This window comes from Mustela lutreola, chromosome 10 (genome assembly GCF_030435805.1).
Source record: "Mustela lutreola isolate mMusLut2 chromosome 10, mMusLut2.pri, whole genome shotgun sequence".
NCBI lineage: Eukaryota > Metazoa > Chordata > Mammalia > Carnivora > Mustelidae > Mustela > Mustela lutreola.
This window is the reverse complement of record NC_081299.1, coordinates 57,171,512-58,324,944: the sequence shown is the minus strand read 5'-3', so window position 1 is coordinate 58,324,944 and position 1,153,433 is coordinate 57,171,512. Positions and strand designations below refer to the sequence as shown.

Here is a 1,153,433-nt window from a genome sequence, read left to right as displayed (position 1 = left end):
GCTTCCAATCACTTCAGCCCCTCCAACAGATAAACTGGTAAGTTCTCATTCCTGCCTAAGCTAGGCTGAGTTTGATTTCTGTTACTTACAATTATGAGACACAATTCATCAAGGGGAAGCACAGTGACTCCTTTTCTTTGTCCGTTCAACAACAGATCTTACAAACAAGGGGAAGATGTCCATGATAACACCATAAAAGGGAATAAATCAGCACTATTTTCTGAACAAAGTTATCACAAGACCACTGTCACATTCAGTGTGCTTTGGGTGTCATGTACCCAACTTATAATTTATATATCTTCTACTAGGGATTATGGAGTTGTTTCTAATCTTTTCCACAGCATAAGCACCTGAAAAATTCAATCTATCTTGATATGTTCTATAATGCATATTATATACATGTTATTATAATATGTATATGTTATATACATATTATATATGTATTATATATTACACACATTATATATTATATATATATTATAAATATATATTAATATATTATATATTATATAGACATTATATATTATACATATTATATGTATAATATGTATAATATTATAATATGTATATTATATACATATTATACACACATATAACATGTATACATATTATATATATATATAAAAAAGCAAAATCTTCCTAAAATGCAAATCTGATCATGTCAGTCCAGTCAAAACCTTCAGTACCACCTCTTTGTTCTCAAGAGAAGGTTCATACTTCTTAAAATGGTCTCAAAAGATTGGTGCAATCTCCAATCACATTCTTCCTACTCCACCTCCATATTCCCATCACGGTGAAGACTTTTACTTCCTTGACTAACAGTCTCCTTCATACCTCAGCTTCTCACTTCACTCAGATTACTTCTCTTTAGGTTTCAGGACTTAACCAAAATGTTACTTCTTCCAGGAAGCCCTCTTTGATGTCCCACTTTCCACATCTTTTATGTGCTCCCATTGTTCCCTTTACTCTCCTGTAATTTCACATATCACTCTCTAATGTGATTAAATTTGTTTGTTTGAAATAAGAATATATGAGCCCTGAGGTAAAACAGTGTATGTTTGTTCAATGCTATATTGCTATAGTCTAGAACAGAACCTGACTCATAATACATTCGTATTTCTGAGTAAGTGAATGAAAAAGAAAAGAGAGAGAAAGAGATGTTGAAAGAGGAGAAATGATGTCTTTTTGAACACCAGTATAACTGGGACACTGATTCCAATCAGGAAATGTCTCCTTAAAAGAAATACCTTGACGGAAAAAAGATGTGTGTATATTTTCAAGCCAGCATAATTCTCCCGTGTGTCAGCTCTTTATGATGGCGAAGGTTAATAACCATAAAACACATACTCAGCAACAAGACAACTCCTGCGATTAAACAACAGGATCCAGAATCACTTAGCCATGATATCTCGCTTCCCTCCCAGTACAAGGTACCCAAGTTCTCTTAGAAGAAAGAAAGCTGAGATTTGTCTACCCACCGTTGAGAGACTTAAGTGGATCACTTAACCTCTTTACTGTTATATTAGTTAATGGATTAATGATCAGGGGCAACTAGCTCTAAAGACTGCTATCTAAAACAACTTGATTTCCAAACCTGTCTCATGTAGTAACCAGATAGATTAAGGAATAAGAAGATACTGACTTACAGAACGAAGTGCAAGACTGAAAGTCAGAAGTTCATGCACTATGAAAGCGGAAATACAAAGCACTCATCTATGTACGCTGTCTTATCTGGTGCAGTGAGAAACTTATCCATCTTTCAGAAGAGTTTATTAGTTTTAAATTGTTAAGTTTACCTTGACTAAAATCATTATGCTGGGTGTTATATCATCAAACAATAGAGTAACCATTTTCAGAAATGGAGGATTTGACCATGGTACTGTCACTCCCCTATGCAATTCCTTGATGGTCTCACTAACACATAACGACATCCTTTTCCATGAGACAGACTTATCTTCAAAGTGCTCCCCAATGCATTCTTCCAGCAGTCACTGTTGACCGATTAAACTTGCCAGAGAAGATAAAACTATTGTGTCACTCTGACTTTTCTGTTGAACCAAGGACAATTACCTTTTGGGATCTCAAATAGTCATTTCTTTGCCATTACTGATATCCCTGTCAATATTCACAGAAGTGAATTCACATGAATACTCACCATAAGACAAGCTCTTAGAGCAGCGATCATGACACCTTGTGGAGCCAATGAAAATAGCTGCCTACCCAAACTGATTTTAAGCAGCATTTGCTTCTTGGGGTTTACTCTTTGTTACCTTTGCTGTAACATTATGGATGCTTTCAATGCTCACAGGTAGCCATAATGTCTGAAGTATCATCTCATGGTCAACTCAATTCAGTCTATATCCAGAGACATGGGTAAGTCCTCTACACATGCAAGAGTATCAGAAAGGCTTCTTTCTTTACACAAAAGAGTATCAAACCTACCACATACTCCTTTCATTTTTAAATATCTTGATCCAAAACAATTGGCAAAGAATACTTGAAAATATAATCTTTGTTCTTAAACTATTTGCTTTCCATCTCATCATCAATCTTATAAGGAAAATCTATTTTATCTTCCAAATTCCTCTGTCCTCCCTATTTCTTATCTTATGTCATAATCCAGCTTAGGGTTATCTAAAATTCAACCATTAAAATTCTGGCAACTTCACAACCTTTGCCAACTGTATTCTTACAAGTGATAGATAGATAGATGATAGATAGATAGATAGAGATAGAGATATTGATAGATATACAGATAAATCTATTTTGAACTAACTCACTTTTTATAATCTTTTGTGTCCTAAATAACAATATCCATGGACTACTTACATATTTTTCTGATATACATCCCAAAGCAATAATGACTACAACTTAAAATGATTTAACACCATCTAAAATGATCTTATTAATGAGTATAATCTCTTTGAGAAACAATGATTTATGCCAGTGGTTCGCAATACTGGCATCTCAGAATCACTTGAAAAGACTCTTTAAAAAAAATTCTAAAGTCTAGATCTCACCCAGAACAATTAAATCTGAATGAGAGTATCTGAGAACAATGATATATCTAAAAAAGAAAAAAATGATCATGCAGAAGATCCTCACTCTAACCTGTAAGCTGTGTGAAAACCTCAAGTTAGACACTTTCAATTAAAAAATGTCTCGAGAGCTGCATTACTGAGTAACTTTGGGATTTCTTCCCAACAGGAATTTAGAAATTAACATTCAATGTCTATACTAATCAAAGGTTCTAATTTTAAAAAGTTAAGTTGTTATAGGCTACAAAATTTTAATTTTTCAAAGTTCACTTAAACTGAACAAAAAAAAATTCTTTATAAGCTGAACAAAACATAGAGTTCTTTATGTTCTTCTACCTGTATGCACTGAACTTGGCTATGAATTCTTTAATAACAAGGCCTTCATGTTTTTCACATATATGCATTTATATATCTAAGATCTCAAGGAGTGTCTGACACAAAGTAGACCTTCAATAAATGGCCATCAAAAAATGAATAAGTAAATACATATAGTTCTAATATTTATAAGATCTAACTTATGTCAAAAATATTTAAGGGTATCTGAGTGGCTCAGTCTGTTAAGCATCTGCCTTTGGCTTAGGTCATGGTCCTGGGGTCCTGGGGTCAAGCTCTGCATTGAGCTCCTTACTCAACAGTGAGAGTCTGCTTGTCCCTCTCCCTCTGCCCTTCCACCCCATTTGTGCTATTTCTCTCTCAAATAAAGAAACGAATTATTTTTAAAATATTTTATAATTAATTCCCATCTCATTTGGACCTCATTATCTCTTTTGCAAGGTTTTCTTAAATGATTCGAAAAATAAGGACTGAAGTTTTCTATTATCTCATCCCCTTTAGATATAAGATACCATCTTAACTATCTGTTTTCACGGCACATGTTTTAGTGTTTGAGATCTGAGGAACTCCCATCAGTTTCAGAAGAAATGATTGTTTCTAACCATTACAACTGGCAGCATTTCATTCATATCCAACCACTGTTCAGTGTTCAGCACGTATTATGATCTCTGTATATCTGAAATGGGGATTTGAACAAACATGACCTGTGGAATATAATCAAAACACTTTTCAGTGGGGAAGTACCTCCCCTACCACTGAATGGAACCCTTGGCAAGCTCCACGCTTCTTTTTTTTTTTTAAAGATTTTATTTATTTATTTGACAGACAGAGATCACAAGTAGGCAGAGAGGCAGGCAGAGAGAGAGAGAGGAGGAAGCAGGCTCCCTGCCGAGCAGAAAGCCCGACGCGGGGCTCGATTCCAGGACCCTGGGATCATGACCTGAGCTGAAGGCAGAGGCTTTAACCCACTGAGCCACCCAGGTGCCCCAAGCTCCACACTTCTTACCAAGAACATTTAACCTTCAAAAAGCTCATTCCCCTCATGTATAAAATAAAGGACTGATACTACATACCAACCCTTCCATTCTAGTTTTAACAACTTTTTAAAAAGTGTACAGTTCAATCGTATTAAGTACACTCATATTGTTGATCTATTTCTTTTTTTTAATTATTTCTTTTCAGTGTAACAGTATTCATTATTTTTTCACCACACCCAGTGCTCCATGCAATACGTGCCCTCCCTAATACCCACCACCTGGTTCCCCCAACCTCCCACCGCCCACCCCTTCAAGACTCTCAGGTTGTTTTTCAGAGTCCATTGTCTCTCATTGCTCACCTCCCCTTCCAATTTCCCTCAACTCCCTTCTCCTCTCCATCTCCCCATGTCCTCCCTGTTATTTGTTATGCTCCACAAATAAGTGAAACCATATGATACTTGACTCTCTCTGCTTGACTTATTTCACTCAGCATCTCTTCCAGTCCCGTCCATGTTGCTACAAAAATTGAGTATTCATCCTTTCTGATGGAGGCATAACACTCCATAGTGTATATGGACCACATCTTCCTTATCCATTCATCTGTTGAAGGGCATCTTGGTTCTTTCCACAGTTTGGTGGACTGTGGCCATTGCTGCTATAAACATTGGGGTACAGATGGCCCTTCTTTTCACTACATCTGTATCTTTGGGGTAAATACCCAGTAGTGCAATCAGGGTCATAGGTCTATTTTTAATTTGCAATCAGGGTCATAGGTCTATTTTTAATTTGTTGAGGAATCTCCACACTGTTCTCCAAAGTGGCTGCACCAACTTGCATTCCCACAAACAGTGTAAGAGGGTTCCCCTTTCTCCACATCCTCTCCAACACATGTTGTTTCCTGTCTTGCTGATTTTGGCCATTCTAACTGGTGTAAGGTGGTATCTCAATGTGGTTTTGATTTGAATCTCCCTGATGGCTAGAGATGATGAACATTTTTTCATGTGTCTGATAGCCATTTGTATGTCTTGATTGGAGAAGTGTCTGTTCATGTCTTCTGCCCATTTTTTTGATACGATTATCTGGTTTTTGAGTGTTGAGTTTGAGGAGTTCTTTATAGATCTTGGATATCAACCTTTTCTCTGTACTGTCATTTGCAAATATCTCCTCCCATTCCGTGGGCTACCTCTTTGTTTTGTTGACTGTTTCCTTTGCTATGCAGAAGCTTTTGATCTTGATGAAGTCCCAAAAGTTCATTTTCACTTTTGTTTCCTTTGCCTTTGGAGACATATCTTGAAAGAAGTTGCTGTGGCTGATATTGAAGAGATTACTGCCTATGTTCTCCTCTAGGATTCTGATGGATTCCTGTCTCACGTTGAGGTCTTTTATCCATTTTGAGTTTATCTTTGTGTATGATGTAAGAGAATGGTCAAGTTTCATTCTTCTACATATAGCTGTCCAGTTTTCCCAGCACCATTCATTGAAGAAACTGTCTTTTTCCCGCTGTATATTTTTTCCTGTTTTGTCGAAGATTATTTGACCATGGAGTTGAGGGTCCATATCTGGGTTCTCTACTCTCTTCCACTGATCTATGTGTCTGTTTTTATGCCAGTACCATGCTGTCTTGGTGATCACAGCTTTGTAGTAAAGCTTGAAATCAAGTAACGTGATGCCCCCCATTTTATTTTTGTTTTTCAACATTTCCTTAGCAATTCGGGGTCTCTTCTGATTTCATACAAATTTTAGGATTATTTTCTCCAGTCTTTGAAAAATACCAGTGGAATTTTGATTGGAATGGCATTAAAAGTATAGATTGCTCTAGGCAGTATAGACATTTTAACAATGTTTACTCTTCTGATCCAAGAGCATGGAATGGTCTTCCATCTTTTTGTGTCTTTTTCAATTTCTTTCATGAGTGTTCTGTAGTTCCTCAAGTACAGATCCTATTTCTAATATTCTAATAGTATGATTTAAAATTTCCTCTATCAGATCTGGATATGTCTTAATTTTGCTTTCCCTTCCATAATTTCACGAGATGGGAAGACACTCTGCATCTCCATAGAGATCCCACTATGATTATAAATATTGATTTCACCCACCCTTTCCAGCAAAGGCAGGATCTGTGCATACAGCAGATCCTGACAGAGCTAAAATCGTTGACTTACAGAGAATGATGTACAGTCTGCCTGGTGATTTTAACATCCTCTTGTCAGGCACTTGCCTCTTTTCCTTTGATTTAAGAAGGTTTTAGTTTCCATTTAGTTGACACATGTACTCAACATGATTTCTTCCTTCCCATCAAGCTTTTGGATAGATGCCACCAAATCTGCATATATGGGCATCTTTCATACAACTCATGGAGATATATATATATATATATATATATATATATATATATATATATGAAACTTCCCTCACCACCACTATAAATTTTGCATACAAAGAGCTGGTGCTCACATTTTCTTGAGCTCAGAGTGACCGCAGAGTGACCACAGAGTACTGGCAACTCATATTATGGTGATATCTCTAACTGAGGCATAAAAAGCTTCTGCAGTTGCATTGTCTCTGACTAATGTTCTTATTTTCTTCAGAATTAAACCAGAGCCAATTCCTGCCATATGTTGCAGACAAAGACAAAACAATTTTGTTCTGTACACTTCTACTTTGTATCAGAAGCCCAAGCTTTTGATTTTCTTATCTTGAAGAGAAATGTCAGAAAGAAATCTCTTTTTTTGTTGTTGTTCCATATTGTTGAGCCAATAATGAAAAATACAAACTAAGCCTTGCATTCTACTTTCTAGTACCAAATGAAAGGAACACAAAGCTCTAGTGACTAACAGCCAAGAAACTGAACTGTATCCTGAGAGGAGAGGAAGAACAAACATTATATTTTCAGAGCACCACTATTGAGAAGTGTAGGTATCACTGGTGCCCCTTCCTCTCAGAGAGTACATACTATACTAGAAATAGGCATGTGTGGGTGGTGAGAAACCCTCATGTACAATCAGGATAAGACCCATTGCCCTCTGTTTCTATTTTGGGAGAAACACCCAAGAGGATGAGAAACCAAAGAAGTTGGGTCAGATTCTTCTTTTTACCCATATTCATTTGTTTATTCCTTCTCCTTTCGTATCATTGATGGTTATTAAGCAACTGTATACCAGCACTGTGCTAGCCTCTGAGAACACAGATATAAGTTGTTAGCCATCAATAAGCTAAAATCAAGTTGGGAAATAGTCACCTATACAGATTCTTATAATACAAAGCTTTCTAGAGATCATGATCCAGAATTAAATTTTGGTTTAGTTAAACACTAAGTATAAATTTAACAAGTTAAGTAATACCACTTCACACTTGTACAATTTGTTATTTACCACATTCACACATATACAATTATCCATGTTAATTATTAAATGCTGACTGTAAATTAAACTTTGAAGGAAGGAGGTAAAAATGGTGTGGGAGTGGGAATGGTGTCATGCCAAACAGAGGAACTTGCTTTAAAAAAGCTCAGAGAAACAGTTCAGGGGGTACTGGGCAGATTACCAAGCTGTTTTGAATGGCTGGAATGCAGAACAAATTAGATGAAGTGACCGTATAGTTTACTGTCCAAAGTGGGACACTTCTGAAAGCAAAAAGGAATGTTAAAATGATTAAAATTATATAATTTAAAACATTTATATATTGACCTAAAACTATCATTATAATAATAATTATTATGTTGTTGTTATTATTGTTGTTGTTAGGGTTGCAACATAAGTCTTCCATAACTATCTTCAAAAATAAAGTTCTTTCAAAAATTAAAATATAGGGGTGCCTGGGTGGCTCAGTTGGTTAAAGCCTCTGCCTTCGGCTCAGGTCATGATCCCAGGGTCCTGGGATCGAGCCCCACATAGGGCTCTCTGCTCAGCAGGGAGCCTGCTTCCCCCACCCCTCTCTCTGCCTGCCTCTCTGCCTGCTTGTGATCTCTGTCTGTCAAATAAATAAAATCTTTTAAAAAATTAAAATATATCTATGCATATTAAAACAAATCAAAACCCACTGATTATCTGAACATTACAAATACGACATAAGCAGAATAATTATTCTTGATACAGATATTTGAGTTTAACCAGTTTCTGAGACACTACAACATTAAAAACTTCTCCCATTATCCCCAAGACCCAAAAAGTTGAGCTATCACTAGCCATCTTTTTTTGTTGTTGTTTATTACCAAATACTCTGCATTGTGTCTTTAAAAGGCAGGTGATCGTTACGTCATGTCTGGAAAGGTCTGGGCTGCAAAAGATGGTTATCATTGATCATCTTTCACATATAGCTATGTGTTATAGAAAAAACAGTCTTTAATATACAAGCAACTCACCAAAGCTAGTTAAGACATGACAAAAACTGGAAGTATAAAATATAATAAATCCATGCCAGCTTCTTTGATTGCAACTATTAGTAATACCACCTTATTTAATCAAATGAAAAATCCTGGGCAAATACTAAACCAGGAGGGGCTCTCAGACAATAATTCATAAATCTGAATGGTTTTACACAGAAAGGATATGTCAGCTAACAAGATGATGGTAGGATAAAAAGCTAGGGAAGGAAGCAAAGGCCAGATCCTTTGTAAGGGAGCTTACAATTAAACAAGGGAAGCCAGTGAGTGAAGAACTGCAGATGGAACTGTGGTTCAGTCTGAACACTTGGGCTGTTTTTTGAATATGAATTTTGAGGAGGCAGAGCTATTATATTAATTATACCAGAGACTACAAATCAGGAGCATGTGAGCTGCATCTAACCCATGTGCATATGTGTGTATTTTTAATTTATTCTCTGCTTGTTTATTACCAATTGCAATTTGATGAGCTGAATTTTCAGTTTAAGCAATAAAAAGCAGGAAATTTCACATAAAAATTTGGACTGCTGTCTTGAATTGAAAAACTTGGGAAGTGCCTGGGTGGCTTAGTTGATTAAGCATCTGACTCGATCTCAGTTCAGGTCTTCATCTCAGGGTCATGAGTTCAAGCCTAATGTGGAGCCTCCTTAGGAAAAGGGAAAGGGAAGGGAAGGGAAGGGGCGAGAAACTGGAGGCTCTGCGGTTTGAAGACCTGCTTTCCTGGGTGACAACAATTGGCAGAAGTTGAATAGCAGTTGTCTTTTAGTATGCAGGATGCACCTTCCAACTTGACTGCCTGACCTGCTTTCACTAACATACCCTAAATGCCTGGGCCTGCGGCACTAGAGTTAGGAACTTCCAGTATACACTACCTATTAAATATTCTTGATAAAAACAGAAGAAAACCTATACCTAAAATAGCAACTGAGTTCTAATCAGATGCTCCAACCTAATGGCACAAAAGTGTGGACCAGCCAAATATGAAGACAAGCTTCAGATGAGGGCAGGGCTAATGCGTATTCATATGCTCACTTTGAACACTATTTCCATCATGACTGACAGCACTTTACACTTTAGCTGTGATGGTAAACTGAGCCAAATGTAGAGTAACTGGATGGTCACCTATTCTCTGGGGTTACAAGCAGTAACTTACCAGAAGGAAGTATCTTTTTACTTATAGTTCATTAGCAACTCCAAGATAACTAGAGCAGAGTAAGCCTACCATCATCTTCTTCTTCCTTGGACCAAGTGCTTCACTGAAATATGGAACATGTAGGGTTTCATAAGGAGTTTCCCAGATGAAGCCACCAGAAACTACCCTTCCCAGTTCTGTTAAAATAACAATGTTATTTTATCAGATAATAACCGATACTGGTTATTAACCTCCTCCCCATTTTCAAGGCCCATGTAATTGGTGGCTTCTACATTTCTGAGCTCTTATACAATGGTTATACATTTCATTAAGACTTTCAGCTAAAAAGAAATTATATTACAGAAAGTAGTAGAATAAAATAAAAAGAACATACACCTTCTTCCAATTATACCATATCTTTGAGTTTCCTCTTTTATAAAGTTTCCAGGCCACAGGAAGAATTCCTAACTCCTTTCCATGTTTTCTAAGACCTTTCAGGAGCTGCTTGCTTCACTACCCCTCTCCAGTCCCTTCTGCCCCAAATTGAGTCTCTGATAGTATTATGTGATTTTATTTCCTTAAACATGTCATGTTCTTCCTTCCTGATCTGAGCACATGCTCTTCCCTCACCTAAAACACTTTCACAAAATCCCTCCCATCTGTTGTACATTATTTATCTATTATTATGTAACAAGTTAACCAAACTTAGCAGCTTTAAGTAACAAATATTTATTATCTCATCATTTCTGTAGACCAGGAACCTAGAGACAGCTTGGATAAGAGATTCTGGCTCAGGGTCTCTCATGAGACTGTGGTCAAGCTGTTGTCCAGGGATGCTGTCCATCTGAAGGCTTCCTTGGGATGGAGAATTCACTTCCAAGATGACTCACTCATATGGCTATTGGCAGCAGGTTTCTGTTCCTTGCCTCTTGTGGTGAAGGTGTCAGTTTCTTGTCATGTGGGCCTCCCCACAAGGTTTCCTGAGTATCCCAACATGTCAGCTGATTTCTCCCAAAACAAATGGTCCAAGAGGGAGTGAGGCAGAATCCACTTGTCTTTTATGAAATAGTCTTGGAAGTGAAATATCATCACTTTGACCATATTTTTTAATTATTTTTTTATTTTTTATAAACATATATTTTTATCCCCAGGGGTACAGGTCTGAAAAATAAGTCAGTAAGTCAAGCCTACACTCAAAGGAGGAACATTAAACTCCATTTCTTGAAGGGAATGTCAAAGAATTTGTGGACACATTTTAAACCACCACATCCTTGTTAGAGCCAAATTTCAAGCTGGATGGTTATTTTCCCAATTAGCCAATATGCTTTTAATGAGGATCGATATAAATAAAAGTTAAATATAAGCCAAAAGCATCATACAAATATACAAATAGTACTATTTCTCAAATTTCTATGGAGTATGGATGATATTGGAAAATATGGAGAAGATGCTTCCAACTTTGGAAACTCAATCAAGTGCGAAAATTTTATCTCAGTGATAACTAATATTTTAATTCCTTCATTCATTCATGCAGTATTGATTGAACTCCTACTATATGCATATTGAAAGCAGTCCAGGTGTTCAGATATCTTCAGGTCTTCAATGTAGTCCAAAAGCAGCTGTCAGTTCCCAAAATCTTTTTATACAGATTTATTAGGTTCCATTAGTAATAACTAGATGTTTTAAGTGACAGAGGAAGGTCGCCAAAGCAACAGAGCAAACAGTGGGCTAACGGCCTTGGTCACGTCTGGAGTCAAACTCTGGCATGGTCGGCTGCCGCTCTCTTCTCAGGCAGGAGGGGTTGGTTAAGCATTCAGCAAATGCTTAATCTTGGTTGAACAGAATTAAATAAATGGTTGTGTCTTGTACAAGAATCATCGGATGTGATGACTTGATGGAATGGCTGAAGTTTGCAATCTAGCTGCCTCGTTTTGTGGAGGACGTAGTAGAAGTTCACTAAGGTGAAGGCCCAAGATCATATGGGCAGTCACTAGCAGAGTCTGACTCCAAATAAATCTTCTGACTCCCAGCACTGTGCTGTTCCACTATCAAATCAATCTTTGATTGATCAATTACCAAATCAAATTTTGGTTGATCAGTTATCAAATACTGGACTCTATTTTGTTTGATATGAGAAATAGCCTTGCAAAAGATGGAAAATAACACTGACTTACCTAACAGGCTTGCCCAAAGTACTATAAAATAATGAAGTCAGTAAAGTACTTCCCATACTTCATGAATTATTACAATACTAGCAAATGTGATCAAAATTTATGGACAAGCAGCAGAGGGACATTAAATCTTCTGGCCACTGGGGTAGCATTTAACACAAGGCAAAATTATGCATGGAAGCTATCCTGAAAAAGCTCCCTTCTTTGCATAATAATAATATATTATAAAGCATCAATAGCACCCCAGAAGTAAATTATATTTACTTTTTATATTTACTTTTACATATTGTGCCTTCATTTTCTCTCTTCCTGATTATTAAAGGACAATAGTATTTCCCCCAAAGAAAACAAATGCTTTGTATCAGACAATCATGAAGCTGTGTGTCAGTTTTCCAATCTAGACAATTCTGATGGTGAAAGTTTCCTTGAGGAAGAGGGATGAATCTGTAGGCTAATCTTGGTAGCTGTTGAAACCTAGAACTATTTCAATCCCTTCCCAGTATCTTCTTCCAGCGATATTCTCATTACTTACCCCTAACTCCTGGTTTTGGATTCGAAGGCTGCTCTTCTTCGTGAAATGTGATTATGATCAGATCATCTATGACAGCTCTGGCAGGTCCTGAGCCAAGCTGAGCCTGCATTAGCTCTTCTCCTTCTCCTTCTTCTTCTTTTCCCCCCAATAGATTTTATTTATTTGAGAGAGAGCAAGAGACAGCCCACAAGTGGCGGCTTGTGTCTGGAGTGGGGGAGGAGAAGAAGCAGACTCCCCACTGGGCAGGGAGCCAGAGGCAGCTTACACCCAGGACCCTGGGATCATGACCTGAGCAAAGTCAGACCTTAACCTACTGAGACATGCAGGCACCCCTGCATTAGCTCTTCTTACAGAATTTTACCCTAAGTTAGAAAATGCCAAATGAAGGGTGCCTGGGTGGTTCAGCTGGTTAAATGTCCAAATCTTGGTTTTGTTTCACGTCATGGTATCAGGGTCATGAGATCGAGCCCCTCATTAGGCTCTGGGCTTAACAGTGGAGTCTGCTTGTCACTCTCCCTCTGCTTCTACCCCACTTTCTTCTACCCCCCTCCTTTTCTTTTTATTTGAGAGAGAGGGAGAGAGAGAAGAGAAAGAAAATGCCAAATGGCAGAAACTTGAGAGTTACATTGTTGAACCCAGCAGCTGACATGAAATGTGATTCATTTTCAGCAGAATATATTCATTTAGTTCCATTTTCCCTATCACCTTGGAGGAATGCATCTGGCCTGTTTGCCTGAGTTCCAAATGAGCAGATCTTCAATATGCCTGGCATTTGGGAAAAGGAATTGTAACTTTGATGAAGGTAAAGGGGCTTAATAGGGAGAGCCTTGCTAGCAGCCATCTCATGCTCTAAAGCAAAAGCAACACACAAAGTGTATTGGTTAAAATGTTACATTTTCACACAAGTACTTTGATGGTTAAAATGTATGTTTTCTCATAAGACCTTAGTTTAAAACCAAGCTCTGCACTTAGCAATTGTATGAACCCAGGTTAAAATTAAAACTTTTGTAGAATGGACATAAAATACTTAACTGAGAGCAATGTTGTGAGGATAAGAGAAATAATGACTCAAGATCATTTATCTGGTGCTTATATTAAGTGCTGAATAAAGTGGGGCTTTTATTATTACAAATGTTAAAACCAAGCAAAGGCTACTTATTCCCTAAATAGTGCTCCTTGCTCTTTAAGAATTCAAGGGGCTTTGCAATGTACACTAACTTGCACCATACATATACAATAGATCACCAAATTGACCTGAACTCCCTGAGCTGACTGATGAAATGGGAACTTTTATTCCTGTAAAAATGTAAAGCTCTGAACTTCCAGGATATAAGGAGAGGTAAATCTAACCTATGCCTCCTCCTTCCACTGGGCATATCCATGCATGAGAGAGTTACCACCCATGGCTGGTAAGTGAGGCTTTGCCGAATCCAGGGAATTTCTTCGACAATGGCTCCATTTACAAAATCCTGGCCTAAACCACCCTAAAGTACCTCACAACAAATCCTCTTCTCTAACTCATACAGATTTCAGCATTAGCAAAGGAAAATGCTGATAGAGTAAAAATCTAGAGTAATCTCATTCAATGATATTCTGCTATCCAATTTAATTTGCTCTTCTCTCTTATAAATAAGACTAATGACATAAGTATAATGCAGAATGAAAAATTACCATAGTACATTTAGTGTCATGGCTAGCAGCCAGTTTCTCCAAATTAGGGTTGCCGGATAAAATACAGGATGCTCATTAAATCTGAATTTATGATGAACAACAAATAATTTTTTTTAACAGAAGCATGTTCTAGGTTAGTCCTGGCTTTTGGAGGCAGACTCAGAAAAATCATCAGCATCCCCCATCATCTGACATTTGGTATATGAACACTTAACTTTATGTCCAATATTTTTATTTGTTAAGTCTGGCAATCCTCTTGCAAATGAACTGAATCAAACCAAACTCTACAATTACTTGTCATGCAATTATTTGATCACCATTCAAAAAACCATTTTCTGAGATCCCTTCAGCATTTTCTAGTATTTGTTTATTTTAAAGGGATAACAAAAAATTATAGTTTAGAAATTTATTGAAGGTCATCATTTTTTATAATTTAATTTTACATAATTACCATTTATATTAATGATAACTTCATAAGAAGAAAATAAACATGCATAAAAATAGTATTTCACTCTCCATAGATAATCATGAAATAGGCCAGTGTAGGCTTCTGGGAACTGGAGACAGTTTTACCCTTTTGATTGGAAACAGCTGGTCAATTCTTTTATATTAAGACCCATGACCATTTGGACACAAAAAAACGTCCAACTTCAAATTCTGGACAGTTTTCAAATCTTTTCATACATCTGATTATTTAAAACCCAAACTTCAGACTAAGAAATGTGTAAATGAGACATCCAAGTCAGTAGATATGCTAATGGATGTCCCACATGTTTGCCAAAAAACCTCCAACACCTATTAATATGAAAACTGTATGGGATACCTTACTGCTTACAAAGCACTTCCTTCAGTTTCTCAAACTACACTACTTGTTCTTCATAGCAGAAACGAAAAGATAAGCATGGTTAGTGTCAAATTGTGTAAAATATTTTTGTATGAAATTAAACAGATCTATGATAGATGAAAAAGGAAAAAATGTGTATTTGTTTTTAGAACATGACATAGGAGACCTCAATAAAGTTGTTGTTTAATTTAATTAGAAAAAAAAACCCAGAAACCCCCCCAAAAAACTACCAAATTCTGGACAGTTTTCACTAAGGATGTCAGAGTTGAGAACTGGATATTTTGGACTTGATGTGAAATCATTATCACATAGTCATAGGTTGAAAGTTCAAATTTCACCCATGCTCATTTTGGACATTGCCAGATTCATACCATTAAGATTTTAATGCTGTTGGACTCCCTTCTGAAGGCTGACAGGAGATGAACTCTTGAGAAAGTCATACCAAATCCCAGTGAAGAGTCCTTGTGCAATTTCTCAACACAACCATCCCAAAACAGTTTTGTGGAATTTTCCTCTCATAAGGAGACCCTGTTCACCGAATTGTTCAGTGTGTGAGAGAAGCTTCCCAAGAATGTAGCAATGACAGCCTCAGTGTGTGACCTTTGTTTGCTGGGGTCCCTCAAGCCTCAGTGTGGGCAGTAGTAATCTTGATGACCTCCGGCCTCTGATCTCCGTCACAGGAGGATTCCAAGACCATTTTGCGTTTCCTGTTCAGTCCCTGGTGGATTTTGATCCAAAGTAAGTAAGACCCAAACCTAGACCTCAAAAGTACTGGGGGGTCAACAGAGCTGCTATCTCAGCCATTACCACTTCTCCATCCTCGGCTGCTGTGCTCTTCTCCCTATGCCTTGTCGCCCTTCAACTGGAAAATGACCCCCCAGGTTGCCCTGCATGGGTTTTTGTTTTTGTTTTTGTTTTTTTAGAGTTTTCTGAATTTTATTTATTTATTTATTTTCAGCATAACAGTATTCATTGTTTTTGCACCACACCCAGTGCTCCATGCAATCTGTGCCCTCCCTAATACCCCAAATCTGGTACTCCGACCTCCCACCCCCTGCCCCTTCAAAACCCTCAGATTGTTTTTCAAAGTCCATAGTCTCTCATGGTTTTATCGCAGGGCAAGTGAATCTTCTCATATGGATCCCCTGGCAAGCGGCCCTTTCTGTTTTCCACACCCTCTATTCTCAAGGAACTTAGGACAAGTTCCCAGTGCTGGGTGAGAAGATATTTCAGTGACTCTGCTTCACTCTCTCCTCTGCCCCTACCACCAGCGTCCCAGTCAGACTTTAGTGCATCTTGATTCCTTTTCTTCACCAGAGTGAGCTCCCTGCTCACCCAGGGCACTTTGCCACCCTTTTATTTTTGGACATTAACTTTAGAACCTTAGATCTCATTGTAAATTTAAATGTATTCCTATTTTTTCCACAATACTAATGTACTTTTGTTCATTCACTTATTCCTCTGTTTTCTTATATTATATTTTGTCTCAGCAATGTTGAGTCAAACCATTTGGTTCCTGCCTTCATGAATCTTGTACCTTTGAGGAGACGGAGGTACAGCAGAAATAACTTTATTTTTTAATACTATCTGATGTCTTCTCAACTCTCTCTAAATCTTATTTTATAATTTACCAAACTTCAAAAGAATAGCATTTATTTCCTAAAAGGAAAATGCAGTTCTTGCCTAGAACCAAAGGATCATTACTCAGTTTTGGGTTCCAAAGTAGACTTCTTTCTAAGTATATTTAGAGCAGGAGTTCTGAATACTTGGTTTTCTTGAGAGAGGAAGAGGTTTTCTGATTCCTAAAAAATTCCCTTAAATTTCAGATACTAAAGTTTGAAAGATTGACATTATTCATAGAATAGGGAAGAGTGTATGCAGACAAGAAAATAGTCTATGGCTTCTGGGAAGTCCCCAGCTCCCACAAAAGGGGGGGGAGCCTTTCCAGGGCTGTGGGAGGAATAAAGGGGGAATCTAGATTTTGCCTGGGCCTTCTCGAGACCCAGTGTGCATCTAGGTCTCAGTCCAGAGTCAAAATGGAAAGCAAGATCACAAGGGATCTATATGAGCCCATTGGGTCAAATTGAATAAAAAGAATGAAATTGGTTATGTTCCTGCTTGTGAAAAATCTTCTAGTTATCACCAAGATTTCCCATTCATTCTCGCTTCTAGGCATATGGCTCCCTGGACTCAGGCATGGCCATGTGACCTACTTTGAACAATAAAATGTGAAGGGAAGTGAAAAGTTTCACTTGTAGGTAGAAGCAATAAAGATAAGATTCTCCGTCTTCCTCTCTTGCTGGGCAACTCAGAAGGACACAGGTGGCACAGTTACAGGATACCAGAGATTCTGTCAGCCTGGATTCCCGAGTTTGTGCTGTAGTGATATTTGGTTTCTATCTTCCACTTCCTTATCTTATTTCTCAATTTATCCTGAGCTCAAAAGAAGACAAAAATTGGTCTGAGATGGAAATCATGGAGTCTGTTTTGGATATGCGGGTTTTTATGTGATACCAGAAACATCCAAGAAAAGATGTTAAGAAGATAAATGGACATGTGGCTACAGAACTCAGAGGATAGAGCTACAGAGATATAACTTGATATACAGAAAGGATATGTAAATACAATCTCCCAGCCAAACTACATGTCCCTTATTAGAAAACATATTTTGAATTCAGGAAGGATTTAATTTATGATGATCTTAGTTAACTGGTGCTAAGTACATCGAAGAAAATTGTAAACATAAGCCACATTATTTTGAAAACAAAATATTTTCATTTACACATGCATAGAGGGAAACAAAATGGTGCTACCATTTACCGTTCTTAGAACTCCACTATAGTTCTGTCTCAGCCCCAGAGGAATCTATTTATTCCCCTGCACGGATACTGAAAACAAATTGAACCTAATGAACTCTGTTCCTTGATTCATTTCTGGATATTTTTAAAGGTGATTTCGAAGCCAGGGTTTGAGAATAAAGAAAATTAGGAACATTTAAAATTACATGACTTAAGTAAATACTTTCCTAAGGACACCGAAATTTTTGATTCCATTGTTTATCTTTCATAAAAAAGCTAACTCCAAATTATGAAGTAGGGGAGGCTGAACCAGTCAGAAACACACAGGCACCTGTGTACAGAGCAGGTAAGACAAAAGTGAGTGCACAATACCACAAAGCGATGTGTTCCTCTTCGCAGTGAAAAGAATGAAGGTATTACGTGTTTTCAGCTTGCTAGTAAGATTAGATAACCATTGACAAGTGACTTCTGCCTCACCCTAGAAAGAAAAGAGGGTAATGAAAGCAGCCAGATTAGGGAAGAGACTTGAATTGAGCCATCCATGGAATGGCGGTGGCAATATGGTGGGGAGGGGAATGTCAGAGGAGAAGAGTAGCTATTTGATACATTATAATGAATTTTACATGTAATTGGTGAGTGTTTGATTTGGCACAGTTTCAGAAGATAGAAAATACAGGTAAATTTTGCTCCAAATAAGTGAAGACTTAAAACTATTATGATAAGCACTGGGTGTTATACACAACTAATGAATCATTGAACATTACATCAAAAACTAACAATGCACTACATGTTAGCTAACTGAACATAATTTTAAAAAGAGAAAGAAAACATTTTTCTTCTATTTCTGACTCTTACAGTAATATATGCACTATAAACATTTTTGAAAAGTACAAAAAAACAAATGTTAGAAAAAAATCATTCCTAAGCCCATCACCCAGAGATAATCATTGTTAATATTTCTATATTTATATATTCACTTCAGCAACCACTTACTGAATTTCCGTTAAGTGTGAGATACTGTGAGAACACAGTAGTGACCAAAAAATGTCCCAGCTCTTCTGTTATATGTGAGATACTGTGAGAACACAGTAGTGACCAAAAAATGTCCCAGCTCTTAGGAAACCTACAATCAAAGGGCAGGAGAGAAAGACAATATGTCAGTTAGTTAGAAGTGCAAGAAGGAAAAAATAGAATTGAGTAAAGAGATAAAGCATGATATCATGAAGGAGGGGAATTTATGTTCTGTGATTATGATGCTATTTGAGCAAAAACCCAAGGAAGGAATGAAGTTATATAGATATGTGGGAGAAGAGCTTTCTAAATACACACAAAATAAGATTTACACAACTTTGTAACCTACATTTTTATTTAAAGATAAATAAGGAACATCTCTCATGCAATTATATATGTTTCACAAATGGTATTTTTAATGTATACATAGTCTATTGCATGAACATATGTACTATAAGCAATTCTTTATTGTTGGACATTTGGGTTGAGTAAACTATCTTCCTACTATACTGAATACCTTCATTTAAAATTTTTATATGCAGCTCTGATTAATTCATTTGGATAATTTTCTTAAAATAGACTTTCTGAATTAAAAAAGGCTTTTCCTAAATGGCTTCTCCCTCGCCCCTTCCAAACCTGACTGATTTACTTTTCCATTAGCAATATTGAAAAAAAGATTTTTTTCAACCACCCTTACAAACATAATGTTTTTAAAAAATCTTTGCTAATAGAAGTTAAAATGTGTACCATATTTAATTGGCATTTCTTTTCTTATAAGATGAAGATTTTTATTCATGCTTTTAATGAGTCAGTATGTTGTTTACATTCAATGTTATATGCATTAAAAGAAGACCTATAATCTTTACAAAAATAAAGGTAAAATGGACCCAGCTTAAGGATACGACTAATCTCATTCCCTTACAAAACCTTGTGTACTTTAGCACAGCCTTCCCCTCGTGAAGTAAGCACTCTTTTCAGCTTCGGGCTTGTCATTTTCCTTAGCATTTTACCACATATATTTATATTCCAATTAATAGGCCATTTATTTTTGCAAGGTTTTTTTTTATATAATTTTTTATTTTTTATAAACATATATTTTTATCCCCAGGGGTACAGGTCTGTGAATCATCAGGTTTACACACTTCACAGCACTCACCAAAGCACATACCCTCCCCAATGAAAGGGGAACCCTCCTACACTGTTGGTGGGAATGCAAGCTGGTGCAACCTCTCTGGAAAACAGCATGGAGGTTCCTCAAAATGTTGAAAATAGAACTGCCCTATGACCCAGCAATTGCACTATTGGGTATTTACCCTAAAGATACAAACGTAGTGATCCAAAGGGGCACGTGTACCCGAATGTTTATAGCAGCAATGTCCACAATAGCCAAACTATGGAAAGAACCTAGATGTCCATCAACAGATGAATGGATCAAGAAGATGCAAGGTTTTTTTTAATGTCTATTGGATTCATATTGTATACAAATTTGGGGCCAAAAATCTGTTTTTTATTCAACATAAGGAGATTCAATATTGATTTTCCATTTAGTTGTATTTCATTCATTTTTGCTTTTTTTTTTTTTTTTTAGGATTATTTACATACTTGACAGAGACGGTGAGAGAGGAACACAAGCAGGGGGAGTAGGAGAGGGAGAAAAGCAGGCTTCCCTCAGACAAGAGAGCCCAATGCGGGGCTCAATCCCCGGACCCCGGGATCATGACCTGAGTCAAAGGCAGATGCTTAACAACTGAGCCACCCAGGCACCCCTATTTCATTCATTTTCACTGCTGAAGTACAATGTATGACTATACAATTTATCTTTCTTATTGTTAATTAACACTTGAGTTGTTTTAGTATTTTGCTTTTACAAAATATGTTGCTTGGAACATTTTGAACACCCTTCTTATAGACATGTGGCAGAGTTCCTTTATGAAATAGTTACAGGAGCTGAATTTTGGCATCATACACCAAGTGCATTTGCAATTTAGAAAATAAGTTCTTGGTGCTATTACTTTATACTGGTACAAAGTTCTTGTAACTAATTTATACTTCCACCAAAAAGGCACAGATGTCTAGTTTTTCTATATCCATGCCAACACTGAGTATCATCCAATGTTTACATATTTCCTAATCCGGTGGATATAAATTGTTTTTTTTTTAATATAATTTTTTATTTTTTATAAACATATATTTTTATCCCCAGGGGTACAGGTCTGTGAATCACCAGGTTTACACACTTCACAGCACTCACCAAAGCACATACCCTCCCCAATGTCCATAATACCACTCCCTTCTCCCAAACCCCCTCCCCCCAGCAACCCTCAATTGTGAGTTTGCATTGTATTTTTCAAATTACCAATAAGAATGAACATGTTTTATAGTTTTCTTGATTGGTTTGTGGATCATTTCTATTACCTCTAGCTTCTCTGCTGTCTCCCCTTTCTGCTTCATTTATCTGTTAGTCGGATCATAATGCATTATCAGAGAACATATAGGTTCTATTACTGGGATCATTGCCTCATCTGTTGTAACAACAGGGAATCAAATTCATCTTTTAAAGTTGAGTGATCGGGGATGCCTGAGGACTGGGTGGCTCAGTCATTAAGTGTCTGTCTTCGGCTCAGGTCATGATCCCAGGATCCTGGAATCAAGCCCCACATCAGCTCCCTGCTCAGTGGGAAGCCTGCTTCTCCCTCTCCCACTCCCCCTGCTTCTGTTCTCTCTCTCGCCGTGTCTGTCTCTTTCAAAAATAAATAAATAAATAAAATGTTTTTTAAGAATTTTAAAAAAATAAAGTTTAGTGATCATACAATAGAAATTAAGCATGCTTAATAACATGAACCCCAGTAACAATAATATTAGTGACTAAATTTGAGAAGTTGAGGAAGAAGAGAATACAAGCTAATTTTATTCTTGTTCACATACAAAAACCCATAGCCACTGCTTATGGAAACTGGGGACTAAGGACTACATAAAAGTTTAAGATTACAGATAACTACTAGAGCAAATTACAAACCTTTCTAAATATAAGATGTATAATAAAACAAACAGCAAGAAAAAAATAACACATAGAAAAGATTTAGGATTAAGAAATAAGGGAAAATGAAAGTACACAATATTATTTGCTTTTTTTTTTAATTTATTTTTTTTATTTGACAGAGATCACAAGTAGGCAGAGAGGCAGGCAGAGACAGAGAGAGGGGGGGAAGCAGACTCCCCGCTGAGCTGAGAGCCCGATGCGGGGCTCGATCCCAGGACCCTGGGATCATGACCTGAGCCGAAGGCAGAGGCTTTAACCCACTGAGCCACCCAGGCACCCCTATTATTTGCTTTTTAAAAAATTTACAAAACTCTATGGAAAAGAAAAAATATGGATAATAATTATAGAGTTAATAAGGCATCAGATTTAGGCCCTTCCTTCACATGGACTCCTTCCAAGACCTTGGAAAGATTCAAATAGTCATAGGTGTTAGAAAATTTTGCATATATTAGATATTTTAATTGCAAGAAGGTAGTACCAAGTTTAAGTTTATAATTTTGTTTTCTTTTCCTTAAAAACAGCTATGAACTGCACAAAACAAAAAATCCAAAAACTTGCATCCAATCCTACCAAGAAACTAGTAAAAATGAGTACCAATTTGGGGTGGAAATGGGGGCTATGGTGGGAGCAAGAAATCAAATATACAAAATTTACGCCGTTTGGTTTTTAAACCATGTAAATACAGTCTCCATTAAGAATATATAAATTTTCAATTAACTTAAAAATATTGGAATCCGAGGGGTGCCTGAGTGGCTCAGCTGGTTGGGCATCTACCTCTTGGTTTCAGCTCAGGTCATGACCTCCTGGGTCATGAGATAGAAACCTGCTACGGGCTCTGAGCTCTGTGGGGAGTCAGCTTGAGGATTCCCTCCCTCTGCCCCCTCCTGCCACTCACATCGGCCACATCTGCTCTGTAAACAAACAAACAAATAAATCTTTAAAAAAAAAACTGGTGTTGAGTGGTGCTGTGAATAAATCTTTTAAATCTTTTAAATATTATCTAAAAAGCAATATATTAAATTACATCATTATTTGTAATTATAAAACGTATAGTTAAAAGGCAAAAAGAAATGGGGCCCCTGGGTGGCTCAGTGGGTTAAGCCTCTGCTTTTGGCTCGTCATGATCTCAAGGTCCTGGGATCGAGCCCCATGTTGGGCTCTCTGCTCAGCGGGGAGCCTGTTTCTCCCTCTCTCTCTGCCTGCCTCTCTGCCTCTTTTTTTCTGTTATGCTTTGTTTTATTGTTAGATTTAGATATCAAGGTTCTGCTAATTCTCTAAGATCATTTGAATAGGCCTCATGAATAGGCCTTTGTGTGCTCTGGGAAAATTTTTATGAAATGCAAGTCAGCTTTTCCTGGATGTTTAAAAACTGCCTCACACGACCTGCAGTGCTGAGGATGGTGGAGGCCTTGCTAAGGCCTGGCCTCGGACAGAGAATGAGCCAGCCAGTGGGGTTAGGAGGTGCTCCAGATCTCCAACAGGAAGTCGCAGAGACCCGATGGGAGGAGAGCAGTTGAGACTTAGTGAATGTGGCAGGTACACACAGTAGGTCTGCTACATGTTTCTACAACAGGGCAAATACTTCTCCACCTCCACATTCGCTTGCCTGGAACATTTTCCCACTCTTCTCTTGGCTGCTTCCTGGTCATCCTTCAAGTCTTGCTTTAAATGTTACTTCCTTAGAGAAATCATTCATGTCCACATTAATTGAAATTAGATCATGGGGTAAAGTTTCTCACACAGTTTTGAACTTTTAATACTAGCACATATTACAATTTATAGTTATAGATTTATTTATTAATGTGGTAATTTTTTTAAGTCCCTTGGTGCCATGAGACAATAACCTCTATGAGGGATGTGGACTGTTTTCCCCTATAACTATATGCTCAATTTACTAATAAATTCATGGCACATAGTAAATACTCAGTAAGAGTTTGTTGAATTAGTGCAAAAAATGTGTTTTGTATAGTTACATATACTTTTTTATATGTGAATGAGCTGCATTTTTTTTATTTTAGTCCCTCCTAGAAACTATGTCACTCTTTGAATCTCTGGAACTCACAGAACCTGTGTAACAAACCTGTTAATCAAGTCCAATTTCCACATTTAATGGACAAGGAAATTAAATGACAGAAGGGCTATGTGATATCTCCAAAGTCATAATAGCTTATACCAGAGTCTGGACTAGAAGCCATATCTTCTTGATTTCTGTTCTCATGTAGTTTCCACAAGCTAGCCTCTCTCTTTTCCCACAAAGCTCTGTTCTCCCCACTCATTCATTTCCTTTCCTTCCATCAGAAATCCCCCATCTGTTCTTTCCTATTTCTTTTTTTTTTTTTTTAAGATTTTGTTTATTTGAGAGATAGAGAAAGAGAGAGAGAGAGGACACACAAACAGAGGGAGGGGCAGAAGGAGATGGAGAGGCAGACTCCCTGCTGAGCAGGGAGCCTATGCCCCGGACCCTAGGACCATGACCTGAGAGGAAGGCAGACGTTTAATCCACTGAGCCATCCAGGCACCCTGTCCCTCCCTATTTCTGAGGCTCCACAAAGTGGTAAAAGAAAAGAAGTGTCTGAGCAAAAGGGACTTTGAAAGCATACACACCTGGATTCAAATCCTAACTCAGTCACCTAACACCTGTGTGAATTTGGACAGTTCCTTAATTCCATTGAACCTGTTTCTACACCCATAAATATAGGTGTAGGACTGTAAATATTAACTGAAGAAATCACATGCCAAACAAGTATCCAACATAGGCTCTGGCACAATCTAATACTTAGGAACTGTCAATCCGTGTCACTAATTGTTTTATTATGCTCTCCATGAGCATGTATTGGTTTGCCCTGACACTGTTTGCAAAGTGTAGACACATCCATAGAGAAAGGTCTGAGTTCAAACCCAATATAATTATACTGAACACTGAGATTGCCTTTAATACCCTAACACAGAAAAGTCAAAACAATCTCGAAAAAAAAAAGCCTTCCTATGGGCTTCTTGAAGCTGCAAGGGTTACTGCAAAGACAAGAAAATCAATCCTGAACTCAATCATCTTTTAATTTCTTCTCGTGATTACTGTGCTCCTGTGGGGAATACAATTAAAACTAATGCTATATTAGTGCACTTTCCTCAAAATAAACATTGATCAGATTCTATGTTAAGGGTCTGTAACATCTCTTGTATAATTATTTTAAAATATATTAACAGGGATCTGTGTATTGCAGGACAGAAGACACTGTTTATGCAAGACGAGAGTTCTGAGTTCTGGCACCGGCTCCACCATTCACCACTGTGTGTCCTACGGGAAGTCATTTCCTCTGGTTCACTCTGTCTCCACTGTAAAATGGATACATTCCTACCCTACAAAGTTGCTTCAGGATCACACAGGTCATGCATGTTACAGGCAAAAAAACTGCAATACTCTTATAATAAACCATTATGATTTCTACCCACATTCCCAAAAAATATGACTAACACCAGCCACACAGAAATCAGAATTACTGGAACTCAGCACAAATAAGTTACAACGCTTATGAGGTCAGTGTGGTACAGAGCTCACAGAGGGCTAACTAGCTTATGTTAGGAGAAGCTCTATTTATTTCATTTTTAGAGGACAAAGGTATGAAAATAACTGAGACTTGTGACTGAACACTAAATTTATTTATTAAATAATTATATCTCCAAATGATCCAAGGCAATCAGAAACTGAGATATGATATACATAATTTTGCATTCTTTCCAAAACAGCCTATTCTGTTACTGTAGAATAACAACCAAGGCTTAGTGTTTGTTACAAATACTCTTTAGACTTTGCTTTTTTTCCTCAACAATTTCTCTGGCGTCTCAACATACTATTACCTAGGAAATGCTTCATTGCTGCAAACATTAATTTAGCTCTTGGCAAAACCTGTTAGTCATGAACTCTGACACTTTTTTTTGGAACTTCTAGTTTATAGTGTAAATGGAAATTTTAAAAACTCTAATTTTAATTTTAGATTTAAATTTAGGTAAATTTAGATTAAATTTTAAAATAAACCTTTAATAGCCCAGGTGTTGGATTAATCATGGCTCTGCGATAAAGCACATGTTGTGCAGAGGGAGAAAATAACACTTAAACAGATATATAACTATGTCCACGCTACATTGTTATCAGCCATCAGAGTGTCATGAATTTCACAACACTATAAAACTTGGTCCTTCCAGCTCTGATCATACTAAACAAAATGCTTACCCTTTATTTCATATCATGAAACTGACAACATTTATATCCAGACTGATGCTAGATGCTAGAGGAGATAAAATATTCGTCAAGGAGGGACATAAACCATCTGCTACCCTGATAAAAGGGCTGGGCCAACTTCATGCTCTTAATTGTCATCTGGAATTGCCGGATGAAAGGGAAATGAGAAATTACCTTCTCAACAGTCAAGAAACATGCACAGAACCCTTCTGTTGACTTGGAGAGCTGCTACTCCAGAGGCTCACATTTCTCAAGGTTACCTAGAACAAAAGGGAAAATGCAAATTAAGAGGCAAAACACATCCTTATGCAAATAAGCCCACGCTCCTTTTGACAAAAATTTCTCTATCCTATTTCTTTCTCTAAATAGCTAAGCTAGATATTTTTCATTCAATATTCAACAAATATTTACTGATCAATTAGTAAGATTCTTTCATCATTTAAGGCACAGATATGGGTGGTTAGGGCACAATCCCTGTGATTTAGGGCTCACAATGTCATTAAGAAAGAGAAGTGTGTAACCAAGCAATCAGAAAACAATAGGATACTGCAAAAAAAAGCTTTCTAAAGGCTATGGACGTGCAGAAGCATGAGCGTCTATGTTTCGGGTTAGTGTTTCAGCAAAGAGGAAGCAACATTTAGCTGGAGTCTTGAAGGTTAAATAAAAGACAAGGTGATGATATTCTAGGAAAAAGGAATGAATAGTGCAGAAGCACAGACTAGGAGAAAGCATAATATCTTTAGGAAATAACAAGTAATTAATTATGTTTGCCTGGATAATCATTTTCATAGAAGAGATTATTGACTTCCAACTCTCTGAAGAGAACAGTAAAACAACCTGTTCAATCAAGCAGAGATATTTATTGCTTATTACAGTAAAGGGAGCCACTTACGATTCTGACAGAATCTTAGTAGCATCTTGGAAGTGGGGGGAGCAAAACAGCATTTGTAGGGTTGTGGGGTCTAATTTAAAGCATATCTTTCAGTGAGGGAGTCTGATTGGTATTGACTAATGTTCATAATGGAAGAGCATAAGATTAACGGTAAAGTAAGGAGGGAACTTTAAAGAGAATCTTTGAAAATTAAACAATCATTTGATAAGCCCAGTTGAGTGATCTATTCTTCTGATAAAAGGTTATTTATCTAAGAAGAACAAATTGATTATTTAGATAAATAAATTCAAGAGGCTCTGAAATAGACAATAGTTCATTTCAACTTCATCTTCCTGGGCAAACTTTTCCTAGAATTCAAAGTTAGGTTAATACAGAAGTCGAAAAGTGAAATTATGTTAATGTGAAGCACAAGCTATATGGGTATAAATGGTTTCACTTGTCATGAAGCAGACGAAGTTTGAAATAGAACTGGGGGCGGAATTATGACCGTCCTCATCCTGAAGAATTTGAAATGGGCAAAGAAAGGAGAGAGAGCAATCTAGACCCCTTGCTGAAGTGCTTCCCAATATAACTTACCAAAACTCATTTACTTTTTACAGCAATCCTGTAAGACAAGTATCATCATCCTCTTATTCCAGATGACACCGAGGTTTATAGATAGAAGTCATACTTACAGATAATCCTTGCCCAATGTCTTTTACAGAATTAGCAGAGCCAGATTTCAAATCCAGTTCTAGCGGATTCCAAAATCATCTTGCTCTTTCTCTCACATAATGCTGTTTTAAGGCAGGGGTACAAACTGAAAAGATTTCTCTGTAGAGACTGACTGAAGTGTGGACCCATGGACCACCTGGTTGCTTATTAGAAATACAGACTCTGGAGCCCCATCCCCAAACTCCTGAATCAATCGACTAACAATATATCAGGTGATTCCTATGTAGCAGGTGGGTCATCATGGTTCTGATAGGAGACAAAGGAGTGAACTGTACCACATAAGCATTTTGTAGTATTTCTCAATTTCTTACAACGGCATTCTCGTTCGAGGCTCTTCACAGAAGGCATAGGCAGTCTTGCTCCTAATTCCCCTGCCTGAGGATCCCATTGTCCAAATCCCTCAGGTAAATTCTCTTTCTTGGTATGAACAACACGAGAACGCGGGCTGTCAGTAGCTGCTCAATCATTACCTAAGAAAGCCTCCCAAACAGATATAACTTGCTCTCTATGGGGCATTTCCTATGTGATACATTCCTCCCTCTTAGATGAATGACTTCCCTCCGGAGTGCCCTGGTTGTTTATCTGCGTTTGGGTGACATGGCTCAGTGATGTGGCAGGGGTCCTTCTCTTAAGGGAGAGTATGTACCATTCTCTGTGAGTCTGAATAATGTTAACTGTCATTTGTATAGTTACAAAGTCTTTTCTCATACTGCCTTACATTTTTATATCTTACAGCTAGGAAAATTGACATTCAAAAATAGTAAACATCTTCAGCAAACATCTTTGTGCCCAAGAATTAAGTGCCATGCTTTCTAATTCCAAACCCTCTCTTCTTTCTATTCTAATGTTCATATTCCCTCCGTGAGTGGTCTCTGCTACTCCCTCCTTCTTCCTCTTCCTCTCTCTCCTCTTTATGCTTTAGATTTTTTAAGGCTGAAGGAATATAAAAATGGAGTATCCATTTTTAACTAACCTCTAACACAGCTTACTTCTTATTTTCTCTCTCTTCTTTTTAAGATTTTATTTTTAAGTAATCTCTGGACCCAAAGAGGGGCTCGAACTTATAATCCTGAGATCAAGAGGTACATGCTCCACAGACTGAGCCAGCCAGGCGCCCCTTGTCTTCTTTATGGGAATAAAATGCTTAGCATTCTTCCATCACCATCTTTTATGAAGATAACAGTATTAGTTATTACCCTTATCATGAACTATAAACTCCATTATTAGTCCTACTGACAATAAAAAGAACTGGTTGACTGGTAACTGCAGATCTCAAAATAAGCTAGGTCTTGTTTTTTTTTTTTTTACTTTTTATTATTACCATGTTCTAGCATTATTTGTTAAGGCCATACATAACAAGGAGATAAATTTGGCATTGATGGATAAAACACTCACACATATTTCTCTGACTACTTTGAAATATATTACCAACAACAACAAAAAAGTCATTCAAAAAGAAAAAAAAAAAGTTTTCCTCCTTAGGAAAATTTTCTTTCTTGTATGGGGCAGCGATAATTTAACCAATTTCTGAAACTTGAAGCAAACTTCCCACTAAAATATGTACATGAAGCAATCCATAAAAACTAATTATGGTAAAAATGAAAAATGTACATACAATAACATATGCAGAGATTTTAAAGAAAACTCTTATAGGGCTATCATCACCCCTCCTCCTTTTGGTACCAATGACTTACTGAAGAGAAAATATTTGACTTCCTCTATGGTTGTTTCGGTTTAATTTGGAAACACATTTACTATGGACGTTAAAATTAGACTCAGTAATGCCTCGGTATTGAAGTTTTACGCTGACGTCCAAGACTTCATACTTTATCTGCCTCTTTAAAGTGTGTACAAAAAAATTAAAGCAATAGTAATGATTCCTAAACAAGAATCATGTGGATTCACTTATTTCTGTCTTTTTTTTAACCAATTTACCAAAATGGGATGAAAAGGCATTTAGCAAATTTCCAGAATAAATGTCTACATTCTAGAAAGCTTCCAACAAACATCCTTAAATCCTAGAGAAACTACTTAGAGAACAGATTGCCCTCAAAAATTGTGTTTTGGACATTGGGGAGGGTATGTGATTTGGTGAGTGCTGTGAAGTGTGTAAACCTGGTGATTCACAGACCTGTACCCCTGGGGATAAAAATATATGTTTATAAAAAATAAAAAATTAAAAAAAAATTGTGTTTTATTCATACAGTTATAATAAATAGTACGACAGAGTGAAATTATCCACGAGTGGGGGAAAGAAACTAGACCGTTCATTTTTGAATTTATAGACCTAAAGTAGTACCTGGTTTAGGTATTTAATATACATTGTACTGAATTGAATATGTACTGATATACTGAGCTCTGTTCTTTCTGACATACCCAGGAAAGCAGAAACAGCTAAATATAAAGAGAAGTTTCCCCCTTTCCCACCTTATGTGTCTGTGTGCATGCATGCAACCTTGTTTTGATTTTCTAGTCCTACACTTACTTTCCATGGTTAGATGAAAGGTTCCCAAGTCACTGTGAAGCCTGACTCTAGGCAAAGTGAAGTGGAGAGAGGGGTATTGTCCCCTTCATTCTGAAAGCAGCCTTTTTTCTCCTGTTTCCAACCCTTTCTTCAGGCCCTATAGAATTACCCCAGGATTAAACTCACAAGCTCTCTTTCTGTTCTGATCATTTTTAAGATATTTCTTAGTATCTTTGATGTTCTGCTATCTCTCTATGATATTCCTTGGTGAATTATTTTTTAATCCTGCTCTACACTAAGTTTTTTTTTTAATTTGATATCTCAAATATTACCCCTAGAAAATGTTAAACAACATTTGCTCAAACAACAGAAATTTACTGTCTCATGGCTCTGAAGCCTATAAGCCCGAGACCAAGGTGTCTTGGGGTTGGTTACTTCTGAGGGCAGTGAGGGAAAATGCTTCTCATGCCTCTCTCTTAGCTTCTGGTAGTTTTCCTGATGATCTTTGATGTTCCTTGGTTTCTCCTGCATCACCTTCATCTTAACACAATATCCCCCTTGTGTGTGTCTATCTGCAAGTTTCCCCTTCCTGTAAGCACACCAGTCATACTAGACTAGGGGCCCACCCTAGTATGAATTCAACTAATTACATCTACATCTATTTCCAAATAATGTAACACTCTGAGGTAATAGGGGTTAAGACTTCAATACATGAGGTTGACGGCAGGATGGAGTCCACAATTCAACCCAAATTCAATTCATAACAGAAACCAACAGTGTCTTCTATACTATCTTTAGTCTGGTGTCCCCGTGTCCAGTCTCTGACCTCTCCCATCCCCATAATACAAAACCTAGATCACATGCCTGCCTGCACCCTGTCTGTAATGAAGGTTAGCAGATAAGTTTCTGGAGTTTAACTCGGGAAGAGAGACTCATACTGTGTGACCCTACTAGAATGTAGGGACAGCATTCCACAAATAAATAAGAAGACCCATAGTTAGAGTGAAGGTTTATTTCTGGCCCTGCCCTTTCTTGACAAGAGTTATAATCTCTCTGATCTTCAATTTCCTCATTTTTAAAATGGGGTTTTGTGTGGGCTAACAGTTAAGATCTTAGCATGGTGTCTTCTTGTATATAAAAAAAATGAGTTCTCACTCCTCCAAACCCCAAAACTCTTCATTTCTTGCATGGTCTCCATCATATTCTGTCTTGTGTCTTTATTGTTTGCTTGCCATGTTTCTTCAATTTTAATGTGCATTTTAGGAGCCAGGGACATTGTTCTAGACCAGTGTTTCTCAAATCATTTATGAAAAAGGACCATTTATAAATATCCACTCTGTCACAGAACAATATTTTTGTAAAATCTAATAAAAATAAGTTCTAGAAAGATGAAATTTTAAAAAGACATAAACTATAAACCCTAATTTTATTATATTCAACAAAACTAAAATTACTGTCAAAATGCTATAAATATTTCTAAATGCTTAATTTGAATTTGTATATTTAATCCATTATAGACCAGTCACCCACATTTCACTGGTCTATGGACCACACTTTGATTGACATGTCCTAGACCCTCACTCCCCAGAACGTGGCCTCAGTGCCAGCAGTTGTGATCTTCCCTATGAGAGTGGTGGAAATGCAGAGTATCAGGAATACTTTCACACCTGTTGGATCAAAACTGGCATACTGAGGTTTGAGAAACACTGTCCTGGGTCATGTTGAATCCCTTCTGCTACTGAGCAACAAGTGCTCAATCAAAAATCTATTTAAACTGTTCAAAAATAGAGACACCCAAGAGAGATCAAATATGTGCATTTTAGTGCATCTGTCAGGGTCTTTTCATTTTATTGGGATACTGTAATTATTTGTTGATTAATAATTGAACAGTTTTTATAGGTCTTCTCCTACTACCCAAAACATCAATTTTTATATGAATAGATGATTTTATGTTTTTAAATCACAGTGTTATCAGTTTATATTCTTAATGCATGCACATGGTGTGTGTGTGTGTGTGTGTTGTGTGTGTGCGTGTGTGTGTGTGTGCATAATTCTGTCTTCTGTCCAGCTACAAGTCTGTAAAGTATTTAAAGGAGGAACATAATTCATTATCATTGAATAATTTGCTGTTTTTATTTCATTAAGTCAAGATTAAGATCAATAAAGAAAGATTTCAAAATTTCAGTATGTTGTAGTTAATAGAGACCAGCTTTGAAGTCAGAAATGCTTCCATTCGAAGGCTGGGTTTTTACCCATTGTTCACTTGTTTTCTTTGTTCAAAATTTCCTCATTTGTAAAGTGAAGTTAGTATTCTGATTCTGGATGATTGATGAAGTTAAAATAATTTATATTAGGCACCAGTAAGATGCCGGTTATATTGTTAGTACCCAGTAAACTTGGTCATTCTGAATAAATAAAGGAGCTTAGATTACCATTTTTACTCATTTTTTAATGAGGCTATTGAAAGAACTGAAATGCATACAATGAAATGAACTGTAAAGTATATAGAACAAAAATAACTAAATTTCACTTGGCAGGGAAATATGTAGTAGTCATTTCTTGAATACTTGTAAATTTAAAGTTGTCACTATCTGTCACAAGTCAGATACTCAACAGGGTTTTCTCTGTGGTAAAACTGATATTCTGCCCAATATGAATCTGTCCCATGCCCATAGTATCTGTTACAGTTCCTTGCTCATGGAAGGTGCTCCATGGATGTTTCCAAAAGAAACTATGACTTCTTTGCTGTGAGGGACCATGTCTTCTATCTCCTTATTCTGTGACCTCTCATCAGTTTCCTATGGTGAAACTTCTCACCCACATGTTGCTATGCCCTGGTGAGACATGAAGGATTTTCAGTTGTGCACATATCTTGACCTCTACACCTGCTCAACAGCCATGTAGGGCCTGGGAAACTAAAGCATCTTCCTTTTATTTATCCCCATAGTATAGGGCTCTGACATGAGAAAAGTCAAAAGAAATGGGCCCATCTTATCTTCTTTCCCAACTGGGATCCTTGATGTATGTGGTTCTCTCTTATAGAGGAAATCCTTTGAAATGGGGCCTAAATTTTATTTACCTCCACTTCCTTCTTCCTGGACAAGTGTAATTCATCTTTAGATGAGTTGGGGTGACATTCTCACCAATTACTTTTTTTGTAAACTTGGCCTTGTCTCTAACTAAATTTCTTTTCTTCAGTTACTTTTTCAGATATACCATCCTGCAACTTGGTACCTCCCAGCACAGGCACTAAAATGATTTTACATAGTGTATTGTTAAAGGTGGTCCTTGTTCAGTTTGTTTTCAGTGCTCTGAGAGAATGTCCCTGTTCAATGTTTGTGAGACTTGCGTATCTTCTCAATCTCCTGCGATTTTCCCTTTTTACCAGCAAGAATATAAGACCTCAAGTGTTTTAGTAGGCAACAGTCTCTTAACCAGAATTTAATAACTTTGCTTTATGTTTATCTTTATTTTTATTGTCTATTTTAAAGCAAAATAAAGAGGCACCTGGGGGCCTCAGTCAGTTACACATCTGCCTTCAGCTCGGGTCATGATCCAGGCGTCCTGGGATCGAGTCCCACATCAGGCTCCCTGCTCAGTGGGGGGCCTGCTTCTCCATTTGCCCTCCTCCCAGCTCACTCTCTTGTGCTCTCTGTTTCTCTGTTTCTCTCTCTCTCTCTCTCTCTCTCAAATAAGTGAAATCTTTAAAGGAAAATCGAAATAAAACTATTTTATTATATTATTTAAATTATAGTAATAAAGAGCTACTTTCAATATACTTAAGTAAGAAATTGAGTTAGCATATTTAAGTTCATGGATACAGCACACTCAAGTACATGGATATACTAAATGCATGAAAATTATATGCAAATAAACGTGCAAAACACCAGTAGAAAGGGTGCTGGGTTTTGAATCCAAATACTTGGATTTGGGGTGCACTTTGCCAGTTACTCAAGCAAAGTGCTTAACTTTCCTGAGACAATTTTCCCCACTCATCTGTAGAAGAGAGATTACAGCAACTGCCCGAAAGAGCATTTTTTGTGAATTAAATGAAACAATGTTCGCAGAAGAATTTTGTAAACTAAAAATAGTAACATAAATGTTAGTTTGTTATTTTTATGAATACATGACCATTGCCATTTCACCTTATATCACAGTGTTCTAACAGAGTCATACGGATTGCAAGATGCATGATATGAGTGTGTTATTTTTTTATTTGTTAATTTCAGTATAGTTGACACTGTCACATTAGTTTCAGGCATAGAATTTAGTGACTCAAGTTATCCATATTCTTACGTTATGCTCACCACAAGTGTAGCTACCATCTGCTACTATAGCCTTTTATCCCTATGACTTATTTTTTTTAAGGATATTATTTATTTATTTGACATAGGGAGAGAGAGAGAGAGAGATCACAAGTAGGCAGAGAGGCAGACAGAGAGAGAAGGGGAAGCCGACTCCCTGCAGAGCAGAGAGCCCAACACGGGGCTCCATCCCAGGACCCTGGGATCATGACCCGAGCCGAAGGCAGAGGCTTAACCAACTGAGCCACCCAGGTGCCCCTATCCCTATGACTTATTCATTGTATTACTGAGAGCCTCTATCTCCCACTTCCCTTCAGTCATCTTGTGCATCTCCCAACCACTTCTCTCTGGCAACCACCAATTTGTTCTCTATATTTATGGGTTAGTCTGCTTTTTGTTTGCTCAATTATTTTGTTTTTTAGATTCCACATATAAATGAAATCATACTGTATTAGTCTTTCTCAGTATGACTTATTTCACTTAGTGTAATACCCTTTGGTCCATCCCTGTTGTCACAAAGGCAAGGTCTCATCCTTTATTGCTGTGCAGTATTTCATTGTATGTATGTATACCACGTCTTCCTTATCCATCAGTCTAGCATGGATACCACTTCTTCCTTACCTATGGGTCTATCAACGGGAGTGCATTAAATTTTTAAAATTGGAGCATAACATCAAAAATAATGAGTTTTACAGATTTTATAAAATCCTGTAAATACTGGTAACACTGGTATCACATTTATTTTCAAGGTTTATTATGTGCCAAACTAGCTTTGGGGGTAGCCTAATACTACTAACAGAGACTATTGTGAATGAGCTGCACCAGGCAATTATGGAACTCCTTGGGCAGAAGATGAGAGAAAACCAAGTGAGGTGGAAGAAAGCAGGTGATACTCTGAGGAGAGGTGATTAGCGGACTGTGTTCTGGCAGGGGCAGGGTGGAGGGGTCTGGCCTACTTTGAACCTCAATAATGTTACTATGGGAACCTAATGAATCTGTTGGGAAGCAGGAAAGGAAGAGTGCCCAGAGAAAATGTGGGACTTTCACACTGGTGGAAAGCCAGGCTTTGTGCTCTCAAACAGCCTGCCAAAATACACAGTCTACAATAAACTAAGGCTTCGAGAAACTTGGGAGTACACCAGTCTCGTAATCGTCACAGTCCACATACTTCAAATAGCAAGCAGGAAAAATGGGGAGATTTGGACTTTCTGGAAACCTCTAGAAGAGAAAGCCAGCTGGGCTCCAAGAGACTTGTTTATGCACTGGACGCCTGATGGGTTTGTTGAGGCTGGATACCGGAAAGGAATATGTATTTGAATCTCACAGCAATGACACTATCAAATGGCTTACGGAAACAGTCAGATAAGGCTCCAAGTGCAAAAAAAAAAAATCATGAGAAAGGAATATTATTATTTCTCATCTTTGCAAATCAGTGGTGACAAAGATCTCTGACCTTCCTAAAGCTTGTGTGAAAGTTTTAGAACTTATAAATCCAAATCAGTATTTGTGTGTTCCAATACCTTATATTTCTAAATAATCTAGTTTTTTAAGCTTGGATGATCTGAGCCATGAATATTATTGTGCTATTAATGAGACAAATAGCATCAGTAAGACCAACAAGTGGTTCTCAAAATGTAGTCCAAGGACCCCCGGGAGTCCCCAAGACCCACTCAGGGGATCTGTAATGTCAAAACTGTTTCAATAATAATTCTAAAATGTTATCTTCCTTTCTTTTTCATTCCTTCATGAGTGAACAGTGCTGTTTTGCAAAGTCAGTAGACATACAATGATGTAATAGAATGGGTGCAGAAGCAGATATAAGAATCAGCTGTCGTCTAGTAAGCCATCAAGAGATTTACACAAATATTAAACAATGCTACTTTTCCTCCTAATTTTTTTTGTTTTGGAAAATATAGTTATTTTCATAAAAATATGTTGTTTGTTGTTTATGTTGGCACTGATTTCCATCAACATGTAATGGATTCATTATCATTATTTTCAAATGAAAAATTTCTCAGTTTTAGTTTTTAACATGGAGCCCAGCAACAGATATGTAACAGAGACAAATGACAACATGCATAACACACACTTTGGGTCCTCATAAAGGCATCCTCAGGCCAAAAATTTCAGACCCAACTGGCTATTAAGCTGCCAGTTCCTACAGGGCTTATTTTCCATGGTTTGGATTTTCTGGTGCTGGCTTGAAGAAACGTAGCCCATTATAACTTTATTAGCAATTTCAATTAGGTAGCAGCTGGATTTGTGAATAGAGGTATAAACCACAGAACATCCAGAGAGGAATCTTTTTCTACCAGCTACTAATTTGCTCTGCCCATCTGAGCTACAAACCCTTGATTGTGACTATCCTTTGGGATTTATCTGACAGCTATCAAACTATGGGAACACTTGAGAAGATGTTTAGATCTGTGAGTTTAAAATAATAACCAAAGTTTTGATAAGAAATGGCTGAACCTCTAGTATGGTAGAAAAACTAGAGACAGGTTTTTTTATACAATCAAGTTAGGCCATATTACATTTATTACAAATACAAAAACTGTGTAGCAGAGTTCTGACAATGACTGAAACCCTTTCTCACTAAAAGTGAGTGAATACTTAGGAAGGTATATTGTGCAGGGAAGGGTACAGGACTTCGTGTGAAGCAGAAGTGGGTTAGAACCATGTCCCACACTTGTTAACAGCATGACCTTGGGAATTTTAATTTTAATTATTTCTGTAAGGCTCAGCTTTCTCTTCTGTAGGATGAGAAACAGTAATAATAGCTTCACTCTGCAGAATGATTTTCAAATTAAATGAGACAATATGCAACATGTTTTGAGTACATCATTTCATTTAACCCTCACAGTGATCTTAAGACACAGATGCTATTACATTTTCATTTTACAGGCAGAGAAACTGACATTTATAAAAGTCAAATAATTTTCCAAAGATCATGCTATTAGAAGTGGTAAAGCAGGAATTTGCTTTTGACCCCTCTAAATACAAACAACTACATCACTGTATTTTCTTAACAGCAAAGGTTAGAAAAGGGCATGCTGGGGCACCTGGGTGGCTCAATTGGCCAAGCATCTGCCTTTGGCTCAGGTCAAGATCCCAGGATCCCTGCATCAGTCTCCTTGCTCACTGGGAAGCCTACCTCTCCCTCTCCTTCTGCCACTCCTCCTCCTTGTTCTCTCTCTCTGTGTCAAATAAATAATCAATAAAATCTTTAAAAAAAAAAAAAAGAAAAAAAAGTGCATGCTTCTCTTTCTCTTGCCCAACACCTAGCTCTGTGTGACGTGTGCACAAGCTAGGTCTTCTTGTAACAGAGGGCAGGAAAATGGCAGGAGGCTCAAGGATAGGGAAGAAGCATTTTACAGTGCCCCAGATGCAGGAACTGACAATTCCTCTTTCAAAGAGGTTTTATAGACAACTTCTTTTTGTATCCACACAGCACATGCATATTTCACCAGTTCCCTTCAATATACTCTGGAATAGGGTTGAGCAATTGTGACAGACACCTGTAAATATCGTGTTACATACTAAGTGATAAATGATAAATGATCTTAAGAAAGGGAAAAATAAATAAATGATCTTAAGAAAGGGAAACGATGACTCTCTCATAAAAAAAAGCTCTCCCTGAAACATTCTAGATGAAAGGGCTTGAAGCATTGCAGGCTCACTTGCTGCACTGCCGGGTCCACACACTGTAGGACCGGATGGCCCTACAGCTGGAATTTTCTGTGCCTTAATATTGTAATGGAGATGCAGAGTAGCTGGAAATATCTCCCAGATCTTGCTATTTAAGAAGCAATTCTATTTGGAACAATACTGTTCCACTTTTTTACCAGACAAATTAAAACAAAAACAAAGACAAAAAACCTGGATGCTTTTTAAAAAAAAAATGTTTATTGTAAATTCAGAAGAATAGACTGGTGATTTCACAGTTAATAACCTAGACATCTATTTATATTAGGTGAGCATCTATGGCCAACAGCCTTCTCGGTTTCCAGACTAGACATCTAAAATTGTAAAAAATTTTTACATTATCTCTCTATGGTTACAGTTTTTCTCTTAGCTGGATGACAGAAATTGCTTACAATTAAAATCATCTGACATCACTAGCAGGCACCCTCCCTTTTCCAAGGATTCAGTTTTAAATGGGACTATTGCATGAATTAGTTGTAAACCTGACTAGACTCATGTTCTAGCCTTGATGGTAGAGCTCAGGAATGGATCATGGCCATACCTCTTGAGACAGACGTTTTTGTTCAGTAAACTGCTATTTTGATTTCACTTTTTCACTGGGATAGGGATAAAAAAATGCATCTGTTCATGTGAAAGTTGGTAGTTTCAGGTTCACCTTTTATTATTATGTAGATTGATATTTGGAGTTATAATATGCTTTTTCTTCAGAGTATTTCTTCTATTTGGATTACTTTGATGTTATTCATGGATTAAAGGAGGCCAGTTCCAATAAGCTTCAACATCAGTTTTCCAGCTGGTATTCTGAGAACAGCATGGTAAGGGCTAGGGGATGATGGGCCTGTGCTCTGCTTTTCTATAACATCTTTCACCTGTTCTCTTTTTCACTTCACTTTTAAGAAGTAAGAGAAATTAGATATCATGGTTTTTCTAAGATTATTTCCCAAAGTATGACTTCACACTTTCTAGTTCATTCACACATCCTTCCTCCGGAGAAAAAATAATTATCAAGATATTTGACATATCTCTAGATCAAATATTCTTTGAGGTCAAAAAAACAACAGCAAAAGGTCTAATATGTCACAGAATTCATGCATGAGGAGCCTTTCGATACCCAAGCCATTTGACACAACAAAAAAATAAATGTCTCATCCTGTAGGATACCTTTGAAAAATCACCTCCATTTCATACCAAATGCCACGGAAAAATTAGAACTTCAGCATTCTCTCATTCCTGATCTTCAACTTGTCCTAACTATTCCTCTGGCACTGTCTTATTGTGATACCCTACCTTCCGACCTTCCAACTTTCACCCACATTTCACTTTGTAGAATTGACCTTCAACACCGTCTACCCCTACCCTTGCTGTCCCCCTGAACTTTTTTGATTCTTCCTCTAGCAACTTTCTCCATGCCATCTTAAATAAATCCTAGTAATTAATACTTCATAATATAAGTTTTACTTTTAACATTCACTTACCTCAAAATCAATTTTATTGCAGCCCAAACTGCAGAGTTAGCAGGGTTAACTGAAAAGAATAAACTATTTTGTGTATATATAGATACAAATTAAAGTTTCAAGGACTATAATTTACTTTGGCAGATAGTGTTAAACAAGAATAAATAAATTGAAAAAAAAAAGATTAAATAAATTGCTGACTACTTCCTTTTTTTAAATTTTGTTTAATTTAAATTCAATTAGCCAGCATATAGTACATCATTATACTACTTTCCATAAAAGTTTCCCACTTCAATAGGCCCCAGCAGTCCCTGTCTTAGGACCATCCCTCTTAACAGTGGTCTTATCCACTTGGTTTTATCTTTGAAACCAGCAAAAGTTTTTACAAAAAGGAAAGGAGGAGAGAGAGAAAGGAAAGGAAGAAAAAGTAAAACATAAACTTGTCAAATAAGTTCCTTCTGAGTTAAAATTTTGGGGATCCCTTAAGAAGCCAAAACCAAACCAAAACAAAACCAAAGTCTTCACTAACAAAGTCAGAAGTATGAGGGTCATCTCCATCTGGTTTGTTAATGGGATTCTAACTGTACTATAACCATTGGTATTTTGGTATTTAACTCTAACCCACATTTATCAGGTATCACTTCCTGATATGGCTGGAAATGTGGGATCAGCCAGGAAAATTTCCCAACTCTCTTCGTTTCCCATAGGATGTAGGAAGCTCACAGAAATAACTTTGGCCTTTATTCTGAATCTCAATATTCTGCTGAAAGACATGGTTCTTTTTACCTCAAGTAAAGGTAAGTCTTTCTTAAGCAGTAGTTTGTAGAAACCCTGCTCTCAAACATCATGCTTTATCATTTCTTGTTAAAAAAACAGATTTTACAAAAGTACAAGTATGGATTCAAATCCCAAGCCCAATCCTTACTATGTGATATGGGAAAATTTCTTCACTGGTAAAAATAGTAATGATAATACTTGCAGATAGGTTATGAGATTAAAATAAGAAAAGTTAGGTGTGAATGCACCTATCAAAATGCCTGGCATTTGGTATGCACCAAAATATATAATATACTTTGTCTCTAAGTAACTAAAGGAGGGACCAAGGGTACTGTCAATATGCTATGGGCATCTTCTGTATCAGGCTTTCTTTTTACTTTTTTTTTTTTTTTTTAAGTAGGCTCCATACACCAACATGAGGCTTGAACTCACAACCCTGAGATTAAGACCTGAACTGAAATCAAGAGTTGGACACTTAACCAACTGAGCCACTCATGTGCCCCAAGCTCTTATTAAACAAGGGCATCATCTTTTTTTTTTTTTTCCAGAGCATCATATTTCTATGGGAACAGAATAATCACCTCATTTTAGAGACAAATAAGCACTCTCAACTGTGATAGAGTCCAGAATGGGGGATATAACAGTTTCCATCCAAACATTCTAGAGGAGCCGACTTAAATCTTAAATGGAAATGCTTGTGCCTTTCTTCAGCAGATATTTCACCTCTCTTACACTTTTATTAAATTAGAGAAGCACCGTATTTATCCTCTCTACAGCCATGATGGAAAGTTTAGCAATCCCATCAAAAATTACTCTTGGATGTGTCTCCTGCTCTTCCAACTCATCCTGTGTGGATCAAAAACTCAATACAAAATATCATTTTTTCAATGTTAAGTAATCCACAGAAGGCTTTTTTCCTAAACACAAGATAAATCTGACCATAATGCTGCCTCTCTGGAATCAATCTGAGAGTAACCAACAACAGACTGTGAGGGAACAAGGTTGCACAGAGGGAAGAAACATTAGCAGACCTCATACTTCTGTTCCTATCTCTTCTTTTGAAAATCTGCCAATAAATGAGTCAGAGTCTTAGCAATAAGCTCACATTTCCATCTGTAATGCCTTGACTCTATCTGACAATCTCTGATTCAGAGGGATTTGTTAGAAGAAAGAGGCCATTTCTGTAAGATGTCTTATTTTATTCTTCAAGTCATTAAATATAAATAGAACAATGACAGCAAATGTTTCTGGAATCAGGTTTTCATGCATGTTTGGGTTAAATAAACATTTCGCTTCAAAGGAAAGTCATCTGCCTTCTTTTATCATCTTTAATATTTCATACCTAAATTCCACAGTCCATCCTGTGGGCATTTGTTAATTCTGCTGGGAACATCCCTTTGGTCTTGATATTTTTTCTCATCACCATGACTCTTGTGTAGAACTTTACATAGAATGGAATATTGCAATTGTATATAACTTATCTCTACTCTCTTTATCCTGCTATTAATCCTGTGTAGCCCTGGTCCCTGGTTCTGGAGAGAGTAGAGCAGATCTTACCATGTAGATTTTTGTGTGTAGATTGCAAATTACCATGTAGATTTTTCTAAACTGTCTGAGGGTTGTCTGAAGGACTATCACAAAACACTCTATTTTATTTTGCCTAACTCAGAACTGAGGCCTTAAAAGCAGCAGGAATTGCTTGAAAATGCTTCAGGGCAAACTATCAATGTACAGACAATACTACAAAAATTATAGTACACAAATATGTAGACTATGTTACAGGAGAAAAAGCTGAGAAAAATTCTTCATGAAATTAGAATATTCAAAAGAACTGTTTATAATGGAAGATTTAGAAAGCTAGCCATTTTCCCTGTATAAGTTACATCCTTAGAAGAGATGCAAAGCTTTCATTTCAGGCTGACCCCAAGACTCCTCAAAAGCCCCAACACAGAGCCAATCTGAAAAAACTGGGAGAGTTGTTTTCTTTTTTTGTTTGTTTTGTTTTGTTAGCTTCTAGTACTCAAGGAAAGCTCTGTCAAAATGTTAGAATACTAATTAAAGGTATGGAGACTTCAGTTACTAACAAGAAAAGAAATAAAATCTTTAAAAAATAGCTAAAAAAATAAGAAGCAAACCATGGGAATGGGAAGAATTTGACATCCAGAGTGACTATATCATAATAATCAAATGTCCAGTTTTCAACAAGAACAATAAAACACAAAGACATAAAAGAAACAAGAAAGTATGATCTACTCAAAAGCACAAAACTGAAAGAAATCACCCCTTGGGAAACCCAGACATCAGAATTGCTAGGAAAACACTTTAAAATAACTATCTTAAACATGCTCAAAGATCTAGAAGAAGATATGGACAAAGTGCTGAAGGAAATCAGAAAAGTGATGCATAATAAAGATGAAAATTTTATAAAAGGAAATATAAAAAGTAACCAAACAGAAATTCTATAGCTAAAAAGTACAATAACTGAAATGAAAATTTTAGGAGAGGTTGAAAAGCAGATATGAGCAGGCAGAGGAAAGACTCAGAGAACGTGAAGATAGATGACTGAACCTATCAGGTCTTAAAGGCAGAAAGAAAAAAGAATAAAGAAGGGTGAACAGAACCTGAGGGACCTATTGGACATCATCAAGCAGACCAACATACCCCTTACAGGAGTTCCAGAATAAATAGAGAGAAAAAGTGGCACACAAAATACTGGAAGAAAAAAAAATGGTTGCTGTAATAAATGTAAAGATGTGTATAAACATTCCCATAAAATAGGAAAAAAAAGACAACTGAAAACCTCACAAATTTTAAGAAAGACATGAATTAACAATGAAGTGAACTGGATCTTTAGATCAGAGTTTTCAGTTCTCATTGTCACATGAATGGTAAAGTATACCATTCTACCTGGCATTGATAACATTCCAGTTCATCCTGTTATTCATATTTGTTTATGCATATATTTTTTATTCAACCTATTATAAATCTCTAAAGAGTAATAATTGCTTTGGCTCAGAAAGTGACTAAGCATGATTACAGAAACCATGATATGGAATGAGCACAGTCGCTGAGCTAGGGGATAGATCCAGCTGCAGAACCTCAGGAGAACAGAAAATTCAAGAGTAAACTAGCAGAGAATAACAGTGATTAGCATGGAGGGGTTTGGAGGTTGTGGGTGTTCAGAAATTCAGAAGGAACGTCCTTGGTACATGGTCAAAGTAAAGTGAAAGAAAAAATGTGAAACAAAAACTCAGAATCCTTTTATTCTTCTTCATATCAGGGAGATCATATGATAGTTGTCTTTCTCTGCTTGACTTATTTCACTAATCATGCTGGGGGGAGGGGGTTTGGGAGAAGGGGATGGGATTATGGACATTGGGGAGGGTATGTGCTTTGGTGAGTGCTGTGAAGTGTGTAAACCTGGTGATTCACAGACCTGTACCCCTGGGGATAAAAATATATGTTTATAAAAAATTAAAAATTTAAAAAAAAAAACTCAGAATTCTTACAACTCCGGAAAGCAGTTGATATCAAGAAAATCTAGTAGCAGGAGAGAGCCACCAGGATGGCTTGTTTTAGGTGGTAAATTCTGCTTTTCATAGCTTAGGGAAATAAGGAATAACAGGGAAAAACAGGTAAGACCAAGACCTAGACACATCACTGGAGCTTCAGGTCAAAATCTCAGCAATAGAACTGGAGCAGAATAATCTTAATTAGCAGCAAGAATACTATAATGTTGAGTCCCAAAACAATAAAATGAAGCTCCTTAAAGCTTTCCAGTCTAATTTTCAGGGTGTGGCTAGAGTTTAATATGGGAATAAGCCTCTACCTTTAGTGTTATTATGCATGGACAAGAGGTACATAGTATTAAGCAACCAGTTGGGTCCTGATGGGATTTTTTGATCCTTGAAGTTCTCCCCTTTCCAGCATCTAACACAGATCCCTAAATTAAGTAGCTGTCCAATAAAAGTAAATGGGATAATAAAAGTGATCTGGACTTCACAGGCATAACTTCACTTTGAGAATTTCTAATTAGAAAACTCAGCAATTTCTTAAAATACTGTAACATCCCTCATGAGAAAATAGAAGGGCCATTTTTGAATTAACAAGAGCACTTAACCTTACTCCAAAATAATATTAAAAAGAAGGAATTTAGATTTTATATTGTGTTCAGGTATAAAAGCCCATTTAAAATAGATACTTCTGATTTGCATAAACAGATTACTTTTTTGGGGGGGAAAAGAGCTCCAAATAAATGCAAAATAAAGAATAATCTCTATGTAGCACAATGTCTCTACAAAAGTTATGGGACTTTAAAACTAGGTTGTGAGTCTTGTTAAATACGTGAAAGAGTTTAATAAAATAATATAACTCAAGGAAACAGACTAGATATTAGAGGATTTGTAAAAACATGTGAGACATAACCTTTCCCATCAAGGTAATTAAAGTCTTTTTTTTTAAGATTTCATTTATTTATTTGACAGAGAGAAATCACAAGTACACTGAGAGGCAGGCAGAGAGAGAGAGAGAGGGAACAGGCTCCCTGCTGAGCAGAGAGCCCGATGCGGGACTCGATCCCAAGACCCTGAGATCATGACCTGAGCCAAAGGCAGCGGCTTAACCCACTGAGCCACCCAGGCACCCAAGGTGATTAAAGTCTTAATAAAGAAATAAGACATGACAAACATATGTATCCCAGAGATGAAATGTAAACTACATATCCTAGAAAATTTTATCTATTTCTGACCATGCCAATAGGGCTATTTGGGCTCTCCCCAAAGTTTGTTTATACATATAATAGAGGAACTGGATAAGAAGTGAAAAGGATAAATCACTTTAAGATTACAAGCCCCAAGACATTGGTATAAACACATCTACTTCCTTTGCTCCTTCCAAAAATCCCACTAAAATAATAGTAATATGATTCAGTTTAAAGGTACAAAGGTATAAAATCAGGGAAAATGGAAGATATGCCTAGACTGGAAAAATTGTTTAAGTTGAAAATAAATTTTTAAAAAATGTTGAATGCTAAGGTAACAGTGAAAAATGCTATAAAATAACCTGATTTATAATTCAAAATGTCCCCCAAATCTTGGAACTGTTGGCCCACCAAAGAAGAGAGGAAACAGCTAAAATAAAAGACTTTTTGAAGATTTTCTCAGAAAGCTATATTCAATTTCTTTCTCTGCTCTGATCAGCTATATAACCGTATCTCCACTCTCACAGAAGCCTGGAGGGATTTTTGTTTCATTTTGTTTCTCTTAAGAAATTTAAAAAGAGAGGGTCTCTAAATTACAGCAGGATACCAAAACGTAACAGAGAAAATGAGCAAATGAACATCATAAACTGGATGCTTAATTTCCCTGACCTCTTACCCCTACTGGGTTGCAGAATGTTGGAAACAACACCTTTACCTTTCAAGCATGAAATGGAAATGCCTTAGACAGAGGTTTAACAAGAACAACAGAGAACTCCCCCATACTCCATCATCATGCTAACAAGCAGCAAAAACTATCAATTGCAGCCTACCATTGCAGATGGGATAAGAGCATGGAGAGCAATCAGGGAAAGCTTAAAACATAAAGTAAAACAGGGAACTGAGAAAAAGGTCTAAACAACCAACACCATGATGAGAACAAGACAATAAAAAAGAAATGTAAAAATGCTGGTGCACTAAAGTTTGCCATAGCAATAATAAAACCCAAACCCAATTAAAATCCTTACTACATGGATATAATATCCCACACCAATGGCCTAGCAGAAAGAAGGGTGTTAGTCATGAATACTAGTTACCTTAGGCTCTAGTCCTCTACACACTATGTCCGATAATCAGTAAGACATTCTAAGACACCCAAAATGCAAAAACAAACAAAAAACACAAAGACCCATTGTCAAAGACAAATCAACTAACAGAATAAGATTCAGAGACAACATAGATAATGTATTTATTAGAGAGGAAATTTAAAATAATTGTGATGAATATGTTATCTAATGGAAGACATAGACAGGATGCATGAACTAGTGGGGATTTTCAGGATGAACATATGGGGAAGGTAAAGGATAGTAAATAACCAAAGAGAAATGCTAGCAACTAAAAATCGCAGGTGCAGAGATAAAGAATGCCTTCAAAGGCTTGTCAGTACATTTGACACAATAAGGATGGTCCCTAGATTTCACCCAAACTAAAACCCGCACAGTAAGAGCTAGAAAAGAAAAGCAGAAGAGAGCATCCAAGAGTTTTAGGACTCCATCAAGGAGGCTAACACACATGTAATTGTAATCCCAAAAGAAGACAGAGAAAAAGAGTTGAAGAAATATTTGAAGACATGACAATGGCTGAAAATTCTCCAAAAAGATTAAAAATATGAAACCACAGGTCTTGGAAGCTCAGAAAAGCAGAGAAGCTTTTTAAAATTAATTAATTTGTTAATTTAAAAATTAATAGATAAATTAACACATCCAGACACATTACTCTGAAAATGCTGAGCACAAAAGGTAAAAAGAAAATCTTGAAATCATCCAGTGAAAAGGCCACATAATATAGAAAAAACAAAGACACAAAAGTACACCAAGACATCTTAACAGAAACTTTGCATGTCAAAAGAAAATAGAGTTACATTTTTGAAGGACTGAAAGAAAACTCAACCTTCTATCTCATGAAAATGCTAAAAAATGATGGAGAAAAAAAGATTCGCCCACAAACAGAAACGAGGAATTCATTAAAAGTGTATCTGAACTGTAAGAAATGTTAAAGAAAATTCTTTAGGAAAAAGGACTATGACAACAGACAGAAGTTTGGATCTACACAAAGAAATGAAGATTAATGACAGCTAATCAGACTGACTGAGAAAAGTATAAAACATAAATCTGACTTGCATTTGATGCCCCTCCATTTTTGTTTAATTTTCCTTGAATGATTTTCTGTTGTCTGCAATCAAATATCCTTAACCAGATTAGGAATAGACACATAATATAACCAACCCTGGAAAAATACAATCCCATGGGAATATTAGATCACACGTTCAGTTGAAACAATTAGTAAGAATACATATTCAGTTAACTTTGTTAAATTTAAAACAAAATTTAGGGACATCTGGGTGGCTCAGTCGGTTAAACATCTGCCTTCAGCTCAGGTCATGATCCCGGGTCCTAGGATAGAGTTCTGCATGGGGTTCCTTGCTCAGTGGGAGCCTGCTTCTCCCTCTGCCTGCTGCTCCCTCTGCTTGCGCTTTCTCTCTCTGACAAATACATAAAATCCTTAAAAATATATATTTAAAAAAAACAATATTTAGTCTTCACAGGGTAAATGTGCTTTACGAATATACCTCTTAATGAGCTAGTAATACATTTTTAATTAATCCTGCTTAAGGTAATACTATTAGAAGATTTTATTCCATTGATGTCACTTAAGATTCATCTTCATTTTCCCTGAGAAGGTTTTACTCCTCTTATCCATACCTCCTGGTTATCGTTGAAAAGGAAGTCATTATCTTTATTTCATAAACCCTGCAGATTAAATTATTTTATATAAAAACATGTATTTCTACAATTTAAAATATTTTACTTCTCTAGAGGGAGAAATACCTAGTAAAGTAAAAAGAAAATGAGTCTGGTATTTGCAAATGATACGAGAAACTAAAATAATTCTAATATACTAATCAGGCACCAAGAAACAGTCTTTGAACATCTTTTGGCAAGGAAAATAAGCAAGATTTAAAAACAGGTTCTTGGTGGTGCTGAAGTGGTTCAGTTAGTTAAGCTTGAAAGCAAGTCTCCAGGGGGCACCTGGGTGGCTCAGTAGGTTAACCATCCAACTCTTGATTTCAGCTCAGGTGGTGATTTCAGGGTCCTGGGATCGAGCCCCATCTTGGGCTCCCTGCTCAGCGTGGAGCCTGCTTTAGATTCTTTCCCTCTCCCGGACCCTCTCTTTGCCCATCCCCCATCTCCCTCTGTAAAAACAAACAAAACAAACCAGTTTCTTTGATCTAGAGATAGCAATCTAGTTTAAAAGGCATGAATGCTTCATGTAGATAAAATCAATGTGAAAGGTGGAAAAGAATTTGTTCACAGAACAGACAACTTCAGTGGGGTTTTTCCAAGCCAAAAAAAAAAAAAAATGGTTTTTCACAGAAAAAAGGTTGCATAAAGAGATTAAATTAGAAAAGTAGGTTATGATTATTAAATGCTAATTTAAAGTTTTGAAATATTCTGTAACAAGGACAGCTTGTTTAGACTGAAAATTCTAGCTACTTACCTGTGGACCTCTGTGATGGTTAATTTTATGTGTCAGTTTGACTGTACCACAGGGTATGCAGATTAAACATTATTTCTGGGTGTGTCTGTAAGGTGTTTCTGGATGAGATTAGCATTTGAATTGCTGGACTAAGTAAAGTAGATTGCCCTTGCTAAAGTCTGTTGGCATCATCCAACCCTTTAAGGGCCTGAATACTATATAAGGTGTGGAGGAAAGAGGAATTCATCCTTTTTTCTTCCTGCCAGCCTGCTGGAGCTCAGACATCATTCTTCTCCTACTCTTGGACTAAGATTTACACCATCAGCTTCCATGGTTCTCAGGAACCTATATATCTATCTATATATCTATACTAATCTATGTATCAATGTCTATATATCTGTATCTAACTATATATCTATGTCTACATTATATATCTCTCAATATATCTATATCTATGTATAGGTTCTGTTTCTCTGGACATAGAATCCAGGCAAATACAACATTTTTATCCACCTGCCTCTATCTTACTGGCAGCTCCTTTGAATATCCTTGAAACAATAGCCTCACAAAGAAAGGCACTATCCCAATCCAGTTTTCCCCTGAGACTCACTCCTGTATTAAATACGATTTTTGAGAAAGACCTAGAACCTCACTATTCTCTCCTTTAAGGCTGCCGCCTAAATTTGCTTGCTTCAGCTTGGGGATATACTAATATTAAACTAAGGTTTCCATTTCTTCAAGTCTCCAAGTTATGAGATTCAGTCAATCTAAATTTCAGGTCACTGGCACAGAGCACTTCTCCTACCAAAATCTATATATAGTACATGAAGTGAAAAAAAAGAAGAAATCTCAGAAGTCGGTGAATATCTTTATTATAAAACTAATGAAATGACTGGTTTGCACCTGCAGAGCTAGCTAGCTGGAAGTTGTATGGGTCCAGCTACCTGGTACGGGTCTGTTCCAGTCCTGGATATGGTTTGGTACCATGTGGTGGTCAGCTGTGACTTCTAGGACGGCATCAGTGACCTGGTAACATTACGCTTGGAGAATCCTGGGATAAGAGATCTACTTTCTACTTCCCTGTTTCCCAAAAAGTGCTGCTTGCTAATGTTCCACTTTCCTCACCTTCCCTTCCTTACCACCCATTTTTCCAAGAAGATAAGTACTTTGTTCCACACTTGTTAGAGAACTTTTATGAAAGAGAAGAGCCAGTTGTCAAACACGTTATTTCTGAATTCATGTTACGTGACTATAAATAATAATATATATCATCAACAAGATGGATTTAACCCAGTAATGCAAGAATGATTAATATTGGGCAAAACCTCTTAATATACTCACCACATTAATAGATTAAAATAAAACATGTGACACAAAATGATAAAATGATGAAGAAAGATCTTCAGTGAAATTCAATACTTACTCATGATAAAAACTCTTAGGAAACTAGGAATAGAAGTATCTTTTTTTTTTAACCTGATAAAAATATCTTCCAAAAAATACAGAACAAGCTTCATGTTTTATGGTAAAAGATTGGAACTACACTCCTTAGTAACAGTAGCAAGATAGGAATGCTATTTACACCACCACTACAAACACTGAATTGGAAGCCCTAGCCAGAATAATGAGCTAAGAAAAAGGAATATAAGCTTTGGAAAGCAAAGAAGGCAATTAATCTTTGCAGATGACTACCTACAAAGAGTATTCAAGAGACTCTACAAAGAATCTAGGAAAACTAGCAAGAGAGTTCAGAAAATTATTAGATTCCAGCTTAATGTACATAAAATCTGTAAATAAATGGTGATATACTATATGTATAGATGAGAAAAATTAATATGCTTTCAAAAAGTCAGGTCTTTCTAAAATTCCAACAATATTTTTAGCAAGATTACCAAGCTGATCATAAAATTCATATGATCACAGGAAAAGAACAGAGAAGTACATTTTGAACAACAACAAGAGCAGGGAAAAGGTGTAGGGATGAAATGCAACAGCAAAGACCAAGAAAGAGAATTCCTATGGTAATGAGAACACAGCAATTTTGGTGTAAGGATAGAAATATAGAAAACAGGTCTTAGAAGAGAGCCAAGGGTATATGAAAACCTGAGAGAAATATTATCATAATTCAGAGGAAGAAAAGGTGCATATATGTGGGGGAAAATTATAGAAGTGGAAAAAATAAACTAAATGCTTACTTCATATCCTGCATGAAAATAAAACATGGAGTCAATATATACAGAAAGGCAAACTGTTAAAAGTATTATAAGGAAACTGAGGGGTGAAGTTAAAAGGAAGATTGTAGGAGTACAGCATAATTCTGGACTTCCCAAATTCCCTTACAAAACAAAAAAACTAAAAAACAAAGCTGCCAAATCTACAACAAAACTAAACAAGTTATCTCCATTAGCCCCAAAATGGAGAAACTGAGGCCAAGCTGACCCTAACAAGCCTTACATTGTACTGGCAACTAAAAGGAAGGAAGCAGATTAGGTGGGGGATTTCTGGCAGCTGGGAAAGCTGGAGGACTCAGAAACTGAATTTCCCAAGGACCGCACATTGAGGGGTCTGTTCCAGAAAACTCAGTAGGCCATTCTTAGAAAAACACCAAAACTGGGAACTGGTTTCATAGATTCCAATTTGTGGGTGAGTGCAAAGGGACAGCAAAAGGTCAGATGGTATGGGTCAGTTTCTACCCTATAAAAATTGATGTGAAAGAACTAAAGTTTCCTTGTAGGACAAAGACCCGTCTCCCGGAGAATCTTCTGGGAATAGAATGTAAACTGAGCAAGATAAAGACTCTGGGACCAAATGAAGGAAAAGATCCAGATAGAAGTAGGGGAGGAGAACACAGAAGATGGGTCACAGAAGTGTAAATCATATATTTAACCACTTTGCAATAGTAAGAGGGAGTTTTACAACTCTGAAGCTAGGAAAACTACTGGCCAACACTCCTCTTTTGAGAGTATTTTTTAAAAAAATTTTCACTTAAGCATGGACAAGAGAAAACTTTTAATCAAATGGATAAAAGAAAATAATACAAAACCATAAAAAACACATTATGAAGAATATATCATTAAACAGCATGGTATTCACATAGGGGTAGATAGGGCCAGAACAATTTAAAAATACAAAATAGATCCAATTTCATATGAAAATTTAGTATATTCTAAAGGCAGCATTTCAAATCAGTGGGGAAGGTAAACTTATTAATAAATGGTATTAGAACACCTGCTATGTGAGGAAAAGGGTTTGGTCCATTTTTCATACTTTCCAAAGGATAAATTACAGTTAAAATGGAGATTTAATTTTTTTTAAATAAAACCACACAAATACTAGAAGAAATTCTTAGAGGAGAATGTACACTTACAAAATGAAAACCTCCAATAACTGAGTCCTATTAAGCTATTTATATTATATGCAAGTTCTTATAAAAACTATCTAAAATTTGTTTTGCAGTCTGAAATTACAGAATGTTGTTATGTTCTTGTTTGTTGCATTGATCTTTTGAGGTAAGTAGAGACATGATATCACCCCTTGAAAAATACAGATGGTGAGATTCAAGAAATCTGTCCTTCATCATATAGCCAGGAATTAATGGAGCTGAAAAAAAGTGCATTGCGAATCCAGGTACAGTGTTTCTCCCAGTTCATCACCTGTTCTTCCTTTTCTTTCTGCTTTATATGACTTTTATTTTGTTTTATTTTTATTGTGTTATGCTAGTCACCATACAGGACTTCATTAGTTTTTGATGTAGTGTTCCAAGATTCATTTATGCACCACACCCAGTGGTCCATGCAATATGTGCCCTCTGTAATACCAACCAGGCTCACCCACCGCCCTCCCAAACCCTCAGTTTGTTTCTCAGAGTCCATAGTCTTTCATGGTTCATCCCCCCCTCCAATTCCCACCTCCTTTGACTTTTCCTTTCCTTCTCCTAATGTCCTCCATGTTATTCCTTCTGTTCCACAAGTGAAACCATATGATAATTGACTCTCTCTGTTTAACTAATTTCACTCAGCATAACCTCCTCTAGTCCCATCCGTGTTGATGCAAAAGTTGGGCATTCATTCTTTCTGATGGCTTTTAATAAAAACATATTTTTTTCTTCCCTTTACTTTCCTCCTCCTGCCTTCCTATTTTATTTTTTTTCTTCTAGCCAGAAAGATACTGTGAAAGATGGGTAGATGGATACAAGGGTGGGTCAATGAATAGATGTATTAATTACTAAATATATACATAAAGGAATAGAAAGATAAAGGGCTCGGTAGACAAGTATGTAGTATGTAAGTGATGTTTCATGGAGAAAAAACAATGAGCCTATCTGTTCTCAACCTGGGCTCTAAGGTGACAAGGAGATCCATGTTCTACCACTAATATGGGAAAATAATGATTAGAGTAAGATTTTGTGCATTCCCATGTAACACTTATGCTCCTATAATCTGTCCAGAAAAACTTGTCGGAGAAGTAAAGGATATTTTCTAAACAAAATTATGTGATGGCTACTGGTTTGAAGGAAAACAGAAAATTATTATTATTATTCTATTTCTGCTGTACTATTTTATGATTCACTGTCACTGTTAGTGAACAATGGTCATGGCCCCACTTGTCAAAATGCTGGGGATGATTTGCTAACTTGTATGAACTATGGATAACTGTTTCTGGCAAAGACACATTATTGATCACTTGCTGCCAAGAGTGAATTGCTATTTATTGGAGCTACTAGAAGTATTTTGTTTATACTAATAAGTTTTGTAAGGCATTATAATTCCTTGGTCTTGCTTTCTTCAGTTAAATCATGTCATCTATTGCTATTCCCAGGATGCCTTTGAAAACTCATTGAGGGCCCCATAAACAATTTCAATAACCATTATGGCTGGCAGAATGATTGTACCTGCCAGCTTCCTAATCAGGCACTGATTTTCTGTGGCCTGCTGAGGAAGAAAATGTCTTTCTTCCATTCATTCGAACCAGCAAATGTTGTCTCTGCCAATCGCATTTTGAGCCATTAAGAGACACTGATTGTTATTATAGATCAGTTATGTAGCTGCACAATTGCTAGATTACTGTTTCTGCAGTATTGAGTACAGAACATGACTTCCAGCTAGAACTGTGGTAGTTGGCTATGCCATAGAGATGAGGCAGTTCCTTCATGAAGTGATTCCCTGAGTCTGTGGATAGCCTCAGGAACTCAGCAAACAAACCTATAACTGGATAAGCTTGAAGTTTACACAATAGAGTGTACATTGGGGTCCAAATCATTGGCCTCTCCTTTTTACTGTCCTACTGTTCAGATGTATCTAAACAACAAAGTCAAGCTAAATGTCCAGATAATTTATTTGTGAAATTAGTGAAGAACCACTATAAAGAAAAGAAATGGCAGGCCTGAAAGTAAATAGGGTCATTTTCTCAAAACGGCATTTCTTAAATCTCTTAAATCCATAGTGACTAGAACTTGAACATAAATATAGAGGTAAATTTATAGTAGGAATCCCTAGAGTTTTGTATCTTTTTTGTTAGATAATGTAAAACCAAGACATCCATAAGGAAAAGATAACCTTTATGTATCTCTATATCAATCATTGAGTGCTCACAGTATGCATGTAACATTTCTTATATACATAAATGTAAAGACTGGTTATGAGTCAATTATGAGTCCATGCATCTATGAGTCAGCCGGTCACTGGATCTGTTAGTTGTTCAGCATGTCTGTTACTCCCAGGACCAAAGGATGGCTGGATAAAGCTTAAAAGCAACAAAACATCTAATATTCACATTTTTGGAGTCTGGAAAAAGAGCGGACACAAAGGACAGGGCTGAATAGTGCTTGAAGAGATAATACTGTTAACATGCCACATTTGGAAAGGAATATAAACCTATACAGTCAAGAAGCTGATTGTACCCCAAATATTGTGAATCAAAAGAAATTCAAGCCAAGAAGCACCATAATTAAACTTCTGAACAATAAGTAAAAAAAAGTCTTGAAAGCAACTAGAAAAAAAGACACCTCTGTAGGACATATGTAATAGAAATGACAAGAAATTTCTCATTAGGAATCAGGATAAAGAATGAAAAGAACTGTCAACCCAGTATCCTATACCTACAGAAAATACCCTTCAGGAATGGAGGACAAATTAAAACATTCTCTGATGAAGGAAAACAAAGAATTTGTCACTAGCAGATATACCCTAAAAGAATGCCTAAAAAGAATTGTTAAAAAAAAAAAAAAAAGAGGAAATGATAAAAGAACTTTGGGACATTGGGAAGAAAGAGCACAGTAAACAAAAATATGGGTAAATATAGTTTTTTTTTCTCCTCTTGAGTTTTCTAAATTATATCTGACAATTGGAGCAAAAGTTATAACACTATCTGATGTGGTTTTAAATATATATAAAAAGAGGAAATATGTTAGTAACTATAAATGGAGAGAGTAAAGGGACATAAAGGGAGTTAAGGTTTCTGTACTTCACTCAAATTGGTAAAATGATGACATCAGTAGACTATGCTGAGTTATATATATATTATGTAATACATAGTGAAACTATTAAAAAAAGTTTACAAGAAAATGTGCTCAAAGACATATAGATTTATCTATAGAATCTATAAATTATAGAATCTATAGAATTCTGATCAATGTTCAAGTAACCCATCATAGATAGGGTTTTTTAGACAGAACAGAGAGAACAAACAAAACAAAAATTAAAATGGCAGACTTGAGCCCTGGCACAATTACATTACATGTAAATGATCCAAATACATTAAAAGAGACCGACAGGGGAGGTGAACCATGAAAGATTATGGACTCTGAAAAACAATCTGAGGGTTTGAAGGGGCGAGGGGTGGGAGGTTAGGGATCCAGGTGGTGGGTATTGGAGAGGGCACAGGTTGCATGGAGCACTGGGTGTGGTGCAAAAATAATGAATACTGTTACACTGAAAAAATAAAAAAAAATTTTTAAAAAGAGAGAGACTGACAGGATGGTGTTAAAAATACTCAACATATGCTGTTTCCAAAATCCTCTCTTCAAATGTAACAATAAAGCCAAGTTGAAAATAAAAGGATGGAAAATATATATCACATGAGCATTAATCAAAGGAGAGAAAAGCAGCTATATAAACGGCAGATAAAGTAGATTTTGGAGCAAAGGAAATTACCAGAGATGAAGAACATTTTATAATAAAAGGCTCGATCTATCAAGAGCTAAGAATCTGAAATGTGTATTCTATGCATCAAACATCAAAGCTGCAAAATATATGAAGCACAAACTGAAGGATTTAAAGGAGATATGGATAAATCCACAACTACACTTGTATACTTCAATACCTCAACAATTGATAGAATAGCTAGACAGAAAATCAGCAAGGATCTTCACTAACTCAACAACACTATAAGTCAAAGGATCTGTTCAGCATTTACAGAAAACTTCACCCAACAAGAGAAAAAATATGCATTCTTTTCAAATACCCACAAAACATATACCAAAACAGACCATAATCTGGGCCATAAAACAAACCTTAACCAAATTTTAAAGACTGCAGTCGTACAGAGTGTGTTCTCTGATAACGAGAGAATCATGTCAGAAATCAGTGACAGAAAATAACAGGAGAATAACCAAACATTGTAAACCAAACAATGCCCTTTTAGATAATCCACAGGTTAAATAGGAAGCCTCAAAGAAAATCAAAGAATACATCTAACTGAAAGAAAACAAAAATACAGCATATCAGAGTTTGTAAGACACAGCCAAAGCAATGCTGAGAGAGGTATTTATACCATTTAAATAAATATATTAGAAAAATCAAGTCTCAAAAAAATTATCCTCGTTCTCAAGAACACAAAAAACAAAGATGAAATAAACTCAAAGTGAGCAGAAGGAAATCTCCAGGCACAGAGGGCTGCACTGGAGAATTCTGCTTAAAGTTTAAAGAATTAACACTAAATTTATACAGTCTCTTCCAGAAAATAAAACAGGAGGAAACATTTCCAAATTCATTGGATGAATCTAGTATTACCCTTACATCAAACCAGACTAAAACAGTTGAAAAACAGAAAACTACACCCAAGTTCTGGTACAACTGTTCTCGCAACATTGGTCTGTATTGTCCTACTACAGGATACTACTATAGTGGGAAACTGGGTAATATGCAGAGATTGTCTTTATTTCTTACAATGTTTGAATCTAAAGTATCTCAAAATAAGAAACTCATCTACAAAAAAAAATTATTTACCTCTGGGTCTCATATTCTAAAATATTTTTACTGAATAAAATTTTAAGTAGTCATTCTTTTTCCAGTTTTAATTAATCAAACAAATATCTAAGTAGGAACCAACAATTTATCCTAATATCAGTATCAGTGAAATTAAGAAAGAGATCTAGAGAAGTTGCACGGCTTGATCAAGTTTAACAACACCGTCAATACTGAATTATGACAGAAGTCAGTGATGCCCAATTCATACTTGCGACTAAAATACTAGATTGTATGATATAAAATTACCAATCTTGAGTCATTATTACTTATAAAAAAATCAGTTCAACCCTGTGTATAATCTCTCATTGTGGAAAGGACTTCAAATGTTTCTATATTTTCTAGTAAGCATTTATTTAGTATCTACTGAACATTTAATTAAAATTAAGTTGTTTCACGCTATTGGAATTGTCACTTAATTTTCCTCTGATATATGATTATTAGTACTGTTACCAGGACTTAAAATCCCTCAGGAACGATCTAAAATCTCATTTCCCCCATCCTAGCCTGAAGTCATCCATATCTCTAGTGTTTTACCATGCTGACAGATTTGATATCGCTAGATGGGATACTCAAAGCACCAAAAACGTTGGAGTGCTACCACTTGACCTATGCTCATTCAGAGGCTTGGCCCCTGGTCTTATCCCAAGGCTTCTAAGAAGCTCTAGGTCTAAATAAGTATAAGACTATCCTCAGGGCTTCTGAGAGACTTCCAGACTGAAAATTATTCCTAGTCCTCCTTCATTTTGTTTCAAGCTAGGATTGAGTCTAAGTGGCAGGGGGGTAGATGGATGAGAGGATGAGATCCCAGTACCAACCTGAGCTAGGAGTTGTTCACACTGAGGGTCATTTAGAGCATTTAAAAAGTGGAGAGCCTTTCCATCTAGCCAGGTTCCAATATCACCACAGTGCTTTGCTCCCTGGTCACCATGAGGCCATATGTCTACATACCCGCTTAGGTCCCTGCTTTTGAGTACTTTATTTACCAGTTGCGTTTCCTGGGCCATAATAAACACAGGCTAGAACCCAGGTACTCAACTCAGCCATGCCTTTAAGCACTTGCAACCTTAAGCACCCACTTCATTTTTCCTAGTCTTTCTTCCCTGGCCAATAAAGTAGGGAAAATACTGATATAATAACCTATTAAGATAATGCAAGGTTTTCCAAACCGCAGTATGCTTATTATTCATGATATAGGAGATGGCTTAGGTGGTCTGTGAGCAATAGCTTTATCTCAAATACCTAAATACTTTTACTCTTACCTTCCATTTATGAGAAGACAAATGGCTTCCTACTTATATAAAATTCCCTTTAGAAATGAGTGTGTGTACATTTTTAAAAATATAAAGTCAATTAAAGAAAAATATTAAGGGCATAATATTACAGGAAATATACAGATGTGACAAAATAACTTGTGGAAGAAACTCATGTATTGGAAACATTAAGCTAATTCAGGTTGTACTTGTCAGTGTATGAGAGCTTGTCTGGTCATTCCAACACTGTAACAGAAAGTGGTGGTATGCCTGAATATCCCTATGTCCACTCATATTGACCAAAGTACCAATTAATTGCTTCACTTTCCTTTTCTCTTTGCCAACACATTGCCAGAATATGCAATCGCTACTTCCAGAAACTTCCCTAGACTTCACATCACATCACATCATTGTCTTCTTGTGGCTTTCAGTTTCCAATTTAAATTCCCTACTTTTGTCATCACCTGAGCTATTTTGTCGCATGGCCTTTAACCACTCAGGTTACCCCAGTTAGCACTCTGCTCACACAACCTTTTCTACCACACTGCTCCTACTTGATGCTTGCCCAATTCATCCTAAAAGATCCATTTCAAAACCCACTTATGTCTGGAAATCTAGCTAACCACATTACTTTCAGATGATTTATTTATTTCGTAAGTTGCCCCATCCCTGACAGTAAAGAAAATAAACTATATTTAATCACAGGGTTAAGGGAGGACCACACTGATCACAACCACCTCCCACATTCTATTTCTGTCAAGTGAATCATGAAGTTGAAGGTCATAGTAGAAAGACAGAGATAAAGATAAACAGCTTTTCTTTTTCTCATTTTCTTCCAGTTGTAATGCATCTCTCTGAATACCCTGCCAGACAGAGATGAAGCAACAGTAGGCCCTTGGATGCCAGAGGAGACAAACCTACACTCACCCTGGACATGATCCAAAGAATATTTATTGACTGACTAAAAGTACTCAAAATATCCAACTTACAAATGGATTTCACATACCTTATCTCCTTCAGTTTTCATGAAAACTCTGGGAAATAGCTAACATTATGTCCATTTTATAAAGAAAGGGAAAGAAGCTAAACGAAGTGAATGATGTAGCTAATTATGGCGGGACTTGGGTTTGGGTACACCGCTTCCAGGTCCAGTGGGTTGCCTATCTCTAGATGGATAGATATGGATGATATTAGCCATGGCCGGAAAGGGGAGACTAGTTAGATTCACTAATATAGGAACCTCTTAAAATAAAAGGCAGTGAGGGGCACTTGGGTGGCTCAGTGGGTTAAGCCTCTGCCTTTGGCTCAGGTCATGATCTTGGGGTCCTTGGATCAAGCCCCACATGGGGTTCTCTGCTCAGCGGGGAGCCTGCTTCCTCCTCTCTCTCTGCCTGCTTGTGATCTCTCTCTCTCTCTGTCAAGTAATTAAAAATTAAAATTAAAAAAAAAAGAGGCAGTGAGGTTGTTATAAAGGTGCTGACTGGTAGATCAGAGAAGTCATCTGATCAGATGATGGCTGTCATCCGACTTCTCTTGATCCCCCACCCTGTGGTTTCACTCCCCGGTCCACCACTCTCAGCGCACTGGCCTCCTCGCTATCCTCAAACAGGTAAAGGCCAACCATGCTCCCCATTTGCAGGCACTCCATCTGGAATTCTCCTCAAGGCCCCTTTTCTAAGAAGGACCTTGTTGAAATAGTATCACCCCTTTTTCTTATCACTATCACCTTTCTCTGCCGTATTTTTTTCTATAGCTTTTATTGCCATCTGGCATAGTATAAATTTTATTGATTTATTTGTTTATTAATACATCTCTTCCCATTAATGTAAACTCCGTGATGGCAAGAATTTTTTATCATGTTTACTCTGCTATATTCCAACTCCCCAGTAACAAGCACATAACAGACATAGAATAAATGTTGGCAGAGAAAGATAGAGAAGAGAAGGGGAGAGGGGGAAGGAGAAAGGAGAGAGAAGAGGAAGGGAGGAAGAGCTTGAATTCTGACCTGTATGACACCTACTGCGTAGCTGGTTGAACAGAAGTCACTTTACTCCTGGGACAGTTTCTTCCTCCAGACAATGAAGCAGTTAGATTCGGTCACCTCTAAGATGACTTCTGACACTAACGTTTCATCATTCCGTACATTATGACTCTGTGTTTCCCTTGTTTATTGATAGGAAGAGGAAGATGAATAGTTATCACAAGGTGAAAGGCTGCACACATCAGTGAGCTCCTCTTCTGGCTGGTACCATCACACTTACTACTGTGCCAAGCATAGCTAGCCTGACCCTAATGCAGGAGAGGCCTTTCCATGTGGCAATATTTGAGAAACATCAGGAAAGCTACCACTTGATCAAAAATATCCCTCTCTACAAGTTTCTATTGATATTTAAAATTCCAAGGTGAACAGCATTTCGGCAAACACCATCTCTTATCAAATTATAAAGGTCCCTCTAAACCCATCATCACTCTCTGATGCATGTGAGGCACCTCTGCGAAAAGACTAGGACTTTGGAATCAAGAAGACCTGAATAGGAAGTCCAGCTCTGCCACTTGAAAACCAGGAGCACTTGAACAATTGACTTATTTCTTTAAAACTTAGCGTTGTAACCTGTAAAGTGGGGATAATGAGGGTTGCTTGGGAGGCCCATCATTAAGTGTCTGCCTTCGGCTCAGGTCATGATCCCAGGGTCCTAGGATTGAGCTCCACTTCGGGATTCCGGCTCAGCAAGAGGCCTGCTTCCCCCTCCTCACTCCCCCTGCATGTGTTCCCTCTCTTGCTCTCCCTGTCTGTAAAATAAATAAATAAAATCTTTTTTTTTTTTTAAATGGGGATGATGATAGTACTTACTTTACAGGGATTTTGTGAGGATTAAGTAACATGAAGGTATTTATTTATTTATTATAAAGATTTATTTATTTATTTGAGAGAGAGAGAGAGAGCACATGAGCGGTAGGGAGGGTCAGGAGGAGAGGAAGAGAGAGTCTTAAACAGACTCTGAGCTGACCTTGGGGAGGGATGCAGGACTGGATCTCATGACACTGAGATCATGACTGAGCCAAAGCCAAGAGTCAGATGCTTAGCTGATTGAGCCACCCAGGCACCCCTAAAATGAAGGTTTTAAAACACTTAAGAAATTATCCATAAATTATAATTCGTGTATCTTTTTAATACTGCAGGAATAATTTTATCTGATTCCAGTAGCTTCTGGTGCTGGGTTTGTGAATAGGCACACTCTGGATAAAGGGTGGAAATATAGACTTAAAACATGAGAGTGAGTGTTTCTTTATGGAGTCAAGAGTGTTGGTTTTGGGCAGAGGGGAGGCCAGGGCATATGAAGTCACAGAGCTTCCCTAAGGAGGAAAGGGATGAACGGCAAACTGTCTGCAGTAATTGAAGTCAGAAAAGTCTCACTTCTTGGATATATGCCCTTTGTCTATAGTGACATTTGTGAATATCTTCTCCCATTCTGTAGGTTGCCTCTTTGTTTTGTTGACTGTTCCTTGGGAAGTTTTTTATCTTGATTAAGTCCCATAAGTCCTGTTTTGCTTTTGTTTCCTTTGTCTTTGGAGAACTCCTCAAACTCAACACTCAAAAAACAGATAATCACACCAAAAAATGAAGAGAAGACATGAACAGACACTTCTTCAAAGAAGACATACAAATAGTTAACAGACACGTGAAAAAATGTTCATCATCGCTAGCCCTCAGGGAGATTCAAATCAAAACCACATTGAGATACCACCTTACACCAGTTAGAATGGCCAAAATTAACAAGACAGTAAACAAGAGTTGGAGAGGATGTAGAGAAAGGGGAACCCTCTTACACTGTTGGTGGGAATGCAAGTTGGTGCAGCCACTTTGGAAAACAGTGTGGAGATTCCTTAAGAAATTAAAAATAGAGCTACCCTATGACCCTGCAATTGTACTACTGGGTATTTACCGAAAGATACAGATGTAGTGAAAATAAGGCCCATCTGTACCCCAATGTTTATAGCAGCAATGGCCACGGTTGCCCAACTGTATAAAGAACCAAGATGCCCTTCAACGGATGAATGGATAAAGAAGATGTAGTCCATAATACAATGGAATATTACACCTCCATCAGAAGGGATGAATACCCAACTTTTGTATCAACATGGACTGAACTGGAGGAGATTATGCTGAGTGAAGTAAGTCAAGCAGAGAGAGTCAATTATCATATGGTTTCACTTAGTTGTGGAGCCTAAGTAATAACATGGAGGACATTAGGAGAAGGAAAGGAAAAGTGAATTGGGGGAAATCGGAGGGGGAGATGGTCCATGAAAGACTGTGAACTCTGAGAAATAAACTGAGGGTTTTGGTGGGGGGAGAGTTAGGTGAGCCTGGTGGTGGGTATTAAGGAGGGCACATATTGCATGGAGCACTGGGTGTGATGCATAAACAGTGAATCCTGGAACACTGAAAAAATAAAATAAAATTTTAAAAAATAAATAAATAAAAATAAAAAAGAAACATCTCAGTTTTCCAATAATGTTTTAAATTTTTTGAAAAACGTACTGTCTTTTTGGCTAACCTTGGCCACAGATCAGTGTAATTCAGTTCATGCTACATATCATCTTATGTTAACCCGATGCAGCACTAACAAACAGAAGAGAATCCATGTCTGCCTAAGACATGATCATCAATCAATAGCCCTGAGTTCTTGGATCTGCCAGGAAACTTATCAACAGAGGTCAAAGTTTTTGGGGAAAGGCAAAAAAAAAAAAAAAAAGGCCCTGAAATTGGAGGGGGTGCCCGCTCATTAATCAGGCCTAAATGAAAACATTGTTTCTATGTTTGGAGCACTGACATCTTCTGTATAAACTACAACACTCATTTTTTGATTACGTTATGTATCAAAACTAGTAGAGTAACCAAGGAAAAGGAGGGGGAGGAGTCCAGAAAAATAGCTTTGCACCAAAAATAAAAAAAGGCCCAGTATAACTGGAAACTAAGAATCACTGTGACTGTGAATTTCTGCCTCCTTATTAAGTCAGTTCCTGTTTTATTAAATATCATGAAACTTTTTTCCCATATTTTCTCAATCTTCTGCATCAGTTATCGGAAATGTGTAATATTCTATGTTAGACAACTCTAAGTATACTTGGTAAGAATAATAAAAACCTTTAGAGCAACAGAAACGGAAAATGACAGCCTCAAATATATTACCACCTGATAAACTGCATATTTATGGTGTGACCGCCTTCCAAATAACTCATTGTCTGGTTTAGTACAAGTCCTGATTCAACGTTTGACTTATGAAGGGTTTTAACAATCTGAGGACTATTTTTCTCTGCTGTAAAATAATACCTCCAAAGATATAATACACAAATAACAGTTGGTTGGCAGTTTATTTCTTGCCTACAATGCTCAAGAGAGACTCTCTCTATGCTAAAGAGGTCCTCTCACCTCTCAGGTTCCTGCCGCAGCGTGTATGAACGGTGATACATTTCACGTTGCAGCTACGCCCTTGCCAACTGAAAGCTGTTCATTTCATCACTATCGGTGCCTAGAACCTATTAAATACTCCATTGAACAACTTTTAAGTTAATAAAGGAATAATGGATAAATTAGTCACCACAGGAAATGTGAAATTGTTTAAGACTCAACTGGTCTCACAAGTTTTCCAGGGAAGAGTACTTGGACAGTAACTCTTGAGGAATGAGGAGAGATCAGTATGCAGATGTTGATTAAGTGACAGGTTTAAAACCAGTTCTTGGGGGCACCTGGGTGGCTCAGTGGGTTAAAGCCTCTGCCTTCGGCTCAGGTCATGATCTCAGGGTCCTGGGATTGAGCCCCTCATCAGACTCTCTGCTCAGCAGGGAGCCTGCTTCCTCCTCTCTCTCTCTCTCTGCCTGCCTCTCTGCTTATTTGTGATCTCTGTCTGTCAAAAAAATAAATAAAATCTTTAAAAAAAATTTAAAAATAAATAAAATCAGTTCTGGGGACTACTTGTTGCCTTGGCTTCAGAACGATTAATCTTACCTTTGTGAAAACTTGGTCTTTCCAAATTTGCATTTCTATAAACCTCATAGGGGTTTCAAAAGAATTTTAAAAGAAAATGCTCATAAAGACCATACACTCTCTACTAGCCATATAGTGAGTAGTCAGTAAAAGTTATGTTTATATTTTTAAAATAGACTCAAGTCAGCTTGTAAGAACGAATAGAATTCCTATGAAATATGGTCTAAATGCTTTTGCCAGAACACCATAAAATACTGTCACCCATTCTTCCCTTTCTCCACTCTTGATTTAAAAGAAAAACTAACATGTATTTTATCCACAAAACCAAAGATTAAGTTTAAATTGGCTTGTATTAGCTAGGATTCTGCTTTTTTTCTGTGCTTAGCTTACCTTAGATTCTGAAGGCATGAGATAAATAAGATGGACTTAAGGGCAGTGCTGTAGGAGAAGATCGGGTGATGTGGTAGAATAGATGATTATTTCCAATTCTTCCCTTCCACCTTGCTGTAAAACTGTACATGACTTTACAGTATCTCTCACCAGTAAATGGGGTATGTTCCCCACCCACGTTGACACTTGTGTTGGTGATGTGAATTACTGTGGTCAACATACTGCAATAGATATGATACAAGCAGAGGTTTTAGGTTGCTTTCAGGATTTCACTCAGAAGCTTGCATCTCTGCCACCCACCATGAAAGCAACATACCCCCTCTAAGAAGCAAGGAGATACCTGGAGCAGATTTGGACCCAACATATAGGCTGAGGCCAAACCCAGCTCATCAACAGATCCATGAGTGAAAATAAAAATTTTTGTTGGTGCAAAGTCACTGAAATTTTGAAGTTGTTTGTTACACAGAAAAAAAATGACTAATACATAAGGTAAATAATGAGGTAGAACCTAGATTATTACAGAATGGAAAAGAGAAATGGAGCAGAAATAGGGAATGAGGAATTAGAGGAATAGATTAGCTTTCAATAATCTTGCCATTATCTTGCTTTGCTTCAGCTGTAAAGGGAACATTAATACATTAGTACTTTCTCTCTTCCTGGGTACAAAATAAAGCTAAGATAAAGTAATCATGAAGACTACAGTATGAGGCTTTTCAGGGCAGATACTCAGTGGAAGAGAAACATGAGTACTGCATCCCTGGCTTTTAACAAGCCAGAGCACTAAAGACTGAAAAGGATATGAGCTGGAAAACCAATCCCAAGGTTGGGGAGGTTCTGAAAGAAAAAAAAAAATACCAAGAATCTAGGTTCCAGGACACTCCTCTTAAAGGCTTCTTAGCAAGCAATGGGTTTGATTCAGTGCAAGATTAAACTTGACTCTTTATATACATGTACGGGAACAAAGGAGCAGTGATAAAGTAAAGAAGATCTCTGGTGCACAGAATATATCAACAAACAGTAATTACGTATGATGTATTTGATAAGTATGAATGGCAAATCATATCTGTAAAGCAAGCTAACTCTGGCATAAACAATGAATACAACTTCATGCTGCATTATATTATAACAATGTCCTAGAAACAAATTCAAAGACTATGGTAGTGAGTGATGTCACACTTTCAAAGTTTCTAAGTTAAGTTTCTTTTTTGAAAATAATATAAGCTGACATTGGTTAGACTATATATATATATATATATATATATATATATATAGTCTTTTTTTCTCTCTCTCTCTCCACACACACACACACACACAGAATGTTAACTACATTATTATATATATATATATATATATATATATATATACACACACATTATATATCTATCAGATAATAGAGCATAAGTTAGAGCAGCTCTGAGCATATCTTTACATGAACTATGGACAGTGTTATCCTGGCTAAACAAGCTACAATTGTTTGTATCCTCATATTCTTCTCCATAAGTTTCTAAAACCCAGACTACTGAGACTGATTTCCTTAGGTTATGCCATATCCTTTGCACCACCAAGGTTGCTAATGATGGAAGGATCAAGTATCCAGGAAGAAATTTTAAATTGAAAAGGAAGAGGAGTTGGGGTGACAAAAATAACTGATGGACAATTCTTATTTTGATTCTATCAATCATTTATATCTGGAAGTGCCTTGTTCAGTGTTTGGCCCATAGAGGACACTCAATGAATATTTTGTGGCTGAATGTTGAATGAATGAACATAGAACGAACAATCTCGGGTTTACTGACAATTCCCTTTTTCATGTTCTATAAAATGGTTTTATCAATTAATCTTCTCATTTGTCTCAAAATAAATTGAGGTGATATGACAGAAATAATTTAGAAAGCTTAAGGCTCTACATAAAAAGAAGGGAGTTGAGTATTTTTTGTCTATAATAAATTATGGGGACACTTCTAATGGGCCAATCACCATGCTTAGGTACCTTATATACATTATTTCATTTGTTCTTCAAACCTGATGAGGTAGATATAATTTGTACCACCCTCCACTGCTTCCACTTTATATTTGCAGAAACTAAGGAGGGGTGGGGAGAGGATATAATATGATTTGTCTAAGGTAGTAAAGTAAATAAGAGTGGTACTTGGATTCAGAATTATATGACTTCAAAAACTAAACTCTCTCTTTTTTTAAGATTTTATTTATTTATTTGACAGACAGAGAGCACAAGTCAGCAGAGAGGCAGGCAGAGAACAGGCAGAGAGAAAGGAGGAAGCAGGCTCTCTGCTGAGCAGAGAGCCCGATGCGGGGCTCGATCCCAGGACCCTGGGATCATGACCTGAGCTGAAGGCAGAGGCTTTAACCCACTGAGCCACCCAGGCACCCCCAAGAACTAAACTCTTAACCATTATACCTAATAGGCTCATACTTTTCTGATCCAGAAGAACTTGCAGATTTCAGAATCATCATACATTATCTTTTAAATACTGATATACAATATTGGGAAATGGCAAATCATGTAATTTGAGGCTTCCAGTTTAAATTATGAAAATTAAATTACTATATTATGAAATAAAATACCATGCTGTATAGAAAGTGTTACTTCTGATTAAACCAATATGAAAACTCTGATCAGAATTCCAGCAGGACAGCTTTGGTTATTTAGGTCAGATCCATTTCCATGAGAGTCCTGTTATTTTATAAGTGTCTCATTAATTCATTTCATGAAAAAGATTTTAATTTCATATCCCAAGTGTTTGGCAGAGATAGTCAAAATGAGGATGCCTCTTCAAAAACAGAATATAAACTTAACATAAATTATACATGACAGATGACATCTCATAAGTTTAGAACACTTTTCTCAAAAGTTTAGAATGCAGTGAAATGAAATTATTTCTATTTGAAAGTTCTGAACTTTTAGAAGAAAGGCTTTTGCTTTAAAACCTGTTATATGAGCATAGAAAAGTTTCTGGAAGGATATACAGCAAACTGTTAACAGTCGAATTTGTAGGATAATGGTATTAAGGAATAAAATAGCTTGATTTTAACTTTATATACTTCTATGTAGTTGTCTAAGTATTGTGTTTATAATTTTAAGCAATCTTAAAAAAAAGGAAAATTTCAGAATTTTGTAACTCATAATGCCATTGGTTTTTCATTAGAGTTATTTGATTAAAGGTGTTGTAGGGAATAGTACAGTGTAGTGATAAACAAACTGTTGATATTTGAATACCAGCCCTGCTGTTTTCTAACTGGGTGTGCTTGGGCAAGTTACTTAATTCCTCTGTGCTTTGATTTCTTCACCTATAAAGTGGGGATAACCACAGTACCAATAGAGATTGTTGTAAGAATAAAAGGAGATAGCACACAAAACATTCTACCTTAAAACAGTTACCGGGGACATAGTAAGGGTTCAATAAACATTAGCAACTAATAGAGAAGAGGTATAGAAAGGACAGACCTCTTAATGCAAATGGTCTATATTTTTGGTTCCAGATTTGAGATTAGAACCCTGGCTGCCTGGTTCCTGGTTAATTTGTCTTTCGACAACAGATTTTGTTCTTTCTCTTTTAAGTCTTTAGGATCAATCCAATTTCCTTCATTCTTTACTCTAGAGGACACTGTCTCCAGCATTCAAATGGCAGATACAGAAAATTATAAAAAGAGAAGAAAAGATCAAGAAAATGTTCAAAATACAAGGACAATAATTCATTCAGTAAGTCTGATAATTTCCTGAAAACTTGTTTTCTTAAATTTAATATCCTGCAATTGTCAGCAAGATGTATGTGTATGATTAACTCTGAGGAAATAGGGGGTCTGCTAGAAAATTTAATCTGAAAAATAAATGTGTTATAAAAAAAAATCCCTCAAAATATGACCAACATGTCATTTCAATTTTATAGAACAACCTAATAGCTCAAGCAATTGTTCATCATGGGCTAAACATCAAACACATTTACGCTCTCAAAAGATGCCACAGTACACCATCAAATGCAATTAGTTCATTTAAACATCAAGGCCCTTCTGTGAATGGCCTGAGTTTGGGGGAAACATATAACTGTCACATACCAGGTATTCAAGAAATAACTGTTGAATGGATTAATGAACATACACTTCCAAATCTGATTACATAATTGCATAACAGCTAGCTGTCTTTTTCTGATACACTTGAAAACCTTCTTTCTTTTTTAATATCCTACAAAGTAGAACAAACAGGATTTTTAATTTAATACCATCTGAATCTGCCAAAATGCTTTAATTTTTCTATGAACAGAAACACTAAACATTAAGAAATATTGTTTCTTTACATAAGCATATTCTCCATTTTCTCATTAAATTTCATGAATATCTCAAAAAAAGAAAGGGAAATGGATATAGAAAGAGAGACAGAGACAAGGAGAGACAGAGACAGGAAGAGACAGAGACAGAGAGAGACAAGGTCGAGGGAGAGAATGCGAAAAGGAGGAGAAGGATTGAGATACGTCTGCAAGGTGGTTGCCCTGGTTTGGGCTCTCAGATCTCAAAACAGCTTCATTTGTCCTTATTTTTTCTAAGATGGACAAGTAGTTTAGCTTCCGGGGTGCACTGCGGACTTCCACAGTCTTCGAACATCCCCTTTTCCGTCCATTCAAATTACCTCTACTGGCATGCTTTTTCTCCACCCAACACAAGTCTGGGAGACTGTACCTTTTTTGACCCACACTGAAAGCAGGAAGCAGAGCATTGGGTTTGCTTTGAATGACCTTTCCTTTCATCTTCTTCTCTTAGCCTGAAGCATGACGCAGAGTGTACCTTTTTCCCCCCAACATCTTTCGACTAAACTCAGCCATTGTTGCTACATCTACTAGAGAAAAATCTATGGAAGTTCTACACAATCACAAGGGAATTGGGAAAGCTCACAAAAGACATCAGTTATTTGTAGCTCCATTCTTGACAAAGTGTTGAGATTTGAAATGAAGAGGGAAAAAGGGAGAAAACCATAAATACAAGACTGGAAGCTGCAATTTCTAGAATCGGTTGGTTTTCAAATGCATTAAAAATATTTGATTACCTAGCTTTGATGCGCTTCTAATTTGCACTCTTTTCTTTGGTTCTGCCATCAGAAAATCATTTCAGACACACCCACCATTGCCATAGCATTATTTTGGTATATTTTCTAGAATGAAATCTCCCTTTCGGTATTTTTTACTTGTTATTTATGCTATCAAATTCTGCTTTTTTTAATCTCTTTCAAACTTTGTCATTTATTTTAAAACCTGTACTATATTCTAGTTGTTTCCTGGATGATTCACAACCATCTCTGAGTAAAAGCACAAGGATTTGATTAGTGTGTTATGAACCGAGTGTCCTATCCCTCTCGACAAGAACAAGAGGCTCTTCACAATCTCAGTGGCTGCATTCACCGCTCCTAGGAGCCCTGCCACCAGCTCAGGGACACAACCCCCATGGTTTTCTGTTGTTTTCATAGTGTACCCAGAACACTGTGATTTTGTTACTTGGCTTCTTATTTTATTTGAAAGATAAATACTGTTGTTTACTACAAACACCCTAGACCAAAACTTAGTAAGAAACACAATCCAGAGCAGGAAATATTTATTGTAGGATAATAGTGAAACAATAGGCTCTGGAACCAGAGATGGTAAAGGAAGCTCCCTCCCCAATGCTTTTACACCTAATTGGGAGAACTCTGATGTCCTGAATTTAAAAAAAAAAAAAAAAAAAAAAAAAAAAAGTGGATAGATAACCTTAAATTTTTTCTTCAGCCTAGGATTCAGATTCCATTAACTACAGGAACAAAAGAGATTAAATTCATTCCAATATGAACAAAGGATTTGTGTCATTTATTCTCAGTACTAGAGAATAGGAAAGAAGGAAATAAGGTCTCTGTCGCTCTCTGCTTCAAGGGGAATAGGAGTCTTCTAAATTTTGGTGGACCCCCCAGGCCCTACATGATTTACTTCATTATTTTATTATATTTTTATTATTTTTGCTTCCCCACATTTCTGGCATCCCTCAGCACCCAGGTAATCCTCCTGGTGCCTATGTTATGTGATGTGATCTACAACCTTGAGCATAGATCCCTGCCACAGCTGTTACCTTGTTAACCCTACTTTGCTATAAATTCCTGAAGGGCAGGGATGTTGGAATTCACCATCACATCAATGAAGAGCTCTTACTTATTACATAGAAAAGAGTGGGTATGAGAAGAATAAGTAATTCAGAGCTCTGAATGACTATGTTGCATTTCTACAGGGCTCCCTTACCCTTCTCTCCTCGTCCTCCTCTAGGGTACATTACAAGATTCATTGGGACTTTTTCCCAAGAATCCTGGCAGGAGAGAAGAAGGATATGGAGCCAAGAACACTCAAGCACAAAAAGCCATTTATATTGCTTTCTCAACCAAAAATCTACTTTAAATGGACACTGTCATTAAACAAATGAATATTATGGTGAGGCATGGACCAGTGCAGACCCATCTTCTTTCCACAGACCACTATTCAATTTTAAAGTCGGATACAGTTTACCAGTGAAGACCGTGAGCTCTGGCATCAGGCAGACCTGAATCCAAGTTTGTCTCTCGTTTCTGGCTCTGTGAACTTGGGCGAGGAACTTAATCTTTTGATGCTCAGTTTTTCAATCTATAAAATGGTGATAACATATAGCCATAACAAATAGCCTCATGGAGTCATTGGGACAGGTAAATAAACCAATCTGTGAAACATAGCTAACACATGCCTAACACCCAGTACATGCTTAACAACAGTTGAGTATGATGTGAAATCAAAGAAGGAGGCAAAGCATAAGAGACTTTTGGGACACCCGGGTTAGTCATTAAGCATCAGCCTCCGGCTTGTGTCATGATCCCAGGGTCCTGGAATCGAGCCCCACCTTGAGCCCTGCATCGAGCCCCACATCAGGCTCCCTGCTCAGAGGGAGGCCTTCTTGCCCCTCTCCCACTCCCCCTACTTGTGTTCCCTCTCTCACTGTTTCTATCTTGGTCAAATAAATAAATAAAATCTTTTCTTAAAAAAAAGGCATAATAGACTCTTAACTTTAGGAAACAAAACGAGAGTTGCTGGAAGGAAAGAGGATGGAGGGATGGGGTAACTGGGTGATGGGCATTAAGGAGGGCACATGATGGAATGAGCACTGGCTGTTATAGGCAACTGATGAATAACCGAACTGTACCTCTGAAACTAATGATACTCTGTATGTTAATTAATTAAATTAAAATAAAGTAAAATTTAAAAACAAAAAATTAAGCATGATTGAGTGAAAGAATAAATAATAAATAAATGTGAATGCCATGACTTCCTGGTGGTCACAAGATAGATTCAGCTACTATATTCAAGTACAGATGAAAGTAGTTTATCCATATAGTGTTTTAAAATTATTTTATTATAAAAATATAATTTTGAAGAAAGCAAAAAAGGTCTAACTCTGAAAGTCACACAGGAGAAGTTATACCCACAGTAACCAAATCCTCTGAGGAAAAATCATGGTATCTTACCAATCTTTTAAAAATCCATTACTTTTCCTATATATAGCTTGTAATTCCTTGCTATCCGTTCATCATTAACTAGTGCATTCTGGCTTATCTACTCTCTCTGAACATCACAGCATGGATTCTTTTACTAGGGTTACTGTCACAAAACACCACAGATTCGTGGCTTCAACAACAGAAACTCATTTTCTCACAATTCTAGAGGCTAGACTTCCAAGATCAATGTGTCAGCAAGGGGTGATTTCTTCTGAGGTTTCTTTGGCTTGCAGATAGCTATTTCATCACTGTGTCCTCACATGGTCTATAGTCTATTCTGTGTGGTATCTCTTTTTGTGAGTCTCAATCTCCTCTTCTGATAAGCATACCACTCATGTTGGATTAGTGCCCATCCTAATGGACTCATTCTAACTTAATCATTTCTCTCAAGGCCTTATCTCCAAATACAGTCACGTTCTGAGGTACTGAGAATTAGGCCTTCAACATATGAAGTTTGAGAAGGTGCAGCTCAGCCCATAACACTGTGGCTTCCAGATCAATAAATTCAAAGGTCTTTCTCTGTCTTCATGGGCCTCAAACTCTCGGTGGCATTTAATCCTGCGGCTCCCTTCTTACTCAAAAATTTCCTCCCTTTCCTGGAGGAAAACACTGAATGTAGTAGCAATTTTTTCTAATGATAGTAATTTCCATGCCCTTTTTAATTCTGTCCCCAGTTGAACACCATTCCTTTGGATGCCTTCCATGATCACCATCTACAGCTTGTATGCACCTTCTACTTTCTGACCATAACAATGATGATAATAATAATGACAAAATAATAAAAGGAGAATTTATTGAGTAGTTTCTGTGTGGCTGGCACTGTTCAAAGTGCCCCATGTTGGGTCCGTTATCAAAGGAACTAGACCGAGACAAAGTTACACAAAGCCTTATTCTATGTCAAGCATTAGAAGTTAGACTGACCGGCCAGGGGAACGAGGCTGAGACAAAGTGAAAGTTATGTAAAGCTTTATTCTATGCCAAGCATTAGAAGTCAGACTGACTGGCCAGGGCCGCCTCCGAAGAGAACGACACCCCTTGGTCTTACAGGCTAGTTTTTATAGGGCACAATCACGGACATCTACGTATGCGGCTTTGGCTGATTGGATGTCTTCTACCTGTGTGTTTTAGTAACGGTTACCTGAAACTGATACTAGTAACTGTTGAGGCGTTTATTAAACAACAAAATGGCCTTGTTTTAGGTATGTGTTTTAGTAATTGTTACCTGGAACTGATATAAACAAAATGGCCTTGTTTTAGGTGTGTGTTTTAGCAACAGTTACCTGGAACTGATATCAGTAACAGTTGAGGCATTTATTAAACAACAATATGTCTACCTAGGCAACATGGAGTCACTATGGCTAAGTAGGCCCAGGCAGGCCCTAGGGGTTTAACATGTTTTAACGTGGAATTGACCCCAACACCCCACATGTACTAATTTTTTGCAACAACCCAGGAAACACTTATTACTATTTCCATGGTATAGAGAATAATACTGAAGCATAGAAAGGTAGGCTGTAGTACACAATATTTCTGATAATGTTTTAGAAATCATCCATATACATAACAAAGTTTCTCTTGTGAGTGTTATTTAAATAATGGTGACAAAGAGATTTATTGTCTGAGTTCATTTGATGGACTTCAAGCCATTCTGCTCCTTCCTTGCACTAATTTGTACATCAACAGTGATAACAGAAAGAGAGTAGATACTTCATCTGATCACTTGAACTTGCCCCAAAGGCTCAAATCCAATATAGAGATATACAGGGTAGGCCTAGTTATTAAGTAATCAATAGTGCTGGTTCCGTAGTTAAGTGGGTAAAATTTTTCTCTGTTTCAGTCCATTGGATAATGTGTAATAATAATAATAATATATAGCTGACGATAAGTTTGGTTAGCTTTTCTTTTTTTGTGTTTTTCTGTCCTTCCATAGAGGCCTTACACACAAGGTAATTGCCTTATTAATGCAAATCACCTATGATTTAAATTATCTTAGTTATTCTCAATCTACGTACTTAATTCTCCTACATATAAATCCTACATGAAAACACTAGAGCAAGAAAGGGTCACAAACATTTGAATTAGAAATGCCTACAATCTTTTTTCATGGCTATCTGTGATACCTTTGTCAAATTATTTCATCTGTGGAGAGGAGATAACATTGCCCATCATGGGACTATTATGAAGAATCTCTCTGTCTCGTCTCTCTTTCTCTCACGCCACACACACACACACACACACACACACACACACACACACACGGCCCAGGCTAGTGACTGATACAAAGTAGGCAAGCAATAGATATTAAATTCTTTCCTATTTTAAGGACCTTCTGAAAGCTGGTTACTTAATAATTGCAGGAGAGGGGAGCCTGGGTGGCTCAGTGGCTAGGTGTCAGCTCTTGGTTTTGATTCAGGGTCCTGGGGTGGAGCCCTGTGTCCAGCTCCCAGTCAGTGGGGAGTCTGCTTGTCTCCCTTTTTCTGCTCACCCCCCATTCACACGCACTCTCTCTCTCTCTAAAATAAAATAAATAAATCTTTAAAAAATATACTTGCAAGAGCAGCAGCTCTCTAGCCTATCATCACCTGATAGTGTACATCTTGAAAAATGTGACTGCATTAAGATTATCATTGCAGGTATTTTTCCTTGCTCAACATTTTCTTAGTTTATTCATATAAGGAAATCTCCTGGGGCCAAGTTTTTGTTTTCTTCTGAACTTCCCGGAAATAGTTCCTGTTTTCTTCTGAAGTGTTGAGGATTTTCTGACAATTTTTGATAACTATTTGCTAGATCATAAAGTAACATTTCATACAGAAAATACTGAGGGTAATAAAAAGAAGAAATATTCTCTCTTCTCGTGTTAGAGTAACTCTACATATATAAAGAAATATACGAGGACTCCTGCGGGTATATTGGATTACTGAGCAGTGGCTAATTTATTGTCAGTATGTAGCCTTACAGTCTATTTCAACTGTAACTCAAAAAATATCACCTGAATTTCTTCATTTCTACTTCTTTCCTTTCTACAATGTGTTGGTTTCCAATTTTACAAAAGGGATTTTACTTTGCCTGATATACAGTCACATAGTATTTGCAGAGCCTTAATGTTAATTTAAAGCCCTAAAGCAGATAAGGCTTTGGGGGCAGAATTGGTGTAAAGGTGAAAAGTGCATAACTAACCTTGCATATATTTCCATATGCATGACTCTGCTAGGCACAAAGTACTATGCAAATAACCAGATTTGAGCCAGCATGAGAAGATAGAATAAATTTAAGTGGATATTGGGGAAATCTAATTCTTTTGAAGAAATGTTTCCATCAAGAACATAAAACACAGGTAGAAGCTCATGGACCAATCAACAGATGTTTCCACACAAAAAGCAGTATCTTAGGCAAGAGAATTTTATTCTCTTTAGGGAATGCAGTTCAATGTTTGTATTTGCAACAATGTCCCGAATATTCCCATCCTTTTTTCTGATTCAAATGATACAGTCTCTCTAGTTCCATTACCTGTACATATGGCAAATTTCCTTTTGTAAATAAAATTCCATGAAAAGAGGATGCCTTGGTGGCGCAGTCAGTTAAGAGCCAGACTCTTGATTTCAGCTGGGTCATGCTCTCAGGATCATCATCTCAGGGTCTTGAGATCAAGCCCAGTGTTGGGCTCTATGTTCAGCAGGAAGCTGCTTGAGGATTCTCTCTCTCCATCTTCTTCTGCCCCTCCTGTGTGTGCACTCTCTCTCTCTCTCTCTCTCATAAATCAATAAATCTTTTTTTCAGTTCCATGAAAATATTCATAAAGTACAATTTAAAATCACTGCCATTTGCCTCATCTTTCTTTTACAAGTAAAATAATTTAATACTGATTATGCTGGTCAGATTTTTATACTACATGGTTGGTAGGTATTTGAAGCTATACAAACATTATTACTAACAATTGTGACCAAGTAACAAGTGTAGCATTCTAATGTTCTCCTATTTGAATCCTTTAGAGTGGACTGATAAAGCATTTTGCTCATTGGAACCTCTTGGAAATCCTTAAGAAAACTTGTATACTCCCATGATTCATGTTTAAAAAATATATATATATTATAGGATCACCAAAGTGATTTTTCTAATTCTTGCTCTCGGTCTTAAAATGGGAATTGCAAACTTACAAGAGCTGCTTGAGCAAGTATTCGTGTCATTCTGGGTGATTTCTTTTACTCTTTCTAATGCTAGCAATGATCCTGCAAAGAAAATATGAATTAAGCCTATTTAACAAGTGGAGAAACTGAGGCTTAGAAAAAGGAAATAACTTGATGAAGGTGACACAACTAAGAAACGGCAAAGCAGGAATATTGAGCCCAGTTCTCTGGGTACACATTCCATTTACCCCATCTCATATCTTTTGCAAAATATATCTCAATTAATAAGTATAATCATTTGATATCCCAGGAGCATCCTGTTTCCTCCATTCATCTCTAAATGTCATCTGGCATAATTTTCAGTTTAAATAAATTTACATTTTATACATTTCCAAAAGTTTTATAAAAATCTCATTAGGAAATCAAAAACACTTTGCTATGTTGCAAATATGACTGAAATTTCTGACTTAAATAAATCAAGTTTTAAGAATTTAGTAATTTTCATCTCAGAAACCATCCCTTGGATTGTGTGTATTTTCTGATTTATTAATAAAACAATTGATCCTCCTTTCAATACAGCTCTCCCTATCTCAGATAACAATATCTTTAACTTCAGATAACCAATATAAGTAGTAATTTTTTATTCAATCTATGCTTTGCACATAGAATATATTCATAAATAATAAGTAATATATTAATAAGTAATTATTGGGAAATTAAACAAATTATATACATTATTTTAATTTTTCAGATTATAACTGATAGTTCTACTCGAATTATGCTCTATATTTCTCTTTCTAGAGTCTTTGATGGGGAAAATATTGTAATTTTTTTATGGTTTGTGAAGTGCCTAAAATGAGCTTTAGAAAGTTCAACCTGGTCCTGACCTTTGAGAGTTCCAATAGAAAACAACATGATTTACTTTTTATTCACTGGACATGCATCACTGAAATGTGTATTCAGGAGATCATTTATCTTGGCACCTCAATTATCTGAAACAGAGCTAAAAACTAAAAGTTAAAAGACAGGAAGGAGGGAAGGAAGGAAGGAAGGAACCGAGGGAAAGAGAGGAAGCAAGGAAGAAAGAAAGAAAGAGAGAAAGAGAGAAAGAAAGAAAGAAAGAAAGAAAGAAAGAAAGAAAGAAAGAAAAGGAAGGAAGAAAGAAAAGAAAGGGGCTGGGAGGGAGGGAAGGGAAAGGGGAGGGGGAGAGAAAGAAAGGAAAAGAAGAAAAGGAAACAAAACAAAAAGCCCTTAGACTGTATCATCTCTCTGGAGGATAAAATTGGTGCTACAGCCCTATGGCTATGCTCCTGGTCACCTCAGACCTTAGAGTCAATTCCGTTTTATAGTAGACTGAATTCTAATTAGCTTGTCTCAACCCCCTCACTGTTCCATTTCCCTCTTTCCCCCACATATTCTTGGGATCTTTGGGTTCTACCTCCCTGGATATGGCGGCACCCGCAGTGCTTCTGCATAAGCTCAGGTCTTCATTCTGTTTCTCCTGACCATGCTAACCACCTCCTCAGTAGCTCTAGTCTCAGTTCTCCTCTCAGGTATCCTTCACCTCGGTGGTCCTGCTGTGAAGTTAAGGAAATCATAGCCAAACCTTCTGGCTTAAATCTTGGAAGGATTTCCCAGTTACTACAGAACTGAGTGAGAGCTCCTTAGAGTGGCCTACAAGGCTCTTCATTCAGTGGCCCCTCCCACCTAGAGACCAAGTGAAAGAGAGCAAGTAAGAGCCAAGAGCACCCTTCAGACATTTTCACAAGGTATGTCCAGCGTGGGGATGGCCTCTGGCTTGCAATATGGCAAGTGACCTTCAGAAACCCCTCCATGTCTAGTCTTCACACACCTTTGAGAAGGTGAAGAATCAACAAAATTAGGTAAAGCTACTCTTTCTTGGCCTATTATAATTCTTCAATGGGTTAAAATGAATTGATTAAATATTTTTATTATTTTCAGAGCATAAACTTTTGTCTATTAAGTGCATATTGATGAGAGTTTTTTCAGTCTCCAGAAATTTCCATTGGTTTAGTAGAAAAGATAATGCATATGAGTATTTTGAAAATTATATTCTATTCCTGAAACTGATGTTGTTGAGTTTTGTTAAGCTTTTATTGAAAATTTATTAGAAGGATTTTAAAATATTTTATTACATAAGTTTAATATAGATTATTTTCAAAATGTTCAAAAGAACATTTAAAGTCTCAGAAACAGGGGCACCTGGGTAGCTCAATCAGTCAAGCATTTGTCTTTGGCTCAGGTCATGATCCCAGGGTTCTGGGATCAAGCCTCACATCAGGCTCCCTGCTCAGCGGGAAGCCTGCTTCTCCTTTCCTCTGCCCCTCCCCCTGCTCATGCTTGGTCTCTCTCTGTCGAATAAATAAATAAAATCTTTTAAAAATAAATAAATAAAATAAATTAAGGCTCAGAAACAATTTAAGTCAAGGCTTAAGCAAATAAAGTCATTTGGTAATATCATGGTAGTAATCTTGGTAATAACCAATTTGTTCTATTTTTCTATGAAAGAAAAATGCAGCACCATTCTATTTTGTGTTGTTTATTTTTACTAAATATATATGTGCAAAGAAGATAGGAATCTGAAAGTATATTCTCCATTATTCTAGAACATTATCCTTATTTGAATTTTGGTTTATTTTGTCATATTCCTAAGGCAGATAACTTATGATAACTATGCATTTTTCATGGACAGCAAAATAGGTGAAAAGTAAGAAACATGGAAGCCCCATCTTCTTACAAGTCACATATAAGGCAGCTTGAGGTACTCAGTGGCTGAGGGTAAATTTATACTTTGGGGATTAACAGAGGAATTAGCAATGACTTAAATTTTGTGAAAACTCTTAAGAGTCAAATAAGTCAAGCGGAGAGAGTCAATTATCATATGGTTTCACTTATTTGTGGAGCATAAGGAATAACACAGAGGACGTGGGGAGATGGAAAGGAGAAGTGATTTGGGGGAAATGGAGGGGAAGAGGAATCATAAGAGACTGTGGACTCTGAGAAACAAACTGAGGGTTTTGGAGGGAAGGGGGATGGGAGGTTAGGTGATCCTGGTGGTGGGTATTACGGAGAGCACATATTGCATGGAGCACTGGGTGTGGTGCATAAACAACGAATTCTGGTACACTGAAAAGAAATTAAAAATAAATAAATAAAATTTTTTAAAAAGAGTCAAATAGAAGTCAGATTTTCTTTTTGAGGTGGGCAGCAGGCTAAAGGACTCAACAGCTTTCCATTAAAGTTTTCTCTCTGATTTTTCTACTCCTTCATTTTGGCCCAAGATGAACCCTTACAGTATAATACAATGCAAGACAATCACCACATTAGTCAGAGAAAAGACATTCTGTAAGGTATTTATAAAAAGACATACATATTAAGGAGGGCACTTGTGTTGAGCACTGGGTGTTTCATGTAAATGATGAATCACTAAATTCTACTCCTGAAATGAATATGACACTATTTGTTAACTAACTGGAATTTAAATAAAAACTTGAAACAAGGCTGCCTGGGTGGCTCAGTGGGGTAAAGCCTCTGCCTTTGGCTCAGGTCATGATCTCAGGGACCTGGGATCAAGCCCCACATCGGGCTCTCTGCTCAGCAGGGAGCCTGCTTCCTCCTCTCTCTCTCTGCCTGCCTCTCTGCCTACTTGTGATCTCTGTCTGTCAAATAAATAAATAAAATCTTAAAAAAAAAAAAAAAAAAAACTTGAAACAAGCAAGCAAACAAAAAGACATACATAAAATCATGGGAAACATGTCCCTGGCAGAAAGTAGCATCTAGCCTTCCCTGTCAGGATACTTCAACCACAAGGGTCAGAATAACAGACTAGAGATGTTCAACAGTAGAAGTTTATCACCATATGAAAGAATTTTGGTAATAGAAGATTTCAGGGAAAGTTGAGCAATTTCAAAGAATCTGTCAGGGACCGAGCCTTGCTCTCTTTTTTCTTCCCCAGTCCCTGGAATATTTACAATGTTTCTTTTCACAGTTGCACAATTGATGTTATGCTTCTAATTACAACCATCAAGTTTACATTTGACAATACCCAAAGGGAAGAAAGAATGGGTCTCTCTCTTCTCTCTCTCCACGGCCCATTCCCACCTCTCTCAAGTCAGTAGGGTGCATGGCCCCAAATTAAGGCCAATTATTATGTGCTGTCTTAACATCTGGAGAAACTAGGAGGGCCTCCTATGGCCTAAAAGTTCCCTCTCCACACTATTCCCATGGATAAGGTCCTATAGCTAAACAATCCTCTTTATCAAGGTGACCAGCGCAATTCCTGGTTATCCTTAATTAACAAGTTTTAGTTGCCTGACAGCCAACCAAACTATTCAAACAATCCAATCACATCTTCCCCCAGGAACCAGGGAGCACCCACTTCTCTTAAAACTATAAAGCTTGTTGGGGCGCCTGGGTGGCTCAGTGGTTTAAGGCCTCTGCTTTCAGCTCAGGTCATGATCCTGGGGTCCTGGGATCGAGTCCCGCATCGGGCTCTCTGCTTCGGCAGGGAGCCTGCTTCCTCCTCTCTCTCTCTCTCTGCCTGCATCTCTCCTACTTGTGATCTCTGTCTGTCAAATAAATAAATAAAGTCTTAAAAAAAAAAAAAAAACTATAAAGCTTGTCATCCATGGCCCTTGGTTGCCCACTCTGTTTTGCCAACTGCAATCCCCATGTGGCCCTGCATGGCACGGTGTCTCCTCCTGGGCTGTGAGTATATGTAATGAATAACCTGCTGTCGATCCCATCTGTCCAGGGTCAGGTGTCATGGGTTCAACCTCCCCCATAACCCTAGGATGGGACTTCTTCACCAAAGAAATGAATGGGAGGTTAACTGAAGGAAATCTTTCCCTGAATTTCCTCAGAGAAGTTCCCTCAGTTCCCTGATGTCTCATCCAGCAGAAACAAATCACACAGCCACTCGTGACCTAATCACTGACAAAAAAAAAAAAAAAAAAAAAAAAAAAAAAGGCTAATAACCATGATTGGCCTAGACTCATCAGGCACCATCGTCTGCAGGCTGCCAGGGCTGCCCAATGTCAGGACAAAACGGGGATTCTATTAGCTGAGAAGAGGCAATGGTTGTTGAGGAGGAAATCATTATATCATCACAACCATTTTGACAAAGCCCTCTCACTCGCCTTTAGCCCTGCCAGCATTTTTTCTGCAAAGAAGAGCAGCACTAACAGGTCTGCTTCTAAATATGGAACATCTGGTGCTTTTTATTCTGCCTGTCACTCTAGCAGGTGCAGAAATAGATCAAAGGCCGCGAGGGGATACAAGGAGGATAGGTGGTAACGATAGCTTTGCTTGTATTCAATCCTCCCAAACTCTCTGTGCAAAAGATAGTATCATCCACGTGGCACTGATGGAGAGTTAGAGCTCAGCATATTAAGGCCACGGACACCACATACTAAGTGGTGGATTGGGTGAGTCTTTCTAACCACAGAGCTCAAGCTCTCTTGTCTCTGCACGGTTCTGTCTGGCTGAGACACGACCCTCAGGGTCCCAGGAGGCTCCTGAAGCCAAGAGAATAAGCGCTGACACCAGAGAATTTGCTGGACAGGTATGAGATCCGAGTAACCGAGGCCCTGGGGGTTTCTTCAGGATGCAGGAAATAAGAACCCACAGGAGCAAAGCAAGCTTTCCTCCACAGATGCATCAGATTTCCAGTCAGCGCTCAGCCATCCAGGAGCTGATTAAAAGCCCGAGGATTGAAGTACTTCTGCTTCCTTTCCCACCCGACTCCTACATTTTGGTCATTGTCCTAAATAGGAGGGAAGCAAATAAAAATGTGCTACTCATCAGTCAGTCACCTTTGCAGCTAGTGAGTAGGTTTGATAAACTTCCCTGGAGGAGGAGAAGGCTTAGCGTAAGGGCTCTGAGGATGTCTATGGATTCTAAACCCGTAACTCTGTGAGGACAGATGTAATGTGTTTATTCTAATTCAACAATCTTCTAGATCTTCTGTTCCAGTATTTCTAACCACTCCTGCTCGGAGCTCTTATCTGAATCTATTTCATAACAGAATTAGAAGGTAAATGAGAAAGTAAGGAAAAGTAAACACATTTGTATAATCAAACTAAAACTAGCTGATATATTACAGAGAGAGAAGGGAGGAGAGGGAAAGAAATCTGAGTGTTGGAGGCGGAATAATGGCCCCAAAGATACCAAACTCCTAATCCCCAGAACATATAAAGAACATTACTTTATACAGCTCAAGAGCCTTTGCAGATAAGATTAAAGATTTTGAGATGGGGGAGATTATCCTGGATTATCCAGGTAAACCAGATATAATCACAGCTGTTCTAAAATGGAGGCAAAAGGAGACTTGACCACAGACAAGGGAAAGGCGAGGTGATAAGGGAAGCAGAGGCTGGAGTAACATGCTTTGAAGACGGAGAAAGAGATCACAAACCGAGGAATACAGGCAGCGGCTAGAAGCTGAAAAGGACAAGGAAATAAATTCTCTTCCTGGAGGCTTCATCAAGCCCTACCCACACGTTGACTTCAGTTCAGTGAAACTGATCTCAGAGTTGAGGCCTCTAGAACGGCAAGAGAATGAAGTGGAGTTTTTTAAGCCACGAAGTGTGTTGTGATTTGTTAGAGTGGTCATAGAAATTAATAAACTGTGTTTCACTGTTTATTAATTTTTAAATAATAATTTCAGAAAAATAGAAAAAGAAATAGGCTTGAGACAAATGAACTGACTTTGAGTATCAGGTCCTCCAGTTATTACTTGTGTGATCTTGGAGAGTTCACCAGTTTAAGAGGCAAACTATTAAACCTCTCTGAAGCTCTTTATACATCCTCCAAAGGGGTAATAATGACTACTGTACTAGAGTTCTTAAGAGAAACAGAACCAACAGGATGTATACATATAGAAAGAGAGAAAGATTTACTTTAAGGAATTGGCTGACACAATTGGAAAGACTTGACAAGTCTCCAATCAGCAAGGTAGGCTGGCAGACTAGAGACTTAGAGAAGAGTTGTAGTTCAAGTCAAGACAGACAGTCTGTTAGCAGAAATGCCCCTTCCCCTGGAGAGGTCATTATTCTCCTATTAAAAAGCCTTTAACTGATTGGATGAGGCCCATCCACATTATCTGTTTTACTCAATGTCTACTGATTTAAATGTCAATCTTGTCTAAAAAATACCTCTATGGAAACATCTAGAATAATATTTAACCAAACACCTGGCAACTGTGGCCTAGCCAAATTGACATAAAATTAACCATTGCAACACTGTGTTATGAAATTATTATGAAAGTAAATGAGAGAATATATGTAAAATATAAAGCAAGATAAAAACACATGATATTATTATTATTGCCTTTGAAGAGGTAACATGATACACTACAAGGGGAACGAATTTTGGAATCAGACAACTCTGAATTCAAACATTAACTTGATCATTCTCTGCAGTTATGCTTTTGTTGATCTTAAACTCTCTGACCATCAGCTTCTCCATTTCTAAAATATGATTAATAAAACCTAGCCATTAGGGCATGGGAAAGTTAAATCAAATATTAATTCAAATTACATAATGAAAAAATGTATTGTGCTGGGTGGACATACATTTGAATGTCCCTACCATCTCTCTTTGCCTTCCATCCCCCTCCTTTCTGCCCCTCACAGCCTCCACTGTACCTGGCATGACTGTGGTTGCCGCTGACCATCCGATAGGACCTGAGGAGAAGGTGAGGAGAGAGGTAGGCAAGTTCTAACCACTTACCACTGAGTGTTTTCACTTAAAACACAATCTTCTGGGAAAATTCTACTTTAATAAACACTATTTTTCATGAAGTGATTCCCATATCCTGACCAATGACCCCCACTAGCAAGGATGTGCTGATCTGGTTTCAACAAATTCTATTAAGAAAAAAATGTAGACAGATGGATTCCCAAGACCGTGTTTGCTGAAGTCAGCCAATTTGGCAATTACATTGTAATTTTCAATCCATATTTATACTTTCTACTGTAACTGTGTCCGGCAAGATCTCAGTGGAGTTTAAGAGCAGGCGAAGTGGAAAGAATACTGGCTCTAGGGTCATTCTGAGCCTGATTTGGATCCATGTTTAGCTACTTCTGAATTCTGTGACCTGGAGCAAGGTTCCAGGGTTTGATTTCTTCCTTTGTAACTGGAGATAGTAAATGTGCTACTGTTCCAAATGGCCACAAGCATTAGAAATAATCACTGTAAGGTATGTATAGCATATAGGATCAAATGCTGAGCTCAGCAGACAGAATGAAAATGAGAAGCAATATCTCTCTTGCTGAGAGATATTCATCTCACTTAAAACCAAAATTAATAAAGAATTTGTGAACATTGCTGCTATAAACATTCGGGTCCATCAACAGATGAATGGATCAAGAAGATGTGGTATATATACACAATGGAATACTATGCAGCCATCAAAAGAAATGAAATCTTGCCATTTGCAACAACATGGATGGAACTAGAGCGTATCATGCTTAGCGAAATAAGTCAAGCAGAGAAAGACAACTATCATATGATCTCCCTGATATGAGGAAGTGGTGATGCAACATGGAGGCTTAAGTGGGTAGAAGAATAAATGAAACAAGATGGGATTGGGAGGGAGACAAACCATAAGTGACTCTTAATCTCACAAAACAAACTGAGGGTTGCCGGGGGGAGGGGGTTGGGGAGAAGGGGGTGGGATTATGGACATTGGGGAGGGTATGTGATTTGGTGAGTGCTGTGAAGTGTGTAAACCTGGTGATTCACAGACCTGGGGATAAAAATATATGTATATAAAAAATATATGTTTATAAAAAATAAAAAATAATAATAAAAAAAAAAAAAAAAAATAAAGAATTTGTGAGATTTTCTCGTTTGTTATGATACAAAACCCCTCATATCTAAAGAACAGAAAGAAAACTTCAGTAGTTTTTGGCTTTTCCAAGATATAACTAGAAAAGGACTTCGCTCTGTCTCCATGGAATCTGTGTGACAGGGGAGAAACAGACCTAGCCTGGGATCAAAGACTTTCCATTTAAGCTCCACCAGTGAGTTCCTGTGGGGTAGGACAATTTCCCATGACAGAGAATAAAGAATAGACAAGATAAATCACTTGCAGTATACCCAAGCATACAGGTATCAGAATTAGTCTGACTATAAATAACCCAAACTGATACTGGTTTAAGCAAGACAGAAGAGGTAGTCAGTCTGAGGCTTTTTTGGTGACTCCATAATCCTCATCCTTTCCAATTTGTGCTTTATATATTTCACTTGCAAGATTGCTTAGGGTCCAGAGGGTCTTCTGGAGAGCCCATCATCATGTTCACATTCCAAAGAACAGGAAGGCGGAAAGAACAGAGTTATGAAAAGAGTTCATCTCATGTTGAGTCAGCAGCTTCCCAGAACCTTATCACATGGCCAAATTAAACCTCAAAGAGACAGAAAATATGGTATTGTAGATAGGCATATTGGAATATGATTACTAAGGGAAAGGAGATGAAGAAATATGTGATGGCAGTCCAAGAAGGAGATGGGCAATAAGCCGACAGCATTTTTCACTGCATGCTTTAGTGGTGTTACTTTTAAAATGTGTCCATGGGGTGCCTGGGTCACTCAGTCAATTAAATGTCTGCCTTTGGTTTGGGTCATGATCTCGAGCCCCATGTCAGGCTCCCTGCTCAGCAGGAAGTCTGCTCCTCCCTCTGCAACCCCCTCATGCTCTCACTCTTTCTCTCAAATAAATAAATAAAATCTAAAATATGTCCAAAAATTATTTGATACTTCTCTCTTCAAAAGACTACTTGCCCTCCTCTTGAGTGTGAGCAGTGCTGAGTGATTCAAATGAATAGAATGTGACGGAAGTGTTGTGTTACACTTCTGAGACTAGGTCATAAAATATATTGTATTTCTCTCTCTTATTACCTGCTCCTGAGAAGAAGCCAGCAGCCATGTGATGAGGACATTGAAGCAATTTAAAGACAGGCTCACACGGCAAGGAACTAAGGCTTCCTGCCAGGAGCCAAATGAGTGAGCTATCTTGGAAGCAAATCCTTGAGCCCCGGTCAAGCCGTCGGATAACTGCAGCCCTTGCAAACCTCTGGACAGCAACCTAATGACAAACCCTGAGCTAAAACCACTCACCTAAGCCATTCCAAGATTCTTAACCCATAGTAACTGTTTAAGATAATGAATATTTGTAAGCTTAAGTCATGAAAATTTGGGGAAATTATGTAATAAACAGTAACTAACACCAATACTAGAAATATCTAGAGATCAAAAGGGGATCTGTCATGTTTAGCCCATTTTTCTAGTCTTCATATATTTACCAAATACGTACTATGAACCAGGCACTTTTCTAGATACCGGGATACATTCTAGTAGACAAGAAGCACCGCAATCAAGTAAATATTAGTTGAGATGTCATGAGGAAAAATAAATGCATGTTTATAAGTCAGAGTCTTAAATGCAGACAATAGAAGCTACTAGATGTCTCAGCAGGAAGGAATTTATTAAAGACTAATAGAAAGTTCACACAAGAACCATCCTCAGAGCTATATTACAAAACTGACCACACAGGGAAGTTGCTTGCTGCTACTGTTACTGTCATTAACTTCTGCACCCTCAGCAAGGCTGTCTTCTCTCCTGCCAACCCAGGAGCTCATGGCTTCTGCTGACACTTGCATTAGCACAATGAATGCCTGTGTTCAGCCTGTTTGTCACACAGCTGCCTTCCAAATTGAAACCTTCCATCTGATTAGTGGTATCTGTACTCCACTGTCAAAAAAGCCTTAAATTTTTTTTTTTTTACATTGGAAAAATTAGAATCTGTATTCGATTCACAATTTGAGCCACTATCAAAATGAGGAGAGGAAGTGCTCAATATTGGGGGAAATCATGGGTGACATATGCACTATGCAGAGTAAGAAGGCTGGAGGGTAAGGGGTATGGTTCAAGAGAGAGTTCCCTGAGAAGGTGGTATTTGAATGAGGACCAGAAGAAAGTAAAGGAGCAAGTGCAAAGGCCTTGAATATGAAATAACACATTTGGCATTTGAGAAACAGAAAATAGGTCAGTGTGCCTAACACAGAGTGAGTGAAGGATACAGAAGGAGGAATCTAAAACAACGAATGAAACAGTGGAGAATTCATTAGAGTTTTGTTGACTATAAAAAGGGTCCTTCAAAGCCAGTTTCTCCAAACTTCCATTTGTTGAAATACAGGTTCTTTACTTGTAAGTTGGGAGCAGGAAAAATACTTCTTGAATTAAGCTTAACATTAATAGTTAAGCTTTCAAAGCTTTAATAAGTAAGCTTTAATAAGTAAACTTTAATAAGTAAGCTTTAATACATTCCTAACCTTGCTCATCACTGTGTAAGTTGCCTGGACCGGGGTGCTGCCATTTTGTACCAGCCCAGATCTTTGAGAATTTCACTTTTTCTTATTGTAATTGTTTGCTCTACAGCAGGCAAGTCTTCAGTGATTCAATCTAAGATGAATCTGTGTGCTCGACATGGTGGTATCTAAGTCATTCCCTTCCTGCCCTACTTTCTCTGAATCTAACTAGTATGCACTGATTGTCTCTCCTTAGAATAAATTCCTCTTCTGGATATTTTTGGCATCTTCTGTTAATAAGTCTCTGGCATTAACTAGTTTCTTAACTGAGGCATAAACCTGTGATAGAGCAAAGAAAATAAAAGGGAAAAAAGAACCTTGAAAGAGAGAAAACTGGGAATCAAATTAAGGTCGATAGTATGTAAATATATTTACTTTGGGGTGGAGGAGAAAGCTGGTAAGAGACACAGGTTTTGAAAACCACCTCAGTGCTCGTAAGGATCACCTACTTCACAGCTATGGGTAAGGTACTTACTAGGAGCTTCCCAGAAATTATGGAATATTATAATGGCTTCCCAATAAACTCTAAAAACCTATATACTCCGGTCACCCTGGCTAAGAATATTGGTAGCTATTTTTACAAATTATGATTCCCCATTTTTTCCAAAGATAATAAAGCCTCTAATTCTTTCACTTAATGTCTCAAAACTGGAATACACAGAGTAACTTTTATTTTTCTGACTTAACCTTGACTGACAGGAAAAATGTGACCATTTCCATGTTTATCTCCACACTATAACATGTAGGGATAGTGATCATAAAATCTGTAACACTGTATTGTATTTATTTATTAATGTGTCTATACCCCTCCCCCAACCTCTATGCAGCACAATTAAGAGAGATGGTACTCTTTTAATTTTTGTATCCCCAGCATCCAGCATGATCCTTGGAACAACAGGAGTAAAAATAGACTGTTTATTTTTAATGTTGTGAACCATAATTTTCATGATCTGAATTATAATTGTTAATCAGGTCAAGGAATTTTTCTTCAGGATACTGGGGAAATAGAAGACAGGACATAGCCCACTTCCCACAAGTGACACCAGAGTTCATTTTAAAAATTTCCTCATGCCTGGTAGCTCCTCTTTCCAAGGTTCACCCTACCCTCTAAGCAACAGCAAAGGGGAAAAGTATACCTAAATCCCCTGCAGTGTCTGGGGAATCTATGTCCTTCTCAGAAGAACAAACACACACACACTCACACACACACACACACACACACACACACACACACACTTTTGTTATCCATGTCCAACAATCGTATCTCACCCATCATTCAGGCTGCAGGCTCAGTTCACTACTTCACCTATCACCCCAAAATTTGATTCATTACCTTTTTGATTCATTACCTTTTTTTTAAAAGATATTTTTTATTTATTTGACAGAGAGAGAGAGAGATCACAAGTAGGCAGAGAGAGAGAGGGGCAAACAGGCTCCCTGCTGAGCAGAGAGCCCGATGCGGGGTTCAATCCCAGGACCCTGAGATCATGACCTAAGCCAAAGGCAGAGGCTTTAACCCACTGAGCCACCCAGGTGCTCCACAGTGTTTTACCTAACTTTTTAAATGTTGAAAAATCAAACTTAGAAGACCACTTTAATGTATTCCCTTAGTAATCAACAAGCATTTTTGTTCAAGCAGTCGTCCCACAATAAAAATGTCAGCTCTTCCAACTTTCCCAGTGTTTGGTGGACAACAACACTTGGCTCCTATTTGGCTGTACTGGATGGCATTGATTTCCCCCAACTTCTGAGGAACTGATGAGCCCTCATGGGAGTCACACTGTTTGAGCAGAGTGGGTCTCTTTGCAATGTGGTCATTCAAATATCCCTCTTTTCTACCTAATTGGGATCACTCAAAAATTGTTTGTTTGGTGAATGAACCAAATGAATGAATGAATGAATGAATCAAGCACACCCATACCTACACTCAAGTGTCGCCCTTGTAGTCCAAGAACAGAAAGAAAATGAACTATTGATCTCTATTGAGCGGTAGTAGTTTCACCTACCTTACATGAACTAGATACTATCCTTGCACAAACTAGATACTATCCCTGTCATTTTACCAATGAAGAAAGTGAAGTAACAAGAGGCCATTTACATAGCTAATAAATAAAAGAATTGGGATTTGGATGTAGATCTATCTGGCTCCAAATCTCCAACTTTTTCCATGACAACTGCTTCATACTGCTTCTCTAATTTTTATGATTTTTTTTAAGACTTTCAAATGAAGACGGGCACCTGAGTGGTTCAGTCAGTTAAGCATCGGCTCTTGATTTTGGCTCCAATCATGGTTTCAGGGTCATGTCAAGCTCTGTGCTGAGCATGAAGCCTGCTTAGGATTCTTTCCCTCCCCTTCTGCCCCTCCCTCCCCCTCTCAGGTTCTCATGCTCCCTATCTCTGACTTAAAAAAAAAAAAAAAAGAAAAAGAAAAAGGCAAAAAAAGACTTTCTAATAAAGAATTACCTGACAAATAAAACATGTTACTTGAGGCTTCCATGTTGTAAAGTTATCAGATGTACCCTATTTGTCAGATAAAGCTCAGAATTTTCAGTGACAGCCTGACCCACAGTAAACATTCTAAATATTTATCAAATACACAAAATAAATTTAAAAATCAGTGTTTTGCTGCTACATTTTAATGGGAAGTAAAGATCACAAAATGGAAAAAGAAAACATATAGGATGTCCTAGCCATCTTATTATTTTTTTTTTAAAGATCATCTTAGTCATTGATGCAAGCTTCACCTTCATATATATTATGGCTCCTTGTCCAAAGTCTACCAAGTAATCAGAGTGACAGAGTAGCAGTGACTTCATGCAGTTATAAGGCACACTGCTGAGGGGTAAATAAGCTGCCCAGGAAACAGCTATGCTTTTTATAAAGTTATCAAATAACAAAAGTAAACTTCACTGGAGTTTGTTTGGTCAATGCGTAACCGTAAAGTCAAAACAGTTATCTTGAACTTATCTGCAACAAAAGTCTCTTACGAATCAGCAACCAGTAAGTAGTCAAAGTCAAGGAACCAGAATTTTCATGTTATTATTTCACAATGTTATTATGAAAATAACATTTTCATGTTATTATTATGTTATGCTAAGACACCCTACTCTCTTTGTTCTTGAGCATAAATATAAACTAATATTTAATGATAATGGTAATAGCATCTAAGATTTTTTTGAGCACTAACCAAGATGTGTTTTAATCATTACCTTTCAAAGTTCTCTCACGTCCGTTTTATAGATGGAGAAAAGTGAACTTCAGACTTTACCTAATCAAGGTCCCAGAGAGACTGAAACTGAGGCAGTCTTACTCTTATGAAACTAACCTTTCCTATATAGGTTCATTAGCAAGTTGAGCAATTTCTGAAACGCTGTGAACAATTTGTCCAGAGAATATTAGAATTGTAAGACCTAAGTCCTGCACTGACCAACTACTCTTCTGCAAGTAACTTGATGTAATGATAATAATATATTAAATATGATTTGCTTGTTTATTGTCTACCTCGTTCACTGAGGTATCAGTTCCATAAGGACAGAGATCTAGTCTTTCCTGTTCACAGCTTAATTAAACACCTACAATCATGCCAGCCACAGAATATGTGTTCAATAGCTGTTGAGTGAGAGAGTAAATGAATAGAATGATTAGAACTATATTACAACTGTTTTGAATTTTTATTTTAAATTATTAATGATATCCCTTGCAAATGTATGGTTTTATTAATGTCTGAGGATATTGAATATATCTCAAATATATCTTTATTTTTTTAAAGATTTATTTATTTGAGAGAGAGATAGGGATTGGGGGAGGCAGAGAATAGAGTGAGAGGGAGAGAGAACTCAAGCAGACTCCATGCTGAGCACAGAGTCCAATCCAGGGCTTGAGCCCCCAAGCCAGAGATCACGACCTGGGCCAAAACCAAGAGTGGAACACTCAACTGATTCTGCCATTCAGGAGCCCCTTGAATGTATCTTTAAAATGAGAATTCATTTTTACTTATGTAGAACCCCATTTATCATATGGAAGATGTTCTTACTCAATGGTTACCATAATTTTTCAATTTAGTAAAATTTCAAAAAATGTTAAATTTTCAAAATATTTATATGACAGGCATTTAACTGCTAACTTTGTATTTTATAAAGTATAGATATTATTTTAAAACCAATCAATCAATCAACCATCTCCTTAATCAATCTTTCATAAAAGAAAGTATATTTTACAGCCAAAGAACTTGGCAAGGCTTAATCTCAGAATAAAAGACAAGGCTTCCCAAAAAAGAATAATAAGTAATCTTACATTAACACAATGACATGACTTTATTCTTACTTTTCTCTATTTCCCAAAGATGGTTGTAATGTTTGATATGTGTTGGCCCTGATCCACCAATAACCAAAGTCTTTAAAAATTATTAGTCATCACCAATGAAAAATCAATTAGTGTATTTATTAAAAGTGTCATTGAGAGTCAGGAAATTATAGTGAACTCAGTGTGTCAGACATTTTCATTCAACACTGTCCAAAATGCTTGGAGGCAAGTATTAGCTCCCCTGTGTGGATTAGAAAAGTGGCACTGGAAGAAAAAAGCAATTATACAAATTCACACATGGATATCGATCATGAAAAAAGCAATTATACAAATTCACACATGGACATTGATCATGAAAAAAGCAGTTATACGAATTCACACATAGACATAGACTGATTATATAAAATCACACATGGACTTTGACCATGAAAAAAAAACAATCATACAAATTGACACATAGACACTGTGTCTACTTTTTCTACAATGTCATATCTATATCAGCTTTCAAGATGGATATTTCTGTTAGATATTTTCTAACTATCCTTATCCTCACTTCAATCTCCACTAAAAGGGGCACATTTATCTCTTCATCTTTTCTGCCTTTATGCAACCTGATATTTATTTTTATTTTAACAATTCTTACTGGCCTTGCATTTGTCATGTATTTCTCCCAGGACCAGGCCATGAGTTCCTTGAAGGGCACAATCTTATTATAATCATTTAGTATCTCCAAAGAAAAAGTAGTCACACCTGGAAATTATTTCAATAATTTTGGTTGAATGAATAAACAAATACCTCATTTTGCAGGAAAAATGAACTTTAAAACATAGATATCCACAATAATATTTAAGTTTATACTTGTCCCAGTCCTGCCCACATAGTTTTCAAACCATACAAAATACATAATGTTACTTTAGCAGATGTTTTATCATCTAAGAAATGTGTATTTCCAATATACAGCAAAGGAGATTTTAGCTTTAAAGATTTTGAGAAATTAAAGAGTCAAACACAGATGAAGAATTAAATTAAATTACAGATGAAGAAATGGAGCCCAGCATGGTCATTTAATACAACCACTCACATAACTTAGTTGACAATCAGAGGCCACAAGCTGTATCTCCGAACTGCCAATCTAGTCTTCTCTCTTCTACATCATGTCATTTAACTAATACTCACAGTGCTAGCTGATTATCCCCATCTGTAAATAATTCATCCCTGATGTTTATAATTAATTAAATATACTTTGCCTGTTTTAAAATCCTTCAGCATTATGTTCCTGAATTTTAGCTATACAGTGTCTGACATAATTAGTGTTGGGACAGTATTTCCTAACTAAGTCTGGGATATCAGAAAAAGAGAGGAATGAAAGAGGATTCCAAGATTTTTGAGCAACCCAGTGAATGAGGAGCTATTTGCTATAGTGAGGACACTATAGGAGTAGGAGCAGGACTGGCAGAAAGTAAGAAATCAGGTGTTTACTTTTTAGACACCTTAAATTGGAGATGCTAGGGAGACATCCAGTCAGATATTAGGGGTAGCCTATGGTTCAGAGGCAATTCCAGGCTGAAGAATTAATTTGGGATAATCAGTCTGTATTTATTCAGGTGCTGGGACAAGATCACCGAGGGTGTGAATATAGGTAGAGAAAAGAAGAGAACGGAAGACAGAGTTCTGGATTCTCCAACATTTGAAAGAAAAGAAAGGGAAGATACTATAGGAAAGGATAGTGGTCCATGAGGGAATTCATGTGGAATATCTCCAGAGCCCAGTAAAGAATGTGTTTCCAGAGGTGACTCCAGAGCCAAGTAAAGAACGTGTTTCCAGAGGTGACTCCAGAGCCAAGTAAAGAATGTGTTTCCAGAGGTAAGAGTAAAAAGCTCTATCAGAGGCTCTTGAGATGAGGACTGAACACTGACACTGTCTTCAGCAGTATGGAGGTCTTCGGTAAACTTGGTAAGAGTTGAATGGAATGATAAGGTTGGAAACTTGACTGTTATGATTCCACTAGAGACTGAGAGGCAAGGAACACAAGATAGCATCTAAAAACAATTTCTTCAGGAAGTTTTCTATAAAAGGAAAAAACATGGGATGGTGGCTGGAAGGAGACACAGCATCTTGGGATGGTTTTTTAACATTAGCGATGTTGTACCATGTTTTTACGCTGATGGTAGAAACTGATAAGTTAGGAATGATCGTGGGTAATTATAGAAGCAAACTCCATGAATAGGCAGACAGGATTAGATGTAGTGTTTGAGGGGATAGATTGACCTAAAATAGGCACACTGAGTTCTCCAGAACACACAGAAGGGAGACAGTGGATATGAGCTCAGATGCACACGTGTTAGTGAATTTAGTGGTAGAATAAGGAAATGTTCTTTGTATTACTCCTGTATCTCTCATAAAATCCAAAGCAGTTCACCTATTGAGAACATCAAAGGGAAAGCAAAGAACAAACCAAAAAAAAATCATCTCTGGAAGTGGGGCGGCATTTGAAATGTAGGAAAATGTAGGAAATTGCATTCTTAAAAAATGGAATAGGAGTCACATTTCCATGTTTCCCTGGCTTTTTTTCCAAATCATTAATTTTATAGAAAACCTATGTATTTAACAAAAGGGTAAAAAACCTGAGGAGGGACTGAACTATCTATTCTAATTTGGAATAAACTAGAATAGGAGTTTCAAGAGAGAAGGAACTGTTGTCTGCTTTGCTTGCACCTAAATCACTGTGTAAAGTGTACAGCATTAGATGTACAGAGTAGATAGAGGGCAGAGTTCAAAATTCTAAGCTCTCAAGGAAAAAGGATACACAAAACTTGGAGCTTTAATTTCTCATATTTAATTTATAATTAAATTTATTTTAATTTTTATTTAATGATTTTATAATTTAATAACTAACAAATTTCATTTCTCATATTTGCTATTATTCTGTTTTAACTAATCATATTCTAAAACTTGAATAAAGGTCCAGGTTAAATGAAAGAAACAAAAATTTTAGGATAAACTTCCAAGTTTGTTTTATACTGAAAGACTCTCAAACCAAAATCCCCATAAAGAGTCTGACTTGCAACCATAGTATTTTTTATTAAAATGTTTTGTTTATCTACAGCAGCAACAGTAGAAATTTTAACTATTTTTAATTATTTCACAGAAATGGATGACTTTGTATGGTTACTGAGTAGGGAAGAACAGAAATTCTGCTATTTTTTTAATCACTAGAGGAGATTAATCTCATTCTCTCCCACAAAGCTGGTCAATAAGCATGTGAAAAATATAAAATTTTTCCAGCAAACATAGCAATGAAAAAACAGTTACAAGGCAGCATTTTCATCTATTAAAAAGACAACTAACATCCCTAAGCATATATGTTTCCCATATTTTTTAATTTTTTTAGGATAAAATTTTTAGTATGGGATTACTGGATGAAAAGCTATGAGCGATATTAATGATGTTGGAAATATACAGTTAAATTACTTCTGAAAAGTGTAACAAATTACTATAGTGAAAGTATAAATTTTATAACATCCTGCCAGTGTTAGCTTCTTGGGATTATTTTTTTTTAATTTAATATACAGTAAAATGTAGTTTCCTGGGTATATGTTCTATGAGTATAAACAAATGTAATTAGTCATGTCACCATGCCACAATCAAGTATAGGACAGGTCCATTACTTCCAAAACTGCCCCTTTATAGTCAATCCTCTCCCTATGCCAGCTCCTGGAAACACTGATCTGTTCTCTATTCTTTTAATTTGCCTTTTCCAGAAAGTCCTATCTTTGAGCACAACTCCATGAAATCTTTGATGCTGCTTATTTTAACATAAGGCATGTGAGATTCTTTCATATTGTTGCATGAATCAATAGTCTGTTCCTTTTATAGTGGAGTAGTGAACTGTTGTGTGGACATACCACAGTTTGCTTATTCACTGACAGGTTGGGTTGTTTGCAATTTTTAGTGATTATGACTAAATCTGCTATAAACTTTTCTGTACAAGTTTTTATGTGACTCAGGGATCATTTCTATTGATAGTTAGTTTTGTTTTTTGTGTAGATTTTTTTTAAAACAAGTACTTAACTCCTATTTATTCTGAGGTTTTTAAGTTCTCTCAGCACAAATTCAAGTTCTCTCAGGGAATTCTGGTACCCCAATTTGAGTAACATAGACTTAGGTAAAGCCATATCTAAGATAATGTAAATACAGCTCCCAGCACAAAACTGAAGTTTCGAAAGTACTAGAGATACAAAGATACTCACACAAATAAAATTTTAAAAGCTTAAAATGTTCACACTGGGTCATTCATGTGTGTTCTTTTTTAAATAGTTTTTTCAACTTTCAAAACTTACTTTGAATGCTTCTGCTGGCTATTAGGAAACATGTAAAAAGACACAAAAACTCAAATTTAAAAATTTCCCTAAATAACTTAAAATCTAAATAAAACACATCAATTTCCAACAATCTTCATAATTATAAAAATAAAATAATAATTGTCCCTGCCCACAAGGAGTTTACAGATTCTCTAGAGAAAGTTTCCTTGTGTCTGGAGAGATACACAACAATCTAGGACAGAAGGCTATGAATATAAAAGGAATGGAACAGTTAGTAAGTACTGAAGGAGTTCCAAGTTGGGACTTGGGAAAAGACTTGTGGGAGATAAAGGTAAGGGTGAAATTTGCCATTTCTTAAAGGAGAGACAGGACATTTCATTTGAAGTTGTAGCCTTCAACTATCACCGGTCCACATTGGAGTGTAAAGGCAATTTAGACAGGCTTTTGGGGACTGATTCATTTCCTGTCCTTGTACAGAGCTGTAATGAATCATAATGCCACCTAAGATAATTAGAAAATCCTTTTGGCACCCAAATGGCAAAATATAGTTGTCTTCATAACCAGAAAACATCGTTAAGCATCCTCTGTTAAATCTGTCTGATATTACCCACACAATAGATTACACAACGCTGCTATTAAATTTGGAGAATATTAACAAAGAAGAAGGAAGGACTAATGAGTCATCCCAAGTAAAGCCGTCTGATTCCATTTGTACAACAAAGTCAGATGTAACTAAGTCTCAATTCACATGTGATTTTGCAGGCAGAAAATAATAGTGTTTTCTGTAATACCAAGGAGAATACATTTTTAACAATTTTCCCCAAATATACCCACCTGGCATATTGTACTTAAAAAATCACAAATTCATAAAAAGTATTTTGGCACCAGAAAAAGTACACGAACAAACACATATCCCTTTCTGCTTTTCATCTAGCGTTCTTTTCACATTTTTATTCCTTCCTGCTTCTCCATCTCCACCTCTCTCACTCCACAGTAGACCTCAAGGAGCCCTCCCCCATGAGGTCCTCTGCAGCAGAGCCTGCTTCTTCTTTGTTCTCCCTAATTCCCACTAGCCACAACCAACTTAAACTTACCACTTTTTACCTTCAAATCCGCTGTATTGGATTTTTTTGTTACAGAAGGTAAACATGCTTCCTGAAACACATAAAACAATTCGACAATCTATGAAGATATGATGATAATAATCTTTCTTTGATCCTCCTAGTTCCGATTCCTGGGATTAGCTATGTTAGTAGTGTAGTATACATCCTTCCAACCTCCCCCATACTCAAAACAACCAAATCCAAACGATTTTTTCACTTTTTATGAAACATGGTCCATATTTTTTATGATAAAGTAAAGTTGGCATACAACATTATCTTAGTTTCAGGTGTACAATGCAGCAATTCAACAACCCTATACATTACTCAAGACTCACCACAATAGGTGTAGCGGCTATGTGTCACTATACTGTTATTACAACACTATTGACAATATAACCTATGGTGTACTTTTCATCTCTGTGACTTATTTTATGACTAGAAATGTGTATCTCCTAATCCTCTTCATCTACTTTACCCATCCGCCTCTCCCCTCTGGCTACCACCAGTTTGTTTTTTTGTATTTATAAGTCTGTTTCTGTTTTTTTGTTTGTTTGTTTGTTTTTTAGATTCCACATATAAGTCAAATTATATGGTATTTGTTTTGCTCTGTCTTACTGATTTCACTTAATATCTTCTAGATCCAGCCACATTGTTGCAGATGGCAAGATCTCACTCTTTTTGATAGCTGAATTATACACACACACACACACACACACACACACACAATCTTCTTTACCCATTCATCTGTTGATGGACACTTAGGTCACTTTTATATATTGGCTCTTATAAATAATGTCGTAATAAACATAAGGGTACATGTATCTTTTCCAATTAATATTTTTGTTTTCTTTGGGTAGATACTTAGCAATAGGATTACTGGATCGTATGTTATTTCTAATTTTAATTTTTTGAGAAATCTCTACACTCTTTACCACAGTGGTTGCACCAAATTACATTCCTACCAACAATGCATGAGGGTTCCCTTTTTTCCACATCCTTGTCAAAACTTATTATTTCATCCTTTTGACACTAACCATTCTGACTGGTATGAAGTGATAACCTCATTGTGGTTTCAATTTGCATTTCGCTAATTATTAGTGACACTGAGCATCCTTGCGTGTGTCTGTTCTCCATCTGTATATCTGCTTTGGAAAAATATATCCTCGGGTCCTATGCCCACTTTTAAATTGTATTGTTTGTGTTTTTTTTTTCATGTTGAATTTTATGAGTTCTTTATATATTTTTAATTTTAACCTCTTATGACATATCATTTGCAGATATCATCTCCCATTCAGTAGAATTGTCTTGCTTTGTCTTTAGTTTTTTATTTTTGGATTTGGGAGTTTTTCAATGGCTTCCTTTGCTGTGTAAAACCTTTTTATTTTGGCATAGTCCCAATAGTTTATTTTTGCTTTTGTTTCCTTTGCCTGAGGAAGTATGTCCATAAATATGTTGCTAAGGCTCATGTCCAAGAGATCACTGCTGGAATTTTTATGGTTTCAAGCCTCACATTTAGGTCTTTAGACCTTTTGAATTTCTTGTTATGTATGGTGTTAGAAAGTAGTCCAGTTTCAATTTTTACATTTAGCTGTCCAGTTTTCCCAGTACCTTTTATTGACGAGACTCTCTTCCCCATTGTATATTCATGCTCTGTTGTATATTTCCCCATTGTATACATAGGTTAATTAACCATATAAGCATAGGTTTATTTCTGGGCTCTGTATCCTCTTTCATTGATCTATGTGTCTATTTTTGTGCCAGTACCATATGATTTTGATTACTACAGCTTTGTAGTATATCTTGAAATCTGAGATTAGGACAGCCCCACCTTTGTTCTTTCTCAAGATAAATGTGGTCCATATTTTATGTATAACTTGTTTTGCTACTTAAATATAGATCATGGGTATCCCTCAAGGACAGCAATAATTCACTCTTTTAAATAGTGATCTCAGGGGCGCCTGAGTGGCTCAGTGGGTTGAAGCCTCTGCCTTCAGCTCAGGTCATGATCTCAGGGTCCTGGGATCGAGCCCCGCATCGGGCTCTCTGCTCAGTGGAGAGCCTGCTTCTGCCTCTCTCTCTCTCTCTACCTGCCTCTCAGCCTACTTGTGATCTCTGTCAAACAAATAAATAAAATCTTAAAAAAAATAAATAAATAAATAAATAAATAAATAAATAGTGATCTCATATTTCATGGTAGGAATAAAACAAATGTTTCAATCATCCCCTATTGATAGATATTGATTTTCTTTAATAGTTTCCTGGGTTTGTCTTTGGGGTGGTGGATGGGGTGGCGTAGCAGCATGTGGAGGGGAAAAAGGTCACCATTGCAAACTGTAGTCCCATAAACATACTTATATATAAGAGTTATACTAAAAATATTTAATGACCAGTATTGCAAAGATACTCACTAATCAGAACTGATATCCCATCAATATGCTAGTAGACCATGTCATGCATAATTTGATTTTCAGCTCCACTTCTGCATTCTTTCTTTTATATTGCTGCTTGTATTTTTATAGTATAGCATCCCCAAAATTGTTGTCTAAGTTCCAGGTGTCTATTGCTGAATCACCCCACCTGCAAAATATGCTCCCTTTCTCCAAAATCCTTCAAAAGTTTCATATACTATGGCATCGGGCTCAAGATCTAGGATCTTAACATCTAAATTCAATCCAGGAAAATGAGGTTACTTATGCATGGTTCTTCAGATGTAGGCTGCTTAGTATTCTTCCTCTCTATCTGAAGACCTGTGACCTAAGTAAGGATGGCACAACTATCATCAGGCAAAGTGACAGTAATAAGATATTATAGATGGAGTCAGACACAGAATGCAGAGGAGAATGCAGAAGTACTACAGAGAAAAATAAGAATTCAAACAATGTATTCATTTGAGCTATTTAATTCTGCCATAATTAATGCTATACTTCTCAAAAGTACTGAGATGATGAAAGCCTCAAGGGATCAGAGAGGGATTTGTTGACATTCATTTTGACATTGTGGTTTAGAGCACAGCTCTGGAGCGAGGCTCTGGGTTTTAACCCAGCTCTAATCTTCCCCGACTGTACAAACGTAGTTATTAATAACAAAGTTATTTTATGACTGTGTCTCAATTTTTTCATATTTGAAATGGGGATAATAATAGGACCTATCTTAAGGAGTTATTGTCATATGACGTGGTATAATATATATAAAACGTTTAGAAAGTTATCTGAGGAACAGTAAAAATACAATAAGTATTTGCTATTGTTATCATTATTATTACTTAGTGTAGTTGGCTTTTGAAGATAAAATATTTAAAAAGCATTTTATCACAAGTGACTAAAACAGGTATCATTGGGGCTAAAAGAAGTGTACTTCAGTGATCTGAAAAAAATCTGCTTATATGGATTTTCTCATTCTAGTGAAGTTGAACTGATGATACATTAGTGCCCCATATCATAGATAAGGAAATGGACAAAACTGAAATGAGAAAGATAGCTCCTCAAGAGGTCTATCCTAAATTCCAGAGCTCCTGCTCACTAATAAAATCCAAGGAAGGATTTTATTGTTCTGTTTGTCCTTCTGCACCATTTTCTTGAATGGTGTCTTCAAGAACTTTTTGCCAATCTGGTCGTCCTGTTGCTGTCTTCATATATCCTTAATTTCCCTAAGTTTGTGGTTTAAAATATTCTGACATTTCTTCCACTCACTATTTGTGGGACATTAAAATCAAAGGACATCCCTTACAATCTAAAGATTTGAACAAATTTTGCAAGTCATCATTTGGGAGTGCTAAATCTCTTTAGGAATCTATTGAGACTACTGATCTTTTCTCCATTAAAAAAAAATGCATGTGCATTTATGTATAATTTCAGGGAATCCGTGTGGATTTCTCCTAAGCTACTGATAGATCAGCGAGAGCATGACAAACGACAGTTTAAGAACCTTTGATCTAAACACATTAGTAAGGTATGACTTCCTAAAGAAACAGATTATACTTTTTCATTCGTCTTCTTTCTAAAACTCATGAGCAGAAATGATTGCTAATACCACACATTCAGTGTATGTCCCCTAGAACTGAGCCATAATCATCATGTGTCTACTTTCTCTAATCTGTATGTTTCTATAGCTATTCTTGATTTGTCAAGGCATTCTTAGATTTGACCCTCATGTAACTGTAGAATCTGTCTTCCAGGGTTATTTTCCAAAAAGTTAATTTCTGTTTGGGATTCCATTTTTAGCCAACAACTCAAATATTCAAGATACAGCACTCTCACAAAATTTTCTCAGATGCTTACTGTTCTGCTTCTAGCTTGACTTTCTTCGTGGTGTTCCTGGGGAATGAAATGCCTTTTGTTTGAACTCAGTTATCTTTTGTCTGCCTAGAAGAATCTATGGTTGAATACCACACATCAGAAGAAGAAAGACATCTTAAAATTTGCTAGAATTTGGTTTATTCATTAAAAAATGTCAGTTATACATCTCCCCATAAATTCAATTTACATACCCATCCTTTAGTTTTCTAAATTTGCCATAAATGGTATTTATTCATTGTTTTTTATTTATAAAACAACATTTTATATATAGATCTATTTCATTTTCCCTAAAAAATTGACAAAATGCCCTAAGAGATAGAAATGGAGAAACATATGATCTATGAGAGGAACATAAAAGGGCTTAAAGACATATTAAATGTTGTTAGTTGAACACCTTCATTTATATACAAGAAAACTGGGGCCTAAGGAACAGCTTGTCAAGGTAAAGACCTAGTAGAGGAATTGTGATGGACAGAAATGGTACAAAGAAAGATGCAATGAAATGCTTGGTTTGCCACTTTTTCTTTAAGGATGTACACAAAAGTTTTCACATCTAAACTTCTAGCATGGAAAATAGCTTCTTCCTAAATTCATTGTCTCAAAGTCCATTTATTCTACACTTTGGAGACAATGGGGGATATATGATCAAAATTACCCCATCTATACAAGTCTTAGAAGTCTTAGTTCTTAGAAATGTTCTTAGAAGAACATTTCTGTCCAAGTTTCTTAACATACTGTTGCCAGAGGAGAGGACAGTAGGGGAAAGAACAGAACAGGTGAAGGGGATTAAGAGGTATAAACTTCCAATTATAAAATAAATAAATCACAGGGAGGTAAAGTACAGCATAGTGAATAATGCCAATAATATTTTAATAACTTTGTATAGTGATATATGTAATTATACTTATGGTGGTGATCACTTCATGATGTATGTAAATATAGAATCACTATGTTGTACACCTGAAACTAGTATAATATTGAATGTCAACTATACTTCAATTTAAAAAAAAAAAAAAAAAACACCTCAGAGAACCTGTATGTTACAGCTGGTTAAAGTATACAACTCCTGATTTCAGCACAGGTCATGATGTCAGGGTCAGGAGATCAAGCCCCACATCAGGCTCCACACTCAGCACAGAGTCTGCTTAAGACTGTCTCTCTCTCTCCCTCTGCCCCACCCCACTATGTGCATCACTCACACTCTGTCTCAAATTAAAAAATCTTTTAAAAAGTCTCTTAACATGCTAATAACAGCAACCTTAAAATTTGAATAAATATAGTCACTCATTAGCGAGAGTCCAAAAGCTGATTTTTCTTTTTTTTTTTTTTTAATTTTATTTATTTGACAGAGAGAGAGAGAGATCACAAGCAGGCAGAGAGAGAGAGGAGGAAGCAGGCTCCCTGCCGAGCAGAGAGCCCGATGTGGGGCTCGATCCCAGGACCCTGGGATCATGACCCGAGCTGAAGACAGAGGCTTAACCCACTGAGCCACCCAGGCGCCTCTGATTTTTCTTTATACAGATTACAAAAATTCAATTTTCCTGAGTAAATTAAAAGCAGGGATAGAGATGAGAGTTTTACACTCCACTATGGCTTAAAATTCCTACTGATTAAATCTCAACTTCTTAATTCTTACTTACTCTATCTTCTTTTAAATCATCATCTGAATTCTTGAAGAATTCAATGAAATTTTTCCTTCTTCTCTAAGCCTCTACCAACTGCTATTTTGATGGTGATGTGGCATGCTAGGGAATGGAGAAGATTTAGCAAAAGTAAAAGAGTTAGTAGAGAGATAGATGATATGCATTATGATATGCATTAAGAACGTTGTCTTACTAGAACACAAAATTGTTTTGCCAGAAAGTTGTTTTTATCCAGCACAATGAACTACACCAGTGTCTTGAACTGCCAAGCTGCTAATCTTAAATTACCACAAACATTAGATCCAGCATCCCGTGCCTTTGAGCTAGGGCCATATATAAATATATTTGCTCATTTTCTTGATGGTCAGTGCAAAGCAATAAATTTTTATCAGAACCTCTTTTAAGATAAAAATGGGCATATTGCAGGTTAAACAACTTAGACATTCATAGGACTAGCATTAGACTTCACACTGCAGTATTTTATGTTTATTGAGAAGTTTCTTTCCCAGGAAGATAAGAATGGGGCTGCTCCTGTTCCAAGGTTGACAAAGTCTGAGTGTCATTATGACTTTTTCCTAGAGTAGCTATGATTTTACCTTCCATATACCACCAAGGGCAGTGAATTACCTTCTTTAATGGTAGCAGCTTGTAAACACTGAGTTGCTGGGAACTTAAAAATCCACTCTCCATAGCTGCACTCCTATTATGTCCTACTATCAGCCAAAAAGAGAGAGAGAGAGAGAAAGAAAACAAACTACAAAGACCCATAGCTTTGATAATAACTTTAATGCATATCATCTATCTCCCTATAATAATTTTCAAAAAGCCCTTCTAAGAGAATTCTTAATTAGCACCATTATTACCTTTTCTTATGACACACAAAATCTAGGCAATGTTTGCCTCCATCCACCCATAATAATCTTAAATAAGGCCATTTAACACCTGGCTGCTAGGGGAAGTTGAAATATCCTGCCTGGCATCTGGCTGTAACATAAAACCATTACAACTTATCAAGCATGTGATTAACTGGTGAAGTGCTCTCAGACTTTCAGTAGATGACAGGAAGCCATCAACTGCACAGCAACAAATTAAGGTTAGCAAGGCAGGGATCAGAACTGAGGAATATTCAGGTGTAATGGCCGCCTCCACTGACCTGGAGTTAGGCCAGATGGGAAACCAGTCTTCCAATGACCATTTGCCACCTGTAAGGAGCACAAATGACCGTATCCAACCAACAGAAGAAAAGGACATTTTCAAAGGTCAGCTGTCATGGCAATTCTGAAAATCTTTTTTATGTTTTTTAAGATCTTATATACTTATTTGACAGAGAGAGAAATCACAAGTAGACAGAGAGGCAGATGGGGGTGGGGTGAGGGGGGGGAAGCAGGCTCTTCCCTGAGCAGAGAGCTCGATGCAGAGTTCGAGCCCAGGACCCTGAGATCATGACCTAAGCCAAAGGCAGAGGCCCACCCACTGAGCCACCCAGGCAGCCCTGCAGTTCTGAAAATCTTAAATAGCACAAGTTTGGCTTTCCCAGAGTCCACAGAGTATTTTCACCTTTTGCCTTTTTTTTTTTAATTCTTCTAAAGACATTCAAATGTCTTCAGAAAGATAAGTAGTCTACTTCAGTACCAAATAATTGAAGATATTTATTTATTTTACACCTGGAAAGGTGGTTTTTTTTAAGGAAGAAACTTGACAAATAAGAATGCAAAAAAAAAAAAAAAAGAATAAAAGTTTGGTTCAAGAAAGTCTTCCCATGTCATACTTTGTAAATAAATACAATGAATGGAATAAGGCAATGGTTTGTTGAATCTTGAAATCTCAACCATCATTCATAAAGTGTCCAAAAGACAGCTGTGAAAACCTCAAGTAATAAGAAATGTGGGGCTGCAACCAATCCTTCCTCTATGTAATAGGCACAATATTTTGCCTTTCCTTTCTGAATAGTTAGCTTTTTTAATCGGAGCACCTGTTACTGCCCCCTGGTGGTCCAGGGTTTCTGGCAACAGAGTCCCTTTCTTCCCCTCAATAAACACTCACCTGCCCCCTACCTCCAGGGTCTTACTTTCTTCTTTCCAAAATTAGAGAAGATGATTTTTAAAATTTTTTTAAATAGTTTATATATGAAACTAATTTTCAAGCCAAAATGACAATAACAACTACAACAAATGTTTACAAAATGTGGTCATTTTAAGTAAAACAATCTTATATTATTGATTCTATTCACACGTTTCATTTTATTTTGATTGTGTATGTATATACACATATATATGTATATATAATGTCATATATATAATATATATATAATCACAATAGAAGCTGCCATTTGTTGAATACTTAATAGATTCTGGGTGTTCCGACCGCATCATCTAATCACAAGGCTTCCATTGGTTATTTTACAGATGAAGATACAGACTAAAACACATGCTCTTGGATCTGGATCCTGTAAAACAAGGATATATGAGGTACAGAAAGGTGAAAGAAGGAAGAGAATGGAAAAAGATAAGAGGAGTTCAGGATAAATGGTATTTTTCTCTAGAGGGTCCGGACAACTTTTTTAAATAAGGATTTTCTTTATCAACTTAATGTTTAGAGAGGTCAAGTCCAAGGTCACACAATAAATGCAAACCCAAAGTTGGACCCCTGAATACAAAGCTTCTCAATTGTTATGATGGTGACTATAATGAGATTTGACCAGAGGACCCAAGAAACTCTAAATCTTGTCCTCAACAAGCTACCTCTACTCCCATGAGGCTCCTTAGGTAATTTTACACATGGACAAAAATGGCTGGCAAAGAACTGTTGATGCAAGCTGAAGTTTTTAGCTTACTGAGCTAAGCTGGATGACACGGAGACTTTTTGTGCTTGGGCTGGAAGTAGCCTAGAGTGAGACACAAGCTACGGAACATCCTTCTGGGTCCTAAGAAAAAGGAAATGTGAGGTGCAGGAAGAGCAAAAAAGGAAGAGATGGTAAAGAGTTAAGAATTGCTGCAAGAGAAAGAGCTTTTCTCTACTTCATAGGTACAGGATCTAGACAACTTTTTTATTTTTATTTTTTAAAGATTTTATTTATGTACATTTATTATGTATTTGTCAGAGGGAGAGAGATACAGAGAGAGCGCACAAGCAGGGGGAGTGGCAGGTAGAGGGAGAAGCGGGCTCCCTGCTGAGCAAGGAGTCTCATGCAGGATCCCACAATCCCAGGATCATGACTTGAGCCACCCACACACCCCTAGACAATTTTTTAAATAAGAAGTTTCTTTATCTACTTTCTTTCCACTTTTTTTCTCCCTTCATTTGGCACCCCTTTTCTTGGGACCTTGCCATCTGCAGCTTCTAAGACCTTGACTAAATACCTGATCCAAACTTTAATTCCCACACAGCCTCCCATTGGAGAGTCTATGATCCAAAACTACCTAAATCCTCCCTCCTCTCTATTAGAACCTAAGGCTTTAGTTTAGCCTGTTGGTTGTCGGAGGGAAACACCTGACTGAGAGGCTATGTAGTATGGCGGTTAAGAATGTGTCTTGCCGGGGGGAGGGGGCTTGGGAGAAGGGGGTGGGATTATGGACATTGGGGAGGGTATGTGATTTGGTGAGTGCTGTGAAGTGTGTAAACCTGGTGATTCACAGACCTGGGGATAAAAATATATGTATATAAAAAATATATGTTTATAAAAAATAAAAAATTAAAAAAAAAATAAAAATAAAAATAAATAAATAAATAAATAAATAAAAGAATGTGTCTTCTGAACTTAAATCAAAACTCTACAACTTATTACCCATATAAACTTGCACAAGGTCCCAAACATCTCTGGGCCTCAGTTTCAGTATCTGTAAAAGAGGGGTGAAAATTCCATCGAAGTCATTTACTTGGCACAAGGATTAAACAAGTTCATATATAAAATAGACATTATTGTAGTTGGCACAAAGCAAACCTTTATGAGCATATGATATCATATAATTCATAGGAGGGTAAAACAACTCATACCTTCTCTTAGTACTCCTAGAGTTATCCAAATTTTAAAAGAGGATATATATTAACTCCAATTAAACATTAAGTAGAAAAATTTCAGTTTCTTCAATATATGAAGTAGAAAAAGTCAGGTACTGTGCAGGGTAATTATTCTTTGTGCAAGTTATGGTGAGGGGGAGGAGGGTGGATATAGAAGCAGCTATTTTCAGGGTGAGAGGTAATGTATGATTGCATTGTATATAAGGTACATGCAAAAATATTTGTAAATACTTTTTGTTTTTCAGATACTATTCTTTTTTCTACTTCTAACCTTATTTTCTACTTCTAACCTTATTTTCTCAGAAAATTCTTTATTATGTTTTTCCCCAACAGCTTCCAGGAAAACTGAGAGACTATGTTGCCAGCTGCAGTGGGATGGAGAATCTACGGAGACTTAAACTTTATCATAGCTAACTTGACCCTTAGGGAAGAGAGGTCAGGGGATTTAAGCTTTACTTGGTCACTCCAGTCTTTGCACTCAACAGTAAGTAAAACAACTCTAATGTAAATAAATCAAAACGAAATTGTGATTTCTATAAACACTGACCACATGTGAGGGGAGGGGGAAAAGAGCCATGCCCAGAGGGGTGGGTGGCGAGGACCTGAATGTCTAAAATAGAGGCCATACAGTCAGCCTGAAATGACATTTTATACAGTGCACTGAAGAGCATTCAGCAAGTTAATCATAATATGAAAAAATAACAAGCTTCAGCAATGACCATAACTTGGCACATTTCACTAAATTATGTTTAGCATTTGTCTTCATTCTAAAAATTTTCTCTAGAATGCCCTGTGACATTTCCTGAGAGGGAATGAAATAAAAAGCATCTTACATACTCTCAACCTAGATTATAATCACCATTTCCTTTATATACAAGATACACAAATGATATTTTCTCTCCACAATCACACCCACTGATGGGTCTCTCCTCTGCAAATGACACTGTGTGTTCCTCTACTTCTACATCATTTTTATTTAATTTGACTCGATAATGAACCAAATCAATTTGAGCCATTTTTCCTACACTAAAGATTCCAGACCTCTCACTCAAATACTTTCTTCATTTTGTAGGAAATGTGCACCATCTATAACACTAGTCTGAATTACTTTGGAAGTAATGTGTAATTTTCCATTAAAATCTAGGGGGAAACTTACTTAATGGGATCAAGAGGACAGATCTTAGCTTACAAATTAATATTATATCCATCCCAATATAAATTTAATCAAAGCATCTACCCTCACCGTATTTCCATCTTAGTTTCTATCCTTGGATTTTATATATCAATCAGTAGATGATAAGTTATGGTTGTGGTGGTGATGTGGTATTTATAATAGCATTATAATCCCATAAGGAAGAGGAACACAATTAAATTATAGTATAACAGAAGTTCATTTCACCACTCTACTATCAAATCTAGTAAAAATCTTCAATCTGTGGCTAGTCAGTACAAAGCAAAATGGAAATCTAGTACTAGAGAGTTGAACAAATTAAAAAGCCAAATCCACATCAAACTGCCAAAGTCTATTTCGATTTTGGCTTAAATTATCTTGTTGTCTGTCTATAATATTGATCAAATTAACAGGACCTATGCCAGCTTTTCACTTAGAGTTATGTACACATAGCTTATGAGTCCAGAAACATAGCTTTGTTGTACCTAAAGTCATTTTTTAGTAAAAGTTGCCCTGGTCAGCAGCAATGGGGACATGAACAGGAAATCAAAAGGCCCCCATTGTGAATACAGACAGTTTACTCTCATCACTGTTGATTCAAATTCTAGAAGCTTGAACTGTGATGGGATCAGAACTCAGAAGAATCCCGATGTTCCAGGAAACATTTCAAGAACAGTCAGAAGACCCTTGGAAAATTCCTCTTCTGGAGCTTTTATAAGTCTGGATACAGAATGTTTCAACGGCATGATTGAATAAGGCTTTGGGTAAAATAAAGAGAGACCAATGAAATGAGAACAGCAACAGCTATTTAAGTACAGTTTGCTATATAAGTAAGGAAGTCAGCCACCACTGCTTACATTCTGGTAGAGACTCAAAAGCAGGCAAAGGAGTTGGAAAGTTTTATAGTGGAAAAAGAGGGGAGGCACCCAGTAGCTCAGTCAGGTAAGCACCCGACTCCTGATTTCCATGCAGGTCACAATCTCAGGGTTGTGGGTTAGAGCCCCAAGGTCCGTGCCAGCCTCCACACTCAGTGTAGAATCTACTTGTCCCTCTCTCTGCTTACCCCCACCCCCATCATGTTCTTTCTCTCTCTCTCAAATAAAAAAATTTTTTTTTTTTTAATGGGAAAGCATCAGTTATGTCCTGATTGTAGTTCTGTTGGCATAGGGAAGCTGCAGAGGGCTAACTGCAACTGGAGTGTCCTATGTAATTGATGAGAGAGCATGTTTAGTTTCCTCTGGTTGGTCCTAACTTGGAAAAAGAAATAAGAATTAGAGAAGCTGTCAGTCATTAATCAAGTCCTGGCCAACGGGAGATGATTGTTACGAATTCATTATTTGGCTTTCTGAATTATAACTAGAGATATCAAGTCTGACTTCCCACAAGTCTGACACAACAGGCTGGCTTTCTGGGCTGTTTATTGCAGATAAGGGTGAATAACCCAGGTGGTTTACTACAGGTTGTGGGTCAGAGTTCTACTTTTATATATGGTCTGGCCATACCTGTTTGTACATTCAGTTTCTCACTCCAAATATATTCTCCCAAAAGGAATATATCTATGCATATTGCAGCAAAATAAAGGCAGGTAAGGAAACATAAAATGCTAAAAAATTCCATGTCCAAAATTTTCCTTTCTTGTCATTTTAATGTTTCTATTAGAGAATAAGAAAGGTGCATAGAAAGAAGCTGTTCTCTGGAATCTCCAGTGAGGTACAGAAATTTCAGTGGTGTTTCTCCTTGCTTATCTAACAATAAAGAGAATGAAAAATGCAATGGCTAAAACAAGAATCTCTATCTCATAGCAATCCAGATATCTGTAGCTGATCCAAGATCAGCATCATTATCATCATCATCTATCTTCCTATTTACCTAAGATAGGACCTCTGCTTATACCATACATGTCTCATATTCATTTATTCTTATTGTTCATTCTACATACTGTTCTTATAGGTTCTTGTAAGCTTCTCTCATCTGCGTGGTCATGGATAGCTTACCACCATGCCTAGCCCATGGAAACAGGGAAAGAGAAGTAAAGAGAAAGAAGCTTTCTTTAAGAATACAGTGTGGGGGCTTCCTGGGTGACTCAGTGGGTTAAGCCTGTGCCTTCAGCTCAGGTCATGATCTCAGGGTCCTGGCATCGAGTCCTGCATCGGGCTCTCTAGATGGGGAGCCTGCTTCCTCCTCTCTCTCTCTCTCTCTCCTTGCCTCTCTGCCTACTTGTGATCTCTCTCTGTCAAATAAATAAAATCTTTAAAAAAAGAGAGAGAGAGAATACAGTGTGGAAGTTCTACGCACACATGTCACTGGATATAACATGGCCACATGACCACACAGAGGCAAAGGAGACCTTAAGAAATGTAATGTCCAGTACACTGCCAATTTGATGAAGAATTAATCACCAAAAGGAAAAAGGGTAAAATAAATACAAGGATAAAATACAAAAAATAAAAACATTCTTTGCCACAGATACTATAATGGCTATGCATTTCAAATGCTGAGGAATTATGAAAGAGCACAGAATACTTCTCCCTCTTTGAAGCACTGTTCTGTCAAGCCCCCAAGGCTTGGTAATGAATGCAGACAAATCCACATCTGCTTTTTATCTTGGGGATTCCAAGATTTCTCAGGCATTTGATATAGAAAGCCTATCACCAGAGGGCTCAGAAGTAGTGCAGATGTTATGTAAATGTTATTTAATGCTTTTGGGGTTGTGGAAAGAAAACAGAAGAAAAATCTTTACTTGTTCTCTCTCTCTGAAAATTACTTCAGACCCAGCAAGGAGAAGAGAGCCATGCCAGATTTTTACAAGGTCCTAAGTTACACCTTTCTTAGATATTTCAACTTCTTCTTTTCTCCTTTATACCTAAAAACCAAATAATAATGTGTCTAATGAATTTTAGAGTACTTAGAAAAATGAAAGTGTAAAAGACACAAAACACTATTCATAGTTATGTCAAAGAATTTAGACGGTTCCAGTCTGGCTCATAAATTATTGGGTTCCCACTTAAGCACCAGACATCTGGAATTACAGCTGTCTGAGCATTAAGAATGTTGTTCCTGTATAGTTTACACTTGCCTACCCATCAAGTATAACCACCTCCACATCTATTGTTTCAGAATGTTTTTCACCTATCGGGTGACGTATAGAATATAGTTCATGTTAGTGTGCATGTAGACATGGGTGAGAGACCCATGTGTCAAAGTGGAGAATAAAACCTTGATCCTCAGTGCTTTAGGGAAGAATCTATTATAGGGGAAGAGCTATAAGAGGGTGAGTACTTTGAACTTCACAAGTATAAGAAGCCTCAAATTTAGACTTTTGAAATTATCTCCAAATGAAATCATGCAGATGGTATCTGTATTTGTGTAAGTACTTTCAAACACCATTTTTATAGCTTTGACTTTTTTAAAAAAAATTTCAACTCCCTGGGAGCCACAAATGTTTATTGGGTAAAATACTATAAGCTGCTAGAAGCCTAAGGAAACTCCTTAGGATGGAGTGAAGTTTGTAGAGACAATATGGTTTACCCTCTCCTCTAAAATATTTTCTAAACTACTGTCAGACAATATAGGTAACAACTGTATTATGGTTGAAGAAAGTTGAAAATGGGAAAACACCTTATAATGCTGTAATAGAAGGTAGGGGGTTATTTTAAATTTGAAAAATTATTTTCTCTAAAGATTTATTTCTTTTAAAGAAAGAGAGAAAGAACAGGCAAGGAGAGGGGCAGAGGGAGAGGAAGAGAGAGAATCCTTAAGCAGACTCTCCAGTGCACACAGAGCTTGACACAGGGCTTGATCCTAGAACCCTGAGATCATGACCTGAGCCCAAATCAAGAGTTGGTCATTTAACTGACACGTCACTTGGGCATCCTGAAAAAATATTTTTAAAAATAAGGTTAAAACATCACATTGCCTTTATCCTATGTGGCTCTTGCAAAATATATTGATTCTTGTCTTTTTTCAAATTACTCTGGCAAACTAAAGGACCATAAATGGAGGCATCGTTGAGAGTATTCAGAGCTGAGGAAAAAAGCTTTGGAAAAAATATTTGTTGACCTGGAGAATATCAGAAGGGAGAATTTACCATCTACCACATAGGATGAGCAAATTCCAAAGGCAGTGTGTTTCAAAACATATCATTTTCTTGATATAAGTGATTGTCATCTAGGTTTTCTCACAGGTATCTGTTAAGCTTGCCTTGGGAATCAAATTCTTACTCTTGCATCCTCTTTCTCAAAAATGACTCCTTTCCTATTCCAACTCAAGACTATGGATTCCTAAGGTAGTAATTCGTGCAAGAAAAGTGAAGTAATGACAGTAATGATTAATGAATTTGAAGATTAAATTAAGACATGCAAGTAAACAATATAATCAAGGCAATCTGAAACCGGGAGTGAAGTAAGGCCATACTATTTCAAGTTCTTGTGTAAGTAACAAGAGAAGCATCCACAAGATGCTTGTGAAGCATCCACAAGAATAATCTCTGGACAAGTACACAGCAGAAGGAAAGGAGGATTGTACATTCAAGATTAAAAGTTCTGGAAACCAAACGGGAAGCATGACCAAAAGGGTGGGATATGCAAGCAATACAAATATGACTTTTTAAGGTTAAATAAAAAAAAAAAGAAAGAAAAAAATAAAAGGAAGGGAATAAAGGGAAGAGGGAGGGAGAGAAGAAGCGAAGAAGACAAGCAAGGAAGGAGGAAGGCAGGTGCATAATGGGATGGAAAGTGCATAAACACTTCCAAATAATACTATAAGCCTATGCTTGGGATCAACAGCTCTTGTATTCACATCTATATTATAGATAAATAACAACTCTGTCCTTGTTTTCTAGGCATCACCTTTATTTGTTCCAAAAATGGCAGACAGAACTCATACATCCTACCTGGGATATTACGTTGAATAAGACAATGGCATTGCATTCTAGTTTGTACAGAACTGTGACAGTGGGGGTGGCAGAGATGACATGCACACTACCTGTATCCTGTCACCTTGGCTTCTTGTGATGGGACACATATGCAAGATGACTGTCCAAGATGAGAAATTCAATCTACAGTCATGATTGGGTGATTTTATGGGAAGATAAAAGGTCTCTATAGACATATGTCCCTTTGACCTCATACACATAATGGAAGTAATGACTGATGAGCAGATTTAGAGAAACATTAAGTCGGCCACCATGTCAGAAATAAATTCTCCTTCCTTCTGTGCATTAGAACATGAATTACCAACTTGGGATGACACCTTGGAGAAGGATCTAGGAGAATTACTTGGAGAATTATTTAAAATTGCACATTATCACCATTACCTATGATTGAGAACTGCTTCTAACCTCCTCAACTCCTAGAGATCAAATCTCTTTCACGTGCACAACTGCACTAAGGCAGAGTACACTCAAGAAAACTGTAATCTGTAAGACATGCAGCAAGCATTCTTCTTATGTTTAAAAAAAAATACAGGAGAATGTGCATTAGGTATATTAGCTTTATAGAAAAAAAAAAGTCCCATAATTTAGTTAAGTGGCTATCTACCTAGCCACACATTAAAAATCTCCTAGAGAGCTTTTAAAATAAATGCATCCTCGGCCTCATCCCAAATCAACTTAATCAAGTCCCTGCAGGGTGAGTTCAGCCCTCTATAATTTTTTAAACTCCCAAATTATCCTAATACCCTGGATATCATAGGCAATATTGAGAACCACGAAATACGGCCCAATAGCATAAGGAAATCAGTACTTGATCAGAAATCTGACCTAAATTCTAGTCCCAACTCTGCTATGAATTTAATTTGTGGTCTTTAGTAAGTGACCTAACCTCTGGAGTCTTACTTTTCTCAAAGTTAAAATAAGAGAACTGGAGACTAGATCATTCAACAAACAATAACTTTCTAAAGATACATCAGACATACATCTTAACATGCCTTAAAGATTCCTTATCCCCTTTCACTGTTTTGGCTCAAGTGTACTACTTCCAACTTCCAATTCTTCACTTCAGCCCTAGTTTACCTATTTTAGCTCCTTAATCACCTACAAGCTCTTCTTTGCTTCCCAATATTCACATATTGTAGCCTTTCACTGGGACACTTTCATTGGACACTCTGGGTCCTCACCCTCCTCACTTAACCCAGTCAGTAGTACCCCATCTAACCACATATACTTCTGACATAAGACTGTTCTTGGGACCATAAGCCTTATTAAAAGGGCAGAAGATAGACACTGATGGACCCCTGTTCAGTAAGGCAGTGCAACCATGTAATAAAGAATACTCAGAGCTAGATCCCTCAATATTTGGGTTCAACCACCAGATCCTGCTCTATTTAGAAAGCTGACCACATACAACTCAGTAAGTTCTCAGTAACGTCTCAGTTACTCCTTTAACTGACTCATAAAGTCATTTCCAAAATAAAAGGCAATCACAAATCAGAAAACACTTCAAAAGATTTTTAAATCATGCACCTAAAATATCATTAACACATACCGGAGGAGCCGAGATAGAATGCAGATCTTTGTAAGCATGCTTTGCAAATAATTGTGGCAGCCAAGAATTTCCTGAGCTGGATGAACCTGTCATAAGAAGAGCCTTTTAAGGGACGACCATGAAGTCAATTTTGAACCAGAACATGATGTAAAGTTAGAGTTGTCCATATTATTTCCCATTCTCAACAACCAGTGCTTCTGAAAGGTCATTTTTGGAAAGGTCAGGGAATGGAAATACATGCATCAGAAGAGATTGAAAACAGAGGATCTCCTTTCCCATAAACTCAGCAAATGAGTACTTCAGGGTCCCAGTGAGAAAGACCTTTAAACTCTCCCCGCCTTCTATATCAGGATAATAACTGTGGGAAGTAGTAGAAGTATGGAGCATATTTTAAAGAGACAATGGGGCATCTGGAGCAAGGAGAAGAACTTGTTGCACTTTCCCACAAATGCTAGACAATTTTACTAGAAAGCATGTTATATGATCATAATATAGATACAGGGATTATAAGAAGTAATGTGTCTTAATTTGTAGAGGAGGAAATAAACGGAGTTGATCTTGATTCACAATGGTGCTAGTAGCCACCATTTCTAAGACTTGTCCTTTGAGTTGTTAATAGTGGTGAGATTTTTCTCTGAAGCACCAACATATGCTAAGCAGCTGCCTAGGTTTAAGGAGCAATTACAAGGTCATGGGACAGTATCTTTGAGTAACCACCTGGCCCTGAGCCAGCAGGAACTCACATCCATGACCTCACTTGCATCATCATGCTGTAGTTAAATCTAGCCAAATGATGGATAGTTCTTTCTTCGCCCTCATTCGTACTAATCAATCAACCCCTGTTAAGAGTCACTAGGCACTCAACATGGGAATAGAGAGTTATAATCCTGCCCTACCTCAAGTGCTTATAAATGAATGGGGAGAAGAGAAAGCCAAACACCAAGTTTCACACCAAGCATAGTGAGAAGCGTGGATAAAGGTAGTAGAGGCCGCTAAGGGAGTACAGAGGAGCACGTACACATTTGTAACTCTAGCGGCAAACGCAGAGTTTCACAATCTTTAAACCCATGTTCCCTTTTGATAAACATTCACATTTCAAGTCTCTCCCACCAAAACAAAACAAAACCCAAAAAAACCTCAGAAACAAACAAACAAAAACCAGTTTTAGAAAATTCTCAAAGGAGCATGCCTCTATTGAGAATTACATTATTTTGTTTTCTTACCAACATTTACATTTCATACTTTGAATTACACAAAAAATAAAATTTTCTTCTTTTTCCAAATTAAAGAAAAGATCATATTGAATATACTTCTTAAACTACCTAACTCATGACCATCCCATATCTTTCACACAAAATTGCATGAAGCCTCCTTGGCAGGATGATCTCATGCATCCTCCTACTGCATCCTCCTTCTTCTCCAGAAGAATCCCTGGGTTTAGAAGGGTGTCAAGGAAATAGCAACCTTGAGCATTTAGACCAAGGATTCTCAGCTTTCCCTGTTAGAGCTTTCAGGAGCACATTTAACATATTCTAATATCCTTCCCCACAACAGACCAAATTAAATCAGAGTAGTAAGGTAAGGCTAGCACCCAGGAAGAAGGGATTGGATTTTTAAAAATATCCTTGCTTTTTCCTATGCAGCCCGGCTTAAACATCACTAATAGAAATATAAGGCTATATTTCTCTTCAATAGGTTCCTGAAATGTTCCCAATGGCGCTTGACTCTCCTGATTTGGGGGAAGCAGGTCATTTCTATTCACCAGTGCTCATTACTCCATTGATAAACGATGGTAACTGCCTTCTGATCTCCTTATGCCTACCTGCACTTGGTTATACATTCATTTACTCATTCAATACCATAGTCAATAATTCAACATCATTGAGCACCCAATCTATGCTCGAGGTAGTGCTAAGGATATACAGTGATGAAAGTTCACAGCCACTGCCCTTACGAACTCCCCGTCTAATAGCAGGACTGCACTCTGATAGAATAGAGGAAATAGATGGGGAGCATTAACTGTGCCTGGGCATGGAAATAAAGGGGACATCTCATGTCTACCAAGGGAAATAAGGCTTTAGCTGAGTATTATAAAAAGTAGACATGAATTGTCAACAGTCAACTCCCTAGAAGTCCATCAGAAAAATCTGAAGATCAGAGCTAAACTTACCAGACGTACCGCAATAAAGGATAATGCCACTTTGTCAAAGGCTTAGTAGTATCTCAGAAGGGTGAAGGCATGGGATGATAGAGGATCTTGAGATCCAGGCTCAGCGCCTTTAATGTGGGTCTAGGAAGTCACAGAGCTAGATGGGAATGAGCAGAGTTTATGATATAACTGTGGACTGGTTCTGAGGCCAGTCTAGATGATGAATCTGTCTCAGCAGGTAAATTATTTTAACTAGTTTGTAGGCTGATCTTCTGTATTTCCTAGAGCAAGCCGCTAAGTTGTTTTTGCTTGTTCTCAGTATTACTTAATATATAGGCAAGAAAATATGTCCAGACCAGTATTGTGTAACCAGGAATATGAAATGTTAATTTCAATACTCACTAAAGAAGATGAAGAAGTGGAGAGAAGGGGACAAGGAGATGAGTATGTGCAAAGACAAAACAATAAAAACAACATATTCTCTAAAAATCTCCTTCTTCTGCTTTCTGAATCGAGTTCGAACTTTTCAACTTGATGTTTTAGAACTTCTAGAATGTGAATCAACTCCTGTCTAAAGCATTATTTCCTATTCATTACCTACAGTGCAACCAAAAAGAAATGGCCGTCACTCCTAATCTTTTGTGCTCAGGACTATTCATGTACCTTCATATATCAGGAATCAAATCCCAGCTCTAACATTCCACCAGCCATGTGACTTCAAGCAAAAAACTTGAACACTTTGTGCCTATTTCTTCAACTGTAAAAGGGGACCATAAAATAGCTACCTCATAGATAATAATAAGATAATCTGTCAATAAATGTATCTACTGAGTACCTTCTAGTGTCAAGCACTTGTTCTAAGGAAAAAGACTGTCTGAAGTCAAGGAACTTAAATATTTTCAGGTATGTTGGGAGGGAAAATATTGAGTCATGTGATAGAGGATGACTGTGTGGAAGAGGCAGTCTACTTCAGCTGGGAGATTTCAAATGATGTTCATGTTCTTTGAGAAAGGGACCATGAGTATGCCTTTTTTGTGACACATGCAACATTCTTTCACATTGTGGACACTAAAAACCAGTGAGTGAATGAGTGAACAATAAGATACATTGCTACTCTACAAAATATAACAAGTAGTTTTTATACAAAAGTTTTTCCATGACTTTATTTTTTTAAAGAATTATTTATTCATTTTAGAGAGGAAGAGAGCACAAGCAGGATGGGAGAGAGAGAGAATCTCAAGCAGACTCCCCCACTGAGCACGGAGCCCAATGTGGCGCTCAAACCCACAATCCCTGAAATCACCTAAGCCAAAAACCAAAAGTCAGAAACATGATCAACTGTGCTACCCAGTTGCACCTCCATGACTTTGAAAATCATCTTGATGGAAGTTTTAAGAATAAAGCTGGGTTCATAATAAGTTGTAAACATAAATATAATTGTTAGTATGATCATATAATTAATATAGTTAATATAATTATATATTATATAATTGAATATAATCATTAATAATAAAATGCAGTTATAATTTTGTTGTCAAAAATTAGACACAGAAATGAGGTTTTTGTGTGTGAGAAGTAGAGCCTGTAAAAGGAGTAAAGCTTTATCCTGCTAATAGAGCTTTTTTGTTCCTGAAATCAAATAAAAAATTACACAATATTTAAGGTATTGCCCCCAAATTGATAAAATGTAAAACCTCTCCTTCAGGCTTACACTAAGAATTAATAGTCTCTTCTTCACAGAACAATAAGTTCATTGCCTCAGCTGCTTTTTCTAGCCATGGGGAAGAATGGCAGAATAATTACATTTTCCCAAAAATAATATGTGATGAAGAATGTGTCCTTGGAGAAATTTCCATGGAGAAATTATCTGGACAAATGACCTCAAAATATAAAACCTAACTTCAATTATCTGAATGCCAACAATTTTCCATGCCTTAGAAAAAAAGAAAAAAAGCAGTTTAACTCTACCAGTTCTTTATTCAACTCTGTCCTTACAATATGCTTTTAAAGGAAAAAAAAAAAACACATTTATAATGACCAAATAATAACTATGTGGCAGACACTATACTAAACACTTTATGTTAATTATCTTATTTCACTCACACAAATAGTCCTAAGGGGTAGGTACTATTTTATCACCTATTACATGTAAGAAAACTGAGGTTCAATAAAATTAACTGCCACATATGCCTGAACTTAAGACAATCCAGAATATAAGATGATCTTTTGATAACCAAATCAGAATAAAAACATAATAGCAATGAGGGTAAAAGACTGATTGAGTATGTATATACTAATAAGAATGTAAATTTTATAAACATATATAAAATTTACATTCTTATTAGTATATACATACTCAATCAGTCTTTTACCCTCATAAAGGCAAATATGTACATATTTGATTTAATTAGTTACATACTTATTTTATTTTTTTGATGCAGTCATTTACTTTTTTTTATATAATGTTAGTCACCATACAGTACATCATTATACATACTTACTTTAAATCACACTTTCTGTAAATTAATGCATTACACTAAAAATATTACTTTCTTCTATCTTCAAATTTCATGAAACAACTATAAACTCTTCACATGTCTCTTAATATCAAAATCCTACTGTTAACTGGAACTGCTTTCCTGAGACAAGTAATAGTTTTATAAAAATAACATCTGTATTAATCAAGTTCTCCAAATAACTAATATAATATATATTGTATATACACACACTCACATGCTGACAGAGAGAAAGGAAACTTATTATAAGGAATTGGTTCACATAATTCAAAAGGCCAGGAAGTCCAAAATCTGTGGGGCATTCCAATGGTATGTGAGACCCACAGAGAGAAGTTTCAGTTGAAAGGCCATCAGGCAGGGTGCCTGGGTGGCTCAGTGGGTTAAGCCTCTGCCTTTGGCTCAGTCATGATCTCAGGGTCCTGGGATTGAGCCCTGCATCAGGCTCTCTGCTCAGCCGTAAGCCTGCTTCCCCCTCTCTCTGCCTGCCTCTCTGCCTACTTGTGATCTCGATCTCTCTCTCTGTCAAATAAATAAATAAGATCTTTAAAATATATATAGAGAGAGTGCTCTTGTCCCAGCCCTAGAGAATCAGACTTAACTGATATGGAGTTGGACCTGGGCCTGGGAATTTTAAAAAGCTTCCTAGATGATTCCAACCAGTTTTTAAAGTAATCCTTTAAAAAGTATTTTTAAAAACATCTACCACCTGCTATTATGAAGTCATCTAAAAAGAATCCAAATCTGAGCTATTTCTGTAGCTCCTTTTTGCCATTCCCACAGGGTAAACTCCAGAAGCTTCCTAAACTTGCATTAACTGAGATCATTTAGGGTTAACGCTCCTCAATCCAACAGCAGCAGAAACACTAATACATTTGATGCTTTGACATCTTTGGGTCCTACCAAATTCATAGTGCAATAGGGTTGCTTTTTGTTCATTTATTTATTTGTTTATTTTTATCTTTGTTGACTCATTGTCTCCCTTGGGAAAGTCTTCTCACCCAAGGGACTGTAAGTCCAACGCATGTATCATATTCTATTTATCCACTAATCTCCTGAAGCACATCTTAGTTTCTTCCAAGTTTGGGCAATTGTATAACACTGCTATGAACACCCATGTGTAAGTTTTTGTGTGGATGCAAGTTTCACTCTTTTGGATAAATATCAAGGAATATGATTCCTGGGTGGTAAGTGAAAGTATACTGTTTTACAAGAAAGTGACAAACTGTCTTCCAAAGTGGTTTTACCACTTTGCATTCCCATCAGCAATTAATGAGGGTTCCTATTGCTCCATATCCTCAGCAGCATTTGGTGATGTCAGTGTTTTACATTTTGGTCATTCCAATAGGCATAATGGTATCCCACTATTGTTTTAAATTTATAATTCCCTAATGACATATGACCTTGAACATCTTTTCATCTGTATGTCTTCTTTGGTGAGGTTTCTATTAAGGTCTTTGTCCCATTTCTTAATGGTTTATTTTCTTATTTTGAGTTTTAAGAGTTCTTTGTGTTATGTGGATAATAGTCCTTTTTCAGATATGTATTTTGTGAATATTTTCTCCCAATCCATGGCTTGTCTTCTCATTTTATTCACATTATCTTCAAGAGACAGTTTTTAATTATAATGAAGTCTACTTTATCAAATATTTCTTTCATAGTTTCTACTTTTGGCATTATATCTAAAAAAATCATTGCCATACCCAAAGCCATTTAGCTCTTCTCCTATGTTATCTCCTAGGAGTTTTACAGTTCTGCAATTCATTTTGAGTAAATTTTGTGGTAGAGAGGTCTTTGTCTAGACACCTCCCCCCACTTTTTTCTGCATGTGGATTGCCCAATTGCTCTGGTGTCACTTGTTGAAAAGACTATCTTTGCTCCCTTGTATCTCCTTCGCCCATTTATGAAAGGTCAGTTGATATTTATGTGAGTCTGTTACTGGCTCTCTAATCTATTCCATTGATGTAAATGTTTATTCCTTCACCAATACCACACTGTCTTGATTGTTATGGCTTTATAGTAGGTCTTGAAGTCAGGTAGTGTCATTCCTCTGACTTTGTTCCTCAATGTTGTATTGGCTGTTCTGGATCCTTTGCCTCAGTTTTTCTATACCCACAAGACTATGGAATTTTTTATTGAGATACTACTGACATATAACATGGGCTATGGAATTTGTATTACATTTGTAAGCAATGGAACACCACTAAACTAGGTGAAGGAAGAGTGACATGTACAGAGTGAGCCTTAAAAAAGTAATTTTGGAGTTGAATAGATTAGGAAAATAATACAATAGGAGTGGAAATATAGTCTTATTTCTCTCCCTCCCTTGCCCCTTGCTCTGCACTCTCCCCTCCCCAATTTGCTTTTCCTTAATCTAGGCATAATCTGTGTTCCTTTTCAACCCCTACATGGGAACTCTCTGTCAATACTGGCACATGAAAAGTTGCTTATTATCTCTAATCATCGAAGAAATGCAAATCAAAGCCACAATAGTATATTACCTCCCACTGTTAGAATGGCAATCATCAAAAAGACAGATAACAAGTGTTGACTCGAATATGGAGAAAACTTTATGCACTATTCGTGGGAATTGAACTTGGTAGAGCCACTATGGAAAACAAAATTTAAATGCCTCAAACAAATAAAAAATAAGACTACATATGATCCAGCAATCCCACTTCTGGGTGTATTTCCAAAGGAAATGAAAACAGGATCTCAAAGAGGTATCTATGCACCCTTGTTTATTGCAGCATTATTCACAATAGCCAATACAGAGAAACAATCTTAGTGTTCATCAATGGGTGAATGGATAAAGATGCGAAATACACACCAAACGGAATATTGTTCAGACATAAGAAGGAAATTCTGACATTTGTAACAACATGCTAAGTGAAATAAGTCAAACAGAAATACAAATACTGTGTATTACTTATATGTAGAATCTAAAAGATGAACTTGTTAAAATGAGAGTAGAACATTGGTTACCAGGGACTCCAAGGTGGGAAGAATGGGAAAACATGGGTCAAAGTGTACAAAACATTGGTGACTAGAGTTAATAACAATGTATATATACCTCAAAGTTGCTAAGAGAATAGATCACAAATGTTCTCAACACATTCACACACACACACACACACACTATATTTATGTGATGTAATAGCAGTGTTACACACAAGAAGGATAATTATATGACATGATAGAGGTGTTAGCTAATGCTATGGTGATAATCATTTTGCAATATGTAAGTGTATCAAATCAACACATGTACACCTTAAACTCACACAATGTTGTATATCAATTATATAACAATAAAGCTGGAAAAAATAAAATATGCTGTGGCTTCTTTTAAGTTCTTCTCTTTGTCACTGATGTTAAGTAATTTGACTATGAATATCTTGTTGTGGCTTTTTTCATGTTTTTTTGTGATTTCGTTTCATGGAGCTTCTTGGACCAACAGGAATTTTATAATAATTACGACCATTATTTCTTCAAACATCTTTTCACCCCTCACCCCCACTGCCCACCAGTTCCAGGATTTCAACTACATGAATGGTATACCATCTAGTATTATCTAGGCAGATATTGAAATAGTACCGTCTAGTATTATCTAGGCAAAATTGAAATGAGGGAGGCCTTATCCAAAATTTGCTAAGAATTTCAAAAGGCACCAGTGGAACATTAAACCAAGTGAGGGCTCCTTCTGAGTACAGGGACTATGTGACAAGAAATGTGGCTCATAGGTTATCAAACTTTTTTCACAGTATTTCAGACTTTTTCTCATCCTTCATCTTGGAGAGCTTGTGTTGATAAGTTTTTAAGATCATTTATCTCTTCTGTAGTGTCTGAACTGCTGTTAAGCTCATTCAATGAGTCTTTAATTTGGGGTTTGGTATTCTCAGTTCTACAAGTACCATTTGGTTCTTTTGCATTTCTTCCATTTCTCATTATGTTCATGTATTTCCATACATCCTTAATCATAATTAAGAATAATTAATGGTTGTGATATTCTGTCTAATCAGAAAACCAATGTTTCTCAGCACCATGTGCTATCCAAAATATCTTTTTTTTAAAAAAAATATTTAATTTGTTTATTTTGACAGAGAGAGATTACAAGTAGGCAGAGAGAGAGAGGAGGAAGCAGGCTCCCTGCTGAGCAGAGAGCCCGATGCGGGACTCGATCCCAGGACTCTGAGATCATGACCTGAGCCGAAGGTAGCGGCTTAACCCACTGAGCCACCCAGGCACCCTATCCAAAATATCTTATCCAGCTTAAGAAATAGAGAAGATAAAACTGTTACCTGTTCTTTATAAGACCTCAGTCATCCTGCACATGCACAGCTTAGTATTCAGACAAAACTGAATAACCGCTTAGAAGACTCCTCGCTCCTCAAGCTCACTTTGCTTGTTCTCTCTGAACACCTTTAGCATTTATTACTTTGTTTGACATTTATTATGTGTTTCAGGGACAGAATCCAGGGAGCAAGTACAATGGTTTCAAGTACTACAGTTTCTTGGGCATCTGGGTGGCTCAGTGGGTTAAGCTGCTGCCTTTGGCTCAGGTCATGATCCCAGGGCCCTGGAATCGAGCCCCACATAGGGCTCTCCGCTCAGTGGGGAGCCTGCTTCCCGCCCACCTCTCTCTGCCTTCCTCTCTGCCAACTTGTGCTCTCTGCCTGTCAAATAAATAAATACAATCTTTAAAATAAATAAATAAATAAATAAATAAAGTCCTATAGTTTCTTTAAAATAGGTTCCATGCCCAGCATAGAGCCCAACACAGGGCTTGAACTCAAACCACAAGATTGAGACCAGAGTTGAGATCAAGCATCGGATGCTTAACCAACTGAGCCAGCCAGGAGCCCCTATAATTTTTTTTCCTTTGGAATACCTTCTCTAGTTTTTCCCCCAAATTGCACAAAATTATCAACTTCTTATTTATAATAAATATCATTCCCTGGCAAAGCAAAAAGGCACTATACACCCATGAAAATGACAGTTTAAATCAAGCCCCATGTATATAATTTTTGTCTTTGGTATATAAATATTTGCTTAGATGTAATTATATACATAGCATAATCATGCATTTTTAAGCTATGTTACAGATTGGAATCAATGCCAACATGCTTATTCACATATGTTCATATATGTTCTGCCAAGTTTCTAACACATTAGACAATAAAAAACAAATAAATAAGTAAAAAGGTTAAAGAGAGAGAGAGAAATATCAACTTAACAAGGGCTGCTGAGAAAACTGGCCTTTGTTTAGTGGTCAGAATTCAGGACCTCCTGCCAGCTCTGTGCACATATTTAATCTTCTTTTCAGTGTGACTGATTGGTCTTTGTTCTATTCTTTTTATGACTTTTATATGTTTGCTTCTATTGAGCTCTATAAGAGTGTAGTATCACTCGTTAAAAGCTTCTTCATACCCAACAGCCAAAATAAACTAAAGAAGTAAACAGAAGATGTAACTGTCATCCATAAAACCTAATTTCAGGTTGTTGAGTTCATCAAAATTGTCTCATTGTTCTCATTAACTAGCTTATTTTAAGTGCTAAAAATTTGTATTTCTCAAATATATTCTTTATATTTATATTTTTATATTAGATATATTATTATATATATATTATATTTTTATATTTTTTCAGTGTTCCAGGATTCATTGTTTATGCACCCACACCCAGCGCCCCATGCAATACGTGCCCTCCTTAATACCCACCACCAGGATAACCCATCCGCCCAACCCCTACCTTCCAAAACCTTCAGTTTGTTTCTGAGTCCACAGTCTTTCATGGTTCATCTCCCCCTTCCAATTTACTCCAATTCACTTTTCTTTTCCTTCTCCTAATGTCCTCCATGTTATTCCTTAAGCTCCACAAGTAAGTAAAACCATACAATAATTGACTTTCTCTGCCTGACTTATTTCACTCAGCATAATCTCCTCCAGTCCCATCCATGTTGATATGAAAGTTGGGTATTCATCCTTCCTGATAGCTGCATAATATTCCATTACAGATATGGACCGTGTCTTCTTTATCCATTCATCTGTTGAAGGGCAACTTGGTTCTTTCCACTGTTTGGCGACCATGGCCATTGCTGCTATGAACACTGGGGTACAGATGGGCCTTCTTTTCACTACATCTGTGTCTTTGGGGTAAATACCCAGTAATGCAATTGCAGGGTCATAGGGTAGCTTTATTTTTAATTTCTTGAGTAATCACCACACTTTCCTCCAAAGTGGCTGCACCAACTTGCATTCTCACCAACAGTGTAAGAGGATTCCCCTTTCTCTGTAACCTTTCTAATACTTGTTGTTTCTTAAGGAATCCCCACACTGTTTTCCAAAGTGGCTGCACCAACTTGCATTCCCACCAACAGTGTAAGAGGGTTCCCTTTTCTCCATATCCTCTCCAACACACGTTATTTACTGTCTTGTTAATTATGGCCATTCTAACTGGTGTAAGGTGGTAGCTCAATGTGGTTTTGACTTGAATTTCCCTGATGGCTAATGAAGATGAACATTTTTTCATGTGTCTGTTAGCCATTTGTATGTCTTCTTTGGAGAAGTGTCTGTTCATGCCTTCTGCCTCAAATAAATTATTAATAAAATACACTGTCAACATATTTTACAAGTCTTGGGTATTGGAAATCCACAGTAGATATAATTTTTCATCAAAAATATTTCCACTTCCAAAAATCAGTTTTGAAAAGCACTATTTAAGATGAACAAACATCTTTGATGTTCAGAAAAACCCTAGACTAATTCTGGACTAAATACTTTTATTTTTTTCCTGGGCCTTCCTGTTTTTTTCTTATTGGCTTTCTGTAATCTCTTTCCCTCATTTCTACCTTATATGACATGCAAGAAAAGCTACTTTTTCATGAAGGTTTCATAACCATATTTCTAATAATAACAAGGATGTAACAAAATTTAATGAATATTATTTTATTTATAAACATTTACTTTGTTTCCCATATTTCTTCATTATAATGAACACTATCGTAAAGATATTCAAGACTATAGAACAGTCCATATTTTATATTGTTTTCTCATGACAGACTCAAAGTAATGGAGTATTGGATTAAAACTATTAGTATTTATTTCTTGAAAGACTTTGTAGCAAATCATTTTCAGTAGATAGTGAAAGCCACTTTAAACTGGAAAGCAAATAGTCTTATGCCATCTATTCAAATTTAATTTCACAGAAGACCTTCTGCCTATTAAGTAATAGATATGAACCTGTTATATATTTGTTTTGCATTCCTTGCTCCAAGAAGACTTCCCTCACTCACCCTACTGCCACCCCAAAACTGGGGATATATTCCTTCCCTTGTGATCTCGGGGACTCCTTTGTTTTTACATTTCATAGCATTAACATTGTTTCATAATCGCTCTTGCATAGGTGTGCCTTCCTTGGCCCTAGATTTTATGTACCTGCCAACAGGGCTTTATCTTGTTCACAGATCTACTTCCCAGAACCTGGAACAGTGTCTGGCACACAGCAGAGATTGAGAATTTATGCCAAATTGATTATCTTTATTAAGGAAGTAGCTATATATCTGTAGAGAACTAATTCTACTTAGAATCCCACATCCAGACTCTTTCACTCCAAAGTAAGTGACAAAGGGGGCCTGGGTGGTTCAGTCAGTTAAGTGTCTAACTGATTTTGGCTCAATACATGATTTTAGGGTCATGAGAACAAGCCCCATGTCATGCTCTACATTGGGCAAGGAGTTTGGTTGAGATTCTTTCTCTCCCTTTCCCTCTGTCCCAACCCCTGCCCCCAAATCACACATATACCCTCTCTTAAAGAGAAAAAAAAAAAGTAAGATGACAAACAAAACTACTAGACCACAAATTCATATAAAAGAAACCTTGAGAATATACATTAGGTCACTTAAGATGCTGACTTTCCCATTCTAAGTTTGCCTCTGACAGGCAAATCATTTATGAATAAATTTTCTCCCTTAATTTCTGCAATGAGAAAATAAACATGATGTCTCTAGAGTGCTAGCATGAACATCATGCTCTGAAATTTCGCCCCAGAGGGAGAGGCCGGCAAGGGAAAACTGTCTTCTGAGATTTATAAGCTAGTCACTTTCTTTTTATTTTATGGTTGCTATTATTTTCCCAAAGTAGGTTATGTAACAAAAAAAATATCTTTTTAAGAATTAATATCAAACAACTTTGATATGCTTCTTTGCATCATTAAAGGTTAAGATCTAAATAGTCACCTTTTGGCTTGGAAGCTCCTTCACTTTCTTCTAATAAGAAAGTCACAGAAAGAGATGCCTGCATCAGTTTCCAGAGAGAAAACCACTAAGGTCCATGGAAGACCACAGTGAAAAGATGCCTACTTTAGCCATGATTAGAAAAATTCTTCCTGTAAGTTTACTTTCACTCATGGACTATGTTCAGGCACACGGAAGGGTGGTCAAGGGCAACAAGCAAAATGAGAATCTGGGAACTGGTACTGGACAAAACATGCTTTCCTTGGAATTAGCCTGTAACACTCATTAATCTTTTGCAAAGATTATTTTGATGCCCTCAATCAATTCCAAGAGACAATGTCCTCCCATAGACAGCTTTTTCTGTGTAACATTTAGTAATGTTGCAATAATGTTGCTGTAATGGAGTTTTAGAAAGGAAGTGCTACTTCTTTCATTGTATATTAATAAAGGTTGATGCATGTCTCAACTGTTTCCTGATAAAATATGACTAAAAGTGAGCATAAGTAGACAGTAAATTTAAATCATCCACTGCCTTCAGGGACATAAACACCAGTTTTCTGCATCTCATACTTACCAGTGAAATCATATTAAGTGGTGAAATAATAGTTCTCTTGGCTTTTGTTTGCTTCCTACCACATAGTGAGGAAGCACTATATCAATCAGTCTGCTTCTTCCTTCTGCCAAATCTATTTCTCAAAGGACAGAAAGAAGGAACCAAAGATGATTGCTAATGTGTTAGATTATTAAAAATTAAGTCACCCAGAGTTCTCTTTTAAATTCATCTTCCAGGAAGGTTTCCAGGACACCTGAATGAAAGACAACTCCTTGACCACTATAACTTTCAATTACTTCATCTAGAAGGTTGAAGGACAATCTCACAATCTGGGCATTCTTTTTTTTTTTTAAGATTTTATTTATTTATTTGAGAGAATGAGTAGAGAATAAGAGTGGTTAGGTAGGAGCAGAGGGAGAGGGAGAAGCAGACTCCCCATCAACCCAGGAGCCCGATGTAGGGCTCGATCCCAAAGATCATGAGGTGAGCAAAATGCAGAGGCTTAACTAACTGAGCCCACTCAGGGGCCCCACTACCTGGGCATTCTAACAGCAGTGTAAATTATTGACTCTAAAAAATAATCCACTTCATAAGGGACAGTCAACTAAATACCTGGAGTAAATTAAGCCCAATGCTAACGATATTAGATAGCAGACAACCAGTAGGACTCAATTCACGCTGCATCATGTATATCATCAACAAAGCTATCTTTTATCATGGGATGTATGAACAGATTTTAGGACAGAAGGGGAAAAACTATAACACAAATAACAACAAATTGCAACATTTCCCTAAATTTAAACATCTGAAGTGTAACCTCTTTGTTATGCCCTAGGAAAGGCAGAAGATCCCAAGATCTATATATAAAGATCTTTAGTATTCTACATTCATAGCAAGAACTGGTGGTAAGATGCTATAGTAGAAATCATCAAATAACTTCTAGTTAGTATTCTGACATTTATTGAGTGACCCTGTGCAGGATGCTACTTATCTCTCTGACATAACCCTATTCGTTCATAAAATCAGTGGATTTTGCTATATGCTTTACATCCTCTTATAGCTATAAGACCTCCCAAATTCTGCAATAATCTATCATAAAGCATGTAATACAGAAGTGTTGTTTTATTTAATGCTGAACTTCAGCATTTAGAATCATGCCCAGCACATAGTAAGTTTTCCATAACTATTTCTTGAATGAATAGAGGCATAAATGCTTGTTGAATGAATGCATATTTCAATTTCTTACTAACTACATTATTATTTACATTCAGGGAATATGTGGTGAAAAAATTTTTGAAAACTCTGAAGTACCATGAGCTAAAATCCATGATATAAAAAAAAAAACTTACAGAATAAAGATGATATTTTCTAACATTTTTTACTCCATAAAATACCTAGAAATTTATATATGAGCAACTACATGCTGTTCAATAGACCAAGATCAGTGAGAACTGGTTAGTGTTTGGGGAAAAGAAAAAAGTACACAAAGTCCCTTTTTTTAATCTATTGAATCTTTTGAACAAATGTCTCTCAGCCTTCTGAGTTTCGGTATATGAAATTAACAAATTCTGAGACCACATGTTCAGACATCTAAACTGCAAAGGAAACTTATCGTGGCCTAGGCATGCTTGTTGGACTCCTATTATCCATGTGCCTCTTATGCATATTTCAGTTTGAGATTAGGAATATATATATAGTGACTGCAGGAGACACACATCTTGTGCAAGCTGACATAATGAGTTAATTGCTGGCTAATGAGTTGTGTTTTTTTTTTTAGTGAAATCATTTGTATTTGTCTATTTAAACATTCAAACATGCATCTTAAATGTTGGTTTGACTAGAATTAGTGCTAAGCTTTTGCTGTTGACAATAAATAATTATACATTCAACTTCTACTTAGAGACATTTCTTTTCTATGATTACAAAGTCATTTCATCTGTATGAAAGAGAATTTGAGAGGTCAGTAGAAGCAATGCAAGTAATAAAGGGGAAAACTTACAGAATTCAGTGTGCAGAGACCTCATTGAGTTTAGAAAGGCAAATGAGTAGACAGAAAATAATTTTAATAAATTATTATTTGTTGAGTGTCTACTATGTGCAATAAATTACATAATACTCATAACAATCATAAAAAATAAATATTGTCACCATCTTATAGATGAGGCAGTTGAGGCTCAGCAAGATAAAGTAACTTGCCTAATGGCAAACAGTTAAAAAATCAGATTTAAATTTAAATTCTATTCAATTCCACATTCTACACTTTTGACCACATCAAACTTCCAAAAGTCCTTTTGGAATTTTTCATATATCGGTAATATAGTTACAGTGCCTTCTGCTGAGAAATCATGACTTTGATTCGAATTTACACTTTGGTTGTCAAAACTGATCACTTGGCTATTTTATTACATACACTGCATTTATGAGGTCTTAAATTAAAATGTGCTTAAATTTCCAAATATTTTAGTATTTCAGAGCAGGTAAAGCTTCTAAAAATGAATTTCAGTTTTTAGAGCTAAGGTAAAAACATGCTTTTAACTTCCTTCCTCTACCTTTCTAATCACATCAATCACAGTATCAAATCCATACTTCTCAGAGATATTAAGCTCTTTCAGAATATAGTACCACTCTCTATATCTGTGTATGGGTGTGTATACACTTTAAATGTGAGACTGGTTGACTGATCAATCTATATCTATATTTCTATTTTTATCTACATTATATTTTATAGCTATAGATAGATTAACCAATCTCACATTTCAGAAATAAAAATTGACTGCATTCTTTTGGAAGAATCTATAGTTTTTATTTCCAAGTTGTCTTCTGTAATCTATGTCCTTCCTTCTAATAGAACTGAGGTCCCTGAACTTTTCAAATGGTTTCCTTTGTGTTTCTTGCATCTCCATCTCTTAATTATGGCCTCTCTTTCTCTCTTCATTCTCTGCACCCCTACATGTGCCTCACTCAACTGCAGCACCCCAGCATCCACGCTGTTCCTGAAACATGCTGGGGTGCTCCTGTCTGAGAGTTTTGCATTTGACTTTTGCTTTTTTCCTGGGATAGTCTCTTTCTCACCAGATATCCACAGAACTCACTCTTTTACCTCTTTTAAACCTTTCATCAAATGGAAACAGCTCAACTAGCTTTCACTAAAAACTATTACTTTAGCAAACTGCTCCCCATAAGCTACACTTACCCTGCTCTACTTCTCCTTTAGTATTAGTCATCTTCAAACAGACTAAATAATTTGCTTTTTATTTTGTCCATTGCTTTCTTCTGTCTGCCCCCTAGCCAATGAATGCTCCATGAGGACCAGGAGCTTAGTTTTCTTTATTGATATACTCCACAGTGCTCAACACATAAAAAGCCCTTGATAAATATTAGCTAAATGAATGAGCATTTCATATATATAAATTCTTAGAGTCAAATTTCTTAGTCAAAGAATGGGTAGATTTTAAAATGCTTCCTAGTAAACTAAAGAGTTTATGCTTATTATAAAAATTACCTAAGGCAACAAAAATTGTGACCTTAAAATAGAAGTGCCTACACGAAAAAAATGTTCATCATCATTAGCCTTCAGGGAAATTTAAATCAAAACCACATTGAGATACCACCTCACATCAGTTAGAATGGCCAAAATCGACAAGGCAAAAAACAACAAATTTTGGAGAAGCTGTAGAGAAACAGGAACACTCTTGCATTGTTGGTGGGAATGCAAATTAGTGCAGCCACTTTAGAAAACAGTGTGGAGGTTCCTCAACCTCCCTATGACCCAGCAATTGCACTACTGGGTATTTACCCCCAAAGATATAGATGTAGTGAAAAGAAGTGCCATATGCATCCCAGTGTTCACAGCAGCAAGTTCACAATCTCCAAACTGTGGAAAGAGCCAAGATGCCCTTCAACAGATGAATGGATAAAGAAGATGTGATCTATATATACAATGGAATATTACTCAGCCCTCAGAAAGGATGAATACCCAACTTTTGCATCAGCATGGATAGGACTGGAGGAGATTATGCTGAGTGAGATAAGTCAAGCAGAGAAATTCAATTATCATATGGTTCCACTTATTTGTGGAACATAAGGAAGAACATGGAGGACATTAGAAGAAGGGAAAAATGAAGGGGGGAATCACAGGGGGAGATGAACCATGAAAGACTATGGACTCTGAGAACAAACTGAGGGTTTTAAGGGGCTGGGGCAGATGGGTTAGCCCAATGATGGGTATTAAGGAGGGCATGGATCGCATGGTGCACTGGGTGTTATATGCAAGCAATGAATCATGGAACACTACATTAAAAACTAATGATGTACTGTATGGTGACTAACATAACATAATAAAAAACAAAAATAAAAAACAAAACAGTAGATAGGAGTGCTTAAAACTCTGCAGGCTTCACGGAGGACTCACTGCCTTAGTTCTTCTGCCTCTTGTGACCACCAACCACAATCATCTACAAAACCCCATCACTGAGGAGCAGTAAACATTTCTAAATCTGATCTAGTCACCCAACAAAGGTATTTAAAACTAAGGTGCAGACAACCACTATTCTAGACACAACAGTCATAATCTAGGTGTTTTGTTTTATGGACCTTCTTTTATATGCAAACCCCAGAAGTATTTTTCTCACCTTCCTTTTCTAGATTTTGTTCTTTGCTGGTTTTGACATACATGGTTCCAATCCAGGATCCTAATTCTTATCCTGGGACCACACCTCTGCTAACCCTTCTGCCTCATGGGACTTGGACTCTCTTCAATTTCCATATTCCAAGTTCTCACTTTCTATAGAATACATGCTATATGATTTATCATACTAGCTGTACCTGTCCTCAGTTGACCTCCATATTCAAGCAAATATAAATCAAATATAAATGGAAAAAATTATATTTGTAAAATTATAAGTAAATATATATAATGTGTATATGTTCATACTTCCTTCCCTGTCTGGGTCCTTAACATGCAATAATAATAATATACTACTAATGCATGTATCTGTATCTCCTTCTCCTTGTTTTTTCTAAGCCTGGTCCCCATTTAAGTTTCACCGTGCATTTCAGATAGCACTTTTTCTCCTTTCACATCTCTCTTATTACTGAGAAGAGTTAAGCTTGCTCTTAATTGTGCTCAATTGTTTTGACACTTTAAGTAAATGGAACAATGAAAGTAACACTTGGCTTTCTTTGTTACATGCCCTGTGGTTTTCTCCTCTGCCCTACCATGTGGAAGTCCAGCCTTCTGTCCCCATTGTGTTCTGTCACACAGTGAGGAGCTCAAAGTGACACTCACATTCTTCTGTCACACTCTGTAATGACACAATCCATAAAAGTGCCATGTTAACCCAGTTAGATGCAAATATATTCGGATATATCTTTAACTCCCTTGTGTGCTATGATCCAGCATGTGTACATTTTTCTCAAAGCATATTTCCTACACATTAAGTATTCACCATTATAGTCTTGTACGAACTCCATCTCTGCAAGTTCCATTCCAGCTTCCCCCTTCTCCAACAGGAAGCACAGATTGATACTGATTTAGTGTGCTCTCTTAGATTTCCTTGCTATTTTCACTTCTAAGTCTTCCTAAACTTAAATCCACTTGTTTTTGTCTTATACCCATGGTGTTTTCATTCCCTATTAATTCCTGATGATCTTTCCAGAAAGGTCCCAAAGCCAAGCATAGAGGGTGACAGAGCTGGTGTTCCTTGTTCCCTATCTCCTCTGGCTTCCAGACTGGACTTAAGTCCTTCACGTGGGCCATCATTCCAGGCCCCACTCACCTGTCTTCACACATTCATTATAGGTGGCATTATTTTCCACCTTTAAATATAGTGCAACCACAATAAAAGTCTTCAGTCAAACATCTCTGTCTACACCATCAGTAGCATCAATCCATCAACCATCCAACCTGTGGATTCTATCTCATTTGCTTAACCAAAGATTAGAAACCTCAGACCAGGAAAAAGGTAAAGATCATGCATTATAAAACTAGCAGAGACCTTTTTAGAACAGGTGAATAAGGCTGTGTTCTGTAAACCATATTAGAAACAGAACATCTGACTTGATATGTTCAAATCTGGCCCTTTTTTTCCCTTTTCAGATATATTTCAAGTATCCCCACTCTCATCATTATCTAAAATGTGAGATTCTGCCTGCCAATAAATTACCTTTTCAATCTTTTCTCCTGGTTGACAATATGTGCTGCTACAGTCATCAGGACTTGATACCATGTAGTTAGCATCAAACTGCTGTCACCTGGTTACAAAACTTCGTTCCCAATTACTTATTTTCACAGATCACTATTTTTGAGAACTTGTACAAATTACTTAGGCTTTCCTATTCACAGTTTCCTAATCTGTTAAATGAAAATAATAATTGAGGCCTTGGAGATCTGGCAAGGTTTAATGAAAGAAGTATTTACAAATGGGTGGGCAGACTTTAGAGAAGGTGACCAAGAAGTGCTCAGTGTTCTCAACAGCATGAGGGGCAAACCTCATGGCAGTTGCCAGAACCAGACAGCTCAGAGGAAGGCAGTCAATGCAGCGTAATTCAGTAGGCAGAGAGCTGGGCAGTAAACACACTGACATCACTCTCCTCCATTTTCCCTAGATCTCACCAGTATCTCCTATGGGCTGAATCCAAGTAGAAGGCAGAGAGGGCAAAGGAACCCAGTAAATGCTGTCTATAAAAGTCAACTTTCTGGAGCACCTGAGCAGGAAGGGAGTGGAGTGGAGTGGAGTGGAGTGGATTTGGAGGAGCAGCAAAAGGTAGTCATCACAAACTAACCATCTTGCTCTTCAACATCCACTCTTGTCATTTATCTGGTGAAAAATAAAAATCTGTGTCCCCAATATAGATGACAAATTATTAGCTATTACTTCATTGCAGAGTGAGACCATACTCCTGCTTAATTTATAAAACATTATGTATGACCAGCTGTCTACATACAGGGCAGCAAGAGGAAGCAGCAACAATTAATTAACATGAAATTTAAGTGTTACGGTCACTACCTTTGTAAATACTTACAAAGCCTCCATGGGTAATCACAGCTTCCTTTTTCCACAACCAAGTTATTTACCTTACCTTCTTCATTTCTATAGGATCCAAGTCCTTATTGGTTCAGTCACTGAGCTGCCACAGTTTCCCATTGACCAGGACTATTGGACATGAGAGTACTAAAGGATGTCCTAACAAATTCCCTAGGTTCCAGGCATAGTCCTCCTTACCCTGATCATGGAGCATTTTTTCTTTGTAATTTGGGCTCAGTCACTCTGGCAAATACAATGACCCTTTCTCTGCCTGTTGCTTCAGTGGTATGAGAAGCCCAGAGTAGCCAGAGTGTAGTGTGAACTGTCAGTTCTTCAGAACTATAACTAAACTTGCCGATGGAAGCATTGCCCTTTTGAGCATTCGGACTTCAAAGCCCAAGCCCAGGCACACATGTGTAAGAGGCAAAAACAACTTTAATATGGTGTTTGGCATAAAAGTAAGAAGTATTCCCCTCCAAATGCAAGTTGGTGCAGCCACTTTGGAAAACAGTGTGCAGGGTCCTTAAGAAATTAAAAATAGAGCTACCCTAAGATCCAGCAATTGCACTACTGAGTATTTACCCCCAAAGATACAGATGTAGTGAAAAGAAGTGCCATATGCACCCCAGCGTTCACAGCAGCAATGGACCCAATCACCAAACTGTGGAAAGAGCCAAGATGCCCTTCAACAAATGAATGGATAAAGAAAATGTGGTCCATATATACAAAGGAATATTATGCCTCCATCAGAAAGGATGAATACCCAACTTTTGCATCAGCATGGATAGGACTGGAAGAGATTATGCTGAGTGAAATAAGTCAAGCAGAGAGTCAATTATCATAGGGTTTCACTTACTTGTGGAGCCTAAGGAATAACATGGAGGACATTAGGAGAAGGAAAGGAAAAGTGATTTAGGGGAAATTGGAGGGAGAGATGAACCATGAAAGACTGTGGACTCTGAGAAACAAACTGAGGGTTTTGGAGGGGAGGCGGGTAGCGGGTTTGGTAAGCCTGGTGGTAGATATTAAGGAGGGCACATATTGCATGGAGCATTGGGTGTGGTGCATAAACAATGAATCTTGGAACACTGAAAATAAAATTAAAGTTAAAAAAAATAAAAAGCGTTCCCCTCCACCATGTGAGGACACGGGAAGAAGATGGTCATTTGTAAACCAAAAAGAGGGAACTCATCAGAACCTAACTAGGCTGGCACATTGGTGACCTTGGACTTCCAGCCTCCAGAACAGTTGAAATTGTGGGAAATTAATAAAAGCAAATCTCATTTAGAATAGAGTTGGGAGGCCAGCAGGTGACACACTCATGCCCTTCCACTAATCAACTATAGACCCCACAGGAAGAGAAGCACCTTGAACACAGATACGTCTTTATTATCCCAGCAGGAAGAAGAAAGGCATTCCTTCTCACGCAGCAACAGCCCAGCCAGTGAGAGAAAGTCACAACTCAGCTAGTGAGAAACCACTATACTTCCAACTCCTAGTTGACTCCAATAGACTTTTTATTTATAACATCCTTCCCAGTGCCCCTATAAAAGACCATTCCTCTCCTTTGTTTGGGGGACTTGCCTATGGTTTTGCCATAGCTTGCTTGTCCTTGATTACAATATTCTGCTATTTCCAAAAAATAGCTGGTAATAATAATAATAGTAATAGTAGTAACAAAATAAATAAATAAATAAAAATAAAAAAGAAAAGAAGGGCATATCTCTCTTTGCATCCCAGAGCCTCATATTCTGCCTAAAGGGGAGGCTAACATATGTGGGCTGATGACTTAAGGAGTGCACCACAATCTTTATGGCAGCACCCAAGCTTCCAGAGTGCCACCTCAGAGCTGGTACTGTGATTGCTTCTGGCTCACTGGAGTGAGGTAAAATCAATGAACCCTGTGGCCATGACCTCACTGCCACTCTTTCCTTAACATAAAATATGCCCCAATGGTAATAAAATGTTTTGTGGGAACAGCGTGGTGCTAGGTACAGCACTCTCAGTAAGTCTAACTGCTGGTGCAGATGGAAGCACTGTGGGCAGGGAGACAATTTGGTACCTAGAGTATGTGTCTACTCTGATGGAAGCGCAGCACTGCCTCTTCAGGGCTGAAGGAAGGTTGATGTGATCTATCACTTCATCACCAAATGACTGTCAGGTCCCCCTGGAGAATGATACACACCTGGGATCAGCGTTGGTAAGGGAAAGCCCACATTTGTGAGCTCCTGCAGAGCTACTCACAATTGTGTGTAAGTGTAATACACACACTGTGAGAAAATGGCAGATGGAGAGCCATCTTGCCAACCTGATTACTGGAGCCTGTGCCACAGGGGACGCCTTCTGGTGGCGTGAGGCACAAATGTGCTCACTGTGAAAAAAGTGTCACAGACCTCTCAGCCACAACTTCTAGCTCTCAGACTCTCCTGAGTCATAGCTGTCCTGTGACTACAGAAGATGAGGAACTCTGTAAAGCTGCTACTGAGACCTGATTCTACACTCATTTCAGAATTAGACATTCGGGCACTTTAATTTTTTTTCTTTCACACTTCCCCTAACAAGAAGTTTATTTGGTGACTGCACAACCTCAGAATCTCACTCTGGGGCTGTAAAATTCTGACGCCACTCTTGAAATCAATTTTACCTTGTGAGTCAGGGCACACCCAATCTGGGTAACTACAGAGAATTACGGAGTTAAAATTGCAAGTAGAGTTTAAGGAAAGCAACAAGAAATGAATAGATATTAATGTAATCAGAGGAGGTGGGAGCCAGGAGGCAGAGTTTTCAGTGAAAGATGAGAACACTCGTTGAAACCTACTTTATCCACTCTTTTTATTTAGATTGGCTTACAGAATCCTCACTACAACCTTACAGAGTAGCATTAGTATTGTTTCACAGGTAGGAGCTTCCAAAAGTCAAGGAGCTTGCCCCAAGTCTCACAGATATTGAACAGAAGAGCCAGAACCTGAGTACAGGAATTTCCCACATCCCAGCCCCTGCCCTTCCTGCTGCCTTGTGCCACACCAGAAGTGCTAGAAATCTCTTCTCTCCTGGCACACACCCACTCCCAACCCTTTCTCTTCCTCTGTTTGATTCCTTTTCTGACCTTGGTCCTATTACTGAGTTGGTCCAATTTAAACCACTCAGCTAAACACTGACTCACCTCAATTCTGTTCCTTTCCCCCCGTCCTCTGCTCTGCACTAGGCTTTGAAGAAGACACAGATTATAAAAGACTCAGATAGAAGCTTTGCTTATGAACATCTAAAAATATTATCAAAGACCACACACATATATTGATGTTGTCATTCCTTGATCCAGTATTTCTTGAGGTCCTACTCTGTGCCATGTGTATGTTCTGGGCAAAGAAGACAACCTTAGTGAATAAATATTAAAATCCTCGCTTTCATAGAGTTTATATGCTATTACGTTGGAGAGATAGATATTAGGGAAGAGGAAGACAATAAACAAAATAAATACAAGTAAATATATAGTGTGCTAGATGATAGTAAGAGGGATAAGAAGTAGGTAGGGGTTGGGGAGAGAGGAAGGCTACAACTTTATTATTATTTTTTATTTTTTAAAGACATTATTTGACAGGGTGAGAGAGCACATGCAGGGGGAACAAAAGTGGGAGTGATCCTATTAAAACAGGAGTCAGGGCGGCTGGGTGGCTCAGTTAAGTGTTTGCCTTTGGTTCAGGTCATGTCCTGAGATCAAATCCCACATGAGCTCCCAGCTCAGCGGATGGTCTGCTTCTCCCTTCTGCCTACAACCCCCAAGCTGTAACTTTAAGATGACCAGGAGGGACACCTGGGTGGCTCAGTCAGTTAGCATCTGCCTTGGCTTAGGTCATGATCCCAGGGTCCTGAGATAGAGCCGCGCCTCAGGCTCCCTGCTCAGCAAGGAGCCTGCTTCTCCCTCTCCCTCTGCTGTTCCCCCTAACTGTGCTGCTCTGTGTGTCAATTAAATAAATGAAATCATTAAAAAAATAAATAAGATGGACAGAAAAGTTCTCATGAAGAAGATGACATTTCAGCAAAGATTAGAAAGAAAGAGGGAGTCTTATCTATTTCAGTGGAAAGAGCATTTCAAGCAGATGGAATAGTAAGTGAAAGACCCTGAGGGAGAAGCCTGCCAGGCATCTACGAGAAACAAGGAGGAAGCCAGTGTTGCTGGAAAAGACTGACTCAAGCCAAGGTTGATTAGATGAAGTTAGAGAGTAACAGGAGCCAGATTGTGCAATGCTTAGGGCTTTGCGAGTTTTAGTTCTACTCTGAGTGATAAAGGGTTTAAATCAAGGAGGGACACGATCAGACTTCTGCATTTCAGGTTGTTGTTTTTTGTTTTTTGTTTTTTTGCAAGATTTTAGTTAATTATTTGAGAGAGAGCACAAGCACATGAGCAGGGGATGGGGGCTGGTGAAGAGGGGAAAAGCAAAGGCAGAGGGAGAAGCAGACTCCCCACTGAGCAGGGAGCCCAATGTGGGACTCAATTCCAGGACCCCAGGACCACGGTCTGAACCGAAGGCAGAGGCTTAACTGACTGAGCCACCCAGGTACCCCTAACTTCTGTTTTAATAGGATTACTCTGGCTACCTATAGAATGGACTATGGGAGACAAAGGCAAAAGCAAAAAGATGGGTTAAGAAGCTACTGAAAATACATACACACACACACACATACACACACACAGAATTCTGCTATAGAAACCCAAAAGGATGAAAATAGAGCCTCTCTGCAAGCATTACACTAGCATCTTGTCTTCCAGGAAGACCTGACAAAGCCTCAAAAGAATTTTTGTATCTTTAGTGCTCATCAAAGTAAAGACACATGACAAAAGAGACCAACTTTCTGGACTGCCACATAATCAGCTTCCTACCTTTGACATCGTTCCCAGAACTGCTGCATGTTTCCCTTAAGGAAAACTGTAGTGTTCCTAGAAATATGACTGCAGATAATATCTGCAATTACTTTTAAGGAAAGACATTTCCATGTAATTCAAGAAAGAACTGCAGTCATTTTTTGCTACTAGAAAATATACATAAACACTATGCAATGTTTTTACATCTTAAGATTCCAGAAAAAGGAACTTGGTTTTTTAAATACCACTGAGATGATCTGAGCACCCAGAGCTCTGCAGTAATCCTGATGCTGTGCAGGATTGAGATTATATAATAAGACTCTCTAATCAGAAATCAAGCAATCAGAGAAGCATGAGGTGAAGTCACTGAACTTCTTAACTTTAGTAGGTTTCTTGTACTTCACACTAGAAAAGCATTGACCTTAGAAATTGTATATATGCTTAGTGCTCCTGGGATCGTAGGAAAATGAAACAGATCATCATTTCTATTATAGTGTCTTCCAGCTTGAAGCAAGAGGTTTTGAGAAGGAATAAATACGCAAGGTTTGGGGAGAAAATAAGATGTTGGAGGTTGGAGGCACCTGGGTGGCTCAGTGGGTTAAAGCCTCTGCCTTCAGCTCAGGTCATGATCTCAGGGTCCTGGGATGGAGCCCTGGGATCCAGCCCCGTATCGGGCTCTCTGCTCAGTGGGGAGTCTGCCTTCCCCTCTCTCTCTGCCTGCCTCTCTGCCTACTTGTGATCTCTGTCTGTTAAATAAATAAATAAAATCTTTAAAAAAAAAAAAAAAAGATGTTGGAGGTTGAGTACCATCTGTCTTACACCTTCATGCTTTGTTAATTCAGTTTTCTTCCCCATCTCTCCTCGATTGGCTCATTCTTACTCATCCCTCAATTTCCTCTGGGGCACATCTCCTGCAGAACCTTCACTCAACACTGAACTCTCTAGTACTTGTGTGTGCATCTTATCACTTACCATGTATAGTGATTATCTTGTCCATCAGACCCTAAGCCTCTTGATGAAAGGAATCTTACTCATATTTGTCCCCACAGAACCCAGCATGTAATTTAAAAATAATGTGCTCAATAAATGTTTATTACTTGAAATGGATTAAAGACTTAAACATAAGACTTGACATCACAAAACTCCCAGAAGAACTCCCTTCGATTCAGGTCATCTTCCTCGGGTCCTGGGATGAAGCCCCGCATCAGGCTCTCTGCTCTGCAGGGAGCCTGTTTCCTCCCCTCTCTCTCTGCCTGCCTCTCTGCCTACTTGTGATCTCTCTGTAAAATGAATAAATAAAATATTAAAAAAAAAAAAGAAGAAGCCCCTTGGCATTTTTTTAGACATAACACCAAAAGCACAAGCAACAAAAGCAAAAATCTAGAGAATATAATGCTAAGCAAAACAAGTCAGTCAGAGGAAGACAAATATATGATTTCACTCTTATATGGAATTTAAAAACAAAACAAGAGGGCCCTGAGTGGCTCAGTCAGTTAATCGTCTGCCTTTGGCTCAGGTCATGAGCTCAGGGTCCTGGGAACAAACCCTGTGTCAGGATCCCTGTTCCTTGGGAAGTCTGCTTCTCCCTCCCCCTCTCCCTAACTCTCCTCCTGCTTGTGCTCTCTCTCTCTCTCTCTCTGTCAGATAAATCAATAAAATCTTAAAACAAATAAAATAAAACAAATGAGCAAAGGGGGGAAAAAAAGAGCAGAAAAACCAAGAAACAGACTCTTGGGGCACCAGGGTAGGTCAGTCAATTGGCTCTTGATTTTGGCTCAGATCATGATCTTGGGGTCCTGGAATCGAGACCTGGGTTGGGCTCCACACTCAGGGGAAATCTGCTTGAGATTTTCTTTCCCTCTGTCCCTCCCTCCTGCTCATATATTCTCTCTCTCTAAAATAAATAAATTTAAAAAATAAAAATAAAAGAAACACACTCTAACTACAGAGAACAAAGGATGGTTACCAGAGAGGATGCAGGTGGGGAGGTAGGGGAAATAGGTGATGGAAATTAAGAAGTGAGATTTTTGTAATGAGGGCTGGATGGCATGTGGAATTGTCCAGTCACTAAATTGTACAACCAAAACTAATATAACACTGTATGTTAACTATACTGGAATTAAAATTTTAAAAAAAAGTAAAAATCCACAAATAAGACCACATTGAAGTGAAAGCTTCTGCACACAAAATACATAATCAACAATATGAAAAGGCAGCCTAATAAAATGGGAGAAATATTTGCAAAGTATGTATCAGGAAAGCAGTTAAAGTATATAAGGAAGTCAAACAACTCAATAACAAAAAAAAATTTTTTTAATTTAAAAATGGGCAGAATTAAATGGACATTTTTCCAAGAAAGATATCCAAATGGCCAATAAATACATGAAAAGATTTTCCGCCTTACTTATCATCGGGATAATGTAAATCCAAACCACAGTAAGATAGGATTTCACACTGGTTACAATGGCTATCATTAAAAAGCCAAGAGATATCAGGGAGATCATATGATAGTTGTCTTTCTCTGCTTGACTTATTTCGCTAAGCATGATACGCTCTAGTTCCATCCATGTTGTCGCAAATGGCAAGATTTCATTTCTTTTGATGGCTGCATAGTATTCCATTGTGTATATATACCACATCTTCTTGATCCATTCATCTGTTGATGGACATCTAGGTTCTTTCCATAGTTTGGCTATTGTGGACATTGCTGCTATAAACATTCGGGTGCACTGGGGGCTTAAGTGGGTAGAAGAAGAATCAATGAAACAAGATGGAATTGGGAGGGAGACAAACCATAAGTGACTCTTAATCTCACAAAACAAACTGAGGGTTGCTGGGGGGAGGGGGGTTGGGAGAAGGGGGTGGGATTATGGACATTGGGGAGGGTATGTGCTTTGGTGAGTGCTGTGAAGTGTGTAAACCTGGTGATTCACAAACCTGTACCCCTGGGGATAAAAATATATGTTTATAAAAAATAAAAAATTAAAAAAAAAAAAAAGCCAAGAGATAACAGGTGCTAGAGAACATATGGAGAAAAGGAAACACTGTATCCTGTTGGTGGGAATGCAAATTGTTGTAGCCACTATAGCAAACACCATGGAAGTTCTTCAAAAATTAAAAATAAAGCTACCATATAATCCAGCAATTCTCTTTTTATGTATATATCAAAGGAACAGAAAACAGGATATTAAATATATATATAGATATATGCACTCATAAATTTATTGAAACTTTATTCACAACAGCCAAAATTTGGAAACAACCTAAGTGTCCACCAACAGATGAACGGATAAATAAGATGTGGTACAAATATACAAGGGATGTTACTCAGCCATAAGAAGGAATGAAATCTTGCCATTTGCAACAACATAGATGGACATAGAAAGTATAATGCTAAGCAAAATAAGTCAGTTAGAGAAAGACAAATACCATTTGATTTTACTCATATGTGGAATTTAGGAAGCAAAGAAAAAAGAACAAAGAAAAAAAGAGACCAAAAAAAAGACTCTTAACCATAGAGAACAAACTAATGATTCCCAGAGGGTAGGGGGGGGTGAAACGTGAAGGGGGTTAAGAGCACACTAATTTTGATAAGCACTGAGTAATGTACACAGTTGTTCATCATATTGTACACACAAAACTAATATAACACTGTATGTTAGTATTATACTAGAATTTTTTAAAGAGACAAGTTAATAATGATTTTAAAAAATAATAAATAATGTAAAACTTTTAAAGAAAAAGAGAAAGCCACCATTATAATCGGCATCAATATTTTACTATGACTTTTTATTGCCCTATTTCTTTTTTTAAGACAAAATTAAATCTTGTTTTTTTATTTTTTATTTAATTTTATCTTTTCAGTGTTCCAAGATTCATTGTTTATGCGCCACACCCAGTGCTCCATGCAATACATGCCACATTTCTTAAAATTATCATTCTCTTCTTCCCTTGATCCCTCCTACCTCAAGATTTCCAGTTTGAAAGATTTTTTTAATCCTTTAAATCCAAAATTTGGAAACGGCAACTGACTTCTCCCTTCTCCTTTCCTCTGTCCCAGGAATATTCTGTCCATTCCCAAATCCCGCCTTTCTCCTTTAACAGACGCCCTCCTATCTTTTTTCCTTCCCACTCTGCTATTGTTTCTTAGGAACCTTAGCCCCACCATTACAATGCCCTCCTAAGAGGTCTCCCTGATTCTGGCCTCTTCCCCTTCTGTGTATAAGATTACCCTCCTATATCACCGTGCCTCATCCTTGTATAAAATATCTTTTTTTAAGATTTAAGATTTTAAGACGAAAAAGATTCGTTTATCTGATATCCAAGACCATACCTGATCAGAGTCGGTTTGCAAACCGGGGACTTCCTGGATGGAGTCTGAGACCGACCCCTGCATGTGTGGAGGGCAAGGAGAGACCACGGAAGACGCAGACTCCAGAACGGTAGCAGGCGGGTTTCACGGGAATGGGAATTTAAGAGGATCGTCTTCAGTTCCACAGAACCGGGTGTCCGCACTCCTGCAACAGAATCTTAAAAATTTATGGACAATCCTTAACTGGGTTCAGTCACCTATACAGTCCTGATCTCAAAAACACCTTACTGGCTCCAGGTTGCGTCCTTGAAAATAGCTCCCACTGTGGGATGGGTAGCAGAAGGTACATTCCAAGGACAAGGAAGACGGGGAGGAGCCTCCTATTGGCCACATCCAGCTCGAGGGTCAACTAGTGGTCAAGTCCTCTCCGAGACCTCCTCCAACAACGTGGCACTGCCTACTTGTCCGTCTTCTCAGTCTCCTCCTTCTCTGCCTCAGTCGCTGTGCTGCTCTAGCCAATCAGGCCTTTTTAAATTCCGCACACTCGCCAATGTCTTTCCCATAGCAGGACCTGGGTGCCCACTGTTCCTTTTGCTTTTACGATCTCCCCTGGGGCGTTTAGGGATGCTGGTTCTTTTTTATTCTCCAGTTTTGAGCCAGATATCACCTAGTAAGACTTTCCTGAACACCCCTAATGAAGTGACTCTCATTCACTCGTTAGTCTCCACCCCATTACCTTGGATTATAATCCAAGGTAATGATATATATATATATGAATACACACACACACACACACACACACACACACACACGTGTGTGTGTGTGTGTGTGTGTGTGTGTATGAATGATTTATTTATCTGAGAGCAAGGGAGCCAGAGAGAGCACGAACTGGGGCCGGGAGCGGGGGGCGGGGGAGGGATAAGCAGACTCCCTCCCGGATGGGCACAGAGCCCCCACACTGGGCTCAGTTCCAGAGCCTCAAGGTCATTACCTGAGCCAAAGTCAGACATGAAACCAAAACCCACCCAGGTGCCCCTGGATTTCATGTTCATAGCGATTGTAGCAATCTCTGATTATCTTACTCATTTATTTCTTTACTTGTTTATTGTCTAGTTCCCTCCACCAGAGGATGATCTCCACAAAAATAAGAATTTATCTGTTATTTATTGCTATACATTTGGTTCATTGCATAGTACCTGCTTCACAGAATGTGTTCAAAAAATATTATTGAATAAACTGATGAATTAATTCATACATGAATACCTGAACTCTAGGGTCAAGGTCAATCACACTCAAGTCAAATTCCAGATATATCTTTATTGATTGTATGATCTAATGAAGTTACTCAAATATCTGAGCTTTCATTTCCTAACATACAAAATAAGTATAAGAAAACTTCGCATGTCGATTACAAATATCCCATCAGATGGTATTTGTAATATTCCTGCATAGACACTGACTTATACTAGATGCTCAGTAAATGCTGCTTCACTTTTCCGTTTGATTTCTGAGTTCCTCTTCTGGTAAATTGCTTAAGAGTCTCATGCTCTACCGACTGAGCTAGCCAGGCGCTGACTGGTGAGCTGCTTAATACCCCAGGAGCCTCTTTCCTCTTTGCCTCTACGGATTATAGTGGGGGTATCCCCTATTGAATGGGATAAAATAATACTTTACAGGGCTGTTCTGAAAAAGTAATAATAGTGGTTAAAACATTTATTACTCTTACTACAACATCAGACACTAGATTATTGAAATATCCTGAAGAAAGATGCAAGGTATGATAGACATTACTACTGTTTCCAGTATCTGGTATTTTTCTCTTTGCTGACTGTTATAAGAACAAAGCTCTTCATCTCCTTATAATCGGCCATAGGGTTGATAAGTGGGCTATCAAGTGATATGTGTTGCTTCTAGACTGTAGTGGTGAAAATCCCATGCAGGATTTTCTAGTCTGTTTTCCTCTTCAGTGTGACAAGCCTTCTGTTGAGAAGTTTGAAACCAGTTATACCACTGTGTTACCATTTGGAAAAGAGTTATCTACCAGATATCCCAACAGATTTTGTATAGATGAAACAAAACTCTTTGATACACTGAGATTGGGATTTAGAGGGTTCCTTGCCGCCATAGCCCAGTTTATCCTGTGCTGACTAATAGATAGAGTCAGGAGATAGTTCATTTCCTGGGGTAGCCATAAGCAGGAATTCTCAGAAGGTGACAAGGATTTCACAGGCTTCACTTCCCAGGTTTTATAAGGGAACCAGATGCATTTTAGGATGTGAAGATAGTCATAGTGTTGTGACATCAAGAAAATAACTAGATGGGGCACCTGGGTTGCTCAGTTGGTTAAGTGTCTGCCTTCGGCTCAGGTCATGATCCTGCATTCTCAGGACTGAGCCCTAAATCCGGCTCCCTGCTCAATGGGGAGTCTGCTTCTCCCACTCCCTCTGCTTTTCCCCCAACCACTCATGCTCTCGTTCTCTCTCTCTCTTAATAAGTGAATAAAATATTTAAAAAAACAAAGAACTAGATGTAAATGCCTTGAATATATGCAGTAGAAGTCTGACCCAGGTTATTTCTATGGCTAAGGTTATCTAAGGTTATCAGGAAAAAAATGAAATTTCACATTCTTTATAAAAACATTTCCCAAAAAGAAGTATATGCAGACAGCAATCATTGGAAAGGTGACTACTGACAACTCATTTCTCTTAAATCATTTGTGTAAGGTCAAGAAATTGGTTCTACAAGCAAAGTCTTATATCTATAAATTGGAAAATATCTTTTATTCATATAAAAGTAAATTAAGAAGCTAAAAACTTTGAAATATAAAAAGGAATATGTGTGCCCTTTGCATAAAATGTGTGGACGAAATTCTGGTCTGGGGGTTAAAAAAAATTAATATCAGCACAATCCATAAAATAACCTCTTTTAAAAACCAGTGAGTCCCCTAGAATTGTGTTTCTAATGAAAAACCTTAGGGAAGTTACTATGTCTAGATGAGCCTGTAGGTATCCCAGCTTTCCCTCACATGTGCGGCCAGGGAGATATATTCCTCTTAATGGATACTGACTCTAAAAATATTTCCCAGAAGCCACTTCTGCAGCTTTTTTTTCTTTTGCAGTTTTAATCTCCCCATAACAATAGGGCTTTTAGCTGCATCTGACAAATTTACTCATAAGTTTTTGTCATTTTATAAAAATGCTGCACATAGGGCGCCTGGGTGGCTCAGTGGGTTAAGCCTCTGCCTTCGGCTCAGGTCATGATCTCAGGGTCCTGGGATCGAGTCCCGCATCGGGCTCTCTGCTCAGCAGGGAGCCTGCTTCCCCCTCTCACTCTGCCTGCCTCTCTGCCTACTTGTGATCTCTCTCTGTCAAATAAATAAATAAAATCTTTAAAAAAAAAAATGCTGCACATATATTTCAAGTTGGCTAAACTACAACTGATTTTTCCAAACTAACAACCAACTAATTTAAACCAATTATTAGAAAGTCAACACAATGATTCACTCCCTTAACTAATTCAGTTCTTTCCTCAAATGTCACCTTTTCACTGAGTCCCTCCCTGGGCACATTACCTAAAAATTGAATCCCACTCCCTCACGCACTCACAGTTTCCCTCTCCTGCTTGATTTTTCTCCATAGCATTTATTGTGTTCTAAGAACATACTGTGTATTTTATTTATTTATTTTAAGTTTATTATTTATTTATTTTTTATTAATCCTTCTAGAATGTAAGTTCCCTGAGGACAGGAATCGTGGTCTGTTCACTAGTGTATCTGAAGAACCCAGAAGAATATCTGGCATGTAATAGGTATTCCACAAATATGAATGAATGAGTGAACAAATGAATTCTCTTCCAGGAGACCTTTAAACACAGACCTGACAAACCACTGTGCGATAGGATATGTGCCTGCGAAATGAAACAAGCCCAGAAAATGAGTTGGCATCCCTGTCAGCACATTCTAGCCCCTCCATACAAACTCTAGCAGGAAGCAGCGCAGAGACACACAAATATAGGCTGATATGATCGGGGAATTGCTTCTGTTTTATCTATAAACACATCTTCCTGGAATAGGAAAAGAGAGGTGGCAGGTTAGCCAAAGCCTTGTCCAACACTGTATATTCAACAACAGCAACAAAACATTACCCAAAACTCAGCAAGAGCCCAGTGATTTATAAGTTTGTCTCCTCTCGAGAAAGAAATTATGTCTAACACTTCCCAAATTCTACTTGGTGTAAATTGTTTGGATAACCTAACCACGAGGTTAATACAATAGAACTGCCAATATTCTATCACCCTGGATGAAATAATAAAGAAAACAGTGACGTGATTGTGGTTAAGCCTTAAACAACCTGCCTTGCTTTAGCAACCTCTAAAGGCCTGTTTTTAAGAGTTTAAAAATCATTTCTAACAAACTGGGCTCTGTGACTTTGTCTGGTCTTACCTATTACCATTACCAGCAGATTGTAAGAGATTGGTGATATCCTATGGTTTGTGTTACCGCTTTTAGAGGACTGACATAACAGAAGTGGTTTAGGTCAAATATATTATTTGGAACTGCAATGGCAAGTGGGAATCGAGTTCAGATGACAAAATGCCTAAAATCAAATGCCAAGACTTAAGATTCAGGGTTCAGCAGACAAAATTAGAATTTACGAAGCCTATTTACAATTTTCATTCATTTATTCAATCAAGTACTTATTTAGTGCCTCTTATGTACTGTGTAGTGGCAGTGCAATCATGAACACAGCATTCTTGCTCACCTATTTCTTAAAGAATAATTCCATCAGAAGGCTCTCAATTACAGGTAAAATTCAAATCAGATATATAAATTTCAGACAATCCAAAAGCATAATCAAAGAAATGGGAAAGGGATTATACAGATTAAGACAAAATGAGGACCTTTAATTGTGTCCCTAGGTCAAATGAATATGATTCATAGAAAAAAAATTTAAATCAATGTCAGGGTCCCCTGGGTAGCTTAGTCGGTTGAGCATCCATCTCTTGGTTTCCTCAGGTCATGACCTTGGGGTCATGGGATCATACCCCGCATAGGGCTCCACACTCAGTGGGGAGTCTGCTTAAGGATTTCTCTCCCCAACATGGATGGAACTAGAGCGTATCATGCTTAGCGAAATAAGTCAAGCAGAGAAAGACAACTATCATATGATCTCCCTGATATGAGGAAGTGGTGATGCAACATGGGGGCTTAAGTGGGTAGAAGAAGAATCAATGAAACAAGATGGAATTGGGAGGGAGACAAACCATAAGTGACTCTTAATCTCACAAAACAAACTGAGGGTTGCTGGGGGGAGGGGGGTTGGGAGAAGGGGGTGGGATTATGGACATTGGGGAGGGTATGTGCTTTGGTGAGTGCTGTGAAGTGTGTAAACCTGGTGATTCACAGACCTGTACCCCTGGGGATAAAAATATATGTTTATAAAAAATTAAAAGTTAAAAAAAAAAAAAAGGATTTCTCTCCCTCCCTCTTCCTGCCCCTCCCCCCTCTCTAAAATAAACAAAGAAATATTTTTAAAAATCAAATGAAGGGACACCTGGATGGCTCAGTTGGTTAAGCAGCTGCCTTCGGCTCAGGTCATGATCCCAGCATCCTGGGATCGAGTCCCGCATCGGGCTCCTTGCTCGGAGGGGAGCCTGCTTCTCCCTCTGCCTCTGCCTGCCATTCTGTCTGCCTGTGCTCGCTCTCTCCCTCTCTCTCTCTGACAAATAAATAAAATCTTTAAAAATAAATAAATAAATAAAATAAAAAAATAAAAATAAAATGAATATCAGAAGTACTAAAGAAGAGGGGTGCCTAGGTGGCTTAGTTGGTTAAGCATCTGACTCTTGATCTCAGCTCAGGTCTTGATCTCAGGGTTGTAAGTAGAATAAGAAGTCTCAACAAGCAAAAAACTACAGTTAGTACCAGCCTCTTTTAACAAGTATAGTATGTAGCATAGTATTCTCCCCGGAGGACTCTTGGCATTATGTATCTCAGCCTTCTTTTTTTTATCATTTCAAAACAAATGGTTTTCTCCATACATGAAACAAACAAAAATGCAGTGATCCTCAGACTTTTCTCATCCTACAAGTTTCTTTTCTCATCACGTCGGATACCACCCCACCCTGTATTCTACTGGATGGTATAATGGCAAAGAGCTTTGGACCAGGAATCATCATGTCTGGATTTTAGTTCTGGATCTACCACTAATTATCTGTGTGAACTTTGTGTGAACTGTGACAAGTTACTTAGATCTCATTTTTCTCATCTGTAAAATTGAACAATATCTGCCCTAACTACCTCACAGGTTGATTATAAAGGACAAATGGCATAATTTGTTTGATAATTACCCATTAAACTATTATAGGGGAAATATAAGTTCAATACCAATGTTTTCCTTAAGAGCTATATTGATGCTCAACAGTGAAAGCAAGTAAAACATATGATTGATAAGATATTACTCTATGTAATTAGGATCTCCGTCATATGTCTTTTTAGATCATTATGGTGGATTTGAACAAAAGGATTTTTTAGTTGGCATTCTATCAAGACCTCCAGAAGTTAAAGATTTTTGGGTGTATTATCTATCTAGTGATTTAAAAACAAAAGGCAAAACCCAAACATTTTCTTATCCTACCTTGCAGTGTTAAATTTATTGAACAAGGAAGACCTTAGCCTGAGAAGGTTCTTTTTTTTTTTTAAGACAGATGGTTTTACTCCCTTGGCATCCCACATAAGCAAACCCAGACCTTAGCCTGTAAATGTTTCAAGGTGAAGAAATCAGAACTTAAGGACAATTGATTTCAAATAGCTAATGGGGCTTTCCAAATAAAGCAACAATTTAAGCTATAACCAACCAGATAATTTCCTCGTTTTCCTTCTGTGTCTTCTCTATAAAAGTCTTAGCCCTAAATGGTGATTCACAGACCTGTACCCCTGGGGATAAAAATATATGTTTATAAAAAATAAAAAATTATATAAAAAAATAAATAAAATAAAATACTATTTGTCAAAAAAAAAATTATAAGTAAAAAAAAAAAAAGTCTTAGCCCTAGCTCTGGTCTGTGGAACACATTTAACCACTTAAATTGGGTGCTGCCTGATTCGTATAGACATTTGTTCAGATAAACTTTTTCACATGATTACCATGCCTCAGTTTATCTTTCAATAGCAGTATGCCTCACATTTTAATACAGAAATCCAGCAGTCATCCTAGACATTTACCTCTCCCTGTGCTAGGCTTCCTTTTATTTTGTCACCAAGTCAATTGTTCTTGATCTATGTGCCAAATATGTTCACTTCCCTTTCTCTCCATGGTCATCATTCTATCCAGGGCAAGATCAAGATATTTATGCATCCCAGAATAATTAATAATTTGGTACCACTCAAAAAATATTCTATGGCACGCCTGGGTGGCTCAGTTGTTGAGCATCTGACTTTGGCTCAGGTCATGACTCCAGAGTCCTGGGATCAAGCCCCACTTCGGGTTCCCGTCTTGGCAGGAAACCTGCTTCTCCCTCTCCCAGCCCCCTTGCTTGTGTTCCCTCTCTAGCTCTCTCTCTTTCTCTCTCTCTCTCTCTCTTTCTGTATCAAATAAATATATAAATTTTTTTTAATTCTATAAATATTTGTGAAATATTTGTTCAGAAGAAGGCAAAGTCTTGTAGGGGAAGTGGAAGACAATAGCACTCTTTTTCTTAGGCAATTCATGTCTATCCCTACCCAGCAAAAACAAAAGAGCTTGCCTATTTGATATGGCTACTATAAATTTATATTGGGACATTTTTCTTGTCAGAAGGTGCATGGGGGTAGTTCATTACTATCCCAAGTAGCTAAAGGAATATTTCTTTAAACCAATGAATACTCTTCTTTAGGGGGGTTTGTCAAACAAAATTTTCTTCATGTTGAAGCATGCATATTCATAGTTTAGTATGCTTAGTGAATGGCACTCTAGGATACTACTTGGGTGGTACATGCCTTCACCAAAGTCTAACTGTCATCCTAGTGATCTTTAACTTTCAACTGAACAATTAACTTGTCTTCTTAAATCAGTTCTTGAGCTCCTCTCCAATTCAATTTTTTTAAAGTTTTTATTTATTTATTTGACAGAGAGACAGAGCACAAGCATGAGGAGCAGCAGGTAGAGGGAAAAGCAGACTCCCCACCAAGTGGGCCACTGGATCCCAGGACCCTGAGATCATGACCTGAGCGGAAGGTAGACACTTAACGGACTGAACCACCCAGGCACTCACTCTCTGACACCCATTGCAAAATGTTTTTTTCCACACTACCGACCAATTCTCTGACAGCAGCTGCATGTCCTACAATTCAACTCAATTCTGGCACCCTCTACCTGGAGATAGCACCAGATCACACAGGTGAAGGACTCAGTCCCTCAGGACTGCTCTCCTCACCCACTCCTGAGGCCAATTCCAAGACCAGGTTGTTACCTGTGCTTCTGACCAACTGGCAATAAATGGGAGGTTCCACCCACTCCCACCCTAGGTTTCATTAATTTTCTAGAGTGGCTCACAGAACTCAGAAACATTTTACTTACTATATTATCAGCTTATTATGAAAGGATATAACCTAGAAACAACCAGAAGGAAGAGACGCATACCGCAAACTATGGGAAAGGGGGCACTGAGCTTCCATGCTCCTCCTGGGTACTCTTCCTGAATCTCCACATGTTCACCAACTAGAAGCTCTCTGGCCCTCGTCCTTTTGTGTTTGTACGGAGGGTTCATTAACTTAGGCATGATTGATCAAGCTGTCGATCACTGGTGTGGGAGGCCACGGTAAGGCTTGAGACAAGGACCAATCCAGGCCCTGACTTGTGCCTCCTTTAAAGGCTGAATAGCCGAACAAAAGGCTTAGGTCAATAAAGTTGAGTAGCACTGAGAAAGGGTCTGTGCTATATGTTGTGTGCTCACCTACGTGACTTCCCACACATTTGCTAGTCAGATAGAGACGATTTGGTCAGGGTCAGAAATTCTTGGCTGGTCCTTGCTCTCCTTGCACGGGCTATAGACTACACCACTGTAAGACTGTGCTGTGCTTACACAAACTGTGTCTTGAGTGGCCTTGAAGTCAGTACATCTGGTGCTAGAGGGTCTGCTATTGGTGCTTGGGAAATAGATAATGGGAAAGCTTGAAGGATTTTCTGTGCATGTTGCAAACTCTTTAGTAATCAGCTAAAAATAGATACTTTCTTATGATTGTTTCTGTTAGTTATATAATGCCTCACAGCCTTGAGTAAAATCGACACTATTGGACATCCTCCTTGGTGCTCCTCCTGCCCCCATCTCTTTGTCTCTTAATTTCTTTTCACCATCCTCTTACCCTCATGTTCCTGGTTGATTTGTCGTGCTGTCCGCGACACACTGGCAATTGATTCAACCTCCAGCCTCTGTTCATTCTCCAGGGGTGGGTTGGGAGGCAGAGGGACTGATAATTCCAACCCTGTAATCACCTGGTTGGTTCTCCTGGCAACAGACCCATCCTTAGAGTTATATAAAAGTCACCTTAATAACACAATAAAAGACACTTTTATTGTTCTCTTCACTAGGAAAATTCCAAGGGTTTTAGGAGCTCTATGCCAGAAATGGGACAGATACCAAATATATATTTCTTATTATAAATCGCAGTATCACACCCTTAATTCTTTTTTTATACTGTAGACAGAGAGAGCTTTACAAAATGCTTATGTTACTCTCTTACACAAAACATGCTGGTGGCTTCCCATTTCTTAGGACAAAACAGAGTATTAAACTATGTCTACAGGGTCCTCATTATCTACCTTTGCTGTTCTCCAGTTTCATCAGGTGCCCCTCTTTGAGTGCCAGACCCACTTCTTTCAGCTCCACCAGTGCGCATTATTCCTTCCAAACTTGACGTCTGCTCATGCTGCCTCCATCTGGAATATTTCCCCAGGCCCACCCCAAACCTCCACATGCTTTGCTTACAAACTTTACTCCATGACCTTTCTGCCTAGATGACATTCCCATAATTCAGTCCTTCAATACAATACTTCTTTTCAAAGTACTCATCCAACTTATTACTAAATTGTTAATTCTCTACATACATATTTGAATATATGCTGAAATATATGCTTCTGAAATATATGCTCAACAAGATAAAGGGCAGGCATTAGATCTCTTGTATTCATCTCTATGCCTCAACACCTACTGTATCTCATACAATACGCCATAGCCAAGCTCCTGAGACTTGAATATGATTTTTCATGACATCTTCTCTTCTCTCCTCAGGACAACTTTCCCCTACTCTCTATCCCATGCAATTTTTCTACCTGGAATGCTCCTGTATCTTCCTGAAGGCGAAACTCAAATATCACCTTGTCATTATCACAGTTTTACCCTACCACCCACAGGAAGCAATAACAAATTCCGCTTCACTGATCAACAACTTGATACATAGCTTATGAGAATGTGTGACAAATTCTATGGCAGGTATTTCTATGGGCCCTACTTCCCATATAAAACTGTGAAATCCTTAAGCATATAAATCATCGCTGAAATCATTTATTCTATTCCTTAAATATCTGGCTTTCCTCTTTCTGAGTATTTGGTTAATTTGTGCTTCCCATGCCCTCAAAGGCAGTCGTGATCATGTCACTTGCTTCTGGCAATGAAATATAAGTGAAACTGGAGTCATGGGGGTGGGGCGCTGAGGAGCTTGGTGGTATGACTCCCATTTGGCAGAGTCTGAGGGGGGCGACCCGTGCTAAGAAGAGGGAGAAGGAAGAAACAAAACAAGAAAAGAAAAAGAAAACGTATTCATATCAGCCTAGAACTATTCTCTCACTGCATTCATTCTCTTGACTGATTCAAAATCAGACATTTAAGAGTCACCATTTATAAGTTCACTCCTGTGACACACCTGGCTAGCTCAGTCAGAAGAGCATGGGATTCTTGATCTTGGTGTTGTGAGTTTGATCCCCACATTGAGTATGGAGATTACTTAAATATGGAGATTACTTAAATAAATAAAACTTCAAAAATTCTAAAGTTCACTCCAGCATCACTTGTAAGATTTCCCTTTGTTACATATGATCTTTGCAAAGATATTTGCATGGCATACAGACAGTGTCTCTCTTTAGAACAAAGGATAGGTTTGGAAGAAGGAGATAGTACCTCTTTCTGAAGCAAAGGACAGGTATGCTTACTGCCTTTTATGAAATACTCAGATTCTCAAAGCTAAAGATTCTTCTCCTATAACATAATACACTATGCATATAGGTGTCATCTGTCACTCTTGGCATGTGCTCCAGGAATAGCACAAAATTGTTAATTGATGCTCTGGTTTCTGCTATTTCTGTGAGTAATAAATTGACCTTGGTCTTTGACTCGAGAGTCTCCTGTCTTCCACCATTGATCACAAGACTGTGACAGGCTAACTTGTTGGTTGTAAGTAGGGGAAAACCTCAGACTCTTCGCAATTCTTAAAAATTAGATAGATTTTCAAGAATAAATATTTCCTTAAGTATTGCTAATAACACAAGTGTGACTCTGTATGTTTGATATATTACCTCTATTACCCTGTGATTCTTCCTTGTGAAGACAAAACAAGTATAATGATATTGTCTCAGGAAGCATGATGAATCAGCAGAAAGGCAGAGACAGGGCTTTTGAATTCAAAACCCAAAATATTTAATTTTCAATACCCCAAACATTTAATTTTCAAGGATTTGAGCTTCTGGGGTCCCAATATCTGAACCTTTAAAAATGTAAAATGGAGGCACCTGGATGGTGAAGTCGGTTAAGCCTCCAACTCTTGGTTTTAGCTCCAACAGTGATCTCAAGGTGGTGAGACAGAGTCCTGCCTCCAGCTCTGCCCTCAGCACAGAGTCTGCTTGAGATTCTTTCTCCTCCCTCTGTCCCTCTGGCTTGTGCTCTCTCTCGCTCTCTCTCTCTCTAAAATAAATAAATTTTAAAAATAAAAAAAAATTAAATGTACACTGGTGGTATGTGTATACAATGGAATATTATTCAGCCATAAAGAACAATGAAATCTTGCCATTTTCTGCAACATGGATGCAGCTAGGGGGTTTAATACAAAGTTCAGTAAGTCAGAGAAAGACAAATACTGTAGGATTTCATGCATATGTGGAATTTAAGAAACAGAACAGATGAACAAATAAAAAAAGAGGCAAACAAACAAAAAACAGACTCTTAAATGCAGATGTTTGCCAGAGAGGTGGTGGCTTGGGGAGATGAATGAAATTGATAAAGGGGATTAAAAGTACACTTATCGAAAGAAGCACGGGGGCACCTGGGTGGCTCAATGGTTTAAGGCCTCTGCCTTTGGCTCGAGTCATGATCCCAGGTTCCTGGGATCAAGCCCCACGTCGGGCTCTCTGCTTAATGGGGGCCTGCTTCCTCCTCTTTGCCTGCCTTTCTGCTTCCTTGTGATCTCTGTCTGTCAAAGAAATGAATAAAATCTTTAAAAAAAAAAAAAGTACACTTATCTTGATGAGCATTGAGTAGTGTACAGAATTACTAAATCATTGTGTCGTCCACCTGAAACTAATATAACACTGTACATTAATCATACTTCAGTAAAAAATGTTAATTAAAAAATCTTTTAATAAAATAAATGTGTGCTTTAAATGATAAATTAGAAAGAATAAAGGGAAAGACTACATAAAGACTCCCTTTAAAAAAAAAAAGATTTATGTTTTTGAGAGCTAGAGAAAGCATGAGTTGGAGGGGCAGAGGGAGAGGGAGAGACTCTTAAGCAGACTCTGTGCTATGGTGGTTGGCGGCGGGGGGGGCTTGATTTCCTCACCCTGAGATCATGAACTGAGCTGAAACCAAGAAGCTTGACAGACTGTACCACCAAGGTGCCCTAAGACTTCCTTTAACAGTGAGGCATGTGGGGAAGGGGGAGGAAGAAGTGACAGATGACACTTCTTCTTCTTCACTTCACTTCTTCTTGTTCTGAAAGCAAGAAGGCTATATGCTGTTGGTCCCCTAAGAAAGAGTCCTTAAAGCCTGGGGAGTGGGAGGCAAAGAAACCCTGGAATCTGAGAGGACAAGCAGTCTGTGCTCTCTGTTTTCACATAAAACAGAGAAGACTTGACAGCTGTGTCCTTCTTCTGCAGCATAGTAGGAGAGTAGTAGACAGAATACCTGTGAGATTTGTCTAGTTGGAGACATTGCCCCCTCAACAATGGGGTCCAGGAGCAGAGCTAAAGCTTCTTTATATGCCAAGTGGGGCTCAGAGACCATGAGATTCAGACTCACATGTCTCAATGAAAACACATGTGTTCTAGTGGCACACATGGACTGATTACTGAAAGTGAGAAAAAATTCTGTACATCCCAGCTAATGTCCTGTGCATAAATGGCAATAACCAGGGATGAAAAAATCCTCTTGACCCCCTGTAAGCCCCCTATAAAGCTTAGATTCAATATAGGAAAAATGCATGGGAGAGTGGGTACCCCTGAAATGATTAAACTATGATTTAATCTTAACCAACAGACAGCATAGGGGTTCAAAATAAAAATATAAAAAATGAGAAGTGATTTTTTATTTCTTCTTGTACATCATGGCCTGAAATCTTGCACTTGAAAGGCCTGCGTTCCTAAAACAATCAATTTTAAGGATGTATTTTCTGTGAATCATTATCTAGGGAGGAAAAAAAGGGGAAACCATGTTTTCTTTTATGTTCCTTGCCAGAGTCTCCTGAATTTTCCATCTCTCATTATTGATGGATTCCCAGAACTGCAGTGAGGTTGAAATCATGATGCTGTCCACCTGCCATTATTTCTACAGCAAGGGAATTTTTAGAGACTACCTCTAGCTAAACAACTGGGAGTCATATAAATAATGGAAACTATTCCACCTTACTCTGCCCTCCTCTGACTATAACTGCTGTGCAGACACAGGGAATTGGCAATTTCAACTTAATAAATATTTCCTATGTATGAGTAGATAAAAGAAATTTTATTTACAAAATCCTCAATTCCACACATAAAATTAATATCTACACTGTATTATTCAGAGCCCAGAGAACTTTAAGATCCTGTATTTTCTGAATCTCTCTGCATTCTTTCAAAAAATACCTTAAGGGATCCACCTTCATCCCAATATATTTTGCAAACAGAAATATTAAATGAAATTGGTAAACTAGATAAATTAGCTGGCTTCCATAAAGCTTTTTCTTCTAGAAAGAAATTAATCAGTTTTTGTAATAATCAAGCAGCAATTTCAAAGATTAAATTATTTGGGGGGGGGGTGTTTGTTTTTTGTAGTAAATGTTTGTTTAGGTAAGCCAAAGGTAAAATTATTTTTAAAGACATGCTAAAGAGGTTACATATTTATCTATGTCCAAAAGGGAACTCAAGGTAACCAAAACAAGAGAGAAAAATTATATGATTTAGAAGAGAATTTGTTATAAAGCAGTCACCAATTCTCAGGTAAAGATTATATTTGAGACACATAAATAGAGACAGAGTAAGATTTTACTTCCCCAATACAAATCTTACACAAACCTGCCTTGTATATAAACCTCTTCCCCAATATCTATGGCATTCTTCTATCATACTGATGTTGTGATGGCCTACGAAATGCTCTCTACACTTGTTGCCCCCCAACTCTGGCCTTATTTTCATTCATATATAAATTTTTAAATTATCTGCTAGCCCCCTACACACACACCTCTTGTAGCCCTAACTGATGTCTTCCCACTGATAAACCCCAAAAATGTCTATAGCTCTCATTGCCAGACCAATAACACCTTTTGCATCCTCCAGTCTGTCACTTAAGTCTGAGTGATCCAATGGATCATGATGCTATTTGAGGGTCAGGAATGGAACTAATATAATTATCTTATTCCCAAAATAGCCCAGCCCCATGTTAGGACTCAATAATTGAAGTAACTCTGGAAAATCTTCCAGAGTTTAATAAAAATTAAATTCCTTGATTCTACTGAGAAAATATTGCACTCTTCCAAAAAGAAGAATTTACTAGAAGAATGGCCTCAGTTTTATACTAATTTTGTGTAGTAGCTAACTTGAAGAGATACCTGTAGACACCAATTACAACCTTGTGTTTAGGGCTCTTGGACTCTGATTTGCAATGTTTTTCATTATGAGAGGTAAAACAAAGAGACTATGGACTCTGAAAAACAATCTGAGGGATCTGAAGGGGCGGAGGGTGGGAGGTTGGGGGAACCGGGCAGTGGGTATTGGAGAGGGCACGTATTGCATGGAGCACTGGGTGTGGTGCAAACACAATGAATACTGTCACATTGAAAATAAATTTTTTAAAAAAACTGAATTTAGCTGTTCCTGAAGCCCCATATTTCAAAGATTATGTTGCAAATAAAAATAGTTAAGTTGATGAGCAAAGTGGAGATAAAACAAAAACAGTTGGGTGATATTTCCCTCAAATCAGACATGACTTTAAAAGTTTAAGACGAAAGTGATTGGCAAAAAGAAAAGAAAAAAAAAAAACACAAAATAATTCTGAGTTTAATATCTTCCAAAAACTTGTACAAGATATCTTGATAGTACAAAATAATTTGGCTTCATCCATCCCTGACAAAGTGTACATAAATACAGCCTGCAATATCTTTCTTCTTTATTAGCCTTCAAGATATGTTTCTCCTTGAGTAAATGCACATCCCTCCCTTCTAATCTAATCTCTCCAATTCTTTCCCAGTTGTACATTTCTTGTGCTTAGCATCATATCTTGGTAACCAGTTTTACAGAGAAAAGAAATAATAAAAGTTTTTGCCAGAGATTTCTTTTTCTCGGGGTGGGGGTAGAAATACCTCACACACACAAAAATGATGAATGAAGGCCAAATCAATACACCTAACCTTATTCTGACTTCAGCTTTCAGATAAAAGGGCTTATTTGTTCATATTTTAAAAATATAAAATATAAATATATAATATATAAATATATATTATATATCTATACATTATATGTGAATACATTTTATATAATATAAATATATAGATAGATATATGTAAATATATAAATATATAAAATATAAATTATAAATATGAACAAGTATCTGTGAGTGAAAATTATGTAATTATGTAAATTATATTAAAAAATTTTCTCATCTTGGTTAAAACATTCCTAGTACAAACATGTTAATGATACAAACAAATGATGCTAACACTATAATGATGGAGATGGCAAGGATGATGATATGATGGGACATTAAAGATCAGGTTTCATATCTAAGCATGTCTATATACCGGCTGTGCAGCCTAGTGTAACCTGTGTAACCCTAATCTAGTTACCTACATCCTGCGTCTCAGTTTCTTTATCTCTGAAATGCTGTTATAAGGATTAAATACAATAAATGATGCTCCTTAAAGAGAATCATCTATGAATGATAATTTCCTTCAGTATCAGTTAGATTATTTGCAGTCATAGGTTACAATTATCATGCTTTGCCCAAGTAGGCTTTATTTTTATCACCTACCGGAAGAGGCACAAAGTCCGGGGCTGGTACAATGCTTAAGGAGGCCATGCAAGACCCATAGTCCTTGCTGAACGCTGGTCTACCCACTTTAGCAAACGGTTTCACCTCTATGTCCTCAAGATTGCTGCTCTCCTCCCAGACAACACTTTTTTTCCCCCAGACAACAATGTTGATTCATATTAGCATAGCATGTTTTTACCTTTAATCTTTACTTTTAATATTTTTAGTTTGCTTTTGACCCTTTTGCCTTTAGTCTTTAATCTTTCTGCATCTTATATTTAAAGTGAGTTTTCTATATAGACAACATAGGTGGGTCAATTCTTCTGAACACCCAGAAGATGGACGGTTGAATTATATGGTCATTTTATTTTTAGAGGAACAACCACCCAGTTTTCCATGGTGGCTTCACCTGTTTGCACTCGTACCAACCGTGTACAAGTGTTCCAGTGTCTTCAAATCCTTGTTAATAATTATCTTTTCTTTAATATCATAGCCCTTGTAACTGGTGTGAAGAGATATTTCATTGTGGTTTTGTTTTGTATTTCCATAATGATTAGTGATGCTGAGCATCTTTTCATGTACCATGTTGGCCATCTGGATGTCTTCTTTTGAAAAATGTTTATTCAATTCCTTTGCCCACTTTTAAATCAGGTTATTTGGAGGATTTTGTTTGTTTGTTTGGTTTGGTTTCCGGCTATTGAGTTGCAGGAGTTCCTTGTATATATTTGATAATAACCCCTTATCATAAGATATATGGTTTGCAAACATTTTCTCCCAATCCATAGGTCTTGTTGTCATTTTGTTGATTCTTTTGCTGTGCAGAAGTACTGTAATTTGATGCAGTTCCACTTTTTGTTTTTGTTACTTGTGCTTTTGATGTCATGTCCAAGAAATTCTTGCCAAGACAATGTCAAGAAGCTTGTCTCATAAGTGTTCTTCTGAGTGCTTAGTAGGTTCTGGTCTTACATTTCAATCTTTAATTCATTCTGAGTTGACTTTTATGTATGATGTAACATAAAAATCCAATGTCATTATTTTATATGTGGGTATCCAATTTTCTCAACACCATTTGTTGAAGATACTATTCTTTTCCCATTGTGTATCCTTGATTTCCTTGTCAACGGTTGGTTGACCATATATGCACGGATTTTTTTTCTGAGCTCTCTAAAATGTTCCAGTGGTAAATGTCTATCTTTTGCCAGTACCATACTGTTTTAGGAACTGTAGTTTGGTAATATATTTTGAAATGAGAAAGAGTGATGTTTCCAGCTTCTTCTTAAAATTACTTGGGCTCTTTGAGGTCATTTGTGATTTCATATGAATTTTAGGATTTCTTTTTCTATTTCTGTTAAAAACGCCATTGGTATTTTGATAGGGATCACATTGAATCTGTGGATCACTTTGGGTAGTATGGACATTTCAAAAATATTATTCTTGCAGTTTGTGAACACAAGGTGCCTTTCCACTTATTTATGTCTTTAATTTCACTTAGCAATGTTTTATAGTTTTCAGTGTACAAGTCTTCCACTTCTATGGTTAAGTTTATTTCTAAGTATTTTGTTCTTTTGTTCTTTTTGAAGTTATATAAAGGATTATTTTCTTAATTTCCTTTTTTGATAGTTTATTGCTGATGTATAGAAATGAAAAATTTTATGTGTTGATTTTGTAGCCTACAACTGTACTGAATTTGTTAACAACTTTAATTGTGTAGTCTTTAGTGTTTTCTACATATAAGATTATGTTATCTGCAAACAAAGAAAATTTTACTTTTTTCTTTCTGATTAGGATGACTTTTGTATCTTTTTCTTGCATAGTTACTCTGGTTAGGACTTCCAGTACTATATTGAATAGAACTGGTGAAAGAGGGCATTCTTGTCTTCTTTCTGATTTTGGACAAAAAGCATTCAGTTCTTTCCTGTTGAGCATGATGTTAGCTGTGGGCTTTCCACACTTGATTTTTATAACATTGAGGTAAACTCCTTCTATAACTAGACAGTGGAGAGTTTTTATCATAGAAGGTATTGAATTTTGTCAAGTGATTTTTCTGTATGTATTGAGATGACCATGAGGTTTTTATCTTTCATTCTGTTAATAAGGTATATGAAATTAATTTACTTTCCTATTTTGAAATATCCTTTCATCACAGGGATAAATACCACTTGATCATCATATCTGATCATCTTAATGTGCTATTGAATTTGTTTCTCTAGTGTTTTGTTGAGAATTTTTGCATCTATATTCACTGGGGATATTGACCTAAAATTTTCTTCTCCTGTGGTGTCTTTATCTAGGTTTGGTATTCAGGTAATACTGGGCTCATGAAACCAGTTTGAAACTGTACTTTCTTCTTCAACATTTTAGAAGAGCTTAAGAAGAACTGATGCTATTTCTTAAGTATTTGGTGTAAATCTTGTTCTGGGGTTTTCTTTTTAGAATGTTTTTGATTACTGATTCAATCTCCTTATTTGTTATTAGTCTGCTCAGGGTTTCTATTTCCTCACAATTCAATCTTGATAGGTTGTATCTTTCTAGAAATTTATTCATTTCTTCTAGGTTATCCAATTTGTTGGTATGTAATTGTGCATAATCGACTCTTATGATCCTTTTTAAAATCAATTGTAATGTCTCCTCTTTCATTTCTGACTCCAAGCCTTCTCTCTTTTTTTCTTCATTACTATAGCTAAGGGTTAATCAATTTTTACCTTTTCCAAAAACCCACTCCTTAATTTCATCAGTTTTGTTCTAGATTTCTATTCTCTATTTCATTTATTTCTACTCTAATATTCATTATTTTCTTCCTGCTGATAACCCTGGGCTTAATTTTTTCTTCTTTTTCTAGTTCCTTGAGGTATAAATTTATATTGCTATTTGAAATCTTTCTTGTTATTAATTTAGGCATTTACCACTCTAAATAGTACTGTTTTTGCTACATCCCAAAAGTTTTGGTATGTTCTATTTTCATTTGCAGTTTCCTTTTTTTTTTTTTAAGATTTTATTTATTTATTTGACAGAAAGAGACGCAGCAAGAGAGGGAATACAAGCAGGGGGAGTGGGAGAGGGAGAAGCAGGCTTCCCGCCAAGCAGGGCTCCCAATATGGGGCTCGATCTGATGCTGGGATCATGACCTGAGCTGAAGGCAGAGGCTTAACCCATTCAGCCACCCAGGTGCCCCCATTTTCAGTTATCTTGAGATACTTTGTAATACCTAGCTTTCCTTTCATTTTCTTCTCTGTTCAAATGGATTGTCAAGATTGTGTTATTTAATTCCCACATATTTGTAAATTTTCCAGTTTCCCTTCTTTATTAATTTCTAGTTTTATTCCACTGTAATCAGAAAGAATGCTTGGTATTATTTCAATCTTTCTAAATTTGTTTTGTGACCTAACTTTTGATTTATTCTGAAGTATACTCTGGGTGTGCTTGAAAAGAATGTGTATTCTGCTATTGTTGCAATGTTTTGTAAATGTCTGTTAGGTTCATTTGGACTAGAGTGTTGTGAAAGTCCACTGTCCACTTATTGACTTTCTGTTTCAGTGTTCTACACACAATTGAAAATAGGATAGTGAAGTCTCCTACTATTACTGAATTGTTATTTTTCTCCCTCAGATCTGTCATTGTTTGTTTTATAAATTTAGATAATCTGGTTTTGAGTCCATATGTTTATAATTTGGTATTTTCCTGATGAATTGACCATTTTATCATTATATAGTGACTTTTTTGTGACAGTTTTTAACTAAAAGACTATTTTTTCTAATGTAAAGTATAACAACTGCTTTCCTTTGGTTACATTTGCATGGCATATCCTTTTCCAACTTTTCACTTTTAGCCTATATGTGTCCTTAAATCTAAAGTGAGTCCCTTATAGATAGCATATAATTAGATTTTGTGTTGTTGTTGTTGTTTAATCCATCAGTCACTCTCTGTTCTTTGAGGAGTGTTTGTGTCCCACCCCTCTCCCAAATTCTTTTGTATGATGAAATCCTGACTCCTAAAGGTAACTGGTATTAGCGGTAGGGCCTTTGAGAAGTGATTAGATCTTGAGGAGTGTAGCTTTCATGAACGGGATTAGCATTCCTATAGAGCTCCCTAACCCCACAGAGCTCCCTAACCCCTTCCCCATGTGAGGATACAAGGAGAAATGTGCAACCTAGAGGAGAACCTTCCCCCAAACATGATGACATCCTGATCCTGGACCTCCAGTCTCCAAAACTGTAAGAAACAAATTTCAGTGATAAGCTACCCAGTCTGTGGTATTTTCTTATAACAGCCCAAAGGAACTAAAACAGCTTCTTTAAGATGATTATTTTGAATTCTTTATCGGACAACTCATATATCTCCATTTCGTTAGGGTCAGTTACTAGAGATTTATTTTATTCCTTTGGGTGGGTCGTGTTTCCTAAGTCTTTATGTTCCAGTAGCTGTAGGTTGATGTCTGCACTTTTGAAGAAACCATCACTTCTCTCAGACTTTATGGGCTGGCTTTGACTGGGAAAGACCTTCATCAAACTAGCTCGGGCATTTAGCATTCAGTCTTTTTTCTTTTCTTTCCTTCTTTTTTTTTTTTTCTTTTTTTTTCCCCCTTGTTTTCTGAAACCCATAACCTCTTGCTCTCTCTGGTGTCTGACTGTGCTGGTTCCTTGGGCATTTACTGTGAACCACAAAGGGAAATTGGCCTTCAGGAAGTGCACTAAAACACTGGAGATGTTAAAGACGACTTACTCTGCTTCCTTTCCTCTCTACTGGGGAGAAGGGTTCAATTTGAGCCTTTTCCCAATCTTGCAGATCTATGTCGGCTTCAGGGAGCTTTCTCCCTTTTTCCTTTTTCCTACTTGTTCAAGGCATTCAGACAATGACAATCCTTTCAGCACTCAGTGAGAGGCAAGACAGAAACCGGTCCTTTGGAGAGCACAGCAAAAGAGAGGGAGACCAGGTGCATGTTCCACTCTCTTCCCCCTCAACACACAACTTTAGAAGTCACAGGCTGAGCGGACCTCTTTTGGCACCGAGCTGCCAGTTTGCGGGCATTGGGACTGACATGGATAAAATGAAATCGCTCTTCTTACCCATTTCAGTGCAGCTGTTTCCAGTTTTATGCTTGTCTGAGGTGCTGAAACTCCTTAGTTAGGTTCTGGACTTCTCCTAAAAATACTCTGGGACTACCGATTCACCATCTTTCTGACATCACTCAGAAAAGCAGGGAAAATTAGTTTCATTTAACCCAATATACCCAAAATCTTACTTCAACTTATAATCAACATGAAAAAGTATTAGAGATTTTATATTCTTTTTTACATACTAAGTCTTTGTATACTAGTGTGTGCTTTACATTTATAACAATCTCAGGGTAGCTAATGACTAGTTCCTTCATAGACAGTACAGTTCTAGATTTTCCCCCATCCATTTCTGTCTGCATATTTTAGTTCTTTTCCTGGGTGCCAATTCTCTTCATCTATCACTCTCCAGTTCTATAAATAAGGTAGACATTATAGAGAATGTCCTTTCTGAAGCTACATGGTTTCACAGCCCCCTAATATTTTACATACGTTTGAAGCGTTATGTAACTTTAGGGGCTGAGTAAATATAGTGTGTTGTTAAGTTTGTGTATCTTTGGCAACAGAATTCCCTCAAAAAATAAGCATCATTTATCTTCAATTCCTTATAAAACAATCCTATTCAAGACCTTGCATAGGGGCGCCTGGGTGGCTCAGTGGGTTAAAGCCTCTGCCTTCAGCTCAGGTCATGATCCCAGTCTCCTGGGATCGAGTCCCGCATCGGGCTCTCTGCTCAGCGGGGAGCCTGCTTCCTCCTCTCTCTCTACCTGCCTCTCTGTCTACTTGTGATCTGTCTGTCAAATAAATAAATAAAATCTTAAAAAAAAAAAAAAGACCTTGCGTAGACAGTTCCATAGGATGTCTAAGGAGAGAGCTGAACTTAGAAGAGAACTGTGGCCTCCGTAGATGCTTGCATTGGCTTTGGTGACAGACACAAAAGTGGTTGGCATTTTTATCCTATCAGTCATATAGAGTGCAGGCTGAGATAAGTGTCTCCCCTATTAAAGATATACTTTCTGAGGTGACTGAATAGCTTAGTTGGTTAAGCATACGACTCTAGGTTTCAGCTCAGCTAGGGATTGTGGGATCAAGCCCCATGTCAGGCTCCTTGCTCAGTGGGGAATCACGAAAGATTCTCCACCTCTGCTCCTCACCCCCCTCAAAATAAATAAATAAATCTTTTAAAAAAAATAAAACAAAAATAAAGATATACTTCCTTCTCCCTTTGCTTTCAGTAAAGTGGTCAACCATCTGGCTTGCCTTGGATTAAGAGGGTTCCTAGGATGTAGAACTTTCTATTTTTAAGACTGAAATAGTCCCAGGCAGAGATGAGTTTGCCACACTAGTTTGCAGATAAGCCAGATCTAGACTTAGGTTGTCTCTTTCAGAAATTTTTTTCCCCCAAAGTTCCATCCCCACTGTATTTTAGGATCTGTTAATTATAGCAGTCTGCCTCCAGGTTTTAGATGTTGTCTTAGTTATAAGTTGTATTTGAATGCATACATCAGAAATGTAATTACAGAAAGTTAGCCAAATAAAAGAATATTTTTCTCAGTAACTGGATATATGAAACTAAATAGTGCAAGTCTGCCATGGTAATTCCATAAACGCACAAAGGAGTCAAGTTCAATCTAACTTTTTTCTACTCAATGTGAGCATTTGGCTTTTGCCCTTGGCGTCACAAAAAGGCTGTTCCAACTTCAGGAGCTGCATATGTATTTTAGGCAGGAAGGAGAAGGAAATTTAGGGTAAAGTAGCAAAAAAGGGAGTGTGTCATCTGAGGTTGTACTAATATTAACCAAAATAAAAGTCTTTCTCAGAAGCCCTGTCCAGTTGAATTTCACATATCTCTCATGCCTGGATTATATAGTTACTCTGAGCTGCAAAGAAGTCCTGAAGATGAGTATTTTCCAGGTCCAATGATGCTTCAAAAGACTACAACTTCTGTTAGTTAAGAAGAAGGGAGGAAGAGATATTTATTAGGTAACTGATTAATAATGGAATACTAATATAATACAGGTAGAATTCATTTTATTAAATTTGAAAGAAAATTTATATAAACTTTTTGAAGATAAAGTAACAATAGAAGGGTCAAATCTTACACAAAATTCTTCACAAATGAATTTGTTCCGTGATTTGATTAAATTCATGACTTTTATGTTCAAAATTTCAAAGAAATGCGGGTGACTCCAAAGGAATTAGATTGAACCAAAGAGCATTTTGTTAACTCCAGTCCTTGTTTCTTTTTGGTATTCTTCAGTGTCTGTGACTACTCTAAAGCCACAGCCATAAACTCTGTCACCAGAGTGGTAACACAGATCAGTGAAAAATATTGGTATAAGACATGTATTTTGATTACATGTTAAAAATTCTTCAAATTCTTCACATCTAGAGAAAACTGTGCTTGCTTCCATTTTTCTTGAAGTACATTGACCTTTAGGTCTATTTTTCATTTTCCCAATTCTAAGACATAGTACAAAGAAATAGTTCTCTACTGTGAGAAAACTAACAGTTCAGGCACAATGATAAATGGCAACTGGCATTTGGCCTAGATTTGGAAAGCCGATTGTGAGTGCTTGTGTCCCGCAAATATGAGAACCCACTCTATGTAAATGAGGGCCTATTACCAAGAACTAAGCATTTATTATCATACAGGAGTTCAGATCCAGTGTTGCCAGATTATGTGTAGGACCCAGACACTTTATATCAAATTTCCTGAGTCTTAATTGTTGTTTGGGGAAAAAAAAAAAACATAAAAACAATGTGCAGAACCAATAGACATACCGGTACTGTAAATCAGATTTGGATTATGAACCATCAGTTGGATACTTTTGCTCTAGGGAAAACCCCAGAAAGTTTCCAAAAAGCCTTGTATTTGGAAAGAAGTACAGGAGGATTAGATGTTTAGATATGGGGCAGAGAGGAAGTAAAAGTTGTAGTCCAGATTTAAAGGAGAAAAGAAACAGAAATCACACATGATATGTCCTGATGTCATCAAGGTGTAATAGATGCTTTATTAGGGGTGCCTGGGTGGCTCAGTGGGTTAAACCTCAGGATCCTGGGATCAAGCCCCGCATCGGACTCTCTGCTCAGCAGGGAGACTGGTTCCTCCTCTCTCTCTCTGCCTGCCTCTCTGCCTACTTGTGATCGCTGTCTGTCAAATAAACAAATAAAATCTTTAAAAAAAAAAGATGCTTTATTAAAATTTTGCAAGGTCTTTTTGTATACACTTCAGACTGATTTTAATCACTTTTCAAGTAATGGTAGTAATCAATGCACTTTGATAAAAACAGGGCCAGCTAAAGTGGTCAGCACGAATACATGCTAATCAATAAGTGTTTTGCAGATTAAGTACTAAGTCTTAAATTTTGATCTACAAAAGTCTGCAAGGCTGTATATGAAGTAGGAGCAAAAATATTTGGAAGAAAGAAAAGAGAACTACAAATTGGATAAATAAAAACTTAAATAATATAATAGGATGGTTAAAAAAATAGACTTTGGAATCATGCAATTCTGGTTTAAAAGCTAGGACTTGGCACTTCATAGTTTTATGAAATGTAATAGATTATTTTACTTCTTCAAGAATCAATTTTCTTATATGAGAACAGCAATTGCACTAATAGGTATTTACTCCAAAGATACAACTGTGATGATCTGATGGGGCACCTATACCCCAATGTTTACAACAATGTCCACAATACCCAAACAATGGAAAGTGCCCAGATGTCCATTTGCAAACACACGCAAATATAATGGAATATTACTCAGCCATCAAAAGGTGAAATCTTGCCATTTGCAATGATATGAATGGAACTAGAAGATATTACGCTAAGGGAAATAAATTAATCAGAGAAAGACAATTTTCGTATCATTTCACTCGTATGTGAAATTTAAGAAACAAAGCAGGAGTATAAGGGACGGGAGGGAAAAATAAAACAAGACAAAATCAGAGAGGGAAACAAACCGTAAGAGACTGTCAATCATAGGAAACAAACTAAGGGTTGCTGGAGAGGAGGGGTGGGGGATGGAGTAACTGGGTAATGGACATTAAGGTAGGCACATGATGTGATGAGCACTGGATATTATATAAGACTGATGAATCACTGCAGTCTAACTCTGAAACTAATGATATTAATTTAATTTAAATTTTAAAAAGTGTCAATTTTCTTATCTTCAAAATCTCACTAATGATAATCCCTAACTTGAGGGTTGCTGTAATGCTTAAATTAATGTTTAGGCAATATATGTAAAGTATTTAGCAAATTACCTAGCACAGAATGAGAACTGTACTACCTGATATATAGAAAGATTCTTTAAGAACGCATTTATTTTTAATGTATATTTTTATATATAATATTCAAGAAAGCTATCACATGCAAGCAGATTTCACCAGTTTTACCAGTTTGAATCATTTTCCTTGAAGATTCTAAATATTACAGCATTAGTCTAACTATTGATTTAATATGTTTTCCCCAGTTATGCCAGCATTTCTTTTAAACTTAAGAAGAATAAATGTGTACCCTGAAGAACAGCATAAGTTTTACTACGCTTTAACAACAATCTCGTTTATACACGGAGTTAACAAACCAAGTCTGCTTTGCTTTCAAGCGAAGGATGAGACTCTGAATGGCAGCATTGGATAAATGTGGAGTCAAATGTCTACTGAGGCCTAGAAATCAATCAACCGTATTTCTGTTACTGAGTAATACAGACAAGACGGAACATTCCTGTGTTCACAGGCCTCCCTTTAGCGTTCTTTTGAGCCTAAAGGAAAAGACTACCATATTAGTCAGCATTTTTTTGAAATCTCAGAAATTGCCTTTTAGTAGAAGACTCTGTTCCCTCTAAAACCCTTTGCTAAGGGGGCCTGGGTGGCTCAGTTGGTTAAGCCACTGTCTTTGGCTCAAGTCATGATCTTGGAGTCCGGGAATCAAGTCCCGCATTGGGCTCCCTGCTCTGCGGGGAGTCTGCTTCTCCTTCTGACCTTCTCCCCTCTTGTGCTCTCTCTCACTCTTTCTCAAATAAATAAATAAAATCTTAAAAAAAGAAAGAAAGAAAGAAAGAAAGAAAGAAAGAAAGAAAGAAAGAAAGAAAGAAAGAAAGAAAAGCGCTTTGCTAAATTTCTCCCAGCACTTGCAGGCAGAGGCAATCCCTGTGTTGTTTGCAGTTCTATTCCATCATATATGGAAAGTGCTCACCAGCCTCTTGGGTGAATGAACCAAACTCTAATCTTTTTATGGTGACAAGAGAAAAGCTGAAATATCCAAAATAGCAATTAAAGCTTGCACCATTAATTTAACAATTGATGACCTGTGTCAGTTTGAGTGAAGTAAGCGGTTATTTTTTATCTTGTTTCCCCTCTCAACAACAAGCATATAGATGCTTAACAAATGCCCACTAAACTAATATTTTCCATTTCCTTTTAACAATGACCAGCAATGTAAATTTCCTACTAATGTAATCGAAAGACATAGCTTGTTCTTGAAAATAAAATGACAGTATAATGAATTCATGAGATTGAAAATCTATAAAAACCACGAAATCAGAGTTAATTCTAATAAAAGAGGGAGAGTACAAGTGTTGAGTTGAGAAAGAATAAAATATTCTAATTCTAGATTAATACTAATTTTTCCTTAACTATGAGGCACGTTAAAGAGAGAAAATAATGAGCCCATCTGGTTTAAAGTTCAAAATGATTGTGTTAAATAAGAGTACCAGGATATTCTATGACTGCAAAACTCATTTGGTTACCTGTTACAGCACTCAGTGACAACCTATTTTGAGCAATTTGAACAAGGGAATTAAGGGTTTCATAGAGGAGAAAATGACAGCAATTGCAGCTATGTAAATGTAAGTAATTCAATAAAATACTATTCCTTCCCCAGAATTTATTAGCATATCAAATAGATGAAATCAGTCTATACAGAGACAATTCCCATTAGTAATTTCTCTGATAATAAAACAGATGGCATCATTGCAGATAATTTAAAGGCATGGCTCTTTAAAAAGACAAATATAGGGTACCTGGGTGGCTCAGTCAGTTAAGTGTCTGCCTTCGGCTCAGGTCATGATCCAAGGATCCAGGGATCAAGCCCCACATCTGGCTTCCTGTTCAGCAGGAAGCATCCTTCTCCCTTTCCCACTCCCTCTGCTTGTGTTCCCTCTCACTGTGTCTCTGTCAAATAAATAAATAAAATCTTAAAAAAAAAAAAAAAAAACAGCTGAGAACTTCTGAACAGAATAGATAGTTGTAAGGTGACCTTCTACAAAGCCCACAGCCGAACTCTTGCTCCCTTAACCAAGCTCCCTTGTCACTTCCACATACTGCACCCCTGACTAAGTTTTGGCCTGTTGGATATAAGTAATTTACTTGTAACTTGACAGCAACCTGACATCTTCTTTGGAGCAATATCATGACTGCCATTCCTTTTATTGTTCAACTGTTTGTTTAAAGTTTGTTTGCTGGATAGTAATCTCTATAAGAACAGAGAATGTTTTTAAAGAACAGCAAGGTAGAATTTATTAAAAAGAACTATCTTGATAGTGCTAGGAACCACAGAAATGGGATTTTGTAGTGGGGAAGAATGATTGGACTCAACTCTAAGTACAACAAGAAAAACAGGGATTTATAGCAAAAGAGTGGGATGGGGGGTAGAAGGGAGTTAGTAAAATGGAAAATCAGACATAAGGGTGATTTTGGTTAAACTGACTTAATGGGATTCTTGCTGAATGTAGATCATGGTGATCAGACATTACCTGAGGGATGATGGGGGATGAGAGACCCAATCAGGTATTGATGGTAATCTGATATCAAGAATAGGGGGTTCTGGTTAAACGGATTGAGAGTGTTCTTGCTAATACTGGACAATGCAGAGATCAATGCAAATTAAAAAGTCAAGGCCTGCTTGAAAAAGATCTCAAAACAACCCAGCAAGAATTTGATCAAGGGAAGAATCTTTGAAGAAAAAAGGTGGAGGGGCAAGAAACTTCGTCCCTGTGACTCCAGATCCTAGCAGAGTGCTTTCATATGGTAAATCTTCAACAAATATTTGTTAAATTAATTAGGATAATAGTGAAAAATGTTGGTCAAACACATTGATTTCTGTTTTAGTGAGATCAATGGTTAGATAGTCTTTCTAACAATAATTTGTCAACAAGTTCTATTATTACTTAAGATCACTCCTCTTTGGTAATAATAGAACAGCATAAAAGATCAAATCGGAGAAGAGATCAGTGCAATGAAAAGATCAAAAGTCTTTGAATCTTGGGGCAACTGGGTGGCTCAGTCAGTTAAGTATCTGCCTCTTGGTTTCAGCTCAGGTCATGACCTTAGGGACCTAAGATCAATCCCCATGTCAGGATCCAAGCTCAGTATGGAGTCTGCTTCTCTCCCGCTCTCTATCCCTCTGCCCATCCCCCAACACACACATGGTCTCTCTCTCTTTCTTGCTGTTTCTCTCTAAAATAAATAAATAAATAAAATCTTTTAAAAAATAAGTTTTTGAATTTTATAAGAACTTTTTAAAACCCAAGATAATACACTTAATCTCTGTGTAACCTGAGGCAATTTATTAAACCATTCTGAGATTTCAGTTATCTGGAAATTTGTGGTTAAATTAACTAGGTCACTTATCTGTAAGTTAGAAGAGGTAACAAGCTATTATCTATGGCCCAAATATAGCTTTATAATCTGTTCTTATAAAGCCTGGGAACAAAGAATGATTTTCACATATTTTAAATAGTTGCATAGAAAAAGGAAGAGGAGTGCAGACCACATGTGGCCCACAAAGCTTCAAATATTTACTATCTGGCCCTTTGAAGAAATAATCTTCTAATCCCTGAGTGATAGTTAAATTTATATGTCAGCTTGGCTGGGCCAAGGAATGCCCAGATTAAGCCTGATTTGGGGGTGTGTCTGTGAACATGATCCTGGATAGGTCAGCATTTGATCTGGTGGAATCAGCAAAGTCGATTGCCTTCCCCAGTGTGTGTGGGCTTCATGCAATCCACTGACAGCCTTCAAAAAGAACAAAACAGAATATAAGAGCAAAGAAAGGAGATTGTTCCTTCTTGTTTCCTGCCTGCCAGGCTGTGAGCCGAGACATCCGTCTTCTTCTGGCCTTGGAATGGAATTTACACCAGGTGCTCTCCTGGTTCTCAGGTCTTCAGACTTGGACTGGATTTATACCACCAGCCCTCCCAGGTCTCCAGCTGGCAAGTGGCAGATCTTGGGACTTCTCAGCCTCCATAATCATATGAGCTAATTCCTCAAAATAAACCTCTTGTATTGTATAAACCCTATTGGTTCTGTTTCTGTGAAGAACCTTGACAGAACCTTGACCTGTGAGGAGACCTAATAATGGTAAAATGCTTGAGAATGGATACAGATAGTTGAGGTAGGATAATGAAGGGACTGAGTCAAAAAAATTGCTTTCTATTAACCATTTTATTCGTTAGTGTAGAGGGGGAAAAAGCACCCAATAAGTCAATCATTACCAAGTGCCAGAAGATGTGTTGATTTTCCCCAGCAACAGAATCTCGTCTAGAAAAGCAGCTGCTGGATTCACTGCCAGATTAAGTTTACAATAATCCGCTTTCATCCTCCAAGATCTGCCTCTCTTCCAAACAGACGGAAACGGTGAATTGAATGGAGCTGTGGTAGAAATCATCATTCCTGCATCTTCCATGTCCTTACGGGCACTAGGCTCTGCAATGAAGTGAATACTGTCATAGAACACTTTCGCGAATATAAATGCTTCCGGGTTTGCCTGAGACTTTCTTGGTTTGGGAATCCTAGGACTCCTCTCCATCCTGGACAAACCAGGGTGGTTGCTCCTCCTAATATAAGGACTATAACAAAGGGACTTGTTTCCTTGTAAGTGACCTGAAGAACTAGGGGAAAGAAAATTCGAAACTCAGAGTTTTAGGTTAACCACCCCAAGCCTTGGTCAGGATCTGAAACTGTATGACTGACTGCACTGCAAGGAACGTTTGCCTTACCTAGGGATTAGATTAAGTGTCTCCTGATGGCAATTTAAGTAACTATTTTGCCACTTCATGCCATGAAAAGCAAGTGCTCTTTTTATTTATTTATTTATTTTCAGCGTAACAGTATTCATTGTTTTTGCACCACACCCAGTGCTCCATGCAATATGTGCTCTCCCTAATACCCACCACCTTGTTCCCCCAACCTCCCACCCCCACCCCGCCCCTTCAAGACCCTCAGGTTGTTTTTCAGAGTCCATAGTCTCTCATGGTTCACCTCCCCTTCCAATTTCCCTCAACTCTCTTCTCCTCTCTATTTCCCCATATCCTCCATGTTATTTGTTATGCTCCACAAATAAGTGAAACCATGTGATAATTGACTCTCTCTGCCTGACTTATTTCACTCAGCATAATCTCTTCCAGTCCCGTCCATGTTGCTACAAAAGTTGGGTATTCATCCTTTCTAAAGGAGGCATAATACTCCATAGTGTATATGGACCACATCTTCCTTATCCATTCATCAGTTGAAGGGCATCTTGGTTCCTTCCAGTTTGGCAACTGTGGCCATTGCTGCTATAAACATTGGGGTACAGATGGCCCTTCTTTTCACTCCATCTGTATCTTTGGGGTAAATACCCAATAGTGCAATTGCAGGGTCATAGGGAAGCTCTATTTTTAATTTCTTGAGGAATCTCCACACTGTTCTCCAAAGTGGCTGCACCAACTTGCATTCCCACCTCTTTTTACCAACGGAAACAGCATTATTACTGCCTTTAAATCTAGTCATATCCAAGAATGAATTCCAGGAAATCCGTAGCTAATTCAGGATACCAATCCTTAAGGTTCTGTTCTTCTGGAACCACATCCAACCTCAGCTTCTATAATAGGCCTCAGCCAGAGGAAAAGGACTGCCATATGTGATACAGAAAAAGGAATTTATCAAGAGATTAGGCCTTACAGTACTCTGGGCGTCTGTGGTACTGTGTATCCTATTTGAAAGCACAAAACAAAATTCTACTACTTTTAAGAGTAAATTTAATCATTCCAGGTTAAACTCAGCCAATTTAGCATTTGTCATTTTCTGATTTTCTCAAAAAAAAATGGCACATGAGTTCCCAAAGAAGGGTCATCATAAGAAGCAGAGGTGGGAGTGCTCTCTTCGGCCGCCATACATACTAAAATTGGAACCATACAGAGATTAGCATGGCTCCTGAGCAGGGATGACATGCAAACTCATGAAGCATTCTATATTTTTGCCCTGTGATGTGCCCTGGGTTTGTTTTCTAATAAAAGAAGAAAGTGAAAAGAAGGAGGAGGCGAAGGGGAAGAAGGAGGAGGAAAGGAGACGGGGAAGAAGAAGGGGGACGAGGAGAAGGGGGAGAAGGAGAAGAATGGGAAGAAGAGGAATGAGAAGTAGGAAAAGAAGAAGGAGCAGCCGCAGAAGCAGAAGCGGCAGCCGAGGTGCGCAACGGGAGTTTGGAGATAGACTCTTCTCGCCTACGTATCCTGGGCCCTACACTCTGCTGCCATCTAGTGAGATTCCAATCCCACTCAAGGCTCAGATGTGTCCTCCATCCACATTGGCATTCACGGAGGCAGCCAACTTCCCACCTGGTCTTTGGTCTTATGGTCCACACCTCTTTCCTCTGTAGTGTCCTCCATCAGGAATTTGAAGACTTGCTCAGGTCTACCTAGCCTCAATCAATATCTCTCTCTTTCTCTCTCTCTCTCTCTTTCATTCTCTCTCACTTAACAGCTGCATTTGCCTTAAAAATACGGGGAAAAATTAGCACCACCCCAGTGCCACCAGGGTTCCATCAAACCCTCTGCCGTCAACACTTTTTTTTATGATCCTCCTGACATGGTGGTATAGGGCCTCTAGAATACTGTGAAGTGGCATTCTTGTGTGGTTCCAGACAGAAATGAGAGAGAAAACAGATGCTGATACTATGTGGGGAGTGGGGGGTCCATCCCCCCTTCTTTATTGAGGACACAAGGCTCCTTCTCAGAGACCTTCACACCCATCCTACTCCATCCTTAACTTCCCCAACTCTTCTTCCTCTTCTAGCCCACAGAAGGTTCATCGTTCCTATTTTGCCTGAATTTATTTTTGTTTGTTTGTGCTGCATTTGTGTTTAAAACTTTAATAGAATAGTCTAAATAGTCCACACACGTTGAAAACCAGCATTATGTTACAAATGTTTATAATAAGGCAAAGCTGGAGCATTCTCTATCTGCCTGGTGATGACGTTGATGTTTTGCTAGTACCCTGCCTGAAGACTGTTATCAGACATTTCAACATCCTGCACATCAGTTGAGAAACAGACTGTACAAAATCCAGGGCTTTTAAAACAAAATAAAATAGTGGAGTTGAGAAATGGAAGTATTAATGATAAAAAAAGAACTTAAATTTATGGTACAAAATTGGAAATTTATACTTTCTACTCTAGACTTCTCAACATGAGAAATCAGAAAAGCTAATAAAACATGTCCCTTTTGGTTTGATCCCATTTAATTTTTAACTGCAAAATGAAAACAATTCTTCTCCTTTAGTAGCTATTGACAAGAAGATTCAGATTTTCTGCACAGGCCACTAGCAATGATTAATAGATATTATTTCCTTTTGGATTAAGTTACCAGACCTTGAGTCACAAATGTAGCTTCAGAAATCTTGGAGATAAGCATTAGCCTAAGTGAAAGTACGTACGAACAAGATTTAAATAACACACAAAAGCCAGTGTGCCCACTTTCCCCCACCCACCCATTCTTTGAAAAATTAAAAATGTGCAATGTAAAAATGTAAGGAAAACATGAATTTATTCAACGTGGCTTTTCTGAGATGGTTAGTGTAAATACACATTTGAAGCTGCTTTTACATCAAGCAGATTTTAGTTCCTGGAAGCAAAATGTGTGAAATTTTTCTAAATTTTTTTCTAAAAAAACTTTCTAATTTTTTCTAAATTTTTCTAAAGAAACTAAGTTCTTTTGCTGGACTATGACAAAAGATTCTAAGAGCTTCTGAAGCCCACTACTGTATTATCTTCCCGATCTGTCTAGTGACCATTCCAAAACTACCACCTCCGAAACCATCACTCCTCCCCACCATACCCAACCTCAATATAGTTTCTATTAAGTCCTCCCTCAGTGCAGATGGCCAAGATGCTGGATACCCATGCTGTAAGAGCTTTGTTCTTATTTCTGATAACATGTGAGGGACAAATAAAATTTTAAAAGAAAGAAGTTAAAATGAAAAGCATTCACTTGAAAAAAAGTTATTTGTAAGTACCATCAATAAGAGTTTGCTGCAGGAATGACTGAGTCCCCTGCCTACTAAGCCTGGTGTCCTGGCATACCCATTGCATGGTCAAGCCTCACAGCAGAGTTCTTGCTTCTTACTGCTACATTCATTCAATGGGTTGGGTAGCTTTTTTCTAGAAATGTATGAAAGATACACAGATAAAAAATTCTATTGGGGTCAACTTCAGCATTACCTAACTTTTTTCTCCCTTCGCTTTCTATTACCTATGCTTCTCCTTTCTTACCTTCCTCAAAATTATCAGCATGTCTATGGCTTCTTCAGTAAAGTGATACACTGTATATAGAACCATATTTCCCAGAAGTGAAATCCTTATTCCAATGATGATGTGAATTCTGAATCTTCCTCCAGTGACTCTTCATCTCCAGATGCCATCAGCAGGCTGAAGAAGTTAATTTAAAAAAATAATAATAAATCACCCCAAACTTGTTCTAACAGTGCCTAGATACCATGTTTCTGTTTTTTCTTGATTGTTTTAGGTGTAATAATTTTTGTTTTTTACAATTAATGTTACACCCATCACAGGCAACTATTTCAAAGCCTTCAAACCAAAAACTTCTGCTTATCTGGGTCTGATTTTATCTCGTAAGGTTTTGTCAGAACTTTATTGGTAAAGTAGTCATTGGGTTCAATATGGAAATTTAAGACAAAAGATATGGATCATCAGGATCCAAAAATTTCACTTGAATATCCTGCAGGTTTGTTCAACATTGGTTCTTCGTATTTCTGTACTAAATCACTTACCTATCTAGAGATTGGAGAAAATTTCTAGAGCAGGAAAACCAGCACTTTGAAATTCAGTTGGGATCTGGGTTTCCGACTGTTGCTGCCTTTTCTTCTGGTCTAACTCATTTATTTTTCCTGACTGTTTTAGTCTCTTTGGGTTGCTATAACAAGATACCATAGACTGGGCAGATGATATGCAACAAATATTTATTTCTTAGAGTTCTGGAAGCTTCGAAGTCCAAGATCAGGGTGCCAACAGATGTGGGTTCTGCTGAGAGCCTTCTTCCGGATTGCATTCTTGAAAAGATACCAAAACAAAGATTCTGGATGCCCAGGTACATTAGGTTTCCTTTATTATCACCCACTTATAGCAGCTTCTGAGGAACTTAAAGAAGCATCACCTGTTGTCAGGATTCCTGACTTGAGCCCTCACAACTCCTTTGACTGGGTGGCACAGCCGCTGTGCTCACTCTTTGGCCATGGTCCCCAGTAACACTGCTCTGGTACCTCTTTGCCACATTAATCCAGCTGAGTAGTCTCCCAAATTATATTTTATACCCATGAGAGGTGCTTTTTCTCACTGAAAAGTAATAATCATCATATTCATGTGTTCATGTCTACCCATGTCCCATTTTCAGGGGGAAAAGGAATTCTCAAAGGCCCCAGATCTAGGAGCACAGAGGGAGGGATCATGGCATAAAAAGGAGTGGTTTGCATAAGAAACTCTTAATCTCACAAAACAAACTGAGGGTTTGGGGAGGGGTGGGGTGGGGGGATGGGGGGGTTATGGACATTAGGGAGGGTGTGTGCTATGGTGAATCCTGTGAAGTGTAAACCTGGCGATTCACAGACCTGTACCCCTGGCGCTAATAATACATTATATGTTAATTAAAAAAAAAAAAAACAAAAGGAGTGGTTTGGGTGCAGAGGGGGACATATGTGGTCACACATTACAATATCATTCCACCACAGGACCTACAGTCCAGTTTCCTTTGTCTGCCCACAAGGCAGGCCATGTTCTGACGACTCCTGCCAAGAATTCCAGCCTCATTTCCTGTTACTCCTAGTCCTTCCCTTCACACATGTACAAACCTGTACCTCTAGAGTACCTCATCTCTACCTCCTCACGCTTTACAACCAGGATGTAGCCTTGTTTTTTTCTTCTCCACGAGAACTTTCAGAGGAGGGTTGATACAGTAATACCCCCTCTGTCTAATAAGTACTCAGTTTTATAAATGAATGAATAAAGCAACTGATGGACATTGCTCATCTCACACTGGATTTATTTTAATTGTTGAGTACTTACCTTACCTTGTCTTTTAATGAACAGACATCTGCTCACTTCCCCCACAACCCCAACCCAGGCCCCACTTCCATTATCGCCAGTTCACTGTGAGGTCTTTGAAGACAAGAAAAATTAGCTTGTGTACCCTGAAGCACAGATGACACTGCCTGGAACAAAATTAGTATTTTAACTGAATTCACCATATTTTCTCAAGTTGGCTTTTGCACCTTGTGTATCACTAAATGGACACACTTCTATCCTGCATAACAGGCTTTAAAATACATTTTACAGTTGCCTCACTTTATCTCGCAAGATTTACTGCAAATGGAAGCCACTGTGAGTGATCCAACACTTATCATCAAGCTATTATGAAGATTTCAAAATGCTTTAAAATTGATTCAGCAGTAAAATATTTCTCCATTGCTCCTTGGAGAACCTCTAGAAATCTTCCAGTTTTTCTTCTCCCTCTAACTTTATTTTATTTTGGTTTCTAAATATGTTCCAGGACATTAAAACAAACCACTGAGACAAATCTATGAGGCAGTTTAAATGAATTGGAATTTGTAAGAACTTTCCTTTTTAATCTGGGACCTCTAGGGAGTAGTAAAGGCAACGTTTTGCTCTTGTAATTAAATTCATTCTGTCTTTTTCTTTAGAAGCAATAGAGCTTCCAGTATTAGGGCTCATTATTTGAACGTCCATAAGAATTTAAACACATTTGAAATAGTGACTAGTTTTCTGAGGAAGGAGATATGAGGAACTAGAAAATCCATGACATAAAATTGGAATTGAAGATAGAAATCTGATAGCCAGATAACACCCTTGTTGGAAAACTACTGGAATTTAGTCAGTGATGGGGTCCAGTGTTAAATATATTAAAGACTAATTCTCATGCAAAAGCCAAAAACTGTTGTGCTTTGTTTTTTGTTCTGTCTTCCAATCTTGTCAATTTCCTCACATGTTATTTGGGTTCATTGCCAAATTATACCATATTGTGGGTAGGCTTCCAGAACCTTCTCACCGCCAAGAAAGTCAATGAGATATCTCACATGCAAGTTCCCCCAAGAAATCAAATTACTCTAATTTGATACTTAAAACTTTAGATTCTTAGTATATAACAGCATTTCAATACCCTAAGCAGAGAACTATATCATAAATTTAGTGTAGGTACTTTTTTCTGGAGTAAAAAAAAAAAGCTAAAAAAGAAGTTGTGGGGGGGGAAATAATGAATTTTAACTTACCATGTCCTAGGGTGAGGGGGGATGGGTGAAATAAGTGGTGCAGATGAAGGAGAGCACTTGCTGTGATGAGCACTGGGTGCTGTATGAAGTGTTAAATCACTATATTGTACACCTGAAACTAATATTACACTGTATGTTAACTACCCAGAATTAAAATTTTTAAAAAGTTTACAAACACTTAAAAAAATATTTACCATGGGGCGCCTGGGTGGCTCAGTGGGTTAAGCCGCTGCTTTCGGCTCAGGTCATGATCTCAGGGTCCTGGGATCGAGTCCCGCATCGGGCTCTCTGCTCAGCGGGGAGCCTGCTTCCTCCTCTCTCTCTCTGCCTGCCTCTCTGCCTACTTGTGATTTCTCTCTGTCAAATAAATAAATAAAATCTTTAAAAAAAAAAAATATTTACCATGTCCTAAAGAAGAAAATTGTCACTGTATAATAAAAATAAAAGCATCCTCTTCTTCTACAGCTAAGTCAGATCTCATAGGAATTTGATATTCAAACAATGTGAAAAATCAGATTGTCAAATGTTGTTGAAGAAGTAACAAAACTACCGCTTTGTTTTATTTATCAAAAAATCATATTAAACCTTACTTGGGAATTATTTCTTCAAGTTAAGCAAACACAAAACTTACAACACAAACACAGAGGAACATTCACGAAAGGATTCCAGCAGAAACAAGCAGACATGTGTACTGTTACTGAACTAAAAGGAAAAAGGAAGTTGCAAGGTTTTGAGCCAAATGTTTGTGGCACCCAGTGTTTGAGGCTGGACTAAACTATTTCTTTGTCCACCAGAGTTAACCATTTACATCACTCCCAAAGACTCAGCTGAATCACCACAACACCGACATCTCCGCAACATCCCTCTGGGAGATAAAAGAAATAAAAGAAAACAAATACTAAACTTCTATCATTATTTTCAAAGGAAAAATGTTTAAAGACGCTTCTCCAACTGGTTTTCTGTTTTGTTGCTGTTTCATTTGGGTTTTGGGAGTGGAAGATTCAACTTCATCTTCGGGATCTAGTTTTCTTCAAGTGCACAGCACTGTATGTTGTCCAAATTTGCAGAGTGCTGGTGGAAACATTAAGAATCTTAGGGAATATTAACTGCTTTGTATCCCCTTCAATTTTTTGTCATTGCCATTTTATGTAATCAGAAAAAAAAAAACTAACTTATGAAAGTAGAGATAATTACTTACAGTAGATGATAAAATTAACTTTCCCTAAAGTGGATCATTAATTTTTATATTAATCAGTTAAAAAGTGGCACTGAAATATGTCTGACATTCAGAAGGACTCAGATCAAGTCTAAAACAGTGATTTGGACCCAAGAGTTCAGAAAGTTTGCAAACTCAAAATGGCACATTTATGCTTTTCTTGAATCTCTGTCTTATGCTAGTCATCTATATTCCCCACACTTGTCACAAAGTTCCTGGACATAAGAACTGGAAAGATATAATTGTGTGCTTTTATAAATGTTCAATTAATGTGCATTTCATAATTTTGAAATTTTTGTGACCACCCTTATCTCACAACAATTATTTAGTCTACCCTTTTCTTGAAGAGCACAATACCAGTCTGCCAAAAAGAAAGAAAGAAAGAAAGGCAACATCACAGAATGAAAACACCAAAAAAGAAATACTTTTGGGGGCACCTATGTGGCTCAATGGGTTAAAGCCTCTGCCTTCGGCTCAAGTCATGATCTCAGGGTCCTGGGATGGAGCCCCAGAATGGGCTCTCTGCTCAGCGGGGAGCCTGCTTCCCCCTCTCTCTGCCTGCCTCTCTGCCTACTTGTGATCTCTGTCTGTCAAATAAACAAACAAAATCTTTAAAAAAAAAAAAAAAAAGAAAGAAAGAAAGAAAAAAGAAATACTTTTGGAGGGTGGCATAACAGAATAGAAATTCTCTAAAGAATTAGCCTCAATTTATTGTTTTTTTCCCCTTCTTATCCACTGGAAAATATCCTCAGTCTCCCAAGAATCAGTTTTTGTTTATCAAGTAGATAAACAAAAGAATTCACAATTTATAATGTAAGAATGATAATAAATTAGAATGCCATTATGTATATTCCCTGTGGCATCTTTTTATCTAGCAGCTGTCTCCTCTGTCTCTGTTAATTCTCAAAAACAAAACTAAATCTAGATAGTCCTCTTATAAATTGTGATATATTTCTGGGAACACTGGAAAATCTTCAGCTACAGTGTAATTGTGTCACACTATATATAGTAAGAAAATTATTATATTTTTGTCAACTTCCTGGTAACTGTTGGAATTAAGTCAGGCTTTTATGAAAAATAACCCCCCAAAAAACTGTTCTAATTATAGAATTACCATTTGAGTAAGTGAACATAAATTCCAATTTGTTCTAGTATTCTATTAATTTTTTAAATTATTAATATCATGTTGTTGGACATCAACAGAGGCATATTATCGTACTTAGGAAAATATCTGATACGAAGTAGACATTCAATACATTTTTTTTTAAATGAACAATGAAAAAAGGGCTCCTAGATGGTGTAGTTGGTTGAGCATCCAGCTCTTGGTTTCTGCTCAGGTCATGTTCTCAGGGTCATGGGATCAAGCCCTGTGTCAGGCTCCATGCCTGGTGGGCACTCTTCTTAAGACTCTCTCCCTTCTTCTCTGCCCCTCCCCCATCACATGCACACTCTCTCTCCAAAATAAATAAATAAATATTTAAAAATAAATAAGTGATGAAAAAGATACTCCACTTTATTATCTACTTTCATGTCAAGCAAAGTTTTGTTTTCTTGTTACTGTAATACCTAAATTTAAAACATTCCATCTGATTTGAATCATTAGCCCTACCTTAAAATAATCTGAGTTTTTAAATTTAGGCAGCGCAATTTAGCCAGACCCACAACATTCTTAATAGGACACGAACTGTACAGAAAAAACTGCAAGGGTATAACAGTCAGCCTCCTTCCCCTGAAGAACTTACAAAATAAGAAGGACAAGTACATTAATAATTATAAGACAAGCAAAAATACAAACCTCATGGTAGAAAAGGGTATATACAATGGTTAACCTGAGATCTCAGCAAAGCTATTAGGGAAAAGGTAACATTTGAAATAAATTATGAAAAGAGGTAACGAGACCTTGGCATATGACATTAGAGAAATAGGATATCCCAAGGAAAGAAAATACAATGTACTTTTTCAGGTCTATTCAAGGAACTATGACGAACCCACTTTTACTGAAACAAATGGTCAATGTAGAAATAAGTTAAATAAATTACAAGAGTAGTCTGAAAGTTGATGTTCAGCTTGATTGGGTCTGGGAGTCTGTACTTATTGCAGTAGGTAAAGCTTTAAGGTTTGTATCCATCAGGATCTCAAGCAAACAGCACATTCCCATGGTATCAGTAAGTGGGGGTAGATGAAGAGAATACTTAGAAAGGGTGTGTGGGCTGAGTAACAGACACTACCAAAGGATAACATTCTGCCATCGCAGCAGGGTATGCACCACTAGTCCCAAAGGGGGAAGTGGAAGAAAATATTCCTGGAACCTGCAGAAAGAAGCTATAACTATAAGAAAATGCCTCCTGACATGAAGCAAGACCATCTGTGGAGGTGGGTAGGCAACCTGTGGGTGAGCTAGGAGAAAGCCAGAGAAATAAATATCCTAATTTCTGGTTTTCTCTCTCCAATCTGCTGCTAGTGCCCCCTACTGGCTAAATCCAAATGGAAGCTGGACGCAAGGATGCCCGTTGATGCTGTCCAAACAGGTCTTCCTCCCAAGACATAGAGCAGGGCAGAGAAGGGAATGGATCTGGAGGGGCAGAAGGCAAATATCTGGCTCAAAGTTTGGGGACACAGCTCTTCTTAGGTAAATTAACCTAACAGTCTGGTATTAATCCAATAGAATCAAGAGATGTGTAGCCTAAAAAACTAAGAATATGATACAGAAGACTAGCAAACAAAGTGAGAAATCGGGCCATGGCAGTGGAAAAAGAGGTGAAAATTTATCTATCAGAAATATTACAGTGATAAATTTTGGGGCTTCTAAAAGATTAAATATATGGGGAAAGGAAAATTAGAAGTCCAAAATTTTTCATCTCAGTTCCTGGGAGAATAGGCCATTTTAGAAACATAAAATTAAGTGCTGGATTTTAGAGTAAAATAAAGTTGCCAATTCCTTCTCAAGGGAATGGGGTACACTGAAGAATGTGTGTTAAAAGTAGTATCTTAGAAGTCGGGCACAAACCAGAGTCACATCAAAAATGAATCTGGACCAATTTGGGGCCCAATATCATCCATATACCCCTCCTTTAAAACAAAACAAAACAAAAAAGCTACTCTAAAAAATCATACCACCAATCCCTCTCCCAGGAATATTCCAAAAACAAAACAAAATATGTAAATGTGTAAGTCATAGGGAAGGACAAATGGGAAATATCTAACATAGAATGAAAAGCGAACAACTGTAGTAATTGTAGTTATAAAACAAGCTGTACAGTCATAACTCTTGAAAGGCTGCATAAAATAAAATCTGTGATTTGGCAATAAAACAAATGAAAATTCAAGAACATACCAAAACAAAGAGTAGGAGAGGGAGGAGAGAATAACCTTCACTGTCAACAGTTAAAACAGTGTGGTAGTGTCATAGGACTAAACACATAGATGAAGAGGAAAGAATGATCTGTCTGAAAGAAAGATGTATGCATGTAGGAACTGGAACATGATAAAAATGTACTTAAAATTAGGGAAGGGAAGGGGCACCTGGGTGTCTCAGTTCAGTGTCTGTTTGCCTTTGGCTCAGATCATGATCCCAGAGTCCTGGGATCTAAGCCCACCCTAACCCCACCCCAGTGTGAAGCTCGCTGCTCAGTGGGGAGTGTGCTTTTCCCTCTCTTTCTGTCCCTCCTCCTGCTCTTGCACTCTCTCTCTCTCAAATAAATAAATAAAATCAATTTTAAAAAGAAAAATAAATAAGTTTAAGTAAATAAAATAAAATTAGAGAAAGGGAAATATGGATCACTCAATAAATTGTTTGGAAACAACTAATCTTTTGGAAAAAATTAACGTAAGATTTGTTATCATTTAGGAATGATTTCATGTGCAAGTAGCAGAAATCCCAACTAACAGTTGCTTAAATAAAGTTGGGGGTGGGGGTTACATAGTTATCCAAGAACTCTGGGAATAGGCATTTCAGGACTGACAATGGCTCAACAATGTCACCAAGAACCAGGTTGTTTGTTTCACCATCATTACTCTGTTGGCTTTTGTTTTCATCCTTATGACCTCAGGATATAGACAGATGTTAGCTATACCTCATGATCTCAGGCCTGTGTTCCAGGCAAACAGAAAGGGGAAAGGCAGAGAGCAAAATGGTCCAACCAGTCCACACATGTACCCAAATCTTACCAGTGGTGGCAACTGTAACTGAATTATTTTTATCATTGGTTTTTGTTGTTGTTGTTTGTTTGTTTGTTTGTTTTGTTTTGTTTTTGCTTAATCTGAATCTTCCCAATAATCATGCATTGGGTTTTGCCAGAAATATACTATGAATCTATTTCCATTTTGCAGAGATATTGATTAATCAAGGAAATCATAAATCTCTTCTTAAATCAGTAAGCCTCCATTGCTCTGTGACTCTAAGTATTTTGAATTATCTTAAATTTTATTTTTAGCACACACCACTCACTAGATTCCTTCTTGTGGAAAATGAGCTGCAGTGAAAACTTACTTTTATGTACCAAACCCCTGGGAGCACAAAAAATTATGGGTTGTCTTAGCAATAATGCTGCCTCTAAAAACTCTATTTAATGCATTTAGATAAGTTGTGCATTTCCAAGTATCTAATTGCAACTGTTAAAAATTATTCCCAGCATGATCCTTCCACAAGGGGAAGATGTGGGAATGAGAAGAGAATAATCAACCTACAATGAATTTTTCAATACTTACCTCTATTTTCAGATTTTGCTTAAATATTCTATTCTACCCTAGGATATGTCCATTTTTACCATGCAGATGAGTGTAGTTTTCTGAGAATCCAGTAATATCATAGAGTACCAAAAAGATTGCTAAATTTTGGAAAGAACAGAAATGTCTGTGCTTGGGTTAGAAATAAATCCTCACAAGAACCCAAATGGTTCTTGTGATTAACTTACATGATACACTGAAGATTTTAATCAGGTTAATTATCTCATAATGTGTCGGTCAATCATACTAACATTGGTGGCAGAAAGGCAGTTAAAGTCCAAAAGAAGAAAATGGTATTCAATTTCAGGTGACGGATTTTTTTTCTTCCTTCTTGGTCTTCAAATAGCTTAAAGAAGTTATTTTCCACAAGCCATTTCCTAGTGAGTTAAGATGCAGCTGTTTAATAACCACTCTGGACCTCCTCTTAGGAATTTTTAGGGTGCTATAGCAGACGGGCATCCGACCAGGCTGCATTTCAGTCCTTAGCATAGTGCCCAGTCATTCCATATAACTAGAAAGAGGTTAGAAACTGATGTTTTATGTTCCCTTCATTCTCTTTTCTGTTGGTGGGATTGTGTCTGATTCCTGAAAAAGAGAAATTGCTACATTAAACAAAGCCTGTTACAGTATCGCTCTCATTTTAGTGTGAATCTCCACTGAGGAGGTTCCTGATCTTTAACAAGTCCATTGACATGTTTGGTTCTTACTTTCCTCACGGTAAGACAGGTGCCATTGTGAAGATGAGGAAAGGTCATGATTCAACAATGTCTTGCACATAATAGCCATTTAATATGTTTTAGCTGTAATGTCTGTTATTTTATATCATATTGTTAAAATCTGATCCATTTTTCGAGACTCCTTCATTCATGTCCGGCTTTCTCAATGAAACCATCACCACTGTAGGGGAATCTAAACAATCTGCACTTACTGATTTTTGTAAGACATATTATCGCCCTATTTGAGAATTTACATCCTATCTTACGAGTCATTCCCCAGCTTTCTCATGTTCTCCCAGGTGACCTTGGATCCTAAAGGGTCTCAGGTCCTAATTCTGACCAAAGTAGGAAAAATACATGCTTCAGTCCAAAAGCCCCTGTGTTCTGGAATAATTCTGTGCTATATACTTCATGCAAATAGATGAGCTCCAACCAATTCGCACGTCCACTAAGCAGATTTTCCTTCCAACTCAGGTTTCCTGACATATAAGCCCTGGTGTTAGAGCCTAGCATCTTTCCTTGAGCCCACTCTCTTTTGTGTCTCTCACTAGCTGCTGCCAATCTTCTCCCTCAAAAGGGATGACGTTATTCATTCCTGCTTCCACCTCCCAATCACAGGTAAGGATTATTTTTAAAACATCCTGATCACATAAGATCAGAATATATATGCTAGCAATGACTATTCAAGTTTTCTTTGGTTTCTAAACTGTCTTTGTCAAATCTCTCCTCCCTGTGATTTCAGCAACATGACCTCGAGTGCAGCCTATCTAACTTGCCCACAAGCCCACGTGAGGCCACGCCTGCAGACTGACAGATACTGTGATAGAACAATTGAGGTTGTCCAGACCCTTAAGGAGAAGTAACCAGGTTTATACTTTGTCACAATGAGAAGTCCTGAGGTTTGTTTTTTTTTTTAAATTTTATTTACTTATTTGTCAGAAAGAGAGAGAGAGAAAACCCACAAGCAGGCAGAGAGGCAGGCAGAGGCAGAGAGAGAGGCAGGCTCCCTGCCGAGCAAGGATCCAGATGCGGGACTCGATTCCAGGACCCTGGGATCATGACCCGAGCCAAAGGCAGCAGCTTAACACACGGAGCCACCCAGGCGTCCCGAGAAGTCCCTGAGGTTTTTAAAAAGGGAAGTGACATAATAGAATTTGCCTTTTAGGAAAATCGGCCTGAGTGCAGTGTGAAGACATCTGGATAATATCTTTTTATTATAAACACCAAACCAGTTATGAAAGGAAGCAAAACCCTGAAGGACGAGAGGCCCAAAGAGGCTGAGATAAAAAGGTCTGATTTTAGAAAGTCATGTGCAGGTGGAGAGAAATGGAAGCAAAATGTGACAGAGGTTAAATCAACAGAATTTTATGGTTATTTGAATACATCATGGGGTAAGAGAAATAAGAAAAGTAAGTTGCTTATGGTCAAATATTGCATGTTTCCTGTCTCATATACAACTTATGGTGGGAAAGATCTCAAATGTTTTTATACACACTTCAGTGCCCAGTAAATATGTTCAGTTAACCAAAAAGAACCAATAAGTTTGCCTATGTTATCAGCAACAAGCCTGTCTAAAAAGAATTCTCTTATTAAAACCTGGAACCTAAGCTGCAAGACAATTTTTATCAGTTTTTCCAGGTTTGCATGGAAAACAGTGCTGACAAAAATTGCAGAAATGCCTGGAAACTAGAATATAAATTCACTCATTGTTTCGGAGGTTATATGCTGACCTGATCCTTCTTGGTGTTATTAATAATCATTAGAATTATTTTGGATAGTGTTAATAAAGCTTATCTACTTTAAATCAAACTTAGATCATCTAATTGAAGATATACCAGTGATTCTCAAACTTCAGTGGGTATTATCTCCACCTGGAAGGTTTTGTTTTACTTTAAACTTAAAAAGTCAGAGTTCCTGGGGTGCCTGGGTGGCTCAGTTGGTTGAGCAAATGCCTTCGGCTCAGGTCATGATCCTGGAGTCCCGGGATTGAGTCCCTCATCGGGCTTCCAGCTCCTTGGGGAGTCTGCTTCTCCCTCTGACCTTCTCCTCTCTCATGCTCTCTCTCACTCATTCTTTCTCAAATAAATAAATAAAATCTTTAAAAAAAAAAAAAGTCAGAGTTCCCATAGATGGAACTAGAGGGTATTACACTAAGCAAAATAAGCCAATCAAAGAAAGACAATTATCATATGATCTCACTGATATGTGGAACTTAAGAAATAAAACAGAGAATCAAAGAGGAAGAGAGGAAAAAAATAAAACAAGACAAAACTGGAGAGGGAGACAAACCATAAGAGACTCTTAATCATAGGAACAAATGAGGGTTGCTGGAAGTGGAGGTGGGGTGGGGGAGTTCGTAACTGGGCGATGGACGTTGGGGAGACTATGTGTTGGGTATTATATGGGTACTGGTATTATATGAGACTGATGAGTCACTGAACTCTACCTCTCTCTGAATAGGTCTCTGAACAATAATACATTATATGTTAATTAATTGAATTTAAATTTTTAAAAGTGTTTTTTAAAAAGTCAGACTTTCTGATTCAGTTGGTTTAGAATAGAGTCCAAGAAATCACTTTGAGAACCACTGCCTTAGAATAGTGCTTCTAAAACCTCAGTTATAAAAAACACCTACAGTACTCATTAAAAATAAAGAGTCCATGTTTCACCTCTGCTCACCTCTAAATCAAAGAGTTCAGGGAGGCATTCAGGTATCTGTTTTTTTAAAAGGACTTCATGTGATTCTTTTAATCAGCCAAGTTTGTGCAGCACTGCCTTAATCCACCCCATGAGGTAGGTCCTATTATTAGTCTTATTTTACCAAAGGAAAAAACAGAGGTTTAGCAAGCGTTAGCACCAAAAAATGGCAAAGCTCCTAACCCTTCTACTAAAGGTCTTAAACCATCGTTCATGCTCAAATACAAAAAGTTTCTTAGATGGAAGTACTATGAGCCATTTGATAAAAGAGTCATTATCGTATTTATTTTAGTATCTCTAAAACCTTGCAATATGCATATAGAATGGTTGGTTAGAATCAAGCCCTGTAAAATAATGCTATGCTTATATAAAATTTAAAACAGAGCAGCTAACAACGAGCAGATGAAGAACCCAGTCGGTTCAAAGAACCAGTGAAATGCAGGGAGCCAGAATCAAGTCATCATTTAAATGAACCGACTAAAAAATTTAATCAAAATTCTCAACTCAGTAACTCCTAGTAGGAAAAAAATAGATATTGATTTTGATGCCAGAAAATGTATTTTACTAAGTATTTTATAACTGGCTTGACATTTAGAATAAAAAGATATTAGCCAGATGTTAAAAGCTTTAAAAGTGCTTTACAGAGTGTTTTACTAGATACTTCAGGATTTTCAGAAGATGAAATATCACTGTTTGCAGCAAAAGTATTACATACATGAACTGTCCTTACAATTTTTTCTTCTAAAATGCTCCACAATTAGACCGAATGACTTTTAAAATATATAGTATTCTGTGCTCTTCTGACTGTAAGCTTACGTAAATAATAATGGTAACGTTTATTAAATATTCTATGTCTTTTAACACATTGAGTCCTCATAGTAAATATTTAAGGTAAATATTATTACTTTCATCATTTACACATAAGGAAACAGGCCCAGAGAGATATGAAGCTGCCCCGATGGCTTTGCCAGCAAGTGGTGGAGTTGGCCAGTGAAACCAGGCTATCTGGGTCTAGAGTTCACGTGCTCAACCAGAATGCTATGCTGTCCCCTATATTTTGAAAAAAGAACGGATATCCTCGTTTCACTTACTTTCTGAATTTGTATCTCCAGGGGTCGTTATTTGCAATAATAGAAGGATATTAGAGATGAAACGGGAACAATAAAGAGGAAATAATAAAGAATGATCTCTCGGGGCACCTGGGTGGCTCAGCCACTTAAGTGCCTGCCTTCGGCTCAGGTCATGATCTGGGTGTCCTGGAATGGAGTCCCGCATTGGGATCCCTGCTCAGCGGGGAGCCTGCTTCTCCCGCTGCTGCACCTCTTGCTTGTGCTCTCTCATGCTCTCTCTGTCAAATAAATAAATAAAATAAAATAAAAAGATTTCTCAAGAACAAAAAAAGGTGCTTAATTTAGGCCATGCCTAAGCAAACAGAGAAGGAATAGGTGGCCATTACACTTACAGGGGTTAGAAAACTGGTTGCCAACGATTTTTCAAAGAGCAATTCTGAGGCCCCAACGGGGGATGAGGAAGAGTCCGGGTTGAGCCCCAGCTGAGTCGTGGGCTCGTGCTCTAGTTTCCCAGGCCTACCCCACCTAAAGAAATGAATGGTGGATTGGCCCCAAGTAAAAGCACAGTGTATATATCCAACTTGCCCTTTTCCCTGACCAACAATGACTTATACCGGATATTTTCCAAGTATGGCAAAGTTGTAAAAATCTCTGAATGAGTTTCCATACAAACATTAATTATAAATCATGAGAATGCTACGAAGTCAAAGACAGAGCTATAAGAACCTATAAACAGGGTTACTATAATGAAAGATAAAGATACCAGGAAAAGTAAAGGGGTTGCATTTATTTTGTTTTTGGACAAAGACTCTGCACAAAACTGTACCAGAGCAATAAACAACAAACAGTTATTTGGTAGAGTAATAAAAGCAAGCATTGCTATCGACAATGGAAGAGCAGCTGAGTTCATCGAAAGACGAAGCTACTTTGACAAATCTGTGTTATGAATATGGGGAAAGTGGACACTTAAGTTACGCCTGCCTTAAAAATATGCTTGGAGAACGGGAACCTCCAAAGAAGAAAGAGAAAAAGAAAAAAAAAAAAAAAAAGAAAGAAAATTCCTGAACCAGAAGAAGAAATTGAAGAAGTAGAAGAAAGTGAAGATGAAGGGGAAGATCCTGCTCTTGACAGTCTTAGGCCATAGCTTTCCAGCAAGCCAAAATTGAAGAACAGAAAAAATGGAAACCCAGTTCAGGAGGTCCCTCAACATCAGATGATTCAAGACGCCCAAGAATAAAGAAAGCACATATTTCAGTGATGAGGAAGAACTGAGTGATTAAAATTGTATTTATTATGTAAATATCATTTAAAAAAATTTTTTTAAGTCTTGGGGTACCAAGTTCAGTTGAAATTAAAGATTACTTTTAGAATTTAAGCATAAAAACCACATAGTACCAAATAATTTTTTTACTATAAAATAGGTTCATAGGAAATTGAAAATAATTTTAAAGTATCATGTTTCTATCTTGCCTTAGCAGAGGAATAAAAATCAAGATTTGCTAGTAACCATTAATCTTGAAAACAGTTCATTTGAGTTAAAAAGAAATCTTAATACTGTCCTAGTATTGCTATTGTCATCCCAAGAAAAAAGACCAATATTAAAAAGATGTGTTTGGGAATCTCATTATAAAAGTTTATTCATGTCTGATTGGTTTACATGAAGACATTTGAAGAAATTTCATCTTTAAGACAAAAACTTCATGAAGACTAGAAAATGCTGACTGATTTATTGTTATTAAATGTTAATAAAATTTTCAAGAGAATTTTGTTTTTAAATTTTAAAAAAAGAGCAATTCTACATGGACAAGCAAATTCTGCCAAATCACTGTGAAAATCTTCTTAATGCAGTCTTGCTACAATACTTTCCTAGAGGACCCAGTCAAAGAATCAGGCTCCAGGTAGTCTGATGGCTGCTGAATTTTGGTTTTCATTCCACATTCACATTTTGGGGTTATAGGATTACAGTGTAAGCTGACATCACTGCTTCTCAGAGGGCAGTGGAAAATTTGAATGGATTCAGAAGATCTGAGAAAGCTAAATCCCCAAACCCACTGTGCTCCTCTTACCAGTAAAAGCAGACCTCCCTCTCATTACCCTTCTCCTCCTCAAGGGTCCTGAAATGACCCTACTGAGAGCATGCCAGTTTTCCTCCCATTCTGATTTCCTTACTGAAAGCATACTGGTGTAGGGAAACATTTTTTTTTTTTTAAAGATTTTATTTATTTATTTGACAGACAGGGATCACAAGTAGGCAGAGAAGCAGGCAGAGAGAGAGGAAGGGAAGCAGGCTCCCTGCTGAGCAGAGAGCTGGATGTGGGGCTCGATCCCAGGACCCTGGGATCATGACCCGAGCCGAAGGCAGAGGCTTCAACCCACTGAGCCACCCAGGCACCCCTGTAGGGAAACATTTTAAACATAATAATAATAAATCTCATTAGTTTTACAGTGTAGGATACACAACCCATTCATAATACATATTTGTTGAATGGGGAGTTAGACAAAGTCTTAAGCCCGTCTATTGTATCAAATTACAGACTCCAGTGAGTCATATTATAGCAAGAATCTGGTATGTTCCAGTATTTTCTTCCTTAGTTTATTTGTCTGAATCCAATCTCATTAAAGGGAAGATAATTACACTAAACTTATAAATGTTGGATCTCCTCTCTGCAGAGAAGAGCCCTCCACTTTCAATTAATTAAGATAAAAATGAAGGCAGATTTTCCCAATACAAGAAAAGCTTAAAGTAAATTTATTAATTCTATCTGCAGTGGCTTTTTATTTTCTATTTTCTTTTATTTTATCTAAGTAATATATTAATACGGTTCAAAAAATCAAATGGAATTTAAAAAACTCATAAAGAAAAGCAATTATTTTCTATAATATCCCTCTCCACCTGTCTATTTTACTTTCTAAGGGAAAACACTTCTTTTTTTTTTTCTTATTTTATTTTAAGTAGGCTCTACACCTAATGTGGGGCTTGAATTCACAACCATGAGATTAAGTGTTGCATGTTCTACTAACTAAGCCAGCCAGGCACACCAGGGGAAACACTTCTGAAGTCCTTTCACTATTGTTTTGGCAGTTCCTATCAAATCTGAAAATAATATTTTTAGGTTGCTAATTATTATTTAACTATTCTAAATTTTATTTTTTCCCTATTATAATGTATGCATATTTAAATCTGTTCTCCCACTCTCTATCTATTCTCCGTCTTTCTTCCAACACAGTTATATAAAGTTTTGGTTAACATTGCTAAGCTCTGTTTATAGTTTTAGGACTTTGCGAAGCCAAGAACTTTACAGTGATTATATTTCCTTTCCTGTACAAATTTCCTGGAGTTTCTCAATGTTTTTCTTTTCTTCATAAAATTTATTTTTTGTAATAGTTCTCCTTTTTTTAAAAGGCTCAATAGAGCACATCCTCTATGAAAACCCTATTTTTCCAGAGACTTCCCTCTTGGAGTCTTCTGTTTTCCTGCTGCAAGCCAGGCTCTTTCTCAGATTTATTTCATGACTATCACCGCCAGACTGAGCTTCTGGATCCCATTCTGCTTCCTGCTGGTTTCCTTCTGTATTTTACTGGAGTATACTCTCTATCAAACTCCACTGGGAAATAAAAGTCACTCAGGAGAGATACACATCCACACCTAAAAATGCATTTGAGATACCCTCCACTTGAATTACAATTTGAGCATAGAATACTTAGTTAAAAGTCACTTTTCCTCTGAAATCTATATCAGTGGTATATTCTTAGAACCTCCTAGAACAATTTCTAGCACATATTTGGCACTCAAAAATATACATTAAGTGTATGAATGAATGAATATGATGCTTTTTTAATCTCTCTTAAATTATCATCTGTTTCCTGTCATTTTTCTTTCTTTCATTGTTCCAACTCCTCTCCTAAAAATACAGTGATCCTCTCTGTCTATTCATATTTAGGAAAAAGGCTCTGAAAAATGGATTAAGGCTATTATCCAGATGAGTGGTTCTCAAAATATGGTCGTAAGCTTTACCTGGAAACTTGTTAAAAGGCAAATTCTCTGGCTTATTCCCAGTCTTAGTGAATCAGAAACTCTGAAGTTGAGGGGAAAAAATCTGTGTTTTAATAAACGCTCCAATTTATCCCAATGCACACAAAAGTTTGAGAATCACATAGGTAGGGCCAAGACTGGCAGCCATTGCTTTTGGGTTACCTGGAGAGAAGTGAGCATTGATACAGGGAGATCCATACTATATGATTGCTAATTTCTTCACGGAAGAAATCTTGGGTCTCATGCCCACAAGATAAATATCTAACTTCTAGTGTTCTGCTGGATGGTTGAGAGTGGAACACAATGACTCATGCCTCTGTTATGAGCACAAGATGGACAAAGTGATTCTTGGATCTCTAGAAGTGCTGTAATTTTTGAACAAAGAGCCATTGTTCCAATTTTCTAAGGTATCTGTCTGTTTGGACCACTAATTCAGTTTCCTGTTCCTCCTTTCTAAGACAGCATCCTTTCCATAAACTGTAATCACCTGCGGTAACTGAGTATGTCTCTGTTCTTGCCACCTGAAAGAACCTGAAAATTTAGTCTAAAATTATAAACTTGTCATTACATGTACTATTTGAATTTCTTGCATCTCAAAAAATGTGTGTCGGAAATAAAATAATTCCACCTCTTCACTTAATACTAAGTACATTGCATGTATTTCCATCGAGGACCATTAGGTGGCACTTTCTGCTCTGCTTATAATCACTATTTTCTCTTTTCCTTTGGGGCAAACCATTCATGGAGTTCCTTTGGCCTCTGGAGGCAGCTTCTCAAGATCGCCTGAGAGAATGCTTGCACTTTGGTGACTCATTTAGTCTGTGGTGACTTATTCAATTAGTTCTGCAGCAAAGAATCAAAGAATGTCTTACAACTGTTGACCATGCAAGTTGCATGAATTTTTGCCTTGCACGGTAGGAAATCTGAATATGGAATTCCAGATTCAACAAACTACCACACAATTGCCTTAATCTAAAATGTAAAATGTTAGTAAGCTTGTCGCTCCAAGGATACTTTTCCCCCTTGAAATAGGGTTCAACCAAATGAAGTTCAAAAGTGAAAACATGGCTCCTGCAAATAAACACTGGTTCCCTGCACAGAGTGGTAACAATGGTCCTTTGGCTTTTACAGACATTTTATTCTTACACATCTAAGTAATGTGCAAATCAATATTTCATTGATTGTCAGAGGATTTTTTTTTCTTATTTGAGAGGATTTCCTAAAGATTTTTCTTCAAACTTTTCCTATATATTTAAATTCTACTCATCCTTTAAGAATCTGCTCACCCTGATCACCTCTGACAAATCTTTACCAAAATCTCACTATCTTCTTGCTGAATTAGGGGCCCCTCCTCAGTGATCTGCATACCTCTCACATGACACTTACAACACTGTCTTAAAATTGTCTTTTTTGTGAGTTATACCCCCCTTAAAGATCAGGGCTGTGTCATAATCATTTCTATTTCCAGGTTCTGTTGTGAAATTGCCACAGCGCAGAGAGGAGTGTCTAGTTAGATTTACATTTGAAAAACAATAGAGGTCCTTAATTAATGTTAATTTTTCTTTGTTGTTTGTCTTTGTTGTTCATTTTTTTTCCTTAGAAGTCAGCAATCCAGTTAATTAATAAAGTGTATAACAGAGTAATACCAGTTAATATAGTTGAAACTTGGAAAGAAAAGAAAAGATTACTGAACTGGTAGCGATGTCCAGAAACAAACTTGTATCTTACATGAGTGACACACTATTTGGTTGTTTCGTGTCCTTTAAAATGTCATAGATCTTAAAATATGTGAGTTTGGTCATTTGGAGTTTTTCCTTAAAGCTGTCACCTTACGATATTAATGTCTTAGTAAATGACATATATTTTCACAACATGAAGCAGTACAAAACATACAGTTGCTACAAGTTTTCCAAAAGTTCAGCAGCACTGAAAGATCAAGCACAGAAATATAGTCACTGGCATACAAATTATCACCCACGGGCCACTTTGCAAGGTAAAATATAAGCATGCTTCTTTTGAGTTTCAGCAGGCTCTTACGGAATTTGGAGGATTTGGGGAAATGTATAGAGACATTCTAAACAGAGGTAGTAAAATGTGGTTTCAGTAGAAAAGAGGAATTTTACAATGAAAGATTCTTTAATATCTCTGAGGATGAACTGTGAAAAAAAAACTCACCAAATGACTAAATATTAGAGAAAATATTATTAATGACTCCACCTACATCTTGGCTGAAAAATGTGGAGTCTGTCTAAAGAGATAATAAAGGAAAACAAGACAGTAACCAGCCTCCTTCCTTGGCTAGAAACATCCCTGCTTTCAGTGTATAAAAATGTGTGAAAGTGACCCAGAAAAGCCCTGCTCCCTGGAATGTAGCCCAGCTCCCTGCCTCTCGTGCCGCCTTCCAGGCAGCCCAACAGCAGGCCTAGACAAGAAGCAGAGCTGAGTCGGGGAGAAAAGAGAATGAAGAATGTGAGTGACCAGGACTTTACTTCTGTTTATAAGAAACTTCCCTTCATCAAGTTCTTCTCAACAATTTGTCTATATGAACCTGCAAAGAGTAAAACTGTATAAAATAAATCCCTTATTTGGTTGTAATCATGTCTTACTAAGAGCTTTAACTAGGCAGATTTAAATATAATTTCATTTCATTTTGTTGTTTGGAGAGGAGCCAATGGGCTGTGTAATTCCCATTCTGGGATGGATCTTGGTCTCCTGAGTGTCAGGGAAAGCTGTGTCTTACAGTTTTAAGAGGCAGAAAGCACAGAGGCCATGGATTCAAGGCCTGGTGCTGACATGACTTTGAGACTTGGGCAAGTCATTCTATGAGCAATGTTGGGAATAATTACTTCACATGACTGCTGCATGAGTCAGAATAGGTAACATTAATAACTACCAAAATTTATAATCTTGGAATAAATTTCTAAAGAGTAATTGCTCATTGAGGGGTGAAATTATAGACTATTGTAGGCAAAGGTCTCTTTGACAACAGGCTTTCTTTTTGGAGAACAGAAAAAAAAAAAAGAGGAAAAATTTAATCGGAGTCAGCCATAAATCTAATTAATATACCCAAGATAAGGTAGGCTCGGCTGGCCACAAAAGTCACAAAGAGCCAGTGTTTTGCTGGGGAGTGATCTGCAGATCTGGGCTTTCTATTCAAAATGTTTGCCACTCGGTGTGTGTTCCTGAAACCCACAGGTTGTTGTTTCCAAATCTTATAGGCTGTCTCCAAAAAGTCTTGAGCCTTGCACTGTAGACACATCCACTATTCAGAGTGGGAAAAATTAGTACTATTCAGTTTACTTAACTACTTGCAATGAGCAGAACTGGCTTAACTATTCCTACTGTCACCTGCCAGAGGATTAGATTCAGAGTTGGACTAAGTACCCTTAGGGCTTGAGTCGTTTCTCTCCTCAGTATGACCTAATGATATCTCTTCCCCACTGTAAGAAATTGCAATGCTATACAGATGAAATAAATTGATAACTCCCACCAGTTCCAAATGTTCCAGTTTCATACAAACATCCAAAGAACAATTTTAAAATAGCGGTTATCCCTTTGTAGAAGGCTTTCCACAAATACTATTTCAATTTGCTACTGATGGACTTAAAGTAGAAATGTCACAAGAAACCTCAATCAGCCACGCGTATGTAATGAAATCTCCATAAAATCCCTGAACAATGGGGTTTGGAGAGTTTCCAGGTTGGTGAACATAAGGAGATGCTGGGAGAGTGTTATGTCAGAGAGGGCACCCAATCACACTCTTCACATCTTGTCCTTTGCATCTCTTTCATTTGACTCTTCCTGTGTTGTAGCCTTTTATAATACACTGGTCATTGTGGGTAAAGTGCCTTCCTGAGTTCTTTGAGACATTCTGGGAAATTATCAATTCTGAGGAGAACCTACAATTGATAGCTAATCATTCAAAAGTACAGGTGGCCTGGGACTTGTCAATGGCCTCTAAATCAGGAACAGTCTTGCGGGACTGAGACCTTAACTATGGGATCTGAAACTAATTCCACAGAGATAGTGTCAGAATTGAATTGTTGGGCACCCCAGTTGGCACCCAGAGAGTTGGAGAATTGGTTGATATGAGAAAAAAAATTCCACATAATTGGTGTCAGAAATGCTATGAGTAAAAATAGCTTAAGTATTAAGAAAATTTTGAAGAAAATAAAAATAAACTTAATACATTAGAGCTTAAAAATAAAGTTAGAAATGAAAATTTATGTTCATATAAAAGCCTACACATGAATATTCATAGTACCTTTATTTGTAACAGCAAAGCACTAAAGACCCAAATGTTCTTCAATGGGCAAACTGTTGAATAAACTTTGGTACATCTCCACAAAGGAGTACCATTTAACAATTAAAAAAAAAATGAACTATATATAGAAATCCATCACAACCTAGAAGGTCCTCAAGGGCATTAGACTGAGTGAGAAAAAAAAAGTCAATTTCAAAAAGTTATATTCTGTATGATTCCATTTCTAATACATTCTCAAAGTGTCAAAACTGTAGCAGTCAATGGAGAACAGGTTAACAGTTTCCTAAGGGCAGGGTTATGAAAGGAGGACAGCAAATACAAAGAAGTAACATGATGAAATTCTTTTGTGGTGATGGAATAGCTCTGCACCTTAACTGTGGTGATGGTTATGTAAATCTATACATGGGATTCAATTGCACAGAACTACACACACAAATGAACGCAGGTTAAACTTAGTTATGGGTAAATAAATTCTGGTTTATTTAATCAGGCTAGTGAATAGTCTGGTTATTAGTCTAGCTAATTTTAGTGGTCTAGTTAATAGTAATTTTAATAGCTTAGTTAGCATTTAATAGACTAGTTAACAGTAATGTACCCCTGTCAATGTTGTACTGTAAGAGTATAAGATGAAACCACTGGGGAAGCTGGGTGAGGGGTACATGTGTGAGACTGTACTATTTTATAACTTTCCATAAATCCATAATTATTTCAAAAATGCAAAGGTAAAAAATAAAAAATAATAGTTAAAATAATATTTATGACAACTAGATTTAAATTTTTATATTTAGATTTTGTTAACATCTGCTTTGAATTTCACTAATTTTTAAGAAAAATAAAAATGTCTTCCCCATGTGTTATACAAAAGTCATTGTCTTTCCATGCTCTATTTCTGACTTTATTTCATTCTGACCTGAAAGTAGGATTCAACATTTCATTGACTCCATTTAAAAAAAAAATCCATCTCAGAAGGCACTGGTGAACAATACAGACTTTATTAAAATTTGCTTATAGGAAACATTGCATAATATACAACATTAAGTTCTTAATTAGAAAATACAGAAGGATCCTGTTCACAACTGCAACAAAACCCATGAAATGAATAGGGAAAATCTAACAAAAAATGTATAAAGCTATACCACAGGAATTATAAAATCTTCTAAAAGATATAATTGAAAATTTAATAAACTGACAGAAAAATGTAAAAAATATAAAAGTTCCAGATGGGAGAAGATAATGTTACAAAGAAACAATTCTCCCATTATAATCTTCAAAGTCAAAGCAATCACAATCAAAAATCACAGGAAGATTTTTTTTCAGAAGATTTGAAAAGCTTGTTCTTCAGTTGATATGGTAAAGAAAATGCATAATAATAAAAACAATGGCTAAAATTTCAGATTACTTAATATTTTCCATCCACTTTCACAAATTATGCTATAATCCTCATTATAACAATATTATCATCATTATGGATTTGGAAATTGAGATTTAAAGAAGCTAAGGGGTGCCTGGGTGGCTCAGTCGGTTAAACATCTGGCTCTTGGTTATGGCGCAGGTCATGATCTCAACATCCCGGAATGGAGTCCCGCATTGGGCTTTGTGCTCAGCAGGGAGTCTCCTTAGAAGTCTCTCTCTCTCTCTTAGTCCCTCCTCCCACTCACATTCTCTCTCTCTGTTTTTCAAATAAATAAATTCTTAAAAAATAATAAAGAAGCTAAATGACTTGTCCAATATCACCAAATGAGCAGAGAAAAAGCATTACTTTTGATCCCAACTGATCTGACCCAGAGTCTCTGCTTTTAGCTGCTAGATTCTTTTGCCTCTGAAGATATGAGTCAACATACTCTTCATAATGACAATGAGGAAAAAAATGAGGAATTTGGAATAGTAATTTAATAATGGTAATAACTGGGATGTTGGGTATGTAAAATAAACAATAGAAAATAAAGCCCAAGAAAGGATCTATACGCCAGGTCATAGGGTAGCTCTAATTTAATTTTTTTGAGGAACCTCCACACTGTTCTCCAAAGTGGCTGCACCAACTTACACTTCCACAACAGTGTAAGAAGCTTCCCCTTTCTCCACATCCTCTCCAACATTTGTTGTTTCTTGTCTTGTCAGTTTTCGCCATTCTAACTGGTGTAAGGTGGTATCTCAATGTGGTTTTGATTTGAATTTCCCTGATGGCTAATGAAGATGAACATTTTTTCATATGTCTGTTAGCCATTTGTATGTCTTCTTTGGAGAAGTGTCTGTTCATGTCTTCGGCCCATTTATTGACCTATCTGTTTTTTGGGTGTTGAGTTTGAGAGGTTCTTTATAGATCTTGGATATCAGCCCTTTGTCTGTAGTGTCATTTGCAAATATCTTCTCCCATTCCACCGGTTGCCTCTTTGTTTTGTTAACTGCTTCCTTTGCTGTGCAGAAGCTTTTTATCTTGAAAAAGTCCCAAAAGTTCATTTTTGCTTTTGTTTCCCTTACCTTTGGATATGTGTCTTGAAGGAAGTTACTGTGGCCGATTTTGAAGAGGCAACCCAATGTTCATAGCAGCAATGTCCACAATAGTAAAAGTGTGGAAAGAGCCGAGCTGTCCTTCAACAGACAAATGGATAAAGAAGATGTGATCCATATATACAATGGAATATTACTCAGCCTTCAGAAAGGATGAATACCCAACTTTTGCATCAACATGGATGGGACTGGAGGAGATTATGCTGAGTGAAATAAGTCAAGCAGAGAAAGTCAATTATCATATGGTTTCACTTACTTGTGGAGTCTAAGGAATAGCATGGAGGACATTAGGAGAAAGAAGGGAAAAATGAAAAGGGGTATAAGGGGGGGAGATGGACCATGAGAGACTGTGGACTCTGGGAAACAAACTGAGAGTTTTGCGGGGCGGGGGGAGATGGGTTAGCCCAGTGATGGGTATTAAGGAGGGCATGTATTGCATGGAGAACTGGGTGCTACATGAAACCAATGACTCTAGGAACACTAAATCAAAAACTAATGATGTGCTGCACAGTGACTAATATAATAAAAAATAATAATAATAAAAGAAAAGATCTATAGATCTATAGATGGGAACTTAGCTTCTAATAAAGTTAGCATTTCATATTAGTAGAGAGAAGATGGTCTATTCAATAAAAGCTGTTAGTATAATTGGAAATATATAAAGTTTCAGAGAATGGTTATAGGAGCCAGCTACCAAAAGTGAGCATTCTTAAGCAGTATAATTCCAGAATAAATTGTAGCTGTCTTTCAAGAATGTGTTTTTGGCACTATCCTTCCAATTTTTTCATGCTTCTATTCTCTGACCAAGCAACCCTACCGTTAGAAAGGTTACCTAAAAAGAACTACTTTCACCTACGCCCTAAGATCTACACACAGGTATGTTCAATGCAGCATTATGAAGAATTTAAAAACAGGTGTGTAAATATAAGGTATTTACAGAAGGTATTTGCAAAAGCATCTCTCAGAAGAGTCAATTTATAATTGACCACCCCACAAGACACACACACACTCACATTTCTCTGTGCCTTTTCAAACACTTTCTTTTGAACAGCCAAATAGTGTTCAAAAATGTACTAGATAAAAAAAACAAGCTTTAATTGGTTAGAGAGACTGAAAGAAAGATAGAAAAATTTAACACAGATGTCATAATCATTCTGAGTACAGTTCACAATTAAAAGTGTTGGATATGCAATTAATAAGCCTTTTATAGAAGACTTTTAAAAGCCACCAAGTCAGTTGTGCAAAGGAATAATGAAAAAAATCCTAACATTATGCAAACATTATGTGCTTTCAGTTTGGCTTGGTACACAATTTCAGGCAATGGCAGTATCAACGGGCTTAAAAATTAAGTGAAATCTTAGCATAGTAATGAAAATCATGTGCTGTAGAAAACTCAAATGATTCAAAACATGGTTCAATGACAGACAATGATAACAAGGCTGCATTAGAAGAATTTGGATTAAATTGTTTAATAATAATGTATGGATGACAAAAAACAGCTACTAAGTTAATATATTATTCTATAAATATACAGTGTATTAAATATTTATGAGTAACTAAATTAATATTATAAGTGAAGATTTCATCTTTACCCTAAATGTTTATGTATTTAGTATGATCAAAAGACTTTTACATATTTGGAGGCTCTCATTAAAAGAATGAGAGGAGCTGCTTTATTTGGAAAGTTACCCTGCTTTAGGGTAATAATTGCCCATCAGTAAGAGAGTCATTAAATAGACAATATCTAAACCATTTGTAGGATAAAATCAAAAGTTGGAAAGAATGTTTAGATCTACATGATGTGACATGAAAATTTCTCCAAGAGAGTTAAAAATAAAACAACACAGCTGACCCTTGAACAAAGAGGTTTGAATGGTGTAGGTCCACTTATATGCAGATTTTTAAAAAAATAAACACAGCAGGGCGCCTGGGTGGCTCAGTTGGTTGAGCGGCTGCCTTTGGCTCAGGTCATGATCCTGGACTTCCAGGATCGAGTCCCGCATCGGGCTCCCAGCTCCTTGGGGAATCTGCTTCTCCCTCTGACCTTCTCCTCTCTCATGTTCTCTCTCACTCATTCTCTCTCAAATAAATGAATAAATCTTTAAAAAAATAAAATAAAATAAAATAAACACAGCAAAGAGGCACCTGGGTGGCTCAGTGAGTTAAGCAGCATCTGTCTTCAACCAAGGTCATGATCCTAGAGGCGTCCTGGGATCCAGCCCACTGTCAGGATCCCTGCTCAGCAGGGATCTCAGGGATTTCAGCCCCTCTGTCCCTCCCTCCTGCTTATGTTCTCTCTTTCACTTGCTCTCTCTCTCACGGATACATAAGTGAAATCTTTTTTAAAAAGTAACAAAATAAACAGCACAGTGTTGTGAATTCATTTTCTTTTGAAGATGTATTTTTACTTATTTGAGAGGGGTGGGTTGGAGGAAGGGCGGTGGAAGAGAATCTCAAGCAGAGTCCCCCGCTGAGTGTGGAGCCCAGCAATGTGGGGCTTGATCTCATGATGCATGAGATCATGACCTGAGCCAAAATCAAGAGTTGGATGCTTAGCCAACTGAGCCACCCAGGCACCACCTTATTATTTTCTTAAATAACATATTCTCTTGAGCTTTCTTTATTGTAAAAATACAGTACATAATACAAATAGCATACAAAATATGTGTTAATCAATTGTTTGTTTTCAGTAAGTCTTTCAGTCAACAGTAGGTTAGTAATAGTGAAGTTTTTGGAGGGTTAAATTTGCACTGAGATTTTAGAATCCTTGGGGGTCAGTGCATCTAACCCCTATGTTGCTCAAGTGTCAGCTGCACTTGTTTTGTATTTTTTTTTTAAATATTTGAGAGGGGTAGAAGGAAAGAATCTCAAACAGACCTCTCACTGAGTGTAGAGCCTGCTGTGGGGCTTGATCTCAAGACTCATGAAATCATGACCCAAGCTGAAACCAAGAATCTGATGCTTAACCAACTTAGCCACCCAAGTGCCCCTATTTTGTGCTAATTTCAAATATTGAGAGACTGTGAACTTTGAGAAACAGACTGAGAGTTTTAGAGAGGAAGAGGGTAGGGGAATGGATTAGCCTGGTGGTGGGTATTAAGGAGTGCACGTTTTACGTGGAGCACTGGGTGTGATTCTTAAATAATGAATCTTAGAACACGGAAAAAGAAAAGGAAAACAAATAAAATAAAATAAAAGGCACTAGAAAGACACACAACAAGACATTGTGAGCCGTTACACCTGGAAAAATGAGAGGAAGTTAAGAGGGACATTAATAGTTTGTTCCTATATTTTTTATTCTGTGAATCTTACAAAGAATATATTTGTATGTTGCTTATGTAAATTTTAACAGAAGTAAATGAAACTGATATGGATATAATGACATGGAAATATGGCAAAGATAAATTGTTAAGTTTTTAATGTGATTGAATAATTTTTATAGAATCATAAGTACATGTATATGCTTATATTTTAACAAAATATATTTATTCATATATTTAACAATATATTTAAGATAAATATAAACAAGATATATTTATATTTTATATATTTATTTAATATATATTATATGTTAATATATAATATATTATATATTAAATATAAATATTTATATATTTATATTTTAACAAAATATATTTATTCATATATTTTATTTATAAGTTATTTATTTATATATATATATCTTATATAATATATAAAATATAATAAAATATACTTTATATTTTACATGTTTTAATATATAGATATATATTTATACTTAGTATATAAATTTTTAACATTTTATATCTTGTATAATTTCTAATAATTTGTGTTTTATATAAACATTTTTATATATATTTATATATGTATGCATGAATTTATATTTATATATTTATACATATTTATATATAGATATAGTAATTAATACATTAATCACTGTATTATATAAAAATATATTTATATAGATTTATAAATATATACTATATAAATAATTTATGTATTTATATAAAGATATTAATGTATAAATATATTAGTGTATAAATATATAAAAATATATTTTTATATTTTATTATATTTGACATATTATTTTTCTATGTCTATACATAATATATATTATAAATATATGCATATATCAAAATACATAAATATATTTATAAAAATATATAAATATATTTACATTTAATTTATATTAAATTTTCATATAATTATATACGTATATATTATATATGCATATATGTATATATATTATATATGTATATAATTATATATGTATATATATAATTTGTAATTTTAAAAAGTTTAAGGTAAAACTTCTCTGCCTATAATTCACAGTCCTCTCCAGCTGGCCTTAAACCACATTCTCAAGCTTTCCTTTCCAACACTTGTATAATCTTTTCACTCAGCTCAAAGCTGCTATTTACATAAAGCCATATATAATCACCCCAAGCCAAGACCCCAGGATAGAGTTGTGTAAGACATGCCCTGCACAAGGACATCTGGCCAGTAGAATAAGTGGGGATTCTCCAAGGGGGTGAAGAGCTTACTAACACTGGCATAGGTCTAGCAACCTCTCTGACCTCAGCCAATAGTAAGTTTTAGTAAGTTTGCTCTCCTATGAATTCTTCCGACTCAGTCACCATCCTTTATAGAAGATGCATTTGTTGGGGCACCTGGGTGGCTCAGTGGGTTAAGCCTCTGCCTTCGGCTCAGGGTACTAGGGTACTGGGATCGAGCCCCACATCAGGCTTTCTGCTCAGCAGGGAGCCTGCTTCCCCCCTCTCTCTCTGCCTGCCTCTCTGCCTACTTATGATCCCCTGTCTGTCAAATAAATAAAAAAATAAAAAAGAAGAAGATTCATTTGTTAACTTCCTTTTTTCCCCTATAATATATTGGAAGCTCTTGAGGATGAGAAACTGCACTTTACTATCCTTCCGAGTGCCTAGAACACATGTAATTTGGCAAGAAATAGCTGCTAAATGAAGAATGTATTTACAAGTGTGCTATATACACCAAAGTAGCATGAACCTTTCCGTTATTACATTTTAATATATAAACCTAACTTCCACTACAATTGAGGATCTATATATCATAGCAATATCTTGCTGCCAAACTTTGAGCTAAATAGCCCATGAAAAATTGGGTAACGCAATATCCAACTTACAAAGGAGCAAAAATCTCACCATTTAACTTCAAGCTGAGACCAAAATATAATTTTTTTATTAAAACATAAAATACTTTGCCCTTGAATATATGGATGAGCCAGATAGGGGATATAAGTATTCTAATCAAATAACAATGCAGGATTGGAGAAAATCAAAGAGAAGAATGATAATTTGCATAGGAAGGCAAATTAATTCTGTAAATATGCGACAAATATTGTGGCATCCAAAAATGTTCTGTGGACTAAATAAAGAGAGAAAGCCCAGCTCCCTATGTGGGCTCTGTTAAGAGGTTATTCTCCTGGAGCTCTTATGCTATGATTCAGATCAACAAGGATCATAAAACAGGAGCAGGCTCCAATCTGTGGTCTACATTCAAACCAGGATGTGATGATTTAGCTCCAAAGATTGGACTATAAGGAGCTAAATAGTCAATAACCTCTGGGGATCATATTTGAGTATCTCAGCCAATTTAATCAATTTTTTCAGCCAAATTAATTAATTTCAGTGCCAGTTTCCTTATACAACGTGTTTGTGTACTCAATAGATCCGTATGCTTGATCTTAATTTTATGGTTCCAGGATTTAATACCGGGATATCAATGGATTATGTAATGGGCAAAATGAAAATTATCTAGATAGGAGCTGAATCCTTCTGCTACTCCTTAGTCAAAATGCCCATGTTATTTGTTACCTACTGATAATGGTTAGAATCTTACTTGATTACCAATGCACTTTATTCTTTATTGGCAAGATTGTCTAGGAAATGTGCTAGAATTTCCAAATAATTTTATTTGACCCCCATAGTTTCAGCCCAAGAACTAGCTTGAACTCAGGGGCATAGAGCTAAATACCTGCATCATAAAAGTAGTTCTTTGAGAATCAAAGTCTCTCAAGGTGTTTCATATTTGATTTCATTAAATTTAAAAGTAAATAAGCAAAAAAGGAGTTTTCTAGAAGAAATGGCAAGTTACCTGCGGAGGACACGACTGGGTCTGTGGACCCAATTCCCTGCCGTATGCCAGTGTGATATAAGGGGTGATCGATGGTTCATGGAGTCCTGTCCTACCTCTGAGAGAAGTGGGGGAAGTTTCTCTATGATACTTTGCTTGTTTCTACAATTTCTCCAAAGATCCTTCTTTTCCTAGATAGCTTAATTTTGTTGCTTGATATTTCCCAGGACATGGAGTAAATCAATAAGGTAAATCCATGGAAGAACTGATTCACATTAAGATATCTCTCTCCCTCATACCTCTGATCCAAATTTTAACACTGGTGATACTTCAGCCTTTCCCTCATGCCACATCTTTCCCAGTATATCTGTGTTTCTGAAGACACGTTTTCATGATCATTTTATTCTCCAATTCCTGGTATTAGGAGAATCTCAACATCACCTCATGCAATTCTTCCTTTCTTTCATTTCTACACTTTCTCAGATATGATAGTTAGCCATTTTTCCTTGATTCCTTAAAATGCATTTCATGTTCAGTGGACATTATGGAAAGTTCAGGGAAATGCATATGGTTTACATCAATGCAACATAAAGGACCTAAAATTTAATGTTAGGCTTACCTGTACTTAAAAATACTTAAAAATGGCATGCTGCTCTGTATAAACCTGGCGATTCACATACCTGTACCCCTGGGGATAAAAATATATGTTTATAAAAAATAAAAAATTTAAAAAAAAAAAGATAAAATTGGAGAGGGAGGCAAACCATAAGAGACTCTTAACTCTAGGGAACAAACTGAGAGTTCCTGGAGGGGAGATGGTTGGATGGGGTAATAGGTGATGGGCTTAAGGAGGGCATTTGATGGAATGAGCACTGGGTTTATATGCAACTGATGAACCGCTAAATTCTACCCTTGAAACTAATAATATACTATATGTTAACTGAGTTGAATTTAAATAAAATTGAATTGAATTTAAAAAAAAAAAAAAAGGCATGCTGCTCTATTGGTTTGCCTCCCTGCTGCAACATCCACCCCCTCCCCGCCCTGCCCATTACTCCTGCTTGATTGGTGTAGGCAAATTCCTCTGTCTTCAAAGCCAGCAATGTCATCTCTTCCTGGTCATACTTCTGTTTTCTGTTGTCACATCACTCTGACCACAGCCTCTTCCTAGCCCAAGGTCCTTGCCCTTAATCACAATGTCAAAGTCCTTTTGACCAATTAAGGTAACCTATTCACAAGTTCTGGGCATTGGAACATGGACGACTTCATAGTGTGTGTGGTACAACCGATAAACATCTTTCAGGTGAGGGGTATGATGCAGAGAATGGCACTATTGTGCTTACCAAACTGCCCATTCATTGAAACCTTGGCATTCTCATATACAGTTAGTGGAACTGACTTGTCAAATTTGTTCTGGAGGTGAATTTCAAATATATCAAATTAAATGTGTACATTCTCTTTGATTCCATAGAATTTCACATCTATGAAATCTATGGCACAGACATACTTACACATTTATTCATTCAACAACCACTTACTGAAAGTATGGTATACACTTGGTGTTCTTCTGGTTTCTAGGAATAAAGAGAAAGTCCTTGATCTCAAGCCACTATTAGAAGAAGGCAAAGCATAAACAAATATATCATGCTGATGGTGGTAGATGCTTTTTCTAGCTGATCAAACCAAAAGCTTTAGAGACTTTCTTAATTCCTCTCTTTCCATAGAAACCACACATCTTACTGGTTCTATCTTCAAAATATGTAAGAATCTGACCACTCTATATACACTCTACATACACTCTATATACACACCCTCTCTATATATACCACAGTGTATATATATATACACTCTATATATACTCTATATACACAAATATGCATTTACAAAAACGTTTCCCAAAGGAAACCAGGACATTACTATCAGATGAAAAGAGAGCAAATAATGGATAGGACACAAACAACCAAGCATCTATCTTTATATCTATCTTATACTCTAGCCAAGTAATTAATGGTTATGACACACTGGCATATCATGAAGTGTTCATAGTTATTTATCAAATTTTTTTTTCGTAAATATTTTTATACCCTATCTGCAAATACATTCTACTTCAATGATATGTGTTGGAAAGATCATTGAGCTAAATGAGTGATATAAAGCAGTACAGTGCCATATACAAATTGTTGTGAGTAAAATCTAGAGTGACAGTGTGGTATTAAGATGGCACCAAAGTAAAATCTCACATTTTCTAGAACATATGAGAACCTTGTTTCTTAAACATGTAGGCAAATCCAGTCAAGAGTGCAATCCGTTTGTGGGAAAACTTTTTCTGTGAAGTGTGAGATACTAAATATTTGAGGCTTTGCAAGGACCAGCCATTTGGAATTTGCTACAACTACTCAACTCTGCCATTAAAGTACAAAAGTAGTCACAGACGATACATACTGAGCATGGCTGTTTTCTGATAATAATCCCAAGTATCATATAATTTTATCTATTTAAGGGTAGGATGAATATCTAAAAGATACTCTCTTTTAAAAACATAACCATGTCAGTAGTTGACAGGTCAGGGGCTAGAGTGTGAAGATCCTTGCCAGAACCAGTTCTGTTCAAACAACATAATACTGAAAGACATGAAAGTGCCTAGTCCAATAAACATTAATTAAATTAAGCGTCTGCCTTTGGCTCAGGTTATGATCCCAGGGTCCTGGGATAGAGCCCCACATAGGGCTTCCTGCTCAGCCTGCTTCTCCCTCTCCCACTTCCCCTGCTTGTGCTCCCCCTCTCTCTGTCTCTCTGTCAAATACATAAATGAAACCTTAAGAACAAAAAAACAGTGTGCTATGAATCTGGTTCAGAGCCACCCAAGTCCTCATTTGGCCTCTGCTAGATGTGACTTTCTTCCAAGTGCCTGCTGCTAGGATGTGGAGCAGTGAATGTCATAAGGTAAGAGCAGGCTCTAATCCTTGGTCTATATTCGAAACAAAAATATCTTGACTCTCTTCAAAAGAGCATCCTACCTGAAGCTTAGTAGTCAGGGAACTTCAGGGTACTCTATTTTAGTAGATGTGCCCAGTTAATTAATACTTTTAGCTGAAACTTCAAATGGATTTGAGAACAGGTGCTCTAATCCTTGAGACTCTGTACTCTTGATATTCCTTTCAGAGCAGCAGGATTTAAGACCTGGATATAATAGGTATTAACTAGTGGCTGTAGGGCACACCAGAACATAGAGCATAGAAAAATTACTTGGACAGAACCTGGATTTTCACTTGGCTCAATAGCTGACACTTACTCATTATCATCTATTAATTTTATTCCAACCATTTTGGCTGTCATTTTTCTTGGCTGTAAAATTATTTTTCTTTAATGACAAGATTGGCAAATGACTGAATTCAGAAATTTTATTGACCACCACAATTTTGGCTTGAGAGCTAGTTCAAACAATTGCAAAAGCTGAATTACACAATTTAAATCATTAAAGCAGTTGGGTGAAGATCAAAATTTCTGAAGAAATTCCATGTTGATTTTATCTTACTTAAAGCACATTTGAGGGGTGCCTGGGTAGCTCAGTGGGTTAAGCCGCTGCCTTCAGCTCAGGTCATGATCTAAGGGTCCTGGGATCGAGTCCTGCATCAGGCTCTCTGCTCAGCCGGGAGCCTGCTTCCTCCTCTCTCTTTCTCTCTCTCTCTCTCTCTGCCTGCCTCTCTGCCTACTTGTGATCTCTCTGTCAAATAAATAAATAAAATCTTTATTAAAAAAAAAAGCACAATTGAAAGCAAACAAGCATTGAAGTAAATATCTTACTGATGATAATTACAATTTTCTCCAGGGATCATTGCTAGGTCCTCAGAGTCAATTGCCTGTCTCTTTCTGGTATCAAATTAAAATGGAGGCCAAGGATCCAGGGAGCATCACATTTGGAAGTAAGTCTTTTATCACTCTCCTTAAAGTATTTTCTATCCCTTTCTCAGAAATATCCATTCCCCTTCCTAAGGCTCTTCTTCCTCATGGGCACATGGGGCATTAATGTTGCCCAGGACCCTTACTCCTTGCTTAACAGAATGAAGCCTCTGATAAACTATCCAAAGAAACATTAGTGATTTAAATACATTAGCTTCATCCTACTTTTTGGTACAGCCAAATCAAATCATGTGAAACTCAGCTTTGTTTCCTTGTTTTCTGCAAAAGGAAAAACAGAAAAATGAAAAACACACAAATCATTTGTATGGTAACCTTTTGTGACATTCTAGGGACATGAATGAGGTTAGGTAGCAGCAACACACACAGAGGGTTTAATAGTATCCCCACCAACTTTGAGAGAGGCATCTTCTAATGTTGCTCACCTCTTCACAAACACCAGCATTTATTTATTTATTTATATTTTAATTCCATTAATTAACATATAGTGTATTAGTTTCAGAATTCAAGTTCAGTGATTCCATCAGTCTTATATAATACCCGGAGCTTGTTATATCACGTGCCCTCCTTAATGCCCATCACCCAGTTACCCCTACCCCTCCTCTCCAGCAATCCTCAGTTTGTTTCCTATGAGTAAGAGTCTCCTATGGTTTGTCTCCCTCTCTGATTTCATCTTGTTTTATTTTCCCTCCCTTCCCTTATGATCCTCTGTTTTTGTTTCTTAAATTCCACATATGAGTGAGATCATATAATTGTCTTTCTCTGATTGGCTTATCTTGCTTAAGATTATACCCTCTAGTTCCATCCACACCATGGCAAATGGCAAGATTTCATTCTTTGATGGCTGAGTAGTATTCCATTGTATAAATATATATACCACATCTTCTTTATCCATTCTTCTGTCGATGGACATCTGGGCTCTTTCCATAGTTTGGTTATCGTGGACATTGCTGCTGTAAACACTGGGGTGCACATGCCCCTTTGGATCACTACTTTTGTATCTTTGGGGTAAATCCATAGTAATGCAATTGCTGGGTGGTAGGGTATCTCTATTTCCAACTTTTTGAGGAACCTCCATACTGTTCTCCAGTGTGACTGCACCAGTTTGCACTGTCACCAAACACCAGCATTTCAAAAATACAACCTCTGGCTTCCCTTTATATATCTAGAGACTCATCCATATACTCTGATAATCATAGATCATTTTATCTGAATCTAACTTTTCTCTCTTCCTTCCCAGTCCCTAAAGGCAAGGGAGCTGAATGGAGATTTATTTGCTCACTGAAGTGAATTACCAATGAACCCTCATACTGTAAAACCAGTTGGAGTTAGTTTTTATTTATAAATAACTTTTATTTCATTTTATTTCATGTATAACATTATACATCCTTTCTATGGGGTTAAGTGTTTCTCCTCATAGTGTTTTAAACTTGTGTTTAGATTTCTCTTCCTGATAGACTATGAGCTTTTCAAAGTCAGAAACCAAATCTTACTGTTTTGTTCTTAACAGTTTATTATGAAAAATAGTCTCATGAACCTCTGGTATTCATTACCCAGCCTCACCAATTATCAATTTATGGCTAATCTGGCCTTGTTTTATTCTCGGTACCTTGCTGTCCCCAAAATAACATCTTGAAGAAAATCCAGATATCATTTAATTGTACCTGTAAAAATTTTAGAACGGATCTCTTAGAGATAAAGATTCATTTAAAAACACATGACCATAATGGCACTATCATAAAAATATTAAAAGCAACTGCTTTATTTAATCATGATTTATTTTCTAAGTCTCCACTCCTACACAGCATCTGCCACATGGAAGAGCCCAATCACTGTCTCCTGAACTACGGAACTCTCACGAAATATCATTTTGAGAAGGCAATGCTCAATCTCTCCTTTTCCCCCATCTTTTCAAAACTCAGTCCCATATTACCTTTTCTATGAAGATTTCCTTTATTCTCCTAAATACAGTGAATTACTTCCTCTCAAGGGCTTTTATAATTCATCATTCATATTTTTATATGGATCTAAATATTATGTATTATAATTAACCATTTACTTGTCTGTGTTTCTGAATTTTGGCATTCTTTTAAGGCAATTATTGTACTTTGCTTCTCACAATCACCTCAACTCCCAGAAAGCCTGGTTGTAAGAGGAATTATCTAAGTATGTGAAGAAAAGAACAAGAAAAGTAGGGAGGGCATAACCAGCTGGGGCTCAGTTATGCTTCCTGTCATAAGAAGTTCATGGGAGCATTCCCATGACCCCCACATACCCTGACTCCCCTCCTAAGTAACTGATAAGACAGAGCTATGTGTCTATTTTACTTATTGTTTTATCTCTAAAACCTTCAATAGTACCTAGTAAGAGTTCAATCAATATTGAATGAATGAAGAATAGCCCTTAACCCTACACAAAATACTGGTAAGTTAAATGTGAATTTGTAAATTGTTTATTATATTAACATTTTTTAATGATTACCTGCTTTCACAAACTTTTTAAATAAACCAAAGATTTATCCAAGCGTCAAAAGTTTGTGTTCAAACCAGGTTGTATTCCTTTCAGAAGAAATATACATTATTTATTGTCTAAAAAAATGCCTAATTCATAATCAGTGACATGCCATGAACCTGATTTCAACTTTAAAGCCACCAATATAATCAATGTCCTTGATTTCTAGATCCAAAGGCAGAGGGTATTTCTGGGTGTACTGATCTTAAAGCAAATGGCAACTCAACAAACAGAATTCTTGCTTCTTCCTTCAGGGTAAAATTACTCAAATCTGGCAGGGAAAGCAGGGTGGACGGGTTTAGATAATTCGATTTACTGAGATAGAAATTGCAATCTCCTTCTTATCCTTGGCTCACAAGCTCAGTTTGATGTACTTTGATCTGAAGATATTATCTGTACACTTGTTTGGTTGTCCGTGAACTATGGGCAATGGAGTCAGAAACCTCTAGTGCATCCTATTGGTCTTCCTCCTTCCGGCCTAATAGTCAATAACCTCAAGTACTCACAGGAAAATCCCCTCATTTACTGCTCAGAAAGACAAATATCCTTAACTTCCAATATGACATCTCCAAATTTCCATCATATCTGGGTACTTAACTCCCAGCTGTCAATTAATTGTCACCTGCCATTCTGAAACATAAGGAAAACAGAATAGTGAGGGTACAGAATGTCAAACAGAAGCAAATGAGATTTCTGTCAGCCCTCAGTCTCTTTTTTACAATCTTCCCACGTGGCCCATCCAGTAGCCCTTTTCAAATTTTCATGTTTTTTTAGACTCTTTTCCTGTCCTGGACTAAAATAATCTGATAAATTCATGTCGAGATTTTCATGACATACTACTTTATTCTACACACATACACACACACACACACACACACATACACACACACACACACACACACACACACACACACATTTTTTAACCAGGGGACTTCTAATTCATCCTTCAATTTTCAGTGTGTAAAAATCTCTCTGAGCTACCCATCACTGAGTAAATGCCCCTTCTCACTAGAGCTAAAATTATCTCAATAGCAAATTGGAAAGGCAAGCCACAGTGGGAAAAAATTTGTAAATTACCTATCTTACAATGAACTTACATGAGACTATATAAGAAATTCTCAAAATACAATAATAAGAAAGTAGCTCAATAAAAAAATAGACAAAAGATTTGAACTAATGCTTGACCAAAGAAGACCTGATAAGATGCTCATTATTATTAATTAAGAAAGGAAATTCCGATCATAAGGTGCCACTGCAAACCCCGTAGATTGCCTAAAATTAAAAAGACTGACCATATCAAATGTTACCAAAGATATAGCGTGAGGGGAATTCTCATATAATGGTGAAAGGAAAGTCAAATGGTACAATGGCTTTGGAAATCAGTTTGGTAGTTTCTTTCTTTTTTTTTTCTTTTAAAGATTTTATTTATTTGATAGAGAGAAATCACAAGTAGACGGAGAGGCAGACAGAGAGAGAGAGGGGAAGCAGGCTCCCTGCTGAGCAGAGAGCCCGATGCGGGACTCGACCCCAGGACCCTGAGATCATGACCTGAGCCGAAGGCAGCGGCCCAACCCACTGAGCCACCCAGGTGCCCCCCAGTTTGGTAGTTTCTTAAGAAGTATAATATTCACCTCCCGTATAACCCAGCCATTCCACATCTAGGCATTTACCTAAGAAAAATGAAAGCATCTGTTTACATAAAAACTTGTATTCGAATAGTGATAACAGCTTTATTTATAATAGCCCCAAGATGAAAACAGCCCAAATGTTCAACAACAAATAAACAGATAAATAAATTAGGGTTTAGCTTTATAATTGAATACTTCTCAGCAATAAAAAGGAATAACTATTGATACACACAGAAACATGAGTAAATCTCAAAGTAGTTGTGCCAAGCAAGAGAAGCCAAACAAAAAGAATACATGCAATATGTCCATTCATATAAAATTTTTTAAAATACAATGTAAATTGCAATGACAGAAAACAAACCAGAGGTTGTTTGAGGAAGGGGGAAAAAGAAGGGGCATTACAAAAAAACACTAGGAAATTTGGGAGAGTGATGGATATATTCATCATCCTGATTGCAGTGATGGTTTTGTGGGTCTCAAAACTTCAGATTGTACATTTTAGATATATGTGGTTTATGTAAAGTTCAATTACACCTCCATGGGGTACCTGGCCTGGGTACCTCAGTTGGTTAAGCCTCCAAATCATGATCTCATGGTCGTGAAATCAAGCCCCATATAGAGCTCTACACCCTGCACAAGTCGGCTTGAGACTCTCTCTTCCTCGCCCCTCTCCCCACCACTCGTGGGCTGGCTCTCTCTCTCTCTCAAAAAAAAAAAAAAAGGGTTCAGTTATACCTCCATAGGTCTGTTAAAACAATGTATTTCTTTAGGGATAAGGGCCAAATATTAATTATATTTGTATCCTTGAGTTCTGGATGCTGCCTGCCCCTGCTACATAGTAAGCAGACAGTGGCACAACAATTAGTAGCACTGGCAAATGAAATAAGACAGTGAAACCAGATCCTAAAGCAAAACTTCACAGTGCTGTGATGACGCAGATTGATTCTGAGCAAATAAACTCATCTTATCTCAGTTTCTGCAAAAGTTACAACATACTTGTGGTAACCCTATTTCATGAGAATACTTTTGGTTTTTAATAAATATTTAGAAAAGACTTACTATCATAAGTATCCCTAAAATTATTTGGGTGGAACCTTAGTACTATATGCAGTTCTCAATTTCAGGTTTTCATTGCCTTTTGGCTGATTCTTCCTTCAGAGCAACAGAAAAAAAAAGTAGTCTGTCAGTTACAAAGTTTGAAAAGAAGGAAGAAAAAGCAAAGCTATTTTATCTATATTATCTTTGATTAGAACATGATAAAGAGTAAAATCATAAAATGTCTAAACTCCATTAAAAATATTTGGCAATAGATACAATAGTGAATAATTGTGTCACTTTATACAGCACAAGAAGAAATAACTGTGAAGTAGCATACATCCACTTAACCTGGGTTGAAAATTTATAATAAGGATTTTATTTATTTATTTGTTTGTTTATTTATTTATTTATTTGTCAGAAAGAGCTAGAGAGAGCGAGCACAAGCAGGCAGAGTGGCAGGCAGAGGCAAAGAGAGAAGCAGGCTCTCTGCTGAGCAAGGAGCCAGATGTTGGACTCCATTCTAGGACTCCGGGATCGTGACCTGAGCCGAATGCAGTGACTTAACCGACTGAGCCACCCAGGCATCCCTAAAAATTTATAATAAAACTATAAATCATCCATAGGGTAAAATTCACTCTTTGGCACTTCCATCTTAAAAAATCACCGGGCTCTATACATGTATATTTATTGTTAATGTTGTGTCTGAATATAGGATAATAATAATGCCATTAGTTGAACCGAAAATCTTTGCCAAGACGTTTCTTCTCCAGAAGGAAAATGGGAAAGACAGAGAGTTGATTGAAAGAAAGAAAGAAAGAACAAATGACTCTTAAATATATGAAAAGATGTTCACTAAAATTATAATGAGATAGCATTTTTCAGGCACCAGATTAAAAAGATTAAAAAATCTGATAACTTCCTCTGTGTCGGCAAGTGTTAGGGAAAGAGGCATTTTTGTTCCTTGCTATGGATGAGCAAATTAATGCCTAACACCTATGGATGACAATTGGGCAATATCTCTCACAATTAAAAAGCACCTAGCCTTTGGCCGAGCTAATACGTATAGCCTGCTCAGTATAGTATATCAAATTTATGTTCACTGGGAATAAATGCCAATCACACATGTCCTTTTACTTAATAGATTATTTGCTATTAATATAATTGTATGAATATAAGAGATCCCATCTAATATAAAATTTAAGTGATATAAATTTTGTCAAGATTGAAGTTTCCACATCATAGTTTTTCCCATCTGGGCTATAAATTCACACCAAATGTGTCTTTTTTTTCCTAAATGACCTAGCAACCCCATCTGAAAAACAGAGACAGTACATACCCATGGAGACACAATATTGGACCCAAAATATCTTTTTTGTCTTTATTACTTCTGTGCCTAGCACAAGCATAGCACATCTGAGGGTTTCATACAAATCTGGTAAATTAATCTAGAGACTGAAGGGATTTAAGAAACACTGAGGAACTACTGCAGACATGGAATTTTTAATCTTATGACATCAGTGATCTTGCAAAGGGACAGCAGGAGCCTATTTTTGATTTGGAGTCCAAGAGGAATTTGCCAAAGCAAATTTAAAATATCCCCCATCCACAAACACAGCATGTGAAACAGAGAACCAAAACATCAAGAAGTCATTTTTATATATTAATGCAAATAAAAAGGCAGTCGGTGGTTTGCCAAACATATTAGAAGAAAGCGTATCCTTTTGTAAAAGACTATTAATAAGGGCTTGATCCTTAAAGACTGCACTTCAAGTAGGTGCATAATCAAAGGCTGGCTTCCTTAGTAAGAGCCCTAAAGGAAGAAACTGCCAGATCGTATTCTGTAGGACAAGACCCATATGGGGATACTCAGCAGAATACAGATAGAACCAGAATGGAAACTATTTCTTTGCTACAATAGATAATGGATGTCACTAGATTCTTAGCCAAGGGAATTGAGGATTATTTCTGAAACAAATAGAATGCTTTAAAGTCCGTTATATGTAAGTACATGAGGTAAACATTTCTTCTTTCAGAGTCTGTTCATTTATCCCTGACAAATCATTTTATTATCTTTATTAACTCCCCAGTTAGAGATATCAAAGTAGTACAAGACTGCTGACTATGTTGCAAATCAGGCAGTAGCCTGCATTGAAGAACTGTGATGAAACCTAGTCTGGAAAGGTAAAAGGTAATATTAGATTTTTCCAAACAGTATTTTTTTTTAATATACATGGCTGATATTCCCTGGTTTGGGGGTAAAAGAGGGATGGTCAAAGAAGAAGATAGGGTATTAGTTCCTTAGTTCAAAAAATGCTTACTATAGCCCTTTCTTGGAAATTGATAAAGTACACTAGCTTATTAATGATGGAGTTGCTGCAGTAAACAAACATCTTTTTTTTTAAGATTTTATTTATTTATTTATTTGACAAAGAGATATAGTGAGAGAGTGAACACAAGCAGAGGGAGTGGGAGAGAGAGAGAAGCAGGCTTCCTGCTGAACAGGGGCCTAATGCAGGGCTCAGTCCCAGGACCCTGGGATCATGACCTGAGCCAAAGGCAGAAGCCCAATGACTGAGCCACCCAGGGTGGCTCAGTCATTGCGCATAGCATAGCATTTCTCAAATTTGCTTGATTAGGGAAAGGCTTCCCCCCCCCCCACATAATGTTCGATGATACACAGAAAGATCTACTATTTCACAAGATAAGTTTTGGAAGAGTATGATACTTTGTGATAATCAGAGATATGCAGTGAGGAGCCTAGAATATAATCAGGCCCCCATAAACAGGAACTGTTTTCTCCCACCCAGAATTATAAATCTGTTCAAGACAGAGACTGATGGTTTAATAACCAATATCCACGAAAAGGGTATAATTTGAAATATCTTGGATAGAATGACTTCCTGGGGATTCTATCTTCAAGAGTTTTGTTGGGAAGAAATATTGCTGGATTGTTTTGTTTAACAAATTGGAGGAGTGGGGAAGAATGTAATAGCTCATAAAAGGGAACAAGTCATGAGACATCTAATATGATCTCGGGAAGCACAATCTCCATAAAAAGGCTTTAAAGGGAATGAAGTTGTTCAAGTCCCAGCAAGAAGTTTCCTGAGATAAGAAGGTGGAGAAGGGGCATGCCTGGGTTACTCAGTGGGTTAAGCATCTGCCTTTTGCTTAGGTCATGATGCCAGGGTCCTGGGATCAAGCCCCACGTCAGGGTCCCTATTCAGTGTGGATCCTGCTTTGCCATCTGCCCCTCCTCCTGCTCGCTCTCTCTCTCTCTCTCAAATAAATTTTAAAAATCTACAGAAAAGAAAGGAAGGAAGGAAGGAAGGAACGAAGGTATAAATGTTAAGAATTATGGGTAGGAGATCACTGGAGAAATTAATTTCATTTTACAAATATATGTTGACAAACTGACCTTATGTCACAATTTGCACCTGCTGTCTCAGCACAGAACTGGAAAGCATCCACTTTTACTCTCAAAAGTGTTTCAGTTTGGATATAAATTACATGAGAACCCTGAACACCTGCCATGTTGCCAGTTGAACTAAGCAGTAATAAAATTTAAAAAATAATAATAAGGCAGGTTCCTTGCAACAAAAAAATGAACAATCTCATTATAGAGGCAAGAATAGCATGTCTAAGACAAGCTAAAAACATTAACACGTTTTCAAGTTCAAAGTCAGTGTGTAGTAGAGCAGCAAATAATTGCTAAAAGAAAGCAGCAAGGAAGGAAGGTATAATGCTTTTGAAGTGTTGGGGAAGGTAGATGGAAAGCCTGGCACCTCGAACCCAGACCTGAGTCACTGTGCCCCTGAGTGGAAAAAGGGTGCATACAGACCTAACTCATTGACTCTACAGTGACTTCAGGCTGCCTTTCCTGCAGGAAGGGAACTAAACCTTCATTCCACAATGGACTCTCAGTTCTTTAAACCAGTTTCTTCAGATTAGAAGAGCAGGTTGTGCTTCTACAGCAACTGCACCCCAAGTAAGAACCACAACTTTCCTCATCTCTTTCAGACCACAAACATACCAAAGTTGGGATTTTATTTTCCCCAAGAACCTTTTACCTTCCAGAAAAGGGCAGGTTCTTGACTTCTAGAAACCAAACTGTAGGACTATTTTTTTTTTTAAGATTTTATTTATTTATTTGACAGAGAGAGATCACAAGTAGGCAGAGAGGCAGGCAGAGAGAGAGGAAAAAGCAGGCTCCCTGCTGAGCAGAGAGCCCGATGCGGGACTTGATCCCAGGACCCTGAGATCATGACCTGAGCCTAAGGCAGCGGCTTAACCCACTGAGCCACCCAGGCGCCCTCTGTAGGACTATTATTGCTTTTAGAACCCTTTCCGTGTCTAGGGAAGCTACTGGCTCTTGGTCTCTTCATTTTTCACTACTTCAGCAGTCCCTTGAGAAATGTCAGCTCCTAAATTCAATTTGCTCCCCATGGTTTCGGGGGTGAAACTATGCCATTTTTCTAAAAAACACTAATTCATTTTAACAGGTCTTACTTCTAAATTGAGCCACAGAAGAACACAGCCCTGTGCTCATAAAAGCACAATTAACATTCTGTGAGATTTGGTGGCCTAGGAAGAAGACACATGCTGAGCGTGGCACCGAACTCCGTAGTTGGTTTTCGCAGGGAAAGGAGATGAATAATGAAATGTAATCATCCCCTCGGAGGGCAGCAGACCTGATGAAGAAAAGAGCCCTTTCATGTGGGTGCTTCCTAATGCTTTTCACTGACTTCACATTGCAACTTCAAAGCCCTCCTCTGCCAAGAGCAATTCTCCAATTTGAAGAGCAATACACAGTCTTTTCATAGATCCACAGTCCCCTTCAGACCTCAGGCCATCTGGACGTGGTCACTGGATGGCACTTCATTTCTAGTACCAGAAACAAGATCCTGATTCAGCCAACGAAGGAGGAAGGGGAGTATTTTCAGTTAAAGGCTTCCTGAAGAGCTAAGTCTTTAGTGTTGGTAAGCTACTCACAGTGATCCAAGAGCCCAAGTTAGAACAACTCGAGATTAAAAGACGGCCTTCATTCTTGGATCACTAAAACAGAATCCCAGCGAGGGGGGCAGCTCTTATATGAGCAAATCAATCCTAATGCTATGTAAGAAAGAATAAACTAATAAAATGAACAAAATACTGACTTGTGCAACCTTGATTTTTAGCCCCTCAGTGGTACTGTTGTGTAACAAACCACTTGATCCCTCAAACAATCAATTACAGTCTGTGAAACAAAATATAATTTACAAAATTATAATTTACAAAAGCAGTAGACATTTTTTCAACATAAGATATTTTTAAAGAACAAATGATAAAATACGAAAGGATTTTAAGATCCCTCTAGAAGGCAATCTTCTACATAGAGATTTTGATCATTTTAGTACATTTTGCTAAAAGACATGAAAAGTGTGTGGAGGCTCTTACCTATTATGAATTGACTTTTCTAGGATTTTTTGTGTTTTGTTTTTAATTATCCAATGCACCTTTACATCAATATTCTAGGAGTAATTGCTAAATTTCTACCACCAATTTTTTTTTTTGAGTGGAACTGATTTGAAATCAGCAAGAGGCAACTATGCACAGAACCTTTCCCCCAACAGATTGTTTTAACCAATTCTAATTTTTGATCAAAATATTACTTTTGAAGCATTTTCTCTTCTGGTATTGAAATGCCATCATGAGTAGCATCGATAAAAGTTCATCATTATTTCTTGTGCTAGAAATTAAGTGAGATTTTCCAATCTGGAGTCACAGGTATTTCAACTCTGGGAAATTTTCCAATATAATCTAATTGAAAATTTCCTCATTTCTGTTTATTCTCTTCTTTTGGGATTACGTTAGTAGGATGTTAAACATTCAGAAATAAGGTTATCTTTACTTTCTCATTTTCTTATCCTTTCCCTCCTATTATCTGTCTTTTTATTTTTCTAGGGATTCTCTTAACTTTATCTCCTGACTTTTTAATTTTTTTTTAAATTCAGGTATCTTAGTTTTAATTTCTTGGAATTCTTCCATATTCTGCTTGTATCTTTTTTATTATATCCTGTTCTTGATTAATGGATGTCATGCTTTTATTACCTCTCTGAGGATAATTACTTTAGTTCCTTTGATGTTTTCTTCTGCTCTGTGTATCATCTCAGCTTCCTCCAGTGATTTCCTTTTTTCTCTTGATTTGTCTTGATGCCTAGTGCTCCTTAACTATCAGGGTGGCCCCTAGAGTTAAATGCATCCCACAGCCTATTTTTGTAAACACCTTGGTTTCACCTTCTCTAAAGACTAAATTTCTAGTCTCCTGTAGGAATGAAGAGGATTAGAAACTTAATTAGCCAGTATGGGGGAGAAGACAAGGTCAATCTAACTGGTTCTTGTTTACAGACTTTTAAATAATCCCTTATCATGGGGCCCCTTCAATACCACTTATGCCTACATTATGAATTTTCTGATATTCCAACAGAGCTTTTCCAGGCTTATGCAAGGCGAATGAATTTGCTTGTCCAAAGGGAAACTGCTATCCCTTCTAGCGGATAACACATTCACCCAACACACAAGATCACCTTCTTGGGTCTTTAAAGATCCTGAGGAAATGTCACCTATACAACAAAGAACTGGCTTATGTGCTAAAATTACTATCTTGAGAAACTCAACTTAGGATCAATATATTGTGTGATACAAAGATTTCCTAGAGGCATAATTGTTTACTGAAGACAGAACCCCATACAGATGAGTAGGGGTAAAGAAATAAAAATGGAAACATAATCGTAATGAAACCATCTGGCAGTGATATTGCCAAATTCAATCTAGAGCATAATTGAACATCTGCTTAATGATCTTTGAGAGCTCCAGGGAATGGTTTTTAGCCACTGAACCAAGGATGTCACTAACCACGTTTCAAGTAGCCCAGAGTATATCCAGAAGAATGATTTTCTAGTTAAGCAGAGACCTCTTGAGCTTTCCCACAAAATTAGACTAATATTAGAGAGGGTGTAGTAATGGAAATCTTTGAAAATAGATAGAATACATAATCCAATTTTGCAAAGGCTGATTTGCTCTTAACAAATCCTATGTTCTACTTTGAAAACTACTCTGAGCTCAGAAATGCTGGCTTCACAGCATGTAAAGCATTTTGCCCTAATTTAGTTCCAACTAGTCATGAGACAGAGAAAAGAAAGTGAGAGAAGAAGAAAATAGAAAAATAAAAAGTAATAAAAGATGATTCATATTAATAAAACAACCACTGACCTCTATTCAAAAACAATCAATTTTTTTATTTTCTAAGTACATAATAGAAGAATAAGATGAAGCCTTGCTCACATGAAGCCTACTAGAAAGATAGAAGATGTGTATGTCAGAAGTATGAGATCACAGAGGAGAGAGATTATTTCCAGTTAAAAAGACCAGAGATTGCTTTATGGAAGTATGATTTGAACAGGCTTTTAAAGGACAGATTAAATTTTGAAATAGATAGTAATAAAAATAAGAACCAGAAACTGAGATCAAAGAAAAGCAATATTTCTCATAGGTCAAGAGATATTCCAAATTTGAGGCACCTTGGCTGGCTCACAGTACAGCATACAACTCTTTATCTCAGGGTCATAAGTTCAAGCCCCATTTTGGGGGTAGAGTTTACTTTTTAAAAAAAGAGAGAGAGAGAGAGAAAGAGACAGAGGCCCACCTGGCTGGCTCAGTTGTTAAGTGTCTGCTTTTCAGGTCATGATCCCAGGGTCCTGGGATCAAGCCCCACTTCAGGCTCTTGGCTCACCTGGGATCAAGCCCCACTTCAGGCTCTTGGCTCAACAGGAAGCCTGCTTCTCCCTTTCCCATTCCCCCTACTTGTGATCCCTCTCTTGCTGTCTCTCTTCTCTGGCAAATAAATAAAATCTTTTTTAAAGAGAGAGAGAGAGACAGACAGAAAGAGAGAGAGAGAGATTCCAATTTTGAGGCTCTCAGTATAATAAAAAGTAAAGAAATGAAAAAAATATAAGGTTATCAAATATACAGCTAGATATCTACATATACATAACTAGATATAGTTACAAAAATACAGCATAGTTTAAATATTCAGTCTTATATATGTGTCTCTGGTTTATTTTGAGACATCTCTGTTTTATTTTGAGACAATTATTAAAAAGTATAAATTTAAGACTTTTTAAATGAACCCCCCAGACCAAGTGGTCTTTTGGTTTCTCACTATCATTCACCCTGAATAGACTCTGGGATATAAAAAGAAAGGAGAAAAAATTACAAAGTTTGTTCAGAAGAACTATATATGGGAGCACCTGGGTGGCTCAGTGGATTAAGCCACTGCCTTCAGCTCAGGTTGTGATCTCGGGGTCCTGGGATCGAGCCCCGCATCTGCCTCAGCATCCCTGCTGAGCAGAGAGCCTGCTTCCCCTCTCTCTCTCTCTCTGCCTGACTCTCTGCCTACTTGTGATCTCTCTCTCTCTGTCAAATAAATAAATAAAATGTTTAAAAAAAAAAAAAGAACTATATATGATCTTGAGAACTACAATATACAAGTCAGGTTAGGTGATTTTTCCCTTTTTCTTCTCTATCTTTAAGAAAGTTTTAAGGAAGTTCCTTCAGAATAAAGGAGGCACACAAAATATAATTTTTAAATGGCTTAAAATCATTTATCTATGACCTTCTTATATCAGTCCTCTTGTCAGCTGCAGTAATAATTTGTCTTCCCCATAAACCATCTCACAGATTTTCTTTCACATTGATTTTGATTCTCCAGCAAAAGGAGGGATTATTAAAGCTCAATGTGACTTTCCCTGAAATGGCAGCAGACATTCACATCATAAACACCAGATGATCTCTTTACCAAGAGTCATTTCAACAAGAAAGAAATTGTGCTCTGAGGGAAGGAAGCTCATCTTCAACAACAAAAACATTCAATAAAAATCATCGTAGATGCCAAAACTCACTAGCTCATAAAGTCACTATTTTATGTTTTGTGAACCCCTTTGGTTTTGTCAACTGCATTTCACAAAATTCACTCATTCCCCTGGCTTTTTTCCTATGCATATGTTCTCAGGAATCATAACATTTTAGATGATGTTGGTGAACAAATCAGAGTTTATCAGACAGAGAAATTAGCAAATCTATATTTATTTCTCTAGACCTTAGAGGATAATGGGTTGGAAAATACAAGGTGAGATACTGGAAATAGGAGATGGCCAGCAATCACAACAAAAAAGCTCTGGGGGCGCCTGGGTGGCTCAGTGGGTTAAGCCACTGCCTTCGGCTCAGGTCATGATCTCAGGGTCCTGGGATCGAGTCCCGCATCGGGCTCTCTGCTCTCTCTCTGCCTGCCTCTCCGACTACTTGTGATTTCTCTCTGTCAAATAAATAAATAAAATCTTTAAAAAAAAAAAAAATTAAAAAAAAAAAAAAAAAGCTCTGAAATATGTTGGATAAAGTTTTTCCAGGATTAAAAACAAATAAAAATGAGAGCTATGAGTTCTACCTGAAAGTAACCAGAGCATCATTTGAAAGTAGAGATGTCGAAGTTATACTTTTGTTAGTTTAATTATTTAAGTAATATCTTTTTATGTCAAATGGAGTCGCTGTTTATTAGCTTATAGAAGATGCATACTTAGTGGTCTTTTTTTCACAATATGATTTTTCTCCATTGATGAGTCAAGACTGGTACTAGCATCATTTCTGATGATTCCTAATAAAGGTAAGTATTTTTAATAAAAAGAATTAAAATTATAGATATGCTATACATTAATCTCCTTTGGGGAATTCCCTGTCAGGCCTAGCTCTTTTAGGAATATTTGTTCAGGGACACGTGGGTCATTCATCCACTAAGTGGCTGCCTTAAGATCAGATCATAATCCCAGGGTCCTGGGATCAAGTCCCAGTTTGGGCTCCCCACTCAGCAGGGAGCCTGCTTCTGCCTCTACCCTTACCCCTCCCACTCTCTCTTTCATTCTCTCTCTCTCTCACACATAAATAAAATCTTTTTTAAAAAAAGAAAGATTAGTTCACCATCCCTTATCAATGTGTCCTAAGAAGTCGATCATGGCCAGAAGTGGCACCTGGTAGGTTATAGAGGAATATATAGATGGCTCAGGGGATACAGTAGACAACTCTCTTCATGATTGTGATATATTAACTGCAAAAAGTCCCCAATCATTTACCTCCTCCCTGTACCCATATCCCTTGCAATGAGACTCTCAGCTCTCCCCATAAAGAGGCAAAGTCTCTTCCCCATTCCTTGAATCTATGTTAGCCTTGTGACTTGGTTTGGCTGATAGGACGAGGTGGAAGCAACACTGTGCCAATTTGAGGCCATGGTCTCAAGAGGCACTGCACATTTCCACTGGCATTTAGAATCCTGCTGCTGCCATGGTAACAAGCCGGAGCTAACTCGAGGGCTAAGAGACATTTAGGGCAAGTGGAACTACTGCTGGATAGAAAAGAAAACAAAAATACCCACAGGATTGATAAAACCTGGGCTTGAGGAAACAAAAGCAAGAATTAAGGTAATATGAAGAGAATGTAACATTTGTATCTTTTCCAGTTACAAATCATCATCTCAGATATTTTTATTTTGAGAATTTATATAAAGGGGGTCACTATTTGCAACAATTGTTTTATGTAAATCAACTTGGTAGACCTCCTGAATACTGTAGTTTTATAGTTTATTAGTTTCTCCATATATATATACACATATATATATTTATATATATATAAAATATCTGCTGAAATCAATTATCTGAGAGAATGATTAAAAGAAGGGAGAAGGAAAAATAAATAAAAGGAGGCTCATAAAATAATCTCTCTTGACAAGTGAGGATATGTTTCTGTAGAAACAAATTTACTGACAATATAATCTTGTGGAACATATTTGCTGCAAACTTCAGTGAAATGAATCTCATCAGTGGGTTGCTCTATCTGAAGTTGGGTACTTTTGGTTAGGGAGTGCCCTTAACCCCTCATGAGCCAATTGTAGTTTGCTGTTTCTGGTGCTATTAATAAAACTCTGGCACCAGACCAGATGTTCTTAAAGATTCACCAAGGTTTATTGATTCAGTAAGTCTTTTTAAAAACAAAGAACCAAGAAAACACACTATCACAATTTCTAGCAACTTTTAAAACAGTTTGAAAAAGTGAAAAGCTAGAAGAGAGTGGGATATTGCAGGTTTGGTTTTTGGTTTTTTGTTTTTTTGGTAATAGCAAAGCAAAAATGTAGTCAAATTTGGTTATAACTGATTTGGGACTTGGAGACACAAGATAAATACTTCTCTCTTCTAGATTTTCCCTAAGACAGGAAGGAAAAAAAAAAAATCACCCGACATCCAAAAGTACACAGGCTATGTGGAGATTCTAAATGAGCTCTAATCTTGGATCCGCACGGTCCTACTTGTCCATATGACCACTTCCAAGTTCCTTTTCAATACCCTGGAGGTAATAATAGTGCTCCTTCAACAACGACCTCTCCTTGTACGTCAGACACTGTGCCAAGCACTTGACAAGTATGCTATCAGCTGTGATTCAGAATATTCCAGAAAAGTAGGTGTCATTGTCATCCCTATTTTAGAGCTGAAGAAACCAAGAGGAAGATAAATAATTTGCTGAAAGCCTCATGAAAAGCAAAACCAGGATTCAAATTCAGGCTGTATGGCTTCAGAGTCCATATTTATAGCCCAATTTTGTATTTGAAAAAAAGTATGATATATCCTAGAGATAGTACATGAGGTATAATATTGAAGTGTATTTCACAGTATTGTAAAATATGTGATCTTACAAGTTAAAATATAAGTTTTATACATTAAAATTGTATTTCCTAATGATTATATTAAAACTGTGCTTAGCACAATTTTCCCCTTCTCTACTTCTGATAATACATTTTCCAACAGATTGGTGAGTAGGGTAGGGCAGTCGAGGGACCTCTAGATCTGAGGGTCCTAATTTCCCCTCTCCACGTGTACCTGCTTCTTCCATGAATTTAGGAAATCTGGCTTCTGGCATCCAAGTGAAAGAATCAAGCTTATCATTTCAGATTGGTTATCCTTCACAAAATGGGGGCGTTTGTCTAAATGACACTGCTCCTATCCTATCTATCTATCTATCTATCTATGCTCCTATCTATCACATTAGATTCAGCTCAATACAGAGGGTAGGTCCTGGTTATTGTAGGTCTGAGGAGCAAGGAGGAATACACTAAGAACTGAGGAAGCTCTTAAAGTCTCAGTCTACCTTATATTATGACCTGAGAGTAGGAAGGAAGCAGTGTTGTACATCATCAGCCAGCTTCGGTGAGGAATAAGCAACAGAAAACATAATCCCCTTCATTCCGCAATTCCCCTTCATTCAGAAACCAGACTAGAGAGCACATAAGCAGATTGTAAACCTCTCCAGAATAAACTGAAGTGATATCACCTCAATCCAATCATATCCGCTTTTAAAAGTAGAAAATCTTCCCCAGCTGGGTCACAGAAATGAGACAGGAAAAGGAGGAGAGATTCAAAGCAAGAGGGGCACTCAAACCACTGTTGCTGGATTTGAAGATGGAAGAAAGGGACAGTGAGCCAAGGAATGTGGAAGGTGGGAGCAACCGTAGATCCACCAAAAAACAGGATCTTAGTTCTACTACTAAAAGGAACTGAACAAGGAAATGGATTCTCCCCTGGAGCCTCCAGAGAGGAGCACAGCCTGGCTAATAATACCTTGATTTTAGGGGCACCTGGGTGACTCAGTCAGTTAAGCATCTACCTTCGGCTCACATCGTGATCCAAGGGTCCTGGGATTGAGTCCCTGCTCAGCAGGGAGCCTGCTTCTGCTCTTCTCTCCTGCTCATGCTTTCTCTCTCATTCTATCTCATTCTATCTCTAAAACAAAACAAAACAAAAAAACCTTGATTTCAGGGGCATCTGGGTGACTCAGTGGGTTAAGCTTCTGCCTTCGGCTCAGGTTATGATCTCCGGGTCCTGGAATCAAGTCCCACATCAGGCTCCCTCCCCACAGACAAGGAGCCTGCTTCCTCCTCTCTGTCTGCCTGCCCTCTGCCTACTTTTGATCTCTGTCTGTCAAACAAATGAATAAAATCTTAAAAAAAAAAAAAAAAAAAACTTGATTTCAGTGCACTGAGACCTGTGTGAGACATCTAAACCTCCAAGCTATAAGGTAACAAATTTGCATTGTTCAAGCTGCTAATTTTGTGGTGATGAAATGTGATGGTAGCAATAGAAAACTAATATGAAAGGGATCTTGGAGATGTTTTGGCTTATCCCTAGTTTTAATCAGTGAGAAACTGTTTTCTAGCTATGCTCTAGAATGTTCTTCCAAACCTGTTCATCTGGCTAATACCTACTCTGCTTTCAAGATTCACCTTGGACCCCTTTTCTTCCAGATGCTTTCCTTGGCCCTCCAAGACTTATTAGATATCCATACTCTATGGTGTCATTGCTTACCATGCACAATTTAGCATAGTGTCTACTTCCCAGAACTCCCACTAAATTTTGAAGAACTTTGACTTTATCTTTTTGAACACAATATCTCCTAAATGTAACATATTGCCAGCAGCTATAACTCAAAAACACTGAATGAAAAAAATAAAAAGAAGTTATGACTCCTGATTACCAATCCCAGACTCTTTCCCTCATGCTGCCAGAGCATTCTATTAAAAATTCCAAAACTATGGCAGACAAATTGGTAACCTTGAAGTGGTAATATGGCTTTAGAATCATACAAACCAGATTCATGTCCTGGCTCTACCATGCACTAGATGGCCTAGACACATTTCTTTAAAGGTTCATTTCCCTTAGTGTTAGTTCCTCATTTATAAAAAGAAGGTAGTTAATAGCATCTGCTCAAATAATTGTATGAGAATTCATTAAAATGATGCTTGTAAAAAGTTTAGCCAAGTATCCGGCACATAGAAAGAACAAAATAAAAATTGGCCATTATTACTAGGTATCTGTGATGGCTAATTTTATGGGTTAATTTGGCTGTGCCACAATGCCTGCATATTTGATCAAACATTATTCTGGATGTTTCTGTGAGGGTATTTTAGACAAGATTAACATTGAAACTGGTGTACTTCAAGCAAAGTGGATTGGTCTCCATGACACAGGTGGGCCTCATCCAATCAGCTGAAGGCCTGAAGAGAACAAAAGACTGACCTTTTCCAAAAAGAAAGAATTCCTTAGCACATGGCCTTGAGACTCGAACAGCAACATTGGCTTTCCCTGTGTTTCCAGTCTGGCAATACACACACACACACACACACACATACACAGACATCTTATTGGTTCTGTTTCTCTGGGAACCCTGAATAATAGAATATCAAACCTGTAAACATATTATTATGTACAATTTGTAAAAATAAAAATATGAGGGACGCCTGGGTGGCTCAGTTGGTTAAGCAGCTGCCTTCGGCTCAGGTCATGATCCTAGGGTCCTGGGATCGAGTCCCACATCAGGCTCCTTGCTCGGCGGAGAGCCTGCTTCTCCCTCTGTCTCTGCCTGCCTCTCTGTCTGCCTGTGCTCGCTCGCTCTCTCTCCCTCTGTCTCTGACAAATAAATAAAATCTTTAAAAATAATAATAATAAAAAAAATAAAAATATGAGCATAAGTAAGATTCCCATTATCTATTGTAAGCAAATGTTTCTTTCATTTCAATATCAGATGGGATTCTTTCTGTTCAGAGCATCAGTAACAAGGAAATAAAAGAGGAAGTGGCTTAATGAAAAACAAACAAACAAATGAAAACAGAAGGAAAGAAAAAGAAGGGTGAATGGATGCCAGGCAATCAAAAATAAGAGCTGGCCTCTCTAACAGCTTCATAAAATCAGCCTTATAAAATTTTGGTTATCTTCCTTTTACAAAAGCTATTGGATTTTTAAGAACCAAAACCACAAGAGGATATCTGGTACTAAATTTTTTTTTTAAGATTTTATTTATTTATTTGACAGAGAGAGAGATCACAAGTAGGCAGAGAGGCAGGCAGAGAGAGAGGGGGATGTAGGCTCCCCACTGAGCAGAGCCCGATGGGGGGCTCAATCCCAGGACCCTGAGATCACAACCTGAGCCGAAGGCAGAGGCTTAACCCACTGAGTTACCCAGGTGTCCCAAGGAATTTTGTATTTCTTTTTTTTTTTTTTAATAAACATATAATGTATTTTTAGTCCCAGGGGTATAGGTCTGTGAATTGCCAGGTTTACATACTTCACAGCACTCCCCATAGCACATACCCTCCCCAATGTCCATAACCCCACCACCCTCTCCCAACCCCCACCCCCCCCATCAACCCTCAGTTTGTTTTGTGAGATTGTCTGTTATGGTTTGTCTCCCTCCCGATCCCATCTTGTTTTATTTATTCTTTTCCTACCCCCCAAACCCCCCACATTGCATCTCCACTTCCTCATATCAGGGAGATCATATGATAGTTGTCTTTCTCTGATTGACTTATTTCACTACACATAATACCCTCTAGTTCCATCCACATCGTTGCAAATGGAAAGATTTCATTTCTTTTGATGGCTGCATAGTATTCCATTGCAGATATATACCACATCTTCTTTATCCATTCATCTGTTGATGGGCATCTAGGTTCTTTCCATAGTTTGACTATTGTGGACATTGCTGCTACAAACATTCGGGTGCATGTGCCCCTTCGGATCACTACGTTTGTATCTTTAGGGTAAATAGCCAGTTGTGCAATTGCTGGGTCATAGGGTAGCTCTATTTTCAACTTTTTGAGGAACTTCCATGCTGTTTCCCAGAGCGATTGCACCAACATGCATTCCGACCAACAGTGTAGGAGGGTTCCCCTTTCTCCACATCCTTGCCAGCATCTGTCATTTCCTGACTTGTTAATTTTAGCCATTCTGACTGGCATGAGGTGGTATCTCATTGTGGTTTTGGTTTGGATTTCCCTGATGCTGAGTGATGTGTAGCATTTTTTCATGTGTCTATTGGCCATTTGGATGTCTTCTTTGCAGAAATGTCTGTTCATGTCTTCTGCCCATTTCTTGATTGGATTATTTGTTCTTTGGGTGTTGAGTTTGCTAAGCTCTTTATAGATTTTGGACACTTTATAGCCCTTTATCTGATATGTCGTTTGCAAATATCTTCTCCCATTCTGTCAGTTGTCTTTTGGTTTTGTTGACTGTTTCCTTTGCTATGCAAAAGCTTTTGATCTTGATGAAATCCCAATAGTTCATTTTTGCCCTTGCTTCCCTTGCCTTTGGCGATGTTCCTAGGAAGAAGTTGCTGCGGCTGAGGTTGAAGAGGTTGCTGCCTGTGTTCTCCTCCAGGATTTTGATGGATTCCTGTCTCACATTGAGGTCCTCCATCCATGTGGATTCTATTTTTGTGTGTGGTGTAAGGAGATGGTCCAGTTTCATTTTTCTGCATGCAGCTGTCCAATTTCTCCAACACCATTTGTTGAAGAGACTGTCTTTTTTCCATTGGACATTCTCTCCTGCTTTGTCGAAGATTAGTTGACCATAGAGTTGAGGTCTATTTATAAAGGGCTCTCTATTCTGTTCCATTGATCTATGTGTCTGTTTTTGTGCCGGTACCATACTGTCTTGATGATGACAGCTTTGTAATAGAGCTTGAAGTCTGGAATTGTGATGCCACCAACTTTGACTTTCTTTTTCAATATTCCTTTGGCTATTCAAGGTCTTTTCTGGTTCCATATAAGTTTTAGGATTATTCCATTTCTTTGAAAAAAAATGGATGGGATTTTGATAGGGATTGCATTAAATGTGTAGATTGCTTTAGGTAGCATAGACATTTTCACAATATTTGTTCTTCCAATCCGGAGCATGGAACATGGTACTAAATATTTTTTAAATCTTCCATGCTGTAAACCCATTCAACATGGAAAATTTTTACCAGTAGACTTTTTCTTAACTCCTTTAAAACAAGAACAACTTCAAACCTTTTTGCCCTGTTACAATTAACATTATGGTTGTTTGGTGATGATTAAACTTACACTCTTACTTTATGTTTTCAAAAGACTCTGTTATCATTTGTATTATTTACCACATATAGCCCAGCCAGATCTTCTGACCTTTCTTTCTGCAATATTCAATTAAAAAAAAAAAAAAACAACCAAACAAAAGAATTCCCCCACACCAGTTGGTGGAAGCAGCTTGTGGCTAAAATGAAAACCTCTTCCCTTCCACCCACTTACCAGAATAACCAGTCTGCTAGTTAATAACGATAGTGGTCTAACTCTGAACTGCGACAGGAGTTGAACCCACAGGTTTTATATGCCATGACTCCAATATTCAAAACACTGTCTATATAATTAGAGAGAGAACTTGAAGGCATACACACAGACATTTTACAAGGGTTATCCCTAAGCCAGAGCCACAGCTAATGATGACTGAGCACCTACTGCATGTCCTTTACATTTATTATGGCATTTACTTCTCTTAACAACTCCATGAAGCAAACATTGTTATTATCCTCATTTTGCTTACACGGACAGACACTGATGCTTAGAGCATTTAAATAAGTCGCTCAAAACAAGGTCAAGTAGCTGGTAAACACACGTGAGTTGGGTTTTGAACAGTCTGATTTCCACCTTTCTATAATGGAAGACTCTTTTTTAAAAACTGCTTTTCTGGGGCACCTGGGTGGCTCAGTTGGCTACATGTCTGCCTTCGGTTCAGGTCATGATCTTGGGATCCTGGGATGGAGCCCCACATTGGGCTCCCTACTCGGCAGGGAGTCTGCTTCTCCCTCTCCCTCTGCTTGCCCCCTGCTCATGTTCTCTTACTCTTGCTTGCTCTCGTTCTTTCAAATAAATAAGTAAAAATCTTTATAAACAAACAAATAAATAAATAACTGCTTTTCTGGAGTCAGGGAGCAAGAGTTTCCTGTCCTGTTGAAGGTCCTTCTAGCTGGACTAAGATTGAATTGACATAAGACAGATTAACAGGAGAAAATCAATTTTAATTTTATACTTACTGGGTATTTACACAGACATAGGAATTCCAAAAAGTTTTGTAAGATGCCATATATATGTCTTTCAAACTAAGGAAAAGGGGTAGGGTCTGTGACTTTATTTATTTATTTGACACAGAGAGAGAATGAGCAAAAGCAGAGGGGAGCCGCTGAGAGAGAGGGTAAGCCGGTTTCCTGCTGAGCAGGGAGCCTGGGCTTCTGACCTGGGACTTGACATCAGGACCCTGGGATCCTGGCTGGAACAGAAGGCAGACATTAAACCAACTGAGCCTCCCAGGTGCCCGAGCATGGAATTTTAAAGGGAAAAAATTCAATTAACAGGAAGATGAAAAAGAGTAAATGTTTGGTACATAAATGTTTGCTGGACCACAAAGGAAACAATGGGATATAGAGGACTTTGATCAAACAGGCCTTGCTAGATTCTTCCCTATCTATTACTCCTAGTTTATAGTATACTGTAGTTATCTATGGTGAGAAGTCTCCTACTGGAGCAGGTCCTCTATCTAAATTCTTTTCAGGTAGATAAGGGGCAGGGGGTTGGTAAAAAGCTTTTCCTGAAGCCCTTAGGTTTCGACTGCTTTTTAACTAAAAAAAAATAATCTTCACGCCAAGGTGGCCCAGGTTGAGGCAGCCCGCCCTTGACCCTATCACTGTAACTCCCTAAACTCTAGAGAACAAAATCATTTTTCCAAAAAAGAAAAAATATATATTATGGAAGGAAGGGAGGAAGGGAAAAATTTCATCATATTCCAATAATCACATTATAGCCCAGTAACTTTTTTAGACTGGCTGGGAGGTTATCAGATATACATGGACAAGGCATAATTTAAGCTTGCAGTGGATACTCTAGTACCCACTGGATATCCTTCACCATACAGAGCACCCACCCACACTTCTCCAGAGAATTGACCTGTGCTAGCTGGAGCCACTTAACCAGCGAGGTTACCCAAACTCTCTTCCACAGCTACCGCCTTCCCTGCCCCTCTCCATCCCCAGTTCTATAACCTAATGACTGAATAATACAGGACTATAAAAGGTAAGTCCCCTGGTCCCCATTTCTGTAGGGCATTTATTTCAGAGACCATCCTTGAGAAGTAAGGCAAAGCTAGACTCCACTGGACACTCTTATTCAAAATAAAATAAGCTGTACGAATAAAATACATGTCCATCTTAGAGAGTTGCTACCCTATTCCCTTTCCTCCCTGGAACGGAGGGTTTCCTTAGGAGAATTTGATCACATAATAACAACTCCTGTAATTGCAATTGCTAATTGGCTTAAGAATTCTCTATATTGGACTAAAATCATACAATGTAACAATGAAATGAGTTTAGAAAACCTGAGCCACAGCCTGACACTGCTGTGTAATAAGGATCAATCACAAAAACCACTCTGAATCTTCCTTTCTCTGTCTGTAAAAAATGGACTCTACTCGCACCTTCTGACTTAACAGGTAGGTAGGAGAACAAGTGAGCCAAGTGAGCTGATAAATGAAAACAAAAATGTAAAGCTTTTTCTGGCGAGATAAACACAACACCAGGCAAAGTGGGTGCAAGGCAAGATTTATTAAAAACGCTCTCCGGCGAAGTTTCAGGGCTCAGGAGAAGGGGAGCCAGGAAAGTTGCGCCGGGAGGAGGTGGGCACCCTCGGGCGAGGGTCTCGGAGGTCTCGGAGGAAGCTCAGGGGTCTTTTGGAAGTTTCCCTTATTTGGATATCCCGCCTGCTCATCGGGATCCCATTGGTCCACGGGAGCCCGGGGCGGGGGTCTCAGATTCCTGCTTGGGCCTTTGTTCTCCTGTCCGAGCTCAGGTCTTGTGGTGGGAACTTTCGCCATCTTTAGTAGCCCTTCCTGCCAGCCCAACATTCCGACCTTTTGCTTAATATAATGGTGTCAGGGGCATCCACTCGGTTCTGGCTACTTCCTGCTGACAGGGGGCGTCGTCATAGGGGTAGTCGGAAGTGGGCAGGCGAGAGGAGTTGATTGACAGATACTCAGGCAAGTTCTTGTAGGCGACCCTGCAAGTACCAGAAAAGACAGGGAGCAACTGAGATTAGGAGGAGGATTATGCGTACAGGTCCCGCCAAAGGGAGCAGCCAAGTTACCCAGTTGTAGGGGTCCAGGCCCCAGGAGGACGTGTCTCGCCACCCTGCTTGGATCCAATCCCTGAGTTCTTTGATCCTGGAGGTAACTATATGATTGGTTAACAAAGTAACAACATTCTTCATTTAATAATAGGCAGGTCCCTTCTTTTTCGGCGGTCAGAAGGTCTAAGGCCCGTCGGTTCTGTAGAGCTAAGGCTGCCAGGCTGGTGACTTGCGTCTGTAGGGCTGTGAGGGAGTCAGCAACCCGTTCTGTGTCATCATTCAGGGCTTGGGAGAGTTTGTAAGAAAAAAGTCTATGGAGGTTCCTATCCCCGCTGTTCCAGTTGCCACCCCTGTGGCTATTCCTGCCCCTGTTATGAATGGGAGGAAGGCAGCCCTTCCTCCATGGTGTTGGGGAAATAGGATGGACAGCAGCTGGGATTCAGAGTAGATGGTGGTAGAAGGAGATAGTAGAATGAATATACAGCCCAGGGAGTCGTTAGTGGTCAGGCAGCGATAGATTCCCTGAGGGCACAAGAGAAATATTCCCGAGGGAGTACAGTACAGGAGGGAGGAGTTAGTGATATGGCAGCTGTGGTGGTAAGGGAGGACACATTAATAATAGGTATGTTTCCCCCGATGGGGCCCATATGGACCGTATTATTTGTGGCCCTGAAGTTGGGGAGTGGCCAGTCAATAGGGAGGGGTATCCCCAGGACGTAGAGTGAGGTAAAGTAGATAGGATAAAAGAGGCGGGGAAATGGCTGGAGGGCTATGATTTCTAAGAAAGGGCCGGCCGTATAGTAATTCAAATGGGCTTAAGCCTGAAGACCCGTGGGACATAGCCAGGAGTCTGGTGAGAGCCATAGGCAGAAGTGTAGGCCAGGAAAGATGGGTTTCTAGGGTAGGTTTGGTGAGTTGGGCTTTGAGCAGCCCGTTGGCCTTTTCTACCTTACCGATGACTGTGGGTGGTATGGGATCTGAAGTTTCCAGGTTATGTTGAGGCTCCCAGCTACCTGTTGGGTTACACTGGAGATGAAGGCAGGTCCGTTGTCCGACTGGAGGGTCCGGGGCCATCCGAACCTTGGGATGATGCGCTCGATGAGTATTGTAGCCACTACGTCCACTGTTTCCCGGGTCATGAGGTATGCTTCTGATGAGGGAGCAGGAGTCTGGCTGAGGACAAAGCAAAAGCTGGCGCCTTGCACCCCCTCTTCACCCTTTCCCCTCCATAAGTGTAGCATCCCTCAGGCAGCCCTGACTGCCATGAACAATAAGCAAATAGTTAACTTGCAGAGCTCACAATCCTGCTAGACAGGAGTCTCCCTTGGTTTACAAATGTCCTAAATCTCACTAACAAAAGACGATTGATAGCAGGATTGTGACACCCCACCAAAAAGTCTCCCAACTATCTTAATGTTAATGGCTGGTCTAAAGACAACATTGATCCAGCAGCAAGGGCAAGGCCTCCGGCAGGCCTGGAACATCCTGGCACCTTGTAGGCCCTCTTTAGCATATGAAAACTCCACTGACACCTCCCTTCCCCTCACCTTCCCCCAACAGCAGGGTATATAACATGCCTACCCTCACAACCCGGGGCAGCCGCATCTCTGCCTGCCCATGGGTCCTGTCCCCGTGCTTTAATAAACCACCATTTTGCACCAAAGATGTCTCAAGAATTCTTTCTTGGTCATCAGCTCCGGACCTCAGCCCACCAAACCTCACCTAGGTTCTAGAACTTCATCACTTCGATCCAGCCTGTGAATGTAGTTTATGGCCTCAGCCCACCAAACCTCACCTAGGTTCTAGAACTTCATCACTTCGATCCAGCCTGTGAATGTATTTTATGGCGAGGCATGGGAGTGAAGTCCAGGTGTCAGTCTTCCCCCAGCTGATGACCTCGGAGCTGTTGGTTAGGCCCTGGTCTGCAGATTCCTCCTTGTGAATTCATGGGGGAACAGGTTTTGCAAGCCCTGTGGACAACTTCGATTACCTTAGATAGAACAATGGCTGAAGAAATTAGTGGAGAGTCTATGGGCCACTATGGAGGGATTGGTGGATGTCAGTAATCAAGGTGTGCACCAGATTGCCTGGCAGGGTAATCCTGTCCTGAATGTAGATCCACCCCTTATCTGGCAAGGGTATAGGCAGTAAAGTTGCAGGGTTTAAGCGGGGGGAGGTAGAGAGAGAGAGATGCGGGTTCTCTAGGAATAGCAGATGGAATAGCTAGAGACGAGGACTCAGATGGGCCAGAGATCGGTGGCTAAGGAGGTCTGTGAGTTGGTGAGGAGAGTAGACCATGATGGGCTGCCCTAAGGTCATGTTGAGGGCCTTAGAGGGGGGTACTTGATATCCCTTGGCCCCCAGAAAGTTAAGGAGGGTGGAGGTGTCGTCTTGGGAGACCGAGAGGGAGGGGCTACAGAGGAGGAGGTCATCCACATATGTAGTAGAGTACTGGCCTTAAGGACGCACTGCTGTTAAGTCTGTAGGCCTGGCCAAAAATGTGAGGGCTGTCCCTGAACCCCTGGGGTAGAACAGTCCAAGTTAGTTGTCCAGAAGCATGCATGTCAGGATCCTCCCTGGTGAAGGCAAAAAGAAAATAGGAATCAGGGTGCAAAGGGATGGTGAAAAAGGCATCCTTTAGCTCTAGTAAAGTAAAGTGAGAGGTGTTTGGGGGAACGCGAGACAGTAGGGTTAGGAATGACTGGGTGGAGGGGGACCACGACCTCGTTGATAAGCCTAAGGTCTTGTACCAGTCGATAAGCCCCTGAGGGCCTGCGTACTGGGAGGATGGGGTGTTACAGGGGGAAATGATGGGGATCAGGAGTCCCTGACGTTAAAGCCGTTCTATGATAGTTTCAGGCCCTGGCGGTGGGCTAAGGAAATAGGGAACTGAGCTTGAGGGAAACTTAGAGTTATCCTTAAGCTGTACTTTAACCGGGGTAAGGTGGGAAGCAATGATGGGTTCCGAGGTGTCCCACCTGAGGGTCTACAGTAGGTAGGTCATCTGGAGTGAGGGTCGAGGGAGTGGAGAGGTGTAGGATGAGACGGGTTGAGGTGGATAGAGGGGAGGAAGGGGAGAGGCAGATAGTTGCCCTTAGTTTCTGGAGAATGTCCCTACCCAGTAGAGGGACCAGGCAGGAAGGAATCATAGGAACGAGTGGGGGAAGGGAAACCCATCCAGGCTACAGGTAAGGGGAAGGGTCACCCTAGGGTTGGAGGAGGTCCCATCGATCCCCATAACAGTAATTGGTGAGGTTCGAGTAAGTCCCGAGTAGGAAGGCAGAACAGAGTTGGTAGCCCCCATGTCCAGCAAAAAAGAGATGGACTTACCCACTACCTGGAGCGTAACCCTGGGCTTGGCGTGGGTGAGAGGGGTGGCCGAGTCTGGGCTTCGTCAGTTGTCCTCCAATCCAAGCAGTTGAAAGGCCAGACTTACTGTCTCGGGGGGTCCCCCACGTTGAGGCACCGAAGATACCCCGAGGTTAGGGCAGTCGGATTTCCAGTGGCCCATCAAATGGCATTGAGGGCAAGGCCGAGTTGGTGGCTTTGGATTGGGGCACTGGCGAGCCCAATGTCCCTCGGCCCCGCATTTGAAACAGGCCCCCCAGGGGGGGTGCGATTGGTTGCCCCTCTCTACTGGCTCCCGGAGCCGGCCAGCCGCAGGGCTGCTACCAAGGCTTGGGTCTGCAACTGAACCTTTTGCTGGAATATGGCTTGTCGTTTAAGCTCAGCCGCCTCCTCACGGGAATTAAAGACCTTAAATGCCATTTTCACCAAGTCAGAAATGGGGATCTGAGGGTCCTCCTCAGCCTTCTTTAACTTTCTCTGTATATCTGGTGCCGATAGAGAGATAAAATGAGTAGCCAGTACCGTGGCTCCCACAGGAGAGGCAGGGTCCAAGCGAGTGTACTGGGTTAAAGGTTCGGTCAACTGGTTAAGAAACATGGCGGGGTTGTTGTAGGGGCCTGGACAATCTCCCTAATCTTGTCGTAATTAATGGCCTTATTAGAGGCTGCCCGCATGCCAGCTAGGAGACACTGGACCATGCAGTCACGGCGCCAGTGGCCATCTTGGCCATCCTGATAATCCCAACCTGGTTCTACAGCTGGGACCGCCCGGGCTCCAGCATCAGTGAGCTGGACCTGATCCGCGTGCTCCCGGGCAGCAGCCTGGATGCGTTCCCTCTCCTCTATGGTGAGGGTGGTGGTCTGGACCACATGTAAATCATGCCAGGTGAGGTCATAGGCTTGGGCCAGATATTGGAATTCTTTAATATAGTTATCAGGACTGGCCGAAAAGGAACCCAAACGTTTCTCAATTTGGGAAAGGTCCTGTAGAGAGAAGGGCGCATGAACTCAAACTTCCTCAACTCCAGCAACCTCCCTTGGGGGGCAGACTAACTCAGCGGGGGGCTTTCGAGCCCTAGTGCGGCTGGAGCCACACAGACACATTCACGCAGTCAGGCACTCTTCAGGTTCAAACAGATTGGACACCCTCCCCTTTGGGAATCCCTGGCTAATGGGAGGTGATCAGTCTCCCCTTCCATTCTTTACGAAAGGATCTAGCTCAAACAGTAGCCCTGAGGCTATTACAACAGAATTCAATTAAACACAAAAGGTGTTTACCAAGAGATTTCAAAAGCATAAACCTAGTTCCGGAGACCAGCGCTCGGGGTATTTTATCCCATTCTGTTAACGGTTACCAAAGACTTTGAGTGCTACCTTAAGAATGACCCATTAAAACTCTGAGACACACAATTAACCGGCAGTTCTAGTCATCTCTTTGCTAGCAGATTTTAACAAATAACAAGAGCCTATTTGACCTTCAGTAAACTTTGATTGGAGTTTCCCGTTTACTGTGGATAAATTTGTCAGGAGTTCGGATAGGAGTGGGGATGGGGAGGAGGAGGGGTAGACGAGAGCGCTGGTTCAGAAATCCTGAATTTAAGGGACCTTGGGGTGAAGGATCGTGGTAAAGAGGAGGAGGAGGAGGAACCAGAGGCCCTCTTGTCAGTGGGTGGGTGAAGCTCTCCGGGGGTTCAGAGAGAGGAGACGGGGAGGAGAGGTCGGAGTCTTTGGAAGCAGTGTGTGGCAGGGGAGGGGGAGGGGAGCGGGCCAAGAGGACCTGAGAGGTGGAGCAGTGAGAGCAGAGGAAGGGGCGAGAGTGCAGAGTCCAGAAAGCTGGACATAAGGGACCTTGGCCCATCTGCCTTGGTGTCTGCCGAGGTTATTTAGGTCCATGAAAGTCTGATAGTTAAACGTGCCTTCCGGAGGCCATTGGGACTGATTGTCTAATCGGTATTGTGGCCAAGCGACAGTACAGTAACGTCGTTTTCGCAAGTCCTGGTCCAGTTCCAGGGTTTTAAGATTGGCCAGCAGGCCTAAAACACCCCCGGGATGTTTTAGGGTCGAATTTGGATTGGGAGGTCCCCACGATTCGTTGCCGGGCAACCCGAGGGCTGGAGGAAGGCGTCCCCTCGTCCACCACTGGGTTGCGGAAAAACTGTGTCGACTGCCCTAGAGGTTAGGACGTCTCCCAGCCTCTCAGAGTCACGGAGGTCACCTGGTGACCGGCGGGGTCCACCCTGACGCGGCCGCCATTAGGGCAGGGCTTTCCGGAAGGAGACACGGAATCGGGGAAACTCATCACAGCTTCGAAAGTGGCGTTCGGAAAGGCAGGTCCAGTTTGGCCAGGGAAAGGAGAGAGCCTCCCCACTGTGTGGGGGCTCAATCTCCTTCCCGGGTTTCGGCACCAAATGTAAAGCTTTTTCCGGCGAGATAAACACAACACCAGGCAAAGTGGGTGCAAGGCAAGATTTATTAAAAACGCTCTTCGGCGAAGTTTCAGGGCTCAGGAGAAGGGGAGCCAGGAAAGTTGCGCCGGGAGGAGGTGGGCACCCTCGGGCGAGGTTCCGCCACTCTGGAAAGCAGAGGGGCGGAAGTCGCGCCCAAGGCAGGGAGGAGGGGGCTTTTAAGGGGTCTCGGAGGAAGCTCAGGGGTCTTTTGGAAGTTTCCCTTATTTGGATATCCCGCCTGCTCATCGGGATCCCATTGGTCCACAGGAGCCCGGGGCGGGGGTCTCAGATTCCTGCTTGGGCCTTTGTTCTCCTGTCCGAGCTCAGGTCTTGTGGCGGGAACTTTCGCCATCTTTAGTAGCCCTTCCTGCCAGCCCAACAAAAAACATACAGAAAAGTCAGGCCTGAACTTTTTTCTAACTGAAGACATTGAGATATAAAGTATAATAAAAATAGTAGTGAAGTGAGAAGTCTCTAATCCTTAGCACAAGGCTCTATGTGTTCGGTCAGAGACATTTTACTCAAAAGATTGGGAATGTCTGCAGTTTCTGACAATTCTCACTGGAGCAAGTTTAAAAATTGGTTTTATGAGCAATAAGTCAACATTGAGTCAAAGGTGGATATTAATTTAAAAAAAAGATATATAGCAATCCTATCTTCAAGTAATCTTTAATTTCTACCCCAAAGCAATTATATTTTTCATTACACTCATTTTTTTCTAAGTTTGCATTTGCATTATGAAGCAAATTGTATCAGTATTTCTATTACTGTGGAGATGGAAATTCTTTTTTTTTTTTTTTAATCTTTGGATGATTTCTAAGAGAGGTTTCCTTATTTTGAATAACACTACTTAGTTTTTGGTTTAATCACGTTCTCTCTTTTTTTTTTTTTTTTTTTTTTTTGGCCATTGCCCTTATGGTTTTCTTATGAAGGATCTGTTCTTTTCATGCTTCTCTGAAATGCATTACAAGCTTTCTTTCCTTTGCCCTGAGATTTTTTTTAAGTCTACCTGAGTAATTAGGTGATTGTACTATTTTCACTTTACAAAATTACAGAGTATTAGATTTCCATCTTTGTGAAAATAAATTTGTAGTTCCCAGGTGTTTCTTAGCTTCTCCATGAAATTCAGGTCAGTTAAGGCTATTCTGTGGTTAAAAAGGATTTTAATTTTTTAAAAAAATATTCCAGATTTCCTTGTTACTTTCTATTTACCCCTCACATCTCAGAACTAGTATAGTAGTCTTTGGCACAAAATTCCAAAATAATGGACCACCTCACCAACCTTACCAATGACAGAATTCACTAAGAAAACATACAAGAGCACCGAGCAGATGAACAATTGCCATTTCTTTTATTGTGTGATAGAAAGCAACCAGAAGTCAGCTATGAATAAGCTTTCAGATATAAATACATGACTAAATTGAACCACGAGCAAAAGAAATGAATGAGCTTGCTATACTTTCCCATGTCTGTAATGTTTTCTCTGAAATGTTATACAAGCTGAATATAATAAATGCAATGCTATGTGGCTACTTAAGGTAGTACCCACTGGCTTTGGTATCAGATACTAATTTCACTCCGAATTTCAACAGGGAATGTAGCAAACATGAGGGTAAAATGGAATGTGGAATAAAATGACCTATAATGCATTTCAGTGAACATTAGTGTTCTGGAAGCCTGACTTCACTTAACCCAGCCAGAATGTGGTTCATTATTTCCTTTCTACAAAGCCAGATGTAGTATGAAGGGGGTGGAAGGTGAGCGTGCATTGTTTAAACACTAAATCATTGTCTCAGTGTAAACTATGTTAATGGAGAGAGATGTGCTTGCAGATAACCAAAAGTTGTGGATAAACTGCATAAACCCTAATAAACAGGATGGTGCTGCCTCAGGCAGTAAGGAACAGTGCCCAGAACATGGTTATGATGGCTAATTTTATGTGCCAGCTTGGCTTGGTTTATGGTACCCAGCTGTTTGGTCAAATACCAGTTCAGATGTTACGGGGAAGATGATTTTTAGACGTGATTAGCATTAAGTCAGTAGACTTTGAGTAAAGGAGACCAGGCTCCATAATGTGGGTGGCTTTCATCCACTCGGCTAAAGGCAAAGCAGCTCTGCTTCAGGCCCATGACACAGAAACACCGTCTGAGATTCCAGGTTGCGGTCCCATCCTGCAGATTTTGAACTCAAGACAGCAACAACCCTGGGGGTCTCTAGCCTGCCCCATCTATTTCGGATACGTCAGCCCCACAGTTTCTTCAGCCATTAATTAATCTCTTTCTCTCTCTCTCTCTCTGCACACACACATATACATACATAGTGTCTCTGTCTTTCTGTTCTGTTCCTCTAGAGAACCCTCTCTATCTAATACAAGGATAGTTACTGTTCACTGGAAGCTCTGAGAGACTGAAGGATAAATGGACAGTGGATAGAACCTACCTAAAAGTAGAATTTTGACCTACCATCTGCAGCCAACCTCCCCTGAAAATCAAACTCTTATCTACAAACAACAAACAGCAGAGCAAGCCAGCCAGCCTGCTGTCCTACCTGCAGGAAACCCGATGGCTATCTCCAGTCACAATTCAAGAAACTAAACATTAACTTCTGAAACAATCCGCCCCAAATGGCCAGCACTTGATTAATAATTGACAGCTCCCCTAATTTTTATTTATTTTCGGCAGAGGACCAAACTTACAAAGCCAAATATGCCTTCCTAACCAACTGCAGTGAGCGTCCTACCTCAAATGAGGCTGCCTACAGCTTCCCCATGCTAGCAGCCTCCAATCACGGCATGCCTGAAACCTTCCCTTATTTATTTGTTTTTAACATGTTATTCATTTATAAACCTTCCCTTATTTGTTTTTAACATGTTATTCACTTATTTTTGAGAGAGAGCAGAGGGAAGGGGCAGTGGAAAAAGCAGACTCCCTGATGAGCAGAGAGCTTGAAGTGGGTCTCAATCCCAAGACTCTGGGATCATAATGGGATCATACCGGAGCCAAAGGCAGACGCTAAACCTGAGCTGCCCAGGTGCCCCAAACCTTCCCTCTCTTACAGTACAAAGCTTGTCCACTCCTCTGTCAGCCTTAATTCTTCAGGTGTTTTCTTTGTTTTGTTTTGTTTTGTTTTTTTTAACATTTGTCTCTCTCTCTCTTTTTTTTTTTTTTTTAAGAATTTATTTATTTATCTGACAGACAGAGATCACAAGTAGGCAGAGAGGCAGGCAGAGAGAGAGGAAGGGAAGCAGACTCCCTTCTGAGCAGAAAGCCCAATGTGGGGCTCGATCCCAGGACCCTGGGATCATGACCTGAGCCAAAGACAGAGGCTTTAACCCACTGAGCCACCCAGGCACCCCTTTTTTACATTTCTGACAGTGATTTAATGTTATCCATTTAAAGGTCCTCGGACAGTTTTAAATATGGAAATTTTAGTTTCTCATCTACAAAAACAGATATGAAAATTTCTACAATTCTTCATGCTCTGCTTCCCTTTGAATCTCTGTCAACACACAAGTGACAGTGGCTGACTCCCTTGTAAGCTTAGAATAAACAGTCCTTGCTTTTCTGATTTGTTCTGTTATTGCCAAGTACTAAGATATAGCCTCAAAACACAGAGCCAGAATTTCCAGACTGTCATGTAATTCAAAATGTGAACAGTATACAATACATAGCCTATGTGTTCGCCTCCTATCCTGCATTTTAATCAAGTTCAATAATACCCTTTTTTAAGGTAAAACAAATGGCAATAGCAAACAAATGACTAAAATCCTTTAATACAAAAACAACTTCAGACATCCATTTGACTTATGGCTTATTAACAATTTGCTGACTGTGAGCTTCTGTTTTAAGCATTTCTCTTTAGGATCACTAAGCTTACGATTACAGGTAAAAATATAAAAAGTGCTTTGTCTCTCTATAAAAGTGGCTTTTGACATCCAGTGATAGAATCTCTCAACTGCAAACACTAAGATTTGGACATGATATTTATACAACTTAATTTATAAAAATTACTTCAAATAGCTGAGACCTCCCAGAGTTGAGGGTTAAAAGGGCCCAGGGATATGAGTTAACACCACATAATATAGGAATACCACAATGGGATATATTTGGTAATTAGATTTATTTATTTATTTTTTAATAGTAAGTACAACCTTATATCAGCAGAATTTCACAGTGGACTTTCCAAGTATTTGATTTTTGGCTTATGATAATTACGTGTAAACCATTGCTTTGAGGGCTGTTTTCAACAATATGCAAAAATCACACTTGATTTAAGAACATTCATTTAATAATTTAAGTTCTTCAGAAAAACATAAAAAATGAATTATCATTATATTGTAAACATGATCAGTATAAATCTTAACCTATGAAAAAAGATCACAATCCCAAAAAGCAGCACAAATCCCACCTCCTTCAGAGGCAAATGGAAACGAAAATCAACAAAAACATATTAACAGAATTGACCTGTCAATTACAATAAGGGAAAGAGGAAACCTTTTAATAAGGATTATCCCTGGAAGGTTACAGCTCTGACAGGTAATGAGGTCCCTTTGCATTTTCACTTGAGAATTCTGCAAAGGCTCACTTATGGTCCATTCAATTATACAGAGTTGGTCTTCTCAGGAAGCAACTTCCACTAGCAGTTCAAGAATGCTAGTTTCGACCTGCATTCGGAGGGTGCTGTATTAAAATCACAAGAAAGATACGTCATTAAAACTACAGGCAGAGACTTCACTTCTTCCAACGACTCCTTCTGAATACTACCATTTTTTAAATCTGCCCTTCAGCTGAGTTCCCTACACATTTATATACCCTGTCTATCATAGGAAAGAAGACGAAACCTTCAGAATTCACAGTGAGGTCACTCTATAAAACAGTGACCACCAGACGCTGGGGTGGCTCAGTCAGTTGTGTCTGACTTTTTTTTTTTTTTTTTTAAAGATTTTATTTATTTGTTAGAGAGAGAGCACAAGCGGGGGGAGTGGCAGGCAGAAGAAGAAGCAGGCTCCTCACCAAGCAGAAAGCCCAACGTAGGACTCAATACCAGGACCTTGGGATTATGACCCGAGCCAAAGGCAGACGCTTAACCAACTGAGCCACCCAGGCATCCTGAGTGTCTGACTTTTGATTTAGGCTCAGGTCATGATCTCAGGGTCATGGGATCCAGCCCCACATCAGGCTCTGTGCTCCACAGGGAGTCTGCTTGAGATTCTCTCTCTCCATCTCCCCATGCCCCTTCCCTCCTCACTTTCTTTCTTTCTCAAATAAATAAATACATCGTAAAAATACACCACCACCCAGATTAAGCCTCAAAACACACCAAAATAATTAAACTTACTGCTGCTTTCAAAGCTTGATCTAGATCATCGAGTAGGTCTTTTTTATCCTCTAAGCCCACAGAGAGTCGAATCAGTGTGTCACTAATTCCAAGGGCATCTCGGTCACTTTTAGGCACTGATGCATGGGTCATGATTGCCCTGAAAGAAAGAATGAGCAAATCAGTATTATGGTAATGTATTAGTCTCAAATTACAATTATGTTCAGATTTTTCTATTCTAAATATTAAATTCTTCATATGCCTATAATTTTTCACAGGCAAAAAAACAAGGAATTGTGAAAATTATCTTTTCTGGTCATTATTATAAGTAAAAACTAAGATCTTTTCTCCTTTCTATACCATCAATATATTCAGTCCAAATACCAAAGGTGCCAATCAAGCACTCCCAGGCAGGAGGGAAAAAGATAGCCTCCAGCTGTGGATTTTAACATCTGCCTGAATGAAGCCTTGGCCAGCAGTCGTAGGCTCCATGACCAACCAGCTGGACTTACATAAAAGGCCTGTTGGACCAAGAGCCAGACAGAAACTAATTCCCTCCTGATCAATGGATTGATCCAGAATGGCATCCTGTGAGGCGGATCAGAGAAAGACAACTCAGGAGTACCACCAGTGGCAACCAGTGAGCATTAGGAATTCCAGCACATAACCCATGAATGTAGAGGCCTGGAAGGATTTTCAGAACTAACTAGCGACTCATCATCATCATTAACATGTATAAAGGTAAAACACCTACTGGGGGTGGGGGGATCAGGCACCATAGTAAGAACTGGGAAACCAAGAAAAACGAGATATTTTTCTCGATCCTACATTAACGAAGCAGAAGGCAAAGACTATGACCATTCACAGAACAGAATAGTCTACCGCACATGCCAAACAAGAAATGGATAGCAAGGACTGCCAGAGCTGAGAGGAAGCAGAAGACTCTGTGGGCAGAGACTGAGGCACCATAGAGAAGAGGCTTATAGTCTTATTGAGCCCTACACACTTACACTGCCACCAACACTCATCCTTTTCGGGCACACCACCCACAGAATCAATGCCTGAGCTGTTTTGCCCTATCTCACTTCAGATCCATGGAGAGAAAATCTCAAATGCGGTCAACATGAATGAGTATCTTCTTTGATCACTCCACTAAAGTTGTACATGCCAACGTCCTCCTTAAAATGTTCTGCCTTGGGCCCCTGGGTGGCTCAGTCAGTTAGGCATCTGCCTTTGGCTCAGGTCACGGTCCCGGAGGGCTGGGGATGCAGCTCCGCATCAGGCTCCCTGCTCAGTGGAGAGTCTGCTTCTACCTCCCACTCTGCCCCTCACCCCGCTCAAGTTTGCTTCTCCCTCTGTTCCTTATCTTACTTATGCTCCCTCTCCTTTAAAAATATATAAAATAAAGTAAAAAATGTTTGTCTTTTCAGACTTTTAATTCCTCAAAAGAGAGTGTACTCATAGAAATAAGAACTTGGGCTCTGAGAGCAATAGACCTGTACATGAATTTAGGCTCTGAGAGCAATAGACCTGCACATGAATCCTCTCCTTCACACACCGGCTATGTGGGCTTGTAAGTTACCTGTCCTCATCATGAATTTCTTGACCTAAAATCATAATAATAGCTATCACTTATTATAAGCTCACCATGAGGCAGATACTGTACTCGTGTATAGGGAATATATACAGTAAGTGAATTACGCATTTGTGTGCATCAATTCATTTTTTTTTTAATGAAGAGAAGTTGGATATAACTCCCATCCCAAAAGTTTATCACAGTCATTAATGGAAGGAATATATATAAAGCCTTAGCAAGTACCTGGAATGTAATAGATGCCTAATAAAACATAATAATTCCTACTAGTAATTAACATTTATTGGGCCCTTAGTACGAATCAAGGCCTTGGCTTAGGGATATTTTTTTCCCCATGTTCCCATAACAAGCCTAAGAGCTGAGCAGTGTTATCCACATTTTACAACCATGGAACAGATGGAGAGAACATGTAACTTTTCTGAGGTTGCAGAGTTAATGTGCATTGTCGGGCTGGAAGACCAGCCCAGCGCATACTGGCTCTGCTTCCTCCCTCTCCTATTGCAATTCTGCTCTTGTTGCAGCAGTTGGAAGTCACAGAATGAGGGTAACAGAAGAGACAAGCCCTGACCTAAATTCACTCGTCCACTGGCAGGCATTGGGGTGATGGCCTCGCTGGCTGGTACATCTGAGGGCCAAACAACTTTAAACCAAATCCCCGAAGAAATCAGGAGGTGTCAATTTTTAAGAGCACCTTAAAGTAATACACACTTCACGAATAAGAAAAACAATCCAATTTCATATGCTGAGTGTGCCCTCTTGTGCAGCTAGACTTACTAGCAGGCATCTTCTGAAAGACACACAAAAACTTATGTGTGTTATCTTAATCATCTGAGTAAGTCTTTGGGTATCATACATTCTTTTTTTTAACTTTATGTGAAATTGTCTGACTCTCCCAAGAAGCTGCAAACTACTACGAGAGGACAGCAAATGTGCCTACATTTTGGTAATCCCTGACAGCCCTCAACATAGTGCTTCCAGAACATAGTTATTCCAGAAATGTTTATGAAAAGTAAAACACAGAAACATGCCACGTGCATTTAGTACTCTTGACAATTATTAGGTAATGATGTTAATTACTAGTGCGATATTTACAATACATGGGCAGAGTAATATCCTATAAAATCAGGATACAGCTCTGGAATGTTTGGTGGGACAGGTAATCCATAAATGGTAATTGTTATTTTAATTATTAATCCCATTCTGTGGATGAAAAAACTGTAGCTCAGCTAAGTAACTGACCTAGCAGGTCTCAAATCCAGATCCAGGCTGCTCTTTTACCTCCTCTCATTGTTTCTATGAGAAACCTCAGGAGTGAAGTTGCTGACACATTTCTATGTGACATCTGAGTAATCAGCAAAACTTTCTGAATTTTTATCAAGCTGTTGGACCGCTTGATCTCGGGCTGCACGTTCTAATATCCTCTGGTGCTTTGATACAATTAGATGAATTGATTGGATCAGGAATACCAAGTTAGCCTTCCGGACCATCTTGCGGATAACATGAAGTTATTTAAGGTGTATGCAGAGAACAGAAAATAAATGGATCTGGAGGCATCTAGTAGGGTCCTCCTCTGACCATCAAGGGCATGGAGGTATTTCATCAGAGACACAGTCCCCATTTCCAACAAGTCTTGAAATCCGCCCTTCTAATAAAAGTTTCCAATCTCCTTTCCAGGGTGGAGTGGGATAGAACAAGTAGTCCCAGGTCAGAGGTCAGAGACCCTAAAATACGACTCTGCTGGAATTGCCTTCAGGCAGAACAGAAGAAAGCAAAATTGAGGAGGACACATACAACTCATCAAGATTTTATGAGGGTCTCCATTCTACTGGGTTAAGAGTCCATTCTGATTCAATAGCAGGATGCTATTCTTACTGTCAAATGTCTTGAATTACTCCTGATTTTACCATATTCCCCTCCAAACAATTGTTAAGGCAGACATCAAAGTTACAACACCGAGAAAAACAGAAATATACTCACGGAAGCTCAGCAAGACTTTCGTATCCTCCCAAGCTCTCTGCCAGAGTAAATAACTATGGTAAAGAAAACATTCATTTAGATCTTTCACTAAAGTAAAAACACAAAAATATAGAACTAAATGTTTTTAACAAAATGGCACTGGACACAGGGTTAGAAATGGTGGTGATAATGAAAAAAAGTACAATTTGGGCAAGAAACCCAGAGAAAAAATGAAAATAAAATCTGTAATACCGAAGTCGCCAATCAGACATATAGTGTGCAAACTTTTAAAAAATGACAAGTTGAGGAAGCTGAATCTCTCATACCTTCCTAATTTGGCCCTCTACTTAAGTAATAATTAACATGAACCCTAAAACTTCAGAATTATTACATTTGAGACCTAGTTTTGTGGTTACCCTTTAAATAAAAATCTCTACAAGTCTACGAAGCTATACGTGCTTAATTGTTAAAATCTATCACTTACTAAATTAATACATCCATTTAACTTCCTCCTGGAGTAGGATAAATAACCCCATTTTTGTATTTAGTGTTATAGTATCATAATTTTACAAATACTTTAAAATTACTCTCACACCTGTATTTAATTAAATATACACTATCTTTCTGCTGTCAGTACAACTTTGAGATACCAGTAGATGCTGAGTAATTTGTCAGCAGCCTATGCGTTAGACCTCAGTAATTTAAACTTTCTGTCGGGTGCCTGGGTGGCTTAGTCAGTTAAGTGGTTGCCTTCAGCTTAGATCACAATCCCTGGGTCCTGGGATCCAGCGTGGCATTGGGCACCCTCCTCAGCGGGAAGTCTGCTTCTCCCTCTCCCACTCCCCCTGCTTACATTCCCTCTCTTGCTGTCTCTCTCTGTCAAATAAATAAATAAAATCTTAAAAAACAAACAAACAAACAAACAAAAAACCCTCAGTCTGTTGCATGAGCTCTGCAAGCCCACTGTATGGAGTTAATAAAGGCCTCTCTCCCGGGAACCCTGAACGCCTCCTGCAGGTATGAAAATCAAACAAAGGCCTCCCTTCCTTCAGGGCAGGCAGATGCAGCCTGGAGGGCACAGGATTTGAAAAGCCATTCCTAGGCTGGATTTCAGAGCAGCCTTTGTGCAGTGCACTAGCCACACATTACTTTGAGGTTTCACATAATACTGCATTTGGAAAAGGGGTTCCATTATCGATAAATCTGAAAACCAGTGCATCAGGACAGTTGATCCCTCTCAGACTGATGGTCGAAGGAGAGTTCAGTAAACAAACATACTCAGATGTCTGCTACTGCACCAAAGTCATTTTCCAGCCTAAAGCATTTCATGATAAAGAGGTCTGAGGGTATGACCTGCAGATACAAAGACATGAACCAGAGGCTGGGTGGAAAGGAGAGCTCATGAACTACTGTAATCTACCTGGCCAATTTAAAAACCTCTTTTGAAAGCTTACCTTGAGGTTCTTGAGAAACGTCTGAGCATGCTGAAGAGTGCCCTTAATATAAAAGGTGATCATCCCTGGGCAGCCTGTGCACTGACGCTTTGCCAGCTCATGCTGAGGATGAGAGGGCAGCCCTGTGATCAGGAGGCATAATAAAAGTCTTATTTTAGAGTCAAACATGTAATTTCATAACAAAAAAATGCCATGTGCCTAAAGCAAACTGCAAATAAGCCTAATAATGATGAGCTTTACACCTTGTCCACATCTCATGACTCATGACGTGTTCTGGCCCCTGTTTCTGGGTCTTTAGCTTCCTTCTGACCCATCTTTTCTATCTGCTCCATGCTCGAGCTACATTAACTAGCAGTACTGCACTTCTTCATCTCAGGACCTTTGTGCAAGCTGTCCCTTTAACCTGGGACATTCTATCTGCTGACTGCCCCTCTATTAATTATATTACTCTGTAATTTCTTGTTTAACATCTGTCTAATCCACAAGACTAACTCCATGGGGAGAAATTCATTTCTTTTGTTAATAATCGGATCCCAGGTCCTAGTTCAAAGCTTGGTTCATTGTGGGCAAGTCATAAATGTTTACTGAATGAATCAGAATGCTTGTCCTTGTCCTTCTAAATAAAGGGTTCCCATTCTTCAAGGCATAGCCCAAAACTTTTCTCCCTCACTCAATTCAAAATAAGTACAGTCAACAGACACATTGGGCATTTAATCTCATATGTAGTTCTGTCTTGGCTTATCTAAGCTCCTTAAGGACAGGAATCAAACTTAATTCTCTTGTCCACCCTAGATCACATGACTAAAACCTCAAAGGGTTCAAAGTAACCATTTATTTAAGACTACACCACAATTTAAGAGACTGGCCAAATAAATTCAAAGAGTAATACAAAAGTCTGCTAACAGCACATGAGTTGGCAGAGGTGAAAAAATTTGAAAAGGAATTAAGAGACCTTCAGGGGAGTTTGGGTGTGTAAGTACCAAGTCTCAATTTGATTAGTATCTGATTAGTATCAAGTCCCAACCTAAAACAGATTAAAGAGCTAACATAGAATGGCAGCCTGAAAAGACTTTAAGCAAATCAACTAGAAAGTACAATGTTGCAATCGTGGAACAGGTAAACACAAGCCTTCAAGCTAAGACCATGGCAGGAAGGTCTAAGGCATAAAATCAATTTTCTACCATCCAAGCAGCCACTAGATTATAGGCAACACAAGGACACAGACCACATGTATCTTCTGCACCACCAGACCCACCAGAGAGTCTGACATACAGCAGTGACCAATAATACATGAACAACAAAGAAATAGATGGAAGCAGCTACCTTACAACAGGTGTAATACATAGGATACTTAGGATAACCCATAAAATCCTAGTGTAAGCGTATGTACTTAGAAATCATATCAACATTGGGGTACCCAGGTGGCTCAGTTGGCTGAGCATGTGACTCCTGATTTCAGCTCAGGTCATGATCTCAGGTCGTGAGACTGAGCTCTGTGTTGGCTCTGGGCTCAGCGAGAAGTCTGCTGGAGATTCTCTTTCCTCCCTTCCTTTGCAACGTGTGCATGCTCTCTCTCAAATTAAAAAAAAGAAAGAAAGAAAGAAAAAGAAATTATATCAACGTACCAGGATAAATAACCTTTTCTACCCGAGGATTAGATTCCAGAAACTGAGCAACTGCCATTCCATTTTCGAAATGCTTCTCCATTCGGACCTGGAGAGTCTTCAGTCCTCGATTGCAGAGGTAACAGTCAACAGGGGAAGGAACTGCTCCAAGAGCTGAAAAATGAACATATGCTGGGTTAGTCTGAAAGGTGGGGAGAGACCCAGGAGATTCTCTCACTGCCTTTTTCATTATAGTGATTCTGAGCAACAAGCTACAAAGGCCAGTGTTTGAGTTTCAGGGGGGAAATTATATAGCAAATCAAAAGCATGAGAATGAAGTGCTCAAAGAAACGGTCTTTTTATAAAATTATTTTTTTATTTTTATATATTTTTAGAAATGGTCTTTAAAATGAGGGGATAAGAAGATCCTGTAAACTAAACATGAAGACAGTATGAACGTCTCCAACATGAACATATAGTCCTTTCTATGATTTCCATTCAGTGACATACTACACACAGTTGAACCTTGCATTTCTTTGAACATGTAGAAAAAAAAAAGCATTCAGCTCCTACTGTTACTAAAAGTTCTACCAACATTCTACGACATTCTATTTAGCTTCTGTCTAAAGCAGCCTAGGAATTACTTTGCCTCCACAATGTATACCTCACCTTAATGTTTTATAAATGAAACGAATTTATCAAGTGGTAAGTTTTGGTTTTCCTCCTCAGTGCCATCTTCTTTTTTTTTTTTTAATTTTAATGGTTATTTCCTTTATTTATTTAATACTTATTTACTTTATTCCTAATTACGTTTGTATCTCATTTGTCAAATCACAATGGTTAAACTAAGTATCTTCAAATAAATCCTTGCCCATACTTGAGATAACTAAACCATCTAAACAGGAAATGGTGTTTAGACATCTGTTGAAAAATGTTAATATTAATAATTAATTGATAATTAATTATTATTAGATAACTAATGATATTAGATAATAATATTAGATAACTAAATATCTGATGGTATTAATATTATTAATATTAAGTATTAATATTAATTAATATTGATATTAATATTAAGTGCTATTTAAAGTTAAAGTTAAAAAGTAGAGCATAAGAAAGCCATCATTCCAAATGTTTTATCTAAAGAAAAAAAATCTAGTAAGTCCAAAAACTAAAAAAATCACATGGGCTTTACCGAGTTACGGTCAAAATTAACAGGGATTTGAAAATTTAACAACACTCATCCCTTGAGTTATGTTGCAAAGCCCTGTTATGTTCTAACTATATTTTTATATTCTAATTTTTCTACTTTCCTTTAAAAACCAGAAGCTTAGGCTGCCTGGGTGGCACAGTTGGTTAAGCAACTGACTCAGCTCAGGTCATGATCCTGGAGTCCTAGAATCGAGTCCCACATCAGGCTCCCAGCTCCATGGGGCATCTGCTTCTCCCTCTGACCTTCTCTCCTCTCATTCTCTCTCTCACTCTCTCTCTCTCTCTCAAATAAATAAAATCTTAAAAAAAAATCTTGGGCGCCTGTGTGGCTCAATTGGTTGGGCGACTGCCTTCGGCACTGGTCATGATCTCGGAGTCCCGGAATCGAGTCCCGCATCGGGCTCCCAGCTCCATGGGGCATCTGCTTCTCCCTCCGACCTTCTCAGCTCTCATTCTCTCTCTCATACTCTCTCAAATGAATAGATAAAATCTTAAAAAAATAAATAAATAAAATTAAAAAATAAAATAAAAACCAGAAACTTTCTCCTCCATTTCTCATTTCTTCCTAATTTAGTAGAATGTTATCACTTCACGACATCTAGTAGAACTACAAATATCAAATGTAGTCCCTCCGAGAGGGTAAGGGGAATTCTGGACTTTTTAATACTTACAATTTTGTAAGAAACGGAGCCTATTATGGAGGGTCTCAGAATTAAGAGACACTAAGCCCATGACAACATCACTGTGGCCTAAAACAAAACAAAAACGTTTAAGTTAAAAACAATGTATGTTTATTCTTTACTCTAAAAATTTCTAAAGTGTAACTTTCACTTGAAAAAAACTCTCTGGGAAAAAGTCATATAAAATAAGTTTAAATAAACAGTATTTAATTTTATAGTACCAAAAGCTATACCTAACAATGAAATAAAAATCATATAAAAATTAAATGTTTCTTTTTAAGCTGTCTGTAGAATAAAACTCTAACTTTTTTTAGTAAATTTTAATCCTCTGATCATAAGTCATGAGCATAGTTTTGTCTGATATAAATGAAATCCCATATTTAACCAAGGTATAAATTTTTTGCTTTCTACATGAGTCACAGAGAAAACGTGAATAATAGAAGAAAAAGGATCAAAATATCAAGCTCTGTGGTATTTTCATCTATCCATGGAAAGGAATACTCAAAGTATAGATTATGTATGTCTTACCATTCATATATTTTGTTGCTGAATACATACAAATATCAGCTCCCAGAGCCAAAGGCCGCTGAAAGGAACAAAGGATTTTCATTTTAAATGGTAAATCACTTGAAAATATGCTTTATTACATGTCTATTTGCTATTGTAAATTTCATTCTTATTCTAACTTTTCAAAAATACATGCATCTTAAAATTTTCCAGGATCTCAATTGGTATCTTTCCCCTTCCCTGACCCAACAAATAAAAACAGAAAGTACTGGACCCAGTATTCAGTCCAATAGCACAGATTTTCTGGAAATAGCAGGTAAACTCAGGTCAACAGGTCTCCTGAACTTTTTTCATTAGAGCAGTTGCTGGCTGGTCCTAAGGATATTACTAAATTTTATAATGCAGTTGCTGGCATTTTATGACTCAGTAAACACATCAAGTAGCAGACATAAACACTAAGCAATTATTATGTCAAGTAAGTATATGACACGCTTAGACTTTTGATCATTAAAACCTGATAATGTATGTTGTGATTATTCATTAGATGTGCCATGATCTAGACTCTTAATTACTCTATTATACTAGTTTTACCAAGTGTAAGTGTAAAGTCACTTAGAAGTTTTTTTGGACTATTTTCTCTCACCCAATTTTCCTGCAAATCAATCTTTTAGTCTTAAAATGTTTTTGTTTATAGTGAGAATTAGAGCTATAATCAACTTATTCACCAGAAAAATATATTATCAACATCTTTCTATTTATAGTTTCTTTCTTTTTTTTTTTTTTTTAGTAAGCTCTATGCCCATCACAGGGCTTAAAATCATATCAAGAGTCACATACTCTACTGACAGCCAGCCAGGAGACTATTTATAATTTCTTTAAAAGAAAGTGTGTGTGTGTGTGTGTGTGTGTGTGTGTGTGCTTTAACCTCACCAGTCATTTAGTCTTTGGAAGGTGTTAGGATAGGGACTATAGGACTTTCCATTTGGGGTGTTTCAAAAATAGGATGTTTTAAGTCAGGTATTACTCATAGCACTCTCTACACAAGTGTTTGCGCATCTCCAAAGTGATGGAGTCAAACTAGAGGATGGTCTCTTCCAATGCTAACATTCTGTAAACTCTGTGGTCAGAAGAAAACAAAAAATGAAAATGAACAACTAACATCTGTTGATATAATTATGTGCTGAGAGCCATGTTAAATACTTTGTATATATCCCAATGAAGCACTATACAAAATATTTTATCTAACTCAAGAAAATCAGTACTTTCAGATTCTCATTGTACAGATGAAGTAAAGGGAGGAAGAAAAACAAAACAGTAGTTGGTTAAGAATCTGACTCTTGATTCGGCTCAGGTCATGATCTAAGGATGGTGAGATCAAGCCCCATGTTGGGCCCTGCACTAGGCATGGAACCTGCTTAAGATTCTCTCTCTCCCTCTGTGCCTCCTCCCCCAGCTTGCCCTCTCTTAACAAAAAAAAAAAAAAAAAGGAAAGAAAAAAGAAAGGAAGGAAGGAAGGAAAGACGGAAAGAAAAACAAAAACGTCATTCAGATTAAAAAGCTGGTAGAACTAGCACTCACATCTAAATTATGGAAATACAGAGGTTCCGCTCTCAAACTCTGAAATTTCATGATAGTATGTCCATTCTGCCTTTTGTGACATTTATAGAAGACCCAGAAGATAAAAGGCAGGGAAGAAAGAGAATGTATCCAGTTTTTATGACAGAAAAATAATAAGAGGACCTTTTCAGAAGATCTACTGTATGGAACTAATACATGTGGCCACTTAGGGACAACATGATTCTGATTAACTCAGCTGGAATGAATCCAGATTGAAAGGAAGCAAACTGCAGTCCCTGGCACGTGGAAATGTGATGTGGGCTTCAGAAAGGTAGAAAAATTGGACCTATTATAGTGACCGTAACAGGGTGGGAGGGGGAGGAGGCAGGGCCGGGCCTGATGAGTAATCTGGGCAGGCCCGGGCTAAAACAATTCATGCAATCTCTTTGGGAATATACAGGACTCACTGTGAGTCAGCTAGACCAGCCCTATGCTGTGTTAACTGGTCTTTAATGTAAGTGGTAGATGGGATAAGGAGTTTGGATAACTAATCTAAGAGAGAAAATCAGCTGGGAAAAATAGATGATGCCAGGAGATTTTCACTTGGAAACAGACTGCTCCAGCAGATACAAGAAGCACCCAAAGATATAATGTGAGCCAAAGGTAGGTGGCCCATGAAGCTGTCTGAATGCAACATAGTCAGGAAATGTATTTGAGGAAAACATAATAAAGGCGGTAGTGCCTTCTCAACAAAATGGAAGAAGGTGAAGAACAGACTTATACCAACTAAGATAGCAGCCTGTGCCAACTGCAGGGACCCAAAACAAAAGGAGGGGGGAATATAAACAACTGAGCTATAAACGCCTGCCTAACTTAAGAGTAGCATTAGATGAGCTGGGCTTTCAGGAATTCTGCAGAATAAAGGTTAAGTACAGGAAGTGTGATAAGAACGATCAAAAGGTCGAAGCAGGAAGGATGCCGCGAGGAGAAGTAAGCTCCTAACAAGGAGAGGAAACAGGGCTACTTGGAGGAAAGACAGAGAGAACATGTGGGGAAAGGGCAGACAACTAATCAATTATAGACAGATCCTCAGATGGTCTACCAAAAAGAACAAAATGGAAAGAAGCATCTGGAAAAAAGTAAGAGAAAAAAGAAAATGAATGGAGGATGAATGGGAGGGTTTGAGGTGGGAAGAGATGTATGTAGAGGGGTAGGTAGGAAAAGAGATAGTTTAAAAGGAGCAGTATAAAGGACTTGGTACTTAATAGCTACAACGTGAAACAGGAAGTAGAAATTCCTCACACCAACAAGGTAAAGATAGAGAGAGCTGGGCACTGAGGGAAGAGAAACTAGAGAGGAGGAAAGTGAAGAAATAATATGTATGACATACACTGAGATGTCACGCAGGATAGCTTTTATTTTCCTTCTATCTGGAAGGTTAGCAAGGTTTAATTATATAACATGTATATTACACACATCATGTAATACATTCAAATATATATTAAATTATATAGCCCAAGATTCCATTATATATTTTAATAATTTAATATTATATATCAATATATTTTAAAATAAACATAATATATGCATTAAGTATGTAACGTATGTTTTTCAGTCAGATCATATATATAAAAAATAACATAACTGATTAATAACAGCACATAAACATTAAAGTCCCAACTATTTATAAAGCACTGACAGATAAAAATCACATAATAAGGCCAGCTCTTTAGAGAGTTTCCATATCCTGAGAGAACTTAAAAGCTTTAATTAAGACAACATTTAAAACACACAAAGTCCCATACCAGATATGAACCTAGGGTTGGTTGAAGCAATATTAGTTAATGGTAGAAAAGGTCCAATTTTAATTCTTCGTCTAATCAATAACTATGGTTTGATTCCATGAGTTTCAAAATGATTTTATGTAAACAAGTCTTTCCTCTCCTAGTTACAGGTATCTGTATTCTATTATTCATGCCAAAAAAAAAAGTATTTTCATTTACCTGGAAATAGGCTGACATAAAAGTGTTATCCACGACCAAAATGATGTCACCATGTTTATGGACAGTATGTGCACAGGCTTCAATGTCAATCATCTTCAAGCTAGGGTTTGTGGGGGTTTCAATCCAAACAAGCTAAAAAATTCAATAGATAACAATAGTTTATAAAAATATATTGCACCAATATACGCTTCATATATTGTAACCATCTGGCAGACTATACTGGAAGAGTGTGGGGGATGAAGTTGTAAGGGTTGAACCTGAATCCTAGCCCCCATTAATTTCGGGGAGATCATAGTTAAGTAACGTACCCTCCATATTCCTCAAATTTTACATCCGTACAATAGGGTTGATAATATTTCATAGAGTTGTTATAAAGATCAAATAAGATAATGTTATGTGTAAGAAGAAAAGTGCTCAAGTTAATTATTGTAATTACATTCCATTAAAACGAGGATGGATTTCAAAGACATAATTCAGTGTCTAGGAATTTTCTCAAAGGTAAATAACACAGAACATTAAGATCACAGCCTAGAATTTTCATTAAAAAGAACTATCCCTTCAATGCCAAACATATCCTAAATATTAACTTAAAAATGCCAGATGCATTAGAAACTATAAAATAAGTACCCAGAACTTGAAGAGCATGGGTCTTAAAGTGGGCAGGGAGAGAAGTTACACAACAAAAAACCTGGTCACAGCTCATTTAAGAAAGAGACAGTATCATATCCCAAAACCTAGCACAACTCAGGCACATAGTAGACGCTTGACAGTGACTGAAAAGATCAAAGAAAAGAAGAGAATTCTGTTTGTTAAACAGGATGCCGCTGTATTGAATGACATTACCTACAGCTTTCTTTTTTACAGGGTTAATGCTTCTTTATTACTATAAAAATGAGCAAGATATTTAGTTGAATATTCTTCCTACTCTAGAGTCTCACTGTAGAAAAGATAAGGTAATTAATGCATATTCTACAAGAAATGAATTATTTTAAAAATCTATAAAAAATTATTTCTGGGTAAGAATCTATTATTCATATTCAAAATAGAAATAATAAATACAAAGTTGATTTTACAGGGACTTAAAAAATCTACTTCATATGATGAGGCAGATATTTCAGGGGGAAAATAATGTATTAATTCAAGTCAGTAAAGAGCCACTACATAAAGTTCTGTTGACAAGAATTAACATACTCACAATTTGCTTTCCTCCCTTAGACTCAGATCAGCTATTTTAATAAGTATCTTTTCTCCTAAGCAAGATAAAAAACAAGTTCCTTTGAAAACAAACCTTAATCACTCAAAGCTCACCCTGTGTTAATCTTCAAAGTAATTATTTGTGTGAGCAAAGGTTTTCATTTCTTAGCATTCACTACAACATCATCTTGAGTACAATTCAAACCTTTTAATCATTAGCAAAAAGTTGGAAAAGGCTGACTTATAAAAGACACCGGTCCTTCTTTCACCCATGCAGAATTTAAATGAGGCCTCAAGAAAGAATATCACATATGCCATTCACTCCGACACAAAACACCTTCCGGTGGCATGCAAGCTTTCCAGGACGGAGGCTAAAGATTGTTTGTGACCCATTCTCTACTTGTAACTATTATTTTGTTGAAGTATGGCTTAGAATTCTTAAAAAACCAGTATGCTTAGAGTCTGGGGTCTTGGCAAGCTTCCTTTTCTGCAACCCCATCTCTGGGATGATTTCTGTAACCAACAACAGCGTGGTAATGCAGTACAGAATCATATGCTTTTGAAAATGATTTTTTTCCCAGTTATTATGAGTTGGGTATTGTACTGAGCATTTCATATGCCTTATCTCATGTAACTTACACAACCACCTTTCTATAAAGCAAGTGCAATTATCCCCATCTTGCAGAAGAAAGTGAGACTTTGGTTAAATAATTTGCCCATGAACATACATCAACTGACACAGAATTAGAACTTGGATCCTGCTGTGGAATTCATGGACCCAACAATTCTGCAGGAATATTCTGGAGAAGCCAGACCTATCTTAATCCTGTTGATGGTTTCCAATGGCTTCTAATAAAATGTATTATTCACATTTAAATTATGTCCTCCAGTGAACAGAATGATTAAAAAACAATAACAACAACAACAAAAAAAAACAAGCAACAACAACAGAAAAAAAACCCAGCACACACAAAACTGAAAACTGAGTTACCTTGGTTTCTGGTGTAATGGCTGCCTCTAGCAATTTGGTTTTGGAGCAATCAACAAAAGAAATCTTTAATCCAAATTCAGTTGCCACCTGCCTGAAGTACCTGTTCGTACCTGAGGAAGAAAAAAAAAGACAAAATAGGAAGGACGTGGTACTGAGAAATGTTCATTCCTTACTGGTATAAATACTTTAAAAACATAAGGAATAAAAGTAAAACTAACAAAAATTCTACCTTGGTTAAATCATTTGGCTATCTTGTATAGTAAAGAATATAAGGCTCGGATTTTAAACTGAAAGTTAAAAGAGTCCAATAAAATATACCTGATATCCACACTAAATGACATGAAGCAGAAATATTTCTGAAAACCTACAATTTCTGCCCTTCACACATTAAGTGGCATGTTCCCCAATGGTAATTTATATTAACAACTTCTTCCTAGCACTCAAATTTAAAATAAATGAACTGATGTCAATAAAATGTTAAAAATAAATTTTTAGTCTGATTATATTTTGGCAATAGAAAAACTGGTTATTATTCTTTGTAATCTCTCAATCTTTTCGTTATGTGGTTCTAAAGCTTTAATAGTTAAATGAGGCAATGTAAATTAAACAACTACAGTTTTATGGTGAAAAGATAAATCATTCAACTTAGAATAATTTCTCTTATAAACACTGTTCTGGATTTGATTTTCACACAGGCAAATTTAAAGGAAAAATTGTTCTTATTGATAGCTAACCAAAAAAGAAAAGGAAAAGGAAAAATATTCCATGATCAAAGATATACACTGAACTTTTGATGCTGTAGACTGACTCTAGTAATCTGATTGAAAAAGAATGTAAAGAATTATAAAAAATCAACAGCAATTTTCAAGATTTTGTATCTATGTGTGTCATGAGGTTTTCATAATGCACTATCAACGTAACTAAAGGTGTGTTACTTCTATTCAACAAACTATCATAGGAAACAACGATAAATACAAAGCACTCTGCAAATGTCTAAAAGGTTAAAATGACTACTAGGAGTCTCTTATTTCAAGGAACTTACAGATTCAACTCTTTGTTAATAGAAGATAGATAAAATGGTAATATTCTAGAAATCACATTTTTATTATTTGAAAGCATTTGGAATATATATATATGTATGTATATTAACAAAATCTTTTGTTATTGATCATAAAAGTCAGTCTTGCTCTTAAAGGTAAGGGCAACCCATCTTCTATACCTTCCCCCTCACCACTTTAAATAACTTGCATTTAAACTGTTTAGAATGGAAGTTCTTAAATTTGGATCCATGATGGACTTCACGGGGTGAGACCCCTTACCCCTTGACCCTATAATTAAAATGATGAACACTGGGTGTAGTCTTAAGCACACTTTTCTACTTTGGGGGGAAAGGGGTCTATACTTCCAACAGATTTTTCAAAGGTTCGCTAAAATCTAAAGCGTATAAATGTGTTGGGAAGATAGAGGGGTGGGTAGAGGCAATCTCTTTGAGAGTGACCTGGGTTATTGTTCCTTTTCACTGCAGGCAAAAATTTTAAGTGACACTAGAATACTCTCTCTTTAGATACTGTCTTCTCTGGAGTAGGATATTTAAAAAGTTGATCAGGTGCAACATCCTCATTCCAGCAGTTTAAATAAAATTATTAGTAAACAATCTCTCTTACAGGCAATTCTAGAATATAAACGCTAAATGTTTATGCTCTTCCTTTATCAAATGTGGACCAACACGGAGGTGTCCATCATACATTTAAAAGATAATAAATAATCAATAATCCTGGTAACATTGTTAATATAATTCAGGACGCTCTTCACTGTCTTTAAAATATCAGCTGACACAAACATGCATGAGAGAGGTCACCTACCTCCATACACATCATCCATAACAATAATTTGGTCTCCTGCTTTTAAGAGATGGGTAATGGTCACAGTGGCAGCTAACCCTGAAGCAAAGGCCAAGCCTAAAATAAAAGCCAAGTTAGAGTAAGCCAAAAAAGTCAAACCTCTGGGTTGAAAAACACCAACAGAACTTCCTTGTGTTACTTTATGTTGTTTTCTCTGGACATAAAGACAGCCATCACTACTGAATCACGAGAAGTCCCCTGATGAAAATACAATGGACAACTCCCCCTTTCTATTCCAAAACTAAAATATCTTTAAGAGAAAAACATGTAATTCTGCTTTGGTGGTGACATTTCTCTGAAACGCTTCAAAGAAACAATTTTTTTTTTTAAGATTTTATTTATTCACTGGAGGGATGCAGCACAAGTAGGCAGAGCAGCAGGCGGAGGCAGAGGAAGAAACAGGCTCTCCACTGAGCAGGGAGCCCTTTGTGGGGCTCGATCCCAGGACCCCGGGATCATGACCTGAACTGAAGGCAGCTGCTTAACCGACTGAGCCACCCAGGTGCTCCAAAGAAATAATTCTTTACAAAATTCTGAGATTAAAGGTCAACTGCCAATTCAATTACAGTTTAAAAACAACAAACTTTAAACAAAATTTCAAACCTGAGGAGAGCTATGGTATGATTCACTCATTAACTGTATGGATAGACAACTGAGCAAATATTTTAACAAAACTCAAAATCTGACCTGGGATGCATCTGGCAAATTTGAAAAATTTTGTTTTTAAAAATTTTTAAGTGTGGAATCTCCTTTAAACAAGTGTGAACTCAAAATCTCTTACAGAATAAAAATAATGAAAACAATTTAAAAAGAACCATCTGGCATTGTGTACATTAAACACTATAAAAGAAAATATCCTGACAAAATATCAATGCATCACCTTAATGATAAAAATCACCTGTGACTGGTAGAAGGGATAATTCAATTAACTTGAAAAGTATAATTCTTATAAAATCTTCTCAGAAAAGTTTAGGTCAGAATTACAGTTCTCTACTCAGCACATCTCTAGTCTACTGGTAAATTTATATAGAAGGCTAAACTTTAATTTTTTAAAAGATTTTATCTTTTTATTTGAGAAAGAATGAATGTGAAGGGGGTAGGGTCAGAGGGAGAAGCAGACTCCCCACTGAGCAGGGAGCCCAATGGGGGCTCAGTCTTGGGACTCCAGGATCATGACCTGAGCCAAAGGTAGTCGCTTAACCAACTGAGCCACCCAGGTGCCTCTAGAAGGTTAAACTTTAAACCCAGTTAAAAACAATTGTGTTTTCTGGAGCCCACTTGAAAAAAAATGTCTGCCATATGAATACTCAGCCTTTACACCTTCTGCAGGAAATGATGATCTCTCTACAGTACTGAATTACAGAAATTTAGTGTTCAAAAAGAACTCTCCTCATCTAAAACAAAAGACCAAACTCCCCAAATCCCCCAAAATCCATATGAACATTTCTAACCCCGGCATTCTTGCTATGAGAAAATTCATAAGACACATTTTCTCTTCACTATTCTATCCTCATTCAGGATCATTCATATAAAAAAATATGAGGATAATTTAACAGTAATCCACTCCCTTCATGAAAAGATTCAAGGGGTTAATCCCTAATCTCTAAGAACACGTTTTCAAGGACACTGGGTAAATGTTCTTTGAGAACCCGGGTGGTGTTCTCAAGCATTATCAGGTAAATGAACCAGAGTATCAGAAAGCTTATATTCTCAGTAGTGTTGTAAAACTGTTAATATTTATCTATTTATACTGACACCTTCAAATAAGAGTGGATTTACATGAATACTAAATGGCATATTTGGTCATTTTCCCCTCTATTCATATTTATTTTTACCTAATAATTACACATTTGCATATTATATCATCTATGGGACCTTGGACAAAAAATCCAGTGTCTTGGTAAAATAAAAGTTTTGAATTAGCTAATTCTTATTCCTTTCCAATTCTAAATTCTGTGCCTCTATGATTTTATCTGCACATACAGGAATGGGTTCTCGACTTCCCAGACTGGAATGGAAATCACTTACTGTACTTGGCCCCATCCAGTGCTGCCACTGCTTTTTCCAAGCAGTTCCTGGTGGGGTTTCCAGAACGGCTATATTCAAAACCCTGAAGAAAAGAAGTTAGAGTTTATCCTAAGAGATTTAAGCTTATTTTTCGGAGTCCTAACATAGACACCTCGACAACTGGAGGTTCATCCTATGATAATGATTTTCTATTATTTACTGATGACATTTCTTGCCATTAAATAGGAGCTTAACGTGTCTGCCTTCAGCTCAGATCCCAGGGTCCTGAGATTAAGTCCGCATCGGGCTCTTTGCTCAGTTCAGTGCCTACTTCTTCTGCCCCTTCCCCCTGCTAGTGCATTCTCTCTTTACACTGAAGTCCACCGCCTGTTTTAGAATTCTATAGCTGCCCCTTATGAGCTGTATGCAAAATAGGTAAGTTACTTAACCTTTCCTAAAGTAATCTCAGTACCTATAAAATGGAATAAAATACAAAAAACCAATTTGTAAAATTGTTATGATGACAAAATTATACAATGTATAATGAATTCTCTACTCATTGGTGCCTGGCCATACTAACTACTAGAAAAATAGTTGTTTTTATTATTAGTATTATTCTTATGTTAGACTAACCTTTACTCATTTAGCCAGGGGGACATCATGAAAAGGGAATCACTAGCACCTACAAAGTGAACTTACTTCAAACCTGTATTTCATTTCCTAAGAAATAAATGATACAAGTCCTGTTTAACACCCTACAGGAAACTATGAACAGATCCTACAAATGCTCAAAGTTCAGATCTCGGCTCTACAAAAGCAACAAAACATAGACAGTAATTCTTGGCAAAGTGGCTATACACAATTTTTTAAACTTTGCTCTCTACATTTACCATACTAGGAGTATTCAGTCATTTTATTTAATACTCATAGCTTTCAGGAAAGTGAAGCAAAAGATTATAGGGAACATCAGAACCAGTAGTCAAACCTAGGATTTAAACATTGACTGAAAATGCTATAGATTTCTCCCCATGCCTCATATAGCACATAACAAAACACAACAACCACTTTTTACACATTGGTTCTAATTTGGGAGCTCCTAGTATTATACACACACACACACATGCCCCCATAGATATGAGTGTGTGTGTGTGTATAAACCAATGATATATATTATATATTATTTATTATTATGTTATATTATTCATACATTATGTATATATATATATATATATATATATATAGGACTCAAATATGTATATTTAAAGTTGGGTTGCTTTGTTTCCTTGTTTTTGTCAAACTTAGTAGACATATTTTATAGGGTTCCAGGATATCCTCATCCCTCCCTCACCATCACCTCCTTGATATGACCTATACTCCCCAGACAGAGAAAATCTGTTTGGATTCATGTGGCTATGGCCACTGAACGGCACCCATGTTTCCGTAATTATTGACTGCAGAGATTTAACTTTGGGGTCGGGGAGAGGCGTATTTCAGTGGCAAATTCCCACCTCTTGCCCATTCAATGGCTTCCCAAATGGAATAGGAGAAACAGATGCTTCTCTTCAGCTCCTCAGATTCTCTTTAGTGCTCTTCACTGAGTTTTTAAAGGTACTAAGGGGTGTCTCGTACTTGCAGATTTTACCATCCCTGTTGGCTCTCTGAAAATGTTTTTTTTTTTTTTCTTTGAAAATATTTAATTACTAATGTCTGGTTAAATGGTTAACTTTTGTACCAAGAGCTAAAGCTTGGACAGTCACACGTTCACAAAACCCTACACCAGCAACAGACCGCAAGCTTGGAAAACAGGCTGTGTATTCATTTTTATTCCAAAATGCAGTAACTTAGAAGCCCTTAGAATTCCTAAACCAGCCCTTTAGAGCTGTACCTCACAAAACAAAGGGCTACATTTGAAAGAATCTTCCTTGACTTATGTAACAACAAACTAAAGAGGTTTTTGAAGTATAATCAAAGCTTTAGACCTACAAAGTTTCTTGAACTGATTTCCTTGAAAGCTAGCAACTTTTAAGTACTCCAAGATCCCATTAGTGTGTTGCCAAAAGGGATTAACAAAAACTGCTCTATCAAAACCTTAGAAGTCATTTATCTACAACTCAAGGTCAGTTCCTTTTGTATAAAAAGTGTCTAATACCAGTCCTGCCCTCTGACCTGGTTGTTGTGAGGATCAAATGGGAAAAAATGTAAATGGGAACACTGTGAAATACCGAACTACTGAGCAATGACAATGTACCATAAAGCTTAACATATACATCAACAATTTATGTAGTAGGTACTGATTAACCCCATTTACTCAGGATCAACCTGAGGCTTGGATAGGTTAAGCAACTTGCTCAAGGTCACCCAGATCAGAGAAGGTGGTGTCAGAATTCAAACCTAGCCCCACTGACGAGGTGAGGTGATTTGTGCTCTTAATCACCAAGCCACACTGCTTAAATGATGCAATGGGTTAGACTATTACTGGTATTATTGGAGTATAGCAGAGTGTAGTCTAATGCCTAAGAGGAGGGTTCTAGAGCAGGCTGGAATCCCAGCGTGTACACATTTATCTGACATACCTCATGTAAGTCTGCATGTAGCCCATAGCAAGTAAATCACTATTAATAACAAGATCTCGAATCAGAACCCTGGCAGCTTAAGAGCCGTTCAAATTTGAGCTTTTTCGAGCATCATTATCTTTGGAAGTACCCGGAGAAGCTTTCTGTGAGCCACTGGGCGTGATCTTGATTCTAGGTAAGTTATCTTGATTATCCTTGATTCTAGGTAAGTTATAAGACCCTGAGGATTTTTTTTTTTATTTGACATGTCTTTATAATTTTTGCTGCTAAAGAAAATTCAACAAAGTTATGACCCTCAGTTTTGAACCGCAACTTTGCCAAAATTACATGAATTGCAGTTCCAAATCTATATGGCAAGTTGGACAAACTGTTCCTTCCAGTTCTGCTTATCAAAAGAAATGTGATCACTGGACCAGAGAATACGAAGATTAAGTACAAGGAACATTACGGGTGTAGTAAATAACCGTTTGGGGTGCCTTCCTGATGTATAAACCACCTTACAAAGGACTCGCATGCCTTTTTTTGTATAAGCCATCTCTCTCTACCCGCCCAAACCGGCCCCAGCCCCCACCTTCCCGGCCTGCCCCAGCTCACCGAGTGCTGGCCGGGAGCCTCTTGCTTGAACGTGGTGGACAGTGAGATGGGGGGCACTACAGCCTGGGAGGTCCATTGCTCGGGTTCCTGGCCCACGTGGATGGCCTGCGTGGCGAAATGTGGGAAGCGAGGCTGGAAACCATACGGGGAGGCGTCTTGTTCCTGCATGCTGAGCTGCAAAGGAGGGAAAGAGAAAAGAGCGAGGAAGAGAAAACTAGAAACTGATGCGACAGGGCCTGAAAAAGCACACAAGAACCCAGAGCACGGGCGCTAAAGACACGCCACCCTGCCGGCAGCGCGGACAAAAGCCGGACCCCGGGACTCAGTGGCTCCCACTTTAGTAGCCGGCCGGCTGGTTGGCGTTCGCCGCGGGCGGAACCAGCGAGACCCAATGAGCGACGGCCCCGACGCGGCCCCCGTTCCTCATTGGCCGGAAGCGGAGGCGTTGCCTGGAGCGTCGCTGGGACCGCCCTTCCCGGTGCGGGCCGTGGAGTGAAGCGGGAGTCCGTGGGTCCACGTGGCGTGGGTCTCCGCAGGCGAAATTCCTGAGTCCCGGCCGGCGGGGGAGGGGGAAGGCTGCCGCGCTCGCTCCGGGGGGCCACCCCGGCGTCTGGGTGACCTCAGGCCGGAGGTTCGCCTGAGACACGGAGAACGGTGGGCTCGGTGTTGAAACCGAGTAACCTTGTAAACAGGCCACACAAATAGCCTGCTCTTACTGGAGCCAGTGTCCCTGACCCCTGCCCCCAACCCCCTTTGTCCTGAGGGCGGTGCTGACCGACGCAAGCAACCAAGAGGCGATTTGTAGGAAACCCGTGGCCCAACCTGCCAAACCTGCAGCTTGGATTCTCAGGAACTGCCGCCGCCTGCCTTTTAAGGTAAACTGAAATCTGGAATGACCCAGCGCTTGCGGTCATGGAAACCGGAGTGAGGGTCGTATTTTTCTTAATGGCGAAGCGACTGTGGTGAAGATCTCGAATCAGAACCCTGGCAGCTAAGAGCCGTTCAAATTTGAGCTTTTTCACGCATCATTATCTTTCGAAGTACCCGGAGAAGCTTTCCGTGATGAAAAAGATTGTTATGGCCAAAAAAAAAAAAAAAGAAAAGAAAAGAAAAAAACAAACAAACAAAAAACCACCACACACACACACACACACACACACACACACACAAAACCTTATTGGAGCCTCAAATCCTTCAACAAAATGCCTTCATTGTTGCACAATTGGCAGCAACATTTTTGTAGGAAAAGGGAAACAATCCGTGTGTCGATTTCCCTCTCACCTGCACCCAGAGACCTACTTTCAAGGATGACTTCTTTAAAACAAACAACAAAAATCTCCTTGTTCCCTAAACAATACAGATTGGACCTACTTACTATTGTGACTATTTTCTAGGACTAGCGAATTTAGGAACATTTCTGTTCTTGCAAACTATAAGCTAAAGATCTGAAACTATTGAACCAGTTAAGAAAGAGGAGAATACAGAATGATCAGTTCTTAAAATTTAAGGACTGTGGCTTTTGCTTTTCAAATTGGCTTCAGGGACTCTTAGCCATTAAGCACTAGAGAAGCCATGCCTAACAAAGGGCTTGTGAGCTTTTAGACGCCTACCAAAATTTCTATGGCTGGGGGAAGAAATGGATAGACTCCCAAACACTGATAGATATTAATACATATTTAAATTTTTTCTGTTTAAAATATAACATGTCAACTGCAACTCATCTCGAGGTATATGTAACTGTACATATGTATGTTTTTATGTGACATGTTTAGGAACTGGGAGGGTCTAAAACAGTACCTCCTAATATTTGTGACTAAAACCTGAGTTATATAAATATGGATATTTTATTTAGTGTTACTGTAATAAAGGATTCTTTAAAAGATAGCACCAATATGAATCCTCTAAATTATACCCTTTTCTACTCTTATAAATTGAGACTTTATTAGATGGCAGCTTAGTATTACATGTTGAGGATTCCTATGACTCAGCAATTTTGCTCATAGGAGTTTATCTTTCCCATGTATTCCTACATTTGGGCGAGGATGAGCCAGTAGGTTCTTTTTTGTTGGTGTTTGTTGGTTTTGTTTTGTTTTGTTTTTTAAGACTTTATTTTCTTATTTGACAGAGAGAGCACAAGCAGGGCAAGGGACAAGCAGAGAGAGATGGAAAATGGAAAGAATGGAAAAGAATTTCCAAAAGAATGGAAAACGGCTTAACTGTCCATCCATAGGAAACTGGTCAGTCAGTTATGGTATAGTTCTGTGATGGCTACAGTATGGCAGAGAAGCAAGAAGAAAATAATATGAGCTGGTATGTCGTGATCTCTAATTTCTGAGACAGTGAACAAAGGTGCAAAGCAAAGTATATGTTAATGCTTTACCTTTTTTCAAAGGAGCATACCATATTGCATTATTTTTAGATAGATACATGATTTAATAGGCATAGAAATCATTCTGGGGGCGCCTGGGTGGCTCAGTGGATTAAGCCGCTGCCTTCGGCTCAGGTCATGATCTCAGGGTCCTGGGATCGGGCTCTCTGCTCAGCGGGGAGCCTGCTTCCCTCTATCTCCCTCTCTGCCTGCCTCTCCGTCAGCTTGTGATCTCTCTCTGTCAAATAAATAAATAAAATCTTTTTTTTATTTATTTATTTTTTTTTTTTTAAAGATTTTATTTATTTATTTGACAGAGAGAAATCACAAGTAGATGTGGGGCAGGCAGAGAGAGAGAGGAGGCAGCAGGCTCGCCGGTGAGCAGAGAGCCCGATGCGGGACCCGATCCCAGGACCCTGGGATCATGACCTGAGCCGAAGGCAGCGGCTTAAACCACTGAGCCACCCAGGCGCCCTAAATAAATAAAATCTTAAAAAAAAAAAAAAAGAATCATTCTGGCAGTAGAGACCTTGGATCTGTAGTGGAAAGGTAATTTTTTGTATATTTATTTACTTTTGTGTTCAAGTTTTATACCATGGGGATATTTTACCTTTTCAACAATAATAATAACAAAACTCCTAATTTAGAAATTGTAGTTAAGCAAGTTACTTAGCAAAAATCTTTCTAAAAAAAAAAGAAAAAAAAAAAAGATAGCCGCTTTGTAGTAAATGCTATACAGTTTGGGATGTGTGCTTGTTTTTCATGTAAATTAGCTTGTAAACAATAATATAGCATCATAATACCTATAGAAAAACTATTAATTCCCCTCGAGCTTGGGATTCAGCAAGGCATGTGTTTTAGAGGAAATGGAAGACTTCTTATTTTTTATATTTTTTTACTCATTAATCCTCTTATACAACAAGAAGTTTATTATTAATTTTATTATATAAACTCTTTAAAAACTATGAAAATGTCACTGTACTTCTTGCATGTGTATACAAAGACTTAAACTACTCTCATTAAAGGCAGGCTGTGGATAATGATGTTGTGACGGCATAGCAAAAACAACACAGTAAGGACCTGTGAGGGATGTCCACATACTATGTTATTATTGTCAGTATACATGTAGGAAATTATTAGATCCATTTTGTTTTACCTCAAAGGAAAAAAGTTTTGCTCTTCCTTAGGTTTTTGCCAATGAAATTATTAGAAGGGAATTTGGGGCCCAGGGAAGAGTTCTAAGGAGTGGTGTGTAAGTCCTTAGTTTATGGGTTTGTAGATCACTGCAGTGGGCCAATGCCCTCCACATATCACTTGTTTAAAAAAAAATAATAATTTAAAGGTTTTATTTATTTTCAGAGAAAGAGCACAAGCAAGGGGAACAGCAGGCAGAGCAGGCAGAGGGAGAAGCAGGCTCTTGGCCAAGCAAGGAGCCTGATGCAGGACTTGATCCCAGGACCCTAGGATAATGACCTGAGCCAAAGGCAGCAGCTTAACCCACTGAACCACCCAGGCATCCTGCCCCACACTTATGCCACACACTTTCACCTGCCTGTGGAAACAAGTTTTAAAAATAACAACAAAAAGAAACAATCTGGTTTTGATATGACATAATTGAAAGTGACATATCTTGAGAATAAAAGTCTTAGCACTGTTAATGGCATTACTAAATTTAATATCAAAAGAGATGTTGGAGAATGAGTTTCTAGCACAATTACTTTGTTTTAATGATGGGATGCAGAAAATAGAAGTGACTTGCTCATGCTAACATATATAGTAAGTATCTTAGTCTGAGAATAGAAGAGTTTCAGGCACTTGGGACAAGGGGAAAAAAAGAAAAAAACAGAAATCATTAGAATGCATTTCACAACGATATAAAAGGAGCCAAATATGACTGGAAAATGTAATGAGGTACTGACTTGGGAACTTTTGAATAACAGTAAAGCAGCTGAGTTTTGGAGTCAGAATGCTTGGGTTTGAAACTCAACCCTAGCACCTGCTAACTCTGTGACCTTGAGCAGTCAACTAACTTACCTCTGTAAGTCTCAGTGTCCTTCTCTGCAAAATGAGGAAAATAGTAATACTTGACAGTTCTCAAAAAAATAAGTCTTTAGAAGCTCATGGGGCAAGTAGATTGAATGAATAGCACTTAGGCCAGAAAGCTACTTTGTTTTATATGTTTGCTATTTAAGTATCTTTGCAGAGGTATATTGTACTTAGTCCATGTGGTCCAATGGAGAAAGGGGGTGAGGGTTTTTTTGCACAGTTCATAAACTACCACAGAGATAAGATATGAGATATAAGATAAGGTGACTTTTACTATCCAGACATGTAGAAGCCTTTTTCAACTGGTAATATAAAAATTGAAAAGCTCTTGACATAGAGAAAACATTTTAAAGGAAGTAATTCTCCATGTTGTAGGACTATTTGGCTTACTGCAGAGCTGTTAACCTTCCTGGTGGCCAGTGGCATACCCCCATATATTTCCACTAACTCCAGTTGGGAACCATGGATAGAGGAACTGAAGGACCATACTGAATTTAGTCTTTCCAACAAGGAGAATAGGGACATATGGAGAACTTTGGGAGAAAATGACTTATTATCTTGAAGATTATGGTATCTAGGAAAATGAAAGACATATATATAACACATACTAGACCAAACTTTCCCAAACTGTGGCCCAAGGAATATTTATACAAAAGAAATGGTTCTGTGGCCAAAAATGTTTGGAAAATACCATATATTCAGCCATCTTTAGATTCCTAATACCCACTATTAGCATGATAAATGGACAGAGAAATCTTACAGTAAGAAACCAAGTATGAAATATTTCTAAAGGAAAACTCTTTCCTGCATATACCTCTTAATATGTTCTCTTCCTGTGGTCCTTTCCTCATTTTTGCTTTAACGGTGTTCTGTTAACAATTTGAAATCAGCTTCTCTGCACTGGTTTAAAATATTTAAGAAAAGATATAAAATAATAAGAGAAGATAAGTCAAGAAGTTAGTAGAGAAATTCCATCTCTTCCACTATTTTTATTTTATGTAAAAGGAATGTTCGTACTTTAAAATTCTCTCTTCTAATCCTTTAAACCAATCACAAATTTCCGTGGATGTCCACAACTGGTCAATTTCTTTTCTGAATGGCCTCTAAAGCTATTGTGAGAGTTCTCCATTCTTTCAAACCCCAACCCCAGGACTCTCTTCCTCTTTCTCTTCTTGGCAACTTCACAGAAAAATAGGTGTGAACTCACTTAATTTTCCCCTCAGCTCCCTAACTTTTACTGCTCCTTTATTGTCTATTGTCTTATCTGAAACGCACATTCTTAACAATAGCAATAGATATAACACTTACCTTTTGTTGAATGGCTACTTATTCAAGTGTCCTACATAATTAGAGCTGACCTTTGAATAATGCAGGAGTTAGAAGGGCTGATAGCTGCACCCCATGCTATCAAAAATGTGCTGTTAAAAATCTGCATATAACTTTTGACTCCCCCCAAACTGAAATACTAATGGCCTACTGTTGACCCAAAGCCTTACTGAGAACATAAACAGTTGATGAATATGTATTTTGTATGTTATATATACTGTATATTATATTCCTACAATCAAGTAAGCTAGAGAAAAGAAGCTATTATCAAGAAAATCACAAGGAAGAGAAAATGCATTTATATTACTGTAGGATGCAAAAGCTGCATATATGTAAACCCATGTAGTTCAAACCTGTGCCATTTAAGGATCAACTGTAGTTTCTAATGCTTAGAACAATCCCAGAAGATAGGGATTATCTTGATTTTATAAGTGAATAAAATGAAGTTCAAAGAGTTGATGTAACTTGCTCCAGTCACAGAATTGGTGAATGAAGACTCTAAAATTCCAGATCCTACCTTGTTCTACATTTTTAATATATCCTCCCATCCAATTCCTTTCCTTAGGACGCAACCATGCTCAAGATTCTCCTACTTAAAAAAAAAAAAAAAAAAAAAAAAAAAAAAAATCCTGAACTTCTTCATCCTTCTCTAGCAACAACCCAAATTCTCTTAATCTTTTCATAATCAACGTATCTTTTAAATATATTTTCAGTTCTTTGTGCCCATTGTAGCTTCCTTGATCAGGTGCTGCTGTGTACTTCAGTCTGTTCCCTTTTCAGCTGACCTTACACATTACAAGCAGAATCATTCATCTAAAGTGTAGTTTTGATCATGTCAGCACTCAAGTCCCTCCTCTCAAGAAAGGACTTTGAGAGGGTATGTGCTATGGTGAGTGCTGTGAAATGTGTAAGCCTGATAATTCACAGAACTGTACCCCTGGGGCAAACAATACATTATGTGTTAATTAAAAAAAAAAAAAAAGAAAAGAAAAAAAGAAAGGACTTTGTCTGTAGAGCTGTATATATGTGTGTGTGGCCAATTACCAACATTAAGCTATATTCATTCTTCATTAATTTATTCATTCAATAAACAGCTATTCATTGCCAGTCATATGTAATCATAGTGCTTTGTCTTGTCTCAAGTTGCCTTGTTACCTCAAGTTACCTGTCATCTGGACTATCCATAAGGCCTGCATTCTACCAGAAAGAATGTTCAAAGTTAAGGTGCAAAACTGACCATGATATGCCCTGTCTACAAAAATTTTAAAGTCCTTTCTCCGACATCCCAAATCCTTGGTTATCTTGCCCATCAAGATATGTCATTGAATGTAATTAAAAAGATATGACTGCTGTTTGGACTGTGAGTTGGTCCCCAGCACTTGGAGGTTCCTTACCCCCTGCCCTGCCCTTGGAATATGGGTTCCACTTGGCTTTCCCACTCCCAGAGGTTGCTGCAAGGATATAGCCTTGAGGTAGTGATGTGGTATTGAGAACACCTACATAGTATATGTGACTAAGCCCAGTTAAGGCTTCTATGAACTTTTAAGATTTGGTGGGTGTGTGCAGGGATCTAATCATCTTGCTGCCACCCAAGTCAAGCCTCATATGTAGGTTCCCTTTGCTTATTAAAACTGCTACTACCCACCTATAGTGCTCTGCCTCTTTCTTCTGGTCTCTCCCTGTCCTCTGAGTATAGGGGCTAGTTTCAGATTACACCAGGGAAACTTTCAACAGGGTTGCAAACCAACACATCCCTACCCCTCTCCAGCCATACCAACTACATCTAGTTCCTTGAATGTGTCAGTGTTCCTTTCATGATTATGGGTCTTTATACATATTGTTATCCTGGGGCTTTTCCCCCACTTCCTCACCAGATGAGTGAATTCATATATATGTCTCAGGTCTAGCTTGTCCTCTTTTGGCAAAATCTATCTGATGTTACTATCCTGAGTTAATTTCCTTCTCACATAAATGGGTTCTATAATAGTTCTTATTGTTTTTAATTGAAATTGCTTATATATAATTTTTAAGATTTTATTTATTTGTTTATTTATTTATTTGACAGAGAGAGAGAGAGCACAAGTGGGCAGAGCGACAGGCAGAGGGAAACGAGTAGCAGGCTCCCTGCTGAGAAGAAAGCCCAGTGCAGGGCTCTATTCCAGGATCCTGGGATCATGACCTGAGCCAAAGGCAGATGCTTAACTGACTGGGCCACCCAGGTACCTTGAAATTGCTTGTTTAAATGTCTTTTGCTAAATTATATGTTCCTGGAAGGAAGGGAGCAATATCTTACCCTAGTATCACCAGTACTCACCTCTGTTTCTGGCATACAGAAAATGCTTAATAAATATTTGTTAAATAACTAAATAAGTACTAAGCAATCAAGGGAATAGCAACACTCAATATTTGTCCACAAAAAGTCTAAAAAAGTAAATAGTGGAAGCACACCAGTATTGCCACACTACTTACTGTGTTGTTTACTTGTATTAAATGAAACTAACTTCGTTATAAAGCAAATTTTTTCCCAAATGAACTATAAACAGCCAATTATAAGAAATCTTTAGATATATCTATAGACCCTTTGTTGTCTGTTGGAGTGATTTTTCTAAAGTACAAATATGGTCATATAAAGAAATGAATATGGGTGAGGGAAACAAGATGGTGAAAGAGTAGGGGACCTTGTTTGAGCTGGTCTGTTGAATTTAGCTAGGTAACTATCAAATCATTCTGACACCCATGAATTCAACCTGAGATGTAAGAAGAGACTATCTGAAACTCTACAAGTAGAAAAGCGATCACTTTCTGCAAGGGAGAAGGTGCAGAGAAGTGAATCTGTGGGAAGATATTGGAAGATAAATGGTACTGGGGAGGGGGCTCCTTAAGCCAGCTACTGGATAGTGAAATAGTCCTGGGGGTGCAAAATCAGAACCCTTAGAAATCTGCTCCAGGAAGACATCCCTGCCTGAAAGGTGCTCACGTGGTGAAAAGGGGCAACATTCTAAATGGGGCAGTGTGGTGCCTGGATCCCTAGAGTCACGGACACATCGGGGGTGCCTGAACTGGTAGAATTCCCAAGCATTGGAACATTGAAAGTGGTTGCAGCCCATGAGCCTGGGAGGGGGCTCTCAGCTCTGTCTGCCATAACTGCAAACCACAGCTCCATCAAGTGACAGCTCTCCATGTGGGGACCACACAAAAGACAGGAACACAAGCCCCTCTGCCTTCCTCTGGGCGGGGCGAGCAGGTGCATGCATGACTGTAGCAACAACTCTCAGGGCAGGAGCTCTGTAAAGGGCAATAACAGGGTGACCAAAAATCAATAAAAATAGATCAACACCCCAACATATAATAGTGAAGCTTGGAAATTTCAGAGACAAAAAGAAATCCTGAAAGCAGCTTGAAACAAGAGGTTCCTAACCTACAGAGGTAGGAACATTAGACTTATATCAGACTTATCCACAGAGACTGTGCAGGCCAGAAAGGACTGGCATGATATAGTCAGGGTACTAAATGAAAAAAACATGCAGCGAAGAATACTTTATCCAGCAGGGCTGTCATTCAGAATGGAAGGAGAGATAAAGAACTTCCAGGACAGACAGAAACTGAAAGAATGTGTGAGCACCAATCAAGCCCTGCAAGAAATACTGAGGAGGATCTTGTAAGCAAAGTGAGCCCAAGAGTAACATAAACCAGAAAGAAACAGAGACAATCTACAGAAACATGGACTTTACAGATAATACAATGTCACTTATTCATATCTTTCAGGAGTTGCTCTGAATGTAAACGGGCTAAATGCTCCAATCAAAAGACACAGGGTACCGGATTGGATAAAAAAGCAAGACCCATCAATATGCTATCTACCAGAGTCTCACTTTAGACCTAAAGACACCTCCAGACTGAAAGTGAGCAGGGGAAGGATGATTTATCATGTTAATGGACTTCAAAAGAAAGTTGGGATAGCAATCCTCATATCATACAAATTAGATTTTAAGCCAAAGACTATAGTAAGAGATGAAGAGAGACACTAAATCATACTTAAAGGGTCTATTCAACTAGAAGATCTAACAGTTATAAATATTTATGCCCCCAATTTAAGAGCAGCCAATTATATCCACCAATTAATAACCAAATTAAGAGATAGAAAAAAATACAACAAAAGTAGGGGACTTCAACACCCCACTCACAGCAATGGACAGATCATCTAAGCAGAAGATCAACAAGGAAAAGGAATGACACATTGGACCCCACTGGCTTCACATATATATACAGAGCATTCCATCCTAAAGCAACAGCATACACATTCTTCTCGACTGCACATGGAACTTTCTCCAAAATGGATCACATACTGGGTCATAAATCAGGTCTCAACTGATACCAAGAGACAGAGATTACTCCCTGCGTATTTTCAGACCACAAGGCTAAACCAAACTCAACCATAAGAGGAAATTTAGAAGGAACTCAAACACTTGGAGGTTAAAGAACATCCTACAAAAGAACGAATGGGTCAACCTGGAAATTAAAGAGGAATTTAAAAAATTCATGGAAGAGCACCTGGGTGGCTCAGTTGTTTAGTGTCAGCCTTTGGCTCAGGTCATGATCCCAGGGTCTTGGGATTGAACCCCTCTTCAGGCTCCCTGCTAGGTGGGAAGCTCCCACACCCCCTGCTTCTGTTCCCTCTCTCATTGTGTCTCTCTCTGTCAAAATAAATAAATAAAATATTTTTAAAAATTCAAGGAAACTAATGAAAATGAAAACACAACTGTTCAAAACCTTTGAACTACAGCAAAGGCAGTCCTAAGAGGGAAGTACATTACAATACAAGCCTGTCCCCAAAAATTAGAAAAATCTCAAATACACAAGCTAACATCTAAAGAAGTTGAAGAAAGAACAGCAAAGATAGCCTAAACCAAGCAAGAGAAGAGAAATAATAAAGATTAGAGTAGAAATCAATGAAATACAAACCAAAAGAACAGTAGAACAGTTCAACCAAACTAGGAGCTGGTTCTTTGAAAGAACTGATAAGATCGATAAACCCCTAGCCAGACTTGTCAAAAAGAAAAGAGAGAAGACCGGGGGAGGAGTCAAGATGGCGGAGAAGTAGCAAGCTGAGACTGCTTCAGCTAGCCGGAGATCAGCTAAATAGCTTATCTAAAGATTGCAAACACCTGAAAATCCATCGGCAGATCGAAGAGAAGAAGAACAGCAATTCTGGAAACAGAAAAACAACCACTTTCTGAAAGGTAGGACCGGCGGAGAAGTGAATCCAAAGCGACGGGAAGATAGACCCCGGGGGGAGGGGCCGGCTCCCGGCAAGCGGCGGAGCAACCGCGCACAAAATCAGGACTTTTAAAAGTCTGTTCCGCGGAGGGACATCGCTCCAGAGGCTAAACCGGAGCGAAGCCCACGCGGGGTCAGCGTGGCCTCAGGTCCCGCAGGGTCACAGAAGGATCGGGGGTGTCTGAGTGTCGCAGAGCTTGCGGGTATTGGAACGGGAAAGCCGGCTACAGAGACAGAGCCGACAGTAAGCTCGCAGCTCCGTGTTACCTTGAACCGGTCGCAGGCTCGGTGAGCTCGGAGCGCGGCCGGAGGTCAGGCAGACGGGAGTAACTGGGCGCTGTTCTCTGAGGGCGCACTGAGGAGTGGGGCCCTGGGCTCTCGGCTCCTCCGGGCCGGAGACCAGGAGGCCGCCATTTGTATTCCCGTCCTCTGGAACTCTACGGAAAGCGCTCAGGGAACAAAAGCTCCTGAAAGCAAACCCGAGCGGATTACTCACCCCGGCCCCGGGTAAGGGCGGTGTAATTCCGCCTGGGGCAAAGACACTTGAAAATCACTACAACAGGCCCCTCCCCCAGAAGATCAACAAGAAATCCAGCCGAGACCAAGCTCACCTACCAAGGAGTGCGGTTTCAATACCAAGGAGAGCAGCAGAATTCCAGAGGAGGAGAAAGCCAAGCACGGAACTCATGGCTTTTTTCCTGTGATTTTTTTTAGTCTTGCAGTTAATTTAATTTTTTCTTTTTCATTTTTTTTTTTTTTTTTTCTCGCCTTCGGGTAAAATTTTTTTTTTTTTAACTGTTACCTTTTTCTTTTTTAACGATTTTTTACTAGTTTATCTAATATATATATATATATTTTTACATTTTTCTTAGGTGTTTTCTTTTTTTAAAAAAAAAAAATTCTTTTCTTTTTTTTTTTTTTTTTTTTTTTTTTCTTTTTTCTTTCTTCCTTTTTGAACCTCTTTTTATCCCCTTTCTCCCCACTCACGATTTTGGATCTCTTCTAATTTGGCTAAAGCATATTTTCCTGGGGTTGTTGCCACCCTTTTAGTATTTTACTTGCCCCTTCATTTACTCTTATCTGGACAAAATGACAAGACGTAAAAATTCACCACAAAAAAAAGAACAAGAGGCAGTACCGAAGGCTAGGGACCTAATCAATACAGACATCGGTAATATGTCAGATCTAGAGTTCAGAATGACAATTCTCAAGGTTCTAGCCGGGCTCGAAAAAGGCATGGAAGATATTAGAGAAACCCTCTCGAGAGATATAAAAGCCCTTTCTGGAGAAATAAAAGAACTAAAATCTAACCAAGTTGAAATCAAAAAAGCTATTAATGAGGTGCAATCAAAAATGGAGGCTCTCACTGCTAGGATAAATGAGGCAGAAGAAAGAATTAGTGATATAGAAGACCAAATGACAGAGAATAAAGAAGCTGATCAAAAGAGGGACAAACAGCTACTGGACCACGAGGGGAGAATTCGAGAAATAAGTGACACCATAAGACGAAACAACATTAGAATAATTGGGATTCCAGAAGAAGAAGAAAGTGAGAGGGGAGCAGAAGGTATACTGGAGAGAATTATTGGGGAGAATTTCCCCAATATGGCAAAGGGAACAAGCATCAAAATTCAGGAGGTTCAGAGAATGCCCCTCAAAATAAATAAGAATAGGCCCACACCCCGTCACATAATAGTAAAATTTACAAGTCTCAATGACAAAGAGAAAATCCTGAAAGCAGCCCGGGAAAAGAAGTCTGTAACATACAATGGTAAAAATATTAGATTGGCAGCTGACTTATCCACAGAGACCTGGCAGGCCAGAAAGAGCTGGCATGATATTTTCAGAGCACTAAACGAGAAAAACATGCAGCCAAGAATACTATATCCAGCTAGGCTATCATTGAAAATAGAAGGAGAGATTAAAAGCTTCCAGGACAAACAACAACTGAAAGAATTTGCAAATACCAAACCAGCTCTACAGGAAATATTGAAAGGGGTCCTCTAAGCAAAGAGAGAGCCTACAAGTGGTAGATCAGAAAGGAACAGAGACCATATACAGTAACAGTCACCTTACAGGCAATACAATGGCACTAAATTCATATCTCTCAATACTTACCCTGAATGTGAATGGGCTAAATGCCCCTGTCAAAAGACACAGGGTATCAGAATGGATAAAAAAACAAAACCCATCTATATGTTGCCTCCAAGAAACACATTTTAAGCCCGAAGACACCTCCAGATTTAAAGTGAGGGGGTGGAAAAGAATTTACCATGCTAATGGACATCAGAAGAAAGCAGGAGTGGCAATCCTTATATCAGATCAATTAGATTTTAAGCCAAAGACTGTAATAAGAGATGAGGAAGGACACTATATCATACTCAAAGGGTCTGTCCAACAAGAAGATTTAACAATTTTAAATATCTATGCCCCCAACGTGGGAGCAGCCAACTATATAAACCAATTAATAACAAAATCAAAGAAACACATAAACAACAATACAATAATAGTAGGGGACTTTAATATTCCCCTCACTGAAATGGACAGGTCATCCAAGCAAAAGATCAGCAAGGAAATAAAGGCCTTAAATGACACACTGGACCAGATGGACATCACAGATATATTCAGAATATTTCATCCCAAAGCAACAGAATACACATTCTTCTCTAGTGCACATGGTACATTCTCCAGAATAGATCACATCCTCGGTCCTAAATCAGGACTCAACCGGTATCAAAAGATTGGGATCATTCCCTGCATATTTTCAGACCACAATGCTCTAAAGCTAGAACTCAACCACAAAAGGAAGTTTGGAAAGAACCCAAATACATGGAGACTAAAGAGTATCCTTCTAAAGAATGAATGGGTCAACCGGGAAATTAAAGAAGAATTGAAAAAAATCATGGAAACAAATGATAATGAAAATACAACGGTTCAAAATCTGTGGGACACAACAAAGGCAGTCCTGAGAGGAAAATATATAGGGGTACAAGCCTTTCTCAAGAAACAAGAAAGGTCTCAGGTACACAACCTAACCCTACACCTAAAGGAGCTGGAGAAGGAACAAGAAAGAAACCCTAAGCCCAGCAGGAGAAGAGAAATCATAAAGATCAGAGCAGAAATCAATGAAATAGAAACCAAAAAAACAATAGAACAAATCAACGAAACTAGGAGCTGGTTCTTTGAAAGAATTAATAAAATTGATAAACCCCTGGCCCGACTTATCAAAAAGAAAAGAGAAAGGACCCAAATAAATAAAATCATGAATGAAAGAGGAGAGATCACAACTAACACCAAGGAAATACAAACTATTATAAGAACATACTATGAGCAACTCTACGGCAATAAATTTGACAATCTGGAAGAAATGGATGCATTCCTAGAAACATATAAACTACCACAACTGAACCATGAAGAAATAGAAAGCCTGAACAGACCCATAACCAGTAAGGAGATTGAAACAGTCATTAAAAATCTCCAAACAAACAAAAGCCCAGGGCCAGACGGCTTCCCGGGGGAATTCTACCAAACATTTAAAGAAGAACTAATTCCTATTCTCCTGAAACTGTTCCAAAAAATAGAAATGGAAGGAAAACTTCCAAACTCATTTTATGAGGCCAGCATCACCTTGATCCCAAAACCAGACAAGGATCCCACCAAAAAAGAGAGCTATAGACCGATATCCTTGATGAACACAGATGCGAAAATACTCAACAAAATACTAGCCAATCGGATTCAACAGTACATTAAAAAGATTATTCACCACGACCAAGTGGGATTTATTCCAGGGCTGCAAGGTTGGTTCAACATCCGCAAATCAGTCAATGTGATACAACACATCAATAAAAGTAAGAACAAGAACCATATGATACTCTCAATAGATGCTGAAAAAGCATTTGACAAAGTACTACATCCCTTCCTGATCAAAACTCTTCAAAGTGTAGGGATAGAGGGCACATACCTCAATATCATCAAAGCCATCTATGAAAAACCCACCGCAAATATCATTCTCAATGGAGAAAAACTGAAAGCTTTTCCGCTAAGGTCAGGAACACGGCAGGGATGTCCATTATCACCACTGCTATTCAACATCGTACTAGAGGTCCTAGCCTCAGCAATCAGACAACAAAAGGAAATTAAAGGCATCCAAATCGGCAAAGAAGAAGTCAAATTATCACTCTTCGCAGATGATATGATACTATATGTGGAAAACCCAAAAGACTCCACTCCAAAACTGCTAGAACTTATACAGGAATTCAGTAAAGTGTCAGGATATAAAATCAATGCACAGAAATCAGTTGCATTTCTCTACACCAAAAGCAAGACAGAAGAAAGAGATATTAAGGAGTCAATCCCATTTACAATTGCATCCAAAACCATAAGATACCTAGGAATAAACCTAACCAAAGAGACACAGAATCTATACTCAGAAAACTATAAAGTACTCATGAAAGAAATTGAGGAAGACACAAAGAAATGGAAAAATGTTCCATGCTCCTGGATTGGAAGAATAAATATTGTGAAAATGTCTATGCTACCTAAAGCAATCTACACATTTAATGCAATTCCTATCAAAGTACCATCCATCTTTTTCAAAGAAATGGAACAAATAATTCTAAAATTTATATGGAACCAGAAAAGACCTCGAATAGCCAAAGGGATATTGAAAAAGAAAGCCAACGTTGGTGGCATCACAATTCCGGACTTCAAGCTCTATTACAAAGCTGTCATCATCAAGACAGCATGGTACTGGCACAAAAACAGACACATAGATCAATGGAACAGAATAGAGAGCCCAGAAATAGACCCTCAACTCTATGGTCAACTAATCTTCGACAAAGCAGGAAAGAATGTCCAATGGAAAAAAGACAGCCTTTTCAATAAATGGTGCTGGGAAAATTGGACAGCCACATGCAGAAAAATGAAATTGGACCATTTCCTTACACCACACACAAAAATAGACTCAAAATGGATGAAGGACCTCAATGTACGAAAGGAATCCATCAAAATCCTTGAGGAGAACACGGGCAGCAACCTCTTCGACCTCTGCCGCAGCAACATCTTCCTAGGAACAACGCAAAAGGCAAGGGAAGCAAGGGAAAAAATGAACTACTGGGATTTCATCAAGATCAAAAGCTTTTGCACAGCAAAGGAAACAGTTAACAAAATCAAAAGACAACTGACAGAATGGGAGAAGATATTTGCAAACGACATATCAGATAAAGGACTAGTGTCCAGAATCTATAAAGAACTTAGCAAACTCAACACCCAAAGAACAAATAATCCAATCAAGAAATGGGCAGAAGACATGAACAGACATTTCTGCAAAGAAGACATCCAGATGGCCAACAGACACATGAAAAAGTGCTCCATATCACTTGGCATCAGGGAAATACAAATCAAAACCACAATGAGATATCACCTCACACCAGTCAGAATGGCTAAAATCAACAAGTCAGGAAATGACAGATGCTGGCGAGGATGCGGAGAAAGGGGAACCCTCCTACACTGTTGGTGGGAATGCAAGCTGGTGCAGCCACTCTGGAAAACAGCATGGAGGTACCTCAAAATGTTGAAAATAGAACTGCCCTATGACCCAGCAATTGCACTATTGGGTATTTACCCTAAAGATACAAATGTAGTGATCCAAAGGGACACATGCACCCGAATGTTTATAGCAGCAATGTCCACAATAGCCAAACTATGGAAAGAACCTAGATGTCCATCAACAGATGAATGGATCAAGAAGATGTGGTATATATACACAATGGAATACTATGCAGCCATCAAAAGAAATGAAATCTTGCCATTTGCGACAACATGGATGGAACTAGAGCGTATCATGCTTAGCGAAATAAGTCAAGCAGAGAAAGACAACTATCATATGATCTCCCTGATATGAGGAAGTGGTGATGCAACATGGAGGCTTAAGTGGGTAGAAGAATAAATGAAACAAGATGGGATTGGGAGGGAGACAAACCATAAGTGACTCTTAATCTCACAAAACAAACTGAGGGTTGCCGGGGGGAGGGGGTTGGGGAGAAGGGGGTGGGATTATGGACATTGGGGAGGGTATGTGATTTGGTGAGTGCTGTGAAGTGTGTAAACCTGGTGATTCACAGACCTGGGGATAAAAATATATGTATATAAAAAATATATGTTTATAAAAAATAAAAAATAAAAAAAAAAAAAAAAAAGAAAAGAGAGAAGACCAAATTAATAAAATCATGAATGGAAGAGGAGAGATCACAACCAACACCAAGGAAATACAAACAATTTTGAGAAACATTATGAGCAACTATATGCCAACAAATTGGATAATTTAGAAGAAATGGATGTGTTCCTAGAAACTTATAAACTACAAAACTGAAACAGGAAGAAATCAAAATCTGAACAAACCCATAACCAGCAAAGAAATTGAAGCAGTAATCAAAAACCTCCCAGAAAATAGGAGTCCAGGACTGGATGGCTTCTCAGGGGAATTCTACCAAATAGTTAAAGAAGAAATAAGACCTACTCTACTAAAGCTGTTTCAAAAAATAGAAATAGAAGGGAAACTTCCAAATTCGTTCTATGAGGCCAGCATTACCTTGATTCCAAAATCAAAGACCCCATCAAAAAGGAGAATTATAGAGCAATATCCCTAATGAACATGGATACCAAAATTCTCACCAAGACACTAGCCAATAAGATCCAACAGTACATTAAAAGGACTCTTCACCACGACCAAGTGGGATTTATTCCTGGGCTGCAAGGGTGGTTCAACATTCACAAAACAATAAACATGATACATAACATTAATAAAGAAAGAACAACAATCATATGATCCTCTCAACCGATGCAGAAAAAGCACTTGGCAAAATAAAACATCATTTTTTTAAAAACTCTTCAAGGTATAAGAATAGAGGAAACATATTGCAATACCATAGAAGCCATCTACAAAAAGCCCACAACAAATATTCTCAGTGGGGAAGAACTGAGGGCTTTTTCCTTAAAGTCAGGAACACGATTGTTGTTCAACATCATACTACAAGTCCTAGCCTCAGCAATCAGAAAGCAAAAAGAAATAAAAAGCATTCAAATTGGCAAAGAACAAGTCAAACTCTCACAAACTCTTTGCAGATGACATGATACTTTATGGGGAAAACCCAAAGACTTTACCCCAAAATTGCTAGAACTTTTGCTAGAACTCATACAGCAATTCTGCAATGTGGCAGGATACAAAATCAATGCAAAGCAGGCTGTTGCATTTCTATACATTAACAATGAGACGAAAGAAAGAGGAATTAAGGAATCAATCTCATTTTACAATTGCACCAAAAACCATGATACCTAGGAATATACTTAACCAAAGAAGTAAAGAATCTGTACTCTAAAAATTACAGAACACCTATGAAAGAAATCGAGGAAGACACAAAGAGAAGGAAAAACAGCCCATGGATTAGAAAAATAAACATTGTTAAAATATCTAAGCTACCCAGAGGAATCTATACATTCAGTGCAATCCCTATCAAAATACCATTGACATTTTTCACAGACCTGGAACTGATAATCCTAAAATTTTTATCCAGCCAGAAAAAAACCCAAATATTCAGAGGAATGTTGAAAAAGAAAGCCATTGATGGCGGCATCAGAATGCCTGACTTCAAGCTAATTACAAAGCTGTGATCATCAAGACAGCATGGTACTGGCACAAAAATAGACACATAGGTCAGTGGAATAGAAAAGAGAACCCAGGAATGAACCCTCAACGCTATGGTCAACTAATCTTCAACAAGGAAAGAAAGCATATCTAATGGAAAAAGAACAATTTCTTCAATAAATGGTGGTGGGAAAATTGACCAGCCACATGCAAAAGACTTAAACTGGACCATTCTCTTACACTATACACAAAGACAAATTCAAAATGGATAAAAGAATCCATCAAATTCCTAGAGGAGAAACAAAGGCAGCAGAAACATTCGTCAGAGTAGCTAAGTTTTGAAGATCCTCTTAAGATGTAGAGAGATTTTCAGGTCATAATAATTGCACTCACTGTATGGCTGTTTGTGGGGGAATGATAAGAATCTTGCTCTTAAGGAGACTGGATGTATAAAATAGTGGTTGAGTTACTGAAGTCTAGAATTAACATGCTTGAATTAAAATTCTAGTTCTACTCCTTGATAGTTCTGTGAGGTTAGGAATATTACTGAATAGCTCCAATTATAAAAACACAAGCACTATTACTTATCTCGACACAATAGATGCTGTAACAAAGATTCTAACACATCAATTTAAAATAAAGGACCTGTCAAAGCCATAGATTTCCTTTACCTTTATGCACAAAAGGAAACAGATAAATTCCAAACTCCTCTGTCTAAAACACCAAGAGGATCAGTGTTCATTCTACTAGAGATCAGAGATGTTCATCTGAATACTATTACTGGAAACAACCAGTTCATAAGTGAAATAAGCAGTTCAATAACCAAAACTCCTTAGAAAATATAGGATACATTTCACATGATAAAGTAACAATCTTTGAAGTGCAGGTATATTATATAACATATTTTCCTTTTAATATCAAAAGTATATTTTTATTTGTTTATTTATTTGTCTATTTATTTATTTATTTATTTGAGAGAGAGTGTATGGGTGCCTGTGAATGAAGGAGGAGGGACAGAAGGAGAGGGAAAGAATTAGAATCTTAAGCAGGGCCATGCCCAGTGCTGAGTCTGAAGCAGGGCTTGATTTCATGACTCTGAGATCATGACCTGAGCTGAGATCAAGAATCAGCTGATTAACCAACTGAGCCACCCAGGCACCTCTCAATAGGATATTTTTAAAGTCCCAGAAAATTGGGGCACCTGGGTGGCTCAGTGGGTTAAGCCGCTGCCTTCGGCTCAGGTCATGATCTCAGGGTCCTGGGATCGAGTCCCACATCGGGCTCTCTGCTCAGCAGGGAGCCTGCTTCCTCCTCTCTCTCTGCCTGCCTCTCTGCCTACTCTGCCTAAATCTTTAAAAAAAAAAATAAAAAATAAAGTCCCAGAAAAATGAACAGGTAGGTTTTAAATAAAAATTCACAATTCCATCTTTATATTAGGCAAAGACAGGTATTCTTCAGAATGTTCTCAACTTGCTGCCTTACTAGAATAGGCAGCTTAAACTAGCTTCATTGTTTGGAATTCTGTTAACTCTGCAGCCTCTAAAAGAACAATTCTCTCTTCTTTATCTCTATAAATTCCTTTTACTCATGGTTGTTCACTAGGATGTCTTGCTACTTTAAAGGCCAAGTATAGGGATTATTTTTGTTGGCATTTAGTGGAAAGTATAAAAAAAATGCCTCTTTAAAATTGTAAAATATATGCATTTTTAACAACTGAAATATGTGGCATGTAATACTCTGCTTCTACATCTAGTTGCTGTGAATATTAAATAAATTAATACAAGTAAAGTTTTTAGAACAGTAACTGTCACATAGTAAATGCTCAACAAATGTTACCTCTTATAATCACACATAATCTTTTTGCCAGAAAATGCACTCCCAAGGAGGTAGAAAAAGGATAACAAGCCCATTCAAAGTATTGTAAAGAAATATCATGTGTTGATTCCCTCTGATTTTTAAAACCAAATCAAAACAAAAATATTTATCAAGTACTTACTATATGTAGGCCCTATGCTTTGTCCTGTGTGAGATGTGTTAGAAATATGTGTCAAGATATTGTAAGAATTAACATGCCAGGACAGCAGTTAAAACAATGACAAAACAAAAGCTACAATAACAAGTACATGCATTTTTTTTTAATTAGCTTCTCAAAATTAACAACACAAGAAACAACAGGTGTTGGTGAAGATGCAGAGAAAGGGGAACCCTGTTGCACTGTTGGTGGGAATGCAAACTGGTGCAGCCACTGTGGAGAACAGATTGGAGTTTCCTCCAAAAGTTAAAAATAGAACTACCTTGAAATCTAGCAGTTGCACTACAAAGTATTTTCCCAAAGGATACAAAAATACAGATTTGAAGGAGTATAAGCACCCTAATGTTTATACAGCATTATCAAAAATAGCCAAACTATGGAGAAAGCCCAAATGTCCATTGACTGATAACTGAATGAATGAAGAAGATTTGGTATGTACACACACACACACATGCATATATGTAATGGAATATTATTCAGCCATCACAAAGAATGAAATTTTGCCATTTGCTATGATTATGTGTATTCTGATAAGTATATTATGTATTATGCTAAGTGTGAAATAAGTAAGTCAGAGAAAGATAAATTCCATATCATCTTGCTCATAGGTGGAATTTAAGAAAGAAAACAGATGAACATATGGGAAGGGGAAAAAGAAAAGAGCGAAAGAAGCCATAAGAAATTCTTAATGATAGAGAACAAACTCGGGGTTGGTGGAACGGAAGTGGAGGGGGATGGGCTAGATGGGTGTAGGGTATTAAAGAGGGCCCTTGTTATGAACACTGGGTGTTATAGGTAAATGACAAGTCACTGATTTATACTCCAGAAACCAATATTGCATGGTATGTTAACTTAACTAAAATTTAAATGTAAACATACACACACAAACACAAAATAAAAAATTTTTTAAATTACCTCCTCAAATGCTTAACTCAACTTCCCCTCTTGCTATGCATCTTTTGCCCTTCTCTTTTGAATTTCAGTGAACTTCTATAAGAAAGTTTGATAATAAAATTTAAATATATAATTTAGTTGAAATATCTGACATCTGAAAATTTTCGATTACTTTTGTTGAAAGGATTTTAAAAATTTGAAGAGTAGAGGCACCTGGCTGGTCCCAGGACCCTGAGTTCATGACCTTAGAGCATCAAGAGCTGCACATTCAACCAAGTGAGCCACCCAGATGCCGCAACAGCTCAGAGAATTTTAATGTTAATGTTCATAGGAAACCACTGAGGATCTAGTTAGTGTCAAATGTGGTTACTAATAAAGTAGATACAATGTTATGCCTGCTACTATAAATTTCCAACAAGCTTCCTGTGATAATAATACCACTGGTCCATAGCCCACTCTTTGAGTAGCAAGGATTTAAATTGATGAAGTCATAGCAAATGGTGGAAGTTTATTTGGTTCATATGACAGTGATAATATAAAAAGAAGGAAGGAAAGAAGGGAGAGAGGGAAAAATACAAGGAAGGAAGGAGAAATAAAGCTATAAAACAATGTCACTTAATTGAAAATAAGCTCCAGCAACATATCTAAACATATCTAAATAACCAAGGGATGAGTGTGTTTTAAGATTAGGAAATCTAGCAACCTAATCCATTAAAATAACATATTAGAGTGAGAAAAAAAAATTAGAGGGAGAAATTTGTATGATTATAACAACTTGTAATAAAAATGCATTTGATAAAATTCAGTCATTATTTTTAATAAAACCTCAAAGTAAAATTTTAATACAAGGAAACTACTTAAATGTAATAAAAATTATATCCAAAACTAAATTCAATTATTATCTTAAACGATCTTAAAATTGTCTTATTAAAATCTTATTATCCTACATGGTTAAAAGCCTTAAAATCATTTTATTAAAATTGTTTTGGTGGGGCACCTGGTAGCTCAGTGGTTTAAGCCTCTGCCTTCAGCTCAGGTCATGATCTCAGGGTCCTGGAATCGAGCCCCACATCGGGCTCTCTGCTTAACGGGAAGCCTGCTTTCCCCACCCCCTCTATACATGCCTCTTTGCCTACTTGCAATCTTTGTCTGTCAAGTAAATAAATAAAATCTGTTTAAAAATTTGTTTTGGTAGTTTTCATGAAATCAAGATAAGGAAATAAACAAAAGTTAGATAACTAACATAGACATCAGAAGAAATAAGCTAGCGGTTAAATAGTATTCCTAAAAACACCTAAGACTGGCTAAAACAAAAACAATATTCTGGAATTAATAAGGTAATTTACCAAGATGGCCAAATGGAAGAAAATACACAAAAATCAATACCTTATTACCTATATTACCTACATAAGTACCTACACAGGATGTAGAAAAAGATATTCTATTCACAATAGGAGCAATAACCATAAAATAGAAAATGTGTAGGAATAGATGTAATAAGAGAAGAACAGAAAGAAAACAAATTATTGGGGAAAAAATGCCATGTTCTTAGATGGGGAGATTCGATAACATAAACATAATGTCACAAAATTAACATAGTGTTTTAATACAATTCCAGTTAGAATCCCAGTAGTGGATTGAGGGTAAGGGGTGGTGACTAAAATATCTTTAGAGGAATGAATGCCTGAAAAGAGCCAAGAAAATTATGAAAAAGGATAATAAGGAAACACTCGTTTATTAAATACCAGAACACACCATAAATCTTCCGTAAATGGAACAGAAAGTTAAATTTGACTACTTCTGTGTCTGAAAGATTTAAAACGATAGGTTCTAAACCTATTTATGTAGGACAGCATAAGAGATCATTGAACAGGTTTTACAACCCATTGTCCACCTGTCTTCTTGCAAGAGGAGGTGAAGAAATTGATCAAGATGCAGGTAGCAAAGATTTTGTTTTAAACAAATTCCAACATGCTGTGTATTTATCATCCCTTTCCTCTCTAAGGGGAAAGTATTTTCTCCATCCCCCGTATGTGAGTAAAAAACCTGGGATTTCAGAGGACTCCTGATTTAACATGGATCTCCTGGAATTTAAGGTATGTAAAGATTACCTCTTTATACCTGAAAAAAAAATGTAAAAGAGAATAGTTGGCTGATATCAGGCTTAATGGCAGGGCAAAGAAAGGGGAAGAGTTCAGTTGAGGTGAGCTGCAATTCTGCAATAGCTTGGCAAAGGTTACTGTTTCTCAGAGCATGATGTGGTCCTCACAAAAAGGAGCTATATATAATAAGAAATCCACCCAAGAAATCTATCTGGAGGGATGAAAGTCTACATGCAGAGTGTACCACCAGAATCCGCCAACTGGGAAGTTACAAGTGACAGTCAGAGGAGTGTTACATCAGGGACCTATAAGGGGATAATATTTAGTGATGTGTGTGTCAGGGGTGGTCATGAAAGATCCCTGAAAGAGAGTTAGCCTTTGGACAACTACCAAGACTGAGTCTATTTGACAGCCAAGAGAGAACTAAAGATGGCACGAATTACATAAGCCCTTCTGTATCCCTGAAGATTCTGATGCTTTTATTCTGCCACCCAAGAGAAACAGGAAGTATGAAGTGAAAGGGAAACAACTGCGCGATCCAGAGGAATGATAATAAAGACTGACTCTGCCGCTCCCTACCTTCTCAGTTCCAGGCCCAAGTGAGGCATAGGCTTGGGATAAGCAGAGGTTTTATATTAGATGAATGGTTGAAGCTTTAATATTTATTAGTATTTGAATGAAAGTGGCAAAATAATCTAGTCTTACTGTATCTGACTGAGACATCATGGAGGTGGAGCTGAGTGGCATGAAAATCTTTTGACAAAAGAAAACAGGTTTGGGCGCGTGGGTGGCTCAGTGGGTTAGGCCGCTGCCTTCGGCTCAGGTCATGATCTCAGAGTCCTGGGATCGAGTCCCGCATCGGGCTCTCTGCTCAGCAGAGAGCCTGCTTCTCTCTCTCTCTCTGCCTGCCTCTCCATCTACTTGTGATTTCTCTCTGTCAAATAAATAAATAAAATCTTTAAAAAAAAAAAAAAGAAAGAAAACAGGTTTAAAAGTACAGAGATGAGGCGAGTCTGGGTGGCTCCGTTGGTTCAGTGGCTGACTCTTGATTTCAATCAAGTCATGATCTCAGGATCATGAGATCAAGCCCTGCACCGGGCTCTGCTCCCTTAGCACCGAGTCTGCTTGAAATTCTCTCCCTCTGCTCTCTCTGTCCCTTCCCCTGCTTGTGCTCTCTCTCATTCTCTCCAAAATAAATAAATAAAATATCTTAAAAAATTTTTTAAAAAGTGCAGAGATGAGAATAAAGTTGTTCATTCAGTTAACCTCTTGCATGATTGTGTCAATACAGTATGAGGATAGGAATAAAAGAGCAATGAACAAAAGTGAGAGTACAAAATTAGATCCACGGTAATATGAGGGATCAATTAGTAAATTTTGCTGGAGTGTAATCTAGGACGCTACAAGGACAGGCTTGGAGTTGGAGAGCTCTCCACCCCTAGCCTTGAAACTCAGAAACAAAAAGCACATTTGATTTTAAAAATAAAAGATGTTTGTAGGACAAAATTACCCCAAGAGGTAAAAACGAATTTGGAAATACTATTGACAGAGGCTTAGTGACCTGTATGTAATCTACAAAGAGATCTTACAAATTTATATATATATATTTTTAAAGATTTTATTTATTTATTTGACAGAGAGAAATCACAAGTAGATGGAGAGGCAGGCAGAGAGAGAGGAAGGGAAGCAGGCTCCCTGCTGAGCAGAGAGCCCGATGCAGGACTCGATCCTATGACCCTGAGATCATGACCTGAGCCGAAGGCAGCGGCTTAACCCACTGAGCCACCCAGGTGCCCCACAAATTTATATTTTTAAGGCAAAAAAAAATCCTTCTCTCTAAAAAAATCTGGAAAAAGATAAGATAACCATTTACAAGTCAGAAAAACAAATCCAAAAGATGAATAAGTATATGAAAAGATATTCAAATTCACTAATGGTCAGGAAATTTAGAGTTACTGTGACAACAAATATCATTTTATACTTATCAAGCTGTCAAAAAAATAACAAGAGAAAACTGCTGAGAATATTGACTACTTATTCTTTAGACACGACTCTATATGATTCATGTGAAATGGCTCATATAATCCAAAGTACAACCCTTTGATGAAGGTACTAGTATTATCCTTATGAATAAGACAATCTAAGCACAGAAAATTGAAGAAAGTTGACATTGCTTACCCAGGTAGTAAATAGCAGAGCAAAGATTCACACTCTAGCAGTTACCCGCAGTATGAACCCTGCTTCCCACTATACTAGTTATCTTCCTCAAGTGTGGGAAAGGGCACCCCTCACATTACTGATGATATGATGACAGCCTTTTTGGAAAACCATTTGACCACATCCGTTGAAAACATGTAAATACGTATATAGCCCTTGAATCCATACTTCCATACCTGGGAATCTAACCCATATAAATAAAACAACCAGCACATAAAGATAAATGTATAATGATGTTTATGAGGTATGATGGATTAGGTGATATATCCAGATAATGGAATACTATGACCACAACAAAAAAGAATGAATCAGAGCTGCAACAATTGACTGAAAATTTCTTTAAAGTATTACTGAATGAGAAAAGCAAGATGAAAATAATTATATATAATATAATCCCATACTTACAAAATTGACCAACAAATCTTCATATGTATGTGTGTATATGATACAATCATAGAGGCCTGAAGAAAAATACAGAGCCAAAAAAAGCCATAAACCATCATTATAAAATAATAGTTAGGAGCGTCAGTTTAGAGTCAAATTTTATAAGTTCAAACATGAGATGTACCACTAAGCTGACTGTTAACTTTAGTTACTTATCCTCTTTGTTCTTAGTTTCTTTATCTATGAAATGGACATGATTCCATAAGAAAAAACATGGAGGACATGGGGAAATGGAGAGGAGAAGGGAGTTGGGGGAATTTGAAGGGAGGAGATGAATCATGAGAGACTATGGACTCTGAAAAACAATCTGAGGGTTTTGAAGGGGCAGGGGGTGGGAGGTTGGGTGAGCCTGGTGGTGGGTATTACGGAGGACACATATTGCATGGAGCACTGGGTGTGGTGCATAAACAATGAATTCTGGTATACTGAAAAGAAATTTAAAAATATATAAAATTATAAATTTAAAAAAATGGACGTGATTCCAGTATAGACATCATGCATTTTTTAAGATGATTAAGTGAGTTAATGGACATACCTGGAAAAAATATTTTATGAATAAAATTATGTCCACATATGTATACATATTTTAATAGACTTTGTTTTTTAGAGAAGTTTTAGGTTTATAGCAAAACCTATGAGATACAGAGATACAAAGACTTTCATGTACCTCCACCCTCACTCCTGCATAGCCTCATCTATTATCAACAATCTCACCAGAATGTTCCATTTTTATATTTGATGAACCTGCATTGACACATCATAATCAACCAAAGCTCTTAGTTTACATTAGAGTTCACTCTTGGTGTTGTACATACTCCTGGTTTGGACAAATGTATAATGATGTATTCATTATAGTTTCATAGAGTAATTTTATTTCCCTAAAGATTCTCTGTGCTTTACATATTCATCCATCGCTCACCCTGTGAACCACTGATATTATTACTATCTCATAGCTTTTGCCTTTCCAGAATGTTATATAGTTGGACTCACACAGTATGTAGTCTTTCCTGATTGATTTCTTTCCCCTAATAATATGCATTTTAGGTTTCTGTCGTGTCTTTTTATGGCTTCATAACTCATTTCCTTTTAGTACTGAATAATACTGCATTGTCAAGATGTATCAAAGTTTATCGATTCACACTTACTGAGGGACATCATGGTTGCTTCCAGGTTTTGGTATTATTACTAAAGCTGCTATAAACACTCATGTACAGATTTTTATGTGGACATAAGATTACAACTCCTTTGGATAAATACCAAGGGGAGTAATTGCAGTATTGTATGGTAAGACTATATTTGTTTTTGTAAGAAATCGCAAACTGTCTTCCAAAGTGAATGTGCCATTTTACATTCCCACAAGCAATGTACTTGTGATTTCTCTCTGTCAAATAAATAAATAAATAAAATCTTAAAAAAAAATTGCTCCAAATTTCTTATCAGCATTTGGTGTTGTCAATGTTCTGGATTTTGGCCATTATATAGTGGTATCTCATTGTTATTTAGTTTGCATTTTCCTAGTAACATATGGTATGCTTATTTTCCATCTGTATATCTCCTTTGGTGAAATGTTTGTTGAGGTCTTTGACCTACTTCTTTTTTTTTTTTTTTTTTTTTTTTTTTTTTTTTTTTTTAAGATTTTATTTATTTATTTGACAGAGAGAAATCACAAGTAGATGGAGAGGCAGGCAGAGAGAGAGAGAGGGAAGCAGGCTCCCTGCTGAGCAGAGAGCCCGATGCGGGACTCGATCCCAGGACCCCGAGATCATGACCTGAGCTGAAGGCAGCGGCCCAACCCACTGAGCCACCCAGGCGCCCTGACCTACTTCTTAATTAGGTTATTTGTTTTCTTGTTTTGAGTTTTAAGAGTTCTTTGTATATTTTAGGGGCACCTGGGTCGCTGAGTCAGTTAAGCATCCGCCTTAGGCTCAGGTCATGATCCTGGCATGCTGAAATCAAGCCCCATATTGGTCTCCCTGCTCAGCGGGGAATCTGCTTCCCCCTCTTTCTCTACTCCTCCCTCTGTTCATGCTCTCTCATTCTCAAATCAATCAATCAATCAACATCTGGGGAAAAAAAGCTTCTTTGTATATTTTGGATAATAGTCCTTCATCAGATGTGACTTTTGCAAATATTTTCTCTCAGTCTGTGGCTTGTCTTCTCATTGACATTGTCCTTCACAGAAGAAAAGTTTTGAATTTCTGTAAAACCTATTTTATCACTTTTTTTTCATAGATCATGCCTTTAGTGTAGTATATAAAAGTCATTGCCATGCCCAACATCATCTAAATTTTCTCTTATGTTTTCATCTAGAAGTTTTAAGTTTTTGTGTTTTATGTTTAGGTTTATGATTTATTTTGAGTTAGTTTTTGTAAAGAGTGTAAGATCTATACCTAGACTCATTTTTTTTTTGACATGTGGATATTGGATTGCTTCAGCACTATTTGTTGAAAAGATTGTCTTTGCTCCATTGCATTGTCTTTGCTCTTTTGTCAAAGGTCAGTTGGCTACATTGATGAGGGTCTATTTATGGGCTTTCTATTCTCTTACATTTGATCTATTTGTTTATTATTTTGTCAGTACCACACTGTCTTGATTATTGGACCATTGTAATAAGTCTTGAGGTTGTCAGTGTCAGACCTCATACTTTGCTCTTCTCCTTTCATGATATGTTATATATTCCGGGTCTTTTCCCTCTCTATGAACAATTCATCCATATCCACAAAATAACTTGCTGAAGGTTAGTTAGATTGGGATTGTATTAAATCTATAGATCAAATTGAAAGGAATCTATATCTTAACAACATTGAGTCTTTCTATCCATTAATATGGAATATATCTCCATCTATCTCATTCATCTTTGATATCTTTCATCAGAGTTTTACAGTTTTCCTTATATAGATCTTACACATAATTTGTTAAATTTTACCCAAGTATTTCATTTTGGGGAATATAAGATAGTATTTTCAACTTAATGTGATTTCAATTAGCATAATTTCAATTTAATGTAAAATTTTCAATTTAAAATTTCATTTCTTCATTACTGGTATGTAAGAAAGTGATTAACATTTATATGTGAACATACATTTTAATAATTTGATGATTTTTTTCTAGGACCATGTCATCCTTATATCTATTTCTTAAAAATTTCTTTATCAAATTAAAAAAATTAGAGTATATCAAACTTTGAGTTTCATGTAAATTCCAAATGTCCATCAATTTCAAGTCTAAAGAAAAAGTCACAGTAGAGGTGGACTGCAGTTAGAAGGCAAGTTCATTTAAAATAATTAGGATGCCTGGGTGGTGGTTCCATGACTGAATCCTGGTTTTGGCTCAAATGGTGATCTCAGAGTCCTGGAATCGAGCCCCACACTGAGCTCCACAACAGGCTCAGAGCTCTGCATGGAGTCTGCTTGGGATTCTCTTTCTTTCTCTCTCCTCCCCTCCCCATAGTAGTTTCTCTCTCTGTCTCTGTCTCCATAATAATAAATAAATAAATAAATAGTTCAATTTTTCATCCTTGCTATCTCTGGCCCATGAACCTCAATGGGAAAAAAAAAAAAAGGATAAGTTTCTCTTTCTTGAAACTTGCTAGCATGAAAACACAATGGGGAATTTCATATTTTCAATGGAATAATTTAGCCCATTGCAGAACATATTGTTCTTGCTAAATCAATCAGTTGATAACTGTGTGTTATCAACCTGGAAAAAGATGGTGCTGGTATTCTACTGAAATAGATATAGTTTTTAAAAATAATGACAACAATAATAATAGTTTTTAAAGCCTATCCACTTGTATAGTATTTTCAATTTCTAAAAATATTCTCTTACACAATGTTATATAATCCTAACACTTATCTTTTTAAAAAGCTTTTATTTATTTATTTGACAGAGAGAGATGACAAGTAGGCAGAGAGGCAGGCAGAGTGAGAGGGAGTAAGCCCACTCGTTGCTGAGCAGGGAGCTCAATGTGGGGCTCGATCCCAGGACCCTGGGATCATGACCTGAGCCGAAGGCAGAGGCTTTAACCCACTGAGCCACCCAGGCGCCCCAATCCCAACACTTATCTTTTGAGGTTGGTATTATCATGATCCCATTATATAGATGGGATAGCTAAAATTCAGAGCGTTTATAAAACCTGCTTGAATTTATACAACCAATATGTAAATAGACGTGCCTAGACTCAAGCTTGGGTTTTCTCATTCTAAATTCTAATGTTTACCCAAACCTGATTACCTGCTACCTGTAAAGATATATACCACATCATCTTTTTCTGTTCATCAGTGAATGGGCTCTTGAGTTATTTGCATTATTTGGCTAATACAGATAAGGTTCCTATATATACCAGATTTATCTATAAAAATTATAGAAAAATAAAAAGGCTGAAAAAGAAAAACATTCTAACCTGATATATAGTTGGAAAGTTGATATTTCCATATTTTTTCTACCTTAGATGAAAACACCAGAAGAGAATGAATGGGAGGAAGGAGCACATGAGCAGTGACTTAAAATATGTCTATAAATTTTATACCCTTGTCCTCAAGAGTTAGCACCTAATTCTCATGTCCTTGAGTGTGGGCTAGATTTAATAACTCTCCTCTAATGAATAGAATGATATGGTATAACTTCAGAAACTAAGTCAGAAGAGTGTTAAGTCTCCCTACATGCTCTTCCTCTTGGATCTGCCACACTGGCAGAAACAAGCTACTACATTATGAGAATACTTTGGAATTCCAGGTAGAAGTCCACATGGTAAGGGACTTAGGTCCACAACCAATAACTAATACCAATTTTCCAGCATCTTGGAAAGAGATCCTCCAGCCCGGTCAAGCCTTCAGATGACTGCAGCCCCAGCCAACATCTGACGACTATGACATGAAAAACCTTGACCCAGAATGTCTTGGCTAAGCTGCTCCTCAATTCCTCACCCACTTAGTTTAAACCCCTAAGTTCAGGGACAGTTGATTACACAACAATATATAACTAATATAAGAACTTTGGCATAAAAAATATATAAGTGTAAACCAGGAGACCGAAGAATTATTTAGAAAATCAGAGGGACCAGGTTAGAGTCTAGAGACTGTGTGTTATACTCATCCCTTAGTGTTTATCTCCTACTTGTTTGTACTAGAAGTTAGTAGGGAATTACACATATTGAAAATCACATGTGAGTCAATTTCATTGGTCACTGGAATTGCTGTTCACCTCATTCCTTTTGAGGTATATATTGTGTGATTGCCCAACAGAAAGTGACCTCTCTTCACTCTGGAATTGAGCTACAGAGCAATACTTACCTTTTACTTTCTCATTTTCTCCAGCACTTTAGTCAGTCATCAGTAGTTGGCATAAGACCTTTGACCTGTTTCCATCTTATTTGAAAGCGTACTAGAAATAAAGGGCCACACTTTCAAAAAAGTGTCAGATCGTTGGACTAAACTGAAGGAATGGCAAGACTTCCAGAGGTCCTTTGAAGTTATCTAGCCTAATTCATCAGGGGATTAGAATATAAAAAGGAATGATTGCTAATGGGTACAGGGTTTCTTTTTGGGGTGATGAAATATTCTAAAATTGATTTTGCTAATGGTAGCACATTTCTGTAAATATACTAAAAACATTGAATTGTACACTTCAGATGTGTGAACTGTATGGTATTTAAATTATATCTCAATAAAGGTGTTATTTTAAAAAGAAGGGTGGGGAAAAAATAAAAAGAAGGATGGGACAGAGTTAAGAAGATACAACCTTGACTTCCAAGTGATCAAAACCCAACTCTGTCTTCACAGTAACATCAGTGTTGATCCTTCTTCAGTTATTAGGAGTCATGGTTTTGAAAATATAACCTTAATTACTACAAAATAATGATCCAGCAAAATTAATTTATAACTCTTAGAAACAAATGCTTAGATATCTGAATCTTTATGCACTGTTTGAGCAAAGAAAGAAATTAACATTCATTCAGTGTCTGCTACTTGTCAGGCACTTTGACATATATTATTCATTTAATTTTTGTACAATTCTGTAAGATGGGTAATACTATTCTTGCTTTAAAACTAACAAAGCAAGTGATAGAGTCTAGATTTAAACTGAAGTTGTCCTTGGCGCACCTGGGTGGCTCAATAGTTAAGTGTCTGTCTTTGGCTCAGGTCTTGATCCTGGGGTCCTGGGATCAAGCCCTGCATTGGGCTCCCTGCTCAGTGGGGAGCTTGCTTCTCCCTCTCCCTCTGCTCCTTCTGCTTATGTTCTCTCACTTTCTCTGTCAAATAAATAAATAAAGTCTTTAAAAAAAACAACCTAAGCTGTCCAATTAAAGGTTTAATGTCCCTTCCATACTATCACAAAGGTACCGTACAAATTGTTTATCTGTCATTTTGGGTACCTTAAACAATCTTGTTAATTGTCTTTTTACTGTATATATTATCTCTCCTTTGGTGATTTTAGGCATCTTATTGGCAGAAATCGGTTTTTTTTTAAAACAACTTTCATATCACTTTTTATTCCAAACAACTGGTCTGGTGCTAAGATCATGTAAATGCTTATGAGGATGAAAATGCTAAACCTGGGATGATAAGAGTAATTTGGAGGTGATAATTAATTCAAGATATTTGGGTTGATACTATAAACTTACATATCATATATGCCACGACAACCCTTACAATCTGCAATGTTATGCAATAAAAATAACAGCATTGGATTGAGGTAGACCACTCAAAATCTATGCAATTCTATGGCCAAAATGCTATCAAGAAAATAATTGGTACTTCAGAAGAAACTTTGGACAGCCTAGTCAGGCAGCTCAATATGTCTAGAAGCTACTTTAGGAAATAGTAAATATGCCAAAAAGCAGTAGAATAAAAATACTGGTGTGACGACAGCGTGAGTGAAGAATTGCTTTGAACTAATAGGGTTGCTCTTTCTCCGAGATGGAGAAAGATCCCCTGAAGAGGAAACTTTGAAGGGCATATCAGTGGCTTTAAAAATGACCCTTACCTTCAGTTGATCATTAGTATCAGAATTAGGGATGGCAGTTGGCTATCCACTGAGTCAAAACTAGAATTTATTCCATAAGGTGTTGTCTTTGTTTACCAAATATTATCTAAGTTTGCAATAACTTCACCACATTCCTCCTTCCTCCCAGCACTGCCAAACTCTTTCCCCTCAAAAACCTACTAGTTGAGGTCACATGACTTGGGTTGTTGATGAATTGATTCTTGGTCAGGATATGGAATTTCATTGTTAGCTCAAGGGAACTCAAACTAATACTTGATTATTAGGCTGATGTCCTTTTTAAATAAAAGTTCCATGTGTCACCTTAATGGAACTTACACATACACATCTTTCATGCCCATTTTAGTGTTTTGCAAAATAGGGTTTTTTCAAATATTAAAATAATTAACGTTTACTGAGTAATTGTGTTCAAGGCACTGTTCTAAGTATTTCACATATATTCACTCTTTAATCTTCATCATGACCACTAAGATGGAAACTATTATAACTCTAATTTTATAGATAAGGAAATTGAGGCATGGAAAGATCAAATAACTTGCCTAAAGTAACTTACCTTGAGCCAAAGCAGACTGGATCCTGGGTTCCTATTTATAACCAGTAAATCACCTACTATCTGAGACGATGCCATGTGATCATCTGGATCTGATCTGATACAAATATTGACTACTTTGTAAGTCATTAGAATCTTATTTATAATTCACTGAACAGGGTCATCTAAGGTACTTCTAAAGGGTTTATCTATCAAAAAATGAAGGATCAACTTTTTAGTTAATTCTTATATTTAGGATAGTTAATTATTTTATTATTATGGAACACTTTGTTGAATCCTCTTTAAAGTGCTTATTATATATGATCACTGGTGGCAATCAATTGCTGGATGCACCTTCTGCTTGGCTATCCTCTCTTAACAAAGGGATTGATTAGCCCATTCAGTTCTGGCTCAGTACCTATTTTTTTTCTGGAAGCATTTGGCTCACTTAGAGTTCTCTCTATATATATCTTGCTTATACAGATAGAAAAAAAAAAAGTACCGGTCTACATATTACAGACACATTCTTATGGAATTAACAAAATGCACCAGTGTATTAATGTCCCCAATTTGTATTGACATCACTAAAACTTATATATCTATTATAGTCATTCTTTCATATTAAAAATACTGTTTGCACATAGTATGTTAACCTTTCTTTTCTCAATATCATTACCAAGTTCATGGGCTTTTTATTCTCAACTTGTATTAGTTAGCAAAATCATAATAATAAAGATTCTGATGCTCAAATTGTTACAACTTGGTGGCTGGAAATCCCTTTACAGTGGCTCTTTGTCTTTAAATACTACTCCTGGAATTCTTAAAATTATTTTTATTGTCTAATAATAATAGATAAATAAAAATAGATTTTAAAACATTTTTAAAATATTCTCTACAGAACCTGACTGTTTTTTTCCTAGAATAACTTTAGGGACAAAAATCTGGGCTGCTAGGATTGCACATGACTTTGGGTGGTAGGCAAAAGTGCTGCTGCTACTATTGGCGTTTGATCACTTTTAGCACAGAGATGGAGAATTATATTTCCTTATAAGTTTATGAGTTCATATTGATTTTTTTCCAACTCAAAATTATATGGCTTTGCATAGGACTTTTCTGATTTTATAAAGTTTCAACAACCACTGAGGCTTTCAACTATGCCTTCATGATCTGTAAACCTCAGCTACCTTGTTCGTAAAATTGGTGTAAATTCAAAGGATTGTTGGAATGAAACAACACATGTGAAGTGCCTAAAATGTTTGGTACACATCCATTGTTGGCTGTAGCTACAGATACAAAATTTGGGACAATTTTCTCTTTCTTGGTAACATCCCTTCCTTCCCCTGATCCACAGGGTGTACTGCAAGCCACCGTATCAGTAGAACTCAGCCTTAATCCTGAACTACAGTTGTTTGATCTGGGACTGGTATTCTGAGGAACTCTAGATGAAATTCCTGTTTATAAGCCTTAATTATTATTTTCTTTTCTCCTGGAAAATAATTGGAATTAGTAGATTATGAATATTCTTTTTTCATCAAAGTCAGTCATTTTAAGATATGTGTGCGCCCTCTCCTAAGGATAACAGATGCATGTATCTGCCTTGGCTTTTATGAGGTATCGTTATCTAGTTCAATCAGTCATGACAGAGCGTTGAGACAGAAACTTGGAGGATAAAAACTACCTTTTTTGTGAATTGGGGATGCAAAGGCAATTTTTTGAAGAGAAGGGTCATTGTGTGACAGCAGGCAACCCCAAAGTGTATAATGCTAACTTACAAAAGGAATTTCAAAAGTCTCTGAGAGAAATTACTGATATTCTAGAGCAGTATAGTCTAGTAAAACGTTCTGTGAGGGTACAACTTCCTTTTATCTGTACTGTTCAATATAGTAGCCTCTAGCCATAGATTGCTTTTCAGTACTTGGAATGTCACTAGTGCAACTGAAGAAACAGAGGAAGTAAAGTTAATTTTATATAATTATAACATACAATATATATAATATAATTATATGTAGCTAGTGCATATTATATTGGAAAACAGAATTTTAGAAATGTCAGTGAAACCATGTATCATACTTATTTAAAGCTTCAGAATTTGGAATCAATCCTGGGTACAAATTTGGTCTGTGCTATTGATCATCTGAGTGAATTTAAGAACATTATTTTACTTATCTAAGCCTCAGCTTGTTTTCAAAAGAAAAGTGGATATAATAACCCCTATTTTATATAGAATAGTGCTACTCAAAAAGTGTGGCCTGCATATTGGTGCCAATCAGTGAACTATTTGTTACAGGTCAGAAGTGAAGAGTGAGCCATGGAAACTTCTATAAAAAATTGACAGTAATTTTATGTCTTTTGGCTCTAATAAAATTTCATATGACACATCAGACTTTCATTTTTCTAGGTATTTGTTTTTGTTGTATTTTACAAAAGTATCAGTGTGCAACAGATTACAAATAAAAGAAAGATGACCCTTTACCACAGATGATTTGAGAAGTACTATCAGAGATTCACTGGAAAGACGAAGCTAAAAGGTATAGAATGATGTCTGTTGTGTTACATGTAATTGATGAATGGCTATTATGACTGTTGGTCTTATAATTTCTCAATCTCTAAGGTAATAGAAACAATTCCTCCTTTTGACTGCTCAGAATATAATGCATAAGGCACAATAAATTAGAGGCAGTACGAGTTAATAGCAATATACTTCACTCAAATGACTATACTTTTGACTAAAGAATGTGTTGTTAGTAACGTATGTAGGCAATGAGGTTTGTTAGTCCAAGTGAATAATGAACAGTATGTATTTTAGTAAGAAAAATAGATTATTATAAGTAGAGCAGAGAGGATTTTTAAGGCAATGAAAACAAATTGTCTGATACTATAATGATGGTTGAATGTCATAGATTTGTCTAAACCCATAAAATGTACAATACTAAGAATGAGCCCTAATGTAAACTATGGATTTGGGGTGAGTATGATGTATTAATGCAGCTTCATTAATTGTAATAAATGTACCACTCTAGTGGAGGATGTTGACAATGGGGGAGGCTGTACATGTGTGAGGCAGGAGGTATATGGGAAGTCTCTGTATCTTCCTCTTAATTTTGTGGTGAACCTAAAACTTTTCTAAAAAAAAAAAAAAGATATAAAAAAAGAAAAATAAATGATAGAAAATTTCTTCCTTAATGTAGAAAACGAAGATTGTTAGCCTTTGCTGCATTTGGGACCTATACGGTTATTTAGTGATATGGTTTAAGAAAAAGTATATATTACATAAGAATATAATTTGTACTCTAAGAAAATAAGACAGGATTTATTACTGGGAACTCCAAAGACCAATCATCATTAATTTTTTTACAGGGTTTTATTAAATAAATGTATGCAGCTATTTTATGTTGAAAAGACTTTGAATATTAAATATCACAGCAAATAATCAATATGTATTTTTTAAAGTTTTTATTTAAATCCAGTTAGTTAATATAGAGTGTAGTATTAGTTTCAGGTATACAATATAGTGAATCATCACTTTCTTACAACATCTGGAGTTCATCAAAAGTGCCCTCCTTGTTGCCTATCACCTATTAACCCATCCCCCCATCCACCTCCCTTCTAGTAACAGTTTGTTCTCTATAGTTAAGAATATGTTTATTGGTTTGCCTCTTTCTCTCACTTTATTTTTCTGCTTGCTCATTTGTTTTGCTTCTTACATTCCACATGCAATTGAAATTATATGGCATTTGTCTTTCTCTGATGCATTTTGCTTAGCATAATACTCTCTAGCTCTATCCAAATCCTTGTAAATGGCAAGATTCCATTCTTTTTCATGGCTGAGTAATGTTCCATTATGGATATGAATATAAATGTTTCATTACATGTATATATGTGTACATCCTACCTCTTCTTTATCCATTCCTCAGTTGATGAGCATTTGGGGTCATTTCATAATTTGGCTATTGTTGGTAATGCTGCTGTAAACATCAGGGTGCATGTAGTCCTTTGAATCAGTGTTTTTGTATCCTTTGGGTAAATACCTAGTGGTTCAGTTGCTGGATCCTAGGGTAGTTCTATTTTTAACTGTCTGAGGAAACTCAATGCAGTTTCCAGAGTGGCTCCACCAGTTTGCTTCCTACCGAAAATGCAAGAGTGTTCCTTTTCCTCCACATCCTCGCCAATACCTGTTGTTTTTTCCCTGTGTTGTTAATTTTAGCCATTCTGACTGATGTGAAGTGATATCTCACTGTAGTTTTGACTTGTATCTCCCTGATGATGAGTGATGTTGAACAACTTTTCATGTGTCCATAAGCCATCTGGATGCCTTCTTTGAGAAAATGTCTATTCGTGCCTTCTGCCCATTTTTAAACTGGATTATTTGGTTTTTGGGTATAGAGTTTTATATGTTCTTTCTATATTTTGGATGCCAACTCTTTATCAGATATATCATTTGCAAATATATTCTTCCAGTCCATATGTTGCCTTTTAGTTCTGTTGATGATTTCCTTTGCTGTGCAGAAGCTTTTTATTTTGATGAAGTCAGCAATTAATTTTTACTTTTGTTTTCCTTGCCTCAGGAGACATCTAGAAAAAAGTTTCCAGCTGATGTCAAAGAGGTTGTTATCTACATAGGATTTTGTTGGTTTCAGGTCTCACAGTTAGGTCTTTCATCCACTTTGAATTTTTTTTGTATATGGAGGAAGAGGGTGGTCCACTTTCATTCTTTTGCATATTGATGTCCAGTTTTCCCAACACCATTTGTTGAAGAGACTGTCTTTTTTCATTGGATATTCTTTCCTGCTTTGTTGAAGATTAGTTGACCAGATAGTTGTGGGTCCATTTCTGGGTTTTGGATTCTGTTCCATTGATCTATGTGTCTGTTTTTGTGCCAGTACCATACTGTTTTGATCACTGCAGCTTGGTAATACAACTTGAGATCTGGAATTGTGAAGCCTTCAGCTTCGCTATTCTTTCTCAGTGTTGTTTTGACTATTTGGGGCCCTTTGTGGTTCCATACAGATTTTAGGATCATTTGTTCTAGCTCTGTGAAAAATGCTGTTGGTATTTTGATAGGCATTGCATTAAATGTGTAGATGGCTTTGGGTGGTATAGACATTTTAACAATATATGTTCTTCCCATCCATGAAGATGCAATGTCTTTCTGTTTCTTTGTGTCATCTTCAATTTCTTTCCTCAGTGTATTATAGTTTTTAGAGTAGAGGTTTTTTACCTCTTTGGTTGGGTTTATTCCTAGCTGTCTTGTGGCTTTCAATGCAATTGTAAATGGGATTGATTGGTTCCTTGATTTCTCTTTGTGCTGCTTCATTATTGGTGTATAGAAATGCAGCAGTTTTCTGCATTGAGTTTGTATCCTGAGACTTTACTTAAAGCCTGTATCAGTTTGTATCCTGAGACTTTACTTAAAGCCTGTATCAGTTCTAGCAGTTTTTGGGTGGAGTCTTTTGAGTTTTCTATGTAGAGTATCAGTCTTTTGCCAATACGGAAAATTTGACTTCTTCCTTGCTGATTTTGGATGCCTTTTATTCCTTTTTGTGGTCTGATTGCTGAGGTGAAGGCTTCCAGTACTATGTTAAATAACTGGTGAAATTGGACATCCCTGACTTGTTCTTGACGGTGGAGGGAAAGCTCTCAGTTTTCCCCCATTAAAAATATTAACTATGGTTTTTTTTATATATGATCTTTATAGTTTTTATTATTATGGATTTATCTCTAAACCCACTTTATTGAGGGTTTTTCTCATGAATGGATGTTATATTTTGTCAAATGATTTTTCTGCATCTATTGAGAGGATCATATGGTTCTTATCCTTTCTTTATTAATCTGGTGTATCACATTGATTGAATTATTGTTGCAACCCAGGAGTAAGTCCCACTTGATCATAGTGAATGATATTTTTAATGTATTTTTGGATTCAGGTTGCTAGTATTGTACTGAGAATTTTTGCATCCATGTTCATCAGGGGTATTGACCTGTAGTTCTCTTTTTTTAGTGAAGTCTTTATCTAGTTTTGGCATCAGAGTAATGCTAGCTGCATTGAATGAATTTAGAATTTTTCCCTCCATTTCTATTTCTTGGAGTAATTTGAAAAGAATAGGTATATATTTAATTTTTTTGCCCACATTCGGATGCTGTGTATATGGAATATTAATTTTTAATAAGCAAATGTGTTATGATACCAATAAAAAGATTATTGTAATTATGTGACAAAATGAAGCTGTGAATATATCATAATATGTTTTGATAAAAATTAATCTGAATGTATTTCTTCTTTCCTTCTGCTTCTCATTCTCCTCTCCCTCCCCTTCCTTTTTAAATTATCCATGGTTATTTAAGAACTAATTAGAAAGGCTTTAAGAACTAAGAGAATTGTTCTGTATTTTACATGCATGTGTGTATGTATGCACATGGGCACCCATGCTCATGCAAAAAGGTTATTTAAAAAGCTTAATAAACATTTTAAAAAAGATGTTATCTATCTATCTATCTATCTATGTATGAAGGCAAAGGGGAAGAATGATTTTCAGGTAGACTCTGCACTGAGCTTGGAGCCCAACAGGGGGTTTGATCTTATGACCCTGAGATCATGACCTGAGCCGAAATCCAGAGGCCGATGATTGACCAACTGAACCACCAAGATGACCCTAACAAATATTTCAATTGGTAAATCACATTTGTTAGTAATTTTCCTAATTTCCTACTTCCTGAGATGAAATATTAAAACTATTTTGCTTTTTATTTACATGTTATCAGTATATACATGCAACAGTGAAAAGTCTCCCCAAAACATAAAAATAAGGGAAATAGTTATTTGAATTAAAATTAGAAATGATCACAGCATAATGTATAGACTTGTTGAATCACTTTGTTTTATACTGAAACTAGTGTAACATTGTGTGTCATCTGTATTTTAATAAAAATAAGCAAATAAATAATATGTTATTAAAAGATACAATGAAATATAATTATATAAAGTTAGAAAACATTGAAAAATTCACATAACATATATGAGTAGAGGTGTGCAAAGTCATCTAAAGAAATACAGTGGCTTCCTGAATCAGACTTGTTAATAATCACAGGGAATATTTGTATGTTTGTGTGTATGTTTCTCTATTGAAGTATAGTTGACACACAATGTTATATTAGTTTCAGGTGTACAATATAGTGACTTGACAGCTCTAAACTTTATGCTATGCTACAGATGTAGCTGCCCTCTATCACTGTACAAGGCTATTATAATACCATTGACTCTATTCCCTGCTATACCTTTCATCCTGGTGATTTATTCATCCCATAATTAGAAGCCTGTGTCTCCCTCTCCCCTTCACACATTTTGCATATACCCTTTTCCCATCCCTTCTCACAACCACTAGTTTGTTCTCTGGTATTAGTGGGTCTGTTTCTGTCTTTTTGTTTGCTCATTTGTTTTTTTTTTTTTTTTAGGTTCCGCATATAAATGAAATCATACAGTATTTGTCTTTATCTTATTGCACTTAATACCCTCTCAGTTCATTCATGTTGTTGCAAATGGCAAGATCTCACTCTTTTATGGCTGAATAATATCCCTGTGTGTGTGTGTGTGTGTGTGTGTGTGTGTGTGTGTGTGTGTGTGTGACATCTTTATCCATTCATTTATTGATGGGCACATGTTACTTCTATATCTTAACTATTACAAACAATACTGTAATAAATGTAGGGGTACACATATATTTTTGAATTAATGTTTTTAAATAAAGAGTAGTAGAATCACTGGATTGTAGATATTTCCTTTTTTAATTTTTTGAAGGATCTCCATCCTATTTTCTACATGGCTACACCTATTTACATTCCCACCAATATAACACATGGATTTCTTTTTTTCCACATCCTCACCAAAGCTTGTTATTTCTTATCTTTTTGATACTAGCCATCCTGACAGTGTAAGATAGTATCTCATTAGGGCTTTGATTTACATTTTCCTGATGATTAGTTATGTTTAGCATGTTTTCATGTCCCTGTTGGCCATCTGTATATCTTCTTTGGAAATATGTCTAATTTGGTTCTCTGCCCAATTTTTAAATCAGATTTTTTGCTTGTTTTGAGTTGTATAAATTCTTATATGTTTTGGCCATTAACACCTTATTGGCTATGTCATTTGCATAGCCAAATATCTTCTCCCATTCAGTAGGCTGCCTTTTGTTTTGTCAATGTTTTCCTTCACTGTACAAAAGCTCTTTATTTTGGTGTAGCCCCAATAGTTTAATTTTGTTTTTACTTTCCTTGCCTTAGGAGATATATCTAGAAATATGTTGCTAAGGCCATGTCAAAGATATTACTCCCTGCATTTTCTTCTAAAAGTTTTATGGTTTGAGTTCCCATGGAATGTTTTAATATATCTGCAGCTTTTTTTTTTTTTTTTTAAGCAACAAGTAGATGCACATGAGATTGGGGGATGGAAGTGTTAGTCATTCAGGAATGCAAAGAAAAATGAGTCACAGAAGCACAAGTTGGCCCTGACCATCCAAGCGTGGTGTGCTGGTGAGGAATGGATTATTATTCCTCCGGTCTTGTGAGTCTCCATCTGCCTCACAGACAGAATTTCGTTCTTGTGGAAGAACGCACATCAGGCTATCAAAATGCAATGCCATTAAACATTAGAATCAAATACTTGACTCCTCTTATTCTGATTCCATGCTCACCAAGCAACCTTCTGCCTATTTGGCTTTGTATGCAGTTTGTCTACAGGGGGGTGTGCTGATGGATACTTCTAGTACACTCAATCATTAATTTTAGATTGAAATGCTATGTTAGTCTTTTATTCTTGGCTATTTCAAGCCCATCCCTGGAAAATGGACTCTCTCTCAGGGAGCTGACAAAATTAGATTTCTTTACTTGCCACACTAACAGCTTACAGACTACAGTGAAACCATCATCATAAGTGCCGCTAAAGAAAGCTCTTGACTGTCAGCCAACATTCTATAAACAATAGTTCTTTGCATTCCCTGGGGCAAATGTTCCTAATAGTCAAGGAACGATAGTTGGCTTAGATTTTAGCAATAGGGGTCCTCAATAATTATATGATTGCCTGACTTATTTTTATACTCTTGAAACGTGGTGTCTAGAGGCAGTACATAGAAGTACCTAACCCAGATAATAGGTTTTTGGAAGCTGCAAAGGTAGAATGTGAGGATAAGAGTTCCCTGAGTGCTGGAATTAGAAAGTCTGAGAAATGGAAATAGAGAGGGTACAGTTGAAGTAAAGATGGTATCCGTATGATACCATACTTACAATACCAATTTCACATACTGTTTTACCCTGCTCAACATGTTTTTTTTTTTTTTTTTAAAGATTTTATTTATTTATTTGACAGAGAGAAATTACAAGTAAGCAGAGAGGCAGGCAGAGAGAGGAGGAAGCAGGCTCCCTGCTGAGCAGAGAGCCCGATGCGGGACTCGATCCCAGGACCCCGAGATCACGACCTGAGCCGAAGGCAGCGGCTTAACCCACTGAGCCACCCAGGCGCCCGACATGTTTTAAACTCAACTCTTCACACCGGTATCTCTCTTTCCTTCTGTTGATGAGGAGGAGGACATGCTAAGGAGGAAAGCTTCTAAGAAGCATCTTAAAATCAGGCAAATTTCCTTCTGTTCCTTGGAGGAAGAGTGTTGTAAAATTAATAATGGTACCTAGAAAACTGATAAACAGGAGAGGAAAAGTTCAAGGACGCAAACCCAAGGAAGTAAAAGGAAGTTTTATTCTTTTATTAAGGTAGAAATGTATTGATGTTTACATACAGGATTTGGAGCTGTTAGTAAATCACAGTCTTTAGTTAGGAGCGCATGGACTTTAAGGAAAATGAAGGAAAAGAACAGACTGAGAAGAAAATACAGGTAACAATGAAATTTTAATTAGATTCCATAAATGCAAGTGTTAAGTATCAATGCATCATACCTACCATATAATGTAATAATGCTATATTTATTAAGTTTGAATTTATAGATATACAAAGCAACTTTTAGAAACTTAACATGTAAAGCTAAGTGTCGTTTGTACAAGCCAAGGAATACTTGCTATGTGTTTATTCTAAACAACAAAAGCAAGACCCAGTTTAAGTGACAGGTGATGTTGAAACCAAACTTTGCAATAGGAATGACAGAAAAGAACTTCATTCCAGGTAATGATTTCTAATGTACTCACTATGAGGTGGTAAGATTTATGATTTCACCTAGATACTGATTATAAAATAGGGTTCATGTTAGAAGTAAAATTATTAAATACCTCAAGAATGTTAAATAAACCAGCTCATCATTCATTAGCTAATCAATTCCTATAGCAAATATTTATTGAGGAATCATTGGTGCCAGGCACTGGGTGAGGGCTGGAGTTGTTATTATGAATACAACATAGTCTCTATACTTTTAGATTTGTATTCTAATGGGAGATACAGATAAGTCAGTCAGCAGTTACACTTGGTAAAGATAAATGTAAGTAATAGTAAAAGTGTTGAATTTCCTGACAGTACATAGGAAAACTATATAACCCAGATATAGATAAGGTGCCAGTGAAGTACTGACAACTAATTTGAGGTTTAAGGACAAGAGGGAAGAGTATGGGCAATCTTTTGAGGAAAATTTTTCAGGACAGACTGTTGTGTACAACCTGGAAGTGCCAAGGTTAGAGAGGTAAACAGAACCAATGAACCCATGATGGTGCTTATAACCCATGTTCAATTCTTTGGACTTTATCTAGAGGGCTATTAAAGATTTTAAAAATATTTATTATAAATATTTGATGCACACACAAAACGAAGTAATATAAAAAACCTGTATAAACACCAATGAGCTTAAGAAATGAAAGATAAAAAGGAGGAAAAAACCTAAAAGCAAAAATTCAAAATGTGTGCTTAATACAAAAATAGCTATAACAGAATTTTCTTATGGATACTTAACTGAAGGCACTTTTTTACTTCACGCTTCAAAGAAGCCACTATACCGAATTTGGTGTTATTATTCTGATTCTTTTGAATTTGTACTTTATTACATATTTAACTCTAAATAACACAAACAAATGAGCGGTAAGTTTGCCAGATAAAATACAAGACAACCAGTTAAATTTGAGTTTCAGATAAAAATAATCTTTTAGTATAAGTATGTTTCACATATTGAAATTTGCAATATCTGTAATATTGTCCCACACAATATTTTGGACATACTTATAACAAATATTGTTTATCTGAAATTCAAATTTAACTGGATGTCCTGTAATTTTAATTATAAATCTGGCAATCCATGGATTGAATGGATGCGGGTTTCTGCATATGCACTCATGAGTGGGAAATGAGAGCCAGAAACACAGGAGTTTGGAGGCAATTTTAAGTGATGGTGGCCTACCTAGGATGGTGACTGTAAAATTGAGAGAAATGGTTCAGTTTTAGAGCTATTAGAAAGGTCAAGATTTAGTAACTGGTTGAACGTGGGGCTGAGGGAGAGGGAGGAATTAAGGGTAATAGAATTGATATACAGGTTTGGCCAATGGAACTGCTGATGGAAATAAGCTCTATATTGGACATGTTGAGTTGGATGTTCTCTTGAGGAATATTTAGGCTAATTGATACAGTATGTAGTTGGCTGTATTCTAGGCAGTAAAATAGAACCAGGAAGCCATGGACACAAATACTGATCCATAACCATCTATTGCATTAAATATGCTTTACATATTTATTTACTTTATTTTAACCTCTTTCACTGAAAAACCCACTCCTATCCCTGTTCTTTCTCTTGTTCCAAGCCTTTGTTGGTGATCTAAAAATAATTTCACTTATAAATGTTGCAATATATCTTTTCATATTCATCTTATTATGAGTTGTTTTCTCATTCTGCTCTTGGCATCTTTCCTCCTTCTCCCCTGCAATAGTCTGTGTGTTTAATCTGTCTCAGAGGAATTCCTTCCTCCCTTCTGGAACTTCACAGCTATTGGCTCTGGTTTCCTTGGCAACCTCTGCATCTCTGATTTTTTTTCTGATTATTTAAGGGAAATCTGACAAAATCACTAATAGTTGCTGATCAGAAAGAGTAGGAAAAAAAGAAAAGTTCCCAACATTGCCTCGGAGAAAGGAAGTGGGAAGATTTAGAGGAAACAGGAAAATATTGAGACCTAGAGATATGGATGTAAAATGTGTGAAGAAGATATTGCTCTACATGGCTTGTTATTTTCATTTTCAGTGCACTGTTAGGAATGTTGTAGGGGGATGCTCAAGATGACGACCTCATTAGCCAGGCAGCTGTATCATCTATCCAACCAAAATTCTCCTGGACCTAGCTCAACCAATATGGAGTGTAAGAAATCATATTTTAGATTATCATGAAAATATGAAATACAAGCCTTCAAAGAAGGAGAGGAAAAAAAAGATGTAGACCAAACTTGCTTCAATGTTTACATTAGAAATATATTGGTATACAAAGTAGGGAGGACTGAGTAAGATTAGTGAACTACCAATCTTAGTTGTAGGTCTGCTGATGCATTTATAAAATATAACCAGTGAGATTTTATTATTGCGTACAGGGCTTCTGTATTTCATACTTTGATGTGATTGCTTTTATTAAATGAAGACACCATGATGGGGATTAGGTGCCCTTTGTCTAAAGCTAACAGAGATACATAGATACATATATTTCCGCTAAAATTCAGAAATATTCATTCTGGGAATCAGGCTTAATCCTCTAGTCATTGTTGGGTGTCAGTGAATCGACCACTATTTGGATTCTTAGCCACACCAGGAGGGAAATGAAAAAGAGGTAGTCTGTAAGACCAGAGTATTATCTAGTAAACTGGATAGTTGAGTTACAAATTCAAATTGTTGGATTGAATTCTATCTTGGAACATTTGAATAAAAAATAAATTTGTTGTTGAAGTTATTCACTCATTACCTGTTGATATTATTGATCACCACAATGTATTTCATCATATTTAGTCCAAGACACTGTGACAAGAATCAAGTTGTTTTTTTATTTTTCCTCCAAGTAAAAACCTCCCATTAAGTTTGAATATAGTACTTTTGCTGATTGCTCACCTTTGTCTCCTTATCATCTTTCCCACCTATTTCCCATTATGAAATAGTTTCTGCAGTTTGGGAGTGTTTATCCCCAACTTGCTGGATTCAGAGATGAGTGCTGATTGGGCAAAACTAATCAAGGTTTAGGGATTTGTTTAGGGAACCCAGGCCTGAGCCAATCATCATTTTCCTGGATACTTGGATAGGATTCTTTTATGAATGTCAAGGGCCAGACATGTGTGGTTGTGGGCCCTCCCTCCAGACCTGAAGGAGGGAGTACATGGCTCCTGTGACTGCGGGCAGGCATCTTGTTCTTTGAGAGAGGCTGGCCTTTGAAGGACAATCCAAACAGGAAGAGGCACACTGGAAACTGAAACTGACAGGTGGTTTAGACCAGACCACTCTTGAAACTGTCACCTAGAAACTGACAGGTGGTTTAGACCAGGCCACCCTTGAAGACATATCTCTGCCCCTTTCTGTTACGTAAGTCAATAAATGCATTTAATTTAAGCCAGTTTCAATTGAATTTACTGTTAATTGTAAATGGAAAAAAAAAACCACAACCCCAAATGAAATATTTACTCTTGGGTTTCATGTAAGAATCCAAGAGAATAGTAGTCAGCTTCAGTGTTGTCAGGTTGGGATTATTTATTTATTTAGCAGCTCATCACTTAGTGTACAATTGTCTTGGTACATTGTAGATACTTTGGGGTTTTATATTCTAATGGATTGATTAATTCAACAGCTGTTTATTATTAATATTAAACATTCACTATTTAACGATCTGAAAGGTACTGTGCATACAACCGTTTTAGTACTCGAGTTTTAGTACTTAGACAGCTCAGAGGACTGGCTGAGGAAGCAAACCAGATATACCAGAGAGGCATGCAAAAATTAAAATGGAAAATCAGAAAGAAGGCAAAGGAGGGACTCCTAATCCAGAATATTGGGGTGTTGTAAGGAAAGAAGGAGGGGGAAGGTGTCATTAAAGACTCCTAAGAAGGATTTACTTAAAAAAAATTTTTTTTATGATTGAAGTGTAGATAATGTGCAATGTTATGTTAACTTCAGGTGTACAGCCTAGTGATTCAATAGTTCTATACATTACTGAGTGCTCACCATAATAAGTGTAGTAACCCTTTGTCATATGTTATTGTAAATGTTTTTGACTATATTCCCATTCTGTACTTTCCATCTCTGAGACTTATATATTTTGTAACTAGAAGTTTGTACTAACTTTTCTTTTCATGCTGTGGACCTCTTTGGCAGTATGGTGAAGCTTAGGTGTAAATGATATTTTGAGATGTTGGTAGCAATTGTAATGTGACACGGAAATATCTGTGCTTTCTTGTGATTGCAAAGGCACAAATACTGCTAATATTTTCGTGGTTTGTGACCTACATTCATAATAGAAAGACATGCTAAATTTTATTTTGAACTAAAGTTCGATGTAATTTTCTGGACCCCTGGATTCTATGCCAAGTTTAAAATACAACAACGACGACAACAAAAATCCCTGTGCTAAGGAGAATTTTGAAAAGCTTTTGAAAGGCTGAAGGAGGTATCTAGATGAATGAAATCACAATGGGTTTGGGACATATGGAACATTGTGTGCACAGGCATGGAAACATGAGAGAGGATGAGGGACTGTCAGCAGATTGTTTTGGTTAGAATGAGGAATGAGTTTGGCAACGTGGTAGGAGGCAAAGCTGGAAAGTTTGGCAGTCTCCTATCTTTGGAATGTGGGTTGATTATACATTATGGTGATTAAATGTGATCCTGTCTTTACTGTGTTTGAAATCCTTTACAGATTCTCCACTGCCCAGCATATATAGTCATATAGTCCGAATGTCTTATAGTTGCTCTTTGTAATCCAGCCCCAGGTTTCCTTTCTAGTCTTATTTGCCACCACTTTTCCTGTCACATACTATGCTCCAGTGTTTGTCAAATATAATGCTGTGTTTATACATACTATTCTCTTTTTTAAAGATTTTATTTATTTATTTGACAGAAAGAGATCACAAGTAGGTAGAGAGAGAGAGGAGGAAGCAGGCTCCCTGCTGAACAGAGAACCCCATGTGGGACTCCATCCCGGGACCCTGAGATCATGACCTGAGCCGAAGGCAGAGGCTTAACCCACTGAGCCACCCAGGTGCCCCGTACATACTATTCTTTTTACCTCCACTCATAGCTGGACGATCACTTCCTAGTGCCTCTGTTGCCTCATCTGTAAAATGGGGACAGTAAGTACCCCATAGAGTTGTTGTGAGAAATGTGCTTGAAACAATGCCTAACACATCATAAGCTCTCAGTAAATGATAGTTTTATTATTATTGTAATTATTATTACTACCTTTTCCCCACTGTGTCCAATCAGCCAACTTCAAACATTCTTTCAATTCGGACAATTACTGCCTTCAGAAAGATTTCCTGATCAACTGACTTTATTTCCTCCCGAGAGAATTAATAATTTCCTCTTTTGTATCATGTCAGGATCTTATATAATTTTAATTCTTGTATTTTTCACAATGTATTGTAATCTTATATTTCTATATCATGTTTTATTGATTATACTGTTAAACTCTTAAAAATAAGAGTCAAATAACATTGACGTCTGTAATGTTTGATTTTACAGGGAAACACTTAGGAGTTTTCCATCTATCCGTAGTTGGCAACCACTAATGAGGTACTTTTAAATTCTGGATGCAGTGATAAGATACTTCTCAGATATAATGGTTGACTATTTGGTGCAGGTTTTAATACTAACGGTACTGAACACCAGTCTTTTTATACATATCCTTTATATGTTAGTGCTTTATTCTAGGCTGGACATGAATTTCTCACACTGCACATTCTTTCTTGGGAAACTCAAAGACTTCTGTGGTATCAATTACTGTGTAATGATAACTCCTAAATTTTAATTCTGATCCCTGCCTCCTAGGGTCATTTCAAAATATTCAAAATGTATACCATCTAACTTCTTCTGGGTGAACAACAAGAAACTTCAATTCAATATGCCAAAATTGAACTAGTTTTTTTTTAAGTCTTACCTCCTCTAACATCACTCTTATTAACTTGGTTCATGTTCTCCTAATTTCTCATCATCTGAATTACTGCATACTTCTTTAAAAATTAATTTTTTTCTGATTCGTAAAAACAAATATTCAAGGAAGGTAAGAAATATGTGATTTAGCAATCTCATCTTCCAAAGATAACTAGTGTTCACTCTGTGCAATGTATATATTCTGTCAGACTTTTACATGCATATACTAACACACTTATTTTTTTTATTTATGCAGTAGTCTGTCTCTAGAAGAGCACCCAGGTACTTTATTCTTGACATATACTTTTTTTTTTTAAAGATTTTATTCATTTATTTGACAGACAGAGATCACAAGTAGGCAGAGAGACAGGCAGAGAGAGAGAGAGGAGGAAGCAGGCTCCCTGCTGAGCAGAGAGCTGATGTGGGGCTCAATCCCAGGACCCTGTGGTCATGACCTGAGCGGAAGGCAGAAGCTTTAACCCACTGAGCCACCCAGGAACCCCCATATACTTTTCTAAAGTATGGGAGAGTGAGTGACTTTTCCAAAAGATGAATCTCCTCATGCTATTTCCCTATTCAACGTCCCCCATTTCTTGTGGGATAAAGTCTAAACTTTTAACATGATCTGGCCGTTTCCTATCTCTCTAGCTCTAGAATAATAAGGCTGGATTGTGCTACATTCCAGCTTTGAAGCATTAGGGTGGTTTTTCAACTGTCAAGTGAAGATTAAAAATAATATCACCTGCAGATAACAGCATATAAAATGCCAAGCATACTACTTGCCTTAGAATTAATAAATATTGGCTATCGTGGAACAAAATAATGTTTTTGTATGCATGTGTTCAGTCTCTTGGTTTCTGAGTAGGATTCTTTGAGGTTCTGGTTATGCAATGCTTGATTATAATTGGAACAACCCTCACTTCCCACAAAAGGAGAAGGAAAAGAAGGAGAAGGAAGAGGAGGAGGGGGAGGAGGAGGAGAAGGAGGAGGAGAAGGAGAGAAGGAGAAGGAGAAGAAGAAGAAGAAAGGGCGGAAACAGTTCGATTTGAATAGATTTGAAAAAGATGGGAAATGAAAACCTGAGTGGCGAGGAAGGATGAAGAGAGGACAGTTCCCACAAGTTATTTGTTTATTTGCAGGGGAATGGAGTTGACAATAAAGTTTAAGAAGCGATTTGAGAGAAGCTACTGTTAGTGTAAATGGGACTTTGGAGAGATAAGTGGGTGAAGGCAGACCTCTAGGATGCTTCGCTAACCCTCCTCCCTTCTAGCTCCCCACAGCTTTAGTTATTTGGTCGAAATTTTAGGGATTTTAGATTTAGGCTTCTTAAGAATTTGACAATGGGTGGAATTTGGCCAGGAACTAGCCCAGTGACATCCCCGTCACACAGTTATTATATGCCATTCTTTAGCGTCCATTCCCTTACCTGAAACTCTGACACCCGCTTGAAATTCATTTCTCTAAAATTTGAGTGACCTCCCGTCTTTCCGTTTGCTGAATAGCCTGTTTTCCAAGGTTAGCTCCTAATCTACGGTGACTTTTAGGACTAAAATTTGTCTTCCTTTTTTTTTTTTTTTTTTTTTTTTTTTTTTTTTTTTTTTTTTTTTTTGGTGCAATCCAGTTCCCCATATATTCGTCGCGCGGTGAACTACTGTACCCAACTGTTTTGTCTTTCCTCCTCTGCTGAGCTCTTTGGAGCCAGGAGTGGCGTTTAAAAAATTTTACTAGCTCGGTATACGGCACAAAGTAGATGCTTAGTAAATGTTTACTGAACGAGTGTCTTGTGCATGATCTCACTGACATCATATCCTGTGTGCCGTGGCGTCAGTTTGCATTACTCTGCGGGAGGCCCAGATGTCCGAGGGTTTAAGTCATCGTTTATAACGTGCATCGAATATCTCAAACACAGGTTAAAGGTCTCAGACTGCACCGAAGAAGCGCGGCCCCCGCTGGCGGTCGGATTCTCAGCTTGGGACGGAAACACGCTGCCTGGGAGGCGCCGGCGCTGGGCTCTGCTCGGCGAGGGGAAGGTGCAAGGGAGGGAGCGGGTACCTCACTTATCGCGGTGTTTCCGCCCTCCTCCCGAGGGAGCTCTCGCGAGAGAAGTCAGGGTAAGATGGCCGTGCCCTGTTTTTCGGTGTGAGGCAGGCGGCTTCGGCAGCGGGGACAGGGATCCTGGTGTCGTGGGCACCTGAGCTCTAGCTCCCCCCAGCGAGCGCGCGTCCCTTAGTGCCTAGGCGAGAGCCGGCTCTTCCGCCAGGAGATGCGTTTGTCCCAGGCTCGGGGGAGCGCTGAGAGTACATGCTGCGCTGGAGGCGCCTGGCCACCGCTCTAATAGCCTTGCGCCGCCGCAGCGCTACCTCTGTCGCGGGCGGTGAGCCTCCCGGATACCCTCTCTGCCCCTGGCGGCGATGACCGGGGAGAAGATCCGCTCACTGCGGAGAGATCACAAGCCCAGCAAAGAAGAGGGGGACCTGCTGGAGCCCGGCGATGAGGAAGCGGCGGCTACCCTTGGCGGCACCTTCACGGGAGGCAGGCTTGGGACAGGCGGCAGGGGCAAGGGCAGCAAAGCCTGTCATAAGATCTTCAGTAACCATCACCACCGGCTGCAGCTGAAGACAGCTCCGGCCTCCTCCAATCCCCCTGGCGTCCCGGCCCTGCCGCTGCACGGTTCCTCCGTGACTACCACCACCCAGTCCCCGGCTCTTCTAGCGGGCACCAACCCCATTGCTGTCGTCGCAGATGGAGGCAGTTGCCCCGCACACTACCCGGTACACGAGTGCGTCTTCAAGGGGGATGTGAGGAGACTGTCGTCTCTCATCCGCACGCACAATATCGGACAGAAAGATAATCACGGTGAGGAGTGCTCGTCCCTCTCCACCTTTCCCTTCCCGAACCCAGGGTGTGCCTCCCCAGGCCAATGGAATTCTAGGCTTCTCTCCAACGATCTTTCTTTCCTCTCCTTTGCCCATCACCCGGGCCAAATGCCTGTAAATCATGACCGTTTCAGTAATAGCATGCCAGTGGTCAGGGGATTGGTTCTTGTGGGTGCAAAGGAATGTTTCCTCTTTGCCCACTTCAGAGTTTCCTTTCAGAAGCTGTTTTATCTTTGAGTCAGGCCTTCAATGTATTGGTTTTTGACAAATTTTAAATAGTCTCTTATCCAACCTGCCCTTCTTCCTTTGTTTGTGCAACTGTTTCTTTTCTTTCTCTCCTCGTCTCCCACCTTGGGATTTCGAATTTTGAACGTGTAAATGGCCCACCTCCCTTCATTACTTAGGTACAGATCCAACTTGACTGCAACTGGTTGTTGTGATTTCTACCTGCCATCAGGTTCTGTGTTTCTATTTCTCTGCTTTCATGAAACTTAGTTTGATACAAAGTGTCTACACTTTGCATTTAAGATAGAATGTAGAATGCCTTGGTTTCTGAAAGCCCCACAGTAGAAATTTGTTGGCATTTGATACCTAGAGCAAGTAAAAAGTGACTAGAGCAGCCAAAATTTTGTTGGAGTAGAGTTTTGAGTGTTTTGTTTGTTTTATGTAATTGCTAACAATAATGTTTTATCTTGACTGTGACTAAAAATAGTACTATGATTTTTCATAGTAACTTCATCATAGCCTATATGACAAAATAGAGTATCATTTATTATTCAAGGACTGTACTACTTTCTACCTTAACTCATTAGCTGATTTTTTTTGGTTTCTTTTGTTTTAAAAACATTATATGATTGAGTTGATTTATAAGCAACAGTACATTTATTAATGAAAATGAAACACTGATATTTTCAACATTTAATAAGCCATTTTAAATTGGGTAGTTGACAAATATTGTTGCTAGCTCTGCTTTTAACTGAACATGACTGTTGTATACATTCAATTAAAACACACTCAACTCTGCTCAAAATAATATAACACATTAATGAAATGCTTGCCTGAGGAATAAACTCCCTTAATTCCACTGGACTCCAGGCTTCTTATCTAAAATTAGGGCAAAAATGGAGATTAAAAAAAAAGAATAAGATTTTTCTTAGTGGTTTTATAATTTTCTAACAACTGCACTTGTATCTGAATTTAAAATATTGTAATATTACTGTCATTTATCATAATTCAAATCCACAAAAAAGTACCTAAAAGCTGCACCCAGTTTTTCATTCCTACACTTATTTAATCATTTTACTGTTGTTACAACAAGCGTAATAATTGTTTGTTGATGAAAATTATATTCTGACACTTTGGGAAATATATTGTATTAGAAGGTGTGTTGTAGTTTCAGGCTATTCATCATTTATTAGGGAGTTTGAAGAATTGACCTTCATAGTAGGTGTATATTTATGTGTGTGTGTGTATATATATTTTTTTTTTTCCATGGGCCCTTGAAATATTTGTGAAAATATATGAAAGTTTCTTTTTGAGAGTTAATTTCGTTTGAAAGAAGAGCTAGTTGAATATGACTGACAAGTACGATAGGATAGTATTTTACAATTGATCCTCCTGGTTAATCACAGAAGGTACTGAATTACAGGATTATTGAGCTTCCATATTCTGTAATTCAACGTTAAATAGTTGGTCTGTTAAAATACAAATTCTGTTCATAGTAACTAGAATCCTAAATCTCTTAAACTCTTGTCCTTCATCCCCTCAACTTCACTTTTTAAATTGCCTTGATATACCAAATATTTGTATGGTACTTGTATTTTTGGTGTTTCTGATGATTGTAACCAGTGGTTCACATACTTCTGGAAAGTGTAATTGTTTTTTCCCCTGAAATATATATTTTCATCTCTTGCTGTGAAGTCTCCTAGGAAGAGTAGCTTATATTTAATATGCTACTTCTTTAGTCCCTTTTCTTGGTAGCTGCATAATTCCCCCATTACATTACTTTTATTCCTGGTATTTTAACTAACCTGGATATTTTATTTAGGTTTTAAGGATATTTTTTCCTTCACATTACAGAAGATAAATGTCTTTAAAAGATAAATTTTAAGTCACCAAACAAATATAAGCTATATATTTTAATTGGATTGTTACAACGTGATAAGTGCATAGCATATTCATACACTCATATAGGTATATAGCAAAACCATACAGTCATACTGCATCATACCACATGGTTAGTTTTATATTCACCAAAGAGATTCCTTCTATAATGTGTTGATGATGATTATCATCATCATAAACACAATTTACTGAGAATGTCAGCACTATGTGGAATGTTATCTACATTATCACATTTTATTCTTACAATAGCCTTGCAAAGCAGATTGTTTTATCCTTATTTTAAAGGTGAGAAAAGTGAAACCTAGAGATGCAGGAAAACTTTGTTAAAGTTGCGTATTTGGTATAAATTGCAAAGCTGGGAACTGAACTAATAGCTGGAACTCAATTACGTGGTCAACCTCTGCAAATATGTCTATTAATTAGGACACACTGTCCTGCACAGAAGTAAATTCTAATGTGTAATATGGTAATTTACAACAAAGTTCTTTAATATATATTTTCTCATTTAGTCTTTATAGTATCCTTTTTTTTTTTTTTTAAGATTGAATTTTTTTATTTACAAGCAGGGGGAGCCACAGACAGAGAGAGGATGGAGCAGGGTGCCTGATGTGGGGCTCTATCCCAGGACACTGGAATCATGTCCTGAACCAAAGGCAGACTTTTAACAGACTAAGCCACCCAGGTGCCCCTTTATAATAGCCTTATGGAGGGACGCCTGGGTGACTTAGTCATTGGACATCTGCCTCGGCTCAGGTCATGATCCCAGGGTTCTGGGATCGAGCCCCACGTCTGGCACTGTTCAGCAGGACCTGCTTCTCCCTCTCCCTGCCGCTCTCCCTGCTTGTACTCTCTCTCTCTCTCTGTGTCAAATAAATAATATCTTTTTTTTTTAAAAATAGCCTTATGGAGAGTTTTTTGCCATTGGACAACTTTCAGAGTTTTTCTGTAGAGCCCAAATCTCACACTTCTTTGTTCTGTTTCTTTTTTATGTAATGGCACAAATAAATGGGCTCCCTCATCCACATGATAGCCCTTTAGATATCTGACAAAAGTTGTCTTTTTTTTTTTTTTAAGATTTTATTTATTTGTCAGAGAGAGAGAGAGCACAAGCAGGCAAAGTGGCAGGTAGAAGCAGAGAGAGAAGCAGGCTCCCCTCTGAGCCAGAAGCCCGATGTCAGATGCAATCCCAGGACTCTGGGATCAAGACCTGAGCCGAAGGCAGCGGCTTGACCGACTGAGCCACCCAGGCATCCCAGCTATCACATTCTTACCTTTCGGTTAAACATTCCTGACTTCTCTGTCCATTCCTATTAACAGCATGGTTTTTAAAGTCCTTACATGGTCCCTGAAATAGTGAATACTATATAATCATGTTAAGTAAGTAAATGAAAATCCTATTCATCTTTTTAACAAAACTCAGTTTGTCAATTCTTCCCTTTGAGGATTGTGCTCTAGACTAACCTTACAAGTAAAGACAAAAAAGTAGACCCTATTGCTTTAAGCAATATATGTTTAGTAATGTGTACTACTAAAAAGCACACATTAAATAATACAGTGCAAGAGTATGTTAATTTTTTAATACTGCGTTTTCTCAAGTGATTAGCTATCTCTCCATTCTATCTCTTCTTGAAGGTTTTTTTTTTTTTAGCCTAAAACAGGGCTTTATGTTTATTAAATTTTATCTTGTTAGTTTTGATCCTTTATTCTCTCTAGCTGGAAAGCTTATTGAACCTTAATTTGGTCACTGTTTAGCTCACTATTCATTAGCTCTTTGAGTTTCCAGTGATCTCTGATTTGATAAACGTTTTTTGGAGTGCGTATATAATGTGTACTTACAAATTACTGACTTGAATAGGAGCAAGGATCCAGCTTTTTCTTTTGTGGTAAAATGTTGGTTGAGTATGAATTGCCTTTTCTGAATCATCAGTTATTTTGAGGAATATTGTATTTGGATCCAAACATATCTTTGAAATATAAGTTAAATACAGTAATAGGTGTAACATCATGAATATACTGTTTTCAGATATGCCAAGTGATTATGACTCATTGTATATTTCGTAAAAGCATTTTTGGGGTGGGAGAAAAGATACATTACATTAAATGTACACAAATTTGTTAAATTTTACATTTTTAGTGTATTTGAGTTAATATACATTTTTCTTTAGTATAGACTTAAAGTTTAAGTCTAAGCCCTTTTTCACATTGTAAAAATTTTTCTGAATCACTTCTTGCCATTAGTAGTAAAAGTATCATGATGATATGCTTTTTTAAAAAATAAATAATGGTAATGAGTTTTACTTCTTTAGCACCTTTAGAATTGAGAATGCTTATGGAGCATACAGAACACTTTCTTGATTTTTGACTGTACTTCCTTTTTGTTAAACTTAAAAATTTTTTTTTTCCCTTGAGTTAAATATTCTTTGGGCACTTGTCAGAAAGTTTTAGGTACCAGAGTGATAAAAGTCCTTGATATGTGAATTGCTTAAACCAGCCTTTCCTAGATGTGAGAAATTTGTGATGTGAGATGTATTCTGACAGATTTGGCCGTTTCTACTGCCTTTAATGATATTGCATGGGATGTGACAAGCCATCTTCTCCATACAGTTAATTTTCATTTTTACTGAGAATTTGTGTAGCTATTTCACACAGTAATTAGAAATTTCAATTGTGAGTTTAATTTCAATTGAGGATATTGCTGCCAATGTTGGTAACTCAAGGGAATGATAATGAAATGGTTAATATGTGTAGTCTCTCTGCCTGGTGGTGGTAGATTTGATTTTAAAACATCTTAATTTCAGAATGATTAAAAATGTATGTTTGAGAGTTGAGGCAATAGGATAATCTGTTTGGTGCCTATGTGGTAGGTTTATTTTGGCTTATTCTATATACATCTTTAAATTTCCTTCTGATATTTTCTTCTTTGTGTTTGACCCTAAAATCTTTATGATGGGTGATTTAAGAAAATAATGCACCTTACGTCTGTTTGAGAAGTGACTAGGAAGTTACAGTTTGCATGCCCCCCAAAAATCTTGAATTAAGCCTTAGGTGAACAGTTTTAGCTAAGAAAGTTAAAATAATGGTACATCTTTAAAAGAACAGTTATAGTTTTATATTTTTTCCCTCATGTTATGTGGTCTTCTCTGGACTTTGTTTTTGAAAGGTAGACCTCAGTTTGTCTTAGAAAAAAAGTGAAGTAGTTTTTGGGGTGTAAGATAATCCATTAAAGTGTCCTGCACCCTCACTTGGAATGAGGGTGGTTTGGCAGTGAAATCTGTCACTTTATTGATCTATCAGGGTTGATTCAGTTAATCTCTATGACAACGTGAATATGACCTTCCTCTCACCTCTTCTTCCAGGTGCATCTCCTAGCATGTGCATGTACTTGGGTTAAGTGGACATGTTTCTTTTTTTTTTTTTTTTTTTAAAGATTTTATTTATTTATTTGACAGAGAGAAATCACAAGCAGACGGAGAGGCAGGCAGAGAGAGAGGAAGGGAAGCAGGCTCCCCGCTGAGCAGAGAGCCCGATGCGGGACTCGATCCCAGGACCCTGAGATCATGACCTGAGCCGAAGGCAGCGGCTTAACCCACTGAGCCACCCAGGCGCCCAAGTGGACATGTTTCTTGATGGCATCATATAAGTATTAGAATGTGACTTCACACTTAGAATAGGGATGTGAACACATCTGCAGAGCTACCTCTTAAGAAGGTGGGGGGAATCCTCTTTCCTGCACTGGGGAATCTCTCCTTTCCTTTACTGAGCTGTAATAGGAGCAGTAATTCTGACCTTTCAACTTTGGCAAAAAAAGAAAGCAGAGTGAGCAGTTATTGATCATGTTGTGTTCTTTGCAGCCTCAATAAGGCAGGAGAATTCTGGAGGACTCCTGGAAAAACAGAATTCTAGGCAGTCTTTCCCTAGTTAATGTCATCCTTGAGTCATAGAAATCTAATGCAGAGTATAGTGTAATAGGATGCTTTGGGTTCTAGAAAATGAGCATAGTTCCTTAAAAATTGACCGGGAGCTGGGCAGACAAATATGTTCCTGTTCACGTTCTATTTATTTCACTGGGGGATATATGGAAGATCAGTTTTAGAGTACTACTGAGGCATGTAAAATGGGGTAGGAAAAAGAGAAAAGGTCTTTTTCCTGTCTGAAAATTATGAGTGGTGTTTGTTACCAGGATATATGAGGTTTAACTTTGTGGCTTAGTTGAACTTCATCTGTTTTTGTGCCTGTTACTCTTGTTGAAATCCCAGAGATAATCTGCAAAACTAGAAAGCTGTCTCTGTATTTGGAATTAGATCTAGCTTTGAGACTACAGTTCTCTACGAACTAGTTTTTATGAAATTATACTATTTACTTAAGCACTGAAGTAGGTAGATATAATAATATCTTTCTTGTGGGGCATTATAGTCTCAAGTGGGAGACTGCACTTAAAACTATTTTCAAAGACTAATATGATAGTAATATCCATTGATACCAATAATTTACTCTCACTTGTGGTGTTAAGTGCTTTTTGGCAGAAGACATTTTTGTTCTGGAGGTTTAGATAGTACTTTAGGTAAAGTTTTATCTGGTACTTGAATGTATACTGCCTATAGAGTACTGAAGAATTAGGTTTATTTGACTCTCTTACAAGTCATCTTTAATCTGCTGGTATAACTTGGTTTAGTATATTTGGATTCTTGGCTGTAGATATTTATCAGGCATGTTAACACACGTGTTCTCTTACTCAGCACTGTACTGAATTCTATAAAACCACCTATGCTGTGTTGAATATCCTCTTAAGCGTATATATCCTTTGGTTGACTTTCATAAAGGATCATGTGGAGACCTGCATTGTTCTGGGATGGAATGCTTTTTGGAGAGTAAAAACAGATTTTAACACTACTCTAATGGTTCTTTATATATTTTTTTCTTTTCCTTTTTCACCCATTCCTTCATTTAACAGATATGTACTGAACTCCTAATATGTGACAGTGTTTTAGGTGTTGGGATTATAGCAGTGAACAAAGTGGCCAAAGTCCCTGCTCTCATGGAGCTTGCATTCTAATGGGGGAAGATAAATAATAAGCTAATAAGTATTTGATATGACTGATAATGATAAATATCTTGGAGTGAAATAGAGCAGGGTAAGGAGAGAGGGAGTGCTGGTGTACAGGGGAGGGGAAGTGCTAAGTATTTCAGTGAGGTCAGGGTCAGGGAAGACATCAGGAATAGGAGAAGTTTAGTTACTTAAAGAAAATTAAGGAGCAGATACTGGCAGAACAGAGTTTCAGACAGGGAAAAACAAATGTAAATGTACCATGTTCAAGGGTCAGAGGGAAGGTCAAGTTTGGTTCAAGGGGAAGAGTGGTAGGAGATAGGAGATTTGAGAGGTAGCTGTAGGTATAAGCATGTGGAACTTTTGTAGACCATTTTTAAGGATTTTGGCTTTTACTCTGAGGAAAATAGGAAGCGAGGATTTTGAGCAGAGGAGTAATACGATCTGATTTTAGAAGACTCAATCTGGCTACTGTATGAAGCAGAAACTTGGATGGGTAAATGTCAGTTTAACATGCTGTAAAAGTGGGGGTAGCTTTGAAAATAATGAGAAGGTAGAGCTGGTTAGGAGTTTATGATGGATATAATATGTGTTTATGTGGGTTTTAATAGTATAATACTGTTTATGAGAGAAAATACAAAAATTCTCCTTTTTTACCGCTTGGATGGGACTTGAAGGTGTCTGTAGAAGCTGGAGCTATGTTGGTTCTAGTACTTAGAATGTCCTGTTTTCTCCCTAGTTAAGGGGTAGGTGAAATCAAAACTATTTTTGTGATAATATAAAGTCATTGCTTGCCTTTTTCACTATGCTGACATTTTTGCTGGTGGTACAAAACCAGTGGTGAGTAAAATTGTTGCAACCTGAGTACAAGTCTCCCAAACGACTAGTATTACTTGCTTATTTACTGCCACATACTTGTAGTAAAAGGAAAAAGCCAGTTTCACATAATGTCTTTGATGAAATTGTAGAAAAGATTAATTTTATTAAGTCTTAATCTCAATTACTTACCTTTTTGATATTCTTTATGACATAATGTATATTTTGCATGATCTTCTTTTGCCTACTAAAGGGAAACAAGGGAAAACATTTGTATAGTTGTTTGAGTTGTAAGCCACAGTAGCAGCTTTTGTCATGGAACACCATTTTTACTTGAAAGAACAGCTTACAGGCAAACTATGGTTATTCCAATTTGGATACTTGGCAGGAATTTTCTGGAAAAAGAATGAAGAAGCCTGTGACTTCACAGAAAATAATTGGTAGTATTTATTACCAATTAAAAAATTCAAGCTTTGAATCAAAAATTAACATTTGGGAAATTTGTCTTTGTCACACTAATGTTGACAGCTTCTCTTACTAAGTTTGACAGCTTCCCAATATTTAAAGACTTCTCTGGTCAGATTGGTGATATTACCAAATGTGTGGTTTTTGTTTTTTTGGTATAGTGAAATGGGTTGACATTTGGAAGATCGGTATAACTCAGTCAGCTTATATTTTTCAAATGATCAGTACATGGTATTTTAAAATCATGCATCAGTAAAAGATCCATTTAAAGTTCAAGAGAAACCAGTGCATTTCAGTGTAACTCAATAGAAAAAGTTTATTGATAGGGTTTTAGATTTCACATTGCTGCTAACCTTTAAGAAATCACCACTTACTGGGGTGCCTGGATGGCTCAGTGGGTTAAAGCCTCTGCCTTTGGCTTGGGTCATGATCTGCGGGTCCTGGGATGGACGTAGGGCTTTTTGCTCAGCGGGGAGCCTGCTTCCCCACCCGCACCCCCCCCACCCCTCTGCCTACTTGTGATCTGTCAAATAAATAAATAAAATCTTAAAAAAAAAAAATCACCACTTACTGAGTTCTGGTGTAGTAGCAAAGAATATAATTATTTAAGAAGTCTATTAAAATACTCTCTTTCTTTCTTTCTTTCTTTCTTTTTTTTTTTTAAGATTTTATCTATTTATTTGACAGAGTTCACAAGTAGGCAGAGGCAGGCAGAGAGGAGTTTGGGGGGCGGGGGGGGGAGCAGGCTTCCTGCTGAGCAGAGAGCCAGATGGAGGGCTTGATCCCAGGACTCTGGAACCAGGACTCTGGAACCAGGACCTGAACTGAAGGCAGAGGCTTTAACCCACTGAGCCACCCAGGCACCCCACTCCTCTTTTTTTCAACTGCGTCTCTTCTGTATACTTCAAACCAAAGCAAAATTCACACAATTCAGTGCAGAAATAATTATAAAAATCTGGCTATTTATTTATTTTAATTTTTAAAGAGTTTAAAATAGCATATTCATCATTTATTTTCATTTTAGAAAACAATTATTTTTTCATAAATTTATATTGATATGTAATGGAGTGATTGTAAATGTAAAGTTAAAGTTTTATAACATTTAATTTTAATTACTAATATAAATATCAATAGATTTGTCCATATAAATAATCCATATAAAAGTTGTTTAATAATTATTAAGAGTATAAAACGGGTCTTGAGACCAAAATGTTTGAAAACAATTGGTCTGGTAAAAAGCATATAGATTTTAGAGTCATGACTCACACATTTCTAGATATATAGCTTTAGGAAATTACCTAACTAGTGTTAACTTTATTTTTCTTACCCATGAAGTAGGAGTAATAATTGTGTCACGGTATTGGGCTAAGATAAGGTTTATAAAGTATATTGCATAGTGCTGGGCACATATAATGGATGCCCTTTTAATGGTTAGCCTTTTGTTTGGCAATTTGCATACTTTAGCACTGCAGTGGTCTTAATGTTACTGGAATGTTTTTTATTCATTTGGCAGAACAGAATTCAGTTTATTTACCAAATTAGAACCAAGGCATCTGATTTCAGATTTAACAGCTACATTGTGGAAAGTTGGCCGAAGGTTATTTTAAGTTTTTAGTATCTTTTATGTAACAAGTTAGCTGAAGCAGCAGGTTGAGGAAAGCTTTAGAAAGCTGAGGTTTAACTGGGACATTTGAGCCCTTAGTTTCATGGTATATTTGGATAGTGAAGTAACTCCAGTGTTGGGAAGAGGATGAGGATGAAGAAAATGATGATTTGCATTTAAAATATTGAAACCAAAGCATGATATTTGGTATCCTTAATTATATGTGTATTTCTGATTATGTATTTACCTGTAAAGTGAGAGGGATTGGATGATTGAGTACAAAGTCATTTCTAGTTCATAAATCTTTTGAAAATGTGATTAATTTTGACGTGTTACAGTAATTTTAGTTTGTTACTTCAGTGGGTACTGATGATTTACCCCCCCCCCCCTTTTTTTCTTTCCAAATTTTAGTTTTTAGAAGGGGGTAGGGACAGAGGGAGAGGGAGAGAGAGAGAATCTAAAGCAGACTCCACACTGAGCACAGAGCCTGACTTGGGGCTCAATCTCACAACCCTGAGATAATGACATGAGCTGAAATCAAGAGGCAGACCCTTAACTGACTGAACCACCCAGGCACCCCACCCTTTCATCTATATATTCCTTGATGGTTTAAGAAAACAGTAATAATTTAGGTATATAAAGGCCCACTTTATACCTAGTTTACCTAGGTACTCTATCTAGACTTTGGTGGATTCTCCTTAATTTGTGTAATTTTTTCAAAAGTTATTACATTCAAATGCTACAAAATTATAAAAAGACATAAACAATACATTATAAAAATAGTTTCCTTCCTGGTGCTCCTGGGTGGCTCATTGGTTAAGCTTCCAACTGTTGATCTTAGCTCAGATCTTATCTTAGGATCCTGAGTTCTGGTCCCCCTTTAAAAAAAGTTTACTCTCACTCATCTTTACCCACTCAGTTATCCTTCTTGAGAGCAACTGATGTTATCAGTTCCTTGTTTTCTTGTCACCATTGTGACCATTTAGAACATGGTCTTTTTTCCTTTTCTCCTGGAAGATAGAGAAATGAAGAAGGGTAACTATTACTACCTTTTCTAGTATTAAGGGAAAAAATGGGTATTCACAAATTTATATGTTTGGTTTTAAATGTCAGATTTATATCTCAATCTGGACTTCTCCCTGGAGTTCCCAGATTTTATAATCATCTCCACTTGGGAATCTCAGATATTTCAAAATTTGCTTGTTTAAAATGTTATTATTTTCTACCTTATCCTCTCCCATCTGGCCACCTAGTCACTTATTAAATCATATCATTAATTATCTGTTTGCTCAAGCCTCAGTCATTGGGATCATTTGTCTTACCTCCTTCTCCTAACCATACATATCTAACTAACAGGTTATTTTGAACACCCTACTTTCTGTCTCCACTGATTGGTCTCCACCGCCGCTTTGAGACCAGTTTTTATTATCTTTTCCCTGGAATACTGCACCAACTCATATCTAATTTCTGTGTGCCCCTCCATTCCATTCTGTATATGGTGATAAGGGTGATCTTGAAATGTAATTTGTATGATGTCATGTCCCTGTTTAGATGCTTTCTCCACTTAACAGTAAGCTCATATTTCTTTATTTTTAAAATATTTTATTTATATGACAGAGAGAGAGTATGTACAAGCAGGGAGGCCTGTAGGCAGAGGGAGAAGCAGACTTCCCGCTGAGCAAGAATTCCCAGGACCCTGGGACCATGACCTGAGCCAAAGACAGATACTTAACTGAGCCACCCAGGTGTCCCTAAGTTCATATTGCTTACCATAATTATGGAGACCTGCATGATCTGACCCTTGCCTGATTCTCTGATATAATCTTATACAAATCTCTTTTTTTTCTATGTTCTGGTCATACTTGTTTTCTTTCAGTTCCTTGAATCTGTCAAGTTATTTCTGTTCTCTGTGATGCCTTTCTTCTCATTCTTTGATTTCTTAGTTCTTATTCCTCTTTGAGAGCTCATTTAAAAAATTACCTCATAGAGGGATTTTCCTGCCTGAAGAATTAGGTTATGTCTTTCATTATTATTTTTGGTCTTAGCTTTTTGTTATTTTTCTGAATACCTGTCAGTCTATTTTGTTGCATTTTGTTTTTTTCTCTTTTGTGACTATAAGCTCTGTGAGAACAAGAATTATTTCTAGCTTCTTAATGGTTGAATCTTTAATATCTAGCACTATGCCTAGAACATAGAATGCTCAGTAAATATTTATTAAGTGAGAGTGAATGGGTTTTACCTCCAGGTAAAATTTTGGAAAAATAACAGAACGTTTGAACTTCTTTTTCAATTTTATATTAAAACACAATAATAACTCTAGAATCAAGTAAACTAGATTATGAGAGAAGATTTTAATAACAGTAATATGTGGTTATATATAGAAATTATATTGACTGACAGGTGTTCTCTCCTGGAAGCATTGCAGTATGACATGAAACCCTTACTGATTACAGCATGGGTCTATGAACACAATAAAAGAGCAAGATAGTTACAGTTATTGAATCACTATGTTATGCACCTGAAACTAATGTAACATTGTGTGTCAATTATACTTCAATAAAATTTTTGTTTTTATAAAAGGGCAAGATAGTAAGTATAGGCTAAGCTTGCAGGTTGTACCATCTGTTGCATGAAAGCAGCCATCAGCCATGGATAAAAAATCAGCAAGTGGTTACATTTTGTTAAACCTTTTTTATGTCACATCCCTGAATTGGAGGATGAGAATGTGCCTAATATGGGAAACAGAAGGGTGCCTGGGTGGTTCAGTGTTTGGGTGTCAGACTCTTAGTTTCAGCTTGGGTCATGATCTCAGGGTGATGGGTTCAAGCCTCACATCAGGCTCTGTACTGGGCATGGAACCTGCTTGGGATTCTCTCTCCCTCTGGCCTCCCCATCCCTTTCACCCTCTCTCTTTCTCTCTCTTTCTCTCTCTAAAAGATATATGGGAAACAGATGGCAGGAGCAAGTTTGTGCCCTGCAGCAAGCCTACCCCTTCCTTTTGCCTTTGTTTATTGTTGTCCTTAGGATTATAGCAGTAGGGAAAAAAATTACGCTATTTCTAGTACTTTATTGAATAGAAAAATTCATACCAAACAAGCAAGTGGGCAAGAAAGCCTTTTTAGTACACAGCTAGACTAACCTGGGTGATGATTTTTTAAAATTAAAAAAAATTTTTTTAGTAATCTCTGTACCCAGTGTGAGGCTTGAACTCACATCCTTGAGATCAAGAGTCAGATGCTCTTCTGACTGAGAGACCCAGATGCCACTACCTGGGTGATGATTATTAAGGCAAAATAAGATGTCCGGTACAAAGGCTTTTTTTAAGGAAGAAATCATTAGGAACATGAATAAATATTTGCTGCAATTCTAGCAACTTTACTTATCCCCCACTTATCTTCCATTTATTTACTTTAAATGACTTTATTGTGATATAATTCACATACCATACATTTGATTCTTTTAAACTGTACAGTTAAAAGACTTTTGGTGTATTCAAAGTTGTGTAACCATCACCACAATTTAAACAGAAATCCTGTACCCTTTACCTTTCACTTCCAACCCCTCCCACCATTTCCCTTAGCCCTAGATAGCCACTAATCTACTTTCTCTATAGATCTAATTATTCTAGACATTTCATGTACGTGAGATAAAACAATATGTGGTCTTTATGCCTGGCTTCTTTCACTTAGCACATTGTTTTCAAGGTTCATCCCTGTTGTAACATATATCAAAATTTCATTCCTTTCTATTGCCAAATAATATTCCATTCCATTTTATTTATATATTCACCAATTAATGGACATTTGTGTTGTTTCTACTTTTTGGTATTATGAATAATGCTGTTATGAACATTTGTATGTAAGTTTTTGTGTGGACATGTTTTATTTTGGGGGGTATATACCTTCTGTTGGATTGTGTGGCAACTCTGTGTTTACCATTTTGAGGAACTGCCACACTCTCTTCCAAAGTGGCTACAGTATTTTACTTTATATGAGGTTATTTCCCTTCTCTTCTTTGCCAACACTTGTGTTCTTTTTTATTATAGCTATCCTAGTGAATATGAAGTGGTATCTAATTGTGGTTTTGACTTGTATTTCCTAATGGCTAATGATTTTGAGCATCTTTTCATGTACTTATTGGCCATTTGTTTATCTTTTTTAGAGAAGAAGCTATTCAGATCCTTTCCTATTTTAAAATTGGGACTTTTAATATTATTTTGTTGTGAGAGCTCTTTATATATTCTGGATATTATTACACATATAATTTGCAAAATATTTTCCCCTCAGAGTTGTCTTTTCACTTTCCTTAAATGCAGCACATTTTAATTTTGATGAAGGTCAGTTTATTTTTGCTTTCATGCTTCTGTGCTGTGTTTTTGGTGTATCTGAGAAATTGTTACCTAATCTGAGGTCACAAAGATTTCCTCATTTTTCCCCCCCAAGAGTTTTATAGTTTTAGCTCAGACATTTAGGTTCATGGTTTATATTGAATTAATTTTTGTGTGTAAAATGATTGATCCATTAATATACAGATCTGTCTTTATACAAGACAGATCTGTCTTTATAAAGATCTGTCTCTATACTGTGTTGATTACTATGGTTTTGTACTAAGTTTTGAAATTGGGTGGTGTAAATCTTTCCACTCTGATGTTCTCTTTCAATTTAGATTGGGTACTTTGAATTTTTATATGAATTTTAGGCTCAACTTGTTATTGTCTTCAAAAAAGCCAGGTGGGGTTTTTTGAAGGAGACCATTTTGAAATTATAGACCATTAGGTCATCTTACCAATGTTGAATCCATGAACTCAGATGTCTTTCTGTTTATTCAGGTATTATTTAATTTCTTTCAATGCTGTTTTGTAGTTTTAGGAGTATGTCTTGCACCATTTTCCTTCTCTTTGATTCCCATGCAGCAGCTGTCTCTCAACTCTTTGATTCGCTTTGTTTTATCTAGGGTATTAGAATAGAGTCTCAGAGGAAAATGCTTAAATATCAGCTTATTCTTTCAGCTTCAGAGTTTAGAAGGGGTTTCTGCTGTTCATTTTTTGAACAAATTGAGAGGAAAGTGGGGGCTGATTGTCCTTTCCCATACTAGAGTTGAATAAATCTTCATTTCAGGATGGATGAGCAGAAAAAAAGTCATTTGATGGTCTTTGAAAAATAATTCATTATAAAAGATGTATCATTATAAATATCCTGAAGATACTGTTAAATAAAGTCTTGACAATATAGAAAATTGGATGAAAGATGTAAAAAATCAATTTGAAAACAAAGATTAGAGGAAAAGGAGAAAAATATAAAGAATGAGGGATAAACAGTAGATTTCACGTTATGAGTAGTATGTATTTCCAGAGAATAAAATAGAATAAATAAATCAGAAGCAGTACTCAAAGCTATAAGTAGGGAAGAAAACATTTTTGATCTAAAATTGGTTCAGACTCCAAAGTCAGAGCTCATACTGTGTTCCAGGGAGAGTAAATGAAAAGAGATTCTTCATATTTTGGTGATATTTTGAAATTTAATGTAGAATTCTACACATATACAAGTAAAGAGCATAGATTGCTATTGAACAAATGAATATTAATTTGCCTCAGACCTCTCCAGTATTAGAACATGCTTGCTATTAATATCTTCCAACTGTAGAATTCTTTCTAGGCAGTTATTCATTTGTGGAAACAACAATGTTCTAGAAAATAGAGTAACTACCATGCTGTCATTCCTGAAAAGTATTATTCAAAGAAGTATCCCAGCTCATAAGAGATGAATTTACATGATTAATACAATAAAAGAGAAGTTGAATCAGAAAAGGGTTGATAATGAACATTGAAACCAGTTAAATATACCATACATGAAGTCTAATAATCATAGCAAATATGATTACAATCTTGAGAGTTAATTTCCAAAAAAAATCTTTCGATTCAAAATTTAGAAGACATGCACATATTCTATAAAGGGTAAGAAAAACGTTTATAACTACTCATTAAATTAATGAAACAAAAATGGAGATGAGAAATAAAAGTGTGGACTTTCTCATTTTTTGTTAAAGGGAATTGGGGTGCCTGGGTGGCTCAGTTGGTTAAGCATCTGACTCATGATTTCAGCTCAAACCGTGATCTCAGGGTCATTAGATCGAGCCCCACATTGGGTTCCATGCTCAGAGTGGAGTCTGCTGGAGATTTTCTTTCTCTTGCTCTCCCTCTACCCCTCCCCCTGCTCATGTGCTCTTTCTCAAATAAAATCTTTTTCTTTTCTTTTTTTTTTTTTTAAGATTTCATTCACTCATTTTACAGACAGAGAAGCAGGCAGTGAGAGGGGAGGAAGTAGGCTCCCTGCTGAGCAGAGAGCCCGATGATGATGCGGGGCTCGATTCTAGGACCCTGGGATCAGGACCTGAGCTGAACGCAGAGGCTTTAACCACTGAGCCACCCAGGCACCCGTCAAATAAAATCTTAAAAAAAAAAAGAAAGAAAGAAAGAAAAAGGAAATCAAATGTGTGGTTTATTTCTTTACTTTGTTAGATAAATGTAAGTTTAAAAACATTTTTTTAAAAAGGTATACCCCTGGGGATAAAAATATATGTTTATAAAAAATAAAAAATTAATTAAAAACAAAAAAACAAAAAAACAAACAACAACAACAAAAAAAAACAACAACAAAAAAGAGGCCAGGGAGCTGGCTAACCCTCTTTCTACCATGTGAGGATATAAGATGGTGGTTGTCTGCAACCTGAAAGAGGATCTTCACCAGAATCCCACCATGCTGGTACCCTGATTACAGAACAGAGGAAGAAACATTTCTCATGTAAGCCATCCAGTCTATAGCAATTTGTTATGGCAGCCTGAACAAAGACAACAAGTCATCAGTATCATAGTTAAGAATAAATATTTACTTATAATGTAAAATAAATAAATAAATAAATAAATAAAAATAAAAAGGTATTAATTTTGCTACAAATAGAATTTAAAATATGTGTCTATATTCTGTGTTACTGCAGAAGATAAGTTACATTTTAAAATTCTAAATAGGGGCGCCTGGGTGGCTCAGTGGGTTAAGCCGCTGCCTTCGGCTCAGGTCATGATCTCGGGGTCCTGGGATCGAGTCCCGCATCGGGCTCTCTCCTCAGCAGGGAGCCTGCTTCCTCCTCTCTCTCTCTGCCTGCCTCTCTGCCTACTTGTGATCTCTCTCTGTTAAATAAATAAATAAATCTTTAAAAAAAAAAAATAAAATTCTAAATAAATAAGAATAGATAAGAAAAACAAAAGCACTTACAAAATAGGAGTCTCCCAAAGTCTGTTTATGATAAATAAGACTTTCTCTTTCTGTATCACATTAGTAATGTTCTTGCCATTGTAAGTGAAACTCATTGCAAACTAGCTTATGCCCAAAGGTATTTATTGATTCATATAACTGAAAATGGTAGGGTAGGAGCTAGTATTGGACATGTATGTATCTACAGTTCTTGCAGGTCAGGACTTTTTTTTTTTTGGTTGTTGCTTTGTTTTTTAAATAATCTCTTAGCTTTGCTGTTAGAGCTTCCTCCTTTTCTCTTGCAACTGAGCTTTATTTATTTCAGCTTTCAACCTCTGTACTTAACATTTTGTGCTGGAGAATTCTTTGTGGGAGGAAACTGTCCTATGCATTTTAAGGTATTTAGCAGTATCCTTGGCCTCTACTCTCTAGCTGGCATTAGCACCCCCACTCCTCAGTTTTTATAACCAAAAATGTGCTAGGCATTGCTAGCTGTTCTCTTGGTGTAAAATTGTCCTTGATTGAGAATCACTAAACTATGTTGTAGAGAATATTTGGTCCCATACTCATCTTAAAGCACTGTAGTTCTAGCGGTAAAAGACAGTCTTCCCTATGAGTTCTAATAAAAAAGGAAAGAAAGAAAAGAAAAAACTTTTGGAAAAGAACCTTGACCCAGGTGGTTTTTGTGCCATTTCCTGAAACATTTTCTAGTTGGATATCAAACTGGTTAGGTTTGAGTCATGTGTTCTCCCTGGTTCATGTACTTAGTGTATGAGGTTTGTCATTGAGGGGAAGGAGTAGGGAAAAAATTTCCAAAAATAGTAACCGTGACATCTGTTAGAAGAAAAGGACTTTTAGGAGACACATCTAAAGGAGATGGGAAAAAATGGAAAATTTATTCTTGAGTTAATGATAAAAAATATGAATGGCAAGATTAATTACTGATAAAATTGAACTTCAGGTAAAAATGACTTAAAAGCACTGAGAAAGTAATTGTGATAGAAGTTATAATCATTAGTGCTAATAAAATTATCTCATCTTTATGCATTAACAGTACCAAAGAATGGAAGGCACAGAATTACAGATTCGGAGAAAAGTTAGCAAGTAAAATAGAAGTAGAATTTCTGCCTATAGTAATAATAGACTAGATGATTAGGACTAGTCTTCCTTTGAAGCAAATAAGAATAAAATATTCAATTTAAGGGTATTGGAGATCTAATGAGGTAGAAGAGAATTACTGGGTCAAGATCTGGCAGAAGATGGAAATCCAAAGATTTGAGCCTTACATTTTAGGTTATTTTGCCTCAGTAGTTTTTGCAAAGCCAAAAGAAGTAGTTAAGAGGCTGAGCAGCACTTTTTATAGCCTCTCTGGGCTAAGAGGACAAAAGATAGAGTCAGGGCCTACCAAATGTGGGGTATCTCTTAAACACTGCTATTTGGGCTGTGAACTGAGGAATACGAATGACCAAAAGGTAAATCAGTTCTGATGGAGGCTAGAGCACAGCTTTGAGTCATTTGTGAGGGCCAGAAAAAAATGTCAGTCCGTGGGTTAATGAAGTGTAGTACCCCCAGCCAACATGCCAAAAGCAAGTGGAAGTATCTGGAGGATTTGTTGCTTAGGCTTCCAAGTTTTTATATAGAGAGCTCATTAAATGCTATATCCAGTATATAATTAAAGATGACCAGCACTTTAAGGAAACTGAACAACATGAGTGAGAACTGGCGGGGAGGGTACCCATCAGAGCTTCATTTTTTGTAATTATTATTAGAGGATTTAAATATAATAGTATTTTTTATATTCTTGGGAGATAAGAGACAAGTTGAATATTTATTTAGTTTGAATATTTTATTTTTCAATAAAAATTGAAATCATGTACTTGAAAATGAACTAAATAGAAATTCTCAAATGGAAAATACAAGCTGAAATTCAAAGCTAAATAAATAGGCTTACTAACAGGTTTAGATCCTGAAGAAGACAGAATTCATGATCTTGGAAATAGGTTTGAAGAACATATCTATAATGAAAATGGAAAGGGAAAGAAATTTAAAAAACATAGAAAAGGTGACAAGTTCTACTATAATTGAACCCCCAAAGAGAAGAGAAGAAATGGAACTAAGGCAGTATTTGGAGAGATACTTGCTGAGAGTTTTACAGAACTGTTGAAAGACACTGACTTGCAGATTCAAGAAGTCTGACCCAAGCAGAATTAAAAAAGGACTCCACATTGAAGTGAAATGGCTGATGATATATAGCCAGGAATGTCAACATTAATTTTAGAGGAGGGGTAGAAAGTTCTATGGCTAGGTTTTCATCAAAAAAGGAGACCATAAGACCAATATAGTGCAGGGGAAAAATAACAGCGAGTCAATAATTAGATACTCGGGACAGTGTTCTTCAAGATTAGAAGTTGAATACACATTTACAAATAAGAACCTGAGGGAGATCACTTATCAAACCTCCACAAAGGGTAATCTTGAAGGATATGTTTTGGATAGACGAAAAATGATTGTGATGGAAGGTTAGAATTAAAGGAAGTAATGTAGAGCACAAAAATGGTAAGTAAATCTAAATGAATGTTGACTCTTTAAGAGAAAAATACAAACTTGTAGAACTAGATAACGGCCTGAAGGAAGATACCTAGCTCCCTAAAAAGTCTGAGCTATTTGGAAAATTGAAGTTTGTCTTTTTGGAAAATAGTCTTATACCGATAGCTTGGTACCTAATGAAGTTTACTTAAGTAGTATTGTGAGCAAAACCTCTTTTCTGGGGACATGCTTCAATGTATGATTATTAACAAAGTTTGCATATCTCAACTGAAATTCGTTTTGAGGTGTGAAAACTGCCTAGTAGCTAAGGGAAATTTTATTTTGGAAAATCATAATGTGAATTATGTCCCCAAATCTTCTTATTGTTTTTGTTGTTCTAATATTAAGATGAAGAAATTGATTGTAGCCCAGGTTTTTGTTTTGTGAAATTATTTACAGAGAAAATATAAGTTTAATGAATTTATTAAACTCCTAAATTTTGCACAAAAATTGTATTTACAGCCAACAATTCATATTCCATTGTGCTTGTATTGAGCAAAAGATTTTGTGTGTGTGTGTTTACCATTTTGGTAGTTTTGTCAAGCTAAGAGATTGGTGTAGATCATATATAAGGTTTTTAAAAACATAGTCAAATCTTGTTTTATCCTGTATTTGATTTTTTGGTAAGTGTGCAGCTTTTATTGACAAAAATTGTTCATGTGGTACCTTCTGTAAAAATGCTAATATCTGAAAATTAGTATATATAAATTTATTCAGTAACTTTATTTTAAAATACTACTGTTGGGGCGCATGTGTGGCTCAATGGGTTAATAAGCCTTTGCCTTTGGCTCAGGTCATGATCCTGGGTCCTGGGATCGAGCCCCACATTGGGCTCTCTGCTCACCATAGAGCCTGCTTCTCCCTCTCCTGCCTGCTGCTTCACCTACTTGTACTCTCTATCTCTGTGTCAAATAAATAAAACCTTTAAAAAAATTATCTTCTGTTATTTAAAAAAAATTACTGTAGGTTTGCTTTCTTTTATAATCAAGATGTTTTTAGGCTACTGAGGTGGCTTAGGATGTCATTTTGAAATTAAATTAATCATTATATAGCAACTAATAGGCTATAGTCCAAACTTCATAGCATAGCCTCTAATCATCATTATCTTTTGCTCATCTTTCCAATTTCATTATTTACTATTCTCTTTACTGCCACTAGTATAAAATAAAAATTTGCTTCCTAAATATAAACTATTCTTGCATTTGAATTTAATTTGGGGGTATTGTTTTTGACATGGAATACTAGTCATTGTTGCTTTGTTTGCCTTTAAATTTCTAATCCATTTTTCAAGACTCATTCCACTCTATCCCTCTTCAATAGTTAATTGTATTTGTACAGGCAAAATTAGGAGCTATATTTTGTGTTCCATTATCATGCTATACTCTCTTCTGATAAATAAGAATAGCAATTATTTATTTTCATATAAGACTTCTGAACAAATTGAGGACTGGGATTAGGTCTTTTTTGGTATCTGTCCCCAAAGATGAGTATATAGTAGGTTTTTAAATTGCTGAATGAACAAAGAATGATATGATAAAGAAATTAGAAACAAAGGAGTCTATGAAATCTATTGGGAAAAGAAACCTCAAAAGCAAACTGAGTATCCTTTTTAGGTGAGCGTTGAAGGGCGAGGAATACAATACGTTGTGGTTAGAAACCATGGCATGTTCTCTTTCTTTGAATTTGCCTATAAGGAAGATCATTTTGCAGTCACATTATTTTTGTTTCAAATCTGTCAGTGAAATTTCTGAAGGAAATAAAACCACCTTTAAATAAAATTTCCAATGTTTTTATACTAATAAAATTTTTCTTTAATTTTAGGAAACACTCCTTTACATCTTGCTGTGATGTTAGGAAATAAAGGTTAGTAAATATTTCCTTTCTTATGTTTAACTTCACTCATGTAATTTCAGATTTAGTTAAAATTATTAAATTTTGTTTTTTGAGTTTTTCAAAATCTACCTGATTATTTTATTGGCTAATTGAGTTAGGACTCAGTATATTAAAATTAACATTTTCTCATTTTCCGAAGTTTAACTTAAGAGTTAGTGGAAATCCTGTACTAATTTTATGCTTTTTGAAACTATGTTTTTTTCTTATTTTATGATTTTATCAAGTAAGTATTTATAATTTCCAACTATTAAGATTTATTAACTATTGTAATCCTTTTAATATTCAAATAGTTTATAAGATTTTTAATAAGGATTGTTTTATATATCTAAACTCAGAAGACTAACCTTTTTTATGTAAGATGGAACTTGTATATTCTTTAATTTAAAAAAACCTTCATCGACAGATGATTTAGAAGATTTACTTAAAAAGAAAAGATTTTATTTATTTATTTGAGAGAGAGAGAGGGAGAGCATGAGTGGTGAGGGGGCAGAGGCAAAGGGAGAGGGAGAAGTAGACCCACTGAGCCGGGAGCCCAGATGCAAGCCTGATCCCAGGATCCTGAGATCATGACCTGAGCATAAGGCAGATGGCTAACTTACTGAACCACCAAGGTGCCCCTAAAAGATTTACTTTTTATGGCTATCCCTAGAAGTAATAAAATCTTCCCAGTGATCCTGGAAAGGGAGGATTTCAGGTAGTGGATCGGCAACATTTTGATGCTGGATTTTTAAATTTTAGATGTGTTTGATAAAAATTTTTAAAAACATATAGTCTTAAATTTTTAAAAAGGGTATTGAAGTTTTGTTAACACTTTTCTTTCTGTTGATCTAGAAGTATCATTCTGGAACATCTGTTATTGTTACACGGTATAACAGATTTGGTGTAAACATTTGATCTGAATGTATGCAGATCCCAGGAGTGTAACCAGAACTTGCTTTGTTGAGAAACAAAATTCTTTTGTTAGTTTTTTTTTTTTCCATTAGTTTGGTTTTTAAGGTTATATGCTTAAGCATGTGATCTACAGACTGATTTAATTTTGATTTTAATTCTATATAAATTGGTGACTCAAATTTTTTTTAGTTCTTTTTTAAAATTTAGTTATACTTTTTTTTTTAATTTTTAATTTTTTATAAACATGTATTTTTATCCCCAGGGGTACAGGTCTGTGAATCAGCACTCACCAAAGCACATACCCTCCCCAGTGTCCATAACCCCACCCCCCCTTCTCCCAACCCCCCTCCCCCCAGCAACCCTCAGTTTGTTTTGTAAGATTAAGAGTCACTTATGGTTTGTCTAGTTATACTTTTTTTTATACCTTCTTGCAAGGAACACTCACTGAGTAACTTCTAAGTAAACAGAGATTTATTAAGTGGCTACATATTATAGAAACTCAAGAAATGAGGACTGATTATATCTCAGGAAGAGAAATGACCAGGACTATATGAGGAATCAGGCTTCCCGCCCCTGCCACATCTCTCTCTATGTACCTGCTTACCTACTATATGTCTATCTCCTATGGTGTGTCTGCTTTTTTTAATATATGTGTAAATTACATTTATTATATATAACACTAAGAGGAAGACAAAGCAAATGTGATAAAATGTTAACAACTGTTGAAACTCAGTATGGAGTATTTGAGTGTTTATTGTGATCATCTTTCTATTTTTCTTTTTATTTGAAATTTTTTATAATAGAGTATTGAAAGAAAAACAGAAATGGCATTGTTGGGGCGCATGGGTGGCTTAGTGAGTTAAGCCTCTGCTTTTGGCTTGGGTCATGATTTCAGGGTCCTGGGATCGAGCCCCGCATCGGGCTTTCTGCTCAGCAGGAAGCCTGCTTCCCCCTCTCTCTCTGCCTGCCTCTCTGCCTACTTGTGATCTCTGTCAAATAAATAAATAAAACCTTAAAAAAAAAAAAAGAAATGGCATTGTTATGTTTTATCATAGGTTTACTTTAGCCTGTCTAAATCATATTTCATAGAACATTAGTTTTATGGCATACTGATAAATATTTAGAGGAAAATAGTAATTTCAGGTCAAATCAATTTGGAAAATAGTGGGTTAATAATGTATTAGGCAGTTTTTTTATTGTGGACTTTCTTAGAACTTTAATATGCTAATATGCATTGTGACCTTCTAAGATGGGACAGGTGGTGGATACATAGTCGTTGTTCCCCAAAGTTATTTGATTTTTGTTTTCCACATGTATCTTGAGAGACTAGAATTCTGTGGAATGTATTTTTGCAGAACACTTAGTTAGATGATTCAGGATCTGAAAATAATATTCACTTTTTCTGAGTCCTTTTCATCTAGAGTAGGTACTATAGATAATATGCTGATCCATTTACATTTTCTTTAGTTGCATATACTTTTTTGTTTTTTTCTTTATGGCGTTTAATAGATTTGCTTAAACAGGAGCAATACTGAAATGTGCAGTGGAAGATAAAACATCTACCTTATTAATTCTATAAATTAATTTTGCATTGTACCACTCTTCAGTCTATGGCAACCCATTCTCTTTTATCTTCTTCCTTAGAGATAAATATGCTATACCTTTACTGATATCATTGTTGAAGAAAAACTTGCTATTTGTATGCTTGTTTGTAAACACAGTAAAAGGACAAATAGTATTTGTTGATTGACTTAAAGAGGGATATCCTACGACTTTTGCAGTATTACCTATTTTTCAACATTAAAGTCTGATTTTTTTCCTGAATTTCTGGGTCTGTTGACCATGTTGGCCTTCTAGTCTGGGAAGTTGTTGAATTATGGATTTGAGTTGAAGTGGAAAGAGCATTATACCTAAAGAAGATTTCAGGAATCTTTAGAAGATGAAATAGAAAAGTAATCTTTATTTCTTTATTTCTTATCCTTTTGGTTGGACATCAAAGAAAGGTTCATCAAACCAGTTGCTGCACCTTTTAGTATTTGTGCTGCCGAAGCGAGCACAGTGCTGCACCTTTTAATTCATTCTTCCGGATCTGCAGTTTTTAACCTTTTTTCCCTAAGATAACTCTAGAGTTAATATGATTTCTTACTCTCATTAGAGTCTTTCTCTGGATGTTCTTCTTTCTTTGCATTGTCCTATTTATCCTATTCTCTCTCTTTATATTTTATTATCTTTATAGCTCTTGCTTCTTTGTATGTGATTTCTGTTCTTCATAACTTCATTTTATTCAGTTTCCTCAGGTCCTAACTTCTTTGTGGCTCATTTATGCATTTTTTTAAGCCTTAGTGCCTTGTTGTTAACTATCTTGTTTTTTTATTACTCACTGTTAAAATTACTGGGCAAGGGATTTGATTAATCCTGCCTTTTCTTTTTTTAATGTATCAGAATATGTTATAGGTGACTGGAATATTTATGATTATCTGACTTTTTTAAGTTACTCATTTCTACATTGGTTGAATTGTGATGGGTAGCCATTCAGGCTTTATGGCATATTAGAAAACATAGCTGACGTGTCTAGCATATGTATAAGTCATACCTTATGCCTTAGTTTATATAACTGGAATATTGCTTTAAATTGTCCATCTTTTTAATAATTTTAAATTAAAAATTTTAAATGGTTTTAGGCTATTAATATATACATACCAAAACAATAGAAATAAAACAGCACAAAGATATAGAAAAGTATCATCTCTTCTACTTTTTTCCCTGATGTAATTAACATTAATAGCCTAGTGGTATCCTTGTACCCCTTTCTCCTTACTTATATCACATAGGGGCTTAGTTTGTTTTTACTGAAGTTGAATCACCATACACAGTACTTTGCGATATTTTTTTTTCATGCAGAAGTTTATCATGAAATAGTTCTGTAAGTCTGTAGATACCTATCCACGTTTATGTTGCCCTAACTTTGTTATATGTACACACATCTATAGCTACTCACATAAAACCCCGTGATCCTAGGTTTCTTGGAGAATCCATTTTATTTATTTAAAAATATTTTTTTTAGCTGGGCTGTCATCCTTTTTCCTTGTTAACCTCCTTCTTTTTCTTTTTCAAAAATTCCAATTAGTTAACATACAGTGTAATACTAGCTTTAGTTGTAGAATTTAGCGATATGATCACTTACATACAATACCCAGTACTCATTGCAAGTGTCCTCCTTAATACCCACCACCATTTAAACCATCCCATTGCCCACTTCCCTTCCAGTAACCATCAGTTTGTTCTCTGTAGTTGAGAGTCTATTACCTGCTTTGCCTCACTGTCCCACCCCACGCCCCAAGTTCATCTATTTCCTTCTTAAATTCCACATGAGTGAAGTCATATGGTACTTGTCTTTCTCTGACTTATTTCACTGAGCATAATATGCTCTAGCTCCATCTACATCATTGCAAAATGGCAAGATTTCATTCTTTCTGATGACTGAGTAATATTCCTCTGTGTGTGTGTCTGTGTGTGTGTAGCACACCTCTACTTTATCCATTTATTGCCCAGTGCGCGTTTGGGGTCTTTCCATAATTTGGCGCGTGTACTCCTTCAGGGTGCATATACTCCTTCAAATCAGTGTTTTTGTTTCCTTTGGGTAAATACCTAGTGGTTCAATTACTGGATCATAGAGTAATTCTGTTTTTAACTGTCTGAGGAAACTCCATACAGTTTCCTATTGTTTTTTTCCTGTGTTGTTAATTTTAGCCACTCTGACAGGTCCAAGATGACATCTTATTATAGTTTTGAGTTGTATCTCCCTGATGTTGAGTGATATTGAGCATCTTTTCCTCTGTCTGTTGGCCATCTGGATGTCTTCTTTGAGAAAATGTCCATTCATGTCTTCTGCCCATTTTTTAACTGTATTATTTTTTTGGATGTCAAGTTTTATATGTTTTTTATATACTTTGGATACCAACCCTTTATCAGAAACGTCATTTGCAAATATATTCTCCCAGTCCATATAGGTTATCTTTTAGTTCTGTTGGTGGTTTCCTTTGCTTTGCAGAAGCTTTTCATTTTGATCAAGTTAGCAGTTCATTTTTACTTTTGTTTTCCTTGCCTCAGGAGACCTATCTAGAAAGAAGTCACCAGCTGATGTCCAGGGGATTGCTACCTGTGTAGGATTTTGTTGGTTTCAGGTCTCACAGTTAGGTCTTTCATGCATTTTGAATTTTTTTTTTTTAATATGGTGGAAGAAGTTGGTCCAATTTCATTGTATATTGCTGTCCAGTTTTCCCAACGCCATTTGTTGAAGAGACTGTCTTTTTTCATTGGATATTCTTTCCTGCTTTGTTGAAGATTAGTTGACCAGATAGTTGCGGGTCTATTTCTGGGTTTTGGATTCTGTTCCATTGATCTATGTGTCTGTTTTTGTGCCAGTACCATACTGTTTTGATCACTGCAGCTTGGTAATATAACTTGAGGTCTGGAATTGTGAAGCCTTCAGCTTCGCTATTCTTTCTCAGTGTTGTTTTGACTATTTGGGGCCCTTTGTGGTTCCATACAGATTTTAGGATCGTTTGTTCTAGCTCTGTGAAAATTGCTGTTGGTATTTTGATAGGCATTGCATTAAATGTGTAGATGGCTTTGGGTGGTATAGACATTTTAACAATATATGTTCTTCCTATCCATGAAGATGGAATGTCTTTCTGTTTCTTTGTGTTATCTTCAGTTTCTTTCCTCAGTGTATTATAGTTTTTAAAGTAGAGGTCTTTGACCTCTTTGGTTGGATTTATTCCTAGCTGTTTTTCGGTGCAATTGTAAATGGGATTGATTGGTTCCTTGATTTCTCTTTGTGCTGCTTCATTATTGGTGTATAGAAATGCAGCAGTTTTCTGTACATTGAGTTTGTATCCTGAGACTACTTAAAGCCTGTATCAGTTCTAGCAATTTTTGGGTGGAGTCTTTTGAGTTTTCTATGTAGAGTATCATGTCTGCTGCCAATATGGAAAGTTTGACTTCTTTCTTGCTGATTTTGGATGCCTTTTATTCTTTTTTGTGGTCTGATTGCTGAGGTGAAGGCTTCCAGTACTATGTTAAATAACTGGGGAAATTGGACATCCCTGTCTTGTTCTTGACGGTGGAGGGAAAGCTCTCAGTTTTTTCCCATTGAGAATATTAACTATGGTTTTTTCATATATGATCTTTATAGTTTTTATTATTATGGACTTGTTATCTCTAAACCCACTTTATTGAGGGTTTTTATCATGAATGGATGTTATACTTTGTCGAATGATTTTTCTGCATCTATTGAGAGGATCATATGGTTCTTATCCTTTCTTTATTAATCTAGTGTATCACATTGATTGAGTCATTGTTGCAAACCACGAGTAAATCCCACTTAATTATGGTGAATGATTTTTTTAATGTATTTTTGAATTCAGTTTGCTAGTATTGTACTGAGAATTTTTGCATCCATGTTCATCAGGGATATTGACCTGTAGTTCTCTTTTTTAAATGAAGTCTTTATCTGGTTTTAGAATTGGGATTATGCTGGACTCATAGAATAAGTTTGAAAGTTTTCCTTCTGTTTCTATTTTTTGGAATAGATTGAGAAGAATTGGTATTAACTCTTCTTTGAATGTTCAGTAGAACTCCCCTGGGAAGCCATCTGGTCCTGGACTTTGTTGGGAGACTTTTGATTACTGATTCAATTTCTTCACTGGTTAATGGTCCATTCAAATTTTCTGTTTCTTATTGCTTGAATTTTAGTAGTTCATATGTTTCTAGGAATTTATTTCTTCCAGAATGATTTTTTTGACATATAATTTTTCATCGTATTCTGTTATAATTGCTTGTATTTCTGTGGCATTGGTTGTTATTTCTCACTTCTTATTTTCTTATTTCTTATTGCTTATAAATTTATTTATTTGGGTCCTTTCTCTTTTCTTTTTAATATGGCTGGCTAGGTGTTTATCAATTTTATTAATTTTTTCAGAGAACCAGGTCCTGGTTTCATTGATCTGGTCTACTTTTTTTTGTTTGTTTGTTTTTAGTTTCTGTATCATTTTCCCACTCAAATCTTTATTATTCCCCTTCCTCTGCTGGCTCTAGGCTTTGCTTTGTTTGTTGTTCTTTTTCTAGCTCTCTGAGGTATAAAGTTAGGTTGTTTATTTGAGATTTTTCTTGCCTCTTGAGTTAGGCCTGTATTGCTATATACTTTCCTCTTATGGCTGCTTTTGCTTTTACCCAAATGTTTTGAATCATTGTGCTTTCATTTTTATTTGTTCCCTTGTATTTTTTTTTTTTAAATTTCTCCTTTAATTTTCTGGTTGACCCATTCAGTCTGTAGTAGCACTTTCCATGTATTTGTGGACTTCCCAAGTTTTTACTTGTGGTTGACTTGAAGTTTGATAGTGTTTTGGCCAGAAAAGATGCATGGTATGATCTCAACCTTTTCTTTTTTCTTTTTTTATTTTTAATAATTAAAAAAAATTTTTAATAAACATATAATGTATTATTAGCCCCAGGGGTATAGGTCTGTGCATCACCAGGTTACAGCACTCACCATAGCACATACCCTCCCCAATGTCCATAACCTCACCACCCTCTCCCTACACCCCTCCCTCTCTGGCCACAGTTTGTTTTGGGACATCAAGAGTCTCTTATGGTTTGTCTCCCTCCCGATCCCATCTTGTTTCATTTATTCTTTTCCTACCCCCAACAAACCCCCCATGTTGCATCTCCACTTCCTCATATCAGGGGGATCATATGATAGTTGTCTTTCTCCAATTGACTTATTTTGCTAAGCATAATACCCTCTAGTTTCATCCACGTTGTCACAAATGTCAAGATTTCATTTTTTGATGGCTGCATAGTATTCCATTGTATATATACACCACATCTTCTTTATCCATTCAAAGAGTCCCCTTTAGTATTTTTTGCAGGGCAAAAAAGTCCTTTAGCTTTTCACAAAGTCCTCTAGCTTTTATTCATCTGGAGAACTCTTCATTTCTCCTATTCTGAATGGCTGTGACCTTTTCTTGTTTTTATTTTGGGATGAATTCCTCCATCTTGGCATTTTGTATAGGTCTCTGTCTTCTCTGTGTTAGAAAATCCTGTTATGCTTCCTGTTCCTGTGAGTAATGGCTTTATGAAGAAGAGGTCATATAATGTCCAGGGTCTGGCACTTGAGGAAGTGCCTCTGGTGTGTGCTGCCTGTACTCTGCTGCTTGTTTTCACTGCCCTTTCCCTCAGGTCAGTCCTCTACAGAGGCTCTCTTTGCCTCCAGTGGACAGTGTCTAGACTTGGCCAGAGTGGGATGAGTTTTAACTAGGTGTGCTCTGGTCTGTTTGTTAAATAAAACCTGATGCTATTTGCACTAGAGTTGAAGCTTTGCAGAACTCTGTGGTCAATAAATGTGGTGTGTGTGGGAGTTTGTGCTGGTCTTCCTGGGAGAGGGGTCTGCTCACTGGTCATTGGGCACACTTGCTTGAGAAAAGCAGCACCAGCAGAGCAGATGGGGCAGGAGCTGGTGTAAACATGTTAGGTAGGGAGTGTTGGTGCTGTGCTGTTTTCTGAAGTTGGTTTCTGCTGAGGGACCTGGGAGGGAAATGGCTCCAGCCAACTCCTTTGTCCTGGGAGAGGGGAGTCCATGCCTGCTGCTCTCAGGTAACCTTCCCAGAAACGCAAATAATTTCCGCTCATGTTTCCTAGCCATTTTTGCGATCCCTATTTTCATATTACCTGTGTCCAGTTTGCATGTCTGCCTAGAGCAGCACTATTCAGTTTGGGCTCTATCACAGTCAAGCCTGCTTACTTTTAAGATTTTAAGAGAGCATGCTGACATGAGTGGGGAGAGGGGCAGAAGGGGAGGGAGAGGTAGAGAATCTCAAGCCAAGTTCTCACTGAGTGCAAACCTGATTCAGGCTCAATCCCAGGATCTGGAGATCATAACCTGAGTTGAAGCCAGGAGTTGGATGAGCCATCCAGGTGCTCCCAGGTCTGCTTACTTTTAAAACTTAAGACTTTAGGGACTTTGTTGCTGCCCTGGGCCCGACGCAGGTTTGACCCAGAAGGGCGGTGGTGCCAGTGTTAGAGGTGTGGTATTTGGAGCAAAGCATGCTAAACAGCTAGTTTCCAGTGTCTGGATTAGCCTCTGCACTTACACTGAGAGACAGGGGAATGAAATAGTGCCCGTGGGCTCTTGTCCACAGAGAGACACTGCCATCACAGATGCACTCCAGGAAGAGTAAACGGTCTCCCTCCATGTATCATAGGTGATCCTCAGATTGTGCTATCTTCCCAGGGGTGGCATGCCTGCCTTCTCTCCAGCAGTAGGGCAGTACCCTCAGGTCTTTATGCCAGCGAAGGCCGGGACTTCTAAAACTCCAGTCTTTGAGTCCTGCTGGTTGCAAAACCTCATGAGAATCAGCCCCTCTCATTTTCCCAGCCAATGGCTTTGGGGAAGTGTTCTTCTTGTGCTTATCCCTGTGTGCTCCACTCTCTCACATTTCTCCATAACCAGGGCTATTTCCCCTCCCCAGCACCCACAATCCTTTTCTCTCTCAAACCACTTCTCTGCACTTCCCACCTTCCTTGTTGTGGCCTTTTCTCTCCATTTAGTTGTGCAGTTTGTTCTATCAATCCTCAGGTCGAGTTCTTGGGTATTCAGAATGATTTCATGATCACAATGAACATTTTAATACTCTACCTAGGTTCAGTAGTTATTAACATTTTATCATATTTGCTTTGTTTCTCTCTTAGTGTTACATATATTATTTTCACTGTATCATTTGAAAGTTAGATGTAGACATCATGACATTTTACCACCAAGTACCTTAGCATGCATCTCTAAGAATAAGGACATTCTCTTTCATAACCACAGTATCATTATCACACTTTTTTAAAAAAAAGATTTTACTTATTTATTTGACAGAGCACAAGCAGGGGGAGAGGAAGGCAGAGGGAGAGGGAGAAACAGGCTCCGTGCTAAGCAGGAGGCAACATGGGCTCGATCTAGGACCCTGGACCCTGACCTGAACTGAAGGCAGATGCTTAGCCACCTGAGCTACCCAGGCACCCCTATCATTATCACACTTACGAAAATTAATAATATTGTTATAATCTCTAATATAGAATCCATATTTTAATTTTTCCAGTTGTTCCAAAAATTTCTTTTATATATACTTTATATTGAATCAATATACTCATTTGCATTTGGTTGTTATGTCACTTTATTTTAATCTAGAAAAGTTTACCTGCTTTTTCTTCTTCCTTTGTACTTCACTTTTTGAATAGAATTTATAGAATATTTCCCATCTCAGATTTGCCTAATTATTTTCTCATAATGTAATTTAACTTGTTCCTTATCTTGTATCTTTTCTGCAAATTCAAAATTAGTAAGACTTGATTTGATTCAAGTTAAATATTTCTGGAAAGAGTACTGCGTAGGTGATGTTAGGAACTTGATATTATGTCACATTAGAAACACATAATGTCAAGTTATGCCACCATTAATGCCGTTATGTTTGGTCACTTATTTAAGCTGATGATCTCCAGATGCCTTCACTGGAAAGGAACATTTTTCTCTTTGTAATTAATAGGTGATCTTGGGATAATATTTTGATATCATGTGAATATCCTCTTTTCCGGCACCATAGCATTTTACATAATGGCTTTAGCATTCATTGAGGACATTTGCCAAAGTCAGTTATTACTTTGGTGATGTAATATACTAATTTTCAAATTCTGCCATTTCTTCTACATTTATTAGCTGGCATTTTTCTGAAATTGATTGTCTTTAGTTTAATGTGTTATAACTAATCATTACTCTTTTGGATGCTCTGTTTCCCAAATTTGGCCAGTAGCTGACCATTTGGCCTTGTTCCTTTGTCCTTTTGATATGACACTATTCTTTTTTTTTTTTTTTTAGATTTTTATTTATTTGTTTATTTGACAAAGAGAGAGAGAGATCACAAGTAGGCAGAGAAGCAGGCAGAGAGAGAGGTGGAAGTAGACTCCCTGCTGAGCAGAGAGCCCGATGTGGGGCTCGATCCCAGGACCCTGGGATCATGACCTGAGCCAAAGGCAGAGGCTTTAACCAAACACCTAGCTACCCAGGCTCCCCAATATGACACTATTCTTAAAAAATGGCTGTATATTACTCCAGTGGTATAGATGCATCCTGTTAGTCAGTCATTCCCCCATGGTGGATATTCATTTAGTTTCCCATATATTTGCGATTATAAACTGCTACAATATATATTTTTGTACATATATTCTCTCTTCTTTTTGGAGGGAGGGAGAGGGAGTAAAGGGAGGGGGAGGGGCAGAGGTAGAGGGAATCTTAAACAGACAACACCAGCACAGAGCCTGATTGTGGGGCTTAATCTCGGGAAATCAAGAGTCGGACGATTACTTACAGAGCCACCCAGGAACCTCTCTTATACCTATATTCTTATATACTGCTGTAGACTTTCTTAAGCACATTTGTGAAATTTCTATGTTTATATTACTTTATTCTAATAAAACTTAGTTTAGTTATTCCTAGTTCTGTGTGCTGGTATAGTTACTCCTCCCAGAACTAAGAATCACATTCTTCTTCCACCTGTGTTCAACTACATGATACTGTCATAAGACCCTTATTTCCTTCAAAACACTTATCATTATCTGACTTTTTTTTTTTTTAACTTACTAGTTTGCTTATTTTCTTCTAACAAAGGATGTAAGCTCTCTGATAGCAAGACCTTATCTTCTCACTGCTTATATGGAGGACTTTAAATGGCATGAAATAGGCACTTGGTAAATATTTGCTGAATGATTAATTGAATGAATGAACGAACCATTCCTTTAGGAAATTTGGAATGGATAGCCATCCTAAATTTCCCATGAGTCTTGGTTTTGAACGTTTTGCTTATTAATATACTTTTTATTTCTAATTTTAAAGAAGGGTATCCGCACCCTATATGAGGGTCTATACCTTAGACTTCTTTTGGTTACTAGACTGTCCAGGTTTGTCCTTGGAATCATAAACAGATTTTTTCCTCTTTTGGGTGTTTTCCTGAAGTAAAAGAATTGTAACATTTGAAAATTAAGGGTTTATGGAGGCATTACCTTTTTGAAAGCACTTTTTTTCTTTTTCAATTTTTTCTTTTTAAAGATTTTATTTATTTATTTGACAGAGAGAGACACAGCGAGAGAGGGAATGCAAGCAGAGGGAGTGGGAGAGGGAGAAGTAGGCTTTTTGCTGAGCAGGGAGCCGGATGTGGGGCTCCATCCCAGGACCCTGGGATTATGACCTGAGCCAAAGGCAGATGCTTAACTACTGAGCCACCCAGGCTCCCCACATTTTTTTTTTTTTTTCTGAAATAAATTAGGAACTTTCCACTTAACATTACATATATACAAATCCTCTTTTGAGTTTTATTAGTAGAATTTTGATGTAAATTACTCTTGGGGATCCTGGGTTATCTTTTAGACTATGGAAATATTCTCAAAATAGTACTTCTTTGGAGAGATACAATCTATTTTTAAGTAATGGAATGGATATTTCTTGAATCTGAGGATCTGAAATAACCTTGTTTAGATATATAGGACTTTTAAAAATTATTTTATTATTTTTATCTCTATACTATAGATCTATTTGTATTACATTGGTTTCTTAAATTTCTAAATGATTTTTGTATTTAGGGATTCTAAAAATAACACGATGTTTGATATTATTACCACTTCATGTTTCAGAATGTGCCCATTTACTTTTGGCTCACAATGCTCCAGTAAAGGTGAAAAATGCTCAGGGATGGAGCCCTCTGGCGGAAGCCATCAGCTATGGAGATAGACAGATGAGTAAGCAATACAAATTACTTGTTTTTGCTATAAAAATATATTTTGCTATCTAAAAATATGAAGTGATGCATTTGATATAATTTTCATTTAGTGTAACTTTCCATAGTATGAAATGTTTGTAGTTATTTATAAACTTATATGTGAATTATTCATGATTTAGGAACTTGGATATTAGATAGTACATAAAAAGAATTGAGGAGTCATGTTTGAAAGTATATTATTTATAAATTTTTTCTTTTACACTATTCTACTCACTGATAGGCTTCCACTGTTTTATTTATTCAATATGAAGTATTTTTAAAAGCACTGAACTCTGATTGTCCTTTCTGGCAGCTAATTATATGCAACATTAATTGGAACTGAAAATAATCAGTGTGTTATAACAGTTATCTTTTTACTTTAATTGGTGGGAATAGGCTTGGCTGAAAGTGAGAAGAAAGTCTCTTTGTTTTGGTCTTTGAGAATTAAAAAAAAAGTCACATGTTTTTTCACAGTATACAAAGTGTTCAGTTACTCTACCTTCCCTCCTCCTATTCCAAATTTTTTTTTTCAACTTCATATACAGGTTTTATTTTTGTTAAGCACATCTCAAATAGTTTTTATAAAAATGAATTTATTTTTATAAAAATAAATCTGGATGAATAAGAATATTATATTTCTGGAAATATCTTTTTATACTTTGAGGTTGAAAATAATGAAATCTCGACTTGTGGAAGGAACAATAAAATTTTGGGCAGTTTTGTTAAATAAGTGCATTAAGATTGAACGTTCTTAGGATGTTATGTGGATTTAGTTCTATTTGATACTTCATTTTGGGCTCTTATGTCTTAACTTCATATGTAATCCACATACTACATCTTTGTGGGGCTTCTTTGGCAGCTTTTAATGGTGACATTACATTTGGGCTTAGGATTTAACGAGATAAAATTGTGATGATTTAACAATTATATGAATATATATATATATATTTGTTGTTATTCATTGACAGTTGTCCTTTTTGGACAAAATCAAGAGACTCTTTTGAGAGTAAGAAACCATAGTAATCCTAGAATTATGTCAGGGAAAGGACAAAAACATGTACAGATAAAACAAACTGAGAATAAACTAGAAGTTGCAGCAACCAGTCTGAAGGAACTTTCTTTGATATTTCTAACCCATTAGTAGAATGGAGAGGAAACCAGATGGACTCCTGGGTTTCTGACTTAAATTGAGACTTATGTGGCTTTCACATAACTTTTATTTAGAGTCAGTGAATATTTTTTGAATTCTTAATACAAAGCATGTATGTATAGTAAGATGTAGAAAATGAAGACATGGTCTCTGCTCTTTAGGAGCTTAATCTATTGGGAAGGTCAAGAAACCGTTTTCTTGAAAAATCAGTTACTAGATTTTAATATAAAATATTGAGGCCCATAGTAGTTAAGATCTGCTTTTAAAGTGATTTTTTTTACTACTAGAGTGATATCTTAGATATATATTCTGAATAGTATTCCTTTGCCAGTCACTGTATCATTATATATCCATAATTAGTCAGTGCTTTTTAAGTTATTTCCCATCATATGAAATGGAAATATTTAACAGCTAACTTAAAGACTAGGAAATTTAACAACTTTTAAGCTACATATTTAGAAATATATGGATGTATTTATAATGGTATTAAATGGGTCTATACTTTGAAATTGTTTTAAAAATTATGACTTAAATTTTTGATTATTTAGCTTGTGTTACATTAAAATTTTCTAGGCATAGAAAATTACATTATTTTTTAAAAATTAGAGATAATCTTAATATAATTTTTACTGAATTATTATCTAATTAGCAAAATATAATCTGATACTGTAAATTATTAGCAAGCACTGTGACCTATTTCTTTTTTGGTCTGATTTCTGCTGATGTTTTTGTGCTGTAGAATGAAATCATACTGTATTTTTTGGAGACTATTTAAAATTATTTCGCTTAGGGAGGACACCTGGTTGGCTTAATCAGAAACGCAGGTAACTCTTGATCTCAGGGTCGTGAGTTTGATTGCCCCAAGTTGTCTGTAGAGCTTACTAAAAAATGAACTTTAAAAAAATAGAATTATTTCACTTTAGAGTTAATAAAATTTCAAAATTATGTTGCTTTTCTGCCTTATGATGCGTGGTGAACAGTAATCAGCATAGATCAGTATCGGAGAGCTATCAGTCTTGGATTTAATTAATTTGATGTTAGATTTGTTGAGTTTGAGTTATCTATGATATGTCCACAGAACTGTCTAAATAAGAAGTGGGAAATAATTATTCTGGAGCATAGAAGGAAGTGGAGAGCAGAAAATACAGATTTAAGTAATTCTTGGAGCAGGAGGACATAGTTCCAAAGGTTTTAGGCACACCCAACTGAGTATTTTAAAAGTACTTTGTGTGGGAAAAGAAAGAGAAAGTTAATTAAGTTGTGGTTTATTGGAGTTCTTTGAGTCTTTGTATGAATTCTAATACCATCCAAATCCTCTAAAGCTAATTTTGTCTTTATTATCAGTCATCGTCAATGTGATTCTTACAATATGGAAGTACAAATCCTGATCCCACAAAAACATACTGCTAATTTTGTATAATTGCATTCTGAATGTTTCCATTTTTATGAGAAGGTTTGAGTTGACGTTATTTTTTAATGTAATGTAAATCTCTTTATCACTATCTTTTTAATAATGTTTGGCCATTTTAATGTAACTGTTATTTACTACATGTGTTCAGTCAGTTTCAATATATTTACCTGGTGAAAAATATATAACTTCTGCTTTTTATTAAGATTTCTTTTCTATATAGGAGTTGAATTCTTTCTTTTCCTTACATTCACAGAGGTTTGTTTGAATTTGAAGGCAAATTGCCTTCCTTAAAGGCAAGGAAGATTTATTAAAATACTTGAGTTTATTATAAATTATAAAATTTTAATTAATTATAAAATTTTAATTAATCATAAAAAGAATTCTACTACATTTGGCTAATAAAGCTTTTATATTAAAGTTAAATCAAACAAATATGAGGTTAACCAGATTCATATAAATTTATATCTGGAAGGAACTTTAATGATTATCCTGGTCATTGGTTCTCAGACTATTTGGATTTCACAGGCCAGAAAAAAATTGTATTTGAGGATTGAGGTGGAGTAGGTAACACTTCATTTTAGGGTGTAAAAATTTTTAAAAAAGATAATTTGCTTTCTTGCTGTGATCACCATTTCATTAAAAAAAGACATTTTGAAACCAAAAATAGCAGAAAGAATAATCCTTAAATTGAAAAAAATATTCATTTTAGTGCATATCACTGGGAACTTGAACAGTTGGGCACTGAAATGTAGACTTGTATTTGGAAGCTATTGACCTACATCACAAAGCTAGCTGTAGGACTATATGATGAGATGAGGTCACGCACCTTGGTTTCTAGGGCTTGTCTCAGCCTCTTCTGTTGTTCCAAAAGACCATGAGTAATTTAAATTTGTTGTTTGATTTTTGACTCTTTAAAATACAGTGGGGTTATGGGTAGAAGTGTGGTTCAAGGTAAGAATAGATTGCACCGTTTTTCAGATTTTTCTCTAGTTTTTTTCCTATTTTGGCCATTGTAAACAAAACAAATCTGGTTCAAGCTTTCAGTACTGTCTTCTTCGTTTTTCTATTTTTTTTACCTTTTGCTTCTGTATTCCACATAAGGCTTTAAGTAGTTTATAAGAATGAATATTGTAAAATAGTAAAAATAATAGTATTTTTAAATGTATATGAATATATATATTCAGATATATAGATATATGTGAAAAATATGTCAGGACTAAGAGGAAGTCAGCATGTAGTGATGTACATATTTTCCCCCTGTGCTTATTTTCTATCTTCTTATCTTTTGTTAGGCTTACTTGATTTAAGTCTAATATTTTCCCTTATTTCAGTAAATGTTAGGGACTGATTGATATTTGCTAGTCAATTTTAGACCTTTATTCTAATAGGTAAAAATTATATTTACTTAATTGCAGGCACAGTAGTAAGCAACTTATATTGAGCCTTTACAGAAATTCTGTGTAGATTTCACTTTATTTTTTACTTGGCAAATGAAAGAAAGAAACTGAAATTTAGGGAAATTTAACTTGTCCATTTACATATAGTTAATAATTAGTAAAGCTGGAGTTTGCAGTTAGGCAGTGTGTTTAAATCTCATCTGAACCATTGAGAAAAGACTATGGAGGGCTTCAGATTTTAAGAGATTCATAAGTTTTTTTCACGGATAAAATAGGATTCGTTTTTGTATTTTTTCTACTAGGTGGTGGTCTTTGAGAGTACAACCTCTAGGGAGAAAAGAACAGATACACCCAGTAATAATTACAAATAACTACATTTTTATAAAAGTAATATCCAGTGGGATTTTTGAGATCTGTCTTAGAGATCTTTTAGATCAGTGTTACAACAGGACATTGCATCATCTGACTTAGATTGATATCTTGGCTCACTTAGGTAAATCCTCACTGATAATTAAAAACTAGGAATACTAGTGTGAATATAAGTTCATGTTAAGGTATCTCTTTTCAATTTTCTTGGAGGTTCGTAACAGTTTTATTAAACTTATTGACTTATTTATAATGTCTATATTTATGTCTTTGCATAGTAAGCTAGCGGTGTTTTCTAACATGATAAAAAAGTTTTTTGTATAAATTTTTTTAATTGAGCTGTAATTGGCAATCTAGCATGGTGAAATTTATTTTGAATTAAAAAAAATTTAATTTGAACTTCAGTTACAGCTCTTTTAAGGAAGCTTAAGCAGCAATCCAGGGAAAGTGTTGAAGAAAAACGACCTCGATTATTAAAAGCCCTAAAAGAGGTAAGTTATATCTCTTTGCCGATCTTGTGCTAAAGAGCAAATTATAAGTGTATTTTTAAGCATTTTTAAAATGCAGTCTAATTTCTGGATTATTACAAGTCAAGAAATGGTAAAAGTCCTGTTTGAACTGAGCAATAATGATAAAATAAAATATCCTGATTATAATGGATAAATTTAATCCTATGGAAGCACCATTTACTTTTAACCAGGAAAGGAGATAAAGAATTACTGTTTTCAATGAATTAGATAAGAGGTCTAAGAAAAAAGGAGGTAGTTCATAAGTAATGGCAATAATTTTCCTTTGTCCTTTGGATTGGATGATCCCCTAAGAACTGAAACCACTATCTGCTCCAGGAACAGCATTTTCTTTATATAACAAAACTCTTTTTGTCTATCCTACATTCTGATCTTAAGAGCTGGATGTGCTGGCACAGAAAGGAAGAGAGCTTTGTTTTCTCTTATTTTTGTCTACTGTATGTTTGATGTCTGAAAGAACTGTGAGAGATAGACCTATCGTGTTAACTGTGTCTCCTCTGAAGCATGCTTTTTTGGTTTTATATCTCAAGAGATAAATTTTTTTTTAGAATATTTGATCACAGTAGTTTCCTTAACAGTTATAGGCTTTGCTGTCTAGCTTCTAATTTGTGAAATACAAACTTAACATCTCATATGATGTAATTTCATATTTCAGATTTAGTAAATTTGTATTGCCACTTTATAGAAAAAGTTTCTATTTCAGAGTGTCATTTGCTTAGTCCATTATGAGAGTGCACAAATAGTCATTTTGGAAGCTTATTTTATAAAACATCTAAAAGTTTGGCTATTTTTATAGTTATAGTTATTATTGTTTTGGTTATGCTGATAAATGGACTATTTATTGATACAAATTTTTTATTAATTATTTTTATTAACATATAATGTATTATTTGCCTCAGGGGTACAGGTCTGTGAATCATCAGTCCTGCACACTTCACAGTACTCACCATATCATATATCCTCCCCAATGTCCATTACCCGACCACCCTTTCCACACTTAGCCTCCCCCCAGCATCCCTCAGTTTGTACTGTAAGATTAAGAGTCTTTTATGGTTTGTCTTTCTCCCAATCCCATCTTGTTTCATTTTTTCCTTCCCTACTCCCCAAAGCCCCCACTCTGCCTCTCAAATTCTTCATATCAGGGAGATAATATGATAATTGTCTTTCTCTGATTGACTTGTTTTGCTCAGCAATTGACTTGTTTCTTTGCATATAGCAAGATTTCATTTCTTTTGATGGCTGCAAAGTATTCTATTGTGTGTGTGTGTGTGTGTGTGTGTGTGTGTGTGTGTATCTCAATCACATCTTTATCCATTCATCTGTTGATGGACATCTAGGTTCTTTCCATAGTTTGGCTGTTGTGGACATTGCTGCTATAAACATTCAGGTGCATGTGCCCCTACGGATCACTATGATTGTATCTTTAGGGTAAATACCCAGTAGTGCAATTGCTGGGTCATAGGGTAGCTCTATTTTCAACTTTTTGAGGAAACTCCATGTTATTTTCCAGAGCGGCTGCAGCAGCTTGCATTCCCACCAACAGTGTAGGAGGGTTCCCCTTTCTCCGCATCCTCGCCAGCATCTGTCATTTCCTGACTTGTTAATTTTAGCCATTCTGACTGGTGTGAGGTGTTTTCTCATTGTGGTTTTGGTTTGGATTTTCCTGATGCCGAGTGATGTGGAGCATTTTTTCATGTGTCTGTTGGCCATTTGGATGTCTTCTTTGCAGAAATGTCAGTTCATGTCCTCTGCCCATTTCTTGATTAGATTATCTGTTCTTTGGGTGTTGAGTTTGCTAAGCTCTTTATAGATTTTGGATACTAGCCCTTTATCTGATATGTCATTTGTAAATATCTTCTCCCATTCTGTCAGTTGTCTTTTGGTTTTGTTGACTGTTTCCTTTGCTGTGCCAAAGCTTTCGATCTTGATAAAATCGCAATAGTTCATTTTGCCCTTGTTTCCCTTGCCTTTGGCGATGTTCCTAGGAAGAAGTTGCTGCGGCTGAGGTTGAAGCGGTTGCTGCCTGTGTTCTTCTCAAGGATTTTGATGGATTCCTGTCTCACATTGAGGTCTTTCATCCATGTGGAGTTATTTTTTGTGTTCTGTAAGGAAATGGCCCAATTTCATTCTTCTGCATGTGGCTGTCCAATTCTCCCAACACCATTTGTTGAAGAGACTGTCTTTTTTCCATTGGACATTCTTTCCTGCTTTGTTGAAGATTAGTTGACCATAGAGTTGAGCGTCTCTTTCTGGGCTCTCTATTCTGTTTCGTTGATCTGAGTGTGTGTTTTTGTGCCAATACCTTACTGTCTTGATGATAACAGCTTTGAAATAGAGCTTGAAGTCTGGAATTGTGATGCCACCAACGTTGGCTTTCTTTTTCAATATTCCTTTGGCTATTTGAGGTCTTTTCTGTTTCCATATAAATTTTAGGATTATTTGTTCCATTTCTTTGAAAAAAAATGGATGGGATTTTGATAGGCATTGCATTAAATGTGTAGATTGCTTTAGGTAGCATAGACATTTTCACAATATTTGTTCTTCCAATCCATAAGCATGGAACATTTTTCCATTTCTTTGTGTCTTCTTTAGTTTCTTTCATGAGTACTCTAGTTTTTTGAGTTCAGGTTCTTTGCCTCTTTGTTTAGGTTTATTCCTAGGTATCTTACGGTTTTGGGTGCAATTGTAAATGGGATTGACTCCTTAATTTCTCTTTCTTCTGTCTTGCTGTCGGAGTAAAGAAATGCAACTGATTTCTGTGCATTGATTTTATATCCTGACACTTTACTGAATTCCTGTACAAGTTCTAGCAGATTTGGAGTGGAGTCTTTTTTGGGTTTTCCACATGAAGTATCATATCATCTGCAAAGAGTGAGAGTTTGACTTCTTTGCTGATTTGGATGCCTTTAATTTCTTTTTGTTGTTTGATTGCTGAGGTTAGGACTTCTAGAACTATGTTGAATAGTGGTGGTGATAATGGACACCCCTGCCGTGTTCCTGACCTTAGCGGAAAAGCTCTCAGTTTTTCTCCATTGAGAACGATATTTGTGGTGGGTTTTTCATAGATGGCTTTGATGATATTGAGGTATGTGCCCTCTATCCCTATACTTTGAAGAGTTTCGATCAGGAAGGGATTCTGTACTTTGTCAAATGCTTTTTCAGCATCTATTGAGAGTATCATATGGTTCTTGTTCTTTCTTTTATTAATGTATTGTATCACATTGATTGATTTGCGGATGTTGAGCCAACCTTGCAGCCCTGGAATAAATCCCACTTGGTCGTGGTGAATAATGCTTTTAATGTACTATTGGATCTTACTGGCTAGTATTTTGGTGAGAATTTTCACATCTGTGTTCATCAAGGATATTGGTCTGTAATTCTTCTTTTTGGTGGGGTCTTTTTCTGGTTTTGGGATCAAGGTAATGCTGGCCTCATAAAATGAGTTTGGAAGTTTTCCTTCCATTTCTATTTTTTGGAACAGTTTCAGGAAAGTTTCTTCTTTAAATGTTTGGTAGAATTCCCCTGGAAAGCCGTCTGGCCCTGGGTTCTTTTTTTTTTTTTTTTTTTTTTTTTTGGCAGATTTTTGATGACTGCTTCAATCTCCTTACTGGTTGTGGTTCTGTTCAGGGTTTCCATTTCTTCCTGGTTCAGTTTTGATAATTTATATGTCTCTAGGAGTGCATCCATTTCTTCCAGATTGTCAACTTTGCTGGCATACAGTTGCTCTAATATGTTCTTATAATTGTTTGTATTTCTTTGGTGTTGGTTGTGATCTCTCCTCTTCCATTCATGATTTTATTAATTTGGGTCCTTTCTCTTTTCTTTTTGATAAGTCTGGCCAGGGGTTTATCGGTCTTACTAATTCTTTCAAAGAACCAACTCCTAGTCTCGTTGATCTGTTCTATTGTTTTTCTGGTCTCTGTTTTATTGATTTCTGTTCTGATCTTTATTATTTCTTTTCTCCTGCTGGGTTTAGGCTTTCTTCGCTGTTCTTTCTCGAGCCCCTTTAATTGTAGGGTTAGGTTGTGTACTTGAGACCTTTCTTGTTTCTGAGAAAGGGTTGTATCGCTATATACTTTCCTCTCAAGACCACCTTTGCTGTGCCCCACAGATTTTGAACAGTTGTGTTTTCATTTTCGTTTGTTTCCATGAATTTTGTCAATTTTTCTTTAATTTCCTGGTTGACCCATTCATTCCTTAGTAGGATGCTCTTTAACTTCCATGTATTTGAGTTCATTCCCACTTTTCTCTTGTGATTGAGTTCTAGTTTCAAAGCATTGTGGTCTGAAAGTATGCAGGGAATGATCCCAATCTTTTGGTACCAGTGGAGACCTGATTTGTGACCCAGGATGTAATCCATTCTGGAGAATGTTCCATGTGCACCTGAGAAGAATGTGTATTCTGTTGCTTTGGGATGGAATGTTCTAAATATATCTGTGATATCCATCTGGTTCAGTGTGTCCTTTAAAGACTATTCCCTTGTTGATCTTTTGCTTAGAACATCTGTCCATTTCAGTGAGGGAGTGTTAAAGTCCCCTACTATTAATTGTATTACTGTTGATGTGTTTTTTTTGATTTTGTTATTAATTGGTTTATATAGTTGACTGCTCCCATGTTTGGGGCATAGATATTTAAAATTGTTAGATCTTCTTGTTGAGTAGATCCTTTAAGTATGATGTAGTGTCCTTCCTCATCTCTTATTATAGTCTTTGGTTTAAAATCTAGTTTATCTGATATTAGGATTGCCACCCCAGCTTTCTTTTGATGTCCATTAGCATGGTAAATTGTTTTTCACCTCCTCACTTTAAATTTGGAGGTTTCTTTGGGTCTCAAATGAGTTTCTTGTAGACAGCATATTGATGTGTTTGTTGTTGTTGTTTTTGTTTTTTATTCATTCTGATACCCTGTGTCTTTTGACAGGCAGGCAGAGAGACAGGCAGAGAGAGAGAGAGAGAGGGGGGAAACAGGCTCCCTGCTGAGCGGAGAGCCCGATGTGGGACTCAATCCCAGGACCCTGGGATCATGACCTGAGCTGAAGGCGGAGGCTTTAACCCATTGAGCCACCCAGGCACCCTGTCCTGGAAGCTTTTTATCTCTCCTTCTATTTTCATTGATAGTCTAGCTGGATATAGTATTCTTGGCTGCATATTTTTCTCATTTAGTGCTCTGAATATATCATGCTAGTTCTTTCTGGCCTGCCAGGTCTCTGTGGATAAGTCTGCTGTCAGTCTAATAAACCTACCATTGTATGTTACAGACTTCTTGTCTTGAGCTGCTTTTATGATTTTCTCTTTGTCACTAAGACTTGTATGTTTCACTATTAGATGATGGGGTGTAGACCTATTTTATTAATTTTGAGTAAGGTTTTCTTTGCCTCCTGGATTTTGATGCTTGTTCCCTTTGCTATATTGGGGAAATTCTCTACTATAATTCGTTCCAGTATACCTTTTGCCCTCCTCTCTCTTTCTTCTTCTTCTGGAATCCCAATTATTCTAATGTTGTTACATCTTAACATATCAATTCTCTCTCAGTTTCTCCCCTCATGGTCCAGTAGTTGCTTGTCTCTCTTTTGCTCAGCTTCTTTATTCTCCATTATGTGTTCTTCTATATCACTAATTCTCTGTTCTGCCTCATTTATCCTAGCAGTAAGAGCCTCCATTTTTGATTGCACCTCATTAATAGCTTTTTAAATTTCAATTTGGCTAGATTTTAGTTCTTTTTCTCCAGAAAGGGTTTCTCTGATATCTTCCATAGCTTTTTTGAGCCCAGCTAGCATCTTGAGAAATGTAGTTCTGAACTCTTGTTCTGACCTATTCCCAAGGTCCGTGTTGATTAGGTCCTTAGCCAGTGATACTGCCTCTTGTTCTCTTCTTTGTGGTGAGTTTTTCCACCTTGTCATTTTATCCAGATAAGGATATATGAATGAGTTTATAAAATGCCAAAAGGGTGGCAAAGACCGCAGAAAAATGTACGCTAACCAAACCAGAAGAGAGTCAAAACTGGGGGGAGAAGAAGGGGGGAAAAAAAGAAATAAAAATTTAAAAAATAAATAATAAAATATTTTATACACACACACACACACACACACACATATTATATGTGTGTGTATATATATATATATTAGACTGGTGAATAGAACAGAGCCACTCACTTGATTTTGGGTGTATATTGGTCTCTTAGAAGAACCTATCTCCCAAAATTTTAAAGAAAGAAAAATTTATATATATAGACAAAAATAAGGGTAAACATGATGAAAGGATGGAGTGTGACTGTAAAGATAAAAATTTTAAAAAAGATTCTAAAAAAGGAATTGATAAATTGGTTGGAAAAAAAAAAAGGAGGGAATGTGCTTAGTCTGGAGACTGGAACAAAGCCATGTGCTAGATTAGGGTATATTTTGATCTATTTGAAGAAATTGTATACCAAAATTTTTTAGGAAAAAAAACCCTGTATGTATACAAAAGATAAGGTTAAATACAATGAAGGGATAAAATATGAGTATAACAATGGAAGTTTAAAAAGATTTTTGATTTTTTAGAAAGGTATTGTTATGATAAACTTTAAAATAGTTAAAAGAGGAAAGAGGAGGGGCGCCTGGGTGGCTCAGTGGGTTAAGGCCTCTGCCTTCAGCTCGAGTCGTGGTTCCGGGGTCCTGGGATCGAGCCCTATGTCGACCTCTCTGCTCCGCGGGAAGCCGGCTTTCTCTCCTCTCTCTCTCTGCCTGCCTCTCTGTCTACTTGTGATCTCTGTCTGTCAAATAAATAAATAAAATCTTTAAAAAAAAAGAGGAAAGAAGAAAAGTTAAAAAAAACAGAATAAGAAAAAATAAAATTAAAAAAATTTAACTTTGCAAGACTAAAGTATCATGGGGAAAAAGCCATGAATTGTATCCATTGCTTTCCCCTAGCTCTGGAGTTCTACTCTTCTCTTTGATTGGTGAGTTTGGTCTTGGCTGGCTGTTTTTGCTGATCTTTTGTGGGAAGGGCCTCTTGCAGTGATTTTCAAATGTCTTTGCCCTAGGCAGAATTGCACCACCCTTGCCAGGGACTAGGCTAAGTAATCTCGGGTTCGCTCTTGGAGCTTTTGTTTCCTGAATGCTTCCCGTACTTGTTTGGAGGATGGGAATGAAAATGGCAGTCTCCCAGTTTCCCGCCCCATAGGAGCTGAGAGCTGGGGGCCTCACTCCACAGCGAGCCCTCAAAGATAAGCAGTCAGTCACTCCTGACTCCCTGGTTTCTGGCTGCTCTCCGAGCTCATCCGGCCTGTGACCAAGTGTTTCTATCTGTTTGGAGATAGAAACTGTCTCCAAACTCTAGCTGGAGACCCCGTTTGGAGTCTCCAAACCTAGCAGATTACTGCTGCACTGCTCTTCCTGGAGGAGGAAGGTGAGTCTCCCCGGATCTGCTGTTTATGGGGTACCTGCTGGAAGAGCAGTGGTCTGACTGTGCCTTGGATCCCGGTTTAAGGTAACTCTGATCTGAACGCTCATACTTCGGCTCTGTCTCTGTAGTAGGCTTCCCCAACCCGATACCCTACAGCTCTGCCACACTCAGACACCCCCAATCTTTCTGTGACCCCACGGGACCTGAGACCACACTGTCCCTGTGAGGGCTTCACCCCTACTTCACCTCTGGAGCGATGTCCCTCAGTGGAGCAGACTTCTGAAAGTTCTAATTTTGTGCACTGCTTTGCCACTTGCCAGGAGCCAGCCCCTCCCTCTGCGGTCTGTTTTCCCGTTGCTTTGGATTCACTTCTTCGCACATCCTGCCTTTCAGAAAGTGGTGGGTTTTCTGTTCCTAGAGTTGCTGCTCTTCTTTTCTTCTATCTCCTGTTAAGTTTGTAGGTATTCAGAATGGTATGATACCTACCTAGCTTAACTCCTGGGATCTGATGTCATTTCAGTCTGCTTCTTCTCTGCCATCTTGCCTTTCCCAACACTGTTGATACCAATTTAAATGCCTGTCAGTTTCAGATATGTTTCAGTGTGATTAAAATATTCTTGTAAAATGTACAGTTGGTGCATATTTTCCTTTGTAGATAAGTATAATAATGTGTACTGTTGTAATATTTTATTTTGTGATTTAACCATATTTTTTCTTCCAATTCAGAAATTGAAACTACTTTCTGTTCCTGTATAGATCTTTTATGATTATAGATTGAAAAAAATAACAAAATATTCAGTAGATATAAGAGCTGTTAAACTAAGATGCATTCAGTAATTATTTGTATTTTGTTTCTCAGCTAGGTGACTTTTATCTGGAACTTCACTGGGATTTTCAAAGCTGGGGTAAGAGTGTGCTTGTTTTACTGTAAAATATGTGCACATGCAGAAATGCAAGTGCAAAAATAGCTATTCTATAGAAATGTTAGCAGATTTGCCACTTGCCTTAAGGAACAATAAGTATCTTTCATTACATTCAATGTAATGGTAGTAAAGCCCTATAGTAATACTTAATTATCCCAACCTAAATAATAACTTACAAAAATCTTGGGTATGGTGCATAAACAATGAGTTTTGGAACTCTGAAAGAAAATAAAATTAACTTAAAAAAACTTTCAAAAATCTTATTTTTAATAAGATTGAAAATTGTCTTTTCTTTTAAATAAAATGAAGGTTTAAATATTGTAATAAATATAAGGAATTCTCAAAGGGAAGAGAATAATTATAGGATTATTAAATTACTGAATTTAAGGAAATTGAAATATAGTACTTAGATCCCTGAATGAGAAGAATTCAGTTAACATTACGATTCTGTATATTTTGTCATCTTTCAGTCATTTTTGCCACTTTTATTGTATACTTTATAGCTACTTGTTTAACATACTGTTCGGTTGCTCACTGTTTCAATTATTTATAAGATCTTAATCCCTAGATATTTTGCAGTTATTTAATGATTTATCTTGGCAAGGTAAGTTTCCCTCATCCCCATTTTAAACCTCAGTCCATTTAGGGAGAAAACCTTCATATCTAAATAGGAATTTGATGCTAGTGATCTTTACTAGTTAAGCAACTACTAAATTTGGAGTGTTTTTTGAAGATTTAAAAGCAATGTAATTTGTATGTAGGCTTGGATATAATGATCTTACATATTTTTTTAAAGCATCTCAATTAATTTCTATGATACAAAGGTATTTGAATGCTTAGTGATATTTATCCCCCAAATCATCATCAAACTAATCAGATATTGACAACCATAAAAATCAGTTACCGTTCACGTGAATGCTTTCAAACCTTTTTCAAAATTAATACAGGTGTATGTGTGCATGTATATATACACACAAATGAATACATATTTGTGTATTTATCCTCAGAAATATTTTTTAATGGGATCATTGCCATTATATTGTTACGCCATTTGTCATTTTTACATAATGTATCATAGACATATTTCCACATTGGTTCATGAGGAAGTACTTTATTTTAACAAATACATAATAATGTATAGCATGAATGATTAAAATTTTTATAGTGTGTTTTATCTCTAAATGTAAAGTTTTGATTTCTAACATAATCATTTTTTTCCAACATTGTTACAACTCTAGGTTATTAGGTTAGTTTTGGCTCCATCAAAATCACACATGATTTTTTTACACTATAAATCTACCTTGCCTTTATGCTTTCTATAACATTCAGAGTCCTGGTGTTTTAGAACACTGAGAGAAAAAGGGATTTGTAGTAGCTTTGTAAAATAAAAGAACTCCAAGTCAGATTGGTGTAAAACCTGAATACTATTGTTTTTACCCATTTTTTTTTTTCCATCTGTAAAAACCCCAGGCCTGCTTGACAATCTTTTTTTTTTCATTTTTTTAAATTTTATTTATTTATTTGACAGGAGATCACAAGTAGGCAGAGAAGCAGGCAGAGAGATAAGGAAGCAGGCTCTTTGCTGAGCAGAGAGCCCGATGTGGGGCTCAATCCCTGAACCCTGGGATCATGACCCGGGCTGAAGGCAGAGGCTTTAACCCACTGAGTCACCCAGGCACCCCTGCTTGGCAATCTTCTATTGAAGTAGTTCCTTGAGTATATTGGCTCTTTAACTGATTCTCAAGAAATTTTAGTAGTTTAAATTCTAAAATAGTTTATCTAAGAAGTTTATCTTTTAAAATGTTTTAAAAATTTTAAAAGTAACATTTCAGTTATGTGAAGAAACAGAAATGGATGTAAGCGCTGCTGAAATTATACATGTATCTGTAGTTATAAACTTTATAAATATTGCACAATCAAATTTATGACATAACAACTGCGGTATTGAAAGTATGGCTTCTTTGGGAACTTGACTTTGATGCAAAAAAGTCAGCACATCTGTTTTATTGTTGATAAAGGATTTTACTGATTTCTGTCAAAACTACTAGCATCTAAGGGCTGGATATCATGTGTAACTCTAAAAACTAAGCTCACTGGCTATATTTAATTTAGAAACTTTGGATTTAAAAAATGCAGGATAATCCCTATTTTTAGCTTTGATTAATCAGCTTTTTTGTAGAATTTAGGCGTGTTTCTTTGCATTGTCAAAACCCCTAATATTGTGGTACCTGGCTGGCTTAGTTGGTAGAACATATAGCTCTTGATCTCAGGGTTGTGAGTTCAAGCCCCATGTTTTGGTCATGGAGCCTACTTAAAAAAAAAAAAAAAAAAAGAAGAAGAATTTATAAATTCCCTTTGCAAACATAAAATGCTACTTAAATATGACACTTAAAAAAAAACTCTGATATTAAAAAAATAAAAGAGCAACTTAGAAATAAGGGAAAGTTAGGAAATACTGAGATCCAGGATTAGGTTTAATTACAGGTAGTGGAGCATGCCCACCCTTTTTCATACTGTTATATCTAGTGTTTGACTGAAAATTGCTTCAGACTTGGTTAATAGCAAGTAAACTAAACTATTCCAGCTTAGGATTTTAGGTATAGAAAAGCTTTAAATCAGACTCAGAAGTGCTGGCTGCTATCTGATGTGGCAAATCACGTATCTATCCCAAGTGTCTTCATTTTTAAATGAGGTTAATAACTACCACAGATACTGCAAACTTTTATTTTGGTGTGGAAGAAATGAAACTATGTTTTTGAAGGAAGCCCTTTTTATACCTACTGCAAAACATTAAATAATTAATAGCATTGTAATAATCATGACTTCAAATTTAGGTCTGTGTATATAGCACAGTTACAAAGAAAAACTAATGTTTTAGAAGTTTCTTTATTTCATAATCTACAGAGTATCCTTTCTGTATTTGAGACTATTATTTGTGTGTTGTAGATATTGTAGATGGAAAATACTAGGTTTAGAAACTATTCTTAAGATCAAGGTATAAATGACAGGAAAACCTTTTTTTTTTTTTTTTTTAATGTTATGTTAGTCACCATACAGTACCTCATTAGTTTTTGATGTCGTGTTCCATGATTCATTGCGTATAACACCTGGTTCTCCATGCAGTCTTTGCCCTCGTTAATACTCATCGGCACAGCAATCAGACAACAGAAAGAAATAAAATGTATTCAGATTGGCAAAGAAGAAGTTAAACTCTTTATTTTCACAGATGATATGATACTTTATGTGGAAAACCCAAACGATTCCATCCCCAAATTACTAGAACTCATAGAGCAATTCAGTAATGTGGCAGGATACAAAATCAATGCGTAGAAATCAGTTGCTTTCCTATACACTAACAATGTCACTGTAGAAAGAGAAATTAGAAAATCGATTCCGTATACAGTAGCACCAATAGCACCAAAACCCATAAGGTATCTTGGAATAAACCTAACCAAAGAGTACAAGGATCTAGGAACTACAAAACACTCATGAAGGAAATAGAAGAAGATACAGAAAGATGGAAAAACATTGCATGCTCATGGGTTGTAAGAATAAACATTGTTAAAATATCTGTGCCTCCCAGAGCAATCTATACTTTCATTGCCATCCCGATTAAAATACCAAGAGCATTTTTCAAAGTGCTGGAACAAACAATCTTAAAATTTGTATGGAACCAGAAAAGACCCTGAATCAAAAGGAAGTGTTGAAAAGGAAAAACAAATCCAAAATTAAAATGTAGAGATTCTTCTTTTTTCAGTTCAGTGAATTATGCTACCTTTGGAGTGCTATGTTAAACTCTCAGATTATGCTGAGATAGCTTAAGATAAAGAGACCTCAATTGTTCAGTTTATTTGAGGGAGGAAAAAAGTCATCACAGAATTGGGAAAATGCAAATTGCTCCATTTTTGGAATGTATTAAAAGCTAGCAGGAATCTTTTTTTTTTTGTCTATGATGTTCCTTTTCCCCTTTTTATTAGCTTTTGCTTCTCAATTCCTCAATTTATTTTGTCTCTATTTGTCTGTTCCTGTGTTTCTGATTTTTGATAAATAAGTATTGATACATAATTCTAAATTTTGTTTTGTTACCATAGGTTACCATACTACTTCAAAAGATGCAATAAATTAAGTTAAATTCACAAATTAGGATACTATCTTTAATTATCTTTTTCACGCTTTACTAAACACTTAAGGACAGAAAAACTGGATCTTGATTAAGGAGCATTAAAGAAGAGCTTTGATCATTTATTTAAGATAAATGCTATTATTGCTATTCTCAACTTCTGTTGTTTCATATGAGGAAAGATTTTTATCATAATGGTTACTGAGTCATCAAAAAGAAGGAAACCTTGGCATTTGCAATGACATGAATGGAACTGCTAGAGGGTATTGTGCTAAGCGAAACTAGTCAGTTAGAGAAAGACACATACCATATGATTTCACTCATATACGGAATTTAAGAAACAAAATATAGGGGAAGGGAAGGAAAAATAAGATAATAATTGAGAGGGAGACACTGAACTCAAGGAAATAAATTGAGGGTTGCTAGAAGGGAGTTGGGTATGGGGAAGGGATAATTGGGTGATGGGTATTAAGGAGGGCACTTGATGTAATAAATGCTAGGTGTTATATGCAACTGATAAATGACTAAATTCTACCTCTGAAACTAAAAAAAAAGAAAAGAAAAGAAAAGAAAATGACTTATATTCTCTGACTAGGGTAACTCTTAGTTGATATTCCCTTTGGGCAGTAACTTATTTTTGTATAATGAAATGTCTAGAAAATTATCTTTAATGCTGAAAATCATGAATTATATGACCTCTAAGAATTTAAAAAAGACATTGATATATGTTTTATGTTAATTAGAAAATAATGATGCTTTTTAAAAAGTTAACTAAAAAATTAACCTTTAATTTCTCTGAAAATTTTGTTTCTTTTTAACTGAGGTTGATTTATCATTCATTTTTAAAATGCTGAATTTTTGTAAAATATGCATGTAGTATATCTTGTACACACACATTCTTATATACATATGTATATGTGATGTGATCTTGATTTCAAGTATTTTGAACTTCACATTTTGGTTTTTTCTTCTTTTGTATGTGGTAGCTTAGTATAGCCTGTATATAGATTTATTTATCCAAAGAATAACTATTTCCCAAAACGTAGCAGTTAATAAATAATAAAAATATCAGAATATGCTTGTGATATGAATATGAACAATACTGGATGTAGAAATCTGTAGGTAAATGTATGATTCTGTTTTACAGATTTTGAAACTAAGGTGCAGTAAGCTTAAGTAACCAAGATCACATATTTGTAATTCAACCTCAAATTAGACTATTTAGCTCTAAAAATGTCTGTGTTTTAAAATACGCATTGCTTTTCTACTATTTAATGAGGTTGTATTTAAAGGATTAGGAAGGATCCAGGTTCATCAAGTTACCCATTCAGGATAGTTTGGTTGTCACAGGGCACTGTTTCCTCATCTGTAATAATGTCCTTCAATATGAACCCAAGAGTGACACTGTATTGACTCTGCTATTTGTGTGTTTGTGGGTGGGTAGGTGGGCAGAGTGGTGAACTATATAACAATTCCAATTAAATTGTAGATTTTTGAAGTTGCTCAGAATTGCTTTATATATTATTTTTAAGTGGAAAATACTATTTTAAAGGAAATTATTACAATTTTAGTGAACTAATAAAATGTTTAAGTTACTCTTTTTCTAATTAAGAAATTTGTAATGTCTCAAAACTAGGTAGTTATCTTTTATCTTTTCTTTTTAAAAATACAGTGCCTTTACTTTCCCGTATTCTGCCTTCTGATGCATGTAAAATATACAAACAAGGTATCAATATCAGGTAAGGTGATTTGATATTTTTCTGAGTAACAGAAAATTGAGATTTAGAGAAAGGTTTTCTTTCTATATTAATAGGTTACATTTGGATGTAGTATTTAATAACTTAAACATGCTGTAATATATTCACAGTATATTATCTTATTTGAGACATCATACAGAGAAGAAACCAAAGATAAAATCTTGACTAAATCAACTATTCCTATTCAACTGCAGACTATCTAGGAGGCAAATAGAGTGAGGATCATGAATATCTTAAAATGGGAAGATCTAAGGTGGTTATCTCTCTGATCCTGACTTTATAAGGAATAGGGACACACATAAGGAGCACCCAACTCTTGTTCTTTTTTCACAATCCCTCTCATACCCCTCCCTCCTCTGCCTATCCATGCACTATTTGATCATCTGTCCTTCCAGGGAACACTTTAAGGCTAATTTTAATTTTCTTCTTCTTCTTTTTAAAGTTAAGATTGATTTTTGGGTCTGATGGTATTTATTTTACTCATTTTAGTTTTATCATTACTTATATCTTAAACTTTATATTAATATAGGTATATTTAGGGGCGCTTGGGTGGTTCAGTAGTTAAGCATCTGCCTTCGGCTTGGGTCATGATCCCAGGGTACTGGGATTGAGCCCCACGTTGGGCTCCCTGCTCAGCAGGAAGCCTGCTTTTTCCCTTTCCCCCTCCCCTTGCTTGTGTTCCCTCTTTCACTGTGTCTCTGTCAAATAATGAAATAAAATCTTTTAAAAAAATACAGGTCTCTTTATAAATTACATATGTAAGATGTATATAATACTAATGAATATGCCAACTTATATATATATATATGTGTGTGTATTTATAATAAATATATATATATGTCAGTAATTTTGTAAATCTGTGTCTCTCCATGTCTCCAGAATATTAATTTGGACATGTAAAGGTCTAGAACTGGAAATATCTTGAGACTATCTCATAAAAACTCTTTGTTTTAGTATTATTATTTTTAAGGATTTTATTTATTTATCTGACAGAGAGAGACACAGCAAGAGAGGAAACACAAGCTGGGGGAGTGGGAGAGAGAGAAGGAGTGGAAGGCAGAGCTTAATGCCTGAGTCACCCACGTGCCCCCAAAACTTTTCGTTTTATAGATGAGAAAATTCAGAGAGGTGAAGTGATTTTTATAAGAGCATATTGTGAATTAATGGCTGGGTCAGGACCTTTGACTTCCTATTCGTTATCACCATGTCACAAGGTAGAAATTTTAGAAGGTCAGCTCTGAGATTTATTAAAAGTTATATTAAATTACAGTGAAGAGATAATCTTTAGTTGAAAGTAAGTTCTACGGTAATTGTCCTCAAGCAGTCGAATTTGATTCAGGTGGATATTTCTGGTTTTTGTTTTTAAAAACAACCTCTTCAGATGTTTCTAATTATGGAAGTACTTAGGTACGTTAAATTCATAGTCCGTATAGAAATCTTGCAAAATACAGAAAAATAGAAGAAAAACTAGGAAAGGATTTGATAATGATGTAGATTTATTTCACAGCCTATTAACATTATATTATGATTTTTATCAAAAATTATTCATCATTTTAACAATGTTTAGGTGCTTGCCAAAGGTAGTAGATAATTTGGGAGAACATTATTATTTTCCATATGCTACTTTTAAAAAGGTTAGTTTTAGTTCTGAGTCTTAAATGTAGGATAAAAGGAGCTTCTTTTAAAAAATTATTTCACATTTATATATGAATTTTATAAGTAAATGATATGCATATTACATAATAAATAAAGACAATGAAATAATAGTGCCAGAGAATATAGAGTAATAAAGATTAAGAGGAAGCTACTATAATTTATCAAGATGCTCAGTCCTGGGGCTTACAACCAACTGAGGATGAAGGAGATAAGTGATAGGTTCTAAAGCTCTCATTACCAAGTTTACCAAATTAATGGAAAGACTGGGTTTTAGGATGTATGACAAAGGGTTTTTTTTGCATAGATGAGAGGAACCTAATAAAAAAAAAACCATTAAGATTAAATAACTTTCAAATGTAAACATCATGAGATAGTTTTTTTTTTTTTAAACATCACTTCAAATGAAACTGAATTTTAAACTGTGTTCAAAGAAATCTTTAAAGTTTACTTGTGTTTCATGACAACCATGTGATCATTTAAAATATCTTCTCTGGTGTCAAGGAGTGGAAATAGGAAAGTATGAGTAACTTTATTTTTGAGAATATTAGTAAACATTTTCACTGTTAATAATTATGAGGCATTCTGTAACCACTGACTGAAATGATCAGGCCAAACTTTGCCTCTTCTCACACTTTTCCTGTCTCAAGAGAAGGCTCTATATTCTTTTTCATTGTTACTTGGCATTTTTCAAGCTTTTATCTCAAAAAGAATGTTTTCTGGGTTTTTCTTTTAACATTTTCTATTCAGATTTTTGCAGTTATATAATTTTTTTTTCATGGCTAATCACATGGCAAAAATTAAAAATATTTAGACTCAAATGTTTAAAGCAAGGAATAGTTAATACATTAAAATGCCATCATGGTAATTATATCCTTATGAGGCATGTGTAATACAGTAGGCCATCTAGTATGTCAGGGATATTCCAGAAAATGTACTGGGCAGTCTCCTTGTAATTGCAAATGATAAAAACACAAATAAAAATTGGCTATGAGTAATTTTATGTATGGCTACATCTAAGGTTTCAAATGTCACCATGTCTGTCTGTCTTCCTGTTCCTCTCTGTGCATCTCTTCCTTCACTGTTCTTATCTCTACCCCTTCCTTGTATCTCCATTCCTTCCAACCCACTACTGCTTTCATCCAGTTTAGGCAAGAAGGAAATGGAAGCAGGAGATTGTTCTGTTTCATTCCCTCTTTTATGTGGGGTGTGGAGTTCCCTGGTAGAAGTTTGAAGTCCAAATAGACCACTTATATAAAATGATCTTTTCTTTTTTTTTTTTTTTTAAGATTTTATTTATTTATTTGACAGACAGAGATCACAAGTAGGCAGAGAGGCAGGCGTTGGAGGGGGAAGAAGCAGACTTCCCGCTGAGCAGAGAGCCCGATGCGGGCCTCAATCCCAGAACCCTGGGATTATGACCTGAGCTGAAGGCAGAGGCTTAACCCACTGAGCCACCCCAGTGCCCCTGATCTTTTCCTTTTTGATATTATAAGTAGCTTACATCTTACAGAGGTAGGGGATGAGCCTCTTTTGCTGTCATTATTTTTTCTTATGCCACATATACAGGTAGTAACAGGGTATATTTAGTAGTACAGGCACTAGTAGTACAATAGCAGGCCCCTGGAGGTGGAGCAGGAGCTAGAATTCAGCAATAAAGCAGCAGGCAGGAGTCACCCCTTTAGAAGTTTGTGACTTGCTTTTTTTTTTTTTTAGGGTTTCTTGATTTTATTCTGTGGGGGTGTATACATTTTATATGGTTTAGAAAGGAGAGCCTTGTATATAAGGTAACCATACTTCCCTCTTTGCTTTTGGTTCCTCCCTGTTACCCTAGCAAAATTATTATATCATCTTCACTTTTAAAAGGTAGTAATTTTGTTGATAAACTTATATGTAACCGCAGATACTCTTTTGAAGCAGCATCTAAGATATTTTCCAGTTCTCAGATTTTTCTGTGTAGGGAAAACAAGAATGCTTATTCCCTTTGCCTGGAATGAGAATTGAATAACTTAAATGAAGTAATGAATTCTTAGAAACTCAGTAGCTACGGTATAATCAGCACCTCTTAACAGCTGTGTCAACCCATTTTTTAGATTAAGTACTGTGTTTTAAGTACCCATTTTTTCGATTAAGTACTGTGTTTTAGCCGGTAAGAGAGATCCTAATGTGATCTACAAAGCCTAGTGAAAGATTGAAGCACTTTGGGGGACTTGTGAACTTTTCCATTCTAGTATATTCTGGAATTTCAACATACCGTGGTTTGTGGGATTTATGTGAGACCAATCCGTTGGGCCTAGACCATGCCAGGTCTTAGTTACCAAGGAGTGTGATAAATACACAAGTTTGTGAGTCCATGAATCTTCGGCACATAAATGATCCATAAGGTTTTTAGGCTATGGAATGATGGGAAAGAGACTGCTAATCTGAACCTGGGAAGTGAAACAGAAAGGACAAGAATTTGGAATAAGTTAAATGATTTATCTAGTTGAAGAATGAAACCAGGTTTGGTATTAGATGGCTAGGCTTAAGGCATAGATGTAGATCAAAAGAGCAAGACTGGACACATGGTCCTTAATCTGAGAATGTGGTCCATCTATTGCTGTATGTACCCTTCCTATATACTCTCATGAACTAGCAACATGGTTTTGTTGGGATCAAAGAATGTTAGACAAGTCAGCTTTCCATTAATGCCCTTCACAGTTGAAGTAACTTTTATGGAGTAGCTGCAGCAAGAGCAATGGTAGGGAACAAGGTATAGTTATGGAAATATTTGACCAATGTAGAAACAATCTTTTTCTTGTTTAAATAATAAAGTATATACTCAGGAAATTAAACATAGGAAAAATTTAATTTATACATTTACATATTTATACATTTAAATATTCTTTCTATAGAAATATTCTTTCTATAAAATTTATACATTTAAATATTCTTTCAGTGTTTTTAAATAAAATACTTTAACTTTTTACTATAAGTTTGACTTTGAAATATGGTGTTAGCATCAATTAAACAAGCAACAAAGCTTGTTTAATTATCATAGAGTTTTATCAAAATTTTATTTGTCAGGTTTCTCATCTATCCGTCTTTCACAGGCTTGACACTACTCTCATAGACTTTACTGACATGAAGTGCCAACGAGGGGATTTAAGCTTCATTTTCAATGGGGATGCGGCACCCTCTGAATCTTTTGTAGTATTAGACAATGAACAAAAAGTTTATCAGCGAATACACCATGAGGTGAGCATGTCATCTTGTCAGTATTTCTCTAAATGGATTTTTAAAAATACGTATGTATGCAACCAAACGTCAATGTAATTGTTTTAAAAGTCATAAAGTATAGGTGAGATGGTTCATTCCCAGTGCTTTCATTTCTTTACTAATATCTTTAAGGTTTTTTTGTTTGTTTGTTTTTTAATATTCAGATCTTCATCCTGACCTTCCATTGAGACCATTTGCTCATAATTCACTGATGATCTTCTAGTTAAATGAACTCCAACTTCTTTTAGTTCTCATTTGTAGCTCTGATTTGTTGCACCTGTGCCAGCCCTTTTACCATTTATTATCTTGCTACCTTAGCTTCTTTTAATCTTCCTGACCATCTCCATCCCCTTAGTAGCAACATCTCTTTTGGCTGTCCGTCTGTACTCTTTTTTTACTCTTTTACTGTCCTTAACTTTTTGGCTGCTTTATCTTCTCCCTCTTAAAATACAAAAATATCTTCCTTCTGTTAAGTCGTTATCTCCCCATTGGTATTGCCTGTATAGCAACCACTGAAAAATCATATACACGTTTATCTTCATCCTTTTTTCCCTGAATGCCCTGCTATAAACCAAAGAAAAAGTTTTTCCTGTATCTATACATCATAGATAGCCTTAAAAATGTTTTTAAATCAACATTTTATTTTACCACTGTTGCTGTTCTTTTCTCTTCTTTCTTCTCCTCCCTTCTCTTCTCTTTCCTGGTACCTAACACGGGGCTTGAACTCATGACCCTGAGATTGAGACTGAGCTGAGATCAAGAGTCAGATGCTTAACTGACTGAGCCAACCAGGCACCCTGCTTTTCTTTTGGTTTTGTTTTTCAACATTTCATTTCCCTACATAGTCATTCACCACATCCTGTGGCTTCTTCCTTAATATCTCTTATTTTAGACCCTCCTCCTACTACCATGCCTATTGATGAGACTTTAATTACATTGTATGTATACTACTAAATACTTTCCTAACTGGCAGTGAGCAATGAAGATTTAGATTGGAAGAGGAGAAGAAAAAGAAGGTATTCCTTGTGGAGGAAACAGGATGAATAAAGTCAGGGAAGTGGGAATGAGAATGGTATGTTTGACAAACAGAAAAGAGGTCTGACTGTGGTGAAGGTTTCTGTTACTGAGAGTGGGCATGTGGTTTGTGGAAGGCTTTAAAAGCCAGATAAGATAAAAGAATCTGCTGTAGTTGGCAATAGAGAATCATGGCTCCTCAAGTAATTTAAGTGCTTTACAGATTTTTTCATTAAATCTTTAATCTATCAGAGCAAATAATTTTATTATCTCCATTTTACAGATTAGAAAATTGAGGCTTATAGGTGTTAAATGACATCTTCAAGTTCACACAACTAGTATGTAAGATGGGTTGGGAAAATAGGGAGATTAGAGGTAGGGAATTTATGGAAGTTTTTATTTTTTTACAGTTCTACAGTTGAGAAGTGATAAGGCTCTTGACTAGGATTATACAGTGAACACCTAAAAAAACTAGAATGAAAGATTGTGATTTGGTACTAGTTTGAATGTAGTAAATTAAGAATTAGAAAGATTTAAGGGTAAGTATAGTGCTTCTGCCTTGAAGAGTGGAATGATAGTGGTGCCAGTGATAGAACTGGAAGATCTGGAATGTATATGTTTGAGGTTTTAGATGATGTTAGTTTTGAGTCATTTGCTAAAATCAATGTACTTACTTCAATCCTGTCTTTATCAGACTTCTTGGTCTATTATTGGAAACTTAGTTCTTAAAATTATAATTTCCTTACGATTTGACTTTGATCAAGCGATCTTTTCCCTTCTCTTCTTATTCTTTGTTGCCTGTTCCTTTTTCTCTGCCACCTCTTGAATATTGGTGTCCCCTCAATGTGGTTCTCATTTTGACAAACCGTCAGAATAATCTCGTCTATTCCTACATCTTGAGCCACCTACCACGGGTTGATGATAGATCTCTCAGTGGAGATCTATCTATGTAAGTTCCTAATGGATATCAGGTACCTCAAAATTCAGCTCATCTAAAACTTAATTCTCTTTTTTCCCCTCTAAACTCCAAACCTGCCCTCTCTCCCATTGTCCTTCATTTGATGAATGACATCATTCTCTATTCAGTCAGGAGACTGTGAGTTATTTTTGAAATATTTCTTGTATTCCATGTTTCCTAATTAGAGAACAAGTGTGGTCCTTTCTGTCTCCCTAATGTCTTATAATTACCTCTTTTTAATCATACCATTACTGCCACAATTCAGATATTCATTATCTCTCAACCGGACCGTTACAAAATGGTCATCAAAAACATGACTATCGGGCACCTGGGTGGCTCAGTGGGTCGGCTCGGGTCATGATCTCAGGGTCTTGGGATTGAGTCCCGCATCGGGCTCTCTGCTCAGCAGGAAGCCTGCTTCCCCCTCTCTCTCTGCCTGCCTCTCTGTCTACTTGTGATCTCTCTCTGTCAAATAAATAAATAAAATCTTTAAAAAAAAGAGTTATAAAAAACCAAACCAAAACAAAACAAAACATGACTATCCTGGTCCCCTTCTTGTCTGCTTCTAAATCATCCCATATATTGGAGATAGATTGAACATTGAAAGCAACTTCCTGAAACCTGCCTTCTTTAATGATACTTTAAAAGATCCCTGTTTCCTAAAGAATGAAATCCAAATTCCTTCACATGACCTGGAACCCTCTGTGACCTGACTTTTGCTTATTTTTCCAGCCTGATTTTATTTTACTATCTTAGATACCCTCATACTGAGCTCTTTGCAGTTTTTCAGATGTGCTATGCCATTTAGAGCCTCATTCCTTTGTTCACATTGTTTCCACCTCCTGGAATGCTCTTCTTCTTGTACTTCATACTTTTGGGGCATCTACTTAGTGTTACTTCCTCCTTTGCCAGGTGACCATTATTTTCTTCATGCTCCTACTGAATCTGGTACTATAGTGCTTCTAATGCTATATTCATTTATGTGGCATTCTTCCTCTGCTCCCCATGGTTCCTTTAGTTGTATTCTCTGGTACCTAATATAGTGCATCAATACATTCCAGGCTGGAGTTTGTCAAACACTTTCTGTAAAGGGAGAAAGAGTAAATATGTTAGATATTTATATATATATTTTGGGCCAGATGGTCTCTGTCACAACTACTCAACTCTGCTTTTAGTAACCTAAAAATAGGTATAGAGAGTATTTCAATGAATGAGTGTGGCTATACTCCAATTTATTTGTAAACACAGGTAGTACACTGGATTTTGCCTACTGGCCATAGTTCACCAGCCTTTATTCTAGACTCTTGGATAATTTATTAAATAATTTGACCTCTTGCATATTAAAGACAATAGGTTAGCTACTAGGCAACAAGTGAGCTAGAAGCATGGCATTGAAATAGAAGCCAGAGAGTAAGGCTACTAGTGTAAATATTAGCTAATCTTAAAGTAGCAATGGAATTATGAAAGGATTGGTATTTAGGGTGTATGTGTGTGTGTGTTTTATACCTAAAAAAATATAGAAAAGCTTGATTTTGAGCATCAGTCCTCAAGGCAGGGAATAGTTATTGTTTATTCTAATATATATACGTAAATAATAACTGTTCAATAAATGTTTCTTTAACAAATGTTATTAATGATTGATCTTTTTCAATGATGTGGTTAGGAGATGGCCTGTCTATGATTTTTAGAAGAGTTCTGTTGCAAAAGTTTATTTAAAAAGAGCGTTTTTGAAACTTAAGGCAAATTTCTTCATAGACAGTGTTGTATATAGTATTGTTCTGAAGCTAATACATGAAATCCTAATTGATTTAGAATATATTTGAAACATAATGCCTGATAGTTCTATACCTATGCCAGCTAAAGTTTTTCTTTAGAAAACTGTGTTCAGAGTTAGTTTGGTTATTGGAGCTACATTTTCACCTCTTACAGCTTTAGCATTAATGTCAGGATTTTTCATTCTTCACTTGTAAGGGTGAAGGAAATGGCCCTGTTCCAGTCCCAGGGTATTGCTGTGGTTTTGTTTTTGTTTTTGTTTTTTTTTTTCTATTGACTTATAAGTTCAGAAATAGATTATATCTGGGTGAAGTTTGGTGGTTAAGAATAGAAAATGGGCCTCTTGGGAAGCTAGAAATCTGGAGATAGGGGAAATAGAGCCTCTAATCATATCTTATTCCCTAGTCACTTCTCTAGTTTATGGCTTTTTTCTCCTTCTTTCCCCTTAGGACACTGTAGTCCTAAGTATCAGAGATTCTCTTCTTGGCCTATTAGAGAATAGAACCTCATTTTATACCTACTCATTTACCTGATCATTTAGTCTTCTATCTCTGAAGCAAGCACAAACCTTTTTTTCTCACTTAAAAAAATAATTATTAATCAGTTATTATATATCAGCACTGGGAAATATTTAGAGGATAAACCAGAAACAAGACTAATTATTATGTTTTGAAACTATGGTTTTTAATTTTTGGGTTCCCTTTCTTGCTATAAGGAATATAGAGAGGATCGCTTTTCTTCTTTCCTTCTCTCCTCTCTTTCTCGTCCTTTCTCCTTCCATTCCTTCCACTTACAGTTATTGGGAAAGGAAGGCTCAAATGATAGTGGTGGGTCTTTGGAGGAAAAAGAGTTAAAGTAAGATTGATCTATATTTGAAGAAAATCTGGATAAGGGAATTTTGTCTCAGACCTCTCAACTTAATCTTTTAAAATTGCTCTACATACTCTATATTTCTGTAATCAGTAACCCAGTATTGTTTCCATGACCTATCTTTAATAATATAAGAGTACTGTATTTTATGTGCCCCATATTTACAGATTTATAATTAGCCATAATTCTAGTTCATTTAGAGATATAGAGTTAAAACTTCTATAATTGGTTTTTAGATTAAGACTTAACATTTTTTAGAATCTGTCCTTTTTGGTTTTAAAATCTGTAACATTTAATTGTTGATATTTTCATATGTAGTACTAATAACCTTTGGAAACCTAGATTCTTATATTTAACTTATACCCCCACTGCAGGAATCAGAGATGGAAACAGAAGAAGAGGTTGACATTTTAATGAGTAGTGATATTTACTCTGCAACTTTATCAACCAAATCAATTTCTTTCACGCGTGCCCAAACAGGATGGCTTTTTCGGGAAGATAAAACAGTATGTGTAAATCTTGATTTTTCAACTTTAAAAATTGCCCAGTATTTCATGTTACCAAAATGACGTGGTGGAAATGTGGAAGAAGTAGCTTACTGAATTGTCTCCCAATGGTTTATTCCCTCCTCCTTAATCCAGATAGGGAATTATAATGGTTGTTTACAGAGTTAGAAGATATTCTTATAGAATCAAGGAGAGAAAGTTTAGCTCATTTGACTTTTGTTGAGAAACATTCTTGCTGTCAGCTGCCTTGTTATTCACAGGGAAACATGGTTCCATTACCTTTCTAATGCTTTTATTCCTTAAGACCACAAAGAGGGATACACTTTTGAATTCGTTTCCCCGAACCTTTCTTTTTTCTACTTTTAGACTTTTACATATTTAAAACTATTTACTCACTCAGTATCCGTTTCTCAGTATTCCATTCGTATGACTGGAATTAAATAAGCTTATGTTTCTAAAAAAATAAATAAGCTTTCATTTCTATAACAGTCATTAAATTAAATTTCCATGGAGGTTCCCTCATTTGTGAATTATAAATTCTTTCCATAATTCCCATTTCATCTGCCAGCAAGAGGTTATATAAGGCTATTCAAAATATATTTAAAAATTTTTAAATAGATCTAAGAGAAGCATTTTATAAAGTTTTAAATACAATTAATAAGTCATCACAGAGGCAACTGGTTAGCTCGGTCAGTGGAGCATGCAACTCTTGATCTTAGGCTTAGGAGTTCAAATCCCACACTGAATGTAGAGATTACTTAAAAGAAAAATCTTAAAAAAAAAAAAAAAAAGAAGAAATCACATAGGTGAGGGCAAGATCTACTGCTTTCAACAGTTGGGTTTTAAAAATTATGTTTTATTACATAGAGTAGAAATGAATATATTCTTACTGGAAAAGCAAAATAGGTTTTATTAGGGTTCCCTGAGGAGGAAATTGGTAGGAGATCACTCTCTTTCTATATCTCTATATCTCTACATGTAGATACATGTGTACCTACCTATATACAAAGATTTGGATATAGAGAAAGAAGGTGGGAGGGGTTTAATTACACACAAAAAACAAAAAACAAATAATAAAAAAAACCCCACAAAAAAACCCTCCACAGTAAAATCTAGGCAGTGTTAGACCAGACAACTGGGCACCATAGTCTAGTTAAATTTATACAAAATTAATCACCACACAACCTTATACAAAAACATGAAAAGATTGCTTATTACTAACTCAGTCCCCAGAGTACTTTGTAGAGAATTATGCATTTGTATATCCTCTAGATCATTTTTTATTCTCTGCATACATAAATATGTATCCATAGTAATATGTATCTTTAGTTGTTGATATTTATTTTTTCTAGTGTTATATTGTGTTGTTTTGTAGCTTTTTTCTTCACTCTTTAGTAGGTTTAGAAAATTTTTTCTTATCAGTAATATCACGTCATTCCTTTTGGCAACTGCATAGTATTCCATTGCATGGATATATTGTAGTGTATTTATCTAGTCTCTTATTTATGGACATTGTGATAAATGACACACAATTGTGCCCAGTTTTCTGCTATTACAAGTCATATTGCATTTACCATCCATATATATGGCCTTGCATTGTCTCTTAAGGATAGCAAAAAGTGGAATGGTTGGATTATGAAATGTATATACTTAAAATTTTTATTGATATGATGATTTACTTTTAATAAATTCTCTTTCATTATAAGATTTCAAAAACTGAGAATTACCTCCTGAGAATTTCTCAACCACAGATAAATTCTCACTATTAGATGTAGGTTCATGAACTTTATTTTCAAAACATATTTGGCAGCAAATAGTATAGGATTACCAGTTGTAAGCTCCCACACTGCATCCATTTGTTGGCTTGAAGTCTTATTTGTACTCTGTTCTTCTGGACAGCATTAGAAGGATCACCTCAAGAGAAGATAAAAATTGAAGCTGCTATTCATCTAGTGCTACTGCTAAGCAGCTCAAAGCTCTTGAACAGCGTCTAGGTGATCTTCTTAAATCTTTGACAGGTAAGGAGGGAGTCAGTAATACTTACGGTTCCCATTTTATAGGTAGAAACAGGTGCAGAATGCTTTACTTTTTGATGATTGGTAAGAAGGCCACCATGAACAAGATGGACATGAAAACAGCCCTAAACATGTAATTTTGGAATGCCAGAAAACATCAGTAAGATGGAGACCAAGTGATTTTCATGTAGTTAGAAATAGGAAGCTTGTTTTCAGTAAGCTTTTGATCATGGTTTTTGTAGCATGGTGTTTGAAACTGACCTCCCATGGGTTTGAAAAAGGTTGAAGGTTAATGTTGAAGGAGGTCTTCATTGAAAGGAAATAACAGCTGTTTCCTTGATACCATTTATATCACTTGCATTTCCTTATCCCAATCCATAACGTAAACACTTAATTGTAATTGTATTGGTGAGCAAGACTATTCTGTCGTTCTCTCTTCTTTATTGAAAGCAGCTAGCAACCGTAACTTGAAGTTAGATCTTGTTAGAGAATAGAGTATTGGAGCAGGTAATTGTTTCTAGTTGTGCTAGGGATTCCTATGTGAATTAGAGTATTTCTTTTTATTCTACTTTTTTTTCTATCTATAAAATGGGAACAGTAATTATCCCTGACCCCTCCTTGTTACTCATGATTGAATATCAGCTAAAAAAGTTTTCAGATAGCTTCGTGCTACTTGGGAAAAGATTCTAAAGGAATACTATGTGGTATTTTTATTTAAATTTAATTCATTTGCAGATTTACTACCATACATCTTGTGTGTTTAAAATTTTCATTTACAAATGTGAAATGTATAGTTTAAATATTTTTCAATTTAATAGAATATGTAAGATAATTTGATAAGCTCAGTTACCAAAGGGAGTATTTATTTTCACCTAAATGTTACATGTTATGGAAAAACGTATATATTACTTTGAAACTTTCTTTTTAATCTAAGATAAACTTAATTCATTTTATTATTTTGAAATATTTGAGTATTTTATTATTTTGATTATTTAATTTCATTTTAGGAAAGAGTAGGAAACTTTTTGGCAGACTTTTATCTGGTGAATGGACTTGTTTTAGAATCAAGAAAAAGAAGAGAACATCTTAGTGAAGAAGATATTCTTCGAAATAAGGCCATTATGGAGAGTTTGAGTAAAGGTGGAAACATAATGGAACAGAATTTTGAGGTATAATGTTTACTTCTAATTTATAATGTTCTAATAAGACTTCATTCCTGGCACTCAGTTAATTTATATAAGTACACTAAGTACACTCACAGTTTTTTTTTTAAATTAATTAATTATTATTATTATTATTATTATTTTTTACTATATGTCACCTTTTATTTTTCTTTAATAGGGTCTTTGGTAATTTTTCGTTAATGTATTATTGGTCTTTGAGTCTTAATTAATAGATAAAAATTGTTTTATAAGCATGAAACCAAGTGTTAATTTTTAATCCGTGTCCCTTCGCATATCTTCTTTTTCCTACTTCACCAACTGAAATCTTGTGTTGCTTTGAAGACCCAGCCAAAGATTTACTCCCCTTATAAAGTCATTTCTAATCTATACCTTCCCATAAGTTTTGTGTAGCATGTGTATATTAAGAACATGCTATCTGCAAAAAATTGTGTGACAGTAGGGGAAGGGGAGGGGAAGTTAGGAAATACAAAGGTATATGAGACATCGTCACTGGGATATTAAATTTATTTTTTATTTTGAAAATTTTAGATTTTAGATTTACAAAAAAGTACAAAGAATTCCTCAGTACTCTTCGAAATTTCCCAGATGTTAACATTTAATTACAATGGTATAGCAGTGTTTTACAAATTAAAGGTGGCATAGGGACCTCTTAATTTAGAGACCCCACTAATTTAGTGGGCTGTGACCACCCTTTTTAAAAAAGAAAAAAAATTAGAACCTCAACGAAGATGTTAGAGTAAAACCAGAAGACATGACATGTAGTATGGGTCATTACTTTATGAGATAATATTTTAGGGGTGTGTGTGTTTATAAATACGGATATGTGTGAGTGCTGGTTTGAAGTGTCAAATGTGAGTCACAGTAGTAAAAAGATTAAAGGTTACTATAAGGAGGCTTGAATCCCTTGAATGTTTAGTTTCTTTCCTATGGTATTGTGCCAATTATGTTTTAGGGATAGATAAACTTTTCAGAACAATATGCCAGGTTCCAGCTAATGCATGGTAATGCCGTACATGCCAGGAAAATATTTTAATGTTTCGAAAGTTCATTTGTTTAGTGTAACAGCTGTAGTTTAGTTAAATAAGTGTAGGATATAAAATGTCTAAGAATCCTTATTAAATGTTAAAGTTGTGATTATGCCAGTGTAGTGTGATCCTGTCCCCTCATGCCAGATCCTCTTTGTACGCCTTTTTCTTTTTCCTGGGATAGAGCACTACAGGCCTTCATTTTCAGGAAGACTTCTGGTATTTACTGATCTCTTGATCAGTAAGAGATATAGGACACGATATGCTCAGGAAATAGAAATGCAGATGAACTGAGAGAGGGAATGCTGAGCTCAGTCTTTAACAAAGCTGCTACTCTCTCCCATCATTGACCAGACAAAAGTCCATTTATTTGGACTTGCGTTGTGATTAAAATTTTATTGGACTTGTTTTTTTAAAAAATGGTTTTGTTTTGGTGGTAGTTATTGCTGCCTTTGTTTAAGTTTGGCAATAAACTATTTGGGGATGAATACATAGAAATAAAACTTTATAAAATAGAATTTCATGGGCCATTTGCCATTTGTCTTCAGTTGTCCGATTTATCTACATTTAAACTTAACAGTACGCAACATGATTTCCTTTAGGGCAGAGATTATAACCTGATGCACCTAATTGTTAATAGGGCCTTTAAATGGCATTTTAATCAGCAGTAGTTTTGAACTTTGAACTTAAAACATAGTTTAATTCCAACTGAGTATATAATAGAACAAAATAATATGAAATAAATTTACTCGTTAAGCTTTTAATTTCTACGCAGAAATCAAAGGAAACATTTCCTCTGTTAAGCATAGCCTTTTGAACTGTATAGTTCTTCATGAATATTTAAAATCAGCTCATCAGTTTCTACAAAAGATGAAAAACGTGGTAGGATTTTGATTAGGATGATTTTGAATATATAGATCAGTCAGTTTTTACATAAAGGTTTGCTTGATTTTTCTGAATTCAGCTTTTAATTTTGAGATAGTTATAGGTTCACATACATAGTCATAAGAAATAATACAGAGATTCTACATATATACCTCACCCAAATTCCTCAAATGGTAACGTTTTACAAAACAGTAATATAATAGCATAACAGGGTATTTGCATTTATAGTCAAGATATAAAACGTGTCCCTCACCATAAAATTCCTCCTATTCCCCTTGTGTAGGCATACCTTTTGCTTTTTGTGCCTTTCCTGTCCTTTATCCCTGGTAACCATTAATCTATTTCTCCATTTTCAAAATTTTATCATTTCAAGAATACTGTGTATAACCCTTTGAGATTGCCCCCCCCCACCCCACTCAGCTTAATTCCCTGGTAATTTTTCCCAGTTGTAAATCAATAGTTTGTTGGTTTTACTGCTGCGTAGTCATCCATGTTATGATTGTACCATAGTTTGGTTAACTATTACCTGTTGAAGGACATTTGGGTTGTTTCCAGTTTTGCTATTATGAATAAAGCTGCCAAAAATGTTCACATACAGGTTTTTGTGTGAACGTAAGTCTTTATTTCTCTGGGATAAATGCTCTTTGGGAATGCATGAAGCTGGCTGCTTGTGTGTGTGCTTGAGGAGTAAATGGGCAGAGGGACCCTTGGGGAGTGGGCTGTAGGACCCTGTGTGCCTCACTGCCCTAGTGGCTCTAGAAGACAGTTCATGCCAGTTGTCTGATTTGTCTACTCTGCGTACCATTCAGACTGTAATTTGGCCCAAGCAAGAGCATTTGTTCTGTGGGGTCCCAAACAGACCAGGTTCAGCTAGCCACTTGCCATTGGCAAGATCCAAAGGCAGACAAGTGGTGGTGAAATAAGAAAAGACTTTATTTTGGTGAGGCCAACACTAGGAAGATAGCTAACTGATGTCTCGAAGACTGTGCAAAGTGCTGAAAATACTCCTGGTTTTTGTAAGGAAAATGTGGAACAAAGGTATGTGGGTACATCTGCTGGACAGTAAGGGTCAGGTTGATCATTGCCCTGGAGTCAGTCATGCAGGGTCTTGCTGGTGTTGGGGCAGTTCTTACTGGGTTTCTGTCAAGGTTTCTGTCAAGGTATCCTTTGCCTGTAGGGTTTTTTTTTTGTTGTTTTTTTGTTTTTTTGTTTCTGTTTTTGTTTTTGTTTTGTCTGAGTTAAGATAACTGGAAAGAAGGAATTAATTAAAAAGTACAGACTGAGGTCAATTGTAGGTGGTTTTGAAGTCCTTTTTCAATACTCATCTCTAGAATGCCCAGATACTGTCTTTGCTCTGTTCCATCCAGAACTTCCTCCATAATGAAGAGTTCACATCCCTCGCTTCCGGGGTTGGGCTTGGGGTTGGGATGATGGGGGTGAAGGGAGGGTTCTGCACTCAGGTTCAAGTACAATTAAGAGTATAGTTGCTGGGTCGTATGTTTAGTTTTGTGAGAAACTGCCAGAATGTTTTATATTTTCCATTCTTGGAAACAGCGTATGAACGATTGTTTCTTTCATCCTTTCTGACACTTGATATTGTCACAATTTTTATTTTACCCATTCTTTTTTTGGTTTTTATTATTTTTTTATTATTTATTTTACTATTTATGATAGTGTCTTACTTAGCTCTTATATGGATAACAAAATACCAGAAACTGGATGGCTTAAACCATGGGAATATATTTTTCACAGTTCTAGAGCCTGGAAAGACCAAGAACATAAGCATGCTGGCCTGTTTGCTTTCCAGATATGGGTTTTCTTACTGACTTACAGATGGCTGACTTCTTGCTGTGTTCTTAGGTGGGGGAGAACACTCTGTTCACTCTGTTCGCTCCTTATCTTAGAAGAACAGAAATACCATCATGTGAGTCTTGCCCTTACGACCTCATCTAAAACTAATTATTTCCCACAAAAATAGACTCAAAATGGATGAAAGACCTAAATGTGAGACAGGAATTCATCAAAATCCTAGAGAACACAGCAACCTCTGTGATCTCTGCCACAGCAACTTCTTGCTAGACACATCTCCAAAGGCAAGGGAAACAAAGGCAAAAATGAACTATTGGGACTTGATCAAGATAAAAACCTTATGCACAGCAAAGGAAACAGTTGATAAAACCAAAAGACAACTGACAGAATAGGAGAAGATATTTGCAAATATCTTATCAGATAAAGGGCTAGTATCCAAAATCTATGAAGAACTTACCAAACTCAATACCTAAAAAACAAAGAATCCCCTTAAGAAATGGGCAGAAGATATGAATAGACATTTCTCCAAAGAAAAGATACAAATGGCCAACAGACACATGAAAAAAGGCTCCACGTCACTTGGCATCAGGGAAAATACAAATCAAACCACAATGAGATACCACTTTACACTGGTCAGAATGGCTAAAATTAACAAGTCAGGAAATGGTAGATGTTGGCGAGGATGTGGAAAAGGGTGAATCCTCTTAGACTGTTGGTGGAATGTAAGCTGGTGCAGCCACTCTGGAAAATCGAATGGAGGTTCCTCAAAAAGTTGAAAACAGAGCTACCCTGCAACCCAGCAATTGCACTACTCCAAAGATTTTGTGGTTTGGGGTTTACCACAAAGATACAAATATAGTGATCTGAAGGGGCACCTGCACCCCAATGTTCATAGCAGCAATGTCCACAGTAGCCAAACTATGGAAAGAGCCCAGATATCCATTGACAGATGAATGGATAAGGAAGATGTAGTATGTATATACAATGGAATACTTGTCAGCCATCCAAAAAAAAAAAAAAGATATCTTGCCATTTGCAATGATATAGATGGTACTAGAGGGTATTATGCTAAGTAAAATAAGTCAGAGAAAAGAGAAAGACACTTATTATATGATCTCAAGTCATATGTGGAATTTAAGAAACAAAGCAGGATCATAGCAGAAGGGAGGGGAAAATATGAAATTAGAGAGGGAGACAAATCGTAAGAGACTACCATATGAAACAAACTGAGGGTTGCTGGAGGGGAGCGGGGTGGGGGATTGGGGTAACTTGAGTGATAGACATCAAGGAAGATTTGTGATATGATAAGCAATGGGTATTATTTAAGACAGATTAATCACTGAATTCTACCTCTGAAACTAATGATACATTATATATTAGTTAATTGAGTATAAATTTTAAAAAATGTTAACTGGGAGAATAGTTGGAAGATCCTACCAGTGAGAATGTTGGGGATAGCCCTTGGCATGTTGTAGTAGCTGCTTTTGCTTCATCTGTGTTTGTCAGCTCTTTTGAATTCCTTAGGACAGAGAAGATTTTGCCAGGTTTCTTTTGTTTCATTTTGCTTTGCTTTGAAGCCCTGTGCAGCGTAGGTGTTGTGATACTGAGTCACACTTCCCAGCCATCACTATCTTTGTGTTCCCTATCATCTTAGAGATATTTGGCCTAGGAAATTGGATGATACTAGTCCATAAGCATACACTTGGCAGAGGAGGTGGCAGAATAGCTCAGTGGCCCAGAGGAAGCCCTTCTGCAGAGTGTTTTATTCTTTTTACTGCCTTAGATGCTGATAGTCAAAGGAGGGCCTTGATGCTTGTTTATAATTTATGCCTATCTAATTTTCATGAGGTGAGGAGGCCTGTAATGAAGATCACATTTAGAGAGATGTTTGAAAAATAAAAAAGGAAAACCAGAAGCAGTGCTGAGGAGTATGCAGAAAGTGCAGGAGCTGTGGCACAAGGTGAATGTCACAACTGAGTGTTACATTTAGTTCTGAATTTCCTCCTAGCGAGGGGAAGACTGGAAATACAGGGAATAATATAGTGTGCATTCCATGAAAGGAAGAAATATGTGTGTGGTTTTGTGACTGGATGGAGGTTTTAGCTAATGATGTGGTGCTAATCATTTTGCAATATATAAATGCATCAAATCAACATGTTGTACACCATAAACTCATAGAATGTTATATGTCAGTTATATCTCAATAAAACTAAGGCAAAATATTAAAAAAAAAATCTAATTACCTCCTTAAGCCCCCACCTCAAACACCATCACATTAGTAGTTAGAGTTTTAGTAGATGAATTTTGGAGGAATATAAACATTCAGTATATAACAGATAGTGAGTAGTGCTATCTCATTGTTTTATTGCATTTCCCTAATAGCCAATGATATTTCAGTGCTCATCTCTTCATGTGCTTATTTGCCGTAAAATATACAGATTTATATCCTCTCTGATAAAATGTCTCTTCCTATCTTTTTCCCATTGTCTAATTGGATTATTTCTTTACTGTTGAGTTTTTAAAATTTTTTATATATTCTAGATACTCATTCTTTGTCAGGTGTGTGTGCAGGTATTTTTTCCCCTACTCTGTAGCTAATTTTTTTATCCTATTAAATGGGTCTTTTGAAGAGAAAAAGTCTAATTTTGATGAGGTCCAGTTTATTAGTTTTTGTTTTATGACTTCTACCATGTCTGTGCTTAGCTCCAAGTCCCTTAGATTATCTTCTGTATGTTTTTGATCGAAGTCTTATATTTCTACATTTTACATTTAAGTCCATGAATTAATTTTGTTTAAGGTGTGATATATGGTCAGGGTTTATTTTTTTGCCTTGAATGTCCAGTTGATTTAGCGCCATTAAAAAAAGAAAAGGTTCATCCTTCCTCCATTGAATAACCTGCTGGAATTTTTACTGGAGTAGTGTTGAATTTGTAAATTAAAGTGAGAGTGCTTGATATCTTAAAAATACTGAATTTTCTGTTTCATGAACCTGGTGTATTCTCTACATTTATTTAGATCATCTATAGTTTATCTCAGAAGTGTTTTATAGTTTTTAGTATATAAGTCTTACTCACATTTTACTAAATTTCTCTCTCAAGCATGTAGTATTTTTTAGTGCTTTCATAAGTGGTAATGTTTTTAGATTTCATTTTCCAGTCATTCCTTGATAGTATATAGAAATACATATGACATATCCATATTGCTAAATTAATATATTATGTAGTTTTTGTAGATTCCTTAGGATTTTCTACAGATGATCATGTCCAGTCATAAAGGTTTACTTTTTCATTTCATTGTTTTTCTTACCTTATTATGCTGGGAAGTAACACCAATATAATGTTGGATAAAAGTGTTGAGACTAGGTGCCATGCTTTTTTCCTGAAGGGATTTTTTTTATATGTGTGAATTTTAGGAAATCATTATACTAATTTTCAGTCTGGCATAAGTAATTTCTTAAGAATTACTAAAAGCCGTGGTTATATTGCTATTTGTTAATTCTATAATCCTTGTAAGATTACATTTTTGTTATTTTAGAATAAAAAATATGTATCTCATTATATATTATTTGGACTTTTGATAGGGAAGAACTGAAGAATTACATTTGAGAATCTTTTTGGAATTCAATTATAAATTTTAGAAGAATTTAAAGAAAATAGTAATTCTATCAGATACTCATCTATACATATAATTTGATTTGGTTGAATCAGGTAAGGTGTAGGATGAAAGAACATCAAAATAGAATTGATAAATGTAATCATAAAAAAGATACAAATAATATGTGTGGTTTTTTGTTTGTGTGTCTGTGTGTTTCCTCTTAGACACAATTTGCTAATACATGGAAATCAACATGAAACCGATACCAGTTTCATTATATTCAATAGTGGGTGTTAAAGGAAAAGAGAAATATTTCAATGAATTTTGTAGATAATTTTAGGAATGTAGTTCTTTTAAACTTATGTAAGCTTTTTAGGATATATATATATATATATATATATACACACATACATACATATATATATAAATTAACACACAAGTTTTAAAAATTGGGGTGAAGAAGAGTAAAGGGGGATCTAATGAATTCAAGAGACATTTAATGATGAACTATGTTTAAAATTTTAACAGAGTTAAAAAAAAAAACAAACCACATACCACTATTGAAATTAATGGCTGCCGGGTCACATTTGGTAATACAAAAGCAAATCAGTTGTGGAAATCAATATATATATGCTTTATTAACTTTCAAGTCAGGGTGGAATATAGATTACTTATTCAAATATATGTATTTTAATTAGTGACCATTAAATACAGAGTGTTACATTATATTGGAGAATAACAAAGGATTTTACAGTGACCTAATTTGAAAGGAGTACCATAAATCTAAATTCAGTTTCTACATTAAAAAACTTAAAAAATTAAAAAAGGTAATCCATATTCACCTCAGCAAGTTTTTCTTTCCTATTTATATTGGCTTAAAGCATTGGAGTTGTTTTTAGCTGGGGTATTGTTTTATTTCATGTGTCATTTCATTTATTATAATGGCCTAATGAGACAAGTATCATTACCCCACTTTATAGAAAGGAAACTGAGGTGTAAAGAAATTAATCTACATGAAGTCATAGAACTAGAAGGAACAAAGGTAGGTTTTGGTTTTAGGGCCCTTACCCAAGCTGCTTTGCTTCTAAGTATATCCCTTTACAGCCAGTTTTTTTTTTTTTTTTTTTTTTTTGTCCACAACCTGGCTTTGTTTTATTTTTTGACAAGCCGTAATCCAAGAAATCTAGTTGTGGATCTGTAGATGTAACAGTCCCTGAAACAACTATGAAAAAGCCTAGGGGATCTCATGACCTATGGTATTTTTTTTTTTTTTTTTTTATAAACATATATTTTTATCCCCAGGGGTACAGGTCTGTGAATCACCAGGTTTACACACTTCACAGCACTCACCAAATCACATACCCTCCCCAATGTCCATAATCCCACCCCCTTCTCCCAAACCCCCTCCCCCCGGCAACCCTCAGTTTGTTTCGTGAGATTAAGAGTCACTTATGGTTTGTCTCCCTCCCAATCCCATCTTGTTTCATTTATTCTTCTTCTACCCACTTAAGCCTCCATGTTTTATCACCACTTCCTCATATCAGGGAGATCATATGATAGTTGTCTTTCTCTGCTTGACTTATTTCGCTAAGCATGATACGCTCTAGTTCCATCCATGTTGTTGCAAATGGCAAGATTTCATTTCTTTTGATGGCTGCATAGTATTCCATTGTGTATATATACCACATCTTCTTGATCCATTCATCTGTTGATGGACATCTAGGTTCTTTCCATAGTTTGGCTATTGTGGACATTGCTGCTATAAACATTCGGGTGCATGTGCCCCTTTGGATCACTACATTTGTATCTTTAGGGTAAATACCCAATAGTGCAATTGCTGGGTCATAGGGCAGTTCTATTTTCAACATTTTGAGGAACCTCCATGCTGTTTTCCAGAGTGGCTGCACCAGCTTGCATTCCCACAAACAGTGTAGGAGGGTTCCCCTTTCTCCGCATCCTCGCCAGCATCTGTCATTTCCTGATTTGTTGATTTTAGCCATTCTGACTGGTGTGAGGTGATATCTCATTGTGGTTTTGATTTGTATTTCCCTGATGCCGAGTGATATGGAGCACTTTTTCATGTGTCTGTTCGCCATCTGGATGTCTTCTTTGCAGAAATGTCTGTTCATGTCTTCTGCCCATTTCTTGATTGGATTATTTGTTCTTTGGGTGTTGAGTTTGCTAAGTTCTTTATAGATTCTGGACACTAGTCCTTTATCTGATATGTCGTTTGCAAATATCTTCTCCCATTCTGTCAGTTGTCTTTTGATTTTGTTAACTGTTTCCTTTGCTGTGCAAAAGCTTTTGATCTTGATGAAATCCCAGTAGTTCATTTTTTCCCTTGCTTCCCTTGCCTTTTGCGTTGTTCCTAGGAAGATGTTGCTGCGGCAGAGGTCGAAGAGGTTGCTGCCCGTGTTCTCCTCAAGGATTTTGATGGATTCCTTTCGTACATTGAGATCCTTCATCCATTTTGAGTCTATTTTTGTGTGTGGTGTAAGGAAATGGTCCAATTTCATTTTTCTGCATGTGGCTGTCCAATTTTCCCAGCACCATTTATTGAAAAGGCTGTCTTTTTTCCATTGGACATTCTTTCCTGCTTTGTCGAAGATTAGTTGACCATAGATTTGAGGGTCTATTTCTGGGCTCTCTATTCTGTTCCATTGATCTATGTGTCTGTTTTTGTGCCAGTACCATGCTGTCTTGATGATGACAGCTTTGTAATAGAGCTTGAAGTCCGGAATTGTGATGCCACCAACGTTGGCTTTCTTTTTCAATATCCCTTTGGCTATTCGAGGTCTTTTCTGGTTCCATATAAATTTTAGCATTATTTGTTCCATTTCTTTGAAAAAGATGGATGGTACTTTGATAGGAATTGCATTAAATGTGTAGATTGCTTTAGGTAGCATAGACATTTTCACAATATTTATTCTTCCAATCCAGGAGCATGGAACATTTTTACATTTCTTTGTGTCTTCCTCAATTTCTTTCATGAGTACTTTATAGTTTTCTGAGTATAGATTCTGTGTCTCTTTGGTTAGGTTTATTCCTAGGTATCTTATGGTTTTGGATGCAATTGTAAATGGGATTGACTCCTTAATATCTCTTTCTTCTGTCTTGCTGTTGGTGTAGAGAAATGCAACTGATTTCTGTGCATTGATTTTATATCCTGACACTTTACTGAATTCCTGTATAAGTTCTAGCAGTTTTGGAGTGGAGTCTTTTGGGTTTTCCACATATAGTATCATATCATCTGCGAAGAGTGATAATTTGACTTCTTCTTTGCCGATTTGGATGCCTTTAATTTCCTTTTGTTGTCTGATTGCTGAGGCTAGGACCTCTAGTACGATGTTGAATAGCAGTGGTGATAATGGACATCCCTGCCGTGTTCCTGACCTTAGCGGAAAAGCTTTCAGTTTTTCTCCATTGAGAATGATATTTGCGGTGGGTTTTTCATAGATGGCTTTGATGATATTGAGGTATGTGCCCTCTATCCCTACACGTTGAAGAGTTTTGATCAGGAAGGGATGTTGTACTTTGTCAAATGCTTTTTCAGCATCTATTGAGAGTATCATATGGTTCTTGTTCTTTCTTTTATTGATGTGTTGTATCACATTGACTGATTTGCGGATGTTGAACCAACCTTGCAGCCCTGGAATAAATCCCACTTGGTCGTGGTGAATAATCTTTTTAATGTACTGTTGAATCCTATTGGCTAGTATTTTGTTGAGTATTTTCGCATCTGTGTTCATCAAGGATATCGGTCTATAGCTCTCTTTTTTGGTGGGATCCTTGTCTGGTTTTGGGATCAAGGTGATGTTGGCCTCATAAAATGAGTTTGGAAGTTTTCCTTCCATTTCTATTTTTTGGAACAGTTTCAGGAGAATAGAAATTAGTTCTTCTTTAAATGTTTGGTAGAATTCCCCCGGGAAGCCGTCTGGCCCTGGGCTTTTGTTTGTTTGGAGATTTTTAATGACTGTTTCAATCTCCTTACTGGTTATGGGTCTGTTCAGGCTTTCTATTTCTTCCTGGTTCAGTTGTGGTAGTTTATATGTTTCTAGGAATGCATCCATTTCTTCCAGATTGTCAAATTTATTGCCGTAGAGTTGCTCATAGTATGTTCTTATAATAGTTTGTATTTCTTTGGTGTTAGTTGTGATCTCTCCTCTTTCATTCATGATTTTATTTATTTGGGTCCTTTCTCTTTTCTTTTTGATAAGTCGGGCCAGGGGTTTATCAATTTTATTAATTCTTTCAAAGAACCAGCTCCTAGTTTCGTTGATTTGTTCTATTGTTTTTTGGGTTTCTATTTCATTGATTTCTGCTCTGATCTTTATGATTTCTCTTCTCCTGCTGGGCTTAGGGTTTCTTTCTTGTTCTTTCTCCAGCTCCTTTAGGTGTAGGGTTAGGTTGTGTACCTGAGACCTTTCTTGTTTCTTGAGAAAGGCTTGTACCGCTATATATTTTCCTCTCAGGACTGCCTTTGTTGTGTCCCACAGATTTTGAACCGTTGTATTTTCATTATCATTTGTTTCCATGATTTTTTTCAATTCTTCTTTAATTTCCCGGTTGACCCATTCATTCTTTAGAAGGATACTGTTTAGTCTCCATGTATTTGGGTTCTTTCCAAACTTCCTTTTGTGGTTGAGTTCTAGCTTTAGAGCATTGTGGTCTGAAAATATGCAGGGAATGATCCCAATCTTTTGATACCGGTTGAGTCCTGATTTAGGACCGAGGATGTGATCTATTCTGGAGAATGTTCCATGTGCACTAGAGAAGAATGTGTATTCTGTTGCTTTGGGATGAAATATTCTGAATATATCTGTGATGTCCATCTGGTCCAGTGTGTCGTTTAAGGCCTTTATTTCCTTGCTGATCTTTTGCTTGGATGACCTGTCCATTTCAGTGAGGGGAGTGTTAAAGTCCCCTACTATTATTGTATTATTGTTGATGTGTTTCTTTGATTTTGTTATTAATTGGTTTATATAGTTGGCTGCTCCCACATTGGGGGCATAGATATTTAAAATTGTTAAATCTTCTTGTTGGACAGACCCTTTGAGTATGATATAGTGTCCTTCCTCATCTCTTATTATAGTCTTTGGCTTAAAATCTAATTGATCTGATATAAGGATTGCCACTCCTGCTTTCTTCTGATGTCCATTAGCATGGTAAATTCTTTTCCACCCCCTCACTTTAAATCTGGAGGTGTCTTCGGGCTTAAAATGTGTTTCTTGGAGGCAACATATAGATGGGTTTTGTTTTTTTATCCATTCTGATACCCTGTGTCTTTTGACAGGGGCATTTAGCCCATTCACATTCAGGGTAACTATTGAGAGATATGAATTTAGTGCCATTGTATTGCCTGTAAGGTGACTGTTACTGTATAGGTCTCTGTTCCTTTCTGATCTACCACTTGTAGGCTCTCTCTTTGCTTAGAGGACCCCTTTCAATATTTCCTGTAGAGCTGGTTTGGTATTTGCAAATTCTTTCAGTTGTTGTTTGTCCTGGAAGCTTTTAATCTCTCCTTCTATTTTCAATGATAGCCTAGCTGGATATAGTATTCTTGGCTGCATGTTTTTCTCGTTTAGTGCTCTGAAAATATCATGCCAGCTCTTTCTGGCCTGCCAGGTCTCTGTGGATAAGTCAGCTGCCAATCTAATATTTTTACCATTGTATGTTACACACTTCTTTTCCCGGGCTGCTTTCAGGATTTTCTCTTTGTCATTGAGACTTGTAAATTTTACTATTAGGTGACGGGGTGTGGGCCTATTCTTATTGATTTTGAGGGGCATTCTCTGAACCTCCTGAATTTTGATGCTCGTTCCCTTTGCCATATTGGGGAAATTCTCCCCAATAATTCTCTCCAGTATACCTTCTGCTCCCCTCTCACTTTCTTCTTCTTCTGGAATCCCAATTATTCTAATGTTGTTTCGTCTTATGGTGTCACTTATCTCTCGAATTCTCCCCTCGTGGTCCAGTAGCTGTTTGTCCCTCTTTTGCTCAGCTTCTTTATTCTCTGTCATTTGGTCTTCTATATCACTAATTCTTTCTTCTGCCTCATTTATCCTAGCAGTTAGAGCCTCCATTTTTGATTGCACCTCATTAATAGCTTTTTTGATTTCACCTTGGTTAGATTTTAGTTCTTTTATTTCTCCAGAAAGGGCTTTTATATCTCTCGAGAGGGTTTCTCTCATATCTTCCATACCTTTTTCGAGCCCGGCTAGAACCTTGAGAATTGTCATTCTGAACTCTAGATCTGACATATTACCGATGTCTGTATTGATTAGGTCCCTAGCCTTCGGTACTGCCTCTTGTTCTTTTTTTTGTGTTGAATTTTTACGTCTTGTCATTTTGTCCAGATAAGAGTAAATGAAGGGGCAAGTAAAATACTAAAAGGGTGGCAACAACCCCAGGAAAATATGCTTTAACCAAATTAGAAGAGATCCAAAATCGTGAGTGGGGAGAAAGGGGATAAAAAGAGGTTCAAAAAGGAAGAAAGAAAAAAGAAAAAAAAAAAAAAAAAAAAGAAAAGAATATTTTTAAAGAAAGAAAACACCTTTCAGAAAGTGGTTGTTTTTCTGTTTCCAGAATTGCTGTTCTTCTTCTCTTCGATCTGCCGATGGATTTTCAGGTGTTTGCAATCTTTAGATAAGCTATCTAGCTGATCTCCGGCTAGCTGAAGCAGTCTCAGCTTGCTACTTCTCCGCCATCTTGACTCCTCCCGACTTTTACAGCCAGTTTTTAGTGGTTGCTTTTTTCTATATGTTCAGACTTTCAACACGTCTTAATAACCCTTCAACATGTTGGAAAGTTCAAGTTGGAAAAGGAGTCAGGAAGCCCTAAGATACAACTCTGGGAAAGAAGCTATTCGTAAATGTAGTTAAAAAAAATCATAATTGTGATATTTTTAGTTACATGCTTAGACCATGTAGTGGTAAAAAAATATATATTTTTGGCTTTGGAGCCTTATTGAAAATTTCAAGAACCTAGAAAATACATATGACTGTTCTGATCATTTAAAAAAAAATGACTTTTATGTTTTGAAGCTACTTTTTTTTTAGAATCTTTTTTAAAAGATTTTATTTATTTATTTGACAGAGAGAGACCACAAGTAGGCAGAGAGGCAGGCAGAGAGAAAGAGGAGGAAGCAGGTTCCCTGTTGAGCAGAGAGCCCGATGCGGGGCTCGATCCCAGGACCCTGCGATCATGACCTGAGCCGAAGGCAGAGGCTTAACCCACTGAGCCACCCAGGCGCCCAAGCTACTTTTTAATAGAATTTCAGTTCTTAAAAATCAATGTCTAATTGTTTTCAGAATGAATTTGTATTCTTCATTGTAAATGAATAGCTTTGAGTTTCTTTCTCTCTTTCGTTCTTTCTTTTTAAAGATTTTATTTATTTATTTGACAGAGGGAGAGATCACAGGCAGGCAGAGAGGCAGGCAGAGGGAGAGAAGAGGAAGCAGGCTCCCTGCTGAGCAGAGAGCCCAATGGCGGGCTCTGTCCCAGCACCTGGAGATCATGACCTGAGCCGAAGGCAGAGGCTTAACCCACTGAGCTATCCAGGCGCCTGACAGTATTTTTTATAATAAAATTTAAGTGCTCAGAAACTCTTAAGTCACTATACTTGCTCTTCTATTTTTGGTGTTTGTTTTCCTCTTTGTTTTAACCAGTTATTGTTGGAGGAGGGAACAGTGTTTTGTTTATACCTTAGGCACAGAGTCATTGATAAAAGCATTTATTTTGCCAACCATATATATAGAATATTGAATTAAGGTCTATTAATTCTTATGTATTTTTTAAATATATAAAATCTAAATAGGAATACATAGATATAAAATACATGAATGTCTTAAACTTCCGGAAACCTTTGCCATGTAATAGAATAGGAGCAAACCTAGCAATACATTAAAAAAATCTCTGTTTTTTATATGCTTCAAGGAAAACAGCCATTAGAATTTTTGCATTTAATTATTTCAATTAAAATATGATATTTCAATTAAAAAGCCTGTTGACTTGGGAAAATAACATTAGAAAGCCATCTGGTATCCTGTGGCAGCCTTCATGTCTTCCTGTTTTATTAGATAGCTGTGGTAGTAGTGTAGCAGGAACACTGATGGATTCAGCTGCAAGTGTCACTATATAACAAAGGGACAATTAGAGTAAAGAAACTTGGGAAGACGTTATTAAGATATAATAATTGATACCTTGATGAGATAAAGTACTCAATAAAAGGTTAAATTATAAATTAGATTCATTACAATCTTTTTTTAAAGATGGGTAACAGGGCGCCTGGGTGGCTCAGTGGGTTAAGCCGCTGCCTTCAGCTCAGGTCATAGTCCCAGGGTCCTGGGATCGGGTCCCATATCTGGCTCTCTGCTCAGCAGGGAGCCTGCTTCCCTCTCTCTCTCTCTGCCTGCCTCTCTGTCTACTTGTGATCTCTGTCTGTCAAATAAATAAAATATTTAAAAAAAAAAAATAAAGATGGGTAACATATAATGTATAGTTTAGAATTCATTCTAAACAGAAGCAGAATTGCTTAGAGAAGTTTATTACCTGAAAAAATATACTGAAGTGACATACCACATTATCTAATCATGCCTGGCAAATGAGTCATATATATATACACACACACACATATATGAAAATAATATATATCTATGTAGATATATATGTATGAGTGATAATATGTACATATACATATATACATATGTAAATATATATATAATGTATAAAACTAGTCATAGTCAAATATATGCAAGTATTAACTAGACTGGAAGCAAGAATAGACAGATTTTAAGCAGTGTTCTGAAAGAGAAATTGATTATGGTCTGCTTAGTTAGAGATTTGGGTGGAGTCGAGATTTGCCTTTGCTGTTGTTCTGGGTTGGAGCTGCAGTCTTAAATTTTTCCAGTCTTCCCCTTAGAATTACACATTTTGTTAGTGTATATCTGTTTACCTTTTACAGTATCATAAGATACTGTTTTACCTAGTATCTTCTTAAAATATTTGTGAGGGTCACAATCTACGTTTAAAGCCTGCTTGTCATTCTACTAAGCCATTGCCATGTGAAATAGTATTATGTGTAATATCCCCTTTATATGTATTAAACTGGTATTGATTACTTTTTTCTCATATAAAAATATGAATTTGTGTGGTTTCTCTGCTCTGTGGGTTAATCTCAGATCTAGTCTTTTTTATCTTATTTCTCTGCTGTTCTTAGATGTGACTTTCATCCACATGGTATAAGATCATTTATTATCTATTTAGTATTCCAGCTAGCAGGAATTGTAATTACTAATAGTAATTTTGAAGAACAGGGCTTGCCTATTTTGTTTGAGAATCCAGTCAGAAGTTGTGCCTATCACTCTGCTCATATCCCATTGGTTAGAACTTAGTAACATGATAATACTTAGCTAGCTGAAAAGATGGCTAGAAAATAAGTCTTTAGTCTAGGAAGTCATATGTCCAGTCAAAAATTTGAATGGGGTTTTTTTTTTTTTTTTCCCTTTCCTCCTTCCTTCCTTTTTTTTTTTTAAACAGTAACAGGAGAATAGATACTGGGTAGACAACTAGTAGTCTCCAATGTCTTATTGGTTAGATACTATCTGATGTTGCTTCTGTTACCATGTAAATACTGGTAACCGTCACCCAAACTATGCTTTCAGTTATGACTTCTAATCCTCAGATCTGTAGTGCTTTCATCTATTCTGCTTGGATAAACATATGTATCTAAAATTTAGTATGTTTGGGGGCTCCTAGGTGGCTCAGTTGGTTAAGCATCTGATTCTTGATCTTGGCTCGGGTCTTGATCTCAGGGTTGTGAGTTCAAGCCCGACATCGGGCTAAATTCTGGGCTTGGAGCCTACTTAAGTAAATAAAAATAAAATTTAGTATGTTCAAATCTGATCAAACAATTTTGTTCCTCCTCCCTGTATCCTCTATCTTGAGAGGTGACACCATTATCCAGTACCATCACCCAATCCAGCAACCTGAATTTTGTTCTTAGACTTCTTAGCTTTTCTTACTCTGTGTCTGGTCAGAAACAAAATCTTGAAGACTTCTGGAATCTGTTTTTGTCCTTCTATTTTGAAACAGTATACTGTTACTATTTCTCATTTGTATTACTGAGATAAGTTGTAAGGTACACACTGCTGTCCTAGTGATCAGCCTGAAATAGATTGAACTATGTAATGCCTATGCTCAATAGCTAAAATGTATAGAGTAATGACTGTTTGTCAGGCACCATTTAAAATTAAGTACTTTATATTTAACAAATCACTTTTAGGGGCGCCTGGGTGGCTCAGTGGGTTGAGCCGCTGCCTTTGGCTCGGGTCATGATCGCAGGGTCCTGGGATCGAGCCCCGCATCGGGCTCTCTGCTCAGCCAGGAGCCTGCTTCCTTCTCTCTCTCTCTTCCTGCCTCTCTGCCTGCTTGTGATCTCTCTCTGTCAAATAAATAAATAAAATCTTTAAAAAAAAAAAAAAAACCCAAATCACTTTTATCTTCATAAACCCTGTGAGGTTGTATAGTTGACTACCCTGAGACAAAAGAGGGTGAGTAATTTGTCCAAAGTCAGTAATTGGCAAAGATAGGGTTTGATCAGTTTGGCTCCAAAATTTGTGTTTTAAAAACCACATTATATTGCTTAAAGTATTTGTCCATTGCTTCCCGAGTAAAATACAATCTACTCAGTGCACAGAAATCATCCACACTGCTTTTTCTCATTTCTTTCTTTCTTACTTACCCCTGTATCTGATCATTTTCTCTTCATGTATTCTACTCATTAAGTAGATACAGTACACTTGCAGTTTTCCAATACACCACATGACTTTTCTCACCTTTGTGCTTTCCTCAGTTTCCTTCAACTGGTTATTTTGTTCTTTTTCTTTTAGACTCCTCTGCTCAGGAACCATGATTGCTGGCACTTATCTTTGGCTACCTCAGTCAGAAACCCCTTCTCTGATTTTATGTCATCCTTTAGATCCCTTAATCATAGCCTCCATCACGCTGGATTTTAACCCAACTTCTGTGTGTCTCTTTGTAAAATTGTCAAGAATGGAATTGTTGTTTTTCATACTGCCTGATGCTCAAACATTGTTAATTAGGTTCATTTTTTCCCCACATCCTTCTGATGTTATTCAAAGATCTCAATCATTTCTAACAACAACAACAAAAAAGTATGGCCTTTTTTCAGATTTTCTCTTTAAAGTCCTTGTATTGTGATATATAATAGTCTTTTGGCCTCTGTGAAAACTTGATGCTCTAATTTTTTTTGCTTATTGATTAATATCTGGCTCCTTTCTGTCTTTTTTTTCTCCCCCTAATGCATGTTGTTTTTAGGACTTAGTCATTAACTCTCTGTTTTCTTACGAATTTTTTTTTTTTTAATCTATTCAAAGAATTCCCGTATCTTTAAATCTGACTTCTTCCCTTTTCTTTTTGTTAACTTCCCTCTGGGAACCTCATGGTATATAATTGTGAATGTTACTGAATACTTTATTCTTTGCCAGACATTATGCTCTTTCTATACATTATTGCCCTGAATTCTTTTTAAAGATTTTATTTATTTATTTGAGAGAGAGAGAGAGAGAGAGATCACAAGTAGGCAGAGAGGCAGGCAGAGAGAGAGAGAGAGAGGAGGAAGCAGGCTCCCTGCTGAGCAGAGAGCCCTATGCGGGGGCTTGATCCCAGAACCCTGAGACCATGACCTGAGCCGAAAGCAGAGGCTTTAACCCACTGAACCACCCAGGCGCCCCTCAAGCCTTGAATTCTTAACTATAAGATAGGTGGTCATATGTTTTACAGGTAAGCTAAATTGACATAAGAGAATGTAATGCCCAAATTTCTACAACTATCAGGTAATGGAACTGGAATTCCAATCAATTTATTGTTTTCAGAATCTTGATTTTTAACAACTCTAATATCCTGCTTATTAATATCTTATAATATCCAAAACTGTACTATGAATGGGATCCTCTCCCAGTGTTAACTATCTTATTATTTATATCAGTCTTTCACTTGTTACGCTTTTGCTCCATGAGTTTGTCTTGGTAATTTTTCTTAGCAATTTTTAATATCTACTGCCACTCCCATAGTTCCTTATTTGCCAGTTCATCCTGTCGTGATACAAATTCATATTTAACGAAGACATGTTACCATGTAAGTTTTAAGATCTGACATGACCTTTATCACTATTGTTGATCTCCTTTTTGAACTTTCCAGTTCACATAACTTAGTCTAGTTGTGTTTTTTACCATGAATTTTCCTTGTCTAAAATATTCTCTTAATTTTGTTTTCATTTAAATCTGAGCCTCAATCCCTAGTCTCAATTTATTTTCCATAGACAATTGCTTTTTTTCCCCCCTGAGCTTCTGTACTACTCAGTTTTGTGTAAGTTCATTTGGCTGTTAATTATACAATACTTTGTATTTCTGACTGTTGTCTGTATGGTTTGGTTTTTTTTCTTCTTTCCAACTCTGAACTGTAAATTCCTCGAAGCTGGGGTTAGTTTTTATACCTCTCTTTAGTTCTCATGCTCAACATCTGGCATAATGCCAGGAACATTTTAGATGATTAAGCCATTGAATGAATGGATTTTATTGCTTTGATACTGGTCTTATTTGAGATTTAGAAAAAAAAATGATAATTAATCTTACCAATAGAGCTTAAGTCACCATGGAATTATCTCAGAAGTAAATCCTTAAAAGCATTATATTGAAGAGATTTAATTTAAGTAAAATTCGTAATTTACATAGTTTATTGCATGTTTTTATTTTATATCTTTAAAAATATGTAATTTTTCTTTTTTTCTACCTCTCTATCTCCCTCTCCCTCTTTCTTTTTTTCTTTTTTAATTTTTGGCAGCCGGTTCGAAGACAGTCCCTTACCCCTCCTCCTCAGAACACTATTACATGGGAAGAATATATATCTGCTGAAAATGGAAAGTAAGTATTTTTGTTTTATTTTATTTTTGAAATAGGGGCTTTTTTTGGTTTTATTTTGTCCATTGGTTTTTAGAAAGAACAGTTTGTAAAAATGTGGATATTTAGGTGTAAGATTATTTTAGCAAGAATTTTTAGTGCCTTCTTCTCTGAAGCAATTCTTTTATCTTGTAAAATATGCAGTAAGCCTGATGAGGGAAAGAAGTAACCCCAGTTACATTTGAATAAGTTGTGGAGCCTTCTTTTTACATCCCTGCTGCCATTTTATACAACCCCCAAAAATTACAGCACATTATTCTAAGAAAGTATATAATGTGAGGAATTTCCCACTGCAGCTGCTTATTTGAGTTTTCTCATTATATGTGAACTTTTATATTCTGTTATTATCCTAAGTCTTTAGTATGGTGGGTAAAGCCATTCGCTGTTTTTCTACTTTTTGCCTTTTAAAGCACATCCCCTTTCATTATCTGTTTCAGCCTGTGTCAGACCTCTTCTCGCCATCCTTACATAAGACTTGGCTTAATGTTGTATTATAGATCTTTGCTAGAGTACCTACTACATGGTTTGTATGTAGTAAATATTTATTGAATAAAAGGATGATGAGTGAACAAAAGGTTTATTTTGAATGGATAAATAAAAAGGTTTTTTTTCTCGCCAACCCTGTCGAAGAAGGTACAATTGTTTGTAGAAATATTTTTTCCTTTTGGTGGAGAATAAAATATTACCTACTTCCATGATTAGAAAAAAATTGTCATGACTTTTATTTATTTAATATTTAAGGTTTATTGTACTTTTCTAACTTCTTCTAAATGTTTCCAGCCTATATTATAGTCTATAATTAACATAGAATTCTTTATTCTTCTTACTAGTCAGTGGTAAGAAGTATAGACAGTAAAAGAGATTGAATTGAATAATGATCTTAGAGATATACAGTATTTTTAAAGTTTACTTTTTCTAGCAATTTGCTTTATTCCTAAAAACAGTGGTTATTAAATTTATTCAATTTATATTCAATTTATTCAACAAATGAAATTTGTTAAGATTTTTTCCTGAACTTTACTTTATGCTAGTTTCTTTTTTTGTTACCCATGTCTCATTTTTTATACATGTCTTAAGTCCTTTTAGCATAATTTAAATTTATGTCTGTATAGATTAGGAAAAATTAATTTACTAGTGATGTGATTAGAAGAGGACAGATTCTTCATAGGATGATGATAGCATGTAGAAAAGTTTTCCTAATTTTTAATTTTCTTCCCATTTTAGAGCTCCTCATTTGGGTAGAGAACTGGTGTGCAAGGAGAGTAAGAAAACGTTTAAAGCCACGATAGCCATGAGCCAGGAATTTCCCTTGGGAATAGAGTTGTAAGTTTGTCACTAACTATACAAGGCTATGAAAGAAACTGTGAAACCTTGAAGGGTGTAATAATATTTGCATCTGAGTGTTGCATTTGGGTCCTTTGAAATGAAAAAGCAAATAGCCATTGCTTTGATAGTTGTGCACTCTTCTAGACAATTTCTGTTTAACAAACTATTAACATTTTTACTATTTTAACCAGCTAAGTTTTTGAATAATTTTTAGAATGATAAAAGTAGTAAATGAATCATGCTAATTATAAAAAAATCTAACAGCATGGAAGTTTATAGAATAAAAATTCGTTTACTTTTACCTCACTAATAGCTAATAGGGGAATAACTGGGGTGTTTTTGTCTAGATTTTTCTGTGTGTTTTGCCATTTTTAAAAATAAGATTGAGGAATAGTTTACATTTTGTTCTGTGACTTTCATTTTTTCTTTTAAAAAATACGTGTATCTTGGAGTTCTTGCAATAATTACATTTTTATCTTTTTCTCCTTTCCTTGGTATTTTGTAATATTGATGTACTGTCCTTTTATTTTATCATCCTCCTACTGATAAACATTTTGATTGTAGTTTGTCACCATTATAAGCAATACTGTAGTGAACATCTTGAATATATGCTTTCAAACCTGTACTCATCACCGTTCATTTAGAAAAAGTTCAATTTGTGGAGCACTTGGGTGGCTCAAACTGCTTTTGATTTCAGTTTAGGTCATGATCTCTGGGTCATGAGATTGAGCCCAGTGTTGTGTCCGACTCTGTGCTGGCATGGAGTCTGATTAAGATTCTGTCTCACCTTTTCCCTCTGGCTCCTTCTCTCAAAAAAAAAAAAAGAAACCCAATTTGTAGAGTTTGTAGAGGTGGGTGGAATGGGAGTGGTAGATAGGGATAGCTGACCGACAGAATCACTACTTTAGGCTCCTCTCTGAAGTAGAGAATGAATGGAAGCACCAGGCTATTTTTCCTTTTTAGTTCCTTCCCCTTCTCTGGCCTAGAGTATCGAAAATTAATTATCAGAGAAGAAAGGATGACTCCTATTTTCTACAAAAGATATACATGTCTCTCATACTCCTCACTAACCAAAATTTGGAAAAATGGGTAGAATGAGCTAGACAGCCATTAATCTATAGATCAGAGAGGGAGATTGGTAGTTGTGAGAAGATGTGGGAAGGGCATTTAGCCATACCTACAAATTTGCATAATTCATCTTATCTTGGACCCATCTGACTCCAGGATCACCAGTTTTATATTCTAATAAAGAAGAAAAATGTGGCTAATTGTAAGATACTGTCAATTTTAGGAATTACTCAATTTCACAGTTGATATGTGAAAAAAAATGGGTACATGACAATTTATAAAATGTGGCTATTGTAACCGTTCCTTCTGAAAACAAAACAAAACAAAACAAGAAACATAGTGTGTAAAGCCAGACAAGATATTCATTCTAGAATAAAACATAAGTCAAAGACAGAAGAAAATTCCTTGTAAGTGGTTTAGAAAAATGTAAAAAGATGTGAAATCAGCAAACTAGGTGATTCTAGATGAGATAAGATAATAGAATTAAATGAAAAGGAGACTTTAAAGCTAAGGAAATAAATTAAGCACTAAATAACACTATTGTAGAACAAATACATTAGAAACAACAATGAACACAAAAGATGTGTCTGAAAAATAAAATGTGATAGCTCATAGTGAATTTAATGAAAAAAAGATTAAAGGAATTAGAGAAGCAATATTTATGGAGGACAAAGAGGATTCAACATAAGGATCATTGGTGATCCCCTTACATAGAAAGCCTCCAAAATGTAATCAAAATAGTATTCAAGGTAGGGTAAAAATTTCTCTGTAAGGAAAGACTGAATCTGTAGCATAACATCAGGTTCTAGGAAAAATCAAAGAATCATTGGTAACAATAATTACCGTGATTAAACAATTTGACTTTGATTATTTTTTTAAGATTTTATTTATTTATTTGACAGAGAGCTAGAGAGAGCCAAAAAGTACAAGTTGGGGGGAGGGGGGAATGGCAGAGGGAGAGGGAGAAGCAGTCTCCTTACAGAGCAGGGAGCCCAACTCCCTGGGCTCCCAGGGCTCTATCCCTGGAATGCAGGATCATGACCTGAACCAAAGGCAGATGCTTAACCAGCTGAGCTGCCTAGATGCCCCTGGCCTTTGATTGTTAATAAAGAAATCCAAGGGCATTTAGGCAAAAAAAGAGGTAAAAACCTGACTTTACATTATTTCACATCTTGACATTTCTGAGACAAAATGTGATCAGGTGGTATATCTGGCTAAGATGTCGTTTACATATTAGAGCAATTGAGGAAAACATTGAATTAAAAAATATAGCAGTCATTTGGGTCCATTTTCAAAGAAAAATAATACTATTTGAAAATGAAATTCATTCAATTAAAAGATGAAAGAAGGTTATAATTAAAGACTAATGTAATACTAAATTCTGGGAGACATTATGAAATTATAATTCAGAGGGAAAGAAGCATAAACTGAAATTTTATGCCAGCCAAATTTCCCTTTAAATATGCAAAAAGAAACACTCATTTATGAAGTCTACAAGAAATCAAGGAATACGAAGAATTTGAGAGCCCTTGACACAAAATTGACCAAGAAATTCAGCCACCCAGGGAGACTAATTAAGAACTCAGGAAAGTGTAGACTTCAGGAAGAACATGGGTGTAAACCTTTTCATTTATATACAGATCTAAAAATCAAACAACTGTGGAAATTATGAATTCACAATCAAATGTAAATGTAAACTTAAACACAGTAAAAGGGTAATAAAACAAAAAATCAGGAGGAAGAAGGAGGTGACATTTCCTCATCCTTAACATCTAGAGGTCAATACTACTATCTGAGTTTGATACATGTAGTTATAAAACAACATAAAGATACAAAGAAATCAATTTTTTCTCCTTCAAATTTTCAGGTTATTGAATGTTTTGGAAGTAATAGCTCCCTTCAAGCACTTTAACAAGCTTAGAGAATTTGTTCAGATGAAGCTTCCTCCAGGCTTTCCTGTAAAACTAGGTAAGAGAAAATTTACATGTAATATCAGTGTTTGTTAGAAGTATGGAGCTGTTTACTAACATTTAATAAGAAATGTGTTTTGAAGGAAAGGGATTTCCAAGTTGCTTACCTTTTTATAAAGTTTTTCTCTGATTATATAGATTGAGATTCATGTTTTATCAAATATGTAAAGTGCCCAGAGAATTCTAATTTTATGGGATTTAAGTTAAATGCAAGGGATTTGCAGATATTTCATACAAGAGCATGTGGGTGAACTTTAATAATGTTTTCTAATGTCAAATAAGGATTCTGGATTTTAGCCCAGATTTTTAGCAGATTTTTGAGTTCTTGAACAGTGGGGATGTTTCTAGGATCAACGTCACTATTCATGGGTAAAGTAATACTCATACATTTTATTTTTTAGTCTTAAATGTTTAAACTTAACTTAATCTTAAACAATGATCTTTAAGAAGAGTAAGCTCCCATTTTTGTGCATATTTATCTAACTAAGCATATCAGAAAACTGGGAACAAGAGACTGTTAAGAGATTCTTTAGGAATTTAGGCTTAGATTTAGCATTAATCTTCAGGAGAGCCTACCACCCATACTCTATTTGGATGGTGTTAATATTCCATCAAATATTTAATCAGTGCTTGCTATGTGCCAGGTGCTTTTCTAGGGGTAAAAGTCTCTGGCCTTTTAGGGTATACATTCCAGTGGGAAAGAAAAATAAATATGCAGTAAATATAACCTTTATTTAATCCCTCAGATGGATTTTATTTTTTAGTCAATATTAATGAAACCACATTTCAGAATAATTAGGCCAAAATGTTTTTCTCACCAGAACTAATGCGTTTGGAGGGCACTGGGGTGGCTCCATTGGTTGGGAGACCGACTTTTCAGCTCCAGTCTATGATCTCAGGGTTGTGAGTTCAAGGCCCACCGTGGCCTCCATGCTGGGTGTGCAGTACAGCCTACTTAAAAATTAAAAAAAATAAATAAATAAGTGAATAAAGGAATAAAAATTTAAAAAAAAATAATGCTTTCATTGCTAAAAAGTAAACATGACCTTTTCAACTTTACAAACTTGGAAATAAGCATTTTATGGGTAAAAATGGATTTTAAAATGTTTCAAAATATCACTGTAGATTCCCTTTTTGATGAAAAATTATTGGGAAACCAGCGTGTACTTTGAGGACTTATGATAAGATCTTAAGGCAGAAATGATTGGAAAACTAAAGCAATCGAGAGATATGTTTGAGTTAGGGATCTGGATCATTATGTGACCATTTCTGCAGAAGCTTAAAATCCCATTGTAATTTTCTATAGCCAGAAAATAGTTGAAGCATGGGACCCTCTTTAAGGTACTATATTTAAAGAGGTATGGTACCAAGCTGAAATAGTGGGCAGGGATTGAATATATGAGAGTTTCAAACTACCCCAGCATTCACATTTATTTAAGTCCAAAATATCTATTTAAGTCCTAAACTCCAGTCAAACCCCACAATAGAATATAGATTTGTATACAGAAGAAGTATTTTGATTATGTGGAAAGGAGGGAAAAAAGTGTACAATACTTCTTTGCAGGCATTTTTCTAATATAGAACCACATTCTTAACAAGGGATTCATAATCTTTGGCTTGCATATTAAAGTTATCAGAAATTTGTTTTCCTTTCTCTCTTCTGTCTTTTTGCCCTTCTTTTGAATTAACCCTTTAAAACTCTAGCCCTGGGTCTGTTTAATCTTCCACCATTTCTGTTTCTGTGTCAGCCTAGAAAATCCAATTGAAAGGAAAATTACAAAAATTTGGAAATTGTTGTTAAGGTAATTGTGTTTGCAAAATCAGCCAGAGCTTTAAATGCTAATTATGAATGATCTTTTGTCTTTTTGCTTCTTCCATTCTGTTCAAAGGCTCAATTTGAACCTCTTTTACCAGTCCCCAGCTTCTCCCACCACTTCGTTACACGTCCAAGCAGATGATTTTTGCTTCCTTAGTTACAAAAAAAGACCATCAGAAATCAGACCTCCCTGTTACTCCCAGTCCTCCATATAGACTTTCTTGTCCCAAGTCTCATCTTTTTCTTTATATTTCCTATCTCAGTGGAAGTGGTACTTCTCTTCTTAACTTGAATGATCTCTTGATTTGTACTATGGATCTGTTATCCCATCTCTTTTAAAAACCTTGTTCTATCAGTCTCCACATATTTTTCTTTTATCATCAAACTCCCTTCTCTGCTGCTGCTTCTCTCTTAGCTGTTAGGCTTTGTTCAGGTATTTCTCCCTTAAAAATTCAACCAACTAAGTAAAATAACCCCTTTTACTCTTCCCTGTCCAGCAGTTGCCTTTAATCTTTGTTTTCATAACCAGGTTACTTGAAAGTGTAGTTTTATATCTATCTCCGTTGTTACTTTCTATTTCCTTTTTTTTTTTTTTTTTTTGTAAAGGGTAGAAGGTGAAGGGAGACAGTGTTTTTCTACTTCACTTGAACTGCTAAAATGATGGCATTAGATGGCTATAAGTTTTATACACACACACACACACACACACATATATATAGCTAAAGAAGCTATACAAAGAAATATATTCAAAAACACTATAGATAAATGAAATGAAAATGAAATTGTAAAATAGTCAAGTAACCTATAGAAAGATAAGAAAAGGAAACAAAGAAATGAAAAACAGAGACAACAAATAAGAAAATAAAATGTCAGACTTAAGCCTTAATATGTAAATAATTCCATTAAATGTATGTAGTATAAATAGACTATTTAAAAGAGATTGACAAAAGAGATTAAAAAACATGAACTAGGGGCTCCTGGGTGGCTCAGGGGGTTAAAGCCTCTGCCTTCGGCTCAGGTCATGATCCCGGGGTCCTGGGATCAAGCCCCACATCGGGATCTCTGCTCTGCATGGAACCTGCTTTCTCCCCTCTCTCTCTCTCTGCCTGCCTCTCTGCCTACTTGTGATTTCTCTCTCTCTGTCAAATAAATAAAATCTTTAAAAAAAAAACAAAAACAAAAAACAAAAAAACATGAACTATCTATGTTCTCTTTAAGGAACTGCCTTCAAATACGATATAGGAAGTTTGAAGCGAAAGGATGGAAGAAAATGTTTCATATTAACATTAATCAAAGGATAACAGGACTACCTTTTTAAAAATTTTTTTATTTATTTATGTGACAGAGATCACAAGTAGGCAGAGTAGGAGGCAGATAGAAAGGACGAAGTAGGCTTTGTGCTGAGCAGAGAGCCCGACCCCAGGACCTTGGGATCATGACTTGAGCTGAAGGCAGAGACTTTAACCCACTGAGCTACCCAGGTACCCTAGGACTACGTCTCTTAATGTTAGATAAAGTAGATTGCAGAGCAAAAAAGAAAAAAAATTACCAGAGACAGATAAGGATATAACTGATAAAAGGATTCGTTCATGAGGAATAGTAATTCTAAATGTATGTTCACCAAACAATAGAGCTACAAGATAGGTAAAACAAAAACCCAAAGAAATGAAAAGAAAATAGATCTACAATTATAATTGGAGACTTCATCACCCTTCTTCCCTAAACAGTTGATGTAACAACTAGACAAAATCAGCAAGGATATAGAATATCTCTACAACACCATAAACAAAAGTACTTAATTGGCATTTACCCAACATTAACTAAATACACATTCTTTTCAAGTACGCATGGAAGATATACAAAGATATGCCATATCCTGGTCCATAAAACAAACCTCAATAATTGTAATAGAGTGAAAAATTAATCATAATAGAATCATACTGGACAATAGTAGAGAGAGAAAGAAGAGCAAAATAAATCTAAAACCAACAGAAAGAAGAAAATAACAGAGTAGAAATCAGGGAAAGGGAAAACAAAACAAATCTAGAACGCCAATGAAGGAAAGAGCTGCTTCTTTGAAAAGATTCATAAAATCAACAGATTTGCAGCAAGACTGATAAAAAAAAAAAGGGAGAAAACACAAATTATCAATAAAAGGAATGAAATGGGATAGCACTACAGGTCCTGCAGAAATCAGAAGGATAGGGCGCCTGGGTGTCTCAGTGGGTTAAAGCCTCTGCCTTTGGCTCAGGTCATGATCCCGGGGTTCTGGGATCGAGCTCCACATTGGGCTCTCTGCTCAGCAGGGAGCCTGCTTCCTTCTCTCTCTGCCTGCTTCTCTGTGATCTCCGTCTGTCAAATAAATAAATAAAATCTTAAAAAAAAATCAAAAGGATAATAAGCACAATAAGGAATGAAAGGGGGCAGAAAAAGTCATTCAGAGCAGAAAGAAAACCTTCTCTGTTTGCAAGAGAGACATGACTCTATAAGTAGAAATCCCAACATTTCTACCACAAACTAGAATTAATGAGTTCTGCAAGATGGCAGGATACACATTAAATGTATAAGAATCAGTAGTATTTCTGTATACTAATATTGAACACGTAGACACCAAAATTTAAATATTAAGTACCCTTTACAATTGCTAAAAAATACTTAGGCATGATTTTACCTAAACATGTATATTATTTGTATGTTGAAAATTATATAACACTAATGAAAGAAATTAAAGGAAGAGCTAAACGAATGGAGAGATACACTGTGCTCATGAATTAGAAAATTCAAAGATGTTAAGATGAAAGATGTTAAATTGCTATGCAGGTTTAATACAATTCTTGTCAGAATCCCAATAATATTTTTTTTGTAGATATAGACAAGATTATTTTAAAATTTACATGGGAAGGCAAAGACTCTAGAATATCTGTATTAGTTTTTTGGGCTGCCATAACAGAATACCACAAACTGAGTGGCTTAAACAACAGAATTTTATTTTCTGAGCTTTCTCATAGCCTTCCGGGGCTATCCATGCCTCTCCCCTAGCTGCCTTTTTTTTTTTTTTTTTTTAAGGTTTTATTTATTAATATGACGGAGCAAGAGAGAGAGAGAGAGAGAGAGAGAGAGAGCGCGCGCGAGCAGAAACACAGAGGGAGTGGGGGAGGGAGAAGCAGGCTCATGCCAGAACCTTGGGATCATGACCTGAGCCTAGCCACCCAGGTGCCCCTCCCCTAGCTTCTGGTGATTTTCCTTGGCTTATAGAAGAATCACCCAGTCTTTGCTTTCATCTTCACATGGAGTTCTTGCTGTATGCCTCCAAATTTTCACATTTTGTAAGGACACTGGCCATTGGATTAGGAACGACTATAATGACTTTTAACTTGATTACTTCTGTAAATTACAGACCCTATCTGCAAAAAAAGTCACATTCTGAAGTACTAGAAGTTAGGACTAGAACATATATTTCTTTGGAGGGGAGAGAATTCAACCCACAACAATAGCCAAAACAAATCTGAAAAAGAAGAATAATGGAGCACCTTGGTGGCTCAGTGTGTTAAGCCTCTGCCTTCTGTTCAGGTCATGATCTCAGGGTTCTGGGATCGAGCCCCACATTGGGCTCTCTGCTCAGCAGGGAGCCTCCTTCCCCCTCTCTCTCTGCCTGCCTCTCTGCCTACCTCTGTCTGTCAAATAAGTAAATAAAATCTTAAAAAAAAAAAAAGAAGAAGAAAATGTGAGTAGTCTACTCTGTTTCAGTATTTATTATATGGCTACAGTGTTCAGGACTGTGTGTTATAGGCTGAGGGATGAATGTATAAATTAACATAACAGAACAGAGAATCCAGAGATAGACCCTCACAAATCTGTAGAACTGTTTTTTTATAAAGATACATTAACAGTTCAAGGAGGAAAGATAGCCTGTTCAACAAATGATGCTGGCATAATTGGACATCAAAAAGCAAAACAAGGAACCTCTACCTAAGTCCTGCAGTTTATATAGAAATTAAATGAAAATGGATCATAGACTTGAATTTAAATGTAAAATATAAAACTGTAAAACTTTTAGGAAATAAACAGAAAGCATTAGGGGCGGATATAGGTTTAAGCAAAGCGTTCTTAGACTTCACAGGATACACAAGATGTATATAAAAAAAAAAATCAATGAATTGGACTTCATCAAAAGTGAAGACTGCTCTGTGAAAGACCCAATTAAAGAAAACATAAGAACTTTTAAAACTCATCAGTGACAGAATGAACAGGCCCATTAGAAAAGGGCAGAAGACACAGACATTTCACCAAATAGGATATATAAATGGAAAAATAAGCACATGAACACTTTGTTCATGTTCACTTTATTAACCATTAGGGAAATGCAAATTAAAATCACATTATCAATTTACACACCTAACAGAATGGCCAAAATAAAACATGTGACAACACCAAATGTTTGTTCAGATGTCGAATTCATTTGTAATAGCCCCAAACTAGAAACAGCCCAGCTGCTCCTTGCACATTCCCTTGATCAGTTCCACTCTGTGTTTATTGTTGATATTCATATTGTTAACTCTACCGGATACTTTTCTGTTATCGTTCTTAATCTCACCAAGATTTGACTGTTTTCTCTAGAGTCCTTGTCCCAGTGAATGATAGTTTTTCTTCAGGTTTCCTCTGACTTCTTCGATAGAGTTCTCTCTCCATTTTCTTTCTGCCTGTCTGCTGCTCCTCTGGAGCAGCCTCCATGGTACCTTACTCTGGGCAGCCTCCGTTATATTCTCATTACAGCTGTGAAAACTTAAGCCAAAGCATGTTACTACTCTGCTCATAGCCTTCCATCAGTTTTCCATTTCATCCAGAGAATAAGTAGCCAGTTACTTTTGGATGTAAGCCCCATTTGATCTGGGTTTCTGTTTCCCCCCTGATGCCCTCCTCCTGTTCGTCTTCCCTTCACTCAGCTGTTAGTCACACTGGTCTCTTAGCTGTTCCCAGTATACGCCAGACACTTTCTTTTTTAGGGTGTTTGTACTTGTTCCTTCTACTTGGGATTTTTTTTTTTTTTTTTGCTGTAGACAACTGTATGGTTCATACTGTCTTTGCTGAAAGGTCACTTTATCGAGGTTATCTTAAGACTATCCTGTTCAAGAGCTCTGACTCCAGCACTGAGACTCCTTTCAGCCTACCATGCTTTACTTTTATCTTTAGTCACAGATACTTTTTACTTACTTACTATGTCTCCCAACCAGAGTATAATCTCCATAAATGCATGATTTTTTTTCCCCCTTGTTCACTTGTTTTGTTCCCTTGTTTCCAGTGCCTAAAAGGGATCATTAACTTTCTGAAGAGTAGTAAATATTTGAGGCTTTGCGGGCCATATGGTTTCTGTCACAACTACTTAATTCTTGTTGGAAAACTAAAGCTGCCATAGACAATAAGTAAATGAATAGCATCCTGTGTTCTAATAAACTTTATTTAGGGACACTGGATTTTGAACTTCATATAATTTTATTAGCCTGAAGTACTGTTTTTTGTGTATTTTTTTAACCATTAAAAAATGTAAAATCTTTTTTTAGTTCATAGACACGGAAACAGGTCAGGCAGTGGGCCTTACTTTGCTGACCCCTGAGTTAGGACAGCATTTGTAACTAATATACACACATGGATCACCACCACCCACCAGGGAAACTTGGTAATCTTTTTGTAGATTTTTGTTTTTGTTTTGTTTCGTTTTTTTGTTTTTTTCAGAAGAATATTATTCTTCAGTAAAATAGTAGCCTTGAAACAATTTACTCTTCGCTGTTATTCTAGACATATACTCACCTTAGCTTCATAGATCATTTCAGGGTTTTTTTTTGTTTGTTTGTTTTTGTTTTTTTTTTTTTTTTAAGATTTTATTTATTTATTTATTCATTTATCTTTTTTTTTTTTTTAAGATTTTATTTATTTATTTGACTGACAGTGATCACAAGTAGACAGAGAGGCAGGCAGAGAGAGAGGGAGGAAACAGGCTTCCCGCTGAGCAGAGAGCCCGATGTAGGGCTCGATCCCAGGACCCTGAGATCATGACCTGAGCCGAAGGCAGCGGCTTAACCCACTGAGCCACCCAGACACCCCTCATTTCAGGGTTTTAAAGGAAGCTTTAGAGTTTATTTTGTAGGTGAAATCCCTGAAGACCATGAATTAAATGATTTATAGGAAACAGAACCCTTTCTAAAAGCTCATATTAGGGATAAAACTAAGGAGAGTAATTAATGTATTTGACCATTTTTAATGTTGGATTTCACTGTAATTTCAGTGCGAAATATATTTTATATAAAAAAAATGTTAGGCTGTGTTGGTATATTACTCCAATTCTGATGAGACTTTTTATCACATATATTTAAGTGATGGATTGTATTTCATATTTTAAAACAAGAGGGATTAATGTGTTTCTTTTGTATTAGGATGAAAATAAATTAGCTCAGATTCAGAACGGTATGTATGCTATAACATGAATAAAAAGGATGCCAGAATGCAAAAAGTACAAATGTATGTGTCTCTGCCCCAAGAAATAGATAAGAAACCCTGATGGAATCTGGCATTATAGTTTTAAGATTGGGAAGCAGTGGGAACTTGTGTTTTTGATGTGATTCTTGATGCCTTGATGTCTTTCTCTCCTCACCAATAAAAAACCCTTCTCCAAAACAGATACACTCACTATTGGGCATATATTAGGATCTGTCAGGTCCTTCAATAATACTTTTTTACATTTTAAGGAATATGGCTTTCTCTAATAGTATTTATAATCTGTAAATAGATAAGCATTTTATTTTACAGTATTATTATTGATTTTCATCTCTAGATATTCCTGTGTTTCCTACGATCACAGCCACTGTGACTTTTCAGGAGTTTCGATATGATGAATTTGATGGCTCCATCTTTACTATACCTGATGACTATAAGGAAGACCCAAGCCGTTTTCCTGATCTTTAACTGACATGGAAAGTGATGTCATCTAACCAAGGAAAGTAAGAGAATACAGAGACCCCAGAAGTGAATCCAAACAGAAGGGACAAATGTTCTGAGAAGAAAAGGGAATTACATTGAATCAACACATCAGTAATATGATATTATGAAACGGGCCTTTAAAAAGAATTTCAGCAAGTTTCCTGATGTGCCATTTTCAGTCTTTTTAAAAATATACATATTATAAGTGTAATAGTTTGACACCTTAATGACCCTGCGTACTTCTTATGTAAAACAGCTATAAGTGCTGTGATTTGTTTTTAAAAATTTTTACACTTCTTGTTGAAATATATATGCATATAAATATATCTATATCTATATCTATATCTAAAACACTTCTGGACCATTAACATAAATGTCTTAAGAGATGTGAAGCCCTTTTAAACTTGTCATCTTATATTCAAGGTGACATTTACAAATATTCCTTCCAGCTTTGTTTTCATAAAATGTAAACTATGTAACATTATGTATAGTTCAGTAATTTGAATGTTTGTTCAATATAATGAACTAGAAGGAATGCAGTTTTCTGTAGATGAATGAACCAAATGGTAACCATTAAACAGTTGCATTTATATGTTGCAATACATTTCAGAAGGAGCGTTCACTCTGCAGGGAATAAGGTACCTCCTTTAGCACCTTAGTGCAATTCATTGTGGTGCTATTTGTTTTTACCTGAATTCTTTCTTCACTGGAAAATGTTTGTTACTAATCTTCCTTTCATAGGACCTCTATTTTTTTTTCTAAACTTGAGTTTAAAAGCCCTTTTTGTGTTCACGATAAAGTATGGCTAGCATGCTTAAAGATATTCCTCTTCCAAATCTCAGCACTTTAAAAAATAACTCCAAATTTTTAGACTTGCTTCCTAATAAGTGCAAATCATTCTGATTATTTTGTTTGATTTTAATGGAATATGGATGCATTCATGTCAGTTTTAAAAAAACAACCCACATATTTTGGACATCCCTACATATTTAATGCTTTCAAAATAAGGTAAAAACATTTTATATGCTAACAGAATATATTTGTTACAAGCTAAATTCCAGAAATATACACAGGATTGACAATTCCTACTGTTTATTTTTTTAAGTCATAAGAAAATATTTATTGATTTTAATCTCCAAAGTGAAATCATGCATTACTCATTTTTGCATTTAAAATTTTTCATATTAATTCCAAGATGGTTTGAAGGTCCAAGACTGAAAATAAATTAGGAAGAGTAATGTATAACAGTCACAAAATGTTATGTTGTATTTAAAGAGCTTAGCTAAAGAAATGTTTTTTAAATGTATTCTGATAAATGTGTCAGAATGCATCTGTCAAATTTTGTAGAGTGACCAATAGTTTAAACTTTTTCCAGGATTTTAAATCATTTGAATGAATTTAGAGACTTTTAATGAAGAGAGGATTTATTTAAAAATCCAAAGCATCAACCATAAGAAAATTTTATAATAAACATCTTTAAAGCTGCATCTTCCATGCTGAAACATACTACATTGCATATGTTGACATTTTATTAAATACATTTTATAATGAAGTAATCATAGTTAAAAATTCAAAGACCAATTACTACCGTATGTGGGTCTGTTGAATTTTGTGGAAAGAGTTGGTAAACCCAGATTAGGTTTATTGAATAGAAGTTGATCCCTATTATTTTGGGAATGCTTATTGATAAGTGACTTGGAGATTGAATTATCCTGTCTATGATTATTTGAAGTGTGAGACACTGAAGGGTAGTAATCACTGTTGCTTGTAGGCTCCCTGACTTTGTGGGAATATGGTATACTTCAGGAATATACCGCAGATTTTTTTCACACGTACAGACAACTTAGTGGAGAAGAAACATGGTAAATTGCAGCTTGTGATTTATCAATTTCGTAAAAACTGTGAATATTTTGCTGGGGTACACTGGAGGTAGGAAGACTGCTGAAAACTTTTGCACTTGGGTTTTCTTTTTAACTCTTATCTTTTTCTTTCATAAAGAATAGTAGATTATCCATTCCAAAATGTCTTTTATCTGATCACAAAGAAAAGCAAATGTATCTCTTACGATGGTGAAAACAAGGTGTTAATTAATGCAAATAAACTTTTCACAATATTAGACTTTTCAAAATGTGCCTTTTAATCCAATTGATAAAGCTCTATGTATGCCATATTTCATGTAAGTACATCAAAACAATGTATTTTGATAATTGCACATGAAAATTTAGATTTTGTAGAAGTCCATTTGTGATTGAAGAAACTATTCAAACTTGGGAGACTATAAAATGGTAAGTAGATCAAAACAATGTATTTTGATAATTGCACATGAAAATTTAGATTTTGTAGAAGTCCATTTGTGATTGAAGAAACTATTCAAACTTGGGAGACTATAAAATGGTAAGTAGATCAAAACAATGTATTTTGATAATTGCACATGAAAATTTAGATTTTGTAGAAGTCCATTTGTGATTGAAGAAACTATTCAAACTTGGGAGACTATAAAATGGTCACCTTCAGTGGTCCTTCAGAAGTGCTCAGTATTCTTGCCACTAGTACTTATCTTTGAGAAAATTTTTCCCTAGAGACAATTTGCCTCTGTCTGTAGTATTCATATACAGTGAATTGTCAGATTTTGTAAAAGGGGCACATAAAGCAGATGCTGTGATGACTTTGAGTACAGGTACATATGATTGTCTGGAAATTAACACATTTCAGAGAAGCTGACATCCAACAGAAGCTGAAAAGCCATGTATAGTTGACCCTTGAACAACACAGGGGCTAGAGGTGCGATGCACAGTCAGGAATCCATGTAACTTTTGATTTCCCCCAGACTTAACTACTAATAGCCTACTATTGACTGGAAGCCTTATTGATAAAATTATTCAACACATTTTGTGCATTATATGTATTATATATTTTTACAATAGAGAAAAATGTTAAGAGAATCATAAAAGAAAACACATTTACAGTACTGTATGTAGTGTATCAGAAAAATCTGCATGTCAGCGGAGCTGCACAGTTCAAACCCATGTTGTTCAAGTGTCAGCTATTGTTTCTTTCTCCTGCTTAGGACTGGTGTTGAGCCCCACTGACATAAAGATGGTTTTTCCTGGTGATAATGTAAATTGTTTATTCACACCTGAGGGGATGATGATAAATGGTTGTTTAGTGAGCCTTCTCCCCAGTTCTCAGTAATTCTAGGGTGAAGATCCTGTTTCGAGTCTACAAAAGGGAAGTAATTATTTTCAGGATATACTGAATTAAGGAATGCTTCCTGCTGCTTTCTTTTTAATTGGCAAATAACATGGTTCAGAAAAATTTCTAGTAGAAAACTAGGTGGATTTGAAGTCCTGCTACTAGTATTCTAGTCTTTAAAATTGAGAGAGAATTATTGAATAGCATGGAGCACAGTATTTCTCTGCTGTTAACTCTAGCAAAAAGTACCTTAACCATGTTTTGCAAAATTAACAAAATGCATCCTTACCAAAGTTGCTATATTTCAAACTATGGGGAGTTTCAAAGATGACAGTGAAACTCACCCCAGAGGTAATATCATAGAGAGTTAAATCACTTGTAAAGTCAGCAAAATTAAACTTGCTAAAAGCCCATCATTTGTATACTATCAGTTAGCAAAAATAATCCTTGCAAAGCATTTTGTTGTCAGAAATCTGGGGCAATAGGTGTCCTAGGCCACATCTCAAGTATTAATATATTTTTCAGATCATATGACCATCCTTATAGTAGCCAGTGATGAAATTTTGAAACTTTTATAGCTCAGTTTACAATAGTACTTTAAGCCACAGTGGCACCTATGGTATGCAGAATTACAATTTCACATTTGCCATAGGACCTATAAATACTGAAGCAAAATCTCCTAAGTGTTTTAAAGGAAGGCACTTGACAATCATTCCTGCATTTGTGTTTTGCTGGTGTAAATGACTAGCCTGGAGTTAAAACTTTGTGTAATATAAAAACAAAATAATAAACCCACCACTTATATTATCTGTATATCCCAGAGAGTTCTCGGTCATAATGGTGTCCAACGACAACTGGCTGAGGTGTTTTAAATAATGAGTGTGGGTAGCACTGGAATTCTGTAGGGCAGAAGGGAAGCAGAAATTTTGTAGTTTATACACATTGTGGCTTCTCTGCTGACCCCTGTGGGATGATGAAGTGGTAGCAGGGCTTACAACTGCCTCACCTTCCCCTAGATCCTCCCTTAGCTTCTCAGACTTATGTGCCAGTTGGTGTTTACCTTCACGAGGAAGGGTCCTGGCTTCCTTAGGACACCCCTGCCACTGAGGTCAGAAGAAAACAAGACCTGACTCAAGTTTCAGCCCATCCTTGTGGGCTCTGGCTCTTGTTTGTGGTTCCATCTATTCTTACTCCTCCAACTATCCATCTTCTTTTGTAGACTGCCTGCGGGCTTTAATCTCTAGCATCAGATACAAAGCAACTTTGAGACTAAGCAGCCCCCACAGTTATGGCCAAACCTCTTAATAAAGGTTATTTCTAGTGATTCTGCTCCTTTGAACACTTGTAAGAAAAACATTTTTAACCTACATGGTGCTTGTCTTCCAAAACTTATTTAAGTAAGCAAATTTTAACTGTTACACAGTGAATGCAAAAAGGCAGTTTTTACATTTGGTAATGAAAAAAAGGCAGTTTTTACATTTGGTTTATCAATAAAATTATATCCTGAGATAACTGGAAAGTGATATTAACCATTATTTGGAACATTCCAGATGTGACCCTGGACTTTTAATTTCTATGCACAAATCCTACATCATCTAAATAGCTTTCTTTAAAAAAAAACCAAAAAGACATGAAACATATTAGTGACAGTGCACTGGGGAGAAAAAAAAAACCTTACACGGTGATAACTTTTGAAAAGAATGGGAACATGTCACTTCCCTGATTTGTCTAAGGACATCATTATAAACAAATTAGTTCTGTCAGATCCTTTCTCTGTGAATTCTTTACCAGTTATATCTACTATACACTTTGTATATTCTTACAAAATTCCCACTGGTAAATTAGCATGGTTTACCCCTGAGTTATTTTGAAGAATGTCTGAATGCATTGCATATAGACTTTGACATTATAAAATGAAAACAGCAACAAAAATAATAAAACTAAGTAAAACAGACTCAATCTGCAACTCCAGATTGGTCTCATTTAGAATGGTGCTTCTGATAGTAAAGCCTTAATAATAGACATATTCTGGATGCTCTTAAAAATACCAGTAGCATTTCTGCTACATTCATATTTAGCTAAAATAAATACAAGCAAATGTACTTGATTACAGAGAATTTATATAGAACATGGATGAAATTCATTAGCTTAGAGACCAAAGTTACAATTTCAATTACAGTTTGAAAGATGTCTACCAATCTTCAAACAGCATGGCCCCCTAAGTATACAACCTAGTGCCCAACTGGAGAAATTGGTAGTTTTGCTAGAGAAGTTGGTGTCCATCCTGACACCAACAGAACCTTATTCAACTCTAAGAAGTGACACCAAGATTAAGAAAACTTACTGTTCTACTGAAGTCGTTTGATTTTCTTTTCCCCAAGCCCCTAACATTTTCCTATGCTCCACACAGTATATAATCACTAGGCTTATCCAAAATCCACCTTCACAAGAAGGAAAACGTACCTTCTCAAAGTTGTATCTGTGCACAATCTATCTTAGAGTTTCTGCTAAAACATTTCCCCAAATTATTGTATACTTTTGAAAAGCTCCATGATCAAATGCCAAGTAGCATGTACTGACCCAGGCACAGGGCTACATTGTTTTTCTAACGACCAAAAGACATGGTAAGGTGGATGCTACTCCCATTTTAGATAGGAAAATGAAGAAACATTAGGTAGGTATCCTACCTATAAATGAAGCCATAATTCATAACCAGACTCTCATATAGCCTACTTCTCATTGTTGAAGAATTTAAGTAAATAAATAGGACAAACATTTTTCTAATAAAACCACGTTTATTTTTTATCATTTTTACTACCAAATACAGAACAAAACTCAAGCGTGGAGGCAGTATTCACTTGATTTTAACTGATTGTGTTAAAGGCTTATGTCCCAGTACAACCCTACCTTTGTGCATAAAATGTTCACTGAAAAATAACCCAAGTGTGGATTCCCTTCACTGTTAGCATCTTAAGTCAGTGACATTATTTTAAAGCCAAAAATTTCTTGCTTTTTAAAGTTAGTATATATTTGTATTCAGAGATTGAGGGAATAGGCTTTAATATTAGGTTTAACCATGTGAAACTGCCAATATTACTTGTTTTTCACTTACAAAAATGGCAGGGTCATATGGTTCAAACTTTATCTCCTAAAAAATTTTTTTAAAGTTTAAACAAATGTCATTTGTGTTCAATTTTGTGTTTAAAAAAGTGCAATGATTAATAGAGGACTGTTACTAGAACTTCTTACTCACTATAGACAAAATTCCTTTTGATAAAATCTTTAAAAAGCTACTTACTACAAACTGTAAAAACAATGCTGCTTTTCTATATGGCATTTCAAAGTTAAAAAAAAAAATTAAACTCAAACTTGCATAAAAGCTACAGTTCAAGTCTCATTTCCTCCCATAATGCCAGCCACTCAAACACTACTCAAGAGTATTTCATAAAATGAATAAATATACTATTTAGTACTGTACAGTAGATACATACCATCGACAATTTCTATACTATTCCAGAAAAGGCAAATTTTTATATTTCACTGAAAATAGAAATTTACTAGATATAGGTGGGATCATTTGTCCTAAAGTTCACGGCTTTACTCAACCCCATTCCTACACCCAGAATATGAGAAATAAAATTACACTAAGACTGCTTTCGATAGAAATAAAGCCAACTTTGACAATTCTGATGGCAACTAACTGCTACAGTGATGGAGTTCATCTTACTACTATATTTAAATATGTGGATTGAAAGGGGAAAGGTCTTGATTTGTAAAATGAATGAGGTAAATGTCTTACATTCAACAGCGTAAATAAATACAAATACAGTTTTACAGGAACATGAACATAAGTTTAAGGGTTTTATTATCAAAGTCTTGTAAAACAATTTCAGAAACTGTACATCAACATGGCACAGACTGTAGCCTACTTTTGTTTATACTGCACAAAAGTGAAGCTTGAAACTCCTGTAACTAAGAAAACAGTTGCCTAACTACTTTGCATTTAACATGAATCACTGTGTGCATAAGATTACTACTGCAGTAACAGTAACACAAATTTATTGGTTTTATACAACTTGAGATCAAATAAAAAGTACATTATCAAGTAGATTTGTCTTATTTTAAAAGCATATGAAGGTCAATTTAAAATGCACTACCCCCTTTTTCCAACACTGAGATTAAAACAAATTAATAAAAGAATGGAAAATTGAAAATCAGGACAAGAGAAAACTTTCTTTTACAGATGGACTCAGGATAGGCAGCTTTCACTGATGTAGATGTGGAATAAATTATTTCAGGAAAAAAAATTCCCAAACACCTTATGAGAAAGTATACAACTCTACTTCAAAATATGCTATTTACTCACTGCCAAAGACAGTTTCATTTGAAATCTTGTTTCTGTAATTAAAGCCTAATCAGCCATCAAAAAAGGTTAGTGCATATATAACCTTTCAAAGTTAAACAAAAGCCACAAAAATTTAGCCACAAGGCTTAAAGGATTATCTTCAGATGTAACTATAAGAATGTTAATCTGTCATGTCAACAAACAAGACCATAAGTAGATCCATCATGGTGGAGGATTTTAATGACATTTAGGATATTCCTGCCACAATTAACATGCAATCAGTGCATTCCCTACATGGCTCTATTACGGCAATGAATCAAATTCTAGAAATACTATAAGTGAACTTACTTAATAAAGGAGATCATACAACATAAACAATCCATGCCTGCTGTAGATGCATGCAGCTTTTCATTTTTGTTATGAAGCAGCACCAGAATAGTAAAACTGCTTGGTTACTCAATCAGATTTCACCATGTCATGAATTGGTTACTCATGTATCATTTTCTAAAAGCTTTTGGATGTAAATAACTAATATCAGTATCAGGAGCTTTATAACCATTTATAACTCAGAGCTGTATACATCTAGGTTTGAGATGAACAAATATAGCATTAAGAAATCACACAAAGGAATGACACTGATGCATGTATACAGTTGGGATTCCCACAGAGGCAATATTCAGTCACTCATATCCATGTCTTCTTCATGATGATCATCCCCATTCACTTTGGATTCTCTTAGTGAATCACCAGTTCCCTTTTCCACAGAGCATTCTTTTGTTTTAGGGGAACCTGGTTCTGTTGGCTTCTTCTCCTCTTTTTTCTCTTTCTCGCTGTCATACCCTTGTTCCTCTTCATCGTAGTCCCGTGTAACCTGCTTTGCCAAGGAGAATAAAAAAGTAAACGTCTTCCCCAAAAAATCGCTTCTTAAAAATTACCAGCACTACCCCAGATATCAAAGTAAATTAGTTTGTAAACATACTTTTACATCTTTATCACTCTCTGATTTTCTTTCCCGATCCTTTTCCTTATCTTTACTTTTTTTCTTCTTGCTTGTTGATCGTTCTCTTTCATCTCGGCTTCTTTCTTTGTCTTTATCTTTTTTCTTCTCCTTTTTATGTCTAGAATGACAGTAAAATATTCTTAAAAAAGATGCTTTAAAGGAACCGCTCAAGAAGTTTCACCCTTAAAGTGTAGCAGTAGGTTTAAACTTGTTCAGACGGTGACTTTGACCCAAATTCACATGACATGAAGAACAACGAAGACCTGTTTCAAAACGCCAGATACAAGTTGTGCACTAGTGATACAGGCAAGATGACTGTAACTGGTTACAGGTCTAAAACGCCTGATCCTAAACACTTTTTATAATAACACAGTCTCAAGCAGAAAGGAAATATATCAGCATATTCTTACACACTTTAATTTTTGAAAAGGAAGAAAAAGCCAAGGAGAGTTTTTTTTAAATAAAAACTGACAGCTTCTGAAATGTAGAAAGTACAGATCCATACCACCAACATTCTTACCTCCTAGGAGACGGTGAGCGAGACAATTTTCTTTTAGGTGACCTAGGTTTTTTAGGAGATCTTGTGCCACTCCTACTTCGTCGTCGTCGTCTCTCTCTAGAACCACAAATGTGCAAACTAGATTTTAAAATACAGTATGATCTAAAAAATGCAGACACATCATGGCAGATGGTGTCTACTGAAGGAGGTCCACTAGGAACTTCAACAACAGGATCTGATAATTAAAAATCCATTTTCATTTTTATTTTGTTTATAGACTTTATTTTTAAGTAATCTCTACCCCCAGTGTGGGGCCTGAACAAAACACTGAGATCAAGAATTGCCTACTCTTCTGACTAAGCCAGCTGGTGCCCCTTAAAGACCCATTTTCAAATTCTGCTTTGAGCTGAAGAATCAAATGAGTAATTCTTTCACAAACTATATGATTTTCCTTTCATGCCTTCAAGAAACCCCTAACTTGTGGCAATTCTTTTTTTTTTTTTATTTATTTTTTTTTTAAGATTTTATTTATTTATTTGACAGAGAGAGAAATCACAAGTAGGCGGAGAGTCAGGCAGAGAGAGAGAGAGAAGCAGGCTCCCCACTGAGCAAAGAGCCCGATGCGGGGCTCGATCCCAGGACACTGAGATCATGACCTGAGCCGAAGGCAGCGGCTTAATCCACTGAGCCACCCAGGCGCCCCACTTGTGGCAATTCTTAAAGACAGAACTTCTGGGGTCCCTTGGTGGCTCACTGAGTTAATTGTTTGCCTTCAGCTCAGGTCATGATCCTAGGCTCCTGGGATCGAGCCCTGCATGAGGCTCGCTTACCAGGGAGTTCCTCTTCTCCCTCTTCCTCTGCTGCTTCCCCTGCCTGTGCTTTTGCACTCCCACTCCTAAATGAATAAATAAAATCTTAAGAAAAAAAATTTAAAAAGTTCTAATTCAGGAAGGAAAAACAGTCTGAAGCAAATTATTTCAGATCTCAGTTTTAACAGTGGCAGAACAGATATAAGATAACATGCCATGATATAAAAGTCAATTGTTAATAAAATCCAAAAAAATTACTTTTATTAAAATAAAATTAAAAATTAAAATTTTAAATTTAATTTAATTAATTAAAAATTAAATTAAATTAAAAATTCAGGTAGTGTTAGTAGTTAACAGTTAAGATCAAACTGACTCCCTTCAAAAAATGGTGCCCCCCCAACCATGCTTTGAGCAATTAGTTTTAAAATGCATATAGCATTTCCCCTTTCCTTAAAATTGTGGCTTTTTCTTTTTTAATATTCTGCTTCTGTCACTATTCTCAAAAATTTTAAAACTTGCAAGATGACCATTATTACAATTTAGGCACAAGGAAATAATAAAAAATGAAACCCCACACTTTTGGTTGGTTTTTTAAAAAAGCTTTTACTTTAACTCTTACCAGCCCTCTGTGACCTCCCCTGGCAGAAACATTACACACAGTCTTGCATTCATCAAATATTAAGTCTGTCAAGTCTGTACACCTCCTATTTCTTGCTACTGCTCTGTGTAACCAAAATTCAAAATACCCTAAATGAAAGAGATGTTTTGTATTTCTGTGTCCCTGTATAGACTGTAGCACAACTGAAAACACAGCAAGTATATAATTAAAACTTAACAGAATACACCTTAACTTAGAATAATCCAATTATTAAAGTAGGATAAGGTGCTTATAAAAGTACTTTAAATAAAGCAACAGCAAAAAAAAAAAAAAAAAAAATCCCTCTAGTTTTCAAGAACATGTATGTTGCCATCCCACCTTTTATGCCCCTTTCCTACCTATGTATTCTGTAGACCTGGTTTAGCATTTCCTTAAGCACTCACACCTAGTTTATTTTCTTGATTAGATATTTACTTTTAAGAAACTATCACCCTGGTAAGAAACCCTTTAAGTATTCATGCCAACCACTGATCTACTTCGTCTTTATAGATTTAACTACTCTGGACATTTCATATAAAGGGAATCATACAATATGTGGTCGGTCCTTTGTGACTTTCATCTGTCATACGTTTTCAAGGCTCATCCATATTAAAGCATCTATCAGTACACTTTGTTTTCACTGCTGAACAATATTCCACTGTATGAATATATACCACTTTGTTTACCCATGTTAGTTAATGGACATTTGGGTCGACTTTTGGATTATCATGAACAATGACAGAAGTTCTTGTGTGGACACGGTTTTCACTTCTCCTGGGTATACCCCTAGGACTAAAACTGCTGTTGTCAAGAAATTCTAACTTTTAAAAAAAATTTTATTTATTTGACAGAGAGAGAGATCACAAGTAGGCAGAGAGGCAGGCAGAGAGAGGGAGGGGGAAGCAGGCTCAATGCAGGGCTTGATCCCAGAACCCTGGGACCATGACCTGAGCTGAAGGCAGAGGCTTAACCCACTGAGCCACCCAGATGCCCCAAGAAATTCTAACTTTTTAAAGAATTGCCAAACGGTTTTCCAAAGTGTCTGTCCCATTTTTCGTTCATACCAGCAATGTACAGAGTTCCAATTTATCCACATCCTCACCAACCACTAATTGTTATTTTTAAAAAAATATTATCATCCTAGTGGGTGTGAAATGGTTCTGATCTGCAGCATTTCCTTCATGACTAATGCCAAACATCTTTTCAAAAGCTTAGTGGACATGTGCTTATCTCTGATGAAGCTATCTTTGCCCATTTTTATACTTGATCATCTATGATTTTTCGATGTTCTAGATAACAAGTTCCTTACTAGCTTATATATAATTTGCAAATACTTTCTAGCATTCTGGATTATCTTTACCCTCTAGATAGTGTTCTTTGAAACACATGCTTTTAGTATTGATTTCCAATTTACTTATATTTTTCTGCTTATACTTTTGGTGTCATTTAGGAAACCAATGCCAAATTCAAGGCCATAAAGATTTAATTCTATGTTTTCTTCTAGCAGGTTTTAGTTTAGCTTTTATATTTAGATCTTTCATCCACTAAATTACTTTAACCCACTGAGCCACCCAGGCACCCCAACTAAAAAGTGGGAACCTCCTAGTGAATTTGAACATCAAGATTAAAGAATAAAATACTGCAGCAACTCATGTGTAAATGAGGCTAGAAGAAAGGAAGTAGCCAGCCTTACTACTAGCAAATGAATTCTATATTAAGAATGAAAAACAGATTTTCTCTGGAGTAAAGTTGAAACACTCAATTTTCACTAGCAGATTAAAGACATAGTTACTAGTCTAAGAATGATACAAATCGGAACTTATATGGCCTCTCATTTTGTCAATAATGACTATATATGTGGATATTTTAAACATGAGTTAGAATAATGAAATGAATTTACTGTAGTAATTCAGTATATATTATTAACCACTAAAACTTAAAACTAAATCAGGATACGAAATGTACATGGCAAACATAAAAACTGACCTCTGTTGAATTCCATGTCATTTCAACTGTAACACCATATTAAGTAAAAAGAACTTTTGATTATTCTTCACAAATTGCTTTTAAAAATTTCAACACTGAAATTATGCACCTATGTATTGGAAAACATTTAATGCTCATGGCCTACTGACATTCTTGCAAACAAGGTTGTAAAAGGTACCAAGAACTCAAAATGCCACTTCTTACCTGCTTGCACTTCTGGAACGTCTGGCTGTGCTGTAACTTTTTGGTGGTGTTTTGGAACGTTTCTTTTCTTTGTCTTCTTTCTTTTTGTCTCTAATAAATGAACAAAATTTCCAAATGCATTAGAAGATTCAGTGCATATAAATACAGCAATGAAAAAAACAGAAGCAGAATGAAATCTAATCCTATTCTTAAAACATGAATATTCTTATAGAAACGTAATAATAGCTTAAGGGCATATTTAGTAAATTTAAAAAAAAATCATTTCCTGCTATTCCACATAAAACTTCTCTCCAAAAGAGCAAAACAGACTATGTGATGAAAAAAAAATATATAGGAGGTTGTCCAATTTCTTGGTATGTCTGGCAATAAACACCAACATTTATTTATTATTATAAAAGATTTTATTTAATCGTCAGAGAGAGACAGAGGAGAGAACATATAAGCAAGGGGAGTGGCAAGTATTGGGAGAAGCAGGCTCCCTGCCAAGCAAGGAACCTGGGATCATGATCTGAGCCAAAGGTAGATGCTTAACTGAGTCACCCCCGGTGTCCCAACACCAAGAGTTTTAATAATTATCTCCAGGCTCTTCAACACCCCTTGTTCTCTCATCAGATTACCAATTTCCCCACCTACTATGACTCTGGGTCCTCTATTCTCAGGCCAGAACCCACAAAGCACTACTAGATTTAATGACTACTATTACCAATATTCTTCCAAAGTACATACCCCATTATGTTGTTAACCTTCACCATGGACCAAGACAACCGTCTACTTTTTTCCCCTGCTACATATTCTACGCTATTCAGTACTATAAGCAAAATATCTTAACACAATGGAATATTATTATACATACTTCAATTCTAAACCTTTTTAGAGATTCTTGTATATTTACTTTTATTTCCTACAGCATTTTTTCCTCCTAGATTACCATTCTCCCCAAGACTCTGCACAAAAGGTAATCGATGTATTTGTTGAATGAGAAGTCCTTCACTCCCACAGACATACATACCTATCGTCAACTATAACGGTAGAGATTAAAGTATCCCTTTTGTTTTTCTAAGCTAATCCCTTTAGCTCCTATTTCTGTCCTTTTCTTCTTTGGTCACCCTGCTGCCATCAGTTACCCCCTCCCCTTTGTTCATGTCTTTATAATTTCTGATTACTGTTACTTTCCCTCAAGGATACTCAGTTATGTTTCCACAAACTGATCCTCTATCAGAAATCTTTTCTAAGTACAAATCTGAAGAGTAATAACTCCCTGTTCCGTAACTTTTCCATCTCTTCCCATTGCTTCCTGGATCAGGTACAAACTCCTTTGTGAGAACAACACAGCCTTCTGTGGGTCATCTGTCTTCCTAAACTTTTCCGACTTTATTTCCTAGCCACCCCCCATACCAAAATACTTGCCATTTGTGTTCCCTCTCTTGCTGTGTCTCTTCCTGCTAAATAAATAAAATCTTAAAAAAAAAAAAAAAAAAGTTCCTTGAAGGAAAGAACACCCAATTCCTCTTTGTATGATATTCATTTCATTATGCAAGCTTGGTTGATTGACTGGATTAAGATGACTCACCCTATAAAATACAGTAACTAAAAGCCTCCTTACAGGCTGAACACTCAGTACAGCTACCCCCCCAAATCTTTGCTCCCAGATGAGTTATATTAGTCATGGAGAATAAACTGTTTTGGACTTCAACTGTCCTTATTATTTTAATTACATAATTAAATATACAAATGGATAATGGATAGTATAAAGTAAAAGGTCTGCTTCTAAAAAATTAGGCTACTATTTAAGAGGGAGGTAAGGACAGCTGCTCAAAAAATAAGCGTTATGAAATTGTATACATGTGACAACTATAAATGAGAAAAATATAATAAAAATCTAGGTACTTTTTAAAAGTGATAGTTCTCTTGCCACTGTGAAGGTGGTTCAAGTGAAAAAGAGTGACTTGTTAAATGCTACTCAAGACTATGTATTAATTTAAAAGGGTCTGGCCCTATATGAAAAAGATGGACTACTGTATGAATTCACATTTAAGTCAAAATACAGTGTTAAAGTACAATGTTTCTTTAGTGACTCAACTTTAACCTTCTACTCATTCCAAATCATGGGACAGGAGGCTCTCCAAATATGGTTCAATGTTTGCCATATATTAATTCTTAATATTTATAAGGTGCTGACACTGGGATTTGGAAAGGTAAATTAAGGCATAGTTGTCTGCCATAATCCAACTCTGCAGCACACTGTAAAGAACGGTGGGAGTAGCACCATATCCGTATCAGGGTTGAGTAGAAAAAAGGAAACGAAAGAACGTAATAGGACAGACAAGAATTTTTACTACAAAGAAATCATCTCAGTTTTCAGCTCTAAGAAGAAACCTTAAGTTTACAAAGGAGCCCAGGAAAACAAATGTCAGCCTCTTCAAAAATTAAATAGTTCCTTCTCCAAAGGAAAAAAGAGGGCTACTCTCTCCTTCTACCACCCCTTTCGTCTTTAAGTAGCCCATATCTAGGATTTTGGGAACTTTAAAATTTGTCTTCCCACCTAATGTCAATGGTCTACTGTACCTGGTTTTTGATGTGCTCCTTGACCTTCTACCTCTCTCTCGGGAATGAGATCTTCTCCGTCTTGGACTTTTGGATCGTCGCCTACTCCTTGACTTAGAATGTGATCTCCTTCTTGATCTGCTTCTTGACCGCCTAATAATGAAAAAGCCAATACATGTGTATAAAGGCAAACAGACTAGTTCTGGGACTGTTTCACTTAGCACCAAATGATTCAAACATATGGGTTAACCATCAACAAGTGGGGGTAATTTCCTATCAGTTGCTGATGTTACTTATTTAGTCCATAAGGCTTTTTTTTTTTTTTGAAGATTTTATTACCTTAGGGAGCAGCAGTGACCAGGGTAGGGGTGGGGAGAATCTTAAGCAGACCCTGTAGCCTGATACAGGGCTTAATCTCACAATCCCGAGATAATGAGGTGAGTCAAAACCAAGAGTCAGATGCTCAACTGACTTGAGCCCCCCAGGCACCCCTAAAACATCTTTGATTCCCTAGAAACTAATACTTTCTAACACTAGAATTTCTCACCTTTTAACCTCAATCTGTCAGAATAGTCCCCCTGATACTGTAACTCTGAACCTAAAAACTGTACTAGAGAATGAAGGAAAATAAAAAGTACCTGATTCACTTGCATCATCTTCTAACTACACAGAATTTTAGCACGTGTCTTATGTAATTCCTCACTATGGCAAGTTAACTCTACTGGTCGATTACCAAATACTTAATATTTGCTTATTACATGCTTTATAAGTGCTTATTCTTACAATAAGCCTTTCAAGTAGGTACTATTATAATTCATTTTATAAATGGAAACCACTTAAGGTGTGTTGTTGCTTTCTATGATTTCTAATTCTTCTCTGAAATGTTGTTTTACTTCTTTGATTTACAACCTCAGAGATAGAGCCAATGTAGCCCTATATAGATATATACAACTCAGCACAATCTGCCTCTTTAACTTTCACTTCCCCTCACCATTATCACTAGCTCTACATGATGATCATATCTTTCCTGTCATGTAACAGAAGTGCTTCTTTCTGCACCGTCTCCCAGCCTTTTCCCCCAATCCTATATACTTTCTCTTCCGGGACTTAAGAAGCACAATTAAGTTTTTGATGTTGTCACCGATCCTCTTCCTCTTGTATTTTATTCTCTTTTAAGAATAATTAAAAATAAACCGCATCTTCTGCTTAAGATTTTATCATTTAACTTCTAAGGACCATTCATTCAACCTGTTTCTATGGAAAACTTCTAATTCAGTCAAACTTTTTACATTCACTTAAGGTGCCCAGAGGAAACAGAGTTTAGAAATGGTAAAGATATATGTCCAAATCTCAGTTCAATACCAGCAAATGGAGAACATTCTTTGAGTCTATTACTTAATGAAGAATAATAGCACTTACATTGTGAATATTAGTTATTTAAAATTTAAAATGAAGTTAAAAAGTCAGCTCAGTGCTTTGATGTAGGTATATATATGAACTACTGATTCCTTTCTTTCCTCTTACTAATGTGCCAGTATGGGTTCTGCTGTCTCCTTCTCTAAAACCACTATTTCAAAACTTGTGTCTTATTGAATCAATAAACTTTCATTTTAATCATCTCCTATTTGGCATTATTTGGCAACTACTAAAACAATCCCTTTCAATAACATGTCTATTTCCTAGAAAATGTTCATGTAATGCTTACCTACCTTTCTGTAAGCTTCATAAAAATGGGGACTAAATTTGTCTACCTTATTCAATAACTATACTCTCGAGCAATCAGTACAGTGCCGGACTCTAGTAAAAGGTACTAATACTCTATTTTAGGTGATAGTGACTCTATGAAATATAATCAAAATTATCACTTTCTTCTTAAGAGTTAAAAATAATTCTGGAAAATAAAACTGATGTTATTAGAATTAAACACTACTCATCTTTTGAGTATACTGGCTTTAAGAAAATTATGTCGACAATCATTTTTGCTAAACCGAGTTACTCATTTTTCCAGCCTTTAACGTATACACAAAAATAGAAGTAGAGAAGCAATAAATCAAACATTCTCACAGTTTTTCTAAACAAAATGATTAATAAAAGATAGTTTCAAAAATCTAATAAGCAGAGGTATCACACCCATCTATTTACTGTAAGGTCCTGAAAGTTATTTTTTTAAAGAGTAATGTACTGCAGAGCTATTTTAACACACTTACCTGTTTATATAAGCTCTTTAAAGAAAATCAGAAAAATATACGAAATTAGTATTTTAAGTTGTGGAAAGTAATGGTCATTTTACATGCCAAGATGCTTAAGATACTATAACCCATTATAATCCATTATGATGTATTATTACAAGTGTCCAAAAACACTGTTCAAGAAAATAAATGTTTCACTATTATTTCCCACAGGTTGTATTAAAATAATTCAAATTAAAACCTGAGAACACTAGTATGTACTTGGTATATACAGGAAAAAGGACTTAGTTTCTCAAACATTTTAAGTGTTAAATTAAAATATAAGAGCATGGTCCTGGAAAATTGGGATTATTAGCAATATCAATATATCACATATTTAGCTAATCCTGAGCAAGCTAATAAAATAGAGTTCCTCAGGTGGAGATGAAGATGTGAGAAAGAGCATTAGGCAGAAAGGAACATTATGAACAAAAGCATGGAAGCATACAGAAAATGTACGTTCAGGCAAGCAGTACTGTAATTAACTGTTTTGGAGTGGCAACTGACAAGTGTGGAAGATAAACAGGGTTAAATAGTAAAGAAAACTGAATGCCATTCTAAGGTTTTATTTACCATATTGTTAAGGCTAATAAGGGTGCTCCTCAAAGTTTAACAAGGCTGTGACATGATCCGGACGTGGTTTTTTTAAAGTTGTTTTTAGGAATGAGACAGGTTGGAAGAAGATGGGAGGCACGGAGTGGGGAGGGTGGGGGGGCTAGAGGACAACCCTGTAACATTCTGCTACAGACTGAATTCTGTGCCCCTTCCACAATTCTTACGTGAAACCCAATTTCCAATGTGATTATACTGAGGTGGAGCCTTTGGGAGATAATTAGGTCATGACAGTACAGCTTTCATGGGATTAATAACATTATAAAAGAGATCTAAACCCCTCACTCATTCCATGTGAGGATATAGTAAAAAGACTTATAAACAAGGGTCCTCACTAAACACCTAATTTGACAAGACTTCGACCTTGGACTTCCCAGTCTCCAGACCTGTGAGAAATGAATTTCTGTTGTTTGTAAGCCACCGAGCCTATGGTATTACAGCAGCCAAATGGACTAATGAAAGGACTATGAAAAGACCTGACACTGTCATGGGCTCCAAAGGTCAAAATTATTTAAAAACAAAAACAAAAACAAAAACAAAAGAACAGAACAAAAAACCACCAAGATGTTATTTGCCCTTTTCACTGTGTTGACATATGAACTAATGGTGCAAAAGCAATGGTGGTGTAAAAGGGTTTATCATCTTCTTAGCACCAATCAAGGTAGCAGGTACTGAACTGTCCTAAGTAGGTCTCTGTATTCTTCACTGGCATTTGCAGTATGCAAGTGCAGTAAAAGAAAAAAAATAAAAATAAAAATAAAAAAATTTCATTTTCACTAAAGAGATCATTGATGAAACAGTAAAAGACTATTTTATTAAACCTGATTCTTTGAATGCTATTAACCTAGTATTATGAACAGTAAATATTAAATCTAGGCCCTTGAGCAATGTTCTGCGCAATGAATACATAAATAACTTGTCATATTAATTAAAGTTAAATGACTGTTGTTACCAAGAAACACAACTGTGTGACTGAGCTGTGAGCTTACCTACCTGCTTTTCCCATGAAGTAACATCTCTACTTGAAAAAATAAGTGTGACAAACTACGGTTGTTTCGACTACGGTATTGGCAGACATTTTCTGGAAAAAAATGCATGAAGCCTATCATCTCAAAAAAAAAAAAAAAACCCCAAACTTGCTGCTGATAAGATCTGAGATTTCAAGAGAAAATTAAATTTTAGAACACTTGAATCTACCACTGTGAACATGACAGATTCCTAATACTTAGGAATTAGTTTTTAGATGACATGTGTGGTGATATTATTGAAAGTCATCATTTACAAATATTCATGCATCAGATGGGTAAGTTGAAAGAGAAGTCTCAAGAAGTCTAGTGGAAAGTCAGAACTAGAATTCAAGTCAAAATTTTCAAGTCTAGTGTTCTTCCACAGTCCTAACTCAATTTAGTGCTCCAGTCCCAGCACCTTCCTCCCATCCCCAGATTTCGGAGTTTTAAAGTACCAATCGACTGTCTATTTAGCCCATACCTTTTCTCCATTTGTCCACATGTGAACTCAAACACTCTGCTAATGGTAACAGTTCTTAAAACACCCAGAGCTAAGTAGGTTAACAGCTAGAAAATTAAAAAGGATTTGAAATACAGAAGTTATCTTTTTCTAAGGTACAATTAACTACCAATAACAATCTATCAAACCTGTGCCTAGAAGATGAGGGAGTCCTCCTCCTCCTAGAACGTGATCTTGACCTTGAGTGCCTTCGTTTCTCTTCTTTCTTATCTGGATTAAAAAAAGAAAAAAAAAAAAGGAATCTGAATTTAGAAACCATAAAATAGAAAGATTATACCCACTTAGAAGTCATTCTAAGAAATTCTTCATTATCTTAATTTTCAGGTTTCATATATCATCCTTAAATGTCGTATGATCCTTTTTTCTAGGCTTTCAGTAGATCCAAATTACATCTCTGATTTTCAACTAACCAAAGTTTCCTTTGACTATTTCATTTGTACCAGATTTGGAAGGCTGTGATGTACTGTCCATAAACAATCTATGAAAAGAATTATCCATCTCATTCTTCATAGGTTTCTAAATGAGGAGTCCCTATTTCCATTCCTGGGTTCTACTTTCCCAAATATAGCTCTAATTGACCCAGATTAAAACTTTTATTTTCATGTATCATATATTAACATCTCCCAACCAGTACTCAATGGTAAGATAAATATATTTAACAGATTATATAATAAACAGAAATATAGACATATTAATTCCTGTTCCATTAAAATGTTCCTTCTTAATCACTTATGCCTATGTGCCTCTGCTAAATAAATTCCTATATATTTGTTACAGTGGTTGACTAATAAACTCCGTATTTGGCCTTCAATTCCAGAGAGTCATGATTCATTCACTGTTTACACTACATTCTGTGGCAGAACTGGCTTTTAGTAAGCTAGCTCTCTTTTCTTAATCTGTCCGAACTTCCTCTTGCTCTCCAATTTTCAACTGTGTAAGTCAGGAGACAGATCCAGATGATCTGAGTCCCATTTCCTAGTTTTAAATAATACATAAGCAATTCCTTTAACTTAGGACTTGAGAAATAAAGCCACTGCATTCTTCACATGTGGTCTACAATTAAAGTGAGACTAAGTTCTTTCACATTTAGATTTCATTAACTGGACTCAATTTATTGCAAATGTCAGTAATAAATTCACAAAAATCTTGGGGAGAATACATAAATAAACCACTTTCAGTATTTCCAGTTATTAGTTTTCAATGAAAACAAAAAGTTACAGCATGTTGTTCTGGCTCTGGAGTCACATACATCCAGTTGTGTATCTAAAACTCTTACTCCTTGCCTTATGGCCTTGGACTAATTAATTGTTACTGAATAACAGCCATAAAGCACTTGGTATTAATTTATCCAACATTATAATTATCTTCTTAATACTATACATATCTAAAACCTTCCCAATTATTAAGATATAGGAGTGAAAAATTAGTAAAACATTTATTTGATATGGGAAAAAATAATCCAGAACCAAACATCCAATCTATATAGGCAGACAATACGATAACCATAACCATTCACTTCACCTCGAAAAGATAATCTGCAGAGAGTAAAGTAATATTTTTAGGTATTTGGTTTTCTTTAAAACAAATGTCTTAACAGAAGCATCTTTAGTAGGTTCTCTAGGTCAAATAAAAGACTAAAATCAATTAGGTTATCCCAACATAAGCTAACATAAGTCTAGGACACTACTATTAAGGAATGCATCATTGAGGGATAGAGTAGGGTGTCCTGAAGGATGTTTAGCTATGTCCTGATCCTCTTCCTGCTAGAGATGCAGTTGGTACCAACATGACAATTAAATATCTCCAGATATTTTCAAATTATGTCTAGGTGACAAGTCCCCTCCCCCAACCCAGGATCACTCTACTACATGACCTTTTATCAGAATCTGAAAACTTAAAAGATGATTATAATTAAATTTAAAAATGATTATAGTATTTCCAAACTCGTGCAATAATCATTTTTGTCAACAATCACATAGTTTAAGATTCAACACAAATGCCTAACATATCTTTACCTGGTTCTATAGCAGCAGAAATTAGGGACTGTGCTTCTCGTACTCTCTTCATGGCTTCCTCTATTTCTTTACTAGAGGTATCTGATTTCAGACTTGGTGAAACAAGACCAGCAGCTACATGATTCAACCTGAAACAGAACAAAGAACTGAGATCCAAGTATTTTTAAGTGCACATTATTACAAATAAATGTAAATATTTCATGTATCATTTCAGTAAGACACTATGAAAAAGGGGTTATTTCATGTTAATTTTGGTAAAACCATGTACAGTATAGCATCCTTTTCAATGTTTACAATCTGCATTTAAGATTGAGAGACACCTGGAATAAGAAAAAATACCTATTTTATTTTGCGGAACATCCATTAACTTTCCATAAACGCATGTTGAAAAATATTATTCCTGGGAATACAAAGATGCTGAAGATTTAGGATTAACAGAACTTTCCTTCATACGATTTAAAAACTTTCTACAGCAGAATTTTCCTGGGGAAGAGTATTACTTCTAAGGTTGCAGAAGGGCAGAAAATGAAGCAGAAGCCAATGGCACACCAAAGTTACTCATGAAATTGTTGACTGGAAAGATGGACCTCTTAAAGGTTTATACAGGACAAAAAAAATTAAAGACAACAAATGTTAAAGACAGTTAAGTATTTGTGGAGAAAGGGCAATGTAAACAAGAATGGGTACTGAGGGAATTTCAACTGTACTGGTGTTACATGCTGAATGATAGGTACATACTAAGGTTTTAGCATAATTTTTAAGAAAAAAGGCACTAACTATTATAGTCAAATATTCTGTTCTCCCTCCCACCATGCTCTCCCACTTTCTTATAGTGAATTTCACCAAGCAGGAAATGCTTAAGTTTAAATTAATATACCAAGAAATTATCATTAAAATATTTCATGATTTTGTTACATATCAATTAGAGAATATAATAGTTACAGCACAAAGAGAACTTTTCAGAGCACCTAAAAAAAGATGTTGGTATTATGTGACATGTACTAGTCTTTTGCTCTGGGATAGTGTTTCCTTCACTTCTGTCTTCCTGACTCCTATTCATGCCCCAGGTTCAGCCTCTCTGATCTTAAGTTCTCCTTGTAGTAAGTTCCCATAGCCCCTGTGTACTTCCTCTTGTTGGATGCACATACTTAACTATATTTAAATAATGTCTCCTTTTCTGACTAGAGTATAAATGCTGTGAAGGTACAAGCTTATAGTAGGTACTCCATATACATATATTTTTAAAATGAATCAACTAATGATAGTAATTTGCTCTTTTCCAGTTATCCTGGCAAAAGCTATTCATCAAACTGTTCGGAAAGACTCAATTTATACTGAAACAAAACCCTCTGTAGATGGGCTTACCTCTGAATTTTTTCCTTGCTTCTAGAAAACAGAATTATGTATTGTGTAACTTTCTTTTTAACTATCAAAGAATAACTTCTCCAGACATTCATATACTATATCCATATCACCCATGAAAACATGGAAAAAATCCTTACTTGGGATCAACAGTACTCATAAGCTTCAGCAACTGATCTGCAGCAAGCGACTATAAAAACAAAAATGTAACATCAGTGAGAATACATAAAATAAATGATTGCTATTTTATTTTTTTCAGTATGGTGAAATGCCTTAGGACAATCTGGCCAACATACAAGTTGTTACATTATTTTAGGCACACTGATGATCAATAGAAATATAATGCCAGTGAAATACATCATATAAAGTTAAGCTGTTTTAGCAGTTAAATGTGAATATGATTAGCTGAAAGTCTAGGTTTTATAGAACAGTTACCTCCTGCTTATTTTGAGACTGAGGCGCTAATACTTCAAAAAAAATACGTATAAAACAAAACTCCAAGTGGTTAGGCAGTACAATAAAAGATTTCCACAAAGTTAGGACTTCAGAAAAAAGTCTGGCCAAATAACAATGAGAGAAAACAAAAATTACCAAGTAACAACAAATTATGAACCCACGTTCCCATTCTTTCATGACTGTTTACTCCAAAAATACTGATGTATTGGCTTTCTGTGACACTATTCTGAATGACACAAAATGAGAAATTTTTTAATGGTTAAGGGGCTAACAATGCAGTGACCTTTTAAGCTTCTAAGGAAGTTTACATAAAAAAACACTATTACTATACTATAGCAACCAATTATCTCCCATTCTGGAAATGCAAACTTAACAGGTAACGGAACAAATTCTTTAATTATAAAAAATGAGATCAAAAGGTATTCAGTTATACCTGAGAGTTCAAGTTTGCTCCAGGAAGCCCAAGTGCAGCAAGGGCAGGATCAAGAGTAGGAGCTCCCAAAGCAGCCAATGGAACAGCGCCAATCTGTGAAATTTCAAATTTTATTTATTTTAAATTTTATTTCTATACTTGTTATTTCTGGGATTATTTTTTTCCTGTTGAAAGGCCCATACAATAACCAATTTAAGTCTGAGCTATATGGGCTCTGTTGCAATGACTCAGCTATGCCACTATAGCTTGTAAACAAAGATAATAATAAATAAACAAACGGGTATGTTTGTCAAATCAAAATGAACAAAAATGGGGATCTGGACTAAGAGCTATAGTTCCCTTACTATCCCTGCAATATACAATGTCCTCATTTTTCACTCATTACAGCACATTTATCCCTAAACCCAGAAATTAGAAAAACAAAAAAATTTTATATGTGCCAACAATTTATATTTGTTGCTTCTCAGGTCCAAATCCACTATCCTTTGTCCTGTTTTGTGATAATGAAAATAGCACCCTTGGGGCGCCTGGGTGGCTCAGTGGGTTAAGCCGCTGCCTTCCGCTCAGGTCATGATCTCGGGGTCCTGGGATCGAGTCCCCCATCGGGCTCTCTGCTCAGCAGGGAGCCTGCTTCCCTCTTCTCTCTCTCTGCCTGCCTCTCTGTCTACTTGTGATCTGTCAAATAAATAAATAAAAATCTTTTAAAAAAAAGAAAGCACTTTTCCCATGACAGCTGGCATGATGTTAAGCTTTATGTGTGTGGGGAGCTAGGAGGACACTGTGGAAGGGGTTTCTGTTCCTGGTTCCTATGTTTACTTTCTGATTGTTACTGCAGTGGGATGCCCAGTGGCCTTCATCTTTTTAGTGAATTTCAGTACCATCCTCTTAGGCAGTTTCTTACATGTTCTCTGGGCATTCGAGAACTTCTGTACTATCCATCCTTTTGAAAGTCTGAAACTTAGCCTTAAGTGGGAAGAGGAACCTCCTTATCTACTGGGTTTCCTCAGATCTAGACATACTAGTTGCTTCCTATACCTGCAATTACTGTATATTCACTGAAGTACCACTAAGTTAACTCCTGTTACCAGTAATTCTTTGTATTAAACTTTCTCTATTCAATTTACCAGGTTTTTTTTTTTTTTTGGTCTCCTACCTGACAGAATTCTAACCAACAGATGTAAATTATGCAAAGTCCTATTGCATGCAGTCTTTCTCCCTAAGAACTGTGCTAAAACTTCTTCTAGCTTCTAGTAATATTTAATAAATAAAAGGTACCAAACCTTCTGTACTTTAACAATTGTTTATGGAGTACAATTAAAACAGTGTCCCTATAAAATGTCTACCTTAGTTATTACACAATTTTATATAAAGGTATCAATCTACAAATCACCCAGATCCTTTTATAGGTTAAAAAAATGAGGACTTAAATGACAAAGTCATACTCAAAATGATGGGAATTCCTGAGTTCATCCTTTTTCTGACTTTACAGCTAATGGAACTATTCAGACAGGCGAAATGATGTAACAGAAAAAATGCTGTTACAAAATTCTAGTTGAGGCTTGCTGTTTGCTACTATCTGCGAAAGTACTCAATGACCAGTTACAATCTCTCTGAATAAGAATAGACGAAATTTAAAGAGCTTTTGGTTCTAAAACAATTATGCTTTTTATAGCATCCTATGAGGTTAGAAACACTATCCAGCAAAATTTTTCTCCAACTTTATTTCACCTTCCCCACGTTAAAAATTTCCATTAAGAATTCACCTTTATTGCAATCCATGTACTTAATTCAGACCTCAAGAGCAAAAGCTCAAACGGCATTGAGAAAGAAAGAAAGAAAGAAAAAAAAAACCCACCAAAAAGTCCGAATTTCAATTTTATTTTCTTTCTGGGTCCAAATGAACATACTATTTTTAACAGCATGTTCAACAGAAAAAGTCTCAGGCCCCATCAAATTCCAGTCCAAACGCCCCCTTACCCACATGGTTCCTTATGGGTTATTTTGAGAGCTAGCGGCAAGCCAAATGTAACAGATTTATGATTTTCATCAGAATGCTCTTAAAATGCAAACTCGTAAGAGGTTTTCTTCAGTATTTATGATAACAATATAGCCTTTTACAATACTATGAACATGTGGTTATCATTCCTCTGTGAACTCTAATCATTACAGCACTTAAAAAAGCTCAAGTATGTTTAGGTTTATCCACAATTCTGTGTTTTTATCCTTTAAGAATTCAATAGAACTAGCAGTACCTGGGTAAGTGGGTTAGGGGTAGGCAGGAGTCCACCACCAGGCAGAAGACCTGCCACTGCATTAGCTGGTGCCAACAGAGACAAAGCCTTAGTCTCATCAGGAATAACTCCTGCAGAGAAACATCCTTGCATTAGAACACACTCTTTTGCAAGACAGAAAACACACAAAAACACCCAGAAAAAGTCTCCCTGATACACCACCTGAGTTTGTTGAAAGTACTTATGTTCGCTAAAATATAAAGCTTGACTTCTATGATTATTTATCATTAATTTTATGTCAGAATGAAACTTCAATGTGTGAAAATTTGTTTCCTTTTTCTCTACAAATGGTTAAGTTTCTAGAGTAAAAAAAAAATAGCACAATACACACTACTTTTTTGTTAACACTGCCAAGATTTCATCACCTGTACTCGATTTTTAAGTCATGAACCAAACGTAAGCAAGCACAGTCGGTTCTCCAGGGGTGTGCTCTCAACTTTCAAAAGCTGTTTTATGAACAACGACTCGTGTCGGCTGCTTCACTATAAAGCACACAGAAAAATCAAGATACACAAGACAAAAAAAGTTTGATTTAGGGGTTAATAATATGGTACAGTTACTATGATTTTCTTTTACACCTACCATACAAATTTTGTAAAAATTAAGAGAAGAAAAGTATGTAAAGGAAATATTCTGTTGGAATCAAGCGTAGGGCTTTTGCTGACTCATGAAAATGAATATGAATGTTTCTGAAGGTCTCTGAATACACACAGGATGTGTGTGTGAAAGTGGGTAAGAAAGAGAGAAAATAGGTAAAACAACATGGCACATTCCTTACCTGTACAGTAAAATGCTTTATGTTCCAACATGTGCCATGCTAACCATACCAAAAATGCTGCTACATAGTGTCAGTTCAAAAGCTAACTTAGCCAAACTCCTAAAGCCAAAAACAACATGTATGTCTGTTTTTAAAGCCTAATCTGTGTATTCAGATAAAATCTAAGGGCCCTAAAACAAATATTTATATGTAGACAATTTAAATTCTATCCAACAGCAAAAGCCCTATACAGATGGATTAATCTGTTAATGTGCCCAAGCCCCCAAAATGAGAGTTCAATAATACAATTAAACTACATATTTGCAAATACCAGTAGTATTTCTGTAATACATATTAAGAAACTGCATCTCATCATAAAACATACAATATGTACAGGGCACTTAAGAGAAACTGGATAAGCTGCAGAAGAAAACTGTTGGGTGGTATTTTCAGCAGGGCCTGGTATATAGTTCAGGCTGAACCAGGGAAAAGAACTGTAAAACACAACAACAAAAAAGAAAAACCACTGTTAAATAAAGGTAATGGTTCCTTCCACCTATACTGAGAAGTGCCGATAATATAAACAAATGTATACTACACAGCACTGTTATCTTGCTTGTGTCAGAGCTGTCATCAATTTAGATACCAAGAGTTATGGAGGGGTGGGGGGAGAAGATCATTTAGATATAGGGCATTAATGCATCAATATTAACAAACCTACAAAGATTATGGGATAATTTTGCATGCAAAATTATGTCTCAAGAGGATAATATTAAGTATCAACATCTTACTCAAATTAGTGCATTTGCAACATTTCTGGCAAACTAAAATCCTCTTGAATTTATTGTGAGACACCTGATAGAAGATCTGCATCCATTAAAAAAAAAAGTCATGCATCTGATCCTCTGATTTAAAAAAGACTATTTAAAAATAAAACTACAATTTAAAAATAGCAATGAGGCCCCTCACCAGTTAATTTTCATGCGTCAAGAGTATTTTTTTTACTGCTGCTTTGATAGAACCATGAAATACTGCATGAATGTGTAGAAATGAAAGAAAAAGAAACAGACAAAAGAAACAAACATTAACCAAGGAACCTAAATAACCCCCAAATCCATTATTATTAAGAGTTCCTTCCAAATCCAGCTATCTCAGTTTTACCAATTAAGACTATTCCTTACCGTAGACTTTGTGTTTATTGTTCTAAAACACTGACCAAGAGCCAACACCAAAGTGTAAGAGCTAAAACTAGGGTGAATGGTGATAAAGGGATTGAGTACATCAGTTATTTAGCAGTGGTAACATTAATACAGCATACCATACCCATTATTAAATAAACCAAAAATAGATTCTGGAACTAAATATTCTGTAATTCTATATACATTCCTAAACAATTCATTTATAAAACAGATCTAGAAACGTTACTATAGTCTAAAAATACTTATGAAAACCAGTTATATGATATACTGTATTATGTTCAGGACTTGGGAACTATGATACTTAGCCAATAAGAATTCTTTAAATTTAAAGCCTAACTAAAGTTCTGCACATTACTCACATGATTTGAATTTTGTTTCAAAACTGTACTTTACTTATCCTAAATTTGAATTCTTTAAATTTTCTCTTGGTGATAAGTCTTATCCTATAACAGGTACACTGATATAAAAGAAAACTGCTTAATCAAAACACACTAACTCATACGATTATCAGCATATATATTTTAAAACCTTAAAATAGGGCTCACACACTTTGATATCACGGAGACAGATGTACTATCATTATATAGCATGCCTTAATCCATCTATGAATGCAATTTAATTTCTTTAGAAAACCACAAAGGCAATTTTTCTAAGTTTTAAGGACTAGACATTTCAAAACTTTTACAAGGCATGGTGTAAAGGTTCACACTGGTATTCAAAGATCTGAAACAGCATCTAAAATTAACAATATCAAAATTCTGCTTCTACTGACCAGTTTGTTAAGGGGAAAGCATTTAAATTCTGGTCAGCATATATGTTAAATGATTAGCTTAAAATCCAGTAATTTTATCATACTTCAGTGATTTCTTTGATCAAAATTTATAGTTACCAAAAAGCAAATAAAGTAGCAGTACATTGGGAACAAACTAATTATAAAATGTTTCAGAAAATTTTACAAAATGGAATTAATATAGTGCTGTCTTGTCACAGTGGCTTTTTTAGATCCAAAAACCCTGCTCATTTTTTTTCTGTCAAATTACTTTAACAGCCTAAAATGTAAAAAAGAGAGAAAATGTAGTTAACAAATGGTTACACCAGGAAAACACTTGGGGGACTTGAGTGCTTGCTGGCCTTTAGTTAATGTCTAGAATCCCCTGTAGCTGCAGAGGACCCACTGTTTTTCAGTCATCTGGAAGAGTTTTGCATTTGCCTTCTCCACTACAAAAATCACACACACAAATAACAGAGAGAAGAATTTATTATTTAGAGATATCTAGAAAATATAGCAAGAATGAACAAGAAAATCTGGCATAAAAACAAATCACCCAGTGCCCATCTGGCACCTAAGCTACAGGAAATCTTGAACTTTCATAAAAACCGAAATCATTGCAACCCTTGGTATACTGGAATTCAATATGGGATATTTTTAAAAGTTATCTGTGAGAGGAAGCACTACATAAATAAAACTAACCTATTATTTATTCAAAACAGAAATAACATCATGCATTTATTTGAAGGTTTCTACGTAAATGTGCATGGAGTGACTGTTCACCTTCAGGACTTTTTCATAAAACTCAACATTAAATTAACTAAGGTATATCTTAAGAAATTACAATTAGGGATATGATTTTAACGAACTTAAAATGTTTTAAAAGAAGGCAAAAAAAGTTAAATACCTTATAAAAACAGGCCTGATTTCTAATTTTTAGAATTTAAAAAAAATCTAAAAGTAAAAATATGGACTGCAGTATAACAAGGGTTTCAAAATGTTAATAGCTTAAACTTCTAACATGCTACTAACGCTCACTCTAAAACTACACTGAGGTAGATGGTCATCATAGGATGCCCTCACAGATAGTTAAACAAAGCACAAACCTTCTGCATATGGTACGACTATCAAAGCTCTGTCAACGAATACAGTGTTTGTCAGATGCTGTGCCACAACTGCTGAGTCCGGATCATGGAACTTAACAAAGCAGACACGGGATGAGACTGGCAAAGGTGAATCACTAAAACGTAAACATAGAACATAAAAAAAGAGAAAAAATAATATCAGTTAAAACACAAACATACAGCTCACAAACCAACACTTGCATTCCAAAAGTAAAATAGGTAGATAAAAATACATACCACAAGTGTTAGTTACTTTAGTTAACCACTTAAAAAGAAAATGACATTTCAAATAAGGTACTGCCCACTGAACTCAACAAACTGTATATAGACAAAAACAATCACTGTTGATAAACTTATAATGTATCAATTAAAAACAGATTGAAACTATAATCTCAGAGTTTGAGCAGACCACAAAAGTGTCAACATTTTTTCTGTAATACTAATACCAGCTATTTTTAATTCTAAGTAAAAATAATTAGTTTTGGTTTAGAAAACTTTTCACTACTGGTAACTTTTCAGAGTAAAGAACAGAGAATTTCTACTTCAGGGACAAAAAAGTATTGTGGGAAAGTACATCTGTTTGACAAACAATGAGTTTTCTTGACCCGCCTAAGTGTTGTCTTCTTCCACCTACAGCATAACACTTGGGCATTATAAAGAACTAAGGCTACCTAAACTTAGATCGCCTTCAGAAAAACAAAAACAAAAAAAAAGGTGTACACATATTGAGATACATAATAACCGTTAGTATTATTACATAAGGATTCCCTCAGCTAACTGCTGTCTTGTAAAAAAAAAAAAAGTGCTAAAATTGGAAACTCTGGTAGGGTAAGATAGATTAGGTACCAAGCAGGATTTTTTTTTTTTTTTTTTTTTAAAGGATTCAGGGTGGTGCAAATTTCTGCCACAAAACTCTGTGAAAGAGAAAGATTAAATAAAAGTCAGGGGTTGCTCCCACACCACCAAACCAAAAGTTGTTTGAAAACCAACGCCTCAAAGCAGTAGTAATCACATCATCCCTGGCTATGCATCAGAATCACCAAAGGGTTAAAAACCCCCAGATCTCTACTCCACATCAATTAAATCAAGTTCTTTAACATACTCAACACCTCTTCTTTTTTTTTTTTTATTTTAATACCGTGACCATCTTAATATGCACCTAAGGTAAAGAACAACTGCTGTTATTATAAGAAGCCAATGCATCTTAATATTCAATAATGAGAAAGTAAATTCTATAATAAATCTGAATGGCTTTAGAAGAGGGCTTACCACTAACTAGTAAGTTAGATTTTCATGTATGCATAAAAATGTAATTACATCAGATTTTGTTACACTGGTTATTTCAGAGTTAAGTACTTGTTGCAAAGAAAATATTCCTCATAATTCGAATACTAATATGAAGCTATTGCATAGCCTAAGACTCAAACCCATTGGAATTTTAGTATTTCCTGAAAGGCACTGCCTGTATACTAAGCACAGTTCCAAATCTAGATTCAAAGCAAAGTTGAAAATATTGTCTATCTAAATGGAATTTAAGCCACCCTGTTAAGGAAGCTTATTGCCAAAATGTTTTTGAGAAGATAGAATGTTTTTTTAATGTGGATATACTGTGTTTTAATGAAGCACTACAGGTCTAAAATTTAACAATGTTGTACCCATATAGTGGAAAGAATGCCATCTCAGCAGGTTTAGAACTAAAGCTGTAGCACTTTGTATCCTTTTCTCACACACCCACACTTTCACCACAAAATTAAAAAAGCCCTTTGGAAATCATGCTATCCTTCATTTTAACACCTAATTTAATGGTTTGGTAAGTAACAGGCATTTAAATTTCTAAAAAAAGTGATCTCTACCGCTTCTTTGACACTACTGTTAACTGACTCAAGAAGAAAATGACTCTATAATATTAAGTTCTTAAAGAATATCAATACAATGAACAATTCTTTTTAAAATAATACTAGGAAATACTGCCTACATGTTCAGTGTATTTCCATGACTTTAGCAATTAATATTATTCATATTTTTTCTATCCATTCACATCATAGCTATTACTGGCAGCTTAGTACTTGGTTTTATCAAACCTGTACTACAGTAGGGAGGTAAAAACGTGCATTAAATGGAAGAGTCATAGTAAGACAACTCAGAAGGGCAAATAATTCATTTCTCCCCACTTCAAACAACCTTGTTTAAAACAATTATTTTTTGGACCCAAAGTGACATTCTTTGATGTTCTCAGAATTTATTAATAGAAGACACATGCTAGTAAGATAGCATGTTAATTTCACTTTCAGACTGATGTCTGAAATTTTCACACCTTAGAATCTTCTACAAGTACAACTTCTAAAAATTTAACTGCTTTTATTCTTTAAGAAATAATATAGATAAATAATATAGATAAGGCAGTTGACGAGAAGCTAAACAGAAAAGAGCAAGCCCTGTATGATGCTTTTGCCCTTAGGTAAAGAGTGGCAGTATTTTTCCTTTTTTTTAAAATTAAAGTGTCCTCCCTCTAAGGGTTGTTTTCCAATCTTCTGGGATACACATGGAAAATTCAGATTTCTGTTTTCCACCAAGCCCAATGAATGTGAGAATTCCTTTACAGGAGGGCTTTGATTCTGAAGATCAACACTTGGTATTTATGCCAACTAAAGTTTGAGAACTAAAGTATGAGAACTTTTGGTTTAGAGTGCTGATAACACTCTTTCAACTGCCACCTTAATACTGTGTTAGCCATTTCTGGGTGAAGAATTTTGAGCTTATAATACAAACAAAGGCAATACTGACCTGAAAATGTGTCTCTGTTCATCTAATATGCCCTCTCTTTCATTGTGTTCTCAGTTATAAGAAATAGAGTAAAATGTGCACGTAATAAAAAATTTTCAAAGATAACCTTACCAATTAATTACTTATAACTATCATCATTAAAGTATCTATTTTTGGTGCTCATTTCCATAGCACATATACTAAAACTGTAATGATACAGGAAAGATTAGCACGCCCCTGTGTAAGATTTGTGATGCATACCATACTTTTCGTTTTCTTCTAATATATTTTTTGTTAGAATGTCTGCAAACTTGTCCTTAGAAATTTGAGGTAGTAGTTGTTTTGGTGGATTTTTTTTGTTTTTTGCTATGAACAAAATTTATACTTTTAGTTTTCCAGCTGGATGAGCAAAGAAGTTCAAAGTCAGTTTGTGAGTGAATTAACTTTCGAGGATTTAAAATATCAAATATATACTACCCTACAGTCTGCTATAGTCATGGGTTTACGGCTACTTGCCTATGCAAGTCTTTTGGTCACTATTAAAAATAATCTATTTTTGGTCACCGAAATAATTACCTAAATAAGTTATTTAATTGATGTAAACCTTCATTTAACACGTAACTTGGGCATATGCTTCACTGGGATCATTTACATCACCCAATAAACACTTTTTTATATTCTCCATTCTGAAATACACTAAAACCAAATATTTAAAGAATACTTACTACAAAAGAATGATTCCACTCATAAATAAAGGACAATCACGACACTGGGTTGAAATACTAATTTAGACACTGGTAGAGTGATTTGGAAGTGCAAAACTACCTATGTGAATTTCACTTCACCTGATCATTAAACAGTTTAAGGAAAAACATCTAGCATCTAGCATATACCAGACAATCGAACAATGACAGCCTTAACCCACACCTACTGAAATGCTGCTTTCAGTTATAAATGCCTATGGGGGAGGTGGTGTAGTGGTGATCCTGGCATCTGGAATTATGCCAAACAGTTCAGTATCAACCTCTCTAAAAGAGAGAGGAAGCTAACCTTAACCATCAGTTGGTGATTAGTGCTTTAGAGAAAAACGAAGCAGTTAAATTGAACAGAGAAGGGAGCAGGAGTGTTTTATTTTCACACAGTGATCAGGAAAGGTTTCTCTGAGTAGGTGACATGTAAGTAGCAAAAGGAAGCAAGCATGTCACAGGCATATTATCTAGATGAATGAGTACCTTTGAGGAAAAAAATACAAACACCCCATAAAAATTCAAGTGGCAAACATGTTTACAATAGTCAGAATTTTATATATTCTGAACCACTCAATCTTATTCTAGGAGTAAAAAAGTAGGTATTTGGAATGATGAACCTTTTTGGAATACTAGTTAGCACTTCACAGCACATTATCCCTTGTAAGCTGCTCCTGAAAACAGTAGTAAGCTTAACAAACTGTACAAAGTAGTTCCAAATTATGCATGCTGGATTAGCAATCGAAACTTATATTTAAAAAAAAATCGACATTAAATGAACAAAAGTAGGACTCTACATCCATCCTATTCAAATCTAGAACGCCATGAAGATAGTATTAGCATCTACTGAACGGTAACCTTGTAGTTTCAGATGAGAAACTATCCGTAGTCGGAAACATTTACGAAGATGTCAAAGAGCAAAGATGTGTCAATTTTTATTTCTTCTTCCCAATATGGCGGGGAAGGAATCCTCTGAAGGAATTCTCTTAATGCACAGCACTCCAAACTATGTTATCTGATGCACATCAGTTATCCTGGTTATTATGGGACTACTTCTTTGACAACAAAGCAAAAGAAGCCAGACTCTGGTCTATCGTGACTCTAAGATACTGATCATTCATTAGGTAAAGAGGAACCAGTAAACAGCCTATACCTCTGGCATCTTTTTATAAATGCATCATAAAAAGAGCATCTTCAAAATAAACAAAACATTTTAAAGTTAGGAACCCTAACAAAATTCTTAAACTTGCTGGGCTGGAAAGAATTATTTCATCAATCAGTCCAGTATGTCAGGTATTTTGAGTAATAACATGATCATAATAATCACATATGTCACTCTCATTTTCTGCCCTTTTGTTGTTTATTAATTTCATGAACAACTTAATAAAGGGCATGTTGTCAGAAAATGGAGTAACAGTAAAATATTTTTCTATGTTCATATTATAAAAGCTACTTGTTCTTCATTACTAAAACCAGTTGTTTCTATTTAAAATAACAAAAATGTTTCCAGAATTCTACACTTCGCGAAAATCAGCAACTCTGAAACCTTTCTCTACATGTATATTCCCCTAAAAATTAAAAGCACACCCATTTGAGAACATTAAAAGTCATGTAAAAGCAATTTAAGTAGAAAGTCATGATTATGCAGTATGATTAACATCTATTAATTATTGAGTAAAAATATATTTAATGATTTATTACTCCCATCACAACAGTAGATTCCTTGAGAGTTCCAATTTCCTGTTTAGTACTTAAGTGACATCATAAAACTCTCAATGTACAGTGGGTACTCGGTGTTTACTTGTAGTGTTACTATAAGTATTTTCACTCTCCAGAGAGCACACCACTGTTTTATCACTTCAAATGTTTGTTCTAACATTTATCACATTTTACTTCAAAGCTTTTTTTCTTTGCAATTAATCCATTCAATATTTTTTCAGTAAGAATGTGAGACAACAGAATAAAAACAGCCATACACTCTAAATTTAAAAATTTCACATTCTATAGAATTCCTTCGCAAGAACTGTGAAAATGTGTATGTTATTTAAACAAAAGAAAACCTTATGTTTCAGCTGTAACCCATTTTTGTCAGCATAAAAATTAAGTATTCAGGCTCACTGAATTAATCTGTTAAAGAGTATTAATTCTGAATTATATTCACTGGGCCTGAATCGGCTAACGGCAACACTTACAATTAAGGGAACGGACAACAAACTTCGTTATCAAATTAACATAAGAATTAATAATTGTTACTTTTCAAATAACTGAAACATTTGATTTTTTTTTTAAAAAGCGATTAAAACTATACACGAAATACATGAAGTGCGGCTAGCCCTGCTCCAACTGCTCGAAAAAACGACCACGTTGTCACAATTTAAGAAGAAAACCACCAAATCCCGAGATTTTAAAGGCTGTGTCTCTTTACTAACTAGAACCCAGGCCCTGCTTCTCCGCCTCAAGCCTAACTCGTAAGCAAAGACCACAACAGCCAGCCTCAACTGAAGCAACCTGGTCCAGGGAAGCGCCGACCACGGCCTAGGAAATGGTGTAGGTTAGGCCCCGAAAGGGGAGGAGTTAGTAAAACGGCGATGGTGGACGATACTCACTCTGGCGGGAAGAGGCGCAGTTCGTCGATCTTGCCTAGGAAACCGAAGAGGGTCCGCATCTGCTCAGAGCTAGCGCTCGGGGAGACATTAGTCACCTGGATTACCTCGGTGCCGCCGCCTCCGCCACCGCCGCCGCCGCCACCGGGCCCGCCGCTGGGGCCCGGGCCCGCAGTACTGGGGACGACGGTAGTGTTGCTCATGGCGCTGCTCGCGTTCTCGCTCCTGCTTTAACACATCAAACACACAACAAACAGTGAGAGGGAGGGGGAAGAGGAACCAGTTCGCCGGAGAGTAGACAGGAGGGTGTCCGATGCTACAGCCGCTGCTGCCACCGCCGCCGTTCCTCCACCCCGCCGCTTGTCGGGAGAGGGGGGCGGGGGGAGATGAGAACGCGCGAGTTCGAGACCACGAGAAAACAAACGGCCGCCCCCACCTCGCTTCCAACCACCTCACTCGCGGGCCCGAGCTCCCCACAATGCCTTGCGGCGCATGGGCGCGTCACCGTCGGCTCCGCCCCGCGCAGGCCCAACCAGCCTCGCCTGCAGCCAGAGAAACTCGAGAGGCACCGAGGTCTAATGGAAGTCGTCACCTCTTTCGCAACCCCCCCCACTTTTTTTTTGAAGAAATAAGTGGAACGCATTAACTTTTTATGAAACAAACATTAACTCTTTTGCAAAAAAAAAAAAAAAGTACACTTACCAACTATTCTTACTAGAAATGTCCTCCAAATTTATTTCTTCACACAACATCATCTACAGATCTGTCCAGTTATTACTAAGGAAATTTCCACCCTAGCAACCAAAATTTTCCTCCCCATCACTATAAAATTTTATAGACCTTTACTATATACACATTTGGTAACATTAAAAAACATTTTAAAGATTTTATTTGACAGAAAAAGAGTAGAAGCAGGGGAAGCAGCAGACAGAGGGAGAAGCAGGCTCCCTGCTGTGAGGGTTGCTCCCAGGACTCAGATCATTTCCTGAGGCAAAGGCGGACGCTTAACCGACAGGACCACCCAGACGCCCCAGCAACATTAAATTTGTAACCAATTTGTTTGGTCACTAAAACCTTGAAAAAAGATTTAGCGTTATACTTACTAGTGCTTAATAAGCAAATCTTATTTCACAAACTTTTTTTTTTTTAAAGCATGCTTTACGATACATAAATATATTCATGTATATGATCTGAAATTCCTACAGAAAAATTTGATTTACATGCATATTCTTGCTTAAAATAATTTTGAAGCTTTGACTATAAAAAAACTGTCTTAATTTTTCAACCTCATTTGAACTACTCTATTTTCATCCAATGTTATACAAAGACTTGCAGTTTTCCAAACATGACAAAATCTTTAATCTCACTGTGCCCTTATATAAATTACTAATGACCAGGCTTCATTTTTTTCTAACTACCATGCTCTGTTTGGGGCCTGCCTTCACTGCCACAACTTCTGCAAGTAGAATTAGGGCTTCCTCTTTCTTCTCTGCTCAACAACCGAAAATATACATACTCTACTTTTATTTTATTTTTTTAAGATTTTATTTATTTTACAGAGAGAGATCATGGTAGACAGGCAGGCAGAGACAGCGAGGAGCAGGCTCCCTCACCAAGCAGCAGAAAGCCTGATGTGGGGCTCGATCCCAGGACCCTGAGATCGTGACCTGAGCTGAAGGCAGAGGATTAACCTACTGAGTCACCCAGGCACCTTACATACTATACTTGTTATATTAACATTTATCCTCTCCCAAAGTGGTTGAATTTTCTGGGTCAGTTTAAGACTTAGTGCAATGTCTATCACATAGTAAATGTCCAATAAATGTGTTAAACACATGAATAAACGTGCCTTTTTTTTTTAAAAGATTTTATTTATTTATTTGACAGAGAGAAATCACAAGTAGATGGAGAGGCAGGCAGAGAGAGAGAGAGAGAGAGAGAGAGAGAGAAGCAGGCCCCCCGCCGAGCAGAGAGCAGGATGCAGGACTAATCCCAGGGCCCGAGATCATGACCTGAGCCGAAGGCAGCGGCCCAACCCACTGAGCCACCCAGGTGCCCATGAATAAATATGCCTTAATGACAGAGTTATTTATTCTAAGACAATTGTTAAATATCTTACATGCCCCTGAATATTTTGGAGGCTAAAGCCTGAGGCCTTACAAGAATATTTTTGTTAGTAAATACATCTATGGAATAACGAAGAGTGTGATTTGTGAGAGATTAGACACAAAGTTATCAAAACCTCGATGTAGAGGCAGTTAGCTAGGTTTACTAACTGGCTAAGTCACTTCTGCTAGTTGTTATAAAAACAAGGGATAGGTTTGTTGAATGCAAGCCTCAGGAAAATTACATATTACAACAAATGGCATGTCACTCATTAATGTTTATCTGTGAATATAAAAAATGCAAAATCATTTATCTTCTCATTTTGAATCAAACACATGTAACTGACAACTGTAGATTCTTAATTTGAGAAAGTTAATTTGTACCAGGAGCCACAAAATGGGAGGCTGCCCTAATGGCCTGGCCCATGTCACAAATCTAAGTCATTCTGCAGTTATGGGAAACACCTATCAAGAAACCCAACATTCTGTCTGCCTGTGTTCGCTCTCTCTCCCTCTCTCTCTCTGACAAATAAATAAAATCTTAAAAAAAAAAAAAAAAGAAAGAAACCCAACATAGATTAATCACAATCCTCTAACTCAGCTTTACTTACCTTACCTAGAGAACAGTACCTACTAGCTTTACCTTTTTTTTTTTAAAAGATTATTTATTTATTTATTTGAGAGAGAGAGAACATGAAGGCAAGAGACAAGCAAAGCGGGGGCGGGGGTGTGGGGTGTGGGGGCAGGGGCTGCAGGAAGGCCCATGAATGGCTGATCCTAGGACTCTGGGATCATGGCCTGAGCTGAAGGCAGACATATAACCAACTGAGCCACCCAGGAGCCCTGGATTGCTAGCTTTATAAAGAAATACCTCAATCTCCTGGCCAACCATACCCTATCTCTGTGCTGTCTCTCCTAATGTTCTCTAAAACATGCTCTTGTCTGAAACCTTTTGGGAAGAGTGTTCATCGGCTTGTAAGGCACTGTAATCCCCAAATCCAAGGACTGTCTTCCCTGTAATAAAGGACATCAAATTCACTACTAATTTGTTTTCTCTTGTTTGTCATTTGACAAGTTCCATACCTACTAGAAATGCCTACCATGTGCCAAACATGCTACAGTGTTCTACAATAAAAAGACAACACAAAGGTGGGGTTCATTCTGCCTTTTTTTTTTTTTTTTAAATGTTAGCATCTTTTTATTCTTTATTGGTGGATACAAAGAAATCTTTTATATTATTCTACATGTATTTGACATATTCATAGTTAAAATTACATTTTCAAAACAAGAAAGAGTTTTGTGATAAGATAAAATCTTTTAAATCATCAGAAACTAGTTTATGTATAACTTACTGAATATGGCTATAGATGGTGCCTCCAAGTGGAGAAACAATTGGCAAAAAAGAGTCTTATCTAATAGAATTTTTGAATATTTTACTTTCAACTCATCTGGCAGGTGGAAAAAATAGTAGGCTTGGAGCCAAGAGAGTGGCTTAGAATACTACCCTGTCATTTATTAAGTGTGATCTGAAGAAATTTTACTTCACTTCTGAGAATCTACTTCACTCAGGAACTTAATCATAATTCTGAAAATCCTTCTAGGTCTAATAAATAATTTAAATAATTACTACTACCTTGAATTATTATTGTCTGTTGCCTATAGAAATAACTAAAGACAAATACATAAAAGCAAAAACAAATATATCCAAACTACAGTAGTTTTAAATCACTTCGGATTTGTTTAGGCTCCTGATTAAACATAACTATAAGAAATACAGAATCTGGAGATGAGTATCATACTTGTACTTTAACCTCAGTGTCGTATGAGGTTGTTAAAAAACTTGAAAATTCCCTAAATGTTATGCACCTGGTAAGATCTGGGATTTTCCTAGACATTAGGAATACAGCAGAAAAAGATTGGCAATGTCCTTGATCTCCCGTAACTTCAGTATGGCAAACTTTCAACAAACATACGCAACATGTACAGGAGTAATGTTTTGTCATGAAAATGAACCAGGATAAAAGACAGGAGAGAATGTGTTATTGAGCTGAGACTTTAATAAAAGGAGGAAGCAAGTCATTTGAATTTCTAGGGGAAGAGCAATCCAAAACAGAGGAAACAGTAAATTATAAAAGGTCTTAAGGGTACAAGTAAGTTTGAAACTTTCAAGAAAATTTGGAAGACCATTCTTTATTGAATGAATGCTTTCCAGTTTATATTTCAGAGGGAGACTTACAAGGAGATCCTGTCAGTATCATATGGAAAGTGAAGTGAAAGAAATATGAAAAGGGAAGGGTCATAGCTTATCTTTGGAAGTGGACTAGGAAGGCCTCCAGCTATATTTGAATGATAAATATTACCAGTCTTACCAAGGGTTAATGCTATTTCTAATCCAAAGCAAAAAAGTAACCTGTCATAGAATATAGTATATGCGTATAGAATATAGTATTCTATATAGTAGAATAGAATATAGTATATGTGTATGTATAATCACTCTACCCCTAGATACCATGTTCCCAGTTGCATAAATCAAGTCACCTGTTTTGTTAGCCACCTTTGTGCACACTGATAGAAGAAATGAGTTCCCCTAATTGACACAATTTTGCAAATCTGAAACGCAATGGGACTTCAATCAAATTAGTTGTTATGCAGCAATTCTTCTCTTGCAAATACACTTTTTTGAGGACAGGGAAGACTGATATATTAGACTTGTGTTTCCTCATGCCCAACAACATACAGAGTATTTGATAAAACTTATTATTATCAATATGCTAAAAACTTCACAAATGCGTCACTCACATAGTATACTCAGGAAAGGCTTACTGAATGAAGACATGAATGCATTTATCAGATTTATAAGGAAATATGGTTGAGGTAATCTCTCAAAGTATTTGGCTATATCTTTTTTCCTCTAGGGCCATAGAAAGCATACAAAAGACTGGGAAATAAACTGTGGCTTACAAATCCTCAACTTTAAAAAAATTTATCTGCAGATCTATCCTAATTTGAATTTCTAATTCTATATATCAAGTAACTGTGTTTCTATTTTATTTCTAATTCCATAAATTAGACACTTCTATAAACATTAATGTCTATTTTAATATTAAATTGTAAAGCTCATGCTCCCCTTTTTTCCCTCTATCTAAATGAAGGGAAGAGGATACAGGATGAGTTGGCATTAGGGAAGTGATAGATGGGCAGATGGACACAGACACTAGAACAGAAATAAAAGTCTACTTAAATTTATTTCCAAATACTAGTTTTATATTGTCTGATTTGTATTATCTATGAATAGCAAAAAAATTTGTATTTTTAAATGACCATTTTTAAATGGTCTGTGAATACCTTGAAAATTAACATAGAGGGAAAAAGTGGCAGCAGGAACATTAAAATACTGTTGCCTACATACATAGGTACAGTATTCTCAGCTATAACGCATATGCATTACTTGGAAAAATCAAAATTTGTACAGATTTGTTTGGTTTTTGGATTGAAAGGGTCAAAATAAGTATCTGGATGAAGAAGCTCCAGATACTGACTACTCAATACTTTCCTCTATGTTATATTAAGATTCTTTTGGAGCCTTAACTGAGAAAAGGCCATTCCTTTGAGGGACTGTTTCACAATCTTTTAAAAAGAAATCTATATCTATATAATATATTTATATTATACTTATATTTACATATATTATATATTTATTTATATTGTATATATATCTATATTATATAGATTAGATATAGATATATACAAATATCTCCAGTAGAGTTGTATCTTTATTCTAAGTAAAGAGTTTCAAGCATTCTAACATTAAATAGTTTTCCCTAATGAAGGAATTAGACATTTGTACCATTTTAACCTTTTTTTCCTATGGTGGAAAATTATTTCTAAAGTTTGATAAAACTGGTAAAAAAGAAGTGTACTCAACTCAGTAACGAGAAGATCTACACTAACTGAATGCTTTTAAAATGGCTTTTAATCCTCACAACACTTAAAAGGTATTATAGTGATTAAAAATGCAGGCCTAGAGTCATATGAAAGGGGCTCTACCACCAATTAAAATAATTGCGAGCTCTGGCTCATTACTTTGTGCTTTGAATTTCTCATCTGAAAAATGAGGATGATAATAATGTTCACCTCACTAGGTTATTATGAGGATGAAAATACTAATACAAATGCTTAGAAAAGATGAATATTAACTTCTATCATTATCCTTACTCTACAAATTAAGTCTTTCATTTTGAAAAATGAATGGTTTCCTCAACTGGGTTCCATTTTACACCATCCCTCTAATCAAGGCTGGTACTGTGCCTTGGACATCATTCTTGTGAAAGAAGAATCAGAAGAGCTAATATTCATAGTGAGAAGAGTTTCTTAAGATCCTACATTTTAATATAGGCTTTATGGCATATTTTTAAATTATAAAGTAATAAATGCAAAATGTTAAATATTCAAACTCTAAGTGCAAAAAAAGTGCAAATCCCCCATTTCACTCCTCTGTGCATGTTCTCAACCACTATAAGAGGTGCTGACTATAATTAGCCACATGAACCCCAATTCCCTTATGTGAAAAACGAAGACAAAGGTATGAGATTTTAAGATCAGAAACATTATGGATATGAAGTACCTAGCACTGTGTCCAGCACACAGGCGCTCAAAAAATGGTATATACCATTACAGGAAAGTCTTTGTTCAACTTCCTTATCTTTATTTATTTATTTATTTATTTGACAGAGAGAAATCACAAGTAGATGGAGAGGCAGGCAGAGAGAGAGAGAGGGAAGCAGGCTCCCCACCGAGCAGAGAGCCCGATGCGGGACTCGATCCCAGGACCCCGAGATCATGACCCGAGCCGAAGGCAGTGGCCTAACCCACTGAGCCACCCAGGCGCCCCAACTTCCTTATCTTTTTAATGTCTTACCTTAGAGCATTACTGTCAAACGAGAAAATACTTTGTAAACTGTTAAGTGGTAGTCAACAGGCAAAACACACTTATTACATGCCTTTTCTTTAAGAGGCTGCTGCAACTGAAACATAACACCAACAGATTTCAAATTTTCATATTCATTTTTGATCCTAAAGCAGGAAATTTACCGATAGTATGCACAGATAGATGGTGGCAAAACACTCCTTTTTATTTTTTTTTAAATATTTTATTTATTCATTTGAGAGAGAGCATGAGCAGGGAAGGGGCAGAGGGAATGGGAGTAGTGAACTCTGCTGAACAGGGAGCCTCACATGGGGCTCAATCCCAGGACTTAGAGATCATGACCAGAGCCAAAGGCAGGTGCTTAACCATCTGAGGCACCCAGGCACCCCCCAAACATTCTTTTTTTGATAAAATGTAACTACCCAGGGTTGCCTGGTTGGCTCAGTTGGTTAGGTGTCCAACTCTTGATTTTGGCTCCTGTCATGATCTCAGGGTAGTGAGATGGAGCCCCTGTTGGGCTGGGCTCTGCACTGGGATAGAGTCTGCTTAAGACGCTCTCTCTTTCTCTCCCCTCTCCCTCATTTCTCTCTCTCTCTAAAACAAACAAACAAAACAAAACAAAAAATCCTCCCCCAAAACAATAAAAAGCTACAAATGTTCCATGGAAAAATCTTCCTAGGAAGGTTTCAATTACTTTTCTACATTTTTAGAACAAGATTATTATTCTTATTTTCAAAAGTCATAAGCAACTGCATATATACTTGATTAATCTTAAAAGTACTGTGACATGGGTCAGAGCAATAGACCATCAAACGACCAAGGCATGGGAAAAAAAAAAAAGGGAAAATGTTACTAAGTACACTTGACGATCTAATTTCTGACAAATGATAAAGCTGAAGAAAATAATGCTTTCTCCCAGTCGCCACCCCAGTCACCTGAAGCTATGAACTATGAGCTGGAAGTAGCTCACACTGAGGTCTAAAACACGTAGAGATGTTGATCAAATAATTATTTTGGAAGGAAGAGACGGTGGGAAGGTAACTTTCTAGGAAACGAATTAAAGGCAAAAAAGGCCAGAATCTCTAAAGTGGAAAATAATCAAAGCTGTATTAACAGTAAATAAATTCAGCGACAGGAGCAAAACATGTATCTCTAGAAAGATGAAGAACAAACTGGGTTCACAGATTTGCCCTGTAAGGACCACATATTTAAATGTTCACTAGTATTTCACCATCCCAATGATGGTACCTTTCATGTTAAGTATATGCAACTGTGATATTTTAAGTGATGGGGAAGAAAACTAATGTGGAAAAAAAACCTCTGGACAGTCTTGAAGTTACTCTGAAAGTTAAACTAGATTTAATTTGATTGCAACTGTAAGTATAGTCTGCTTTCAAATTTGAGTATCAAATTTTTAAGTAAAAATATATTGATTGTGATCATCAACTATCAAATTATTCTTATATTCTCCTCTTATCAACCTAAGTTGACACTAAGAATAAAGTCTCAGTGATCCTCATATTATCTTATTAAAACAGTTGGGGAGGGGCACTTGGGTGACTCAGTTGGTGAAGTGCGGCCTTTGGCTCAGCAAGAACATGATCCTAAGGTCCTGGGATGAGCCTGCACTGGACTCCCTGCTAAGCTGGGAGTTTGCTTCTCCCTCTCTCACTCCCCTGCTTGTGTCTTCTCTCTCTCGCTGTGTCTCACTTTGTCAAATAAATACATAAAATCTTTAAAAAAATGAAACAGTTGGGGGACTTTGTTGCTACAGAACAATATTTGCAATGTATAATCATATGATCTTTCTCTTTTTGAAGTATTGAGCAAATGAAGTTGTAAGCCGAATCCAATAGAACAAAATTATCAGCAGGGAGTGATATAAAGTCAAATTTTGAAACAGTGAATTTTAATTAAAATCAATTTTTAAACAGATTTATTTGTTAGTTGTTTTGTATGTATTAACACAAAGACAATGATATGAAGTACACTGTAGGATTTGGTGCCATAATTTTCTCCCATATTACTTTACTACTTTAAAGCAGGCAAATTCCAAAACCCTATAAAATTAATATTTCAGTCAGAGAAACTTTGCTCTTGGAAAAATGAGCAAGAAAATACCTTTCAAAGGTTAGGAGTGGGAATCACTGGGAATAGTGGGAAACATTCTCAGATGATTTTAGAAAAGACAATAAACATTTATTTAAAGACATAAAAAGAAGGCTCTATAACCACCCATTTCAGCTTTTTTCCCCCTTCAATGGAAAGAAAATAAACCAAAAAATAAAACTAATAATAATTATGATTTTAAAAATATGTTTTTAGGGCGCCTGGGTGGCTCAGTGGGTTAAGCTGCTGCCTTCGGCTCAGGTCATGATCTGGGATCGAGTCCCACATCGGGCTCTCTGCTCAGCAGGGAGCCTGCTTCCTCCTCTCTCTTTCTCTCTACCTGCCTCTCTGCCTACTTGTGATCTCTCTCTGTCAAATAAATAAATAAAATCTTTAAAAAAAAATATGTTTTTAAACTAGTTCCTCCACTGTTCTCCAGAGGTTAAACACTAGCATGTAGAAGACTTTTTATTTTATTCTATTTTTATTTTTAAAAATACTTACCTATTTATTTTACGGGGAAGGGAGGGAAAGAGACGTCTTTTTTCTCTTTTTTTAAAAGATTTTATTTATTTGAGAGAGAGAGAGAGAGCGCACTAGGGGGAGGAGTAGAGTGAGAGGGAGAAGTAGTCTCCCCACTGAGCCTGGAGCCTGATGTGGGGCTTCATCCCAGGACTCCGGGATCATGACCTAAGCCCAACTGACCTAAGCCCTTAACTGACTGAGCCATCCAGGCAATCTTTTTTTTTAAGATTTTATTTATTTATTTGACAGAAAGACGGAGAGGAAGCAGAAGCCGGGGAGAGGGAGAAGCAGGCTTCCTGCTGAGCAGAGAGCTGGATGAGGGGCTCAGTCCCAGGACCCTGAGATCATGACCTGCATCAAAGGCAGATGCTTAACGACTGAGCCACCCCAGTGCCCCAGAAAGAGTCTTAATCAGATTCTGTATGGAGTCATATGAGAAATAGTATAGAATGTTTCCTACTGACTACTTTTAAAAGTTGGTAGTTAGAGCATGAATGGAAAACATATGAAACTGCAAATGAAATTTTTAAAGGAAACTAAGAGACATGTAACAAATACCTGAAAAGTTGAATACTTAAAACATGGAGAGCCCCGTCCGACATAATTTTGCTCTCGATTTTAATCACTTAAAACAACTTATTGATATAAGGACAAACAGAGAGAAAACTTTAAATAGTAAGTATATGACAATGTAAAAAATTCAACTCAAAAAACATTAATAAGCAAGGTTAGGTTCAATCAATAATGACAATGTTAAAAAATGAATGTTCTCTCAATAAATAACAACCATAAAATAGCAGTTCCTACTGATTAGGCAACATTATGAAAGATAAACATAATACTAATTCAAAATAGGCTATATCTACATTTAAATTACACAAAATGAAACTTCTAGAAATGTCTGCAAAGCAAATTCACTTTGCTATTCGTTGAAAACATTTTTAAAATAAATGTGCTTAGAAATTTTGCACACGTTAATGCCAGTTTTCTTTACTACAGTTTCTCCATTTGCCTATATAAATCTATCCTAACTGTACTTTCCAGTTTTGAAAAAAATCTAACATGTAGCAATGTTCTTTTTTTTTTAAAGATTTTATTTAAAAAAATTTTTTTTTTTTTTTTTTAGATAAAGAGAGAGATCACAAGTAGGCAGAGAGGCAGGGAAGCAGGCTCCTTGCTGAGCAGAGAGCCAGATGTGGGGCTCAATCCCAGGACCCTGGGATCATGACCTGAGCTGAAGGCAGAGGCTTAACCCACTGAGCCACCCAGGTACCCCACATAGCAATGTTCTTAAGAGTAATACGGACATGTTTGAAAATGTCTTATTAAATTGTAATGGTAGAGGTAAGCCACTCTATCTTACTTTGACAATAGTTTCCGTTATGAAACAGAACAGCATTTTTTGGCTGATGTAATTCTTAGGCTCATATATTTTTTCCTTTTTTCACTTTTTTTTTTTTTTTTTTTAAATTTGGCAAAGAAGATAGACCAGGGAAACCTTTCATTACTTTAACAAAATGAATATAATAAATTGTAGCTAGGCAAATTCTGTTACAAAAGGTAATTACACAGTAGACTCCAGTCACTGCACAGGAGTCATCCACTTCATGTTATTTCAAAAATCCATTTTTTAAAAGATTTTATTTATTTATTTGACAGAGATCACAGGTAGGTAGGGAGGCAGGCACGGAGTGCAGGGCAAGCAGGCTCCCTGCTGAGCAGAGAGCCCCATGTGGGGCTCGATCCCAGGACCCTGAGATCATGACCTGAGCCGAAGGCAGAGGCTTAACCCATTGAGCCACCCAGGCGCCCCTGAAAACTCCATTTTTTTTTAAAAGCAAGTATTTTTGCTATGCTCAACTTAAAAAAGGGTTGGGTTTTTTGTCTGCAATGGATTCTTCCTAAAGTAATAAAATTGATACAAAGTGTTAAGTCCCACAAATATAAGTATATATAACTATACTCTCTCATTAAAGAAGCTCAATTCAAGTTGCTTAATCTGTATTTGCTACACAGGTATATACAATGTACTATGGATATATACTAGTAAAATTTTTTATATATGTCAGTGTGTATCTATCGAAGTTTACCACAAGTATACAGTCACTTGGATCTTCAGAATTCTTTTGCCATTAAACAGAATTATGCATCTCTTATACAAAATACAGCAATGTTTACTAAAATTACATGCCGATACAAAATATTTAACTTCAAGTAGAAGCACAATAAATGAAAATATTATACCTTGCACGTTATTTTTAAAAATATTGAACTAAAAAAAGAATCAATGATGGGGGAGAGGTGGCTACTGTAAACTTTTATACTTGAGCAGTTCCTCCTCCAAAGGTAGGCTGTTGTGTCCTACAAAAGAGGAAAAGTTTTTTCTCTAAAAAAACCCAAAAAAGCCCCTCTTTTAAAGCATAGCTGAAGTGTCCCTTAAAGTGGTTCTAGGAATAAGGCACTGAAAATGATGAAGTAAGAGCCAATAGGTAAATCATGATTAACAACACTTTGGAGACCTAGGTTCATATTCTTGCCTAAATCACTTACAGAAAATTGTGACTTTGATTCAGCAAGTTCCTTAATCCCTTTCAGCCTCAATTTTTTCACCTGCAAAATTGGTTATTGTGCTGAATAAGAGATAGCTAAGGAGGTATTATCAGCACTGAGCTTGTCGCTTACAGCTGTCACTTACAGCTCAGGAAGGTGACAATAATCATTACTGTCAAGATAAACTTGGGGTGGGAAGGAGGCCTATTAGTGGCCTTGCAAAAACTAGGGTCCTTGTGTTAAAATCCACTCTTCTTGCTTGGTAGTATAACTACTGGTACTTTTCTGCTATTCATTTTTAGTGTAAAGAACTCTATAGAACCAAGAAGTAAAAACGAGAGGGGGTTAAAAACCGAATTTTACAGGTAGCAAGAACCTGGACTCAGGCAAAACTCTGCTGAGTTTGTCAGTGGGCCATCATCCTATCCTACTGATCCCCAAGTTAATGGAAGATTAGGAGCATATTTCCCGGTATATGCTTCTGAAACAGAATCACTTCAACACAGTACAGAAGATGATGAGTTCCTAATTATTTGTTGAATGAATCAATACAGGTGTACATTTCAGACAGAAACTAACTATCCAGGAATACCGACAATACTGAACAAAATTTTCATTTTCTATCCTGGAGCCCCTTTCCTCACGAAGCACTCAATATTTAAAGCTCTATCTTCACTTATTAAAACAAAACAAAACAAACAAATGAGATAGGAATTACCCCTAAATTCACGAAAAATAAGTAAGCTTTAAAAACGGCCGAATCAACTCCTAAAGTTAGTCACGTGGCTGGTCAGATACAGAAGCAGCTGGAATTCGAACTCACATTTGGGCTTCACAGTCCAAGCTGTTTTCGCTGCACTGAAGTTTGCATCTCCACCTGTCTCTGTAAACTGTCACTATAGCGGAGAGAACATTCATCATTAAGCTTTCTTTTTTCTCCTCCGATGCCAGCCCTTCCATCTCACACTCCCTCCTATGCTGGGCTACAAACTAAATACAACAGCAGGCAAGTCGAACTAATTCTAGGGAGTCCGGGTGTACGCGCGAAGAACCGAAATCTGTTTTATTTGTTACACCGGACGAAGGTCCCCGCACCACCTCCAGAAGCGACAAACACACACTAGGGTCCGCAGAGGCTTCAGACCGCGCCCAGGTCTCAAGTTTTAGTCAAGGCCCACGTTCAGACCAAGCGAGGAGAGAAGGTTACCCTGCCCTGACACCCTCGTCAAGGCGGGAGCGCAGAAGAGAAGGTTGGAGTTGCAATAACAGTACAAACAATAAACCCTCAGAACCCCTCTTCAGCCCGTTAAACGCACTTACTTGAGCGAAGTAATTGCAAGACACAAGGCAGGCACTGGCAACGGGAAGGGCTCCTCTACCCTCCACCCCAGGCACTGGCGGTGACGACATCGGGACCGCGCCGCCAAGAGCGAAGGCCCCGCTCAAGGCCACGAGCACAGCGCACGGCGCGCGCTCACGGCAGGGGCGGGGTAGCACGCCGGCGCCACCTTTAAACGTCACGTGCGGCGCTCTGCTTCTGGACTCCAAGGTTTGAACATGTCGCTCCTGAAGGGAGTGGCGGAGAAGAATACCCGAGCGGGTTTTAGAGCTGAGAGGAGAGAGGTCGATGCTGCAGTACCTCAGGGGCTGTTAAAGGCAGCGAGGAAGAGCGGCCAGTTAAACCTGTCGGGTCGGAATCTCAGTGAAGGTAAGATCCAGAGGTACGACCAGATTGCGCTATTAGAAAGCACTTGCCCCTGGCCAGCTCCCTTTCCTTGGCCTGCTTCTGACATCTTTGCCACAGTCTCCTAGCCAGGACCCTCGGGCTCTAATTGAGGCACCTACCATATTCCCACTGGTCAGGTCAGGCCCGTTCAGTTCCTACTTTTTCTCAGGAATAATGAGCATATTTCCTAGATTGAGGATCTAGATAGATGCCATACAAAATCAATTTGGGACCATCCTCAGAAACCTAGTAAAGATCAGCAAGCACCTGTGTACCATGAATGAATAGTAGTCAAATGCACTTGTGATTGTCTCTTGTGTAAGGGAGGAAGTGGGAAGAGAGAATATAGCATTCTTCCTGTAATGTTTTTCTCTACTTAAATTCAGGTTTGAGGGGCGGCTGGGTGGCTCAGTGGGTTAAAGCCTCTGCCTTTGGTTCAGGTGTGATCTCAGGGTCCTGGGATTGAGCCCCGCATCGGGGAGCCTGCTTCCCTCCCCCACTCTCTCTCTGCCCTCCTCTTTGCCTACTTGTGATCTCTGTGTGTCAAATAAATAAAATCTTAAAAAAAAAATAAATTCAGGTTTTAGGCTATTTGGGATTGAAACCTTCCATTTCCTTTTTAATGATTGCTTTTTTATTGTGTCATGTATAGAGTGGACCAAGCAAATACTTTCAGAACAAATCAAAGGGTATATGACATTAAATCTCTGCTCTACTTGGAAAAGCTTTTAATCAAAGGAAACATAAATATCTTAAAGCTACAGCTTTACATGCACATTTGTTTTTCGCAGAGCCTGGAACATTTTCCTTGCTACCTGACTAGGGCTTTTTGCTTCCTGTAGGACTCTGCTCAAAGGTCACACTTCCTAACTTGCCCTAATCAATAAATATCATTGCTGACACTATGGTTGGTTGGTTTTTGTTTTTACCTGTTTAATTTTTAAATACCATTTCACTATCAGAATTTATATTATATATTTGTTTATTGTTTTACGTACTCTCCCACTAGAATATTGGTTTCATGAAATCAAGGAGCTTTCTGTTACTCATTGTTGTATCACTAACAACCAAAACAGTTCTTGGTTCGTAATAGATTCTTATTCAATGTTTGTGGAAGGAATAAGTGAGTGAATGAATCTTTCCAAATACTAAGTGCTGTACTAGAATGTACTTTTTATTGGACCCAGATGATTTTGTCTATTAAAAGTTTAAGGGAGCAAATGAATTTTGACTCTTCACTCTATGTTGACATGACCAGGGCTATTTAGGTTACCATTGTATAAGCAGAGCCTACCACAATACCAAAACATATTAGGTACTCAAAAAATTATGTTGAATGAGTGGATGTATAGTATTTCATAGAGGAGAAAACTATAAATGGGAGAAGCACATGGTATTTGTAACTTATAAATCAAAAAGAAGTCCTTGTTACCATAATGTAGAAGATGTTTATCTAGCTATAGCCTTCAACAGCCCCTGTCATTCAACCTTTGACATCCAAACCACTGTAATTCTGAACCATGTATAGCCCCTTATGGAGCCATGCTCTTTATCTGCACATCTTTGCTTATGTAACTTTGAGATGCTTAATCTCACTGTACCTTATTTTCTCATTTATAATGTGGTAGTGATAATAGGGCCTATTAAGGTTTAATTACCAAGTACACAAAGTACTTAGTACATAAAAAGTGCACAGTAAAAATTGTTACCATTTTTATTGCTATCACTGTAAACATTGTAATAGCTTCCTAAATACTTTCCTGGATTTCTTTAAGTCTCACACTCTAAATCAGTGTCATTACCAAGAGTTATCTTTCTAAAACCCGGATCTTATTATGTCACTCACATTTAATGACTCCCCATATATCACAAGATTCAGTATAAAATTCTTAGTGCAACATACAAAAACTTTTTGAAATCTTGTCCTTCAGTATTTACAAGGCCCTCCTATCTTTTCTCAGAATCCTATACTTTAACAACAATAACAGTAATGAAAAATTCTTTTCCCCGAAAAACTAACCATTTAAAATGATGTTTAGATTGTAGAACAACAGTCTTTTTAGAATAGTTTTAGGTTTCCAGAAAATTGAACAGATAGTACAGGGTTCCCATATACGCCCTTACTCCAGCTTATGGTTTCTCCTTTATTAACACCTTACATTAATGTAGTGTACTTGTTACAGTTGATGAGCTAATACTGATACATTAGTATTAATTAAAAAACCATAGTTCACATTACTGTTCACTCTTTGTATTGTACAATTCTGTGAGTTTTGAGAAATGCATAATGTCCTGTATCCACCATTATGGTGTTCTATAGAACAATTTTTCTGCCCTAAAAATCCTCTGAACTCTACCTATTCATTGTGGCAAGACTGATAGCCACCAATCTTTTTGCTCCTATAGTTTCGTCTTTCCCCAAATACCATATAATTGGAATCGCATAATATGTAACTTTTTTGACTGCTTTTTTCACTAAGTATTCATTTAAGCTTCCTCCGTGTCTTTTTGTGGCTTGATAACTCATTTCTTTTTTATCAGAATATTCTATGGTTTGGATGTACCATTTTATCCATTTACTTTTTGAAGGACATGTTTGTTTTTTCTAGTTATTGGCACTTATGAATAAAGCTGCTCTTGGTGCTCAGGTTTTTGTGTGGGTGTAATTTTCAATTTTCAACTAATTAGGAGTGCCATTGCTGGATCACATGGTAAGGCTACACTTAGCTTTATAGGAAGTTGCCAGACTATCTTCCAGAGTGAGTGTACCATTTTGCACTCTCAATAACAATGAATGAAAGTTCCTGTTGTTCCACATCCTTGCCGATATTTGGTGTTATCAAGTTTTTAGAGTTTAGCTATTCCAATAAGTATGTAGTCTTATCTTAATGTTGTTTTAGTTTCCTATTCCCTAATGACATATGATGTGGAACATCTTTTCATAAGCTTGTTTGCCATCTGTTTATTTTATTTGGTGTGGTGCCCGTTCAAATCTTTTGTCCATTTTTAAATTGGGTTGTTTGTTTTCTTACTTTTTAGCATGGTTGTCCTTCATCTTTTTATGCTGCATATCTCTGTTCAGTAATTTAGGGTTCAATGACTAAGTGATGCATAGAAGGCCAGTGGCCTGTTATTTAGGATTTTTTAAAGTCTGTGTTATATGATGTATAGATGAAAGCTATGTAAGTGTTTATGTTTTTTGACATAAAGTAATTATAGAAAATTGATCACTATTTTCTGATAAACTTTTACTAACTTGTCCCTTTTACTGGTATACATATTGTTATACTTCTAAAAATATACTCATTTTTAAAAAAGTCTTCCTAGGGTGCCTGGGTGGTTCAGTTGGTTAAGCATCTGACTCCTAATTTCTGCTCAGGTCATGATCTCAGGGTCCTGAGATAAACCCCACATTGGGCTCCACAATGGGCGTGGAGCTTGCTAAAGATTCTCTTTCTCCCTCTGCCCTTCCCCCTGACCCCCTGCTTGTACTCACACACACACACTCTCTCTCTCTCTGTAGCTCCAAATAAATAAATAAAAATTAAAAAGTCTTTTTATTTTTATTATCTCCAAATGTTATTACCATATAATTATGAATTATGTACAAAAGCAGTGATCAAACATGGCTTCTTTGTGATTGCTTACAATATGTATGAGAGATCATGAGATATTTTATATGAAAGATATGAGATAATAAATATGAAAGTGTTTGAATACTGTGGGGAGTTACAGATACTTATTTAAATTGCATTTGTTATATACCTTCTATCTATGTTTCTTCCAGATATTGTGAAGAAGTAAATTAACACTTCAAACAATTTATAGTCACATAGGCATTTTAATATGTTTTATTCAGATCTATTTATCAAGAATTGCACGTTAAACAAATTTTTGTGTTGTACTCCAGGTCTTTCTTCCTGCAATATTTATGCAGCAATTTAAAATTGCTCAGGTCCGTTATTTCTATATTGGAAAAATAGAACCTGGGTTTTAATTTTGATGTATGTAACCCAAAGCAGTTAAAATTCTGTTTATTCTTTCTCTTAGATGGTGGCCTTCTTGAATTGATTCTTCTTAGTGGAAGCTCTAAGAGTAGTGAGACATTTTATTACCCTAATAGGGTGTTAACTGTACACAGTAATTTTTACCTGTAACGGAAATGAATACTTTTGACAGCTTTTAGTACCGTTTCTTTTGATAGGCCATAGTTCTTTTATGAAAATATCCATTTATCGTTTTCTTCTTTGTAAAAGCATTGTGTCTATTATAGGAAAAGTATAATCTATAGAAAGCATAAAAAGGGAAAATAGTCATTCAGGGTTAGTCTCTATTGATATTTTGAAGTTCTTCTTCTAAAGTTTTTTGTGTGAATATAATTTGCCTTTTTTTTTTTTTAAACAAACTTAGAATTGTATTGATTTCTGCTGGACTCCTGTTGGAACATTTTTTGGTGTCACTTGAATAATCTGATTATTCTTAATGACTTTAATATTTGGTCTTATGATTACTATAATTTACTAAAATGTTCAAATATTGTTGGTAGTTTTTTTAAGTTATCATTCTTAAGTGTCAGTTCTGTAACTTCCTGATAAAGGTGTGCTGAAACAAAATAGCTGTTAATAACCAACTTCAAAGAAGAATATTAGAAACATTCTGGAAATTTTTGAATGAAAGCTCCTTTTCTGAGCAAGTATACAGAAATATGTCATTGCTTGGTTTAGTATAGATACTGTAGCTTTTTTGATGGACCAGGTAAAAGAAAGATGGAGTTGATAAGGTGGTATTGATTGTTGCCTTGTGGTTACATGACATTGGTAGGATAGTGGTGTAGAAAATGTTTTTGCACACACACACACACACACACACACACTCCTGCCCAGTTAATTGTTGCCAATGAGGATGCACAGATTTTTAAAATGTCCACACATCGACTGATTTCATGAAACTTAAGTCTTAAAGGGACTGATTTCACAATCAGGGAGATGACATATGTGTGACGACTTTTGAAATTATTTCTCTATTTCAAACATATTTTGGAAGAAAACCTACTACAAACATTGGTTTAGTATTTGAGCTAGTGCATGGACATGAGTGTGGGAAACAGTGTGAGCCAGAGGCAAAGAAACGGGGGCGGTGGGGGGAAGGCAGGGATTTATCTCAAAGCAGGAATGTAGGGGGCAGTTTGTGAAAGGAACTTAATGACTGCTTTGCTTTTGATTCCCTGTGTTATGCCTGGTAAAATTAAAAGTTCATTACATTTAAAAAAAAAAAAAAAAAAGAAAATGTTTTTGGGTGATACATCAAAAATTCAATGAAAGTAAAAGGTGCCAGAGTTTGTAACAAAAGAATGCTGTAAATTTTAAAGGAAACCACATGATTGAACTGACAAGAATATTGGTAAGAGGATACTTTTCTAAACCAATTAAATTTGTTTGGAAACCATATTATTTGAAAGGGAAATATGGGTATAAGCTTATCCCTTATTTTGCAGAGAGCAGTTTGGTTTGTTTCTGTTTGTGGAATTAAGTAAATAGGTCTAGGGCTTCTAGGCCTCAAGATGTCATGCCATCTGTTTTAAGGTACTGAGAGTTTGCCTTTTTCAAAAAAGTGTGTGAAGTTTGTTATGACACAGTAAAAAGTGGAACATGACCGTATATTTCCCAAGTTTTAAATAACCGTCTTTAAATCTGTATTAACTGTGTTCTGCTTTACTATTTAGCTTAACGCTATTTTGACTACTAGTTGTCTTAATTGAATTTAATTGTATGAGCAGCTAATAATAATTAACCGAAGTATCAGATTTTAATAATAATTTCAGATAAAGGGACGCATGGGTGGCTCAGTGGGTTAAAGCCTCTGCCTTCGGCTCAGGTCACGACCCCGGGGTCCTGGGATCAAGCCCTGCATTGGGCTCTCTGCTCAGTGGGGAGCCTGCTTCCTCCTCTCTCTCTGCTTGCTTCTCTGTTTCTTGTGATCTCTGTCTGTCAAATGAATAAATAAAATCTTAAAAAAATAATAATTTCAGAAAACTATTGAGTGGATCATCCAAATAAGCTATTCTGGAACATTCTTAGAAATGAAAACAAGAGGGAAGTGTTTTAATCTGTATACAATGACAGAATCTTGAGGTAAACATTTGGTTTTTAGTATACTGAAATCCAGGGAAATCTGCTTGTTTGGATTATGAAACAAGGAACTAGGTGGTTAATTGAAAGTACCATTCCTATTTCTTTGTCTGTTAAAATAGTTCTGAATTCATTGTTTCAGTCTCTTGAGAGGTATATCTCAAGTTACTATCAGTGCCAAAATTTGTTTAATAAATTAGTGCATAAATTAAACTTATGTTTATATTAATATGTTTACCTAGTTGCATTTTAGTATGTTTTCTTAGGAAAGGATGGGAGCATTAGTTGAGTGAATGCCATCTGTCATGGATACTGTCACAGAAAAAATACAGATTGAAAAGAATGGAATTATAGTTTCAATGAGTTTTATCTTCACTGTAAAACTGAATATACCCTCAAATTAAAATACAAATTTAAACTTGTTTTTCTCTTAAAGTGATTAGTAAAAAAATGTTTCCTTTTTTATATGTTAAGCATTGTTTCGTATTATTGGGTTTTTTTTTTTTTTTAACAACAGTATCCTGCTGGACTTCAAGAGAGAACAGTTCTCTTCATACATTCTAATATAACAATGACTCAGGTGTTCTAAAACATAAAGATACTCAAGCTGAAACTGAGTTAATGCTTTCTATATAACTATTCGATTTTACTCTGGTGTTATGTGTGGATATGTGTATGACTGTATTTGTTTCTTATTGAACTTTAAAGATAGTCTGAAAATGGCACTGCAGTATTGTGAATAGTCAGTAGGGGATTCTTTCTTTAATGTAAAGGGGCCATTGGTTGCCACGAATAAACTACTGTGAGAAATTTGGAATGTTTATCAGTGAGCTTTCCCTGATCTCTTGCAAAGTGCTAGTCCTAACTGGTTGATTCTTGTAAAATCCTCGTAATTGGGTAAAGGGTTTAGTGAATGGCATTTGTTGGATAAGCTGATATTAAAATATTATTCTTCACCTAGCAAAAGACTATTTGTATTACTATTGCTGTATCCTAGCATTTAAGTTACTGCGGGGCTCTCTCATTTAATCAACAAGGAAATTGGTAACCAGAGATGTTGGATTACTGGCCAGTTTGATTAGTTGTACAGTTTAAACCAAAGCTTAGTTCTCTCTTTGGTCAGTGATACATCCAGGATGTTATCATGTGTATCATAGTTTAACATATTTACAAGCTTTTAGAAGATGGAATCTACGTATATGAGTATATAGACCTTAACAGGAATAATTATGGTTTTCCACCTTAAGGAAATAGCATACACTATGGGTGATCATTATATACATGAAATTGTTCAAAACTGTCCAAAAAGATTTCTCAATTTCATGATTTGTTGCTTCTGTAGTTTACTGGCTACACCTTCTTTTATTCTTCCATGTAAAAACCACTTTAAACTTTAAAAAAAAATTTCTTCTCTGTTTCTAACCGTACCTGCCTCTAAGTGCCTTCCCCATATTAGCCACTAGTTCTCTGGCATCAATCCATCGGTAGTCCCCATTTCTATAATTAACTATTATCAGTGAGTAATATGCCCCCCAAAATATGCAAAGAGATCTTTTCCCAGTCTTTGTTAATGGCCATTCTGTTCATTGTGGAAGCCTCTAGTCATGTATGGCTACTTAAATGTTAATTAACCAAAATTAAATAAAATTGAAAATTATGTTCTTCGGTCACCTTAGCCACATTTTAAGTGTTCAATAGCTGTATGCAGCTAGTGGCTACCATATTGAATAGTGCAGCGTATAGGATATTTCCATCATTGCAGAAAGTTGTATCGAGTAGTACTGTTTGTGACAATTAACATCTTGTGAGAAATATATTTATCTGTGTATGTAGGTGTATATATGTGTGTGTATTTATGCATATATATACCTTGATATATATGTATATATACATACACCTATGTGAATGAATATATGCACACATAAGATTGCCTTGATACATTACATCACGTTTATCTTATTTTGAGTTAACCTTATTGGGATATGATTTACAAACAATGTGTGCATCCATTTTAAGTGTACCATTTAGTGAGTTTTGATGTATATATATGCGTACACACACACACACATTTACACATACATAAAATTGTGTAATCACTACCACAATAAAAAGTATAGAATATTTCCAACACTCAAAAAGTTCCCTTAAGCCCCTTTTTTTGTCAGTCAACCCTCACTGCTAATTCTACACAATCAGTGATCTGCTTTTGTCAATACAGATTAGCTGCTTCTAGAATTTCATTTAAACAGAATTATACATTTGCAATTTTTGTTTTGTTTTAGGCTTCTCTTGCTTAGTATGTTTTCTCAGGTTCCTTCATGTTGTTTGTATCAGTATATTTTTTTATTGTTGAGTGATAGTCCATTGTATGTATGTGTGTATGTGTACATATATATGTATATATACATACATATATATACACCTCAATTTTTTATCCATTCACCTATTGATCAGCATTTGATTTGCTTCTAGTTTTTGGCTGTTATGAGTAAAACTACCATGAGTTTTCAAGTACAGTCTTTGTGTAGACGTATGTTATCATTCCTGGTAAGTTACAAACCTGAGAATAGAATTGCTTGACATATAGTAGTAAGTGTATATTTAAGTTTATAAGAATTTACCAAACTTTTTGCTCCTAGTAAATAAGAGATTCAGTTGCTCTAGATTATTACCAACAGTTTGTATTGTCAGTCTTTTTGATATTAGCCATTCTTGTACTTGTGTTGTAGTGCCTACCTCCTTATAGTTTTATTTACATTTCCTTAATGACTCATGATGTTGAGCATCTTTTTCAACTATTCATTGGCTATTTGTATATCTTCTACCAAGTGCTCAGATTTTTTGTCTCTTTTTAAGTTGGGCTATTTGTATTTAAGTTGTAAGACCTTTTATTTTTGGGATAGAAGTATTCAGATATCTATCTCTATCGATATCTAATATATTTTTGTGGTCTGAGGATTAATGATTTCTTTTTTTTTTTTCTTAAAGATTTATTTATTTGTCAGAGAGCGAGCAGGAGCGAGCACAGGCAGACACAGTGGAAGGCAGAGTCAAAGGGAGAAGCAGGCTCCCTGCGGGGCAAGGAGCCCGATGTGGGACTTGATCCCAGGACGCTGGGATCATGACCTGAGCCGAAGGCAGCTGCTTAACCAACTGAGCCACCCAGGTGTCCCGAGGATTAATGATTTCTTTAGAAAAACAGAAGTTTTCAGTTTTGAGGAAGTCCAACTTACTATCTTTTCTTTTGGGATTTGTACTTTTTCTGTACTAAGAAATTTTATCCATCCAGGAGCTGTGAAGATTTTCTCCTCTGCTTTCTCTTAGAATTTTTATAGTTTTGTCTTTCATGTTTAAGACTATCATCTATTTTAAGTTAAGGTTAGAGTGTGTCATAAGGTACAGGTTGAAGTTCTTTTTTTATCTATATGAATTTACAGTTCCAGTGCCATTTGTTGAAGAAGACTTTTTCTTACTAAGTTGGCATTTCTGTTGAAAATTGGTTGACAATATATTATTGCATGGAATTTTCCTGAACTCATTTTTTCTATTGATTTATATATCCTTAATATTAATACACTGTCTTGACAAGTTTTATAGTTAAGACTTTAAATCAATTATCGTTAAGTTCTGCAACTTTTCTCTACTGTTTCAAAAATTAATTTATTTTAGTTCTTTTGCATTTTGATAATACATTTTAGAATCAGCTTGTTAATTTCTGTAGCAGCACCATCTGAGAGTTTGATTATGACTGTGCTGAATCTGTAAGTCACCTTAGGGAGAAGTGACAACTGAAATTAGTTTATAATTTGGTATATTTGTCTGCTCATCTAGACCTTCTCTAAATTTTCACAGCAGTATTTTTTATTTTCATACCACAGATTTTGCATTGATTTGTCAAGCTTAGCCCCGTGTATTTCATGGTTTTAGATGCTGTATCTTAAGAATCTTTAAGCATCTAAAAGAGTTTTTCATTTATTGATTGCTAATACCTAGAAGCACAGTTGATTTTGTATATTAACCTTGAATTCTCGAAACCCATTCCAAGAATTTTCTTATAGGTTCCTTAGGATTTTCTACATAGATGATCATGTTTTCTACTAATAGAGATGGTTTTACTTTTTCCTTTCCAATCTGAATGCCATTTATTTTCTTTCCTTATTGCATTGGTCAGGACCCAGAGTAGAATTCTGAAGTTGTGATAATGGGCATCCATGTCTTAAGAAGACACTGAGAGAAAGCACCTAGTTTTTACCATTATGTATGATGTTAGTTGTATGCTTTTCATAGAAACCTGCTATTAGGCCAAAAGAATTCCCTTCAATACTTAGTTTTTTGAGAGTTTTTATCTTGTTTGTCAGTTTTTTTTTTTGCATTTCTTGAGAATCATTGTTTCTTTTTTCTGTTAATATGATAGATCTCATTGATCTTTAGATGTTAAAACACTCCTGCATTCTTGATGTAATTACCACTTGGTTGTGATGTATTTTTTATATGTAGGTAATTTGTTAAGGAATTTTGGGTCTGTAATCATTAGGGAGTTTGGCTTGTAGCTTTTTTCTTTTTCTTTCTTTTTTCTTTTTCTTTTAATGTCTTTGGTTTTGGTATCGTGGTAATGCTGGCTTTATAAAATGAGATAGAGATTGTTCTTTCCTCCATTTTCTGAAAGAGTCTGTGTAGAATTAGTATCATTTCTACTCCAAATGTCTGTTAGAATTCACCAGTGAAGTCATCTGGTTCTGGAGTTTTCTTTGTTTAAGTATGTTTTAAATATTTAAATGGCAATATTTAAAATAGCAAATTCAATTTCTTTAATAGATGCAAGGCTACTCAGATTTCATATTGTTGTTGTGGATTTTTCCCCCATTTCAGGGAATTTGTTCATTTTATTTAAGCTATTGAGTTTATAGATGTGACATTGTTTATAATAGTCTCTTCCTTTAATCATCTATAGGATCTAAGGTGATATTTCAATTTTCAAAGAACCAGGTATTGGTTTAATTGCTTTTTATCTATTCTGTTTCATGGATTTCCCCTCTTTATTTCTTTGCTTTTGTTTACTTTGTGTTTAATTTCTTCTTTTTCTAGTTTGTGATTGTAGCTTATATCATTATAAAATGAGGTTATTTATGAAGACTGGACTTGAGTTAATAATTGTTATAGGTGGGTGGTGGATAATGGAGTGTACTTCATTATACTGTTCTTTAAATTTATGTATATATTTGACTTTTTATATAATATTTTAAATATTACATAAAGTAAATGAAGGACACTTGGGTGGCGCAGTTGGTTAAGTGTCCAAATCTTGATCTCAGGTCTTGATCTCAGGATTGTGTTCAAGCCCTATGTCGGCCTCCATGCCGGATGTGGAGCCAAATAGATAAATAAATTACCTGACTATATCGTAATTTTTGTCACATTTATATGCCTATTGACATTTATCTTTACCTAATAGTATCTGTTTTATGCATTGGTAAGCTATTTTAGGATAACTCTAAAGAATTCCTCTATAATTAGGACTTTTTGTAACTTTTAGTGGTTCTTTCTGTTTTTGGGTAGGAGAAGAAAGGTGATATAAATCTTGATGCTCTAAGCTCTTGAAGAAATTGGGATACCTCACAAACAGTAATGGGGAAAAGAAAGAGCAGTATGTCAGTATTTCTGGAAAAGCAAATTGATTACATGTTCAGGAACACTGGAGTATCAACCTTGATAGTTCCCACAAGGACAAATTTTGCTAACAGAAAAATCTGAAATAATGATAACATTGTAACATTCATTTAGTGTAGTTGACAGGTAACAGATATTTTCATTATGTTGTCTGTAAATTTCTTGAGCTCCTTGCCTTCATCCCCACCAAAATTTGTTATTACATTGCTTATTAATTATAATCATCTTAATGTACCTCTATATAGGTATCAGAGAAAAATAGATGCACAAATGCTCTATATATTTTCTTAGGAGTAGAGTACATATATGATATGTACATATCATATATGTACTCTAGGAGTACATATCATATAGTTTCTTCTGCCTTTTTGTGTGTGTTTTGTATTGCCTCTTTTTTTGTTCTATAAATGTTTGTTGGTAACTAAACCTGGATGGCTCATTGGTAACTTAAAAAAAATTGTTCTAAAGAGTAACACTGATATTTAGTCAAATACATGAACATCCCCATTTATATGGACCCTTTTGGTGTCAATAAATTCACATTCTAATCTGAGTTGATTTGTCATTTCTTATTCTTACTCAACCATCTATACCTATATACCAAAATAATAATAATAATAATAATAATGGTAGCAGTAGTAATAGTAATAGTAGTAACAGTGGCACATTTTATGGTGCTTTTGCTCTCAAAAAAGTTGGGGAGAGTGAATTCTTTTTATTTTTCTTTGCTTTAAAAATAAGCCATAATCCACAAACAGAAAAATGAATGGGCTTATATTCTATAATATTCATAGTAGCTAGATTCATATGTAAAAGTATAAAGTGACTACTTAACCAGAGAGAAGGGGTAGGAGAGGGATCTTTTCTTTCATTATAATATGAATATAGACACTCCATTTTTTTGAAGGAGCGTAAGTCTCCTGGATTTCAGAAACTCTGCTTTGCTTCTATAAAACCATTATATCAGATTATTAATCCTGAATTATACTTCAGTGTCCTGAACTTGAAACTTTGACAACATCTTTCCATTTAGTCGCATTCTGAAATCTTCATCAGTGACTGCAGGATATAATCAATTGTTGCCTTGATGAAAGTTCTAATCTACTACTGTATAGTCCTACTTTTATGCAGGAATGAAGGATCCCCCCCTTTTTTGGTAAGATTTTATTTATTTGAGAGAGTGAGAGAGAGAGCACAAGTGGGTCTGGGTAGGAGCAGGCAGAGGGAGAGGGAGAAGCAGGCTCCCCACTGAGCAGGGAGCCTGATGTGGGGCTCAGTCCCAGTACTCAGGGATCATGACCTGAGCTGAAGACAGAGGCGACTGAGCCCCCCCAGGTGCCCTGGAATGAGGGACTTTAAAATAGTTTTGGTGTAACACTATAGCAAGTTAATACCTTCTGGAGTTTCAAATTTTTTAGTGGTGAACTTGGAATCTCCCTGTTCAACATATATGGTCTTATTTGCTATGTTTAAGAAGTTATTGTGTTTGCTGCAGTAGAATTCACATGATGTTGTGTGATGGAGTAAGAAATAAAATTGTATGTTGGGTAAAATAGCAGCTACCAGAATTAGTTATGCCTTCCAGATGTCCACTGAGAGTCAAGGCAATATAGCTATGCAGGTGTTTGAATCCTATTTCTGCTACCTAATAGCTATGTAGCCCTGGGTAAATTCTGTGCCCATTTTTCTTGTCTATAAAATGAGAAGAATAATAGCATCTATGTCACAGAAATATTATGAAGTTTAAATGAGTATGTTGGAAAATTACCTCTTACTTATTAGCTATTACTATTGCCAGTGCTTTCTCAGACACTATATACTCCTGTTGTAAAACTCATGACATCCTCTTATAAATGTTGATTTTCATACTTTTATTGTGTTAGCATAATGGTAAAGTCTCTTCCTTATTGTCTTATATATCTACTACAATGTGCTATGAAGAGTATGTGTATAGTAAATATAGCCGAATGACAATAAAATGGCTCAGGTTGTGATCTCAGGGTCCTGGGATCAAGTCCCATATTGGGCTTCTTGCTCAGCAGGGATCCTGCTTTTCCTTCTCCTTCTGCCTGCCCCTTGCCCTTCTTGTGCTCTTTCTCTCTCTCTGACAAATAAATAAAATCTTCAAAAAAATATGTAAGATTTAATATATAAAATACATACTCTGTTTTTTAATAAAATCAACTTCGGATGTAAATTATTGCTTTTTGAATTGTTAAAAAGTTTTACTGTCTCAGAAAATGCTTTTCATTAGATAAATTGAATGGCTGTTATAGAAGTATGTCACTTAGTATGTCATTTCTTTTCTTTCTTCTTGGTGTGGTGGTGATGGAAATAGTACCTCAGTGTGTCTGGAGAATAAATGTGGATATTCCTGAGGAAGCTAATCAGAATCTTTCATTCAGTACTACTGAGCGATGGTGGGAGCAGACGGATTTGACCAAACTAATCATATCCAACAATAAACTTCAGTCACTTACAGATGACCTACGACTCCTGCCTGCACTCACTGTTCTTGATGTAAGTTAATGGATACGAATATGGGTCATTAGTTAAAGAGACTCTGAAGGTAAATTTAGGCTTTGATAAGCAGAAAATGTGTTTAATTGGTAGAATGCAAGGAAGAATAAATTATTGATAGGCAGAGCCTAATGGTTAAGAGTGCACTTATAGAACATCAGGTTTGCAATTCTGACTATGTCACTTGATAGCTGTGTGATCTTGGGAAAGTTACTTCATTGTACTTCAGTTTCCACATCTATAAACCAGGACTGACACTACTTATTTTTATAAAAATTGTTATTAGAATTTAATGCAGTATTACATGCCAACAATCCATATTTAACAAGTGGTTGCTGTTGCTCATCTTTTTTTTTATTGCTATTATTTTTCTCTTCATCATTCTAGACATTAAAGCAGTACTTGAACTTACTTTTTTTTTTTAAACTTCAATACTGACTTAAATTATTGAACTTAACTTTTTGTGTGTTTATTCAAGGGCAAATTTTTAGTGCCATTGCCATGTTATACAGTAAAGCATGAGTAGTTTATTGCACAGTCTCTGGAGTTTGGATGTACTCTACTTAGTAACATCAGAAATCTTCCAATTCATGTCAGAAAGTGTTAGATCTGGTCAAATTTCTAGAGAAGATTTTTATTTTCGAATTTACAAAATGCATGGATTGGCTTAGATGTTCTCTAAGGTTCCTTGTATCTTGAAAATAATATGAGAACATAATAGAGGTTCCCCCTCCTCTTATTTTTTTTTGTATATGTTGACATGAATCATACCATCAAGTGCTAATTGTTTCTAACCCTCTCATCTCTCATGTAAGACTGAGATTCTGCTCAGTGATTTTAATTGTAATATCTAAAATTGATGACTTACCACTTCATGATTTTTGAACAGGAGTTTAGTCAACTTCAATCAAATGCCTTTTCTTCTTCTGTACATAGAATAAATTAATACTCCAACTATGCTATTGAATTAAAATAATAGAATTATTGTTGAAAAGCTTTGTACAATGGCAAACTCATATGTGGTTAATTATAAGACTAAGATAATTGAAATTTTTTTTAATACATTTTAGATACATGATAACCAGCTGACATCCCTTCCTTCTGCTATAAGAGAGTTAGAAAATCTTCAGAAACTTAATGTCAGGTAAAAATTAAGCTTATTTAATTTCAATATTGCTAATATAAGAGTATAAATCTAATATCCTTTAATATTTTTTTAATACTAGAAAATATTTTTGTATTATCTCAGGAAGTAGTAAAAGCAGTGTAAGATTTTTTTTTAATTTTAAGATTTTATGTATTTATTTGAGAGAAAGAGTGAGATAGAGAGCAGGGGAGAGGGGTAGAGAGGGGAAACAAAATCCCCACTGAGCCGGGACCTTGACGTGGGACTTGATCCCACGACCTGGGATCATGACCTGAGCCAAAGGCAGATGCTTAACTGACTGAACCACCCAGGCACCCCACAGTAAGAAATTTAAATTTTCTCAGATTATTTTTGTTTTAGAATTGCCTGCATGTTTTTCTGATTATACAAATGTAAAGCCAGTTGATTTTTAAAGTCCTTTTTGTTTTATTTATTTATTTCATTTTTTAAAAGATTTTACTTATTTAGTTGAGAGGGAGAGTGTGAGAGAGAAAGCATGAGTGTGCAGGGGCCAGAGAGAGAGGGACAGGCAGACTCCCTGTTGAGCAGTGCTCCTGAGGACCTGGGGCTCAATACCAGGACCCTGGGATAATTACCTGAGGCAAAGGCTGATGCTTAACTAACTGAACCACCCAGGCATCCTCTTTTTGTTTTATGTTTATGTAACAATTTTTACTGGTTATTTTAGTAACCTTTTATTGATATCTCAGGTTTTAAGTTACTTTGATATTTAAAAAAAATCTTGGTTAAGCAATATGAAAAAATTGGAAATAATTCTTTCATTAATGATGAAGAATGTCATGGTTTTAGTATTAGTAGCTTTTAAACTTTTCTGAGGATTCCTGGAGTTCTACAGATATGCTTCTGGTACTTGTTGATAGGTATTTTGGAAGCCAGGTGGCTAAGACTGGCTAACTTTGTTTGCCCTTCAATATACACCTAGACTTCCAAGAAATAATAAATACCTTAGATACATTTTATATATACAGATTAGGGGAAAGGGATTTGGGAAGATTTCATTTAGGAGATAAAAAGGTTTATTAAGTGTTCAAAACATGTTTTGAAAAACTGGTTTATAAAATTGGTAAGGTTACAGATCTACATCAGTGTTCTGTGATTAAGTCAGTTGCTTTGAGGGAGAACGTTTCCTTTAGTTAGAGTTTTCATCTATTGAAAAAATTACCACAAATCAGCAAAAATATCTATACATCAAAGCTGCTAATCGTTTAGAGCTACATCAGAACCTTTTCCCCATACAAGTCCAAAGCATGGGTGTGACCTGCAAAGGCAAGAATGGGTAGGGTTGAGAGAATATGAGAGGAAGCATGGATTAGGTATGGCTTTAGCTTTAGCTTCCAGCACTTCAGACTATTAAGCTTTAGGGTGGACTACTTCCCAGCTATTTCAGTTGGGAAACAAATGGAGGAGATATGTAGCTAGGATTACATCTCTGCCCAACTACATTCCTGTGAAATCTACAAAGATTTTAATTAGGTAACCAACAATAATAACCAATTTTTAACATTTTTTTTAGTGTTTTTTATTTATTTATTTGACAGAGAGAGAGAGATTCACAAGCAGACAGAGAGGCAGGCAGGGTGCGGGGGAAGCAGGCTCCCCACTGAACAGAGAGCCCGATGCAGGGCTTGATCCCAGGGCCCTGAGATCATGACCTAAGCTGAAGGCAGAGGCTTAACCCACTGAGACACCCTGGTTCCCCTAGTGTTTTTTATTTATTTTAGATGACATCTTTTGGTATTTTTGTTTCAGCTAGTTTTATTTTTATGTAATTTAAGGTTATTTTTACCCCATTATATTTCTTATTCCGCCCTGTTATTTGTTAAGTAATTGTAGATGGCATGAAAATAGAATGGAATTCCTGAGTGAATAGTTGAGATAAATCTGGGAACAAATTAAATCAGGTCATCTCTTAATTATTAGGGAATGTATCATCTTCAGTGACTTGGGTCTTCTAAAACAATAAACTGAGTATCTCTACAAAAAGACTGAGCTGAAAAATTAAGACTAAGTACAAAGAGTGGAGTTGCATATTATATTTAGCTGGACATACCAGGCCCTTTAACAGAAATAGCTATTTTTGTCTCGAGTGCTAGCTTAAAAACATAATCCCCATAGAAGCTGTTACTCCACTGTAATGTATATGTGCCCATATCTGTGTCAGAATCCTAAAATTCAGATACAGGGGCGCTTGGGTAGCTCAGTTGGTTAAGTGTCTTAGGCTTAGGTGATGATCTCGGGGTCCTGGGGTCCTGGGATCGAGTCCTGCTTCGGGCTCCCTGCTTAGTGGTGAGCCTGCTTCTCCTCTCCCTCTGCCCCTTCCCCAACTTGTGCTCTCGTGAGCACTCTCTCTCTCTCTCTCTCAAATAAATAAAATCTTTAAAGTAAAATAAAATAAAATTCAGATACAATATAAAAAATTAAAATTTATGATTTGGTTAAAACTTTTGTTCTTTTATTTTCTTTGAAACTCTCAATTTGATTACTTTAGATGACTATAATCTTAATGAGCTATATGTGAAGTTTGATAAGTTTTTAGAACTATAACCATATTTCATTTTTATAAATGAGCCCATGTATTGGTTAACAAAAATACCTTTACAAATATTTATTATTACCAAATTACTTAGCATTTATTTTATCAATCCATAGCCATAACAAACTGCAAATACTACCTGAAGAAATTACAAAGCTAAGAAACCTGAAAGGCCTATATCTCCAGCATAATGAACTAACTTGCATACCAGAGGGATTTGAACAACTTTTCAATTTAGAAGATTTGGTAAGTTGTGATTTTCCAATTTTTATATAATTTGGGGCTGATGTGATTTTTCATCAGGCTGAGAAATTGGATGTATGATTGAAATCATGAAAAACATGGACAACTGGTTATATGACTAGATTCTCAGAAACTGCATTTCAATAAGATTGCTAAATTAGTAATTGTTAAATTTGTTTTTCCTATTTTTTCTTATAAAATCATGTCAGGTTTTAATAAAGAATAGAGTGTGGGAAGGGGGTGATAAGGAATGGCTGATATTCAGAGGATTTTATGGCTTTGCAAAATAAGGAAAATGTATCTTTAGCATACAAATTCCCATTTCTATACTCGTTCCTTCTTTATTGTCCCTATAACCCTCCTGTCCTTTGAATGTCCAAACAGTCCCTTTAATGCCTGCCTTTTCTTCCCTATTTTTCAAAATGTCCACCTTACCTTGCAAATTTTCATTCCATCTATGTCACATCCAGAATGGAGATAACCATAAAGCAAAACAGATATTATTATTTTTTTTAAAGATTTTATTTATTTATGTGACAGAGAGAGAGATCACAAAGAGACAGCACAGCAAGTAGAGGGAGAGGAGGAAGCAGGCTCCCCACTGAGCAGAAAGCCAGATGCGGGGCTCGATCCCAGGACCCTGAGATCATGACCTGAGCCGAAGGCAGAGGCTCAACCCACTGAGCCCTGGCAGCCCAAAACAGATTTTATTTTAAGAGTAATGAAAATAATAAGCACTTTGCTTTGTACTTTACATATAGCAAGGTACATAGTTTTATCCCCTAATTCAGATATGGAACTACAGTTTATTTAAAAAAAAAAAAAAAAAGTACCTTATCTGAAGCCATGTAAACTAATAGATAATGAATTCAGGATTTTAACATAAGTCGGTTTGACTCCAAAGTATATCCCTTTTTTTCTCCTACTGTACCCCTGAAGGAGTAAGATTCCACTAAAATATTCGATCTGAAAGACTAGCTAGATTAGACTAGTTGTTCTGATATATAATCTATACTGCACATAGTTATTTCCTCTTACATTCTTATTGTTTTCCTTATTACATGTTTTCAGAAACTTATGTCACTTTAGTCAAAGTTTATTTCTCATTAAAGGGGAAATTAATTCTTCTACCTCTTTTTTTTCCCTATAAATACATCTTTCTTGATATTTCTTTCATCCGTTCTAGTGTTTGAAATCAACATATATAACTTTCCTTAACTGTCCTTTAGTACCTGTCTTTGTCTTTCAATGTGAGCAGATTGGAAATAAGGTTTGGAAAGTTAAAGACATAGGTAGATAAGATGAGTGGCTAACGAAAGGGCCATCAGATTTTTTTATATTCTAATGGTAAAAGATAACAATTGGTATATTAAAAAAAGAAGAGTATTTAGAAAGAAGATCTAATAAACTATAGCAGTTCTCAGTTATTTCCTTTTCATGGGTTCTTAGATAGTCATTTGCATAATGAAAGGATAGTTCAGTTCAAAATTGTGTTCTTAGGGACTCAGTATCCCAATCATAAATGTAAGCAAAAGTACATCACAACATTAGAAATATAAGCATGTTTAATAATTTAAGCTAGTAATTTTCCTTAAATTTATATAAAAACTGCTTAGCAATGATACTAAATATTTATTGAAGAAATGACAGCATAAATACTGATTAATTTATGTATAATGTACTTATATTTAATTTAATTATTAGCCACAATAATTAAATGTTTAAATTTATTAGTAATTTTGTTGATTTGGGTTCTCTAAAAGATCTTAAGAATTTGTGAATTAATATCTTCTGTATCAAAAACTTTTAAAAGTTTTTTATTTTGAAATAATTCTAGATTTGCAAAAATGTTAAGAGATTACAGAGAGTTACTTTATACTCTTCACCTAGCTTTTCTTAATTTGATATTTTACATACCCATGGGACATTTGAAAAACTAAGAGATTAACATTGGTACAGTATTACTAACTGCAGTATAGATTTTATTAAGATTTTCCCAGCTTTTCCACTAATGTCCTTTTTTTTTGTTCCAGGATCCAATCCAGAATACTACATTGCATTTAGTGTTAGTAATTTTTGATATTACAAAATATTTATTCAGTAGTAATCTGTTCATTCTTAGTGTTTAGAGTATTGGTGTTGTAGATTGTTGTTTCCTGTTGTTGATTATGATATGTTATTTTGTGTTATTTATAATTGTAGCCATGTTTTATAAAGAATAGCTGATCTAGAATTTTATTTTTTTCTGTCTTCTTAATTGACTTAGAGAATGTAACTGTTTAATGTTAGGCTAAATGAGTCTTCAGAGAACAAGTTCCCTTAAGTCATTTTTTTTTTTTAATTCATTATTACAACTAGCCCTACCTAACAGTTTGCTGATAGCTAGTGGAGTACTTACCCCTAATTCAGATGTCATAAGAGTTATTTGTCTTTTAAACAGAGTCTCAAAAAACGTTCTCTTCAAAACTGTGTTTATGTTTTAAAGAAAGAAACAGAAACAATGACTTAAAAAAACAGGTATAGACACTAATTAGGCAAGCTTAAATGAAGGAAAAGCAGAAAGTAAACTTCTGGACTTAGTCAAAGCAGACTTGCTGAGGTCGGCGGAAGAACCAAGAGGGAATATATTTTTCCTTAAAAATTAAAACATCTATTTTCTCAGGTTTATTTTTTTTTCTTTCATGATTTTTTTTCTCTTGCAATGGCATTTTTCATTTCATACTACTGTTTACCTAATCAGTTTGCCTAATTTATCCTATGTACTCAATAAATATCAGATGGACAGGTAGATTTTTTTAATTAAAAACATGATACATGATATAGCATGACTTAGTAATAACAGAAACCTTTATGTAAAGTATTTCTGAAGTTAGAATTAATTCTGATTCCTTTGTGCTCCATTACTGGGCACATGGTCTGAGGTCATGAATGACAGACATCTTGTGAAATTGTCAGTGGATGAGAGTTATAAAAATTACCACCTCTAAAATAGTCTTCGTATTGTAATCTCCTCAAACCCTCGAATCTCTTTGAGGGAGCAATTATTTATTAATTTATTTATTGATCTATATATATATATATATATATTTATTTATCGATGATTTATTGATAAATAAATTGATTTATTGATAGATGGATAGATTGATTGATTCATTGTCTTTCTAAAGGATATTTCCAACAATCGTCTTACAACTGTTCCTGCTAGTTTTTGTTCTCTCTCCAGTCTGGTGCGACTTAATCTTTCCAGCAATCAACTGAAGAGTTTGCCAGCAGAAATAAGTGGAATGAAAAGTAAATCTTCTCTATTTTAAAATATATATGATATGAAGTTGGTGCAACTTATACTTAGAAAAGTAAATTTTAATATTGTTAGTTACAGGGAAGTAAAATAATAGATTTTATGTGGGTAAAGCAAATAATAGCAAATAGTAAGATTTTCTCCAGACCATTATTGTCTAGCTTAACTTTCTAAACAGTTATTACCAAAAGCATATTTTGGCATATCAAAAAGAGGAAAATAAAATATAATTACAAATTATGGTATAATTATATACCGGAGATATTGATTAAGGTTTTGAGCTGTGTTATCTGTTCATTTATTCAACAATCACTAAGAGGTTATTCCCCTCTAATTGGTGATTCTACTTGTGGTTTTGTTATAGCTGTAGCTTCCTCATGTTCCATAAGTAATGATGCCAGGAGATAGTCTAGTTTTGCCCAAATGGTCAATCATTTTTTAAAAAAGAAAAGGTTAAAATAGTGGTTCTATTGAAGTTTACCATTGAACTATTGTATTTAACATATTCTAGAACTAATATTAAGGGATAAAGAAATTGAAGGCACATTTCAGTACCTTTTAAATAATTATAATTCACTACCTCAGAATTCTTGATTTAGAGGGCAAGATCATTTTTTTGTAAAGGCAAACTGCTATTTCTTGGTTGATGAGCATTCTGTATATCAGCTATCCACTATTTACTTTATCTGGTCTTTTCTGCTAATCATGTATAAGCCCTCTTCATTTTTTTAAACCTCCTTCTTGTGGAGGTTATAGGAGTGATTTTGTATAGTTGATTACAGAACATTTTGAGATAAATTTGTAAAATTGTGCTGTTTTATTTTAGATTAGTAGTCGTTTGTCATTTGTAATAGGAGTGCATACGTTAAATCTTCCATAAATCGAGTTGATATTTTAGGGAAGCCTTTACTTAGGATACCGGTAATTAAGACTTTGCTTATATTTGCCATTTTTCAATACAGGTAATAAAAAGTAGAACTAAACATAAAATATGTTACCTTAGTATGTAAGAAGCTTGAAATTTTTTTTCATAATTTGGATGAACATATCTTGAGAGATGGGAAAAGAGGGAAATCAATAGGAAAATACTTTGAATTTATAGCAGTTTTTCCAATATACTATATAATTAATGATCAGATGCTTTCTTCCTTTAGCCATGACAATGATAACCATGACTTTTAAACTATCACCAGTAGGACATTTAGTTGTTACTTCACTCTTAATGACTGGACCCTAAGAACAATATCTAACATTTGTATGGTTCTTGGGAACTCAAATGCTTTTACGTATATTGTTTTGCCATCACAAAGTTGTGATGTTAGGGGAATGTAAATTAGGGGAATGAGTATTTTTTACGTTTCAAAGGTTCATAAACCTAGGCTTAGAAATTATGTTATATATCATAGAGCCATGGCTGGAATCACAACAGTTCTGTAAGGGCTTGAATCCTTTTACTCCATCCCTGTTGTTCTTTCCACTATGCACTGCTTATATTCTCAGTCAGTACTCTTAAATGCAAACAATTGTAAAAATTTAGTGTCTAACTTTTAAAACTTTCTTTATAGAATTTACTGGATTTGGGTGAATCACATTGTGACTTTAAAATTTTTTTTATTTTATTGTTATTTTTAAAAATTATATTTATTTGAGAGAGAGAGAGCACAAGCAGGGGAAAAGTAGAGGCAGAAAGAGAAGCAGACTCCTCAGTGAGCAGGGAGCCCATATGGGGCTTGAACCCAGGATCACAACCCAAGCTGAAGGCAGACATTTAACTGACTAAACCACCCAGACTTCCAACTGTGACATTTTTAAAAATGCTGTAGCCAACTAATACATAAATTATTATAGTATTTGTTGAAAGTAGTGCTATTATATTTGTTTTGAAAGCAGTTAGCTTCTTTAAAAGCAGTCTAAGGCAATATCAACTCAGTCTTGCATTATGTTAAAATAGGCTCAAAGTACAGCAAAAAAGTTGTAAAAGGTATATCACCTATTCAGACCAAAGGGTGGAGAATGAATTGTGGAAAATTTATGGTGGCTACTGTAAGTGGAAGAATCTGTGATATATATTAGGGAGAAAGCGGCTTACTGAATTTTTAAGGGAAAGAAGACCTTTACATCTTTCTATTTTTGTTTTCTTAATATGCTTTTTTAAGAAAGAAAGATCCGGGAGGTAAGAGAGATTCTGCAAGTAAGAACATCCTTGTTGAGCTATAGTATGCATTCTTGTTCATAGTGTTAGCTAAGATGTTAGAGAAAGCCTGTAATTTAAACAAAAATAGGTAAAGAAAGAAAGAAGACAGGGAGGGACAAAGAGGCCATGTGGATAGATGGAGGAATAGGATGACAAACATAGAAATCCAAGGCTTTTTGACAGAAAGTCAACTGGCCAAATTTAAATACATGAATCTAAGCTACTACTAGCCATTCATATAGCTAGTATGCATCCATGTCTATCTTTAACTACCTTAAGCTTTTTCTTTTTAAAGATGTGGAATTACTGGGTTGCTGGGTGGCTTAGTTGGTTGAGTGGCTGACTCTTGATTTTGGCTTAGGTCATGATCTCAGGGTTATGAGACTGAGCCCTGTCTGTGTCAGGCTCCCTGTGGAATCTGTTTGAGATTCTCTCTCTCCCTCTCCCTCTGTCCCTCCCCCTGCTCCTGCTCTCTCTCTAAATAAAATATTTTAAAAAATGCATAATTACTGAGGGAAGTAATATGTCATAGTTTGTAGTTTGTATATTTTAGAATACCTTAACAGAGTACTGAAGTATTTTGTTTTTTACCATTACAAAGATGATTTGGACTATTATTAAACATCATTTTTAATGTCACATCTGTTTAGTTATAATTAAATATAAAAGCAATCTCAGTTTGTTTATTTCATTTGGGGTATTGTGGATTCTTGATTATTATAGTAGTATACAGTGGCATGGGTTTGTAATTCTTCATGATGATGTACACGTTCTTTGAATGTATATACAATTATAGACCAATATTTTTCTTTTAATTAAAGAATTTTCATTTTCACTTATTATATATTATAGAATTAAAGCATTTGGATTGTAACTCAAATCTCTTAGAAACGGTACCTCCTGAATTGGCTAACATGGAGTCACTAGAATTGCTTTATTTGCGGAGGAATAAATTACGTTTTCTACCAGAATTTCCTTCTTGCAGATTATTAAAGGTAATATTTAGATGATTATTAAATAACTATATATTTTCCAAAAGTTAATTATGAAAATGAAATTTTTACATTGGGAATATGTATTAGTTATAGTGCTATGTTTTTTGTATATTTTTCAGAATTTTAGTATGACTAAATACATTAATGGTATTGCTAGCACTAGTTTTTTTTCTTTTTTTTTTAAGAAATAATCAACTTAAATATAAGAATTTATCTATTTCATCTGGGGAGTTGTATATAACTGGAGAAGTTGATGATGAGGCTGACATAGTGTGGTGGAGCCATACTATAGGACACCCGGAGTACTAGGAAGGAATACGCATCTAACTCTGTTTAAGTTGCCACCTTTTATGTTTACCTGATCATTATTGGGTCTGTTTAAAATTAATTACTTTCTTTTGGTTTTAAATAGATAGCATTGTCTTCTAAATTTAACATGTTTTGTTTTCCTTCATGTATACTTTATGTATTAGAGTTAAAAGGGCTTCTCAAACAGAATGGTGGCAATGATAAAAGGAACTGAAAAGGTGATTTAATTAAAGATTAGTTATACATCTGATAATTATAGATTCCATTAGTGGGAGATCACAGTATTTAAATATCACTAATGAGGGACACCTGTGTAGCTCGGTTTGTTAAGTGTCCGACTCTTGGTTTCTGCTCAGGTCATGATCTCAGGGTTGTGAGATGGAGCCCTGTGTCAGGCTCTCTGCTGAGCATGGAGTCTGCTGGAGATGCTTTCTCCCTTTCCCTCTGCCTCTGACCTGCTCACTTGCTCTCTCTCTCTCTAAAGTAAACAAAGAACTCTTTTAAAAAAAAAACCACTAATGAAAATGTTGAATAACAACAAACTGTAACTTTTTATGCTCATTCTGACTTATTTTAAAACTTTAAATTTTTTATCAGCATGGTTCTTGGATGTGTATTTTTATTATTCTGTAAATGTAACTACTAAATCATTTCTGTGCTTTGGTTTGTAAACTTGGAACTTTCTACCAGATTAAATCTTTAATTATTTTTTAAATTATCAGAAAATCCTTGAAAATGTTCTGTTTTTACCATTTTTAAAAAAATTTATTTGACAGACAGAGATCACAAGTAGGCAGAGAGGCAGGCAGAGAGAGAAGAGGAACAGGCTCCCTGCCTAGCAGAGAGCCTGATGTGGGGCTCAATCCCAAGACCCTGGGATCATGACCTGAGCCTAAGGCAGAGGCTTTAACTCACTGAGCCACCCAGGCGCCCCTGTTTTTACCATTTTTTACTTTGAATTAGCTTACTTGTAATTGATAACTTAGGCACATTAGTAATTAGAAACTTATGTTTTTCCCATGTATTTTTCAGTGATTTGAAATTAAGACTTCAATTTTATTTTTATTATCTATTGAGTATAGAAATAAATACATAATGAGTCATCTTTGGTTTTGTAGGAATTACATGTAGGTGAAAACCAGATTGAAATATTAGGGCCAGAACATCTTAAGCATCTGAATTCTATCCTTGTGCTAGACCTGCGGGATAATAAGATAAAATCTGTTCCAGATGAGATTACACTGCTACAGTCTTTGGAGAGACTTGACCTAAGTAACAATGATATTAGTAGGTAAGTTTAAAGATCAAAGGAATAAAAAATCATACCTGCATTTGCTTATAATTCATAAGTTAATAAGTTATTTAAGATTTGTAAAATACATGTAGAGATCTTTTTTCTCAATTGAATTCACTAAACATTTATTGAACAAGTATCATATGCAGACTTAAAAAGAATGGTTAGGGTTGGTCCTTGGCATCAAGCTTAAAATACTAATAGAATCAGATATACTTACAGGTTACTCTAATCTACTTAGAGCATAAACTAGGAAGTCAGGGTTTTTACGAACTGTTTCGTTCACTGGTCTATCTCTAACTCTTAGATCAGTGTCTGGGTATATAAAGGGTACCTGATAAATATTTGTTGAATTAAATGAATGTAAAGCCATGGGAGAGATAGAAAATACTTTGAAGGCATTAAGGAAGTATAGGAATCAGCAATTTATTGGGAGGATCAGGGCAAATTTTGTGGAAGAGAAAATGTTCTTCGATGATCATTAGGACTGGGACTAGGATGAGGCAAGTTAAGTGCTTAGAGCACAGAATTTAAGAGCACCTTCACCTTCAGGGTCATGCCTCACTCTAGTCCCCCCATATGATCTTTAGAGGATGACCATGATTTTAAAGTGCATACGTACGGTGGTCAGAATGATTTACTTGGTGGGACAAAACTACACAAAGAAAATCTTGAAAGTTCAGAACTGAATTTAGGGCTTGAAAGGTAAATTGAGGCTGTATAGAAAAGGACCTTAAAATGCCTGTGAAGAGTAAGTTTTCATTCTTTAAGAGATGGGAAGCTCCTGAAAGATTAAGATAGAAACAATTTGATTATAATGTCATTAAAAAATAAATTGGTATTGTGCATTGATCATAATGTTTGTGGGATGGGAGTGCTTTTGTACACGGGAAATAGTATTAGATTATTAGGGAAGAATTTCATTTGCTTACTTGAAGGATGAAATCAAAACATTTAGTATCCTTGAGTATGGCTGTCTTGAATCACTGATTCATTCAAATTTACTTTTTACAATTTTTTAGCAAATGTTTTGTAGCTCACCTTTTTTTTTTTTTTTTTTAAGCAATCACAATATGACAATTTCAGAACAAATCTGTTTTTTTCTCTTATGTGTTCAGCATTTATTTCAAGGGGAGATATTTTAGACCTATGTTACTTGAGCTCTCTTTGACACTATTATGTATAGTTTCTTATATGTTGTTGTTTTAGAGTCAACGGTTGGTTGAATTATACTTACTCTTCATGTTTTCCCTGAAATTGATTTAATCTTTTTGTAGTCTACCCTGTTCATTGGGAAAACTTCATTTGAAATTTCTGGCACTAGAAGGAAATCCTTTAAGAACCATACGAAGAGAAATTATAAATGTAAGCATATTTGGAATTCAGTTCTGATTTTTAAATTTGAAATTCAAATATGCCTGTTGGTCTCTGAAACTGCAAGGTATGTCTTGGTGAACATGTGTTTTCTCTCTACCTTTTCAGAAAGGAACCCAAGAAGTCTTAAAATATCTGCAAAGCAAGATTAAAGGTACTTTTCTATTTTTTCCTTTATTTTGAAGGATAATATGAAAGGCAGCGAAGTGCTAACAGTACATAAATTTACATGTATTTTGGGTGTAAATAATTAGAGGAAATAGTCCCTGGAAGGTGTGGTTCTAATTATGAATCCATATTGGTCATAAATATGCTAGAGTTATAAACATATCCTTAAATTCACAATAATAATGATTTATCCTTAATTTCTTTGATTTGTTACAGTGTATCAATTGGAAAATTCAACAAAGATTCAATAAGCATCCTAGTGCTTTAACTTTGAAAAAGCAAAAAACTTGTCTTTTATAATATAGTATATGAATGCTACTGACTAAGAAGTATATTAATAGTTACTTGAGGGGTGCCTAGGTGGCACAGTGGGTTAAGCCTCTGCCTTCGGCTCGGGTCGGGTCATGATCTCAGGGTCCTGGGATTGAGCCCCGCATTGGGCTCTCTGTTCAGCGGGGAGCCTGCTTCCCTCTCTCTCTGCCTGCCTCTCTGCCTACTTGTGATCTCTGTCTGTCAAATAAATAAATAAAATCTTTAAAAAAAAAATAGTTACTTGAATATCTGCTTCATGTATAGTTTTGCTATATTCTAACAAGTGTAAAGATAAAACACATTTTCCAGGGTATATTAATTTAGCATGAATGTGTACCAAAAGAGAAAATGATACTATACATTTAATTTTTATTTATCTATCTATTTGTTGATTTATTTTTAAAGATTTTATTTTTATCTGAGACAGAGAGAGAGGGAGAGCACAAGCAGAGGGAGCAGAAAGCTCCTCTCTGAGCAAGGAGCCCTATGTAGGACTTGATCCCAAGACCCTGGGATCATGACCTGAGCTAAAGGCATATGCTTAACTGACTGAGCCACCCAGTCATCCCATATACATTTAATTTTTAATGCTTCACTAAAATTGTACTATATCCCAATTTTTATTTTATGCATATCATTGTAGGATACACTAGAGTATTAAAGAAAAGTGAGCTATACTAGTGTATATGCTGCATAACAAACACTCTACAACTTAGTGGCTAAATATTGCAACTGTTAATTTAGCTCATGACTTTGTTGGTTATGCACAGCCTAACCTAGCACTGTATTGCCAATCAGTGTATGTAACATGAATAAGATAATTATATATTTCAGCAATTTTCATTTTCCTCCTTGACCTTCAAATCAAGTAACATAATTTTCTAAGACTCTTATTTCCTGCCAATCAAGGAGTTTCTTTTCTTTTCTAGGTATGCTTTCTCTTTCAGAAAAATTTAATTATTCTGATATGAATCAGTTAGAAATCATATCAGAATAATCAAAAAAATTTTTAAAGACTGAATTTTTTCAGAGTAGTTTTAGGTTTACAACGAAATTGAGAGGAAGGTACAGATATTTCCCATATATCCTCTGCCCCCCCACACACATAGCGTCCCTCATTTATCAACATCATTTATCTGAATGGTACATTCTTTACCAAAGATGAACCTACATCGACACATCGTAATCATAGCCCATAGTTAACCTTGGAGTTCACTCTTGTTGTAATATAGTCTATGGATTTGGACAACTGATAGGTATTCCCCATTGTAGTATCATACAATGTATTTTCACTGCCCTAAAAATCTTCTGTGATATGCCTGTTTATCCTCTTATCCCCTCTATCACCACGTATCTGGCAACAATTTCCAGAACATCATGTAATTGGAATCTTTCAGATAGACTTCTTTCCCTTTGTAGTATGCACTTAAGTGTTTTCCGTGCTTTTCATGGCTTGATAGTTCATTTTTCTTTAGCACTGAATAACCTGTTGTCTGGATGTACTACAGTTTATTTATTCACCCCACTAAAGCAAATGTTGGTTGCTTCCAAGTTTTGGCAATTATGAATAAAGCTATTCTTTTTTGCATGTGGATTTCCTGATGTTTTAGCACCATTTATGGAAGAGACCATCTTTACTGCATTGTATTATTGCCTTTGTTTCTTTGTTAAAAATGAGTTGACTGTATTTATGGGCTCTCCGTTCTGTTCTGTTGATCTATTTGTTCTTTTGGCAATTTGACACTGTCTCAATTTCAGTAGCTTTATAGTAAGTCTTTAAGTTGGATAGTGTAAGTCTTCCAACTTTGTTCTCTAATCAATATTGTGTTGGCTATTTTGAGTCTTTTGCTGCTTTTTTGTAAATTTTAGAATCAGTTTGTCACCATCCACAAAATAATTTGCTGGGATTTTGACTGGGATTGCATTGAATTTATAGATCAAGTAGGAAAGAAGGGACATCTTCGCAATATTGAGAACTTTTATCCATGAATACTGTCTCTCCATTTATGTAGTGCTTTGATTCATTCATCAGAGTTTTGTAACTTTCCTCATAGAGTTTTTAATACATATTTTGTCATATTTATATGTAAGTATTTCATTTGGGGGGATACTAATATAATTAGTATTATATTTTTAATTTCAGGTTCTACTTTTTATTGATAGAAAGGAAAGCAATTTCTTTATTTGTTTTTAAAAGATTTTATTTATTTATTTGACAGAGACACAGAGAGAGAGAGCGAGGGAACACAAACAGAGGGAGTGGGAGAGGGAGAAGCAGGCTTTCTGCTGAGCAGGGAGTCCAATGCAGGGGTCAATCCCAGGACCCTGGGATCATGACCTGAGCCAAAGGCAGAAGACACTTAACCACTGAGCCACTCAGGTGCCCCAGAAAGCAATTTATTTTTATATATTGACCTTGTATCCTGCAACTTTACATAATCACTTACTAGTTTCGGGAGGTTTTTCTTGTCACATCTTTTCGACTTTCTACCTATGATCATGTCATCTGAGAACAAAGACTATTTTTTGTCCTCCTTCCCAATTTATATACTTTTTATTTCATTTCCTTACTGTATTGCATTAGCAAGGACATTTCAGTATGATGTTCAGAAAGAATGGTAAGAGGAGGTCTTAGGTGGAAAGCTTCAAGTTTCTTATTATTAAGTATGATGTGAATTGTAGGTTTTTTGTAGATACCTTTTATTAAGTTGAGAAAGTACTCCTCTATTCCTAGTTTGCTGAGCGTTTTTAATCATAAAGGAATGTTGGTGTTTGTCAGGTGTTTTTTATGCATCTACTGATGTGATAATATACTTTTCTTTTTTTATCCTATTGTTGTGAAGCATTACATGATTGATTTTTGAATGCTGAACTAGACTTCTATACCTGGGTTAAATCCCACTTAGTCACCAGTGTATAACTTTTAAATACTTTTTAATATTCAATTTGCTAGGGTTTTATTAAGGAATTTTGCATATATGTTCATGAGACATCCTTTGCCCAGTATTTATTTTTTTTTAATCTTTTTGTTATTGAGTTATAGTAATTCTTTATGTATTCCGGATAGAAATGTCTTGTCAGAAGATGGGATCAGGAGGGAGACAAACCATAAGAAACGCCTAATCTCACAAAACAAACTGAAGGTTGCTGTGGCAGGGGTAGGGAGAGGGTGACGGGGCTATGGACATTGAGGAGGGTATGTGATATGGTGAGTGCTGTGAAATGTGTAAGTCTGATGATTCACAGACCTCTACCCCTGTGTTTTCTGTGTTGAGTTTAATATGTTAATAAAAGTAACTAATAAAAAAAAGAAATACCTTGTCAGATACATGATTTGTAAATATCTTCCAGTATTTTGTGGGTTTGATTTTTCATTACTTGGTGATGTCCTTTGAAATACAAAAGTTTTTTTTTATCTTTTAATTTTGATGAGGTCAATTTATTTTTTTCCTTTTCTTTTTTGCTTATGCTTTTGGCTTTATGTCTAAAAATCCTTTGCTAAAACCTATTTTATGAAAATTGTTTCCTATAGTTTCTTCTGAATTTTATACTTTTGCTCTTATATTTAAGTACTTGGTTAATTTTGAGTTGTTTTTTATATATGGTATGAGATAAAGATCCAATTTAATTCTGCATGTGGCTATCCAGTTTCCTTGCACCATTTGTTGAAAATGCTATTCTTTTCTCACTGAATGGTTTTGTCATTTTTGTTGAAAATCAGTTGACCAGAAATACAAGGTTCATTCTGGACTCTCAATTTTATTCCATTGATCTGTATTTCTATCCTGTGCCAGTACTACAGTCTCTTGATTACCATTGATTTATAGTAAGTTTTGAAACTGGGAAGGGTAAATCCTTTATTCTTTTTTCTCAGTCTTGTTTTAGCTATTTTGTGTTTCTTGCAATCCCACATGAATTTTAGAATCAGTTTGTTGATTTCTACAAAAAGTCAGCTAGGATTCTGATACGGCTTACATTGAATCTGTAGATCAATTTAGGGAATATTGCCAATTGTGTTTTTTAATTAAAAAGTCAACCAATATACAAGGATATATAATGAAAACGAAATCTGTCTCTTGCATAGTCCCCTCCCAATGGATTATGGACTTCCTGTTTATATTCTTGATGCTGATTATTAAAAGTGGCTCTTTGGAAAGTAGTGCGAATAGTCTATGTCAATATGTTGTCAATGCGTCTACACATATATTTAAAAACTAAAGCTGGATTTTGTTGCTGGTTTAATGTTGCCTATCTGCTGATGTAACTTGGCAATATATATTACATCTCTTTAAAATGATGTAAACAAAAATGCAAGTGTACTTCTAAATACTAAAGCATTTGCTTAATACTAATAAATACCTTGATGTCTTTTATTTCTATTTGATACTGTCTTTTATTCTCTGCTCTTTCTGTGAACAAAATATCCATATGATATTTGCATTAGAACTACGAGCTTAATGATTATTGATTATTGAATAATTAATGAGCTCCATGCAAGAGAGATCTACTTCATAGTATTCAACAAATGTTCATTAAATGCCTACTGGGCTGAAGCAAGATCAGAGATATTACTAACTGTTTTATGTTCTTTTGGTATGCCTTATGCTGTTAACATATGATGAATGCTAGGACTATTTAATTTTCTTCACATTGTTAAAAATTAATAGTTTTTTTTTTTACTTCTGTCTAGATAGTTTGAAGTCTCTTTTGCCAAAAAGTCACAAAGCCATTTCTTTTTGATGTGTATGAATTGCTTTGTTCTTTATATACCATATAATGGCAGAGTTAAACAGTCTTTGGAAACTAGTAAGAGGTGTGTGAGTAGGCATGTATGTTAGGAAATACCTATTGAAAATAAAGTCTTGCAATTGCTGAAAAAAAAAAAAACCCTCTTAACATAAATAATGTACCAAAAGCTTACCTGATTATGTAAATCCCTCAGTTTCAAGTGATCAAGGATTATCAGTTGCCATATGTCCTAACTTAGAAGATCAGTATATACCTATTTTGTAGACATTTGTGGGAAGTAATATTTTTCCTTTGTTAATAAATTCCTTCTAATAGACTATAATATTTTTCTTAAGAGGAAGGTTTAGTGTCATTGTTTCTTCTGAGAGATTGTAGTTGTTCTTTGAAGGTTCTTTGAAGGTTCTTTTCTACTCCTAAATTTTCTTGGTGGGATTTATTAAAAGATTTTAAAGCCATATTGTAGTAATTTTATCTATTTTCTGTTAATTAAATATTAAATTCTAGACCTAGATTTGAGTTATTAGAAATAAAGTATATGACTAAAGGCATTCTTACCAGTAACGTATAGAAATCATGTATTCCATTATTATATATTTCCAAGAATTTGTAAATGACTTTATAAAATGTATATTCGATTCACATAACTTTTCTCTTGCCAGATGATGGACCAAGCCAAAGTGATTCTGTTATTGAGACTGCCATGACACTACCAAGTGAATCCAGAGTCAATGTACACGCTATCGTCACATTAAAAATATTAGACTATAGGTATGTAATTTTCTCAAACACTACAAAACATATAGAAAACTTTGAGAAATAATCCTTCACATAAAAGGAAAGTTGGTGAGGAAGAATTCATCAGAGTATATTTGCACTTAGATTAATAGCAAGTGATGCAAAAACAGTGATGAGATAAAAGCATATTAAAAGTCAAGTGAACTTAAATACCATTCCTTCAGTGATTTATATTTATTATGCTTAAGAGATAGATGTTTATTAATATTGACATTTTTATAATAACATTTTGTTATAAAAAAATAAGATAAAAGTACTGTTTGGTAGTAAAGTTTTTTGACTCAGTAAACAGTATCAAGAGAGGATTTTATATTGGGAAAGACTCTACTAGTCAATAAGAAATTAATATCATTTAGTTAATGAAGACCTTAAGCAGGCAAAGCTTGAGAGGTTTTACCCCATTAATACATCTAAGCCATATGCCATAATAATATTATACTCTAGTACATACGTATTAAACCTGAAACAGTTGCTATATTGGTGTATAAGTTGATATAAAAGTCTAAAAATGTTTATATTATGGAAATGTATTTGATTGGGGAAAGAAGATACCTATGCAAATATTGTTAAGTATTCTTTCAGTACTATCTAGGCAACAATGATAAAATTAACCAATGCTGTCAAACCTTCTACAGTGATTGGTTCATGTCTGGATATTGTAATGAAAATACAAAAGGATACAGACTAAAGTTCAAGTCAGATGACCAGAGTTATTCAGTTATCTAACAGTAAGCACTGGTGTCTGGCCTCTTTTTCTTACTGTGTCAGTAGGAACCACTGACCTTCTCAAAGGTCAGGATACAGTTTCTAGTTCAGATCTATTGTTTTATTCACATTGTTTCCACCTCTGGTCTAACACTCTTTGATGTATGTAGAAATCCCTGATCTAAGCCAGCTTCCTTCTTAGACACTGTAACACAAGATGTACTCTTCCATATTTATATCTGTATCCCTCTTTTCTCATAGCATAGTATGGTAGCTTAGCATGCTTCTCTTCCACATAATATACCCATTTATTAATAGATATTTTTGGAACCTACTAGGTTTCAAATCCTATGCTAGGTGTCATAATACACCAAATGATGATGAGACAGACTTGATTCTTGCCTTAGAATTTTTTTTTCTCTGCCTTCATTCCCTCATTCCTGAATGGAAACGATTTATTGTGTCTGTGTTCTGTGCTGGACAATGTACTAGGTATTTTACACATGCGGTTGCTTTTAATCTTCCAAACAATCTATAAAGTAATATTGATACAATTTTATTTGAAATAACAGTTCCCACTTTTTAAAGTCACAAATATCAGGGCGCCTGGCTGGCTCAGGTGTTAAGCGTCTGCCTTCAGCTCAGGTCCTGGGCAGGCTCAAGTCATGATCCCAGGGTCCTGGGATTGGGCCCCGCATCAGGCTTCCGGCTCTGCAGGAAGCCTGCTTCTCCCTTTCCCACTCCCTCTGCTTGTGTTCCCTCTCTTGCTGTGTGTCTCTCTCTCAAATAAATAAATAATATCTTAAAAAAAATAAAAATAAAAACAAAGCCATAGATATCACAAAAGTGTTTTAAAGATAGCACTGAAGACCATACATCTTATATTGTTTTGATTCTAAATTTATTATAATTTATTTTCCTCAGAGACTTTAATTGAAAAGGAGTATTCCATTTAAAATATAAATGATTCCCAATATCAAAGCATAAATGCTTTCAACTAAGCTTTTTTGAAAGAGTGTAATCTTCAGTGTTCGATTACAATAAATCAGTTCCCCATGATTTGAGCATTTCTGATCAAAAAGATAAAAATCTTATTGACACATAGAAGATAGGGCCGTACAGCAGAAGTAGAAGGTATAAAAACTGAAATTTAGGCTGTCTTTTTACCTATCTGTATTATAGTGCCTTTCTTACAGGTTTCTCTATATTGGACTTTATATGTAATAATTATTTTCTTATTCATAAAGTCATTAATTTGGCATTCCATCAACAGTATTTCTAAGTGGATGATGTATTAGGTATTGAAAATTATAAAAGAAGAACGTGGGGACAAATGGCTAATTATAACATCAACAAATTGTTAAATCTGCAAATGTCAGAGTACTACTCTACTTTCATTTAAGATTAATTGTATGCTTTATTGAAAATCTTATTGAAAAGGAAATTTATTGGGCGCCTGGGTGGCTCAGTGGGTTAAGCCGCTGCCTTCAGCTCAGGTCATGATCTCAGGGTCCTGGGATAGAGTCCCGCATCGGGCTCTCCGCTCAGTGGGGAGCCTGCTTCCTCCTCTCTCGCTCTGCCTGCCTCTCTGCCTACTTGTGATCTCTTTCTGTCAAATAAATAAATAAAATCTTAAAAAAAAAAAAAGAAAAGGAAATTTACTTACATTTATATTTGCAAAAGGTCTGGCCCACATAACAATCAATAGTTCTTCAGATTATAATTTCACAGAACTGAGGTTAAGAGAAAGTAAATTTTAAAAAAGCTCCTTAATGGTAAAACCAGGAATGGTTTACTCTAAGGCCACTACCCTGTCTACCTTGTCACATGCTTAAAGATAGAGAAGTTGGCTCAGAAACTGTTTAGTATACTGTTGAACTTTTATTTTTTAATTTGTATTTATTTTTTTAAAGGTTTTATTTATTTTACAGAGACAGAGAGAGCACAAGCAGGAGGAATAGCAGAGGGAGAAGGAGAAGAGGCTCCCTTCTGAGCAGAGAGGCCAATGTGGGGCTCGATCCCAGGATTCTGGGATCATGACCTGAGCCAAAGGCAGATACTTAAGTGATTAAGCCACCCAGGTGCCACAGTGTTGAACTTTTAGAAATGATTGTTACCTTGCAGCAAGTTAACTGTATAGCTACATAAAGTTGGCAAATAGTCCCTGAGAAAAGGGATGGCAACAGCTTTAAAATTATAGAATAGTTCTATTCTGAGGTAGAGGAATCCATTTACTAATTACTGTCCATTACTATGTGATTTCTAAACATCTTGGACTCTGAAGATATATCTAATTTTATTCACACGTGAGTATGTGAATGCTCAGAAGGTATGGTACAATGTACTGTGATACAATATGTTGTCTGAATTCTTAATGGTGAATATTTTGTGAGTTTGTAAGTTTTTGTGGCATTCTTCTTCAGTGTTCTTCATAAGCAACTGCCTTCTGCGTTGAAAACACAAAATCTTTAAGGGCCTTTAAAAGTGAAAAGTAATAATCATATCTTTCTGGACTACTAAGGATGATGCTTTTTTAAACCACTTTTCATTTAGTGATAAACAAACAACTTTAATTCCTGATGAAGTATTTGATGCAGTGAAAAGCAACATTATCACTTCTGTTAACTTCAGTAAGAATCAGCTATGTGAAATTCCTAAAAGGTGAGAATCGTTCATGATGTCATTTCTGTTAAGTTGTGACTCATTTCAGTTGTGTTTGTATCTCAGTGACACGAATAATGATTTTTCATGTTTTTTTAATTTAAAACATATGTAGGGTTTTTTTCATTATTGATATTTGAGGGATTTAACAAGTTACAATTAAGTATTCTCTGAGACATTAACATCAGTTCTGAGAGGTATATAAGTTTTTTAAAATTTGATTTCTTTTCCTTTTATATTTTAAACATGGAAAATAGGTATTAGAATTATTAAAAGTATAAATTTTTCCATGTAATGAAATACTAGAGGAAAAGTTTTAAGATACTATCCAAAGCCAGGTACATGTGGATTAATAGGAGTTTTTATTTTGGGCTGTATGTTAATGAATTGCTAAGCCACTGAATTTTTCACTGATAGTAAAAGCAATAAAAAACAGATAATCCTGTTAATATTTTCCTCCTAGAAAAGGATTCTTTACTATCAAATACTAGAACTCATGTGCATTGTACTTGTACTGTTCAATATGTCTTTGTTGATATTAGTTATGGCAAATCTTTAGGTTATGAGAGAAAATTAGTTTAGTATGATATGGAACTTTTAAAATGATTGTTATCTTGCAGTAAACTATATACCCAAAGAGAGCTGACAAGTAAAGCAACAGTAGGGCAGACAGAATAGATAAAGAACTTGGACAATGGACTCAATTGCTTGTATCTGTAACCCAGATCAGTGAGCTTTGTGGCTTTCAACAGGCTAACTAGCTGCTCTTAGTTTCCCTACCTATGATGTAAAGATACTAGAGTACATATTTTATGAGAATTAAATTAAATGACATAATCCACACAGAACATTTAACAAGTACCTGCACTTAGTAAGCACTTAAGTACTTAAAAAAAAAAAAGGTGATTGGGAATATAAAATTTGACTGTCAAAAACATTTTTTCGATGTTTAAAATTTTTAAATAAACAAAATTTAACTTGCTTTCTGTTTTGCAGGGCCTAGTTTGGAGAATATAGATCTTAAAAGTAAAATAACTTTGAGATTCCATAGCAAAAAGAGATCTATTTCATCTCCTCTCTTGTTTAAAGGACTCTGAGAATACTTGATAGAAAAACTGAACAGTTAGATTTGCTCTCAGGATACGTTTGCCTGGGGGATCCTGGGTCAAAACTGGGAATGAAGATGGAAGGAGTTAAAACACATCACCTTATTACTTACTTTTTCATTTTACCTTAACCTGGTAATTCATATGCAAAACAATATGGTATTCTGTTACTCCATTATTTCATCATATTTTTGGCAATTTAGATGACCAAAGAAGAGATAGTAAGGACATAACTTGATTTAGAGAGTTTCTGAGTAATTTTCCTTTAATTTTTTTTTCACAAGTCATACATTTCCTTATATGATTTCCTGATTGTGAAAATAATACTCATAAAATTTTGGACAAAATCAAGGGACAGATCTTTTGTAGTCCTATTGCTATTCATGGCATGTTTTATTTCAAACTGTTTCCCCTTTAGAATTATATTTACAATTTGTATCTTAACTGGCTTATTTGTCCTAAGTGTTTTCCTATGTTGTAAACAATATTTTTAAAATATTGTTTATATTACAATATACAATATATATAATGTACTATATACTACAAGTTGATTATGGCAATAAATAAAACAAAACATACTGATTTTTTTCAACCAGATTTCCAGAAGAATTACCTAAAGGAGTATGGCTCTCAATACATATATCAAAAAACTTTCCAAAAAAGTTTTATCAGTTACATATCCAAACTCATCTTTCTTTAGCACAGCAGTTGATAGTCTTTCTTTCATATGGTTTCATTTCTTGGCAAATCATATCTAACATTTCTTGTTCTTTTAGTTAATAACATGCTTTAAAATCACTAAGGTTGAGTAGACTTATTTAGCAATAGTTAAGTCTTCTCTTTAAGTCTTTGACTTAAGTTGTGTAGTCATGACACTTACCAAACCTAGGAATTAACTTAGTATTCTCTTGAAGTCATGATTAATCTAATGATAATTTGGACAAAAAATACTATACTTTAATAATGTTGACATATCATAGTTAAAAAACTTTCTGAAGTACTCAGATACAGAGAATATTATACTAAAAAAAACCTATTATAGAATACAAACTGATTGAAATTATTAAGAAAGTAAAAGTTATAGAAAATCTTAACTTGCAAAAATAATATAGGATTTTTTCCTCCTATTGTTTGCTTGTAGTTTTGAAGTTCTGACAGTGAATTCAAGAGCTAACATTTTTAAATTACTTTTGTTTCAGAATTGTGGAACTGAAAGAAATGGTTTCTGATGTCAGTCTCAGTTTTAATAAGCTTTCCTTTATATCCTTGGAATTATGTATGCTTCAAAAATTGACTTTTTTAGATCTCAGGTATTTATTGATGTTACTGCTTCACTTTTTCATTATAACTTGTCTTTGAGTTTTGCCTAACATTTACTGTTCCCTCATGTTTCCTAAGTAAGTGTGGAAATTACTCTTTAGTTTATTAATTACATCTCAGGACAAATCTAAAATTAAGCATTTAGGAAAGCTTTTAATCAAGTATCTATCATTTGTAGGCAGTTTGTAAGTTAAATAAGAAATAATTCTTTAAAATAGTAGAGCATATTAACACATTCTTTAAATTCATGCTTAAGCAAAATTACAAATAACCCATGGAAAATGTTTGTTTCCTGTTTTTCCTTTTCTGAAAATAAATAGCATAAAACTGTCAAAAGTCCTGTGCTAGCATAGAGGATAACATGGCTTCTCTTAAGAAGAACCTATTTGGGGCGCCTGGGTGGCTCAGTGGGTTAAGTTGCTGCCTTCGGCTCAGGTCATGATCTCAGGGTCCTGGGATCGAGTCCCGCATGGGGCTCTCTGCTCAGCAGGGAGCCTGCTTCCTCCTCTCTCTCTCTCTGCCTGCCTCTCCGACTACTTGTGATTTCTCTCTGTCAAATAAATAAATAAGATCTTAAAAAAAAAAATAAAAGAAGAACCTATTTGGTTTCAAAATATTACAGTAAACATTCAAGGTCAGAAAGAAAGAAAAAGACCCCGAAGACTGGCAACAAAAGGGAAGAAACTATTTAACACTCTGCAGAAGTAATAGGAAGTTTAATTAAAAATGTCCTAAGTTCAAGTGACAGGACCAGAATTGCCACAGTTCTTAGAGGGTAATAATAAATGACTCAGAGGTAGATAGTCAAATACTTATTTGTTTGGGCTTTAAGTCTTTATTTGTAAGCTATAGCTCTATTATCTCCACTTCCTACTCATGTATAATTACTAGGTGTGCTTTTAGTTTATTTCAGCGGTAGTTCTTCTTGATCTGCTCAAGCAATAGGTAAATAACAATAAGCTGAATTATATCTGAGGATTTTTCTACCTATAGACGCTTTTTTTTTTTTTTGGCTTTTGGGATTAAAGCAAATCTACTAATACTCTGCTCCTTTTAAATGTAGAATTGCTTCTGTTTTGGGGTGGCAGTTACACTGGCAAAGCAGTGTAAAACCATATTGTAGGTCAGTATTAATGGAGAGGAGAGAATGGATTAATGCACTCATTACTGCTCTCTTTATTTTTGTCCCATTCTTTAGGGGGTGTGTGTGTATGCCATTGTTTATAGTTTTAGGTTTCTAAGGAGTAATGTACACTTTTGTTTATTTTATTTTATTTATTTTTTTAATTTATTTGACAGAGAGGGAGAGAGCACAAGTAGGGGAGTAGCAGAGGGAGAGGGAGAAGCAGGCTCCCCACTGAGCAGAGAGCCTGATGCACAGCTTGATCCCAGGACCCTGAGATCATGACCTGAGCCGAAGGGAGTCGCTTAACTGACTGAGCCACCCCGGCGTTTCTAACGTACGCTTTTTTCCTGATACCAGTAGATATACAAGACTCTAGGGAAAGGATAGAAACCAGCAGTAGGATATTTGGTACAGCTTAATAAAGACATTAGCTGTACAGAGAAAAGAAAAAAACATAGGTGTAGAAAGTATGACTAACATATTAGTAGGCTTGACTTCTGAACACAAAAATATTTAGAGAAAATTACCCAGTTGTAAGAGGTAATAACTGTCTAGTTGAATATAATTTTCTCACAATATTTTCTATTATAAGTAATTAAATAGGCTCTAGAATCCTTTCGCCTTCTTGTTGTTAACCTTTCTTTTAACATTGTTCCCAGATCCTTCTAACAATAAATGAGATTCTGTTTACACCCATGCTTCATTCTAAGAATCTTAAAAAATACATGCATTGGGCAAATTGAAATTTTAAACTTAGGGGAGAAATGGACTTACTTAATATCTGCAGTAGAAAGCCCCAAATTTCTAAATATATAGAATCGTATCACTTCCCTCTTTCATTTTTTTTTCCATAAAATTTTACAGTTCTGCTTAGAGTAGAATTTCATGTCTGTATGCAAGATACATGTATTAAACACCAATCAAATATTTGTGGAATCAAACAATGTGGCATGATTTCAAGGGCCCTGTCTGTGAGTCATATTTCTGAGATCAGTTTGAAAGAAATAGTAATTAGTTCACAGTGTTTTGCCCTATTAAATGTATTACTAAAGAGTTGGTTGCTTTATAGGTTGTGTATTGTCTGCCTTTTTTTTTTAATTTTAAAGATTTTATTTATTTATTTGACAGATAGAGATCGCAAGTAGACAGAGAGGCAGGCAGAGAGAGAGGAGGGAGCAGGTTCCTCGCGGAGCAGAGAGCCCGACACAGGGCTCCATCCCTGGACCCTGGGATCATGACCTGAGCCAAAGGCAGAGGCTTTTAACCCACTGAGCCACGCAGGCGCCCTATAGGTTCTGTATTGGTATTAGGATTTGGCACACTAATCAAATAACTGAGGCAGTTGACTGATTCAGAATTCTCAGGACTCAGCCTTAATGAGATCAGATCAAGGACCAACAGAGCTATGTAATTTTTTTGTCTGATCAACACTTTATTTTTTAAGATTTTTTAAATTTTTTTATTTTTTAAGATTTTATTTATTTACTTTGAGAGACAGCATGCATCAGAGAGAGAGTACCACCGGAGGGAAGGGGCAGAGGGAGAGGGAGAAGCAGACTCCCTGATGAGCAGGGAGCCTGATGCGATGTGAGACTCGATCTCAGGACCCTGGGATCATGACCTGAGCCAAAGACAAATGTTGAACCAATTGAGTCACCCAGGCACCCTGGGTGCCTTTAATTATAAATCAAAATTATAAATCAAATTATAAATCAAAATTATAAATCAAAATTATACGTATTTTCAAACTTTGTAAATCATCTTTTTCTTTTCAATTTAGGAACAATTTTTTAAATTCTTTGCCTGAAGAAATGGAATCACTGATAAGACTACAAACAATTAATCTATCCTTTAACAGGTGAGAGGCAGAACAGACTAATCTATGACTAAGGATTTTTATGTAGAGAATTTGAAGGACTTAGAGAATACACCTAAAAGAGCCAAATAAAAAAGCCCATGTGTTTACTTTATTTAAATATCCAGGTTTATTTTCACAGCTGATATCCAGTAGACTTTTTGTTCCTTTTAACAATTTTAAGAAACTTGTAGCCAAATAGGAAGACAGATATGTAAATAAGTAATGAGGATTGCTGTAGTGAAAATGTAGTGCATAGGTAAAAGTGTTTCCTGAGATTGCCTGAAGGCAGAGGAGACAGCATTGCAACTAAGACTTAAAAATGCGGTATCAGCCAGACACTCGGGAACAAGGCATCCCGGGCGGAGCAACTGGTGTGTATTAAGGCACAAACATAAGAGCATGGTGTGTTTGGGACAGCTCAAGAAGTTTTCTATGGCTTGGGCCATAAAGGAGGTGGGGAATAAAGGAACAGAAAGAACAAATGAATTTGGGCATGTGAGCAGTAGTGAGTCCTGTCAGAGCTTTGTATGCCAACTGATAGATTTTATTCCTCAGTCTGAAGATGCTGCTAATAATTAGGAGCCACTAGTATTTATTTGGGACTTATTAATCTGCTGACACAGGACTAAGTGCATATATTATCTCATTTAATCCTCACAAAATGTGGTTTTCTATCATTATGAGGATTAGAAGTTAAGGAAATCATCCTGAGTGTCTATAAAATTTCTCCATGTATGTATTTTTCCTTAGTTCGCTTTTACTTCTTGTGAGACAGGATTACTACCAGTATATTAAGTAAATATTAGATATTTATGTTTTGCTAAGGTTCATATAAATACAACATTATAGATCTGGGGTTTGAGCCCTGGTGGCTTGCCTCCAGTGGTTGGGCTCTTAACAACTATATCATTTGTTTTGTATAATGCACTTTGATTCTGGTAACAATCTAAATATTAATAGCTAACGTTTGTTTACTGTATTCCAGCTGAAATATAATCATTCAGTTCTTATAACAAGTGTGTAAGTTTAGTACCATTATTATTCCTCATTTGCAGTTAAGGAAGCTAAGGCAGAGTGATGTGTCTAAAATATTGCCTATCTAAATTTCTATTCTGTCTGCTTCATTATTGCTAGTGGTTTTTCAAGTGTAGGTTATATCATTGTTGTCATTATTTAAAAATATATACACTTCTCAGATCTCTGCTAATTTTTATTTGCGAACTGAACTGTCAGTTCTCTGTTGGTCTAGTGAGTGGTCAATCACATTGTCAAGTAATGTCTTAGGGAAGATAGCAAAAGCTAACCCTAACTTCTGTGTCCGCAGGTGAGCTACATCTTTTTGAATTACCTTATTCATGCATTGGTGGGAAGAAGAGGAAGGACTGCTTTGGGGCAGTGTGGTCCCTCTGTACTCCTAGTTATTAACTCTCCAGTCACTCTGGAACTTCAGAGCTGTCTTGAATTTATGCTTGCTACTGATTTTATCTATTTATCTTTCCTCCCTTCTTCCTTCCTCTCTTCTTCCCTCCCTCCTTTCTTCTTTCTTTCCTTTCTTCCTTCTACATCAAGGCAGCAAAAGAAGGGCAGTATAGGAAAGTAAAAAGGCCACAGCTATTAATCTCTCCTTCAGCTCATCCCTGGTCTTTTCTAGTCCGTACCACAGTTCATCTCACACTGAAACCATGCCAGCCTCTGTCCCCCAAAGATCCTCAGTAATGTTGCATTAATTGCTGATACTGCTCTGAGAGCAGTCAGCCTTCCCTTCTTTTTTGTGACATCTTCAGTCTTGCTTTGGATGAGCAAGCAGCAGTCCATGTTAGTCATCTTTTCACAAACCAAAAATGCACACATTTTGAAGCTTCCATCAACGTAAAATACAACTTTCTAATATTTATTTAATATATTGGTAGTAATTCTGTTTCATAAGAAGTAAAAGCAAACTAAGGAAGAATACCTGCATGGGGACATTTTATGTAGAATCTCAGGAGGATTTCCTTGTCTATTAAATGTGAAAAGAAAAATATAGGAGAATTTACTCTAAACTTTTGTTGCATTTGCACAATTAATAGAAAATGTTACAAGTCTATGTAGTTAACATATATTTCAAGGTTTCTAAAATCAGTTCATTTTCTTAAAATTTGAATACAGCACTTAAACCAAATATAAAATAAATTACCCTAAAGGAAACTATATCATGGTATCAAACTTAAGATCATCTATTTGAAGGAATGATTTTTGCCTTGATCCCAATATAGTTAGGTATTCTGTTCATATTTTAATAGGTTCAAAATACTACCTGAAGTTCTGTATCACATCCCCACACTTGAAACAATTTTGATTAGTAACAATCAGGTTGGATCTGTAGACCCTCAGAAAATGAAGGCAATGGAAAATCTGATGACATTGGATCTTCAAAATAATGACCTCCTACAAATTCCACCAGAGCTTGGTAATTGTGTGACCTTAAGGTAACTACACCATTCTACTAAGTGTTTCCATTTATTTGATCAATTCATAAGTTGTTTCTTTTCTCTTGTTGAGGTACTCTCACATTAAAGTTGAATTAAAAAATTTAATGTTGTGTTAAAAATAACAGGTAGCAAAATCCAGAATCCCAATTCCATTTTTCAAGTTTTACCAAATAATATATTTTAAAGTTTTGTTTGTATGGTATAATATATGTATACATACAATAACTGTTTTTGGATACTTTTGTCATCACTGTGTATGTGTATAACTTGAAACTCCACTGCAAAAAAATGTCAGGGAAATATAAACTCCCCAGTTATGCATACAAAGTTTTTTAAAAATCTGATTACAGACTATCACCATTTATTTCAAGGCCAGCATGGTCTTTCTTATTCTTTCCGTTGACTGTTACCTTAGCCTCAAATGCCTCTACCCTGCTTTTATCAGTTATCATCCTAAATATCATCTTTGAAAACCTTCCCTCTTCTCCAAGCAGAGTTAGTCCCTCCCTCTGATTTTCCATCCTGCTTTGTTTGGACTCATTTGTACCATTTCTTTTTCTTCCTTTAGAAAAGAGTTGTTGTGCCTAGAACACAGAAAGCACTCAATAAGAGCTTGCTAAACGAATATAAAGAGAGTTTAAGATGTTGATAGAAAGCCAAGTACTTAAGCAGAATGTGTCAAAAGGAATTTAATTATTGAAAACTATATATGAGGGGCATACTTTACTAGGGCAGCACTGACATCTGCTTTGGTGCCTCATATTAGTGAATTTTAAGAGGCAAATACAGTTTGTTCTTGTTATTTGCAGTAGTTATATTTTATAAAGTCTTAGTGAATACTGAACCATTATTGCTAGGGGAAGTATAAAGTTAGGCTCTTTCGAGATTCTGATCACCTTTCATAAACTAGTCAATATGGAACCTTGTTAAATGTGTTTTTCTGTATTTCATATTATTTATTCATTAACATTAAACTATGGCCAAACAACACTATAATTCATGTCTGAATGAAGCTTGTCTGGTATATATGTTTTCTCAGAAAGGCACACAACAGCCTTCTTGCGTTTAGGAAAAGTAGACAACACTTCAGCACTACACTTGCAGGCCGTTTTAAACAGTGACATCACCAACACAAAGTACAAAAATGCAAAAACTGTTCCATGACTAAGTAGACCACAGAAAGGACACTTGATTACAGTGGGAGAACTGACACAAGAAGGGAGATATCACCTTTCTGACCTCAGCTGAGAATATGCCAAGTGATTGACTCAAATTTTTTGCTCTGTGCATATCCAAAAATGACCTCGAAAGTGCCCTGTGTATTGATTTTGGGGTTAATAATAATTTTTAGTGGAAGGCAAATTAGCACATACGGAGGCTGTGAATAATGAGGATTGACTGTAATTCATTCCTTCTTATAAATTAAGAAAATCAACCTTCAAAAGAATCCCCACAGCCCATGGAAATATTGAAGATATCATTTAGATCTGTTGTATAATAGGTATGAATCCTTTGGCTTTCATTGATACAAACACTTACATTATTAAAAATTAAAATAAAAGTCTCTTTATCTTGTAATTTATTTCACTAATTTTATAAAGAAACAAGTCAACCAGTCCTCAAATATTAATTGAACCTCATTTTAGAACATGCAAATAGATTTTCTGTGTGTATCTGGTCAAGGGAGGTAGAGAGCAGGGATTTGTCAGTGTTTGCCATGGTGGAGGGGGCATATTTTGATTACATTATAGCCCTTGGTATACTGATAAATATGCTCATTCTAGTGTATAAATATAATTTGACCATGTACTGTATGGTCATTATAAGATTGAGGAGAAGATGGGTAAAATGGTGGCTCACAGCTCCTCAGTTTAACAGCGGGATGATCTTGGGACACGTCTATCTGTCTTCTCTGAACTTATATTTCCTTATCTACTAAATAGGAATATCAGTGGTGTCTACATCCATAGGATTGTTAAGATAATTGAGAGAGTCAGTGAATATAAATTACTCAACACAATATCTTTCCTATAACATGTATTCAATTAATGTGGTTTGAATTATTATTGTAGTTCTAATTCCAACTATTGAAATGCTTTGATTTGAAAAGGGATAAATAGAGAAAAATACACAGATTTATTTATAAAATTGCAAATGAAATTAGAAGAAAAGCCTCCCTAATGGAAAATGTTATAATTCTTAATTCTCTCTTTTGTTTAGAACACTACTACTAGATGGAAATCCATTCCGTGTTCCTCGAGCAGCCATATTAATGAAAGGAACAGCTGCTATTCTGGAATATTTGAGAGACCGGATTCCTACTTAAATTGAGAGTTGGTTTTATATCTTGGTTATGTTAATTCTTAGATTTCTTACATTGATAAGTAACATTTTTCTAAGGTGTTGTGCATTCGTAATGATGATAGCCACATACAGTGTTCATGCATTTATTCTGAAAGTTTTGCATAAGATTTATCCTACTTTCATTCCTTATAAGATAGGAAACAGTTTCTTCAGAAGTGGATTTTTATTTAAGTTAGTTTGATATTTTTATAATGATAAAGCATTTTTGTAGAAGTGGGATTTTTCCCACCTTTTCTGTTTGTGTTACATTTAATGTGACCAGTTGATTTGAATATGATAATCTAATTTCTACCTTTTTGTTAGATATAAAATTGAATTGAATTTTATTTAAAACTGTTCTTTGGCATTTTAAAAAAAAGGCTTTTCCTTACCCGTGATAAGACTTCTGTGATTTGGTTGGTCTTGGTATAAGTTTTAAATTAACAGTCACTATCTTTTTGTTTTAATCTAGTTGCTTTTGTTTTAATCTAGTTGAAATTTTCTTGTCTAGCCTTTTCCCCACATTTTATGAAACCATTTTGTCATAATTTCTAATGTAACAGAAATGTTACATGTGATGTAGTTATTGGTAGAGGAAGCAGTAAAAGTATTGTTTAAATTACTCTCACAGTTTTGAATTTAAAACTTGACAAGTTTTTATAAAATAATTTCTTACTCTTAAGTTTCCATACAGTTACCTACTACTTGTAGATTCAAGAAATTTGAAGGAGTTGGATCTGCATATTTTTCCTTCAGAGTGCATTTAAAATACCTTTTGTTCTTCTTTACAAAGGTACTGAAGAACTTATTTTAATTCTATAGATATCAGCAACAAAAAATAACTAATAACATATACCATATAGAAATCTTTGAAATTTCTTAGTAACTTACTAAGCAGATATTTGTTTACATTATCTACTCTGTTGGTGTGTTCTAATCCAGACTTGTGCTTTTTTTTTTTTTTTAAATTTCCAGGGCCTTACTTTTCAAATTTACTTCTAATCTTCATATAAGACTAAACTTGTAGTCATATGGAAACTTTCTAAAGGGGAATTTACTACAGGTTAACTTAATTTAATAAAAAGAAAATAGAAATATTTCTGTTTACACCAAAAATGTCAGAGGTAGGCTGATCAGTCATTATAAAACTTACCATGTGATTCTGTTAAGTAGCCCATCAGTAGAGTGTATGTTAATTTATATAGATAGGTAGGTAGCTAGCGTTTGGGTGATTGAAGCATGCTCATATGATGAAAAAGTGCATTGCTAATAAAAATACAACATGTTTATAATATTTCCAGTATTGATTATAATGGTTGTTTTGGCTTAAAAAAAAAAAAAAAACCTTTTCATACTACAACTCTGTTGCTAAGAAATCTGCTTCAATATTAAACAAAAGACACTTTACAATAAGGTGACATTTTATTATTTATACAATAAAGAGACTTTTATGTTATTCAAAACACATTTTTAAATACTGAAAAAGTTGAGTACACCAAAGCCGAAAAATGGCTCTGCTATACACTGCACAGCATTATTTTAGTCCCTGTATTTTGTATCTGTACAGAAAGCATCTTCAAAATGCATTCTAATCACATTGTACACCTTTACCAATTAGTGTCAATACATAAAATAAACTGGAGAGTACAGCTTGCATTTGCAAATTAACTGACAAAGTAATTAATTTCACTGATTCAGTAAATTTAAAATATAGATTCATAGGACTCCTTTGCACATAAAATGAAGCAGCTTTCAAGGTCATTATGGTGTCATACTGCAAAAAAAACCATTAAGTACTTTCACAATCTATGTTAATAAAGTAGTAAATATGTCTTCATTCAGTTTTTATTTACATCAATATGTAGTTCAACTAAAAAGTACTGTTAATTGTGATACATTTTTTTTAGCACATACAAAAATGACAACTTTTTATATATAATTGAAGCTCAAAATCACAATTATCTCAAAATATTAATTACAATACAGCCATTTCAATTAAACATGTCATGATTTAATTTTTTTTATAAAATGGTAAAATTTTTTACTAAAGTAAGCAATTTATTTTGAATTGGCTAGAGTTCAACCATGTAGAAAACCTTAAATGTTAAGAGTTGTTTCTTGCCCCCTCCCTCCCAAATTTGTATACAGCCACCTAGGCTAGCAAAGAGACAGAAAAGGCCCCAATTTATAAAGATTAAGCCTCTTTTGCTATACTGCTGTGGCTTGTTGTTTCTTCCATAAAAGCTTTACAAGGGGAGTGTCAATAAACTATGCAATGAAATGCATGCATTAATATACAGTATGTCTATGTAAAATGTTAGTGTTTACCAGTGCACATTAAAATGTTCACAAAGACTGCAAAAGAAGTCATAGAGTAGCATTTATAAGATATACCAGTTGCAAACTCTGAACATGAAAACTACTTGATAACATAATGAAATTTCTTTGAGAACAGATCCCAATTCAAGTTCTTTCTCTGGCTAAAGGAGTTCTAGTTACTTGGCCTTAAGATGTCACTGTTGTCCTGCACATATGGTAGTGAAGTCAGATGTTGAAAAAGAAGGAGTCTAGAAGACTGTCTTCATCTTACTAAAATAGTGGCCCGATGTTGCATCACTACATAGGAATTTTTCTTTAAGAAGAGTGAAATATTTCACTAACTGAATTATATGATCTCAAAGGAAAAATGGATAATTTGTATGTATGCATATGGGTTTAGCATTAAATATAAATAGGTGGAATTCGAACGTCTTTACACAGGAATAAAAAGATTGAGTTTGCCCCCCCCAATAACTAAGATCCAAAGTAATTAATTGTCAGTTACTTTAGGAATGAAAGAACAATTTTCATGGATACTTAAAAAGTCTAAAAACCTAGTACCTAATATCCTTTTACTTATAATTCTTTATAGACCAATTAAAAATCTATCACTGTCTATTTAGAATTGCTGCTCTTAATACTTCTTCTCTGAGTAGGAAGAGACCATATTTCATATTATGGTTTACTTATATACAGCTGAGGGGGCTGCTGTTGGATGGTTAAAAGTGGGGAAAAATGAAACTACAGCACCAACAACCTTACTTTTATAAGGTTATTGGAGGTGGTCTTTGAAATTCATAAACAATTTAGTAGACTCACCTCTGATTTTTTACCTAGGAAAAAATTACTCCTTCTACGAAGACAATGCCATGTCCTTACGCTTCCTTTAGTCCCTTCTACACACTGAGTCCAAAAAGAAACTCGACTGGCTTGGAGACGAAAATATCCAGCTTATCTGCCTGTCAGTTATCTTTTTCTTCATTCCAAACAGAAAACAGTAAGGCTAGCGCTTTCAAGGAGAAAAATGCAGTTGAGGACGTTATAGGAAAATACCTAAACATCAGAAAGCAGTATAAAACGTTTATTGCATTCCATTGACACTAGGTGTCCTCAAAGCTAAAACCAAATTTTCTAGAGTAAAACTTAACATACAACATTACTCACTGCCCTGAACAGATGTCTTTTCCACATTCAAGACCAATGAGAGTCCTCTGAGTGGAAAGACTCTACAAGTATTGAATATAAAATTTATTTTGGCATTACATTCTGAAAATAAATTACCATTCTAACAAGTAGGGGAACTGCTTTATGTTGTATCTGCCTGAGACTTGCAACTTGTTTTTTCTATGGACTTTCCAAAAAATTACATAAGATTTCCTGACTAAATAGATGTTCTTTAGTAGAGCACTGGGGAAGGGGAAGAGAGACGGGAAGATACAAAGAAATATTATGTGATTTCTTTTGTCCATTCATCAAATGCTTTCCTTTATCTAACTACCATAAAAGTTGACCTGCATACCTGGGCATTATTTAATCTCATTATCTTACCTGTGCAAAACAAGTGTGCAAAGAAAAACAGCTATATACCTGTGTCTATACGAGACACAAAACCTGAGTCACAATAAAAAGTTTTTAATATAAGAAAACTTTTCTTAATGTAGGAAAATAATCTTTAAAGGGCCAAAAATACCTTTGTACAATATAATCAGCTGACTTTAAAACTTCGGTGTGCTTAAAGATCACATATTTTTTTAAGACCCAATGAAAAAAAGAAACCGTTACATTTGATCATTCATTTTCTCAACTAGAGATACCCACATTTTTATTTCTAACATCTATTTTCATTCCCCTGAATTCATTAACTTTAAAAAAAAAAAAGCACATTCAGCATGTGTTTAATTTCTGATGAACAGTTCCTGATTTTTTTTCTAAGTTCTGAGGACATAGGAGATTTGGGGTTGCTAGGCATATAACTTACTGCCAAGCCACAGTGGAATTCTAGAATTCAAAATAAAATATATAATCTGTTACTAAGGGAAAGATTCCTTGGAAAAATATTTTGTAAATGGAGTTGGGCCAAAGTCTGCAGAAAGCTATTCACTCATTTGCAGGTTCCCTTTCTGCAGACAGTTAACTCAAAAACTCCTTTTTTCACTATGCTCCATTTCCTTCACGTTTGGTAGGTTTCTTACCTTTTCCGTACTTGAACCCTGAATTGTCCCAACTGTAGCCACATTTGAGCCACCACTTCCAAGGTTTCCTTTGCTTCTCTACATCTTTGTTATCTCTTCCTCTTCCTCAGGAGCTCAGTTCTCTAGGATGACTCCTTGCCTTCCCCTCATGTGCCACTTAACTAGTCATTGGGAGAAATCTGTTTAGTTGTCTCCCATTGTTCTAAAATGAGACACCCGATTTAAGGCCCCATTTGGGACCTACTTATTCCCTGGGCTGTATACATCTCAGATGCATAGGATCTGAGGATAGAGGATAGTTTATAGAAAATTGAGTGCAAGTTGCTTCTCCTATGTTGCCTCCAAATAGCCATTGCCATTAGTTAAACATTTCTATCTGTAAGTCACTGACAGAAGAGGACGCCATCTGAATAAAAAAAGGTTCAGTCCTGGCATCTGTAGTTGGGTAGGAGGGTGCTTCGAATACTTGAATCAAAAGGTGAAGGGATTCTGGGCAGTGGGCTTGGTTTGAGAATAGGGTGGGAAAGATCATCGGTGGGGTAGGGGTTTCAAGGCATTAGTCTAGGGAACCATAGGCTCTCTCTGCCTTTTCATACAACACTTGCCTGAGGATCACTAGAAGGATTTTGTATTGTACAGAAGGCTAAAAGCAGAGTCACACTTTCTCTGCCAATAGACCCGTTACCATGGGAACCAATGCAGAAAAATGAACATATGACAAGAAGCTGAGGATTAAATGTGGAGAAAATTGATAGGGAGTTGGTTTCTACATGGCAATTTGATCTTCAGAGATTTAAAGAAATAGGATGTTCCTTGTGTGGTCTGACCAATGAAAATGGGCAAAATGACTTGCTGGTAGCTGGTCCTGGAGGCTGAAATGTGGGGAATGTGGAGAGAAAGCAGTAAGCATGTTGTAGTTTGGATAAGGGGAGCTCAATAAAATCCAGTGCCATCCCTGGTGAGGTTCAATTCCTCAGCCCAAATGTCAGGTTAACTATATAATCAAAGCTGCCCTTTGAAAGGCAGACAGACTGCTGTTTCAAATTCTCTTCTCACCCTTCCAAAGCCAGGACACTTCACCTGACAAAAGTATTGCAGACCTAATATATTATTGCTTGAAACACTTTCCCAAACATTAAAAAAAAAATAACCACAACTTTAAATTTGTGGTTCCCTTCCCCCAACAAGCAGCTACTGTAAGTAGCCTAGAATTTAAATTAGTTTTTAATTAAGGAATAATTATTTCACTTCACCTGAGACAAGTCCTCTCTGTGTATACTCCTCTGTTATTCTGGAGTTGATAATAAACTGATTAAACCAGACTCTAGGATTCCAAGGCACTCTGTAACAAAGACTTGGAAGTTTCAGCAAGACTTGAAGTTTCAGCCTAATCTGAGAAAGGCAGACCTGCACATTGTACTTTTAGAGCTCTAGCGTAACTGCACCATCCTGTCCCAAGCTTCCCAAAAGGCTGTTCTCTGAAATCCTGTGAGTAAGCCTCATTTCTGTGACTTAAGCTTTTGGCCCATATTTAAATGCAATTGTCCTGAGGAGATGAAGGGAAGTCACACTCTAGATGATTTGATCCTACCTGGAGAGCTAGGTACTACTTTCAAAAGTAGTAGGGATACCCTTTCCCTGACTCACCCTCCCAACACACACAAAAACTAGAAACAACACCAGTCAGGAAGTAGGAGACAAACCGTTATTGGATAGTGGTCTTTAGGGTACATCTAATTGCAGATGATCTGGATAAAATAAGCTCTTTGTGCTTAGTACACTGGACATAGATTTCACTAGAAATGCTTATTGCTTTCTCACTAGTGATTTGCTATTCTATTTGTTTGAGTTTCTTACTGAAGCCTTTGATAATCCCAACAATGATATCTAAAATGCCAAAAGCCCATTAATTTCTGTTTTTCCAAGAGTGCTTGGAGAATTCTGAAATCCATAAAAATGCCTGAAGTTTCCTCCACTTGCAGAGTTTGGAGGCAAACTTGATAAACAGAGATTTGAGTACAGTGGTCTAGCTTATGCTAAAATAACTTTTGATAAATATTCCAGTGAATTTCAGGATTTGAGACTTATATGGTTGGCTTTTGCAGGGAGGAAGCAATATAATAACCTGACATGGGACTAATCTTTAAAGCCACATGAAAGACTGCTTTATACTAGGGACAGGTAAGTGCATCTCTTTCTGAGGGAAGTAAAGCACAGTAGGGTCTTCACAAGTTATGCCTTAGAATTTGATATATGATAAATAAGACACTGCTTCTTTTCATTTCTGATATGGTCTCCAAAATCAGGTAGCAGATGCCTGGAGGAAGACTAATTGGTGTGTATTAAGCTAAAGAATGATTAGCTTCTTTGTGCCTTTGTACTGGTCTTGGACAGAGTTGAGTTCCTCCTGGCTGGGAGGCCCCCTGACACAATTGTATTTAATAGTTTTACCACATCCGTTCATTCTTCACACAAGAATTTAAAACTGTTGTAACACGTGTCATGATGTATTGAGAATTTAAATTTGATTCCTTCAGTTTTTTTAGTCAATTTGGTTTCTCCTCTCAGTTTTCTTTGAGGTGTGTAAGTGATTCCCTGCTTTATCATGTACCCTAAGGAGTTAGAGACATAACTTTCATAGAGTTTTCTCTAGTTTAGCAGACAGTTCAGCACATAGTTCACAAAAGAACAATCTTGGCACTATTAGGAAGTTTATTGCTTTCAGCTCTCACAAGAATTTGGAAATACAAAAGCTGACTTAATGAGTGGAATTATGATGTCTGCATAGTAGGAATGTGGTAAGTCTAGAGTTCAGGTCCCGACTGTAGTTAATAAAATTGTATTAAATAGTGGAGATTCACTAAAAGGATAGATTTCGGGTGCTCTCACCACACATGCACACACACACACACACACACACACACACACAAACATAAAAGGTAACTGTGAGGAGATGAGTTAATTATCTTGAGTAGTAATAATTGCACTAATGTACTTATATATCGAATCCTCATGTTGTACACCTTAAGTATACACAATTTTATTAAAAAAAAAAACCAACTAAAAAACAAGGGCATCACACCCCATAGCTGTTAAGTAAACATTTCCATTTAATAGTGCAAAAAAAAAAAGATGGCTTTTTCATGTTGGCCATTGAATATATATATAGATATTGGGCTTTTCCCAGTAGTTTTCAAATTCATGTCCAGCAATATGCCCAAAGTGGTACTTGAGGGTCAGGAGCCCACTGGTTAAGTACTGAAGAAGCACAATCTCATTTTCAGCTGTAAGCATGCTTCACAATTCATTGCAAATCGTTTTAATAAACTTACATTTTCTAATTTGATGCACAGAGACACTAAATGGCTCCAAGGGAAAAGCCAGTACTTCATCTGGCAACCTATTTTCCAGACCATGGTTGAACTGCTATACTTTCTGAACTCATCTTTATTATACAGTTGTTTCACTTCTAGGCTAATTCTAACCTGAGTTTTAAAAAAAAAAAAAAAAAAAAAGCCTTAATTAAAACCTCAAAGAACAAACAAAAACGCTGGGATTTTGTTCGATGTAAAACGTATCTGCTATTTCTATTGCAAGTGTCATTCCTGGTGATATTTTTCCCTCAGAATAATTTACGGGAATTTAGATGGCTACTGCTTCCTAGTGCTTAGAGGTGTTGCCCTATGGAATTGCAAACAGTGAAGGATCTGGGATAAGCTCCATGGGCACCTCCACTCTCTCTCTGGACGGCATGCGTGAGACTTGGTCTGTATCTGCATACTTCCAGGCACTCTTTGATGTTTTACTTCCTAAAAAATTTTATTATAAGTGCTGCTCAGGTTGCTTTACTTACCGAACTCTAATGGGTCCTGTTCTGTTCATAAACACAAAGCATCCTTCTAACAGTGGGGCGCTTGCTAACAGTAAAGAGTGTGATCTTTTCCTTGTCTGTAAGTGCATATGTATTTAGAATATCTAAGTTCACCAGAATTATGTGCATTTTTCTTGTGTTTAAAATACAAATGAATTATTTTAGAGCAAAGTTTCTTGAAACACCAAAGATTCACTGTTCTATTCTCTCCTTTCCTCAGATTGATCTCTTTAAGCGGCACAGTAGACCTTTGTTGGTAAGCTTCAGTGCTCTCCCTCCAGAAAGGAGGAGATGCCCTTCAGCCCCTCTGACTGGCCCTTACAAGATAATCCCCTGGAAGAACAAAGCCAAGTGAAAGTGGAAGGTCAACTCAATTAGCATAGTGACGATTCCTCCCTGCTATGGAACATTGTAGATGAGGACTACAGTTATTTCTATTCCCATTGTCACCTGAGACATTGTCCCTTCTTGGAAAAGAACATACATGTAGGACAGGAGCCTGCCTTCCTAAGGGAATAGAAAACTTCCACACCCACATTATAAAAACAGTAAAACTTAATGGGTGTTTGGGTGGCTCAGTTGGTTAAGCATCCAACTCTTGATTTTGGCTTAGGTCATGATTTGAGGGTCTTGGGATCTAGCCCCACATCAGGCTCTGAGCTCATTGGGGAGTCTGCTTGAGATTCTCTCCCTCCTCTCGTGCCCTTCCATCCCCAGTCCTCTTTTTCTCTTTTGCTCTCTAAAATAAATTTTAAAATAAATAAATAAAAACAATAAAGCTGAAAGGAAACAATTTGCCATCTTTATTAGACTAAGAGAGAAAGTGATAATACGTTGTTCTTTGTTCTCCCCTCATATTTTATACCTACACAGCATGTATTAGATTTTCTGTGTCTGTCTCCCCACTACACTGTTTCTTGAGAGGGGGGACCGTGGCTTACTTCTGTCTCCTACTGTTCTCAAAATCCCTTGCTCATAAATAATTTTGATTAAATTGGATGGTACAGCAAGACAAAGATAAATCGTTTCAATTACTGATAACTTTTTAAAAAGGATAAGCACAGAGATTGGCTAGAGAGCAACTCTCAGGATGGTCCAGAGGAAGACCTGGGTGAGAATGCTTAAAGAGCTCTCTAAGCTAGCTCTGTTCTAGCCCACACATAGGCCTGGATGTATCCTCTCAGTATGGGTACATATTGGAGGGGGGGTGGTAAACATGCTGGAAGTATTTATGGAAAGTTTAAAAAAGAAAAGAAGAAATTATAGTATTTTAACTTAGAGTAGTTTATGATGATCTAGGTCCCTAGATCACAGGGATAGTCACTATCATTTTTCAGAAATAAGCAAAAACCTAAAAAAAAAAAAAGTGACTGACGTGTGTGTGTGTGTGTGTGTGTGTGTGTGTGTTTAAGAGACAGAGTCCCAAGTTTGAATTTCTCTGGGAAATGGTGACAAACCTATATTTGTGATGTTTGCCAGCAACTTTCATGTTTTTAAAAAGAATGTATCTATCATAGTGATGACCTTCTAGAGAAATCTGTCTTGATCATAACAAGACTATGTGATTCTGTCAAGTGCAAAATAATTATTGCTAAGTTGAACGACACCACAAGTATGGCTGAAGAATTGTGTTCAAAGGTCAATCCCCAAAGAAGGTTGAATGAATTTCTTAAGAAAGAGCACACTAAATTTGTGGTTCCTGATCCTGGGGCTAGAAGGAAATGGTTTCCTTTGGAGGAAAACACCAGAGGATTTAGTAGTTTCACATAGACTTCAGAAAAGAAGAACATGTTTTCCTTTTATTTTTGCTTGGGGTTGGAAGAAGAAAAGATAAATGGCTGGAAGAGAAACAGCATGAACCCACAAATAAATAGGGCTTGGATGGAATTAACAAAGGAGAGCCCGAAACAAGGGTGCTGGCTAAGCTGTGAGGGTGAGGATATAATTAGCTTAGAAGAAGTAAACAGTAACATCTGGCTTTTAAAACTATGATCCAGCCATCAGAGGCCCTGCAGTTCCAAATATTTAAGAACCAAAATAGCTTGAGGACACGTCACCCAAACTGCCAGAGGCTCTCTACCTCCAGTACCTAGACATTCTGACTGAAAGAAGGGAGGAGGCGAAGATTTTAAACCACCCTTTGAATCTGATGATCACTTTATGAGATATCTTTTGCAACACATTCCTTGATTTACTTTATATTTAGGTAAAATATGATTATGCTAATTACATAGTTAAAATGAAAAATTAGGAGTTGATATTAGATGCCTATCATTGCCAGATGTCATCTGGAAATAAAGCCACACACAGATAGACACATATTTAGACTCGACTAGTTGTAGAATTATGTAAGGAAGCCTGTGCTAGGCATATTTAAATCCCAATGTTTAAGTTTTAAAGAGCTCATTTAAAAATATGTATTGTAAATAATTTATAGCAGCTTATCTTTCACATATTTAGAATGAGCATATCTGAAGGAAGCTTGGTTAAAATAACGGCAGATAGGCACAAAATATTTGAAAATCAAAAGCAAATTAGAGGACTAATAAAATGGCAGGTGTAATAACCTGAACAATTGGGAATATCAAAACTAAATCACACATTTCACCAAGGCTTAGAGAGCAGTCAGTCTCTCTCTCTCTTTCTCTCCCCTTATGATTGGGTCTCTCTATGACTGGGATACAACCAGAGAGGTTTAGTCAAAAAATATAGAAACTACTTAAAATACGGCCAAAGCTCTTACTGTATTGTCTTACATTGTTTAAACCTAAAGGGTTGTTTCAAATTAATTATCTCAATAGAGTATAGAAATGGATGTTAACAGTTTTATCAACAGTTGATTAACAGTTATTCACAGTTACATCAGCAAAACAGGTATGAGAATGGACTGTCCAGTGTGTGTGGTCATCCAGGCTACAGAATTGCCAAGACAAGGAAATAAAATAGGGATATAAGGGCTCCATCTAGTGGCGGCTTTTCCTAAGTGCAGATATGTCCTAAAAAGTGTGTGGCTCTGTCCAATTGTAGATGAGGATAGTATATATCAGATTTAAGCCCTGCAATTGAAATGGAGGGTCTTATTGGGATGAAACACATGTTTTGTTGCTTTATCAGGATGGGTTACTGAGTTAAGTAGCAGCCTCTTCTCTGGAGGAAATTAAAAATAACATTAGTTCTTTCCAGAAGGTAGACAGATGAGCCAGATCCTCTCAAGGTCATTTTTTGTTTTATGATAGAGCAATAATTTTCCTCATTTCCCCCCAGAATTTACCTATGGCTATATTATTTGATATTAGCCTTTATTTCAGAAAACTACCTGTTTTTTTTTTTTAAATGGGATAACTTTAGTGGGTGATTTTCCTTATACTGTGAAGTTGCATGTCTAAAAAATTATTCACTACATTATGAAAGTAGTTTCTGAAAATAAATAGCAGTGAAATGAAATGTGATTCTACTATATGTCTTATTTTTCATTTTGAATTCTTTCTACTTCTAGAAGAGTGGGAGGGAGGCCAGAAACCAAGGAGGAGAGGGAAAGATAGGGAGTTCTGGGGCTGTCTGAAGGACAGCTTATTAGAGGGTGTGTCTGAATCTGAATCTAATTTCTGTCTTCCAATTTCTCCCTGTCAGCCCTTTATCTCCCTTCTTTTCCCCTTTTTGAGTTCTTCTCTAATAACTTACTAATTTCTCTTGAAGGAATTTCTCTAGAAACCCAGCCCTCAAGTCTACTCTCACTCGTATATCCTAAAATACCCTTACTTAAAGTACTCTTACTATTCTGAAATATTCTTACTACTCTAAAATTTTACTCTCTCAACTAATAATTTGTTTTTCATTTTTCACTTCAGTTGGTTTAACAGACCGTGACATTCTGTCCATCTGTAAATATATAATAGTATATTATATATTATATACTTGGGCTATAAGACCCAAGTGTAGGCCTCTGGAGAATTTGAGGCACCATACTCTTAAAATGATGATGAAAGTTTCCTTCAAGGTATACTTATGGCTTCTAGAATTATAAAAATCCTGAAAAGAAGCCATCATCAGCCAGCCTGCAAGCTCTCTTCATGTAAAGAGATAGCAAATTCCCTTCACAAAAAGAAAGGAAAAAAAAAAAAAAAAAGAGGCAGATGGAGTAATTAATATTATTTGTGTAAGCATAATAGTAGATGAGAAATGGATTTAAGTTTGGGAATATTTCACTAAATTCTGTAGTCAATGTGCTTTGCAACTGAAATAGAAAAATATGGGAAATATTTCTGAGAGAAAGCTAAAGAAATGCTTTACTTGCAAGGAAATCAGAATCCTATCAGGTAGTAAAGGAGCTGTGGTTAAGAGCGGACCAACCCAGGGTTTTCCCCTCTTACACACTGTTTCGTTTTTTTCGGGACTAGATTCCCCTCTTTCCCTCCTATAATGGAAGTATCCAGTGAAGTTACTGCTACTGGCAGTATAAATAGTTTTCTCTCTACTTTGATATCAATAGACAAGATTCTGACCTCTGTAACAGTTCGGCAGGTGGCATGTGGTTTTATCAAGTAATCCAGATTTTCTGTGATCTATCTAAGTACTTATCATATTAATGCTACAGCTTTCTGCAGCTTTTCTTGATAATTTTGGCTGGAGTACATGACATTTTCACTTTAGGGATACAGGTGGTGGAGTCTGTCCATGAAAAGATGCCAAAATGCAATGTGTAAACATTGTCAGACTGAACTACAGCCAAAGGCCTGCGGACAGACTCTTCCTTATTCTAGAAGAGGCAGCATGAAGCAGAACTTTAGGTAAAAAATAGGATTGGGGACTCCCTCTTCCCAACTACCTTTCCCTAACCCCATTCCCAACCCAACTCTCTTTACCATTCCTCATGCTTCCAAATTTTAAAAAAATAGCTTGCACAAAGTAATCTACCAAGTCACAATGGACAGGTGGAAGAACCTTAAAAAGGATCTACAACCAGATCTAACCATACACTTTTGTCTTCTCAGTTCACAGAGTCATATCACCTCTCTAGGCTTTGGGCCTCCGAGAAATGAAGGAACTGGGTTTGATTATCTCTAAGATGCCTTTAAGGTCAAAACCATGGCTCTGTAAATTCAAACTCACGCATCCACTTCTCTGAAATATTTCTGGAACCTATATGCATGACTTCTACCAAGATGAGAAGTAAAATCCCAACAAATCAAAAGGATAGATGTTATGTATTCCAATTCAATAAAAAAAAAAAAGCCACTTGTTAAACTTTTTGGACAGTGTTCAGGTCCTTAGAAAACATAAAAGAGAAATTAAACACAGTTGCTGATGCACAGCAGAAGAGCCCAAAAGGTCTTAGAAGAAATACTGAGGAGGGAAGGAGAATTAGATTAAAAGGGAAAATTAAAAAAAAAATTAATTAAAAAACAGGCATAGTGAACGAACTAAGAAAGTGAAATGGCTTAAGATTGTGCAGACTGGACACCAACTTCCCATTGGATTCAATATTTATAGTGTTTATGTGCTAGGCCTGTCATCCATTTCATCATTGTGTAAACATTTATTGAGCACCTACTATGGCAGGCACTAATGATACATGGTGAGCAAAACCAGATGTGCCCTCTGGAAGCTCTTGTGTCTAGAATACCTCTTTGTGAAGTATTGTCTGATCCTCTCAAGGAGTATATAGTTGATATAGTTGATAGGAGAGAAAGCACAAATACCAAATAGCTATGACCTTTGGTGGAACGTGGTAAGTACTATAAAATTTACCAAAAAATAATATGACTTATTATCATAAGAGAAATTTCTTCCAGGTAAGATTAGGGAAAGTTTTATGGTGGTGGTCATGCTTGAGCTGGACTCTGAAGGCTGCGTCTAATTTTGATGCTTTAGAAAGGGGCTGGGGAGAGGAAGACATTACAGTGAAGGGACCACTGTGGGCAAAAGCAGAGGTTGAAAAGCACAGGGAATACTCAGGGAAGTTTAAGGATTTCTAGGTGTCGAAAACACTGATTATGTATAGACAGAGTGAAGAAAAAATAAGCAGTTCCCAGATTCAGAGGAATCAAGCTTTCCTTGGAAGAATGAAGGGATGCCTGCGGTTTGTAAATATGTATGACCCAACATGCAAACAAGTGTTTTCATGGGATGGGATAAACAGCATGCAGTGAGAATGCCCTTCACCCCACCAAGGGAAGTGAAGTAAATAAACGGGAAATGCAGCTGGTGAAATGCAGCTGGTGAACTGATTGCATTTCTGAGTGCCTCATTCTAATACTGGATCTTGAGGACTCCCAAGCTCCCTGATAATCTATAAGAGACAGAGGTCATAGGAACAACTCTTTGGGGTGGCAGCACAGAAGAACCTCTTCAATCCAGCAGTTCATGCCTTTTAACGTTCTACCTTCCTCCTCTTTCCCCCGACATGTCAGGAGCCTATAGATAGACACAGTGCTGGGCCAGGCAGAACACCACCACTTTTCATCGTGTTCTCTCTCTTCTTTAGAACAAACCAACTGGCAAAATTCTCTTCTACAGATTCAAAGGAATCTGTGGTTGCTACTTACTCTGTCCAGTAAGTCTCCACTCTTGCCACTTCTAGCCTATCAAATATTGCCCTACATCTTGGTGAACGTTGATAATGGCCTCCCAAAGGCCCTAAGACCCAGTATGGAGAACTTAGCTCCCAATGGAATAGCCACCCTCAAACCCAGAAGAGATTTGTCTAGATAACGATGCTACTTCCTTTTGCAATACATGGGCCGAGAGCAGCAACAAAGGGACTCACCACATTGCCTTGTACTGCCTTTTTTTCTGGAAGCTCTCTCATCTTCCCATTTGATTGTGAGACTCTGTGCAGAGGAGATCATGTCATGCAGAGCCTGGTATATACTTGATGCTCAACAAATATTTATAAACATTGCACTTACTGTTTCCATCATATTCTTCAATAAAATGCCCCCAAATGTTTTGAATTTTGAGTGACATACCTTAATCCTCTGAGATTCAGCTATAGGAATTGTTTCCCTGTGGAGGAAATATGGAGTTTTCTGGTGAGAATAAAAGTCTCTGTACTAGGATATTTTACTCCAGGTATAGAGAGACCTGACTGTAGGCTGCTAACTCCTGTTATTTTAAAGACAGGGGGGTAAAAATAGAAACAAACCTGGCACAACTAATACAACTGTGCAACACTGGTAGTTTTAAGAAGAAAATGTATCTACTTTTCAAACTAGAGAAAGATTGGATGATTTATTTAACTTTTTCCTCAGTAATCATCCCCACATAGGTTGTAAGTTATGCTGGGTTTGAATATAGTATTTGTAAAAGTTCCACCCATGGCTTTTTCTTTGGGCCCGGCCCACACTGGTTCCAACACCAGACTAAGAAGAGTCACAGGGTTTCAGTGCTTTCTACATAAACACTGCCTGGATTTCATAATCTTCCACTCTTTGAGGCGCTGCTATTAACAAAATTAGGCCAAGAAAAGGTGTTTTGGAGCATAGTCTGGGGAGATACCAGGACAGCTGCAGAGATACCCTTCTCTTTGTGCCTGTCTTACATCCAGCCCTATTTCTCATCCTGCTTCACGCTCAGTGGGTCGTTACAAAGTGTGAGCTCACTGCCCTAGAACAAAATCCACTAGGGAAACCCTAGCAGATGGAGTAATACTTCTAAACCTTCTAAAGCTGGAAGCAGTGAATTATTTCCCTCCCCTCTGTTTTTCCTCTTTACTTCTCCTAGAACTGCTCTTAGGAAAGATTATGATAATCACATGTTAAGAATCCAGAGGAATTCAACATTCCTAGGTTTTCGTTTATTTTTTTTTAATCAAAAGCTGAGTGTATCTTTCCCCTCCATAGATCAGAAATCTCTGAATTCTCCAAAGTAGAAGTTGTGCAATTTATACCCTCATAGGGGCATGTTTCCAAACCATTCTCTTGTAGACAGTGTCAAAGGTGAGGAAGATTGGAACATTTCCCAGTAACCATCAGCTGACAGGCTTAGAGTTGTCAATACAGCAAAAGTCAACATTTTAAAAACAGAAGTGGAACCATGGTTCTGTTAAGGCATTGCCCCCCCCCCCCCCCCCCCCGCACACAAGGTTGGTTTGTTGTCAGAGACATAAATGCGCCACCTTTGCACCTGGGTTAATGCTACCACTCAAGTTCCTTGGTCATCTAAGGAAGTTCTTCCCAAACTGGAAGCTGGAACCATGCGTAGATACTCAAAGGTCTCCAGACAATTAGTACTCTAAGGGGGCCTCTTATCCTTATGTCAGCAGCCATCCTCTGCCTTTGGAACATCATAGCGAGTCAGAGGGACAGGCCTATAGCAGCTACAGCAGCAATGAAGAGAGGTCAGTTTTGCATACAAGAAATGGAAATGCCCCCATAAGGTTCAGAATGCAGCTGCACCAGTCGACTGAATCTGCTTTGAGTTCTGTACAGTGGGGGGTTTCAGAAAACACATTCTCTGGGTAGTTTAGATCAAATGAAACTGAAGGGATGCACAGGGGAGCGGACACCGATGGTCTCCTATAATGGTGCTTTCTAGAGTACACGTCTGTTTTTCCCCAGCCCATATTCTAGTTTTTTGCTATCGTATATGCCTGGGCGACAGTCTAACTGAGTGATGGGGCAATATTCTGGGGCAAGGCAGGATGCTTTTCATAATGGGAAGCAGTTATATTGCTAAGGAACATAGTTCATGCAGGTGATCTAAACTCTGGAGATTCCCACCCCCCTCAACCCCCAATTCCCAGATGATCCGTTAACTACAACCATAAGACAGGGTGCATCATCAACCCAGTGTTTGAACATTTTATTGAGCCTCAGAAAAATTTAGCATTTCTGTGAGAGGAACTTTCCTGGAAACTCAACCCTGCTTTTCTTGATACTAGATAAAGGACCCATCTTCTGAACTGACTGGATTTCCTTATTTGCATAACTTTTTACTGACCCAATGTTTCAGCAAGCCCGCTGTTTGGTCAGTATTTCAAGAATCAGTCAAACACATTGCCTGATTGAATTTACCAAAGGCTTAGAGCAGTGGTCCTGTACCAGCATGCCTGTTTATCTGATTATGGTGTATTGTTACCTCTTGATAACAGCAGATCCATCAGAATAGACATTCTTGATCTGGGTGCCAGTGAGGGGGCAGGAATTGACCGAACACAGCATTAAAAGCCAATGAAAAGACAAGGTGACAAACACACTATATTTTCCAAATATTTAAATTTTGGTGGAGGTATTTGATTTGATGATTTATGGTAAAATGTTTTTCTTGCTCCTTTCATCTAATCATTCTGGCAAATCAAATACTTTCACTTAATATTTGAAGGTGTAAATCTAATTTCTTCATTTTCCTCTCTCTGGGTATACTATCTCTTTAGTTCACCCACGGAAAGATATTTCAGTCCTACTTCTTAAATAAGCAATTATATTAGTAATATGTGTGCAGTCATCTTTCAGATTAAGAACAAATTAATGCTGATTTGTCATCCTCTCTTTAAAACTGCTTTTCATCTTGAAAGTGGTAATCCAATGTAAGACCCAGAAACAACTAGGATTGTTTGATGTTTTTATGCAATTAAGAGTTTTAATGAACCGAGACACACATATTTTATAGGTTTCAATGAGCAATCAATTAGCATGATGTAAATATCAGTATGTTATACTGATTTTGAGTATTCCTTGTCAAAAGTACACTTATATTTTGAAATTATTCTCTTTGTTAAAGTGAGTTATATTGTCTAGAAGGTGGAAATTATTGTAAGAGATCTTTTGTGGCAATGTATTTTTAAGCCATATAAGGTTTTAAAAATTGACCACGAATGTCTATTTGGCTTTGCAAAATCTGCAGGAATTCTACCAGTACTTTTCGCTCCTTGTTCTTTCCACCCTTATCTTTCCCATTCTCCTTCCTTGTGTCTTACTGATTCACCAGATTGAGATCGCTTCCTCAGCAGAAAGATCTCAGTAAAAATCAAAGACCAAGAGGCAAATCTATTGGAATCATCATGAATTTCACTCCTTTGTTGTCGTCGTTTTTCTTTTTTAAAAAGGCACACCTTTAACTTTATTTCCCCTTTCCTTTCTTTCTTTCTTTCTTTCTTTCTTTCTTTCTTTCTTTCTTTTGGTGGGAAGGGGTGGTTAACATAAACCAGATTCTTATTTCAGGGAGCAAAGCCAATGATTCCAAAAGTCAATACTCAGAAATTAATGTATTTTTGGTTTTGGTCGCCTATGGAATAAATTAGATTTTTTAACCCCTCGAGTAATTAGTAATTTTTTTTTCAATCAATCTAAAAAAAATGTCTCTTTTCATTATTACCTGCCTTTTCTCAGTATGCAGCATGGCAGAACAATTGACAATGAGGTGCTTTGAAACATCATATTTCTTTTCCAGTGGGTCAGGAACCCCATTTCTTTTCCTCATTTCCTGTAGAACAGTAAGGATGAGAGCCCTGGGCCAGGACAATGGTGTCCCATCAGGAGTGGAAGAGGTGTTTACTATGATCCTTGTAGCTCTGTGCCTCAGAAGCCTCTCCTGGAGCCCTGGGTCTGATGGGGAGACCTGACATAAGAGACGAGACTTGGGTGGTCCTCTGTCTGACTCTTCTTCGACCTCTCCCAGAACAGATTAAACAGAACTGATGGGATGAGTTGAGATGCTTCATTGCCAACACTACACCCAGGAGTTTGTTTTTCTTTTAAGTGATCTTGTGAGGCCAGTGGGGGCCTCCATCTTGATTAATGATGATCATCCTATAATAGCAGCTGGAAACCGTGGTACCATGGTTTGGTGTCAGTTTTTGACAAAGGAAATTAGGCTCTGAAAGACATTTCTCATCAGAAACTGTTGATATATTAAAATGCATTTAAAACTTACTTCTGGGAAACGTATTAAATAGGCCAATCATTTAATCATTTGCTAAATGTCAAACCCTATAAAATCATGGTATAATGTCACCCTGACGTAAAGCAACATCAAAATTAGTGCATCATCTATAAAGTGAAGTATCATTTGCCTTCAAGTGACAAATTCTATTGCCAAAAAATACCACTGTACTTCTAATAAGTGACACTCATTTTAATAGACCCTACAAAAATACAGTATTTTCAATGTCCCCATAAAACAGTTAACTTACAAATATTACTCTCAGAGCTTTGGTGACACCAGTACATGATACTATTGTGAAAATCCTAATAGAATACTTGAAACACTACCATGTAAACTAAATCCATTATACATACATATATATATATATATATATATATATATATATATATATATATGGCTATGTGGAAATATGAGAGCATGCATACAACCAACTCTGGGAAATTATTCTGGAATTTAAATTAATATTTTAATCAAATTAATGACTAATATAAAAAAGAAATATTTTTAAAGGATTATAAAATGAATTTTGATTATTTATAGAGGAAACAATTCTAATGTAAAAATAACAAATTCTCTATTAACTATGCTTGTCTTTCTCTCAATAAGAGAATGCAGGATTATACTTTGAAACATTTTTGGAAAAAAAGTATTTTCTCTATTTTTGCCCACACAAAACAGGCACTGAAATTAATAATACAGGTAGACCACAGCTCTGAGAAATTATATTTGAAGTTTCATTTTTAAATGCCAAAGTTTTTTAATCATCCACCATAACTTTCTAACAACGATCTTCCTTAATGATAAATTTTATCAATCTCCAAAACTCATTTTAAATTATTTAAAAGTAGCAAATTAGATAAAGCAACACACAAATAAATTCCACATTTACAAGTAAAGAAATCACATGGGCTCCACTTTATAATCAACATAAACTTGAAAGAAATTAAGCAATATCTTTCCTGCCACCCATCATTCACTGCTTAAATTTGTGGTGAAAAAGATTTATCTGTAATGACCTTTAGTCTGTTTCTTAACTCTTTGTGTGTATTGTAATTAGCTAAAGGCATTGAACAAATTAGTTTGTCCTATTTTTATTCCGGTCCCAGAGATAAATGGCTAATTTATGAAATATTTCACTCTGTGTTATGAGAATTTAGCAAATGAATATGGAACCAAATATAAACACTTTATACCATATGTACAGTTACTTTCATAAGGCATTATCATGTAATTTTTATTGAAAAAGATTCAATATAGTAAAGTCTTATTTTAAGATATAGTTTCTTTCTCAATCCGAGATGTTTAGTTTATGAAAATATTGTTTTTCTCTATATTCTTTTTGTATATATGCCAACATATACCTGTGCTAGAAATATTTTATGGGAATTACAATTCTTTATATTTGTATTTTCTATATAAAGGCATATACAACTTTGAGGCAGTGTTTCTGATGGAGAGCAGAATTCGTAAAGAGCTTGTATGTGCTTCCGTGCTCCGAAATTATATGAAATCCACTTCGAGAAGAAACTTATTTGATTAAAAAAACAAAACAAAAACAAAAACAAAACTGCACCAATGCACAGCCGGAGGCTGACAAGTAAAACTAATACATAACCACATGAACATCATATTTATATAGTTAACATTTTTAAGGATGATCAGTGCTAACATATAATATTATACATTTGGCACTAATGTTTGCCATTGGTCCAGCAAATGGCAAAATTTGTTTCTATGTATAAACTTATTTTTGAACATTAGGTCTGGCTAGACGTATCTTCACTATTTATAAAAAATATTTAGACAGTAAGCTCACGTTGAATAACTAGGTCTACTGTATTCTGGAAACTCTTCAGTAGTAATACAGCTTTTTCATGTTCCATATGTACAAAACTATGTCCATTTGCCTGTAAACACACAAATAAAACAGGGCAATCAATGCAAGATACTTGTTTGTAATCTCATCATTTTTTCTAATCCTAAGATAAAAGGGACTCTTGAGCAGCCAAAAACTATTGGTTTTCAAAATTCATAATAGAATTATAACTATGGAAACAGCTAATTAATTTCACCCACCTTTGATTCAGTTTATTAACTCAACAAATATTTAACAAGCTTCTAGTACTTCCTAACTAAGACTGTCCTGGGCACTGTACTAATCATAGAGATGCCCTGGTGAATAACAGATAGATACATTTTGAAATATGGCAGTTGTTCTGTGGTCGTTCTTTTGCTTTGTCTTGTATTTACAGATATTTAGTTGAGATGTTTTGGAAGTGTCCACCGGACTGGACCATTGCCTTCTTGCTATATAATTACTGAAAAGAATAATCCCATCAGCAAGGTGAAATATTTCACTCATGACACACATGGTTGCACACTTAGGGTCTTATTAGATCTTATTTTGGATCATTGAAAAGTTCTTAGTTTATACATTTTTATATTTTTTTAAATTCTTAAAAAAAAAAGGTTTTATTTATTTATTTGGGGGAGAGAGAGAGGGAAAGAGAGAGAAAGCACAATCAAGGAGACGGACAGAGAGAGAAGCAAGCTCCCTGCTGAGCAAGGAGTCCAATGCAAGGCTCCATCCAGGACCCTGGGATCATGACTCGAGCCAAAGGCAGATGCTTAACTGACTGAGCCACCCAGGCACCCCTACATTTTTTTTTTTAATTTTAAATTTTTTTAAAAAAGATTTTATTTATTTATTTGACAGACAGAGATTACAAGTAGGCAGAGAGGCAGGCAGAGAGGAGGAAGCAGGCTCCCTGCTGAGCAGAGAGCCCGATGCAGGCTCGATCCCAGGACACTGGGGATCATGACCTGAGCAGAGGCTTTAACCCACTGAGCCACCCAGGCGCCCCACCCCTATATATATATATATATATATATTTTAAGATTTTATTTATCTACTTGACAGAGAGATCACAAGTAGGCAGAGAAGCAGGCAGAGAGAGGGGGAAGCAGGCTCCCCACCGAGCAGAGAGCCCAATGCGGGGCTCGATCCCAGGACCTTGGGACCATGACCTGAGCCGAAGGCAGAGTTCTTAACCCACTGAGCCACCCAGGCGCCCCCACCCCTACAGTTTTATATTAAAGAGATCATTTTTATTTCCCCCATTGCTAAATGCAAATATATTCATTATTTATATCGGTTGTTCTCAATGGCATCCAATATACCTAAGATATCCATCCCTCAGAGGTGAAGCACACTGATACTAGTAACAGTGAAAATGCCTGTCATCTTCTAGTTAAGAATCATCAATCTAAGCATTCAAAATCCATTTTAAACACAGGCTAAGGTTAAAATTTTGGGATTCAACTGGTTAGTATTCGACTCTTCACGTGCTTTTCTGCTGTTAGTGCTCTTTTTTTCCCTGTATTAAATTACAGCTTCTCTTGATTGGAATGATTTCTACTATTAATGTATAAAGAAGTGGATCCCATAAAACTTGACTGTCATTAAGGCCCAAATAAAACACAACCTTACAGAAACTTGGTAGGAATAATTCTTGGAAACTCCATGACTAACAATTATGTAAGTTTTCCTCGCATCTGGGACTCCGTTGATTTCGACTGACGGAGGTGGCAAAGTACTGATAACAGAGCCAGTTAATTGGTTGATGTTTTCAGTTTTCAGTTGACTGATACTAATTTGGGGAACCTATTGCCTTTGTTGTTTTACTTTTTTAATGCTTTCTTAAAATATGGTTAATATTTCAAATAACCACTTTAGATATTTCACTGCCTTTGGCTTTTTAAAATTTAAAACAACATCACAGTACTGTGTAGTCTTTATAACTTAGATGAAAGTCATCTGACACATTATATTTTATCAGTAGTTTGTTAAAATTGGTTGACTAATTATATGATTAAAAAAAAGGAGGTCCTAAAATACTGCATTTCTTAAACCTCAATACATCTAACAGGGAAAATACGAGGACACAGAAATGTAAAACCATGAAAGCCCATATTACTAGAAGTATACATTTGTTTGTTTTAAAGATTTTATTTATTTATTTGACAGACACAGCTAGAAAGGGAACAGAAGCAGTGGGTGTGGGAGAGAGAGAAGCAGGCTTCCCACGGAGCAGGGAGACCGATATGGGGCTTGATGTGGGGCTCAATCCCAGGACCTCAGGATCGTGACCTGAGCCGAAGGCAGACACTTAACGACGCCCCCAAATTTATTTTGAATAGAAGAACCTCCTTCTCTCTCCTAACCTCCCTCCTCTCTCTAAATATATTTATCTCCTTTAATGTATATAATAACATTTAATTAATGGAAATGCTTATCAAATTAGCATCAGCTGTTTGGGTGGCAGGAAATTATAGTTGGGTAGAACTTTGGGTTTGTTCCACAGCCCACATTTCTTGCTTCAGTTGTAGTTAAAACCAGAGAATTGGATTCCATGTGATGTTATTTCTAGTCAGATGAAGATGTGGGATAGAGAACACAGCATATGGTGCATTCTTCTTTTTATTCTCAATCTGTATCTGACATCAGGAAAATAGCAAACTTGGGTGAAATGTATGCTTCTTCCACTGTATTTTTGAGGAATATACTAACTGCCTTAATGTCCCCAATTTGACCAAAAGACATACCTGAGTTGAGAATTAAATTTATTTATTTATGTATTTACTTACTTATTTTAAGCAAGCTCAATGCCCAATGTGGGGCCGGAACTCACAACCCAGAGAGCAAGAGTTGCATGCTGTACTGACTGAGCCAGCCAGGTGCTCCTAAATTTAATTTTAATAATGGAATTCTTAAATGTCCTTAATAATAACTTTGTGAATGCTCAGATTTCTCTATCGGAAGACTCAAAACCTAGAGTTGCAATGAACTCCAGACCCACCAAGAATTTTCAGGGAATTGTTTGAAATTTCAGTATCTTAGTGTTTCAGAGAAAAGGAATTCTCTAGGTTTGGAGGTCATGAATGGTATATTGTCCACCATTAGACCTCACCATTCCTGGTTTTAGGAACTACCAGTCCCAAAATAATATCAATTTTAAGAGCACAAGTGGAAGAGAGCCCAGATAGCAAATTAATCACGGCTGTTAATTTTGAATGATACTTTTTCAAAAGGTCTTCAAAAAAGGGTGTTTTACTTCTATCATTTTTTTCCTTTTTTTTTTTTTTCAATCAAAAACGCCTGTTATATTAACTGTGCTCAAGGCGTTGTACCTGGCACTGGGGATAGGAATAAGAAAGAGATGAGACAGGGAACGCTCCCCTTAAAGAAGTAACCATCCAGAAGGGGAAATTAGCCATGGACATAATGTAAAATAATGTAGAAAATGCCTTACCCATAGAAGGCACTCAACATCTGGATTATCACCAGAAGAGATAAAAAAAAGTACTAGGGTAGTTCAGTGGAACAGAAAGGGAAGAGGGAAAATTTTCAGGGACCCGATTTCTCTGAGGTGAATTAGAAGAGTTTTCCCCATACTCACACCTGGCAAGAGTGTGGTTAACGAAAGGGCCACAATCTTGTCTCACTCAAGCCTAGAGCCTCCTCCAGCTCTAGACATGTGAACAGTTGGCTCTTTCAAGTAAATTCTTCAACAATCGTATAAGGAAAATAATTTTAAGATGATCTCAGTATGAAATCATTTTTATGAGAATTTAAAAATAAAATTATCAGTGAACTTAGACCCTAGGCTTTAGCATAGGAAAGAACCCTAAAAATAAGCTAATGTGTGTGTGTGTTGGTGGGGGGGTTGATGAAAGCTGGGGTTAGTTTGTAGATTATTTTCTTCAAAATGATTATTTTCTTCAAAATGAAGAGAGATAGCCCAATATGTGAAATATTTAAACAAAACTTCTCTGGAGAGATAGAAAGAGGCAGTAAGAGAGTGAGAGAATGAGAGAGTGAGAGCAAGGATATTCTAGGCTAATGCTCTTATTTTGTCAGTGAAAGAGCTACACCTCAGAGAGGCCAAGCCACCTGACTAAGGCCACACATCCAGGGCTGAATAATCTGACACCGTAATATTTGTGCTTATTATTTCTTTCAATACTTCACTAAAATAAGAAGACCACGGTTGCTTCCATTGATCTGAACTGACATTTCATTGATTATGATAAAATAATGACCATTTCCCCCTTAAAGTTGTTGCTATATCATCTCCTGACATAATTTGTTCTTTACAGAGATTGCAAAACCTTAATTCTCATTCAGATTCCTCTCAGGATTAACATAAGTCATTCCAAAAATACTGGTAGAAATAACATTTGGTCCTAAATTAGAATCTCCAGAAATGCTGAACCTCTCATTCTTATTATAGTGTTAACTCTGGCTTAATTGGGTTTTTGTAGCCATATGTGAGCTTTCTCTCTCAAAAGTGGAAAGACTAAGTCAAGCTATCTGCTAGGACAGTGCCAGGAAAGTTGGGAGGAAATGGATTAAAAAAGGAGAAAACTTTTAGGGTAGAATCTATAAATTTGGCATTTAATTGAACAAGGGTAGAAGAAACAAACGAATCAGATTGTGATATCATTAACGGAAAATGGAAACAAAGTAATAGCTTCGTTGGGAAGACAATGGGGTTTGTGGCCATGGCAATGCATGCAAAGGAAATGTTGATCATATATTTAGAAACAAGAGACTGGAGTTCATGAAGGAGGTCAGGGTGGCAGCATTAGCAACAGAGGTTAGGCTTTACTGTGGTATTCACCACTGGGAATGCTGAGAGATTTATCAGAAGATAAATTTAAAAGGGAGCATTGTGAAAGAAGGGAAATCAAACCAGGGGAGTGGGATGGGGTTGCAGCTTGTGACATTTAGAGCAAAGCTGAAAGATAGCATTTGCTGTTGCCTGGGCATCTAGGAAAATCTGCCTGAGGTAAGAGGGCCTAATCCTTCCTGCAGGAGGATGGCAGAAAGCTGGCTCCAACTCAGTGGCCTAATTGAAGAACAAGATCTCAGGGGACAGAGGCACGGAGGGGAGAAAACAGGACAGAGGGGCTCCTGGGAGATCCAGACAGAAGGATAACAGGGAAGAGTGAGCAGGAAGGGGATCATGGTACTGTGCTCACAAAAGCTGCAGAAAATCCAAGAGAATCAAATCTTTTCCAGTGGCCCCAATGAACCCTAGCTTGCTGCAGCAGAGAGGGGGAAAAAAAAAAAAAAAAAAAAAAAAAAACCCAACCAGGGAAAAGATAAAGCTTGCTGAAGTCTGGCTTTGTATCTGGCTCAGTTTCCAATAAAACTGGCTTCAAGATGTTCTGAACCACCGTCCGGGCTCTGATTCAAGGATAGAAAGATCCAGCGTATAAACTAGCTTTAATATCGCTTTAAACCATCAGCTTTTAGTTTTCATACTTTGTAGTGACAAATGAGAGTTCTACAATTGGAGACTCAAGTTGCAGAGCTGATTTCCCAGAAGGAAATAAGCAGGTTGATAACTTAGATCACTGAGTCAAATAAACATCAGGGCTCTACCGGTAATTTTAGTCCCCAGAAATATCTGGTATCTAAAAACCAGAGCTTTCGGAAACCTCAAGACGCTTATTTAAAACGCCACAACTAGGGACTATCTGGGAATGTCTTCAAATAACAGGAGAACTCTGAAAGATCAGAAAGCACGTTATCTTAGCAAGTTTATTAAAGATTAAGTGGGTTAATGTATGCAAAGGCATACATCGGAACCTCCAACTGGTCTGGCACACTTTGCCTGACACACTACGAACCAGTGAAATAAACCCACTACTAATTAATATTACTTCACTATTACTTTCTTGAGTTTTCATTAAGTCACAAGAATAGAAGGACAAAATGTCAGATGGGACCACCTTTTTCTTGTTTAGTTAACCCTATTTTTTTTTTTTTTAAGATGAAAATGTGAGGATCGGAGATAATACATGAAGTATCTAGGCTCACAGAGCTAGTGACTAGGTGGGCATTTATGTTACAGTAGTCAGCTCAGTAACATGGCACAATCCGTTTCATTGGATGTTGTGAGATTATTAATGAATGTTTTAGGTTCACTAAATGAATTGAATTTTTAATATGAATTGAGTCATTTCTTGACATGGAACATTGGGTTAGGCCTGTTGCGGGGGGAAACAATGAGAGAAGGGGTTGGAAGAAGGGTTTGAATGAAAGGAGATAAAATTTCAGTTCAGGAGAACCTTCTTTTTCCATTGTTAGGACTGAAGAGCAAAGGGAATTTATATTGTTGAAATGAATTTTGCTATCTGGCTCACATCTTGAATCATTCAGACAGGAAATCAGAAAATTATGTTACTATGTTTGTATAGAGATTTTCCAATTAAAATGAATATGAGAAGAATCATAATATTTCACCTAGTAGTATTTTGTGGTTGTCTTATGTGTGTGAATGGAAAAAGAGCTGAGGAAGTAGAGGTTACTACTAGGCAATATTTTTGAGGGCAGGTTATAAATCCAATGGTGCTTTCAAAAGTAAATGTAGGGGCGCCTGGGTGGCTCAGTCGGTGGGTCTGCCTTTGGCTCAGATCAGGATCTCAGGGTCCTGGGATCAAGCCCCATACTGGACTCCCTGCTCATTGGAGAGTCTGCTTGTCCCTCTCCCTTAGCCCCTGCTCATGTGCTCTCTCTCTCGTTCACTCTGTCAAATAAATAAATAAATAAAGATCTTTAAAACATTTTTAAAAAAGAAAAGAAATTGTGTATAATCTACATTTGTGCATTTGATATTTTGAATATATGAGTATTATAAATGCAAAAGATAATTTGAAGAATCAATGCTAAATTAATGAAACTTTAAAATACATTGTCAAAGTTGGTCACATATATGTTTTATATAAACACAGTCTATTATAATAAATGTGGGCACTTTAGGGGAAATAGCAATTTAATGAAAAATGAGAAATAAATGAAATGGCTTATTAAGTTAAAATGAAGCTAATAAGAAAAAAATTCGGGTAGGAAAAGATATTCTGAAAGTTTTATGCTTCGAGGATATATAACTAATGGGCTTGGCTTTAGCTGATTTGAAAGTATAAAGGAACATTTTATTGTATAATCTTGCTATTGTTTCTAGGAGATATCCTGCCTTTTTAAAATTCCACTTGACATTGGTGCCATAAAATGTTTTTTAGTTGTCCCTTTGCATGATTTAGACATGGAAAGATGGATAGTTAATGAAAATCATATTTACAATTAAAACAAAAAGTAGAGCTTTGCAATTATGGCCCATCAGTTTACTGTAAAGCCTACTTGGTTTTTGGATTCCATCCTCTTGTTCCTTCCAAGATTTATCTTTGACTTCCTTCTGGTAACTGTTTTGTTAAATGGGTAAATTATGGATGTTTATACTACAGAAATTCTACAGAGGATGCTGTAATTCTCCCAGGAATTTTGTTGTATCCTTATTATTCAAAGTTATAACTTTAAAAACTAATTGCTAAGAAGGCTTGGCCACAGGGTTGGTGGTATTTTCCAGTAAGGAGGACAGCATGACTCCTTTAGAATCCAAAAAACAAATGGTATTAGGGACTAGGTGAGTGATTCTTGGTTGATTGAAACTCACCCTCAGGACAAACATTTAAAAGGGACAGTATACATGTATTTTGTACATAGATATACATTAGTACATTAACATCTCTAAAAGCCTATAACTCTTGGAACGAGGGAAAACTAAAAAATACAGCAATCGTTTTAGAGCTACAAGGGCAAGCCTTCTTGGTGTTTGATCCTGATAGCCAGACATTATGAGGAACAGTGGGAATCTTAAATAATCATAATTATGTTTCACATTAGCTACCTGGAATTCAGTCTCATTTCAGAGTTTTAATCTGATAGAGTACTCTCATTAAATACTGGCATATATTTGGAGCTGAAAATACTGCATAATCAATACTACCTTGACTTTAAGCCAAGTCATTTGAAAAATTTTCCTTTCTATCAAAAATCTGAACTATAGACCTTAAATTCTTGGAGAGTTCCCATGAAAAATTTACATTGCACTTCTTAAATGTGAGAAAGGTTGAAGTCTTAATGGCTTTTACTGAAGTATTTAAAAAACTTCATAGAATTAAGCATAAATAAGAATTTTTCTTTTATCTTAAGTGCACACACGTACTGCAGTTTGAATGTTTCATGAATTCTGGCTCAAAAAAAGACATGGCAAACTAGAATAGACTCAACTACAGACTTTGTCAATTATTTGTTTAGGAATTTGGGCAAGGAACTGGTAATAAGTAGTAATTCTGAAGACATTTACTTATTATTTATCTGGTCTGATTTTAGAATGCCAGTTTTCTTCTTATCAAGTGTGTTGAATGAACATGTCTAACAAATGAATTCCCTACCTTGGTTTGCAAAGCAATTCCCTGACAAGCTATACTTTATTTCTTTTTAAAGAAATAGAAACTGTAAAATGAACAGAACTGCAAAATGAATCTCTCATTTTCAGGAGGCTTGTGTAGCCCTGTTGGTCTCTGTGGGGTAGAGCACTCACTCTTAAAAGAGGACAGACTGGAAGTTGCTTTTATTAAATGTTGAAGTCATCTTCTTTCCTTTCTTCTTCATTCATTTTCTGCTCAGATAATTTTGGGCATGTCTACTTCCTGGGCTAGGTTAGGTAAAGCCCGGGACTTAGCTATAGTCTATTACATTGTTCACATTGCTTGGCACAGTACTCCCTACACAATGGGCATTTAATACATGTTTTCCAAATATGTAAATAGAAAATCTGATGCATATGATGCTATCAATCAAATTTGTTCCACTGGAATCAGTACTGTATAATGTAAGAAGCTCAAAGAAGTCATTTAGCCTCTGTCAATAGTAGATATCTTGCAGAATTGTTGCCTGATATAAATGGCACAATATAGGTGCTTAATTGTTATTTTTATTTCAGCCAAATTATGGAAGTTAGAGCCAGTCTAATGAACTTAACTTGTTCTTATTGGTTTTCCTGTTTTACTTACTCTATATAATATTCCTGCTTTGATTCACAATATGTAAATTAAACGCAATCTTTTATTAATTTACTGAACTGAATTTCATAAATTGAATGAGATATGTAGTGAAACTCTGGCATATAAAACCATATACATTAAAAAAATTATTTATTGTCTTCTAATCAAATTGTATTAAAAATCTTATTCTTCAAATATATTACATCATTAAAAGCAATAATTTCTCTGAACATTAAGAATTATGTGATTACTGACCCTTTCCCCCAACCTTTTCCCCAACCTCTCTGATGTTTTTGATTTTCAACCACCAAGTAAGATCAACTAAAGAAAAGCGTTAATTCATTTGACTTTGTTGGAAAATGCTTTAATGAAATTTCCAAATAGCTTAAGTTCATTTTTTTAAGGGTCCCATACTTCATTTTAACCATAACAAAAATTTCTCACTTGAGTTTTTGTAGCTTTTTTGGGAGAAATTTTTAAAAATTCAGAGACATGAATATACTCTAACCCATTCCAGATGACTCATGATGATAATTATGAACATGAACACTGTGGGATAAAGCCGTGGGCCCAGTTAGAAGCTTCTGTAAGAAACATTTCCCAAAGTGTATTCTGTGGAGGTAGTTAGTTAATGTTGTTCGTAAAGAGGGCTATATGGTTAAATATTTTGGGACATGTAAGTTTGTAAGATTTCTCAGGTTCTGAAATTCTTAATACATTGTGAAATCCTGAAACAAGGGATAGAATCTGAGATGGGTCTGAAACTTCTTTGAGTAAGGAACTCCTTTCAAAAAAGATACTGTAAGGGGTGCCATTGGGAAACACTCTATAGTCTATACTGAATGACTCTGCTGTACTCTTTGAATTTTGGTTCTATCTTTTAAAAGAAGGAAGTTTCTCTCTCTTCTTGGACAATGAAACTGTTTGCTATGACTTTTGCTTCTGGCTATGTGCCTGGATCCAGAGGCTTTCCCCTTTGTGGTCTGGAAAGCGAGGTAAGACATTCCAAGTATGAAATAAAGTCTTCTTTTTGAGTGAAAGGCATGAAATTTAGTGCATGGACTTTGTGACATTAATTATGGCTTCTCGGAAGCTCTTTGCTTTGAGATTGTTGAAGAAATAAACTTTAGCTAAGTAAGATAATACTGTTAGCAGCTCACCACACCTACTGGTCATTCGAAGAAGCACAGAACTTCCATTCAGACAAGGAAGGCTTGATCCGGTGGCCAAATACAGACACAGTACTCTGTCTCTGTATATAGTAGATTCAGCCCTCTGCGGACGTTTTAGTTAGATTTTAGGGAAGGCTACACTTCTCACATTCTCAGCCTTGAAAGCTGTGTCTTAGTACCTCCTCCCCCAGCCCTCTGCAGGTTTCAGTTCTCCACCTCAGGGCAAAACCTTTTCTTTTTTTATGCCTGTGGTCTCCCTCTCCAGTATTCTCTCTTTGAACTCCACACTAGCTCATTCTGACAGAAGTCTCTCCCCTCTGCTCCTGAACACTGCTGCCAGGTTCACCCAGTTAGTCCTTCTGCTCATCCTCCTCTTTCTTCTCTGTTAAGCCTGGAGTAACTCCTGCTCCATCAAGAGTAAACTCTCTTGATAAGGCACTCTGAGCCAACAACCTACAAACGGCTGACTAAAATTTCAGACACGTATTCATTCAGAGTGGGTTCTTGATTTGTCTATATGAATTGTAGAACCAGGTTTTTTTAAGACTAGAAAAAAAGGGGAAATACCTGATTTGTTCGAATTACATCTCTTTGATTATTCTATTTCGGTATCTTAGAGATATAAGACGAGGAATATATTTTGGAAAACACTTAAAATTATAGTACAGTAGAAGAGACTCTGAAATGATCTTCAATTAGGTATGATATTAGTATACCTTATATGAGAAAACTGTTTTGATAACTGGTAAAACCTGGATGTTATTGACAAGTATTTATAAATTATTTACTTTTGTTTTTCCTGCCAAATTAGCCTCCTGTCCAAGGGAAGGGGTGGGCAGGTAAATGAAGAGGATAGGGTTTGACTACAGTGATATACTAGAATATTATATGTATAAAAATGATATGTAACATAATGTGTAATGTACTTACAAATGAGTGTTAGGCTATAACTATGAACCATGTTAACTATCAAGTATAATAAATTCCTATTATCCAGTCTATTCATTTTTTCAACAGAGTAACGATAATTAATAGATTTTCTGTATTTTAATATATTTTGAATTTAAAATGCATAATAAATTAGATTGAATTGTTTAATTGGAAAGAACATTAGAAAAAAACTTTGATGTTAAACCAACAAAATTACCACTTCAAAAATGGTCAAATATTGGCAAATTCACATGGTTCAATCTAATAACATTTTTTTTATAATGCATGTGCTCACATTTGTTCTCTCTCACCCCTGTGTGCTTTGACTTTGTGGAGAAGGTGGGTGGGGCTGGGAGGGATTAGTTTTCCCAGCCTCATGGCTAGCTCCTCCTCCAAAGTGTCTTAAAGCAACATGACTCGCTAAACACAGTAGGTCATATGAATATATTCATTAATTATAGTGTATTTATTCTGGGAAAATGAACAGTAAAAGGATGGAAACATCATGTGAATATGTCTTAATTAACATTATCTTTTTTAAAACTAACTCATAATTTTAATTTAAGCTTTCTGTTTGAATGATATTTATAAAGTGATTTGTGAAAAATAAAAGTCCTTAAAGTGTATATGTGATTATTTGATTGTTTGAGAACATAATATTTCTTTCCATTTTTATGTCTCTCTTTCTTATTGATACTCTACTGTTAGATTATTCAATTTATTCTTGAACTTGTAATTTTTCAGTGTTCCAAGATCCATTGTTTATGCACCATACCCAGTGCTCCATGCAATGCCTGCCTTCCTTAATACCCACACCAGGCTCACCAAACGCCCACTCCCTCCCCTCCAAAACCCTCAGTTTGTTTCTCAGAGTCCACAGTCTCTGATGGTTTGTCTCCCTCTCTGATTTTCCCCAACTCACTTTTCCTCTCCATCATGATCTCTTAAAAAAGAAAAAAGATTATCTCTTAATGCACACCTCTTTATGTAATTCCAGTAACATGTTCATGATCCCATAACAGAATAAGAAGAGATAGTGGGTAAAAAGAGTTATAGACAAAGAAAGAGAAAGCTCTTCTATAATAAATTAGGGGCTTGGGGGAGATTTGGGAAAAGTGTATCTTTTTTTTCTATTTGCTACTGGGTTAGATCAAACCCGGCAACTGCCATCACTTAGGAGGCTCATTCATTGCGGGGCGGGGGTGGGGGGGGTTGTTGTTGTTATTGTTGTAGTTGTTTATTTCTTTGTTCCTTTTACCTTGATTTTCTAGGCTGCTACATTGTCATCAAAGCTAGTAAACAAATTTGCTCCAGGGATAACATATTTTAAGGATCTTCTAAATGAGAGGCAACTCATTTTTTCCAGTGTTCTTTAAACAAAGAGCCAATAGCTTTATAGACAAAAATATAATTTGCCCTCTTAACATCTGATGCTGACAATGATTTCAGTTTAGAATTAGCCATTCTTATCTCTTTCAGAAAGTATAATTAGCCACTTGTGCTTTTTAACTAGTATGAGTGAAACTGTAAATATAGTAATTTGTCTGATTATGGTTATGTGCTTTTTTCTTTTGCTGAAAATGGACTTTGATTTTATTGTACTAGATACAAATGAGTTCTAGAGCAAAAATAAAGTGCTACACCTTTTGTAGTCATTTGTGGAGTGAAGAGCCAACCCAGGTGCAGCTCTCCTGCAGTTTTGTGGTTTTTACAGATTGAGTTTATAATTCCTTCCTACTTCTTGCATTAGGAATTGATTTCTCGGTGCGCTTTGCCATTGCTGTATACCTCTTAGGGACTAGAAATACTCAACCCTCATGTCCCCCCATGAAATCCTTCTAGAATTGCACAGTCAGGAAAGAGTATTCTAACCCTGCAACTAGACACTAACTGAATTCTCATTTCCCTTCTCCAGGATATCTATATTCATCTATACTGATTATCTATCTATCATCTATCACTTGTCTATAGATATATGGATATATAACATTTTAACATATAACATATATATTTAACATTCATATATATATACACAGATTATTCACATATATACACATGTGTATGTATGTGCATGTGTGTGTGTATATATACATATATATATAAATATTTATATATATATTTAATTTATATAATATTTAATTTATTTTATATATATATATAAATATATATAAATATTTTCTGAATCCGAGAGAAAAACCTTTCTTTTGCCAACTCTGTCATGGATGAAGGCTACTCCCAAACTGTCTCAAGCTATGGAAGGCCTCTCTAACCGGTATGGCATTCAAATAGATCAGAGATCTGAGATTAACTGGCTACATTTTTTTTCAGACTCAGAGGTTCAAAATAACTTCTTTGAAATTCAGTAGAGGAAAAGACTATCCACTTCTTCTGCTAAACAACAGCATTTACCAAGTGTTAGAGAACTACATTGTGAATTTATTCTTGACTGTTTTTCATGGAAATTTATAGAATTATTGAACAGTTGAATTTTGAAGCTGAGGGGACATCAGCTTCAAAATAATGCAATATAATATAATATAAACCACAGTTCATTTACACATAATAATTGTGAGTCCTATAGACATGATATAAAATGCTTAAGATCAGAGAGCTAGCTAGGAAGTAAAAAATATAGAACTTCCATAACCAAATGGTAAAAATAAATTCAGAATATTTTATGTGTCTTTTATGTTTCAAGATTTTAACTCTAAAGATCAACTGCTGGCTTGGTCTTCTGCCTGCATGGAATGGACTCAAATCTGCTGGATGCTGTTTCTATTGTGACATTGTCACAGGTTCAGGCAACCTGTGGTCTTCAGAGAATTATTATTTTTGAAAACTTGAGTTTTCATGATCTTCCTAGTTCATTTAAAATATTTCTGAGAATAAAATATTAAGGCTATATATATAATATATAAAAATACATAATTATATAGGATTTCTACTTCTCTAGGACTTTTTGAAAGTGTTCAATAAATAAAAGATAGACTATCTCCTTAGAGCTGAGTTGTGTGGGGTCCTTGCATTGCTGTAACTGTTTGTAGTCTAACAAGAAGGTTCCTTTCCCACATGTCCTATCTTCTCAATGTCCCTATATCTTCAATATATTATGTGGAACCATGTCATAATTGCTTCAGTGGTTAAATATCTAAAATTTCAGATAGTTCCACCTAGCTATATAGTGGATAATTTCAGGGTAATAAGTCAAAACACTGAATTTTAAATAAACTGAAGATACTTAAGGGCCTTTCTCTGGAATGTAGGAAATGACTAAGCAGAAGTGAATTCAGAGAGAATAAAGACAGCAAAATGGTTACACCAAGAATTTTCTTAACTGTTTTCTGGAGTGACCCTTTTCTGTTACATAGAGCTTTAAGTTAGAAAGTCCTTTCCATCAGACAGTACATTTTAATAAGTCACCTTATATTTGGTAAACATCTGTTCAAGTATTTAAGAAGGGGGAGTAGGGGCATACAACCATGCATTTCACGGTATTCAAACTGTAATAAGCTTACTGTTGAGAAATTAAATATGGATGAGTCCCTTCCTCATCCAAAGTCAACACAGATACCCTGGTTTAGTACTCCAATACTCTTATTTATACTTGATAGCTCTGCATAGATCTTGTGTGTTTCAGTTCTTCTTGTATCACCAAAAACCCCAGTATTCATATAAACAAAAATACACAGAACATCTACCATGTGCCAAAAACTGAAATATACAGGATTATATCAGATTGACTTTGCTTCTGATTTGCTTCTCAACCCCCCAAAATAAAGGCAAATAAGAAATGTGAAAAGGACTTACTTCCAATCATTTAATTCAAGTTACTCTATAACGTGGGTACATATTTGTTTTAGTGTGGCAGTTGAAAACAGTGCTTCTTGTCTCTCTTACCTGAAGGATCTTATCGCCAGGCTGCAGCAGGTTGGATGCTGGTCCATCAGGCTGAACCCTAGTAACAAAGATACCCTATAAGTCAGAAGTAACAGAGGTTAGGATTGTATCATCAAGAACTAGGCCTAGTTAACAAATTTCTCATTCACATAGAAAACAATGAAAACAGACTAAAAACAGTTTCCACATATAAGCTTTAAAGATTTTTATAGTATTTTAAGCAGCGCACCACTCTTCAAGTCAAGTTTAAGAACAGTAACATCTTTACTTGCATAACAAAAGCTGATCTTGTTTTTTAAAGTGCATTTATGATTTATAAAGTAATCTCATGGCATAGTCTTAATTTCTTTCTTAAATAATTTGAAACATGGCATTACACCATCTTTTATATAATTCCGAAATCATCCTAAGTTATTCTTCATTGAAAATGTCTTCTATTTGACAGGTTGTAAGTTCAGTGTACACTTTAAAAACCTTATCAGATTACATACAGATGCTATTTTATTTTAATCAGTATTACTTTGTATATTACTGGTAATTTTAATATAAAATATATCTGAACAAATTAAACATAAGAAAATTCCAATATGCAATTTAAACATAATGTTTCTGCCAATGTAGTTACAGAATCCTGAAACTGATTAATTTAGTTAATAAAAAAGTCAAATTAATTTTGTTGCCCATGTATATAAAGCAAACATTTATTGAATGCCTACCATATGCTAGGGCTTGATTACTAGTGTTACAGAGATACACAGAATATAATTTTTGGCTTCAGTGAGCTCATAATATAGTAGAAGAAAAGTCAAGAAACCAACAGTTATGAAATATTAAAAATATAAATAATTTACATAACAGAATGTATTAAATAATAAAGATGATATCTCAATACAGTTGACATTATTTTTTTTCGTTCCTAAATAAGTATTAATAGAATAGAAGATAATATTGTAATGTCATTGCCTGTTATTTAGGGAATCATCTTATTTGTTGATTTGTAAACTTAATAACTCTCACTTAAACCCATTAACCTTATGCACGTGTATTTGAATGGTTTAACAAGAAGGCCCTAGTTGAAATACTTCTATGTGTGTTTTCATTTAGCATTTCAGATCTTTTTGAAAGTTATTAATTTAGAGATGTTGAATGATTTTTATCTTTCTGATTTTAATCTGTTTTCCTTCCCATTTAAAGATGAAACTATAGACAGCCATTAAAATCCTTAGAAAACTGTGTAACTTTTAACCAGCAATTCAACTTCTAGAAATTAGCTTAAGTACATAACTAGACAAGTTGCAACATTCATTTACTAATATGTTCATCATAGTATTATTTGTAATAATAAAAGTTACAAACCACACTTAAAAGTCTAATAACAGAGAACTGATTAAATAAATTACAGTAAAGTCGCACAATAATATGATATGTGATCATTAAAAATGAAGTTCTAGGTGGCAGCTACAAAAGTATACTAGTCCTTTGTGAAACAAGGAAGTTATAAAACATTATACCCCACGATGCTATTACTATGTTATCATACTATTTTTGCTGAAACATGTTTATATACATATTTGTGTAAAGAGTATATTCCTAAATATTAGCAGTGGTTATACTGGGTAATGAGACTTCATTGTATACATGCATATATGTATGTATACATACATACACATACATACATACATATATATACATATGGTTTTTTCCTTTTTGCTTTCTGTCTTTTCTAATTTTTCTACAATGATTATGTACTGCTTTTAGCCTTAAGAAAATAATAAAAACTAAAAAAATTTTAGGTTAACAGTGTCACTATTCAGATCATGTTCAGCTTGTTAATTTTGTCTATTCACTTGTACAAATGGTCAATTCAAAAGAAATAAGAAAACAGGTTATTTGGAAAGGACAGCAACATAAGGAATGATGGTGAATCCACCAGACCAGGGAATGGCACTGGTTATGAAAACAAAAACAATCCCTATGGCCCTTTACACACATAACACTCATTCTATCCGTCCAGAAGACTGTATGAGCTTGGTCCTCCTGGCAGACCCCCCCTTTCCTATTGGGTCTCTATACAACAGACAGAATGCCACTGTTGCTCAAAATAAGCCACTACATCTCTGGGTGGTAGAGGTGAAGTTGTTCTGACTATTTATCTCAGCAGTCAACATCTGGGCTACCTAGTTAATATTGACTGCTTTTCTCCAGCTTATTCTGCAAGAACCATTTTAATAATGTTTGTATGAATCCAGACCATAGGAGCTAAATTATGATCGTGTCTACAATGCTTGGAGGAACGGGTAATGCTCCACAACCTGACTGCTGGAAGAATATGAGTGTACTGTATGTGGCAGGTTTAATTTCATCCATCACAAAGCTCTGTGGGATTCAATCTCTGTTCTGAAGGCTTGTTTTCTTGTTGTTGTTTTTAAAGGTTTATTTATTCCGGAGAGAGAGAGAGGGAGCAAGCATGGAGCTGGGGAGAGGGAGAGAGAAAATCTCAAGCAGACTTCCTGCCGAGCGTGGAGCCTGATGTGGGGCTGGATCCCATGACTCTGAGGTCATGACCTTAGCCAAAATCAAGAGTTGGGTGTTTAACCAACTGAGCCACCCAGGCGCCCCCTGAAGACTTGATCTGAAGCTACTCTTAGGACGGCCTGAGTCTTCCAAAGCATTTATTGCTGCTTTCTAAAGCTTTAATATTTCTTTTTCAATCAATACATTTCATCAACTAAGAAACTGCTACTGCCCCTTGGTATAGTTTTTTTTTTTTTCTATATTTATACAGATATACAGCTATATCTTATCAGGCAGCAAACTGCCACTTTAGTCAAAGCAGATAGCAACGAGTGTTACATTTGATAAGGGTCTGTGGCATTCATAATTTGTGGAGGTGGAATGCTTCCCAAAAGACTGCCTGCAAAGGCCAGTGCCCTGATTTTTCACTGTATTTGTGTATATAAATACAGCCATATGAGAAAAATAACTCAACCCATTTTGTGGTATCTGTTATGGTGAATATTGATGACTTTGGTACAGTTTTGGAAAAGCTCGTTGTAGTAATGTACCAATCTCCCTTTTAATAAATTCATTTTATTGTGAGACTTCAAAAAATACTTTGGCCCTGATGACAGAATTTGGTAAAGAATCAGATTATTTGTATTCTGAATGTTAGAACAGTAACTTCCCACTGTTTGGTAAAAAGCCATCATGTATGTTATCAAAGATCTATATCATGGCATCTGGTTAGTTGTATAGCTCTGCTGCAAGACTTAAAGTATGCTCAATTTCTGTAACATTTGGTTGAGTGCTAAATGTGGGACAAATAACCACATGATATGTTCAAAACAAGAGAAACAACACATACACCTAAGCTTATAGCAAAACCATTTTGCCCAAGCAAAGAAAATGCTTCAGTAACTCTTTTTCAGCAAGGTAGTATATATTAGTACTTTTCTGCTGCTGTCAAGTTATCACAAATTTAGTTGCTTAAAACATCACAAATTTATTATCTTAGTTCTGTAGGTTAGAAGTCCAAAACCAGTTCTACTGGGCTGAAACAAAGGTGCTGGCAGGGTTGCATTATTTTCTGGAATCTCTAGGGGAAAATCTGTTTCCTTGCTTTTCCCAACTTCTAGTAAATGTCCACATTCCTTGGCACATAGTCCCCCTTTTTCATCTTCACAGCCAGCAACTGTGTATCTCTCTGACCGTTCTTCTATATTCACATTTCCTTCTGGCCATAGCCAAGAAAGATTCTCTATCTCTAAGGACCTGTGTGATTAGATTTGGCCCACTGGATCCAGGATAATCTCATCTCAAAGTCGGTAATTTAAACTCACCTGCAAAGTCCCTTTTGCCATGTAATGTAACATATTCACAGGTTCTAGGCATTAGGATGTGGCTATCTTTGGCAAAGGGGCATTTTTTTCTGGGTGTATAAGAAGCTAGAGCATAGCTCTGGAATTAGTCTGTGTTCCTCACTTAAAAACTGGGCAAGTTAATTAACTTTTGTGTACTTAACTTTCCCTCATCAGTAAAATGGGTATAGTAAAGGCACATACCTCATAGTTAATACATTGAGTAAATATATACAAAAAAATACTTAGAACAGTAGATGGCATTCAGTGTAGCAACAATAAATGTTATCATATTTATTGAAAGTTGAGCTACAATCCAAGGTCTTTATCTTCAGTAAAACCCATATCGAAAGTTTCTGAGCCTCTAACAGTTTCATATTTATTGTCTGGAAATATTCAATCTGGAATATATTGAAAGGCCAACATTTGTTATCTTTCTCTCGAATGCCCAGCAGATAAAAGGATTTGCATGTCCTATTTAGGAAAGATGACGGGAAGATGGCTGGGAAGTCTACTGTTTCATCTGTGGTTTTCTAGTGGTGGCTGTCAGTGGTAATCGTTCTAATTATTGTTCTCTCTCAGCAGTGGACATGGGTCCCAACTAGAGGGCTTTCTGATAGTTCTTAGTAACTTTCAGGGGCTACTTCCTTCGGTAGCTCGAAGTCAGGACCAGTTGCTCTTTACAGTAATAGCTGCTACAATCTAGTTTTGTCATCTCTGAGTATATTTTTTAATGTCTGACATCTCATAATCAGCACAATCGTTTTCCCCTAGCACCACCTCTAGAGAGCATCCCACAACAGAGCAACAAAATATATGCTGCAACCTTTTCCAAAGAATATATGTTTGCTTTCCTCAGACACCAATACCTGGGTGTGCTTGAGTCAGACACAGACCCCCTGGACCATGCATTACAGTTGGACCCACACAAGTTTGCACCAACGCTAATCTAGAGAGGGCTGGCCAGGTGTTGCTAAGAGGCAGGACCTTTTGCCATTTCATTTTTCTTCCCCATTTTTTTTTTTTTTAGAAACAGTTTTTATGCAAGTCCCAAATAGTTTTGTTTTCTTAAAAGTATCCAGACTAGGTTCTTAAGAAAGTTTTACTTTTCACAAGTAATTTTAAAAAGTAGTGAGTATGGGAGGTTTTTCATAGTGTTAAGATCTGATCTTGTCTAACTGGTTACCCAGTCTATACACCTCTAGAGGTAAACTTAAATGGACTCAGAAAGTTAATCTACAAGGCCAACGTTTCTAACTTTAGAGGAGAAAGGAACTTTGTATGGCTTTTTAATGATGAAGGTGAATGAGTGTGACAGTCTCAGCTATTGTAAATGTAGACCCCAAAATAGAACTTGTCTTAAGGGAACTGCAACTTCAATTTATGAAATATTTTTCTTTAAAATTCTGCAAAATCCTGGCTCTAGCTTATGCTAAGAAATTGGTTTCTAGGAAGGCCATATCTCAAATAAAAATTGTATACTGTTACCATTACAATTCAGAACACATTGGTTAAATATTATAGAATATAGTATTTTATGCTTTCATATAATTATGAAAGTTCAAAAGTGTTTCTGGAGAAAAAACTGACTCATAAAGAACAAACACAGCTATAGATTGAATAGATTTTAAAGGTTTTTTTTTTTTTTTTTTGGTTTCTTTTGTTTTGTTTTGGGTTTTTACTTTCTGCCAAAAGTGTGCAAATAATTTTTTTCATGAACCTATGATGTGGCTTATGGAAGCAGAATTGGATCTATGTAATAGAATGCATTTACTTAACTGTTGTGATTAGTAGAAGACTTGACACATCAAGGATATAAAGGTATTATCAATAGTTCTCCTCTCTATGAATCAGAAATGTGATAAAAAATATTTTAAGATTAATTGATGACACTTTGGAAAACAGTGTGGAGATTCCCTAAGAAATTAAAAATAGAGCTACCCTAAGACCCTGCAATTGCACTACTGGGTATTTACCCCAAAGATTCAGATGCAGTGAAAAGAAGGGCCATCTGTACCCCATTGTTCATAGCCGCAATGGCCACAATCACCAAACTACGAAAAGAGCCACTATGTTCTTCAACAGATGAATAGATAGAGAAGATATGGTCCATATATACAATGGAGTATTATGGCTCCATCAGAAAGGATGAATACTCAACTTTTGTATCAACATGGACAGGTCTGGAGGAGATTATGCTGAGTGAAATAAGTCAAGCAAAGAAAGTCAATATCATATGGTTTCACTTACTTGTGGAACATAAGGAATAACATGGAGACATTAGGAGAAGGAAAGGAAAAGTGAATTGGGGAAAATCAGAGGGAGAGATGAACCATAAGAAACCGTGAACTCTGAGAGACAAACTGAGGATTTTGGAGGGGAGTGGGGTGGGGGGTTGGGTGAGCCTGGTGGTGGGTATTAAGGAGGGCATGTATTGCACGGAGCACTGGATGTGATGCATAAACAAATGAATCTTGGAATACTGAAAAAATAAAATAAAATTTAAAAAAAAGATTAATTGCTAAGTGTCAAATCTTAGGCTTTGAATAGTTTGCTACCTTAACAACTGAGGAATCTATATGTAGCAAAAGAAGATATTTATCCATGGCCATTAGAAACCAAAGGAGAGTGGGGAGGGAGGGAGGAAGAAAAAGGGATATTAGCAGTGACCATGATGCTTCTGTGTATTAATGAGCTTTAGTCAACAAAGCAATGAAATGTAAAATCCATAAGCAATGAACAGAAATAATTGTTTCGAAGCCTAGGAAATCTGACCATCAAAAGACAGAGATATAAATATGCTACAACTGACCAAAGTCCTCCAAAATTTCTCAAAAATCTTATGCACAGATGTTCAAAGGAATAACATATAGTGTATATATTTATTTATTAAACTCTCTTTCATGCGTTTTTAAATAATGTAAACATTAAAAAAGAAATCACCTGGCTACATTTGTAAAAAAATTCATTAACAATTCACTGGAACAACAAGAAGACTGGTAAAACTCATAGAAATTGACTTACACGATTGCAAATACCTTAATGGCAATATAATGGACATGATTTTTTTTAAATTAATATATAGTGTATTATTTCCTTCAGAGGTACAGGTCTGTGAATCATCAGTCTTACACAATTCACAGCACTTGCCCATAGCATATACCCTCTCCAATGTCCATAACCCAGCTACCCTAACCTCCCCTCCAACCCTCCACAGCAACCCTCAGAGTTTGTTTCCTGAGATTAAGAGTCTCTTATTGTCTCCCTCCAGATCCCATCTTGTTTCATTTTTTTTTTTTTAAAGATTTTATTTATTTATTTGTCAGAGAGAGAGCGAGTGAGAGCGAGCACAGGCATACAGAGTGGAAGGCAGAGTCAGAGGGAGAAGCAGGCTCCCCGCGGAGCAAGGAGCCCGATGTGGGACTCGATCCCAGGACGCTGGGATCATGACCTGAGCCGAAGGCAGCCGCTTAACCAACTGAGCCACCCAGGCGTCCCTTGTTTCATTTTTTTAACAGCCATGATCTTAATGGATGAACTATAAGCTGTTTAGGCTTGCATCCTTCTTTTAGGTCATTTTAAAGGTTTGTTTAGTAGCCAAATTTAAAAAAAAAAAAATATATATATATATATATACACAAAAAAAATATATGTATTTATATACATAAAATATATAAATATATATATAAACACCATTGTAGAAATAAGTATATATACTATACATATATAATGTTTAGTAGTTAAATAACATAAACATAATATATAATTTTCAAGATACTGCTTTCTGACTTGCTAAAAGTATCCAAAAAGTAAGCTGTTTATTCCCCTTTACTTGAGATTCCTGTAAGAAATGACAAATTGACTACTAGAATAATTTTTATAGTTTCATGCCGACATAATGCACTATTCTTTTTGGGGGGAAATTTGAATGTAAGGGCTAAAATTATGTTTGGCTTTGGTTACCTTATCATTATAACTTTTCTTTTATTAATTGCTCCAGTACTCCAAGTATTAACAAAAAATGAAACATCTCTGGGATGTCTGTCCATTATGACTGAAAGTACCTTTGTCTCCTATTCATTTCTTAATGAAATTCTTTTCTTTTTATTTTATTTTATTTATTTTTTAAAAGATTTTATTTATTTATTTGACAGACAGAGATCACAAGTAGGCAGAGAGGCAGAGAGGCAGGCAGAGAGAGAGAGGAGGAAGCAGGCTCCCTGCTTGATCCCAGGACCCCGAGATTATGACCTGAGCCAAAGGCAGAGGCTTTAACCCACTGAGCCACCCAGGTGCCCCTCTTAATGAAATGCTTGAACTGAATAAAATTTTCTTTCATTTGATTTTCACATTTTCTCTTAAAGGTAAATGCTCACACTCCTTTACATATTGTGTTTTCAGATTTCTGCCTCTTTGGAAAAAAAATTTAAAAATTCCATTTCCTTTATTTCATGAATGCTTTAAAGCCTATATTTAATATGCCACCTCAAGCGGTAGTGAATTTTTGGATTGCTGAGCTTGAACTGTTTACTGATTCTGTTAGAGCCCTTCGAACAGAGGGTTTTCTTTTCAGCTTCATATATAGCATAAAGAGTGGAAACTATTAGAAACAGGAGTAGGGGACTATAGGTGGCTGTGGATTCTTCTTTGTAGCAATTCCCAAAATAGTACTGGTAATCAGCTTCCTGGTTATCATCACTGCAGGCTTCTTTAAAGCCTCTACAATGGTATAATTTTTTACTCTATTTCAAAATAATGAACTTCAAAGTGAAGGATTCAGTGAAAACTTTTTGTCACTTATGCTGAAATAAGGTTTTTGAAGTGAAGAATTATTTTGTGGAAGCTAGATTTAGTCAAACTATGATTCTTTTAGACTTAGGTTTTGGTTTTATTTAACGGCTAACACATCGTTGTGTAGTTAGACCATGCTAGAAGTATTGCTCAGAGGTGGCAGGGAACTCAGAGGTCAAAAGGGCCAGTGATAAATGCCCAGAAGGCACACAGTTTTGAATTCCTAATACACTGACCTATGACGTGGCTCTTAGGCTAAGGCTGTGCATTGGTTGTATAGTGGGGAATGACAAAGATGGTAGGTTTGTTTGTTTTTCCCACTTTGGAGATGCTCTGTTCATCCGTTATTTGAAATTTTATAGTGGCAATGTTTTCATTTATTATCTGTGTAACTTTTTAACAAGTGTAAGTTAAGGAAAAAGGACTTTGCAGTTGTAGACATTTGAGACTAAGAATGTGGTACAGTTTCACAGGATGATGACTGATGTCACCCCGAGTAAATGCACTGAGACAGCCACGTGGCTGATGAATGGAAGGGAAGCTGTTCACAGTCAGAAGGCACCTAAGAATAAGTGGTTCTTGATTCTGTGTCTCTTTGACCACTAACATTTTATAGTTCAGAGATGGAGTCCTTCAGAGGACTGAAGCCACCCCAGCTGGAGTGTCAGACAAAACCAAACATACTGTGGAGTTTTTCTTGCAGTAAAAGTCAGTCTTCCCAAGTCTATATTATCTCACTAAATATGCCATTCAGAGTCACGATAGAAACATTTTTTTTTTTTTTGGTCAAGGAGGAAATAGAGTAAACATGATTTTCCTTAGTCAGAGACTTTGGTATACTTCAGTAAACAAAGAAACAAAGGAAAGTAAGATAGGATTCTTCTTTAATCACCTTAATGTTTAGTCCAACACTAGAAGAGGTTGCTTCCAACCTCCTATCAATGAGTGTCTTTGGGGGTTCAATGACAAACAGTACCTTGTTATGGAAATGTCATTTATATATGGTGATGGGGTACGATCAATGAGGTTTCAAATATAGGAAGTAGTTTTCTACTCCATTATACTCAAGACAGTAGAATTAGTTACTAAGACCATGTACAGCTGTACTAATTATATTGTAAAGGTGACAGGCAATTAAACAAATGCATATTTGCAGAAGCAATTATCATATGATCTCACTGATATGAGGAATTTGAGAAGCAAGACAGAGGATCATAGGGTAAGGGAGGGAAAAATGAAACAAGATGAAACCAGAGAGGGAGCCAAACCATAAGGGATTCAATCTCAGGAAAAAAACTGAGGGTTGCTGGAGGGAAGGGAAGTCAGAGGGATAGGGTGGCTCAGGCACGGACACTTGGGAGGCTATGTGCTATGGTGAGTTATGTGAGACTGATGAATCACAGACCAGTACCCCTGAAATAAATAATACATTATATGTTAATAAAAACAAAACAAAACAAAACAAATGCATATTTGCAATTTTGTGCTCATATAATAACCCTTAACTGTTATTATCTACTCACTGCTTAATCTAATTCTGGCTTTATTTAAATAATAATTTAAGTAATAAAAAGAAACAATTATTTAAATAAAATATATTTTAAATATATTATTTTGGTCAATTTCTAATATAAAATATTCTAATATTTAAATTTAATATTAAATTTAAATATATATTAAAAATTTAATAATCTATTTTATGTAAAATATATTATGACTCAAATAATAATTTAAATAATAATAAATAATAAATAAATGATTAAATAAAACTATTATATACTTAAAATACTTAAAATATTTTAGTCAATTTTTTATTCTTAAAAAATAACACACTGTAAATTCTGATCTACAACTTAATTTTCTGGCTTAGTTCTAAAACTTTCAAGTTAACTTGTCTTAGTTTCTCCTGGAAATCTATTCTCATCTGTCTGTGGCTTTCTCCTGATTTATTAGAAGGATCTTAGGGAGAATTGAAGTCAGAATTTGCAGAACTTAAGAATTAGCTCTTTGAGTTTACATGATTTTTTCACACACCCAAAGAGAAAACTAAGGGTGTTAACTCTGAACTTCCCTGTTCCTTCTGATCTAGTTTTGCAAACGTTTTCTTTAGTTACCGAAGAACACAGATTTGTTTCAATTGATGATTACTATCTCTTAGGGAAACTGGGACTCTATTTGTAGAATACAGCAGTGTCTTTTTTTTGTAAGAAAAAATATTATTCAGAAAAATGACAAGGATTTGAAAGCAGATTTAAATGGGTCTCACTGCAAAAAGCCTGACATAGTCAATTTCTGGGTCCATACTGAAATACCGGTTGCTTTGGCGATCTCAGTTAGATACCGTGGTTGAAAGCATGCAGGTTCTAGGCAGTGCCTCTCCTAGATGCAAGCATGTTGGAATCCCTAGTACTAAGGGGCTTTCCGTTTGAAAGATGAAAAAAATCTACTGTTTTCATGATAGTATAATAGACACTTTTGGGGACCTACCCAGATTCTCTTTATCAAATTGGTGTTCTTATCCTACAGGTGTTCCTGATGGCTCATATCTGACACTTCTCTTCAAAATTACCATCAGCAAGAGCCTACTTATTGTGAAATGCTTGGCAGGTTATACCATCACCTCTTCTCTGGGAATAACTACATCCAATCCCTGATACTGGGGCACACAAGGCTGTTTCCTTCTTCAAGGTGAGACATCTAGTGGAACTACTCATCTCCCTGAGCACTGTGCCATCACAATTCCTGTGTCTTTTGCCAGTTTCTTCCTCGCCCGCGGGCCTTTCTTTAATATTTCACTGGAGAACAGCTCTTCCATTAATTGCTTGTATAACAATCCCCATCTCGAGTTTTGCATCAAGGGAAACCGACTTTAGACAAATGCAAACTACAAAAGTTAAAGCTCTGCAGTATCTTCTTGCTTGGTAGGGATATGTAGAGTCTATTATTCTGCTTACCAGTGATTCTTTGGAGGTCAGAGTCAGCAAAGAATAACTTTGGGGTTGGAATGGAGGAAAAGTGGATGATACTGTTTTTAAATACATATTTTTGAGACCTATCTCAAATATTATGTGGGTAGAAAACATTTAGATAGTATTGCTACAGGCAGAGACCTAGTAACTATTCCTTTTTATTTATTTTCTGTTTTATTTCTCATAACATTTCCAAGAATTCTAGTAGGTTTCTAAGCTTTTCAAGCAAGAAAAGAGAAATACTGTGAGACCCTGGAATACCACTTAAATCATGTTGGAGTAACTTTATAAATGGAAAAAAGACTTCACACTTTCCAAATATCTGTTTGACCCTTAGTAATTAACTTTCTTTCATTGATGGGTCTGTCAATTCTTGTTAGTTATCACAGGTATTATTTATGAATTAATTTTACATGCTTTCATATTTTGATTGAGAAGTGTCTGGCACTTTTCCAGTAAATAGTAGCAAACTTGGACATCTCTATATCTTTTCCCACACCATTTTCTGCCTGAATATTTTATTTACTTTATTCCTTACTAAATGGCTAAAATGATGCAGCAGATGGAAAATAAATAATGTACAACTCTAGCAACCAGTACAACTACTAATGTAGTAGCTATGTACTTGGGCTTTAATTTTACTGATTGTTATAAAATATCATAAAGTGATAGCAATCTTAATTCCAGTGATTTTTCTAAATCTATTGTTGAATTAAAACTTTCCAATTAATGTTCTTATTTAAAGTGGTTCTTTTTAATTGCCTTATATTTTTCACATATATACCCCAGTGATATTTTTGGGAAGAACCAAGCCTGTGTTGAGTTTTATTATATTCTTTCAGAAGTGGAATCCATGTCTTGTCTCTCTATATTATAAAGTCTCAAAGCTACATTGTTCTATTGGATAAAGCACAGTGCCATGCCTTTAGAAAGTTTCATTTAAGTGAAATACCTGTAGGAATCCTACTGATAGGAGACTACTTTTCTATCAATATTTCTGAATAGATTCAAACACAAAGAACAGAATATGGAAAAATACACTTTTTATTTTAAAAAAATTTCACTTTTAATGTCCTCAAAGTGGCGCTCTGGACCTCAAATTACAATTTGACTAAGATAGAGCCAAAATAATCAGTTATGTTGTAAAATAATTTATGCTTGGTATTTATTTTAAAAAATTTAGTTTTATATCTGGGGACCTGAGTAGCTCAGCCAATTAGGAGTCCAAAGTCTTGATTTTGGCTCAGGTCATGATCTCAGGGTTGTGATACCCAGCCCTGCCTTGGGTTCCATGCTGGAGCCTGCTTAAGATTCTTTCTCTTCTTCTCCCTCTGCCCCTCCCCCCCACACACACACAAAGAAAGAAAATAAAAAAGATTAGAAAATAAAAATTTGGTTTTATATCTAAAAAAAAGACGATTTAATCCTTCCTTAGTCCAAAATGCAGTATGTAAACAGAATTATTTCTATCCCTTGCTCCTGACTGTTACTTTCACATAATTTGTTGAGTCTTCAAATTACTTTGCATTACATAATCACCTGAAGTAGAATTAAGGATCGGACAGGTATATAAGTTATAGTATAAAGTTAATTTCTAAATCTAGAAAATAAATCATATGTATCTGGTAGATGTACAAAATAAAGGAAATGTGTTACATGCAGTTTAATAATTATGCAGTAAATATAAATCATATGCTGTGTGGAGTTCTGGACAAATGTGTTTGCTATTCTTGATTTTTATATCTATGAAGAACACATGACAAGAAATAGACATGTCGCATGTACTTTTTTGTAAGTTAAAAACATATCTTCTGCCAATTACCCAATGGCACAAGGCTGAGCAAACCTGGAAGATTATTCCTGTGCTTTTCTAACTTAACACTGCCAAGTGTCCTCTGGCTATTATTATTCCTGAGTAAAGGTATCAAGTAAATGCTTTGATTCCCAACATCTAGTCCTTCTCTTGATATTAATCATATACAACATATAAACTTTTATTTGATGCAATACCCATCTCCACACAAAGAAAAAGTCCCATTGTTTTTCTAGGTGAGGAAGTAAGGTTGTAAAGATGTTTAAGTCCTGTCTGCTGTTCTGGCATCTGGAGTCAATCTTTTAGAAGTCATATCGTATAAAATAGAGTAAGGTATTCTAAATTCCAGGGCATTTACTTAGGGTTTATTGGCAGTTATATTTTACATTTGCCATGATTCTAGTATTTTTCCTGTGCTAGGGATTTTACCTGTACTGAAGGCAAAGATGCTTAAAAATTTTAAGAACATGGATTTATTCTCCTATCATTTCTGTGTCTACATGCAGATTGGTCAAATCAGGAAAAATATGGCATCTGCTGAATGTAGTTATTATGTTCAAATTGTGGAGAATTGGGTGATTGTTCAGTCCCAATGCCCCAGTATGTATATTTCCTGATGTCCAGTGTTTTGAGGATATCCATAACATGGATTTTATTTTGATATTATGACTAGATAATTGTTCATGGGACTGTTCAGTACTGTACTTTTAGAGCATATAGGGAAAGGGTCTATGAGTTTTCTTTGATATCTTTCTTTTTTTTTAAGATTTTACCCATCTTTTGACAGATAGAGAGAGTGAGAGAGAGTTCACAAGAAGAGGGAGAGGCAGGCAGAGGGAGAGGGAGAAATAGGCTCCCTAGAGAGCAGGGGACCCAACGTGGGGCTTGATCCAAGATCATGACCTGAGCCAAAGGCAGAAGCTCAACCAACTGAGCCACCCAGGTGCCCCTTTTTTATATCTTTAAGCTTTAGGAGCTTAGTCTTTTCTCCTTAAATGAGACAAGGAGGGCTATCAGTCTCTGAAAGATGAGCTATGTGAATGTATCATTAAAAATCCACTCATCTTCAGGGTCTTGGGCTGACTTTTGAAGTCACTACAATAACATGGTATCAGTCATCCATTTAATCCAGTCTCTTCTTTCTAACAACATGGACTGGAAATTGCATTGCTTAATTATTTGAATTTAGTAAACATGGATTATTATTCCATGAACATTTAAAAATGGGCAAAGATTTTGTGGTTTATTCCATTGGCAAAATCACAACTATAATGATACCTTAGTCCAAAAGTTATGTAATTGCTTAGTAATCCACTGTGTACAGTGCTGTTCTAATTATCTAGATTCAATAGAGAATACATGCTGACTTCCAAGGACTTGTTGAAACAAATATCTAGACTATGACTAATTAGAGGATTTTGTAATACTTTCAATATTAGAATATCATATTAGTCTCAACTCTACAGGGTATAAATTTATCATGTGGCTCTTCTGCTAAGTGGCATTTGCAGATAGAGGCATACATCAGAGTGTTTATTAAGAGAAGAGGATTTAGAGTCAGATCAATTTGTGTTCAAATCTTGCCTGCCACAGATCACCTAAATGACCTTGGACAAGTTAATTAACCCCTCTGGGCCTCAGCAAAATGAGGGATAGTAATACTCAACTAACACAAGTTGTTATGAAGATCAGATAAGCATGTAAAGAGCCTAATAGAGTGACCAGCACATTATAGACACTCAATAAAAGGCTATTATCTTTATTACTGTTATTATTATCATCAGATATGTTAGATTAAAATCTTTCATCTCTCTCTAGCATATGGTTTTCCTGACAGCAATGTTTCCTATGATAATAGAACAGATCATGGCTTCCAACCACTTTATTGGAGGGCAGAAGCAAGCATTACATAGGACCATATTCCTCTGGTTCTCTGTCATTTTCCCTTTCCAAGTATGTAGAAGCAGTTTTCACCTGGCAGTGAACCCAAAATAATGAACTCCATGGCAAGTGAATAGGTCTGTTCAATTATTAAACCTTGTTCTGTCAATGACATAAGCTGCAGGACTATGTTCCATCAATATAGTCCCAGAAGACCATATTCAATTAGGACAACCTCCGAGTCTTTGAGAGTAGTTAAGTTTGTAAGACCAGATGCTGTTAGAAGCTCTCAAAGTCCAGTATAAAACAGTCCCCATGTCTGGCTTAATCCTGACTTCCCTCTAAAGTCTCAGTTAACTTTTGGGCTGTCTTAAGTGTTTTCTGCATAATCTCATGCTACCCCAGAATTTAAATGGGAACTTCTGCCAGATGAATGATACAACTCACTTTTGCCTCATTCCCAGACTCCCAGCCTTTTAGGATGACTACTTTGTACTTCATGTTTTCTCTGTCTGACGACATAGCAGGTAATCAGTTTGGATCCTATCTCACAATGGTCCTTGGCATTTGGTGAAATGGTGGTTCTCATCAATCATAATGAAGAGGATGGGATAAATCTACTGGCTACTTTATATATAAAGTCCTGAATGCCTCAAAGACATTCAGTTATCTAGAATTTTACAAAGCATTCGAACATTCATGAGCAGTACGTAAAATAATATAGTGTGCTTCTGAGAATATAGTAACCCATGAGTTGTTTGTTGGAAGAGAATATGTATCATATGAAAGTTTCAGCTTTTGCTTGACTGGGACTCCTTATAAAACATCCAACTCTGACTCAGATAGTATCTGTTCATTTAAAAAATCTGTTTAATTTGGTTTTTCTCACCCTCAGCTGTAAATTAGCCAACTCATGAAAAAACAAAAAACAAAAAATAGTCTCTTTTTCAGCAGTGGAAAGAGGAGTATTTTTAAAGTTCATTTTTATTTTCTTCCTTTTTGGCATTTTTGGTTAGTTTAGGTACCGGATTCTACTCTAAATTTTATGCAATGGCTAAATGAATGGGACATGGGGCTAAAGAAATGCAACTGAATTTCCAAGAGATTAATCCCTTTCCTTGTGAGTGAATTGAGTTCTTGTAATAATTGTCAGACCCAAGGTCTTCAGATCCTCTGTACACTTTTAACTAAATATCTACCCTATGTTTGCCATTACATCAAAAGTGGTCAATCAATTAAGAGCAATCTTTAGAGTCTTCTGCAGATTTGCAATTTTTAATTACTCTCATCAATTTTGCAATAATAGAGATTCACTTTTTAGATTGTGAAGTGTGTTTTAGAGAGTAATCAGGTGAAGGAAAGTGCTTTTGAGGGGAAATCTTTCAGTGGACACATCATCAATTCAAGCTTCATATCTATTGCATTTAAGCAAAAGAGCAAATTATAGTATCATAGAAACAGTTCAGTCTCACTAGAGTCATTAAAATGTTACAAATGTGAAATTAAGTTAATAGTTCTAAAACGTTCATATTTGTCAGAGTGGAAGAATTACAGGCAATAATTTTAAAACCTTCTATTTATTATCTCCTTGAGTTGAAAATAGCAGCAGAAAAGCAGTAGTGTTCAGACTTCTTGACTATTTAGCAATCTGTTGATCCTTAGTTTAAACATTTATTATCCTGTGCCTTCCAAAAATAAAATGAAAAGTTATATTTGCTGGTGAGAAAGGAGAGAAAACATGTCTTTTGGATTTTGACTATCTTAAGAAAGATATGATTATTAACTTCTCATTGAAAGAACTTGGTGGAGAAAATGTGACACCGGAGAAAAAGAGAAGGGTCAAGATGAATAAAACATAATGATTTGAGGCTTTTAAAAATACCATCATATATTTCTGATAATTTTGAATTTTCATACTTTTGTCTTAAACTATACTGATAATTTGTTTAAAATTAAATAAACACTTGATCCTACAAAACCATGAATACTTTAATTCTACTATATCAATGGTTATCTTCAACATCATTTCAAAATAGAAAGACACTAGTCATTTATGAATAGACATTGCTAACTGGCATTCCCCTAATTATGTAAGGCTGCCTCATGCACATTTCTTTGTAGAATAGCTGCTCCAACCAACCAGCTGACCAAAGGTACTTCCATCTATAGCCACTGGGGATTTCTTTCTAGTCCCTACCCTCTAAATATGTATGGTGTGAAAAATTCTACCTTCTAGTCCGCTCTTCTTCTTTTCCAGAAAGGAAAGGAAGAAGGGCATAAAGAATGTGAGAAAACAAGAATATTGGGAAGTAGTAGAGGAAAATAAGGGATTAAAGGCTCTGTTTCAGGTTATAGAAATCTCCAGAGTAGGGACACCCACGTGTTTTCAGAATGAGGTTTCATGATCAGAAATTGATGTGTGGGTTATTTTTTATAATAGTGATAAGTTGAAAGAATCTGTCCCAGGTTATAATTCAAAAGTAAATTGAGAACCTGTGGAGGTTTTACTCATATCTAATTTCTGTCTTTTTTCATTATCCCAAAGTTTTGCGATGTCACTTCATACAAATACATTTGATGAGGTGAAAAGCATATAGTTTCAATTATTATCAAATTATAATTACTAATTGATTCAAAGCTGAGAGCATTAAACACTGATGGTGGCAGGGTAGGTTATATAGCTCGGGATAAATTTTTTTAAATAAAAAAGTCAGGTAGTCCAGGTCCACAGTGGGATCAGACAGGCCAGATGTCAGTATGGGCACATGTTGGGTGTTCAGCGTGGAGGTGGTGGTGACCTTTTACCCATGGTTTGAAAAACAGGTAAGCATGAGAGGATGCCTTTAATTATCTGTCATGGCTAACTTTGATTTTCCCATAGAATGTTTGTTTTCTGTGGTCTTTCAGTTCTATACTTCTATTAGTGAAATATTTTATCAACATAATTACTTAAAGAGATTTCAGTCAGCTGGCCCTGGCAATAAAGCATTATTTAATCATTCTGTTACCATGAGGAAACATTTTCCCGGATAACTGATCTACAAGGAAACTTTTGGAAACAACTTGTTATAAATTGCATATATAGTTTTCTTTATTTTTTTTGTGTGTTTCTTTTTTTTTTAATGTTGATTCCCATTTTATTTTTTTTAATTTATTTATTTTCAGAAAAACAGTATTCATTATTTTTTCACCACACCCAGTGCTTCATGCAATCTGTGCCCTCTATAATACCCACCACCTGGTACCCCAACCTCCCACACCCCCGCCACTTCAAACCCCTCAGATTGTTTTTCAGACTATAGTTTTCTTTAAAAATATATACAATTATGAGCAAAACAAAAAGCAAAAAAACCAAAACAAACAACTTTCCTTTGAAAGAGAATGCTGATTTTTTTCCCCCTATTCTTAGGATTTGTCAAGCACTGCAGTGAATTTTTTCCCGTGTGCTGAAAGTGTATCTGATTGGCTTCATAATTAACTATTTTATTAAAGCCCAGTACGTTTTTTTCTGACCTTTTTTTTCTGCAGTAAAAGACAGTGTTTTTCTAATTAAAACCATCAATAAGAAAGTCGCTTCTTACCTTGTCAGAAGGTTTAAATGGATTTCCTTGTCCGCTAATTCCACCACTGATACTAAATCCAAGGCCAGGATTTTTTTCTATTCTCACACAAAACTATATAAAAAAAATACAAAAAAGTGATCAAATATATATGAAAGCTAAATATTTTCAAATAACTGCCTCACAGTAGAAAAGATCCACATTTCACTTTAAGTTCCCAAGGTTAGTCTATATTATCTCAGTACACAAAAGACAAAGTACTTAGTGCTTCTATAGGCATAAGTCGTGACTGAAATAACCTGAAATTACCTGGGCAAGCAAATATTACTACTTACTCATTATTGTGGGTAGAAATGCACTTTGATTAGCAGTTTTTAAAAAATGAAAAGCTATCATTATAACAATAATAAAATCATGCATTATTTCAGTTACCTACTTTAAATGCACATATATTCTGACCAAGTAGAAGAGACCGTATGAATAACTGAAAGAAAATTTGCAAATGTTCAGTGAGGGAAAATATGGCTGTTTAAATAAGTTGCTACTGCTTGCTAGGAGAGTAGCACAATTCATCTCCTTGGTAGGTGATTCTGTTGTTTGGAAATAGCAGGGTTCTTATTTTAAGAAAGGGGAGAACTTTTTTTTTTTTTTTAAAGATTATTTATTTATTTATTTATTAGACAGAGAGAGATCACAAGTAGACAGAGAGGCAGGCAGAGAGAGAGAGGAGGAAACAGGCTCCCTGCTGAGCAGAGAGCCCAATGTGGGACTCCATCCCAGGACCCTGAGATCATGACCTGAGCCGAAGGCAGCGGCTTAACCCACTGAGCCACCCAGGCGCCCAGGGGAGAACTTTTGATCAGAGCTCAAGTGAGGGTGGAACAGTGAGAAAATGAAATATCCAGTAATAGAAGTTTTGAGTTTGTCACCAGCTCCTGGAGAGGCAGTTAGAAGCCTTGGAAGACAGAGAACACTGAAAACAGAAAGAGGTCAAGACTATGGAGAAACAGACAAGGAATAGTTAAAAATTTAGGACTGTGAGGGCTAATATTCTAGTATTCTGTGCTGTATTATCTCCCCAAACCCTAAACCATCGTTGAAAATCTGTTAAACACAAGAGCCTTGTGCGTTAAGACCGATGGGGAAGCGACGGCACGGGAGTAGGTCCAGGTCACACTAAGGCTGTAGTATAGACGAAGCTATTATAAGAGTGAACGCAGATCAAGAATTCAGCAGAAGGGAAGTCATTGCCAGGAATGATCTGGAGAGATGATAACAAACCTAGGAATGCGCTTTTTTCCCCCCTAAGATTTTATTTATTTGTCAGCGAAAAAGAGAGAGAGAAAGAGAGTGTGTGCACGAATGCACAAGCATTCCCACTGAGCAAGAAGCCTGATGGGAAATTCTATCCCAGGGCCCTGGAATCATGACCTGAGCCAAAGACAGACTCAACTGACTGAGTCACCCAGGTGCCCCCAAACCTAGGAATTGTTGATGATCCTGAGCTGGGATATGTATGAGGGCCATGGTGAAAATGCTAGCTTTCCAGGTAAAGGAGGTTGGGGTGACCTGAGATGATTCAAAGACTTGGGACTCTAGTGGGTGCAGACATTTTGGTTACAGAAAGAAAGAAAGAGAAAAAGAAAGAAAAGAGAAAAGAAGGGAAAAGAAAAGAAAGAAAAAAGGAAGGAAAGAAAGAAAGATTTTTAAACTTTTAGGTACAGAATAAATACTGGAACTAGGTGAACCAAGTCTTTCCAGAGATTAGCAGGCCAAAGATTAATAAGGAGTTAAGAAAAATAATCTAAAGAAATACATTCACATATATTTTGTATTTATATAAACATATACTGAGAAAGTTCTTAAAGGTGATTGTAGATGTTTGCTTTCTTAGGTAGCGTAATGTCTTCCCCAGCAATCTTGCTTAGTTAGACTATTACTTTCCTTGTGGACAAATGTAAATGTCTAGATGCTCTCTATATTTTCATTTTCAAGATACCTTTAATCCCTACCTTTAGATAGTCTGTTCCTGGCTTAATTAGCATATATTAAGAGTCACTGGGAACTGGATTAATTAGGTTTGGCCACTTAATGAGACTATCCTTAATTTACTGTCATATTTCTTAATAATAAACGTAATGTTTAACTATTACATAGTTCACTTGCAACACAAGGGCAAAACACTATCCACTAATGGGATTTTTATGGTAGAGTCTTTAATGAATAGTTCCTAAATTATGGGTAACTGCAATTACCATAAGTACTTTCCCATATTTTTATTTTAAAGATATGTTTAATTATAACTTTTCCTCTAATTGAGCTATGTTTGTTAAAACTAGTTATCATAGGGTAATAGCAACAACAGTTTATAATAGTTTTGTACTTACATGGCTCACCATCTGTGGATATGAACATAAAATAGCTTGATATAGCTCAAAGGAATATTTTAGTTTTATTCAATATACCAATTTACCTTTTATCCTTTTTTGTTATTAGTGGTTAATTAGAAAATATAAGGAAGGAACTAATATGGTTTAAACATTTTACCTTTGTGCTTCCCCTACATGTTTCCAATTAAATTATTTGAAATTTGGGTTTTATCTTTCTAATGTGAAAATTTTATATTGCAAATGAAATATGTGGAAAGTATATACACTTCTGGTTTTCCCCAGGCCACTCTAAAGCCTGAAAGGAAATGTATGCAACAGATTTTGTTTACAAATTAAATTGCTGAGAATACTTTTTAGTACTTCTCTTTCAAGGCACTGACTATATCTATTTTATATTATTGTCAATCTGGAAGGCACTAAAAATCTAAGGGAAACAAATTTCGTATGTGCCAAGTATGTGAAGAACTGCCTCAATATATTTTTTAATAATAGAAATAATAAAGATGACACTGTGGTTTTATAAATGTGACAAACAGCCATAAATTCTCATCTGAAGCTAGACCGCCCTTGGGCATGCTATGGTATGGCTAATAGGTTGTGTTGTGATCGCTGTGTCCCATAAAGCATGTCACAAAGCGTATTCATCTCACATATAAGAAGTTCTACCTGCCTGGTAACGGGGCCATAAAATGTAAGAGGAGAGAATAGCTCACAGCCAAGAAGCAGTCAAAAACTAATGAGAATTATCAAAGAGGAAATGCAGTGTTCTAGCAAAAGGTCAGAACTAAGAGGCTAATAAATAGCTTATGTAATGAAAATCAGCATTTCAATGCTCTATTAAGATACTGATACCAAGGAATGAAGTTTCTGGCTGAATATACAAGTAATGGGCTGGAAGTCAAGGGTGTATTTGCTTCTTTGAGAGTCTGCTTCCATCATCTGACTTGACTTCATGCTTCTGGTCCGTGTCAATCTTGCTCTATTAAAATATGAGTCTTATTTTAGAGAGGTCTACGATAAAATGGGTTGTTAGGTAGCAGCGAGGCCCTGTGAAGTCATAACCTATAATCTCTTGAAGGTAGTAATATGGTCTTGCAATGCTCTACAACCTAGTGGCAAGAATAAAGGAAATGGTAGCTCTTGTGTGTACATGTGCACATACGAACAATTTACGTGTTTGTGTGTGTGAGTGTGTATGTGTTGGGAGGAATTAGGATTAGGATCAGAATTAGGGAATTGCACTGCAGAAAAGTATTTGGTGGTGCTGTAATGAATTGATGTCCTATGATATGTTCTAATTATCATCATCTTTCCTAGGAGTGTGTGTAAAAGCTTTTAATGGATACCTTTGTTTTTGCTGTCCAAGATCCACTCATCCTAATTCTGGTAGCTATAACCTTAATTTCTCTCTGAATAACTCACCAACTTCTTTATTCTCAGCCTATATACTTTAGGTGAATCATGTTATCTAGGCCTCAAAAAAAGCACTGTATCCCCTAGAAATGTGAATGTTTACAAGATGGGCAAGTAATCCAATCAAAAAGGAGTAATGAGATGCCTACTATGATTTCCAGGAAAGAGAATCTTGCTCACTCCTGCTAATTTTAAAAACTACCATGAGGAGAAAGCCTTTTTTGAGACAGGAACCAACCCATAGAGAGGTGATGAGCCCACTTTAAGCCTCATCTGAAGCTTGCCCATTCCTGTAGTTTTAGCTTAGTATGTATTCATGCCCTCCTCCTTTTTTTTATTATTATTACTTTTTTTGCTTAAGTCTTATTAGGTTGAGTCACTTATAATCAAGAGGGCTACTTGGTAAAAATTCAAGGGGACACTTGCTTATTTGTTATAAAACAACTGACTTTTCTTGTCTTTTACTTAAAAAAAACACAAAATATAGTTGGTTGTGGAAAATCTTTTTGGGAAGTGAAGTAGGCAGAATCTCAAAAATTCTGTACTGATTGAAATTCAAGGTGAGGTTTTGATCTACTAGAGGGTTGTTAGTTGTTGAAGCATCAAGAAGGAACTTTATCATCAAGTATATTAAGCTTCTGAGGCCATTTCTGTGCCTGACTCCTGAGAGTATTACCAGAGAGTATTACTGAAGACGTATCCACATCCACATGAATTTTTATGCAAGTAGGACACTTGGATCACCTGTATTAATCATATCTATTATGTTATCTCTTCATTGACGTTCTAGGGCAATGGCTGACACATAGTTAGCACTCAACTTTTATTTTTTAACTATGTGCATATATGACAAAAGATACTTTCAAATATGCTTTGTCAAAGGTATATAATGGCTCCTTCTTAAAATATGTCACGAGCTGTTAGAAGGTATGCCAGTTGTTCAATGGCATGCTCCAATTATGTAATTAACTGCTTGGAAAAACCATTATAGCTTTGTAAATGAAAATTGTTATAGAAATCATTATTAACACCTTTATTCCCCAAATATTTACTGATTTCCTACTAAGAGCCAGGTACCTTGTCAGACAGATAAAATATCCTTGCTGTCATGGAACTTACATTCTAATGAGAAGACATATTAAACATGTAAACAAGAAGTAATTTCAGATAGTGAGATGAACTGTGAAAAAAATAAAGCAAAAAAGGTAGTAGAGAGTGGTGGATCAGAAGAGTGGAACTGTTTTAGGAAGAATAGCCAAGAAATGATATTTCAAATACTCAAGTGACATTTTAGCAGAAATACAAATAATGTAAAGGATCATGCAACAGTTAAAAAGAAACATGAGAAAACTGCCAGCCCAGAAAGTCAATGATTTTAAATGCCCTGAAGGTAGATGGGTCTTTATAAGATCAAGAAACAACAAGATGGCATAAGGGTAAATGTATAGATCTATGAAATAAAATTGAGAGTCTAGAAATAAACCCCAAAATTTATGGCCAGTAGATGTTCAACAAAAGGTCCAAGGTAATTCACTGAAGAAAGAATAGTTTTTTCAACAAATGGTACAGGGACAACTGGATATCCACATACAAAATAATGACTTTTATCCCTACCTCACACCATACACAAAAATGAACTCAAGCTAAATCAGAGACTGAAATGTAAGAGTGAAAACTACAAAACTCAAAGAAGAAATACAAGAGTAAGTCTCTATGATCTTCAATTAGGTGATGATTTCTTAGATATGAAACCAAGTATGATAAAATGATTGATTGATTTTATAAAAATTAAAAACTCTGATGCTTCAAAGGGGACTACCAAGAATTTGAAAAGACAACTCAAGGAATGGGAAAAAAATATTTGCAAATAATATATATGATTAGGGTCTTATATCCAGAATATATGAACAACCCTTAAAGTTCAGAAATTGAAAACCCAAATAACTTAATTAAAGAATGGGCTGGAGCACTGGGTGGCTCAGTCAGATGAGCGTCTGACTCTTGGTTTCAGCTTAGGTCATGATCTCAGGGTTGTAAGATTGAGCCCTGCATTGGGCTCTCTGCTCAGTGTGGAGTCTGCTACAGATTCTATTCCCCTCTCCCTCTTCCTCCTGCTCTTTCTCTCTCTCTCAAATAAATGAACAAGTATTTTTAAAAAAATATAAAAAATGGGTGAAAATTTTTAATAGACATTTATCCAAAGAAGACATATGAATGGCTAATAAATGCATGAAAAGGCACTCAACATCATTAATTATTGAAAAAATGTACATTAAAATCATTATGACATACTACTTTATAGGGTGGCCATAATAAAAAAAGACAGACAATAAATAATGGTAAGACTGTGAAGAAATTAGATACCTCATTGCTGATGGGAACGTAATATGTGGCATCCACCATAGGCAGAGGTTTAGAAGCTTCTCAAAATTACAAATATAATCACCATTTTACCAAGCAATTTCATTCCTAAGTAACTACCCCTCCAAAAAAACCTACCCCCCCAATAAAACTACCGTTTCACAGACTTGTATATGAATGTTCATAGCAATATTATTCATAATGGCCGTGAAGTGGAAATAATCCAAAAGTACATAAACTGATGGATAAACACTTTGTGGTATATCCATATCATGGAATGTTATTTGGCAATGCAAAGGAATGAGTTAGTAATACATTCTACACTTAGCACATTATGTTAATTGAAATTAGTCCAAAAAACCCTCACATATTGTATAATCTCATTTATATTAAATACACAGGAGAGGCAAATGTATAGAGACACAAAGTAGATGAGCCATTGTCTAGGGCTGGGGGAAATGAAGGGAAGGGAGTATGGAAAGTTACTGTTATTGAATACAAAGTTTCTTTTTAGAATAATGAATCTGTTTAAACATTACATTATGGTTGCATAATATGGTGCACATTCCCATTAACATAACTTTTATAACAGAGTATTGTTATAATTGTTCTATTTTGTTGTTTGTTATTGTGGTTAATCTCTTACCATGCTTAATTTATAAATTAAACTTTATCATAGGTTTGTGTGTATGGGAAAAATAGCATATAGAGAGTTCCATATTATCCATGGTTTTCAGGCGTTAACTGGGGGAATTGGAACACATCCCCTGTGAATCGGTGGGGGAGGGCTACTGTGTATCCTATACATAGTATAAGAGACACTAACTGCCCTTTCTTTTCTTAGTTTCATTCAGACTTCTTTTCCTTAAATTAAAAATGTATTCTTTGTAATTGGATATTTTTTCAACTATAGCACTGCAATAAGTGATTACTTTTTTTTAAATGTACAATCTCCTAACTTTAATAGAAATTAGTGTGCTTCGTCATGCTGTGTAATCTCTCTGTGCTATGTTTATAATGTCTCTTTGCACTTAAAAATTGTGAACAATTTAGTTTTTTTCCATATTGTACAGATCTTCCTTGACTTACAATGGGATTCTAGGCCAACAAACCCAACATATCTTGAAAATATTATAAGTCAAAAATGTTTTGAATACACCCAACTTACTGAACACCATAGCTTAGCCTAGCCCAATTTATATGTGCTCAGAAGACTTATATTAGCCTGCAGTCGGACCAAATCATCTAATGCAAAACCCATTCTATACTAAAGTGTGGAGTATCTCATGAAATTTATTGAATGCTGTACTAAAAGTGAGAAACAGAATGGTGGCAAGGGTACAGGGTGATTATAAGTGCATTGGTGTTTACCTCTGTGATCCTGGGGCTGACTGGGAGCCGCAGCTCGCTGCCACTGCCCAGCATCAGGAGAGAGTTCTCAACTGTGTCTCACTAATCCAGGAACAGATCAAAATTCAAAATTTGAAGTACAGTTTTTTACTGAATGTGTCTTGCCTTTGCACCATCGTTAAGCTTAAAAATCTTAGTGAAACCATTGTAAGCTGGGAAATGTATGTACTTGACCAAATTAACATTGTTGTGATCATTGAAGAAAACTCTGTTTTCCTCTTTATGGCTCTTTTGTTGCAGCACTAGAAATGCCTTATTAAAATAGCATGTCTTGATTTAAATGACTGAGCCCATATTAGAAATTTTTCAGTGACTTCCTTGGTCTTTGCACTTTAGTCACTACTCTATAATTTTCATTTGAAACTGTATAGCTTTAAAATATTTCTTTAGTGCTCCGTATTGCGTGGAGCACTGGGTGTGGTGCCTAAACAATGAATCTTGGAACACTGAAAAAATAAAATTAAATAAAAATATAATAAGATAAAATATTTTAAATATTCTTATCTATTTTTTCCTTGTTAAATGTGGGATAAAAGTCTTTAATGTGTGGAAGCACACACATATCAAGAGGTTTGTTTTTAAAAGAAATATAACTTAGGAAAGTAAAAAATACAGGCAATATTTTCATCATGAGAGTGATATTCAGAAACTTTTTCAGGCTCTCTCTTTTGTTTTATTTTGCTTTACTTGCTTTTCTATTTGAAGATTAGGGAAGTTGGGACTGATAACCGTGAAGTTTCCTCTGATATTTAAATTCTTAAAATGTTGTATTTCTACTTCTGTTGCCTATGTCTATACTCACAGAGCCAGACTTAACTGTGTGTGTGTGTGTGTATGTGTGTGTGTCTGTGTGTAGAATTGTATCATTTGGACTCTTAAAAAACTTTCTGAATTTTGTTTGTGGGTGGTAATTTTCTCATTTTATAAGGAGGAAAACAGAACCCCCGAAAGAGTTAAAGACTCAGCCAGGGTCACACAACTTCACATGAGAGTCAAAATCCAAATTCTGAGACCCAGGTATTCTCTTTCTTGAGTGCTACAAAGCTAAATGGAAAAGTGGGGAAGTTATGAGGGGGTGGGGAAGAGAGATGAAAAAAAAACCAGAGTGGAAGTTGGTGATGATGTGCTGGGAGATGTTTGGGGGCTGCCTGGGGGTAGGGAAGAGCTTGGTTTATAGTGTTTGTCAATTTCCCTGATGTAACTTTGCCCACAGTCTCATTCTACTGTGTGGGGTCGCTGAAGGTGGAGTTGGGAGGAAAAACACACGGTCATGGGCCAGTGTGAATCTAGCACGCCACGCGTGGCGGACAAATGTTACCCTGAACTGTGAAAAAATGTTGAGAAAATGTCTTCAGATTCGTAACTCTGGAGAATGGGCGGCAGAGTTTGCAGACTAGTACTCATTGTTTAAAGGCTCCTTAGGCTTTCACATGATCTCTCCAAAGTGCTTTCTGCTTTGGTATCTGTCTCTTCCACAAATATAAATATACTTCATCATGGATTATACATTTGCAAAAGAGAAAAACCAAGTTAATGTCAGTTATTTTTAGAAAATTATGAACAAGTTATGAATCAAATTAGTGATAATAACAATATATTCTTATTCACTTGGCAAATTTTTACCTCAGCATTCCAAAGCATTTCAGCCTGAAACCAAGGCAGGAAAAAAACTGGGAAGCTGAGAAGAATTTACTTAAGTCCCTTCCTTAACACAGCCATTGAACGTTCCAGTTTTTACCTCTCAGATTGAAAGGCACCTGATGTTGCAGCTGTGGACCAAAACACCTGTCAGCGATGACAAATACCTTCTCTGAAAGAATCATGATGTTTTAAGTTTAATAAGTATGTAAACTTTAGAATTTAGTAATCCTCTCATTAGTCAAACTATACAATTGATGTATTTTTAGAAATAATGTAAAAAAGGCCCTTAAATTTAGAGTGCTCAAACCTACTGTTCAAAGTAGGTGAAACAGAGGGCATTGATCTCAGTGGATTTTTCGATGTAGCTTCTAATAGGAATCATGAAATCCAAGAGCTTCACTGAGGTTGTGATATTTTGGGGGGAGGGAATATGAACAATCTTTAACCTTCTAGGTGCCTGTAGTAAAACATAATTTAAAACTTTACTAACTTTAAAGACTATTTGGAGAGTTAAAAGCCTTATATCATTACCTGATTAAAGGCACCTGTCTGATTTCTTTATCTTAAATCCAATACTCAACCTAGATCAAGGTAGGACAAGAAAAAAGTTGTCTTCAAGCTATCTCAAGTCTGAGAATGATTAATACCTAATCTAAGCCTCAAGAAGTGTATTAAGAAGTAAAGGCAATGTTTAGAGCAGCTGGAATCCAAATAATAAATGGCTCTTAACAGTGTGAAAGAAAAAACTGGAGAATGATAATGTCTGAGATGTTCAGAAAATAAGGCAGGGTGATATCTGAAGCTTTGAGTAGTCAATACTAAGGTGAAATCTTTATTAACCATATTAAGGTGTTAGTGAAGTCAGTAGGAGCTTTGCCCAGTTATCTGAAGAATGAAATAAGAGAAATTAATTTTATTGGAGTATTAAGATCTTAATGCCTATTTTCTAAGCATAATATAAACCAATAAATAAGACTCTATTCAGTGTTCTGGTTCTAAGGAAGAAAACATTCTATAATGGAAAAGTAAATCCCAATTTTAGATAGGTCGGGAGAGCAGCAATTTTTTTTTTTTTTCCTACAGGGTACTTATCAGTGGTTTTTGGATCATTTCAGAAGTGTTTCCCTTTTAACTGTTCTTTATCACTTTCTTCAAGCAAAGCTTTAACTTTATCCTATTCAATAACCAGAAGATAGGATTTTTCAAAAAGGTTCTCACCAATAGTTTACTTTTTACACTGTCAGTTTCACCAGAGGCCTTGGTAAACATGCCTAATCCACTGAAGCTCTGTATCATTCAAAAGCCAAGCTACAGCACTAAATTAGAGTTGAAAGTGGATAGGAGAAGGGATAGGATATACAAGAAAAAAACTTTCAAATTCATCAGTTTCTCCTTATGTGAAGTGGGCATTTTACCAACTATCAGTTTTTATATCTTGTAGTGCTTAACCACTGAAAATAATGGTAAAACCCCTAGAAAGAGTTCTCCACTCCATTCAACATGGTGGCAACATTAATTTGTCCCAGACTGCCTTAGTGAGGGAAGGTAAACCACGGATCCACTGGATTTCCCTGAACATTTCCTGAAAATTCATCAACAATCATAACTCTTCTCACCTGCTCCGGATAGCCATCCATACTCCTTTGCCCTTTAGTTTGAATTAAGCACCGTCCAGGCTGAGGTCCCCGGGTGGCCTGTGAAGAGGGGATCTGAATAGGCAATGGTGACTGAAATTGCTGGATGGTCACTTTGTTTATATTTCCCTCATATGGCTGCTGCTCCCGGCTACGGTGCTGAAGGCTTTGGGACCCCATCAAAGTCTGGATGTGGCTGCCTGCCTGTGGAGAAGATAATTTGTCAGACAAAGATTCGTGGTGTTGAAAGGATGTGATTAAAGTCAAACACACGTACAGAATACCTATCTGGTAAAGTGGCATCACTTGGGCTCTCAGCCACTACTGGAAAGGATAATGAAAAAACAGTAAGGGTCTGCCTACTGTGGTTTGTGAAAATGTTAATACTGGAGCAAGCTTGCATTAAATACATTCATAGTCATCTAGTGTCTTGTCAAAGATTATTTTATCCCCCATTTTAAGGAAGCAAAAATCTCTCCGAAAAATCTCAAGAACAAAAAGAAGTCACAGCTTAAAAATAAAGTGGAGTTCTACCTGGCGTTTTATTTTGACTAACAACAGGGAGAGAGATATAATATAGGAAACATCAGAGGGAGAATGATAGAGGCTGGATCCTGATTCTGAAGCAAAAGAATCAAAGTGTGCATTTTCCTTTATGTCAAAGGTGCATAATGAGGTCGTTCAGGTGAGGTTAACCAATATCCATTCATGTTCTGCATTATTAGATCAAGAGTATGGTTTATGGAATCTTTAAGTCACATTGAAAATGAACCATGTGGTAAACTCCTATGAGAATCTGTAGTTCCTGGAGGCACAGATGTGGAAGGGTCTTCCAGGTGAGGTCTGTATGTAGATCATCCCACTGTGAGCTTTCAGAGACATTCATGAGTATCTCATTGAAAGGAACGATGACCATTTCTCACTCCTTAAGGGTGGCTGTCGGAGGGAGAGGGCATGCTCACTATGTCTTCCATCTTCAAATGCTATGGTGTGCACCACTGTTCCTTACTCACTCTGATTTTCTCAGCTTTGTCTTATCATCGTTTTTTTGAGTCATTCTACTTGATATCTTTTCCACCACACAAGTGGTTCTGCTTGTGGACTGGTAACCCACAACATGCCTTTTATAATTATGGATGGTTTAACATGGAGGTCTCACACGGGAAGTAAATGCTTATTAATACTTTTAAACACATATTCCACTGCTGTGCTTCGTATTCTACCTATTACTACAGAAGTGTCAGAGGGGTTACTTCTTGCATTCATTTTCTTTCTTGTTGATCTTTTAAGGGTAGATCATTTGGAATTCAAAACTGAATTTCACCTTTGAATTCATTCGCTAGGAAAGCCTGTGAATTTTGCTATTTGTAACAAATTTGTAATTCATTACCTAGGAAAGTCTGACTAATCATGATTTCTGATTAAAAATTCAGATTGGAGGAATAAAGGAAAAATTATTAAACATGCATTCAAGGAACAGATTCATTTGAATTTTTTTTTTTTGTAGTTAGTACAACTAGTATTTATTTTTTTTATTATTATTTTTTTTATTTTTTTATTTTTTATAAACATATATTTTTATCCCCAGGGGTACAGGTCTGTGAATCACCAGGTTTACACACTTCACAGCACTCACCAAATCACATGCCCTCCCCAATGTCCATAATCCCAACCCCTTCTCCCAAACCCCCTCCCCCCGGCAACCCTCAGTTTGTTTTGTGAGATTAAGAGTCACTGATGGTTTGTCTCCCTCCCAATCCCATCTTGTTTCATTTATTCTTCTTCTACCCACTTAAGCCTCCATGTTGCATCACCACTTCCTCATATCAGGGAGATCATATGATAGTTGTCTTTCTCTGCTTGACTTATTTCGCTAAGCATGATACGCTCTAGTTCCATCCATGTTGTTGCAAATGGCAAGATTTCATTTCTTTTGATGGCTGCATAGTATTCCATTGTGTATATATACCACATCTTCTTGATCCATTCATCTGTTGATGGACATCTAGGTTCTTTCCATAGTTTGGCTATTGTGGACATTGCTGCTATAAACATTCGGGTGCATGTGCCCCTTTGGATCACTACATTTGTATCTTTAGGGTAAATACCCAATAGTGCAATTGCTGGGTCATAGGGCAGTTCTATTTTCAACATTTTGAGGAACCTCCATGCTGTTTTCCAGAGTGGCTGCACCAGCTTGCATTCCCACCAACAGTGTAGGAGGGTTCCCCTTTCTCCGCATCCTCGCCAGCATCTGTCATTTCCTGACTTGTTGATTTTAGCCATTCTGACTGGTGTGAGGTGATATCTCATTGTGGTTTTGATTTGTATTTCCCTGATGCCGAGTGATATGGAGCACTTTTTCATGTGTCTGTTCGCCATCTGGATGTCTTCTTTGCAGAAATGTCTGTTCATGTCCTCTGCCCATTTCTTGATTGGATTATTTGTTCTTTGGGTGTTGAGTTTGCTAAGTTCTTTATAGATTCTGGACACTAGTCCTTTATCTGATATGTCGTTTGCAAATATCTTCTCCCATTCTGTCAGTTGTCTTTTGATTTTGTTAACTGTTTCCTTTGCTGTGCAAAAGCTTTTGATCTTGATGAAATCCCAGTAGTTCATTTTTTCCCTTGCTTCCCTTGCCTTTTGCGTTATTCCTAGGAAGATGTTGCTGCGGCAGAGGTCGAAGAGGTTGCTGCCCGTGTTCTCCTCAAGGATTTTGATGGATTCCTTTCGTACATTGAGGTCCTTCATCCATTTTTAGTCTATTTTTGTGTGTGGTGTAAGGAAATGGTCCAATTTCATTTTTCTGGATGTGGCTGTCCAATTTTCCCAGCACCATTTATTGAAAAGGCTGTCTTTTTTCCATTGGACATTCTTTCCTGCTTTGTCGAAGATTAGTTGACCATAGATTTGAGGGTCTATTTCTGGGCTCTCTATTCTGTTCCATTGATCTATGTGTCTGTTTTTGTGCCAGTACCATGCTGTCTTGATGATGACAGCTTTGTAATAGAGCTTGAAGTCCGGAATTGTGATGCCACCAACGTTGGCTTTCTTTTTCAATATCCCTTTGGCTATTCGAGGTCTTTTCTGGTTCCATATAAATTTTAGCATTATTTGTTCCATTTCTTTGAAAAAGATGGATGGTACTTTGATAGGAATTGCATTAAATGTGTAGATTGCTTTAGGTAGCATAGACATTTTCACAATATTTATTCTTCCAATCCAGGAGCATGGAACATTTTTCCATTTCTTTGTGTCTTCCTCAATTTCTTTCATGAGTACTTTATAGTTTTCTGAGTATAGATTCTGTGTCTCTTTGGTTAGGTTTATTCCTAGGTATCTTATGGTTTTGGATGCAATTGTAAATGGGATTGACTCCTTAATATCTCTTTCTTCTGTCTTGCTGTTGGTGTAGAGAAATGCAACTGATTTCTGTGCATTGATTTTATATCCTGACACTTTACTGAATTCCTGTATAAGTTCTAGCAGTTTTGGAGTGGAGTCTTTTGGGTTTTCCACATATAGTATCATATCATCTGCGAAGAGTGATAATTTGACTTCTTCTTTGCCGATTTGGATGCCTTTAATTTCCTTTTGTTGTCTGATTGCTGAGGCTAGGACCTCTAGTACGATGTTGAATAGCAGTGGTGATAATGGACATCCCTGCCGTGTTCCTGACCTTAGCGGAAAAGCTTTCAGTTTTTCTCCATTGAGAATGATATTTGCGGTGGGTTTTTCATAGATGGCTTTGATGATATTGAGGTATGTGCCCTCTATCCCTACACGTTGAAGAGTTTTGATCAGGAAGGGATGTTGTACTTTGTCAAATGCTTTTTCAGCATCTATTGAGAGTATCATATGGTTCTTGTTCTTTCTTTTATTGATGTGTTGTATCACATTGACTGATTTGCGGATGTTGAACCAACCTTGCAGCCCTGGAATAAATCCCACTTGGTCGTGGTGAATAATCTTTTTAATGTACTGTTGAATCCTATTGGCTAGTATTTTGTTGAGTATTTTCGCATCTGTGTTCATCAAGGATATCGGTCTATAGCTCTCTTTTTTGGTGGGATCCTTGTCTGGTTTTGGGATCAAGGTGATGCTGGCTTCATAAAATGAGTTTGGAAGTTTTCCTTCCATTTCTATTTTTTGGAACAGTTTCAGGAGAATAGGAATTAGTTCTTCTTTAAATGTTTGGTAGAATTCCCCCGGGAAGCCGTCTGGCCCTGGGCTTTTGTTCGTTTGGAGATTTTTAATGACTGTTTCAATCTCCTTACTGGTTATGGGTCTGTTCAGGCTTTCTATTTCTTCCTGGTTCAGTTGTGGTAGTTTATATGTTTCTAGGAATGCATCCATTTCTTCTAGATTGTCAAATTTATTGCCATAGAGTTGCTCATAGTATGTTCTTATAATAGTTTGTATTTCTTTGGTGTTAGTTGTGATCTCTCCTCTTTCATTCATGATTTTATTTATTTGGGTCCTTTCTCTTTTCTTTTTGATAAGTCGGGCCAGGGGTCTATCAATTTTATTAATTCTTTCAAAGAACCAGCTCCTAGTTTCGTTGATTTGTTCTATTGTTTTTTGGGTTTCTATTTCATTGATTTCTGCTCTGATCTTTATGATTTCTCTTCATTTGAATTTTTAAAAGCTCTTTAAAAAGAGCAACATTAAGAGAAATAAGGAAATGACAGTGATCATGGAAAATCATTTGCAGAAGATGGGAGGCATAATGGTTCCAAACAAGAGGTGATTTCAGTGAAGAAAATATTTAAAATTATTATTTGGCAATACATATGGGAAAGTAAACAACCATTTGATTATATTTTTAGATGCCCAACTGGCTGTCTTGTTATCATGTAAATGTTTACATTCAGAAATAGTAAAGATATTTCAGTCATGAGAAATTGGAGGAAAAGATGCAAAAAAAAAAAAAAAAAGAGTCAGACTATCCCAGCACAATGTGAAAATAATGATCAATCCAACACTACCCAACACAATTAACCAGCAATGGCAAGGCTATAATATCATAAACACAACTAAGATAACTTCATAAAGGACTAATGTACATTTCTTTATTGCATCTATGCCATTTTCAGAAATCTAAATGAAAGAAGGTGTTGCAACTTTGAGGGCTGTTCTAGATGTTCAAGTTTTTCCCCTTAGTTTGATTCTGTTCAACCTCCATGAAATCTCATGTTCTCTTGTTTGGTAGGAGAGAAACACCATGATAACTGTGTGACATTTTGAGCTGCTATACTCTGAATGAACTTACTAGCATGCTAAGTCATAGTTGGAGACAATGACTTCTTAGAGTCTGAAATGCTGACAGTGGAGGCTGACTAAAACTGACTAGCCTGGCTATGAAACAATAAGTTAATTTACATTTCAACCTGTTTGTTACCTTCACTGTCATAATACTTATGGGTCTTCAGTCAGTGCTTGAACCAGTGTACAAAAGGAAAACCAGCAGTGTAATTGAAAGTGATCATGTAGACAAGCAAAGAATTGTTAACATTCAGAAAAAATTAGAGGGATCCAGAACATGGATACATAGTCTACATGAGAAAATTAATAAGGAACACTTAACAATCTCTTCATTGATTAGATTATTCAGGTAATGGTATATCCAAGGGTGAAAAACTGTTTGCATATATTATGTAACTATTATAGCCTGTAGACTTATTTTTCTGGTTTAGTTTTCCCTTCTGATGAGACAGTTGGAGCCCAGAAATATGCTTTGATTTGGAACTCCTTGAAGGCAAGTAGCATATCCTACTTAACATCTTTAATGATGAGTGCAATAACTGGCATTTAATAATGGCTACTATCGAACACTGTGCCAAATAATGTGCTAAACAATGTGCTAATAAAACTTACCTTACATATATTACCTCCTTTAGTCCTTACAACAGTATTAGAGGTTAACTATTATGAATTCTTATTATCCGATTTTACTAATGAGGAAACAAAGGCTTCTAGAAGTTAAATAGCTTTCCCAAGTAGTTTTCACTACTGGTAAACTGACAGGATGAGGACTTGAACCAAGGCTGTCTAACGATGAAAGATCATGCTCTTCCCACCCCCTCTTTTTTTTTTTTAATTATTTACGATTAGCCAACATAGAGTACATCATTAGTTTTGAAAGATCATAGGCTTAAACACAAAATGATACTGCAATCCCCTAATCACCAAATCGACTCTCTCTCCCAATAGGTGAACTGTGAATTGAAAAGAAACCATGAAAAGAACAAAAGAATCAAATTGTAGGATATATTGCATTTCTTTAGCAGCTCTTTAGTTTGCCAAAGGGCCATTCCTACTTATTGAATTAGATCTGTTATCTATTTTAGATCCTATGGGTGTGACACAGATCATTATAGTTAAACAAATAAGTGTATTTAGTAATCTTCCCACAATTATGAAGTGACAAAGCTCATGTTCTCAGATAGTTTGATAAAACATCAAGTGGGCATGGAAGGAATGTGCTGTAAAATGATTCTGTTTGCAGTACTGTTTTTTCACTCTCTATTGGGATTACAGGCTGTACTGAATGGGGATGGGGGGGTGACAGCTGTAGAAAGCCAAGAATTAACACTAAATTTTGCATGAAGTTAAGCAAACATAAATGACACAAGACATCTAAAGGGACAGTTATGGTGTTGGAGGGACTGTAAAGGGGAAGTGGTTTTTTGTTTTGTTTTTGTTTTTGTTTTTGATTGGCACAAAAGTTTAAGAAAGGTAATGAGGATGCTCATGATGAAGTACAAAGGGCTAATGAAAATGTTGAAAATGTCAGAGACTGGATTTGTTCAAGCAGAGGGTTAGCTTTGAGAACACTGACTCATACTGAAGGGGAATTTGAACGTAAAGGTTTCTGTAAAGACTGTGCTACACATTTTGAATGATAAAATGAAATAGAGAAGATCTGACATTTGTTTTGAACTTTCAAGGGGAGGTTGGACAAAATAACATGTATTTGAGAGGAATAGTGATGAAATATAGTGTTTTCAAGTTGACCCAAAACCATACTGTCAAAATTTACAGAGAAAAACTCCAATATCCATAGGACCCAAGAAAACATCAATGTCAACATCACAGAAAAGAAATATTGATTTGATACCAAAGGGCACTGTTCATGCAAAATTCAGCCCACAGCTAATCAGGCTTATTATGTAGAAATTTAAAGTGTTTGGGAAGTTTTATATAATAGAAAAGAAATGACTTTCTTACTATAAAATACTTTGGTTCACACTATTCTCTTAGAAAAGACTGTTAGACTGAGAAGTATATTACCCAATATAGTCATCTGTTTTACTAGCCATCTTGGGTCTTTAACCACTTGGGGTTGCTTCCAAAAATCAAACGTAGTTTCAAAGGAGGAGAGTTTATGCCAATGAGAATATTCAAAGGACACAACTCATTCTCTCAAATTAGAGTTCCATAGAGTTCAAAAAATGTTTGGGAGCAGTGTCAACAACACAGAATTACATACAAAGGATAACTCAGTAACTAATTTCAAGGAACCAGTGACACTCATTTAAATGAATCAGTTTCAGTAATTTTGTAAAGAAACAACAATAACAACAAAACAGTCCCATTATATTCTTTTTATACCATGTGTTCTATAGTGACCTTTTTTTAGAAAGCAGGTTAAGTTTTTAAAAATACAGACAGTTGGATTTCTGATTTTAGATAGATGGAGTAGACATACTAGTTCCTATTCCCTGCAAGAACAACTAAAACCTTGGATATTTTATGTAAACAAACATAAGAAAGCTCTGGAAAGAAGACAGAAGAAAGTAGATCAACTCAGATATGGAGACCAAGTAACAGCATGGCAGCGAATCTCTTAGGTTTTATTTTTGGGTCATATATCCCAGACTTGGAGCTGGGAAGTAGGCAACTTCAAAATGCCAACAGATGCAGAAGAGACAAGCTCCAACAGTATCTTTCTCTCTTTATCCAAGGGACCAGAAAAGGGACAGCCTAGAAAAACAAGACTTTAGACAATGACTATTCTCTTATAACCAAACATCATGGAAAAAACTGTGGCCTCATCCTGACAATGCCAGCAAGAGTCAAGTGTGGACCATAGACTTCTACTTTTATAAAGGTGTAACAAAGCACACTCCTGCCTAGGTAGTGTCCAAGAAGGCCAAGTTAGATACCACTGCATTCATTCCCATCTGCCTGTAGCAAATCTTCCCTCACCCCAAAGATGTCAATGGAGATCACACAAGGAGCCTGGGCTTCCATACCCACCCATCAGTAGTGAGGCAGCCCTCTATCTTAGCAATAGTATGATTAGAGAAGTCCTAGTATGATGGAATCAGGACCTTCTCCATCACCCAGTGAGGCTACCCCCACTGTATCATTGGAGACCATCTGGGGAGATGGAAATTCCATTCTTGCCTAGCAAAAACAAGAAGACGTTGCCTTAAGTGTCAACGAAGACTGAATGGGAAAATTGGACTTCTCCCTACCTGGCCAGAACAAGGCAGTGACCCATTCTCCTCCAACTGGAGTGGTATTAGAAGAAGCCAGCTAAAACAGAAGGTTTAATACAATCCAGATTTTATAACATTATATGAAAATGTCCAGGTTTCAGTCATACCAAGGACCAGGAAAATGTCAAACTGAATGGAAAAAGATAATCAGGAAATATAAACACTGAGAAGACAGAGGTGTTAGCATTATCTGACAAAGATTTTAAAGTAGCCATTAAAAAAATGTTTTGATGAAGAATTATGCATGTGCTTAAAACAAATGAAAAAGATAGAAATGCAGCCAAAAATATAAATTCTCAGCAAGGAAATAGAAGATACTAAGAAGAAACAAATGGCAATTTTAGAGCTGGAAAATACAGTAAATGAAAAATCCAGTGGAAGGGTTAACAGAAGAATGCAGAGAGGAAAGGAGACAATAGGGCAATAGCAATTATCATGTCTGAATTACAGAGGTCAAAATACACTGAAAAAAAAAATGAACAGAGTATTAGGGACCTATGAGACCATACAAAACTTCTGACAATCATATTATCAAAAAGAGAGAAGAAAGAGAATGGGGGTGAAAATTAAATGAAGAGATAATTGCTGAAAAATTCTGAAATTTGTCAGAAGACAAAAACCTATAGATTTAAGAAGCAGAGAGACTAACATTACACAGATTAAACCCAAAGAAAACCATGCATCGACACACATTGTAATTAAACTTCTGAAAACTAAAGAAAAAGAAAAATATCTTAAAGGTAGCCTGAAAAAAATGACATCTTACCAGAGAAGAACAATTCAAATGACAGTGGATGTCTCATCAAAAACCATGGAGAAAGGAAAGAAGTGGCACAGTATTTCAAGTGCTGAAGGAAAAGAACTGTCAACCTAAAATTCTATCCCAATGAGAATGTTCTTCAGGAATGAAAAGGGAATTGAGACATTCTTAGATGAAGACAAATGAAGAAAATTTGTCACCGCCATACCTATCCTAAAATAATAGCTAAAGGAAGTTCTCTAAAAAAAATGGAAATAATAAAAGAAAGAAGATGGAGTAGAACTTCAGGAAGGAACTTTAGGAAGGAAGAAAGAACATGGCAAACAAACACATGGGTAAATATAATGCATTTTATCTTCTTGAGTTTTCAGAAATATGTGTGATAATTGAAGTAAAACTATGGCACTATCTGAGGTGGTCCTAAATGTATGTAGAAGAAATGTCTGAGACAATTATAAATAGAGAAGGGTGAAGTGATGTAAAGAGAGATAAAGTTTCTACATTTCACTTGAACCCTTAAGCGATGAAACTAGCAGACCCTTGTAATTTATGTATATTCAATGTAATAGCAGGAGCAACAATTTAAAAAGCAACACAAAGAGATTTGTTAGGAACACTATACATAAATAAAAATGAAATTCTAAAAAATAACACACAGGAAACAGGTAAGAGAGAAAACAAAAGAGAGGAGCAAAACAGAGAGAGAGAGAGAGAGAGAATAGAAAAGAGCAAAAAAAAATACATTAAAACTTAAACTGGGGGTCATGGGGGGAAGGGAGGTAAAAATGATACAAGATGGGACAGGGGAGGGAAACAAACCATAAGAGACTCTTAATGTCAGGTAACAAACTGAGGGTTGCTGGTGGGTGGTGGGGGGAGGTAGAGGGTGGCTGGGTTATGGACAACTGGAGAGGGTATGTGCTATGATGAGTGCTGTGAATTGTGTAAGACCGAGGATTCACAGACCTGTACCCCTGAAGCAAATAACACATTATATGTTAATAAAAACAAAACAAAACAAAAACTTAAACCTTAATGTGTCAGTTCTTAAGTTAAATGCAAGGAGACTGAATGCACAAATTAAAAGACAGATCTTGGCAGAGGGGATTAAAAAATATTACTCAATTATATGCAGAGTATAGAAACTATATGTAGATATTACTTCAGATATAGCAATAGAGGCAGATAACAAGTAAAAGGATTAAAAACATACACCATGCAAATATTAATTAGGGAAAAGAGAAGAGGCTGTATTAATACTAGACAAAGTCAATTTCAGAACGGTAATTATACTAAAGATAAAGAGAGATCTTATGCTATGAGAACATCAGTCCACTGAGAAGATACAGTAATCTTAAATGTGTACACAACAGACAACAGAGCTGCAACTGTGGAGAGCAAAATTGATCGAACTTACAGAGAAATAAACAATTATAGTTGGAGATTTTAACACTCTTCTCTCAACAATTGATAGAAGTACACTAAAAATCAGTGAGAAAATAAAAGAATTCAATAATACCATCAACTAACCAGAACTAATGATCATTTATAGGACATTCTACCTGACAGCAGCAGAATACACAGTATCTTCACATTCCCATAGAATATTTACTAATAATATGTCATGAACCAGAGAACAAATCTGAATAAATTTAAAAGAATTGAAATAACACAATGAATTCTCCAACCACAATAGGATCAAACTAAAAGCCAATGACAGAAAAATAAAACTATCTGAATACTTGGAAACTAAACAGTGCAGTTCTAAATAATCCATGGGTCAAAGAAGTGTCAAGAGAAATAATACATTGAACTGAACATAAATGAAAACAGAGCACATTAAAAACTTGTGGAACACAACTAAAGCAGTGCTGAGAGGGAAATCTATTACCCTAAATGCATGTATTAGAAAAGAAGAAGTTTCAAATCAATAATTAAGATCCTGCATCAAGAGTCTAGAGAAAGAAAAGCTAAATGAATCCAAAGCAAGCAGAAGGAAGGATATAATAAAAAGAATAGAAATTAATGAAATGGAAAGTGAATAACAGATAAAATAGATGAGAAAATGTGGTGCTTTGAAAAAATCTATAAAATTGACATGCTTCTACTAAGATTGCAAAAGAAAAAAAAAGAATACACAAATTACCAAAATTAAGAATTAAGAAGGGAATATGATTATAGATCCTGTAAACATCATGAGGCTACTATGGCAATACTACAAATAACTCTATACTCGTAAATTTGAAAATTCACATGAAATGGGTCACTTTCTTGAAAAACTCAAACTACCATAATTCGTCCAATATGAAATAGATAATTTCAACAGCCCTATAACTATCAAGATTGTAATCTATAATTTAAAAACTTAGGAAAGAAATCTCCAGGTCCAGATGATTACACTGGAGAATTCTACCAAACATTTAGATGAGAATTAACACCAGGTCCCTGGGTTGCATAGTCTGCTAAGCTTCAGGCTCTGCTCCGTTGGGAGTCTGTTTGAGATTCTCTCTCTTCCTCTCCCTCTGCCCCTCTCACTTGTGCACACATGTTCTCTCTCTGTCTCTCTAAAATAAATAAGCAAATCTTAAAAAAATAATTAAACCAATTTTACACACTCTTTTCCAGAAAATGGAAAAGGAAGGGACGCTTCCCAAATTATTTTATGAAAATACTGTTACCCCAATAACAATACCAGACAAGGATAGTACCAGAGAGAGAGAGAGAGAGAGCGAGGAAAAAGAAGAAAACTACAGACAAACAAGGATAAATGCAAAAATCCTTAACAAAATACTGGTAAACAGAATTCAGCAATATAAAAAAAGAATTCTACACTGTGACCAAGTGGGCCTTATATCAGTGGTTGAAAGCTTGTTCTATATTTCAAAATCAACCAATGCAAAGCACCATATTAATGGGCTACAGAGGTAAAATCATGTGATGCCTATCATTGGAAGCAAAATAAATTTGACAAAATTCAGCACCCATTTATAATAAAACCCCCCAGAGACAGAGGGATGGAGGGGAACTTCCCCAGCTTGATAAAGAACATTTACAAAAAACATACAGCTAAAATTATACTTAATGTTGTAAAACTGAATACTTCTGCCATAAGATGAAGGACACTCATAGATGTCCACACTCACCACTCTTTTTCAACATAGAGTTGGAGGTTCTAGTCAAAAAGATAAGACAAGAAAAGGAAATAAAAGGCATACAGAATTGAAGAGGAAGAAATTAACTGTTTTGATTTGCAGATGACATGATTCTCTACATGTGAAAATCAGAAGAAGCAACAAAAATAAATTCCTAGAACAAACAAGTGAGTTGAGCAAGTTTGCAGGATACAAGAGCAAATTATACTTATGTATGTTAGCAACAAATATGTGCTCATCAAAATTTCAAGCGATACCATGTACAATCACTCAAAAAAAGTGAACTACTTAGGTGTAAATCAAATGAAGCCTGCACAGGACTTCTATGCTGAAAACTACACAATGCTGATGAACGATATCAAAGAAGATTTAAATAAATGAATACATACTTGTGGATTGGAAGACTTAACATAGTAAAGATGTCATTCTTTCCAAATTGATACACAGGTTAAACAAATTCTGGTAAAAATCCCAGCAAGATTTTTTATGTACCTGGATAAGATTATTCTAAAATTTATACTGAAAGGCAATGAAACTAGAATAACTATAATGACTTTGGGAAAGAAGAAGAAAACAGGAAGAATAAGACTATCTGATTTCAAGATTATTATAGTTATAGTAATCAGAACTGTGTGGCACTGGCAGAGGGACAGACAGATTGATAAATGGAATAGTTCAGAGAGCCTATAAATAGACTCGCAGATTGGCAAAGGTGCAAAAACAATTCAGTAGAGGAAAGAGCCTTTTCAACAAATGGTGCTGGCTCACGTGGACATCCATCGGCAAAATTAATGAAACTTGACCTATATCTCACACCTGATATATATATAAATTAGCTCAAAATAGATCACAGACTTAAATGTAAAACACTGAGAATGAAACACAAACCACAGAGTTTAAGAAAAGATTGGCTGGTCACATAACTGACAAAAATAGTATTAGGAATAAAGAACTCTCAGAAGGCAGAAGTAAGAGACTAAATTATCCATTTGGAATAATGTCAAAAGGTATGAAGAAACATTTCACCCAAGACAACAGAGACAGCAGCTAATAAGCACATGGAAAGATGTTCAATGTCATTAGCTGTTAGAAGACTTAAAATTAATACCACAAAGAACTATCACTACACACCTATCAGACAGCCTAAATAAAACATAGTGACAGCAACGAATGTTGACGATGATGAGGATGGACTAGATCGCTCAGAGGCTGCTGCAGGAAACAGGAAATGGTAGAATCACTCTGGAAACATATTTGGCAGTCTCTTCAAAAACTAAATATGCGAGTGCCATATGATTCAGCAGTTACATTTCTGGACGTTTATCCTAGAGACGTAAGACTTACATTCAATCAAAAACCTGTCCATGAATGTTTAGACCACTTTTCTTCATAACAGCCCCAAACTGGAAACAGCCCAGGTTTCCTTCGGTGTGTGAATGGTTAAACAAACGGATGCGTCCTTACCATAATACACTCATCAGCAATAAAAAGGAAGAAACTATTAACACATACACGATGACGGGGAATGAATCTTCAGGGAATTATGCTGAGTAAGAAAGCTAATCCCCTAGAATTACATACTGTAGGATTCCATTTGTATGGCATTCTTAAAATGACAGAATTATAGAAATGGAGGGTTGTAGAAATGCCAGAAGTTAATTTAAAAAGTAATAGAGGCAGTGCAGATAAAACACACAATCTTTGGAGTTGGAGGACTCGGCTTTATTTCTCGCTCTATCCCTTTTTAGTTATGCAATCTTCTGCAAGTTACCTAAGCCCCCTCTGCTTATCATATGAAAGTGATAGATAATGACAAGTGCTTCACAGAATATTCTGAAGATTTAAGGTAACATAATAAATTGAGCATATTGCTTGGTACATAGTAAGTACTCAATAATTGCACTGAGAATAAAAAATTCTCTGCTAAGGAAAGGTCTGATTGTTCTTTGGACATAGCAGTAAATAATCATCCAAGAAAACTCTTTTTTAAACCTGTTACAATTAATTAATGACAATTTGCATGAGAAATTGCTCCTGAAAGTTAGCCAATCAGCAATAGTCTCTTTCAAATAACTATGCTTCACCAGTTCAAGGTCAATGAACCCCTAAATATTCCAACTTTTGAAAATCCAGCAATCCTGGAACTCTAGGCTTACCTAGACTCCAATTTACTGAGATTGTGTCTTACAAGTTATTTGTTAGCAAGCTGTAAGTCATGCATTTTGCTTCAAATATTGAAAAATGACCTCTTTTATGGAGGGGTACAACATACACAAATTTAAAAAACACAATTCTGTCATAAGTAGAGATGATACTACTCACTCTTCACTAATATGGCTAGTATTTTAAGTTGAGGTGATTCACTTTCATTTTTTTCCCTTAGACACCTCCATCCCCATTCTTTATATGATTTCAAGAAACTGTCCAGGTGAAGAGTGCAGCCTGTGTTCATATAGTAATTCAGAAGGGATACTAACTAAGTTATGACCTTGGTCTCATTAACAGGCTATTGTTAGGAATAACATTAAGTGAAAATTTACCTTGCCATAATTAACTCTGTGTTAATTGTTGACAATGATGTCAGAGTTTTATCTAAAATAATAAATGTCATAATATCTATCAATAATTAAATACATATGACAGGCACTGTGATAAGTATTTTATATGACGATCTTAATTTTTAGAACCATTCTAGAAGGTACGCATCAATGTCCTTTCTTCCCTAAGATGGAAACTCAACAGCAAAGCTTAAAATTCACGGGGTGCCTGCGTGGCTCAGTGGGTTAAAGCCTCTGCCTTTGGCTCAGGTCATGATCCCAGGGTCCTGGGATCCAGCCCCTCATCTGGCTCTCTGCTCAGCAGGGAGCCTGCTTCCTTGTCTCTCTGCCTGCTTCTCTGCAGAGCTGTGATCTCTGTCTGTCAAATAAATAAATAAAATTTAAAAAAAAATAAAAGCTTAAAATTCCTAAGGGCCAATTAAAGAAAGTTAAGCTCACAGTTTCTTTTGCACTCCTGACAAAAAGAGAGAGAGAGAGAGAGAAAGAGTACAAGATCTTAAAAAGACAGATCTCCCCCCCACACACAGGTTAGTGCATAGCTTAGTTTTTATGCTTTAGTGTAATTGTCATTTTCCAGTGATTGATTCAATATTCAGTGCAGTTTTGTCACTTTTACCAGTGGTTTTTGGTGACAGGATTTAGGTTATTTTTTGGAAGATGGAGACAATATTAAACAGGAAGTGGTGGCTGGAATCTTAGATGATATAATTAGGAAGTTTGACAGGCTAAATCACTGAGAAACAAAATTAACAAAATGAACTAAATTCAACATGATGGAAGAATCCGTAGGTAGTTTTCGGTCCTGCTTAGGGCTCCTGATTCTGTTCCTTCTGAGATTCACAAAAGTAAAGAATTTGTAAATGTGTCAGATTAAAGAAAATGAAGATTTAGTAAACAAGTGCATTTAAGAATAACTAATATACTGCTGGGTCAAGAAAAACAAGTTGAAGAGGACTCAAAATTCATTTTTAAGCACATCACTGGTGCCAGAGTTTCTTTCTTTCTTCTGAACAAGGAACAGAAGAAACAGTACCAACTTGTGGCAAAAAGTCCTAGCTAACTATATACCAGATATATTCCTGATATTGAGGGTTACTTACTATTTCAACAGGGCTTTGTTATAATGTTTTCTAAATTTTTTTGGTTGAGTGGAGTGGGAGGGATATAGTAAGAGTATAACATAGTGATTAGACCAGGCTCTAGAAGACGACATTACTGGGCTCCAGTTTTGCGTTCCTCAATTCTATGCCTCTGGCTCCTTGTCTAATAAGGTTGTTTTGAAGATGATATGAGAATGTCTTGTTAAGAATGTCTATGTTAAGCATCATGATACAGTCCACCGTGTATTAGAGATAATTGTTCTACGATCATGATAACCAAACTATTAAGCTTCGATAACCAAATGTGATAACCAAACTATTTTTCCTTCTCTCTTTCTCTCTCCTTTTTAATATTCAGTTAGGGCAGTTCTGATGCCAAAAATCTATGTTCTCCCATTTGGGCATTAGGGGGCAACTTGGAACGGGGCTCTGAAGCTTAAAAGAAAGGAGGCAGGAAGATGTTCTTTCCTCTGCCCTGAGGACTGTGTGACATTACATTCTGCCAGCACAGTGCAAAATTTTGGGAGGGGCGTTACTCAAAATATTCATTGACAAAGTTTTTTAGAGTAAAAAACCGGTCATATACTCCAGTGCTCCAAATGACAGATAAAAAGGGCAGTAAGGCCTTTCCCTTCAGTGCATGGGCCTTAGGATGAGAGCTGGCTGATGTGTGCAGACAATCGTTTCCTGCTTATTGAATCTCATAAGCATATTCTTTTATGATTAAATGTCAGTTTATAAAACACAGCTATGAAACTGGAAATTATTAACCAAATGGAAAAACAACAAAGGATCCATAATAGCAAAAATGATGACATTGGAGCTACCTGACATTTTCAGCCTACATTTTGTTTTGTGATGGTGCTAACTTACACATTCTTGAAATAAAATAAAAGAAAGATGTTAATAGTAACAACTAAAAATTGACAATTTTCCCTTTCACCCTTAAGACTTCTAAGAAACTTTAGATAGTAGACTAAATAAGACAAAAACCAAGTGGCAAGAAATGGAATCTTAGTATTTTGATATCTTCTATTTGGCAATAATCCTTGATCATCTGCCAGGTGTCATGTTGTTTAGGTCTTCAAATTACATACAGTCATGGACATTTTTATCACATTGGGTTAATTTTGCACTTTTCTTTTGCTTTTATATTTCTTTTAAAATGAAGACAGTATAAATGTTATTGAGTTATTTCAATTTTCTGAAGTAGAACAGTCATTTGTCTGAAAGAACACCTATGTCAGGATTTTAAGAAATAAATAGTTTTAGCCTGCTATTCTATTGTTTTATTTTTTTAAAAGATTTTATTTATTTATTTGACAGAGAGAGATCACAAATAGACAGAGAGGCAGGCAGAGAGAGAGAAGGAAACAGGCTCCCCGCTGAGCAGAGAGCCCGATGTGGAGCTCGATCCCAGGACCCTGAGATCATGAGATCATGACCTGAACCGAAGGCAGAGGCTTAACCCACTGAGCCACCCAGGCGCCCCTATTCTATTGTTTTAATTTGTGGCAAGGTATTTTTTTTTTTTTTCCTCCTTTACTTCTGGCTTAATAGTCGTTTGATAGACACTCTTTGGGTTTGCACTTTAATTGAGGAAATAATTTAGGGTCAATCCGGATGAGAACAATCTCCTGATTTTATGACAGTGATGTTGTGATGTCTTTCACTACTGGAGACAGCTGTATTGTGGTACTGATATTAGGAGATAGAAGGATGTACTCTGGAAGTTAAAGAACTAATGCTGTTTGAGTAAAAGAATTTTAAAAAGCAACTGTGAAACTGAACACTATTTTATTCAACTGTCACTTTTGCTTTAAGTTAGAGACTTTTTTCCATTCACATTTCCACAACCTCCTATCTGCATTATTTTTGAGAACAAACTTCATTCCATAATAGTAATAAAAATCTGAGTTAAATAGTACTAAAATTAATTGATTAAAAATACATCATCTGGGGCACCTGGGTGGCTCAGTGGGTTAAGCCTCTGCCTTTGGCTCAGGTCACGATCTTAGGGTCCTGGGATCGAGCCCTGCATCGGCTCTCTACTCAGCGGGGAGCCTGCTTCCCTCTCTGTCTCTGTCTGCTTCTCTGCCTACTTGTGATCTCCCTCTGTCAAATAAATAAAATCTTTAAAAAAAAAACATGACAACTAGTTCAGAATTAATCTGAAAGCTCTTAAAATGTTTTTTTTAAAAAATACATCATCCTGTTTGCATTAATAAAATATATATTTGAAATGGGTCATTAAATAGAGAAAATTATGTCATTGATTTCTTCAAATCCTTCCTGATTCAGATGTTACCAAGGACATGGTACTGCATCTGGTGCATGCCCTTTTCATGAAATTTTTGATTTCCTACAGGCCACATACTCTTGCTTTGACAATTAGTTATTGTTTAACAAGCAAATCTTTATATTTATTTCGGCTTCTTTCTCTTATATGAATAATTCACAATTATGGGGGCATTGGATCTCATAGGATATATTCATTCTTATTTCTCTAATTTAGGGAAAGACATGGCCACATTGATTTACTGGAAAAGGTAACATGTTAGTCAATCAATAAGCTGGGTTTTAAAAGAGTCCATCTGAATAACAGTTCTGATTCTGGTGACATAAAAGGAGTGCAATGTGAAATTCTCAAGGCTAGATTTGAGCCCTTAGCTTACAACTCCTAGTATTGCTCTTTGGATTGGCGTACGTATTTTAACTTAACCTCTAGTAGTTCATTTTTATCTTGTTCTGGAAAAATAACTAATAGTTATGCCATTAAGACCATGTTGAGACTATTCTAGTAGAGAAAGAAGAATATATGTTTTAAGCAGGGGAAGATAGTGAATGTTCTCAATACAGTCACTAAATATAAGCATCAGAAATTTCAAAAAGCCTCCAGGGAGTAATTGGTGGATGCCTAACAATATTATCACAAATTGCTACCTAGCCACAAAAGCCATAGAAGAGATAATTTACCTACCTACTTCTACTCCTCACCCCTTTTAACCTGGAAGGATATTTATGTGAGGGTGGCAATGTGTGCCTCCTAGGCAACTGGTATGTTGCTTAAAACTTGTTTTACAATCAAAGGGTAAAATTAATGAGTGGCTACTTACTGTTTATGCAAATAATAAGTTTCAAATTATTTCTGGACACCAAAACTCTAAGAAAAGCAGGGTTGCATTACTGTAGATCTGACAGTCATTTTCAGGGTCCTGCTAGGGATAAAGGTTCATATATTTGGTATCTTCCCACTGTTCCCCTCTCCTTTTTATAATTTAAAAATCTGTAATTGTATGACTTCATCAATTTGCCCTTTCAATGACTCAATTCTTGTTTGGGCAGAGCTCACTGACAGTAGATGGGTTTGGCTGCTACTTCTTCCTGAAGCTCAGCAGCCCTTGTGGAAGACTGCCATCACCGTGGATATCACTGCAGTCTTCACATTGCTCAATACAGAGCCCTAAGTGACGCCACTGCCAGTGAAGGAGACAGGAAGAGGACGAGGGAAGCGAGGAGAGTCTCAACCTACCAGGTGACTCAGAGAGACCTTTTCCTAATGTTCAGAAAAATGTTTGGAGTTCAAAATGTCTATATAAAGGAGTCCAATCTGTTCTTGAGTTTCAGTGATGGCCCAGTCTACCAAAAAAATTGAAGAAAAATTTGCTCTGACCAGTACAAAATTTGCTTCTAGCAGAGGAGAAAAAATGAGGACTGGGAAAGAGAAGCAAAAAAGTGGGAGCCAGGATTGTGCTTGGCATTACTCACAGTGATTGGGAAAGTTGTTCTCATTTGCTTATGGACTGATGAAGTCAAGGCATTGCTCCTGGAGGTTCTTCACTGTCAATAATATACATTGCTTTGGGAGGGAAAAAATACAAAGTCTCAGGCAAAACCTACTCTACCTGATATATTTCTTTCTGTATAAAAGGAGAGTTTAGCTAAAGAATTGACAATTACTAAGGTTTCAGAATTTTTTTTTTTTTCATTTCAGTTTTATTTTAGACTAGAACAGATATTTCTGACTCTGACATAGTTGATGGAAATGAGAAACATTTCTATTTCTCTGTATCTTATTATCCCTTATATGCAAGGTTTACTGGGTTGATCTTCCTGTTTCTTCCACATCTTGACTGGCTCTCTCTCTCTCTCTCTCTTTAAAGATTTATTTATTTGGGAGAGAGAGAAAGGGAGATTGCACAAGTGGGAATGTAGAAGGAGAGGGAGAGAGAATCTCAAGTAGGCTCCATGCTGAGCACAGAGCCTGTGAGGCTTCATCCCAGGACCCTGAGATCTTGACCTGAGCCAAAACCAAAAGTCAGATGCTTAGCTAACTGTACCACCCAAGCATACGTTGACTCGCTCTTTTACAGTGTAGATCTTACTCTACTTTCTGCCATCCCTACTTTTTCCAGTATTTAAATATTCAACTTTCTTATCTATTCTAGACTTTCCACTCTTTCCATGTAAGCAAGCTATATCCATTCTCTCCCTTGCATTTGATATAGGGGATTCCAACAGCACTATGTGTCTCAGCAAAATTACAAAAGCCAAGAATTGTTGTTATTTTTATTTTTGTTCCATATATAGAGAGAGAGTGTGGGTAGCAATATTTGCTTTTAATAGAAAAGGTCTGGAGCAAGTTACTTGTTAATGACTACAACTTAATGGTTATATGATTTAAATAAGATATTTGTGGCATAACACTAGGATGCTTTTATTTAAATTACTAAATATAATAGGTTAATTTTCATATGTCACATTTTAAAATGTCTACTTCTTATTTAAAAATGATCAATTTATTCTCACTTTTTTGAAAACTTCTTTTTGAATAGTTTGACTTTTGTTACCAAATGAAAAACCAGTTCTAATAGAAATTTGATTCAGTTTTTTTGTTGTCGTTGTTCTTTGGTGGGGGCAGAGGAGGGGCAGTAGGAGAGGGAGAGAGAATCTTTTTTTTTTTTTTAAAGATTTTATTTTATTTATTTATTTGACAGGCAGAGAGGCAGGCAGAGAGAGAGGAAGGGAAGCAGGCCCCCCTGCCAAGCAGAGAGCCCGACACGGGGCTCAGTCCCAGGACCCTGGGATGATGACCCAAGCCAAAGGCAGAGGCTTTAACCCACTGAGCCATCCAGGTGCCCCGAGAGAGAGAATCTGAAGCAGGCCCTGAGATCATGACCTGAGCCAAAATTGAGTTGGATGCTTAACCAAATGAGCCACCCAGGTGCTCCTAATTTAGTTGTTTTAAAACAAAAATTATGTCTTGACCATATGGTCAACAGCAACACAACATGAGATTTTCAGAAGGTATTTTGAATCTTTTCTTTCTAAATATGTATAGAAAGAAATGGTAAAATATACTAAGATATAGGAGAAATGCCAAAATTAAAATAAGGAATGAGTATTCCTTCCCAGAAACTTAATTAAATAACTTTTTAATAATTCATATGATCTGAAAAGCAAAAATTTCAGTTTGGGAGCCTGGGAAAGAAAGGATAAAAAGGACATGAAAATGATCAAAAAACCCATATAATTTCTCTTAGATTTATTTAAGTTTCTCCTAATGAGTTCCTGGGCATGCCTCAGAGATGACAAGCAGCTGGCAATCATGAAGCCCTTAATGGCTGGGCTGGCATTGTAGAGGGGAGAAAATCACGGGCAGATTCAGCATGAGGGTAAAGTTTGTGAGCCAAGACTAAATTAGCTGCATTTTTATCATTTTCTTTTCATCTGTGTCCATTCTGATGTTGACCCTTGATACCGATCTTTATTATCCTAGCTGCCAAGTCATTATCTATTTAACCTAGGAAAACAGACACATGGGGAGCGAAGAGTCACTAATATTAAAAGAGACTTTTGAATGTCTAGTCTTTACATATAAAACAAATTTTCAGATTTAATATCAGTAGGATTTTAAATTTTCTTGGTTATCCTTTTCAGGAGGAAATGTTTTAAGTTTCATTTGTTTTAATACGCTGCTTTAGCCTTTTTGCTGCAATGCTTTTCTGCTCCAGCATTGTTTTATCCTTCAGTTTTATATCTCTCAGGGATATTCAACCTTAAGACTCTCCACATTTTTTTAAGACTCTCAATATTCTCAAAAGAGTTTGTCATTTCAGAACTAAGAAAAACAACCTTGTCATTCCTGTGGAAGGATTCTGCCAAATCAGGGTATAATGTCTGAATTTATTTTTTATTATTTTTTATTTTTCTTTGAAGATTTTATTTATTTATTTGAGATACAAAGAAAGAGAGAGAGAGAGAGAAACAGAGTAAGAGCAGGGGGAGGAGCAGAGGGAGAGGGAGAAACAGACTCCTGCCTGAGCCGGAGGTGGGGGCTCGATCCCAGGACCTTGAGATCATGGCCTGAATGGAAGGCAGGAGCTTAACCGACTGAGCCTCCCAGGTACCCCTAATGTCTGACTTTAAAATGAAAATTTTTTCACTTATGTTTTATACTATGACCTTCCTACTATTTTTTCTTATGTGTAGGAGAGTAATCTAAAATATTTAGTCACCTGTGAAATCTTGGCAAGTAATCTAACCTAAACTCCATGTCTCTGAGAAATTGTTTCTTCATACAATGGATGAAAATAATAGTACTTATAGGATATGGTTGTCATAGGAATTAGATGAAGAAATACATGAAAACATCTATGCCTGACACAGAGTAATATTTAATATATGGTACATAATAGTTCTTATGAAGGATGATTTATGCAGTTCTTATGTAGGGTGACTGCAGCATAATCCCAGAGACTACAGCAGTTAATGCAGAGATGTGGTGGGAGTCTAACATACAAATGCTCCTGAAACCACTGTTGTTTTCAGCCACTGAAGAGTTTTTAATAACAACTCTTAAAGTGCTTGAGTAGTACGACTTGGAATTCAGAGGGAGATTTACATAGCTGTGACATGTTCTTCTAGTAATGACTCCCAGACTTTTTGAATTAATGGACATTTAGAATTTGAGATTTTGGACACTGACAGAGCAAGAGAGAATTGAAAACTACCACCTACTATTACATCATCAAAAAAATAAGTCACTTAAATTCCACCTCTTGCCACTCAGAAAAAAAGAAAATGAACAAACCAAAAAGCCGACTCAGGATTTAACACACTCAACATTAGCCACGCTCAGGTACTAAGGACAAAAACAGGCAATAAAGAACAAAATTTTTCTGGTTGATGATCTTTGTCTAATTATTTTGTGTGTCTAAAAAATTTTATGTGTTGGAGAGTACCCAAATCTGTGCTCCTTTAGTGCCTGGAGTACTTATAGGCATACCCATGAGTACTACCAATATTGGATCAACAAAAGAGCTATGATAACCAGAACAGAGAGCCACAGTTCAATCAAAATCTTTCTAAAACTGTGTTTCCCACCAAATCTCTGAAGCATCACAGTGGTTTCTGAGCACAGCAGTATCACAGCACTAATGTCGCACAGTTGGAGTATCACAGTAGTAACAGAGGTGTATCTCTAGGCATAGCAATAACATGAAAAAAAGTTTAATACAGAGACTTTAAGAAATACATGCAAATGGAACTGGCTAAGACTTCTTCACTACTTATTCTCTTTTGATTTCCTATTCTATTTGTAGTTCAATTTTTAATTTTCCATTCTCAGTCTGTCTAGCTTAATGACTACTCACTTCAACTGCAAAAGTAATATTGATTTTTAAAAACATTCATTGTATAATGAAATATAAAACCAATAAATAAGAGTATAATTTTCATAGCTATCTCAGTAAATTCTGCAGCACAGACTAATAATTCCATTATCATTTTCATTTTTTAAGGTTGCTTTTCACTGAATATTAACTTACTATATTCAATTATTATATAATAAAAAACTATATTTGAAAATTTAGAGCATTCTTTATATTTTCTACTCTGTATGATAATAGGTGAACATCTGTATGTTCTACAGTCTCATATTTTAGACCAAAGAGCCATAACGTGGGGGTAGTCTGAAAATGCACATCATGATAGTAAGAAGAAGATACAAATGAGCTTATATATGAAAGACATGCTATGTATTTCACATTTGACAAGACATATAAAAAATTATGAAGTTCTCAGATAGATTAAGCAATTATTTAGTCTTCAATAAGATCAACAACCTCACAAGTGTTTAATCAATACAGGATTGCATGGGGTTCTTAAAGTAAATAGAGAAGCAAACAAATGATCATTATGATTTGTATTAATGATATGATTAAACATAATATTAGGGAGTTTGAAGATAGATTTCAGATAAAATGGATATATGGAGGATAATGTAAACACCTGTTAATTCCACTTAGAGTAATAAGTGAATGAATCTTCTTTTATGGGAATATTATAGTAGAACTTTGCAACTATGCAAGTGGATATAGTTCCTGCCTTTGGTCAGGCAACCTCCCCTCGACTCTGATAGGTATTCCTTCAACTGTCTGCCATCACATTCATCCTCTTATCTTTCCTCATTAATAAGTAGATTCCCCTCCTTTCTTCTCTGAGATTTTCAATTTTCTCTTCATCAATAGCTTCTCATCAGTCTTCAAATATGATCAGGAGTCTGTCATCTTAAATATTCTTTCTGGCTTCCTTACATCCTTTTTTAGATCTACTATAATTGTCTCATTCCTTCCAAGTGGAAGCTCCTTTCTTGAGTTTTTTAGGTTTCTATGTTTATCTGCTCCTTAATGTAAGTTCCAATGGATTCCACTCCATCAGTTAAGTAAACTGCTTTTGCCAAGGCCACCTATGACCTCTATGTTTCTAAATCCAAAGAGCCTTTAGTCATACTTACCTTGCTTGATTTTTTCACATCATGTGAACTGCTGACCACTCCTTCCTTAAAACATTTCCTTCTAGTTTTTTAGTGGTCATTGGAGTTGAGGGCCCTATATATTCTACTCCAACTGATTAGTCAAAGCCAATAATATAATTCCATAGACTTGCTAGGGATAGGAAGTCCTTAGTTGTTTTGGATCAGTGAGATATAAGAAGAGGTTTGTTGAGAGATTTAGGGTTGAAATGTTCCTCTTGTAACAGACAGCTATTGGGAATTTGGTTCTCTCCCTTGATGGATTTGAAAACAGAAGCTTGTATCTCCAATTGTCATTGGCAGCCAACATAAAATAATGAGAGAAACCAATTTTAGGATAAAACCAACAGTATGATTATGAGTGGAGAGGGAAAAAAGCCCTAAGTATTTAGATTATAAAACTGAAGACTAGATCTGAGGCTTACTCTAGATATTGATAATCAGCTAAGTATTTAACATTCAAGGCTATTTCCCTTGAATTTCCTATAACTCATGTCAGAAAGAACCCTACTGGTAAAATCTTTAGTTATTCCTTTCCTGTTCCTCCTAAGAACATCCTTTAAATGTTGGTGTTCCATGGAGTTCTGTGTCACCTATCTGTCTCACTCACAGCTAATTATGACATGTATCTGATAATTACTAGGTTTGTATCTTCAGCTAAGATTTCTCTTCTGAACTTCAGATAAATATATCCAAATAAGCAGTAAACATTATCTCAGATACTCTACATAGACCTCAAATCAACACATTAAAACTTAAGTTAACCTCCCCTCCTCCACTTCTACCTATCACTCCTTTTGTACTTCCAATCTCAGTGCATGGCACAATATCAATCCCTTGTCCAAATTAGAAACCTGTGTATCAATCATGGGACTTATATCTATCTCCTATATCCTATGTCCAGCCAATCACAACATCATGTTGGCTCACCTTTGAAGAAGATATTGAATCTATGCATTTCTTGTCACCACCCATTGCTTCCATTTACTCTCCCCTGTATTACAAAAGAACTTTCCTAACTGGTTCCATCACCTTCAGTCTTTCTCCTCTACAATTCATTCTCTGTAAAGCTATCAAAGTGTTATTTAAATGAAAATTTAATCTTGGCTTTCCCCTGTTTAAAACACTTCACTGTTCTTCTTCTTATTTCCTTCAGAATAAAATGCAGCATGATCAAACTTCTATTTATCCTCCAGCCTTATTTCACATCACTCTTCTCAACTTCCTTCAGTTTCTTTACGGAACAGGTGCCCTTTCCAGATTCTTTCATAGCGCTAGATCCCAACTTCATAGCACTAATCACACTACATTATGTTTATCTTCTATGCTTAATATTGCCCAATAGGCAGATTAATAATGTGTAATACATGCAAATCAGGTCATTAACAAACATTTTAGGTAAAATAATGTGATAGGTAATATATATGTATATTTTAAAAAACATTGAAGGAGTCATCAAGAGGAAAATCATCACCTAGGTTACAAAGAAAGTATGTGATTATATATGCAAGTTATGAAACATAATTATAAAATAAACACTCATGTACTTAAGAACTAAATGTAAGAGCCACCATTCAATTTAAGAAATAAAACAGCAGCAAGAATAATACAAATTTCTTCCCTAATCCTACCTCCAGCCTCCCCTTCAGAGATAACCATAATGATAAATTTTGTTAACCATTCCCTTATAAAAATAGTTTTCTGACTCATGTACTTATGCCTAAACAATATATTTTTAGTTTTGCTTGTTTTTGAGATTTATAAATATGATAGTTTTGATGTGTTCCATCTTCTGAAACTTGTTTTTTGCTCAAATTATGTTTTGAAAGTTTATACACATTATCATAATTATGATTAACTGATTTTCATTGCTTTAAAATACTTTTCTGCATGAATAGCAGAGTTTTTTTTACAAACTTTCCTGGTGGTAGGCATTTGGGTTTTTCCAGTTTTCTACTATTATAAATATTACAAGTGTCTTGAATAGTATCTCAGGAGGGCAATTTTTGCATAGTAGGGTATGTTCATGTTCAGTTTTATAAGATAATTTGATACCAAACTGATTGTGCTTTTTATTCCTGTGAGAACTATAAAAAGGTTTCCATTGCTCTTATAGTTGCAAACAACCTACATTTTTCAGACTTCTTAATTTTTGTGACTAGTAGCTATAAAATAGCATCTTTTTTTTGTATTTCTGATTGACAAAAGTATTTCGTTTTTAAAAATAAGTCAAGCGGAGAAAGACAACTATCATATAATCTCCCTGATATGAGGAAGTGGTGATGCAACATGGGGGCTTAAGTGGGTATGAGAAGAATAAATGAAAGAAGATGGGATTGGGAGGGAGACAAACCATAAGTGACTCTTAATCTCACAAAACAAGCTGAGGGTTGTTGGGGGGAGGGGGTTTGGGAGAAGGGGGTGGTATTATGGACATTGGGGAGGGTATGTGTTTTGGTGAGTGCTGTGAAGTGTGTAAACCTGGTGATTCACAGACCTGTACCCCTGGGGATAAAAATATATGTTTATAAAAAATAAAAAATTATATTAAAAAAGTGTTTATTTACTCTCCTAGTTCCCCTTGTATTTTACCATTCTTTTTAGTGTTGTATGTCTTTTGTTGTTGACTATATGAGTTTCCAAAAATATATTCTGGGATACCAATCCCTTGTCCTCATATATGCTACAATTATCTTCCCAAGGTTGTGGCTTCTTTTCATCCCTTCATGGTGATTTAATACATGATATTATAATTACCTACCTATCACTTAGCCTACCTCACTAGACTAAAAGGTCTTCAAGGTAAGACACCATCTTACTCATTTTTGTTTCCCAGTATCTAGCAAGTGCTCAACACATAGCTAAACACATACTGTTGCTCAGTAAGTATTTATTGAATGAATGATTGGATGAATCAACTGCTATGACTTTAAAAATGGTAAATCGAACTTTTTTTAGTCAAATTGCATTTTACACAAGTTGACTGCACCAGACTGCTACACTAAAGAGGATCAGAAGTATGCATTACCCACAGTCCTGTGCTTGCACTTCAAAGGTGGAGCACCAGGAAGAGGTGACAGTATCTGCAGAGAGGTGGCAGGATGTTGCTTACAAAAATTTGTTACCAATTCTTAACATTTGGTAGTGTTCATTTCTCATCCTTTTCAATGCACTTACAGTTAACTGAACTCCCTATAGTGGGGTAATATTTAGCCTAAATTTATTATAAAATTAGAAATGATGTTAAGACACAAGATAGGGATTACATATTACAATGGATTCGCAAGGTTCATGGTTTGTATCATTAATTTGAAATTGGTTACCTTTTTAGTAATGGTGTCCGGAGGTACATCCCGCCTCCCAAGAGGATAAGGATTCCATTGGCCACTAGGAGATACATCTTCTTGTCCATTGTCTAAAATGTTGCTTTGCTGGGACGGGGTCTATTGCGAAAATGGTATGGCATTTCTTTAGTGATGAAATAGACGTTTATCATAGTTTTCTGAAAAGAGTCCCTAGTGACTATGATAAAATTAATTTTGTTTAATTGCAGAAACACAATATATCCTGAACTGGAAGAATTGTTATACACTAATTACTCAGTAAGAATTCTAAATTGACAGCTTTTTGGAAGCAGTGAGAAATTCAATTAAAATAACCACCTTAGAGTTATTTATTGAATTTTAAAGAAAAGTTTAGGTTATTTACAGTACCTGAATAAAAAATAATCAGAATAAAATTAACCAATTGTTAAAAAAACACAACATATAAAACTTGCTTAATTCAATTCTTTAGTATGATCTTACCATTTAGAATATAAACGGAAACAATATAATACATAGTATGTAGCTTTCAATATTTCAAACCATAACCTAAAACAGATTTTATAAGGCTGTACTCATTTTGGTAGAACATGCCTTGAACTAATCCAACATAGTGTTAATACTAACATAGTGTAAGACTTATGGTACTATGACATTATCTACAGATTGCTTTTAGGGAAATATGAAAGGAACATAAAAAATATTGTGCTATTAGAATCACAGTATAAATAAATGACTTTTGATTTTAAATTTATTTATATAGATCATTTACGATTTAAAGTTTAAACTTTTCATATAGTTCTAGCTGATTTATTGCTTATTATTTTTAACAAATAATAATACCTGTCATTATTATTATTAATATTAAATACCAGGGAGGGCTCCATAGTCTGATCTGAGTAATAGCAAGTAATTATATACCATCAGAAAGACAGCCTCCAGTGGAGGATATAGTACTGGTATATTTTTCCTGTGGAAACAGATCAACTTTCCTGAAAGACTTTCTCCTCCCCTAACCTACAGGATATCCAGGTACTCCTTGATTTCCTGGGAAATTTTATATAGGTGGGAAATTCTGCCCAGTGTTTCCTATGCCATTTTCTGCCCATGTTTTGAAGTATCCCTATAGACAAATAAAGCCTAGTTAGAGGCTGAATGTACAGCTCTACTCTGTGTGAGGAATTGTCCAACCCCAAGATGGGAGAACTGGGCCATTCTCTTCACAACATGGCACAGATGGGCTGCTTGGCAGCCCTCATCTGTTACACAGAGTGGTCCTAGTTGTTTTTTTAAAAAACAATTATATAACCATGCAATCTGCGTTCTGACTGCATGCATTTTTTTAAAAGAGATTTCTTAGAACTGTTTTAAAATAAGATTATGACACTAGATGAATTTTTCCTAAGGTCTAATGGATATCATGAAAAGTAAGGAGATAACTCAATTTTCTTCTTGTGGTTTGGCCATAAGAATTCCTTTTTCATGAGTCTATCAGAAAGTATGAAAAAAGAGAAAACAGGTACTGAATTGAAGCATCTGGGTTAGAGGAATGAATTCACTTGCGTTTGTTTAAGAAATTACATGTAGGTAACACGTTAAAACTACATACTACTTGAAATAAAACCAGATAACTATTTAATGTCTGTCTGTTGTTAAGCATTAATTTTCTAGTCTTTTCATTTTTCAGATTAAAACATTTGCATATGCCCACATACAATTTTTCTACATATTAAAATAAGACAAGTCAAATTATTAAAATTAAGCACTTAAAATATAAATTTTCAGCGTAAGCACTACTCACCGGTGTTTTTTGTTTGTTTGGTTTGGTTTAAATTAATGATTTAAACTAATATCCATGTCTTTCTGGCTTGATTTCTTTGCCAGGGAAGTAGGATAATGAATGTATTCATCTGGTGAGGTGTGTGTGCAAAATCTATTTTTGAGAAGAGGACAGAATGTAACACAAGTATTTTTTTTCCCTCCATATCATCCTCATCTCCTTCCTATTTCCTCCACTAGCCTTGCTTCACTTGCCTAGACAGGACTCCTAGTCACAGAGAGCAACTAAGAATTGCAGAACTCTTTCTGGTGTTAAAAAAAAAAAAAAAAAATCCTTTAGTCAAAATCCTAATATCATTATGGTGTAGGCTCTTCCTTAGTTTAAGAATCAATCTTTCTCTTCTTAAAATTAGAACTAACAACCACACCGCTTCTACAGTACAGGGGTCAGAGGAAACATAAACATGCAGACACATGAAAAAAATACTTTCACTAGACAACAAAATTAAAAGAATTTCCTGAACGCAATTTCCTTTCTTCATTTCAAGAATGCTCTGGCCTTTTTGTTTTTCATTAGTGAGACTCCCTGGGGCTTAAGTTTGGAGAAATAAAAAAACCATGAAAACCATTTATTAACATAGGGTGGGGAGGTGGTCCAAAAAAACCCTATATAGTGGGTTCACATTCTGTCTCGAAAGATGTACAGCTATTTACAAAAAAATTATACTTTTGATAAAGTGCTACTGACTTGTATATAAATGCAGATGCTTTGTTGTTAAAATTATATAAAGGATTAAAAGGAACAACTGAAAAATATAGAAAAAAGTAATGAAGCTATCACTGTTGAAATTTGTTATTGCAGAGATAATAAAATTGAGGTTCAGTTATTTACTCAAATATTTCTGGTACCACATTCTAGATATTTTCTTTAGATACTTTAAAATAGTAAGAATGTCTTCTTTTCTTTGGCATATATAACTAATTAAATATAAAAGACATGGAAAATCACCATAATGCACCATTTTCTCAGCTTCTAAATTCTGTAGGTCTTCAGATATTTTTTTTTAAGAGAATAGAGAAAATGGTCATTATAATTTAATGAACACCCACAGATTATGTTTGTTAAGAAATACACTAATGCTAAGGAGAAGTTTTGCTGAAGGGATACAGCCCCAGAAATGACTGTGGACTTTATAGATTTAACATTTATGTTTTTGACTACCATAAAGGATCACAAGTGTCTACTGGAAGAAGTAATTTCTAATTTTGCTGAGGCATAAATGTGAATGAAAATCTGTGATATATATGTGCATGTGTGTGAGTGTGTGCTTATGGTGTGAGTATGTGTGTATGTACAGGATTCACAAATATGAATAAATGAGCTTAGCAGATCTAGTAGTTTTGCTTTGGTTAGCTAATTAATGGGTGCACTGAATGCTTGAAAAATTATACTTACTGCATTTAGCTGGAAAAATTTTATGAGGGTGGTATTAACATTTGGCACTTCGCAAAGCTCTTGGGATATATGCCTTAAGAACTCAAAGATCTGTTTTGCTTAGTAATTGGCATATAGTTCACAAAAAGCATTACCATAGATTTAAAAATGTTTTAAAAATAATCTTCCTAAAAGTATTTCTCATGAAAATTATTGTTAGATTATTCATTTTCTGCACATATTTAAAAAAAATAGGTAGTAAAAATATACACCAAGTTTCAATATAAATGATTATGATGTTGAGGGGTTTATTCTGAAGGTCTCAATATAATGTTCAGATGAGTTTTTAAACCAGCATTTCATTGTCATCTTGAAAAAGCATCTGAATGAATACTAACATTATTATTTTGGTAATTTTAGCCATTGTCCATAAGGATTTATGTGAATTTACAGGCCGGAGGTGGTTTTTTTTTTTTTTTTTTTCATAATTAGAAAGATAAGTGAATCTTTCTTGAGTGATAGGTAGCCAGTAATAAATGCAGCAGAATCAATAGAAGCTATAGGCCTAAGTTGCCCCAAGGTGCCCACCCTTGAGATTAGGGTGAATAAATGCATATTAAATATTGTTACTATTTGATCCTGAGTCATCTACATAGATGTGGCAAGATAGGACATTAGAAATTTAAAAATAATTTAGGTGCACACATTTCTGTCCAAATTTTTCTAATCCAAAAGATAGTGGGATGAGTATCAACTAATAAAACAGATAGCAAGGCCATCTTCTTCCAGGCAAAATTCTATGAAAAGATTATTTAATACATACATTTCCATAATTTCCTGAAGTTGTAATTTACATTAGTGTCTATTTCAATAAGCCAGTAAGCAGTAAGTGCTATGGTATAATATTATGGTGGTAGAAGTTAAAAAGAAAGGAACAAGAAAAAAAGTGTCACTTTCTCCAGCGTGTAAGAGATCACACTATACTGTCAGCCACACACCTGCAGAGGTGATCTAGCAGAGGCCAGTGATTTCTTCCCCAGTCCCACTTGTCTCTGGGGCTGCAATAGCAGGAGTGATTAACTTGGGTTCACAATCTTTGACCTTTCACTGCCTTCAAGCGTATTTTTGATAATACCGAGTGCCCAGGAAATGCAAATGAATCTTAAAAAGCGTGAGGTAACTGTGAGCATTTATTAGGTTCTGTTAAATGAGAAAGCCCTGTATCTGTAGCACATGGGGAATGATTTGGGTCATGATAGGTTTTAGATCAGTTAATATACTCTACTGTGTAGTGTTTTCTCCATCCCATAAGATCTGTTTTTCTGGATTATTATGAAGATGATGTAAGATAATAATGTACATGAAAGAGTTCTATCAAAAATGATGAGTTATGTTCTCTGAAAATGTCAGGTTTTATAAATAGTTGAGAAGGCTTCATTGTATGGTAAAAACAGCAGGAAACCTGGTGCCAAGCAGAGTCCGATTCAGATTCTACCTGCTACTACTTTTAGGTGCAAGGGTAACAATAGGAAGTTGGTAGAATGTAGGTAAATTCCTTTGTGTGACACATGAGCCTCAGTTTCCTGATCTGTACAATGGAGATAAATACTTCCGTTGAGGGTCTGTGAGGCTTGTGTGAAAAAACATATTTAAGGTACCTAATGGTACCAGGGACAGTGTAGATTCTTAATAAATCCTTGTCTTAATTCTCCTGGTGATATATTTATTCTACCGTTAATATGAGTTATAAAAATGGCAATTTGAATTGACATTTTACAATATTATATTTCTCTCTAATAACATAAAATTTCAAGGCAATAACTAAGCTCAATTACAACAGAACACATCCGAAGAAGCACATGGAACCATCAATAATGTCATAGAAAGTTGCCTTAAATGCTTTTTGGAGAGGCAGGAAATAAATGATAAATGAATGAGTGAATGAATAAATAAATGGATAGATAGAAAATAGTAATAATTTTATAATTTAATAATGATTTATACATGTTAAGTGCTTGGTTATAAGTACTACTAATTTTTTTAGGAAATTAGAATAAACATCAGTAAATAAAAAATTAAAGGAAATTAAATATTAAAATAACTGTGTTGTATATCTTGACATTTTGTTAATATATTGCCTAAAATTACCATAGAACATGTAATTTACTGTTTATAGTATAGGAAGTCTACATGGAGCTTGTAATTCATTAAAAATGTACAAAACTTGACCTGGCATGTAATAAATATGAACAAATTAGAAATATTCAAAAACACAGAAAAATTTGGGAGTCCTCTCTCTTCATTTACATCAATATTCACTTTGTAAATAGAAGAACAGATTCTTCAGTCTTCATTTACAAACAACTATCTTTTTAAATTAGTTTATTATAAATTTGTTTAAAACATTTGAAAAAAAAAAAAAAACTAGATATGTTTGGTAACCAAACAGAAACTCAAAACAGAAAATGAGTAACACCCTCAGTTAGGACCGCAGTTAGTACAAATAGTGCCTTTCCGTCAGTTACCAATATGGAGGATGGGAAAGGTTAGAATCACAGAAAGGTGCCCTTTCTGGGTACACAAGCTGCAAAAATAGCATCTCCGTGTGACAGAGAAAATACGAAAAACTGCCTCTCTTAATTGCAAGAGGTACGATTTGCCAAGCAGAGTATGGGAAAGGATGTGGACTTCAGCCCCTGAACATTCCCTGAGGAATCTCTGTAACTCCGTTTCCAGCACTTAACTGGTAATATGTGAAAATGTTAATTTAGGTTCCTCAGGACACCCAGAGGTATTTGCCACAGCACCTACCTAGAGATGGCTAGTATTGTCATTCAGAAATTTTATAAATAAAAAGAGCTCCCATATTTCCATGGAAGAATGAACAGTTTTATCAGTTTTATATACAGAAAATACTTCTTTATAAATTGATCTTACTTTATATTTTCAGTGCAATTCTCATGGCTAACAAGCATTTAGAGACCGCAAAGAAATCTTAAATTGATGGTACAAATTTTTATTATCTTAAGTAGCAAGACAAAAATGTTGTAATAGGTTTTTATGCATTTGTAAGTCAAAGGAAAATAATTTTTGTCTCTGTCCTCTCCCAGTGAGGACTCGGGGAAATTGAACCTCGACCATAAGACCTGTTAGCGATGGTCAGTGGAGCCAAGAAAGGGAAATTTTAAGAGAGGGTGACTCTAAAGCTTGGCAGAAAAAACAAAGACATTTTCAAATTAAAGCAGCTCTGCAGAAGAGCTGTGCCTGAGCACAAGGACAAGGGGGCAGAGAATTAGAGTGGAATCCATGGGAATAAGTAGAGTCTGGAGTATTCCTGAAACATCAAGTACCCAGTGCCCATACCTGACAAGGCTCTTACACTGGCAGCAGAATAGGAAAGTCGCCCCAGATGCCTAAAGCTGAAAGTTTATATGCTTTAAACTGGTAATTTAGGGTCATGTAATCTTTTAGGAGTAATGGAGCCAACTGTCCTGTCTATATTCCTTTTCCCTCCCTTGCTTTCTCTTCTCTCTCTCCACACTCCCTGCCTCGTGTGGATAATATATTGATGATAATTCATTTTAAGATGGAGTCTTTCAATACTCAAATTATTTTTGGCTTGCAATTTAATGTACCTTCCAAAGAGAATTCCTTTAGGTCATCTAACTGAGGAAGGTTGAAAAGTCTCTAAATATTAGAACTCTGTAATATTTCTGATATAGATTCTCTTAGAGCTATAGTAACAGTTAATGAATCTGTTCCCTTGGGTACCCCAAACAAGATCGGAAAGTTAATATAGCAACATAGAGGCACCAAATTGATACTTGGGGAACAATTTAAACATTGAGAAACAGTTTCAAGTATATCACCATTTTTCAGGCACGGAATATATCCATATTGTTCTACAGATGGCTGCGTTTAATAGGGATAAACATTAGCAAAATAAGGGGCTTTCCATACAATTTCAAGGGGTGCAAACAACAACTCCTTCCTATCAAGATCTTGCTGATCTGCTCACTAAATTTTGAAATTCCATCCTATTAGTTTAAGGGCTTGGTTCCTATCAATTGCAAGCCCATCAGGAGAGGGGCCTAGTTAAATGGTGGGTGTCTTATCTATTTCTCCGTGCAAATCCAACGTTCAAAAGTTCTTAACTTAGTTAGTCCCCCCCCAAAAAAAAACTGTGGGTGATGAAAAAGCTGTGAATATAGATGTCTCTTTGGTTTTATTCCTCTGTTGACACTATGAAGAAAACTATACAGAGTTAGGGATTGTTATTAAGACTAATTTAACAATAAAACATGGATTTGAGGTCTTTGGCCTTCATTTTGCTGGGATGGGAATTCGTTCCTTATGTTCATTAATTTTATTATGAGAGAAGTATTTGGAGGCTACTGTCACTCTGTTATCCCTACTTTGCATTGTTTTTCTTCATAAAACTTACTAGGCTAATGACTATATTAATAATATAGTCATAATGACATATTGCATGAAAATGACTCATTAGCCTCTAACAAGGTATAACTAAGACAGAGGCGTTAGTCAATTTAAACAGGTAAAATGTGCATTCTCACTTTTGCCTGAATTAAACAGCAGAAATATTCCTTTGACAATGGAAATGTTTTGTCTTTCACTATATTTCATTTCAAATGAGCCTACAATTACATTGAAAGCCCCTGTTAACGTGTTCCTTTTCCATTAGTCTAGGATGAGTAACAATTTGCTAGCTAAGCCATGAGGTTGTTTCTCATGTTTTATTTCCGTGTGATATTTTCCACAAAGACAATGGGCTGAAGAAGCATTTAGGAGTGCCAACCACTTCATTTCCATTGTAATTTAGGTCTCTATGTCTTTTCCAAAGGGATCAGCTGAAATCCAACAATAATTTCTAGCTCTGTTCTCAGAATGCATCAGCAAAGGAAGAGAGGGCTATCTCCAAAAACATTGTAAAAAATATACGTTTATAAATCTATACACACACAAAAGAAAGGAAAACAAAGAATAAAAGAAAAAGAAATGAGTAATAAGAAAATGAGCCTTAAAGCAACTCAAAAGCCATGTACCTGCTCAATCCAAAAAGCAAGCTGTTAAGCAGGAACTTGAGAATCATTCTAGCTCTCAATATTCGTTTAGCAGCTAAGAGTTTGGGCTCTACATTATTTGCCCTTGTGCTTTTTGGACTCGGGAGAGTCTATAAGCAGGGTTGTATGTACAGCCTAAACACATTAAGTGAACAAACAACATTAATTGGCTTTGGTATGCTGACACATGTAAGGCAGTCCATACTTACTTTCTGAAGAGGTAGTTCTTGTAGATCAAATTTAGACTTAGTCTGCAAGTTTAAAGTCATGCTTCTGCCTGCATGCATTGCTGAAATACCTCCATAGGGCAGCATGCCAAGGTTAACTGTGTTGTGTTTGTAAGCAGCATTCTGAGTAGAGGAAATAATCATGTGACAGGGTGTGAACACATGCTCAACAAACTGATTATTACATGAACATGTTTAAATTTATAACATTTAACTTTAAGCGGGCAAACAGTAACTTTCTTTTAAACATGCACTTGATCAGACAGAAGCATACAGTAAACAGTGTTAGTTATGCACATAATGAGTACCATCCAAAACTACAGAAAAGACAAAAAGCAAGGATACATTCTGTTTTACATTTGCTGCTAACTCAAGGGCATAGAACCTATCTCTCATATATCATGATCGTGGTGACGTTGGACAAATGTTCGCCTGTGGTAGTCTATTCATTAAAAAAAAATTCAAAGAGGGAGATCTTAATCAAATTTTGCCAGCTCCAGATCTCATGGTCTCTTTCACATTGTGAGTAAACACATACAAAAGACAGATACCAGCTTCTAATTCTGCCTTAAAACGAAGGCACTACAAGGTTAAAGCCAAAATCAGTGTCCATTATTGCTTGGTCTATCGACATAAATACAGCAACTCAGAAAAAGAGCTGGTCAAAAAAAGTCATTCAACTTGACTACTGGCTCACTGAATTTACTGATTAATTTAATTAAACCAGTCAAAAAAATGGCACGTGGATCCAAAGTTTCTGACTTTGTTTTTTAAAAATTACATTTTAAACTGGAGAAATTTCATAGTGATACTAAAGGAAGTATGATTTGAGCTGTTAAGGTTATTTATCTAATATACCTAAGTACCTATAGAGCACTCTGGTGATATCTGAATTGTGGCTGTCTTTCAGCAGGTGCATCTCAGGTTACTCCAGGGATTTGAGAGCTAGTTAATTTTTCTTCTACAGAACTTCATTTAAATTAAAACATTTTGTATGTCCCGTCATCAAATAGTTTTCATTAGTACAATCTCCACTTTCCACCTTCCATGAAAAAAGTAGGAATTGACAGTATTTGGTCCCTTTAAGTAATTCTCTTATTTTGGGAAAAAAAAATGTACACAAATTAGCTTAGTAAACTTTTAAAAACTGAGTGTTACTGAACAATAACAGCAGGCAGCTATTCTATTCTAAAGGCATTGTTTGCAAAATAATGATTTTTAGCATCAGTTTCCCTGAACTCAACTGAAAGACAATTATACTCCTGATGGTGTGCTGGTCTACCAATCAAACTTGTTATGGATCCTAGATTATTTCATCCAGTGATCTTTTATTGCCACCATGCCAAAGTTGGAAAGGACACCGGACATTTCAATCTAGGACTTGAATGATTCCTTAAGGTTTAAGATTATTCCAGAGTAGTGCCCTCTAAGCTCCGGTAGAAGGGTAGCAGTCTCGGACATACGCATTCGTGTTTTAAATTCTCTCACAGTGGGACTCTGTTGTGGAAGCATGAGCCTTGAGGTTAAACTACAGGAGAAAACAGCATCTTTTATCTATGGCAGTACTCGGAGCTGCCTCTCCAAGGTAAACAGCAGGCAAGATCTTTAACCAACATTATCTTGGGTGGTTAAGCTTATCCAATGTCCAGTCCTCTGGGCATTTCTCTCTTATGGAGAACGGACAAAGGGCTTGTAGTTTTTAGTGTAACTATTTGATTTCCAGGTTTAAATCCTCAACTAAATTTCACTGGGAAGGAAACAGACCATATCTCCGGTGCAGTGTGACTTTGAACACTATGTTAAGAAGCACAGCTATGTCAAAACTATTCTTACATAAAAAGTCTTTGCTTCCGTACCCTGAATTAATCTTTTTGAGTAGCTGGGAAGTTCTAAGTAAGCTACAGCCCGAATAGCTCAGTCATGCACTTGAGAGGAGAAAAGAAATGTTACTTGGAGAAAGTAAGAGGACAAGCTTTCAGGATCTAGTGCCCTGAAGCAATACTGTCCAGTAACTTAATTTCTTGGAATTAAATAAGAAGCTATGGACTATACATTGAAATTGCTCTGGGAAATGAAAGACAGACTAAGAGAACTATAAATGAAGAGGGGAAGCATGGAAACTAACTGAAAAGGAAGATGTTGTCACAGTAATAGAAAACACACATGAGTTTACTTTTAGTTTTCTGGATCTGGGCCGGGCAGGGCTCGCAGACTTCTGTCAATCTAAATCCCCCTCCCTGGTCCTATTTTCCTCTCTCCAAATTCCTGCTCCAGCTAGAAGAGTAGCTCCAATCAAAGGAGAGGAACCATTATCTGGGAAACCAGTAAATACATGATGGTACCAAATGCTTAGCATTTTGTCTTCTTTTTCATGCTTTGTTTTCACTCACTCCTCTGTTGCCTCAAATTACTAGTCACGTACATATGCTCTGAAAAGCTTCTCATAACCTTTCTTGACTAGTTCATCTTACCCTGTTACGTATGGTCGTGTCTACACGAGGCCAGAGTTCCCAAACTGTACTGTATTATTTGGCCCCAAATATTTCCGCCCTCCAAGTTATCTGTCTACATGGAGGGTATAAGTTGAGGTAAGGCATGGTGACAACTGACCAGGTGTCTCCCACTGACAGCCAGTCATGAGGCTTTGATGAGGCTCCCTTCAATGGGACTGAGCACACCTATTTGAAACAGACATTCTGATGAAATAGTTTGCAAGGCAGAACCAATCTCCACATTGAAAAACTAACACCCACACCCACATTTGTTAGTTCACTTGTTCCTAAAAATAATTGTTTTCTTGTCATGTAGACACGACCTACAAACAATATAATTATTTAAAAAGACTATACCTGAAAACACAAAATTCAATATTAAGGAAATATATAATAAGTACCGTGGCCTGTGCTTTTAGCAGGACACCAAATAATATCATAAACTATTGAGCAAAACTTTCTAAAGGTATGTTATTACTCAGATCCCTGTTTCACACTAAGTATTTAAGCCCTAGAAAATGAGAGCCAAAGGCCCTATTGACAAAAAGGACCTTAAGGTTTCAAGGTCAATGCAGAGTACACAAGGCCCTCTACACCAAAGCCACAAAGTACATTCAACGATAAGGGTCAATTGATCATAGTTCTAGAAAATGAAGTATCGGTCTCTTAAGGAGATATAAATAGGCAACAAAAAGTAATTCTAGGCTTTGAAACAAAATATATTTATATATATTTTTATCCTCCTCAATCACTATGATTCCATGTTGTATTGTGACTCACTCTGTAACTGAATTGGGATCAATTTTCTTTTTTTTTTGGTTGCAATATACACACTAATTTGTGCCTTTGTAGTCTTCATAAAGACATCATCTATTTTTGTTGCCTATAGTATGCTTTGAATTTAAACATTTCTTTTTGTATAAAAATCAACATTCTAAGTGGCAGGATTTTTTTTTATTAAGTCAAATAATGTGTAGGAGGGCATTCAATCTCTGCTTATTTTATTTTTCTGTTTCTTGCTGGGAAGATTATCGCTCATTAGAAGTAATAACTTTAGTAGTCCCATAGCAGTAACTGTATGCAAATTTTATAAACAAATTGGGCCTGACTTTATTATAAGTGAGTCTGTGCAGAAAGGGGCAAAATACTCACTTTTTATAGATTCAATAAAAATCATACTCTTTAGGTCCCCTGAGAACAGTTCTGTGTCCTAGGAGAGGCATTCCACCTTAATGGCTAGAAAGCAATTGAAGCACCATCCCACATAATCGAGTCAAATTCTTTCTTACTAACAATATTTAGGCTAGATTTGATAAATCATTCACCTACAGGTTATGGACTCTCGAAGAGCATTAAACAATATCCACGAGAAACTATTATGATCAATTTCCCCACAATAGCGAGAGAAATAAAATGCTGATCATCTATTCATTCATGTAGTTCATGCTTCACTACATGTGCTTAGAAATGCCAATAAAGGAAAACTAAAGGCAGGAGGGATATTCTTACAGAGAAATGCCAGACATACCCTGTCTAACCTTCTAGCTTCTATATGTCTAAGCAGCTGTTGTCTCCAGTCTGCAGGCATTTTACCACAGCTCTCCTCTCCCTTCACAGGAGTGGGCCTCGTCTTTATATCACTGTTATCTGATGGCTTGTCACCATAGTTACCCAAGTTATAGTCAGATGGTATTTTTTCCAAAAGAGCTGCCATAGTAGGCCTAGCTGAAACTGGCCTGGTCTGGGAGGCACCGTAACTCTCTGTACTGTAGCTTCTTGCAGACAATGGCCTCCTCTGGGTAAGGTTTTTAACTGGAAAACTTCCCGCCTGAGCTTTCACTTCTTGATATGAAGGGTGTTCATCTTCATACCTGCCATTCCTTTTCAGGAACTGGGACTCAGTCACTGAAACGCTGCTTTGGCGATCCAGACCGCCCCTATATGGAGGTCTGCCGTACCTATCGCTCGGAGGCAGCTCATGAGGTTCACTGACCCTTCTAAACATGGCCATTTCTGTGGAGCTCGCCAGGGAGTCGGCTCTTCTCAGGAAGCCTGCCCTGGCACCTTGGCTTGCGAACTGGGCATTCACCACAGCATCCTCATTCACCGATGGCTGAGAAAATGAAAACATTTGCTCCATGGGTGGGTATCCTCTGTAAGCTCTAGGACTAACCAAATCCTTGGCGATGTTTTTGCCGGGCTGTTGCACGTACTCGGAATTGTGTTGAAAGGGGGGCGGTATCCTCTTTTCGGCTTTAACTTCCACTGCTCCTTGGGGATTGAAGCTTTGGTCAAACTGATAGACTTTTTTGGTCATGGACGCTTTTTGTTGCTGTGGCCCTTTACTACTTCCATAAGTGAGCATCTCGTCATCCAGCATCGGCACTGACTGGCTTCGAGACATACTGGACATACCATGCTCTGGTCCCAACATTTTATCTGGCCGTTCATGACTTCCTAAGTGATCACTCCCAGTGGCATAGTTTTCTAATGGTATATTATACACCTTGTATGTACCAATGTCAATCTCATCGATACTCTGTGACTTTTTGAATTTATTGGACTTGATATCTTTCATGAGTGGGGAAAGCCTCTCTGTGCTTTTACTAATGGAAATAACACCTTTAGATGATTCTGGGCGGCAGTGGATCTGAGAAAAGACATTGCTAAGACTCCTGTTGGGATTGGAATCGTGATACTCCCATGGTACTCCTGGAGAAAAAGGACTAGGTATTTCAGCAGATTCTTTTATATGCTCTTTCCTTTCAGGCAATGGGCTGGTGGTGGGGGTTGTCTCTAATTTGGAAGGGAAAGCGGTCCTGTCTTCAAAAGGACTAGGGGTTCTGGTCCAATTCTGCCAAGGATTGGAAGGAGGCACTTCTGTTTCTGGCGTGTGTCTGTGTGTAGACTGCTCAAGTTCCAGGGGAACACCAACAATCCTATCCTGCCTAATCAAAGGCCTGCGTCCGTGAGAAGATGTGCTTCTAGATTTCGAACTTAAGAGAGGATTGTTGTTGGCATTCTCGCCTGTGGTCTCCTCTGCAACAAACCCTGTGTTATCATAATGTGAACCGTCAGTCCAGTTGTCAGTGAAGGCGTCGCTCATTGGCAGCCGGTCCGGACGCTGTGGTAGATTCCCTGGGGGAACAGCCTCCCGCTGGGTGAGCAATGGCTTTGAGTCAAGAGGCTGTGGGAAAGATTGTGCAATCCTGTAAAGACAGTGGGAAGAAGAAATATGAAAACGAGGAAGAGCTGAGTCTTTGCCAGAAAGAGAACAAGCAGCCCAGAGTGCCACAATCCTTTATCGGATGTTTAACGGGTCATTCATCCATACCTCATTTACAATTAAGGTGCACTGTTATTTCATGTCCGCCCCCCCCAAATCCATCCCTTTACCTTGCTCTAATTTTTATTTTCCCCTTGTAATCATTACCTTATAACATAGTATATCATTTACTTACCTATTTTATTTATTGTGTATTGTGTGTCCTCTGCCCTCCTGAGGGCAGAGATTTATTTATTTATTTATTTTCTCTTCAGGCCTAGCATAGTGCCTGGCACATAGTAGCTATTAAAATACATATTTGTGGGATGATTAAATGAATGAAAGAAATAGATAGGTCTTCAGTAATGGTCCTAACACTTGTTTGATAATTAGAATCGCCCAATTCTTGGTCCTCATTCCTGCAATTTCTGATTCAGTACTTTTCCAAACTATTACTGGTCAAGAGTACCTTTCCTATAAATATTTGATATAGCCCCTGAACCCAAACTGTCTTCAGGCTACATTTATTTGAAGGCCAGGTATTGAAAACACTGAATTCATTGTTTAGGGAACATGTTTTCCTAGAATATAAATTATATCATGACTTTTGGCCATTGGTTTGTTTACACCAGTGAGCACAGTGTTTCTAGAAGATGCTCATTTTTCTAGGCTTATTCTAAACTGTTTGCACACTAATAACATTAAATTATATATATATATTTTTTATCAGTGAGAGAAAGACTTTTAAGTGCTCTTGCTAATTAAAAACTAGTACATTTAGAAAGAACCTTCCAAAGCACCTCATTAATCTCAGCTTCTATCACAAATAATGAACTTACAAAGTGAAAGAGTTAAGATTTTTATGATGGGCACTGATAGGGAGAAATAGTTATCCATTAGTTACCAAAGAACATATTGCTAACAGTACTGATATTATCAATAAAATATGAGTGATAATCATTGACTACCTTTATCATATGATGATTTGTATTTGTTGCCTGTACTGTAAAACATAGCAACAAGGTAAAAAACAAGAGAATAAGAACTGGGTAATTACTACCTTATTGGTTCGCTTTATTGTGCTCTTTGGTTTTTGATTTTTATCTGTAAAATGGAAGTGAAATAAGGTAGGAACCATTTTGGAAAGAACCTAACTTTTCCATGTGGTAAAAAAACAATGATGATGATGACAATGATGATGATGATAACAATAAAAATTTTACTGAATATTTACTTTGTACTAGGCACACAACTGCTTTCCATGCATCTTAGTTTAATCCATTTGGGATAGTGAGATGCCCACGTGTGTCATAAATAAGTATTGGGCAAATAGGATTTTTGGTTTCTGATTTTTAAAATTCTGTTTTTCTTTTTATCTCAACCTGATAATCTCTTACCAACTCTCCCTTAAACAAAGGTTTTGCTGTATAAAATGGATCCATTGTCTCCTGGAAATCCCGGGGGGACTGTGTTTGCTTACCTGACCCATCCATCTGTCTTCTACACCATTCATGTGTTAAATATAATTCAAAAATTAAGATCCCATTTTTTTAAAAAAAGTTGTTGAAAGTAAGCGCTTGGGAACAGAAAAAAGGGAATTCTAAACACACCTGTTACCCCATAAAGAATTATGTACTGCATCTTTAGCTGTTGTCTGCAAGGACCCCACTTTAACCCGCGTGTTAGAGGATCCTGAGGAAGCCTGGGAAGGCGAGTAGTCTGAGTAAGTGCCTGAGGAAACACTGTTATTCAGACAGTGAGTTTTGTCAACTTCAGACTCATCAGTTGATTCTGAAATGTAAAGGGGAAAATGTTATAATGCTATGAACATTGACAATAATGAACACAGAAAAGCAAGTATGAGAAACAGATAGTATAACAATGTTAGGAATATATATTTGTAAAATATTTCTATAGACTATGATGAATCATAAGTTACGACTGGAGATTAATCATGCACATGCATTTGTGGTACATTTTCCACATCAGGTTCGCAATGTTACCTTTTTTGTCCTTCCCTAGCAGAACAAGTTTGGGTGGGTACAGAGGGGTCTCAGCTAATGAAGGGTGAAGTTCCCCAATCCTCATTTCATTAGCTGGATGAACAAAAGAATCCTGAGAGATATAATAATATAGGACAAGGAAAGTAAACATTTAAACATTGGTTAACCAAGATGGCAGTATCTTTATTTGGCTCTAGACTATAGGTCACTGTGGAGCGCTGGGAGAAGTGAGTCACATGTTTCTCTGAGGTAAGTACTAAAATGTTTTGTTTTTCTAATTTAAATGAGTCCATTTGTTCATCAGACATATTTTGAATGCCTTTTTATATGCCTGGCACTGTGCAAAGAACTGTAGAGTTTCCAAAGAAAGACAAAATGTCACCCATGTCCCTCGGAGACTTACCATCTAACTGGGGAGATGAGATACATCTGTATTAACACAGGACCGAATTATGATAAGCGGTATGTGAGTATATGATACATACATGCATATACATGTTATATTTATAAATGTAAGAATCTAAGGGGGCAGCTCCATTAAAAGTTTTAAGAGGAAAGTCCATCATGGACCAACTAAATTTCTTTTTATCCTCAGCTGTCCTCATGAACAATTGGGTCCTTTAAATCCCACTTTTATTGCCAGCCCCCTCTTAACTTCTGTTTCCCAAGTGATCTTATCCTCCATTTCTTTAGTTCTATGATGACTTCCTCCTAAGGTTTCTAGTTGTCTCGTGATTAATCTAGCTTGCTAAATCTTCATCTAAATCCATTCATTGAGTGTAATGAGCAACACAGGTACAAGAATGTAACTTTATAAAGACAAATGAACATGTTAAAAAAGCCCATGAATTTTAAACTTCTATAATCAAAATGATTATTTCCAGTTAACCAGATAGTGAGAGAGCACTGAGGTAAAATACCAAATTCCCACTTTCTTATGCCTATAAAAATGTCTTGTCTATGCCCATGGGGAGGTAGTGGTATAAATTTATGCATGGCAATTATCTTTATGTCTTTTTTACTTAAACTCAGGTTAATTTGAATTCAAAAAACTAACTTTCAGTATTTTCTAGTTTTCTTATTAATTAGTACTTGTTAGTTTAAAACATTAAGGCAACATATTTAGAAATATTTTATTAAATCAATGAAAGAATATACTTGAGCACAAAAATATAGTAATGAAATGTGTTCTACCTTCTAACTAATTAATTACAAACAGAAAATCTTATTATATATTTTAATGTCCCACATAATGAGTGACAGGGTCACGTCTTTGGGTATTACAAATAGCCATTTCTTTAATTCCTGGCTTAAGTTCAATTTTTTGGTTTGGTTTTGGTTAGGTTTGTATAAGAATATTTGCCTGTGAAAAGCCTGGTTATATATATCTGATACTTGTTAATTATTTTTAAAAAATATTTCTAGTCGAACCTTTCATTTCCTACAAGTGAGACTCAGCAAGGTCAGGGTTATAGAGATAATTAGACCAGATCCAGCATAGAGGCTTCAATTCTCAGGTTTCTGTCCAATAACCTTCCCTTATATTGAGCTGTCTTCTAGTGAGCTCCACTGTGAGCACATTACAGACATTTAAAATCCCATTCCAGATTTGAAGAGAGGTAGGAAAGACAGAGGGATTGATGGAAATTCCAGAGATGAAGAGGGAAATCTGTTTTCATGGATTTTGAAAAGTATTTCAAGATATTATGATAAAGTTTTAAGGTGACAGAATAGAGGGTAAATGCCTTTACACATCTTTGTAGAAATTTATAAGTAGAAGCAGACACAAGTTTGAGAAAAGTCATAAAATATATTAAGGTTTATAAAAAAATATTCAATTACAAGGTGGCATATTTCTATTCCATTCCTGTTTTATCATTTATTAATCAGGTTATCTTGGGTAAGTCAGTGTACCTCTTTGTACCGTATTCAATTAGTCAGTAAAATGAAGGTAATAGATGAAGGTAATAGATGGAATTAGTGCTATTTTCTGTCTAGTATTAAGTCTATGAATCTAAATATAACTTATTTGTTGAAATAATACTTTAAAAAGGAAATATTTTTATGATACCTGATACTGAAGGGCAAGAATTTTGTTTCAGTCAACAAAAGAACTAAAAGAGCTGTACAAGCATAGAAATGTAAATTAAAGGTTTCATTACTTTGTTTTCCTCATGATTTATACACTCAGTTTCCAAGTTATCTTGTATGTATGGATCAATTTTTTAAATTTGTTTCCCAAGACTGTGGCTGGAGCTTGTCGTGGTAGCTGTGATCTAACTCGGATCCAAGTCTCTTGCTCTGCTAAAGAATTTCTACTTTGAATCAAAAAGAGTGACTCTAGTGACTAGGAAGAGACGATGATATCAGCTAATCATGAGTTTGCACCTGTTCTCCAGAGTTCTGTAGCCCTCCACGTAGGAGGAGTAACACTACTGAAGCAAGAACAGTGGATTCTCACTTACCCAGTTAGACACTTATCTTCATGAGCAAAATGATAATAATGATGATGCTGATGTTGAAGATGATGATGCCATTAGTTATGGAGAATCTATAACATATCTGCTACTGCTCTACTATGTTCAACACTTAATCTGTATCATCTCTGTTAATTACTTAATTGCTAACCTAGTTCTTTACTGTTATTTATCATTTTTAAGTTATTCATTATCATCATCTTTGTCTTACAGTTAAGGAATTGCAGGCTCAGAGAAGTAAAGTCATAATTCCAAGTCCCAAACTCAGTGAGCGGTAGAGCCAATATTTTAACTGAGATTTGTTCTAGTGGAAGGCCTTCTGTGTGATACTATGTATGCTATATTGTCTACCCTAAGAAAAGCTCACCTTTCCTAATTGGACTTCACAGAACAGACAAGTTAACTGTCCAAAGAAGGAAATGAGTTGTTGATTTCATCTCTATAAATTCTTTTATAGAGACTGGAGGAGTTAAATTCATGTCGGAAAAGTGGGTGAAGCTTTTGGGGCTACTTCTATGGTGAAGGCAGTGGATGTTATTGGTCAGGAATCAAATATAATGAGGTCCCATTTTAAGCACATTGAACCATATTTGCTTCTGGTAAGGAGACAGAAGAGGGGGGAAAGAAAAGGTATGATCTCTTTTTTCTTTAACCCATTGACCTTGTGTGTTCAAACTAAATCGCAGCTGTCACTGCTGTAGGGAAAGGAGCCTAATGTAGAAGTGAGGGGGGGAACAAAACTTATGACTGAGCTTTCAAGAGTCCGGGTCTGGTATTAATAAAAGCATGTAAGGGGGCGCTTGGGTGGCTCAGTGGGTTAAAGCCTCTGCCTTTGGCTCAGGTCATGATCCCAGGGTCCTGGGATCGAGCCCTGCATCCGGCTTTCTGCTCGGCAGGGAGCCTGCTTTCTCCCCTCTCTCTCTGCCTGCCTCTCTGCCTACTTGTGATCTCTCTCTGTCAAATAAATAAATAATATCTTAAAAAAAATAAAAAAAAATAAAAGCATTTAAGGACATTTACCCAATTAAAGGTAATTGATTACTCATTATTACCAGGAAATAGATGTGTTTCCTCTATAGAAAGAAATTGGGCAGAGTCTCCTAACAAAGGAAAAAGTCCAGAACCTTTATGAACACGGTGGACATAGTAAATAAGTAACCGGGGAGAAGTTTTCTGTAATGCAGAATAATGGCTCATAAAAGGGTTAAAGGCAGATGGGCAGGATTAGCACATCATTCTCTTGTGGAAGGGAAGTTCTTTGCCAAGAACTGTGCTTGCAGCTATGTAAAAATACTTGTTTTCATCTCTACAAAACTCTAAATGTTATTGTTACCTGCATTTTTAAAGATACACAAAGCAAAGCTCAGACAGTTTTCAACGACTTGTCAAGGTCACAAAATTGGTTAAAACGTAGACTCAAGATTTGAATTAATGTCTGCTAGACTTGAATGCACTTCCTCTTGTTCCCAAACTGTGCTCCAAGGTACCTGTGATGCTGTTATTAATGCACAGGGGTACATGAGTTGTTTTAAAAATTTGAGGGAAACAAAACAATACTTGAAATCAGTCAGACACTATATGAATTGGTGGCTCTCAGTTTCAGTATTAGAATGCACTTTCCTTTTGATGACAATCTTTGTGAAGTTGGGTTTTTGTGTTGCTGTGATCAAAAATCAAGTGCTATTTGAAAATCAATGTGAAACAGAATTGTAGTACCTGATATGATTCAAGGTTTGAGAAGATAAGTGGTGTCCCACAGGTGCACAAATTTCATTAATCAGTTTTGTTATTTAAACATGAAATAAAACTACTATTTTCCCTTTAAATTTATGTGCATTATTTTTCAAATGACCACTGGACAGGGCATAAATATGTATGAAGTTGCTCAAACCTAATACTTAATGAATGGAGCTGTTTGGTACTTTTTTGGTCCATGGTCCTTGCAACAAAATTACTAAGACACTAAGTATTTGTATACCAAGATTTTTAGAACCCCTAGCCTTTACTTATTTTAAGTCATAATTTATTTACCATACCATTCTCCTTCCTTCCTTCCTTCCTTCCTCTTTCCTTGCTTTCCTCACTCTCCTAATATTCTTCATCATGATGTTTTGCCTTTACTCATAATATTGTATTAATGTATTAATATGGTAAATTGTTGTTTTTAAAATACATGCTATTCAACATATAGGTGATAAAATATAACCAGGTATGGCATTCAACACTCAATAATGATTAATTTGACAAAAACTTAAGAGAAATTGTTCTTCCCTCAATTAACTTCTAATTTGACAAAGAGACACGTTATCAGTATTACAACACTAGACTCTATCAGTTGTTCATGTACTCAGCAAATATTTATTGTGTCTGACTCTGTACTAGGCACTGTGTTACACACCAGAAAGACAATGATAGACAAGACATACCTGGTTCTTGCCCTCATGAAACTCAGTCTGAAGTTAATAAACAACATAATCATAAATGCTTTCATTATCTTTAACACGAATTAACAGGATGATGTGATAGAGGAATCAGAGGTTCTACTGACCATGGTGCTCAGGGAAGACCTTACTGTTGAGGTCATCTTTAAACTCAAATTTGGAAAGATGCAGAAATGCTAGTCCTATAAAAAGCTGGGTGCTAAAGACTGAATGGTTGTGTCCCCTCAAAATTCATAAGTTGAAACCTATATGATGATATTTAGAAGTGGGACATTTGGGAGGTGATTAGGTCATGAGTGAAATTAGTGCTATTATAAGAGACCCTAGAAAGCTCCCTATCTCCTTTCAAAACTGTATGAGGTCAGAGAGAGAAGACGGTCATCTATAAATCAGGAAGTAGGTCTTTACTAGATGCTGAATCTGTTAGGACTTTGATCTTGGACTTCTTAGCCTCCAGAACTATGATAAATAAATGTTTTTCTTTATAAACCATGTAGTCTATGGTATTCTTTTATAGCAACCTGAATGGACTAAGACACTGGGAAAAGCAAATGTAAGCTTCATAAAACTTATATAAAGGAATATGGAGGTAGAAGACAACCTTCATACCTCCTTGTCCTGCTTATTCATATGCCCCTCCCCACTGTTTTCTTTGTCTAGCATAACACATACTAAAACTCTTCGCATAGGGTTGACAAATAGAAAGACATCAAGAAATGTTGATTTACTTTTCCTTTTCCTTTTCTCTGCTGCATTTATAATCTATTTACCTTGTTTATTCTTATCATTTTCTGCTTCTGGTTCTACTTACCTTATTCTTTTTTCCTTGGTTTTCCATATTTAACCATATGGATAAATGTATCATGCAATGTGTGATATTTTCTTCCACATTCTTGACTGTATGAACTAAATAATTACTTTAAAATGTCATACAAGTGCAAAACATACAATAAAATGCTTCATATACACTGATCAGCTGGACACTTGGCTATCTATGTTTATTTTATGTGGAAGTTGAAAATATGGAGTGTGGCCCCTTTATCTGGGTGAGCAATTCAAAAAGGGAGGATGATAAAAAAGCAACAGTTTCACTTTGTTCTAGGATGGGTAAAAGCTGGGGAAAGAAGATCTAGAATCTCAATTTTAGAAAAAGTATTGAAATTACCAGTGAAATTTCTATTTAAGAGAAAAGGCCAGGAGAAGAAGAAAACTAAGAAAAGTTGGGGTAAATCACTATAAAGCTTAAGACTGAGTTTCAATTAGATAGGAAACAAGTGTTTTTAAGAAGGGAAAATTAGATTTGGGTCTTAAAAAGATCATTATTAGGGAATGTTAACTGAACTGGACTGAATTAAAAATTCGTATTCTCTGGGGTACCTAGGTAGCTCAATCAGTTAAGCATCTGCCTTTGGCTCAGGTCATGATCTCAGGGTCCAGAAATTGAGTCCCTTATTGGGCTCTCTGCTCAGCAGAGAGTCTGCCTGTCCCTGTCTCTTTGTTCTTCCCCCTGCTTGTGCTCTCTCTCACTCTTAAATAAATACCATCTTTAAAAAAACCAGTTTATTGACAAAGTAATGAGGGGGCTGGGGACAACGTGAGCCAAGAAGTTGACAGTTTTTATAATAATGCAGAACAGAATTGAGGGCCTGAGGAGGTTGAGGAGATACACTTAGATGAAAATACATAGATTTAGGTGACTGGAGAGGCAGTGAGTAGAGAGAAAGAAGGAAAAAGAAATCAAATACCTTTCAATTTCTAACTCGAGTAAGCTAACAAATAATGGTGTTAGTTAGCAGAGATCAGGACTGGGCATATAGGAGCAGAAGCAAATTTGGGGAAGAAACATTAAATTTAATTTTGGATTTTTCAAGTTTTAAATGCTTTTGGAATAATTTTAAGATTTATTTTCTCAGTAGGGTTATCACTAAATTTATGGCCAAAACCATCTTTTCCTTGCTTCATCTATCCTAACCCTGTATTAAGCAATTTTAGAATCTTCTTATTTAAAGTAAAATCACTCAGTTTATGGGTTAAGCATGACCTCACAATCATTTTAATGTTAAACTGTGATTGCATGAGGTTTAAATATGAAGTGTAGTTGTAGTTAGTGTGTTCCTCCTAAATGTCGGCTTTGTTCCTTTTTATATTATTGCAGTATCTTAGAGATAAAAGAAAAGTCTGTTTCTCTTCTATCGCCTATCTCTGATATTTTAAAAGGAAAGAGTACAATAATACAATAATATTGATTTCATTCATGTCATTTGCTTATTTTGCAAAAAACCCCCCTAAAAGTAGGGAAATGAGTATTTACCGAAGTTTTCCTCCCTGGATACCAAGCTGTAATCTTCTTTTCTGGGGCAGGCTGATCCCTCCACTGGCAGGTATTCGCACCGTGCTTACTTTTGCTCAATCTTTTTTCCCTTTGTCTGGAATGACTTCCTCTCTTTCGACTTTAAAAGAAGCACCCCATTTTCAATATGCACTGCAACCTTAAACTGTTTCACACAACTTTTTAATTGAGTGGCAGTGATCAGGTCTCTTTCCAATTTCTTAAAGTACTATTATACGCTCCATCCCACAACTAATCACGCGATCGTAGTTCAGATACTGTGTTCTCTAATCACTGCATCTGTGGTAATTTTACTTGGCAAGGCTCTAAATTAGTTGGGGACTGTGTGCACATTTTATCTTTCTTTTCTCTCTCTCACAGTGTTTAGCACAGTGCTAAATATACAGTTGGTGTTTAATCAGTGCAAAAAATTGACGCTGTGAAATGCAGATTTGTAAAAGAGTTTCACGAACTTAGATTTTTGAGAAGTAGATATAGTTACTTCTAGATGTACTCATATCAGGTATGTCTCTAATGAAGATAAAAAGGTGATAACCAAATTAGCTGAAGAGTGGATGAGATAGTACAGAGGTGGCATAAATGTAGTTGAATTCTTTTCAGACCACACAAATGGGTAAGGATGAACATCTAGTTTATTCTAAAATATAGGAATTAAGTTTCACAAGGCTAGATCCAGAAAAGCTAAATTTCAAACTTATCTCCTCTTTGTCATGTTTACAGTAGTGTTTCTTATAAAGGTTTTAATCTAAACACAGAAACAAACAAAAAATGGCTCTAAATCTGATCGAGAATTTTACTGAGATTTGCAGAGTAAAAAAAAAAAATCTTCATTTAGTCTTTTCTAATGACTCATACAATAAAAGTTTGGGGTAGCCAAAAGAGTATAGTGAAAATGATATAATGCACTTACTGGCAAGGCCTAGCTGAGTGAGCAAGTTATTCCTTCTGTGTGTATTGGAACTTTGGGAGCTGTATTAATAATTTCAGACCATGAGGGTGTCATTTATCTGTAATTGATTAAATGCAACCCTCATAGTTTGAAAAAGTAGAGAGACTCATTTGTATTTCAGGGGAATAAATGTACTTATCAGAGAAGATCTAATCAGTTAAAAAAAACCATATAATTTAGTAATTCCAAAAAATCCAAACCACACTGGCAATTACCAATAACCTTGAAATACCTCCACTGTTATCTCCTTTGGGGCTACAGGCCACTTGTGTTCATATTTTTCTTTCACAGTTTGCTCCGTGTTAGCAGTTGGATTTGAATTCTCAACACGCACTCCATGGCTTGGCTTACCCACCAGATTTTGTACAGATTTTACCATATTCTTTAAATCCTCTGGGTAAGGAGTTGGATATCGTTTTAGGTTTATTTCAACCTAGAAGTTTATAAAAAGAAATTTAACATAAAAATACCTTCGGCAAACATGTTCATAAAACTATTCCATTTTATGTGCAGTAGTAAAACCAAATGCAATATAGTGAGTGTTGAGCTGGCTGAGAAAATGTAGAGCAGAGCACATAGTGTTCTTTGCAATTTTGCCCTCATGGGGCCTCTTCCTACCCTGCCACCTTCTAGATTAAAAACAATTTTGGGGTTATATTCTATCGTTAGACCTACCCTGCAGCTGGTTGCAATAGCAGTAGGTCAGATACATAAGTAACTGGTAATCCAAAGATTTTCAGTGTTCTATTAGGTGTTTTTACACTTTAGAAGCTGTTCCTTCCCTATCTTAATTATTTATTAGTAGTTATTTTCATGTTAAAGCTGTCTTTGGAATATCAACATAGATGATAAGAGAAGACCCCAAAAGATTTACAAGAAGAGTTTATCACGGATTAAAAAATGGGGAATTGACAGTATCTGCTACCAAATGTTCATTAGCTCTGTGTTAATTAGCATGTTATACCAAAAGGTCAGGCAGCTAAGTCTTGTAAATACCTAAAAAGAATAGGCTTCAGGGTGACTTTTACATTTAGCTTTTACCCTAATAAAGTAACATGCTTTGTGGGTAATGTCTTAAAATAAGAGGAAAATTAAAAATTGAGGAGATTTTCTAAGATATTCTAGATAAACATGTAAATTTTGGTTTATATTACCCAGTTATTTATTTCTAGTCTTGAATTCATTTTTGTTGTGTCAAGCTGACTTTAGGGAACATATATATTAACGATTATTCTTCACATTTAATTCAGAAAGAGAAAATATGAGACATTTCCAATAGAAAATCCCATTATCAGAATATTTAAAATTTCCTTAAATTGGAATAAATAAAGTATCCATGGCGAGTAAAAAAGAGTGGGAAGGAAAACAAGGAGCAGATTTATTTGTCCCGGCTTATTCCAACTGTCATATCTTTTTGCATCTGAGTAGAACCAACTTTACAAAATGGAATGGTTTATGTGATTGTGGTGACTATGTTTCTGTGGAAAGTGTGTCGGGGGGTAGGTTGAGAGGAAGGGAGAAGAAAGCAAATCTGAAGAAGGATGGAGGGGAATGAGAGGAAAGGAGAAAGTGGGGCGGGCATACACATACCACCCACCCACACCCATGTAATTCATGGGATGTAAGAAACTATGATGGTGGAATAGATCTGAGGATTATAAATATGAATTCAAACACTTTTGCTCATCTGCAGTTTTAACAAATCCACCAACTTTGTTATATTTATTCTTCCTTGTGGCTCATTTTCCATATCAAATACTGAAATTGGACTCCACATGATGACTTCTAACATTCCTTTCAGTATAATACATAAAAAATTCTTTTTCCAATAGTTTTTGGAAAGTTGAGGAAAACCCAGATAATTTTACTAGTATAAGTACTGTTGTAGTCTTTTACACTTCCAAACAAATAAGAATGAAATTAATAATATATAGAAATAAAGCTACCGTTTAAAAATATAACCCAAGAAAAAGTTAGAGTTCTCAGAAAAAAAGTGTAAGTTGTTAAAATGTAATATAAATATAGCTCAGGGTACTTAATTTGTAAAGCATTCTTAAATAAACATAAAAAGAATGATATCCATGCTAGACAAAGTCCATTGGGATGCATGCATTCTTGGATCTGCTGTTTAAGTTGGTATTAGAAATGTTAATCACAGATTAAGTCTAATTTTAAATTACATTGTTGAACTCATTTAAAAGTACTTGATAGCAAAGGCCTAAAGGTCAAAAAACTACATTTAAAAAAATATAGATTGTGGAGTGGTATGGCTATAATGCCAATTAAGAACATCTTTTAATTTTTAATGACCAATGGTATATGAATGAAAAGTAATTTTCATGTAAGACAATAGATTAAAATTTTATGTACCTTAAAAAATACTCATTGCTAAAATTACACTTCTAAAGTGAATAATGTAATTTATTTTTTGTAGATGCTATGTCTCATCTGACACAGTGAGATGACTATATACTAATGGTCATAGTGCCAATATTTTCTGGTTATTTTATAAGCATGTTAATATAATATTTTAGTCACATCATCAGAATATGTTTGGGTACTTTATCTCTGAAAAATATTTAAATTTAGAAACAGAAGCAGATTTGTCAGGCTAATGAAGCTTAAGCTTTAGAGCCTATCACCTGTGTATGCTTTTTCCATAGTCTTGTGAGGGGTCCTACTTTTTTATTTACATGATTATTTCATATTCTTTTCCTTAAAGAAGCCCTTCTCTGAACTGTGGGAGTTTCAGATCCTATAAAACTTGGATTTTTTTCCACCTAGACAACAAGCTCCTTGCTTCCCATTTACTAGTCTACCAACAGAACTTGCTGGACGTGGAGTCAGGAAACCTAAATCTAAGCCACAGATTTACCCCCGAGAAGCTGTCAACCACTAATTTTTCTGTCCAGTTTCTGTTCGTGTAAAATGGGAATGATAATATCTTTAGTTAATCTAGAACTAAAATGAGATAATAACTATGAAAATCTTGGAAATGTATAAATTCTATACAGAGATTAGATACTATTTTCTAAAATCAGATTCTACTTAGGTATTTTTAAAATCTGAATTTTCTTGGCAGTTTATATTTTACTATATATAACATATATATATATGAATGTGTATATATATATACACACACATATATATATACACATATAAAACTCCATACTACCTATAACAGTTTGGACTTTTTCCAGATTGCGTATAGCAACAACTATCATTTAGTCAGTATCTGCCATCTGCCAGGCACATGCAAAATGTTTTATAAAGATATTTAAATTATTAATAGTTATTTATATAATAAATAATTCTTATTTTATTGTTTATTGTTTACCATAGATTTGAATATAAACAAACTATAAATAATTATAATTATTAACATTCATTAAATATTTATAATTAATTATAATTAAATATAGTTTAAATTTTATAATCCATTGTAGCAGCTGTTCCTTTTCCCCTGGGAAAATATGGGCTCAGGCACTGAATAGGGCTCAGGCACTGTAAGTTCCTTGCCCAAAGTCATACAACTCAGGTCTTTGACTCCAAAGCTTATGTTGTGTTACTCGGCTCAAGGCTATTCTCTGATATAAGTAAAGCACATATTTGTATAATCTTGTAGAAAAAAAGTGTTGTGTAACTCTAAAATATAAATTTTATTGAGTTAAATAACAAGATAATTTCAAATTTTTAAGCAGTTATTTTATAATTTCTTCTTAAAAGAAACTATAATATTTTAGAATTGTTATGTTTGTAAGCTCTGTAAAAGCACATTTTATACCCTTTTACAGATTGTTTTGCCTATGCCTTCCTACTTTTTAACTCTTATGCAATGCTTCAGAAATAAAAAAAATGATCATAATACAATATTATTAATACTTCAGTCATGCCCAAATAAAAGTAGTTTCTTTATATTTCTAAATACATAGACTAGAAATATTCTCTCATTCTAATATGGGATGGAGAAATAATGTAAATTCATTTATGGTATAAATAGGTGGGAAAAAACTGTCAATTGTTCTTATGAAAATGTTGCATATATCACTCACCATAAAGTATTTGTTCATTTTACATATACATTTTATTAAAATGCAAGATTTTCATTGCAATGTTACTTCATTTTAATTTTAGAAAAATAGAAATGTTTTACAACATTCTATATAGCTCAGATCTTTAAAAAAAAAAAAAGTGCAGTAAATGCAAATAGCAGCTGCAAGATGTTGGAGACTCCCAAAAGTTTAGCAATAGAAGAATTTGTGTTAATAGCTAGGGCATTTAGACATGGTATCTTGAATTCTCAAAGAACTGTGGTTTTCTTATATAATGATTAAATTCTTATTTGGTTTGACTATAAATTCCAGTAAGAGAAGTAATAGTTGATGCTTTGATGACTGATCATTAGGGATCTTATTCTGGGAATTAATCAGAACATTTTACATAGAAAGGAAGCCTATAGGAGTTTTAGTTAGGATTCTCAGTTGACCTTATATTGCAGAAATAATATAAGACACAGAGTAAGACTCTAGTCCATTGCATGTGGATGGTAAAGCTTACCAAAAATGTAGTGTCCTTTCTCATCCCATGAAGACATTTTTTTTTTTTCATTGAATTTTAAACACCCAACCCACTGAGATAAGGAAGCCCTATTTGCCACAACTCCCAAACCAATCTTCTCTTACAGGAATTGTCATAATCTGTGCCTTCAAATTGGAGGGAAATTGATGCTTTTCAACAATGTCCATCTTTGTGCTCAAAGTCCACTCAAAGCAAATTTCAATTCAAAGCTCATGCTATTTTAAGAATCAGGTTTTAGTTACTTAATCTCCCTCTGAATTGATAATACAAAAATGTGTGCGTGGTGTGGGGGCAATTTAGATTTTATCAATAGTGTCATCAACATTCTGCCCAACTATTGGTATTCCCACACTTTAAAGAAAAAGAAATCTTTAAAAATAAAAACATAAATAAAACTGAAGCACCCAAATAAAAAAATCATGCCATATATCCCACCATTAGGCACCTCATTATTGATGTTCCCTCCCCTCTGACTTGGTCTTCCCACCCCATTGCCAATGTCAACGAACAAAAACTTAAACTGAGGTCAAACATTGGCAATTGGATGGTTCCTATAGGATCAACATTTCTTACCCCAAATCATGCAGAACATACCCCATAAAACCACTGTTCCAAGGTTGCCTCTACATGGGGGATTCTCCTACCCCAAACACCTAGGCCTACCTGTCTGCCACTTAGAGAGGGAAGAGTGGTGGATTGTGCTGCAACTGGCAATGGAGTACACATGCTCCTTTCCTGCTGGAGGCCACTTATACAACCCCATGCCAGCTGTGGGTCATTCTGGGGGACGGGCATATCTTGGATCTGCTGATCACACCTGGCCCATGGTGTGCAGCAATCGCCAGACAGTCTGGCAGGTTGGAGAGTAATCCCACGCTGGCCCCTTTCCCAGGGGGCTTGGCAGGGGTGATCCTGTGGGAGAAGGAATCTCCATTTTCTGGGAGAAAGAGGAGCACTGTAGCAATACTTTCACTTTATCATTTTTCTACTCTTGATACTTTTTTTCACTCTGGGTAATGCATTTAAAACAACCATCAAAAAATTAGTTCGAACTCTCTGTAATAAAACAGTACCAATATCATATGAAGCTAACGGGTCACAATTTTTTCACACAATGCAGCATTCACACTACACTATACGCTCTATAAGTAGGGCATTATACTCTAGTCCATTTGGAAGCTGATGGCATAGGTCAGTGGTTCCTCTCTTAATTTTATATAAATAAAAGGTAAAATGGTGTTAAATTTAATGTATATGTAATGAACCAGAAAAGTGTGATTGATTTGGTGTAAGATTTCTGTATATTCCATTCATCATGCTTCCATGATGATTTATTTAGAAGTTTGTTTGTGTTCTAATTTGTCCAATAGCCAGTGGCATTGGAAATATTCAAATTAGTTAAAACCAAGTGTTTGAGGTTTTCGAAACAAATATTGTTTCACCAAAATATAAATAAACCAAATATAAATAAGTACAAAGAAAATTCAATCTAAAGTATAATGAGCCTACTCTGATTATAAACACACCTGACCACATAACACACAAACAGGGCTTCTAAATAACTGTTTGCATTTTATGTTTTCATTGACACATATACCAGAGTATATCAGAGTACTATTTTCTTGTTAGAGCCTTTGAATATGGATTTTTAGGAATAAGCATGTAGTTTTTGACATTCAGTGAGGTAAAAGAATGAATCAGAGGTCCAGTATAGAATGCATCATCCATTGGTTCTAGATTTAACGTATGAAATCTTAAAACTAGAACTGAAATGCTGTAAGGGTCTTTGTTTATTTTTAGTTTGGCAATGCTATTTCTAGAAATTCACAAATTAAAAAAAAATGTTTCTTTGGTTATTAGATAGCATTAACCAAGCATCCAGAAACATTTTTTTAAACCCAAATCATTAACAAAACTATCATTTTGATTTGGGAATCCATTTTGGATTTTTCACAATGATGTAGAGGTAAGCCTTGTCAATACCTTACTGTCTAAATCTAATAAGGTTCCAGGGTGTGTTGGTTTAAGAAAAAAGTTTAGAAAATGTGGGAATGAGGGGACAGAAAAAACACATTACACAATCTAGATCTGTTAATAGGATGCACATACATTTACTTAGGCAATTAGTCACTCAGAATGAGAGCTGTTAGTATTCATGATAGAAAAGGTACACAAATATTTCTATAAATGATTAGAGATTCAAGATGTTGCCATGATGACAATATGATGATCTGATGATAAAATCTCTTTAAATATCATTTAAATAATGAAAAAATATGGATTTTAAAGCTCCACTTTGTTATTTGACTTAGATTACTTCCAATAAAGGATTTTTAAAAAGATGTTTGAGGTGAAAAAATTGAGTATCACCTGCTATTAGGCACTTGCCTCCTTTAAAACTTGTTTTCTCATTTAAGAAAACTCATAAATTCTTCCCAGATACCGTAGAGACCTAAAATCTTTCGGAGATTTTAAAGCCAATATAACATATTAATCCACTGGCTCCTCCATAAATGTATATTTTGGTCCCATATGGTCTGCCTGGTGCCTTGCTTAGTGATTAAAAGAAAACAATTTCACTGTTTCAAAAATGTAATAAGGTTCGTAGGTAAAGCCTATCACCCAGATTCGTCTGTTTTGGTTTTCTCTCACCTTGAATCTCTTTCATGTTGTCACTCTGTAAGATGGGGTGGTATATCAAATTTGCTCAGTCAGAATTGGGACATTCTGAAGGACACAATGCTTTTCAAATTACCATCATGCTCTAATGAAGGAGACACAAAGATGTATCTGACCTTTAAGCAGAGGTCACTCAATTTGTCCCAAAGTCTATTTTAATAATAACAATGGATAAACAAAAATAATGAGAGGAAAGAAGAAACAAAATGAAAAGTTTCACCTTAACTTTCCCAGCATTTTCGTCATCTTCCTTTTTTTCTTCAAATTCAAAGGCAACAGTCATGCGTTGTTGTCTCTGCTCTTCCCACAGTGTAGGGTTAAAGCTGTCACTGTCTGACTGGAAATCTACAGTTAGATTCCAAAGTATTATTGCTTTTTTTACATGAAGTGTTATTTATAGAGCTTAGTACACTATTCAAAAAATGGCAATAGGTACTGCAAACAAGTACAAAAATTTTTAAAAAGGGGAAAATAAAGAGAAAGAAAGAAGGAAATAAAGGAAAAAAGAAGGAAAGAAAGAGAAGAGAGGGAATGAAATACCCTTGATATTTGTTACATGTTTTCTTACATCTTAATTCAAATTCAGCTTTCCTAAGTACATATAAATTATATACTGGGATTGGGAAGTTTTCTAGTGTGGAGAACAGGTTCTCCAAAGGATAATAATAATAATAATAAAAAGAGAGTTGGAATATACATTTTTAAAACATTATTTTTTAATCTTCACACTAGCACACCAGTGATAGTACTAATATATCCTCAGTTTGTTAATGAGAAAACTCTCGCTAGCTTTAAGAGATTTGCTCAAAGTTGTACAGCTTCTCTGGGTCAATGCAGGATTCCGTTCCATGTCTGTGTGATTACAGAGCCTTTACCCACATTTGTAGCCACTAAATTCTATCAGGATTTTATAAAACATACTACATAACATTGGCTTTTCAGTAAAATATGTGTGATTGCAAGCTTTTCTTTTTGGTGTGTGTATGCGGTTGTGGGGATAATGAAGGGGAGCTTGTTTTTAGGGTAACTTTAAAATTACAGTCTCAAAACTAGTCTAAATATGTCTCAACAAAGAAAATAAGTGGCTTATAAATCTTTATTTTATATCAAAATATAGGCTGATAGTAATATCTTCCTTACCAACATTAATTGTGAAGATCACATGAAAATGCAATACAAGTACTTAGTTTAGTCTAAATTCTTTCCCGAAAGATGAACTTTATCATGTATTTCCTTTTTTTGTTGCAAGGGATTCTGAAAATTCATTTATTATACTTCTGTCTGAAAAGCCAAAGGGTAACTTACTTAAAGTTCAAAAAATTTTTCTATTACCACTCTTTTTTCCTCAAAGGAAAACACAACAGAACATAAATCAGGCTAATTCCTTAACGTCATGACTTGCCTTACTAGATCTACCTTACTCCCTGCAATAAATGAGGAATTTAATCTATGAGACTGTATCTCAGAAATTACCAGGAAATCTGAGACTCTTTCCAATTTTCCCTACATTTAAAAAAATACTTTCAGGGGCGCCTGGGTGGCTCAGTGGTTAAGGCCTCTGCCTTCAGCTCAGGTCATGATCCCAGGGTCCTGGGATCGAGCCCCGTGTCTGGCTCTCTGCTCAGTGGGGAGCCTGCTTCCCTTCCTCTCTGTCTGCCTCTCTGTCTACTTGTAATCTCTGTCTGTCAAATAAATAAATAAAATCTTTAAAAAAAAATACTTTCATAATCTTAGGATACTAATATGAAAATATAAGTAAAGTTACATGAATAAAAACAATCCTTACTTAAGGTTTTTCTTATAGCGTAAGTAGACATGGTGACTTCTCTTGTAAAAATTTAAAAACTCAGTTTTACTGAAGACTGAAAAAAATATGAAAACAATCTACCCTTTTCCTACTTTTGTAAGTCAAAATTTGAATAAAATATTCTAAAGTATCCCAAAATGATTCACTTATATTTACAAGTCAAAGACTAAAGATGTTTAACATAATTATCCCTGAAAATAGATCCATAAACAATGGATTCTGGACACTGAAAAGAAATAAAATAAAATAAAATAAAATAAAATAAAATAAAATGAAAAAAAAAAGTTGCTCTCATTCAAGTGGATTGGGTGGATTTAATCCATGGGTATATTAAGGTGGATCTACTCTTCTAAGAATTACCATTACTGTAAGACTAGAAAACACGTGTAGCTGCCTGTTCTGGCTTGGGCTAAGGAGCCTATTTGGAGTTCTAAATGGTAAAGGACAAACTTCCTTTAAAATTTTTGTGAAATTTGTCATCAGAAAGTATAGAAGATTGATTTTAAAAAAGGTTTAGATTTGCAATAACTATTCCTATCAGAGCTACTGACATCACTTAGAGAAACCCAACTTGGAAGAGAAAGAATGATCATTATTTTCAAGTCATCTCTTTATGGTTGACTGTTAACGTGAAATGAGTTGGGGCCTGCAATCACTGGGCAGAATGTTTAAATTGTGTTCGTGAAATTGGTGAACACAGAAAATAAAAAGGTTTGTTGAACCTTCCTTAGGTCTGACTCTTAGCTCATTTCAGTTAGCTGGATACTCTAGTTAATGACCTAGTCTTGCAACCCCCCAAGGGAAGTTGTTCCTAGAAATCAATATTTTCATGTAAGATATGAAAAGGGAGAGTTACATTTTTTGGATTCTTATTTAAAATAATATAGTTGATGTTGATTTTGTATTGCGCAACTTTAGTGAATTCTTTATCATTTCTAGTAGTTTTTGGTGGAGTCTTTCAAGTTTTCTATATAGGTTTCGTGTCATCGGCAAATAATGAAAGTTTGACTTCTTCCTTGCCAATTATGAAGATAAGATTCATGCTTAGGGTTAACCCCTGGATGATTTATATGTGCCATGTAATTATTTTTATAGCCTTGCCCATGGGCCAGGATTCCTGGCCAGAGATCAGAATAAAATTAGTTCCTTTAATCCATAATTGTATAAGCATAGAAGAAATTTTTACTGACAATTTACCTTCATCACCACGAGGTTGCTGGGGAAACATGTAGTTAGTCAATACTCTTTGCTTTGTTTCTGGATGGGCTTCAGTTTGTAAAGGGATAAGGGCTTTGGACTAGAAGCAAAGAACACATAAATTAGAATAATAAGATAGCAAATATGAAGAATACTACTTTTATAGAAGATAATGGTCAATAGTCTGGCCTCAGTGAGCTGAATGAACAATTAAAACAAAGACAAGGAAAAAAGTAGTCAAATAAGAAAGGATTTCATAAAATAAGACTATTGCTGAGGAATAATCTCAAATTCTAAGGTCTTCATATTGAGAGTTTCTTTTTCTCTAGAATACACTTTTACAAAACCTATTCATCTTCACTGGTAATGTCACTTTTAATCTTAAAGAGACCCAGATGTATTACATTAGTTCAACTAAGTAAGATTTTGGTGTGGTTCTATACGCTTGTTCATTTTCACAAGCTGTTGCCTTAAAAAGATAAAAGGAAATTGCTATAAAATTCATGCTTTTGCAAGATTATCTATGAGTTTAAATAGGTTAAAACATAAGCATTTTTTTAAGAGAGATTTTTGTAACCAAAGACAGAGTCTGTGTAAAAATAAAGACCTGTAGTTTTTTATCTGCTATATCAACAATATATTTCTTATGGAGAGTAAGATTCCATTCTTTATTATTAATTTGATTTTAGAAATCTATCTGAAGGGTGTTTTAGAACTCTGATATTATACACTATACATATTAATATACTACATATATAAATATACTGGAAATGAGGATATCTAATGTTCAAAAAATCCACTTATTTCATGACATTTATCAATAGGAGTGAAGCACAAAGGGGATTTGGGATACCAATTTGCCTCATGAAATGGAGTCAGAAACACATTAAATCATTGTTCTAAATAAAAGTTAAATGATGCAGTCACTGTTCAGTTCATTCTCCCACAAGAATAATAAATCATGAAATTAGTGGATGTTTTTTCACAATGCAGGACTCTAGCATTGACTGCTCTATTAGCATAGCTCACATTGAATCCAGAAATGACTTATTTATAATGATACATTAATGCCTTGAAAAATCTATAGTTCGGGACGCCTGGGTGGCTCAGTTGGTTGGACAATTGCTTCGGCTCAGGTCATGATCTCGGAGTCCCGGGATGGAGTCCTGCATCGGGCTCCCAGCTCCACGGGGAGTCTGCTTCTCTCTCTGCCCTTCTCCTCACTCATGCTCTCTCTCCCTGTCTCTCTCTCAAATAAATAAATAAAATCTTTAAAAAAAATCTATAGGTCATTGATAAGATTTGAATTTGAATGACAACCTAATGTTTTTACTTAGCAGATGGAAGCAAGTGCTATAATGACTATAGGAGCACAAACATTATAGCGCTTACATTTTGTAGAGATTTATTTTATTTTTTCACAAAAAAAGCCCAACACCTAGAAGTCTGAACAATTCCTTTACCAATAACGTTGATTTTATCCTCAGGAAATAATGATAAGAAACTAAATTCAAGATGATTTGTTTTTATTTGACCATTCATATTTGGGGATAGCTGTTTCAAAATTTAGGATTATAAGAAAAAAGTTAAAAAAGACCAATAAACTATGTCAAAATTTTCTATTGCCAGTTTTTTTTCTGGTGGCAAATCAGATGTCTTCAACTGTTACTTGTTATTTTTCTTATGAAAATTATTCATTAACACTCAATTATGGATTCAATTATCATCTATTTTCCTGAGTATAAAAATAATATAAAATCAATTTTACAGAAAGTACTCATAATATTTGCAAAAACTATCTGAAAACTTCTTGTATAAAGTTTTAGAATTAAGTTGATTATAATTAAAGTATGAAAAAAAAAGGAACATGCAGGATAATAATTCCCTCTGTGGGGACTGCGTTAATAATTTCTTATTCTTTACCTTCAGAGGTATAATTAAAGAATGTCCCCTCAGGACACATATGTACTATCAAAAATAACAATGTATGAAAGTGATCATTTTGTGTATTAGATCTCTCAGAATGAAATAGATGCCAAATCAAAGTATTTAAAGATGGTGGGGATTATAGTACTGAATTTTCTGTAGCAATGAAATACATACTTCAATTGCTATCATTACAAAAATCTCTCTTCTAGAAGATAATCTATATTTTGTAATAATTGTCAAGGGTATCTATTGGGAATAAGTTAGTAAGTCAAAGTTTCAATTATAGTTTATCTTAATAAATAAAATAAATCAGGTAATAAAATTTTTTACCTGATTGTCAGAAAGCCACAAAGCTGCAAGCTCTTTCAGTTTGGTAAATGAGAATGGTAAATTCTTCAATCTGCAAAAACAAGAAAATTCTAATAGCATGGATGAAGGGGGATATAGTTCATTTTTATGAAGAATTATTTTTAAAATAATGTAACATTCATTTCATTATTCTGAGCAATCTTTACAATGTGAAAATTTCCTGCTTACAACCCTTTAAATGCTTCCTATCAGATCTAGGATAAAATCCAAAATTGTGGACATGCCTTGTCAAACCTTGTAAGATCTGACCCCTCAGACCTCTTCAGAAACTTCTGCGACTTTTCCTGACTTAGTCTTCCCAGTGCCACTGATGGGCATTCTATCAGCCCACTAGGAAGATTAGCCAAACTACTGCCTGTCTGGAATTCTCTTTCTCCCCAAGTTCACTAAACTAAATCACACATATCCTTTAGCTCTCAGCTTAAATGTAATTCTCTCAAAGAGGCTTTTCCTGACTCTTTATTTAAATTACTTTCCCCAATGTAGTCTCAAAGCACCTTATATTTTCTCTAATGGAACATACCGTAGTTTGTAATTATGAATTTATTTTTGTGATTATCTTTTTTATTGGCTGATAGCCCCACAAAATTGTTGCCTCCATGATGGGAAGGGGTCATGCCTGTCACACTACTAAAGGTATCTACAGCTCCCAATGTTATTTTGACCCCCGGAATTGTGTCCTTTTGTTCTCTCACCCTTTGTATATTGTGTAGTAAATATTCCAAGAGGAAATCTTAAAAAATGCATTTTGAGGTACCTGAAGTTTGGCATAAGCTTTGGTATTCAATTGAAATGATCTAGTTTTGGCTTCAGCCTTTGGAGGACCAAATCACCAAATGCCTACTTACACATACTATCTGATATCCCTGAAAGTGTGCATGATGAATGAATTGTGATTACATAGGTTACCATAATAGCTACTCAGCAAAGTGCTAATACAACCAAAGCATGCTGATGGACTTATTGTTAATTTCTGCATGTTCACTTTTGAATATAGATACACCCTTTAGAGAGAACTTGGAATAAAAATTTTCTTAAGTCTTTAATATGTTGGAACTCTTTCAGCCAACTGATTAGTACATGTATTTTGATAACAAAAATGAAAAATGTTATAATAATTAATAGGATTGTGGAAGTAATTTGATATGTAAAAGCTGCTAAACATTTTCAAATAATTTAATAAATATGAAAAGATATTGACAGCCAATATGAATGTCAACAGTGTGTATTAGCCAGAAAACTTTGGGAAGAACATAATAACCTCTCTGATCTCATAAATATTTATAAGAATATAAAGAGTAACTAGACTAACATATCGTAATTCTTTTTTTATAGAACAATTGTTATATCAGTGTTTGTAGCATGAAAACAAATTACATAAAAACCGTTTGTAGTTGTTAGTTATTTAATTTCATTTAAGCCAGGAATTATGAAGTAAGGTACTACAGAAAGAATTTTTCACGTTGTATGGAGATGAATTATAGGCAGAATATAAATTCCACCACATCAAAATTACATGAGGGGGACCTCTATAGAATCATATGCAATAACATGTAAGATAAATCATCATCAATTCAGTTATAAACATAGAGCATAAAGGGCGCCTGGGTGGCTCAGTGGGTTAAGCCGCTGCCTTCGGCTCAGGTCATGATCTCAGGGTCCTGGGATCGAGTCCCATATCGGGCTCTCTGCTCAGCAGGGGGCCTGCTTCCCTTCCTCTCTATCTGCCTGCCTCTGTCTACTTGTGTTCTCTGTCTGTCAAATAAATAAATAAAATCTTTAAGAAAAAAAAATAAACATAGAGCATAAAGAAAAGAAAGAAACTATTAGAGAAGGATGAGTTATCCTCATTTCTCCTTGCACTTCCAGTAACCTGCATTGAAAATTAGCCTCTGTTTAATATCACAAATGTGCAATAAATCGACCATAGGAACAATCTTGTAGTTGACAGTGCTAAGGAATAATTGTTCTTAAACTATACAAACTTTTAAAATCTATTCTATTCTAAGTATGAAATTGTGATAGTCAAGACATTTGGATAGCTTTTCATATTTAATCTTTTATCCAGGCAGTTCTTTCTCTAATAGTAGTGTTCAATTTTGGCCTCCGCTTCGGCTAAATATTGATTTCTAACTCGAGGCTGAGATTCATGGATTAATTCATTAACTTAAAATATTAATTTGGCTCTACACTGTGTTCCAGTCACTGTACTAGGAGAAAACTTTAGCTAATATAACTGGCCTGACGAAATATTTTAAGTTCCTGATATTGTGAGATTCTCAATGTCTTACTCATATCTTTTATCCTAGCATCTAGCAACATGTCTGTCCCTTGGTAGTTACAGATATATCTTTTATTTCTTGAATAAATAACTTCATTAGTAGCCCTCTATTTTCTTACACCATACCCCAAAATGAACTCAAAATGGATCAAAGACTTAAATGTGAGGCCTGAAACCATAAACCTCCTAGAAGAAAACAGCAATTTCCTTGACATCAGCCATAGAAACATTGTTCTAAATAGTTTCCTCAGGCAAGGGAAACAAAAACAAAATTAAACTATTGGGACTACACCAAAATAAAAAAAAAACTTTTGCACAGTGAAGGAAACCATCAACAAAGCAAAAAGGCAACCTGCTGAATGGAAGAAAATATTTGCAAATGATATACCTGATAAACGGGTTAATATCCAAAATATATAAAGAATTTATACAACTCAACACCAAAAAACCAAATAGGCCAATTAAAAAATGGGCAGAGAAACTGAATAGTCATTTTTTTTTTTTTTTACAAAGCAGGCATACAAAATGCCAACAGACATATGAAAATATGCTCAATATCATTCATCATCAGGGCTGCACATCAAAACTACAATGAGATATTACCTTATACCTGTCAGAATGGCTAGAATCAAAAAGGCATCATGAAATAACCAGTGTTGGTAAGGATGTGAAGAAAAAGCAACCCTGCTGCACTGTTGGTGGGAATGCAAACTGGTACAGCTGCTGTGGAAAATGGTATGAGGTTTCCTTAAAAAATTAAAAATAGGGGCGCCTGGGTGGCTTAGTGGGTTAAAGCCTCTGCCTTCAGCTCATGTCATGATCCCAGGGTCCTAGGATCAAGCCCCACATCGGGCTCTCTGCTCAGCAGCGGGGAGCCTGCTTCCTCCTCTCTCTGCCTGTCTCTCTACCTACTTGTGATCTCTGTCTGCCAAATAAATAAATAAAATCTTAAAAAAAATTAAAAATAAATATGCCATATGATCCAGTAATTCTACTACTGGGTATCTACTCAAAGAAAATTAAAACTCTAATTAAAAAAGGTATATGTACCTCTACATTTATTGTAGCTTTATTTACTATATGTGCTGCCGAACTGAGCACTGTAGCTTTATTTACAATAACCAAGATATGGAAACAACCCAAGGGTCTATCCATAGATTAATGGATAAATATGACTATAATAAAGAAAATGTGTACATATACTGGACTATTACTCGGCTACAAAAAAAGAATGAGCTCTTGATGTTTGCCAGGTCCCACAAGGATGGACCTAGAGGATATAATGTTAAGTGAAATAAGTTAGACAAATAAAGATAAATACCATATCATTCCACACATGTGTGGAATTTTAGAAACAAAGCAAGCAAAGGAAAAAAGAAATATTAAATAAAAAGACCTTTATATACAGAGACCAACCTTGTGGCTGCCAGAGGAGAGGCAGGTGAGGGGATGGGTGAAATACATAAAGGATATTAAGAGTACACTTATAGTGATGAGCACCAAGTAATCTATGGAATTATTGAATCAATATATTGTATACCTGATACTAATGTAACACTATATGTTAATTATACTTGAGTAAAAGGAATCAAAAATAACTTCACTTGTAGTACTTCTGATTTGGGGTCATTTTAAATATTTGATAAGCATATTTTCTATATCATCATGCAGATTATTAACAAATAAAAGTTGAGTGGACTGAGAATTTAAGAGACTTCTCTAACTCATCATGCAAAACCTCCCCCAGGTTAACAGTAATGGAGCTCAGTCCTATTGGGTATTGTAATGGAATCTACTGAGAATCCATTTCTTCTTATGATTTCTCCATGACCATGTTTCCCAATTTTATTCATAGGAATATCAGTTAGCACATTTAAAAAATGTTTTGCTAAAAGTCAGCAACATTCAATGCATTTCCCTCATTTTTCTGTCTGGTAATCCAGTCAAAACAGGAGATAACTGTTGGTTTGATATGACTTACTCTTGTTTTACCAAGCTATGAATCTTCGTTGTCATCTTGATTTTAAAAATGAAAACCCAAACCTTTCAATAAAATGTTTTATTCCCTCACATGGGAATATTATTGAATTACTAAGTGAATAGTCTTTGAAAATCACATTATTATTAATATTTGTCTTAAACAAACAAATGAGAACTCATACACTTATCTTGAAACTTACAGAGTTGAATATTCTTAATGATTCCATAAAAAAGTTATCTTTGACTGTTTTGTTGCAGGCTCTCAGTTTCTCGTTCTATCATTTGTCTGACTGAAACTTACTGAAAAGAGTTCGTACATTCTAGTCTGTAGAATCACTTTGTCTACTTAGCAATTATCTTCAGTCAAAATTAACTTTTTTTCCTTCCCTATTTGAGAACAATTGTGGAAACAAAGATGAATTCAGTTTTGCTCTTTCTTTTTGCCTCTCCACCACTATAACACCTTTGTCACAAGAAGGGCACCTATCTTTTTAGGGTTTTTTTTGACCTACTTTGAACATGACTAAATAACCATTTGGTTGTCCTTAAAATGATGTACAAATTTTATGACTTTTGAGTATTACTTAATTGGCAATATTCTTACTGGCATTCTGGTGGTGTTGACAATGCACTCATTGCCCTGTTAATTTACTGGAGACATAAATGTGTACATGAAAACATACACACACACACACACACACACACACGCGCGCGCGCATACATAATTCATACCTACATACATGATTTTAATTAATATGATTGATAACTTTTTATTATAACTTTTCTCAGGTCTTCATAATATGCTTTCTGCATATAGGAGGGTTTTGGTATATAAATTTGGTGTATAGATTTTATATAATTTAAACATACAACATACTAACTGATCTGAATTTACTCAAAAAATAAAATTTAGAAATATCAGTTTGTAAATAATTTGGTTTCTGCCATTTTCTCAATAAAACATTGATTTGCATCCTATATAATTCATAAGACACAGAAAATGTTTCTAAAATCATTAATAATGAACAATGATTTGCTTTCAGTAAATAACTAATGTCATTTTGAAATGTTGCAGAAATACCTGTTGTCACTCAAATTTAAGACTCTTAGCTTCTGCATCTGTCCAATCTCTTCAGGAAGAAATTCCAGTTTATTGGAACGTAGAGACATAACTGTTACATTCTTACAGCTTCCAATCTGTGGGTAACAAAAGAAAGTAAATAAGGAAATACATAGTAAACGATTTTTGTACTAATTTTTAATATTAAAATAATTTATAGATTTCCTTATTACTTTTAAGATTCTCTTAAAACAATGAATACTGTTACACTGAAAAGAAATTAAAAAGACTCTCTTAATATGTCTACTGCTTTATTTTTTATAATCACTCTTTTTAAAAATATATGTATATATTATATATATTCCTTTAGATGTTAAGACAATATGTATCTCATTTTCTTTTGCATATTAGAAAGGAAGAATTTTCTTTATAATTTTATTGTTAGAATGCTCATTAGCTTCATTGTTTTCATTAATAACATTGTTTTTACACTAAAACCAAGTGAATACTAAGATATCTATGTTTCTAATGGATCACTCATTCACAAAAGATAAAATATTGTTGACATTTCCATGGCCAAGTTAGTTTTATTTTGTGTTACAATGATACTTGTCATGTTTATTTATAACTTTTTGCTCTAAAATAATGACATATTGACTACTGTTTCTCTTTATGGAAGTGGTTAGTAGAAAATATTAAATTGAAAATATACTTCGCATTTTGTTCTTGACATTAATAAATAAAAATCCCACTTAGAAATAAAAACTAACAGAATCTTTTGGTGAATTCTAAAATAAAAATAATATTATCATGCCACATGATAGTTTAAAAAAGTTATTTACAGTAAAAGTCTTTCACTTCAGAAATGGAAATGTAATTATCTCAGAATTTCTTATTACTGTTCTTAAAAGTGAAACATTTAAATTAAATTATTTAAAATTGTATTCCTTAGCATTGATTAACTTACAATATTTTATTACTTTTCTTTGCTAGTAATGTTTAAGTCAAATGGGTTTTCTGGGTCAAATATAAGAACTTAGCACTTATCATTAAAAAAAATAATTAACACATACATATGTAGATAATTCCTATACACATTGACAGCTCAACTCATGAATCTACATTGCCATTGCACTTTTTAAGTCTTAATCCCAAAACATATTCATTAAAAGTTAATTAACAGAAACAAGTTTATTCCTCACTTCTCGGGGTAATTCTGGAAGGAAATTCTCATCGACTGCTAACGTTCGAAGACTATGAAGGTAGCCAATAGTAGAAGGTAAAGACTCCAGTTCATTACAGCTACAGTCAAATTCTTCCAACAAAGATAAACTGAAAAGTTAAATACATTAGTTACATATATTAAAAGGTGAAATGGTGAAAGAGCTTTTAAAAGACACATATCCAAGTTCACTGAACAAAAAAACCTTATTCATTTAGTGACAATAGTATCATATAAATTATTTTATCAGTTTAGCCAAGTGGTTCAATACCATTTAATGAGTGGTTCAATTTAGTAGAATAAATTTGGCTTATTTTTTCCCTTTCTAAATTCCCCTGCCATTTAACTGAGCCACTGAAAATCATACAAGGTTTTGTTTGTTTGTGTTAATACAACGGAAGCATCAGTTATAGCCTAATGTTCATAATGCATGTCCTTGGAATGGATGCATATAACTGGAATAGCAGAAATCTGTAGAGAGCAGGTCCACAAAAGGGAGGATAAAGGGGGCAAAATATTAACAACAAATCATTGATTAAATTTTAGGTATTTTACTAAGCATTTTAAAGATAAAAATAACTAATCTTTATCTTATAACAACAAAAAATATTTATTTATTTATTTATTTGAGAGAGAGAACATGAGAGAGGTCAGTGGGAGAAGTAGACTCCCTGCTGAGCAGGAAGCTCCATGTGGGACTCCATTCCCGAACTCCAGGATCATGACCTGAGCCGAAGTCAATTGCTTAACCAACTGAGCCACCCAGGCACTCAAGATAGTCACTATTTTTAAACCCATTTTTACAGATAAGGAAATTTGAAGCCTACAGAGGCTAAATAACTTGCCCAAGGGCAAACAAAGTAGGAAAGCTTGGACCCAAAATGCACACCGTGTGCCTCCACTGTATTTTCTTTCCTCTTAGCCAGTGCGTCTGAAGCAGAGGCTATGGATAGGGCTCATTTCAGCCAGCAGATGTGTTTAGTTTGATTTATATAGAGGAGCAGATGGAGAGAATCTCAAGCAGATTCTCCACTGAGTGCAGAGCCCGATGCGGGGCACAATATTATGACCCCGAGATCATGACCTGAGCCAAAACCAAGGGTCAGATGCTTAAACATATAAACCACCTAGGCATCCCTATTATAATATTTTAAAAAGTGGTAAACTCTACATAATGACCCGGAGGTTTGGTGCCTCTTGAAAGAGGGAAATCTGGTATTACCAGTCTGGTATTCTTCCATGATAAGCAACAGAAACAGAGTAATGGCTGCTGCCTTCACATCAACACAGTTCTTTAGCTGGTCACAATCCCTACTACTCCACATATGGCCAATTTTAACTCACATCTACAAACAGAAATTGTATAAATGCACATTCATGTTATCATCAGGAAACAAGACATTTCAATATCTGGTTTGAGATAGCTGGGAAAGAAAGATGGCCCGTCACTGAGGGAGCACTATCTGTAGTTAAGTTGTCATTGATACTGTTGTTAATATTATCACACTGTTATTACCATTCATATTATCGTTATTACTGTAACAGGAAGTGTGAGGTTCTCGCTGTTGTAAAGGGAAGAATGAATTAGAGTTAGTAAGAGTTAGAGCTGTAGAATAAGCTTCCTATTTTTACATCTTGGAACTAGCTGGCTGGAATGCAATTTATTCCCATCATTTAATTAATGAGTAAACAAAGAAATTAAGCATATGGGTTTTAAGTCAGTCGGAACGGATTTGTGCCCCAGCTCAGTCACTTACTAAGTGTGTTATCTTGGGTATCAAACAATAAAACAATGACCACAGCTCAAAAACTGAAGCTGATTTTATTTACCTGCCAGGCAAAGGAACATACTGGGGAAGAAATTCACTGAGTAGTGCTCTGATGGGGAAAAGTCAGTGCCAAAAGGAGAGTAATCACAGTGGAATATGCCCATTAAAGATTAAATATTTGCATTACGGATTGGGTGAATGAGTTCACAAGTCTGTGTACAGTTAAGTAAATCAAGTCTCATGCACCACGGGTCAGTTTGACCCTGACTAAGGTAACTCGTGGTTCCTGGTTCTTACCATCTTCAGCTGGTTAGAACCAGTTGCAGTGAAACACGGCATTCAGCTTTGAATAGTATCTCATAAGCAAATGCTGCTTTAGTGAACAACTGTCCTTTTATATAGACAAGGCATGTAGCTTTTTCTCTGAGTCTTAGTTTCTTCACATTTGCAAAGAGGGTACTAATAATTCCTGCTTCATGTAGCTGCTCTCAGTACTTTATGAAATACTGTTTAAGAATTTAGTACAAGACCCGTCATAAAATACATGCTCAGGAAATATTTTCTCTTTGTATCAGTGAACCCTGATAAATTCATTTCTAAATCCTCTGAGGCCCCATATGCAGGGGTGAGTATATTGCTGGGTGCCAGGTACGTATTGCTTTGTGTGTGTGTGTGTGTGTGTGGTGTGTTGGTGTGGGCAGAAATCAATGTATGTGTGAAACCCAGTAATAGTTTATTTCTTAGAAAAAAAGTCTAGCCCAGTGCTTCACATATATAATGCACTTAAACTGAACAAACCATTTATCGATGGTTTAAGATTATGTACTCAGCAAAAGGTCATAAAAATACTGGAGACGTTTAAAAATAAAAATTTCAAATGCATGTTCAGAGGTAGAAGTCAAAGACTTAGTTCAAAATGTAATAAAATTTTCTCATTTTTCCTTTCTTTTATAAAAACATTTTTAAAAATAAAAACATGTTTTGAGGTTAGTCTTGAGTCCCAGTTAAGCAGCCCTTAGTTTGCATAGTTCTGATGTGAATGCATTTCAGTCATCATGGTTTCATTAGATAACATTATTCCCCCATCACCAAGCTCAAACTTCAGTATATTAACTGTGAGTTACTGCATAAAACATAAACTTCGCTTTTAATTCTTGGGCCCACAAATCACTATGTAAATAACGGATGCACATCATGTGATTCATCACATTCCCTCTTTCTAAGGCTGTCAGTGATTCGTCCCTAAACATCTGTCATTGGGTTCACACCACAAATAGTACATCATGTGGCTGTTTTTCCTTCTTGTCAATCAGTAGAGAGATACTATAGGTGCACTAATTTAATATTTATACTGTTGGAAAATGCTCTTGATCTCCCTAATTCTCTTGGTGATTTAAATGAAAATGTGAAAACTTAAATAACTTCATTAACGCTGCCAATGGACCAAGGAGTTATTTCAACTCTAAAGACCTGTTAGCTTACACAGACTTTGGAATAGGCTATCAATGCTACAGCTGGAGATCATATAATTTCTTTAGCTGAGTTGTGGAAAAAATATGACATAAAGTGTACAAATAAAAATATGCAAGAATCATGGCAGGAAGTCCTGGCAAGTACTACGCATGCATTACAGCAGAAATTTTCACCACACCGTGCAGAAAACATTGCAGGACCTGCACAAACGTAACTGGAGTTATAGAAGAGGCAGCTGACTGTGGGGATGCTGCCTGCCACTTGCAAAGGACCGTACACATGCTCCTGGAGGAACTTAACAGCAAGCTTGTTGACGTAAATGAGGAAAGTGGTTGTAACGAAAAGGATGAAGATGTCTTAGAGAAAGTGACGCTGGTAATAAAATTCCCATTAAAGGAACTCTCAGGGATGTTTCATGACAGGGAAAGCACAAAGGATAGAAGTCTGGATGCTTCTTTAAGCTTAAAAAGACAATTCACCAATGTACAGGAACAATGTTCACTCTGAAATATGATTTACATGATGAAAAGAAGGCAAGTATGTTCAAAATAATCTTGATAACTTTTTTTTTTTACAAAAAGCCCACTTTAATTCTTGATGTTCATACTGTCTACAAAGACAGCAAACTAGACAAATATTAGTTTTACTATTTTTCCATTTCCTTATACACTTATAATCAACCCTAATAGTGTTTAATGTTTTAAAAAGGTTTTAAAGATCTTCAGACAGAACTATTATAGTTTTGCCTCTTGGATTATATTTTTTTAAAAGACAGCATTTATTTATTTATTTATTTGACAGAGAGAGAGAGAGAAAGCACAAGCAGGGGGAGTGGAAGAGAAAAGGGGAGAGGGAGGGGGGGATGCAGGCTCCCTGCTGAGCAGAGAGTTGACCCATGGGGGCTCTATGGCAGGTGCTTAATTGACTGAGCCACCCAAGTGCCCCTCCCTCATTGATTAAGACTGTAGCATGATTTTAGCTTGAATGGTTGTTTTCACAGTCCTTCACCTCTGTGCAAAGTGAGAATTTCCTGCATTGAAATAGACAATGTTTTGACTGCACTATGGGCTATCCTCAAAGAATTTTACATCTGAAAGAATTTTACATCTTTGGGTTATAGAGAAAGCTAATAGATGCAAAATACACACTCTTCAAGGATCTCAGAAATTCAAAAGATTTAAACTCATAACATTCCAGCTGACTTTGTTAATGGCAATCTTGTTAGGAATCACTTAAAGTGTTTTACTACGGGATCCTTAGCAAAAACAGTTACATGACATTATTCAGATTATCACTGGCTTTCAAAAGATAGAGCAAAACAAGTGAAGTTGGACACCACAGAAAGACAAGCACTGTATGATCTCACTTGTATGTGGAACCTAAAACAAAATGAAACAGCTCATAGATACAGGGAACAGATTGGTGCTTGCCAGAAGTGGGGATAGGGAACGGGAGAAATGGGTGAAATGTGGTCAAAAGGTGCAGACTTCCATTTACAAAATAAGTAAGTCATGTGGATATAACGTCCAGCATGGTGGCCATAGTTAGCAGGACTGTATGTATTGCATATTTTAAAGTTGTTAAGAGAATGGATCTTAGACATTCTCATCACAAGCAAAAAAATCAAACCTATGTATGGTGATGAATGCTACCAGACTTATCATAGTCATCATGTCACAATATACACAAATATTGAATCATTATGGTGTATACCTGAAACTAATATGTTATGTCAGTGGTATCTTAATAAAAATACATTCATTTACTTTTTGCAAAAATAAGATAGACCTAAAGGTCCTCCTTTTTTTTTTTTATTTTTAAAGAATTGTTCTCAGGAGTCTATAATTGTACACATTAAAAGGAAAAACACACTGCAAAGAAAGTGTAAAAAACAGCACTTCCCAAACTTCAGAATGCCTATGAATCAGCAAGAGAACTTATTAAAATTCAAATTCAGAGTCAGCGTTGTGGTGGGCCTAGATCCTGCATTTTAAAAAAGTTCATAGGTGATTAAATTCTGCTGGTCCTAGGAATACACACTGAGTTAGTTGTAAGGCTTTAAATAAAGTCCCTGCAAATATTTCAAGAGTAGCATTTAAACACACAGACACACACACAAAATAGACTTGCTCATAAAATCTAAAATCTATATAAATATTACAAGAATTGTGTGCAGTAAAGCTTTGTCTTAGTTCACACATAAGTACAACTATTAAAGTAGGCTACTGAAGGTACTAATGCTTGAAATTAAACAAAAATAATAGTGTTGACTTAATTTTCTAAAAATACTCTCTACATTTTTCTCTAGTTTGGTCTTCATGAATTAGTTTTGTCTGGGAAGATATTATTGTATCATTAACCCTCAATTACCTACCTAGTAAGTAAGAAAGATTATGAATATATTACATGGATAATCTGTAATTTCACTTTAACATCATTCATGACTATGAGAAACCATTAGATACTATTAAATGTTCTATTAACATAGATGCTAACAAACATAAAAACAAATGGATTTGGGCTTCACTTTCTTTGTTTAGTTTTAAGTCAATAGAAATAATGTAATTCAGTGGAAAATATTCAGACAGGCTAGGGTTCCAATTCTAGTGTGACCACTTAATAGCTGAGCAAATTTTGTTTATGATTAATTCTTGTTTTCCCATCTGTAAAATTGGTTGATAATGTCTAATGCTGATAGTTTCAAAGAAGATTAAATGTATGCTAAGCCTATGGTATATATATATATAGATAGATAGATATATATATATCTATCTATCTATATATATATATCTCACATCACTTCAATAAAATGACCTGTTCTAAGGTGGAGGTACCCTGAAAAAAAATCTTTTTTTTTTTAAGATTTTATTTATTTATTTGAAAGAGATCACAAGTAGTCAGAGTGGCAGCCAGAAAAGAACGGGAAGCAAGCTCACCGCTAAGCAGAGAGCCTGATGCGGGGCTTGATCCCAGGACTCTGGGAGCATGACATGAGCTGAAGGCAGAGACTTGACCCACTGAACCACCCAGGTGCACCTCAAAAAAAATCTTGAGTGATATTTCTGAAATATGTGAAAGTTATCCTGTGATATTTCCTTTTTTTTTTTTAAAGATTTTATTTATTTATTTGACAGAGAGAGATTACAAGTAGGCAGAAAGAGTGAGAGAGAGAGAGAGAGAGAGAGAGGAGGAAGCAGGCTCCCACCGAGCAGAGAACCCAATGCGGGACTCAATCCCAGGACCCTAGGATTATGACCTGAGGCAAAGGCAGAGGCTTATCGCACTAAGCCACCCAGGCACCCCGATATTCCCTTTTTAAAATACATTGTTTCCTATAAACAAAACCTTCTAGTAGGTAAAATGTAAAACTACCTGCAACTGATTAGTAAGGCATTGGAGATGCCTTAATTTAAGATGATGTGTAGAATTTAATTGTATTTGTGAAGATTTAGTAGAAAGGGATATATAGGAAAAACTTGGAGATACTGTGGGTTGGGTTCCAGACTACCAAAATAAAATTTATGTCACAATAAGGTGAGTAAATCGAATATTTTGTTTTTTACATAATATTTCGGTACATGTAAGTTATGTTTATAGTAAATTACAGTGTACTGTTAAGTGTACAATAGCATTATGTCTGAAAAATGTACATACCCTATTTATTTATTTATTTATTTATGGCTATAAAATACTAACCATCATCCGAACTTTCAGCGAGTCATAGTTCTTTTTGCTAAGGGTCTTGCTTTGATGTTGATGGCAGCTGATGTTGATCAGGGTGATAGTTGCTGAAATTTTTGTAAAATTTCTTAAAATAAGACTACAGTGAAGTTTGCCATATCAGTTTACTCTCCCTTTCATGAACCATTTTTCCATAACATATGATGCTGTTTGATAGCAGAACTTCTTTCAAAATTGGGGTCAGTCCTCTCACACCCTGCTGCTGCTGTATCAAATAAGTTTATGTAATATCCTTTGATGTCTTTTCAACAATCTTCACAGCATCTTCACCAGGAGTAGATTCCATCTCAAGAAACCAACCTCTTTCCTCATCCATAGAAAGCAACCCCTCAGTCACTGAATGTTTTATCATGAGAATGCAACAATTCAGTCATATCTTCAGGCTCCACTTCTAATTCTCTTGTGACCTCTACTACATTTACAGTTACTTCTCCACTGAAGTCTTGAACTCCTCAAAGTCATTTATGAGAGTTGCAATCAACTTCTTCCAAACTCCTATTAATCTTAGTATTTTGACCTCTTCCCATGAATAACAAATGTTCTTAATGACATCTAGAATGATGAATCCTTTCCAGGAGGCTTTCAATTTACTTTTTGCAGATCTATCAGAAGCATAACTGTCTATAGCAACTGTAACTTTACAAATTGTATTTCTTAAATAATAAGACTTAAAAGTGAAAAGGACTCTTGGATCCATGGGCTGCTGAATGGATGTTGTGTTAGCAGGCATGAAATCATCCATCTCATTGTACATCTCCATCAGAGCTCTTGGGTGAAAAGGTGCATTATCAATGAGTGAGCAGTAATATTTTGAAAAGAATCCTTCTAAGCAATAGGTCTTAACAGTGTGCTTAAAATATTCAATCATGTTGTGAATTGATGTGCTCTCAGCCATGTTTTGTTGTTCCATTTATAAGCACAGGCAGAGGAGATTTTAGCAAAACTCTTAAGGGTCCTAAGACTTTTGGAATGATAAATGAGCATTGGTTTCAACTTAAAATCACCAGCTTGGGGTGCCTGGGTGGTTCACTCAGTAAGCATCTAACTCTTCAGTTTGGATCAGGTCATGATCCTCTTGTTGAGGCATTGAGCCTTGCCTCAGTCTCCACACTGAGTGGGGAGTCTGCTTCTCTCTCTCCTTTCTGTCTCTCTCTCTCCCCTCACTCTGTGTGCATGTATGTGCCTGTGCTCATGTGCTTGTGTACTCTCTCTCAAGTACATCAATAAATCTTTAAAAAAATGAATAAAATCACAAGCTAAGTAGCCCCTAACAATAAAGCCAGCCTGTCTTTTGAAACTTTGAAGCCACACATTAACTTCTCTCTAGCTGTGAAAGTCCTAGGTGACATCTTCATTCAATAGAAGGCTGTTTCATCATTTTCACTGAAAATATGTTGTTTAGTGTAGCTGCCTTTATTAATTGTTATAGTTAGATCTTCTGGATAACTTATTGTAGCTTCTACATCAGCACTTGCTGCTTTACCTTGCATGTTTATGCTATGGAAACAGCTTCTTTCCTTAAACCTCATGTAACAACCCTGCTAGCTTCCAAATCTTCTTCTGCACCTTCCTCACCTCTCTCAGTCTTCAAAGAATTGAAGAGATTCTTGCTCTGGATTAGCCATTGTTGGGGCAGGGAATGTTGGTGCTGGTTTGATCTTCTAACCACACTATGAAAACTTTCTATGTATCAGCTATAAGACCGTTTGTCTTCTTATCATTCATGTGCTCACTGGAGTAGCAGTTGTAATTCCCTTGAAGAACTTTTCTTTTGCATTCACAACTTGACTGTTCAGCACAAGAGGCCTAGCTTTTGGCCTGTCTTGGATTTTGACTTGCCTTCTTTGCTAAGCTATATCATTCCCAGCTTTTGATTTAAAGTGTGAAATGTGCAACATTTTTTTTCACTCGAATACTTAGAGACTGATGAAGGGTTAGTATTTGGCTTAACTTCAATATTGTTGTGTCTTAGCAAATAGAGAAAGCCAAGGAAAGGGAGGAATATGGGCAAACAACTGGTTAGTAGATGAGTGGGAACAAATGACAATTACCGATAAATTGGCTGTCTTCCATAGAGGCAGTTCATGGTGCTCCTAAACAGTTACGGCCATAACATCAAAGATCGCTGATCACAGATCACCATAACAAATAGACTAATGATGAAAAAATCTGAATTATTGTGAGAATTACCAAAATGAGACATAGAGTCACAAAGTGAGAAAATGTTGGACAAATGGCACTGATAATGCTGCTCAGTACAAGGTTACCACAAACCTTCAATTTGTATAAAAAAAACCTCAGTATCTGTGAGGTACAATAAAATGAGGTATGTCTATAATAACTAAAGAAAGAGATATAAAATTTGTTTGGAAAAGGCAAGTTGCTCAAACAGCTACTGCCTGAAAGCATCAGGATACCCCAGGAGTTAAGAGACCAAACTGCAGCCAGTCAGCTGGGATTAGAGTCTGGACTAGAACAATTACTAGTGGCAATATCCTTGTCAAGTTACTTAATTACTCTGTACCTTAGTTTCATCACTAGGCACAAGAGGGTGATATCGGTAGTTAACCATGTGTTATGAGGACTAAATACAGGTAAAACACTTAGAATGGGCCCATAATGAATGCTAAGTAACTTTGCAATTATCCTTATTTTCAGAGATTGTAAAATCAATTTCATTTAATGTAAGCCAAGAATCAAGTTTTAGATTCTACCCTTAATTTTGTCATTAATATTAGGTAAGTTGCTTGTGCTGCTTCTAAACAATGCAAGAAATTAACAAAATTGAAACAATTCTTTTCTGTAATGTTTACTCACTGAAACCACTCAGTTTTTGTTCTAAATCCTACAGGCGAAGATGAATTCACTCAAATCATGGTGGAAATTTGTTGGGAATAGTCAATCATTTAGAGGTTTTACCCATTAAACAACCATGTTGACTGATTTTGAACAGAGTTACCATCATTGTCAAGACAATATACTTTTCCTTTGACCCATTTTCCCATTCTTCCAAGGTAATTATTTATCTTTCCCTTCCTTTGGACTCTTTGGAAGTTAGTTAGGTTGATTGAAAAGAATATCTGTAATTTGTTTTATTATAGGAGAAAAATATTATCCAAATATAAAATTCTATTCAGTATTTTTTTAAAGTGAACATTTCTAAAATCTATGAGTAGAAAAAGCTTTGTTCATTGCAAAAGACCATAAAAAAGATTCTATATGCCTCAAGATAGGATTCTAATTTTTTTAACCAACCAAAATATAGAGACATTTATGTTGCATTTATAATTTGGCCACAACACATAAATGGTCACAGTCCTAAAATACCGAGGCAGGGAGTGCAGGAGAAAATAGGCAATAAAAGACAATGGCTTTTAAATGGAAATCATTGCTGGCAGAGGGAGAAGCAGGCTCCTTGCCAAGCAGAAAGCCCAATGCAGGGCTCTATCCCAGGACCCCAGGACCCCAGGACCCCAGGATCATGACCAGAACCAAAGGTAGTTACTTAACTGAAGGAGTCACCAGGGGCCCCTAAAGCACCTTCATTTTAAACTAGCATTTCAGGTAATTCTGACACAGGCACAACAGGTTCAGGTTTGAGAAGATAGCTAATAACTAAAAGCTGAATCTAGATAGTTCTCAATCTTTAGCATACATCAGAATCCCCTGAAGCGCTTGTTTACACAGAGCCTGCCGGCCCTCTGTCCAAAGTTTCTCGATTCAGTAGATCTGGCGTTGTCTCAGAACGTGCACTGCTAACTAGGTCCCTGATGAAGCTGATGCGGCTGATCAGACAACCACATGCTGAGAACCACTGGTTTAAATGAGACTACGGAAAAACTTGAATATTGTGTAAAGGAATTTGAGTTTTACCCAGTGAAGGGTGTGTGTGTGTGTGTGTGTGTGTGTGTGTGTGTGTGTGTTTTGCCTTTAATTTCTTAATGAGTATAACATTTCATGATAGAAAATTAAAAAACTACAGAGAGTATATAATAAAAAGAGGTCTCTCTGTTTGTTCTGTTCACCTGCCCCCACATTCTCTTCCCTAAAGCTGTGTACATTTCTAGTTTCTTATGTATCCTTCCATGGTTAGGAAACAGAGGGAAAAATGTTTTTAGCATTCAGGTATTTAGAATAAAGTTCACTTATTTTCTTGTTATAACAGTCTAGTACCTAGACTACTGGAATTTACTATCTAGGATATTAACATCATAAAGGCTAAAGATCTGGATCAAAGAACTAGAACATTATAGATGTAGGTAGATATTATAAATTAGGAAACTAAGCAACAGAAAGGTTAAATAACTTGCCCAAGTTCATACGCTGAGTGGCATAGTCACAGTCACACCTATGTTGTTTGGCTCCCAAGACAGTGCTCCTTGCATTATCCCTCAGGAATTTGAGGCCCAAGAAGAAAAAGCTTACCCAGCTTTGCTTAGTTACTTAGATTTTCTGATTCCCAGTCCAAAAGTCATTCTGTTTGACTATACTCAATGAGGGAATGAGTTTTTAAAATTTCCATTCAGATTTTTGAGTTCTTATTGCTTTGACCAAGGCTATGAAGCTAAGAAAGAGAAGGTTTAGTATGTATTTTCTCTTCCTGTGGAAAATCCTTTGCTTTTAGAGCAGTGGGACCCATTAAATTACCAAGTATTACAAAATGTGTGACTCAACAATCATGTACAGTAAGAGGCATCACAGGTCAACTAACAGCTTAGCTTTGAAATCTGTTAAGTTTTCTCAGCCTCAGTATCTGCTGATAGCGAGAGGGAGATAATAATACACATAGAAGATAGTTAATGGGGGCTTTAACTAAATAGGAATGTGTGTAAAGCACCAAACATGGTATTTGGCACAATGCAAAAAAGGTTATTAATTATTATTTTTCATTATACATTCAATTCATACAGTGGCTGGAACTTCTGTGTACAAATTAAGATTTGACAACAAAATAATCAATTTTATGTCATTTCATATAAAAGTCATGGAATCCACTTCAACTGTGAAAAATGTTAAAAAATTAATCCTAGCAGTTTTTAATATTGGACTACTAAAAATGACCTAAGATAATTCAAACATTGAAACGTTCTAAGTACAGAATGAGAATATAACTACAGAATATCATAATATATCTAGGATTTTGGTGTCCAGAGTTCTAGGTAGAATGTTTCTATCTATACTATTCTACCCTTTATGAGTAGATTAAATGCAGACTATTCTACTCTTTACCAGACACTTTTTGCATGTGACTTGGGATGCCATTAAATAAGATCCTAATCAAATTTTACCTTTAGGACTTGCACTAAACCTCTGATCTATCAATTTTGAATTCACTAAGAAAAACAAAGCTATCATTGCTATTGTTATTTTACTTCATACAAATTGTTTATTAAGATATTCTATAAAATTTTAGATATTTAGTTTATTTTATGCCATACGTGCAAATACAAAACATTTGTATTCAGGTGTTACCTTGAAGTAAGAATGTAAATTAGACAATGGCTCTCATAATTTTACTATATAAAACATGATGTGATATAGAACAGATATCTTCAAAATTGGTTGGTCTTAGGACCCATTTGCTCTCTTAAAAATCCCTGGTAACTCAAAGAACATGTGTTTATATTTTTTATATTTATTGATATCACTATATTATAGATTAAAACAGGAGTTTTAAAAAACAATTAGTATCTATTAAATAATAATAGTAAACCTTTAACATGTTAATTAACATATCTTTATTCCAAGTAATCATATTTTTTCTAAAAAACTTTTAGTGAAAAAGGTGACAGTTTTTATTTTTGTAAATCTCTTGAATATTTGGCTTAACAGATCACTTCTCTGCTTATGTATTCGATCTGCTGTGACATATTGTTCTGACTGAATTATATATAACAAAATCCAGCCTCACATAGATATGTAGTTGAAAAAAGAAGGAATTTTTCAGTAGTTTTTTTTGATAATTGTGATTTTTTTCTTTGATACTACACCAAAACTCAACAACCACCAGTTTTTTAGGGGTAACTGCAATGTAGAATCTGAAATTATATCAATGAGTTTTCTTATTCTTCATACCAACACATTAAAATCAACCAGTCTATTTTGCATTTTGAATGGGTCTTTCACTCATGTCTGATTTTGTAATTCATGCATTGGTCATTTGGAAATACTGCTTCACTGAGTTATATAAATTTTCAAGATGCTCACACATTTATAGCACAATATCAACAAATTACATTAATTTATATCACACCAGTCTTATCAGAAAAGCTTGTAAATATTGGGAAGCTATCAGGCTCATAGTGGCAGATAGGAATTTTCCAAAATTCCAATTTTTGCTTGATAGCTCAAATTTTACTGTGAGTGACAAATACTGTCAGTTGTTCTCCTTGAAGAGACAAGCTCACTTAGTTCATTTTCGGCAAAATGTCTGCCCCCAAAAACCCAAGTTTAAATAACCAGTTTGTTAATCCTTCTTTTTCTTAAAAAGACTATTTTTTTTTTTTTTTAGAGCTGTTTAAGGATCACAGTAAAATTGAGAAGAAGGTACAGAGATTTCCCATACAATTCCCACTTGCTTCTTTGTTTGTTTGTTTGTTTATTTTTTTTTTCACCAGTTTTTGTTTTAGTTCATTCCTCTAATACTTCTCTTTCATTTTCTCTGAAACAATAATCAAAGGAAGGTAATGGCACTTAAAGAAATCTAAAAACATGAGCTTTATAATAAGATTCTTAACCTTTATCCCTGCAAGCCAGTAATCAACCTTGAATTGAATAGGCCCATTTATCTTTGATGAGTAATTTTCTTACTTTTAAAGGCAAATAACTTTATTTTTTAGAAATAACATTTACAGTACTATTTTATAGTACTACTACTATAAATAACAATCACTAAATATAATATATAAATCACTTATGGTATAATGATAACATATTATAAACTATAGGGCTTTATACAAACTGATTTGATTTCACAAGACACGTTCAAGTGAATTTTGAGTTGCTACTCAGTTAAAAACATCAAATTAATAGTATCTGGAAAATAACAGGCAATAACATAATTAATGATCTGGGTAACCCCTTTGCTTATGAAAGAGTCATAGCTATGTCTCATGATATTATATAGTGTCAATGCAATGTTCAGATAGAAAACTAAATTAAGATAAGAAATGTTTTGAAGTAAAAAGATTCAGCATATCCTTTTGTTTCTGGCTAAGAGGGACTGACTGGTATGAAACTTTGGCACTTACTTTCCGATTGTGTTGGGTAGTATTGTAAGTTGATTGTCATCTACTTTTAGAGTTGTTAATTTTTTCAACAGTCCTAAAACAGAGAAGAAGCTTTATTAATACACAACAACAGATCTCTGACAGGAAATACAATAAGAAAGAAAAGAATCACTTGTGATGACCATTTATCATGCCAACTGGCTACACTCTGTTTATATAAAGTTACAGCTATATTTGTGTGTAGTCTAATCTCGACTTTCCAGTTTTAAAAACTTCTCTTGCATCAGTGGGAATTCAGGTTCATCAATGCAGACAAATAAACACAACATAGCGCTCCGCAGAAACCGAAGACAGCAACACTACCACATTTCCCTTATCTAGTATACCACAAATGGACCAGATGAAAATTTTTGAGCCAGCTGTGATTTAATATTTAATTAACTCCTAAGATAATAACTAACATCCCTGTTGTGATACAAATTAAAAACAAATCTGAAGTAAGCCTAATATCAACAAATGGGTATTGAAATATTGTGATGCAGCGGTTATAATTATGTACTTGGAAAATTACAACATATGACCTCATACTCTTTGCTACCATAAATCCTTGAGTTGGATCCACAGAAATCACAAAAACTTGCAATTTTAATATACAGAACAGAACTGGCCAAGAATCGAAGTTTCAACTATTTATATTTCACTGTCAGATTTACCGCCTCCCATACCCTTACTGACTGCTCTATTCCTAGGGTTTTAATGAGTAATAGTCACAGAGTAATTGAAGACAGCTTCCTTTACCCAGCCACGATGTAGCATCAGTCTGGCTTAAATAGCCAAGGCCCAAGGACAAAGCATGGTTAATTTTTGTTTTGCATTGGAAATATGCCTATATACTGTCGGTTACTTTTTTTGCAGAAAACTTGTGTTAATGGATAGAGTGGATTCCATGGTCAAATGTGTTTGGGAAAAGCTAAATTAAACAACATTAAACATATCTCTTTAATGAAGTTTTTCTAGGACATTTTAATATATTAATGAAGCAATGTGACTTTCCAAAGTTATTGCGGAATGCCTGTGAGTGTGCGGCATACCTTGTACAGCCAGTGTTTTGTGAATAGGCTTTGAGAAGTACTGCCATGGACCAAGCCCACCCACATCACGTATTCTGCAGATTCCTTAAAGTCATAGAGTAAGTCAGAATAGATCGGAAATAAAAAGCGATTATTGCACTTTAAATTTCAGTATGCTCAGTTACATATTCTGTAGAAGCACTCAGAATCTCTGCTCTAGTGGGGAGAAAGGTTCTCACTGTCAGACTGCTGTGAGAAAATATCTACAAAATATTGGAGCTTAATACATCAGCTTGTGCCCTCAGGATACACTGCTGAAAACAGCAGCACCTGGGAAAGAGGACAATTCTCACTGGGGTCATTTATCTCTGAAGTTTGCTCCCCCACTGCCATATTCATCTATGTTTCAAGGGTGACTGAATCACTTCAGCTTCGCTGGTATGTATGTAAGAAATATCAACCTTGGAAATAGAAAAGAGCTTGTTCGTCAATTGTGGCAAGAAAACAGGGGGTGATGGATTAGAGCTAAATTTTTTATGACTTGGTAGCCCTTATCAAGCTACTGCACCTGCCCACCAGTGAAGCTAGAGGAGGTTTGGTGGTCTCAATGTCACCTGATTGGGTTATAGGAGGTTTCGGGTGGGGTCACAGATCACTGTGCAAATACCATGAAACTGAGTTGCTAGGTAGCCTTTAAGAGAATCACAGCACCAAAGTCTGAAAGTAGTGGTGAAAATCTTGAGGCATGCTAGAGACAAAAACCAAAAGGTTGATGCAACAGGGTTTTTTTGAAGAATGGAGTGGTGGCTCTGTCACCCCCTGGAAGCTTCTGCAGCTTTACAGGTGGAAGCAAGTTGATTCTCTATGCTTAGCTCCATGTCCGTGGATTAAAGGAAGTTTGTTCAGTTGTTGCTCACATATTCCATCCAAGGGAACGCTATGGAGAGATTGTGCAGCTTCTATAGGAATATGGTTGATCTTGGTGCAGAAATAGGGCATCAACCTTATCTTCATTGCTCATGACTTCTTCCAGCAGGTAACTCCTTTACTGCATTTCTATACCATATCTGTTTGGACTTTCATCTACCCCAGCAGGAATCAAAGATATTCTATTCTCTTCCTTCCCTCTATTTGTGTCCTTCCTTAACTCCCTACCTCTTTATTCTATACTCCCAACGAAGGAGTATTGAAGGGCAAGAAAAATGAGGACTTTTACTATGATCTTTAGCTACTTATATAAAAATATAATAAGCAGCTATATATTAAACATTAATATGATTTGTTATAGAAAATAGCTAGCATTTTCATGTTATTTACACACATATGATAGAATTCTGAAAGCCAAATAGCTGTGCGGTCATGAAATTTAAGATTATAATAATTATTATATTATTATAATAGATGCCATGAGCACTTACTATGTGCCAGGTACTGTCCCAAGCTGTTTTAAACATATGAATCCATTTATTGCTGGAAATAACCCCATGATGCAGGTACTACTACTGCCCTACTTAATAGATGAAGAAACTGAGCACAGAGAAATTAAGTAGCTGGTCTAAGTTCTCAAAGCTAGCAAGGTAGAAAATCCAGAATTTGAACACAGGTAACTTGACTACAAAACCTGTGTTCTTAACCACAAAGTGAGTATGATAAAGTATTTTGGAAAGTAAAAATAAATAAATAAATAAAAAGAAAAATTTATATATATCTATATCTATCTATCTATCTATCTATCTATATTAAAGCTCTATCTAGAAAAGGAAAAGAGCCCCTGTCATAGTCCTTGGAACCAGACAAGGAAAGGGACTCAGCACATAGGTTTTGTGGAGTGTATCACTCCATTCAAATACCTCGTAGTTGCAGAAGGACTAAAAGAGATGTGAAGGAAATAAAGATGTTAATTTTAGTTGCTATTTTTCTTAATTGATACTATGAAATTTCCTATCTTTTGTTCTCTTAAATGTTGGTGGTGCAATAATGTCCAAATAAAGAAGATAAGATGCAATTTCCCATCCAATCAGAATCAATGAATTATTTTAGGGCCTTAGAACACAGCTCTCAGTCTCTTATGCCAGATCTTTCTCTTGACCAAGAGGGGAATTTTTGGAGTAAAGTCAACCCATTCTACATGTATTATCAGGGATTCTGGAAGCTCTGCAGATGCATAAATGTAATTTTCAATGAAAGGTCAACAGGGCCCAAAGGTAGAGTCTGAGGCTGAATAAGTTGTTATAACAAAGTTACTTTCCTCATTTGAGAGTCATTCAGATTCTTAGTGACGGTGTTAAACACATAGTACTGCCTATCTATATCCTAGTCTGCTTTATGCCAGCCAAATACCTAATCTTTTAGGTATAACATACCTAATGTTTTCTATCACCCATCCATGCTGTCTTCCCCAAAGCAGAAGGCTAATTTCCTAGTCTGCTTCCTTAAAGGAAGATATTTTAAACAAATACTTATATCATCTTTTATTTTACTATGGGCCATTTTCATTTCCAGGATTTCTAATTTTTTTTTAATAGCCACCTATTCTTAGTCATAGTTCTTGTTTTTTGTTTTTTACTAACATATAATGTATTATTAGCCCCACGGGTACAGGTCTGTGAATCGTCAGGCTTATATACTTCACAGCACTCACCATAGCACATACCCTCCCCAATGTCCATAAGCCATAGTTCTTGTTTTTGTTTTATAAGTTATTATTTTTAGGACCATTACTATAACTTTTGTCTATTTGAGGATCTACATATACTTAAAAACCTTTTTTTTTATACTGCTTGATGACTTTGGTTTTCTTCCTGGGTAAATTTTCCCATTTGAGTTTTTTGTTGTTGTTGCAACATTAGTTTTCCTTTGAGATTTCTGTTTGCATGCTCATTTGTGAGGGTGACTATTTTCTCCTTATCTGTGCTTACCCCTCCCTGTCTGGCAGTTGTGGGGTCACCTACCGCTGACACCAGGTTTCTGGAGTTCAGAACCAGGTCTCCTATTAGCAACACGGCACTTTCATCCCATGTGGGTAGTGCAGATCCGATCCGGTCACAATAGCTGTGACTTGCCACAGTTTTCAGCAGTGAATCTGTATCTGTTCTCATCAGTGTGAGCTCCACATACTAGTTGTAGATTGTTTCAGGCTCTCTTCACAGAAAAGGAGCTGCTGCCTCAGTTTCCTGTGCATTTTAATTCTCCTGCTATGCTTAAGGTACTCCCTGCCCCCTGCATGAATGGAACTCATAACACCACTGCTGATGTTGTCTGGAGCCCATCAGGTGTGGGGTCATTGCTCGATTTCCATTCTAGCTCAGGTTCGTGTAGATGTTTATTCTTCTTAAGCATGGCTAAATTATTTTCTTTGCTGAACCCTTATTATAAACTAGACACAGTTCTTGGTACTGAGGAGGCAGGAAGGAACAAAAATATGTCCTTCAAATATAAATCATTTTTCTATTCTCATTATGTCTTTGAAGAGATATGGAGTGGTGATTGAGTGGGAGTTCAAGGCCTATAATTTGAGTGGTTATCTTAGCCAGAGAAGGTCATCTCTGTCTTAATCCAAGGATGCACTTTTAACCATTATACTTCCTCACCTTCTATGACATAAAAGAGTATTTCCTAACCTCATCTGATTATAAGTTTCATCAAAGATTTTAATAAAAACAAATCAGAGGGCCCATCACAAATGTACTGAATCAGAATTTTCAGAGAAAGAAACTGGAAATGTGTAAGTGTTCAATAAAGCTCTCAGGTAAGCACTACAATGGAATGATCTGGAAAAATACTGTTATAAACTATGTGGTTACATAAAAAAAATTATCAATTAGAAAGAAAAAAAGCCTAGCCTGCTTTGTTAAAACTAATATTTTCTATCAGCAATGAAAGAATGATGAAAGTGGAGACAATAAAATATTGAAAAAATTTGAAATACTGCCTTGTTTTCTTGCTCCCTTTCAATCAGAGTACCTAGGTTGTAACTTAATTTTCAGAGGCTTTAATAAGTTCCAGAATATATGACACATTGAATTCAAAGAGTGTTAAAAACTAATTTCTGAAGTTAAATAATTGGCTGCTTACCCTCCTGAGTCCTCTCATAAATAATAGTAAGATGTCCATACAAAAAGATTTGCTCATTGTTAAATTAGAAGGAGTCTTTAGTTATTTTACTCATATAAAAATTTGTAACAAAAATGGATTGTGTGCTTGACATATATAACACACAAATTCTCTACTGTCATGAATCTTAACAGCATATAAGACAATGTATCTGTTTTAATAATAGAATCACAAAGAGATTTTTATATTTATTATACATCTTTATGTTATTTCTAGATTACAGCAGTATTATGATAGTATTGAAAATAGCGTATGGCAACACTCTGTGAATAGAAGCTAATTCTATGGTGATAAAAGGAGACATACATGGTTATCAAATTACTCTAGGTCTAAGAAATACACTTTTTATAATAACATTTTACAACTTAAAAAATATGAATTTTAAAAATATGTTAATTTGGTAAGATCTTTTTAATGAGAGCCTTCTTGAATTTGACAACTAGGGTTACCATTTCATTTCAAAATATTGGTAAAATACTATTATTACATCTTGAATAATGAATTTGATAATTTATTAATATCAGTCAGGCTAACAGTATATTCTCTATATCTACTAATAAACTAGGACGATGACAAAAAAAGCAAATGATATATTTTATATAAACATTCATCACATAACAGAATATTCTCACCTATAGAGTCAGGCAACTGTTGCAACATGTTGGATGACAGTAAGAGGTCCTCAAGGGCTTCACATCCAGAAATGTCCATGTCAACCGTTTCTATTCTGTTTTTTGACATATCCAGGTATACCAACATCTTTAACTTCCCTATAGACTTGATAACATTGCATAAACTCAGGATTAGTTGAGAAACTTTCATAAGACATTTGAAAGTTATAAAAACCACAACACTGTAAAATTAATTTTAAAAGCAACTACAACAAGCATTGGCAAGAACATGGAGAAATTGCAATCCTCATACACTGCTAGCAGGAATTCAAATTGTACAGCCGCTTTGAAAAACAGTTTGCTAGTACCTCTAAACATTAAGCAGAGAGTTACCATATGACGGAGAAATCCCTCGGCATATCCTCAAGAACACATTATATGTTCACAAAAAAATGTAAATGTTTGAAGCGGAATTATTCACAACAGCCAAAAAACGGAAACAACCAAAATGCGCATCGATTGGTGAATGGATAAACAGAATGTGGTAGATCTACATGTTTTAATATTATTTTGCAATAAATGCAAATATGTGCTACAAAATGGATGAGCTTTGAAAACATAGTGGTGAAAGATGCCAATAGCAAAAACACCTGTTGTGTGATTCTATGTACATGAAATGTCCAGAACAGGCAAATCTATAGAGTAAGAAAGTAGATCAGGGTTGCTGGACATTGTGGGAAAGGGGACATGGAAGTGATTGTCAATGGCTTCAGGGTTTCTTCTGGAGATAATGGAACTGCTCTATAATAAGACTGTGGTGATGGCTAGACAATGTTAGTACACTAAAAACCACTGAACTGTATGTTTTAAATGGGTGAATTATGTGGTATCTCAACACAACAATCTCAAAGCTGCAGAAGAATAAATAAGTAAATAAATAAAGATGGATTACCACCAAAACAACATATGTTGACATGTTGATTCTTACAATTTCAAATGCATAAGAAAGGTTTTAAATCATGATTTGGACTTTATCCTACTAAAGAGATTCAATATTTTGTTCATTCACCAGTTCTTTTTGAGAGTCCACTGTGTCAGGGCTTGTGTTACACAGGGCTTGTGTTACACATGGAGAAAATCATGAACAAGTCAACTAAGTATGAGAAGAGACTTGTAATACAGACAAAGCCTTTATCCTACGGAGCTCAAAGTAGTGAAGGAAACTGTCAAATAAACTAAGTATAATACCCTATAATATATAAAAGAAAACAAAGCATGTGGAGAATGCCATGGACACACAGGGCTGCAAAATGCCTGGAAGAAAAATCTTGTCAAGGGGGTGCCTGGGTGGCAACAGTGGGTTCAAACCTCTGCCTTTGGCTCAGGTCATGATCCCAGAGTCCTAGAATCTAGCTCCGCATGGGGCTCTCTGCTCAGCGGGGAGCCTGCTTCCTCCTCTCTCTCTGCCTGCCTCTCTGCCTACTTGTGATTTCTCTGTCAAATAAATAAATAAAATCTAAAAAAAAAAAAAAAGAAAAAAGAAAAATCTTGTCAAGAAAAGGACATGATCCCGCTGTCTTTGGCTTAGGTCCTGGGATCTAGGCCCACATCGGGCTCCCTGCTCAGGGGAGAGAGCCTGCTTTTCCCTCTTCCTCTGCCTGCTGCTCTGCCTACTTGTGTGCGCTCTTTCTCTCTCTCTCTCCCCGCCCCCCTTCAAATAACTAATTAACTAAATAAGTAATCTAAAAAAAAGGAAAGAAAAAAGGGGAACCTATACCTGGAAGAGAAAACAATATGTAAGTTCAGAGCAAATGTGAAAAATCATGGCATGTTTGCTGAAGAGTGGGAAATTCAATTTGTAGGATTATAAGAAGCTAGGCATTAAATGTCCTTCCTTACATGTTATGTAAGAAGATGTCAATTCTACCGTACAGGCAAGGAAAGCTGTTCAAGGTTTTTACGATGGAGAATGACACAATCAGATTTGTGCTCTAAAATATCAGCATCAGGGAACTGTGGAAGAAAGATTCTTTTGGGGAGTGGCAGAGACCTATCACAAGGATCCGGAAACATGTATCTGCGGACATGAGAAGGACCTGAACTAAGGCAGCAGAAGTGAGAATGAAAAGGGGATGGGCTCAAGAAAAATTTAGAAGTGGGGGAAATGGATGAGCAACCAATTACTGAGGACAGGGAGGAACAAACTCACACGGTACGGTAACAGGAGTAACAGGGGCTGCTTAGCTGGGAACAGGAGTCAGAACAAGATGAAAGTCCTCATTTTCATTTTCTTTCAGGGCATGTTTTGCAAACAAATGCCCTACACATATCTGTGTTCACTGGGTTATCTGTTCATCTAATCTACTGTGTACGCTTTAATATATTGTCTGTAATTATTTGACAATATAAATAAATAAACTTACTACACACACAAGCACAACCTTTGCACTTGCACTACACACACAAGCACAACCTTTGCTAAGCACTTTGTATATATTATTTGATTTAAGACTTCATATCCTTGCTACTCAGAATGTGTTTTGCAGACCAGCAGCGTTGGCACCACCTACACGCCTGTCAGGAATGTAGAATCTCAGACCTGTTCCAGACCTACTGACTCAGAGTCTGCACTTCAACACACATTATAGCTTAGTAAATTAAGTAATGGCATACACGTTCCTGGGAAACAGAGACAAAGAGAAGCTTATGAGAGAGTGTTTTTAGGATCAATGCCAGGGAAAGACATAGGGGGAAAAGGAAGCACGATTGGCAGATGAAGAAACTGAGATGATGTCTTGAGAAGTCTGCAGCTGGCCCTTTAAGACTCACGAAATTGGGATTGCCTCGCAGTTGTCCTGAGGAAAGGTGAGGAGCCAGACCTTTATCACTGGTCTTTGGGTGGAAGTCTTAGGGAATAGGAATGTGACCCTGGGTAGGGAAGTTCTCTTCAGCTGGAGGAACTCCTGAGGAGGCTGGAGAGCTGCAAGTAGCATTCCCAGAAGCTTCAGAAATGAGTCAGTTCTTCATTCCAGGAGGATGATGCATACCAGCATCTATTACAAGTAACTTTCCAAGGTTATCCCATCAATAAGGGGTGGAGCTAAAATTCAAGCTCACTTTTCCCAGATTACAGACTACAAAGTCTGTTGATTATCTTGTCAGTTACTGAACTCTAACTCCCTAATAAACCCAGCACACATCGCTAGCCCTGCTCCCTCACTCCGTGTGGAGGCAGATAATGTGAGCAGGGTCTTGGAGTAGATGAAGGGTTGCTAAGGTAGGAACTGAGTACTTTGGGTGACTAGGTCAGAGCTCTAAATTCCTCCCATGCCTGGAAATAAGTCACTTGGAAAGATACTGTCACTTTACTTACAGATTTCCACCCTAAGGAGCTATTATGTTACCATGGCTCATTCTTCTCTCCTGGCGAGCAAAAAAAGAATGATGTATGTGTTTGTGTGTGTGTGTTTCTTTTTTGTTGCTTTATCGTGAGAAAAGCTCCTTCATTGTTATCTGCAGTACAACTCAATATTTTGGTGTAAAATTTCTAAACATCCTTTTTAGAAGCAAAATAACACTTTGGTGTTTATTTTTGAGTCTTTCTAAACCCTCACTTTCAAACCCTTATAAGGACAATAGTAATCTGGAGTGATAAAGGCTTTTGAAGTTCAATGTCTCAGAGTCCTTGAGGGGGATACTGAATCTTGCTCCAACACCCCTTGACAAAAAGGGGTCTATAAGTGAGCAGTAGACAGCAAATGAAAGGAATGCAAGCCGTCACAAACAAAAGAAGATACTGAAGTTTGTTTAAGAACAAACACAGGTTCAATGGGTTGTTTAGTCACATGTTGACTGATCTTAGAGGGACAGTCAAAAGACAGCTATGTAGAAGACTAATTTTTCATCATCTACTTGCTTCTCTGATTTATGAAAAACAGAGTAGCAAAATGATAGTTCAGGCCTCCAAAAGTATTTTGCACGTAATTTAAAATATTATGATACATGAAGTAATAACAAGATGAACTTGCTTTTTTCCCCTGTGTCTTGTGACACTAAATATTTAGGAATGATCATTCTGTGAAACTGATAGACACGGGATAGCTAAAGCTTGCATTCAAGATTAGCTTTCAAGGACATGTGTTTCTAGGTACTTGCATAGACATTCAGAAAACTATGCCTCTTTATGGCAAGGAGGTGGGGGTATTCCCACAAGGAACAGAGCAAAATATGAAACTCAAGTGTACTAACTAAAATGAGAAATCTACTTTTATGGGGCACCTGGGTGGCTCAGTGGGTTAAAGCCACTGCCTTCAGCTCTGGTCATGACCCCAGGATCCTGGGATCGAGCCCCGTATCGGGCTCTCTGCTCAGTGGGGAGCCTGCTTCCCCCTCTCTCTCTACCTGCCTCTCTGCCTACTTGTGATCTCTGTCTGTCAAATAAATGAATAAAGTCTTAAAAAAAATAAAATGAGAAATCTACTTTTAAAGTTGTGTATAAGGAAAATCTACTCTTGAAACAGACAAGTTAGGCAGCACTATCTGTTTCATGGACAGTTTGATCACAACTTTTCCATTTAGATAATAAGCTTACTAAAGAATTTGAGGTCTGAGCTGACTTTCAAGGTTGGATTTGGGGAATGTCATGACTATGAAAAGTAAGATGAATGTAATTCCCATTTTGCTTTCTGTTGATTCTAGAGCAGTGGCATTCTGGAACATCATATTGAACAACAGCTTCTGGTTCTGGTTTGAATTATCATCATCTATCCATAACATGGGGATGGTAATAAACCCTACTTTATAAGCTCATTATGAGGATTCAGTGAATAAATATTTGTAAAACACCTAGCATTTATCATGAGCTAGGCATTATTTAGGTGTTTTTGAATTAATAAATATGTCAAAGAGGCAGGTATAGACTTTTCCAAGTAGACATACATTTTGATCCTCAGTCTCTGCATAGGGAATCGATAAGTGTCTTACCTGTATTGCCCCAGGATCTGTACATGCCTTGAATATGGCACAAATCAGACTCTACTATGTGTAGTGGAATCTATATCTATCTTTCCTGTTATGTGTGAGCTCCTCAAATAAATATATTCAAGGTCATTGATTATATTACCTTTGTAACCCTTTGTAACTAAACATTAGCTTAGTTTCTGGTTCATAGAGGTGTATTTATAAATAGTTTTTAAATAAATCAATATATAAGAGATGTGCATGCTGTTTTGTTTTGTATCCATGATGACAGTATAAATGTATTCTTTTGATAAGAGAAGAAAGCATTTTCTTCCTTAATCTTTTGCCAGATTTTCTCCTTTATGTGGCTTCATGCTTGTTCAAAAAAGAAAAACCTCTTGTTCTAGTTGCTTTCGCAATCATTTTAAGGACTTTTTAATGTCGAGTCAAAAGAATTAAACTGGCTTTGACAACACACATCTAAATCTCAGTGGCTGAAGAGTTATTAAAAATTCAGCTGCCCTGTCTGCTTAGCCCAATGCAAGGGATTTGGAATTGGCTATTACCACCAGGAACACTGTGGCTGATGTGTGTGTGTGTATGTACATGCTTATTTGAGTGTATATTATGAGTGGCAAGAGGCAGTATTTCATGCAGCCATTCTTTCTCTAAATGGAAAAGGCAGGAACGTTCAGACTCAATGAGTTGACTGGTAAACCTTCTACTTGGGAGGTATTACTGTCTATTAGTGTTTATTAGATATTACTGTCTATTAGATTGTCTATTAGTTGAAAAAAATGGACTCTAGTTTAATGGTCTATTTTTAACTTTTTGTAATTTCAAAAATTTAAATGTATTCTATTGGAAATTACCCAAACTGAGAGAAAGATTTTTATTTTGTGGAAGAGCACTAACAATATGAGCAGAAACAATTATCTAGTTACCTATAGGACTATGTTTGATTCTGTAAAAACAAGACTTGGATTTTATATGTAGCATTTTCTTTTTCCATATAGCAATATAAATTTCTCATCTTTTAAAACTCAGTATGTGGAGAGATGAATAATGGAATCCTGCGAGAACAAGAAAAATCTTTCATACATTATATATACCTACATCACTCACAGAAGGTATGTGGGGGATAAAAAAACCAACAAAAAAAAAAACCAACTAATGAAAAACACCTGGTGACCAAATAAATGTTTAACATTGAAAGGCAAACACTGAGATTTATAAATGAATATTATTATTAATTATAACTAATATATAACATAGATTCTAGACAACATGTCATAATAAAAACTTACATACCCCAGGTAGCACTTGTAATGCATTATTATCCATCCATAACTCTCTTAAATTTTGTATTTGATCCAGAACTTCAGGCTAGGAGAGAGATAGGGAGAAAGAGAACAAAATTAGTCTTTTCTTAGCACAATATAAGTGTAATTTCTTGAATCTGGAAATTTTATTTGGGAATCTAATATTAATCCTCCAAGCAGTCCTAAATTTAACAGACCTCCATCTAAACTGGTAGTCCCTGAGGTAGTCAACCTAGAGCTGATCTGGAAACAATCAGAACAACAACCTGGAGGGAGACAAACCATAAGAGACTCTTAATCTCATGAAACAAACAGGTTTGCTAGGGGGAGTTGGGGTAGGGGTAGGGTGGTTGGGTTATGGACCTTGGGGAGGGTATGTACTATGGTGAGTGCAGTGAAGTTTGTAAGCCTGATGATGTACCCCTGAAGCAAATAATACATTTTATGTTAATAAAAATAATGGATAAGAAATTTTTAAAAAATCGATTACTCTTTCTTAATACCCTATAATTATCATTTAGAGCATTTATTATAACCTAATTACTCAGTGTATTTGTCTTCATTAGAATATAAGCTTTTGAAGGGCAGAGCAATGTTTGTTTTTTAATTACTATTCCTCATCCCCATTGTTTACTATGGTACTTAGCATACAGTTTTTATTATGTGTGTGTAGTAGAAACTTACACACATACTCCGCATAGGGATTACGTTACCATGAAATGATGACAGTACGAATTAGACCCATTCATTTCTTATCCCTTCATTTACTCGGCAAATTATTATTGGTTGAATACTGGGGATGTCTCATATGTGAAAGACACAAGGCAGGATCCACAATTTTCAAATCTGGTTCCTGCCTTAAGGTAGCTGATGATATAATCAAGGAGACAAATACATATAAATAACTGAAACAGAAGGTAGCATATGGGAGAATAGAATAATGTAGAGAAGTTCAAAGAAAGGAGAGAGAGAATATGATCTAGGTATAACACACAGGGCATAATGAAAAATTCTAAGTCCCTAGATTGAAGTTGTCTCTAAATTCCAGCAAAATATATAGAGAGGATAAAGGAAACCGTTGCTACCAGCATCACCTCTTGATTTGTGATGAACTTTTTATGATTTCTCTCCAAAAATTTTCCCTTTAGGCTCCTTCAGGCCACCTGTGTCCCTTGAAGTTCATTCCTTTTGGTCACTTCAGGGAAGTGAGAATGCCTAAGCTAATTAGTGCGTTGTATTCAGTTGGCCCCAGGGGTTGGCTCAAGGATGGGAACAGGATCCATTCAGAGCAGATAAGAATCAAAGTTTCTTTCACTGAGACTTCAGGGGCAGAGACTCTTGTTCTTTTCTGCTGGATTAGAAACTGGAAGGGTACAGCCCTGGGAGCTTTGGGCATGAAAAGCAGGGAAAGGCTGTTTGAGTTAAAAGATCCTGATAACATATTAGGCTCAAATTAAGCCACACCTAAAGTCAGGTGTTTTGTCTCTTTCAATGGAAAAAAAAAATTATCACTGAAAAAAGATACAGCCATAGTCTAATAATATTTGAGACCTAGTTAGGAAAACCAGTGTATTTAATAGGATAATAATGGAAAAGAATGGAATTATTCCTAAGTTATGATGAGAATATTGGTAATTGTCGGTTAGCAGAAGTTATATGCACACATCTTTGACACTTTAGGAAGGCTTCAGAGACTGTCAGGACTACTTTGGAGAGAGTCTCTGATGCCCTTAGACTGCAATTGCAATGGAATATGTTACTATTCTTTGGAGAAATTTCAGCTATAACAAGGATGAAAGGATAAGAAAGGTGTGATGTATATATATATACAATTGAATATTACACAGAGATCGAAAAATTGAGATCTTGCCATTTGCAATGATGCGGATGGAACTAGATAGTATTATGCTAAGCAAAATAAGTTAATCAGAGAAAGACAATTTTCATATGATCCCACTGATATTGTGGAGTTTAAGAAACAAGGTAGAGGATCATAGGGGAAAAGAGAAAAAAAATGAAACAAGATGAAACCAGAGAAAGAGACTCTTAATCATAGGAAACAAACTGAGGGTTGTTGAGGGGCGGGGTGGAGGCATTGGGTACCTGGGTGATGGACACAGGGGAAGATAAATATTGTAATGAGCACTGGGTATTATATAAGACTGATGAATCAGACCTGTACCCCTGAAACAAATAATACATCATATGTTAATTAACTGAATTTAAATTTTAAAAAGTTAAAAAAAAAATCTCTCAATAAACAGAAAAAAAAACCAAGATCAAAATCTAAAGTTAGAGCATGGCATTCAGCTATAGACTCAGAGGCATGTGTGAATAAGTGTGGGAGATTTTTTTGTGTAGGAAAATATTCTTTTACTTAGATGAACTACTCTACCTGTATGTTAAGCTGGGCAAGAATGGAAAACCAATCAAGGTCGAAGCCCACTTTGATGTGCAGAGGCTTTGAGGCAGAGGGCTGGCTAGGAACAGTCAGGCTAGTTGGGAAATATCAGTCACATGGTGCAGATTTCCCTAAGCCTACATACCGTGCAGACTTTACTGTAACTTCAGTAGAACCTTATGCTTGTAATAAGATGGACATTAATTTATAAATGTTGAACAATGAGCGTTAAGATAACCTTGATTGTTCTGTGGTAACAAATTAATCCTGAAATCTCAGTGGCTTGCCGCCACATGGCTTACTTCCCACTCCCATTACATGTCCATTGTCCTGGGTTTCTGTCCCCAGAGCGTTGTGTTGCCACCATCTCAAGACTTCCAGAAGGGTAAAAGCAGAGAAGAGAGTATAGAAAACCAGCCACTGCTCTTAAAGATCTCAGACTGGAAGTGACCCATATCATCTCTGCTTAGAGTCCCATGTCTAGAACTGTTTATAAGGCTGCAAACTAAGTTCAAGAAAGGTTGTGAAGTATAAGAGAAATTCATGGAATATTTGGTGAACATTACTGTCCATGCTACACAATGACATCATAAAAAAAAAAAAAAGAATGACCAGAATGGATACAAAGTACTTTAATAATTTAGTTATCCTTTTGTTCAGTAAATACTTACTAAATATCTCCTCAGTTCCAGGCATAACACTAGAGTCATAATGCCCTCTGCTCTCAAGAAACTCATGTTCTATTTCTAAGGCAAACACAGAAAAAGTAAATACATCTTATTATGGAAATATAAAGAAAGGGGGACCTACATACTGTAGTAATGAGGAAGCCACATAAGTATTCATGGAGCCACATACATATTCATGAGAAGGGGTTGGTGAGTAGAGTGGAGAGGACAGGAAGCACATTTTAACAGAGGTGAGAAACAGCATGATGAATGAATGGCAACAGGCAGTTTGTCCCAGTTTGTCCCAGTTTGTCCCAGCTGAGGATACAACTTAGGCATCTTTTGGGAGTCAAAACACATGAGGACAAGTTTCCTAAGGAGGAATGGGGAGGAATCAGAGGTGCTGAAGGAGGAACCCTGGGGAACACTAACGTTTGAGAGCTAAAAACAGGAAGAGCAAACTCAGAAGGCAAGAAGGAATAGAGTCCAGGAGAGTAAGGGGTTACTAAAGTCCAATGAATAGTGTTGTATTAAGAATAAGGAAGTGTATAAGAGCATCATTTACAGCAGAGGCGTCCAGTGAATTAAGAGACTGAAGATGCCCACTCAATTTTGGAAACAGCAATATACTGATAACCTTAGCGATAGAAATCGAGGGACTAGGATGAAATCAAGGAAGTCAAGCTGGTAAGAAGACACTAGCAAAGAGGCCAGATGAAAGACAGATAAAACGCTATAAAATTAATGGAGTAAATTCTAAGAGGTGACAAATAAGATGAAATTGATAACACAGGAAAAGGAGCAGGCCTTGAACAGAAGTAGGACACCTCTTTCACTGAGACTTAAGGGAAGATGTTAAGGATGATTGTAGGTGAGCTTGATGTGGGGAAGAGAAGAAGTAGAGAGAGGGCAGGTCTGAAAGTCTCAATGTTTCTTGATGAAGTAGAGAGGAAGGTAATCTGTTGAGCAGGAGAGGTCAAGACTTTTGTATATATAGAGCACTTGGGGAGAATGGTGCATACTCGTATAGTTTGAGAAGACTCATAGAGCAAGTTAAGGGCAATCAAAAGAGCTCTATCAATGGTAATTATTTAAAGTTTTTTGGGGACCAGGTGCAGGACTGATAGGCTAGGAAAAAACAGAAGAAGCAAGAGATTTCAGGTTTGCATGAGGTCAGCGAGCAGTGTAGTAGAAGAAAGGATTGAGAGAAGTAGGAGTGTGAAAAATTCTGAGAGCAGAATTTAAGAGTTTAAGATTTCAAGATTTCTGGATTGGTTCCAGGCAATGCCAGACTTGAAGCTCTGGGCAGTATGAAATGTTGGTGTGTGGGCAGGAGAGGATGCTGTGGAAACAAAAAGCCTTGTGTGGTCTCTAAAAATTTGGGTTGGCTCTCATGCACTGTATAATGTGCTCCCTTAGCTGTGTCAGAGAAGGTGGCAGATAAAGCTGACCAATTATACCTGTAAAATAGCTCTCACAGTGGGTTCTACTGGGAATCCTAGACTTCTATGACTACTTGAAAGGGATAACTAATGCTAACCTCTATATCTACTTTATTTCAAAGGTTCTCATTTAATTTGTTTAATAACACCATAAGGTAATAATAGTCCTACTTTATGGGTGAAGAATCTGATAATAATTTCCTGTGGGAAATGAGAATGATTTTATGAGGGTTGCATAACTACAGCTGTGATAGTTCCTCAGGTCTTCTGGCTCCAAAGATGACATCATGTTACAGCTTAAAACTGAAATTCTGAAATAACGAAGAACGCTGGTGATCACAGATGCCCAATAAAGAAAGTAAAGCATATGCTAGATTAAAAAAAAAGATAATATTTTTATTACTGGATGTTATAATAAAATGTGCCACAGAAGAAATTTCAGCCAGTTCCTAATAATAGCAGAGAGAAAATAAATTGATTAGATCAATAATGACCTTGCTGAAACAAAATCTATAACGTGAAGATGATGAAATGGCATTTCACGATCAATAAACAATCTTAAGTGGATCTTTGAACTAAACTAAATGACTTACACCTTATACATAAATTGTCCTTTTTCATACTACAGATCTGCCTAGATTTATCAAGGGGTTACATCCTTATAAACCCATCATAATTTGAAAATATATTTCAAAAATGCATTTAAAGCACCTAATCTATTGAGAATCACAGCTTAGCCTAGCCTACCTTAAACATGCTCAGAACACTTACATTAGCCTACAGTTGGGCAAAGCCATCTAACACAAAGCCTATTTTATAATAAAGTGCTAAATGTCTCTATTGAATACCATATTGAAAGCAAGACACAGAATGGTTGTAAATGTATCAGATTGTTTACCCCGGTGATCCCCTCAGTGACTGGGAGCTGCGGGTCACTGTCACTGCCCAGCATGGCAAGAGATCATCCCCCTGCATATTGCTAGTGGTATGATCAAAATTCAAAATCTCACTCAAGTCCAGTGTCTACTGAATGTGTACCATTTTTGTACTGTTATGAAGTCGAAAAATTGTATGTTGAAACTTTGTAAGTCAGGGACCATCTGTAATTAATTTCATAGCAATGTAAATTGTTTCCATTAAAAATGAATGGATTTACTCAAAATGGCTCCGGGTATTCAAATCTGGTGAAAGTGTGTGAGTTGGGCACTCATATAAAGTGCTTTGAGGATTACACATTAGCATATTCTTCTAAGGAAAACATTTTCAAATATCTTTTTAAGTCTCAAAAATATTCATATTTGCTTTCAGGCAACTATCCTTATTGAGATACTCTCAAATATAGAAAAATATTATGGTAGAAAAATTTCACTGCAAGAAGTAGGTCACATTCTAAGTAAACAATGGCCTAAGGGAACAGATAAGCAAATTATGATAAAATCATATGCTGGTATAGAACACAACAATAAAAGTGAATAATCTATATTTTTAAATATGCTGATGGATAAATCTTGTGGACACATTGAATAAAATAGGTATAAAAATTCATATAGCACAAACTGATTTCTATAAATTACAAAATAGTGATATGTATATATATGTGTGTGTGTGTATATACATGCAGTTAAAATAGGAATATATGGCTTAGAAGCACATCAAATTCAAAGTTGTCATTGTGCTGTGATGGGAACAAGATTAGGACGGACAGCATAAAAGACTTCCATTTGATCTACAGTGTTTTATTTATTTCAAAAAAAGATTAAACTCAAATATAAAAAGTAGTTAATGTATTCATTTTGTTTAGTAGGAGTTTGATATATTTCTTTAAAATTTTATATTTTATAGCCTTATAAAATATGCATTTTAAAATATAAATACTTATAAATGGAGAAATATTTATATATTTTACAAAAATATCCTTTAAAAATTTTTTTTCCTCTCTTCCTCCATGATCCTCTGTTTTGTTTCTTAAAATCCACATATCAATGAGATCCTATGGAAATTATCTTTCTCTGATCAACTTATTTTGCTTAGCAGGTATACCTTTATATATTTTCACTTTTTTTAAAAGTTAGAAAAATATCAGAAGAAACTAGATAAAAATGTTAATTTAAAAAATATCAATGGTGGGCTTATGAATAAGTATATTTTCCTTCTTCACATTTTTTCTATAATTTCCAAATTTTCTATAGCATACAGGCACCACATTTAAATAATAAAAAATATTAGAGAACATTTTAGTCTTCCACATTTATACTCACCTAAACCACTTTAGAATTCTTTTTGAAGTGACCTTAATTTGATTAGTTAAAACGAGCTAAGAAAATGATTATATCAGTATTAACATAAATGGAACATATATTTTGCATGACTGCAACAAATTGCAATAACTCCTGTCATGTACACACAATTTTAGGCTGTTGCATGTGTTACTTTTATTCCACTAATTTGCATAATAGTTTGACTGTACTTAAACATCTATGAATTTTTTTCTTCTGAGAGGTTAAGAGAAATATAAACTGAAAAGTATAACATTTGTCACTTATTTAATTTTGTCAAAATTAAATTAAGAAACTTTAAAATTTTAAATTTTAGAAAAAGACTTTAGGGGGTCCCTCGGTGGCTGGGTCTGTTGGGCATCTGACTCTTGATCTCAACTCAGGTCTTGATCTCAGGGTCATGAGTTCAAGCCCCACACTGGGCTCCACACTGAGCGTGGAGCCTACTTAAACACAAATTAAAAAAAAAATTAAATTTTAATTTTAAAATATAAATTTTAAGTGTCTTAATGTTGATGAGATGATCTGGTGATATAATAATAACTTGTTATGCCAGACACTGTGCAGAACTCGAAGGCAGTAGGATAGAATCTGTTTCAAAATGCAGATAAATAAAAGGCTTTTTCTCAAATCAACCAATGTAAAATACCAAATGCAATTCTGAAAAATTATATTTTCTAACCATAGTGATGCAATTATTATATTTCATTGACATATTTCAGTTACTACATTTTTTCTTAATTTTGAGATCATTGCTTAAAATTACTATTTTTTTATGTTTACCTTCTTTGATAATCTTTAGAGTTTGCAATTTGCCAAGGAACCAAGATGACATTCTGAGAAACTTTCTCCCATTTCTCTTTACATTTTTTATTTAATAATACGCTTGGTGTGCTACAGCCCTTTAGCTCTCATAACTGGGAAAATTTCCATTCATGCATTTCATAGTGCACAGCTGAAACCCTTTCTGATACACAAAATTGGATGATTAAAATTGTTCTGCTCTAATGATGAGCCTGCTTGTTCATTCTCTCAATTGTTCTGTCCTACATGCCTTGAGACCGTTTAACTTCTTTAGTTAATTTCTTGGGAGATGAAAAGTTTAGCTCCACAGTCGCAAAGATTATTTCCACTTTATGTTAGTTCATGTTTCCCAATTTTATTTCAGATGTCATTCCCACTAAAATGTTCATGTTTTAAAGCTTTATTTTTAATTTAATTACTGCAATCAGTTAACATTTAAGAAAGTATATTTATATTCTAGGAATTATCAAATGAATAAATAAACAGGTATTCTTAACAATTAATAATAAGATGCACTGCTGAGAAAATGTGATTAATTTATAATTAATTGAAACACTTTCAGCCATAAAGTTTAATGAATATTTTAATATGAATATGAATGTAATATATTCCATTTAAATACTCAGATGAGTATATTGATGGCACACAGGAAGAAAATCTACAGATGACATGATGTTGAGAGGGAGAGACAATATATGAAATGATTGAATTAGTGTTCAAAATGATCTGAAAATGTTAGAAGACTGGATAGCTCTAATCATGTGAAGTTTAATAGGGACAAATATAAAATCCTGCCATATGTCTCCCAAACCAATTATACACATGTAAATTAGAAGCAGAAGTAAATGTGAAGAAAATTGTGGATTTAAGTCAAGAGTAAGCTCAGTGTTGACTAGTTCATTTCTTTATAGGTACATTCATTTAGTCAAGAAATACTACCTGCCCCATGCGAAGACACTACAGTGATCTCTGGGGATATGACTCAGAATGTGGAGGGCTGTTCCAAGATCGTTTCTGTCAGTATCCTGCTTCATATACAACCATGAGCCCACAGAAGGACTACAGTATTCTGTTCCCCTCTAGGTGTCCAAGTGTAAAGGTATCTTCAACAAAGCAGAGTGTATTCGGAATAAGCCATAGGAGAAATGGCAGAAACGATACAAACTGTTTAGACTGGAGAACAGAAGATGTAGGCATAAAAGATGCCCATCTGAGTATCTGAGGGGTGTTGTACAGAGAGGAGCTGGATTTCTCCTATCTTTATCCCCAGTTCAGAATTAGAATCAGTGAGGAAAGTTGCAGGAAGGTAGATGTAAGTCAGCATGATAAAAGGAGTGAATTTTTCTAATTAGATCTAAAATGAAATAATCTAATTTCCAGAAGGAGAGAGTGACTCTTCTAACAGATGATCAAAAAGCTCCCTAAGAAGATAAAATTAGTAAGAACAAAACAATAACAACAACAAAAGCTAACTTCTTTTGGTCACTTACTAAAACAAAGCACTTTTCAAGGTGCCTTTACTAAATTATTCTTACTGAATCTTGACACCTATCCAATGAAGTAAGCATGATTATTGGACAAGTAGTAAGCAGGGTGATTAAGAGCACAGTTTCAGGAGCTAGACAGAGTTCAACTCAGGGTTTTGTTGACTATGTGCTATAAAATCATCGTTTGGGTTCCTTGTCTGTAATAGGTGAATGACAGTGGCTCATTAATGAGGATTAACTATATTCAAGTATTTAAATGCTTAGAACACTGACAGGTTTTAAGTGCTTGTGCTCAATGCTCAATGAATATTAGCTATTATCCCTACCTTACAGACAAGGGGATTTAAGCATAAAGACGAAAATCACTGTGCCCAAAATTTTATGACTAATATATACAGGGAAGACAAGAGCCTCATCTTGAAGGTTTGTTAGATGATGAATAAATATCAAAAGGTGTATCCCAGAGAATAATGCTAAGTGGTTCATATCTAGCATGGTGCTACTTGGGCAAGGCAACTTTAAGATGAAAGTGCCAAAGGAAGAGATCAGATGCTCAAGAGAGACTTTAATTCATTCAACACATGTATTCCATCAGTATTTATTAAGCATCTATTTTGTACCAGGCACTGGAGAAACAGCAGTGAACAAAACAAGCCCTCACAGAGATTACATTCTGGTGTTGTGTATTTCCTGGGGTGAACCCCATAACACGTTAACAATTAGGTAAGGGAAGCAATTCTGATTACACAATTTCCATTTTATTTATTTTTTATTTTTTATTTTTTAAAGATTTTTTATTTATTAATTTGACAGAGAGAAATCACAAGTAGACAGAGAGGCAGCCAGAGAGAGAGAGAGAGGGAAGCAGGCTCTCCGCTGAGCAGAGAGCCCGATGCGGGACTCGATCCCAGGACTCTGAGATCATGACCTGAGCCGAAGGCAGCGGCTTAACCTACTGAGCCACCCAGGCGCCCACGATTTCCATTTTAATGTACTATCCACCCCTGCACAGAGATTATAAGGTTGGATGATTTTGTCTGAATCTAAATTTGAGAGGGAAAATTGTGTAACACATACACACTTATCTCATAATTCAAACCGGTCTTCTTTCTAGCCTTCTCCAAAAAACCACATCCCCTTCCTTCCTCTGCCCTGTCTCTACACTGCAAACACTATGTCCACTCTTGCTTGAAACAAAGTTTTCCCGCTATCCAAAGGATATAAATTCCAGATGCCTTTACTATAGGATACAAAACAACTCTCAAGGGACCCTTTTCTTTCCCTACACCCTCATTCACACTTGAGCCTCAAGGAAAACCTAACCCTGCAGTTCCTAAAGGTATCATGCTTTATCTTGCGATCAGGTCTTGGCAAATGTTGTTCTCTAAGCCTGCTGATCTGATCATTGATTGAGTTAGGTATCCTTCCTTCCGTGTAGGGATTCCTTCTAGAGCATGTTCTATATTTTACTGTGAGCTCCTTGAAGCAGGGACTGAATCTTGTTTACCTTTGTATCTCCAGCTCTTTCCAAAATAATGTGCTAGTGCTTTACACATTTCATCTGAATTGAACAACATCACCAATCCTCATGCAGAACCAATCTCTTTCTCTATTTCATTTCAGTAACTCACTCCCAAAACCCTGCTGAAACTATCAGCACAATTATCTGTACCAACTCTGAAATCTCAATTGCAACTATACCCCTGATGACCACCAGCGCCTAAACTTACAGTCTCTTATGTCAGTACCCTAGAACTCCCTGGAGCAGCTCCTGATATGACTGATATGCTGTGTCTACCTTCATTCATCTATCTTTCCTTCATTACTAAGCTGAGAGTCATGATTAACACTCCACCATTATAAATAGTTTCTTGCAAATATCACTCGGCAAATTTGTTCTCTTTCCTTTTGCCACATTCACCCAACCGAACTTAACCTGGGGTGAAGCCAACTTTCTGCCTTTTCTGCTACTGCATTGAGCTTTGTTTGGAAGAAATCACAAGCTGGCTGATTGTCTCACTTTAAATTCATGACAAATACCTGAAACGGGGACGGAATACTGCCAGACAACCGTATTACTTTTCCTTGAGAAGTTGCTTTTCAACTGAGACGATTTCAGAGCTCTTCAATATTGTCAAAGATTGTATCCTCCTTTAACCCCAGTTCATAGCTTACCTTATTGTTCACTGAAACAAACAAGCAAGCAATCAGAGGAGGATTTGGTCCAAAGGTAATGAAGCTTAAACTTCAAGGCTCTCCCATGCATGTTGAGGCAAATTGGCAAAGGAATATATTGTAGAGACAATTGCTTAAGATTGCTCTGGTTTACCACACAGACTTTCCCTCCATCATACTTCTTTGTGTATAATGGGGCACATTTGAGATCTGGCTTAGTTGAAATTGAGTTGGGGATACAATTTGGATGTAGCTCAATATGTTTATGTGTTTTGTAGTCACTTCTGTGGTTCTCTGGCCCTTTCAAAGGCATATTCCCTTCCTGCCCATTTGAGCTCTAAATCACATCTCTCCCATTTCTTCTTATCTTTGCAGGGATCGAAGCCTGGACTTACCCCCTTTCCCACACACGCCAGTCTCTGTCTCCACTGGGCCATACAAACATGCTTCAGTTTCTCTGATCATTAAAAAAAAAAAATACTATTTTCATTGCCTCTCCAGCCTCTTCCAGTTACTTTCCAACTTGTTGCTCTTCTTCACAGAGCACCTTTAATTTTTTTAAAATATTTTATTTATTTAATTAGAGAGAGAGAGATAGCAAGAGAGAGCATGAGCAGCAGGGAGAGGGAGAATCAGGCTCCCTGCTGAACAGGGAGCTCAACATGGAATTCAGTGGGGCTCGATCTCAGGATCCTGGGATCAGGACCTGAGCTAAACTTAGGTGCTTAACTGAGCCACTCAGGTGCCCTCAGAGAGACTTTAGAAAAAGTTTGGTCTCTCTTTGCCTTTGCTCCTTTATCTCCCATTCACCCTTTAGGCCAATCTGAGGTAACTGAAAACTGCTCTTGTGAAAGTCATCATGACCTCTACTTTGGAACTGGGGTCCCTAAAATATGGCTACATAAGTCAGACTTAGTACTTAGTTGTTAAAGTCAGATGATATAGGACAAATAGCAAACCAGGGAAGAAAAATAATATTAAATGTACAAATGGAGCTCAACTGGCTAAAGGAAATTTTATAGTTATAATTATTTTCAAGGCAGAAAAAAAACTGCAACTGCTAATGCAATTTCAAATTCTAGAATCTTTAGGTGACATATAGGTGTTCTTAAATCAAATTATAATTACAGTAAATTGTTATACCTATTTTCCACGATATGCCTATTTTCTCTATGTCTTATTAATGTTTGAAGTGTTGACAATACATCCATACATTTTAGTTCCAACATATTCCATAATTTACATATTTTTAGGAGCTAATCTCTGAAAATACCTAGAGCTATTTTTATTTCTTTTGTATCAGATAGGTATCTTTCCAATATAGATATTTCACTGAATGAAAAACAAATCTGAGTTACTATATTTTATTTACCACCTTTGGCCAATCCCCTGATATGAATTAACTTACAATAGTGAGAATTTTTTTAAAGATTTATTTATTTTTCAAGAGGAAGTACATTTGAGTGGCTAGGGGAGAGGCAGAGGGAGAGGGAGAGAGAATTTCAAGTAGACTCTGTGCTGAGCACAGAGCCTAACATGGGACTCAATCTCATGACCCTGAGATCACAACCTCAATCAAAACCAAAAGTGGGATGCCTAGCTGACTGCGCCACCCAGGTGCCCCACAGTGAGAAATGTTTTTAATGAAGCTGCTAAACTGTATGTAACAAATCTATTACATCATTACTCTTATTTTCTGTAGATACTGGAAAACTTCTTTTTGTCTTGGTTCTTCGTGATATCATTACTGGATTTTACTTAAATACAGTGAATGTTAGTTTATCTGGCAAACCCCAAATCTGAAATTTCTTTAAACTTTTAGCTCTACCCTTGCTACTGTAAGCTTCTGGAGCAGGTCTTGAATCTTTGAATCCCTAACACTTAGCAGGGTGCCTGTTGCAAAATAGTCCACCAATGACCCTTGAATGTCATAAGGATATACTGCAAAACTGAAATACCTTCTTAATCTAAGACTACTTCTATTCAGAGTGTTTTCAGTGAAAATCGGTAATCAAAATCTGGTATAAATGATAATTATTAGTTCTCCATAAACTGTAGAATGACCAATTCCTTGAACAGAAAATAACAAATTGCTACTAATCTGCTGAACAGTAAGGGTTGTAGCAAATAAGAATCTGAACTGTCAAGTGTGTATGCATTATTTTTTACTGCTTGGAAGTCCATAAACGATAAGGAAGATCATTATGTTTTATGCCAGTGTCTTAAATTTGTTCAGTGGAAGTGAAGACCTGTATTAAAACCTGTAAATCTTTTCACAGGAAGACCATTTTGTTGTGTTTTGTAGCAAGAGTAGTGCATTAGAGGCAGACAAGAAGGGAGTGAAGACAAGACCCATTCATATTTGGGTTCCAAAACCATTCTGTCTTCAATTTATAACAGTTACAAAGTTCTGAAACTGAGTTGTAACCATTGTATCCTTACCACTTAGCCTAGTGGATGTTTAATAAATATTTGTTAAATGAAGACCAAGAGTAATTAGTATTATTGGTGGAAACCTTTACTCTTGCTGTGCTTTAATTTTCCCATTAGAGAAGTGGAAAACCTTATATTTATCCTGCTTTACTTCACTACATAGTAATGTTATGTAAATCAATCACATCTTGCATGTTACGCATCACGGGGTTTTAAACTACTTTTTCTTTTTTTTCTTAGAGAGAGAGGCTGGGGAGTGGCAAATGGAGAGAGAGAGAGAGATTGAGAGAGAGTGAGAGAATCCTAAGCAGGCTCCTTGCACGGTACAGTGACTGCCATGGAGCTTGATCTCACAACTCTGAGATTGTGACTTGAGTCAAAATCGAGAGTCAGATACTTAACTAACTGAGCCACCCAGGCATCCTTAAACTACATTTTGAGAACACAAATATTTAAAAACATTATTAGAATTCTATGGGTTATTTTAAGTAGAATTTGAGTTATTAATTATGCATATTAGTGCTTCATATATTAGTGTTTAGTTATTACTCCTGCATAATGTCATCTTCTACTTTTAGAATATATTCTGATATTTATTCTTTAAGTGTGCATTTAATATCAATTAAGAATCAGATCAGAAAACAAATGGTAGAAGAGTTGCTGGATATTTATAATATTTTTTCCATATTCCACATAAACAATATAAACTGATAAAGAAAATATGATATTTTACAACATCTATCCCTAAACATGGTTTCTGTAATACTTATTATCTAAGTAATAATACAAATAAACTAAACCTAGTAACTTATTCTACCTCTCATTATTAGTATTAAAACTTACACTATTTATTTATAAATACTCTAACTGGCCACCTCTGAAGGTTTAATAAATACTTATCAGGCACTCACTTCATCTCCAGCACCATGGTATGGAATATAGGAGCAGGTGCATGTGGGGGAGGGAAAACCAAAGAGTATTACAATATAATCTCAGACAAAATATAGATATAGGTTCAAGGAGAGAGATATAGGATCCCAAGATAAATACTGTGGTAAAAATAATAAGTAGTAAACAAAGCCAAAGAAAAAACAAAATGAACTGAGGAAAATATTAGTCTCCCTGACCAAACAATTTATAGGAACTAGTGAGAATAGAAAGTCACTTATCTCTTTAGTCAGAGTTTAACATTTCAATTGTTTCCACACTTGTTCTAAAGCTCTTTAAAAGTCTCGCTTAATCTTTCCTGCACAAATTCTATCATGTGAATTACACCATTAAATTATATATTTTTTTATTAGTTTTATACAATTGAATGAGCTGTTTTCCAGGGTATATTAAACTGTCAATACAGTTCTACATCAGTACACCCAAATTATTCTTATGGTACTGTGTTGATTCCTTTTATTAACCCCCATTTGAGGGCTAATTGCTACTATGTAATTTAGTAAAATTATAATATTTATTGGTGCAATCTACAGAGATCACAGCTATGTAATTTGAAATTACATGCTTGATTGTTTTGCTTGTCACTGTAAAAAATTGGTATGTTTTATTGGACAATTTTTTTTATATTACAAATGAGCAACGAGTTTTGAGGTTGTAATTCGAAACAATTTATATTGTATCAACTTTAAATAAGGTAATTCCCTATCTTTATAATCTTGCCTACTATTTATAATTCTGGAACTCCTTAAGAGTTGTCATAACATACTTTCGCCTTACCTACCCAGCTTTCCACCCACAGTTTTGTGAGTCCCTGTCCAACTATTCTGCAGTCACCGTGCACTCACCATGCTCCTTCCTGTCCCCTCTTCTGCCTAAAGTGTTTTTTCTTCCTTCTCTTTGCCTGGTTAATTTCTAATCACCCTTTAGATTTCAATTCAAGATCACTTCTTCAGGAAAATCTTTGGCCAAGTTCCATTATAGACTCCTCAACACTTGTCATGGATGGAATTTTATATGTGTGAGTGTACTTGATTATTTGTTTTCTGTACTAGACTATAAACTCCAGGAGGGCTGGTATAAACTTTGTTTTTACTTTACTTTTGTATATGAGAGTTTGATAGAGTGATCAATAAATGTATTCATCCCAAAGATATTTATTGACCACTTAACATATATCAAGCACTGTGCTTAGTGTGGGGGATATAACAGAGAAAAAAATAAACTCATAGAGTTACCTTCATTCATCAAAGAGTTGTTCAATGAATGAAGGAATGAATGATAACTTGTTGAAACAAATGATTCCATATCAACCTTTCATCCATGTAAGGATGAATCTTTTAATTTGTATCATATGCATGGTGCTTTACTATTAACATTTTGTGTACAGCATCTTGCAAGTAGTAGACTTCTAATGACAATTTGCTGGATTGGCGAATGAGTTAATTTCCAAGTGGGTTCATTTTAGATACATAGTTGATGCTGGCTAGGTTATAACACCAAAGGAATATATTTTAATTGCAAATTTATTATCCACTTAGTAACAAGTTAATCTTTTCTTCATGTGTGAACAAGAACGCTTTTTTAAAAATCTTGCTTTATCGTTATTATGATTATTCAATATTCAAATTCACTTGAACAAGTCAATAAGGGATTTCGCTAAAAATGTGAATTCCAATTAACATAATATGAAAAAAAAGTTGTCCAGACTTCAACTTGTAACATATGCTTTGGTCTATTTTTTTCTTTTTCATATGGAGTTGTGAACAGATGCTTGGGCAGGTTAGTTCTGTATTAAATCTTGTACTTCTGCACGTGTTATGGAGGTGGATGCTTGCCAAGTCAGCACTGTATCTCCCTTGTTAGTCATTAATCACATCAGAGCCACTTATTTTTGCTTTTATTAAATTAAAATGAAAATGAGAGTTCTGCTAACAAAGGTTTATTTTATAGAGTGGGGAGGCAGCCTCATCTTTCATTCCTCTGCCACAAGAACCTCTGCTCTTGTTAAAATAATCTAATCACCAACCCTCAGCATGCTTGTGTTTCCTCATCTCCGTCCATTCCTATGATCTTGTTAATCCTCTGGCTTGGATGCTCTCTTCCCTCCCCACCTATCCAAATCCAACTCATTCTTCAAAGCCCAGCAAGTCTTGTGTCTGATGGAAACTTCTAAAAATTATACCAATCATCAGGAATCCCATTAACATACACCAATCCACAGAGTTTGAGAATCTACTATGTTCAAATAGCTATGCCACAGACAGGAGAAACACAAACATTAACTATTTCACTTATGATGCTATAGCTTAAGAGAGAAAATAAGTCATCATTCATTGAACAAATACTTATTAACTGCTAACCATTTTCAAATTTACTGTGAATAAGAATCGTTTAGAAGTTTGATAAAATTACAGACCTGAACTCCTGGGGATAAAAATATATTATATGTTTATAAAAAATAAAAAAAATTTTAAAAAGAGGAAAAAAAAAGAATTTTGATAAAATGTAGATTCCTGGGTGTCTGACTCAGTGGGTTGAGCCTCTGCTTTCGGCTCAGGTCATGATCCCAGTGTCCTGGGATCAGGGTCCGCCTCGGGCTCTCTGCTCCTCAGGGAGGCTGCTTCCTGCTTTCTCTCTGCCTGTCTCTCTGTCTACTTGTGATCTCTCTCTCTGTCAAGTAAATAAATAAAACCCTAAAAAAAAATGTAGATTCCTTAGCTTCACGTGAAACCCACCGAATCAGAATTTCTAACAGTGTGATCTAGAAGTTAAGTTTTTAAATTTTTAAGTGTTGATGGTAATTTGAGAGTGCTTCTTTAATATACACTGCTTATACATAGAGGTTACTAAGATGAATGTACATATTGTCTGCCCTCAAGGAGCTCACATCCTAGTTAGGGCAGATGGTTAGTCACAATATAAATGAAAATTTTGTAACTATTACATTAAAAAAATAGAACAGGCTTGTGAAATGGTTTCGGAGACCAGAGAGGATAGAAAGAAGCAATAGTAGTGGATGCACTGCCACCACACGTTAGTCTCACTGGGTTCTGAGGGATTGAAAAGAAATCCTTTTTAGGGGCCATATTCACCAAGCACTGAGGGTGGGAGAAGGGAAGGCTTTGTATTGCTATCACGTACCCACATAGACAGGGACGACTATAAGAAAGCAATGAGTGTAGTGGAGAGTTCTTTATAGAGGAATTTACAGGAGGGAAAGATAATTTCTAGCTAGTAATATTGGGGAATTTTTGAGGAGGTGCTATATTTGAGCTGAGCCCCGAGGAAGGGTAAGATTTATAAACTGTAATACAGAGATGGAGATGAGGGAAAGCAAGGATTTTCCAGAAGGAAGAATTAGTACAAGCAAGGAGAGAGAGGCAGGAAAGCAAGCTGCATGTAAGAAGAGCAAGCAGTTCATTTTGCCTTAGTGAAAGGTACAAGAAGGACAATTTTTATTTGTCTTGTAGTTTTGATTTAAGAAAACATATTAGAAAGGAGAAGTGGACCAGAGATCTTACAAAACCCTGGATGCTAGAACTCAGAGTAACATTTATTAATTAGATAACTCATCTGACAGTTAACATATACTACTTTTTATGCTTTGTCTCCCAGGAAGCTTACTTTTCTTTCTTTCTTTTATTTTCCTTTTCTTTTTTTGAGAGAGAGACAAAAATGCCTGTGCACATGTGGGCATGCACACGAGCAGAGGGAAGGGAAGAGGGAAAGAAAGAATTTCCAAGCAGGCTCAACGCTCAGCACGGAGCACAACATGGGGCTCAATCTCAGGACCCTGAGATCACGACCTGAACCAAAACCAACAGTCAGTTGCTTAGCCGACAAAGCCACTCAGGTGTCCCAAGCTTATACTTTCCTTGAAGAAAGGAAAATGTTGCATACTTCTTATTAAGGACTTCAGAATGTAGTGCAATGCTTGGCACACAGGAGGAGTTCAAAAAACTTTCACTGGCTGATTAAGAGTGATTGCTTTTGTCTCCACAAGAAGGCTTCCAGGGCACACAGGAGGATCAATCACCACTGGGATTGTCTCTATTCTGTTGGCACCACATAAGGCATATGAGGAGATTGTCACCATCAGCAGTCACAGAGGTCATGCTAGGAGGATGTTGCAGGTGTCTAAACATGAATTATGACATTCTAGCCTACTGGTAACTTTATACAGATGCATGCTCCTTTTTGTTTTTTCTGCATCAACTATAAATATTTTCTTGAATTTGTATTTCTGTCTTATTAGCATAATATAAAAATGTGTTCATGGAATGAAAAAAGTACCTATTCTGTAAAAATGAATTGTTCTAATATTTTAAAAAGTAATATCTGATTGATGTAGCTTTATTTGGACTACATATTTAAGGAAGAAATGTTTTATTTTGTTTGGAGTTTTTTTTTGTTTTTTCAAAGTTAAAGAACTGGCTTTCAAATACTTCATTGATTTTTGACTACTGAAGAGGGTTAAAGAGGCTTCGTCCAGAAAAGCCATGATCCCTAATCCATCCTGTAACAAACACATATATCTAACACATTCAATAAATGCATCCAGACAAGTAGATACAGATTTACTGAAAACCTATCCCTTGTTTGAAAATGCTCTAGGTTCTGCAAAATACTGGTAAACAAGGGGAAAAAAAATGCTCTGATTTTGTGAAACTTAAATGCTAGTAAGATATAGTAGTTTGGTTCAATTGTCCCACTAACAACAATGATAATAGAATAATAATAATTATTATATTGCATAGTATCTTAAAGTTTGCAAGACTTTAATTTGTTGTGCTATTTTTCATAGCACTCTTCCCTTCTGATTCTATACATTCTCCTCATTTTTGTTTTTTTTTTTTTTTAAAGATTTCTTTATTTACTTGATAGAGATCACAAGTAGGCAGAGAGGCAGGTGGGGGAAGCAGGCTCCCTGCTGAGCAGAGAGCCCGATGCGGGGCTCAATCCCAGGACCCTGAGATCATGACTTGAGCCAAAGGCAGAGCCTTTAAGCCACTGAGCCACCCAGGCACCCCAATTCTCCTCTGTTTTTAAAAAAATCACTCAGTTTGCCCCTCAACCCTCCTCCCTTCTATCAACCACAAATTTATTCTCTGTATTGGTGAGTATGGGTTTTGTTTTGTTTTTCTTTTGAGATTCAACATATAGGTAAAATCACACATTATTTATTTTTCTTTTGGACTTATTAAACTCACCATAATTCCTTCAAAGTCCAACCATGCTGTCACAAATGGCCAGATTGCATGCTTTTTTTTTTTTTTTTTTTTATGGCTGAGTAGTGTTCCAGGGTATGTGTGTATGTGTGTGTGTGTGTACCATATCTCTATTATCCATTCATCTGTTGGACATTTAGGTTGTTTCCATATCTTGGCTATTGTAAATAATACTGCAGTGAAGATAGGGGTGCATATATCTTTTCAAATTAGCCTTTTCATTTTCTTCAGATAGATACCTAGAAGTGGAATTGCTGGATCATATAGTAGTTTGAATTTTTAACTTTCTGAGGAATCTTCATATTGTTTTCCACAGCGGTTGCACCGATTTCCCTTCCAATCAATGGTGGAATTTAACCGTTTAACCACATCCTCATCAAGACTTGTTATTTCTAGTCTTTTTGATAATAGTAATTTTGACAGGTATAAAGCGATGTAAATCTCATTGTGGTTCAACCCTCAGTCCTCAGCACAGATGCCATCCTTAATCCCCGTCTCCTATTTCACCCACACCCCCACCAATCTCCCCTCTGGTAAGCATCAGTTTGTTCTCTATATGTAAGAGTATATTTCTTGGTTCTCTTCTGTTTTATTTTCCCCTATGATCATTTGTTTTGTTTCTTAAATTCCACTTGAGTAAAATCATATAGTATCTGTCTTTCTCTGACTGACTTATTTTTGCTTAGGAGAATTCTCTCTAGCTCCTCATCCCCCAAATAAAGGCAACAGACTTGATTCTTTTACCCTCTTAACCACCTCAACCCTTTTCTGTCAGTTCTTTTTTTCTTAAACTCAACCTTTTGTTGCCTTCATTTCTTCCATCACCATTTCTTACTTCTGGTTATATAATCTGTTTCCTAAACGATTACAGTAATTTTCACGTATCATTGTTTTTCATCTGTTCTTATTGAAGTTCTAGGTCTTCTCAAAATTTCTGACACATAGTAGGCTATCGATAAAATATCATTGATTGAATGATTAATTCAACCTTCATATCAGAGGTAAATTGTAAAATTTAGACTTGCATATTGTAAATATTATAAATTGCTGACATGAATTATTTTCTTGATCCACAATTTTCAGGCTATCTCTCATTTATGAACTGAATACCAGAGTATTAAGCATGACATTCAAAGACTCCAGTCCTCCTGCTTCCGTTCATTTTTTCATGACATTCAAAGACTCCAATGCTCCTGCTTCGGTTCATTTTTCTAACCTCACCTCCCTTTATCCTACAAAAGAATCTGTACTCCAGCCATATTTGACCACTTCAAGCTTTCCAAGCCTACTCTTCTCACATCTACCCTCCTGTAACTTTCTTGGGGTGTCCTCTTGCCCTTACTTACCTTTCAAGTCTTTCCTCACCTTGAACCTGTCTTCCTCCCAAAGTCACTCTTCAGTTATATTTTATAATCCATTTCTCCATCTATCTTTTATTTGCTAATTATGGGGCTATCATTTACACTTTCAAAATTTCTGAAAGGTAAATTTATGTTTTATTCATCTTTGTATTCTCAGTGCCTGCAGTGCCTGCATAAATACAGAGTAAATGTATGATGAATGAATAAACACAGTAAGTTGATGCAGATGTGAAAATAGGTTTTATCTCCCATCTCTCCCCACGTTCCACTAAAATTACAAAACGGAAACAAAACTGAAAACAAATGAAAGGGGAAAAAATGGTGCTGCAAGTAAACAGGGAAGGGTAAAAATAGGAAGAGAGAAACTTAGAGAAGTTTGTTGAAGATACAGAGTAGATTCAATTATATTTAAAAAAAAATTCAACACCAATCACCCGTGACTTAGTACAAACCAAAAGGGATCCCTCTGGGAAGTCAGAATATCTTGGTTTCTCTAATGAGTTCCAAGTTTCTGTAAATTAGTACTGCTTTTGAGAGAGAAAATTTGCAGTACCTATTAAAATGAAACACATATAACCAAAGATCCAACAATTCTAAGAAGCCGTGTTTTGCGGATATTTGCATGCATATATAAAGAGTTGGTCATTGCATTATTAAAATAGCAAAATAGTGGAAAAAAGATAGATGTCCATCAATAGGTTATAGATTAAATAATGTGATGCCTACTATAGGAAACCTTTAAAAGTATAAAAGTTGTACAATGATCATTTTATTTTCTTCAGTGAAAAAAATGTGTATGCTCATGCGCCCTTGTGAATGAATAGACAAAGAAGAGGCAGGACAGGCCTTAAATTGTGTTTACCTCTGGGGAATGAGACTGTGAGGTTATCGAGGAGGAATTTTCTCTTTTTGCATTATATACCACTATATTAAGATCACTTTTGTAAAAAAGAGCAATATAAACAGTTTAACAATTTAAACAAAGAAAATTTCCAGATGTGAAATAATAGCAGGGGATGGGAGAGAAATAGGCCATTGTCAGTCCATAAGGAACAACTGAAGGACTTCAGGATACTTGGGGATTAGTACTTAGGGTTATTTCACTAGCTGGAACTGCTCATTAAAGATCTAACCACTTGCTTCTCATAGCTAACTTCAGGCTGGCACAGTCAAAACAACAGTGAAATTCCATATTGTGTCTATCTTTACCAATAATTCTTCCTCCACACCTTGCAGGCAAGTGCAGCTGTACACCCTAAGTATCCTCTGACAGTGGCTAGAAAAGAAGGTGGGTTAAGGATTGCTCTGCAGACCTAGTAACTCAACTAAAGTATCTCATAACAGGTGGTGTCCACAACATTATCTCAGTATGGGCAACAGACTTTGAATTGGAGGTTTATTACCTGAAGAAGGACCTTCTGCTGCAATATATCTTTCTTGAAGGCGCTAAGAGATATCTGCTTATTTGTCTACCTACTTGCTCACTTACCATAGCCAATATGTAGTATCTTGCTTGGAGTGAAGAAGGAGAGTGAAGAAGGGAAAGAGAAACAAAACTTCATGGGATAAATTATTTTACAGTGGAAGTGGTTTGGCTCTATGTTCATCTCTTGGGGAAGCACTGACCCTTGGCTGAGATAAGGGCAGTGAACTAATTAATGATTTATAATGTACTATTTAAAATTTGAAACTCCCCTGGTGGTACCCAGGGCTGATTTTTTTTTTTTTTAAATTGGGGCTTATATCTGGCATCATCAGTTAGATAGCCTGGTTTGGCTACATGAAAAGAAGGGCACAAAAAGCACCACTGGAAACTTACAGGGAGTTTTCTTGAAACTAAGATTTATCATGTAAATCATGATGCTTTTTTGGAGATGAAGCATATCCTTCCATGAATAAGAAGGATCTAGGGAAGCTGTGTTTGAAAGGTTCTTTGTCCCCTGATGTTTGTCAGCATTATCTTTCTACTGCTCTACTGTATCATTTACCTTTATTGAAAGTCTTATGTGCGTATGCTCTGTGGAGACTTGCAAATCCTTTCAATTATCCAACATGTTGTAATATTTGCAAAAACAATGAATACAACATAGCTGTATTAGTTTTTCAATGCTGCATAACAAGTTACTGAAAACTTCATAGCTTAAACCAGTATTCATTTATTAATTCTCAGTTCTGTAGGTCAAGAATCAGGGCATGGTGCGGTTGTGTGTTCTGTTTAAGGTCTCAAAAGCTAAAGTAGTGGTATTGACTAGCCTGCATTATCATCTGGAGCTTGGAGTCCTCTTTCAAGCTGATGCAGATGTGGCAAGATTCAGTTCCTTAGTGTTATAAGAGAAAGGTCCCTGTTTCCTTTCTTCCTGTCAACTATTTCCTTGCTGGGGTCACAGATCACAGAAGCTAGCTACATTCCTTGAAATATGGCTTCTTCCACTGGCCCTCTTATACTTTTAATCTCTTTAATTAAAAAAAGTCCATTCCCTTTAATAATAATTCATTAGGTTAGATCCACCCAGAATAATCTCTATTTAAGGTCAGCTGACTTGGAACTTTCATTATATCAGCAAAATCATTTCCTGGCAGTACTTCTATAGTGTTTGATTGAATAACTGGGAGAAGACATCTATATTCCAGAAGGTACAGATCTTGGGGATCATTTTGGAATTCTGCCTTTCATAATGGTGCCCAATTATTAATTGAATGTATTAATACAAACCACAAAGGAAAGTAGGAGACTGTTGGGAACTAGAATGATTCTATTATATATATTTATAGTCATACTCCTTACTTTGGTAATCACATCTAGTCTCACAGTTTTAAATTATATATATGTTTATGTATATATGTGTTTGTGTGTGTATATATATATATATACACATATACATATATATACACATATATATATACACACTGACATTTCTTAAATATATTTATCTGGCCTGAACTGTCTAGATTCATAGTTAACAGACTTCTTGACTTCCCCATTTGCATCTGTAATAAGAGTATTAAAATTCAGACTTTCAGAATAGAACTTTTGATCTTTCCCTTTAAAACTATATCTCTTTTCCTCAAAATTTCTAGCTGGGCTGACTGGTGAAGGTTTTCTCCTTTACAAAATTAGTCTGTGAAAAATGGAGAAAGGAGGGGTTTTCAAATGTTCAGACACCAAAACAAAGTGTCATGGAGCATTAAGAAATAGGGACTATAGCTCACACAAAGGAACAAAATAAGTTTCCCCAAACTGATGCTAAATAAATGGGAATATATTAATTAACTGACAAAGAATTCAAAATAACCATCATAAAAATGCTCAGTGAGTTTAGGAGAATAAGATATGAGTAAAATAGATATTTCAAAAGAAAAAATATAATTAATATAAATATATAAAATATTATATATATGTAAAACGCAGAAATTTTTGGAGCTAGAGAATATAGTAACTATACACAGTAACTGAAAATTCTCTATAGGGTTTCAACAGCAGACTTGATCAAGCAGAAGAAAGCAGACTTGATCAAGGAGAAGAAAAGAAAAGTCATTTGAAATTATCCAATCAGAGGAGAAAAAGAAAAAAAAAAACAAAAAACTGTGTAAAAGCTTAAGGGACCTATGGGATACCACAAAATATATTAATATATTCATTATGGGAATACCAGAAAAAGAATAAGAAAGAGGGCAGAAAGCATATTTAAGTAAGTAATGGTTGAAAACTTCCTAACTCTGGGGAAGGAAAAGGTCATACAAATTAAAGAAGACATTAAAGAAGAAATAAATGTCCAAATAAGATGAACTCAAAGAAATCAATACCCAGGCACCTTGTAATCAATGTATCTAGTCAAAGACAAAGAGAGAATTTTGAAAACAGCAAGAAGGAAGTGACTTGTCTCATATAAGATACATCTATCCATTTGGCTGTAATGGATTTCTCAGAAGAACTTACAGACCAGAATAATGTGTGATGGTATAGTCAAAGTGCCAAAAGAAAAGGACTGCCAACTAAGAATACTATATCTGGCAAAACTATGCCTCAAAAATGAAAGAGAAATAAAGACTTTACAAAAAAATAAAGTAGATAGAATTCAATACCTGCCTTATAGAACTCCCAAAAAGAGTCCTTTAAGTTGAAATGAAAAGATGCTAAACAACAACATAAAGCATACGAAAATATAAGTCTTGCTGAAAAACAGAAATATATAGGTAAATGCAGAATACTGTAATTCTCTAACAGTAGTGCTTAAACCACTGTTAATTCTGGTATGGAAGTTAAATGGCAAAAGCATAAAAAGTAATTAACTATAAAATACATTAATAGATACACAATATAAGATGTAATTTGTGACATCAATAACAAAGTATAGGGAGGGAAAATAAAAATGTTTTCTTGTGTACAATTGAAATTAAGAGGTTATTAGTTTAACATAAATTCTCACAATTATAAGATGGTTTTGTAAGCTTCATAGTAAAAACAAGAAAACACCTGTAGTATACACACACACACACACACACACACAAAATGAATCAAAATATGTCACTACAAAAAAAAAAAAAAAACAACACAAAGGAAGACCGCAAGAGGAAATAAGACAGAAGAACTACAAAGCAGACACAAAAAACTTAACAAAGTGGTAATAGTAAGTCATTCCTGATCAATAATTACTTTAAATGTAAGTGAATTAAACTTCCCAATCAAAAGACACAGAATCGTGGCTTTTGGGTTTGTTTTGGTTTTGCTTTGTTTTTTGACTGAATGGATATAAAAAACTAGGCCCGACTATATGCTGTCTACATAAGACTTATTTTGGATTTAAAGACACACATAGGCTAAAAGTGAACTAATGGGAGAAGATATTCCATACAAATTGTAACCAAAAGAAAATAGGGGCAATCATACATGTATCAGACAAAATAAACTTTAAATTAAGTACTGCCAAGAGACAAATAAATAAGTTATATAATGATAAAAGGTTCATTCCACCAATAAGATATCATAACTATAAATATATATGCACTCAATATCAGAAAATTTAAATGTATAAATAAAATATTGAATGAATTGAAGGCAGAAATAGAGGGTATTGTAATAATTGAGGATTTTAAAAACCTACTTTCACTAATGGATAGAACATCCAGACAGAAGATCAGTAAGGAAAGGACTTAGACAACACTATAGGCCAAATAGATCTACCAGGCATATAGAAACATTTTACCCAATAGCAGCAGAACCCATATTCTTCTCAAGTGCACATGAAACATTCTCTGAGCTAGACCACATATGAGGCAACAAAACAAGTCTTAATAAATTGAAGAAGATTAAAATAACATGAAGTATGTTTTATGACCATATGGAATGAAACTAGAAATTGACAGCAGGAGGAATACTAGAAAATTAACAAGTAGGTGCAAGTTAAATAACACTCTGAACAACCTATGGGCCAGGGAGGAAATTAGAAAATATATGGAGACAAAAATGAAAACATAACATATCAAAACTCATGGGATGCAGCAAAAGTAGTAATATGATGGAATTTTATAGTGCTAAATACTCATATTAAAGAAAGAAGAAAGATCTCATATGAACAACCTACCTTCACACCACAAAGAACTATAAAAAAGAAAACAAAGCCCAAAGTTAGCAAAAAGAAAGAATAATAAAAATTAAAGCAGAATTCAATGAAATAGAGAACTGAAAAATAATGGGAAAAATCAATGAAACTAAAAGTTGTTTTTCTGAAAGGATCAACAAATGGACATCTGTTTGACTACACTGAAAAAAAAGAGAACAAATAAATAAACATGAAATGAAAGAAGAGACATTACAATAGATGTCACAGAAATAAAAACAGTTATAAGAGACTACTACGAACAAATAAACCCCAACACTTTGGATATTTCCTAGAAGAAATGGATAAATTCCTAGAAACATAAAAGCTACCAAGACTGAATTATGAAGAGATGGAAAGACTGAACAGACCAATAACAAGTAAGGAGATTGAATCAGTAAACAAAAACTTCCAAAAACGAAAATGCAGGATCAGAGAGTTTCACTGTTTAATTCTACCAAACATGTATAGAAGAATTAAACCAATCATTTTCAATCTCTCCAAAAGACTGAAAAAAAAAAGGAACACTCCAAACTCATTTATGAAACCAACATTACCCTGATGACAAAACGAGGCAAAGTATACTGTCAGAAAAGAAAACCACAGGCCACTAGATGTGATGAACATAATTCAAAAAAATCCTCTACCAAATACTAGTTTAACTGAATTCAATAACACATTAAAAGAATGACAAACCATGACCATGTGGGATTTATCCCAAAGATCCAAGAATGTTTTTGCATATGAAAATCAATCAGTATGATACACCACTTTAGCATAACAAAGAATCAAATAAAATCATCTTAATAGATATAAAAAAGGCATTTACAAAATTCAACATCCTATTCTGATAAAAACAGTCAACAGACTAGGAATAAAAAGGAAGTATCTCAGCATAATAAAAGCCATATATGAAAAGCCCACACCTAACATTATATTCAATGGTGAAAAACTGAAACTTTTCTTCTAAGATCATGATCAAGGCAAGGAAGCCTGCTCTCACGAATTCTATTTAACATAGTACAGGAACTATTAGAGGATTGGCAAGAATAAGATTAAAAAGCATTCAAATCAGAAAGGAAGAAGTAAAATTATGTTTTCAGATGACATGATTTAGATGTAAGAAACCTGGACTTCATCAAAAAAACTGTTACAACAAAGAAACAAATTTGACAAAGTTGAAGATACATAATCAATATTCAAAAATAAGTCAAAGGGGGGCCTGGCGGGCTAAGTGATTATGGCATATGACTCTAGATCTTGGGGACTTGTGTTTAAGCCCAAGTTGGGCCTAGAGCTTACTGAAAAAAATAAAATCCTTTAAAAAATTTGCATTTATTTACACTATCAGTGAAATATCTGAAAAGGAAATTAGGAAATTAACCTCACTTAAAATTGAATCAAAATAAATAAAATACTTAGAAATAAACTTAACCAACATAGTGAGATACTTCTATATTGAAAACTCCAAATAAAATCTTTAAAAAACAAAACAAAACAAAACAAAACAAAAACCCTCCAAAACAATGATAAAGGAAATTGAAGGCATAAATAAATGGAAAGACACCCTGTATTATTCATGGATAGCAAGACACAGTATTTTTTAAGTGCCCATACTAACCAAATTGATCTGGACATTCAATGCAGTCACTATCAAAATCACAATGACATTTTTTACAGAAATATAGAAAGCAACTCTAAAATTTCTATGCAACCACAAATGATCCCAATAGCTAAGACAATCTTGAGAAAGAACAAAGTTGAAGGTCTTACACTTCCTGATCTCAAAACATGAAGCTACAGTAATTAAAACAGTAAGGTATTGGCATAAAGAGAGACATATAGACCAAGGGAACAGAATAGAGAGCCCAGAAATAAATCCACTCAAAAATTATTGTCAAAAAGTGCTTAACAATGTACAATGTGGAAAGGACAGTCTCTCCAACAGAGGGTTTTGGGAAAACTGGATATCCATATGTAAAAGAGTGCAACTGAATGCTTAACTTATACTATACACAAAAATCATCTCAAAATGGATTAAAGACTTCAATGTTAGTCCTGAAACAATAAAATTCTTAAAAGAAAATATAGGATAAAAACTTCATGACATGGGTTTTGGCAATGATTTCTTGGATAGAATATCAAAAGCAGAGACAACAAAAGAAGAAACAAAGAAAAGGGAGTATATCCAAGTAACTGCACAGCTAAGAAATCAATCAACAGCGTAAAAAGGCAACCTAGGGAATGAAAATAAGTATTCACAAGTCACATATCTGTTAAAGAATTACTATTCAAAATATAGAAGGAATTCCTACAACCCAATTTGGAAAAATGACTCAATTAATATATGGGTAGAGAATTTGAATAGATATTTCTCCAAAGAAGACATATAAATGTCCAGCAAGTATATGAAAAGATGCTCAACATCACTAATTGTCAGGAAAATGCAAATGAAAAACACAAGGAGATCACCTCATATGTATTAAGATAGCCATTATCAACAAAACAAAAAAAAAATACAAATGTTGGTAAGGATATAGAGAAACTAGAACTCTCATGCACTGTTGGTGGCAATGTAAAATGGTGAAGGCACTATGGAATATGGAAAACAGCATGGAGGTGCCTTAAAAAAATTAAAAAATAGAAAAGCTATATATATAATCCAGCAGTCCCACATATATATAGATATATCTATATATATATCTATATATATATCTCAAAAAGAACTGAAATCTCTCAAATATTTATTTGCAGACCGATGTTCATCTCAGCTCTACTCCTAATGGCCTAAATGTGGATAACATAAACGTCTATGGACAGATAAATGATAAGGAAAATGTGGTATATTTGGTATAAATATATATATATCTATATGGATATATAATATATATATATTTATATAAATATTAATCAGCCTTAGAAAAAGGAAATTCTGTAATATGTGACAACGTGGATGAACTCTGAGGACATTATACCATGTGAAGTAAGTCAGCCACAGAAGGACAAATACTACATGATTGTACTTCTATGAGTTATCTAAAATATTCAAGCCCGTAGAAGTGGGAAGTAGAATGGTGGTTTCCAGGGGGAAGAGTAATGGAGAGCTGCTGTGCACCGGATGCAAAGCTTCAGTTACACAAGATGAGAAAGTTCTAGAGATCTGCTGTACAACATTGTGCTTATACTTAATTATAAATATATAGTGAAATACAGTACTATATACTTAAAAATGTGTTAAGAGGGTAGGTAATATTATGTGCTTTTCCCCACAATTAAAAGACAAAAAGATCTGAAAAAATAAATAATCTGGTATAGTAGTCTATTGCAGTAGAAATTTTGTCTTTTAGTTGCTTAGGTCTCAATTCATGAAGTCATTATTAACTCCTACCCCTCTCATTCCTGACATCCAATCTGTCAACAAATGCTGTTGCTTCTACCTAGAGGCAGATGTACTTTAAAGTTAACGAGGTTCAAAGTTTCAGGTCTCTTATTTGCATGAACTCCTTCCCAGATCCTGGAAGGAAGCCTGGCAGTGTGTTCACCTGGCTACGTTTTGTACAATTTGGAAAATTGAGATTGTTTTCTTTTTTAAGATTTCAAAAATGGAAACATAATCCACATACCATAAATTTCACCTTTTTAGAATATAAAGTTAAATGTTTTTTAGTATACTTACAAAGTTGTGCAACCTTAACAACTATCTAATTCTAGATCATTTTCTTCACCTCTCCCAAAAAACCCCATACTCAATCTCTCCACTTTCCCTTTCCCCTATACCCTGGAAACTATAAATCTATTTTCTGTTACTGAGGATTTTTCTATTCTGGACATTCCATATAGATGCAATCATATAATACATAGCCTTTTGTTTCTGGCTTCTTTCACATACCACACTGTTTTTAAGGTTCATCTAGATCAGTCCTTCATTTTTTTTTTTCATTGACAAATATTCTGTTGTATGGGTAAACTGCATCATGTTTATCCATTTATTAGTTAATGGACATTGGATTTTTTCCACATTTTAACTATTAAGAATATGCTGCTATGAATATTCACATATAAGGTTTTATGTGGACATGTGCTTTAAATTTTGGGGGTAGTGTGGCTCAAGTGAATAATGGCTCCCTATAGATGTGCACATCCGAATCCCCAGAAACTGAATATGTTATCTTACATGGAAAAGGAGAATAGAGGTATGATTAATTCAAAGATCTTGAGATGGAGAGGATGGGTTATGCAAGCGGCCCAATATAGTCCCAAGTGTCCTTATAAGAAGGGAACTGGAAGACCAGAGAAGGCAAAAATGGAGATATGAAGACAGAAACAGAAACTGAAGTGGTGAAAGGAAGTGGTTATGGGCTCAGGAATACAGGTGGCTCCTAGAAGCTGGAAAAAGAGAGAATACTGATATTTCTCTAGCTCTTCCTGAAGGAACACAGCCTTAACAACACCTGCAGAACTTTAAAATAATAAATTTGTGTTGTATTAAGCAACTCAATTTTTCATAATTTGTTACAGTCGAATATTGGGAATCGTATGTTGGAACTTGGAAGTGGGTGACTACCATAAGAAATAACCAAAAATGTAGAAGTGGCTTTGGAATTCGGCAGGCGACGGAAACTAGAAAAATTCTCACTATAAATTTGTGACAGAAAAACCTAGATTGCCTTGAACACAATGTTAGTAGAAGTATAGATGATAATAACTCTCTGCTAAGGAAGACTCTGAAGGAAGTGAAGGAAGAAAACATGGTTAAGAAAATCTGCATCATCTTAGAGAATACCTAAGTCATCATGAAAAGACTGCTGGTAGCAACATGGACAGTCAAAACAATACTAGATGAGAGCAAAGGAAATGAAAAAATGTGTTAACATGGGAAATGGAGGAAAAGGGGTCTTTGTTATATAATAGCTGAATTGTGTCATACAATTATGTGGAAAGCAGGGCTTGCAACAGGTAAACTTAATTTTTAGCTAAAGAAATTTCCAAGCAAAGTTTTGAAGGTGTGTCCTGGTTTCTACCCGCTGATTACAGTAAAATGCAAGAAGAAAGAGATACACTTAAAGAATGGTTAAGCAAAAAGAAACCAGGATTTATGACAAATTCTCATCCTATCCAGATTACCAAAAATTAAAAAAAAAAAAAAAAGCTAAAATTAGATTCACTGCCAGGAAATAAAGCCAACGATGTGTCTGGGAAAACTTTTGCTAGTGCCTTATAAGTATTAAGCGGTCAGATCATTCATTCACTCATTCATTCACACAGAGGTTCTGAAGAGATTAGGTAGATGTCTCATGGAACCTGTCAGACATCTTAGAAGAAGCCAGGAGTAGAGATAGGATTATCCAAGGAAGATTTGTAAAGGAACTGCTTGTGCAGTGAAGAAATCGTCAAGATATATAAGAGAGACCCACAAGGTTCTTAAGACTATTGCATCAACAGAAATACTGCCAGCATGGGCTGGAAGGGATAGAGAGAGGACAAAATGAGAGAAGACAGCAAGATCGTAAAATTCTAGAGGTAGGAAAACAGGTTGTTCAATCCACTTGACTGCAAAAACTTGTGCACCTTCCTGGAAAAGGAAGGATGACTCAAAGGGTGGAGTTGTAGGCACAGAGCAATAAATCTTGAACCCCAGATGTTATTCCCAGGCCTTGAAACCTAATGGAGTTTTCCTGGTTGAATTCTGAAATGGTTCTGAGGGTACGCTCCCTTTGTACTCCTATCCCCCACTCCTCTCCCTTTCTGTATGGGAATTCTATAACTGTTATCCCAAGCCTATTCCACAATTGTATTTTGGAAGCAGATGAACTGTCTTCTGGTTTCACAGGTCTACAGATGGAGAGGAGATTTGCTCCAGGATGGATTATACCCGGAACTCACCCATGCCTAATTTAGATGCTTTAGATGATGAAATTTAGGACTTCTGAACAGATGAGATTTAGATGAGATTTTGTACTTGAGTCAAGTTGTGATGGATGAGACTTCTGGGGTACTTGGGTTGGCTTGGGTGCAATTTCATGTGGGTCAGACATGAGTCTTTGAGAACAGAGGCCAGACTATAGTAACCTGAATAAAAGACTTTGAATGATGCCCGTGTCCTGATCCCCAGAATCTGTGAATGTGTTACTTTACATGGTAAAAGAGAATTTGTTTTTATGATTAACTTAAGGCTCTTGGGACAAAGAGATTTTCCTGGATTATTTGGGTGATCCCAATGTAATTGCAAAGGTTCTTAAAAAAGGGAGGTGGGAGAGTCAGAGAAGGCAGAGAAAGAAATGTAATAATGGAAGCAGTCAGAGTACGAGATGTATCATCTGATACAGAGAATGAAGTGATGTGAGAAAGGGGTCACTAGTGAGGGAAAGTAGGCAGCCTCTAGAAGATGTAAAAGACAAGGCACAGATTCTCTCATGAATCCTGGAAGAAAAAAAAAGCCATGATGATATGCTGATTTTAAGACATCTGACCTCCAGAACTATAAAATAATAAATTTGTATTGTTTTAAGTCACTAAGGTTTGTGGTCATTTGTTACAATTCAACAGTAGGAAAGGGATACAGGTATATGCCTCATTCTGGAATATATAGGTATATGCCTCATCCTGGAATAGTGGGTTGAAAGTAAAACACTTTAACTACAATTTCTATCTTGACTTTCCCTATGTTGTGGTTTTCCTCATGTCATGTCATGATAGAATGGCCACAGGTATTTTGGGGAGCTGAATACAAGGAAGTTGCCTAGGAATATAGGTTTGGTGGAATATATTTATATGATTTTCAATCTTGTTTGCGTATAGTTACCTTGTTCCTAGCTATCTGGGGTAGAAAACACTTCCAGTAATTCTCCTGCCATTGTGCAAATTCCCTTGACCATCATGACATGAAAATGCAGGGCCAGAAGACCTACTGAACGTGAACATTCCCTTTGTTTCCCAGCACCAGAAGTGTGTTGGTGGAGGAGGAGGAACGTGCTTGAAACGTATGGAGCCAGAGGTTTTTCTAAATTTGGCAACAATCCTAAAATTTTATAAGGCATATCATTGAAAAATTGTAAAGCTAAAATGAATGCTTCTGAACTATCAGTAGTAGAAATCATGCTAAACATTGGATTATTTTTATTATCTTCATAGAAATTATAAGATATATGTAATGTGAAGACTGTCAAGGAGTATAAAGTCAAAGCATAAGGAGAAAAAGAGCATTATAAATGTGTTACTATGCTATTTTCCTGGACTTAATGATGTTTACAGCATTTGTTAGCTTTTTTATAATTTCATTAACTTCAGTTTTGTAATTTAAAATTCATCATTTCTTTTTCTATCATAATAAGCATTTCACTTTTTTTTTTTTAATAAAGAATTTGTTTACTTATTTGAGAGAGAGACAGTGAGAGAGAGCATGAGCGAGGAGAAGGTCAGAGAGAGAAGTAGACTCCCCATGGAGCTGGGAGCCCGATGCGGGACTCAATCCTGGGACTCCAGGATCATGACCTAAGCCGAAGGCAGTCGTCCGACCAACTGAGCCACCCAGGCGTCCCAGCATTTCACTTTTGTAATTAAATATGTATTCCTAATTTTTGTATTACTTATTGAATGGGAGTATCCCCAGTTTACAAATTCAGATCCTATTTCTGGTTATATCTTTCAGATTTACCCAGAAATCAACTCCTTGCCACCTCTGCTGCTACTACCTCAATCTAAAAGACGATTATTTCTTGCCTATATATTGCAATAGCTTTCTAATAGGTCTCTTGACTTCATCTTGCCCCATTTTCCATTTATTCTCAACACAGCAGTCAAAGTGATCCTGGGAATGGAATAGAATGGAATTCATGAAACATATAATGTAACATGTACTGTAATATAATGCAATGTAATGTAATATACCTTAATATGTCAGACCACAGATTTTACTTGTTCAGAACCTTCCAAAGGGCTTCCATTTTACTCAGAATAAAATGCAAAACCCTTAAAACTTCTTATAGGATTCTTTCTACCCTTCCTTCACCTTTCATCTATTCTTCTAACTTACTCTATGCCACCCATTTTAGTCTTCTTTGCTGTTCACGTGTTAGTTTTGCTCTCATCCCTGGTGCTCATAATTTCTGTTTCCTCTGTCTAGAATTATCTTCCACCCAGATGTTTGCATGGTTCCCTCCCTCATCTACTTTAGGTTTTTACTAAAGTGTCACCTTCTGAGTGAAGCTTCCCTAGCTAACCTAACTAGCTACACCTCCCATCTATCTCTCCATCCTGTCTATCTCTATCCATCCCCCTTTCCTTTATATGTCTCCTTGACGTTTTCATTGTCTTTTAGTTTTAGTTTATTGTGAGACCTGAAATCAAATATATTTTTTCTATTAATTCAATTTCAGATCATATGTTCAAATATTACCCTTTCAGCACATAAGGGAGGAAGAAGTAAATTTTAGTTTAATTACTTCAAATACAGTTTTTTTGTTATTTTGGGGGTGATTCACAATCCCTATTCAAAACTCAAGAATATACTCTTGGGTATATGCCATGATTGCATAATACTTCTGTTTTCTTTGTAAGCCTTGATTCTAAATGTATACTCCTATTTAATGTAGTTTGCCCTGGTTCAATTAGGAAATATTTCTTTTTTTCTTTAATTTCTCTGGTAGAAACTGTTGACAGAAACACCAGGATACTTGACTACATGGAGACATATGCCATTCTTAGAAAAATCTGTTTGTGGAAAGGCAAACAGAGCTAATTAATTTCAGTTATGGTACCTAGTCGTGATACTGCAGTAACGAGAAATGACAATGAGGGAAAAACTGCTTCCTTTGAAAACAGGCAAAGATGAGTTATTTTATTGCTAGGGAAGGGAAAGTCTGAAAGGAAGAAAAAGAGTTTCTTTATTTGCTTATATCACATTGGAGTTTGCTTATTAAAACCCTAAGTCAACAGCTGTTGTATTTATAAAAGGGGAGACCCCAATCTGATCGTCTTATGAAAAGAATCCTCCACAGTTATTTTCAGTCAGAAAATACATTTTAATTGAATGATTCATAAAGGACTCCTTTCAAATTCCAGAATTAGTGGAAAGAGTATTATTTACTTATTGATCACAGTGGTAAATTGTGTACTTTTGAGTTTCATAGAGAAACTCATTTGGAAGTTTGTCTCAGAGTGAATTGAAATGGATTTCTTAAAGGATATCTAATCGTAGAATGATTGTTTTTCAGGTAAACTAAAATATTTCTCCCACTTCTATTATTGTTTAGTTTGAATTAAAAATTTCCAGTTTATATAGATATGATTCTGATGATGAGAACTGACTGAACTGTTCACTTTTTAAAATCAAATGACTCATTCATTCACTCAGAAACATTTATCAATTTCCAGCTGGAAATTGGGGCTCCACTAAGTGCAGGAAAAACTATCCAGAGGAAATGATGCCGAAGTGGAGTCTGCAAAAGTAAACACTTATTTTATTTTATTTATTTATTTTCAGTATTTCTTTACGTTTGTTTTATTTTAAATGTGTAAACTCTTGCCTTTCAGCAGGGAACTCATTTTTCTCTATTCAACTTTGCAACTCTGAGGTTAACAACATTTCTATTTCAACAGGAGACTCTGTGTCAGGAACTGACAATTGGGTGGTGTGGAGAGAGACTTGGAGGCTAGAGGAAGAAGATGGGGCTGCTTCTTCTATTTAATTCCTGGTCATTTTAGCATTTCAGTAGCAACAATTCTCTCTGTGGTGACACTAAGGTTCAACAATAGCAACAGTCCTCAGTCTGTAGTTTTCCCACACACCTAGAACCAGCCTTACCATGGCCCCTCAGAGACATCAGTACCAGCCTCTTTACAGGTGTGAGTCCCGTACACTACCTTCTTCCATTTGATCCTTACCCTACAGGTGCTAGCTGCTTCCTACAATTATCACCTCTGTGATACCTCAGTGTCCCCTTTCTGTCCTTTCAGTTTTCTAATCATGAGTTAACTGTTCTTTATATTAAATTTCCTTTTCTAAACAATTGATGTAGTTTCCATTCCCTGACTGGATCTTGACTGATGCAGAAATTGATGTGCCTCTAAAAAAAAAAAAAAAAAAGTTTCACTTCTCAAGTTTCTTTTGATATATTAATACCTCTGGCAATGCTTGTAATGAACATCTACAATCAACATCCTAAGTAATTTTACAAATGCAGGAGATGGAGGAGTTAATAATTAGGATGTATCAAATATTTTCCCTAAAAACATTTAGAAGATTGTAAATTGTATTGCGCTATTTTGTTCTTTTTAATATTTTATCTGAAAAAATAATTGACAAAACTTGATTAGTAGGTATAGCAAACCTATGCTGTAATTACTTATGAAGGAAATTGCTGGATATGCAAATATAGTGCTTGCCTCAGGTAAACATGCATCCTAGCTAATTAAAAATGAGCACAGCTTGGGCAAACTACGGGGGTGAAGCCAATGGCAGCTATGCTTTTAGTAGGGTGAGTTTAATTTAATTCTAGTCAATTTAAATTACAAGTTAAATCATTAGCTAAAGTACTGGATTATTTCAAATTTCTATGAAAACACATTTGTATTATTTATATTGTCCAAATAAATATTCAATTGTAGAAGACAAAGGGAGGTAGCTCAAAATGTACCACTTTGGCATATTTTGAACTAAAAGTTACTTAAGTGTGGGGTGCCTGGGTGGCTCAGTGGATTAAAGCCTCTGCCTTCGGCTCAGGTCATGATCCCAGTGTCCTGGGATCAAGCCTGACATCGAGCCCCACATTGGGCTCCCTGCTTGGCGGGGAGCCTGCTTCCCCCGCCCCCCAACTCTGCCTGCCTCTCTGCCTATTTGTGATCTGTCTGTCAAATAAATACATAAAATCTTAAAAAAAAAAAAGTTACTTAAGTGTAAAAACACTCCAATTCCTATTTGTCTCTAGAAACCAGGAGATAAATCTCCTGTGAAAGGTACTCTCCCTATACCAAGAGGTAGAGACATACATTCTTGTTATCAGAGATAGGGAATTCAGAGCCAAGAAAGCTGTATAAACTAAGCTTGTATTTTTGCTAATTTACTATTTCAGCCTAGCTCAAATTCTGTTTAGAATTCCTTACTTACTGAAACCCCTAAACATAAGTGTTCTTTGTCTTGCCAATTTTATACAGATTTATTATCTTTTCTGTCTAAAAAGCATAAAAACTGCTTGCCTTGAGTCTCTTTGGGTTTCAATTTCACTATTGGGACTCTGTACACAGTCAATTAAATTTTTTCTTTTTCTCCTCCCGTTAATCTGTCTGATGTCAAATTAATTCTTAGACTAGCTGGAAGAATCTCAAAGGCTACAATAAAATCTTTCCACTCCATCAATATACAACTATTGACGTTTCTTCTCTGTCTCCATTCTTTATTTATCTGCTTGAAATTTTTATTTAACCCTACAAATAAGGTGATAAAAATCAATAAAAATAAGTCATTTTTAATATTGATATTAGAAATTCTTGCTTATGGTGATCTGTAGCCTTAGTAAGCATTCAAAATGGTGATTTGCAGAGTACAGAATATTTTTCCAGCTTCTCTAAGACGTTTTATGAGATATCAGTCCTCTAATATAGTTCATAGTTAGCTGAATTTATGAAATGTTTTTATAAAGATGCTTGACACACTGTCTCAAATATTAGTTAGAATGATACTGCTCATTTCCTGATGAATTCCCTAGACTTTAAATGTAATCAGTCTTTGCATTATCTTTTAAAAATTAATTTTTATCGCATAAATATATATATATATATATATATATATATATATATATATTACTTTTTAAGTATTTTTTATTACAAAAATTTAGGTGTTTGTTTTTTAAAATTCATGTTGTGTTCTTTAATCCAGAATGAATGGCCTATAATTTAGAAATGTTTCTGTCAGTAACTGGCACATTCACTAGTTCAAAGAGTTGACAATACTCTTAAAAATATCTAACTATCATACCTCAAGTTTTGGAAAATTAATACTGGATAATTTTAGGTAGAGAGGCAGAAAGATTTTCTTTAAGGAGATGACATAAATATCTCTTAAATTACCCCTTATCTTGTTACTTTTCCAAAAAAAGACCTTACTAAATAATTATTAAAATAGGATTTAATATGATATATATATGATATGTATGTATATATATGTATGATATTAATATGATATGTATGATATCATACTCATATTCATATTTAGTCCAAATTCCAGATGAAGATACAGAACACATAAATAAAAGGAAACATTTGAAGAGACAAGAACTGATAATTTTCTAAAATTGATGAAAAAAATTAACCCACAGATAATGAAAGCACACAAGAATAATGTATTAAAATCAAATTCATGAGCATAGATTTTTTAAAAAATCCCAGAAAAGATTAAACTGAATGCAGTTTATATAGAAGGTCAGGATCATCAACATATCATGATTATGCTGCATTTCTTTCAAAGATGCAAAAGTGGTTTAACATTAGAAAACCTCTATATAAATAAAATTAAAAAGTATGGGAGAAGATATTTGCAAATGACATATCCAGCAAAGTGTTAGTATCCAAACTATATAAAGAACTGATGCAACTCAACACCCCAAAAACAAATAATCCAATTGAAAAATGGGCAGAGGGCTTGAATAGACATTTTTCCAAAGAAGATACACAGATGGCCAAGGGACACATGAAAAGATGTCCAATGTCACTTATCATCAGGGAAATGCAAACGAAAACCACTATGAGTTATCACCTTACAGCTGCCAGAATGACTAAAATGAAAAACACTAGGAACAAGTGTTGGTGAGGATGTGGAGAAAAAGGAGCCCTCTTGCACTACAGGTGGGAATGTAAGCTGGTGCAGCCACTTTGGAAAAGAGTATGGAGGTTCTTAAAAAGTTAAAAATAGACCTAAATTATGATCTTTCAAACATTACTGGATATTTACCTAAAAAACAAAAAACCACTAATTCAGGTACATGCATCCCTATATCTATTTCAGCATTATGTACAACAGCCAAATTATGGAAGCAGCCCAAGTGTCCATTGATAGAAGAATGGATAAAGATGTAGTATATAGGGGGAGGAGTCAAGATGGCGGAGAAGTAGCAAGCTGAGACTGCTTCAGCTAGCCGGAGATCAGCTAGATAGCTTATCTAAAGATTGCAAACACCTGAAAATCCATCGGCAGATTGAAGAGAAGAAGAACAGCAATTCTGGAAACAGAAAAACAACCACTTTCTGAAAGGTAGGACCGGCGGAGAAGTGAATCCAAAGCGACGGGAAGATAGACCCCGGGGGGAGGGGCCGGCTCCCGGCAAGCGGCGGAGCAACCGCGCACAAAATCAGGACTTTTAAAAGTCTGTTCCGCTGAGGGACATCGCTCCAGAGGCTAAACCGGGGCGAAGCCCACGCGGGGTCAACGTGGCCTCAGGTCCCGCAGGGTCACAGAAGGATCGGGGGTGTCTGAGTGTCGCAGAGCTTGCGGGTATTGGAACGGGAAAGCCGGCTACAGAGACAGAGCCGACAGTAAGCTCGCAGCTCCGTGTTACCTTGAACCGGTCGCAGGCTCGGTGAGCTCGGAGCGCGGCCGGAGGTCAGGCAGACGGGAGTAACTGGGCGCTGTTCTCTGAGGGCGCACTGAGGAGTGGGGCCCTGGGCTCTCGGCTCCTCCGGGCCGGAGACCAGGAGGCCGCCATTTGTATTCCCGTCCTCTGGAACTCTACGGAAAGCGCTCAGGGAACAAAAGCTCCTGAAAGCAAACCCGAGCGGATTACTCACCCCGGCCCCGGGTAAGGGCGGTGTAATTCCGCCTGGGGCAAAGACACTTGAGAATCACTACAACAGGCCCCTCCCCCAGAAGATCAACAAGAAATCCAGCCGAGACCAAGTTCACCTACCAAGGAGTGCGGTTTCAATATCAAGGAGAGCAGCAGAATTCCAGAGGAGGAGAAAGCCAAGCACGGAACTCATGGCTTTTTTCCTGTGATTTTTTTTAGTCTTGCAGTTAATTTAATTTTTTCTTTTTCCTTTTTCATTTTTTTTTTTTTCTCGCCTTCGGGTAAAATTTTTTTTTTTAACTGTTACCTTTTTCTTTTTTAACGATTTTTTACTAGTTTATCTAATATATATATATATATTTTTACATTTTTCTTAGGTGTTTTCTTTTTTTTAAAAATTCTTTTCTTTTTTTTTTTTTTTCTTTTTTCTTTCTTCCTTTTTGAACCTCTTTTTATCCCCTTTCTCCCCACTCACGATTTTGGATCTCTTCTAATTTGGCTAAAGCATATTTTCCTGGGGTTGTTGCCACCCTTTTAGTATTTTACTTGCCCCTTCATTTACTCTTATCTGGACAAAATGACAAGACGTAAAAATTCACCACAAAAAAAAGAACAAGAGGCAGTACCGAAGGCTAGGGACCTAATCAATACAGACATCGGTAATATGTCAGATCTAGAGTTCAGAATGACAATTCTCAAGGTTCTAGCCGGGCTCGAAAAAGGCATGGAAGATATTAGAGAAACCCTCTCGAGAGATATAAAAGCCCTTTCTGGAGAAATAAAAGAACTAAAATCTAACCAAGTTGAAATCAAAAAAGCTATTAATGAGGTGCAATCAAAAATGGAGGCTCTCACTGCTAGGATAAATGAGGCAGAAGAAAGAATTAGTGATATAGAAGACCAAATGACAGAGAATAAAGAAGCTGATCAAAAGAGGGACAAACAGCTACTGGACCACGAGGGGAGAATTCGAGAGATAAGTGACACCATAAGACGAAACAACATTAGAATAATTGGGATTCCAGAAGAAGAAGAAAGTGAGAGGGGAGCAGAAGGTATACTGGAGAGAATTATTGGGGAGAATTTCCCCAATATGGCAAAGGGAACGAGCATCAAAATTCAGGAGGTTCAGAGAATGCCCCTCAAAATCAATAAGAATAGGCCCACACCCCGTCACCTAATAGTAAAATTTACAAGTCTCAATGACAAAGAGAAAATCCTGAAAGCAGCCCGGGAAAAGAAGTCTGTAACATACAATGGTAAAAATATTAGATTGGCAGCTGACTTATCCACAGAGACCTGGCAGGCCAGAAAGAGCTGGCATGATATTTTCAGAGCACTAAACGAGAAAAACATGCAGCCAAGAATACTATATCCAGCTAGGCTATCATTGAAAATAGAAGGAGAGATTAAAAGCTTCCAGGACAAACAACAACTGAAAGAATTTGCAAATACCAAACCAGCTCTACAGGAAATATTGAAAGGGGTCCTCTAAGCAAAGAGAGAGCCTACAAGTGGTAGATCAGAAAGGAACAGAGACCATATACAGTAACAGTCACCTTACAGGCAATACAATGGCACTAAATTCATATCTCTCAATACTTACCCTGAATGTGAATGGGCTAAATGCCCCTGTCAAAAGACACAGGGTATCAGAATGGATAAAAAAACAAAACCCATCTATATGTTGCCTCCAAGAAACACATTTTAAGCCCGAAGACACCTCCAGATTTAAAGTGAGGGGGTGGAAAAGAATTTACCATGCTAATGGACATCAGAAGAAAGTAGGAGTGGCAATCCTTATATCAGATCAATTAGATTTTAAGCCAAAGACTATAATAAGAGATTAGGAAGGACACTATATCATACTCAAAGGGTCTGTCCAACAAGAAGATCTAACAATTTTAAATATCTATGCCCCCAACGTGGGAGCAGCCAACTATATAAACCAATTAATAACAAAATCAAAGAAACACATCAACAATAATACAATAATAGTAGGGGACTTTAACACCCCCCTCACTGAAATGGACAGGTCATCCAAGCAAAAGATCAGCAAGGAAATAAAGGCCTTAAACGACACACTGGACCAGATGGACATCAAAGATATATTCAGAATATTTCATCCCAAAGCAACAGAATACACATTCTTCTCTAGTGCACATGGAACATTCTCCAGAATAGATCACATCCTCGGTCCTAAATCAGGACTCAACCGGTATCAAAAGATTGGGATCATTCCCTGCATATTTTCAGACCACAATGCTCTAAAGCTAGAACTCAACCACAAAAGGAAGTTTGGAAAGAACCCAAATACATGGAGACTAAACAGTATCCTTCTAAAGAATGAATGGGTCAACCGGGAAATTAAAGAAGAATTGAAAAAAATAATGGAAACAAATGATAATGAAAATACAACGGTTCAAAATCTGTGGGACACAACAAAGGCAGTCCTGAGAGGAAAATATATAGCGGTACAAGCCTTTCTCAAGAAACAAGAAAGGTCTCAGGTACACAACCTAACCCTACACCTAAAGGAGCTGGAGAAAGAACAAGAAAGAAACCCTAAGCCCAGCAGGAGAAGAGAAATCATAAAGATCAGAGCAGAAATCAATGAAATAGAAACCAAAAAAACAATAGAACAATCAACGAAACTAGGAGCTGGTTCTTTGAAAGAATTAATAAAATTGATAAACCCCTGGCCCGACTTATCAAAAAGAAAAGAGAAAGGACCCAAATAAATAAAATCATGAATGAAAGAGGAGAGATCACAACTAACACCAAAGAAATACAAACTATTATAAGAACATACTATGAGCAACTCTACGGCAATAAATTTGACAATCTGGAAGAAATGGATGCATTCCTAGAAACATATAAACTACCACAACTGAACCATGAAGAAATAGAAAGCCTGAACAGACCCATAACCAGTAAGGAGATTGAAACAGTCATTAAAAATCTCCAAACAAACAAAAGCCCAGGGCCAGACGGCTTCCCGGGGGAATTCTACCAAACATTTAAAGAAGAACTAATTCCTATTCTCCTGAAACTGTTCCAAAAAATAGAAATGGAAGGAAAACTTCCAAACTCATTTTATGAGGCCAGCATCACCTTGATCCCAAAACCAGACAAGGATCCCACCAAAAAAGAGAGCTATAGACCGATATCCTTGATGAACACAGATGCGAAAATACTCAACAAAATACTAGCCAATAGGATTCAACAGTACATTAAAAAGATTATTCACCACGACCAAGTGGGATTTATTCCAGGGCTGCAAGGTTGGTTCAACATCCGCAAATCAGTCAATGTGATACAACACATCAATAAAAGTAAGAACAAGAACCATATGATACTCTCAATAGATGCTGAAAAAGCATTTGACAAAGTACAACATCCCTTCCTGATCAAAACTCTTCAAAGTATAGGGATAGAGGGCACATACCTCAATATCATCAAAGCCATCTATGAAAAACCCACCGCAAATATCATTCTCAATGGAGAAAAACTGAAAGCTTTTCCGCTAAGGTCAGGAACACGGCAGGGATGTCCATTATCACCACTGCTATTCAACATCGTACTAGAGGTCCTAGCCTCAGCAATCAGACAACAAAAGGAAATTAAAGGCATCCAAATCGGCAAAGAAGAAGTCAAATTATCACTCTTCGCAGATGATATGATACTATATGTGGAAAACCCAAAAGACTCCACTCCCAAACTGCTAGAACTTATACAGGAATTCAGTAAAGTGTTAGGATATAAAATCAATGCACAGAAATCAGTTGCATTTCTCTACACCAACAGCAAGACAGAAGAAAGAGATATTAAGGAGTCAATCCCATTTACAATTGCATCCAAAACCATAAGATACCTAGGAATAAACCTAACCAAAGAGACACAGAATCTATACTCAGAAAACTATAAAGTACTCATGAAAGAAATTGAGGAAGACACAAAGAAATGGAAAAATGTTCCATGCTCCTGGATTGGAAGAATAAATATTGTGAAAATGTCTATGCTACCTAAAGCAATCTACACATTTAATGCAATTCCTATCAAAGTACCATCCATCTTTTTCAAAGAAATGGAACAAATAATTCTAAAATTTATATGGAACCAGAAAAGACCTCGAATAGCCAAAGGGATATTGAAAAAGAAAGCCAACGTTGGTGGCATCACAATTCCGGACTTCAAGCTCTATTACAAAGCTGTCATCATCAAGACAGCATGGTACTGGCACAAAAACAGACACATAGATCAATGGAACAGAATAGAGAGCCCAGAAATAGACCCTCAACTCTATGGTCAACTAATCTTCGACAAAGCAGGAAAGAATGTCCAATGGAAAAAAGACAGCCTTTTCAATAAATGGTGCTGGGAAAATTGGACAGCCACATGCAGAAAAATGAAATTGGACCATTTCCTTACACCACACACAAAAATAGACTCAAAATGGATGAAGGACCTCAATGTACGAAAGGAATCCATCAAAATCCTTGAGGAGAACACGGGCAGCAACCTCTTCGACCTCTGCCGCAGCAACATCTTCCTAGGAACAACGCAAAAGGCAAGGGAAGCAAGGGAAAAAATGAACTACTGGGATTTCATCAAGATCAAAAGCTTTTGCACAGCAAAGGAAACAGTTAACAAAATCAAAAGACAACTGACAGAATGGGAGAAGATATTTGCAAACGACATATCAGATAAAGGACTAGTGTCCAGAATCTATAAAGAACTTAGCAAACTCAACACCCAAAGAACAAATAATCCAATCAAGAAATGGGCAGAAGACATGAACAGACATTTCTGCAAAGAAGACATCCAGATGGCGAACAGACACATGAAAAAGTGCTCCATATCACTCGGCATCAGGGAAATACAAATCAAAACCACAATGAGATATCACCTCACACCAGTCAGAATGGCTAAAATCAACATGTCAGGAAATGACAGATGCTGGCGAGGATGCGGAGAAAGGGGAACCTTCCTACACTGTTGGTGGGAATGCAAGCTGGTGCAGCCACTCTGGAAAACAGCATGGAGGTTCCTCAAAATGTTGAAAATAGAACTGCCCTATGACCCAGCAATTGCACTATTGGGTATTTACCCTAAAGATACAAATGTAGTGATCCAAAGGGACACATGCACCCGAATGTTTATAGCAGCAATGTCCACAATAGCCAAACTATGGAAAGAACCTAGATGTCCATCAACAGATGAATGGATCAAGAAGATGTGGTATATATACACAATGGAATACTATGCAGCCATCAAAAGAAATGAAATCTTGCCATTTGCAACAACGTGGATGGAACTAGAGCGTATCATGCTTAGCGAAATAAGTCTAGCAGAGAAAGACAACTATCATATGATCTCCCTGATATGAGGAAGTGGTGATGCAACATGGAGGCTTAAATGGGTAGAAGAATAAATGAAACAAGATGGGATTGGGAGGGAGACAAACCACAAGTGACTCTTAATCTCACAAAACAAACTGAGGGTTGCCGGGGGGAGGGGATTGGGGAGAAGGGGGTGGGATTATGGACATTGGGGAGGGTATGTGATTTGGTGAGTGCTGTGAAGTGTGTAAACCTGGTGATTCACAGACCTGGGGATAAAAATATATGTTTATAAAAAATATATGTTTATAAAAAATAAAAAATTTAAAAAAAAAAAAAAGATGTAGTATATATACATGGAATATTATTCAACCATAAAAAAGAATGAAATCTCACCACTTGAAACTACATGGATAGCTCACAAGAGTATAATGCTAAGTGAAATAAGTCAGTCAGAGAAAGACAAATACTATATGATTTCACTCATATGTGGAATTTAAGAAACAAAACAAATGAGCAAAGGGGAAAAAAGAGAGACAAACCAAGAAACAGACCCTTAACAAACTAATGAATAAACTGATGGTTGCCAGGAGAGGGGCGAATTGGGAGACGAGTGAAATAAGTGATGTGAATTAAAGAGCACACTTATGATGAGTGCTGACTAATATATAGAACTGCTGAATGACTGTATTGTACACTTGAAACTAGTAGAATATTGTATGTTAATTATACTGGAATTAAAATTAAAAACTTAATAAAAATAATAAAATGATACATATTAATATCTTAAAAATCCTCTATATAATTTACAGCATTAACAGATGAAGAAGAAAAAACATTATCATCAGAAAAAAATGTTATGGAGTTTGGCATCTTCTCATGATAAATTTTCTCAGTACTGCAGAAATAGGAAGGTACGATCTGGACTCAAGAGTATCTATGCAAAACTTATAGTAAAGAATATTCTTAATAACAAAATATTTAATGCATTCATATTAATATCATAAATCAGACAGTAACATTGCTTCTAGTCAACTATTCTCAGATTATTTGATTACCTACACAGAAATCTCTAATCTATAGACCAATTATTTATATAAATAAGAGGGTTTAGATGGTAAGAAGTATAAATTTAAAAAATTAAGTGGGTTACTATATACCTGCAATAAAACATTGGGACTATAAGTTTTGAAAATGTACATTTATAACTACAACAAAATGATGAAGTACTTAGAAATAAACTAAAAATGTATAAAGCCTTTTTTGAAGAAAATTTTAAAACTTCACTGAAAGATATTAAAATGGACAAATGGAGATATGGCATGCATAGAGACTCAATATCATAAAAATATCAATTCACCATAAATCAATGAAAATTAATTTATAGAATCAATAAATTTCTAATAAAATCCCAATGACATTTTTTCCCTTTTAAAGAACTTCATAAACTAATTCTAAAATTTATACAAAAACTAAGTGTCCAGATGCCCGAGTTGTAGAGATTTACTCTATCAAATATCAAAAACATTGTGTTACTTAAGATGGTGTGATTTTTGGCACCCAGATCATAAACTAACCAATGAAGCACGTAACCTTATGAATATATGGAAATCATATTTCGTTAAGAGGTTGCATTCATTCATGGGGAAAGGCAGGGCTGCTTATAAATGTTGCTTGGAAAACTATCTTTTCAGAAAAAAATAATACATTCGATGTAAAATAATTAAGCCCAGATGGAACTACACCTGACTATACATAATGAAACCTTCAGCCTTTTAGAAGAAAACATGTGAAAAGATCTATTTGACTTTGGGGAGGCAAGAACTTCTCAAGCAAGACACAAAATATGCTAGGCATAAAAAAAAAAGTATGCATTTTATTACATTACAATTAAGAACCTCAGGTCATCATGAGACACCAAGAAGAAATGAAAAAGAAAACTGCAGAGACTGGGAGGAAGTATCTGTAGCACATATAACCAACAGCAGATTGGCATCTAGAGTATATAATAGATCTCGGTACATCTACAGGGAAATAGCATCCAATAGCAAAAATACATAAACGGGCATTTCACAGAAGTGGAAACACAAACTGCCACCAATATATGGAAAAAGCACCAGTCTCAGAAGGGATGAGGGATAGGCAGATTCTGGTCACAATGAGATGCTACTGTCAGCCATTATACTGGAAAAAATATGAAGGCTGATAATATAGTGTGGACGAAGATGTGGAACTTGGGGGCTCTTATACAGAGCTGGTAAATAAATACAACTGTTTTGAAAAAAAACACATTATTTTTCAAGTTGAATATGTGCACAATTAATGACTGGGAAATTCTACTTCTAAACATATATGCCTTAGAGAAATTCTTATAGGAATATTTATAGTAGCAATGTAACAAAAAACTGGACAAAAATGATTGTGAAGAAAAAAGTAAATAAGTTGTAGTATAGTCATATTTTTAGAAAGCCCGAGAACAAGCAAAATGGAACTGCAATATTTAGACATACATATAAATGTAGGGTATGTTAAATGTAATTCAGGATCGTACTTGTCTCTGGGAATGAGGCAGAATTAGGTAAGAGCCTACAGGTAGCAGTATAGGACTGGTGATACTCTAGTTCATAAAAATATGGCAGTGGGTTCACAGAGACGCATTTTATTATGTTTTATAACTTAAACATATACTACATATATCATTTTATATGTATCACATTTGATATAATGAAATTTCAAACCTCTCTGATTGCACTCTTTTCTCTTAAGTTTGAATTTCAATTCACTATTTATTTTTTGGGTTCTATTTGACAGTCTTCCTAATTCAGCTGCAGAGAAAACTTCTAAAACATAATATTTGTAAGGAATTTATTTGAATTTGATCATCATGCATTAATATAAAATAGAATGCATCCTAGAATTCCAATTTGGTAAACAGAACTACCTCTATAAAAACACCTAGAACCAGTACGTATTATGCAGCAGTTACAGCGCAATTTCAAATCTCACTTCCCTGACCTCCCTCCACTCCAACAGCAGGAGATCAAGAAATCCGGCCTTTCCTGGGATCCTCCTCCCCAGTCATTCCTTTTAGGAGTGTTTTTGTGGCAGAGAGGTGTGTAGAGACCAGGAAACCTCCCACATTACAGAAGCTTCTGGTCCAGTGACAACCACTCTCTGTTTCCCTTCACCGCTGCCAACCATGTCACTCTCCATGCTGCTGCCAGCCGGCTAGAAGCCATGCCAGCCTCCATTGCGTGGCTGCACCCTGAGCACACACACACCACTTTGCAGTCCACTCTTGGCCTCCTCCTGGCTCAGCGCTTTTCTCTTTCTGGTTTGCAAAGAAGCTTTCTTGTTTTGTTTCTTAGAGCTGACACTTGATGAAGGTTCCTGTGATAGATTTTGGGGGCTCTGAGTGACACTTTCCTTATTATCCTTCAATACTGGGAGGGGATAGGGAAGGGAATGAGAGGCTGGGAGCTGGAAGTTGGGGCCTGATTATGGGGATGGTCATGTGTCCCTCTGTTCCTGGATCCACCGATCCCTTCTTTCTCCAGGCTCTGCTGCTCAGTCGGCTTCGTTTTCCAGTATTCTCTCTCATGGTGATTTGCTCAGGGGGCCTTCGTATTTCCACTACCAGTGCTTAATTGAATACGACTCTTACTTCATTGGATAGATCTATATATACCTAAAATACACACCTATCACAGGGCTCCTGGGGCCCATAGCAACCACCGAATCTGTTTTAGGGTCCCTGACCATTCTATGATTTTGGAAAGCTTCTGATTATTCTGTGACAGTTAGAAGGCTGTCTACCCAGAGTTTTACAGAGGAGTTTTGAGAACTGATGCTACCCAATGCATCAACCTAATATTTCCCATCTCTGACCTGGCCCTGAATAATACTCATTTGAGCTAACCAAAAAGAAAATGGTGGTGGTAGGGGAAGAATATACCAAAAGTATCAATAATGGTTATAAGGGGAGAGATCATGGATGACTTTTAGTATAATTTTTACAATTTTTTTAAACTTTTTAAATTTAAAAAAAATGGACATGTGTTAATTTTATATTGACAAAAACAAGCCACAAAATAAAAAACCTCTGAGAATCCATCATGTTCTCAGAACTTTGCCCAGTATTTTCTGGTGGTTACTGCTGTTAGAAATGTAAAATAATTCTCTCTGTTTAGAATCTTTCATTAAGACAGAGGCATCCTTAGGTAGATCTTTCTACTTCAAACCTAATTTAGGATATTTACATTGAGTCTCAAGCAATGAAACTTCTGTTCTTTTTATTAGACTTTCACCGTGTAAAATTTTTTTGGGACTTATTATCATCTTCTCCCCATATCTGTCTCTTTAGAATGTCACACAAAATGAATTCTCTAACAGTAATCTCCTAGGCGTTAATACCTAGTTATAGAATGGAACTTATCCCCTTCCGTACACATGACATTGTTTCTGGAGGCCTCTTATCAAAGCAAATTCTCTTATTTTCTTATTAAAAGTTGTTACTTTCAGAGAAACAATAGATAGTCCCACACATATGACTAATAAAAGCCAGACATCTGATTAAAGTGAATGACAGAAATGTGAAATTCCATAATTATACTCCCCAACTCTCCTCCCTGCTGCCAATGCCGAGTAACTCAGTATCATTGAATAAGTAGTCCAGGAACAAATGAAAAACTTTCTTCTTTTTCTTTTTTTTTTTAAGAGACTTGCTTTGTGACTAGCATGGAATATTGGGAGTTCAAAAACAAACAAACAAAAAATGTTTCTCCTCAATGATGATTTCTTAGATACCATAAAGCATGAGTTATTATGTTTTTTAAGGTTATTTTTACTATGTCTGCTTTCAAAAATGTGTAAATATATCCTACTCATCTTTTTGTTCCACATATTTATAGATTTGATTTCCAAAGTCATATACCTGACAGAATCAAAAATTCATAGAAATATATATTGAGTGTTTATTATAGATTCTATTGCACGGAATTTTCCCCAAAAGCCTATGAGCCCAATAGCTTTTATACCCTTATTTTATTGAAGAGGACACTGAGGATAGAGAGTGAGCTATAGACCAACTGTACCTGGCTAGCTAGTGACAGAACTGAGAGTCAAACCTCAGTTGTCTGAATCCACGGTCCATGTTCTTATAACCACTAAACCTAGCTCCTGGGCAGATTGTAGCTTCTTAACAACTGATTTCTAAACTCCCAGTACAAAACAGTTTTGCCATAGCTATTCTCTACCCTTACCAATCTATCTACCTATATTATTAATAAGTGTCTACCTTAAAAAAGCCTGAGGTACATTGGGTTATGTACTGAATCATTTTGCCCTCTTATCCGTGTTGAGGTCACCTTGAAAACTGCCCTATAACAAAATTGAGTGCATCCAAAATAGGGCAAACCTGGTGGTATGATGTAACAGGAGGAAGGAGGCTCCAGAGTCCATTTTCCCTGGGCCTCAGTTTGCACATCATGTGCACTCTCAGAGCCTGCATGTGGGCTACAGGGTCACTAATGTATTAAGTATCAAATTAGAGAGGTATCTTCACAACAGAAACTGGGGATGGATGACATGCCTGACGCTGGAGAGGAGACAAGATACAGACTAATAGATCTAACAGACAATGACAGCTGAGTGGTGACACTGCCAGCAAGGGGGGAGCCGGCTGGTACTCATGGGGAGTAGTACATGAGCCCAAAGAACTGACTATGGTTTCAAAATTCCAGATTTAACTTAAAGGGCAGGATCAGATGCAGACATCAGGCCAGAGGCCAGCATGGCTGGCAGCACACTTCTGCAAGCCAGGCTGAGACCAGGGAGCCCCTTTCTTCAGAAAGATGTATAGCCTCCTTTGTACATGCCTAAATTCCATGTTATGAACAGAGGCAAGGGAAGATACGAAGATACATGACAGAATTGTTATGCAAAAAATATGAACACAACCCAAAGGGAACTTCTTAAATCAGACTATACTTTTAATTTCAGAAGAATAATTATCAGCTTTTACTCTCAAGGAACAGCTGATAGAGGCTTGGATAATAATGGCCAGATTAGTTATGGTCAAAGGCAAACACATCTTTGCACATTCAAGATGAAGTATGGATTATACCATGTACACTGGCATTTACTGAGAATCCCTTTTTTCCAGGCCCTGCACATGCATTATCTCATTTAGTTCTCACACAAACCCTCTAAAGGAGGAGCCATTATAATTTCCGTTTTAGAGAAATCGAAAAAGAGACTTTGAGAGGTTAAGTAATTTGCCTAAGGTCACATTATTAGCAACACAGCTGGGAGAGAATAGTTGATTACTTAATTAAATGTTTTAATTTAAAAATAGTTAAAATACATTTTAGATGAATTGCATTTCTAAAATTTGAAGATGTTCAAGAGGAGACTTCTGAATTATAAAGAGTCTACTTATGAAGGACTCTTTGCTTTCTAATTTGCATTTGAGATTTTGGTCTGCAGGCATATTTTAAAGAAAACTTAAGCCTGAAAGGAGCAGTCAGAATTCTGTCAATTTTGGTGGCAACGAGATCAAAATATGTGTTCACTAGAAAGAAACTTTCAGTACAATTGTAAATAGAAGGTCTTTAACCCCTTCTCTCCACTAAGGAATTCTCAAAGGCAGAAGTCTTCAAGGTATGAACTTCGAGTTAATCAAGTCTTTAACTCTTGTCCAACAACATAAAAGCTGTGTAAATTGGTGACCACTTTGAGCTCATTTCCATAAAGTTAACATGGCAACATGTCAAATAAGGGTTAAATGAGATAATATATGTGACATACTGAACTTGGTGCCTGCTCCTATCTGGTGCTCAAAACTGTCAATTTGCATCTGCTTACCTCGGCTGCTTCTCTCTCTTCCTCTCTTTTTTTGTGAATCTAACACTCTCTAGTTCTCTATGGTTTATCATATAGTAAAACAATCACTTTATATCCCGGGTTTCATTTTATTTTTATATTTCAAAATGCAAATGTGCACTTGGATAATTCAATACCTGGGGTTATAGAGACAAAAGAAATAATCTCCTATAGCGTATTTATAAAGTTTAGAAAATGCATTTGCTTACCAGTTCACTGAATTCATTATTGCCTAGGTCAAGTCTTTCCAACTGGGCCAGTTTGTGCATTGACCTATAACAGATGGAGAAAAATACTATTGTCAGGCAGTCCATGACACATTGCTCCAAAAGACATTCCATCCACTCCCTGTCAGATTTACCTGGCTTTATAGTGCACAGAAATGGGAGTATTTTATAGAGAGGCATAAACTGCAAATATATAACAATATATGCAAACTGCCACCTGCTTTTCATATTTCCAAAAGCCAATCTATGGTAGGAATACAGAGCTGGTTGCTTAAAACAAATCCAGAAAGCTTGTAAATATCTATACCAGTAGGAGGTATAGGGCGGGTCCACAACATCTACATTTTTAAGAATTTTCACACATTTGGGAACCAATGGGTGAAACCAATTCTCAGCAAAGCATTCTAAAACCCCACAATGGGGCCTTCATTTTATCATCAATCTTGTCATTTTCTACTTCCCTAAATAAACTTCTGTTATAGACAGTTTCTTGGATTCATTGTCTCCTAAAGATTTTGGCTGGGATACATCTCTGTAAAACAGTAAAACCTTTAGCAAGAGTTGGTGCCAAAACCAGAGGTACATTGGCCTGTGCCACATGTAATCAGCACTTTTTAAGCCATTCTCAAGTACAGCATACCATGTAAGAAAAGAGAGTGTTTTTCTGAGTTCCAAGATGTTTTTATCCTCCCACTAAGCAGAATGCTATCCTTAAGTCCTGACTATACAGAAATTCAGGAGGCATCACTGACTCAAACCTTGGAAATTTTAGTTCCTTTATCTTTAAAATGGCTACTGTAACTATTTCATAGTTTGTGTGTGTGTGTCTGTGTGTTTTTCAACATTAAAATACTATATAATACAGACACTGTCAGGCACTCAGAAACGCAAACCTGTGTGTACTCGTTGTTCATTCAGCAACTATTATTGAAAGATTATGCACCAGGCAATCTTCTGGAGTTTGGAGGACAGCAGTAAACAAACTCTTTACTCTTTACTCAAGAACAAAAACTCTTGCCCAAAGGGATTTCACATGGCATTGGTGGGAGAATTACAATAAATTACAAAAAATAATTAAGTATAAGTACTAAAATAAGTATAATAGAATAATATAAGTGCTATGGTGAAAACTTCACAGAAGAGAGAGATATGAAGAATGGATATGGGGGATTGTAATTTTTAATAGGCAGATCCAGCTAAGGCCTTATTAAGAAAATAAAATTTGAACCAGCTCCTACAGGAAATGAAAGAACATACTAGTGCATAAACTTTAAAGCAGGAATTTGTTGCTTCTTTGAAGACATTCTAGAAGACTGTGTGACTAAAGCAGAGTGAGAGATGGGGGGAGTAAAGAGAGGATAATGAAGAGTTAGATGATATTTGGTCTTACAGCCCCACGTTAAGATGTAGGTTTTCATTTTGACTTAAGATGAAGGGTCACTAAAAGGTTTTGATCAAGGTTGTGACTGAAGTGACTTATTTTAAAAGGATATTTGTGATTGCGGTCTTGTAAATAGACTGAGAAGGACAAAAGTGGAAGGCAGGAGATCACATACAAGGCTAATGGAAGAAGCCAAATGAGAGGAAATGGTAGCTTGGAGAAGGGTGGTGGTAGTGAGGTGATGGGAAGTGGTTGGCTTCCGAACATATTTAAGATTAGAGTTAAGTGTTCTGTTGCTGAAATGTCTGTGGGGAGTAGGAGAAAGTAAAGTCAAATATAACTAAAAAGTGTGTTTTGTTCTGAGCAACTACAAGGACGAATGAAGGTGTAATTGATGGATAAGGGAGACAGAGTAGAACAGGATTCTGAGTAGATCAGAACTTTGTTTTAAATGTTTTCCACCCCACTGCCACACCTTGCCACAAACAAAAAAGGTAAATATTCGAGGTGATGGATGTGTTAATTAACCAGATGGGAGGACTCCTTCCACAATATATGTATACATCAAATAATCACTGTGTAGACTTGGAATACCTTATACTTATTTGTCCATTATTCTTCAATAAAATTGAAGAAAAAAAATGTTGAATTTGAGATTTCGATTGTAAAGTCAAGTAGAGATGTCAAGCACGCAGTTATATACACACACCTAGAGTTCAGAGAAGTCCAGGGAAGAGAGATAATTTGAGTGTGGTTGGCAAAGAGACAGCATCACGTCTTAAGCGTCTGAGATGACTAAGTGTAGATGAGATAAGAATAGGTCTAACATGACATGAGGATGAACCAACAAAGAACACTGAGAAGTGACAAAGGACAATCAGAGGAAAAACCAGAGGAGTGTGAAATATGTGAATCAAGTAAAGAAAGTGTTTCAAGGTGAAGCAAGTGACAAAAACTGCTGATAGATTTGAGAACTGACCACTTGACTTAATAACATGATGACTGATAGTCACTCTGGGAAGATCAATTTTCTGTTTTAAGCCTTTGCTAATGACATAAATATGTTGATTTCCTATTATCTCTCAAATTTTAGGGTTATCAAGATGAAAAGTATTATTAATATTAACGAGTAGCTCATAATCTCGAGAGATATAGCTAAGACAATGGGTAATTTTTACCCAGTGGAATAAGTGTCATAGGAAGTATATGTGTAGGTTTCTAAAGAGCACAGGGAGAGGTACTTTCTCAGTGTTGGAAGTAAAAGTCTCCACTGACACCTCCTTTTGGAACACTGATCAGGCGATAAAATCAGAGGAGATGGTCTTTTTAGAAGGAAATATCAAAGGGGTGTGTTGAAAGAGATCATGGCCCATTTCAAGGAACTATAGGTTAGTAAAAACAATAAGAAGAATAGTAAGAAATAAGAAATAATATGTAGGCAGCAGTCTTATCATAAGGTCATCCATGTCAAGCCAGGGAGTGTGGTTTTAGCTTGAAGGCAATGGAAGACTTTAGAATGTAGATTGGAAGGATTTGTCAGATTTGTACTTTAGAAAGCTCACTCTGGCAGCTTCAAATGGTGTGAGAAATGGAGGGAGGATGTGCTAGGAAAGGGGCCCAATAAGACCGTCCTGAAAGGCATGTGGGATATAACTGGGGCCAGAAAGAAGACAAAGGGAATATGGATGGCACTGTGGGCAATGAAAGGTGCTCTGCTGAAGACATAGCTTGGTAATGATGATGACTGACTGGGTGTGGGAGGTAAAGGAGAGGAAGGAATTTAAAATAGTTTCGGATTGAATACGGGGAAGACTGGAATGGAATTAGAGCAAAGTGTGTGTGTGTGTGTGTGTGAGACACAGAGAGAGAGAGAGAAAGTTGGGGGTAGAGGGAGAGAGCCCAGAGCTCAGGTAAAGGTCTCGAGTGGAAATAAAAATTAAAAAATAAACAAAGGATATTTTTTGTCTATTCCACCTGAAAATTATCCCTCTTTTTTTAGTTCACATACCGTTTGTTTTCTTTTTCATGATTTACTTGATATTTACCACTTGCTTCCTTGAACTATCAGTTTTTTTCATATGTATATCCCTCCTTTCTCCACTCAGATCTTAAAATATGTTTCAAGGTGACCAGCAGGGCCTGTGTATGACACTAGTCCAAAGATGGTTTTGAAACTGTGGCCACCATTGTAAGAAGAACATCGGTCTCACCTCTTGCCAGATCTCTACCACTGAATAGGGGCTTCCAGGAAAGGGGGTGTTTGTGGTTGGGCCCCATGAAAAGAGATTTGGATTTTCTTATGAGCCTGGGAAAATCGAGGAATGGCAGATTCTTGCAAATCTTGCTCCTAGACCACACAGTCCAGTAAGAAAATGATGAGCACCAAAGCCTTGAGAGCCAATGTGAAGGAAGTAGCCATGTATGACATATGAATGAGAATCAATCAGAGGAGTAGCAGAGCCACTTGCATCAGATTTAACCATGTAGCCTTAGGCAACAAATATTCTAGTAAGAACCACCATGAGCTGAAGACCAAAGGCCTTTCCACAATTTCCTGGATTTATGAATTCAGTAGTTCTCACTGATCCCCAAGGAAAATATCACATAAGCCCGAGAATATTTTTTTTTCCCAGCTTTAGTGGTGGAAAACCAAGAAAAAATTAATTTTATTAAATAAAGAGATGGGGATGTCTTATACCTGAGTGTCCTAATAGTGACTTCTTAAATCATTCCTGGATTTCCAGGCCCCTAAACACTGTGATTATATTTATCAATATTTCTCATCTAAAACAGGGCCAGCTCAAATCTGGCACCTCTGTTTTTTTGTATGTAAAGATTTATTGGAACACAGCCATGCCCATTTGTTAGCATATTACCTATAGCTGTGTTTTTTTGTTTGTTTGTTTTTGCTTTTTTTGTTTTTTTTTTTTTACCACAGCAGTGGAACTGAATAGTTGAGACAGAGATTACAAGGATCACAGAACTCAAAACATTTCCTATTTCTGAGGGCCAACTGGCACTCAGAATTGAACACTACTCTCTAGATGTGGGCTTATTAATACAATGTATTTAAAAAAAAGAAAACCTGTTATTTCTTATCTGTATCAGTGTAGTATAAATTTGATTTCTGTTGTGAAATGATAGATAGCTGCTATGTCACTCCCAAGAATTTTTCTCTTCCTGTGCTACTTAGGCTACTACTTCTGAAACCCTCGGTTCAGAAATTCATACCTAGAAACCATTATCTTAAATGTATAACACAGTTTCCTACAATTCCTTTGCCATTCTAAATGGGCAGTATTTTTCCTTTTTCCTTGTTGTGGAACAAAAAAAGACTTCCCCATGAAGTTTTTCTGAACTTTTCTTGAAGCTTATTTAAGTTTTGTTATGTAAAATAGCATTTTTTAATCTTAATTTTATCTTGGTTTATTTTTCTGATCCTTGTTTCCATCAGTGTTTATTATTGTCACCAAAGTTTCCTTCCATTATTATGTTCTTCTATTTTCTAGTTGTCTTTTCAATACATGATTTCTTACATTTTATATCTTTAAAATGATTATACTCTTACTTCTGTTTTTTGAAGTTATCATTCAATATTAGTTCTTACATTTTTATACCTTTAAAATTGACTGCCTCTACCCACAAGATTTTAAACAGTCCATCACGGCCTACTGCTTTTCTTCTTCCTGTGGTAGTTGTTAAACTATAATTGTTCTGTCAAATTGTCCAACAAATGTTCCTTTTAGCTGAATATATGTAATGGGTTTTAAATTTCATCAGGATATAAACAAGTAAGAAGTTGTGAGAAAAAAATATATGTTTATAAATTTAAAAAAAAAAGAATGCAATAAAAATATCTGCAATCACTCTAAAAAAAAAAAAAAAAAGAAAATAGATCCATGGTATTTGGCATTAGTAGTTTCTTTGTTAGTCCTAATTCATTCACTTAACTTTGTCCTTCTTACGGCAGGCACCACATGGACATTGGCGTCACCAAGATTTCTGTGAAGTTACTAAGATTTCTGGGATGAAGAGTTTCTCAACTTGGCACTACTAACATTTTGGACAGGTAAATTCTTTGATGTAGGGGCCTACTGTGTGCACTATAGAATAGTTTAGCACATCCTACACAGTCTCTACTCCAGAAAGACTTCTTTTCTAAATGGGAATAATCTTTTAAAGAATAATTAATTCAAAGTGTTGTAAGTGCTAAAGTAAAAATATGTATAGACTGCCATAGGAGCTCAGAGGAAGGAACATCTAACAGTTCAGTAATTAGGGAAATTTTAAGGAGAGGTGACATTTCGGCTGGGTTTTAGAGAACTTTGCTATATGAATCATATATATTTACATATGTGAAAAAGAAACAATGAAAATACTAAACAATGAAAATCTAAAGCTGAGGTTCTGAGATTGTAGCTTAAATCCACAATATTAACATGTATCCTTGAAGGATATAAAAAATTTTGGTCCAAAGTGAAGAAACTCTATAAAAATTCCCTTTGCAGTTTGTTGCAGAAAACCCTATGTCCTACCCTCATGGCTGGACACAGGGACTTCTAGGATACAGCTATCTTGTGCATTGAGGGATGGTTAGCAGCATATCAGCAGCACCCTCTGCAGCTTTCACAACCAACATATTTCCACACATTGTCAAATGTTCCCTGGTTGGGAGGCAGGGTGAGGCTGGAGGGTGGGAATCGTCTCGAGGTGAGATCCACCATGTTAGGGGAATATTTCAAGTTTTTTATGTTCTCTTCTTACTGATTAGTAGGAGGGTGAACATCTTATCTTCATTTGTTTCCTCCTTACTGCACCACTGGGTTCCCCTGTGGGCTGTCCCTAAGCAGTTCGCACCAGCCTGCTTGAGGGAGGCCCTCATTTGATTATGCTCCTTCCTTACCATAAGTACCTGTGGGTCAAGGGGGAGCCTATCTCTCCATCGATTCCCTCAGGGAATCCAACTGGTGTCATTTCCCCTTACAAATGGCTGGCCTTGAAGACATGATTGCCACCATAGATGAGAGAGAACAATGTTAGGACTTGGTCACAAGTTTGGGCCACATTCTCTACTGGTAATGCCAGCAATTTGATCTTCATCTGCCTGAATCAGATATCTTCTGATTATTTAGATTCATTTGTAAGTTCACCTAGGAATTTAAAGGTGCAACTTCCAAAGTAATTGGTTGTATTAAATAATGTTAACAAGCTATGGTCCTATTAAATAAATAAAAATTGTAGAAATGCTGAAATTTCTGTGATTGTTACTTTTATCATTGCTGTTTCTCTTGACTGTAATGTTCTTCGCCTAAATCTTCTAAAAGATGGTTGCTTTTCCTCAACTCTGCTTATTTGTTTTCTCCTCACAATAGTCCATTCCCCATTACTTAAAATAAAATCTCCTTTGTACCTTCACCTTCTATGTTATTTTTCTCTTAGCACTTACCACTGAAAATATCTAATTTATTATTTAATTAAATACTTTATTTTACTTAATTAAATGTTTAATACTAAAAATTAAAATCTTTTTTGTTTGCTTACTCATTATTTTTACCCTGCTAGATTAAAACTCCATGAAAGCAAGTAACTTGTCGGTCTTATTCGCAGCATAAATAGCTTTTCAATCAGGGCTGTTTAATGAAGACATTCACCCATGCATGAATGAAGGATTCTTTATCAGTGAGAGGTTTGAGTTCCAGAATATTTACAAAGACAAACCGCTCAATTTTTATCAGGTATCTACAATTAATTAACAGTTGCCAAGGAAGCAGCTACAATTAATTAACAGTTGCCAAGGAGATATTCTGATAGGTCTGTTTCAACAAATACCATAATGAACATACCTTAGCACCTTTATTATGAACTATGAATGATGATAAATACAGATAAAGCTGAGGTTCACTAGTCTCTGGATATGTAAATCTTGTGTTAAGTTGACTTAAGGACATTTCTAATAATAAGGGTGTTTTTGAAATTCAAATAATAAAAAATTATTTTGTGAAATATTTAGGTAAGTTTTTTGCACTTTTGAACATCTGAAACTTAACAACAAAACTATAAATGTGGAGTACTTGAGGGCATGGAGTCTGGATTCGGACTACCTGGGTCTGTATCCTGATGCTACCATTCATTAGCTGTTTGATTTTGACACATTAAAGCACACATTTCCACTCAGTTCTCTCATTCTGTAATAATCCCTACTTCATAGAGTTGTGATGATTAAAAGATCTAATGTAGGAAAAGCACATAGATGGTGCCTGGTATGTGGTAAAAGCTCTATAAGAGTTAGCTATTAAAATAGGGAAGGTTTTCGGAGTTGGAAATAACTTAAGAGATTTTCTAGGTCAGAGTTTTCTAAAGTTTTCTTAAGGATTTATAGATGTTGCATGATTTAAAAAAATTTTTGGATGTCCAGGACATTTTGGCAAAGCTTGCTAAAAATGTTAAATGGAATATATCTTGAAATCTGGGATGTGAAACCTCCAGATTTTTCATAATTCCAGTAAAATTAATGGACAGTGTTATATTAGTTTCAGGTACACAATTAGTGATTTAACAATTCTATACATTACTCTGTGCTCGTCATAAGTCTACTCTTAATCCCCCTCTTCTATTTCATCCATCCCAACCCCTGCCTTTCCTCTGGTAACCTTGGTTTGTTTGGTACATTCAAGAGTCTGTTTTGTTTGCTTCTTTTTTTTTTTTCCCCCTTTTGTTTCTTGAATTCTACATGCTAGTGAAATCATATGGTATTTGTCTTTCTCTGACTGATTTATTTCACTGATACCTCCAGTTTCGTTCTTTCTTCTTAAGATTATTTTAGCTATTTGAGGTCTTTTGTGGTTCCATACAAATTTCAAGATCATTTGTTCCACTTCTGTGAAAAATCCTATTGGTATGCTGATAGGGATTGCATTAAATCTGTAGGTCACTTTGCATAGTATGCACATTTTAACATTTGTTCTCTCAATCTATGAGCATGGAATATCCTTCCATTTGTTTATGCCATATTCAAATTCTTTCAATGTTTTTATAGTTTTCACTGTACGGATCTTTCACTTCCTTGGTTAAGTTTATTCCCAGATATTTTATTATTTCGGTGCAATTGTAAATGACATTGTTTTCTTAATTTCTCTTTCTGCTACCTCTTATAGTGTATAGAAATGCAACAGATTTCTGTATATTGTTTTTGTATCCTGTGACATTCCTGAAATCATTTATCAATTCTAGTCATTTTTTGAAAACTTTAGGGCTTCCTATATATTATATCATGTCACCTGCAAATAGTAAAAATTTTATATCTTATTGGCAGTACTTCTCAGATGAAATGTACAAAGGTTCATTGTGATTCTCCAACAGATGCAACTAATTTAGACTTTTTCCTGTCTATGTGACCAAGGGACATTTATTTTTTCTTTCTTACAGACTAGGAGCATACTTTGAAAAATTTCTTGTTGCAGATGATGGAATTGAATTCTTGTCCATGAAAACACAGGGCTAGGCATATTTAAATAACTTATTTGAATATTTAAATGTGATCAGATCATCTTCATTTATCTGCTTGAAATTCTGACCTGTTAGACTCTATACCTCAGCTCTCAATATTCACTTTAAGCTCTCTTTCCATTTCTCTGGACTGACTTACATATTTTCCTTAAAGACCACACTGTTTTTTGCCATTTGACCTTATGTTCCATAACTTCAGTAAAGGGATAGGCTCACTTCTCACTAGAGGAGAAATGGTGACTTATTCAAGGTCACATGGACAGTTAGTAAAATGGCTGACTAAGAATAATAGAGTCATTCTTTTCCCAGCACTGGGCAGTCATCTATATCTGCCCTGAAATATTTAGATTAACCATTGTTTAAATATGAATGTTTGTATGAAAAGCATATCCTCTACAGGTCCCTATAGTCTCTGTTAAGGGCCAGCAAACTTTTTATGTAAAGGGCCAGAATGGAAGTGTTTCAGACTATATGATCTCTGCTTCAACTACTCATTTCTGCACTGTAGTGCAAAAGTAACAACAGATAATATGTTAACACATGGACATGGCTTTGTTTCAATAAAGGTTCATTTATAAAAAACAGGGATGCCAAATTTGGACCTTAAGCCACAGTTTCCCAACCGCAGGTCTATATTGCTCTTCACAAACTCACATATAGATGGTTTTATGGGTTTTCGATTTAATTCTGGTCCCTAAAAACAGTGAAGTTTTCAAACCCTTGAATGTAAATATGATAAATTAAATTAAGAACTGAGAATATTAGGGAATTTCCAATAGATAACTATTTATATTAATTAACTACTTGAAATTTTCATTTCTTAGTATATATGCTACTGGAATCCAGGGACATTTGTTCTTAAGACTGTCATTTTGGTTGCACTTATGAAAATTAAATCCTTACTAGCATGTTATTACTTTGTAAATTTACCCAATTGCAAATCTGGAAAAAGATTCTAACTGAAGTGGAATTTTCCAATGATGGAAAATAATGTAATATCTTGGTGCATCTGCATACAGTGTATGATTTTCTTTTTATCAGATGCAGAGGTTTTATTTATTTAAATGTACAATTACCCCTGAAGCCACATAAAGTTGGCAGGACTATTGTTTCCCCATAAATTCCCAATGTAGTAACTTAGGTTTGCTGACTCTTGCAGAATTCAGCCAATTTTTGGCATGGGTTTATGCATCCCAGCTTTTAACTTGTTTTTCAAATGTGCCCAAACACTCTGTCTAATTAGTGGCTATTCATGGCACAAGGATAGGAAAACTCCTCTCCGTTGTTCATGTCCAATGTTTCTCTCTTATTGAAATAGGAAAAGAAAATTACCTTTCCATTTTGCTTAATCTCTGTCTTATGTTTAGTGAACATTTGTATTTTACAATTTAGACCTGCCAAGTTAGCAACAACATCATTCCCTTGTTTATGATTTCTTTTTAAATGACCCTCATATTAAAAATTTTTGAAAAAAATCATTCTTACAGGATAGGTACTAAACACTGGAAGGCCTAGGAATTGACATTCTTTAGAAAGGCAACTATGGGGGTGCCTGGGTGGCTCAATGGGTTAAGCGTCTGCCTTTGGCTCAGTCATGATCTCAGGGTCCTGGGATTGAGCCCCGCATCGGGCTCCCTGCTTGGCGGGAAGCCTGCTTTCCTCTCTCTCTCTCTGCCTGCCTCTCTGTCTATTTGTGATCTCTCTGTCAAATAAGTAAATAAATCTTAAAAAAAAAAAAAGAAATGCAACCATGGGCCCAACTTATTTTGAAGAAAGATAAAGTTATTATCTTTACAAAACAGGAAAAATTAAAATATAGTGTTTGATGGCAGATAAAACATAATTTCTATGATCAAATGTATTATATAAAAATTCTGCCTTAATTATTACTATACCTTAAACCAATGTCATAGCTATAAGTTTTATTGCTTCCCATCATTGCAATTCAACTTCCTCCTACGAATGAGAACAGCAAAATGCTAAACTGGCTTCCTGGAATTTTCCAGATGGATATGTAGCCAAACTAAACATCTATTACTTTGTCAAAGAATACTGGGAATACCATTTTTTAGACACATTTGTTAATAATTCTCATTTAGGATATTCTTCCCTGCAGTGTTTAAATTATTAGAATAAACATTTGAAATATGTAATTGACATAAAGCTGTCACATATTTTGAGCATTTCCTTTGGAAATATATTTTCCTTATAAACATTCAACATTTAAAGGCTAATGTTGATTTTATGATGACTTATTGGAAAAATTCTTTCTTGTAATTACTTAATTCTATTTCAGTGCAGAACATGAAAGAGATTCTGTATGAAGAAATAGTCCCTTAAGTAGCATCTCAAGAGTACTTCTAGTTTATACAGTAAGGAATACTTGTCCAGTAAAATAGATTAAAGTGAAAACAACTATAAGGACGGCAACTGGCTATATAGGACAAATTCTGCACTGTTCCTTTCAGTGAAGTTTGCTTAGGTAAAGGAGAGACCCACATTTCATTCTTCTTATTCTCTACAGTCTACTTGGACTTATAATCACAACTAATCATTTATTCATTCTTTACATGAATTTTCTCACTGGCCCAAAATTATTGGGCATTCCTAACTCACAACAGTGCAGAAAGATGTAATGTACTTGTAAGGTTTTTTTGAGCTCTTTGTGAGGGAAAGGCACCATATAAGCAAGAACTATGACAATTATCTCTGCGGATGGCTACCTGTTGGAACTGACACTTCTAGTTTGCACTGCCACAGTCCAATCAAAATGTTATGGAGAACAGAATCAGCTATGAGGGTGCTCATCTTCACTGCCATATAATTGCAGCCTGCATTGTATGGTTATGAAGAGATTTTGAAGACTACTGAAAAAATACTTAGGAAGGCATTAGCTATTTTAACACTCTTAGAGATAACTGAGCAGGGAACAACAATGACACGTTATTTGCCTAAGAGATTTCTTTAACACATACACATGTGTGTGTGCATGTGCATGCATGCGCACACACACAACACACACACTATTCAGGCTCATAGTTTCCTGGCTATACTTCATAGAAAAATTTATCACTGGTTATACTGAATTTTCTAGATATTAATTCATGAATTTTTAAGAAAATTCATGTACTTTTACATAAACTTGGCCTTAGTTTATTGATACCCTGATGTATAATATGGATGGCTGTAACCCTGCCATGAAGGTGTCAGAGAATTTTAACTTCAGAGGATAAAAGCCTTTGAAAATAATCTTCCAAGTTAGCCATGGCTGGCAATTAATCCCAAACAACTGTCATTATCCTCCTCCCTCTTCCTTGCCAGCAGTATCTGCTCTGCATCAGAGACTGGAAATGCCAGATAATCACTAGGCACACCTCCTATGAAGCTAGGAAATGAACACATGACTCAGTTTTGGCCATTAGCTCAGGAAGAGAAGGAGGAGAGATTATGGGGTTGATTGCTGAAGGAGATTCTGAGAAAAATATTCCTCATTGATTTAAAAAAGAGAGCTGAAGGAGTAAGATGGTGGAGAAGTGGGAGACCGAGTTATAATCAGAGCCCAGGAGTTCAGCTAGTTACCAAACCATTCTGAACACCTACAAACTCAACAGGAGACTGAAGAGAAGAAGAGCAGCGATTCTAGAAACAGAAAATCAACCACTTTCCAGAAGGTAGGACGTGTGGAGAAGTGAATCCCAAGTGATGGGAAGATAGACTGTGCGGGGAGGGGCTGGCTCCTGGCAAGTGTTAGAGCAGCTGAGCACAAAATTGGAATTTTTAGAAGTTGGCTCCTCTGAGGTACTTTGCTCCAGAGGCTAAGTGAGGGCTGGAGCCCTTGTGGGGACAGTATGGTCTCAGGACCCATGGGGACACAAAAAGACCAGGGGTGTCTGAGTGTGACAGAGCTCCCAGGTGTCAGACTGGGGAAGCTGGCTATAGACACAGAGCTGAGCAGTGGGCTCTCAGCTCAGAATTACCTTAATCCATAATCCAAGGCACAGTTGGGCTAGTGCTCTTTGAGCAGGGACCTCACAAGCTGCAGATCTGGGGAGACCCCCTCCTTTCTCCAGGTGCAGGAGCACACTGCAGGAATCTGTTGGGTTTGGAGACTCCAAATGGGGGCATGCGACAGAGGTAGAAATGTTTGGTCATAGGCTGGGTGAGCTCAGAGTGCGGATGGAAACCAGGGAGCTGGGAGGGATTGACTGCTTTTCTCTGAGGGCACACTGAGGAGTGAGGTTTGAGCATTTGCTTCCTATGGGGTGAGAGATTGGGAGGTCACTATTTTCATTCCCATCCTTCAAAGCTGTACAGAAAGTGTTCAGGGAACAAAAGCTACGGGGGAACCCAAGTAGATTATTTAGCCTGGCCCCTGGCAAGGGCAGTACATTTCCACCTTGGGCAAAGACATTTGAAAATCACTGCAAAAGGCCCCTCCCCTAGAAGATCAACAAGAACATCCAGCCAAGACCAAGTTCACTAATCAATGAGATCTCCAATCAGAGAACTCCAGGGCTAGGGTAAAGCAACACACAGAATTCATGGCTTTTTCTCCCATGATTATTCACTCTTTCAAAGTTAAATTTTATAAATTTCATTTTTTTCTTATCATACTTTTAAATTATTTCTCTTTCCTATTTTAATATTTTTAACTATTTTATCTTACCAATACCTTTTTGAAAATCTTTTAAAATTTTCATTGTTATAGTCATATTTTATGCTTTCATTGTATTTAACCTTATTTTTTGTATATATGTGGGGTTTTTTTTCTTTCAAATTTTGAGATAAGTGATACCATAAGATGAAACAAAAGTAGAATAATTGGGATCCCAGAAGAAAAAGGGGGAGTATATTGGAGCAAATTATAGCAGGGAAATTCCCTAATTTGGTGAAGGGAAGAAGCATCAAAATCCAGGAGGCACAGGGAATCCCCCTCAAAATCAATAAAAATAGGTCCACACCCTGTGATCTAATGGTAAAACTTACAAGTCTCAGTGACAACGAGAAAATCCTGAAAGCAGCGTGGGACAAGAGGTGTGTAACATACAATAGGAGAAATATTAGATTGGCAATAGACTTACCCACGAGAACTGGCAGGCCAGAAAGAACTGGCATGATATATTCAGAGCATTAAATGAGAAAAATATGCAGCCAATAGTATATATAGCTAGGCTGTCAATGAAAATAGAATGAGAGATAAAAAGTTTCTAGGACAAACAAAAATTAAAAGAACTTGCAAACACCAAGCTAGCCCTACAGGAAATATTGAAAGAGGTCCTCTAAGCAAAGAGAGCCTAAAAGCAAGAGACCAGAAAGGAACAGAGACAAAATTATACAAAAACAGTAACCTTAAGGGCAATAGAGACAATATACAATAACAGTCACCTTAAGGACAATATAATGGCATTAAATTAATATCTTTCAATAGCTACCATGAAAACAAATGGGCTAACTGTCCCAATCAAAAGACACAGGGTATCAGAATGAATTGAAAAACAAGACCCATTAATATGTTTTCTACAAGAAACTCATTTTAGACCCAAACACATCCAGATTTGAAGTGAGAGGGTGGAAAACAATTTACCATGCTAATAGACATCAAAAGACAGCTGGGGTGACAATCCTTATAGCAGATAAATTAGATTTAAGCCAAAGACTATAATAAAAGATGAGCAAAGACACTATATACCATACGTAAAGGGTCTGTCCAACAAGATCTAATAATTTTAAATATCTACACCCCTAACATGGGAGCAGACAATTATGTAAGTGATTTAATAACAAAACCAAAGGAACACATCAACAATAATATAATAGTAATAGGTGGCTTTAACACCCTCCTCACTGAAATGCACAGTCTTTGCAAAAGATCAACAAGGAAATAAAGGCCTTAAATGACACACTGGAAAAGATGGATATCATGGATACATTTGGAACATTCCATCCCAAAACAACAAAATACACATTCTTCTCTAGTGCACATGGAACATTCTCCAAAATAGATCACATCCTGGATTTACAAATCAGGTCTCAACCAGTACCAAAAGATTGGGATCATTCCCTGCATATATCAGACCACATTGCTCCGAATCTAGAAGTCAGTCATAAGAGGAAGTTGGAAAGAACTCAAATACATGTAGGCTAAAGAACATACTACTAAAGAATGAAATTAAAACATATATTTTAAGGAAATTAAAAAAATATTTTTAAAAAATCATGGAAACAAATGAAAATGAAAAGACAACCTTTCAAAATCTTTGGGTCACAGCAAAGATGGTCCTGAGAAGAAAGTATATAGTAATACAAAGCTTTCTCAAAACCAAGTTCTCAAGTACACAACCTAATCCTTTGGGTCACAGCAAAGATGGTCCTGAGAAGAAAGTATATAGTAATACAAAGCTTTCTCAAAACCAAGTTCTCAAGTACACAACCTATTCCTATACCTAAAGGAGCTGGAGAAAGAACAACAAAGAAAGCCTAAACCCAGCAGGAGAAGAGAAATAATAAAGAGGAAAGCAGTACTCAATGGTCTAGAAACCAAAATAACAGTAGAACAAATCAACGAAACTAGGAGCTGGTTCTTTGAAAGAATTAATAAGATTGATAAACCCCTAGCCAGACATATCAAAAAGAAAAGAGAAAGGACCCCAATTAATAAAATCATGAATTGAAGAGGAGAGATCACAACCCACACCAAAGAAATACAATTATAAGAACATATTTAAGCAACTATACACCAGCAAATTGATAATCTGGAGGAAATGGATGCATTCCTAGAGACATACAAACTACCAAAACTGAACCAGGAAGAAATAGAAAACCTGAACAGACCCAGAACCAGTAAGGACATTGAAACAGTTCTCAAAAATCTCCCAAGAAACAAGAGCGTAGGGCCAGATGGCTTCCAGGGGAATTCTACCAAACATTTAAAGAAGAATTAATACCTATTCTCCTGAAACCGTACCAAAAAATGGAAATGGAAAGAAAACTTCCAAACTCATTTTATCAGGCCAGCATTACCTTGATCCCCAAACCAGACACAGACTCCATCAAAAAGGAGAATTATAGTCCAATATCCTTGATCAACACGGATGCAGAAATTCTCAACAAAATACTAGCCAATAGGATCCAACAGTACATTAAAAGGATTATTCACCACGACCAAGTGGGATTTAGTCCTGGGTTTCAAGGTTGATTCAACACTTGCAAATCAATCAGTGTGATACAATACATTAATAAAAGAAAGTACAAGAACCATATGATACTCTCAACGGATGATGAAAAATCATTTGACAAAGTACAGCATCCTTTCTGGATCAAACTTTTCACAGTGTAGGGATAGATGGTAAGTACCTCAATATCATCAAAGCCATTTATGAAAAACCCACAGCAAATATTATTCTCAATGGGGAAAAACTAAGAACTAAGAATGAGGTCAAGAACATGGCAGGCACGTCCACTATCACCTCTGTTATTTAACATATTACTAGAAGTCCAAGCCTCAGCAACCAGTAAACAAAAAGAAATAAAAGGCATCTGAATCAGCAAAGAAGTCAAACTCTCACTCTTTGCAGATGATATGATACTTCATGTGAAAAACCCAAAAGGCTCTAGAACTGCTAGAACTCATACAGGAATTCAGTAATGTGTTAGGATATAAAATCAATGCACAGAAGTCAGTTGCATTTCTATACACTAACAGCAAGACAGAAGAAAGAGAAATTAAGGAGTTGATCCCATTTACAATTGCTCCCCAAACCATAAGATGACTAGGAATAAACCTAACTGAAAGGGCAAAGAATCTATACTCAGAAAACTATATAGTACTCATGAAAGAAATCAAGGAAGACACAAAGAAATGTAAAAATGTTCCATGCTCATGGATTGGAAGAATATTGTGAAAATGTCTATGCTACTTAAAGCAATCTACACATTTAACACAATCCCTATCAAAATATCATCTATTTTTTTCAAAGAAATGGAACAAATAATCCTAACATTTATAACATTATATGGAACCAGAAAAGACCCTAAATAGCCAAAGGAATGTTGAAAAAGAAAACCAAAGTTGTGGCATCCCAATTCCAGACTTCAAGCTCTATTACAAAGCTGTAAGCATGACAGTGTAGTATGGTACTGGCACAGAAACAGACATATAGATCAATGGAACAGAATAGAGAGTCCAGAAATGGACCCTCAGCTCTATAGTCAACGAATCTTCGACAAAGCAGGAAGGAATATCCAATGGGAAAAAACAAACAAACAAGCAAACAAACAAAAACCAAAAAACAACAAAAAAAAAACAAAACAGAAAACATGTTGGGAAACAAATGACCAACAGATACATGAAAAAGTGCTCAACATCTCTCGGCATGAGGGAAATATATATCAAAACCACAGTGAGATACCACCTCACACCAGTCAGAATGGCTAAAATTAACAAGTCAGGAAATGCAGATATTGGCCAGGATGTGGAGAAAGGGGAACCCTCGTACACTCTTGGTGGGAATGCAAGATGGTGCAGCCACTCTGGAAAACAGCTTGGAGGCTTCTCAAAAAGTTGAAAATAGAGCTCCTCTATGACCCAGCAATCACAGTACCAGATATTTACCCTAAAGATACAAATGTAGTGATCTGAAGGAGCACATGCATCTGAATGTTTATAGTAGCAATGTCCACAATAGCCAAACTATGGAAAGAAACTAGATGTCAATCAACAGATGAATGGATAAAGAAGATGTGAGATATATATATATATATATATATATATATATATATATATATATGGGGGGATACTATGCAGCCATCAAAAGAAATGAAATCTTCCCATTTGTAACAATGTGGATGGAGCTAAAGGGTATCCTGCTAAGTGAAATAAGTCAATCAGAGAAAGATAATTATCATATGATCTCTCGGATATGAGGAATTTGAGAGGCTGGTGGGGGTTTGTACGGGGAGGGAGGAAAAAAAATAAAACGAGATGGGATCGGGAGGGAGACAAACCATAAGGGACTCTTAATCTCACAAAACAAACTGAGGGATGCTGGGGGTTGGGAGGTAGGGATAGGGTGGCTGGGTGTGGGCATGGGGGAGGGTATGTGCTACGGTGAGTGCTGTGAAATGTGTGAGCCTGATGATTCACAGACCTGTACCCCTGGGGCTAATAATACATTATATGTTAATAAAGCATAAATAAAATAGAAGAGAGAGAGAGAGAGTCATGTGATTTTTTTTCCCTGTCACTTTTATTCCTCTTTTTTCATGGCTAGATAAGAACATGATGTCTAGAGCTGCAGCAGACCTTGTGCAACCATATGATGTAACAAGTCCAAGGATGAAAGCCAGTGTGATGGGGAAAGCAGCACAGAAATATGCAAAAAGCCCAGGCGTTTGATAAAATCATTATTACTGAAACGAATTTCGGAGTTACTTACCTTGAAAATTTTTAATGAGCAACAATGGACTTACTATTCAAGGGGTCACTTTTACTTGGAATTTTGTTTCTTATGGCCAAAAGTGTACTTTCTACTACACTCATTCTACCATTTTAGTGTTTGGGGAATCAAGAGATAAATTACATTTTAAATAATAGAAATAGAAAATAATTAAATTAAATTCTATTAAATAATAGAAATAGAAAATATAAAGGAAATAATGTGCATAGTTTTACATGTTGATCACTAAGGTTAAAAAAAAAAAAAACACTTCTACAAGTTATTCAGGGTTTATGGCAGTTGATGTTTTTCTTCCTGCATCTGACCTCAATACTCTAGTGTTTCACTTTTACAATTTCACTTTTATAAAGTATTCTGTGTATTTTTGTGTGATGTCTGATGTTTATAATTTCTGCCTTTCAGGAGCCATGACTGTGATTCTACATATATTCTTTTTTTCACTTTTTATTACTTTAAAGTTTCAGGACTCAGGTAAAGATGTTAATATTTTTCTAGTCTGTATTCCTCTTCTTTTTTATATTTATTATATCTTCAATGAAAATTACTCCAGAAATAATTTTCTCTAAGTTCATTTGCTCTTTAAAATAATGTGTGCCTCAGACTCAACTAGATATTTCTTCTTTGTAAAGTTATTGTTAGAGTCTTCCCTAAGCATGTGAATGCTAAAACCTGTATTAGTGCTGTATTTTTTGGTAGTATCTGTCAATACAAAGAAGTAAAATCAAATTTTATTTAATAATTGGAATGATGCATGCTTTCAGCTGCATAATAAACTTAAAATAGGAATTTGAGAACAAATTTCACTTAGGCTGACTTTCTGGTTGGCCTTCGCCAGGACTAATTTTTCCCCCCACAGGTATAACTTGACATACAGATTATCATGCTAAAATATGATTATAACAGTCAGCACTTCGAAGTTGTGAAAGAAAGTATAATAGAATAACTATCAGAAATAATGGACTACGCACTAGAAATAACAATGGGTAAGAAATCTCTTCTAAATGAGACCACTGTGAAATGTGCCTCATAATGGAAACTCATTTCAATCAAAGAACTGTAAAAGACACTGAAGTCTAACTGCATTACTTCTTTTGGTTAATTATACTTATCTAAAGTAAATCTAAATCTTGCTTTGAAATAGTCATAAGTTCAGCCAATGCTTCTCTACATACTCTCAATAACAATTATATTTCTGAACCTGAATTTTATGCAGGAAAGATTAACTTTTCATTAACATGATAAAACACTTAGCTAATTGTCCAAAGAAGAAGAAAGGCCTAGTTCTTCATATCGTTCTTGCCATTGTGGAAAAAGTAAGTTTATTATCTAAACTCTTTACTTTTTTTTTTTTAATATTTTATTTATTTATTTGACGGACAGAGATCACAAGTAGGCAGAGAGGCAGGCAGAGAGAGAGTGGGGAAGCAGGCTCCCTGCTGAGCAGAGAGCCCAATGTGGGGCTTGATCCCAGGACCCTGAGATCATGACCTTGAGCCAAAGGCAGAGGCTTTAACCCAATGAGCCACCCACGTGTCCCAACTCTACTTTTGTACTACACTGATACTTCACTTTACAAATGTTCTGTAAATTAAGCTTTTAAATTCATTAAGCAAATAATTCTTTCTTTAATAACAAATATCTACTGAGCACATATCAGATATTAGGCTAAGGCCTAGGGCTATGATGGGATTGTTGCCTTCATGTACCTCACAACCCAAAGGAATGATCATTAAAGGTTGTAATTATTTACATTAGTTATGTTATTATAAGCTACATTATTAGTTATACTATTAGTTACAATTAGTTACATTATTATTAACAATAATAATACTGTGTTTTTATTATGTGTGTGAGAGTGATTCAAAGATTAACAAACACAATCACTGCCCTGATGAAGATTACAATCTCTCAGAAAATTCAGAAGTTAAATGATTATGAAATTAATATACTAATTTATTAAGCCTTGGATTCATGCTACCCAGAAGATGTGAGAAGGCTATGGGAACTTATGATTCAGAGCCCGATTTAGAGATAACCTCGTGTCAGGTAATGCCATGCCAGAATTGGGGTTTAAGAGAAGAGTTTGCCAGATGAAGAAAGCAGAAAGGATATTCCAAGAAAAGAAGATAATGCTAGTATCAGTCAGTATAAACTTAGATGTTTAAAGTATTAGATGTGTTCTGAAATAGCAAAGTATTTTCTCAATAAAATTCTTTGTAACATGGAGGGGATCAAAGGAGTTCTTTGCTTTCTTAACTAATGCCCAAAGAAGAGACAGAAAGTTCTTTCGCAAGAGCAACTCACTCATACAGGTGACCTTTGACCAACATGGGTTTGAACTGTGCTGTCGTACTTATGTGTGGATTTTTTTTTTTCCTATAAATACAGTACAGCAATGTAAATGTATTTTCACTCATGATTTTCTTAATAACATTTTCTTCTAATTTACTTTATTGTAATGTATGCACAAAGTTAACCCACTATTTATGATATTGGTAAGGCTTCCAGTAAACATAGGCTATTTATAGGTAAGTTTTTGGACAATCAAAAGCTATATGAAGAGTTTCAGCACCTGGGGTGTTAGTTACCAAACCTCTACCTTGTAATTTGACATCACCTTGCCTTTGTAATTTATACATATTATAATCTACAGCCAAAATAAGCCTTTTATGGCATTCTAAGAGTTAGGTTTTCTAATGGAGCCATTCTCTGTTAGATTTTGCTTTGTATGTCATAAGACTCAATTTGTTCCTTTTAATGCATCTCAGAGGACTCCTCAGATTACAAAAAATGCATTTGGGAATAATTGCATTATACAAAGAGAAATTTTTAAAGAAAGTGTTTGTTATGATTTCACTTCTTTAAAGATTATTGTTATTAAAGACTGTCATAATTTTTATAGACCACAAGCAAGAAACCCAAAGCTTTTTTATGTATCCCATATGAAGTAGCTCATGGGAAGCCGACCAATAGAAAATAATCTTTACAAGTCTATGTAAGGGATGTAACGCAATATGATGAGTTTAGTTAATAGTGCTCTCTGTTATATATGTAAGTTGTTAAGGGAGTAAATCCTAAAAGTTCTCATTACCTGGGAAAAGAGTTTTCTTTTTTTTCTCCTTCTTTTTATTGCTTCCATATTAGATAATGCATGCTAACTAAGCTCATTGTGATAATCATTTCATGATAGATTTAAATCAAACCATTATTTCAGATACCTTAAACTCACACAGTGATGAGTGCCAATTATATCTCAATACGGCTGGAATAAAACTGAAGAAAGAGAGCTTATTATAAACATGAATTGTATTATATTCAAATAAAAAAGAAGTAAACTTGAAAAAATTTATGTAAAGAAATTTGTCCTAGAACATCAGCAAAATAGTAAGTAGAGTCTGTCAGAGCCTCTCTCTCTCTGCTGTGTGGGGACACAGCAAGAAGGAGGCACCTGCGAGTCTGGAGGAGGGCCCTCTCAGGGAAAAAGAATCAGCCTGCACCTTGGTCTCGGACCTCCCAGCTTCCAGTACCATGAGAAATAAATTCCTGCTATATAGGGCACCCTGTCTAAGGTATTTTGTTACGGCAAAGCAAGCTGACTAATACAATACCTAATAGTTGGAAATTGTAGGCTTGAGTAATTTTTTAATTGGCAGACCAGCCTCTAGTGTTTTGGTAATTGCTGCTTGAAGAGTCTTGGTAGGAGGCAAAGCTTACCTACTGAGAAAGGAGAAGGCCGCCCTGACAGCTGACAGCTGGTAGCTAGCTGGGTTACTACCCACAGGCCATGTTATTTCCCTACTGATCACAAAAAATTTCATGAAATATCAACTTCAGTGGAGGGCTCTTCATGGTCATGATGGAATAAAGCAAAAACAAGGCATCTACAAAATCATACCTGAATAAAGACGAAAGACAAAAGCAAAGACCTTCTACCTCCACTATTCTGAGAGGGACGAACACTTCCCAAAAAGCAGCTCCAGAAACTCTTCATTCCCCTGGTCTCACAGGGGAATACTAAAATCTTCAATAACCAAATGTCCCAATTTTAGAGAATTCCTAAACCAGAAAAGACAACCATGTTCTTGATCCTTCTCCAAAATCACCTACCCAGCTGTTTCTAACGCCCCCTCTCTGACATGCTCCATTGTTCTCCATGGTGTGCAGCCACTCTTGCTGCAACAATTAATAACCCTAAGGTTGGTGAGGAGGTTCATTTGGTGGTCTTCACCTGCTGGCTATTAAAATCCCTTCTGGAAGCCTCTAAGCTGGTTTTCAAGCCTCTTTGACATCAGTGAATTGGACACCTGGGGTAGGCAAGTCAGACACATGGGCTACTCCACAGTAGAAGCCTGTGGATAACATTATGGTGGGGCAGCAGCAGCAGCAGCAGCAGCAGCAGCAGTGGCAGCAAGAGAGATGACAGCAACACCGATGGCAGGCCGCTAGTGCAGCAGCCCAGGACAGCACCCTGGGCCGGCAGAGGACCAGCATGGGCAACTTCATGCATTTGGGACTGAAATAGAACTCTCCTGTCACAGATGCTCTTCTAAGTTCCAGGTCAACATTTTTTTTTTTTTTTTTAATTTACTGAACAGCACCATTAAATATACAACATGAGTTTACAGTTTATCATACTGAACACAAAACTAGTCATATTCCCAGACCCCCTCTATTTTCTGTTTATGTAGTTGATACTATGGAAATCAGAAACCCCTGACTAATTATTCACTAAGGCTTATAGATTCTGTCTCTAAAATCTATTTCTTTTCATTTATAAAGTTACTGTTATAGGTCTGGTTCACAACTCTATTTACCCATGGGTTATTTCCATGGCTTCATTAACTGGTTATTATGTCTTCTATTGTGGTCTCCATAATCCACTCTCCACACAGAAATCACAGAAATTTTTTTAAAATGCAAATCATATGATGCGTCATATAAAAACTCTTTGGTTCCCCTTTGCCAGAACAAAGTTTCTTTGAGAATAAAAATTTACATGACACTAGAATGTCCAGAAATGCTCTTGAGTTAAGATTTCCAGGGCATGTCCAATTGAATATAGAACATAGAATGGAATGTGTATTGGTGTCCATACTTTTGTCTAACGGAGATCTTTTTTGGTCTCTATTCTAAGTAGAAAGTGACTTTGCTAAAAGGGATTTAAAAAACTCTTTGCCATTCCTGTACCATAGTGGCTCAGCATAGGCCGATTCTATGAAGCATTTATTCATCCATTGGACAAATATTTAGTAAGTATCTACTATGTATTAGACCTTATTCGAAGACAAAAGAATATAACAAAGTAAAACAGATAAAATCTCTGCCCTCACCGAGCTACCACTTTAATTGGGAGAGATGTATAAAGAGGAAACAGATACAAATATATAAAATATCATGGGGTGGTAAGTGCTATGAGGAAAATACAGCATGATGAGAATGAATGAGAATATTTGGAGGGCTGCTATTTTGTAATAAAGTGTTCAAAGAAAGCCAATCTGAAGAGCTAACATTTTATCAAAGGTCAGAAAAAAATGAGGAAATATAATGACATAAAATAATATATATATAAATACAGAAATCTATACTGAATAAAAGCATGAGTCTGGAGTTAGACTGGAATCAACCATAAGCTCTGTGATCTTGGGCAGGATATTTATCTTTTTGGTGCCTCAGTTTCCCTGTTTGTGAAATGGAAACCATGGGAATACCTGTATTGTTTGTGTGGTGCATCTTGAATAAGTTAGTAGATATAAAGTGTTTAGAGCCCACAGTGAATAATAATAGGACATATTACTATTTGAAAAATGTATGCTAAAACAAAGAGTTGAATGAAGTTAGGAAGAAGGAAAAACTTTCAATATCACAGAATCAAATCAATAATTAGTAGATTATAAGGGAAGCAAAGCTTTTAGTAGAAGCCAATTAATGAAAACTCAGATGCTAAGCTTTGAGCAGGTGCCTAAAAATCCATTTATCCCATCATCCCAGTATTCATTGGATATCTATCCACCATGTTCCAAGCACCTTGCCAGGAAATGAAAGTGAGAAAGGTAGACATTATCCTCTCCCCCCCCCCCCCAGGAAGTTTATACTATAACAAGAAAAATAATAAAACAAGCAATTATAGTAAAAGGAATAAAGGTAATGTTATAGGATGTACTCCTAGAGTATGAAACTGGAATAGTAGTAAGGGCTATGAAATTAAAAAAAAAAAAAAAAAGACAAAAACAAGGATGCCCAACAACATATAGAAAATCTTCTGGACTAAACCAAACTATTTCATTAACCTCACTTTTAACTTTTAATCTAAGTATAAGATACCTATAGAAAAATATCCAAAGTATAATGCTTACTGAATTTTTATACAGTGAAACTGTTGCCCATGTAATCAGTATCAGGATGAAGAAACAAAATATTCTAGAGTCCAAAAGCAGCCCCTCTCATGAACCCACTCTTTTAGTCACCATCTTACCTCCTCAAAGATAACCACTATCACACTTTCTGATAGCATAGCCTGGTTTTGTCTCCTGTTGTATTCTACATAAATGAAAACATATATATATTCTACATTCCTTGTGCCCAGCTTCTTTTCTTAAACATTCCTACAGAGACTTGTACAGACTATTCATAGCAGCCTACTTGTGATAATCAAAAGCTGCAGGAAAACAATTCATATATTCATAGAGAGGTGAAGAAATAAAGCATAGCATACTTATACAAAGGAATACTATTGGCGACAAAAATTGATAAACATTACAATATGGACAAATAAAATAGCTATGCTCCCAAAAGAAGCCAGAAAAAAAAAAGAATATATTCTCTGATTGCATTTATATAAAATTCTGGAAAATTCAAACTAATCTGTAGTGAGAGAAAGCAGAATAGTATTTGTCCATGTGGGGAATCAGTGAGCAACGTCAGGAGGAAACTTTTGAGGGTGATGGACATGTTCGTTATTTTGATCATGGTGATGCTTCCACTGGCATAAATATTTCAAAACTTATCAAGGTGGGCATTTTAAGTATGCACAATTTATTGGATGCCAATTATATTTAAATGAAATTTTTTAAAAAGGAGATTTGGGTATTTTACAAACCAGTACCAGCAAAATCTTCCTGCATTCAATATGTATTTAAACCTCTAAAAAATACATCATCACATATCTTCAAAACTTTAGTCTACTTTGGATGGATTCTACTCAGCTGTGCCAAGGCTTCTGATTCAGGCTGCCAGCATTCAAATCCTTCCCCCTCACCTTATCAGCATTGTGACATGGGGCAAGTTATTTCCTTATGTTTCAGTTTCCTTATTTATAATAGGGATAACAATAATAGCTATTTTAAAGAGTTAATGTGAGGGCTGTATAAGTTAGCATATGTAAAGGGTTTAAAATCCAATAATTATTAGCAATTATATTATGTTTGAAAGTTAAGATTCTGGTAAAATTAAGTGGGTATAATTCCTTGCAAAGTTGACTGAATTGAGCAGATTTCCTTATGGATCTTACTCATCCACAGGCATACAAAGACTTCTTCGAATAAACTCTCTTCTACTTTTCAAATCTCATCTCAATCTCATCTCTTGAAATACATAAGCTAATGCATCCCACCCAAATGAATCTCCTTGTACTTTACATAATTCATCAGTTTCTCTCTCAGCTTTCTGCTTTTGCACATAACTTTTGTTTGGCTTAGAATATCTCTTTCAGAGAATCAAGAACTCATTGAGAGGACCAAATATATTTCTGAAATTCTCAACACATGGTATAGCTGTCACCACATTGTAAGTTCTTAACAAATGTTGGACAAGTTTCCTCTGATTCCAATTTTCATTCTTTTATTGAGTTTTCTGTCACTAATGTTAAATACAGTGATTTCCTATCCTGTCCCCTAAGCTTAGTGTTGACTGAATGTACAATTTTGCACTTCTGATAGAATGACTAAATGATGATGTTACAATGACAGTTTACAGATCTGCATCTCACTGGGTCCACATTTACTACTCTTTTTTAATCCTCTTTCCTCCCCAGTCTTCCTTTATAATTATAGGTGCCCACATAGACTATTCACAGCAGGCTGATAAGAATGGTGTTCTTTTGCTTTTCCCTAAAATTATATTGTTTCTCTTTATTTTTTGCCTAAATTGCAAATGCATACCGATTATCCGCATCACAGAAAATGAGGGTTTGATTTTCAAGTATGAGAAATTTTGTATTAAGAAGAAAATTTAAGGGGCACCTAGGTGGCTCAGTGGGTTAAAGCCTCTGCTTTCTGATCCCAGCGTCCTGGGATGGAGCCCCACATCAGACTCTCTGCTCAGCGGGGAGCCTGCTTCCTCCTCTCTCTCTGCCTACTTGTGATCTCTCTGTTAAATAAATAAATAAATCTTAAAAAAAAGAAGAAGAAAATCTAAAAATTTTATAGAAAAACAAATGCCTTGACATGAGAAGCTACATAGTTTTTGTATTTATCATATCAAGGAATACTGAAAGTACATTGTTCAGTTAATTACCATATAGAAACATCCTGGGCTGCTTAACTGTATTTTATGGTAATTACTGTATAAAACAATTTATATTTCAAAGTTTTACCAGTTTGTGTGAAATCTTCCTCAAAGCATAAACTTAAAATAAAAATTATATTTCTAAATATTTGTCCTCAAGGGGAAACACAATATAAAATTAATATACATCAATAAATAGTATAAACTGACACAAAAATTAGTCCCTTGCCTGTGGCACAGAGAATATTATTTATATGATAGTAAATAACATTAAAGTTCTTATTAGCTGAAAGGGAAATATTTTTTATGCCTTCCTTACAAGGCTAATGTATAGGTCAGAAAAACGTATTGTTAAAAGCATTTTTTAATATGCTTTGAAAAATGTAAAGCACCTTAGCTGTATGATGTATTGCTACCTTTGCAATCTTGTATCTTTGGAAATGAAAAAAAAAAAGAAACCACATTTATTTAAAAGTTTGTAAAGTTAAAATTGATAACTATGGACACTGAGCCATAGAGCAAAGGTAAGATTATACATAATCTTACATTATTACAAATAATTTGGCACTCTTATAACCTTATGAAATTCACTGATCATCTCCTTAAGGTATCATTTTGAGGACTGAACACAAAATGTACCCTGACGTACATTTCAAGAGAATAAGCAATTCTTGTCATGTGTGACAAATATCTCTAATGTACCTTCAGAAGTATTAATATAATTTGATTTCTAATCAAGTGCTGTGAAGGTAAGCCAATCAAATGAGCAACATCAGCATACATAATTTGAGGTTGCTAAAATATAATTTAGGCAGAACTATAATCTATAGATAAATGGTAAAGATGGTATATTATGGAGTACTAGAGAGAGAAGTGGGGTTGAATGGAGGTTTATCAGAGTGACATCAGTTTTCCCATTGGTAAAAGCGTGGGAACATACACCTTACACAGTTGTTACAAGGTTTAATGAAATCATGTCTGTGGGTAAAGGGTCTTGCATATCCTATAAGTAAATACTAGTTTCTCTTCATTGTCAAGGAATACATGCCCACTTGTAAGCTAAATCAATTTTGTGTAGGTTAATGTTTTATTAGAAGGGAAGACAGAGTTTGAGTTGTAACACAGATGACTTCATGCATCTTCAGGTCTATCAAAGCGCCAGATGCTCAGAAGAGATTTAAAAATAAGTATTGTACCATGTTTAAATACACCAATTGCTTATTTGTAGGATGTTGCATTACCATGTATTTTTTCGAGTTTTTAACTCCTGCCTTAAATCCCAACTGTTCCTTGTTAACTCACATAGTCAAGAATCCTTTAATAGCAAGCAATTAGTCAGATCCCAATACCCCAGTGTACCTTTACACTTCTATTTCACTCTTCCTTTTGACTTATTTCAACGATCCGCAAAATCACGGCTTTCCTTATTCCGTAAATTGGGCTTTTCTCCATCTGTCATTTCCTCTGACTGGGAGCCTCTGCTTCCCCCCCACCCCCAACATCGGAAATGCAACTTTCCTTTTAAAGCCTAGATCAAATGTTCTCAAATCTGCCCTCCTTTCCTCCCAACAGAAGTAATCTTATTTTCTCTCTCTTTCTTTTTGTAAGTGGTACTTCCTTTCTTTCCTTTCTTCCTTCTTTCCTTCTTTAACCATCACTTGTGAGCCACTATGCTAGGTACCCTGGAGAATGGACTAAAACGCCAACCCTGTCCTCAAGAAACAATTAGAATATACAGAAGGAAAGAACATAAATAAATAACTAAAACCTAATGGGTTACAGAGGATGGAAGGATAGATGTGTAGGCTAATATAGGGGAAGAAGTGCTGGGTAAAGTCCCACAGCGTGCGCTCCTACAGTGCCACGTTCCCTCACCTCCAGCTTCCACAGGAAGCCCACAGGGGATTACAGTTCTCTTCTGATAACTTTTCTTTGAAAGAATCTTCCAGTGGTTGTTATCTTTTTCTCCTCTCAGAAAACAGAGGTGGAGGAAGAGGCTAAGTGGGCAAAGTGGAAGAAAAATAGAAAAAAATGTCCGTCTTATCTCATTCCATTTCAATGAATCTCTTTCTCTCCCCAGCCCCAGAGTACGCAAATATTTGTCCAACAGCTCTGGACCTTTCCCAAAAGAACATCAACTACTTATGATTTAAGTATATGAATTAGTAGTTGATCTTTTCTCTTTCTAAGACCAGAGTTTGAGTTTTGCAGTTGGTAGATGCTCCTTATTACTCTAAAAGAAGGAAACCAACATTTAGGGTTCTGGATTTGTCTCATCCACTCTGGGCTAAGCCGGGAGACTCTAACTCTGTGATTTAGGGATTGAATCCCACTCCTTAATCTGGGATGGGTCCACAGGGTCTCTGGCCAGAGCCAAGAAGTCACTCTTCACCTCCAGAGACCACAATGTACCACAGAATCCCTCCAGCAGTGGGGTATGGCAGGGGTACTTCTGGCTTCCAGGGACACAAAGATGAAGTTTCCAGGAAGGGATTTTTTTTTTTTTTTTTTTTTTTTTTTGGTAGGTTCTCTGGAAAACTGTTTGTGTTGCTTTGTTCTGAGATTCCAATCTTGTTTTGTTCACTTGCTTCTTAGCCTGAAGCCAACCATGACATTAAACCTGGATATTCTTGTCAGGCTCTCCTACTGAGTTATTTCTTTGTTTCTGAGCTTGTCCTTCCTGGTACACCCAAGTGGTGGGCATATTCCAGTCAGCACTCAAGTCTTTTTACTTCATCAGCTGTACTATAATCCTGTGATTTTTAAAAAAATTTTTTGATTATTAGTAGTCCATACAGGTAACTCCAAAACTTGCTTTATGTTCAATCCCATAGCATAGCCAGATCAGCATGGCAGCCCTTCTCAGCTAGTGAGGTAAAGCTGGAAAGTAGACCCAGAGAATGTGCCAGAAGCCTTATCTTTCTACCCTTCCTTTGCAGAAAGAACTTTTAATTTTCTCAATACTTGGGTGGCCTCATCATGCCACCTACGTGTTTCTCCAACTGAACAAGAATTCTGAAACCAATCTTGCCTTCTCTAAAAAATTGGAGTTCTAATCTCGGTGTAACAATCGCATTTGTCCCAAGTGGTTTTCCAAGGAAAATACAGCTTGTTCTAGATTCACTTTTGAGCTTTTGTGCTTTAACTGCAGATGTCAGTCTGTCACGATTTCTTGGCTTTGTCTAAGGTATTGCATTCTTCAGGGAAGGGATTTTAACTCAGGAAACTAACAAAGCTTGTGATATCTATAGACACTAACAACCAAAGTCCTATTTAAAAGTGTTTACAGTGTTTACAAACACCTGTTACAAATCTTTAAGATGGGGAGGAAACAGAAGTTCAAGATTAAGCCTTCAGCAAATCTTATTAAAATGTCTTGACATGTTTTCTTCTACTTTCACATTACTGTGCATTTCTGATACTTCCACCTTGACTGAATTGTCTTTTCGTGCCATTCTGTCCTCATCATCTTGGTCCCTCTCTCCTTTGTATCCTCTATACAGTGGCCAGGCTCACAGGACCTCCTTCTTATACCTCGTGTATTCCCAGTATTCACAGGCTCTTTGGGAGTGACATACTGCTGTTCTGTTTGTCTCATAACAATCGGATAGAAATCACAAAAGCATGATGTTAAGTGAAAGATGCCAGACACAAGAGACTACATACATGATTCCACTTACATGAAATGTTCAGAGAAGGGAATTTATAAAGACAGCAAACAGGTTATTGTTTGCTTGGGGCTGCTGTGGGAACTGATACCAAAATGAGGATAGGCTGTAAATGAGCACAAGGAATTTCTGGTGGGGGTGATGGAAATGTTCAAAACCGCAGTGTGTTGATGATCATGAAACTGTGCATTTACTAAAAAATTATTGAATTGTACACTTAAAATGGATGAGTTTTATGTTATGAAATATATACCTCAATAAGCTGGTGAGGGGGAAAAAAAAAAAAAAGAATCTCCTGAGTGGCTTTTTTTCTTTGCTTCCTTATAGGGGCAGCTACCTGTGAATTCTTACTTTCAGTTTATCCCATTTATTCACAAATCTAAATTACCATTTCTCTGCTTAAAACTTTTTCATTAAAATGTTATCATTGCCCACAAAATAAAGTCTAACTATGGCATACAAGCCTCTTTGTGATTATCTCCTCTAACCTATCTTATGGCTATTCCTTCCTCATACATATTACTTGCACATTTAATCCTTTGATATATTCCTCTTCAAGTAAGACTCCCTTTCCTACTGCCCACTGTTTAAATTACAATTTATTGTCCAAAAAAATCCATTTCTAATCCATACATTTCTATAATCCCATGTAATATACTATCTTGTATGTAATCCATTGCTTGTCTAGACTGTAATCTGCCTAACAACAGGGGGTCTGCTGTACTTGGTGTCTCTAATATTAGTCCCAAGTCTAATATTAGTCCAATATTAGGCACAGAGTAGGTCCTCTATAAACGTTAACTGAACTGGACTGAATTGAAAATTTGTATTCTCTGAGGTGCCTGGGTGGCTTAGTTGGTTAAGCATCTGACTTTGGCTCAGGTCATGATCCCAGGGTCCTGGGATAGAGTCTCGCATCAGGCTCCCTGTTCAGTGGGGAGCCTGCTTCTCCCTCTCCTGCTGCTGCTCCCGCTGCTTGTGCTCTCTCTCTCTCTCTCTCAAATAAATAAATAAAATCTTTTTTAAAAAGTTTGTATTCTGGGACGCCTGGGTGGCTCAGTTGGTTAAGCGGCTGCCTTCGGCCCAGGTCATGATCCCGGCGTCCTGGGATCGAGTCCCACATCAGTCTCCTTGCTCAGCAGGGAGCCTGCTTCTCTGCCTCTGCCTGCCATTCTGTCTGCCTGTGCTCACTCACTCTCTCTGACCAATAAATAAAATCTTTAAAAAAAAAATTTAAAAAAAAATTTGTATTCTGTCCAAAATTTGCCCAAGCAGAGTGGTGACTAAGAATTTGGGTTTCAAATGTTATATCCATATGTATCATACATCTGAAATCAAAGCAAGTTGTGTGTGGGAGGAGGAGGAGGCAATTATTGGTATGACAGATTTTTACTTCGGTGAGATTTGAGCAACTGTGTAGTCTGTACATCCGCAGGCTGTTCTAAACCACTTCTGTTCTGAACGTGTTATTTTTCACTGTAATGACATCCATTTGCTGTACTTTTGCCCTACTAATATTTGCTATTTGTGCCAGTAAATAAATATAAACTATCTGTCTTTATCCAGTTTATGTTAATTGCTAGTGGCAGAAGCAAGCAATATAAAATAACACAACATCTACAATGATTTCTTTACCTTTTGACTAAAAATTGATAGGAAAAATCACATTTTTGTGACACAATTGAGATCTGCCTGTTTTGCTCCAGAAAAAAATGAATTGATTAAAAAGAAAATAGAAAATGGCAGAAATCTTAGTAAAATTTGATACAAACAGAAAAACAGGGATGGGAGAGTATATGAGATTCTTTATGAATTTGCAGGAAAATAGGAAGATGTACCTTATTTTCTGAGGTATTCCTAAGAGCCACAAAAATTTACCTTCACTTCAGGAGATGTCAAGAGGTTGAAGGACAATTCAGGCTGTTGCCTACATGGTAGTTCAGGTTTCTGGAAGTGTCACTTATCTCACAAGGTAGGAAAGAGCTGCATTGTACTCTGTAATCCGGAGAGTTGATAAGCATATATTGTGCTGCCTTCTTCTTAAAGGGTATGTTTTTGTTTTTATTATTAAGTACTTTTAAGTACTTTTAAGTACTTAATAATAATAAGTACTTTTAGTCAAATTCTGGTTTAATACTAATATCCCACTACTCATGAATTTATAATCAGTATATTTTAAATGATTTCACAATAGAAAATTATTATTATTTCAAGAACTCCAAATGCTTATAAACACATGTTGTCCTTTTACTATTTTACCTAATTTAAAGATACCTATCTTGAGGCTAAACATTATTTAACTACAAAATGAACATATTTAATATTTTTGTTAAGTTGGTATGTGTGACTTCTCTTAGGAGAATATTAGAGCGACATAAACATTATGAATGAATTTATAATCATCTATACTTGTTGGAACATTAACAGTGATGAAGAGCACTAACAGTGGGCAAAAATGGACCAAGTGTTGTGTTCAGTGGTATTAGTTTAAATTTTTACTTTTGTAATCATTTTTGCTGATGCAGTTTTAAACCATTACAGTTTTGACAAGTTATTCAAGTTACTTGTTAATTTTTTCTCATTAAGAAAATTTCCTCCTGGGGCACCTGAGTGGCTCAGCGGGTTAAAGCCTCTGCCTTCGGCTCGGGTCATGATCGCAGGGTCTTGGGATCAAGCCCCCGCACTGGGCTCTCTGCTCAGCAGGGAGCCTACTTTCTCCTCTCTCTCTCTCTCTCTCTCTGCCTGCCTCTCTGCTAACTTGCGATCTCTATCTGTCAAATAAGTAAATAAATAAAATCTTTAAGAAAAAAAAAAGAAAATTTCCTCTATCCTACAAATACAAGCTTTCAACTGTAATTATCATAAGACCAGAAACTCAGCATGGCTTACTGCAGTAAGATCATGCCAACAAAATCATTATCCAACAGAACTACTGCACATTGCTGCAGATTTTAGTCGCAGCTTCATACGACTTTACAGTTTTAACAATGGAAAGTCCAGTTTCTCCCTCGGAACATAGTAGAGGCAGAACAGCAGTATTTCTTTAATCATTAAAGCTACTTTCATGAAGAATGTTTTAAAAATCTCTAAAATGGCATTTGAAGGACATGGTGTGAACCTGTTATAAACCTAAGCTAAAGTAGCACAGTTCACTTTACAGCAGAGTCAGAGATTTACTTTTGTATTCTTAGAAAAGCAGCATACCTTTCAAAATACAGTTTCTAGAGATAGAGGCAATATATATAAGAATGACAAAAGTTAATTAACATATGGCACACACAGCTAAAAGTAATGTTGTACAATTAAGTAGATTTATGAATTTTTACATACAGATCTTCATAAGTACTCATGAAAAAAAATCAGCATTCCCATCATTTTAACTAAAAGAAAAAAAATACTTTCATACGTATTTGTGCTTTTAACAAAGGGCTAGCATTTTAGGACATAATTTTATTATTTTATATATTTTGTGTAATTAAAATACATTAAAATTAAAAGAGAATACAAATATTCAGAGAAGTGCATTTCAACTCTGTAGGGTAGGTTTTACAAAAAAAAAAAAAAAAAATGGGAGTTTGTAATTTCCTAAATGACAAAATGGAATAAAAACAAAACAAAAATGAAGAACTATTAAGCTCAATGTTTCCTGATCATATGTGGTTAGAAAAGAACTTTCTAATTATATTTAATCAAGCAATAGTTACAATAGAAAGAGTATAAATTCTTTGTATCTTGCTTTGATCCAAAAAACAAGTTAAGATGGGGTGAAGAATGAATATGTCGCACTGCACCAAGATGAAGCCCTCTGTAAGTTGAATTTCAAACTCTTCAAAATTTCAATAGGAAACCTAGCCCTACTTCTAAGTCATACATTTAAAGAGTTAAAAGAAAATGCACCCATTACATCGATTATTATTTATTTTGCAAAACATCATTACAAAGACTCATTTTACATGCAAATTGAAATGCTATAAGTCATTGAACTGTACAGATAAAGCCAATGTGGTTAATTAACAAATGTGTTTACAGTAACAAAATTAACTGTTTCACATTAAATTAAATAAAATGAAAGGATACCAAAATCAATCAATCACTGGCTTTTCATATTTTGACTTGGGGCTATCTGGGAATAATCTTTCACTTTTCAAAATAAGCTCACAATGGAATGTTTTTAGGAAGTACGGCAGAAAAACTGGGCAACCATATTCAGCCTCTGGAGAAGATAACTGACTAGAAAAGTTCTCCTTGTTAGTGCATTAGGATGGCTTCTAAAACGACCAATTATTCTGATCTATTGAAAAGCACTTATACAAAAATTATATGTGACAGCAGCTTTAGATTACAGATAATGAAATAAATTTGATAAAAATATGGTTAATAATGTTTTCTAAAACTGATAAAATTTTGTATTTACTGAAATTTAAGGCAACTGAACACACTTGTAAAAAAATCAAGTTTCTCTGTATTAGTCAGAAATGTCATTGTTAAAGTTTAACAAAGACCAAACATTTTGCATAAATCTAGGGAGTAAGAAGGCAGCCCCCATCAGCAGGTAGCACACCAAAAATGTTTGGTTTCAATAGTACAGTTTGGGAGAACTACCTCTACAAAGTCTATTCGTGCTGATGCTCCTGATGCTGCCATTTCTGGTGCCCGAAAAGCTGCTGCCTCCACATCCTCTGTTGTAGGTGTCACTCACTGTATAGTCTCAGGCGATTGGGCAAGGGGCACACTCTGGATCTTCAGATGCTAAGATGAGAAAAATCAATTTCAATGCCCAAAAGATGGAACTCCTAAGGCAGAAGGTGACTAAAATAATTACCAACTGGTCTACAGTACAGGGAAGGGGAATGTCTGTTTGTTTTAATGCAATTCCATAGAAATAGGTTTTAAACAAGATTTTTGTAAGGAGGTACAGCTCTAGAATTAGGAAGAATATTATGTAAGATAGAAACAAAATTAAACTGAGTGGAATTGGACCAGATAACTCAAAACATGTAAACTTCCTGAAAGGAGAAAGCAAAACATTCACATAAAGATAATTGAGGGTTATTTTCTCAAAAAAATCACCTGCTTAAACTTTCATTTCCAAGGTTATTTCTGCACATTTCAATTAACTCTCTTCAATAACAAGCATTATTGATGCATGCCCTTTAAGGCAGGATATAAATGCTCCCATTGGTATTTTACACCAAATTTCAGCATCTTTTTTTTTCTCTCTGAATATAAGACTTTATTATTATTACTTTTTAAAGATTTATTCACTCATCCCAGAGAGAGAGAGAGACAGAGAGAGAGAGAGAGAGAGAAAACACATGGGAGTGAGAGCAGGGGTCGGAAGGGCAGAGGGAGAAGGGGAGAGAGAATTCTCAAACACACTCCTTGCCTAGTGGAAGCCCTATGTGGAGCTCTATCCCATGACCCCTTGACCCAGAGATCACAATCACAAGATCAGGATTTGAGCCAAACCAAGAGTCAGATGCTCAACCAACTGAGCTACCGTAACATGAAATTTCTTTCTCAAATAGATCAGTTTCCATAACACATAGAATAATTCAGCTTAATCTGTATAGTTTTTGAAAAAAGCTCTTAGATGAGAAAATATTACTGAAGAAAAACCAGTGAGAGATACATAAGGAGGATGACATGCTGTAGAAGATTACATTTTATAAAACCAATTTTGACTGGAAGAATGTTTTGGGTTGTAAAAAACAATCTTTCCTCCCAATTTTTAAATTAAATATTTAAACAGCAGATTTTTCCCAGTATGTTTAATAAAAATATGTGTAATTTGTATCTTGAAGCATATTTGAAAAAATCATTGACTTGAATGCAAAATGATACATGCACATATTAGAACAAAATAATTTACAAAATATTTAGCATCTCTGAAGACACAGCAGTAGCACAAATTAATATACCATGGCTATTTTGAATTAAATCAGTAAAGTAACCATCTTTTTTTATCTAAAAAATGGCATTTTTATGACAGTCATTTACACAGCTTGTGCACCTGAATCCATTATATTTGATATACTGTAAAGGGACAAATGATCACAAATTATAATGACAGATACTTATTGAACATAATTTTTCAGCAGGAGCCATCCTGAATCAATTAATCATGCTATTACTCTGTTTCAATTTTGTTCTCCATTTTTTCCAGAAAAACCACTAATCACATTTCACTTAAGGACTTATACATATTTTATTTACAATTTTTGATGTACTACATTTTTTCAAATTAATTAAATGCTTTACTAACACATAATGATTTAAAAATGGGATATGCTTTAAAAAAGCAAATTATAGCTTCTCAGACAAATGCAATTATAGTTATACATAATACTAAATGATAACTGAATAACTTAGCTACAATATAAATTTCTCTTTGCTCCATCTAAAGATACTTCTATATTTTCAATTAAAAAATAAAAATATAAAAAAATATAATTTTACATTATAATACTTTTATATACAACTGAATATAATGCACATTAATATTGAAGCATTTTGACAGAAGGCAAGAAATAGAGTCCTCAAATCCATATAATTATTAAATATATTAGAGCAAATGTTCTAAAAGTTGAACAATTCCAGGCTTACAATAGGTAGATTAGGAATGCACATGAACTATTTGAAGAAAAATTACCTATCTGCATGTTTAATTGACAGGCAATACATACACAGTTCCTTTGTGAAGATATTTTGTCTTACAGATTTTGTTAGAATTTTAGTTTCATTTACTTATTTTTGGTGTAATATTAAGTAGTTACTTAAAAGAGGTGTTTATTTACAAATTGACATATCTATTTCACAGCACTAACTCTCCCAATGTATATTTATTAAATCCATATTCTTAACTTTAATGATATAAGAAAAATAACAGCATATGCAAATATTACAAAAATATTATATTTTATATTTTCTCCTGTATCTTATAAATTAGATGCAGATAATACTATGTAGCTCAAGTTGAAGATAATTGTGCACTTCATCTATTTTTCTTGGATAATTTGAAATATGCAACTGGATAGCTGTCAGATGCAAAACAATTAAATCTTAGTGTTTTGTCTCAGAGCTCTCTGCCTTATCATTTGACTTTCTCAAAGGGCATATAGATTACTCGAGAATGAATTTGTGTAACAGAATAGTAATATAGCAGTCAGTATTCTCATTCCACTATTAAACCAGCTAAAATTCAATGCCACCTGAAAGCTTAAAGTATTACAGCATACAATTTGCCTTTAAAGATAAGGCACAAGTACAAATCATTTTTTAAACATCAGAGGTGATCAATAGAGACATCTTTGGAATGGCAAGTAACATTTTATTCTTTAAATACATTGGATAAATTTTTCCAATCTATGTGTCATTTGCAGCATAAGCTTATTAAAACTTAAGGAATAAAGAATATACTTTCACTATAAAATGTAGTCATTTGACAAATAAGAAAATTTAATTTGTATACATACTATTTGTATATGAAAGGTTGAACTAAATATGCAATTGTGTGCAAGCTAAAACAATTTTTTTGTTTTTGTTTTTGTTTTAATTTTTTAAATTTAAATTCAATTAATTAACATGTAATATATTATCAATTTCAGAGGTAGAGGTCAGTGTTTCATCAGTCTCATATAACACACCGTGCTCATTCAACTTTTGAAACTCCTTTGTTCTAACATATACCTTATAATAGTTCAGAATATTTTATTGATATGCTAAGGTATTTCAAAGGAATTTAATAAATAAGTGGAAGGATATTTTATCTCTGGTCTCCATGTCACTACAGAAGGTGTGTATTAAGAGCTATAAAAGGGAGGGAGTGACAAGATTTTGTTTGGTGAATTCAAGAAATACTATGAAGAGATAATCTATGATCTGAGTATTTTTCAATAGGATACTAGCATACAGTGAAAAAGAAGATATTCTAGGCAAAGGGAATTGCATGTATAAATATATAAAAACTTTAAGGCAAATAACTTAGAAATGGTGAGATATTCTTTTATAAGGGAGATTAATAAGGAGGGAATTGTTGGAATATGAAGCAGTTTATCCTGTCTTTAAATATTTATTTCTATACCCCATTCTTTTTGTTCAACCTAAAAATATATTTCTTTATCTATTCAGGTCAAATTCTTACTTCTGTACTTGATCCCAGGCCCTATCAACATTTTTTCTTTTTTTTAAAATTTTTTATTAGTTTTTTAATGTTACTGAAGATCTTCAAAAATCTTGTCAGCCCCCCCCCCTTTTTAAAAAAATTTCTTTTCAGTGTAACAGAATTCATTGTTTTTGCACCAACCCAGTGCTCCATGCAATGCTTCCCCTCCATAATACCCACCACCTGGCTCCCCCAACCTCTCACTCCCCGCCCCTTCAAAACCCTCAGGTTGTTTTTCAGAGTCCATAGTCTCTCATGGTTCATCTCCCCTTCCAATTTCCCTCAACTCCCTTCTCCTCTCCATCTCCCCATGTCCTCCGTGTTATTTGTTACACATGAAAAAATGTTCATCATCACTAGCCCTCAGGGAGATTCAAATTAAGACCACATTGAGATACCACCTTACACCAGTTAGAATGGCCAAATTAGCAAGACAGGAAACAACGTGTGTTGGAGAAGATGGGGAGAAAGGGGAACCCTCTTACACTGTTGGTGGGAATGCAAGTTGGTGCAGCCACTTTGGAGAACAGTGTGGAGATTCTTTAAGAAATTAAAAATAGAGCTTCCCTATGACCCTGCAATTGCACTACTGGGTATTTACCTCAAAGATGCAGATGGAGTGAAAAGAAGGGCCATCTGTACCCGAATGTTTAGAGCAGCAATGGCCACGGTCACCAAACTGTGGAAAAGAACCAAGATGCCCTTCAACGGACAAATGGATAAGGAAGATGTGGTCCATATACACTATGGAGTATTATGCCTCCATCAGAAAGGATGAATACCCAACTTTTGTGGCAACATGCTTTATGCTGAGTGAAATAAGTCAAGCAGAGAGAGTCAATTATCATATGGTTTCACCTATCAACATTTTCTAGGAAGGATCTGGATTCTTTTTTTTGGGGGGGGGGAGGATCTGGATTCTTAAGTTTTCTTCTCTTTCTTCAGTGTGGTTCTCTCTATTGGCACCTTATTGTGCCTAGCTCAAGTTAACATTTATTTCTTGTTTGCTGAACTAAAATTTACTGAGCAGCTACTTTGTGTCAAGCAATTGTACTAAACATCAGAGAGCAAGATGAGCTGGTCTCTGTCTTCCTCTCTCCTCTTCTGAGAAAGGCAGTCTACCTTACTTCCTCACCAAACATTAAGTCATCAGCCCACTGCTCTAGATTTCTTGCCCCTCTGACTTAATGAAACTGCCTTGCTCTTAGGGAGCTCTTAGTTGTCCTAGTAGTTAGTCAGGACAGTTTTGAAAATATAGAAAGCAATCTAGAACTGACTCCCACATCTGCTGCTGTCTGCTGACCTGACACTAGTTATTTGACTATTGGTTGAGTCATTTTCTTAATCTATAAAACAGACACAGTGACACTTAACTCAGTTTGCTGAGTAAAGCTCAAGATGAAATACAATGCATGTTTTAAGCTCTTTGCCCAGTGCCTGGCACATAAAAGTTCAAGGAACTGTTATTAGGTTCACAGTCCAAAAATCTTTCTAATTCCAAAACCAACAATTATTTCTCAGTCTTTATCTTTTTAGGATCTCTTTACTTTTTTTGCCTATTAATTATTCCCTTCACGAAAGCATTTCCTTAAATTCTACAAAAGGCACTCTTCTGCTTCATTTCATGTGTTACTGCCTCCTTCATGAGCTCATTTTCTTTGTTCTGTAAATATTGTTTTTCTGTTCTAAGTCCATTGCTCTTATCACTTAATACACAGGATCTGCTCCCATAACATATGTACTAATGACGCCCAAACCTAGACTTCCAGTCCAATTTTCTTTGAGCTTCAGATTCCTATATTTAACTGTAATCTAGATAGAGAACTGAATCTTCCCACATTGAATTCATTGTTTCTCCTTTAAACCAGCTGCCCTCTCTGGATTTTTTTAAAATGGTCATTTACCTTCACTGATTTACATTAATAATTCTGTAGAACATTGTGATTTCTTACCTGGATTATTACAACAGCCTGTTAATCCATTCCTTCTTCCTGAAATTCATATTCCACATGGTTGCCAAAGGAAATTTAATCATGTCACCCTCTTATGAATTGAATCGCCCTCCAGATTCATATGTTGAAATCTTAATCCTCAGTACTTCATAAAGTGACTATATTTGGAAATAAGTTCTTTAAAGATATAATTAAGTTAAAGCGAGGTCACTAGAGTGGAACTTAACCCAGTATAACTTGTGTCTTTATAAGAAGAGGTGATTAGGATATAGATTCACAGAGGGGAAAAAAATGTGAAGACCCAGGGAAAAGATAGCTATTTACAAATCAAGAAGTGAGACCTCAGAATAAACCAATTCTGCTGAAACTTTGATTTTGGATTGCTAGCTTTCAGAATTGTGAGAAAATAAACTCATTACACTCATTTGTAACACTTTGTTATAGTAGCCCAGCAAATGAATATACTACCCTGTGCATATTTCTTCAGTAGTTGTTCAAAGTACATGGGATAGAATCTCAACTTAACAAGCCTCCACAGAGCTACTATTCCTTTCTATTTAGTTTCCTCTCTGACCACCTTGTGTCATCACATTATGCTTCGATAACCCTCCACCGCTTATAGTTCCTTGCAAACACTGTGTTCTTTACCTTTGTACCTCTGCTACAAATTCTTTGTACCTCTATTACAAAGTACTTTTAATTCACCTTAATCAGGAAGCCATCCTTTACCCTGAGTTGATTTTTAAGTAATATATAAAGAAAAGTTGTAAAACATAGATACATAGAAAAAGGGGGGGAAATCACTATAACCTTTAACACTAATACGACCATTATAACTCTTTAATGCTTTTCCTTCCAGCCAGTTACACAATTGAGATTTTTACACAGCTGAGATTTCACTGTACAAGCAATTTGCATTCTGCTTATTTGATCTGATACTGTTTTTGAGCATTTTCTATTATTTAAAAAAACATAATTTTAACGACTCTATAATATATTTTGCTATGTTGGTGCACCTTGATTAATCTAATCATTCTTCCACAACTAGATATTCAGAAGTGATCATTGATTGCCCCAGGCTTGTTCATGAATTTTATGTTATGATTCCCAAAGTTTTAATTCTAGACTTCTCTCCTGGTCTTTGCATCTATGTATCAAAGATACATAGGACCTCATTACCAGAGCATTTTATCAAAACTTAGTCCAAAATGAAGCTCAGTATTTTTACCTGTTACCATTCCAACCCTTCCCATATCTCCCAAACCTCTTTGTACCTGTCTATTCACAATAATTTACCAAGTCTCCCAAACTAGCAGCCAGTGGGTCATCCTGACTTTTCTTTCCATCAGTCTTTCCTGATTCAAATTCAGTCATTTACTAAAGGGTTTTGACTCTGTCTCCTAAGTGTATCTGCGGCTTTCTTCTCCACTCCACTGTCATTGAAACTGGTTCACATGATCTCTAAGCAATTGAAATAGTCCCTAAATCTTCCCCTCAGTCCACAGACTCTTCAATTCTATCTTCCTCACATTAGCTTCATAACTTACACTGTAACTGTTAAAGTTGTCACTCCCTAGCTTAAATTTTCTTCAGTGGATCACTGAAAACCATGTTTTAACTGAGATGTTGAGTAAATAACAGTTATTTACTGAGATGTTGCCTTTTTTACTTTATAAATACTTTGGAATGCAAATGTGTTTTTTGCTTCCATGAGGATTAATTTTGAAAGGTTTTTAACTGCCCTATTGACTTCAGAGTGTGCTTGAGATTGATTTCAGTAAATTGTCCTGTATTCTAAACTTAAAAACAGATAAACCCATGCTCCAACTATTTCTCATGGCCCTGTAATAAGTGTTTTATACACAAATGCACACACACACATATATATATTAGATTATTACTTATTTATGTGTTATTCATTCCTTTTTGCAACCCTCTGAGGAAATCAGCCTGACTTTTCCATATCAGTGTTTCTTAAAGAACTATATTGTGACTGTTTACCTAAATGTGTGTGTGTCTGACTCCATCCCTAAACTGGAAACTTGGGAAAACATACTATAAAAAGTAAAAATTGTTAAAAGATTTAACTATCTGCACTGTAGGTTCAAGGTAGGAAGAATATCAAAAGAGTAAGAGGAAACTGAAAAATAAGGACCTTGTACAAAATCATAATCAGAACTGAAATAAAATATTTTTTCATTTCTAAATTCTTTTGGCATGGGAACATATGGTAATTCTGTGAAGTTCTCTATAATGTACATCTTACTAAAATTGCTTATTTAAACCAATGTCCCAGGATGCCTGGGTGGCTCAGTGGGTTAAACCTCTGCCTTCGGCTCAGGTCATGATTTCCAGCATCCTGGAATCGAGCCCTGCATCAGACTCTCTGCTTAGCAGAGAGCCTGCTTCCCCCTCCCTCTCTCTGTCTGCCCCTCTGCCTCCTTGTGATCTCTGTGTCAAATAAATAAATAAATAATCTTTAAACCAGTGTCCCAAAGGGCCTTAGCAAAAATGTGACTTATTTTTCCTACTCTGAGTTTATATATATATATATATATATATATATATATATATATATAAACTCCTCAAGGTTTAGTCAATTTGCAAACAAATTGGAAATTTGTTTGGAAAAACAATGAACATATTACTAAAAACATTATTATCTTAAGAACAACTCATTAAATCACAAGCAATAATCAATAAAAGTACACATTCATCATCTCAAACATGGAACTTAATGAAGCCTTGATGGTAAGCAATAATTACCAAAGAAGTACTAATGCAGAACTGATATTCAGCACTAACAAATTAATTTTAAAGCTAATTGAAAAGAAAATTTTCTTTGAATAATACCACTATTTTAAATAAATTTTTTATTATATTTTTTAAAGAATGTTCTGATGCATTCGTTATATGGGACACTTGGTTATATATATGTTCTTAAGGACTATAAGAATAAGTTTTGTAAAGAAGAAATGATGAGTAATCCTAAGAACCAATAAAGGTCCATGACTGAAAATGTGGATGCCATCTGAGCCTAACCTCTAAGATTTATTAAATATACTTTGGGAGAATAAGATATATCTTTCAGATATCTAGTCTGCTGTGGTGTGTCACACATTGCTGGTTCTCCACAATCTCTCCAGTTTTTGCTCTACTTTGTGAAAATTGATAAAGGGAAACTTCACCAAAATGGGATAGAAAGGAAAGAGGAGGAGATAAAGGTGGACACCACTTAACAACAATTATGGCAGGAACTGTCAATTACCAGACCTCAGCAGAAGAATCATCAACTGGAAAGAATCACCAATTGCAATGCCCTCCTCCCTGGAAGGGAGGATGTACACTGCATCTCCTATAAGAAACTGACTATCTGGGTGGTTCAGTTGGTTGAATGTCCAGCTCCTGGTTTCAGTTCAGGTCATCTCATGGGTCATGAGACGGAGCTGGAGCCCATGTTGAGCTCCACACTCATCAGGGAGTCTGCTTGAGGATTCTCACCCTCTGCCTCTCCCCCTTGAGCATGCTCTCTCTTTCTCTCAAATAATAAATAAAAAAACTCTTAAAAAAAAAAGAAATTGACTACCATAATCACCCCTGGACTTAGGCTTTTCTCCAGTGGACTCATGCTCAAAACAGCCCCTTCCAAATTCCTCCTTCTTCTCCATTAAATAATATTCCTTGGCTTTGTTTGTTGGACTTGCCTAAGGTCTTGCCATCGCTTATGTGTCCTGATTTGAAATTCCCTGTTAATCCCAAATAAACCTATTTTTACTGGTAAATTTTTTTTTTAAGGTTAAATAATGTCTAGACTCTACAGTTGTCCCAGGTCTGGCATAACAGCCCTGTCTCCCTTGAAAACCTCATATTCCATAAAGAACGTTTAGCTTTAATAGAGAGGAAGCAAGGAAAACATTCCATTTTCTCTCATTTTCTCCATCTGTTATTTTCTTTTTTTCAGATGCAGTGACTCAAAAAATTTTTTTTAAACACAGCAAATCTACTTTTTCCATTAGAATGCTCATCCACTTGGGCTCTTTCATTCCCCAATTTGAGGGTTAAAAATAACAACAGAACTAAAGCAAAAACATCTTGTTGAGTTTAACTTGGATTTCATTCTTTTGCCATTTGAGAATTTGCTATCTTAACAACGACAAATATACTCCTGATGAAAAGTTGGATGAGGTACATTTAGGCCAAGTTTTCCTCTCCAAACATTCCATCTCTCACTAAATATTCTTATCCACTTGCTGGTAATACCAGAGAGCTATATCTTAACTCATTATCACTGGTGAATCTAAAATTATCTTGGTCACAGGCTGGTTTTCAGGTCACTCTTGAAGCAACAGGTGCTTTGTTTATTTGCTCTGTGTCTGACATTTATATAAAGGGAGCTTTCTTTGGTGACTCACTTTTCTGGCTATTGGAATCCAGTGGCTATTAGTGTTGACTCCAAAAAGTTCACTATGTCTCCATCCCATCACCTACTCTTAGTTCTTCCCTTTGACAGTTAGTGCCTGACACAGAGCACGTATTTAATGAGTGTTTGCTGAATGTTGGACAGATGTTTTGCAGGTGCTCAAATGACATCTCAACTAGGATCATGCGAGGTATGAAAGTACTTACACTGATGCTTAGGTAATCCACTTCAGGCAAGGGAAGTTGTTTTCTGCAGATTTGTTGGGGCAAAGGTGGAAGTAGTTCCTCTCTGCTAGGATGTTTTCAGGAGAATAACTAAAATCACCTCATTATATTTTTGGTCTCTATTCATTCTGCCCCTAATGACTAACTAAAGCAAGTAACTCTGGTTACAAATAGATCCTGAAAGATTCTCAAAAATTATTTTATCTTTGTGTCCTCATACTCCTCTTCTCTAGAAAAAATAGTCAACTTCCCATGAACAGCAAAGCTTGTCATATATTTATTAGTAAGTATCAGCCTGCCTTGTATGTTATTTATTAGTCTAAATATTCGTTTCCCTAACATATAATATGGTATTGCTCAGGTATTCTATGTATCTAGTTTACAAAGAGATTGCAATCACACCTTTTCTTTGGTTACAAAGTTCCTCACCAAAGACCACAGGATGTTAATACCTTTTGTTTTAAGCAGTATTTCATTAGTGGTAGAAGTTTTGCAAGCTGTCCTTCAGTCTGATGATGTAATTGCCATACTACCCTCTCTCCCAACACTTCAAATACATGACTCTAGATAGGTGATGTTTTTTCTTAATATCAACAAACATGGAATAAAATTAGTGAATAAATTACTGAGTGCTACATGGAAGATCCAAAATGGATTTCACTAGTGTTCTGTTGTGAACAATATACTTTTTACACACATTCTTAATAGTATATGTTTGAAGCTGTGTTGAATGTCATCCTAGGCTTTTATTTTTAATTTTGTCATGAGCCCATTCATCCAGCAATCATTCTATTTATTCTACACACATTATACTGCTCTAAGTAGTGGAGAAGGAAATATGAAAGACATTCTGCCATAAAGGAAATCATAGACCTGTGAGGGAAATAAGCAAGTGAATCAACAATATATATATTAAGATATATATATATATATTTATATATATATCATAATCTTATATATAGGATATACTTTCAAATTTTATTCCTTTTTATTGTGAGAACATAGAAAAGGGATAGGTAAGAGAGTCAGAGTGGGTTCAGAAAAGGATTTCTATAGGAGTTTATATCCATTGAATTATAAAGGATAAGTAAACTAGTTAATCAAAGAGTAAAGAAAGCTATACTAGACTGATGAAATAATACACACAAAGGCCCAGAGATAAGAGTGTATAATTCAAAATGACAGGAGCATGGAGTGCTACCAGGGGGAAGAAATGGTGACAAGATAAAGGAGAGATAGTTGAGGGGCAGGTCATGAAGAGCCTTTACCTTAAAGAGGATAGATTTTTTTTTCCATGAAGGTCATTGAAGTTATTAAGGATTTCAAGGTAGAAAATGACTTAAGATTTGCACTTCAATTTTGGAAAAACAGAGTAGAGTGTGGCAAGAGTGGAGACAGGAACATGGATGATTTTAATAGCTGAGGCATGAGATTAACAGTAACCTGAATTAAAGTAATAGTAATGGAGATTAAGAGAAGGAAGAACTTATTTGAAAGTGACTACTCATAGTTGTAATTTTACATTGACTTGTGTGGTTATTTGATCAGTGATTGTCTCTTTTATTAAATATAACCTCCATGAGTACAAAGATAGGATATGGTTTTGCCCACCCTCAGGTCTCCTATGCATAACACAATGCTTGACGAAAAGGTCTTAATAAGTATTTGTTGAATGAATTCTATAATGAGTAAATTCAAAAAGTACATTCATATTAAATGTATACAATGAATTGGACAGTAAACTAGGCAGTGAGAATACAGTGATAAACAAACTAGGCAAGATTCCTATTCTCATGGAGAAATTTTAGAAAGGTAAGAATACGTAATATATAAGAGAATTTGCAACAGTAATCAGTGTTACCGAGAAATTAAAATAAGGTTTTAGGAAGTGCTACAGTGGGAGTGGCTACTTAAAATTAAAGGGTCATCAAAGACTTTTGGAGGAAGGACATTTGATTTAAGATTTAAATGATAAAAAAGGAGGCAGCCACGGATGGATCTGGGGGCAGAGAGTTCCAGACAGAAGGAAATGAATAAGCAAATTAGACAGATTTGACAGAACTTGTTGACTGATTGAATGTGGGAGTAAGAAATAGGCCTAGGATGATTCACAGGATCTAGAAAATGTTATTTCTATTATTTCTAAATGAACTTGGGGATACTGGAAAAAGCATAGATAGTGATGTAAATGAGTTAATCACTGGAACTGTTGACTTTATGGTACCTGTGATGCACTGAAATATATAGATAATTCATATCTAAGATTCATTCTATGAAGAGGAAGAATACACACCATAACTCTCTAGAGGGTTCTTGCAATAGTGTTCTCTAGGTTGAATTCCTTATTTGACAGTATCTTCAGTTGATGACATTCATTGACAGTCTTCCCAATACCTCCTGCTGTTATTCAGGGCAAGGAGATGCACTTCTGTTTCAAAATTTTCTGTTAATGGTGTCATCCAAATACAGCAACACTGTTAATTATTGGTAAGCTTTAGACAGGACTAATTATTTCCAGGCAGATCCGAACTCTGCCACTATACTCTTCACTAGAATATTCAATAATGTTTTAAAGTCTGCTTTCTTATAAAAATAGATTCCCTTCACCATTTATTGAAAAGGCTGTCTTTTTTCCATTGGACATTCTTTCCTGCTTTGTCGAAGATTAGTTGACCATAGATTTGAGGGTCTATTTCTGGGCTCTCTATTCTGTTCCATTGATCTATGTGTCTGTTTTTGTGCCAGTACCATGCTGGCTGGGAAAATTGGACAGCCACATGCAGAAAAATGAAATTGGACCATTTCCTTACACCACACACAAAAATAGACTCAAAATGGATGAAGGACCTCAATGTACGAAAGGAATCCATCAAAATCCTTGAGGAGAACACGGGCAGCAACCTCTTCGACCTCTGCCGCAGCAACATCTTCCTAGGAACAACGCAAAAGGCAAGGGAAGCAAGGGAAAAAATGAACTACTGGGATTTCATCAAGATCAAAAGCTTTTGCACAGCAAAGGAAACAGTTAACAAAATCAAAAGACAACTGACAGAATGGGAGAAGATATTTGCAAACGACATATCAGATAAAGGACTAGTGTCCAGAATCTATAAAGAACTTAGCAAACTCAACACCCAAAGAACAAATAATCCAATCAAGAAATGGGCAGAGGACATGAACAGACATTTCTGCAAAGAAGACATCCAGATGGCGAACAGACACATGAAAAAGTGCTCCATATCACTCGGCATCAGGGAAATACAAATCAAAACCACAATGAGATATCACCTCACACCAGTCAGAATGGCTAAAATCAACAAGTCAGGAAATGACAGATGCTGGCGAGGATGCGGAGAAAGGGGAACCCTCCTACACTGTTGGTGGGAATGCAAGCTGGTGCAGCCACTCTGGAAAACAGCATGGAGGTTCCTCAAAATGTTGAAAATAGAACTGCCCTATGACCCAGCAATTGCACTATTGGGTATTTACCCTAAAGATACAAATGTAGTGATCCAAAGGGACACATGCACCCGAATGTTTATAGCAGCAATGTCCACAATAGCCAAACTATGGAAAGAACCTAGATGTCCATCAACAGATGAATGGATCAAGAAGATGTGGTATATATACACAATGGAATACTATGCAGCCATCAAAAGAAATGAAATCTTGCCATTTGCAACAACATGGATGGAACTAGAGCGTATCATGCTTAGCGAAATAAGTCAAGCAGAGAAAGACAACTATCATATGATCTCCCTGATATGAGGAAGTGGTGATGCAACATGGAGGCTTAAGTGGGTAGAAGAATAAATGAAACAAGATGGGATTGGGAGGGAGACAAACCATAAGTGACTCTTAATCTCACAAAACAAACTGAGGGTTGCCGGGGGGAGGGGGTTGGGGAGAAGGGGGTGGGATTATGGACATTGGGGAGGGTATGTGATTTGGTGAGTGCTGTGAAGTGTGTAAACCTGGTGATTCACAGACCTGGGGATAAAAATATATGTATATAAAAAATATATGTTTATAAAAAATAAAAAAAAAAAAAAAAATTATAAAAAAAAAAAAATCCCCAATGTGGAAAAAAAAAAAAATAGATTCCCTTCTGTTAAAAAAGGCCCAGATCTCTTGGTATTTCATCCAATACTTTTGCCTAGCAAAATAACCTGTATGTCTTATTTAAGGATCTACTACCACTTTTCATATCCAACCTAGACTACACGGTTGAGTTCAGACCTGTGTTTCAAATACTGTCTTGGGCTATAGGTAGGTCCAATTGTGTGAGAGATGAGAAGGAGGAAAATTAGACTTTTTTTGCTGAGGATACTTTGTGGTTAATTTTTGAAGGTGTTTAACTGACTAATGTTCATCCAAGGTACGAAATGTCCTTTGTATCAAACGTGCCAGAGATTGCCATTCTATATAAATACATAGACACTGGAACTTCACAATGAAACATTATCTCAAAAGAGAAGGTTCAAACTCAAAGAATTTGATCTGATAAACCTGTCCTATTTGTCAGATAACTAAAAATTCCAGAAAACTAGATTATCTCATATAAATTCTAAGATTATTTTGTCCAATTGAAAGTCTTTGGAATTATAAGGAAAGATAGGTTAAACAAATTTTGAACTTCATTAATGGGTAATTTTTGGAGAAATAACATTTTCATGATATTAATCTTCCCATGAAAGAAATGACATATCTTTCCATTCATTTAGATCTTCTTTTATGACCTTTGATTAGGATTTTATAGTCTTCCTTCATAAGCATTATGCCTTTGTTGTTAAATTTATTCCTAAATATTACTTGATCTTACTTTCTATTGAAAATGGAATATTTATTTTGGTTTCTTTCATCTTTTTTTTCTAGAATGGAAAAATATTGATATTCCTATACTTTTTTTTTTTCCAACCACGTTGAAAATTTTAGTAGTATACTAGGGTTTAGGTTTGCTAAGTGTACATAAGTATGAATGTATGGTTAGCAAGTAATGTAACTGTTACTATCAGTTCTTCTAATTGATTTATGAGTAAGACAGCTCTACCTTTGAAACCTTATCTACCTTTAAGAGTTATACAATATTGGGAAAATTGCTCAACCTCCTTTTGTTTTATTTTCCTCATCTATAAAATGCAAACTGATAATGGTATCCATATTACTGTCATACTATTTGGATTGAATGTATCAATAACATAAAACACTTTTGTACAGTGTCTGACAGGTATAAAACCCTGAGAAATGTTGGCTGTGACTATTACTATTGCTCATGAGGAATTCATAGGCAGAAAATCAGTTTTAAGTAACAACTATAAATTGTCCAGCAGTATTGCTTCTTAATAATATTTAAAGGGAGAATAAATATAAGATTTTAAATAGGTAAGCTAGAAGGCCTTGGATTCTTTTGGATAGCAAGAGGTTCTCCAGGTAATATGGAAAAAATGATCCAAACCAAAAAAAAAAAAAAATACAATGACAGCCAACCATTTAGCAAAACAGAATCTAACAAAGAATACATATTTCATTCAATGAACCTTCTCAAATTAAAAACAACAGCAGCAATGAAACAATCTAAAAAAACCTCTTATCAGAGAATCAATGTCTGCATGAAGAAAGAAAAATAAAAGAGAAATAGAATGGTGAATTAAATTTTGTGAACTGTGGGAAACATTGGAAAAAAGAAATGAGCTTGTAAGTTGACAATAGCTTATGACTATGAAATAAATACATTCAGTATAAATGTTTACTCACGTCATTTAACTCAATTTAATTTATTAATAAAAGAAGATTAATAGTTTCTTCAAATATTAACACATCTTATTGAAATCTAATTCTCTAGGCAGGTTTTTTGTTGATTTAAAAATGGGTCAAAATTAATGCATTATATTTGTCAGTTTAGAAAATCTTTCTGTGTTGTTTTGGAGCCCTCATTCCTTTCTCAACTTCGCTAGCTCTTAACAAAATCATTACATTTAAAGAAACACTGACAACATTTAAGTTTTTTTTTTTTTTTTTTTTTTTTTTTATAATTTAACTAAGAAATGCTTCTCCAAAAGTGATTAATTTACCTTGTCAAAAGAAAGAGACTTACTATAAGAATTTGTTAACCTTAAATACCACCACAGAAAAAAAAAAAAGGAAGAAAAATTCCTGGCTCAACTTATAAAAAAAAAAACTTGTACTAAATGAAAAGAGAAGACAGAATATTCAGATTAGCTGTTATTTAATAGAATATTGGATTTGGGAATTATAATTAATATAATAATGACAGTTTTATACATATATAGTAAATCTACTATATAGATATGTAATATTAGTATAATATGTTAGAAAAGCTAAAGGATAAACTTTAATCTGGATAATGCAAGAATCACAATGGATTTGTTGTCTGCAAATTAAAAAGTATTTAAATTTCTCTGCATCTAATTGTTGGAAATGATCAAAAATCAATTCTGATACATTTACTAATGTAATTCTCATATACATAGACGTTACAAACTGAGACACTCTGTGCAGAAACATGCAATATTATGGGTTATACATGAAGCAGTGGATTTGGGTTTGGGTTGACCCAGCAAATCTTTTTGGGGAGGGGGGACAGTGGAGCTTATTTTTCTTGTGAATAGTGACATTTATTTCCTGATCAGTTCCCTAGGGTTTAAAGTCACTTTATAGTTGCAAAAACCACTTCCTTAAACTTCATCATTTCCAGATCTTTATAAAGTTTGCCCTTGATTGTTAGTGCCATTTTCTATTGTGCACTTGATTGGAATACAGATACAATCCAAGTTTAACCTTTCTCATTTCTGTGTTAAGGGGTCCTTTGTTGGATGTCAACATAGAAATTCAACTAAACTGAGTTTTGTGGGTACACTAAAAAAATTGTAGTCTCCCTATAAAAAATAATAGTAAGTTATCTTCAAAGCTATAATGGAGCAGGATTATCATTTTAATAACTATTCTTTCTGTGTCACACAATCAGGAAAAGGGATCTTTGCTAAATGTTTTCCTTACTACCAGTGATCGTTTATTGAAATTACATAATAGGAAGACTCACCAAGCGATAGTTGCAGTAGGAAAGAATTGGATTCTTTTTTTTAAGAATTGGATTCTGAAGTCAAACATACAGAACCATTTCTTAAATTTTCATAAATTTAAATGGATATTATGCAGAAGTTTGTGTTTTTTCTGTATTCTCTATAGGTTTTCTCACACTATAAGCTATGGTGGCATGCTTTGAGCATATTAAAAGATTCATGGAAACATTAAACAAGTCAGGAATAATTCAAAGCAATAACTATAAGAGTGTAACAATATCACACTATGTTTATGAAAGCATCCATAATATTTTTCCTTATTCATCCTTATGCATTATTCCCTCTTTGAATAAGACTTTATTGCTTTTACTTGAATTAGAATATATTCAGAAGAAAAATTATCACTTGTTTCAGCAGGCATACCATCTTCTTTTGGTACTGGCTTGACTGACTCTATCTATCCTCTTATTGACAGAACTTATACCCCATTCCACCCACTGTCAGAGTCCCCAGTCAGGACAATATTCTGCCTGACATTCACTGCCATAATTACAAGAACATTTGATCAAGGCAAAAATAACATTTATATGTTAATCATTTGGCATGTTTGTGAAATGTTGATGGGGTTTTCATGTGCCACAGCATTCTAAGAACAACGTTTTTAAATTAGCCAGATATAATTCTAAATGAAGGTTTAGAATTTATTTCTATATGATTTTCATGATTTTATTTCAAGTAATGATTTCATTTTCAAGTAGTTACATTGTATTTTTAAGACAAAAAAAGTTTGAAAACATGATAGATCTTAAACCTGACATAAAACATGCTATTATATTTACTATCACTTAAGCACAGAAAACACAAAGAGAGCTGAATATTTAACCTTAAAAGTATCACAACAGGAGGTGCCTGGGTGGCTCAGTGGGTTAAGCCTCTGCCTTCGGCTCGGGTCATGATCTCAGGGTCCTGGGATCAAGTCCCGCATCGGGCTCTCTGCTCAGCAGGGAGCCTGCTTCCTCCTCTCTCTCTCTGCCTGCCTGCCTACTTGTGATCTCTCTCTGTCAAATAAACAAATAAAATCTTAAAAAAAAAAGTATCACAACATGTATCAGTATTAGCAGTATGTAAGTCCACAGATCTTCATTATCCACCAAGTGAACCAAAAACAATAATTTGAAAATTTTCAAACATTATTTCTACAAATAAACACATCTTTCTTCAGTCACATTATTGACGCATAGATCTACTCAAGGAGTTGGTTGATTACTTTTTGGTCTGGGTGAGTTTGCAGGTGTCAGTATGAGACTATGAGACACATGCTGTCTGATTTGGAGTGTGGAGTATAGGGGAACACTGACAAATACTCTCTGGTTGTATTATGTTGTAGGTGTATCACTAGGGCTTCTGGTTCCAGGTTAAAATATGTGTTCTGTGAAAACAAATGACATTTGTTTCCTCGTTTATTTAACAATTACTGATCAGTTGTTCAACTACGTACCAGGAAGTGAACCTTACTGAAGAGATTACTACAATAAATATAAAGATTCAGAGAAGAGTTCCCAAAGAACAAGAGGTCAGATAACTCAGGAAATGCAAAATGGACACTTGTGCCATAGCAATTTAGCAGAAATACCTTATGACTTGAGGTCAGTAGGCCAGAGGGGGTGATTTTATTATCAGTGCTTTGGCTTCCTGAGCAGTCATTACCCGGCTCCTGCTATGTGGCTACCACTGGGACGTACAACAGACCAAGCAGGAGCTGAATAGATAAACTTAGAATCCAGAAGCCCTGTCAGAGGATGAAAGGGAAAAGAAAAAAGAGAACACCAGGAATGATCCAGCATGGTAATACTGGTGTAGCTTAGGTGGGTATGGCTCCCTTCGCTCTGAATTTCTTTTTATCTTGAGCAAAGAATACTGTGATATTTGATTCCCTGTGAGAAGTTTCTCTTGGCTTCATTTCTGTTCCTTCCTTCTGAAGCCTAAGAAGCACTTACATTTAGTGTGCATCAACTATGTGCAAACACTATTGGTTATAGTATACATATTACATTATCTATAATGCCTAAGTACATGATACATATTCGTTCTAATGGACACACATACTAAGTAATGAAAGAGATTTGAATTCATGTTTGCCCACTTTGAAGTCCAAGTCTCCTCCACTTGGCCACGGTGTTTTTCCTGTTCCTGAGAGTGAGTTAAGGAAAAAGAACCCAGATTTGATTTTGTAAACTTGAAAAAAAAAAAATCATCAAGAGAACTTCTGGTTTTTAAAAAAATGAGTATATTTTGAAAATTCACATTTGATTTTAAAAGATTTTTGATTTTACCATTAAAACTGTTGGAATAGCTCATCTAAAGCTACTTGTTTTTCGAAACAGTAATTTTTAAAAAAATATTTTATTTTTATTATAGAGAAAAAGCCTGAGTGGGGAGGAGGGGCAGAGGGAGAGGAAAAAGCAGATTCCCCAATGAGCAGGGAGCCTGATACGGGCTTGATCCGAGGACCCCAGGATCATGACCTGAGCCAAAAGCTGATGCTTAACCAACTGAGCCACCCAGAGGCACTGCATTAATTATTTTTTAATGCATACTTACGAAGAAATAACTTTATTCTCTGTGAATTTACCAAGGATTTCTGGATTCCCACTGTACCGGGTCATCCCAAAAAAGATGGTTAAAAAATAGTTTATGATATATGAAAAAATTCATATTTTTATTTCATCTTCCTTGTCTGGTAATTACAGATTAAAAAGTCAGTATGTATTTCTATCTTAAAATACAGATGGAAAAAAGAAACAAACCAATGGAAGAAACTTAGGAGAGTTTATTATCCTTGTTACAATTATATCCAAAGTCTCAACTTATAAACAGGCTAGAGTTAAAACAAAACTATGTTGATTTACTCATTTAAAAATTTATTTTGCGGGTGGAATAGGGATAGCAAACATAATCAATTTATTTATTGGGATTTTATATCATCTTTCTAAGGAAAGTTAAATGGAATGCCTGCTAGGTTTTATAAAGAAGTAAACTTGATTTATAAACCAATATGGAATGTTAATCATTATATTTAATAAAGAATATACAAAATAATATGTAAATTACTGAATTACAACTGAAGAAAGAATTCTAGGTTTTTCATTGTTACTGTAAATGGTAATAGCTATCCATTGCTCAAATCAATTGAGTTTATATTTCTTATCTACTTTGTCCCAGTTTGCCAAGTTTTAGTTCACCCTTCATCTTAGATTAGACTCTTTCAGCGTACTTCTTATGACAATTCAAATACTTATTTTAAATGAAAAATTTTCTATTAGGAATTATATATAAAAAAAATAGTTGGTAGTTCTATGCTCATGGATCAGAAGAATAAACATTGTTAAAATGTCTATACTGCCTAGAGTAATCTACACTTTCAATGCCATTCTGATCAAAATTCCACTGGCATTTTTCAAAGAGCTGGAGCAAACAATCCTAAAATTAGTATGGAATCAGAAGAGACCCCGAATTGATAAGGAAATGTTTAAAAAGAAAAACAAAACTGGGGGCATCATGTTGCCTGATTTCAAGCTTTACTCCAAAGTTGTGATCACCAAGACAGCATGCTACTGACACAAAAACAGACACATAGACCAGTGGAACAGAGTAGAGAGCCAGATATGGACCCTCAATTCTATGGTCAAATAATCTTCAACAAAGCAGGAAAAAAATATATATAGTGGAAAAAATACAGTCTCTTCAATAAATAGTGCTGGGAAAATTGGACAGCTATGTGTAGAAGAATGAAACTTGACCATTCTCTTACATCATACACAAAGATAAACTCGAAATGGATAAAAGACCTCAATGTGAGGCAGGAATCCATCAGAATCCTAGAGAAGAACATAGGCGGTAACTTCTTAATAATTCAAGTAGAAGACAATTCCATAAAAACATGGCTTGTTTTACAATTTCAGATAGATCACGAACCACCAAATAATGGTTCCTTCAACACAGCAATGGAACACACTGTGCTTCATCTATTAGTGGTTTTTGTTTTGTTTTTATTTTTCGTGATATCAGCTCTCTTCAAGGGGATGTGCAGTAGTTGCATTTGGGTATCATGCATGATTTAAAGATTTTTATAAACACTGCATTTAGTAGGCCACTGAAACTTTGGTGAAATGTGTCTATCACAAATTATAATTGCATTTAAATATTCAAATACGAAATGTTTTAAATGGTTTGCTTCCCTGGCAATAACATTTGGCAATTTAGAAGAGGCCATATTGCCTCACAATACACTGTGCCTTCATTATTTCTTTCTTTAGAATACATTTTCATTTTACATAATGCTATGAAAATTCATTCCATAAAAAAGTATTATGATAAATTTTCTTATAAGGAAATACAATCAAAGAACATACTCAGAGTTGATATTTCTTTTTATTCCTTTTTTTTTTTTTAAAGTTTATTTATTTGGGAGAGAGAGTGAGAGAGAGAAAAAGCGTAAGAAGAGGAGGGTCAGAGGGAGCAGCAGACTCTGCTGAGTGGGGAACCTGATGTGGGACTGAATCCTGGGCCTCAGGGATCATGACCTGAGCTGATGGCAGTCCCTTCATGGACTGAGCCTCCCAGGTGCCCCCCAGAGTTGATATTTATTTTTTCAGTAGAAATAAATAACGTATTACACTAACACAAGAAAATAAACTCCTTATATAACTAATAGTGTCAGTTTAAGCCATGTCTTTAAATTGCCATCATTTTTTAAAGGAACAAAAAAATAGCAATACCAATTTGACATCTGTAACACACTCTTTTTCAAGGCTAAGGATGGGTGGAATGATGAAAGGGTACACAAGCAAAATGAGAAAAAGAAAAATAGTGTGCATTATGTGTGAGTTGTTTTCAATAATCAAGAGCCAGCCGCAATGTGCAGATTACTTAATAAAAAAACACTGCAGACATTAAGTTTCTATTCATTTCTGGTCCTTATAGCCAATCAGGTATTCGCCAGGTGCCCACCAAGTGCCTGGCACCATTCTAGGCACTGAAGCACTCCTTTCTTAGACAAGTGCAATATAATGTGATAAAGGCTATTACAGAGGAATGTACACAATGCTATGGTAGCAAAGAGTAAGGAAAAACTACTTGTGCTTTAAGTGTTCAAAGATACTTGCTAGAAAAAGTGGCATAGGACTTTATTTTATTATTTTTTAAAAGATTTTATTGATTTCTTTGACAGAGAGATACAGCAAGAGAGGGAACACAGCAGAGGAAGTGGGAGAGGAAGAAGCAGTTTCCTGCGGAGCAGGGAGCTGGATGCGGGGCTCAATCCCAGGACCCTGGGATCACGACCAGTGCCTAAGGCACACATTAATGACTAAGCCACACAGGTGCCCCTAGGATTGTATTTTAAAGATTAATTTTGATTGTATTTGCACCTGGGTGGCTCAGTGGGTTAAGCCTCTGCCTTCGGCTCAGGTCATGATCTCAGGGTCCTGGGGTCGAGTCCCGCATCGGGCTCTCTGTTCAGCAGGGAGCCTGCTTCCCCTCTCTCTCTCTGTCTGCCTCTCCATCTACTTGTGATTTCTCTCTATCAAATAAATAAATAAAATCTTTAAAAAAATGAAAAAAGAGAACAGATAAACATTCCCTTCTGTTTCACATCCTCGCCCACCTCTATTCTTTCTCTGAGATTCTATAGTCCCTGATCCTCGACACTCTCCTATCATTAGCCGTAAATCCCCTTGCTTCTCTCCTCCTCCACTGGGAGTACCTGGCAAAACCCAGTCAGATGTTTCCTGCTGTGCCTGCAGTAAAGTAACTGACTTTCTGAAGAAGACTGCTCAACCTTGCTGAATGGATTTCCTTCAAATATATAACTTTAAATTTCAAATGGACAGTCAACACCGCCAGATGATTCTATGACATCACCCTTGTATATTTGCTTTCCCATTCTATAAGCCAACTACCCTTTCACACTTTCTCGCATCCCCTCAAATCTCCAACATTTCCTATTCACTCTTAGGGGATAGCTTTTCTTCATATTTCATAGAAAAAAATCAAAGCAGTTAATTGAGAATGTTCTTGTTTTTCTTTTCCCAAGCCAGCAATCTCTGTTTATATCCATTTTCTTTAGGACCTTTATGTTTCCACAATAGAAGGATTTTTGCTTTTGTAGCTACATCACTCACTTGTGCTCTCCATCCCATTCCCTCATCTCCTCAAGCATTTGGTCTTATAAATGTTTCTCTTCTCTCCTGCACCTTTGTTTTCTCTCTTTTTACTCTTTTTTACTTTTATTCTTTTTACTTTTTACTCTCTTTTTACTACATATTTGCAAATATGCTTTGACATTACCCATCTTAAAAATCCTTTCCATGACACCATATCTCAATCCAGTTACTGCTGGCTTTTTACTGTTCCATTCTGCAACTAAACTCCTTGAAGGAATTGTCTGTAATTGTCATCTCCTTTTGTTAATCCCTATTCTTTCCTAAACCACTCCAACGAGGCTTCACATAATGCATTACTGAAATAGCTCTTATCTATGATCTATATCTCGCTAATGCCAATGCTTAGTTTTCTATTCCAATTTTACTTGACCTCTAAGTGGTGATACAATTGACTCCTCTCTTCCTCTTTTAGACATCTGCGTACTTCTCGCATTTGATTTCCTTCTAAACTCTGGTTGTTCACTCTGAGGTTCTTTGGTAGGGTCATTTTCCATGCTTAAACTATAAAAGTTAAAGTGTTCGAGATTCAGTTCTGTGTTCTCCTCTCTTTTCTATTTCCTTGATTTTCTTTTCTATTTCTCTTTTCTCTTCCTTGATTAATTCAACCAGTGTCTGAATTTTAAATATTCTCATGCAATGAAAACTCTTATAGTTGCATCTCTGTCTTTCCAAGCATGTGATTTATGTACCCAACTGCCTACACTTGATTGTCTAATAGACATCTCAAATGTCCCACTGCCAATATCCAATTTCTGATTCCCTTTATCTGCTCCTCTTTGGATTTTCTCTGTATGAGAAAATTTTGCCACTATCCATCCTGTTAGTCAAACCCAATCTTTTGGAATTTTTCTTCATTCCTATTTTTTGCTCTGACCAAAAATTCTTTCCATAAGTAAGGCTCTTTTCTCCAACAAATTTGACCATTCACCATTTTTACAGATATAATTCTAGACAAAGCCATCATTATTTTTTATCTTTCCTATTGCAATCATTTCTTAATTGGTGTCCTTCTTTCATTTTGTCCACCTAAAACCCCTTCTCTGAAGAACTGCCATACTTTGTAAAGTGTGATCTTTGTAAAGCTTCAGTCACATGTCTCTCTTGCTCAAATCCTCAAATGGCTTTCTATTTCAATTAGAATATAATCCTAATTTTTTTAAGATTTTATTTATTTATTTGACAGACAGAGATCACAAGTAAGCAAAGAGGAAGGCCGGGGGTGGGGGTGGGGGTGGGCAGGCTCCCCGCTGAGCAGAGAGCTTGTTGTGGGACTCTATCCCAGGACCCTGGGATCATGACCCGAGCCAAAGGCAGAGGCTTTAACCCACTGAGCCACCCAGGTGCCTCTATAATCCTAATTTTCAAACATGACTCATAAGGCACTTTATAATTTTGCTCCACCTGACTCTAATCTTATCTCATACCCCTTCACTCCGTGCTCACTATGTTCCAGCTACACTGGCTTTTTTATACTCAAGATACATTGGGTTTACTCCCATCACAAGTGCTTTTATGCCTGCTGGTTTGGTTTGTTTTTACTTTTCCTCTAGAACTTTGAATGATTTTCGTTATTCAAATTTAAGTACAAAATGCCACCTTGTTTTACAAAGGTCTTTCCCCACCAGCCTAACCAATAAACAAATAAAACAAAAACCCAAAAGCAACAATCCACCAATTAAATATAAATCCCCTAAACGGAAACACTTTCTATAAAAACATCCCATTTTCTTTAAAGCAGTTACTTATCTTATTTCTTACTTGTGTTGATTGTCTCCCTCCATCAGACTTGAAAGTATTGAAGAATAGAGAATCTATTGTTCATTTTCTCTATTACTCATTGTCATATCCTCTAGCACCTACAATAATGTCTGGCACATATTAGATACATGCGTATTTAATTAAGATTATTTTTAAACTGACTTGTTCATTATATAAAGTGAGAACATACCAGTAAATGTGCAGAAGCACAAATCTGAAAGTCTTATTTAGAGACTTAAGCAGGGAGTGTTTGGAGGGAAGGTAGGGGTCAGACTGCAAAGGGTCTTGAATGCTATATTGAGTGGTTTGCATGTTACTGTGCAAGTAACAGAAAGCCAAAGGTTTTAAATTTTATGTTTTCCTCTAAATAGAGCCTTCAGGTATGAGATCTTTCTTTCATAAAAATAAAGTATATATTTTAAAATGCATATCCACTTAGTTGGATATAATAATTAAAGAGATCATTTTTATGATTCTATTTAGGATAAGAAATGCCTTTTCTTTTGCTTCTGAAAATTTCACGATATATTCAATCAAAGTTTTCCCTTTTAGAAATTTGTTTAATTTAGAATTGTTTCATTGTAAACAGAAGAATCAATACTCTTCATAGCATTTTAACATAATTAAAACACATAAATTCATTCATTTCTCTAAATTGCTACTGAACATTTCTTAGTGGAAAATGTATTCTTTTTTAAAAATTTATTTATTTATTTATTTAATTTAAAAAGATTTTTATTTATTTATTCAACAGACAGAGATCACAAGTAGGCAGAGAGGCAAGCAGAGAGAGAAGAAGGGAAGCAGGCTCCCGGCTGAGCAGAGAGCCCCATGCGGGGCTCAATCCCAGCACCCTGGGATCACGACCGGAGCTGAAGGCAGAGGCTTTAACCCACTGAGCCACCCAGGTGCCCCCAAAAATTTATTTTAAAGAGAAAGCACACACACATGAGTGGGAGAGGGACAGAGGGAGAACTCTCAAGCAGACTCTCCATTATACTCAAAGCTCCATGCAATGCTTGATCTCAGGACCCATGAGATCTTGAACTGATCAGAAACCAAGAGTTAGACCTCAGCCAACTCAGCCAACTAGATGCTCCCCAAATGTATTATTCTTACCTTTTAACTCATGTAGCATAATATTTTCTATCCTATTTTTTTAGAACAAACATAAATCTGAATACTAATGCTCGGTAAGTAAGAGTCTTATCATTTTAACCTGATTTATTTTATTTCTAATCTTCCTTATAAAATTATAGGGCATTTATTTTATACCATTTAAGTTTATTAATTATGTGGTAAATGTTAACACAAGTCTTTTTAACATATTGAATAAAGTTTAAATATAAAGAAAAAATGAATATAAGTACATTTCTGTTAGATAAAGTTTTGGGATCTTTTTGAGGATAAGTAATATAAAACTAAATACAATGGAATACTAAGTTTGGAAAAGAAGAAATAATAATTATTAAAAGCCATAAAAGGACAACTAAAATCTTATATTACTAAAAAAAATATAAAACATACATTCAAGGGAGTTAATGTCATGAAGTTAATATCTTATGTGAATTTTTATTTTTAATATTGCTCAGGCACTGAACTTAAATGTCATAGAAACTGTAGAAGACAGTAACTCAGAAATATTTCTCTTGTGTCTGTTCAGCAGAAAATCAAGCTTTTTAAGGATCTATTTTGCATACTGAAAGACCTGAATTAACCCTGACTTGAGTAGGAGAGTGGAAACATAAAGAAAGCAAAAAAATCTATAAAGAGCTAGATACATTTCATCTGTCTTATTGGTCTTATCGAGCCAACTATGGTTTGTTATTTACTCATCAAGGATCCACTTTAGATGTAAAAATCAAAACGCGGGTGACAAGGAAATCTTTTTAAAGGCTGGAGTAAAAGCTATCTCCCAAAGTTCAGTTTTGTTCTGCACTTACTAGAATACTGTAAAAGGGCCATAGCGAAGATCAATTCACTGGCACAATTTGAATGTCCCTTGTTGCTGAGACTGTATGTCATTACAAAATTTGTAATTGGGAAAGAAAAGCATATTGCTTAGCATTGCTTACTTGATAGCTGGGCTATGGAATTGAAGCTTGTTTTTTGTTTTTTGTTTTTTTAACATTTTATTTATTTATTTGACAGAGGGAGAGATATCCCAAGAAGGCAGGCAGAGAGAGAGGGAGAAGCAGGCTCCCCGCTGAGCAGACAGCCCAATGTGCGATGTGCATCTTAATCCCAGTACCCTGTGATCATGACCTGAGCCAAAGGCAGAGGCTTCACCCACTGAACCACCCAGGTGCCCCAGAATTGAAGCTTATTATAAGGTTTTTGAGTCAAACTATAATCAGATCAAAATTTCTGTGAAAACTTTGCCTTGGAAAATCTCTAGCAGATTTTCTAAGCAGAAATGCAGAATCTCTGGCTAATTTCACAGTGAAAGTAATGGGAAAATTAGGGATGATTTGATTTGGAATTTTTCAGACAGAAAAGGGGAAGATTCCGAGAAATGCTTGGAAATACAAAGGTGCATTGTCTACTGGATGTAGCAGAGAGATCCTGTGGGATGGTAATGTTGAGAGTTAACGACATTAGAAATGTTGACTCCAAACCAAGAAAGGTCTTGACATATTTGTCTTCTGTAATCTGTGAGCAATCATGTGAGCTTTTAAACTGACATGTATCATGGTGTGTTTTAGTAAGGAAGCACTAACAACAGGAGATGAATTCCAGTGGGGGAGATAAGAGGAAGAAGGAGTTATTGGAGGCTAAGTCAAGTAATACTAAGGACCTCAAGTTAGGCAGTGACAGAATGAAGGAAAGAGTTCTTGCGTGTGAAATAAGTTGATGGCCAGTGGATCTGGGGACAGTAAGACAGGAAAAAAAGGACTGAATTTTCTAATCTCTGTAATCAGGTGGATGATATTGTTATTAGGCAGCATCTAATTAAAAAGCTGGGATTTCTGTTTTGTTTTGGTTGGTTTGGTTTGGCTTTGCTATCAAGTGATGCGTGGAAGAGCGAGATAAAGTTAATTTTGGTTTTGATATTGGTGAAAATTCCATTTCAGAACTGGCTATTAGAATGTGGAGTTGGAATTCATGTAAATATTTACAATTCACCACCACAGAGGTAATATCTGAGACCATAAGGATAGATCTTTTAGCTAGGTCTTTTGTGTCTTTGTGTATTTTTTTGGCCCAAGATTCTGAAACCAAGATCAATACTTGGCCTATGATGTTCAGAACATATCTTTCTACATTTATCCATAAAGCAAGAAGCAATCATCCATATTAAATGGCTTGAATTTGTAAATATGGATTTATAAGTACAGGAAGTCATAAATAGTGGATTTGTTCCTCATGGTGCTTTTTGAGAGTTTTGTTAATTTTTTTCTTGTGTCTTTTACCATTTGAGTTCAATTTACCCACTTTTAAAATTTTAGAAATCTTAAAAAGAAAAAAAGTCTTTAAGAATTAATAACTAAATATTTAAAGTTTTTATATACTTTATTAAAGTATATATACTTTATTTACTTATATATTTATATATATTTTTATATATTTATATACTTTATTAAATCATTTATATGAGTTCCATTATTGTACTGCTTGAAAAATAAGAAAGACATATTAGCATCACATGTAATTTTTAAGAATTTGTTTTAAAGTAAATTTAAAAAAGCACTATTCCCTTTCTAATAAAGAGATTGTTATGACACAAAATAAAAAGTATATATTTTATGTATTTTTTAAATACACTCAACTTTTCTAAGTGCCATGATATAGCTACTTTTGTTTAAATATGTCTCTAGTTTTAAATGATCACAAGATTCATTTCATCAACTGTTTACCCAAAACATATTTTCCAGTTTAATGGAGGTAATGACCACTGAGCATTCTTTAAAAATGATGACACTTAAGTTCTTAGGAGTTAGATAATCCATAAACAACAAGCAGCAAGGGCTTGAACAGAAACCCAGGTTTGTCTGACTATAACATATATACCTATTACAGTACATATGGCTTTTCTTGCGTGAAATAGAACCACATATAGGCTAATTATTCTGTGAGAGACTAAGCCTCAAGCTCTTATGAAACTGAAGCCATACCACTTTCAACGTCACTATTATACCAGGTAGTTTTCATCTTTTGGTAAAGTTACTCATTAAGGATTAGAATGGCTGTTAATTGAAATACTCTGAAACACAAAAAATGATTTGGTTCCATGGTTTTATTTGCCCTTTGTGCCCTCTCCCTAGCTCTTGACTGGACTTGACATAACCTTAGCTAACCATAATATTCTAAATCTTAAATTTACATCAAGAGTATAAGGCTAAACAGAAGTACAGTTTAGTTCAGAAGACAGAGAGCTCACAGCCTTTCCTTTGATAAATCTTGGAAAGTGTACTTGATATTTTAGAAGGGACTCTTATAATTACATTGCTATAATGTGTCATAATTTATAGAATGCTTCTAAGTATAGAATGTCATTATTATTACTCATTTCATTTTATTTTAAAATACAAGAACAGGGGAGAAGAATAAAGAAAACACCTTGTTCTAAATGCAACTCTCTAAAGCCAGAGGTCACTAATATGGTTACCCTTGGTTTGTTAGCTTGTCATTATGTCACTTTTGATAAAGATCACCTGGAATGGGATGGTACCATGTGTTTAACAAAACAGCATGCCTTATAAATTGATACACATTCCTAATAGCATAAGGTAATATAATGATAAAAATACATTTTATTCAGTTATGTATTATAGTCACAAAAACAGAGTTAATAAAACATCAAAAAGCTATTCTGTAAGCTGTGCCTGACAATGGAATTTTTTGTTACAATAGCGCTAAGGAACCTATTGATGTATTTCATTGTAACAAGTTGTACAGTAATGCCAATTGAGATAATTTATTAAAAGCATACTGAAATGAGAATAGAAAATGATTTAGTCACACCTGTCCAGTCAGAAAGCATATTATTTTATGACTTTTTCTTCATTATTCTGACAGTGATAACTGTCAGTAAAATAGATAACAAAGGAAGAGACCTTTTAAAAGAGAAAATGTGACAAGTACATTATATTTTTCTAATCTGTCTGTAATCTTACTTAAAAAGAAAAATGAACATACATGACAACTGAAAACATGTATTTGCAAATGAATAAAAATTTGACTGATAATTATAGAGTATTTATTACCATTCAGGTTGGAAAATACCATATATGGAGAAGCTTTATCCCTAAAATGTTCATTTTTAATAGAGTCATTTTAGTACATAAATAAAACTCTCCCCTTGTCCTCAATATATACATGTAGTTCAAGAATGACACTGATCATTTTCTCCAAGGCAATAGTGTTTCTTTTTATTTGAAAAGGTTTTTTTTAATCTTAAAACAGCTTTTTAAAATAAAGTTTTATGTTAAAACAATCATAAAATTTCAAGTTCCAAAGTATCATACCAAAAATTTTTCTGAACTACTTGAGAATAAATTGCAATCCTGGTACCCTATCATTTCCAAATATTTCAGTGTTTGTTTCCTACAGACAATAATATTCTCCAACCAAATCAAACCACAACTATCCAAATTAGGAAATTTGCATTGCTACTTGGCTACCATCTAATCCTTGAATTCCATGCAAGTGGACTGATTGTCCCAATAATTTTTAATAGAAAAAGAAACAATTCAGAATTACTGCCTTTAGTTATAATGTCTCTTCAGTATGAAATAACCCCTTAGTCTTTTCTTGACTTTCCTAATCTAATGTCTCTCATTTAATAATGCTTTAATGTAGCTCTGGTTTTAATTTAGATTTATAACTCAAGGGATCTTCTGTCTTAGAGAATTTCAGATAAGGTATATATTTCAATGCCATTTATGAATAGTTATATGTATGTTGTATGTGGGTCCTTAAGGCATTCTCACAGACATGGGGCATTTTTATTTAAAAATAAAACTTACCATTATCACTATTTATATGCTGTTAGATTACTTCCTAAATAATTCCTAAATTTCATTTCCTTTTTTTTTTTAAGATTTATTTATTTATATATAGAGAGAGGGAGATTGCATGGTAGGGAGGGGTAGAAGGAGACGGAGAGAGAGAGACTCTCTAGCAGATTCTGTGCTGAAATAGAATCCCATGCAGGACTCAATCTCACACCCTGAGATCATGACCTGAGCCAAAACCGAGTTGGATGTCTAACTGACGGAGCTAACCAGGCACCTCCTGAATTTTATTTAAATATACTGTTTTCTCCTCTCATTTTTATCTTATGAATATTATGTTTCTTGACTAAATGTATAACATTTTAATAGCAAAGGCAAAGAAATGTTACACTACTTTTGGAGTTTCTTTAGTTGTTATAAATATTAATTTCCTTAATTTGAAATTATTTTCCTCCCTTGATGTGCCTTAGCTATTATGTGTAACTTAAAACCACCAGAGGGGGGTGGGGCGCCTGGGTGGCTCAGGTCATGATCTCAGGGTCCTGGGATCGAGTCCCACATCGGGCTCTCTGCTCAGCAGGGAGCCTGCTTCCCTCTCTCTCTCTCTGCCTGCCTCTCCATCTACTTGTGATTTCTCTCTGTCAAATAAATAAATAAAATCTTAAAAAAACAAAACAAAACAAAACCACCAGAGGGAGCATGTGTGTGCGTGTGTATGCGTGACTGTTTGTTACGTGTAGGTTTAAAGACCTAAGCTCAGCTATCAGCTATTGATAGACTCATCTGATTAAAATATTAGATATTTCTTATAATTTTCAATGGAGAAAAGTAATCAAGTGACACAAAATGTCCAGGTCATATAACAGATATTTCTAATTGTGAATCAATATATTGGTATTCTTATTTATTTATTATTAACTATTTACCAGATACTGTTTTAGGCACTGGAAACCCAGCAGTAGCCAAACAGAGAAAAAAAAGTCTTCATAACAGAACTTGTGTTCTCCTGAGGAGATCACCTCCAAGTAAACAAAGAGTCAAAACAATTTAGAGAACCATAAATAATATGAACGAAATCAAAAGGAATAGTGGAATGGCATAAAGGCTAAGAAGGGACAGACTTATGTGATGTACTCTGAAGAGGTAAGATCTGAAGAAAGATATAAATCATAAGTAAAGTCGAGCCATGCAAAAATTTTTGGTGAGAGACTTCTAGATAGACAAATAGGTTGTGTAAAAACTCCCAAATGGGAAAAACTCATTTTTTTTGCTTCCCCTCAAAAAATGTAATTTAGGAGATAATTCTGCTATGAGGACAATTATACTGTGAAATCTAGAAGTTTACTTTTTGCTTATTTGTTTTTTTCAGATGTTCAATATCCTCAATTATTACACATAAGCAAGACCTACTGTTTCAGGGATTTTTAGGCAAATGTGTATCTGAGAAATTTAATTTTCTCACTCATTCATATACCTAGAAGAATGATCATAAAGAAACAGTTTATAATAGTAACTTGTAGTAATAACAAAAAGAATTTGTCTCTAGAATCTGCATATATCAAAATATGTTGTTATGTCAAAATATTAGTTTATTTAAAGGATACACATTTTAATGTAGGTTATAATTCTTACACATTTTCACATTTTGCACAGATTGAGTTTTAAGACAAAATGAAAATAAGAGAAAATCACTGAGGATGCAATATAAAAACTGAGCATCTTGTTTATATCTCTAAGGAAAGCAAGAGCTATCTCTTGTTGGAGAAATCATTACAAAACTAAAATTGTTGTTCCTAAAACGACATTTTTCCTTTATTTTCTTTGGAAGTAAAAAAAATAAAGGATAGTAGGAAGCTCTCACATTTCTCTTAGTTACAGGTTTAGATTGGTGATTAGAAGGTGTTATATTTAATATGTTGAAACGTTTATTTTTATTCAAGACAAAACTTTATGCAATTCTCATCATATAGACAGCAAAGCTAAAATATATTCTCTGTATTTTATTCATGGCCTTGGTTATTTAGATTATTGTTGATATGTTAAAAAATAGCACACTAGATCAGATATAACTTTGAAAATGATTTTTTTAAATGCAAAACTAAAATAACTATACAACTTATGCATGCATAACGGTTTGCCAATGAGACCCAGTGCCATTTCTACACATCTCTACAATGTTTTTTAATGCCAGACATAGTTAATAGAATTATTATATTATATTAACTATATATGTATTATAGTAAATAGCTATATATTATATATAATATATAACCATATATTATATAACTATATATGATATTAACTATATTATTATATTAACTATAAATACAATAGTTAATAGTCTAGTATTTTTATTCTGTGTGCCACAATTTAAAATCCTACAGAATGCCCTTGCACCAGCTATGAGCATCATTACTCCTTACTATGAACTGTTAACACAACTACCTCATATTAAGTGCTTATTATCAATATATGGTCAGATTTTAATTTGTATTTAAAATTTCCATTTAGAAATACATATATATTTAAAAACCTGACAATCTGTGTCAGATTTATTTTATACTTACATCAAAACTATTATTTGAAAGAAGACGGGAAAGGATTTTCCTCCACATACTCATATTTTCTCCTTGATCTAAACGTATACATTTAGATGAAGGGGACAACTGTTCTTTTACTGTCTGCGATTTGGTTTCTACTTAGCCATATATCCATTCTATTTTAAATGTAGACATTTAAAGCATTACGGATGGCAATGTTAGCAACTAGCTGCATTTGCAGATTACTGCCAAACAAGTAACACTCTCAACCATTTTCCCATCATTGTTACCCCCAACCTGGGAGAGGTGCCCTCCATTAGACCTATATTGTATAATGCTTTGGCTTAGAGAAAAGCTACTCAAAATTGCAGGGTGTCCAGGTTTGGAAACATCTCTTCCTTTTCATGTTCTCTCTTTGTCTTCCACTTATGGGGGAATTAATAGATGTTTATCTCTATATTTTTAAAATGAAATCACATCATTATTAAAACTTTAATATTGCATTGACAGAATTTTCATATATAATATCATATATGAATGTATTTTAAGGTTTGTATTGATATTTTGATTAAAAAATCAGTGAAATTCAGTCTAGTTAGCTTAGGGAAAGGATTAAAAAAACTGAGTTTTGGTCCTGCAGTAGAAAGGTCTTAAAGTCCTGTTTATATGTTGGAAAATTAATCACCGTACATAACCTTCTGCAATACTGTAGGAAGGTAATAATAGCAGTATAGTACTTTCAATAATTTAATTGTAACATATACAAGTCCTTTTGATTTATTTGGATAAAAAATTCCCCATTTCAAATAATTTTTGACTTTCAAAAATGTTTTTTTCTGTACAAGACAAAATTCTATTATTAGACATGAATAAGGCAAGGCAGGATGAATCAAAGTATTTTGTTAAACTAAACATTGCATACAATTTGGAGGATTACTTTTCCCATAAAAATATCCTGTGCTTTTATATAAACCAAATTTTAAATAGACTAGTAAAAAAAATAGTTTGAAAGAATGTATAAAATTTCTGACAAACCATTTTGGATCTTTAGAAAAATTTTAATCACTTTTATGAAATGTTTTTTTCATATTCTTGATTTAAAAATTGAAAGCTATCACAGTCCATAAATTAACTTGAAGAATTAGCAAGTGATTAGATTGAACCTTTTGTAACTGCTGATTGTTTTCAGCTATAAAAATGTCAGTTTCATAAGTTTCAATGCGGTAACTTCCTGGTGTGCATGTTCCGCTATGAGAAGAACCTTAAATGGATTCCGCCTGCATTGACTTGTAATTACACAGTTTTATAAAGCACAATATATTCTTACTTAATATTAATCTTATAGTGTATTGTGCTTTTCAGGCTCTAGGAAAAAACTGTAGAAAAATTAACTCAATCAAAATGGCTAAGCACAGCCAAAATAAAAATAGTCCTTTTTTTCCTACTACTTAAAGTCACAATTCGAAATTTACAAAATACACAGTCACTTACTTTGGTAGAGTTTTCAAATGATTTTCTCTTAACTCCAAGATCCGCAATTTGACAAGTCTATAAAAGTGAATAAAAAAACTGTTCCTTAATATTTCTGTATAAAACAATATTCCTATGAGAAAGTCAGTAATCATTGCATTATCCAAACAACTATGTCTGAACTTTACATATCATGGTTACAGACTTTAAATAATTATATATACAGATCAATTATAAGTAGGGTTGCATCAACATTGGACAATGACAAATACTGGTTTACTAAAAATAAAGATCATACAAAGAGATCATTGGGTCCAAGTTCTAAATTTCATGTTTTATAAAAATATACACACTGTTGTTTAATTGTAGGTAACAGATTCTTTAATATCTACTTAATACTAGGTCCTGTGTTCACTGGCGTATGGCAATACTCTCCCTCAAGAGACTCTAAGTGAACTTGTAAAGCAAATAATATAGCACACTAATTAAAAGCTTGAGCTTTGTGGTCAGATGAATCTGGATGAAATCCAGACTGTCATATTCTATCACTGTGACTCTGGTGCATTAATCAAACCCTCCTATTTAGGTTCCTGCATCTCACACTTACCTACCTGTTAAGCTCTATGCTGTGAGACACACTATTGTTAAAATGTCTATAACTGAGGTTTAAAATGTACTCTGTTGAGGCGATCGTTAGAACAACTGTTAGGGGTGCCTGGGTGGCTCAAAGATACTCAAAATTAAGTATCTGCCTTCAGCTCAGGTCATGATCCCAGGGTCCTGGGATAGAGCCCTGCATTTGGCTGCTCAGAGGGCTGCTTCTCCCTCTCCCCCAGCTTATGCTCTCTCTATCTCTTTCTCTCTCAAATAAATAAATAAAATCTTTTAAAAAAGAACAAATATTAATTGGATTCTCTAAATTCTTGGTGTTTGGGGAATATTTCAGTATTTGAAGTATTTCTCCCACATTTACCTGGCTTTTAGATATTCATCTAGGTCTCTTCCTCTTTTCTTTGTGTTTTGACTGTGACCAAGTTTCTAATTTAACTTTAAATTTAAAGCTTTTAATTTCTATATGAAAAAAAATGATTCAGTTATTCAGAGCATGGGTATATTGCTAGTAAAATGGGTTTCTTAAACATCAGTATGTCTCAACTCTTCTCAATATCTGTACTAGTATGAAGTTACTTTGTGACCTACTTTGGCTTTTAGGGGCACCAAATCTCACATTTTGGAAGGAAATTTAATAATTCTCCAGCTGAAGGTTAAAAATCTTTTTAGACTATAATAGGGCATGGTAGACTAAAGTAGACTTTAGTCTTTAAAGTAGACTTAAGTCTTAAAGTAGACTTTAGTAGACTAAAGTAGAGCATATCTTGGCAGACAATTTACACAAACTTAAATTCTAATTTCAAGTGGTTTGGTACTATGTTTTCTGTTTGGCCAAATATCTTCCTTGACATTAGGACCACTTAAAGAGAACTGAGAAAAATTTAAGACAAAGAAGTATGGTCTAGGGTGATAAATATTCTCTGATTTGATAATTCAAAAGATTCTGTATTGTCACAGTCAGTACCAGAAAAAAAAATGACAGTTTATATGAACAAATGTTGAAGTGCCAATTCATTTAGAAACTTGGCAAATGCTCTTTTGAAGATCTGTGAATTTTAAAAACCATCTAACTAGATGGTGTTCATATGTGGTATGATATCATGATCTGCAAAAGTAATGGAACTTGGGAAATGTTGATATATTCTCTGCATTTAAAATGAGGCTGCTACATGTTAGACTTAATTATTCTACTGAGCTTTTCATAACACCAACAGATAGGTGTTGAGTTATTACCCAATTTATTCTTTGAACAATTTCAAAAGTGATCACTTAGAAAAATACAGTTGATGATAAATTTAAAATGTCTTAATTTTTAAGATGTATCTTTTATATATAAAAATAGTTCATTGTAAAATACCTGGAAAATATTGAAAAATATGAAGATGAAAATAACAAGGAACCAGTCTTTTATCTCAATCATATATTATATTCAAATTGGTGAAATATAATTTATATATTTTATTATAATATGCTCCTAAACAGAACTTATCGGATTAAAAAAATATTTCCCTAAACCAGATTATAAATTGACATACTATTATCATGGAGGTACCATAATATACTAAACTAATCTCCTGGACTGATTTGTGTTTCCACTTTTTTTCATATTGTAAATAATGACAAATATCCTTGTTTATAAATCTTAGCATAGTATCTGATAAGAATATCATACATTTCTAGAAATAAATTACAAAGGCGGTAGTTGTAAATATTTTCAAATCTTTTAAAGCATACTGTTATGCAAGAAAGTCGTAACATTCTGAAATTCCATCAGCTATGTGAGACTACCTTTTTTTCTTGTACTGTACAAAGAATTTTTGTAATATGATAGAACATAAAGCTCTTTATCATTTTAATTCATATTATTTTTATTGTTTGTGAGGATAAACACTTCATGTATTCACTACCAGTTTGTACATTTAATCAGGAATTCCTTGTGGATGTCATTTACTCATTTCTTTTCTAATGAGAACCTTATCTTACTCATTTGTAAGAGTTCTTTATATCTTAAGGATATAATTTGCTTCCATATATAGTGGAAATGTTTTCCCAGTTTATTGTTTTCCCTTAATTTAAAAATATTTTCGGATATTATTTTATTTTAAATGTTTTTATGTACTCAAGTCTATCTACCCACTTATTGTAATTTCCTTTGTTTCTAAACTATAGAGGTATTTCCCAACCCAAGAGCCATAAATATTCATGTGCATTTTTTCCAGATTACCTCTGACGTTATTTTTTGTATATTTAATTCTTCAATTCACCTGGAATTTGATTATTAGTGACATGCAAAAACCAAATTTTACTTCATTTTGGAAAATGTTTCATGAAGTAACATTGTCTCACTTAATGAATAATAATGAGTCTTTAATTATAATTGTTAACTTTGAAGCCTCAACTACTAGCGCTGGTAATTACTCATCTAAAGTGAAATAAAATTTCATTTAAATTTTGTATTCTTACCTTCCAAAATTAGCTGGAAGAAATTCAAGAAAGGCGTCATTCAGGTAGAGCTGGGTCAGATTTAGAAGCTGCGTGAAGCCATCGGGGAGTCTAGAAAGGAGTTAAAGGTTTAGTCACTGCATCGATGTTGCCATAGAAACAGAACAAAAATATGTATCTCTAAGGAGAGAAAATAGAAGTGTAATACATTTTTCAATTCTCCTTTGGTATCATAGTAATGGAAGAATTTATTGAGCATGTTGTTACAGCTTGAAAATTTTGCTTGTTTTTAAAATAAATGGCATTCATCCACCTCCACACTGTTCTCCTATGTGGAGATTTATGTCACAGCGACATCATCTCCTACTGTTGCCCTAACCTTATGCACACCAGTGAGATATTTTTTATAGAAATTTCAAGTTGTATGCCATGTTTTGTAATTTTAAATTTAATATTCTTTCTCAACAGAATATTCATATTTATAGTCAGGCAAGGATATCTACTTACTCTTTCATGAAATCATTAACGTGTTTCTATACTTTTTGCAATGATGACTAAAACTGCCCAAGAGGAAGGGATAAGTATTCTGACCCCCTAAGTGATAATTCATGTACACTGCAATTCAAATTTGTTCAACTAATTTTCCACAAAAATGACCAAGAACATTGAAACTCTGACTACACAGAACCCGAAATGCTTTGAGTCATTAAAAGAGTTGAAAGAAATATCCTTTGTGAAAATTTACAAGCTGGATGAAACAATTATTTGAAATATTTTTCACCAAAAACATTTAACTCAATTTTCCTGGAGACTTATTAGAATATTTAAAATTTTCCTATAATTTAAACTTTTTTTTTTTTGACATTTTATTTTATTTTATTTTATTTATTTTTTTATTTTTTTATTTTTTATTTTTTATAAACATATATTTTTATCCCCAGGGGTACAGGTCTGTGAATCACCAGGTTTACACACTTCACAGCACTCACCAAATCACATGCCCTCCCCAATGTCCATAATCCCAACCCCTTCTCCCAAACCCCCTCCCCCCGGCAACCCTCAGTTTGTTTTGTGAGATTAAGAGTCACTTATGGTTTGTCTCCCTCCCAATCCCATCTTGTTTCATTTATTCTTCTTCTACCCACTTAAGCCTTTTTAAATGCCTTTATTAGTGGTCTAGACACTACTATGTTCTTTTACAAAATACCCCTAAATAATGTTCAAATTTGTCTTCATCTCAAATTACAGCCTACCTCCCTCCTTGAGTTTACTGACAAAATTATTTAAAGACTTGCCTATACCCATTGCTCTTCATTACTCCTGAAGCCATTGTTTTCTGGCATCTATCCCAACTCTATTACTGAAACTGCACTCACCAAAGCCTCCAATGACCCCTTAAGTCCCAATTCCATTAACTCCATTTCATTTTGTATCCAGCACTGCCTAGTAACAGTTGTCACCGATGTTCTCTCTGTCTTGGCTTCTGGTACACCTTTTTCCTATTTCCCCTCCTCCTCCTTCTGGGATACTGTGGTTTCTCTTCCTATGCCCAATCTTTTGTTATGAAAAGTTATATATCTAAAAGAGTACATGTGTATCTCACAAGGAGTACCTTGAAAGAACCTCTGAATGCCCTTCCCTAACCGCCTTATCCTATTTTTTCCTCAAATTCCTGAATGATGTTAATTATTCTGTTTTTTAGTTTTACTATGCTCCACCTACTTCAATCCCTAAAGGAATGTGTGGTTTTTGCATGTTTTAAAATATTATATAAATCAAGTCACACAATGAATATTTTCCTGAAACTTACAAGTTAGTATTGAATTGTGAAATTCACCCATTTTGATGTCAATGACTGATCATCATAGTATTCCACTGTATGACTATACCACAATTTATTATTCTTCTTTAAATGAACATTACAGCTGTTTTTATTTTATTATAAATGTTGTTTCTGTAAATATTTTTAAACGTATGTCCTGGTGTATAAAGATTACTTAACTTCTAGCCCTCATCATAAGAAATGTCCCTCAGGAACAGCCCTCAACTAACGACTAAGCAAGACTATAAATACTTCAGCTCCTTCACCCATTATGTGTGCCACCACTTTGATACATGTTTTATACTGTTTCCCAGAGTTCCCCAGTGAGATTAAGGTCCAGTTGTCCATACTAGTAAATAGTCGAATAACACACCCTTGATAAGGATTTCTTGAGACCATATCCTTGAGACTATATCCTAAATCTAGTGCTTACTTTCTTTCTAAACACCCACTTCTGAGGAATCCAAACTAAACGCAATTAATATTTTTACCTTACTTTGTACGAATTCTTTACACACTCTTAGGGTACTCTTCTATTGATTATTTTTGTTGCAAATATCTTGTTCCAGTTTGTATTTTGAAGTTAGATTGTTTTTTATGGCTTCATAGAAGTTGTTTCCAAAAATTTCCTTTAAACAGAGGTAGGATTCATGAAAATAGAAAAAGAGAAAGAAGGCAGAGGAATAATGTAGAGGTGAGAATTCACCTTAAGAGAGTAAGAGAAGATGAGTTCTAGAGAAAAATACTTTCTGTACAACAGTGTTGGGCATTAAGATTTGAGAATATCGGTAGGGGACAGGGTTTAGAGGGTACTAAAAGCTTAACTCCAAGGTTTGAATTTTATCCTACAGAATTAAAAACAATTCTATGAGAGATTGTTGTTTTTCTCTAAGTTATTTTTTGTTGAAATATATTAGTTCATATCCTGAGAGTATAACAATTTTTATGATAATGGTCCAGATGTCCAACAGATTTCAATATACATTTAATTACTATCTTGTGCTAATGTCCTTACGGTTCTTATACTCATTGGAAAGAAGGTATCATTTATGAATTTTAAAAAAGAAGATTAATACATGTAAAATGACAAGAATGTTAAAACCTTTGATCTAATAATTTACTTTAATGTGGTAGCTATTAATACATAAAAAAAGCTTTAAAATCCCAATTTCCTAGTTTTAAGGACAGTTTGAACTAGTCCAGCTTCCCTTAGTCTACTATTCTGCATATGGATGTACAGTAAATGGTATTATATTATACTACTTCTTTTATCAAAAATATATTTGTTTATTGCTGCTTCTCAGGCAAAGGCTTTTTCTTATGCTACAAGGAAATCTGGTTTCTTGTATAGAACACTTTAAGAATTTAAGAATTGGCCACACTGTACAGGCTCCAATTGTAAAATTGGACTGCTAAAAATAAGTTATATGAAAAACCAGAATACAAAGTAAGATAGTTTTTTCAGTCTGGTAATAAACAAAGATGTGTTGACATTTATATCAAACTTTTCTTATTTAAAAAAAAAGATGTAGAATTAAAGTGCTTATTTATGCAATATGTTTTATTTAATACTATGTATATTTTTATTTCAATTCACTTCAACAGGAAATTATTGAATAGTTACTCTGTACTTATATTCAAAATTAGTATCTTCTTTCTCACTTTCTCTACAGAATTCTACTCACAGATTTAGCAAAATTTTACCAATTATTTTATATCAAACTGCTTATACCAAACACTGAAACCAATTGCTTTATACAAGTGTTAGGTATTTTTTATTCCAGGGATAAATTATAAATTGTTTGAAGACAATGAGTTTTAAGAATGTCCTCAATGAGCTAGCACTATAGTCTAAAACACATTATTTAAAAAATAAATAAAGTATTCAAAAGAAAATCATTTCATTTATTTTTAACTTTATGGTACAATTTTGTAGCTTCTAATAAAGAAAATGGCCCCACTTATCAATATTACCATTTCCAGAGGAATTTACAAGGAGTAGTGAGGAAGATACTAGTAAACTATCTAACTATCCACCTATCTAGTAGCTATCTAACCATCTAGTAAGCTAGATAAACTTGATAAAGATGACAATCACGGGTTATCCTCCTCCAAGTTCTCCAGTGAAATCCAACATTTTACAGTTAGTTAAGGAGTTCTCAATAAGGAAATGATTTTACTATCCAAAAGTAATTGGTAAGGCTCCTGAGTGGTTCAGATGATTGGGCATCTACCTTGGGCACCAGTTGGTTGTGATCCCAGGGTCCTGGGAATGAGCCCTACATCATGACACTCCCTGTTCAGTGGGAAGCCTATTTCTCCCTCTCCCTCTATTGTTTTCCTTCTTGTTCTCTCTTGTTCTCTTTCTGTCAAATAAATACATAAAATCTTAAAAGAAAGGAAAAATAACTGATTGCTTTCCACATTTGAATGATCTAATAAAGAATTCAAAGAAGAAGTTCTTTATGTATATTGGCAAATAATTCTCTCACCACTAAAGAAACACATTCATTTTATTAATCACTTGAAGTCAAAAGGTATATTCAAACTACACAAAGAAAGTATAATACAACAGACACCCATATATTTTAGTGATTGAGCATACAGGCATTGATGTTAGAAGACCTGGGTTTGAATTATAGTTCTTTCAACAGTTATCTCTGACCTTTATAAATCTTTGCAAGACTCAATTTCCTTATTTGTAAAATGATGATACTATTATCCACTTCAAGTTTCTTTAGTGATTAAATGATTATTTCTCCCATAGTAATGATAAACTCTACAAATTTTAAATGTATAAATTATAAAATTAATAATATTATAGAATATTTGGAATAAAAAAAGAAAAATATTGCTCATAATTCTACCTTCTTAACACAACTCTCATTACCATTTCATGTATTTTAAATCTGACTTCCAATTAAATGTTTTAACATCACTGCAAAATTGTATCATGTTTTATCCCTTTACTTTGTAATTATCTTTCAATTTTGCTGTATAATCAGAGTGACTACATTATCTATCATTCAAACTAGGACATTTTTGAGAATTAACAATGAGCTATTATTAATCATGTCACATCAAGAGGTTTAAACTGGGATGACTTGAGCACACGGAGACCTATGGTTACCCTATATATAATCTTTGTATCCATCCAGTGGATGTGCCATAATTTATTAGCAATGTCATTATTATTATGCATTAAATGTGTCATATTTTCAAAATGTATCTTTTAATTTAAGCCAAAATCAAATGTTTTTTTCAGAATTGGTGAAAGGATCTCAGGAATTTCAATGCTATCTTCATGTGTTTCTATCTGTAAAAGGGTATGTAGATAATGTTTACCTACTTTATGAGGTTGTCGTAAAGATGAAAATGAGATAATGCATCTCAAAGTCTGAGACAGGATAGGCTCTCAGTAAATGCTGGCTCATGCTTTTCTCATTAAGTAGTTGTTTTCAATTTTATTATGATAATTTTCACTAATGACTTAGTTAAGGCATTCAGACTACAATAAAGTTCACATCTAAAACTAAAGCTAAGATGATAATACTCAGCACTATATCTATTATATAGCAGTCTACAAAGTAGTAAGTCATGAAGACTTATTTTGTCTTTTTAGACTACTTTGTAGACCTCTTAAGTCAAAGAAAATGAAGAAAAAAGCGAAAAAAAACCCCAATGAAACACAAATATGGTTTTCTTGAAAAGAGCAATTAAATTGACAAATCTCTAGTCAGACTGATCAAGCAAAAAAAAGAAAATAGACACAAATTGTGGATGCTAGGAATGAAAGAGAGAGCACCATTAGAGAACCCACAGATGTTAAAGGGTTGATAAAAGAACACTATAAAAAAATTTGATGCCAGAACATTTGAAAATTATGAAGTGTACAAATTCTTGAAAATCACAGCTATCAAAGTTCACTCAAGAAAAAAGTTAATTCGAATAACCCTTCTGTTATTATGGAAATTGAATTAAAAACTTTCAAGAGAAGTCCAGGCTTGAGGGCTGCACTGGCAAATTCTACCCATACTTAAGGAGGAAATAATTCCAATTCTATACAAACTTATAGAAAATAGAAGGGAATGTCTCCCAACTATTTCTATGAGATTAGTTTTATTTTGTTACCAAAACCAGGCAAAGAAATTACAAGAAAAGAAATTTCAGACTAATATGCTTCATGAATATAGACAGGAAAATCCTTTACAAAATATTAGCATATAATTAATTAATTTATTAAAAAATAATAGCCATTAATTTATTTTAAAAAGTAATACTTCTTGATCAAGTAGTGTTTATTCCTGGAATGCAAATTTGGATTAACATGAAAAAAACATTCAGTGTTATTCACCATATCATTACACTGAAAAAGAAAAAAAACAAACAGCATATCATCATGTCAATAGATGTTTGGGGAAAAAAAGAGCTTTGACAAAATTCAATATGTCAAATTAATAATAAAAGTCTCAGCAAACCAGATATCAAAGACATGGTGGATAGATTCCAAGGTGGCCTCCGTGACCCTCACTTCCTGATGTTCATGACCTTGTATGATTTTCCTTTAAGTGTGAAAAGACTTCTGATTTACTTCTAATCAATGGAGTATGGAAAATATGAGATGTCACTCTCATAACTATATTACACAATACTGTCTTACTAGAATATTAACTCTACTCAGCTGCTGACATTAAAGAAGAAAGCTGCCACATTGTGAACTGCTTATGGAAACGTCAACAAGGCTGGGAACTGTACCAACCTCTAGGATCCAAGTGTGGCCTTGAGCTGAGAGGCACCAAAAAGCTGGGCTCTCAACTGTATAATAGCAACTAAATGAATCTGCCAAAAATCTGAGTTAAATTGAAAGTATATTCTGAAAAACAACTGAAAAAACAACAAGTAACAATCATATGTAATGGTGAAAGATTCAGTGCTTTCTCCCTACGTTGGGAAAAATGCAGTGTCTCTTTTAACCTCTTCTATTCAGCATTGTACAGGAGGTCCTATCCAAGACAATAAAGAAAGAAAAGGAAATAAATAAAAGACACACAGATTGAAATGATAAAAAAAAATAAAAACACCCCAAACCTGTTGACATTCACAGGTGACATGATAGTCTACATAGGGAATTACCCCAAATCTAAAAAAAATCTACTAAAATTAGTGAATTTAGTGAGATTGCAGAATATAGGGTCCATAAAGAAAAACTGGTTATATTTCTATATACTAACAATAAACAATTGAATAATGGAACAATCTTTTGCAATTGCACAAAAAACATGAAATATTTGGAATAATTTGAATCATATAAAAGATTCATATGTTCAAATCTACAAGGCATTGATAAAAGAAATTTTATTTTAAAATTTTTATTATTATTATTATTTTTTAAAGATTTCTACTTATTTAGTTGACAGAGAGTATAAGTAAGGCAGAGCAGCAGGCAGAGGAAGAGGGAGAAGCAGGCTCCCCACCTAGCAGAGAGCTGGAACAGAGAGCCTGACCTGAGGCTCAAACCCAGGACCCCAGGATCACGACCCAAGTTGAAGGCAGATGTCTAACCTACAGAGCCACACAGACACCCTGATAAAAGAAATTTTAAAATATCCAAGTAACTATAGAGATATACTATTCTCAGGAATAGGACTATTCAATATTTTTGAGATGTTAATTCTGCTCAAATTGATTTATAGTTTCAATATAATTGCTATTAAAATTCCAGAATTATTTATTATTTTTGTAGATATTATCAAGCTGATTATAAAATTTATATGAAAATGCAAAAGGTATAGATAGCCCAGGTAATTTTGATAAAGAAGAATAAAGTGCAAGGACTTCTTGATTGTATGAATTACCATAAAGCTATAGTAATATAGTAATAGTAGACAGTATGGAACTGATATAAGAACAGGCATATAGATTAATGTACAAAATGGGCAATTCAGAAATGGATCCAAACACTTGTGATCAATTGATTTACATAAATAATACTCAGGTAATTTTATGAAGAAAGGATAATTTTTTCAACAAAAGGTAATGGAATAAATGGATAGCCAAATGCAAATAACAAGCTAGCAAACAAGCCGGGGGAGAGGCAGAGAAGAGAAGAACCAGTTTAATCTAGTCTGAGGACTGAGACTGATGCAGGGCTTGATCCTACCACCCTGAGATCATTACCTGAGCTGAAATCAAGAACCTGATGCTCAACAGACTGAGCCACCTAGGCACCTCTAAAAATTAGCTTTAAATAGATCATAGACCTAGGTGTAAAGCCTAAGTTCCAGAGGAAAGCATAGAGAAAAATCTTTTAGACTATGAATTTAGCAAAGATCACTTATACAGGAAGAAGAAGCATAAACCAATATAATAATTTATGAATAGCTCTCCATCAAAATTAAAATCTTCCTCTTGGAAGTCACTGTTTTAAAAATAAGAAGATAAGTCAGAGAATAGGAGTAATTATTTGCATACAAATAAAGGACATTTAGCTAGAATATATAAAGAATTTTTTTAAAGATTATTTATTTATTTGTGAGAGAACACAAACAGGGAGGAGGGACAGAGGGGAAGGGAGAAGCAGATTCCCCCACTGAGCCCAGTTGGGGGCTCAATTCACTTGATCCCAGGACCCCAGGATCATGATCTGAGCTGAAGGTAGAGGCTTAACCAACTGAGCCACCCAGGCATTCCTAAAACTCTTATAATTCAAAAATAATAAGGTAAAATAATAAAAATGAACAAGAGATGGGGGCACCTGGGTGGTGAAGCTGGTTAGGCATCTGAGTCTTAGTTTGCTTTCAGGTCATGATCTTGGAGTCATGAGATGAGCCCTGTGTCAGGCTCCTTGTTGAGCATGGAGTTTGCTTGAGACCCTCCCTCTCCTTTTGCCCCTCCCTCTGGGTGTACACTCTAAAATAAATAAATTTTTTAAAAAATGAAAACGAGATTTGAACATTTACTAAAAATGCAATAAAAATTGTAAATAAATACATGATAATGAAAACATGTTACCTGGATATTAAAGATGTAAATTAAAACCACAGTGAAATGCCACAATGAGGTACAATATCTGTTAGTGTGGGTAAAAATAGAAAACAACAACAACAACAATAAAAACCTGATAGTACCAAATTCTTTTTTTCTTTTTTAAGATTTTATTAATTCATTTGACAGAGAACACAAGCAAGGGGAACAACAGAGGGAGTAGGAGAAGTAGACTTCCCAATGAACACGGAGCCAGACTTGGGGCTCAATCTCAGGATCTCAGGATCACAACCTGAGTCGAAGGTAGACCCTGAACCAACTGAACCACCCAGGTCCCCTGATAATACCAAATTCTGACAAAGATGAGGAACAACAGAAACTCTAATAAATTTCTTATGGGAAAGAAAATGGGACAGCTGTTTTTGAATAGGGTTTGGAAATTTCTTATAAGGTTAGACATATACACACTGTACTACCCAGTATACCACTCCTAAGGTTTTACCCAATAGAAAACATATGCTGATCAATGTGATAGAACAAATTAATAAGAGAAGAGAGAAGAACCACATGGTCCTCGCAATTGATGCAGAAAAAGCATTTGACAAAATCCAGCATCCGTTCCTGAATAAAACACTTCTAAGTATAGGGATAGAGGGAATATTCCTGAACTTCATAAAATCTGTCTATGAAAGAACTACAGCAAATATCATCCTGAATGGAAAAAGCTTGCAGCCTTCCCTTTGAGATCAGGAACATCACAAGGATGTCCACTCTCATCACTCTTGTTCAACATAGTGTTAGAAGTCCTAGCAACAGCAATCAGAAAGCAAAGAGAAATAAAAGGTATCCAAATTGGCAATGAAGAAGTCAAACTCTCTCTCTTTGCAGATGACATGATTCTTTATATGGAAAACCCAAAAGACTCCACCCCCAAACTACTAGAACTTATACAGCAATTCAGCAACGTGGCAGGATACAAAGTCAATGTACAGAAATCAGTGGCTTTCTTATACACTAACAATGAAAATACAAAAAGGGAAATTAGAGAATCGATTCCATTTACTATAGCACCCAGAACCATAAGACACCTGTGAATAAACCTAACCAAAGAGGTAAAGGAACTGTACTCGAGGAACTACAGAACACTCATGAAAGAAATTGAAGAAGGCACAAAAAGATGAAAGACCATTCCATGCTCTTGGATAGGAAGAATAAACATTGTTAAAATGTCTATACTACCTAGAGCAATCTATACTTTTAGTGCCATTCTGATCAAAATTCCACCAGTATTTTTCAAAGAGTTGGAGCAAATAATCCAAAAATTTGTATGGAATCAGAAGAGACCTCGAATTGATAAAGAAATGTTGAAAAACAAAAATAAAACTGGGGGCATCACGTTACCTGATTTCAAGCTTTATTACAAAGCTGTGATCATCAAGACAGCATGGTACTGGCATAAAAACAGACACATAGACCAGTGGAACAGAGCAGAGAGCCCAGATATGCACCCTCAACTCTATGTCAAATAATCTTCGACAAAACAGGAAAAAATATACAGTGGAAAAAAGACAATCTCTTCAATAACTGGTGCTGGGAAAACTGGACAGCTATATGTAGAAGAATGAAACTCGACCATTCTCTTACACCATTCTCATACACAAAGATAATCTCAAAATCGATAAAAGACCTCAACGTGAGATAGGAATCCATCAGAATCCTAGAGGAGAACATAGGCAGTAACCTCTTCAGTATCAGCCACAGCAACTTCTTTCAAGATATGCTTCCAAAGGCAAAGGAAACAAAAGCGAAGATGAACTTTTGGGACTTCATCAAGATCAAAAGCTTCTGCACAGCAAAGGAAACAGTCAACAAAACAAAGAGGTAACCCATGGAATGGGAGAAGGTATTTGCAAATGACAGTACAGACAAAAGGTTGATATCCAGGATCTATAAAGAACTCCTCAAACTCAACACACAAAAAACAGACAATTGTATAAAAAAATGGGCAGAAGATATGAACAGACACTTCTCCAATGAAGACATACAAATGGCTATCAGACACATGAAAAAATATTTATCATCACTAGCCATCAGGGAGATTCAAATTAAAACCATATTGAGATACCACCTTACACCACTTAGAATGGCCAAAATTAGCAAGACAGGAAACAACATGTGTTGGAGAGGATATGGAGAAAGGGGAATCCTCTTACACTGTTGGGAATGTAAGTTGGTGCAGCCACTTTGGAAAACAGTGTGGAGATTCCTCAAGAAATTAAAAATAGAGCTTCCCTATGACCCTGCCATTGCACTACTGGGTATTTACCACAAAGATACAGATGGAGTGAAAAGAAGGGCCATCTGTACCCCAATGTTTAGAGCAGCAATGGCCACGGTCGCCAAACTGTGGAAAGAACCAAGATGCCCTTCAACGGACAAATGGATAAGGAAGATGTGGTCCGTATACACTATGGAGTATTATGCCTCCATCAGAAGGATGAATACCCAACTTTTGTAGCAACATGGACGGGACTAGAAGAGATTATGCTGAGTGAAACAAGTTAAGCAGAGAGAGTCAATTATCATATTGTTTCAGTTATTTGTGGAGCATAACAAATAGCATGGAGGACAGGGGAGTTAGAGAGGAGAAGGGAGTTAAGGGAAATTGGAAGGGGAAGTGAACCACAAGAGACTATGGACTCTGAAAAACAATCTGAGGGTTTTGAAGGGGTGGGGGGTGGGAGGTTGGGGGAACCAGGTGGTGGGCATTAAGAGAGGGCACAGATTGCATGGAGCACTGGGTGTGGTGCAAAAACAATGAATACTGTTACATTGAAAAGAAATAAATTAAAAAAAAATATGCTGGCACAAACATCCTAAATGTCTATCAACTGATGAATAGATAAATAACTTATGGTATTTCTATACAATGGAATATTACCTAGAAATAAAAAGGAATGTAATACTACTTCTTGAACCAATGTGGATAAATCTCAAAATCACTGTGTTAAGTGAAAGAAGTTGGACACAACAGGATGATATTATTTATATGACATTTGGAAAAGCCAAAATCATAGAAATTAGAGAAATGGATGATTGAGCTGAGGGAACATTGGGGAGATGGAAATAGTCTCTATCTTATTATAGTTGTGGTACACAACTGTATACATTTGTCAAAATTCACTAAGCCATATAGGTAAAAGGTAAATTTTACTATATACGAATTATATCTTAAAAACCCTTTAAAATTAGTATACAACTTAAATTGACTTTTTGTAATTTTTATGAATTCCCAAACTACTTAATGCTTTTAATGTTAGACATTTTTTAATGAAACAAGTCATATTAATCTTTTAAAAAGCCTAAATATGGAAGGAATTCAGAGATACAGCCACTAAAACTATAGTTTTGAAAAAGAATTCATTATCTGTCCTGGATTATGACTTCAGTCAAGCATATAGCTGTGGTCTTTATGTGAAAAGCTAGCAATGTCTATTTGTTGAGAGGACTGCATTCTAGATTAAGAGTTTTGGAAAATTCTTTTCACAATTTTTTTTTCTCTTCAATAATCTACTTTTGAGGTAGAAAATTTGTTCCCTTTCAAACACATTTTATTTCTTGATGTTCCACACTTTCTACCAAAGGCCATAAGTTATTTTACAAACAATTCACTGTAAAGACCTCCATCTAAACTTTTATCTCCTTTTATAATCTGTTCCTACTCTCATCTACAGCCTCTTCTCATGACCCTTAAAGAAACCATCCTCATTACTCCCTCTTCTCAACTATGTTGAAGAAAAAATTTCCCTTCAAATTCCCTTTGATAAACTTCCTTTGTTCTTCTAAAAGACACTACTCATTAAATGCCTTTCCAGTGGGCTTCAGTTTCTCCCAGTCTCCCCAATTTAATATAAACCGATGACCTAAGTTTTTTCTCAAATCCTACTGTCAGTTTTTGTATAATTATAATGTCAGTCTTACTGAGCCTCATTATCTGCATCCCAATACCACTGATTTGCTTCAGCCTCTCCCAGATATTGCTGCTACTGTCCTTCCAGGTTTTATGTTCACTGCTATTGTTAAGTAAATTTAACTTACAAATTCATGACTTTGCCATTCACTCTGTTTTTTCTTGACCTATTTGATTGCACAGTGCACACTATGTCTATGACATAACCATAATTTACCAACATTGATTGATACATGTTGGGTCTCATCTTCCCATGCCATTTCTCTACTAACAGATCGCAAGCCACAAATGCCCCATTTCTGATCATAGCATCTTTACCATCCAAGTCGCCATTCTCTTTTCCTCATAGAACTGTCTTTTTGCTCTTCCCTGAACACAAATACTCTCTTTTTCTGGTCATAATTCATTTTTCAGCTAGAATTACATGATCAGCTATTTTCATGCACTTATCAGTATCTCAAACTCTTGTACTCTCTTGAACTTTCATTAGATCCTTGATGTTAATTTTCCACCGTGATCATAACTAATAACAGTTTCTTTCATTTCAGTGCTCTTTCATGGAATGTTGCCTGAGAACCAAAGGTGATGACATAGATTACTTCAAAGTAATGCAATCCTGTGCCAATTAGGCCTTCATCATTATTCAGCAGTGCTTTTAATCATCTTTTATTAAACTATTTTGATTATTTTCCTCATCATTCTATTAAATTGAATTTTAAATAAATAATTTAAAATTCATTTATTATGTGAAGTTCCTTTATCTGTGTACATTATTATCCAATGGAAACATAAATACAAGTAAAATATAAACACTCATACTCACTTAGAAATGGGATTGACACTGGCTTCAATAATTGTTAAACACTTACAACATTTAATGTTTTCTGGAAATTCTTGTACACCTAAAATGTAAAGAAAAAAAAAAGCACATGAAAATGTCCCAGCAAAAATTCTTTAAACTATAATTCTAATATTAAGAACAATTAATCAAAACTATGAACACAGTATAGATATAATATCAATACACCTTTAGGATAATCATTTAATTAAGCATAATAATGTAATAATATATTAGTGTTACATAATATATACACTTTAAATATACACTTTAAAATAAATTTTAATTTAAATAGTATTTTATCACAGTAATACGAAATTGGATATAAAATTGAAGACAATTGTATATTTGGCATGAGATGGATCTTGGCTCTATACAAATTTAAAGCAATAAAAATAAGTATTTGGTCAGTAAGTGCTGCTACTAGGGGAAGGAAATATCAGATATAAAGAAATCAGAAGATAAATTTTCTTTTATTTTATAAGATGGGAAGATTGAAACATATGTGTGAAAAATATCTAAGGATATCACAAAAAACCCAACAGATTCCCAAATTACTACAGGTCTCTAACAAATTTTATGCAAGTCTTCCTTGTTGGCTGCACAGAGTGTTGTTCTGCATCTGCCTGAAAGAGTGAAGAAGTGAGCAGCTCATCTTGGGTCGTCTCTGGAGTGTCTGAGATAACCAGTCTGGCTCAACGCCCTTGGAGAACTGCTCATCTGCTGTCAAAGTTGTGCTGTAGGCTATGTGATAGAAAAACATAGGTCTTTCTACAAAACTAGAAATCAGCAAGCCACAAACCTAGCCCAATAAATGTGAAGGTCAGAGAAATAAAAGATGTGGAGGATATTCCAATTGATATAAGTGAATCAATACAGTGGGCCCTATAAAAGAAAAGAAGGCAGAAATATGAAGATACTCTTATATGCCTGCAGTACTATGTGCTCTAAATTTTTGAAATGATTATTAAGGGTGTAAAAAATTTCCATAAGGTACCAGTCTTATTCACTGCTTCATATTTGACAAAAAGATAAGGAACATTTTGCAGTAGGTTTCTGTGGAACGTTTTAATGATAGATACACAAGAAAGAAAACCCTCCCATTGACCTAGACAACCATGTCCATAAAACCTTGAAGTGCAGTGAAGCAGCAGGAGGATGGTCAAATCAAGGTGGGTCACTTACCCACTGCAAATGACAGATATAAAAGATTACATGGGGATGTTTCTCATGCTTTTTCTCCCTACAAATTGAATGGGAAAAGCCAATTTTCTTTTTTAGAAAGACCATAATACCTAAAGAAGCCTTCATTAACTAGACTTTAATAAAATGGCAAAGAAGTCAGTAATTCAATCCTTGAGATGTCCTCAACATTTTCATTTAGTATTTATATTTACTTTGGATATCAACAACTAAGCGGGGAATAAGACTTCATTTACCCTTTAGCTTTTGCTGTTTGGTCACCAATTTGTGCTCATTGCATACTGGAGAACCTGGTGCCTTATCTCTACAGGTGCTTGCCTTGGGATAAATTTTCCTTAAATTATGTGTAAACCAAGACATAGAAATAGAAGCAAATTTAAAAATGATTTTAAGAAAAAACTGTAATTCTTTATCTTCTACTGAAAATGGAATTCCCTGTTGTGGTGAAAATACTACTAAATTACTTGTTTAAAAAAACTTTTATTAGTTGTTTGCAGTTCCAACTTAAAGTTTTTCAAAGAAGATTCTATTGAATTAAGGTGGAATCCCAACTTCACACTTACTGGCTTGGTAATCTAATGCAAGTCATTTAAATGTTCAATGTCTCAGTTTCCTACTTTGAAAATTGGTGATTATACAAATGGTTTCAAAGAGAGTTGTGAAAAGAACAGGGAGATAAAGCAGATTAAGTAATTGGCACAAAGTGCTTCATAAATGTTATCTATAATTATTAGAAATACAGTTGACCCTTGAACAGCACGGATTTGAACTGCAAAGGTCCCCTTATCCATGGATTTTTATCAATAGATACATGCAGTACCATAAATGTATTTTCTTTCTTAACATTTCTTTTCTCTCACCTATGTAGTTGTAAGAATACAGTATTAATATATTTAACACACAAAATATGTGTTAATCAGCTGTGTGTTTTTGATAAGGCTTCTAGTCAAAAGTAGGCCATTAGTAGTTAAGTTTTGGGAGAGTATAAAGTTACATGTAACTTTTTGACGGTGCAGGGGAATGGCCCCCCTTAACTCCAGTGCTAGTCAAGGGCTGCAGTAAATAGAAGTAGATTGTCTCAGTCAAGAAAGGAACCAAATACCAAAATGACCTGGCTTAAGGTACTACATCTATAGAATTTACCCACCTAAGAGAACAAAGCAAATAAATAGGAATTAGTATGCTGAATGACTATTCTAATATCTAATTAACATATCTTTGAGATAAATGCTCTCAAACTTTTTCAGGGGAACTTTACTATATGTACTAATATATGGGCCATAAGGTTTAGGAAAAGTTCTAGAACATATCTTTAACTCATAGTTCAATCTAAACATGAAGAGGTAGTTTAGCAAAGAATTAAATGCACAGATTGGAAACATGACTGTATCTCAGTGCTGTTACTTAACTAGCCCTATAATCTCATGTGATATAATATTTGAGCATCACATATTCATTTCTTGTCTAATTCACAAGGTTGATCTGAGTATTAGATGGTAGAAAGGTAAAGCAATTAATATCATGTCTGGCACTTGAAAGTACCTAATATATACTGGATAAAATTCATGTATTAATAAGCCACAGTATAAAATAATTTAATTCTCTTAATAATCTTATGAGGAAGATATATTAGGCAATATTGTTTTAATTTTATGGATGAAGAACCATACATTAACAAAGATTAGGTAACATATAAATACCTAAAGGGTGTTTATAGATGAGAACGGATATAGGAAGGAATTAATTCGATTTTTTAACACTAGATCTTTTATTCTTTTTTATTTCATTATGTTACTTCCTATTAAAATTAAGATAGATTTGGTTATAGAATCCACACCTTTATTAACAAGTCTTTGTGGCTGATCTGTCTGGTCCTCTGAAACACAATGTTTTTGATTTAAAAAAAAGTTTATGTTTGTAACTAACACACACACACACATACACACACAATTTTCTACCACGAACTTTGTTTTGATTTTCAAATGCATTCATCCAGAAATAGAGGGATACATACCCTCCACTTTAACAATATACCTATTTCAACCATTTTTACTTGTGATAACTCTAGGAAATGAGGAGGTCAAGCATTTGTAGACCATTACAATTCAAGTTCTATTCCCTGTTTTTCAGTTGAGACAACACATAAACTTTCTAACACAGCCTGTGAGGAACTCTCTTCCAAGGGTATTAAGAGTTCACTTTCCCGACTCCCTGAAGGTTTAAGCTCATTATATTTAGACTAGATTCAAATCTTGGCTGAAAAACCAATGAGAACTGTGCTATATATATAAATATATAATTACATGACAAAGTATAGTCAAAATGGTGTATTTAGATTTTAGATTTTAAAAGACTAGATTCACAAGAAATGGGCAGAAGACATGAACAGACATTTTTGCAAAGAAGACATCCAGATGGCCCACAGACACATGAAAAAGTGCTCCATATCACTCGGCATCAGGGAAATACAAATCAAAACCATAATGAGATATCACCTCACACCAGTCAGAATGGCTAAAATTAACAAGTCAGGAAATGACAGATGCTGGTGAGGATGTGGAGAAAGGGGAACCCTCCTACACTGTTGGTGGGAATGCAAGCTGGTGCAACCACTCTGGAAAACAGCATGGAGGTTCCTCAAAATGTTGAAAATAGAACTACCCTATGACCCAGCAATTGCACTACTGGGTATTTACCCTAAAGATACAAACGGAGTGATCTGAAGGGGCATGTGCACCCAAATGTTTATAGCAGCAATGTCTACAAAAGCCAGACTATGGAAAGAACCTTGATATCCTTCAACAGATGAATGGATAAAGAAGGTGTGGTATATATACACAATGGAATCCTATGCAGCCATCAAAAGAAATGATATCTTGCCATTTGCGACGACGTGGATGGAACTACAGGGTATCATGCTTAGCAAAATAAGTCAATCAGAGAAAGACAACTATCATATGATCTCCCTGATATGAGGAAGTGGTGATGCAACATGGGAGGTTAAGGGGGTAGGAGAAGAATAAATGAAACAAGATGGGATTAGGAGGGAGACAAACCATAAGTGACTCTTAATCTCACAAAACAAACTGAGGGTTGCTGGGGGGAGGGGGGTTGGGAGAAGGGGGGATGGGGTTATGTACATCGGGGAGGGTATATACTATGGTGGTGTGAAGTGTGTAAACCTGGCGATTCACAGACTTGTACCCCTGGGGATAAAAATATATTATATGTTTATAAAAAATAAAAATTAAAACTTAAAAAAAAACTAGATTCAAACCTTGGCTGAAAAACCAATGACAGTGCTATATATATAATTATATAATTACATGGCAAAGTATAGTCAAAAAAAAAAATTTTTTGGGTTAGACTTTAAGTTGGTTTTAAGTTGATATTAAAGAATGAAATCAAATGTTTTTCCCATGCAAAAGATAAGTACAGAGTCGAAGCGAAGCAAACAATTTTGTCATTATCAAACATAGAGCCTAACAATAACAATAGCAACATTGATCCTTATGATCATAAATGAAAGCCAAGCTGGAATGTGACATTTTTATAACATATAAACCGTTTTTAACTTATTTTCTGAATATATTTATTTAATGTTATGATTTTTACCTGTCCTCATTCACTCCCTCACCTAAATCCTCAATATAAATATCGATAAAAAACACATATAAATTCTATCATTTGCATGAAAATTTATTCAATTATTTTAGTCCATGTCACTCTTTCCTCTTAATACCTAGTATTTTAGATTACACTATGTCTAAAATTAAATATCACTAAGAAGTGAGACATGGTACTTCTTTACAAGTTGAGGAGTCACTGCTTTACCATTTTATTATATATAGTTTTCTGATATTTGACTCACTAATTGTGATTATAATGTCCTCGAGAGAAAAGGGCCATTCATGTATTTGACAAATATTTGAGTACCTACTCTGTTAGGAACTGTACTAAACATTGGGGACATGGCATGAAAAAAATGGATACATTCTCCTCATTTGCAGAGCTTTTATTCTAGCAAAAGAATTTGTACAATAAGACATGGAGAAAATTAATGTAAATATATAAAATTATATAGTATCTTAGCAATAAGGAATGCTATGGGAAAAGATTTAAGAGCAGAATGAAGAAGGATCAGAAACACCTGGGAATTTTTAAGTTAATTAGGGTGATTAGGGTAAGCCTCATTATTGATTAGGAAGATGGCATTTGAACAAGGACTTAAACAAGGTGAAAGAGATAAGATACAGATGTCTGGATGTCTGAGAGTGGAAAGTCAGAATATTCCAGGCACAGGGAATAGATAGTGAAGATGCTACGAGGCCTGAGTATGCCTAGTGTATTCTAGAAATAAGTAAGGAGACCAGAATGGTTAAAATACAGCAAAGAAGAGAAAAGTAGCAAAATGTTAAGTCAGAGAGATAACAGGGGTGTGGATCTGGGGCTAAGATGAGAGTAGCTACACATATAGGGCTTCTCAAGCTATTGCAAGGACTTTGGTTCTTACTCTAAATGAAATAAAGAAACACCGAAGGACATAAGGGTAATTTGGTCTGATTTATAGTTTAAGAGAATCATTCTGGTCCTTGAGTAGGGTGGCCTTTCTAGGAGGAAAGCCAACTGGAGGTTTCTGTAAGTAAAATATGAAAAGAGTTGATGGTGGCTTTCCACTGAGAGCAGTGGAAGGAATGATAAGTGAAAGGGAGCTGGATGTATTTTGAATGTAAGACCAATAGATTTCCTGATAGATTAGATCTGGAGTATGAAAGAAAAAAGAGGATCAAGGATGACTCAGTTTTTTGGTCCAAGCAACTTGAATGAAGGGGTTCCCCTTAATTTAGATGGAAAAAGCAGTATGTGAAATAGGTATTGAAGAGAAGATAAAGAGTTCACTTTTGGACTTGTATAATTTGAGATGTCTGTTAGACTTCTAAGAGGGCATGTCAGGTAGGTATTTGTTTATGAACCTAGAGTTTAGGAGATAGGTCTGGACTTCAGGTCAAAATATTGGGGAGTCATTATTATATAGATAGTATTTAAACCATGGGACAAAATGTGAACACTAATGATGTAAGATAGTGAAGAAAAGAGGCATGGAGGACTCCAAAATGAGGATAGGAAGAATCAGCATACAAGACTGAACAAAGTCAATCAGACAGATGGGTCAAAAAATAAGTGAGTATTGACTCCTAAAAGCCAAATGAAGTGAATATGTCAAGCAGGAAGAAGTGATCAGTTGTTTGAAATTATGCTGATAGGTCAAATGAAATGATGACCAAAAACTGACTGTGGATTTAAAAATAAGATCAGGGTGTCCCTGACTGCAATGATTTTGGAGGAGTAGTGGGCTTGAAGACTGGAATGGTCTAAGAGAAGATGAGGGGAAAGAAACTGTAGATAGAGAATATAGACATTCCCACATAGACTTTGGCTGCAAGGGGGAGGGGGATATTCAGGGAATAGGAGACAAGAAGCTTTCTTTAGAATGGAAAAAATAACAGCATGGGTGTATACTAATTAGGGTCAACAAGCAGAAAAGTAAATCTTAATGATGTAACAGAAAACAAGGAGAATTGCTGAAATGGTATCTATGGGTAGGAAGGAGAAGGTGATTATTCAGTGGAGAGACTGGCTTCAGAGAAGAACAGGAATATTTCATCGGTGCTAACAGGCAGGAGTCAGAGACTGTGGGTGCAGAGGCTTATAGATGGGTAGCTATGATGGTAAGTATCTGGGGGAGTTATCATCTGAGAGCTTTAATTTTTTTAGTGGAGTAGAATCAGTAGCCACAAAGATGGGAGAGAAGGCATGGTAGGAGTTTGAAGGCAGAGGAGAACAAATGAAATAATCACCAAAAGAGGAAACTCAATGGCCTAAGGAAATGTAACATGACATTGGGGAATTGTGTTAAGTCTTCACTTCAGATTTTTGATCACAAATTTAAGTGACATCAGTCAATGTGGTTGAGTGGTTTTTCCAGATCCTTTTAGCAATAGGTGGGGAGTTGGATTCAGCCAGGTTTGTCATTTCACTGAGCAAACAGATGGATATGAAAAGGGAAAGGGTATCAAGGGTATCATGTGATGACTTGCCATAGGATTCAAGCCATGTAAAGAGGGCAAAAGAAAAAAGACAAACAAACAAGGCAAGGTTGGAAAGATATGTCAGAATATTAATTGATTGGTGGTTCTGATAGGTTAAATGATTGGAGTTGTGTAAGAAAGTGATCTGAAAAGAGGATGGAGTTGGAGAATGAGATTCATCAGCTGACATTCAATTTCTTGATATTCCTGACAGTACCTTAATCAGACTAAGGAAAACAATGAAAACTCAGCAAGTGTTTATTAAATTGGATCTAATTATATTTTCACATCAATATTTGAGACAATGAACTAAAATATTTTAGAAATATGGAAAGAAATACTTGAATTTAGTACAGAGGCTTAAGATTCAAAAGTATCTCTTTCTAATAAAACATAATATAAAAGACTTCCTACAAATATCAAATTTTGAATGAGTTAGTGCTCTTTCATATACATTAAAATTTATGTTTATTACTTATAACTTTTGTATGTATCAGTACACATGATAATAGTTGTGGATAGTGCAGGTTGACAAGCTTATTTTCTGAATTTCACAGATATCATCTGTCCAAATGGTTCATTCTGTGATATAAGTGTCATATGCTGATAAAAGACAAAAACAAAATGTTATTTCTTGTCTAAAATAAAGGAGGAAATACATTTATGAGATTTTGATGTTTTCATCTAATATTCATTTTCATTGTGACACTGATTTTTATAATTTTCTTTCAGTTTTGAGAAAACAGGCAGGCTATTTGTATATCTAGTAAACTGGATTAGATTTAGGAGCAGAAAAAAATGGAATTTATTGAGAAAATGTTATAAGTACTTTGTTTTATTTCATCCTCACAACAGTTTTTTAAAGTGGTTTATTACTCCCATTTAACTAATGGAAAAACTGAGCCTCAGAGGCTAGCCAGGATTTGAAACCAGTCCAACCTTATCCCAAATACTATCAAATCTTACCTCTATTAAATTGCCTCCGTCAAAACTAGGATTTAAACTACTTTGAGGTATAAGTCCTAGCTAACCAAGATTGACAGTGTAGGATTTGTAACAAAGCACTCTATGTTGCATTTGTTCCATACATACTCTCTAGGTCAAATACAAACAACCCCACCTTTCTGGAATTCTGAGTTTAGTGCACACTCAGGATTGACTATGCAGCATTTTTACATGGAGCATTGTAAATTGCAATTGTTCTTTAATTACCTTCAGTCAAGTTTCAGATAGTATCAACTTCCTGAAACTGAATTATAGTGGTCAGGAATAAAGTTCCTTATTTCTGATTTTAATATATCTGCAACATGTGCTATAAGCTTAGTTCAGAATATTTGTGTTCTTTATATACTGCTCAACTGATATTTATTACAGGGAAAAAACAGGGGCTACTCAAAATAGGCAAAGTTTAAGTATGAATAAATTATAATGATGTCTGATAATAGAAGGGGAGATGGGGAAAACTACAAAGTTAATAAAAGAATTCTTCATGTCTATCATTCTTATCATGTGTAGAGGTAAGCAGCTACACCTAATGAAAAATTTCAGTTAGACAGCCCATGATGACCTCAAGTCAACCTGGAAAGGTTAAGTTGCATTAATTATACCAATTTAAAGAACATAATGCAATATGAAACATTCTTGGAACAATTTCTAACCAGAATGATTAAAATAAAATACTTTGATATATAAAAGGATAAATTATGATATTATTTTGGAAAAATAGTTTGTGTATAAACCTACATTCCCCAAAGATATTTGATAAATGGGGCAATACTCTACTGAGTAGGAAGTCGTGGTTATAGGGAGATTTCAGAGGGACCAATCTATTGCATATGAGAAAGCCAAAAGCATTCAGCAATTAGGTTAGTTGGGATAAAATGTACAGGTCATTTACACCTTAAAAGAAAGAGAGAAAAAGCAAGAAAAATAAACAGACTGGAATGGTTTGCTTTACCTCTAATCATTCTAGTGAAGAGAATCAAGAACTCAGTAGGAATTCAAGGAGAATCTAAAGGTCTCCTACAAGACTCTGCCTACTTTACTGGCATTATAAAGAGAAAAACCAACGGCAGGTAAGGTGATCAATAATCTGAGACAGTCATACAATTGATTCTGCCTTAGGGATATGTCTGGCAAAAATTTTGAGAAGTCTTTGTGACCTTGACCAACAATGAGTTGATTCACAGAGGAATCAATCTGACTTAGACAAAGTGAATTAAAAAGTGATACCTGTTGTCGCAAATGGCAAGATTTCATTTCTTTTGATGGCTGCATAGTATTCCATTGTGTATATATACCACATCTTCTTGATTGGGAGGGAGACAAACCATAAGTGACTCTTAATCTCACAAAACAAACTGAGGGTTGCTGGGGGGAGGGGGTTTGGGAGAAGGGGGTGGGATTATGGACATTGGGGAGGGTATGTGTTTTGGTGAGTGCTGTGAAGTGTGTAAACCTGGTGATTCACAGACCTGTACCCCTGGGGATAAAAATATATGTTTATAAAAAATAAAAAATTATATTAAAATTTCAAAAAAAAAAAGTGATACCTGATTGCCTCTTCCTTTCTCTCTCTACTTTAGAAACAAACATTATGAAAAACACAACATTCATAATAGCAAAATAAGCTATTTAATAATCTTGCTTCATATTTGACCAATGAATTTTTCCTTCATTATTAATTGAGCACTTTATTAAGCACATACTATGCCTGCATATTGATAGTGGCTATTGAAGATCTAGAAACAATGTATGGTGCAGCAGTTCTTGTTCTCAAGGAGTTTATACTGATGCTGGGAGGGAGTACAGAGTAGTAGAGAGAGGGCTCACATGCATCATTACCAGTTTGATTTTGTTCTCTTAGAATTTTCCAGGAGTTACAGAGACACAGAAGACAGGTTAATCACTCAGCTCAGAAAAGGCTCTGTTGTAACTCGGAAAAGTTATCAGTTCATGTGACAGAGCTCAGAACAGACCTCAGAAGAATGAGGGTGTGAGGGAAGTTCCTTTTTTTAAATTTATATTTAGCTATAATATCAGATTGTAAATGCCATTTCCTGATGATTTAAGTGTTAGTTATACCTGTAAGCATTGCTTATTGATTTTATTTCTTGATGAAGACATAAAAAAACAAGTGAGAAGTCCTGGCATGATTCTGAGAAGGTGGCAAGAAAACAGACCTGGTACTTGTTGCCATCATATCCTCTAATGGAAACACAGGGAGTCAATTCTCATTTTATTTCAACACTATAATCTTGGGTAAAAGTAGACTCTATAGAAAGGAAAGGTAGTCTTACAGTAAGGGAAGAGCTAGTGATTTTCAGATAAATAACACATTAAGAGTGTTGTAAGGGAGCCATTTAATAGGGCAAAATACTAAGCTTTACTCTAAATAGAAGGTCTCATGATTTTCCAGACACAAAAAAGAGTATTTACTGTTAATTGATAACAACTGCGTGGTAACATTTTCTCCCCAGCTCACATAAGGTGACCCAAAATAGATTTCCGTAGGAATTTATATACGTACTACTAGAGTCTCTGTTTCTCCTATGCTCAAATTTTTAAAGATTTTATCATTTAATTGGTTACTCATATCTTCTTTTTCTAGTGTATTTGAGAGAAACTCCCTTTCCTCACTGAATGTTGAGGATATTATCTGTTGTCACTGTTTTGCATGCATTTGGGGAAAGGGCGGAATAATTGGCAAGTCAGTAAAACACATAATAATGCCCTCAACTCTGATTGCCTTTCATTTTAACTAACAATAGTGATTTTGCCCACTATGATGCTGTTCAAATCTGTTCTTGTACAGAAATAAGTTTTAGATGATGAGAGAAAAATCACTTAATTGCTACAGAATTAAGAAGGGCTTTCATGTTAATTCATTTTCATTAAAGTTCTTAAATTACTGTATCAGTCTCTCTGAAGCAATGACAAATCAACAATCAGACTTAAAATTGAACCACTGCCTAATTAAACCTTATCATTCATTGTCTTGCTTTATCATATAAAACAATTTATTATGATTATGTATCAGCTTTACAAACAGGCATAGGCTATTATTCAGAGATCACAATATCATAAAATGCATGGATTTCTGATAAATGGGATTTTTATTTTACTTTGAATTAAGATCTGAGGAATAAATGATAAAAGATCCATTGGCATGGAAGGTGACACATTTATCCATGGATTGCTGCAATGTTAACTTGGTAACGGAAAGACTTAAGAGAGGAAGGGTGATCTACATGCAGCATGAATGTTTCTTTACTTGTCTCTCTCTTCTTTCTGTCCCTTTCTCTTTTTGAATATGTACACATATATCTTATGTAATTCTATACTGCAGTATTAGTAGATCCTTAGTGTATACTCAATAACCAGAGAATATGTAGTTTTAGTTTTTATTATAAACAAAAGGTAGTATTTTAAAAATTGACAATATACTTGGCCACAATGTGAAAGCCAATAAGAGATCTGTATCATCAGACCATCAGACCATGTAGTCTACAATATAGATCAATCAAAATCATGTGATGACTGAAAAAGCTCCAAATATATTAGAATACAAAAATCAACTGAGTAAATTCCAAGAAAGTAGAAGTAGCATGATAAAAATTGCTGCAGTAGGAAGTGGAAAAGTAAAAATAACAATGGAAAATAAACCAACCCATTCAGAGGCAAAAGGTTTATTCGAAAGATTAGTAAAATAGAAAAACTTCTGATTGGATGGATGGTAAAAAAAAAAATGGCATGAGCAAACAATACTATAAACAGAAAGGGAGAAATAGGCACATATATGGTAGAGATTTATAAAATGTGAGAGAAGCCTATGGGCAATGCATGACAATACAATTGAATATCTAAATGATGGAATAGGTAATTTCCTAGGGAAGTATAACTTTTGAAAAAGTAACACAAAAGATATGAAGGTATAAAGATGGGTTAGAAAAAACTGTCATATGCAGAAAATATAATTTTATACATAAAAATTCAAAAGAATCTAGTGGTCATGTATTTAGCACCATGATTGAATGTAAGGTCAAGATATTAAAGTTAGTAATGTTTCTGGGTGCTAGGTGACTCAGCGGCTAAGCACCTGCCTTTGGCTCAGGTCATGATCTCAGGGTCCTGGGATCAAGCCCAGCATCGGCTCCCTTCTCCATGGGGTCTGCTTCTCCCTTTGCCTCTGTTCTGCCCTGTGCTGTGCTCTCTCTCTCACACACACACAAAAATAAATAAATTTTTTTTAAAAGTTAGTAATGTTTCCATATAACATCAACTAAAATTTTAAAAAGTACTTAAAAATGAACACAACATAAAACTAATAAACTACTTAGAAATAACTCTAACAAAATGTGTGCGTCTCTCTTGAAAGAAATCATAAAACCTTGAAAGACACAAAATAAGACCTAGGTAAAGGTAAATAGCATGCTCATAGATTACAACTAGTTCTCTCTGCATAAAAAGGGTCAGGAAATGTTTCTCAGAATAAATGACATCTTAAATGTCTTTTAAAGGTGCCGAAGACTCTAGCTGAGGAGGACAGCAATGGGGAGGAAGGAATATTTGGGGAAGAGAAAACAGTATTTTTCCTTTGTCACAAGTAATTAGGCTGATGCATTTGGGAGCAACAATTCGGTACACCTAAGAATGAAATGGAAGGGGACATGAGTTGGTTAGAGTTGTGGTTAGAGAGGTAGAAGAATGTCATTCACACAAATTGGGTAGATAACTTTTCTGTACATAATAGTTCACTTAAATAAAAATTTTAATATAAAAGAGTATTTTTGAATTATGGGGGGAAATGGTGAATCAAGATGTCGGGTGGCAGAAATGGATATGAAAAGTAAAGATTTGGGGCCATATGGACAATCAAGATCAGACTTAACCCCAGCCTCCAAGTGAATTAGTTTCATCATAAAAGGTCACTTATCAAATTCAAGCACATTTCAAGCAAATTTTTGCCTCGACTGACTAGTACTTTAGTGAGTCACTGTCACAAAATTAAACATTCTACTGTCAGTACCTAAATGCCAATACGGATTACATTCTCACAAAACTTGACTTGTCCACCAGGACTATTCCAACCTTGTCAACTGTGATTCTAACACTGCACTTATTTTTTCCAATCTACTGTTTCTTCCCTTGACAGATTCCTAAAGGATGTATTATGTTCTTTAAGTGACTGTCTAGGTCTCTGCGACAGAACTCAGGGACAGCTTTCTTAGGTATAATTTTGTGAAATGACTGATGTGTCCAAATCTTTTGCTGTTTGTGTAACTTCTATCAATGGCTGATATATCATAATGTTCATCAAACCTTTTGTACTATACTGGGCGCCTGGGTGGCTCAGTGGGTTAAGCCACTGCCTTCGGCTCAGGTCATGATCTCAGGGTCCTGGGATCGAGTCCCGCATCGGGCTCTCTGCTCGGCAGGGAGTCTGCTTCCTCCTCTCTCTCTCTCTGCCTGCCTCTCTGCCTACTTGTGATCTTTCTCTGTCAAATAAATAAATAAAATCTTAAAAAAAAACCCAAAAAAACAAAAAAACCTTTTGTGCTATACTAACTTTGCAGATTGCTTCACCATGTCTAGCACATCTTTTTGCATAGATATTTCCAGAATATAGAGATCATAAGCACAGCAAAAACTCCCTAAAAAATATTCACAAGAACTTCTAAGGATGCTCATGGACTTCTTTCTGAAACAAAGAAGTGTAACTTGCAATTTATTTTCTGGCAATAAATTTCTTGGTGTAAGAGGCCCACTAGGAGACTATTATAAAATAACATGTTTATTAGGAGTTTGTGTTTATTATTTGGGGATGATTTTTTTTTTCTAATCCTCTTAAAAGAAACAGATGTTTATTTACTCAGAATACTCAGCTAAACCTGTCTGAAGACGAATGGATGTGTTATTTTTGGCAACGTGATATCGCTCAGAATTGTAACTTGAAAATAGAATTTGATATGTGAATGTATTTAAATAGGTAAGCAGCATAAGTACAGAAATATCTATCCACACAAATATGTGACCTATAAATCTATTCTTAAAATAAAGGTAGACAATGTCATCTTTCAATGGGTCTAAATCTAGCTGCCATTATCTCTAAGTCAACACATGTTCCTCTTAGAATTGTCTTTCAGAAAACCCTCTATGTGGTAAGTTAGACTGGTGTAGAAAGATGTGTGTGTCCCTGTTTGTACTCTATTGTTTTCTTCAAATGAAATGTTCTCCTTTATTTGGATGCTACTGTGCCTCATTGAATTCCTCAAGCCATAGCCTTTATTGAACTATTCCCTAATAATAAAATAATATTGGAGTATAATTGATACATAAAGAACTACATGTATTTAATGTATACAACTTGATGACTTTGGACATATGCAAATACCAAAGATACCATCATCATAAATAAGATAATAGACATGTCTCAAACCTCCTAGGATTTCCTTCTGTCTCCTTACTATTTTTTTTTTTTTGTGATAAGAACACTGAACATGAAAATTTGCCCTCTTAACAAATTTAGATTTGCACAATATTGTATTGTTAACTATAGACACGATGTTGTAAAATGGATCTCTATAACTTACTTATCCAGCATAAATGAAATTTTATGCCCATTGAAAAACAACTTCCGGGCGCCTGGGTGGCTCAATGGGTTAAGCCGCTGCCTTCGGCTCAGGTCATGATCTCAGGGTCCTGGGATCAAGTCCCGCATCGGGCTCTCTGCTCAGCAGGGAGCCTGCTTCCTCCTCTCTCTCTCTCTGCCTGCCTCTCTGCCTACTTGTGATCTCTCTCTGTCAAATAAAAAAAAAAAAAATTAAAAAAAAAAAAAGAAAAGAAAAACAACTTCCGTTTGTTCTGTTTAGGCTTAGGTATCATTTCTTAGGGTAAATCTTCCCTAGCTACACCAAATGGATTTATTTTACTAGTATACATGGCATTCACTCTAATTGTTTATTTAATCATCCATAATTCCTTGTTTAATATCTAATGCATCTACTAGAATGTAAGTTTCATGAGGGCAGAGGTCTGTTTTCATGCCTATTCCTTTGGCACCAAACATACTACCTGAAAAGTAACACTCACATGTACACACACACACACAGAGTTTAGCCAACTTGCTTAAGAAGGGGTCATGTTTTATATCCTAATTGTGCCTTGACATAATCCTTTATGATTAATCCTTATTCTAATAAAATGAGGAGACACATTCATTTGGAAGGAAATCAAGATTTATGAATATCTGAGGACACAGGAGACTCCCACAAACATTAAAAAGAAAATGTCATCCACAAGAATATCAACATCAGCATCAGCATTTAACAACATCACCACACATGTAAGTTTGGGTCAGAGATATAACAAATATTACTGAACACTTATTATTTTCTAGCCACTGCTCAAGACATTTGAGATAGATATATCCATGACCAAAACAGAAAATTCCTCCTATTCAATAACAGAATTTACATCCTGAGGCAGGAGAAGACAGGCAATAGCCATAATAAATAAGTAAATTCTGCAATACTGAGAAGATGGTCAGTGCTATGGGGAAAATAGAGCAGAGTAAGGGGAATTGGGAGTTCAGTTCCAAGTAGCATGAAAAGGTAGGTCTCATTGAACACATGGAAAAAAATTTTACTCTGATTATGAGGAAAATAAATAGTGTAAAGGTAATAAAATGTCCTAACAAAAGATTAAATCAAATATCTGAATACAGAGAGGAAAAAAGGCCTGAATGAGTCAGGGACTTTAAGTCGAAGGGAGAGAGATTTTCACTTTGGTTTATAGTTTAAGATTTAACTTTTCAACAAAATTAACTCTGAGTTACAATAAAATTGAATAAAAAGTATTATATCATTTACTAAGAGAAAACGAAGCATATTTTTAATTAAAAATTCAAGGTATTTAGAGATAAGATGAGAATCTTACCATTTTTACTGATGTCGAGTTCTTTAAGATTAACTAAACTAGCAATAGTGGTTGGCAGATTTGAAAGATCATTATCAGGAATACTTAGTTTTCTTAGAGCTTGACAGTTGAACAATTGCTGTAAAAGAAAATAATGATTAATTAGATCTCAATTTAGTTAAATCCATTCATACATAAACTCAGTAACAAAATCCAATTCATCTTTATAAATGTGGTAATAAAATGGCCACCTCCCATTTCCGTATTCTCAATTCTTTTCAGAATGCTTCACATACCATCTGCATGTTCATGCCTCACTATTCTCTGCCATCCAAATTCAAAACACAAAGTATTCTACTTTCCCCTTCTGTTTACTATTAATGTAAAATTTGCCCAGTCCTACTGATTTTTTTTCTTTCAAATACTTTCTGGAGTTGTCACTTCCTTTCTATTCCCACAGCTACCACAATAACCCCAGTTCTTCACGTATCACTTCCATTTAATCAAGTTCAACAATTATTTATATAACATTCAAGAACTGCAATAGAGCTGAATATGTGGGCTTATATTTCTTTTGTGTCCCTCTTCACTGCTTCAAGACTCCCTAGCAAATGAAACACTTAACTTTTGATATTGTTAAAAAAAAAATCACTAGCAATTGGTTCTCTTCTGCCATCAGTCCAAAGTGTTAAAATAGGGAAGAGTCAAGTGTTGAACCAATGGTTCTCAAATCCAGCAGGGTTTTAATCATTGCTAAGTGGAGGTGCTTATTTAAAATGCGAATTCTTGGACTTGACCCAAAGAAGTATTGACGAGGCGGATCTGGGATGGGAGTAAAAATCTGCATTTTTAATCAAGCAGTCCAGTGATCTAATTATTTTGATATATGTGTTTCCAGTATTTTGGGGGAATACTTTTTGGGGAAAAATGTTAGATTTTTTAGCTATGTCAATCTTATTTTAAATGCCCAAGATATAAACAGTTGGGACAGAATTTCTTACTCACTTCTGGAAAAATTATCTTAATGGGATCTTTTCTATTTGACATTTCTAATTCTATTTTACTGATTTCCCATAGATAAAGTGTCTGGATCTATGACTGTGCAATTGGCTCACAGTACATCTAACAACCGCTTGTTCTTTCAAGTAATTCACTATTTATAGGCAAAAACAACGTAGTACATAGTTGTTATTTCTTAACTCGTTAGTTTTCTAAAAAGTAGATTGTGCTTATTGCTTATTAAGATAAAATATACAATTTCTTGCTTTTGGTAAGCCATTTTGGCTCCTTACAAAGATGACTTCCAATACTTCACGTAATGCTAGAATTTCAACATGTTATACAGAAGTGTTGCTACCTTTTTTCTTTAATAAAACCTAGAAAAGAGGACTTTGATGGATTGTTTTTCACTAACTACTAAATTTCCCTTTAAAAAATAGAAAAATAGATGTCTATATTTATTGTAGACATTAATTTCAAAGTTTTCTCAGTCTCTATAATTCTCTGAGAACCATTAGATCCACATGCAGTGTGGTTAGTTATAGATTTATAGATTTTAAAAATTCAGTTGACTCATGACTGATGTTGGTAAGACACACTAACAACTCTTTGATCTGATTACTATAGCAATTTTATACAAAATTCAGACAAATAATTTTCAAAATCGTTTTTTTAAAATTCAAGTTTAATCATCAAAAATTAAAAAAAAAGAATTAATTATAGTTCCTGGTTTTGTCAAAGATTAATAATTGACCCTATAGTTGTGGGTTCCCTTTGGGGTGTTCTATTCTGTTCCATTGATTTATGTGTCTGCTTTTGTGCCAGTACTATACTGTCTTGAAGACTACAACTTTGTAATATAACTGGAAGACCAGAATTATGATGCTTCCACTTTTGCTCTTCTTTTTCAAGATTACTTTGGCTTTTTAGGGTCTTTTTTGCCTCTATACAAATTTTAGGATTGTTTGTTCTAATTCTGTGAAAAACACTCTTGGTATTTTGACAGGGATTGCTTTAAATGTGTAGATTGCTTCCATTTTCAATTTCTTTCATCAGTGTTTTACAGTCTTTAGAGTAGAGATCTTTTACCTTTTGGGTTAGGTTTATTCGTAGATAGCTTATGGTTTTTGTTGCAATTGTGAATGGGATCAATTCCTTGATTTCTCTTTCTGCTTCTTCATGATTGATGTATAGAAACACAACTGACTTTTGTATATTGATTTTGTATCCTGAGAATTTTCTGAATTTGTGTATCAGTTCTACCAATTTTTTGATGGTGTCCTTTGGGTTTTCTTTAATGGAAAAAGTTTCTTCAACAAATGGTGTAGGGAAAACTGGACAGCAGCATGGGAAAAAATGAAACAGGACAACTTTCTTACACCATACACAAACGTAAATAAATTCAAAATGGATTAAAGATCTAAATGTAAGACAGGGAACCATTAAAATCCTAAAGGACAACAGAGGCAATAACCTCTTTTACATTGGCCATAACAACTTCTTATTATATATGTCTCCTGAGGCAAGGGAAACAAAAGCAATAATATACTATTGAGACTTTATCAAAATAAAAAGCTTCTGCACAGCAAAGGAAGCAATCAACAAAACTAAAAGGCAACCTTCAGAATGGGGAAGATATTTGCAAATGACATTATGTGATAAAGGGTTTGTATATAAAATATAATAAAAAAAACTTAGTAAACTCAGCAACCCAAAACTAAATGATCCAGTTAAAAAATGGGCAGGAAAAAAAATAGGCAGAAGGCATAGATAAATACTTTTCCCAAAGAAAACATTCAGATGACTAACAGACACATGAAAAGATGACCAACATCACTCATCATCAGGGAAATATAAATCAAAACTACAATGTGATATAGCCTCACACCAGTCAGAATGGCTAACAGCACAAGAAACACAGGTTTTGCAAGGATGTGGCAAAAGGGGGAAACCTCTTGCACAATTGCTGGTAATGCAAACTGTGCAGCCACTCTGGAAAACAGTAGGAGGTTCCTCAAAAAGTTAAAAATATAACCACCCTAGGATCTAGCAATTGCATTACTAAGCATTTACCCAAATGATAAAAAAATATTAATTTGTAGGGATACATGCAACCTGATGTTTGTAGTAGCATTATCAACAATAGTCAAATTATAAAAGGAGTCAAATATAAAAATGTCCTTTGATTGAAGAATGGATAAAGAAGATGCAATGTCTACACACACACACACACACACACTATAATATTACCAGCCATCAAAAAGAATGAATTGAAATCTCGCCATTTGTAAATGATGTGGATGGAGCTGGAGACTATTATGCTAAGCAAAGTAAGTCAGTCAGAGAGAGACAAATACCATACGATTTGTGGAATTTAAGAAACAAAATAAATGAACATAGCATGGGGGAGGGGGAAGAGAGAAAGGGAAACCAAGAAACACACTCTTAATTATAGAGAACAAACTTATGGTTACTGGAAGGGAGGTAGGTGGGAGGATGGGTTAAATGGGTGATGGGGATTAAAGAAGGCACTTGTGATGAGCACTGGGTGTTGTATGTAAGTGATGAATCACTGATTTCTATATCTGAAACTAATTTACACTGTATGTTAACTAGCTGGAACTTAAATAAAAACTTGGAAAAAATGAAATTAAGGAAAAAGAACTAATAGAGATTTCTATATTCTCCTCCAATTTTATTTTATTTTATTTTTTTAAAGGATTTTACTTATTTATTTGGGAGAGTAAGAATGTGAGCATAAGTTGAGGGGAGGGGCATAGGGAGAGACAAATAGACTCCCCGCTGAGCGGGGACCATGATACGGCCTTGATCCCAGTATCCTGGGATCATGACCTTAACCAAAGGCAGACACTTAACTGACTGAACCATCCAGGCACTCCAATTCTTCTCCAATTTTAAATTAAGTTATTCAGCAACAAAAGGTATGGAAACTTCTGAACACCCTATTACATGGACAATCTAAGACTCCTGTGGTATAGAGGCTAAGAGCATGGCATTAGGAATCAGCTTGATGTGGGTTCAATTCCCATGCATCTAGTTATTATATTAGCTGTGTGATCTTGGGCAAGTTACCTAACGTCTCTGGACTTGTGAATTTCCTCACTTGTAAAAACGGGAAAAATAACATTCTCTAACTTGAAGGGTACTGGGATGATTCAATGGGTTATTTATTCATATTCAAATATTCACATTCAAATATCTCATCAGTTTTAAGTACTGCATTTTTTTCACATATTAACATCTTTGATATTTGGAATGACACATATAATCAAGAGCAAGTTATAATTTGGGGGGTTCCTGGGTGGCTCAGTTGGTTAAGTGTTCAACTTTTGGTTTCATCTCAGGTCATGAACTCAGGATTGTGAGATCAAGCCCCAAGTCCTGCTCTGTTCTCACCACAGAGTTCTCTTGAGATTCTCTCTCTCCTCTTCCTCTCTCCTTCCTTGTACCCTCTCCCTAAATAAACAAATAAAATATTCAAAAAAAAAAAAAAGCCATCAAAGATGGCTTTTAAGGAGTGTATCCTTTAAGGAATGCAAACTTTTAAGGAGTGTATCTTCCTTAGTGGTACAATAATGACCTGTCTTATAATCAGTAACCTTGGAATTAATGAAATGAATTACTTGTAAAAGTTTGGCACATAATGAGAACTAATAACTGTTGGCTATTCTGAATATTTATATACACAAATACAGAGGCACACCTATGCAGTAATCTATTTCTTATTTTTCTTTTTAAAAAATATTTTATTTATTTATTTGGCAGAGATAAAGACAGAAAGAGAACACAAGCAGGGAGAACGGCAGGCAGAGGCAGAGGGAGGATCAGGCTCCTTGATGAGCACAGAGCCCAATGCAGGTCTTGGTCCCAGGACCCCTGGGGCCATGACTTGAGCTGAAGTCAGGCACTCAAGAGCCCCTATATCTTATTTTTCTAGATGATGAGGTCTTTGAAGCTGGGAGTCAAGTCTAATTCATTTTGGCATTAACTTGTTTCACCTCTGCACGTGCCAAAGTGGCTAGCACCATATCTTGAACATAGTGTATGCTGCATAGGTATCTTTGGAAGTATACTTAGATAAGTCAAGGGAAAATGAGGACAGTGATAGATTCCAGCTGAGAGTGGTACTTCACTGAACTGGAAGTTTCATATAGGTAAACAATCTCAGTGGAATTTAAATTTCCTAAACAAAGCAGTGAACTTTGAATATGAGTCATGATGTCTAAAAATTGGCAAAGAAATTAAGAAAGCATTTTAATGATTCTTTCAAGATTCAAGCTTTGAATGAAAATGAAATAAAGAAAGATTATGAACTAGCTGTGATTCTTTCATATAGTACAAAACAGCAAATATAATTAATAGCTAATTAGAGTAAGACTGTTAATGGTAATGGTTATCCTGTCTTTCATTTGCTAATGATATTTCACATTTCAAAAACATCAAAACTATTTTGAGTCTTAAAATATTTTGTACTGAGGTATTCTCTTTCATGGGTGAAAGGAAATGATTTAACTCTGACAGAAATTGGTTTTAGAAGAGTATGCAATTTAAATTGCCGACTCCAGAAAGCAATGGTTAGATATTTTCTAAGGAGCTGCCACAGAAGATAAAGGCCTGAGTGAGGAAAATAAAACATATTTAGACCCCAAAATGTATATTCCAAGAGGTATATTATTCATTTATTCATGGAACCATGAGTTGATATTTGTTGCAAATGAGATACTATGCTAAGTGCAAGGGACAAAAAGTGAGTAAGACACAGCCACTGAGTTCAGATTGCTTACAGTTTAATATTTATACACTCAATTAATTGCAATGTGAAAAAAGATGCCATGAAGATAAATAACAGGTGTTATGTAAACACAAAATTAAGATATCTGAACCAAATGATGTGGAGGATAGCAGTGGGGTGGATTCATGAAAGTATACCTAGAAGGGGGGATTAAAAAATGAATCACCCAAGAGCAGGCAAAGGGGGATAACTTTGTAGCTTTCTGTAGCATATGAAGATACTCCTAACTCAAAAAATGTGTAACTTAATCTAGTTTCAGATGATTTGTTTTAAAGCATGAGGAGACTTGGATTTTGGAGTGAATACTCTAAGTCTACATTTACATGCATTTAAAACCTATTTAATGAGTACCTATTGTATGCTATGGTCCATATTCCACGTTGAAATTAAAGACATCAAATGAGGGGCACCTGGGTGGCTCAGTTCATTAAGCATCTGACTCTTGTTTTGAGCTCATGCCATGATCTCAGGGTTGTGGGATTGAGCCCTGCATGGGGCTCTGCTCTCAGCAGGAAGTATGCTTGAGATTTTCTCTCTTCCCCTTCTCCTGCCCCTTCCCACCCATACGCTCTCTCTCTCTTTAAAATAAATAAATCTTTAAAAAAGAAACATGAAATGATCCTGTCAAATTCTGGTTTTTAGCAGTATGGTGGACTAAATATTGAAAGAAAAACATTTTAGAGCAGCAAAGCTACACACACACACACACACTCCTTGAATGCATAACTAAGCTTTGTCTGTAAAGTACAAAAATCCTCAAATCCCAGAATACCAAGAAAAGAAAATAATACATAGAGTTAACTAGGTCTACATTTAACTTTTGCTCTCGTGATACCTGTTGGTCTGTGGTGCCTGAAGTCTTAAATACTTTTGCAAACAGAGGGATGGAAAATTCCTTGGGGTCTGAACAGAGTGGGAGATTGGCTTATAGACCAGTACAGTTAGACTTGGGATTGCCTAAGGGTGACATCCTCTGTGAGTGAAGTAGAAAAAACAGTCCTTCAAAGAAGGTCATTGGGGAATGCATGCCTTTCTCAGTTTTGACTCTGTGTGAAGTGAGGAGAAATAAAGAAAAGGAAAAAAAGAGGGAAGGGGAGAGAAAGAAAGAAAGGAAGGAAGGAAGGAAGGAAGAAAGGTAAAAAGAAAGGAAGGAAGGAAGAAAGAAAAAAAGGAAAGAGAAGACAGGGAGAGAGAAAGAGGAGGGAAAGAAAAAATATAGGAAAGATAAAGAAGAAACAAATAAGGAAAGTAAAGTAAAGAAGGAAGGCCAGGAAGAAAGGAATGAAGGGAGGGGGGAAAGGGAAGGAAAGGAAAAGTGTACACAAAAAGAAAAGGAAGAAATAAAAACAAAAACAGAAAGAAAGATGAAAATTAACCTCCTAGGGTTTACCAACCACAGCCCATCTTCTTCCCCTGAGTTAAGAGTCTGGAATTCACAATATCTATAAGGCTCCCTAAAACCCAGTTCAGAGTTACAGGTGGTCCTGGATTACTGTTGCCCTAAATGCCTGGTAAAAGTAAATACAGATCCTCTCTGAAGGAATGCTTTAAATTAAGACCTCAATGAATTCCCACAGACAAAATTCTAAGAAATATGGGATCATTTTTTAAAAAAAAATCACTAAATATATAATTAAATAATCAACTGAATGAGATGATGCTGAAAAACAAATAATCCTGCCTCTAATAATGTAGATGTTAGAATTATAAAATGTAAACTACAATTTATATGTATTTAATATGTTTAAAGAAATAAAAGTGTGATTTGAAAGCATGATGATAAAAGAGAAGATTATCACAGAGAGGTCACAGATCAGAATAAATATTGCTAGAGAAGGCAATAGTGAACTAGTGTTAAGAAGAAATTAACTTAATTAAAAAACAAGGGGATAGAAAATAGAAAAGACTGATTACATGACATGAAGAACACAATAAGAAGAGCTTTTAAAATTTAAGTAAAACTTATTAGAGAAAAAGAGAATGAGGTGCCTGAGGAATTCCAAATTTGTTCAGAGACCCTCATCTTGATTGATGAAGCTCAAAAAAATCTAAATAAATTAAATGAAAGGTAACCTACATTTAGACTTATATGAATTTACAGAGTATCAAAGTCAATAGATCTTAAAAATTACCAAAGGAGAGATTACCTTCTAGAGATTGAGAATGAGAAAGACAGAAGATTTAACAATTAAAGCAATGACTCATTAGATGTTATTGATAAAGTACTAAGAGTAAATAATGTAATATTTGTAGCAATTTTTTAGGAAAAGGGCAAAATGATAGCATTTTTAGATAAAGACAAACTAAGTTTACTACCAAGATACTCTCATTAAAACAACCACCAAAAGATATATAAATTTTAAGATTTATTTATTTACTTGAGAGAGAGAGTGGGCAGGGGCAGGGGGCAGAGGGAGAGAGAAAGAGAGAAAATCTCAAGCAAACTCACCATTGAGCATATAGCCTGACTTGGGCTCAATCTCAAGACCCTGAGATCATGACCTCAGCCAAAACCAAAAGTGGGATGCTCAACTGACTGAGCCACCCAGGTGCCCCTCAAAAATATCTTTTAGGAAGAAGGCAAAGGACTCTAGCAGATACATTTGAGCTGCAGGAGTAATAGCATTAAAATTTTTTTTAATTAAACAGGACACGTGGTTTAAAACCAAACAAACATTAGCTATATAAAATAATGAAAGGATTTCTAATTATAGTATTAAAAATCAATGTAGGTCAAAACTGTTTGGTAGTCGTATAAAACAGACATTCAGATCAATGGAACAGAAGTGAAAACCTAGAAACAAACCCACTCATATACATTCAATGGATATTTGACAATGGAGCCAAGAAAAAAAAAAAGCAAAAAAGATAGTCTTTTCAATAAATAATGATGGGAAAACTGGATATCCACATATAGAAGAATGAAATTAGACCCCTATCTTATACCATTTATAAAACTTAATTCAAGGTGGATTAGATACTTAAATGTAATATACAAAACTGTAGGACTAGTAAGAAAAAACTAAACGTAGGTTAAAAAGCTCTTGACATTGTTTTTGGCAAAGAGTTTTGTGACATGACATCAAAAGCACAACCAATAAAAACAAAAATAAACAAGTGAGACTACATCACACCAAAAAGTTTGTGCACAGAAAAAGAAATGATCTGCCAAATACAAAGTTAATCTATGGAATGAGAAAAATATTTGCATACCATTTGTCAATTTCAATAGTAAACAAAAACAAAAACAAAAAACAAAGCAAAACAAGAAGCAACCTGATTAAAAAATGGACAAAGGACTTGAACAGACACTTTTCCAAAGAGGACATACAAATGGTCTAACAGGTACATGAAAATATGCTTGACATCACTAATCATCAGAAAATGCAAAATAAAACCAAGCGACACATCACCTCACACCTGTCAGAATGGTTATTACCAGAAAGACAAAAACAAGTGTTGGCAAGGCTGTGGATAAAAGGGAACCCTGGCACTTTTGGTGGAATTGTAAACTGGTGCAGTCACTATGAAAAACAGCATGTAGATTTCTTAAGAAATTAAAAATAGAACTACCATAGGATTCAGCAATCCCACTTCTGGATATATATACAAAGGAAATGAAAACACCTGTTTCAAAGAGGTGCATGTTCATTGTAGCATTATTCACAATAGCCAAGGCATAGGAAACAACCCAAGTGTCCATCAACATATGAATGAATGGTGTATGGTGTATATAAACATTTAGATAAAATGGAATGTTATTCAGTCATAAAAAAAAGGAAATCTTGCTTTTTATTACAATATGGTTTCACTTGAGGGCATTATACTAGGTGAAATAAGTCAGAGACAGAAAGACAAATATTGGATGATCTCAATTATATGTGACATCTAAAGCAGTTGAACTCAGAGAAAGAGAGAGTAGAATGGTGGTTGTCATGGACTGTGGGATGGAAGAAATGGGAAGATGTTGGCTAAAGGGTACAAATTCTCAACTATAAGATAAATAAGATCTGGAGATCTAATGCACAGCATGGTGACTATAATTATGAAAACTATATCATATACTTGAGAGTTTTAAAGAAGGTAGGTCTTAAATGTTATTACCATGCACATGTACATACACTCACATACTCACAACTCCTAATTATGTGAAGGGATGGAGATGTGGTACCTTACTGATACTTAATTACTTTATTGTGATAACTATTTTGCCATATATGCATACATTTAGTCATCACACAATTTGTGAATGTTAGTAATAGCTTAATAAAGCTTGGTAGAACTAAAAAATCTGAACAACAAATGCATATGTATCAGGAAAAAGCTACATTAAGACAGCCATATGTTAAAAAACACTAGCTCACCAGGAATATATAAATCTGAACTTGTGTGCACCTACTATCATTATTTTTAGAACATTTAAAGAAAAATTTCATTTATCTACATGGAGGTAACATCATAACAAGGTATTTCAACAAATTTATCTCATAAATTGATTAAAAACAGACAGAAAGAAAAGCTATAGAAGAATTTATGGCAAGTAGATTTCCTGCTGGACACAGAATACTGAACTCAAGCATACATAGTACATTTTTTTTAAAAGTACATATGAAAAATTTGCAATTAACCACATACTAGACATAAAGAAAGTCTCAACAAATGTCAAAGAATTTGTAACAAAAAGATCAAATTCTTGGATCATAATGCAAGTTATAAATTATTCACCCAAAGATAACTTTAAAAGCTTTGTAAAAATTTAAATTTGATAAGTCATGGGTCGGAGGAGAAATCATACTGGAAATTATAAAATAACAGTAAGTAAATTATTGCACATTAAAAATGGCAGGATATAGCTAGAGAAATTGGGAGTGATTTGTCGCCTCAAGGGCTTATATTAAGAAAAAAATAGAAGGCCGAAATGAATGAGTTAAACATGCAGTTTAAGATGAGAGAAAAATGGTAACAGAATGTAGAAAGGAAACAGATAAAGGAAAGAGTTCTTCACAACACATTTGTCTATGAAGGAAGGACAGAGATTCTGAAACAACCATACCAGGAACCCTTAAGCTAAGGAAGCCTGTATTTTGTGGGTCATTATATGCATCTTATGATTGTTTTGTCTTTTTAAATTTTTTTTATTGTGGAATGTGAATGTAAACTGTATATATAATATGTATGTCCTTTTAAAATTATGATGATAAAACAAAGACCCATATCCCTCAATCTAGCTAAACAAAGCTACTTTATGCCCCTCCCAGTCATGTCTTTTGGTTCCTACCTGACCCATCTTGAAGCAACCAATTTCTTGAATTTTATTTTGCTCATTCCCTCACTTTTATTTATATTTTTGCCACAGTGCCTACCAATCCTAAATATATATATTGTTAAGATTTGTCTGTTTATATGAATGGAATAATACTGTATGCTTTGTTCTGCAACTTGTTTTCTCATACAATATTGTGTTATCAACATTATTCCATGTTGAAGTATATCATCTATTTATTCATTTTTACCACTTTGTGCTTCATAAAACACAACTGTCTTATATATTCTACTCTTGATAGACTTTTGGGCTTTTTCCACTTTTTTTCTAATATAAGCAATATAAGAACATTCTTATATATGTCAGCTAGTGCACATGTACAGAAGTTCCTCTAAGGAGGTAGGCATATGCTCAAATTTACTAAGTAAGAGATTTTTTTCCCCAATGTACCTCTAACAATTTAAATTCCCACTAACAAAGATAAGAATTTTTATTTCTTCATACAAATTTCTAAACTTTGGTACTGTCAGACTATTTAATTTTTCCCCAATCTGTGGTATGTACCATGGTAACATATTTTACCTAATAATTAATAAAATTGAACATATTTCCTTGTTTTATTCATTTAAAAGAGCTCATCACATATTCTGGATACTGATTCTTTGCCAGTTCTCTCAATATATGGCTCATCTTTCTATTCTTTTTATGGTATCTCTTGATAAAAAGGCATTTATAGTAGTCAAATTTATCTCTCAGTTTTAATATGTACAGATGGCCTCCTACTTTTTTTCTCCCAAAAGTTTTAATGCTTTGACTTGACTCATTTGGAATTTATTTTTGAGAATGATGTGAAGTAAGGATCCATTCTTTTCCTTTTATAGATGACCAGTTATTCTAGCATTATTTTAAAAATAGTCCATTATTTCTCCACTGATTTACAAGACAAGTTCTGTTTGTATATCTGATTTCCACATAAAGGTTTCAGCCAGAATGTTAAAGGGTCTGAGTCAAGGCTTTATCCTACAGGAAGTGCTCTAGTTGTAATCTTTAATCCTTTGAGTCAACTTTACAGTTGCTGTCTCCAGAAACACACACACACACACACACACACACACACACACACATTTGCATTCAATTTCGACAACTTGCAAATCACTAGAAGCCCATGCTTGGATTTGTGGAGCAGGTTAAGGACCTTGTAATAACGTAACATGTTATTTCCAAAAAAGCAGATGCAATCGGGTCCATCAGCTTTTTGTTTTCATCGTCTTTCTGCTCTCTTCAGGACAAAGCCCAAACTGTATTGTGGCTTTCAATGCCCTTCACCTCTCCAGTTTCTCCTCTGGTCATTCTCTGGTTCCTTGTCTCTTCCTCACGCCCTCCTCTCTACTGGCCTGCATCACATCTCCTGCCACACTCAGCAACTCCAGTTTCTGCACCCACCATACTCTGCCTTGCTTTTGCATAGCCAGGTCTTCAGCTGAAGCTTTTCTTCATCCTACCCCATCCTGCTTCCCCTCTACCCCATTTCTAAGATGAGGCTCTCCCATCTTTCGGGTCACAGCTTAAGACCAGTTGACTTGCTCCCCTTGTGTACTTTCATAACATTCTGTTACTTATTCCTATCAAAGCCTGGATGTCAGTGTTTTGGGACTGTTAGACTGTAAGCTTCTCTAGTTCTAATAGCATCTATAGGGTATCATGCAGTGCCTGACACATTGTCACCTTGTCTCCCTCTGTAAATCCCTTGTTCTTTCATGAATATTCTAATGCAGGGGAATTTAACAAGATAGTTCAAGCACCATTTCCTGTGCCTGTTATATAGATTTTAAAATACATCATCTTTACTTTTAGATTTTAAAAAATATATTTTACAATATGTCATCCAGATTTTAAATTAGATTTTTAGATTTTAAATTTTATTTATTTATTTTTAAAAGATTTTATCCATGTACTTGAGAGAGAGAGAGTGAGAGAGAGAGAGCATGAGAGGGGAGAGGGTCAGAGGGAGAAACAGACTCCCTGCTGAGCAGGGAGCCCGATTCAGGACTCGATCCCAGGACTCCAGGATCACACCTGAGCAGAAGGCAGTCGCTCAACCAACTGAGCTACCGAGGCGCCCCTAGATTTTAGATTTTAAGCTATATTTTAAAATATATCATCTCTACTTCTTACAACAGTGTTGCATGAAAGGTATTATTCCTACTTTTCACATGAGAAAACTCAGGAGGCTAAATTTTATAATACCATAAACCTAGGAAGTGTCGTAAGCCAGCACTCAGATTCAGTTCTGTCTGGTATAAAACCATTTCTACTGCAGTGCTCTGCTCCCTCCTCACCATCAGATATGTGTTTTGAAAAGATAACAGTGACAACTGACAACCTGTTTGGCAGCTGCATAGTAGGGGAGAGTGAATGAGACAGTGGGAACCTTGAGCCGATCAAAATGGTCCTAGGAGGATTTAGGGAAGAAAACTCAGATTCAAGGACTATCTTTGACAGCAAGGACCTAAATTAAAGTAAATGTGAGTATATGTTATAGCATTTTGCTATCCCTGGAATGCTATATAAATGCAAACTACTATAATTTGGATTAGCATTTTATTACCACGTTTGTACTCAGGCTTGAAAAATTAAGGACACAATCAAAACATAGTGAATGTAAATGACTATATCTGCAAACATAGTTCCTTAGGAAAAATAAGATATAAGATGTTTATTTTTCTACCACAAATAAAAAATATTAGTTGCTTGTGAGTTAAAAAAAAAAAAAAAAACACTTTTCCTGAAAAGTTTCATATAAGATCATAAATATTCAAGGAGAGGGTTATTGATGCCATATGTTGGCACAAGTGGATTCCAACAGGGAAAAGGACTGTCTAATGAGCTGGCGTTGCTGAATCGCTGATTTCTTAGTTCTTTCTTTGAATCCCTTTAAGAGTGTTCAGGCTATGTAATGTTTCCAAGTTCTTTTGAAAGCTCTTTCAAAAAATAATTATTTTATGCACATGATAATAAACGTTTTAAAATTCTTCAGGTTAATACAAATGTTAATTATCTTTAGAAAAGATCCAACTTAAAAATAATAGAGTAAAAAATGGTTTTATATAGGTAATTGGTGAAATGGTAAGCTTCTAATTATGCCATTCATTTGCTTCTTTTTTTTTCTTCCTCTCTCTCTTCTCTCCTCTTTTCCGTTCCTCCTCCCCTTTCTCTCCTACTTCTTCCTTTCTCTCCTCATTTCTCTTCCTTCCTGCCTGCTGGCAGTCAGAGAGCATCTCTTGAACATCTACTCAGTAGACAGACACAGTGCCAGGACCCAGAGATAAATAACAAAAGTATCTGCTTCCTCAAGTATACAGTCAGCTAGTGGTTATAAATTCAGAAAAAAAGTGCAATGTAATAAATACTAAAATGAAGAGGGGGCTTTGCGAACTGCATTTTACTCCAAAAGAAACATTTCTAGACCTTGCGTTTATCCTAGAGAATTTGGATGTGTGGATTCGCATGCCTTTCAAACTAGTCTACACTGTTCCCACACACTTACATCCACTCCATAAATGTTCATGCGCAGGGGAAGTGACTGACTCAGATTGTTATTTTTGAGAGACAACTGGCACCTGTGACCAGAAGCAGGCAGGTGGGTGATCAGAAAACAGGTGAAAAATAATGAGAGTCTTAGTTAAGGCAGTGTCAGGAGGGGTGAGGAGGGAGACGCATCAGGAGGGGAAATCTTTCAGATATGGTGTGGATGGTGTGGGGCTAGGCGGTGCTTATAGCATCAGATAAGACTGCAGCTATAGCTAAAGGGAACACTTAAAATCCCTTCTAGGGCATTTGGCAGTATTGAATGTGCATCAGAGAAGAGCTCTTTTCTTCCTCACATAAAGATGGCAACAGCAATAAATACCTAAACATTTTATCCCAGAAAACAGTAAATATCACTGCTGTTGTTTTTAAAATATGGATCTTTTCAGCAACAATTTGTACAAGGGTGTTGTTGAATCATTTCTCCCTTTAGAAAAGCAAGTTTATTTTAGCATTTGTCATTGCCTTAGACGGAAGGAAATATAGATATGTTTTATTGGAATAACAGCTGTCAGTTTGAATATACAAGGCATAGCAACCTTGCCAGACCCATTCTACTTGAGAAAAATATGCATTTAAAAGTTTTTAGATGAAAATGGTTTCTAACTTACAAGCCCCTAATTACTTCACTTGATGGTAGCAAGCTAATAACATCATAAAAGAAACAGGAAAAAAGTGAAAGTTGAATTTAAAAGTAACTCTTCAAATGTTTTTACCTTTGACTCATCTTAATTGCTGCTAGACATTTGGGGCAAATTCCTGATATCTTTATAATACTTATGACAATTGATATCTGTGTGTACGTGTGTGTGTATGTTTGTTTGTGCACATGTGCCCACAGATGCACCTTGGAGGTTTTCTTTTGTTACTTTTTTAGTAACTACTAGTTAGTAAAAAAAAAAAAAAAAAAAAAAAGGCTGGCTAATTGACATTTATAAAAGTATTGGATTTGTCTATAGAGAGAATGATCAGTATGGTATGCAAGCAATTGGGTTAAATGGTATTCATTTAGACATTCATATATATACACAATGTTCTTGTCTATCTATGCTTTGATCAGTTGTAGGTTACTGATCCAACCTGGGCTGGCTAACCCTGCCCAGGTCAGAAAACCAGACAGAAGATGGTATAGCTAGAGTCTCTTTTCCATTTGTACTGATAGTGGAAAAGTTAATAAGCTTTGGAATCAAACAAACCTAGATTTGAATTCTGACTTCACCCTAACTGGCCACATGATATTTAGCAAGTCCCATAAATTTTCTCTAAGACTCAATTTAACATTTAAAAAGCTCAGTTGGACTATGTTAATAATGCACTTCTGCCAAGCAGAATTTGCTGATACACACAATCCCTAGCAAAATATGATTAGTTGACTAATCTACACAGTAGATTGTCTACTGTGGTTTTAAATAATCTGTGTAATGGTTCTACAATCCACTTTTACAAAATCATATTATAAATATTTATGCAACAAAAATTTAGTGAGACCTGAACTTTGAACACAATGTGTTTCCTATTGAAACAAAGATTAAATAGACATTGTCCCATGTCCTAGAGTCTTTCTTCTTCAACCCCATTTCCTTAGAATCCAGTAGGTATTCAGTAAATAGGTATTGGATGAATAATGGCCTTAGGTTTGGTAAGTGTCACTTAGAAATGTACACGGGGTAACATGGAGGCAAAGTGGAGAGTGAAATAGCTGCGCATGAGTGAAGGATGAGGGTTGTGGGAGGACCTGACAACTGGTTAGACTCTGAAGGGAGCATATGAGGCAGAAGAAACAGCATGAGCTTAGAGGCAGGAAGGAGTTTTGTGTGTGAGGGGCACTTCAGAAGACAGCAAAAGTAAGAGACTGGAGAGGTGAGCTGTGGGGAAACAATGCCTCACATTAGAATGATGTACTCAGCAGTGTGCTTTTATTCTGTAAGTTAAAGAGAAGACATGGAATAGTCTTACCTACGTTGCGTCCCAGTCATAGTAACATTTGGATATATTACTGTTGACTGTGTGAAGAATAAATTGGACCAAAAAAAAAAAAAAAAAGCTGGCTTAAGACCCATCAATAGGAGACTGTTCCATTACTCTGCTAAGAGATGCTGAGGGACCACCGACAAAGGCTCTGTTGATAAAGTGAAGAGGTAGACTAGATTTAAAAAATATATAGGTGGCAAAATTGACAGGACTGGCTGTTGGTCTGGTTCAGCAGGTAAATAAATAAGGAGGGAATGACTGGGTCCTGCCATTGCTACCAAATAGACAGTCACCAACTGAAACAGAATATAGACTAAAAGATGGATTTCAAGGAGGAAAACTAGACTTACTGAGGGGTACCTGGGTGGCTTAGTCAGTTCAGCATCTGCCTTGGGCTCAGGTCATGATACCAAGATCCTGGGATCAAGCCCCACATCGAGATCCCTGCTCAGCAGGAAACTGAGTCTCCCTCTCCCTCGACCCACCCTCCATGTGTGCTCTTGCTCTCTCAAATAAATAAAATCTTAAAAAATAAAAATGCTAGACTTGTTGAGTATGAATATTTAAGTAAATCCAGAAAGCACATATAAATCGAAAAGAGGGCTGAGCTGGCAGAGGGCACTTGAAGTAATAAGCACTGGGTGATGAATGCAACTGAAGAATCACTGAACTCTGCCTCTGAAACTAATAATACAGTAGATGTAAATAAAAATTTTGGGGGGGGAAACAAACTATATTGCCTAGCCCTAGGTTTTGCCTTCCTTGGCTTCTCTATTCCTCAACAATTTCATTACCCCCTCATTAGAACTCCTCACTCCCTTGTTCCTATGACTCTGTTCTAAATAGAGTTCAGACTTCCGTTAATATCTCCCATGCCCTGCCCTGTTGGTCTCTGCCCTGCTCCATTGCTGCAGAAAACTAGAACTTACTGGGCAGGCTGGTGACAGTGCTTCCCAGGCAATGACAGAAGGAGACATCATTGATGCTAATGAGTAAGTTCATATGGTGAATGTATATTACAAGCTTTTATGTAGTTAATTCTTAATCATTTAGAACAAAGAAAGAGAAACTAATCTTATTTAAGGCCACTGACATAGATAAGAGACAACTGAGAGCTCTGGGAGTTAAATTTAACACAATTAACCTTTATTGCCACCTCAAAAAAAGAGAACAAACATTTAATTAATTTGCTTAAAATTTAAAGACGACAGAGGTAACTCTCTAGGCAATAAATACCACACACACACACACACACACACATACACATTCACTCACGCCAATATGAAAAATCAAGTGAGGCTAGTTGTCACTAGAAAATCAAGCAAAAAGATTCTAAAGAGATATACAGATGGAGGAGGAGCAAGATGGTGGAGGAATAGGAGACCTAAATATCATCAGGTTCAAGGAGGTCAGCTAGAGAGCTATCAAACCATTCTGAATAGCTACAACCTCAAAAGGAGAGACAAGAGAAGAAGAGCACCAAATCTAGGAACAGAAAATCAACCACTTTCTGGAAGGTAGGATGTGCAGAGAAGTGAATTCGAGGCAACATTCAGAAAGATAGACCTCTGGGGGAGGGACCAGCTCCTGGTAAGTGGTCGAAGAGTAGAGCACAAAATCAAAACTTTTAGAAGTCTGCTCCCCTGATGGATATTGCTTCAGAGGTTAAGCGGGGGGTGGAAACTTAATGGGGACAGTGTGGTCTCAGGCCCTGCATGGTCACAAAAAGACCAGGGGTGTCTGAGTGTGGCAGAGCATCCAGGTATCAGAGTGGGGAAGCCAGCTGCAGAGATGGAGCCGAGGAGGGGCCTCTCAGCTCAGGATTACCTTAAAGCATGACCTGTGGCACAGTTAGGCTACTGCTCTTCAGGCAGGGACCCAACAAGCAGCAGATCTGGGGAGACTCACCTTCCTCCTCTGGGAGGAGCAGTGTGGGAGCATGATGCAAAAATTAGGTGGGTTTGGAGACTCCTAATGGGGCCATGCACCAGAGACAGAAATGCTTGGTAACAGACTGGGTGAGCTCGGAATGCAGCTAAAGACCAGGGAGATGGGAGGGATTGACTGTTTTTCTCTGAGGGTGTACTGAGGAGTGGGGCTCTGAGTTCTTGGCTCCTACAGGGCAAGAGATTGGGAGGCCACCATTTTCATTCCTGTCCTCCAAAGCTTTACAGAAAGTGTTCAGGGAACAAAAGCTCCTGAAACCAAGAACAAGCAGATTACTTAGCCTGGCCCCTGACAAGGGCAGTGCAAATATCTTAGGCAAAGACATTTGAGAATCACTGCAACAGGCCCCTCCTCCAGAAGACCAGCAAGAACATCCAGCCAAGACCAAGTCTACAAATCAATGAGAACTGCAGAACTCCAGAGTTAAGGGAAAACAACACACATAATTCATGGCATTTCCCCCATGATCCTTTGGTCTTTCAAACTTAAATTTTTTTATTTTATTTTTTTCTGATTCTATTCTTTCAATTTTTCCACTTTCCTATTTTAAACTATTTTATCTTATCAATACCTCTTTAAAAATCCTTTTAGATTTTCATTGTTATAGTCATATTTTATCCCTTTACTGTATTTAACCATGTTTTTTGTATATAGAGAGGTTATTTTTCCTTTAAAAATTTGGGATACAATTTCTTCTAATAAATCAAAACACACCCTAAACCTAGCACATGGCTTTGTTCTAGTCTTCAGCTCGATCACATTCTTTCCTCTTTTTCTTTTCTTTTTCCAACGAACTTCTTATCAATTCCCTTTACAGAGTCTTTTAAAATTTTCATCTTTACAGTCATATTTCATCCCTTCATGCCCTTATTTTTGTGTATATGTAAGTTTTTCTTTCTTTAAAATTTTGGGAGGCAGCTTCTTCTAAGATATATATATATTTTTTTTTATTTTTTTTTTCCTTTTTCCCCATTCTTCTCCCCATGGTTTCAGGTCTCTTCTGATTTGGTTAGTGTATGTTTTTCTGGGGTTATTGCTACCCTTTTAGTATTTTGTTCTCTAATTCACCTATTCTTATCTGGATAAAATGTTAAAGCAGAAAAAGTCACCACAAAAAAAAAAAAAAAAAAAAAGAACAAGAGGCATTACCAATGGCTAGGGATCTAATCAATATGGACATTAGTACAATGTCAGAACTACAGTTCAGAATGACCATTATGAAGGGGCTAGCTGAACTTGAAAAAATCATGGAAGATATTAGAGAATTGTTTTCTGGAGAAATAAAATCCCTTTCCAGAGAAATAAAAGAACTAAAATCTAACAAAGTTGAAATTAAAAAAAGCTACTAATGAGGTACAATTAAAAAAATGGAGGCTATTACTGTTAGGATAAATGAGGCAGAAGAGAGAATTAGTGATATAGAAGACCAAGTGATGGGGCACCTGGATGACTCACTTGATTAAGCAACTGCCTTTGGCTCAAGTCATGATCCTGGTGTCCCAGGATTGAGTCTTGCATCAGACTCCCTGGAAGTCTGCTTCTCCCTCCTACCCTCCCCCTTCTCATGCTCTCTCTCTCTCACACACACACACTCTCTCTCTCAAGTAAATAAATAAAACCTTAAAAAAAAAAGACCAAATTATGGAGAATAAAGAAGCTGAGAAAAAGAGAGACAAATAACTACAAGAATCTCATTTCAGAAACAAAAACACCTCCAGATTTAAAGTGAAGGGATGGAAAACAATTTGCCATGCTAACAGACCTCAAAAGAAAGCTCAGGTGGCAATCCTTAGAGCAGATAAATTAGATTTTAAGCCAAAGACTGTAATAAGAGATGAGGAAGGATACCATCATACTTAAAAGGTCTGTTTAACAAGAATATCTAACAATTTTAACTATCTATGCCCCTAAATGGGAGCCGCCAATAATATAAACCAAATAATAACAGAATCAAAGAAACACATCAACAATAATACAATAAATAGTAACACCCACCTCACTGAAATGAACAGATCATCTAAGCAAAAGATCAACAAGGAAATAAAGGCTTTAAATGACACACTGGACCAGATGGACATCACAGATATATTTAGAACATTCCATTCCAAAACAACAGAATACACATTCTTCTCTAGTGCACATGCAACATTCTCCAGAATAGAAATTCTGGGTCACAAATTGGGTCTCAACTGGTACCAAAAGATTGGGATGATTCCCTGCATATTTTCAGACCACAATGCTTTGAAACTAGAACTCAGCCACAAGAGGAAAGTTGGAAAGAACTCAAACACATGGAGGCTAAAGAGCATCCTATTAAAGAATGAATGGGTCAACCAGGAAATTAAAGAAGAATTTTAAAATTTCATGGGAACAAATGAAAAAGAAAACACAACTGTTCAAAATCTTTGGAACACAGAAAAGGTAGGTGGTCCTGAGAGGAAAGTATATAGCAATACAAGACTTTCTCAAGAAACAAGGTCTCAATTATACAACCTAACCCTACACCAAAGGAGCTAGAGAAACAACAGCAAAGAAAGCCTAAACCCAGCAGGAGAAGAGAAATAATAAATATCAGAGTAGGAATCAATGAAATTGATACCAAAAGAATTGTAGAACAAATCAATGAAACTAGGAGCTGGTTCTTTGAAAGAATTAATAAGATTGATAAACCCCTGGCCAGACTTATCAAAAAGAAAAGAGAAAGGACCCAAATAAATAAAATCATGAATGAAAGACAGAGATCATAACCAACACCAAAGAAATACAAACAATTTTAAGAACATATTTTGATCAATTACATGCCAGCAAATTTTATAATCTGGAAGAAATGGATGCATTCCTGGAGACATATAAACTACCAAAACTGAACCAGGAAGAAACAGAAAGCCTGAACAGACCCATACCCAGGAAGGAGATTGAGGCAGTCTTCAAAAATCTCCTAACAAACAAGAGCCCAGGGCCAGACAGCTTTCCAGGGGAATTCTACTTAATATTTAAAGAATTAATACCTATTCTCCTGAAACAGTTTAAAAAAAAAAAAAAGGAAGAAAAACTTCCAAACTCACTTTATAAAGTAGTACCTTAATCTAAATACCAGACAAAGACCCCAGCAGAAAGGAGAATTATAGTGCAATATCCTTGATAAACATGGATGCAAAAATTCTTACCAAAATACTAGCCAATAGGATACAACAGTACGTTAAAAGGATTATTCACCACGACCAAGGCGAATTTATTTCTAGATTGCAAGGTTGGTTTAACATCTGCAAATCAAGCAATGTGATACAATACATTAATAAAAGAAAGAACACGAACCATATGATACTCTGAATAAATGCTGAAAAAGCATTTGACAAAGTCTTTTCTTGATCAAATCTCTTCACAATGTAGGGATAGAGGATACATACCTCAATATCATCAAAGCCATCTATGAGAAACCTACAGCAAATATTCTCAATGGGGAAAACTGAGAGCTTTACCCATAAGGTCAGGAATATGGCAGGACTGTCCATTATCATCACTGCTATTCAACATAGTACTAGAAGCCCTAGTCAGGGCAACCAGACAACAAAAAGAAATAAAAGACATCGGAACTGGCAAAGAAGAAGTTAGACTCTCAGTGTTTGCAGATGATATGATACTTTATGTGGAAAACCCATAAGACTCCACTCCAAAACTGCTAGAACTCATACAGGGATTCAGTAATGTGTCAGGATATAACATCAGTGCACAGAAATCAGTTGCATTTCTATATATCTACAGCAAGACAGAAGAAAGAGAAATTAAGGAGTCGATCCCATTTACAATTTTCTCTAAAACCATAAGATACCTAAGACTAAACCTAACCAAAGAAGCAAAGAATCTGTACTCAGAAAACTATAAAGTACTCATGAAAGAAATTGAGGGAAACACAAAGAAATGGAAAAACGTTCCATGCTCATGGATTGGAAGAACAAATATTGTGAAAATGTCTATGCTATCTAAAGCAATCTACACACATAAAGCAATGCCTATCAAAATATCATCAATTTTTTTCAAAGAAATGGAACAAATAATCCTACAATTTACATGGAGCCAGAAAAGACCCTGAATAGTTAGAGGCATGTTGAAAAATAAAACCAATGTTGGCAGCATCACAATTCCAGACTTCAGTGTCTATTACACAGCTGTCATCATCAAGACAGTATGGTACTGGCACAAAAACAGACACATAGGTCAATGGAACAGAATAAAGAGCCCAGAAATGGACCCTCAGCTCTATGGTCAACTAATCTTCAACAAAGCAAGAAAGAAAGTCCAATGGAAAACAGACAGTCTTGTCAACAAATGATGTTGGGAAAATTGGACAGCCACATGCAGGAGAATGAAACGACTATTTTCTTACATTTCCTTCACACACACTGCTTTTTAATGTATAACAATGAAGAAGAATTACAAGGTTAAAAAATGACAAAAATAAAATGCTGACCAAACAGTCCTGAAAGGCAGATGTTTGCTCTTTAAATAGGGGAGAAAACAAGAAGGGAGAACCTTCCCCTGTCTGTGATTCAAATTCAAATGTGCCTGATTCTAAAGGCCTAGCACATTCTATACCAGATATTTTACTTCTAATGTTTCTTCTCAAAAACTAGAGGCTTTTAGTGGAATTTTGGATCTGACCTTCAAAGTTAAGTAATACCAGCTAGCAGGCAATAAGTGTGAATTTACATTATCTGTGTCCTTTTTCCTCTTGTTTCCTATTATTTCTCAGCAGTTGGGGAACAGTTCATTATCTCTGAAGCCTAGTGGAGGCTCTATTCAACTCTTCCCCTACAGTACCTCTAACAACAAAACACAGAGAACATGACTTGTTATCTTTGCAATGTAGATGAATTTTGCACTTGATTCCATAACATATTCATGTTTCAGTCTTAAAAAATCTTTCTAATTAATTGTCTTTCTAGAAAAGTGTAGCACATACATTTTTTTATTATGTTATATTAGTCACCATACAGAGTACATCATTAGTTTTTGATGTAATGATCCAAAATTCATTGTTTATATATAATACCCAGTGCTCCATGCAATACATGCCCTCCTTAGTATCCATCACCAGGCTTGCCCATCCCCTCACCCCTCTCCCCTCTAAAACCCTCCATTTGTTTCTTGGAGTCCATAGTCTCTCATGGTTTGTCTTCTTCTCCGATTTCCCCTCTTTTACTTTGCTCTTCCTTCTCTTAATGCCCTTCATGTTATTTCTTATGTTGCACAAGTAAGTGAAACCATGTTATAATTGGCTTTCTCTGCTTGACTTATTTCGCTCAGTATAATCTCCTCCAGTCCCATCCATGTTGATGCAAAAAGTTCGCATGGTCATTTTTTATATATAACTAGAAGCTAGTTCTATGGAAGTTCAGCTGCCTAAACACATTGAAGTAGTCCCATGTCCCCACAGCAAGCTGAGAATGGCCTGACTTCCCAGGATTCCCTGGTCAACAATTGGATCTTGAAGTGCTACTAATACAAGCAATTTGAACTCACTTTTGGAACAAAATTGGCCTTTAGGGAACTAACAGAGGATTATTTCTCTAGTTTGTAATAAAACAGTTTATAGAGAATTTATGCTCTCATAGAAATTTGGGATAAATATATTTAAAAATAAAAAAAAACAAGAAAATAAGAGAAGAAGCAACTTCATTTATGCTCTAGAGACAAAATCTTCCATCAGTTCCCTAAATGCTGATTCCGCTCCAGAAGTGAAGCCAAATTGCTGCATTAGTAAAATGTCTTCTCTGATTTAGAACTACTTTACATACTACCACAGACTGAACCAGGAAACGAATAACATTAAAACATGTAATAATCAGTTAACAACTGTTGTATGAACTAATGGAAACAATAGATAGCAGATATTGACCTACCTTTTTACATTTGTATTTTTAATTTTTCATCATTTAATTTTCTCAAGTGAGACTTTATAATTTACTTGAACACTGGACATTTATATTCATCACTGCATCTTATAGATCATTTTCAAAAGAAAGGACCACAATATGGTCAGATCCAGCAAAAGGCTAACCCCTGGCTTTCTCTTCCAGTTCAATTCTTTTTCTTCTAATTTTTTTAAAATTAATTTTTGTTTTCATAAACCAAAAATCTTTTTTTTTTTGTCTTCTCCTTTGCCTCCTTCTAGAGGTAGTTACTGTCATTTTTTAAAGCTATTATTTCTTTTATTTTCTTCTATATTTCCAGAGAATACACATGTATTTCTACTTATTGCTTTATCAATTGTAGACAGTGCTTATTTACAGTTAACCTTGAGCAACATGGTTAAACTGCACAGGTCCACATATCTGTGTGTGTTTGTCAATGCAGTTCAGTACTTGTAAGTATTTTCTCTTTATAATTTTCTTAATAACATTTTATTTTCTCTTATTCTGTTATAAGAATTCAATATGTAACACATATAGCATAAAATATGTTGACCAACCATTGTATTATTGGCAAGGCTTCAGGTCAACAGCAGACTATCGGTAGTTAAGTTTCAGGGGAGTCAAAAGTTATATGAGGATTTTTGACTGTGCAGGGGTCAATGCCCCAACCTCTCTGTTGTTCAATTGTCAAGTATATTTCATATTATGGCAGTTGAAAAACCATTACCATTTCTCACCATCCCATCATTACTTTCTTTTTCCTCATCTTCCCAGTATACCCACATCCAAAGTTCTTATTAAATCAGTAGTTAATGCTGATACTAATAATGTTTATTTGTACACTGTTTGTTGTTTACTCATAAGCAATTTTTTTTGCTGAAATTGCTTCATGTTTTATTTGCTTGGTTTTCAATGCATTTATCCTTAATTTTTTCCAGATGCTCAAACAGCTCTGTCAAATGCTCTGTAATTATAGTTCCAAATGCTAAAGCACATCAGATAAATTTTATCTTATTTTGATTCTGGAGGAACTCACTCCTGCACCCTGTGTAGTGGGCTCCAGTCTGGACAGCTTGCTCTCTGTGTGATATGCATATGGCTTCCATAGATACTCATTTGCTAGTCCTCTGAACTGGTTCTGGTTTCCCAAATTCCATACCTTCTGTCTTTTGGCTTACTCCCACATCCTCTAGTAGAAACCTGAGAGTCACCTATGACTCACTTTGCCTCTTCCCTCAAAATATAAATATGAAACAGATGACCAAATCCAGTAAATTTTGCCTCCAAAAAGCATTTCCAACCCATGTCCTTTGTTCCAACCTCAGCATTTGTAACTGTCCCTTAGAACAATGTACTGTTTAAAATCTAACCTGTGAGAAACTATACTAGTTATCAAGCATGCTTAGATATAGCCTGAAGAAAAACATGTACTGGCAACAGCCCTTTGGGGGAGAGGACGATATATGTCCTTGCAGCTGGGATCACTGGGCTTACTCAGGATGGAGTGCTGCCTGCTTCATTTTTCCAGTGTCTCCCCTTTCCCCGAGAGCATCAGCAGTTAGTCTAACAATCCTTTCATTTGAGCTTGATCACTATAGATCATGTACTGCGTAACCAGACACATTTTGCCTTTCTTCTTACATACCTACAAGACTCATGGTCAATGTGTAATCTACTCTGGCTTCTTTGTTGGTTGTTACTCACTTTCTAATAAATACGAGACTGAGGAGTTGTTCAGGGTGACAGTCTTTTCTACTGTCATCCCTTGCTCCTATTCTCTTGCAGCTGACTTGTTTGTGCTTCATTCTTCTCCTGTGCGCTGTCAGGAGGCTGCAAGTGTTACTATGGGAGGCCAGGTCATCATCACCTCTCACAGATTTCTTTAAGTTTTGCCTAAATGGTCTCTCTGCCTCTGGGCCCGTTCTTTTATTCTTAGTGCAGCTAAAACTTTCCAAGCTATATTTCTGATCTTGCTATTGCCAAACAGACCCTTAAATGAATTTCCACATATTTCAGGATAAAGTTCAAACTGCCTAGTGTGGAAAGCCTTCATAACTCTCCAGCCTTGTTTCTCATTGTCTCTCTTGCACTGTGTTTAAGCAATACTCAACTTTTTTTCAGTTCCTTAAATATGCCTCATTTGCACTGTCTCTGGAAACAGCTCTCTCCTCTTCTTGTGAACCTTTACTTAAGGAAAATCTTAATTGCAATGGCATTTCTCAGGAAAGATGCTCCAGTGAATGTTTCCAAAACACCCACTGCTTCTCCACCCATCATAATAAACAGCATACCTGATACAATTTCTTGTTCAATGTCTGCCTTTCATGCTACAGAGCGCATACATCTGTTCAACGGCTGTTTTCCTAGTGACTAGGGAAGTATCAGGCACAAAGTAAATGTTTTTTCATGAAAAAATTAATAAATATCTATAATAGGCTGCAAACTCCAATTTTCTGTAGGAGCTAGATAACTTTAGTGTTAGGGGGCAGCTTGGGTGGAATCTGTGCCAAACTAGATCTGTTTCATCAAAAGAGCGAACAATCCTCAGTTCTATTTAATTGTTACCAATTAGGAATATGGACTCCCTTCTTTCAAAAAAAAAAAAAAAAGGAGATAAGCCCAGAATCTGGACTTTTTGATAAAATCTGGTATCTTATAAATCGACCACTAATTCATTAAGGGAAAAAAAAAAAAAAGAATAGGCAGGCTAAGCAAAACATAGCTGCTTGTTTCAGATCTCTGGGTAAATAATAAATATGTATTTCTAGTCTTGATCTGATCAGGCTGTTTCGGATCTATCACTCTCTTGTGGTATCTTTCTGAGAATCTTAGCTGATATCACATAGTATGCATCTAAAACACAATTTGTCATGTTTTTCTACCTAGTAACCACTTTCAATATATTTTTTAATAGTATTACTTTCCCAAGTCTCCAGGATGAAAATCTTACCATCTTTAATCTCTCCTTGTTCATACCTGAATCTAGTAAAATGCCAAATTCTGAAAGGTTTTCCTTCGGATTAGTGAACTGAAAAGAATTTGGAGTGATATAGGCCAAATTTGTATTTTTTAGTTGTACAACCTTTGGTAAATTCTTCAACCTTACATTTAAAATGTAGAAAACAAAACCTGTTTGTCAAGATTGTGCTGAGGACAAAATAACTATTATTGCATATGAAGCAGGTGCTCAATAAATATCCATTATACTTCCTGCTTTCTCTTTACTTGCTGTCACTTGTTTTCTTCTTTTCTGTTTCCACAGCTAGCACAGTGGTCCAGGCACATAAACTAATATAATTTTATCCTGCCTTTTACATCTGCTTTTGAACTATTCACCATGTCAAGAAAAAACTATACAAAATATAGCTACTTTATACATTGAAGGCCCTCAATTCCCTTTGTAAATTATATTCCTCTGCAATCCTAAATATGCACCCCCATTCTTCCACCCTTTCAGCTCAACAAAGGATTGACACTTCTGATGCTATCAGTTCAATGGTTCAAGCATTTCTTTAACACATTGAGACCTCTACCATTTGAATCAAATTTCAATATCATTCCTGTCCCTCAAGTCCTACAAACTATCATCTGTACCTATATTTTCTTCTTTCTTTCTCATTAAAATGGAGGAAGCATGTCTGTGCCTCTCAAAGCAACCCCTTCATGCACTCTGTAAATCCTATGTTCTTTCGCTTTCAGGACTTAGAATTATTTTTTTCTAATTTATTCTCATTAGTGTACAAATGTGACTTAATGTCATTGACCTTGGAAACAAACAAACAAAATATTTACCTTTTTTTAAAAAACTTTTTATTTATTTATTTGACAGATCACAAGTAGGCAGAGAGGCAGGCAGAGAGGGGTTGGGGGTGGGGGAAGCAGACTCCCTGCTGAGCAGAGAGCCAGATGCTGGGCTAGATCCCATCACGACCTGAGCTGAAGGCAGAGGCTTTAACCCACTGAGCCACCCAGGTGCCCCCTAAATATTTATCTTAACCTCAAATTTCTCTCTAGCTGGTCTCATTTCTCTGGTCTCCCTCACAGTATAACCTTTTAAGAAAGATGTGTATCTCAACCATTTTCTTTTCAATTCACTTCATTGGGTTTTTGCCCTACTTCTATTATCAGAGTCACTAATTACTTCCACACTAACAGATACATTGGTCTCTCCTCTGTCATTTTAGCCAATCTCTTAGTTTACCACTCCCTCTTCTTAAGACACTTTCTGTTCTCTTCTGGCTTCCAAGACAACAACACATGGTTTCCTTCTATATCCACAGCTGCCTTTTCTCTCCCTGTTCTTTTCCTTTAGCAATAGCAACTCTTTCTAAATCTCTAGGCAAGTCCTTCTCTCCAATCTCTCTAATCCATGCAATTAGCAAGTCCTATTAATTTTACTGATAAAGCTTAGTTTAAAATGCTGCTTTTTCTCCACTACTCCCAGCCTAGCTGAAGCCACCAACTTCTCACCTAAATGATTACTGTAGCCTCTCATTTCACCTTCACTCTCCACTAGCCACAGTGTTTTCCCACATTGCAGCCAGAGTGGTATTTTATAAACATAAGTTATTTCACATCACCCTTTTCCTTAAAATCCTTCAGTGGCCCCTGATCTTACTTACTATGAAATCTTAAGTTCTTCCCTATCTCACCTGAATTTGCATGATTTAGCACTACTACCTACCTCCCTCTCCTCATCCTCTAACTCATTATACCCCTACCTTCTTTCTGTTCCTTGAACATGCCACTCTCATTCCTGCCCTAGAGCATTACTTCTCCCGGGAATGTTCTTTCTCATATGTGTATAGTTGACTCCTCTCTGTCAACTAAAACTCAACATAACTGTCCTCCGTTATTTTCATCATGGCACTTCCTATTATCTAACATTTTCTTCTAAAAATTACTTCCATTCTCTCTTTGCAGCAATGTAGATTTTGTGAAAATAGGAACTTGCAGGTTTTGCTCAATAATGTATCTCTGGTACCTAGAACAGTTGTCTCAACATAACTGGTACTCAAGAAATGTTTGCTGGATGAATGAACAAATCAATGAATATGTTTTACCTAATATTTGTTTTTTATACCATTTCAAAAAAGTTGGCAGTAAAAATCAGCAAATGGGTTGGTTTATCAGATCTCAACAAGATTTTATACTGGGTAAAAGATAGAAATAAATGATTAGATGAAAAAAATGATATGATGAGTAAGACTTCAGTTGGAAGACTATAAAAGAGTTCAAAAAATGACTGGGGTACTCTGGATGTCCTAGTTTTTCACTGACACATGAATAAGAGATGTTGATACTATAAACCTTTGAAACAGTAAAACATTAACCAAAAATAGAACTCAGAGTGAGACAAAAATGATCTAAAATTTTCCACATATAAACTATTTTTTTTTTTTTTTTACAAAATTTGTACTTCATCTCACTTTTTCTTGAGCCCCTATGGAGTCCACCTACACTATTTATTTATTGAAAAAAAAACTATGCATTTGAATGCCAAAGTAATTGCAATAGAAGAACACATTTGGAGAAAGATGCTTCAGGCAAGAGATTAAACAGAGTCACATTTTGATTATGTATGCATCACTCACATGAGTTTCATTCTGCAGGTAGTTTTCTACTCAGATAAATTCTATACCTTTGGCACCAGAGGAGAGTGATATACCATGAATATCTGAGGGAGCAACAGAGTTGAAAAGGTCTTTTTGTTCCCTCCTCCTTATTTAAGCCCAAGGTCTTAGGAGAACCCTCCATAGATATATGCGGTGCTCCTTATGTAAAATGCCAAGGTTATGGATAATTCTGAGTTTCTGAAAGACAGACACTTAAGGAATTATTTATTAATGTGCAATTTTAAAAAACGAGGCAACTTTATTAAACAAGTAGCAGTTTTCATGTTTTCCACTCATAAATATAGGCCATGTTTAATCTAGAGCCAGGCTTTTCATATTTCTCAATCATGACAATTGTTTAATCAGCAACTATAATGATGCAAGTAGTGTCTTTCACTTTGAAAGATTCTTTTTGAGAAGAAAAAAGTCAATTATCATTCAAGTTTTGATAAACTAAAATCAGAATTAGGAACTAATATCTCAAAATTTGTCTCCCTAAAATATTTTTCCTACGGCTCCTTTGATCTCATGACATTTCTCACAAAACTAGAAAGTGACCTTGATTTCAAGTAATTTTATTTAAAGGCCTGAGAAAAGCATGCTCTCAGACTCCTAAATTAGAGACAGCAAATATTAGTGAATAAAAAGAAAAGAGAATCAATTAAGTTGAAGATATATGATATGTATAACATTGGAGGACACTGTTTTTTGCTTGTTGAACATCCATTCCTAATGGATGGAGTTCCATTAGAACCTTGACTTTCTTTTTGAGGACATCTCTCACAGTGACTTACTTGGGAGGCAACATGATTACATGAGGTTGTCTGGAGACTCCATTCCTCACAAGAGCAGCAGCATGTGGCCCATACTGCTACTGTGCTGAAGATTTTGTGCAGCAATCCAGAGCTTTCTTATTTCTTAACCTTTTCCCATGTAAAGTTCTCTAGTATCCTATTAAATTAATGAGCCCATGATATATTTCCAATAAATATTCATCTTTACCAAAATAAGCCATTTCTCTTAACTCAAGAGTTATTTTTCATTCTACTGTTTTCATAGAGTTTTCAGATACTTTGTATTATTTGATCCTTACTACAATCTTTAGAAATGAACAGAAGCAAATTTGTTAGCCTCTACGGCACATGAAGAAGCTAAAGTTCAAAGAGGTTAAATAATATGTCTGATGTTTCATGGTTAATTAGTACCAGAACTTGTGTTAAACTTAGGACCTCTTTCTCCAGACCTCTCCACATCGTATTGTAGCACTTACTTGATACTAACCAGTGACAGCAGTCACTACTCTGTCATAATGCTTCCTTCAGTGGCTTATCATTTTTATCTATTTTTTCTTCTCTTTTTTTTTTAAAGATTTTATTTATTTGACAGAGAGAGAGATCACAAATAGGCAGAGAGAGAGGGGGGAAGCAGGCTCCCTGCCAAGCAGAGAGCCCGATGCAGGGCTCGATCCCAGGACCCCGAAACCGTGACCTGAGCTGAAGGCAGAGGCTTAACCAACTGAGCCACCCAGGTGCCCATCATTTTTATCTATTTAAAAAGAATCTTGGGGCCGCTGGGTGGCTCAGTTGGTAAAGCACTTGCCTTGGGCTCAGGTCATGATCCCAGGGTTCTGGGATCAAGCCTAGCATAGGGCTCCTTGTTCAGCAGGAAGCTTACTTCTCTCTCTCTGCCTGCAGCTCCCCTTGTGTGTACTCTCCCTCTCTCTCTCTGTGTCAAATAATAAATAAATAAAGTTCTTAGATAGAATTAAATTATATTATAAAATAAATAAAAGGAATCTCAAATGAGTGAATCACAAAACACTAAGTTTGAAAGAGATATTAAAGGGTTTATTCCTTCTCCATCCTCATACATGTAAAAGTATGCTCCATGACACCCTTCCTTTGTTCCCTTTGTTTTAAAGTCAGAGAATACATTCCTTAACTTGAGAAAATATCATGTAGCAGATCTAATCTATATGGACAAGGTACTCAGAGTTTGATAGGTTAAAAAAAATGCAGAATGCATGGTATTAGGTCATGGATTGCAGAGGAGGCACAAAAATTATCCCACCTCACTTCAACCCCCCCCCAGAATTGCATCAAAAATTAAACAAACCACCATTAAATGAGAGAGTTTTATTTTCTGTTTCCTGTGCTGATACACTCTAATTTTTCCCATCCTTCCTTACCTTTGGCCACTGTCAAAAGTCTTAGGCTTTGTAAAATAACAGATATCATACTGGAGGAAGCTATCTATGCTGATTTATAACAATGATAAAGTATTAAGGCAGTATTTGAATTCTGGTTAACACAATTGAATGGTATAAGAAATCCAGAGATACACCTAAGTCTTAAATTTTGTTAGAGGGAACAGTGGTGGTGGTGGTGGGTGTTATTATTTCATATAAGATAATGGGAAAAACTTCTCTGGTAAGGTGATGTTTGAGTAAAGAACTGAAGGAAATGAAAAAAGCACAGGTCATGTAGAATGGTAGCAGAGGGAAAAGCGGGGGTCAAGTCTCTGCACACAGAGCTTGCTTGGCTTTTTTGTATAGGCTCAGGACAAACAGCTACAATACAGTTGTCATAGCCCATTTGCCGGTTATTAACTTTGAGCTCTATTTTACCTGCTGGCTGCTAGCACAATTCAGGTGCATTTTTGCTGCTCATTTATTTTCTGAAGAGTCAATGAGGATTTCTGCTATTCATGGCTCAGTGACTGGAGCCACGCCATGGCAAAATTTTCATCAGTCTAAAATATCCTTCCTTTGATAAATTCCTGACTGCTTCATATTGGATGATCAATGCTTCAGTTACACAACCTTGTATGAGTGGAAACATGGAGCAGTGGTCACCAAGCAATGGTTTTTAATGTAGCCCTTGCTTGGCTCCTAGCTCCCCAGTGTTTGTCTGTTTCCCCAGAGAAGCAACTGTAGATATGGGAGGCATTTTTTTCTGGCATCCCTTACTGTTAGCTTACTGACTATATCCTACACTGCATGTATATTGGTAAGAGTTTACTTTCATTTTTTTCTATATACCTCTATGAACTTGAATTTAAACAACTGCTTAATTAAAAACAAAATACTGAAAGAAATTGGATACTGGAGCTCAATGTCATGTGTACTATGGATTATAGAGCTCCAAATCGATGCTTTTGTATTGAGAAAATAATTACACACACATGCATTACAGAAAAATAATATTTTTAGCAATTTGGCTGCATTTCAAAAGGTGTTATATCTTATTTTTTAAATGTGGCATATGATATATCCATACAAAGTTATACTATTTGGCAATAAAAAGGGATGAAGAACTGATGCATGCTACAAGGTTGGTAAAACTGGAAAACCTTATGCTAAGTGAAAAAAAGCCAGTCACAGGGGCACCTGGGTGGCTCAGTGGGTTGAGCCTCTGCCTTCGGCTCAGGTCATGATCTTGGGGTCCTGGGATCAAGCCCTGCATTGGGCTCTCTACTCAGCGGAGAGCCTGCTTCCCCCTCTCTCTCTGCCTGCCTCTCTGCCTACTTGTGATCTCTCTCTCTGTCAAATAATAAATGAAATCTTTAAAAAAAAAACCAGTCACAAAAGGCCCTATGTTGTATGATCCCACTTATATGAAATGTCTAAAATAAGCAAATCCATAAAGAAAGAGATTTTCAGGGACTAGGGGAAGCAGAGAATGTGAGAGTGACTGCTAATACGTATAGGGTATTAGGGGGGTAATTAAAATTTTCTATGATTAGACAGTGGTGATTGCATTATAGTTCTGCAAATATAATAAAATCACTAAACTGTACATACTTTGTAAGGGTGAATTTGATAGGTATGTAAATTTTATCTCAATAAAACTGCTCTATTTTTTAAAAAGAGTTTAAGTTTACTGACTTTCTTGTGAAGGAATACCATTTATTCTGTGTTTATGAATGTTTTCCACATTTGGCTATGAAAGTATTCTTTTACAGTAAAATAATAAGTTTTGCATGAGACTTTTAAAAATTCTTACTTAGGGGCACCTGGGTGGCTCAGTCGGTTAAGTGTCTGCCTTTGGCTCAGGTCATGATCCCAGGGTCTGGGGACTGAGTCCCACATGGGGTTCCCTACTTAGCAGAGAGCCTGCTTCTCCCTCTCCCTCTGTCTGCCACTCTGCCTACTTGTGCTCACTCTTTTTCTGTCAAATAAATAAATAAAAGCTTTTAAAATATATAAATAAATAAAATGCTTATTTAGCAAAAGAAAGGGAATGTCAGTTCCCACACTTTGCTGGCTTTTGAAATCCAGAAGTGTGGGATCTACTGATCTGTGTCAGCCTGAGGCAACAGAGGCCAAATAAAGACATTATCAATATGCCCCTGAAAATAAGCAGGTTTTAAGAATGTATAGTTAAATATTCAAATGAATACTTGCTTCTTTGGTATTCTTCCTAATTATTTAAAAATAGTTGTATGACTTCCTGTATCTCACTGGTATTGAGTCCCTCTGAGGCATTCAGATAGGAAGCTAGAACCTCTCCTTTCTCATATACAAAACTCATATTTTACAAGTAAAATGACCTTAAATTTTAAATGACTTGGAAGATTGGAAATTTCTATAATTAGCTTTGATAGTACCACACAGTTGAGGCTATAACCTTCTATTCATCATGAGACAATAGGTTTTTGTAAGCTATAGACATCCAGATCAAAATTAATTGAAATTCCTGATATGAGGAATTTGAGAGGCAGAGTGCGGGGTTTGGGGGGTAGGGAAGGAGAAAAATGAAACCAGATGGGATCAGGAGGGAGATAAACTATAAGAGACTCTTAATCTCACAAAACAAACTGAGGGTTGCTGGGGGAGGGGAGGTTATGGAGAGGTGGCTGAGTTATGGACATTGGGAAGGGTATGTCATATGGTGAGTGCTATGAAGTGTGTGAGCCTGATGAGTCACATACCTGTATCCCTGGGGCAAATAATACATTGTATGTCAATAAAAATAATTCATAAAAAACATAATAAAAATTAATTGAGATTCCATATTTCTCTTACTCATGGAATTTTTACCTAAATGAGCATTATAAAATTTCCCAGTTTTACCCCAGTGACACAGGTAACTCCTTGCCAAGTTCCTATGGTGGGTTTGTACTAAGCTCCTTAGATTATTAAGGCATGCCCTCTCTGCACAAGGAACTATGCTTCTGGCATTACTACCCTGATCCTTCAAATGTGTTAAAAGAATTCATATTCTTTGCCTTAAAGTTCTGTTTTTCTAAGACAAGTTTCCAAATTTTTTTGACCATTTTTCAAAGACATGCTTTCTATCACCATCTTAGTTACACTTCTCTGAACACATTCTAATTATTAGCTTGGTTTTAGACATTTATATATCAGATAAAAATGTCTGTCCACATGGAGTTTTTCAACAGATGAATAAGCAAAACGTGATGGAACTCAGGAGAGAGGTCAGAGTTGGAGATGGATTTAAAGGTTATCTACTTAGAGGTGAGAATTAAAACCAGGAGACAAGAAAATGTCCCTGAGAAAGTAAGGAAAAAGAAAATTGCTGAGAAACCAATAATTAAACTATAAAAAGCAAAATGATAGTACAAACTCACCATAGGAAATTGCCTAGAAGTTACTTGTGCTTTCCCCAGTAGTCATGGCAACTGTGTGTACAGGGATAAAATTGGGAAATTTTTTTGTTCAGTTACACACTGAGCTTTTGACTTGTTACTGTAGCATAGCCTATTCTATCCTAATGAATGCACAGTCTTTGGTAATAATTTTGGATAGGAATCTAACATCCCATGGGTCCTAAAAGAAGTTAATTAACTTTTCTGGCCTGGGTTTGCTTATTAGTAATAATTGAGGGCTAAATTAAACAATCTCCAAGGTTGCATCTATTCAAATATAATACAACATTGTGATATCTTTGAGTCAGGGAAATTTTCTGTGTAAACCATGGTGTCATCACAAATGTGTTGGTGCAGCTGGTAGAGTCAAAAACCTACACCCTTTACAGACCGGGAATTGATTTCCTAGAAGTTGTCTTTGGAGATTTTAGAGATAAAGTCATGCCACACATTTTTTTTTTTTTTTAAGAGATCCAATGCCCAGAAATACCTTGGGATGTTACCAAAATCTTACTTTTGTTTTACTCAGGATAATTAACATGGGGATTATCCTTCATCAGTGATGGGAGAATGATGACTACCGATTATTGCGTATTTCTTTATTCCAGGTATTCCATATGCATCATCTCACCCAGTACGCATTTATCTATTTATCTGCCCATCATCTATCACTAGCAACCTCTATTATTTTCCCGTTTTTGCTAATGAAGAAACTGAGACTCCCAGAAAATAAAATATCTTCCCAACCAAATAGCAGTGCTAAAATCTAATCCCACGTTTGGCTCCAAAGGTCAGGTTGTTAATCTCTAAAATGTCTCAAGGGTAGATTGTAAAGTTTAGTATGGAGAAAGTTTTCCAAGGTTGCTACTTCAGATTTTGTTCCATCCCCTTTTACATGTGGTTAAATTGACCTCATCTGTCAAATTCACTCTCTATGTCTCTCAATTTTGGTCATATTTTAGCTTTTCCAAATTACTTCTATTCTTTTTTATTATTATTATTTTTTAAGGCTCCTCTTTGGTTTCAAGAAGTTTCTCAGCAATTTTTCTCTTTATTGCTTTTTTTTTTAAACTTTTGTCTTCCCACACTACTTTATATATAATATGCACCTGTTATGGTCTATTATCCTGTCTATACTTTTAAGTTCCTGGTTCAAAATAACAAGCAAAGCAGTACTAAATTATAAGCTGTGTGGGTTTTCTATTACTGCATAAAAGGCATGTCATTTTGTATTTTTACCTTTTGTATTTTTACCTTTTATTATATTAAATTACTTTTACTATATCAAATTAAGTAACACAGATTGAACCATTCCTAATCAAAAAACTTCCTGTTCTTTCATTTCTATTTTTGCATATTTTCTGACACAGTCTCGACATATCTTTTTCTAATGTCATTAACCTTACTCTATTCTATACCTGTTGTATAACATCTTAGAGTAGTAATTCTTGGTCACCCTAGAATAGTCTCTGAATAAAAAATCAGAAAGAAAATTTTTTAAAAAAATTACAAAGGTAATTCTTCCGTATTATAATGTCAAAAATACAAATAGCTATCTCATTTACTCAACAAATTTGGAATTACCATGGTAACAACACCAAGGAAACATAAAGAAAACAGTGAAATAAAATGCAGACAAAAAAAATTTATTTAATTTAAATTTAAAGATTAAACTCCCTAGAAACTCAATACTTCATCTACTTTTCCTCAGGAAACAATGACTATATAACATTTTGTTTGTAGTGTACACTGTGGTAATCTCCCTACAGTCCTTCCTACTCCTTCCCTTTATGTTGTGACCAGTAATCACAAATCCACAGAGGTGGTCAACTAGTGTTTAATTCAATCAAAGTAATCTCATTTTTCTTGTCATTGTGGATTCTATAGTAAAGGGGATCAGCAATGAACATGTAACACAATTAGGGCCAATGAAACCTAAGAACAAGTTGAAACTTCCTTATCCTTCTCAGAAAAAGAGAGCTTTTGTTTGACTTACTGTTTTTCTAATATGCACAAATATATCCATGTACTGCTATGATCATGTCTCAATTTCAGATAACTTAGATCATATCTCTATATCAAATACATTAGAAGAAAGTAACACAGGGCTGTTTTATGAAAGCAACACCTTGAACTTGGGAACTCAAAGAAACCTTGAGAGATTATGTGAAAGATCTTTGAAATATATAAAGCATAACAATAATAAAATATAACAATTTCTCCTCAATTCAACACACTGAGAAATTAAATTGTCTTTGGTTCACTTGTATTATTTTTATGTACCGTGAATCCAAGCTTACGTAGGCTACTGGTGACATACATGATATATAAGACTCTCCAATAACACTATCTGCCTAATTCATTGAGTCAAACAATGCTGTGTGACTCTCAGTGTCTTTCATTACCTGCGTCCTCTACGCTCTACTTCCTCTACTTACATGTTGTTGGTACTCCCTCATGTGTACCTGCATTTCCAGACTCTTCACAGCTCTACTGTGTCTCTCTTCACCCTCTCCATATGTACCATCTTAATTTTTGCATCTTTACCTTTTGGTCAAGCCCTCCCCCACCCCTGCAACAATGAAACTATTCTCTTTAACAGTATTTGGCTCTTTGGCTCTAATTATACATTATCATGCTTCTGCCTCTAATGTTTTAGTTTTCTCTGTGATTAGGTAGCTAGATCCTTGAGAACAAGGATTGAGGCTGATTTCTCTTTTACCTGCCTAAACCCTCAAACACTGTGTAGTAATATAGATATTAAATAAATACTTGATTGATAAACCATTTTTTACTATTTGTCTTACAGAATTTGTTGCATAGCTCTAGAAAAAGGCTTTAAATAACTAGATTGATTTAGGGCTCCCAAGATTCAGCAGATAAAAATACAGCATGCCGAGTTAAATAACTATTTTTTTAAATATATCAAATGCAATATTTTGGGCATAATTATGCCAAAAATTCTGGGTTTTGGTTTAAAATTCAAATTTCAGTGGATGTCCTTTATTTATCTGGCAACCTTAGATGAGGCTGCTCTAAAAATATATTTATTTTTCTAAATTAGAGCTAAATGTCACATTTATGAGTCACTTAAACTTTGCACCATTTTGCTAATCAATTCCTATAGTATATGAAGTTCTCTTCATTGTTCTACCTGGCAGGACAAGAAAGAGATTGAATATCCATTATGTGAAAGTCATAACGTGTACAAGGAGGCAAAGATGAGTAAGATGATATCTCTGCCCTCAAGAAGTTCATAGTCTTTGGGGGAAACAGCCCATTTCATGCCAGCCTCTTCTTGATATGCATCTACATGGCAATCAATACAGTTAAAATTTTTTTAGGCCTGCCCCAGATCTCCTGACCCCAAATCTAAGACATTATATAGTTTGGTTGTCAAAAATGAAGTATATTTGTTTTGGAGTAAAAATTAAATAGTTCCTGCCTCTGAAGTATTATATTAATAAAAATTAATATAATTATATAGTATATATAATTCTATATGGTATATGATATAATTACAATTATAACTCATAATTCATAATTATAATTCATATAATATAATTCATAATCCTAAGTGAAAGCAATTATTCATAATTTAGTTTGATCAGCACATTATTCTCAGAATTTGATAACAAAGTGAGTTTTTATTATGGGATTTTCTTTTCCTTGTTTCTGGGTATTTAAATGTGCATTTTTTAACATATTCAATGGAAATGTATAGTAAGATATTTTTTTCCCTCTGAGCCATGGTGTAAATCCTTCACAAGTAAATGCTATGCCTACTATTTAATGTGAGTCATTTATTTCGATGATCATTAATATATAGTGGTTTAGATTTTGAACTTCTCTGCTGTGTGGCCTTGGTTTATGTTAGCTAATCTTTTATCATCCAGTCTTTTCTGCCATGGAGAACAGGAGACAGGAGAGATTTTTTTTGCCTAGCACGATGTCATAATGGCAGTGTGTGTGCAAAATTTGATATTAGTTAAATTTTTAGCTCTACTCTGTTTATACTTACATGCCATATATTCAGAAATGACTGTAATAATAAAAAATTCCAAATTCAAGAAATAACCGCATGTTTTTCATAATAGTATTAAACATGTAACAGTGCATGTGTGTTATGTGTAAAAGTATTTCTCAGACTTAGAACATACAATTCAAGGTTTTAAAACAATGTCTCCTTAATGATAAAAATTTCACTTCTGGAATACAGTGTCATATCTTTCCATCATTTTCTAAATATGAACTATTGAACTCAACCCACTGATACTGATCTCAATCTATATTTTCATGGAAACCATTTTCAATTAAAATAAGGTGTAATTCAGGGGCACCTGGGTGGCCCAGCCAATTAAGCATCTGCCTTAGGCTCAGGTCATGATCCCAGTGTCCTTAGATAGATCCCTATACTGGGCTCTGCACTCAGCAGGAAGTCTGCTTCTCCCTCTCCCTCTGCTTTACCCCCGATTTGTGCTCTCTCTCTCTCTCTCATATAAGTGAAAAATAAAATCTTTTAAAAATAAATCAAATAAGATATAATTCATAAAATGGTGATTTTCATGGAGTTTAATTGGTCATTAACACATGACATGAAGTTACAAATGAAGTGGTATTAAAAGGTACCAACAAGAATACTGGGGAAAGTTATATCAGTTTGAACTATCTGCCAATTACTCAGATAGAAAGCTGTAATTAACATTATCATTATGCCAAGTCTTTGGATATCATAAAATACTCAGTTATGGTGTATATTTTTGATTGTCAAAGATTACCTTGGGTAGCTCTTCAATTTGATTGGCATCTAGATAAAGCTCCTCTAACGTCCGCTCAAAGTTAAAGACCTCCTTTGGCACCTGCTGAAGACTGCAGTGGGAGTAGTCTAAAACTGAGATGATTTCTTCTTCACCTCGGAAACATCGGCACGGCACCAGTCGGCCGATGATTTTCCGTTTGGTGGTCATCTCCAGGCACTGCACTAGAGAAAAAAAAAAAAAAAAACAGGAAAAAAACAAACAAACAACAAACCATGCTTAATTGACTGAATTTGGAGGGCAGTCCTATAATATTAAAACCTTAGAAATTTAATTTTAGTATATGTTTTATAATTATATAGTGTTTTAAAGTTTATATAGAACATGTACATGCATTACATCATTTAATACTTGAACAGTCCTGCAAGATATGTGAGATAGGTTTTATTCCCATTTAAAAAATAAAGAAATGGAATTCAGAGAGGTTAAGATATTTCCCATCATCATACAGTTTTGGAATGGCAGAATCTCGCCAGAATACAATCCTGACTCAGTGCAATGCAATTACCATGCTTACTTGATACACAGAAGTATGTTTTTTCTTTTTTTAATTTTACACAAATTACATGGCAGAATAGAAATATCTGGAATTTGTTGGAAAAAAATTATATTTTTTCCATTTCTGTAAAAATATTCAAGTTTCATTTCTAAGGTTTATGAAGACCTCTTTTTGGCCTAAAAATTCAATCCACTAATGAACATATATTTATTAAATAACCCCTATGTTCCAGGCACTGATCTAGTTATTGGGATAGAGTGATGAATTAAACAAAGTCCCTATTTTCATGAAGCTTCTATTCTACTGGAGATACAGATCAGAGATGGATTGGTTTTTTGCTTCAGAATGAGAACCTATCTTTATGAATCTTTTTATTTTAATGGTAGAAAGCAACTTATAATCATGGTAGAAATTCCAATAATATCTTTCTCTAGGTTAAACTGACCAAATGCCATGAAATCTTGCACAGGCTTGTACCATGTCACTTACAACACTTCATTAAATCTATTGATTTTCATGTTATTCTTCTAGACTCTAAGTCTTTTGAGAGTAGGAACAATGTTTTATTTATTTTGCATTTGTCTTAAAGCTTGACATACAACAAATATTTAATAACAAATGTAGGATGAAATAAATTTGTATGGAAGCATAAAAGACTCCCAAAATTCAAAGCAATCTTGAAGAAGAAAAGCAAAGCTGGAGGCATCACAATTTCAGACTTTAAGTTATATTACAGAGTTGTAAGGATCAAAACAGTATGGTACTGACACAAAAACAGACCCATAGATCAATGGAACAGAATGGAAAACCCAGAAATGGACTCACACGATATGGTCAATTAATCTTCAACAAAGAAGGAAGAAAAATAGTCTCTTCAACAAATGGTATCGGGAAACTGTATGTCTTCATGCAAAAGAATGAAACTGGACCACTTTGTGAAACCATACATAAAAATATATTCAAAGGGGATGAAAGGCCTACGCATGAGATAGGAAACCATTAAAATCCTAGAGGTGAACACAGGCAGTAACCTCTTTGAAGTTGGCAGTAGAAACTTCTTACTAGACACATCTCCAGAGGCAAGGGAAATGAAAGTGAAAATAAACTATTGGGTCTTCATCAAAATAAAAAGCTTCTGCAAAAGAAACAATCAACAAAACTAAAAGGAAGCCTACAGAATGGGAGAAGATATTTGCAAATGACATATATGAAAAAGGGCTAATATCCAAAATCTATAAAGAACTTATAAAACTCAACACTAAAAACATAAATAATACAAAATACAAAAAATGGGCAGAAGACATGAATAGATATTTTTCCAAACATGAAAAGTTGATAAACATTACTCATCATCAGGGAAATAAAAATCAAAACTACAATGAGATATCACCTCACACCAGTAAAATGCCTAAAATTAACAACACAGAAAACAACGGGTGTTGGAGAGGACGTGGAGAAAAGGGAACCCTCTTACACTATTGCTGGGAATGCAAACTGGTGGAGCCACTCCAAAAAACAGTATGGAGGTTCCTCAAAAAAGTTAGAAATAGAAATACCCTACAACTCACCAGTTATACTATTATGTAATTACCAAAGGGTACACAATATTAATTTGAAGGGATAAGTGCACACCAATATTTATAGCAGCAGCATCAACAATAGCCAAATTATGGAATGAGCTCAAATGACTGATGAATCAATAAAGAAAATGCGGTGTGTATCTACACAGTGGAATATTACTCAGCCACCAAAAAGAATGAAACTTTGTCATTTTCAATGACATGGATAGAGCTACAGACCTTTGTGTTAAGTGGAATAAGTCAGTCAGAGAAAGACAAATACCATATGACTTCACTCATATGTGGAATTTAAGAAATAAAACAAATGAACATGGTGGGGTGGGGTGGGGAGGAGAGAGCAAACCAAGAAATAAACTCTTAACTATAGACAACAAACCAAGGGTTGTTAGAAGAGAGGTGGGTGGGAAGATGAGTTAAATGGGTGATAGGTCTTAAGGAGGGCACCAGTTGTGATGAGCAGTGGGTGTAATATACAAGTGTTGAATTACTAATTTCTATACCTGAAACTAATATTACACTGTATGTTATCTAACTGGAATTTAAATAAAAACTTGAAACTAAAAAAAAAAAAACCATACAAACAAAAAATGAATCCATGAATGAATAAATGAATATAGTTAGGGCTCTCCTCCCTCCCTCCCAACCACCATCAGCTATTGACAATTTATTCGAAAAACTTGTCATTCTAAGTGAAAGGACACTACTTCTGTGAATGTCTTTCCAAGAAGAATGATTGGAGTCTTCCTCTAAATTCCATAACACTAATCACATTGCTTCCCAATTACATGTTCCATTTTCCTCCTAGGTAAGTCCTTTGAAGAAAATATCTTGTCTTGTTCATTTTTGAATTCGTAGACACCATATAATTTGCTGGCTACAGAGTAGTACTAAATGAGCATTAATTTGAAACATGAGCCTTTTTGTTAATTTATTTGACTTACCAACATAAGCTTATTACTAGAAAGTAGTGTTAGTTTATAAAAACAACATAGCATTTTGTTTTTTAAATTGCTTAGGTTAAGCCAAATTTGGAAGGAAGTGAGTAGAAAATGTTTAAGAGTTGTTGGAAATTCAGCCCCAAACTTCTTATCCTTTCTTTAACTTCTAGAATTAATAAAATGATATTTTGAGGACAGGTTCATAGGTCAGCACTTTCAGATGGTTATTTATACCTGGCATTCTGTAGAAAGCCAACCAAAATCATTAAAAGAATACTTCTTCATTACTTTCTATCTCTTGAACTCCTACACTTCACATTTCTAGGAGTCTGAATCTCAAGGTTTTTTAATGCTTATTTTAGTTGATCTTACTTGAAATCCCTGATTATGGATTGGTGGCTTCTCAGTCTTTACCTGGGACCTGGCATATATTAGGTAGCAAGTAAATGCATCTAGTAAATATCTGACCTACTTAGGCACCTAGTAAATGTTTGTGGTAGTTATTACAGTTGTAAAACTAAGTGATGATGGCTTAGACTATGAGAGTAACAGGATGGAAAGAAGTAGTGGATTGGAAAGATATTTAAGAAGCAGAATCCAATGGGTTGGTGATGGATTAAATGAGAGGTGGGAGGGGAGACTGGGGGAGACAGAGGTGTCTCGAAAGCTTCCCAGGGATTTTGTTTGTTTGTTTTTATTAACATATAATGTATTATTTGCCCCAGGGTTACAGGTCTCTGAATCATCAGTCTTAAACAATTCACAGCACTCACCATAGCACATATCCTCTCCAATGTCCATAACCTAGCCACCCTATCCCTCCCCCCACCACCCAGAAACCCTCAGTTTGTTTCCTGAGATTAAGAATCTCTTATGGTTTGTCTCCCTTCCCAGGTCCCATCTTGTTTCATTTTTTCCCTCCCTACCCTCCGACACCCCCACTCTGCTTTTCAAATTCTTCATATCAGGGAGAGCATATGATAATTGTGTTTCTCTGATGAACTTATTTCATTTATCACAATACCCTCTAGTTCCCAGGTTTCTAATTGAGTCACTGGTAGTCACATCAACCACACAGCTATACGTCATGCCCTGTCTGCCTCTCTGAACCACAAATGAATACACAAATGACTTCTGATGCCTGTGTTGCTCAGTGCCTATCACGCACCCTATTGTGTCGAACCATGTAACTATTTCTTTATACCTGTCTGTTGCCCCCACTGTAAATCTTTAAATATAAATTAAGAGGAAAAAAACTATCCAGGCTTGTACCTAAACCATTTGGCCAGAGGGTCCACTGTCCATGAGACTTTTGGAGCACCGTTCACTTAAGACTGTTTTCTATTTCATTGTCCCCAAACTTAGGCTCTTCTGGTCATCTTTTCTGTCCCTTCCCTCATCCCCACAATGTACTGAAGTTTTCCCCTGGCCCAATTTCTCTCTTCTCTACTCCGTCTGAACTCACAGTATGTCTTATATCATGATCGAAAATTCCACCGAGTTTGTCGTCTTCACTGAATCCTCCCTCATAGTCTCAACTGAAACTTGATTCACTGGTAGCCTTTAAAAGTGGAGCATGCTGACATTCTTATCCCATAAATACATCAGGACTGAAAAGTGGAATTGTTATCCCCCTTGTTCTCTAAAAACCATTATTCTTCTCTCCTGTAAAACCTCTCTTCCTTTGATGGTCTCCTTGTATAGTAACACCTTCCTCCCTTAGGACATTGATTTACCATCTCTTTAACACTCTTCTACACCCATTGATAATTTTGGTATCTCATTTCTGAACTATCTCAATCATAACTCCTTCTAATCTAGATTTATTCTCCCTACATTAATAACTTCCAATTTTAAAGCTTTTCTTTAATCTAAATTTCTAAATAAATTAATTATAATGCTACTCCTTAATTTTTCAATTATAGGTTTGTAGCATGTAATGTGGTGGTTTAACTTCCTGCTAACAAATTTCAACATACTTCTAATCAAGCAAAAATACATAGAAAGCAATATTGCTTTAAATTAGTAGTATTTATTTTATAAATAAGGAAATTCTTATTTATAAGAATTATATTTATAAAATAAGAATTTCCTTATTTATAAAAATAAGAAAAAATAAGGAAATTCTTAAAGAAACAAAAAAATGCACAAGAAATAAAATGTGATCAAATTATAGTAGTATATAGTCATATATATATGACATACATATATATAGTCATATATATTACTATAGTTTCATATATATGACTACTACTACTACATATATACTACTATAGTCATATATATAGTCATAAATAATAGTATATAGTCATATGTGATAATTTGATCACATTTTATTTCTTGTGCATTTTTTTTGTTTAAGAATTTCCTTATTTTTTCTTTATTTTTCTATGTACCTTTCATTAATTCAATTCTCTATTTCCTCTTGATACAGTCAAGTGAATATAATCTCTTGTTTTACCCCTGGAATAATCCTTCAGGAACACTTGTATTTTCTTGTTCTTGTCTGTAATGTTTGTTTTTGTAGATCTGATATGTATTTGTTATCCTAAAATATCTCTTCACTATTATTCTGTGAATTTTCTATTTCTTTCTTGTGTTACATCTCCTATTTTCTGAGTCCCATGTCTTTTTCTTTCTGGACTTACTGGAATAAAACATCCAAGGTGAAATACAAGATCTAGTAATTTATTGAGGAAGGATGTCTGGTATGTGAATCTCTGAACATGATTTCATTTCACCCACAAACAAGTGAAAGTTTGGCTATATATTTCCAGGTCAGACATAATTTTCTTTCATAAATTTGAAGACCATTTTTTTTTGTTATTTTCTAGCTTTTAAAATTGTTGCCAGGAAATCCAGTTCCATTACTATTCAAAATCCTGTGATTTTCCCTTCCACCTAAACATCTTAGAATTTTTATCTTGTCTTCAGTCTTTTGAAATTTCAGGTAATGTGCTCTGATGTTTTTTTTTTTAAATCCATTATACTGGGTACTTGAAAGACTCTTCCACTTTGGAACCCCTTATCTTTTAATCTTGTTAAATTTTCCATCATTATTTAATTGGTAATTTTCTCCTCTTTGTTTTTATTTTCTCTTTCTCTGCAATCTCGATTAGTTGGATGTAGGAGCTATAACCTACTTTTATCCTGTAGTTCAATTATTTTTTTCTTTTGTAATTTCTGTGTCTTTTTCTTGTTATTCTGTTTGCTGGGAGATTTTTCTCAGCTTGATCTTCTAAATTCATCTTCTGTATGATCTTCTATCAGAGGCATATTTTTACTGCAAAAGCTACTTGTTGCTTCCTGAATATTACTTTTACATAGTATCTTGTTTGTATTTGAGGGTGCCATGTCATTTTCATTTCTCTCAGAGGATATTAACTATAAGCTTTTTGTCTTTGTCTCCCTGCTCCTTGCATCATTTCTGAGTTCTCTTTTCTGTATTTCTTTTGATCTTTATCTTTCATAACAGCAGTTTTCTGCAAAAATCTGGTGATCCCCGACTGTCCTTAGGAATTGAAGAGTGAAGCTCTCAAATGCTAATTGGAAGATTTATATGCATGATAGGTTTCACAACAGGATGGTCTGGCAGCAACCCAAAGAATATTCTGGACTTCTGCCTGGGGCATAGCTATGTAGCCATATATAGTGAGTATTTTGGTCAGTTTTCCTGTTTTTAGTACTAAGTATCTTCTGTTTCTTGCCTGGTACCTGTTGTCTCCTAGACTGTAAGGAGGTCTGTGCATTAACCCAGTTTTCATACCCCTTCATGTGTACTTTATATTGTAGATAATAGTGTATTTTGTATGTAAATAATGATATTAACTGTATCTTCCTTCTATTTCATCTCAAAATTTGTTGAAATTTATTTGCTGATGCTTTCTCTTCTGTTTTCTTTGTCCATATGATTATGCATATTTTATTTTATTTATTTATTTTTAAAGACTTAATTATTTGAGGAAGAGAGGGAGACAGTATGGCAGAAGAGACAGAGGGAGAGGAAGAGAAGCAGATTCTATTAAGTGTGGAGCCAGACACAGGGCTGGATCTCATGACTTTGAGATCATGACTTGAGCCAAAATCAAGAGCTGGATGCTTTATCGACTGAGCTACGCAGGTGCCCTGAGTATATATACTTTAAGTTCTTTTTAGTTTCATAGAATAATCTGGGTTGTAAGAATAAATTTATAAGGAAGGCAAGAGAATAACTATGTTTAAAATAAAGTTCTCTCTTAATCCTTTATATACTTTTCCTTTCTTCCTACCCAATCTATTAGGAACATTGGGCAGAGAACTACATCTTTCTTTTGGAACTGCTCTTTCTCTGGCTCTCCTGACATCATACTCTTCTGACATTTCTTCTTCCACTTTGGCTCTTCCATTTCAGTCTTTTGAGAAGGTTCCATCTTCTCTAACTGAACACTGAGATTTATAATATTAGGTATGCTCCTACATCCCACGCCCCACCCCGCCCGCCCTGCCCTAGGCTTGTTGGCTTTCTAACTCTACACTCTCTCCCTTTACAATCTTCGTTCACTCGACTTCATTTAACTTTGATAATAGGTGGTTGTAAAATTTCTTTTAACTCTTCTCAGATTTATTTCCCTCATCATTTCCACTTAATGTTTTAAGGGCATCTAAACCTAACATGACAAAATTGATGCAATGCTCTTCAAAGGTACAGAGCACATCATCATGGTCAAGAGCTTGGACTCTGGCTGTGTGTTTTATCCTTATGTTTAGTCATCTGCCAAATAACAGAGTACATACAAAGCACTTAGAATTGTGTCTTCAGGTTTTAAGCATTCACTAAGGGTTAGCAATTACTGCTTTGTCCAAACCTCCTCTCCCTGTGTTCTCAATCTCAGTGAACAGCAATCCCATTCACCCAGCTTCTCAAGATAGAAACCTTCGTATTGTTCTTGACTCCTCTAGTTCCCACACTCCACATCCTTAACAATCACCAAGTAACAACGATTAAATAGCCGGAATATTTCCTCAATCAAGTCTATTTTTCTTCATTTCAAGTGCCCAGCAACCTAGCTCAAAATATTATCTCTTGCATTCATACTTGTCTATTATTCTACCACAGGACAGCCAAAGTGACCTTATGTAACACAAATATTATGTCACCCTCTTGCTGCAAATACTTCAATGACTCGTTTCTGCCCTTTAGGCAAAGTCCAAAGTTTTTACTGTGGTGTGCCAAGTATAATATATTCTTATGGTCTGACTCCTACCTTCCACACTCACACTTAGCCCCCTTTGCAACCAGGCCAGGTACCACTTCTGATTGCTTTCTGTGTTCTTCGCATTCATAATTTCCTTTGCATTTCTAAGACTAAATTTTCTTTTTTACACAGGCCCTCGGAAACAAGACTGCCTCTATATAGGACAATTTCCCTTGCCTTAAAAAAAATTACATTACAGGAAAATAGCCTCTCCCTATTTAATAAAGCAGGCTGAATATGTTCCAACTATATGCTGCAATTCTTTTTGATTACATTTCAATAATGTACTCAATATCAGTCTTGATCACTAGATTGAAAGCTCTGTGAAGACGGGGACCATATCTAGCCTGTACAAAAATGTATATTTCCAGTCACTTGTCTAGTATCTGGCTTAGAGTACTTTAAAAATATTAACAAGTAATGAATATAGGAGCTAAACATAATTATAATGACTTCTCTTTGTACATATTTTTGAAAATTTCAAACTAATTTATAATCTATTACCTTATTTTTCATAAGGCATAAGTATCATATATCATTTTCCATATTTTAACAGTGGACTAAAGTTTAGTGAGTCTGTGATATATGTATAGTCACACACGGACTAATTAGTAGACCTGAAATTGGATCTCATATCTCCTTACTCCAAAGCCGTTGATTGTTTTTCTCCTTTAGCAGACTCTGTATTACATTAACAGTCAGGTATATAGATTAGCATATGAGAACTTACAGAGACATAAATTTGCCAGCAGTTCTATCACACACATACATACACACACACTCACACATGCAGGCATGCACACTTGCACATATTTGACAGTGATTTACACATAAAATATTCCAGAGGTGCAAAGTGGAACAAAGAGTAGCAGTGAGGGAAATATCTAGCAATCAATTTTAAAGACTTTTTTGAACATCAAAGGAATAAAAATATAGTAATCGAATGGAGAAAGTGTTTCAGGAATTGAGTAGAGCACAAAACACAAGAAAGCACATGTATGTTACATACATGATATACAGAAGCACACATAGGCTTTTCTCTGAAACCTGACCAGTGCCCAGGGTACCACAGAGAGTGTGTAGCTTCACATGCAGTGTTTAGACTTTGACTCAGAAGCAATCTGACTTCTTGTGTTAACATAGATCCTTAGTACACATCCAAAAGTAATTCTTGGAATTTCAGTTTTTCAAAGGGATTTAAAAGGCGAGAGGGAAATAGGTAAACAGGTATTCATCTCTTTCTGTTAAAGTCCTACCAGTAAATTCATTGAAATACAAGAGATTCTCAGGGCACTGCATAGATTCTCCTCTCTCTTGAATCACATATGTGTGTGTGTGTGTGTGTGTGTGTGTGTGTGTGTGTTCTAAATTGATCATTGAATTGATCTAAATCAATCTAAATTGAATTGCTAAAGAGGACTTTTCTTTTTCTGTACCACAGTATGCAGTCAATAGACTCCCTTTCAACTCTCTCCCAGAGCCAAATCCATTTATACATCAGGGCTTGCTAACCTGGACTAAGCTAGGTGAAATAACAAAAAGATTCATCTTGCTACATTCTTCAAATCCTTTTCTATTGATTAAATCAAAGATAATTTTTACCACTTGAGAATTATGCCTACGGTAATTGACTCAAACAATATGTGTATCAAAATACATTTATTTTAATACCTTAGTGTTCCCTAGGATTTTAAATCCATGTTTGTCCATATTAGCCTTACCTACTATCCCACACCTGGAAAGATAAAAGGACAAAAGGAAGTCCAATCTTTCCAAAATTTGTGATAAATACTCTGGTTGTTCTCATTCATTGGCACAGCCTTAGATTTTTGAAATGACAAATGTTTCTAATTTATTTGCTGAGAAACCCTTTGCTTCACTAAGTGTGCCACCAGGGATATGGAAACCTGCCAAGCTCTCTCCATGTCCTACTTCAAGAAACATCTTTAAAGCCATTACCTAACCTCAAGTGTGCCTCTGAAACCCCCTTATCCAGACAATATACATGGCGATTCTAGGACCCTAAGTGGAATATCTGAGGCTTCTTTCTTTGTTTTCTGACTTTTGAAATAATTATATTTCAAAAATACTCAGATTTCATGGGTTTGTTTTCATTTTATCATTTTAAAATCTGAAAGTCTGCAACTGTTACACATGGTTTGATTTGCTATCAATACAAAGAAACCAGTTTATCCTCATGACGATCAATGGACTGTTATTTGGACAAACCACCTTATGGTCTTTAATGCTGATATTATCATACCAGCAATCAAACACACATAAATCAAGAAGGAAAGCATGATGCCTGGTACCAAGAAGGAGCTTATTAAATATTTCTAAGTTCTGCTTTTAGACAAGTTATTTATTTTAAGAATAAATGCTCAAATGTTTAAAATGTTCCCTTCTCTCTCTGCACATTCTTCCCAAGAATTTTCATCTACTGACTTCAAAAAGACTTCAAATGGTTTCTATGAATGATTTCTAATATATCCTTTATCCTGGATGTAGTTCCTAACTGCTTAATGAACTACCAATCTTTAACACTCAACTTGTCTAAGGCAGAATTTGAAAATACTTATTAAACTCCTACTCTGTCCCAGACAGTGCTCTCTTTCTTGATTTCTTGTTTTGATTGTGTTTTCATTCTCTCAGTTTTGTACCTTCGAGTCATCTTTAATTGCTCCTTTCTTTTCTTCTGTATTAAACATTTCACATCTTCACCTTCCTTCCTTTACCATGCATTCAATCTAGTTCAGATCCTTGCCATCTCCTAGGAGTATTACTGAAAGTAATATTGAACGAAAGTCCAGTACTTCCAGATATCCTTCTTCTACAATCATTTATTCAACAAATACTTATTAAATGTCGGCAATGTGCTAGGTACTGGCCTATATGCTAGGAAATAACAGTGAGTAGAAGAATTCTGGTCACTGATCTAATGAATTCACTGGATTATAAGGGAGATGAATATTAAATAAAAAGTTTTTCAAGTAAATCTGTAATTGCACATTATGATAATTGTTATATAAGAGAATATTAGTGCTTTATCACTTTATGTATTGACACTTACATTAAATATCCTGATTAATTTTCTAAAAGGTGTGTCCATTCCCCTGTTCTAGAAGCCTCACTGCATCTACCTTTTCAACAGCAATATTTCCCAGCCCATGTTCCTGGGCTGTATTTTCCTCCAGGAAGTAAGTAGTGTACATTAGCATATTAAGGGCTCAGAGGGATCTTGTGATAAAGAATTACGTTTATCTTTGTTCAAACCAGTGTTTCCTAAACCACTTTTTAAAAAAATTAAAAAGTTAAAAATTTTATCACTATAATTAGAATTTAGTATTCTGAATCAAACATTTTAGGAAAGGCTAGTCTACAAGATTATTTAGCTTGACATTCAAGCTGTTTTTAACGCAACTTTTCAGCTTTTTTACTTCGACAAGCATGTTTTTCCAATTCTATGCTCTAGCTTACACCACTCCCAATACTGAATGTTCCTTATCCATTTTCTTCATCTAAATTCATCCAAGCAATGTATGGTAACACCTTTATTTCTTTATAAATCATGTTGAATGATTTTATTTGTCGGCTATTATAATTTGTTTGCAGATCTTAAAACATCATAGTACCAGATATAACAAAAATCTGTGAATTGGAACTTCTTAGAATAATAAATGGAATATTTTATTTTACTCTTTATTTCCTTGCCTACTAGTCAGTGTGTGCAGTTAGAAAAACATTCACAGAATTTGAGTTTGGATCACATGGGAAATCAATTTTTTCTTTATAAAGTCTTCTCTAGCTGTTACACACTATAAATAAGGCTGCTTTCCTTGGCTTCCTTCTCCTTACCATTTATATTGTCATCTTAACACTAACTACCCTATAAAACATGACCTAAGGATTAGAGAAGCGATCTGGAAAAAAATCTATTGAGAGAAGTTTTGTAATAAGTGATGGCCTATACAAGCTTACTCAAAATTTCTCCTTATTGTATCACATAGACGAATAAAAATATTTTACTACTTCTATCCTTTTCTGTCCATATCCTGTATTGGAATTTTTATCTATTGATTTACTTAAATATGTAAATATAACAATAGAAGACAGTAAAAAGCAAACTTCAGCATTAGATTAAATAAAGCTCAAGTTCAGGGAAAAGTTCTAAGTCTTTAAAAAACTGTTTAGTTATATTTCTTGAAGAATGTTGCTTTCAGGCCAAGTTGTGAACCTCAGCCAAGATTAGTATAAAGAAACAAATTTCTAAGCATTAGGACACTCTCAAAGATTTAACTTTCTTAAGGTGATAAACTAAAATAATAAGTTTCTAGGAATAGCATCTGAAGACTTATTTACATAGAGATACAGAGTAAGAGAATAGAATGGAAATAGTCATACATAAGCTATTGATTACTAGAAAGTTAGGTTCAGTTGGAACCTTAGTCTAGTCATTTATCTCACCCTTGAAGAAATTATTCAGATGATGGTTTTATGCCTTAATATCTCCTGAATTATTTTTATACTGTGGTATAAGAGAATGGTTTATGTTCTTAATGATGACTGAGTTATTAAGAAAAGATCTGTTATTCAGCATGATTTACTGGACAGCCAGAGATATGTATAATGCATTTAGATGAAGTTTAATTAAATATTTTACTTAATGAAAATCTGGGTATATGATCAGCAATATTTATTTTTGTAAAGAATCAATTTATGTGAAACCCTTCACATCCTCTGGAGTAAAAGCTTTAGTAGGAGCTAGTAAGAAAGTATTTTCCATGCAGTTGTCTTGTCTTAGGGATTCCTTGTCTTTTGTGATGGTGACACAATGTCAATATGGTGCCCTTCGCAAGACATGATAAAAGACCTAGACTTTTGATCTGATATAAGCAGATGGTAGACAGCATTTTTGAATAGTATTTCATGCTGCTTTATATACATTCTTCAATCATAACTATAGATAACTTCTAATATTATCTATCTTTATTGATATTTTAATTAATGCTAATGATGGTGGCACTTCTGCCTTCAGGACAGAGAAAATGCTGCAATTCTGAAACTCAGCTAAATAAACAGGGCTTGTAATGATAATCTTTTAATCAATTAAGTTGCTTTGGGTATAAATCTAGGCAGTTACTTTATAATTGGAAAGATTTTAAGAGAGTCATGAAACATATAAGCCTACTTGATGTCACCCTAAGGCTGAAAAAAGAGTTAATATAAAAGAAAAATTAATTTAAGAAGCTTTCTGCAAGGAAGTTAAAGACATGTGATAATGCACTCAGAGATTTAATAATTGTTAAATGAAATGTTCACGAAAATTAACATGGCAGAATCAGACTCATTTTAAAATGGAACTACTTTGTTATGGTTCTGAGATTTTTTCATTGTTAGCCTGTGATACGAAATTAAAAGTGTAATTTCACACAACAAATTAAAACATCTTGAGTATTTAAGTACTTACCTTTATTCATGTAAGTAATAAATAGTATATATGTGATTTTTGCTGTTTGTTTATATTCTTACTGAATTAAATTATTTAGGAAATGGTGAAAGGCAACAGGATTTGCGAAAATTAAGAAAATAAAATCAGGATCAAAGTTCTGCAAAGAGAATTAGGGAAGGCTTTCAAAAGTTAAGAGAGTTCTTGGAATGAAAGAGCCTACCTAAATGATGGGGTCCTTTTGGTAGACAGAGTGTATTTCTTTGTGATCTTTGTGATCACAGTGCTATCAGAGTAAACATTTTAAAAATTCAAATCTAAACACATGTAAAATTCTTCACAATCCCTCTGCCTCATTCACTATCAATCCTGTATGGCTGAGTCCATAATATACAAGCCTCTGCCAAAACTACAGTCTCCTTCCAAACCCCACTCCCGCCTTACGTTCCATGCATCTGTGCCTTTGTATTTTCTGTTCTCCTGACCTCTCTTTTTAGGTAATTTCTTCCTTATCATTTTCAGCTATACTCAGGGATTATCCTTGTAGAAGAATTCTCCTCAGCTATGCCTGTTATAAATGAATTGTAACCTCCTAAAATTCACATGCTGAAGTTCTAATCTTAAGCACCTCAGAATATGAAAATAAGGTCACTGCAGGTATAATTAGTTCATATGAATTCACACCAGAGTAGGTTAGGACCATACTCTAATATGACTGGTATTCTTATAAAAAGAAGACCATGTGAAGAGAGAGATGCACACAGAGAAAGGTGAAGGTACATGGAGAAGACAACCATCTATAAGCCAAGGAGACAGTTCTGGAACAGATTCATCCCTCACAGGCTTCCAAAGGAATCAACACTGACAAGACTTGATTTAGTATTTCTAACCTCCAGAATTATAAGACAAATGTCTTTTGTTTGAGCCATCTAGTTTGGGGTCTTTGTTAAAGCAGCCCTAGAAAACTAACACAAACCCCTTCTTTGCTTTCTGTTGAAAAGTTAGGTGGCTCTTCTCCAATGTCTATAAAACTCAGGGCCCAATAAGGCAAACACTTATTACAATTGTTTTCTTGAAATCTCTTGAGGTAGCAAGAGTTCTTAATTAGACCATAAACTCTGTCTTTTGTTGATGCTGCTGTTCTCCTAATCCAAGACGAATATGCAATATGAAATTCTCTTTGTACAGTTTAATGAATAAAGGCAAAGATGGAACTTTTGCTTGGTCTTAAATTCACCATCTATTTGAAGACTTAAAACTGCAATTTCAGGTGCAGCTAAAATTGTCCAACAAAAGTATAAAGTGAGACACTCTGAAGAAAAACATGTGTGACATCACAAAAAGAACAAAATGGATAGGTTAACCCCTCATCTCAGAAGTAAGTATCCTGGAAAAGAAATGACTCTCAATGTCTTTCATCAATACACATTGTAAGTATAATAAGTATAATAAACTACTTGAACCTAAAAATTTAAACTGAAGACTTAAATAAGGATTTCAGATGTCTCTTGAAAATTCATATGGTGGTTATCATAAAAAAATGATGGGCATATCTTTTTTTTTTTAAAGATTTTATTTATTTATTTGACAGAGAGAGATCACAGAAGGAGAGAGGAAGGGAAGAGATCACAGAGAGAGGAAGGGAAGCAGGCCCCCTGCTGAGCAGAGAGCCCCATGCGGGACTCGATCCCAGGACCCTGAGATCATGACCCGAGCCGAAGGCAGCAGCCTAACACACTGAGCCACCCAGGCGCCCCAATGATGGGCATATCTTGTTTAGAAGGATCAGTTCTAATAGAAAGGAGAGAGCACTATATGTCAGTATGGACACCCTAAACTGATAATGGAAATAAATTGAAGAACATTTGAAAAAGAATAGAAATAGAAATTATATTACCTTGAAAATACACTACAAACCACTAGATCATGTGAAATATATCTGAGTGATATTTTTCTAATGAGCATTATTATACTGGCAGAGAGAAAAAATAAGAATGAGAAAAGAACTGTTTAGACATTGTAGGCACATAATTCTGCTCAATCAAAATATTGTTACTTAGAATCTCCCTTGTTATTTTCTTCAGAATTTAAAAGTAATGCATATTTATTATTAAGAATTTGGAAGATATGAAAGAGTGGAATAAAATCCACTACATTCATATCATTAGGTCCCACTACATTCCTTTCAACCAGAAATCTATCTATAGTCTAATCTATCTATGGTGTATCTGTCTAATCTATCTATAGTATAATCTAAACTATAAAAAAATTGGAGTATTTTCTATCACTCATTTAAGGTTACACTCTAAATACATGCATACATATATCTACACACATGCACAATCATACAACATACATGTATAGTATTAAAATTAAACATGTTTTGTCTTGTGCTTTTCTACTTAGCATTATACTATGAACATTTTCTTATATCATCAAACATTTCTGAAAACACTTTGTGAAGATAATGAAATATTCTATTGTGAATATGCCTACCAATTTATTTGACCAGTCTTTACTATTTTATATATTTATAAATTTGTAGCATAAATTTATATTAAATATATGAATTTATAAATTTATAAAATCTTATAAATTTCCTATCATAAATTTTCCAGTCTTTTTCTTATGTTACAAATTTATATGTTTGCAATTTCCCCCAATTATAACTAATGCCTTGGGTGCTTGCTTCAGCAGCACATATAATAACTAATGCCTTGGTAAACAATTTCAAATACAAGTTCTTATGCATTTACTAGGTGAAAAGAATTTAAACATTTTTACATTTCTTCATAAATATTGCAAATTTGATCAATTATTGTACTAATTAATACTACCCAGAGTATCACATATGAATACTTATTTCCTTGCATAGTAGATGTTATCAGTTTATTTTCAATCATTGTCAGTTTGATAGAGAAAGTGTAATTTGAAGTATTTGTAATCTTTTCCTTTATTTCCTCCTTCTTTAATTAATGCTTCTAAAATCAGTTCTTTGAATGAACTTAAATCAATGGCTTACAAATAGGAAATAATTTCTTTTTCACCAATCACTGTCTTTAAATACCATCGCTGGGAACTCTCTTTTCCTCTCTTGGATAAGGGATTGTGCCAATTCTATAGCTTTCTCATTTTTTAAAAAATATTTTATTTATTTGTCAGAGAGAGCGAAGCACGGGAAGACAAAATGACAGGCAGAGGCAGAGGGAGAAACAGGCTCCCCGCTGAGCAAGGAGCCTGATGTGGGACTCGATCCCAGGACACTAGGATCATGACCTGAACCGAAGGCAGCTGCTTAACCAACTGAGCCACCCAGGAATCCCTAGCTTTCTCATTTTTAAGTCACAGAAACAGTCTCCATTAGATAATTAGTCTCATTCTCAGGTAGTTGCAGAACAATGTGTAAATAAATTTCCAGATTTTTTTTAAATTTTTTAATTTTTATAAACATATATTTTTATCCCCAGGGGTACAGATCCGTGAATCCCCAGGTCCACACACCCCACAGCACTCACCAAAGCACACACCCCCTCAAATGTCCATAACCCCACCCCCCATTCTCCCAACCCCCCTCCTCCCAGCAACCCTCAGTTTGTTTTGTGAGATTAAGAATCACTTATGGTTTGTCTCCCTCCCAATCCCATCTTGTTTCATTGATTCTTCTCCTACCCATTTAAGCCCCCATGTTGCATCACCACTTCCTCATATCAGGGAGATCATATGATAGTTGTCTTTCTCCACTTGACTTATTTCACTAAGCATGATACGCTCTAGTACCATCCATGTTGTCGCAAATGGCAAGATTTCATTTCTTTTGATGGCTGCATAGTATTCCATTGTGTATATATACCACATCTTCTTGATCCATTCATCTGTTGATGGACATCTAGGTTCTTTCCATAGTTTGGCTATTGTGGACATTGCTGCTATAAACATTCGGGTGCACATGCCCCTTTGGATCACTACGTTTGTATCTTTAGGGTAAATACCCAGTAGTGCAATTGCTGGGTCATAGGGTAGTTCTATTTTCAACATTTTGAGGAACCTCCATGCTGTTTTCCAGAGTGGTTGCACCAGCTTGCATTCCCACCAACAGTGTAGGAGGGTTCCCCTTTCTCCACATCCTCACCAGCATCTGTCATTTCCTGACTTGTTAATTTTAGCCATTCTGACTGGTGTGAGGTGATATCTCATTGTGGTTTTGATTTGTATTTCCCTGATGCCGAGTGATATGGAGCAATTTTTCATGTACCTGTTGGCTATCTGGATGTCTTCTTTGCAGAAATGTCTGTTCATGTCCTCTGCCCATTTCTTAATTGGATTATTTGTTCTTTGGGTGTTGGGTTTGCTAAGTTCTTTATAGATTTTGGACACTAGTCCTTTATCTGATATGTCGTTTGCAAATATCTTCTCCCATTCTGTCAGTTGTCTTTTGATTTTGTTAACTGTTTCCTTTGCTGTGCAAAAGCTTTTGATCTTGATGAAATCCCAATAGCTCATTTTTGCCCTTGCTTCCCTTGCCTTTGGCGATGTTCCTAGGAAGATGTTGCTGCGGCTGAGGTCGAAGAGGTTGCTGCCTGTGTTCTCCTCAAGGATTTTGATGGATTCCGTTCTCACATTGAGGTCCTTCATCCATTTTGAGACTATTTTCTTGTGTGGTGTAAGGAAATGGTCCAATTTCATTTTTCTGCATGTGGCTGTCCAATTTTCCCAACACCATTTATTGAAGAGGCTGTCTTTTTTCCATTGGACATTCTTTCCTGCTTTGTCAAAGATTAGTTGACCACAGAGTTGAGGGTCTATATCTGGGCTCTCTATTCTGTTCCATTGATCTATGTGTCTGTTTTTGTGGCAGTACCATGCTGTCTTGATGATGACAGCTTTGTAATAGAGCTTGAAGTCCGGAATTGTGATGCCACCAACTTTGGCTTTCTTTTTCAATATCCCTTTGGCTATTCGAGGTCTTTTCTGGTTCCATATAAATTTTAGAATTATTTGTTCCATTTCTTTGAAAAAGATGGATGGTACTTTGATAGGAATTGCATTAAATGTGTAGATTGCTTTAGGTAGCATAGACATTTTCACAATATTTATTCTTCCAATCCAGGAGCATGGAACATTTTTCCATTTCTTTGTGTCTTCTTCAATTTCTTTCATGAGTACTTTATAGTTTTCTGAGTATAGATTCTTTGCCTCTTTGGTTAGGTTTATTCCTAGGTATCTTATGGTTTGGGGTACAATTGTAAATGGGATTGACTTCTTAATTTCTCTTTCTTCTGTCTTGTTGTTGATGTAGAGAAATGCAACCGATTTCTGTGCATTGATTTTATATCCTGACACTTTACTGAATTCCTGGACAAGTTCTAGCAGTTTTGGAGTGGAGTCTTTTGGGTTTTCCACATATAGTATCATATCATCTGCGAAGAGTGATAATTTGACTTCTTCTTTGCCAATTTGGATGCCTTTAATATCCTTTTGTGGTCTGATTGCTGAGGCTAGAACTTCTAGTACTATGTTGAATAGCAGTGGTGATAATGGACATCCCTGCCGTGTTCCTGACCTTAGCAGAAAACCTTTCAGTTATTCTCCATTGAGAATGATATTTGCGGTGGGTTTTTCATAGATGGCTTTGATGATATTGAGGTATGTGCCCTCTATCCCTACACTTTGAAGAGTTTTGATCAGGAAGGGATGTTGTACTTTGTCAAATGCTTTTTCAGCATCTATTGAGAGTATCATATGGTTCTTGTTCTTTCTTTTATTGATGTATTGTATCACATTGACTGATTTGCCGATGTTGAACCAACCTTGCAGTCCTGGAATAAATCCTACTTGGTCGTGATGAATAATCCTTTTAATGTACTGTTGAATCCTATTGGCTAGTATTTTGGTGAGAATTTTCGCATCTGTGTTCATCAAGGATGATGGTCTATAGCTCTCTTTGTTGATGGGATCCGTGTCTGGTTTTGGGATCAAGGTGATGCTGGCCTCATAAAATGAGTTTGGAAGTTTTCCTTCCATTTCTATTTTTTGGAACAGTTTCAAGAGAATAGGAATTAGCTCTTCTTTAAATGTTTGGTAGAATTCCCCCGGGAAGCCGTCTGGCCCTGGGCTTTTGTTTGTTTGGAGATTTTTAATGACTGTTTCAATCTCCTTACTGGTTATGGGTCTGTTCAGGCTTTTTATTTCTTCCTGGTTCAGTTGTGGTAGTTTATATGTTTCTAGGAATGCATCCATTTCTCCCAGATTGTCAAATTTGTTGGCGTAGAGTTGCTCATAGTATGTTCTTATAATAGTTTGTATTTCTTTGGTGTTAGTTGTGATCTCTCCTCTTTCATTCATGATTTTATTTATTTGGGTCCTTTCTCTTTTCTTTTTGGTAAGTCTGGCCAGGGGCTTATCAATTTTATTAATTCTTTCAAAGAACCAACTCCTACTTTCGTTGATTTGTTCTATTGTTTTTTTGGTTTCTATTTCATTGATTTCTGCTCTGATCTTTATGATTTCTCTTCTCCTGCTGGGCTTAGGGTTTCTTTCTTGTTCTTTCTCCAGCTCCTTTAGGTGTAGGGTTAGGTTGTGTACCTGAGACCTTTCTTGTTTCCTGAGAAAGGCTTGTACCACTATATATTTTCCTCTCAGGACTGCCTTTGTTTTGTCCCACAGATTTTGAACCATTGTATTTTCATTATCATTTGTTTCCATGATTTTTTTTCAATTCTTCTTTAATTTCCCAGTTGACCCATTCATTCTTTAGAAGGATGCTGTTTATTCTCCATGTATTTGGGTTCTTTCCAAACTTCCTCTTGTGGTTGAGTTCTAGCTTCAGAGCATTGTGTTCTGAAAATATGCAGGGAATGATCCCAATCTTTTGATACCAATTGAGTCCTGATTTAAGACCGAGGATGTGATCTATTCGGGAGAATGTTCCATGTGCACTAGAGAAGAATGTGTATTCTGTTGCTTTGGGATGAAATGTTGTGAATAGGTCTGTGATGTCCATCTGGTCCAGTGTGTCGTTTAAAGCCTTTATTTCCTTGCTGATCTTTTGCTTGGATGATCTGTCCATTTCAGTGAGGGGAGTGTTAAAGTCCCCTACTATTATTGTATTATTGTTGATGTGTTTCTTTGATTTTGTTATTAATTGGTTTATATAGTTGGCTGCTCCCACGTTGGGGGCATAGATATTTAAAATTGTTAAATCTTTTTGGACAGACCCTTTGAGTATGATATAGTGTCCTTCCTCATCTCTTATTATAGTCTTTGGCTTAAAGTCTAATTGATTTGATATAAGGATTGCCACTCCTTCTTTCTTCTGATGTCCATTAGCATGGTAAATTCTTTTCCACCCCCTCACTTTAAATCTTGAGGTGTCTTCAGGCTTAAAATGAGTTTCTTGGAGGCAACATATAGATGGGTTTTGTTTTTTTATCCATTCTGATACCCTGTGTCTTTTGACAGGGGCATTTAGCCCATTCACATTCAGGGTAACTATTGAGAGATATGAATTTAGTGCCATTGTATTGCTTGTAAGGTGACTGTTACTGTATATGGTCTCTGTTTCTTTCTGATCTACTACTTTTAGGGTCTCTCTTTGCTTAGAGGAGCCCTTTCAATATTTCCTGTAGAGCTGGTTTGGTGTTTGCAAATTCTTTCAGTTTTTGTTTGTCCTGGAAGTTTTTAATCTCTCCTTCTATTTTCAATGATAGCCTAGCTGGATATAGTATTCTTGGCTGCATGTTTTTCTCGTTTAGTGCTCTGAATATATCAGAGCTCTTTCTAAATTTTCAGATATTTCTGTTAAGTCTATGATTGACTATGGTTTTTGAACATGTGGGTCCACCACAAGAGAATGATATAAATGACTATAAAGGATACATCTCTATACATGAAGGGTTAATAGAATTTAATTTCCCACTTGATTGTGTTTTCATGGAAGGATTTTTATAATAACATGAATAAATGGGGAAGAAAAAAATCCTAAGATTTTGTTCTCCATTGTCATTAATATATCCTTTCAAATGGAAATGCCTCTTGATAACGCTTCTGTTAACTGACCCTGAAATTTTGCACCAACCTTAAATCAAGAATATTTACTTATGAATATAGAATGCTACAGAGCAAATAATTCTTACAGTAATATAAATTCAATGTTTTACTTTGTTTCATGAACCCAGTTAGAGTTCAATCCACCTCTAGCAATTATAGTGATATAAACATATGAATGTGGTCAGAACAAATCTTTCCTCTATTTCACATTTTCTAGATGTATGTAGAACAAAACAAGTTACATCAATGAGCATCAATAGAGACAAAATACACCTAGTTGCTCAGTGAGTAGCAACAACTTTCTTCATAGACTGGCTCTGAACGGAGGGCCAAATCTAATCTGAAGCAGAAAAGGAACATAATTTCATTATTCTCCTGGGCCATCTGCTTAGTTTTTTAAGAATATTAAAAAGGAATTCATTAAATGAATTTATATGCATAATGTTTGTGTGTTTGTATGTGTATGCTGAGGTTAAGAGCATGCACAATTCAGAGTGGGGAATAAGATGGACAGTGAGATAAATGAATATAACAGATAATTAATCTTTTTACCTTCTTAGAATAAGCATTTCATTTATATTTTTAAAATATTTTCCCCATAGTAAAGAGAAAATGTTTAGAATAATTAAATTTTTTCTGCTTGTTGCAGAGTTATCATGAGAACTATGGTCTGTTTTATAAAGATTATAATAGATATAATTGAGGAGAGTATAGAAATTAAAAATAATGTAGTCATATATTTTAGACATTTTCTACTTTTAAATCGAAACAGAATAAACATATACAACTTTACTATCCTAATATAAGAGTAAGATGAAAAGACTATTTTTCTTCTTAAAAATACCATTGACATTTTTTACAGAGCTGGAACAAATATTCCTACAATTTGTATGGAACCAGAAAACACCCCAAATATCCAGAGGAATGTTGAAAAAGAAAACCAAAGCAGGTGGCATCACAATTCTGAACTTCAAGCTGTATTACAAAGCTGTGATCATCAAGACAATATGATACTGGCACAAAAACAGACACATATACAGAATAGAGAACCCAGAAATGCACCCTCAACTCTACAGCCAACTAATCTTCAACAAAGCAGTAAAGAATATTCAATAGAAAAAGAACAGTCTTTTCAACCAATGGTGTTGGGACAATTGAACAGCCACATGTAGAAGAATGAAACTGGACCATTTACTGACACCATACACAAAGATACACTTGAAATGGATGAGAAAGGACTCCATCGAAATCCTAGAGAAAAACACAAGCAACAATCTCTGCGACCCAGCCATAGCAACTTCTTGCTAGACATGTCTACAAAGGCAATGGAAATAAGCAAAAAAATGAGGTAGGAGGAAGCAAGATAGCAACAGAGCAGAAGGCTGACATATCATTAGGTCCTACGAGGTCAGCTAGATAGTTATCAAACCATTCTGAAAGCCTACAAATTCAACAGGAGATAGAAGAGAAGAAGAGCAGCGATTCTAGGAACAGAAAATCAACCACTTTCTGGAAGATAGGATGTGTGGAGAAGTGAATCCAAAGCAATGGGAAAATAGACCATGGTGGGAGAGGCCAACTCCCGGAAACTGAGAGGACAGCCAAGTACAAAATCAAAAGTTTTAGAAGTCTGTTCCACTGATAGACATCACTCCAGAGGCTAAGTGGGCATGGAAACATTGCAGAAGCAATGTAGTCTCAGGAACCACGGGGTCACAGAAAGACTGTTGGTGTCTGAGTGTGGCAAAGCTGCCAGGTATCAGAGCAGGGAAGCTGCCTACAGAGATGGAGCTGAAGAGTGAGCTCTCAGTTCAGGGTTACCTTAAACTGTGATCTGAGGCACAGCAGGGCTACTGCTCTTCGAGCAGTACCCCACAAGTGGCAGATCCGGGGAGACTCCCTCCTTCCTCCTCCAGGAGTAGTGGCATGGGAGCACATGCAGGAATTTGCTGGTTTTGGAGACTCCAAATGGGGCTGTGCGCCAGACGTAGAAACACTTGGTCACAGGCCAAGTGAGCACAGCATGCACCAGAGACCAGGGAAACAGGAGGATTGACAGCTTTTCTCTGAGGGTGCACTGAGGAGAGGAGCCCAAGCTCTTTCCTCCTCTGCTTGGAGATTGGGAGGCTGCCACTTTCATTCCCATAATCCAAAGCTAGACAGAAAGTGTTCAGGGGAAAAAACTACCAAGAGCAAACCCAAACAGATTACTTAGCCTGGACCCTGGCAAGGATGGTGCAATTCCACGTTAGGCAAAGACATTTGAGAATCACCACAACAGGCCCCTCCACCAAAAAATCAGCAAGAACATCCAGCCAAGACCAAATTCACAGATCAACGAGAACTGCTGAACTCCAGAGCGAGGGGAAAGCAACACATAGGATTCATGACTTTTCCCTCATGATTCTTTAATCTTGCAAAGTTAAATTTTTAAAAAATTTTATTTTATTCTTATTCTATTTTTTTAACTTTTCCTCTTTCCTCTTTTAATGTTTTTTAAACTATTTTATCTTATCAATACCCCTTAAAAATCTTTTTACATTTTCATTGAAATAATCATATTTTATCCTTTCATTGCATTTAATCATATCTTTTGTATACATATAGTGGTTTTTTCCTTTAAAATTTTGGGATACAATTTCCTCTAATAGATCAACATATAACCTAAATCAGCACATGACTTTGTTCTATTCTCCAGGCTGATCACATTCTCTCTCTCTCTCTCTCTCTCTCTCTCTTTCTCCCTCTTTTTTTCAATTTCCAACCAACTTATCAATTCCATTTTTGAATCTTTATTAATTTTCACCCTTACAGTCATATTCCATCCCTTCATTATGTTTACCCTTATTTGTATATGTATGTGTGTGTGTGTATATATATATATATATATATATATATACATAGATACATATTTTTTTCCCTCCTTTCTTCTCCCCTTGGTTTCAGCTCTCTTCTGATTTAATTAGTGTATATGTTTCTGGGGTCATTGCTACTCTTTTAGTATTTTGTTCTCTCATTCATCTATTCTGATCTGGATATAATTAGAAGACAGAAAATCTCACCATAGAACAAGAGGCAGCATCGACGACTAGGGACCTAATCATCAATACAGACATTGGCAATATGTCAGAACTACAAAATGATGATTATCAAGGTGCTAGCTGGGCTTGAAAAAGACGTGGAAGATATTAAAGAATCCCTTTCTGGAGAAATAAAAGAACTAAAATCTAACCAAGTTGAAATAAAAAAAGCTATTAATGAAGTACAATAAAAAATGGAAGCATTTACTGCTATGATAAAGGAGGCAGAAGAGAGAATTAGTGATATAAAAGACCAAATGATGGAGAATAAAGAAGCTGAGAAAAGGAGAGACAAACAACTTCTGGGCCATGAGGGGATAATGCAAGAGATAAGTGATACCATAAGATGAAACAATATTAGAATAATTGGGATCCCAGAAGAAGAATAAAGAGAGGGGCAAAAGGTTTATTGGAGCAAATTATATTAGAGAATTTCCCTAATATGGCAAAGGGAACAAGCATCAAAATCCAGGAGGCACAGAGAAAGCCCTTCAAAAACAATAAAACTAGGTCCACACTCCTATTACTATCATCTAATAGAAAATCTTACAAGTCTTAGTGTCTATATGATGTCAACAAAAAATTCATTTTAGACCCAAAGACACCTCCAGATTTAAAGCAAGGGGAGAGGAAAACCATTTACCATGCTAATGGACATCAAAAGAAAGCTGGCATGGCAATTCTTATAGGAGATAAATTAGATTTTAAGCTCAAGACCATATTGAGATTGGAAGGACACTATATCTTATCTGTCCAAAAGGAAGATCAAACAATTTTAAATATCTATGCCCCTAACATGGGAGCAGCCAATTACATAAATGAATTAATAACAAAATCAAAGAAACACATCAACAATAATACAATAATATTAGGGGATGTTAACATCCTTTTCACAAAAATGGACAGATCATCTAAGCAAAAGATAAAGGAAATAAAAGCTTTAAATGGCACGCTGGACCAGATGGACATCACAGATATATTTAGAACATTCCATCCCAAAACAACAGAATACACATTTTTCTCTAGTGCACATGGAACATTCTCCAGAATAGATCACATCATGGGTCACAAATCAGGTCTCAACTGGTACCAAAAGATTGGGTTCATCCCTGCATATTTTCAGACCACAGTGCTTTGAAACTAGAACCAACCACAAGAGGAAAGTTGGAAAGAACTCAAATACCTGGAGGCTAAATAGCATCCTACTAAAGAATGAATTGGTCAACGAGGAAATTAAAGAAGAATTTTAAAAATTCATGGAAACATATGAAGATGAAAATACAACTATTCAAAATCTTTTGGACACAGCAAAGGCAGTTCTGAGAGCAGAAAAAAGCAATACAAGCCTTTCTCAAGAAACAAGAAAAGTCTCAAGTACACAACCTAGCCCTACACCTAAAAGCAAATACAAGCCTTTCTCAAGAAACAAGAAAAGTCTCAAGTACACAACCTAGCCCTACACCTAAAAGAGCTGGAAAAAGAATAACAAAGAAAGCCTAAACATAGCAGGAGGAGAGAAATCATAAAGATCAGAGCAGAAATAAATGAAATAGAAACCAAAAGAACAATAGAACAAATCAAAGAAACTAGGAGTTTATTATTTGAAAGAATTAATAGGATTGAGAAACCCCTGGCCAGACTTATCCAAAAGAAAAGAGAAAAGACCCCCATTAATAAAAATGATTAATGAAAGAGGAAAGATAACAACCAATACCAATGAAATACAAACAATTATAAGAACATATTTAAGCAACTATACACCAGCAAATTTGAAAATCTGGAAGAAATGGATGCATTCCTAGAGACATATAAACTATCAAAACTGAACCAGGAAGAAACAGAAAAGCTGAACAAACCTATACCCAAGAAGGAGATTGAAGCAGTTATCAAAAATCTCCCAACAAACAAGAGCCCAGAGCCAGATGGCTTCCCAGGGGAATTCTAGCTAATATTTAAAGAAGAATTAATACCTATTATCCTGAAACAGTTTAAAAAAATGGAAGGGAAACTTACAAACTCATTTTATAAAGCCAGTATTACCTTGATCCAAAAACCAGACAACGACCCCAGCAGAATGGAGAATTACAGTTCAATATCCTTAATAAACATGGATGCAAAAATTCTAACCAAAATACTAGCCAATAGGATCCAACAGTACATTAAAAGGATTATTCACCACAATCAAGTCAAATTTATTCCTGGGTTGCAAGGTTGGTTCAACATCCACAAAGCAATCAATGTGATACAATACATTAATAAAAGAAAGAACAAGAACATGATACTCTGAATAAATGCTGAAAAAGCATTTGACAAAGTCTTTTCTTGATCAATTCTCTTCACAATGTAGGGATAGAGATATAACTCAATATCATCAAAGCCATATATGAGAAACCCACAGAAAATATTCTCAATGGGGAAAAACTGAGAGCTTTTCCCATAAGGTCAGGAACATGGCAGGATTGTCCACTATCACCACTGCTATTCAACATAGTACTAGAAACCCTAGCCTCGGCAATTAGACAACAAAAAGAAATAAAAGACATCTGAATCGGCAAAGAAGAATAATTTATGTGGAAAACCCAAAAGACTCCACTCCAAAACTGCTAGAACTCATACAAGAATTCAGTAAAGTGTCAGAATATAACATCAGTGCACAGAAATCAGTTGCATTTCTATATATCAACAGCAAGACAGAAGAAAGAGAAATTAAGGAGTCGATCCTATTTACAATTGCACCCCAAACCATAAGATACCTAACCAAAGAGGCAAAGAATCTGTACTCAGAAAACTATAAAGTACTCAAGGAAGAATTTGAGGAAGACACAAAGAAATGGAAAAACAGTCCACACTCATGGACTGGAAGAACAAATATTGTGAAAATGTCTATGCTCCCTAAAGCAATCTACACATATAATGCAATGCCTATCAAAATACCATCAATTTTCTTTCAAAGAAATGGAACAAATAATCCTACAATTTATATGGAACCAGAAAAGACCCCGAATAGCCAGAGGAATGTTGAAAAAGAAAACCAAAGTTGTTGACATCACAATTCCAGACTTCAATGTCTATTACAAACCTTTAATCATCAAGAAAATATGGTACTGGCACAAAAACAGACACATAGGTCAATGGAACAGAATAGAGAGCCCAGCTCTATGGACCCTCAGCTCTATGGTTAAGGAATCTTTGACAAAGCAGGGAAAATTAGACAATTTTCCCAACACCATTTGTTTAAGAGATTGCCTTTTTTCCATTGGACATTCTTTCCTGCTTTGTCAAACAACTTTGGTTTTCTTTTTCAACACCTCTTCGACCTCAGCCAGAGCAACTTCTTCCTAGAAACATCGCCAAGAGCAAGGGAAGCAAGGACAAAAATGAACCATTGGGACTTCATCAATATCAAAAGCTTTTGCACAGCAAAGGAAATAGTCAACAAAACCAAAAGATGACTGACAGATATTCACAAGTGACATGTCAGATAAAGGGCTACTATGCAATACTTAAGAAGAAAATATCAAACTCAACATGCATAGAAGAAATAATCCAATTCGAGAAATGGTCAGAAGACATGAACAGACATTTCTGCAAAGCAAAGAAAAGAGTCAACAAAACTAAAAGGCATCTCTGGAATGGGAGAAAATATTTGCAAATGTCTTATAGATAAAGGGCTAGTACCTAAACTCTATAAAGAATTTATCAAACTCAACACCCAAAAAACAATAATTCATTCAAAAAATGGACAAAAGACATGAACAGATATTTCTCTAAAGAAGACATACAAATGACCAACAGACACAAGAAAAAATGCTCCACATCACTCGGCATCAGGGAAATAAAAATCAAAAGCACAATGAGATACCACCTCACATCAGTCAGAAGGGCTGGAATTAGTAAGTAAGGAAATAGCAAATGTTGGCAAGGATTTGGAGAAAGGGAAACACTCTTACACATTGGTGGGAATGTCAGCTGAAGCAGCCACTCTGGAAAACAGTACAGACATTCTCAAAAGGTTCCTCAAGAAGTTGAAAATAGAGCTTTTGTATGACCCAGAAATCACACTATTGGGTATACGATCCAGTAATACGAGGTATTTACCCCAAAGGATACACACGTGATCCGAAGGGGCACCTGCACCCCAGTGTTTATAGCAGCAATGGGTACAATACCCAAATGATGGAAAGAATTAAGATATCCATCAACAGATGAATGTATAAAGAAGATATGAAACACACACACACACACACACACGAACGCACACATATTACTCAATCAGAAAAGATGAAATCTTACTATTTACATTAATGTGCCTTGAACTGGAGAGTATTAGGCTGACTGAAATAAGTCAACCAGAGAGAGACAATTATCATATGGTTTCACTTGTATGAGGAATATAAGAAAGAGGATTGTAGGGGAAGGGAGGGAAAACAGAATGGGAAGAAATAGAGAAGGAGACAAACCATGAGAGACTCTTAATTATGGGGAAAAACTGAGGGTTGCTGGTGGGGAGGTAGATGGATGAATGGGGTAATTGGGTGATGGGCATTAATGAGAGCACATGATGTAATGAGAACCGGGTGTTATATGTGACTGATAAATTACTGAGTTCTACATCTGAAACTAATGATATACTATATGTTGGCTAATTGAATTAAAAAAAAAAAGAATTAAAAAAAGTTAACATTTCAGTCTATTCTAAAACAGCAGAACATATTCTTTTCAAGTGCACATGGAACATTCTCTAGAGTAGATAGACTACATATTAGGCTACAAAAAAAGTTTCAACACATTCAAAAAGGGTGAAGTCATTCCTGTATCCTTTCTGAACACAACACTATGAAACTAGATATCAACCACAAGAAAAAAAATCTGGTAAGAGCACAAATGAATGGAGGTTAAATAACAGGCTACTAAACAATAAATGGATCAGCCAAGAAATCAAAGAGGAAATTAAAAAAAAAATACATGGAGACAAATGAAAATGAAAACACAGTGGTCCAAATTATTAGGATGCAGCAAAAGGTGTCCTAAGAGGCAATTTTATAGTTATACAGGCGTATCTCAGAAGCAGGAAAAATATCAAATAAACAACTTAACATTATATCTTAAGGATCTAGAAAAGTAAAAACAAACAAAAACAAAATCAGCAGGAGGAAAAAAATAATAAAGACTAGTGCAGAAATAAATGAAATAGAATTTAAAATGGTAATAGAGTAGATGAATTAAACAAGAAGCTTGTTTCTAGAAGAAATAGGTAAATTCCTAGAACATATAACCCCCCCAAACTAAATCAGGAAGAAATAAAAAACTTGAATAGACTGATTACCAGCAATGAAATTGAATCAATAATCAAAAAACTCCCAACAAACGAAAGTCCAGGGTGAGATGGTTTCATAGGGGAATTCTATTAAACTTTAAAGGAAAGATAATACCTATTCTTCTCAAATTATTCCAAAAAATATAAGAGGAAGGAAAGCTTCCAAACTCATTTTCTGAGGCCAGCATTACTCTGATCGAAAACCAGATAAAGGACTGCAAACAATAAAGAACTATAGGCTAATATCTCTGATGTACATAGATGCAAAAATCTTCAACAAAATATTATTAGTAAAGCAAATTCAATACATTTTTTAAAAGATTTTATTTATTTATTTGACAGAGATCACAAGTGGGCAGAGAGGCAGGCAGAGAGGGGTGGGAGTGGGGGGAAGCAGACTCCCTGCTGTGCAGAGAGCCAGATGCAGGGCTCAATCCCAGGACCCTGGGATCATGACCTTGGCCAAAGGCAGAGACTTATCCCACTGAGCCACCCAGGTACCCCAAATCCAATACATTTAAAAAATTATTAATTTCAATTAAGTAGAATTTATTTCTGGAATACAAGGGTGGTTCAATATTCACAAATCAATCAACATGTTACACTGCATCAATAAAAGAAAGGATATGAGCCATATGATCATTTCAATAGAGGCAGAAAAAACATTTGACAAAGTAGAACAACCTTTCATGAAAAACCCTCAACAAAGTAGGTTTGGAAGGAACATAACTCAACATAATAAAGGCCATGTATGAAAAACCCACAGCTAACATCATAGTCAATGGTGAAAAACTGAAAGCTTTCCCTCCAAGATCAGGATCAAGACAAGGATGTTCACTCTCATCACTCCTATTCAACAGAGTCCTGGAAGTTCTGGCTACAGCAATTCAACAATGAGAAGAACTGACAGTAATAAAACACATCCAAATTGGTAAGGAAGAAGTAATACTTTCACTATTTGCAGATGACATACCACTCCATACAGAAAATCCTAGGGGCACCTGGATGGCTCAGTAGACACTCCATTAAGTGTCTACCTTTAGCTTGGCTCATGATCTCAGGGTCCTGGGATTGAGCCCACTATGGTCTCCCTGCTCAGCGGGGAGTCTGTTTCTCCCTCTGCCTCTCCAACCCCAGCTTTCGTTCACTTTCTCTCTTTCTCTCAAACAAATAAACAAAATCTTAAAAAAAGAAAAGAAAATCCTAAAGAGTCCACCAAAAAACTGCTAGAACTAGATGAATTCAGTAAGTCCACAGGATGCAAAATCAATGTACAGAAATCCATTGCATTTTTATACATTAATAATAAACAACAGAAAGAGAAATTAAGAAAGCAATCCCATTTACAGTTACACATAAAAGAATAAAATATCTAGCAATAAACTTAACCAAAAGACATGAAAGACCTGTACTCTGAAAACCATAAAATACTGATGAAAGAAATTAAAGACAACACAAACAAATGGAAAGATATTCCATGCTCATGGATTAGAAGAACAAATGCTATTGAAAATGTCCATACTACCCAGAGAAATCTACAATGAAAGCCTTAGCAAAATACCAACAGCATTTTTTATGTACCTAGTATTAATAACCCTAAAATTTGGATGGAACCACAAAAGAACCCAAGTATCAACAATCTTAAAAAAAAAAAAAAAACAAAGCTGGAGGTATCACAATTAAGATTTCAAGTTATATTATAAAGCTGTAGTGATGAAAACAGTATGGTACTAGCACAAAAATAGGCCAATAGAACAGGATAGAAAGCTCAGAAACAAACCCATGATTATAAGGTCAATTAATTTTCAATAAAAGAGTCAAGAATATTAAACAGGAAAAAGACAGTCTCCTCAATAAATGGTGCTGGAAAACTGACTGGCTTTATGCAAAAGAATGAAACTGGGCCACTTTCTTATACCATATGCAAAGGTAAATTCAAATTGGATGAAAGGCCAAAATGTGAGACCTGAAACCATCAAAATCCTAGAAAACAGGCAGCAACCTCTTTGACATTGGCAGTAACAGCTTTTTTCTATATATGTCTCCTAAGGCAAGGGAAACAAAAGTAGAAATAAGCTATTGGGATTTCATCACAATAAAAGGTTTCTGCACAGGGAAGGAAATAAACAACAAAACTCAAAGACAACCTACTGAATAGGAGAAGATATTTGCAAATGACATATTCAAATAAGGAGGATTAGTATTCAAAATACATAAAAAATTTATTGGGGCACTTTGGTGGCTCAGTCATTTAGGGTCTGCCTTTGGCTCATGTCATGATCCCAGGGTTCTGAGATCTAGCCCCACATCGGGCTGCCTGCTCAGCGGGAGGTCTGCTTCTCCCACTCCCTGACTCCCAGTCCCCCTGCTTATGTTCCCTCTCTCACTGTGTCTCTGTCAAATAAATAAATGAAATCTTTAAAAAAAAAAGAATTTATTCATCACCCAAAAAGCAAATAATCCAGTTTAAAAATGGGCAGAAGATAAGAAAAGACATTTTTCCAAAGAAGACATACAGATGGTTAACAGAAACATGAGAAGATACTCAGCATCATTCATCATTAGGGAAATGCAAATCAAAACTACAATGAGATAATACTTCACACCTGTCAGAATGGCTAAAATTAAAAGTGCAAGAAACAAAAGGAGTTGGCAAGGCTGTGGAGAAAAGGAACACTTATGCACTGCTGGTGGGAATGTAAACTGCTGCAGGCACTCTGGAAAGCAGCATGGAGGTTCCTTAAAATATTAAAAATAGAAATATCATATGATTCAGATTTTCATTCTTTGGGTAAATGAAAACACTAATTCAAAAGGATATGTGTACCCTTATGCTTAGCATAGCATTATTTACAATGGCCAAATTATGGAAGCAGTGTCCACTGATAGATGAATATATATATATATAAAATGACATATATTATATATAATGGAATATTACTCAGCCACAAAAATGAATAAAATCTTGCCATTTACAATATGGATGCAACTAGAAAGCATAATGCTATGTGAAATAAGTCAGAGAAAAACAAATAGCATATGATTTCAGTCATATGTGTGAGTCAAGAACCGAACAAATGAGCAAATGACAAAGGAAAAAGAGAGACAAACCAAGAAACACTTTTAACTATAGAAAACAAATTGATAGTTACCAGAGGTGAGATGGGTGGGGAAATGGGGGAAAGGGGTGATGGGAATGAAAGAGTGCGCTTATCATGATGAACACTGAGTGATATATACAATTGTTCACTATATTGTATACCTGAAACTAATATAACACTGTATGTTAACTATACTGGAATTAAATTAAAAACTTAATAAAGTTTTTTCTTTTTTTAGATTTTTTTCCATTTTATTTTATTTCTTTTCAGTGTTCCAGTATTCATTGTTTATGTACCACACCCAGTGCTCCATGCAATACGTGCCCTCCTTAATACCCACCACCAGGCTCACCCAACTCCCCACCCCTCTCTCCCCTCCAGAACCCTCAGTTTGTTTCTCAGAGTCCGCAGTCTCTTATGGTTTGTCTCCAGCTCCAATTTCCCCCAACTCACTTCTCCGCTCCATCTCCCAATGTCCTCCGTGTTATTCCTTATGTTCCACAAGTAAGTGAAACCATAAAGTTTTTAGAAAACTTTACATTTCAGGTAAATATCTCAGATTGTTTTCCCCCATGAATTTCGGCTCCTGTACAGATTTTCTGACAGCTACTCTCACTGTCCTTTAAACTTATGCTGTTGTTATTCTTCCCCCAAATCTGATCTTTTTAATGTACTGCCATCTTTCAGTTATTGAATTAATACTCATCCAGTTTCCTAAACTAAATATTCAGAACCATCCTCCACTCTATATTTTCTGCCACTTTTCTCTTTCAATGTCACAAATGAAACAGATTTTCAAATGTGGCGCCTTCTCTGTAATCATTGCTGGTATGTTGGATCATGTTGCCTTCCCCTCTTCCTTTGACTTCTTAAATAGCTTTCGAGTAGGTTTCCACACAGCCTACCACGTAAATGTTGTTAACTTCAACCCAACACATCCATGATGCCTCTGCATTCTTCCATGCTTTTGCAAGTTCTTTTCTCTGCCAGGAATGATATTCACTCTTTTGTTTTTTTAACTTGGAGAAATCTTAATCATTCATCCTCAAGGCAGCTCAAATGTCACTCTCTCTGCAAATCTTTTCCAACTTCCTTATGATGTAAGTTACTTTCTTCTTTTGCCCTTAGAGCTCTTTCTAGCATTGATTGTGGTAAGTTGTCAAAGTTCATTCTAAAGATTTATCATCACCCAACCCTGCTCAGCCCTTACAAAGACAGGCAATTCCAAAAATATTTTTTTAAACATCCATCCCTAACCAGCTAACAATTCAAATTTCTTTTTAAATTTCATCAGAAAGGCAAGTCACAGCACTTTCATGTGGGTTTTTCTAGACTTACATATGGATGACATCTAAATGATGAATCATCTTTCTTATGAAATGTCTTCTCTAATAACATTTATGTTCTAAAGAACACCCTGGCAGGTTATAAGACCTGCCAGTAAGACCAACTATGCTTTCTTTATTTATTTATTCTCTTATTATTTATTTATTCTATTATTTATAAATAAGACCAACTATGCTTTCTTTAAAAGTACAATATCTTGTATACTTATTTGTGGCTCAGAAATGCTATTCTGCTTTAGGCACAAAATAATGCATATGTTTTAAAAAATTCTTTGTCATTTATATGTTTTATATATATAATTATATATATAAATATATAATTATGTCCTGTAAAAAAATAACAAAATGACAAAATTGAGAGCATTAGTATAATCATATTTTCTATCAAGAAGATATAAAATAATTAAGGACTATGTCATAGCTCATGAAAGAATTGTCACCTTATTTTTCTGCTTTAATCTGAGAATCGTTGGCCATGCTAGGGCAGAATCTGGCTAGTGAACATTATTAAATAAACGGGTCTTATATCCCAAATTATTCATTATATATTCAGCTATTACTGAGCTAGCTCACAAAATCACACACACACATACAAATATACACACATATACACATACATAATATATTTTAATGACCATATATAGTCTAAAGACACTAAACATGTCCAAAATTAATACATAAAAATATATATGTTTATAAAAAATAAAAAATTTTAAAAATATATATATAAAATATTTTACTCATAAAAATACTTTGCCTTTTTTTTTTAAAGATTTTATTTATTTGACACAGACAGAGAGAGAGAGACAGTGAGAGAGGGAACACAAGCAGGGGAGTGGGAGAAGGAGAAGCAGGCTTCCCGCTGAGCAGAGAGCCTAATGCGGGGCTCTATCCTAGGGTGTTGGGATCATGACCTGAGCCAAAGGCAGATGCTTAATGACTGAGCCACCCAGATGCCCTCCAAAATACTTTGCCTTTAAATCACATTGGTTTGGAAATCTTTCCATGGGAAATATTCTCTGTTAGTTGGTTACACATGAATTATACAAAGTGGAATGGTTAGAGTATACTGCATTAAAATATCAAGAAATATGCATTCTAATTCTAATTCTGAGGCAAACAAATAAGATTAAATTATTTCATGCTTAGTTCTATATAGGAAAAATAATAATTTTTGACTGGAATTTCTCAGTTCTTTAACAAAACTAATAGCTTATGATTCTTATTATTTTATATACCTGCTCTGTTTTACTCAGTTTAGAATCTGTAAGAATTTTTGGCAATTTTCCCTCTGAGATTTTGGTCACATAATTTGCATTAACACATACATACACACATATATTTTTATATTCCTGTTCTTGCTCTTTTAAAATTGTGTTCAAATCCCTATTAGCTTTTTAAATCTTAGCATCACTTTCTGAATAATTTGTATTGGCTGAAATGAGATCAAAATTCATCTTGAAATGTCCTGAGGGTTCTAAATGGAAAGGATCTGCTCAGATCTTTTTTTTCTATCTTGCTATTCAGTAAAGAATAGTTTGAAGAAGACTGAGAAACCAGTCAGGAGGTTCTGTGGTGAAAAAAGATGTAGAGAAGAGTGAAGTAAACATAGTAAAACATAAAGTATATAAATAATTTAGAGTTACAGTCAGCAAGACTTCGTGATTGGTCACAGTTGGTAAATCTCTTTTAGCTTGCTCTTGTATTAAAATACTTCTGGGGGCTAGGAGAACTTGGTTATTATTTTTTCTATCTTCTCCTCATACATGCCTCTGTTCTTTATTCCCAAATGCCTGCTTCCCACCACTGGTTCTCTCTACTTTGTAACTTGGTGATTTCTTCCTTCACTGCTGGTCTTTAGCATCTTTCTTTTGCCAGGATTCTTTTCTTCTTGCCTATTCTTTTGGTTTCCCATTCTCCTAGTCTTACTTATTCTCTCAGGTCTTAGGTTACATGTTACTTCTGTGGAGCTTTTCTGGTCCTCCCGGCCTGTAGAGTTGCCAGATTTAGAGAACAAAATAATAATAATAACAATAATAATAATAATAATAACAAAGCAAACAACAAACACAACCAAAAATAGGATGCTCAAATAAATGTAAAAATTCAGATAAACAATGGATAGTGTAAGTATGTCCTGTGCAATCTCTGGCATAGGTTTACCCTAAAAAAAATTATTTGAAATTCAAATTTAACCGGGCATTCTGTATTTTGCCTGGCAAGACTGAGAACTGCTGTTAAATTCTACATAGTTCAGTGAGTTTGGCACTTTCTACCCAATGTTTAAATGGTTCCCTTCACCACTAATCTACAGAATAAGATCTTAATCATATTTTCCTTACTATAGTTCCTCCAGTGCCCAGTGTAGGATCAAGCACATAGTGGATATTTAATAGATATTTGTTGTATAAATTTATGGAAAGATATTTGCTTGCTCTGTTTTGGGGGTTGGCAATGCTATGAAGTGAACTGTGTTCCCCTAAAATTCATAGGTTGAAGCCCTGGTCTCCAATGTCACTGTTTTCAAAGAGAGGGACTTCATACAGGTAATTAAGGAGAAGTGAAATCTTTTGAGTGGATCCCAATCCAACAGGACTGGTGACTTTATAAGAAGAGGAACGACACCAGGGACCTGCACACACAGAGAAATGGTCATGTAAGAGAAGTGGTCATGTAAAAACCAGGGACCTGCACACACAGAGAAGTGGTCATGTAAGGACATAGCAAGAAGGTGGTGTCTGCAAGTCCAGGAGGGAAGCCTCAAGAGAAAGCAAGTCAGCCAGCACCTTCATCTTGGACTTCGAGCCTCCAGAACTGTGCAGAAATAAATTGTGGCTGATTAAGTCACACATACATGATATTTTGTTATAGCAGCCCTAGCAGATGAGTGAATAAATAGATGAATAGAGCAATCCCTGGTATGTGTAGTCTTCATCAATCAATATACTTTTCCCCTTCTGTTTAGAAAATTGACCAATCATACAATAAGAGTTGATAACCTCTCATTTATTTTCTCCATTTGGTTGCTCTTTGTCTTAGAGGTCTTTTCTGATATTGCTCAGATCATGAAAGCTGGATAATTATGAAACTAGATTCTGACTAACAACTGACAAAGGCTTTTTTTTTTTTAATGAACTCAGTTTGCCTAGTGATTGTTCTTTGTTTAATGGCATAAACCAGTAGCCAGTTTCTCCTCTGGTGATGGACATCTTGAAAATTAATACTTATAGCCTGAATAATTTATTGTACACAAATTAAACTTTGTTTTTTAGAAAAAATGATTTTATACCTTCATTAACTAGTTCTTCATTAGATTAAATGAGGCCTAAATTATCTAGTACAGTTAACCAGTAAACTATCTAGTTAACCAGTAAATACCCTGCTTCTCTTTTGATAATAAAAATACAAGTATTCAGAGCAATTGGGAAAAAAAAATGAATGCACAGGCCTATAGTCAAATTAATTAACTTTCTAAAAGTATACTCCCAATCTTATTTCAGTCTTGTGTTCTCTCTTGTTGTATCCCTTCTGAGACTGTACAGTTTAAATCGTCCTATGTTTGCTAAGCAGCCTTGGCTGTAGAAAAGATAGCCTCAAACCGTCCTGATCCTTGTGAGTTGGAAGAATTCCTTCTCCTATATTCCTAGGCTTACAGTAGACCTGCTGAAAGCCCACAGCTGCCCCCCCTCTATGACTAACACCTTTAATTATCATGCTTACCCTTATCTTGGTCTGCCTTCTGCTAGCCTCAGTGAGGGCAAGGGAAAATATATAATTTAAATGATGATATTTCCTAGCTAATGTCTATCCCTCTATCTTTTCTTTTCCAAGTCAGAAAAAAATACATGGGAAAAGCCAACCTGATCTGCTTTCTTTATGGCCCTTCTACATAAGCTCAACTTAATCACCGCAGTGTACTTTGCCATCATCATTATTTCACCTCTGCTTGCTATAGTGACCAGCTATCGCTATCTAGAGCCAAGTCTCTCAAACACACTTTATTGTTCAGTATGGGAATTTTACATTATACCCAGTAACCCAAAAACTGCAGTTCAGGGCATAATGATAGTTTGTTTTTCCTCCCTTAGGAATTTCTCACTTGGGCAATTTTTTTTTTTTAATGTCCTATTTTTTACCAAGGTATTAAGAGTCCCCCAAGAACTTACTCCTGCCTATCTACTTTTTACTACATCTCTGGGGTCCACTTAAGTCTTTTTTTTTTCTTTTCAAGCTGCCAAGAATCATATTTGTAATTTTTGGTAGTTTATTAAGTAAAGCAGTCTAGCTCCTTCTGTGTCTTATTTCTCTCACATAAATTACCCTGGGGGGGGGGGGTCTTGCCTTTTACGACTAACAGATCCATCAGTGTGTTGTTTTTTAATAAAAGTAGGATTTTTCTCTCTCTCTCAAAGGGGTACTATTCAATATTTCTCAGCAATTGGCTCACACAGAAGCCTACTATTAAACTAACACTTTGTAAAACAAGAAAAACACATTAAGACAAATTTTAAAAGGTAGGTCTTTGTTTTAGAGTTCCAGGTTTCAATTTTAAAAGATACTTAATGAAGTGAAAGTAGAAAAAAAAAAGAAGTAAAAACTGGCAGAAGAAAACTTAAAAAATAGGTGTATATCACTATCAAAGTTTCCATAAACACTCAATTACAGATTAGTGCTAGCTCAGGAGTAGGTAAAGCAGAATGATGAGAGGTCTAGAGCATGGACCATGAAATTATGAGTCTAGAGCATGGACCATGAAATTATGAGACCAAGGTTCAAATTCACAGCTTTACCAATTACTAGCTCTATCAATAAAGTTACCTTCACAATAAAATAGAGATATACTCTTCAAAATAGGACTGAGTAAATAGTGCAAAATTTTTCATCAGATCTCAATATATTTTCCATTTTCTATCATCTCAGTGAGACAAAGATGGCTTTCCTCAAGTAATTCAGCCCTCCTTGGGCACCCAAAAAAGTTCTTAGTAAGCCCAGATGAGATATTTTTCCCTCTGGAATAAAATAAGGCAGTTTCTGCCAAACACAGTCATATTCCTTGTTGGACAAATGAAATGTGAATCTACTATCAAATTCCCTGGGTTGAGGGTGTGAAATAAAGGCAGCTAAACGTTCCTTCTTTTCCTTCCCTCCTGTCCTAAAAAAGGGAAGAGTAAATTCCAGACCTAATATTTATTAAAAGATTCAGCTTCTTAGTCTTTGATCCAAAACTCTAATATAAGACTGTGGTAAGTTTAAATATATCAGGGTTGATCAATGGAAAGACACAACCAGAATAAAGCAGTACTTTATAAGCTTTACTGAATAGCACAAAGATAGGTTTGCAAGAGAGTTCTGGGAAATCCCTCTGGAAACGAGAGTTTCCAGATGCCAGAGACAGTTGTGTGGAATCACCACCCAGAAGGGGAAGAGGGCAAGGCATCTCCAGTGGATAGGGGAATTGAAGAGGGCATTTAAGTCTAGAGTATGTTGCTCAGCAGCAAAATAGGGAATCTCTAAGTTGGAAAGATGCAAAGAGTAGCAGCCATTTGAGGTCTTTGTAGCCATAAGGTTTGTCATTTTCTATAGGTAGCATATATTGGGTGCAGTTTTGTGGGGCATGCAAAGCAGGCAGACTTGAAATGGCTAAAAATACACTTATTTGGCTCTATTTAAAGCAATTGGATATGTAAGAATTTGAATTTGGCTCTGGCAGGCTTTGAGCTAACAGTACTAGCCTGCTGTGAAGAAATAAATATAGACGCCAATACACAAAGGTCATCTTTAACTCATTTATATAACAAAGATTCATACTTCCAGAACCTTTGTTTACAACTTTGTTGTCTCCAATCAATTCAAGTGTTGATAATATCAAAGGCAAGGTAAAGATAATGATGATGATAATAATAATCATAATGGCTACATTAATCACATGAAGGCCTTCCATGAATCTCCTAAGAAAGAACTGGATGATTTTTCCTTCCATATTGCAGATAGGGAGACTATATCCCAAAGCAGTGAATGTGTTAAAATTCAAACACAAGAAATATGTTTAACTACAAAATCTGTATTTGTGCTCTACATACCCTCTCTACTTATCATGAGAATGAACTTTTGTATGAAAATTAACCAGAAGAAATTCTGTTTTAGAAGATGTTCTACTTTTCAGAAAGAGGTTCATTACTTAACTTATTCACACACTAATGAACTATTTTTGAAAATCAGCTTCTGGTGACCAAAATGTCTCATTGTCATTGAAATACTGGATTATGTAAAAACATGATAAAAACATTAAAAACATTGAATAATTTTTATTTGTGTTAAAAACTAAAAATAGAGAAATAGTAACTATAAATATTTTCTTATTTTCTAAGAGGTGAGGATCCAGCAAAGTGACTTAACACATGTTCAAATATTAAACATCATAGAGCTATTGAATAAATTAATAATTGTCTACTCTTAGTGATTCAGTCAGAAAAAGTAGTCAGAAAAAAGTAAATCTTATGGGAATTAAAAAAGAAGCTACATAACACTTTTTCTGTACTGTTTAATCTAAAAAATTCCAAATGTCATTTTTCAAAATAGAAAATTGTGAAATAATTAATTGCAACATATGTCATGGTGAGACTTGCAGAAAAGCAGCAAAAATTTTGTTTTTAAAAATAACAGAACAATGCTACTGTTAATCATACTGTATATATCTTCCAAGCACCAATTCTGAACCTTTTACGAGCAAAAAAGTGAGCAAGACTTAGAATTAAATTTCTATTGCTTTTATTGAATTTAAAAAATACATTGAGTTAAAAATAAACTTGTAAGCCCCTAGTGAAGAAAGAGAGAGAGAGAGAGAGATCAAAAAGAGAACTTCTTAAAAGAATGCGAATATAATGTAGAAAAATGAATGACAGGATATGCCCATTTTGCAATCCCTAATGAGAATTCAGTTAAGGATCATCAGTGGATGCTGCAGCTACTGGATAAAAAGTTGCTCGAGTTAGGATATTCATATGCTTTCAGATCCCACACAGTGATCACCAGATGCAAGGAGAAAATGTATAATGGAGGGATCCGACACCACCTAAATTAAATGGCCAAATTTATTATCATCAGTGGTGGGAGAAAATGACATTATATGCATCCTGTTGTGACAAAAAGCATACAATACCAACAATCTGGTAATCTTACCCAAATGGATTACTTAAATCTAATAATGAAGAAAAGATTAGCAAATCCAGTATCTTGGATATTTTAAAAGATGACTGGCTAAGGCTTTTAGAAAGCCTTCTAAAAGTCTAGGTGGTCATAAATAGAGTAAAGCTAAATGACTTTGAACAAAATGACAATTTAGCAAAGACAATATTTCTCTGCATAAAGAAAAAAACAGGTCCGGTGTTGAGAAATCTGTGGGTGAGGTTTTTCAGGCCAGCAAAGAGTAGTTTGATATCTTAAAGAAGAGAAACGCTAGTCATGACATTTATGACAAAAGTTCTGGGGAAACTTACAAGAATGGATGTGGGAGGCACCAGTTTACCACAATTTTCCACTATTATTCAGAAATAAAATTAAAAATAAATCGGGAGTCACTTGTGCCTAAGATAGATGAATCAGGCACTTAGTTAATGCAAATAAAGAAACATGAGCTGAAAATAAATAATCAAAGCATGTTAGTATTCTTGTTTTCTGAACACCTTAAATAAAATTACTTTGCTGGCTTAATTTTTACACTCTCTTCTCTGTCCCTGGGTGAATAATGTGCCATCTTATGGAATCTGAAGAAAGACATATCCACAGATAAGTGGAACAAGCACCAATTATAAGCTTAATTGCGTGTCTAACAGGGAACATCAAGTATCATCAGGAATCTTGCCAGAATTCCATTTAAAAAGCTTCAGATTAAGAGTCAGGAGACCTGAATTCTAGTCTCAGTTCTGCCATTAAGTAGCCACACGATCTGAATCAAATCACCTTTTATTTTTTAAGTGTCTTAGAAATACATTGATCTCCATTGCTATAATTCTCTAAATTTACCATGTCTTTAACAGTTAAAAAAGTACATGTTTCATATTTTTTCTTTCTTTATTTCCTACTAAAACCCATCTAGATCTTGTCCCACACTGAAATCTCCTTTAGGAATTAGATATACCTTTAACATATAGCTGGAACTAAGTCCCTAGATCAATTCCTGAGCCACCGACAAGTTCCCTTTCTCAGGAATGTATGGAGCCCTATTAACCATAAAAAAATGCTTTATTTCAGTTCGTCAGAGAAAGACAATTATCATATGATCTCTCTGATATGAGGAATTTGAGAGGCGGGGCGGGGGTTGTCTGGGGTAGGTAAGGAAAACATGAAACAAGATGGGACTGGGAAGGGAGACAAACCTCCCTTAAAATGAAGAAAATGCAATTAATTTTCACAGTTTCCTTGGCTAATGATCATGAAAGGAGCTGGAATTTGGAGTCCCGTGTTCTGTCTTCAATTCCCTTATTCTCCTACATCCTTATTTGATGTAGCAACAACTATCCACTCTGTCTCGTTCACAAGGAGAGCCCTACAAAGTAGATAAAGCCCGTGGACTGCAGGATTGCTTTACCCTTCTTTCTCTTGCTGCATATTTTATGGTCTTTAACATGCAACTCCATCCCTTGTTAAATGCATTCTCCAGGCAAGCGGACAGATGGGATGGGTTTTGTGTGTGTATGTTTATACGGTATTTTCAAAGCAAGAACAAATCCACCTTTTCAAACAGTCTCTTGGTTTTTTGTTTGTTTGTTTGTTTGTTTTTGGTGGGGGGAGGGTGTTTTTTAATTAAATGGGAATTTAATACATCAGAACTTCACAGTTCCCACCTCCCCCTCAAAAGAAAGCCCAGCCAATACATCATAAATATTAAACTAAAAATATGGCCCTATATATTCTGAAAAAAGTAATAAAGCTGCCAGTAAATACACATCTCAGGTGACTGCCAGGGGCAGCTGATATTACATTAAGCACCTACAAGAACACAAGGATGCAGGATGATTAAAAAGGGTTTGACATAATGATATAATGCATGCTGATTCAAATTCCTCCTGGGAACTATTTTTATACTATACTTACATTCAGAGCTGCCATATATAAATAATCATCAAAATGATTAACAGCTTTTATTTAACCTTTTCTATATTCATGAGTATTAAATGATAGTAAGAATTCATATTTATAATTGTATAGTTTGTTTATTTAGTGCCTTCTAAGGAAATGCAAACCCTTACAGGGTATGTGTAAAATCAAACTCTTCAATACAGTCAGAGTCCTGCAGTAATACATTAAGTCTTGGTATGCAATTTCTAAATTCCTTAACTTAGAGCTTCCATGGAAAAGCTTCTTTGTAATGGTAACTGATCTAGGCAAAGCAATTTTGTAAAATACGGTTATTTTTCACATACCATGTATTAATGGAGGTGGCTATAGAAATCCACTTAGCTTACTTCTGCCCCTGTGGTAGAGGAGAGGCTAAGAGTAACCATGAAGAATAGTGAAAGAAAAGAGAGCTATTTAATTGCAGACCATATGAGTACATGAAGCCTCTAAGAAGAAAACCTGTCAGTAAAGGAGTCAGCTGGCAGGAAAATGGTGGTGGAGAGGAATTTGGAAGAGAGAATTAGTGGCTGCAATCATAAAAATATCTTACAGCAAAATATTTAAAACAGAAGCTTACCCTTCCTATTTCTTTCTTCACTCTCTTCTGGGTGAGGGAGGGGCCCAACCCAGATCCTGTTGTGGATGGAACCATTCATTCTCCCAGCTGCTGGAAGATTGCCTGTTGATGGTTCACAGGTGCATCTCTCTCTCTGGTACTTACTGCCTTTTACCAAAATGAACTATCTTATCCAGGTTATAATTCTGTAATAACTGGTTTATGCTGGTTTAAAAACCCAGCCACCTTCTCTTACTTATCTTACCCAGCCTAATTCTGAAGGGCTTCTCCAGTTCCAGTGATACACATGGGCTTTATGTAAGCCTCTGCTACAAACTCACTGTAGTTTAATTTCTCTCTCTATCCAGCACTCCCCAATAATCCTTATCTTTATCTCAGTGCCTCTTTCCAAGGAGTCCAATCTACAACACATTTGAAACTTACTCTACAGTGTTACAAGGTTCTTCCACAGGTTCCCAACAATGTTTTAACTACCAGATTCCAGGAACCCTTAGACTTCTTGACAGTTTATAGCTAACACTGTTGATTTTTTTCCCCTTTCGTATTCTTGACTCTCTTGCTTCCATGAATCTGCTTACCTTACTCCTCTTTCTACCTTTCTAAGGTTTTTCATTTTTGGTTTTGGTTTCAACCCCAAAACTTTTGGTTTTGGTTTTGTTTTCAGTTATACTCTTACCTCTTGCTTAGTACTTTTTCTTGGGAAATCTCATTTACACCCTTGGCTTATTTCCCATCTTCATGGTAAAACCTCCTGAATCCAAATATTTACCTTAGATCTCTGTCCTATATTTAAAAAATCCAGTAGGTATTGTTCCCCAGATACTGCATGGCTACTCCTGATAGACATTCTTCTTACCTTCCAGCATGATCCCCTTTACACTATAATGAGAGGTACCATATTCAATGCATCAGTACTTACTGGTACAGCCATTGTCCCCCTATTGTTGCTTTAAGAAGATGTTACTCATTTCATAAACCTAGGACTCTACAGAGTTTTATAATGGTAATAAAATTTTCCAATGTTCCCTCCATCCAACTGGTCTCATGTAAACTCTTTCTTCCTGGCAGTATAGTAGAAAAAGAATGGTTTTTTGAGTCATATAGAAGTAGATTGTGATACTGATTATCTCTTTAGTAACTGTGGTAACCGTAGAAGTTACTTAACTTCTCTGCAGCTCAGTTCCTCATCTCTCTTACAGAGGTACAATGAGGGCTAAGTGAGAAAATGTGGTGTATAAATACACTTGGACTGCATGAAAGTTACTCAGTAAATGTCATCTTCCCTCCCTTCCGCCCTTCCTTTCCTCTCCAGGTTTATTGTTCCAGCCATGCTTTAAACAACGAAACCGTTTCTAAATTCCACCTAAAAAGTGCTTAGCCAGACCATAGGTAGGAAGAGGGATTTTTGTTTAGCTTAGGTAATTTAGGCACAAAGTCAGACAGAAATGGCAGCTTTAGGAACTCATTCACCTGGCATCAGAACACCTCAGAACACAAAAGCCAGGCTGCTGGGCCGCGCAGAGATCCCCAGGGCAGCACACGTCTGGCCAGGAGCCTGGAGTATGCAGCTGGTCTGAGTCTCTCTCTGTTTATCTTGGCCTCAACAGTCGATTACGATTTGTGTCAACTTCACTGCTTTCTTTTAGCTTCCCTCTCCCAGGATCGCTATTTTGTGGCTCACCCCAGCATTTAGTGACTTCTTTCCTGTCATAATATTCGTAACCTTTAGACATCTAAGTTACATACAGGAATTAAAGGATTTGGAGAATCATGGCATCAATTTCATCCTTTAAATTTTAAAGTTCTGTCCCCATAGTTGCCGCCTGTAATCTGTAATGGTTGGTTATCAATTTCAGGTTCTCAATGGATAGTATTAGATTACTTTAAATTTCTCTTTGGTTGTCTAGCAAAAACTACTGATACACTTTCAGGAAGATACTCATTTGCAGGTGGTTTGGGGTTAGAATTATTTTTTTTAAAGTAGTATAGGCTTATTACATTTTAAGGAAACCAAATCTATAAATCAAATAAAGGTATAAGAGGACTTATTTAAAAATAGCAAATCCCCATAGTACATTGATATGATTTTATTTAAAGAAACTTATTAATTTTTGTATATATCTCTGCTACTCAAAAGTATAGGCCTTTGATTTCTCACCTAAAAAAAAGAAACAACCCCTTGAGTGATTTCTACATCTCCTGTTTCTCTCTATTCCAATCCATATTTCACACAGTTGTCAGGATTTATCTTTCAAATTTATAGACCTAAACCATTGCTCCCTTGTGCAAAACACACACATTCATGAGGATGTGGATTTCATCTGTTTTGTTTACTGCTACAACCCCAGGGTTAAACAAGTAGTAGATGCTCAATAAATATTGGTTCAATAAATAAATCTTACTGTAAAATAACATAAATTGGTCCTTTTTTGGTATGATTTTCCAATGTTATATTCTCCTTTACAAACTATAAATGAGAACTCTTTTTATAAAATAATTTAGAACATGTTAACAAGTTCTGAATATAAATTCTGCTTTGAATATATTTTCTTTTAAAATAAATTTGTTTAAATTTGTTTAGTTTGATTTCTATTTATTGACCCTAAAGTCATTAATTTATTGATTGATTTTAATTGATTTAAAAAATTTTTTAATTCAACTATAATTAATATACAATGTTATACTAGTTTCAGGTGTACAACATAAATACTCAATAATTCTACTCAGTGCTTATCACAGTAAGTATATGCAATCTCCTTCACCTATTTTACCCATCCTCTCACCCACCTTCCCTCTGGAAACATGTTTGTTCTCTATATGTAAGTCGGTTTCTTTTGTCTCTTTTTTTATTATCAGGATCTGATGTGCTTACTATGTGCCATGTGTCCTGTTGTTTCTTAAGCCAATCCATTTTTTGTACTGTTCTCAAATTTGTATTTTATTTGAAGCGATCAATCACTTCATTTATATGGCATGAGTTTTGTCATTTTTTGCTGCTTCACTCACAACACCTAGACAATCTTATGAGGCAAGTACAGTTATCATCCATTTTACAGATGAGCAAATGGAGGCAACGAGAAGTTAAGGAATGTGCTCTACTTCATACAGCCTTGAACAGTGGTTCTGGGCTTTAAACTAGAAGATTTAACTCCAGAACATGCACTTTAACCACTAGATTCTGCAGCCGTTATGACATATACATCTCTGCTACCCTTCGTGCCTATCTAACACTGTAACTTTAAAGAATAGGGGTCTCTAAATAATGCATAAGATAGTGACAAAAGGAAAAGCTTTAATTTCCCAGTAACCTCCCTAATAATTTATGAGAACTAGCCAATAAAACATGGAGATAAGTAAGTGATAACCCAAGAAGACTTTTAACAACTTATTTAGCATCAGAAAAATTGAAACACACCAATATTCTTCCCCCCTTCTTGGCATTTTGTGATACTTTTTTCTCTTAATCCACTAAGTCTCAGATGAGGTTTACCAGCTTTCATTTATTGACATCTCTTATCTAGAAAATAACATTTTCAGATAGCTACAAAAAAGTATGAAATGATCTTGTATTCCACATTAGATAAAATGTTCCATAATTGTAAAAACTCTTTCATAATCACAAGTGAATTAAGATTAAAATAAAAAAATAATTCCAGAAGATAGACTTCCTGTAAAAACTTCCTATAAAAACTACCCACTGCTTCTAGAGAACTAAATACCAATATAAATTATATGTGGAAGAGTTCCAGCAAAAATGAGTTAATTCCACTACAAAAGAAAATGTGTTTTCCCTCACCCTAAAAAAATGACAAAAATTCACATAAACAAAATCAGATTTTAAGTGAGGAAAATATTTGCAATATATTTAAGAGAAAAAAGGCTGGTTTTTGTGCTATAGAAAGATCAGTTACAAAGTTTTAAGAAAAATCCAACACAAAAAAAGGTGGGCAAAAAGAAATAAATCAATATGTAAATTACAGAAGAGTATGTGACTAATATCCATATGAAACAATGCTTAATCTCACTAGTAGCCAGTAAAATGCAAACTGAGTTTATATCCAGCAGAATGAGAAAAATAAGGAAAGAGGGACTGAAACTTATTTCTGGGTGGCAATGTGGGGAATGGATATTTACATACCTGTGGCAATCTCAATCATCATAGTTTTTGAGTACAAAAGTCACCTATTAATTTTAGAAAGTCATATGCATCACATTATGGATAATGGTAAAAATTGGGACAAGCTCTATGCAGGGCAATTTTACAAATTCTACCAAAATTACAAAAGGCATAACAGTGTATATAGCATTTCTACTTGGCTTATGATATGCTTGCATAGATGCAAACCAATCTATGCTTATGGTCATTTAGAGTAACATTGTTTGTGATAGCAAAAGACTAAAAGTGATATAAATCCATACAATAGGCTATTAAGGAGTTTACAGAAAATGAAAATAAAATAGGAAAGTTCCTTACAAACAGATATGAAATTATATCCAATATTTTCTACCAGGTGAGAAAAAAGGTATTAAACAGTTCCCAAATAGGTTATTATCTAAAAAAGAAAAGAAAAAAAATGTATGGGTGTGTACATATATATACTGGGAAAATATCTCTGAGAATTTATGTAATTGATAATACCAGTTACCTCCTTCTAGAGAGGGAAACTGATTGGTTGGGGGTAGAGTTGGAAGAAACTTTTTTCAATTTATATCATTTAGAAGCTTTTGACTTTTTAACTATATAATGTCATATATTAATATTGATTATTTTTTGTGTATAACAATGCTAATGTACTTAATGTCAGTGAACTGTATACTTAACATGGTACATTTTATATTATGTATATTTATCACAATAAAAATGATTTTAAAATTACATACTATATGAAAATAACATGATTTAAAAATTATATATATAATACACATTATATATAAATTTGCACATATGAAGTGTATTTATATCCCAGGAAGCTTATATCTGTTATGTATCCTTTTGGGAATTTTTTTTATTTATTTTTTTAAAGATTTGTTTATTTATTTTATAGAGAGAGCATGTGAGCAGGGAGAGGGATATATGGAGAGGGAGGAAAGAGAATCTTAAGCAGACTACTTGCTGAGCATGGAGCCCAACACGGGGCTCAACCCCACTACACTGAAATCATGACCTGAGGTTAAGTCAAAAGTCAGATGCTTAACTGACTGAGTCACCCAGAGGCACCCTTGAGTATGTATCCTTTTGGAAATACAAGTAAATAAATGAGGATATTCAAGTTAACTCATACACCATTATATTAAGAGGTGAAAATTGTAAATAGAGTAAATCATCTCTAAGTGGGGATTGTTTAATAAAACTTATCCAGATATTATAGATCTAATAAAACCATTAAAAAGAATACAGTATAGGGGCACCTGGGTGGATCAGTCAGTTAAGAGTCAGCTCAAGTCATGAACTCAGAGTCTTGGGATCAACCCCCACATCGGGAGCCCTGCTCAGCAGGGAGTCTGCTTCTCCTTCATACTCTCCCTCTGTGCTCTCTCAATCTCTCTCTCTCTCTCAAATAAATAAATAAAATCTTTTTAAAAAAAGAATGCATTATAAATGGATAAATAAACTATAATATGTCTGTACAAGGAAATATTACTCAGTGTTAGAAGAAAATAAGCTATCAAACCATAAAGAGACAGGGAGGAAATTTAAATGTATATTATTAAGTGAAAGAAACCAGTCTGAAAAGGCTACATACTTTTTGATTTCAACTACATGACATTCTAGAAAAGACAAAACTACAGAGATAGTAAAAAGGTCAGTAGTTGTCAGGAATTAGCAGGCATGGAAGACAAAGGAGTTTTAGGATAGTGAAAATATTCTGTATGATACTATAATAATGAATGTCATTATACGTATATCTAGACCTATAGAATGTACATCAAGAGTAAAGGCTAATGTAAACTATGAACTTTGGATGATAATAATATGTCAACACTGCTTTTAACAAATGTACCACTCTGGTGAGGGATGTTGATGGTGTGGGAGATTATGCTTGTGTGGGGTCAGGTGATATATGGGAATTTTCTTTACTTTCTGCTTAATTTTGCTACAAATCTAAAACTGCTCTAAAAAATAAAGTCTACTTTAGGAAGAATTCTAAGAGAAAAAAGTGGAAGAAATGAAAAGAAAAAAATACATTAGTCAACATTAGTTGACATGTAGAAGTTTCCATTGTACACAAAAACAATATACAAAAAGTTTTTTGGCAGCATCACTGTTTCTACAGATAGAAGCTGGAAAAGCCATATAAATTTAACATCTGCTTTGAAACATTAGAGCGTAAGAAACTGTAAAACTAGTTGGGCTAAGTTTTCAGAGTGAGGAGAACCAAAGAGAAGTGAGCTGAGCATCAAAAGATCCTTTCTCTAGAAACATTTGTCAATTTTATGACAGAAAATAAGAGTCTGAAAATCTGAGTTAAGTTTGATCAGAGGGCCACAGTTGGAGAAAAACAAATAACAGGATTGGGTGGTCTGGAGATCCTATAGTAAACACTGGAGAATTGAGGAAACTTAAATGTACAGCTGATCCTTCCTTTGAATCCTTTGGTGTATTTTAGTGCATTATGGCACAGAAAACTAGAATTCTAGATAAAAACCTCTGAAACACAGAGTAAAATGTCCTGCCTTATCAATAAATTCATGAGGGGGAAGAATCATAGTAAACACACTGACATTTCAGTTGAAAATCTTAGTGGGCTACATATTAGAAACAGAAAACAACCAGAGATAGACTGAAAACCCAAACTCTACTCATCTTAATCCCTGAAAAAGTTAGGTGGAATATTTTTCTATTTTTCTTGCCAAGATATTATCACGTCAAGACTCTAAAATTTTGCATATTCCATGTCTGGCATTTAGTAAAACATTACTTAAAGAGATTCAAAATGACCAAAATATGAGTGAATAAACAGACACTAAGAATAGATGTGTAGGTAATCAAAGTACTAAAGAAAAGAATTTTAGAATAACTATGATTGATATGTTCAAGAAAATAGTGGAAAAGGTGGACAAGATAGATTGGATGAAAATAAATAGAATTTTACCAGATAATTAGAATTTATAAAAAAGGACCAAATAGATGTTCTATAATAGAAAATGTAGTATCTAAAATTCAGAATTCAATAAATAAATTTAAAATCATATTAGAAATTGGATAGTGAACTGGAAGACAGGTCAATAGAGAATATCCAATTAAAGTAGAAAGAAAAAGAATATAAAGAATAGAGTATAAGAAAAATGTGTGCACAGTGAAAAGATCTATGTAGCTGAAGTTCCAGAAAGAAGGGAGAAAGAATGGGATTCAAACAGTACTTGCAAAGATGATGGCTGAGAATATACCAAAACTGATGAAAGCTCGAACTCAGATATTCAGGAAACTTTGCAAACTATGGGAAAATAACTGGAAAGAAAACCACACCTAGATGTATCACAAAGTGGTGAAAATAAAAAATGAAGAGATAATCTTAAAAGGCTATAAACAACAATAAAAAACAGCTCAATTAAAAATTAGGAAAATGATTTGAATAAACATTTATCTAAAGAAGATATATGCAGGGGAATAGGCACATGAAAGATGTTCAAGCACTCATCACTAGATAAATGGAAATCAAAACCACAATGAGATACCATTTCATATCCATTAAAATGGGGACGATCAAACACACACACACACACACACACACACATACGCACAAATAGGTGTGGGATGTGGAAAAATTAGCTTGCTTTTGTATCATTGGTGGAAATTTAAAATGGTGTAGCCACTATGGAAAACAATATGGCAATCCCTCAGAAAACTAAAAACAGAATTATCATATAATTCAAAAATTCCACTTCCATATATATAACCAGAAGAACTGAAAGCTGGGATTTGAAGAGATGTATGTACACCTATGTTCATTTGTAATAGACAAAAAATGGAAACAACCCCAGTGCTCATCAACAAATGAATGGATAATTAATATGTACTACATAGAATGGGATATTATTCCACCTTAAAAGGAAGAGAATTTTGACACTAGCTACATCATGGACAAAACTGAAGGACATTATAAGCCTTTCACAAAAGTACAAATACTATATTATTTGATTCCATTTAGTCTACTCCAGAGTAGTCAGATTCAGAAAGACAGAAAGTAGAAGGTTTCCAGGGGTAGGAGAAGGGAAGGAGAATGGGGAGTTAACTGCTTAATGGACACAGAGGTTCAGTTTTGCAACATGTAAAGAGTTATGGCGATGGTTGGTGGTGATGATTGTACAACAAAGTGAATGTACTGAATAACACTAAACTGTCCCCTTAAAAATGGTTATGATGGTAAATTTTATGTTACGTGCATTTTACCATCATTTAAAATCAATTTTTAAATTTTTTTTAAATCTTTTAAACAACAAAACAATCATCAAAGGAGCACCCATAAGACTGATGACTTTCCTCCCAACGCAAAGAATGGAGCTACAACACAATGGAATGATAACCTCTGAACCACTGAATAAAATTCTATGACCAGTAAAAAATAATGTTCAGAAACAAAGATGAAATAAAAAGTTTCAGAGAAATAAAAACTGAGAAAATTGATTTCTAGCACATTGGCACTAAATGAAATGCAAAAGAGAGAGTCCTTCAGGCATGAGATAATGTATTCCCTAATGGAAACATAGACACATAAGAAGAAATGAAAAGACAGACTGGTGTCAGAATTGTTCGAGTATGGTAGCCATGTGAAAGCAAAGAAGGAACACAGGAGAAGGACTGGGTTTCTCCCAACAGAAGCAAATAAAGTATTTGTCAACCTACTATGAGAAATCATTTATGAGATTACTGCATGAAATGGTAATAGGCCATATATATGTGATAGGATTACCCAGTAATAAAAATTTCCTTAGCCAAGATACATTAAATTGAATTAGTTATTCAAATTAGGGGAAGTTTTGGGGAGTTATAATGATATTCTGAGAATAAGTAAAGCTGAGTTAAAAATACGAAACTATGAAAGATAATCTGAAAAACAATTCTATTATTGGATTGATATATGAGAAGATAAGGTAAAGCAAAAAGGAACTATATGAAAAAGGATTCACAGGGCGCCTGGGTGGCTCAGTGGGTTAAGCCGCTGCCTTCGGCTCAGGTCATGATCTCAGGGTCCTGGGATCGAGTCCCGCATCGGGCTCTCTGCTCAGCGGGGAGCCTGCTTCCTCCTCTCTCTGCCTGCCTCTCTGCTTACTTGTAATTTCTCTCTGTCAAATAAATAAATAAAATCTTTAAAAAAAAAAAAAAAAAGGATTCACAAATTCATTTGGCCTGTAAAGTTGAATTATCTCCATCAGGGCTCCCAGTGACTGACTGAGATATCTAAAAGCTTTTTCTCCTTCGCTCATCCTCCTCCTAGGCTTTCCAGCAGCGTTTCACATAGCCAACCTTTATGAATCTTCCTACTTCTTTAGTTTCTTTAAAAAAACAGGAAAAAACAGAAATACTGGAAGCCAGTTTTCCTTTTACTGCTGACTACTGCTTAGTTTTTGTGGTTGATTTCTCATTCTCTAAACAGAATTTTGGTGATTGAATATTGGTTCTAGGAATTGTACCTATGGTAATATTCCCCTTCCATTCTGTACATGTTTTCTGCCTGGTGTGATCCTGGTGGCCTCAACCACTATGTCTATTCAGAGAAATCTTCTAGTCCTACCTCCAAGTTCTGTATTTCCACCAACTCTGCTATCCTCAACCTTTTGCTATCCTCAAGGCACCTAAACTTCATATTCCAAACTAAAGTTACCATTTTCACATCATCGACTTTTAAAGTTAACTGATCTTCTCTTAATGTTCCAGATCTCAAATAATGGGGCCACTACTCATCCAAAGTTCCTGTAGAATCCAGCAAAGAGGGTGTTGGTTTCAGTATATGTGCTGCCGAAGCGAGCACAGGGTGTTGGTTTCAAATCACAGTTCTATTCTTACTGCCATCACTTTAGTTTGAGTCCTCAATTTCCCAGTTACATGACTGCAAGCATCAGTCTCCGGGGCTCCCACCACCAGACTCTCTCAACAGCCTTCCAGATGTTTTTCCTTTTTAAAATAATTATTCTTTTAACTTTTTCAGTACCTTTCAAATTATGATCTTCATTTCCTTCTGAGCTAAAACTGATGCTGATGCTGATGCCGATTCTTACCAAAGTGTTTCTAAAGACATTTTTAGATTTTTCTCTCCTTTAATACAGGACAGGCCAACTAAACTATTTTTAAAAAGTCTGAATTTTGAATTCCAAAATTCTTTCACCTTAAAATATAAGCTTGTATCACTGTGTGACATCCCAAGATAAAAAGTCTAAATTTATAAACCAGATTCATTAGGCTTTCATTCATACTTTTTATCTGAGTTTTATTGAGTTATTGTTTGGCATTCTTATTAAAGTGTGTGATTCCAAATGTATAAACGTTTGATACAGTTTGTATGTGAGGTGTTTTTCTTTCATGACTTGTCATTTATAAAGCCTTAAAAAAAAAAGGGAAGAAACTATATTTGGCTTATAAAGTTCTTTAGGAATCTTTACTGTTAAGCAGCTGAAACACAATTTTAAACAATGTGTATAATTATAGAAATTTCTACTACAATAAGATTTTAAATATGAAGATATGTATAATTTCTAAAATATTTTGATTGTGGATACTGCCATTGTTCCATATAGATTTTTCTTTGCAGAACATTTTCTGAAACTGTTACAATCTCCAAGTTACATTTGAGGACAAAGAATCAACTCCAAACACTTTAATACTGAACAATGAGATTTTCAAAGATTCTTCTTGCCATTCAAACAATCTTATTTACCTTTTTCTCATTCTTCCATCTTTTTTTAAAATCCATTCACCCAAACATTACATGTTCTTATCATTGACCCTCCTGTTTCATTTCTTGAAAATGTCAGTGAGTACTGATGAATGGAAAGTTCCTGCTTAATGTCTGGATTTCATTTGATATCGCCTTGAAATTTTGAAATGTAACCTTCAAAAGTGAATGTAATTTCATTCTATTTCTTAAAAGCATGATTATAATATAATTCCTATTAATGGTTTATGAGAGGAATTAACACATTTTTACAGTGGTTTACTGTGTTACCAGGTATAGGGAGATTCTTACGCTTTTTAGAAAGGAATATATTGTTGAATTAGGTCTCTAAGTATAAGTCCTAGAAAACATACAATATTTAAACTCATCTTTCTGACCAAAATCATTTCACTATTATTAACAGAATATTAGTTTCCTGAAATCCATAGTCACCATTTTTCTTCCTATTTTTGTGATGCGATATAGTTAACACAAATAGTACTAAATATGAATTTAAAATTACCAGACTATTTTGTAATTATATAGTAAAATTCCCAGAACACTACTGAATTCTATATACTTAAGCATAGTAAAATAACATAGTATCTACTTGCTAGTTATTCCTGTCTCTGCAGACTTCTAGGTTGTGACCACTTTGACTTGCATTTTTTTCATGTAGCGGGCTCCTTTAAAAAAAAAAAAAGAAAATTTAAAAAATTTTAATTAACTGTAATTATAAATTGACAAATGCATCTAAATGAACATAGTAAGCAAGAATGGAATGTGAAGAGCTTAATCAAATGTAGTTCTGATTGTCAGGTTATACATCCTAATCAGAATAATTCCACAAACACTACCATTTTAAATATTTGAGCTGTGAATATATAAACTCAATGTGAAAAAGAAGGGTGATATTATTGTCCAACATTCCTTCTAAAAATAATTCAGTATCTGCAAGGAAAATTTTTTGCATAGTGATTTTCCTCCTTGCCTCTTTTATTCCTAATAACTGAATAATAAATGTGAAATATTATTTTCCCTTATTCTTAAAAATTATAAAACAGAATTTCTTTTAAAATATTTCACAATTTAGATTCTTACAGGTGTGATTTGCCTTTCCTCTAATTATTCTGAATGAATAAAATTTATGCTCTCACTATTACACCTTAAATCTTGATTTGGTAATCCCCAGTGATCATTAAAACAAAGTGCTTTGACACTGGCATTTATAATGTACATGTGTATTCATAGCTAAATGTGTTCAATATATTACAATTAAAATAACTGAACCTAAAATATCCATTTGCATTTGTAATAATAAAATTTATTTTTAAAAAGTGACTATAGTAAGATTAATGCAGATATGCACATTTATTTAATATTGTAGTTTGTACTCTAACATTACAACCCATGATTGACATGGCGGATAAAGAAGAAAATGGCATCTTGAAGTTATTTGTTTGAATACTTAATGTAAAGTCTTTATATTTATAAAACCCAAGAATCTCAGTATAATTATTAAATCTCTAAGTTAGGACGATAGGAAACATCCATTTATCAGTGGAACAGAGAGAAGTATCTAGATGATACATAGAGTCAGGCTGAGCCTGGTGTGTTTTTTAGAAATCATACAGGAAAGCTTTATCAATATTATTTAGTGCTATTTCCTAAAAAGAAATTTTAAAAGGGGAATGAAAGGACCAAGAAAATATTCAGAATCTGCTTAATAAAGCCAAATGTACATAGTAACACTAAAAAAAAAAAAATCTTTTCTTGAAATTAGGACTCTAAAGGATACTTTGGAAAATAAAAACTGAATTGAAAATACATAAATTACAGTTACTATGCTGGAGATTATGTTTATTTAATTGATGCAATTATTTACTTGTATAAAATGCACAATCTTAAGAAAAGCTTAGCAAACCACATGTTTAGGCAGAAGTAATTTTCTGATTACAAATGCATTATTAAAATGAAATAGGAATTAATAATTTTATAGTTCGTCTTAATACCTTTGTCTTTTAACTTTTATACTAAAACTAAAAATGATTTACATATCAAAATTACAGGTTACATAATGAAATGCTTACAGCCTGATATATTATCCTGAATTTCATAGAAATACAAAGATACAGTCTGGTTAAATATAGACTTAATATAGTCTAGAGTCTAGATGAGAAAACTGGAATCATCTATTCTAACTTCTTTATCTGTAAAGTGGCAATAATATTAACCTTAAGTGTCTCATAAATAGTCTTTAAAAAAACAATATAAAATAAGTTCTTTTTTGTAAGATTTTATTTATTTATTTGACAGAAAGAGCAAGAAAGCACAAGCAGGGAGACAATGGGGAGAGAGAGGGAGAAGCAGATTCACTGCTGAGCAGGAAGCCCAATGTGGGGATCGATCCCAAGACCCAGCCAAGGGCAAGCGCCCATAAAATAAGTTCTTAACAGCTAAGTACACTTCTTAGGAGAACATCTTCGCTCTTATTTTGTTTTACTGTAACAAGTAAAATTATAAGCCTAACATATATTATTCCACTGCCCTAAAAAGTGATATATACTTAAAAGTAAATTATTATATTCTTGTTTTCTGTTCTCGTTGCTACTTTGTTAAATGAAAGCAATATGTCTGAAGTATTAATATTATTATTGTAGTTATATTATTACACTATATGATATTATACTATGTATAGTATACTGTATTATACTATTTTAATAGTTATATTAGTATATTATAATTATATTATTATAGTATGAAATATAGTTCTATTATTTGAAGAATGAATAGACTTGCTTTTATTATTTGCAAATCACTGGAATTGGGCCTTGTCTTGGCTAGTGGACAAACACTCATCAGGGAAGAGAAATAATGTTAGGAGGACACACACTCTTTTAAACACAGTTTATTTATCTTTTACAAGAGACCTAATGTACATATTTACAGGTAAGACCACATTTTTAAGGCCAGTGTTGAAGAGGAGTAAAACCATTTCGCTGTAACAGAGATCAGCATAGCAGCCTTGAAGATAACCTTTTACTTAATAACTTAAAATAACATGCTTAAAAGAAAAATAATTTTCAAGAGGTTTTTTCCAGCATTATCACTGTGACTTTTGGTCCAGGGTAAGCTTGGCTAAGTGCCTAAGGCCCCAAGTTAAAGTCCATTTTAAAAGCCTTAGTGGGAGAACTTATATATAGAAGCATTGTGTGTAAGTCTTTTGAAAGTTTTCTTGCTTTGGGCTACACTTATTTTATGGTATTTCTGGTTTCCAGTTTTTTTAGTCAAAAGTCTTGAAATATTACCTCCTCACTTGGTACCTAAACTGTATGTAAATGATGACCCAAAAAAATCACGTTATGAATTAAATAGATGTTAATTCTCACTATCTAGAGCTCCTATTACAACCCTTTTTTCCCCAAACTCTCCATATCTTTTGATGGCCTGAGCTGCATTTAATCCTAGCTTGACCTGCCTCTTCCATCTGCTACTCAAAAGTAGAAAGTGCACATCAACAGTCCTTAAAGTATAAATTACTACTTAAAACATGGCCTCCCGCGGGGCAAGTCCTTGTTCCATCAGGCTTCTAACCAGTGTCTGTCACTCTGTAGATGCTCTAATATTTAACACGTGTTAATACAGCACTTGGGCTATGACAACACAATAAATAAGCCAGATTCCGATGCCAAGCACCACAACTCCAAGCTTTAAATTTCAATTATATTTAAATGAGATTGTCTAATGTGTTTAAATGTTCATTAAAATTAACCTTTCACATCCGAAGGGCACAGTGTGTATTCCTGATAACACTAAAATTTTAGACTTAAGTTTCCCACTACGACTGAATAAATGAAACATTTAAGGGCTTGAAATGTCAGGAAGGCTCTGAAATAGTGTTTCTGTGATGTGATTACTAATAGTCATGGACTATTTAATGCCAATAATATTCTCAGAGCTAATGAAGTATAGGTGCTGCATATCAAAGAAACTTGGTAATATTAATCCAGGCAAGAATTACAACAGGGAACGTATTTAGGTTGAATTACAAGATTGAAAGGAATTTTAAATAGCCATAGTCTCTTCATTATTTTAGGGGGAATTTCCCCAGAGCCATCCTTAGCAAGTGAGGATATATATATATATATTTTAATTTTTTATTTTTTATAAACATATATTTTTATCCCCAGGGGTACAGGTCTGTGAATCACCAGGTTTACACACTTCACAGCACAAGTGAGGATATTTTGAAGGTCACCAGTATCTTCAGAAAATTCATTAGAATTTGTTGTCACATCCTACAGGTATTGATCTATAAGAATTAGAGTGGGAGGGCTTTCCAGAAAATGTGAGACTATACACCCAACACTGGATTTGTGAGATCTGAGTAGAGCAAAGGATGTCTTAGTAGTGGCAATATAAATCATTTGGCTTTAAAGACAGCTTGAAAGTCAAGATATGAAGACGTTTCAGAAACTAGAGAGCAAAACAGAATTCCCAATATGAGACTAAGGCTTTCCAGGTGCTGCCTGTATAGCCTTTCAAATAAATTATGAATAGACTCCAAAAGAGCTTATCACTGAAGGGCAGAGATCGAAAGCAGATTTAAGCATAATCTGAGACAGGATATGACAGAAGTGTGCACATTTTACTACAGGAACCAGGGTGGGGGAGCAGTCAGCACACTGTGTAAGTTTGGGAAGCCTTCTGAATCAGCGATCAGTCAGTGCCTTAGATGCCCTAAGGATTTTATACATTTTATTCAATTTTAATTGAATTTCATTGACAAAATCAGGATTCTTTAAGTTTCTTCCATGCACATATTTTACTTTAAAGTCTGGTAAAAAGACACAAAAAATGGCAGAGCTTCATGAATCACTATAAGCCTTTTGTGTTCTTTTTATATTTACTCCCCTCTCCAAATCCCTTAAACTTTCCAGGGAGGGGAAGGAATAGACAAGTATGGAACTGCTTACATTTGAGGTTTAATTTGTTACTGCCATCTAGTCTATTCTTTCTTTCTTGTCTAATATAAAATTTCATGGGTGAGAAAGACACATAATTGAAGACAAAAAACAAAATTACTTGGAAAGCCATAAACTGAGTATTTTGAATCATAATAACAAAGGAGACCTTTTGCAGTATATTGGATCATAAATATTCAGAAGTGTCCCCACCACCACCCCAGCATTTCTATGGGAGGCATATACCACTGATGTTGCCTTTGGCTCTGTGACTTGCTCTGGCCAACAGAACAGGGGCCAAGTAGTGGAACCAGTTCTGATCCTAGACCTTAAAAGGTCTGTGTGTTTCTGACCATACAATTAGAGCCCTGCCATATTTAAGAACTATGGATTGAACATGTCCAGATTAGCCCACTGGTTCTAGGAGTAAAATGAGAGATCAGAGCAGAGTTATTACAGCAGAGGCATCATAGATCAGCTGACTTCCATCTGACCTCCATACATGAACAAAACCAAATGGTCAGCAGAGCCACCCAGGGAAGCCCGGCCTGGCTTGACAGATTCCAAACCAAGCCCCAGACACTTGGGTTACATAAATGCTCATTACTGTAGGCCATTGAGATTTTTGTTGCTGTCTGTTTTGCAGCATTATTGTAGTAATAGCTAAGTGATACATCTCAGATAAGGAGGTCAAGAAAGGCCTCCACAGGAAAGGTAACATGTAAGCAGACACCTAAGGAATAAGAAAGACTTGTGTATGTAAACAGCTGGTAATTAAATTTGAGGAACAAAGATCGACATTCAAAAGGGCACTAAGACACATAGTGTACCCAGAGGAACAAAATAATGTCCAGTATGGCTGAGCCTAATCAGCATGGAAAAGAGTAACCCAACGATAGATTAAGACAGAAGGACGTGACAGATCAGACCTTGTATGCTCTGGTAAGAAATAATTTTTTTAAATTTTCAAGAGCCAATAGAATCTTCAGATTACCTGCTTAAGCCTAACTTAAAAGTGGAAAACAAGTTATAAGAGAGGACAAGGAATACTTCACTTGAAAATGTCCTTATATGGCAAGCATATTGGTTTTACTTTAATTTTAGGCATTATATGCACTGTTGAACAACATGGATTGAAACTGTGTGGGTCCATTTATATGAGGCTTTTTAAGAGTACAGTACTGTAAATGTGTTTTCTTTCTTATGATTTTCTAGTAATATTTTCCTTTCTTTATTTTATTGTGAGAATAAAATATATAATACATATAACATACAAAATAGGTATTAATCAAATATTTACATTATTGGTGAGGATTCCATTCAATAGGAAGCTACAGTAGTTATGTTTTGGAAAAGTCAAAAGTTATATGCAGATCTTTTTAAATCTTATTTATTTATTTGAGAGAGAGAGAGAGAGAGAGAGAGAGAATGAGCCGTGGGGGGGTGGGGCTCAGAGAGAGAGAAACAGACTCCCTGCTGAGCAGGAAGCCCAATGTGGGGCTTGATCCCAGGACCTGGAGATCATGACCTGAGCTTTACCGAGGTGCCCCAAATGCAGATTTTTAACTCTATGGGTATAAGGTGGTTGGTGCCCCTGATTCCCACATTGTTCAAGGGTCAACTATCTATCAGCAGCTTCGAGAGTGCTGCTGTAGATCAGAAACCCTTTCATATTTCCCCAGCACTACTATCTATGGGTCTGGTGTGACAGACAGGAGGAGGAGCCCTTGCAGTCTGACCAGTTTCATAGAACATTTTGCTGATCTCTTAGCCTACTTTTATTGGTGTAATAGTGTATATAATTTTCCTTCCCTGGTGGTATCTTTATGGCACTTCTACTCTCTTTGAATATTCCATTGAATGACATAGTCCAACAGAGTATATAATGTGCAGTGAAGGATACAAAAGAATATAAATAGGCCACTGTAACTAAATTTCACTGGCATTTCACTGGTATTTCACATTGGCTTGTCCGGGTTTTATTGCTTTTTGTCAGTACTAAAGTGGTTGTCTGCTTCCTCTCTGGTCTCTAGGACTCCGATTTTAGTTACTTCCAAAGCTGTAGTATAGTCTAGAGATAACTTTCTAAAACAATTCATCATGAATGCTTGACTTGGGGGAGCAAGGGTGGGGAAGAGGAGAACTAACATTTACTGAGTGCATATTATACTGTGGATATCATCGTGGGTGGTTAAAGATGATACTTCTCTCAGGTTGGTTTTCTCTGCAGTAGATTCTGCGTAAGACATAGATTTGAGAATGACACCAGTATAAGAGTAAAGAATTGAAACAGAAAGTAATGAAGCCACTGCCACTCTGGGCAACTGAGCCTTTATCTACATGGAATATAATGCAGGGGGGTAGGTGAGGGGTGAGGAAGGTGAGTTATTTATTCTCCCACTCCCACCTATCAGTGACTGTGGCTGCACCTGGAGGAGTTAACATTCAGGCTGCGCTGAACATCAGCTGAAAGAATGTTCTCAAGAGGATTCAGCAATGCTTGTGCTTAGATGCCGTGGGCACACAGTAGAATGTTAAAGGTCAAGAGGACATGGAAGGGCCCCCAATAGCCACAGAATCCTTTTCTTATTTATTCCTTATTAATGTCACCATTTCAAAGAGACTTTTTCTGATCAATTAATTTGAAGACATAAACCCCAATTCTGTGTCACTTGTTCCTTTGCTCTTGAGCCTGTATCACAATTCTTTACTATTAATTTGTTTCTTTCCTTACATATTTCTGCATTTTTTCTTAGACTGAGCATAATGAGGTCAATAACTGAGTTGGTTTTGTTCAACAACTAGTACAAAGGAGGAACCCACTATTTGTTGAATCAATTATTTAATGACAGCCGTATGGAGTAGGTGGTGTGACTTTTATTGGTGAATGCGAACCCAAAGGCCATATTGGTGATGACAGTGTTCTAATCCAGGATGGTCTGACATAAAATCCCATACTCCTAACCACACTGTGATAATGACATCATGCTGTTTTTCTATTTGCCTCAGCTGCTTCTATTTCTCTGGCTGCCTCAGAAAACTCAATTAATTCCTATCTGCCACATCATTAAATTTAAATTCCTCTGCCTAACTTTCCGATTCCTTCAATAACCTGGCTAGTTAGATTATTCTTGTGCCTTAAAAAACTTGTGCACAAATGTATTATGGGATGAATGAAATGTTGCTTAAAACCGTATGTTAAAAGGACTTCCAGATTGCTTATTGTCAATAACTATTTTAATATGAGAAAACAGTGTCATCTGGTCTCCAAAATGTCCAATGTAAAAGGCTAAATGAATGTAAATAAAGCAGTCAGAGGAGGGTGTGACTTGTCCGGGTTTTTATTTTATTTTATTTTTTACATCAGAATGATGGTGTAATGCAAGACTGTTCCCCAAGCCCAAATAACTTGGACTCAAAGTAACTGAGTTCTTTCAAACAGCAAAATTCCTCTTAACCATGCATAAGTAAGTGATTTTGCTTTAGATAGTTGGGCCTGAACAAAAATCCCACAACTATACAAGCAAAATGGAACCAGGAAGGACAAAATTTAAAAATAACAGAACCACCACCAAAAAACCCCTAATGTATTCCTTACTTGTATCTGCTAAGGATGTAGAGATGCTTTCATTTGCATTATCTCATTTAAGCCTCAGGACAAGGTCTTTAATATCATTGTAAGGCCTGACAAAAGCAAGAAAAGAATTTAGCATTGAGTAAAGAAGCCACTGAGTACTAGGGTAAAAATTCATGTAAGAAGAAATAATTAGGTAATAAAATGACTTTTTTTTCTTTTTTTGGGAGAAAAGATGTTGTAGAAAGCATCGTTTGATCAAAATATTTGAAGCATTTTCCCATGCTATCAGGATCCTATAGGTGCCTCTTCTTTGGGAGAATCATAGCTCCAGTCCCAATGTTAACTGAGGCCATGTGACTTACTTTGGCTAATGGAATATAAGCCAAGGCAAAGTTTTATATCAGCCTCTGCTGCTACTAGTACTATTTGCTGTCTGTGGCAAACCCTAGCTATAAGCTCCATTTTCTTTCTAGATTCTGGAACAGAGAGAATGCAGAGCAGAACCCCAGCCAATATGTAGCCAACATGTAATAATAGTGAAAAATAAATTTTGCTGTTGAAAATGCTAAGGTTTGGGGTTACTACTGTAATGGTAAAGCTGTCTAAGAAGTAGGTATAAGTGTCTTTCTAATTCTGAAGAAGTTTACAAATTAAAAATTAAGATCATGCATGGACATTGGGGAGGATATGTGCTATGGTGAGTAATGTGAAGTGTGTAAACCTGGTGATTCACATACCCATACCCCTGGGGCTAATAATACATTTTATGTTAATAAAAAATTAAAACATTTAAAAAAAATTTTTAAATTAAGATCATGAAGAAAACCACTTTCCATTCATAATTTAGAGTTTAACTTAAGAAAAATTTATAAATGATATTAAATGTGTTTATAATTTTCAAAAAAATTGACATATGAGGGCATAAGAATGTGTGATTCTGAATGAAATGAGAAATGAGTTGTAATGTGAAGGGGAGCAGAATAAGCAACCCCAAAATATGCCACTTTGGCATATTGATTATTTCGAATTAAAATCACTTCAGAAAGAACTGATACAAAATGGCCTTTGTCCCCTGAAAACAGGAAACAAATCTCCCATGTGAAAAGTACCAGGAGAGTAGAAGGCATCTTTATCACCAGAGAGAGGGAATTATGGGCCTGAGAAGGCAGTGCAGAGAAATATTATTACCTTTTCAATAATTTACTACTCTAAGCCCAAACCTCTTTGTCAATTCTTCACAAATTTATTCTTTCTTTGTTTATTCTTTTTTTTGTCTACAAAATTAATTGTTTTTTGTTAATCTATGTCAGTTTAATTATTAGGCCAAACAAAGCACATGGAAGGGAAGATAGGGAAAGTTTTCTGCCCCTACAGAGGTTTATCTGAAATTGGTAGGGGAATTTCATTTAGCTGGTTAACAATAGTATTGTGATGCTTAAAAGAACTTGAAATATACCATATTTATACATTTAATAGATTAGATTTGCAAGAGTGGTTTAAGTGCCTAGGGAGGTTTTGCTTGTTATATCAGGGCTTGAAGAACCTGATAAAGAAGATAAAATGTATTAGATTTATGAAGAAAATAAAAATATTTTTAAAATTTAACAGATTCTAAATAATTAAGTTTTTTAAAAAAATTATTTATTTACTTGAGGAGGGGGTGTGTATGGCTATGCACAGGGGGAGAGGCAGAGGGAGAGGCAGAGAGAGAGTCTCAAACAGACTCCCTGCTGATTGGGAAGCCCGACTTGGGGCTCAATCTCACCACCCTGAGATCATGACAGGAGCTGAAATCAAGGGATGTTTAACTGACCAAGCCACCCAGGCACCTCCTAAATAGTAAAGTTTTAAAGTGACTGTTGGAATGTACTAGATTCATATACAGAATAAGATTTGGATATTTAGCTTTAAAAAAAATTACTGAGAAACTAGACTTAAATGTAAAAAATTTAACTCATAAAATAAAAATTAATTGAAAATTGCATATAGCCATAAATAGTCCCAACTATGCAGAAAAGTCTTCTTAAAACATTAAAACTCACAATAACGGAAGCACTATGAAGCCGTACTATATTTTCTATTCTATGGATGAGGAAATAGAGACATAGAGAAATTAAAGTTGCCTGAAACCAAAATTATGGTAATTTATTCGATTTAGTAATTCTACAATTTCCAAAATAGCTTTCAAATGCTTCCTAAAATGTATTTTGTTCTCTTTTTTGCCTTAAAATATTAAGGTATGTTTACTTATAAAAGTTTCCTAAATTTTCAAGTATAAATAAAGTTCTAGCTATTATAGATATTTGTTTATTAGAAGAAAATTATTCCTTGATTGATTTTTCTTTTGACAAAAGAGTAAAAAAAATATAGAAATCATAAAAGGAAAAGAAGAGAAAGAAAAGACTGTATTAAGAGACTAGAATTAATGTAACTTTTTGCTTCCTGGAAAAAGGCAACAAAGGAAAAACATAGGCTACAAATGTTTTTTGCCTGTTATAAGGAAGTTCACTAATTCTGACACAAGATTCTTAAAGGGGTTTAATTAATTTATTTATGTATCTTTTTTTTTTAAAGATTTTATTTTATTTTTTTGACAGACAGAGATCACAAGTAGGCAGAGAGGCAGGCAGAGAGAGAGGGGGAAGCAGACTCCCTGCTGAGCAGAGAGCCCGATGCGGGGCTCGATCCCAGGATTCTGGGATCATGACCTGAGCAGAAGGCAGAGGTTTAACCCACTGAGCCACCCAGGTGCCCCTATTTATGTATCTTTTAACCAAGAATACCTTTAAATAAGACCACTGACCAAACACTACTTTTTCAAGTTTAAGAAGAATTGGAAGACATTTTGGTAAACATAAGTGATTAAGTCAGGTGCATGATAACCTCTATCTGTACTTTATGTTCATAGCCTTTTATGATAAATCATTGTTGTTAATTAAAAAACAAGGCTCACAATTAAGTTAATGTATGTTAACATATGTATTATATATAGTACATATGTATACATACACATACACACATTTATACAATTTTGAGAATTTGAAGCAACAATTATATAATCTGTTGAATAGTTTCTATATATCAGATTTCAAGTTATTCTTACATAGATATATAAATATGTAACTTGTGTGCTATCATAAAAGACTCTAATTAAAAGTATGGCATCTTTGGGTAAATAAGGTAACAAGTGCAATTTAAGATTAAAAAGTAACTTCAACTCTCATAGTCCCATTTAAAATTTTTCTAAAACACCTAGACTTGAAATTGGAAATCTAAAAATAGAGTACCAATTTTATAGATTTATTTGTTTTTGTCTTGAAGCATTAAACAATTAGAAATAGTAAATTAACAGCTTTTAACCATGTGTAATCCTTAAAAATGATGTCACAAGAGACTATTTTTGTGGAATGGAAATGTTTATTTCCAAAAAATAAAATCTTTCTTTCCAAGAAAAAAATAAATCAGGACAAGGTAAAAATAAATTGTGGTTTGTGAATATGAAGTCTTCTGTATTTAAAAGTTTTGGTGTTTTATCTCCAGAATCTTCTAGGGATTCACAAGAACTAAAAGGCATTAAGTAATTAAAGACTGTATTCTATGAAGAAGGATCAGTAATCCAGGGAATAGGTCATCTACTGAACTTTATTCAATGGTGGTATACATAATATGTAACACCAGAAATATAAATTAAATCTATGTAATAAACATTGCAATTGATCCTAGAAGGAAAAAAAAATGTCTGGATATTGCTAGTCATAAAACTGCTCATCCTTTCCCAACTGTTACTGATTTTTTATTGAACATAAAGGTCATTATGAGTATTAAGCACATATTATACTATGCCCAGAATACTATCTACATTTCACATATCATCAAAATATTCATCTCAATAATAAATGTCCCAAGTGCTATAATTATATATCCAAAAATCATTTTTGCATTATTTACAATTTTTAAGTTCACCTTTCTATCATACTCAGTCTTAATACCCTTCAGTATGCACCGTGTTCCTTAAAAATTGGTAAATATAGCCTTTGAGTCAAGAATTTAAAAGTGAGCTTCAATAGTCACTTTTCCCTTCTTCCCCTTCCCAATTACTTTGTACCAGTTTAGTTAATTGCTTGCCTGAAGGGGTAAAAAAAAAAAAAAAAAAAAACCTTGAAAAACAAAAAGCCTTTTCTGAGGCTTAAAAATCATTTTGTGACCAATGATGCAGGAGCTCTCGTTCCACCATGGATTATCCTTGGTAATACAGTCTAGCCAGAGTATTATTAATAACAGGATGCCAGCAAAAATGTTGCTGATCACAAAAGATGTCATATTTACTGTCATCTGCAGTGCTTGGCTCCATAAGACAGCAATAAGAACTGACACCCTTTATGACGTGTTCTTTCTTGCATGACAATAAACTGATAGGCATGTGACATGTCAAATACCAGAGGTGAAAATATGTTCTTGATTAAACATGGTGTGTGATGACCCATGAACACATAGGTAACATTAGTCACTCTTCAGGCATGCAGCTGAATGACACAAGTCACATATATTTTCACATTTAAAATTAAGAAGAGTAAAAAAAAAAAAATAAAAAATAAAAAATAAAATTAAGAAGAGTATTTAGATTTAGTCATGATGGCAGGATGTTTAGACTCCCATGAAAGAAAGCAACATAATGCCTGGTTTTAGGGCATTTGTTGTAAAAAACGTAAATTAATTTAAAAACAGAAATTAGAGCAAGACTTTCTGCACTTTGTATCATATGGGCACACCATTAGTTGAAACAGTTAAAACATATAAAATGTATTCTTTCTTTTAGCCTGTACAATACTGACTTTTGTAGACAAAAGAAAGAATAAACAAATGTCATTTTACTTTATTTAAAAAAATTTTTTTAAGATTGTATTTATTTATTTGACAGAGAGAGATCACAAGTAGACAGAGAGGCAGGCAGAGAGAGAGAGGAGGAAGCAAGTTCCCTGCCAAGCAAAGAGCCTGATTCGGGACTCGATCCCAGGACCCCGAGATCAGGATCCGAGCAGAAGGCAGAGGCTTAACCCACTGAGCCACCCAGGCCACCCCACAATTGTCATTTTGGAACCTCTTAGAACCTTTTTTTCTTTTTGAAGAGAGGTAGGGGGGGTCAGACAGAGAAGGAGAGAAAGGGAAAAACAAGCAGGCTCCATGCCCAGCATGGAGCCCCACGCTAAGCCCATTGCTGGGCTTGATCTCAGGACCCTGAAATTATGATCTGAGCCAAAGTTGAGCAGGACACTTAACAGACTGACTCACCCTGGTGCCCCCAATTTAGAATATTTAAATATGAATACCCTCTGTGTACCACTTTGAAAACAAATGAAGCCAACTTTTTCAAAAGGCATGCTCTGATTATTATTATTTTTTTTAATAAAACCGAAGAATCTTCCAAAGGGATTAGAATACATTCCTTGCTTTTGGAACATTTACTTCATAGAAACAATTAGTCATTCTACATATAAAAATAGCCTCATGTTTTCAGATGTTTTAGATATTAATCAGAGTTTTAGATGTTAATAAGTCCATTAGTAAACGCTAAGGAACATGAATCCATAAATATACCACTGGCTTTAACATGCTATCAATTTAATGATTTTCTTTTTCATTTTAGCATCAGTGGTAGATTAAAAAAACAAAAAAACTGAAGTGTTTGTATTTTTTTAATGCAGATGTCTTCTGCTGCTCATTAATTAATTCATTTAATGAGTAAGCATTTACCAAATATCTCCATGTGTCAGGCACTGGGCTCAGCATTGGTGATGCAGATAGAACAGACACACCATCCCTGTCTCCACAGAACTGAGAGTCTAGTGAAGCAAATTTCACAAATCAACATTCTTTTAATACTATTTCTGCTTTTGGAGGGTATCTTATGCTAACTTCATTCCAATAAACCTGAAACATTAAAGCTGCATTGATTTTCTAACTGATATGTTATTCTCTTAATACTCTTCTTGGTTCCTTTCTATTAAATCTGATTTGATGATTCAGAGAGGAAGTTTCTTAAAGCTTGGTCTGTATCTTTTATCCATAATTTTAAAACCACAAGTACAATTTTATCTGGTTCAATTAAATAAATTAATTTGATGCTGTATTTTATCAAAAACTTTTTCTGAATCTATTGAGAGGATCATATGGTTCTTACCTTTCTTTTATTAATGTGGCAAAAAACCCACAAAAAATCAACAATGTAGGGATAAAGTGAACACACCTCAACATCATAAAGGCCATAAATGAAAGACTCACAGCTAATATCATCCTTAGTGTTGAGAAACTGAGACCTTCTTCTTTATGGTCAGAAACAAGACAGGGATGTCCACTCTCACTGTTGTTATTTAACATAGTACTGGAGGTTCTAGCCTCAGCAATCAGACAACAAAAAGAAATAAAAGCCATCCAAATCAGCAATAAAGAAGTCAAACTTTTACTATTCACAGACAACATGATTTTCTATGTAGAAAACCCAAAAGACTTCACCAAAAAAATTAATAAATCTGATACATGAATTCAGAAAAGTTGCAGGATATAAAAATCAATGTACAGAAATATGTTGCATTTCTGTACAATAATAATGAAGCAGCAAAAAGAGAAATCAAGGGATCAATCACATTTACAATTGCACCAAAACCCATAAGATACCTAGGAACAAGCCTAACCAAAGAGGTAAAAGATCTGTACTCTGGAAACTATAGAACACTTATGAAAGAAATTGAAGAGGACACAAAGAAATGGAAAAACATTCCATGATCATGGATTGGAAGAACAAATATTGTTAAGAGTCTATATTATCCAAAGCAATGTACCCATTTGACACAATCTGTATCAAAATACTACTAGCATTTTTCACAGATCTAGAACAAACAATCCTAAGATATTTATGGAACAACAAAAGACCCCAAATAGCCAAAGCAATCTTGAAAAAGAAAAAAACTGGAGGCATCACAATGCCAGCCTTCAAGTTATATTATAAAGCTGTCATCATCAAGACAGTATGGTTGGCACAAAAACAGACATAAGTCAATGGAACAGAACAGAAAATCCAAAAAAAAGACCCACAACTATGTGGTCAACTAATCTTCAACAAAACAGAAAAGAATATCCAATGAGAAAAAGACAGTCTCCTCAACAAATGGTGTTGGGAAAACAGGACAGTAACATGCAGAAGAATGAAACTAGGCCACGTTCTTGGACCATACAAAGAATAAACTCAAAATGGATGAAAGACCTAAATGTGAGATCTAAAACCATCAAAATCCTAGAGGAGAACACGGCAGCAAACACTTTGAGTTTGGCTGTAGCAATTTCTTACTAGACATGTCTCCAGAGGCAAAGGAAACAAAAACAAAAATATACTATTGGGACTTCATCAAAATAACAAGTTTCTGCACAATGAAGGAAATAATAACAAAACTAAAAGCCTACAGAATGGGAGAAGATATTTGCAAATGACATAGCTAATAAAGAATTAATATCCAAGAAACTTATAAAGAAGTTCCATAGACCTTCTCCAGAAGAACTATAAAGAACTTCTAAAACTCAACACCCAAAACAATAAATAATCCAATTACAAAATGGGCAGAAGACATGGATGGACATTTTCCTGAAGAAAATATCCAGAAGGCTATAAGACACATGGAAAGATGCTCAGCATCACTTATCATCGGGGAAGTGTAAGTCAAAATCACCATGTGCTATCACCTCACAGCTGGCAGAGTGGCTAAAGTTAACAACACAGGAAACAACAGGTATTTTTGAGGATCTGGGAAAAGGGGAACCTTCTCCCACTGTTGGTGGGAATGCAAACTGGTACAGCCACCCTAGAAAACAGTATGGAAGTTCTTCAAAAAGTTAAAAATAGAACTACCTTATAATGCCAGCAATTGCACTGTGACGTAATTACTCAAAGGATACAAAAATACTGATTCAAAGGGTTTATGCACCCCAATGTTTATAGCAGCATTATCAACAATAGCCAAGTTAGGGAAAACCCAAATGTCCACTGACTGATGAATGGATAAAGAAGATATGGTATAGGGTGCCTGGGTGGCTCAGTCCATTAACATCCAACTCTTGGTTTCAGCTCAGGTCACAATCAGGGTAGTGAGATCGAGCCCCACCTCTGGCTATACCCTGGTTGCGCAGCCTGCTTACAATTCTCTCTCCTTAAAAAAAAATAAAAATAAAAATAAAAGATGTGGTATACATATATACATATACAATGGAATATTACTCAGCTATCAAAATTGAAACCTTGCCATTTGCAATGACCTGGATGAGCTAGAGTGTATTATGCTATGTGAAACAAGTCAGTGAGAGAAAGACAAACACAGTATGATTTCATTCATATGCAGAATTTAAGAAATGAAGCAAATGAACATAGAGGATGACTATCCTTTTTTAAAGGGATAGAGGGAGACAAAAATAGTGGCATCTCAATGATGTCACGAAATATGGTTGTTCAAAATCTTAATTATAGGGTTGTCTAAAACAGAAATAGAATGCAACATACTTGGTTTTGGGGATAAGAAAGGATTCTAGAAATTTTCTGCAATTTTCTATATGTTCCTGGAGAGCAGATATAATAATAGGAGAATCAGATGGGATTATCGAATTATGGGAGGCTTCTTGTTGATTTAGATAATGGCAGCTTTGCATAGAGCCTTTGCTTTCTGGGGCATGGTTTGGAAGTCATTCTGACAGGGGATCAATTTTGTTAGGTACCAGGGAGGTGGTATCAATATTAGAAAATATGGGGGTTGAAAACTAAATTTAACTAATACAGGACAATCTGCATGGAGTTATGGTACCACATGGATGTGTAAATTCTATCAGGAGAAGCTTTCTGTGTTGCCTTTCATTCTGAAACAGATGTTCTAGGTATTGATGTATAGTCATATCATGGCAGACTGAGCCCACAAAAACTTTTGTCAGAGATGTTCATGGTTATAAGTGACATAGAATTGTGGTAGGAGGAGACAGACTTATAGCTTACTTCTCAGGATTCCATGAGGAGGCATTTTCCCTAAACTTCCTAGGCTCTTGCCCTGTGCTCTCCTTTCCATGGATATAGAAAGAAATTTGCTAGGTTCTGAAGAACTGAGCATAAAGGCAGAGCTCAGGCTCAGAGCTCAGACTCCTCCTGGAGTCTGCTTGTGAACATTCAGTTTTACTCTCCAAGGCCTCAGAGACTAGGTGAGCTAATTTTCCGACTGTCACCACATATTTGATTCACATCCTCCAATGTTGGTTTTATCAGCAATAAGCATAAGTAGACAAAAAGTAGATTTGGTGATTCAAATTATACCTGGAGAAGTTTTTGATGGGACCAGGACACATGGCTATGGGCTTTCAGCTTTAGCAAGTGGGCCATGTAGGATTTGACTCAGGTGTTTCTTATAGTTCGCAGCAGTTTTATTCTCAAGCAAGCGGTTGTTTTCTGGAGCATGGTTGGGAAATGGGACGGTATTGGCCTTGTTAACTTTAGTGAATAGTAGCCAGTGTCAGAGCTACTGCTGTATGACTGTGAGCTTTGGGCTGAATAATCCCATGAGAATTGTCCTTGCCTTATAATTCAGAAAACACTCATTGTGGAAGCACCCATAGAAGGGTAGTGAATATGACTAGTAAACAAATGAAAAGTTAAAGTAAGCCCTTACAATGATGAAAATCTGCCCTCTCCTAGGTTGAACTGAAAAAGATAATAAACAAGTCATTTAAATTACTGTATACCTAAAGGATATACAAGGAAATAGTAAAGCCTGTGTGTGGAGCACTTAGCCTTTAGAAGTTGAATTTGTGTAGGGTATCCAGAAGGAATTAGGGTGGTATGAAAAGAGGGTTCAGTTTTATTATCAGAACAGAAGCAATAGGAAAATAAAAACAAAATAAAGGAAAACTGGTTGATTATTTTGGAGAGAAAAAAGGGATTTATTTAGGAGAAATACTGAGCGTATGAGATAGATTAGGCAGCTATGAAGCAGAAAATGGGATCTTGAAGACTGAAAGAAACAAATACTAAAAGGAAACGGGTAGACCCAACTCTGACTAAACTGAAAGAGATAAGTAGAAAAGTAGACGTTTCAGCTATACTAAGTCAAACAGTTGTGACTGGAACCTAAAGAAATCTAAACAAAGCAGAGTGACAGAATTTCAGCACGCAATCTAGAATGAACACCTGAGAGAAGGCAGGATCAGAGGAATGGAGGATGTGGCCTTTTACAGCTGTGGATAAAAAGTCCAGAGTAACAGCAATTAGGAATCACAACTTGAAGAATAGAGAACTACACTAATGGTCGAGCGAATCTCATAAATTTAAGAGTAGAAGGCAGAAAATCAACACAAAATATTTAAAGCATTCTTAGGTGAGTTTCAAAGTGATGAAATCATTAGAGGTGGTGGTATAGTATTGCTTTGCCTTCAGGTGACATTCCAGAAATTTATAGAATCAGCATTTCAAAGAAAGATCCAGTGAACATAAGACTTACTAAATGGGGCATATTACAGGAAAAGGCATGCAGAATAATAAGAGATCAAGTCCAGGTTTAAGCCTGTGTAACTTCATGGGAATCTTCCTGGGTGGGATTATCCAACCCAGGAAGGAGAAGATGGATATAATTCATTTAAATAGTGAAGACTTTGAAAGACTCAGTATTTACTGATTTCCTATCTCATATGGGAGATCTCACAGGGCAACAGTTAAGAAAATATATTACAAAAATATATATTTGCCTCCAAAGCAATGAAAAAAACAAGGCAAAACAAAACATACTAGTAAATAGTACTAGTTTTACATTGTTAAAGAAATAGATCAGCTAAGGAGACAACTTAAACTCTTAGAAACTCAGTTGAGACCCCTGAAATAGGGTTGCCAAATTCAGCAAATAAAAAATAAAGGATACTCTGATGGTTAATTTTCTGTCAACCTGACTCTCAACCTAGTCAGAGTACCTACATGTGTGGTCAAACATTATTCTCGATGTTTCCATGAGGGTGTTTTTAGACGAGATTGACATTTAAATTAGTAAGCATTGAGTAAAGCAGATTGCTGTCCATAATATGAGAGGGTCTCATCTAATCAATTGAAGGCTTTTATAGAAAAAGATTGATCTCGTCTAAGTAAAAACAAATCTGTTAACAGATGGATTTTGGACTTGTTTTGCAATACTGTCTCCTCTCTGGATCTCCAGCTTACCAAACTACCCTGCAGATTTTGGACTAGTAGACCTCCATAAGCATGAGAGCCAATTCTTTTTTTTTTTTTTTTTTTTTTTTTTTAATTTAGAAAAACAGGGTACACACAGGCAAGGAAGATGATAAGGGTAGGAAGAGGATCAGAAAGAGAGAGAGAGAAACTTAAGCAGGCTTCAGGCCCAGCATGTAGTCTTATAGGAGGCTCGATCTCAGGATCCTGAGATCACAACCTCAGCAGAAATCAAGTGTTGGATGCTTAACCTACTGAACCACACAGGCACCCCAACATGTGAGTCAATTCTTTAATATATACACATACATACAAAAAGAGATAGGTCTATATTTAGTGAGAGATCTCTCTATTTAGATTTATAGGTACAGATATTTATGCCTGCATTTTGTAATTAGATATAGTGGGGTTTTTAATGGTTTATTTACTTACTTGGGAGAGAGAGAGAGCACGGTGGGAGGGGCAGAGGGAGAAAGAATCTCAGACTTCACACTGAGTGGAGAGGTGAGGCAAGGGGGGAGTCTCACAACTTGAGCCAAAACCAAGAGTCAGAAGCTTAACCTGCGGAGCCACCCAGTTGCCAAATGTAGTGTTAAAAAAAGAAATAGCAAGCCCCAAATGGAGTCTTTGCCCCCCACAATAGCAAACTAAGACTTTAAATATAAAGTTTCAACCTCTTCCAGGAATGTGAGCTTTTACCAATCAGTCTAAAATTTCCTGAGCAGCTCTAATGAGGTAATCTGCATGATAAAAACCCTGCCATTCTCTCCCCAGCCAAAAAAACTTGTGACAATCCTTTCTTGTCTTTGGCTAACAACTTCTTGCCCCACCCTCCTTCTTATAAAAACCTGTTTTATACAGTTCCTCAGAATGCCTCTTTACTTGCTAGATGAGATGATGCCCAATTCAGGAATCACTTAGCAAACCCAATTAAATCTTCAAATTTATTTGGTTGAATTTTGTTTTTTAGCAATAGATAGATGGATATCATGCTATTTCTGTTTTTCTGGTAAACCCTAATACAGACAATCAGTTACATGTGAGTTTCAGATAAGGAATGAATACTATTTTTTTTGTTAAGATTTTATTTATTCATTTGACAGACAGAGATCACAAGTAGGCTGCTGAGCAGAGAGCCTGATTCGGAACTTGATCCCAGGACCCTGAGATCATGACCAGAGCAGAAGGCAGAGGCTTAACCCACTGAGCCACCCAGGTGCCCTGGAATGAGTAATTTTTAATATAAATGTATCCTAAATATTATCTGAGACATATTTACCCTAAAAAAATTATTTGTTAAATATCTGAATTCAGATTTAACCAGGTGTCTTGTACTTTATCTGTCAACCTTCCTCTAAAAATTATAGAATAGGAAATAAAACACACCATGAGCCTATTACACTTCTATAAAAAAGATACAGTAGAAAGAAATTCTACTAAACACCCATCTGGAACATTCTAATGGGGAAGAAAGCAAGTTTTTTTTTAAGAGCAGATATTTACCTTCCTTAGGTCCTTATAGGCACATAATCCTCCATTAACAATGGATGCTTTTGGTCAGGAACATGCTGAGGTTAATTTTCCAAATGAGACAGACAAGAATGACATGACTAAGCAATTCCACAGAAATGCATGTGGCAATGGTCACTAGGGTTCTAGGACCAAACACGCCCTCTCATCAGACTGTAAAAATCAGGCCATTAGACAGACTCCCATTCAGTATGCTGCTGGCATTCAAAAGTCTGGAGATAGTTCATGGGAAAGAAAGGCACTCTGATGATTAAGATGTTCATTAATACAAATTTCTAAATTTTGCAAAAAGGCAACACTATCTTCATAGCCTCTCTCTGAGAGGAGACTGTATATATACGTGACATATCATAAATGGATCAGGCCATAATAACATCTGAATCGTCAAGTTCTCCCAGTTGAATTTAAATGCAGAAGTCCTGGATTCTAGGTGGCTTGTAGAGCCCTGTGGCTAACTCCTCCTCCTTGCTCATCTGTCATCCTTTGTATGAAGTTTAGTCTATTCTCTCCACTTAAAATTGTACCGGAATCTCTCTCTAGTCCTAACCCCCATAATATTTCTTGTATTTTTTTTTACAAAATGAATCACCCTCTAATAAATTATTACTTATTTATTTTGTTTAATGTCTGCTTTTCCCAACTAGAACATAACTCTGTTGAATGGGAAAGTTTCCCTTTTTTGATTTTTAAATATTTGCTCACTATGGATCACAAGCACCAGAACGGGGAGAGAGGCACACAGGGCAGATACCCAATCAGTATTTGTTGAATAAATGGGTGAACTTAATCATACTGCAGAAGCTTTGATAATCATGTAGGCTATTACTTGCGATGAGCAGAACATGAAATGAAGTGTCAAGATTGGTTTCAAGTAATCTTAGAGAGAAATCTCTATTGCTTCTCCTCTCTGCCCCCAGTGATCCCAGAATGATCCACAAAAGAGTAGCAGGTGATATCTGGGTTGAAGGTGCTCTAATCAATTTCCCCCTGGTTGTCTAAGGGCTTAAAATTTAAGCCCAGTAGTTTAAGAGATAGAAATTCTTGGGGACACAGTAAATGGAGATTCTTTCCATGCATTCATCTAATTTCTGTGTGGAGACACTTCCCCAACATTCCTGACTTCTTTTTCATTTCTAACTCTTGTTAGGAAAAGCAGCAATTTACTTAATTCATAAATTTTGAAGAAGAACTAGGTATGTGTGGCTCAGTTCATTCCTCCATCTTTCTTTATGATGAAGCTGCTTCAGGAGATACATTACATTGATCTGTTCCTCAGTGCTATAAAGTTTGTGAGTGAAATTCCCCATATGAAGAAGCCTGCAGTTTTTCCTTATTGCTGTGGCTAAGTAGATAAGTATGCACACACCTGGAGCGTAGTATGAAGTAGAACATTGTTGCCAAACATCTTAGCTATGACCCCCAATCTAGCATTTAAAAGCAATGAAAAACTGATTCTTGATCTCAGTCCGACATCTTGTCAATATCTGAATGGGTTCCAAAATTGTTCTAGAAGACAGAAGTTATTTATCGGATGCCTTTAAACTCTAGCAAGTTTCATGATATGAATTGAATTGTATATTTTACAATTCCTTGCTTTCTTTGTAAATTTTTATTGGAGTAATGACTACATATCAAACATTGTGCTTAATGCTAATAATAGATGAATAAGGCATGTCTGCTTGCCCTTAAGCTACTTACAACCCAACAGGGAGGAAACAGACATGGAAGCAACAGGATAAAATACCACGCTCTAAGCACTGCATTAACAATCTGTACAAAGTGTTCCAGGGACACAGAGAAAGAAGGTCCTGCCCTCTGGCAAGGAGAAGAAGAGAAGCTTTTGTAAGGAGGAATGAATTAGGGGGGTTACCACAGAAATGAGAGGAAGGATGTAGAAAGGGCTGAAACTTTATGTGAAAAATCGTTTCACCAGGTAACAGAACCAACTTTAAGCAAAATATAGAGCAGGTCAAATTTGTTTTTCAAACTCCTCATCTATGTATTGGTTTTCTGACTTTTCCTTTTCTTCCTGGGCATCCAAACATCTATTGATGTTTGATTCCTTCTAATTCTAAAATCACTTTTATATTAAAGAGTTTTATGATCTGACTGGAGTTTCCCCTCAGAAGAATTTGCATTTTAAAAGAAGTTCAGTAGAGGTTCAAGCCCTTACACAAATAAGGGATATGTTAAGCCAGAGGTACTACAAAAATAAGTGCTGAGAAACACACTTTCTTTCTTTTTTTAAAATATTTTATTTATTTATTTGACACACAGAGAACAAGCAGGGGGAACAGCAGGCAGAGACAGAGGGAGAAGCAGGCTCACCACCTAGCAGGGAGTCCTATGCAGGGCTAGATCCCAGGACCCGGGGATCATGACCTGAGCTGAAGACAGATGTTTAATGACTGAGCCACCCAGGCACCCCACTGAGAATCTTTTCTAAAATTGTATCCTGAGTAGAATCTTGGAGGAAGCTGTTTGCAGAGATAACTAAGCAAGCTGGCTTAAACCTATGGATTTTCCAGAGAAGAGCTTAAGACATTTTTTTTTTTTAAGTTATTTGCCTGGATTTCTATTACAACTTTGAAAACTGTCTGAAATATATCAGCACTATACTACATTTGCATGAACCTGATTTCAATTTTCTAATGTCTAATAATGTTCAGGCTGTGAATCAAATTTAATCGAATCTCCCTTTAATCTTATTTTTTATTATGCCAAAATAATTAGTCAGTAACATGTTGATTTCAGTTGTGATGATAAAATTCAACTGAGTGCAACTTCAGTTTTTGTTATGGCACAATGGAAGATATTAATACAAAGTGTAATATTTAGTAAGTTTTCCTGGCCAATGAGAAATCACTGACCACTTGTTTCTCTTGAGTGATCTTTCACTAAAATTGTATACATTATTGGCTTTGTTATAGGACTTAAATGTTCACCTTAAAGATGGACCTAAGCAATGAGGAGTAGGGAAAACTGGGCTTCTGGAATGGAGTTACTGAACTAAAAGAGATGATCAGAGGTGGGTAGGAATGTGCAATTCAACAACTCTGATATTTTAGGTACATGAATGTTAATTTATAACTCTTTAAACACGCAAATATGTTATGTGCATTTCTTTGTATGTATGATATTTTATGCTTAAAAAACTTTTAAGGATTAAGGAGAAGGTGAAACCTAAAAACTAAAATGAGGACGTAGCAACAGTGGAGTTATATAGAATGGAACAGAAGAAATGAGATGGTTTTTAGAGCCAAATTTATGTTTGTATTCCAGCACTGGCACTTACTAGAGGTGTGACATTGTATACATTACTGAACACGTCTGAGGTTCTATAGCCTGATCTGTAAAATGTGACTAATGATTATTTAAGCTTGAAAGGGAGATGCAGGAGAAATGGGTCTCATTCCAAATCAGAAGAAAATGGAAATGTTTAAATTAAAGGAAAAGCTGAAGATAATTCTAATACATACTGCCCACAAACTACAAGGCGTGGATAGGGAAAAAAGGCACTGAATTACATATGCGGGCCCTTTACTATCAATGCCCAGATTCCTGATCTCTCAGGTAACAACATCTCTTCTATCCCTTATTCCCATTCCCCTAAGCTAATGAGTGCATAACTTTTTCCTGGAATATAGTCATGGTACACGAATAAAGATATAACACAGTTTAGAACAGTGAAATGATAGGGAACATTTTCCAAGAGCTTCTTGGAAGTTTTCTAGCATAAAAAGAAGTCCAGGAAAAGATAATATTTCTTCCTTTGCATGTTGACATGGCTATGCATATGTACAAGGTCTGTAAGTGTATAGACTGAGGATTTCATTAGATTTCTTTATTGGATATGATCTTCATTAGATTCCTCTCCATCCCCAATGTGTAAATCCCTCATCAAATGAGTGAAATGACAGTAGCTCCAGGTCACCAACATCATAGTTGAGTCACTGCAACAACCTAGTAAAAGGATCCAGTACAGACCTAAAGTGAGGTCAGGTAGAGAAAGGGATCTTTTAAAATAAGCATCCCACTTCTGCACTAATGTCTCATAGTTCTTTATCTTGTTTATCATACATCATCCAAGGCTTGATTAGTTTTCAATCCCCGATTCATTAACACTTATTTATTTTATAATTCTTAACAAGGGTGGTTTATCACCTTTCTGAAGAAGGAAAGGAAAACAGGAAACAATATGTCAAAAGAAGGGGTAGCTTAAAAGCAAGAATAATCACAGCAAAAGTGACAGCTGACAACTTGATAGGGAGGAAAGCACAGATGGAATTCTATTACCACACTTTAGAGTAATGCATGTTTATAAAACTGTCCTTGAATCACCAGGAGAAGGTTAAATCATGTTCAGTAACTTCTAACATGAAGGCAGGAACATGACTACTCATCATGATTTCTACCAAATTGGTTAATAGAAGAATATTTTGACATTTGGAAAGGTAGCATTCAGTTATTTGAAGACAATATAATTTTAATATGTATTATTTGAAGTTATATAAAGACAGTATAATTTTATATTTAATAAAATAATGTGATAATATCAAATATATTGTTTGCAATGGGAAGTATAGTATGATTGCCATAAGGATAGAATTATGTTATAAAAGGTCAAATAGAAATAGAACCTCTTCAAAGAATTTTTCTTATGATTCTAAAACTCAATGGATAGGCTTTGTGGAATTTTCGTTTCCATAATATTGACTCAGTATAATTCTAAGGGAAGATTACACCTTCATAAAAATTTCTCTATATAAATACAAGTGATTTTTTAAAAAGATTTTATTTATTTATTTGAGAGAGAGAAAGGCAGTGAGAGAGAGCACAAACAGAGAGGAGAGGGAGAAGCAGGGAGCCTCAGACATGGGGCTGGATCCCACCGTCCTGAGATCAGGACCTACACCAGAGGCAGATGCTTAATCTACTGAGACACCTGGGCATCCAAAAACAGTGTCTTTTTTAAGCAGATCACAATCATTACTATGCTACAAAGAATTTCTTAGCTATTAGAACTAAATTGTAAAAAAAAAAAAATTATAACAAAGCTAAACTAAAGGGGAAGTATATACAGCTTGAAGTTACAGGGAAAGTAAGAAAATATTAATTTGTAAAAATAATTTGAAGATTGGTATATTCTCCTGAAGAACTGACCCCTTTATCATCATGGAATGCCTTTATTATGTTTTACTTTGAGCTTAATTTTCCTGATATAAATATAGTCACTCTAGCTTTCATTTACATAGCGTGACATATCTACTTTTTTAACTTTTTATATTTAATCTTTCTACATCTTTACATTTAAAGAAATTTCCTATGGGCTGCAAATGATGTCTTGCTTTTTTATCCTTTATCCTTGCATTTGATTTGAAAAGTTCTGCGTTTTAACTGAAGAATTTACATTATTTATAATTAATGCAATTAGTGATATCCTAAGGGTTAAGTTCACCATTTTATATTTTGTTTGTTCCCTTGGTTTCTCATTCTTCTGTTTCTTTTTTCTTGTCTTCCTGTAGGTTATTTGGATGTATTTTTAGCTCAATTTTTATTTATTTATGATTTATAATTTATTTTTATTTATTTATAATTTAAAGGATGTCATTTTAGTGGTTGCTCTGATTATTAAAACATACTTATATAACTCCCCACAATCTACTGGATTCAGTGTTATTACCAGTTAAAGTGAAGTAGAGAAATCTTATTTACACTTAGTTCCCTTAACTCTCCACGCTTTATATATGTACTTATCTTAATTATTTCTTCTACATACATTGTGCACCTTATCAAGTTTTGTGACAATTTCTGCTACAACTATAAAATATGAAATAAAAAATTCTTATTATGTTTAGTTCTATTTTTATCCATTCTGTTGTTCTTTCACCATTATTTGAATTTTTTGGCTCGTCTTTATTTCTCTCTGGCAGTTTATAAGGGTTTCTTCTTTAGTTTTCAGAAGTTTAATTATGACACACCTTGGTGGAGATATTTTAGGGTTTATCATATTTGGAGTTCATCTAGCCTCCTAAACGTCTAAATTTATGTCTTTAATCAATTTGGGGAAGTTTAGAACCAATATTTCTTCAAATACTTTTTATCAAATGCTCTTTCTCTTTTCTTTCTGAGGCTCTAATGATAAAATACTAGATCTTTTGTTATTTTTACACAAATTCTTGAAATTCTGTTCATTTTTGTTAAGCCTATTATTCTTTTTGTTGTTTAGATTGAGTAAATTTGAATAATCTGCCTTCCTGCTCACTCTATTCTCTACTATTTTCACTCTACTATTAAGTCTATTCAGCAAGATTTTTATCCTGGTCATTAAATTCTTCAGTTGTATAATTTCTATTTTTAAATAACTTTTATTTTATTGTTGAGATTTTCTATTTTTTTGTTTCGAGAGGTTATATAATTGTTTATTGAAACATTTTTGTAATGCCTACTTCAATTCCTTGTTAGATTATGTCAACATCTGATTCAATCTGATTCATCTTAGTATTGGTGTCAGAGAGTTGTCATTTCTCATTCAGATTGTGGTTTTTCCTGATTCCTAATAGAATGGTATAATACCATTTTTATCATCTTTCTTTTTTAAGATTTTATTTATTTCTTTGAGAGAGAGAGAGAGCAGGAGTAGGGGGAGGAGCATAGACACAGGGCTGAATCCCAGGACCTGGAGATCATGACCTGAGCTGAAGGCAGGTGACACTTAACCACTGTGCCACCTAGACACCCCAATACCCATTTTTGTCTGGCAAATACATAATAATACTATTGGTATAATACAATTTTCAATTGTATTTTGGACATTTTGTTTATTACATTAGGAAATTCTTCAATGTATAAGAATCTTCTACTTTTACCAGACCATAGACTCTGGCCTACTTTTGGGGGCTTCAGTTACAATCACAGTTTTCTAACTCCTTATAATGATAATACTAATCTGATCTACTTTATTCTTCCGGCATTGTTGGGCTATCCCTCAAATCCTACTGGTGACATCTACCACAGTGAAAGTGCCTTTCTGGCTCCCTGAGTGTACCGAGTTATGTTCTGGGAAGACAGAGAAACTGTTGTGTCTAGGTCTCCTTATGCCACTGGGTGCAAGGTAGGGAGACACAGGGTTTCACTGAGACCAGATAGGTCTACTAGCAGATAGGTCTGTGTGCCAGGGAAAGTAGGGTTGGATGGCTGGGCCCTCACTGATCTGCTACTGCAGACGGATTAAACTGCCTGTCAGCTAGGATTTTAGAATAAAGATTAGGGCTCTCTACAAGGTATCTATTAGGCCTCGCCTGTCCTATTTCTTCGGACTGGAAGAGCAGACTTTTCTTGATGGTGATTATGATGATCAATGTCTTTTGATAGTGCCAGTCTGCAGTTATCTCTGGTGCCCAGGGTATATGGATAAAAAGAAATACTCAAAAAATTCACAATGTTGTCTTTCCTTAATTACTGAAGTCCCAATTTTCATCCTTCTTTTAAGCTTTTAGGGACCTTTCATCATGGTCCACTGAAAATTTTCAAGGTATTCATTTGCATTAGAAGGAGAGAACAGGAAAAATGAATTCATAACATCTGCTTTAAAATAAAAAATTTGTTCTTCCATTTTTTTTTCGTCCCTCCCTTTCTTTCCTCCTTCCTCACATTCTTCATTTCTCTCTATTTGTGTTTCTTGGTTTCTAATTCTTTCTCTTCTCTTCCCCTCTCTTTCTTTCAAGACAGATTCCTTTGGTGTACTTTATTTTAAAAGTTAAGCAATTAATTTCTTCACTCTTCTGAAGTATTTGTTAAATATCTCCCACGTTCCAGCCACTACACTATGTGCTATTGATGTAATGGTAAATAAGACAGATATCTTCTTGTAAAAGAGCTGATAGTGTAATTTGAAAATGTTTGTCTCGATGTGTTTGGATGCAGATCTCATTTAAGTGATTGTATAATACACTGAAAGACATTTTGGTATGTGGTCACCTGTTTTTACTGCCTTGAAAAGTACATTCAATTAAGTCTTTGATGACTTTTTCCTTTGAATCACTTGGACTTCTTTCTTGGAACAATTTGTAATTCTTAGGTTGGTTCTCACCCTTTAATTTCTCCACATTTGTCATTATTTCCCTTCATCTTTTGTTGTTGTTGTTGTTTTGGCCTTATTTCCTTTGTATTCATGAGTTTTCTATATTTGTTTTTCAAATATCTTGAATTTTACAATGTTAAGTCTCCTTTGACTGACTCCAGTGAAGATTTTGTCCAGTTTTCATGTTTAAGTTTTTTGTAGTATCTTTCCTCATCCATGTTGATTTTTATTTCTTTCTTTTGCTTTTTGAGAAAGAATGATGTTTTTCCTTATTGTTACTTTGCAGTTATTTCAGAGTATTCATCTTCTTGTGATTATTAAAAATTTCATTCAACTTTTGGGGCGCCTGGGTGGCTCAGTGGGTTAAAGCCTCTGCCTTCGGCTCAGGTCGTGATCCCAGGGTCCGGGGATCGAGCCCCACATCAGGCTCTCTGCTCCACAGAGAGCCTGCTTCCTCCTCTCTCTGCCTGCCTCTCTGCCTACTTGTAATTTCTCTCTCTCTGTCAAATAAATAAAATCTTAAAAAAAAATTTCATTCAACTTTAAAAATTTTTTTTCTGCATTCAATATTTTCCAAAAATATACTCTTCCCTTAAGGTAATTTTTGTCATTCCTGTCATTCCATCATTTCATATCATTTAAAGCTATTTATATTCTGCTCCCCTATTGCTGAATGTGTTCAGGAATTCAAAGAAAGTACATGTAGTTGGAATACATAGAGTAAGGGAATAGACTATGAGATGAAGCTGAAGGGGTAGGTTGCAAGTTAGACTCTGCAAGGTCCTGTAAACTATAGTAAAGATTTTGTCTTTCTTGAATGAACAATGGAAAGCCATGGGATCATTTTTAAATGAAAAGTTTTCAGAACACTATGTAGGAAAACAACTTATATTTGGTCGAATCTTAAAATTTTTGCAGAAATGATTTGTGAATAGATTCACAACATTTTCAGAAGGTAAAGTTAAGAAGCCTTGAGACTATGGTGGATATAAGAGGAAAAGGAGAAGATATGAAAAAAATCACTCCAAGATTTGTGTCTTTCAAACTTGGATGATTAAGAGTATACAACATTCAGACAAAAAAAGGAAAAAAGAAAAAGTGGAAGAAGTTCAGGTTTTGAGGGAAAGATAGTGGATTTGGAGGCTTTGTGGTACTTTTAAGACAACCAGGAGTATGTATCAAGTAGACATTTGGATATATGGGGAGAGGTCTGGGTTAGAGTTATCAATTTGTGAGACATCTGATTAACTGATTAACTGATTAAGGATTAACTGATGCTGTGGATGGGTGCAATGAGATTGTTCATGGAATGACTATACTTGGAAGAAGATGACTTCAAACAGTATTTGGAAATTTTAATATGTAATGGCTAGATAGAGCAAGTTGAACATGCAAAGGAATAACCAGAGAGATGGAGGAAAATGAGATTATTATATTATGATAGCCAAAAAATTATATTTTCTAAAAGGCATAAATAATCAATAGTATTGATTCTTGCTAAGAACTTAAATGAAAAGAGCATTACAAAAATTGCCTGGTGGATTTAGTAAATGTTACATAGAATTCTAAGATGGACCCATGATCATCATACCTCCAAGTGCTCAAGCCCTGTAAAATTCCCTTCCCTTGAATGGGGGTAGGATCTGAGACTTGCTTTTAGCTAACAGAAAATGGAAAAGGTGATGATGCAAGTAAAGTCCCAAATCAGTTGACTGTGAATTACACAAAAGTAGATTTTCTTGGTTTAATTACTGAAAGTCTTTAAAAGATGGGCAGGGACTTTCCTGAGGACAGGGTCTCCTTGTTGGCTCAAAGAACTGAGCAGCCTTATAGAGAACCTATATACAGCAATAACACCTCTAAAACCTGAAGGTGGCCTTCAGCTATAAGTTAGCAAAAAGCAGGAATTTGGGTCATATAACCACAAGAAAACAGAGTCCAGAGTGCTCATCATTACACTATGGAACTGCCAACCATGAGGAAACAAATCCTTCAAAACAGCCTGGGTAAACTCAGAAATAGATGCTTCCTCAACTCATGATAAGACTTCACCTGGTAAGACCCTGAAGGAGAGAACTAGGCTAAGCCCAGCCGGGACTGCCAACCCTCAGAAACTGCAAGATAATAAATGAGTGTTGTCTTAGTCACTAAGTTTGTATAATTTGTTACAGGGAAACAGAATACAAATAACAACACAAAGTGATTATTGGTGGTCTGAATGAAAGCTGTTTCAGTTGAGTGGCTGGGTAGGATCCAGATGGCATGGCTTTGGAGGAATGAGTGGGACATAAGTAGGTAACTCTTTACAGAGGCTTACACAGGAATAAAACTAGAATGTAGTGCTGTAGCTGAATGGGGCTGTGGCTTGGAGAACGAAATTTATGTATTTGTTTTTTTAATGGGATGTAACTTGAGCATGTTTCAAAGTCAGTCTTTTATAGGAAGCAATTTATTTTTACTGAAAGTCTGCTTGACTATGCTAGATGTAGAAGAGTGAGATATAATTCACAGGAAATAATTGGTTAAGAGCTATGTCTGGTGACCTAATGTTGATCTTCACATTGAAAATACTGCAGAAAAGTATAAAAGATTATAAAAGAGAGCAGTATGAATTATGCTACTTAGTAAAAAATCTTCTGTATGCAGTATCTCCAAGTGAAAGCTGGCTCTCCTTGCATCCGAAGGAGTCAAGTTTTATTATTCCAACTCTCAGTAAAGGGAAGACACTATCATTTGACTTTCTATGATGGTTTTCTAAGATGGCAGCTTTCCATGGGAATTAACCCAGCAAGTCTGGTCAAGATCCCATATGGAATTTGTAGAATAATAGAGAAAGAACTATGTCGTTATGTGAGAAAATTACTACCTAACATGAATTACTATCTAACACTATTGCAAGAATTTCAGATTTATGTCATTTGTGTACAACCTTTGCTTGCTATGCATTATTGTGTTTAAAAATAGTGGTGGTAGTTCCTATTAATTTCCATTTCTGATTTATTATCTTCACACAAATACTTACTTTAGAATAAGAAGAACAATAATAACAAGTGAAAAGAAGGAAGAAGAAAGAAAAGAAAGCTTGCTATGTCTCAGGTTCTATGCCAAATACTTGCTACAAGCATACCTCATTTTTTTCCCATTTTATTTTTTTTTCAGTGTTCCAGAATTCATTGTTTCTACACCACACCCACTGCTCCATGCAATAGGTTCTCTCCATTATACCCACCACCAGGCTCACCCACCCCCTACCACCCTCCCCTCCAAAACCCTCAGTTTGTATTTTTTGCACTTTGCTTTATTAGGCTTCACAGATAAGTAAAGGTTTGTGTTGAGCAAGTCTCTCTGCATCATCTATAAAACAGTATTTGCTCATTTCACATCTCTCAGTCACATTTTGGTTATTCTCACAATATTTCAAACTTTTCCATTACTATTATATCTGTTATGCTTATCTGAGATCAGTGTTGTTTGATGTTGTTATTATAATTGTTTTGGGGAGCCACAAACTCTGTCCATATAGGATAGTAAGTTCACTCTATAAGTGTATGTGCTATGACTGCTTCACCAACCACCACCTTTCTCTTTCTCCCCAGGCTTCCCTATTCCCTGAGATACAACAATATCAAAATTAGGTCTAATAACCCTATCATAGCCTCTAAGTGTTCAAGCAAAAGGAAAAATCTTATGTCTCTCACTTTAAAAATCTTATGTCTCTCATCTTTATGTCTCTCACTTTAATCTTATGTCTCTCACTTTAATTAAGCTCAATGAAGAAAGTATGCCAAAAGCCAAGATAGGCTGAAAGTTAGGTCTCTGGTGCCAAATAGTTAGCTAGGTCGTAAATGCAAAGTTAAAGTTCTTGAAGGAAATTCTAAGTGATATTCCAGCGAACACATGAAAATGGTAATAAAGTGGAATAACTTACTGCTAATATGGATAAAGTCTTCATGGTTTGAATAGACCAAACCAGCCCCAACATTCCCTTAAGCCAAAGCCTAATCCAAAGCAAGGCCCTAACTCTCTTCAATTCTGTGAAGACTGAGAGAGGTGAGGAAGCTGCAGAAGAAGTCTGAAGCCAGCAGAGGTTGGCACACGAGGCTTAAGGAAAACAGCTGTTTTCCTAACATAAAAAGTGCAAGAGGAAACAACAAGTGCTGCTGTAGAATTGTAGCAAGTTACCCAGAAGATCTAGCTTCGATAATTAATGAAGTGGCTACACTAAACAAGAGATTTTTAATGTGGACGAAACAGCCTTTTTTTTTTTTTTAAAGATTTTTTTCATTTACTTGAGAGAATGAGAGAGAGCAGAGGGAGGAGCAGAGGGAGAGGGACAAGTAAACCCCCAGCTAAGTGCAGAGTTCAAAGAGCAGCTCGATCTCAGGACCCTGAGATCATAATCTGAGCCGAAATCAAGAGTCAAAGCTTAACCAAATAAGCCATGCAGGCAGCCCTGAAAGAGCCTTCTATTGGAAGAAGATGCCAGGTAGGACTTTCCTTGCTAGAGAGAAGTAATCAATGCCTGGCTTCAAAGCTTCAAAGGACAAGTTGATTCTCCTATTAGGGACTAATTCAGCTGGTGACTTTTAAGTTGAAATCAATGCTTAATGACCATTCCAAAAGTCCAGGGTCCTTAAAAATTATGCCACATCTACTCTGCCTATGCTCTATAAATGGAACAAAACTTGGATGATAGCACATCTATTTATAGCACAGTTTACTGGATATTTTAAGCCCAGTGTTGAGAACTACTGCTTAGAAAAAAAAAATTCTTTCAAAGTACCACTGCTCACTGACAATACACCTGGTCACTGAAGAGCTCTGATGAAGATGTACTATAAGATTCATGCTGTCTTGATTCCTGCTAACACAACATTCACACTGCAGTACATGGATGGAGGAATCATTTAGACTTTTAAGTTTTATTACTTAAAAAATACATTTTGTAAGATTATAGCTGCCATAGTGATTTCTCCGATTTTATCTGGGCAAAGTCAATTGAAAACCTCTGAAGAGAATTCAACATTCTAGATGCCATTAAGAAAATTTGTGATTCAAGGGAAGAAGTCAAAATTGTCAACTTTAACAAGAGTTTGAAAGAAGTTCAGTCTAGCCCTCATGGATGACTTTGAGGGATTCAAAATTTCAGTGGAGGAATTAACTGAAGATGTGATAGAAATAGCAGGACCATTAGAATTAGAAATGGTGCTTGAAGATATGACTGAATTGCTACAATCTCATGATCTCATCTTAGAAGATAAGAAATTGCTTCTTGGGATGCCAGGGTGGCTCAGTATGTGAAGTGTCTGCCTTTGGTCAGGTTGTGATCCCAGCATCCTGGGATCAAGTCCTGCATCAGGCTCCTTGTTCAGTGGGGAGCCTGCTTCTCCCTCTACCTATTGCTCCCTCTGCTTGTGCTCTCTCTCTCTCTCTCACAAATAAATAAATAAAATCTATTTTTTTTTTGTAAGTGTTTCTTATTGATGAACTAAGAGAGTGGATTTTTGAGAAGGAATCTACTCCTGGTGAAGATGCTGTGGATATTGTTGAATTGACAACAAAGGATTTAGAATATTACATAAAGTTAGTTGATAAAGCAGCAGTAGGGTTTGAGAGGACTAACTGCAATTTTGAAAGAAGTTCTACTGTGAGTGAAATGCTATCAAACAGCACTGCAGACTGCAGAGAAGTGGTCCATGAAAAGAAAAGTCAATCAATGTGGCAAAATTTTTTGTCGTCTTCTTATAAGAAATTGCCATGCCCACCTCACCCTTCAGCAACCAGCACCCTGACCAGTTAGCAGTCATCAACACTGAGACAAGATCTTCCACCAGTATAAAGATTACAACTCACTGAAAGCTCAGATGACAGTTTGCAATTTTTAACGATAAAGTATTTTTTATTAGGGTATATACATCACTTTGTTAAACATAATGTTATTGCACACTTGACAGACTACAATATAGTATAAACATAACTTTCAATATGCACTAGAAAACAAAAAAAAATCATTTGACTCATTTTATGGCAATAATTGTTTTACGGTATTTCCATTGTCTGGAACCGAACCTGCCTATCTCCATATAAATATCTTCCTTTAATTCTCAAAGCAACCCCACAAGGTAGATTCTATCATTATCCTCATTTTTCAGATAAGTAAATGGAGTCTTAGATTAAAAAAATAATACCCAGTTTCCTGCAGCTGGTCGCAGTGTCACATTGGAGAATAAACCCTTCTGTGTGACTTTAAAGTTAATGTCTTAATTAGCTAATGTGATATGCTGCTTCTGTTCTGAAAAAGAGCCTTCTTACTTGGGGAATTAACATTGGTCTGTAACAAGGCAAGAGGAACTGCTCATTATACTAACAAGGGATAATGAAGACCTCTCTGAAAGAGAACAGCATTTTATAAGTTTCTTATTTCTCATTATGTCTTTCCATGTTCAATAACTCAGTCAACCCAACTGAGTTCCTGTAATGACACTTGAAAAATTGCCCTGACTTCCACAGCCCAGTTGATGAGGACTTGTTTTGTTATAATACCAGCATCAGTTATGTTATGTACCTTAATTAAACAGCAATAAGACTTAACTCTAAAATATGCCTACCTTTATTAGTCTTTTGGATCCATGATAATTTACTATCGTCTGCAGCCAGTTATTTGACTTAGTCTAGAGATTTTCAAATTTGAGCTTGCATCAGAGTGTTCTGCAGGTTTTACTTAGATTACTGCACCCAACTCAGAGGTCTTGATTCAGTAGATATGGGTTAAAGCTCTTAAAATCTGCATTTCTAACAAGTTTCTAAATGCAGCTACTGTGGCTGATCTGAAGAGCACACTTTGAGAAGCAATGGCCCAGAGCTGGGTTTAAACCCCTTCCTGTAAAGAGCCAGGTAAATACTTTTGGCCTTGTGGGCCATATAGTCTCTGCCATAACTACTCAACTTTTTCTCTGTAATATGAAAGCAAACATACACAATACCTAAATAAATAAGAGCTAGCTATGTTTCAATAAAATTTTATTTACAGAAGCAGGTGTCAGACTCGATTTGGTCAATGGACCCAGTGCTCAACCTTCAGTCTAGACTAACTCAGAGTTTTAAGAAATCACTTTATCTATATTAAATAGCAGTTCTGAGAGAATCAATGATAGATTTATTCACAAAAATCCCTTACAAAATTTTGAAATAAAATCTGAAAAGACATATACCAGAGACTAAGCTAATTGTGTTAAAACAGCATAAAAGAAACCCCACAGCTTCCCTATGAAGCCTTTTTGGGCAAGAGTCTGCATCTTATAGTTTTAGTTTTATGATGCCCAGAACTCAATCTTCATTTTCAAATTTTAGTTTTAATTGGGTATTTTATTTATAGTATTAAAAGTTGTATTTCTATTGGTTAATAGAAAACCAGCATTAAGAAAAAGGAAAGAAAACTAACACTATACTGAATGACATAGATTATAACCCAATCAGGTTGTTTATTAACTCTATAATCAAACAAAATATAATGAAAACACTCTACTTGCCATGAGTGTGCCCAGCTTTAATGTACTTCATCTGTACTCAGAATGGTGTACTTCAAACTAACTTAAAATGTCAATATAATCTTAAAGGTCTATTAAACTATATATGCCAATAAAATCATGGCATTAACTCTATCCTTATAAAATGTAAGTTTCTGTATAAAAACAAGGTTCACATACATTTTTGCCATAACAGAATGTGCTTTAGTTCCCTGAAAATAATTATTCACAAACAGCATGAGGAAAGTTAGTATTACTGGTCATCTCATAAACTTAAAATGCAAATATTTTGTCAAATGTCTCCAACAATGCTACAGACTAGAAATATTAAAATTAAAGTCCTGAGAGACAATTACATATTTGAATATTTACTAACTTGCAGATGGAGTAAAATTATTTTATGGTAAGATATATAACTTCCATCTTTCAAAATCTTTACCTAAATTTGATTAATCAAATGTTTCCTTTTGACCGATGACTTTATGTTTACCATTAGATATTTATTCTTTAGTCTAATGCAGTGGTTTTCAAAGAGTCCTCAGGTTAAAAAAAATGTTGAAAGAGTGTTGTGGTCAAATGAAAGTGGAATCTATTGAATTTAAACACATTTCAAAAGTTTTCTTTTACTTCAGGACTCCTCAGAAACATTAATATTCATGGTAGGAAGATACGGTAGATTATTTAGCAGTTTCCAATTTTATTTGAACATGGAACTCAATTATCAGTAGAAGATCTTGAAGTACAAGAGAAACACTTAAGAAAACAATGTTCCTAGTGTCTGAATCTAGATATCATTTATCATTATGTTTTGAAAAAATAAATTTAATTTAATTTAACAAATATTTATTAAGTACTTCTATCATTTGATTAATCACTTAAAAGTTAATCCTATATTTTAAATGTTACTCACCAAAATCTACCAGAACTTATTTTAATCCTATTAAACATACTTACACTCTTCTTCAGGCCTCTTCCGAAGTGCTGCACGAACTTCTTTACAAGGACTTCTCTGATATTGTGGGGGATTCCTTCCCCTTATTAGGTTCTCCATCCTATAAGAGCAAACCAAAACTAAGTCTTAATACTGAAACTTTGATAAAATTTGACTTTTTAAATTGTCTAAATCAAGAATCAATGGTTCAGGAATCTATTGAGGTTCAGTACACAACACTATTTATTTAGTACCTAGCAGAGAATAAGACAGTAGGGAGTCCAGGGAATCTGGTAAACTGGAGAGTGACATTTCCAAGAGTGACATTTCCATTTAAATTTCTAAATTTAAAAAAAATTAAAAACACCATATAGACAAAATTCAAATGCCCATTCTCCAAGTAGATTGCTATGAATGGAATGTTTGTGTCTGTCCCCTATCCCCAAATTCATATGTTGAAGCCCTAATCCCTACGGTGATAGAACTCAGTTACTAGCAACATTAACGAAGCTGACAACATAGCAATGATGACAACTAGAAAGTAACAGTAAATGGATCAAATTCAACTTGAGTTGACATATTTTATAGGACATTTTTTGTGATTTTTTCTTTTTGGTTTCAGTGAACCTTACAGTTTTGTGTCACCTATACATAATCTACTCATTTTGATAGCCTTAAATAACTACTGAGGATAGACAAAAGGAAACTTTTTAATGTATTATTTTTCCTTTTATATTTCTGACTACTGATGATATGAGATTGATTCCATATAACCCTGTTTGTCTTCATAGAACAAGTTAGAAAGCACTACTAAGACTCCAAGAGGATTTTACTATTACGGTTCCTTTTGGAATCAAATATCTGCAGGTCAACTCCCACATGAATTGTGGGGCCCAAAGTTTGCATTCTGAGAACACTCACAAGCAGATCTGTAGATATTATGCAATGAAGTGTGGCTTAAATATGATGAGACTAGGTTCTAGAAGCAGACTGCCTATGTTCAAACTCCCATTTAGTCTCTTAAAAGATGATTTAGAGAATGTTATCTGCTTTTGGACCTTAATTTTTCCATAAGTAAATGGGGAAAACATAAGCCATCTCATAAGACTGTTATGAGGATCAAATATGTTAAATGCTTTACATACATTGTCCATCACAATTTGAGAGCTCAACAAATGTAACTGTTGTTTATCAAAATTATCTCAAATAAAAATGAAATCATATACTAAAATTTAAATGTCCAGTATGTTAGGAAAACTATGAAAGCTGGCCTTTTTACAATAAAGAAAAAGAACAGATTACAGTGTTGAGGAAAAAAAATTCTGACTAAATTAATGTCCTGGTTATTAGAAAAACACAAAACATCCATGCACATAAACTGCCAGTTTTCAGAAATAAATAATAAAATATACTTCATTTTATTTAATAAGATTAAAGATTTACTATATGTTAATCTTTCAAGGATAGTGAGATGGATAAAAATGAGTTGTTATCTTCATGAACTAACTAAAGTGTTACATGCTGTATTCTTTCTTAGAGAATTTAGAAGATATTTCAGAATTGTATAGTGCCCTGTGACCTTAGCAACAACAATAAATATATTTTAGAATATATTATCATTTATCATTTATTACATTTTTTCTTTATAACAACCTCCTGAAAGATCATTTTGAAGATGAGGAAACTAAGGCTCAGAAATATTCAGTGACCTGGTCACAGTTACACATGAAATAAAAGGCTCAAGTGAGATTTAATCAGGATTCTCGGACTTTTCACATTCTTCTTATTGTTTCTTCATCTATTATTTCTATGAGTTTTTTATTATAATTCTACTAGGAGACTGATATTTGGGATTCTACTGTGTAATGAATAATAAATGATGAAATTCTTCTTTTTTTAATATTTATTTATTTGAGAAAGTGTGAGCGGGGGGAGGGACAATGGGAGAGGGAAAGAGACAATCTCAAGCAGGCTCCCTGCTGAGCATAGAGCTAGTTGCCAGGCTCAATTTCACAGCCCTGAGATCATAACCTAAGCTGAAATCAAGAGTCACTTAACTGACACCCAGACACCCTTAATGAGGAAATTCTTCTTAAATTCATTAATATATTAATCTATACCTATATATAAATGGTATACATGTTAGATATTCATATAAATATAATACCACACAAATCTATATGTTTGTCTATAAGGTTATTTGCTAATTACATGTTGATTTTTGACCATTTAGCTATTTTCACTGAAGTGTTTGTTCTGTCAGTGACACTTTGGAAGGCAGATATACTCAACACTATATCACCAATGCTGTACCTACCAGTGACATTTTAAGCTTTTGGGAACCACCAAAAAGGTAACAGGGACAAAGAAACTCACTACATGTTATATATACAACACACTAATCGACAAAAAAAAAAATTAAAGCAGCTTTAAAAGTTCTTTTTCCCCTGGAATGCTAAACATTATGTCCAGTAGAAAACACACTTTGAATTAAATTAACACTTTCAGAACAATGTTCATGTCTAAACTATTATGTAACTGTGTGACTTTCATCTTCCTGAGATTACATTCCTGGCTGCTTGAACTCTTCCACCAGTGTCATCTATGATCTACAGTTTGCATTAAATGGTCAGACAAAGAGACCAAAAATGAAGTTTTGGAGCAAAGCCAGGACACAGCAAAGGAGCTATTCTTGCTACTTTCAAACTTGGCAAGCCACCAGTGGGAATGTGTTAACAGTGCCAGCAAGGAGAGATTAAGTGTGATGACCACAGGCAAGACAGATGCTCTGACAACTCATTGAAGAGCTCTGAAAAGTGCAGCCTACGTGTCAACTGCTGGGAAGAAACAGAGGCAGCCACATTAATAATAAAGAGCATCAAAAAGCAATCAGAGATTATGAGTAAAGGTATCTACAATTCTCTTGGTGGTATCTCCAAAACTTAGGTCATAATAATAATCTGAGTAGCCTTAAACAAGTACAAATTTTGCCATTCCCAGTACTAAAGATTTTCATTCAGTAAGCAACAGTCAGGTCCCAATAGATGTACTTTTTAACAATCAAATACTTCTGAAGTAGCCTTACATTGATCCCAATACAGGCATTTGGCAACCCCTACAAATAAATACAAATAATACACCTAGATATATAGGAGAGGGAAGTTCAGTGAATTCATTCCAGGATATAGTCATCTGGATATACAAAGGTGAAGAGAATGCAGTTAGGACAGATACTACAAAAATGGAAAGATTAGTCAAAGAAGCATTGTCAAAGGCTTGCCAAGTACACTGGTAGTCTACCAGATGAACTAGAAGGCTGCCAACTGATAAGGCTGATATTCTCAATAGTGAAGTGATTTTTTTTTCCAACAAGATTTGGCAGATTCAGCTGGATGAGAGAACAAGTTTAGATTAATCTAGAATTGTGGATTGGGTTAGGAGTATGACTAGTTAAGAAAGGAAGTCAAGTTGGGTGTAAATATGGTTGAATGAATTTATACTGGATGAAGGAGGAAGAGGAAGAACAACTGAGTCACTGGAAGACAAAGGTGTTGAGTTAAGAGAATAGAGGTATCAGGGATAAGTATTTCTAAAATGCCTATTATGTGCCAGGTGCTATGTTAAGTTCTTTATATGTACATTATCTATGTCATTCTTATTTTACCTGGACACAAGAGCCCAGGCTATTGGCTACACTGTGAACTATGCATATAGAACTTTCTGTGGTGATGGAAAAGTTCAATATCTATATTGTCTCACATAGCAGCTGCTAGCCTTATTCAATTGTTGAACATTTAAAATGTGACTAGAGTGACTGAGGAACTGAATTTTTGAAATTTTATTGAGTTTAATTTATTTAAATTTAAATAGTCACATGTGACTACTATGGTAGGCAACACAGCATACCTAGAAGTCTCCATATAGCACATGACTGGTAAAGATACGATTTTCCACTGAAGAATTCTGAATTATTCAACAAGAGCAGGGAAGTTAAGTTTGGGGGAAGTGTTCCATCTGAGGGTCTTTAGAGACAAATGAACAATTTACTCCTCTATGTGGAATTGGTTCACAGTAACCTCCTAAAAGCTCCTGTGCAGAAACATGGTTTTTCACGCAACTATGGTTTTCAACTACGGAGCTCTGTGTCTAGTACTTCTAAGTGCCTTGAATATACACTTAAAATGCATTCCTCTCTGTTGGCCTCTATGTATAATGTTCCTTTTGACTCAAATGAGTCCTCTTCCTACTCTATCTGAATTATACTTAGTCATCTTCCAGTCTTCATTATAATATCACTTTTTGAGATAATACAGGATCACTCTGACACCTTAATCCAATGAGGTTCCAAAATATGGCTCCACTTTACAGCTTAGAGTTTTCCATCCTAACAGCTATCATAAATAGCAATTATATATTAGTCTTCCAGAATTTCTATTTAATGTCTGCCTCCCTCCTGTACTGTGAAGTTCCATGAAGGCAGGATTGATATTGATTTTATTCTCCACTTTATCAGTGGAATGAAGAAGTTGTCATAGTGTTTGTCATTCATGAATTATATGTTGTTTGAATGAATGAATGAACCTATCTCTCCTAAACCTGCCATGAAGGAAACTATGTTCTGGGATCATTGGGTGTGAACCAGGTAGTTGAACTCGTGAGTGACCTTCTATATATTGTTGTTATTGCCTTACCTGCAACCCATGTCCTTTCCCTCAGTCATTCACTGGCATTTCCTGACACTTTCCTAATAAGCCATCGTCTTGCACCCAACAGTAGCCTCTCACAACTGCACTTTCCACCTGCTACCAGACAACAGAGAGCAGGGCAGATGATCCCTGATTCCCTTTGCTGCAGGGCCTAGGGATGGGAGGAGAGGAAGTTGGAGCTGCTCTCCTTAGTGTGATGCTGCTCTGTGGGGACTTTCCTCAGCAGAACTAAGTGTCCTGATTAGTATGTATGGAGGAGGGGAGTGATTTAATTGTGACATAAAAGAACTGAATTAAAAAGTAAAATCAACTTGTTTTGCTCACAAGATAACAAACATACTGAGGCTAATTTTTCCCTTCTCATTGAGCTTTTACTGTATCTACTACTTTGTAAGCACAACCCAAACTAAAAAAATGTAGTGCTATATGGGTTTACTTGATGACCAGACAACCTAGATAAGCCCCTAAATGAAGTTCAGTGCACAAGCAATGAATTGACTATTAGCAAGCCCCATTGTTTGTGCTCTATAGTCTCTCTAAGACTCCTAAAGGAATTTTTTTTAAAAGATTTTATTTATTTATTTGATAAAGCGAGAGAGATCTCAAGGAAGGAGGTCAGCAGGCAGAGAGAGAGGGGGAAGCAGGCTCCCTGCTGAGCAGAGAGCCTAATGCGGGGCTCGATCCCAGGACCCTGATGTCATGACCCAAATTGAAGGCAGAAGCTTAACCCACTAAGCCACCCAGGTGTCCCCTAAAGGATTTTTTTTTTAAGTCAGCTAAGTAGATAGAAAATAAATTATAAAGAATATATATCCTTGACTTAGTTTCTTAAAAAGTAAATATTTCAAATATGTTTTTAATAACTATTGTTAATTAAACCATCTTAAACAAATGCAGACGTTTTTAAAAAAAAATCAGACTAGGTAAAAGAAACAAGATGGCAGAGGAGAAGGACACCTAAATATCACTGGGTCCCTGGAGTTCAGCTAGACAGTTATCAAACAGTTCTGAGCACCTACAAACTCAACAGAAGATCAAAGAAAAGAGTAACAATTCTAGGAAAAGAAAATTGAACACTTTCCAGAAAGTAGGATTTACAGAGAAGTGATTCTGAGGCAATTTATGGAAAGAGAGACTGTGGGGGGAGGGGCCAGCTCCCAGCAAGCAGTAGAGCAGTGGCGCACAAAATACTTTTAGAAGTCAGCTCCACTGAGAAACATTACTCAAGAGGCTAAGCAGGGGGTGGAGCCCTTGCGGACACAGTGTGGTCTCAGGACTTGAGGCGTCACAAAAAGACCAAAGGATTGTGGGAGGGCTTCCAGGTAATTGAGCAGGGAAGCCGGCTGGAGAGATGGAGGCGAGGAGAGGGCTCTTAGCTCAGGGTTGTCTTAAACTGTGATCTGAGGCATATTCAGTCCACTGCTCCCCACAAGTGATAGATTCAGGAAGACTCCCTCCTCCCTCCTGAAGAAGGAGTGATGCCAGAATGCACTGCAGGAATCTGCTGAGTTTGGAGACTCCAAACAGGGCCACGTGCCGGAGATAGAAACACTTGGTCACAGGCTAGGTGAGCACAGATTGTCACCAGAGACCCAGGAGGTGGGAGGGATTGACTGCTTTTCACTGGAGGCGCATTGAGGAGTGAAGCCCCAAACCCTTAGTTCCTATGCACCGAAAATTGGAGGCAGCCATCTTCATTCCCATCCTCCAAAGCTATATGGAGCTGAACCAAAGCTACCAAGAGCAAAACCGGGCAGATTACTTATCTTGGTACCTGACAAGGACCTGCAATTCCACCTTGGACAAAGACAGTTGAGAAGCATGGCAACAATCCCCTCCCCCAGAAGATCAACAAGAACATCCAGCCAGACCAAGCTCAACGATCAATGAGAACTGCAAAATGTCAAGCTATGGGAATACAACACATAGAATTCATAGCTTTTTACCATGATTCTTATGTCTTTCAAAGTTAAATTTTTTATTTTATTTTTTCTTATTCTATATTTTTAATTTTTCCTCTTTCCTATTTTAATGTATTTTAACTATTTTTTCAATACCTTTTAAAAAATCTTTTTAAACTTTCATTGTTACAGTCATATTCTATCACGTCATTGTATTTAACATTACTTTTTTTGTATACATATAGGTTCCTCTTTCTTAAAAATTTTGGGATACAGTTTCTATTAACAGATCAAAATATACCCTAAATCTAACACATGGCTTTGTTCCAGTCTCCAGTCTGATCACATTCTTTCCTCTTTTTTTTTCTTTCTTCAACCAACTTTTGAATTCCTTTTTTAGAATCTTTTAATTTTCATCTTTACAGGCATATTCCATACCCATTGTGTTTACCCTTATTTTTGTGTATATATATAAGCTTTTCATTCTTTCAAATTTGGGGAGGGAGTTTCTTCTAACAGACCAAAATATGCCAAAAATCAAGTGTGAGGCTCTGTTCTATACACCAGTGTGTGTGTGTGTGTGTGTGTGTGTATAAATAATATATAACCATATACTATATATGGTTATATATTTTTACATTTATATACATATTTTTTGCCTCATTTCTTCTCCCCCTGATTTCGGGTCTCCTCTGATTTGGTTAGTGTATATCTTTCTGGGGTCACTGTTACCCTTTTAGTATTTTCCTCTCTCATTCATCTATTCTTATCTAGATAAAATGACAAGGTAGAAAAACTCACCACAAAAAAAAAAAAAAAAAAAAAAAAGAACAAGAGACAGTACCAATGGCTAGGGACCTTATCAATATGGACAGCAGCAATATGTCAGAACTAGAGTTCAGAATGACAATCATCAAGGTGCTATCTGGAATTAAAAAATGCATGGAAGATATATTAGGGAACCCCTTTCTGGAGAAAAAAAGTCCATTTCTGGAAGAATAAAAGAACTAAAACCTAATCAAGTTGAAATAAAAAAAGCTATTAATGAGATACAATAAAAAATGAAGGTTCTTACTGTTAGGATAAATGAGGCAGAAGAGAATTAGTGATCTAGAAGACCAAAGGAAGAAGAATAAAGAAGCTGAACAAAGGAGAGACAACCAACTACTGGAAAATAAGAGGAGAATTTGAGAGATAAGTGATACCGTAAGATGAAACAATATTAGAATAATTGGGATCCCAAAAGAAGAAGAAAGAGAGAGGGGAAGAAGATATCTTAGAGCAAATTATAGCAGAGAATTTCCTTAATTTGACGAAGGGAAAAAGTATCAAAATCCAGGAGGGACAGAGAACCCACCCCTCAACAAAATAGGTCCACACCCCATCATCTAATAGTAAAACTTACAAGTCTCAGTGACAAAGAGAAAATCCTGAAACAGCTCAGGGAAAGAATTCTGTAACATATGATGATAGAAATATTAGATCAGCAGCAGACCTATCCACAGAGACATGACAGGCCAAAAAGGACTGGTGTGATATATTCAGAGCACAAACGAGAAAAATATGCAGCCAAGAATACTATATCCAGCTAGACTGTCAATGAAAACAGAAGGATAGATTAAAAAAAACTTCCAGGACAAACAAAAACTAGAAGAATTTGTAAACACCAAACCAGCCCTACAGAAAATATTGAAAGGGGACTTCTAAACAAAGAGAGAGCCTAAAAGTAATAGATCAGAAAGGAACGGAGACAAAATATAGTAATAGTCACCTTAGAGGCAATACAATGGCACTAAATTCATATCATTCAATAGTCACCCTAAATGTAAATGGGCTAAATGCCCCAATCAAAAGACACAAGGTATCAGAATGGATAGGAAAACAAGACCCATCGATAGGTTGTTTACAAGAAACTCATTTTAGACCCAAACACCTCCAGATTTAAAGTGAGGGGGTGGGGCGCCTGGGTGGCTCAGAGGGTTAAGCCTCTGCCTTCGTCTCAGGTTATGATCTCAGGGTCCTGGGATCAAGTCCCGCATCGGGCTCTCTGCTCAGCAGGGAGCCTGCTTCCTCCCCTCTCTTTCTCTGCGTGCCTCTCTACCTGCTTGTGATCTCTGTCTGTCAAATAAATAAAATAAATAAATAAATAAATAAATAAATAAAATCTTTAAAGTGACGGGGTGGAAAACAATTTACCATGCTAATAGACATCAAAAGAAAGCTGGCATGGCAATCTTTATAGCAGATACATTAGATTATAAGCCAAAGATTATAATAAGAGATGAGGAAGGGCATCCAAAAAGAAAACCTAGCAATTTTAAATATCGATGCCCCTAACATGGGAGCAGCCAACTATATATACCAATTAATAAGAAAATCAAAGAAATACATTGACAACAATACAATAATAATAATAATACAATAATACAATAATATAATACAATAATAATGATACAATAATAGTAGGGGACTTTAACAGCCCCCTCACTGAAATGGACAGATAACATAAGCAAAAGATCAATAATGAAATAAAGGCTTTAAATGACACATTGGACTAGATGGACATCACAGATATATTTAGAACATTTCATTCCAAACAACAGAATACATATTTCTTTTCTAATGCCCATAAAACACCCTCCAGAATAGATCACATCCTGGGTCACAAATCAGGTCTCAACTGGTACCAAAGACTGGGATCATTCCATACTTATTTTCAGACCAGAATGCTTTGAAACTAGAACTCAATCACAAGAAGAAAATTGGAAAGAACTCAAATACATGGAAGTTAAAGAGTGTCCTACTGAAGAATGAATGGGTCAACCAGGAAGTTAAAGAAGAATTAAAAAAAAAAAATCATGGAAACAAATGAAAATGGAAACACAACTGTTCAAAATCTTTGGGACACAGCCAAGGCAGTCCTGAGAGGAAAGTACATAGCAATACAAGCCTATCTCAAGAAACAAGAAAGGTATCAAGTATACAACCTAACCCTACACATAAAGGAGCTGGAGAAAGAAAAGCAAAGAAAGCCTAAACCAAGCAGGGAAAGAGAAATAATAAAGATCAGAGCAGAAATCAATGAATTAAAAAACAAAAGAACAGTAGAACAAATCAATGAAAATAGGAGCTGGTTCTTTCAAAAAGATTAATAACATTGATAAACCTGTGGCCAAATTTATCAAAAAGTAAAGAGAAGAAAGGACCTAAATTAATGAAATCATCAATGAAGGAGGAGAGAAACACCAAAGAAATACAAACAATTATAAGAACATATTATGAGCAACTATGCACCAGCAAATTTGACAATGTGGAAGAAATGGATGCATTCCTAGTGACATATAAACTACCAAAACTGAACCAGGAAGAAATAGAAAACCTGAACAAACACAAAACTAGTAAGGAGATCAAAGTAGTCATCAAAAACCTCCCAACAAATAAGAGTCCAGGGCCAGAAAGCTTCCCTGGGGAATTCTACTAAACATTTAAAGAATTAATAGCTATTCTCGTGAAACTGTTCCAATTATAGAAATGGAAGGAAAACTTCCAAACTCATTTTATGAGGCCAGCATTACTTTGATTCTCAAATCACACAAAGATCCCATCAAAAAGAAGAATTACAAACCAATATCCTTGATGAACATGGATGCAAAAATTCTCACCAAAATACTAGCCAATAGGACCCAAAAGTACATTAAAAGGATTATTCACCACAACCTAATGGGATTTATCACTGGGCTGCAAGTTTGGTTCAACATCCACAAATCAATGTGATACAATACATTAATAAAAGAAAGAAAAAGAACCATATGATACTCTCAATAGATGCTGAAAAAGCATTTGACAAAGTACAGCATCCATTCTCGATCAAAACTCTTCAAAGTGTAGGGATAAGGGGTACCTACCTCAATATCATCAAAGCCATCTATGAAAAACCCACAGTACAGTTCATTCTCAATGGGGAAAAATTGAGAGTTTTTCCTCAAAGGTCAGGAACACGGCAGGCTGTACACTATCATCACTGCTATTCAACATAGTACTAGAAGTCCTAGCCTCAGCAATCAGACAACAAAAAGAAATTAAAGGCGTGTGAATTGGCAAAGAAGTCAAACTCCCACTCTTTGCAGATGATATACTTTATGTGGAAAACCCCAAGACTCTACTCTAAAACTGCTAGAACTCATACAGGAATTCAGTAATGTGTCAGGATATAAAATGAATGCACAGGAATCAGTTGCATTTCTATAAACAAAGAGCAAGACAGAAGAAAGAGCAATTAAGGATCTATCCTATTTACAATTGCTCTCAAAACCATAAGATACCTAGGTTATTTTTTGCCAAGGAGGCAAAAAATCTGTACTCAGAATATTATAATGTACTCGTGAAAGAAAAGGAAGAAGACACAAATAAATGGAAAAATATTCCATGCTCATGGACTAGAAGAACAAATATTGTGAAAATGTCTATGCTACCTAAAGCAATCTACACATTTAATGCAATGCCTATCAAAATACCTCAATTTTTTTCAAAGAAATGGAATAAGTAACCCTAAAATTTATATGGAACCAGAAAAGACCCTGAATAGCCAGAGGAATGTTGAAAAAGAAAACCAAAGTTGGTGGTATCCCAATTCCAGACTTCAAGCTCTATTACAAAGTTGCAGTCATCAAGACAGCATGGTACTGGCACAAAAACAGACACATAGATCAATGGAACAGAATAGAGAGCCCAGATATAGACCCTCAACTCTGTGGTCAACTAATCTTTGACAAAGCAAAAAAAAGAATGTCCAATGGAAAAAAAGACAGTCTCTTCAACAAATGGTACTGGGAAAATTGGACAGCCACATGCAGAAGAATGAAACTGGACCATTTCCTTATACCACACACAAAAATAGACTCCAAATGGATGAACGACCTCGATGTGAGAAACTAATCCATCAAAATCCTTGAGGAGAATACAGGCAGGCACCTCTTCGACCTCAGCCGCAGCAACTTCTTCCTAGAAACATTGCCAAAGGCAAGGGGAGCATGGGTAAAAATGACCTATTGGGACTTCATCAAAACTTAAAAAAAGCTTTTGCACAATGAAGGAAACAGTCAACAAAACCAAAAGACAACTGACAGAATGGAGAAGATATTTGCAAATGACATATTAAATAAAGGGTTACTATCCAAAAACTATAAAGAACTTATCAAACTCAACACCCAAAGTACAAATAATCCAATCAAGAAATGGGCAAAAGACATGAACAGACATTTCTGCAAAAAAGACATCCAAATGGCCAACAGACACATGAAAAACTGCCCAATATCTCTCAGCATTAGGGAAATACAAATCAAAACCACAGTGAGGTACTACCCAACAGCAGTCAGAATAGCTAAAATTAACAAGTCAGGAAACGACAGATGTTGGGAAGGAAGTGAAGAAAGCGGATCCCCCCTACAATGTTGGTGCGAATGCACTCTGGTTGCAGCCACTCTGGAAAACAGCATGGAGGTTCCTCAAAAAGTAGAAAGTAGAGCTACCTTATGACCCAGCAATTGTTACTGGGTATTTACTCTAAAGATACAAATGTAGTGACCTGAAGGGCATAGGCACCCGAATGTTTATAGCAGCAATGTCCACAATAGCCAAACTATGGAAAGAACCTAGATGTCCATCATCTAATGAATGGATAAACAAGATGTGGTATATATATATGCAATGGAATACTATGCAGCCACCAAAAGAAAACCACAAAATCATGCCATTTGCAATGATATGGGGGGAACTAGGGTATTATGCTAAGTGAAATAAGTCAATCAGAGAAAGACAATTATAATATGATCTCTCTGATATGAGGAATTTGAGAGACAGGACAGAGGGTTTTGGGGGTTAGGGAAGGAAAAAATGAAACAAAGTTGGACCAGAGAAGGAGACAAACCATGAGACTCTTAATCTCAGGAAACAAACTGCGGGTTGCTAGGGGGTGGGGACGGAAGGACAGGGTTGCTGGGTTATGGACTTTGGGCAGTGTAAGTGCTTTGGTGAGTGCTGTGAATTGTGAAAGTCTGATAATTCATAGAATTGTACCCCTGAAGCAAATAATACATTATATGTTAATTTTTTAAAAAATAGAACAAATTTTATTTTATTTTATTTTATTTATTTATTTTTTAATATTTTATTTATTTATTTGACAGAGAGAGATCACAAGTAGGCAGAGAGGCAGGCAGAGAGAGAGAGAGGAGGAAGCAGGCTCCCTGCTGAGCAGAGAGCCCGATGCGGGACTCGATCCCAGGACCCTGAGATCATGACCTGAGCCGAAGGCAGTGGCTTAACCCACTGAGCCACCCAGGCGCCCCATAAAAATAGAACAAATTTTAAAAAATTAATCAGATTTACCTTCCATTGAGCTTTTATTTAATTTGATCATAAGCAGAATTAGACACAATAAATTACATACCTATAAATAAACACAACCTCTTATATTTAAAATAATAATCAGTAGGATTAGGAAGCTTAGTAAGATACATTGTAAAATGGTAGCTTTTGTTGCCTTTGAATTTAACAATGAATGTACAAGGAGCATTTCTGTTAGAGTACAAAGCCATACAATATTGCCTATGATATGAAAACTCATCCAATAATTTTGTGATAAAGAGGTTAATACCTTTTAATTCATCAGAATCCAAGGATTAAAATGTGTATCATATGACAAAAGTTAAGCATCTTTTTCATTCCACAGCCACTCTATCTTCCATGGTATTCCTTAGCACCATGCATAGACTATAGTAAACACTCCATAAATACTTAATAAATGATTTAATAAATGATGAATGAAGTCTGCTCTTCTTAGCAGGAACATTTAGAAGATTGTTCTTTTTCATTTCAAGTTTTACCCATTCTTGCAAGGCTATTTTTAAGAACCAGTTCCACTCAAATAAATCCAAACATTTCAAATATACTCAGTGCACCCTTCTGAATTTTCCATATTATATCTATTAAGCTTTGGAAGAATAATCAGCAATTTTCAAGCTAGTATTAGTCTCCATGTCAGTTTTTGCGCCCTTCACTCGCATAGATTCTTAACCATTTGAGGGCTTTGACACAGTGCACTGCAGTTGTTAAAATACTTTCCCATAATTTATTTCATTTCATTTTCATGACAATTCTGAAATTTATATTAGCCTCTCACTGTTTTATAGATGGGACAAGTGGAAATCTGATGGGACAAGTGACATATGCAAAGTAACAGAAAGGCCAGAGTCAGGACTTGAACTTCTTCCTTTAACTCCCAAATCCCAGTCTTCATTTCAAATGCCCCATGCATAGAAAATATTTATTCTTTTCTTTCTTCTAGACTGTCATGTGGTAGGATTCATAAGAAGTGAGTCATAGAAGTAAAAAAAAAATCTTAAAATATTGAATATTTAAAAGTAATTATCACTTTGATTTATGCTTCTGTATGGCTAAGAACTCAACAGAAGGAATTCATGGCAAACTAAAATAAATACAAATAATGAGGATTAAAAAATAAAACTGTGCTTAAGCATACATATGGAAAAAGGAAGAATAAGATTGTCATTATTTTTGGAAATAATGACTAGTAGTCAGTCCTTCAAGGGGGAATGAAAAGAATAAGAGAGTAGTGTTCTGTGACCATCCATCCTCACAAATTTTAAAACCAAGTAACCCCAAGTGAAGCCAAGCTTTGGAATTCCTTATTTGGTTTAGAATTCAAGAAAAAAAAAAAAAAAAGGAAAGAGTTGAAGAAGTAGTGGAAGTGCTCTTGCTTTATCACCAAATGGCTATTTTCTTTTAAGTGAAGTTGAGCCTGAATTCAGCACAGTGAACCAAACCCCAGACTAAAACTATGCATGCATGTTGAGCAGACAACTGCCATTATAATGTCTCAAAGGTTTATAAAGATCCAATTTGAACTACAAATGACATCGCAAAAATAATCAATACCCAATTATCTCAGACAAATGTTTTGAGATGATAGTTAATAAGGACATACTGAAGTTAAAGAGCAAGATTACTGTGAAAAGAGATCACTTCTTAACTACATTTGAAGTGCTTGAAAAGAGAGCAAAATGCTTAACAGAATAGAGAGATAGACACCGTATGGTTGAGTCAGAAAAGTAGACATGCCTGAGTTTAAGGGCCAGTGATAATTTACCAAAACTGCAAGGATCATCAATAGTTTTGGAGAAGAGAAACTTATTTTTACATTGTCTTGTCATACATTTAAGGGATGACAAATGCTGTAGTATATTGTTTTCACCTTTTTCCAAAGAAACAGAATTCAAAGTAGATGAGTATTATTATGGACTTCTTGAAAATCTAGAGTTCACCTTTTGTAAACAACAAATCAGGAATGGGAATGGCATATATAATTTACCCTATAGAGGCTGTAACAGACAACTCTTCTATGAAAAATCTCTGAAATCAATGGAAAGAGCATGTGTAGCAATGGAAAAAAGAAAGTCAAGCTCCTCATAAATTCAGGAACCACACTGACAAAATTCTAGTTTAAACTGATTCACTTCTCATTTTTGTGTTTTTTACCCATACACAAAATAATATTGTATCAGAAGTCTGTTACCTATACAATGGTATTTTATTGACAAACTGACAAATTTTATTTGTCATTTATTGACAAAATTTATTTGTCAAAATATTGACAAATTTTATTGACAGTTGGTATAAGGAGTAGCAAGCTTCCCCTAGTGAAAGTTCTTCCAGAAATTAATTACATGCAAGATTTAGGAATATGTTCATTAATGAAATTACAAAGGGATAATCAACAATGTTCACTACACTCAGTTATTTTTAAAAAGTCCCTTAAAACTACATAAATTAAGTGATTAGTAGAAACATTTGCATATAAAAATGAATGACATTCACAGGATGACAAATATGCAGAGAAGGCATAAAAAGAAATAAATCAAACATCCAAAATGCTCAAAAAATGTATATTTTACTCTCAAGAGCAAAAACAGAGAGCTGGCAATGAGGAAGAAATATATCAATTAAAAATGGTAAGAATTCGGGGCGCCTGGGTGGCTCAGTTGGTTAAAGCCTCTGCTTTCGGCTCAGGTCATGATCCCAGGGTCCTGGGATCGAGCCCCACGTCGGGCTCTCTGCTCAGCGGGGAGCCTGCTTCCACTTCTCTCTCTGCCTGCCTCTCTGCCTACTTGTGATCTCTGTCTGTCAAATAAATAAATAAAATATTTAAAAAAAAAATGGTAAGAATTCTTAAAGAAGTCTTAATGCTCATTCAACATAATTATGCAAAGATGAAGTTGATACTAAAAAATACCCTAAAAATGATATGTTTTTGAATATTACCACTTAGATTATGATAATATTACAAATTATATCTGAATCACCCATCATTCTTAAAATTTCATAACATATGGAAATAATTTCTTAAAAAATTTGTATTTTGGTTATGGAAAAATCCAGATATACAATTATCTTTCATCTAGAAATTATTACCATTTAATACATTTATAATCCTAGTATGATTCCTTTTCTACATTCTCTTTTCTTCCCCCCATACTTTGACTTTAAAGGAAGAGAAAAATACCCAAGTTACCATTTATGAAATGAGAAGACTAATGCCACCGAAATACAGAATCATCTCTCTTCTGGAACACCTTCTAATTTTGCCCGCTTCCCCAATTATCCTGTCTCTGTCCTATTAAGTGTCCTACACATACATCTTATCACCCCAACCTCCACCAAAAATCCTTGAAGACAGCAGTTATCTCATCTGCGAGGATCTACTACAATTCACAGAATACAACAGAAATTAAATATTCCTCTTTAAATGATTACATGAATAAATGTGTCAGAAATAAATGTATGCCTTATACAGCTCTAATGTGATCTACGGTTATACTACATCTTCATATATATTATTTATTCCTCAGGCTCTTTCGTAGGAATTAGCCTAGGAATACTAAACTCACAGGTTTAGTATTTTATAGATGAAGAAATTGAGACTCATTTACCCAAGGTCAGCACAAAGCCAGACTCATGTCCGGATTTTCTGATTCCTGCTGATCTTCCCACCTCCGCACAGCTGCCTAAATGAAGGAACTGCTCTGCTCATTTTCAGCTTATTCCACTTTGACATGGAGCCCTCTAAAGTCTCAGAAAAGGGCCTCCTATCACATATAGTAGTTGTTCAGATGCAGAAAAAAAAATGTGTGAAAGCGCTGTAATTATTTTGTAAGAAAAGCATGTATTCCTTTCTCAAAATAAAATGGGGAGAGTTGGCAAACATAAATACTTATTATTCTTTTCAAAATGAGCATAAATATCTAAACATGTATTATAATATGTAAATTAAGACATCATATTCTTTATAATGGAGGGATGTGAAGACCCAAGTTCTTCCCTGTTGCTCTCTGTCTTTAGTCTGTTCTTCTGCATCCTATTCCTGATGAATCTCTTTTAATTGCAGTTATCTCCCAAAGGCCAATGGTTCACAGCGACTAACCCGAGATTTCTGAATGTGAGGACAATGTTCTCCTAGTAATTTCTCTAGACTGTTGCCTGTGAGTCACAGAAGATACTCAAAACTTTCAATAAATGAACTGCTATGATAAATCAAGCGAGTCCTGTTTGATGGTGATGCTCTTATCGATGACAAAAGCAGGTAACATCCTAACCAGAACCACATTTATAATTTCTAGACTATTTTGAAGTAATAACACTTTGAATCTCTTAGTATCTTATACTAAAATGAAAAAAAAAAAAAGGAACATGTGGTTTGTTTTACTAAGAAAGAGGAGTCAAGATGATTCATCTAGGAAGATAGATTTCTGGGAAAAACCCAATTATGTTCCTATTTGAGGCTGAATGAGTACCCGAACAGCCTGAACTACTCAGATGGACATCACATAATTATGTGCTAATTCTAGGAGCATTTAAAAAATCTTTCTGCTTTTTCTAAAAATTTATGGGATCACAGGAAAGGATCACATCACATGGTGTTATGGCTATTTCACCTCAGAACTCCTCACTGGGCATTTCATACAGTGTCTTTGCCCTACAAGTCCAGAGGGTTTTATGTTTGTTTGTTTGTTTGTTTGTTTTTTTCTTGTTCCTTTTGCTTTTCTTCTATTGGCTTCATTTGTGGGTATGTAAATATATCATCCATTAAAAGAATAGGACAGCTCACATTCACAGTCTCTGTGGTACAACCCTCGTCCCTATGGTCTATTTCCAATTCAGCAGCCAGGGAGTCTTTTTAAATCAGGAGTCAGATCTTGCACTGCACTGCTCCTAGCACTCTGAAGACTTCCATTTTACTCAAAACAAAAGCTCAAGTCTTTACAATGGCCCATGTGGCCCTTTGCATTATGCTGCTTCATAACATTTTCTTCCCCTTTTAGTCAATGCACTTCACTATATACAGTATGCTCCTGCCATGGGCCTTTACTCTGGCAGAGTCCTCTGGAAACTCTTTCATTTTGGTCAAAACTCTATTTAGAGGTTACTATTTCAATAATGTCTAGCTGAGCAACCACATTTAACACCATACTTTGAGTAGCTCTCCCAATATTTCCCTCCTGTACCAATACTTCTTGCTCTATTGTACTTTACCTTTACTTTAGTGCTTATCAACTTCTAATATGATCTCTTAATCTACTTATTTATAGAATTCACTGTTTATTAACCTGTGCTCACATGTGCTCAGAAAAGAATGTATATTATCAAATGTTGATGATTTTTATTTTTGCTTATATATTAATTGGTTAGAAATATATGAATACTTTCCTAACATGCTGTGAATTTGTCTATTTCTCTTTGTACTTCTGTCATTTTTTTGTCTTATATAATTTGGGTCTATAATACTGAATATATAGAAGCTATAACATCCTGATGAGTAGGATGTTCTACCATTTTGTGGTGATCTTAAGATCTAATAAGGCTGTTTGCTTCAAACTCAGTTTATCTGATAATAGAGTTGCAAGAGGTCCCAGGCATAACAATCACCTAGAATATAATTTTCCATAATTTAGATTAAAATTTTGGGGTCTTAATATGTAAATTGTTTCTTGGAAAGAAAATACTATTATATGTTTTAAATCCAGCTTTTTACAAACTCATTTTTAAGCCAGAACATTGTATTTGCATTTATCTGATTTTACTGATAATAATTTGGATTTATTTTTTTTAATAACTTGGATTTATTTCTGCAATTTTATTTTGTGTTTTCTATTTATACAGAGTTTCTATTTTACTTTCTTCTTTCAAATTAGGGTGCTTTTTTTTCCTGTTTTCATTTTATTTTTGTCTTCCATTTTGGAAATTATGATTTCTGTGTTTACATATATCCACATATTTAATGTTTGCTTTATGATTCTTTATTCTATCTCAAACATTCTACCTTTGGTAAGTATCCTTCTTCCTAAAGTTCATCCTTTAAAATTATTTGTGAAGTAAATCAGGACATCTTAAACTACTTACTTGTTCATGTGCATTTTGTACCTCATTTTCAGAGATAGCTCTATAACATGAAGAATTAAATGTGGAAAGATAACTTATGTAATTGTGTAATTGTGTAATTTCTAACTTGTAGCCCCACTGTTGCTGTTAAAAAATCAGTTATGACTTTAGCGACTTGTCTTTGGGAAGTAATCTTTCTTTCCTATCTAGCTGATTTTAACTTTTTTTTAAATTGTTCTGTTTTTCAGTTTTACTATGATATGTATATTTGTAAATTTCTTTTTATATTGGGTCTGCTTTTAGATTCAAAATGTATTGTCTTTTAACAATTCTAAAAATTATTCATTGTACTTTCGATTATTGCTTTTTCTTGTTTTTCTCTTTTTATAACTGTTTAAATGTAACTTGGGCCTTTGCACTTTAACCTCAATGTCTCTTAACTTCTTGCATTGGAAATTCTCTCTTTGCCCTGCTAAACCTCCTTCCTCCACTCTGTTCTGTGTCCTGGCACACCAGGATGTATAACTTCTATGTTCTGCATCAACATAGTTCCCTTGCTTTGAATCCTGGTATGTTTGACCAGTGAAAGGTATTAGCAGGAAAAATGAGTGGGAGAGGACAGAGGTAGAGGTATTTATTTTCCCCACTGTATTCTTCTACCAAAGCCTGCAGTCTTCTCAGATGATACATTGCTATAACTACAATGACAGCTCTCTTAAGTTTCTCAAAACCTGTCCTTTTCCATGCTACTTTAGACACAGTGGTGAAAATGGTTCTTTGCTGTTGTTAGCTCCAGGATGCTTCATCATACCTTGTTGGTTTCTTTAATTCTGCCAAATGTTTTTAATAATGTTAATAATTTTTATATATTTTTATATTATATATTTATTTATAAATTTATATAATATACTATATATTATACATGTATAAATTTATACAATATTGCATATTGTATATTGTATACAATATCACAAAGTTTTCAGGTATTAGAATTACCTTAAATGTACGTGTTTTAAGAAACAAGACATGAAATATTGCATATTGTATAAATTTATACATGTATAATTTATGTTCTCATAAATCCACTGATTATTTTTATAGACTGCTGTTCTTTTCTGACATTTTCATGTCTTGTTTCTTAAAACACGTACATTTAAGGTAATTCTAATACCTGAAAACTTTGTGATCTGATTCTTTTGGTTCTTCTTTCTGCTGATTCTGATTCATAGTGCCATGTTTTTTATGGTTTTTTGTTTCTTTATGCATATTGTGATTTTATAAGATAAGCTCATTTTTCTTGGAAATTTTATCTTTAAGGTCTTTGAGGTCCTGATTAGAGTGTATTTAGCTCACAAATTATCTAAGCTTTACTTTCTTTTTTTCTTTTTTTAATTATTATTTTTTTATAAATATATAATATATTTTTATCCCCAGGGGTACAGGTGTGTGAATCACCAGGTTTACACACTTCACAGCACTCACCAGAGAACATACCCTCCCCAATGTCCATAACCCCACTCCCCTTCTCCCAACACCCTTCCCCCCAGCAACCCTTAGTTTGTTTTGTGAGATTAAGAGTCACTCATGGTTTGTCTCCCTCCCAATCCCATCTTGTTTCATTTATTCTTCTCCTACGCCCTTAACCCCCCATGATGCATCTCCACTTCCTCATATCAGGGAGATCATATGATAGTTGTCTTTCTCTGATTGACTGTGTGGCCATTTCCAGACACCAAAACAAGAGCTCAAGTTTCCTATAGTTTAGCAGATGGTCCCAGGGCAAATCTAGCTTCAATCCTTACCTACCTTCCTTGGTTTTCTCCTTCGTTTAGCTTTTGGCTACTTCTTTATTATCTAGACAGCTCAGCAATTCATTTAAATAAATGTAATTTGTTTTTCAGCCAGATTTTTTAGTTGTTTTCATGGGAAGGTACTTTCAGGGTATGCAGTGCTTCATGCTAACAATAATATAAGTTACATTTTTTTTTTTTTAAACAAACTTTCGGGCACCTGGGTGGCTCAGTGGGTTAAAGCCTCTGCCTAGTATCCCAGGGTCCTAAGATGGAGCCCTCTGCATCGGGCTCTCTGCTCAGCAGGGAGCCTGCTTCCTCCTCCTCTTTCTCTCTCTCTGCCTGCCTCTCTTCTTGCTTATGAGCTCTGTTAAATAAATAAATAAAATCTTTTGAAAATATAAATAAATAAATAAACAGGCTTTCACTTGTCATGATACATTTTGGAAGGGAAAAAGCAAACCAATAGAAATTACTTAAAATATTACCATTGTATTCAAAATGTGAGGAAATTGAGCCTTAAAAATGCTAAGTATGTGGGCTGCAGGAGATGACACAGAGGAAGAAGGAAAGATAGGATTCAAATTCACATTTCTTTAATTCCAAGATCTCTATGCTATAAGACTTCTGTTTACTATATATTTATCAAAATATATTTATATTATATATATATAACTGTATATATAGTTACTTTAAGATTAAGTAAGAGCCATTAAATGCTCATGCTAGTAGTATAAAAGTGATGAATTAAAAAAAGTATACTAGAGAACATTAGTAAAATAGTATACAGAAATTTTTAAGCAACACATTTCCATAATTTTCAATATTAATAAATCAAAGGAATTTATTTTACTTGATAGAAATTTTCTATAAACAAGCTTCTAAGATAAATCAATCTTTGTATTTGGTGAAGAATGTGAAATAAATGACAACCTGCAAGGTAACATGATAAAAATCCAAGACTATTCCTAGAGAAAAAAATCCATGTGCATGAACCCTCAAATATCTTTTTGTTTATTTTCCTCATTTCCCATGCTTTCTCTGCATTTATTCTATTTATATTCTCTGTGGATCTAAAGGTGAATCATCTTATGGTGAAGTCATTTAATATTACTCCTTATAATATTTTATAGAGAAAAAACCTATTAGGGAAAAGATATTATCTATGCATTTTACTTATGATTGTTCAGAAACAGCATCTGGATGAAGAGGATCCTTGGGAATCTTTACTTTTTAAAATTGGACAACAAAGATATCCTTCTAATCTGGTTCCACATGTAGTTCTGTGTGTCATTCTGAAGTAATTCTACCTATAGGAATTTTTTTGAAGCATTGAAATAATAAAGTTTTGAGGTTTGCATTGAGCAATCTTTTTGGTGTTGAAATGTTCTTTCTCATAAAAAGGCATTGATAATAAGTGATAAATTTATCATTATTCTAATAAAATGTTCCAACTTTTTTAAAAAATACCAGTGCTCTGTGAAATTCCAGTGTCTGGAGACCACTGAATTGCATGATCTTGGAGAGGATCTTTTGGGGAAACATGGTATTCTTGACCAACATGATAAATTAGACATTGGTAATACTCTTACTTATGGAAATAATACTAAAAAGCAAGAGGAAGAGCTTAGCACTGTGGGTGGCACATGGTAAGTGTTCCAAAAATATGGCCTGACTGCATGTCTAATAAATGAAAGTACAATTGGAATTATAGGTGGATATATTTGAATATGTGTTACCCAGTCAGAAGTTTTGCACACTGAATTGATTTGGAGGACTATGTGCCTGGCAGCACTATAATGATAAGCACATAGTAGGCACAAGTGAATCCTGAAGCAAACAAATACCAATAAACAACATAAATACTCTTAACCAAAATTTATCTGAAGATGTAGGAGAGAAAAAAGGTAACTTCCTTTGTAAATCCAGATCAATTTCAGTACAAAATTTAGAAGTTAATAATCACAACAAATAAAATATTCTTTCTTCCTTTTTTAAAGGTTTATTTGTTTGTTATTTGAGGGGGGGGGGGAAGGGACAGAGAGAGAGGGAGAAAGAGAGAATCTTAAACTGGATCTCACTACCCTGAGATTATGACATGATCTGAAATCAAGAGTAGGCCCCTTAACTGACTAAGTCACCCAGGCACCCCAAAACAATCTTTCTTGAATGTACTATCCTACATATAAAAATATTATCTCATTTTAAAGCAGTATTATTTTACATAGGAGTCTTTAAAATAATGAATCAGAACTATTTTGCTAATATAGAATAAAAGTTATGTTTGCTAGCAGAGAATGATACAAGTCCTAAATTTTTTTACCTAGAATGACATTTTTTTCCTACACTGGCTAGCATTATTAAATAGATATTGATAAAAATATAGTTAGATTAATAGATGCATTAATAACACATTATATGTCAATACAGTGATCTAATCTGAAATTGATTTTATCACAAAAACCAAGACCTTGTATTTAAATAAGTTGCCTTCTGTATTTGTTAAAATAATAGCATATTCTTGATCAGAAAAACATGGTGTATTACTACAATATGAAAAGATATATTATTTCATGTTATTACTTGTTTTATACATTTTAGCTGAAGTCTAATGTCCAATAAATAAGAAGGTATGGGAGAAAAGTGGTGTCTAAATAGATTGTGTTATTGTCTGAATTGTGCCCCTTGTCTTTAAAATTTATATTGGGGCACTTGTGTGGTTCAGTTGGTTAAGTGACTGACTCTCGATTTCCACTCAGGTCATGATCTCAGAGTCATGAGATTGAGCCCCACTTCCAGCTTCACTCAGTGCGGGGTCTGCTTGAGATTCTCTCTGTCCTTCTGCCCCTCCCCCCCCCTTCAGTCTCTTCTCAAATAAATAAATATGTATTTTTTAAAAATAAAATTCATATGTTAAAGCACTTATCCCAAATATGCCAGAACATGACTGTATTTGGAAATAAGGTCTTTAAAGAGTTGCTTAAATTGAAATCAGGCATTAAGATGGGCCTTAGTCCAATATGAATTATGTCCTTATAAGAAGAGGTAGTCTGTACACACAAAGACATACCAGGAGCATGCACATGAGGCAAGACCATTTAAGCATTTAAGAACACGGTAAAAAGGTAGCAATCTGCAAGCCAAGGAGAGAAGTCTCAGAAGAAATCAAAACTACTGTCAATTTGATGTTGGGTTTATAGCTTCTAGAGCTGTGAAACAACAATTTTCTGTTGTCTAAGGCATCTAGTTTGGGATAGTTTGTCATGACATCTTCAGCAAAATAACACAGATTAGTCTTTTGTGTTAAAGATTAATTGATTATTTTATTAACTTAGATTTTGTGGTCTGATTACTGACAAATAAGAACTGTTTATGGTACTTGCCTCTGTCACTTTGGATTGAGATCAAGACAGAATGACTTTATGGTGTGGGTATAGGACAGGATTTGTAATTAGAATCCTGTGTTAATGCAAAAGCTTAACTCTTAAACAATCTCTTCCATAATTTTGGAATTTTATATTGATATTAAATAATTTTCCATGGATGGGAATTTTTTAATGAAGTACTGCACTGGTCAATCATAATTTTTCCAAACATCCTAAGCAGTAATTTTCATTAGGGAGCAAATCATACAGCTACAGTTGGGGTGGGTGTGGGTAGAGTTAATTTTTTAGATCAGAATCATAGCTTCTCTTTCTATGGGGAGATGTCTATCCTGGAAAAAACACAAAGAAACATTATGCTAGAATGTTTCTGTGGGCTTAGTCAGCAGTGTTCATTGCAAAATACTTAAAATATTCATTTTTACTTATCTTGTTTTCATTTATTTAGAAGTCTCAACTACATGAATTATAGCTGAGACTTTGCAAAGAAGCCAATAACAAAACAAAATAAAACCTCTAAATTCGTAATAGCAAACTTAGTTCTGAGACTTAAGTGATATTATACATGTGAGACATTTACATGAGTCTTTGTGCTCAGTAAGGGCACCTGGGTGGCTCAGTCAGTTAAGCGTCTTGCTTTCGGCTCTTGTCATGATCTCAGGATCCTGGGAACGAGTTCTGCATCAAACTCTGCTCAGCAGGGAGGCTGCTTCTCCCACTCACTCTCCCTCTGTGCACTCTCTCTCGCAAATAAATAAAATCTTTTTAAAAAAAGTAAACAATGAGTAAGTGTGAGCTTATTTTATTGAGGTATATCAATATTTGTACTCATGGTATTTAAATATGAGGAAAAGTTTAAAAGATATTTATTTTATTAACAAAAGCAAAGTGCATAAAACACCTATGAAAATGACTATCAAATACTGCTGAATAAAATGGATGCTGAGTCTTAATAATAATTCAGCTTCAATTAATAGGCTAATAACCAAAAATATTGAAAATGTATGATTACAGGAATTACATAGCACATTTATCCTCACAGAAACCCTAGAAGGTCAGCAATTCATAGAGGACATTTCTCAAAGTCATCCACAGCTAGAAAATGATTGAGTGAGGATTGGAATTCAGGCCAGGTGGCTCTTGAGTTCACATTGTTAATGAAGAGAACTAAACATTTCTTATAAAACTAAAATTTACTGGGCCTATATGATCTCTATATGTTATTTTATTTAATCCTTCAAACAACATTATAACATTTTTCCCCTCCAGAAAAATCCCATTTCCCAATTATGGTAGAAAACTGTGAAGTTATTCTAATATTCATGTGGTTAACCTCGAGCCTTCTCCTAACAACCTGGGGGAGGCATCTTTCACTTAGAGTACAATGAGTGGTGGCCTGTGGAATTGTGGATCTTGGCAACCATGAGCTACCACTGGTATCCACTAGATCAGACTATCAACTCCTGAGAGCAGAAAGTAAGCTACATTCACTACTATAGACTCAATACCAATCAAAGTGGTTGGGATAAATCAGCATTCAATTTAATGAATATTAAATAAACAAATGCTGTTATAAGTTTTTGATAACATAAGATCTGCAGTTTTTTAAATTATAAAGCATTATTTCAAAGGGAGTGGTTACCTAAAAATATATGAGTCATTGAACAAGAAAGTCATTATTCCACATAAAGTGAATTAAACCAACTACCACATTGTTGCAAAAAAGCATTAGTTAGCCCTAGTGTTGTAGAAGCTCATTTAATAGATGTTACATGATACTTTTCTATTTTCAGGACAACTCATCAGGCTTTGTTAACATTATTGAAACATTTGTAGTTTTGTTCATGTTATCACATGGTATATTATTATTACAAAATACATTATGTCAATGTATAGCTTATATACCATCTCATTAATATGAGAACTCAAATTTGCAGCAATTCTTAGAATAATATTTGTAGGTAACATTTCAAAATTTGACAAATAAGAATGTTTCCATTTTGGTGATTACTGTACTTGGAATGCTTCAAATATTTCTTTTAAAAAAATTTTTATCATTTAAAAAATAATTCTAATATAATCAACATACAGCATTAGTTTCAGGTGTACAATATAGTCATCCAACAATTTTGCACATTAGTCAATGCTCATCATGATAAGTGCACTCTTAATCTCCTTCACCTATTTCCCCTATACCCCCCACCTCCCCTATGGTAACCATTGTTTGTTCTCTATAGTTAAGAGTCTGTTTTTTGGTTTGTGTCTCTGCCTCTTGTCTTTTTATTTATGCTAGTTTGTTTGTTTCTTAAATTCCTCATATGAGTGAAATTATATTGTATTTGTCTTTTCTCTGACTGACTTATTTCAGTTAGCATTATATTCTCTGCTCCATCCATCTTGTTGCAAATGGCAAGATTTCATTTTTTATGGCCGAATAATATACATACATATATCTCACACACACCACATCCTCTTTATATACCTACACATACACCACATCATTATCCATTCATATACTGATGGACACTTAGGTTGATTCCAAAATTTGACTTTTGAAAATAAAGGTGCGATAAATATAAGGGTGCATATGCCTTTTAAAATTCACGTTCTCATATTCTTTGGGTATACATCCAGTAGTAGAATTATGGATCATGTGGTAATTCCATTTTTAATTTTCTGAGGAACTTCATACTGTTTTCCACAGCATCTGCACCAATTTACATTCCCACCCTCAATGCATGAGGGTTCCTTTTTCTCCATATCCTCGCCAACACTTGCTGTTTCTTGCGTTTTTAATTTTAGCCATTCTAACAGGTATAAGATGATATCTCATGGTGTTTTTTTAACTTTTACTTATTTATTTATTTGACACAGAGAGAGAAAGAGAGAAAAAGTACAAGCATCAGGAGCAGCAGAGGGAGAGAGAGAAGTAGACTCTCCACTGAGCGGGGAGCATGATGCAGAGATCCATCCCAGTACCCCAGATCATGACCTGAACTGAAGGCAGAGGCTCAACCAACTGAGACACTCACTTGCCCCTCTCATTGTGGTTTTAATTTTCATTTCCCTGATGATGAGTGATGTTGAGCATCTTTTCATGTGTCTGTTGGTCATCTGTATGTCTTCTTTGGAGAAATGTGTGTTGTGTTTTCTGCCATTTTTTTAATTGAATTATTTTTCGGTGTTGAATTGTATTTCTTTATTTGTTTTAATAGAAACCCTTCATTAAATATGTCATTTGCAAATATCTTCTCCCAAACAGCAGCCTCTTTTTTAGTTGTATTCATTGTTCCCTTCTCTGTGCAGAAGGGTTTTTTTGTTTTGTTTTGTTTTGATGTAGTCCCAGTAGTTTATTTTTGTATTTGTTTCCCTTGCCTTAGGAGACATACCTAGAAAAATGTCCTTAAGGCCCATGTCAGAGAAATTACTGCCTGTGCTCTCTTCTAAGATTTTTTATGTTTACGGGTCTCACATTTATGTCTTTAATCCATTTTCAATTTATTTTTGTGTATAGTATAAGAAAGTAGCCCAGTATCATTGTGTTCCATGTAGCTGTCCAATTTTTCCAATATCAATTGCTGAAGAGATTGTCTTTTTCCTATTGCATATTCTTCCTTCCTTTGTTGAAGATCAATTGACCATATAATTGTGAGTTTATCTCTATGTTTTCTTTTCTTTTCCATTGATCTAGGTCTCTATTTTTGTGTCAATATCTATACTGTCTTGATTACTGTAGGTTTACAGTATGTCTTGAACTCTGAGATTATGATACCTCCAGTTTTGTCCTTCTTTTTTAAGATTGTTTTAATTATTCAGGGTCTATTGTGATCCCATACAAATTTTAGGATTGTTTGTTCCAATTCTGTGAAAAATGCTGTTGGTATTTTAATAGGGATTGCATTAAATCTATAGATTCCTTTGGGTAGTATGGGCATTTTAACACTATTTGTTCTCCCTATCCATGAGCATGGAATATCTTTACATTTGTTTATCATATTTAATTCTCTTGATCAATGTTTTATGGTTTTCAGTGTACAGTCTTTTACCTCCTTGGCTAAACTTATTCCTAAATATTTTAATATTTGTGAAGCAAATGTAAGTGGAACTGTTTTCTTAACTTCTCTTTCCATTGCTTTATTATTAGTCTACAGAAATGCAAAGGATTTCTATATATTGATTTTGTATCCTGTGACTATACTGAATTCATTTTTCAGTTCTAGTAGTTTTTTGGTGTATCTTTAGAGCTTCCTATATATAGTATCATGTGTCTACAAAAAGTGAAAGTTTTACTTCTTCCTTGCCAATTAGGATGCTTTTATATCTTTTTTTTTTTTTTTTCCTGTCTGATTGTTGTCACAAGGACTTCCAGTACTATCTTAAGTAAGTGCGGTGAGAGTGGGCATTTGCCGTGTTCCTGATCTTAAGGGAAAAGTTTTTAGTTGTTCCTCATTAAGAATATATACTCTTGGGGCGCCTGGGTGGCTCAGTGGGTTAACGCCTCTGCCTTCGGCTCAGGTCATGATCCCAGGGTCCTGGGATGGAGCCCCGCATCGGGCTCTCTGCTAAGCGGGAAGCCTGCTTCCTCCTCTCTCTCTCTGCCTACTTGTGATTTCTGTCTGTCAAATAAAATTTTTATAAAAATAAAAAAGAATATACACTCTTTATCATGTTGAGCTATGTTCCCTCTAAACCTCCTTTGTTGAGGGTTTTTATCATGAATGGATGTATTTTTGTCACATGTGTTTTCTGTCTCTATTGAAATGATCTTATTTTGTAATAGGATGTTGTAGATATCCTATTTTTTGTTGATATTATGTATCATTTTAATTAATTTGCAAATATTGAACCACCCTTGCATCCCAGGAATAAATTCCACTTAATTGTGGTGAATAATTTTTTAAATGTATTGTTGGATTTGGTTTGTTAATATTTTATTGAGGATTTTTGCTTTTATGATTATCAGATATATCATCCTGTAGTTCTCTTTTTTTAGAGTTTTTCACCTGGTTTTAGCATCAGGAGGGGGATTCTGGCCTCATAGAATGAATTTATAAGTTTCCTTCCTATTTTTGGAATAGTTAAAGAAGAACAGTTATTAACTTTTCTTTTAATGTTTGGTAGAATTCATCTGTGAAACCATCTCATCCTGGACTTTTGTTTGTTGGGAGTTTTTTCTTATTGCTTCAATTACATCGTTGGTAATCCATCTGTTTAAGGTTTCTATTTCTTCCTGATTCAGTTTTAAGAGGTTATATGTTTCTAGGAATTTATCCATTTCTTCTAGGTTGTCCATCTTCTTGGCATATAATTTTTCATATTTTCTTTCAATCCTTTGTGTATCTGTGGAGTTGGCTGTTATTCCTCCTCTTTTGTTTCTGATTTTGTTTGAGTCCTCTCTCTCTCTGTTTTTTTTGTTTGTTTGATGAATCTGGCTAATGGCTTATCAATTTCTTTGATCTTTTCAAAGAAACAGCTCTTGGTTTCATCTGTTCTATTGTTTTAGTTTCTATTTCATTTATTTCTTCTCTAATCTTTATTATTTCCTCTCTTCTGTTGATTTTGGGGTTTGTTTGTTCTTCTTTTTCTAGCTCATTTAGGTGGAAGGTTAAGTTATTTATTTGATATTTTTCTGCTTTTGAGGTAGACTTGTATTTCCATAAACTTCCCTCTTAGAACAACTTTTACTTCATCCCTAAGATTTTGGACCATGTGTTTTCATTTTCATTTCTTTCCACATATTTTTTTAAATTTCCTCTTTGACCTCTTGGTTGTCCCATTGATTGTTTAGTTACATGTTATTTAACCTCCATGTGTTCTTTCCAGATTTTTTTCTTGTGGTTGATTTCTAGTTTCATAGTGTTGTGATTGGAAAAAAAAAATAAATAAATGGTATGGAACTATTCTCTTTTTGAACTAGTTGAGACTTGTTCTGTGGTCTAACATGATCTGTTCTGGAGAATATTCTATGTACACTTGAAAAAAAATGTTATGCTGTTTTAGGATGGAATGTTCTGAATATATCTGTTAGATCCATCTGGTCCAGTGTGTCATTCAAAGCCACTGATTTCTTATTATATTTCTGTTTGCATGATCCGTCCATTGATGTAAGTGGCGTGGTAAAGTCCTCTACTATAATTGTATTACTACTGAGTACTTTCTTTATGTTTTTTATTAGCTCCTTTATATGCTTGTGTACTCCCATGTTGGTACATAAAAATTTATAATTTTTCTTATTATTACCTGTATGATTATATAGTGTCATTCTTTGTCTCTTGTATACTCTTTGTTGTAAGGTTATTTTGTCTAGTAAAAGTATTGTTGCCCCTAGCTTTCTTTTCACTACCATTTGTGTGATGAATGCTTTTCCATCTCTTTACTTTTAATCTGCATTTGTCTTAGGGTCTGAAAGGAGTCTCTTGTAGATGAATGCTTCAAATTCTCAGAAGCATTCTAGTACCCATATCCCCTCTTCTTTACTAATAGAGTTCCAATTTTGTTCAGGGTAGTAGTTCAATAAATATTAAAATCCTCCATCTCCCAAAATCCTTTGAATATAAGGTTGGCAATGTGACCCAAACCAGGCTAAAGTTCTATAAGTCAATGTCACTAGGGGCTTAACTGTTTAAAAGAGACAGGTACTGTTGCCCTCTTCTCCATGCCTTGTCCTTCTGCCCTTTCTCATCTTTGTGATTATAATATTAATATGATGTTAAAGATGGCACATGCAACATGCTGGCAATAAGCAGGACAAAATCCATATGGCTGAGTACACAGTTGGAAGAAGCTGGTATTTCTGGTGTCATCTCTGAGCTACTTCACCACCTGATATTAGTACTTACAGTGGAGATAAGATTAGGAAAATAAAACACCTATTCATTTAAGTCAGAGTCAGTTTTGGAGGACTTGTATTACTAAAAATTGAGTGCATTCCATAACTTACACAAATATCTTTTAGTAAAAAATGTATTCAAGTAAGTATATATCTTTGTGAATTCTTTTATTTAATTTCCTTAAATATTTATCAAATAGAATTTTATTATAGAAATCTGAGCAAGTCCATAGCTTTCTCAACCTGCCTAATTGCTCTAGGGATTCATTTGCTAACTGGCTTGAGGAGACAAATTAGTTGTGAAATATGGAATATTATTCCATTTTAGAAGAAAACCTTCATCATGATGAATGGCAACAGGGTACACAAATTGAAACCAATCTGTTTAAATACTGGCCAACACATCGTATATGGTAATTCTGACCATTTTTTCATCAAAAATGTATACTTTTTGTTAATTACACTTATGAGAAGTGCAATCCATTTATGTTATTAAAATAATTTATTACTTATTAATGGTGAATAAAATGGCAGGCAAATGGCCATATTCACTATTAACTCATCTTAATCTTTCTCTCACTTGTTTGTAGGCTAAATATCATCTTTCTAAAAATGAACCTGTAATGCATAAAATAAGTACATTCAGCAAGGGTTCAGAAATGACTTATTAAATTTGAAAAGTTAGATGTTCTAAGAATTGTAGCTTGTTGTTTCATTATACAAGTGTACCAACAGGGAGTCATCTGGAGGTCTATTTGGCACATACTCTGTGTGATAATACTGACTGTTTCAAGAAAGGTTATTGTTTCTTCTTACAACAACTCTTGTGAATTTATTTATTTTTTTTTTTAATTTTTTATTTTTTATAAACATATATTTTTTATATACATATATTTTTATCCCCAGGTCTGTGAATCACCAGGTTTACACACTTCACAGCACTCACCAATTTACCCTAAAGATACAAATGTAGTGATCCAAAGGGACACATGCACCCGAATGTTTATAGCAGCAATGTCCACAATAGCCAAACTATGGAAAGAACCTAGATGTCCATCAACAGATGAATGGATCAAGAAGATGTGGTATATATACACAATGGAATTCTTACAACAACTCTTATTTGGGAAGCAGGTATCTATTAGGAATTTAAAATGGAATAACCACCATTAAAATATATCTTTTCTTATGTGGATGTTTTTGAATAAAATGTAAAGATAATAGAGGTTTACATTTTCATATTTCATTTAAAAATGTTCTTTGAGTCATATATATACAGTTTTCTTTTTTTTTTTTTTTTTGATTATTTATTTATTTATTTGAGAGAGAGAAAGAGACAGGACACAGGCAGTTGGGAGGAAAAGAGGGAGAGGGAGAAGCAAGCTCCCCATTGAACAGGGAGCCAGACACAGGGTTGGATCCCAGAACCCTGAGATCGTGATCTGAGCCAAAGACAGTTGCTTAACTAACTGAGCCACCCAGGTGTCCCTACATACAGTTTTCTTTAGCAAGATGAAGGAGATATACTAAAAACAAACATACAAAAAAAGAAAGTGAAGTAACAACCTAACTAAACCAGTAGCATAAATTTAAAACTTCCATATTCTGGGAATTGTTCTCAAGTTTCTTATGCTGCTATGTTTTGATAATTTATCCTGTTTCTAAGATGAACATGTGGTTCTTAATATCATATCTGTGCTTTTCCTACTGTGCTTCTGACTTTTAAGTAAATCACCCAGTTAATTTCAACTGCTATTGCTTTTTAAAATAACTCTGATAGATGTTGTGAAACAAAATAAATAATCTTTGAATTGACAGATGTTAATCGGATTTTCAAAATTTCATTATGACCTAAAAGGATTCATAATTTTGGTCTCAACTACAAAGAAGGTTAGTTACTTTTCTTGCAAATTTTAATTTTTTTAAATCAGTATCATAACAGTGTATAAACTAGGTCAAACTTACCTCAGCAAACAACTTTTGTAAGTATATTTATTTCTTTAAATAGACTTACATATTTAAAACTACATACAACAATGTGAATAAAATATTTTTAAAGTTACCATTATTTATGTTCTCTAAAGTTTATTCCAGAACTTAGTTATACTCAGGGGGTGCCTCTGGCTTGTCACCTAATTAGAAAGAGTTGACATTCATCACTTATTTTTACGAATCTAGATGTGCCAAACTGTCTTGGGGATGATTTAGCTGGAGGCCTCAGTCCATAATTCTGGAATTGACATCTATACTTGTCATCACTGCTGTAACTTACACATAAGGATACCATTCCTATCTGTGGCAGCTATAATCGAATGAAAAATGTGCTAAAATATACCCATTAAATTAGGTAAGCTATTGACAGTGCCAAAGTAATGATGCTTGCAATCTGCTCCCAAGTTCTGCCAAAATGTTCCTGCAAATTTGAAGCATTCAGAATACATTTAAAAAGAAAGAATAAAAATTTCCTGATTATAAGAAACTATACATTGCATCTTATTCAGAGAGAATGGTTAGAATAAATCAGTCAAATACTTCACAGACAACCCACAAAAGGTGGTTAATAAATATCTGCTTTGTGTATGAAACAATGTATTCCTGTATACAAAGAAGATATATGTTTGGCTTTCTATCAGAAAGTTTTTGGACAGTACTCCAAAGCATTTTTTTTAGAAGTAAATTTGTTCTTTTTTTAAGAGGAAGAAACAGAATTATCAGTAAGGTGACATGGAAAGAATTTGCCTTGAAGAAGAAAAACACAAAATAAATAATAAAGTAATATTTTTACTGTTGTGCTACGTCCTTGAGTTTCACTAGCAGTGAGTCATACTGACTTTAACATTTGTATGCAAAATACTGATGGATTTTTTTTTTACTATATATTTTTAATCAGGCAAGCATACCTTATATATGTATAAGAGGCAAGGTATGCTTGCCTGTCATCATTCCTAAAGGATTCATTTTTTGTTCTGAGATTAAACCTCCTTGAAAAATGAGCCTCATCCTCATGTGAATTCACTATCACTGAAAGGCAAGAGTTAGCCTACAGGGGACTCGTTTTGAAATCCAACTTATGGGGCTCCTGGGTGGCTCAGTCAATTAAGTGTCTGCCTTCAGCTCAGGTCATCATCCCAGGGAACTGGGACTGAGCCTGGCATTACACTCCATGCTCAGCAAGCAAAGAATCTACTTTTCCTTCTGCCCCCTCATGCTCGCTCTCTCTCTCTCTCTCATTTCTCTCTCCATCTCTCTTAAATAAAATCTTTGGGGGAAAAAAGTTTTAAAAAAATGAAATCCAACTTATTCTTTACTCATTCTTAACCGCCTCTGCCAGGTGCTAGGTAAAGTCTGGGGTGCTTACAGTGTAAACTGGGGCAGTTTGTTAACTGCATAAGGACTCTTGGCTTGGAAAGTCTGTTCACCAAACCATATGCTCCTGCATGACGCTCCATCTGCATGGAGAAAGGGGAGTCTCCTTTCAGTTAGCACAAAGACACCATATGGGTTAACAGCACCTTTCCTGATATCTGTACTGAAGTGTTTCTAGAGCTTTCTTACACTCCTCTCAGTTTCCACGCTCACCTCCTTCCAATTCCATTACCCAAAGGCTTCAGATTATTCTCTTAAAAAATAATAATTATAAAAAGATGAATGTAATTATTTCCCTTAACCATTGATAGTTCCTAACCTCCAGATACTTAATGAAATTTTATATGTCATACAAGATTCTTCAAAACCTTTGCAGCACTCACTTCCATTCATTTTTCCACAGCCCTAAAAGTCTGCTTAAGGTCTAGGTTAGGCAAAACAAAAAAATCATTCCTCACTTTCCAGAACAAAAAGTAGTTTCCCTGCCTTTAAAATTGGCAAGTAACAATAATAATAATAATAATTCATAATTTTAGTGCACTCGTATGCTAGGCACATCATTTAAAGCTCTTTATGAGGTAAATAGTTACTATTTAAGCTCTTTATGAGGTAAATAGTTACTATTATTATTTCCATTTTACAATTGAGTAAACTAAGGCACAGAGAGATAAAGGAACTTAACACAACATCGGGTAACCAGTAAGTAGTGGAACCAGGATTTGAAGAGTACAGAGTCACGGTGAGACAGAGAATCCAAGAATATCTGTATGCTCATATTCCAGTAAAAATAACCTCTTAAAAAACAAAAATTTTGAAAAACTGCAACTTAAGATTATTAATAAGTATTTACATCTGCATCAGTACATTATCATTTTCTCAAAATAAGAATAATATATGCTCAACATTTTCTAGTGGCTTTCTATGATACATAGAATCAGTATTATACACTCTGTTTTACCTAGAACATACCTCTTTGTGCTATCTAGAACATGTCTCTGCCTACTTTTTACCTGGTGTTTCATGGTAAACAAATAAGCAAACAAACACCCAAACCAAACAAAATCCACTTTGAATATTTATAACAAAGAGAACAGAGCAAAGAGAAATTGGTTGAACAGAAGGTGGAGAAGCTGAGAAGCCCTACAGGGGAGGGAGATTAGCAACAGGAGATAGCCACTGTCAACACTAGTGTATAGTAAAAGAGGAAGAAGGCATGTTTATGAAACCCATGGTATCAATTCATCTGGCAGAAGCTGGAACTACAGTAGGCCTATTTTGTATAACCAGATGGAGGAAATGTAGCTGCCACCAGGTAAATTCTTTTGGCAGAGGAGTGGAAAAGAACTACATTGGCTTCTTCATTTCCCCCTTCTCTCTTCTCCAAACAGAATCTCCCACTGGTTAACTCCTTTCAGAAATCAGCCAACAGGGTGCCTGAGTGGCTCAGTCAGCTAAACTTCTGCCTTAAACTCTGGTCATAATCCCAGAGTCCTGGGATCAAGGAGTCCCACACAGGGCTCCCCGCTCAGCAGGAAGCCTGCTCTTCCCTTTCCCTCTGCCTGCCGCTTCCCCCTGCTTCTGCTCCCTCTGTCTCTGTCAAATAAATAAATAAAATCTTTAAAAAAAAAAAAAAAAGAAGAAGAAGAAGAAGAAAGAGGAGGAGGAGAAGAAGAAGAAGAAAAAGAAAAAGAAACCAGTTAACAGGTCATTCCATGGAGCATGGAACAATGCAGAGGAAGAGCAAGGACTGATTCTAAGGGCACATAAGCCCAGGCCCTGAACATTTAATGAATGCCTCATTCTTCGACTTTCCTCAGAGAGATCTTTCTGTTCCTTATTTATTCTTCGACGAAACCATACAATTCACTTCTCATAACACTTTGAGTATTATTTTTTTAAATTAATAATAGTTAACAATCTGTGAGTAATGGACATGGACAGACACTAAATCCTATACACATTCTCCTCTAAACCTACCAACAATCATGACAAACAAATCTGTATTTTCTTCTAATGGGGACCTTGCTTTCTATTATTAGCTGAGCATTTAGAATAGATCCTAACATGTAGTAGGGAGCCCACAAGTTTTTATTGAATCATTAAAGTTCCTTGAAATAATATGGGGAAAAAAAAGATTATGGGTTAAGCTTAAAGTATTTTTCATATTAGCTAAAGATATTTTCATTTATATTCAGACAAACTTACTCAAAGAATCACTGAATTTAATAACCTAGCCTGTAATAAATTAGTGAGCACAATATAAATTCAATTCCAGATGATAAAGCTATGTATTAACATTTGAGAAAAAAATTGTCAAAATGTGTATCTTGATGAATGTAATTTGACTGTTTTAGAGTCTTTCTGAAGTAAATTTTTGTATAAAGTTTGTGACTAGTGGTTTTTATTCCTCTTTAAAATTGATGTAATTTCTTCAAGTGCTTAACTCATTTTTATTATTAATACCTATAAGTATGTAAAGGATAGCAAAATCATTTCACAAATAAAGTTTTCTAAGTCTTAAGCAGTTTTTCTTTAGTGGATTTTTATCTAAAATATTAAAAGAAAGCCACAGCTCTTTTGATAATCAAGAAACCAAAAAAATGTGAGCCAGTAAGTATGGGAAACCCTATCACTTGTCAAGTTAGCAGCTATTCTCATTTCTTTAAAAACAAAATTCCAAATTGGTTTGGGAAAGTGACATGCTTAGTCTCAGGATGTAAACAATGTTTTTAAAGCAAATATGGAAATCCAATTCTTTCCCATGTGTACATTTTCCAAGCCTCTTTAGGTATTTGCATATGGACTGATTCTGACCTTTGGGTGGTTTAAAACTATTGAGGGGTTTCTGGGAATGATATCCCAACTCAAAGAAAGAAAAATCCTTTTTCTTGTAGTGATGCTCAGACTAAGGAACCTGTATGAGACTTAGATTCAGAAAGGCAAAGAGAATCATAGAGTTTTGAACATCACTAAGCCCCTAAAAACTGACAAACTGCAGAGTCTCCCACCTTCAGACCTCTTGCTAAGTTAGTTTAAGCTCTTGTTTGTGTCTTTTGGCTGAATAAGAATAAACAAAAAGTTACATATATTCTAACAACTAAGATCAGAATAATCCTTAACCAGAAATGTACTTTCTATGAAAAAAATAAAGGAACTAAGTATATGATATACAGAGAATAAATGTTGGGTGTAGATATAACTATTCAATGTAAATTCAAACAGAAATCATGTTTGATACATTTTTATTATAAAATATTGCAAACTAATAAATGCTGCCTGATCAACAAAAATATGTGAATTACAGTGACTATTACGTTTCATTCTTTCATTATTTCATCAGTATTTATTGATAATATATCAGGCGCAGTTCTATATGCTGAGAATATAGAGGTAAACAAAGCAGACAAGATTCCTATTCTCTTGCGCTATTTTCAGGAAAGGTGGAATTAAGCATCTAATGACTGGAGGGTAGAATGCAGCGCAATGCATATAGTTGGAAACTACAAGAGCTTTCTATTTACAAGACATGGAATCGGCTGGGGTGGCTTTTTGCTTTGGCCTGGGGATGTGGCAAGCTCTCCATCCAGGGTAGTGGTGGGAAAAAAGTGCAGTGAAAAATTAATAGCCTAAGCCTTGAATCGAAAGGAAACGGGATCACTCTGTTTTAACTTAAACCTAGGCCAATATATTGATGAGACATGAAATATGAAAATAATGACTCCTGGCTGAAAGAAATACAGAACTGCGCACCATATAGAGTAGTCTGTCATCCAGAACAAGTGAAACAAGTGAGATTCCTGTGGACAGTAACTACAACTGAAAATAAACTCAAAGTCTAAAATTCCTCATGTCAAGATGAAACAAACTACCATATGAAGGGTCCGCAAACCAACCAATGGCACAATTTACTCCACAGAATTGTAGATAATAGAAGCCGCAGAGTAAGAATATTTTAGTGTTCAAGGGTAGAAAGATATAAAGGAAAAATATTATTTCAGAAAGCAAGAATGTGTGTGTGTATCTAACCCGTATCTAGCCAACTATTGAGCTATCTTGGATGATTTGGAAAAGTCAATAGAAATTAAATATATATAATCTCTGAAATACATAAACACCAATGGAAAGTTAAGCAGTAAAAGAAAACCAGCAGAAGAGAAAAACTAGTACATTATAAGTATATTGTTCTGAAAAATCACCCCATATGCAGCATGCAGACTAAGGTAACTGTTAAATATTAGAGAGATATTAAGGAGCATGGATGATTGCTTGGATATAGTTAATAGACATATAATGGGATTTAAAAAAAAGAAGAGAATGAGAGAGAAACAGTATTTGAAGAATAGACAGAGTTTTCCAAAAGTAAATGCATGCAATAAGTTTCATGTTAAAGAAGTCCACAATCTCTAAGTAAAATAAATTTTTTAAAATCTACACCTAAATAAATTGTACTGTGAATACAAAACATTAAATAAAAACATAAGTTCTTAAAAGATACCAAGGAGAAATCAATACCAATCAGAAAATCAGTAATTAGAATGGTAGCAGACTTCTCATAAGCAAAAATGATAGCTAGAGTTAAGTAGTTTCAATGTCAAAAAAATTAATGTAAAAACTTAGAATTTCACTTTACAACCACTGTTAAAACATTCAAGCCTAAGAGAAAAGTAAAGCCACTTTCATTTAAAAGTTGTGATTCTTCTTCAAAAACGTCTAAAGAATAAACTGCAAGAGAAAAACTAAATTTAGTACAGGAAGTCAGATGTAAAGAAATTTCAGTCAGCAGAAAAAAAAAAAAAGGTAAAATATATTGGTAAATCTAAAATGTATCGACCTTAAAAATTAAGCAAGACAAAATTGGCAGCCTTTCAGACAAATAATGGAACTAAGATGCTGGGGAAACATTAACATACAAAATTAGGTAACAATTATTCTAAAGAGGTTTTTTTTTGTTTTTAATTTCAATCAAATCTTACCCTAAAATTTTCTCCTTCCTTCCTTCCTTTCTTTTTCTTTCTCTTTCTTTGAGAGAGAATGAGAGCACAGTGGGGGACTGGCAGAGGGAGGGGGAGATACTACCCGCTGAGCAGGGAGTCAGATACAGGACTTGAAATCAAGACCCTGGGATCACGACCTAAGCAGAAGACAGATGCTTAACCCACTGAGCTCCCCCAGCCACCCCTCTTCTTCTATTCTTATAGGCCATAACTCTTCAATCAATATTTGACAACAAATTTTTTAAAATGTTTTCACAACTAATCATTTTCTGAGTTCTTCTCCTCTACTGAATATTCAAAATGATATTTTCTTTCATATTTTCTAATTTATCCTACCCATTCCCATTCCATGGGCCTCATCCAGACCTAGTGTTGATCAATCAATCAATAAAATGTGTAGATGACTTTTGGCCTATTTTGTACTCTTGGATACAAACCCATTCCCCACCAAAGACCCCACCAAAGGCCCATTTTCTGCTGTTTGATACAAACCCATTCCTCACCAAAGGTGTCTGCCACAATGAGGTAAAATTTCTCTTACCCTCAGCTTCTGTTCTTCCAATTAGTGGAAGAGGTGAAGGACCTGAAAATTTGCTATTTTACATTTTAGCATTAATAACAGATGTTTTTGTCTCTGCCTCCAGTGCCTTATATGAAATGACATACATTCTAGGATTCTGTTCCCTACTAGGACTGTTCTTTATTTCTCCCAGATTTTTCTCTAGGAACTGAGGTCTTCTAAATTGATGTGAAGAGGCTCTAAAATGCGGCTGGTGGACTATGTAGTTCTCGATGTGAATGACCAGCACGACTTCCGAAGAACAGAAATACTTAAGCCCCATTTCAAAAGCACCAGAAAAGACTGGTGGCATCAAATCCTTTCAGGATCATACGCCATATTTTAGAGTACCCAGGACTAAAAACCACTACTCTAGAGGTTCAGCTGCACTGATTTTAGATGGATACAGATTTTTCAGAACCAAAGATAACATGGGGAACCGTGAATGTGCACTGCATCAAGCCCTATGCAGAAAACCACAAAGATGAACAGTCCTGCTTTTCAATAGAGCGGTTTCTCTGTAGCAGCATAGCATAGCAGCCCATGAGAACCCCTCTCTTTATAGAATGTGAGCACTAATTTTTTCGTATTTCAAATTTCCTTGTCTTCATAGCTAATTTGTGGTATGTTTAAGGAGACTGCATGAAGGACTGCTAGCTAGATTAGAAAACATGGACATTCAAATTGGAAGTCAACACTTAACTTTCGTTACGCCAAGAAACTGCAAAGCCAAATATCTCGTTTCTGCATCACTGCTATTCTAAATGTTATATATGTGCCACTTGTTATTACAACTGCTTGAAATAGAATAAATTTGTTTATTTACACTATTTTATTGCTTTAGACCAAAAAGATGAAGAAAAATAGAAAATAATGGCTTAGGTGGAAATTTATACAAAAATATTCATCAGACTTTCAGATCTTTTTAAAAATACTCCTTAGGGGCACCTGGGCGGCTCAGTGGGTTAAAGCCTCTGCCTTCGGCTCAGGTCATGATCCCAGGGTCCTGGGATTGAGCCCTGCATCCGGCTTTCTGCTCAGTGGGGAGCCTGCTTCCTCTTCTCTCTCTCTGCCTGTCTCTCTGCCTACTTGTCTACTCTGTCAAATAAATAAATAAAGTCTTTAAAAAAATAAAAAATAAAAATAAATAAAAATAAAAACACTCCCTAATGGATAGAAAAGAGAATAAAATCAACAAATATATAAGGCTTTAGTACTTAAACATAAATTCTAAGTTATTATTACAGATACATAATAAAAACATATGGCATATATTATCCATACTTCTGTTTTAAAAAAAGGGAGTAGAGTTAAAGCCTATTGGCTACTGTGTATACTTTTTAATGCTAATTGGCTACTGTGTATACTTTTTAAATCATTAACATAAGTACTATAATTTCCAAAATCTCAGAATATCAATGATGAAATATTCATAGGGAACGATAATAAGGTATCCACTACAAGTTATGAAACATTATGTAACATGGCTCTGAGCTTGAAGATTTTGCAATCTGGGTTAAGAAAAAAATTTCCCACATTGTATTTTAAATGTTTACTCAGGGGGCACCTGGCTGGCTCACTCAGTTGAGTGCCCAACTCTTAGTTTCCATTTGGGTCACGGTCTCATGACCCTGAGATTGTCTCTCCCACTACCCCTCCTCCCGCTCTCACTATCTTTCTCTCTCAAGTAAATAAATAAATTTTTTTTAAAAAAATATTCACTAGAAAAATCTTTTGGTCACCAAGATTTATCATAGTTCTAAATCAAAATGAGCTGGGACCTTTAATATATGATTTCTAGAAAATATAATCTTTAATATAGCATTACAAATGCATAGTAATATCTCTTTGTGGGTTCTCTTCTTTTTTTTTTAAAGATTTTATTTATTTATTTGACAGAGAGAGATCACAAGTAGGCAGAGAAGCAGGCAGAGAGAGAGGAGGAAGCAGACTCCCTGCTGAGCAGAGAGCCCGATGCGGGACTCGATCCCAGGACCCTGAGATCATGACCTGAGCCGAAGGCAGCGGCTTAACCCACTGAGCCACCCAGGCACCCTGTGGGTTCTCTTCTTGATAAGACATATTTCTTAATTAAACATCAAGTTACGTATTACAAAATGTTTTCTCTAAAACACAGTAGAATGTTTTTGGTTAAGATTGCATGCTCCCGAGTCACACAGCGGGCTTTCACATAGCAGTTCAAACACTAGCCGAATGATCTGAACAATTACTTGTGTTTCTGTGCCTCACTTTCCTGATCTATAAACAGTAAAGAATAATGAAAATCATGAAGAAATTGTCCTGAAATTAGGTTGAGCAAGTACAGAAAAGAAAATCAGATATATCAATTTTGAGGGATAGGTATCCTGATTTACTGAAAATCCATACAGAACACACAAAATAGAGAACAATTAGGGGAAGAAAAGGCAATTTTCCAGAACTGAAGACTTGAGCTTTTGTGTTGTGAAAGCTTGCCATATGACTAAGTATTTTATGATGTTTGGTGTTATAGTAAATTCAATTTTAAAGCTTTTCATCTTGAAAAGCTTTGTGGGTAGTGCATAGAAATGTAATTTAGTTTCATATGTTGAACTTATATATTTTGAACTTGCTAACTTTTATTATAGATTCCTTCAGGTTTTTTATAAAGTCAATCATGTCATCTGTGAAATAAGAAAAGAGGGAGTGACTTTCACTTTTTTCCAAACTTTATGTCTGCCTTTACTGCAGTGGTTAGAATATCCAGTACAACATTGAATACAAGTTATGGAGAGGATATTCTTGCCCTGTTCCCTATTTTAGGTGGTTACATTTAATTTATTAAGTATAATGTTAGCTGTGGAGTTTTATGGGTGCCCTTATTTAATGGAGGACAATTTTTTCTATTTTTTTCTATTTCTTTTCTTTTCTACTCCAGAATTCCTAAAGATTTTTATGATTAAAGTGCATTGAATGTTATCAAATATTTTTTTATGCACCTGTTATGATAGCTATATGATTTTGCCCCTTCATTCTATAATGTAATGTGTTATATTGATTTTTTTATGTATACTTTCTTTTTTTAATTTAAATTTTTTATTTTTTTTTAATTTTTTTTAAATTATTATTTTTTATTTAATTTTTTATTTTTTATAAACATATATTTTTATCCCCAGGGGTACAGGTATGTGAATCACCAGGTTTATACACTTCACAACACTCACCAAAGCACATACCCTCCCCAATGTCCATAATCCCACCCCCTTCTCCCAAACCCCCTCCCCCCAGCAACCCTCAGTTTGTTTTGTGAGATTAAGAGTCACTGATGGTTTGTCTCCCTCCCAATCCCATCTTGTTTCATTTATTCTTCTCCTACCCACTTAAGCCCCCATGTTGCATCACCACTTCCTCATATCAGGGAGATCATATGATAGTTGTCTTTCTCTGCTTGACTTAGTTCGCTAAGCATGATACACTCTAGTTCCATCTATGTTGTCGCAAATGGCAAGATTTCATTTCTTTTGATGGCTGCATAGTATTCCATTGTGTATATATACCACATCTTCTTGATCCATTCATCTGTTGATGGACATCTAGGTTCTTTCCATAGTTTGGCTATTGTGGACATTGCTGCTATAAACATTCGGGTGCACGTGCCCCTTTGGATCATTACGTTTGTATCTTTAGGGTAAATACCCAATAGTGCAATTGCTGGGTCATAGGGCAGTTCTATTTTCAACATTTTGAGGAACCTCCATGCTGTTTTCCAGAGTGGCTGCACCAGCTTGCATTCCCATCAACAGTGTAGGAGGGTTCCCCTTTCTCCGCATCCTCGCCAGCATCTGTCATTTCCTGACTTGTTGATTTTAGCCATTCTGACTGCTGTGAGGTGATATCTCATTGTGGTTTTGATTTGTATTTCCCCTGATTCCTATTCTCCTGAAACTGTTCCAAAAAATAGAAATGGAAGGAAAACTTCCAAACTCATTTTATGAAGCCAGCATCACCTTGATCCCAAAACCAGACAAGGATCCCACCAAAAAAGAGAGCTATAGACCAATATCCTTGATGAACACAGATGCGAAAATACTCAACCAAATACTAGCCAATAGGATTCAACAGTACATTAAAAGGATTATTCACCACGACCAAGTGGGATTTATTCCAGGGCTGCAAGGTTGGTTCAACATCCGCAAATCAGTCAATGTGATACAACACATCAATAAAAGAAAGAACAAGAACCATATGATACTCTCCATAGATGCTGAAAAAGCATTTGACAAAGTACAGCATCCCTTCCTGATCAAAACTCTTCAGGGTGTAGGGATAGAGGGCACATACCTCAATATCATCAAAGCCATCTATGAAAAACCCACCGCAAATATCATTCTCAATGGAGAAAAACTGAAAGCTTTTCTGCTAAGGTCAGGAACACGGCAGGGATGTCCATTATCACCACTGCTATTCAACATAGTACTAGAGGTCCTAGTCTCAGCAATCAGACAACAAAAGGAAATTAAAGGCATCCAAATCGGCAAAGAAGAAGTCAAATTATCACTCTTCGCAGATGATATGATACTATATGTGGAAAACCCAAAAGACTCCACTCCAAAACTGCTAGAACTTATACAGGAATTCAGTAAAGTGTCAGGATATAAAATCAATGCACAGAAATCAGTTGCATTTCTCTACACCAACAGCAAGACAGAAGAGAGAGAAATTAAGGAGTCAATCCTATTTACAATTGCACCCAAAACCATAAGATACCTAGGAATAAACCTAACCAAAGAGGCACAGAATCTATGATCAGAAAACTATAAAGTACTCATGAAAGAAATTGAGGAAGACACAAAGAAATGGAAAAATGTTCCATGCTCCTGGATTGGAAGAATAAATACTGTGAAAATGTCTATGCTACCTAAAGCAATCTACACATTTAATGCAATTTCCATCAAAGTACCATCCATCTTTTTCAAAGAAATGGAACAAATAATTCTAAAATTTATATGGAACCAGAAAAGACCTTGAATAGCCAAAGGGATATTGAAAAAGAAAGCCAACGTTGGTGGCATCACAATTCCGGACTTCAAGCTCTATTACAAAGCTGTCATCATCAAGACAGCATGGTACTGGCACAAAAACAGACACATAGATCAATGGAACAGAATAGAGAGCCCAGAAATAGACCCTCAACTCTATGGTCAACTAATCGTCAACAAAGCAGGAAAGAATGTCCAATGGAAAAAAGACAGCCTCTTCAATAAATGGTGCTGGGAAAATTGGACAGCCACATGCAGAAAAATGAAATTGGACCCTTTCCTTACACCACACACAAAAATAGACTCAAAGTGGATGAGGGACCTCAATGTGTGAAAGGAATCCATTAAAATCCTTGAGGAGAACACAGGCAGCAACCTCTTCGACCTCAGCTGCAGCAACATCTTTCTAGGAACAACCCCAAAGGCAAGGGAAGCAAGGGCAAAAATGAACTATTGGGATTTCATCAAGATCAAAAGCTTTTGCACAGCAAAAGAAACAGTTAACAAAATCAAAAGACAACTGACAGAATGGGAGAAGATATTTGCAAATGACATATCAGATAAAGGACTAGTGTCCAGAATCTATAAAGAACTTAGCAAACTCAACACCCAAAGAACAAATAATCCAATCAAGAAATGGGCAGAGGACATGAACAGACATTTCTGCAAAGAAGACATCCAGATGGCCCACAGACACATGAAATAGTGCTCTATATTGATTTTTTGAATGTTAAGTCTCAGATAAGCCTCACTCATTCATGATATATTCTCATTTTTATATATTGCTAGATTCAATTTGCTAACATTTCGTTAAGGATTTTTTGTGGTCTATTCCCTAGTAAGGTATCAGTCTTTGCTATCAGATTTTGGTATCAGGATTAGTTTGAGAAGTATTTCCTCCTCCAGTACATTTTGAGAGTCTGCTTAATACTGACATTATTTCTTCTTTTAATACTTCATAGAATTTGCCAGTCAAACCATCTGGTTAAAAAAGCAAAATCCAATTTTATCTGTTTATAACACACCTTTGTAAGATAAAACACAGTACACTGAAAGTAAAAGGATAGAAAATGATAATCATGCAAGTTGTAAAAATAAGAAAGCTTGTGGAACTAGAGTTACATCAAAAAAAGTAAAATATGAGACAGGAAATAAAACCAGAGACAAAGAGAGACTTTTGATAATGATGAGAAGGATGATTTACCAAGAAAATATACAAATCCTAAATGTGCATGCACCAAGAGACCTTCAAAAGCATGAAGCAAAACCGACAGAATAAAAGAGAAAAATAGAGCAATCCACAATCATAACTGAAATTTTAATACCTCTATTTCAGTAACTGAATAAGTGGAGAGAAAATCAAGAAGACAGAAGATCCAAGGGTGCCTGGGTGGCTCAGTTTTTTAACCGTCTGAATTTTGGTTTCCACTCAGGTCATGATCTTATGGATCATAAATAAATATTTTTTTTAAATGTACTCAATTTGTTTTAAAATTAAAAAAAGAATACAAAAGATCTGATTATCACTCTTAATCAACTTAATCTTATTGACATTTATGGAATATTATACCCCAAAACTTCAGAATACATCTTTCCAAGTGCACATGGGACATAATTCAAGATAAACCAAATACAGGGCAATGAAATAAAATCTTTCAAAGCTTAAAGTTTTGCTCTAAGCACTGCTTTTGCTACATCTCACAAAATTTGGTATTTCTTTATTTTCATCCACAAAATACTGAAATATTTTCTAATTTTTGTTTGTAATTTCCTTTTCATCATTTAAAATATTTGGGGATTTTCTGGTTTTAATAAATTGATTTCTAAATTAATTCTGCTATAATCAGAGAACATATCCCATAGACCAAAAAAGGGTTATGAATTATGACAGTTTATAAGTAGAATTAATTATAAAACAAAATTTAATATAAAAGCTGTAAAATGGTATGAGAAAATGGTGTAAGAAAAGATCAATTTTACTCTTATATGGGGGAAAACAGTGCATATGATTATAAACACATAATCACATCACCAGTTAAAAGGAGAAAGAGCTAGGGGTGTCTGATGGCTCAGTGGGTTAAGCCTCTGCCTATGGCTCAGGTCATGGTCTCAGGGTCCTGGTATCAAGCCCTGCATCAGGCTCTATGCACAGCAGGAAGCCTGTTTCCACCCCTTCCCCCCACCCCCGCCTGTCTCTCTGCCTACTTGTGTTCTCTCTCTCTTTCTGTGTCAAATAAATAAAATTAAATTAAAAAAAAAGAAGAAGAAAGAGCTACATCATCTATGCTTTTACAAGGCATTTCAGTAGAATTTTGTAAATGCTATCCCATGCAATTTTCAGTAACCTTTTTTTATCCATTAAACAGATTAAGAAATAAAGCCTCAGAAAACTTAAGTAATGAAGTAATTAAGCCTTAAATTGGAAATGGTAGGATTTGAATGTTCACATGACAGATTTTAATCTGTGCCCCTTGACACTGTATATTATTTCTATATGTAACTTGGAAAGACATATTCCAAATTGTTTAATGTGTCATTAACTACTCTGTTAGTTACTTAGTTTGTGGATCTTTTCAATATATATAATAAGCCAAGTTAGATCTTTTGTCCCTTAGATAAAAGATTTAATTTTTTCTTCTTATAGGAATTAAATATATCACTCTATACATTGACAGCTGATTTAACATTTTGTCACCCTCAGTCCACTAATTGAACTACTAGCTTACCATTTAAGGACTATCCTAGAACTACCACTCAAACATCAGTTTAAAGTGAAGCTTCTCCTACCACTCATTCTGGAGTGGTATTAAGAAACACATTACTAACTTAGGATAAGTGGTGGGATTGTTGGTACAGCATATCAGTTAGTGGCAGATTGCTAAACCAATAAGCATGTCAAATTGCCCAGTGAGTTATTACAACTATTAATAAAATAAACCAATGTGATCTACTATAAGAAATACCAACATTGTTTATATTCCAATATATCAGGGTTTTGGGTTATAGGTTGATTTACAATGTAAAATCTGCATTCTAAATAATTAAAAACATTTTCAGTATTACTTTCACATTATGTTGAACTTAAAGAATAAAAATATATGTTTATAAAAAATAAAAAATTATACTTAAAAAAAAAGAATATATTTTTCTGTTAAAAGAGAAATTCATGTGATTGTGAATAACTTTCCTTGTTAATAAAAGAAAGAAATAACACGCGATTCAAAAGTCATTGAGATTTAAATTAAGATTACATTAAATTATTTTTTAACAGATTGGTCTTCTAACATAGATATACTTCCACTAATGTTCAGAATGGAAACCAACATAATTTTCTATTTCTATGTTTAATAATTCTGGGTGCAGACATATCTTCCTGTCCCTATGTTAAACAACAACAAACAACTTGTTACAGGAAGTAGTTGTCACTATAAAATGAGACTGTGAATAGTAAATGAGGGGTGCCTGGGTGGCCCAGTGGGTTAAGTGACTGACTCTTGGTTTCGGCTCAGGTCACAATCTCATGGGTTCTGGGATATAACACTCAGCAGGGAGTCTACTTACAGATTCTCTCCCTCTTCCCTTTTCTGCACTTGGGTACATACACTCTCTCTCAAATAAATAAATAAATTTTTAAACATGAAATAGTAAATGAAAGTAGCTTATATATCAAGCCTATCAGCTTACTCATCAAGACTGATCCAAAACACTTGCTGTACCCAATAATTTAAAGCTATTGTCATAAACTGACAAACTCTAATCAATTCTCCACCTTGTAATTCACTCTAATATTAGAGTAATGATTACTCTAGTTAGATTACTCTAGTAATCATTAATCACTAGTAATGACTAATCCAGACCTGTACTTCTGTTTGATGGCTTATATTGCAATGTAGGGTTAGAAATGACCAAAAGAATGTGACTAAAAACTGCAATAAGTGTAACATCTTGACATTGTGTTAATAATAGGAGTAGGAGTACTTTCGTGTATCTAAATTAAGCAATGTTGAGATACTGTGTAGTTTCCTGTCCCTGTGTTAATATTAAGAAAAAGCAATAAAAACCTTGGTTGTAGTTCTAGGAAATACTTAGTCCTAAAATACAATTCTGTGGTTTAACCAAAAATTTGTTTTTCAAGATTATTATATTGTTTACCAACACTCACTTCATTTTGCACTCCGATCCCAATTTTTCTCTGCTTCCAGAACCTACCTGAAAATCTCAGACTAGTATCTTAAAACCTGAAAGATCCCACCCTGACCTCCCTTTTCTGAGACACTACTAAGATTCTCTCAAAGTGGTATTTTATTATTTATTGTACTTGGGCTTAAGAAAGTTAACTTTGTTTGATCAAGACATACTTTTGCTTATCTTTTAAGAATGTCTTTTAGAAAATCAACCACTGGGGTACCGGGTGGGTCAGCTGGTTAAGCATCTGCCTTTGGTGCCAGTCATGATCCCACAGTCCTGCAATGGAGCCCTGTATAGGGCTCCTTGCTCATTGGGGAGCCTGCTTCTCCCTCTTCCTCTGCCTGCCATTCCCCTTACCTGTGCCCTCACTCTCGTGCTCTCTCTCTCTCTCTCTCTGTGTCAAATAAATAAAATCTTAAAAAGAAAAGAAAAGAAAATCAACCATTCGTGTATTAAAACTATTCTATGTATCCAAGTATAAATACATAAGATGAAAGAAATAGACCAGGAAGTATGGCGGCTCTAGGGAGTGGGATTTTATAAGGTAAAGAAATCAGTGAAGGTAGTTCACAGAATAGATACCTGTAAATATCCATAAAAGGGAAGAAAAAGGGAGAAAAAGAAAATTAACATGATTGTTGATCACTCTCTTAGAAAGAGTCTGATACTTTAAATGAATTATCTTATTTAATTTTCAGAACTAGATCAATTTTCCAAAATTTTAGATAAGGAAATAGAATTGATGAGATTAAATATCTTGCCTAAGGCACCATGTATAGTTAGTGACAGAGCACTGATAAGAAATCAGGTCATATAACTACCAGTCCCATGTTAGTATTTTCCTGCCTAATTCTGCAATACTGAATTGTTTATTGAGAAATAACCCCAAGATTACAAACAATATTGTTCTTTTAAATTTGAAATGTAAAGGAAATGACCATTTTTATGGAAAATGCAAAAAATTCCAGGAGGAATTAGAAAATCTAAATTTATTTAGACCTAAAAAACATCCATCCAGTAGTTTAAAATCAAACACAATATCAGACACCAGGACAAAACCCCCACTAAGCCTAGCTGGTTTGAATGACCTACTTTACCCAAAATATTCTAGGGAAAGGAAAGAGAGGAAGAGAAAGTAAGAGAAAAGAGAGAGTGAGAAAGAAGGGAAAGAACAATGAGGAAGAAAGAGAAAATATTCCCCAATTAATATGAATTCCCCATAAACTTTATGTCAAAGAACAAGACAAAGACAATATGAGAAAAGAAAATTAAAGTCTTATTTAATTCAGAAGCATAGTTGAAATATGAATAAAAATTAGCAAGACAAATCCATTAAGATATAGATATTTGAGACTTTATGATTACTCTCAGTTTATTCCAAGAATGCATTGTTGACTCCATTTTATACAGTCTATTATGGCACTTTCCCCCAATGAACATATTAGAGGAGAAAACCACATGACTACTTCAATAGTTGCAAAAAATTCTAGATAAATTTCAACTCTGAATTTTTCATATGTCAACAAACTAGGAATACCAAATTTATTCAACTTGAAACAGGTATATATCTAATACCTTCAGCAAACATCATGCTTAATGGTAAACATAAGAAAATTTCCTTTATACTTAGAAACAAAACAATATATATCCACCAACAATATTTACATTTAACATTGTACTAGAGCTCCTCAATATCCCATAGTAAGAAAACAAATGATCAAAATATTCAAGAAGTTCTTTAGATAACCACAGCTTTCTTCTCCTACGAAATTTATTTCTGATAAAAAAAAAGTATGTGTGTATGTGTGGAGAGAGAGGGAGAAATCCATTGGATCTATAGTGATGTTATATTTTATATAGTTAGTTAGGAGAAGATATTCTGAAGTTTAACATAGATTTACATTCTCTTTTTGCCTAAGAAGAATGCAAGCTTCCTAACAGAAGAAACTGTCATATGCCAGGAAAAGAAAAAGTATTCAATAGATTTGGAGTAGCATAGAATTGAATAAAATCATATACATGGTTGCATGAATCTGGCCACTCTTTTTTTTAAGAAATGAGTAACTCTACACCTTTCCTTAGTAGTACTAAATTGGTGCATGGTGGATTCTTTAAAATCAAGAAGGAGGCTCAGCATTCATTCATTTATTCAAGCACTAATAAATATGTTCCCCAAAAAAGCCTACAACTGAAATGAGAAATTAATCCTACATATTAAGGGAACTTTTTTTTTTTTTAAAGATTTTTATTTATTTATCTGACAGACAGAGATCACAAGTAGTCAGAGAGGCAGGCAGAGGGAAAGCTGGGGAAAACAGGCTCCCGGCTGAGCAGAGAGCCCGATGCGGGACTCGATCCCAGGACCCCGGGATCATGACCTGAGCCGAAGGCAGAGGCTTTAACCCACTGAGCCACCCAGGCGCCCCTTAAGGGAACTTTTTAAATCCAGTTTTATTATCTGTATGGTTTGTGGTTAAAAATTGATATGCATTGTCCTCATTTTCATAATAACCTCATTGGATTCTTTAATATGATTCATGCTGTCGATATTGATTTGTAATTGATATATTGTTGACCTAAAACATTGTATAAATTTAAAGTAAACAATGTATTGATTTGATACAGCTGTACATGGAAATATGATTATCACCCACAGCATTAGCTAATACCTTTATCATGTCACATAATTAGTATTTCTTTTTGATAACGAGAACACTTAATATCTAGTTGCTTAGCAATGTTGACAGATACACAGGCGCACATTGGGGATATTGTGGGTTTGGATCCAGACAAAGGAAATACAGAGAATATCACAATAAAGTGAGTCAAATGAACTTTTTGGTTTTCTGGTTTGTATAAAATTTATGTTTACACTATGCTGTAGTCTGTTAAGTGTGAGGTAGCACGGTGTCTGAAAAAACATGCAAAACCCTTTGTAAAAAAAAAAATACTTCATTGCTAAAAAATGCAAAATATCATCTGTTTTCAGTGTTTTGTAACCTTTTTGCCGGTAGAGGGTCTTGCCTCAGTGTTGATGGTTGATGACTGATTAAGGGGGTTGTTGCTGAAGACTGGGGTGGTCATGACAACTTTTTAAAATAAGACAACAATGAAGTTTGCTGCATCAGCTGACTTCCTTCCATGAACCATTTCTCTATAACAGGCAATGCTGTTTTGATAGCATTTTACCCATAGTAGAACTTCTTTTAAAATTAGAGTCAATCCTCTCAAACCCTGACACTGCTTTCTCAGTAACATTATGTAATATTCTAAACTCTTTGTTGTCATTTCAACAGTCATCATAGTATCTTTACCAAGAGTAGATTCCATCTCAAGAAACCGCACTCTTTGTTCATCCGTAGAGGCAACTCTTTATCTGTTAGGGTTTTATCATAAGATTGAAGCAGTTCAGTCCCATCTTCAGGCTCCGCTTCTAGTCCCCTTGCTGTTTCCATCACATCTGCAGTTACTTCTTCCACTGAAGTCCTGAACCCCTCAAAGTCACCCATGAGGTTGGAATCAATCAACTTCCTCCATACTCCTGTTGAGTCAAGCATGTCCTTAATGACATCAAGAATGGTGAATCCTTCTCAGAAGATTTTCAATTGACTTTGCCCAGATCCATGAGAGATATCACTGTCTAGAGCAGCTACAACCTCATGAAAGGTGTTTCCTAAATAATAAGACTTGAAAGCGGAAATTACTCCTTGATCACAAGGAGCCCATTCTGGGCTGCAGAATGGACGTTGTGTTAGAAGGCATGAAAACAAGATGAATCTTGTTCTATGTCTCCACTGGAGCTCTTCAGTGATCAGATGCAATGAGCGGTAATATTTTGAAAGGAATCTTCTTCTCTTTTTCTGATCAGTAGCTCTTGACAGTGGGCTTAAAATATCCAGTTAACTGTGACGTAAACAGATGTGCTGTCATCCAGGCTTTGTTGTTCCACTTTGAACAGCAGAGGCAGAGAATATTTAGCATAATTCTTAAGGGCCACAGGATTTCCAGAAGTTAATGAATGATGGCTTCAACTTAAAAGTCACCAGCTGCAATTATCCTTAACAAAAGAGTCAAACTGTCCTTTTAGGCTTTAATGCCAGGCATTGACTTCTCTCTAGCTGTGCAAGTCCTAGATGGCATCTTCTTACAACAGAAGGCTGTTTCATCTACATTGAAAATCTGTTGTTTGGTATAGTTGCTTTCAGTAATCATCTCAGCTAGATCTTCCAGGTAACTAACTGGCTGCCGCTGCTACATCACCATTTGCTGCTTCACCTTGTACTTGTATGTAATGAAGATGGCTTCTTTCCTCAAGCCTCATGTTACCAACTTCTGCTAGCTTCAGACATTCCTTCTGCAGCTTCCTCACCTCTCAGACTTCATAGAATTGAAGAGAGTTGGGGCACCTGGGTGGCTCAGTTGTTTAAGCAGCTGCCTCTGGCTCAGGTCATGATCCAAGGGTCCTGGGATTGAGCCCCATGTTAGGCTCCCTGCTCAGAGGAGAGTCTGCTTCTCCCTCTGCCGCTCCCCACTGCTTGTACACACACACACACACACACACACACACACACACACACACACACACGGTCTCTCTCTCACATTCTTTCTCTCTCTCTCTCTCAAATAAATTGAAAAAAATCTTTTAAAAAAGAAAAGAATTGAAGAAAGTTAGGGCTCTAATCTGGGTAAGGCTTTAGTTTGACGGAATATTGGGGCTGCTTTGATCTATCTAGACCACTAAATCTTTTCTATATCAGCAATAAAGCTATTTTTTTTTCTTATCATTCATATTTCCCTGGAGTAGCACTTTTAATTTCCTTCAAGAACTTTTATTCTGCATTCATAACCTGGCTGACTATTTAGTGCAGGAGGCCTAGATTTGGGCCACTTGACTTTTGACATGCCTTCCTCAATAGGCTTAATCATTTTTAGCTTTTGATTTAACATGAAAGACATTTGACACTTCCTTTCACTTGAACACTTAAGAGTCCATTGTAGGGTTATTCACTGATCTAATTTGAATATTGTGTCTCAGAGAAGAAGGTCTGAGGAAAGGGAGAGAGATGGGGAAATGATCAGTGGAGCAGTCAGAATACACAGATACTTATTCATTAAGGTCACTATATGGTGTCCCAAACAATTACAATAGTAACGTCAAACATGACTAATCACAGATTAGCATAACAAGTATAACAATAATGAAATATTGCAAGAATTACCAAATGTAACACAGAAACAAGATGTGAGCCATTGAAAAAACGGTTCTGATAGATCTGCTCAACACAGTGTTGTTATAAACCTCCAATTTGTAAAAAATGCATTATCTGTAAAGTAAAGTGCAATAAAATCAAGTATGCTTGTAATATAGTATTGTTGACTATAATCACTATGTCAGACATTAAATCTTCAGAACTTATTCTTTTTTTTTAAATATTTTATTTATTTATTTGACAGACAGAGATCACAAGTAGGCAGAGAGGCAGGCAGAGGGTGGGGGGAACAGGTTCCCTGCTGAGCAGAGAGTCCGATGCAGGGCTTGATCCCAGGACCCTGGGATCATGACCTGAGCCGAAGGCAGAGGCTTAACCCACTGAGCCACCCAGGTGCCCCTCAGAACTCATTCTTCTTCTAACTGCAAGTTTGTACTCTTTGATCAACATCTCCCCAGGCTCCCAGTCACTGGTAACTACCATTCTACTTTCCGTTTCTACAAGTTTGCCTCTATTGGATTACACATATATGTGACATCATACAGTATTTGTCTTTATTTGTCTGACTTATCTTACTTAGCATACTGCCCTCAAGGTCCACCTATGTTGTTGCAAATGGCAGAATTTCTTTATTTTCATGATTGAATACTATTTCATTGTTACTGTGTGAGTATGCACATGTGTGTGTGATTGTGTGTACATACATATCTTCTTTATCAATGCATCCACTAATGGATCCTTAGGTTGTTTCCTTACGTTGGCTGCTGTAAATAACCTGCTAGAATGGCTATCATGAAAAGACAAGAAGTAAGTATTGGTGAGGATGTGGAGAAAAGGTAATCTTTGTGCACTGTGGTGGGAATGGAAATTGGTGCAGTCACTATGGAAAACAATACGGAGATTCCTCAAAAAATAAAAAATAGAACCGTCCTATTATCCAGCAATGCCACTTCTGATATATATCCAAAAGAAGTGAAAGCAGTATTTTTAAATGATTATATCAAAGATCTTTGAATATCACACAGTAATTATGTAAGGTACGGTCTAAAGTTTTCAAAATCAACATACAACTTCTTCATAATAAAGCCCAGTGGTTAAAGCAGGCTCTTCTATCAAACTGCATAGATATACTTCCTGACTCTTTAATTTTTTAATCCCTGTAACCTTAGCAAGTCACTCAGAATCTTTTTGTCTCCCAGTAAAATGTATATATTAATTAATGTATGTATTAATAAATCGATCTGATTGGGCTATTATAAGGATCAATGTGTTATTAGATAAAAGTATTTAGAACAGTACAAGATATCTTAAGTGCCTTTAAATTATTGATTATCATTAGACATTAGCTCCTATGTCATTAATTATATATGAGTCAAACCCTATTATACCGCAAAGACTCTAAGATTGGCTCATAAGACAAAGTCTAACTGAAAGCTATTTAAGGATCCCACTCAAAGAAAAATAACAGAAAGGATTCAAAATAAAGTATTAGGAAAGTGAAATCCAATAAAATAAAGTATTATACAAAAATATTCCAGAAAACATGAACAAAATAAATATTAAAATAATATACAAATATTTTAAAGAAAGTAGCTTTAAATTGAACAGATGTGGTGAGTTAACTTTGACAAAAGATATGGTTCATAATCACAAATCTTAATGTAACAAATAACAGGATATTAATATATAATCTGCAGAAATGTTGAAAATGCAAGAAAATTAAAATAAATGGGATAAAAGAAGATAAAACTCCTTTTTTAAAAATTTCTTTTCAGCATAGCAGAATTCATTGTAAAACTCCTTTTTGAGAATTTTTTTCCAGAACAACAAAGCAAAAACTGAGTAAGTAATGAGATCTGAATTCTGTATTAATGATTTCATAGTTGCAAGTAAAACATGGTAACTTATGGAGACTTTATATTTAAGTAATGATGTTAAGCTTAAAAAAAAATACTTATCAGATGGGTGCCTGGGTGGCTCAGTGGGTTAAGCTGTGCCTTTGGCTCTGGTGGAGATCCCAGGGTCTTGGGATCAAGTCCCACATCAGGCTCTCTGCTTCAGCGGGGAGCCTGCTTCCCCACCTCTCTCTCTGCCTGCCTCTCTGCCTACTTGTGCTTTCTGTCAAATAAATAAATAAAATCTTAAGAAAAATACTTATCAGATACTATCCCACAAAGAAAGCCCCAACAAGTTTTCAAAAGCACAAATTGCAAATGCTTTATTTTTGTGATTTCATTGCAGCAAAATGATAAGGTAATAATACAAAATAAAGAAGAAAGAAAAACTTCTCCACTATTTGGATATTATATATCCAAATTATATTAGATACCAATATCTTAATACAAAATAAAGAAGAAAGAAAAACTTCTTCACTATTTGGATATTATATATCCAAATTATATTAGATACCAATATCTGACTTAACTCTAGGAGTGTCTGGGTGGCTCAGTTAAGCATCTGACTCTTGATCTTGGGATCCAGCACCCATTTGGACTCTGTGCTCAATGGGGAGTCTGCTTGAGAATCTTTCTGCCCCTCCCCCCCACTCATGTGTGCTCTCTCTCTCTCAAAAAATAAATAAAATCTTTAAAAGAATACTTAACTCTTAAGGTAGAGAGAAAATTAAAATAGAAACTTCAAACTAGTTAGTAAAATCACAGCCTTAAAATTAGGTATTTATTCATTAATTCCATATATATTCATTATTCTAGTCACTGAGGTTCCAGTGATGAACAAGACAACACAGTTCTTATTTCAAAGAGGGAAAAAAATAACCTTGAGAAAGGCAATACCAAAATACAGTGACTAATAAAATAGTGATTTGGAGTACTAAAAGATGTAAAAGTGAAAAATAAATATAAAATGACTTTTTGAAAAATAAAAATCAGGGGCACATGTGTGGCTGAGTCACTTAAGCATCTGCCTTCAGCTCAGGTCCTGATCTCAGGGTCCTGGGATCAAGCCCCACTTTGGCCTCCCTGCTTAGCAAGGACTGTGCTTCTCCCTCTCCTTCCCCCACTCATGCTCTCTCTCATGTTCTCTGTCTCTCTCTCTTTCAAATAAATAAATAAAAATCCTAGAAAAATCAGTAAAATGGGATTTTACAAAGGAATTATGTAAAAAGATTCATCAAAAGCATGCAAAATTAATAGTAAATGATATAGAAAATTTTAAATACTATAAAGGAATACTTGGCACTCAGTTATTTTTAATTCTACAGATATTTATGGACGACATAATAGTCTCCAGGTACTATGTTAGGTGTTGGAGATGCAATGATGAACAAAACTGATTTCCTCATATAGCTCAAAATCTAGTGTGGGGGCTACAAAATGTGTTCAAGGAAGAAAAATAAAATGTACTAAGTGTTAGAGGATGAAAAGAAGCAACAGATGCTATGCACACACCTAAGGGTGGCCATTCACCCTGTCTTTGATGTCCAAGAAAGGGTTACAGAAAGAAATGCATGGGGTCCAGGCTGGAAGGAGCAGCTTGTGAAAAGTCCTAAGGTTAGAGAGAACACAGTTTTGTTAGAAAATTTAAACAAGATTCAGACTGCCTACTGCACAGAGAAGAAAAAATATTAAGGAAGAAAAAAAGGAAACAGAGGTCAATCAGAAAGTCTTGTAAGGCATGATAAAGGTTTCAGATTTTAACCTTAGGTCAACAGGAAGCCTTGGAGTGATCAGATTTAAGATTAAGATGAACACACTAGCTAGCTAGCTACAGAGTTGAAAATAGGTTGTGAACACACGGAGAGAAGACTGATCTTCAGGTTGAGTTTCTTTCCCAAGCAGCTAGCTAGAGCATAGTAAGATACAAAGGTAGGGATTAAGGTTTTGGGGAAAGGTGATGGCAGGAACCTAAACAACCCACTGTTACCTAACTTAACAGAACTCTTTACTGAGGGGTATCTGACATCTTTGATTACAAAATGGCGTCTTCTCTCCCCTTTTTTGGCTCTTGTTCTTTGTCAAAAGCTCTCTCAGAGCATTATGGAGAAAAGAAAAAAGGGAAACTGACAGGGTAGGACCTTGGCGTTCCTGAATCTCTGGCCACCATGATATCAAACAGAATAAGGACATCAACCTGATTGCAAATCATCAAAATAACATCAGGCTCAAGGATGATTTTTATTGTCATAGGGAAGAGTGTGTGAAATGAGGACAGATGAGGTCCTGTGGCAAAACTCTGAGGAATATCAACAATTCCGAATTTTGAGTTAAATTAGTGTATAGACAAAGAGGTAGTCAGAAAGCAAGGAGCAAAATAAGTACAGTATGGTATCATGTGAAAACAGCAGAAAATGGGATTTCATGAAAGCTGTAGTTACTGTGGCCATTAGTGATTTGACATGAGCACTTTCAGTAGAGTGAGATGGAAATCCACACTGCTATAAGTTAAGGTATAATGAGGTTTCAAAAAGTGCAGGCAATCAATGTACACAATTCTCTCAAAGAAAGTGATTTTTGAAATATGTCACCCAGGAGCCAAAAGAAAAGAGAATCACATATTTGGCTACATAACTATCAAGCAATTTATAAGCCAAATAGATAAGTATTTATAGTTCCTATTTATGCATTTACTAATATAGCCTAGAAACATAAAAATAAAAGGCTAAAGGATATACACAACTGATAGAAAAAGAAATAGACAATGAATATGTCAGAAAGTACCAATATCATTACGGGGAAAAAAAAAAGTACAACATTCAGCTTTCAGTTTAACCAAAATTAGTTATTAATAACAATGTTAAGTGTGGCAAGTTTATGGGTTGGTAGTTGTTACAGTTATTTTTCTAAGTCAATTTGGCAGCAGCTATAAAACCTTTAAACACTAAAATCCCATGGTTTATTGGTAGCAATCCTGTACATCTACCCTACACAAATATGTACTAATTTCACTATTGTCTGGATCACACAATATTGAAAATAGTCCTCAATGTGGAACTAATTTACCCTTTTAAGAAGGTTTGTTGTAGGGATGTCTGGATGTCTTAGTTGGTTGAATGGCTAATTCTTGGTTTTGGCCCAGATCAGGATCTCATAGTCATGGGATCAGCCCAGCACTGAGTCGGCTCAGCACAGAGTCGGCTTCAGATTCTCTTGTCTTTTCCCTCCAGTTCACTCTCTCTTTCAAATAAATAAATAAAATCTTAAGAAGAAGAAGAAGAAAAAGGAGGAGAAGGAGGAGGAGGAAGAGAAGGAGGGGGAGAAAGAGAAGAAGAAAGTGATTTGCTGTAGGAGTGCTTGGGTGGCCCAGTCAATTAAGTGTCTGACTCTTGATTTGTGGCTCACATCATGATCTGAGAGTCAAAAAGTCAAGTCCCACATCAAGCTCTCCACTAAGCTGAGTCTGCTTGAGATTCTCTCCTTCTCCCTCTGCCCTTATACCTTGCTCACTCTCGTTCAAAAATTAATCAGTAAAACTTAAAATAAAAAGTCTTGTTGTAAACAGGAGAGAAATAGATGGTAAACAGTAGGGACAGAAACCAAAGTATGGAAGGACAGTTTTTTTGTCTTTTTTTTTTTTTTAAGATTTTATTTATTTGACAGAGAGAGATCAAAAGTAGGCAGAGAGGCAATGAGAGAGAGAGAGAGGAGGAAGCAGGCTCCCTGCCTAGCAACAAGCCTGATGTGGGACTCGATCCCAGGACCCTGAGATCATGACCTGAGCTGAAGGCAGAGGCTTAACCCACTGAGCCACCCAGGCAGCCCCTTGTTTGTCTTTAATGAAAAATCCTCTTGGAAGTTAAAAGAGGAAGGGAATGAACAAGAGAGAGATATTAAAATGCAAAGACCACATGTAATGGATGATGGAGGTAGAAGATAATATAATCCCAGACATGAGGAGAAGAGTCACTTTATAAGAACTGTGATGTAAGAAGGAAGAGAAGGGAATGGGTACACATGCCAGTGTGATTATAGATTTAGTAACAAGGGTTTGAAAAGCTTCAATCTGATGATGTCTATATTCTCTCTGATTTAAGAAGAAAAATAGTTTAAGTTGCTGAGAGTTAGAAGAGATATAGTCAAGTTACATTTTGGGGAGGTAAAAAAGATAATAAAGAACCAGTATATACATAATGATAACAAGAGCATGATAGTAAAATACAGAAATGTTAATTCTTATGGCGCCATGGGGTTATTTACTTTTGCCGGTAGTTAATAAAAGCAGAGAGAGAACATGTCACTGACTAAGAAGACAAAGAAAAAGGAACTGAAGATAATATTGGAGAGACAGTGATTAAAGGTTACAAAGAGATGGCATTTCCAGCTCATAATGCCAGCAAAGGTAAGAATAACATACTCTTTGAAAGAAATTACTCTACCAAATATATAAAACTGTCAATCAATCTTAATGTACAGTTTTATTTAAAGTTTAAACAAAATTCTTATGCAACTAAAAATATTTTCAAAGTGGTCATTATAAAGGCGTTTTGAGAAGAACAAATAGATTTTTATTTCAATAGATTTTATCTTTTAGAGTAGTTTTAGTTTTACAGCAAAATGAGCAGAAAGTGGAGAGTTTTCATACTCTTGCTGCCCTGATGTAACAACCACAGTCTTCCCTACTGCCCTCATGCCACACCAGAATGGTACATTTTTTACAACTGATGAACCTATGTTGATACATTGTGATCATTACCACCCAAAGTCTATGATACACATCAGGGTTCACTCTTGTGACTGGACAATGTGTAGGCTTTGACCAACAGATAATACATATATTATTATGTAGGCATTTTGTATTTTTATATAAGTGTATAACACAAGTGTATAACAAATGTATGTACCTACCATTATAGTATCACACTGAATAGTTTGCTGTTCTAAAAATCCTCTGCGTCTGCCTATCCATCAGTTCCTGCACCCCCAATAGCCTGGCAATCATTGATCTTTCACTATAACCACAGTTTTGTCTTTTTCAGAATATCATATAGCCATACTCATACAGTATGTAGCTTTCTTTGAACCAGTAATACTCATTTATGTTTTCTCTGTATCTTTTCATGATTTGATAGCTCATTTATTTTTAGCACTGAAAAATATTTCATCATCTGGGTGTACCACAGCTTACCTATTCACCTCCCAAGAGACATCTTGGTTTGTTTGAAATTGTGGCAATTATGAATAAAGCTGTCATAAACAACCACATGCTGGTTTGTGCAGATATACTATTTTCCAAAGTGGCTATAACATTTTGCATCCTCGCTAACAATAAATGATAGTTCCTGCTGCTCCACAACTTCAGTTGTCAGTGTTTTGGAATTTTGCCTTTCTAGTTAATGTACAGTGCTGTCTTATTGTTGTTTTATTTTGCAATTTCCTAATGGTATATGGGGTTGATCATCTTTTATATGCTTATGTGATATCTGTATACTTTTTTCAGTAAGGTATTTTTTCAGGTCTTTTGCCCAATTTGCAATCTGGCCATTCACTTTCCTACTGTTGAATTTTAAGAGTTCTTCATATATTTAGATAAAAGTCTTTTATCAATATGTCTTTTGCAAATATTTTCTTCCATCCTATGGTCTGTCTTCTCATTCTCTTGACAGTGTCTTTTGCACAACCAATAGAAGATTTTAATTTTAATGAACTCCAACCTATCAATTATTGCTTTCATGAATCATGCCTTTGGTGATGCACCTAAAAGGTCATCATCAAATGCAATGTCATTCAGATTTTAATCTATATTGTCAACTAAGAGTTTCATACTTTTGCAGTTTACATGTAGGTGTATGACACATTTTAAGTTAATTTTTGTGAAGGGTGTAATATCTATGTCTACCTTTCTCTCTTTCTGTTTTGTTTTTGTTTTTTGTTTTGTTTTGTTTGCATATGGACTTCCAGTTGTTTTGTTTTGTTTTGTTTTGTTTGCATATGGACTTCCAGTTGTTCCAGAATTACTTAACAAGAATATTTGAGTATTCTTTCACCAATACCACATTGTCCTGATTACTGTAGCTTAATACTAAGTTAGAAGTTTGTGGTGCCACTCCTCTAATTTTGTTCTTCAAAATGACTTGGCTAGGTAATGAACTTTAGAATCGATTTGTCAATATCCACAAAATAACTTGCTGAGATTTTTATTGAGATTGTGTTGAATCTATAGATTAAGTTGAGAAGAGCTGACATCTTGACAATACTGAGTCTTCTTATCAATAAACGAGGAATATATTTCCATTTATTTAGTTCTTTAATTTCATCAGAATTTTGTAGTTTTCCTTGTATAGAACTTACACATACTTTGTTATAGTTATATCTAAGTATTTCATATTTTAGGTACTAATGTAAATTGTAAATTGTGCTTTTAATTTCAGATTCCAATTCTTCATTGCTGTTATATAGGAAAACAATTGACTTATGTGTATTATCTTGTATCCCACAACCTTCCAATTATTGCTTCTTAGTTCCAGGAATGTTTTTGTTGATTTGTTTGAATTTTGTATATAAATAATTATGATGTCTGTGAAAAAGGTTAATTCTTCCTTTTCATTCATTCTGTATACCTTAATTTAATTTTCTTGCCTTATTGCATTAGCTAGGGTAACATTGAAAATGAGTGGTAAGAGGGAACAACTTTCCCTTGTTCACAGTTTTAGCAGTTTCTCACTATTGAGTATGATGTTAAAGAATCAATAGTTTGTTTGTTTTTTTTTTTTAAAGTAGGCTTCACTCATGTCCATGAGATCAAGAGTCACATACTCTACTGACTGACCCAACCAGGTGCCCCCAGTAGTTTTTGAAAAAGAAAAAATCCCAATGAGAAAAGTCAAACACCAATATATTAACTGTAACCAAGCTAACATATTAAACTGTGGTTTTTGTACAGAACTATAATAATGAACAAATATATAAAGCCAGAAATAATCTGAAAATATTAGTATATACTAATATGGGTTATAATTATGAATTAGTATATTTATACTAATATAAATTTCATATATACTAAATAGGGGTTTCAAGTCAATGAAAAAACAAAATATCATTTAATAAAGATATTGGCAAAATTACTTTCCTTGGAGAAAAAATTTAGATATTTACTTGTTGGAAAACCATAGAGTAACATGCAGAAGAATGAAACCGGAGTACCTCCTTACACCATATACATACAAAAAAATTCAAAATGGATGAAAGACATAAATGTGAGACAGGAAACCATAAAAATCCTGGAGAAGAATACAGGCAGCAACCTCTTTGACCTTGGCCACAGCAACTTTTTACTAGACACATTGCCAGAGGCAAGAGAAACAAAAGTAAAAATGAACTCTCAGGACTTCATCAAGATAAAAAGCTTCTGCACAGCAAAGGAAACAATCAACAAAACTAAAAGACAGTCTACAGAATGGGAGAAGATATTTACAAATCACATATTTGATAAAGGATTAATATTTAAAATCTAAAAAGAACTTAAAAATCAACACCTAAAAAATATATACTCCAGTTAAAAGAAATTGGCAGAAGACATGAATAGACAGATGGCTAACAGACACATGAAAAGGAGCTCTTCACTCATTATCAGGGAAATGCAAATCAAAACCATGATAAGATAGCACCACATGCCTGCCAGAATGGCTAAAATTAACAGATCAGGAAACAACAGGTATTGGTGAGGATGCAGAGGAAGGGGAACTCTCTTGCACTATTGGTCAGAATGCAAACTATGAAGCCACTTCTCAAAAAAGCTAAGAATAGAACTACCCTAGGATCCAGCAAGTGCAATACTAGGTATTTAGCCAAAGGATACAAAAATACAGATTCAAAGGGGTACATGTGCCCCAATGTTTATAGCAGCATTATCAACAATAGCTGAATTATGGAGAGCCCAAATGTCCTTGGACTGATGAATGCATAAAGAAGATGTATATATATTTAATGGAATATTACTCAGTCATCAGAAAGAATAAAATCTTGCCATTTGCAATGATGTGGACCGAGTTAGAGTGTATTACACTAGGCAAAATAAGTCAGAAAGAAACAAATCCCATACGATTTCTCTCATATGTGGAATTTAAAAAACAAAACAGATGACCATATGGGAGGGAAGAGAGAGGGAAACAAGCCATCAGACACTCTTAATGATAGAAAACAAACTGAGAGTCAATGGAGGGAGGTAGGCGGGAGATAGGCTAGATGGATGATGGGTATTAAGAAGGGTACTGTTATGATGAGCACTAGGTGTTATAAATAGGTGATGAACCACTGAATTCTATTCATGAAAGCAATATTGCACACTATTTTAAACTAGAATTTAAAAAAATTTTTGAAGAAAAAAACCTTTGAATAATAAAGGTGATGAGGATTGAGAAGTGCACTTGCTCTGATGAGCACCCAGCAAGGGTTGTGTGGAAGTGTGGAATCACTATACTGTACGCCTAAAACTAATATTACACTATATGTTAACTACCTGAAATTTAAATAAAAAAACTTTTTTTAAAAAAAAGGCAGGACTAGAAGGCATGACAACAAAAAAATGAAAATTCTGGAGAAAAGAAGGTATAATAACATGGTAACATAATATAAAAACAAATCTTTCAATATTAATAGCATTAATCCATACCAACCCTTCTAATTGAAAACAGCCAAAAAATCTGCCCAAAATATTTTTAAACACCTAATTGAATTACCATAGAAAGAACAAGGCAGTAAAGAAATACAGGGGTCAAGATCTAGAATAATAATGATGCAGACAGATGAGTCTAGCCTTTGGAAAACTTTTCATTAGGGGCAACTCTAAAAAGGGGACAGAAAATTGAGTAGAGTATTTTTGGTAGTCCCTTGAGGCTAAGAGGAAAAATAAGATCATGGTCCTCAAGCAAGGTGTTCTTGGGGGTTATATCCTAGGAATAAGAGCAAATCAAATATAGACAGTCCTCAGCAGAGACTGAAACCCATCCTCGAATCATCTCATACTTTATGGAACTAATAATACAGCCTCAAATAAGTTTATGAAAAAGTTGGAAGTTCTAGAGGCAAAAAGAGTTAATCTGCAATCACAGTGAGAGTTTTTCATTCAACTCTTTCAGAAATTGATTGAATAGGAAATCAGAAATCACTCTTAACTATAGAGAAGAAGCTGATGACCAACAAAGGAAAGGAGGGTAGCTGGATGGGTGAAACAGGTGACGGGGATTTGGAATTAAAAACCATAATAAAATTCTAAAAATAATTGAAATACACACCAACAAAAATAAAAAATCAGTTAGTATAGAGGAGATTTGAAGAATATGATTCTTAAAATGATCTTATTTACACTTACAGGACACTGTCTCAATAATTGTACAATATACATTATTTTCAAATATACATGGAATATTTACAAATTTCTTCACATTTCAAAGGATTGAAATCTACTATTCCCAGCAGAATTTAGCAAATCATTAGCAGGAATAAACAACTAAAATAAATTATTGGGATAAACAACCTGTGCTACCCCATCTCCACTTTTTCTTTCTTTGAAAAATACCTAAACTATAGACTTTTACATTTTAGGGCCTGTGACAGGTGTAAAATAGCATATCACTAATTTTTTAACAAATTGATTCAATAATTCTATACCTTTTGCAATGCTCAACACAGTAAGTATAGTTACCATAAAACATTATTACAATATTATTATTATTTTTTTTAAATTTTTTATTTTTTATAAACATATATTTTTATCCCCAGGGGTACAGGTATGTGAATCACCAGGTTTACACACTTCACAGCACTCACCAAATCACATACCCTCCCCAATGTCCATAATCCCACCTCCTTCTCCCAAACCCCCTCCCCCCAGCAATCCTCAGTTTGTTTTGTGAGATTAAGAGTCACTGATGGTTTGTCTCCCTCCCAATCCCATCTTGTTTCATTGATTCTTCTTCTACCCACTTAAGCCTTCATGTTGCATCACCACTTCCTCATATCAGGGAGATCATATGATAGTTGTCTTTCTCTGCTTGACTTAGTTCGCTAAGCATGATACGCTCTAGTTCCATCCATGTTGTTGCAAATGGCAAGATTTCATTTCTTTTGATGGCTGCATAGTATTCCATTGTGTATATATACCACATCTTCTTGATCCATTCATCTGTTGATGGACATCTAGGTTCTTTCCATAGTTTGGCTATTGTGGACATTGCTGCTATAAACATTCGGGTGCACGTGCCCCTTTGGATTATTACGTTTGTATCTTTAGGGTAAATACCCAATAGTGCAATTGCTGGGTCATAGGGCAGTTCTATTTTCAACATCTTGAGGAACCTCCATGCTGTTTTCCAGAGTGGCTGCACCAGCTTGCATTCCCACCAACAGTGTAGGAGGGTTCCCCTTTCTCCGCATCCTCGCCAGCATCTGTCATTTCCTGACTTGTTGATTTTAGCCATTCTGACTGGTGTGAGGTGATATCTCATTGTGGTTTTGATTTGTATTTCCCTGATGCCGAGTGATATGGAGCACTTTTTCATGTGTCTGTTGGCCATCTGGATGTCTTCTATTATTGACTATATTCCCTATGCTGTGCTTTTCATCTCTGCCATTTATTTATTTTATAACTGGAAGTTTGTACCTCTTAATCCCTTTATCTATTTTACCCATCCCTCCCACCCACCTTTCCTCTGGCAACCAACAATTTGTTCTCTACTTAAGAGTCTATTTGTTTGTTTTGTTTTGTTTTTAAAATTACACATATAAGTGAAACCATATTAAAAAAAATTCTAAATGCTTGCAAATTCAGAGTAAGTATTCTAAAAAAAAAAAAACCCTTGGGTCAAAAAGAAAGCAAAATGGAAATTAGAAATATTTTAACATGGGCGCCTGGGTGGCTCAGTGGGTTAAGCCGCTGCCTTCGGCTCAGGTCATGATCTCAGGGTCCTGGGATCGAGTCCCACATCGGGCTCTCTGCTCAGCAGGGAGCCTGCTTCCCTCTCTCTCTCTCTGCCTGCCTCTCTGCCTACTTGTGATCTCTGTCTGTCAAATAAATAAATAAAAATCTTTAAAAAAAAAAAAAAAAAAGAAATATTTTAACAGACTAATAAGAAGAATGTTACATGCCAAAACTTATGAAAAGTTTGTAGATACACTTGCTTATAGCTAAACTTATTTATAGCCAAGCTTGTGAGGAATTTATACCCATGAATTAATGTATTAATTAACAATACTCAAGCATCCATTTACAGAAATTAGAAAAAGAACAAGAAATTAAACTTCTCCAAGTAAAATTTTAGAAGTATTAAAGGGACTAGAAGAAATTATTGAAATATCAAGTAAACACAAAGTTAGGAAAATTAACAAAGCTGAAAGGTGGCGCTTTGAAAAGACTGACAAAATTGATAAAGCTGAGACTGATTCAGAAAAAACAGAGAAGACATATATAATACCAGGAATGAAAATGAAGGCATCACTAAATATTCTATAAACATTAAAAAGCGAAGGCTATTATGAACATAATATATTATGCTAATATATCTGTACTTAGAAAAAATGATAATAATTGTAAGAGATGGTATAAAGGTAGATGATATAAATCCCCCCAAACTGAGAAATAAATCTAGAAATAAATGATTTTAATTAATAAGAGAGCTTATCGAGGTTGCTGGATATAAAATTAATATTCAAAACTCAATTTTATTTCCAAATACTAGAAAAAAAATTTTTCTTACCTTGTGACAGTATAAGTGCAACTAAAATATAAAAAGTTACAGTGAACACTTTTGTCTGGCTTTTAAGAATCAGGATAAAATTTCAGTATTCCACCATTAACTACAATATCTGAAATATGTCTTTTGTAGATATGCTTAATCAGATTAAGGAAACTCTTTGTTATTCCTACAACTAGCAATCAAATCATCATATTGTATATTTTAAATACACAAATTTTTTGTCAATCATACCTCAGAAAAAATGTTTTAAAGTACCATTCACAATAGCATACAAATACATGAGATTAGAATGAATTATGCATATAATATCTTACAAAATACCATAAAACATTATTGGGGAAAAGTAAAGAAGATATATAGAGCTAGAGGATATATGGATTGGAAGATACAATATTATTAAAGATGTCAGTTCTTTCCAGGTTTATTCACAGACTCCATAAATCTTAATCAAAATCTCTTCCCAGATTTATTCAAAGACTCCATAAATCTTAATCAAAATCAAAGCAGGTTTGCTTTTTTAAAGGATTTGTCAAATTGTTTTTAAGTTGTATATGAAAATAGTTTACTCTCATGTAATAGAGATAGGGCCTATGCAAGTATAGGCAATTATAGACTACTATATAAAGTATACAGCCAAGCCAATATAGAAGAACAAGAAAGGAGGGCTATTCTCACAAATTGTATGATTATAAAGCCACAGTATTAAATATGTACTAATGGCTTAAGGATATAGAAATAGATCAATGGAAAAGAATAGAGTTTAGGAACAAATGATGCCTATGTGGATACTTGATTAGTAATAACTGCTGGATTAACTAGGTAGTCATATAACAAAAAATTAAATAAAACTTGATATCTACTTTATAGTACATATACAAATAAAATCTAGATGAGTATAGATTGTAATATAAAAAGCAAAGAAATAAAATTTCTAGATTGTAAAATAAGAGAATATCTTCATGAATCTGATAGCCACATATTTCTTAAAGAGAATACAAAATGCATATTCTACCCAAAAAAGACTGATAGAAATTAGATTTTAAAATTGTAAAAACATTCTGCTTACTAAAAGACTAGTGGAAAAAACAAACCATAGAGTAGGAGAAGATATTTAAATCACATATAATCAACATAAAATATTTATACAGAGTATTTAAAGAAATCTTACTAAGAAATAAGAAAAGAATGACCTATTAAAAAAAATACATGAGTCCTGAGTAGGGACTTCATAAATAAATATATCCAAATGGCTAATAAGCGTACAAAAAGGTGCTCAACATCATTAGTCATCAGGAAAATGTTAATTTAAATCACAATGAGATTCTATTACATGTCCACTGGAATGGCTAAAATTAAAAATGACTGACAGTCCCGGGCATAGGGGCCAATAAATAACCACAGAAGTTCTCTGCTGGAGTGACTGTAAATAGTTCAGCAATTTTGAGAAACAATTTGGCATCATCTACTGAAGTTGAATATACATACTTCTTATTACCAAGCTATTTAACTACAAGGTTTCCATACCCAAAAGAAATGTGTGCACATATCCCACTCTTCTTCCTTTCTCAAAGGTCCAAAGAGCAGCAGACCTGGACTCTGACTTAAGGAGACTGTCTGAGCATTCTCAGAAATGGCAGACAAATTGGTTTCTGCCCTGAGTAGGCAGACCAGGAACCACAGACTTAAGATAGAGCCTTGAGTTTTCATTTGCTAAATTGAATATTGGGTATGGTCTCTGATATGTTATGGGGAGTTTTGAAAAGATCCTTCCTTTACTTGGACAAGCAATGCATATGATTAACATATTGTTCTTTTCCCTGAGACACTGGGCCTTTTCAAAATCCATTATGGCCCATTTCACCACAACTTCAAGGTGGATTTCTGTACAGTTCTCCAGAATTTCTTCATTGTGAACATTACATCAGGTCTTGGGTTTCATTGAGAGCCAGTATTTCCTAGGAGTTCCACACCTGTGGATACTGATGTATAAAGTCCATCATATCTTCTTCCAGTTCCAGAATGATCATAGGTTGTCCTGAAGTTCATATCAGAGATGCAAAGTCCAAACAGAATTATACATTATCATCAAGTTATAAGAAGAAAGACAGATTTTGCCTTTTTATGACTTTTTTGAATAGACTAGCATGTAGGAAATGGTCCTGAACTAATGAAAAACCACAGGCAAAGAAAAGTCATTTATAGAATAACTATGGTGAAGATGTGGTCCACATGTGAACAACAGTTTCTGTCCCAAAACCAGTGCCAAAAAAATAATTTTAAAATTTAAAATTTATTTTAAAAATAAAATTGGAATTAAAAATTTTTTAATTTAAATTTAAAAATAATTTTTAAAACCATCTACTTTCTATATGATGTTCATTCTCATAGAATTTTCCACCTGTATTAGATAATTAGTAAACTTAGAAGAGTAGAAAACATATTTACATACAGCTACACAGAATGAGGAACTCATACATAAGGCATTATTAAGATAGAAGATGAGCAAGGCAGGATTTCTTTGTTCAAAGAAGTTATGAGTGTAATTTCAGAGTAAGCCAAATACACAAACAGATAAAATAAAATAAAACATAATAGAGGCTCTCAGAAAGATACAAATAGAAAACTGGGAGTTCAGAGAAGGAAAATATTATATATAATAGTCTGGTAAAGCTTTGGGTAAAGGTCAGGATTCAGAGAGACATTGAAGAATCAAAAGAATTTAATTAGGTCTGAATAGGTTGGAGAGGACATCCTATTCCTCTGACGAAAGAAAAGACATAGGCAGTTGAAGGGTTGAGAGAGGACAACAGTTAGAAAAAGAGTGGTCTAAAAAAAAAAAAAAAAGAAAAAGAGTGGTCTAGTCTGATAAGGGCTTAGAGAAAGTCCATGGCAGTAAGGGAAGAAGTACCAAGGCATGCCACGAGGCTTCAAATACATTCCAAGTTGGAATTTGTACTTAATTCAGTAGCCTTCTGAGGGGCACTGAATGTTTGAAGTATGGGAGTGGTTCCATCAGTCACTAATGAGTAGGAAGAGTTGGAATGATAAAAATAGAAAAAAACTGAGGAAAAGCAGGTGAATTGTGTAGTATACTTACTGCAACAGTTCTAGAGGACGGGGATGAGATTCTTAACAGGCAGGATGGCAGCAAATAAGGAGAGAGGTGGTAAATTTACCTCTTCCAGAGACGGAACTTGCCAGGCTGCTATACTGGTTAGAAAGTCTGGTGCAAACATCTTTACAAATAAAAATGATAGAAAGTGACAAGGCAATTTGCAAGTTCAGATTCTGGAAGTAGAAAACTAAATGCCAATGTCTAGTAAAGAGATTGAGTATAATTATTGAACAACTATGATATTTCAGCCAAGATATCTCTTGTATGTATCTGAGACAAGAACATGTTCTGAATTAAGTTCTAAAGATGTCCTAAAATCCCAAGATTCCAGACAATGTGTGTTAGAGTTGAAAATCTATCAAGACAAAAACATGTAATAGAAAATCAGATGTCCAGGCTTTGACTTGAAACAGTCAAAGGGAATATAAGAAAGTGGAAAGTACAGAGACAATGGAATTGAAATAAATCTAGATTTGAATTCTGGTTCCAGAGGATATTGGGTAAGTTTCTTCACCATCTTGCACCTAGATTTTCTCACCTGTAAGATGGAGATAATCCTTCCCCATGGGAATTTTATTCAAGTATTTAAATATACACGTAAAGCACCATGTCAAGTCCAATTTATAGTTAGGGTTCAATAAATGGTAATCACAGAAAAAGAGGACACATATTTATAAAACAAGCAAATAACTAGTAGAAATGAATAGAAAAAGATGAGAACAATCCTTGTAATAGGAGGAATATTGTCAAGAACCTTCTAATTGTAGCCACATTAAAAATAACCATAATTGCAAACACACAAAAAAATGTTGAGAAGAGTGTCATTACTTACAATTTTGTGAATTTCTTTAATGTTGACCTAATATAACTACATTTTCATATCTGATTCTGCATATGAAAAAATTTGACCTCATGTAGACAAGTGGTTGGAAAAGGAAGTATTTTAAGATGACTGAATATTCTTTGATACTTTACAAATCTCCTGGTTTCTTAGGGCCTCACTGCAGCTTAAAGCCTCAAAATACAGAATTTGAAACTATACCAACAGACTTGATATTCACTACATTAAAACCCATGGCTCTATCTTGCACTCTGAATGGACAGTTTACTGCTATATGATTTTGCAATATCAAGTGTTAGTCCTTTGGAAAACAATGGATTATTGAGTTTTACAGTATCTTCAAAACATTGACACATCTCATTATACAGTATAAATATCACCACCAATCTCATCAGAATAGTCTTTAAACACTAGGAAGCCTTCAAGCTCACCATGGCACAAATTTCTAAATTCTGAATTTCTAAAACTCTAATTTTTACTTGAAACCTTGAATTTTACCATTTGTGACAAATACTGATCATTGTTGTCTTTGAAATAATTGGCTCATTTTGTTCATTTTTGAGGAAATTTCCACCAAATACCAAAGTCTGAATTGTCTGTTCTTTCAGGTGGAAATCATATTCTAGAAAAAAAGACAAGTCTATCTTGAAACTCAACTAGAAAAAGAGCTTTTCCTTGAGACTGCCATTGTACCTTGGTGCACAGCAAAAGTTGCTTTATGCACACACCCACTCCTTCATGAAGAATATGAAAAAGATTTGCACTCAAAAGTCAAGATTTATGATTTGTCTCCCTCCCAAAAATATATGTTTATAAAAAATAAAAAAATTAATAAAAGAAAGTGAAACATCAAAAAAAATTGTAATACAGAGCTAGAGAAAGCAAAATAATGAAATCTAAATTTACACATTAAAATTACCATTCTAACCCAAAAAAAAAAAGGTCAAGATTTATTAAAATAATTATTCTTCCATCATCAAGGATGTTCTTAAGAAACTGATGATGTTTTGCCTGTAAATGAGTGGTGGTGAAGAAGACAGTGACTACAATTCAATTTTGATGCCATTGCTTTGATTCATGTGAAGTCACCAGCAATCCTTTCACCATCACTTTTTTTTTTTTTTAAAGATTTTATCCATCTATTTGACAGACAGAGATCACAAGTAGGCAGAGAGGCAGGCAGAGAGAGAGAGAGAGAGAGAGGGAAGCAGGCTTCCTGAGGAGCAGAGAGCCCGATGCGGGGCTCGATCCCAGGACCCTGAGATCATGACCCGAGCCAAAGGCAGCAGCCCAAACCACTGAGCCACCCAGGCGCCCCTCACCATCACTTTTTTACATCAGTACAAATGCCAACATATTGAAAAAGGAATATAATGTCCACTAATAACTTTAAAAAAAAAAGAAGTTTGGCCTTCTAGGCCACCACCTTCCTACAAAGGTCCATGGACCATAATTTGAGAACTGCTAGTCCAGGAGTAAGAAAATAACTGGGATAGGAATGTCCGAGGCACTAAAGCAGAGCTTAGTGTCAATCGCTCTGCCAAATAAAAAGACACATTGAATTGTGACAGGAGTGAGAAATAAACTTTTTTTTTTTTTTTTAAGATTTTATTTATTTATTTGACAGAGAGAAATCACAAGTAGTCGGAGAGGCAGGCAGAGAGGGAAGCAGGCTCCCTGCTTAGCAGAGAGCCCGATGCGGGACTCGATCCCAGGACCCTGAGATCATGACCTGAGCCGAAGGCAGCGGCTTAACCCACTGAGCCACCCAGGCGCCCCAGAAATAAACTTTTGTTGTTGAAGCCACTCAATGTTGAGGTTGTTGATTACAGCAGTAAGCCTCTGAATGTAGAGATTGATAGTTGGGTGCTACCATGACAAAAACTAAAATATGGGGCATTAAACTAATGTTAGGTGTGTGGGCCACAGATGGCAAGGAGTCAGAAGCTACAAGGCTTAAAAGCCTGATTCTGCTTTTCAAACATTTGGTAAATCTATCTCCAGGATAACTTGGAGAGCAGGCATATGTTCACACAGCCTACATCTCTAAGAAAGTAATGAGAAAGAATCAACATGACCACTGTTGATTGTTACTGCTTTATTTAGCAGAATCTTGAGAGAAAGAAATGAGCTTAAAAATGAGCAGGTTTATTAGCAGAAGTGATATTTAGGAGAAAGTCCCCAAATTTGAGGCCTTGAAGGAATGCTAAATTTAACAACCACTTCTAGGTTCCATAAAATAGGAAAAAAATTATCTCTGGGAGCCAAAGGCCTACTAAGTCTTAATCCTTATGGCAAAGATCAGATTCAGGATATAAGCTCCCTAGCCTTGTCTGATCACCTAATGTAACTACCATCTGGTGGAGAGAAACCAACATGCACAAGAAAGAACTTTGGGTGTACTTACTGACATAGAATTGACTAGAATCAAATAGATCAAAGCCTAATAAGTTTTCAAGATTTTTACAGCTAAGGAAACCAGAAGCCTAAATTTAGTTGATATTTAAAATAACTGTTTGGGGTGCCTGGGTGGCTCAGTGGGTTAAAGCCTCTGCCTTCGGCTCAGGTCATGATCTTGGGGTCCTGGGACCAAGCCCTGAATCAGGCTCTCTGCTCAGCGGGGAGCCTGCTTCGTCCTCACTCTCTCTGCCTGCCTCTCTGCCTACTTGTAATCTGTCTGTCAAATAAATAAATAAAATCTTTAAAAAATAATAAAATAACTGTTTGGCCCCAATACTTGCAATTGTCAGACAATGCTGTGAACATGGGATAGCTATCAAGATAGGCTTACTCTGATCTGGTCATGGAAGCTAATGCAAGAGGAAGAACTTCCTAAAGCCTGGAGCCAGGAGTCAGGAAAAAGTGCATGAGTATGTTCTTCTTAATAGAAATGGAGTCTAATTAAGGAACATCCCTCCCACCCACACCACAGTAGGGGTCTTCACCTCTTGCCTAGTCATACTTCATAACTGTTATGGACAAGAGTCTTCTGTCTCTCACTAAAAACAAGTTTCTGGTCTGTTTTCCTGATTATGTTCAATCACTGCATATTATCGTGTATGAAAGTGTGGATTACTTTTCCTTTTAGTTTTTAGGCTGCTGGCCCACAAGGAAGCACATCCAGATCTATGGAGAGCATTGCCTACCACCCAAGTACTGCTCCTGGCAGTTGACCTGGATCCAGTGACTAAATGAGATCCTTTCTTGAAGAGAAATGAATATATTCTATGCATGGGAAAACAAACAGATATGTGATGTTCAGAAGAGTGGACTAGATAACAGATGCCGCTGGGGCTGACCAATTTGCATGTTCTAATCTTGTTCCTGAGCAAAGTGAGAGTACATTTTCCCTACCCTTTAAATATGGCCTTGTGACTTGTTTTTAAACAATGGAATGTGAGTGAAGTGATGTGCACTAAGTTCTTAGGACATGAATACCTCATTCTCTTTCTTCACCTGTGGGCTAATGGAGAAATATCTAAAGATTTAGAGGAAATAGAAGCAGAACAATAGAAGGAGCCTAACTCTGGATGACTGCTTGCACTGAGTGCATCCTATGGGCCCGCATGGAACATTTAGAAGAATGTGAAATAAACCTTTCATTACAATTATCTGCTGAGCTTTGGGGAGTCTTTTGTTATAGCATTCAGCTACCCTGACCATAAGGGCTGAGGCGCTGAGTTCTGCAGACAAAATAATTTTCTTCATTTGTAAACTTAAGCCCCAGTAGCTCTCAGAGTATTTTTGATTTTTGACTCAAAGAATATAAAACATCTTTTCGCTTAAAAAGATTTTTGCACCGTATTCTACCCTTGTTGCTAAGGTGTTCTTCTAATAAATAATACTCCCTCCCACAATATTTCTGACCTTGTTTTTTGTTTGTTTGTTTTTTTTTGTTTGTTTTCTAAACTGGAGATTCAATAGCTATTGATTGGGAACCTACTATGTGCCAGGCATTGTAGTTGGTGCTGTGATACAACGATAAGCAAGTCAGATGTGATCCATTCTCTCATAATAAATGGTATGCTTGCTTTGCTGATTTATTTGCATTTGACTTATAGTTTCTTGATTTGTGTTAGATGCCGTCCTAGTCCTTCCTGGAGCTGAACTTTAATTTCTAGCTGCTGCCACCCATATTCCAATGTAACTGGGCCATCCATTCAATCACCACAGCTGTGAGTTAAATGCATTTAAAAAGGGGCACTAACAATGAAACTGGACACCAGACAATTGCTGGTTGTGTTACTGATTAGAAATTGAATTCTTTTGTCATGTAGCTTGAAATAGATGGAGGATTAAAAATGCAAATACAATATGGAAATTAAACTCTTCTCAAAGAACAATGAATAACTTTGACCTCCAACATTTAAATATTATCAAGTGGTTTAAAGTTAAGCACAAGTTCTGACAGAATTTCTTCAGGAACACATGTTCCTCTCAATTTCCTGCAGTACATTACATGATGAACATGGAAGTTTCATTGAGTATAAAATAGTTCATTGAGGAAAAATGCTTCAATTACTCTCATTGTCCCTACTCTGGCCCATCTCTTCCCAGTCTAAATGTGTCCCTTCCACTTTGAAATATAGGTCATGTCAATTCTCTGAAAACTTGGCAAGGCTAACGTTTTTGACAACATATCTTTAAGGCTGAAGTCAGACCAACATTGGTTATTCATTAGCAATACGGAGTATTTTTTTTTAAGATATTATTTATTTATTTGACAGACAGAGATCGCAAGTAGGCAGAAAGGCAGGCAGAGAGAGAGAGCTGGGGAAACAGGCTCCCTGCTGAGCAGAAAGCCCGATGTGGGGCTTGATCCCAGGACCCTGGGATCATGACCTGAGCTGAAGGCAGAGGCTTTATCCCACTGAGCCACCCAGGCGCCCCAATATGGAGAACTTTAAGTGAAATTTCTTTTCAGATGGTCTTTCTAGGCTTTAGATTATTATTTCCCCTTATCATAAAGTCCATGAATGTTGGAAAAATTCTTTCCCACTGAATTTTCTATAATAATAACTCTAAATAAAAGATTACTAAATTAATCAAGAAAGCAAACACAAAGGACTTGAAGGCTTGAGTATAGTACAGAGTATTTTTATTTTATTAAAAATTTGTTTATGAAGGTGCTCTGATTTATATGTGCTATGGTATTACTAAAGGTTTTGTATTTAATAGAGAATAATTGACCTTTTTTTTTTTTTTTTAAAGATTTATTTATTTATTTGACAGACAGAGATCACAAGTAGGCAGACAGGTAGGCAGAGAGAGACAGGGAAGCAGGCTCCCTGCTGAGCTCCATGCAGGACTGGATCCCAGGACCCTGAGATCATGACCTGAGCCGAAGGCAGAGGCTTTAAAGCCACTGAGCCATGTAGGTGCCCCTTCACCTATTATTTTATTTTATTCATTTATTTTTTAAGATTTTATTTTAGAGGGAGCACATGCAGGAGCAGGGTTAGGGGTAGAGGGAGAGGGAGAGAGAAAATTCCACGCAGATTCCACGTTGAGCACAGAACATGATGTGGGGCTTTATTTCATGATCCTGAGATCATGACCTGATCTGAAATCAAGAATCAGACGCTTGACTGACTGAGTCACCCAGGCACCCCTCTGTAAATTATTTTAGAATATAAGCACAAAAGGTAGGCATACTTTTTTTTTTGACAAAAACAAAAAGGATCTTTATTTAACTAATAAAAAACTAATACTTTTACTGATTTAATCTTTTTACTAATATACATTTTACTGGATTTTACTAATAAAAATCCACTTTCTAAGTAGCTGAAATGGACATTCAATTTTATTTACTGCACCATATTTACACTAAAGATTATTTTAAATAGATTCGATGTTTACTATAAGCTTCTTCAAGGCAAATATTTAGAATTATACTTTGGTAAACATTGCCGTGTGAGCACAGCACTCCTTTCAAAGATGGCACTTGAGAAACATTTATTGAATGTCTTTGATAATCACATTTAAATTTTGCTTTGTCTTTTAAACATAGTACATTAATAGTTTCATTAATAGGAATCTTCTAATACATAATCCGTGATTAAGTCCCATCCTCTGATCAGCCCTAAGGGAGTAAAATTTCTTACCTTTTGTGTGGTTAGGGTGTGAAGGAGGGGTACCATGAGATGTTAGGAGGTGATAGCTGCTTGATCAGTGGGATTTTCTCAATGACAGTATTTATGCTATTTTTGCTAAAATAGTGATTTTCATTAACATCATAGTAACCTGCATTTCATACAATTCAATTTTTTGCACCCTCTTCAAATGTTTTGCTTCATTAACATATGTATATTCATATATATAATATTGCATGTACATTTATACTCTTTCCTTGTTTCAGGAATGTGTACTGTTTAAAACAAATCTACTTACAATAGTTCAAATAAATAACGGTTTGTTTTTCTTCATGTTGTTAAAATTCTGAAAGTAAGTAGCTCATGACATTGATTTAATAGCTCAGCAAAGTCAGCTCCTTGTTCTTTGTTATTATTTTGGTCTTTTCCTCAAGATGGTTAATGGAGATTTCTTTCAACATGATAAAAAGGCTATCAGTAGCCTCTGCTTCTTTTACTAGAAAACTCCCAAATCATTTCAAGAACCACCCCTAGTAATCTGCTGTTTTATTGATCAGAATTATTGTTACGAGCCTCCCTAGATGCAAGGGAGGCTGGGGAAATGAGAAATTACATTTTTAACCTCTATAGATACACGTGGCAAGAGAGAAGGGAAGTAAGAGTTTTTTTCTACAAAAGTGTTTATAAATTCTTTACAAAAGGATTACATTGTTGGTAAAACCTAACAGGATACTAAAGCAGGAAGAGTAATTATATAGACCTATAGTCCAGCATATTTATATTTAATCTGAATATTTGATGACAAATATTTGGCTAAAAGAATGTGTTTAGCTTAAAACAAAATATTTGGCTATTAAGTAAAAGTAGGGAAAACTACTCCAGGCTCTTGCCAAAAGACAAATACAGTATATCTGAGCTAGTTCTTAACCTACCCAGTGGGGTACATTGTGGAAATATCTGTATGTTACATATAGAGACTTTTTTATATAACCCATGTCTAGTCTCCAAATTTGTGGCAAATTGTTTCCAGTAATTTAAGTAATTAGAGTTGCCTGGCATTATTAGGTATTCTGCTCATTCCACAGTAAGTAAATTAGTTGCATTTTACAAATGAGAAAGATCAAGCAAGTTGTTAAATTTCTGTATCCCTCAAGTCACACAGAAGTGAATAGGAGAGCCAAGATAAGTAATCAGTGCCAAGAAAGGGAACATGAATGAAGACAATGAAAGTTGCCTAAGGGTGATTTAAATTGCTCCTGTTCCTTCCTGCACAAAAGAACACAGCCCAAATTGGTGTTTGGCCAGTGATCTCAACATGCCACAGAGGCCAGGACAAATGAGTTTTATCTGCCTACAGCATTGATAGGTAAAAATAAACACATTCCCTAGCTAGTTTGCCTTCAGTTTTAGTGACATTAGAATAGTGATACACTGTTATCACATACTCCAGTGTTGTATTCCAATTGTATTTAATATTGCTTGAAATATGTTGACAATGGAATTGGGTTTGGAAATTGTTATAAGGAACAGTTTCTTATTGTGCTCCTGGGTGTTTGTCTTAACAATAAAGTTCTCTGAGAAGTGGATCTGCCTTTATCACACTTATTTCATGTGGGTGTCCCTCCCATGTGCCATTTCAAGCACAAAGGTGATTAATAAATACTCATAGTAAGGGTAAATAAGCCAGTAAAATTTTACAAAAAAGAGCTTATGTGTATATATATATATGATATATTCATGGATCAGTCTTAATTAATATGAAATAAAAAGTAAACTAACTGGTTTGTCAAGAAAAGAGTTATTACTAAAAGATTAAAAAAAAAGAAAAGAGCTATTAGGTGTTTTGTTGAGGAGATTAATTTTTTCTTATTGCTAAAGTTTTATCAATGATAATATTGTGTTCTCACAATCATATGTCAGATAAATATTTTTGCACATTAGTTTTTACTGTTTTTCAGGCTTTTAATGAAAAGCCATATTTTTTATTATCCTTTCCTCTTGGATTATGCGTGTGTGTGTATATATATATTTATATATATATATAAGTATATATATATATATATGTATATATATATAATGTTTTCTGTCATTTAACTGTAAATATAACTTAACGACACCAGAAAGACATCTTTCCAAAATAATTCCTGTCCTTTAGCTTTCTCTCATAAGTCAATTATAATAGTTTTGGGATATCCACCATCATAATACTTACAGAAATGCTTACATTTATTGAATCTAGAAACATGTTGCTTTGCTCAATATTTAGAAATATATGTTTATTTAAACAGCAAATATTTCAAATCAAATGGGCTCACTATATGCTAGTCAGTGTGAAGGGATTGAGAATACAACAATGAATGAAACCTACTCCCTGACCTCACTAATTGTACATACAAGCATGAAAAGCCCAAACTTAATACAATGTGGTCAATATCAACATGAATGTGCTGAATGTTTAATGTCTATGTTTGAGAGACATCTCACACAGACTGGAAGATGATGCTTGGGCTGAAAACTGAAGGACAAGGAAAAGAAAACTGAAGGATGAGTGAAAGTTCAGTAAGAGAAGTTAGTGGGAGAAGGTAACATTGCTTGAGAAGAGGAGGTAGCATATGCAAAGGCCAAAAAGTAAGAAAGAATATGCCAAACTAGAGAACGTAAAATTGTTTAATATGACTAGAGCTGATAGTATGTAGGGTGAAAAAACAACTCTTGGTTTTAGCACTTGCTATGTAATCTTGGGCACTTAATTGACTTGGGTAAGTTCTTTAAGCTCCTGAACCTTACTTTCCCCATTTATATGGTAGAAATAATGGTTTCTTCAATACAGAGTTGTAAAAATGACTATGTGTGTGTATACATATATTTATTTTACATAATCAAGTTAGGAATGTATTACATAAATTACATACTTGTTGTAAAATATACAAATCAATTTAAGAAAAGAGTTCCTCATACCAACATTCTAAAATTCCGGATGTGTTCCTTCACCATTATAGGAATGCACGTAAGGCAAAAAGAAGCTCAAGTAATAAGAGTTTCAGAATAAACATAAATTTCTCATTATAAATTTTTCACTACGGCTTATTTTCAAGCCAGGATATGACCTTTTCTAGTAATTAAACTCTGTATATTAAAACATAAAATAGCAGAACATCCAAAAACCAAATTCTTAAAATTCTCATAAATTTAATTTACACGTATTCAAAAGTTTTCCAAGTATTAGAATATTAATTCCAACAAAAGACTACAAAAAATTATGTAAAACATAATTGTTTTTGATTAGAAAAAAGCATGAATGATAATTTTTTAAATCTCATATCAGATCAAGATTTGATGTAGTCACTTAAATTTTTAAATTCTTTTTTTTAAAGATTTTATTTATTTATTTGACAGAGAGAGATCACAAGTAGGCAGAGAGGGAATCAGAGACAGAGGGGGAAGCAGGCTCCCTGCCGAGCAGAGAGCCCCATGCGGGGGTCGATCCCAGGACCCTGAGATCATGACCTGAGCCAAAAGCAGAGGCTTTAACCCACTGAGCCACCTAGGCGCCCAAATTTTTAAATTCTTAAGAATCTATAGTACACTATTTTATTGGAGAAAATAGTGGTTTGACCTTACACCAGTTAGAATGGTCAAAATTAACAAGACTATATACAACAAGTGTTGGAGAGGATGTGGAGAAAGGGGAACCCTCTCAAACTGTTGGTGGGAATGCAAGTTGGTGCAGCCACTTTGGAAAACAGTGTGGAGATTCCCTATGAAATTAAAAATAGAGTTACCCTATGAGCCTGCAATTGTATTACTGGGTATTTACCCCAAAGATAAAGATGTAGTGAAAAGGGCCACCTGTATCTCAGTGTTCATAGCAGCAATGGCCTCAGTTGCCAAACTGTGGAAAGAACCAAGGTGCCCTTCAACGGACGAATGGATAAAGAAGATATGGTCCATATATACAATAAAGAAGATATGGTCTAAATATACAATATATACAATACCTCCATCAGAAAGGATGAATATCCAACTTTTATATTAACATGGACAGGACTTGAAGAGATTATGCTGAGTGAAATAAATCAAGCAGAGAGAGTCAAGTATCATATGGTTTCACTTACTTGTGGAGCATAAGGAATAACATGGAGGACATTGGGAGAGGAGAGAAGAAGCGAGTTGGGGGAAATCGGAGGAGAAAACAAACCATGAGAGACTGTGGACTCAGAAACAAACTGAGGGTTTTGGAGGGGAGTTGATGGGAGACGGGGTGAGCCTGGTGGTGGGTATTATGGAGGGCACGTATTGCATGGAGCACTGGGTGTGGTGTATAAACAATGAATTTTGGAACACTGAAAAGAAATAAAATAAAATGAAAAAAAAAACAACAAAAAAGAAAATACTGGTTTGATATATTATTTAAATTGCAGAGCACTGAAATACAATTATTTACCTTTTTTTTTTAAAGATTTTATTTATTTATTTGACAGTCAGAGATCACAAGTAGGCAGAGAGGCAGGCAGAGACAGAAAGAGGGGGAAGCAGGCTCCCTGCCAAGCAGAGAGCCCAATGTGGGGTTTGATCCCAGGACGCTGGGACCATGACCTGAGCTGAAGGCAGAGGCTTTAACCCACTGAGCCACCCAGGCGCCCAATTATTTACTTTTAATACAATATAAGTCAATAACATTAGACCATGTTAGGATTATTCAAAGACATCATTAAAATGTGGGTGACTCAGAAAAGCAAACGAAGAATCAAAAAGGAAAATACAGTCCATCCTCACTATTTGGATATTGTGATTTTATGAAGTTGCCTTTTCACACACACAAAAAAAATCATAATACCCAAGCCTTTATTTTTTTACCATTCATGATCATGTGGATACAGAGTAACAAAAATTTTGAGTTGCTCACTGTGGACCATTTCCACCTGAGGTGGAATAAGGCAATGTTTTACCTTCTTGTTTCTCTTTTCATATTTCAAACAAGGTAGAACAAGGCAATGCTTTGCCTTCTTGTTTCTCTTTTTATATTTCAAACAAATATCCTTTCTGTGGTCTTTAGTGCAATTGTTTTTCATTTTTGTACTTTTTATCAGTAATTTAATCTTTAAAATGTTCTACCAGCGTAGTGCTGAACTGCTGTCAGTATTCCTAAACAGAGGACTCATGAATCTTAGAGAGGAAATACATTGGATAAGTTTTGTTCAAGCATGAGTTAGAGTGCTACTGGCTACAAATCCAATGTTAATGAATCAACAATATATATCAACTAAAGTTATATAGTGATTGGTGAATAAAACTGTGACCAGAGGTTCACAGAAACCTAAACTGGTATTTCCTCTAGGAGCAATGATTTAATATTCATTTATTCTGTGTTTGCAGCAACTTAATAAGAACATACCTACTTGAAATAATAAAAATCAACTGTCCTGACATATTTTACTTCCTATATTTTAAAAAGTATTACAACTCGAAAGGATGGTAAATCAGGTGAAAGGCCAATGACAACCTAGGAAAATAGTCACAGTACTTAAAGCAGCAAAGGCTTATTATCAATGATGTATAAAAAATTTAAAAGTGTGAAAATAAAATATATTAGCTAAATGACTATAATCTCAGTTTTGTTAAAATTGTATAATAACATTGGTCACAAATTTAAAGAAATTTGAGAAATATGAAGTAAAAAAAAAAAAACCTGTTGACACAGTGTTTTGAGAATAAAAGCACCAGGTTGCTCATTACCTTCTTTTGGGAAAAAAAAAATAGCAAATATCTATGTACATTTTCCATAATATTTTAATTAAATTTATGCTTATTTTAAATATTTCTATCATAAGTTGAATTTCTTGCTAAAGTATATTAAATAAGACAAAGATCTTTTCTGTAGTCAGATTTAAAAATTCAAGAAGTATTGATGCATAATTGTGAGTCTGAAGATGTTTATTATAGGAAACTATATTTTTAAAAATATTTCTGTATAAGGGTATCTGGGCAGCTCAGTTGGTAGGTAGCTGCCTTCAGCTCAGGTCATGATCCCAGAGTCCTGGGATCAAGACCCGAGTCGGTCTCCCTGCTCAGCTGGAAGCCTGCTTCTCCCTCTCCCTTTGCCTGCTGGTTCCCCTACTTGTGCTTTCTCTCTCTGTTAAATAAATAAATAAAGCCTTTAAAAATATATTTCTGTATAGAAAACTATATTTTCCCTTAAATTTGTGAAACATTTTTGTCTTGAAGATTGAATAAATTTACCAGTGTTATAATAGCTTAACCACTATGTGGTATAATAAGTTAAGCCATATAAAGAGATTTCTTGTTAGATTAGAAGCAGTTTTAAAGCACTCTTAAAAATGTTATATGTAAAAAAATTAAATATGTCTCTAGTCTAGTTACATTAAAATTTAACAAAAGACTTGTTCATTCTTCCACAATGGCAAATAGCACAATGAACAGAAGAAAAAGAAGCAATTTATTAAGGCAGTTCAAAAGGCCAATCAATAAATGTGAAAAAAAATCATTATAACTAGTAATCCTGGAAATTGAAAACAACAAGTTACTAATCTCAAGCTATGAGATTGCAGTATACTAAAAAATAAGAAAGGGATGGGCAAGAAAGGAAGGAAAAAAGGAAGAGAGACTAAAAGACATGTGCCTGAAACCAGTGATGACCAATCTTGTCATTGCTAAAAATGGGGCAACCTGAAATTTTATACTTCCTAATATGGTACACGGTACCATATTATTGCCAAAACAAAACAAAACAAAACAAAACAAAAAAAACTATACCTGAATTTAAATTTCATAAAGCCTTTAAGTCTAACCACCAGTTCACAAGAAAAATAAGGTGGGGAAAAAAAAAGATGGAAAATGAACAGGCTAAACAATACCATAATAGATTAGTAAAATCCAGGTCATAAAATTTTTTTGAAGAAAAATGATTCTATTTCTTCAACACATGAATTGCAAGAGGAAACAGAAAATCGTTACAAAGTTCAATTTTTTTTTTTTTTACAAAGTTCCATTCTTATCTGTTGGAGATACACACTGAAGTTTTCATATGTAAAGTGGTATATTCTCTGAATTTTCTTTAAAACTTACGTAAACAAACTAAACAGTATAAATGAAACAAGAGTAGTAAAAATGATCACTGTTGAAAGCTAGCTGATGGAGATACACTGGGGTTTATAATATTCTTTTTATTTTTTCTCTATATATAAACAGATTGTGGGAAATAGTTTACAAAATGTCTTTGTAAAAATTCTCTCATTTTTAGGCATTTTCTGTATAAAACTGTGGCAAGATGTCCAGTGTTTACTGTCCTACTGTATAAGAAAAAAAAAAAAAGTAACAAACTAAATATCCAAAAATGGAGTATTGGTTAAATAAAACACACACACACCATAAGACACTACAATATATCTTTAAAAAAAAAAAAAAAAAAAAAGGGCACCTGGGTGGCTCAGTGGGTTAAGCCTCTACCTTCGGCTCAGGTCATGATCTCAGCGTCCTGGGATTGAGTCCTGCATCAGGCTTTCTGCTCAGCAGAGAGCCTGCTTCCTCCTTTCTCTCTGCCTGCCTCTCTGCCTGATCTCTCTCTCTCTGTCAAATAAATAAAATAAAAATCTTTAAAAAAAAAAAAAAAGAAACCATAATATAGGATCAATTATTCACATGGGCTTGAAACAGGGCTCTGAAGTAGACAGGTTCAAATCTACACCACTTACTATCTCAGCCCCACTGTGTAACTGGCTTAACACATCTCGGCCTCAATTTCTTCCTCCATAAAATGGAAATTATAATAATACTCAGATTAGTGAGGTATTTTTAGTATTAAGTGTTATTAGTGTTTATTTCCTGGTGATAGGATCAGTGTTGATTTTTTTCTTTTTCTTCAGTTTTAGTTTTTTCTGTTATCTATGTATATGCATAAAAAATTAAGAGGCTCATAAATTTATCTAATCTTTACACAGTAAGATTTTTCAGCTAAAATTAGAATAATGTAAAGGTTAACATATTTAATAATTTTCTATCATTGTTCTGTATAAATAATCATTTCTATGAATATGTAGAAGTGGGTTAGATTAGAATAATGAGAGGGTAAAATATACTATCTGGCTGAATTGCAGAATAGAAGCAATATTCTAACAATTGTAATAAAGCAAGGTTTGTTCAAGGTCAAAATGTGAAGTCCAAAGTCTCCTTCCATTCTCCTTTGTCTTTTACAGCCTGATTATTTCTCATTACAACTAAAAAACCCAGTGTTTTCATGCTGCCTCTGTTTACCATCAGATATCCCATTTATCTGGAAATATGGAAATATGGAAGAATATCAATTTCCTAATACTTATGTTATGTTAGACGATCTGATAAATTCTATTTTTTTTTTCCAGTATGTAAAGTTGAAGATATACATGGCAGCTTAGATAAAATCCCACTTTTTATTTTAAAACTATTTAGGTAAAACATTTAGTAGAATATACATCTCTGAGGACAGGGTTCTTACATATCTTGTTCATTTCCATACTTCATCACCCAGCAATGTCCAGTAAATTCTCTAGTACATTGAAAACGTCTAATGAGTTTGTCAAAGAAGCTGAAAAGAAATTAAGTTAGGGACTACATATGGCAAGGTAACTGGTGTGGGATATTTTTTATTAAATTATATTAAGGTGTGATGGGATGCTGCCTGTCAGAAAAGGACTCCCCCTGAGTGACTGGCAGCACCTTCCCATCATGTGATGTGACATGATATCCAGAGAGCCAATGGGTGAGTGAAACAGAATATCAAATGTGATTGCAGAAGTCCAAGGAGACAGGAGATGGTGTCAGAGTCTTTGGGGGTGAGGGCCATGCCAGCAGCCTCACAGAGCCTTCGGATGTGAGGAGGATGGCTACAGCAGACATGATGACCAAATACAAATTGGATAAAGAAAGGTGCCTTAAAAAGTCTTTTCAGGTTAGTCTTGAAGACATAAATGAAAAGAGAAAGTTATAATAACTTAGCAGAGATCAGGAAATTCCAACTCATATGTAGCTGTGCTGTACCAAATAATCAGTAACATTTCTATAATGTTTAAAAATGATCTGGGGGCACCTGGGTGGCTCAGTGGTTAAGCCTCTGCTTTCAGCTCAGGTCATGATCTCAGGGTCCTGGGATCAAGCCCCGCATCAGGCTCTCTGCTCAGCAGGGAGCCTGCTCCCCCGCCACCCCGCCTGCCTCTTTGACTACTTGTGATCTCTGTAAAATAAATAAATAAAATCCTAAAAAAAAAAAAAAAATCTGAACTATAGGGATGCCTAGGTTGCTCAGCCATTTGAGTGTCTACCTTTGACTCAGGTCACAGTCTCAGGGTTCTGGGATCCAGCCTGAGCAAGCATCCATCTCCACGTTGCACTGGGCTCAGTGGGGAGTCTGCTTCTGCCTGTTCCTCTGCCCTCTCCCTTGCTCATGCTTGCATGCTCACTCTCTGTCTCTCTCTCTCTCAAATAAATAAATAAAATCTTTTAAAAAAGTGATCTGAACTACAATAGAATGTTTTAAGATTTGGAAAATGAAAAATCCAAAATGAGAGAAGCCCAAGGTATCATCTTACAGCTGAGAAAAGAATGTTACATCTTGAATTTCAACTATTGGCTTTGAAAGAAAAACATATTTCAGAACAAAGAGAACCTGTTCAGGACCAGTCGATATGTCCTTTTGGAATGGTATCCAATAGAAATGATGACTCCAAGACCTTATTTATGAAGATGTTTGCATCAAGTTCACCCTAAGAAAGCTGACCTTCCAGAACAAGGAGAACCATTACAAATAGAAGAGTTAATACCAGCTATTGCTCAAAACAGTCATTTTTGTTTTTAATATTCCAGTTCAACTGAACTTAATCTACTAACAATGTCTCTCACAGAACTGGATCTGTCCATCCTTCATTTGAAAGCAAAGATTTCATGATCTTAATAATTTTGATAACTTGGATAACTATGAAATGACTTACTTGTCAAGGAAATGTTTTGAACCGAAAAGAATTATATTTGCAGACCCTCTAGTAAACATACATATACCTGAAAGTGTAGAACAAAATATTTGTTAATGTAATAAGGACAAAATTAACTAATCACCAAGGCTTATTCACCTAGAAAAAATTACCAATGCAAAAGAAGCTATCTCTAAGACTACATTTGGGTAAACTAAAATGAAACTTAGAAATTCACAAGGAAGAAATATAGAAAAGAAAAGCTAACAGAAGTAGAAAATCAACACATATATCAAGGTTTAGAGGGAGCCAAAATGAAGATTTAAAAAATAATAACTATTTCTAAAAAATATTTGGGGTCACCTGGGTGGCTCAGTGGGCTAAAGCCTTGCCTTCGGCTCGGGTCATGACCCCAGGGTTCTGGGAAGGAGCCCCGTGTCGGGCTCTCTGCTCGGTGGAGAGCCTGCTTCCCCCTCTCTCTCTCTGCCTGCCTCTCTGCCTACTTGTGATCTCTGTCTGTCAAATAAATAAATAAAATCTTAAAAAAAAAAAGATATTTGGATGGCTCTTTCAGTTCTAGTAATGCTTACAATTTTAATTTGGTTTTATGTTACTACTTTCTGACAAAACAAAATAAGAAATGATTCTAAAGAAAGGCAGTAACAATGAGTCTGAAATGAGCACGAGTGAATTAAGTCCAGGAGATGATTATGATGACTTCTATTCACCCTCCACAATGCTTGCTAATACTTCAAAACCTTGCCAATAAATCATAGAGCAGCCTGATCATTGGGTCTCTATCAAAGGAGAATAAAACATACCAAGGAAAAATAAACTAAAAATTCCAAAACAACACAAATTCTTACCACACACTACCTGAAACTCTTCAGTCCCCTGGTCTTATTCTGAGAGATATCATCAATGTCTATTTGTCTCCTTTAGTAAAAATCAGAAAATTAAATCTTTTTCTAAAAAAAGAACAAAGAATAAAAAAGCACAATATTGACCTTGCTGAAGTGTAGGTGCACATCCAGCATGAACTATAAGGCTCTAACTGACTTTGAAATAAAAAGAAAGGTAACTTATTTAGGTGTGTGTTTCTTGAAATCTATTACTTAACAATACAAAAAACCCACCACTCTTAAAAAAATATAAATCAAATAAAATGACACTTTTGTTAGATGATTGCTGTTGAAATATGTCCTATATCTCTCCCCTTCCTTTGCTCAATAGATAATCTGTAAGATGGTACATAAATGGGTAAAACTGCCATGGACTCTATAGATTATGAAAATCTCCCAAAACTGCCCTGAAAATATGATGTTTTATTTTAAGCCTTCAATAAAGTTAGGCTTATTTTTAAAATATACATAACTGGACTTGAGTACTGTTATAGTACTATAAATAGATTTCTTATAGTCCCTAAAACTTTATTATAGTCAAAATATATATTACTTCATTGGAAATCATAAGAAGTTTTATTTATTTTTTATTTACTTTTTAATTTAATTTAATTTAACTTAATTTTTAAATAGACAAGTTTATACATTATGTTATGTTCACCACAAGTGTAGCTATCATTCGTTACCATACAATGTTGTTACAACATCATTGACTATATTCTTTATTTTGTGCCTTTTATTTCTTTCTTTTTTTTTTTTTTTTAAAGATTTTATTTATTTATTTGTCAGAGAGAGAGCAAGAGCGAGCACAGGCAGACAGAGTGGAAGGCAGAGTCAGAGGGAGAGGGAGAAGCAGGCTCCCTGCGGAGCAAGGAGCCCGATGTGGGACTCGATCCCAGGACGCTGGGATCATGACCTGAGCCGAAGGCAGCTGCTTAACCAACTGAGCCACCCAGGCGTCCCAGTGTGCCTTTTATTTCTATGACTTATTCATTCCATAACTAGAAGCTTGCATCTCCCATTTCCTTTCATACATTTTGCCCATAATCTGTTTGTACTCTGTTATCTATATATGTTTTAATTGTTATGGTTTGATATCTTCATTTTTTCCTTAAGTGAGAAATATGAGAGTGAATGACTTTTTTAAAAAAAAGATGGAGGATCTTTTGAAATTCCTTACTTTAATATTTGAATAAAGTAATTACTGGATGTTCAGAGTATGGTACACTGTAAGTTTCATGTAAATCCCTTATGCCACTGTTGTACTTAATTTTTAAAATAATACGTGTTTGAGATCAGGATTAGAAAATTGATTTCTCAGGCTCAGGAACTAGGCAAATGACTACCTTTGAATTAGCTCCAAATATATGTTAAAGTATGCCTCAGCAAAAACACAATTTAAAAAGTGCTGCAGACTTTCAGGATACCTCTTATCAAGTCAAAAATCTAAAATGTCAAATGTATGAATGTCAAGGACATTTTGTTCTCGCTTTATATGATTTTTTTTCATCAACCAATGAGAGGGAATTAGTTTAGTTCAGAAAGTTTTGAGACCTACACACACACACACACACACACATACATCTCTACGACTTAAAGCAACTATTGCTTGTCCCTTTACAATAAAATTTTTATAAGATAAAAAATAATTTTGAGTTTGATTTAAATTTAGCTTTTAGATAATATTACTCTAGATCTTTGCCTAGCATTAAGATCATTTCCTACACCTGGCACACTTATTTTTTCAGCTGTAATCCTCAGTGAGCCTTACATTCTAGGCAAAATAGATTTTCTTTCTAAATAAACAAATAAGTAAATAAATAATAAAAACCATTGCCCTCCTACTTGTGTGTGTTTTCATACCATGTCTTTATCTCATCTTAAACTACTAAAAAACATTCCTTCTTTCAGGACCTACATCAAAATTCCCTTTTCCAAGGACTATCCTTGAGCACTTGAGCTGGTAGTTGTCTCTGTCTAATCAGAATTACAGTCACGTAGCACTTAACTTTATACCTCAGTTAAGACTATCAGTACACAAATTGTACACCCTTAACAGACCTAACCACTTCTAAAGAAGACATTTTGTCTTATTAATTTTGATCCTCTACAGTATATAACAAGGGCCTTACACAAAGCTGGTTGTCAGTAGCTTTGTTGAATGCAACATATACATTTAACAAAACAGTCCAGTTCTATCAGGACAATCATCCTCACTGAGGTGAGAACACACCTGCCTAGCTAGCCAATCAGGCAGATACCTAATGAGATGCCCTATATTAAAACCAGATTGTTTTCACACTTTTCTGTAATGATTGATTTTTAATATTTTGTTATTAAGATATTTTGTTATCATATACATTAGGTATCTTTTCTACCTTCTCTGTGTAGTACCACTAGCAGTATAAAGGGTTTTGTTTTTTGTTTTTCTGTTTTTTTTTTTTTTATGAGATTTATTTATTTCACAGAAAGAGAGAGAGACAGAGCACAAGCAGGGAGTTGGGGGATAGAAGGAGAGAGAGACAAGCAGACTCCCTGTTGAGAAGGGAGACCCATGCTGGGCTTGTACCCAGGACCCTGAGATCATGACCTGAGCCAAAATCTAGAGTTGGAGGCTCAAACAACTAGACACCTAAGTGCCCCAGTAGTAAAGTTTTGGCTTTCCTTTACAGAGTACACATCACTAATTTGTATTATCTCTCAAATCCTGAAGTGGCAGGAAGTTTCTTAGCACTACCCTATACTGGTTGTGATAAAAATGTTGGCAGATTTAAAACTAATTATAGCAAAACTCATGAAACAATAAAAAGTGACCATAGTGACTCTTAATTTCACAAAACAAACTGAGGGTTGCTGGGGGGAGGGGGGTTGGGAGAAGGGGGTGGGGTTATGGACCTTGGGGAGGGTATGTGCTATGGTAAATGCTGTGAAGTGTGTAAACCTGGAGATTCACATATCTGTACCCCGAGGGTTAAAAATATATTACATGTTTATAAAAAATAAAAAAATAAAAAAAAGTTACGCCAAAGACATCATAGTCCTTCATCAAAGCCTAATCCATCAAGCATATAATTCTCTAGGGGTTCTGTTCTCTACTAGAGCTAGTCCAACAAACCAAACCACTAAATCAAGTGGTTAATTTTTTTTCTATTTCCACACAGCAACTGAATCTTAACAGAAGACTTCTGTAACACATCTGTCTCTCACTAACCAAGAGGATTATTTGGGGATTTTACAAATTTCAAATTATTTTAAGTTATATTTAAAATTTTTAAAGTAATTTTTAAAATTATTTTAAAATAAAACACGTTACTTTTAATTGACACCTAATTAAAATTAAAAATGATTTTGTATTGAAGACCACAAATAAAATTATGGTATTTAGCTCTGTGGGCTAGGATCAAATCCAGAATGACTCATCAAATAAAATAAAATCAGAAAATGTATAATTTTTTAGAGGTTTTAGATCTTGAATTGAAAGCAGCATATCCACCTATGTAAAATCCTAGAAAGAACAATAGAAAAGTCATAATTTTCCTTCCAAAAAGTCCTGGATAAAATTGGCTTCTCCAGGTAAAAAGAAAAGAAAAAAAGATCTTAAAATATTGAAGAACTTGATACAGTTAAAAAAATTACAAGGCTGCTATAAAATGAATTTTTTACACTACTAATATGTTGGAAAAATAATGCATTTATTTTGTAACCAAATTTTGGAGAATAAGACAAGGCATAAGCAAAGCAACTACAAAGGAGAGTGGTTACTATATTTCCTAACTTATCATCTACAATCTGATATTCTAGAGCATATACAATAAATTTAAATTTAAAAACATATTTAAATTTAAAAACAAATCAGAGAGTTGAATATTATTAAAGAGATATAATATAAACATAAAAAATTAGAGCTCTTATAACAAACATCTAGCCCCTAGGATCTAAAAAGCAACACAGGATACAAAAATTTCTGCTTATTTTTTTTGCTTAATTTTAACTTATTTTCACTTTTAACTTGCTTCCATTAGTCTTTTGGGTTAAGATATTAGTCTAGCAGAAGTTACAATGTGTAAAGACTATCTGGTAGATTGGGGTTTCAACAATGAAATATAATTAATATGAGTTACAGTAAATGTAGGAGATACATTTTTATGAAATGAAAAGTTATAAAATATAATTATTACTACATATCAAATTATTTTCAACATAGGTAAGCTATTTCCCTAACAAGCAAGGGAGCTCTTTCATTTATCATATCCGTCATCAGCATTACCAAATTTCACCAGGTTCGCATAACTTACAAAGTTTACTGATGTTATTCTAAGTCATCTGAATTCTACTATCTCAGCCAGATACTTATAGTAGACTGAATACTAGCTTCAAAAAGATATGTCTAAACATTGATAATCGTGAATGTGACCTTGTGTGATAATAGCTTCAAAAAGATATGTCTAAACATTGATAATCGTGAATGTGACCTTGTGTGATAATAGGGTCTTTGGCTTTCAACATGATGCAAAATGTGGGTAGGCTTTGCAACCAACCATGAGCGTCCATAGAACAGAGACAGAAAAAGAGAAAAGAGACAATGAAAAAAGCCATGTGAAGATGGAATTAGATACTGGAGTGATACATTGTATAAACCAAAGATTGCTAAAGGCTGCCTGAGTGTCTGATTTTTCTTCTTTGCCTCCAAGAAGGAGCCAATCCTGCTAACACCTTGATTTCAGACTTTATTGTCTCCAACTATGAGGAAATAAATTCTGTTGTTTTAAGCCACCCAGTGTGTGGTAACCTGTTTATGGTAGTGCTAGGAAACTAATATAATACATGGGATATGTTTATGGTGTAAAAATGATAATGAATATCAATAATTTTTAAGTCAATTTAAATTTACTTTACCAAAATCCTTCTTATTTGAAATTTTCCATTTTAAGTCTTTTTGAAAGTCAAAATATATATCATAACATCTAGGTATATAACATTTGTAAGAATCATGGTTTATTTCAGAGTATATTTACTCTTGTATCTTTGTTTATAATATTCTAATTATTAAGCATTATGATCAGTCTTAGACTGTTGACTAGGAATACTGCCTATGTCATTTATTTTTTAAAATTTTTTTATAAGCAAGATTTTTTTTTAAGATTTTATTATTTTTTTTAAAGATTTATTTATTTATTTGACAGACAGAGATCACAAGTAGGCAGAGAGGCAGACAGAGAGAGAGGAGGAAGCAGGCTCCCTGCTGAGCAGAGAGCCCGATGTGGGACTCAATCCCAGGACCCTGGGATCATGACCTGAGCCGAAAGCAGAGGCTTTAACCCACTGAGCCACCCAGGTGCCCCATGATTTTATTATTTTAAGTAATCTCTACACCAAGCTGGGGCTCGAACTTACAACCTCAAGATCAAGAGTCACATGCTCTACAGACTGAGCCAGCAAGGCATACTTGCATATGTCATCTAGTACCATCAATTAATTATGAAAATGTAAAAAAAAATTGTATGTATTAGAATGAATCCATTTGGAGATGACAAGAAGATATTGTCAAAATTTTAACTGAACCAGGAGACAGAAGATCTGGGTTTTGTTTCTGGCTTTGGCATTTTAAAGTTTTAAGGTAACATAAACATGGAGTTAACTAAATCTCAGTTTCTTTATTTGTGAAGTAAAGCTGAGAAAACTTGCCTATCTAACTCCTTAAGATTCTCTTTGAAACAAACTTAAATGTATATGAGCATGTTTTACATATTATTGAGGTTGTACACTTCAGTGTTTTCTTAATTAGGTCATGTTTCTGATCATAAAACTGCAAAGAAACTAGGAGTGTGAACTAGTGGAACTAGTGGAAGTAACCTTACAAAACTGAATCTAGCTGTTAAAACCAGGCGAAATAAGTCAAGCAGAGAAAGACAACTATCATATGATCTCCCTGATATGAGGAAGTGGTGATGCAACATGGAGGCTTAAGTGGGTAGAAGAATAAATGAAACAAGATGGGATTGGGAGGGAGACAAACCATAAGTGACTCTTAATCTCACAAAACAAACTGAGGGTTGCCGGGGGGAGGGGGTTGGGGAGAAGGGGGTGGGATTATGGACATTGGGGAGGGTATGTGATTTGGTGAGTGCTGTGAAGTGTGTAAACCTGGTGATTCACAGACCTGGGGATAAAAATATATGTATATAAAAAATATATGTTTATAAACAACAACAAAAAAAAAAAAAAAAAAAAAAAAAAAAAAAAAAAAAAAACCAGCATCCTCTTCTAATGTTGTAAAAGTAATACATTGGACCAACAACGCTTTAGCAGTTCTGAAGCCACTATGTCTATATGCATATGTGTATCTATAGTGCGACTGAACCATTAAGTAAATGGATAGTGAATAGTGGAAATCAATTTTCTTACTATTGCAATGGGAGATCTCAGAAAAACAAGAGGAGGAGGTTAGAATGATCTATGTGGTAATAGGTTAGAGTTGGGAGATAGCAAGAATTCACGTTTAACTTATTATAGATACAGATAGTAACACACAGATATATTTCTGGAGGTTATATATATATGTGTGTGTGTGTGTGTGCGTGGAGATATATATACATACACACATACATACATACAAGTGGTATATATATGTTAGTATTATGCATACATTTCCTTGCTCTGTCAGCTGAGAGGGCCCAGAGGCAGTAATACCCCAGTAACAACACCGCAACTAGTGCTCTGATTTTGCTGATCCATTCTTTTTCTTATTCTTTTTTTTTTTTTTTTGTAGATTTTATTTATTATTTGAGAGAGAAAAAACACAAGCATGGGGGGGAGGGCAGAGGCAGTGGGAGAGGGAGAAGCAGACTCCCTGCTGAGCAGGGAGACCCATGACTCTGACTCAGGGCTTGATCCCAGAACCCTGAGATAATGACCTGAGCTGAATGCAGGTACGTTTAACCTGCTGAGCCACCCAGGTGCTCTTCTGATACCATTCTTTACAAAATGTACCAGAGCTCCTTAGAAAAACTGCTGTTTCTATGACTGGGACAGAAAATATAAAAGATAAGCCTGGAGCATCTGGTAGGGATACAAAGTCAAGTGTTTAAACGCATTTCAAAGGAACCTAGGAGTCCAATGAGAGTACCTAATGGTTAAAGCTGAAACAATGTGAACAATAAAATAAATAAATAAATAAACAATGTGAGCAATAAAATAAATAAGTAAATAAATAATGTGAACAATAAAATAAATAAAACAAATAAAATAAATAAATAAATAAATAAAAATGTATTATAACCCAAAGTTTAAAAGAAAGAGACATGAGCTCATACTGATACTTATAACTGTATTCTTCCTCCCAAAATCCTATAGATCTAGGCCAATCATAAAACAAACAAACAAACAAACAAAAAAACCCACAAGTCTCAATGGAGAGATTTCTAGAAAATACCTGACCAGTGTACCTCAAAACTGTCAAGATCATCAAAAGTAAGGAAAATCTGAAAAAAATGTCACAGCCAACAGTAACTTAGGGAGATATGATAATTGAATACATTGTGGTATCAAGAATGATACTCTGGAAGAGAAAAAAACATGAGGTAAAAACTAAGGAAATAAGAATAAAGTATGGGATTTAATTAATAATAATATATCGATATTGATTAACTAATGGTAAGACATGTACCATTCTATAAGGAAAGGAAAAGTGGCCAAGGGGATATAAGGGAGCCCTCTGTAATATCTTTGCACTTTTTCTTTAGAGCTTAATATACTTACTGTTAAAAAAATTTTTTTTATTTATTTTTTATTTTTTTTTATTTTTAATTTTTATTTTTTTATTAACAAGATGGGATTGGGAGGGAGACAAATCATAAGTGACTCTTAATATCACAAAACAAAAGAATTTTTTAAAAAATTATATTTATGACATGCTAGAGCAAGAAGCCTACTCAATAAATCCCCCATTCCAAAGACCTCTCCTTATGTGGGAAACTAAGGCATACATTGGCTCATGGTCACAAAAATCATTAAATGAAATAAACTGAGAATTTATACTTTGTTCAATATATTGTCCTCTATACTACAGTATCAATTTATTTCTCTAGACAAATATAAAATCTATGGGTTTAGTTTTCTATTACTTGGTGATCCCATTTCATAGACTCTGAACATAATTCAACAAATTTATCTACATGGCAGCATTTCAATGGAGCTCACAGTGATTCATTACTACTATATGCATGTTTATTTTTAAAGATTTTTAATTTATTTATTTGACAGAGATCACAAGTAGGCGGAGAGGCAGGCAGAGAGAAAGGAAGGGAAACAGGCTCCCCACTGAGCAGAGAGCCTCATGGGCTCAATCCCAGGACCCCGGGACCATGACCTGAGCCGAAGGCAGAGGCTTTGACCCATTGAGCCACCCAGGCTCCCCTCGTTACTAGTATATTTAACTGGAAAATACTAAACAGCATTTAGAAAAATATCATATTTATATGTTACTTTTTTAGTTAACAGAATACACTAAACACCATCTTTTCTAAACATCATATATGTGACTTTTCTCTAACTCCGTGATTCCTTAAGGAGAGTTTGTGTGTGTTTTTTCTTGCAGTTCTAAACCTGGTTCTTGCAATCACTTTGAGGTGATCATCTATCTGTTCCTCCATGATCACATTTCTAGTTTTCATTTTGTCATATACTTTGCCTCCCTTTAGCAGTCAGTTCCCTTCTTCAATCCTGTTACTTCTGGGAACTCTGTTATACAGTATGAAGAGCACAAATAACAGAGTTAGAGGTCTTGGGTTCTGCCACTTTTTCACAATTTGAAACAAATCTGTAACTTTTTTGAGCTTCTAAGGATTGTATAAAGTTACAGTCAGATACATGCTAAAGTCTGTATATAGTTACTTGGCTTTCTTTTTTTTTTTTTTTTTAAAGATTTTATTTATTTATTTGTCAGAGAGAGAGCGAGAGCGAGCATAGGCAGACAGAGTGGAAGGCAGAGTCAGAGGGAGAAGCAGGCTCCCTGCGGAGCAAGGAGCCCGATGTGGGACTCGATCCCAGGACGCTGGGATCATGACCTGAGCTGAAGGCAGCTGCTTAACCAACTGAGCCACCCAGGCGTCCCAGTTACTTTGCTTTCTATAGGAAATGAAAGATAACTAAGCTTTATAAGAAAAAAATTTGAAACAAAAAGTACAGTAGAAATTAGGAGTACAGGCAGCCAATAAACATTTATTGAGAATTAGCCTTTATGTAAAGCTTAGGATGCATAAAATGAGCTTAGAGCATAAGATGTCCAGCATTATATTAAGTGCTTTATATCCATTATTATATTAAATCCTTACATAGTAGATTTATTATCGTTTCCTTTGACAGCTAAAGAAATTGAACCCTAGAGAGGTTAAATGTCTTGCCCATATGAGCTTTGGTGCTGGAATTACGGGGGAATTATTTTTTCAATTTGGAGTAATATTTTGTTTTATTTTATTTCATTATTTTTTGCTAAATTTTAATTTTCCTAATATATCTGGATAAACAACAACAAAAGAGAGAGAGAAATAAAAATGATACAAGTCTCATATAATCACTCCAAAGAAGTGGTTGTTTCTTCTTCATTAAAGTCAATTGTATCTTTTAGAATGTATTTGGCTGAAAGTGATAGAAAACTTGGCTTCTTTGGCTCAAACAATAAAGAATACTGTTTTAAGCTGACATATAAGGTAAATCTACTAGACCTGGTCTGAGCAATGTCTTGGAAGTGTCACCAAAGAACTGGAAATCTTCTATCTCCCTAATCTGTCGACTCCTAAATCAAATTAATTATAAGACTGGCTCATTTTCTGGTTAGATATGGATGCATCAATTTCAGATATAATATCTAAATAGGAAAATATGCATAAGAATAAAAGGGGCAGTTTTTCTTTTGTGTATCTTCTTAGGAGTGAGTTATTTTTTTATTTTTATTTTTTGCAGACCTCCTTTCAATGTCTTATAGTCCACAACTGGGCCACTGATAATAATCACTGATAATGAGATTGAAATGGCCACATAATTGGGCTAGACCAATCATGACTGACCCTGGAGCTGGAAATGGCTACATCTCTCCTAAGATTTGTGTGGGAGGGCAGATACCCAAATAAAATACTCAAATAAAATCAGGGCTCTTCCAACAAGGGGAAAAAAAAGGGACTGGATGTCAAGTATATAAACAGTCATGTGTGCTGCCATCCCAAAATCATGTAAATGGAAGAACCAAGACTAAAAAACCCTAGGCTCCAACTATCATTACTTTTCATTTGTAGCTTGTTGCTTCAGTTTATCATATGTGACTCAATGAATGAAATATTATTTTCTGAAGCTTATATAATCAAAAGTCTTATCATAGTTTTACTGTACTAAATTTTTAAAAAATGAGGAATAACTTATAACATGGCTTAGGACGCAGACTGGAGATCTTTCTATATTCGGTCTAGTCTTCTGCTATAATTTACATAAATTATTTCATGAAAATAGAAGGTCCAAAGCAATGCAGTGAAGCTCTCAGTGAAAATTTAGCCTGTATATATGCTCACAGATTAAAGAAGCACTGTAACAAGATAAATGATCAAGAAAGCTGCCTATGCACTTCCTCAGGTGTGTACAATTCTTGGTAATTGTAACACATTCTTGGTATTTGTTTGGTACCAGTTCTTGGCAATGGTAACAAAATTAACAGGACATGTATGCCAAAAAGGAATTGGTATGAACCACATCTGCACTCCAACTATTTGTGTAATCCTCTCTGGTCCCTTGATTCCTCCTTTGCAAACTGAAATCATTTCTACCTCACACTTGTGAGGTTCACATTAACTAAATACAGGAAATGAGCAAGACTTCTTTTTTTCTACTTTCACTATAGAGACTCTTCCTAAAGTTTCAGGCACATTTGTGGCAATTATTATGCTTCATTTGTCATGCCAGTTCAGGTTAAAAAAAGTGTGTGAACAAAGTATACGAAATCCATGGTGATTCTGAAATTGTTGGAAATATGGGACTATGAGAGAGAAAGAGGGAGGGAGAGAAAGAGAAAGCACTTTTCAGTGGAACCAAAGTTAATAATGTTCAGTAGACCCCTAAAAAATATGTTCAGTAGAATACTGAAGAATGTGAAATTTGTAGGATATTGGATCATTGACTTTGATAATGGCATCCTTGACTTAACCAGTTGTATCCAATATCCTTTTGTGCATTTTGGCTGAAAACACCACGGTATTTGGGATGGTTAATTTTATGTGTGAACTTGGCTGAGCTACAATGCCCAGATATTTGGTCAAACATTATTCTGGATGGTTCTGTGAAAGTGTTTTTTGGATAAGGTTAACATTCATTTAAATTGGCAGACTTTGGGTAAATAGATTACCCTCCATAATATGGGCAGACCTCATCTAATCAGTTGAAGACCTTAATAGAAAAACACTGACCTCCTCTCCAAGCAGGAGGAAATTCTGTCAGAAACTGGCTTTGGGCTCAAATTGAAACTCTTCTCTGAGTCTCTAGACTGCTGGCCCATGCCATGAGATTTTGGACTCACTAAACCTCCACAATATTCATGTGAGTAATTCCTTAAAATCAATCCTTTCTCTTTCAATGTGTGTGTGTGTGTATATATACACTTGTGTGTACGTATACATATATATACAATTATCTATATGTATACATATATATACAATTATCTATATATGTATGTATGTACATACATATATCCTGTTTGTTTGCTTTCTCTGGAGAACCCTAACAATGTATGAATCCTGAGACTGTCTTAAACATTTCTTGATATGGGTGGAAAGGCACATAATAGGAACAGAAAACTTGGTTTCAGTTGGAGCTCTGCCATATCTTAATTCTTGATAAATCTCTTTGATTGCTTCTTGGTTGCTTTACTTCCCTGGGCTTCTATTTTCTATATTTAGTGCATGGTGGTAATCCCATCTACCTTACAAGATAGCTATAGATATCAATGAACATGAAATTCCATTTGCTGGCTGGAAAGAGTCCCTCAAAGAACATTCTCTACTCATTGTTTTTTCTGTCAAGTATTCCTTGCTTTCTTTCTCCCTGTTTTTGAAGATTATGATTAAAGTAAGTTCAGAGTCACAAAACTATTTGCAAAAATGGGAATATAAAAGTGATCACATTGCTACACGTTTTTATATGATATTATTTGATTCAATATGCTAGTAGTCTACATTGAAGCAAAAAGCAAATGGACATCACCTGAAATAGTTAATCAGGCTAGTGGATTGCTTTTCACATATTTCTTCTTAGTATCTTCTCCACACTCACCTACTTTGGGGTTTCAAGTCGATAACTTCTTTCCAGTATACAGTAATTTACTGAACATTTATTATGGATCTGGCATTTTCTTAGGTGCTAGAGACACTGTGCTTGATGCTGGAGTTCGAATTAAATCTGGAAGATTTATTACTTAAATTTTAGCTAGTGGGACCAGTCTCATTCAATGGAAATTTTATTTATACTATATGGTAGAAGGGGACAGAAACTAGAAAATGTGGGAAAGACAGTAAGTTTTCCTACCTTATACAGGCCCTAGGAACCCAAACCATTTAAAGGATAATGGATTCAAATCACTAAGAAAATCAAAGATAATCTTTGTAGTCTCTGAACTTTTATACACAAATTTTTTCTTAATCTATGAGTGTTTCTCCAGCTTCCTCCTCTTCTCTTCCCAAAATGTAAATGTCACTTCCTCCCAGACAATTTTCTCTCTTTTGGAGTCTTGGTTACTTGACTATGTTCCTCTCTCATGTCACCATGTACTTTTTCCTTAAAATTATAATGCTTGCTTTGGTTTTATATGTCTTTCCCTCAAAACTGTTAACATTCTGACAGCAGGAGCCATCTTGATTGATGTTTATGTCCAGGGCACACAGTAAGTACTCAATAATTATTTTTCGGATAAATATATGAATGGATCAGTTAACCCACAATTGATATAGAAATTACAGATGCTTTTCCTAAATTTAATGATCTTCATGTCTCTACCTCATTCATTCTTTCCTGTCATTCAGCAATTATGTAATAAACTTCAAGTCTGTATACCAAAATCAGAATTAAATACTCAACATGTTCTGCTTATGAAAGCATATCTGGATATGAATTAAGTTACTAGTTATTGATGTTGAAATACTTATTCCCAATATAATCTATAAATTACTTATTTTTTTTATACTCATCACAGTAACACTATGTTCTTACTATGAAAAAGGATTAGACTCAGAACAGAAAACAAGAAAGTTTTTGCTTTAAAGTACCTGGACAGTCCTTCTTCACCTACAAATGCAGATCCACAGGTATGATTGATTGTCTGTGTGTATAGTTGATGATAAATTCTTACTTAGAAAAATCAAGTAAAAGGTAATTAAAGCAATTGTCAAATAACACAAGCTACTCTATATGAGACTATTTGGTAGCCTAAGGGTAAGCAATCACTTACTAAATATTATTACTAAATACCTTTTTAGAATAACAATATGTGTTATATTAGAAAAGCTAAGCAAGTTCAAGAAAATTTGCTGAAAACATTTTCAAAAAGATCTTATTTATTAGACAGAGATGGCACATGCATCAGAGAGAGAAGGGGAGAGAAAGCAGGAGCAAGGGAAGAAAAGAAACAGTCTCCCTGCTGAGCAGGGAGCTGGACTTGGCTAGATCGCAAGGTCTTGGGATCATGACCTGAGGTGAAGGTAGATGCTTAACCAACTGAGCCACCCAGGAGCCCCTAAGAACTTAAATAGTATATTTCAGAAGAGACAAATGATGGAATACCTATATAGATTTCATAATATGCCATCATATATTATTGAAGTGCCATCTGGCAGAGTTAATTGTTGTTGGAATGAGTAATGTGATACACAATTTCATCATATCTGACATGCAGTGAAGCCAAAATAGGTTGAACTTTACGAAATGACTACATTTAGTCTTTTGCACTTGTCTATTGCACCATTAGAGCAAGGCAACCTAGTTAAGGAAAACAATGTTGTAAACTTACCAGCTGCAATCATAATTACTGAAAGAAATGAGTTGCCAGGCAGCTATCTACCTTGTAGTGGTTAAAAGCCAAATTTCCTAGGTTTGAAACTCAGCCCTATCCATTACTAGCTGTAAACCTTGGGCAAGTTACTTAACCTTTTTATACCTTACTTTCTTCATTTGAAAAATAGACACAATGATAGTACCCACTTCATGAAGCAGTTGTGAGGTTTGAATGAATAAATCCATGTAAAATGTTTAATATAGTATCTAATACATGATGAATACCAAAAAAAATGACAATGATCATTTTTAATAAAATTCTCTTTAGGTTCAGTGACATCATCTTCTATGTATGTTGATATTAAAAGGGAATGATGTAAGACTCCTTCTCATCTTTTAAGATAGTTTAAGTAACACCTCCTCCAGGTTGAGTAGGAGTTAGCCAGGCAAGCTCTTAGCAAAGTCACTGAGGAGAGAAGCAACATAATGAATGAAAAGGAAATGCAGGATTTGACGAGATCTAGGTTTTTGGAAAGATACATGTTAGCACCAGAGACTATGACTTGGGGGAAGGAGGAGATATGGGTGGCAGAGAGCCCATGTAACATGCTAGTAGAATATGTCAGGCCAGAAATTATGAGGATCTATACTAGGGCATGGCAACAAAAAGAGAAAAACAGTGGTGAGCATGAAAATTTGCAAGGAGGGTATGGACAGGACATAGCAATGAATAAGATAAAGGATGCTAAGGGGAGGGAAAATTCAATAGCAAGTTCTGAGAAGCAAGTAGCAAGAGTAATTCTAAAGGCATTTCAGGACCTTTAGGAGCCCTAACAGAATTGTTAGCATCAGAATAGGGCCTTCCTAGGGGTTCTTTTCAAGAGGAGAGTACAATCGCATTTATTGTTAGTGTTTGTATTCTGGAATGCTTGACAAATAAAACTGGTCACAGTAAGCACCCGACATTAGCATAATCCATTTGGAAAATAATTTGATGGTATGCATAAAGAGGAATAAAACTATTCATAATCAATCATATTAAGACTTTTACTTCCAATAATCTATTTCAATGAGTTTAGTCAATAATGGAATAAAAACTGTGTATACAAAGATATACTTTGGACGTAATTGATACTAGGGAAATTGTCTGTATAGCCCGAATGATCTTCAGGAGACTAGTCATATTGCATATCAACTTCATAGAACGTCATACAGACAATAACAATTATAGATTGTAATAACTCCTACTACTTTCTGAGTTTATTGTACTTTATAGATGATCTCATTTAACTGTCATAATTCGCAACCGTAAGTACTGTCATCCTCATTTTATAAATAAAAAAATTAGGCCTCAGAGAATTTAAGAAAATTTCCCAAGGTCACCCAGCTAATGAGTGGCAAAGAGACTGGAGATGTTGCCTGTGGATAATTGCGTTAAAGGATAGGGCCAGTTGTGGTGTTCCCGGATGTAAGAAGCTCCCAGTCTCTCCTTCCACCAATGAAAAATAGCACAACAAGGATTTCAGGTCAGATGGGTTTTATCTGACTTACAAAGCGCTCTGCTCCGAACACTATGCCGACCAAATAGTGTTTAAATAAGAAGAGATAAATGTCATACACAGTCTGTGGTTTCAATTGTAAAATGTGCATGCCCAAAAGTAAATAGACGACGGATAAAAGAGAAGCGAGCCGCTGTGTTTTATAAGTTTTAACAATTTCCTTAGGTTGCAATTTGATTTTACAAAGAAAGGATATTAAAAATAAGTGGATATTAAAGGATATTAAAAATAGTGGATATTGGGTGGCTCCGTTGGTTGAGTGACTGCCTTCAGCTCAGTTCATAATCCTGCAGTAGCGAGATCAAGTCCTGCGTCAGGCTCCCAGCTCCACAGGGAGTCTGCTTCTTCCTCTGACCTTCTCTCTCATGCTCTCTCTCATTGTCTCTCTCTCAAATAAATAAATAAAATCTTTAAAAAAAATAAGTGGATATTAGAGTTTGGGGAAAAAAAACTCTTTTATATTCCATTTTATGCACCCAAGTCTCTTGATGACATCTTAAATTGTCAGTACATTTTTTTAAAAATCAAAGGATAGAAGCCCTGGGGTGGCACAGTCAGTTAAGCCTTTGGCTCAGGTCAGGATCCTGGCCTACTGGGATAGACACCTACATCAGGCTCTCTGCTCAGTGAGGGCAGGGGGCCGGGGGAGGGGAGGCTGCTTTTCCCTCACCCTCTGCCTGTCTCTCTGCCTACTTGTGGGCTCTCGCTCTCTCTCTCTTTAATAGATAAATAAAATATTTTTAAAAAATTAAAAATCAAAGAAGTTATTCAATATCTACTATTTGCTTAAGAATAAAAAAGAAACATTCTTTTAAATACCTGTGAATTATTTCTAAAAGCAGAACAATACAAAGCATGTGTTAGATGTCCAAATATAGTCTTATTATTATTAAAACCACTTGGATTCTATTGTGGGTTTTTCATGAACTTAATTATTTTTCACCAATTTGCTTATACTAGAGTATGCTTCTTTATTTCTCAATTAACTAAAATTCCAAGAATCAAATTTCTAAATGATCCAAATTAAAAAACTCTCATTTTCTATGCTGCATTTACTCAGCCTTTCTTCCATGCTACATACTATACACCTAAATAAACTTAATTCTCTGAAAACCTGATTCTTTGAAAAACCAGTATATAGAATAAAACAAGATATTAATTAGAAATATTACATAAAAATTTTAGAAAAAGAAACTAAGGCTTTATGAGGCATTAAAAGGTAGCTTTTAAATGTCAGGATTCCTAGGCTTGGATCATAGCTTTGCCTCATAAGACCCTGAGAAAATCACTCATCCTCCCCAATCATACATCTACATTTTCTTCATTTGTAAAACTGGGAAGATAAAATTCCCTTTCTCCTAGAGATATTGTAAAACTTAAATACATGTTGGTCATTAAAGTATGCCGGATTACTGATTATATTAGCTGCTATTTTTAAGTCTAGAATGCCTGACATTTATATTCCCAATATAAGTTCTTACATTTCTACAGTGTTCCCTAATGCTCACTGCCATAAATTCAGTCCTGAACTCAAATCAGGCAATCTTTGCCCTATAGATAGAAAATTTACAGTGGTGTTTGGCTAGCATTCAGTGCTTACAGTAGAATGACTTAAAACTCAAAAGTTATGAAAATGAAAAAGTGTTGGCAAAAAGTCAGCTTTTTTTGAGAAAAAATATTACTTGTTCTGTCTTCTTTTTCCTTTTTATTCTTTTGTTAGAAATAAAATATAATCCCTCTAAATTTTTATTCTTAATCCCTTTCAAGTAATGTTCTTATGTTCTTTTGAATCAGCAGATTTTATATAATGATTTAATTTCATTTAAAACTTTCATTAAATTGGAACATCTGCTCCATTTTAAAGACTGAAGAGCTATGGTATTTGTGGTTTGGGATGTGTGTGTGTGTGTGTGTGTGTGTGTGTGTGTTTGTTGATTTGTGTGTGTATTGTGCATGTGTGAGGGAAGAGGGAGGGAAGCTGGAAGAGTTTAAGGGAGGGAGAAGAAAGAAGAGACTATGAAGCAAGATAACCTATGCCACCCTACTGTATCATGTGGCACAAAGTAACCTCAACTGTCTTTATTCCTCTAGACAGTAAGATGTTTAAGATACTAAGTCCATCCCCAGCATTTGACATAGTGTCTTATACACAGGGAACATGGTTAGATCAATGTATTTTTAAGTAAGTGTTCACAGGATAAGAAAGGAAAAAAACTAAAAGAAGAACTGATAACACAAAGATATGAGGAAAGTTTGTGTATTACTGAGGTAAGATGGTAGATTAACTTTAAAGAGATACTGTAAAAATAGATGGGATAAATTTGCTAATGTCTTTTTAATGAAAATAAAAATGTCCACTCCTTGCTTTATCTAGGTTTTGTTTTTTTTTTTTTTTTTTGTCATTGGATGAAGAAATAGGTAGTTAGGATCATCAATCTTGAATCACAGATGTCTGGTGAATTTCCAGATAATATAGAAAAATAAAGAATATCTCTGTGATACTGGGTTATGAAATCAGAGGGAGTTGTCAAAATGCTAAGGATCAGATATTTAAACGTCCATAGAGTAAATCCATCATAGAAGCTACTGTTTTTATTATACTTTTCTATAGGGAGATTATTTGAGGATCATATGGTTTTACTTCAAAGCATGTATGATTTATGTTTGCCAGGTAGAGAGATTTTTCCTCTTGACATCTATGAGACAACCACTGTTCAGCCAAATAGTTCTTACCCCCAACCTTTCTATGTGGCAGCAATATAAAACGTTCCCAACATGAGATATTGGTGTGAACAAACAGAACTAAAACTTATGTAAAGTGGTCTCCCATGTTAATTGGACACCCTACAATTTTTTTCTCTTTGTCATTGATTATCACTGTTTTTGGTTTTTGCCTGTTTTGAGGAAATCCTCAGAAAATTGCAAGGAATAAAGTAAAGGAAGACCTATAACTGCTGAGCACAGCGTTTCCCTCTGGTATGCTATCCAGAATCAAAGGTCAAAGATTATATCTTGCTGTTTTCATGGGATTTTTTAGAGTTTATTTTCCATTTCGATTAATCATTATCATCCTCATCAAATGAAAATGAAACTTCAATTTATGTATGACTAAGGCTTTCTACATTTAAACAAAATACCTATAGTTTCTGAACACCACTTCTTAATATAATAATTATAAATGATTATCTATGATATTTTGTTGCATCTTATATTTTTAAATGTTTTCATATTTATTTTCTCTCCATCTTTACATCTCTACAGGAGTAATAGAATGTAAGAAGATTAAATTTCCATAAAAATCATGTATATTTGTGTTTTTTATATCTGCAGCTCGTATTTGATATTAAGCTTAGGCCAATGAGCTGTCTAGAATACATATGCTCAGAGATAAATAGCACATCTGTGGCAGATGCAACTAGGTCATGGCTGGAATTGTCAGGATTAACTGGACACACCATCAAATTAGAAACCTAGAACATGATGTCCACTACTTCCGAAATACTCCAAAGACATTTCTTCACATGACATTCCAGTCAATTTAATATTAGTTTACAGCTTCTCGTGGTGGTGACTTCTAGAAAAAGCTTTTCAGTTCCCACTGTTGCCAACAATTTGGGGGGGTGAAGTAGGCTTATTTTGTGCAAAATGTCATATTTCCTTAAGCTTCTGCAAAGTTTGCAAAAGTCCACCACAGCTGGCTGATAAAGCTATAATTGTTAGTGGACACATCATTGTTAATATTATTAAACTTTGCTAATTCTGATCACTAGTTAGCTCTGTTAAGAGCTATGGAAGGAAACAAGATGAAAGAAAGATTAGAGAACTAAATTTATTGAACACTGACCACATGCTAGGAATTAACTGGGTGTTCCATGTATATTATCACATTTAATACTCAGAGTAACTTGATTAAGATAGATATTATTAGCCCCAACTTGTTGACAAAGAAATTAAGTAGAGTTTTTGTCTTCAATTTCTACTCTAGTTGGGGATACAGAACAAATAGAACAAACAAATTTGTTACCTTATTTTGGGGGGAAATTTTAGGATATAATTGGTAGTTTATTTTAAAGAAACAGTAGAAAGTCTAAACTGCACAGACTAATAATATTATGTCTATATAATATTAGAGATATTTTATGGATAATAATCTTTCCTACATTTTCTTTTTATAACTCCTATGTCCCTTGAAACTTTGGAGCCACTTGCCTTCATTATAGGGGAAGAAGATGAATATAGCTGAAAACAAAGAAGTTATTGTTCACCCTTAAATTTCAAAATAGAGTGTTTAAAGCCCTTGTCTGGCACAATAGTCAGAAAGCCAAATACTTGTTGAGATAAAGGTTCTTTTTGGAATTTCAAAAGCTGGACATTAGGTATCAAGGATAAGCTAGGAGAAATGGCAAAGTTGTAACTGTCAGCCACAGAATACAAACAAGTATTTGACTACTTAATATTTGATTTCCTACCCCAAAGGAAACAGACATTTTACCATGTAAGAAGGGAGAATGACTCAAAGTGAACAAAACCAGTGTGTGCACACCACAGCTGGCTAATGATCATCCCATTATTAGGATTAAAATCTCAGGTGGATATGAAAGAAATATCCAAATAGCTTTAATGGCATCTCTTCAGGGCTTGTGCTTCTCTTTCTAAAAATATAACCTTAAAAGCCAAAAAGCTTCTTAAAACATCCCAAATCTACAATTGGTTTCTGAGCAAAAGACTCTAAGGGATCTTTATGGACATGGGGCCAAGGACCACCTCATAGAGTTCTTCATACCTCACAGTTCTTTGTGAAAGTTTCTGAACTTAAAGTCTCTGAGGTGAGCATGAAGTGCTGAAACGTTGGGTATGTCTGTAGAGATGGAGAGCTGAGATGCAGAGAACATGAAATGCAGATACCTGAGCTATTAGTAGTCCAGGAGGGAGACACAGAAATGTTAAAGGCAACCTTAATGAGGGCAGTTAACTCAGTGGTTGGAAACCTCAGCTCAGCGGAGACCAGAAAGACACAAACACACTTACACACTCACATGCACACACTCCAGCAGTAGCAGGCAGAAAAAGGAAAGAAGAATATACTATTTAAGACAAAAACTGACTTGGTAAATTTTTCAAGGAAATATAAATTCAACAAACACAAAATGAGACCCTGTGAGATACTTTGACATAAGGTGTGAGTAGATTTTAAGAGTTATATTTTGGCACATCAGAGTTTGTGAACTGTAATTACAAATTTCAATTCATCAAAATATTAAATTAAAAACACCTAGTTTTTAATAGTTTCTAAAACACTTTAATATATTAATCTTATTTGATGCTTATGGCCAAATGGTGAGATGGATATTAATATCTTCTTCTTTACACAGATGAAAAGACCAACACTTAGAAAAATTAGGCAGCCTGTTCCAGACTAGTAATTCCTAGTTATAACTTAGTAAAGCTAGAACCCAAATCCAGGTTCTGCAATGATAAAGCTCATACTTTCTCCACTATTCTATACTGGTTTTATTTTACTTAATGTTGATATATTCAATGTAGAAAACTGTTTAGTATATTCTTTATCTGCATCTAATAACAAGAGGAAAAAGGCAATTTAGAACATAGACCTGGTCACATTATGCCTGAAATGATTAGTAATATGTGTAGACAGGTTAGTTGTCAATTTTTTATCAAGTTCATACTCTCCAAATATTTATTGAATAGGAACTATGTCCTAAGAGCTGAATGTACAAAAAAAAAAAAAAAATAAGGTGCTAGCTTTGATACCATAACCCTTCCTACTGCAAAAGACACATAAACAATTAAAATACAATAGAATCAACTGTCTGATAGGCGATATGTGCAAATTACTTTCACAACACAGGGAAAAAGCCACTAATTTTCTCTGGAATGTAGAAGGAGAAAAGTTATAGAAAGCCTTCACAGAGAAAGTGACATTTGGAACTAGAATATAAAAAATAGGTAGAAGAAGTTTCCCAGTATTTCTGGCAGATACCATGGCTTAGGGCAAAGCACGGTACGTTTTTTGCAGCTTCTAGTAGCTCAAAATGGTCAGAATATGAAAGGCATTTGGGAGAAGAGTTAGGGCAGAAGTCACTGAGTGTATATGCAATCCATGTCAAAGAGTCTGAGCACAGGGAGTCAGGGATGGTTTTTAACCAGAACTCTCCTAAGCCGACCTTGTTATTTCACAAAATCTCAAAGCCAGGGAGCCCCGCCGAGGTTGGAATGGAAGAAGAACAATATAGTCGAAAGTTAAGGGCCACTGCAATAGGGCATGGGAGACCTAAAGAGGCCCTGAACTAGAGGAGAGCAGTAGTGGGACCAACGAGGGGAAAGGAACTTGAAAACTATTTAGGGATTAGAAATCATAAAATGGAGTATAGATTCTGTGTCTCTTTGGTTAGGTTTATTCCTAGGAATCTTATGGTTTTGGATGCAATTGTAAATGGGATTGACTCCTTAATATCTCTTTCTTCTGTCTTGCTGTTGGTGTAGAGAAATGCAACTGATTTCTGTGCATTGATTTTATATCCTGACACTTTACTGAATTCCTGTATAAGTTCTAGCAGTTTTGGAGTGGAGTCTTTTGGGTTTTCCACATATAGTATCATATCATCTGCGAAGAGTGATAATTTGACTTCTTCTTTGCCGATTTGGATGCCTTTAATTTCCTTTTGTTGTCTGATTGCTGAGGCTAGGACCTCTAGTACGATGTTGAAAAGCAGTGGTGATAATGGACATCCCTGCCGTGTTCCTGACCTTAGCGGAAAAGCTTTCAGTTTTTCTCCATTGAGAATGATATTTGCAGTGGGTTTTTCATAGATGGCTTTGATGATATTGAGGTATGTGCCCTCTATCCCTACACTTTGAAGAGTTTTGATCAGGAAGGGATGTTGTACTTTGTCAAATGCTTTTTCAGCATCTATTGAGAGTATCATATGGTTCTTGTTCTTTCTTTTATTGATGTGTTGTATCACATTGACTGATTTGCGAATGTTGAACCAACCTTGCAGCCCTGGAATAAATCCCACTTGGTCGTGGTGAATAATCCTTTTAATGTACTGTTGAATCCTATTGGCTAGTATTTTGTTGAGTATTTTCGCATCTGTGTTCATCAAGGATATCGGTCTATAGCTCTCTTTTTTGGTGGGATCCTTGTCTGGTTTTGGGATCAAGGTGATGCTGGCCTCATAAAATGAGTTTGGAAGTTTTCCTTCCATTTCTATTTTTTGGAACAGTTTCAGGAGAATAGGAATTAGTTCTTCTTTAAATGTTTGGTAGAATTCCCCCGGGAAGCCGTCTGGCCCTGGGCTTTTGTTTGTTTGGAGATTTTTAATGACTGTTTCAATCTCCTTACTGGTTATGGGTCTGTTCAGGCTTTCTATTTCTTCCTGGCTCAGTTGTGGTAGTTTATATGTTTCTAGGAATGCATCCATTTCTTCCAGATTGTCAAATTTATTGCCGTAGAGTTGCTCATAGTATGTTCTTATAATAGTTTGTATTTCTTTGGTGTTAGTTGTGATCTCTCCTCTTTCATTCATGATTTTATTTATTTGGGTCCTTTCTCTTTTCTTTTTGATAAGTCGGGCCAGGGGTTTATCAATTTTATTAATTCTTTCAAAGAACCAGCTCCTAGTTTCGTTGATTTGTTCTATTGTTTTTTTGGTTTCTATTTCATTAATTTCTGCTCTGATCTTTATGATTTCTCTTCTCCTGCTGGGCTTAGGGTTTCTTTCTTGTTCTTTCTCCAGCTCCTTTAGGTGTAGGGTTAAGTTGTGTACCTGAGACCTTTCTTGTTTCTTGAGAAAGGCTTGTACCGCTATATATTTTCCTCTCAGGACTGCCTTTGTTGTGTCCCACAGATTTTGAACCGTTGTATTTTCATTATCATTTGTTTCCATGATTTTTTTCAATTCTTCTTTAATTTCCCGGTTGACCCATTCATTCTTTAGAAGGATACTGTTTAGTCTCCATGTATTTGGGTTCTTTCCAAACTTCCTTTTGTGGTTGAGTTCTAGCTTTAGAGCATTGTGGTCTGAAAATATGCAGGGAATGATCCCAATCTTTTTATACTGGTTGAGTCCTGATTTAGGACCGAGGATGTGATCTATTCTGGAGAATGTTCCATGTGCACTAGAGAAGAATGTGTATTCTGTTGCTTTGGGATGAAATATTCTGAATATATCTGTGATGTCCATCTGGTCCAGTGTGTCGTTTAAGGCCTTTATTTCCTTGCTGATCTTTTGCTTGGATGACCTGTCCATTTCAGTGAGGGGAGTGTTAAAGTCCCCTACTATTATTGTATTATTGTTGATGTGTTTCTTTGATTTTGTTATTAATTGGTTTATATAGTTGGCTGCTCCCACATTGGGGGCATAGATATTTAAAATTGTTAAATCTTCTTGTTGGACAGACCCTTTGAGTATGATATAGTGTCCTTCCTCATCTCTTATTATAGTCTTTGGCTTAAAATCTAATTGATCTGATATAAGGATTGCCACTCCTGCTTTCTTCTGATGTCCATTAGCATGGTAAATTCTTTTCCATCCCCTCACTTTAAATCTGGAGGTGTCTTCGGGCTTAAAATGTGTTTCTTGGAGGCAACATATAGATGGGTTTTGTTTTTTTATCCATTCTGATACCCTGTGTCTTTTGACAGGGGCATTTAGCCCATTCACATTCAGGGTAACTATTGAGAGATATGAATTTAGTGCCATTGTATTGCCTGTAAGGTGACTGTTACTGTATATGGTCTCTGTTCCTTTCTGATCTACCACTTGTAGGCTCTCTCTTTGCTTAGAGGACCCCTTTCAATATTTCCTGTAGAGCTGGTTTGGTATTTGCAAATTCTTTCAGTTGTTGTTTGTTCTGGAAGCTTTTAATCTCTCCTTCTATTTTCAATGATAGCCTAGCTGGATATAGTATTCTTGGCTGCATGTTTTTCTCGTTTAGTGCTCTGAAAATATCATGCCAGCTCTTTCTGGCCTGCCAGGTCTCTGTGGATAAGTCAGCTGCCAATCTAATATTTTTACCATTGTATGTTACAGACTTCTTTTCCCGGGCTGCTTTCAGGATTTTCTCTTTGTCATTGAGACTTGTAAATTTTACTATTAGGTGACGGGGTGTGGGCCTATTCTTATTGATTTTGAGGGTTAGGGTTAGAGACAGAATCTATACTCAGAAAACTATAAAGTACTCAGGAAAGAAATTGAGGAAGACACCAAGAAATGGAAAAATGTTCCATGCTCCTGGATTGGAAGAATAAATATTGTGAAAATGTCTATGCTACCTAAAGCAATCTACACATTTAATGCAATTCCTATCAAAGTACCATCCATCTTTTTCAAAGAAATGGAACAAATAATGCTAAAATTTATATGGAACCAGAAAAGACCTCGAATAGCCAAAGGGATATTGAAAAAGAAAGCCAACGTTGGTGGCATCACAATTCCGGACTTCAGGCTCTATTACAAAGCTGTCATCCTCAAGACAGCATGGTACTGGCACAAAAACAGACACATAGATCAATGGAACAGAATAGAGAGCCCAGAAATAGACCCTCAAATCTATGGTCAACTAATCTTCGACAAAGCAGGAAAGAATGTCCAATGGAAAAAAGACAGCCTTTTCAATAAATGGTGCTGGGAAAATTGGACAGCCACATGCAGAAAAATGAAATTGGACCATTCCCTTACACCACACACAAAAATAGACTCAAAATGGATGAAGGACCTCAATGTACGAAAGGAATCCATCAAAATCCATGAGGAGAACACGGGCAGCAACCTCTTCGACCTCTGCCGCAGCAACATCTTCCTAGGAACAACGCCAAAGGCAAGGGAAGCAAGGGCAAAAATGAACTACTGGGATTTCATCAAGATCAAAAGCTTTTGCACAGCAAAGGAAACAGTTAACAAAATCAAAAGACAACTGAAAGAATGGGAGAAGATATTTGCAAACGACATATCAGATAAAGGACTAGTGTCCAGAATCTATAAAGAACTTAGCAAACTCAACACCCAAAGAACAAATAATCCAATCAAGAAATGGGCAGAAGACATGAACAGACATTTCTGCAAAGAAGACATCCAGATGGCGAACAGACACATGAAAAAGTGCTCCATATCACTCGGCATCAGGGAAATACAAATCAAAACCACAATGAGATATCACCTCACACCAGTCAGAATGGCTAAAATCAACAAGTCAGGAAATGACAGATGCTGGCGAGGATGCGGAGAAAGGGGAACCCTCCTCCACTGTTGGTGGGAATGCAAGCTGGTGCAGCCACTCTGGAAAACAGCATGGAGGTTCCTCAAAATGTTGAAAATAGAACTGCCCTATGACCCAGCAATTGCACTATTGGGTATTTACCCTAAAGATACAAATGTAGTGATCCAAAGGGGCACATGCACCCGAATGTTTATAGCAGCAATGTCCACAATAGCCAAACTATGGAAAGAACCTAGATGCCCATCAACAGATGAATGGATCAAGAAGATGTGGTATATATACACAATGGAATACTATGCAGCCATCAAAAGAAATGAAATCTTGCCATTTGCAACAACATGGATGGAACTAGAGCGTATCATGCTTAGCGAAATAAGTCAAGCAGAGAAAGACAACTATCATATGATCTCCCTGATATGAGGAAGTGGTGATACAACATGGAGGCTTAAGTGGGTAGAAGAAGAATAAATGAAACAAGATGGGATTGGGAGGGAGACAAACCATAAGTGACTCTTAATCTCACAAAACAAACTGAGGGTTGCCGGGGGGAGGGGGTTTGGGAGAAGGGGGTGGGATTATGGACATTGGGGAGGGTATGTGATTTGGTGAGTGCTGTGAAGTGTGTAAACCTGGTGATTCACAGACCTGTACCCCTGGGGATAAAAATATATGTTTATAAAAAATAAAAAATTAAAAAAAAAAAAAAAAGAAATCATAAAATGGAAAGATAAAGTATATGTTGATAAGGAAGAGAAGAAGTACGGGAAGAAAGAAGTAAGGGATGTCAGGTTTGGATAACTGAGGAAGCAATAGAAACAATAATTAAAGATCAGTGATTTAAGACAGAAGACATGATCTATTAGTAAAGTAGTCTAGGATATTATACCATATTTTAACACATGCAAACTTAAAAACATTCCAGACAATAGACATCAAGGTATACAAATATGTACAATGCATTCCTTCAAGTCAACAGACTAAAGGCAAGAAAATAATACCTCCTACAAATTACATTATTTAGATATAATTGTGAAGAGGGCGTGAATGTGTTAGAAATTATTAGAATCACTCACTTTACATTTTGCTTCTCAGAATTCAGAAAATGATAAATCCAATGCTTAACAATGAATGGAAGTTTTTAGGATCTTAATTTTATTGCTTAACAATGGACAATGGACTATATTTTAGAGAAATATGTAATATACATGTAAGCTTTAAGTAACACTTGAAATGCCAAGAATAGCATTCATTAAAAATATCTTTTTTATACTAATAATTTGACTAAAAAAACAACATTGGCATCTAATAAACTGAGAAAACTTGTTTGTCAAGTACAATGAAAAATACATAACATGTATCAAGACTTATTGGAATTATTTTAAGTATGTGGCATGCATTATGTCATCTAATCCTCCCCTACTCCACTATCAGAACAGGATATTTGCATATTTTACAGATCAGAAATGGTGTCTCAGAGAGACTAAACTGTCCATTGTCTCACAGCGGGGGAGAAGCAGCACTAGAGCTTGTTCCAGACCAGCTGAAGCTGAAAGCCTTGCTCCTAACCACAAAATCTACAAAATCTCTCTTCTCATGTTGTCTTCATAATCAATAAAATATGCATCTCACTATGACCTTGAGCAACTCACTGGTACTTTTAGGGAAATCATGTACTCAATAAAGTAAGAGGTATGAGAACTAGCATCGATTAATTCTTGACTAGCAGTGCTGGGCTCTTCACTTGTTACTCTGTGTCTCTTATACTATATAACTTTAAAACGCTCCCATGAGGGAAGTTATTATTGTAGTTGTTCCCATATGAAAGAGGGAAACAAAATCAGAGGGGAATGGAGAAAGCTGTGGACCTACAAAGCTCACAACGTAACTGGTAGAGTAGAATGGAGAACCAAACACAACTGCACAGCCTTTGTCCCACCCACGCCTCAAGATGTCTCCTTGGGATAACATAAGCAAGGTCTCTTGGGAGAACTCAGCTCAGTTTAAACAGAGAGCAATATTTGTATAAAGAAGGAGCAGAGAATAAGTTTGAGAAACTTGTAAGTGGAATCTGAAGGTTTGTGAGCTTCAACTTAAGATGTTAAGACTTTTTATAAAGAGTGGGAAACTACTGGAGCTCTCCCAGAAGAAAAATTAATTTTGCAAGGGAGGCGCTCACAAAGATTACCTTGATGGATGGGTGAGGGAGACTAAAGTCAGAAAGATCAATTACAATAATACACTAAATTCTTACTAGGAAGCAGGCAGGCAGAACAAGGACAACAATAAAACAACTTCTGAGTGGGGCAGTATTTTAAACTGACAAAAACTTACATTTATTTTGGAATTTTGGTTTATCATCTAATATAAAGGGAGACAATAAGCCTGGCTGAATGGCAGATCAGCTCTTAGCACCTCCGCTAAACAATAGTAGATTTAGGTCCACAATCACCCTCCATTCTCTACAAATTCATATAAGAATCCACAGTCCTTCCATTTTAAGAATCATTTTTGTAAGCAAAGATTTTCCTCTAGTTGACATTAACCATATTTGCGGTATAAAGAAACCAAAGCCATGATCTCATAAAATATATAAGATAAACAATGGTATAGTTTGCTAATTAAAAATTTTAGAGGGATGTATTTCCTGGTAATAGTTCATATAGCTCTTTCTGAATTCCCCGGTGGCTGGCTATGTCATTTTGACAAGGTCAGTGGCCCTCATTTAACAGGCTGCAAGTGCTTTATCACATATTGTACTTCTAAGAAATGTTTATTACTGTGATGGCCCACAACTTATTTCTGACCTCTGCAGCTTCTTTCAAAGCTTCTCTTTTTATCTTTATGGTTCAAATGAATGTCTGTATCATAGATACTTCCATATGTGATGGGAATTATTTTTATAATAGTTGCTTTATTTACAAATATATATATATATATATATATAGTATGCACAAGATATAGACTATCATCTTTGTAAAAACTTTATATTTCATTTAGTCTGAAGTAGTGGTAAATGTATCCCTGGAGAAAAAAGAAGGATTAAAATATTCCACAATATGAAATTATCCTTATGTAATAAAACTTTCCTTTAACTCTCTAGCTTTTCAACAAGAAACAAAAGTACTTTTTTATTTTTATCCCAAAAGAAATGGAAAATCAATAAATTATTGTCAATGGGGAGGAGATAAGGAAATGTGACTTACATGTCCAAAATATCACTATAACAGTGGTGTGCTAGATACTTTCTTTTACATAAATTATTTGATCACTACAACTATAACTACAATGAGCAGTATTACATTCATTTTCAGGATTAATGAATTATGATATAAGAGTTAAAAATAATTGTCCTAAGGTTGCCTAGAAAGGAAGTAACATAAGAAACTTTAAACCCATATATTTGTTCTGCCTGCAATTCAACTATGCATGTCACTAAACCACAGATGCCAGCAAAATTAAATTTTGAAAGGTATCTAAAATAGAAGACCCCCAAAAAAACTGTTAAATATTTTTGGCATATATGATAGTAGAGAAAAGAAATAATCATTCTGTTTACCTTTGCCTCTGAAGCTTTTTTTTGCTGCTCAGCCTGGAATCCACTTTCACAAAAAGTGAAAACTGCCTCAATAGGATATTTAGGATGAGAGAAGTCATCTCAAGGTCCAACAAGTACAAAAACCAAAACCATCCTAATGAGCTGTATTCAACAAAATGAGTCCTTTCATCTGCTTCAGATTATCCTGGAGTTGTGTTTTCTCTACAATTTTGCTTATTTAGCTGGGCACAGAAGATATTCATTAAGAGGCAGAATTGGCAGTCCCAAATACTTTCTGTCTTGAAGCCTCAAATATACACTGATAATTGGTGTGATAAAGTGAAACCCTCTTGAGAGTTTTTGTGTGGATATTATCACCCTTTGACAATCAAAGAAAAAAATGAAGAGCTAATGCAACGCAGCCCTACTTATACTCATTGAACAATTCAAATGACTTTGCTTTACTCTAAATTTGTTCGTAATCTGCAGCTGAAATTAAATGATATCTACATTTTCTTGCAATTTCCTCAATTGGGGGTAAAGTATTTTCTTCTGTTAAAAAAGGAAGTGAGAGATTATAAAATAATTATACTTTGGCATGATAATTCTTGAATATAAAACATAATTTTCAAGCACAGCAGTCTTACTTGTCTTTTATGCATTGGGGTTGTTTGTGCTATTTCATTTGCTAAAAGAGTGCCACAATTATAAAAGTGTTTGAAAAGCACTCATCTAGTGGAGATTGTGTTACCATCCAAAGTAGGAGTCCAAGTGGCTTAAAAAAAACACCCAAGGAAGTTCAACATGAATGATTTAATCTGTTTATTTTTGAAGAATTTATTTTAATTAGAAATACTCTCAATTTAAGTGATTCCACCTGTCAATACAACAAAACAAAAACTAAAAATTTTCTTTGTGAAAAGATGGTTCATGAAATAATGGTATTAATTCAAGGTGCTAGGTAAAGTGGACACGAACAAAAATATATATGTATAAGGTTTAAACATTAAAGGGAATTTCAGATTACAGCTTTATCAACTGAGTGTAATCTCATAAACTCCAAAGTATATCCATTCTTAAAATCTAAATCATTCCACAGATCCTCCAGGTTTTCATTAAAAAATAAAACTTTATTTCATAACTAAACTTCAGTACTTTGAAAGAAATTCTGTTTCCCCAAGCTAAAACCAAATTAGTATTAATCTAAATTTCAAGATGAATGCTATTTTTTTTCCCAAGGGCCACCTGCTAGGAAAATAGCCATGCTAGGGAAATAGCAAGACAGAGTAAAAGTAATCCATCTCAGAAATTTATAAAATACATTTCAATTCAATCAAAGGACTAAAAACCCAAAACGTATTTGCAAGTACTACTGTATTAAATAGATCTTCATGCTGGCCAGGATAAACAACAAAAACCAAAAAAAAGGGCTCCTGGGTGGTTCAGTGGGTTAAAGCCTCTGCCTTCGGCTCAAGTCATGATCCCAGAGTCCTGGGATTGAGCCCCGCATGGAGCTCTCTGCTTGGTGGGGAGCCTGTTTCCTCCTCCTCCTCTCTCTCTCTCTCTCTCTCTGTGCCTGCCTCTCTGCCTACTTGTGATCTCTCTCCATGTCAAATAAATAAAATCTTAAAAAAAAAAAAACACAAAAAACAAAAACCACCAAAGAAGAGACTAGAGAACTCATAGTTGATACTCATTGTCGCTATCATCTTTGGTGCCAGTCCACCTGAAAGCAATTATGTTAAGGTAGGAAAACTCAAGAGTGTAAGTGCTGAGAACACTACAAAGGTAGGCAATAATTGGAAAAGATTCAGAGTTCCTAACAGCATTACTGAGCCTTAATCCTAGCGTGGATGTTTAGCCGTCTATTCTCTTTCCATGCCACTCTTGATTGTGTATCTTGCTGTGGCCAACAGAAGTGAAAGAACACAAAATATGCTGTGTGAGAAGAAGATTTCATGGAACTTGATGGCTGGTGTGGCCTCCTGTTCCTGCCCTCTTCCAGGGGAACAACACATCCCAGATAAGGGCTACTCCTTCAGGTTAGATGCTGGAGGTTGGAAGACGGTGAACACAGCCAAGCAGGATTGTGGCTACCCACACATCTCCAAGTGAGAAATAAATCTCTGTGGTTGTAAGCCACTGAAAGTTTTGGCTTGTTGGTTACCGCTGCAAATGCTAACTGGAAGGAGGAGTAAAATAACTATCTCACTCAATTAAGCCACTAAGTGTTGGTTACTTGCAGCTGAACACATTCCTAAAGAATGTATCCATAATATGTACATGAGTGAATGATTATCACCTATACATGCATTCTCCGCAGCAACTTACAGTGTGTCTTAACGGACAAAACTTTGTGCCAGAAAGTCATAAAGGTAAAGGCCTCTAGGAAAGGGAAAGCACACAGAGGATAACTTGCAAATGTATGAGGCCTTGCCCGGAGAAGTCCACAGTACGGATACCTGGATAGTTACAGAGCTACAAGGTGCTACAAAGTACTTGAGATGAGTTGTTTAAACAAATGCTACCAATGGGTAATAACATTTTGCTCATTTTAGGAAACCAAATATAGAAGTATCAGGAGTAGATGGTTCTTTTCAAACTTTAAAGCATAATGGAGAAAGATGGAAGAAACTAGAATTCCGAAGGAAAGGATATGCACTGATGTTTTCTTTTCATGCCAAAGAATAATTAGAAGAAAAACTATGATAGCAATATAAGGTGAGTCACTCAGTGGGTTAAAGCCTCTGCCTTCAGCTCAGGTCGTGATCCCAGGATCCTGGGATCGAGCCTGCATCGGGCTCTCTGGTCAGTGGGGAGCCTGCTTCCCTTCCTCCCTCTCTGCCTGCCTCTCTGCCTACTTGTGATCTCTGTCAAATAAATAAATAACACCTTAAAAAAAAAAAAAGAAGCTTTAATTGTTTCCACCACAAAAGTATTCACTGCATTTCCAGTAATTTTTATATAGGGATTTTTCATTTTATAGATTGATGCACTGATTCATGTTTCCTCAATATGTCAGCCTCTTATTCAGTTTCCTTTATATTAGTGTCAATATTCTAGTTGTACTTGAATAGATTAGCTCCCTCTCCAAGTTTCCCCAGACAAGAAATTGTTCCTGTGTGTATCCAGTTGTTCCTGTCAGAAATCTTACACTAGGTCTTGATACTACACTTTTACTTACTAGCCATCTCCCAATATCAATTCAGCAACGAATCCAATAGGTTGTACAAAGCACATCTCAGCTCTAGCCACCTTTTTCCTTTCCACTACCATAATCCTAGCTTGAGACACCTTAAAGTCTTGCCCAGCCTACTGTAAACATCTCCTAATTTACAAAGCCCTACTTCTACTCTGGCCTTCTAATACATTGTAAACATAGCTGCCCAAATGATCACTTAAATATATCAATCAGTTCATAACCACTCTTCCATTTAAACATGCTTCATGACTTTGGATAGGATGTATGATAAAAAAAATCTTACACTTTTAACCTGGTCAATAAATCCTGAGATCATCTGGCTAACAGCTGGCTCACCAGCTTCTTTCCAATCACTCTGCCCTCCAGCACACCATCTCCTCCTGACTTACAGTCTTTGCATATGCCATTTGCTTGGCCTAAAATTTTCCTGATTCCTCCCTTTGCCTGGCTAACTTCTATCATCTTTGAGGTCTTATTTAAATAACAGCTCCTGAGAGATGCTACTTCTCCTGCTCAGACTTTATTATATTCATTCTCAGGACCTTGGTCTTATCCTTCTTAGTTCTTTGCATAACTTGAAATTCTTATATCCCTAGAATAATTATTTAATGTCTGCATACTCTATTAGTGCCATGGAAACAGGGGTCACATTTGTAATCAGCCTTGACTAGAACAGGTTCTGGCACAGAATAAGAGCACAATAAATATCTAGAATGAATTAGTTAATACATAAACATATAAAATTTATCAAATGGAGAAAATTTTGCAGATTCCAATGGATATTTTTTTATTATAAATATTGTTCCAACCATCTGCAGAATGGGAAAAAATATATCAAATATAAAAAAATTCATCTGTTTACAAATCAGAGGAAGGGTTACTGCACTGTATAAGAATAGTAGCAAAGTTCTTGGACTTCCGGGGTACCAAAATATGAGTGTATACTAAATTAAAAATTGAGAAAGTCAAAGTGCTTGAAACCTTAAAATTTTCTCAAGTAGACTGACCTTTGTGTTTTTCAAAAATAACTTTGCTAATTGTTATAATTTTAATCAATCATTAAATAGAATGCATTTTAGTATTAAATTCTAAATAAAGGCATGTTTGAATAATGTCCCATAAATTGGACATCAGGATTTCACCTGCCCTAGAATTTCATTCAGTAAATGAGTGAAAGGTTAACAATACCTCCATCCCCAAATCTTAACACAATACTTTATTTCTTGTTCATAATACGTATTGAATACATGTGTGCAGGAATGACTTTATTTGGTGGTGTTGTTCAGGGACCATGCTGATAGAGGGTACATCATGACACATGCCTCTATAACTGCTATATCAGGAAAAAACAAAGAGCGTACAAGGCCATAAATTCTTCTATTCAAGAGACTCCTCACTTTTTGTTCCTATTGCACTGGCCAAATTAAGACATTTACCATGCCTCACATCAAAGATGAACTGGGAAGTATAATCCTATGATACTGGGTGACTTGGTGGCTCAGTTGGTTAAGTGTCTCCTTTGGATCAGGTCTTGATCCCAGAGTCCTGGGATCAAGCCCCAAGTGGGGTTCCTTGCTTGGTGGGGAGCCTGCTTCTCCCTCTGCCTGTTGGCCCCGTTTGTGTGCTCTATCTCTCTGAAAAATAAATAAATAAGAACTTTTTTAAAAATCCCATGATGGTCTTAGAAAGAAAAGAGAAAAAGAAATCGAAGGGAATACCAAAGGCTACAAGAGTCATTTAGAAAAATTCAGAAGCATAAGTGAAACCATTCATTTGCACAACATGCGCTTTTTCTGCACTATGCTGTGAGCTAGTTTGCCAGGGATGAAAAAAAAAAAAAAATCAAGTAAGCTACTATATAGGTGGTGGTTTTGGAGATAGTCATTCAAGAAAACAGTTACTTAACAATGCTAAGAATGACACATATTCACATATTGAATTATCCTGAAAAGACCAACTACCCACAAAACATATAATTTTTAAAAAGGGGACCATTTTCATTTTAGAAAGCTTAATCAAGGAACTCTAAAGTTTCATTAAACTACATTAACATCCTATATATTTCTCATTCAGACAAGCACTCTAAAAAGAACTGATCAACTTTACAATGATCTTTACCCAGCTAAAGGGTAAATTTCTCACTTGATTCAGATCTAGAAGGAACCACAAAATGCTTCAAGCAGTTCTTCAAGTAGCAGCATAGTTTTTTTGTTATCTTCCTTTTCAGTGCAAATACCAGAAGCTATCATATTGGTTTTTATAATGTGAGCATCAGACTGTAATTCTTGACTCCCAATAAAATATTCTATCTTCTATACCCACTAATAACACTATTATGCCCATTGTTAAGCAATAATATGAGAAATATTAGGTAACATTTAAGACAGAATATTCATCCATACTCCCCGAATCCACGTTCGACTGTCTTTTTCTGCATTCCTGTTTTTCACACATGATCAAATAAAAAGAAATTCTATCAGGAAAAAGGGGAAGAAGATTAAGAACACATTACATTCTTAAAATTATGGATAATTTTACACATGCAAAGAAGACATGCACCCTCGAGGCTTGTGGCTGTCCTGGCCCCATGCAGAGCCAAAAAGAGTGCCAAGGGCATCCTCAAGACTGATCGCAGAGAGTTATTCTGTTAGCAGTCACTGTTCTACCATGTCTTCAGGGCTGAATTTATGTTAATTTTTAAATATTAGAGAAAGTATATACCTTATAACTGCTACAGAAAACAAGTGCCCTTGGCCCACTCAGAAGACAAGTGCCCTTGTAGATTAGACAGGGATCTACCAAAAGTGTACCTGGAACTAAGAGCTTGACATATATACCATTATATTTAGGAAAAACAGACATTAAACATTGCTTATACAAAGATTGTTCTAACTTTTTTAGACCACCAGCACATTTTAGACTTCAAGAGAAATGATCCTCAATTACCATCTCCCTAGTTTTTCCAACATACTTTCATAAATGAGCATGTACCTTATGCCAGTACAGAATGTGATCCTGTTAATCTATATTAACTATTAATAAATACTGTTTTTTTTGTGATTTTTACATAGAAAATGGATGTGTGTTGCAGTTCTGCTAGTTTCTTCTTGTTTCAAAGTGCAAAGACACCTCACCTTTGCACCTCTCCTCCTTTGTTCATATCCTACGTTAATGTCTACTGTTTTTTAGTTTCGGCAGCTTGTTTATTGTCTGCATCAAGCAAATCTTAGCTATGTTGAAGTGGAAAAAGCAAGAAAGCAGGTTAAGTAAGCAAGTAAGGAAGCAAACACAAACAAGCATACTCCTTGTATACACGTCTAAATAACATCTCTTTAATAAAGTTAGATACTTGGAAAGATAAAACGGTATTATTATGGAGGCAATTCAAATCCTCGACTGGTGAAGGTTGACATCTTGTCTTATCTTTAACACCAAGTTTTAGGACATTCAGATTTTGTCATGTAAAATGGTGTGTGGGATTATATTCACAGATACAGAAATATGTTCCGTTCTATCACACCCACGAGTCCCAGAACAGTACACTGAAAGCTGGCATGAATAAGAACTATTCTACAAATGAAAAGCATAGCTAATGTGCTGATATGTAATGCACTAATTTAGTCATCATGGTTTTTCTGCAATTTTAAACATCATTGCGGCACTAAAAAGTTCTAATCTGTCTTTTAAAGAGGGTCCTTAGATGTGAAGTATGTAGGTATATCTTGTTAAATCAATACTTTAGTTTGTAAATATTTCTCTATGTCATTGCTTATGAACCAAAGGCATATTTTAAGAGATGTAGATCATAATTTCCAAGGTGTTTTATTATCTTTGCAAATACGTTTTGGCAGTAAGTTAAAAAAAAAAAAAAAAAATCCTGCCCTAAATTTCCCAGTAAGCAAACTTCTTGATAAAGTAGACTCAGAATTTTAGCATTAGAAAAAAATTAAGTGAGAAGTATTTATTTCAAATTTGTTTCATGAAAGAGAATTAAGCCATAAGAGTTATATAAATAGCTATTTAACAGTAAGAGGGAACTTGTTATTTCAAAGGACACTTCAAAATGTAATTTTGTAATGCAAAAATATTCACAGAAATGAATATGCTTCACAAATTCCTATTGTATTACATTTTGTTTTCTTGACTAAAATTTTTTCTTATCAAAATCTAAGACAATATTATATAGAAAGTCCTAACCTCCATTCAAATCATTCTTATTTTTTGGTAAGAAACCTCAGTGATTGATCCTTAATGAAATTAGCAAATTTAGGAGTAAATCATTTTTGTAAAATGAATTAAAAAAAAAAATTTCTTCATTATCCAACACTAATTTAGTGGGTATTACATTAAAAAGATCAATAATTTAAAAGAACACTTTAATTTTCATTAAAAAGGACATAGCATCCAAATTTAGAATGGTTTAATATGAGTGAAATTTATTCCATATTTCTTAAATAAAGGTATCTTTAAAAAGTAAAATAGCTAATAGACATGAAATTTATAGTATTAAACTGCTTAGACAGTCAAATCAAAATGGTAAGATAAGATGATCATCCAAAACACATAGCCCAAAATTCAGGCCAAAAATGACATGAGAAAGAGATGCATTTTGGACAGGGTCATCATATTGGCTGGTTTCATTAACTGGATTTATTTGGGCTAAGCTTCTTTTCCCTATTTCCTTTTTCTCAAATGTAAAGGACTCCAATTGTTCCAAGAGTGTGATTTTTTACTGGCAGAGGTTGGGAGCCAAGAGATCTGGTTCTATTTCTATTTCTCTCACTAACAGCTATGTGCCCTTGAGCAAGAAAACAAACTTAGCAGGGCTCAGTTTCCTCTTTCGTAAAATAGGACCAACTAGAGACCTTGCTATCTCTAAAGTGTTATGAACTCATGAAATAAGATTATAGTTCTCTGTGTGTGTGTCTGCGTGTGTGCATGTGTCTGTGTGTGTTGCAAAATGGAGCAATTATAGCTGTATGTGTATGTGTGTGGTATGCCAATGTTCAATATGGTATTACCCTAAGGACATTGCTAATATTTAACAATCACTCAAAGTTTAAATAGGTATTTGATTTAATTACAATAGCTTTTATAATTGTCTTAAGAAATTAATCACACTTGAAGTAAGGAAGAAAATTTTTTCATGTCTTGAATTACACTGACTCAGAATAACACCAGAGTAAATATCCAATATGGTATCAGTGCTCAGAATACGTATTCTGAGGGGCATCTTCATCCCACACGACTCTGTAAAATGCCCATTTGTGAAAAGAGCTACAATGTTGAATATATTCACTGCAGAATACTCAAGAAGCTACTACTCAAGAAATCTAATTATTTTCACTTTGAAATAATTTTAGTTGCACTGTCACCTTAATTTTTTAAATTCACCTGACACATTTTAGGTTTATGTCCACTACTCTTCTTTTTGGTGCAACACAGTCTTCATAACAGTTAAGCACTATCTTAGGAAAGTTTATTTCTTGCCTTGCTACTACCAAAAAATTTGATAATGCAGCCAGACATCTATAGGACATTTTGCCACTACACAAAATTATCTTTATCTCTTTCAATATGATAATAGTATTTAAAAAATTGTAATTTTTCTTGGTGAGGTAAGCCAAACAGCTCATTTTCAACTGTTTTTCTCACCATTTCCTCTGCAAGGACTGTGTTTCACCATACCACCTGTGAAAATTTCCTCTCGCCCTGTGAAAATTTCCCAATGATACTGATAGTACTTATACTACCAGTATTTTTCTCTTTAGGTCAGCTACCCCTTTTCCATAATTGAATTGAAACTTATAATGTCTCACGTGTTTACCTCTTGGATAACACAAATTCAATTATCTCTAACTGAACTCACACACACACACACACACACACGTTCTACAATTCCCTTGTTCTTTAACAAATTTGTTATGCTACGACTTTGGGCATGGTATCACTATCTTCTGATGTTAAATATGCTCTCCATCTTACTGAACTTCAGATAGGGCAAAAATACCCTGGCACAACTGAAGAAACCACATCTTTAAGAAGAAAGTAAATGAGTTCCTTTTAACAATGTAAGCATTTACTCTATTGTTAAAATATTTAAACAGATCATGTTAATGCTAACATAAATTCCAATACTTCATCTGTGGTAACTGCAATTGCCTCCATGTGTATTAAAGTAAAATAATAATTTTGTATAGATTTTAAGTAATTTATCAAGCAGTGAACAATGTAATGAAAATGAGTATATGCAGGAAATCCTTCGGGTTATTAAATTTATTTAATATTTTTTCCATGTGTCATTGAATAATAAATGATAATTTTCTATTATGGTTAATAATTTAAATAGCACATACCTCTCCAGGGGATTATATATCAAATATATCATCACAGTTTCAAAGTAGAGATGACAGCTCTTGACTTAAAACTTGCTTTATTGAAAACTTCCTTAATGTACATTTATATGACAGATTCTAATAGCTTATTAAATGTTTCTGTCATGAATTAATTATCAGGAAGATAAGCAGCAGATCTTCTGTACCATATTAAATTGTGGTCAAAAGTAATATAGTGCTTTATCACCAAATATGTAAATATCTTTGAAAAGCTTTTTCAAAATATTAAATTTTCTTTATTTACTAGGAATAACTCTATGATCTATAGATTTCAGTCATTTAACAAGTGTTGATTTATGTTTATGAGGGAGAGAGCATAGTATGAAGAAAAAGGTATAGAGGCCAAATCTACATACAAAGCTCTATTACTTTCTAGCTGTGTGATGTGGACTTGTCATTTCTGTCACTGAACCTTAATTCTGTAATCTTTCAAATGGTGATAATAATGCATTATATGACTATTTTGAAGTAAAGCATCTGAATTATGATAGGTGTTTAATAATTGGTAACTGCTATTATAATTATGATTATAGTTCATGCACTATGTTAAGGGAAGCAAGATGACAAAGAATGGCTTCTGATCGCAAAAGCTCATGGATTTCTGAGCATAATCACTTAATTCCAAGATAGGAAATAGATATGTTTAACTTTCAATGGCACACCTTAAAAATATACTATGCCATCACAATATACAACACCTCCCACACAAACATTACTATAGAAAAACTGATTTGTATCAAAAAGTTTATGTCCCACTCCTCTAAAGTATTTCCAAATCATTCCTCATGCACCACTTTGTCGTCTTATTGGCTATGCACTAGAATTATAAATCAGAGATTATTACTACCTCAATTTTATAGCATTAAAAGCGACTAATTATATTACCAAAGATCGATGTTTATTCTAGAAGTAAGAAAACTAGTTTTCTAAGGTTTTCTTACTCCTCTTTCACTACTTCAGGATAACTCACTAGAGCAGTTTCTATAAAATATGACTATTTGTAATGATTCAAACCTGATTAACCAAACATGCCTAAAAACTACATAAAGGAAAATTATTATTGATTTGGGGTCATTCTCTTCCAAACACTGTTGATTTACAGTGCCACTTTTGAGTCTTCCTTGACAGTTCACAATTCAGTATTTTAACAAACATGCAGAAACTACCATCTTTGCCTCCCCTGTCTGCTTTTGTGTGTCCTCAGAATAGAATTTAATTGTTATACTATATGGTCAAATTGTCATTTTAATATTAAAATTCAATTTTTTAAAATCCTGAGGTACTAAAACCTCTCCATTAAGTAGTGATGTGGCCCTAGTTTTAAGAGATGGAACATAAAAAAAAAAAAAAAAGACTTCAGGGTTCTCAGAAGATCCTAGAGTCATCTCCAAGTAATTTCCTTGGAAATATGAACTACTTAATGGCCATTTGGCTTGGCACAAACTAAAGGTCTGTTCTGTGTCACAGATTTGAATTAATGATCTTCCTGGGGACATAGCAAATTCACATGACTGACTAGAGTGGCCCAAAAAAGAATATGGGTAGTACTCTACAAAGCAGTCATTGTTACTGGAGAGAACAAATTTCCAAATAATGTCTTTTATTGATGGTGTGATTGCTACAGCTGTTATACTCAATGGATAGCATATATTTTTTAAATGAAGAATTTTCTGAAAATTATAAAATAATTTATTGAAAGAAGAAAATGTAAGAGGAATCCAGAAATAATTCAAGTGGTAATTCACCAATAGTTAGTCTTTGTGTATTCTATTAATTTGGATATGGAATGAAGTTGTAATGTCATGGAATGTGTGATCCATTCTTTTGTTAAGACCATAGTCATCCTATGATGTAATTTTGATACATCAATTATCAAGTTATCAGTCAAGTTAAAATGTAACTTATCTTCAAATTTTTAAAGGTTTTAAGTCATGATTAAAGAGACCAAGTTTTTATATCAATATTACCATGCACTATGAACTGCAAATAAGAGAGAACTAAGCAATACCCCTCATATGGGTAAGACAGTTTTTTAATGACGTTCATAAATGATAAAAATTCATAGTATATTTATGTGTATCTTCACAATTTTTTTTAATTCCAAAAGCAAACAAAAATTTAGACACACAAAAACTTTAAGCTATGTTCTGTATTTTATAAAGGAAGCAGAAAAATTAAAAGGACTTTGTAGGAATACTTCACTTTTGTAGGAATACTTCCTACAAAAGTAAGTATTATAAGATTTTAATTAAGAAAATTTTAATGCCAGCCTAAAGCAGTGCTGAAATTCTGAATAAAACATGGCTACTGTAACTGGACCAGGTTTCTTTCTTTAAGAAGTTGTTTCTAATTCTGAAGCTGCATATGTGCAGGTACACGTGATGGAGAATAGAAGGGTTGCCATGGTAAGTACACATCTTTTCTTGGACGGTGAAGTATAAAAAAATATGTATAAAGAACTCTCACTTCATAATATGTCATGGAAATTGACTCTGCTTTCCCTACCACCACATATTATATGATGCAATGCAGTATAGTACAGAAATAGCCCGCATTTTAAAAACTTCAACCCATTAAGATGGCTTATAAAACACGGAGCGAAAAAGGAAATAAGAAATCTCCAGGTCAGGTAACTCTATTTAAATGGTGGGTCTAGAACAAGTTCTACTTCCATTAAATTAATAAATAATCACACCTCGGGACTATTTCACAAGCCTGCAGACATCTCCCCTGGAGTCCAAGTGCAAATACTGCTACCCACTCATTTCAATATACTTTAGCCCTACGGACTCTTATTTTCAAGGGAAAATAAAAGCATTCTAACATCCCTACTTTCTCATCCTTGCCCAGGTGCGATTAATGATTTTCAGGAAGCAGGGATTTGACCTCGTCTACTGTCTTTTGCAAAAAGATCTTGGGCTGATTTTCCTGGAGTCGGTGAAGTCAGCTCGACGCCTGGATGGAGGCGTGACACGGGCTGGGGAGGTAGAGAATCTGTTGCGAATAGCAGCAGGTTCTGAGGCGCTGGAGAACCCACGTGTGCCGGGGCTGAAGAACTTTTCTGCCACGTCTCCCGGAAGGAATGCCTCACTTTTAAATAGGGGACTAGCTGGGGCGAGGGGTGGGACGGGAAGTGGGCGGTAAAAATGGAGAAGTGGGCGGCAGAGAAGGTTCAAACCCTTCATAGGTACGTGTCTACCTGTGCTCTTCTACCTTATATTCTCGCCCCTGGTCAACTTTATTATTTTTCCCTCTAATTGGAGGACTTAAGCGACCGGATGCTGAGCATCACATAGGCTCAGCCTGGAACAAAGAAAATCCAGTTCCTAATACTGTCTCTCTCCCGTCGGAGAGATCACGTGTCCTGCTTTCGCTGGAATGCACTCTTCTCGCCCACGCTATAAAATCTCTATTGTGCTTAGAAATTTTGCCAAGGTTAAAATGTGATCACATACGAATTGTTTTTCATTTATCAAGACCGCCACATTTCATCGTAGACAGGTACACATATTTACGTACTGACCCAGTTACCACGGCAGGTAAACTCGATGTGTTTAAAGTGTGGTGGGAAAGTAATCAGAAAGAGCAGGTGGAGGACCTTTATGCCTCCCTGACCATCCCCCCGCCCCCCCCCCCACACACACACCCTGCATCATTTCTAATCCCTTTTGAAGGAGAACTTCGAAAGGAACGTGGGAGTCGCAGATGGTTCCATTCTGAAGCCGATTCCCGGGAGTTGTGAAAGTGACCCCTTCCCTTTTCTGCCTGGCGCTGCGCCCTTTCGCCCAGCCCGCTCGCTTTGTGACTTGGTGGGGAGGAGACAGTGAGGGAGAGGGCGGAGGCGGGTCCTTTATTCAGCCCTGATGGCCAAGAAGTAGTATAATGAAGCAGTTTTGCAGCCATCGCCGTTATGAAGTCACACTATTTTTAAAGGCATTTTGTTCAACCCTTATCCCCTCACCCGCATTCCTGACTCGGCAAACAGTAAGACTAGAGACCTTCGGGAACCAATCTAATTGTCCGTGAGCCAGGATGCCATGATTACCGTAATGTTAATGTGCTTCCCTCTCTCTTTCATCTTAGGATCCGAAACTAGTCCTGCATCCTTAATGAGTCTAAGAGAAGGATCACAAGATGCTGAAGGGGGCCCAGCTCTGGGACTGGGAATAGTGCAGGTTCACCAGCTTCGCCTTGCAACACAAAGGAGATGTGTGGGCAGGAGTTGTCTGGTTTAGGGGGAGAGAGGTATCGTTCTCCCTGACTCTCTGGAAAAGCTTTCACTCCATTGCTCCCCCACTTCTTTCTGTCCTCCAATCTGTCATACTCCTCTTCTCCTCCATTCCCCAAACCCCACCCTTTCCCTTCAATCCCCAAGGCATAAAGATCTTCTAATTGCATTTTCCAAACAAACGGACATCAAACAGTAATGCTACACCGTCCAAGATAAAGGAACAAATGCGACCTGCCACAAGTGTGTGTGTGTGTGTGTGTGTGTGTGTGTGCGCGCGCGGTGTGTGTGTGAAACAGAGAAAGATAGCGAGAGACGATCAAATGGGAGCTTCATCCTCCAGATACCTCTGAGAAAAAGCTCACTGAAGATACCCAAGATAATAAAGAGGAGCTAAGACTACCTCGGCTAGATCAATGGTCCCAGTACCGGCGCCCAGCACTCGCTCTTTACCTTTCCTTTTCGCAGTATGTAACCCTTTAGGGTCTCCCGCCAGCCCAGGCCACTCGGTGCTCCCATGCACCCACACAGCTAGCACCCATTTCCAAATGCTCCGCAACCTACCACATCCCCGCCGCCTCCGCGGGCCACCTCGCGAGCAGCTGAAGGCTCTTGTCCTCCCACCCCCGCCCCCCTCCCCGCGGGCGCTTGTGTCCCACACCTCGGGCGCTCACTGTCACCGAAGCCACAAACGGCGACCACCACCCCCCCCCCCCCGCAACCTCCCTCCCCGACACGAAGCAAGAGTGTGCTACTCACATCGCCGGGAGAAACTGCCCATGAGGTTTTGGAGAGAGTGAATCGTGCAGCTGCCAACGCTTATTCCTTAAAGTGTTCGGGGGTCCGCAGTGGAGTGGGCACGAGGGTCCTCGCAGGAAGAGAGGAGGGGTGGAGTAGGTGGAAGAAGACCAGGAGAAAGGGGATTCCAGGCAGGTGCCGCGTTAGACCATGATGCTGCTGCCCTTCAGGTGGACCGCTGGAGAGGTTCCGGCGGGAAGCGGTCGAGGGGAAGCCCAAAGCGCTGCCCGGGAAGGCAGGAGCGCATTCACTCCCTTGCCTCCGCCTGCCCTGCGCGCCGCGCTAGCGACCGCAGCGGCGGCGGCGGCGGCGGTGGCGGAGGCGAAGCTCCTTCCCCACCCCCAAAAGGCTCCACAGACAATAAATTCCAGGCGGAGAAAAGACGAGCAGAAAAGGCGAATCTTGCACCCAACTCTAACACACCCTGCCTGCTGCTGGGCGAGAATCCCCGGGGACCCGGCGCAGCCGCGGCTCTGAAGAGCCAAGCGCTCCAGGGTCTGCAGGCGACGGCGGCGGTCTTTGTAGGTGGCTGCAGGTCCCTTCGGCGAGAACCCGCTGCCCAGGGACTGGGTGTCGGTGGCTTCAAGCCCAGGGTTCGCCCGGAGTGGGGGTCCTCCTGCGTGCAGTGGCTCGACGCACAGGTGCCAGGCTTGGCAGGCGAGGAGACGCTGCTCGTGGCTCTTGGCTGTGTCTCCCCGCTCTCCCCGCCCCCTCTCTTTTTTCCCACCCCCTTTTCCGACGACACCAGCTGCAGCTGCTTCAAAGTGTGAAAAATGTCAAGGAGATTTTCCAGCGATAAGAGGGGGTGCCCACTTTCACAGCCCTCGGCCCCTTTTTGAGATCCTCCCCTGCCTCTCTGACCTCTACTTGGGCTCCCCCAAATTGTGAGAAGAAAAATCCCAGTCCGGCAGAGAACTGAAATGCTCGCCTCCTCCGGGCTTGGTCACAAGCTGCTTTTAGAGAACGGGACAAAAGGCCGAGCTCTCTGGGTTCCTTTCGTCGCCCACGATGCTCCAGGCAGGTGCTCGAGGCACCGTGCCTGGCAGCGCTCCGCCACCGGCTCCTCCTGCTGCCGGACCGGCCCGTGGCGCTGGAGTGGCGCGGCGCGGCGTCCTGCAGCGCGGGCGACTCCGCGGCTGTAGCGGCTCCGGGCCTCTGCGCCTCCCGGAGCGCCCCTGCACCCGCACCAGCTCAGTGACGCTGCGCTCGTGGCTCCGCAGGCTGCTGCTCCTGCTATCTCAGCAAAGAGGCGGCCGGGAGCGCCTCCTCGGGGTTTCCTCCCCCGCCCGCCTTTCCTGCTGCAGGTTGTTGGCTGCCAAGGAGAAAAGTCTCTGCTTGCGGGTCGGTCACTTCGTATCAGTCAAGCCAGTGACCTTTGTGCCTGCTCTGACATTCCCTTCTCCTTCTGGGGCCGCGGATGCTAGCCTGAGAGTGCGCAAAAAGAGAAGGGGTTTCCCAACTACCCTTCATGGTTTCACCGCCACTCCTCTTGCTGTGAACACACACTCTCACTCACACACACTCATATGCTCTTTTACATAAAGGCACACAGAGACACTTTATTCTCACACACTTCTCTTCAAACTCTTATAAGCAGCAATATGTTAAACATATAGATGAAGCTAGTACTACATTTAGACTTTTCTTTTATTCTCAACACCCATCTGATAAATTCTTTCTTTGACACTGGATTTATTGTGTTGGAATCATTCTTTTGTGAAATATAGGCGATAGGATTTGTTTGTTTGTTTCCTCCTTATGGAAGAGAAAGAATCTCCCTTTCCTTATACAGTCAGACCACACGGCATTCAGTTGCCACTCTGGGTGGGTGTAAACTCACAGCCTGCTAAAAAGAAAATGCACTTGCTTATATTCTTAGATTTGCAATGCTAAAATCTTCAAGGTCAAAAACGTTTCTGACTGCTAGGGATTATCTAGGAAGAGATTTTGCAGATTACAGATTTAATCTGCATAGCGCCAAGAATGAGGATTATTTCCCACATTACCTGGGGCACGAAGATGGGCTAACTTATAAGGACAACTTCGCATTATTTCGTATCATTTGCATGTGGAAAGGAAAATATATTTTAAAAAGTCTTATCGTTTTTACAATGTATTATAAAACACCACGGGTGGGGGCGGGGGACTGTCCCGAAATGGCAAGGAGATTAAAAAGAAATTGTTATAGTGATAGATTTTTGAGCTGACCTCTGTGGAGCTCTGTTTTTGTTTTTGTTTTTTCTTTTTTTCCAATAGTTTTGTCCTTGCAAATATATTATCACATCTCAGTGTCTCAGCTCGATGGAGTGAGATGAAAAATTTTAGGTACTGATTGAAAATATAAAAAACTAACCTCACACAACAATTATACAATTGTAGCAATATTTTATAAACTTCAGTTCTTTTAAATAAGTTTACATAGAATTTTCACTTTTTTAAAACTACCTGGTGGATAATGTTATCTACACTTATAGGAAGGGCACAAACGTTCAACCAGAAAGGTACCCAGCTGCCTTGTATTTTAACTCAGAATTTCTTATTTTAACTCCAGGATTCATTTCCTCGTATCAAAATATTTGAGAAAAGGTCTTCTACTTAAAATCATAATTAATTATGAGTAACTGCAGATCCTTACAAACAGGCAACATACCTATCAATGAAGTCACCTCACATGTGTTAAATGGAACTGTTTTCCTAACTCACTACAAACTTGTGAGGAAATGCCTTTCCAATGGGGAGAGATATTTTTTGCAACTCCAAATTAAAAATTGATGATGTTCTTATAATACATTTCAAAATATATGTCCTCCTTTTCCCTTTATTTTATGTTAGAACCTTGATTTCAGGTCATAAATACTCAAATAGATAAAAGATTTAAACTATGTACAGATGTGATGTAGTGCCTACGATTTTTAACAACATGATTTTAGCATTTAAAAAAAAGGAAACGAAGGAAGTAGAATATTTTCTGTAGAATAGGCTTTGGATACAATGGTCCATTTTTTTTTCCCCCTAAGATTCATGAATCTGGAACAAAATGTGGCTACCTTCACTATTTAAACAATGAGGCATACTGAAGAGATTTCAATGCTTTCATAGAATTATGGAACTATTGAAATGCAAATGCAGATGCTGTCTTTAAACTCCAAGTTGCCCTGTCATCAACCCTCTGGAAATGCAGATGACTGTCTGAAAATTGGAGAAAGAGAAATGAATATCCTCAAGCTGTCATTCAAGCAGAGGTCTAACACTAAAAATAGCAAAACTTTAAAAGTTAGACCAAGGAAGTTTTAACAGATTAGCTGTTCAGATTACGTCTATGGATTGCTAGACATTATTACTCTCCATAAAATTTTGTAAATTGTTCATCAATGCTTTTGACCCACACTAATACAATTATTGAAATGATCATCTATTCCCAAGTCTAAATTACTTGAAAATAAAAGACATGTGGTGATATTAAACAATCAGATGCTAACTATCTTCCTAATGTTTCTCTTTGGAGGCCTGAAATGTCACCCTGTCTTAAATATTTCCTCTCTGGCAATTCCTGATTAAAGTAAATTTACTTAGGGAAAGCAGAGCACTTTTTGCTTTACCAACTGTTAATATCTCAGATACTGGTTAGAGACTGGTCCTTGGGGAAATAGAAAAACATTGTTAAAATTTGATGTATGGAAATACAGATCTGAAAAGCTCATTGCTGGTAGAGTTTGGTAGGACAGGATCTTTATCAGTGGGGTACTAGAAGGGTAGGGGATGCTGCATTGTTGTGGTCAATCTTTGAAAAGCCTGGAGAACCTCTGAATAGGAAGTAGGAATCATTAAGATTCTTTCTCTTAGAATTTGTTAGATGGCCTTTACTGTGAAACTAATTTCTCAGATTAACAACCTGTCTAGCTGAAGAGAATGCTTCTTTATTGTGTTTTTAATTTATCTGGATTTTTTTTTAATTTTTAAACCTTAATTTGCACACTTAAGATATACAAAATACAATGAACACCAATGTACTCACTACACACCTTAAGAAGGAAAGATTGAAGTTTCCTCTCCCACTCTTCTATTTCTGCTCCCCTCATCCCACAGAGGTAATCTCATTCTTTAATTGTGTGTTAATTAATTAATATGTCATTATTTAACTAATTTCATGCACTTTACTGCCAACAATATTTTTGCATTGCTTTGGAAATTTAACCCTTACACAAATGATATAATGGAATATGTATTCTTCTGCAACTTGCTTATGATTTTTAAAAACACATAATGTATCTAAGACTAATTGATATTCATGTGTGTCACTCTGGTTCACTAATTTTTACTGTTGCATGATAGTAGATTGTATGAATTTATCATCTTCACATTCTGATGACAAGTTTTGCTTTTATAATAATGCTGTTGTGAAAGTGTTTGTATCTTTTTATGTATGAGTATAAAAGTTTTTCCAGTCGATATACCACTTGGGAGTAGATTTCTTGGGTTGTAGAATATATTCGATATTAAATTGTTTTCAGTTTACATTTCATTTGAACCATATCTTGGCAGTTCTTGGAATTATCAGACATTTCATCTTGCCCAATCTTAGAAATATGAAATGGTATTTCATTATGGCTTAAATGCATAATTCTCTGGTTACTTATGAGATTATCTTTTAATAAGTTTATTGATAATTCACATTTCTGATATGAATTTCTTGGTTTATATATATTTCACTCATTTTTCAATTTGGGTTTTCTTAGGTGTGTGTGTCCTGTATTATAATCCTTTGTCACTTATTTTTTATCTTTAGTTTTCACTGTTAATATGGTGTTTTTATGAAAAGAAGTTTTAATTTAATATAATCAACTTTATCAGTACTTTCCTTTATGATATGTGCTTTGCTTTTATTTAAAAAGAAAAAAAAACCTTTGCTATCCCAACATTAAAAATATATTTTCCTCTATTTATTCTAAAACTTTTTTAATTTTAATTTTTTACATTTCAGACTTCAAAGATTCTGAAATTATGCATATGGTGTGAGGTAAGGGATCAATTTTTGTTTGTTTCCATTTTTTTTCCTCATAAAAATCTGATGCCTCCTTTGTCATATGCCAGCTCATTGGTCAATTTTTGGCCTATGCATTTTGTTTCCCCTGTCTTGTTAATACTGTCTCAACTGGAAACTGCTCTAAATTCCTTCAATGCTTTTATATAGGAAGAACATGGCATTTCATCTTGTTCTTCAAAATGTCTTTGAGTTTTCTTCAACCCTTCTCTTTGGGCTATTGATTTGTAAGCATGGTGTGGATCCATGATAGTTTCTTTAATTTTTTTCACACCACAGATCTCTTGAAAACAGACTGTGAAAGCATAAGACCTTGCTCTGTCTAGTACTATATCAAATTGGCAATTCTCTCTCTCAAGCAGTTCCAACTAAATTTATCATGCCAGTACTCTAACAGGAAGGTTATCTTAGATAAAATATGAGTAAAAAGACAAGCTAACAGGAATGAAATATCTTTTTTCAAAAGTAATGCATATGAGTTCACTAACAATTATAGTGTAAAAACTTCATAAGAACTTTGCTATCTCTAAGTAGGTTCATATCTATATAAAAAATTTACAATACAGTTTTCATTCTAACATTAATATGTGTTGTTAAAGTATCCTACAGGTCTTTCTGATTCTAAAATTGCAGTATCCTATGTTCTTAAATTTTAATATAGTACATTATTATTAACTTGAAGAGAAAAGAATTCTAAAAAAATAACAAGTAGGAAATTGATGTTTTTTTCTAGCAAAGTTTTTTTTAAATCTTTTTAAAGCTTTTATTTATTTATTTATTTGACAGATAGAGAGTATAGCCAAGGGGAGCAGCAAAGGGAGACAGAGAAGCAGATTCCCCACTAAGCAGGGAGCACTGTAGGGGACTGGATCCCAAGACGCTGGGATCATGACCTGAGCTGAAGGCAGATGTTTAACCAACAGAGCCACCCACGTGCCCCACAAAGTTTTTTTTTTTCTTTAATACAACTATAAACTACCAAAGAACTTCCAGTGATTTGCAAATATATTAATTCAAACTGCATAATTAACTCGAGTTCAGAAGATTGCGTAAACACTCAATCCAGAACATATGCAACACTCAACTTCCCTTAGATAACATAACACTTTAATCTAACAATCTGTTCATTGTTAATATTAATTTTTTTCTATACTAAATCGATCAGTATAGAAACACCAATTATCTTTCCTTAGAAGTTAGGACAATGGGGCACCTGGGTGGCTCAGTGGGTTAAAATCTCTGCCTTCCGCTCAGGTCATGATCCCAGCATCCTGGGATCAAGACCCACACTAGTCTCTCTGCTCGGTGTGGAGCCTGCTTCCCCCTCTGTCTCTGCCTGACTCTCTGACTACTTATGATCTCTGTCTGTCAAAAAAAAAAAAAAATTAGGGCAAAATAATATTTATTGCTTTTTTTCTGCTTTGTTCTTTGTCATAACTTCAGATGGATAACTGAAAAATTAGCTACCATTAAAGTCTTCCAAGTTTTACTTTTTCAAATAACTGCTAGAATAGTGCCTTGTTATGGTTGTTATTATGCAGTCATATTGGTCCATCTATAATTGCTTTCTTCTTTAACACAAGTCTTGGACTTCAACTATAGTATCATGAATTTGCTTTGGTCCAGAAAAATAATTCCTAGGAAAGAATATCTTTCCATTCAATGATGAGAGAATAGACATAGCCATAAGAATATTATGAGTATATTTTTTCAATATTTAAGATAACCCTTAAATATAGATGGAAATGATGAAGGTAAATACAAATAGGATTAAATCCTAATTTAATTATGGCAAGTTATACTGAACTGTGATAACTCTGATAGTTTTGTATAACAAGTTTTTTCCTTTTTCATTCTGCACAATCTTGTCAGTCTATTTGCCTGAGAGAATAGTCAAATGATGATGCCAAACAATTTGATGAGTTTATTAAATTACTTGTTTTTAGTAAAAGCAGCATGATGGTTTAGATATCTTACGTAGTCAGGAGCCCAGGACTTTTTGGTTAGATTTCACTATTTTGCTTACTTCAAAGCCAAAGAAATGTCTTTCGGTATATAAATCATCCTGGAACATGGTATGCTTAAGAATGGTGATATTTAGCATGGAATTTAATCAAAGTTCAAGGTAGAGACTTGATACTATTGATTAATAAGATTGACTTCCTATTACCAGATTCCCTCCCTTCCTTCCTTTCTTTCTTTCTTTCTTTCTTTCTTTCTTTCTTTCTTTCTTTCTTTCTTCCTTTTAACATTAATTTTATTTTTTTGACAGAGAGAACAAGAAACCACAGACAGGAGGAACAGCAGAGGTAGAGGGAGAAGCTGTCTCCCCACTTAACAGGAAGCCTTTTGCCTATGACCAGGCTCAGTCCCAGGTCCCTGGGATGATGATCTGAGCCAAAGGCAGATGCATAACTGACTAAGCCGCTCAGGTGTCTCTAATTTTATTTCTTTAAAACATCTCTACTTTATCACCAGAAAAGAATAGTGTTTGTTGAACATGAAACAAGTAGAGATTTATTGAGATTCAGGGTAACATTTTATTTCAGTGAATTTTTCTCTCCAATAGTTTTCAGCTGATATCTTATAATCTATAGCTATGAAAACCCCAAATTCCAATATTTTATGTTAAATGAAAATCTTTTTTACATCTCACTCTTCGATAATAAGTTAGCTAGTATACAATTCAAAGTTGTTATTATTTCTCAGTATTTTGAAGATACTGTTCCATGGGTTTTGGCGTTCATTGTTGCTGTTGAAATATTTGCCCTCAGTTTAATTGCCGTTTCTTTGTAGCCAATCATTTCTTTCATTGCTGTTATTGTTAGATATTTCCTGTCTGTGAGTACTGATGTTTTTAGGAATGATTTGATTCTTTTTATTTCCTAATTTTTATCTGATTTTATTTCCTTTATTTCTTTTTATGCTGCTAGGAATTAAAAATTCATTTTGGGGAAAAATAATTAAGCCTTTATCTCTTTACATATTATCTCTCCCTCATTCACTGTATTGTCCCCTTATTTTATCTACCAAGTCTCTTAACCACTTTTTAACATTTTTCTCCTTTTGTGTCTCTGTGCTACATTTTATGGAAACTTGTGTGCTTTATCTTCCAGTTGACTAATTCTCCAACTATCTAATGTAATGTTTTCAATCTCATTAACTATATTTATATTTCAAATTCTATTTTATGTATCAAAATTTTCTGATCTTTTCTGAAAATGTCATGTTTCTCGCTAACGCTTTTGATTCCCTCTTTTATATTACATGCTGTGTCTAATAATTTTAATATCTAAAGTTCAAGGTATCTAATTTGGGGTGCTGACTTATTTTTCTCCTGATGCTTGCTAATGGTGTTATATTACCTTGGATTCTGAGCTCATTTTCAGTTGGATGTTCTGTATGGAAATAATGTAAATCCTGGGTTGAAGATGTTTTCCTCCAAAAGGATCTGTATTTGTGTTTTTTGGCTGCCTTGGAGAGTGAGCTTTCCAAATAACTTCAATTTTTAGCTGTGGGTTTCCCAGGCTACCCAAGTGATAAAAAAGACATGCCTATGATTATAAATTCTCAGAGAAAAACTTTCTTCTCCACTCCTAGCCAAGGGTGAAGCTGATAATGTACCTTGTAATTTCTATACCTGGATATTTACCAAGGATAGATAATTTTAAATTAGCCTTTTAGCGAAAATGTAGGTCTTCATGTTTCCCATGCTTAAGTAGAGGTCTCAGTTGACTCCCATCTTTCTTGGGTGAAAGGTCTAATATTCTATTCAGCTGCCTGTTAATAGACATATTCTAGAATATTCAGTGTCATTCCTTCAGAGGAATTACATATTTAATTTTGTTTTGTTTTGTTTTGTATTATCTGCATCCAACATGGGGCTTGAACTGACAACCACAAATCAAGAGTCACATGTTCTGCGACTGAGCCAGCCAGGCAGCCAGGCAGCCCTCCCTCTTCAATTTGATGCTTCTTATCACTGTGATTTTCTGTTTTCCTTTCATTTTTTGGCCTCCAAGAACCTTCTTTTTGGAATTTCACTGTCCATAAAATAATAAATAAAAGCAGTTTGTTACTTTTATCCAGCATTTCTAGATTTTTTTTTTCTAAAACTATTTCCATGATATTTAGGCTGCCATAGTTTGGAAGTGGAACTAATTTATCTGTTTACATCACAATTTTTGAGGTGATATTTTTCACTGTCAAAATGTTGAAGCTCGCTGAAATAGCATTTGTGTATTTCCTTTTTGTAGAGCATGCTATTATTTTAAATGGTGGCAGTGAGAATGAGTTTTGCCATCATGAAGTTGTTAGAAATGGCTCTGCTGACTTTACTGATTGGTAGCTTTTAAGTAAAACAAACAAAAACATGTTTGGTTATCATTTTTTGATCTTTCTAATATATTTTCAGGGTCAGTGTAGGCAAATATTTCAATACCAGTTATCATCTGTCAGATAATGAATACATTCATCTAAATGAGTTATTATTATTATTGTTGTTATTATTATAAGGCCCAGTATTAGATAGCATTCATGGTTATTATTTGATAGCAGTAACACAAACAACTCGAAGTAAAAATATTGTTCATCTACCAATTAAAAATTCAAATATGAGACATAAGAAAAAAAAACAAGAAAATTTACCTCCTTTTGGAATAGATGGACTCTTTGATAAAGAGCAGTGAATTAACTAAATATCTTATATAGTAATATACATATAATAATATAGGAAATAATTATGTCATGATTATTATATTGTTACTGAAAACTATAATGTGTGAAAATTGATAGTACCAAAATCCCTCCAAAAAATGTTAAATTATTTTATGTTATCATAAGTCGTGTATCAAAATTTTTGTTTTTCCACACAACTACTGACATTGAGTACTAGCCATCTTTTAAAACGTCCCAATCTAATAAAAAAGCATGTTTGATTCCTTCACTTGTTTATCTGCAATAATTATTAGGTTGAGGTTAAGCATGTCTTTGAAATTTGAAATGCAGACAGTTTACCTTATTACTTGTAAATGGATAAGACTATCTCGTTCCATATCTTCTACCTGTGGCAAGAAAATAACCAAAAATGAGGTAACAGAATGGAAATCAAAGTCTTTCCTACAAAAAATCAGTTTTTAGTTAAGTCCCATGAGACTTTAGTGGTAAAAGGAAAAGGTGTTGAAGTTCTCTCAATTCATTACATATCCCCACAATCCCAACCCCCAGTTCCTTCTCATTTCTCTACCAAGAAAAAGGTCACGGATCTGAGAGTGTCTGATATCCTCCTGGATTTAAACCACATCAATAAACTAACCTTCACTTAGTTGACTGAAAGGAATGTTTTAGTGTTCAGACAGGAATTTGGACATTACACAGAGGTAGCCAAAGTGTTTTTGATAACCTTATTCTTCTTGCCCGACACTGACAGTTCACATTCTGTGATCTTCAAACTCAATAGCATTTCCCTGGTTTCATTGTCTGCAAATGCTATAGACAAGTATCTCTGAGCATGGGTTACTTAGTGTATTTGTTCCTGCATAGGAAAAGAAAATGAAATACAGTTCACCGTCAAGCATTTTATCTTAAACTTGATTATTTCAAATAAAAAAGAACAACATTTGTTTCTGTACAGTTTCTTTATGCAATATAAGGCATTTAAAAAATAAGTAAGAATCTGGGAAGGTTTGGAATAAATAGATAATATGAAAATCATTATGAATGTAATTTATTTATAGTATTAAACCAGTGAAGATATGTTTTGTTTTGTTTACTTTCATTATATAAATAGATAATGGATCGCTATGCAGACACTATCTTCTTAAAGCCCAACAAAATTTTATAATGTTAAACCCATATCTAAAATGACCAGGAAGATTTTACCATTGTTATTTAAACTTTCCGTATTGTATACCTTTAAATATGTCAAGATAATATTCCTGTTTCTCTAAAGTACATACCTGGGTAATTTAAGATTTCTATGCTTATGCTAACATCAAATTTAAAGAGATTATTTTACTTCCATGGAAACACTCAATATTTTATACACGTAGCAGAGTTGTTACATTAAAAACTCCTTAATTTAAAATCGAACTTGATCGTTTATATTACCCACAATGTGTGTTTAAATATCTTTGTAACTGTAATCTGTACCAAAATTATTTAACCAAAAAAAATTCCTTTTTATACTTCCATGATTGTTTTAAAAAATATATCCTGTTAATTGATTTTCATAAAAATGACTACAAAATGAAAACTTTCAGGTCTGTTTTCAAATTCTACTTCATACTGAATGTACAGTGAATTACGTAAAATGATATTCAACCCATTTATTGAATAGCTATTATATGCAAAACACTTTAAGTGCAAAGGAGAATATAAATCACAATATCAAGTCTCCCTGATGGGCAATGACTACTGTGGGCATTTGACTCTCTTAAAGAATAGGAAGAAGGTCAAACACTCCATTCAACTGATGAGGATTATTCAACAATCTAAACAGCTGATGCAAATATCTGTTACCTTGCCCATTATGATGTGGAGAATTTGAAGCTAGAAGGTAGACTGCATTTTAAATTTGTTGTTTTCCAAGAAGGAGTCCATTATCTCCACCTCCAGCCGGCTGCTCTTGGATACGCCACCTCCAGACACCTGCTCTCTGATGATGGCACCACAAGAGCTTAAAGATGTTTTGCCTTAAATTGAATAACTTCTCTCGCAGGCAAGGTAAATCAAGTGCAACACAGATAAGCTTTTAAACATGGGCAGAACATGTGCACGTGCCCTTACTCTTCTTGTTTCCCATCTTGGTTTTACTTTCCTCATGACACAGCACAGCAGTCATGTAAGTTTTATCTTTCATAAACCGCATCCATTATGGATGTGTCTATCAATTCTTGCCTCTAAACTCCCATGACCTTTCACAGTGAAGATGAAATAGACCAAGACTCTGACTTCCAGGAGCTTGAAGTCCAGTAAGTTCACACAGATATTGTTTGAAAAACTCCTAACAAAAGGGACTACTGGATTCTCTCCATTTCAGTACATAAAATGCAGTAATTCACCCCTTTCCAGAAGGGTTGGAGATAAGATATCTTTCCTTTACTAATTTACCTCACCTGGTGGTCTATTCTATTTAAGCAAACTAAATAATATGTAATACAGTGTTTACCCAGTGCAAGGAATTATGGATAAGATAGAAAAGTATTTTGAAATCTTTCAAAGTATATTCAGTCTCTCTTTCCTCCTTCTCTTTCTCTCTCTCTCCATATGTGTGTGTGTGTGTATACACATACATATATTTGATATTTGAAAAATATTTATAATTCTCATTGTTTTCCCAGGTCTGATGATTCATAATAGCTAAATAAGTTTATTATTATTGTCATTTTTCTGAGGACTGGAATGGGCATGGGTATAAGAGCTGAGGATAGAAGCTAATATGAGATACACTGCTCTGTGAAAAAAAGCAGGTATTGGCAGTGCTGACAACTGATATAAACAGGAAATCAAAGAAGAAGGTAGAAGAAGCTAGGATATCGGCCACTATTTGGAATAGAATTATAGAAGAGATTCCACGGAACGAGATAGTGTGGGGAAGAAAGAAAATCAGATGGTGAAATTATGGGAGTCAAATAACATGATTCAGCTACATGACTCCATCAAATCTTCACAAAAGAAGCTGAGCTGAGGAAATGCTGACTGTGTTTCGATTTCTCATAGCAAGCAATGAAGGGACTGATGACCACATACTGACTTCTGGAAGGAGGAGACAAAATCAGCCTATGAGCATGATCCACTTATCTGTGAACATGTAAATTAATAATTGATGAGGGGACACAGCCACTTCTGAAAGAATACATCAACATGAAGTATTTTATGAGTTCCTAACAGGAGTGGTCAGGAAATTTTTCAAACAGGAGGGAAGATTTCTAAGTCCTTGCCAATTTATATTGAAAATCTCCCACTGCTAAATAGTAACTCAAGCGGCACTTTCCTATATGCCTTGCAAAGCTCAAGAACTCTTAAAGCTCCTTAGGAGAGCATGCTTGTGTACACCTATAGAAAATATGCATAACAGAATTTATATTCTAGAGAACATGAGAATATGTTCCAGCCTTGTTCATAGCCTAGGCATCAGGGACTAATTATGATTGTTGTGCATGAGACAAATGTCTATCCCAGAAATCATTATTAGCCTCTTAAACTCTGACATCAAAGCATTTCTTTTAAGGTCTTTGGCAGGTCCTTGTCTACATCATGGGGTAGAGAAGCAAACTGAGTTGTTTTATTTTTCTTTTGGAGTTCTCAGAAGCATATGTTATCAACTTAAGACATGGTCTCTTAAATTACATTCCAATTTAATTTAATTTAACTGATCCAAGCAACCACAAAACATTTATAAAGGAATATGAAAAGAGCCTCAAAACAACAGCTAAGCTTATTATCCTCACTAAAGTATTACCTAAAGTACTAGGTATTATATTTGGTATCCTCACCAAAACTTAATATGCTTGGACTATCTTTGCATTGTCCTAGGTCTTTCTTATACTTTTTCTGCCCTCTTAAACTATGACCATTCATAGTCATTTTCAATATCTTGGTAACTTCGATGTTGTAAGGACATTTGTAGTACTAGCCATTATGGAAAATTGAAATATGACAAATCCCAAACTTTCCCCTGCCATATAAAATTAATTAATAAATAAAAAAATTCCAGAGGATACACTGAAGAGGTTACCAGTTGGAAGTACTCTGGTTAAGAGGTTAAAAACAAGACACTAAAGTCAGGCAGATCTTGGTTTTGATCCTGGTTCTACTAAATATTGCCCATATTTCGGCATTTTAAAAAGATCTGTCAGTGCCTCAGTGTCTTCTATAAAATGGAAATGATATCTGATTATCTATGTTCTATGAATGGTGAATAAAATAACACCTAAAAAGTGCTTAACAACTACTTGGAACATAGGGATTCATAAATGATAGTTATTATTTATCATTAACTGACATATTTCAATGGTAATTCAGTCTAGAATAAAAAATAATCACTTTTGCTAAGAAGTACTATAACTACAAATAATGAGTGCCTTTCCCATTGAAGTATAAGTGTTATGCAGACAGGGATGTTTATCAGATTTACCATTCTATCCCCATAAGCCTTAGCACATAGATGTCATTGAATTGTACATGTTGACTTACTGGAGATACACACACACACACACACACACACACACACACCCCTGCGGAACTTTGATGGTACATTAATGGTCCCAAACCGAATTTGGAAAACTGCACATCTGCAGAGAGTCAATCAGGTATTCAGACTATGACTGAATACAATTTGTCGAATTTCACCAAATCTTGCTTTGGCTCATGTGAAGGTGGAGCCAGGTTTGTGGCCATCTATTTATGATAAAAATACTAACGAAAGTCAATTCAGTCATTTGGATTTATTCTCATATATTTATGAGCAGCCACTGTGCAATGTAATATTGTAAGGTACAAAATAATAAATAAGATTTATTTTTTTAAAGATTTTGTTTATTTATTTGAGATAGGGAGCAACAGGTGGGGGGGCTGGGGAAGGAGAAGCAGACTTCCTTCTGAGTAGGGAGACAGAAGGACCCAGGGCTTGAACCTAGGAGCCAGGGCTAATCCCAGGACTGAAGGATCACAACCTGACCCAGAATCAGATGGTTAATGAACTGAGCCACCCAGGGGTCCCAATAAATAAGATTTAATCTTACAATCTAATAAAGAAGAGAAGCACTGGTAGAGGAAAATAATGATAAAGACAATTTAAAAGTACTATTAAGGAAGTACCATCAAAATGTACTGTGAGTGCTCAAGTATGGAAATATTTCATTATTAATTATAAAAAGTAATTACTAATAACTGATTAACACATTTGGTAAATAAATCTTAAATGATCTATATATCTGTTCTCCTGTGACCTCTTGATTTCATTCTCTACTTACTACCCTTTCTGACAATTCTTTGTAGTAGATAGAATTATATTGAGATAGAAGAATCACTGAAAACTTCTTATGAGAGCTAGCCCATGAATAAGATTTTGAGGCATGAGAAAGTTAGCTGGAGAATAATATAGAAAATACTACCTTTCAAAATTAAAAATATTATTTAAGAATTTTTATGGATTCCACCATTTGATTAGAAAGAAATCTTATCTATGTAATTGTGATTATTGTTTTGATAGTTCAGGTATACTTTTCATTCATTTGTGCTTGCTAAATCAACTTCTGCTCCATGAACGTGACATCACAAATGGTCCTGATTGTACTTTGCATGGCTTTTTACTCTTCCAAGCATTTCCTCCAGTTTCTCTATTCCCTGAATGACTTTTTAACAGTAAAGCATTATATACTTTTAATTTTTTTTTTTTACATTTTAAAAAGATTTTATTTATATATTTGACAGAGAGAGACAGCGGGAGAGAGAACGTAAGCAGGGGAGTGGGAGGGGGAGAAGCAGGCTTTCCTCCTCCCACTGAGCAAGGAGCCCAATGCTGGGCTCAATGCTGAGCTCAGTGCTGGGCTCGATGCTGGACTCAATTCCAGGACCCTAGGATCATGACCTGAGCTGAAGACAGATGCTTAACAACTGAGCCACCCAGGTGCCCCAGCTTTGATTTTAAAATAAATCAGTTTCATTATGTTTAAACTGTATTTAAAATAATCAAAGAAAGATGACATCCAGAGAGTGATACGTATGAGAGATCAGTCCTGTTAGGCACCAGTGTGGCCTGTTTTAAAAATCAGAATCAAGTTTTTAAATGTGATAAAATAAGTTTCATTGTACTGTGAGCTCCTTGAGATCACAAGTTTTATCTTCCCATTGCCTGGCATGTAGCACATGCTCACTCAGTCTTTGCTTAATGAATATTTATAGTGTTAATATACATTAATCACTGATTAGTGGAGAATGGAGAACTTAATGTTGAGTAATATTAAAATTCATCCACTATTCCTTCAACAAGAACTAGCTCAGTTCTGGGACACCTGCGTGGCTCAGCTGGTTAAGCAACTGAATCTTGGTTTTGACTCAGGAAAGGATTTCATGGGTCATAAGATGGCAGGCCGTGCTGAACGCAGATTCTGCTTGAGGTTCTCCTTCTCTCTCCCTCCCCTCCCATTATGTGCACACGCGTGTGTTCTCTCTCACACAAAAATAAATAGATGAATAAATAGATAGATAGATAGATAGATAGATAGATAAATTCTTAGACGATGACAACAACAACAAACCAGTTCAGTTCTAACAATTTTTAAAGAACTGTTCCTGGCACTGAAGATATGATAATGAGTAGCAGGTTTCAGTTGTGCCCTCCAGGATATTCCAGGCTAGAAGGAAAAACAGACCCGCACTTTAATTCTTCTTGTGGCAAGTCCTATGAAGGAGAAAGCACCCAGAGCAAATGACGAGAGTCTGTTTCTGATTGTAATGCTGACATTAAAGTTAATTTTTTTAAAATGTTCTTCTAAATATAGAAAAGAACATGCTTATTGTTAGAACTGAGAGCAGATTTGGAGTAAGTAACATAAAAAAAATGAAACAAGAAAAACTAAGATGAAAAGTACCTCCTTTTCTATGATAAGTTTTAGGGAAGATTTTTTTTTTTTTAAGTTTTTGTTTGTTTGTTTGTTTTTTGTTTTTAACTTGAGAGAGGGAGTAAAAGTGGAGGGGCTGAAGGGTAGATGGAGAGGTAGAAGTGAGAAGCAGACTCCGGGCTGAGCAGGAGTCCAAAGCGGGGCTCATTTCCAGGACCTGAGCTGAAGATCTGAGATCATGACCTGAGCTGAAGGCAGATGTTAAACCAACTGAGCCAACCAGGCACCCCTAGGCAAGATTTTTAATACCTGGAGGAACCGTTGTAAACCTGAAGGGACCTGAAGAATTGAGGAATAAGATAATGGGGAAGGTAATTAAATGGACTAATTCTAAACATTATATTGCTAAAGCACCTGTCGCTATGCTTTACATGCAATATGTGTTCAAAAATGTGTTAAGAGACTAAATAAATTAATTTATGAATAAGACAAGATGATGGATTAAATGACACTTGGAAGAGACTACCAAAGTTAGATTATTTTAATTAGGAACCAAGAGTGAATTTAGAAAGAAATGATATGACAATGACTTGGATAAAGGAATTTGTATTTCTTTTAAATCTTGCTCTTCAGTGTTTCAGTTTGTTCAGATATTACTTCTAATGTCCCACAGCTTACTTATACTTCTGGGCTGAGGGTCAGTGCTGATTCAGAAGGATTTTTTTTTTTAAAGGGTATCTGTCCATCTACCTAGTATCAATGTAGATTACAACTGCACTACTCTTCATTAGAACTCACATTTTGAGATTATACTGTTTCTAAATTTTAAGTGAATATGTCATTTTTAAAAGAAATATGCATTATTTATTAAATCACAAAGTGTCAACTACACTGGATTATGTCATGGTGACTGATTTGTAGAGACACTTTTTTTTTTTTTTTTAAGATTTTATTTATTTACTTGAGAGGAGAGTGAGAGAGCACAAGCAGGGTGAAGGCCCGAGGGGAAAGCAGGTTATTTGCTGAATAGGGAGCCCAACGCAGGGCTTGATGTCGGGACTCCAGAATCATGACCTGAGCTGAAGGCAGATGCCCAATCCACTGTGCCACCTGGGCACCTCCAGACATTGATTTTCATACAACTCCTCTCCCCTCCCCTGCTTTGTACTAACAACCTGCTTGCCTTCAGAAGTAAATTAAAGTACACCAATGTTTATAGCAGCAATGGCCACGGTCGCCAAACTGTGGAAAGAACCAAGATGCCCTTCAATGGATGAATGGATAAGGAAGATGTGGTCCATATACACTATGGAGTATTATGCCTCCATCAGAAAGGATGAATACCCAACTTTTGTAGCAACATGGACAGGACTGGAAGGGATTATGCTGAGTGAAATAAGTCAAGCAGAGAGAGTCAATTATCATATGGTTTCACTTATTTGTGGAGCATAACAAATAGCATGGAGGACATGGGGAGTTAGAGAGAAGGGAGTTGGGGTAAATTGGAAGGGGAGGTGAACCATGAGAGACTATGGACTCTAAAAAACAACCTGAGGGTTTTGAAGGGGTGGGGGTGGGAGGTTGGTGTACCAGGTGGTGGGTATTATAGAGGGCATGGATTGCAAGGAGGACTGGGTGTGGTGAAAAAATAATGATACTGTTATGCTGAAAAAAAAAAAACAACAACTCTGATTTTCCCAAGTTAAATGATAGGTTTTGGGGGGAGTAGAGCTGTTCAGAAGAAAAAGGGTTAAATTACATCTCATACAGGAGATGGAAAGTGATATATATTGTTGGTTTCCTTATGCTCAGCCATTTTCCTCTTCTACTTATTAATGCAATGATTTTAAGTCATTTTTAGTAGCACATTCTCTAACCTGAAATCAAAATCATTCTGATTAATGGCGAGTTTGTGTGGATCTGGTGTAAAATAAGTTATGCCATTAGTTTATATTTTAGTCTATTGGTACAATATTCTGATCACACAGTGAATATTATATAGAAAACATAGATCGTATACTTTTTTTTTTTAAATAGCAACATCCTTGGATAGTCATCAATGTAATACTTGGTTTGGTATAATAGTACTCTCAAAGTTCTCAACAGTGCTGAAAAGATAAGGTATTTGTTAAAGCTATAGCAATTGTAGTTAAACAGCTCATCTGTTAGTGCAGCATCATAAATTTTTATTGCTATGAAAAATATAAAGCCAAAGTTTTAAAAGACCTTACCTGAGGCCTGAATCAATCAGCCAAATGGGTGGGGAGGGTGTTCTAGACAAATGGAAGAATATGAACATCAGTTGCCCTGCAAATTATTCCCTTTGGCCAGAAAGCAACAGATGAAGGTTAAAAATCTATAGCATTCTACTTAATGGGAAGTTTGAGAATAAAAAACAGCTATCTTATTGAACTTCGGATGCTTTTGGCTACAGAGATCAGAAAATATAACTCAGATTAGTTTAACTGATAAGGAAAGTCATTTGGAGCTCAAATATGAGCTCCAGATGGAGAGAAGTTCTCAGGGGTGGTTGACCTAAAATGTCAACAGCGTTATCAAAAACACAGGTTCTTCCTGTATCTTTACTCACAGCACCCTAGATGACTAGGTGGTTGCTAATGGTTACTGAGGCTGTATTCTTTCTTCTTCACATGCAGACAGAGAATGAGAGGAAGAAGGGCTTTTCATGACTCTGTTTTAAATGTTAGGAATCATTTTTCAAAAAACTTCTATCAAACTTCTCTGGTTCTTACCAACTTGAATCAAATCACTTATCTATTCTATGATTAATTCCAAAGAAGGGGGAACAGGTCTTTTAAAACAATCAGGATTATCATAGAACTAAGAGACAGGGACATTTTTTTCCTGAGGCATGTGAGCTGCATGGAAAGGATTACTATACCTGAATAAAAGTGAGGTTAAAAAAAAAAAAAAGTGAGGTTCTGAGAGGAAGAAACAAGAGATAGTTGAGTTAGAATAAGCAACAAAGGAAGTCAATTGCTTTTTATTCATCAAGAGCATCCTATATTCAGATATGCTAGTAGAAATTTTTATTTAGTAAATTATTTAATTAGCATATTATCTACAAATAAAAATGGTATTCTGTGGGGGAAGAAGATATATTTTTTAAAGATTTTATTTATTTATTTGACAGAGAGAGAGAGAGAGAGATCACAAGTAGGCAGAGAGGCAGGCAGAGAGAGAGGAGGAAGCAGGCTCCCTGCTGAGCAGAGAGCCCGATGCAGGGCTCTATCCCAGGACCCTGGGACCATGACCTGAGCCGAAGGCAAAGGCTTTAACCGACTGGCAACTTAAAAAATTATGTAAATCCTTTTCATGACACAAATATATTTTGTTGGGGTGCTTGGGTGGATCAGTCATTAAGCACCTATCTTCAGCTCAGGTCCTGATCTCAGGGTCCTGGGATCAAGCCCAGCATCGGGATCCCTTCCATGGGAAGCCTGCTTCTTCCTCTCCCACTCCCCCTGCTTATGTTCCCTCTCTCACTGTGTCTCTCTCTGTCAAACAAATAAATAAAATCTTAAGAAAAATACACTTCGTTGTTATGCAGAAGTGTTTTGGCATACTTCATGTTTTTGTTACACAGAATATATTTTAAAAAGTATATTCAAAGGCTGAGATTTAATTTAATAATTTTTATTTCTGCATCAAGAACAGTCTTAAGTAAAACTGGAATTCTTTTTATGTTTTATTTTTAAAGATTTATTTATTTATTTTAGAGAGGTAGAGTGGGGGTGAGGGACAGAAGGAGAGGGAGAAATACTTAAGCAGACTCCCTGCTGAGCACAGAGCCCAATGTGGGACTCGATCTCACAACCATGAGATCACAATTGGAGCTGAAACCAAAAGTTGGACACTTTAACTGACTGTTCCACCCTAGTGCCCCTGGAATTCTTTTTTTTTTTTTAATTTTTAAGAGTGTGAGTTCTATATTTAGTTATTATTTAATGAGAGCAGTGAAATACAACTGACAGTACAGTTTGGTGCCACTGCCCTGATTCCTGCTACAAGGATGGCAGTTTTACCCACCATTCAGTGTGAAATTCAACAGTCTGAATAAAACAAATAATGTCTTCATATTATTACAAAAATATTTTTGTCCTTATGGAATCCCTATAAAAGCTTTAAGACGCTTGGATGCAAGGGTCTACAAACAGGTCTAAGAACTACTATTTTAGGGATGCCTGGGTGGCTCAATCAGTTAAGCGTCTGCCTTTGGCTCACGTCATGATCCCAGAGTCCTGGGATCAAGTTCTGCATCAGGTTCCCTCCTTCTCCATCTGTCTGCTTCACCCTGCTTGTGCTTTTCTGCTTGTGCTCTCTTTCTCTCTCTCTCACAAATAAATAAATAAAATCTTAAAAAACAAAAAACAAAAAACCTACTGCTCTATAGAGACCTTATAAAGTCAGCCAAATTAACTTACAAATTAAGGTTAGTTAAAACAAAACAAAGCAAAACTGCAACCTTGTTCTTCTCTTGGCACTGTGATAGGTGTTAGGGCAAAAAAGATGCAGAATATAACGTTCCTGCTCTCGAGAAGCAGGGGTATTCAAGAATGATTCTAGGGTTGGGAGTTGAATTATGAACACATAACTACCTCTCAGTGTTCTATGTATTCTGATCTTTCTCGCTAATCTTCACTCTTCTGGGTAGTCAGGGGGTTGCTTTTTATTAAAAACAAAACAAAACAAAACAACAACAAACCCTACTTTAAATTTTTAAAGATTAGCTAGTTGTAATAATTTTCAATTTAAGTTAGTCTCTTACTCATAGAAGCTGTTTTCTAAACTTTTACATCCTTCCTCTGCTCTTCCCCAAAATGGCATTTGGAATTCTTAGAGAGAATACTGTGTCCTTGTGGTGCTAACAGTGGTAGAAAAGGCGCTTTGTATCCATAGGGCAATCAGGTGTCTTTTTGAACTCTGTATTGACTATTTCCTTGCTCATTTGGTCATTGCTTTTGTAGCTGACATTCAGTGACCAAGTTGGAATTATGTTTTTCCTGTATTGACTATTTCCTTGCTCATTTGGTCATTACTTTTGTAGCTGACATTCAGTGACTAAGTTGGAATTGTGTTTTGCCTGATTAAGGGACTGTCATCCTCCCAGATAACTTGGCCCCACCTTAGTCCTCACTGGCACTTGAGCTTTGGATACAACCTAATTAAACCCTAATCTATAGCTTTGGAGTTACTTTATTCTATCGCAGGAATGTTTGTAGTAAACTCACCAGCATGTTACTTTCTGTGCCTCTGCAGGGGATGTCTAGAAGCCTGTGAAATCCCAGAGCATTTCTGGACACTGACATTCTGGACAAGTAACCATTTAGCATCTGTCCAAACACACCTAACATTGCCTTTATTTTGTTTAACAGGGTTGCCTCTGGTTGTGCGGTATCATTCTGTGAAAGCTTCACTTCACCAATACTAGTGAAGGAATACCTTTCAGCCCCAGAGCTGACACTCATTTCTGTAGCAAACAACCCTTCTTTAGCCTGGAGATGAAAGATCAGGACACACAGGTCCTATTGACTAATTCCTTTACTTTGGATTTCTGCACTTTTCCAACATTCATCTGAGGTCAGAAGAGGTAAAATTTCCACTTAACCCCAGACTTCACCAGGATTTCCTCTACATCACTGTACAGTTCCAGAAAAGCCATTTAACATCTACTCCCTTTCCAAGGCTATACCAGTGGAAAGACTGCATTGAGCACAATTTATATGACAGAAGAGTAAAGATATTCTCTCTTACATTTTGATATGATAATGTATTAGAAACCCCAAGAAAGAAGTCAGTCGTGTGGAGTTTGTTTTTTTTTTTTTCTTTCTTTCTTAAACTTGGCCACAAACCTTTAATGAAAAGAGTATTTCAAGAGATAAATTTTCTTGAAATTCTGGGAAACATTGGAGACTTTCAAAAATGAATAAATTAACCATAAGATCAGATCCAGGAGAAAAGTCCAGAAAGATGAACACTTAGAATGTGTCACCTACTGATCATTGGGGAGTTTCCTGGAGATGTTAAGAAGTTTTCATTTACTTTTTTAAAGAAATTGTAGAGAGCCGAGGAATAAGCAAGAGATGAGAAAATGGCAGTAAGTGACACTATACTTTCCAAGGAGATGGGTTGAGAAGCGAGTAAATTAGAGCATTGGCTAGAGGAAAGACCCATTCATAGAACTTATTTTGGTGGCTGAGGCATGAGCTTGTCCACACTAAGGTCAATGAACTACTCAGAAGAAGTTATTGAAGGTTGAGGAGAAAGGAGAATGGAGCAAGGCCCCAAAAGCCATAAAGATGGATCAGATAAGCATTACAGTTAGAGGGTTACTGTGGAAACAGGATGAGAGCCACCTGTGCCCTTGAAGCAGGAAGGATGGAATTGTGAATGTGTGTAAATATCCAAATGTTTCTACATAGAGAGAAGAGATGATGGTGGTTTAGGCCAGATTGCCTTAAATTTTGTGAAAGTAAGAAACAAAAATATTTGCTGAGAGTAACTATCATAGAGGGTTTGAAGAAAACTGGAAGGAAAATAATGAGGATCTGGAAAGTTCTGTAAAGGAAGTGACTGAAGTACTAGTCGAATATAAAAAGTGATTAGGTGCTGAGACTCGAACCCATGAATTTGGTGGCACCAAGGTGTATAGCAAAGAATTTTTATCAAGTAGCACTCAGCAGCCTGGATCAGAGAAAGTCAACTGTGGAAGTAATCAAGAGTTAGGATTTTCCTATACGGATGACACAAAAGAACATGAATTTGAAGAATCTGAGCATTTTGGCAAGAGAATAGTTGAAGTAATCAACTGAGATATCCAGGGAAGAAATAGAGGTTAGAAAGGGATTGGGAGGGAGACAAACCATAAGTGACTCTTAACCTCACAAAACAAACTGAGGGTTGCTGGGGGGAGGGGGTTTGGGAGAAGGGGTTGGGATTATGGACATTGGGGAGGGCATGTGATTTGGTGAGTGCTGTGAAGTGTGTAAACCTGGTGATTCACAGACCTGTACCCCTGGGGATAAAAATATATGTTTATAAAAAATAAAAAAAAAATAAATAAATAAATAAAAACATTTTGAAATTATCAAAAAAAAAAAAAAAAGAAAGGGACAGATAAAACAGGTACTATAAATAGAAAGATCAAGTATCTCATTGTATTCAGAAAGAAATATAGTGTAGGCAAATAGTAATGATAAAATTAAAAATTAAAAAAAATCCAAGTTGAAGGGACACTGGGTGATAAAAAATTCCTGGAGTGAAAACAACTGAAGTGTTGTTTTCTAATTCTGGCAATTAGAAGTAACAATAGTTCATTATTGTCCCAAACATAAAGCTGGTTTTCCCAGGGCTATGAATTGACCACTTGATCTTTACCCTACTGATTTCCAAAAGTTGTTATCAATCAAGTTCCCCTGCACATGTGAATCCACTTCTGTTCTACTCTCATGATTGACTCTATGTCAAATGAGTCCATAATAAAACAAATATAGTGGGTTTCAAAATCTGATAGGATAAGTTCCCTTCCAATATACTTCAAAATACTCTTGTCTCTTCTGGTCTAATAATTAATATAAAATTTTTTTTTTTTAGTTAAGCTTTTCAAAATCAGTGAAAACCCTGATGAAATTTTGATTGGAATATTATTGAATGTGCAGATTAAGTTGGGAGAATTTATCTTTTAGCAAAAGTGAATGTACCCATTCATGAATAGTTTGCTAGATTTATATTCTTATATGTTCTTCATGACCTTGCTTTTCACAGGGATTTATTATTGTTTTTTTACAGATTATTTTTCATATTGTGAATACAACTATTTCTTTAAAACTTATTCTCCAACTGATGCTGATATTGAATGGAAATTATGGATTTTTTATGTTGATTTTATATTTAGAAGCTTATTGATTAATAATTAGAAGCTATTAGGTTTTAGTTATTAATTCTCAGAGTTTGTAGAATCTACTAGTTTTATATCCAGTCATACTGAAGCAGAATAATATGAAATTACTTTTTTCTACCCAAATACCTACATCAATCAGTTGGGAGGAACATTTGGGTAGAGAATGAATATAGTCAAGAAGCAAATGGTGTAGGTATTTGTGGGAAGAACATTCTAGAAAAGTGGGGTTTATTTTACAGTATTATTTTTATAGCCATTTTCCTTCCAAATATTTATATTCTCTCTCTCTCTTCTTTCTCTCTTTCTAACCATAGCTCTTTGTCAACTTTCTCATTTTATTTGTTGTTTAAATATCTAGTTTTTGCTTTCATTAATTTTATGTTCCCTACTCAATAATTTCTCTATATATTTTCATTATCACCTTTCTCTTATTTCCATTTGCTTTGTTCTTTTTATAATTTCTTGAATTAACCTCTTACCTCATTAATTTTCAATCTTTTTACCTTTTTAATGCCATTGATTTCCCAAGGTATCTCATAATTTTTTTTTAAGATTTATTTATTTATTTGACAGACAGAAATCACAAGTCGGCAGAGAGGCAGGCAGAGAGAGGGGGGGAAGCAGGCTCCCTGCTGAGCAGAGAGCCCGATGCGGGGCTCAATCCCAGGACCCTGGGATCACGACCCGAACTGAAGGCAGAGGCTTTAACCCACTGAGCCACCCAGGCACCCCGGTATCTCATAAATTTTGATTTTTAGTGTCTTTATTGTCAAATTCTTAACATTATGCAACTTATATTGTGATTTCTCCTTTAAGATATTTTGATAAGATATTTGAAAGTATGTTTTTTGATTTAAATCATGTGAATATTAGGGTGTGTTTTCTTATTGACTATAAGAATGTTTTATGGTCAGAAATCATTGAACTTATCATTTTTATTTGATTTTTTGGAGATTTTCTTTCTAGTAGATGAGCACATTTTAAGGGAATTTTATATGAACTTGAGAATAGAAATTCTCTAATTGATGAATTCTATGTTCAATTTAATAATTATGTACCTTAAATCTTCTGTTTTTTCACTAATATTTTTATGCTCAATGTATGTTACTAAATAGGTCTATTGAAATTTATTATGATTATGGATTAATCATTACCTTTTTTGTAATTTTCTAATATTGCCATATGTATCTTGAAATGTTATTCCATGTGTTTACATTTAGAATTATAATATCTTCATGGTGAATGTTATCATTTTTCCAGATGCTTCTTTTTCCCAAATAATATTTTTGCCATTATTTCAGTTGGCTCAGTTTTAGTATCGCAAGCAATATTTTTGCCATTATTTTAGTAATGGAACCATACCATCTATCACTATTTGTCAGCTACTATTTTTCCATCTCTTCATTTCCAATTTTTGTCAACCTTTATGTGTTTAGCATATGTCTGAAACAGCAGATGTCGTACTAAGAATCATATATTGGATATTAGTACTTTTAATACATCCTGAGACCGTCTTTTAATAATTTTATTACATATATACTTATTGTCATTACTGATAAACTTTGACATACATTTAACATCTTACTTGTGTTTTCTTTTTACCATGCTTTTAGCTTTTTTACTCCTTTCCTGCTTTGTATTAGATTTCTCCAGTTGTGTTCATAACCATTTTTATTTTATTTTCCTCTCCTCTATTGATTGGAAGTTTACACATTACATATTTATTCTTTAGGTGAATACTTGACTTAATAAGTTTCTTCTTAATTCATATTTCTGGCTTACTCCAGAAGACTACTGAAACCTTACAGCATTTAAACTCTCCTCTTCATATTCCATGCTGAGATATAGTATTTTAGTTCTAATTCATCTTATACCTTCAGAATTAGACATCATCATTACTGTGCTTTATATAACCAATGCTTATTCAGACTTGCCAGTGCCAATTACTATGTTTATCATATTTCTCATATCACGTTCTTTCTTTCTGAATTTGAATTTCTCCATAGTAAAGGGTAGACTTTGGTGGCTATTTCAAACAGGGTCTATAAGTGGCTAAGTCTTTAGGCTTTGTCTGACATGTACTTGTTTTGATTTTTTTTTTAAGATTTTATTTATTTATTTGACAGATGGAGATCAAAAGTAGACAGAGAGAGGAGGAAGCAGGCTCCCTGCTGAGCAGAGCCGGAGGGGGGGCGGATTGGGGAGGTTTGGGGGGCTTGGGGGGTGAGCTCAAACCCTGGGATCATGACCTGAGCCAAAGCAGAGGCTTAACCCACTGAGCCACCCAGGTGCCCCCTTGTTTTCATTCTTGATTAACAATTTATATGGGAATGGAATTTTCAATTAAGTTATTTTTCAGCAGCATTTTGAAGAAGATATTCCAGTATTTTTCTGTCTCTATGACTATTGTTATTATTGCTTTCTGCCTAAATATCATTCCTTAAAGGTAATCTGCCTTTTGTTTAAAGTTATTTTTAAGTTGTACATGCAATTATAAAATTAAAGAACTTAATGCATGTAAAACAAGTAGAACGGAGTACAGCACATAGTTCAAAATAAGCCTTAATCACTGTTGTTATCATTTAAAGAAAAGTTTTTTTTTTCTTGAAGTTTTCTTTCTCTTAAGTTCTTAAGTTGCAGATTCTTTTGTTTATATTTTCTGCTAACTCTCCCTTTTTGATGAACTGTTTCCTTACATGATCATGTTTTATCAGTTACGTTTTGTTTTCTTGGGTGGAGGGCTACAGAATATGATTGGAGCCATTTCCCAGTAGGAACTTCCAGAACCGGTTGGTTTTTGTTTGTTTTTTCTTTCCTGTGGGGAACCCATGAGTACTAGGTTTTCAAACTTTCCGTAATGCAAAGCTTTGCTTTTTGTTGGACTCCCTAGAGTCTTCCTAGTATTGGGCCAACATTTATACTTAAAATCTTAGAATTCCTATTCCATAAAAGTAGTGTCAACATGAACCCCACACCATGTAAGACTCAGCATAGGATGGGAGCTTTTCTTTTTCTCAGTTTAGAGCAAAGATGAGCTCTTACTGGATACCAGCTCTTTTTAAGTATCTAGGTTTCAAATCCTCACCTTACTCTGGTCCAAGTCTCATCTGCTTCCTGTTGTTTGTTAAAATCACACAGCCTAACCCCTAGGGATCATACCTGATTAATACTTGTCTAAATTCCCACAGCATCAACTAATGTCCATGTTGAAATGGCATTTGGTTACTTCTTTTCTGTCATCTGGGATTTTTTTCATCTCTTCCAATAGAGGTTGTTTATGTATTTAAAAATTGTTATATTTCATCAAATATTGCTACATATTTGGGCAGGAGTCTTTTCTATGCCAACTCAATCTACCATAATGTTGGAAATCTGTTTTTCCTGTTTTTTTTTTTCTGACACATAATTTATGTGATTAAAAAAAACAGATTAAAAAACGGTTTTTTATCTTATTATTGAGCAGCTGGGTGGATGTAGAGATCTAGTGCTTAAGAGAGAGAGTTCTGTATTCATTTACTATATTCATTTACAAAGAAGATCATACATTTTTAGCTAATCAGGGACTTCATAACAACAACCATGTTTTACAAGGATCATCCTTATCTTCTTTTTATAGATGAGGAAACCAAAGATGAGATTAAATGAATAACCCAGAGGCAACAGATACAACCAGGATGATTATTCAAGACACTACTTCCAAATACAGTTCTTTTCTTCATAAGGCTGCTTATAAGTTTAGTTGAAATTTCTCAGATAACGTGACTATTATTCTGTGTAGTGACAGTTTGAGTCATCATGTCAATGGGTATTATAAAATATCAAAGCCATATCAGAAAGAAACCAAATTTCTCTCAATATTTTGTGTGGTGTCTGTTTAACCTGTTCTGAGATCTAAAATGTGGTCAAAGCCTTTAGGTCAAGGTGAGTTCATGATAAGGAACTACTTGCATTAGAACTCTGTAAGAGAAAATAAAAACTTAATGTGTGGTGATTTTGTCCTCCAAGTCAAGAAGTTAAATTTACTTTTTCTTTTAGATTGACTGGAATCAAAAAAGGGAACCATAATTGAGATTCAAAATTATATAGCTGTCTCATATTTTTTTTGAATATTAGTAAAACTCTTTATTTATAAGACATTTACCCCAACTTTGGGTATAAGATAGAGAAAGCAATCTGTTGAATTAATACATCAATACATTATCAGAAACAGTATGTGTGTGTGCATACACACAGACATGCATACATGTACATTATATATAAACATATATAAATGTATGTTTTAGATGTCTAAAACATAATCATATTTTAATTTCATACAAAACTAAACTGTAGGAACTAAACTATACATTTTAAATATTTTATCAATTTTCCATTTATGAATGAATGCAAGAGCTAGAAGCAAAATTAGAGATAATTTAATTCTTCTTCTTATTTCAAAGATGAAATAATATCAGAATAGAGCCAACGCTGAAATGTTAGTTTTAGCACCTTTCAAATATATTACAATTCTTCTTAATATATTGAAATATGAAGGGTTAAGTAATTTAACAAAATAAAATATTTATTTTATTCATTCTATACCTGGGTGTTAAAAATAACCATTACCACTGAGTTCATTTATTCCGTATCTTATTAGATCAAGTTGTATTTATTTAGACAACAGAATTGATTGTTTGAAAATTCCTTATTTTTAATGTGGCTACTTGACATGGTGAAATCAATAGAGTTAATGATACAAAGCTCACATTAAAATATTAAAAAAATGTGAGACCTAGCATTTTTGCTTTAGTGTTTGTCACTAGATTTGAAAGTAGAAACAACACAAATATTGATTTATTCTCAAAATAATTCTTTTGAGATAAAAAAAAATAATGAAATGGATAACAGTTTCCCACTGGCATAGCAGTAAGGATTACGGCCTCTGGAGTGAAGCCATCTGGCTTCAGTTCTGGGTGAGTCATTTAACCTTTTAGTGCTTCAGTTCCATCTGTAGAATGGAGATCCTAACACCATTGTGAGAACATGTGTTGAATATGTATAGTGCTTAGAAGAAGAGTACCTGGCACAGAGTTAATAGTGAATGAGTTAACTATTATTGTTATTGTTGGTGATGGTATTATTTTTAATTAATAAATTTTATTTTAGTAAGAACACTTAACATGAGATCTACCCCCAGAACAGATTTCTAAGTGTGCAGTACATTATTGTTGACTGTAGCTACAATGTTGTACAGCAGATCTCTAGAGCTTATTCATCTTGCTTAAGTGAAAATTTAACCCCATTGATAAATAATTCTCTATGTCCTCCTCCATTTCCTCCTTTCCCCAATCCTCAGGAGGCACCATTCTATGCTTGGAATCTATGATTTTGACTATTATTTTTACTACCACTATAATAACTCTGACAGTAACAAGTCTTCAAGATGGGTTAGACCATCTGATAAGTTGGAGAAGAAAATGTATATTGAATTGTTTAGACCACTAAGGTTTATAGGGATTTATAGGAATTTAAGCTAATGTAGAATTTTTTAACCAAATCAAATATGCTGTTTTCAAATAGAAATTTAATTACTGGTCAAGAACAGAATTGAAAAATTGTGATTCCAGATGATCGAAGTCTCTTTTCATGTTCTCTATATTGAGAAAGAGGTTAACCTAATCAAAGATGATATCAATACTATAGATCACTCTCAAACCCAAGTATTTGGTAATGCCCAAAGTGAAAATAATAAAAACTTACTAATTCGAAGATGGTATAACCATGATGGACTAAGACTTACTAAGGCAGCCTTCTCTGCAGAAATGCCCAATTGACTTGTAAAGTATGAATAATAAACTCTTTACTTAAATTATTATATATGATTAGATTCTTCTTATTTTCTTTTCTCATTCTATATGTGACTTTGTGTGCTGATCAAAAAAAGCATCATAATTGGCAATTGGAGGATTAGCAATTGTCATGGACTATATTGTGACAATTTATTTTATATCTGACTATATTTACTAAGGAAGCCATAGGTCTGTGGGTTGAAAATAATTTTTAGAACACAGAATTGTATTTGTAGTAGACAATGTGTTTTCCTTGCTAGTATCTATTTTACCCATTTTGTGGCCACCATACTAGTCAGGTGATTCTGACCATACCATGAACAGCAGTTGGGTTGAACAATCAGAGAAATTCTGTTTCCTGCCAGAGTTAATGGTTTAGGAATGGGCACATAACTCATGCCTATACCATCTTGTGTAAGATATTCTCCTGATTACAGTAGATGTAAAATTATTTCATTCAGAAAGGGAGCTTAGCACATTACTGGCAATGAGTAAATGAAAGAAGCCCACTTTTTCTCCTGGATGTTATCAAGGAAGCATTAATCTGCTGTTTTTCTACCATGGGGAGAGCACTCTGAAGAAGCAGCTAGTCCATAATCATGGCTAAGTTGAGAGAATTAAAGAGAAATGTAGGTGCAAAGAAATGTAGATGCATTTTAAAGATATTTGCTCTTTGAAAAAAAAAGTTCCCAGGACATCTTTTGACTCCTCTATCTTTAAAATGTACTTGGGATCTGACCAACTTGTACATTTATTGCTATGGCTTAGTCTTAGCCACCTCCATCTCTTCTTGCTTGGCTTATTGCAATAGCCTTCTAACTTGTCTCCCTGCTTCTACCCTTGTCCCCATCCAGTCTATTCTCAGCACAGGATTCAAGTTAAAGTGTATGATCTGGCCAGTTCTCTACTGAGTGTTAGCTAATAGCTTTCCATCTCCTACAGAGTGAAATCTAAGCTTCTTACAATAGCCTCTAATGTTCTATGTGCTGTGAACACTCTTTTCGTGACCAGTGCTCTCTACCTTAACACTCCCTCACTCTGCTCAGACCAAAGTGGCCTTCCTCCTGCTTCTTAGCATCCCAGGCAAACTCCTACCGTTTACTACTTATTCCCTATGCCTGGAATGCCTTCCTCCCAGATATTCTCCTACGTATTCTCATGGATCACCTTGTCATTTTGTTCAGGTCTTTACTCAGATGTTACTTTTTAAATGAGAACTTTCAAGACCAAACTATTATTACCAGCACCACTGCTTGCCCCATGCATACACTCACCACAACTCTACGTGATTCCTCGTCAGCATTATTTTTTCCCCATTATCTTCATTATCATGTATTGCTATTCATTTACTTATTGATTTTACTTTTTTGCCTTCGCTTAATTGAATATAAGTTCTAGGAATGTTTCTGTTCGGTTTGCTGTTATATCACCAAAACAGAGTACATTTCCTGGCAGAGTTGGCACTTAATAAAAACTTTGTTGTTGAGTGACTCATGAATCTCTGAATGAAATCTTGCCTAAAGTCTGATCTCTTTTTGAATTTTTTGTTTATATAAAGCAATGCATTCCTTTCGTTATGCAAGTAAATTTAAGTTGAACTATCTTTTCTTTGCAGCTGACAGCATTGCCACTGAAACAGTAATTAAATATTTGATGGACAGAATGAGCCTGCCAGAAGCAAACCTCGAGAAAGAGAAGAATTCATGTGAAAGTGATTTATTAAGAAAAACTTTGTTGTGGGTTGAATTGTGCCCCCTCCACCCCCACCAAAGATGTTGAAGTCCTAACCTCTGGTACATGTGATGTGAATTTGACCTTTTGGGGAATAAATCATCACTCATGTAATTAGTTAAGGTGAGATCATACTGGAATAGTGTGGGTTTTTAATCTAATATGCCTAGTGTGCTTGTGAGAAGGGAAGATTTGGACATAGCCATGCTGTGTGAACACGAAGGCTGAGATCAAGTGATGCTAGCGCAAGTCAAGGAACAACAAAGATTGTCAGGAAACCATCAGAAGCTAAGCCAGAGGCCTAACACAGATACCTTCATAATCCTCAGAAGGAAGTAACCCTACCAACACCCTGATCTTGAACTTCTAGCTTCCAGAACTGTGAGATAATAAATTCCACCCAGTTAGTGGTAGTTTGTTAGAGCAGCCCCAGGAAACAAAGATAAAGTGCTGGGGGATTTAGGAAGTAGAACTGAGACGGGAAGGAAGGCAAGCAAGGAGACAAAGGTCCACACAGGGTGACTTTGGTTTAATCTCACAGAACTGTGTAAACACTGCAAGTGCCACTTCTGAGTTATCTGGGGCAGAGGCAGGAGAGCAGGAGTTTTGAACTCCTGTACACAGCTGTTATTGATTAGGTTTACCCGAAGGCATTGGGTAGGCGGAAGGGGCACTTCTGGTTTTCCTTGTGCTCAAGGAAGAGCTGCTTCCAGCAGTTAGCAGCCAGCCTGTGAATAAAGATCCACGGATGTTAACTGCTAGCTTTTGGAGGAAAAGAACAACAGCAAGTTCTATGTGGAAATTTGGTAAAGAGCCCTGAGGATGGGGCACCTCGGTGGATCAGTCAGTTAAGCATCTGCCTTTGGCTCAAGGCCTGATGCTAGGGTCCTGGAAGATAGCCCTGAGTCGGGCTCCCAGCTCAGCAGGAGAGTCTGCTTCTCCCCTTCCTTCTGTCATTTACCCTGCTCATGCTGTCTCTCTTGCTCACTCTTTCTCGCAAATAATTAAATAAAATATTTTTTAAAAATAACATAAAGGGCCTGAGAATATAGGCAAAACCTGAAATCATCTGGCACAGTGGGTTAAGAGACAATCAATGAACATTGAATAGTTGAAGAAAAGGGGGGAAGTAAACCAGACATTGCTTTTCTGTATAGTAAGGTTTGGGTGGTTATTTTTATTTACATTATTTGAGGTAATAAACTTAAAAATTACTATTATAAACATGTGTATTGAGTTGATAAATAACTTCCTGATGTTTAAAATAATATTTGATTCGCACATCATGGAATAATAAAAATAAACAAATAGGGAAGCAAATATTAAGATACAACAATGAAAATTATATGAAGGGCACAACTGTCCTTTAAATGATATGTGTGTATGGTGGTGCCTGGCTGCCTCAGTAGGTTAAGCGACCAGCTCTTGATTTCAGTTTAGGTCATGACTTCAGGGTCATGTGCTTGAGTCCTGCATTGGGCTCCACCGCAGGTAGAGAGCCTGCTTAAGATTCTCTCTCCCCCTCTGCCCCTCCCCCTCAATAAAATAAAATATATATATATATGTGGTGTGGATGTGTGTGTGTGTGTGTGTGAATCTGTGTGCGATTTGAAAGGATTCACATTTAATTTGTCTGCAAAGCCTTAGAAGCCAGAGTAAGCAAAAAAGAACCCAAAAAGATAGTATGCTGATTTAATAAAGTATGTATGTTGTTGGTACTCAGGTACAGAGCAGTTTCATTTTGAGATATTTTCTTGCCTGCCTACAACTGAGAGACCAAGAGGGATAGGTCTCTAAAAGTTACACAAGAAGCTCTTGACTCTGCTGCTTATTAAAAGAGATTCTGTTTCTATGTGTATCTAAATCCAATAAAGTTAAAGAATTATAGTAGTAAAAGATATTGTTACCTACTGTAAGATGATTTCCTTTATGCAAGAATCCACTGTCTTTCCTACTGTGCTAAGGTCAAGATTGCATTTTAGTTTTCATTGTGACTTTCCTTTAGAACACTTTTTATTTCATGGAGGTCATTACTTTTGATACATTGGATCAAACCTATGAACTGACTCAGAATTCTGACCCTAATATTTATACAAATAAAAGTTTTTGTAGTTATCCATCATTGCACTGTTTTATTTCTTTGTATTATAAGGTATCTATGTATAAAAAGCATAAGAAATATTTGTTTTTCTATTATTTTGGAAGATTTTATTAGTGGCTTAACCAGCAACCATTTATCCTTTCCTCCTTTCTAGGAAAGCCATAATTTTGTTCAATGTGTCTGGCCACATAGATGAATCAACATTTGTCCAAGCCTAACAATCCCATTCCTCTTGGTTACTGTTTTGACCAATGAAATGCAAATATCTATGAAGGGACTTCTGGAAAATATTTTTCACCCTGGTAGAAACTTACGAAAGGAAGAAAGAAGAACCCTTCCCTCTCTTCCTCATTTAGACACTTGTGACCTTGAGAAAACGAAGACAAGAAGCTAGCAAGTCATATGTACATAAGAGGAAGAATTGGGACCTAAACAAACTCTGGGATCTTAACAATGTTGTTGAGCTGCTATAAACAAATGTGGGACCAGCCACTTTTAGTTTTATTAATAAATACAAAATGTCCAGTATAAGCTACTATCATTCATGTTCTCTTTTACATTGTCCTAGGTGAGACAATAATCTTTTCACATGTTTGTCTAAAAAGTTTATTTTCCTCTGATATGTAAACATGAGGTTTGTGCACCTGTGTTTATTTTTCAATATTCTGGCTATGAGTTATTCCTTGAAGCATACATTTGGGGTGCATGTGTGTGGGGGTGTGTGTATGTGTGTGTGATCATCGTATCTTTTTTCACATAGCCTCTCTGTTTGAGCTCACCTTCTAAACCTACTAAATGTAGGTAGGGCTCTTGAGATAGACAAAGTTGAGGTCAAGCCCTTATTGTGCTATTTAAGAGCTGTGTTAAGTTAATCAAGGTACTCAATCTCTCTTAGGCTTCAATTTTCTTATCTGTAAAATGAGGAAACCAATGGCATCTTCACTATCTTTTATTATGATGATTAAAAAAATGCTCAGTCCATAACCAGCAATGATGCTTACAAAGATAATACTTCTATCCTAAACATATGCATTAACCATAATCTGGTTAGTGTTTGCTTGTTTGCCAATGGACTCGGTACCATGAGCATAGAGATTTTGTTTACTTTCACTACTATATCTCTAGTACCTTGAATAGTGCCTGAAACATGGTAGGCACTAAATAAATGTGTTAAAAGATTGAATGGATTTAGTTAATGACCTTGGTTTTGGTGGTTCTGTAATCTAGGGCTAACAGTTTTAGAGAAAATTGCACAATTTCATGGGAAATAATTTACCTATATAACAGCATTGATATACAACAGGCACTGTGAAAAGAAATCTGAAGATCAGAGGTTGCCTAGCTGCTGGATGGGGCTGGCAGACAAGTTTTGTCTGTCTTAAAAATCATTTCAACATTTTTGCAATTAATTGTCTTTTTTTTTTTTTAAAGAGAGAGAAAGTCTACATAAAATAAGTTTCTCTTTGAAAAGAGAAGATTTTAAATCACTGAGTGGCAATGAGCTAAAACATAGTAGCTATTCATTTTAGATTGTTTGGGATCTCAGAATTCTTGCCCCTCAGTCCCATTTTTCTGACACTGGTGGCCATCCCTCAGTTCTCTTGCACTGCAGTTTTTTTGTTGTTGTTGTTTGGTTGGTTGGTTTTTGTTTTTTCTTTGTTTCAGCTTTGCTGAGGCATAACTGACAAATTTTCAGGCCCCTTTAAGTGTAGTTCTGTGATACTATAATGATTGCTATATGTATACATTGTAAAAGAATATCTCTTATCTAGTTAATTGCACCCATTAACTCACCTATTTATCTTTGGGGTGGGGGTTAGAATTTCACCACCTTTTTGTTTATGTTACCCTCCTTCATTACCCTCCTATGGTCTGGTCTGGTAGGTGCCTGAGTTTGCAACTTTTGCAGATCAGACTAGATCAAGAACTAGTACTTAATTTATACTGTGGGGTCTCATTAGTTTTCCTTTTTAAACAAAAATTAACTTTCATTTTTGATCTAAATTTTAAAAAGTGCACATAATTTAAAAAGTGGAACTAAAAAGTTGTGCATAAATGACAAAATTAAAAATTCTTTTTCAGTTTTATTCAATGTCCAAATAGCCCTGTATTCTGAATCTGCTTATTGACTTATGTTATATAGGCTAACCAATTGTGGAACTGATTCTCCCAGCTTTGATGATCCCCTCACACCCTGCAAGAGAGGGCAGGTAAAAGAGTTAGGAGAGAGAATTCCTGGAGAATGCTCTTATGTGCTGTGTAGTTTTTAACCTCTAGAAGGTTGAGGGTGAGAAATGCCTCCCTCTCAGCTCAAGATGAATGAGAGGGGCCTTGAGAGGGATCACCCGGACAACTTGCATATTATCTTTTAGATTTTATAGGGATGTACATCCTGGTAACTGACTCATATCTAGGTTGAAATAGAAAGTCGTATGTGGAGTTGCCTGCCAGGCTGCAGAGCAAACTGAAGAGGTTTTTCCCATTTTTTCTTTCCTTGGGAGGAAGCTGCATTTCCATTCTGGTTGGTAGGAATGTGAGACTTTCCCAGGAGCCCAGTGGAACCGTAAGATGGACATGCTAAGCAGCCAAGTTAAAACAGTATATCTTAAAGGCTGAAGGTCTTACTGGATTCCTAAACAGAGGGTATCAACTGAAGAGGGCAGGTTACTAGTGGAGAACCACTCTTGTCCACAGCAAAAAAGGGAGCTTTTATTGAGCAAGCCCCAGAAAAAGCATCCTTGAGAAACTCTCAAAAGTGCCACCACCCACAAGAGAAAAAAAAAAAATCACAGGGTAAGGAATAAGGAAAAGTAAGAAATAGAGAAGCTTTCCTTTGTCTCCTGTCACTGTTCCCCAGCCTTCCCTGTAGGCTTCCCAGCCTAAAACATCCCTGAAGATGAGGGAAAGATTTCAAAATGGGCTAGACGCTGGAGATCTGCAATAATCACTTGAGTCTGGACAATGTAAATTCTATGCTTAGATCTAAAAATGACCAGAGAACATGTTATTGTTAGAGAATAACCTAAAATAGTTATTATATCTACCAGAAATTTTACCTGAAGCAATAGAGAAAAAGAGACAGCAGATAGTATTTGAAATAGAAGGGGAGACATCAATTTGTTTTCCATTTGCACCTTATTGAATCTTGCCCATATATCTAAAATCAAATAGTCACCCTTATATCCAAAAGTATCTGTGCCCAGAATGTCTTCTCTATTGTCTATATTCCTCTAGTCCAAAGGCAGCCACTTGTCAAGCATCTTAGCTGCTTCTTCAGGTATTTACATCCATAGCTGCTGCTGCTGCTGCTGCTTCTTCTTCTTCTTCTTCTTCTTCTTCTTCTTCTTCTTTTCTTCTTAATATTTTATTTATTTATTTGGCAGACAGAGATCACAAGTAGGCAGAAAGGCAGGCAGAGAGAGAGGGGGAAGCAGGCTCCCTGCTGAGCAGAGAGCCTGTTGTGGGGCTCCATCCCAGGACCCTGGAATCATGACCTGAGCCAAAGGCAGAGGCTTTAACCCACTGAGCCACCCAGGCACCCCACATCCATAGCTTCTAGATACAACTCTGATTTCTCTTGATTAATTAATTTGGATAGAAGCTACTGAACTTTTCATTATAACAGGTAAGAGTTTGGATGAGCTAACTTTCCTTCTCTTATATTCTCAATACAACTATATCATAATTTTTGGTAAATTGTTAGTATTTACATTACTAGAATTAAGCAAATTGCTGAGCCAGGTAGCAGACTCTGAATATGTTTCCTTTTTCCAAAAACACATTTAAGTTGACCTAGTGCTAATTATTGTCCTATTTTTATTCATTTTCTCAGTGTTATATGTACCAATTATTTTTTTTTCTAACTTCTCTAACAGGTCTGCCAAATACCTGTCAGTAGTGTTCTTAAACACTGCTGAATATCAAATGATTTATCTTTTCTATGCTTTTATTTTCATCTGTTTTCTCCCTGTCTCTCTCCCCTCCTCCAGTTTTCCTCATGCAATTCTTAGTTTGCTGTTTTTTGTTTGTTTGTTTTTTCCTGCTCCTATTTAGACAGATTTCTTTCTCAGCTGTCACCCAGGAACTTCCTTCACTTTTCTTTTGGAAATGCCCTTTGCATAACTTCTTTGTTGCTTAGGGTTTTTTAAATCTCTCTTTATTTCCTTGTTCTGCTGAGATTCAACAATCATTGGTCTACTAAGAAAATGCATTAAATATAATTTTTTTTTTTTACACTCTTCACATGTATAAAACTTTTATCCTCACAATTGAGAGCTTGGTTAGGTATATTATTTTAGGTTGGCACTAATTTTCCCTAAATACATTGAAAACACTGCTGGTTGTTTCTGGTGTCTGGAGTTGCTGTTGAAAGTTTAATGCCACCTTTTCTTCTTATTCTTTTGTATCTGACCTGTTTCTCTCATCTGAAGATTTTTAGGTTCTTCTTAGTATCCAGTATTCTGATATTTTATAATGCTGTCTTGTTACGGATAATTTTTATCTGATGTGTTAGATCCTTGCTGAGTCTTATCAATGGAAAGACTCAAGTCTTTTGGTTTTGCAAGTCTAGTTTTATTATTTTTTGATAGTATCTCCTGTTTTGTCTATTCCATCAAGAGTTTCTGTTATTTAGATGTATAGCCCCTTAAACTGACTCTAATTTTCTATCTCTTTCTTCCTGTTTTTGAAATCTTTATCTTTTTATTTTCCTCCTAAGTGATGTTCTTTGTCAATACTTTGAACCATTATTTTTTAATACTTTTATTTTGGTCATCATATTTCTCATTTTCAAAAACTCATTCTTCTTTGCTCCATTTTTATAAAATTCTCTTTTATCAATGCAATGTGTTATCTTTCTCAAATTAATTATAGTTTTTCATTGATTTTTTAAAAACAAATGGGCCATAAGATGTAAATTAAGAATGATTTCCTGAGTGATCATTTCTTGATTGCTATGCTTTAATTTGACGGTTTTCATTTTAAAAATAAATAAAACTTACCTGAATGCTAAAATGTCTACTCACCTCATTCTATTATTTTTATCTAACTATAGGACTATTTATCATACAGACAATGTAAGTAATACAAGATAGCATTTACTTACACCATTTAATAACATGAATTATTTCTTCCCTTTGCATGTATAATGTTTTGTGGATAAGACCTTTGGTATTCTGGTCACAAAACCCACTATTTTAACAAATTGAGATTAACATTTTAAGTTTCACTCAGAATCTATATTTAGGTCATGGATAATATAGGATAATGAAATTTTCTTGCAGATTAGCATATGTGGAGAATTATTGAAATCTTCCGTTTATAGACTATCATAACTGTTACAATCGTACTTGTGTTTATGTTTTGTTGCTGATTTGGGGACCATCCTTTCCCAAAAAAGCATGCAACATTTCCCCTTTGGATAAAAGAGCAACATATATTTGCCATTTGCTGAAGATGAGAGATGTGAAAGTCTGCAGCAGTTGGTGCCAATACGCTGCCGATGCCACAGCGGTGGTAATGTATTCATGATGTGAGCAACTACATTTCAACAGCAGCAGTTTCTAGATGTGTTTAGTCAACTTTTGACCTTTGCAAGGAACATAAATATAGATTGCTTCGTACACAATGCACATTCATCAAACTGGAAATAGAAAGGACCCTTACAAATGGTAACATAAAAATCCATGAATGTGATGGGGAACAAAGTAATAAAAGTTTTATTCATTATAATTTGAAATCTGGTGGGTAGCCTATGAAGTATTTATTATTTGGATGTAGAGTGTCTACTTAATTCATGCTACAATACATTAGCCAAGGAATCCAACAAGTCAAAAATGTTCCATATAATACCTAATGCTAAATATAATGAAAGATGAGGTTAGCCCTGCCCCCAAATCAATGTGATTCTTTAGATGGTCAATGGAACTAAAGTTTATATAGCTTTAAAGCTTTTAACTGTGCTATAATTGATAGATTTTAATGACTATAATTATGAGTATTTTCTCTTATTTGTTTTTAAAGATTTTATTTATTTGAGAGAGAGAAGTGAGCAAGTGAGAGAGAGCACATCAGGGGGAGGGGCCGGGGAGAGGGAGAAACAGACTCCCTGAGGAGCAGGGAGCCCACCATGGGGCTCAATGTCAGAACTCTGGGATCACAACCTGTGCTGAAGGCAGATGTTTAACTGACTGAGCCACCCACACACCCCAGATATTTTCTTTATAAAAAGTGTAGTATAGACTTCCAATTTCCACTTGTATTTTTTTCTCCCCTCTTCCAAAGTAATAGAGACTTTAGCTAGGTAGAATGAAACACAATAAAGATGATACTTCCAAACCTCCATTTCAGCTAAGTTGTCCACATGACTAAATTTTTGACAAATGGAGTGTTCATAAAAGTGATATTTGTGATTTTTCAAGTCTTGCCCAGGAAGAGATGATCCACATTACCCTCCCTTTATCTTTTCGGTAGCTGCAATGTCAGCATAATGGTGAAACATCTACTCCTCAGGCAAGAATAATACTTTACAAACCATGGAGCCCTTGATGAAGTCGTGCAATAGAGTCAACAAACAAATTCACACTTTTGAATAAACAAGAAATAAAATACTTCTGTTAAGGTCTTTCACACAATCTTGCTTGGTATTGTGTGACCATACCAGAATTAATTTCTCCCATTCTTATAGTCCCTTATAAGTAGAGACCTTCTTATATTTTATCTTATTCTGTTTAGCGTTCATTATTTTCACCTGTGCATATTTGTTACCCTCTAATATAATGACAAGGCTTTTCCTCTATTGATTCCATTAAGAAACAACTAGCATATTATACTCAGTCCTACTGCACTCCTTGAACAAGCTAAGAATATTTTTCTTCCAGCATCTTTGCATTTGTTATCCTCACTCTTTGGAATACTATTCTCACAGATATGTTATAAATACCATATAAGATATTATGACCCATTTTAGGTCTCTGTTGAAATGTTACCTCTCCCAGATGTCTTCCCTAGTCCTTTTTCATTTTAACCCCTTACTTGCCTTATATGAAATCAGCAAGGACACTAGACCAGAAACCTTGAGGAACAGCTGAGCTAGAGAGAGGACATATCAGGGAAAGATTCCTGGGGGTGTCAGGAGTGATTTAGGGAAACCGAGTTCAGAGCACATGGACAGAACTGGAGAAAAGAGAAGTTAGGGTGATCTCTGAATAAGCTGCATTTGAAGCAGTCAAGGGGTTGTCTCATGGTTGGCTGAGTATTTGGTGACTAGATAATTTGCCCACAAGTTTAAAGGAATAAAAGTTGAAACCTGGGGAACAGAGAGTACCCACAGTAGTTAATAATCCAAGCTGGAGCGTGGCACCCAAACTCTAAAGACAAACTTCTAGACTACCTAACCCAGTATTCCATCACAAGTACCACAGGCAGGCAGGCAGGCAAAAAGAAAACCTCAACACAAATATGAGAAAATAACCAAGAATCGTTGACAATTCAAGAAAATTGACACCATGAAACAGACACCAAACTCAACCTCAGTATTAATAAAACAGAAAAATAAATGTGTATATTATAATTTTATATTATTTTTATAATGATACAATATAATGGAGAGTATTTATGAGCCTACCGTGTATAATTAAAAAAAAAAATTGATGGGCACCTGGGTGGCTCAGTGGGTTAAAGCCTCTGCCTTCAGCTCAGGTCATGATCTCGGGGTTCTGGGATCGAGTCCCGCATGAGGCTCTCTGCTTGGCGGGGAACCTGCTTCCCTCTCTCTCTGTCTGCCTTTCTGCCTGTTTGTGATCTCTCTCTCTCTCTCAAATAAATAAATAAAATCTTTAAAAAAAAGAAAAACCTTTCCTGTTTGAATAAAATATTTTTTTTAAAAATTGAAACCCTGCATATCAGAGAGAAGGCAGATAGATACAGACTAGAACAAAGAGGGCTTTTATTGTTCAATTTTAAGATAGATATTTAAATTCCAAGTCTGGGACAAAGGTTTTAAGGCCAAACATATTTGATTTTAGATGAAAGGGGAAGATTGTCCTTGTTTTCATAAGCTGAGTTTTAACTATACAGAACAAAGTGTAGAGGACTGAAAAAAAAATTTGCCATAGAGCAAAACCATAGAAAGGGGAAACTCAGAAGGGAGAAGCCTATCAATTATTAGCTGGTATATGTAGTAGCAATCTCTGTACTACCTCCGGCAGTTCAAATCTCAGTACGCATGCATGTGTGTATATGGGTGCATATGTATTTGATAAAGATGCTCCGAGACCTCCCAAAATGTTCTTATACAGAGTAGCAAGGATTTGGATTCACATCTCCAAATGCAGAGAGGATGCAAGCTTCTTAGAGATGCCCAGGAAGATTAAGGAATGATGGAGGGGGGATATGTAGCTAGACAGATAATTTGAAAAGAAATGTCACTTGGTGAAATCAAGTAGGCAAGTAGCTAGGAAATTCCGAGACCCACTTTCCTCCCAGTCTTTCTACCATCAGCAGTGGTAGAAGGACAAAGATATTGAGAAGCAAAGGAAGGGGATATAGAGTCTGTAGAATATGGGATGAAAGCTCAAGTGACACCAGACAGCAGCAGCTGATGTCAGTGCAAAGTGAGATCCAAGTTTAGGTGTGACGTATGTGTAGCAATGAATGTCAGTAAAGACAGGGTGACATTCATAGCAGATTGCACTTCCCTGATACATATATATGACTCTGTAACAGTTTTCAGTTGTATAACAGAAACTCCCCTAGCTAGTTTAAGCAGAATATTAAATTATATGCACATTCTGTTTTATAGCTACAATTGCCATAAATATTAAAATTTAATTCTAAAGTAGAATTATGAATAAATATTTTATGAGTAAAATAAACATAACATTTCATCAATAAATATTTTATTTTTTCAGTATTTTACTTTATAATATTACTACATAGATTCTTTATTTTGATTCATCTCTCATTCAACTGGATTACTTCAAACATTTTTAAAAATTTATTTATTTATTTATTTAAGAGAGAGAAAGAGCAAATAGTGGAAGGGGCAGAAGGAAAGGGGAAAAGAGAAACCCAAGCAGACATCATCCTGAGTGTATTTTAAAATGTATTTTTATTGCTAACACATATGAGTGACAATCTAAATGGCTAAAGCTCTTGATTTGCACTCATCCTTCAGCTTTGGACACTGCTCTATTGTCAACATCTAAAGTTGCCGAAGAGAAGTATGAGTAAATCTATTGTTTTTCTTTGTAAGAGCCCTACTTATTTTAGCTGAATGTTTCTTAGATAAGCTAAATATAAAATTAATGACAAATAGAATTTGCGACTGCCAATTTTTACAATTTCTTTCTGACAACTAGACTTCAACGAGTCCTTTCAAGGTGCAGATTTATGTCATTTTTTATTTCAGGGACTTTTTTTTTCATTAATACTTTGACTTTTTTTTCTTGTTTATTAGATCAGTTCTCTTCTCTAAGCATAACCCTAATCTTTGTGTTGGATATCTGCTGTCTTTTTCACCAGTTACCCTTCTTTAATTGTTTTCCAGTGTATTGTGTGTGATTTTCTAAAATCTCTATTGCATGCCATTGATTTGATCTGGATATCCCTGAAACATGACTGTTCTTTGGCTTGTCTATAAGTTCTGGTCTATCTTTCTTGTTCCCTTTAATTTTTTTGTCCTTATTCTGCTTTAATTTATTTCATTTAATTTATTATAATAACTTCTATTATATAAAATCTGTTTTCCTCAATGTCCTTAATTGCAACATAAATATTGCTTTTTTTTTTTTATGTCAAAATGTTTTTACTTTTTTTTAACTGTATTTTTTTATTAATATTGCTTTTTAAATATATGTTGTCAGTTTTTTGCTGAAGTCCTACTTTTTTTCTGTTTATTTTTGTTTAAGTAGGGTAAATTCTATTTAAATCCATGTCACAAAGTCACAAGTAGAAACTCCTTGACTATCTTTATGCTCATCTGTTCATTTTTTTTTTAGAGATTCATTTATTCCAGAAAGTGAGAAAGCAGGAACGTGCGCGCGCGCGCACACACACACACACACACACACACACACACCCCTGTAAGTAGCGGGGAGGGTAAGGGAAAGGGAGAGAGAGAATCCCAAGCAGACTCTTCATAGAGCACAGAACTGAGAAAGGGGCTTGATCTGGTGACTTGAGGTCACGATCCCAGTGGAAACTAAAAATCAGAAGCTCAATGGACTGAGCCACCCAGACACCCTTGTTCATCTGTTCATTCAACGCAAACCCATTTATTGAGTGTCTATGCTGTACTAGGAATTCTTTTTCACCTTGGAGACATAAAAGTTAACAAGATGGGCAACAGGCCAGCTCTTTAGGAGGTTATATTCCAATGTGGAAACTTAGGCAATTAGATAAATACACAGGATAATTTTTAACATCAATAAATACTATGGAGAAAATTGACATGTGGGAACGTAGTAGAGCATGGCTGTAGGACTCATTCATATTTAGCTAATATTAGATAAAGCTTTCCTGAATATGCTAGAAACTAAATTATAAATTCAGTGTTTAGTATTTTGGCTGTTGAATGAAGTCTCAATGAGCTGGGACCCTGGGCAATACAGTCCAGCTTATCTCAGTGTTTTAATTATCAGATTTGTTTTATTAAACCAGGAATATGTTTTTCCCTTTGATGGTGAGTTGCCTTGAAATTCAGTTTCTTCTTTCTCTTGTGACTGGCCCAGTTATTTCACTCAAAATTTAAGTGAGGGAGATTCCACGTAATTAGTAAAATTTTTTAATATCATAGTCCAGATATTATTTATCTCTACAGTTATTTCTAGAAGGTGTACCTCTAGTTCTCTCTTTTTTTTTTTCATGAAAAGGGTGGATTAGATAATAAATGGTCTTCTAGTCCTGTCTGATTTTATGACTTAAAGAAGTATGGGTCTTCTACATTCTACCACAAAGCCCACTTTTATTTTTAGCCTTCGTCTATTGGAACCTAAAAGTAGAAATTTCTAACCTATCCTTTATAACACTGCCCCACACTCATGAAAAAATGAGATGTACATTGGTTGTCAGCATCCTTTCTTAAGCTGGTTCAC

At 35.7% G+C, this 1,153,433-nt stretch overlaps 5 protein-coding genes, 1 non-coding gene and 2 pseudogenes across 25 annotated transcripts; 5 read left to right on the top strand and 3 right to left on the bottom strand.

Moving 5' to 3' along the window:
• The first annotated feature begins 176,268 nt into the window (after window positions 1-176,268).
• LOC131810636 (U6 spliceosomal RNA) lies at window positions 176,269-176,373 on the top strand. Its single transcript, XR_009345637.1, has one exon. It is a non-coding gene; the product is annotated as a U6 spliceosomal RNA (small nuclear RNA).
• A 16,182-nt stretch (window positions 176,374-192,555) lies between these two features.
• Window positions 192,556-193,888, top strand: LOC131809372 (zinc finger CCHC-type and RNA-binding motif-containing protein 1-like; annotated as a pseudogene).
• Window positions 193,889-248,025: 54,137 nt separating this feature from the next.
• Window positions 248,026-271,438, bottom strand: CTH (cystathionine gamma-lyase). 2 transcript variants are annotated; one of them, XM_059137365.1, is made up of 12 exons: window positions 271,067-271,438; window positions 267,921-268,002; window positions 265,854-265,949; window positions 263,992-264,101; window positions 261,807-261,938; window positions 258,268-258,325; window positions 257,731-257,808; window positions 255,869-256,021; window positions 254,244-254,365; window positions 252,811-252,863; window positions 249,261-249,399; window positions 248,026-248,602 (listed from the first exon to the last, which is right to left on the bottom strand). In XM_059137365.1, exons 1-12 carry the CDS (start codon window positions 271,232-271,234, stop codon window positions 248,576-248,578), a joined length of 1,218 nt encoding a protein of 405 aa, XP_058993348.1. In that variant the 5' UTR covers window positions 271,235-271,438; the 3' UTR covers window positions 248,026-248,575. The 2 variants fall into 2 exon arrangements, with proteins under 2 accessions (XP_058993348.1, XP_058993349.1); XM_059137366.1 differs by lacking the exon at window positions 267,921-268,002.
• A 51,484-nt stretch (window positions 271,439-322,922) lies between these two features.
• On the top strand, window positions 322,923-426,242 carry ANKRD13C (ankyrin repeat domain 13C). 3 transcript variants are annotated; one of them, XM_059137329.1, is made up of 13 exons: window positions 322,923-323,879; window positions 345,606-345,647; window positions 358,296-358,400; window positions 363,150-363,235; window positions 371,513-371,558; window positions 377,369-377,435; window positions 382,199-382,343; window positions 387,354-387,485; window positions 390,508-390,669; window positions 410,859-410,938; window positions 412,199-412,297; window positions 415,236-415,336; window positions 424,008-426,242. In XM_059137329.1, exons 1-13 carry the CDS (start codon window positions 323,435-323,437, stop codon window positions 424,109-424,111), a joined length of 1,614 nt encoding a protein of 537 aa, XP_058993312.1. In that variant the 5' UTR covers window positions 322,923-323,434; the 3' UTR covers window positions 424,112-426,242. The 3 variants fall into 3 exon arrangements, with proteins under 3 accessions (XP_058993312.1, XP_058993313.1, XP_058993311.1); XM_059137330.1 differs by having other exon boundaries at window positions 322,929-323,879; window positions 424,025-426,242; XM_059137328.1 differs by having other exon boundaries at window positions 322,936-323,879; window positions 423,981-426,242.
• Window positions 426,243-431,166: 4,924 nt separating this feature from the next.
• SRSF11 (serine and arginine rich splicing factor 11) lies at window positions 431,167-473,893 on the bottom strand. 9 transcript variants are annotated; one of them, XM_059137331.1, is made up of 13 exons: window positions 473,764-473,893; window positions 460,231-460,452; window positions 454,098-454,231; window positions 450,228-450,337; window positions 447,976-448,068; window positions 447,227-447,276; window positions 445,725-445,852; window positions 443,838-443,919; window positions 439,364-439,495; window positions 436,799-436,888; window positions 433,184-433,300; window positions 432,643-432,781; window positions 431,167-432,537 (listed from the first exon to the last, which is right to left on the bottom strand). In XM_059137331.1, the coding sequence occupies exons 2-13, from the start codon at window positions 460,428-460,430 to the stop codon at window positions 432,340-432,342; spliced, it is 1,473 nt and encodes a 490-aa protein (XP_058993314.1). In that variant the 5' UTR covers window positions 460,431-460,452; window positions 473,764-473,893; the 3' UTR covers window positions 431,167-432,339. The 9 variants fall into 9 exon arrangements, with proteins under 9 accessions (XP_058993314.1, XP_058993319.1, XP_058993320.1 ...); XM_059137336.1 differs by having other exon boundaries at window positions 460,231-460,455; window positions 473,764-473,852; XM_059137337.1 differs by having other exon boundaries at window positions 433,184-433,279; window positions 460,231-460,455; window positions 473,764-473,849.
• On the top strand, window positions 457,055-457,148 carry LOC131810677 (U6 spliceosomal RNA; annotated as a pseudogene).
• Window positions 473,894-473,945: 52 nt separating the features above from the next.
• On the top strand, window positions 473,946-533,337 carry LRRC40 (leucine rich repeat containing 40). Of its 5 annotated transcripts, none has more exons than XR_009345605.1 (17): window positions 473,946-474,151; window positions 488,303-488,484; window positions 489,555-489,628; window positions 492,302-492,431; window positions 495,596-495,719; window positions 498,773-498,915; window positions 500,343-500,515; window positions 501,796-501,883; window positions 502,001-502,046; window positions 507,781-507,889; window positions 511,175-511,282; window positions 513,588-513,698; window positions 516,615-516,692; window positions 518,975-519,160; window positions 521,384-521,496; window positions 528,123-528,198; window positions 530,109-533,337. XR_009345605.1 is itself a non-coding variant. In XM_059138597.1 (16 exons), exons 1-15 carry the CDS (start codon window positions 474,001-474,003, stop codon window positions 521,487-521,489), a joined length of 1,809 nt encoding a protein of 602 aa, XP_058994580.1. In that variant the 5' UTR covers window positions 473,946-474,000; the 3' UTR covers window positions 521,490-521,496; window positions 528,123-533,337. The 5 variants fall into 5 exon arrangements, 3 of the variants coding, with proteins under 3 accessions (XP_058994580.1, XP_058994579.1, XP_058994581.1); XR_009345606.1 differs by having other exon boundaries at window positions 529,644-533,337; XM_059138597.1 differs by having other exon boundaries at window positions 528,123-533,337.
• A 2,763-nt stretch (window positions 533,338-536,100) lies between these two features.
• On the bottom strand, window positions 536,101-1,109,504 carry LRRC7 (leucine rich repeat containing 7). 5 transcript variants are annotated; one of them, XM_059138595.1, is made up of 27 exons: window positions 1,108,116-1,108,219; window positions 975,246-975,343; window positions 882,188-882,390; window positions 841,713-841,830; window positions 825,469-825,547; window positions 811,891-811,980; window positions 808,837-808,893; window positions 738,537-738,600; window positions 685,498-685,572; window positions 679,249-679,393; window positions 673,455-673,527; window positions 659,202-659,331; window positions 658,021-658,136; window positions 652,640-652,709; window positions 650,381-650,480; window positions 647,597-647,721; window positions 645,361-645,609; window positions 640,352-640,552; window positions 631,903-632,014; window positions 631,510-631,690; window positions 628,163-629,843; window positions 624,125-624,265; window positions 615,621-615,740; window positions 587,388-587,609; window positions 576,578-576,670; window positions 557,686-557,760; window positions 536,101-542,679 (listed from the first exon to the last, which is right to left on the bottom strand). In XM_059138595.1, coding segments are annotated over exons 1-27 (4,728 nt in total). In that variant the 5' UTR covers window positions 1,108,118-1,108,219; the 3' UTR covers window positions 536,101-542,571. The 5 variants fall into 5 exon arrangements, with proteins under 5 accessions (XP_058994578.1, XP_058994574.1, XP_058994575.1 ...); XM_059138591.1 differs by lacking the exon at window positions 624,125-624,265 and having other exon boundaries at window positions 1,108,116-1,109,503; XM_059138592.1 differs by lacking the exons at window positions 624,125-624,265; window positions 1,108,116-1,108,219 and adding an exon at window positions 937,989-938,064.
• Between the last annotated feature and the right edge of the window lie 43,929 nt (window positions 1,109,505-1,153,433).

Bases quoted from the DNA above. Each gene is read 5' to 3' on its own strand.
- CTH (XM_059137365.1), bottom strand. From the start codon at position 271,234: ATGCAGGAACAAGACGCCTCCCCGTATGGTTTCCAGCCTCGCTTCCCA. The intron at 268,003-271,066 runs GTGAGCTGGGGC...TCTTTTCTTCAG, and splicing joins AGGCTCCCGGCCAGCACTCG to GGTTTTGAATATAGCCGTTC. The intron at 265,950-267,920 runs GTAAGTGATTTC...CTTTTATTTTAG, and splicing joins ACTGGATGGGGCCAAGTACA to GCTTGGCCTTTGCTTCAGGG.
- ANKRD13C (XM_059137328.1), top strand. From the start codon at position 323,435: ATGACCGGGGAGAAGATCCGCTCACTGCGGAGAGATCACAAGCCCAGC. The intron at 323,880-345,605 runs GTGAGGAGTGCT...CTTTAATTTTAG, and splicing joins CGGACAGAAAGATAATCACG to GAAACACTCCTTTACATCTT. The intron at 390,670-410,858 runs GTATAATGTTTA...AATTTTTGGCAG, and splicing joins TAATGGAACAGAATTTTGAG to CCGGTTCGAAGACAGTCCCT.
- SRSF11 (XM_059137331.1), bottom strand. From the start codon at position 460,430: ATGAGCAACACTACCGTCGTCCCCAGTACTGCGGGCCCGGGCCCCAGC. The intron at 454,232-460,230 runs GTGAGTATCGTC...TTTACGTTTTAG, and splicing joins CTGCGCCTCTTCCCGCCAGA to TGATTCACCTTTGCCAGTCT. The intron at 443,920-445,724 runs GTAAAGATATGT...TTTTTAATCCAG, and splicing joins TTCTGCTGCTATAGAACCAG to ATAAGAAAGAAGAGAAACGA.
- LRRC40 (XM_059138597.1), top strand. From the start codon at position 474,001: ATGTCGCTCCTGAAGGGAGTGGCGGAGAAGAATACCCGAGCGGGTTTT. The intron at 474,152-488,302 runs GTAAGATCCAGA...TGATGGAAATAG, and splicing joins GGGTCGGAATCTCAGTGAAG to TACCTCAGTGTGTCTGGAGA. The intron at 492,432-495,595 runs GTAAGTTGTGAT...GTCTTTCTAAAG, and splicing joins TTTTCAATTTAGAAGATTTG to GATATTTCCAACAATCGTCT.
- LRRC7 (XM_059138595.1), bottom strand. The intron at 647,722-650,380 runs GTAAATTGTCAG...ATCTAACTGTAG, and splicing joins GCAACCTCGTGGTGATGAAG to ATTTCCAGTCAGACAGTGAC. The intron at 615,741-624,124 runs GTAAGTATGGAC...TTTTCGCAATAG, and splicing joins AAGAACTACCTCTTCAGAAA to ACCCCGTCCCAGCAAAGCAA.